This window comes from Vanessa tameamea, chromosome 5 (genome assembly GCF_037043105.1).
Source record: "Vanessa tameamea isolate UH-Manoa-2023 chromosome 5, ilVanTame1 primary haplotype, whole genome shotgun sequence".
NCBI lineage: Eukaryota > Metazoa > Arthropoda > Insecta > Lepidoptera > Nymphalidae > Vanessa > Vanessa tameamea.
The window spans coordinates 13,575,203-14,425,058 of NC_087313.1; the positions used below are offsets into that span (position 1 = coordinate 13,575,203).

General features: G+C 35.1%; 39 protein-coding genes and 9 non-coding genes across 61 annotated transcripts; 27 read left to right on the forward strand and 21 right to left on the reverse strand.

Moving 5' to 3' along the window:
- Positions 1-53,037: 53,037 nt before the first annotated feature.
- LOC113404447 (homeobox protein Nkx-3.1-like) lies at positions 53,038-73,274 on the reverse strand. Its single transcript, XM_026645336.2, has 4 exons — positions 73,147-73,274; positions 54,994-55,530; positions 54,144-54,336; positions 53,038-53,567 (listed from the first exon to the last, which is right to left on the reverse strand). Exons 1-4 carry the CDS (start codon positions 73,232-73,234, stop codon positions 53,420-53,422), a joined length of 966 nt encoding a protein of 321 aa, XP_026501121.1. The 5' UTR covers positions 73,235-73,274; the 3' UTR covers positions 53,038-53,419.
- A 6,498-nt stretch (positions 73,275-79,772) lies between these two features.
- On the reverse strand, positions 79,773-92,378 carry LOC113404440 (nuclear pore complex protein Nup205). The gene is made up of 31 exons (XM_026645323.2): positions 92,202-92,378; positions 91,877-92,037; positions 90,930-91,050; positions 89,991-90,168; positions 89,327-89,527; positions 89,153-89,234; positions 88,808-88,911; positions 88,335-88,617; positions 87,811-87,947; positions 87,276-87,644; positions 86,961-87,078; positions 86,416-86,530; positions 86,098-86,267; positions 85,801-86,004; positions 85,346-85,564; positions 85,038-85,173; positions 84,606-84,792; positions 84,309-84,465; positions 84,064-84,176; positions 83,808-83,952; positions 83,578-83,733; positions 83,338-83,473; positions 82,989-83,104; positions 82,092-82,901; positions 81,740-81,960; positions 81,512-81,649; positions 81,064-81,295; positions 80,780-80,981; positions 80,282-80,494; positions 80,091-80,209; positions 79,773-79,939 (listed from the first exon to the last, which is right to left on the reverse strand). Exons 1-31 carry the CDS (start codon positions 92,215-92,217, stop codon positions 79,859-79,861), a joined length of 5,640 nt encoding a protein of 1,879 aa, XP_026501108.2. The 5' UTR covers positions 92,218-92,378; the 3' UTR covers positions 79,773-79,858.
- Positions 92,379-93,225: 847 nt separating this feature from the next.
- LOC113404443 (cap-specific mRNA (nucleoside-2'-O-)-methyltransferase 2) lies at positions 93,226-95,995 on the reverse strand. The gene is made up of 3 exons (XM_026645328.2): positions 95,242-95,995; positions 94,971-95,156; positions 93,226-94,785 (listed from the first exon to the last, which is right to left on the reverse strand). Exons 1-3 carry the CDS (start codon positions 95,725-95,727, stop codon positions 93,373-93,375), a joined length of 2,085 nt encoding a protein of 694 aa, XP_026501113.1. The 5' UTR covers positions 95,728-95,995; the 3' UTR covers positions 93,226-93,372.
- Positions 95,996-96,743: 748 nt separating this feature from the next.
- LOC113404488 (RNA-binding protein 45-like) lies at positions 96,744-98,787 on the forward strand. Its single transcript, XM_026645400.2, has one exon. The coding sequence runs from the start codon at positions 97,037-97,039 to the stop codon at positions 98,543-98,545; it is 1,509 nt and encodes a 502-aa protein (XP_026501185.2). The 5' UTR covers positions 96,744-97,036; the 3' UTR covers positions 98,546-98,787.
- A 798-nt stretch (positions 98,788-99,585) lies between these two features.
- On the reverse strand, positions 99,586-100,918 carry LOC113404491 (uncharacterized). The gene is made up of 2 exons (XM_026645403.2): positions 100,293-100,918; positions 99,586-99,888 (listed from the first exon to the last, which is right to left on the reverse strand). Exons 1-2 carry the CDS (start codon positions 100,830-100,832, stop codon positions 99,739-99,741), a joined length of 690 nt encoding a protein of 229 aa, XP_026501188.2. The 5' UTR covers positions 100,833-100,918; the 3' UTR covers positions 99,586-99,738.
- A 479-nt stretch (positions 100,919-101,397) lies between these two features.
- On the forward strand, positions 101,398-103,469 carry LOC113404493 (U3 small nucleolar ribonucleoprotein protein IMP3). The gene is made up of 4 exons (XM_026645405.2): positions 101,398-101,756; positions 102,106-102,317; positions 102,617-102,792; positions 103,399-103,469. The coding sequence occupies exons 1-4, from the start codon at positions 101,620-101,622 to the stop codon at positions 103,420-103,422; spliced, it is 549 nt and encodes a 182-aa protein (XP_026501190.1). The 5' UTR covers positions 101,398-101,619; the 3' UTR covers positions 103,423-103,469.
- Positions 103,470-103,557: 88 nt separating this feature from the next.
- Positions 103,558-105,723, reverse strand: LOC113404490 (uncharacterized). Its single transcript, XM_026645402.2, has 5 exons — positions 105,382-105,723; positions 104,991-105,149; positions 104,699-104,789; positions 104,211-104,297; positions 103,558-104,071 (listed from the first exon to the last, which is right to left on the reverse strand). Exons 1-5 carry the CDS (start codon positions 105,589-105,591, stop codon positions 103,833-103,835), a joined length of 786 nt encoding a protein of 261 aa, XP_026501187.1. The 5' UTR covers positions 105,592-105,723; the 3' UTR covers positions 103,558-103,832.
- A 961-nt stretch (positions 105,724-106,684) lies between these two features.
- On the forward strand, positions 106,685-115,817 carry LOC113404487 (raf homolog serine/threonine-protein kinase Raf). 2 transcript variants are annotated; one of them, XM_026645398.2, is made up of 13 exons: positions 106,685-107,348; positions 107,839-108,030; positions 108,417-108,520; positions 109,626-109,667; positions 110,166-110,283; positions 110,616-110,714; positions 110,978-111,119; positions 111,622-111,734; positions 111,939-112,159; positions 112,393-112,484; positions 113,182-113,372; positions 113,659-113,975; positions 114,474-115,817. In XM_026645398.2, exons 1-13 carry the CDS (start codon positions 106,770-106,772, stop codon positions 114,502-114,504), a joined length of 2,241 nt encoding a protein of 746 aa, XP_026501183.1. In that variant the 5' UTR covers positions 106,685-106,769; the 3' UTR covers positions 114,505-115,817. The 2 variants fall into 2 exon arrangements, with proteins under 2 accessions (XP_026501183.1, XP_026501184.1); XM_026645399.2 differs by lacking the exon at positions 109,626-109,667.
- Positions 115,818-116,523: 706 nt separating this feature from the next.
- Trnav-aac (transfer RNA valine (anticodon AAC)) lies at positions 116,524-116,596 on the forward strand. The gene has a single exon. It is a non-coding gene; the product is annotated as a tRNA-Val (tRNA).
- A 108-nt stretch (positions 116,597-116,704) lies between these two features.
- On the reverse strand, positions 116,705-118,934 carry LOC113404489 (uncharacterized). Its single transcript, XM_026645401.2, has 4 exons — positions 117,902-118,934; positions 117,736-117,817; positions 117,238-117,427; positions 116,705-117,047 (listed from the first exon to the last, which is right to left on the reverse strand). The coding sequence occupies exons 1-4, from the start codon at positions 118,684-118,686 to the stop codon at positions 116,872-116,874; spliced, it is 1,233 nt and encodes a 410-aa protein (XP_026501186.2). The 5' UTR covers positions 118,687-118,934; the 3' UTR covers positions 116,705-116,871.
- A 2,966-nt stretch (positions 118,935-121,900) lies between these two features.
- Trnav-aac (transfer RNA valine (anticodon AAC)) lies at positions 121,901-121,973 on the forward strand. The gene has a single exon. It is a non-coding gene; the product is annotated as a tRNA-Val (tRNA).
- A 2,465-nt stretch (positions 121,974-124,438) lies between these two features.
- On the reverse strand, positions 124,439-126,664 carry LOC135194822 (uncharacterized). Its single transcript, XM_064220838.1, has 4 exons — positions 125,647-126,664; positions 125,481-125,562; positions 124,983-125,172; positions 124,439-124,638 (listed from the first exon to the last, which is right to left on the reverse strand). Exons 1-4 carry the CDS (start codon positions 126,414-126,416, stop codon positions 124,463-124,465), a joined length of 1,218 nt encoding a protein of 405 aa, XP_064076908.1. The 5' UTR covers positions 126,417-126,664; the 3' UTR covers positions 124,439-124,462.
- A 1,468-nt stretch (positions 126,665-128,132) lies between these two features.
- On the forward strand, positions 128,133-136,837 carry LOC113404442 (uncharacterized). 3 transcript variants are annotated; one of them, XM_064220871.1, is made up of 9 exons: positions 128,133-128,298; positions 128,670-129,041; positions 129,258-129,345; positions 132,883-133,069; positions 133,196-133,338; positions 133,477-133,609; positions 133,881-133,990; positions 134,404-134,464; positions 136,579-136,837. In XM_064220871.1, the coding sequence occupies exons 2-8, from the start codon at positions 128,683-128,685 to the stop codon at positions 134,413-134,415; spliced, it is 1,032 nt and encodes a 343-aa protein (XP_064076941.1). In that variant the 5' UTR covers positions 128,133-128,298; positions 128,670-128,682; the 3' UTR covers positions 134,416-134,464; positions 136,579-136,837. The 3 variants fall into 3 exon arrangements, with proteins under 3 accessions (XP_064076941.1, XP_026501112.1, XP_026501110.1); XM_026645327.2 differs by having other exon boundaries at positions 134,404-134,437; XM_026645325.2 differs by lacking the exon at positions 134,404-134,464.
- Positions 136,838-137,348: 511 nt separating this feature from the next.
- LOC113404503 (uncharacterized) lies at positions 137,349-147,143 on the forward strand. The gene is made up of 13 exons (XM_026645423.2): positions 137,349-137,743; positions 138,982-139,067; positions 140,623-140,725; positions 141,674-141,813; positions 142,146-142,938; positions 143,440-143,527; positions 143,803-143,928; positions 144,220-144,385; positions 144,666-144,841; positions 144,978-145,107; positions 145,500-145,656; positions 146,160-146,302; positions 146,913-147,143. The coding sequence occupies exons 1-13, from the start codon at positions 137,446-137,448 to the stop codon at positions 147,030-147,032; spliced, it is 2,526 nt and encodes an 841-aa protein (XP_026501208.2). The 5' UTR covers positions 137,349-137,445; the 3' UTR covers positions 147,033-147,143.
- Positions 147,144-148,482: 1,339 nt separating this feature from the next.
- Positions 148,483-197,660, reverse strand: LOC113404472 (uncharacterized). Its single transcript, XM_026645373.2, has 15 exons — positions 196,837-197,660; positions 160,842-160,961; positions 155,557-155,690; positions 155,231-155,403; positions 154,457-154,632; positions 153,660-153,767; positions 153,140-153,300; positions 152,703-152,803; positions 152,436-152,567; positions 151,932-152,097; positions 151,467-151,546; positions 150,893-151,118; positions 150,107-150,281; positions 149,742-149,884; positions 148,483-148,963 (listed from the first exon to the last, which is right to left on the reverse strand). Exons 1-15 carry the CDS (start codon positions 197,477-197,479, stop codon positions 148,835-148,837), a joined length of 2,667 nt encoding a protein of 888 aa, XP_026501158.2. The 5' UTR covers positions 197,480-197,660; the 3' UTR covers positions 148,483-148,834.
- Positions 197,661-211,558: 13,898 nt separating this feature from the next.
- LOC113404465 (dual specificity protein phosphatase MPK-4-like) lies at positions 211,559-228,586 on the forward strand. Its single transcript, XM_026645362.2, has 8 exons — positions 211,559-211,786; positions 211,919-212,032; positions 212,197-212,328; positions 212,845-212,944; positions 213,392-213,627; positions 214,083-214,447; positions 215,062-215,254; positions 228,367-228,586. Exons 2-8 carry the CDS (start codon positions 211,924-211,926, stop codon positions 228,468-228,470), a joined length of 1,239 nt encoding a protein of 412 aa, XP_026501147.1. The 5' UTR covers positions 211,559-211,786; positions 211,919-211,923; the 3' UTR covers positions 228,471-228,586.
- On the forward strand, positions 215,917-216,120 carry LOC113404524 (small nucleolar RNA U3). Its single transcript, XR_003369411.1, has one exon. It is a non-coding gene; the product is annotated as a small nucleolar RNA U3 (small nucleolar RNA).
- Positions 217,902-218,105, forward strand: LOC135193304 (small nucleolar RNA U3). The gene has a single exon (XR_010309150.1). It is a non-coding gene; the product is annotated as a small nucleolar RNA U3 (small nucleolar RNA).
- On the forward strand, positions 219,131-219,334 carry LOC135193305 (small nucleolar RNA U3). The gene has a single exon (XR_010309151.1). It is a non-coding gene; the product is annotated as a small nucleolar RNA U3 (small nucleolar RNA).
- LOC135193302 (small nucleolar RNA U3) lies at positions 221,693-221,896 on the forward strand. Its single transcript, XR_010309148.1, has one exon. It is a non-coding gene; the product is annotated as a small nucleolar RNA U3 (small nucleolar RNA).
- Positions 223,678-223,881, forward strand: LOC113404527 (small nucleolar RNA U3). Its single transcript, XR_003369414.1, has one exon. It is a non-coding gene; the product is annotated as a small nucleolar RNA U3 (small nucleolar RNA).
- LOC135193303 (small nucleolar RNA U3) lies at positions 224,907-225,110 on the forward strand. Its single transcript, XR_010309149.1, has one exon. It is a non-coding gene; the product is annotated as a small nucleolar RNA U3 (small nucleolar RNA).
- LOC113404528 (small nucleolar RNA U3) lies at positions 227,469-227,672 on the forward strand. The gene has a single exon (XR_003369415.1). It is a non-coding gene; the product is annotated as a small nucleolar RNA U3 (small nucleolar RNA).
- A 1,510-nt stretch (positions 228,587-230,096) lies between the features above and the next one.
- LOC113404463 (zinc finger protein 664-like) lies at positions 230,097-233,326 on the reverse strand. Its single transcript, XM_064220867.1, has 6 exons — positions 233,100-233,326; positions 232,390-232,906; positions 231,917-232,085; positions 231,042-231,136; positions 230,689-230,867; positions 230,097-230,525 (listed from the first exon to the last, which is right to left on the reverse strand). Exons 1-6 carry the CDS (start codon positions 233,208-233,210, stop codon positions 230,358-230,360), a joined length of 1,239 nt encoding a protein of 412 aa, XP_064076937.1. The 5' UTR covers positions 233,211-233,326; the 3' UTR covers positions 230,097-230,357.
- A 523-nt stretch (positions 233,327-233,849) lies between these two features.
- On the reverse strand, positions 233,850-234,707 carry LOC135194837 (ADP-ribosylation factor-like protein 16). Its single transcript, XM_064220939.1, has 3 exons — positions 234,454-234,707; positions 234,191-234,289; positions 233,850-234,078 (listed from the first exon to the last, which is right to left on the reverse strand). The coding sequence occupies exons 1-3, from the start codon at positions 234,703-234,705 to the stop codon at positions 233,875-233,877; spliced, it is 555 nt and encodes a 184-aa protein (XP_064077009.1). The 5' UTR covers positions 234,706-234,707; the 3' UTR covers positions 233,850-233,874.
- A 33,458-nt stretch (positions 234,708-268,165) lies between these two features.
- On the forward strand, positions 268,166-419,723 carry LOC113404464 (ecdysone-induced protein 74EF). Of its 3 annotated transcripts, XM_026645360.2 has the most exons (11): positions 268,166-268,324; positions 297,011-297,093; positions 309,622-309,679; positions 327,344-327,432; positions 327,676-327,801; positions 327,893-328,043; positions 328,234-328,485; positions 328,692-329,049; positions 390,907-391,029; positions 399,541-399,744; positions 418,047-419,723. In XM_026645360.2, exons 6-11 carry the CDS (start codon positions 327,969-327,971, stop codon positions 418,574-418,576), a joined length of 1,542 nt encoding a protein of 513 aa, XP_026501145.1. In that variant the 5' UTR covers positions 268,166-268,324; positions 297,011-297,093; positions 309,622-309,679; positions 327,344-327,432; positions 327,676-327,801; positions 327,893-327,968; the 3' UTR covers positions 418,577-419,723. The 3 variants fall into 3 exon arrangements, with proteins under 3 accessions (XP_026501145.1, XP_026501144.1, XP_026501146.2); XM_026645359.2 differs by having other exon boundaries at positions 327,676-328,043; XM_026645361.2 differs by lacking the exons at positions 268,166-268,324; positions 297,011-297,093; positions 309,622-309,679; ... (3 more) ...; positions 328,234-328,485; positions 328,692-329,049 and adding an exon at positions 372,237-372,766.
- On the reverse strand, positions 295,536-324,925 carry LOC113404466 (U7 snRNA-associated Sm-like protein LSm11). The gene is made up of 4 exons (XM_026645363.2): positions 324,577-324,925; positions 314,377-314,495; positions 296,060-296,207; positions 295,536-295,869 (listed from the first exon to the last, which is right to left on the reverse strand). Exons 1-4 carry the CDS (start codon positions 324,869-324,871, stop codon positions 295,712-295,714), a joined length of 720 nt encoding a protein of 239 aa, XP_026501148.1. The 5' UTR covers positions 324,872-324,925; the 3' UTR covers positions 295,536-295,711.
- A 3,511-nt stretch (positions 419,724-423,234) lies between the features above and the next one.
- Sec22 (Secretory 22) lies at positions 423,235-426,039 on the forward strand. The gene is made up of 5 exons (XM_026645364.2): positions 423,235-423,499; positions 423,655-423,764; positions 423,912-424,032; positions 425,035-425,233; positions 425,771-426,039. Exons 1-5 carry the CDS (start codon positions 423,425-423,427, stop codon positions 425,917-425,919), a joined length of 654 nt encoding a protein of 217 aa, XP_026501149.1. The 5' UTR covers positions 423,235-423,424; the 3' UTR covers positions 425,920-426,039.
- Positions 426,040-428,555: 2,516 nt separating this feature from the next.
- LOC113404437 (nudC domain-containing protein 1) lies at positions 428,556-430,545 on the forward strand. Its single transcript, XM_026645319.2, has 2 exons — positions 428,556-429,872; positions 430,030-430,545. The coding sequence occupies exons 1-2, from the start codon at positions 428,636-428,638 to the stop codon at positions 430,518-430,520; spliced, it is 1,728 nt and encodes a 575-aa protein (XP_026501104.2). The 5' UTR covers positions 428,556-428,635; the 3' UTR covers positions 430,521-430,545.
- On the reverse strand, positions 430,531-432,756 carry LOC113404438 (box C/D snoRNA protein 1). Its single transcript, XM_064215017.1, has 4 exons — positions 432,276-432,756; positions 431,857-432,175; positions 431,368-431,520; positions 430,531-430,852 (listed from the first exon to the last, which is right to left on the reverse strand). Exons 2-4 carry the CDS (start codon positions 432,155-432,157, stop codon positions 430,548-430,550), a joined length of 759 nt encoding a protein of 252 aa, XP_064071087.1. The 5' UTR covers positions 432,158-432,175; positions 432,276-432,756; the 3' UTR covers positions 430,531-430,547.
- A 575-nt stretch (positions 432,757-433,331) lies between these two features.
- Pa1 (PTIP associated 1) lies at positions 433,332-433,787 on the forward strand. Its single transcript, XM_026645322.2, has one exon. It carries the CDS (start codon positions 433,332-433,334, stop codon positions 433,785-433,787), a length of 456 nt encoding a protein of 151 aa, XP_026501107.1.
- Positions 433,788-434,832: 1,045 nt separating this feature from the next.
- On the reverse strand, positions 434,833-437,397 carry LOC113404425 (pseudouridylate synthase TRUB2, mitochondrial). The gene is made up of 5 exons (XM_026645309.2): positions 437,198-437,397; positions 436,922-437,113; positions 436,448-436,664; positions 435,484-435,620; positions 434,833-435,148 (listed from the first exon to the last, which is right to left on the reverse strand). Exons 1-5 carry the CDS (start codon positions 437,319-437,321, stop codon positions 434,898-434,900), a joined length of 921 nt encoding a protein of 306 aa, XP_026501094.1. The 5' UTR covers positions 437,322-437,397; the 3' UTR covers positions 434,833-434,897.
- Positions 437,398-438,645: 1,248 nt separating this feature from the next.
- LOC113404449 (uncharacterized) lies at positions 438,646-508,011 on the forward strand. 5 transcript variants are annotated; one of them, XM_026645342.2, is made up of 15 exons: positions 438,649-438,912; positions 460,578-460,657; positions 461,181-461,621; positions 500,925-501,055; positions 501,621-501,801; positions 502,218-502,354; positions 502,591-502,689; positions 502,802-502,905; positions 502,992-503,089; positions 504,452-504,475; positions 504,812-505,501; positions 506,437-506,539; positions 506,632-506,740; positions 506,814-506,931; positions 506,996-508,011. In XM_026645342.2, the coding sequence occupies exons 3-15, from the start codon at positions 461,476-461,478 to the stop codon at positions 506,997-506,999; spliced, it is 1,944 nt and encodes a 647-aa protein (XP_026501127.1). In that variant the 5' UTR covers positions 438,649-438,912; positions 460,578-460,657; positions 461,181-461,475; the 3' UTR covers positions 507,000-508,011. The 5 variants fall into 5 exon arrangements, with proteins under 5 accessions (XP_064071084.1, XP_064071083.1, XP_064071085.1 ...); XM_026645338.2 differs by having other exon boundaries at positions 506,814-507,128; XM_064215013.1 differs by lacking the exons at positions 506,437-506,539; positions 506,632-506,740; positions 506,814-506,931; positions 506,996-508,011 and having other exon boundaries at positions 438,647-438,912; positions 504,812-506,367.
- Positions 508,012-508,847: 836 nt separating this feature from the next.
- Positions 508,848-550,023, reverse strand: Crb (crumbs). Of its 2 annotated transcripts, none has more exons than XM_064215012.1 (41): positions 549,755-550,023; positions 533,557-533,721; positions 528,307-528,518; positions 527,861-528,050; positions 527,433-527,529; positions 527,162-527,313; positions 526,969-527,088; positions 526,759-526,884; positions 526,082-526,224; positions 525,803-526,007; positions 525,360-525,431; positions 525,161-525,289; positions 523,922-524,013; positions 523,555-523,797; positions 523,333-523,474; positions 519,620-519,727; positions 519,282-519,404; positions 518,809-518,957; positions 518,431-518,626; positions 518,168-518,345; positions 517,905-518,084; positions 517,616-517,838; positions 517,263-517,505; positions 516,905-517,117; positions 516,512-516,818; positions 516,260-516,428; positions 516,048-516,189; positions 515,854-515,946; positions 515,614-515,769; positions 515,338-515,531; positions 515,170-515,274; positions 514,905-515,039; positions 514,635-514,831; positions 514,377-514,540; positions 514,056-514,142; positions 513,853-513,968; positions 513,319-513,567; positions 513,039-513,232; positions 512,828-512,949; positions 512,468-512,612; positions 508,848-510,768 (listed from the first exon to the last, which is right to left on the reverse strand). In XM_064215012.1, exons 1-41 carry the CDS (start codon positions 549,804-549,806, stop codon positions 510,209-510,211), a joined length of 6,888 nt encoding a protein of 2,295 aa, XP_064071082.1. In that variant the 5' UTR covers positions 549,807-550,023; the 3' UTR covers positions 508,848-510,208. The 2 variants fall into 2 exon arrangements, with proteins under 2 accessions (XP_064071082.1, XP_064071081.1); XM_064215011.1 differs by having other exon boundaries at positions 514,374-514,540.
- LOC113404448 (nitric oxide-associated protein 1) lies at positions 520,206-522,921 on the forward strand. Its single transcript, XM_026645337.2, has 3 exons — positions 520,206-521,190; positions 521,480-521,597; positions 521,671-522,921. The coding sequence occupies exons 1-3, from the start codon at positions 520,379-520,381 to the stop codon at positions 522,862-522,864; spliced, it is 2,124 nt and encodes a 707-aa protein (XP_026501122.2). The 5' UTR covers positions 520,206-520,378; the 3' UTR covers positions 522,865-522,921.
- A 442-nt stretch (positions 550,024-550,465) lies between the features above and the next one.
- On the forward strand, positions 550,466-553,315 carry LOC113404435 (ubiquitin carboxyl-terminal hydrolase MINDY-3 homolog). Of its 2 annotated transcripts, none has more exons than XM_026645318.2 (2): positions 550,466-550,663; positions 550,790-553,315. In XM_026645318.2, the coding sequence occupies exon 2, from the start codon at positions 550,824-550,826 to the stop codon at positions 552,186-552,188; it is 1,365 nt and encodes a 454-aa protein (XP_026501103.1). In that variant the 5' UTR covers positions 550,466-550,663; positions 550,790-550,823; the 3' UTR covers positions 552,189-553,315. The 2 variants fall into 2 exon arrangements, with proteins under 2 accessions (XP_026501103.1, XP_026501102.1); XM_026645317.2 differs by having other exon boundaries at positions 550,804-553,315.
- A 1,495-nt stretch (positions 553,316-554,810) lies between these two features.
- On the forward strand, positions 554,811-555,755 carry LOC113404517 (U11/U12 small nuclear ribonucleoprotein 35 kDa protein-like). The gene is made up of 3 exons (XM_026645446.2): positions 554,811-555,015; positions 555,232-555,362; positions 555,432-555,755. The coding sequence occupies exons 1-3, from the start codon at positions 554,940-554,942 to the stop codon at positions 555,753-555,755; spliced, it is 531 nt and encodes a 176-aa protein (XP_026501231.1). The 5' UTR covers positions 554,811-554,939.
- Positions 555,756-555,922: 167 nt separating this feature from the next.
- LOC113404516 (granzyme A-like) lies at positions 555,923-557,430 on the forward strand. Its single transcript, XM_026645445.2, has 2 exons — positions 555,923-556,794; positions 556,959-557,430. The coding sequence occupies exons 1-2, from the start codon at positions 555,923-555,925 to the stop codon at positions 557,299-557,301; spliced, it is 1,215 nt and encodes a 404-aa protein (XP_026501230.2). The 3' UTR covers positions 557,302-557,430.
- A 773-nt stretch (positions 557,431-558,203) lies between these two features.
- Positions 558,204-574,919, reverse strand: LOC113404515 (uncharacterized). Its single transcript, XM_064220834.1, has 26 exons — positions 574,544-574,919; positions 571,402-574,307; positions 571,100-571,317; positions 570,852-570,899; positions 569,634-569,774; positions 569,297-569,470; positions 569,100-569,193; positions 568,070-568,132; positions 567,654-567,753; positions 567,424-567,577; positions 567,201-567,334; positions 566,680-566,764; positions 566,425-566,505; positions 566,175-566,273; positions 565,909-566,078; positions 565,734-565,839; positions 565,373-565,650; positions 565,019-565,306; positions 564,850-564,942; positions 564,272-564,568; positions 562,585-562,668; positions 562,094-562,294; positions 561,413-561,504; positions 561,075-561,166; positions 560,842-560,993; positions 558,204-560,128 (listed from the first exon to the last, which is right to left on the reverse strand). The coding sequence occupies exons 1-26, from the start codon at positions 574,613-574,615 to the stop codon at positions 560,066-560,068; spliced, it is 6,285 nt and encodes a 2,094-aa protein (XP_064076904.1). The 5' UTR covers positions 574,616-574,919; the 3' UTR covers positions 558,204-560,065.
- A 396-nt stretch (positions 574,920-575,315) lies between these two features.
- LOC113404456 (apoptosis regulatory protein Siva-like) lies at positions 575,316-576,697 on the forward strand. Its single transcript, XM_026645350.2, has 4 exons — positions 575,316-575,550; positions 575,636-575,784; positions 576,178-576,329; positions 576,504-576,697. Exons 1-4 carry the CDS (start codon positions 575,442-575,444, stop codon positions 576,541-576,543), a joined length of 450 nt encoding a protein of 149 aa, XP_026501135.2. The 5' UTR covers positions 575,316-575,441; the 3' UTR covers positions 576,544-576,697.
- Positions 576,698-577,188: 491 nt separating this feature from the next.
- Positions 577,189-587,017, reverse strand: LOC113404458 (cytochrome b5-like). Its single transcript, XM_026645352.2, has 4 exons — positions 586,802-587,017; positions 581,985-582,073; positions 581,444-581,554; positions 577,189-578,161 (listed from the first exon to the last, which is right to left on the reverse strand). Exons 1-4 carry the CDS (start codon positions 586,916-586,918, stop codon positions 578,086-578,088), a joined length of 393 nt encoding a protein of 130 aa, XP_026501137.1. The 5' UTR covers positions 586,919-587,017; the 3' UTR covers positions 577,189-578,085.
- A 542-nt stretch (positions 587,018-587,559) lies between these two features.
- LOC113404457 (CDGSH iron-sulfur domain-containing protein 3, mitochondrial) lies at positions 587,560-588,765 on the reverse strand. Its single transcript, XM_026645351.2, has 3 exons — positions 588,536-588,765; positions 588,188-588,420; positions 587,560-587,738 (listed from the first exon to the last, which is right to left on the reverse strand). Exons 1-3 carry the CDS (start codon positions 588,584-588,586, stop codon positions 587,606-587,608), a joined length of 417 nt encoding a protein of 138 aa, XP_026501136.1. The 5' UTR covers positions 588,587-588,765; the 3' UTR covers positions 587,560-587,605.
- A 67-nt stretch (positions 588,766-588,832) lies between these two features.
- On the forward strand, positions 588,833-592,322 carry LOC113404454 (cell division cycle 7-related protein kinase-like). Its single transcript, XM_026645346.2, has 9 exons — positions 588,833-589,185; positions 589,280-589,505; positions 589,588-589,681; positions 589,760-589,902; positions 590,738-590,855; positions 590,985-591,119; positions 591,219-591,534; positions 591,747-591,910; positions 592,152-592,322. Exons 1-9 carry the CDS (start codon positions 589,032-589,034, stop codon positions 592,296-592,298), a joined length of 1,497 nt encoding a protein of 498 aa, XP_026501131.2. The 5' UTR covers positions 588,833-589,031; the 3' UTR covers positions 592,299-592,322.
- Positions 592,323-594,007: 1,685 nt separating this feature from the next.
- Positions 594,008-595,470, reverse strand: LOC113404455 (protein OPI10 homolog). Its single transcript, XM_026645348.2, has 4 exons — positions 595,269-595,470; positions 594,933-595,185; positions 594,572-594,681; positions 594,008-594,484 (listed from the first exon to the last, which is right to left on the reverse strand). The coding sequence occupies exons 1-4, from the start codon at positions 595,305-595,307 to the stop codon at positions 594,281-594,283; spliced, it is 606 nt and encodes a 201-aa protein (XP_026501133.1). The 5' UTR covers positions 595,308-595,470; the 3' UTR covers positions 594,008-594,280.
- A 2,518-nt stretch (positions 595,471-597,988) lies between these two features.
- LOC113404453 (delta-1-pyrroline-5-carboxylate dehydrogenase, mitochondrial) lies at positions 597,989-601,032 on the reverse strand. Its single transcript, XM_026645345.2, has one exon. The coding sequence runs from the start codon at positions 600,520-600,522 to the stop codon at positions 598,819-598,821; it is 1,704 nt and encodes a 567-aa protein (XP_026501130.2). The 5' UTR covers positions 600,523-601,032; the 3' UTR covers positions 597,989-598,818.
- A 2,350-nt stretch (positions 601,033-603,382) lies between these two features.
- Positions 603,383-636,393, reverse strand: LOC113404452 (serine/arginine repetitive matrix protein 1). 3 transcript variants are annotated; one of them, XM_064220831.1, is made up of 8 exons: positions 636,008-636,393; positions 635,345-635,410; positions 632,773-634,211; positions 632,593-632,715; positions 609,310-609,486; positions 608,025-608,268; positions 605,443-605,529; positions 603,383-605,207 (listed from the first exon to the last, which is right to left on the reverse strand). In XM_064220831.1, exons 2-8 carry the CDS (start codon positions 635,382-635,384, stop codon positions 605,029-605,031), a joined length of 2,289 nt encoding a protein of 762 aa, XP_064076901.1. In that variant the 5' UTR covers positions 635,385-635,410; positions 636,008-636,393; the 3' UTR covers positions 603,383-605,028. The 3 variants fall into 3 exon arrangements, with proteins under 3 accessions (XP_064076901.1, XP_064076899.1, XP_064076900.1); XM_064220829.1 differs by having other exon boundaries at positions 632,593-634,211; XM_064220830.1 differs by lacking the exon at positions 635,345-635,410 and having other exon boundaries at positions 632,593-634,211.
- Positions 636,394-643,977: 7,584 nt separating this feature from the next.
- Positions 643,978-723,704, reverse strand: LOC113404462 (FMRFamide receptor-like). Its single transcript, XM_026645356.2, has 3 exons — positions 723,481-723,704; positions 688,204-688,252; positions 643,978-645,834 (listed from the first exon to the last, which is right to left on the reverse strand). Exon 3 carries the CDS (start codon positions 645,761-645,763, stop codon positions 644,510-644,512), a length of 1,254 nt encoding a protein of 417 aa, XP_026501141.2. The 5' UTR covers positions 645,764-645,834; positions 688,204-688,252; positions 723,481-723,704; the 3' UTR covers positions 643,978-644,509.
- On the forward strand, positions 646,088-832,895 carry LOC113404424 (uncharacterized). Its single transcript, XM_026645308.2, has 9 exons — positions 646,088-646,521; positions 646,696-646,864; positions 647,036-647,221; positions 647,534-647,741; positions 797,117-797,143; positions 797,442-797,592; positions 799,324-799,482; positions 812,700-812,840; positions 832,790-832,895. The coding sequence occupies exons 1-9, from the start codon at positions 646,088-646,090 to the stop codon at positions 832,893-832,895; spliced, it is 1,581 nt and encodes a 526-aa protein (XP_026501093.2).
- The last annotated feature ends 16,961 nt before the right edge of the window (positions 832,896-849,856 follow it).

Consider the following 849,856-nt stretch of genomic DNA (forward strand, 5'->3'; position numbering starts at 1 on the left):
ACTTAGTCGCATTATATTATTTTGTTAATTTCGCGATGAGTCCGAACGAGCAACTATTTATCCTTATCGGTGCACTCACCAGCTAACCAATAAATTCTTATTGCTAGTTCTTACATATCCTTGTATTGCAAAAATAGTCGCAGTTAAACGGAATGGCGTTATTATAGAGAAATACATACCCCATTAAGTATTTGAAGGCATTGTCTCTTGGCAGAGAGTCACGCCAGGATTGCCGACGGCCTCTCCGAATGGCCGGAACCACTGTTATGCCCCGCAGTTTTTTATTGCCTGTCTTATAAGTTTCTTACGACTCGAAGATTTTTGTTTTACGTCCAACATTCATTTTAATGCTTGGATTCTTTAAATTGTTTAAATTGTTGATAAAAAATGTGTTAATTTGTAATGGCAACTATTTAGAGTTTGCAGCATCTAACAAATGTTCTATAATTACGTGATAATAAAAAGTATAAAAAATAATACAATGAATATAATACACATACGGCCTTCCCAATAATCGTCGTTTACTGGGTGTTTATTTAAACAGGCACAAGAGACATCATTTAACATCTTAGTTCCCAAGGAAAGTAGCTTTTTTATATGAGTAATGACTAATATTTGTTACAGTACCAATGGCCACCTGATGGTAAGTGGTCACCATTTGCCTATTTCTGACATAAAAAAAATATCTTTATTTTTGTCATCATTGACGTGACATTTATAAGAAGAATATTTTTAACCTACGGGTCCAGCATGGTTTTACTAATCACACCATGCAACAATTTTATTATCGACTAGCAGTCCGTCCCGACTTCGTACGATTACAATGAATACAAATTTACCACTCAATAACTCCAATTTTCCCTTAAAATTGAAATTTCTAAAAATCTTTTCTTAGTGAGCGTCTTCCTTCAGGAGTAACTATGCTCAAGCCAATCGAACTCGTATCATAATCTTATGCTGAGTATTTCACTACAACAAATATTATTATATATATATATATATATTTAATATGTAATAATTAATAAACATAGATATGTAAATAATGAGATTTTTTTTATCCATTCGTATTCGTATACACCGATACTAACTTTGAACAGCCAGATTGGATCCATGACGTCATAGATAAGGGTGACGTCACGCGTTAAAGGGCATTTCCTACCAGGATAAAAGAACTTGTGAAGAGTTAACATATACAGGTGTTGATATACTAGTATCGACCTTGAACAGGTCGTTTAAGGCTTTAAATCCTTTGCACAACATTCATTCAGACACTGCAGCGATCATGTTACAAACAAAATAGTGCTTTCGCACTCAGAAATCACAACACACTTTGGACTGCTTATAATGTCACAATTTTAAACCCATTTTCGGTAATATTCACCCCTAACTCCCATAAATTAAACATTATTTAACAACCGTAACACGTTCGATATAAAGATGACTTTTGATTTTGAATATTCGTTGGTTCTTAGGACATTCTATAAAAACGACTTTTACTGCATTCCCGGTATTAAGCCTATACGAAAGAGAGGAACCATATCTGTAGCCGTGCTGTTGAGTGAGACGGCATGCACTGCACCGTCCTGCTTTTGATTTATAGCAACCACCGGTCTGGAAATGGCGTTAAGTATTTTAAGGGGTCAGATTTTTTTTTTATTTCTGCATTTTAAATTTGGCGAAGTCCTTTTTTTCTAAAATAATTCCGAAACGATTTTTTAGCTATCAAATATGTGAAGGCAATAATACTCAGTAGTTAAAACAAATCAGTCTTAACCGAAGACTGCGCGTTCAACACCGGAGCAGGCACCGTTGATTTTTATATCCTTAATAGTTGAATATATCAGCTCGTACTCAGCGGTGAAGGAAAATATCGTGAGAAAATTTTCAAATATCGGATGAAATTCTACCATAAATGCAACCACAATCCGCAATAAGCAGTGTGGAATAAGCTCCTAGCCTTCTCTTCAATAGGAGAAGAGACTTCTTCGTTTGTCAAATGTTGTCTGCTTATTTTATATAAAACCTTCTTCATCATTCGAAACGCGCTGCATCCTCAAGTATCATTAAAAAAAAAAAGAAAGCGATAGAAATGTAATATTCACAAAAAGTATTTATTTATAATGTTATCTTACGAAGAACTTATAGGCGGCAGGTGTTAGGTCAGGACAAGTATGTCTAGTCCGAATACCAAACCGTTCTAGCTGTTTTTGATTGATTGTTTTTTTATAATATATTCTAAAAATATTAAAAGGAGCCGAGTCGGCCCAGTGTACAGAACACGTCGACGAGGTTTGAAGTCAGGGCGAGCACCACTGAATTATTAATTTGAAAATTTGAATAGTTTTGAAAAACAACCTTGAGCAGCGTGGGACTGTACGACTTCATTTTATACATACACGATAAACGATGATATGTGCTCATAAAAATCAATACTTTAAAATAATGATAAATCCAAGTTTAATTAATTTTATCGACAAAGAATCAAATATTTTCAAACTGCCAATGATTCTGAGATTCTGGTTAGTGAATAGATAAAAATCGGGGACTTGTGATCCAGCTGGCGTTAGTAAAAGCGGTTTTAAATAAAAAATAAAAAAAATTATAAGTCATACTGACATAAAAGTTCATCTGACATTCTTTACCTGATATAGAAATCTTTCACTCATATATATTTGAGAGTACAATAAATAAACTATTCATTCATTCATCCCTCTCTCTCTCTCTCTCATTTTATCTCCTGTCTCGTCTTCGCGTGAGAACCGTTCTCGAAAACACGTGGATCTTGTGGTACAAGTACCAGGCTATAATAAAATGTAAGGGGCACTTTGAAATGGTGTAAACCAAATTTTGAATATGTGCAGCAAATCGAACATACTGTTCGTTTGTGGCACCTATTAATTACTGCCGTAATGAAATTGATTATGATGCTTATGAAATAGACAAGTACATAGAACTCATTTTTCTCATCATCTTTATTATTTATCAAAATAATAATTAAATATATTAATTTATAATAGCAATTTTTTACAATACAGCTTTAGTAAGAAGAACATGTTACGAAAAAGTTTTTAACGTAATATTTTGATTGTTAATTTAATATACGGTTGGAAGAAACTAAACAGTTTAAATAAAACTAAATTTTAAGCGACAAAATCGAGATTAGAACAAGTACTAACTTGCAATCGTCATCACCCCTAAATCAATATTAATAATTATTCGCTTAAAATTATTTTTAAATATTTGTTAAGTTTTTTTATATATATAAATGAAAGTTACTTTTATGTCGCTTAAATAATAAATTTTGTGTAGTTGCTCTTTTCAAATACATTCTTTGAATTGTTAAAACTTTTTTAGCCAAATAGAAAAAAAACCAGCGCCTGTGGGAAGACGTGAAACACGTGCGACTTTATCCAATGTACCAGGAGATCAAAAAGCTTTAGCGGCTTGTTCAACAACTTGTTGCTAGGCTTATGCGCCATCAAATTTGGGAACTAAGATATATGTGCCTATAGTTAACCTGGCTCAATCACCCTTCAAAACCGGAACACAATAACAATAAGCATTATTGTTTGGGAATATTCCAATGAGTAGATGGTATCATATTATGAATTACAACTATCTCTATTTAAAAAATGTAAATGTTGTTGAATAATGATAACTTGCGTTTCATTGCGACCAATGCGAGTATTCACAACACTCAAGTGCAAAGTCTTTTCGAATTAAAGAAGGAGCAGTTAAATGCCAGACCTCATTTCTTGATACACACTTTACTTTTATTATTAAAGTTCCGATAACAACTTCGCCGACATTTAAAATGCCATTATCGCAAAACTAAACTGAATGTCATAGAGATTAATTGGTATTCTGGATATTCTTCAAAATCTAAAAATAATATCGCGTCAATTCTCCTCCGGCAGTTGGAATATACTTACTGCTATGAAAATCCAAGTAGAATATATAAAGGCTTAAAATGTTTGTTTTTTCTATTACCTCAAGCTGTGTGGCTACTCACACCTGTGTCGACTGTGTTCATCATATTCATAAAACTATAATAGTAGGGGAGGCGAAGAGGGGATTGTTGCAGTGGCTCGAGCGTGTAGAAAAGTGTATATTTCAATAATCTGACGATTTGGGCGTGGCGTTAAGAAATTAGCGAGCTCGGATGTTGCAAAAAAAAATGTCATCTCGAAATACTCGAGCGCGCTTCTATTTTTTTTAAATCGAAGGAAATACCGTTGTAAACATAGACATATAGTAATCTGACGGTTTCCATGGGGCGTTTTTGTGTTTGGTAGACGCTTGACGCTTGCGCGTGTTTGTGGTGTTTTGTCTATTTAAAGTGATTAGTCTTATATCCATTATAATCCTGATTGACGTAAGTATAACATGTGTTTTTTGTCAAAAAGAAACTGGTGAAAAAATAAAAAAAAAAACTCCAGAAACGTTAAAAAAGTGTATTCATGTTTAGGAGTATCGAAAAGTGAAGCCTACTGTAAGAAAATCGAGCAACACTTATGTTGCAGTTGAACTTTCGGAAGAAACGTCATTAAACGATGGCTACCATACACAATGCTATAAACTTTTTATTGCTATTAAAATTCCATCAGATATTCGGCCCAAACAAAATACATAGTGATAGTGAACAGGCACGTGTTGATGCACCAGACCGTGCTGGGGAAAGTCTTGATGAATACTCTCACTTCTACAATACCGGCTGTTGATACAATAGACCGGTAAGTTTCAATGCAATGTGTTTTTTTTTCTAAAAAACTTTTTTCTTTTTAAAACATTAACTTTCGAATTCAATAAGTTTCCATGACGCTCGAACAACTGCAAATTTAACATCCTCGCCTCCCCCTACTATAAGGGGTGGTAAGCACGGGGATTCAAAACACGTGACGGTGTGGGAATTGTACCAGGAATATATGAACGGCCTGGAGGTCTCCCAATCAAAACCACCTGTTGATACACCGGATGTTCAATAAAATTGTAATATTGCAATATGCACCTTTTTGTTATAAACTTAGAATATATTTTGCACTTAATTTAGTACCATATATATTAAAAACGGTGGTACATTATTCCGACTTCATGAACAGGTGTAAAGGTGTAAAACTGTATGGTTAAATTTCTTCTTCCGGAAAGATTGTGACACCAACGCCTTCTCTTATCCATAGACAAATAAATTATGAATACATAACAAGCTAATCATAGCAACAGTAAAGCTATATATAACGATAACAGATCCAGAAAAATGAGAATAGTGAGTAACTCAACAATAAAATATAAAAATACTATATAAAATCTCATAGAAGAGGTACTTATATTTTTGTCTTTCAACGTTAATGAGATATTTTCATAAATGCCCTCTTCAAGATGGCGGCTAATGCTTGTCTCCTTCCAAGTTTATAAAATTCATACTTAGAGACCATCTTCAAAATATTTCAATTTCGAAACCGAATTTTAATTGGGCAAAATTCTCTTTCTTGAATTAAAAGCTGATAAAAAAAACAAGAAAGGCCTTCCTGAAAGGCCGGCAACGCACCTGCAAGCCCCCCGGTGTTGCAGATGTCCATGGGCGGTGGTAGTCACTTTCCATCAGGTGAGCCTCCTGCTCGTTTGCCACCTCTAACATAAAAAAAGAAGTTATATCATTATATTCAATTCTAAGATATACATAGTGGAATGTATGTATATATCCTATAATGATTGGTTAACATAATATAATTAATCTTTTTTAAACTATAAATTATTGTTGTCGCTAGGGTTTTTGAAGCGGGCAACATTACAAAAAAAAAAAGACATTGGCGGGAAAGTTAAAGGTCTCAATCAAATCAAATCAAATCAAAAATCTTTATTCAATATAGAAGTGTTTACACTTGCTTATTGATTGTCAAAAATCTACCACCGGTTCGGAATTTAGCACCTCGGACCTGAGAAGAACCGGCGAAAGAAACTCAGCGGGATATATATATATATATATATATATATATATATATATAGATATTTTTAACCATCTCTGGTCTCTTCTGGATACATTGATATAACATTATCTTACATTACTGTATTGTTTTACATGCATTGCTTAACTTAACCAATAAAGAAATACGTTATTAATTAATTTCGAGAGTGATACATACAACTTATATAAATACACCGTACAAATAACTAGCAGAAATCAATTAACAAATACGTAACTTTCTTTTACATTATATAAAATCATAATATTATCTTATTTTAAAAATAAATTGAACACAATAAATATTTAATTACATAAACTAAACCTTTAAATTCATATTTTTTCATATTTACCGAAATTCTTAGTAAATCCGTGTTCTTCTACCGGTAAGTATACTACAGCATTTTCTTGAGCATTTCCGGGTAATGTAACGTACTTCCGAATATTTGATACTGCGTTCGATTTTGTGTTTGTGTGTCTATGTATGTGTGCTCTCGGGAAGTGGACTTTTACGTGTGACATTTCTTGCCGTCTTGCGTTATACACATAGCTACTCTGTATGTAGTAAATTCACACTTGTACTATTGGGAAAAAGAGTGGGGGGCGTCATCGTGGAATGAAATAAACCTAACTCTCCAACGCTGCTTTTATATGGTCTTCCTAATTATCATTTATGTAGATATACAGATCTTAGGTCAGTCGAATTAAATACTTTAATAACTTTAGTTAACTGTAATATATTTATATACTTTAAAGTTTTGTCCCCGTTCAATGCTCAAGCCAGAGTTCCTGCCGTTATCAACTACTAAAAAGTAGTCGCTGTGATTGGCCAACGTTTTTGATTGGTTATCGCAGATTTGGACAAATTAACATCTAATAATCGAAACATTAATTAATCTAGTTAAAATCTACCTTAGTTACTAAAAATAGAGTTTTATAATAGAACAACTTAATTAATTTCCGAAATTCATAGGAATTTTTACGAACATATCTATCAAAACATTACAGTTGTATAAAAGTATTACAATATTTAAAATTTAATAATCGTATATTATACCTCCGTGATCGAATACTGTGTACACCGGTTTTCATTAGTACGCCACTCCCGAGGTGCCGGGCTCGATTCCCGATCGAGTCGATGTAGAAAAAGTTCATTAAGTTTTCTATTTATGTTGTCTTGGGTCTGAGTGTTTATGGTACCGTCATTACTTCTAATTTTCCATAACACAAGTGCTTTAGCTACTTACATTGGGATCAGAGTAATGTATGTGATGTTGTCCAATATTTATTTATTTATTTTATTCATGCCGATTCAATAAAGTAATGAGTATTGAATATAATATATTCATACTAGAATAGAAAATTGTCTTCATATATAAGAATCGGGATGTAAAAAGGCATATTGGAAAGTTGATGAGAAAGTAATCTTCAGTTGAAGTTGGAAATCGACGACGAAACGATAAGTATGCTAAGTCTTGCTATTGATAATAATATCAGTTACGAAGTAGAGCTTCTTTTTAATTTGGATAAATAGCGCTTTATAGCTAATGATATCTTCTCTGTTTAATTTTTGCGTGTGTCTGTCTATGTTACCTTATCGAGATTAATTTACGGAATCGGATACTGAAATTTAACATTGAACTAGCTTTAGACGATTAAAAACTGGAATTATAGAGAAATATGTATATATAACGAAATCAAGTATGTTTTTTCTTTTTTTGAAATAAAAATAATATCTAATCGATAAATATTCTAATCAACTTAACTTGCAATATATATAATATAATATGTTTGAATACAAAATGTTCGATTTCGCAACAACAACAGGAAACCAAAATACCATGAATATCATACTTTTGTAAAACATTTTTTGTAAGCATGGTTAAAATAAATACACGTGAACGATTGGAGTTAAGACCAGGAAACTAGATAATACCTAAAATAATTTAATACCACATGCTAGTAGAACTTTATGGCAAGGGGAACACGTGACTGACTACGTGTAAGTTACACCAGAAAAACAGATCGGAACACAAGTTCATTTTCTATGCGCTATATTCGGAACCAGCATGGTAACACACATGTGTGAGCAATGGGAGGTGAGAACAGGAGACCAGAGATTGTACAAATAGTAAGTTTAATTGCTCCAAAGAACTTTATGGCAAAGGGGAATATAACAAGTGACTGAGTGAGGCGTATACCAGGAAAACAGAACGGTGCAGAAGTTATACAGACTTGGATTAATTAACACGGGAAATGCACGTGACCGATGAGGGTTGAAAACAGGAGATCAGGGATTAATAGGAGTTTTCAATAGTGCAAATGTTGGACTTTTTGTCACGGGATAAATAACACATGAAATTGTGGGGATCACACCAGGAAAACAGTAACAAGAGAGTTTTGCTTACCAATGTAGTTTGAACTAGGAAATAACACGTGATTTGCACAAGAATAATACCAGGCGTCTAGATAATATAGAGAGTTACTTAAATATTACGATGATGAGTGACACGAAAGGATTTTTTTATATATTTATATACATTCTATTTGACAACTCAATTTCGATAGGCCAATTTAACGTTATACATAGATCTCTGCACATACAAAGCCGCGCTACTCTACGTGAAATTATCGGCGATAGTACTGAGCGCCGCTCGTGCTTAAAAGGTGTGCATGAATTCGCGTGAGTGGCACCGCTCTTCCGTGTCATAATTTTAATAGCAGTACAAATAACTTAAGCCATATTGACCTTAGGATTGAATACATAATAAAAGTACATATATAAAACAGACATAAAATTGATATCGAAAAGTATTATAAAAACACATTACATACATATATACACAACACCTTCCTTTGGAAGTTGATAATAAATATAATTAAGTTTTCGGTGTGATTTACTAATTATCTTAATTGCTATTTATTTTGACGATATTTGTATTTGAAAAGGTTACTTACTTATCCTAACCAATATATGTACGTATGCACGTTTAAAGAGGCGTTCAGTCACGTTGCACATATCAATGCTTGTACTAGGAGAACATATTCAATAAGGAGGGATGGGTTTCCTGATAAGGGGGAAATGAAACCAGGAATATTTAGCTGAAATAAAACCTAATAAAAATTTAGATGATCTTACTTAGTTTCAAAATATTTGATGTGTAATAGATATAAAAGACATAAAAAATAATTTTATATTTAATTTTTTTTATTCAAATGTCATAAAATACCTCACAATAACTATAAGACCAAAAACTTATGAAATTAATTATTTTTAATAATTTAATGACATTTCTTATCGGTAACTTCAAAAAACATTTGTAAGATACAAAAAATATTCAATTTTAAAATAGGTACTGAGCTATTCAATGATTCCGTTCAATGGTTTGAGGTTGGTGTGATGCAGCGTCAGTCATCTGCAACAATGAGGATAAAAATACATAAAATAATGTACCAACTTCATGATTTACGGTGTCGTTGAATATTTTCATTACTGCTTACGAATATTATTACCTCAGATTATTTATATATCCAAATAGAATATCGCACTTCTGAAGATTAGTTCTGTACAAACGAGTCAAATTTATTATCTTGGTTGCGTGACAGCTACGCTTGACACTCGCCAAACGTAGTTACTCCGAAAGAAGACACTCGAACTTACTGCAGAGAACGAGCGTGCGTTGTCACGAATGTGATATATATATTGACTATGATAATAAAAAAATAATATGATATGATATCACGTATCAAAATGGCGTATCGCCGTAAGTCGGTTGTCAACATTTCACAAGTGAGATACGAAGTGACTTCTTACAGGACTGCAGCTCCAAAATTAAATAAAAATAATATCACGATGACGATTCCATTAATCTATTCGCTGTTTCGATAATAATTTTACTAGTCTGATTAAATATTGAAAACTCATTGGTCGTCTATATCGTCATCAACAGAAATTGACCAATAAGCATCCGTAAAAAATGACTTTAATCAGTGTTTTGTGTAAACATTTCCGCGATATTATTAAAGGTACGGGTATCGTCTAACTTTAAAAAGGTGTTGATTTTACCAACAAGAAATTTATAGTCAAATATTATTTGATTTAAGGCTTATTTTTTGCTATAGCGAGGAAGGAGAGGGCGAGCTCAGACTCGTCCACTAAAAAAGGTCTGTGGAGCTACAAGCAGAGCATATCGTGGAAGGGTCAGAAGATTTTAAAATGATCCTGAAGCCTCTATCGACTGAGGACGGCCATCACAAGGGGTTTTAGTAGGAAACGAATCCATAACTCGTTAACCCCAGGGCGGGCCCTGGTTAACTTTCGAAGAACTCCTGCGACTAAAAAGTCTAATTTTACATTAATATTGTTCAGAGAAACCATTTGAATATCTTCTAATAACTTTCTCATGGAATTCATATAAAAGGAAATCAGTTCGAATGAAATTTAAAGAATAATATTAGAATTGAAATGCTGCAAAGCGAGCGGAAATTCCAGAATATTCTTCAAATGTTTCTATATTGAATGGGACGTATTCTTTCGATTTGCACAATGGATATTAAACTGTGATGATAACTTTACAATAATATGGAAAAATCTTGGCCTTGTTCAAATTTGTCACTGAAGCTTTATCATATTTCAAGAGCATGAAATTCACCATAGACATATACATACTCTACGATAGACAAGAACGCCATTTAAACAATCTGTTCGAAGAGTAAGAGTTGAAAAATCTTACTCTTCGAACTAAAGTTCGCTGCAGCGAATAATCTTGATTATGTTATCTAATCAAACTATTAAATCATACTGTGCTTATAGATCGCTTATAGAGAATAGTTTTCTCGAGACAAATATATCGTAAGGGCCAGGCCCTTCACGGCGCTTACGTTTTTCGTAAAACGTAGTGTAACGATACACATTTGAAATATAGTAGTCACTTGAAAAACAAGTAGTTTTACATACTTGACTAGTGACTGCATTATTTTATTTATTTAAATCCAGGTTCATAGTTCGAGTCGGATTTTTACGTACGCTCTTACTCCGTACGCGGTCACACACTAATGTCAGGTGTCAGTTCCGTCGACAATAGTAATTATTAGGAACGCCATATCGCGTGCGTAGTACGTATATATTGATGAAGTTCACAAAAATGTAAGCACGTGAAACTGCGAAGCGCACAATCAGTAAAACTTCAATAGCGTTCGCGGCGCGGTGTAATTGTATGTTACGCTCAGTCTTGACTCCTATCGACTATAGTTTCATTTCAAAATATCTGTGATCTGAGAATTCTGATTATTGAATATTATATAGGGACCTAGAAAAACTTCAAAATATCTGTGATCTGAGAATTCTGATTATTGAATATTATATAGGGACCTAGAAAAACTTCACTTGAAATTTTTCTATCGAGTTGTCCTGTGCATTTATTTTGTCTGCCAAATAAAATACGGTTGATTTTTAGTTTTTTTGTTGATATTGTTTTTATTATTTAGATTTTAGCTGCTATTTCTACGCTCTATATTTAACATCATATTCTTTTAACTACCGCAGATAAAGTATAAAATTAAGAATAACATTAGCTTTTTTATTTTCCTGACACATATCGAAAAAACGTATGTTATCAATAAACTAACTTTTCATTTAATTCGATCACTTTTTGATTTTCTTTTAAGATATTATTTATGTCTTTGAGAGATTGTTAGTAAAAATTAGGGTTAGAAATTAAAAAATATAATGAGCGCTATCCGTTTACAAATATTGTTAATAAATAGTTTTGATAGAAAGATTAATAATACCTACTTAAAAAATGAGGAAGAGAAACGGTATAAGCGGAGAATTTCAGTCACGTGTGTTCATCAACGCAATACCAGGGACACATACATTACAGGATATTAGGGATGAATATTTTCAGTTATATGATACATTCATTGCGAAATAAACCTTATTTAAACCGAATAGGTGTCCATGTTATATAACATACGTACAGGCTATTGAAGAGATACTGATTGAACTACACATGTTTCATTCCCGTGATGCATAATATTAAAACGATGAACGTATTATGGTAAGATTTACGCAAAATCGAAATAAACAAAGAATAAGCAGAAAGACTTTATATATTTATATATTACTTAAAATTGAACTTCACTCTTTATTTTAATTTCAACATTACTTGGTGGGAGGGCTTTTTCCCAAGGTTGTAAGGAATGGTTAATATTCCTTACAGCGCCATTGTCTATGGGCGGTGGTCACCACTTATCATCATGTGACACATATGCCCGTATGCCAACCTACACCATAAAAAATACACAGTTTCTCATCAAGATGTCTCCAAATCAGACGATGTATGACTAGCCGAATATCCTTTTACAGTTTCGTCTTACTCTCACGAATACGAAAAACGTTGTGTTACTACCTGGAATCAACAAGCCAGTTGTCAATGGAGTAAAGCATTTTTAATGTAACATTATTATTAATATGTCGCGTTTGGGTCAGTCGGCGGCGATATCAGATTGCTGGTATTTCTCTCTATGTCCAATCTTTTCATATTTGCGGACGCGTATATATCTAAAGCAGGAAATAATAGAAAACACACTTTAACTTTAAATACAATTTAATTTAATCTTTACTAATATACTAGTATACTAACATTACAAAAGCAAAAAGTAATTCTGTCTGTCTGTCTTTATCGAAATATGGAATGAAGCAAGCTTGAACTCCAAAGAGGGACAAATGTAACTTCTATATGCCTAACACCTTACGACCAACCCCTAAAACAACAAGTTTCTTTATAAATTCAGTATTGCTTCGAAACAAATCAATTGAAATATTGGAAAAGGCCAAGGCCTTTGGAACACATGGGTATACCAAGTAAAAAAAATACTAACTAACTTACTAAACTTTTTCAAAGTTCTGGACTATTGAAGAGAAATGATTTAAAAAAAACTTTAATAAAAAAATATGTTTAAAAACTGTAACCCGACTATGGAAATATCGCGCAGTACGGAAGGTCATGTACCTTTGGTGAATGTATATGGCATTTTGAGTTTGGTGGTTTTAATTTTTTTTTCGTTGTTGTGATTCGTAACAATATGACACATCAGAAAATATCTACGTCACTAGATGGCGTTATAATCGCTCCAAATATTTTAGTACCTACTAGGAATTCAAGAAACAATATTCCAAAACCGAGTACTTTTTATATATGCTTGTATTATTGACAAACGAGTAACAAATGATTATGTTTACTTCAAATGAAATAACAACATTACATAATTAAGAAACAGCTGAAAAATAAGCGTCGGTGAATTTAGGTATCTTATTTCGCGATTTTATAGTCGCGCCATCTTGTAACAATGTTAAGTAACGAAATTATCGGTGTCACCGTCGGCGTTTCTTCGATATTCGCAATAGATTTTATATCCCATGACGCTTGGTTACTCGTTTATCAAAAACGGACCAGTATATCGGTCATTTCCTCGCTGCCCGCTACCAGTACATACAGTGAAACCCCGATTATGTTGCTGTTGCCGTCAAAGTGACGCGCTTACGTGTGCTTACAAGTGAATCTGCTTGCCTGCCAGCAAGGAATACAAGTTACGCGTAAAGGTTTGTACACAAATGTCTTGCCTTGTTATTTAAACATTTGTCAATCGCTGGTGAAACAAATATTTACTATTATTTTGTATAAGAAAGTAAGTTTTTTTACGCTTTTATGTCTTAACGACTCAACTGATCATCATGAAATTGCATACACATCTGGGTTACATAAAGGAACAAAGAGTAACACTTGCATCAATGCACCACCTCCCTAACAATAGCACAGTCCAAAGAAGGTGGGCACCGGTTTGACTTGTATTTTTTTTTTTTACATACCCGCATTTATCTAAGAATCTAATATAATTATTAACTGTATTCCTTATTTACCTATAATGATTTCACTTTGCGAGTCTACTATTAGTCTAACTATTTTGTTATCAGGGCTGTTAATTTACTTTTTTTTTAAGCAATATGGCGTTATTTTGTCTAAATTCAATTCAACTGAATGTTGTATTAATGACAAAAAAACATAATTTGTTTTAAATAAACATATACGAGAAAAAGCGTATGATGTTTGTACTAAGTTATCCCGTCAAAATGCTAGCACGTCGAAACACGTGACGTTTCAGGGATGATACCAGGGAACTAGAATAGTGCAGGATATCTGAAACCAAACCATTGCCGCTGTATCAAAGTTGTATTTCCTATGAAGATCAAAGATAAATAAATATGCATTGAAATATCACAAAATAACACACAAACTTACTTTATATTCAAGTAAACTCAAACAAGTATTATTAAAATAAAATATAAAATTGTTAAATTTATAGTTATCGCTGATTTAGGTTGTAGATTTTACATAACCTAAAAGCCTTTTCTACCATTTCAATAATGTAGAAGCGCCCTGCAAGAAACTCAGTACTTGGTCTTATTACTCCAAATAAACTACGTGGAGTAATAGACTACTGATATACTACTGGACAGCACTCAGATAGATATTATTATATCACCAATAACAATTTTGACGCATTTATATATGTTTGAGATATCGTTTCTTATTTTTATGAAGATCAACTAGCGTTGGCGTGCGCTGTGCACACCAATAACGCTATAAGTATTATAATATTTATAATATAAATGTTTTATATTCCTTTTCCTACCCGAGCGATAAATATATAAATTGAAAGTAAACACAACGTTTAGTATCGATTTCTGTTATAATTGTAAATTAATTAGTATTTTCAAATAACAATGTAAAATCGCAATAAAGTTAAATGTATTTTTTGTTATTAACACTCAAAATAAAACATTTTAAAAATTATCTTAATATTTTAGGTACTTATTTAAATATTTTAAGAGTAGTAGAAAAACTTAGACAACAACGATCGCAATCACCTTTATATAAACTTAAGTCATGAATTGGTGAATACAGCATTCACACAGACAGACGCGGCGTTAGGTCTATGTTTTATATAAATAAATCAAAATTTTATTTGTTTAAATAGACTCAAAAAGTTTTTGAATCATTGTATTGAATTAAATGTTAGAAGCTCACGCCGAAATAATGTAATGACTTTGCGATGTCAGAAACTAAAGTTTAACTTTCCTTCTCTTGAATCACTATCAAATGATTCTTTCAAAAACGTAAATTCTCGATGGCTTTCACTATTGCTTTTAAAAAGTTCTGTCTGTTTTTTTTGTGAATATTATATCCATTTATCAAACAAAAGTAAGTTATATTCACTTAATTAAACATATAAAACACTGTCATTAAAAATTGCGTAAAAGTAAGTATAAAAGACACTTTATTCTCTTCCCCTTACTGATGGAATAAAAACACGTGCACTTATGCTAAAAGTACCAGGACATCAAAGAGCGGTAAGAGCTAGTTTTGAAAACCATCTAACGCCCACAAATTCACACGTCACACAATGATAGTTACTATGTTGTATTGGGTGCAGTAGTAATATTATTCTGAACAATTCGTTAACGGCCACCAGAGCCAATTTCGGTGACAAGCTGGAAAAAACTAACAGCTTGTAAACGTCTTACTGGACAAAGACTTCCTATTGAAGTAAAGGTTTTGTTATGCTTACTCGATACACCAGTGGTGGAATTTTTGATGGTGTAGGAAAGAATATGTTTCATCACGATATAAAGCAAATTAAGAGAATGAAAACTCAACTCGGCTGATATTGAACTCATAATAACCGGCTAATTCATGCATTCTATCCACTGAAGCGGTATTTTATAGTGCACAAATGTCTTTGTAAACCAGATTCTCGAAGGTGTAAAGTCCCTTGTGTAGTTACACAATCTCTCTAACCCGCCACACCGGAACACTATCGATCAATTTGACGATAGATTATGTGATGAGTGTGTGGTGCCGACTTTAGCAAACTTGACCAAAGCTCAACCAGCAACTTAAAGCCACCTATGATAGAAATGTCCAATAAGCAATCACCTTAAATCTACAAAATAAAAAAATCAATCATAATATACTTTATTCAAGTAGGCAAGAAGCTACCACTGGTTCGGAATCTAGATTCTACCGAGAAGAACCGACAAGAAACTCAGTAGTTACACTTTTTACAAAATACATCCTGCCTGGAAGTCAACAAGCATTAACTCCACGCTTCTTTATCATCTATATAATCTTGTTTCGAATAATATGCCTTTTTTACCAACGTATTTTTTACAAATGTTTTGAATTTATGAAACGGCAAAGTTAAAAATGTCTAATAATTTGTTAATACTTAATATAAAATTTTATAACCATAGTTATTAGGAGCTATGTCCTTAATGTCGGAGTGTGATCGAATAACCTATATTTTTGTCAGAGTGTTATCGTAATGAATGATGTTTTATTAAAAAATCAACCCTCTTTATGAAATATAGGAGGGCGAATCTACAGTCAAGAGCTCCACAATTGAGATATCTAAAAATATAAAATAATTTTGACGAGTAAATAATTTTAGTAGAGTGTAGGTATAGTAAAATTGAGGAACAATTCAAGGCTTTTTAAAAGAAATATTTGCCTTGAATTATTGAAATTCCTGAGTGAAAGATATGTGGAAAATAATTAAGGGATTCAACTGTTTTGCGAGCCAGCAGATCTCTAAATCCGGTTCTGATAAAATGGAGTTTCAGCATAAAAAGATCCTTAAAGTCAAACATAATATTGACTTGTAAGCTAGTAGACCAGAATAGGGTGATGACGTCAGTCGCTACTTATCTATGCTCTATAATTTTACGAAATACGAACTGCATATAACTCGCCCAGTGGTAACGAATGAAATCGCTCCCTAGCAACAGGTTGTTAACACTATCTCCTATCGCTTTTTGAACTCCTGGTACATTCGAGAAGAAAGCACGTGTTTTCATTTATCCAACTAGCGCTGTGTTTCAAAAGCGGCTAGATGTCCAAATCCATACAGGATTGCTAATGAATGAATTAATTGGATAATAAATACTCGAATTCAAACACCAAAATTTCCTTTAAAAAAAAAAATTAGAATATTTCTCGGGTAAAAAATAATTCAATTTTAATTATTTATTTATTTGCGGTAAGAAGTACAGAAAGCTTTAAAAGGCAGCTAAATTTTGACGCACTATTTTAAAAATATTGTTTATAATAAATGTAAATTGAATCTGTTATCAACACTTTATAACGCGATCTATCTACGGTTCCCCTAACTGTTACGTACATGTAGAACCCAGACTATAGCAAGAATAACACTTGCTACCCTACAGATGGCGCTATTTAAATTTCAAGGGTTATTTTTTCCTATTTTGTAACTACATTTTATAATGTACATTACATTTACAAATATCATGTCGATGATACAGAATATAAGACCTTTACGGTATTACTTATATATAAATCTTATCATTATAAAACGTGATAAATTATTCCATACATGAAAATTAAAATCGAACCAAAAAGTTATTTATCATAATTAAGCTTTTGTCGATAAAATTTAAAAGAATTTAAGATAATAGTAAAAGTCAATTTGTACTATTTGTAAATAAAATATTTCATTTTGCAGATTAAATTGCAATTTTTACTATAGGATACAGGTGTACTATTAAAACAGATGTTTTTAATTTAATTGTAACAGTATTATTCCTCTAAATCAACATAAAGAAAGAGGATTCGTCTATTTATTGATTAAAACAAATACTTAAAATACATATTTAAAAAACAATTGATCATTAAAAGTTAAATAATGATTATAATCTTTTTAGATTTAGCCATAATTTGCTGACTCGAATTACTTGTAAAAATTGTACTGCTCTTAAAATGTCGCTTTTTAATTTGTAGGTCTGAAACATCGTCTGTTGCAATCATCTCTTGTCCAATTCTATTTCCCTGATACCGTTTTCACTGCGTCACTTGTTTTACCGTGTTACCACCACATGTGCGGCGGAGGCAACTTGTTGATTTCAAACATTGAGTGTGGGTGGCTCTTGTTTTTATCTAGTCTCCTGGTAACATATCCGTAGGGTCACGTGGTTTTCCTCCTTTGTTATGTCATTGTCTAGTATTGTTCTGTTCCGGTTTGAAAGTTGAATGAGCAAGTGTCGTAAATACGGCTACAGGAAACGATAAATATTTCTCGCATTGCCAGTATCCAATCAATAAATCCTTCTTGGGGAAAGGTATCCGTTTCTATTACAAAATTCCGCAGATATTTTTAACTTTGCCGATTCATAAATTAAAATTTAATATATATATTTTTTATTTAAAATAGAGAGGTAATGTTTGTATTATTCAACTATTCATGTACAACTACTAAGTTTGTTTATAAAACTTATTTAACGTAATTCTTAGCGTTCCAAAAATACGTAAGTAGCATTTGATCAACTGACTGAAAAAATAATATCAAGCAGAGTTTATTATCGTAATCCAGCTAAAAATAAATGGTACTTCATACATCCACACGACTCTAGTATTTTTTTTTTTTCAAATATATTTTAAGTTTGATAAAAGTATTTAGAATATTTTTTATATTTATAATAAATATTGTTATTTACCAAATGGACAAAATATTTTATAAATTGACTTAATTAAAATCCAACAATAAGCTCAGATAAGAGACGGTAAAATGGCGCAAAGGTGTCACGAAATAATTGAAGGTATAATATAGAGCAAAATACGTCCAAATTATCCAATTATAGGGTACATTTTGGCATAACGTGCTTTACATTATACAGGGGTTGAAACTTTAACAGGTGGTCTATTGTAATGCTACCCATCCTATTCTAGAATGGGTCAGAAGGACTTACTATCGTATCATAGTTTCCTGGTACGAATCCCGCAGGGTCACGTGTTTCAAATTCTCTCCGCATAGCCAAAGAATTTTCTTAAAATGCAAAAAAAATTTAGCTTTGTTGGTACAAACTTACTGTTTTTATCCCGTGGACATAAGTCGAATACATATTATAATATATAATTAGATACATAATGAAAATCCATTTAAATTCATTTGAGAAAAGAGTATCTACTGATTTTCTTGCGGTTCTCTTCGGTAAAATTTACTTACCAAGCTGTTGGTAGCTTACTATTCAAATTTAATATGACATAATTGGTGACATGTTCCTTCAAAAGTGCAAAAGAATATTTTGATTTTGTAACTTTCAATCAGTTTCTTTTCAAACCATCTGATTTATACTTATTTTATAATCAAACGGACGTAAAATGTTACATTAAGTAACATGTGAAAAATAGTTAAAATGTTTAAATAAATGTAGATGATTTAAATATCTAATTAAATTTTTACTTCAATATTTTTAATTTCAGATATTAAATATATTTATGAAAAATTCATGCCTTAAAAGGGTATTTCTCTTCCGCTATCTCTTATGTTATGGCAAAATCTATCATAAGATAATGATACAGAGTATATATTGCAATATTGCATTTTTAGTTGGAGGTCTGACACATCAACAGGTGGTTCGTATTCCCATGACATCTCTTCATGTATGATACTCTCCTAGTACCGTTTCCACAGAGTCACGTGTTTGTCTTACCCATTTCTTTCTCACTTCTCTTCTATGATAAATTGTCAAGTTGGAATCAATTTAAATTTATGCATTTTATTCGGTTAATATCCGTTTTATACAGCTCAATACAATTACTTTGTTTAAGTTTAATTAAGGCACACAATGTTATTTTTAGCTCTTTTAAATAATTACTAAAAAAATTTAATTGTTATATTATTTTACCATATTTATAAGCGCAATACAAATAGACTTTATGTACTAACACACGATTCCACGCCTTAGAAATATTAATCATTCCTGACATCGCCAATATACCATCAACCTAAGGAACTAAGATAAGACATTATTATTATTATTAGTCGGACTTGGACAAAACCCTACCACCAATTTATAAATAAGTACACCGCAAATTCGTAATTAAAAATATGCTTTTGTTTGTATGCGAAAACTGTATCAAAATATAATTTACTGTACCTCTGCTTTGAAATACGACTAACGCCATCCGACATAACGCCAAAGTCAATAGAATGTTATCCTGTTCTTTCAAATCAATTGTTAGTTCTGTTGCGAATATCCCACGTGCTTTAATAGCTTTCTGCAATTTCATTTCCGGAGAAGAGCAGTGAGCTTCGTTTTTAAAAAGTTTTCATTTCACTTATACCAATGGTGAAATTTCGATGACAGAGTTACAGAGTGTTTTATGTCGTCTCTTTAACTTTAACATTCAATATGAATAATTTATGGAGTGCGTATTTGTTTCACATGATAGCTAAAGTGAGATGCAGCAACAGGTAGTTCTATTAGGAAGAATCTTCTGGCTTGTCTAGATCCCCAGTACCAATATCACGAGGTCACGTGTTTTCTCATAGCCTCACTGCATTCAGCTTCAGTTGTAAATGTTACATTTTTTATAATTTAGCTCTGAAAATGTTAATGTTCAGATTTTAGTTCAGTTCAGATAATAAATAAAACAAATGAATAAAAAATAAATCTTGATAATATTTATTATACGTTCTTTTAGATGAATTTAATACAATTTTATTAGTTTTAATAATGCAAAGAGAAATTTAAAAATATATAATTTTAACAAAAAATAAATAGGACGTAAATGAAAAAAGTTATCTTCCAAGTGTTAGGTAACAAATACATAAGTTATATAGTTTCTATTCCTTCGAGTACGAATTTGCGAAGTCGCTTACTTAGCTAAAATACCAAGCCTTTGGGGGTTTCGTGTTTTTATTATAATTTGTGTATTATTATTTTTTTAATTATATAATTAATAAATATTAATTTGTATAAATCGATAGAATAGGCAAACGTTCTATAAAATAAATAGCAGAACTCTCAATATCTATCTGTTCTTAGGTGTATTGTAACGTATTTCGACTAATAAAATTTAAATATTTTCAATTTTTATTTAGTTTGTATCACCATAAAAAAAATTAATTACCCCAATACGATACACGTCAATGACAGAATCATATTCACTTTCGGTGAATCTTGAACTTTTAGCGTGAAAAAAATATACAGGACAAAGGAACAACAAAAATAATTCAAAGAACAAATACCTTAATAATATACAACTTATTGTCCATTACAGGCTCAGTTTGTACAGGTCGGTTGCATATCTTCTTGTATTTGATACTTTGTAGATCTGTATTTTGTAGCAACTTACACGTCACGTCGAGTTTCTCATACGAGCTATAATTTCACTTAAACATTTGTTCAAATTTTATGGCCGAGGCTAAAGAGTGTATAATCCTGTCTTCCTTGATCTCGCGAACCTTAGTGTTCGAAGTGTATCAGTTTTGGAATTCGAATATATTCGCCTAATTGCTAATGTGTACAACATACTCGTAAACACGAAGGTTATGTGAGAAAATCTTCTGCCCAGGCCTGGATGCCTGGTACCGATCTCATAGGTACACTTATTCTCTCGTGACCTCAGTGCCTACAGCCTACTTGAATACATTATACATTTGTATTATCCATTGAGTTTCTTGTTAAGTTTTGATGTCCTATTTCATTCAAAGAAAGCACTCACTCATGTTTTCGTTAAATTCGGGTCCATATATATATATATGTCACTGTAAAAGCTCAAACTAAGGTAAATCCTAAGATTTTCCAGTAAAACCTAAGATTTACTAAGTGTATGGTTGCAAAAGAAATACTTACATTTACCAACTCATGTCGGCAAGCCCTAAGACTTACTCTTAAATCTAAATATTTACCGTAGGTCGTATATATAAATATATATATGGACCTGAATTTAAAATACGAGTCAGTGTCCGTTTATGCAGTCCCAGTACTTGATTCGAAGTAAACAACGTGACAAAATAGTGCCACCAGCACTAGTTATTTAAAGAATGTGTGCAGTATAGAATTATATAAATTATAAAACATCGATCAAGTAAACAAGGCGTTATTTTGTGAAATGAAAATTTTATAAAGATTTATTATTTTATATAAAAGTTTTATTTAACAACCAATAGAACACCCTGATATTAGCAATTTAAAAAACCATAAAAGGCATAATTTAAATTATTTAAAATAACGCTATTTACACACTTATAAAATATGTGTTTTATGTCCTTTTTTATTTTAAATAAACTTAATAATTGTTAAAGAGTAACGTGCAAGTGGCGCCCAACGTGGGCTTGCAAAATACATATATTGGGAATTTAAATTGTATGTAGCTTAATTTGTTAAACGAATGTTAAATATTATAATTATTCAATAAAGTAACGACATCTAACGGTTACTTAATTTATGTCAAACTTTAAAGATAATGCACAATATGGGATGTTAAATAGTAATACATTTATAATAAAAAAATATGGATCTTGTCTGATTTACTTAATTCCGAGGTGAAACATTAAAACATATATTTCTGATATTGTTAATTTTGTCAAGTGCGCTGAACCTTCTTTTTTTAATAATTATTTTACCCAATAATCATAAGACGTATATCCAAACAAGTTTTTACTGCTAATACTATTTTTTGAAAAGGAAGGTAAGAGGTGAAGGTAAATAAAGATATCTCTTTTACTCCACTTACAGCATTGGTCAAATATCGCAAACAGAAACATCAAAATCCATAATGTTGTCTCGCTTTTCTCGTGAAACATATGAATAAGTCGTATTTGGAGCACGAATGTGTTTCACATGATTACTACATGTGTGCAACAGCAACAGGTAGTTTATTATCTTCTGCCTTACTCTAGATCCCTGGTATCAACCTCACGAAGTCACGTGTTTTCTCGTGCACTCACTGAAATTTTTTTTTTGAAACCCAAGCAACAAGTTTGATAAAGTTTCAAATTGCTATTTTTAAGTTAAATACAAGTTTTTCGTATCTCTTAAAGATAGAAGAAGTAACGAATAGTTAATTATTAAATATTATCATAATTAATTATTATAATAAATAAATTAATTCTTAAATACTTTTGTTATCTTTTAGATGAATGTTAAATAGTTTTTTTATAATACTTTATTTATATATACTCGTACTGTTCACATTGTTAGTAAGTGAGTGTTGTCAAATCTTTCGTTGTGGTCAGAGAATATCAAAAATCAACAGGCGAATTGTGTGAATGACATGATTTCTTGCCCTGATCTACTTTCCTTGTATCGTATCTAAAATTTAACGTGTTTTACCGAGATATCTGATTAAAACATTTTTCAAATATATATGTGTGTAAAAATATTAAATGCTCGCTCTTTTCCGTGGACTTTAAATAAACCCGAAAATAAGGTGCAAGCATGTACGATAAAATATAAATAAATCCTAATTAAACTTTTTGATGCTTCGACATATGTATTAGATAAGTAAAAAGTGTTTTTTTTTTGTAATTTTGCAAATTTAATCCAATCAACTTAGGACTCATATAAAGAAAAATAAACAAAATCTCTCCGTGTTATCAAAGGCAAAGGTGCAAGGGTGTGCTAAAATGAAAGTGTTTCTTTTTTTTTAAATTAATGTACTCAAAACAAAATCTATTTCATTCATTTCACTAATACTATTGCTCGAATTTGGATGGAAGGTGCTACAGAATCCATAATAGTCTCGCTTGATCTCAGATACTGTAGGTATGTCCGAAATATGTCATATTTGGAGTTCAAATATGTACTAATATGTGTAAAATCAACAGGTAGATTGTATCAGTATATCTCCCAATTTGGTCTGGATCCCTGGTGCCAATCTCACGAACTCACGTGTTTTCTCGTGCAGAGCTCTCGCAACGTGTAAACAACATATTATGATGAATGGTTTTAGTAATTAAATCGTGAAAGTGTAACACAATCTACCTCACTCTCGAATATATATATTTTGATTCCTAAACTACTGCTATGCAAAACAATCACGTTGATCCCTCCTTACACTGTAAAAAAAAAGACCTACTGGACCATACAGTTTTCCGTTGTAAAATATATGTAATCAAAACATTCAAATCTGTTTAGTCGTGATTAGGTTACTAACGACCACGTATCAAATTGGTTACTCAAAGTAATAGTAGCTAATAAATCATAGCAGCATTATATACAATTTGATTATTTTGCCTTTATATCTCGTCAAAACATCTTACTTTAGTCATCATTTTACAGAACTCAATTGTAAAGTAAAGCCACTAAATATTTTACATTTTATCCATAAACAGTAAAGTAGTAGGAAAAATCTAACCTAAATAATAATTATTGATTGACTAGCGGATCTAGCAACAGGTTATTTTAGTATTGGTCTCTTCTTGGACTTGATGTCCTGGTGCATTCAATAGGAGAGCACGTGCTGTAGCTTGACTATATTGAACCTTAATATAAAATTTAAGTTCGTTTCAACTCATGCAATCCCAGTACTTGGTTTAAAGAATGCAACGTGACAGAAAGGAGTTGCCGGAATTGGTTTAATTTTAAAGAAAATTATTTTAAAATGTTTACTAATTAATTACCCATATAGACGTTGGAACAGTTCAACCAATTCCTGGCAGTGAAACGTATACAAATATTTGTAATCTAAGCACTTTTGAAACTGTATTTATATTGTGTACCGCGTAAAAATATTTTACAACAATTAATAAAAAGTTATAAGAATTACATAAATAACAAGAGGAATTAGTGGTATTTGTTCAAGAGGTATTTCTGAATTGAAACTTTTAGGACTCGACATAAAGTAACTTTCAAAATTAATTACAACGTTTAAGCAAACACTTGATTCAAAAAAGTTTCAGTTCTGTCACATGTGCTAAAATGGACATGTTTCTTATAATTACTGTACACAAAATACATCGTTAAGACAGATTTTTAATATAGATACAATTTCGATGCCCGATGCTACAGAGTGCATTGTTTTGTCTCACTTGCTCTCGTGAACCTTAACGTCCGAAATCGTATTTGGAGTGGGAATGTGTTTTCACATGATTATTGATGTGTGAAACAGCAACAGGTAGTTCTATACTGATAAAGCTCCTATCATATTCTGGGTCCCTGGTGAGAATCTTACTGGGTCACGTGTTTTCTCATGCTCTCACTGTGTTCAGTTCTTCTGCTATATTCAATGCAAGTAATTATTTACTTTTTTAAATCGTAACAATAATTTTAGTATACTTTAATGATGATTGGATAATTAAATTTATAAAATCGAATCTTCAAGCAAGTTGAAATAAAATTAATAAATAACGTTCATAATTAAATGTTATATTCAATTAATAAATTGTAATTGTAACACTTTTATTTTAAGTTAAGGGTAGTCTTTTATTGTATTTTACATATTATGTATTTGATAATAATTATAAAGCGCAATATAAATATGGCGCCCAACGTGCTGTTATTTTACTTTTCTTAAATGTCTTTTGATATAATAACATGAGCGAAGATGTATGGGAGCTTTGCTTTATTTGATAGTGGCAACTAAAATTTTAATCAGTTGAATTTAAAAAGGTAATGCTTAATATTTGAATCATATGATAAAGTAACGGATTGTAGTGTGTTCTTAATAAACGCCAAACTTCAAAAGAATAATACGGCAAGTAAATGTAAAGCAAACTATATTTACATAAAAAGTATGTGCGAATACTTTTGTCTTTTATAATATTTACTCGTACTTATATATGAAGTTCATCGTAAAACCCAAAAATATAAACTATAAAATCTGCGGAATGACTTGTTCTTATTATTTCACTGAGTATCTCATCCTTTTATACAGGGTTATTGGTAACTCGACGTATTCCCGTTAGGGGGTAATTGAGGTGATTATTTGCGATAATTTTTATCCCTATATACATGATGCACTTTAGTCCGAATTCGTTCATGTTCGAATACGAATTTCCACCAGCGTCCTTTGTGGTCATTTTGTTTCGGTTGTTTTGAAATAAGTTCCTAGTTGTTATACATTTTTGGAGAGCTGATAAAACGGTTATGTTTTTAAAATAATCTGCAGGACAAGTTATTATATATTATATATAGTCATAACGATTTTTTTGTTTTTAAGGCATTTTTGTGAAAAAAAAATGTAAAAAAAATTGAAATAATATATTTTTCCGTCTCGCATTTTTAAATTCGGACCGATAATTATTGTTTTAATATTGACAGATAACCAGTGTTCATTCGTTTTTATAAATCAGAAGAAAAAAATAGATTTTAATAGATACTTTTTTTAAATACATTTTTGAAGTTGCATCTTTGACTTATTTTGAAAAAATCTAAAAAACGTGATAACTATAAAATGGTTCACTTTTGCATAATGCATATGGGGGTTAAAATTATCGCAAATAATCACCCCTATTACTTTCTAATGGGAATACGTCGAATTACCAATAACCCTGTATTCATAATTCACACCATAAAAGCATTACAATATTACTTTACAGTGGATAGATAGAAAAATATTCCTCGAAAAAGACGTCTTATTGCTTTATGATCTCCTACACATTCGTAAAAAGCTCACGTGTTAACTCGTATATGTGAACTAAACGCAATTTTTTAACTCACTGCTCCTCTATGTTATCCTAGTATTTGAGTCTGAAATGCAACGTTACAAAAAAATTCCATCGGCATTTCTGAATAAATATAATTTATTTACATTTGCGCATATTCACCGTAGAATTGTAAATGCCGTTAGATTGTAAATCTCGCAAAATTTTAAACTGCCGAAATATTGTGAACGGTGATTGAACTCAAAATAAAATGTCCAAAATTTCGATAGTTTTATGAGATTCCGGTTAGTAGGTTACAGTTTTTATAATTTAACTTTAAATAGCTTCGGTAGATTATAATCTACCGAAAAGTAATGCGTTAAATTAAAAGCAGTATGTTACGGTTCACAATGTTTCAAAAATTCACAATCTTGCGACATAGATATCTAACGGTATTTACGATTTTACGGTGACATATATAAGTTGAGGGATTACTTTATAACTTAAAAAAAAATCTACACATATTCAAGCAATGCAAAATCCTAAATAACTTTGAATAGTAATCGTATGTCATTAATAAGGTCTGATTTTATTTTGTAGTGTGTTCTCATAATTTTATTAAAAAAGAAATATGTAAAATGGTATTATTTTTGAGCATAGAATTACTGATGAAATCTATATCATGTTGAAATCCAACAGAATAAAATTGTTAACAAAATATATAAAATTTTGGCGCCCAGCGTGGGTCATTAGACCCACGATGTAATCGTCTTACTTTACTGAGATTATTGTGGCGCATTTGGGCAATAAATGTTAGTATAGACTTACTTAATATGGTTATCTTTTCAATAGATACAATTGAACTCTATCCTGCAAATAATATTTTATACTACTACTACTTAATATGAAGTTTGAAATTTTTTTATGTTTACACATATTCTCTGTGCTTTTGATGTAACTTATTTATAAATTGTCTTTGTCATTTTCGTGTATATGCATGTTTTTAATACCAGCCAGCATTACAAGATATTTTTTTTAATTAACTAATTTGTAGGCAACTTCAGTCACGTTGCATCTCCCCATGCAATGACTAGGAGTGCATAAATCACTGGATACAATGTAAACATGCGAAGATTGAAGGTTAGAAAAAGTCATTGTAATTTTTATGCATCAACAAATGCTTACATAGTTCTCGAAATTATTAGTTAAATATAGTAGTTCAATTTAAACGTGGATACTTAAATTATTTTTATGAGTCCCACTTTGGGCGCCATCTAAAGGATACTATAAAGTACTAATGAAAAAATATGAAATATGATATCTCATAATATTCAATATATTTCTTTTCATTATTTAATCATGTATAATGCCTGATGTCAATGTTATGTCAAATCTACATGTGTCTAATAAAAGATTATCATGACGATTCAAAATTGCTTGTATGAACTTTCTTGAATAAAGTGTTCAGTATAACTATTTCGATTAAAAATTGTTACAAATAATGTATATCGTTTATTTTGAAATATCTAGGATAGTTTTTAAAAAAATATTCACATGCAATTCATGTCTATTGAGTTTAATTCATAGCGCGCTTTAATATTCTTAGATTACAAATCTTGAAGAAAAATTTAAATTATTACGAATTCCACTACCAGTTTCATGAGTGTGTAGGATATTACGTTTGTTGATCTCTATCGTCGACGAAAACACGTGCGCTTCTGTCGAGTGTACTAGGACATCAAAAAGCAAGAGGATATAAATACTAATATTATCTGGGGCAAAGGCAAAAGATTCTACATTGCATAACTTGTTCAAATATAGTCAAAGTCAAAGTCAAAGTCAAAAATCTTTATTCAATATAGAAGTGTTTACACTTGCTTATTGATTGTCAAAAATCTACCACTGGTTCGGGATTTAGAATTTTTTTTTTTAACCATTATTATGTATAGCTAATTTAAAACTAGGCAAATTACTAAGGAAATATATTATTATAATTCTATCATTATAACTACTATCTACAAAAAGATGATATCAACTTCACATACTGTGTTTATAATTTACAATATTTCTAAATAATTATCATCTTAGAAAAAAATAATAAATACGGTGGGTACAAATATATCATATGATTTCTAACTTCTTTTATTTTACTGGCACAAAATTATCTCCCTTATATATTATCTATGCATATAATAAAATTTCTGAGAGTGTCTGTTTGTAATATTAAAAATAACCGCGTTTTACTAAATGCATATGTATGTATACACGGTACATATACCTAAATATTTTGTTTTACAATTTTTGTCTGTCTGTTTGTCTGTCTGTTTGTTCCGGTTAATCTCTAGAACGGCGGGACCGATTTTGGCGGGACTTTCACTGGCTGACAGCTGATATAATAAGGAGTAACTTAGGCTACTTTTATTTTAGAATTATATGTAAAATAAAAATAAAGTCACGCTTTTTTATTAAATTCAAACGCGCACGAAGTCGCGGGCACAGCTAGTATTATTATATATTAAAACTTATTTACCTGTATAATATTTTGGTAGACGCCTTTAAATCACTGTGAAACATTGCCGGTTTTTTTGCTTTTCAATGTATTTTAATGTATTATACTATATTATAATTTATTCACGACGTGCTGTCCGTGCTACAGGGACAATGCAGCACGGACTGTGCTGTTTGTTTCTGGTACATTAAATGTAATAAATATATGTTAGCCACAATAAAATACGGAGCGAACGCTTCGGTGTTGTAAATTGAAGAAGTATCTCTGTTTACGTTTGTCTAACTTTTGCAATGAATTTCCAAGATAATGGTGGATACAGAATCAGGAGAATATGAAAAAGATATATCGAGAAAGTTAACTTGCATTGTCTTTTTTTTTACTTATATTATTTTCAAAACGTGGAACATCATCGAGATATTCACGTGTCACGTGGTAGCACGTCGGTACTTACTAGGACTGCATAGCTTTGGTACGTTATTCCGTATGCACGAAGAAGACAAGTACAAACTAAATGGAACCTTATCGCCAGTGCTTACAGTTCCAAATCTTGTCATATATGATGTTACATGATATACCTCATAAAGGTTCTTCCTGACTAATAATTGATAAACAATTTCATAGTTGGCGCTGCCTAGACACTTGCGCTCTCTGTATTTTTATCATTATGTTTACAGAAACCTGTCTGTCACGCACCTGAGCACCAACTATATTTTTTATTGTAAGCTAAAAACATTTATACTCCAAGCTACTACAGGCGCTGTCTCTTTAAGGTTTAACGTAATTAAGTGTTCTCATGAAAAGTTTGAAAGGCCGTTCGAGTACCAGGTATTAAATCATGCACGTGCTGAAATCACACCTTAAAACGACACAATGATGATTTTCTAATATACTTTAGTGCAATAACGAAATAGCGCGCGCTTATGTTAAATGTGTCTAAAAGATCATAAACGACAGAAGATGTTTCCCAAAATTGCTTTGGATGGTGTAACACGTGTTTTGAAGCATTTGGATACTAAAACATTAATAATTCTGGTGACATATTTCTGATGAGCCTCTTTCTTCTTATGAAATGAGCGTTTTTTTATCATTTATTATGTTTTCGAATATTCTTTAAGTTTTTTTTTTAAGTTGTGTCACCACCGCCCATAGATCGCACTGTAAGAAATATTAACCATTCCTTACATCGCCAATGCGCCACCAACGTTGGAACTGAGATGTTATGTCCCTTGTGCCTGTAGTTACACTGGCTCACTCACCCTTCAAACCGGAACACAACAGTACTAAGTATTATTGTTTGGCGATAGAATATCTGATGAGTGGGTGGTACCTACCCAGACGGGCTTGCACAAAGCCTACCGCCAAGTTTTTTATTAAACACATTATTTCTATGAATTATTCCTTATCCGTATCATTTTACTTATCACAATATATTCTGATAAAATGTGTATAAAATGTATTTATTACAAGTTATAACGGAGAACGATTTTTTTTTTTAGATAAATAATATCATCAAATTAGTGTGTGTGTTAATAATAATAAAGCCACAGTTCCTTGATATTAAAGTACCTACAAATAATCATTTTAATTTTTTATACTCTAATTTTCCATCCTTCCTCTTCGCTCTTCAGGTTTTCAGGGCAACACCTAATCCTGCAATGAGAGTACCCAGAGATCATACGTGAACCAGTTGAATATATCAATCATAATTGGAATTCTATCCACAAGCTTTCAATTTTCATTGACCACCATTACAAAAATTTATTGTGATAAACATATACAGATAAAATGATACTTGGAACAATATCTTCAATAAAATATACAACTTGAATTGAGATACAAAATAAATACAAATAATATATATATATATAAGCAAGCATTTTTTTTAAATCCGTAAACTCCGCTCTGTCACGTTGCATTCTTGAATACAAATACTAGGACTCCATAAGCCACAGTGAGTTAAAATTTAAAATATACTTTCCATGTGGAGAAGCTAAAAACACGTGCAATTCTGTCAAATGTACCTCAAAAGGTAGTAAGTTATACGTAGTATCATGGCTTTTATTACATGTTATACAATTTTTAATTAATGGTTTCATCCAAAGGCAAAAACTAATACATCGGTAAAGTCTACGTAGGTTACGTTTCCACGTTAGTTATTGATTGTATTGTGAGTTTATTTTTTTTCTTCAACGCTGTTGAACGTGGTAACGCTATTTTCATAGAACTTGTCTCTATATAATTAAAACTTAACTAGGAATGTACTTTGATGATTTAATGTGTGTATAACTTTTCGCGTAATGAAAAAGTAACAAATAAAATCTAAAAATCATTAGATAAACATAATTAATTGGTGTAAATTATCTAATTTAGAAAAACTAACTACAGTGTTTGAAAATTTCAGTTAAGCTGCATCACAAAATAACAGTTTTTTAATAATGCAGGAAAGTCATCTAAAATTTACAATATCGCAAGTTTTTTATCGACTAATATTTAATTTAATAATTATAAATAAAAGTGCCACGCGACATGTCAACGTATATAAGGTACTCTTTAAAAATCATAGCTTATATGGGTCCAAGAAGCTCAGGTAGGTTGTAGGTACAAAAAAGAAATTGTACTAAATAAAAAGTTTCGCGTTCAACAAGACTAATTAAAATAATTTCTTAATTTATATGGATTCGGGCAAATATTTTTAATTCATTAAAACGAATTAAGTTATATTAAAATAGTGTCAAAGCGTAAATTTTAGTTTAATCATTTGTTTTTTTTTTTTTAAACAAGGGACCGTTTCAATCCTGGCGCTATCCGCTCAGTCACGTTGCATTCTTTAATCCAACTACCAGGACTACATAAACTGCAGTCAGTTATGTTTTAAGTCATGCTTTATCTATGTTGATGATAAAAACACCTCTACTTCTGTTGAGTGCACATCTATTAATTTACTGAAACGTCGATTGATGTTAAAGTCATAGGTGCATTCCTGACCCCTTCTTCTATTGTTGTTATAACTACAAACTCAAACTTTACTCTTAAATCGAAAAGGAAATAGAAATACTTTATATAAGGTTAATTAATACCTTATCGAATGAAGGATGAAGAAAGCATCTTCGATGTAATCGTGTATTGTAATCAATATTTATAAATTTGTATACTATTACATTATATTATACCATTTCATGACGTTTTGAAGGAATACTTCAAACATAATTGGATACAATTTACATGCGTTGATACATTTTTTTTAATTTTGCGCCCGATGTGGGACTGACGAATTTTTGATTGTGTTAAATAACCAATAGCAATAATCACTTGAACATAACTGCATAATCATCGACATTTGGTAAAGTTTTCATTAGGATCATTTATGAGTACTGGCTGTCCAAAATTTCAGAAGAATTATTTGGATGGTACTGACTTAAAATATTAAACTCAAATCATAACCATATCTCGGTCACACTCAAACGTACGAATAATTATATCGTACTCGTACGCCTTTTGAATGTGTCTTGGAAATATTTGGTCCTAGGATTTGTTAACTACTTACGAATAATATTGAAATAGTTCCCTTATTATATATGAAAAGTAAGATTTCAACTACGAGTATACTAGCATTATGTATTTGTAAACATTGAATATGAATATCGATTAATTCTAATTTTTAATTATATTCTATGAAACATACATATAGACCAGTAATCAGATTTTAAGAAGAGTGAGCACCGTTTTGTGTACTTTTAGCTACTGCTAAAATGGCTTGCGGCCCGAGCTATCTATCTGTGTCTCTTTAAAGTAATACTCTACCATTCTCTCCCTGACCAATCCTCAGTCTACTGTCATATTTTTTACTCAAATAAAATAGTGATTATCAAATAGTATATTTTTCAGCTTTTAAAACGCGTTGCGTATCATAAACCGACAAAATTTATACTGCAGTTAATTTTATATTCATTTGAGGTAAAACAAGTGATCTTTTATCTTATGTTATAGCTTATCAAAAATAAACGGGACATCATTACCAATTTAACATACTATCAGGTACATATATTTATTTTGGCCTTGTATACAAGATGAAAAGGCGGACACTACCTTCGACTCATTTATAATGGGGTCTTCAAATTTACGCACCTCAGTAGCTTCATATCAACACCTGAAGGAACTGATCATGATATCCCATCCCTGATCTATGCCTTTCAACAATATGGCAATTAAAACATATCTCTTGAAGATCGAAATTTATATTTAAATATGTATGCTGCAGGAAATAGTACACAAAAAATTATAACGCGCTATGCATTTCAAATAACGTTTGAACCACCAGTACCACCACTGGTGGCGCCACCACGAATAGCCACTACTAGTATGTCACAAATGTATTAACGAACATTCTTGAGTGGGTACATTTTTAATACTAATTACTAATTGAAATCGTTACAAGAAAAACTGTAGGGCAATATAAGGCGTAGTTATTTCCTAGTGAATTTCAAGGTCAATTGTTGCACGACACGTGTATGTCCCAATGCACTTACCAGGACTGCATACATTCGATGGATAAAAGGTTACATCTACCTTTTAACGCAAACTAGCCCAACTCTATTACTGGGACTAAAATTTCAATATTTTTAAAAATAGCATCGCAATATTTCCTACAAAGAAAAAATAATAAAACAATTAATTTCTAAAAATAGGTAGGCAGTTTAATCTAACCCAGTCCGATCTCACAGGGTAAAATAATTCTCAAGAATATATGTATAACTATCGGTCGGTATCATAATATTAATATGTAGTACATTTTACATTACATTTAAAATAAATATCAGTGAACTTCTTATTTCAAATTCGAGTTGTCTTTTGTTTCGCCCTTCAATAAGCAATTAAGTATAAAATATATATTTTAAATTGAAATTAGTTTGTTCCAAAAATGCAATATGTCGATGACCGTTGTTAATAATCAATTAAAATAATGTAAAGTTGAATAGAGTAACTAACTTAAATTCTTATCATTGATTGCCATATATCAACAGGTTGTTGATATTGTGTGTGAAAATGTCCTGTTCTGGTATGATCTCCTGGTACTATCATTACAGAGTCACGTGTTGCCTTGAAATCCCGTAGTGGAATGGCGGGAAAAGAGAACAAATTAAAATCATATAAAGAAAGTTTGTAAATATCTACTGGGCAGGGGCCTTCTCTTCTCATTCGAAGAATCACCAAGCTGCTGCTCCAATGCAAATGGACAAGTGACAGAATTTTATCCCATTCCACTATCATTTACTCCGCTACTAAGCGTGATATGAATTATTAACACAAATTAAAATACATGAAAACATGATTCTACCAGTAAAATAAAATTAATATATCAAATTAAGAAAATAAATTGACCAATTCAATTATTGAGAACGAATATTTACCATGTTACCGGTATTGCAATTCGATCCCGCTGCCGGGAAGATTATCTTTCTGTCCGAGCTGTAGAAGACCTTCTTCCGACTACCAAAGCAGAAGGCACCAAACCCCAATAGTGTTGATACAGCTACCTATCAAATATATCTATACGCTCACAAGGACATTCAATGAGATACTTGGGAGGTTGTCCTTGCAAAAACCACTGGCAAATATATTTATATTTAAAAAACAATAAAAATATTTTTAGCCAGTGTTTATTTATACCCAAATAGTTACAAATATTTTTACATGTATATTTTGCCTACATTAAATAAATTGTTAATTTAAATAATAAATATATTATTAATTCATTATAGCTGATAAAATTTGTAACATAAATGAATCCTTCAAATTGAACGAATGTAATTAATTGGAACTATCGGCACCGCTCTGTCACGTTGCAATTCGTTATACAACTACTAGGAATGCATAAACGGCACTGAGTTCACTAATACCGTTTTTCTACAGTCGAGCTAAAACACGTGCGCCTCTGTTAAATGTGCTAGGATATCATAAATAAATAGGAAATAAGATAATAGTTTTCGACGTTGAGCGCCACTTTTGCTCTATATGATTATAAAAAGTCTAAAATATCAATTTAATAATTATTCAGTATAACAGAATTTTGTTCTAATAAAAAAAAACATTACGATAGTATTCAAATTTTGATATATCAACATAATTAATATAAAATAATAATAATAATACCAACCAATACGTCAACATGGTAAAAATTGGGCTGTCATAAAATTATTTAAAGAAATTTATGTAAAATAGTTTAAATCTGAGTTTTAAATCAGAAAAAGTGTAAAACAGATATTTTAAGACCAATCATAATAAAATATACGTATATACAAACATGAATAAATATCAACAATAATGTGGACTCTACTGAAAATTAAAGTGACAATGTCAAAACAAAATAAATAGTGTATAAAATCCAAGAACATGTTGACAAGAGCCAGACAACGAGCGCATAACAATCCATCACCGGACCCGCCGCTCAGCTCCGCCTCGCAGGCACAGGACCCCGTACAAGGAAGTAGTCTGGTGTCTGCAATTGCGTCGAGCTCGAACGACGAGTACGCCGGCCATCACACAGACAGGGTAATAGCGGTGTCACTTCCGCCCCGTCACAGCCCGTGGTTGAGGGACCACTTCCTGCAACACCACAGGGCCCAGATCATGATGATGAGGGCGAGGGTGACATGGCTCAAGTAAGTACAGTGATCAACTGAGGAGCGCACTGGGGGATGCGATTCGGGAGTATCGTAACACTCCCGCTGAGCTTAGGCCACGGTTGCCACGTTTGCCCATGACTAAACGGAATAGGGACCTAATGTGCACTCTGGATTCACTGCTCGCAGATTATTTTGAGAGCAGTGAAAATCTCAAAGATACGCACTCAATTCTGTTTTGTGCGACTGTTCCAGCATGTCGTGTAACCGGTGTTACATTTGAAGACACCGAACGAGCTACACGACCAAAGGCTGCTGCACCGGCCTGGCAGAGCAGGATTGAGAAGCGTATTAATGAGACCAGAGTGCTCATTGGAAAACTATATTGTTTTAAGGAAGGGAATACGCGTCCACGTGAAATGCGTTTCGTGGGGCGGGCGTTCTTAGGGACTGGTATCAGCCGGCAAGAATATCCGTCCCATGTCGTGGAGCGTATTGACTTCCTTAAACAAAATGTTTATCCATGGGCGACTCGCATCTGTCGGTACAGGCGGCGAGTGGACCGTTATTACTTGAATCACATGCTCCAAAGCGATCAAAGGTGGGTGTACAGAACGTGGGAGCGAATCGACCAGGGTGTGAACGATAGGTGTCGCCCAGATGATGATGCCATGAATACATTTTGGCGCAACATCTGGTCGGTGCCCGTCGACCACATTGAAGGTGACTGGATGCTGGAGGTCAGACAAGCGTGCGAGCCTTTGGAAGCGATGGGAGAAATTTCCATCGCTTCTGAAGATGTAGCCGCTGCAGTTCGGTCCGTTCCCAACTGGTCAAGTCTCCGGGACCGGACGGGCTACGTAGCTTTTGGCTAAAATGGCTGCGCAGCTCGCATGAATGCTTGGCATCTCAGTTCCACTCAGCTCTAGAGTCTGGGTCGCTACCACAGTTCCTTACCACCGGAGTCACCCACCTGCTCCATAAGTCAGGTAGTGCAACGGATCCTAAAAACTATAGACCGATTACTTGTTTACCGACGGTCTATAAGCTCCTTACCTCCATTCTGAGAGATAAGATTAATAGTCACATACAGAATAATAGTATTTTGTCTGTCTCTCAGAATGGATGTAGGGGTGGATCACGAGGCACTAAAGAGCTACTCCTCATTGATATGACCATTAGCCAACAGGTTCGTCGTTTTCGAAAGAGTCTGTCGACATGCTGGATAGATTACAAGAAGGCCTATGATTCCGTGCCGCATACATGGCTCTTGAGGGTGCTGGAGTTGTATAAATTAGATACAACTCTACGCAGTTTCCATTGCTCAATGGCGGACAGTCCTTCGCTATCCAGGATGCCGAACGATTCATGGTAATGACGAACCGATAAGGATTGAGCGGGAAATATTCCAGGGCGATAGTTTGAGTCCATTGTGGTTTTGTTTAGCCTTGAACCCTCTAAGTACTCTGTTAGGGAGTTCAAGGTTTTCTAAGTACTTAATTTTTGTATTTAGTGTTTTCACTTCCATTTTTAAATTTTTATTCTCTTCTATTATTTGGCTGTATTTTTTCTTCCAAAGAGCGCATTAAAGTGTCAGTCACGTTCCGAGTTATTGTTGTCGTTTGTTTTTCTAATTCCATTTTCATCATTTTAAATATCCAAACGTTTTAGGATGCGTCAAACGGAACGCGTAGTAGTTACGTCCGTTAAGTTAGTAGCAAATGTGTCAAGTATCAGATGACAACTGTAGTCTATGGTTTGACGTATGAGACGAACTTCACACTTGTTTACGTTCTAAATGAATAGCAGATTTTTGCTAACCTTCAGCTGTTGTGTTTTCGATTATTATGCTTCTTTTCGAACGATCCAATTCGCTTTAACTGCTTATAGCTTCCAGGAATTGGTTTTCAACAGTTATGGATAAAATAAGGTAAAAATTACTTTACTTTCGATTAAATTACGGGAGCTCGTTTAAAATAGTTTCTCGTTTATCAACCGGAACCGGAAACTTAAAGAAATATATTAATATATAATAAATACATAATACTTACCATCAGCATAATGGTATAAATGCGGACGTTTCTATAAGCTTTTACAAAATATAAGTATTTCCTTAACATCTAAATATTAAAAACTAGGCAAAAAAACAAATTAAAAAATAAGGGATAAGGGCAGGAGGATGATGATGTAATGGCAGTTGTTCTCTATCATATCTTTTTTTTTTAATTAACCCACTTCTCATCAACATATGATTAAAACAGGTGCACTTTTCTCGAATGTACTGGGAAATCATAATGCAATACAGTAACATTTTCTAAACAACTTGTTGCTCCGAACGATCTCCATATCGGGTGAATCGTTGAGCGCTCTACCTTTCTACAACAATTAAAAACATAATCAATCACGGTCGCATTCTTATTAATCATTGATTATAATAAAAAATATATTAATATTCTATAACCAGTTAAAAAAAATATACTTATAATAAGCGACATCTGTATTTGTTTACAAAAAATTCTTCTACAATTAACACGATCGTATTATATTTGAGTGAGTTTGTGATTGAAGCGCCATCTCTTGATATTTTCATAGTAATGAGAAAAACACCAGATGTCGTTTTTTTGCCAAATTCAAATGAAAGTAATATATGAACTTTGTTGTTCGGTATAAAGTATAGGTTTAAAAATCACCAGAGTTTTAATAGAAAATATGTAAGTAGTTTAAAACTAAGTCCCACGTTGGGTGCCATTTTCACTTGTTTTGTTTGTATTTAAAAACTTAGTACAAACAATACAACGCGATACGACTCTGGATTTAGTTATTTTTTACACCCTTGCTTACTTTGGGGACTTCACTGATTGAATTCGCTTTTCGCAACTCCACCAAATACATACATAAAAACCTTATCATATTATTACACAAATAATACATTTTTAAGTGAATATTATTTTTTCAGGATAAAGTTATAGTTAATTGCAAAAGCATGTGTCGGCGGCATATATACACATTGCAAACATTAACCAAAATGACACAAAGATTTATAATATTTCCAAATATTTTAAGTTAAGAATGCTAAGATAAAAGTGATTGCTAAGGTAAAGAACCGAGATAATCCTTAGTTATAAAACGTTAATATTAAGCGAAACAAAACAGCCCGGTCAAGAACCACTGAGTTAATGTGCTTAAATTGTTTCTACAATTCATTTCGTACACACATAACGTATGGAAATCTGCATGTGTCGAATGAAATCTCCCACATTTTGTGCAACCACAAATAATTAAAGCCGCGTGGTGAAATTAACTCCAAATCTTCTGCTCGAGAATATATATCTATCTACAAAATTATTATCTGTATGTATTTAATTAATCGCAACCATTGGTCACGTTGCATCCTTCCATGCAGTTACTAGGACAGCATAGATTACAAGATGCACAATTTTACAAACATGTCTAGAGTGAAAAGGACAACAAGCTTGAAAGCACGAAAGAGCAAAGGATATCATTAATGTAAGGTCAGAATCTATATCTATCTTGCTCGTCGTTTTCATTGGTCTGAAAAATGTATTTTTTGTTGTTTTATCTTTATTCTCATATAAACAGTACTGAAATGTCGTTACGTATGGCGTGGATAATTTATTCAACATAATATAGTCCATTTTCTGACATTTCATTCATTATTAAGACGATTACGGGTAAACAGTTTATAACATTAAATATATATAAATCTATACAAAATATTATCATAAAAATAATCTTTCGTAGAGTTAGCTAGACTACTATGCTTCTAAATATTATTGTTAGTAATTAAAAATGAAATACGATTTTATATATTAAGTTTAGTTGAGAAAATATAATATCTACTATACTACACAGTACACTGGGTCTGTCGACATAAACTGTCGCTATCTCCGTCACATGTACTTTACTCCCGTAGTGGCGTAAGACGAGTGAGAGAGATAAACAAACATCGACTTCAAAATAAAGCATTTGCCTTTATTAATAATTATTTAGTTGTTGATAGGGGCGCGGATTCGAGTAACCAAGTTCACAAATCTTTGAACTATACCTATTTTGAAGTTGATGTTAATGTATATTATATGAATATATATAGTATGTATATATATATTAATTAAATAACAATCAGTCGAATTTATAATATGGTCACATATACATTTGTAAGTTTTTTTTAAAAAATACTCAGCAAAATTTATTTAAAATGAAAAAAAAAACAATGAAAGTAATTATCTTAGATAAGTAAAATAAATATCAGTGTAGCTTGTCGAAAAAATAAATTTACAAATAAACAGTGACAATTATTTTTGAATATAAGATAAACTACCAAAATGAAAAATACAATAAGAACTTACTTTTAAAGGTTTATTTTTTGTGTTAGATGTCCTTTTTATTGAGGAAACAGAAAGGGTTTATAATTTTGCTCCACATACTCATAATTAGTGCGTCGTGTGAAGCAGTTAACAGACGACCAGTAAGTTGTCGTATAGTTTTTTCGTTACTGAATATTGATAATGTCCATAACACATTAAAATGAATTTATCTTTTGCAAAGTTGGCATCCTTCTGTGTAAGTTAGTTCTTCAATTATAAAATTTTAAAATTATAAAATATAGAATCAATATAAAAAAGGTAAATTTAATAAAATGATAATTTTAAAGGAAAACATAAGTTGTGGTGGCATTCAGTGGAAACACGTGACACTACGGCGAAAGTACCAGGATACTATAGAAGTAAAGGAAACCCTCAAAAAAAATTTATATTTCAGATCGTAAAGCGCATCACTGCAATGTGCACTCTTTAATGTTATTTATTGGTTACATTTTATCAATAAAATAACCATAGCGTATTTATTTTAGTAACAACTAAATTATGTTTATTTTATAGTTTCAAGACAGCATATCTTGTGAAAAATACCAAGATCCATAAAGGATTATCTTACCTAACTTTATTTTTGTCTTATAACAATTTTTTCAAGCATACAAAACTTTTTTCAAGCCTATATTTTATTAAAACTAATATCGCAGTAACTTTATTATTATCTAATTCCCTTGAGAGTATGACCAAGGAAGACAAGAAGCTAAAACTGAAACTAAGCTAAAGCTATTTATGACTATAACTGTTTTACTTATATACATATATATTTGATCTGTTATTTATACTCTCTGATTTAAAAGTTACACACTTATTTCGAACTAAATCAAAATCAAAATAAAAATGGAGTTAAAATATTTATTATAAGTGAAATATATATATATTTTTTTATTATTAATTCTAAATTGTCGTTATTAAATTAATTCACTATATGTATTTAAACGATCACTTTTTAGTCCCACGTTGGGCGTCAGTATGATATACATTTACCTGATTATGATGACGATGATTATATTTGTTTAATCCAAGACCCTAAACATCTTTGTTTAATTTATTTTAACCAAATGCATTAAATACTACACCTTTCCCTTTTATTCTATATTACTGTTACAGGACTGCGTTCGCTTGGTTTCACGTACGTGAGTTAAACATTAATTATAGTCAAGCTTGAAATACGGGCTTTACTACTTTATGTACATAGAGATCATAAAACAATGAGAAATATTTCCTAGGAAAGGAGAGGTAAACGTATCATACGTTACATTAAAGCTTAAGATATTTGTATATATAAGCGTATATTGTATCTTATTACCACTATATATTACAAAATTAATTATAACAAACGCATGTTTGGTATGAAAGTGAAAATTATTAACTAGGTATATTGATAAAGAGAGGTTAATGATACATCATTTTGGTAAATAATACCAATGATTTTGGTATAAATTTCCACTATTATTATTATTTCCGCAAATAGATTATAAATATGTTTTATAGATTTTAAATAGTCAAACTTCCTGTCTAAGTTAAGAAGACGTTGCCTGATAAAAATATTATCCGTAAATGAGCCACTTTAGGAGCATTTAATTATGTAGTCTCTCAGTCTCTATGCCGTTGCTGTGACAAGCTAGGCAAATAATTTAAAACATTGATTATTTTTTACCATAAATCAGGTAGTTTTTAAGATAATTCATAAGCTGTAATTTTATTTCAAGGCTAATAATTTTAGAATTAATAAAATTTTATGTAAATTTAATTTAGTTAATAAATGAACGCCTTCATATTGTACCTATTTTGTTGGCAATACACACACAATTCCTACCTACATATTGATATTTCACTGAAACACGTGACTCTACAGAGATAGTACCAGGAGACAATATCAGCGCAGAAATATCTCGATACAACCAACCACCTCGTTATATTTATAATTTACATACATGAAACCGAGATGGTCTAATGATTAAAACTTCTAAATATCACCCGGGCAAGCACTTCATTATTAATTTCCTGCTCGTTGATAAAGGTTAAAAGTAGGAAAACGCGTATCTGTTATGGATGTAAGTTTCTTACATATATCTATGAATCTGCCTTAGAGTGATGGAATTAGCTGCAAGCCTTTTCAAGATTCAAAATTATTTTATATTTTACTTTACTTTTACTTCATACAATTCAAAATAGTATTTATGTAGTTACAATGTGTCTATTTATTTATTTATTTAGTGTACAGGAAACAAACAGTGAAATAATTACAATAAAATAAAAAAATATAAAACAATTCTTAAACCAAAACAGTTTCCATTTATAAATTAATCATAAGTAATTACAAAACAAGACATTTTTTATATTTAATAGGTGCATGAAATTATACAATTAATTTATATAATTTAATTTAATATAAATTTAATTTTTAAATCAAGAAAACAATTTAATAATAAATAATCAAATTATAATTAATTAATTAAAAATGCATGAGTAAATTAAGGCTCTTCAGAGTATAATATTTCTTTTACTTTTACTAGTATAATAGTATTCATAACGCTATAAATTCTAAATTGAGTGATTAACATAAAATATAATTGTTTTAATGATTATTATTAAAAAGTAAACGTAGCCGCGGGCGGAAACAGAATCTGTAATTAAAAATACAAATATAAAATATAAATAACAATATAGGAAACTACATTCCACACTATCACGTGTACTGAAAACACGTGAATTGAAGCAAATTGTACCAGGAAACTACAGCTGTAAAGGAGATTCTCGATAACATTGATACTGATGTTTCTGACCCGAACGTTGTTTTTACATATTGGCGCTGTGCATCGCCAATGTTCAACCAACCCTAGTAGCCAAAAAATGTTGTCCCTTGCTTCTATAGTTACAGGCACGGGCTCAGTCACCGTTCAACTAAAACACAACATACTAAGTATAACTCTTTAGCGGTAAAATATCTGGTTCCTGTATTGGAGGTATCCAATACTTACCCTACTACCAAATACATCACTATTTCTAAGTCAAATCCATACAGAATTAGTACGTTAAGTACGATTCAATTTTAAGTAAGATTAAAGTACAATATTCTGAGAGTGAGTGTGATAAGCTAACTAGTAGTGTAATAAGCTAACTAGTCCCACTCACTCTCCTCATGCACTTTCGTTATCATTTTATATTTTTAATGTTCGAAGGTAACTAAAAAATGTATATTTTAAAAGTATAAAAATAACTACAACTTCCTGTTTGTTGTTACTCGTTTCAAATACATCTAAATCCTATATTCAATATAAAATCATTTCATTTACTTATTGACAGCCAAATTAAAAACTACTATATTGATATAAATATACGTATGTAAAGATATTAGGCAGGCAAACGAACCTTAAAATTAATAGGAAAGAAGAAGAAAATAAATTAGTTTTATAAACTTTTTTTATATACATCGAACTAAAAATATAACATAATTAAAACTGGCTTCTATGTTTATGTCGCCAATTGTTAATTTTATTACAATAATTATTCATGTTTGCCGTTATTAGGCCTATAAATCTTTAGTTTGTATTTAAACGTTTATAAATTTGCAAGTCCCACACTGGGCGCCACTATTTGTATACGCGATTCGCTTAAATCTTTTTTATAAAGATTAATAAAGATGATTCACAATTTTATTTTAAACTATGTGACCAGTACAACAGAAAATAAATAACATGATGGTCCTTAAATTTAACCAGTGTGATTTATTTTTGACCCAATTAAATTTGTGCAATCATAAGGGAATCACAAACTAAATACATCAAAACCATAGATCTAAGATATTTTTTTTATTTGTATAAATCTTAAAATTTTATTACGACTGAAGTTTGTGCTTTTAGTAAGATTGTCATTGAATATACAAAATGGTAAATAAATGCATCTCTTATAATACTGAAAGCATTAGAATACCCTTCATGTTACAAATTATTCCATGTGCTGCCATCTATTGTCAGGTGCGTTTGTTACTATGTCACGGAAAGTTGTTTAATTATGAAATATTGTGCATAGATGGCGCTATTATTAATTAATATATAAAAACATACCGCTTTTAGGTTAATCCAATTAATTGAACTTTACTGTGTACTGTATGTAGACAGTAAAGTGATCCGGTTAAAAATCAATCTACATGAATAAGGGACATACCAAGTAACACATTAAAAATATATTCATAATTTGAATCTTTGAATAATTATATAAAACTACATCAAAGTGACAATTCGCTGGAATCGATTCCGTTAACTCAATCCTTCTTACAATTATCTCATAATTTAAATAATAAATGTAATTTATTTTAACGGTCATTGAAATTAAAATTGGAATAAGATTTTTTAACTTATTGATTTATACTATATTAGCTTGGCTGTCATTTTACATCATTACAGAACAATTTATAATCGTCCTTCACCACAAAGATTAGTATTAGTACTGAAAATGTTGGAGTATAATTTAAACGGATTTTTTTACCTTAAAATTAGCTTACATTTAATTAATTATTTATTTCTTTAATTTAAAGATGGATATAATTCCTATTTAATTTAGGGTATTTTTGATACTGGCCACACTTTCTAAGCCTTTCAAAGTTTCAAGATCTTTGGTATTCATTATTTTTGCATTATTCTACCATAGGAGCCAAATGTACACTTATGTATGCTCAATATATGGGTAAGTTATTCTAATAGTTGAGTTTCCTTATTGATTGAATATTATTTCAGTGCTTGAATAGCATATATCCTTTCAGAAAATAACAATAACGGAGTTTTGAAGTTTGATAAACACATGTTCCTACCGACCTTTAAATACTGTAAATCTGTAAGTTTACTGTAAGTGTTTTTAAGTGGCTTAGTTTGCAATTCAGAAAGACGATTGCAATCCTAGATATACTGTAGTGTCGGCTACGTTTAGATCACGATGATTTAAATTTAACTTTAATTTTTGGTTTCTTACATTAGGTAAGGCAAATAGTACGCATTTTGTCTTTTGAACTAAATTATTTTTTGTAAACCATCTTTGTACCAGTTACAAAACATGTAAAACGCACGAGTCTATTCCCGTATGTATAGTTTGCTAAAACACGTGACGTTTCAGATATAGTACCAGAAGACAATATCTGCCCGGGAAATGTGTTGATACTACCACGAATTGATATTAAACAGATACGTGGAGTTAAAAAGGCCAAGAAAACATGAATCTTAATTGAAAATTACATGTAAGCCCGAGTAAGTTAATAGTACTGATCTTTTGTATGGGCATCTTATTTCTTCATCGACAGATATTTTACTTTTTCCTTTACTTTTATTTACATCAAATGCATTTAAAGATATATAATACATAAGATTTTAAATTAACATGGTTATATTCATTCACGAGTCATATTTTGTTCACGAGAACAAGACATTCGTAGATAATGTCGAAATATCGAGCTCCACCAAATAAAAATAAAAAACATGGTAAATATCCCGTTTCAAATACTTATAAAATAAATAAAAATACATAACACATTTGGAGAGACAACTAGCTTCACAGGTGTGTTTAAATGAAAACACGTGACTCTACGGAGATAGTACCAGGGAACTATAGCAGCGAAGGCGATTTTTGATAAACCTGTTGCTTTTTAGACCAGTAAGCGCATCGCTACAATTTACACTCTCATATTATTTGGTTGCTTGTTTTTGTAATAAATAAAAAGAATATGTAGAAATTAGTTTTCTACTTTTTAGAACATTTAAATAAAAGATTGTTTAAAAAAAAATACTTTAGTTTTTCCTCTAATTAGTATTTGTGTAATCAGTATAACAGTTAATATCCTTAGTCCAGGATATTGTTAACTCAAAAACTAGATCATAACGTGACCTGAAAATCAAGTGACGTAAAAAATAAACATAACATTATATATGACTGACTGAACCTTATAATGATATTTATAAAACTTTCCCTATACCACACAAACCGTCACCCCTACCTTATCCCCTGGAGGGATGAATTTAAAAAGTATTATAATAAGCCTTCTTCCCCGGGACTCGGTCTATCTCCCCACCAAATTTCATCTAAATTGGTTCAGCGGTTAAAAGGTAACAGACAGAGTTACTTCCGCATTAACAATATTAGCATAGATATACTTTAAAAGTTTCTGATTTAAAAGTATTAAAATTTACTCTGTTTTTGCATTAATTTACTATTAAAGAATGAGAAATTACCGAACTGAATTATTATTTGTATAAATGACCGTTGATATGTATATCCTCTGTGCGTTTCTAAGCCATTAATCCGATTGTAATAAAATGTTAGTGAGTTCTACGTACGCCCAGGAAGGTTTCTGGCCCAAAAAATAACTAGATATTTTTTTTGTATCTTTGCGCTTCGATATAAACGTTTTATATCTAGACCCTTATACTTAACCTTTACCCTGAATGCGAATCCAGGACGGTAAACTATTATTTAAAAATAGAATCAGTGTTTTTTCAGCTTACACACGATTAATGCTAGTAACTTATGCCACTACCTGGTTACATTGCATCTTTTAAATCTTAGTATTAAACACTGCATAGACGCGGGGCTAACAATCAGTAAGGATCGACACTTGCTTGACTATAGTTTTTACAAGGAGATTATAAAGGCATAAGAGTTACAAAACAATCTTATCGAAATCGACTTATATTTGAGCATAATAATATATACTACTATGTTTTATGAAATATACACACTAAATGAACATATGTAACAGATTTTAATGTGAAACATTTATCTCGCTTTTGGGATAAAACTGATTAAGAATAAGTTTCTTGTCGAATCTCCTCAGTATAATCTACTTTCCGAACCGGCTACCGCTACCGCTCTACATTTAATTCAACACTGTAAAATGATGATTAAAAAATGCTTTTATTTATTTGAATAAAAAATATTTTCGTTTTGTGGTTAACGGTGACAACAATAATTTTAGTAGCATAAAAACGTCCTGACGGCAAAAGTGTTAACGTGTTCAATAAAAACCTATCTGTCGTTCTAAGAAATGCACATGAAATATGTTATTGAAGAAAAGTTATTATTTTGGTCTGCACCATTTGCAAAAATATTCCAAATTAATTATAATTTATGTGATTGTCTATTAGAAAAACATGCCTGAATGAAATAAATACACCACATAAAGAAATCCATCGTATGAACAGTTTTCTAAAACAAGTAATCGTGCAGAAATAATACCAGGAGACCATAACAGCATGAGAAATTTCTTGATACAACCACCTGTTGATATTAAAAATACACATATATACATGGACTGGTTTCAAAATTAAACCGATCGACGTTACTTTACTTAAAATAGTTTGTTAAATGACGATTCAAAAGTGCTTGTAAAAGTTTACTTAGTCCAGAGCAACAAAAATAAGCAAATCTGTAGATTTTTTTAAATTTATTATATCGTATCAACCAAATTTTAATTTAATATGTTTAACACTTTAATTTTATATGTTTTACACTTCTAATATGTGCATTGAATATAAGTACATACTAGCTGTGTGAGAAGCGACATCTTCAATTTTATGTAATGATGTCAACGTGCCATGAAAAATTCATATATTCTCACGTACGCCATCTATGCAAAGTTCCACCGGTAAAATAACAAACCGCTAGATGGCTCTCATATACGTAAGCAATTAAACTGTAATAATTCATGTAATAATTACTTCATAAGAATTCATATTTTTGATTATATAAATATTACATATTTAATTGAATGCCCCATGTTGGGCGCCACTTTTTATGGCATTACATTAAACTTAACCATTTATTGTATGTATAATACAATATATCGATTTTTATTGTACTGTAAAATATTATATGTTCAAAAGTTTAGTGCGATGCACAAACTAATTATGTTATCGTATATTATATATTAATATTATTCCTTATTTTTAAGTGTAAAACATAAAATTCGATCATTTAATTTATAGTTGAAATTTTAATAGTACGAATATTTATATATAGAATATATATATTCACATATATTTTGGCTCTATTGTACTATTCTGTAAAAACTCACTTCGTATCTCACTCGTGAAATGTAGATAACCAATGTTAACCAACGGTGAAATGATATTTTCCTTTATTATATTTTATGTCACAATATATATTACACTTACTGACATTTCATAATCATATTCCGCGATGAATTTTGAAGTTGCTCCAAGATAACTAATTAATAACTTACATTATCTTTATACTTTGAGAAAGTAATGAAACTTTTAGTCTTGACTTCATAATATTAAATATAATATAATAATTATTCTAAGCTTCTCCATTCTAATATTGCCTCACATTCCACATCATAATTTCTAAGCTGATCCAATTCCAATATTATAATTTCAACCGCATCCGGACAAATAGATTTATCAAAGTCTTGAACTTCACCATCGTAATATTCAACAGAACTAAACTGATATTCGCTTCTTCTTTTATTCGTGTTATTTGGAATGCTTTTGTCTTCAAATTCAAATTCTTTTGTACTCACTGTGGCTGTTTTCACTTCACCTTCTGAAGTCGTATGATTGCTGTTTTTTACATGTTGAATTTTTGTTGAATTTAGCTTTGATATTGGCGTAGTAGTTACCATTGTTTTGAAAATATTGGTTATGTTCCTTTTACATTTACCTTTGGTCAAATCTTCTTTCTTAACCTTTAGGGCGTCTCCTGAAATAAATTCAACTAACGCAGCGTCACTTTTTAAAGTTTCCCTGTACTTTTTTGCTTTATTTTCAAATGTTTCTTCATTGCAATTGCCATCAGTATCGAAATCAATATCTTTTAAGTGTGATATGTGCCAGTCTTTATCGTCTAAGTCATCTAAGAATCTTCTATCAATGGTCGGCTTGTATTCTTCTTCATGTTGTTCTTTTACGTTATCTTTTTCTACGTTATCAGCTGTTATAACTGTAAAAAATAAGCAAAAGATATATTGTCCATAGAAAAACATTTTAAATAACTAGCAACCTGAACAACATAAAAAGTTCAAACTTAATTGAAAATTGTTTATTTACGGTCGAAAAAATCCGTGAACCACAATTTAACTCGATAAGAAAATTCAGTTCAAATACAAGTTTGCTTACGATGTACGATAAGCTATAAAAAACTAATAACCTTTATTTATTTAAAAATGAAATTGAAATAACATCATAAATAAATAGTATTGATGACTGAGTCCACCTCGAGGGGTATTCTCAATGGAGACAAGCCCATAGCGCAGGACGTAACTTCTTACTGACCCGACTCGGGAATTTGATATTTGTGCAAGTTATCTAATTCCATAAATATGCATAAAACATATTAATTCCTCTTGAATTCTTTCTTTCATAAAAAAATGAAAATTCCCATAATAATTTCTGAGTTTAACGCGATCATCTAGACAGACGCGGCAGGGCACTTAGAATTAATTATCGACCAATATAGATGTATACAGTTCACTGTGTGTATGTTAAGTCTATATACATAAATATATATAGCAACATTGTAGTGGGCCTTCGAGATGTTGTTAATGGTCTTTTCGACGTCTTCATATACGGCTTCTGTTAGATCATCATAATTCGTCGAGTTCGTCGAAAAATGCAAATAAATCAAATAAGTTTATTATAATTATGACTTATTAGGTACATACACCAACCCCGTTCGCCTAAAACACTTTGTCTTAGCCGACAACGAGTAAACGATTCGAATAAAATATTGACTGTCTTAAAAACACAACTTTCCTAATTCCGGTTTAGGAAAAATGTTTTAACTTACCAGTTACACTTTTGAGAAGTCTGATACGACTGATGATTATTGAATCGATTTAAGAATGAGAGTTAAACCACCTAATCAAAAGAAAATAAATTAAAGGTAAAAATGTATTGAGTGCTTGTTCGCATTAATATTAGATAATTGATAATTTACGTAATTGATGACAAGAAAAATAGCTTAAATCAAAATCACAAAACATGAAGTTCATCTTTTCTAAAATTTTATAATATTATATTTGTGTCGCACCAATCTTATCAGACTCAAACTACACCTAAATTTACTGATGTTTCAAGCGACAAAATACTGCTAATATCGCCACGAAACCGAACTCGGGTGACGCCAAAAAAGAATCTGCCGATTCCGAATATGGATATAACTCAATATCGGCCAGGATGTCGCTTAATACAAATAGCCAGGGAAATTATCATATATGTGGTAATCAATACGAATATTATAAATGAGTAAGTAACTCTGTCTGCCTGTTGCTCTTTCATTTCCAAACCACTGAACCAAATTTGATGAAATTGGTATGAAGCTTGAACTTCCAGGAAGGACGTAGTATACTTTTTATGACTAAGACCTGGTGACCAACCACTTAAACGCCAGCGAAGCCGCGGGCGACACCCAGTAATAAATAAAGGTCTCTGATATATATTAGTTATTTTTCTTAGTGATAGTTGCCTTGGCTCTGAAATATCACCTTTTCTATATATAAAGCTTTTTTAATTTCAACATTTTTAATCACATAATTTCATAAAGAATAAATTTTATATTAATCATGAAATCCCGAGATAGTATAATAACTTAGTACTACGGATAATTAAATAATTGACTCAATAAAAGCCAGATCGGTCATTGTTCGAATAATAATTGATGAGAATTATACACATAATGGCGCTTCAAAAAATAATTTCTCCTCGATAGTAAAATTAACTATAATTATCCATTTTATAAGGATCTTAAATACTTTATTATCAACTATTCAACAACAAGAGAAACAAATTAAATCAGTGCCTCAGTTACTTAATAACACGATTTAACAGAAGAAAGCCGCCTATCACCGCATCACAGATCGTTATCAGCGAACTAACTAATCCATTCATCTCGAACCACCCCTCAAACACTAGAAAATACTTCAATTAGGTGCCCCCACACGATCAAAACAGCCCAATTACCTCTCAGCGACCCCTTTAATAAACCCTCGTTTGCTCAAAACTGAAATAAAGACGGATAAATAATCACAATTTTCGAACGCCCTGAAATTAGCATCTCGTTTGAATAAATTGACAGATAATTTGACATCGAGACCCCGCGCAACTTTGACATACCGCGAACTCAGCAAAATCATCGCTTAAAAAGCACGTCGTCTAATAAAGAAAGATAAATTGCTGTGAAATAAAGCGCTGCGAGCGCTGCCACCTCGTCACAGATGTTAACAACTCACTAAGAGATGCAAATTGACAGCGGTTGGCAGCGGTGATTCGAAATGGCGCCAAAATATTTGCATAATTTGTTACGAATGGAAATGTTCAGTTTCAATTCAAAGGATTGAGGGATGATTGAAACGCTTCGTAATTTTGTGTAGTCGTTTTGCTACACTAATAGCTACTGACGTTCCATTTTCGCGTTTCAATGTTATTACATACTTAATAGTTGATTCTTATGTTCTAACAACCGATAAATTACGAATATTTTTAAAATATATTTAACAAATATTTACTGCCTACAGATTTTAAGAAAATTTAAGAGACCGACGGAAATAAGTGTGTATTATACTAATTAATTTATCTCGTTATATATTATAATAATTAATTGCTCAATCGATTTTATTTATTAGAGTACAAAACTAATGGAATAGATAAATTAAATATTACTTTACTATAAAAATAAAACTATCATAAGAGTTACTATTAAAATTTAAAGTTACCATTAAAACTCGTAAATTAAAAACATATTAAAGTATATAATAAATAAAACTGTTTTTTTTTTTTCTTTGACAACTTTACTAATATCAATAAAACAATATTACATATAAATTGCTTATTATAGATACAATTTGACTACAGGAATGTACACAGCAAATTAACATTCATGTATTGCTAACTTAATTATTGCACTTTATACTATCATGAAGGAAAGTTCTATCGGGATATGACAATTGCATTCATTTAATTTAAGTCGATTTATTTATTTATTATTATGACACACACAATTATTTTTTTTTAATTCATTTAAATAATTAGCTTAGGATCAAAAAATACATTTGACGTTTAATTAAAATTAACATCACTAAAAAGTAATTATTGAGGTAAAAGTTAACTGACGATTTAAAATTAGCACTATGATATTTGCAGGCTATGCATGGAAAAACAGAGGCACTGTAAAGTCAAAAGCATATTTCGATTTTAAAAATTAAAAAAAAATGAGACAGAAAATAACGGATTTGTTACTAAATCATCAAATCAAAGTAAAATCTATTAATTGTGAGATAATAGTTATTAAGTTACGAATTTTTAATTTTATATTATTATTAAGTAATATTTTAATTGTTGTTCAGGCGACGCTTGCATCGGTCAAATCCCAATAGATATAGTAACTAATTTAAATGTCTAAATCTACATATGTTTGCGTCGTTATTTTTTTTCATTTAATAAATTCTATACTACAGTAGATCCCCGTAGATTGTTCATCTATAATTTGAAAATATCATACCGGTATGGAAGATTAACTAAATTAGTTCCTCTAGTAGTGGCATGCACATAATATTTTTGAACAAAAAAATATATTTATTATTTAAATCAAAAGATTCGCCATTGATGTTTTATGTGTGTGTATTTGATGAATTATGTGTTTCTTTTTTAGTTGAAATATGCCGGCGCGGCGCAAATAGCAAACATCAATTATATATTAATTTTTTTAGTATTTCTTGCCCGATTTGTTATACGCACAAAGATAAGCTGTGATAAAAACAAAATACCTATACATTTCTCTATGTTATTGTAATAAACTTATGACATAAGACCTATATCCATTTTCAACCACATAAAATTACATTATTATACTCGTAAGAGAATACATAACTACATACAATTTGGAGCGGTTTTATTTTTTACGGTATATCTGACTCTGGCATTATCCTTTATCCTTGGACAGAGGTTACCATTAACCATCAGAATGTTTACTTAATTTTATATTAAAAAAATGAAACAAGAAAGTATAATAAATTAAGATGCGAACATATAAATATATTATTATATATAACATATTTAAAACAGTAATAACGAAAGCATAAAAGTATTTAAACAAAATTCAAAAACCTTTCTTTTTTTAATATTTACAATTCGATGTGATACGATTCCACTAAAATATTTGTCAATTTACGTACTTACAACTGTATTAAACATTAATCACGTATTGCTTTGATGTTCACCGCCTACTTGACATATGTTTACAATTATACAACGCAAAAGTTGCCACTTTGTCTTTAGTGTGAACTCTGCTTAACAAGCGGTTAATAACAATTTCATAGTGGCATGGTGTACATTTTAAAGAAGTAAAACTATTAACTTAAGTCACGTCAAGTTACTTTGCCTGTACATGTGCTACGTCATAGTTAACTTCATCTACACTTATGTGACCCTAATTATATTATTTACATAATTGCGTGCATATATAATTTGAAAGCAAGCTGTTTTATCTCGCTTTACAAATGGCAGTGCATGTATGCGGGATAAGGAGGGAGGAGTGCGCAAGCGAGAGGCAACGCGTGTGCTGACAGCTCCCGTTCTCCCGTCGCCGCTTGCGCTCGGAGCTGTTCGAGTCGTAGTTGATTTTGACGTTTCCATTTGGTTCTATAAAAAAGTTATTATATAGATAATTCAGATAGACAGAGCGCTATATGCAATGATCCCATCGTAATCTCTTTGTCAAGCAAGCTCTCAATTGCTCAATAAGCAGTCAATTGCAATTTTCATTGCAAATGACAAGAAATTCAACATGCTTAACATAACTCTAACGTTAAAGAGATTTAAAGAAAGAGCCGCCAAACGGTGAAAAATTTGAATTTGGAAGGTTAATCCTGACATTTTAGGTTACTGTCAAACCAAATCATAGCTCTAAATTATCGGTTTTTAAATTTTAGTGATGTTAGACTATGTAAAAAAAATATTCTATTATATATATAATGTAGTCATAACAATTTATTAGTAAAATTAAACAATATATTTTAAGAGATGTCCTATTAAATTTGTGTAAAAAAGTAACTTTGCATTGTTCCTCATTTAATCCTATTTGCTATGATTATATTTCTTTTAGTATGTGGTAAATAATTTCATATATATTTTATTTTAATTTGATTCTACAGAATTAAAGGCCCACTCTTAAACCCGTGGCTTTATTGTACGTACTTTACATCTCTTAACACTTACCTCCTATTCTGATACCAAGTCTTGACTTGCGTCTCGCTCAAGTTGAGAGCATCAGCCACATCTCCGCGGTCAGCGACGCTCAGGTACTTCTGACATCGAAACTTGCGTTCCAAGTACGCGAGTTGCGCGTGTGTGAATGCGGTGCGTCGACGACGAGGTTTCCGTCCTGAGTTGGGAGTACTGCCGCTACGCCCTGAGGATTGAGGACGATCTAGAGAAAAGTGATCTTACTTATTGGTGGTGTTTTACCTACTCTACGAAATTGACTCAATTTGCTTGCATATTTTAAACAGTAATTGCCTGTGCGTATTACGTATACGTAATTTATAATCAACAACATCGATTGTTTTCTCAATAGTTAATATTTTTTTATGGTCTGGCTTATTGCTGTTATACTTTGCAATTTAATGAGTTTATTTCATTCGTGAATAGAAAACGTTCTTTAGGAAAATTACGCAGACGGAGTTGTAAGAAAAGTATAAGATAAATAAAATGTAAAGATTACATGGAGAAATAATGCAGAAAGTTAATATTTCTAAATAATGTGCATCAGAAATACATTAATGTAAAAAAACATTACACACACTACCACGCCTTTGACACATTTTTATGTATACGCCTAGTATACGCATATTTAATTTATAAGTTCAAACTGTCAATGACAACACATAATTACAAAATTAAAAAACAATGACGCTTTATTTGAAATTTGGGTTATTAATAACTTTTCCTATCTTTCGAATTAATGTAGACTATACATTATAGCTACGTATTATATTATTAAAAATGCAATGTTAATAATAATAAAAAAGTAAAATATTTAAAAAATACAATAATTTACGTAAATTACCAGCTGAATCTTGCGCGTCACGCTGAGAACTGCCCGCCATTACGGATGCCGCGAACCCAGCCAGAAGTTGTGACTGGAATGAGTTCTTAGTAAGATCCATAGATCTCCCATAAATACTGTCCGAGATAGAGCCCGCCATTTCGAAACCATTTTCTCCCTCTTTAGCACTTTCTCTATCTGGTCTATAAAGTTGGAAAAGAGACCCCTCGTAGAGCTTCACAGAATCTTCTGGTCTTTCGTATTCATGCTCATCATCTTTAAACGGAGATGAATACTCCGAATTTGGTATTCGGTTAGTATTATATTCTATTGGAGTTGAACGATCATTTTCGGATTCGGTCCTTTTCTGGCAGTCTGCCTTTCTTTCATAAGCTTCACAGTCATTTCCATATGATACGTGAATCTTTTTTGGTGTAGATGTTTCAGAACGATTGTCACCGACGGATATGTCGTCATCGATATCCGATTCGTCGGGATTGTGCGTTATCGCTGAATCATACCTATTGTTAGTAATGTCTTCAACCTCTTGAGCGGTACCTGAACAAAACACAAAATAAATCTTAATTATTTTATATATTTCCAGAAAGTCAATGAAAGCAACTCAAAACTCAAATATACAGAAATAGAATATTTCTATACTTATAAAAAAGATAACCGCACCGATACTGCAAACCAAAGACAACAAACGGTAAGCATCGCTCGAAACTAAGACTTGACACTTTCTCGCGCACAAACGGATGGTGCACAAAAGCGGGGCCACATAAAGACGTCAGTTTTAAAAAAGGAACGGCCATAGACACGAGTTTCTGCTCTAATTAATGCCTCGGGGCGTTCCGTTTCGCTCTCGAGCAATTGAATACGTTTTTGAATGGTGTGTTTTAGCGCGCGCGGGAATCTTGTCTATGCCTGCGTTTGTGTCTTTTAATTTGCATGAAAATGGTGGAGAGTGGGCATTCACCATTCACAGCGGGTCGCTTTTCATGGTTCCACGGCTAAACATTCGTACGGCTCGCGTAATGGCGTAGCGGTTGCCGATTACTCGTTATTTTGCAGGAGGTGAAGAGGTCGGAATTTGAGTGTTTCTCTCGTTATAATTTCTGCATAAATATGTTTTAGCGAACGATCCTCCGTCGGGGGACGTCGAGAACATCTTAACGTTTTCGCATGAATTCCTCCAACCAAAACATCGTTATGGACCTTTATCATTTTGCTTTTATAGCGGTTGTTGGAAAAACTACAGAAGCGGAAACAGACAAAACTTCTTTAATTAATATCTGTTCAGTGTTCGGTAACTTTATATCTGCTGGAATTCTACTTTTAGGGATTTAGGTTTATCTCATTTTATACCTGCAATAATTTTGTTTACATTTTTTTAATTTTATATAGAAAGGCGAAAGCCCTCTTATGACAAGTGGTCACCCCAAAACTCAAAATTCAAATTAATTATAATAATAAAGCTATGTCATTACTTTAAAAAATATATATTCCTGTGGTTTCCCGCCACTAAATTTTCCTTTGATATAGATATTTCTGTGACTATAGAAAAATCGAAAATCCGCGTTATTTTCAAATACGAGTTTGTCTGACGTAGCACCAACTTTCTCGTACCGGGGACGTGTTAGTGTCCCACAGGTAAAAAAAATATTCTGTCTTTTTAAAAAGAAAGCTTAAAACTTATCGCATAAATATTATAAAGAAGATTTGATGCATATGGCCACTTGTTGCTCCAGTACATTACAGTAAATACAGTTACAATTTCCATAGTCTAATATAAAATGATGAAAATAAGGCAAAATAAGAGGATTTCGTTCGATTGGACTTGAAGCAGCGACGTTGTTTTAGCATACACCTATTCTATACAATGGATAACCTACTCTAGTAATGTCCATCTCAGCTGTCCTCTGTCAAAGTATGATAAACATCTATCAATTACAAAACTCTTTATCTCAATATTCATTAATGCGCTGGAAGTTCTTAAAAAGAACGGTACCTACCCTCTCAAAGCTGTCTAAAAATAAATGTTTATTTAAAGCAAAGGTCAAATCTGTTGCTATTTTTCGTTTAAAATGAGAAAGGGCAGCGGAATGAGCGATGCATTTGCAATTCGAATCGCGGCGGGGGTTCCCGGGACATTATTCTCGGTCACATTTCGCAATTATAAGATTTTTGTTTTTTAAACAGTCATAGACTGTGATATTAATCTTTAAAAATATATATTCGAAAGAAACTAAAAAATAAGTGTAGACATATTATTTGTAAACTAACACTGATATAATATCATAAGCCAAACTATGCATTTGACGACCTCCGTGCTCGAGTACTGTGTACACCGGTTTTCATGGCTACGCCACTCCGAGGTCCCGGGTTCGATTCCCGGCCGAGTCGATGTAGAAAATGTTCATTAGTTTTCTATCTTGTCTCGGGTCTGGGTGTTTGTGGTACCGTCGTTACTTCTGATTTTCCATAACACAAGTGCTTTAGCTACTTACATTGGGATCAGAGTAAGGTATGTGATTACTAACAGTATTTAAAACGGGATATGTGATGTTGTCCGATATTTATTATTTATATTTATTTATGAAAATACCAAGGAAAAGGTGCTGCTGCAGAACCTGTACTCCTGAAATTGAACACCTAGTCGGCCATTACAATAATAATATTAAACAAGCAGTAGCTGTTTTAAGTTTGGCTTTATGATTACCACTTGAAAATGTAGGCTTAGCCTTTCTTGCGTCTCGAGTAGAAGTCTTGGAGCTTGCACGTTCTGAAGCCGTTTTGGTGGACCTTTGTGCCAAAATTTGATCGAATTTGTTTAGATGTTATCACAATGTTTTCCGATATTCATTATAAACAATGTGAACACTGTGGTGCTTGCCTGGGTTTGAATCCGTAATCTTTGCTCAATATTTAAATGTTCTAGGTACTTGGCTATCCTAGATCTTGTTAATTTCAGAATAATACATTTTCTTGAACGAGTGTTGTCTAAAAGAAATGGGTAGCTTCTGAGAATTTAAATTGCAAAGTAACTTTTAATATGAAAAATTCGTTATTATTAATACAAATCACACGGTACATCCGTTTTTAGATTAATATTGTTATTATTATAAAAAAAGTAAGAAGAAACGCAAGTTTATATGTCGTAACCATTAACTAAAACTATATTATTTGAATATTTCCTATGTACATGCACCTTTACTCGTATAATGTCACAGTTCATAATGACCTGATCAGATTGGTCGAATTTAAATAGCAAATTATTGTTGAATTAAGTTTTGATTGAATGCCTATTCAGATGATATAAATCGCTTTAGATTTAGTAGTTTATCGTGTTAGATCGACTCGTTTGAAGGGATTATTACCTACGTATGATTGATGACATAATAAGAGAATTAGCACTACTGTCTGCACTAATAAAAGTCTTGTAATAAGATGCCGGCAATTTATATATGATGGTGTTATTCTTTCTTCTCAATTTTTTTTTTGTTTTGTTATATGTAATCGGACGAGCGAATGGGGCACCTTATTAAATACGATCACCTCTGCCCACAGATATTGGCGCCGTAAGAAATTTAAACTATTAATTACATCGCCAATGCACCACCAACCTTGGGAATTAAGACGTTATGTTACTTGTGGTTGTAGTTGCACTGGCTTACACAGCCTTCAAACCGGAACACCACAATACCAAGTATTGCTGTCCTACGGTAGAATAAATGACAAAAACGCTTTATGTTTAATTTAATTTTGAATGGGTAGTATCTACCTAGACGGCCTCGCACGAAGCGTTTCCACCAAGTATGGTCTTAAGCTGCGATTTTAAACACATGTCAAAACCAGAGCAAATTAATTAATTAAGTGCTTTCTAACCAGTGCAGAAGTATTTTAATATATGGGAAAGCAATAAATTGGTATTTTAATGCTGTTCAAGTCTTACTAAGTAAAATAATCCTAAGTATTTTTACCTTAATAATATATTTGTAAAAGCCTATTCATTGACAAAGGATGACAATCAAACGGTGGGTTGAGTTAAACAATGATCTTGCTTGTTACGACAACCGATCGTACTCAAGACCCCAGCTCGTAAGGGATGCTTCTAAACAGTGCGACAAATTAGCGAGGCCCCCGCGGCGATATATCGACACCCATTGTATTGCAATCTTGATACTCTTGCTAAAGCCAGCTACTATAACTTACCTATATAGTCTTGGTACTTTAATATATTATTTTTATTAAATTAAATAAATTACATTTGTGATATTGTACAAGCGTGCCATAGTTAAGGAACTAAATGTGTAGTATCACTATTTATAATTAGTAATATCTAGACAAGACAAAATATAAGAGACTTTGTAATAGAATATGGTAGGTAGTTTTAGTTTATTTCTAATAGATAGGCGCACTGGTAAATGAGATACTCGATGGTAAGTGGTTACCATCGTCCGTAGGCATTGGCAATGTTACAGATTTTAACTATCCCTTACATTGCCAATGCGCCACCAAGGAACCTTGGAAATAAGATATTATGTCCCTCGTGTAGTTACGCATGTAGTTACGCAATTTCACTCACCCTTCAAACCGAAACACAATAATACTAAGTACTGCTGTTTGGCGGTAGAGTATATGAGTGTTACCTTCCCAGATTTGCTTGCACGAAGCCCTACCACCAAGTACAGTGGTAGAGAAATAGACTTATTTTAATAATAATAATGTTATATAAACGAATACTTATACATAATACATATACAATTAAAAAATACTCCGCCAGACATCAATACTTTATAATACTGTTTTCTGATTTGGAACATTTAAAAGACAGTGTATTTACACTAGAGATAATTCAGATCTCATAATTAGCCATAAGAGTCCTTGAATGTAAATGGTGGTCAAATGCCTCCTCCTAATTAACTATCTTATTAACCACGTCATTGTTCATCCAGGGTTTTTCGATACAGACGACTTATAGAGAAAAAAATAAGCAATTGAAAAGTCATAGGTATCCGACTCGCTTTTGTCAACTAAGATCCACGTGCATCTACAATGTCACCTCGAAATTACAGTCTCTTGAAAATAAAGAAAAAAGAATTCAACGTGCTCCGAACGCCGTCCGTATAAACTAATAAACTCAAGATTATGAGTTCAAGATCAAGATTATTAGTTTATCTGGTTTTAAAATAAGGATATACTTTACAAAAGTTAATAAAACATGTTATTATAAACTATTAAATTGCCAAGCCTTAACTTGTAGCATACGTTAAAAAAATTCATTTAAATTCCAACACATTGAGATTATTTTCGCCTTAGCTATTTCTCAAAGCGAAAAGGCGAACAAAGTATGTACGCCTCTGCACATTTACAATAACAACTCAATGATTAACTTAACCGACCAAAGAATAATAAAAGACCAATTAATGCCATATTAGTTAAACAAGAAGACTTCAAAAAAACCTCTTTATATGTACCCATAATTCTAAGTTAATATTGATCGCTAGCTGTATATAAAAATCTACTCTTAACTACGAATATGTTCATTGAGAATACGTTACTAACAAAAGTATAAAAATCACTAAGTGCATCTAATCAGACGAAAGAAAATAACAAAAGTCTATGGTCAAAGTCAATAGAGTAAGTTTTATAATAGACAATCCATCGACAGAAACGTCAATTGATAGACGCGTGTGCGCGTAATCGGCGCGTGTGTGGCGCGTGCGTTACTGAGTGGCGACACGCTGATCTCGAGAGCATATGCATCGTATAGTAATTACAAACTGGAGAATAATATGTAGACTATTTAAATCAACGAAGGAATATTCTTATTCCATTACTGATTGTTGATTTACTAATAACTTACCTATATTCGGCACAAAAAACGGATCTTTATTAATATAATATAAAACGGAACTATACTCCATTCCATTTAACGACATATACTCACTGTAATTTGACTTTCAAAGTTTCGATACGTCGATATTTAATTGCAATATTTATTCAAATCGATTACGATTTCAATCCGATACTAAATGTCATAGATTTTATTATTCGAGCTCTCGACCAATGATATCGCGTCAATTCGTTGTCAAAAGTTGATTTGTCTTTTCTGATCTTTTGCGATATAGACATGATTAATTCATTATTATTTTTAAAATAAAACAAATGACTGTTACTTGATTCCGTTTATTTTTATTAAATTTTATTAGTTATCATTTAGTATAAGTTTCCGTGATGGTTCGAAAAATTACCAGCAGCTCGTACTGTTTTCAATATAACGAGCAAGTTTACATTACAAATAACTAAATTAACCCAACCGGGAGATATGGACATTTTATACATTTACAAATTGAATTGTCACATTTTCGCAACCGAGTCCTTTGAAATCCTTATTTATTATTTTAATCTAATTCTATCATGATTCCATCATATTCTTAGTAATTCATTACTTAACAGCGCATAGTACTCTCTGAAACAAATATAGGTACGAGACGAGGTATGAAATCAACATCTTGAAAGTTCTAATACAAAACAGACTTTTTATAACAAATATTGAGAATTAAAATAAGTATACTTTAAAAAATAGTAAAAGCATCTTTTCGTTGTATCATAATGTCGGATCTCGAACGACCAGCCCTCCTGTCACTCGCGGCGGTAAGTAGACGGGTAAGATTCAAGTGTTTCAATTTGGAATTAGAGAAAATTATTACGCTTATTTACTCCAACATTCTCCGCTGTGACACTAGCCCTCATCCTTGTATACCTGATATGAGACGAGGTCAACGTGTTAGCGGTCAATGCATGTAACTTCCGACTATGGTCCGTCTTAGTTCTCTCAAAGCCAGTGTCAGTACATCAGGTATTCTGCCATCACCAACAACATTATCAATAAAATAAATAAGTATAGTAATAATAATATAGTCAAATCTACCTTTTAATTTTTCTCGTATATTTTTATAAACATATACCCACCCTGAACCGAGTTACGATCTCATAGGACGAACGTCTTTTGGACCCCGGTTAGGTTTAAAATTTGAAGTGGAGTCTAGTACTTGTCCCTACGCCTGGCAACGCTATAAAGTCTAATTAAATTAATACAAGATCGACCAATATCACCGGAGACCACAAAACTATATTTTGTAAATACTACGAGTAAATTCGTTTGTTAACTAACGGCGACAACGCCGTATCAGTTCAGTCATTATATACAAAAAATAGGCCGAGTTCGACAATTTCAAGTTAAGCCTTCTAAGGCCGTCCTACAACATCATAAAATCTGCCTTCTCGATTCCTTTGCATTTCCAAATGTCGTAATTGCTGTACTAGTATAACAGAATTCGAAATTTAAATTTATCAATAATTAGCTTGAGTTACAATATATATAGCACTAATATATTCGTTTCCCTCACACTCGATATATACGATGAGATGGAAAAAATAACACACTGTACACAATAGCTTTACGGAAAAACGTGTTCGATCAGCCTAAGGCCTGATTTAATGCGAGGACATCGAGTTCTCTCGCGTTATAACCTAGATTTCGAGGCAGACTTCATTTATTCAGTAATGAGAAAAAAAAACAAAAAAATATTATAAAACAAATAATAATAATAAAGCTAACATCATCATTGGAAGATTTGGTATTTGATTCGCTAATACATAGACGTTAAACTACCGCACTCAGAGACGCGCAACGGTCACTGAAGGCGTGCCGTAGTACAGATTTCACATTTAAATAATATATAATAAAAATGTAAGATTCAAGAATATTCTTCATAATTACAAGCATGACACAACATAGCACTGTGTTTATAATTCGAAGGAAAATATCGTAAGTCAAAATGCAGGTTATTTTCCTAATGAAATTCTGTAACCCTCTAAAGAGAAGAAGAGGGCTTAGCCCGGAATTGGGATATATAGATGTTACTTGACTTTAAACTCTTACAGATTTCTAGTATATCATATACACTAAATGGTAATTTATATTAATTCAGAATAAAAAAATTGTGCATTGGTTTACATCGTATTTAAAATCCTATTAAGTAGCTTAAATACATTTTGCAATATGTTCTTTTACAGCATTTAATATAAATCAATACTTTCGAAGATATTACAGATTTAAAATGCAGGGACATAGCGGTTTGTATTGTGAAATGACCAAAAGGCTGCGAACATTTTATATAAAAACATTCTGTAATATATTTAGTGTCAGCATTGCGCCCGTGCGAAGCCGGGGCGGGTCGCTAGTAATTCTTATGGAATTACCAAAATCCTAGTCGTAAATGACTTAATTTGCTGCCCCGCTCGCACTGTTTATAGTGAATACCATTGAGATTATTGGTTTGTGATGAAGTTAAAAATGCAAATGTTTTTAGAACTAAATTACTTTTGTAATACAATAGATTTGCGACGTTTGCGGTTGCACATTATTTATTCTGATGAATAAATATTAATGCAATAATTATATGATGATGAATGTCCTATGTCCCCTAAATGGGGCAGAGGGCGTCCACAGATGTCGTCCATCGCGATCGGTCTTGAGCTTCACGCTTCACCTCGCTCCACATTATTCCGATGCTCGCCGCCTCTGCCAACACGGAGCGTCGCCAGGTTTGACGAGGACGGCCACGCTTTCTTTTCCCTTGGGCATTCCAGTCCAAAGCTTGTTTGGGAATATGGTCGGGGTCCCTTCGGAGCGTGTGGCCAATCCATCTCCTTGCGACGCTTGATCTGACTGTCAATCGGGCTCTCATGGCATTTCTCCAACAGCTCTACATTTGAGATGGTCTCGAGCCAGTAAATACCGAGAATGCGAATAATTATATACATATTTAATTTAATTACATAATGTATATTGAGATAAGACTCATGAAGATATTAAGTATGCCCAACTTATAGTTACAGGATTAGAAAATAACCTAACCTGTTAATTTTTTATCTTTTTAAAAAAATATTTCAGAAACGTTTTAAGTAACCGTTAAATGTGCATGTGTGCAAGTGTACATTCAATACATTAAATAATATATATATATATACCTACCTACCTACGCGCATGCACATTCGCTACGCCGTAGATGTCTACATATATTGTAGTCATCCTCAATGTTAAGTAGATATATGCTTAGAAAAGAAAGTAAGTTTAGGATAAAAGAAAACCTATTTAATAACAAGGTTTAATTTATTCCACGAACTTAAAGATAATATCGGTATTCCAAAAAATATTGTTTTTGTTTATAGAATAGTTTGCAAATAGGCCGCCACCTGGCGGTATGTTGTCTGTACCGACCATAGATACCGGCGCTGTAAGAAATATTATTCGTTCCATATATCGCCCCTGTGTTAACTTCAGCTGGCATTTCTTTAGGTTAATAATTTTTAAATAAATGATTCGGAACGGCAACGTTTGACCTCTTTTGCCCGTAAGTTATGAAGCCGTATTTTAATTATGTAAACACATCTCCGATACTGTTATAGGATGTCGTAAATTAATGAAATGAAAAAAATGTCCTGTAGCTAAAAGTTAATAAATGTATATCATTGTTTTTTTTTCGTGTATCATTTAACGCGTTCACGTCATCGCCACATTTTAAAAGTACCTATGCCATAAATGTACTGATTTTCAGTATAATATTATAAAGTGTATTATTTTGTTTATATTGGTAAAGACAAATCTTTTAAAGACAAGAGGAATATCATAAATTGATATGTTGTACATAGCTTATTACGTCATCGTAATCAGATAACAAATCGATCTCGATACTTTCCAAGCAAAAGCTGCCACTGCCACTGCGGGACTATGTTTTATAATATTTAATGATATTCATATTATTTCGGCGGATATTATGTCCATAAAATATTTTAAAAAATCATTATTTATATGTATATTTTTAAAGGGAAAATCTTTATATTTGAAATACTTAGGTTGTAAACCGTGAACTGCGAGTGGTCACGAACTTGTTATTGGAGAAGTTACTGCTCTTAAAAGAAATAAGGGTCCGAACACTTGTCTAAGAGCCTTCGTGTGCATACACCTGTAACATTACTCACACAGCTAGTATAGCTGTCACTTGTGACTTTGCTCGCTCGAGTTTATTCTATAATACTCTATACTAAATGAATAACATTTATTTTTTGTTACTTCTGATTTATTATTAAAAAAAGAATAAATTATTATTTGTACAATTTTGCGCAAGACGGCTGGCAGGAGCTGGATGCGAGTTGCCGAAGAAAGACCACAGTGGCGTGCATTTGGAGAGGCCTATGTCCAGCAGTGGACGAATATGGGCTGATGATGTGATGACAATTTTGATAATTTTATATTATTTATTTAATTGTAACAACACAATAGGTATTAAAATATTAGTTAAAAAAATTCAAGGAGACTCATTTGTCAGATCTTTACCGGATATATACCTACGTAGACCCCAAGTGACGTGTGTATCAAAAGCCTTCTTCATGTTAATGTTGCTTCATAACTCTTTCTTTATTTTTATGATGTAGATTGGCGGACGGAGAAATGGGCCACCTAATATAAAGCGGTCCCACTGCCTATAGACATTAGATTTGCAAGGAATATTCATACCTTACATCACCTATGCGCCACCAACTTTGGGAATTAAAATTTAATGTCCCTTGCCTGTGCTTACACTTCAAACCGAAATATAACTATACTATGTAGTACTTTGGCGGTAAAATATGTGATTAACGGTTTGGTAGTCGATACCCACACAGACGGGCTTGCACAAAGCCTTACGTACTCGGTGCAGTCAATGCTTACCAATCTACATAGGAGCGGCGTATTGCAATGAGCCTAAAATCGTCTCCTGTATATGGAAGTGTTGGAATTAATGAGGTAATTACTATTTTACTTAATATTTATCGTATACATATACATTTGTGGATATTACCGAGATTTATCCTCTCAACCGATTCCTCCGTTGGCCACTTTCAATAGACACTTACCGACGCAGGACGTACACACTGTCGGAGGCGCGGAAATTCCAAAATCATCACACTCATATCTCACCTATTGCACAGTGATAGAATTAATAATAATATAATTAAATAAAACTATTATAAATGTGAAAAATGAATTCCACGACCACTTTGTATAGGCAAGTCGAAGTTAGTGAAAAATCAACGTCCTCGATTATCGACGAACTAATACCGAAGCACCCATAGGTTTATTTTTATCTGAAAACACGGAACCCTAACAAGAGAACACAGCAAAGTGTGCACCAGCTCAGCCTCGTCAAACACTAACGACAATCGCCTTAAAAGCTCAGCAAACATTAATTAGGAATGAAAGGTCTCAGGCGCTGATAATGCTCGTTGTTATAGAATTAAAAAGGGTCCTGCGTCGTAACGTTACCCATACGTGCTCAAGTGAGCGCCGCCCGCGCCGCTAATAAGCAGGTAATTTGCAAGTATGAAAACCCTTAGTCCTTGCCATGTGGGTGAATACATTAAAACCTAATTTCGACTCGTAGTTTTAATTAGCTCAATGAATTTTTCATATAATTTACAATAGTAAGAACGCCAACTAGCTGTTTCTGTATGATAATCTTGTAACGAGCATCACTTCGGTTTAGGGCTCTCGTTATGAGAAATTTAAATTCGTCGGATTAATTTATTCTTTAGTTTTCATTTTAGTTTCATTCAGAGAAATTAAATCTTATTTTTAGTAAAGTAGAGCCCGGTAATATCCAACTGCTGCTTTAAAGTTTCGAGCTACTTATTTTGGAGTACTTTGGAGTCACCACCACACACAATAAATTATAAACAATTAGGCACATTGATACTCAGTAATGTATGCACATATTTCTCCGTTTCAGCTCCGTCTTTAGCACAACAAGCACCTCGGTACAAGCACTGATATAGCGACACAGCCCTTCAAAATATGGACACCTAACCGATGGTCATCAGCGAGACTCCCTTCAATCCAAGTCGCCCGGGTAATTTTGCTCTCTCTGCCTTATATGATCTACAGTTAAAATTACATATATATATTAATGTCCGACAAAAAGTTCTGTTACGGTTTCAGCTTCGGTTGAGTTTCGGCAAAAAAATGAGATTCGATTTAGTTTCGGTTTCGGCAGTAAACTTGCCGAAACTGCGACCGAAACCGAAACTGCGTTCGGGATTATTGACGCGCTGTGCTCGGTCATAATCGGAGCGGTAATTGTCTAATCATGTCGTGACTTGCTTGTGTTCGCAATGCGTTTTGTTTGTTGTGAGTTGGGACTGGGTTATTATAAAGAATCTTACTGAGGTACTAAAGTTTTTTTATGAAGCTACACTTGATCTGTCATATGATAACGCATGCATTTCCCTTGCAATTCCTTAGATATCACTATTAAATAGGAAGCTGCAAACTAGAGACGAAAATGAAAGCGAAATAATGAGTAACATGAAAACACGGTTGCATGAATCAATGAATCGATCGTATTTGCATACGTCAAAGGACATCCTGCACTAACAACTGCAACATTACTGGATCCAAAATTAAAAGGCAACTATCTGAATTCTGATGAAGTTGACATTGCCACCTTAGAAATAGAAAACTATTTGAGGATTTACACGGATAATGTTAGTTATACAATAAGTGAAAACTGTCATTCTGAATAATCACAGCCATCTTGTTGATCTAGAATATCGTCTCCCAAAAAAGCGTGAGGGCTTTGGGACGCCCATGATAAATCTACTTGTAATTTAATAGGAACCTCTGGTGTGGGGAACAGTGATTGTTTATCCCAAATTAAGATAGCCATTCAAGCATACTTGTCAGAACCTAGGTTACAGAGAAGTGCAGTTTATGCTTATTGGAATTCTAGTCCATTTCTGTCTTTGAGAAAGGTAGCACTGAAAATCTTATCAGCTCCACCGACGAGTGGACGACGAATTTATTCAGATAGAAGGAGTAATCTGCGAGGCGAAGATGTTGATAAACTATTGTTTCTTACCTATAATATAAGATTGTTTAACTATGAATATTAATAAGACATAAAAAATACAGATTTCTGCTTGAAATTATAAGAATCAAGTGTACGCGTTTTGAAATATTACGATTAGTTTATAATTTAGTAGTTTAGCTATAGTTTTTTGTTGAAGTGTCATACAAAATGACGAATTAAGTTTAGGAGTTAATTTGTTTTAAAGATAAATGTGATTTATATTGTTTTATTTATTACTTAAATATTAAGTACCTACCTATAACTATTGTGATATTAGGTAACAACTTAAATAAGTATTTAAGTTATTATTTAACGCATTTTTAAAACTATGTGATTTTAAGAAAAAAATTAAAAAAGGCTGATTATTATCATTATGTTTTCTCTATTTTCCCTCTAAACATGATTACTGTAAAAAAGTTTCGGTCGGCCGAAACTGAGACCGTTGCCGAAATTCGGTTTCGATTTCGGTCGTAAAAATCAGTTTCGGTCGGACACTAATATATATATATCAACAAACCCAGCTCGACTTTTAATTATAAACAGAACAAGCCTTCAAGTAAAAATTAGAGTATCCTTACTGAAGTTTACATATAAAATTTTGGTCGAGTAATGCCATTAAATATTTCAAGTGCTTAATTTATGTTTTCATTTCGTGGTCCCCAGTCAAAGAAAGCACTGTATTGGTACTGCTTTAGGCCTAGAAACACTGGGCGTATTTACATCCAGTGTTTGAAAGACTCTCTGTAAGACCGTCATGGTCTACCAGGAGACGAAAACGTCTTGTCGTGCGAAAAGGTAGGGCAACTCTGGATGACTATGGGGTTCTTTTTCAGACGTCCTAAAGGAGAATGACAGTTCAGACGGCCTCGCGAGACCGTACGCACTAGCGATGAGTGTGGAAGGGCGAAATCACCTTCGCCCCCAGAAGATATTTCCACCGAGCTACGAGCGGAGCACAGGATAGGAGGGGCCACAGATACGTTATATCGACTCAATCCCGCAGCCTCTGCGGTACATGCCGAACACGACTATCACAGTGGTTTTTGTCTTTGTCCCCCAAGGATCCTTATATTTTGAAAGTATATTTTTATTCTGCCTGAAAAAGTGCCAACAGTACAACTTCTAAAAATTAGGGAAAACTATGCATCTGATTCAGGATTTCCTTTACCTGACCACAGAATTGAGTATGACAATATTGATAACAAATAAATATCAATATATCTATTCCACAGATATTTTAACTGGGCATTTCAATATATAAAAATAATATCTTAAAAACTCTTCTTAAATAATCTTTATAACTTATATATTATAAATGACCAAAAAATATGGAGTTTAAATTCGCTGATTTTTATCCAGAATAAATAATAATTTAACTATATATGATATTACAGACATGTACCTATTTTATACACTGTTATATATATCATAACTACATAACTTAATGGAAAAACAGAAACCCATGAGTTTCTTGCCAGTTCATCTCAGTAAACTTTCTGAAATGACGGTACCTTTACATTTAATTTAAAAATGTAATATAACGATTTAAAAATGGGTATTAATGACCGGAAAGCCACAGGTGAATGAAGCTTTCAAGATTTCTCCATACTAAAAAACCTTTGAAAGAGGCCGTAAATGTTGCACTGTTAAGCAAAAGTCACCTGTCCACTGAAGGAGAAGTTTAAAAACTTATTCCAACACGCTGCTCCAATCCTGGTTAGCATATATACATATGGCAGAATATGATCCCACTCATTAAGCTTCCCCACGATTAATTGCAATCTCGATTGCAAATCGCAATCTCCGGTTAAAATTGACGAACAACCACAGCGTCATCTGAACTCTTCCTTCGGATTTTGTCCCAGTTTAAAAAAAAATACCCATACAAGATTGAATTATGTCACCGCTTTCCTATTGTTAGGAAAATAGCAGAGAATAATTCGCTCACGATGCAGCGATGCATTTGAGTACAATGTATGTATGATGCTATACTGATGCCACAATGTTGCGTATTTTAATGTGTGTCCTATTTTATCAATTGGTTTTTGAAATTGCCATTTTGTAATACAAATTATTAAATATAGATGTATGAGTCATCGTCCGTTTCAGCATTCGTTTTGAGCACCCGAAGCTTGATTTAAAATAACCCATGCAAGCATCCAGATCATTCGAGTCGAGTTCGAGCTATCCTGCTAATTTTCGTGCATGGTATAACTTTGAATTTGATCAATTTTTTATACAAAAGCATATGTAATAAAAATAAATGCAATGTTCTGATAGACTCACAATCAACGCACAGCCTAAATTGTTATATACATACATTGGAAATCGGGACAGGATTTACAGGTCAAGAGCCCGTGGCGCATAAATTTGGGCATATTGTTTTTTTACAACAAATTGAACATTTTATTTGCAATCGGTTGTTTTAACAATTGATTGCGTTATAAAATTAAGAATGACACGAAATTATATAAATAACGAAAGAAAGCTTGAAAACCTTTTTTTCGACGAGATTTCGCTGAAATCAAGCCTCAGCAGTAAATAATGTTTTAACGCTTATAGTGTTGATAGGCAGTTTTATTTGTTTATTTTTTATAAATCTGTTTTATGTGGGCCTTATTTTGTGCTGATACTGCGGCTATACCCCCCGAAGACTTCCACTAAATCCTACTAGAAATGCTATCGTTTGGTAATTGTAATTAATAAAATTTTAAAAGGGATTATCTACTTTATCCGATCGACCTGATGTGTATATAGTTTCATAGTATTTGACAAACGGTAATAAATGTATTTTTATATGATAATAATAAGTATATATATGTATAAAAAAAAACAATTAATAAGTTTAATGTATAATAAGTGTTTTTATTACACACACTCAACTTATACAATACTGTGTAAAATACAAACAATATTTCCTGTATTATGCCAACCGAATGATAATATTTTTTGACGCGAAACATCTATTGACACCATAACCGGAATTAGGGGCGTCCCACAATAGAGGCATCTTTTTAAATTCATTAGAATGTCGATGAGACGATCAACTTAAATACAATGTAAACAAGTTAAATTTTATATTTAAAAAAAATACATGATTTGATTATTCTATCAATTTTCACATTCAGGGGTAAATAATTCGGACTCCAGTCTTTTGTTACCCTATGGCGTAGAGACCTCTAATTCCGAACCTGGCTTCGAGTAAGACCGACTCGTGTGCCGCGACGACGAATGGCATGTGGCTCTCCCTCTTCCATCGTCATTATCACCTTGCTCTCTACTCCCTAGTGTTCTTGCCGTGTACTTCATTAATATATATTATTATAATAATAAAAAAAAAAAACAAAATATTTTATTAAAAAAAGTCTATGATTTTAATTACATTACTGCTTATTTATTTATTACTTTTCTTTAATTACAAATTATTTTAATAATAACCATCAATTTAGATGTTTTACGTCTGCAATATCGTGGCGGCCATTTTTTTTTTTAAATACTTATTAACTAATGCATTATCGAAATCTATAAATCCCTTCTTCGTACTTTGCCTGGGTTTCCCTGAACACCCTGGATTAAGAATAATTCTACTGCCTTGTAATCCCGGCGATACTTATTATATACAAGTTCTACTTTAGCCTCTGGATATCCTTGTCCATTCGATATCAAACTCATATTATAAAGAGGTGACATATAAATAAACAAACATATTGTTTGTTTTTCGGGTTCGAAATTTCATACTTTTTGAAGTTGTCGTCTAAGAGTACTTTGAAATATGTATTACGTTTTTGATCCAGACGCTTTCCGAACGAAAATATACGAGTATGTGATAGATCAGTTTATATTTAATGTAAAATGTGATAATATTAGCGACATACTTCATTTTCAAATTAATATCAATAACATCTCATTTTAATGGTTTTTTGTCAGTAAAAATATTCCTACAATTTTTACGAGATGTTCCGTAGGAACAAGCTGCAAATGACGGCAGAAAACGATTCTGAAATATAAAGGATTTATGTATCAAAATAGCGCATCACCGAAGACATTCTTAGATAGGTTACATTTCACGAGCGAGATTTTCTCTCCGTGTTTCTTAAGTTCTACAAAACATCACGGATCGCGTTAAGGTATTTGAATAAACGTGTAAAAAAATACATGGGACGTCGGTAAGATAATATTTGTTTATATTTCAATATTTTATAAAGTATCATAAAGACCTCTCTGTCTTCATAAGTTCGTATAATTTGTGCCTTCATTTTTAACTCACTTCGCTCTATAAACTCATTCGAAAGGAATTTCGTAGACTTCATCATCATCATCGTAGCGTTCATACTGATCATTATCAATTCAATTATATTATATGTAGACTCATACTAGACCTAGACCGTGTTAAAGGAGTAGCCAACTCCGCAGAACATGGTATTGTAGTGCACAAGTATATTTGTAAGCAAATGCAATGTCATAATCCGGTGGGACGGCAATCAGACACGACCGAAAAGAGTTAAGGCACAGGCCCACAGGTCTACTTTCCGAGGAACGAGAGTGTACGCACTTCTGACTTCTAGACTCTAGACTGCTACTGAACATTTTTGACAGACTTTCTATCGGCCCGACTTATATCTATCCACTGGACCAACTTGACAGCAGAATTTATTTATTGTATAAATAATGATATAATATTTTTTGTATCGGGATTTAAAGTAAACATGGACGCCCCATGTATATTTTAAATTTGTTCTACGAGTTATTATTCATTAAGGTGACTGACATGGCACAATGGCGAAAACATATGAATCTGAACCGGAAATTACGGGTTCAAACCGTGCAAGCACCACTGAGTATGCATAATTTGTATTTATATATCATCAAGATGAGGCCTTAGCCCAGCTGTGGGAGCTAAGTATCATGTTGATGCATAATTTGGCTAAAAATAATTTCCATCAATTTAAATAAAAAACGCATTCAGCTAAGTGAAAATCGCTTGAGATAAGTTAAACATTGTTACATACATAACCTAAGATATAGAAAATCCTCTCAACTACAACTTTGAAATATGCCATTACCGCGCACAAAGAAGTTAAACTTCGAAAATCCTTAAAAAAAAATCACAACATAAAAACAAACATATCTAACACGTGTTTTCGTTATCTATATTTTTTACCGTCAAATAAAAATAATTATAACTAAAACGAAAACTGAGAATATAAATAAGTACCTGTGACGCCGACGCCGGGCCTCAACACGTCGCCCAGGAGATCCTTAATTAGGAAAGACTTGTGGCTGTCCTGCATCCTCGATTCCATTTACTCCTTCTTTGTGTCACATAGCGCTTACGAAACCAGAAGGGCTAATAAGTTAAAAAAAAATCTTATCATAAAAAAACGCACTTAAAAAAAACTAAACATAAAAAAACGCACTTAAAATGTTAATATCCTATTTATTAATAATAACACTGAAATATTTGCCCTTAATATAACAAATAATTGATTTCTTAATTCGACTTAATAAACGAAATTAAAAAATGCAAAATCTCAATCGAGTAATCGATCGATTCACAGTATGTCATTCGAAAAACGCGCAAATAATGACAGCTGCACTTTCCCGCGCATCCGAGATGACTGTCAGCCATGTTCAAATCGCTCAAGCGGGAAAATCTTTTCATTTAACAACGCCCTGCCCCTAACCGACGTTACATACATTTTCTTGTGGTTTTCACCCAAAACACCGCTTAAACGGGGTTTAAAACGCGTTTAGCATGCGCAGCTCCCACCGGGCGGGGTTACAGTCTCCGCCTCCGCCGGCGCCACCAATGACAGCCGAGCTACAAAGTTTTCCAGGCAAATGATTTGTAAAGTACGCATTGAATCGAGGGTTTATCCCGTAGTTATTGAGTTGGTTTTTAAAAGACCGTTTTGAATGTAAATCGAAAAGTTAAGCGAGGTAAAGAGGCTGCCTGCGGATCCCCAATTAAATTGATAGTTGCGTGTCGAGTGGCGGACTCGTTCGCAATGGGATCGCTCCGGACTTACTCGTAACGAAACTACGGAATCTTTGTACGATTGAGGGATGATATCGATTTGACGCGTCTATTCTTTTATTTAATTTTTTACTGACGATAATTATGATGGATTCAAGTGGGCTCTTAAGATTTTAGATTATTAACCGGCGAGGATACGTACTTGTATACCTACCTGCCTACCTGCATTCTAGCCGTAAATAAAATTTATCTCCACGTAAATAAAGTCCAAGTGACTCAGTAAATAGAGCACGTGAATCATAAGAGCAGAAAACCTGAGCAAATCCTTCTGAATTTTCGTGTGCTTAATTTATGTTTATAACTCAACTTGTACTCATTGTAAGGAAACCTGCATGTTTCGGATGAAAATTTGCCACATGGTTACCAACAAACCCTCATTGAAGCAGCCAGGTGGAACAAACTCCAACCCATTTTAAAAAGGCCTTCTTTTTCAGGCCTGAGGTCAGTCTTGGAATTATAATGTTTATAATTTATTGGTTTACCATACATCGCTGTAGTTATTTAGTCAAATAAAAGTCTTGTCGGAAAAGATTGTAGGTACTTGCAGGTATGTTTGATAACTTTGTAGGTAGGGTTTTACCCACCTACTGAAGTGCAAACCACTCATCACATATTCGACCTCAAAAAAACGATACTCAGTATTTTTATGTTCCGGTTTGAATAGTGAGAAACATTGCAACTACAGGGACATCAACATCTTAGTCCATAGTGGCACATCGACGTTCTAATTTTATTTTTTTTATTTATTTTGTCTCAGACATTGTCCATATTTTAGTTTTAGTATTACATGGCAACCTTATAATTAGTGTTAGTAAAAAAAAAATTATAATAATAAAAGCAAGCAAAACAAAACAGAAACAAACACAAAAACAATAATCGCCATTCTTAGACAGCATGTAGCCTGTAGCAGTATTTCCGAGTCCCAGTGGTCAGCCAGTGCACACGGAATGTCGTTCGAGCTAGCTCGTAACCTCTGAAGCGCAGATGCACTCCTCTTGCGAATAATAGCATAAAAGCTATCAACACGCCTCTCAGCAAACTTTTCGGAGGCGCTACAGTAGCGCGGCAATCCGAACAGCACTCTGAATGCATTGTTGTGCTGAACTCTCAGAGCGCTGTACGCGCGCTGCATATACTTAATCCAAAGACTGCAGGTGTAAAAGGATTGGCAATATGCCTTGAACAAGGTTACATTTACACGTTCAGTACACCGTGCAAACCTTCGGGCCAGCATGTTACAGCGCACGGTCAGCGCCCTGCGCTCTCGCTCCAAGTCCTCGTCATCGCGTTGGTTGTGGTACCAATATTGCAAAACAAATGTAACTTCGAAGGGTATATCCGTCTCCTCCCTTAGTTTATTCCATAGTACATCATAGGTTATAGTATCAAAAGCCCTAGACAGATCCAAAAAACAGGCATATACAGGAGTTTTTCTAGCTGTATAGTACTGTACAATCTGCTTGAGGTAAAGGATGGCGCTCTCTGTAGAAAGACCAGGTCTAAAACCAAATTGAGAATCGTGAAGTTTAATATGCCTCTCCAAATGTCCATCAAGCAGCCTGTCCAATACCTTAGCTATGATCGTGGCTAGTGAGATCGGTCTATAATTCGCAACATCGGATACATCCCCTGTTTTATTTTTCAATATTGGTACCACTACAGTTTGCATAAGATCCTCCGGCAGGTAACTATGGCTCAGACATAAATTAAAAAACATAGCAAGAACTCTCGTCAAGTCAGCTCCTGCATACTTCAGATGCTCAATGCTAATGAATAGTTCACATTTCTTACAGCAAAAGTTTAGCTAACATCACATACAATTAAATTTACATATCCTGTATTTTCGACATGGAAATATACAGGACCATTGTATGGTAGCCGTACGACACACCCTAAAAGTTGTGTTCTTTTAGAAAAACAAGATATAATGCAATTTTATGAAGTTTTAACTACTATTTAAGTTTGAGCGAGTTGTTACATTTTGAATACCACTACATGTGAGACTTATAGAATAGAATTAAAAAAAAATATTGCACAAATGTTTTATCTAGATACTAATATTATCAATGTTTTCCCGGTTCACCCAAAACCTAATAATCGAGTTGACATGAAACTACAATATTATTTCAGTTTTCAGTTTCAGGTAGTAAATGGGCTTATCATATGTTAATATGTTGCATACTTTTTTAGTTATATAATTTTTTGTTTTAGAAGCATTAGTTGCTAAAATTATACCATATCCAGATCTTTTTTGAGCAATTTGTGGGCGTCCAAAATATCTACAAAACAGTCAGCGAAAGATTATCTTTTATATGTAATTTACATTAATCATTGATTTATTTAAAAAGAAAGCGTGAAAAAGATAATTTACTTTAATTGCCACTAATTATTATTATTATTGTTCCTTAAAATAAATAACATATACATTTTAAACCTTTTATGTAAATATTGCGGGGCATGTAAAGCTACCGACTCGGAATGTAGATTCTACCGACAAGAACCGGCAAAAATACTCAGTAGTTACTCTTCTACAACATTTCAAATACAAAGTGATGTGTATTAAATTTACATAACTTTGCATTTTCAATTTAATTTATATAACATACCTGAAATTCGGCCCAGACGAAGACGACCGTTTTATTTTTACAGAACAGGACAATAATTCAAAGTTCAAACCATTAGACTATGTCACGACGGTAAATTACAACCTCGCTGGCGTAGAAGCTTGATTATAGATGTGGTTTACTAGGCTAGTACTAGAATCACACCGGATCGGATCGGATTATGAGAATGAGGAAATACACTTAAATACATACTTTACTATATTATAGCTATATAATAGATCCAGGAGAGAAGCATCATGTAAGATTTATACTGTAAGATAAATAATTTAAAAATAAATCGACGGTACTCCATGTATCGACTGTTACACCATTACTGGCTGTTAACCGCCAGTCTCGCTAAGCTTAGTATTGTTTTTTTAGTATTTATACTTATCCTTTTTGCTTTTCCAATGCAAAATCCACTTCTATAATATGCCAGCCCATCCACATAGGCAATTTAGGAGACAATCTCGGGCGCATTAGTGGTGTAACATATTTTTGACATTTTTACCTACATACCTAGTCACTACCTACATACCTGTTTCTAATATTATATTTTTTAGTCTTGCTTGTGTTTTTCTTTTTGTATTTTAGGTCAATTTTACGTCTGTATAATAAATACAGAGTAATGTAGCCATCTACATCCTTTGAGGATCTTATTACCTACTCGTTTCTGCCTGCGGTGTCGTCATCGGGTTAGTCGACAGATGTTGTTGAGTTACTTTCATTTTATATCTACTATTAGCATAGATTAAGGTAATCTATTAACCTAATACACGTTTTCGTCTCTGTAATAAAGCCTGACTGTGGACTCCGCGCAAACGATGCTTACGCTAAGGAAGATTATATTAAAAGTCGCAACCCCCCGGCTTTAGACAGCTCCTCGAACACCGCAGTACAGGGAAGTACTTAGGGGAGGGAAACTGGGGCTCAATATGAGTTTATATGTATTTCTATATAAAAAAAATGATTACTAACACATTCAACCATTTCCTCTTCGACAAATATGATCCAAATAGTTATTTAAACAACACATAAATTTACAAATTCCCACTTTAATTTGAAAAAGTTATAATTTTCAAACTGTTATAATATCCTGTTTATATTACCTATGCAATATCTGATTAAAAAAAAAATTATACTTAGGTATACTTATTTGTTTTTCCCCGAGATTTTTTAACGGATAAAATCCTGCCCTGGCAACTTGTCTCCTATTTTTACGCCCATTTATAGTCGTACTGCGTTTTGTCTAAAAAAACAAAACAAGAGGTGTCGTGAGAGACCTGGTGAGAACGAAGTTGTTTTCGTTATATATGATGTATTTAATAACAGACACAATGAAACAAAATTGTTATTTAATGTGTTTGAATTAAACCCATAACAAAATATAAGTTTTAATAAAATCATAGATAAAAGAGAACAGAGACAGAGAGGAGGAAAAAGAGAAGGAATGGTCGCCTGGTCACGTTTTTCCTTCCATGATGATAACTGCCAGTTAACTCTAATGTAAGCCGCGTAAAAGCACTTCGTTCTAAAAATGTCTACATGTTTGTACAGCAAAGAATAAAAGTGAAATAATATATATACAATTTACAAATAAAATGATGTAAAAAATAAAAATCTAAGCGAGCGGACAACGTATCAGACGCCGAGGCACCGAAGGATAAAAGGCATTTATTATGTCGCGTGTATATTTGCTTTGCAATTAGATCACCACAGACAGCGTTACTCATTTAGAATATAATATAAGCTCTGGTTATTATCATAATTTACTTGATTTATTATTTTAGTCTAATTATGCTTGTTATAATAATTGGACGCGTTGTAAAATATATATTTCGGTGACTAAATAGGAAAAATCTACCTATTCTACGTACCTCTGCGTCCCTGGCAAAAGGGCGAATGAACGATAGTCCGGAGTAGATAGTAGAACGCCAACGTGTAAACAGCAGTCTTATTATATCATTAGTGTTATCGCTTACAGCACCTTACAGCTTGAGCTCTCACAGACTACCTTAGGAGAAAGATCTCTAACAAATCAAATAAATGCACGCAAATTAAGAGCAAAAAATACAATGAATAACTTTCTTATAATTTATTCTAATAACTAATGGCTTAATCTGTACATCCCAATAATGGTGATGATGTAGGATTTGCATAATAATTACATGAAACCGTCGATGTCCAAAGACGCGCTCCGAGTAAGTCAAACACGATACTGTATTTCCTATATAGGTACATATAGTGTACACGCTCACCCGTCCGCTCTTACAAAATAATACGATAATACTAATTCTTTGTCATTGGTAAAAAAAACTAATATTTAATTTGCAATTTAATCATTCAATTGGCTGAATGTTTATTTTTATCATACTGTACAAGTTATTATTAGTAGAAATGCAAGTGTTTTCTTTGGACAAACAAATTGCAAATATCTAATTTAATTATTATATTGGATATTTTAAATATTTTTGTATATACATATACTTCCGACAAACAAGCAAATGTTATTTTATTACCAAGAATAACTACACGTAAGCTAAGGACCAGTACTAATATGACGTCCTGACCGATTTTCTCCACGGTAGCCAATCCCATGGAAGACCAGCCATTCTTTATTTCGCATTCATAATCCGATGGAACGGCAAATTCGACACTATCGAAGTCAGGCGCAGGATAAACGGCTTGACGCAGGGCCGGATTATCCATTAGGCAGTGTAGGCAAATACCCCGGGGTAGCTAATCTGTATCAGCTAGGGACCCCTAGGCTTCCCACAAATTGAGAAAAGAGGTTTTAAAATTAATTGAAATTATTGAAGCCAAATATTCCATTTTTTCGAATAGGATAATGACCTCGGGATCTACGGTCTTACAACTGGCCATTAAACTAACGAGGCAGTCAAATTCTAATTATATACAAATACACATAATAACATGCATATACTACATAATAGGACAACTAAACTGTATACAAGTAATGACAAACTACGGTTTTTATTATTTCATTTTAATTATATACATATCTACATTATCTAATGGCTTATCAAACGATATTAAGTGAGTCTAGTATCTATGTGTGAGTGCATTCCAGAGCTTGAGAGAAACGTATTCAAGTCGGGAAAAATAAAATCATAGACTATAGAGTCACACAAACTCAATGTCAAATTTTTCATATATAATATTAAAAAAAAAACCACATCGTACAAAAATTAATTAATTCCTTTAATAAACTTATTACAAAATGACTTATTTAACAATTACAATATAACAAAGTCGTCGGCAGTGCGTTAGTAAGGCGAAAACTGTATCATGGTCTTTATATCCTTGAGGAGTATTTCGAGGAAGCCGCGCTGAATTGGCGGCTGGTTCTGGAAGAGGACGTACTATGTTTAAAATAATATTTCTGTTTTATTTAATTCGAAAATAAACACTAATCGCATTCATTACATCAGCGGAGCCACGATGATCATAATCATAAATGGAAAATAACAAATACACGAATTCATGCTCGTCGTGTACCTTAGCGGTCTCGAGCAACTCCTCGACAAAGCGCTCGTTGAACACCGCCAGCAGCTCCTTGCGCAGCGACACCGCCTCCTCGCCGACCGCTCCGCGGAGCGCCGCCGCCTTGGTCATCGCTGAGGAGGAGGCGCAATCGTCAATAGGAAGCGGATGAGGCGACGCCGGCGTTCGACGAGCGGCGGACTCACAGTCGCGGGGCGAGTCGGCGCGCGCGAGCGAGGCGCGCAGCAGCAGGCGCGCGTGCGCCCACAGCAGCTGCAGCGCGGCGTGCGCGGCGTGCTCGCACAGCTGCAGCTCGCGGCGCCGCGCGGCCGCGCGCTCGCGCAGGCGCGCCACCACCGCCGCGCGCGCCTCCACCGGCGACGCGGGCGTGGCCTCCGCGCCCAGCAGCTTCTTCATGTCTGCTCACATCACAAAACAAAGATATCGTCGTAGTAGGCGGACGACTTCATTAGGTTATCTACATTTTACGGTCAATCGTTGTGCACTTGTTCGTTATTATTTACGTCAAAATTATGGAAATATGGCAGCGCTTCGCACGTTATTTGTGACATTCTAATCGTTAACCAACTCATGTACTAGGTTCGAGCTCAAGTTGCCGATTGTTTTCCTTTACTGCGACTAGAATGAGGAAATAGAAAGTAGGTATATCAGCACACTCGTGCAGTAGAAGAGAGGCTAGTGACCTAGGAGCGTCATGGCGGGCACGTTGTGCAGCTGGTGCTGCACGGTGGCCAGCAGCTTGTCGTGCGCGCGGCGCCGCAGCAGCAGCGCGTGCAGCAGCGCGAGCGCAGCGGCGCCGGCGCGACGCCCCCCCTCGGCCGTGGCGCCCCCCACGCTCACCTCCTCCAGCGTGTTCCGCGCGAACATCAGCAGGTTCCACACGATCTGGTAGTGATTCGGACATGTTACGGCAAGCCGACTCCGTGATTGATAATTGGATTGAATAACGACGATCGGAGTAGATCACCTTGTAGTAGAGTATCGAGTCTTGTTCGGGCGACTCCGGTGGTGGCTGTTGGAAGCGTGGCAGGAGCGCCAACATCAGGTACTGAACTCTCTGGACGCCCGCAGCACTACTCTGCAGCGCTGTATCCCCGGACACGACTCCGAACACTTCCCGGTTAGAGGTGCGCGCTATTACGGACGTTAGTGCTTCTAATTCTATTAGCAACCCTTGTGGCGAGTTGGGGTGTGCAGCCCTGTAATTGTATACTTTTTATTTATATATTTCTAATAAAAGTTGTTTAGTCTGTACTTATTTATTCAATTACACGTCGTTCTCGCTTTCGGACATCAGTCGTTCGACATTTGACAAACGAGTGACTTTTTAGTAAAAATAATTACTCCTATTTAAATAAGCCACTCATTGTAACAAAAGGTTCGCCGTATAGCCGGTTGCTGCGTCACAAACTCACCGGAGCACCATGTCGACACACTCGAGGTGGCTGAGCAGCAGGTGCGTGGCGTGCAGCACGCAGCTGTGGTTCTGCGCGCCCAGCGTGCTCAGCAGCGCGTCGCACAGCGTCAGACTCGGGACCAGGATCTGACGGAACCTGCGATAAGCGTTTATACGAATATTACCGATCGTGTTCAATAGGTGCTCCGAGCGAGAGCTCCGAGGTCAGGCGCGGCGGAGGGCTGACCGGTTGGCGACGGAGGGCACGAAGTCGGCGTCGCGCGCGCCGTAGCCCGCGTGTATGTCGGGGTGCGCGTCCAGCGCGCGCAGGTTGGCGAGGCTCGCCAGCGCGCCCTGCGCCAGCAGCGTCTCGGCGCCCACGCGCGTGCCCGCGATCTTGATCAGCAGCGCCATCTTCGACTCGAACACGTACAGCACGCGCAGCGACTTGGGGCTCGGCTCCAGGGCCTGGCCGGGTGGGCGGATGTTATCATGCCGGCGTAAAGTATCCGTTTCCGATTGAGATTTACATTTCAGTCTCGTCTTTCATTGAATGAAACAATTTTGACCGTTGACATAAAAATTAAAAAACCACTCACTTCCTTCAACCCCTCGTCGTCTTGAAGCAGACTGTCGATGAGACTCCTCAGGTACCCCTGATTGGTCAGCGTGTTCATCCAATCGGTCCCCGGATTGATTTCTATCATAGTGTCTAGGCAGGACAAGGCGACCATGCGACAGACGTCGTGGCCACCGCCGATGCAATCGCTGCATACGATAGAGCACAGGTTTTCTCCGAAACTGTTTATCACCTCTATCGCCATGGACTTTAAAGTCGATTCTTCTCTGCTCGGCCTCGCTTTCGAACTATCAAGACGGGTGACATACGTCGCGTTGACATCCTCCTCTGGATCAGCCGAACTGGGCTTCAAATTTACTATGTTCAAGAAATTGAGCAGTGCCCCGTACAAGTTTACTCTCATTTTTTGCGTGGAAACTCCAGACACTAAGATCCAGCTAAGAATTTTGTGCAAAATGAACTTTAAAGTTAGGGACTTCGTTTGCATGATTTGATTCGAAGGTCCGAAGAAACTTGTTTCAAAATCTGCTGTTTTGAGCGTGGACTCCCTCTTCTGCAATATGTAGCAGTGTCGTAAGTTCACCAGCAGCAGCAATACTGTCCCCGAAGCCAAGTTTCCGATCTGCGGGAGGACTTCCGCCGGTGGTATTTTATTGAGGAGGTCCTGGAGTATATTTAAGAGAAGATTTTTTTTCGATTCAAGACCGAGCAGGTCCTGTGGTGCAACACAGAATAAGATTTCCGTGAGTTGTCGCCACGAGTCGTAGTAATGCGTGAGCGTGGCGGCCAGGTTGCGCTGCTTGTTCACTTCCGTGACGTAATCGAGCACCTGTTGGAGAACGCGCTGTATGTGTCAAATATTCATACTTAATTCTATCAGATACTCATTGAGGCTGCGCTGACGACAGGCCGCTACCTTCTGTATCTCGGCGGCGACGAGGCTCCGCTGCGGCGCGGAGGCGCGCAGCGCGGCCAGCTCGCGCGACAGCAGCGCGTGCACGCGCGACACGCTGATGCGCTTCCCGCCCAGCCCTGCCGGAGGGTGCTCTTATCAATTCGTTTACACACCCTCGCTGACTGTGTCGGTGTAAGTGTAACTTCCTGTATGTCTCTGTGGCATATCGTGGGGTAGCCACGACTTCAACCGATCAATAATAATATAAAAAAAATACGGGTATTTCGAGTAACATCTCAGCTAACTAACGATAGTCAACAATTAACCGGCTCTTCTGTGAAATATGAGTCGAGTGTCGGAGTAACGTTACCCGTGGGCAGGTCGCATTCGGCGATGGCTCGGCGCAGTTGGTGCGCGTGGAACAGCTCCCAGTTCGGCTCGGGCGCCGCACTCACGCGCACCGGCAGCGACTCCAGCGAGCGACGAATCACGCACCACTCCCACTCCTGACGCGCACGGACGACGGTAAACGAATCTCATTATTTATAATTTGCCTGAATCTGCTCATCCGCTACTACTCCGTAGCCTGCATCCAGCCGGCCGGCCGTACCTGGTCGTGCGCGTCGTGCGCGTGCGGCGCGTGCGCCAGCGCGGCCAGCAGCGCGGCCAGCGCGGCGTGCTGGCGGCCCGCGCCCGCCGCGCCCGCCTCGCACGCGCACGCGCGCAGCAGCCACGAGCGCGCCGACACCGTCGCCGGGCTGGCGCTCTGCGGAGGAGCGCGACGGTGACGTGAGCGCCTTGCGTTCTTATTATCGATCGATTCGTGTTCGAGTAGCGTACTTCGAGATTGACGACAGCCTTGGCGTGGCGGGCGAGGAAGTAGTCCCTCGCCCGGAGCAGCCGCAGGGCCGGCGGGGAGGTCGCGGGCCGGGCGCAGATCCAGTACAGCAGGCGGTAGCAACTCTCGACCAGGGTCGTCGCCTCCCTGCCCGAGACGAGGAGAGTAAAATACTGCTCGTACAGAATACTGGACCGCCGAAGATTGATTTACGGTGTACGTGAAAGTATGAATGTGATGATTAATGTTATTTCTCACTTTTGAGTGTCCCCACTGGGGGCGATGTACTCTTCTAGAATGTCTAGGATCGAGTGGAAGCAAGTCCGCGGCGCGCCCGCACTTCCCGCTTCTTGCAGAACGCTGCGAGATATCTACAAAAGGGTCAGGCTTGTGTTATACAATAGCTACAGGATGCAGTGAAAAACTCTCATCTGTACCATCGAAAAAAAAATCTGCAATTGCCAAGTGATAAGAATTTGCTGTCTCTGAACGGGGTAACTCACGTCGTCGTTCAGAGTGTACCCCAGCAGGAAGTGCGCCAGCGAGGGCGGCGCGGCGGGCAGCAGCTGCAGCAGCAGCAGCAGCACGCCCTCCTTGGTGCCGTGCGCCGCCGCGCCCACCCCCCAGTCCTCCGTCTCCAGGCACTCCACGAACCCGTGCCTGCGAACCGGTGCGGTCGTTAATGTACGGAGCTCGTTTAGTTTGCAGCTAAATTTAGCAATCTATGTGGGTACTGCACTCCACCACTTTTCTTATGTAAATGAATAATGTAACCGCAGCATTAAAAACCAGCGAGCAACCTGACGTCGGCGGCCAGGTCGTGGCGGTGCAGCACGGAGGCCAGCAGGTGGCGCGCGCAGACGGGCGACTGCAGCGCGCGGGCCAGCAGCGCCACGGCGCGGGCCGCCGCCTCGGGCAGCGCGGACACGTGCTCCAGCACGCGGCAGCACGTCACCAGCCGGTCGCAGCCGTCGGGGCCCTCGGGAGCTGCGCCACGAGCGTGTTTAGAGTTTTGAGTCGATCGGCGAGATATATTTGACTTTATTCTTTTCAAACTGAGCAAGTTTTTATAACACAGACAATAAGATTGAGGATCTTAACGATTCAGGAAAAAATATATAAAACTACACGGGTACAACGATAGCCCAGGAGGTCAGATCGAACCTGCGGCCCGCTACATCGCTCGGCGACCCGTGAACCATTGCATATATTTGCTTACGTAATATTCGTACCCAAAATGAGTTTAGACAGCCCGACGACGAGTACCGCCCGCCCCGCCTCGGCCGCCGCGACGTTGAGGGGCCGCTCCAGCGCCAGCGCCCGCTCCAGGATCTGCAGTGAGCTCACCAGGGTTTTGTGCACGTATTCCTAAAAAAAAAAATGTTTATGTTCAGACACGTGAGGATACTATAATAATCGCTACTCGTATATATTAGCGTAGTTTGCACTCCGAACAAGGCTTAATGAGTTTTAGTAGCCTTCGAAGAAAACTCTTGACGATAAAAAATCTGACTTTAGTCTATAGCGACGTAAAGATTACCTGTTCGGGCGCAGATTGTTTATCCATCAGCTCATGAGCTTCATCCAGTGTCGTGAGAACCAAACGCAGGAACTCCGACTTAGTGTGCAACTGTAGCAGCAACGGGAAGCCCGGGGGGGGGTTCATGTCCGATTCTGTATTCGGGGGAGGGAAGTCGGACGCCGCCGGTTCGTACTGATCGAGCCAGCGCGCGAAGAGTTGGAAGCAGAGAGATAGCATCTGAAAATATTACAAATATTGAGTCGGTTTAACTCGACATTTTTACTACAGTAAATGATAATCCACAAAAAAATATTATCCAAAGAGGGTGAGTACGGGGGACCGACTAAAATGGCGTTCGAACAAACCATTAAGTGAGCCGGTAAATTACGAGTAAATAAAATCGTAGATCTACTGGATGGAAGTAGTATGCCAGCACCGCATTGTCGCAAAGTAATAGGTGAGCGGAGCCGCACCTGCCACCGCTCGGGCGGACGCGCGTAGGGGCGGTGCGGCGCGGGCAGCGCCAGGCGCTCCAGCGCGTGGCGCACGTAGGGCGCCAGGCCGGGCGCGCGCGAGCCGGCGCCCAGCGCGCGCGGGGGCGGCGCCGCGCCGCACAGCGCCTCCAGCAGCACCAGGAACGCGCGCGACAGCGGGTACTCCTCCATGCGGCACTCCACCTGCGAGGCGGGCGGCGTATTATGATGGTGTAGGGGAGTTCATATTTAAAGTCAAATCTTGGCCTTAAAACAGGTTCGAACTCGATCACTCACCTCTTGCAATTCGACGTTTAAAGCCCGTTTGTCTTTCGAGATGGAAACCAGCTGCGCCGCCTCCAGGGCGGCCCACACGCGACCCGCGGTGGCCGCCGTGCCCCCCAGGGCGGCCAGCGTGAGGCATAGTTCCGCTTTTAGCGGGAGCGGTACGTGACAGCAAATGAGACCTGCAGTGGGAAGAGAAAAATTAAGAGCCCGTAAATCCTACCGTTGAGAAACAAGCGGGCAAATTAAAAGGACATAAATCAAATACAACGACATGGACCGCACGTTTCTCTGTTTACATAAGAGAACATAAAACATATTTTTAATTACCAAACATGCAATTAATGGCGTCCCACTGCAAGTTTTCACATATACTGATACAAGCCGCTTCGTCTTGTTTCGCCACAGCCGCGATCAGCTTCAAGGCGGCTATCATCGCTTCCACCTTCGAAGACATTCACAATAAAGGTAACGTCTAATAGGAAAAACTTACAGGCCACACTGGATATTAGCTTTGTGGGAACAGACTTTGTGAAAGTGATGAAAAGGGAGTGGAGGGAAATGGAGACGGCATGGAGGTTTTATCGGAATACACGGTTCAATATTTCATACGACACATTGCGAAGACAACAAACATAAAGCTCGCGAAAACTTAGCTGTGCTTGGCCAGGTTTGAACGCCAATCATTCGGTTAAGATTAAAGTGCTCTATCCTAGTAAGAGTAATAAGATGCTCTATTAAACCGAAAAATTAACCAAAATATAAATATGGTATAGCCGTATTCAAGTTTGGTTTAATAATTTCCAACGGATACAATAGCCAGATGGCAAGGTAAGAGAGGATTGCGAGCCAGTAGCCTCTCGGTATGGGCTCACCTCCTCCTGCCTCACGAGCAGGCGGCCCGGGCGCGCCGTGGGGGGGACCACGGCCGACGCGCCCAGCGACGACGAGTGCAGGTGCTCGGCGAACGGGGACGGGTCGGCGCGGAGGTTCCTGGAGGGACGGAATATTAAAACTTAAACGCGATATGATTTCTACGGCCGATTAAGTTACATACATAATACGATAGTTGGGTAAGACAGGAGCACCTCCTTTGATTAAAAAAAAATAAAAAACGAATTTACTTACAGAAGACATGGATGTAATTTTTAACACGAGGTCGCAACAACAGTCGCAAAAGGGAGCGTCACCTGTAGTACAAGGAGAGCGCGGTGAGCAGGTGGTGCGCCGACAGCGCGTCGCGGCGCGCCAGCAGCGCCCACGTGTGGCGCGGCACGGCCAGCGCCGCCAGCGCGCGCAGGTAGCCCGGCAGCAGCGCCGCCACCACCACCTCGCCCGACAGGCGCACGAACTTGTACAGCGTGGCCGCGCGGCCGCCCGCCCGGCACGAGGGCGCCGAGCCGTCGCAGGCGGCCCAGTAGTCGCGGCGCAGGCGCAGCGGGTCGCGGCGGTACAGGCGCTCCACGCAGCGCAGCAGCGCGTCGAGGCGGGCGCGCTGCGCGGGCGCGCGGAGCCCCTCGGCCGCGTACAGCTGCGCCGCGCGCGCCGCCTCCTCCGCCCTGAGGCGTGACAACGAACGTGGAACGACGTTTGACAACGTGGGACGAAAAGTTTATCACCCGGCAGTATACACCTGAAAGCTGGGTTGGCCGACAGCGTCTTGATGTAACCGATCGTACTACGGTGGTTTTGCGTGTGAATGGCTTCATGCTCATATCAACTTACTTGACTCTCATCTCCATAAGTTTGGAATGCATGAGCACGATAAAGTCCGTGATGAGCGAGTGGATGCGTCGTTGATAATACTCCTCCGAGGAGACCAGGTCCGAGGACAGTATGGCCTCGTCTAAGTACTCGAACACCTGCATAACACTGTTATTATTATAACTCAATTCGACCATAGGTAAGTCTCTCTACCGGACAAAAGTTTATTGTCTACGAATGTTCACGAGACAACCGTTTACCGTTTTAAATACTGTTAGTAATAAAAATAACCATGTTAATTTAAAATCTAATATAATATTAGTGAAAACGCTTAATAGAATTTGTTTATTTGTCTATTGGCATATTATGCTTTAACGTCTTAACTACACGACTTATCATCATGAAATGTTTCACACACTGAAAATGACAAAGTGTATCTAACATATCCTGGTCAAACATCAGTGAAGCCACGGGCAGAAAAAAGTTATTAATATTATGAATTTGTTTTAATAAAATAGATGAAAGACAAAGAAAGGTCACATCACCCCGCCGTCTATCGCCGCATCCACCAGCATCTCGTCCTGGTCCAGCAGCTCAGTCTTGGGCTCGGCTCGCCTCAGTAAAGACACCGGGGCTCTCTTCAGCGCAGCAAGAGCCAAGCCCAAGGATAACTGACATAATGCTTTTAAGCCGTTGCTGTGTTTGTCCTCCCCCTCTTGAGTCTGATTAGGTTCTGAAGGAGGTGACAGTTGATCTAGTAATACTGATATGAGGTCTGGATCCTGAATTAGAGGAAGTTTTTTTGCCAATTCTTCACCATCTTCTCTTCTGCAAACGAATTTTATAATTAATTAATTAAATTAAAAAATGTCTCCTCAAATAAAATTAGAGTTATATTCAAAGTGCCAATTTCAATAGGCATTGGTGACGTAAAACTTACTGTAAATTGTCCCATTTGCTAGTCCACCTACCTATAAATATAAAATAATCTAGTCTCTAGTTATGGTAAAATACTAACCGATGTAAAACTGAGAGATCCAACGCATAAAGCAATGCCATTTGTAAAGCCAGTGAGATCTCATCCAACGCGCCGGTTGGTCCTTTCGACGGTGACGACATTTGCTGGAAACATTGCAAAATTAATAAATAACATTTCTTGATTAAGAAAACACTATACCACAAAAGTATATTTTAGTTTTCATATCCAATAACAACATATATATATTTGACCATCAAATAAAAACTTTGAAACTTCAAGATATAAGTATGTATTTTTAATTAATTATTATATTTATATTTAGTATAATATGATATAGTACATATATATATTTAGTTAATTTTATATATATTAAACAATACAAACTTCTGAAAGTAGCCTTAGAAGTATATCTCTCTCCAATCCGAGCTGAGCAGAAGCTGCAAATATGACTCCAGCCAATAATTTTCTGGTAAAAAAATAAATAATTATTTATTATTTTTTTTGCTTTCGTAACAAATGATATGCTACAAAATTCAAACTGGCTCAGGAGTTGTGTACCTGGTATTCTGTACAGCTGCCAGCAGCCGCGCGAGGTGTCGCCCGGGCGGCAGCGCGCGGTTCCGCCGCAGCAGCTCCAGCTCCGTGTCCAGGTCGCAGCGCCGCAGCGCGTCCAGCGCCCCGCCCAGCAGCCCGTCCGCCACCAGCTGCCCCACGTACCGCGACACGTACGACACCACCTCCTCGCGGGCGCTTATCGACCTATAGCGAACATCAAATCATATATATTGGAACTAAAAATAACATGAATACTTATGTTAGTTAAATAAAAAATATTAATAATCTGTCTGTTGTATTATTATAAATTCGGAAGTAACTCTGTCTGTCTGACATCAGACAGACTGTTAATCTTTCATGGCCAAAAACAGAAGCAAATTTAATGAAATTTGGTATACAGCAGCTTCAACCCGAGGAAGGACGAAAGGTACTTTTTTATAGCGAGCGAAATTGCGGACGATATATAGTAATCTATATTTGTTAATTCTTAATTCTAAATAACAAATAATTTCATATGTATGCAGAAAGTATACATTAATTTCTAGGATAATTTCACTAAGGAAATGAACTTGAAAGAAAAAAAATTACACTTCTTTAGACAAAGAAAAGTACTTGTATATATAATAAAAGTATTTCTATAAAGCTACAGACAGTAATATAAACTTACCATGATACTCCATCCCTTGCCATGACCAGCTCTCGCAAGGCCTGCACGAGAGCCCGCTTGCCGTCATAGTATAGGAGAACGGCAAGGAGCCCGCGCGCCAATCCTGGCCGACGAGAACTTTGACGTTGTGCCGTGTGCAATAGTTCCAAGCAGGCATATTCATTGGCATTATACATATCTGTAAAAAGAAAACATTGACACAATTATAATCAAAATAGACTCAACTGGAGTACTGAATGTTTTTAGTCAATGATTCTAATTTCAAACTAGGTGCAAGCACTGAATTAATATGCTGAATTTGTATTAATAATGCATCTCAAGGACCGCAGGGAAAGGAAAAAATCGTGTGTATCCACCGACTCACATTGGATCTATGTGGTGGAGTAAGCTACCAACCATCTCCTCAAAATGGAAGAAACCGATGCTCAGTAACAGGGCACATTAACAGACCGTTATTTTTGTTGTAATGAACAAACATGCACAGAGAATATCCATTATACATATATCATCTAAAATATATTTTCTTCAAGTTTGCAATCACAAGCACTGTTGAATGAAGCTACAATCAATTCGGAAGGTGAAAACTACTAGATATTAAAGTACAGAGAATACCTTAGTAGTTTTTTAGGCCAATTTAATTACATAATCAGCTATATATCAACATGAAAGTCTATAATTAACATGCTTCTTGATCATGTACATATTCATATGCATTATAATAATATGACATTTTTTAATGTATGTAAGAGGTTTCTTATGTGGAGGCGGTTTTCGGAAGTTATTCTACCAATATAGCTCACCTATATAGGATACATGAGAGGCCAATTTCATCTGAAATATGCAGGTTTCCTCACAATAATTACTAAATCACACACATTGATTTAAGTTTATTGCAAGTTTATTTTTGACCATATGAATATTCTATAGTATTCAAATTACCTGATATTATTATAGCTTCATCCACTAATTCTTTGGAGAGAAGTGTTCTCCCAACACTGGGCAGGTTAACTCCTTCAGTGATACCTCTTTTGATCTCCTCTCGGCTGGCAGGATTCTTTGCCTATGACATCAAATATAGCATAAATATTTGACTTATTTATCAAATAATATTTCTACTATAAGACTTTTTTTTTATGGAATTGGTTGGTGGACGAGCATATGGGCCACCTGATGGTAAGTGGTCACCACCACCCATAGACAAAGGTACTGTAAGAAATATTAACCATTCCTTACATCACCTATGCGCCACCAACCTTGGGAACCAAGATGTTATGTCCCTTGTGCCTGTGATTACACTGGCTCACTCACCCTTCCAACCGGAACACAACAATAAAACCCTACCACCAAGAGTTCAAAGGTTTTTTTTAAGTATACTTATGACAGTTTATGTGAGTTCATATATACTATGTTATATTTAGTCATTTGGTGATTTTAAATACTATCAAATTGGTTGCATTTAATTTATTTTAAGCATTTGCCACAGAGATGTGTTAAGGGTTTTTGTTTTTTATCACAGTGTACATCAGAGATTGATGCCTATCTTTTATAAGTGTGAAGTGTTTTCAATTGTGGATACCTGTGCCTGCAGCACCAGCACTAGCAGCCTACACATTGTGGATCTATTAAGTATGGCCTGGAAGCTGCACACTTGGCCAGGTTCTAGCAAGGATACTGTTAGTTATAGTTACTACAAAGCCAAATAACTGAGGATTTATTTTATTAATGTAACCTTAACCTTATAATAACTGAAAGATTTGTGATTTTCAAGTTAATAACTGGTTAGAATTTTTCATCTTTCAAATTTACAACTAGATAAACCTATAGAATGATTCAAAAATTTGCAAATTTAACTGATATTAAAACATTTACATAGGTAAGATACTTACTGGATTTTTTAAAAGTGATAAAAACGTTTGTTTATGTCTTCTTAAAACTGATTCAAAGGTGTGAACAGCGTATGGAGCTCCACTACCCTCATTTGTAAGGTAGCTTTCGACGACAGCCGCCAACTCCTTGTACGGAGTCCATAGATCTTCTGTTGTTGTTCCTGAATAATTACAAAACATACTTTCTTGATGTAATCAACTACAATACATTCTTCAATATAGTATTTGCAAAATTCATTTAATAATTGTATTCCGTTTCAAATAGAAACCGATTTGGAAATAAACTAACCGCCAAATGTAGAGGTTATGTTTGTAAATAATTTACCTTCGTTAATATCCATGATGTATAACTTTATAAACTCGATGTATACAAACTAATTATAATCATTTACTAGTCATCACAATGTTGATACAAATCATAAATACACTTTATAACATCTAAAACAACTATTTATGAACTTCTATTTTGAATTTGCCGTTCGCAATTCGCATCACGCGTGACAGTACTGACAGTGACTTTTGTTTTTCTTTTTATTTATTGAACGTAGCTCTGGACACAGAAATTATTAAAGTTTATTTTATTGTTACAAATAATACATAAAAAAACCATAACGGTGAAAACTTGACAGATAATATAATAAATAAAACTGATGTAGGTAAAATTACTGTTTATTTTATATAATAATAAACTAAGTTTGTGTTGTAGTAATCTTTTGAAAAATGAGAACTTAAGGCTTACATAATAACATAATCAGCCTGTAAATTTCCCACTGCTGGGCTAAGGCCTCCTCTCCCGTTGAGGAGAAGGTATGGAGCATATTCCACCACGCTGCTCCAATGCGGGTTGGTGGAATACACATGTGACAGAATTTCGTTGAAATTAGACACATGCAGGTTTCCTCACGATGTTTTCCTTCACCGCCGAGCACGAGATGAATTATAAACAAATTAAGCACATGTAAATTCAGTGGTCCCTGCCTGGGTTTGAACCCGAAATCATCGGTTAAGATGCACGCGTTCTAACCACTGGGCCATCTCGGCTCAACAACAACTTAATCAACAAGTGCACCTAAAACACTCGGTCATAGAATAAGTTATCCAAGTTTTAATATCTTTATACATAGTTCTTTTTTTTTATTAATTTAACATGAACGAATTAATATATTGTCTACAAACTTGGGAGTTGAGTGAGCGGTATTCAATAAAAATCGCAAGCGTAGTTGAAGTCATAAGGAAATCTTAACTTAAGCTTCGTGCATAAATGACCAAATACTAATTTTATATGAATAACATATTAAATAATACAATAAACATATTACAATATTTTATGAATATAGGTTAAAATAAAATTTGTTAACATTCAGAAAATCTTTATTATACTGTGATAGAGAACAACGAGAATACATTCTTTAGCTCACAAGAATAAATTATTTAAAAAAATATTCTCTACAGACACGATAAATATATTTAAAATTGAAATATTAAAGTATTTTAATTTAGAGTGATTGTTCAATTGTGTACAAGTATTCTATACATTTATTTCTGTAGAAAGTATTATTATAAAAGACAATATTATTGAAAAATTCTCCAACATTTGTTACTTGTACTGGAAGAGAATTCAGAACATCTTTAGTATTATCACTTCGAACTTTATCACATTCAATATTAATAACATCTAGGTGATTTAAAAAAGATTTATCCTGCAAGTTGTTTAAAACTATGCTCCCGCAAGATGCAAAACCAGTCTTCTCGAAACACCCCTTAGAAAGAATGAAGAGTGTACTGACATTAAAATGAGTTAATATATTAAAATTTTTCAATAAAAGTGACTCCCCAATCTTCATTTCCTTTAAAATACTGAGCAATGTCTTGAAACAATTTTTCTCATACACATTAAAACTGTCCTTATACTGGTACTCTGGCAACAATAGGATTTTTGATATTTGACTCTTTGAGTCATCAGTGCTGCCCATATGCCCTTTAGACTGTTTATAAATTATGATCTCTTTAAATTCTTCTTCTGCCAAAATTTGCTGATACAACTTAAAAATTGGCACAAATATGAATTTGGAACTATTAATTTTCTGTAATGGTAGACCATATGTATATTTAATTTCAAGTTTTACATTTTCTTCTTTAAACATCCATCGGATTGACTCGTTTATTAAAATAAGTGGATTTGATAGCAGTTCTGCTTGTAAAAAACCATTCAAGTTCTTTAACTTTTCTTTAAGTGACATCTTTGAATAAAGCTGTCTTTCTGTGTATGAGCCTCGATAGTACCTTGGATTTGTGTTTATTTTATTTTCTTCATGGAGTATTCCTTTAAGGATCTCATGCTCATACAGAATTGGCTTTAGATTGTATTTCCATATAAATTCTGATGCAACAATTGCTCTTATCTTTTTTATATCCCTGTGTAGAGCAATATTTTTCTGCATTAAGTATGCTTGAAGGTTGCTGTTTATTACTTGGCATTGTATTGAACAGAAGTAATACGAACATTCCTCTATTTGCTTTAAAAAGGTCTCAGGAATCATTTCCAGGGGAAACATAGCTAATTTGGAGTAAAGGTCTGTTCCAAAGGTTGATTTGAGAATGGGTATATAGTCATTGAGGTTTAAGTTATCCTTGTATTGAAGACATACGGCATAAACTTCTGAGTTTCCTTGCCGAGATGTAACTGGTTTATATATATTGACCTCTTTAAATAGGTGATTAATTAGATAAAGCAGACAAACAGTTGAATGTTCAAATATTGTGAAAAGTTTAAATATTAGTGTTCCTCCTGAACTTAAGGACTGCAAAGCAGTAACAATTTCACAGTAATGCAACGGTGAAGTAACTTCCTCTTGAGCATCGGGTTTCTGCATACAGTCAATTGAACCATCTGCCGTAACCAGCAACACCTGAAAAAGAAGTACTATAGATTAAAATAATAAATTGAATATTAATATATTATAATTAAGTTTTATAATTAAGTAACTGAATCATTGGGCTGTTGTCAATCTTGTTTATCCTCGAAGAAAAAATGGGCCTTTCAAAATATTTTTGTATATATCTGGTAATTTAAGCACAAAAATAATTAATTTACCTTTCCCAAGCTTTTAGCCTTTTCAATGACAGCTTGAGAGTTTTCCCAATCCATCAAATTTCCGGTGCTATCTTTGCCAAAATGCCAGTTATCCAGGGTGTGGAACATAAAGCGATCATCACTGATCATGTTTGAAGGAGAATTACCTTCATAATATGGATTCAAAGTATTAGCAACCCACTTCCACTGAAAACAAAAAAGATTATAAGCTTTATTTGGTTTATTATACATTATATTACTTTAATTATATAGTTAGTATTTTTTAGTATACCTGTATGTCTTGATGATTTAGTTTTAAATAATGATTCAAAGATGTTATAAATGCCCCGGGGGCTTCACACAGATGAAGAGATATCATTCTTTTAGACACACTTGCTTCCTTAGGTACAACATTGTATGTGCAAGCGCATTCGTAGAATTTCGTCCAAGCCTGTGTTAAGAACTCAGGATTAACAAGACATCTAATCTTCCACCCAACCTCACCCGCCGGATTCCGACGCCGTGTGTGGCTACTCCATTCTTCAATACTAAAGTCATTCAATTGACTTTTATGAAAGTTCAATCGAGATTTCTGCGACTCTAGTGCTTTAACCTTCCAAGGTGGTGCCGAAAACCAAAATTCCCGATCGGGTAATTTCCATTCGCTGTTAAAACGGAACTGATATTTTTTATTAAACAAATCATTCAATTCATCATCGAAGTCATCAGGACGAAAAAATTTGTGGCGAGAAAATACATTTTCCGGTTTTTGAAACATCTTATCAAACAACTACGACGAACGCGTTTTCCAAATTAAAATAACTGGATCGGTCAATTAATAAGATATTTTTAAATTTAAATTAAGATACGCAATAATGCACAAAACATTTCCAAAGGCAGTCTAGGCATTCTTTAATTTATGGCCTATTAACACAATAATTGTATAAAGCGCATAACACAATGTTTACAAAAAAACTAAGAATGACAATGAACATAAATTGATTATTATATATTGATGTATGTTGTCTTAGTGTGGATCTGGCGTTTGACAACTGTAAATATTTGTGTTACCATTATCGCATAACATTTATAACTCATCATTACATAGTATAAAACAAATTCGCTTACTGTCCCTGTGTATGCTTTGATATTTAAAATTACACAACGGATTTTGATGAGGTTTTCATGCACAATATAATAAAGAAACACTGATAATTTTAGAGGTTTCTAAAGTTATGTTGTAAATAAACACATTTTTTTGCTTACATTGTTGACTGAACCCTACGAGATAGATCAAAATAATGTACTACAGTATTAAAACACCTTAAAAAGGTCTTAAAAAAAGCGGTCCGCGATGCTATATGTCTGGCTCTTAACCCACAAGAACAATTTTTTATCGTTTACTTTTTACGAGAAATAATGACTTATTTTCGAAGCTATTTTAAGCAATACAGTATTAATCCTTATCCAATGAAGTACCTTATATACATTGTGCTACTTAATATAGATCAATATGAAATTAAATTTAAATGAATATTTTTAAAAATGTTACAGCTTGAAAACGCGGGGACATAACGGTTTGTATTGTCTAATGACAAAAAAGCTGTGAACGTTGTAAGACTGTAGTATATTTAGTATAAGCATTGCACCGGTGCGAAGCCGGGACGAGTCGCTAGTTGCTTCTTCATATCTGTCTCTTTCGATACGGTGCAATAAACGTATTCCCTATAATCTGTGGCAAAGAGAATGTAATCAGTAATCACATCTGTGATCTGTGGTATAGTTACACTGGTAATAGCCAATTGGTACATGCACAACTGTTGGTACTTGGTAGGTAAATATAAATACTTTTCCTGAATTGTGAAGGGTAGTGGAAGGTAACTGTAAATTAATTGCTTTGTCTATTCATATTCTAGTGGGAAGATATGATATCAAATTATTTAGAGAAATACGAAAGACAGATATATTTATTATTTATGTTGACTTTAAAACATGAGGAAATACCATTGATTAGAGCGTGACGATTGACCGTATTGTTTGACTGGAAAAGTGACGAGACCAAACTTATTTCTACCCTTAAAACAGTCATGAATTTAAATAGTCAAATGCGTGGCCCCGACCGAAGAGAAGAAAAACCCCCTTACTCTAGAATTTTTGTTGTATGCAATAAACAATTACGTGAGGAAGACTTGCGAGCAAGATTCGATAGATTTGGTGTTATTGAAGATTTATACATGCCTAAAGATCGTAACACTGGTGAGTCTAAGGGTGTTGCATATATAAAGTATACTAAGACCTCATCAGCAGCTGCTGCTATACAAGAATTGCACATGAAAATTTTAAATAATGACAGTAAACCAACTAAAGTCATGGTTGCAGTTAACAAAAACGAAAATACAACACAGAGCGAAAATGAGGAAAGGTACAAAAGACTATTTATTAAAGTACATAGAGATGTTAACGAAACTGAAATAAGACATCATTTTTCAAATTTTGGTCATGTGGAGTCTGTATTCTTGCAACGAGACAAAGTTACAGAAGTATGCAAAGGTTTTGCTTATGTTCAATATAAACGATTCTATGATGCTGCGAAAGCTTTTGAGGAGTGTGACAGCAAATACAAACCAGTTTTTGCTACCCCACGAGATGACTTGAAACGCAGTAGGAATAGTCTAGATTTTGATAATGCCAATATGAATTCACATACATCTAAAAAAACATTTAATAATTACAATGACCGGCATAATTCACAAAACTGTCCTGAAATTGAATTAAAATATGAAAATTCCAATTCTGAATCAGAAGATTTTAACATTGTAATTGCAACTTGTAACCCAAAATTACCACAGAAATATATTGAACAATTATTTAACATTATCCCAGGTATGGTTCAATTTCAGTATTCATGGGAAGAATTTAATCGAATTTCAAAAGCTACAATAACATATAAAGAACCTAGAAATGCTGCTTATGCTGTTCAAAGATTAGACAATTTTGAATTTCCATCTGGGGAGATATTGTCTGTAAAACCAGACAAAAATCCTTTGCTCAGAGCTACTAGTGATTTGAGAAATATTGTTAATAATTTCAAACATGCAGTAGATTCTGGATCCCCTGACCTAAAGCAATTAGCCGAGGCTATAGCCAAAGCATCCTCATTAATTAGTGCTGCAACCACAGTTCAATCCAATGCAAGGGAATCACAAGATCTTAATTATTGCAGTGTCAATTTACCACCTCCTAAGCCTATAGCAGATAGTAATAGCAGAGTCGCTCAAAGGTTGTTCATTATTTGTAAACCTCAACCTCCTCCAACGTCAGTGTTACAAGATGTGTTCTGCCGCTTTGGAGATCTCATTAATGTGTCTACTATACCTAATAAAACATTTGGTTTTGCTAAATATGCATCTATGAGTAGCGCACAAGAAGCTATGTGTACTTTACATGGGGCAATAGTAGCTGGTATCAAATTAAAAGTTTTGGAGGCAGATGAAAAGCCTTTTAGTGATGGACATGAGGTAAATAAGAATGATCAAAGTGAAAATACAGACTATGATATGGACAAAAAGAGAATGAGACTTGATGACAAAGACTAGTGTTATATGTGTGTCACTTGTTACTTGACAACAATTTAAATGGCTGGACTTTATTGACAGGAGATTTTTAAAAGAAGTACATATTATGAATTTAAATAAATATTTTTCTAATAATATTAATACTAGATTTTCCCTTTTTTCCTTGATATTTCTTTCTTTTCTCTTATTCAATTTCTTCCATATTTCTTCAAAATCTTGATGTAAATTGGAATGAAGATATTAAATTTATAAATAAAATCCTTGCAAGTATTTTTTTATACCCATTTAATAAATCTATATAATCTATAAATATGCAACTTAATCTTATTTAACATTCAGGTCTAAGCTTATAATCCATAAATAAACATCAATATAGTTATTACAAATAACACCGGGACAAAATGTGTCGCTTATCAACTTGAGAAGTTTTAAAAAATGTAACATTTTAATTATATTAATACAATGAGATCAGTATAGTATTAAATATTATTTTTAATAGCCATTAAAATAAGCAAATATATCTTTGGAAAGGTAAAAGGTATTCAATTTATACATACTTATATTAATTACACAGAGATAACCTAAGATTAAACATTTAACCTACTCACTAGCTACAATTACATGTACCAATACAATTATAAATAAAGGTTAAATTAAATAACATTAATGATATCCCGATTTTGGTAATGCATGTCTTTTTATAGTACTATAATCCCTCACTTTGATGATCCTAACTGTCTGAAAGGATCTGAGGAAAGGAGGGTAAACAATGTCAATTTACAAATGGGGCTGCTACTACAAAATTACTTAACGAGAATAACTTTCTAAAACTGATTATTTTCCTGGTCTGGGATTTGAACCCAGTACCTCAAGATCGCATTATTAGCAAATACACTAATAAGACAGTAAATTACATAGGCTAAATCTATGTATTCAATAATTTTAACAAATAATTTTACATTTAATGTAATTATTTAAAATAATTACATTTAAAACTAATTATGCAAGAATTTTAGCAGTTTTCCAGTACATTCTATATCATTTGTTATGCAAAACATAAACATTAATAGTACAGAGTTAGTAATTTTAAAAGTCTATGAGTATAAAACTATGAAATGTAAATTATAACTTGTAGATATTATATTAAATTGTTTTCATTTTGTATAAACAACATTGAGATTTATAAATATTTCATGATTACAATGAGATTTCAGTTAATTTTTATTCTTCATTAAATATGTTACTTCATTGATGCAGAGCAGCAGTTTATTTATCATGTTGTCATATTGCAGTGCCATGTTGCTGTGGTGTGTTGTAGTCCAGCTTTTATTGCTCTCACTTAGCTTTGCCTTTGATTGAACCATCTGTGAATAAAGAAAATCCCGAATGAACTACCCTACAGGACTATATAGAAAGAGTATTTAAATGTAATGTGTTACTCTTTTTTTATATATTTAAATTGACTGTCAATAGCACAATCACTTATGCCCTGCCTAACAAAGTAATTAGTTGCAGGTTCGATCCAGACCCCACACTCAAATACAGGCTTAAAATTGAAATGGAATATTAGTAATTCCTTTATATTAATTTACTATTCAAAAAGCAGCTAAAATCTTTCCAGTCCAATTACCGTGACTTTGATGTTTTTATTCCCACATAATATTGCAATGTTATAATTAAAACCTTCAAAGAAAACTAAGAAGAAAATAAACAAATATTTACAACAAAATGGTTAATAGCCCAATTTATAATTAATGAAAAAAATTACCTTTGTGAACATATTGACATCCTCACATAATTGATCTAGCTTAGCTTCTAATTCCTTGTTCCTCTTAATACCTTCTCCATTTTTATTTAATTTCATGTTCATTAACTGTTTTGATAGTTCATCCAGACTAGAAGCATATTGATCTAAGTCCAGATTTTCAAATACTTTATTTGGGTGTTCTTGTTGTGGATTAGGGAGGACAAAGTTTTTCCTTAAATCTTCGGCGTAACCTTTCATGGATGCAATAACATTGTCGAGATCTATATCTACAGTACTGTCGGGCATATCGGGCATTATTAATTTCGGAACACTTGCGACGATGAATTGCGACAAATCTTCGTGTCTTAAGCTGTTATTCTGCTGAGGTATATTATTTTGAACGTTGGGAATAGTGTTGAAAATCGTTTTTATTTCCGACATCACTCTTTGTGAATCTTCTAATTCTTTGTCTAAATCCTCAGTCATTTTTTGTAGTTCCTCCAGTTTAACCATAGACTGAAGGTATTGAGAAAACGCTTCCGTGTTATTTGTGCAGCTCATGTTTGATGTCAAGAATTTATTTTAGTTTTGTACAAAAACGATATCACAGATCACCCCACCAACAATATATACTTTATACTGTAATTTTCTTTCAACTACCATTTGGACATTTGACAGCAAATTGATTTTTAAGTATGCATATAATTAGTCTATGATTGTCGCTCTCTATTGATTTATTCCATAGGAAGTTTAAAGCTACTATGGATTAAAAATAACTCTATAATAATATTTAAAAAAAAAATAAACCAAATATTTAAACAAACAATACTTTGTTTTTAATTTTAAAAGCCGTTACTGACGCCTAGTCTCATCACATACAAGACTTTTAATCTAATTTTATATGTTTTAGACACACATTAGATTTTATTGTGTAACTACTAAAATGGATTATAAGAGAAGCACATTAAGTAATAAAACAGCGAGCCACTAAATACATTACATTACAATTAAAAAAACATCAACGATCTTATATAAAATCTGTGATTATCGCCGTGTGTCATTGTCATTTGTCACTGTCAGAAACAAAAAAAAATAGTGAACAGGTTAATTAATAATTATAGCTTTGCTTCGAGATTTTCTATTTCTACGTAGTTTATTTTTTCCATTTTATATTGATACTGTGAGACACAGATAACAATTTAAAGAAAAACAAAAAATATACAATAGAAGTATAGATTTTGGATATTCAAAATATTATTTGAACCAATTAATTGTATAAAACTAAACAAACTCACGTGTTCATCGATAAATTTGTTTATTTTTATGTTGTGAAAGTACTTTCATCAACATGGTACGAAAACTTAAATTTCATGAACAGAAGTTGCTTAAAAAAGTAGATTTTATTTCATGGAAAGTTGACAATAATTTAAATGAAGTTAAGGTTATGAAAAAATACTTTATACAGAAACGCGAGGATTACACAAAGTGAGTATTTTGGTTGTTACTTGTTATTGTGTAGAATGGCTTTGAACAGTTTAGTGTCAGTAGTCATAAATATATGTTTTAAATTTATAATAAGCAATAACAACTATTGGCTTAATTTATTTCCAGGAATAATATTTTTTGCAATAAATTTATTTACACAATATTTTAACTTAAAGGCCAATCATTCCTTAAATGAATACTGGCAACCGCCGGTTGCTATAACTATATGTTGTACATTGAATTACACTGTATGATAATGCATACCTAAAACCATCCCTAAAACATGCTGAATTTTTAATCTTCAAATGTCAATATTACTATATACAAATATACTATTTTTTTTTTACAGATACAACAAATTATCAAGGGATATAAGAGAACTAGCAAATAAGATAAAAGATTTAGATGCTAATACAGAATTCAGAACAGAATCAAGTGCCCAACTGTTAGAGAAGCTATACCAGATGGGAATTATACCTACACGATGGGATCTAGCCCTTGCCAGCACAGTGTCAGCAAGTGCCTTTTGTAGAAGACGACTACCAGTTGTTATGGTTAGAAGTAAGTACTTTGAAAATATGATTTATGAATTGTAGTAAAAATTATTAGGTTTAAAAAAATACGATTAAAAAGAAAACTAATTTTGATCTTAAATTTTTTTGTTTTTTATGTGGAAGGTTGGTGTATTTGCAGACGGGCCCCACTGATGGTAAAAGATCACCACTGCCCATAGACATTGGTACTGTAAGTTATATAGAAATGATTAATTCCTCATATCACCAATGCACCACCAACATGACACTCACCCTTCAAACCAAATAATATAATTGTGATTAGGTACAAATATATAATATTTTTAGATAAAATGTCAGAGTCCATAAAAGAAGCTACAAAGTTTATAGAACAAGGACATGTGAGAGTTGGTCCAGAAGTTGTTAAAGATCCAGCATTTTTAGTCACAAGGTCTTTAGAAGATTTTGTTACATGGGTAGATGGTTCGGCCATCAGGAAACATGTGCTAGAATACAATGAAATGGTAAGTTTATACATAATTTTTAATAGTATACTTTAATCTATTAGCAGCAATATTTAATTTACATATTAATGCAATTTGCTAATAGTTTTTCTGCACTACGGACAAATCTTGATAAATATATCGTTATTTACAATACAACATTATTTCACTTAAGTTCTTATATCTACATTTATTTCACATCCACACTTATGATAAAAAATTCACAGACATTCATAATTCCATTATTTCAAATATATATATATATTGATTGTCACCTGTCGTTAGCTATATATATCAAGTAAATGGACAAAGATCTTTATTCTAAGGAGATGGCGATTATTTCATAATGTGAGGGTGATTGTTTTGTATTTCTTTTCTGCCAAGAAATAGATCATGCACATGGAAACTGAGTGATAAGTTTATTTAATCTTATGTTATTTGATTGAGATCATATTAATAGGCCATCTAGGTTCAGATAGCCATACACCAAAATACCTTAATTTTTATCTTAACAATAAATACCACATATTATGTTCACCATAATTTCTACAGCAATACAATATATATAATTTTTTAATCCATAAATTATAATACTATACTCTAATGTTTAATTATTTTTTGTTACAGAGAGACGACTTTGAAATGCTATAAGATTTAAGAATTGAGTTCGTAAATAATAAATACTTTGAAACATAAAATATGTTTTTATAATATACAAACTTAACCTACAAGCTAACTGCCAGTCATGAGTTCATACTGGTAAATGTTTTACAATGTTACCAATCCCATTTCTTCCCCTTAAAGTTGAAATATTCCATCCATTCTGTGGATGTTTATATTATTGAACAAACCTTTTAAGGCCAACATTTCATTTCAGTTTTCTAGGCTCGATAGTTTGGGCTGTGTATTGATATTCCAAATAAACAATTTTATAAGCACAGTTATTAGTGTTTAGAATGTCTTTGTTTTATATTTACATGTTTAAAACTATTTAGAAGTCCACTATAATGTTACCATTATAACTATTCAAAGCTATAAGTCCAATCCAAGACATCATCACATCATATGGGCAGTATGTCTTCCCTTCCACCTCGATTTTCTAGCTGAGTAGCTATTCTCACAAGTGCATTGGCTTGTACAGTTGCAGCTTCTGCTAAATTCTTTAAAGCTTCAGCTTGAACAAGAGCTGCATCAGCATTTTTCTCTGATATGATTGCTCGTTTTTCTTCTGCCTTTGATCGACTGAGATCAGCTTCTGCACGTTTTTTCTCAACTTCAATAAGCCATTTTGGGTATATACCTACAAAAGGAGATATCAGATTAAATAAAAAAATTATAATTCATTTTTATATTTGTTTGAGAAATTTGTTCTAAATGTTCAATTTTTCTAAAGAAAATGTACACATTTTTATAAAATTAAAATAAAGTTTTTTTTGTACTTTGTATAGTTGGTTCATTTGGCTCCTCTTCAGATTCATCATCAAATTCCTCATTTGAATTTTCACTCATACTGCTGTCTCTTTCAACTGTAAAAAGTTAAATAATAGTGTAATTGAAAATATGTATATGCAGTCAAAGCAGCAGCACCAATTTAATCAAAAATGTATTAATAATGATGATTGTTACATGTATTCACTTATACAATGCATATCCACTGTATTTCAACAAGAAAGCCTACAATGTGACCCGTTAATTAAGTTATTGCATAACCACAAGAGTCCTCTTTATGATTTGCTTTTCAAGAAATTAAACCAATTTTAGTGACAAAAAGTACTTATATATTATCTAGTATGTTATTTAGTTTATCTATATATTTTATTTCAATATTTCTGGCTGATGTTAATCTTAATTTGTTAGATATATTATAAAGAATAATTTCAATGCAATAGTTAAAATGCAAAAGATTTTTTAAGTTTTCATGCCTTACCTGAGCATCGATCACTAGAATCACTGTGCATGAAAGATAAATCATCATGTCCATCCTCTTGGTAAGCCTCTAATTTAACCTCTGGTGGACACTGAAAATTGTCAGTAAAAGAAAATTTAAGAATGCAAAAAAGTATAAAACACTAGCAAAATAGTAAAGAATGTGATTCTTTCTGCCACAACGTACTTGATAAAAAACATAGATTAAAGATACTATGATGAAGTTGCAATTTCTATAAGTTACACAGAGCTTGACTCACAGAAATTAAATTTTAAAAGGGATCAACAGAAACCTTAGATATCTTTCTGGTAAAATGAGGACCTAGGATGATAAGAGCTCTCTTCTCTAGTCTTGTCAAAGGATTTATGATATTTTTTGATGCACCAGACCTCTTTCTCTTCTTGATCAGCCTTACTTTATTTTTGAGTTTATTTTTGAAGTCACTCCAATACTGCAATAAGCAAACTTCAATTTAAAAAATATATTGTAAATTATTATACACTGTAATATGAAATTATAGATACCTAAACAAATAAAAAACTTTATAATATAAGTGCTTACTTGTTACATTGATCCTTAAATAGAATATTTTTCCTAAAATGAATTATCTATAAGAATCGGTGATTATAGGTAGTGAACTTTCTAGAAAATATGTCTTTTAATATTTAACTTTTCAGACAAACCTTACTCCAACCATCTGATGTCTTCCTGGTACCCGATCTAGTGTTGTTTAACATTTTTGTTAGTTCATTCCACAAACTTTTAGACTTATGTCTTGCTTCCAATGTGCGAGCGCTGCCTGTTGCAAGCCCTACGTGTTGTCCCATAAAATCAATTAATATTTTGAATTGCTCATAGGAGATATGACGAGAACAATTGATGTTGTCAGTCATTTTGCCCACTATTTTTACATATTTGATGTAATTTCAGCTTAAAGTTCCAACAATTTATGTCCAATTTTGTAATAATAACAAGTTTGAGTTTTAGGACCAAGCAGTGTTGTCACAACAAATAAATAGTTATATATAATGAATATATATATAGACATTTTAGTGTCATATACATTTATGTTTCACTAAGTTGACATATCTGTCACTATATTATTGACAATGAGTTTCGATTAACTATTTAATATCAATAGTTAGCGAATTAAAAGACAGAATGAGTATCGATTATCTTTTATGTAAAGATATCGATGTTTTCGCTTTACTTAATGTTAATGAATTAAGCATTATTCTATTCATCATTAATTTACGATTAAATCGATATAAATATATTGATATTAGTTTAACGATATGCAAATGCAAAATAAAGTTGCTTACTTTACATTCAGATTTGCTAAAGTGGAATTAGTACACCAACTTTCTTTAGTCAACTATTGTCAAGAGTATTAAAAAAATAATGTTAATTTTATTTGACTATAATTCTTTTGTTTGCACGAAAAATAATTGATACGTTTGGTTAACTTATTATTACGTTTTTGTAGATCATTTTTTTAATAACTGTTATCACAATAGTTAAACAAAACCACAAGTTTTATTTGAATGGAACTACCAACAGAATTACGTATAAACGTTAAATAAAGAAACAACAGTTAAGTTTTAGCGTGCAAATTTAGATAATTTTGAATATTAACCTCTTATATGTAATATTCAACTATAACAACGCGTGGTTGCCATCGAAATATTAAGTATTCTAATAAAGTTAAATATAATACTAAATTTATATGTATAATTAGCATATTCAATTTAATTCACAATGTATAGAAAGAACAAACTTAATATTAAAATTCACCTTTTTTATCTGATTTAATACACCTTATTATTAGAATGATTTGATTTGTCCCATTATATTTAACCCGATTTTTAACCTTACTTTTTATTTACAACAGGTTTGCAAAATATGCAAAAATAAAAAAAAAAATACTATTTTATTTTTTGGCATTTTTATCATTAGCACAGGTCAATCTTTTAATACGATTTTTTTTTATCAAAGAATGGCAACAAACAACATCTATCTATCCTGCGCGAGTGTGCGCGGAGAAAATTAAGAAAAAATAAAAAGAAAAGAAATGGCAGTTACTAGAGAGAAAGAAAATTGTTCAAGAAAAATTAATGGAAATATACCTGCATTATCTCTCAACAGTGATAATATGTCGACATCTACAGATAGTGACGACTTAGCGGATCCGACATATGAAATAAGAAACATTCAAAGTATTATAAATGTGACCCGTGAAAACATTGACGCTTTAAATGCAAGGTTCGCTGGTTTACAGCATCCGCCTTCACTGTATCTTTCGGAATACCAGGAGTTGACTGCGAAGTTGCATAATTTAGAACTTAGGGAACAGACATTGCGTGAACTGTTACAAAGTGATTCGCCGGACCGAAGCGAAGAATATTCTTGGCAAGATGACTCGAAGAAGTACGACACACTCACGCGGCAGCCTAAGGTGTTCCTTAGGGCTCATCTGCCGAACCAGCAACGTACAAGCGTGCAGGTGAAAGAAGGAGTGACGCTGCGAGAGGCGCTGATGAAGGCGCTTAAACTCCGTAATTTAACTTGTGAAATTTGCGAAGTGGTTAGGACAGGCAATAATGAAGGTATACCATGGGATATCGACATTACGATGATCGATGCTGAAGAGGTCAGTGATTTTATTTTCAGTATAGTAATAATGAACTAATAAAGGTAATAAAGTGCTCACATAACTCTAGATTGCTTAAAATATACTTTTTAAGTCATAAGTTTTGTCAAATTTCATATAATATATTTCTGGTGTATTGGGAGATTGAGTGTAGATATTGTCCTTTTTATATGTTTGTTGATATCAAAGACAAATCATTATTCCCTGCAGGAATGTCTAGTTTAATTCAGTTATGTTCTAAATAAAAATAAAAAGTATACTCTCATACTTGATTTATTTCGTATATCTGTACTAATATTATAAAGATGTACAATCTGTTTCTTTGTATGTAGGGGAATTAATTAAACAATAAAAAAAATAATGGTAGAAAGCTAAATTAATCCTGAGCACTATAGGGAATAATTTTCTATATTAATAAATATATCAACAATGCAATGCAAAAAAAATTGTAAAAAATGTAATATAAGTACAGTTTTATTTAAAATTCCAGGTGACAGTTAGAATTCTAGACAAACTCCCGATAATGTCTCACATGTCACATCAGTTCACCCGTAAAACATTTTTCACATTGGCATTCTGTGAATGCTGTCGGAGGCTGCTCTTCAATGGTTTCTATTGCTCTCAGTGCAATTTCAAATTTCATCAGAGATGTGCAGACAAAGTGCCAAGTATTTGCCATCAGGTTAGTACCTGTTTTAACTAATTTATAAAAACACCGGCTATTACAACAACACAATGATAATTTTAATGTGTTTTATTAGTAAGAAAATGATCAAAATTGGTCAATTGATTTAGTAGGAGAAGAATTCTAAACAAACATGTATAAAGTCTAATGAAGGAATTTTCTAGTAGGTCTTATGTTTCACCAGAGTATAATTCATCACTATTGTAATGCAAATTTGAATAAATAAAGTTTTAATTTGCAATTAATTTTTATGTTACACTGAAGTTCACTTATGAAATACTATACAATAATTAAATCGTCTAAATTTTTGTTTGTATGGGGAATAAAACACAATATAGTTTTAATATAAAATTATTCTTTACTAATGTTCTAAAATTCTCCAGGTCCGGATGACTGATACATATTATGCAGCATTGCTTGCCAAAAATCCTGAGACTCAAGCGGGCATCCTCTACCTACCTTCACATTTTAGCTATCACCAAAATAAGTTAGTATCACAATAATCTAAGATATCGCTGCTCAAAGTCAAATATGAGACAAATACAAATATTGTAAGAATTTAAACATCACTGTATTAAATTATATACATATGTTTAGATTCTACAATCAGATGTGCATTAAAAATCGAATTTAAATTCAACAAATGTATTTAAAGAAAGAAAATAAGTTTTCATTCATGTAAAACTTTTATAAATACTAAAAAGCTTTATAAATACTAACTAATGGTTTCTAGGCATTAGTGGGCATAAGTATTAAACAAATACTTTGACAACATTAAAAATGTCCGTTTTTTGCTATGATAATGATAAATTAATATAATAGATTATTCAAGATTTCTACATTTTCCAATCACATTACATCAATTCAATGTCAAAAATGTTTATTATGTGTGGTTATGTTGACCCTGTGCAAGGAATCTTCCAGCTGCCAACTATAACTGTACAATGTACGACTTGATCTGATGAACACTTGAAAGCATATGAACAATGACAGGCATTGCTTTTTACTTAAAAGTTAATTTAATTAAACCTACAACTATTTGATATGTTTGTATTTTATGTATTCGGATGCATAGCTGAAGTTCAGCAAGTAGCCTTTTACAGGAAATTTTGAATCATTATTTACTAGACTTATATTAAGTTTAAAGTTAGTTTATGATGTAAATTCAAACAATAACAACTGAGAGGAACCTCGCTAGTTAATCTTTTCCATCGAGAAAAGTACAATTAATTATGTCAATTCAAAAAAAATTATAATGTTAATATTAGGGCAGTTTTTTAATGGCAGCGGTTGCTGTCAATTGTAACAAATTAAAAATTCGATTTAGAGCATCCACCTGGGATCTAGATCTCAATTCTTCTCACTCATTTCTGTAATGTCTTACTGTGAACTGTTACAATACAGTATAATAAGCATATTTACATTTATTGACATTGAATATTACAATGAAAATTTTTGTCTAAACTTAAAGTAAATTTCTATCTTGTATTTCCAAAATAGTTTTTTAAAACAAATTTAAGAATAAATAAACGAGATTAGTTTTATATATATTTTTAAAATATAATTAAATACAATATATTGTACATGTTCAGGTCTGCCTCCCCGGCTAAGAAGATGGAGTTTGATGTTAACTGGTGAATATTGACTCCATCAACATTTAAACGTTTTTTTTTTTGAAGTGTAACTTATTTGTGAGCGATAACAATAAAATTTGACAGCAATGATTTTATAAGCAACATTTGAGACGCAAAAAGGTTTCACTTCTGTCACATGTGCTACAGTTTATTTTGTTTTTCAATGTTTCGAACACAAACATGTGTTTATTTTTTTTTGGTTAAAACAATCTAATTTTACAACAACAAAACTGCTACTGTTTTTTGATCAATTTGTTGAGTGAATAATTTAAATGTTACACATTTTATATCATTTTATATAAACTATATTGTATACTATATATCCATGTGCTATTATTTCTATGTATTTAAACATAATTTCATTCTAACATACATTTGTGTGTTGTTAAGTGCTGTGTGTACATTTGCTATGTGGTTCGATAATATTTTAGATCATTAACAACACAATATGTAAAGATTTTTTTTTATAAAATGTTCTAATGTGTTACTTTATTTTAGGCAACAACATCCTCGGTCACTCAATCAGCAGGACCGATCGAATTCAGCTCCTAATGTTTGCATCAATATGGTACAGCGGCCCATGACACTCGCCGAGCACCAGAGAAAACAGAATCAGGTAATATTTAAAAGGTTACTTTGAATATTAAAATTAAATCATTAAATAAACATTTTTAGAACATGTAAATATCAATATTATATAATGATTTTAATATTGATAAACTCTGCTAAACACAATCACGTAAGAGATTGAAGAGTGAGTAATTCAATGTAATTATACACAAGAGACATAATGTCTTAGAGCCCATGGTTAAAGCCGTATTGATGGTGTTAAAAAGTGATTTAAACTTTTTTAGGGTCAAGGTGATGTCTTATAAAGAGCATCATTTTCAACTGAATTATCAATAGGCCGTTTCTAGTTTAATAGATATTCAATAATATTGTTTTCAGTGTAATAACTCGCCGCAGTCGACCAACTACCTAACGTCGAGTCGAAACAACAAAGACGACAAAGACAAGGGCGATCAACCACAAAGTCAGAGCACTCAGGTTAGGATTATCTACACTTATATCACTGAGAGGTAAAATTTGTTTGTTTATTTGTATGCAGTGATCTCCGAAACTAATGACCCAATTCTAAAAAAAAATACTAATTGAAAGCTACCTCATCTGTGACGGCTAAAGGGTACAGCGTACACCCGTGCCATATAAAATGTACACGAAAAATATAAATGAACTAAAAGAGAACGTAAGGCGAGGGTACAATTAAGCGAATCCAAATAAACCGAGTGAGAGTGAGTGTGTGTGCGCAGGCGTCGCCGACGGGCACGCTGCGGCCGCGGCGGGCGCGCGCGCGCTCGGCCGACGAGTCGTGGAAGCACGCGCTGTCGCCGCGCGAGAGCTACGACGACTGGGTCATACACGCCGACGAGATCCTCATCGGCGCGCGCATCGGTACGTGCCGCCCCCGCCGCCCCCGCCGCCCCCGCCGCCCGCCACTCGCCAAATATTCATTGTATTGTGCTGGTTGCACACTGGTAATGATTAAACGTGGACGGCGCGAGGAGATCTATGAGCGCTGACGCTTTTGAATTTTCACTCTCCAAGATTAATTGAAGTTTAAATTTAAAGTTAGCTCTGAGAAACTGGCAAGAAACTCAGTTTTTTGAAGCATTATGAAAATCGAGCAACTACAATAAGATCTCACCTTTTGCTTATCAATATTGGAATACATTTCCAATTATTTTAACCAATGCAGGAGCTGGACCGGGACCAGGGCTCGATCGAGACGTTTGTCTTTTCATAGAAAATATCTGCATTGACTTTCGACACTTAAATTAACATAAAAAATTTATCGATGTTCAAAATATGGTACAGTATACTAAAATAGCATACATAAATAATTGAATGAAATGTGTCTAGAGAGCGATGGTGTTACCGCAATGTCCCCCCGCAGGGTCGGGCAGCTTCGGGACGGTGTACAAGGCGCACTGGCACGGGCCCGTCGCGGTCAAGACGCTCAACGTGAAGACGCCCACGCCGGCACAGCTGCAAGCTTTCAAGAACGAGGTTACCGGACTTCTCTCCATCACATTAACATATATTCACTTCGCCGACTAATTGACAGCATTTTATATGATATAAAGTCCGCGACGTGGTTTAGACGCTTGCGTAGCTCAATGGTGAAGCATACTGAAGTGTTTCTGAAACATGTCGGGCTCGCCCCAGCAAATAACGCGAAATGCGTCAGTAACAGTATCGATACCCGCGCAGGTGGCGGTGCTCCGCAAGACGCGGCACTGCAACATCCTGCTGTTCATGGGCTGCGTGTCGAAGCCGTCGCTGGCCATCGTGACGCAGTGGTGCGAGGGCTCGTCGCTGTACCAGCACCTGCACGTGCTGGAGACGCCGCTGCCCATGCTGCACCTCATCGACGTGGCGCGCCAGACCGCGCAGGGCATGGACTACCTGCACGCCAAGAACATCATACACAGGTCCGGCCCGGTCGCGCGACCCTAGTTTATTGTTTTGCTCAGAATTACATCTGTCGTCGAGAGACGAGACTTAATAACATTAGCAGCTTAAATATTAACATAATGTATCCATCACCAGCATTTAAATACCGGCATATCGGTAGACTTCAAATGTCGCTTCAAAAGTCGAACTTGACTCTGTGATCCACAAAGTACTGAATATTATTTTAAATATGGTTTCAATATTTTTCCAGGGACCTGAAATCAAACAATATATTTTTAAGAGATGACTGGTCAGTTAAAATCGGAGACTTCGGTCTAGCCACAGCCAAAGTACGGTGGTCAGGTAAGGAACACATATTTTTTTAATATTTTATTATAAGTAAAATTTAAGAAGTAGACACTTGGTTGCTGATTGCCAAATTCGTCTGTCAAAGAGAAGATTCCGAACTTCTTTCACCAGACTACAGTGTAAGAGTCCGGAATTTATGGAGACACGAGGGGCGAAGTTTAATCCGACACGTGCAGTTTCCTTCCTGATATTTTCCTTCACCACCGTACACCAGTTTAATGTAAAAAACAAATTAATCACAAGAAAGCTCAAGATAACTTTCACCGGAGGTAATGCGCGATCGTCTTTTAAAAATGTTACGACTGTCTGTTGATGTGTCTCACCAAAACGTATAACGCGATGACGTCTTATGCGCGACGTGTAGGACTGTTATACGTGTTTTTTTCACTTCGGTGCGCAATCGGTCGCTCTTCACCGTAGATTTGACTTCGTAATCGGTGGTGACTCAGTAGAACAGATAAATAGTTTCGTAAAGTGTTAATTGCAAAATGATAAGTGTCCCCGTGTAGCGCCTCCTCCGAGGTGCGTTTTCGCAGGACACGCGTAGACCGTTCGTCTCCCTGAACTCTCCCGAAAGAGGTGAGTTCTCCTTTCCCGGTACGAGGCCCCCGAAACGGCGATGCCGTCGAACTCGAAGGACCGCCGGCGATGTGCGATTAAAAGAGAAGTGAAAGTCCCGCCCCGCCCGCAGACTCGTCGACGCTGGGCGGCGTGCAGTGGCAGCAGCCCACCGGCTCCATCCTGTGGATGGCGCCCGAGGTCATCCGCATGGACGAGCCCGTGCCCTACACGTTCCGCTCCGACGTGTACGCCTACGGCATCGTGCTGTTCGAGCTCATGGCCGGCGAGCTGCCCTACTCGCACCTCAACAACAAGGACCAGGTCACCGCTTCACCTACTTAGCTCGCACCTAAACATTTGAATAGAGTAACAGCCCCTGAGTTACGACTTAACATATTTGTACGCCATACATATAGCCATTTACTAGGTGGCGGGGCTTCGGACACTTATCATAGTATTGTTATGTTCCCCCTTTGAAGGATGAGTGAGCCAGTGTAACTAGAGGCACAAAGCCCGTGACATCTAGTTCCGAAGGTGGGTGGCGCACTGGCGATGTAGGGATCGGTTAAAACGGCAAGGCGCCAACGTGTATATGCCCGGTGCGCAGATCCTGTGGACGGTGGGCCGCGGGCTGCTGCGGCCGGATGCGCGGCGCCTGCGGCAGGACGCCCCGCAGGCCCTGAAGCGCCTGTTCGAGGATTGCATCAAGTTCGACCGCGAGCAGCGGCCGCTGTTCCGGCAGATCCTGGCGTCCCTGGAGTCGATGCTGCGCGCCATGCCCAAGATCACCCGCAGCGCGTCCGAGCCCAGCCTCAACCGGCAGCTGCACGCGTCGGACGACTACCTGAGCTACAGCTGCGCCTCGCCGAAGACGCCCGTCAACTTCCAGTTCAACACGGATACGAGCTTCCCTGCCTTTTACGGGTAATTTTCCCGTTTTTTATTGAATTCGATCTATTTGGGATCTCAGTAAACTTCTTTATTGATCATTGATTTATGATTTTTTTAAATTCAGTACCTATTATTATGGAGCACGAGAATATTTAGTTACCTTATTTCTTAGTTACCACCTCGTCACCGATCGCTAAATATTATATACTTTCCGTATCATCCTGTAACGCATAAAAATGCATGTAGAGGTATATTATAAATGTAACGCATAAAAATGCATGTAGAGGTATATTAATATATTTGCTCTTTGGACGCATCGATTGATATCATTCTATTAACAGATTCGGGGCCATAATCTCATTTAGGTTTTTAAAAAAAATGTACCTGTTAGATATCACAGTACACGTTTGGTTATAGAGCTACTAATAATTATTATTTAATTATTTTTCATTTCCATTTAAGATGAAATAAATCGAATATATGAATATAATGTAATTAGTTTTTTGTAATGTCAAGTTTTTTTGCCCGCAGCATCCCAGTGCCTAACCAGCGCCACGCCTAGAGCCGCGCCGCCCGCGCCGCCCGCGCCGCCCGCGCCGCCCGCGCCCCGCGCCCCGCGCCGCCCGCGCCCCGCGCCCCGCGCCGCCCGCGCACACGATCTCAACGCATTCATTTATATTATTTATTTATACAATATTTATACACACCGAGATCTCATCCGTTGCTTGTTTATATGTATCATATAAAACGAAATTGAATATAATATAAAGATATTTTTGAAACGTCACTAATCACTTGAAACTTCGACTTCGGCTATGGATGTGGCTCAGTCTATCGGATGAGATGGGATCGGTGGCTCTAGCGAGGAGCGAACGTATTCGAGTGGCTAGTCGCAAGTTCCGTATCTTTAGATCGAAGCCTTATAACGTAGGTACTACGAACTTTACGTGATCACGACTGTACTGACCCATACGTGTAGATTGTAAAATTGTAAATATTAAACGAGCAATTATTAACGTATGACTAAAATGGACGCTTATATGACTGCTTACTGTAAGAAGTGGGTTCGAGGCCGCTGAACAAATCGTTTTTGTCTATAGACTAAGAGTTATTAATTAATATATCAAGGTAATTTCGATTTAAACTACGAGACGATTAGTGCCTTCCCAAGTTACAATAGTCGAAATGTCATTCATTTATCGATAAGTATGTTCAGCTAATTATAATTGTGAACTAAATATCTTAAATTTTATATATTTTTTCATAACATCTCATGTAATTGATATTTTTAATATTGTTGGTAGTACGCCGTTGTTTTGTTTTTACGGTACAACCCCGATTTAGTCGGTCACGTGAAGTTGAGAATGTTACATACATGTGGATGTTGCGTTGATAGTCTTGTCTTGTTTTTATAAATAATAAGTTTTTTTTTTTTTGTTTTTCACTTCTCTTCTAAGACATGAATCTTTTTTTTTTTTTCGATATAAGTAGTCGAAGATATCGAAGAGACGCACTGTTAATCCGCTTAGTCGGGTTAGTCGGGGTTATACAGTAAATGCAAATGGCACTGGGACTGATAATATGGTCACACAAGACGACGCTGGTTGTGGTTGTATGAGGTATATCGGTATGTTGAGATTAATTTTATTGTATAGCAATAGGAAATGTACGCATAATATCTGAATCAAAGTATTATTTGTAAAATATTAGCGAAATGCGACTATCAACACTGAATGTAATTTATTCGTAATCGTATCAAATGTAAATAAATTATTGTAATTATCTTAGGTTTATGTCGGTTTAAGAACCTTGTGTATACATAAATTTAAAGCATAATTATTGTAAGAACACAATAAATTATTGTTTCAATTTAAATATGTTTTATTCACTTAACACACCAATCACCACCTTAATCGTAATGTTAATTGATTTACTTTACTAGTCAAAGGTCGCCTGTTCTGTTCCATAGTTTTTTAAGCTTAGCACCATGTTGCTTCAATAACCGGCATTGATTAGTAAATAAACAGTTCAGTCAGCTGAATATCATACAAAGCATGCAGCTTTTCTTACGACCTTATATCATCATTAATGGTTTATATTATTAAATTTTGTTTGCTTGCTTCCAGAAATTATTTTATATAGGAGCCCCCAAAAACAGCTCCCTATTGAGCCTAGCAAATTGCCACGTGTACTAATCGGTTAGGGCTCGCGTTAACAACACCCAACAGCTACTCTAGTTCTCTCCTCTCTCTCTTTATACCAGCAATCCCTTGAGACCCAAGATTAAGTTGTCCTTCTTAAAATATAACTTTAAACTAATATAATTAAAGGAAAACTATGGAAAAATTATAATTATTTATAATAAAAAAAATTGAGATCAGCCAAATTTTTTTTTAACCTTTTCTATATACTACTAAAAACACATTTCCAAAGTTTTTATAGATTCATTGACTGGCCCTGGATTCCGAGGTATAAAGCTTAAAGCGCTCCACTTCCTCCACTTCCAAAGAATTTTATTATGTTATAATTTTTATTTAATGAAAGCACTTTATAAATAGGTATATTGGAATTATTTATCATCGTTTCCGTGGTGTAGCGGTTATCACATCTGCCTAACACGCAGAAGGCCCCCGGTTCGATCCCGGGCGGAAACATATATATTTTTTCAAACAATCTTTATTTTTCCTTAGTAAAATGTTAACTTGAACAATCAGAAGGTGCTTTGTAAAAAAAATATATAAATATTGAATGAAACAACCGTAACTGTTAAGAAAAATATTGTATTCGCTTTAAGTAATTTTAACATGTTATACTAAAAGTAGTTACTTAGCTGTATAAAATTACATTATAAAGTAGTTTTAAAATAGGTATATAAGTAAATGATCAAGTTTTTAAAATACAATCAGGAAGTAAATCTCGGCATGATACATTAATCACTTGAATCATCACTGCCTCCATCATTTTCATTTTTCTTCAACTTTTTGTTTTGATTGCGTAATTCGAATTTCGCAGCAAATATTTTTTTGCCGCCTATTTTGACATCTTCCGCCATCTTGATAGCTCGTTCCACTGCTTCTGGACAATCGAATTCGATAAATGCTGTAGCTGTAAATTAGAGTAATGTGTTAAGTATAATATGTTGACTATACTATTTTAAATTATAACTCTCACTATATTATCATCAGCGGTTTTACTCTCGTAAAATATTTCATTTACTTTCCGATAAATATTAGTTTCTATGCATAAAACGACATTGATATTTTGCCTGTTAGAAGAATAAAGCAATAGAACTTACATATAGACTTTTTCCCTTTGACCAATCTACGAACGTTTCTTATCCGACCCGCGTTGGTGAAGACTGAGCTGAGCACTGGTTCTGATAAATTTGCATACAACTTAACAACTAACGTCGTCTGTGAGGGCGGAAGGAGTCGCTTTACACGAATGCGGTTGCCTTCAAACAGTGTATTGTCTTCATCTAAGGCCTGATATAAAAAATAAAAAGGTTCTGGTATAAAACAGTCAATTATTTACCAAGTATATAATGAAGGCATTAATGTTAATAATTCTTTTGTAAATTCAACTCAATTTGTAAAGTATTTGATGGCTTTGACTACTGCAAGGGTACATATTTGTAACAATTTTATCTATTGATGATATCATTCAAATACTTGACATATATAGTAGGTGTTCATTATTATGATTAAATTATATTTATTATATTCGCTAATATTTATAAAAATAACTAAATCTCCAGAGCATGTATTTATAATTACAATAATGGTAAACTCACCTTATTGGCTGCATCTTCACTTTCAAAGTTTATAGTAGTTGTGAATGCTTCAGGATGTTCAATAGAGTATAATTCAGCAATACTGAAATTTTGAGATGTCAATAATATTTTAAGAAATATATGTAAGGTAATTTATTATATTAACATATATTACTATGTTACATACCCAACTACTTTTATTGGACCAAATGTAGTAAAGTGTTCAGTAAGCAGCTTTTTATAGTTGCACATTATTTTTAAGGGCAGGTTCTCAACAACAATTGATGTTACAAGTTTGTCATCATTGACTCCAACTTTCCTGTCTTTATTCCATTTGCGTTTCATCCATTTTAATTTCTTATTCTCTTCCACGGCTATCGTTTCACCTATTTCAGTGGTTACATCGTCAGAAGAGTTTTGTTGCTTATTCTTTTTTGGCTTTCTGTGCTTTTTCTTTTTCTTATCTATGACTGTCATTTCATCAAGAAGATTTGTCAATGTATGTGCATTATGACCAATACTTAAACTTTCCAAGTCTTGTGCTATTACATCTGGCTTTATATCTTTCTTACAAGATTTTGTTGCTGGCTCACCTTCTGAGTCTATTTTATCTTTTATTTGTTTAGTTTGATGTTTCTTCTTTTTCTTTTTTTTTTCTGTAGCTTCATCTGCTTGGGTTCCATTTACTGTTACTGGATTTGCAGAATTATCAATTTGTTTTCGTTTTCTCTGTCTTTTGTTTTTCTTTATCTTTAGATTATCTTCACTTTGTTTTTCATTACTTGAGATATCCTTCATGTCACATGTCTCTACCGCGTCTGACTTAGTGCTTTCTTGTGATGCATCAATTTCTATTTTGAAATTATTTGCATTACCTTTGTTTTTTTTTCCATCCTTAGATTTTTTCTTGGGTTTTTTAGTTTTGGCTGATCCAAAGTTCGTTTTGATGTTCTGTGTTAGTTTGCTGTCCATTACTGATAGCTCTGATTTCGATCTCTTAATAGCAACAGTTTCAGTATCATCCAATATAAAGCTTACTGACTTATTTCTCTTTCTGGGTTTAATTTTATAGGCATTAACTTTTGTATATCAAAAGATTTATCCATGGGTTGAGTTCTTCATAATAGACTCAACATTTTCGCTATTATCTTTTTTACCTCTGACATTAGGGGTGGATGTAACCTTGAGGTCGTCTTCTCTTCTAGAACTATGCGGTAAGTTCTGTCGTTTGTATCGGTAATTCAAATGACTTTGATTTCATGTTATTGTTAACAAACACCTTATCAAGTTACATTAGTATTTATATAAATAATTATGTATAATATTCAGAAGAATATTTTTTAATAACCAATTATTAAAAACGTGTGAACTATGAAACTAGTGTATGTCCACACGACTTGGTTTTGACTTAAACTTTTGAGGTTAAGTTTTAAGCGTAAAATCAAATTGTCAAACATGACGTTATCAGATTGTCAATTGAAAAAGAAAAAGCCTACCACCTGTTTTGCATTATAAATTCTCGTTAAATATTTTAGGTTGAAAATAACTAAATATTTAAAATAAAAGGCTTTCAGTATCGTGGATTAGGGTGAAATCAAGATTAAACTATATGAGTACACTGTAACATAAAAAGTTCTTGATTTTGAATGATATAATTAGAGGTCCTGCAGGTTCGCCCTGCGCCCAAAGCACAAGTTTAGGATGGATTCTCTTTGGAACTATGGACAATGAGAAGGAATCTTTAGATAATGTAATTGTAATGCACCATAGTATTAATATCAATGAAATGCTGCAAACTTTGTGAAACGTAGAAGGCAGATACATCGTAAAACTACCATTCAAGACAGAGAACCCTAACTCATTGAAGGGAAATACAAGAAACATCGCAGCAAGGAGGCTAAAACAGTTAGAAAAACGATTTAAAACAGATATTGATTTAAAACAAGAATATTCAAAGGTTATTGAAGAGTATTTAAAACTTAATCATATGGAAGAAGTGCCGGAAACTGAAATATACAACTCCCAGTTTATTTACCGCATCCTGGAAATAATAATATATCTTTAAATAATGAATGATTAGTTGGACCACAACTCTAGGATGATATTGAGATCGCTGGTATTGAAATGGAGACTAAATAAAATTGCATTTGTGGCTGACATTGAAAAAATGTATCGCCAAATATTGATCAGTAAGGAAGATTTAGATTATCAAAGACTTCTTTGGCGAAAAAATGATAGAGACATAATCAAGGATTATCGTTTATTAAAAGTTACGTTCGGTACAGCATCTGCTACGTACTTAGCAGTAAAAACACTACAACAATTAGCAGAAGACGAAGGTTCAAACCACCCGATTGCAGCTGAAACAATTAAGCAAATTTTTTCATGGATCATTTAATGTCAGGTCAAGATAATGTTGAAGAAGCAATACGAGTGGCTGAGAGTATTTGTCATATTTTGGAGAAGGGAGGATTCAAACTACAGAAATGGTCATCAAATAATAAAGATTTTATGAAGAAATTCTCTAATGAAGATAAAAATACCTTAATAAAAATAGATATAGATAATAAAACAATAAGAACATTAGGTTTGTGTTGGGATACAAGTGAAGATACATTTCAATATAAACTAAATCTACCTACTGTACCTAAAGTCATCTTCAAAAGAACAATACTATCTGAAATACAAAAGCTGTTTGATCCGCTAGGATGGTTAGCCCCTTTGATGATATCTGCAAAAATAATTATCCAAAAATTGTGGCTGAAAGGTGTGAAATGGGATGACGATGTTGGTCTTGAAATAAGAAAAGAATGGTTTTTAGATTTTAGATTTAAGAGAAAGTTTTAAACATTTATAAGATATAAAGATAAAAAAATGGTTAAGTACTACTAAGGTTAATATAAGGGATGTATCTATACATGGTTACTGTGATTCATCTATAAATGCATATGCGGCTGTTGTCTACCTGAGAGTTCCCTCTGAAGATGGACAACATAAAGTTACACTACTTGCGGCGAAAACTCGTGTTGCACCAGTCAAACAAGTCTCACTACCACGACTGGAACTTTGTGGCGCTGTTCTACTCTCAAAAATGCTGAAACAAATAAGTATCGCAACAGGTATACCTGTCAGTCAAATATTTTCCTGGGCCGATTCAACCATAGTTTTGTCGTGGCTACAAGGTGATCCTGCAAGATGGCAAACTTTCGTACGAAACCGAGTGATTACTATACTGGATAATATTGGAAACAAATGGTTTCACGTGAATTCTGATGAAAATCCTGCTGATGTTGCCTCAATGGGAATAACTTTACCTGAATTAAAAGAGCATAAACTGTGGTGGAACGGTCCGACGTGGCTACAAGAAAGGGAAATTAATTTCAAAAAACCCTGTGGTACCTTAACAAACCTAGAAGTAAAAAAACATATATTAGTAAATACAAAATTAATAGAACAGAGTAAAAAGCACCTACTTTACCACTCAAAATAAATCAATTGCATTAGCCGTTCGAAGTTTTATTTAAGGTGGACATCATGCCGATATGGTGTTCTTTTATTCAATAAGAATTAGTATATAGTTTATTGATATATTTTTGTCTGAATACTGAATGCTCGCTCCACATCCGCTCTTTCTGCAGAAGCAGCTTTGAGCGTTGATATTTCTGTAGTGACTTTGACAATGTCTCCTAGTCCAGAGTTCATTCAGAACTACATCCCATTTTGTCATAAAATAAGATGCAATCATTACTTATATTATCATGATACGATGGTTCACCAATTTTGATACGAGGCTATAACAAAAAATTTTACTAACTTATATCATCATTAATGGTTTATATTATTAAATTTTGCTTGCTTGCTTCCAGAAATTATTTTATATAGGAGCCCCCAAAAACAGCTCCGTATTGAGCCTAGCGTGTACTAATCGTGTAGGGCTCGCGTTAACAACACCCAACAGCTGCTCTAGTTCTCTCCTCTCTCTCTCATCTTTATACCAGCAATCCCTTGAGACCCAAGATTAAGTTGTCCTTCTTAAAATATAACTTTAAACTAATATAATTAAAGGAAAACTATGGAAAAATTATACATAAATAAACATAAAAATTATAATTATTTATAATAAAAAAAAATTGCCAAATTTGGCCGATCTCAATTTTTTTTAGGTATATTGGAGTTATTTAATATCGTTTCCGTGGTGTAGCGGTTATCACATCTGCCTAACACGCAGAAGGCCCCCGGTTCGATCCCGGGCAGAAACATATATTTTCAAATAATCATTCTTTTTCCTTAGTAAAATGTTAACTTGAACAATCAGAAGGTGCTTTGTAAAAAAAATAATATAAATATTGAATGAAACAACTGTAACTGTTAAGAAAAATATTGTATTCGCATCTACTTTAAGGGGACTACATGAGCTAAATGCAAGTTTTATAATGCAAAAAAGTATATGATCCAATGCAGTAAACCAAATGAAAAAAATATATGATAATCTTCAGGATACATGCTAGTTATTTGTTATTTTGAAAACATGATGTAATTAATTTGGTACGACAGAAAAAAATCGCAAAGTTACCTCTAAAAAAATATTTTAACAAATAATAACTATACTTATATACATTCAATAATACTGGTTTTTTTGTCAGATTATTCTACAAGCAATATACTACTTTACCTCTGCGTCACTTTTTTAGTAAAATCAATAGATTTTTTTAAAATCAGATATTCTTATTTTCGAACAAAATGCGTACGCATGTTTGCGTGAACGCCGTGTACAGGCGTCAGGCAATTCAGGGCTCAGGGATTGCCGGCCGAGGCCTGATGCTATATAGACGTGTCGATCTTTTCGCCGCATCATTACGTTACGAGTAATTTTTTGTAATTTTAATTGTAAATTCATTGTTTCATGTTTTCTTATAATAAATATTATTCTTTCTTGTAAATAAATATATTAAGTTAAAATAGTGTAGTAGTAATAAGGCATTTGGTTTTTATTATAATATTTGTTATAAATCTTAATTGTGTAAATATGGGAAATAAAGTGAAACGCGTGAGGAAAACTAAAAAACGTTTATATAAATTAATCGTCGAACGTACATATGAGCGATATTAAAAGGTAAGAGTATTTTATTAGTAAACATATTTATTTTTTATAAATTATGAATATTGAAAACATCTATTAGAAAAAATGTGCAATCACTTCGCATAGAATCTGATTTTTCGAGCAATTTTTTAAATATTACGGTAGAGTATTTGGTGAAAGTAAGAAAAAAATCAATTGAGAGTGACTGCATTCGATCCCCACGAACTCGAAGCATTATGATATTTTTCATGAAAAGTAGTATGGGGCATATTTAGATACATATTTTTTAAATACATACTTTTATAATTAATAAAAATATAATTACTAACATATATTTATTTTTTACAGAATAAAGAAAGTCGAAAACAATAACACGGACGTTATATATATTGCGTAAGAGTTTAATTTTATCGATTTTGTTTATAATAGGAATTAAAGTTATGTATGAACTAATTTTAATAATAAAAAAAAAGTAAAGTCGTAACAAAAAAAAAATGTAATTGTTGTGAACCAGAGAATTAGAATATTTAGAAGTGTCATTTGTACGTAATTCAAAAATTGACATTTTATTGTAACGTCCGCCATATTGGATTGAATATGGCAGCAATTCATGAACCGTGCATTGTCATCGAGACTAAATATGTGTGCCAACTTTCAGGTCCATAGCTTCAGTGGAAGTGGGTGTAATATTTATTGCAAGATTCCAGGACATATGTACATACATTCATACATACAAGTGAAATTAAATAAAAGATTTTAATAAAAAAATTAACACATTCTTTTTTTTTGTAGTACCAAATATAAATAAAAATATTTTAAGTTTAATTAAATCAGTTTTATTTTTTAATCATTTTCGAATAACAGTCAAAAGCAATACAAATAATTCTAATATCCTATCTATTTTTATGAGATTTATGATTAAACCTAGTATGATTAACCTAGTTAACCAATAATTCAACCAAATCGTCTTGACATTTTTTTCTAGTAAATATTTAGATGTTTTTTTTTTTAAATTGAATATATATTTTTTCTTTGTGAACCGATATTAATAAAACGAAAAAACATTACATGTATATGTTACCCCACGGTTACTACACTACAGATTTAACACTTACGATTTTATTATATAAATAGATTATCAAACTTTTGTAAAATGTTAAAAATTGGTATGTTTTAATATTTAGTATAAGAACTAATTGTGGTATAATAATATAAATAAAAGAAAACAAGGTTAAAATTAACAGACTATTTTATTGTATACAAAATACTGTAAGTTTAATTGAATCAGTTTTATTTTATAATCATTTGTTAACTAACATCGAAAGAAATAAAAACAATTCTGTTGTCCTATCTATTTTTTATAAGATTTATGATTGATCTTACTTCGCTCGGTTTGGCGCCATCTATTAGAATATTTGGGCGTAACCTCGTTGCCTCGCTTAACCATTACTTCACGGGCTTGCCGTTTTTGTCGATTTTGTAAGTGTGTGCGTGCGATTCTCAAGGGCACTTAGCTCTTGTAGTCCTCTTAAGTAATTTTAACATGTTATACTAAAAATAGTTACTTAGCTGTATAAAATTACATTATAAAGTAGTTTTAAAATAGGTATATAAGTAAATGATCAAGTTTTTAAAATACAATCAGGAAGTAAATCACGGCATGATACATTAATCACTTGAATCATCACTGCCTCCATCATTTTCACTTTTCTTCAACTTTTTGTTTTGATTGCGTAATTCGAATTTCGCAGCAAATATTCTTTTGCCTCCAATTTTGACATCTCCCGCCATCTTGATAGCTCGTTCCACTGCTTCTGGACAGTCGAAATCGATAAATGCTGTAGCTGTAAATTAGAGTAATGTTTTAAGTATAATATGTTGACTATAATATTTTAAATTATAACTCTCACTTTATTATCATCAGCGGTTTTACTCTCGTAAAATATTTCATTTACTTTCCGAAACATATTTGTTTCTGTTATGTACAATGTTATGATTAAAAATGTAGGGTACTTTTAAATTAAGTGGATGTGTAAAAAATAGTGTGTGACAGAATGAAGCTATATACGGAATTACATGGTTAATGATAAAATCATGTGTTTTCTTCGTTCATACGAACATAATAGGTTCTATGCATAAAACGACATTGATATTTTGCATGTTAGAAGAATAAAGCAATAGAACTTACTTATAGACTTTTTCCCTTTGACCGATTTATGAACGCTTTTTATCCGACCCGCGCTGCTGAAGACTAAGCTGAGCGCTGGTTCTGATAAATTTGCATACATCTTAACAACTAACGTCGTCTGTGAGGGCGGAAGGAGTCGCTTTACACGAATGCGGTTGCCTTCAAACAGTGTATTGTCTTCATCTAAGGCCTGATATAAAAAATAAAAAGGTTCTGGTATAAAACAGTCAAGTATTTATCAAGTATATAGTGAAGGCATTAATGTTAATAATTCTTTTGTAAATTCAACTCAATTTGTAAAGTATTTGATGGCTTTGACTACTGCAAGGGTACATATTTGTAACAATTTTATCTATTGATGATGTCATTCAAACACTTGACATATATAGTAGGTGTTCATTATTATGATTAAATTATATTTATTATATTCGCTAATATTTATAAAAATAACTAAATCTCCAGAGCATGTATTTATAATTACAATAATGGTAAAATCACCTTATTGGCTGCATCTTCACTTTCAAAGTTTATAGTAGTTCTGAATGCTTCAGGTTCTTCAATAGAGTATATTTCAGCAATACTGAAATTTCGAGATGTCAATACTATTTTAAGAAATATATGTAAGGTAATTTACTATATTGACATATATTACTATGTTACATACCCAACTACTATTATTGGGCCGAATGTACTAAAGTGTTCAGTAAGCAGCTTTTTATAGTTGCACATTATTTTGAAGGGCAGGTTCTCAACAACAATTGATGTTACAAGTTTGTCATCATTGACTTCAACTTTACTGTCTTTATTCCATTTGCGTTTCTTATTCTCTTCCACGGCTTTCATTTCACCTATTTCAGTGGTTACATCGTCAGAAGAGTTTTGTTGCTTATTCTTTTTTGGCTTTCTGTGCTTTTTCTTTTTCTTATCTATGACTGTCATCTCATCAAGAAGATTTGTCAATGTATGTGCATTATCACCAATACTTAAACTTTCCAAGTCTTGTGCTATTACATCTGGCTTTATATCTTTCTTACAAGATTTTGTTGCTGGCTCACCTTCAGAGTCTATTTTATCTTTTATTTGTTTAGTTTCATGTTTCTTCTTTTTCTTTTTTTTTTCTGTAGCTTCATCTGCTTGGGTTCCATTTACTGTTACTGGATTTGCAGAATTATCAATTTGTTTTCGTTTTCTCTGTCTTTTGTTTTTCTTTATCTTTAGATTATCTTCACTTTGTTTTTCATTACTTGAGATATCCTTCATGACACATGTCTCCACCGCGTCTGACTTAGTGCTTTCTTGTGATGCATCAATTTCTATTTTGAAATTATTTGCATCACCTTTGCTTTTTTCTCCATTCTTAGATTTTTTCTTTGGTTTTTTAGTTTTGGCTGATCCAAAGTTCGTTTTGATGTGCTGTGTTAGTTTGCTGTCCATTACTGATAGCTCTGATTTCGATCTCTTAATAGCAACAGTTTCAGTATCATCCAATATAAAGCTTACTGACTTATTTCTCTTTCTGGGTTTAATTTTATAGGCATTAACTTTTGTATATCAAAAGATTTATACATGGGTTGAGTTCTTCATAATAGACTTAACATTTTCGCTATTATCTTTTTTACCTCTGACATTAGGGGTGGATGTAACCTTGAGGTCGTCTTCTCTTCTAGAACTATGCGGTAAGTTCTGTCGCTTGTTTCGGTAATTCAAATGACTTTGATTTCATGTTATTGTTAACAAACACCTTATCAAGTTACATTAGTATTTATATAAATAATTATGTATAATATTCAGAAGAATATTTTTTAATAACCAATTAATGTGTATGTCCACTCGACTTGGTTTTGACTTAAACTTTTGGGGTTAAGTTTTAAGCGTAAAATCAAATTGTCAAACATGACGTTATTAGATTGTCAATTGAAAAAGAAAGCCTACCACCTGTTTTGCATTATAAATTCTCGTTAAATATTTTAGGTTGAAAATAACTAAATATTTAAAATAAAAGGCTTTCAGTATCGTGGATTAGGGTGAAATCAAGATTTAACTATATGAGTACACTGTAACATAAAAAGTTCTTGATTTTCTGTTAACTAATATAGATATTCAAAAATATATATATTCATCTTATAATTCAAAAAATAAAATTTGTTAATAAACATAACATAAACATGTTATTAAGCACATGAAGGTAGCTTTTTTTTTGCACGCAATTTACACTATAATTATATAAAATAAAAAAATATAATTAAAATTAATAAGTACATAATCAGTGTAGAAGCTTTTCTTTTAAGATTCTACTGTACAGTGTAGACGCATTATTGCCTACCGACATGCGACTATTGGGAAGTCATAGCGTTAAGTAAATTTTGCAGGATACATTAAAATTTTAATAATTATTATATCAAAGAAATTCATTTTATTAGTATCTTAATTTCTATTTCATTTTTTCTGGAGTGCATGGAAACTTCTGTTGTAAAATTGGCACAAATCATACCAGAGTTAGAACGCGTGCATCTTAACCGATGATTTCGGGTTCAAACCCAGGCAGGCACCACTGAGTTTTCATGTGCTTAATTTGTGTTTATAATTCATCTCGTGCTCGGCGGTGAAGGAAAACATCGTGAGGAAACCTACATGTGTCTAATTTGAACGAAATTCTGCCACGTGTGTATTCCACCAACCCGCATTGGAGCAGCGTGGTGGAATATGCTCCATACCTTCTCCTCAACGGGAGAGGAGGCCTTAGCCCAGCAGTGGGAAATTTACAGGCTGATTATGTTATTATGTTATACCAGAGTTATTATAATCAACAAAAAGAAAAACAAACAAACAGGGTAACTTTATCTATAGACAGATAATAAATCACAAACCTATAATGTTCAACAGTGAGTAGTTAAAATTTTATAGTAGTTAAAGTTGTCGTGTTAATTTCATGTTCATTTTTTTTAATGTTCAAAGCTTTGTTTTTTACTTTGAATTAGTCAAATTTTCAAAGACTAATCGAGTCAAAATTATATCAACTTTTTTTAATTTTCTAATTAAAATAAACAAATTGGGAATTTATAATATGTCTTCCGTAATTTGAGTTTAAAATAATATTTAATATTTACCATTGTCATACGGTATTTATTTAGTATAAGCTGGCTACATTTAAGCGTAATACACAAGCGGCAAGCGCTTTACTCTCAACTGGCAACATCATTAATTAATGGCTGCGCTTGCGTGATGCCGGGTGCGTGTTATTTTAAGTTGTAAAGTGGCGTCGTTTTACTGTGTAATTGATATTTATTTGATAATAAGATTAATATAATATAAAAAGGTAAGTTATATGTTATAAGTATTACCCAAAGTTTTAGGATTAACTTCTTTCATCCCATAACAGTGACTTAATATGGGTGTAAGGTTTCGTGAATTTTCCATTGAACGCCATGCTTCATGGCGCGCTTGATTGATATCGATAATTTCACCGTTATAAGTTTATCTCTTACAATTACCTGTTAACAACTATAATGTTAAGCAAATTTAGTCTAAATGGCATATTTGCTCTTTTTTCGCGGGTTACGACTTTGTCCTTGATGCTAGATGGGCGGCAAACGTTTTTTGTTGTATATGTCACAAGTTATGTTTCTACATGGCGGGAAATGGCTGTCCATTGATAAAAAAATTAAGATTGGTTTTCGTAATTTTTAGCTATAAAGCAAAAATGGTGGCTCAAAAGAAAGGTCGTGGTGCTAAAAACCAGGGCGCCAAAGCCAAAGCGAATCAGCCGACTCAGGAAGTACCTGAGGCCGAAGTCGCAGAGCCCGTAGAGACCGATGAGAACAACGGAGATGCTCAGCCAGAGTCTGAACAAGTGGAAACTACGGGGGCCGAGGAAGCCACCGAAGAACAAACAGAAGGAGAACAGAATCAAGGCGATGAGGCAAAACCAGAAGAACAAAAAGAAGACAAAGTCGAGTCGGGTAAATTGCTAGTGGAGAATCTCCCGTCGAGCTACCTCTTTGATTATCAAGAAAAACTCAAGGAGCTGTTCTCCAAGCACGGTGACGTCGTCAGCGTCAAGTGAGAATCTTAAAGTTTATGATCCTAATAAAATTAACATGTCGTTCTGATAACATTCAAATATCAGTTCCTCAATTTTTGGTCAATTTTGCTTTACTCTTGCATTACAATTTTTATTAAAAACAATTTATACTGTTCTCTGGCTGAAAACATGCTATGAACATATTGGAATATTATTATGGAGTATTAATGAGGGAAATTTTTCTTTCTTTTTAGACGTGGTCCAATCATTGTTACTGAACTGACCACGACTCCGACATTATCGGCTATAGTCGAATTCAAAAACAAAGATTCTCTGGAAAAGGTAAACAAATGATTATTAACATTATTATTTTAAAATTTTTATTATTTAGATGACCTTAATATTATTGCCTTCGAACGTTAAAACCTAGAAGGCAATGCTTTAATTTAAGGCTAGAATTATTTTTTCCAAATTCCTAGAAATCCTAATGTAAAGTATGAATGACTATTTGAATGTTTCTCTAATGGCTGATCTTCTTCTATCAAGCATTTTTTTTTTAGAAAAACTTGCTTTTAAAATACCATAATATAAAAAACAAAAGATTGTTATTAAAATGTCTTACAAGTGGGAAATCAGTCAATATGTGTATTTTGTTTTGTATTCATTTTGCACAGTTTGTTTATACTTTCAATATTTTTAACTAGCAACATTAACAATATTTAATTATTTAAACAAAAATATATATGTATATATATCTTTTTCTTTAATGTTGTTAGTTACAATTTTTGTTGTGTGTTCATTTCACAAGTTTCATGGTTCATTAAAATCAATTACTACACAACCAGCAGAACATTGCCTCCTTATAGGTCTTTCAAGTTCACTTCCATGGTTAACATATACTATACACAATTTTATTAGTATTTTACACATGAACTTAACACTAATTCAATGTTTTATAGATCTATTAACTTAAGAAGCCACATTATTAAATAGGCCTATATTATTTTATAAATCTGAGTGTATTCCAAATTAAATCGCACAAAACTTTTTTTTAATCTTACTTAATTATAGAGGGTTTGATCAAATATGATCATTCCACCCGCATTGGACATACACAGTCTTATTACGTCATACATAATTATCTATGCTTAAAGTGCAATACAAATATTTATTATTTTTGTTCTAAATTATAGTAAAGTTAAATTATTAATGTATATATATATTAGGGTGTCCCTTATATGACCAGAAAACATTTTTATTGTTTTTCACAATGCATAACCTCAATTTTTTTTATAAATGCTAAAACATACTCAAATATGAAATTTCATCTTTTAACATGATCACAACCTATGCCGACCAAGCTATAAAGTTTATTAAGTCATTTATTTAGCTGATAGTTTTGTCCGCTATAAAACTAACATAAATATATATCAAACTATATATAAATACAACAAATTAAGTGAATAAGAATTAAAATAAAAGAAGATAAACATTATTCTTTAGTTAAAAACATAAAATAATAATAATCAGTCAGGGATAACTGATCTTTAATGTAGTTTTTTACAGTCTGCATACAAACTTTTATGTTCCTGGACATAGTACAACAAGAATTGTTTTTACTCTATTTCAACTGTAATAATTCAGTTAAAATCTTGCATTAATTTGACCGGCCTTTCAGCAGTGTCATTTACAACGATCAAACGTCTTATTCTTCTTTTAGTTTCCAAAAAAGTAGCATTATCATTCCAAGAAGAAAACTGTCGTCGATAAGTAGTCGAGAAAGAAATTGTTTGCTCTTTTCCGATACAAAATCATCTAGTGTTAATAACAAAAATAAATACATCAAGTAATGTAAAAAAACGCACAAAAAATTAGCTTATCGAACAATTTATAGGTCAGTTCTTCCTTGGATGAAATGTTTGCCAAAATCTGAGTTTTTATCCCTGTTTAAGTTGGCAATTACTTTCATCTGTAATTATCTTCATCATTAAAAAGTGATACAGTGACTGTCTCTCCACATAAATACCATGAGTGATAGCTAAATTTGCTTATATAAACTTTATAATTTTTTACATATATTTCATACTCTTTAAGCGCCTTTAAGAAGCACACATTATGGCTAGGTGCTTTAGTCGCCTTAGTGCATTCGAGCCAAGGTTTAACAAAACAAATCAAAATTATTCTTCTATTTTATTCTTTATTCAAGTAGACCATAATAGCACTTTTGAATCGGCGTGCTGCCACTGGTTCGGAAAGTAGAGTTTACCAAGAAGAACCGATAGGAAACGGAATAGTTAGTCTTTTCCACTTCAATAAAGTACAATTAAATGAATATATATATTCTTCTTGTCAATCATCAAATACTAAGTCACCTCTTCTTTATCATTCATATCTTGTAGGAGTTATGTGTTTTTTAACGTGAAATTTAAATTACTATTAATAAAATTATAAATAATGAAATGACTACATCCATCTCTAAGAATGATGTTGAATCATTTGCGAATTCGGAAACTAGGTGTTAGAAGTTTACCTTTCTTCCTCTTGCCCATTTAATGATGGTCTGGTCACTGCTTTTTCAAGAGGATGTATAATATTCTAAATATATGTAATATTGTTGTCAACATATTGTGTCGCAGCTTTAGCAGTTTTAACTTTCATATTTCATCCCAAAAGTCTGACTTCGTCAGGTCCATTTTTCTGAACGTCAGTTTTTATTGCTTCTGTCCTGGATTTTTTTATCTTCATAATAATTCTCCGAACCGAGGATTTATTAATTTCTGCTCAGAATAAGCGCTTCTAAAACCGAATGAAGAATATAAACGGAGTCTCTTATGCTTAATGGGCAAAGATCTACAGCTGCGACAAGTTTAGGTGTTATGACATTATTTCCACCTCTTTTAGGGTCAGAAATGCCTTCGTCAGAATTCTTGCTTTGAACTTTTCGATTACATGGTAATTTTGCACCTTTTATTTGATGGCTAGGCAGTCCGATAAGGAAAATATTGTGTTTATCACTTCGCAATCCTATCGACATATTTATAATATATATTGCAATAAACAATAATACACTAATAATGTAAAAAATAACGTAAAAAATGACAAATAAAATACGTAGTTAGAGGTCGCAGCGGAACTAGTATGGAGAAGTTTAAATCGCAAGTCGGCACGGGTTATCGTTAATAAATCGGGCTTATATTTTTTTTCCAGACAACATTGGGTTGTTACTTAAGTTTTAAGAAGGTATGCGTAAAAATATATCGAAGTTGAAATTTAAGGGACACCCTAATGTATATATATATTTAAATAAATAAGAGATTGTGATATTTAATGTATAAACCGCGCGCGATCAGAATAGGATGCGACCTGGGACTGAAACGCGCGGAAGCGTCGGCAAACTCTCGTCGGTGACTCGCGAGACGTTGTTAGTAATCTGGTGATAAGATTATTCTTAGATCAGAATAATAAGTAGAAATAGGCTAATTTTTGAAAAGTTAATAACGAGGTAACTCACGGTCAACGTACATTACATACAAACACTTAGGCATAATCGGTTGAAATCTTGTTTCCTCTCATTGGGCTTTGATTCAATTCACAATTTACAATTTTTTTGTGAATAATAAATACATTTTCTCCTTCGCTCGAAATATCATTTTCGATGTACTTTGACAGAGTATACAGAAATTGACAAAATAAAAAAAAATAATAAATTAGATATATTTATTTCCTATATTGCATCGAGGTACAAAATAACATTTTAATTAAAATACAAACATACATAACATGAAAGATACAACAAGTATGGAAGCTCGTCAACTTAAAAACATCACACCCATATCACCCCTCCCCCTCCACCGAGCGCACTAACCGGCCGCCCCCTAGGCGCTGTCGGAGAACGGGACGATGCTGGACGGCAGCGCGATCTCCGTGGCGGCGGAGTCTCGCGCCGAGACCGCGGTGCTGGTGGGCGTGCCCTACGAGGCCAGCACGGACTACGTGCGCCTGCTGTTCTCGCAGTGCGGGGACATCGCCCACGTACACGAGTTCAGCAAGACTAAGTATAAGATTTGTAAGTACATGTTTAAATTATTATTATTTAAAGTATTTATTTATCTTTGTTTAAAACAGGTTATTGTTATGTACTGTTACTCTACAGACAATCAAGTAAAGCTATTCTTATTACTTTTGTGTACAGTGAGAGTAACTTTCCATGAGAAAGAGGCAGTCGAGAAGGCTCTGAAGCTAGACCGAGAGTTACGCATCAACGGCTTCCTCGTCACCGTCTCCAAGTATCGGGATGAGGACGAACAGAAAGCGCATTCTGCCAACACCAATAAGGTACTACGCCGATTATATATATCAATGTCTTATATAGTATGCATTTATGCCCCATTACCGTGTTTCCTTGATAAGTAAATAGAGTAAGTGTTACTGGAATAAAATAATGTCATACTGATGGGGTGCACGGTTTACCAGAACAAGCGGCAACACGCGCAGCAGAACCGCAACACCAACGCCGGCAACAACGCGGGCGGGGGAGCGGGCGCCGCCACGCGCGCCAACTTTCGCCCACGCGGGGCCGCGTTCAACGCCAGGGGGAACTTCCGAGGTTCGTGTTACACCATGATATGCTATATGTCCATTCTTCGCCAGTAATAACGATGTTTTGTATAGGATTACTGAACTTTATTAGTTTAACTCGTTTATAATATTGTGTTATTCCTTTTCTATTAAAGATTTTATATTTTACATTTATTATGAAGTAACGTATACAGGAAGTACCTAAGATCATTCGAATAGCTTGTACCAACTAGGTTTTGTCCATTTGTTTATTAAAATGAGTACAATTAAAAATATAACGTGTGCGTGTCGTCGAACAGGAGGACGCGGGCGCGGCTTCGCGGCTCGCGGCGGAGCGTTCCCGCGCGGCGGCTTCGCGCCCGTCAACACGTACCTGCCGCCCGCGCACCAGCCCTTCATGGGCCGACCGGTACCTGCCCACGCCCTACCCGCTGCCGCCACTCCGCTGGCATCCTGACCGATGCGAGCGGTGTCGCGTCTGATATTATTTTCGTATTTTAGCAACAAAACATGTTTCATTATTATTATATTATCATTGGGTAAACTTTTCTAGTAACAAGATCGTGAAAGTGAGTGACCTTGATAGCTTGGGGTATTTTGCAGTTCTAACTATTTATACATATATTTACAAGTTTAAAAATATTCTCGAACGACATTTCGATCTAGTTCTTTGATTTTTTTTTCATTTCATTCACCTCTAGTATCATATTTGCATTTCTATATAAAAATGAATTTACGTATATTTAAAAAGAAACGAATGCATAGAAAATAAAAAATAATTTAAAAGAGATATGCATATAACATTCTGTGCATTCTTTTCAGAACTACCTGTAGAACATAAATCCAGAACAAACAGGTAACTTGAGAAAAACATTCATACAAGGTACCTAAGCTATGCAATGTATGCAATTTTACATGATAACACACCTTGAGAATTAAACAATCCCCTTCAGGCCGTACCAAGTAAAAATATAATTCCAGAGTTCACTATGCTGGTCTTAACATATCTGAGGCCTTTTATTTCTGAACTGATTGATCTTAACTGTACATTATAGAAAAAAACAATGCAACAAAAATTAAGTTACTATTTGAATTCCACAAAACTGATTTCAGATCCGAATGCACTTGTTTTGACTATGGTAAAGTTAAGTTAATGTGTTGGATAATTTTCGATACTATCTTATCGATCAATAATACAGTCGAAATTTTCTGAATTCATAGATGTCCAACCTATACTATCACTCAAAGTCTGTTCTATACACAGAAAAGAAAATAATATAATATAGACAGCGATATTATGCGACCGAGATTATAATAAATCCGTCGCCATGTTAAATTGTACTTTATTCAAATAAAAATAGTCAAATGTTCATAGAAAGTAATAATAATATATACAGACATATTAATAATACATTGGCAACTTTATTAACTGTAGCCCAGTACTTTATTGCCTATTCATTAGCCATCAAAACAGGTATAGATCTTATAAATAAATAACAAATCTTTAAACAACTTGAAGCATTTTACGTATTATAATCAGGGTTTAACAGCTATCGTAGTTTCATCAGCTATACTGACAAATTATAAAAGCTAAACTTTAGTAAAATAAATATATATAAAACCAACAATGTTAAACACTCATTTATTTAATCTCCAATACTAACAATAAGTTTCACTTTAAATTACGACATGTATTATTTTCAAACATATTACACATTACAACTACAAATCAATATACAAAACATTGCACTTATTATACTTTGTTATATTATGTTTTATTATAGTTTAATCGCAAATTCATAAATTATCCACACAAGCACAATCTAAAAATAACTATGTTTATATAAGGAATAATGATACCAAGTACTAGTTTTACTTAAATCCAAAGCGCCTCTCCTGTAGGATTTCCTTCGCTAGGGCACCGAATAAAGTGAACTCAGCATCTGTCGATCACGCGAAGTAAGCTCGGTGCAGATGTCGTCGCCACTTGTCAAAACAGGCTAGCCAACTTCGTACCGAATACATTTTTATTATAATATTAATGGCGACAACATATACATGTAATGTATTATGTCAATTGTTAATTTTAAAGTGTAATACAAGTGTGCATAGGCACACTAAATAATGCTGTTAATGACAACCGATTTCTCTGTCCGTTTGGCAATTAAGAAAAAATAATTGGCAGCTACGGTATATCTTTTGTTTAACCTCAAAACATGTTTGGAAAGTTGTACTCAAACACTTACTATAATTGCTCCTAAGCCTATTCATGTAGGCAGTGTTAATCGACCGATAAATTTAACAAATTAAAGCAATTTAAAGATTTCATGGCGAATAGTTCAATAGGTTTTAACTTGTAGTGATTCATAATTAGTGGCACTGAGATTATTTTTTTCTACTTTTACCTATTTATCTATTACATAGGCAATAGGATTTTTATTGTTTTTATAAAATGTGTTTAGTATTGTCTATACAAAAATACATATAATTTAATTTTTCAATGACTTTATGACTCACAAGTAAGGTCAGTTTGATCATAAATATTTTTTACATTATTTTTATAAACAAAATATCGGCAAGTTTGTGTTAAGCCAATTGAATTATAGATAGCCGTGAATATTTAAAACAGCTTAACAATAATTTGAAAGGTTATAATGTTATTTGTACAGGTTATCGTAATGATAACTAGTAGAATAAGACCGAAATTATTGTGATAATTTTTATCTAATTATGTATATTTATGGATATTTCCGGTATAAATGGTCTTCTATTTTTTATTGAGAAAAAATTTTTTTTTTCATATTTTGTGGTATATGTTGGGGAGTAGACGTCTAATTTGTTTATAATTAAGGTCTTTAGACGGAGACTTAATGAATACAATAGGATCGTGATATTATAAGCCACAATCGTACTTACGTGTTCTTATTATTCTATAGGAATATTACGAAAAACTTCAGGATCGCATATTTAATTATATATATTTTTTTCCTTTTACAGCAAGGCGGGTTCATGAACGATGGCCAGCGGCCGAACAAGCGACTCCGACAAATGTAACCTCTTTGTAAAGTATAATAATAACAAGTATTGTGCGTCGTTTTATGTCGTGTGTGTGTGAGTGTGCGCGTCCTACAGACAGTCAGGCAGTGACAGATCGCAGTATCAGATAAATCTAGCTAATTGTATTTACTAAGTACATGAAATAAAAATAATTGTAAACTATTGTCTTTTGACAGATAATAAATAATTACTAACATTTCGCCAATGTTTTATTTTTCTCCTTTACAGTAAGTATTATTTTATAAACGATAATGCACCAACTTGAACTGGAGCAGCTTGGTGGAATGTGATGCAAACCTTTACAACTACTTTGTAACTACTATAAAAAACAATTAGTTGCTTACATAGCTTAATTACAGTTTAATTTTCTATGATTAAAATAAATGTTTTTATTTATTTTGTCTTAAGAGATAAATAAGTAGTCTAGTACTTTGCCTTAACTACTCTTCATTTTTAAAAACGATAAAAGGTATTTCGTTATCAGAATTATTAAAAATGAATTATTCATAAGCAAATAAATGCAGATCTTTATTTAAAAAAACTGGTACGGAACACACCGTCCATCATCTTGCGAGTCCGATCTTCCGACAAGCCTAATGTTGGTTTCGTAATGATGATGTTTACAAATGCATTATAAAACGGTTGTTAGCATTAGAAATTACGCTCTCCTTACATTGACTTTGAAGCTATAGACTGCGTGCCGCATGAGGATAGAAGTTACTATTGTTTCTGAACGCAACGTGCGCGCACGCTTGGCACATTTATAAACAAATCAAAGTAAAAAAATAATTATAAGATTATGACATAATGAAGTTGAAAGTGATCGTAGTGCTTTTGACTTTTTTTTATTTTGTTAGTAGTGCTAAAGTACACTCACGACAATATGTCGGTGGTTTTAAAAAGGAACCGTTGAAGATATCCAAAAGTTTTCGTTCTCGCGGAGAAGTAATGGAGAATTTATTTATCATTTTTGATCCATCATTCTTGGCGTATGTATGGCCAAAAATAAAAAACGGTGTGCATTTGAATATCGAACCTTCTTGTTGGGACGATGTTAGTGTGTTTTTAAAAGACTTGGCTGAGGGTCGATCCTGGGCTTACAGAGGTAAGTTCAAACAATAATTTAATATCGAATTTTGTTTACTGTAACTGAGAATACAATATAAAACATTTATTATATTATCAAACAATTCGTAATGAAAAAGAAAGGTAAAAATCTTTCGGCTAAAAATTTATTCCTTATAAAAATATTAGGAAATGTTACAGCATATATACATTGTATATCGTGATGTTAATCACACGCATCAGTGATTGAAAGCAAGAGTTTTCATTCGTAATTAATGCAGTAATTGTCATATAATGTCAACGACTCGACATTTATTCTTATGTGCTTAATTACAACACTATAAATACGAAATTTGCTTGGCAAATTTGTACCTCATACAACGCGTTGCTTATGTTAGAAAAAAATCCTACCTGATATTAATGTTAATTGCGCTCGAATTATTACCGATTGAATATCTCGTGACATCGATTGTATTTTTTTAATCTAATGAATAAGAGATTAATCAATTAATACATATGCGTTTTTGCGCACATTTTGAAATAATTTTACGTTATTTTTTATACTCGATAAATACATCACCTGTCGGTTTATAATATATATTTGATTGTCTAGATCGGTGATCATAGACGAGTAATAAGATTTTGTTTAGTGCCGTGCGTCCGTATATATCTCACTATTCGATAAAAGCATTTTCTATTAAGTTAAAGCTTACCCCATAAGGCTCTACTGTGAGCAGCATCGGCTTTAGGGACAGAAAGTCCGGGCGACTAGTGCCAAAGGATTTGACTCATCGTTCGACAGAAGAATCAGTTAAATATATATATTATAAACACAAATTAAGCACATTAAAAATTCTGGTATTTGTTCGTTTCAGCCGCAAGTTTTCTTTACACTGCCCCTATATAAGCTAAATATAAACTTAAGTTAACCAAATATAAGTTACATATAATTATTTAATCTTTCATATAAGACAACTGGTAGGATCCAGACTTATTAATAAAATATTTGTCCCCTCTGAATTTTCCACCCTTGAAATAGTTTCCCTGTTTTTCTGCGGTCGTCAGGCCTCTCGTTCCAGGTCTGTGTTACTATTCCGAGTCGTGGTTTCATTTTGGGGACTTGTTTTCCTTCGGTAAAGAGTACCTACGACGTAAACTGCCCACTTCCACAGCTTGATTTAACTATTTATATGTTTATTTATTTGGAATCGAGAACTAATGTATCTTTTTCTTGCATTTTCTTTAGACAAGATAAACTTTTAATATGTTTTTTCAAAGCTGCGGATGCGTCTGGACGATACCAATCTGGGCTCTTCGAAGGAAGGCGATTTTGGCTCGGCTCAAAAGAACAATGTCTCTTATTGGTAAGTTGATTTAAATTTGAAAGAAATAATAGAAACTGATACAGTTTTGAATATTTTCATTTGTATGTATTAAAACTGTTATGTCATGACGCTGTTTTTTGAAATATCATTTGCATAACTTGTTCAACACTATTGAGAGTATTTAATTTAGAACAACATCTTTTCTATCTGATTTACTCATATTTATTTTATCTATTCTAATATTATAAATGCGAAAGTAACTGTGTCTGTCTGTTACGTCACGATTTATGACGGCTAAGCCACTGTTCTGAATGAAATTTATAATAGAGTTAGTCTGGAACGTGAATAATGATTAATGAAAATAAATTATGAGTTTTATCCAAACTGAATCCGTAAATGTGAAATTGAGTTTGTTTATTTGTTATACTTTCATTTATTATAAACTCGATCATCATGACATTATATATGGGTACATGTTGTCAGAACAGAAAAGGGCATAGGTTGATACCCTGTGCACACAAATGCCCCACATAAAAAAAAAATAAAAATAAAATAAATATTGGACAACATCACATACATTACTCTGATCCCAATGTAAGTAGCTAAAGCACTTGTGTTATGGAAAATCAGAAGTAACGACGGTACCACATACACCCAGACCCAAGACAACATAGAAAACTAATGAACTTTTTCTACATCGACTCGGCCGGGAATCGAACCCAGGACCTCGGAGTGGCGTACCCATGAAAACCGGTGTACACACTACTCGACCACGGAGGTCGTCAAGATGTCGTCACATGTAGACGGAGCTGTGGAAATTAGTGGAGAAATAAGATATGACGTGGGTGTAGTTGGGGGGAAGAGCCGGTGTTATTTAAACTTAACTATTTTAAAATTGAAAGTACGATTTCGAGCATGTAAAATGTTAATTTGGTTTTTATAATAAAATTAAAAAAAATTTAGAGATACCACAAATGTTAAATGCTACTATTTTGTATTTTATTCTTATTCGGTATAATAGTTTATACTACGTACTATTCGGCCGAATGTCGAAAACCGTTTAATTTCTTAATAAAATAAACTTATAACAGAAAGCTAATAATATTTTTGTAAGGCAAGAATAGTCTGTAGTTCATATTTTTTTTCCAAAAAGCGTTGTTTTTTTAACTTTGGTACTGTTTTGCGTGTGTTATTGTCCAAGTATCACTTCGAATGAAAACAATTTCATTCGTTTTTCTAGGAATTGCATTTATATTTAAAGCCGCATTTACTTTTCTCAGCGCTAAATTTCGCTGATTTTGTCGTTCGTGGCATCTCTACAAAAATACTGACTACGGATCATTGTTATATTATAAATTCGAAAGTTTGGAGGCATATCACTCAATGGTGCTTAGCATAGGCCAATCGTTTCTATGATTCGATTTTAAGGTAAAATAAGACTTTATTTGGATAGATTTTATTTCTTCAACACATCAAAGAAAACATTATTTAATATTTAATTTAGACAGAGCGATGCGGGATACTAAAAAGTAGTGTGAAATGAGATATTAGTTATATATTTTATTTAGTTTAATTAGACGATTTCCCATCGCAGGATGAAAAACATAAATCTTTGGAAACAAATCGGACGTGGGGCGAGTTTTACAGCGGCGATTATCTCAACGCCCTGTTGAGGAGGGAAAAGGAGTTTGGAGGGAGTAAGTATTTATTCTGTTTAATCATTCGTTGCAACTGTACTCAATAGTTGAAATCTACATATATATGAATGTTGATACCAAAATTGGTAAGGTAAGGTATAATTCAAACGAGGAGTTTTTTTTGTTAGAGTTTAATTTAAAAAAAATCCTAAACAAAAATACATACTATTTAAACTAGAAACATACAATATTATTGTAATATAAGGAACTGTGATACGCAGTTTCACGTTCAATAAATTTATACTATTAACATGACAAGCATAAACGTTCTTGTACTTCAAAAATGTAATCTTCATTTAGCGGTTGTATAATATAATGTTAGTTAAAATTTTATGTCATCATTTTATATTCGCGTAATCAGCTGTTATTGATCTACTGATATACGATTATATAACAAACTCCTTTAGAAGAAAAGTATCAATAATTCTATAGCTTTATGAATTATTTTATGAATAAATTAGAAGGCTCGGACGTGGCTGCAGTGATTCTGCAATTATAATATTAAAAATTATTTAATCCGATTCGTGCGCCATTTTATACGTTGACTTTGACGCCAAAGTTCTTCAAGTATATGACAAAAATAATTTTACAGACTTCGGCTCATCCGGACGAATGGCATAGGAAAGTCATAAAGGGACAAAGAAGGAAATATTCACCCTAACTGTTAATATTAATATTAAGTGTAAGCTGTCACGTCTTAACCGCTCTGTGCCGTTCTTAACCGATCACAAAATTGACCAAACACCGTAAACGACTTACGGTGCAGAAAAAGGTTTTTAAACATGTGGTTTCGCTTTTCGTTTGAATAGTGAGTGAGCACGGAGCATTACATGGACATACATCTTAGATCCTGTTTGCTGCACATTGTTGCCTGTTGCTTATAAATGGGCGACTTTTTGTCTACTATCCTAAAATAATTAAAAAAATTACTTGTTGAACTTTTCGTAGATATCGAAGAGTGGCACTCGCTATTGCAGCGTGACGAGCTGATGCGCCGTGTTGTTGAGGCGGACAACGAACCGCCCATATCGGTGTCCTACACCGCACTCCAGATCATGCTGAACGTCACCAAGTTCACTATGCCTAGCGTAAGTTACTCTTTAACTACCTTTAGTAAATATGCTGAAAATAGTACAACTTATGTTTCAATTTATGTATTTCGTTAAAGAGTAGAGACGTGAAAAGGTGGGTAGAGCACGGGGTTTTTCACCGAATAGTTAAATCAGAGCATACACAAACGAGCTTTTAAGTTCTTTATTTGTATCTAAATAACAACGCGTTTGGCGATAGTTTAATTTAAAAAGAAAGCTTCCTTTTTTCACTTTCGACTGTCACGCCAAATTCATAACGAGTATTTAGAATATTCATAGTTATAGTAAATTGAATTAATTCAAAATAATTTTATCCTCGCATTTTACAGTCCTATGAAATTACGCTCGGGCTGTGCCTTCCACGGACGTGTGTAGCAGAAGATGTCGTTTCTATAATTAACTTCTCCATCATGCTTAATGACAACTTGAAGAGCAATAAAACAGTTTCAAGGGCCATTAAAATAACTTCCCTGAGACACGTTGAGAGTTCATATGATATCAAAACGGACATCGGAGCTGTTACATTGATACTAGTTACGTTAAGTCTTGTTATGCTGTCAATCATAGCCACAGTCGTAGACTTAGATCTTGTGAAGTTGAAACCCTATACAGCGACAAGCTTCGATTTGCAACAATACAACAACGATGATAGAAAATTAAATGGAAAGAAGACTAATGTTCTTAAACCTATAAGCGTAAAAGATACTAAAATGGAAACGGAAACTCTATCGATGAAGAATTTGAATGAGTTGAAGAGGGCGATGAGGGAAAAGGCGATACCTCCTTCGATTACGCTCGACGTAATGGCAGCGGAAGGAAAAGCGAGTTGCAAGAGATGTGGGAAGTACAAGAAGCAATGCGTGAATCCTATGCAAATGGAGAATGTTCCTCCCTGTCCGAGGGTTAAATACAATTCCTGTGCGAGTCTCACTACTGAGTTCAAGAGAAAGAACGGTGTTTGGAAGAACTTGCTGCTGAGTTTCTCTTTGAAACATAGTTGGATGAGGATCTTCAACACGACGATGGCGAATAAAGATTTAGCGATGGTGCACGCGCTGAAGATAATTGCCGTCCTGTGGATCATCTTCGTGCATGTTTCGGTCACTGTTGACAGTCTTGCAGGTAAGCTAGATTTTGTAACATTATTTTAAATATTTGAATATAATTTTCATTATTTATTTTTTTATTTCATTCGAATTTAAGAAAATTAGTACGATCCGATATTGAATCTATTGAAGCACACTATTTCATTGATAACTCCAAGTAAAACCCTTTAAAAAAACAAATAAATCTGAAAAAACGGCGAGAGAAACTTAGCGATTTTTGTGCACTTGAGCACTTGAGCACAAAAATCGCTAAGTACGCAGATGCATTCCCTATTCCACTCCCGCAATCCGATGGTCCGGCGGTCCCGGTCAGCAACATTACTCTCAGAGGCACGGCAGCTCTTTAAAATTTTTCAGATTTCAGTTACGAAATATAAACTCAAGTTAAGCTGGCTGTTAGACGACGGAGGCTGTTATTACAATTTAATATGAATTTTGCTTATGTTATTTATAAATATTACATTACATTACATATTTACATTCAAATATGAATTATTCGTAATAATTTCGTTTTTAGAAAATGGCGGCGATGTCAATGACTATAATAATGTTTATTACATATTATCGACCGGGACTCTTGCGTTTGATACGTTGTTTTTTGTCAGGTAATATTAAATGAAAATAAAAGTTTAGCTTCATCTTCTTAAATGTATTTTTGTCTCAATCGTTTTCTTTTGTCAACGATTAATTTCTATTTTCTATTCTTTTTCTTATTAACTTCTAAAAAAAAAAAAAACAGAATGACGTTTCGTTATTAATTATTTAATATTAATTTGTTATAATCTGTCTTTCGTTTAATTTCACTTTCTTTTAAATATTTTGATTACAATTCGTTTTATCGCCTTCAGCTGTCGAATTAATTAAACTATTTATGTTACAGTGGTCTATTCAGCGCGCAGCACTTCTTCTACTTAAAGAGTCGTTACTCCGAAGAGTTAGTCAAATTAGGGGGCATCTGTGGGCAGAGTCTGCAGCTGCTATGTTTTATTACCAATAGAGCTATAAGGTTAGTAATTATTATATTTTTTCGATTTTTCTTGAACAAATAAATTACCTTTTGTGATTTAATTGTTTTAGTCCATAAATATACACTGGTCAATGAATTCGCGATATTTTCTGAGACACGTATGATATTGACTATATTTTACGATACTTGCGCGGTTATATTTAAATAGGGGAACGTTTCTTAATTTAAAAATAACATATAATTTTACAGATATATTCTTATATATCGCATATATTCATCATAATGATATCATAGTATAGTATAGTAGACGACATCGTGCGATTGGTCCAGGTTGCTGCCAACGTACATGTACGCCACGTTCCTGACGTCGATCCTCTCGCGAGTGTCCCGCGACACCGCGGTGTTGTCGTTGCCCGAACGCGACTACGACACTTGCGACAGCTACTGGTGGAGGAACCTCCTCTACATCACAACTCTCTACCCCAAAGAGGAACAGGTTTGAACATCTTTTCTTTTTTCATATATTGATAAATTATAGTGTTTTAATGTTGTTTCTAACTCTTTGATGCGAAAGTCAATTACCTGCGCTATAAATAAAGCAATTATTTATAAAAATACCTATTGTACGTCAGTGACCGATCGACTTCGAGTTACGGGTAATGAGCCGTTAGTTGTATAAGTTCTATCGTCACAATATAAACTTGCAACTTCTAAAACGAAACCGTTTTAAATGACGACTCATTAGCCATATTCCAAACATTTCTGCAACGTTTCAGTGCATGCAAGTATCCTGGTACCTGTCAGCAGAGACTCAGATGCATATGTTCGGAGCCTTGCTCTGCCTGTTATTGGCTAATAAAAAGCGTAGAACCAGCGCTGTACTGGCGGTCACGGTGCTGCTGGGCGCTACAGCGTATGATGTCGTCACTGCTTACTCGGATTACGGACAACGGTAGGTATTAAATACCTATTGAGCTCCTTAAAAATATCTTCTCATATAGATAGAAAGTCAGAGAGAGCTTCCGAAGTAAATGATCGTGTAATGAAGTAGATCAATCGTTAACACAGTTTTCGGTTGAATTTTTCAGCGTCCCCAACGCATTCGTGCTGTACTCCGTGATTATCAACCGTCCGTGGTCGCGCGTGGTGCCGTACTGCGCGGGCGTGCTGGCGGGCTGGCTGCTGCACGTCGCCGACGGCCAGTGCTGCGTGTCCACCGTAAGTGCCGCAGGGCGCCGGCCCCAATGCTGTCGTTCTACGGCTGGTGTGTTTATGGGAATATGTCGCATTTTCAGGTTAAGATCATCAATGTGTGTGTATTGTAAGGATTTGTATGGAGGATTTTTTTTAGAAAATCCACCGAAATTATAAAATATGACGTTATAGGATCCACAAATAACGAATTGACTGACTGACAGGCTGAAAGACGACGAACGACCTAAACCCACTGAATACAGATTCAGCTTAGAAAATACACACAGTTGTTCATTTGTTAAGTAGCTTATGTAAATACGAATTCACTTGAGCGGCGCGGGGGCCTGTCGAGACTGGTCGCTAGTTTTTAATATTACATCGATATAACAAATAAAAATAAAAGTTCTTTTTTTCAGATAACATCGTACTGTTTCTGGATAGCGACAGTGGTCACAATGACGGCCTCGCTGACCTTGCCCCTCGTAGATACGAGCTGGATCACGGCCTGGGTACACCTGACGTGGCCCGTCGCGTTGTTATGGCCTGCGCTAGTTTGCGCTACGAAATATTCTGGTAAGCGTTTTGTATGAACATATCTTGTTCTCATTTTATACAATAAATATTTACATCGGTACGGGTTTCGAAGAATTTAAGGTATTTATATTGTAGAATAAATATTTATGAAGGGAAACAATGATGTATTTTTTTTTTCATAAATTAATTATTTTTATTTGTTTATTAAAAATAAATAAAAAAGCGCTTAACAATGTTTTCCTTTTTTATAAAGATCAGGCGGCAGTTAGCCTTAAAAAAATGAGGATATTTTTGACAGCTTAATTTGTTAAATAGCCCACCGCTCGGTAAGCATCGTCTCCTATCTCGCTGCGCAGAATACAAGCCATGATTTTATCTGACTACGTTTCCTCCTAATTGCTATTTTTGCCGAGCACGAGACAAACCATAGACAAAAACTGGAGCACGGTAAATATTAGGGCGTAGGACCGAAACTCACGACCGAATTAAGTCCGAGCCAGCTGAGGCCCACGAGCTCTGACGCGAGTGGCGCGGGGTTGCAGAGTGGTCGCGGCGCGTGCTGTGCAGCGCGGCCGCGTCGGGCGCGAGTCGCCTGTGCTGGCCCGCGCTGCTGCTGCACGGCGCCGCCGCGCGCGCCGCGCTGCTCGCCGCCGACGCCGCGCTCTGCTCGCGGCTCGCCTGCCTCGTGAGTGTCGACACACGCGCGCACACGCAAACTCACTAATACACACAACACACACACACACACACACACAACACACACACACACACACACAACACACACACACACACACAACACACACACACACACACACACTGTATTCATATACATTCACGCACGCGGAGTTTAAGACCGAAAATTTAACTTGAAAATTCAGTAGTACTTACAGTGGGGTAGCTAGGTGGATGGAGTATCGGTGTGGAGGTATCCAGGGCTGAATAGATCGGGCCTCACCCCAAATTATGTCCCCTTAAATTGATTTATTGCTGTTAAAGTAAAAATACATTGACATAAAAAAAAATAAAAATGAATAAACAAAACGCAGTTTTGCGATTTACCAGGGCCCACTTCAGATTTGGGGTCCTGGTGCATTGGCCCACTTTACCGATATGCAGATTAGGTATATACACCACTTTAGGGTTTACCGATAGGTAGATACACCACTGGGTTTGAATCCGCAAATAACGGGTAAGCTTCATGCGATATTACCGCTGGGCCATGTCGGTTCCTTCTTATCCTTATTCTGATTCTAAGTTTGAAATAATAAACTAACAATGGTTTTTTTATTTCTCAGATTTGTTACTTCGCGGGCTCCACTTTAGTGACGCTCGTTGGCGCCCTCTGTCTCTCCCTGCTGATAGAAATGCCGGGCTGTTGTCTCCTTAGAAGAATATCAGACTACACATACCGATAATTTAAATAGGATTTGTTAATTTGTTGTGTTATGTTTTGTTGTTAGCTTATGTTATTTATTATTTAAAATGTATTTTAAAATTAATGTAAATAAAACTTGCTTGTAATTATACCACCTGTACCATAGAATGTGTTTTTTTTAAATATTTAATGATAATTTACGGCAATATTTTATGACAGTGATGGAATACAGTTTATAAAACCTACAAATATGGCTCTTTTTTTGTAAGAAGAAGCAATGCATGTTGACAATAAGGGTATTTATGCAAGTTTCATGTCGAAGAACAAATTTAAAATGACTTTTATTTTTTTATTAATATGCATATCTTATACAGATAAACGTTCCTCTTGACTCATTCTATTTATTGTCCGTATTAAAATCCGTTTTGTTGTAAAGAGTACAGACGGCGGAAAGTGATTTTCTTTTTGATATTTTTTTAGTATCTGCAAAGGAGTGAAATTGTGGTATTATGATGGTAATTTTTAGTAAATCTATCTTTATCATGGCAACACTTAATGGATAGTATATTAAATAAAAGACAGTTTTTTAATTTACATTTTTATAAAAATTCGTTTGATAAAAACTTACGACTAAATATTTACAGCTTATTTACATAATACGAAGCTTACATTTGCGTATGTACATTTTTGGAGAACCTTTTTAAAATTTTTATATTAATTTTAATCTACAATAACATAAGTTTGTCTAAATATACCACATAATATAAAAAAATAAAATAATTTTGGTCCAAATTATTTCATAACTTAAAAGATATATATAATTTTACAAATCAATCAATTTAATAATAATGTTATAATGCTAAAATGCTGGCCATAATTTTTGAACTAAACATTTAGATAACAACATGAATCCAATAGTATGAAAGCCAGAATATTAGCACTGATATTACACACTTGATTCCCAGACTTCTTATTTGAATAAAAAATCTACTCAACGAATTGCTTAAATTCATAGTTGCACTTGTTCCAATAAATTTTAAAATATTTTGTACACTGTAAAAAAAAAAAAACAAATGTCAAAACGTCAAAATAACCTTAAATTTTAAAGTTAAGTTAAAAAGTTAATTATTCTCATTCGTGTCTTCTCCACCCTACGTGACATTGGCGAGATAATCTGTGCCCTGTCGGCACAATTAAAAGCCATTACACTAAGAATTGAATTGAAAAGTTAATTATAAAATGTATATAGCATTACCAATTCTATGAAAATGGCCATACACAGATGTTTTATTAAATGAAAATAAATAGTGTTGAGATTCCACATAACCGTAATAGTTAAATAAAAAACTATAATATATGGTAACAAAAATAGGCTGTAAGTTTGGAGTTGGAGCTACCAACTATAAGAAAAAAAAAAACGGATTAAATTACGTTTCAACCGATATTTACGCAGTCTAACTGGAATTACAAAATAATGTATTATTTTACTATAAAGTAATTAGCTTATCAATCAGCTACATATTAAACTATAAGACAAGAATATTTCATTTCATATTTGGATTAGAATCAGGATAACACAATTGAATAAGGATTTCAATTTATAAAAACATTTTTAGTAAAAATAAGAGATTAATTCCATTTGACATATTATGTAGTCATATTAATTATCATGATTTAAGTGAGGTTTATTTTTTTATAATAAAAAGTAGCTCTAAAAGATTTAAAGCTTTTAAATTCCATATTTAAATAACAATTCCTTACATTACACGCAACCTTGTAACTGTAATACTTTTACGTTGTAAAAGTAATTTATTAATTTAAAACGTTATATTTAATTTGTGATCACACTCGGTGGGGTTTCTTCTGCGGCGATAATATCTTGAGCATAGTGACGATTGGAGCCTCGAACGCCACAGAGATGACAAACGCCAGGAAGTATGATATCACAGTCAGACCCAGGAAGAGTACAAACTGAAAAAAGGTAATTTTATTATTATCTTTATTACTATTTTATTCGGAACAGTTTTTTGAAATGTTTATCTAAATTTAAATATAAAGGGAAGATGTAACTCAAGGTAATAATTGTATTAAGGTCGCATTTACATTTTTTTTACATTAGCAGCCTGTAAATTTCTCACTGCTGGGCTAAGGCTTCGAGGAGAAGGTTTGGAGCATATTCCACCACGCTGATCCAATGCGTGGAATTTCGTTGAAATTAGACACATGCAGGTTTCCTCACGATGTTTTCATTCACCGCCGAGCACGAAATGAATTATAAACACAAATTAAGCACATGAAAATTCAGTGGTGTTTGCCTGGGTTTGAACCCAAAATCATCGGTTAAGATGCACGCGTTCTAACCACTGGGCCATCTCGGCTCTAAGGTCGCCTATATTTATAAATTATTTCTAAGTAAAAGAGAATGGTAATATGTCTTTTATTAATAGTAAAAAATAATATGGGCCATATGCTACTCAAAAGTTTAACATATTCAGTTCTAGAAAGCTCAATATAAATAACACGAAAAACGAAAGCAACTGTCGATATCTAGGGTCGTTATGATCATCACAAAAAAAAGACACGCTGAGTTTCTTTCGCCGGTTCTTCTCAGGTCAGGGTGTTTCCTTTTCCGAACCGGTGCTAGTGTTTAATTTGACTATCAATAAGTAAGTGTAATGCTTCTATGTTGAATAAAAGAGTTTGAGTTTGAGTTTGAGTTTGACTAAAGAATGATCAGTGATCGACTCACCACAAGCAGCTCCCCCAAGTGTATGGGGTGCGTGAGATGCATGGCGACGTAGCGCAGCACGACGGGGTGCACGAGGTAGGCGCAGTACGTCACGCGCGAGAACGGGTACAGCACCGGCGCCGACAGCAGCGGCCGCACCCAGCCTGCGCACGCGCACTCGTATATCATGGGGTAAGGGTTACATTCGGGAGAAACGTAGGTTTTTTAGTAACTTAACCGAAACAACATATAGAGACTCAATTCACCTTATATAATATTTATATAATAATAAATTAAGTTCCGATTTTATTAAGACAAGTTAACCGGTGAGGAGTGAGATAAATCACCAAACTTTATATGAAGGTTGCCTTTAACTAGTATCTCACCTCCGTGTCCGGTGGAGCAAGCGATGATGACCCAGCCGACGCAGGCAGCCCACAGCGAATGTGAGAGTGCGCTGTAGATGGCCGCCGACGTCACATCCAGCTCCGTGCGATACAGGCCGAAGATCAAGAACAGCAGCGTCAAAGTGCACACCGTCCAGCCGACTGACGCCCATATCTGAGAAAAGGGGCATTCATGAATAACGGCTGATAAAATATAATCCATGTAAATTATTTTTTGTATGGGTAGGTGACCAGGCAGATAGGCCCCTAGATAGTAAGTGATCACAATCCCCAATAGACATTACCGCTTTAAGAAATATGTACCTGTATGTATCGTCACATCACCAATGCGGCGCCAGCCTTGGGAACTAAGATGTTATGTCCCTTAAGCCCTGAACTGAGGGTTATTCGCTCTTTAAAACCTAAAATGTCAATACTAAATACTGCTAGTAGACGGTAGAAATATGTCGAGAGGGTCTATAGTTAGGGCGGATAGTTTGGCATTAAAATTGGCAAGGCATAAATAAGTTGCCAGGCACATAGTGACATTGGCATTAATAGTAAATGGCTGTGTATGTCATACAGCTAGCTAACGCTCCTCTCCTCTCGAGATGGTTTGGAGTTTATGAATCATGCTGCTCCAATGTTGATAGATATACAAATGACATATATTCGACACATGAAAGTCCTTACGACGTTTTTCATCGCCCCAGAGCACGAGATTAATTAACCGGGAATAGCTTTAAAATTTCCTTGCAAATATAAATACTCTAAATAGAACCTCACCCTGCCCATGTTGATCTTCAAATTAGTTTTAAACAATATCCATCCTGTGGCCATCCCCACCAGGTAGGGTCCGAGTCTAGTCCATGGCTTGTCGTATATCTTGTCGAACTGCGTGAAGGGGTCTTCGCTGTTCGGTATGTGCTGGCTGCTGTACGAGACGAAGCCCGTGGTGATGAGGGACGACAGGAAGAACAGGCCCGTCAATATCACTGACAGCTTGAACTGACTGGAATTTATAGAAATACATATAGCGTTATAATATGGTTTAGATTAATACGAAAATATGTTATAAAACACTTCAAATTTCGGTTTTGCAGGTGTGGATTCAGGGTCTACATAAAACTACATTGAAGGAGAAACATACAAAGACAAGTTCTTGTTTCTCTGGATGAGGAACATTATAATTTCGTAATTTTGGTATTGGCTTTAGGGACAGCGTATGGTTAACATGTGCAAACACATAATAGTTACTAAATATAGGGAAGAGAATACGCCGAATGGAGCAAAAATAAAGAGGATAAGATCAAGGGAATGTGAAGTATTTATAGCTGATCAATGGTTTTAGATTGCGTACCTTGTAGCGAGGATTAGCAGTATAGCGCTCACAGCGTAGAACTGCGTGTCGTCTGACAAGTACCAACTCCACAGCATGCACTGAAAATACGCAAATCTCTTAGATTTCGGTTGTTTCTTCTACTTCTCTGAAGATAACTATCTACTGTATCTAGTGTCAACAGCACTCGTTTTTATTTTACAATTAACTTAAATAAATTTATTATATATAAAAATATTTCATTTAAAATTATTTGTTTACGATGTTATTCTCTATAAATTAAAAACATAATTTAAATGCGGATCTGTGGCTGTATACATCCAGCAGTAAACCACCTGACACGTGCAGGTATTTGCTGACAAAGCTAAACACGAAATAGTGTAAAAAAAAATGTGATGTTTTATTATTTCAAATTAATATCATCGACCGTCGTCCAGGTTTTCACCTCGGGTCTTAAAGTGTGATGTTCTTAAATGTTTATCTCACCATTTGCTCGACTGGGAAAAGAGTATTGATGTAAAGCAAGTTCCTCCACCAGTACTGTGGGCAGGTTTCGTGATCGTTCGCCGGCTGCTCGAACACGGCGTTGTTCGCGAACCACTTCATCGTCACCTCCACCACGCCCAGCATGAAGAGATACGGCGCGGTTAATCTAAGACAAGTAACAATTCATATAGCCTTAATCACAGTTTGCGAATTTGGTACCAAGTACAAGTGTGACATACATACATACATATAAACATATAGTATGTCATTTCCGGGAAAAGGAATACCTTGACTTCTGTAAGATCTTTTTTTAACTTTTGTAATTGTTTAACATTTTTATTATAATAAATAAATAATTAATTATCGGTCATGATTCCGATTGTTAGTGTCATTTTGGATTCCATATTTTTATGCCAAATCTGAATGAACATACATGAATAATTCCAATATTCTACAGCATATTAATATAATACATGAATACTAGAACACTAGATGTGATCAGACCTGGCGAATCTATATCCGATGAGTCCGAAGAACTGCAGCACGCCGGCGGTCAGCTTATGGCGGCCCTTCGTGAGGCGGTCCAGCTTGCCCTTCGCGTTCGTTCGGAAGTACAGGAACGATACCAGTATACCACTGTTGAGACAGGGATAAATCAGATAAGGTGAAATCGATCAATTTATATTATACAATTTATTTAATTTATAACCTCCGCTAAAGTTAAGTGAAGTACTAGTTCAGATATTAATAAATATAATAAATGTCTTTTACCCAAGGCAGAAGAATGTATCCACGCTGTAAACAGCGCTAATGATCAGTTGAAACCAGAAGCTCTTTTCCAAAATCGCTCTCAGAGCTGTGTTATCAGCGTACTGAAAATAATTTTTAAAAATATACCTAACGCTAAAGTTGATATATATATATAAAGTTTTGGGCATTTGATCTAGAGGATCGCTTGTGTAGCTGGAGATTAGTCTCAGGTATAGAGCCCGGACTTTAACATATTGTTTTCTTTTTTTTTTAAAGATATTCGCGCGAGCATTAAGTTGACAGCGTTATATTATTGTCCCTCAGGTATCGATCCCTTTCCTATATGATCAGAAGAGTGCAGAAGCGCTCTTCTGGCGGTAGATCGATGAATAGTCTGAGCGCTCGGTGATAAAAACGCCCAATAAGCTTCCAAAGTAATGAAATGTTTAAATTCTTACCTTAAAAACAACAATACACGTGTGTCCAAAGATAATCCAGACCATAGACAAGGAGCGCAAACCGTGAACTACAGGCACTGTATCTGATCCGACTGACTGGTCGAGGATTTGTAAGATATTAGCCTTCATCGAGAACGACAGCAGAAGTTCCGACCAGACGCCTGTTGTAACAGAAGCATAGTGTTATAAAATATATTTTTATTATTTGAAAATGAATTTCCTGGAATATGTTAATGAAACAATTAATTTGTATTCTCCTTAAAAAGCTTTTGTAACCAAGTTCACTAGTAGAATATTTGTAGCGTGAGAAAAACTTCGAATTGCATCAATTGTTTTAATTCGTGTTCAACTTCACATCATCACAGATACGAATGGATTGTAAATATTTAAATCTGATGCGAACCACAAATCAGTTCATTGCTATATATAATATGTAGGCAAAATTGTCGAAAAGAAAAACCTGCTAAATTTATTAGTCAATCAAATAGTAAAGTATCGTCAAATAGTGACCGTCACTCACTTAGCTTCAGTTCTTCTTCAGTTGTGGACGATGTCTCGGCGGTCAGTCTCTCCTCGGAATTATTGCTATTTATTGCAATGTTGTTATTGACGCTGTACATTGATTTTCCTGGAGAATCAGAGTAAGTTTATTTTCCTAGAGAATCAGAGTAAGTTTATTTTCCTAGAGAATCAGAGTAAGTTTATTTTTATGTATAATGTCAGTAACGAAGAGCAATTACTGATTTTCTTGGCGATTTTTCTAAGTATGGGTAACATTGTTAGTTTTGATATAACGTCAGTGCTATATAGGAACTCAGACGTTATGTCTTTCCTCAGGGACTCGGGTTCAGTGGTTTTTCAAACGTGAATACAAACATTAATTGTTGCTAACAGGCAAGAGAACAACAAGCAGGAGCCGAGATGGCCCAGTGGTTAGAACGCGTGCATCTTAACCGATGATTTCGGGCTCAAACCCAGGCAGGCACCACTGCATTTTCATGTGCTTAATTTGTGTTTATAATTCATCTCGTGCTCGGCGGTGAAGGAAAACATCGTGAGGAAACCTGCATGTGTCTAATTTCAACGATATTCCACGCATTGGATCAGCGTGGTGGAATATGCTCCAAACCTTCTCCTCAAAGGGAGAGGAGGCCTTAGCCCAGCAGTAGGAAATTTACAGTCTGCTAATGTAACAAGCATTTGGCGATTGAATAACTATTCAGTATCACCCCAGATAAGCTTGCAAAAAGCCCTTTCAAGTATTTTTGCAATCGATTTTTTTAAATTGATTAATTAATTAAATTAACGGATGTATACCTTTTGCAACAGTGATAGAGTCGAGTCCGTTTAAGCCCAGCCTTAAGTCAGAGGCACCATTTTCAGCGGATACCATGTTCACAGCACGACATCGGCGCGCACGCACTTCCCGAGCGATTTTCATGTCGTAAGCCGTCCCTGCTATGAGAAGTAGACCCACTAAGCATGATACACCCCTGCGGAATATCAAAATTATAGTTATTAGATGTTTCAAATTAAAAGATTGATTAAAAAATTTACTTCCGTATTAAATTTGTTATATTTATAGCGCCGTGTTTATTGTCGAACACAAAAAAAACAAAAACGTGTTTATTCAATTAATCAACTAAGTAAGTAACAAGAAATGTTTATATTTTCTGTATAGGAAAAACAGTAGTGCATTTAAGTATTTTTTTTTATTGATCGATTCTGGAAAATAATTTGCGTCGGAGCGTATTATTAAACCTTCATAGGTAAACGTCTAAATAAGGTACAATTAAACACAAAAAGCGGCCGCAACTACGTCCTACGCTAGTAGCCATACCGTTCACTGCAAGCCGTTTTATTGTTTGACCCAGATAATTTCTAATGACGTAACGTGATGTGGAGTGTTCAAGGAGCCTTGGCCCCAGCTGCATTATCCGCTGGTCATTATAAATCAGACCTTTCGCTTTTTTGTTTTGAAACTGCTATTATGTCTGATGTAGCGATCTTTTATCTTTAAGAGTTAATTCACATTAGACATTGTGTTTATTTAATTGTTTGTAACTTAAATGTAACGATTATTATACTTACAAAAGTATTTGGAAGGTAGGGTCCTCAATGTAGGAGTAGCCGCCGTGCTGTGGTGAGCGTACCGTGACCACCTTGTGATTTAGAAGCGGAGCATGCACAGCATTCACTAAATCTCCTACTTGTTCGCGAGAGCATGCTCGTGGTAGACATAGACCAAGATGAAGGGTACGTCGCTGTTAAAAAAAATAACAAAACGATATAATATGATCTGATAATGCGGTCTTTTTTAAAGGAGATGCTCCAATTATCCAGTATCATTTTTGCCACAAAGTTTTTTAATTATGACTAGTATATATATCATAAATTATTTAAAAAGGTTAACTTACAGTTTTGACAATATCAGTCAAGTTGGTAGAAACAGACATGCGGACGTTGTAGAAAGCGGTTTCGAAGGGCGGTCCAAATCCTGTCACGGACACATCCTGACGCCACTCGCTGAAGATTTGTGAATCTACGCTGCCTGAAATGGTATACCAATATTAACGGCTGGACCATAGTGAAACTGTAAGACGGTATTCATTGGAAATAATTGAATGGTTTTAGTACGAGCTTTAGCTAACTATATTAAATAATTGATATCATATATATATGTATATATATATAGCTTTGTAACTAAGTATATAATGTAACTTAAAGTATATTAAGTAAGTAATCTACCAACACTTCATTTGTACGAAGTACGTAGCCAGTAGTGGTTCTATTAATATAAATTATTTAGCTGTTTATCTTTGTAAACGTCTCCTGGTTTGGATGTGAAGGAAAACATCGTGAGGAAACCTATGTGTTTTTTACGATTTCGCATATCTGGCGTGAAGCGGCGTGGTGGTAAAATTACTTATTCCCCCCCTTTATGAATTATGCAGAACTTACATATTAATACGGGCTGAAATTATTTTATTTTAAAGTTAACAACAGTATTCACGCTCGCGATTACGTAAGGACATATAATATTTAAAAATAATCTTAAGAAACACGCGAAAGAATTTTATTGACACTTGGAGGACACACTAAGTACGTAGACGACCAATTAAATTATTGTCATCGGTCATTGGATCAATTTTCAAGTTCATCAGACGTCTTGTATGCGGTGAAAATTAAGTTAAAAGATTCCGTTAGATCGATACATACAGGTCAAACAAATAAAAGCGTGTTCAAATGATTGGTATCGTTGAGATGATTTTTTTTATTCTTGCAAGCACTTTTGAATCATCTTATAGTATTAAATTATATGTAAAGATTTACATCGTATTTTTCGAATGAATAAACGATTGTAGGATCTCCCGATAATAACTGGCATGAAAACCACTAAAGATTTATAAAATAATTATATATTTTCTGTTTGCGGATGGCACACCGAGCATATGAGCCACCTGATGGTAAGGGGCCTTAATCGCCTTTTAGAAATACGCGTTGTAAGTAATATTTACCATTGCTTACAAAGCCATTGCGCCGTCAATCTTGGGACCTAAGATGTCATGTCCCCTGTGTCTAGTTACATTGGCTCACTCACCCTTCAAACTGGAACACAAGTATACTAAATATTGCTGATTGGCGGTAGAATATCCGATCAGGGGATATTACAAAGCCCTAGTAAAAATACAAGTATTATTTGTCTCGTATGAAAATCAACGAATACCAATTCCCATGCTTTTTTATCATCTACGAGTACCAAAATAGTCTTTTATAAGGTAATATTAATCATTGTTTTTTAAAGTGGCATTTTTATTGATGGGCAACGTTGAATTATTTGTTTATGTATAAGTCGTACCAATGAAGGCTAATTTAATTTATTGCTTGTGAAATATTTTATTAGTCATGTTGTATAGGAGTGTTCTTTTTAAAAACAATGGGCGTAACGGTGGTGACTAAATCACTTCAGCATTTATACACGGAATGTCCAAAATGAAGTACATTTTTTAATTTATCTAAACATATAGTTTATTTAGTGTTTAATGAATTCGTTTTTTTTTAAGTGCGTCGATCACGTGATATCTACTGATGAGTTTGAGACATGATCAATCGACGCGCAAATCGCAAATAGCAGATGGTTTTATGATAATCGATTTTTGATTTTTCCCTCTTTTTTATGTTTAACTACCGGCGAAGTGGTCTTGTAAAAGTTGGTATAGTTTTGAATTCCAGTTATGTTGCGTGTTGTATAACTATTGTAAAATGTGATGTCACTTCGAATTAAATTTACATAAACCGATATAAGTCGTCTGTAAGAATAAAATTATACGAAAAATAGGCCGAATTAATAAAAAAATAAAATAAAAAAGTGAACATACGAGTTATAAACCAACATTCCTCCATAAAACTAAAAATACTTCTTATATAATAATGCCGTTTGTTGCTTTGGGTTTTTTTTGCGGAGCAGTACGTATGAATGATGATGATTTGATGTTTGAATTTGAAACAGTCTCAAGAAAGGAGGCTTTACTTTTCAAAAGAGCATTTATAATTAGTCTATGTCAGAACATTTTGCAGGTCGTTGACACCACTCAAGTAAGGCATTGACAGTCGGGCGACCCCAGCATTTATATTTAAAAGGTAGGTACTTATCAAGTAACTCTTTCCGTACACAAAAACCTTAAGAAAACTTGTAATATATGCCTTATAATGTTCTTATATACAATTAATTTACCATACCATTTCATTTAATTAGATTATTCCGTCTCATATCAGGGAAATATGTTAATGGCCGAAGCCGTCGCGAAAAAGCTGAGCGAACAACGATACGAGGATTCGTCTCTTATTCCAAATAATGTCTTTGGCCCATTTGCAATTGAAGTAATATTAAAAAAAAACAATTATTAAAAATATAGGACCTTCATATTTTGCTCAAAGGATCGGAATTGCGATTCAATGGGGAAATGATGCTAGAATTCTTGCCACATTCCACGCGGCCATTATTTGTACAGTAGCTTTTTTAATTTTTATTTGTATATGATTAAGACCTAAATGTAAATCTTATCCAAATAAAATTCCGATCGAATAATCGATTGATTTTGCCTACTTGAATAAACTATATCGAGATTTCTATTATGTCAATTGAGTATTTTCGCATGAAGGTTTAATTTATTTTCTTAATAAGTCAAAATTTTTTGATGAATTTTGACAAGATAAATGTCGAAATCAGATCAAAAATCAATAATTCACTAAACTTACTTAAGAATGTGCTTAGTTTACAATTCATCTCGTGTAAGGCGGTGAAGGATTATACACGTGTCGATTTAAATTCTGCCATATATGTAACTTGCATGTAACCAGCATTGGAGTAGCGTAGTGTAAACCGAGCCTTATCATCAATTTAAACTCTTCTTTTGATGATAAGGCTTGGTTTACACTATGAATGTCAAAATCATAATTGTTATGTATAACTGTTACCTATTAAAATAACATTGAAAATATACGTGACATTAGAATTTGTAACTAGCACCGAATTATACTTTGAGATTATTAAAATAGACTGTCCTTAACCTTCTGATTAAATATATATTATAACTGCAACATATGTTCAACAAGAGTTTTATCGAAATTATCATTCTTCAAGGTCAAATAATCAAGTTTATTAAAGATATTATTTATTACATCTAGTAGAGGACCTTAGACTCCAGTGCAGTGCCATGTCGGCAAACGGCACTACACTCTCCAAAGTCGACATGTTCCCTCTTCGCCGCAACTCTACCCCCTTTTGGCGCGAAAGCTATTTCAGTAATTGTTATCTATTTTATTAATAAGAAAAATATAAGTAGTTTATTGTTTTTGTAACGAAGTTCTTTTACGCAGGTCACATACAGTCCAGTGAACTGGAAGGAATCGTCACGTAAGGAAAAAGCGTCATGCCTTATGCTTTTGCTTTTTTTCTTCAATTATTAAATATATCAATAATCATCAATTGCGATGTAACACATCTACTGGCCTGCTACTGGTATTCGTGATTGTAACGTTTTTTTTTAATAGCAGACACTGGCCATTAAAAATGCATCTATAACCTAATTCTATTTCATTTAGTTTTATTCGTAGTGCAATATCCATTACACGATTGGTTAAGAAAATAAACGTGCTATTGATGGCGTGCATCAATCCTTGAGAAGTGACGGGCGAACAATAATGTTTAAATAATGGCATTAAGGCATAGATACATACAAAAAATAATTGTTTAATACTAATTGACATCAATTAGTATAATTAAGTTGTATAAAATGTACGTGACATTCATTGTTTAAAAATTAACAATAAACGCCAATGTTTTATTTTTAACTACGCGTTATCCAAGTTTATCGGTGTAAGGGATTAATAAGATGGCTAGTAACGTAATTGTAATTGTAATTGTTCAATATTGACTATTTAAGACTAAGATATTCTTTTTTTAAAGTTATACTTCAATAAAAAATAGGTTCTATATTCGATGAATATTTTTTAATTTCTATGAAAGTATTTTTTTGTGGTTAAAGTAAATGTACTTTACATTTACCTTAATACCGTCATTTATATTGTTTATCAAAATCGGTACTCAATAAAGTATATTGAAAAAAAGAGTTGAAATTATACGTGTATAGTATAGAGTTCAATGACCTAATCACGGATTTGTCGTGAATATAGACAATAAACGAATTCAACAGTTCTTTCTAATCAAACGCGCTATAATTTAGTATTCAAAGGTGCTCGTAGCAGTACCATAAAAAAATGATCATAATAATAAGTTTCAGAGTTGGATTAAGCTTTTATTTTTCTATTTAGGTGCCGTAATTTTTTTTTATATTTTTGTTTTCTATGCGCAGGGTACTTTAAAATGTAAGTTTTATATATTTTAATATAATATTAGACAAATTTTCATATATTGATAACATTTTGCAAATGAAAAATGTACTTTCAGACAATAATTCATTGACCTTACTTAAGAATGAGCAAAACATATTAATTGAATAAATTAACCCTTGAAACAATATTAACATTAATTTCCTGAAATTCCACATATTTAATGAATCAAAATTTATTGTAGCGGTTTACGTAATATATACGCGACGTAAACAATTATTTTACGAATTTTCAATTGAATTCGGTTGTACAAAAACGTATTTAATTTTTTAAAACTTTTAATTTCTTATCTTTAAGAAATATCAAAAACAAACTGCGATTAAATTATTCAACTCATATGTTTATATTTTAAGTTGCTGAGCTGAAAATGCTATTTTGTATACGAAATTCTAATTCAATCACAGTGGACTTTCGGTAATCCGTCCCCTGGCTCATCCGGCACCCCCTGTAATCCGACATGTCTGTGTTCTTTTGACAATCTTCGCTTATGTAGATAATGCACGACTGACTAGGTTACAACCTTTGCGTTTGACTACACGTGCCAGCTGTCACTTCTTTATACTTTAGAGTATAACATATATAATCTTATCATTGGGTTTGTAATTTGTCGGATTACAGTGTACTCTTTTGTAAAAAAATCCGTACTATTGGGGGTCTTACTCTTAGGCAGTAGGGTACTCTATAATCCGACAATGTCGATAGTCCGACACTGCCCTGCAAAAAGTTTTCCGGATTACCGGGGGTCCACTGTATTCACTTTATTTTCAAGTAATTGCTAATATATACTCACGGTTGTGATTTTTGGAAGGGGTGTGCTGATCGTTGAGGATGCTGCACAGTTCCGCGGAGCCGGTCCAGTAGTTATTACCCCAGTAGAACATAGACGTGTAGCGTCCGCTCGCGTCTTCCACTGAAACAGAAGAAATAATTTACATATAAAACGAGAAAATAAAAACCTTATTTAATTTTACGTTTTAAACTCAGATTTTAGGTTAAAATATCTTTACGTATATTATACTAATTCGGATTAAGAAAGTTAGGAGGGTTACATTCTCGCTGATCAAAAAGCGCGTGAAGCCATAATTGCTGTGTCTTATCTCTCCTGCGAGATTGACGGAATCCAGCCTTAACAGCATATGCACTAAGTTCTACACAGTTAGCTTATTATATTAGCGGTTTCAAACGATCGTACAAAATAATATTACTAAATAGTCAAATTATGCTTCATGTTGTTACATATATTATATGAGAAATATAAGTTTGAATTTTGTGTCTTAGGTATAAAAAACGATACAATTATCACTCTAACAATAATGTGTAATCTCTACATTGCATAAAATAAAGTTGCTCGCGCCGTCTGTAGATCTTTTAAACTACTAAGGAAGGTTTATATGTATAAGACATGCATATTACAGTAGTTTTTGACTTGTTTAAATAAAAACTACAGTAAATACTTTTGGAAGTGTCCTTAAAAACTTGTACAAAGGTCATTGAACGATCAATTTGATCGATTACTGTATTTTATTCATTCATATAATTTGGGATACGACATTCTACACCCTTGAACTCAAAGGTCAATAACCTACAGGAAGACCTTCCTTCCGTCATACATAAGGAAGTATCTCAGCTTTCTGATGGCTTGAAAATTACTTCCACGCGTAATGGCTGTCATCAATTGTAAGCTATTTTATTATAAATCACCTTCGTCGTTTGGAAAACAGACTTTAGTTGTGTTTATTTAAGACTCAAATTCGTCTTGTCAAGCAGCTGTCAATGTTGTAGAGAAAAGATTATCACGGTGATTTGTAAATTTTAATAACGCTCTCGTCTTTAAAATGATTATTTATAAATTGCAACCTTTTGAAAATAATTCGTCTTGTCGATTACACTTTGGGTTGTCAGTTATCGATAATGAATCGTTTTTTTATGCATTTTATGTTTAATCTGTGGTTCCACGAATTAAAAATCGGAAGCTTTTGTCTACATATGTTGGTGATATTAATATACCTTGCAATAAATTATTGATACGCTGTTGAATATTGTATATAACAAAGGGTTGCTAACTTTGCAAGCTCGGATATTAACTCCTATTAAATTACTCACCACAGCGTTTAAATTAAAATACGTCGTTCCCAAATGAACCCAATTTCATTCATCGCCATCTTGACTAACATATGGTTTTTATGCTTGATTTGGAAAAACTTTGGAATCGGTCACATCCATATTTCACGTGATTTACCGATATCATTAGTAACAGGGGCGTCGAAATAATCGCGAGTATTAGGATTTAAATTTTTAAAATTAATTGGATATATTTTTCTAGTAAAATTTAAAATACAGTAACTAATTAGTTTAATTGTTAAATTAAAAATAACGATTGAATAAGGTTATATTTGGAAAGCAGTTCGATCCAAGTTGCTGATTCAAGGGAAGGTCGCAAGGTTTCTGAATTGAGAGCCGTAAGAGGGTCATGTTCAAGAGATTTCTGACTCCACAAAATCTTGACTGCGTCACGGAATGAAAAGATTTAATGTCGTCAGTGCATAAACGTAATATTACTTGGCAGTTTCATTATAAGTAAATTAGACGGTGGTGCTTTTTTATTGAAAGTATTTTCTATTACTCACATTGTTGTTACTTGAAAAAAGACGATGAAGTACATCAATGTCTATCGCGTTCAACATACATGTGAGGCAGAAGCAGTGTTCTGGCGATCGCCCTTCCCTCCAAATCAATAATCCGTTGGTCCAAGACTTGACCATCATTGGCGAGGTGGCGAATGAAGTCATTGTTTTTTTTAGGCATGACAAGACAGGCAAACATATATGTTTAATTTAAAAATCGGAAAAAAATTGGCTGTGCAATAATCATTGGCGAAAAGTTTTTTTGCATTGTTTGACTGGAAAATGTACTAAATCAAAAAAAATCGCAGTTTTACCCGCTTTAAATCTAGACTTTTGAGGCGACAGGTGTGTACTTCTTGTAAGTATGTTTGTGTTATTTATTTTCAGCTTTGTGTTCGTAGTCATAAGCATAATTATTTTTTATTTATTACTATTAGATGTGTCAGAAAATATTATTTACATATGTAAGGTTGAATTAACACGTAGGTATATCAATTTCATTGAAATTTTAATATTCAAACCTACATCCTTATTATACTAACATATTTATATTATGAATGCCTCTTTAGTATAGTGGCTAGGTTATAAAGGCGCCGATCTTGGGTTCAAACCCCAGGACGGGTCAATTAAAGTTATTGGGGTTTTTCAGCCGAAATGTTCTCAATAGTATCCCGGAGTCTTGGGAAGCACATTAGCCGTTGTTATCTTTCTGGTCCCATCGGATTATGAGAGTGACGGAATAGAGAAGTGCATCTGGGTTTGCGCACAAACTTCTGCACTATAATACGTCCTGTGGCTCGTCTCCCTTAGCCACTGCGACCGAAGTCGGTCAGGACGACATCATGATTATCTTCGCGTATGAATGTACTTATTATATTAAGTATAAATTATATACGTATGTTCGAAAATGTAATGAATAGTTTAAATCGTTTTTGTTTCTTCTAATATTTTCTTCACTTCTTTTTATGAAATAAAAATATAATTTCGTGTGTAAATGTAACTAAAATATATATATATATATTTTAAATCGTTGTTGTGTCTAGTTTATTCATTTATTTATGGGTATTAAATACACGTGTGGCAAAATTTTATGCGACAGACACCGGTTTTCTCAGTATTTTCCTTCATCGCCGAGCACGACGTTGATTATCATAACCATAAATTCGGAAGCTCAGTTGAGACTGGGTGCTTGGGTTTGATCTCGCAATCGTTTGTTAAGATTCACGTGTTTAAATCCCGGCACCTATTGTTATTAATCAGTTTACAATTCTTAACATTTACGAGCCCTTGCCGAGATACACATTCATTCATAGCGTTTTAATATCCAATCGGAACACATTAATGATGTCTCGTCGCTAATTATTTATGGAAGTTGTGTTATCTTCCTGTTATTGAATAAGGAGTGCCGACCTTCGACTGAATATTAAGGTTTTTGTATTTATTACTAGCAATTTGAAGGTTTCCAAAACCAGTCTTACGACTTGGTCATACGGTTGATAATGTAATAAAGTTTAATCAGAGAATGAGAGAATAAAAATGACTTCGGTAGAATCGAGAAAATTCATATACTTAAACATTATTTTCCTTCTACGTTTATAATTTACATCACATCTATTTTTGTATGCTTTTTACCTATATAGCTTAATATTGTCATAGTGTTATGAATTTTATGATATATCATTTTAGGTACTGCGTATAGATGTAGCATTTATAATATGTCGATATGTTATTCATACCTATAAAGAAAAGATTAAATATAAAAGATGTTTTGAAGCTCTAATGTCGCCTTTGTAGCACATTGTTAAACAGTTTATTTTGTTAAAATTACATTTATCGCAAATATACAAACTCCTTTTGCGCAAGACCTTTAGGAAGAAAAATAAAATCATTCAAATATTTATTATTTATTTGGAGACCTCGATGTTCAATACAAGATCATACATTTCTCAATAATTACTGACATAACCTTAAAATGTATTGACTGATGAAATTAAAAAATAATATAGTTTAAATATTAGGTGTGTCGTGTTTTAAAACCATAGACAAATATACGCCTTGTACCACAGTCAAGGTGACTCGTTAAATTTTTTTACCGGTCAAATATTAGGCATATGTTGTAAAATCGATATATTGGCAGAACACGTTGAATTTTTTAAACATTTGAATTTAAGTAAGTGGTTACGACCGCCCAAAAATTAGCTATTTAAGAAATATTATACAAAATTCTTACATCATTAAGGCGCCACCAACCGTAGGTACTAAAATAAGTCCCATGCTCCATGATCAGGATTAGCAAAAGATATAAACTCTCATAAAATAATATTTATTTAAAAAAGTTTATTATAACAGAACATGCCGTGGTTGTGGACGTTGACATTACTTATTTGAATGTGTTAAAAAGGCAAGATTATAGGCACCTTCATATCATACCTGCTTATAATTCAACATTACTTTTTTTTATTTTGAAATATGTGTATAAATTCGTGAACTACATCTCAGTGACTCAAATCTATGAAAGACATTAAGAAAATAATAGTAATTTGTCTAAAACCTAGCATTCTAATTCTATTTTTACCCGGTTATTATCAGTTTTGTGTAAAAAAACTTTTTATTATCTGTTTAAATATTTAAATTTTAAAAACCAGGATTTGATTATGCTTACAGATCTGCTTTATTATAATAGGTTTTTTTTATTTAAGTAGTTGTATGGAAATATTAATTAAAACTGCAATGTCATAATGTCGAGAATGTTCGACGTAAAATGTTTTAAATTATGATTAAACCAAATCAAATCTAAATATACTGTCGCGTAGACTCTTACGAACACTATTTAGGCTTTTATTGCATAATATTGTTAAATAATTTATTTTGATAACCTGATATTTATAAACAATCTGAGTTTAATAAATTATCTGAGGAAGTAAGAATGACTGGAAATATTTTACAAGGCTTTTAAATAGTGATTTTGTAAATTTCACTACAGTTTGCCACGCAGATGAAGCTCTTTATTAATACTTATATAATAATATAATTATTTAAAGATGTAATAATATTGTAAATTAAAATTAAAAAAATTACCCCATTTTTTTTGTATGTAGTATAGGGAGCAGTCTCTCGTACTAAATAAACATATTTTTTTTCAAGTAAGCTAGATTAAAGTAAACTTGCACGCACTGACCGGTTACTAATCTGAAAATAAGTGGGTTTGTGAGTGTATTGCATCCTAATGATGTGATGTATTGCTATTCAACGTGTGCCAGTTGGGCAACTTGACGTCCTAGCTTCTTTCTCAACTGTTTCGACTAACACGGTTATGTCAATGCCTTCATTCTATATTAACATAAAAACTTATTGTTGTAATTAGAAAACTATTACTGATTCGTGCTTTTTCGTTTTGTAATACAATGAAGTAACGTTGTTATAGTCAGTTATTGTCTTTGGTAATAATTTAGTTACATATTTAATCATTTGTATTGTTTATGTAAATACTGTTTGATTGTAGCGATGTTAAATTGCGCGTTTCGTGTCGGTGTTTCTTGTAAATGTCGATTTAATGATATTATACCCATATCACATCACTAATAGCTTTTTAAATTATGAAACGTACAATGTACTACAAATTTGTAATTGCGTAAATGTTATACGTTGAAATTGAAAAGGTATCTTTGTATAATGATCTTTATAAATGTAAAGTAAAAATGCATTTTTATTTTGGCGGATGTTTTTATTGGGACTGTATACGTGCGTTCTGTGAATGTGTTGCGCACGCACATTCATTACTATTGTGACATTCACAAATCAGTTGTATGTTTGATATTCTATTACGTGAATGTTTTTGAAATCATAATTTTTTAAGCAATTCAAAGTGAATGAAGGCATGGGCGAGTTATTAAATTATGTAAATTAAAATTAAAACAGAACACCTTGTACCTATTTTATGTAATACGTTAAAAATACTCGGCAATTAAGTTCTGTGTCAAGTTTAAGGTAAATAAACATGTTTTTGAAAAAATAATCTTCAATTTCAGAATAAGTATCAAATGGTGATAATTATTTACATAAATCTTAAAGGTATTTATTAAAACTGGTAGATATTTCTTGAATATTTTATAATAAGATTTTCACTTCATTTCAAATTCTTAAGTATATTGAAATTATTCTTATCGTTTGTCAAAGTTCAAATTCGCAACAATAATCGCAGTACGCATCAATTTCTCTACACGTTATATGGAGTCTACGTGATACATACTAGCGATGGATTATCGCACTTATTACAATAGATATAAGAGCTACTGAGCGTCAAGTGTCCGTGTTCGGTATGGACAGTAATTGTTGACATATAAAGATGTAATATTTTAGTGTATGGTACGAGACACGAGAAACTTGTCTCTCAAAAGAATTCTAATATATTGTAATATTACTTCTATTTGCAAAATGAAACTGACGTAACGAGATTGAATAAAGTATAGAATATAATGTTGTAATGAACTTTATAGACCCAAAACAAATCACTTCTGTCTAGGGCTGAGTTCAAGACCTCTTAAAATCGAAAAAAAACTACGCTTGGTGTAGAGCTCAGTGCGGGGTCTGGGCTTATACCATTTATTCATCAATTATTCTACCGACTAACAATACATTCACTGTGTAATTTCAGGCACAAGAGATAACATCTTAGATTTCATGTTTCGCAGTGACAGTGTCTATTGGTGAAGGTGACCACTTATCATTACAAGAGTTGGCCACATGGGCACAGCTCCCGTAAAAATAAATAAATACATAATAGGCTTTACAATCAATGGTGAACGGTTGGTAGCAAGCCAGACTGGTTCTGGTACAATGAGCAGCGGCAGGCTGCCTCCAGTAAAAGTACGTTATGTAACTGAACTTGACCTACCGCTGGTTACTTGGGCCGCCAGTTGCGCAAACATGAACTTTCACTGACGCGTTATGTGGAGATCCGATTATGATGCGGACGGAAGAATTGTTGTATTATGGAAACAGGATGAATGATTAGAGTTGCGTTCTCTGAATACTCTTAATACGTTTTGTATCTTAAGCTGTATTTAATTTTTGTTGCCAATGCGAAAAACAATTGTTAAAATCTTTATTTAATACAAAAGCATTCAAGTTACGAGTACATCTTTAATAGCAAAAATATATTACCAGCTTGGATACAAATACCTCAGGCCTGAGAAGCACCGGCGAAAGACATTCTGTGGAATTTTTGTTTTTCATCAATTATTGATTGTTTAAATAACAAAAATGTAATTGAATACGTGCAAATTTTAGATAATGTTTAAACGACTTTAAAAAAAAGAAAGAGGTTATTAATCCACTTCTTTTTTTTTGTTTGTTACTCATTTATAAACCAATATGAAGAATTAACCCTGTGTGGTTAGCAGATTTAACTAGCTTATATTTGCTCCTGGTATTAACGGTATGTGCGTCTCTACATATTTAAGTAGAGAAAAATGAAAATCTCAAGAAGAGAAAAAAATTATAAATTTAAAACTGTACTGGCGTTACGATCATTGTTCCTTAGTTCCGTGGAATGAGATCAGAACAAACAATAGAAGGGACAGCTATGTAGGTCAATGCCAGGAGCAGTGACCGGTTTGAGACCAGTAAAAATTTAAAGCTACGCATTCCTCATCGCTCTTCGAATTTTATTGACAGGGAAATAAATTCAAGATTTTAACTTAACAATTTTTTTAAAGATTTTTTAAAAAAATAATTAAGTTAAAATCTTTAATTTATAAGAATACATGACTTTTGATAGTGTTAAGTTACACATAGATTTCTCTCTTTTTGTCATGACTGACTTGACATTATTACGAAGAAGACGCATAATTGTTTAACGAATTTCCAACGAACAATATTTATAGGTAATTTTATATTTTAAAATGATTCTTTGGTAGTTTTTTTTTATTAAATGAGCCAACAATACAACACAACTGCTATATAACATAAACATAAAAATTCTTGACAGGCCGTTAACGCATAAATTATAAGAAATATCGAATCCTTAATTTTTTTGTAGACCTATTCTATAAGATTATGATAATTATTTAATTTTAGTGTCAAAATATCACAGTTTTCGCCTGAAATACGAAGCAAGATTTTACATGAACTGCTTATGAAAGTGAAAGCTTAAGAAAACGATTCTATCAAGTATGGCAATAATCGCAACGCGCATTTTTGATAATTATCTCCTCGAATCAAAATGTTTTCCAAAAACCTTGGATTCCTCACATACGTAGAGCTACATGGATGACAGTGAAGAGGCTGCAGCTCTGTTCATAAAAAAGCGAAGTCAGCGAGATAAGGCGAGAAAACACCATCAAACTTTTTCCGTATTTTTCTTGTTTGTCAATCGGTTTTCTCGTTGGGTTTATTTGATGGTTACAACGAGCATTGGTGTTATCAACAAGAAAATAAAAGTAGAAAAAACAATAGATCAAATTTGCAAATTCATGTATATCTTCCTAAAATTTTCAATAACGATTGTAGTGAATATTGAAAAAAAATCCATTTATTACTAGAAAGCAAGAAGTCTTCAGCCATTACTTCCTGCAGTGGTGCTGTTATTTAATAGAGGTGATATTCCATCGGTGACTGCGGGTATCTATTAGCACTATTTCGCTTCTATTATGGCCTGATCGCTTTCTACAGGTTTCAGATTTTTATACTTTACAGTTCAATGACCATGTATGGAATACAATCACATTCGTTTATCATCAAAATATGAACTTTTAACTTTTTTTTTAATTATATAAAACGTCACAGAAGTGTCAATTCGCTAAAATCCGTGCCGTTAACCCATTTCCCACTTCCCATGTATCGGTATTGCTAGCCCAATACATCATTTTGGCATTTTCTTTGAATTTAAATAATAAAATAAATTACATTTATTTTATCAGTGCAGTGAAATAATTAGTACAATTGGATTTTATTATCTAATTCGTTTGCTATATTTGTCTAGAAGTCATTTCGCATCGTTTCAGATTAATTATTAGCTGTCATCCAATAAAGGGTTAGTATTTGTATGGAAATGTCGGAAATTTATTATGACAAATTTATTTTGCCTTATAATTGGCTCTTATTAAATAAAATAATTATTCCATAATTATTTCTTTGATTTAAATATGGATATAATTCCTATTTAATTTTGGTGGTGATGATGGCCACACTCCCGCACCTTTCAGAGTTTCAGGAACTTTCGATTTCGTTCTTTTTGCATTTTTACATCTTCGGTTTAACACCGAATTCAAACTTCAAATTGGATATACTGAATATATCGGTAAGTTACCTTAATAGTTGAGTTTCTTAATTTGTGATTGATTATTACTTCAGTGCTTTAACATCATATATCTTTTCAGAATATATTTATAATGGAGTTTTGAAGTTTGATAAAAACTTTATACAACATATTTCTACCGACCTTAAAAAATTGTAAGTCTTTAATTCATGTTTTTGCTTAAATGTGTTGGTTTGCAATTTAGAAAGTCGTAGTCATGTTTAATTTGTGATTTATAGTGATTTCTGACCCATTGGAATGATTCTCCGGAGTTGAAATCGTCATTTAAAGTAAGCAGGACTTTGAACCTCCAAAAGGTAAATTACTGCTTACATCCCTCGTTAAAGGTATTTATTTCTTGGTTATTTACTTGATTATTGAACCTGTATATTTCGTATTGCAGGAGGTTTTTTTTTACCCATCACATGGATTTGAAATATTAAGTGTGGACGGCTGCAGTTTCCTGGTTGAGTGTGTCCAGACAGCTGCTGGTGCAACTCCAAGGATGGCATGCCTGTTCCCTTAGATATAATCAATATCCACGTGTAGCTGGAAATTTGGTGATGTACCCACTTTAATTTTTTATACAAACTTAGTTACACCGGCCTGGCGAACGGTGTACTAAATAATTAAATATACAATCTTTAAATCGTCAGAGGCGCCTAAATTTTAATATTTAATTAGATAAATTATAATGCATAGAATTTTCAAACATTCCTTTTATCCCAAGTGACCCACGCTGAGTCTAGCTGGCATATTTTTTAATTATCTGTAACTAAATGAAGTAACTAAACTTATTGTAAGATTTATAAATTTTGGTTTCTACAATTAAATAGTTATATAACAAAACTGTTTTCTTCAAATCCATAGCCACAGTAAAAAGGTAACAAACTAAAAACATTAGTTGAGACTTTTAATTGTTTCGTAATTACGACATAAGAATTCGTATCGACTATACTATCGACAAATTTGTAGTGTTTTCTTTTAAATAAATTTACATAATCTGTGCAACTATTTAAATCGTATATATTTTAAGAATAATCTGTGTAAAACTCGCTAAAAAAAAAGTATTATATGTATTTATATTAGGTATAAGAGATAGAAATGTGGAAACTGGCGTTTAAAAATTACAAATGATATTTCTCTAGACATGACTTGAATTCATATATAAGAATCTTAACGTAACTAATTCTGAAATAGGCATTGTCTATGGCCAGCGGAGCATAATGACGCAGAAGGCGTCACGCTCCAACTCGTTTTTAACGAGTAAACGTTACAATAAAATAACCTCTCATTTCTTCTGATTATTACAATTATATCGGAAAATTGTTTTTATTTACGACTTCAATCGCGCGGTATTCCGTTACGTTACGCTGTTTTGGATATGCAGTCTTCTATTTCAAACTCATTAAATTGTATAATAGAATTAAAAAAAACTTTCCGTGGTTTCATTCATCCAATTCGGGCAGGCAAGGGTTTATGACCAAACAGCCGATTTAGGTTTTTAATATAATAAATTGCTAAATAGTTTGTTAAATGACGATTCAGAAGTGCTTGTAAAAGCCTACTCGAATAAAGTATATTTTGATTTGATCTGATTTGATTTGAGTTGCCTCTGTTCCCCTAAGGCCTATACGATATGATATGTAAATTATTAGTATTTATCTATGATAAGAAAAAAACATTCGTTCTATCAAATAGAAAAAATCGTACACATTCACAAAGTACCTTTTTTAAATATTTACAATGTTATTTAAAATAATTTGGTTTTGAACACTATTAAAACAAAATGCTTAGTATTTATCAATCAAATGTAAAACAAAAGCGCATTCAGTAATTTTAGGCAGTTAAAACCGTAACCGTTAATACAGATTTTTAGGCATTCCTATAGATTCAAAGCGCCCTTGGAATTCGGGAAGTCGGTTTATTTACGGCGTAGTGTAGTGTAGTGTAGCATATATGCAACAATATCCGAAATATTAATATTTTGAAAAATTCACATATAATTTTGGAAGTAACAGGTTATTCTTTATGCACGTTATTATTTAATATTATTGATATAAACTATGCAATTAATAATGAAAACGACATTTATTGGATTTTTTCTATTAGTTATGACTATTGATAGATATTAAAAAAAAAATTGTAAGACCTGTTTGTTTGTAGATAAAAGCGAAACTATAGTTACTTTACAATTCATTGAAATGTGTTTGTAGTCTAATTAATAAAAAAAAGCATCGTCATGAATTACGGATATTACGTATTAAGTTAAACATTTTATTCGATACAATTGTACATGTAAATTAATTAAAGCCTTAATTTCAACCGCAATGTTTATTATTTGTAATATAAAAATTTCCAGATTTAATTCAAGGTAAACTAGCGGAACTAAAAGAAGAAATATTTTTTATATTCACTTGAAAGACCTTGTGCAAACCGTCTACCAGTTCTGTTGCAATTTTTGTTCCGGTAGAAAGGGTTAGTGACCCAGTGTAAATTACCGGTGTAAATGATACCAAGACAGGCTCTAAAGCACATTGGAATGTTATTATGTCCTTCACAATTGCAACTTATTCAAGTCACGAGGTAACAAAAAGGTTTTATTGATTAATTTTTTTTACGATATCAGTTCGATGAAACCGTGACGTGTGACGTAAATATGTGTTAACGTATCCCTTACATTATGTAATTAGCGATGCTGTACTAATTGAGCGCGCTGGGTATTACCTGCGTTTATGATATCGGTGCTATTAATAAATAAAAGAACTTTGGTATTTTTTTGTTATATATAGGAGAAGGTGGTAATATGGCCCCTGCGGGTATATTGGCTCCCTTGTGTTTTTATGATTTAGAAACGCGCAATATAGTATAATTTACGTGCAACTCGGGGCTCTTGTGACAGCTAACAAATAGTAACCAACAAATCTGTGAGATGGCGTAATGCTCATTTGTTATTTGGAGTCATTCGAAACATGCAACGGCAAACATTTATGATTGCGCTGCATTTTATTAATTTTTTTTCGGAAAAACTAAGTTTTACGTTAGGTGATTTGGACATTGTGTTTGTGAAACGTTTCTCTACTGGATTTTGGCGGTAATTATGCAAAACCATTTTACAATTATATGTATTTTAGTTTGTTTATATAGTCATTAATACTTGTAATTTGGCCCTCACATTGTTCCTATTATGGTCCCGGGGGCCATATAACATGTATGACCTATATACAATTTCTGCATCAATTATTTTTAATCCAATTTCAGATGCCACGACGCAGTCTACTACTTCCATCTTCGAAGAAGAGGAAAACATGGGATCCTGATCAAATTAAAATAGCAGTTCACACTGTAAGAACAAAGGTGCATGGGCTACAAAAAAGCTGTAAAAATGTTTTCTGTGCTAAAGTCAACGTTGAAACGTTTAGTGAAAGACTGAAGAGTCTTTAGAGTCACTTGTGCATAAACCCATTGTTAGAAAGCCCGTACTTCCACCTGTCCTGAAAAAAAAGTTAGTAAAGTATATTTTGTTTATGGAAGCTAGATACTTCGGACTTACTAGGATGGATGTTAGAAAAATGGCTTATCAGTTGACTATTAATCATATCCAAAATCAATTTAAAAATGAAGTAGCAGGACGTGGTTGGTTGGATCATTTTTTTAGACGACACAAAAAAAATTATCCCTACGCAGTCCCTGGGGTCAGAACTAGGACTTCTAATCGAGGAGGAAAAGCTACAACAGCAAAAGTGATCACATCATCACCTTATAAAAATATTAACTGAATCGTTGCGCTTAGCTGAGACTCGTGGACGAGGACGAGGCGGTGGACGCGGCCTTAAACGTGGTGGAGTGGGCAGCGGGAGCGGTGCTAATCGACGACGCCAGAGAGTCATTATATCCAGCCGTAGCTCTGAAAGTGACGCAGGTGTAGAAACTCACTCTAAATATGATATGAACCGTTTCAATCCAAATGAAAATATAGATACGAGCTGCATATTTTGTGGGGCCAGATATTCTAGCGATAAACATTGTGAAGAATGGATTCAGTGCCAATCTTGCAATTTATGGGCTCATACAGCCTGTGCAGATCCTGAAGGCGAATGTTATATTTGTGATTTTTGTTGTTAAATTTAATTAAAGTACAATGCATTTAATTTGGCCCCCAGGTGCCATATAACCCTCGCATAATGTTAAGTTGTCAATTTTTTATTTTTGAAAATAAATTAAGTTATTGATAATTCTGTTATTATTTTATTAATCTACAGTTAGGCATCCATAAGCGAAAGAGTAAGGAACATTATTTTATTTATAAGTGTGGATTTTTTTTACGTGAGGCCTCATAAACAAAGTAGGGGGCCACATTACCACCTTCTCCTATATTTCTTGTGATTTTTTATCGCTACTTCACTTAACAATATTTATTTAATGTTTTTAATTTAATTGTATTTATTTTTCTTGCCCTAATTCTTTTTTTTATATGTTTTTACTTCTTTTTTGTTTAATTTGCATTTCTTTGTCAATTATAATTATAATAATGTTTCCTTTTTACTTCTTCTTTAACGTCTAATTTCTTTTCTTATCTGTCGGCGATGGATTCCGTAAGCAACCGCTTAGAATGGATTATTGGAAATTTTAACTTTGGTAATCTTGCACGAATTTTGAACTCCATCATGACGTAGAGTACCCCAGCTTAAAAAATTGCATTACAGGTATACAGGTGATAAATAATTAAATAAATAGTTTTTAAAATTTTATATATTTAAATTGCATTTACTATTTAATAATAACTTTTAAAAAAATATTTAAAAAACTTATTTAAAAAATACTTAAATAAATATAAATAATAAAAAATTAGCGTAATGAAAAAACCGGAAGCAAAGATGATTTAAAAAACATGGCGTAATTTTAATACGAAAGTTACAAGTCGGTCAGAGGCAGAGCGAGACGGACATATACATACCAGCCAAGTTCGACAGAGACAAGCAGTGTTGCGTAAGGCGTTCGATTCTTGCGAATATTAATCGTCTCTTACGATTTTACGAGGAATATTGACGTTGCAAAATATTTGAAAGTTAATTTCGTTTATTGTAAAAACCCCTTTGATATACAATGTCGTAATCAAAATATTGTGGCGCCAATTTGATGCAAATTTAAAAATAAATATTTTTTTTTATATACTTTAAGAAGTTTGACTGACATACTAAAGAATGATAAACAAATTAAAAAAAAAATGTCGGATAAAAATAAAATGAAAATTTTAAAGTAATTTATTTTTTATCATTATGTGCAAATTTGTATTAGGACCTTTTTCGTCGATAATATTATTTATTATTAAATACAGCAAAATGTACCATATGACTTCCATTCCGATATTTTTTCAGATTTTAAAAAGTTAATTAAAACATTCACAGCGAAATGCTTTATTTCTAATACGGATGAGTAAATCGATCACCACTGGCCAATGACATTGGCGCCGTGAGATATGTTAAAAATTCCTTACATCGCTAATGTGCCACCAACCTTGGAAACTAAGGTATTATGTCCTTATGCCTGTGCTCACTCAGCCTTTAAGCTGGAATTCAACAATATGTATTGTCGTTTTTGGATTATAAAAATTAATATAATAAATATACAAAGTTCATTCAAGTACGCTCTTACAACCACTTAAACATTGTCTTTTTACAAGATATGCTAAATTAAAAGTTAGTACGGTTGTAAAATTATAAACTACCGGAATTAGTTTAGCTTCTAGTGCAGAAACTTCGCAGTAGTTATATTTATCATCAATCATCATCCACGTGAAATAATCATAACTATACAATTAAATTATATTTATAAATCCTGACGAATATTTGATTAATTATGTAATTTTAACGAATATTATAAAAATATCTACATGCATAGTGTATAAAGTCATATATAGTGAGGAACAGTAAGTTTTATAAACTTTTATAGCTCGCACAGTTGCACGACGAGGCAGCTCTGGAGGCCCGACTCGGTCCTGGGACTACGACGCGGCGGCGCTCAACAGATTTGAATAAACAAATTATATAAATAACATTAGTTTTAAATTTAGCGGATGCCTAAGACTCACCGGCTACTGTCAATAGCCTAGGCTAGCCAATCTTCAAGGGCCTATATCTTATTTTACTAAGCTGGTTCAGTTCGGTTAGATCTTCAATCAAATCCAACTTGCGTTTCCTCTAACGTCGAGCACGAGATATATTATAAATAAAAGTGGAAAACGCAGTTGGTTTCAGGGACGCTCGGATTTGTCAATCTATCAACTATAATGTGTTAAGATCCCCGTGATATGTTCATTGAGCCACCTCTGTGAGCGTAACTTATCCTTAACCTTAAAATAACGTTACGTGATATCTTTTACATTACATAAAAGTACGTTTGATACGCGGCATTACACTAAACTAGGTAGTTTTGTCTCTTACAGCCGCGTCGATCAGAATTATTACATTGTATTCTTAGTCGACGCATCAAAATAAAGTATTTTATCAAAATGGCGGATTATGATTTTTTTTTTATAATAAAGATAAAAAAGTATATGCATAATATGAGCTCATCAAAAAAATCATACCGAATTGTGTCACGCTTAAGGGTGATATTTTTTCTTAAAATTTAAATGTATGCAAGTGGGAATTTTTTTTTAAATCGGTTCATATATAACGGAATTTTGAGGTAACAAACTTTAAAAAAAATACAACCGAATTGAAAGACTCCTTCCTTTTTTGAATTCGTTTAAAATGGACTATAATCTAAACCAAGAAGTAATTCAAGAAGAGGAAGTCTTGGCCCGCAGTGGGTCATTTATATGGAATGTGACTTTACTTTTTTTTTGAGTAATGTTCAAAACCGCTGCTTTTTGACAATGGTAACTTTGTGACCAAGTCATTGCAAAAATCAGTCAAGTAATAAATCAGTACGATCCTTTATACAGTAACTGCTCCTCAAAACGGGTATTTTCAAAAGGTGAATGGTCAAACAGAAGATCCAACGTACGGTACAGTGACCCAGATCGTAAGCGACGGATCATTGAATGGTAACAAAAAAATCAACCACCCGAGTAACATTTCGAACACTCATAAAAACATACCTGTTATTTATTACGTTTCTTTTACCATTATGAATAAATCATATTTCAAAATTGAATGCGTATATCGTTTATTATCTAGGTTGCAACACACCTTCGATTTAAAAGACATTATAAATTAATCTTGTTACGAATTTTTTGCTTATTTAAAATTCAATGGTGTTAATATATTGCTCGGAGTGATCATATGTGCGGGTCAGTTATGACGTGTGCCATACAACATACAAACCTACATGATCTGACCCATTCATCTTAGATGGAATATTAAAACATAACCGGATTTAATCCAACTTAGAGCTTGAATTAACTGTAGAAGTTATTTCATCGTAGTCGATTTATTTTATGTAAAGCTGTTGCTGCGGTCGCTTGGTGGCGGGGCAAGACCAAATATTAATGTGGGCAAGTTAAATTCTGCTAGGCCCTCTGGGGGCGCAAAGGGCACAACTACAACATTTTTCATTTAATTGTCTTTCTAAAGCAAGGAAATATTTTTTAAAATTAAAAAAAAATTAAGAACGCTAACATTCCACTACTTTTGCAGGAGCTTCATGTAACTAAACACATAACATAACTGTAAATTTCCCACTGCTGGGCTAAGGCCTCCTCTCCCTTTGAAGTGAAAGTTTGGAGGATATTCCACCACGCTGCTCCAATACAACCTGCATATGCTGGAATACAAACGTAGAGGAATTTCGTTGAAATTAGACACCGTCATGCAGGTTTCCTCAAAATGTTTTCCTTCACCGCAGAGCACGAGATGATTTAATAACACAAATTAAGCACATGAAAATTCAATGGTGCTTGCCTGGGTTTTAACACGAAATCATCGATTAAGATGCACGCGTTCTAACCACTGGGCCATCTCGGGCCTAACTAAAGATAAATTAAAATAGAAACTAGAAAAAATCTGTGACATTTTTCGTACTTTACAAGTACGTTCTTTATATTAATTTTTTTTTCAAGTATTCAAAACTGAGGTTAACGCATCCAAAGTTCTAAATTATTTTTTTGACCGTGAGTCCGTGACCCACATCGCCTACGTGTTAGCTGCCTATGTGGTTAGACTTCGACAATGACCGATCTAATGACGACTGAAGGTGATATAATAAAATACCTCTTTCTAACAAATATACAATATTCTAGTTATATTTACTATCCGAAATTACTAAAATCAAATGTTAATTTCTTGCGTGAAACTAGATTTAATCTTTATTTAATTATACACATTAATATATACGATAGTTTATGTTACTTTTAAAATTGTATAATGTTGTCGGAAGAGACAAGCGTCTGAGACACAGGCTCGGCCTAGTTTACGCGTTTGTAACAATTGAATAAATACGTTATTGTTATGTATATTATTTATTAAATAAAGATAAAAAATTGTTTATAATATTCGTACGATACATATAACATAATAGTAATGTACAATTATAATTTAATTATGCGTTTAGAATGCGTGACAATCATCTAATACATTTTCACGCTTTTACTTTGTAAACAACATCATCTGTGGCAAACTCTGTCTTTTTTTCATTTGTTATCTTTATGGCAGCACTAAAAACTTAAGCATCGGTTGTCTTGAATTTAAATATTTAAAATATGTACTAAAAATTAAGTTTTGTGAAATCTCTTTGTTTATGTATAATATTTATCATTTTAAATAATTATTATCTATGTATTGATTAGCACGATGCCATGTGTATTAAGACGTTTTTTCATTATTATCTTTAAATTTATTCCAAGAAAATTTTACTTTTTTGCGGGCCTATAAAGACGATAATTGTCTCAGGAAATTGTATGTTTATAAAGATTTTAGGATAAAATGTTAAACAAACTTTTTAGTAAGCGCTAAATTGGAGCAAATTACGATATTAATTTTACTAGGTCGTTTTGGAACCATCATCATCACAATATGGCGTCCGGAACATTTGCTATTTGATCTAAACATGCTAAAATAAATATGGTTAACAAAATATCTTGTAAAGTATAACAATTCTCCCAAAATGGACGCCATTAGCTGTTTAATTGAGTGATCAGCTGATTATTCATGAGATTACTTAATATTATTTTGGGTTATTCTTTACGTAAAGCGGTGCTTACGAATAGTTGTGTAAATTATTGCTGTATACGGTTTTCTATATATGTTAGTATCTAGATTTCAAAATATCCACGTCTGTTACAATTAAACTACTGTAGCTTTTTTATGGAGAAGATTAAAAATGAAATAATTTAAATTATTTTTCTCTGATATTATTGATTATGTAAATATATACCTTCGCCAAATTGAATAAAGATATCACAACTTATTAAAAAAAAATCAATGAGGCATAATATTCAATAGTAAAGCGATAGGGTATAAATTACACTTATATCAAATTATTTTCTTTATTAATAAATTGTACCCGTACGTACGGTTTTCATTTTTAATAAACATTTATAGCAAGCACGCATCAATATAAGGTAACAAAGTTATAAATATTTTTATATACATTATGAGACGCTTGTGTTATGGAAAATCAGAACTAACGACGGTACCACAAACACCCAGACCCAAGACAACATAGAAAAATCTTTTTCTACAGCGACTCGGCCGGGAATCGAACCCGGGACCTCGGAGTGGCGTACCCATGAAAACCGGTGAAAACACACTACTCGAACACGGAGTTTGTCAACAAAGTTGGTTTTCAACATTTCACGTGTAAGATACGAAGTGAGTTCTCACAGAATAGCACTGTCGTAAATAATGACAGTTCCTTAATTGTTGTATGACGTACTATATACATAAGTTATATAAAATAGCTTTTGTCGTGATATGTTAAGTGAATATTATGCAATTTATGGTGATGTATTGTTTATAGAGTTGCGTGGCCCAACCATAGATGATAGAGTAAAAATATTTTTACTCTAAGGGCGTAGCGGACAAAAAATAAGAAACTGGAGATTAAATATGCCTAGCAGTGAGAAAATTTACAATTACTGTGATGTTATTGATTTATAGGTAACGGAAATTAAGATACATATTATTAAAGAAATATTTTAAAAATAAAATATATATATATATTTTTTAATTATATCCGGTTAACAACTGGTACAAGGGTTCGTATCGGTGGTAGTTTAACATTTAATTCAGTGTAATATGGCGATTCAAAAGTAGAGTATCAGTCTAATTTTATAAAGAATATTTTGAATTTATGCCTGCATCAGATTATAATACTGATTTAATCGTTATGGTATATTGTATACATGAGGAATATTATCGAGCGCAATCTCTTGAGAATATAGTTTTGGGTCAACTCTTTGCGCAAAGCGGAACAGCGGACCGGTCGCTGTTGAGCAAATGTTTATTGTGCGAAAATATTCCGACGCGTATAAGCTCTGCTTATGTTTAAATTCGTTTTACTTAGAAATAAAAAAAAACACACTTATGCTTGAATATATAATTTAAAAAGAGATGGTCGATATTAAATATTAAACTTAAAACTTTAGTTGGAAAGGTACTCCGATAGACGCGATTTATTTGGCCGGTTTAAAGACAATGATTGATTTGATGCGCAGAGCGCAATGCGCAGAAACTGTTTTGAGGAACAAAAGCGGGGATTGCGAGCAACTCAGGCTAGTGATGCTTATTGAGCATATGTCGCGTTTAACGTTAACGTCATTCATATCGATAGATATTTTGATTGATATTTCGAATGTTAATTGTAATATTTTATCGATGTGATTGCAATAAATATTTTATCGATACATGTTAATTGTTACGGTTACTGAGATATTGTTGCCCTGAACAATATTGAATATTTACTATATTTTCAAAATACGTTTACATTAATATATTGTATTATTGAAGTTTATTTAGTTATTTTCATAACACACACATGAAATAGAATTATATTTTTGATTAATGTGGATAAATTGGTTTGTTTCCCTAACGAGCGAGGGGCGGCACGGCTCTAGCGGCGCCCCACCACGACTGGATGCGCGCTTTCTCAGTTACTCGTCAGTACTCGTTCGTGTTCGTGTCGTTCTCTTCATCATCCGTACAGTCAGTTACTAAAGTTGTTGTGGATGATTTTTATTATTATTTTTTACTTTTAAGTTATTTTTAAGTCTTAATTGCTTTATTGAGCGGGCCTTTAGACATGCTTAAACACAATACTGGTCTTCGACGTCAGGCGAGAAAGATAATTTTTAATGTTGCTCAATTCATGGAAAAGGAAAAAGAGGAAGGAGTTAAGGACGTCAAAGCAGCTCATTCGAGAGTTTCAAGAGCAACTGGGACATCAGAGAGAACTGTGCGCCGGATTTTAGCAGAAGGCAAAACCGCTGAGATCACTGTATTCCGTACGCCTGGAAAAAACAGAGTAAGAGCTAAATGGATTACCGGCCTTGACAATTTCGATCAAGGTGTCATCAAGCGCTGTATACACAACTTTCATGTAACTGAGAAGCAAATAGTCGGCATCAAAAGGCTTTTAGAAAAACTTCAAACTACTTTATATTTTGAAGGTAGCGCTACCAGCTTAAGAAAGATTGTGAAAGATTTAGGTTTTAAATGGCGACAAAGCGAGTCAAATAAAAAAACCCTTATAGAAAAAAATAACACTCGCTTGAAGAGGATCGATTACTTAGAAAAAATTAAAAAATACAGAGAAGAGAATCGCCCTATAGTTTATATGGACGAATTGTATATGCATTTGATGCATACTAAATCAAGATCAGGGTCAGATGGTTCTATTCAGGACTTAAAACGGCCATTAGATAAAGGGCAACGAGTAGTAATACTGCACGCTGGATATGAAGCGGGATTTGTCCCAAATGCCCTGCATATGTTCCAAGCAGGAGCAAAAACTGGCGATCATTATGATGAAATGACTTTTATAAATTATGAAAATTGGATACGTACACAGTTGATACCAAACTTATGCCCTAACTCCGTAGTTGTTATGGACAAGGCGCCGTACCATAATAAATTGTTAAAGCCTGTGCCCACGTCAAATTCACGGAAAACTGAAATGGAAACGTGGTTAAATGAAAAGGGAGTTCCTTACGATGCAACAATGCTTAAGCCTCAATTATATGATTTAATACAACAAAACCAAGATACACCTAAAGATTATATTCTTGACAATATATTCGCGCAATTCAACCACAATGTTTTGAGATTACCTCCTTACCATCCCGATTTAAATCCCATCGAAATTGCATGGGCTGCTGTAAGGAGTTATGTTGCATCAAAAAATGTGGAAAGGAATGCAGAATGTATCATGGAACTGGTAAGGGAAAAGGTGGATATGATATGGCAACAGGAATGGGCAATTTTGTGTGAAAAGGTTAAAGCGGTAGAGAAAGAGTATCGAAAAAGTGATTACGTAATTGATGAAATGACTGAACGCCTTAATATTAGGGAAGTTATAGATAATAACTCAGAATCTGAGAGCGAGTCTGAAAGTGAGAGCGACTATTATGAAGAAGACGAAAATATACCAAGCACATCAGCAGGAGAATCTTAACGTAGAATTGAAGATTTTATATAAGAGATTTCAATCCTACCTTGTCAAGTGACAATTAATAGTATTTAGCGTTTAAGTTATTTAAGTAAATGCTTTTTTAACTAAATTTCCGTAGATGTTTCATAGATTAAGAAATAAATGAAAAATCGTATTTTTGTATAACAATAAAATTTATTGCAAACTGTTTATTGTATTTTTTTAGACGACTGTACATACATGATCGCATCGGTGAGCCCAACTTCAGGCCGCACAACTTCGATCGCTCGTAGTAGTATACATTACATAATTTTTTTTTTATTCTGGCCTTTATTTGTGCCAAGAGGGCACAGATTATTTCGCCAATGTCACGTGCGACATAACATACATAGTTATATTACAATCACTAGCCCTGTAATACCTGTCACTTTTTTTTGATATATTTTGTATGCTTCCGTTTTTAATGCATTAGTTGACCTTTAGTTTTATTGATTTGGTATAGAGATATAATAATTTAAGATCATACCTCTACATATTTCATATATTTTGTTACACAATTTAATAGACTTACAAAAAGTTAATCAAAAAAAAATAAATAACTGAGGTGACATTACAATGAATAAGTATGAAACGAACAACAAGAATGGTTAAATTCTTAGATCTTAGACCACAGACCATAACCATAAATATGTCTCAAGCGTTTTAAAAATTATAATAATGTTTATTATAAAAGTTATTTGCTTTCCTTTGTCACGGTGCGAAACACCGACAGACTAGTAGGTATTGTAAATGGTGAAATCATAACTTTTCTATATCCCTTAGTTCCTGGGGGGGGGATGAGCGAAATCCCCACCTTTCGTTACTCTGTCTACTGTCCAAGTTGACTTACTAGTATTAATCTAATATTCAAATTATAGCGTTTAGGTAACGTTCCGATAACAATTTCGTCGTAATTCAAAACACCAATTTCAGAATCCATATTAAATACCACAGATAATTTTAGATGTCATATCAATTCAGGGTCATGTTTATCTTACTCCTCCCGCAATTGCGACAGGCATATATACAAACAGCTAATCCTAGTAAGATTTAACATTGTAATTGTAAGGTAATAACGTTCCTACTTCTAGCTAAGACCTAGCGTTGCTAATTGCGTAGCTAATGAAGTTTAGGTTTAAAGACATTGTTCCCACGTGTTTATTGAATTTGCGGTCATTAGTTAAGGTTTATGCACTGTCGGACAGTGTAATTATGTTTTATTTCGCATAATTGTTTTGTGAATAAGAGAAGGTGATGACCAATAGTGATAGTATATTGGATACATTTACAGGAGTTTACTTTTAAAAAATTGATGATTAAATACATAGTTGAAAGCTAGTGAGAAAACAATTTCATTATATATAAAACAATGTCTTTGACAGTACAAACTATGACCGCGTGGAACAGTGTACAGATTCCCGGATCAAAGTACACGATCATTGGACTGAATTTAAAGGTAAAACGTAAACGGTCTTTTAACGTTATACGAGTATATCGAGTCACACGATGATATTTCTCTTTCGGTAATCAGTATGTTGAGATACGAAGGACCAAGATAAAGCATTGGCACAAAAAACATTTACTAAGTGGGTAAATATAATCCCCCCCCCCCCTCCTACAGTTACAACTAGTAATAATTCGAATGCTTTAAAATAGTTCATCACAATTATGATAAATAATTATTGATATATTAGTATTTAAGCTTATTTATAGTATTTGTAATCTTCGATAAACTTCTTTAAATTTTTAAAAGTACACGATACGAGCATTACTAGAATGAAAAGTGAATTTCCCCAAGTTCTTCGTAACTTCCTGACATAGTTCGCATGCCGCAGAGCAGCCGGCACAGTGTCAACACCATATAACCTAGGCCTACTCCACGCCCTTAACTAGGCAACACATTAGTGATGTAACGTTAATCGAATTCTTGATTATCGATACTTACTTAAACATGGAGATTCATCTCCGTGTTTAAGTACGACTTAACAATATAGAGAACGTGAACGTAAAATTATTAGCTGTAGTTATATATGTGTGTAAGTTTGGACATTATATTAAAAAAAAACTGTTATATCTAGTACAACACGAACTGAAGCCGAGTGTGTGGGTACCACCTTAATAAAATACAGTTAGAATTAACCTAATCGGTTTAACCGTTTGGGAGATATCGAAGACTATATGTGAATCGTTTGATAAAAAAAACATATCTCGATTCTTTTTTTTGAAATCGATGTCAATCGGTTATGATGTTTGATAATGGAGGCTGAAAATTAACAATAAGAGTCTGCTGACGCGTTTTAAGAAAGGCTTTTAAATCATTTCTTTAATAACTCGCCAAGCACCATAATATTAGTTAAAAATGTAATATTGTTATAAGATACGCTTACATTTGTAACTTCTATTTTATATTCGTTTTAAATCTTGTATGATTAATTGCGATAAAAATGAGGATTACTCCTCATTAATTTACAAAGTTTTTTAAATGATTATCATCATAAATTATGTTTTTACAATATTTATAATATATAAGATATTTTTTACCAGGGTCTCATAAATTACACATTTTTTTAAGATATACGACAATATGTAATTTATTACATATTAAATGACATATACATTTTATGTAATATCAAATAAGTGCGCTAGTTTGTACGACTTCCTTAAAATGCTGTGTTGATATTTAGATGTTGGATTCTCGTACAAATTTTAGACGGCTGTTAGTTGTTGGGACGGATTCCTCTTTTGATATTTAACGAGTTATGTACTGGTTACTAATATCCAGTTGCGTTGAAATGCATCTTTATGATTGTAAGACTTGCGCTAAAATATTCTACGTACTCAGAACAGATAGATATCATGGTGTTCGGTTGAACTGTATAGCAGTCGTTTGCTGCAGCGCCAACTGACGGCCGAATTACAACAAAGTATATGTATAAATAATTTCACGGGCATCGGTCATATCTCAAAAGAGACCACAATACATTTTTACATAATATATATGTAGTTATGATAATAAATTGATTCGTATAGCAACGCTATATTATCGATTCTCATCTAAAAAATAAATTAATCATTAATAATTTTCACAATAATTGTGTCATTTTCATTTCCGTGATTCGATTAGTAAGAGTTTGCATTCGCGGGACGTTTAGTTGGGCAATCACTCGCTCGCACCGGCTCTGGTGTGTTAACACCGCGCCCAAGAATGCAAGTTCAGTGATGGTGCAATGATTAAACTACCAATTATTCTGGTCTTTGGTGAAAAAGATAATTGTTAATTTTGACGTGCTCTTCACCTTATTTCTTTGCTACTTTGTAGAATCACAATGTAATTATTATTTATTATTATTAATTATTATTTATTATATAATAGTTTAAAAAATGTATTATATTTCTTATTTTTAATTCTTATGCATATGTTTAATTTATATTTTCAATAATTACATTGTGTAATATGATAATGCATGGTGAGACCACCTGTAAGTAGGAGAACTTTTGCCTTGATAATTTTGAAATGTAATTTTTTATTTTTTATTTTGGATGTGATATTGTATCTACTGTTGGTTGTTCTAATGAAAATTAAATAAAATAATAGATTTAATTTTCATAAAAAAAAATCTATTAATAAATACCATGTCGGTAAAAAGTCTTTAAAAAAATGTAATTATACATTTTCATTACTCAACTTTTATTACGATTACCTAATATCTTTGCGTTTTGATTAGTCTCTTTTAAATGCTATAATGTAGGTAAATTTATTTTTATTTTTTGAATATATGTTGACTTAGGTAGCTCTCTCAAAATGGAGCTAAAACAGAGGCTTTTAATCTATAAAATTTATACAAGAATATATTAAGAAATTTTCGTTATATTGTTTTTTAAAAACAATATTGAATAAAAAAAAAATTATACTCGTTGAAATATTTCAAAATAGTGTTGAAAATATTAATTGAATTAAAACAGATAACATATCCGCGATACACCCAAATGTTGAGTATTTTAACAGAGATACGCAGTTAACGCGCGAAAACAATTGCATAAGAGATAATTACCGGAATGACGTAACATGTTTCGGTTTGTACGTAACACTGTTGACAAATATTTCGGCACTGAGTTCCTATATGGTAAGGTTGACTGCACACTATGACTTAAATATTATCAACCGAAGATGGTTAAAACACGCGAAGACAACATCAAGATGTTCTTAATCATACGTATACCTACAATAATATTTATTTTATAACGAGTAATGAATGAGTTTTTTTGTGAAACTTTGTTTTTATACACTCTAAAGTCATAGACAAAAAAGGTGGCGACGCCATTACGAAGGCAAAAAATTCATGGATAAGGGCGAGAGATGTTACAACTTTTTGCGGTAGGGCCATGCGTAGGTCTGTTATCGTTTATCAATTACGTTATATGCATTTTTGTTTGGTTTTGCGGGGGGAAAGGTGGCGTCGACAATGAGTATTTCGTCATAGTTTTCGCAGCGGGTAGCGCTTCGGTAACGCATGCCAAACTATTTTCTACAGATACTCATCTTTGGATTGCTATCTGTAAAAAAGGTAGTAAGTGCCCAACGGGTATACACGATGATAAGACCATCTGCCCCCATTTTACACATTTGTAGTTTTTACTTTGGTTTGTGTGTACCACGCGAATTATATTAGCATTTCTAAATGTAATATTACACATTAGATGAATAATATTAAAAATGCTTTTTTTAATAAGTTATTTACTTGAGTTCCTCAAATACCTTTTAAAGGTTGAGCTGTTTATCTCTTATGTTTTAATATTTACTTTGAATTAAGTGTCAGTGTTTATGGGTAAATGTCACTACTTATTGTGACCATTTGCTCGTCTGCCTCCTCCAAAGAAATTTAAAAAAAGCTTGATATCGCTTCGAGCATCTGTCGTAGTATTTATTTACATACGCGTTATCAATACATATATGCATAAACATATTATGCATATATGTTTCTGACTCTCGCGAAACGTTGCGAAATAATTGATTTCCGAACGTTTTTATGAATATTTACCTAAGACCACTTTATTTTATTTATTGTCACTAAATATTTCGAAACCAACGTCTTAATAATATATATTACACATATTTTGAATGAAATCTTAATATACCTACTCTATATTGAATAATATAATCATTCATTAAATTTGCAAAATGCATATTTACAAATAATTAATGAGCAGCGAGCCGAGATGGCCCAGTGGTTGGAACGCGTGCATCTTAACCGATGATTGCGGGTTCAAACCCAGGCAAGCACCACTGAATTTTCATGTGCTTAATTTGTGTTTATAATTCATCTCGTGCTCGGCGGTGAAGGAAAACATCGTGAGGAAGCCTGCATGTGTCTAATTTCAACGAAATTCTGCCACACGTGTATTCCACCAACCCGCATTGGAGCAGCGTGGTGGAATATGCTCCAAAACTTCTCCTCAAAGGGAGAATTTACAGGCTGTTAATGTAATGAGCAGCGATTGTGTTCGAAGTGTGAATTTTATCGTTTCTATTTTTTTAACTCGTAACGATTTGAGGGCTAATTTAGACATATACTGTTATTTTACTTTATTATTGAATTATAACTTATATAAGGAGCTAGCCAAAGACCTGTGATCCAACGTACGTACGTATTTCATTTCACTGCATTGATATCTGTCACCATTGGAGGCAATGAGACAGGGTTTTAATATTTCAAATTTATAGATTCTTATGCGTTAGCAAATATTTTTAATTCAGTAGATATTTTACGTAATCATTCATAAATTTTATTTAAACATTCGTTTCTTAATGTGTGGGTCGTATATTGTAATTGAATCAAATCTACTACAATCCAATCGATTCAAATGCAAATTTACAAACAATTTTATGTCATTAGTTTGAAATGAATACGAGTAGTCTAAATTATAACTAACTGTTTCTCATTTTATGTATATTCAATGAAAGCATTTTTTTCTGACCAGTGTTTGTTTTTAGGAGGTCAAGGGTCTTGGTATTATTTTCTGTCAAGCAAATTAATTGTTCATAAATACTCTCCTTGATACAAAGGTAAATAAATGCATTGTCCGTGAGCAAAATGTGTCGATAATCATTTTAAATTTACAAACGCAAGGTTCGATTTAGGATGACATCGCTGTTTTAATAAATATATGTAAATATGTATGTAGTATTTTTAAAATAAAGAGACTCGTAAACGAGCCAAATGATTGTCAGTGATCACCTCTGTCCGTAGACATTGGTATTGCAAATATGCAATATTAATATTCAAATATTAATCTTGCATATTTGCAATACCAATCTTGTGCACTAAGATGTTAAGCCCCCTTGTGCCTGTATACTCTATTCCAACCATATAAAAAACCCAAATAAACAACATTTGACAGCGAATTGACGCGATACCATTGGTCGAGAGCTTGAATAATCTATGATATTCACTTTGAATTTGCGAAAAAATGGCGTTTTGAACGTCGACGAAACTGTTATCAGAATTTCGGAAGTAAAATTAAAGTAGTGTTGTTGTGTGTTGTTGTTGTGTGTAGTAGTGTTGTTTTATAACTAAAGACATATTAATCATAAACTCTTATTAGTCCACAATATAGCTGAGTTATTAGCAAATCGTATGAAATAGTTAAATCTAAGGTTTGTTTATCTTTTTTCCTACTTCCATTGGAATAGGCAGTAGTCACACTATCTCTCGCAACCTTCAAACCGGAATACAACAAAACTTAATATTTCTGTTTGCCGGTAATATGAATAGGTGGTACTTACATAGAGACTACTCAACGAAACATATAAATATTTTTTATTGCTTTTTGGTGGTATATGATGAGTGCTATATTACAAGAAAGACAATGTAAGAGTTTTGCTAGTATAGGTAAATGACACTTAAGCAACTCTAACGCAAGTTTTACGGGAATTCTATGACACCACATTAAACGGAATTAGATAATGCACCTTCGTATTACTCACTCGTTATGTAAAGCGTTAGAAAACGAAGATTACTCAAAGATAATACTCGTTAGAAATGTTGACCTAGGTCACTGTTGTGTGTCACGCAGACGGCTAGTTTCTGGGTTAATCAGCATGAGGTAACATTGAAATAAAAGTTGGACGTAGTGTAAACTGTCCCAAAAAGAATAATTTTATCTCGAACTAGCTAATACTAAAACGTTGCATACACTTTAAATCATTTGTAAAGCTATCAGAGTCGCGTGCCATCTGTTGTACGTTGATAATACAATATATGAGACTTTTAATAACAACAAATCAGTACTAAGTACTAACTCCATTGTGTGGCTTGGGAAATGGTTAATGCACAAACTATAAAAAATTCAACAAATGTAATGTAGATTGTGTCTCAGACATGGATGGAGTTTTTTTTTCTCTCTGGAAAAACGCATTACGCTTTTCCCCCAGTAAAGTGGGGGGGGATATGTGGGACTCCTCGATGCCCAGGACCGCGTAAAGTACACCGGAATACCCACTATAAAATCAGCGTACCCTCTCCGTGTTTTCAGCGGGCGCCACAGGATCGCTTTCGCATGCTACTGTGACGCTGTTATGGTTGGACTGGTTTATTTAATAGAACACAAAATTATTACCTATTGTGAACTAGCTATAGCCCGCTGATTTACCAAGGTTATTTAATTTGGCATAATCTACAAGATAGAGTGAAAACCCATATTCCTTTCTCTTAAAACTCTGTTTGAAATCACACTTATTCTCATTCACTTGAAAAATCTGTAAAAACTTTGTTTGTGGAGCTTTGTCTTTGTGTAAATATTGTTTCTGCTTTTATTCTTTCGATTCTATATTATTAATAGCTGTTGTGGGAACTAAAATCGTTTAACTAATATTTAAGAAACAGTCGTACGCATTAGTTAATCTGAGATTGTCAAAAAATCACTCGGTACATTTTAAATATTTTACCACGACGGAGACGCGTTCACTGATCGCTCGCATTTTACTTAACATTCCTTCAAATATGATTGCGTCTCGTTTATAATACAATTTTATTAAGAAATAAAATTGAATTACTTAATAGCACTTGCACGCTCGCTCTAGTTTTGTTGATTATCTCGGATTACGTATTACCGTAGGTACTTGTAACTGATTCATTGAATATTATCAACAGAAAGCCTATACAACTTAATGTTTTAATGACAAACAAAGCTGACCGATTGTGACAAATTTGAATTAAAGTCAAATAGGTTCTTGCAGTAATTTTGGTAAACATAAATATATCAACTGTAATGCTATTACAATGGAAGAAAGTAGATTCTACAAAGAAAAAAATTGTGGCACTTAAATTCTAAGCTGCAAGTTATTGTGCCTACACATTGATATTTTAAAACAATTCAGCTTAAGCGTTGTGTTCAATATTGTATACTCAATATAAATACTGATAGTATAAATACACGATTAGCTCTGTCCATCTGTTTTTTAGCTAATAACGTCTAACCCAGCCCAGTGATCTGTGTGTGGATCTAGATAGGCTGTAGGCATATGATGATGTCTTCCTGACCGATTTCGGTTACGGCGCTAAATCTCAAGGGAAACCAGCCAATAACACAGGACATATTAAATTGCACAAATGTAAGCGCAAACACAGATGCATCGTCTATTCCTTCATTAATTATATCCTTGACTCCCCCCTAATTATATGGGAAGGCAAATCTGACACGACCGAAAAAAGTATCAAGGGAGTACACTTTGACAGATAAACTTTTCATCAGCCCGACTTGGGAGTTGAACCCAGAACTTCGGGATGTACCGCCTTGTATGTAGCCAATAGACTAACATCCAACCATGGCAGAAATATAAATGATCTGATGATGCATATTGTTTGCGTATACTTTTTGTAATACCCAGGCGATGGTTCTCTAATGTATTTTAATTATCTCAACTTTCGGGGAGAGCACTGATTATCCTTAATACAGGCTATTTAACTTAGCCTAGCTAGGATAGCCGGTACTTGACCTGTTTTTCTTTTGATGACCATATTATATTACACATTAAGTCTTTACTCATAGTGCAATCATGTAATAGTTTTATAGATGTTTTCTGTGTGAAATAAAGTCGCTTACCTCTATTTATTTATGTATACATTTGTGCAATGTCCTGCGCAGTTAGTTAATACTCTCGAGTGACCATCGAGTCAAAGATACAAAAATGATCCTTTATCCTCTTACAGATCCTCACTCTACCTACTTCTCTTTTAGTATAACATAGTCTTACATATAACGTACATACATTATTGAACGTCAAATTATTCAACTATAAGGTAACAAATCCTTATAGCACATTTATCAATTATTATAACGGCGTACCGATATTTGCTTCCGCAAATATTTGACGTATACTATGAGCAATACAAATATCTTCGACAATCACGACTTATTAGTTGTTAGCTAAGTAAACGCTCCTGATGGAATGTACTATATATATATACATACATATTATTCAGAATTGAACAAGTTTACGTCTTTATGTATAGGAAATTATATAAAGGTTATATTGTTTGGTTCGTTTCATTTATTTAAGACTTCATTTAATATTATAAAATATATTGTCTAATATTCTATATCAATAATATAAATGCGATCGAACTCTGTCTGTCTGAACCGAATCCGATGAAGGATGCTTGAACTCCATGGAAAGATATAGGCTACATTTTATACTCATAACCTACGAAGCAACACGTGGGTGGAACTGCGCGCCATAACGATACAGTACAATCATATTTGAAGTGTACGTCGAAATATATTCAGTTGAAATTTTTAATTTTTATAAAGGTAACGCACGTAGAGCTTTTCTGTAAGAACAACCTCGAAACTCGCCGCGAAACTTGATCGTGAATTGATGATTGATTATCAGTAAATGATACGTGATACTCACTTCAATAATTTATATTCATATATAAGCAGTTTTTTTGCATAGCTTAACTAAAAAATAAATAAATAAATATACATAAAACTTGCACCACAATTTTTAAATATATAATATTATATAAGTAGGTACGCTTAGCAGTTTCACCCGCTTTAAATTTAGATTTGACGTGACAAGCGTGACTTTCATGTTTTTGTATAATATAATTAACACTTTTAGCATTTCTCGGGTTATATACAAAGTCAAGTCTTGCTATATTTGGTCAAAGTTAGGTAGTTAGTATATATATATGAATAGTATAGTTGGTTATATTCATAGTGTAGTTGTTTTTTTAAAGAATAGCACATCATAATACATGCTAATATTTGTAGGTTATGTTTAAATTAACAATAAATTTTAAATATGCTCCATCGAAGCGATTGAACAGGAATTTTACAGTTTTGGTGCCGGTGACAATCCAGTCAAGTATACTATTTGTGTATTTTATTTGATTTAATATACGAGTACATACTTGATTATATTTTTTTTTTTTGAAAATAAAGCAAAAGCTTTACGAAATTGTAATGTATTTTTATTCTTTAGAGTACATAATATATGTATGCAAGTTGTTTCCTTATGTGAATCATGTTTTAAGTGTATTGATAAGTGTGTTTTTAAGTTATACACGCAAGCGTCTGAGCGACCTACATTACGAATTTGTATTTGTAGTTATGCAATGGATCTCACCTCATCTATCGATTATCTGTATAAGAAAATGTACATTTTTTAATATTTTTTGCATATGTCCTGGCAACATTTATACCTAATTATTGTTATTTTATTATTATTGGGTTAAGTACATATTAAGTAAAAAGGTAAAGGTATATTGCTATATTCTTTGATTTGTTGGTTTGTTCCAATGTATTTGTTCCAAAAACGTACGAATCGCGGATGATTTCTTTTAAAGCTTATGTTAAGAATTGATAAATAAGGGCAATTACTAAACCCAACATTATAATAATTATAAGTGATAAAAAAATGTAGCGTTCGTTATAAATATGTATTTGATTAATTAAAAAAATATAACAATTAACATCCTATTCGTTTTTTTTCAAAATTGACACCCGTAACCGATGATATTTTCACATTTAATTTGGCAGCATAGGATATATCGTTACACACATTTAAAAAAAAAATCCAACTTAGAGTAGCCAATACAGACTAAAAAACGAACACCAATTTTTAGTTATTTAATTTGCATAGGTTATTATTAATAGTAAAATACAATCAGGCTTGTAAATATCACTACTTTTAGTTGACTGCACACCTTGGGAATGAAATGATCGCCTCCAGGCTGTTTCAAATAACTAAAATATAATTATCATTGTAAATGGAAAATGGTTAAAAAAAAATTATATATATATCCCGCTGAGTTTCTTTCGCCGGTTCTTCTCAGGTCCGAGGTGCTAAATTCCGAACCGGTGGTAGATTTTTGACAATCAATAAGCAAGTGTAAACACTTCTATATTGAATAAAAATTTTTGACTTTGAGTTTGACTTCACTCAGCTGGAACTGCCTTCTACTTTTTTGACGATAACGTTTTAAAGCTAAATCCGCCACGACGCTCCAATTCAGATAAGAGGATACACATTAAGAAAATTTGCATCCGGCATGTTTCTTTAACACATTTTCAAAGCGAATGGACCGTCTCAGATTTACATAAAACAGATCCAAGCCATTCCCTACAATACTGTTTAGTGGTTTTCTCTGATTCGGATTATATTTCTCAAGATCATCTTTCTAGGTTGGAAAATAATAACAATAACATACAATCTTTGGCCAATCTATATTAATATTGTAACGAGGTGATATTTGTTTATTTGTATGTCTCTACATACAATAGTAATTTTCGGAAGTAATGATCAAATTCTAAAATTTAGATATTTCTAAACACACACAGTACACTTGTACCGTAAATTACTAAACCCGACCTGAAATATTTTGAATATGTGTGCGAAAGTTAACTTATATTATTAATAGATTTATATTAGGAATTTAAATTTATTTTCCAATGCGATTTTTTTTTCAATATTAAGTATCAATTTAAAATAGTATCTTTTACGGATTTAAAAAAAGCGGGTTGCCTAACTTGTTTAAGTCGTTAAAACTCTCGAATAGAGAACTCGTTACATAAAACTTTTGTTATGAGCTCTTTTTTGCAATGCGAAACGCATACGGACAACTAAAAAATTTAATAATTGTAATATACAGATACCAAATAATGACCGACTTTAATGAAATAAAAATATTCAGGACATTTTTCATTATTATTTCAATCTAATTATATTTTTATATTAATATATAAATTAATTATAGTTAAAAAGTACTTATAAAACAAGCATTTTCAAAGGATTTATCTAATATGACAAAATTCAAAGGTCTTTCTATTACCTATTAAAGAGTCTTCTTCGTCATCAGACCGGATCGATGGTACCAGATTATTCCCGAGGCTTAGAATCTGTTTAAATTAATAGTATCGAATTGTATCGTCATTGCAATTATAAATATTTGCGAAATTTCTTATTTATATGCGAATTAGATGTCTTAAAATCGACCGTATAATTACTTTGAAAGTTCGTACCTATGTAACTTTCAAAGTAATTAAGCACCTCTACTTAAATTAAAAAAAAAGTGTGTAGGAATCTAAATCACTACCAACGTGTCACAACTTTAGCAAATGTATTCTATGTAAATTATCTTTAAAAGAAATATTTGATATTGAATATATTAAAAAAAAATAATTAGAAAATATAAAATAAAGGCTTTGATAATTACTATAAAAATATCTGCAAGTAGAGACATTTAATTGATAAATGTCTGCCTGACGAAAGTTTATCTCGGCGCCGTGAAAGGGAGAGCGGTTACCCAATTCTCTTATGAAATTGCACATGTGGACCACAGATAATGATTCTATACCTGACATATGATTAAATCACAGATTAATTATTCAGTTACGCACATCATATTTGATTTTTTAATTGAATTTCTTGTTGATAAAAAAGTTAAATGCTTAAGATAATATATTTCTTCACACATTTTCCCTGGATTTTATTGTTAGTAAACATTTAGCATAAATTTGATCCTTAGCGAAATATTTGAGGTTCACGATCGATTTTTATTATCTAAATAATGTTACAAACACGAAAGTAGATCTACTATGTTTGTTACTTTATCGAGACTAAATCAATAAACTGAACTGAAGATGACGAAGATGTAGGGTGTTCGATTTAAGAGATTTAAGGAATCACGAATTTCATCACTTTTACTTTTTAATTATTGACGGAGACGCACTCGCGAGAAACAGCTAGTTTAGTAAATTAATAACGTTATATAACTTTAAAAATGTAATTGTTTACTATTTTGTTGAGTAATATATTAGATAATTAAATGGGATACATCAAATGCTTCCAAAACTCAAAACGTTTGCTATGTCAATACCATCGTTTAAAGAAAAAATACAACTAAAACCGACAACACTTCAAATTCAAAATCCTAAAATGAAACCAAAATACTGTAAGATTAAAATTAAGATATACTCGGAATGGGTCGGATGGTCGGGGATGGTTGAGTGTACTTAACTATCAAAATTCCACCACCTGCTTATAAAAAAACCTCCGATCAAAGAACCGGTTCAATAAACTTCGAATGGTCAATGGTATATTCAAAGCCTATCGATAGCATTTTTATTATGTTTAAAAAATCCTTGAAGATACTGCTTCCCTAGTACTTTATGGCAAGGGACACGATACTAAGTATCTAGGGCACTATCTAGACATAATTATAACACTTATTATTTATTGGTAATACATTTTATTTTCTAATATTAATTCAAACGTGATATAATTATTTCTCATTGAGCATTGAGAAATTAATTAGTTATTCAAATCAAATCAGATTGCTGTTTTACATTTAAAATTACCTCGACTTTCGTTTCCTATGTTTGTTTTTTTTAATATTAAAAGTAAACGTCTCCTTAGTTCATCCTGCTTATATAAATATTTTGTGTTGTAACAGGCGAACGACATTTTAAATCGAGATATCATTCATTTTTTCGTTATTATTACGTAAAAATCTGGTGTTTGTTTATATAATCCAAAAGAATTGTATCGTTCGCGCGCTTTTTTTATATTTGTTCACTTCCTTAAGTAAGGGGTTATTATTCTACTTGAAATATAATTTAAATATTTACTTCAGCCGTTAATAGTTATGTATAGAAAATAGAAAAGTTGAGAAAGTTCATTAATATTTAAGCTCTTGCATAAAGCGAAATATTTATTGAATATAACTTACTTTTTAATGCCCAGAGCATATTTTCCTGCAACCCCTCGATATATTCCTGCAAATCTTCTTTGCAATGTCCTTTAATAACCTTCTGCAGGCTCCCCCACTGTTCCACTAGGATCTGTGCGTCCATCACCCGCAGCATACTTTCCAGACCCATCAGATGCGTCTCGTTAGAAATCACCCCAATTTGTATTCTCGGTTCGTTTACTGTATTTCGTATGGAGTCGGTCAGTTTGCCTAATACATCGTTGGTCGGTTTCGATGTCGTTTTATCGACTGGCTTCGTAGTTTTCACTATGTGTTGAACATTGTGAGACTTCTCAGTGGTCGACATCCGTCTCTCGGTCTCGACGTTACCGAAAGCCTCAGCGAATGTTAGACCATCGTCGTCCGCAAACAGATCGAAGGAATCCTCCGTTGTGAATTTTTCATTCTTACTGGTATTAGGCAACGGTATCATGGATCCGAGCAGGTCTGAAGACAGGTCATCGTCGAGCCCACCTTTGGATGAAGCTTTTTTAATATTTTGAAAAGCATCGATCAAGGCACTTCGCAATTTTTCCTCGCGGGCGCTTTCTTTCTCGCCGGGATCAGCACCTATAGTGTAAGTCGCACTTATAACTAAAATAATTAACACGAAGCGAGACATTATTAATTTATATTTTTAATTCACTGCACATGCTTGTCTTGAATTTCGAATGCACGATTTATTTTGTCGTTTTCGTGTCAAAGGTGCGCGCGCGACCGCACAGTCGGAGAGCGACTGAGCGTTGTTGGGCTGCTTATGACATAACGTTGTTACGGCGCGCGGCGTGTGGTGGCACTTTCACTGTCGATGCGAAGTCGGCGCGGGCGCAGGTGATCTGCATCCTTGTAGGGCGGCCGATGCGTGCGCTCCACTTTAGGCAACTAGCAATTTGACGTACGTTGAAAAAATCGTAATTAATCTCTCATATTATTATTACCAAACGGCGGCACGGGTTATTAAAATTATTCGATCAATATTTTCCAAATTCAATATATATTTTATTCAGTTTTGAAAAAAAAGTCTAATATGTAGATAATTCTGGGAAGAACCTGACATAAGAATGATAAAATAATAATTTCGAATAATATTGTTACCTTCCCTTTAAATCTCAATTAGTTTACAAAACAATAATTTACTATTTCAAAGCATATTTAGGAGTTGTAGAGTATTTTAATGACGTTACAAAGTTTTAAAAGCACAGATAACAGACAATAATATAATATATAATACTTTGTCATCGGTGTTTTGTTACTTTTTTAATACCGACATTACTGTGTTGTTCCGGCTGAGTAGAATAGAACCTTTAGCCCGTCGTCGGTGTCGTAAGGTTTTTCATGCAGCTTAACCACTTTTTTTTTTTTTTTTTTTTTTTTCGCTGGAAAAACGCGTTACGCGCTTCCCCCACGTGATGGAAGGTGGGGGGGTGTGTGGGACTCCCCGGAGCCCTGGACGCCGAGTGCGCCCAGGTACGCCGGGTTTACCCACTAAAAAACCAGCGGTACCCTCTCCGTCTTTCGGTGGGCGCCACGGGATCGCTTGCGCATGCTACCGTGACGCCCTGACGGTCGGCCCGCCTATGCGGGCCTCCAACACCTAGAGGGGGTTCTCGGGGTACTGAGACCCCCCCTAGTCCCTGCGACGCCTATTGAGGCGGGGGGAGAAGGTGCGCGTAGCGCTTCTTCCTCCTCCCCGGTCGTCTTCGGCGGAGCGGGTCTGCAGCGGCATCCTCTTCCCGCTCCCGCTCCGCGGCTTCCTTCTGCGACATCACGTTTTCGCAGAAGGAGCGCATCTCCGACCAACACGTCTCGCTACCGAGCATTTCGTTGACGATGCTCGGCAGCGAGAGGTCTCCGCCCATAGTCGCCGCAAGGGTGTGCCTCTGGGGCCCCCACGCGGCACACTCACTCAGGGTGTGGAGCGCCGTGTCGACTGGCGCACCACACTCGTGGCAGGAGGGTGACACCTCCCGCCGCGCTATCCCGTGCAGGTACTTACCGAAGCATCCGTGCCCGGTAAGTACCTGCGTCATCCTGAAGGTGAGTGTGCCCTTCTTCCTCTCGACCCAGCGACTCAAGTGGGGGCGGATCGCCTCCACTGTCGCCAGGCCCGCCGTGGGTGACCCCAGGTCCTCCTGCCATCGGGCGATCAGGGCTCGCTGGGCTAGAGCCCTGATCCGCCCGACCTCCGCCGACCCTGGACGGTCGCCGCGGTTCCTCGCCTCGGCCCGGAACCGGTACACTTCCGCGAGCACCTCCGCCTGGAGCTCCCAGGGCGGATCGCCCGCGAGAAGTGTCGCCGCAGCCCACGACACCGTACGGTACCCTCTGACGCCTCTCACCGCTATGACCCTCTGCGGCTTTCGCAGCAGGGCCCGGTTGTCAGCGGTGAGAGCGTCGACCCAGATCGGGGCACCGTACAGCGCCATCGACCTCACTACGCCGGAGTAGAGACGCCGGCATAGCGATCCCGGCCCCCCCACATTCGGAAGGAGGCGGCCGAGAGCGGCGGCGGCGTTGATGAGCCTCGGGCCGAGATGGACAAAATGCTGCCCGAAGCTCCATCGACCGTCCAGGATGAGGCCCAGGTACTTCATCTGGGCCTGCACCTTGATCACCGTCCCCTGGACGGTGATACTCGCCCCTCGTGGGGGTCCTTTCCGTGGACCGTGGAAGAGGAGGGCCTCCGTTTTGGATATGGAGACCCTCAAGCCCAGCATTCCCATACGGTCCACGGTGAGAGCCGTTCCGACCTCGGCGAGGCGAGCCGCCTCCCGAAAGTCCCGCCCAGTCGCCGTGACGAGGGTGTCGTCAGCGTAGCACAACACCCCCATCCCGGGAAGGACGGGAGCTCGCAGGAGCCAGTCGAAACCGACGTTCCACAGAATTGGGCCGAGAACCGACCCCTGTGGAACGCCGCAGCCTACCCGATGGAACGCCGCAGCCTACCCGAGCAGCTTAACCACTAAGCCGACCGGCATTAATTGGTATAAGGCAGAAGAATGATAATCCGTTACATTATTAATGATTCTATCGGGTGGTACAATACTGGCCGCCAATTTTACTAAATCGAAACGAATTGTTGCCGTTCAACGACCCTTACTTGGTGGCAAGGCAAGCCCGTCTGCAAATCTTAATATTGTTATGTTCCGGATTGAAAGGTGAGTGAGCCAGTGTAACTACAGACACAAGAGACATAACATCTTAGCTGACAAAGTTGGTGGCGCATACGTGTAACGTAATGTATAACGTAAGGAATGGTTATTATTTTTATGAGCGGTGACCACTTACCATGAGGTGGTCCATTTGACCGTTCGTCTATTACATAAATTCTGTTGCGCTTCGGTCAAAGTTGGTTCGAAATATAATCGAGATCATATCGTAACTGCTGCAAATATGAAGATTACGCTGAGGTTTATTCTTGTGAGGATTTCGAAGTTGGGTCGGAACAGAATCGGGAACGTATCATTACCGTTATAAATTAGGAGAACTAGCCCCTGATCGATTTTTTAATATAAATAGCATCCGTGCCGGTTGGGAGAAACAGACTTTTCTAACAATCGTAATTATACCGCCTACTTTACTACTGCTGCCATTACAACTAAACAACTTTGTACATTTAATTTATTCATTGTATATATGCAAATATATCTTGAGTGAAATTGAGTATAAATAAATAAGTATGAATTGTTAGTTAGTTTAGTGTTCGTCGTCGTTCATTTTCACGCAACCACTTAGTAGAACCGGCATTGCAGACGGTGGTAGTCACGTGTGATTGGGTTAAAAAACTCGTTTGTCCCCTTTTCCAAAAAAAAATAAAACCAAAACTCACCATTGAACGTTTTTCTAAATCTGTTTTTTTTTAATATGCCGATACATTCAGCCACGCCCTCTTCATAAATTCAACTGTGTCTAACCTTTCCAAATATTAACATAATGTCTTCTTGATGTAATCGCGTATGAACTGCTATATCGTTGCTTATTCCCACGCTTGAAATATATTCAATGGTACAATCTCACACGCAGGTTTCTCTAAAAAACAGTGAGCAGTTCTCACAAACAGACGTTATTGTAGGCGTAACGTGGTAAACTATCACATATTTACACATTATCTGTATGGAACTGTATCCCATGTTTGTTTAAACGGTATTTTTTTAGAACTGGTCTCGTTGTTCTAGTAGTTGGAACGATAGAATGTTATTGGATTTTTCCTTCAAAGAGTTCTCAGGAGCGACTCTTGAAGTTGGTAAGTGTGCCTCGGTAAAAGACGCTGGTCCTACGCTTGAACTCTTTAGAGCAACTATGCGAGTTTCTTGCCATTTTTTCTCGCTGGAGGCTTTCCGAAATGGTGGTAGTATTTAAATATTGATAATTCAAAAACACTTCATTGTGAAGTTTACTTGAATAAAATTGATTGGATTTGATTTAGGTCATGTCGGATTGGTTGTTCCATCGGATTATGAAAGTGAACTAATTAGTAGTTGGCTAGCCTCCTTTGAGATTTGTCTTGACTGAAATAGGTCACGTCAAAACTTCGTCATAATTTTTCTATAGATAAATAGTAATTTGTCTTAAAAAATCCCGTCTGGGGTACGTGTCCCGTCTAGCGATGTGAAAGTTGCAGATAAGCTTCACAAGACACTTCTTACACAGTTGGAAAGACAATATAACTATTATTCCAAGAAGATTAAGGATAAAAAAAAAAGGTTATATTCAGTGAGTCAAAGACTAAGCGCCAATAGCGCAATGGTTTACGGGCCGTTTAGCGATGTATACAGTCTTATTTTTTATTTTATAGGTGGCAAACGAGCAGGAGGCCCATCTGATGGGAATTGAAAATTGCCGGCCTTTAAAGATGGAGTACGCTCTTGAATATTGTAAGTTTTTTCAAGTAGCGTTTTCAATCATTTATATGAATGTTATATATTATATGATTAAAATATGTAACTGAGGATATTATTGATTTTCCTATTACAATGCTGAAACTTTTCATTGTTCTATAACTTTTTCCTTCTTAAATGTATTGGAATTAATATCTCAATTATAAAGTGCTAAAATAATTATATTAAATAATATTAGGTTTAAGTTGTCCACGTATATAACACATCTTCTTGTAACTATTTTAATGAAAAGGCATATGTAGGTAGGTGTACATGTACCCACATCCATTCACAGTCATAGTTTTTTCTTTTTTTTATTCAAAATATGCAGTCGCGTCGATCGACGGTAGATCGCCCATAGACATTAGGCCTCTAAGAAATAATTATCAGCCCTTACATCACCAATGCGCCACAAACCACTGGAACTAAGATGTTATGACCCTTGTGCCTGTAGTTACACTGGCTCACACACCCTTCAAACTATAACACAACTGTACAATACCTACTAAGAAGCTGATTAGCCGTAGATTAAGTGATGAGTGGTACCTACTTAGACAGGTATTGCACAAAGCCTTACCACCAAGCAGACCACAAGTTAGCACTCCACGTAATTGCGGTATTATTCCTGCGCTTTACATCACGTTAGACGTCAGTAAATTGCATTTCCCTTAATATCGAATTCCCAATACCGTGTAAAAGGAAAAGTACGTTACACAAAGCGTTATATAAGCACAAGCAGGGCTGTTCATTTAATTATATCTCCCGTCGTTATGTAACCGCGTTGTCTCGATTTCACACACTTTCTTTAAATCTAACATTTTTAACTAGATTTATACCACGAGTTGCTTCAGATTTATCTACTATTAAAAACTGTCTGAATTCAACTAGACTATAATAAATCGATAGGCAAATAAGCTATATTTTAATGGATGCAATTCTATGCAGAGCTACCATCAGTTCGAAATCAAGATTCTATCGATAAGAACGGGCAAGAAGCTCAGCGGTTAGGTACTCTTTTTTATATGAAATACATAGTCAATATTATACAATTAAATTGATATGTCCTGTAAGAAATTTTTTTTTTATTTTACTATAACAGATTTAACAAATGAAGACAATTCGTTTTCCTAATCATAAGTAAGAAAATTATTCTTACACTAATGTAAAAATAAATTACTCTAAAAATATTTTAATACGTTCAAAGCAAAAGTTGATATTATTTAGTTACCACTGCGTAGTCTGGATATATGTACATAGATTATATACAATCACTTGGAGAGACAGACGGTTTTCAAGCAATTGATTATTAGTAGCGACGAGACTTCTGCTATTATGCTCGTTTCCATTGTAATTGAAATATGTAGAGTAGTTTGTTTTGTATCGTGTAAGGTTCATAGGTTTTATGTGTTATTGTTTGTGACCGATGATCTATGTTATAATGACATATGAGCATATTCATATGTTTTTATTGTATAGATTTAATTAAAAAAAAAGGTTTTAGTTAATTTTTTTTTCGTAAAGACCTATAGAATATATTTTTAGTAACCTCTGACTACAAGCATTGACTTGTAAATATTTAAATAAGATTTTATCTGTATTTGACGTTATGCTGGACAAGGTGGTCAGGATCAACATCTATTCTATGCAAATTTTATAGATTAGTGCTACCAGGCAATCTTGCTCAAAGCCTTACTAGTAGATATGAGACTTGACATCTTAGCTCCTTTGGTGGCGCATTGACAATGTATAAAATTGTTGATATGTCTTTTTTTTTATGCTGGCTTTTATTTGGGCCAAGAAGGCACAGATTATTTCGCCAATGTCACGTGCGATTAATATATCTTACAGCGCCGATGTCCAAGGGCGGCGGTGACCACTTACCTTCGGATATCACATTTGCCCGTACGCTATATTTTAAAAATCTCTCTAGACTTTCTCTACTTTTAATAATGCATGAATGCTCCGTGACCGGGATTATGTCGTGAACTTTTGCTCATAAGATTAAGCAAACAAAACATATCAAGTTTGATATGACGTAGATAACCAAAATATTCCCAGATTCTTTTCAAGCATCCAAAATGATTTATCATTGAATTATATGCATCCTCAAAGAGAATACGAAGGAAGTCTTGAATAAATTAAATTAATATTGTTATATTTTTGTTATTATTTTTAATAGCAACAAACATCGTGACATTAATATGGTGTAAAATTGTATTTACATTATTGGTATAAAGTCTTCTGGATCTGATCAAACAATTGGTGTTCCACAGAGATACTCCTTAATTCGGTCAATAATATATAATATGATTATTTTGAAATACAAAGTTCTACATCGATAACAGTGTCAATTTATCTATGTATTAGTATTCTATATTTAGTTATTCAGGTGGTAGTGAAGTTCAATTGCTTCATTCTCAATGGTAACGCGCTAACGACAAGGTATGTTATAAGGTACAAGGTGTTATTTCGTACGCAGCAATCATTTCAATGCATCAATCTTAACTATTGTTACGAAGCCCCTACCGTGTGTTATGATTTGTGATGTGTTATATAAAAAGTTTGATAATATAATTAATATACATATCTCATATGAGGTCAATCTCAGTTGATGTGATTACGACACATTCGTTACCTCATTGACAACCTTAGGGATGAAGATTGTCAGGAAGTTATTTCTATGAAAAAAAAAATGACTTCCATTATGAGATTAGTGGAGTCAATATTTTATACACTCTATTCCAACCATAACAGAAAGAAAGCCAAATAAACATTTGACAGCGAATTGACGAGACATCATTGGTCGAGAGCTTGATTAATCTATGATATTCACTATGAATTTGCGAAAAAATGGCGTTTTAAACGTCGACGAAACTTTTATGGGAATTTTGGAAGTCAAATTAAAGTGGAAATAAGTGGTTAAGTGCAATAGTGTTGTATTATAAATAAATATATATTAATCATAAACTCTTTGTAGTGCACAATATAGCTGAGCTAAGGCTAAGTTAAATCTAAGGTTTGTTTATCTTTTTTCCTACTTCTATTGGAATAGGCTATATATATTTAATTTATAGAAATAAGTTATTAGTATTAGGTAAGAACAATTGTAAGTTGTACAAAAAGTCCCTTATTTAGATAAAGGAAAAAAAACATTATATTTATTTAAATAAACATATTTGAAAGTGTCTATATTTGTGTGGCATTCAATCAAAAATTACACCCACATACAACGACGATGCTTTATGAATTAAACGTAAAAAAAACAATGATGATTGCGATAGTTTTTCTATTTATAAATTAAGTACTATAGGTCCAAGTAACTATCAAACCGCTAAGAGTAGACTGAATGTATACTGCCTCTTATTTTTAGAGTCATATGATATATTATATAATTATGTACATATATATTACCCAGGAAATAGAAGAGGGAAATAAATGTTAATATGATTGTACTATTGTCGCTATTGAGTTCATAAGACTTGCTTTACTATGTATTCACTCTATATGTAAATAATTATACTAAGAGAGTTATACCTCATAGACCCTACTGTTACATACGATCGTGTACCGTGTCTAACCAAAGACAATGAGATTTGAACATAGACAATTTTAATTCCTAACAATTATACTATAATAAACCATAAATAATAATCAGTTATCATGTTCTCCTCAGATATGCAAACAAATAAAAAAAAAACAAAACACATGAACTGAACCTGCGGCATTACCCGCGCGATATTTATAAAAAACAAACTTCTAATCGCCGTTTTCGAGTAGAGTTTCGTAATACCCTAAAATAGGGAACTAAAAATAAGGAACCTACCTGCCAAATTTCAAGTTTGTAGGTTTTATAGTTTCTGAGATATCGTGATCGATCAGTGACTGGTATTTCGCTTTTATATACATAGATAAACGATAAAATATTTTTTAATACCATATTTGGTCAACTTGGTCAGAGCTCACAGACAGAACAACGTTTATGCCTCATAAAACGAGAGACTACAATAGATCGTAAACTCGTAGTAGTAACCGATATTCATACATCAAGGAAGTGCAGTCTATCATTGGAGAAAGATGCCATCATGCGTGCCCATTGCACAATCGACACATTTGTGACGCCTCGTGTGCATTCGAGTGCAACCGCACAGATATCTGTCTATCTGGATATCAAACTAAATTTATATCCGCGTGTATTATCAAATGACATTTTAAAAGGACTTTCTATATTTGAGTTTTCGCTACCATTCAAATAAATGTATAATTCTAATTCGAATATAACACAGAATGAAATTATTAGGTGCTTAATAAAGAATATGACAATTACATTAATTCATATTTTTAATGTGTAGATTGAATACGTAGATATGCTACAGCATAGACTTTATTAATTTCCTTAATTTAATATTCGTAAATGGCAACGGAACATCGGGCTAGTGTTAAATACATCGGAAACTGGGTATTTAACATCTTATTTAGCTTGTTGTAAAATTCTAGAAATGTAGATATACACAATATCCAACACAAGGAACAAATAAACCCGAAACGCTCAAATTATATTTAAAATTTAAAAGTCACTAAAAGAAGATTTAATTATAATTCAGTCAATTGTCAATATTCATTATTAATGGACTAGCAAGGTAATAAACCATTTTTGACGTAAGTTAGAATTACTATACAAAAATATTATTACTTAGTGATAGGTCCTTTGCAAGCCCATCGGGTACCACGCACCATACAATCGTCAATTATTCAACCGTTTGACAGCATCATTTAGTATTGTTGTGTTTCGGTTGGTAGAACACAACAATAAGTGAGGAACAGGTAAGGTTATGGCGATTATTACTAACAATGTTGGCACTGTCTATGGGTGGTGGTTACTATCACGTGATACATTTGCTAATCCAGTGCGTATTTTAAATATAAAATATTAAGAGCATCTGTGCCAGTTTCTAGAGGAACTATGCGAGTTTTTTGCCGTTTCTTCTCGCTGGAGACTGCTTTCCGAAGACTCAAATTTTATAATGGTGACATGAGACGTTTCTTATAGCTTTAGTAATGTTATTGCATTGTATAGATTACATACAATTTGCACGAAAAACCAATTTAGCAATTTGTTCTCAATCCTTGCTCGAGATCGTGAAAGATAAAACCGGCATTTGTTCAGAGTAATTTAATTTGATTTATACACGCACGCTGTACCTACTCATGACTGTTACGTGTGGACCTTATAGACTCTCTGACGTTGTATATATTTATCTTTATTCCGAAATATATATATAATTGGGCGAGTTGTGCACATTTATAAAAAAATTCAGTGCCTGTCTGTTCTATTAAAATAAAGTCTGCCAATAAATGTCTTATTGCTGGGGTGAGGCCTCCTCTCCCTCCGAAGTTTGAAGCTTATAAGCATTGGGTGGCCACCACAACTGGAGCAGCATGGTGGAACAGCTAAAAAACTTATCCTCAAGAAGATGAAAGGTTTCTTTAGCTTGGGAGTATGTAGTAGGACGATTACAAACTGTTACCGCATTAATCGTAAATAAATTGCGAAGTATTTTGTCTTACATTACTGGTCTACATACGACTAATGGATTAAAAAAAAATGCTTTAAAAAATCTCCCGACGCTCTTGTAATATTCAGTGAAATTTTCCTCATTACATTACGATACAATAACACTGGAAAGTCCATTATATTGCGTATGTAATCATTAATTACGGGCATAAAATTTAGCATTAATTATAACAATGTTTTGAAGATTCGCTTGCGTTGTAGGCAACTTTCTTAATTTTATTTGTTATTCTTTTGTTTATTTTTGTCAGAGAACGGCAAGTAAACAAGTGGTGAGTTCGGTTATAACATCAAGATGCCTTGGTTTCGCCTAAAATGAAGTACGATTTTTTTATACTTTGATACTATTTTAATAAACATGAATATCTTTATATATTTAAATTTTCTATGCCTGTATATACCTTACTCCCTTTTTTATTTATTGATCTTCGATTCACCATCGGCGTATTCACAAATTATCAAGTAAAAGAACGCAAGTTTTGTGAATATTTGAGTGGGTTCCTGCTGGGCTTAGATAAGATCCGGAAGGTAGTGCTGCAAAGTAAATAATTTTCTTATTTCCCCCGACGAAGTCGAGACGGGCAGCTAGTATTTACATATATATTATTCTTCTATACGTACGTCACTGTTGAACACATCCTAAAAGACTGGACCGATTTTGTTGAATTTTTGATGCATGATTGCGTACTGAAATTTTAACTATGTCTTACATAGACTCCTCCTGCCTCCTTGGAAACTATGGCGATATGTTCCTTTTGGCTGTAGTTACACTGGTTCACCCTTCAAACAGCAACACAACAATACTAACGACTGGCAAGTATGGCGGGAGATATGTAAATTTGTTACCCAGATGGGTTTTCACAAAGTCATACCACAAATTAAAACTATCTTTTCCACGTTAATTAGGTATAAAGAACTTTATTTCTCATAAGAATTTACCATTCACTTAAAGTGAGATACAATGAATATTTCTATACATTTGCAAGAAAACAGTTTTAACATCTGGGCTGTTGGATATAAAAGGCTTTATTTACTATAGCGAGGATATTAAATGATTTTTTAGTTTGACTTTAAACATCCCTATACTATCACATAGTTTTATTTCATCTGGTAGTTTGTTGTTAGCGAAAGCATCCCAATAATTTTATCATCTTGTATTAACCAGCAGTGGTCTACTTTTTCCACCGATCAAATAACATACATAATATAACAAATACTCTTTTCCTGCGTACAAATCAACGATTACAAATTCATTCATTTTTGACTTTATTATTGCAGCTGATATCGACCGGGTCCTCTGTTTGACCCTTCCTCCAGACCCGAGGCTGAATGTCACATTGGGTAAGTTAAAATTCCAAGTATTTAAATGATTATTAAATGGTATCTCAGATGAGATTACAATGTAAACCCCAATAGGTCTCCAGGCGCTTAGGTAAAACTTACGAAAGTAGCTTACAAACTGCTGTGTCACCGTGATTATACAATTCGTATATAGTAGAAAGTGAATTCGCGAAATCATACATTCTTATGAAACGCTGACTTTGAACCACAAACGTAATACATTAACGACAACTTTTAACCTTAAAAATAAGAAATAAACGTATTACTGCCCTACATTAATTAATTAATTTATTTTTAGCCGGTGCCACTCGGGATGATGTAATAATTGTAACGATATCCCGTGCGTCCAAATATGTTCAGGCATTCAAAAGTTATGGTTGAATAAATAAACTCACTTAGATACTTAAATTAACCCTGAAAACATTATACTCTTTACCTTACTTGGGCGGTTGTGTAAAACGAACAAAATATTACACAGTATTTTCAAACACATTTAATTAGAAAAATTTAAAAGTAAAACAGTACCTCTATATTAAGATTTTTACTTATGAAATTTTATGTCATGTCTTCCACATGCATCAGTTAGCTCATGATAATTGGCCACCTTCAATACAATCGCACTGTAAGAAATATATGCCGCTTATTATACGAATATGCTGCCATTACTGGATTTGAGATGTTATATCAGGCATAACCTGTTATTAAACTGACGTACTCCAATTGAATGCGAATCACAGCAATACAAATAACGGCTACTCGTTTATATCCAAATGGGTCAGCATAAAACAAATAAATCAAAATATCAATGATTAAAAATCATAATTTCCATTGATATAAAAATACAGTAATATATCTGTTTGCCGTTTAGCGTTTTCATTAGTTTTTCTTAAGTTGCAGAAATTAGGTAACAATTTACAACTGTTATTTTAATAACGATAAACTATTACCGTATACATTGTAGAAATTAAAAAAAAATCATCGAATATAGTCTAGAAGTCTAAAGCATTATCTACTTAACATGAAATAGTCTTTGAAAAGAATAGCTGATTTTTGTTTTTGTGATGCGTAATCAGAGAAAAACTGGACTCATGAGTAGTCAACACGAAATACGCATTGATGTTTTCTGTTTTAACGCAAAAAATTATTCAAATTATATGTATATTATGTAGCCTTCGAATAAGTATCTAGAACATGTCCAAAACTTTTTAAAGTATTATAATTATTGTGAAACTATTAGAACCTTGATATTCCAAAATTCCGAATAATATATTTAGTCATTGTTATATAATAAGAATAATAATGTTATGCATCTGTGTCGCGAAACACGCAACGTTGCGTAAATATATAAATTAAGTCTTGTAATCAAATATTTTGTACAAGAATCCTATAATTTTGAGGTGTCCATCCTTTTTAGACCTTCTTATTCACGCTAGTAAATATTTTTATATATTTATTTATACTTTTTTGTACATCACTAAAAAAAGTACAGAATACTAAAACGAAAAAGTTAATAGGTAGGTATATCTAAGGTTGTTATTTTATATGTTTCTAATAAATTATTTTTCTATATCAATTTTATAAGTTTTTATATATTATATAGAGACCCAAAGGGTAAAATGGAACGTATTACTAAAGCTCCGGTGTCCGTCCGTCCGTCCGTGTGTCACCAGGCTGTATTTTATGACCGTAATAATAGTTATACACTTAATTTTTTTACAGATGATGTATGTATTTCTTTTGCTACTATAACAACAAATACTAAAAGCAGAATACAAATAAAAATTTAAGTCCCCATGTCCCATAAAACAGACATGATTTTTGCTGTATTTATAGATAATGGTACGGACTCCTTCGTGCGCGAGTCCGACTCAAACTTGGCCGGTTTTTTTACTGTTTACATTTGTGAACTGTTTATTATGACATAAAAATTATGGCAAACTATGAAATAAGATGATCTGCAAATTTAATTTGACCTTAAACTACTCCTAAGCCTCTAAATCGGTTTTAATGATTTTTGTGTGTATTTAAGGAACCCTGGAGCTTTATTTTTTTGTAACAAACGAAAATCTTAATTCACTCGTACGTAGTCGGAAGGAGCAACGAGTATGTGTTTATAATACATGTACAAAAGCTTATTGAATTGCAAAGTACTCAGCTCTCGAAAAGAAAAAAAAACTCTTAAAACGTTTTAATTTGACACAACCCGGTAACCTCAATGTCTTCTATAAACAGTTCTGAGATGAATATTTATTAATATTTAACAAGTGAAAGTAAGGATAAAGTACAATAGGATCTTTTAAGATGTGATGTATGTTATCCATTCCATACGTGGTTCCCCATGATCATAGCTTTTTTCCAAACGGTTTGATATAGTTTTGGTCATGAGTTATATAAAACGAGTCATATGAGTCACATAAACTGCACCAGTTTTTTATTTAATGATTGTATTATAAGTTGTTTATTCATAGAAATTTTGATGCTTTTTATAGAAATCATTATTGTGGGTTTGTGGGTCGAAATCTGTATCTCTCGTGTGACTGTGGATTCTTCTTCTGGGACTGTAAACTATCTCTACACCTCGGAACTTTCTACTACTCGGAATCTCACGATTTGAAATGGCATAGGCTAGACGACAGTAATTGTTTACGAAAATAATTTTGTATAGGACTCTTTAATTTTTAAGCTGAATATATAGTTTTACAGTATATGAAATCTTGCATGAACAAAATAAACTGTTCGTGTAAAATATAAAACAAAACTATAATCTATACTAAATTTTTAGTTGCCTATAATTTATTATTTACCTTTGAAAGTTTTTCAGATAAATAGGTAACAAAAAAAAACATAAAAATCTTTATATTTTAACTGGCAATGTTATAAATAGTAGTATATGTCATCGTTCTGTCAAAAGACATCTAACTAATGTCAAATTTTTAATTTTCAATTTGCGCGGGTATTGGTTTTCTCATTCTGTTTGATTTAATAAAATAAATAATAATTTATTTAGTCATATTTCTTTTATCTTTACATTTGTTTTATAATAGGATATATATAAGTGATTTATTAGAATCTTATTGGAAACCCGGCTGAAAATAAAACTTATTCAAGTCCATTTTAACGATTATTGATTTTTCTTCAAAAGGTATAAATTGTTTACACTCGGCTTTTGTATAAAATGTGTCTAATCTAACTGATCTAAAGACTTTTTTGTATATCATGCTATCGTTTGAATATCATTTTCGTCAATTAAAAAAAAATGTTTTGATGTTTCCAGACTAAATGGCAAAACAAATAGCGGACGTACAAATCCATGCTTCGGAAAACGATAATTTAGAGGACGATAACTTGGATATTAGTGTGGATCTGATTGATGATGGACTCTATTTAGGTAATTAATAAAATTACAAATGCAATAATATAGAAATCAAATAAGAGAAATAAAATGTGGAACAAGATAATCTAGATATCTGACAATCAGCTATATGATCATTTAATCTTTAATGGAATAATGTTTACACCTTGAGAGATATTTGTAATTATATTATTTTGCAGGTAATCTTGCATGTGCAAGAGATCATAAAACATTAGAAAATCTAAAAGTCACACACATCCTTACAATAGACCTGGTGCCTCTACCGAGGTCTATACTGGACAGGAGCCAACTCACCTTTAAATTTATGAAATGTATGTACTCTTTAAATAATATCAGCAGAAATTAGTATTGAACTAAAAAAACTAATATTATTTGAGACTAAATATGCACCCTCATAGATGGTTCAACAATGGTTGGTTTTACCGTTAACACCTATTTTTATTAACATTTAATAAAAATAAGAATGATTTAAAAAACCATCTTTTATAATTAACAAAGTGATCTAAAATTTCTTCTGAAAGACTATCGGCCAGTTAGAAATATTAGGATGAACAAATAAATAATGATATAGAAAGAGTAAAGTAAAGTCACATCGTGTAAATGTTTAACGGATACACTAAGGCCTCCACCATCAAGATCCACCATGGTGCTCCAATGCTGTTTGGTAGACACACATCTGGCAGAATGTCATTGAAATTAGACACATGCAGTTTTCCTCAATATGTTTTTCTTCACCGCTGAGCACAAGATAAATGCATTCATTCTAACCACTGAGCCATCTCAAGTATCAAACGATCTAATAAATATATTGTGATGTACCTCTGCAGTGGCCGATGTACCCAAGGAAGATCTAATCAGTCACCTACCAGAGAGCAATGATTTCATCAAGGAAGCAATTTCAAATGGGGGAACAGTACTCGTTCATTGGTAATATCTCTTAACTATTGCTATATTCATTTTAACTTTATTGACCACAAACTAATATAAGGTTTAGGTAAGATATATAAGGTGTGGTTGTCAATTAAATTTTGAACTTAGCATTTGCTCAAGTCTTATTAATTTTCCTAAAGGAAAAATTAGTACTCTTGTGACTTAGGTATACTCTGCTCACTCCTTTTGCCATACAATATTATGTCTGAAATTTGAATTGTCACGATTTGTTTAGTGTGTGGACATAAGAAAGTAACTTTCTTTCTTTTAATAATAATTCTAAAGAAAATTGCACCATTCTGTAGGTCTAGTATGTTTTCAATGTGATGACTATTAAAAAGGTGTTTATTTATTATCTTTAAAGTTAAACAAAATAACCATCATAGTATAAATTAAATTATAATTTAAAAACTTTCATTAATTTAAGTTATTTAATAATTTCAGCTACTTTGGTGTTTCACGCTCCGCAGCTGTAGTCATAGCATATGTGATGGAGAAATATGGTCTTTGCTATGAAGATGCATTTGTCCTTGTAAAATCCAAAAGACGTTTCATTGGTCCAAATGTTGGCTTTGTAGCCCAACTCAAACTGTTTGGGCACATGGGCTATCGAATAAATAGGGATGATCCAAGATTCAAGCAATTTAGATTGAAAATGGCAGGACAGAAGTTAAAACAAGGTAATCAGTAATTGATATATTGTTAAAACCCATATCTTATTTTTAATATGTTCAATTGTATACTTATATGATAAATTTTATAAATAAATTATTAGAAGAATAATTGTACGAATACTTGCATTTAATAGTACAGTATTGTTAACAATTTTTGTTGAACATTTTTATAAAATGATGAAATTTAGTGTTTATTTTAAATACAAAACGAAACTTATGGGGTGAAATTATATGTTTTATTTATTATTGGATTTCAATAATTGTGGACACCTTTCAGTCAATTGAATACAGCAGGCGATATAAGAGCAAATTTTTCACATTTTTTTTACACATTTTTTTTTTTATAAAAAATAATAGCCATGACCTAAATTAATTAAACAATTACTAATATTTTTATTTACCCCTTATTTTCTTAAACTAAAAATATTTTTATTTCATAATTACGATATTATATTTTCCAGTAAAAATATTACCCCAACTGTTTGCCGATCTTGTCAAACCTGACCCTGGGTTGATCCGCGAACGACCAGACCCTGTAGTGTACCGCTGCAAGAAGTGCCGCAGGATAGTCGCAAACCAGAGCAATATCATACCTCACTTACCAAAGCATATTAAAGTGGAACTGGCCAAGAAAAATATTCGACCACAGCCGAGCAAGCAGACTGCTCTAAATTGTGTTGAAAATGGTCAGCTCTTGATAGAGAAGTTGAAAAGCCTCGCTTGTCAGATAATGGACAGTGAGATTGAAGTTGATGATTCCAGTGATGAAACCAGCCCGGGTAAGAGTGATAATAGTTTCTTGGACAGCGATGAAGGACCCAGTCAGGTAATTCTCTATCTTAACACTTTTTAAGGTTTGTATGGATTTTACAGAAACAAACATAGGTCTACTAGTTCTTAAGTTATGGAAGTAACTTTAGGGAAGTTTGGGTGTAGTGGCTTTGCTTGTATGTTAATATTTTTTCTCATTATCATCTAAATGCTGTGCTATTTTAAACTGCACTAACATATGATGTGCCACATATGGGATTTGATGGTTTTTATTAGTAGTAATGGACTTGTATATGTGAACTTAATTTATTTACAAATTAACCAGAATAAAAAGAAAATTAAAAATTAAAAATTGTGTTAAAACACAATTTTTTTATCTTTAAATTATAAATCACTCAGTTTCTCGTACTTTATTTAACAAAAATGAGTCAGAAATCTAATTAAAGAAATTTAATTAAAACAATGACATGAGTATATGAGTTCAAATCGGTTCCAGCTTTCACGTGCTTAATATTTATACTTATAATTAATTTCGTGCTTGGCTGTGACATATGTCCGCTAACCCTCGGTGGTGCATTGTGGTAGATACTTTGTCCAGAAGCGGGACAATAATGAACTGTCGGAATTACTACAATAAAATAGTCTAATCAATGTGATGTCTTATCATAGGTCCTAGATGGTTACAATGAAAATAACATGGTCGACGCTAACATAGCGGCTCGGGCGGACAGCCCCGAGATCTGCCGCCTCATGTGGTTCGTGGAGCCGATGACTTGGATGAAGGATGTGCAGAACTCTCCCCAAGGAAAGCTGCATTGTCCCAAATGTGCCAACAAAATCGGCAGCTTCAGTTGGGTCATGGGTACGTTTTAGTACTTACTTTTTGTCTACTATCTATTCTATAAAATCATCAACTACTAGAATACGTAAAAAAATCGTATACTTTTGAAATTATTGAATTGAATTACCTGAAAAGGCAACTATTACTATCATAGGCAGTGCGTTGAATTATTAATTGATAAACTACGCGGCGCCTGAAGTTAAAAATGAGCAATTACATCACACCAATTAAAATTATATATTGTATTAAGATTTTCGAATCACATCACTTGCAATATTATTTTTTCACAAATACGTAAATATATACTTTAATTTTAATTTGTTTATTCATACTACCTGCAATGATTGTTTTAATATGACCAACCCACAATATGTTTCGCTTTATGGATTACTTACAAAGTTTTTATTATTCCTCACAAGATGGCGTTGCATCTTTAATTCCCTGAATTACATCAGCTTTTCAAACTACAAGAGGTTTAAATATATATATTTTTTATATCAAAGCAATAATTATATAATAATTTTAATACAATAGTTTTTCCTACTCGTAGTTTTAACAACCAAGATACTGAAATTTTTCTTACATGCCACTAGATGGCACTGTATCGTTCAACCGTAAAGCTGAATCGCGCTGGCCAGACGTTCGCGCGTCGAGTGACACCGGCCCGCCGCGCCGGTCGAGCTAAGACCTTACTTCATAGGATCATTTCTATAGTAAGCTCTTCACGAGATCAACACACTACGTGTGATCGTACCAGTCGCGAAGATGAGACGTGGCGCGGCGTCCTGAGCGTGAGGCGGGCGGCGGCTTCGGCCGGCAGCCCTCGATGATCGTTCACTCCTCTCTCTCGGGAGAGGAGCGTGGGGCGCTGTCGCTGTCTGAGCGGCTGATTTATAACCCTATTATAATGAATAATGATAAAAGGCCTTAACTCCTTAAAATTATACATGAAGTTATTCGTTGATTTTATTCATTAGTCACTATTAATAACTGCTTTTTTGCTTAACTACATTTACGGTAATTAAGTGGCTGTACTTCTTAATGCCTTTGCATTTTCAAAAGAAAACTAGTCGATAATTAAAAAAAATATGGTTTTCATACTGTCTATAACAATTTCAATAGTTATTAATTGTAACACATAATTATCTATTTATTTATTTTTCGTCTGGGTCTACTTGTCGTGGTAGATAAGTAGAAATTTGCTTTTGAAAATGAATATTTTTGAGAGCTTGTATTAGTGGATCAACACCAGAGGAGAGATTAGAGTGGGATTGAGCGGGGTTATTTTAATCACAAATAGCCGGTGCAGCAATATTTTTACTATGATGTCAATGTAAATTTTAGACATTAATTCCCCGTGAATGAATGTTGCAACGAAATCTTGAAAGACGCCGATATGTTTTAATCTTAAATGTTGCTTGAGGCTTGTCACAACAAACAATACATTTTATTGAATAAAAATAAAAACAATTTAAATTTTAAAAGCAAATAAATATTTTAAAGGTAAATTATAAAAGTCGACAATTTCAAGCATCTTATATAACATCGAGTCATATTCAACACAGTAGGTTTACTATAAACGATTACTCGAAATAAGCCCTTAACCTATAAAAATGCGCATTTAATTTTAGACCCTATTCAGCTTGATTTAAGGCATGTTTTAGGTCTCAACTCGTAGTTTTTTAATCGATTCATCATGTGGCTTTGACGTTTTCAGTATTTAATCAGCAACAAGCTTATTTAAAAAAAACAGTTATATTAAATGCTTATTGTTTAAACGCCCTTCTGTAATATAGAATATTAAAATATTAAACGTAATTTAAAATCATAACCCAAGTTTTTTCTAAGCGCCTATTAATTGTATTTAGGACAACATATACTACAACAGCTGGTGCAGCGAATGAAAAAAAAAGTACATTTATAAGTTTCTAAATTAAATATCTAAATGCCACAGAGACAAAATGTGTACTGTTTGACTTCCCTTATATGAGAAAGCAAAAGGTAAAGGTAACTTTAAACAATAGTTATTTAAATGTAACTGATACTACAGTATTTCTAGGAATCATTTTAGAATCAAAACTTCATTGAAATCCTCATTTATCGTCGCCAATATGGAGACTCAGCTCCGCCAAATACATCCTTCATGGGGCACAGTATTCATTTCTATAATAAGATTCCATAGTTATTTTGAATTTAAGAAATGGGGTAATATTACTCAATACATTATTATTATAATGATAAAAAGCGTAAACTCAGTCAGTTTGAGTATACTATTACTCGAACTGACTGAGCTTACCAATGCAGGTAGAGGACATATACCAGACAAACGGACCTTTGCATGTGTCGAATGAAAAAAGAGGTAGGATTACAATGACTCATGCTCTCTGAGCAGGGACGAGACTGATTAAGACATTTTAAAATACCCAGTTTTCGCTGGTTTGGGATGTTTAGTTAAGAGCTTCTTCCATACATGAATGAAAATCAACATAAAATGTATTTATTTATTAGCTATTTGCGCAGCATTTTATCGAAGAACCGAGTGCCTTCCTCTTTAATTATTTTAAAAGTGTGCCACTAGATGGCACTGTATCGTTTAACCGCGCGGCTGAATCGCGCTGGCCAGACGTTCGCGCGCCGAGTGACACCGGCCCGCCGCGCCGGTCTAGCTAAGACCTTACTTCATAGGATCATTTCTATAGTAAGCTCTTCACGAGATCAACACACTACGTGTGATCGTACCAGTCGCGAAGATGAGACGTGGCGCGGCGTCCTGAGCGTGAGGCGGGCGGCGGCTTCGGCCGGCAGCCCTCGATGATCGTTCACTCCTCTCTCTCGGGAGAGGAGCGTGGGGCGCTGTCGCTGTCTGAGCGGCTGATTTATAACCCTATTATAATGAATAATGTTAAGAGGCCTTAACTCCTTAAAATTATAAACGAAGTTATTCGTTGATTTTATTCATTAGTTACTATTAATAACTGCTTCCTTGCTTAACTACATTTACGGTAATTAAGTGGCTGTATTTCTTAATGCCTTTGCATTTTCAAAAGAAAACACTAGTCGATAATTTAAAAAACTATGGTTTTTCATACTGTCTATAACAATTTCAATAAACTTTCCTTACTTTGCAGTATTAGGACTGTGCGTATATTAATATTATTTATCTGACTTACTTTAGTGATGTAAATTTGAAAAAAAAAAAGCAACAAAATTTTATAAATAACATCATATTCAGACGTACTTAAAGGTTCATTTACATATTTTATATACATTTCACTTATTTAAATACTTATATTTACATTTAAAAACATGTCTTTTTTTTCACTTTCGATGTAGTCAGACAAGTTCCTTCCGATATTGTGTAAACCGCTCTCGAAAAGACTCGTTCACATGGGACTGATGTTACAACAAACAATGAAAATTTGACTGAGAATTGGAAACAATGACTTACGCTATCTCCCCCATCTCAATAGACAATGTGACGTGACGTGAATAGGCTATTTGACTGGTTTTTAAAATGCATTTTATATTATTTAGTAGTGGTTAAGGAACCCAGTAAGTCTTTTTTAATTCTAGTACATATTTGCTGAAAAATATCAAAATAAAAATTCCATATTTAAATAGCCCGCAAAAAGGCAACTTTGACAATATGGCGCTGAAATGGGGTCGGTGACGTCACTTGCCTGTATTGTAATCTTTGGTACATATAGTAGGCGAACGAGGTTAATAAGCAAGTGACGTCATCATAAGCCCGACCAATCGGGAGCGTTTTGTGTCACGTGACAAATTATTTTAAAAATGTGCCACTAGATGGCACTGTATCGTTTAACCGCGCGGCTGAATCGCGCTGGCCAGACGTTCGCGCGCCGAGTGACACCGGCCCGCCGCGCCGGTCGAGCTAAGACCTTACTTCATAGGATCATTTCTATAGTAAGCTCTTCACGAGATCAACACACTACGTGTGATCGTACCAGTCGCGAAGATGAGACGTGGCGCGGCGTCCTGAGCGTGAGGCGGGCGGCGGCTTCGGCCGGCAGCCCTCGATGATCGTTCACTCCTCTCTCTCGGGAGAGGAGCGTGGGGCGCTGTCGCTGTCTGAGCGGCTATTTTATAACCCCATTATATTAAAAATTTAAATTAAAAGTGACCTTCTCTTGCATTGTTGGGCGTAGTTCCCAACTGTTCTTAATTCACTACTGAGATCGTTCAGCTAACGAACCAGTTCGATTTTATAGTTCTTCAGCTCCCAGCTGCTTACCGAGCAAACTGCGATCTGCCTTTTATTGATTAAAATAAAAAGGCACACCGTTCGCTCGTTTCGATACTGCGACAAGTATAATTATAATTTTTGGACTTTAAATAAACGATGAATATTCGTAAAATATATTTTATATATTGCAAATAAGTAGTATTATTGTTTAGTTAGTGATTGAAATACGCTTTTCTATTTTTCGATTAATGAAAATTATTAAGTTTTAAAAATAATATTCAACGATAACATACACATATTTTGTTCCTTAAAAATCAAGAAAAAGTCTAACAGAAATAATCAATATATATAATTTTGGTACCTAACAATCATATGTTATGAGTATTTTTGTGCTTTAGGTTTTACGTTACTGTAAACAGTCTTCTAATTGAAAAGATACTTATGTTACAAAATATATTACATATTAGTATGTAGAAATACCATTGTGGAAACTTGGTTCAATGACAATAGTGTTCTACGTTCGATAGTTACCTGACCTGTCGCTGAAAACATACGCTCACAGAGCTGAGATATCGCTACGGCGCAAAACCTCTTTAACACATACGCGTAAACATACGACGTTCATGCTACCATAAAAGTGGACCTTCCTTTAGATGTAAATACTCTTTGTTGGGGTATTTATCCAGTTCACGTATATCAGCAACAAGTTTGTTATTGGGCTTAGTAATTTGTCTCGGTTTTTCGTTGAATTCGTCCCTTATGCTGATATTTTTATTCATGGATGTAGATACTGATGAATCACTAGAGGTAGGAATAACCTCCAGGATATCTAGAACCTTTGAGGTAATTGTACTCGGACGATTTTATTTCTGAACCCTAGTGTCATAATTTCGCAAGCTCTTTGTTTTTTTAATCCTCTCGTCTTAAATCGGGGTTCCAAAAACATACACTTAGTGTACAACATATCATACACGTACATATATCTTTAAAACTATCGTTCATGCCTTTCCTTAACACTGTTTACCGGAAAATATTTAAGCATTGACAGAATCATGCATTTCCAAGAAACTTTTAAGTAAATTACAAAAAACAATTACTTTTGACAGCGACGTTTTTTTCAGCATTTATTTTTACGGTTATTTCATAGAATGGAATAAGTAGAGATAAAACTCCTATGATCTACCTTTCCTGTTCATTCATTCATTCATTCATTCATTCATTCATTCATTCATTCATTCATGATTAAGTCAGAGCGTAGAAGTGCAACGGTAACAATTACTGCAATCTTTACCTTACTATTCGCTGCCGCATATCGAAAGTAGAATTCCAGCGGGTCTGTACGTCTTGCTTGGGTTTGGGAACAGACATATTCAATTGACTTTGCGTAGCCACTAATTTTTGTTTCCCTTCGTTTTTCTTTCCCTTATTTCCGTGCGAAACGATGGAATTACTCTGCGATGTTTTTAATATTGCCAAAAACGTCACATATTTCTTAAGAATCTTTTTCTTGTACAACAAGATTTAGAGGATGGACGAAACAAGAAATGGATTGCCATTCACCCAGTAATATACAATAGTAATATATTTGCTGCATTATCGCTAATGACAGCAGTAACTTTGTCTATCTGCCATAACATCTTTAACACTTATGCACTGTGAGCCAAATATTTATCAGTTACTTAAACAAAAACCTGTACAAAAGTTTATTCTCTTTTTGATAAAATCTTTAGAAAATATCCTAAATAAACACTACTGATACTTGGTAAATTATTTGTTAAACAATGCATGTTTTCAAATATGTCTACATTTCAGTGTAAATTGAACGCTGTTTCCTATAAAAATGAGCTGTAAGTAATTTCCGTAAACACTATATAAACAAGAACTGGACTACAAGGTTTGACTGCAAAATTGGTTTTTACGGTGCTTACTCAAGAAATCGTAAACACCGTAAAAATGATGAATAAATTACATTTTGCGGTTCACTTGTAGGTAATATCTGAGTTTGTCTTTGAACAGCTCATAAATAGGATCAATTTCTACAGCATTTTATTTTAAAAACGAAAGCTTTGTTCTTTAATTAATTCAAAAGCGAGTATCTTGCTCTTTTATTAGTTTAAAAGCGAGTGCCTTGCAATTTAATTAGTTCAAAAATGTGCCACTAGATGGCACTGTATCGTGTAACCGCGCGGCTGAATCGCGCTGGCCAGACGTTCGCGCGCCGAGTGACACCGGCCCGCCGCGCCGGTCTAGCTAAGACCTTACTTCATAGGATCATTTCTATAGTAAGCTCTTCACGAGATCAACACACTACGTGTGATCGTACCAGTCGCGAAGATGAGACGTGGCGCGGCGTCCTGAGCGTGAGGCGGGCGGCGGCTTCGGCCGGCAGCCCTCGATGATCGTTCACTCCTCTCTCTCGGGAGAGGAGCGTGGGGCGCTGTCGCTGTCTGAGCGGCTGATTTATAACCCTATTATAATGAATAATGATAAAAGGCCTTAACTCCTTAAAATTATACATGAAGTTATTCGTTGATTTTATTCATTAGTCACTATTAATAACTGCTTTTTTGCTTAACTACATTTACGGTAATTAAGTGGCTGTACTTCTTAATGCCTTTGCATTTTCAAAAGAAAACTAGTCGATAATTAAAAAAAATATGGTTTTCATACTGTCTATAACAATTTCAATAGTTATTAATTGTAACACATAATTATCTATTTATTTATTTTTCGTCTGGGTCTACTTGTCGTGGTAGATAAGTAGAAATTTGCTTTTGAAAATGAATATTTTTGAGAGCTTGTATTAGTGGATCAACACCAGAGGAGAGATTAGAGTGGGATTGAGCGGGGTTATTTTAATCACAAATAGCCGGTGCAGCAATATTTTTACTATGATGTCAATGTAAATTTTAGACATTAATTCCCCGTGAATGAATGTTGCAACGAAATCTTGAAAGACGCCGATATGTTTTAATCTTAAATGTTGCTTGAGGCTTGTCACAACAAACAATACATTTTATTGAATAAAAATAAAAACAATTTAAATTTTAAAAGCAAATAAATATTTTAAAGGTAAATTATAAAAGTCGACAATTTCAAGCATCTTATATAACATCGAGTCATATTCAACACAGTAGGTTTACTATAAACGATTACTCGAAATAAGCCCTTAACCTATAAAAATGCGCATTTAATTTTAGACCCTATTCAGCTTGATTTAAGGCATGTTTTAGGTCTCAACTCGTAGTTTTTTAATCGATTCATCATGTGGCTTTGACGTTTTCAGTATTTAATCAGCAACAAGCTTATTTAAAAAAAACAGTTATATTAAATGCTTATTGTTTAAACGCCCTTCTGTAATATAGAATATTAAAATATTAAACGTAATTTAAAATCATAACCCAAGTTTTTTCTAAGCGCCTATTAATTGTATTTAGGACAACATATACTACAACAGCTGGTGCAGCGAATGAAAAAAAAAGTACATTTATAAGTTTCTAAATTAAATATCTAAATGCCACAGAGACAAAATGTGTACTGTTTGACTTCCCTTATATGAGAAAGCAAAAGGTAAAGGTAACTTTAAACAATAGTTATTTAAATGTAACTGATACTACAGTATTTCTAGGAATCATTTTAGAATCAAAACTTCATTGAAATCCTCATTTATCGTCGCCAATATGGAGACTCAGCTCCGCCAAATACATCCTTCATGGGGCACAGTATTCATTTCTATAATAAGATTCCATAGTTATTTTGAATTTAAGAAATGGGGTAATATTACTCAATACATTATTATTATAATGATAAAAAGCGTAAACTCAGTCAGTTTGAGTATACTATTACTCGAACTGACTGAGCTTACCAATGCAGGTAGAGGACATATACCAGACAAACGGACCTTTGCATGTGTCGAATGAAAAAAGAGGTAGGATTACAATGACTCATGCTCTCTGAGCAGGGACGAGACTGATTAAGACATTTTAAAATACCCAGTTTTCGCTGGTTTGGGATGTTTAGTTAAGAGCTTCTTCCATACATGAATGAAAATCAACATAAAATGTATTTATTTATTAGCTATTTGCGCAGCATTTTATCGAAGAACCGAGTGCCTTCCTCTTTAATTATTTTAAAAGTGTGCCACTAGATGGCACTGTATCGTTTAACCGCGCGGCTGAATCGCGCTGGCCAGACGTTCGCGCGCCGAGTGACACCGGCCCGCCGCGCCGGTCGAGCTAAGACCTTACTTCATAGGATCATTTCTATAGTAAGCTCTTCACGAGATCAACACACTACGTGTGATCGTACCAGTCGCGAAGATGAGACGTGGCGCGGCGTCCTGAGCGTGAGGCGGGCGGCGGCTTCGGCCGGCAGCCCTCGATGATCGTTCACTCCTCTCTCTCGGGAGAGGAGCGTGGGGCGCTGTCGCTGTCTGAGCGGCTGATTTATAACCCTATTATAATGAATAATGTTAAGAGGCCTTAACTCCTTAAAATTATAAACGAAGTTATTCGTTGATTTTATTCATTAGTTACTATTAATAACTGCTTCCTTGCTTAACTACATTTACGGTAATTAAGTGGCTGTATTTCTTAATGCCTTTGCATTTTCAAAAGAAAACACTAGTCGATAATTTAAAAAACTATGGTTTTTCATACTGTCTATAACAATTTCAATAAACTTTCCTTACTTTGCAGTATTAGGACTGTGCGTATATTAATATTATTTATCTGACTTACTTTAGTGATGTAAATTTGAAAAAAAAAAAGCAACAAAATTTTATAAATAACATCATATTCAGACGTACTTAAAGGTTCATTTACATATTTTATATACATTTCACTTATTTAAATACTTATATTTACATTTAAAAACATGTCTTTTTTTTCACTTTCGATGTAGTCAGACAAGTTCCTTCCGATATTGTGTAAACCGCTCTCGAAAAGACTCGTTCACATGGGACTGATGTTACAACAAACAATGAAAATTTGACTGAGAATTGGAAACAATGACTTACGCTATCTCCCCCATCTCAATAGACAATGTGACGTGACGTGAATAGGCTATTTGACTGGTTTTTAAAATGCATTTTATATTATTTAGTAGTGGTTAAGGAACCCAGTAAGTCTTTTTTAATTCTAGTACATATTTGCTGAAAAATATCAAAATAAAAATTCCATATTTAAATAGCCCGCAAAAAGGCAACTTTGACAATATGGCGCTGAAATGGGGTCGGTGACGTCACTTGCCTGTATTGTAATCTTTGGTACATATAGTAGGCGAACGAGGTTAATAAGCAAGTGACGTCATCATAAGCCCGACCAATCGGGAGCGTTTTGTGTCACGTGACAAATTATTTTAAAAATGTGCCACTAGATGGCACTGTATCGTTTAACCGCGCGGCTGAATCGCGCTGGCCAGACGTTCGCGCGCCGAGTGACACCGGCCCGCCGCGCCGGTCGAGCTAAGACCTTACTTCATAGGATCATTTCTATAGTAAGCTCTTCACGAGATCAACACACTACGTGTGATCGTACCAGTCGCGAAGATGAGACGTGGCGCGGCGTCCTGAGCGTGAGGCGGGCGGCGGCTTCGGCCGGCAGCCCTCGATGATCGTTCACTCCTCTCTCTCGGGAGAGGAGCGTGGGGCGCTGTCGCTGTCTGAGCGGCTATTTTATAACCCCATTATATTAAAAATTTAAATTAAAAGTGACCTTCTCTTGCATTGTTGGGCGTAGTTCCCAACTGTTCTTAATTCACTACTGAGATCGTTCAGCTAACGAACCAGTTCGATTTTATAGTTCTTCAGCTCCCAGCTGCTTACCGAGCAAACTGCGATCTGCCTTTTATTGATTAAAATAAAAAGGCACACCGTTCGCTCGTTTCGATACTGCGACAAGTATAATTATAATTTTTGGACTTTAAATAAACGATGAATATTCGTAAAATATATTTTATATATTGCAAATAAGTAGTATTATTGTTTAGTTAGTGATTGAAATACGCTTTTCTATTTTTCGATTAATGAAAATTATTAAGTTTTAAAAATAATATTCAACGATAACATACACATATTTTGTTCCTTAAAAATCAAGAAAAAGTCTAACAGAAATAATCAATATATATAATTTTGGTACCTAACAATCATATGTTATGAGTATTTTTGTGCTTTAGGTTTTACGTTACTGTAAACAGTCTTCTAATTGAAAAGATACTTATGTTACAAAATATATTACATATTAGTATGTAGAAATACCATTGTGGAAACTTGGTTCAATGACAATAGTGTTCTACGTTCGATAGTTACCTGACCTGTCGCTGAAAACATACGCTCACAGAGCTGAGATATCGCTACGGCGCAAAACCTCTTTAACACATACGCGTAAACATACGACGTTCATGCTACCATAAAAGTGGACCTTCCTTTAGATGTAAATACTCTTTGTTGGGGTATTTATCCAGTTCACGTATATCAGCAACAAGTTTGTTATTGGGCTTAGTAATTTGTCTCGGTTTTTCGTTGAATTCGTCCCTTATGCTGATATTTTTATTCATGGATGTAGATACTGATGAATCACTAGAGGTAGGAATAACCTCCAGGATATCTAGAACCTTTGAGGTAATTGTACTCGGACGATTTTATTTCTGAACCCTAGTGTCATAATTTCGCAAGCTCTTTGTTTTTTTAATCCTCTCGTCTTAAATCGGGGTTCCAAAAACATACACTTAGTGTACAACATATCATACACGTACATATATCTTTAAAACTATCGTTCATGCCTTTCCTTAACACTGTTTACCGGAAAATATTTAAGCATTGACAGAATCATGCATTTCCAAGAAACTTTTAAGTAAATTACAAAAAACAATTACTTTTGACAGCGACGTTTTTTTCAGCATTTATTTTTACGGTTATTTCATAGAATGGAATAAGTAGAGATAAAACTCCTATGATCTACCTTTCCTGTTCATTCATTCATTCATTCATTCATTCATTCATTCATTCATTCATTCATGATTAAGTCAGAGCGTAGAAGTGCAACGGTAACAATTACTGCAATCTTTACCTTACTATTCGCTGCCGCATATCGAAAGTAGAATTCCAGCGGGTCTGTACGTCTTGCTTGGGTTTGGGAACAGACATATTCAATTGACTTTGCGTAGCCACTAATTTTTGTTTCCCTTCGTTTTTCTTTCCCTTATTTCCGTGCGAAACGATGGAATTACTCTGCGATGTTTTTAATATTGCCAAAAACGTCACATATTTCTTAAGAATCTTTTTCTTGTACAACAAGATTTAGAGGATGGACGAAACAAGAAATGGATTGCCATTCACCCAGTAATATACAATAGTAATATATTTGCTGCATTATCGCTAATGACAGCAGTAACTTTGTCTATCTGCCATAACATCTTTAACACTTATGCACTGTGAGCCAAATATTTATCAGTTACTTAAACAAAAACCTGTACAAAAGTTTATTCTCTTTTTGATAAAATCTTTAGAAAATATCCTAAATAAACACTACTGATACTTGGTAAATTATTTGTTAAACAATGCATGTTTTCAAATATGTCTACATTTCAGTGTAAATTGAACGCTGTTTCCTATAAAAATGAGCTGTAAGTAATTTCCGTAAACACTATATAAACAAGAACTGGACTACAAGGTTTGACTGCAAAATTGGTTTTTACGGTGCTTACTCAAGAAATCGTAAACACCGTAAAAATGATGAATAAATTACATTTTGCGGTTCACTTGTAGGTAATATCTGAGTTTGTCTTTGAACAGCTCATAAATAGGATCAATTTCTACAGCATTTTATTTTAAAAACGAAAGCTTTGTTCTTTAATTAATTCAAAAGCGAGTATCTTGCTCTTTTATTAGTTTAAAAGCGAGTGCCTTGCAATTTAATTAGTTCAAAAATGTGCCACTAGATGGCACTGTATCGTGTAACCGCGCGGCTGAATCGCGCTGGCCAGACGTTCGCGCGCCGAGTGACACCGGCCCGCCGCGCCGGTCTAGCTAAGACCTTACTTCATAGGATCATTTCTATAGTAAGCTCTTCACGAGATCAACACACTACGTGTGATCGTACCAGTCGCGAAGATGAGACGTGGCGCGGCGTCCTGAGCGTGAGGCGGGCGGCGGCTTCGGCCGGCAGCCCTCGATGATCGTTCACTCCTCTCTCTCGGGAGAGGAGCGTGGGGCGCTGTCGCTGTCTGAGCGGCTGATTTATAAACCCATTGTTTCAAATAAATAAGTGACCCAATTCAGTTATTAGATAACATTAGCTAAGGACAAAATGCCCACTTCGAAAAGTTTTATAAAACAAAACTAAACTGTAACGTTTTAACTATTATGAGTATATCACAGTATCTATAGTTTACTACAAAAACTCATAGTCCAAATAATTATTCAGAATTGCTAAACTCGAAACGAAACTGACAAAATTAAAATTATGCAATCACAAATTGAACACCATCTTTTTGATTTTGTGTATTCAACTCAAGAGTAATACAAGCGGCCGGCTCGCCTGATATTCTCGAAACAGAAGAGGAAAACTTAGCGTACGTTATTTTTGCAAAATAATGAAATTTAAGTATTTCATATGATTTTCTTGTAGTTCTTCTAAATTGTGCACAAACAGTTATTGTTTCTCTCATTTCTATTTAGGTAAAACACTATTCCACTTAACAGAACAACACGAAATTCCGATAACAGCTTCGTCGACATTGAATAGCCCTCATCTATTTCAAGTTCTGCTAGTCTTATTCAGTACCAATGATATCACGTCCTTTCAATATCAAGTGTTGTTTATTGACTTTATTTCCTCTTATGGTTAGAATAGGCTATATACAACGTCGTGTCGTATAATATGCCTTAATTTAAAATGCCCCTTATATGTATCTTTTCATATTTCAGGTTGCAAATGTCCCTGCGGTCAGAAAGTGGCTCCGGCTTTTTACTTAGTGCCTTCGAAGGTGGAGTGGTCGAATATCGTACAAAATGTTCAAATAACTGTATAACTGTACAAAGTATGTGGCACTGCTTTATAAAGGTTTGTCACAATCATATGTCCCAATGCCCCGCTCCTTGCTTTTATTCTAATATATTACCAACTTATAAACAATATATATAGTAACAAAATATATAGTTATATTGGGGTTTTATGTAACATATAAGTATGTATTACTTGCATAATTCATTATAGTTATGTACTTTAAATATTTAATATATATATAATATTGTCAAAACCAGGGTCTAGCTCTTAATTCACTACGATTGGTTACCTTAGTGAGCGGTGCCGTTTTCGTAAACGTTAGTATCCTATTCCATTTGGTTTCAAGCAACGCTACTGCTCCATGTTCTATCGTCTTTTATAGAATTATAAATATTACAAGATGATTAGATTTCTATTATTTAACTAAGCAGTGAGTTGGTTGACGTTATTTTGTTAAAAAAAATTGAGGTCAAGCCTTTTTGGCCAATGAACTTCTACAAAAAGGACTGTTGACTTTGCGGAGTCAAAAACTTGGCGTTATAAGCTTATCCTTGCGTCTCGTGTACATACAATGACTCATTGATTCTATCAAAGTGATCAATATTACTGTGAATATTACATAATAATATTGTTGTAAATATATTGTGACGCACCAGTGAGTATTCCTACATTGTTAACAACGCCCCGAAGAGATTCTCTAGCTCCAAGATAATAAAAAGATTGGACTGCTCTCTTTTGTACAGACTAAATATGTGCACGTTACTCACGCCATAAATAACCAAAATATACTAGATGAGTGGTATCAATAACAGTTAGTAGTCTAGCCTTCCTGTCAGGGACGATAAATGAGGACTCCATTGAAGTTGAGAATCCAATGCTATTCCCAAAATCATCTCGGAGAGCTTACTTCAAGACGACTAACTTAATCATAACCCATTTCTAAATTCGGATCTCACTCATCCTTATTTTTAAATATTTTTGTGTTTTATGACAACGTATGTGAAGCAAATATACGATTGAGGTTCATACTGCGATCGAAACGTAAATGAAAAATTTATGCTGTCGCAGGTTAAAGACGTAAATTCGGATGCGATAAATTATGTCGCAGTTAGACCTTTGCTTTAACGTTACCGAATATGGAGTAGTAGCATAACTTTTATTAAAGAGAATCCTAGCGTACGGTGTTTGAAGTTTTCATATTTCGTAGGAATCTGTACTTTAATCTTCCAAAATATACATTTAGTACAATGAGACTGTCTTCGTTATTTAGTTTTTGAGAATATATATATGTATATATATATATATGTTTTAGATTGTTGGTGCTTCGCTGTGTAATGTTGACTATTATGTTTTCCATCGATATATCCTGTTACCGTGTGTACAATTTTAAAATAATAATTATTATTTATTTAGTATGTCGTTTTATTTACACAATTCGTATTTTTACATTCATTCCAGAAAATGTCGACCATACCTGTTGTACGACTAATTATTACATTTTATAAAACTATGCATATTTTTTTCAATTTAAATAAGTTAGGGACAGTCAATGATAAATTCTGTTATTCGTAATATTTCCTAAAATGTATTTTTTTTTAAACAAGTCTCACGCACTTCGAGGTAAACTGGCAGAATGAAGAATTTATTTATTTAAATAACAATTGAATTAGACTATGTGTTGAAGTTAATTATAGCGAAAAAGTTTTTAATTATTAATTATAGGAAATACAATTGCTACACCAAATATGTTACGACGCCACTGATAATAAAATATTTGCAAAAACACGTTTGAAGGAACGAAAATTTGGATTTACTCTTGCTGTGCTGAGATATTAAAATTGCAAAATGATTCCTTATGATTCTTTGTTTGGTTCATGGTGTTTGGAGACTTGGTACACAATCGGGAGGCGGCCTAGCTGCCCGCGCAAGTGCCGTCGGTGCGCATGCGCGGGATGTCGTGCAGCGCCACGCGGTGCGCGCGCATGAGGTGCGTCTTGCGCTTCCAGCTGTCGGCGAACGTGCGCGCGCAGCCCGGGCACTTGTACGGCAGCTCGCCCGTGTGCGTGCGCGTGTGGCGCGTCTGCGGACGACCACGTGGTGGGCCATTATGACACATAAAATAATCGGACTTCGGCTTTATAGCTGACAATTCAGAAAAGCGACACTGAGTATGTTTCATTAAAGTAATATGTGACGATCCACCCCTGCCTCCGGGCCAGGGACGGACGCCGCGCCGCACGTACCAGCCCGCTGGCGTCGTGGAAGGCCTTCCGGCAGTGCGCGCACACGTGCGGGCGCGCCCCGCTGTGCCGGCGCAGGTGGCGCCGCAGCGACGACGCGGCGGCCGAGCGGAAGCTGCACTGCGAGCACGCGTGCGGCTTGGCGCCCGTGTGCGTGCGGAGGTGCACCTCCAAGTTGTGAGCTGGAAATCACGACGTTATTATTATTCATTTATAATCGGAAGGCAAATATACTGTATTATGTGTGAACTCCGTCGAACTCATCCTTAATTTCTAATCTCTAAATATTTTTTATATACTATTAGATAGTATATAAAAAAATTAAGATGTTTAACATATAACTGTATCTAGCTTACCTTGCGAAAATCCCCAACCACAATACGAACATAGGTATTGCTTGACTTCCTCGTGAACTTTCATGTGACATTTCAGTACACTTTTATTTTTGAACCTGAGGATTGATATATATAACATGTCAATCTAACAAACCACAAGCAAAAGTAATTGTTTGTACTTCATAATCGCAATAAAAAATAAAAGTATAATTTTCTATTCAAATTAATAAAAAAATTATCTCCATTCTGTACTATGTAAGTCAATTATTATTAGCCATACATGCATATAATATATTTTATAACTTCGGTAAATATAGACTTCATCTATTATATATATATTTAAAATTATTGCATTAAAATTTAAAATGATTTGTTTCTGACATTAACTAAACTTTTCAATACAACATATACTAAAAGTATTATTGTTATACTATTTAATTTCTATCAATAATTTTCAATTAATATTTTTTTTAAACTGTGCAATTGTGGCCATACATATAATGTGAGTTCTATTACCCAAAAATTTAAAAATCGTCATTTAGTATAGGCAACATTACTTAGTTATTAATAGTCAAAGTAAAAAACCGAGAAGCCCAAGAAAAGAGAGCCAATATGACCTATTAGCAACAGCATATTAAAGATTTTGCACTAAATTTTGATATGCTTAATTTGAGTTTATAGTTTATTCTTTGTTTGATAATGAGGGAAAACATTATAAGGAAACCAGCATGTCCTTCATAACATATGTCTTGTGTGTATTTACAATGTAGGAGTAGTGTGTTGGAATGAGCATTAAAACTTCGTCTCATATTAAAGGAAACCTTAGACTAACAGTGGGACAGCGGCAACTACTAATTCAAAAAGAGAAGACCTTGATTGACTTAATTTTCACATACCTCATGGAACATTTATCACAAGCAAAGGGTCTAACGTCTGAATGTCCTCTGTTGTGTATTTTCAATTGTTTGTGATGTTTAAACCTCTTTCCACATGTGTTACAAACAAACTTTCTCTCTTCTGAGTGTGATGTTGCATGATACACTAGTTGATATGGCTTCGAAAATGCTGAAATAGTTAAAAAAAACCATAAGTACACATTGATAAAACAATTTGATATTATTGTAGATCCATTTTAATATCTGAAAAAATTATGATGCATAATTAGTACCATAGACATGGGTGCTATAAGACATCTTAAACATTGCTCACATTGCTCATGCACCGTATATACTGACTTACCTTTTTAAAAGGAGCACAATTATAATAAGAGGTATTGTTTAGCTATATAATAAATAACAGGCTAGACTGGCCTCAATTAGAAATGATAAGGTTTGAATAGTAGAATTGTAATACTATTTTACATACTTACATTTGGGACAATGATCACATATATATTTGTGCCCCGAGTGTTCCTTCTCCATATGCTTGGTAAACCATTTTTGTGACACAAAAGACTTTCTGCAAGTTGGACAAATAATCTTTTTCGTCTCGTCCACTTCTATAGAGTTTTCATCTCCAATCTCTTTACTTATTTTCTGATTGCTGTCATCTTTATTAACATTTTCATTTAGTGGTTTACAATTTTCTGTGACTGTGTGAACATTATCACTTGATATATCTTTTATACTGCTCAAGTTAAAAGCAGTGTTGTTAAAATTGTTAGTGTTATTAAAACTTGTTATACCGATGGATAATTTGTATTCGGGTAATGTTAATCTCAGTTTATTTGTCTCCGGTTCAATAATAATGCTTGTCTCACTTCTAGAGGCAATGTTTTTGAGGGTAATGTTGACATTCTGAGCTTCCTTTATAAATGTATAGCATGACTCTATTTTTATAACACAGTCATAACAAAACTGCCTCGGGAGCTTTTCATTGTCTGTAATCTATTAAATTGCAATAAGGTTTAATAAATATATGATATATATTTTTAATATTTATCATTAATAAAACACATTTATTACTATCAAACGGAAATATTCAACATCATAAAAAAAATATTAAAATCTGATTAATGAATATATATATATGCTCTTAAATAATTTGGAATTTGTCATATTGGTAAATAGTAAGGAATACCTTAATATTTGTGCTAAAACAAAACATTTCTACTGTACTATTATTAAAATTATCTTTCTCCCACGACGCCACTTCTCGCATACAACTACGGCATAGTCTCGAAATATCCATAATCGATTATTTATTATTTCAAATGTCTAATAAATAACTTATACTTTAGTATTTGTTTAAAATATAAAATTAAATAATCGATACAAATTCAAATGTATACTTTGACATATTTACGACTTACTTAACTTCCAATCCAATGACATTTAACAAAATCTTTGACGTTTTGTTATTGCTTGAATTGAGATACTCAAAACATTGGAAATACTATAATTGGTGATTATATAATTTTGGATATCTAATAACGTTTACAGTAGTCTCGAAGTCAATTGATTGATTTGAATCAATGAAAAATAAAACAAAAAAATATAGTCAATGAGGGCAAATAATATAATTCACTCATATCTAAGTCGCATATGCATATATGATATCTACACCGTAAATATACGATACTACATTTACAATATATTTAAACACTATCTATATTATACGGTGGAATGAAAACCTTTACCCCGTTTTATTAAAAAAATAATTAAAAACTTTAAAAATTAAATTAAAGAATAATTAATGTAGGTTAATTAAGTATATTATTTTAAAACTGAAAAAAAAATTGATCTTTATCAAACAATTCGCAATAATTCATGTATCTATTCATCTCTCGTTAATTGGCATGTAGATAATATTATTTTAGGTCAAGGATAATAAAACGTAATTTAACAAAAATATTTTAATTAGCTACTTTTGTTGCGCGTTTTGTTTCTGCGAGGTATGACCGTAGGGTGTCTAATCCTTCGCTCGTTAAAGGCGATGCCTCAAGCAAAATTGGTGCATTTTGTAGTTCAGTGCTGAGTCGAGCGAATTGAAGCATGAGTAATGCCTCGTTTCGCATTTGTCTGTACGCTGCGTCCATTTTACTCAACACCAGGATGAACTTGAAAAGAAATAAAAGTTAGATATATACAATTAACAAATTTAGAATTTGTATTATTTATCATACTGTTTGTTTGAAATTTTATTTTAAATAAAATAGCGTGACTTCATACCGTAGCATTCTTTAACTTCGGTTCCGCCAATAATGTATATAGCATAACAGCCGCTGCGGATATTTGACATAAGTTGGACGTATCCACAACAAATATTACCTGAAATAAAATGAACACACGGAAAATATCTTATACCCATCTTCTGAAATAATAAAAACAAACTAGAACTTTTTATCTAATAATCTCTATTTTACATTAGAACTGAAAATATTCAATATCTCTAATGTTTATGGTATATTTAGTATTTCAACTTTTCCACTCACCTTTTCGATCCCATCAAAATAATTGCTCCACAACGATGCCATTTCGCCACCAACTTCACGAATTGAAAGCACTTGTTTTTTTCCATTTTTATTGGTATAACTGACGTCATAAATATTTGTACCAATTGTTGGGACAGGGCTATATGTGTAGTCTATACCGTCGGCATCTTGAAGTTTCTTTAATAATGTAGTTTTTCCCGACCCTTTTGGTCCTAAGCATAAAACTGATATTTTATTTTCTGGATCTTCCATGTCGCGAATATGTTTTAACGTTTATGTTTTGTCAATAAATCAGCGGAGCAGACTTGTGGTACATTTTTATCTACTTGCCGCTAGATGGGGTTATATAAATTATGAACTTTTAAACTTTTAAAGTTTTACTAATAATAATTTTTTTATGTTCAAATCAAGGCTTTTAATAATCATATAATTTAACAAACAAAAGCTATAATTATAACCCCCAAGCTTTCTTATTTCCTGTTATTTTTTTAGTTAACTCAAGTTTACTCTTTAGTCTTATGAAGTGTGAATATATTTTGTTAAGCACTTAGTCATTTTTAGTGTTGTATGACCTGGGAGTCGTTATCGAACCTATTTTAAGTTAACGAAGTAAAGAATTGTAAATAGAATATTACTTATGTCAAGAAATGATAGGAGCAGATTTCTGAGTAAATGCGTAAGAATGATTAGCGAAATTTCTCAACGTTAAATTATTTTGAACTTTTGTTTTCTTAGACAACGTTTCCTAACCGAATTTTCATATAAATCGTTTAAAATCATTTAAAAATATCGGCAGGAGTAGACATAAAAACGTAATTTATTTTCAGGAATAAAGACAGCGATTAGCCAGTTTGGAGCCGTTTTAGTATAACCCTTTGGAGTTGGTTTGGTATAATATCAAGGTCATCGTCTATGGTCTAAATTAACACGTGTGGTGGAGCGGTTCACTTGATAGTGATCAATTTATTTAATTATTGGTACCAACATCAGTATAAGCAGGTCAAGTAGATGAATGCGCCTGCGCAGTTGGCTTATCTCCATTTAAAATAGAGATACGATCATTACAGAATTAACAGACTTTTAAATTTCTTTTCGAAATAATAAAAGTTGTAAAGAAAATTCTACAATTTCCAAAGACAACATGTACTAAGTCGCGACACTGCTCCCATTACATACATATGATGCATATGAAATTTTCATTTGCTCTTACAATATTTAGCCATGGCTTATAATATCATGATAGCCGTCACGCTGACCTCGCGTTGCAAGCATCGCCGCGGCATGTGGGTGTACCGGTGTAACATTCACTCACAACACAACTGACAAGTGTCCGAAATCCAAACAGCCTTAAACTTGGTTTACGTCACAAGGCATACCTAACGCCATCTTAGGTGAATAGTGATGTGCTATCTATCGCTACTGATATTAGACGATTGTCGTTATAATAAATGTACTTAAATTATAAAATAATTAAATTAAATGGTATTAATCCATTTGTAATTTATTTATTTTAACCAATAAACAAGTTAGCTTTCTAATGTAAACAAGAAATACATTCAAGAATAATTATGTAAGTAATACAGTAGAAAAAATATAAATGTCAGTTATTAAAAATAATATATAAGAATGTTAAGCAGCCTAAGTTCGACGTATATTACCCTCCGTACTAGGTGAACTATATGACGGTAGGAGCACATTTCTTAAGGTAATACTTTTACCTTAATTCAAAGAATTATAAAAATTGACAATACTTTCAATTCATTTCTTTACGATTGCAACCCTATTTTGAGTATCTGGTATAAAAGATTTGTAACACAGTAACAATACTTATACTATACACTTTAGTAATATTAATCACCAATACTAAGGACTCACTGAAAACAATATAAAAGGCTCATATTAACCCATAAAGGTTTAATTTAATAAGTAGGAAGTATTTCTTTATGACCAAAACAATTCTGTCCTGTCAGGAAACAATATTGTTCATACCAATTTCGCCAAGGTTTTTTTTAAGAAAAATAACAAATTTTTTAAAGGTTGTTCGCTCAGATTTCAATGTGAACACATTTAAGTATCATTAAAATGGAATATTTTTGTTTAAAATTGATTATTAAATTCGAATAAAAAAGGTCGATTAATAATATATTTATTAAATTTTTCTTGAAGATATTTTATTTTCTTACTTACTAATATACTTATAAGATGAATGAGATAAATGTAAAAAGTAAAAAATACGATGTTAACTAAGATGATAACAATCATAATAAAAAAAAAAAAATTACGTGAATCGACACACGCCCCTCTCTACACATTGAGGTTAGCAACTGACAGCTGTAGCCCGCGAATTTCGACTGCGTAACTAGGACACACCCTTGACCCACTGACTCACTGCCAGCTCCATTGTTTTTCAACAATCAATAAATAATACGCCGAGCAAAACTCTTTACGATGGCGTGTTTGCGCAATCGACTCATCGCCATTGCTGGTGGACTAATTTTTAATTTGTGTAGTTTGGCGTTTTTTGTGTATAAAGTAACACGTGCATATATTATTTAAAATATTCCGTTACTTGAGTGAAATCTAAATCATTGAGACATTTTTATAAATTTATATTGAAAATATCATTTATGATATCGAAAATGTGTCAGTTACATTTATAAATTGAATGAAAAAAAACACATATTTTTTATTATATTTAAATTCTAATATAGTCATTGGTCGAATGTTGTTCAGCCTACTTAAAATTTATTTGATGTATTTTGACCTTCGTTGTTTATTGTTAAGTGTACGTGTAGATTGGTTAGCTGTATGGTAATTCGAAATGTTAGAAGAATACAGATTAAATTTATATTTATATTTGTATGTTCAAACAATAAAAATGACAAAATAACAGAAACACTTACATACGTATTTTGAACAATTAGTTGAAATTTATATTATAATATTAATTAATTAATATAAAAACGCGTATGCATTGATATATTTGGGACAATGATGTTTATTTTTAAATTTAAATTTAGGTAAGAATAATTTAAGAACATGAGATGGTTTTGCTTGATGAATATCGCGAGGGTTATCGCTTGGCCTCCCACTAAAACGACCGGAATCCAAACGTTAATGTTCGGATACTTTTAAATATTTAAAAAAAACAATGCAACAATGACCTTACCATTGTTTGGTTATCAACAATTAAGATTCATACGTTGAGATAAATAATTAAAGCTAGTTACATATTCGAGTCTTTTGGGAAAATATAAAACTTTTTGTAACTTTTTCTATATGTGTTCTGCTTATTAATTTATTTGTTTTAAATGACTGAACTGAATGAGGATTTAAGTTTTTTTTACAAAGTTTAATTTGGTAGTTTCTCTCTGGTCTTAGAGAAGTTTTCGATTATACATTTTGTGTATGAAGTCAACAAATACAATAAAATAAAAAAATCTTAAATTGAATTGTATATATTTAAACTAAAAACTTTTCATATGTTATACATTACGTTAAAGAAAAATTAACAAAGACTTTTAATATAATACCTATTATGGTTATTCATATACTGACAATTCCCAATGAGTTGCTTTCGAGGCGGTGTTCATTTCGATTGTTTGCCTGCCTTTGGCTGACGACGACTTCATTAGACCACATTATATAAAGATCTTACTAAAACAATGCTCAAATGATACAGAAATTACTTGAGAAACAAATGCCGTTACGTCTAGTTTTCCGATGTCATTGTATGCAGGTTTATGAGACCAGCGTTGAGATATATGAACGATTTAAAAGAATAATTAAAAGTGATTCACCATTGACACGGGTTTTAAGTAAAATACACAAAAAAACGCTCAGTTGAGAACCTCACTTAGAAGCAATTAAAATTATATATTTCTGAAATAAACAATATATAATTCATAATATTATTCCAGTATCATATTCAATCTTACGGCCGTCACATTTGAGGTCGACTCGCAAGCAACGCTCGTTCGAACTTGATCGTAGTTTTATTTTATACACGAAATTATGATGTAATGATGTGATATTACAATTATAATGATGTACTTGTAGAACATGCAGTAACTGTTACGTAATAAAAGTAATTAATCCTAAAACTTTCCATTAATGAGGGCTACTCCATGTATCTTATTATTCCCTTCAGTTTTGACCTCCACAAGATTTATGTCGAAATTATTTTCTGAAAAACGTCAGTAGCAACATACGCAGATGTATTCTTATTTGACAATGGATCGTGGGTTTGATACCCGTTCTTGTCAAATATGTTCGCGTCCTAGTTTATTAATATTTGCTATGATATTTATACTAACTTTGCACTTGAGGTCCTGAATTCAAATTCTGTGTCGGTGCGTTAGCTATCATTATGTTTTTCGTTCTATAAATTAACTGTTGTGAGTCCCGTACTTCTAAATGTACTTCAAAATGCATTTTAAGTCGTTTATGCTACAGGTCTGATCTCTCATCGATCGGGCCGTATGGCCGCCTCATCGGATTATGAGATCGAGGAATGGAGAGTCAGAGAGTGCTTGGGTTTGCACACAAGCTTGTACACCATAATATATAGTATCTTTCTAATTATTATCATCACGTGTAGTAGGCTTTTCCATCAGATCGGCTGCCTTAACTGAATCGTTCGAGGGTAAAATGATTGCTATTATCTACTTGTTTTATTCTGCTAATCTGTTTAAGTTTTCAACGTTAATTTAATTACTTACGTACTTCTAACTAACGACATGTTAGTAGTATGTAAATCTGTCAAACAACATTCTTGTGTTGTCGCCATTAAAATTATAATAAAAATGTATTCGGTACGAAGTTGGCTAGCCTGTTTTGACAAGTGGCGACGACATCTGCACCGAGCTTACTTCGCGTGATCGACAGGTGCTGAGTTCACTTTATTCGGTGCCCTAGCGAAGGAAACACTACAGGAGAGACGCTTTGGATTTAAGTAAAACTGGTCCTTGGTATCATTTCTCTTTATATGTTTATATAAAGAGAAATGATACCAATAGTTATTTTTAAGATTGTGATTGTGTGGATAATTTGTGAATTTGCTAATTAAAGTATAATAAATCCAAAGTTGGAGTTGAAATGTGTAATATGTTTGAAAATAATATATGTCGTAATTTAAAGTGAAACTTATTAGTATTGGAGAATAAATAAATGAGTGTTTGACATTGTTGTTTTTATTAGAAGTGGGATCCTGTGTTTATGTCTTCAACATGCCTCGAAGCCGGAAGCAGAGGTATAATAAGAGATCACGAAGATCCTTTGTGTTCCAGTGACAGTAGTGAGCGGGATAGTCACAGAAGGGATACAAAACGACGAAAAAGGTCTCAAACCGTGAGTCAAAATGTTGTTTTAATCATCAGTGGTTCTTGAATTCGATCCTTTAATAGATAACGTAGACATGTGGATTAACGTAGTCGAAGCAAATGCTCGGGCATTTGGTTGGTCAGTTAGTGACAAAATATCAGGCCTTGCAAAATTGGAGAAACAACAAGCCAAAGCTTGGTTAGACTCATTCCAAAAAAAAAAAAAACAGTTAATTGGACTACGTGGCGGTGGAAACAATGGCGAAATACTTTATCAGATAAATTTCAAATCAAACTAAATATGTTCGTCTTACTAAATCAATTAATAAATACAAAGCCAGTACTCAATCAATCTTTGTATGAATTCTATTTCGAGCAAAAGGGTAAAATTGATCGTTTACAGCTAGGATTTAGGGAACAAGATATTATTTCAATAATAGTAGGTTCCATCGGGGACACGAATATTAGCACAGCTGCTGAGGCTGGTAATTTCAAATATTGCGATGATCTAGCTTCATTTTTACACGGCAAAATCTATACTGGTTCAGAGAAACTATCCTATAAAAGTTATTCTATTTCTAAACAGCAAAAATTACGACAAACACAACAATTACCAAAATTACAATTACGATAGTAATAATAGAACGGAAATTAATTCTCAAAGGGAGGGTAGTAATAAATAATAATTTTGTTTATTATCGTTGTGGCGTAGCAGGTCATAGACGGTTCGAATGCACACTCAATGATAAAGTTAAATGTTCCTATTGTAATAGGTTAGGACATATAGAATTAGCTTGCCAATTTAAACAAAAACCTAAGCCTGAAAAGGACGCAGAAGTTAAGATGGTCCGTCATGAAGTAAAACAAAAATTTTATAAAAAAATTATATTAAATAGGGTAAAAACTGAAGCTTTCTTTGATATGGGCAGTGACTGTTCATTGGTAACTTATTATTGGATTAAAAAGATTGATTTAGACTATTTTCAATTAAATTCCCCAATTAATTTAGTTGGTTTTACAAATGATACTACTAGCAGAGTCACTGATGCTTTAAACAGCATTTTTAACGTAGATCAGGTTGAACTTCCTGTAACATAAGCTATTGATTCGTTATCGAGTTGTGATATTTTAATTGTTAGAAACTTTACGGAAAACACACGCATAGGTAACGTTTTAACATTCCAACCGGCCCAGTCATTTGTTGTCTCAAATATTGATATTAGTAGTGTTAGTTTAGATTGTCAAGAATATAAAGATATTTTGAAGAACATATTTAATAAGTATCCACGCAGTATCTCAAAGGACTTGTCTACCCTAGGCCAAACTTCGGTTGTTAAATTAAATATTGAGTTAACCTCGAATTGTCCGAATCTGAAAAAACTATTACTCGTGAAATAATTGATGAATTACTGAAAAGCAATATAATACGTAACAGTAACTCGCCTTACGCGAACCCTGCATTACTAGTAGATAAAGCTAACGGAGAAAAGCGTTTGTGTATAGATTATAGGCAACTAAATAAAATAACAGTTAAGGACAAGTACCCAATGCCAATAATTGAAGACCTTATTGATAGATTACGAGGGTGTAAATATTTTAGTTCACTGGATTTGAAAAGTGGTTATTATCAAATTGGTATTGAAACAGATTCCATACATAAGACTGCATTTGTAACACCAGACGGCCATTATGAGTTTATAAGAATGCCATTTGGGCTATGTAACGGACCTTCGGTCTTTCAAAAGTTAATGGATACGGTGTTAGGTAATCTTCGATTTGGTAGGGTTGTTTGTTATATGGATGACATTTTAGTGAATTCAGAAACACTTGAAGAAAATATAATTACGTTAGAAACTATATAAGATTTATTCCAAAAAATAATTTAACTATAAATTCAAGCGGATGTACTTTTTTTCGAAAGAATATTACCTTTTTAGGATATGAGATATCAGAAACGGGACTACAACCTAATTCAAAGAAATTAAAGGCGATTCAAAATATACAAAGAGTAAAATTGTAGTTAATGTATTAGACAACATTTTCAAAGTATTCTATAATCCAAAATGCCTTATATGTGACGCAGGCAGTGCTTTTACATCTAAATTATTTACAAAATATTGTAATGACAAAAATATAAGAGCTAATATAATTGCAAAATATTAGTAATATATTTTACATATTAATAAAAGATAATTTGTGAATTTGCGAATTAAAGTATAATAAATCCAAAGTATAATAAGTCAAACGCTTTGTATATTGATTTGGAGTTGCAATGTGTAATATGTTTGAAAATAATATATGTCGTAATTTAAAGTGAAACTTATTAGTATTGGAGATTAAATAAATGAGTGTTGAAATTGTTGTTTTTACTTGGTTTAACAATAATATTACTATGTATTATGTAGGTGTAATCATATTATAATAATATTTATAATTAATAAATAATAATAATTATAATTTACGATCTTGAAAGCTAATTATCTATTTCAAAAGATATGTCTTTATATTGCGGTATTTTATATATGTAGGTACGAGTATATTTATCTAGGCGTCATAAATCTTATACTGATAAGTTCTCTAAAATGTTACCATAAATTAGCATATAAGTTTAATATAAGCGCTAGAATCATTTCAGTTTTGAATAACGCGAAAGTATTCAAATACCAAACTAACCTAACCCAAGCTAACGTTGTTATCTGTGACCAATATGGCCGCTCCTTTCACTGCGCCCGCGCTGCGTCGCGTGACAGAAAGCGACAGTGACACTGTAACGATGTTACTGCTTACTTGTTTCACGAGATTAAGTTGAAGTTTCCAATTTACTCACGACGCAATAATGGCAATAAAATATATTGCACAATTTTTATTACTAGCTCTTACTTACGGTTACTGTCGCGTCTTTAAAATCACAACTCTTTACCATTAAGAGTTTAGAGATTAAAGTATTGCTTTCTCCAGAATATCATCTTAATTTATTTAAAAAGCCGATATGACGTAAATAAATATTAGGCAATGTCTTCTGTTTGTTATAACAGATATTCATTATTTTTTCTCGTTCTTAAGAAATTATTAAAATTCAAATAACTAGACGAAATCAAATTCGAAGAGCAATAGGATTCACTGTAAGAATCTATTTATTTTTAAATTTCGTTTATTCCATTTTTAATTATATATTGACGGCATAAATATGTCTACGGTGAAATATCGATGGTTAGAAGAAAGGTTTCTATGGTTAGGACAGCTGTTCCGTTGGTAGGCGAGGCCCCGTCTCAAAGCATTTTTGTGGTTATATGACAATGTTGGAGTTTATAAATGTGGAAAAATTCCATCCTTCAAATGCGATATTTAAAATAATTTCTTAACCACTGCAGAGATAAATCGTAAGCAGAAATAAAGTATAAGAATACGCAGTGGCGAGCGCCCGGATTTGAATGTGCAGTATTCATTTATGATCAACGTTTTCTTTCCACTGAGCAATGTCAGATTACCTACATGTATTAAATTGTATCGAGATCTGAATCAAGATAATTATAAAATTATAGAATCCTTATAAAAATAATTTCAATGCAACTTTAACGTATACTACCCGTTTCAAGTTTTATTCATTGTTACTGACAGAATAAATATTCCTTAAATATTATACGTTTGTAATATTATATAAAATTTATAAGGTTAGGTTAGTGTGCAAATTAATATACAGGGTTATTGGTAATTCGACGTATTCCCGTTAGAAGGTGATAGAGGTGATTGTTTGCAATAATGTTGACCCCCATATGCATAGTGCAAAAGTGAACCATTTTTGAGTTATCACGTTTTTTAGATTTTATTCAAAATAAGTCATAAATGCAACTTCAAAAATTTATTTTAAAAAAGGTATCAATTAAAATCTATTTTTTTCTTCTGATTTATAAAAACGAATATTCACTGGTTATTTGTCAATATTAAAAAAAATATTATCGGTCCAAATTACAAAAGGCGAGATGGAAAAGATATTATTTCAATATTTTTTTGATTTTTTACCAAGAAGGTTACGAGACAAAATATCATATACCAGCAAGGACAGATGTACTGTACATTTTCCCAATTGGAGTAGAGTAGAACCCATTCCGTGGCCTGGTAGGAGTTCGGACTTTGAAGTTGCATTTTTGACTTATTTTGAAAAAATCTAAACGGGATAACTCAAAAATGGTTCACTTTTGCACTATGCACGTGGGGGTTAAAATTATTGCAAATAGTTACCCCTATCACCTCCTAACGGCAATACGTCGAATTACCAATAACCCTGTATAAATAGGTAAATATATCGGTTCTTGTTTAAGTCGTTTATGCAAATTTCATACTAATATTAAATTAGGAAGTTATAGAAGTTTAAGTCACACTAAGAATATCAGTTAAAAGAGAAATCTTTTATTGAGAGAAAAATTATAATAAATGTTAATCTTAAATAATTGCTATCACATATTTATGAAGATAAAAATTAATAAAATAATAATACCATACATTAAAAATAATAAGATGTCGCTCTAAATCAGAGGTCTTCAAGTTTTTGGTTTCGTAGACCGTTTGCTGTGTTTTTCGGCTTTCGGTAGACCCTCTGCGTAGAGTGGCGGGGCAAAATCAAAATTTTACGTGCGAAGACAATTTCATCCCCGTTTATATCTCGCCCTCAAATCTTTTTTCGACTTATAGGTCGTCGCCGACACTGGGAGACGAAAATCGGAGTAATTCATTGACTGCAAGTCTTGGCTTTTGGAAACAGGTGGAAATTCGCAGGAAGTCTAGTCTTATGGGGGGAATGATGAATTGCGTCAGCGTTACTTGTTAGTAGTAGTGTAGCGAATTTTCTTTTCGATAATTTTATGGAGATTCAAAGTAAGTATGTATTTAATTTAGCATTTTAACCAAAAAAATATTCATTTGACCATCTCCTACGGTATCTCCTAATAGCTGTTTAAGTTTACGACATACATATGTATATTCAATAAATTATACAGACCTTGTATGCTCTATGTGATTAAAATGTTTGAAGACATTCTGATTAGAAAATAGAAAAAAATAAAGTGAAATCAATTTTTTGTTGGTTGCGTAATATGAAAAGTTATTCTTGAACGTTCCAACGAAAGAGAGATTCGTTCGTCTCATATGATTCGGCAGAACGGTCAACGTGTTAACGATAAAAAGCCATTGCTATCAGTGCACGCAATTGTTACATTAATTAGACATTTTTATGTCGTCATCCCTTTTTAACATGAACAACTGTGTATGTCTGTTTCGTTCTAAATGAACAAAGTCTGTGTTATCGCGCGAAAGCGGTCGCGTGCGCGCGCGCCGGTGAAAGAGTCGATGACCTGCGCGGGAGCAACGAACGTCTTTGCGCGCAACCCCCCATCCCCGCGGACCGCACGCACCGACACCACATGGAGCTGACGACACATTCATTTCTGCTTTTTTTATGTACTAATGTAATAAAAATCATACTTGAACCATTAATTTCATTAAAAAAAAGCAACAAAAAAAAAACGCCTATTTTTATCATTTATTAAAAATGTTCTTCGATAATATTATTTAAAGTATTCAAGTATATGTGGTTAATGTTATGATAGTAATTGTTATTTCAGTTAATAACAAATTCAAATTAGGAACGGTAAACAAATTATTTCATCAACTCCATTTTTATCAAATAAATGTGCCGCGCTCTCGAGCTACTTGTTATTTACTTTAAGTGTTATAATATTATTAGCATTAAAATCACTCTCGACTCGTTAAAAACATATGTTTTCATGAAATACCATTCTGTAAATTCATGTAAATTTATAATATACTGACCGAAGCTACGGCTTTACCCGCACGAAATTTATAAAACAGACCACACCCTTTTCACACCTTTAAGGTATGATTTCCGTGATAAAAGCTCTATGTCCTTCCCGCGGACTCAAACTATATCCACACCAAATTTCATCTAAATCGGTTCAGCGCTATAGGGATTAACAGTTAAGAGAAAGTTATTTTCGAATTTATAATATTAGTCGGGATGTATATGCGTTCATATATAAGGTATGCCACTGTATAAATTGTATTTAATATAAAAACTATTTAGCCAGCCAATTTATATGTTGGCAGTGTTACAGGTATTAACTTTATGTAGTTTTCATCGTTACAAATTCATCTGAGCATTACTATACTAATTAAAAACATAGATTGAACACATGAAGGCTCAAGTGGATTCAATCGTGATCTTAGGTTGCGGTCCCCGCTTTATATCTACTGCAAGGGCGAGACACCTCTGCTTTCTTGTTTGTGCCGTATTAGTGTCATTAATTATTTTGATAATTAAAACCCTAAAGTACAGCAGGTGTTTTAAGAACTTTGAGAAAACGTTTAAAATACAAATATCTAATAAAATATAGGCACTATTGGCGGATCCAGGACTGACGTTTGGGTGAGTCTTGACACCGCCAAGAGTACGTTTTAGCAAAATCAATACAAAAAGAACCCAACATTTTATTTTATTTGAGGTAATTATATCCTTTTTAAAAAGATAAATTAGAACAATATATATCAAGTTGAATGTAATATTTGACATGGAGGAACTTAAATGCTCTTTGGTACTATAAGTACGTATGACGTAAGTAAGTAATATATATAAGTATGACTGGTACTATAAGTCAATAATAGACACCCCAATCAATTTAGCAAAGTATGTGAATTGTTCTTCTTGTGAAGTGTCATCATATAATATTTTTATTTCTACCTGTTACTTTCAATAAATCTGTTACAATAAGATGCAAGTGTTTAAATAAATCTCTGTTAAAGATTATTTATTTTACGTTTCTTAACCATTAAAAAAGGGATATAAATATATTACCTATTATTACTCTTAAAATCCCGTCACGTAAAAATAATGTCGTACAAAATCCTGAGCTGTAGAATCTTTGCCTAAAACTTATTAAAAATATAGATGTTTAATTTAATCTGAAGTCAGCTCTATGTTATATAATTTAGCGATGCATTAGACGCACACACTCTCGCGGTGCAATCCCGCAGCACACAAACTTGTGCTTCTAATAGATGGCATAGGTCGCGTTCATAATAGCCACTTGTCTAGGAACATTCATTTTCTATGGAATAACTTAATTCAATGTTGATTGCGTGTAGCGTTTTCGTGTGATGTATCAGTGTAGTGTGATGGTGATTGGTCACATTTGCCAATGGACACTGGCTCTGTCAGAAATTAAACTTCTTACACCTAAGATTACAAAATCTCGCCTACGATGAAAACCCCTAACACACATTTAAAAAATGCCTATTGTTTCATTATTTAAATTCTCTATGTTAAGGGTTTAGTTCCTAAGATCTGTTCTGTTCTTATATTAAATATTATAAATATTACTAAACGTAAGATAATATTTTGAAAACCATTAAATTGATTTTATTTTTAAGTATGTGATTTCATTTCTAATAAAGAAAAGATCTAATACGTTATTTACGTACGCAATGTGAATGAATCCTAGGAATAGTTCGCCAAGTGAAAGTGAGCGTGTGTTGGTGTGTATCAGCGCTCGTTGCTATACCCGCACACATAAGCGCACTGCACTTTCTGAACGCATACGTAGTTTCAAAGCTAGCCAGCTATTTCTTAAACTTTTGAAAAATAAGATCATTCCGTCGATGTTCTAATAGACGTTTATAGACGTCTAGAAGTAAATAGCAATTTTTTCATGATATTCAGACTAAAAAATTAACAATAATAAGTACTACCTACACATAAATAATTTAAGATCTTCAATTTATTTAATGTAATTAGTTTTTAAATCAACATTTTCTTTTGAGAAATTTTCAATATAAATCCTCTTACGAATGAATTCTGTTAAATGTGAAATACAGACAATAAAGTAAACGTGATCGTAATATTTATTGGACTACATTTATTTCTTGTATCCCGCAGACGCAGTCGCGGGCAGCCATGAGACGTGTATTAATAATGTATGAGGGAGAAGCCGGTGTCTTTATTATGGAAAACCTTGCCACCCGGTAAGCTGGTGCTTTCATAATTATTTGCAATGGCTTTTAAAAATAGATTGTCACTTGTCTTCTGTATATTAATTCTTATGTAATTTAATTTGTTAACTTAGTATTAAACTTTAATGTTGATCTGTGGAAAGGATGGAAAGGATGTTGGATCGGAGGAAAGCTCCTACCCCTTTCATTAAGAAAGTTTGGAGGGCATTCCACAAATCAACCCTAGGGGTATGTTTCCATGTGTCAGTAATTTCCTACGGCATATGGAGATTTTCTCAAGACATCCTTCACGTGAAGACATAATTGTGTTTACTCAGATCTGAACATCAATTCTTCGCTTGCCTCCACGTGTTCTATCCGATAAATAAACTACTTTTTTTTGTACACAAGTAAGTAATTAATAAAATAATTATATGTATTAGGTTATTTATGTTACGGTAACCGTAAAACAGCGTAATTTAAAAAAAAAATTATAAACATATTTGTCTATGATTTTGCGAGCTCATATATTCTAATAAAGTTTATATTATACGTGGAAACCCGTGTAAAGCAACTTGTCGAATCTTATATAGGAAGTTGAATCTTGAATCCTCAATGTTATTCATACTTTACTAAGAATTTAAAATTCTATAGAGGCTAAATAAATTTATCTAAGTACTATAAATTACGCAAAACATCTTACTTTTGTAAAATCGTCAATGTTATGTTCTGCTACAATATATATATTTAACTTTCTTTAGATTCGTAGACTTCACGCGTTAAATTGGTTGAATTTCAATGAAATACGCCGATTACTCAAATCAATCTGCATCAAATCAGACTGCCCTGCGGTAGGTTGAACAGAATATTTTTCCTAGAAAATAAAAGGGCTATCAACGGATATGCCAAGAATTTAAACATATCATCTAACGACGTGGGCTTCGTAACGTGAACAAGGTTTGTCTACGAAGTATTGTGTAATAAACGAACTCTTTAATGCAATGTTAGACATTACGTAATATTTTCACTATGTATATATAAAAAGTATTGAAACGGCATCTAAACGATTAAGCTTAATCCATTATTTCATTGTGTGTGTTGTGCAGTGATGCATTTCTCCTCCCACCAGAGTGAATGCACTCTCGCCGCTGTTATGTAAGCTGCGCTTGCGCATGTCGGCGCGCGTGTGTGCGTGCAAAAAATACATTAGTGTTAGATTGGCTTAGATGTATGCGTTTATTTACAATGAGATTTAAGTCGTTAATGTTTGAGAGATCGAGATTTGATTAGTTGTATCTATTTTTGTTGTAACATTCGCTTTATTGGCTATTCATAACAATGACGTATGTGCTCGGGATGAGGTTATCGAGAGACGAATTTAAATAAACAACACAAACATTTCATAATAAAGTAATTATCATCACTATGTGAGTTGCGAAAACGTTTCTGTTTTTCCATATACTCTCCAATTAGATCTTGATCTATAGTATTGTCTATTTGTTTGAGTTTAACGTGAGCTACGTTAGAGCTGTAAGCACCTAAAAGGAGATGGTTACCAGTTTAATCCAAGCTCTAAAAATTTATTTAGCCTTCATTTTTGTTTTCTTCTTCTTGTAAACTCTTTCATAAGGAGAGGAAAGTGTATGTGTGTGTGTGTAAGTGTAATATAATAATAACACAAAACGAAAATATCCATTAAGATTAAAAACTATTATAGAAGTACGTACGTAATTTTAATTTAATTAACTTGAAAAGATATAACGAATATCAATTAAAAATACCTTCACAAATACAATTTTATTTCGTTAAATAACATAAAAAAAATAGATAACATTACGTGCTTGAATATATATACAAATATGAATTAAAAATAGTTACTGTATAAATCTTGACCGCGTGGAATGGTGGCAAGAATGCTAGCAGCATTTCCCCGTTGAATCGCAATTCCGATCCTCTGGGCTAAAAACGAACCAGCCCTCCTGTCACCAGTGGAGGCAATAAGGCGAGATGTTATACTTTTGACAAAGCTTTTAAATTTGAAAGCTTAAAACAATTAAAACGTTAAATAAATATTTTGAAATTATATTTTTGGATGTTGCTAATATAATTTAATAAAATTTATTTTGACGAATAAGTGAAGTGACCAATATTCTATCGTCACACAGCAATACTTAACATTGTTATGTTCTGGTTTGAAGGGTGAGTGAGCAAGTGTAACAGGCACAAGGGACATAACATCAAAGCTCCCATGGTGGGTGGCGTATTAGAGACTTGAGGAATGATTCCCATTTCTTTCAGCGCCAATATCATAAGGCAGTGGTGAACATTTACCATCAGGTGTATAAAAAGGGTTGCCATTAGCTGTTACTCGCTTCACTCATCGTAACTTATATATTTTTACATATTGTAAGTAGGCAGATTGTCAAACGGGTCACCTGCTCAAATTCAACAATCGGTAATAATACTTTAAAAAAATATTAAACATCTCCCCGTTAATGACTTAAACTTAATCCGGAACACAAAACTGAGTATTGCTGTTTGGCGGTACAAAAAGTGATTAGTCGTTGAGTCCCACCCAGAGTGGCTTGCACAAAGTTTGTGAATACACGGTGGCCCGCCACGGGTGCAATATGGTAATAAAAAAGGTCAAAATTTTATTATTACAGTCAGTTATCCGACGTTTATCATCAAACGATCATTTGGATGCATATAATTTGTAATCTTGTGATATATTCTGTTTTAAGAGTAGAAGAGAGTTTTTTTCTGACTTGTTAAATAAAAAATAGGATAACTAAATTAACATGTATGATTTTAATATCACTCTTGAATAAAGTAGCTTCCTGTCAGTGAAAAAAAAAATAGAATTGGATCCTTCGTTCCGGAGATTATGACTTACGAACAAATTTTACCTCTTTGTAGTATGAGTATAGCTTAACAAATGCCCTCTGCCCAATTCCATGGCTTAATCAAATTATATAACTTTTATTAGTAGCTTGTTTCGAGTGCAATTGCTTATGTAATATCAAAACACATAAACATTCGTATAAATTTACAGTATAATTTTAATAAAATATTTCTTAATATCACACCTGCCTAACTTAAAACGGTACCTAATAACTTATTTCAACAGAGGTTTTAATACGGACTATACGTAACATATTAGAAATAAAATGTATGTTAGATTAGTTTTATAGTAGTATTATTTAACTATTGTATTTGGAATAGAAAATTTTGATCTTCTAGCTAACTTTCGTCGATCGTTTTAGAGCTAGAGTATCGAACTCACTTGCACGACTTAGTGAAGCGAAAGGGACCACGAGGCGTTTATAAAGTTACGACCACATCTGCGAGACCAGTTAAATCTATGTGTTTTTTTTTTCTATGAAGATTGCTATTGGAACTAATATACTGGGAATGATGAATTTTTAAATCATGCCTGTTATTCTTCATTTCATTTTTATTTGCAAGTTTTATTTATGAAGAATTTGTATAGAGTTTGAATAGAGTTTTAAGAAAACAGAACGACGATCGGTGGTTTTACCCGCAGCCAAGTGGTCAGGCATAGCTAAGACGACTGGAAAATATGGACACAGAAAGCTAAGGAACGTAAAAGTCAGCATAGGCCTGAGTGGATACGTAACGCTGACGCCAGTGGATACTCGCTGAACTTATGGTGAATTTATTCTAGTACTCATTAATGTGATTTTCTGAAGCATATTTAAATTAACTTTATCTACATATGTATTAAAAGAAACGCAGACAAGCAACAATAAGTTTTCACGTGCTCATTATAGGTTTCATAATTGCTCAGCGGTAACATTGTAAGGTATGTGGTGGGCTGTCACAACTTACAAGTACGCCCCGGTAGCCCATTTCTTAAAAATGAAAAAAAGTACATCGATTATGACATTTCTTTTACGATTACTCAACTTGTATCTTGTGATCCAATCTGGAAGAGATATCTCATAAATTGGTAACTACATGTAGTTATTCTTTTCGTTGGTGATTCCGGACAATGCAAGGAAACAGTACAATAGAATCGTTGGTAAATACTTCCATATTGTCTAACAAAGTTGGGTTCCGTGCTAAGTCTAACGATAGTGATGTACCGGTAACGTCTTGTAATCATGTTCTTTTAAAAATGTATACTTAACATTCAATAGAATGTTAAGTAATGTTAAATAATGGTAGGAATGAATGACTAGTTAGGGCTTTAAGACAAAAGGGCGAAGAAGGAGAGATGTATTGTGTAAAGCAGAACTTATAAAATAACCGTGCAACTGAAGATATAAGTAGATTTAGAGAGGTACAATTATAAATTTATGTTTCAAGCTTCTTAATAACGCGGTTGATTAAATAATTGAAGTGAAATACGCATTCATAAAAGGGATAATGAATATCAAGTCCTCTTATCCTAAATTCGACCACGACAGCCAATCTTATAGAAACTGCGAAAGATATATTGTAATGTATTAATGTAGATGCACTTTCTATTTCCTCAGTCCCATAGCTACACCACTGAATAGGGATCGGGAGTCGAGCCAGGGCTTTACAATTCACATGTTTTTCGAGGCACAGGATTGTTAACTTCCTAATTTCAGATTCCGGGCTTATACTGAGGACTTATTAAACTCAACTTTTTATAAGATCGATCTTATAACATTCAAACAATTCCATCATAATCCATAGTACAGATTCTGTATTATTACTATGAGAAGTAAATAACTGCGCCAATAAACTTCGAGAAAAGAACAAAACGAGATCTCTTCACAAGACATGCCTTCTACTGTTATTTTTGGAGATTATCACAGCAAAATTAAAAATTGAAAAGTGTACTTGGTGGTAGAGCTTTATGCTAGCGCGTCTGGGTACCACCCACTCATCAAATATTTTACCGCCAAACAGCAGTACCCAGTATTGTTGTGTTCGGATTTGAAGGGTGAGTGAGACAGTGTAACCACAGTGGAATAGTTAATATTTCTTACAGCACCATTTTCTATTGGCAGATTTGACCACTTATTATCAGGTGGCCAATTTGCTTATCCGCCTTCCTATATCATAAAAAAAGTCAAAAGCAATTCTTATTAGAACTTTCTTGTGTAATTAACGAAGCAAATAAAAAGTTAGTTTAAGCAAATTGATGTTAATTTCAAAGAAAAAGCCTCTATGTTCAAGTCTAATAATTCGTTAAAGGAGCAAAAACGACCAATATTCTCGTATAATTTGCATACAACGTGCAGCGCACTTTCACGGCGCCCTTCGCGAGACGTGACGTAACCGCTGTAACTACAGCGAGCGGCTCGCAAATTTCTAATAGCAATTATAAGATTGAAGCAAGTCGGAGAGAATTTTCTACTTTGAAGTTTGCAAATTACAATATTTCAATATTCAATTACCAGAGATTAGTATCAGCGTGTTTACATTCTGTTATTTACATAAACTCGTACATTTTCTAGCCCGTCGAGGTGAGTACCAGCCATCAATTATTGTACCACCTGACATCAGTACTACATTAATAGGTTCCGGATTGAAGGCGAGTAGCTCTTGTGTCCTTGAAAAGGTTTCGTAGCTCCTTCCACCACGCAGCCAAAAAGCGGGTTGCTTAAATGCCTAAGATGCGTTTCTGAAGCTAAAACGATTACTTTGATTTTAGTGACATAAAGAAGACAAATATGTTACTTGGTGGTAATCTCGATGAATAAACACAATAAATGCGAAAACTTTTTTAATGTAATTTGTGCTTGACACATTCATTTTTTTATACCGGCGATGTCGTCCGGTCGATTTCGGTCACGTTGTAATAGTGCAATAGGTATGTGCGCGAACACAGATGCATTGTCTATCCCAGAACCTCAGAATCCTATAATCCAGGACAGAGTTCAGGCGTAAGATTAAGCGTTACGTGAATTCCAAGGTATGGGAGTGTACACACTTCCAACATAAACAAAGACATAGATCGACGTTAAAAATCGATAAACAAGCATTAAACTTACTAATTCACTGTCAAAATAAAAATCTTCCACTTGTTTGAGTTGTACAATATCTAAACGTCATTTATCAGTACATTACTGTATTCTTAATATTTACAGGGGTCCAATTCAAGGTCATACAAGCTGATTTTATTTTGCCTAGTAATATCGACGTTAGTTTTTAAATAACTAATACTGGTATAATCACGAGGGAGGATAACGCTTGTTTATCGAATAAAGATCTATGACTTTGTTTATGCTGTAACATATCAGAACTTTTGACCTCCGTGGTCGAGTAGTGTGTACGCCGGTTTTCAGGGGTACGCCACTCCGAGGTCCCGGGTTCGATTCCCAGCCGAGTCGATGTAGAAAAAGTTCATTAAGTTTTCTATGTTGTCTTGGGTCTGGTTGTTTATGGTACCGTCGTTACTTCTAATTTTCCATTACGCAAGTGCTTTAGCTACTTACATTGGGATCAGAGTAATGTATGTGATGGTGTCCAATATTTATTATATATTTATTTAATTTATTTGTACGTAATGAAATGACAGGTATACTTAATAATATATGCTTTATGTTCTAAATTAATCGGCTATTTTATATAGCTACAATCGCATGTTAAAATGTTATATTCAAATACATTTTGCAGTACCATCTAAACTGTAACTTACCAAAAAGAAACGAAGCTAATTTATTAGTTATGGAAACTTTTGCTTTGTTTTGCTTTTGTATGAAGGAAATAGGAAAATTAATAAATATTAAAATCGAAGTAATCGTATCGGTGTAATTGCAATAAAATTAAAAATGGCGTCATTAGCGGAAGTTTCATTGACATTAAATGAACTTTAATATTTTTCGTACCTCGCTCACCTCGAAATAATTTGTTTTTTGAAATTGCACGTGTAAGTGTTTAATGTTTAAGGAACTCATTTAAGATATTACGAGAATGTGTTGCTAAAATTCTAGATAGGCATTTTGTTTTATACCTTGAACTTATTACTATTATAAAAAGTTTTGTACAATTTTCATTGACATACTTTATTATTGAGTTTATATAAACTCGTATGTAAAGGTATAATAATTAAACTATTTTAATTATTATAATATGATTAATATATTATTGTGCTACAGATTATTACCGTTTAAACCAAAATGGAAATATTCAAAGTGCATTCGAAAAAATAATACGCAAAATATCACACGCATGAACAAAAATTTCATTTGAAATAAAAAATAATTACAATGTTAATCTTTACAAAGGTTTTTTTTATTTTTATTTTAATTGTTTTCATTTGTGTCTGGTCCGTCAGTAGACTAAGTGCTGTCAATGTAATTATGTCAAAAGTCTTTTGTCTTCTTGTGGCTGAAATAGGCTATTGATGCCCATGAGTCGTTTCCAGCTCGAGTGCATCGTGTACTTACATTTATTATTAGATAAAATCCCATTTATTCGTTAATAAAAATTATCTATTTAGTCTTCCTTATTTCTCGTCATCTCCTCAGTGACTCTCTACTTGCATATGACATCCTACCCACAGCCCATTTATATTTAATTCGGTTTCTTCTTGCCGTATTGTTCTTTCAATATATTTCTTGTAATTCAATAAGAGCCGAGATGGCCCAGTGGTTAGAACGCGTGCATCTTAACCGATGATTTCGGGTTCAAACCCAGGCAGGCACCACTGAATTTACATGTGCTTAATTTGTTTATAATTCATCTCGTGCTCGGCGGTGAAGGAAAACATCGTGAGGAAACCTGCATGTGTCTAAATTCAACGAAATTCTGCCACATGTGTATTCCACCAACCCGCATTGGAGCAGCTTGGTGGAATATGCTCCATACCTTCTCCTCAACGGGAGAGGAGGCCTTAGCCCAGCAGTGGGAAATTTACAGGCTGATTATGTTTTATTATTATGTAATTCAATATTCATTCCTCTGTGTTCCATGTCAAACCATGATAATCCTAACAAGTATTTTAGTTTCCTTAGCACTGCTTACGGGAGCGCTAATAAAAAAATTAGAGTCTTTTAGCCTCCCCGATTAAAGGGTATTTTGATTTTGAGATAATATTTTATGAGATTTTTTTTTTTAAATAACCGTTCAAAAGTAATTATTAGAAGCTAGCGACGTTGTCGAAAAAATATGTTTGAAAAATTCAGTAAATATACATTGGTAGTTAATTAAAATTAGAATTGTGAACTGACTAAATTGTTGCTCGTATCCCTTAATGACTGTAATCTTTGTAGTCAATGTTGCATGTCGATACGATTCGTATTACGTTTCACGATCGAATTTATCGTCAAGTTTAAAATTTGTTAAATAATCTTGTTTAATGAAATTATTAATATCAATGTGTAGTCTAAAGTTTTTAAGTAACGATCCTTGTGAGTTTCGATGTCGAGTTTATTCCGCGTCCTTTTGGTTCTATCGGAGGCCTTTTCAATTTCATTTCTAATGATATAATTGTTTTGAATTTTTAAGAGTGGGTCGTGATATAAAATAATTAATACTGTTTCATGCTTTTTTCATGCATGGTTAGGTTGTTAGACGAGTAAATGGACCACATGGGTGCTCCTGCTGCTCGTAGACTTTGATGCCGTGAAAATTTTAACCATTCATTATATGACCAATATGCCAACAACCTCGGCAACTAAGATATTACGTCCCTTGTGCCTGTTATTCCACTGGATCACCTTTAAAACAGGAACACAACAGTACTAAATATTGTTTTTTTTTTAAAATGATTTATATGAAAATTATCTTATGAGAAATTTAAACCAATGATCTTCTTAATATAAGAAGGTTTGTAACACCTCTGGTACTTCATCTAAGCCTGCACCTGTGTGTGATACACGCCCTTCGAGCTAAGCCCCTAAGCGGACCGTGGAAATGGAAGCCCTGCGTTTTTCGATTCGTTCGTAAATCATGAATAATCGTGATTAAACTTTGGTGAGTTGTTCAGCGGACGGCGAAAGGTTCCAGACCAAAAAAAAACATTAAACAAAACATGAATTATCTTTGTGTGTATATTCGTCCTTCATTATTATGTAATTCCTACTTTATACATACATACATATTTTTGTATACACTATTGTCATGAAATAACCTTTGTGATGAAGACCACATACAATCTGAGCTAGCACACGTTAAAGAGGTCCTACAGCGGAATGGATATAAAGTGGGAAACACAGCTACACGGGATCATAAGTTACTGCGACAGTACAGGGTTGAAAGACAACCAGCATTTATGCCATATGTTAAAGGAGTGACAGATAAAATAGCTAGAGTCCTGGGAAAATATGCGGTGAAGACTATCTTCACTCCTTTCAGAAGATAGGGCAAATGTTGCGTTCACCTAAAGATAGCTTTCCCCTGGAAAATCCTGGAGTTTACAAAATCGATTGTAGTTGTGGTAAATCCTATGTTGGACAGACGAAGCGTACGGTATCTTGTCGTATCAACGAACATATCAAGGCGGTAAAAAACAATGATACCAAGAAATCAGCCATCGCGGAACATCTTCTGGAAGCCGGGCCGAACCATTGGATCGAGTTTCATAATGCTCAGATACTCGCGACAGAACGCCATTACATACCCCCATTGGTACGAGAAGCCGTTGAAATTACTAAATATAGTAATTTCAATAGGGAGGATGGGTTTCAACTGTCGAAAGTATGGAATCCAGTGATAAAGTTATGCAAACCCTCGAACAATAATATAAAAAATTCGCGAATCGATACGGTGAGTTTCGTTTGTAAAACACGGGATCGAGTTTCGAGTGTAAATAAAACAAATAGTAGGGGTGAAAGTGACAGTGGTAGTGGTGACCAGTGTTTACGCAGCAAACGTACGAGAGAGGAGGTAGTCCGATATGGACACTTCTAATGCCGTCAACATCTACCCGCAAACGTCAGTCTCGTGAACAAGACATTCGCAGATAATGTCGAAATATCGAGCTCCACCAAATAAAATTAAATAACATGGTGAATATCCCGTTTCAAATACTTATAGTAATAAAATAACCTATTTCCTAGTTAATATTCTAAAACTTTCCTCTAGGGGCGGCAGTAATAGGGCGGAACATACATTTTAAATTCCTCAATGAAACGGCAAATTATTATTATTAATAATAAATAAATAAATCCTGTGCAAAATTAAAGCATTATGCCTACTAAACAGTGTGGTTTCGGGAATTGTGCGTATGACGATCAATAAAAGCCGGTTGGTGTAAAAGTACCTTTTATAAGTCCTAAGGATTCTAATGTCCCAACCAGAAGACTAAGACCCCAATCCATTACACCTCACTGTCACTGTAAGAAACGTAAGTAATTGTTAATTTTATGAGGATATATTTGTCATAATCAAAATCAAAATATACTTTATTGAAATTTTTACAAGATTTTTACAAGCACTTTCGAATGGTCATGTCATAGAACTATATTAAAAGTAAATCTACCACCTGTGCGGATTTTTTTTTATGATACAGGAAATACTAACCATTCATTCCTTTTTTTTTTTCGCTGGAAAATCGCGTTACGCGCTTCCCCCACGTGATGGAAGGTGGGGGGGGGGGGATTCCCCGGAGCCCTGGACGCCGAGTGCGCCCAGGTAAGCCGGGTTTACCCACTAAAAAACCAGCGGTACCCTCTCCGTCTTTCGGCGGGCACCACGGAATCGCTTACGCATGCTACCGTGACGCCCTGACGGTTGGCCCGCCTATGGCCTCCAACACCTAGAGGCGGTTTCCGGGGTACCGAGATCCCCCCCCCTAGTCCCTGCGACGCCTATTGAGGCGGGGGGAGAAGGTGCGCGTAGCGCTTCTTCCTCCTCCCCGGTCGTCTTCGGCGGAGCGGGTCTGCAGCGGCATCCTCTTCCCGCTCCCGCTCCGCGGCTTCCTTCTGCGACATCACGTTTTCGCAGAAGGAGCGCATCTCCGACCAGCACGTCTCGCTGCCGAGCATCGTTGACGATGCTCGGCAGCGAGACGTTGATGAGCCTCGGGCCGAGATGTTCAAAATGCTGCCCGAAGCTCCATCGTCCGTCCAGGATCAGGCCCAGATACTTCATCTGGGCCTGCACCTTGATCACCGTCCCCCGGACGGTGATACTCGCCCCTCGTGGGGGGTCCTTTCCGTGAACCGTGGAAGAGGAGGGCCTCCGTTTTGGATATGGAGACTCTCAAGCCCAGCAACCTAACCTAACCTACCCAGACGGGCTTGCACAAAGACCTACCACCAAGTAAGAATTGTACATATTACCGAGAAGCACCGGCAAGAAACTCAGTAGTAACTAGCAAATTTATTCACATTGTCAAAATTTACTAATTGTTTTCTACTTCATTCCCTGACTGTAGTATAAAGGTAGTATGAAGGTTGATAAAATAACCTAGAGACCTGAACAGGTTACTAGTTGTGACCTCTACGACCTATTAAGGGCTAACCGGTATGAATTAGATAAGATTAAAATTATTGATTAATAAGTTATTCGTTACGGTGTAGTGATAACCATATCAAAAGCCTTAATTATAACAACTACTGGCCGCGACTGCGTACATGTGCCCTTTCGTGATGGAGATTAAGAGATAAAGTTAAATACAAGATCTTTATTTAATTTAGAAGTACGCTACATTTGCTTATTAATGATGTAAAAAATCCACTGTAATTTTAGGAATGAAATACGACATACCCGTGCCTGGAATAACCCTAAGCGTACTTGGGTACTGTAAAAATTGCGTCAAATTATTATTGGAATCTGTAGGTACTAATATTAATTATAAATGCGTAAGTAACTGTGCCTATATATCTGTGCCTATTTGTCAGTCTGTCTATATATCAGCCTGTTGCCGTTTCACGGCCAAACTAATGAACTGAATTAAATTAAATTTCTCAAAGGAAGGACGTAGGCTACTTTTTTTGTCTAATAACAGATGATCGACCCTTACGCGAGCGAAGCCACGTCCGACTATTAGTATTACATAAAGTCTGAATATACTATTTTTAAATAAATAACAGCTATCATTCAACCAATTTTTTTATAAATATTTTTTAGTTATTTTAATTTTGGAAGATAAGAAAAGCTTTTCAATTACGCGAAGATATTTTTTCTCCTCTAAGTAATTTCGCCAGCCCTGGGCAAAGCCCCCAATACCCCTAGTGTCCATCCAGCGATGCTCATACCTGAAAACAAACTACAAAAGAAAACCAAGTAGATTTTTTAAATAGATTGATTGGTTACACAGTCAGAAGATTTTTGAATATATGAGAGGCAAAAAAAAATTCGTTGTATAGGCGTAAATAGAAAAAGAAGGAAAGTTTCTATAGTTCTCTTTTGTCGATGGTAGAGTTTTGTGCAAGCTCACCTGATATATTACAGAAACGATTCGTTTTACTGACGGGTAATAGAATTGTCTACGAGGCGTAATTTAGCAACTTGGCTTGCTACTTCAAAAGCTACGAATAACCGATAGTTGGATAAGAAGAACCTAGTGCACACCCCCTTAATAGAACTAAGAAGTTCTAGTGTACTTCTACACTAAATCTTCTTACTTCTAAACTAGTGTAAGAAGTTTGATAAAAAGTATTAATGACAATTATTAAGATGATAGAATATTCAAATATTTGTATTTTTTTTAACATTAACAGCCTGTAAATTTCCCACTTCTAGGCTAAGGCCTCCTCTCCCTTCGAGGAGAAGGTACGGAGTATATTACAACACGCTGCTATAATGCGGGTTGGTGGAATACACATGTGGCAGAATTTCATTGAAATTAGACACATGCAGGTTTCCTCACGATGTTTTCATTCACCGCCGAGCCCGAGATGAATTATAAACACAAATTAAACACATGAAAATTCAGTGGTGCTTGCCTGGGTTTGAACCCGAAATCATCGGTTAAGCGCGCGTTCTAACCACTGGGCCATGTCGGCTCGATCAAATTAAATGAAATCAAAATATACTTTATTCAAGTAGGCTTTTACAAGCACTTTTGAATCGCTATTAACAAACTATTTAAAGTAAAGCTACCACTGGTTCGGAATCTAGATAATATAATTGTATAGAAATAATTATTCTAAAGTAACTGATTATATAATTACGTGAAGAGAAATGAGCTAACCAAGATGCGGTCTCGGTGTGAGTTTGCGGACGCGCGGACGAAACCGTTACGTTACTTAATGTTTAAATATTTACATATATATGCGTGTCTGTGTGATATAATACAATACAGTCGAAACATACATTAAAGAAATTTACTTACTGGGACTGATATTTTAAAATGTAATTTTCAGAATTATTTAATACATGGTTATGTTTTATTTTCTTCGTTTTTGATTATTTTATTTATTTTGAGATTTTTTTTATTACATGTCCGCTATTGTACGTTATGGTATTATATGTAACTGTTATGTGACCAGTAATCATATACCGTGAAGATCTAATTGGTTTCTGTTTTATTTATTTACATTAAATGTATTTGAAAAGTAACAGAATAATATTAGTGATTTTAAACGGTGGACTAGCCCCGGGTCTATGATTGTTTCGAACCGGGGCAGAAACTTTATATTGGCTCCAACTTGATGGTGATGAAATGACTTAAAAATTACACAAAGATATAATTGTTGGATTTTTTCGTGAACACAGAGATGCCCAGTGGCGCTCTTTCTTATCTGTTGTCTAACAAGTTTTACATAATTGTGTGAGATAACATTAAATATAGACAATTTAACCACTTGTCGCTGGACCTTAATATTTTAGTCGGGTTTAAGATACTCACACTCGAGTAGCACCTAGTTTTTTAATGAGACGGGCATCTTACACGTCATTAAAACTCAACTTAGTATACGTTCGTATATTCTTAAGGAGCATTTCGAAAGCGCTGCGATCAGCTGCCGATCTGCATTTATAGACATTTTTATTATTATTATAAATAATAGAGGATTGTAAGCCTTTAGGATAACAATCAAGATATAATAATCATCAAGGACTTTTATTTTTCTTCAGAGAATTTTATTTTCCACCCAAAATAATATTAATTTTTTTTTTTCATTTAGCCTTCTAAAGATGACTAAAAAGTGAGTTTGGATACATATTTTGAAAATAATAAGTTTAAATTACAATTCCCTAAAGTAATCTTATCTCTAACGTTCTGCAAATATATCGTTAATATATCTAATATTTATCGCTGAATGCTAGTCGTTTTCTTGAGCTTGTTTTTATTTTCAACTATACGTATTGTATTATGATTTTGACGACCACTGAAAATGCGGCGGCGCCTCGGTTTGCACCCCTATAGATCCGGGGCTGACGGTGAATATTATGGCAAAATGATAGGTATTCGGTTGGAAACAGAGCTCTGTTTTATGCTGAGATAACTTTGGGGTGAAATTTTATGGCTAACGAGGTTTTTCTATAAAGTTTTGGTAGTTTCATAATCATGAAAATATTTTAAACAGAGTTGTTACCACCATCGATGTTCCTGTTCTTGTTGTATATTTTTTCTTCCTTTGAAATTAGTCGTAATGCGGGCAAAAGGCTTGAAGGACTAACACTGGAGCGCGAAGTCACATCATTTCAAATGTTATTAAAAAAATAAGGTAAATTGACGAACAAATAACACAAATGTATGTCTCTAACTCTAAACACATTTCTAACAGATATAAAATACCCTAACTTTTACTCTTACTGGATAAAGGATTTTTCGTCCTGCATCTGAAATGCGTTTCAACGGTGGTCTTTCATCTAATTAATTCTTAAATGATAAATAATTGTTTTCTTCAAATATATTTTACGTTGGAATGTTATTCGGGGATATCATCGAGCCTGTTTATAGACCTACTGGAAGCACGGTACTAGAAATATGAGTGTATTTCCCCTCCTCTAGTTTATCATATGAATAATATATGTGCCTCGTGATGCAACGCGTGGATTATGGCCTCCTGACTCAGCACAGCTCGCCGACCTTACACGAGGCTGCGAGGCTCGACAAAAAATATTCTTTGCTATCAATAAGTATTTGTTATTAAAATTAAATATGCATAACTTATTTTGTTTCGTATAATATTAAAATTGATATAATACCGCTACCTAGAATTATAGATTACAATTGTTTTGTTTATTTGCAGAGTATACAAAGTAAATTAAATAAAATATTGTGAAAAAGTTAGCTAGTCGATTATGTTACGTTTTGAATTAAATTTTAATAATTATTAATTGTAGAAGGTTTCTTGAACTTTCTTGGAAACGCTTTTCCTTCTCGATATGTTGCAGTAAATTAATTTGCATCGCTCTTTCAATAAGGCCCAAGTGTACGGAAGTAATTCAACACCCTTTACGAAACGTTTCTGCGGCAATGCTATTCAGTGACCTCATGGTGACCTTACTGTGACCTTAGTGAAGGCTTGGCAGAACTTTCGTAACTTCACACTGTCGCACCGCCAAACCTCTGAAATTGCGACGTGCTAAGGAAATCATAGGTCAAATTTTGTTATGCCTCACGGCCGAATTGATGGTCTTTGTGTAAATTTTACGATCTATCGACGCAGAGGTCATTATAATGGATTTTGATGCGAAGCATAATGGAATAAGTTTTATTATTGTAGGCTTCCAATATTATCGATTTAAAAGTTATCACGATCTTGGTGATCTTGGACCCCCCGCGGGCTGTCGAAGTGTTTTTGGCAAATCATCTGTCATGGTGATTATTAATAAATTATATACCGTTTTGTCTTGCGTTCTGGAATTTTAATGTTTTCCTTAGTTTTATTATTATGACGAAATTGCTATACAATATTAAAATATAGAGCCTCTGTTATGGACGACACTGAGAAGGTAATCAAATTTAAGTAAAGCCACGTATTTGTTTGTATAAAATGAATGCTAAAAATATATGTAATATGTACATATATATATATATATAAAAATAAACAAGTAATGCAGAAAAAGAGCATAAAAATTTGGTCATACCCTTAATTTTAGCTCGACTGTGAAATAGTAGGAAAATGCTTTCAGCTTTAGTTAATTTATGCAAGATATATAACCTCAGAGCCTTGCGATTCAAAACTTTCACCGCAGAATCGCTCATTGTCTCAGTACTAAGACGCTACGTAACGAAATGCTATGTATCTAGATTTGTACATGTATCTGTATTTTATAAGACCCTTAGCACTCAATAGAGAGAGAAAGTTGTGTCCTATATATGTTAATATATTTATTAAATAGTAAGTTTTTCGTTGTATGTTTTGTTAAAATATTGGTATATATTAAATCTTAAATAATTAATAAATCGTTAGTCCTAATTAACTTTGAATACGCAGCCCACACTTCTGAAGGATAGAAAGCGAAACTTTGGAACATAGGTTTATACTATAAAGTGAATATACGGTAATTTTGTTTTTTTAATTTCATCTTGAAGGAGAGAAAATAGGTATTTTAACTTCGAGTAAATTATAAAATTATAATTTTTGAGACATACTCCAAAATGCCCTCTTCTGTGTCGAGTACTGTACGTGTTGCTTCATAGATTTTTCAGCTGTTCGTACAACAGCTGAAACCCCTTAGCTGAATTTAAAACCAGGTCCGTTTAAAGTAGAGCTTAAATTTTGCACACCCTTTTTATGCTAGTGACTATACAAACTAAATTTTGCCAAAGAAGTAGTCGAGGAATTAGACTGTGTATTGGTAATAAACTCTCATGTAATGTAAAAATACAAGCACTGTAGTAGTCTAGTACTGATCTATATAACACCGCATCCATTCATATAGGTTTGCGCCAGCCCATTACGCTGCATTCATCTGCCAATAGTAAAAGAAAATGCTCTCTCTTCCACTTGGCATTGGCAGATGGATCAGAACAAAACTCAATTGTACATGATGGTGGATTTGAACTATTTGAATTTGGTTGAGAATTATCTCAGGTCATAATTTTTACTTTCACGTTAATAATAATGAATTCTCACGCATATTCAGGGCTTTAATGAGTTTCGTGGAGTGAGGCAGTTTTATTCACCGGGAGTGCTATAGTTACGGTTATAGTACCGGTATACTATACTATATAATAACACTCCGTAAGGATATAACACTAAGCATATTACATCCGGCTCTGTAAGTTAACAAGATAAATTTTCAGCTCCTTAGCGTCAACAATTTTATAATTACTAACTGTTGATTCACTTATTTTTATTATTATATCAATTATCACCCGCACCACCTAGATGTCCGAAAATCCACAACAGCGCGATTTTTAAGACATTTTCTGCCTCGCACAACCACTCTGTGGAACCAGCTTTCGCCGACGGTTTTTCCGAACCGATACGACTTGGGAACCTTCAAGAAAAGAGCGTACTCTTTCCTGAAAGGCCGGCAACGCACCTGCAAGCCCCCCGGTGTTGCAGATGTCCATGGGCGGTGGTAGTCACTTTCCATCAGGTGAGCCTCCTGCTCGTTTGCCACCAATGACATCAAAAAAAAAAAAATTAAATATTATTTTTTTATGAGTGAATATGAAATATTCCATGGATTATCAATGCTCATTATCATTTAAATTATAGGGAAACTTCAATATATTTATTAACATAAGAATAGATAACATTAAGTGCTTAAATATATATACAAATATGAATTAAAAATAGTTACTGTATAAATCTTGACCGCGTGGAATGGTGGCAAGAATGCTAGCAGCATTTCCCCGTTGAATTGCAATTCCGATCCTCTGGGCTAAAAACGAACCAGCCCTCCTGTAACCAGTGGAGGCAATAAGGCGAGGTGATTATCAAACATCAATTATCTCCGAGAAAAAGTGACGCGGCGCGTCGATTTTATGATCGTGGTGTTATAGCTATTATGAAGAAGTCGAAAATCAGATCATAAAATCGAAGAATTTTTCAATCATTGTCGATATTCTATATCTGATTGCCTATTCGTAATTAGGTCACAATCTCAATTGCCTTATTTAAAGATCCTGGATTAATCAGTATCGGTGAGATCATCCCTGTTCTTGTCCAACATATAATTATGAATACGATTACATAAATCATGTATATTATAATTTTATGACTCTTAACTCAGATCAATATCTTAAAGATTTTTAAAGGTCAAAGATTTAAGTAGGTCATGTATATGGAAATGACCAGATAAAATAGCCAAGGGTTGCTCTCCCAGCGCCGATCATTATTAGGCATTTCGTGAAATCTAACCGCTTCTCTATAGGTACATGTTTATTATACTCGGTCGTACTTGGTCACATACCACTCATCATCCCACTCATCATTCTACCGTCAAACATCGCCACTTGTTGGCAGGTCCTTCTGCAAACTCGTTTGGGGTTCTTTAGCATTTATTCATAACTTATTCCATCGCCCCATAAAAATATCTTGTATTGATATGTTCAGGTTTGAAAGGTGAGTTAGCCAGATTAAATATAGGCATAATACTGTATGAACACTTGTTACATTACAAATGTTAAGAAATGTATTCAAACATCCAAATTATGCCCACATTACATCGAAGGTGATATATTATCTTTGGCATTTAATTAAAAATGGCAACACAATACAAAGTCACTGACGTAGTTTGGCGGGAAAAGAACTCACCTTGAGTGACGCGCTTCCCGCACCACGACCTCGCTGGCGGCCGCCACTTATCGGTAAGCTTCGGCAATAGTCGGCAAACGTCGTCGAGCATCGTGGCCACTTGTGGACGTAGGTCGCCTCCCTACCAAGCTTTTGAGAGAGTAGGAGAGCATCGGTTTGTGTCGGCTTCCATCGGAAAATGTCGGGAAACATCGTCGAACGTGGGAAATTGTTGGTAAACTTCGGCGCTCTTCGTAATCTTTATTTAATTGATGCTAGATTAGCTTTTATTCGTCTAATTGAATGCTCTTCAAGATTAAACAGATACCAACACAGACGAACAATTCTTTCATGTAACAATGGGAAAGTTGAAATGGTTTAAATCGAACTACTTTATACTTTTTAAATTTATTAATCATAACTTATAATAAACAATATAATATTTATTATTAATTATTTATTTCTATTTTTATAATTCTTCTATTCATTTTTAAACTTTCTCGAATGGGCCGAACTCATATAATTAAAAATTAATCAGTGACATTGAAATTATTAAAAAATCACCAAATGGAATAAAAATTTAGTTGAGCATGTAGAGTAGAATAGTGTTTGTTTTTAATCAAATAAGTATATTTATAACAGCAATATTTTAGATATGTTCTGCTTTTACAAGAAACATTTAAAAAAACATGAAATTATTAATATTTGCCTGGTGATGAGGGGTATTTCACATAGGCTACCACTATGGCCTTATACAAACCTGTATAGAGCTATTTACCACAAAATTACCAATTATTCTGCCGCGATATCGAAATACCTTGTATTTTTTGGTTCTGCATAAAAATACTAATGAGCCAATGTAATTAATAATGCAAAGGACCTCATATCTTAATTTCCAAGGTTAGTGTATTGACGGTAAGGAATGGTTAATATTTATCACAGTGGAAATACATTGCATGCAGTGGTGGGCAGTGGTGACCACTTTCAAACAGTTTGTTTATTTGTCTGTCTGGAACCTTATTTAAAATAAAAATAAAAATGAGAATTACGTTATTAGAAATAATTTGATATCGCTATGTAAATCTTGATTCGAGAATAGCCAGTTAAATAAATGTACCAAATATAAACTGTAGTTACAGAAAAATATTACGCAATAATTTCAACAAAACATTTACAAATCAAAACAATTATTATGAGCAACGATGTAGACCTAAAACTAGAATATTAAATCCTAGGACTTAAATTTCAATGCCTCCGAGATTTTTTATGAATTAATTTATTGTTTACGAAGTCGTACACAAGTGAAAATATTATAATTTATATTTTAGGTGTGCAGGGCTTCGATTTTTATTTATTTAAAGATTTTTTTCTTTGAAAGTTATTTTTAAAAGACAAGATAAGCTCATTTATTATTATGTATTGTAGATAAAAATAAATAATTATTTTGAGCTCTGTAAATAACGTCATAATTTGTTATTCCGACGATTGGTGAATTTTGCGACTCCCACGCTAATAATCATTTAATAAATTCAAAGATTCAATGTAAAAGTATAATATTGTTGATTAAATTATCGAATCAGATAAACATTAATAAATTCAAATATTAATTCAGAGATAATAATTAATTACACAATCGTATTTAAAATAATGCATAACAATAAACAATAGACACACCGACTGCTAATTACAAAATCTCTCCATAGAAATCTACTGACACGTTCGAAATTTTATAATCAGTATTGGGTATAAAAAAAAAAAAAAATCTAATAGGTTTTCTTAGACGATAGGACACTGCCTCAATACCCAGTTGACCTGATTCCTAAAATTCAGGGTTCCATGATAAGTTACTCGCATCTCGGTACGGAGGCGGGCGGCAGTTCAGTGACTTGACAGCCGCCGAGCGGGGAAGACGTGTGTGTGATCAGTGACACAGTGTTACGTGCTGGATGATTATTTTACGGAGATTTTTGTGTTTGTGGACACGGATCTTTTAACGTTTGGATTGCATTTTGGATGGTGGTAAGTTTTTTGGATATAATCTTACAATTGTTTATCGATTTTTATCAATAATTTTGGCATATTTTGTGACATGTTTTGATTATTTCGTCTCGTATTTGTTGAACAACAAAGAACTGTGATTAACTGGTTTTGTTTTTAATTGACTCTTTAGTTTTGTGTATCACTACTTTATTTGTAATTGATATAAAATATATTTATATTTTGGAATTTTACAGAGACAATTTCTCGCGAGTAGAGCGGTAGAGTACGTATTTCCAAGCGTTTTATTTCGAAATTCTTGAAGTTCAATTATATTATTTTGCATCTTATATTTCCCAATGACATGTATTTGAATTTATTTTTATATATCGTATTATTTATATGTATTTTAATCTCAAGGTTACAAAGAGATTACTGAAATCGGTTCACGTCGTTTTGGATAAATTATATTCGCGGAATTTTCTAAAAATAAGTATTGTTTTTTATTTCGCAGTGAAGTAGTAATAACACATAATTAAACAGTTTTTTTAAATAATATACATAAACGAGATAACATTTTAAATACACCAAAGATTGAACAATAATTGTGTGTTAAAGTTCGATAAAGCATTATAGAGGATATTTTTATAAAATGAACGCATTTGGCCTTGTCGTCGAGTAAAGCGTAGTGCAATCGTGTTTTGCGTTTATTTTATGTTTAAAAATACATTAAATTAAATTATGTATTTTATAAAACGTATATTTTCGAATAGTTTAAAGATTATTTAGAGAAACTTTAAACTATCAACCAACTAGAAAGTTTTAGAACGAAATTATCAAAGATAAAATATATTAATGGACTGTTTTTTATATGGATTGTGCTTTATATAGATATAATATTTAAAAAAAACAATCAAACAGCGATGATTATGTTATTGATTAGTTGGTAACACAGTTTTTTTTTTACGTTTGCAAACAAATCTTTGGCGACATATACCAAGAATAATATTTTGACGCTGTTATATATGTATGTACATAATTATATGTACAAAATTGTAAGAGATTTTTAAATTAGGATAATTCAGCGAAAACCCCTTTTTAATGTAACTATAAACTTCAAAGTATTTTGCCAACATTGACCGAACACCGACATTGTTTTTTTTTCACGTTTACATTGTTCTATTAATTAATATATTTATTTAAAGCTTACGTGTTATTAGAAATTATTTTGCTGAATTTGTTTATGTATTCATATTTAAAAACGTACCTTCTAGAGTTTAAGTTTTAATAAAACTATATGCTACCATAGCCATTAGGTACTAACTAAACTAAATTAATTTCATATGTTTGATTGTTTTAGAGCTCTTGTTTCTAAAATTAACTTATCTTAGATAAATAACCCAAAAAACCGGTAGTGTTTTTATTGAATGCGAAATATTTATAAATTAAAAATGTATGCCCAGTATATATAGTCAAAATATACTCTGAGAAGCATAAAAGAAACAGCCCGTAAACAATCCCACTGGTGCTCAACAGTGGGATGGCCGCTCTGCCAAGTTACTCCGATGTGAATTGTCGGATCCACACGTGACAAATTTTCATCAGATATGCAGGTGTCCTCGTGATTTTTGCATAAACAAATTATTTGAGCCCACCATCTTCGTTTATTACTTATTATAACAATTGAGCATCTTGGTTTTCAGAGAAGATAGAGAAGAAAAGACTATATAATAAATGAATCTCTAATCGGTGTAGTTTATTTAAGGCTTTTAAATAAAAATGTTTAAAACTGGTATTTACTTTAAGTTTAGTTAAAAACGGTTGTTGTGGCGTCAAAACTGTAATAAAAATGCATCTGCATGAAATCAAGTACTCGTAACTGCATAGTAATAAAGGTGCCGCCTCTCTACATAAGCAATATCTAACGCATGTTGTGTTAGGGTTGTCAATGCCATCTAACGATATTTTAACGTTTGTCGTTTTAGGATTCAATTTGAAACAATTAATAAGCAAGTGTCAGTTATGACTTAAGATCGACGTTAATCCTTCGAATTTTGAGGGTTTTCTTCTATGTAGGTACCAAACACTGATAAGTTATTCAGGTAGCGAGCAATACATTTTGATTTGAATGGTAGTGAGCCAGTGTAATTACAGGTATCGGGGATATAACATCATCGTTCTCATGACTGTCAGCGGATTGACGGCTTAAATTATTTTTTTTATATATATAACTGATGCCTATTGACAGTTGTAACATGGCCAATACACTCGTCTCCCGTCCTGTTATAATTTAAAAAAAGAACTATTGTATTGATGTAATTATTTTGAAATTGGAAACATCATATCTGTCTATAGCGGAAATACATTAATAATCTGAAGTTATGAATGGAAAAGTTCACTTAAATGTTAAGTACGATATATCGACTGTTTATCGAATAATCCCTATAAAGACTTTTTGAAGAATATTTATTTTTTAAACATCGTAAATTTATTTATTAATGATTATACAGCGTGTTGTGTCTTTATGGAATTAACTATTCACTGTACTTGAGAAATGTAAAGAAAAACTTGTGTGATAAAACATCGTAAAAACAAAAGTTATTTAATATTATTATGTACAATGTATTATTCTTCTAGAATTAAATGTTTAATTAGAGAATATATATATAGAAAAAATTGAAAGATTGTGTTGGGAAGACTACAGTTTCTCTCAATCGGTAGTAGATTTTGACAATCAACAAGAATTGAATGCCCCAATATTGGATAAGGTTTTTGGATTTGTCTCGACGACAATAAAGCGTGGATAAGGGCATGAGATCCATTTCATTTATTTAGCGTTCGGGTAGTAATAGCTACGAGCATTCTATCAGTTACAGAACTGCGGTTTGAATCTGTGGTCGCTTTAGTAGCTAAAAAATCTGCTTCGATCGTCTCAGTGAGGCTGACGTAACATGTTTATTCCAACCTTATTTCCTAATGCAGAAATCACGGAAAAGCCAAGTCCTAAGGGAAGATAACGAATGCACTTATCAGACAATGAATGGCCTTGCCCTTATCACGAGTCGAACAAACAACCTCTGTTATACCGTTCTTATCTGACTATCTTGATATTATGCGCGATAGAACGAGACGTCGATATGTTAATGTGTTGCGTTTTAAAATAATCGTAGGTAATACTTCAGTATACTAAAATAATTCACTGTGATATATTTATATTTAATTATACAACCGTGTCTTGGTGATATTTAGTTCGTAAAATTTGTTATAATTCGGTAAGGATACGTTAATTCGACAAAGTTTCGAAACGTATGAATTATGCAGAAATCATAGATTTAAAATGGAAGGAGAAAGCTTTTCAAACCGAATTATTTGTTCTTTTAAAGTTGCTGTTGACTTCAGTTACAAGAATTCATATTTTGCGACCATATCGAATTAAATATCATCATCATTACACTGGGCCCACTTACTGGAAGATTTTCTCATACAAAGTTCAAAAGTAGTGTGGTATTGAATATTACGTACACATAAAACAAAATAACAACCCACCCTATACAAACGTCATATACAAGTCACAAAACATGTCCATCTTTGAAAGTATTGATTACATTATAATATCATGATTCCTTCACTCTCTTAATACGAGTGGAAAGTCACAGATGCAGGACTAAGAATTTCAAGCCAAAATCGGTATTTAATTATTTAAACTAGCATCTTCGTATCTGCTTTAAAAGTTAGCCAGAAAACCAACAGGGCTGTTAGTACAAATTATGTTAATCGCAACTTGTTCGTCTGTTTGTTCGCCATAATTTACAATAGATAAACACTCCGTTATATAATACAGTTAAGATAACATTTACTTTCAATGTAAAACTTATATGTAAACCTAATTCTATATACAATAGACAAAAAGACTATATCAATATTCTTTATTATAGTTCCATAGTTTAGCAAAGATCTCCGGTATTCACTGAATACTGTACTGTGTTATAATAAAATAAATATGGACACTAATTAATATTAAAATTAGTATTTATTTTTGAACAATTTCATATGAAATATATTTTATACATCAGTTTATTGTAAAGTAATTGATCGTATTATAATATTAATTAATCCTTGCAAGCTAGATCTTATTGTTCTGTCAATAAAAGTCAGAATTGCTTGCGTTTCGTTTTGTAGAGTCATCAATTAGTGATCGATTTCTTTGTTATAAACGATGTATTCATACTCGTATAGCGATGATTTATCAAATTATACTTTCACTTGTTGCAATAATATATTTAACTGCGCGTATGAGTGCGGTCATACATCAGCCTAACCGACTTTAAAATGGAAAAGTCTCGACCTCCCCCGTATATTATATATATGTGGTTGCTAAGCAACTGGTTGTTACTATTCTCTCAATATCTATACTGATATTATAAATGTGAAAGTCTGTCTGTCTGTCTGTTGCTCTTTCACAGCCAAACCACTGAACCGATAATGATGAAAACATATAGTTATTGTTTTGATTATACGTTGCGTCATTTATAAATTAACAAAATTAGTATCTGTTTAGTTTAAGGTTTAATATAATTAACATTCTAATAAAATTAATAGTTACCTGTTTAAATATTTACTTACTCTTGTAGTCAAGAAGCTATTTCGTAGAAATAGAAATATGATTTGGTATAAATAGAAATAGAACGTAGAAATAGAATTAGAATACTGGATCTGTGTGTGAGTCTTTACTGAATAGCTTTTTATTACTTCTGGTAACACAAAATAGGTAAACATAAGCCATACTCGTAAGTATTCGAGGTGCCAAGCAATGTGAAAGTCGCAGGTTCTATTCTGACCCATTGAACCTATCTGGTGTATTGTTTGAGGAACGTCAGACTGTGGTCTCCAGCTCAGATCTTAGTTAAAGGAGAAAATATACACTTTGTTACGAGAAATTATCTGCCAATAGTCTTATATTAATTGACCATGTGACTAAAGTGTTGCCTTAGAAAAAAAACAATATTTTAGGAAATTGTGATGTTATATGGCAACTTTTCTTTTGTTAAAATATGTTAATTTAACTATTTCACACATTGATCATTATCTTTAAAAAACATGTGTAGTGAGTACAATTGATGAAATTAAACACGATAAATCCGAGGCGCTTCCGTGCGCATGCGCAGTGAAAGTGAAACGTCACAGTTATTACGTGGCAGACTGTCTAGTTGCTTTAACATCGATTTAAATATGTGATAGCGACCCTATTAAAAAAACAAATGGTCTTTTGGATGTTATTTTACTTTCAATTGTAAATTATTGTCAATTTATGTTTTTACGGAAAAAAATCGTACTCTACATGTTGTTATGTTTATTTTTATTTTAAATATTAATAAGATAGATATTTAAATTTTTAATATAATTTAATTATGTAATAACTTATTCGATGCAGTGATCTATGGTCGCTCTCTGAAAGTGGAGAGAATTTTTGCGAAATTTCGAGATAGAGATCAAAGTTCTTATGTGCTAACAAAGACATAAGCGACACGTAACACGTTTAAAACTATTTAAATACGTTCTATATATGGATCTAATGTAATTAATTATTTGTAAAAAAAAAAAAACACAACTGCAATACGAGTAAACCATTAGTATCTGTTTATATATATATATATATATATATATACACTTGAAATTTATATATTTTATACACATTTTATTAATTATACAAAATGACGTAGCTTGTATTAGAAAGATTTAAGTTTGCTAGTGAAGATGATAAAGAAAGTTATGTCATGTTGTCGCAAGCCGTGATCACGTTTATGTAAATGACTGAGTCGATACTAACACATGCTTAAACGCTTAAGTGAAAAATATTAGTTATACGATTTTAATTTTTTGAAAGTTTTCGTTCGACAGGTTTAATAAATATTTGAATTATTCATTATTAATTTATTGTTATATATTCCAGTTTCTAAATTAATAAAAACTTTTTAAAACTTGTTTTCGAATTATAATTAAAATTATAATTAAGTAATTGAATATATGTCATAAGACGTATATATTTAAAAGTTATTTTAAAAAAAAGGCGCTTTTACTGTAAAGGTTTTATGGGTATATTTTAAACTTGTTTATTATTTCTTATCTGCGAAATTCTGTGAAAAATGGTTTCAAATTAAAAATACTTTCTGAATAAACGTAAATTAATTATAAATCCATTTTCGTAACAATCTTTTTTCGAAGTATAACATAAACACCAATTAATTTTTATTATATCAATTAACCGTATTCACAAAGAAATAGATCGATACTAAACTATTATTTTAAATTAAAAATATGTCGGCACGCAAAGTAATAAGTATATAGTCCATCAAGGTCCCGATAAATGAACTCGCGTGCAAAAACGTGAAATAGTTCTTTTTGTAAATCTAAATATATAAAACCCACGTAGTAAAATAAATAATTCGGACAGTCCTAATTCTAATCTAACGGCGTCAAGGTTCGCAAATTTTTCTCCAATATAGAATCCTTGACACAAATTATGCTATGATGCGCTGTAACGCTGTTACGCACTCGCGCGAAAAACTCACAGTCCACAGATAATACACGATTGCGAGCGAGACAATTCTGCTAAAACATTATCGTGTATAAAATATTTTTAAATAAACAATAAATATTAACGATAATAATGTTATTAAATTTTAAAACATAAGTTAAAAAAAATGGAAATTTTCAGTTGAATCAAAAAATATATATACATATAAATATTACCAGTGTTATTTTAGTTCCGTGTTTCACAGATTTTTGTTCTGCTTTTAAAATATTTCTTAAAATTATAATAAGCAGTAATTTTACACTTAATTGACCAGAAATGAAATGACAACTCAATTACAAAGATTATGTATACTCCTTATGTAGATAAATATTATGTACTCGAAATACTTATTACTATTTAATGTATATCACTTTTGTTAAAATACAATTCAATCAGTAATAACAATTTATTATATTACAAGATTAAGGTCATTCGTGAGATACATTTTCGAGACACAGTCACAGACAGATACGTGAGATTTAGATAATGTTATGTACTTACATAATTCAATTTTTTTACATAGCGCGTCTTTTTAACTTTCTTAAAATAAATACTCGTTAAATACAAAGATAGATACATAGATTTCAAACAAAACAATTAATAACAAACCAAAAAGTTTATTCAAGATTGTAAAGAAAACAACAAATAACGGGCTCACCCAAAGGGTTGCCTGACAAAATTAGTTAACATAAAGATGTTGACTTTTTTATGGTACCTACTCATAAAACTCACAATAAGCATTTGTTTGTTAACGAATCTCGGGAACAATGCTTAAAACAAACTTTCTTTTTTTTATTATGGTTTGTATTTGTTAAAATAAATTATTACAATTTTAAAAAGCAGTCACAAAATTTCTCATCTTAAAAATTATAAAGCTACTTACTCCCTTCTTTCTTAAACATTATTTTTAATTTTATAAAGTTGATGTAGCAATAATAGAGAATAAATCACACGATCTCGTATCTCTGTATGAAAATACTAATGATATCAAAGTCGTCATCCATCGGCAGAATTCGGATGTGCTCGAGTCGAAAATATTCAACAATCCAATTTAGCTCGACCCCCTTCCTCCCTCGCACTTCTTTGCATCGTACCCAAAGGTGGGACCGATAGTACTATCTCTGAGGTCGCGATATGCTGGTCATACAGTTAACCTTGGCCTACTTTGATAGCACCCGCGCCGCCCCTCTGATGTTGTATTGACTTCCTACTAGAGGCTCGCCAATACCATTAGTCTTATTTAGATTTGGCGCCAAAGTTGTTTCATAGAGCCACATGTTATAAAATTTCTTAATGTAACTTTGCATATAACTCATTCGATACAGACGTTATCTATTTAATAAAGAGATTTAGTACGCATTTGAATTGTTTTATAATATTTATATAATATGTATATTTAAATCTTAACGAGGCGCTCAAATACCAGTTCCATTTTTCTTAAATATATATAAGCTTAAAATATTTACAAATATTCAATAATATTTATCCTTTATTAGAACTTAGAAAAGATATATGTTTTATATCATTTATTACGCTGTTAAATTGAATACATTGATCATTTTTACTTAAATGAATGCTATATATATATATGTATATATATATATTTGTCCCTCTCGTGTGTATTGTTCTTATAATGAGATCTGTCGGGCATGGTGAAAAAATAGTTTGGGACATCCATAGACCGTGACCGACTTTTGAATAATCCGCGTAATAGTATTTGCTCCGTTATTTTTATATAAGTACTTATTATAAATTTTGCGTGTAATTATTTAAAGTAACGTCTCATATAACCGTATTAATGTGAATTTAGGACAACAACAAATTATGTCAATTATATATTCCGATCTCTATTTAATGGGGAAGTTTACAACGCTAAAGTATATTTTTATTTATTCCTTAAGCAGTATGCGTAGTGGTTATATTTATTCATGACTATTCAAAATTATTTTATATACACTTTTATTAACGAAATATATATTTTTTTTTATTTCAAATATAATGAAATCCTTGGAATATTTTATTTGTATCTTTTCTAGAATTTTTAGCAATTTGGTTAATGTTATTTTAATAACGCAATTTAGGCACTGCGCTGTGTCCGCCATATTGAATTTTAAACGTCAATTATTAGTTACGAATCTGTTATTATAATGAAGAGTATACAGACCAATCAATTAAATAATAACATTAGATCGTTAGGTTAGAGCGGGAAAACTTCGTGTAATGCCCTCTTATTGCGTTCCGTACACCTGTGAGTTGTGACCTTATCCTACTAGAACACGTAAAGCAACCTTGATCTCTAGCTATTACTGAAAAATGCTGCATTTAAAACACCCAACTTATTGTCTTGCAGTACTACGTTCAAATATAATCGATTAACAACATTATAACGTGTGAATAGAGTTTGAATTCGTTTAATTATAATTTCCGTAGACCTTGACGACTGGCCTTGCATCTATCTGGCGTCCGCTCTTTCCGCCTTCGCCGAATCAATTTGAACGTTATTATTTTTATTAACTCGTTTAAATATATCTACCATTATTATGTTTCTGCGCTAATACGAATTTAGATTCATAAGTGTTATTGAATAACGTTAAATAAATAGAGAGCCGGCTATTCATTGAATTACACGCCCAAGAAATGAAATAGAAAAAGAACGTAGCCGGTCTGTACTAGAATTTGAAATTGAACAGATTTCGCTTTGTGTATATCTAAAAATTTGCCTGAATCTATGACCCACATCCAAAAACACATATGAACGTCGAGGGGCGTCGAAATTCGTGGACGAAACGATCGTGCGCGCACACATGCGGTCGTAATCGCCGAATGTGTGTCATGATCAGTAGGTTAAGTTCACAAATTGATCCGAGGACCGCGTGCAGGTATCGGCCTGAAGGTCTCGCTGCGTAAGGCTACAGACACACAGGTTACTATTACCGTCTTGTTAATTATCTGTTTAATAATAGTGTTAACCTACACTTAGGGTTCTGCCTCGGGTATTGCGCCAAAACGACTCTGTGACCGAACGTTTTTTTTCATCTTAAATTAATACGTGGTTATCGAAATTTATAATTTTTTAAATCAGTGTTTGTTATCGTTGCAATGTACTTTGCTATAGACATACATAAATAAATTAAGTAAATTTTAGTTTGATACTTATAAAACTAGAACCCACACCGTTAAAAATATTACATATTTCATATTTTAATTACTAATAAAATAATATATTTATTTTAGTTTCGTTTAAAGAAAGATTCTCTCATCTCTTTTTGTAAATGATTTTAAAAATACAACACCATTTGTTTTTTTTTATTTTAAATTATATCAATATTCTGTCATTCATAATGAATATTCTATAATTAAATTTTTCGAAGAATGCATAGAGGTTTTATATAATGGTTGACTTGTATGTGTGTGTCATTAATTTTCTCATAATATGTTGCCTGTTGCCTATTCCACTGACCTTTTTGCCTTTAACGTTAGCAGCACAATGTTATTTATTTTATATTATATCAGCAAAGTAACATAATTATTATATAATATATTCCCCGAACGTATGAAGAAAATTTCATTATTTTTTTATTAAAAAATATAACGATTTAAACGAAATATTCGATTTTTAAAACTCTTTATATAGTGAAGTTCGTGTAGATTAGTTGTATCAATAAATTAATAGTATTGTTAGGTATATTCGCACTGAAAAGTCATAAAGGCAAATACGAAAAAATATTGTAAATGTGTAAATTAAACACACGCAAAAGTCATAAGGGGCATAACTTTTGAAATCCCATAGTGATGGCGCGTTGATGATATTATTATTATTATATACAAGAAGTTAATGCAGCAGTTACAGTATTTAAGGCGAAGGTGCCACTTACTATTAAAATGCATGTAACAGAACACATAGGATCTAATTAAACTTACTGTTATATGATATATATTCAGAATGAATAAGTGTTATTTCATAAAACAGACATTAAATGAATAAATATGGCTATTAATAATAATATCTGCAACCTCGTTTAACAAGTAATTGCTTTCAGCGCCTTGTAGCTTCATTCTTGTTTTTGGTAGTGAAGTATGATTAATAAAAACGATTTATTCAACTAGTAGTTTTTTTGGATCATGGCGACGGTCTTGTATATCTTATAATATGTAAGACTCTAAGAATAAAACTTATACATTTTAAGATAAAATTTGATTTTCGAATTACAAATAATTTCGAAATCCATGTAAAGGGATAACATTTGTAAGTTAGTTAAGGAGGTAATTTTCGAAGCAACTCATCCTGTTTTAAAAATAATTTCCATGTAATGTAATGTTCTTTTGAAATATGACCATTTTTGCAACGTCGACGAATATACGGTCGAGCGAATGCGAAGGCAAACGCTGCCTTAAAGAAGTAAATGACTAAAATACATATTTTAAATTAATTATAATATATATACTAAAGAAACCGGATCACGTCTGCTGGGTATTGTAAGTTATTAACAAATAGTTTTTGCTATATGGCAATTATGTTACGAAGAAAATTTAATTTAAATTTAGGTAGCTTCGTACGTTGTTAATGTTCGTACTTGGTCCAAATACTTTTATTATTTAATAATAATTTGAAACAAGGTTTGTTTATTTACAGTTTACATTATATTTTATAAACATGTCGAGCTGACGTTTGTAAAGTAAATATTAGGCAACGATGTTTGTGACTGAAACAGTCTTAGACATTTTATAGTCACAATCAACAGTATAACTAGATAAACTATTTATATAATTAGAGCTAAAATGCTATTTATATTGTAATTTAAATTTAAAGTAAAAATGTTGCTGAAGTCAAAAAACGACTACTACCACGACATAAGTCAGAAAATTCAACAGTTTAAATTTGGAATGGCAAAGGAAAATTACGAAGAATACAAAAAAATCTATTTATCGAATCAAATTCTTACTTTTATTTTTTTTAATCGTAGGGTAAAAAATATTTTAGATACCATCCATTTTTTATTCGACGTATAGTTTAAAATTGATTTTCTTTTAAGTAATTACAAATCATCGCTAATGTCAAGAAAGCGATTTAGTTGCGTGACTCATATGACAAATACGAAACTGGGTCGTTGTGAAAAAGTACGTGTGCATTGTATTGAAATTGTCTATATGTGCATAAATTCAGCTAAAATCACATTTCGCAATGCCCTGGTTTTGTTATTTTACATTCGTCAGCCGTATGAAGGAATTTTTAGTAATTGAAATAATATTGATGAAAATTATAATAAAATATTCTTCGTTTTCGTAATAAAAAGGTTGTATAGTTATTTATCGATAGAATAATCTGTTTATTTTGACGCACATAATTATTCGCAACAATTTATTATAACAATTGAATATAATTTATAAAATAATATCCTCGTTTATACGGTATTCTTTATTCATCAAATATAAGCAAAAGTTAAAGTTATAATTTTTTTTAGTTTATATAAAATACTTCAAAGATCAAACTGAAATTTCGATAGCGAGCAAATATCTATTTGAACAGGATTTTACTCGCAGCTCATGTCCACCCACACAACCCTTTTTATTCGAGGAAATGATCCTTCAGTAAAAGTTATATTCGTTTTATATTCTAGGAGACAGTAATACAGAATGAATTCCAATTCGTTAAAATATATATTTAAAATTACGTAATTTTATTATTATTGTAGTTTATTCAACTAATATAATAACAAATGTTGTACAAATCGTTACAACTTCGTTTCAAATATTTTGGTATAATGTATTTTCATTGTGTATTATTAATTGTGTGCCGTAGTTAAATTGAAGGTCAAGCAGTGATGTGTGAGTAGGTATTTATATATGTATACATTATGTATTCGAGTAGACGGTAGAGCCGATAAGATCACAAAGTAATTATTTTTTTACAAAATTCAATATAGGTTGTAGTTTTTTTTAATATATTGTATTTTTTTAATAAGGCTTATTTTTTTAATGAAAAATCAAACTCAGTTCCGGCGTTCATCTTAGACTATGTGCTGTATAAATCATTTGAAGGTTTATTTCTGAAATTTATAAAATATTGTGTATTAATTTTGTGTGTTTTTTTAAACGCAATCTTTTTAATTCGTTTTCTTTTTAATCCATTTCACCACTGACAGGCAATCGGCCATATGGTAAGTGGTCACTGTTGCTCATAGACGACATGAAAAAATTATTTTCATCGTGGTTTACTCATCAAATATTCACTCAATTTTAGTAATGTCGAATCTCTGCATTTAGCACATACTTATATAATGTTATATAGTATTGCGTAACGTGTCAATGTATGTATATTCAAATATAGATTCAGTTCGTATATGTTTTGTATATCGACTTCAGTTTAGAGCGTTTTCTTAATCGTCTTTAGGTGTACAGCTCAACGCGTTCGGAATCCGGTAGTGACACAGACCTATTCAATCAGAACGAGACGAAGATAGACGCTCGTCCGAGCGAGAGCAGGAAAGAGCTAACAAGGTTACGTTCTCAATGCCGGGCGCCATTACGCTACTACTCAACGCCAAACTAGAACCAATTACAATTTTATCTATATCGATTTAAACTCCAACATTTCGTTAATGAACCTGTTTCGATAATGATATGGATATTTTTTTTCATTATCTCTACATGTACTTGCTTATTTAAGGTCATTTTTTGCATTTTTTTTACCAATAATAGGTTTAATACCGAATGTGACCTAAAAAATATTTAATGTGTTTGTGTGAAATTGTGTCAAAATTGTTTAGTATTTCTAGTCTTGCCAGAAACGAAGGTCATTATTTAAATAAATGCCGTAAACGTATATATTTTTTATCTCCGATAAACAAATTATGCATATCATCGATATAATTCGTAGGCTGAGATTTGTGACAGCCATTATAAATATTATCAAAGGCTATTTGCAATGTTATCTAGCTCACGATCTATTATATGTATTTTTTTCCTAACATAATAACTAATATATAGGAGTTAATTGTATTTTTGTAAAATAAACAATACTTATAGCAACAGTTTATTTTTTTATTATGGAAAATATATTCTGCACTTTAAGTCTTTACTATTTGAGGAGGTTTTATTACCGAAAATCCCATAGGCGGCCGAAAGAGCCATATAAGGCCACAATGAGCCAACCTCACTAGCCGTTAAGGCCACGCGGCCTGACATAGACCCAGATATTGTGACATTGGCACTACATTCAAGCACTGAGGTCATTCGTTCATTTAAAAATAAACGAGCCTCTCCGCGTCATTTCTGCATTTTGACATTTATAACATGGAATTGGTATTTGAATTTAGAATTAAACATACTGTTTTCATGAGTTTTTACGTTAGAAGGCAATTAAAATAGTTTTGTTATAAATAAAATTTCAAACGTTTTATAAGTTAATACGTAGTTACACAAAAATACGTAATAATATATTTATCGTTTCTACGTAAGTAATTAAAAAATTATATCAATTGCGACATAACAGGATCCGAACCCGTACCTCTTCGGCTATCTCGGTCAAGGTTATTTGTCATAACGCTGTGATCACTTGGCTTACGCATTCTTGGTGATGTCTCTTTATTTCGAAGAGAAAATACAGACTAAAATTCGTTTACCTTGAACGCTTTTCACAAGAAGGCGTGGGTTCATATTTTGCTTAGTCGATATTATCAATGTAATGTATTTTTTTAATTATACAAATAAAAGGAGCGGATTAACTTGCAATGACAAAGTTTAACACATTAACCTATATCGTAATTAATTAGATCAATAATAAATTACACAGGCGTGCGGCGTGCGGCTTCCAAGGCACAACGGAAGGTCTCCAGAAAGGATAAGAACAAGTGATGACGTCAGCCCCAGGTCACAATTTATTGACATTTTGATTATAACAAACAAATAGACGACCTCTATTGATTACATCATTAATAAAACTGCTAAGTACAATAAAAATAAAACGTTTTATCTGTATTTTGCCTCACTCGTTATAAATGAGATCTATATCATTATATTTTTTTATTAAGGCGACCTTTGAAACTATAAATAGATATTCTATATTCATTAGAAATTTACGAATAATTATCTAATATTTGTCTTCGTTATAATAATTTATGAAAACGTTAGTAGTATATATTTTTAACGATGAGTTTTTTTTAATACGGTCGAGGTTTTACTTATTTACATGCAAGGAGGATAAATAATACATTGTCCTTTTAAAACTTAATAGTCCTTATGAAATGAAAATATTTTTTGCGTAAAATCTTGTCGTACGGTAACAAGGATTTGTGTCAATATTTCAGTGTGCAGTAATGTTATTATTATATAGGATTCATATTCGTCTTATTATTTTTCTATACTTTCGGAGTTTACTAACGATAATAAAATTAGCTCATCATGTTAAAGAAAAACTAGACGTTAAAAATATAATTATACTAATTGTTCATTTAAGTATTTAGTAATCACTAAAACTAAATCGAATAAATAGAAATAAACTGTCAATATTTCATGAATTAATACTGACTGCCGTTTTTTAAATACAGGTACTACGCGCTACGAAATTCTACGCCGTAGTACGTCGACGGACAGCCGTAGATTCGGGGTACCTTTGCCAAGTTTTAATTAGGAAAAAGTAATGCAGTGCCTTCATACATATCGATATTTAAATTAAAAAAAAAAAAACGAATAAGATTCTTCGCCTTGAGTGTATTTATTTAGACTTGCGTTGTACAAATTTGCATTTCTTCAGCTGATTATTTTGTCCAAGGCATAAATGTAACTATGACATGATACACATATTACTAGTTCATTATATCAACCATTTTTATATTGTTTCGTGAATAATATTATATTTAATTTGTTAAATGATGTGTTATAAAATATTTGACGACGAAAGTACTAGTGCTCATGATTGATTGATTGATATTATTCGAAATACTTTCGTTAAATATCTATTCTTGTATTCAAACTTACTTATAGTATCGTAAAATAAAACCTCTCGAAATATCGTTGAATTTCAGGCATCGCTTAACTAAATTAAGATTCTAAGAATTGCTAGTGAATATTTTGATGAATAATAAAATTCATATTATAGTAGGTGGCGGGTGGTCGGGTGAGGCGGGGGCTAAGTTCAAGTTGAGGGAGTTCGCTAGGCAACGCTACACGTGGCGAACTTGCCCTCTGACCTACTATGAATAAATATTAAACGTGAAAACATTATGAAACAAATGACACAAGAATTCTATATCTTTTTGACTTTAATTAATATTCAAGTAATCATATAAACATTTTGGATATTTTATTAGTTACTTTGCTTCCTATACACAGGCAGATAAACATATTGTTCTGTATACATACGAAAAGTACCTACTTATATCTAACAAATTAATATTAATTATTATTTATTAAAAAAAATATATATTCGTATTGACATCCGAATATTACCAGATAGAAGTTACGATTACATCCGGGTAGTGTGTGCAGTAATTAACAATTTCTTAATACGTCAATAATTTATTGTGAAAATGACAGCACCTTTGACGTTTTAACAAGTTGTCAATTGCAGTCGCTTTTGATTTTGTAGTCGGACTTGTTGCTTCACTGTAGTGTTCCGCGCACTTCATCTTTCGTTATAAACTGAGACTGAAATATACTGATGATAGTGTTTGAGACGTACCAAAAACAATAATTAAAACAATATATTACTACACAGTAAAAACACTACATTACATACATTAGCAGCCTGTAAATTTCCCACTGCTGGGCTAAGGCCTCCTCTCCTTTTGAGGAGAAGGTTTGGAGCATATTCCACCAAGCTGCTCCAATGCGGGTTGGTGGAATACACATGTGCCAGAATTTCGTTGAAATTAGACACATGTAGGTTTCCTCACGATGTTTTCCTTCGCCGCCGAGCACGAGATGAATTATAAACACAAATTAAGCACATGAACATTCAGTGGTGCTTGCCTGGGTTTGAGCCCGCAATCATCGGTTAAGATGCACGCGTTGTAACCACTGGCCCATCTCGGTTCTTCATAATACCTCTAAAAAACACAAGAAATATTACTTGTGTAAAAATTTTTTTTAATGGAAAATATTAATGAATATGTATCATTGGTACGTGACAAAATTTATTTTAACCTTATTCCGTCAATTTCGTGTCACGTACTCTCATAACGAAATCCATTGTTTCTTTATCAATATGTACGATATCAATACAAAAATACTAAAATTATGATACATTTAGTCTATAGAACCTCTTTACTCGTGCTGGGCCATTCATAGCAACTCGAGGAGTGTGGGGGCGCCCCCGGGAGCCACATGTATCAATGGGGAGTAAAGCGTGGTACACAATGTAGATATTTGATATTAAATTTAGTCTTCATGTGTATTAACATACATTATCTAGATACTTGTGTACGTATATTAAATCGTGAAAACAAGATTAGTATTAACAGGATTAGTGACGTAAATAAAAGTAAAAATATTATACAGTAGATCTGCGCTTTTACTCACATTTGTCTTGAGCGTATAAGAGACAAAAAGACCCTTTTCAAATGCCCCTTTTCTTTGCACATCGATCATTCATGAACGCTGTAGAGTCGTCGATTCGATAAAAATCTTTAAATTCAAACTTAATACGTTAACACGCTAGGGTATACATTGTACTATTAAATTTCGAAATACGAAGCTCATCCTGGTAACTGTTTATTTTTAATCATAAATTAATTGTATGTTTTATATTACAATAAAACTATAAACATTACTGTCGACTACGACGATTTATGTACGTCGAATACACTTAATTACATTAAAGGATACTAATTTTTGAATAATCAATAATTTAGATGATAAAGATGCACATAGCTACAAAACATTGAATAAATTTTACAAATGACTTGCTGCCGAAATCGTTCGTAGTACGACCGACGTGCGTGGCTACTACGCGATCGATAGCAGGCGGTCCTGTACGCGTGCCTACGCGTGTCAGCCCCCGGATGGTGCATGTTAGAATCGCTTTTACACAACTAAGGCTATAATAATATAAGGCCTTTGATTTAAATGTTTCCTCCGTTAATACATGTTTGTGTATTATTTATAATTTAAATCTAGTTAAAGGGTTTCTAACAGCCGTGTAGCTATGGACAATTGAAATTTGGAAAATTTAAGCGTTGAAAAAGTAGGTGGATATTAAGGGTTATGACTACTTGTACACGTACACGGGTGGTGCAGTAGTTATACTTTAAAGAGGGAACAGCCTATATGTAATCTCTTTTACTATTCGCAGCCATTTTTTGTTGAATACTGAATCAATTCGAGGTTTTACATACGTAATTTAAATGATCAATTCCGAAGCTATAGTTGTGGCTTTTATTCCTTTATCTAACTTTAATTTCAATGTTTTTGCTTATTATAAAAACTGCAAAATACTTATACTGACCACGAACGATCGCGAAAAATTCTTATAAGAATGCAATCGGCATTTTTTTTTAATAACATTTTTTGATCGAGAATGTGATACTTCTGTGACTTCAATAATGATGTAAACATACTTCGGATACTAAACTCCATGATATAGACAGCCAGCACAAAAACAAATTGGGATGAAACAATTGCCGATGTATTGTTTATGTGATAAATACATTCCCGTTTTCGTGTTCCGTTTTTGGTTTAGTACACGTTACAGAAATCATTTTTTCATTTACGTTTCTTTTTAAGGCTTAGTCAAAGGGTTTAATGGATATACATGTTTTTCTATGTAGAGCATAAATAATTAAAATAATTTGTAATAAACGATTTTAAGATAATTTTATTCCTAAGATTCTTTCTGACTACACTATCATTTGATGACGTATTATGACGTCATTAATCATTAAACATGGCGACGAAAATCCTTATATTATAAAACATAATCTATTCGTTCGTCGACAAATCTACATTTACATAATCATCATCAACTATTATCTAATAAATAATAAAATATATAATAGTATCAACTTTTGATAACGACGTAAGTATTCCATAATTAAAAAAAATAATTAGTTAATTTAAATACGCGATTATTCACTCATTTCAAAGGGCGCTATAAATTATATTCGTTATTTAAATATTTTCTCAACTAACAATTTATGTAACGGAACTAATAGATTTTTCTTACCATTCAAAGACTTTTTTTTTTGAGTTAAATAAATCAAAGGGAACATGCGTATACATCTGATACATAAATAATATACATATAAAGCGAATATAATATGCGTAAAGTGTTATAGTACAAGTATATAATAATATTATGTAATTTTATTAATAATATATTTCAAAAATAAAGTAGACTTAAACAAGAACAATTTTTGGAGCGATTTTCGAATTTAATTGAGACTAACAAGAATCAGTCAATCTTCCACGACCATAACCAATAAAACGGAAATCGAAATACATAATATACCACGCTACCAAATATATATAATATAAACTGTGTTATAAAAAAATAACTGTATATTGTATAAATTATGTGACTTATATTTGTCAAATAAGTACTACTTATTCCTTTAACACAGATAAGCCTTAACAGTTTGTGTTTATGAAAACATCGCCAGCAAAATTGCATTGGAGCAGCGTGGACGAATAAGCTCCGGCCCTTCTACATATACCTTAACAGTACTTTAAAAAAAAAAAAAATCAGCAATGTCATAATATAAATTTAAGTGTCTCAATAACGATTTCAAAGACAATAAAAGAGATATATACAAAAAGACACAGAACTAGTTCCAATGTGCTTTTAATTGTTCGACTTTCCCTCTCGACGAGTTGACGCGTGAGACGTAAGAGTTACGCTATACTTGGCTCGTTTAAGATATTCCGATTAAGTATTAAATAATTAATGTATATATAAATAATTTATATGTTTTCGTGTATGTAATTCAAGTTGAATTATATTTAGTTTTAATGAAAGTATTACTTTCGTCATCTTATTTAAACGTAAACATTAATTATATATTTTTAGGTAAATGCGAATGATTTTTTTTTTATTTGTTGTAATTTAAAAAAATATTAATTAATAATTTATTTTATGTATAACGCATTATTTATTAATGCATGATGCTACTTTGTTTTCTAATGCAAAAATATTTACATTTCCTTTAGATAGAAATGATCATCTTACAAATAATAAATTTAACAGTATTTTATTTAACAATAGTTATAAGATTTGATATCCAATTTATATCGACATTTATACGAGATCTAAATCAGGATGGATGGATGGGATGGATTTAATTAGAGAACATCACAATACCTAACATCGTAAGAAAGTAGTTTCAGATTTAATGGCTAGTATACAACCAGCAGCAGTCGTTCCGGGAATATAAAACAGGATGCAGTTTTCGGGAAAACGTCGAGAAAATCATGAAACGGGTCACAGAATGGCTAACAATAACTTTTACGAGCAGTAAAGGCGAACGCGTAAAAAAATATTTAGCTTCTTTTACTGCGGCGATTTCCTGATGGGCTTACTTTCGCGCCCTGCACCCGCCGGGCTTTTCACGTCTTCCCTGAGAAATCTGTAGCCATCCCGCTCGTTTGTACGAAACCATCTCGCTTCAAGGTCGACGACCGGGGCAGCGAGCGCGCGAAAGTACTTTCACTGCGCTGGCGCATGCAAGTCTCTAACGCTCGTTCGTTGCTTCGTACGCGTTTGCGTTCGTGTTGTATGGACTTTTGTATGGCAGACGCAGAATAACGCACCTCGTATATAAATCGACTGTTCTAAAGACGATGTATTGACGCTGTTAGGAAGTTAAGTACTTAAACTGAATCTAGAAAAGCCGTCTCGCTATTCAAATCGATCTTGTGATTTAGGAGCACGTGCAAATAACTTCAACGAAGAATCAATATTATTTCTCTTTCACTATTTTTACACGATAAAAATATTTTTTTATATTAAATATATATACAATTGTACGTATTATACATTTATACAGACGTACATAAGAATAGAAATCAATCCTAAAAGGACTCCAACAAAATAATAATATAATATTTATGGGTCGAATTATAAAATATGTTGAAAGCTGATGAATACGTAAAATAATTATATAAGTAACTTAAACATAAATTTAATATAAATTAAAGATACAGCTATTAAGAAAATTTCGAATAAATCATAACGCGAGTAGAACATTAAATAACATTTGTGAAATCGGTGGAAAAATTACATAAGACAGTCATTTGAAATGAGAAAATAATTGGAAAACGTGTTAACTGTACTCTTGGTATTATCTAACAAGGATTGCATCACTCGTGTTATAATATTAATTATTGTTAGTGTCACAGAAAATATACACGATTATGTATTTCAACTGATTTTGAAAGCGACTAAATCAAATATTTGATTTCATATCCTATGAGCTATCTCCGACAGCGTTGGTACCCTGAAAGAGATCGCTATGTGACCATAAGGTCGCCTAAATTGTTTGCTTATTTTATTTAGGCTGTATCCACGTTTGATTAATTTTTTCTTTAATTGTACAATAAAGTATAAAGTAATTATAACTGCTAAATTTCATTCTTGGAATGAATATTGGTGTGACTGGTTTTTGTGAGTAAACCACAGGCTGAAACGACATAATTTATTTGGTCTTATGGTTTGCGGTGCAGTGCAAACTATAAGGAGCGGTATTTAATTATTGTAGTGTCAGTAATTATGGTTAAAGCTGACTTTCCCTTAGATGGCAGTTTTGTTTGTCGAACTAAATTAATAAAATGTATATCAAAATATAATATACTGACATAATGTTATTGGTGGTATGTACTCACCACATATCCTACTGGCAAACATCAACACTTAGAATTGTTGTTTTCTGTTAAAGGGTGAGTGAGCCAATGTACAGTGCCAGGTACTCTATTTGCCCGATCGCCTAGCTATTTGATATAAAATAAAAACTGATAAAATAATATTTAATTTATATCCGTATATCTGTAAATAAATAAGGTAGAGGTGGCATACATATATATATAAATGTTACTAGATATACATTAAAAAGGTTTGTCAGTGTGTACGTAATTATCAAATAGGTATGATAGTTTACAATTCTTCAAGTCATTGAGTAAATTCATGGCTCTACGTTAACTTAAACACTATTCTTGACACTCGCTGACATTCTAATTTCAAGCTCTGTAAATTTCTATAAACATTTTTTTGGGAAATGTATTCTGTCATCTAATATATCTTTTCGTGATGGTTGTAAGATCAAACGATAATATTATACTTTCAGTGTAAAATAATTTATGAAACGCTCTACATTTTGTACATTATTTTATCTATAATAGGTATCAGATCATTTTGTGAACTTGTCTTCCTGTACATTATTGCCATTGATCTCAGCGCAGCTAAACTGATAAATTAACTAAGTATGTTAATGTTACTTTTTACAATAAATAACCAGTTGGAAACATAGTTATATACATTATTAATTATATACTACGATTAGGTTAAATCAATACAAATATGTAATTCGTTGTTCTGGAACACTCTCTATTGTAAAGTAATTAAGTTCAAAATAGCGTGATTACAAGTTTAAAAAGTGAACACAAATGTTTTTTTGTTAAAAAAATAAAAACAAATAATCACGATGTCGTGTGGTATATCAATCAGAGGTAGGAAGCGGGAGTGAAAGCCGGGTTCGTCGTCACGATGCGCACGCGCACCGAAACTTGAGCGCAATGCACATAGATTGCACTCCTAGATTAGACTAACAGACTATTTAATATAATTAATTTAAATTTTTCTTTATTTTGCCTTTTACTTAGTGTATTTAATTAAATTTAAATATTATACTTTACAAGCCTTTTGACAGTATATAGTTATATATTCAAAAATTGTGATTCTAATTGGTATTTTATTGAACGATCGATAATTTCAAATTTATTATAAAATCAAGTTCAAAGTTACACTTTCCATCTTAAATCATATTCATCTTGAAATGTCAAATATCACATCACATCACAATCTGTTCTATTTGTACTCATTAAAGGCCAAGTGGGCGGGAATAATCTGTCACTGTCAGAAGTCACTTTGACATTTTCGTATTGTTTTTTTGTTCGATGTTGATAATGAATGTGCAAAGGATAGTTCTCAACAACTTTTTGTTTTAAAAGTTGTCGGTTTTTTTCGCACTCAATAAAAAGGCAGTGAATAAATTAAACTACATATTTAATATAATATCTCAAACGCAAATCCTCAATTTATTATCATTATAATGGCTGTCATAGTTAAGATAAATTTAAACAAATATATACGTATCTAAAATTGTCACTTGCTACCTAAAGTTATTTAAATTATAAAATGTTATGTGTTAGCCAAAAAGATCCATATCCATAAATTTACATATTTAGATATTAAAATTACAAAATACAATATTAGGCTCATATTTGTTCATAAAGGCAGCACAGTGTAGATACGGCTTAAAAGCGAAAAGCGTACAAGAAAATGGCGGTAGGTAATTGTCAACGGTAGCGCAATTACAACTGATATAATTCTGGCGGGCAATGCTCGTAATTGCAGCTTGCATAACTATCACTTCTCGTAATGCCTCTCTTACTTTTGTTTTGTGCAGTAAATGGACTTATGTTTAATTCATTACAATTATAATTCAATCTTTATACAGAATATCCACTCAACAACACAATTAAGTAAAAACGATTTGTGTCTAATTATACTTACTAAGAATATTTGATTTGATAATGTTATTAAGATAAATTAAGAGAGGCCGTGAAAATTAAGTTATTCAGACTATAAGGATTCCATATCAGGCACCGCTTCAAACGGATTCTTCGCCTACGCGGAGCACAGAGTTTCATAATTAATGACTCAGCCGCGACCTTCGCGAAAACGGTCGCAGGTGGGCCCTAGGTTCTAGTCCGGGTGATATATATTATTCGTGTCATTAGGACGGTATTGCTTGAGTAAAATATTCGTAAAAGCTATATAGTCACATTACAATACGTATAAGATTCATAGAAGAACTATTTCTATAAAATCGTAATCAAACAAAAATTAACGCTTAATTGAATTAGAATACACGGTATAAAAACGTCTTGCAAACGTAGTTTTATTTCAGCATAGTTAATAGTAATATCAAAGGAATGAGCCAGCTTATACGGGCACGTGTCCGCCAGTAGCGCGTTCGAGTCCCGGCCGCGGCTATTTGCAGTAAATAGGTCAAGCGATCCCAACTTAGATGCAAGAACGAATACAAAAAGAGTAAAGCGTGGAAGCTGGTGTTACCGTGCGGGTGAACTATGGTTTAACTAGACGGACACGCACATTGATGCGAGATTATACCTAAATAAGCGACAATATTCTTGCATAGTAAGATGTTTATGTCGTTTTGTGGTCTGAGGTACATATATACTGTATTGCATAAGAGACTTTTTATTAGTCCACAGAAGTCGAATGCAACTTAAGCAACACTTAGATTAAAATTGTTCTTAATTATACTTGTCGGTGAATATCAATCGCATATGCGCAGAGAATGTGCCTGCTTGCATATGTATGCCAATTGCTGATTTACTGTAAGGTATACCTACTTATTTGTTGGAAAAGTTTCTCCTTCACCGAAGGCTGTATGTAACTTATATGTGGAGTTCAACCAATCAAGGTTTCATTGCCGTAAAAGAATAGTAGGTGACATTGGTCGGCGAGTATATACATAATTTAAATAACATTATTGTACATTTATTATGTACATTACGGAAGTGTCTCCTTGTCGACTCGTTAGCCTTATACGAGCAACGCGTTTATTTTATTATTATATGTGTTTTTAACACAGCACTATGATAATAAAGCATTTTTAATGCGGGCATTGTTTTTATGTTATAAATTTTATGTCAAACTACTACTAATTATTACTATATTATTAACGTTTATTGTAGCATATAGTGGGGACATAAGACATATACATTTGTTCGATCAAATTCAAAATGTACTGATCAAAATTCACTTTCGATCGAAGTGTTTGATTAAGCGTATTTTAATCTTAAGATTGTTATAGTAATTCATTTTTGAAGCTAGGTTTAAGTACCCGAAACATAGATCAATGCAAGAATAACCGCTAGAGATCGCACACATTTCGCTCACGGTAATGTTAAACTAATCCGGGGTTAGCGGTCCGGTGGCGCCGGGCCCGCAGTGCATCGGCCGCGTTGCGTAACTCCGCTATTTATACCCACCCTCTGACTAACATCTCTACGGAACTGCGGGTGAAAGTTTGCATATTTTCGTTTCCTCGTTCCAGACAGATGATTGAAACCTTTGTTCAGTGATGAATTCCGTTTGATGCTACAATTCGTTACGTATATTTGAAGCGGACAAGCAGCTGCTTAATTTTTTACTCGTTAATTATAACAGTTTTTTATTTAAGCGATTAAAAGTTCTAATTCTGCTGGAATTGCGTACTTTTAAGTATTGAAAGTGTTTATGACATTCGGGATCGACATCTGAAAATTTATAATACTCGAGCTATACAATAATATAATAGATGAGTTCAGACATAATAGGCACGACGTCGAGTATTTATTTAATAATATTGAACTCGTATCGCGATAAGAACCACAATTCTTTTCCGAGACGTCGTAAAGGGGTATATTGAGTCCCTCCGCTTCATCCAACAAGGAAGTGTGCCTACGCATTGTTCAAAACAATTGTTTTCCCATTTTCATGCGCGTTCCCGCTCGCGGCCGTCGCTCCCAGCTCCCGCTGATGACCGCCGGCGACCGTGCGTCGACCTTAGCCGCTGCCATCCAACTGCGCGTTATCGCATGTTTTCACGACATCGCGATACCGAATTCAATTTTTTTGAACATCTATGTGTACATTTCGACGAATATAAAGTACAGCAATGTAAGCAGGAGCGTAAACTATGCTTTAAATAAAGCAGATGCACGCCAACCTTTAAATATTTATACGAGGAACTTGTCGATATATACTTCATTTTGAACGCTTGATACTTTATCGTTTCACAATATTTACATCGTTTGAATAGATTTTTGATGCATTAGATGATGCTATTTATATATCTAAGATTTGCAGACGACGGCCGTCGAGTGCGACGCCCCCTGGCGGCGGTCCAATCACCTACGTTTTGGGGGTAAAAACCAATAAGTCTCTGAGCATCGCTATTTATGAAATATTTCGTACGTTTTTAAGAATGTTGTAAATCTAAATATATATTACAGGTGGCTGAAAATATAATATGATTATTAAAAATTATTAAAAACCTTCATATTACATTTTGATATATTTTGTACACAGTCCATAAACTCAATGAGGTCCAGTGCTGCCATACTGTCAATGAAAATTCGTATTTCTAACAATTCGAAAAACAAATCAATAAAAATTAAATGAAACAAAAAATACGATTACATTATTTATAATAAAAAACAATAACACTTAAAAAGATATTTGTTTATTAAATTTACACTATATTTATGATGAGTTACATCTGTCAAATAGCAGATCTAAATAAAGACTGATATTCGTTTACAATTTTTATCTTCATTTTTCAGTATGCGTGGCTCGATGGCACAAATTTTGCACAACTTAGGTGCTCTTGATTAACAAATACATAAACAAATAAATATAAAATCTTACTTCATATATACGTTATGGATAAATAAACTCTTAAATGTAAATGTTTAAATGTAACAATAAGTGGACGATTACATTATATAGACGAATAATCCGATTACTGTGAAAATTATAAAATTTATTCCAAATATTAAGATGTTTGTTAACTTGTTTTATCACAATTTTCAAGTTTGTATTTTTTTTTTTTAAATAATTCATGTATTTTTTAATAATATGTATATAATTAAAAAAAAAAAAAAGCTGTCTGTTAAATTATTTTTAACGTAAAAGAATATATTTCTTTAACAGCAATGTGGACTAATAAAGAATATTTACAAAGATTTCAAACACAAAACATTTTTTATATACAGTTATGTTCATATCAATTTACACTATTAAGGATTCTCATAAATATTCAACTTCAAAATATGGTATAGGAGCGAATTCCATCCACAATAAAACTTGTACGCACTCGTAATACGGAAATAATTAATATTTTTAATATTAGACATTCACATTAAATTAAAAATAAATAAATTATTTCTCATGTTTATTTAAATCATAACATGTTTACAGGCCTTAATTTATTACATGCAAAATATACAGATAAAATAAAGTATAACTGTTTGCATACTTGTGCCTTGAGGATTTAAAAAAAAAAAATGTTAGTAGGGACTTTGTTTACGTTTGTTTTTGAATGTACATACATTTTTTGTACGCAACTAGTTTCCAATACACATATATAAAAATAATGATTTAATTCGTAATTCATTGTTATTTTTTTAATCTTGGTAAAAACCTATTAAAAACGAGTAGGTATAGTAATATAACCTTTAAAATATTACTTTCATAGATAGTTAAGTACTATCAATAAAAACAATAATCAAGCAAAGGCGCCATACAAGTACGTATATTTTACACAGCAGACCTAAAATAGCACAGATAAAAAAGGACTCGCAGCATAAGCTGCCGACAATAGACGCAAAGATTGCTTAAATCTTTGCGTCTATTGTCGACTTTCACGACTAGTAGTAATAATGATTAGAACATTTAATGTACTACATAATAAACTCTCATAAATACAATTAGTGAAATTTCCATATTCATTTTCAGTCACGACTTTAGTCACCGTTTTCAATAAATTTCTGCAACCAAGAACCCGTCCTGGATCAGCGTCTCGGCCCAGCAGTGAACCATTTCTAGGCTTTCAATGAAGTCAATTTATTTCAAGTTATCGTTCAATGATATTAACAAGCACAACGTGTTCACCCCTGACCATTATCTGGGGTAGATGTCTCGTACACTCCCACACGCCACCACCGAGGGGGGTTTCAGTGATCACTGGAACTGGCGATATCGCAGCAGCTGTGCCTTTCGGTACCGGTGTGCCTGATGAATTATGATGAAACAGGGAAATTATAATTAATGTGTGATTAGCTAATAGTTATTTTACTGTCCTGATTATAATTAAAATAAAATTAAACATTAATTTCAGTTACAATATAAGTTTTAAAATGTTTCTCATAAAAACTTGTCTCAACATTAAGTTTTTATAAATTCAATACGTATCACTTCTTACCCAAAGACGCTGGTATTTTCCTCTTGGAGGGAGCCTTCCTCTTCCACACCTCCAGCACATCCGTCATCGCCAGGTTCCACTGCTTATCAAATGCTACGAGGGTCGCGTGTAGAACTCCGCGTATACCATTCGCATTACGAGTGATTACCTGCAATATTAGTGATACAATACAGGGATCATCACCCACCCTTTTTGTGACGTCAGATACTGGTATAAATAACAAACTAGATCAAAAACGCATGCTGTCGAATTTTGAACAACTTTTGTCTTATAATCTCAAAGGTACGTGAACCGCCTAGCGATGTTAAAGTACCGGGTTCGATCCCACCAAACAAAAAACAAACACCAGTTAGTCATCAGTTAATCCAAATACTTAAATGTAATTTAGATATTACCTTTCAACTTAACTTAAAAACATTGTATCGCGGGTGCTCAGCTAAACACTTAAACTCTTTACCGTTGATTTGACATTCGAAAAAAAAACTCTAGCCAGTCGGGGCGACTATGAATTAACAATATTTATAGCCGAAGTCACTAACGGTTACATGTAAAATATAAACATAATCTTGATTAATTAATTAATTATTGTTCCGTATCGTTGTTGCACCTTCAAGTGCTCTCCATGACGTGACAAATCTCGATGACACTGGTTAAAACTCGACATAAACCCGGACAAGCGCCACTTTCATGTGCTTAATTCGTGTTTATAACTGTGGATTTTTGGCCCAGCAATGGGATACTATCATGAGGTTTTATAGATTTTCACAAAGAATAAATTAGCCATTATAATTGTAGACACAGGAATAACGCGGTTGCTCGGTTGGCTGCAAATTACTGTACGGTATATTTAATACCCCGACATTACCCTCTGCACCGAGGTGGCACTTTACCTCGTACCCCTTACCATAATACGTCTTCAGAACGTAGAATAAATTATATTTTTTGTTACAGGATTCGCGCGGACAGTGGAACCTGCCAAATGTGTTCAAATGAAAAACTGCCTTCCATCTTTTACAAGTATATTAGATTTATAAGTAAGTACAGACTTAATCTCATTTTAAATAATTTAATTAAATATTGACGCATGATATGAAATTAATATTATTATTATTAGTTAAACAAACACTCGTATATTTTGACGAGTTTTCCAAAGCATTTTTCATTCACATAAGATTATCCCATATAACATAAAATAAAATTATCTGTTTTATTGTAAACATGAAAATATATAAACATAAAGCAAAAACGCCAAACAGCAAAACTTTGTATTTTTGTATTCCAGAATTAATGAGCCAGTATAATTCCAAGCATACGGCATATCTTAGACCACGTGGTTTACTTACCATCAAATGACTAATTTTTCGACTTAAAATAAAAAAACTGTACGACTGTAATTTTTAATGAAATTTAATATACGTGTTGCCAATTAAGTCGTAAGTAATATATACATTAAAAAATTAACAAATTATCATGAAACGTCCGACAAATCGTTCATTCAAATGCCTCAAGGCTATGGGATATAATATTGTTTATTACATCATTTGTGTTTGATTTTGAATAATGTAGTTATTGTTGATTAACGAATATTTATTGCCCCGCCGATAAATAACCGAGCCGTTACATCGGACTATGCGAGTGAGGAAATAGAGATTGTACACGTCTTTACTGTAATATATTTTGCGCAGGACTGGACTTTATCTATTGCGTAGATAGGCCCAGGAGCCCCGCATCGACTGGAGTTAGAATTAGGAAGATCAAATTAATTGTCAATGAAATTGTTATTCGTTATTATTTATATGAATGCGCCGTGATATATTTTAGGACGTTAGAGAAACTCATATGTTGGTTAGCCTCTAGATGAGCATTGCCCTAGAGCCCCGACATGGTTAATCCGGCCCTGCTCCTACGCAGTTAGTCTCTTGCAAAGGGGCGCTATGTACGAAATCGAGTAGGAAGACTCGTATAATAGAATACGGTACGAGAGTTTGTGAAAATATATGTATATTGAAATTAAAGCACATAGTCGTAGTAGTAATTAAACTTGTATATTGTAGAAATACAAGAATGTTAAAATATTATTGTAACGAACCGAACCGAACAGACTAATTCGAAACTAGTTTTTAACCATAATACGGAACGAAATTAAACTGTTTGTTTTATCTTTATTTTGTTTTAAGTAACGTTTTACATATAGCCTTCGAAGCGGATTTCATTAAGCGCCATTAAGTGCCCAAAGCCGCTTGATTAAAAACAAACACCTGGGTAACTTCCGCCGTTAAAGAAACATTCCTAATTTAAATGATGATACGAAGAATACATTCTATAAACAAATAATTTCGAGTTACACCGTTTTAGATTAGATCGTAACGGTTGTTTTAGATTAGATTTTCTCGCAAAAATGAAAACATTTTCGAAAAATTAACAGTTTTAAAATCGAATTATTCTCAATTGTATATCATTAATTAATTATATATTTAATCCGCAAGATAAACGGCACAATTTATTCAGCCGAGACAAACAAAAGTACAAACAATCCCGTACCGCTAAAATTTTTGAGACAGAGCTAAATTTAAAGAGAAAAAAAAACCAGCGCTAGTCGACCAAGGACATTACCCGCTTATACAAACTGACCTATAATTCAATCAATCCAACACATACATAAACACACACACACACACCCGCATATTTATCACGATGTGACCTCGAGCGCGGCCGACTCAATTCGTAAGTACTCACCCAAGGTTCGACCAAAAACAACTCATATATATAGCTCTGATATTTTTCCACTGGGCGAGATAATTTAAGCAAATACAAACACCGTTATAGTTGAGGAAGATCAGTAAACTAGCGACGAAGGTCTTTTAGGGCTATTTAATATGTATAACCACTATAAGGTAACGGGAAGACCAAAGAAGAAATGGATAGATCTGTGAGCGCCTACCGTCCGTTATCATTAATGGGAGGGAGGGAGGGGTGGGGGGTGATGGACAGTTTGAAAGCACGTAGATGGATTCTTGGCAACGTTTAGTACTAGTATTTTTAATAATAGAGAATAACGCTTTAACATTTAATATCAATTCCTTCGCTCATTGGAAGACAATTATAAAAGAATTTCTAAGTCACAAGAAAACTTAAAAGTATACTTAAAAGTAATATTCGTAATTCCTCACACTCGGCTGACTATAACGATGTTGTCACAATACAAACTACTGTTTTAATTACAGTACAGACTGTGTTACAATAAACATCGATACTTAGATAACTAGTGTAGCATTCAAGGTGATACTATACTAAGTGACCTTCCCAAATCGCTAATTAAATTTAAAAAAAAAACATCAAAACAAGGACCAAAAAAGGGCACCCGTATAAAATCGCACCGTGTGGTGTCGTGATAAAAATGGATCAACGTTTTCCGGGTTGAAAGTTGTTCTGAACAAGGTCGGAGGCGAGGGCAGTCCACTCGTCATAACACGTCACGTCGCATCGAACGGTAGAACTATCGTACTGAGCTGATTGACGAACAATATCATTTTTGGGCTTAGTTTGCAAAATTGTGGGTAAAATTTTTAAATTAAATTAATATCTGGTAAATGGTTTTTGATACTTTATAATAAAATAATTTAATACACAAAGCAAGTATATATTTAAAAAAAATAAAAATTGTATAGTTTTGGAACACTTACGTTGTTTTTACGTTACGTTTACGTTACGTTACGTTACGTATGTTTTCTACTTTAATTCAATTAAACCGCTTATAGGTAGTTAAGACTTTTAATGGAAACATTTAATTTATTAATCTTAGCAAATAGTCAAAATCTGCTGAGGTTTCAATAAACTGTAATATTTATAAATATAATAAATCGTAATTTTTTAAATAAAACGTTATATTTTTAACAGTTCTTGACGAAGAACAAAAAGCTATCGATACGGAATGAATTGCAACAAATGTTAATTTGTTGCAAGTCACACACACACACACACACAAATGCAACTTTTTACTCAAGATTTAAACAATTTCCCCTCCAACTGCCCACACATCACACAAATGTCGCGTTCGACCTTAAGAAGACCGCGGTGGGCGGGACGTCCCTTCACCTGCACGCCGCAATTGCGCTTGTCCCGGCGTTGATTGTAAAATTGCATCTCAATGCTCTTCCTACAACTGTTCCCACACCAATGTCCCGGCCTCGGGATAGAGGTGACGCAATAAATTAGTTGCAATAATATAAGCAAACATACACTTGCTGTACCAAGGGAATTTTATTAATATTACCGAACCGGATTTCGAATTGACAGACAATTGAAATTTCTTGAGACTTCTACGGAGAGTTATAAAACAGTTATGCTTAGGCCCGCTCTTCTTATTTGGCAGATCTCCTCCTCGATTTATATATATTTATACTAGCTGTTACCCGCGGCCTTGCCCGCGTAGAATATAAATATATTTACAAATTAACTTAAAATGTTACGATAATGTAATACCTCTTTGTATACCACATTGCTGTGTATTTCAGCCCTTAGGGTAGAATATCCAGAAACGCTTAAATGCGAATCAAATCATTTTTAATCAGTATCCCAAAAAGCATTTTTTTGTTTTTAATTTACGGACTTCCATAAAAACTTTCATCCCTTATTTCACCCCCTCAGAGGTAGAATATCAAGAAACTCTTAAATACGTATCTACTCCTTTTTAATCAGTATCCCAAAAATAAAATTTCATGTTTCTAACTTAAAAAATTCCATACGAACGTTCAACCCCTATTTTACCCATTTAGGGGTAGAATATCCAAAATTCCCTCCCGAGTGGGTGTCATGATATGTTATTTTATAAGTGTACAGCCTAAAATATAAGTTTTAGGCTTCTAGTTCTAAAAATTCTAAACATGACAATACTTTCAACAACATACAACCTTTCATCCCCTTTTCAACCCTTTACAGCACTTTTTTCCAAATAGAGCCTAGAGCCTGAGAAAGGACATAGGCTACTTTAGCCTATGTCCTTTCTCAGGCTCTAGACTATTTGTGTACCAAATTTCATTTAAATCGGTCCAGTAGTTTTGGCGTGAAAGCGAGACAGACAGACAGAGTTACTTTCGCATTTATAATATTTTTGGTAAAAAATAAATGACAAAAAAATGTTATTGTGGGTTATAACTAACAGATAGACACATACCATCGCGGACTTTTTGTAGATATTTTTGAGGTGTACAATTCTGTAGTACATTATTTTGATCTATCTAGTAGGGTTCAGCCAGCGTTTACAATGTAAGCACAAAAAATGTATAAATTTACGACATCACATTAGAAACTTTTAAAATTATCAGTGTTCTTCCTCTCGAATCACTCTATCCATTTAAAAAAACCGCATCAGAATCCGTTGCGTTGTTTTAAAGATTTAAGCGTACAGAGGGACATAGGGACAGAGAAAGCGACTTTGTTTTATACTATGTAAAGATAAACACAATTTGAGCATATAACAATCAGTGGGTATGAACCCGCAACCGTCGGTTAAGGCGTGCGTACTGGACCACCTCGGCTCTATGATCGCGTTACGGATATTTCATTTAGATTAATATTACTGGTAATGTAAGACCCGAGCCGGTAAGCTATTACGCGCTTGTTATTATACATTCTTACAGAGAAAGCAGCGACACCTAATGATACTAATGAGGCTCGGCTCCTCTAGCGAACTAATTTCGCGTGATTATAATAATAATATGAAATCTCACTGTTCTAATGCTTGCAAACAAACTCTTATACAAATATATTTAAAATCTATTACTTGTATTAGTGGGAAATTAATAAACACCTGGTAGCAGGGCTTGGTATAAGTGCTCTGGGTTGGTACCACCCACTAATCACAAATCCTATTGCTAAACAGCGACACTGAATACTGTTGCGTTCCGGTTTGAACGGTGAGTGAGCCAGTGTAACAGGCACGAGGGACATAACATCATACTTCTCAAGGTTGGTGGCGCATTTACGATGTAAGGGATGATTATTTTTATTATAGTGCTAATGTCTATATGGCCGATGGTGATATCGGTATTTTTTATTTTTATTTCATTTTATTTTAGGGAAACAAACAGTGAGATGACACTTATGGCATAATGGTATACAATATTATACACATCAGCTAAGTTTCCACTGATATAAATTACACAAATATTAAAATTAAACAAAGACTTACATACATTGAAATCAAATAGGTAACATTATACAATTAATCAGATACATAAACGTATACTAACGGAAAGCTTACACAATTATGAATAAAATTAAATAAATAATTAAAAGAAACAAAATTCAATATTTAACCAGAATATAATGCATCAATGGATACATTACATTGGTAAATTAATTGAAGTATATATATATATAAATGCTTTTCTCTAAAATCGTAGCCGTAACTTTAAAAACAATAATGACCAGAAAAAGTCTCATTGGTTGTAGCTAAATGAATATTTACCGTGAACAAGTAATAACCGACGTCGCCACTAGGAAGTATTATTTGTTATTGTTGCCGACAAACAGAGGACAGTCGCTATCGTCAGGTCAGTGCTGATTGAGTTTGATATCGACACTCGAGATAAATTAAAGTTAAAAATATATAACTAACATTTACAACATTGCACTATTAATGTGCGGGAAATGTTTATGGCTTTGAATTAACCTCGTTTCTGAACTATTGGCTATGCTCGCGTTGGTTTAGTGGCTAGGCTGCGGACCTCGAGGTCCTGGATTTAAATCCCAGCTCAGGCCAATGAAACGTATTGAGTGGTAGGAAAATTAGTAGTGTTACACTCCAGCACGTAAATTGTAAATCTGTAGGTTCTGTGCGTGATGTTTTTCCAGTCGTGTTTTAGGTACTACATAATATACTCGTATATGTATATACATTCAATAGAACGTGATACTTTTACCGATTTCGTTAATTTAAACGACTTTTATGAATTGCGTAACGTTATAATAATAGTTGAGTAATATTTTTAATGGCCGCAACTGGATCGCGCCCAGCGCCCTTCGCCTTGGCTCTTATAACCAAATATTTAGCTAGGGCTACCATTTCATTTTGCGTTTAAATTTATTTAAGTAGATTAGGCACTTCAGGTCGGTTACGAATTGTGTGCCATCTGGGTGCCAATTCTAAATATGAATATTTTGTATTACTGGATGTTTGTTTGAAAGGTAAGTAAGCCAGTATAATGACAGGCAAAAGGGATATAGCAACTCAGATCCTATCTGTCAGTGCATTGACGATGTAAGAAATGTTCACTCTTCAGTGGGAAAGGTAACCATTTAACATAAGGTTACGTAACAAACCTACTGGTAACTTATTTAAATCAAATAAAAAATAAAAAAACATTCCACACGATAGAATTATCATCTGCTAAATTTAATTTTGTAGATTTATCAGCCATTTCTCGAAGTAAGAACTAATTGTGTATCACGGTCACAAAACAATATACACAATGTATTCGACAACCTTATATATAGTCGGCGACTATTCCGCCGTAGTCTATTTTTACACAGGACTAGAGACACGAGTGATCTCGGAGAAGATGAAATTAATCAGACCTTCCTCGAGGGGAGGGGGTCACGTGACAAATGTACAATGAACAGTTAACAATAGAGCTCGTGTTATTTCGACATCTGAAGAAGGATCGTCCACTGGAGATTAATTTAGATAATCAAATCTATATATTGAAACTAAAGAATTTCATTTATCAATTTATTTTTTCCCGCATTCTGATTGGGTCACTTTTTATTTCCTATAAATATTCATGCATCCCTGCTGCCTTTACACTTAGCCGGAACCCAGACTAACAAACAGACTTATTTTCGCTTTAACTGACCAATAAACGCTTTCGAAGACATGCCCAAGTCGTTTAAATGATAGAAACGAAATAAGTATCACTATAATCTTAAATTTAAAACATATTTTAACATCCTTAAAGTTTTACAGATCAGAAATTTACTTCTGAAATATTTATACGTATATTTAAAAATAACAAAACATTAACAATAGATTACATATTAAATCAACATATGACCTCCAATTAAAACTTTGTTTATTTCCTTAATTTTAAATTTTATCAAATGAAAAGGAACTCTAAGTAAATTAAAAATTGGGTATTTATTACTTTGGACAATAGCTTTAAATTGTTACTTATCATTTGTAATCGTTAGGTTAGATCTCACCAACATTAATGCGAGGAAAAAGAGTTAGTTTCATAATATTGAAGTAAGGTTATCCGACTATCCATGAACGGTTGACAAGGTAAAGGAATCACTATAAATACAATATGGAAAATTTCGTGAAGGTTCCAAATAACAACGCGAATAAAATAATGATTTGATTGCTAAATTATATTATAACCAGTTTCATAATTTACCGGAAATTAAAAGAAAAACAGTATTCTTATTTATATAATTCTTCTGTAGAAGATGATATTAATCAGACCTTCCTCGAGTGGAGGGAGTCACGTGACAAATGTAAAGTTAACGATAGTCCCCGACATCCGTAGATGTCAGTGAATTTCTAAACGTTACGTAATAACTAGCACTGTTTTGACTCTCTGGATGATTTAGGTTGGACCCGAAAGGTAATCTGCGACTGCGTTTATTAACAAACAAAAATTTACTCATTTCGTCAGTACGAAGTCGGGACGTTCAGCAATTAAAATTATATAATAATATTTGTATCTTTTAGATTAATCAAAATTTGATGAGAGTTACATTAAAGATCCAATTACAAATACTGAAACGAAATGACGTTGGTTCGGTAAACTCATAACTGTCTTCAACTAAGACGCAAACGAGTTGTCAGAAAGTACTCATAATGGTAGTTTTACCGTAATCAGTTGATCCACACGTCACGTGGTCACGTTCCCACGAGCACAAGTGCCAAGAGAAAGTGTACAAAATATGCAAGTCGCGCTGCGCAGGCGCACGAGCCATTGAGACTACAATTACCATTTTTTTTTTAAATAAAACAACATAAGGAAGGTTCAATTACGATTAATCTTTAACGATAGTATCTTCGTGACGCGTTTAAGGTCAAAAGTTGATGATATTTATCCCGCAAACAATTTGCATCTGTCCATTAAAATGTCAATTCCTATAGGGAGTGGTTTACTTGTGTTGTTTCGCCGTATAAGTTAAAGATTGAAAGAGTTAGAACACCTCATTGACCAGCAAAAACTCGACCTTGAGTGGGCTCAAATCTATAAATATTCACGTACCAAAAGCTTTGACCATTGACCGCCTTAGAAAGTAAACAACTATGAATACAGTGCGTACGACCTTCAAGGCCTTCTTTTTTAGAGTAACAAGCGAAAACACACCTTACTTATCGCACATGAAGTTTTAAATTATACAAACAGAAGGACGGTGACTCAAAAAAATTAAGAGTTGAGACCTTGAAAAATAGATCTTACCTCGACGCTTATAAGGTACATAATGACTAACTTAGTCCGGTCTCGCCAGGCATCGTATCTAAGTCAGGCAGTCCCCCCACGTCGTGTCGCAGTGAAAGTGAACGGTGACGTGAAGTACGCGGAAGCGTAATGTAGTAGCTAAGGTGAAGGCTCGATATTCGCTTTTAGTTACTTGTCGATAATTATGCGTAATTGCCTATTTACCTTATTCGTTCGCTAATTGACTGTAATTTTAAATAGTTGCAAGAACATTATTAGTACGTTAAAATGTAAATACGTGCTGAGATTGAAGTGTTGAAGCTTTTTTTTAATTGTTTCTTAAAGCGAGAAATTTGGATATGAAAAATTACGTATACATGATTCAGAACCCTAAAGGTCAATGTTAAAAATGAAACAAAGGAACCCGCGAGGTCACACCGCTGGGTGACGCCGGCTATTTCGGCTTAAGTCACAAGTGCGTCGGGTGCTCTTGCGCAAGTCGTGTTCCAGATCCGATACTCTCGGTTTCGGCAAGCCAATGTCATGGACACTTGCATCTGTTTTGTTTTTGTCGCGTTTTAGCATTGGTTTAAAATATTCAACAATTAACTTATTTATAAATTATAAAATAAAGTTTACACATAGCGATATTTGATATCTCAATAGAATAATTTAGAATAAATTTCCATTATTTAACAATCGTCATTGACTTTTATAACTTGCATTTAGCAAACAACTAATAGGCCGTGACTTCCGTACTTTTTGCTCGACCAGTTGACCCTCGAAATCCAATCAATTTGGTGCATTCAAGTAATTATATTTATGAATATGTTTTCAGACGACATTGAAGGCTACGTGATTCCTGTTAGCAATTGTGCGCTTATTCGATCATTATTACAAGCTCTATATGATATAATAAATGACGACTAAATCGGGCAACTTGGGGTAAACTTGGTCGTGATTTAGAATTTTCGGTGAGTAAGTTTTAGAACGTAGAAACAGTTTGACGGTTGTTTAATTTATTGAAAGAGTTTCTTTTACACATTTAACAATAGTGTTCTCTATTATAAAAAAAGTCTTGCATTGTGCACCAAAAACCAATGAGGAAGGAAGGCGCAAGCGGAAATTTCAGCGATGCGTAAAGATCAAAAGACGAAAAAACAAGCCGGAATCGATCATCGGCCTTCAACTGATACCATACAAGGCCAAGCCCTTTATTGATCAATAAAAAAACTTTGATAAGAACGTCCAAAACTCAAATCAAGGTCTCGGTCCTAAGTCAGTAGGTAAAGGTCAATGCTGTGTTTTTACTTTTATGAAGTTAGCAGCGCCTTTGGAATTTTTTCCGTAAGCGTACGGTGACATTGGGCACAATTTTGACGGTCACAATAAAAACTACAAAGTTAACAATGAGCTTTAGATTTGTTACAAGATACAAAAATAGTAATTATATTTGATGTGAAAGGACATGACCATATTGGAGGTCATCTTGAGTTATTGTGTCATAAACGGAGAGAAAAACTAAAATATTTTATCGTTCCTGTGACCGAAAATGAAAACAGATCGTGGTTTTAATTCAGCATTATTTAGAAATTATAAATCATAATATTCGAATTCAAATAAAATTTTTGATATAGGTTGGCGGACGAGCATATGGGCCACCTGATGGAAAGTGGTCACCACCGTCCATAGACATTGACGCTGGAAGAAATATTAACCATTTCTTACATCGCCAATGCGCCACCAACCTCAGGAACTAAGATGTTATGCCCCTTTTCCTATAGTTACCCTGGCTCACTCACCCTTCAAACCGGCATACAACAATACTGAGTACTGTTGTTTGGTGGTAGAATATCTGATGAGTGGATGATATCTACCCAGACGGGCTTGTACAAAGCCTTACCAACAAGTAAACGCATATGGCATTACTCGAATCAAATGCATATGGTGACATACTGAAAAACATATATTTATTTGTCATCATTTTGTTAAATATATGCTATCCAATAATTTATTAAAATACAGCGAATTCGGGAAAACTTTGTTATATATTTCCTTTAATTAGAGTATCTATTTTTGCCAAATATTGCTTTTGATAAAAAGATTTCGTCGTAGCAACAGTCGTTCTCCTTATATACAGCAATAGACGTTGTATGTAAAAATATATTTACCCATTTTATTTATATAAGAAGTTATAAAATAACGAGCTTCGACAAACAAAAGGCGGAATCGATCAATATCATGAAAAGCGTTTATGCTCAAACAATTTCCTTCAATAAATATCTTCGTTTATATACGTCTGATTTGTTTTAATAATTTCACTTGCATTTTATGATCCATCGAGAGACGAGAGATTTCGGCAATATTTTGACTTGACAATGCTCATAATTAGCAAAAGATTATCAATTGTTGCTCGGATCAAGGTATTCCTATATTCAAGTTATGTATAACATTATGTAAAACTTATTACTGGTCCGAGTAAAATCTTTACCGGTTCGGAAAATAATTTGATACTTTGATCTGATTGAAAAAAACATACATGTAATACTTACTTTGTCCCCTTTCTATACCCACAAGTGACAAAGAGTATATTAATATTACGGAATAATATACAAGACACTTTTTTTCGCAACAATTGAAAATTCTACTATTACTCATCCACAACGCAATAACATTGAAAATTTAATCGATCAAATTTATTTAATTAAATATTAAGGATTAGGTATGATACCTTAACCTTTGTCAAACATTTTATTTTTGTATTTCAATAGTAGACAAATCATTATTTCTAAAAATATTGAATTTCTCCTGAATTTTCTTCGACCTGACACCATATTTTTACATTTGCTAGTATAATAAAATCTAACATAATTATTTGTAAGATTTTATTAAACATAAACATGACGTTCACCTACAATTTAAAATTAATCAACATATTGTAGCACAACAAAGGCTATCTATATAGGTATTGTTTTCAGTACATTGGTAAGGAATATTTATTAAAATCCTAGTGTCGTTTCCCGTAGACAAAAGGAAATAAACGTTTCATTGGTCACGAATATCTCCATCAATACACGTGAGATTTGTAATCGAAGACGAATCTCTCAAATTTGTCTTTCGGCTCTTCGTGTTATTATATACCTTGAATAATTTTCCACATACGAATAGATTTATCATTCCATATTTCAAACAGATTGCAATCCTTATCTCTCATCCTCTGCCATCATCATAAACTGCAATTGAAATTGCTTCAAAGTAGTTTCAGCGCATGCGTAGGACGATGCGCATGCGCGCTTAATAGATGTCCGAGCAATGTGCAAGCTCGTTTATCTGTCGCCCTTTAGAATGTACTCTTATTTGATTCTAGTTATTTTCGTAACAATAGATACATAAATGAGCTTACGCATATATTGCAACCTCATTACCTAATTTTTAATTGAAAATAATCATTTTTAATAATAAGGGACAAACTAATCGAACTCTTTGTGAGACATTTAATAATTATAATACAGTATAATTGTGTCATATGCGTCCATCGTCAGTGGCATGCGGGCGAAGACTGAATCGCGTGCGGCGCTCGACCGTCGACAGGCGGAAGCGTGCGCGCGCGCACCCGCACAAGGCTACGCTCATGACCTCGCGTCGTCTTTGTCTAGCGCTATCTAGCGTTTGTTTACCCGCGAGGCCGAATGCATCATACCTTCGACCGAGTACTTGAGTGCTAAATGATTATTGAGACCATAAAATTATCGAGTTTCTTTTTCAAGAAGCCTTGTAAATAATTGACGCGATAACTACAGATGCTGAGGTGCGATATCGCTTCGTGTTTAACTTCAAGTAGTCGCGACAATGAAAAAACTTTTTAAAATTTTCACTGTAAGCTTTGTTCTCAAGTTTTAGTTTAATTTAAACGGAATTACCTTTACAAGGCGACGATGGAGCGATAAAGCGAGGTTAGATAATTCGTTTGATAGCTCATTGTGTGAAGTGGAATATCGAATTCATGATAGACATTCTGGTGGTCCGTTCAATGGCGTAGTTTTCCTTGAATCAAATATCCAGAAGCCAGAAGAATAATTACTACCTCATTAGTATTATATATTTACACTCCGTATGTGCCAATAATATAATTTCTGTTAACAGGTAATGGTGTGGAAATACTGACCTTGGCGAATGTATGATTACTCAGCTTCAGTATACGGTAAGTGAATACTGTTTTCTATAAAAATATTACTGATATTTATAATAAACTAGTTATATTAAATACCATTGAAACGAACAAACGATCGACATATGTACATCTGAATATTTATAATACGATGTGAAAAAATGTTGCGATAGACTTAAACGCTGAAACTGGAGCAAGTGCAAAACACCTGCGGAAAAAGAAGCAAAACGCCAAAAACTGGTCCAAATACAGTCTCGTTAGTGTCGGAAACGTCTGTATGTACTGATGGAATAAGGGTGACGAAGTTTTCGTGACGAAAACACAGTGGCGAGTCGGCTGTAGCCTCACTTCGAATGTTGCCGACCTTGCGTGGCTATACATTTCGGGGTGAGCCGCCTCACACCTTCGACATTCTCGTAAAATCGTGGGTAAAAAAAAAACAGACAAAGTAACTACGTTTTACATTTGCCTGCGTCGCTTTCGACTTAAGCAACAAACAATTATTTGGTAACTTATTTAAATATACTAAAATTCAGGTATTTAATAATAATATAACACAAAGAAAAACAAGAAAAACTTTAGCAAAGAAATGACCACGACGCAAAAAGCTTAAGGTCATATTATTTAATCGCCAACCGTAAAAATTTTGCGCAGCATTTTAAAAAAAAAAGTATCCTTTCTATAATGTGTTTACTCATATATACGACCTTGTACGCGTATTAAGACTAAGATTATCCGGAAATAAAGAAATAAACACACGAACAAAACACAGATACCTAAACACAACAATTCAGCAGATAGTATATCTTGTAACAACAATATCTTATCTCGTGGACGTGAAACAGATTCCTATTAAACTAGACAAGTTCCATTGCTATCGGCCGTATTTAATTATGTATTGAAATATTCGATACGTCAAGGCGAACACCAAAAACAACTAATGACTGATAAATGGATTAAATATATGAGGAAGTATACTGCGCACGATTCGTCCTAGCCGGCCCTTGTATGCTCCACACAGCGAAACTTACACTAGTAGCGACATACACGCACACAGAGATATATGGCAATGAGATAACTGACATCACAGCAAGGTCTCACCACTCGATACCATCAGCATGTAAATGTATTTAAAAGGTAAATTCTCTAAAAATCGATTTTATGCAACGCAATAATTTATTCGTGGAAATTTATTACGAGTACGTAGATACACAATTTTTTAGAAAAAAAGTTACAACAACCGCCTCGTATGTCGAATATTTAATTAGAAAAGAAAAATTTATCTAAGAATATGTTTTTTTTTTTTTCAAAAAATGATTAATGAATCGTTTTCTACATCCTCTGAAATACGGGCTTAAATTCCTGAAAAAGGTCCTTATAGTTAATAAAATTGTACAGGTATCAAGAGATAATTTGAGCGAATGTTTTTGTCGACCGTACACACGTGAAACACGCATGCGCATAACACGCAGTATGACAGCGTCTCGCCCGCGGGCCGCGACTGGCGGCGGCGGCCTTCGCAGCCGGAGCGCCGCTGAATATTTTTAATATACTAACAGACACGACTGCGCGTACGCATTATTTTCGATTATTGTCAATACTTAAGTAGCAGTATAAAGCAGAATTTAAACATTTGTGTTATTTTATTGACCTTTAAAATTGATAAGAATAACTGCAAAGCGTACAATGAATTCACATTAAATTTAATTAATTTCATGTTCCAATTGTATTTTTTCCCTTTGTGGTAGTGCTTTGTACAGGCACGTGTGGGTAGGTACCACCACTTAACAGACATATTTTCTGCCATTGAACAACAACATACTTAGTATTGTTGTGTTCCGGCTCGTAGAGTGAGTGAGCAAATATAGGCACTTGACATGTTCCCAAAGTTGGTGGTGCTTTGGCGTTGTAAGGAATGATTAATATTTCTTTCAGCGCCAATGTCTTTGAATAGTGGTGACTATTTAGATTCTGCGGGCCATTTGCACGTACGCCATAAAAAAAAGAGAAACAAAGTCAATTTTTTGCATATAACTTGCAATTCCCGTTTTCTGATTAACCTAAATGAAAATGACACGGAGAACAGCAGCAGAGGATCAAAAATGAGCGACCGACATACCTGATTTTAGCCTTTTTTACCGAGACATTAAAAGATTTTATCAAAATCAGATTAGAAATCGAAATAATTTTCTAAAGAATTAATTCACCACGGCCCTTAAACCGGAATAAATCGCCCTAATCCGAAAATATTGGACAAATGATTCATGATAACATAAATCGTAATACCGTAGACGTTTTAAGCTGGACTTACGACCCGCAGACTGTAGTGGAAATCATCAACCGCTTTTGTCTGCGAGTGAAAATTTATAAACGCCATTATAAGTTATTTGCAAGTGTCGGAAAGTTCTAGAAGTTAAGGAATCATCTAGTATTTTTTTCTGTTTTTTTATTCGTGTTCCGGCGCGACATTATTACCCCCATATCATTTACCCCGTGAGAAAACTTTTGTCCAAACTGGGTTATGTTCGGACTAACAGATGAATCGGTCGGCATTATTAAAACTTTTGTTTCTTCTTTACTTTTTAAATTTGACTTGGCAGTTAGGTGAGAACTGTACGGTGGTTTCGTCTGGGTACAACCGAGGGCTAAGAACACGCATGTCCTGGTGCAATATTTTCAGTTTATGACCGTAATGTCGGATTTACGATTTCTCCCGGGGAGAGAAATGAAGCATCTGTGGAAACAGGCTGTCTGAATTAGATACATTCATCGTGTTCCCTTTCTCTTTGTTTATCGGTAACAGCGGACTTTCATCGACTTTCGTACATTGCATTGTGGTTGTCGACGCTAAAACTGATACAAATAAACCAAAGTAACAACGTAATATCGTGAAAAACAGAAGTTATACACGAGTTTGACAATCGAAATACCGAACATAGAAAGCGGTACATCGTATATCTGAAGTTTTTGTTTTAAGACATTCTGATTACTATCTTGAATGGTTCTTGTCAAAATAGTTCGCGATTAAGTGTTTTTTTAAATAAATTGTAATCATTGTGGTAATCTTCAAAATTAAAATTCAAGGTAAAGATAGGTCGGCGTACATACTTAATGTAAAGTGGAAAAATATTCATTTAAGGAAAAAAACAATGTCGAACATACAATTCATTTTTAACAAACAGTAAATAATTATAAATATTAAGAACAAAAAGATCGTATTAGCGATACGAACGATCAAAACGAAAACAACATACAAATAAAAAGGATCTTAAGAATATTTAACACATCATTGAAACATTCTTTGTGTAGCACACATTACAGACAAATTGCATGTTTGTACAGCGCCATTAATAGACGCTGCGCAAGCGAACTGGGTGACGTAGACGGCGCTGGCATCGGACAAGGCTCTTCCTAGACCTTTTTCAGTGAGTCACTAGGCATTTCTGTTTTACACACTTGGCAAACAGTGCCATAAAGTTGACCGCTCTCAAATGACATATACGACGAGATAACACCGTATTTACTACTCTCTGGCGCCTTTTCCGTACAAATATCTGTTAACATGACTAAACACACATTGGGAACTACTTAATCAGTTATTTGTATTATCTCGTTGATCTTATGGAATGTATTTACAAGGTTTCCTTCTATACCTTCTGTGTATTCTCTCTTTTTTTATCCATATTTACTCTTCCATATTATTTGTTTATATTTAAAGTATAGCCTGGTACTTAGAATCTTAGTTAAATATATTTTCTGGAGCTAATCGAAGTATCGAAACGATTAAAGGGTGAGTGAGCCAGTGCAAGAACTATTGTCTAACTTCAGACAACTGCTTTATCAGAAGATATATATTTTGAATTAGCTCGTATGTCTTTCTAAAGTAAATTAAAAGACTGTTTTATAAAATTGGCTCCACAATGTATACCATGTTCCAAATGTCGATTTCTTCTGATAGTTATGACGAATCATCTACGGCTTTATAGACTATACATAGTTAATAGAACATCTATTTCGGCGCAGCATCCTCTGCCAGTGGGCGAGTTCCGGGTTGGACGCGAGCCAGATGCACTAATGATGCACAAACGCCCTTTGTAGTTACGATGATGAGAACATGTAAGATTGGAAATTATGGTTTCGGAACTAGGAAAATACGACAAGTCCTCTCGTTTATGAACATTTTCCTAACGAGTTTTTAACTTAAACTTAAAAGTATTGTAGCAGTCTGTTAATGTCTCCCTGCTGGGCGATGGCAGGCCTTTCTTTGACCAGATTTGTTTATCCCCAATGCTTGGTTACTTACGTGATAAATTTTCATCCGAAACCTACATGTTTCCTCACAATGTCTTAATCGCCGAGAAGATGAATTTAAAACTTATTATAAGACTACAATGGAAGGGATCATGTTCAAAAGCTTTTGGAAATATTTCAACCTTAAAATTATCAACGGCACAACGATACAATGTTGATCGCTTTACATTTTCATTTTATAACAACTAACTAAAGCTAGTTGATCTGGTTGCAGATACAAGAGTCGGACTAGTTGCCATTATTAAGTTCTCTCTGTAAAAATTCCTGAAGTTTACGTTACATCGTCGTACGTCACTGCCTCAAAAAGTTCGTATAGCATTTGGTCCTGACCTGACACTAAGACAATACATAACCATTTTCCCCAAAAAATCTCCAAAACAATTATTGTCTAGAGGCATAGAACAGATGCTATGTATTACCTTGATCCTCAATCGCTGGTCCACGCATTCTTTCAAGGCTCCGAGAGGTCCCATCATCGTTTCTATACGCGTCATGACATTCTTGATATTCCTTCTGTTCCTCGTGGTTGGTACGAGACCTGAAAATAAAATTTAAATATTGAATAAAAGTAATCGATGTTAACCGCACGACGAGTAGAAAATGAAATGCACCCTTATATAAAAGCTATTGAATGTATTGGCTTTTGATTTAAGATATTGTTATCCGTGACATACATGGCACGAAGCGTAAAAGCTACTTATGTGTTAAATTAAATTTACATTATTATATATATTGTAGTTCCTTCAGAGCAGAATAAGGGGTGAGTGAGTGAGAATTGTCGTTAAGCATACATATTTATTTTAATAATATCGAACAAAAGCCTTCTAATAAAATAATAAAAGTTTAAATTAAATATGATACAGAGGATGTTTTCATAACAGATTAAGTAGTTCCTTGTAAGGAAATGGCGCTGACCTTTGCCACACAACACGATCGAAAGTTGTGAAGTCATCTATCGAGTAACTTTCAAAAGAAAAGTTCATTGCGAATAGTGAACCAATGAAAGAAAATCACTGCCTGAATTTTCATATAGTAATAAAAACAAAGCAACATACACTGACAATTCTACTCAAAACTAAGAATAAACTTGATAAAACCTTTCATAAAATTTTAGAATACATTCCCGAAGATAATTTCTTTAAATTCTACACAGACGATCTTCGTAAAACTGGACGATCTTCCTATATTATAGACATTTGATAAGAATTATGTAATCGTGGAATGAGACGTGACGTCTCAATTAAGTTTATCTACAATAATTTATAATAACAAAAAAATCTGAATTACATGAAATCAAATCATAATAAAAATATTAGTCAAAGTAAATTAAGATATTTCTTCCGCATTTATAACAATTCCATGAAGCGACGCAACAACGCGTGTTGCTACTATTAATTAAAAGAAAGTAAAAATAATTAATCGCTAACGATTTTATAGCTGGCAACAACGCGAAATACTCTTTGTGTGTTTCTACAGGTGTGTTTTTCAATACAACGAAAAACACGGAGCAACGACTTTTGAAAATACGTCAACCTCTTGTAAGTACCATTACCCAAATACATATACAATATGTTATATAAAGCATACGGTGTACTGTGGCTCACTAAACTAATGTTATTAACACGTGTGAAGATTTTTTGGAAGACACTTAATTTACATTAATTTAAAAGAAAGGACTTCAGCAATATTAGGGATATTTTTTAAAACAAAACTACAATTTATAGGAAATAAAACGTATATATTACAAAATATTAAAAATATAATAATGACGACTGAGAGAGTTCGTTGATTCGGTCAAAGATCTCACGTCAACATCTCCAAATTTTACTAAATACTACTATTACAAAAATGTCGGTGTTTGTCAATGCAAAATAATAACGTAACATAGTAATAAATCTATGCAACTCTCGAGTCGAGGTACCAGGGAGGCATAGCTCGCATGCGGTCGCCGATCGCGAATTACTTTCACTCGACTATCCCCGGGCGGTGACCGCGCGCGGGGTCGTCGTCCGCGAGCCGAGCGCGGGAAACGCCGCCATCATGCCATTCAGAAAAGCGCGCCATGTTTACACAGATGCGCACCGAAACGCGTTGCATCACTTCCGTTTGCGTTCCGTTTCGTACACATTACGCGTACGTAACACGTGCCGATTTACTCGTCTAATTGATAAATTTGTTATACCAATTTATCATTGATTTATATTTTTCTTATTCATTCGATAAAGTGGAACTGAATTGATGGATTGATTCAATCAATCATAAAAACTATTTAGCCTTAACTTTTATATTTTTATCGATCCAACGTATTTTAGTATTGCCATTATTATATTGTTTGAACTATTTTGTTATATTGAATAAATCATTTAATCAAACGCAAAATTATCTCCAGTATATTCTTAACCTACTGTATCTAATTTATAGCCCGTCATTTAAAGTAACGTAATGAAGTAATACACGCAGATATATATAACTACGATAAGATGGAGCACGGCTCGGCGCACGCGCAGACGCTCACTCAGCACTGTGATAACACGCGACTATTGTAACTCAACTGAGTCACTCTAAATCAATACTCATATTATCATCCAATTTAATTTAAGATTATGTATTCGATCGGAATAATAATAATACTTTTAAAAAATGTATTTGTTTGAATACAATAGGAATCGAGATACGTCGAAATTAAATGGAATTCCAATTTTAATAGCTAAGTATCTTTTAAAACCATAGATAAAATAACATTTGACATGCTACATTTAAATATTTTTTATCTGTATCAACACATCAAATATTTTTCCAAGATATTGATACAGTTTAACTATGCAACTTTCTTTCCATGTTTATTTATTTTTTTCTTTCCCGTGAATATCCGGGGGTGTCAATGACCGATGCACCGGGGTGCAACGCAGATAGCATGCGTCCCACTCATGTGAAAAGCGGTTATGCAACATGCTCACGCGAAAGTCTTCGTACGTAGCCAACGGAGATCTTCGATGACATGATAGACACTTGGATATGATATTACATTATCGTGATCTCTCTTACGTTTATGGAAGGCACCTCACGCGTCCCTCCCTTAACGATCGTTTCGATATTATTATGAATATTAGAAGGAAATATTTTCACAGTGTATCCCAACTTTAATTATAATTTTATGCTGACTGACTCACTGACTATCTGCTTGTAACCCGCCCGCATTGTTCGATGGAAATTAAATTTTAATTTGTTTTTTACGACTAATTAAAAAAGTACTCTGTCCTGTTCCACACCAATTCCGTGCCAAACTAATTAACACCCATTCGTACAAGCATGATTGACAAACATCCAAACAGACGTTTGCATTTAAAACTTTACTAATGTTCATTTACTAAAAACATTCATTTGCATTAAAATATCACATAAATCTAACTCTTGCAAGAGAATTTGCAGATAACGACATACACACACGACCACAGAACGTTACAATAAAACAGACTAGCATCAATAAACTATAAAAAAAGGACGTGAACTGATTTTCATAATTATTTTTATCGAATAGGATATATCTCAAGGTTCGAACGATATATATTTAAAAAAATGCCACACCTTCGTTCCGCGCATATATTTCTACTGTTGAATAAACCAATTATATGTCGATAACATTGACAAGCCGTCGTTTAAAGTTAGCTGACGTACATACGTGTAAAAAAAACATTCACTCAATTAAAGAAATATATAATTAAAAGAAAATGTTCGGCGTGTCTATATGTAATTAGGAGCCACTGTATATACAGACCGTAAAAGCTTTCGTATAATGACTCAATGTAGAGTATATATTATTTGTACCGTAATCGCTATTGTGGTTTCGATTTCAATATCCGATGTAATCTTCTCGAAATCGATACAGAATATCGAATAACGCTATCTCGCGCATACGCAACAGTAAGTCGTTTCAACTAACTTCCTTATTTTAAAACGGTATGGATACGCTAATTAAACAATGATAATATCTACAAACTCGTTCGAATTAGGTTCGTATTGCAAATAAGCATCTTACAAAGGAACTGGCCAGCTGTGCGTTTCGTTATTGCTCAAATAACTTTCGCGCACCATTTTCGTCAAACGAGCGGGAAAATGGTGTACGCCATCATGCGATTGCATGCTAGCCCTAAATAAAATCCGAAATAAACGCATCGCATTACGATTACACGTAAATTTCTAATAAAAACGCACACGAAAGCGGAAAAAAAATGTACCTCATTTTTAATACATTGTACATATTTTAGTTTACTATGAATTATTTATACATACATAAATAGGCAAAAACAAAACAGTTTTATACTCTATGTGAAAACCGATTCACAATTTTTTTAATCTGTAACTATTGATCTTTAATGTTATCAATAAAAATTAGAAAACAGAACGTTATTTATTTTGCAATAACGACGCGTGTAACGTTAAATGTCAACTTATATACATTTATTCTAAATAAAAAAAAGTAATAAAAACGGACTGAACAAAAACAAGTGGATGAAAAAGAGGGAATGTTTTCTGCAATAGGCCCCGTGCGTATCGCGAAACGCCTACTGTTGCGCCATCTCGCCTAACAGTGGTGACAATACGTAGATGCCCAGCTGACTGGGGCCTTCCCAAATAGTATATGATTCATACGCACTTCGAGGTCATTATTAATGGAAAATAATTAACGTTATGACCTCGACGATAATCCAATGTGGTTTTCAATCAATCTCTTTACATTTTTTTCATGCAAAATCGATATCAAAAGGTAAGTAATGTACCAAAAAAAATTAGAAATCTAACATTTCCGAGTGAATGTGTTGCCGCTTATTATTGAATTGAATTTTAGGTAAAAAATTCGAAAGCAGGCATGTCTCCAACGTGAGAGAAATTATCGATGTAGTAACGTAAACGTATCATCGAGGGAAAAGTTTTACCAGAAACTAGGGTAACAAACCCTCCGTACGATGTTACGTTGAAGGTAAATGAAAAAAATTTTTTATATTGTAAATTGTATTATTAAGATCTGATGCAAACGACACTAAATCATTAATTTTTACTTGTTTTTTATTTGTTCTTCTTGACAATTATGTGCATCTGTTTGGCAGTCTACACTTATAGAAGTAGACGTCTCCCCAACTTCTTGCAACAGTAATAGTTTGCCTTTTTTCCATTGTATTCATATTTTTGAAGAAAGATATTTCTGAATTTCCACAAACCTGTTTCGACATTTTCTTGTACTACAGCCTCCACGTGTACCTCCGATGGATTTGAAATCTTTCGTTTCCGGAGTCGATCATGTCGAGCAGCGGCTGCTTGTGATGAAGCCCTTTTTTTTTAGATTGGTGGAAAAATCGTTGGGATATACGATCGGCTATTTTCAATCGTTGATTTCGCACCGCCAACAAAATGAGCACTGCAGATGCGACTGTTTACGTTCGGCTCCCACGGTTTGTTGTCTGCACTGCTAAAAGATAAATATGAAATAACGCATAATGAAAAAAAAATCCTATTATATTTCGTCCTCACGTCTTATACAGGCATATACGACGATAATTTTGAGAAATGAATAAATAAATGTAATATTGAGTAAAATTTACTCATACTCGTCTCACAGCCTGTATCCACTTTTTCCTTCTGTCAATTTCATGGCTTTTTCTCGCAAACGAGTAAAATTTTAATTGCCGACTATTTTGTTCGGAGTTGTTGCACCCAATAACACAACAATATCTTTTGGCAGGCATTATTTTCCGATATTTTTATGTATTTACACAAGTTCAATCCGTATGCACGAGCTCACTCCGAACAACTGTTGTCACCACATGGCCACACGGGCATCTACTAACTTTCCGATTGAGCCTATATAATTATAATAAGACAAGGACGAGCTATGGGTCACGGGCCGTATGCAAATCGCTGCTGCCATTGTTGATATGCAACGACATCAATGGGTTCTGTTATCCTTTTCTGTCTTTTGAATGCTTATAACGGTCAGAGAGAGACAATAAGTTAAAATACCTTCTTAAACCTAAACAGATCTATGTCCTACAAAATGAAGTATACAAAACTTGATTATATATTAAAAAACGTTATAATTGCTGGTTTTACCAAACTCTATTTCGTTATTATTATTTTTATATTGAGTGACACTGACTTTTCGTTGTGACTCAAACTGTACCCAAAAAATCTTGAAACGTCCAAGGTTGTCTGTCCGACAGCCCTGAAGTGACGTCACGTACACGAGTATCGCTTAATCATATAAAATTAAAGCACTTTTAAATAACCGAGATGGCCTAGTGGATAGAACAAAACCAAAGATCGCGAATTTCAATCTAACCAAGCACGGTTTTCGTAATATTCACCTCGTGCTCGTCTACGAAGTATAACACCTTGAATACATATATCAGAACAGCGTGAAGGTAGACCATTGCCCAAAAGTGTAAAGCTACGTACTTTGCTTATCAACAATAGCAGAAAGGTGTTATATCTGTACGATGTTGATAAGCCGTAACATATACATAAACATACGATACGTCCACACATCGCCAACGCTGTGCCAACGAGCCACGTTCCCTGTGTTTCTAATTACCCTGAGTCACTATTTAAACCGAAACAGTGATCTGAGGCAACGATGTTTTGCGGTGGAATACGAAACTGTTGAGTGTGATATACAAATGAGCCGGCCTGGTCTCGCTTCGCCTTACTTGGGCTTATAGTATATAAAATTGTTTCACTATACTTTGGGATTAATAACAGTTTTCACTGTAAAAACTGCTTATTTAAATGTGGATAAGCTCATTATGTATGTAAATAGTGTTGTGACGTAGTCTTCTTTATTACAAGAAACACAAATTACAATAAAAGACTCCTTTCGAAAGTTAAGCTTATTCATCTACTATATAAATAAAAAAGAATAATTTTAGCATCGGTCCAGCATTGGTTCAGTATTGGTCCGAATGCGATGAAGCTTTGGCGCGAAAAACAAATTTTCTGTTTGTCCTTCGATATAAACGTTTTATATAGACCCTTCTACGCGTACGAACCCGGGACAGCCAGCTAATTCAATTATAAATTATGCAAATGCACGTAGGACATTTTCTTAAGTAAATTGTAGTACGACATATTTCAATTATATTCTCTTCTATTACATACAGTAATGATGTAATGTATATTTTTTAAAGAAAATCGTTTTTCAAGCAATGACTTTGTGAAATTCAGTGATTCTATAAGGTCATTAACCTTGCAATAATTGTTTGCGCGTACAGTTTGTTTACAAGCGATCATAGGTACGTCTCAATTACTAGATAAATTGAAATAAATTAAGATCAACATATCATCGCTCATCAGAATAGCTAGTTTATGTGCACTACACGTTTACCATAGACAATAATAGACCGGCTTTATTTAATTTTATTCTCAACGATAGCTTTGCCTGATTGAGACGCGATGTTTTTTCAAAGATTTTGAATTTCGAACACCTCTCAACGATGAATATTCGAGATTATAAAAAAAAATAAGAAATTGGATTAAAACTTTGTATTATCAATATTATTAATATATTAATATTAAAACATATTGTTACATATTATACTCATTTTATTTTAAATTCAAGTATGTATTTCTGCATTATATATATATATATATATATATATGACAAAGACTAATATGTATCTATAATATTTTTTGCACCTATTGCAATATAGACTATGTAGAAATATATATGTATATATATATATGTATATATATATAGAAAACATATACATAGTACTATATTATACACAACTGTTCATGAATTCGGCGACAAAATGGATATCCAAATAATTATAAAGATCAATGAACTTTTTTAGGACACGAGAAAAATAATCATTCTTTTACATGAATCATTCATTGAATTTACGAATCACATCGTCTCATTTTATATTCATTTAACTGGATGATTATCACCATAAAAGTATGTACAGGCTGTCCCAAAAACCTAGCTCATGATAATCCACAATAATATGACCTAACAGAAAAGTCATCGTTTTAGATATATTTGAATTTCATTATCGCTTTTGTGACACCTGTATAAGGTCAGAGTCGAATGAACTTTATAAAGAAAACATACTTACAAAATCAAGATTGTGTTTGAATCAATAATTGTTTTAATGGATGTTACTTTACGTGCAACCCTCGGCGTGGATATTAAGATTAATTATGATAAATAGTGGCTATTCATCCCTAACTATTTCATTCACACGGTCCGCCGACCGATCGCACGCGTCGAAGTCGTACAAGCGACTGGGTGGCCTGAACTTACCAGACGATCGAATTAGCTTGGACATATTGATATTTTTAACCAAATTAAAAAACCGAGAGGGTCCTAAATGATGAATACATTTGTATGTTACGCGAATTTTATCGATGTTGATTTAACATGATTTTAAATGATATTTCGTTGTTTTATTTTGAATGAATTTTTCGTAAAACTATTTTCATTTATTCCAGTCGCACTAATTTCATTTTTTCTTAGACAAGTTAATGAGCTACCTAAAAAAAGGTCTATTTTACAAACATTGTATAACTTTGCAAGGTTACCATCGTTATAAATAAAGATCAGTCTTGGATTCCATTAAAAAAACATGATTGCATTGCATTGCATTTCTTCTCAGGATTGACATTTGCGGTTGTATCAGTAATATTAAACGTATTAAATAAACAATTAAATATTTCTTCTTATTTTAAAAACCAATAGAGCGGGAGAACATTTTTATCCCACCGGGACATTTCACGCATGGTGACCCTACGGGGCCGTTTATCCCGGCCGGGGGGAACGACCGTCGGTGACACAGAGCCGAGCGTTGAACGGCCTAGAATGACCTCGTGCGTGACCTGGGGTAGTGGCTGTTGAGTGGTGACGTGCGCACGTGGGAAAGGGTTGATGTCTGTTAACTGTTAACTGACACCACTCGCGGTTTTACTGAGGTAGAAATGAACATTTCACGAGTATATTACTAATGACGTATGTGAGACGTGGGCTGTTCAAAGTTTAATTATATCAACGACGATACAGACATCGCAATATGTATTTCGAAATTATTCGTACTTTATACCTTTTTAAAAAATATATTTAATCAGCCATTTAATTTTAACAAATCGTTAGGATCTTAGTTCCGTAATAACTTAATAATAATTGAATTACTGTCAAACAGTAATACAAACATTGCTGTTTCCTTTTGAAGTCTTATCTAGCCATATAGCCGATTATACATATATATAATACATAAGGGACAAAACAACATAGTATATATTTTTCTTAGTATATGAAATAAAAATAAAAAAAAATGATTTAACAAAATAGTTCTACATATTTGTATATATAAATACTAATACCGAATGTCATGCACTGCACAACCTCTAAACTGTTAACTTACATAAAAAAAAAGTATGCAAATGTTTATACCTTCACATGACCGCACATGTAACCATAGCTGTGTAACATACTAGGAACTTGAGGGTCTAACAAAACTACAGTTATAACGGTTACTGAATAAAAAAATATTTGCATGACTTAACATAATAGACAAATGTTCGCACTCGGTTGGACATCACTATGTGATCAAGTATATGACTGTGTTACATACTTGTTACTGATATACATATATATATATAAACAGCTTTAAATGTATATTATTAGTGTAATAACTTAAATAAAAAATAAAAAATGATAATATTCAGTTTTATCTGTCTCAGTTGCTGTTTCACAGCCAACTACTGACCCAAATTCAATGTAACTTAGTATGAAGCAAGCTTGATCTTAAAGGAAGAACATAGGCAACTTTTATATGTCTAATTCTGCTTAATAACATGCCAAATAACTTAATATAAGGTGTGGTTTATAGTTAAGTTGTAATTAAATCGACTGAATTGCCTTTAAAATGTCTAGTATTCTGTATCACATAAATATTGTTAAACATACGGCAACAATAAAAGGCAAACATTTCCATTCTCATAAGTATAAAAGTCAGTGTCAGTGATCATTTATGGCAAGAATTAAAAATGACAACATCAGTTAGGCGAAAGTGATCTCTCTTAGTATAGAGAAAGGTGAATTTCCACCATACTGCTTCTGGTATTGGTCTTGTAATAGATTAGTAATACTTTATGAAGAATTAAGTTAACTTTTAGTACTAAGCCTAAGAGGAATAAGAAGAATTAGCCATAAGGAGTGGCATTGGTATTTGTCTACATTTTAGCCCGCAATCTTCAGATATATGCATCTGTCTTAGTAAGAAGTAGCTTTCAGCCATATATAAAATTAATTATTATGCCTAAAAAGGGGATTGTGACGTAACAATACTTATGAAACAAAAAATCATAAGATATTTTGTACAATTATCTAAATTAGAAACTTAAAGTTTATGCTTATAAACTTTAATTAAGCTTAGTTTTTATCTTGTAATAAAATATTTCTTTAATTTTTTTATTATTTAAATGAAGGTTTAAAGTCAATTTTCCATACGTATTCATTAAAATATTATATTTAATAAATTTTGACACGAAATATACCCTCAATGTGACATACATTAGCATAGCACTATAAATATACACATTTATGCGCACAATATAACCTCAAAACGTACCTTCATATTGAGCGAACCGCTGTTTGTTCTTTTCTTCTAATAATCTTTCTTGCTCTTTCTTCTTTCTTTCCTTCTCTTCTTCACGCTTCTGAAATAATTCATGACGTCCTACGGAAATGATAGATGATGTATTTAAACTTTCATACTTTAGAGCGGCTTCGAATTGTTGTAAATTTTCATACATTGGTGCATTTTCAACGGGTAGCTTAGGCTTAGGAGCATATAAAGCCTTAGATGGGTCGAATTTTGAACTACAAGCGCTTAATTCAGATTCAGATGACGATTCCGAAGACATTTTTAGTTATTCAAAGCTTTCATAAATAAAAACAAACATTTAAACTGACAGTTAGTCCATACTGTCAAAGTGACTATTGACATCATTACAGTTGCGTTTCGTATTCGCTCTAAATATTAAATTTTATCGAAATGTAAATGCGAAAAAAATATTTCATAATTATTCTTATTTTAATAAAAGTAAACGTAAATATATTCGTAAATATATGCCTTTGTATTTAAAATTGATGCGGTATAAAATTTATAATTATTAAATAATTAGTAACAATAAAATGTGAATATAAACATATTTCCAATGTTATTTTAATTAAATATTATTCAGTTCTGAATAATTCATAAGATCAAACTAACAAGCAAATAAGAATGAATCAAAATGTTCACAAGTTGTTAGACTTGAAACATGTTTTTATACTGGCATTGCAGTCATAGCGATCTCGTGATAGAATGTTGAAGGCTCTTCCTAACTCCAATAATGTATTTAATTGCAGCTATTATGAAAGCATTATAGCTATAAACCTGAATAACATTCTTTGTTTTAATTTATTTTTACTATATAATTTTAAATTAATAATTTAAAATTTAAAATACTTTAAATCACGATAACTATTTGATAATAGATGGCGCTAATTGGAAATTATTAATCAAATTTAAATACAAAATGTCAGTAAATGTAAATATGATATAAAATCATGTTGTTCGCTGATATTCTGAATAAATTAGATATTATCTTGATATGTCGAACTCATTGCCAATGTTGCGATAGTATACAACAAGGTCTTCATAGTAGCATGCAGTAGGAAGTAATCGAACCAAGGTCGACTGGAGTCTATCTAATATTATAGAACCAAGGGAAAAATATGAAATAATACTAAAGATTAATTATGATTTATCTATTTATTTATTATTTTTTAACAATGCATTAACTATAAAACTACATTTTTGAAAATAAATAGTAGGACTAGTAATAGTAACTTTTCAAAGGTAGAAAAAAAATATCCCAAGTAGTTTCCAATTACTAACTTACTTTTTAGAGAAACTAGTTCTATAAAGTAATTTATTTTTATTTATAATCTTCATCTTAATACATCGTTTTACAATAATAATTTTGTGTATTGATATTTCTACCTAATTACACTGATAATATACAAAACATGTTTGTTTGTAAGTCAGTCGTATAATTATAATCGAAAACAAGATGAATAATTGATTTCATATTCACAAAATATTGCGTAATGCCTAGATTGCATGTGCGCAGTTTCCATGACAACTGCAATATGGCCGCCGAGTCAACGTTCTAGTCACGCCACATCGTTTCATTTCACTTTTCACCGTGATGATATATTGACACTTTACAAATTAAAAATGCATATAAAACATTAAATTATTCTCTTAACGTGAAATCGATCTATTGCATAATCCGTTTTCGTGCTGAATTTATTTGTAGTTTCATCTTTACGATGTAGGCGAAATGCCGATCACAAATAATTAACGGATAATTAAAATGTAATTAAACATTTTTTTTTAAATTGATACATAGTTAATGTAACTTTAATGTGCTGAGCAAAACCAATCATCCAGCTTTCAAAAAAAAAAAGACACATTTAACTTTGCTTCAAGTTTAAAGAAATCAAGCATATATTTTACTTTATAATGTTTAGTTACTGAATATATTATTAGTATTTCAACTATTTTAAAACTAACATTAAAAAAAACAGATTTCACAAGACAGCGAAATGGAAAAAACCTAAACAATAAAATATTACTAAACGAAATGTAATACTAATTATACCTACAACAATTAATTAAAACAATGGTTAAGAAAGCACCTAGGAAGTTCATAGAAAACAAAAGTCAATCTTTGTACGCTACTCAGCAATTATAGAGAGAGGCTGAATATGAACACTTTTTGTTTTATTGTTCGTTTGTACGTCTTGTTTAAATTACTTTCCGCACATTTTCAAAGCTACATTATTTATTTTTTCTAATAATGACATTCATTGTGTTGAGAAACAATCATTGTTATAATTTAAAAAGTTCAGCTTTACATTTTTTATAACGGATGACCATAGCCTACAGTTAGCGTATAGTTTTGTCATACTATGAAGACAATATATTGAGATACATACCTTATGATAAAATATTTAAGGAAAATAATCTATTAATTATTTTTATACTATAAAAATTTACGACATATTTTGAGTTTTAAGATACGTCTCATCACGTGTGACGTGTTTATATTAATATGGTCATACCCATGCTTCAACCCATCTATGTATTAAAATATTAAATTTATAAATATTTGCCTAGATTTGACTTATCATTCGTTCACATAGAAAAAAAAACACCACTTTCTAACTAAAATATGTTCTTCTAATTATTCAATCAAATAAAGACATTCCTTTAATATGTATAACGATGAAATTATGAATATAAACGTTTAAAGATAATTATGAGCGTCATTTACTGTTTGCAGGGAGAAGCGCGTGCGCAGTGGGTGTAGGCGGGGCACGCAGCCTCTATGCCGCATCGACGCAGGTTCGACATACATCGGGACGTCGCCAGGTGAACTCGTTACACTACCATTTTTCTTCTAAAATATATGTTTCGTAATATTTTGCAAGCTTATTAATATGTATGATTTTTAAACCCTATTGTTTTTGTTTAATTAACTTAGTTTATTTTGATAGTAATGCCTTCAACGATCAAATATGACTGTTGTTAAATAAAGTAAAAGAGTGGTTAGTGAAGGCCTGGGTAGGATTTATCTTTGAAATGCGTGAGAGCCTACTCTTATCGTTTTCGCAGGTCGCTGTTGAAGAGAAGTGATTTATTGGGGGTGAGGTAACCTGGCTGAACTGACGAGCCAACGCGAATACCGTCATGTGTTCCTCTGAGTACCTAAGCGTCACATAATAATATACATCGAATAATGTACGTTCCGTCCAAACACTGCCAAACTTTAAAAACGAATTTATTAGAGTGTAGTTTAAGTTGTTGATCGCGAGCGCGTGTGTTGTGTTAGTGTAAGAGCGCCATCTGGCGTGATCGAGACGCGCAAGGTGGCGGGGACGCATGCGCCGTCGGTGCCGGCGTTGGCGATGCCATTTATTGAAGACGAATGGTGGTCAGCGGAGAATGAGGGCAGGATGGTCGATCTCTCCAATTGCCTGCAGGTAATATTTATATATGTGGTAATTACTATATTAATATTTTAAACTGACCAGATCTAACTTGAAATATATATATATTAAAAAACAATAAATTTAACAAAACATTTTTTGTAAATCATGCCCTATTAAATTGACCAATTAAATTCTTAAACGACTAAAGTATACTAATTGATTTTTCTTATACTATTTTCAGGACGCGGTAGCCGCGAGTGGACACAGTGCGACTCAGCTGCAACTGCAAATGGCGACATCTCTCGGCGAGTTATCGCAAGCAGAGCTGTCTAACTTCGTGGGCGGTCTTACCCTGGAGGCGGACGGCTCCGAAGCTGCAGACCCAGATGACATTCTTAAGCAACTGGGAGAAACCGCTTTTGATAATTTCGACACTTTTTTTACTGATTTGACCAATTCCACTGCATCTTCTGCGCCTCCTATTGAAATAAAGGTGTGATTTTTAACTAAAATAATTTATTACCTTTTGTTTAAACACATTACATTTTATAGTTAAATAATTTGCATGCTAAAGTGTCCTTGCCAAATATTAAATCAAATAATTTATATAATTATTAGTATAATAAAAAAATACTTAAAATAAATTCTGATCGAATTTGAAAAGACTTAGCTGCAGAGGAATGCTCCTTTCCTTTTCAGCAAGAAGAAAATAACAACATATCGCCACCCTCGGGGAGCCAGCTGCAAGGTTCATACTATCAACAAAATAATCAACTATCTCTGCCAAATAATGGACAACAACGCTTGCAACAATTATTGAGATCGGGCACTAGTGCTATTAACCATGCAGTGGCGAATAATATTAATAATGGACGGTACAATATTGCTTCTGCAAATCCATTGCTCGCTGAGAAATTAGCAGCGACATCTAGTGGTATAAAGCAAGAACCTATGAGTTCTGATTATAATGGAACGAGTATGAACTATGGAAACGCGTCTCCAATGCAACGAGTGCCGAGTGGGAAACCTCAAGTACATGATGCTGGTGGAGGAAAAGGTAAGATTGTTTTTATGTCTAATATTCACTACCTCATTAAATACAACTTACACTACTACAATTAGGAACTTACGTTTAAGTGTAATAGTGACACCTAGTGCGGACTAGCTGAACTTATACAAGTTTATAGTTTACCAAACTATTGTAGATAGCGCTGCTTTGAGCGTATTGTTCATTTTTGTGTCGATAGATGTCGCTCGATGTAGTATGAGTGTACATTAAATAGTTTTATGTTTAACGATGCAGTTTTCTCTCAATCCACTTTCAATTTCCGCTCGAGGAAGAGTGATTTTCCTTTTGCGATTACCCGCTTTACCAAGTCAGCATTTAGCCATTGACCATTAGAAAGTTTCATAATTATTAAAATTACAAGCAAGTTCCTTATTGACTTTGCTATAAAACATTATAAAAGTGAGTAGGTATTTATGATAACTATAACAATAAATGTGAATAATATATTATTTTAAATTATTTAATTTAATCATTCTTTGATTAGTATAATAATTTGTATAATATAAAATATTAGTAGATCAAGAATCACTTTATTCAAGAGGGTTCAAAAAAAGTCAAGTTAAAGAAAAGAATTGAATATTAAATCTAGGTAAAAAGTATAAACTATATTATACATACATGCATGTATCAGTTATAATATGGATAAACCGTCGTTTATCCATATTATAACGCTTATTTTTGACTCGTCAAATATTATATTAAAAAGACTAAATATTATTTTTTCGAGTAAGCTCTTCTATAAGCACTTTTGTAAACTTGGCACCTATTCGCGGTGTAGATTATAGTTCTACCGGGGAGAACCAAGAAATAGGACTTATAGTAATCACCATTTTTCTGAGTGAAAATTAATTTTATAAATTTTTATGTATCTCTCTCATATGTAAATAACCAATAAACATTTTATATACATAACCTTTTCAACGGCTTACAACATAAAATATATCAACAAGATTTTAATAACTATAAACAGAACACGGCAATGGGAAAAGTTGTCGTTACAAGTTTTTCTCAATAAGCACTAGTGGCGCCCCCCGCGGCCGGAAGAGAAAGCCTTACAAGGCTAATATAGCTTTCTCTGTGTTGCCAATCTCTAATGGTGTATTTTAACTGCCTGTCCTCTTAGCTATCGGTTTATTTCGATAATAAACCTCTTTACATGAATGTAACTAGAGAATACTTGCTAATAATGATCGTTTATACTCTTTAAAATATTTTATGAATATTATTATAATAATGACATATTTAATGATTTTATTTTATTTAATAAAATACATAATTAATCAATTGTCTTATAACATCACCAGCAAAATATCTAAACACAAAAATATGACAATACAGAGTTGACAAAATAATTATAAAAATAGGTCGCATATTAAATGTCTTCTATTAATTACGTATTTTCTCAGAATGAATACAAAGACTATGTAGATTTGATGAGCTATCAACTAAGCAATCTTAAAAAATAACGTAATGCTTTGAATAAAAAGGGTATATTTACATAAGAGCAACATTATATATAAACCGAGTCAAAAAGTTTTGTTAATTTTTTCGCTAAAAAAAAATAATGGATGTTTTTACAAAGACATTTAATACTCTACGGGAGACTTAATTAAGTAGAATTCACGTTTCGATAAATAAGTCCAAATGATTATTTTAGTTATTTCAAATTTGTATATCGTGAAATCGAAATTAAAAAACATGTTTAGTCAGGTGAATTAATGAAATGTTGACTTTAAAAGAAAATATTAATGTATTATCTGTGGCACTTATATTAAGTAATCTTCTCGTTTGTAGTCACCGCCGCTTAAGTATGGTACCACTTACTGAATCCCCGAGGGTGAGAGGCATCAAGATCTCGGATACTAACGTTGATTTTTTAAGCTTAACAAAAACTAAACTTGAACAAAATTTATCAACGAAATCTGAATACTTACAAAAAGTATATTGTATATTTTTATAAAACTAACGATTCATATTATTTTAATATTTAAAATTATGAAGCAATAAAATATTAGATACATTACATACATTACATTAGCAGCCTGTAAATTTCCCACTGCTGGGCTAAGGCCTCCTCTCCCTTTGAGGAGAAGATTTGGAGCATATTCCACCACGCTGCTCTAATGCGTGTTGGTGGAATACACATGTGCCAGAATTTCGTTGAAATTAGACACATGCAGGTTTCCTCACGATATTTTCCTTCATCGCCGAGCACGAAATGAACAAAAATAAAAAAAACACAAATTAAACACATGAAAATTCAGTGGTGCTTGGCTGGGTTTGAACCCGAAATCATTGATTAAGATGCACGCGCTCTAACCACTGGGTCATCTCGGCTCTTATTCTTAAATATTAGATACACTTATGAGTAATTAAAAATCTTTTCCGTCCGCTTTGTAACATGTAAATACTGAGATTTATGTGAGATTTACATTTTGTATGTAACATTATTGTACGTTTGTAACCGATCGTGTTTGAGTAACAAGTAACAAACGTAAGTTTAGTTTATTCCTACACGTCACATACAAGCAACTCCAAAGCATACGAAACTTTTCTTAAGGAATGCTTTTGCTGCACAAACGAATTGAAATGGAAAAATAAAGATAATTTTAAATATATTATAATGATTTCGACCATCTTCAATCTGAAGAGAGACGTACGTTGACAAGCAAGTAAACTCTCTTCCTTAACTCTTACAATCTGATGGGACGGCAAGTCCGAAATGACCCTAGACTGAGTAACACTATAGGTTTTGGTACCACATAATACAAATTAAAGATAATCTTTAAATTTACGGAAAGGTTTTTAAAGTTTTATCAATAAACTTAGAAATACTAATAAATACATAACGTGAAATAAAAATGGATATTTAAGTTACTAAAGATTCTATAAAATCTACAAATAGATTTTAAAACATTGATAAATCTTTGAATGATATTTTCTCTGTGTTAGCATTCAGGATAAGAGCACCGAGGAAAAATCTGTGCAGTTGAATGTTTTCCCAATAATTTCAATTTCCTAGTATTGAACAATTCGCGCTAATATCTGAGATACAACATATGGGCCATCGTGTCAAGGTGACGCCGTCATATCGACCTCATTCTGTTACTGACGCAAATATGTTTTGGCCCTAAGTTAATTTCAATCTATTTCATGTCCATACGTGTCGTTGTGCCGATTGTGCCAAAATTGGTACACGCTTATCGCTGTATGAAAATAAACTTGAAATAATGTTCTCCTGACCGATTTACCAGAGTGGCGAAAATCATGGGCATTTATGAATTGTCATTTTACAGGATTCAATTAAAAAATGTACTTCTAACTTCCTACTAAGTTATATCCTGAATCCGCAATTTTTGCTCGTCTACATAATCGTGTACCGAGCAATACAAGGGGTATTCATCCAAGGTTTCTTAAATTGCGATTAAATTGGCAATGCTAAAAATATTTGTAACTGTGCTGGTCATGTAATATTATCAAACTCCTCGCTCTCATAATCCGATGAGACGGCAAATACTACACGAATAACTTTTATTGGTCCGTAGCAGTGTGTAAACTCAGGACCTCGGGATCAGAAGCCTTCTAAGCTAGCCACTAGACCAACGAAGCAATGTTAAATATAAAAGTATTAAATCATCATCATTATTTATTTAGAAAAAGTATCAACTTGTACCACGCACGCTCCAGTGCAGTTCGGTGGGCATATATCCAAGTGGCAGAACTTAATCCCACACAATGGTAATCCCATGGATTCAATGTTAATATAACTTTTATCATATGAATGTAATTCTTACGAACCTATACTTTTAATAATATTTACACAACATCCAAAGAAAACAAGTAAACAAACGTAATTAATTAAATGAATTAAAAATATATTTCATATAATTGACGCATTCGGTAACGCATACATAACAACGTCAACTTGTAAGCAAATCGCTCATTTTCCTCGTTCCACTCAGGATGTGCGTTCAACTTTTATTTATAGACGTAACAGTTTTATTATCAAATCATATTATAAATACATACCTAACAAAACGAGCACGGATTTGCTGTTCCTGGTAACGAAATTAATCACAGACATTATATTTATACAAATAACAACTATTTGATACTGATGTACAAACATAGAAACAATCAAAAACCAACTTCTAAGTACATTAATTTATTTCATGTCAAAATGACACAAATAATAATAATTTCTAAATAATATCGACACCAAAGAACTCAGTTGACAGCTTTAAAACATAATTGTACGATTCCTAACAATGTATTCAATATAATTAGCCAGTTAGCACCTACTCGCAGGATATTACCGGCTGTGTTATTAGCAAGAACTCACTTTGTAACTCATTCGTGAAATGTTACCACCTTACGGAGATATGCTATTGATGAGTGTATCCTCTATATGTTATAGTAAATGCCGTATTTTTTAATGTCTTTGGTAAGTAGACTGGCAAACGGGCCACCTGATGACAAGTGATCACACTGCACATAGACATCACAAGGTAATGTATACATATATATATATGAATTACACTTTACCTGTAGCTGCACTGTCTCACTCAACCTTAAAATAAAATACAACAAAATTAAGTGTTTGCCGGTAAAATATACAAATGTTGAATGAATGGTACCTACTCCGGTGGGCTCGCACAAAGGATAATTTCTGACGCTTAATATCGTGTTTTGGACTAAGTTTTTACTACTAAGAATTTGTTGTTACAGTACAATCTACTGGTATATATTGCGGAGTCCTTTGAGCCTTGCGCTTCAGATTTTAACATCAATCTATTTTTTATTTGTTTTACCATCCGCATAACAGACACGTCCCTGCCTTACCTTCACATCAACGCGTAACGTGTTTTAATGATTCTTCGTTGATTTGTAATAATTTGTTGACAAAAATAAAAATAATTAAAGTTTCACCTAGTTATTAAATTGAATGTAGCTACGAAATGTTCGGAATGTAGAACCGGCACGAAACTCAAACGAAATAAGTACTAAGAAACTTGGACGAAAAACACTTAGAAAATCTAACCTTAAAATATGTGCCGGGGATTTCTATTTTACTTATTTGTATGAGTCATAGTAAAAACAATGTTAAGTAAATAATAAACAAATTGTTTGATTTCGTTCTTTCACTACCTCGGCAATCTAACCACAGACCCCGCAATGTAGGCACAATTTACTAGTAGCCTACGATGAAGTGTAAATATTTGTCTCATTAACTATTACTCATTAAGCATGAAAAATAATGAAACAAATGCCTTGTTATGCTTATGTGAGAGAATACGAGCCGAGATGATTCAGTGATTAATGTGAACCAAGACTACGGGTTCAAGCCGGGCAAGCACAGATTTTTCATGTGCTTAATTTGGGTTTAAAACTCATCTAGTGCTTTGCGGCGAAGAAAAATATTGTGAGAAAAATCGGTATATGTTGGATGAAATTCTGCCACAAGCGTATAAACTAACCCTTGGGGACTTTTGCCCAACCGTGGGACATTTACAAGTTATTTCTTTTTAATGATGATATAAGTACGAGCTTGATATGACAATATAAATAAATCGTTATTGGATTGAAGAATATTTAGTAAATAATAACCCAAGAACGACATCCTATAAACAAAATGTTCTAAATTATGACGACTCATAATAATTACGATTTTTTTATCATTTAATCTCTTATCTCTCATAGAAAACAAAGGATTTTAGATTAGTATCACCTGCGGTCGAAATTAGTTCTTTTTTTAATTAAAAAAATTGGACAACTGTGCACACCTGTCCCCTGCCCTTCATACCGTTCGAGTGAAGTCAGTGTCATTCCAAAGACTAAATAGTGAACGTTTTAAATATTCATATTATAATACTTGGATAACTTGAAGTGTGTAAGAATTAAAATATATTTTAATACATAATGACTTGTAACTTACATTGGCCCGTGGAGGTGATTCATAACGTAAAGCCCACTTGCTAATTAAATACTGAATGTGTTTTTAAAATAATATAAATTATGTTTTTTTTTAATTAATTTTATCTATTATTATTATAACCCCCAAATATAAGACTCTTTCTCACTGTAATTCTGCATGCGATGTTTAGCGCAAGCGCTATTCAGTTACTAATAACAAATTCAAAAGCCGGCGGTCTTTCCGAACCGATACGACTTAGGAACCTTCAAGAAAAGAGCGTACTCTTTCCTGAAAGGCCGGCAACGCACCTGCAAGCCCCCCGGTGTTGCAGATATCCATGGGCGGTGGTAGTCACTTTCCATCAGGCGAGCCTCCTGCTCGTTTGCCACCTCTAACATAAAATAAATAAATAAAATTTCGACTTAACAGAGACAAGGTTTTTTTATTGTTTTTTTAACTTGTTTATTATATATGTGTCAATAAAAAATCTATCCCAGTAATAATTCGTAATAACTCGCAACGCACCGATAAGATTTTTAATGCACGTCTGGTCCTCATCCTGAGATACGTACAGGCAGATAACCTATATGTGTAATTTGTCAAAATTAAAGAGTTCTGAATGTAACAAATATAATGCCAATAACAAAAAATAATAATACAATAAGAGTCCACTTTTGTACACAGGCTTTTAAACCACCTAAAAACCTTTTCTCAAAACATTTGAAAATAAACCTTAAAAACAAACCCCCAAATTGCGTAATAACATACATAAATAATTCTTCAATTCATATATTTTCACATAATTCATCATATTTAAAATTTTTACATCTAAAAATACCTTAAAATTACGAAAGAGTGTGCGTCCTCTCTTTTCCTCCTTCAAATAGTATCGTACTCAGAATTTCGATGCATCCGCAATCCGTCACATGCGTGCACTTGTGTGCGTGAGCCGTGACCCGGTTCCTGCGCGGGCGCACTGTGGCCACCGTGTCGTTATGTCACACGAGATGGGGTATGCGTGTTTGTGCGTGTGACGTGTAATGTTTGCTCTACATTTTATAATATATTTCCCTGTATTTTTAGTATTGATATATATTTTTTAATACAATATTTTACAATTATATTTGAAAGATTATTATTTTTATTGTTATTTCTGTATTATATCACAGATAAAGAAAACATTTCGGTGTATATATTTAAATCTGTAAACTTACATAATATAATAAACATCATTTCAACATCGTAACAGCCATATAGGTATGTTTGATAAGCCTTTCATAGACTTTTATAAGGTCTAGTGACTCAGATATAAAGGCAAGATGAATAGATAAACAAAGAAAAAGTTTACATGGATTTTTAAATATTTTTTATTTTATTTTAAATAGAGCATATTCCATTGCAAACGGTACAAGTGGCATGTATTGTCGCCTTGAGTGTTGTTAGGATATAAGAACAACGCCACAAACGCAACCGTAACACACTAAAGCACTGGTTTCAAACGCGTTTCATGCAAACATCTACATTATATATTATTTCATAATAATAAGTGCACAACCCATGCAGGTTTCTTGGGATGTTTTCCTTCACACGGTGAGCACGAATCTCATTTAAATTAAGTCGTGCTTTTAGGGCTGAAGCCCGAAATCGTCGTTTGAGATTTATTGTAGCAACTGGACTATCTCTGTTCTCAAAATGAGCCCCAAATCGTATAAATGAAAGATGATTTAGACGGGAAAAAATATCAGATAGATCAGTAACGTTTAACGCGACGGAATCACACGGCCGGTATATGTTCATATATGTATATTAAAATGGATTGTATATCCTGCAGGTTTGTGATTGCTTTCTTTCCTAGCCCCTCAAACCATGCCCAATTTTGTTTTAAAATAAGCAAAATTCCTAGAAAAATAAAGTCGCAGACAGACGAGAGTTTAAATATCAACAATTCGGAAGGTTCATAAGAGGATCAGAACTGAAAATAGATCGTAATCTCCTCTGTGGGCGTATCGCCTTGAGCGTCGTTAAGAGTTGAGCCAAACCACTGTACAATAACGTTCCTTTGAACAAATTATTACAAAACAAAAGGAGGCGAACAGAGGACGAAACTTAGGCTTATAGCTGACTGGCTTCTTCGATTTCTTCGTCGCCGGTTTTATTTGATATCGTTTTTAAATTTAATAATTTTCACTGTACGAAACGAACAGTGGTTTAATCAGTGAATTTTCCTCATATATTGAATATGTGTAAAAAGTTTATTTCACTTATACGTATAATAGTTCTTGTAATAACTTACCGTGTGATGCGTTCTGATTACAAATCATATGACACGCGTGTATTAAAATCATATGCCGGGTTGTTCGTACGTTGCAAATTAAAAAAAAACAGCAATCGTCCCCTCGATTCAAGTAACACATTACGAGCACTTCTGAATCGACATTAAAGGATAACATTAAATCTTAATCTAGCACCGGTTCGAAATGAAGATTCTAGCGAGGAGAACTGGAAAAAGTAACTATCCTTTTCCATCAATTAAATTATATTAATTACGTTCATTAAATATAATTAAAGTTACATATAATTTCTGAACATCTACGTATGCTATCTCGCTTACTAAAAATGAATCCATTCTTCAAATATAATTGTACATTTCCCTCGTGTAACTCATGATACCCTCTTCTGAAGTCGGTACGTATATTAATACTCACTAGCCACTAGATGCCTGACCTTACTCAATTTAGTAAGTAAATACGCACTTCACTAGGATTGTCCTTCGTTACTTAATAAATTGCACGACATGTGCCGACTGAGATCGCTCACGTGCAAATGTATAAACAGACCACCATGTATCGATGTACAAGTAATTCTCATCGCTATATCTATCGTAATAAGACATATAATTCGTTCCATATATTTAAAGTTGAACGAATTAGTGAACTGTACATATTTGTATTCTAAACGCGTCCAAAGGTTATATTAATTCTTATTTCGATAGAGATAAGGTTTATATTTGAATGTATGGTATATGTGTATGATTTCGCACTTCTGTACGGGTTTGTGTAATTGTTATCTGATGTTTGTCTGTACGTTATCAGTATAGTATTTGTTGTTTGTTCATGAAGTGCAATGGCCTACTTATATACATACATTCCAATCGATAAGTATGTATATTTAATTGTTATATACACTTTAAATTCTCATTAAATATATATTACAATATAGTTGTTCTTAAATCAACTTAATGTACATAAATATTTTAAATATATATAATTACATTTAATAAATGATAACAGACAAAAGCACAAAGGTTATAAACAATAAAAGCTTATATCAAAGTAAATTATCTGACAACATAAAAATAATTTACCAAAGAACATTTTAAGTCGCCACTCTAAAAATCCCCAAAAACAATTTTCCGCTATGACAAACAATTTTAGTCTGTATTCAAACTGAAATCTCGAAGACGTCATTGCCAAGCCTACATCGATAGAAAGAGATAGCAATATGTAATAGGACAGTGCTACGTGAGAGCGAAATTTTCTGGAAAATATTTCGTTGACGTAGATAAACGAAGATGTACACGAGTCTTAGAAATTAATCAAATATTAGTCGACCAACAAATTTATCAACCTAAGTGACATTGGCAGAATAACCCGTGTTCCTTTGGCAGATATGAAAACCATAATTAAAAAAAAAATCACACCACTTATTGCAGGTTGTTGCAGTAACTTCCAATATTTGGTGTCGAGGATGATTCACGTTCAATTATCATTAATAACTACGTCCCTAATTCAAATTAGCCTCATCAACAATAACGTAAAATGTATCTGTGTACCACATTGCATAGCAATATCTTTGTACCTTTGATATGTGCTTTATTTCATATAATATATATTAGAGAACAATATGAAATTCGCGCTTCAATAGTCACGTCAATAGTCTAATTTAAAGCTGACGGGACAGCGAAGCGCACTTTCATAATATTGTATACTAAAAATCACGCACTGCATCGTCTGATACCAATTTTATAAGTAGGTTTTCCAGTTAGACATTATTATAAACACAGATTATGAATTAAATTAGTTTGGAACCTAGTTTTAAGGTTTTGAATCATCAATCGCTTCCAGGTAAAATATGGCAGCCCCGGTGAGAACGTCACTTTTGGAAAAATTTTAATACTGAGTTAAATGCGTAATAAGAGTCCAAAGCAACCCTTTACTTGGTGAAATAACTTTACTTTCGTAGTACAATTAGTTTCCGTAAGATAGCAAGAGTGTCATTATGGTTTTGGCGCGAATCACGGCGACGCTCGGAGAATATCAACGTTTTAGATGCTTCTCCTGAAAAATTGCATTTTCGCAAAAGTGGCGGTCTCGCACCGGGGCTGCGATATATAAAAAATATACATATATAACATTATATATTATGAACATCGAATTCTCAGTCCGAGTATGAGATTTTTATTTCCAAATGGATTATGACAAAAAATAAATAAAAAAAACTGTCATTGTTTCTGTGTCCGTAAAATCATATCGATTGTGATTGAGATTGCTTTCAAAAAATATATTGAGGAGGATTTTTCAGGAGCTACGAAACTTCATTATTGATAAGGTCAATTACAAACGTATTAAATAAAACCACTAGCCTCTTTTATAAGGTGTAGTTGGGGTTATAGTAGAGTACTTTATAATAGTGCTACTTTGTAGAAAATCTCAATCCATTCTAGTGTTTAGAAAGGCTCCGTTAGTCCCAATTATATAATTGTCGACATACGCTTAGATTATTACTATGTTATATGCTACCATTATATAGATCGGTACTTGTTTGTTTGTTGGTTCCTACGTTACTAAAATCAGACAAAACAATGCATTATTTTATTTGACAAAATATTTTAACAGGTTCATAATTTAAATATGGCAAATATTTTTATTTTTTCTTCTAAATATTATTAATAATGCAAATTCTCAAATATTTACATATTTTTTGATATATATGTATTGCCTTATGTTCTATTGATACTACGTATAAGTTGGTTTCAATATATGAGAGGGCAGCAAAAGCCAGGAACATGAATTAGTTTTATATATATACATATATAAAATCACTGTCCTGACCTGCCGTGTGGTAAAGGCGCAGCCGACGGAAACACGTACATATTAGCCTAATTACGCGAACGAGTAGCGTTAGCAACAAAATTAATTATAATAAAAAATCACGTGTAGTACAAAGTAGGCACTACATACTTAAAATACTGACAAACGACAAAGATTTTTGCTATCTTGTTTATGTTCAAGCGCTTACATATAATCTTAACGAAAATATTATATATTTAGGCTTTTTTACGTACTACGTGATATACGTGAGCCGAGATGGCCCAGTGGTTAGAGCGCGTGCATCGAACCGATTGCGGGTTCAAACCCAGGTAAGCACCACTGAGTTTTCATGTGCTTAATTTGTGTTTATAATTCATCTCGTGTTCGGCGGTGAAGGAAAGCATCGTGAGGAAACCTGCATGTGTCTAATTTCAACGAACCACCAACCCGCATTGGAGCAGCGTGGTGGAATATGATCCATACCTTCTTACTTCTGTACTTCTTAGCTACCAGCAATCCATACCATCTATCATCTATCTGATGTTTGAGCATAAGAGTTACATACACAAGTACAGACACAATTATAACTCAGTTTAATTACAGACACAATTAATATAACACGTACGAACCTATACTTAAGATCCCTTTGATAAAGTCTAATAATACTGAGTCTACATCAATTAGCAGGATCAATTAGTCTACATCTATGATTTAATAATCATGATTACTTTGCGATTACTATGGCGACTTGTTATGTGAATAATTGAAAATAACTTTTTAATTTTATTTCATTATAAAAGTTATTTCTGTTACGAGCTATTGTGATACTAAATAACTATAGCATAAGCTATACTATTGGTTGCAAATAAATTACTTTTGACAAATTTTAATCAAGTGATATTAATAGAATATTTATAGTAATATTAGTTAAATAATTTATGTTAACCGTACAAAATCTATCCAAGCTCCTTGAGTCAGTGCGACAACCTGATTCGTGTCAATGACAACAGAGCGCACTAAACACACACGAGCAGCTTACCATATATGTATGCGAGTAAATCCTGCGTACATACGAACACATACATCCGTGAAATACAGGTTAAATTTTATTATATTGATAGTATCTTAGTCGCCTTATGAAACTACTTATTATAGTCATATATTCAGTACTTGCTTAGATACTTGAATTGATAACTTTTATAAAAGACAAATCATTTATAATTATTTTTACACTTGGGAAATCAATTACGTAGTTAGTAAAAGGAGAAAGAAAATAAAAGTTATATTTTTAAAAGACTTAATATTCGTTGTTAACTTATTTCAATACGCGTTCAATTATTTAGTCTTTGTTATAACGAAATCACTAAATATTTTATAATATTATATATTACTAGCTGTGCCCACGACTTCGTGAGCGTTGTTTGAATTCAAGTTATTCGGATATTGTAGCGTAATTTTATTTTGATTGTATCTATAATTCAAAAAAAAAAGTAGCCTAAGTTACTCCTTATTACATCCGCTATCTGCCAGTGAAAGTCCCGTCGAAATCGGTTCAGCCGTTCCAGAGATTAGCCGGAACAAACAGACAAACAGACAAAAATTGTAAAAAATGTTACTTTGGTACATGTACCGTGTATACATACATATGCATTTAGTCAAAATGGGATATTTTAATATTACAAACAGACACTCCAATTTTATTATATGTATATAGATATAGTGGCCACCTGACGTTGTATACACTATCAGCGTGGATGTGACTCGCGTATAATATATATATATATTCGTTTCGATTATTATTAATTATATATTTTATAAATAGTGTTAATAAAGCTAAGAATAATGGTAGCAGAAATGACTTGTAAGAGCCATGACATATCATGTCATGAGCCGTGATACGAGCCTCGTGTCTCATGACCACTCACCGTCGTACGTTTCTACGGTACCCTGCATTAGCAAGTACATGTCCAAACGAATTAAATGCATTCACGATGCTTCAATAATAGCGTATAATCAATCTGCTATACATTTTGCAATCCACAAATGGGTCGACTCATCAATTTTAATATCCATCAATTTTCACCTATCTCTCCAACCGGTGGGGTCGTGTAAGGCTTAGTGGTCACTCGATTGAAGGCTCATGATGATAAGTTAGATAATTACCAATAACATGATGATGTAATTACTATCACCTGACACACGCTTTAAAATTAACTAACTAAAAAAAGAAATGTTGTTTATTCAAACATATACGTATGTATTGCGTTGTATGGGTACGTACCATTATTTCCTATATTAACACATTCGTATATGGTACCTATTATTGAGATCATAGCTGTGTTATTTGCTCAGCTAAGGTTGTCTTTTTCATCTTATACGGTTACGCTCTTCTAGCAGGATAATATAACTGAAAGCGACCCTGATTGTGATAGAACCCAAACAATAGTATTGTTTACGATTAGTTTTACTTTAAAGCCGACCTGTGTTAAAATTTTAATTGCTTGATTATTACATAATAAGTCTTTTGCTTGATTAATGATCACTTGATTACCTGAACCTAAATATAATAAATTCTGTGACCTCTTTTTCCTAATCCACAACTTCTAATAGACACTTTTCCTGTAAAATACAGACCCAAATTTAAGAACGTTTACCGATGTTTATATTTCTTTGTCAAGAATTGTAGAAGTACGATGTTGTTTCGGTAAATTTTCACAAAGATACGAATAAATATATAGGAATGAACATAATATTATGTACATAAAGAGTTTTAGGTCTATACTCAAATTGAGGAATAGAGACAGAGATTATTAGTAGAGAAACATATTGCGCTGGCTTCAAAATAGTAATGAGGTCAATCAAATGATGGTGAAATAATTCTTTATCCATCCAGTCCATGCCTTACCGAATGTATATTCAGATGGACGGCGTCATAACGGATATATGAATGCTAAGTTCCTAATGCAGTCATTGAACTAAATTCATTTATTGTCGTGCAAATGTTGCGTTTCGCTACGCTAAGTAGCCCTGAGATTACATTTGAATGTAGTTTATAGTTTTTAACATCTGCGTCGAAATTATTACTGTTTAAATTACAAACATAATTAAATAGATTATAAATACTACATATATACATTAATTTGGTGGTTAGGCCTTTGTGAAAGCCCGTCTCGGTAGGTTACCGTAGCTTACCACCCTCTCATCGTATACTCCGTCAACCAGCAATAATCAGTACTGTTGTTTTCAGTTTGAAGGATTAATGAAACATTGTATCTACAGGCACAAGGGACATAACATCTTAGTTCCCAAAATTAGCGGCGCGTAGGTGATATGAGGAATGTTTATATTTGTTAGACTAATGGGCAGTGGACACTTCACGGTCTGGCAAAAAGGCACCATCAGGTAGCCCGTTTGGAAGTCCATCAGACATAAACCCATATGATCAAAAAAAAATCACAAAGTTGTTAATTAAATTATGTTTAAAACGACAGATTTTTTTTTGAAATTTAAGTAACCTTACCACAAAGAGCAAAAAAAAAATCTATATGAATCCTCAGCATTCGTTTTCGAAAATAGATGTAGAAAAATAAGAGGAGATTTTTTTTTCCCATACATTTTGATATATCGACGTGTTTTGGCAACATTCGTACCTAATTACACAGTTCCGCAGCTTCCGACGATAAATCACAAGCGAGATCGCCTTACAATGTCAAGGATCAGTGCCTCGTCCATAGAGAATGATCTTTTTTACTGTCGTTTGTCATTGTTGACAAAATAAAACCTCCGTCGTATTATTTAACGAATTAAATTAGCTACCAACAAGGTGGAATTATAGTGTTTTGTAACGATTAAACATGCAACAGACGATCATGAACGCAATTAATACAGTCGATGGTTCGTTAACATTCAATAATGATATTAAACTTTTGTTTTTATTCATTTACTCATCCTGTCCGGGCTAAGCAAAGGCCTGTTATTGTACAGCCTTGTGTATTCGTTCCTCTATTTGGATTTCAAGTTTTTTTTAATATACTCCTATATATTTCTTCTACATTTTGACATGGGCGCCAGCCCATTAATGGCAATCATTAATAATACTAAAACAAGATACATCGTTACAGTAACGTGAGCCGGTGTTGAATCGATAGATAGTAGAGATCCGCTGGAACACAGAAAAATCCAAGTTTTATTATTTTGCCAAATGTAAATTCATATGGAATTAAATTTTCTGTTATTACGTAAAATTTAATAAGTAAGTTAATTCCCATCACAGCGCCAAAATAATGTACCAATAATTTGTTACGGTTTTGTAAGAAAACTTTACTTCATATCTCACGTATTTCTTTACAAATAATTATAATAATAAATTACTAATGAATAAGTCATATTTGAATATTAAATTCAAGAAGAGTTCTAACTTATATGTATTAGATCTAACATATATTTAATATATGTTTTATCATACTACGACGATTAAAAAATAGTACTGAAGAATATATTAAGATATATGACATTATCTACAACAAGTTTATTCACAAACCTACGTCATTTATATAATAGATTATTTACAATGTAATACAAAAATTATGTATTATTATTTATACGGAATTTCCGCGATATTGTGTCACAGACGCGTCTCATATGGCAGCTTTTTCGGGTGATATTTTTTGTAGGTTTAGTCCCTGCCTCGCTCTATTTGACCTGCCGTATAACCTAACGCCCATTCTATCATTGTGGGCGTATAAAATATCGAACAGGTTTACAAAACAAAAAGAAACAAAAAGAGCCTTTATTAATATTTAATTGTTTTAAAGGTGTGTTTATTCTTTAATATTTTGAAAACATAATAATGTACACTAAACACGCTCTATAGTTATTTTAATTATTAATTATAGTCGATGAATGAATCTGGATGCATAACTGTGAAATGGACCCTTTTTTGCCCTATATTTTTTGTTTCCCCGCTACGCTCTGTTGCGCCTGACGTCGTCTTAGGACCGTGCACGGGTCGAGTTGTCAATTTGACACATAAATTTCGAATCGCTAACTAATTATTGAAATTTCTGGACTGTGTTCATTTATTTTCTAAATATTTCATTTGTGACCAAAGAATGTTTTTTTTTTTGTTTTGGTATTGTATCCTTGTATAATTATTAAGGATTATTAATTCATGTTTTTCATTTTATTTACAGGTAAGCTGTCATTGTACTATATCGAGTGAGTTATAAAAAATAGATATAAGTTTTGTTCTTACATAATATTGATGAGGTTGTTTTGAGGAAAAGTTGAAAATACTCTTTCGGACACTGGAAAATTTAAATCAAAATAAAAAAAAGAGTCAAAACGATATTCGTATTCTAAACTAATCTACGTAAAAGAATTTATAAAAAAAGGTACATTGATACAAAAAAAAATCGTGTAACATCTTATATAACAATAATATGCAATGGGCGTCCAACAGTCTCATTCTTGTATTTTAAAGACATACGTCACGACGACGTCGAGTATAATTACCATTGTGTAATTATAGTTTAGGCCGTGTCTTTCAAATTCAACCCTCCAACTCCCTTGGAAATCGTTTCAGTACTTTTCCTCTCAAACGGAAAAACACACTCACGACCTCCTTTGTTTCATGATATATATTTAAACAGATATAATAAACAAATCAACTATATAATAAACTATTTATTTGTAATAAACACTTTATCCGGCCCACAGTGCAGTGCACTTGCGACTTGGCGTTAGTTTGTGTGTCAGGGTCGCGCGGAAAATCTGCGCGTGCGCACCGCGACACTAGTTAGTAGTCTAGCCTTACATAACAAATTGTGATGTCGGTCTGTTCACGCGAAAGTAGGCTTCATGTGGGTGATTATGTTGGTGACGTTTTGAAGAGAAAGATAGTAATTCGCGATGGCCTTAAGCGAATAGTGGATACATTTTGCAATAGATCCTCTTCGTGCTGTATATATTTACTGTTTTACCCTTGGATATATGTACATACGTATATATTAATTCACTTTTTATTAAAATGGATAAATGTCCACAACATAAAATCATAACATCTAAAATGCAGTCAATAAATATTACTCGTAATTAGCTATCGTAAACTCCAATAATAATCGGCGAAAGGGCACATAAATAAATAAACATCCAATACAGACATTACAACTCTATATATTATCCAATAGCAAAAGACAAACGAATATAAACGTCTTGTCTTGTAGAAGAAAAATTAGTTTGTTCTTAATTTTCACATTTTACACAACGCAATTGACAAGTCTTTGATTTATCCATATATAGTCGGACAAGGTTATACCTTTCCTGCACCGTGTCTAATATTTTCCAAGTAGTAGTGTGTCACACACCACAGCCGACCTAAATACCGTTTAACCATATGTGTAATATTTTAATACTTAAATTTAAAACTAATTCGGATTGTTGGAATTTTTTAAATGACTGATACTCTTGCCCGTGTTCTAATATATGCGAATCATTGTTGTTTTGAAATTAGAACAGGTAAACAACCGTATTTAATAAATTTTGAGTTCTCTTCACTTTTTTTTAATGATGCTAGCTTATGCATACATTTAAACTGACTTACTATAATTTTGTTCTGATATTTCCAGTGCAGGCAGGGGTATAACAGTGTTATGTGTTTGAAATAATTATAGAAATTCAGTTGAATTTGATAAATATCAAGACTTAATTGTATCTGTAAATACACTCATGTAGATATGTCCAAGGTCTGATTTCGCAAAACTTACGGTCCACATGTCCGGTCGCTTGTCTTGAACACTTCTTGATATATTTACCTCAGCACTGAATATAGATAAATCAAAATGTATGTTGTACTTTTAGTATATCTTTGTATGAATCTAGAATATATCGCTTTATGTCACGTATTTGAACGTATCTATGTATTAAATATGAGCACTTAGATCAATGCGGATCTTCCAAAAATGACATTTTATTACCACTTTCTAAAATTCGTAAATTGACAGTTCCCTTATTAATTATTCCATATTATTATAAAGGTTAGGCAGCCTTAGTCGATGTTCGTTTACAAGATTGAGACATGAGATTGCAGAAATACGACAAGTTTATGTTATTTGAAGTTATTATTTCTATTGAACAAGAAAGATCATAATCATAGTTACCAAGAGTTTTGACGTCCGACTGGGACTATAGGTTTGGCACTCATTCGTTGGTCTATCGGATAATATCAATACTTTGTATTACCGTGTTCCATATTTAACTTAGTTCCCATGGTAGTCGACGTATTTACGTACCTAAAATAAATAGATATAATAACCATGTACTAACTGTAAAATACCGTCGCGATATAATTTACTTTTTTAACCGACTTCAAAACGGAGGAGAAGATCAATACGTCTGTATATTTTTTAAAATAATGTTTTCGTAGCTGGCTCTGGTATTACTAACATACTATTGATTTATAAAAAAAGTTTGTATATCTCCGTCTAATCATTTGACACAAATATAGCTAAAAATATATTATGTACCATTTATCAGATTTATATACTTCAAATAATATTAATTACAGAGATTATTAATAATAATATTAATAGTTACTGATAATAAATGTTATGTTTTACGTCGATCCTTTGGTACATAAAGACAGTCTCATGGAGACGCTAACGAACAATTAAGCTAAACTTTGATTGAAAATCATGTAATTATACATATTTTTTAATTAATTTGAACTGTAAGGATCTGTTAAGCGTATTTGAACCGGTTCACCTCAGTATGTGGGACAGGATGCAAGCTGTACGCATACGCATGTGTTATGTAACAAACATGGTACGAATTTGAAAGGTGCTCTGTCCCATAGAGCGACCTCTAACGATATTTAGTTGATTAGGATATTTTTTAATTATTCATAAGATTATACGAGAAAACAGCAATAATATTTGATTATAATAAAGCCATTAATAGAGTTTAAACAAAGTTACTTAACATACAATACATGCACTCGATGTGGGTACAAAATAATAATAATAAGAATACTTAAATACATTATACGTACATACCTACATACATTGAACGTCAATTTTAATTATACACTTTAATAAAACTCCTCTCGTTTTTAGATCGTCCCTGAAGATTCACAAACTGAATATAAAATCAATTTCAACGGTGCTTCAACCAAATTTACTTTTAGAGGTATTTAATTATAGGAAAATATAAAAAGAAAAGTCCTAAGTCAAAATTCCTTATAAAACGTCTGTTCATTAAGCCAAGTACACACTTGTAACTGGACCTCGCTCCGCTATAATACAACATAGATAATAAAGTTACAAAAACAAACGTAATAAAACAACATCTTTAACTGTACCAATATGGCAAATCATTTTTTACAACGATTACACTAAAAAGGAGCTCTTTCGTGTCGCCGTCTCTAGGCGAGCGCACTTAAACGATTCCGCGCAAAAATCGACTCTATGCCACTGAAAATAGAATATAACAAAACTGCAGCTATGCAATTGATAAGCCAAATGTTATCTGCGGTCGTTTTAAGGGATATTCAACCTTATTGTGATAGAGATAGAGTTGTTATTATGTGTTTTTGCATTGGTTCGGAATGTAGGCCAGGCGCCTTGAGAGTTGCATTTACATGAAGCGACCTCGCAGGGTCACTGATCTCTGTCCTTAGACGGATTGCGTTGTGGTTTCCTTCCTTGCCATCTACAGCTGGATTATAATAGTAACTGTAATATTACATGAAATATCACCTGTAATTCAGCTCGTGCTTTAATAGATTAACACAAATATACAGGATGTGGGAGAGTTGCGACACGGTTGTGCCAATGCGATTTTTTTCCGTGAATTTATCGCGTTGAAGCAATAGACCTTGGCCTACGTTTTGTAATAAATATGGCTATAAACAGACGGATAAAATGTATTTTTTTTCTTTTTTTTTTAATTCCGAGTAAAGTGTTAGTCAGTTTCCAGTAACTTAAAGTTACTGCTCTGGTAATATGCAAGTATACTAAAAGTGCTTGAATAAAATAACAATACGAAGAATATGCCAAAATGACTTGTAACTGCATTGTGTTTGAAACTTCAATATAATTTTGGCGATCAATTTGAAAAATAATGCTAATTTAGATGCGTTGGAAAATTTCGACTGTTGTACTTTTAATATGAAATAATATTTATTTTTTAATAAAATAAGATAAAATCTTCTTAAATATGTATACGAGACAAGTGAGTGTTTCGTAAGTGGAACGGAAGTTCTTTACATTTCGAGTCGTTGCTCAAATACGGTAGCTGTTACACAAACAAATACAAAGAATTCAACTTTTATAAAAAAAAAAAACTATATTTTCAATATCTATTAGTTATATTAAAATAAATATAAGTTATATTAAAACCAATAAATTCTAAACTATTCAATAAACCATTATAAATATAGTTCTAATAACGAATATATATATTTGTAATTAAATAAAATGGCCGCTACGTAAACGTCAAAAAAGTAAAATGGCGGTAAATACAGTTCATACAAAAATATCGTTTTCTTTTCGTTATTATTACGTAAACAATTTTCTTATTAGCATTGAAAGCTAAAACGAGTTTCTCAAAATATAACCCGAGATGCTACTTGTAGCGACTGGTACATGGAGCCAGGGTTGTCAAAATAACGTAAATTATTAAGAAAAATATTTTTCAAAATAAATAATATAGTGTACACATGTTTGTTTTCTAGTCTTATTTATGAATAATTATAAAATTTTGTATACAAGTACCAGGCAATAATATATTTAACATATATACTTAGCCTATAAATATAATATTTATTATTTTTAAATTAGATAAATAGATAAAAAATAGACAAAGAATATTTAGAAAAACTTCGAAAGAAGTTTTCTCATAGCATAAGCTCACAATATATACATTTCATTATATTTGATCAATGGGCCGCTAGCCAACCCTACACGGGAAACTCGTTTCACGAGTACGAGTATAGCTAACGCATTGCCGACATGCACTCCGGGTCCTTTCACCCCTGAAATGTCGTGTTGGATAAACTTTTTGTATATTTAAAATACGGTTTCGTTTTAAACTTAAGTTGCTTTTCACGATATTGTAGTACATTATTACTTTAAATAGTCATCGTTAACATTGTAGTTGAAAAACAAAATTTTATTTACATATGACGGTTCTTTTATAAAACTCGCGTGATGCGGTTACACTCGCGTTACATCTATATTACATGAACGTGTTATACACTTATTGAAGCATGTTTATGAGTACTGCTCTTCTCTTTAAGGCCGTAGCGTTAAGTTAAACAGCCTTATTTAAGAAACGACCTATCTAAACGCAAAAATAATTACTGTAAACGAATTCATGGTTCCTAAGATTAGCGCAATAAAATCATACAAACTCTCGCTATAACATAAATATAGATGACTAACCAACCCGTTTCGAGAGATGTATTTAACATAAAATTGAATAAATTAAATTATATTCTACATTTACAGTATTCGTTGGTATGTTTGATTTCAATGCCAAATTTCCTTCAATCATTAGAGTGCTATTAAGAAATATCCAAACACACATTTTCTATAATATTAAATATTATGACGTATTAAGTTCATTTGTGTGCGTGTAATAACCCACAATCCAATATGGTTTTCGTGTAAAATTTATCAGCAGAGCTTGTCTCGTAGCGAGGAAAGGCGCATCGCATGCTAGTGCATTAGAAGATATTATTAAAGCAATGTTTTCCTCGACGCGGGCGACCACGAACGAAAACAAGGATAAGCCGATATAAATACTTCGATAAACAACATTCAGATTATCACAAAATAAAATACGTTACTAAGAATAAAAATAGTGTTGAAATTTTTAACTACTACGATTACACGGGATTAATAAATAAAATCACAGATTACACAACACTGATATGAAATTGATAGTATCTTAATTACGTTATATTTCATATTTTGACAGATTATAAAAATGTTACCATCACTGAAAAATGTCTCAAATTATATATTTTTAATCTGCTGCAATAATAACGTCATCAGTTAAAAATATTTTTCATTATTAAATAACATAAGGGATCTGTAATATGTAACAAAAACGTATTAAAAAGAACAAAATAGATAACCAGTGTTGACACATAAATGTTATAAATAAACAGAGATATCCGTATGTTTGTACTAGTTCTCGATCCTCACATTTATATCAAGCTTACGTCAGTATAGGACGCTGCATTGACCCAGTTGCGCGGGTTCGACAGCCGAGTGAGGCCATCCAATCTGGTTATCTTATTGACGATAGTTTTAACGGTTGGCAAGGTCGTCACTGGTGTTATTTAATATTAATAAATGATTTTATTGTCATTATTATTTTTATTGACACGACAAAAGGATATTTTTAGCTAGTTATCTAGTATTTCTCACGTTAATGGAGTGTGGTTCCATTCCTACTACAGGTACATAGTAGTACTAACAGTAGAAATTCTATCGAAATAGGTTTTAGTTATTAAACTTAAGAAAAATAATGTATTATTTTCTTTTGTTTAACAAATATTTTTTTCTTCAATGTGACATGGTTACTAAGGAAAAAATCTTTTCAATATTAAAAATAAAACAAATAAAATAATACTTACGTTCTGATGTTCCGTTGCCGCTGTTTCGTTTTTAAAATTTTCAACATATCAACATGTTTTAGGCGATATTGTTGTTTTCTCTGCGATATTTAATGTAAATAATAAATAAATAAAGTGTCAAGTTGTGTTTTGTTTGACAAGACGTAATAGCTCACTCTTCGGCTATGTTAAGCAAAAACAAATATGGAGCGTGCTATAACACTAATTAATTACATATATATATAAGTCTTTCATAATTATAAAGGGGAAAATATACATTTTAGAGAAAGAAACGTGCACAGTTCAACTGATAGATGAGATAGATGATGATCATAGTCATTTTCAGTATAAGAATAGTATCAAAGATGCTATATCCCTGTTGAAACTAAACTGTGAGTTATAAATTATTGGTATTTAGCGGTAGACAGAGAGTGGTACCAGTCATGTTTGCACTGAGCTCTACCACCAAGTTAAGTATCATTGGTGTAATATAACAAAAATGTCCTTATGTCAAATCTGTAATCCTTATGTCATTATATAAGAAATGAAAGAAACTTATAAAATCAATATTAATTATTATTTTTACTATTTAGTATAGTTTGAAACAAATTAACGCAAAATAACACTCAAGTATTGAGTACTTAGGTCGACATTACACATTGGCTTCCACATATTTTTTCAAATTATTATTTATATTTCTGCTATTATAAATAAATATAGATTATAGTTTTTATTTAATACACATTACTACGAAGGATATAATAATTTAAGTTTCGCAGGTATTTGCGTAAGCTTAGTGAACAGATCGTTCGCGTCGTACGCGAAATGGATTGCGAAATGTTGTAACGTCATTATCCCAAGGTTTTTTAAACGTGGAATATCATTTATAGATTATATATATATATATATGTGTGTGTGTGTGTGTGTGCATGGTATTGTGTTTAATGATTTTTTTTTAGTTCAGTGTATTCCTAATGCATATTTTATTATAATATAGACTTTAATTGTGCCAATTTCATACTTCTCCGTCTGCGTATTTCCACACATAGGGGTACAATTTTTTTGCTTCACATATTAATATATATAGAACGACATATATATATATATATACATTGTCGTACTATATACATGGAGATAGAGCCAGAAATAGTTCGTTTACTCTATAAAAATAGTGATTGTATTTAACCGTTAAACTGAAAGCCTATTCTTACAATGTACAGCTTATCACTGGCATCTAACCAATAAATTGTGTGTATAGAATTATATATGTGGCTACTTAAATACTTCGAACACACCCAATGCACTAGTCAAGTTCGAAGGGCGTCCTGAGGCCGACGCTCGCGCCGTCTGGAGGGCGACCTGACAATAATTACGCCTATAGGCTTTTTACCCATGAAAAACACGCGTCAATTACAATACACCATAAATACAAGTATATTCCCAGAAATAATTGAGAAAACATTTTTCGTGCTGTTCTTTTCTGATTAGGTTATATAACATTTCGAGCATTTGTTTTATTCCTAAATAATAAATAAGAACTTTATTTTAAAAACACATTTCATTTTATACAATTATAAATTGAAGCACAACGGAATAAAACCATCTGACCATCGAGGTGCTATGGATTCTGACCTCTTTTGTTTATCGTCGTCCTCACTCCCAACACGAGCATTTAACTTGTAGTGCAAATAAGTAGAGGAATTCCTAGAAAAGAAGCATTGCTATTTAAAAAATATAAAGGTTTTCTCTTTAGCGAATTCATATAAAAATACTGTATTTAACTGGTATAATCTGGTAACGAAAAACTTTTGCTCCTAATGTGTAAATAAATCAATTCTGTAAAGACAATAAATCTTCTCCGGCCTTTGCTTTTTATATTAAATATATCCGTCTGTGTTTATTGCAGAATGATTATGAGGTATTTCAGTTACACAAGTGTTGGTCAACGACATGGCGTCTAGAGGTCGCTTTCACGCCCTTGCTGCTTCACAGTGCATTCAAAGGAACTTATACAAGTTGACTGTCACGTTGTCAGGGGCCTGGTTGAATTGGATTTCTATTTTAGTACAAAATCTAGTTTTTTATTAATAATTTGTTTATGAATATATCGTCACTTGGACTTATATCAAATAGCAATGCGTTGTGTAACTCTGTGAGTGAGTTGTTATTATGTCGGGACTAAAAATTAATAAAATTGTTTAGGTAGGGGGTTACCCAATTTAAGAAATATTTATAACAATTTAGAGTCTGAATATGTGCTTACAAAAATAAACTTATCAAGATGTGCTTCTTTTTTTATTATATTTAAAATTTTAAACCATACTTTAATTTTTTTTATCTCCACTACGGAGTAACCTTAGAGTCTATCACTTCACTACATTCCTTGCAACTCAAACATACTGCTTCGATGGGATACTTATGACATATTTTCATCCTTGCTTGCCGGGGTGTGATTAAGATTCGCGTCTTTTATCATCCATCAAATGAAAAATTATATTGAAAGCAATAAAGTATTCTTACGCTACCAATTTTAAATCTCGTAACAAAAAAGGACGAAAAACAAGACGATTCCTCGAACGTAAGAACTCAATAGACCGCTGAGAGATCGTAGAACTGCGGCGAGACGCGGGCATCGCCCGTCCAGGACGCCCTTGCCTTCCTCGAACCCCGACACCTGAACACCCGCATTTCGCAATAACTACATTTTATATTACATCGAGAGGGAGTTATTAAACGAAATTAATAATTAAAAGTTTGAATTGTTATTCGTTTTATATTTTTGGTAGGTATTTTGTTTGTATAGATATTTGTAAAGCTATATAACTTCCACTTCAAATTCCTGATGTAAGAAGTTTAATTTTGACCATCAAGAGTCTTTAAAGACCCTAAGAGGGATAGAAGAGGTTTTTTTAATAATATTTTAAGTAGAGCAAAATTAATATTGTTTCTCTTGTCTCAAATATATTTACATCAACATAACTTTTTATCAACTTAATAAAAATATCAATAAATATTATTTCAAAAAAAATAATGTATAGGCGTTTTTATAATAGGCTGTGCAGAGTCGACGCTCTTATGACTTTCCTACAGGTCGTAGCTCTGTAGCGTCCTCTACGCTGTAGCGGGACACGGCTACATTTAATAGGTGCACTGTAATTCACTGTAATATTCGTAGAGCTTTGTAGACGCGTAGACTGAATTATATTATAACTGAACCCACATCCGTAAGTTATGCAGAATGACTAAATAATATATTATTGTATTTAAATATATACAAAAAAATATTTTTTTTTAGAGAAGATTGACAATTTTATTTATTTAAATGTTTTGAATTAGGTTTATTATATTCATATTTAATTTGCGCTTGTATTTTAGAAACTTCATGTTGTTCATATATACATATAAAGCTCATATATGAATGCTAGCTGGCTAGAATTTTCGATGTCGTCGACCGCGCTAGGAAGGACGGCTCGCCCTCCGCGTACCACTCGCACCCATTCCGCCATCTTTATTTATTCTAAAAACACCCCACACTTTTAATACGCTTAATAAAATACTTCATACATATTCTCAGATAAATTTAAATTTATTTAACAATTGTATTTGTCTGTGAAAAAAGCTCAAGGTTCATTTTCATTGCTGCTTTGATATAAACTTGCATTTGAGATAATGAGGTACTAACGTGATGCGTTGAAACGATGTCAAGTGAATGTTCACTAGTTTATAACAAACATACACAAATAATAACCTCGGAAAATTAAATAAAAAAAAGTATAAAATAATTCGAAGTTCAAAACATACTTTATTAAAGTTGTCTATTAGTACACAATTAAATGTGTACGGACATCAACCAATACTCACGGGTTCATCCATAAAAATCAAAAATCAAAATATACTTTATTCGAGTAGACTTTTACAAGCACTTTTGAATAGTCATTTAACAAACTATTTAAAGTAAAGCTACCACCGGTTCGGAATGTAGATTCTACCAAGTAGAACCGGCAAGACACTCGGTAGTTACATAATGTAGGTATATAATGTAGTGTTGAACAATATCCCTTAATTTTTATTATTAATGTTTTTCACAAAAGATTTATTTGAAAGTAAAAACAAAATTGCTTACAGACAGACAATTTTGCTATTATCTAACTACTAACAAAAATGATTATAAAACATGTCACCCTACCAAGGTTGCATACTACCCAAGTCAACATCCCACCCCATGAACGCTCGTGGAAGTCACATTAAGGCCTCGTTCACCTCGTCTGCTGTCCGGACGAGAGGACGGTAACCCTAGTGCATAACCCCGGGGCTGAAATGACGAAACTATTTATATAACAGCTAGGGGATGAATTATATTCAATTCTAGATCATATTATTATTATTTTAAAGGTTACTCGTTTTTATTCAATAAACAAAATAATTGAATAGAAATTAATAATAGGAATTTAAAACCCAATATCTTCCGTCTCTTTCCAGCCACGTAGAGTTCTACGTATCAATCATATCACGATATTATATTACTAAATGTATATATGACTGAATATTTCATGGTACCTAATTTGTTTGAGCTTCAAGTACTGTGCGTGATTAAGAAATAAATCGAGTTTTAAATATAAAAATATATTCTACGTGTATAAAATTAATGTACCAAGTAGGCTTTTATTTAGAATATTTTGTAAGACCAATCGTTATGAATATAACTCTATAGGCTAAAATAAAGTATATTATATCAAGCGTATTATGTACTGAAACGATGAATGGATTTTAATAAACATATTATTGATTTTAATAGCAGGCATTGTGGCAACGGGCTAATTAATAATCACAGGTTCGATCCCCGCCTGGACAGAAGGGAATATCTCTTATGATGGTTTATCGCGATATTTGTTTATATCGTGCGTGTTTCTTGATTCTCAACTAAGGGTTTCCTTTTGAGGCCGTTGAGAGTTAGACCTGATATTTTATTTATTTACTATTATGCCTATTTTTATATGGGCCCATCATTCGCGATAGTTTTCTCTAAACATATCAAAGTTGTTGTCTTCATAGTGATGTAATCAATTTTCGAATAATATTTTATCTCGATTCGTACAGTAGTCTCAGGCCTGTTAATGAATCCCTCGTCACTTTGATTTACGATCGATACTAGACCAGACCAGAACTCGACGAAGCTTTACAAGTCAAATCAACTCCTAAACATGTTCTCCTTGTATAAGCTTTAACGTTAAGCATTTATTCTGTAAGTTGATCAATTAATTTTGGAAACCAATCCAAATTTGAAATATGAAATACACAAAATATTACAATTTTTTCCGTGTATTTGGTTTAAGAAATTTAAAAATAAATTGATGATGATTTCAAAACATACTTTAATCAATAAGGCTTTTAAAAGCACACGTGTGCCGTAATTTCACAGGATCAATGTCGAGCTATCACCTGTAGGTAGCTATCACAGATATAAATAAAATTTGTCGCTACACAATGGCTAATTTTAAGTATATTTTTAATTAAAGCGATGAACTTTCGCTACACGTAACGAAGTATTACTATGTCATTATAGTTTTTGTAATGATGACAAGTATTTCGGAGCTAATTTCATATTAAAATATGCTCATGTTAAGATTAAAGACATAACGCCTCGATTTGTCGGGTTAAGCGCGAAAATTCCCAACGCCATGAGTATAATTAATAATTCAGACACGGACACATCGCTACGCTGTTGAAATAACATTATATTCACGGACACGCACACTCCCACCGTCTAAACACCTACACACGCTCAGAACGCACACACCCGCAGACGTCTAGACAACTTGTTAAAATGCGGTGTTCCGGGACTCGACATTCGTGAGTAGGATAGGTCACGGACCACGTTATCTCCGCCTCCCTCTAACCTATAATGGCATCCCTCTCTTCCCTCAAATGGTTCTCCTTCAATCTATTTTCGAACCTATTTCAGCGCAATAACGTACTGTTTGGCTCCGCTTTAAAGCCAGGTATAAATTTCGCTTTCAAAGCTTAAAAGATAACGTACCGAAAGGGACTATGTTAGAATATGATTTTTGGGAATTGGAGTTTAATTGAAGGGAATAAGGTTCATAATTGTTGTTTGAGATGGTTAGGTCTTTGCAGGTCTCCCAGTATCGCTAGGTTTGTCCTTGGTGGGTCAGGACGAATTAGTCGGGAATAATAATTTATGTAAATGTGCGTACGTGTGCACACGTCTGTACATAGGTGGGCGTGTGTGCTACGGGCCTAGGATCAGACATGATGTACAAGTGTATGTATAACGGCCATCATTTATTCAGGACCTGTGGGCTTTCTACAAAAGTATATTTAGGTTCGATGTCAGGTATTTTGTATGTTATAACACATCGGGGAGCGCAGAGCACGCTACAGTGGCCCCGTGTGGGCTGCGTTACTTGTTTTCTTTATAAACTTGAAACATTTCTCAGTCCAGTACAAGCTTTGAAAAAACATTGAGGCTTAATTTAGTTCATTCTATTAATTACTTTAAATAACCATATCAAGAACATGCAAAATCTACGTAATATTTAAATATTAATCTATACTAATATTATAAAGAGGTAACATTTGTTTGTTAGTATGTAGGGGGTAGCCACAGGAACTAATAAGCTAGTTCTAAAAAAAAATTGTCACTGGTAGAGAGGTACATTATTCCTGAGTGCTATATGGTACAAATTATATTCATATGATATCATTTTGTATTTTATTAATAAATTGCCCTCGTGCGAAGCCTGTTCGGGTCGCTGGTATAGTATATAATAAAATATTTTACAATAAATTTGACAACTACACAGCCTGATCCTAGTGCTCGACACATAAACTACAAAAGGCCCGCCGTATATATGTGCCCTAAATAATATAATTGGTTTTCGCTTTGTAAAGAAATCTGTTACGGACGAGCGATTCTCGTATTTATGTTTCGGACAATTTCAGGAGGAAAATCACAGAAAGAATAACACAAATGGCCACTGTTTTATTGAATTAATAAATGGCAAAAAGAGCTGTGGGTGTTCCGATGGATTTTACTTTAGTGTTATTTTATCTTTGATAGTTGAAATTGTGGAGTTAGATGTTAACATTTGGCCCATTTAGACATTATGATACCATTTAGCAACTTTTTATTTATATAAAATATTTAAAAGGACATGATTTAATTTAATTTCTAATTATAATAATGCAGAAAACGAGACTCGAGAAATTTGTAGTTATAATTATGAATGTAACATCTTAGATTCCACGGCTAGTGGCGACTACAAGATGTCAGAAGTATATTGTGTGCAAATTTCTATGGAGTCGGTGACAACTTAGCAATAGCTAGTCGATATCCTCCTCTGCGACCTTGCCACATAGTAATTATATATATAGGTAAAGTCAAAATTAATATTAAGAGTAAGGTGGTAAACTTAGTTTGTTGGACTGCAAGGGAGAGACAGCTTATAATGTCCCATTTGTTATTCCACGGATTCTTAGTGAGAGAGAGTGAGGAGGCTTAATCCACGCCGCGGGTTTACTTCGTATTAGTGGATATTTGACTTCCGACATACATAATTCTCTGTATAAAGAGATTTTTGATGATGAAAAAAACGCATCAAATATGATGCGGAATAATTTGACTAGTTCGGTAGTTGAGTCACAACTTAAGAAAATAATGCGTGCGCGTAGTCGAAGTCACTTCGTGCAAGAACTTTAATTAGGCTAAATTACAAAATGTCTTACTTATAACTTAGCTATTGAACTGTTTCTAAGTCTAATTTTTTTTTTTTTAATTTATATTTTGGTTTTATTTACATTGAGTATTGTTTTTAATTAATTTTGTAGGAATTTTACAGGGCGACCTTTATTCCGAATCCGTTCATGTTTGAATACGAATTTCCACCAGCGTCCTTAGTGGTCATTTAATTTCGATTGGTTTGAAATAAGTTCCTAGTTGTTATACATTTTTGGAAAGCTAAGATTTTTTTAGTTTTTGAGGCATTTTTGTGGAAAAAAATCAAAAAAACATTGAAGTAATATCTTTTTCCGTCTCGCATTTTTATTTGGACGGATAATTACTATTTTAATATTGACAAATAACCAGTGTTTAATCGTTTTTACAAATCAAAAGAAAAAAATAGATTTCAATTGATACTTTTTTTTTAAATAAATTTTTTAAGTTGCATTTTTGACTTATTTTGAAAAAATCTAAAAAACTTGATAACTTAAAAATGGTTAACTTTTGCATTATGCATATGTGGGTTAAAATTATTGCAAACAGTCACCCCTATAACCTCCTAACGGGAATACGTCGAATTACCAATAACCCTGTATAAAGGTTTAGATTTGTAGTTAAATATAACAAAGCCTGTGTAACCATCAGGCGCAGGCTTTATTATTTGGCCGATTACTACTTTCTTCCTTATAATTTCAATCCTTCAATGAAATTGTTAACCAAAATGTAATAAAAAATGAGGCAATTATTGTCTTTAAAATCATTATAGTTAACACGTATTTAGGAAACTAGTCCAAGTTTTTGAAAGACGGCCTTATATAAATATAAGATATGCCAAACACTGGCAATTCGCTGGCAACCGTGAGATGTAAGTTGCGATGTCCCTTGGGACTGTTATTATACAAACTCACTCACCAACTCAACATTACAGTCGAGTGTTATTGCGATTTCTGAATTATAAGTAGGTGAAGTTATGAAAGCAATTATTACTTTACAACAGCCGTAACAGATTCTCTTGTGACTATCACACGGGCAGCCGAACCCTTCGAACCTTCAATATACTTTCATCCGAAAGTATTAGGAAATACCTTTTATTGCAATACCCGTAAACCGTTCGATTAAGTCGCGCGGCAATACATCATAAATAGTCGCAAATTCGTATTCAAGCCTCCCAGACATCCTAATAACAAATGTTCCTAACCGAACACGAAAGGCTTCCGAGACGCCCGCCCACCGCCCTCCGTCTGAAGGTCGTTTGGGAGGCCGTTCACCCTCCGTCTACACCCACAAAATCAACCTCCAAAAATCCTCTCTGTGTTTAACTTTCCCTCTGTTCGTCTTTGTGTAGCTCCCTCTACACCCTGTACAGCCCGTAGACGCTATCGATGTGTGTGTGTCTTGTGTCTATAGTAGCGTTAGTAGACGTCTGTGTCTGTGTGGCACTGTTTCTATGTATAGATCTAAGTCTGCCTGAAATTCATAAATTAGATTGCTTAATATTGTCGATTATGTAAAATTATATATAATAAATACTATATAAAATGAAACATTGTATATGTATATGATATGTATAGGATAATAATCATATAGCGGCGACACATAATAGCAGCATAATTTATGTATATATAAGTAGTCATTACATCCAACCTTCCTCATGGCGGCTTTCAGAAACTTTTTGTTACCTAGGCTTAGTGTGGGTTGGGCTTTCATAAAGCACCGATGTAGGTCATATCTATATGTACAAAAAACGGAGATTACGTCCGTACGGCGTTTACGTCACATACGCTTTTATTAAATATTAAAATGAAAAGTCAGGAAGTCAAGAAATCATAAACTCGTTTATATACAATACCGTCATGAGATATTTTATTTTGGGTATGTGTGGTTATATATCAATAGGACGCAATGAAATTAATAAGCCTTTAATTCTTCTTCTTAAACTAGGCTTTGACGGATATAGATAGGGGAATACTAAGGATTGTCATTTTAAATTTATTCAATTTAACTATAAAAAAATATCTAAATCTTAATTTTAAGCATTTCAGTCAAAAAAAACATTATATCTAAAAAATATTTTAAACCTTTAATGAGTATCACGTGACATACAAGAGACGCTACAACGCTTAAGTATCGAACAAACGTGCGCGATCCAGCGAAGCGAAAACTAATTATCTCTAAATTCACTTCTTCGACTCTGCTAACTCGTGGCTGTAGTAATTTAACTTAATCTCATCGATGGCAACGTTGCTTTGCAGATAAATCGGCGTCACGGGCCTTTGTACTTCGCTCACTCGCCGACATATTCAGCCATATAATTTATAAATAAAAGCGCTTTTTCAAAAGAACGTATTTATACAGCACATTTTCGTAAACTTTCTGCGAAAGCAATAAATTATTTATTTGACGAATTTGTTTCTTAGACAGGAATATAAGTAGAATTTGGGCCATGAATGTAAATAAATTCTATTTATCGTCAAAGTGGAACAGAGCGAACAATTTTTTAATATTCAACGAGTAACAATAAGAAATCCAATTTGTTCAACTAATTAAATTTGTTTTATATTAATTATATTCTTTATCAATAAATAGTAATATAACAAGCTACTTCAATAGTTTTTATATCCGACAAGCGAACGTTCAGCGGGCGTTCCTCGCCGCTATGATATTTTTTCGACTCTATTATCGAATGCAATATGCGCGGCACCTATTGTGCGACAGAGACACATTTTCAAACTTGTCAACAATTATTAATAGCTGATTACAGATATGCATATATAATAACGACAAAAAATACATAACTGTTCTTTCGACTTGAATGTATATTTAGTTATGTAATAAAACAGGAACGAGTACATGTATGTATGTAATATATACATATAAATGTATTTACATAAGTTTCCTTTATACATTGGGGTATTGACAGGTGCTATAACAAATGTAAAGGACTGTTACCGACTTCGAATCAGAGAACTAGGTTCTCCTCGGTAGAGGCGACATCCAGAACCGGTGGTAACTTTTAAATTTTATTTAATCCTTTAGATTGAGCCTACGTGAATAAAGCATATTTTGATTCGACCGAAATGGAATTTGATCTGATTAGATTTATTTATACTGGAAAATCATTATTAATTTTTTTTAGATGATAAGCAAAACATAATCTGTCATGAGAGATTATACTGACCTAAAATATAAACAGCCACTTCGTATAAACAGTAAAAAGTTTTTAGCGTCTTAGAAAAAGAAGTATTGTTTATGTGTTTGAATTTTTGAAGAGTGATTACGAATAAATCGTTTGAATGAAGCGATATTTATATCAAATTCACATTTATTTTGCGTACATCTTAATTTTTGAAGACTTTAAATCATTATCAATTCCAGTATCCGCAATAAACGTGATTAGATAAAAGTAAAACCTCACAAACACATAATAGAATTATATCTAAGCTAACCTTAGCAAGGTCGTGGGAATATATCATATTCATATTTAAAAAATATTTTGGAACCTTCAAAAAAAGAGCGTACTCCTTCCTAAAAGGCCGGCAACGAACCTGCAACTCCGCTGGTGTTGCAGATGTCCATGGGCGGTGGTAATCACTTTCCATCAGGTGAGCCTCCTGCTCGTTTGCCCACTATAACATTAAAAAAATAATAATAAAAAATATTAAAAAACGTCAAGAGGCTCGGTTGATGAACAAAAAATACTCGCCTCGTCTTGCTGTCTCCGGTGTTTGACATCGGTTTGACAGAAACTGTTTGAGCAGAACATCTGACATCTCAACAGTCCCCTGACAGCAAAGACAGGAATCCCACTCCTTGCTGCTAACATGCAAACTTTTTTCGCAAAACTACAACACCTCCTGAGCGCATCTTCATCACAATTTCATTGTTAATTTAAAACATATATTTCCATTATTTCTGGACAACTATTGTAAAATAATTTTATTTTAACCATATCTTGTATTTATTTTTCAGGTAAGATACAATACTTTTGGTTATCAGACACCGCACGCGCTTGGCGTAAGTACTATAACAATGAAACAAACATTTGTAGGGCTTAGTACGGTAAATTTTGATGCCGTTTTATGTGAAATCTAATTCTATTTTATGACATTCTAAACAGATAAAAAATAAATCATAATTAATCACAAAACGGGTAATAAACGATAAATAATATTACAACTTTCGTGTCTATTCACAAACTTTCGTTTGCTCCCCACGTGTGCATGTTGCAGCCGCGACTAAGTGTGCCGTATACAGTGTTGCCATGTCTGTGTGCAGGAAGAAAGTGCATTCTAGCCGGCGAGGGAAACTTGACATTGAGAGTACACGCAGCCCGCGCTATGTCTTGAGATAATGTTGTTTGACCCACTTTGGCGTTACGTCAAGTCGATGATATTTTTTCTATGTAGATCTAGAATTAATTTCAAATAGATTAACATAAAGCGAGTTGTGTTCTTAGCTATATTTTAAAAATGCAAATGTAATATCTATTGCGTATTTATATATAAATTGAAAGTATCAAATAAAAATAAAATAACAAATAATAAACCATAATATGACTGTTTTAAAACTTAATTAGATTATTATGGAATATAGATATCAATGTCAATGTCAATGTCAAATTCAAAAATAGTCCTAAACTTTAACAGATAAGAAAATATATTTTTTGTTATCTGTGCTAATAAGATTGCAGTGCTAGTGTATATTCTGTAACAATATCTCCAGATAGCTCTTCCCACTTCCATCTCTCGTGTAGCGAGTAAGTCGGAATCGTCGCTGCGCACGAGTACCCCCCGTTTCCCTTTCGTCTTTATTTTAATTAAGACATATCACAAGATATTTCTTCGCGTGTATAATTATAAAGCAGAAGTAATTGTCAAACATTCTTGCTGGCTTCGATATCTTTTTATTTTTAAATACGTATATTCCTGCACTATACAATTATTCATCGCGTTTTCTATTCTTCCGAGCACTTCTATTATATTTATGTAACGGCTCATACCTACATTAGTTGTATAAAGTACATAGCAAACTATATGGTTACGTTAATGAGTACATGGCTCGAGAATTTCTAGATATATTCAGGTCTGGTATGGGTCTTATCCAACACTGTTTGATGAATAAATAATATCACAAGTCCCGAACCAACCCTGCGGGCTACAAGACTTCAAGGCCGACGTCTAGACTACAATTTCAGTGCCCAATTACTATTAAAATATCTGTTGCTTTGTCTTGTAAGATAACGTCCCTTTTAGATATTATTTTGTAATTATATATTTATTAAAATATTATGTAAATAAATTGAATTCGAATGTCATATTTCGCTTTGAGGTATGAAAATGTTTTGATAAAGATTTTTTTTACACAAAGTAAAAAGTGTACATATGCATCGAAAGATTTTAGATTAATAAACAATACTTATAGTTCTTAAAACGATCACGTTGGAATGAAAATTGTTAAATTAGATATAATAAATACTGACCACGTGGAGGGTATACCTGTTTGCGTGTACCTGTTTGATTTATTTTGTGTATATATGAGCCGTCACTCGTGGCCGTCAAACGCGATCAGTTATGTTTCTCGGTTTGTTTGTACAAAATCTATATATGTAGTCTACCACCTGCGGCATTTTCATTGTCACCATTTTCGTATGAGCCATTGTGTAAATTACGTAATGAAGCCGACACATACGACTAATATATACACCGTAACAGTTATATTGATTCATCGATGACTCGCCAAGTCGCTTCGACGTGATATAGAAAAACGCGTATCAGAACGCGGCCTAAGCGTGTCGTCTGTTTAAGTTAAGACAAGTTATCACACACTCGTAAATAGCTGTTCACTGACTGACAGCAGACGATCTAATTTATAATACATAGAGACTTGAAGTTCGGTAACAACCTTTTTGTTACATAGAAACGAAATCATATTTCTCTTAATTTAAATTTTAAGGTAGGGCTGCTTCATTTAAGTTTGTTCTAACTGTATTTCTTTTATATATACCGAGACGAATGAATATGTTCAAATACATACATATACCTCAACGGGGTAGTGCTAATATATTATAAAACTTCAGAACTAGGTCACGCAATGTTAAAGTGGCTGTAATGTCTTCACACCGCTTGGAAATTATTCAAATGAAATAGAACCATACTTTTAACGTTTACGTATTTATATAATGTTATGTATAGCATAACTTATTTTTCTCAATTTAATACAGCGGTACAATTCTGTCAGAATTCATTTCGGATCGTAGTCGTGAAATGTTGACAACCGACTTCCGGTGGTACGTCATTTTGATACGTGTATGACTGTATGTTATACATTTTATGATAATTATTTATCTATGTCGCACGTCACGTTCTGTCATTTCACGCTCGTCTTCTGCAGTGAGAATCGAGTTTTTTCTTACAACCTATAATAACCTCAAATAGCATATAGCATATATATATCATTGTACATTTTTTATGTTACGTAATGTTTCGGTACTTTATTGAAGAAAGTGTTTAAAATTATTTATTTACCGTTATCGCAAAAGGTCGTATAGATACTATAGAAACAGCGGGACGAAAAAATTTATTAATAAAACATAACAAAATAAATATTCATTATTTTCTGTTTATAAGTACACCTAATTGTACTTACGACCTTTAGAGTTATGATTAACGATTTGACAATATTGTACGGTTTAACAATATCAATAAGTCAATTCAAACATGTATTATTACTCCGCAGAATCGTCGACAGACTAGTAAGTTTCAATGCAACGACGGACGGATTTCGCCGGTCGCACGGCAGTTTTTCTCGCTGAACAATGTAATAATTACGACGGTTTCCACTTTCAATTTCGCTAGTACCGCAAAAACTGTACGTTCTACCCGCTCGGGAAGCGACAGCAAAATTAGATAACTATATTATGTTAAAATATATTGAAGACTACTTATGATATATAGATTTGAAATTTAATAAATAATTTGAAATAAAAAAATTCAAAAGAACATTATACACTATAAATGATTTATAACAATGCGTTCCAATACTAAGCTTAAGACATACGATTAGTACAAATTATTAATATTAATATTTCAGCGATTTCTTGTCACGTATAAATAATTATAAGAATTTTTGAAACGTAAGGGACGGATACTTTCTCTCGTCGCTGCCGACGCTACCTCGCATAACATGTTTGTTTACAGTTTTCACTATCTATATATTTCTCGCGAGTGAAAATTCCGTCGATTACCGCTGTTTTTTCTCGACGTGCGCATGCGCCGAGATCGACATGAACATGCCAACATGGCGGCGTAATGAGATCAGTAGATCGTGGTACTAGAACAGTATTTTTCATTCTAAATATGGAAATGAAATATAAATGATCAGTTTTATGATTTCAATTATTTAATGTTGTTTAATTCATTCCGTTTTTGAGTTAATTCTTGTAGTGTGCATATTAATCTATTATGGCGCTATTGTAAATATTATTATCAATGAAATAAATACATAGTATGTATGATTTTATATTATTAAAAAATAAAAATCAATACACGTCTGCTTTATAATACATCCGTAAATTATTTATGAATATATCTTCCACTGTCTTATTAAATTGATCGAAATGAAGCATTTTATTATTTCGATATAACACTTTTGTAGTTCAAGTCATGCTTGTAATATATTTACTAATGAGGAATTAAGTATTATCTGCTGTCCGGTGTTTGCACACGCCAAGGCAAGTTATTGGCGCGTAAACACTCGATCGTATTTGCTTTAAGAATTGTCTTATACTCTGTGTTTGAAGAACACTTGCATTATTTTTTAATGTTATCAATTACGTTCTAGAAGTTATGACAGCTTGGCAACTTCGTTCATTAGTTTTCACCGGTCGCGTAGCAACAACTTCAGATATATTTCGTATTTATAAAATCGTCCTTAATTATTTAAAAAAAAAAAACAACTTTGAGTTCACTTAATCTCAAATCATGAAACATGTTTAGTTAAATATAGTAGTATCAGTCACATTTAGAACAAAAACTGGATTCCAGATAAACTTGAGCGGGACTTCTACAGACATATCAAATCATCACGACGATATAATCTGTGACGTATAATCAACAAAATTTAAAAAAGAATTACGAGTTCACTATTTATTAATAAAATTAGTACACAAAGATATCGAATAAAAACAGACGGACGCTGTCAGTGCACTTTGTACTGTAATTGATGTTTACAGTACAACAAAAGTACTACGAGTACATCAGGTTATTTATGTAACTACTATAATTACAAAATATTTTAATTCTTGTAATTATACTAAACTCTATCAGGTATTATATAAGTTTAGCAAATACTATAATGTTCACAAATCTTACTGATGTGCTGACTTATTCTTCATGTATCATTTTAATATTGAAATAAATTAAAATATTAGAAATAGTCAGCAACTAATATCTCGATAAACGCCTATTTTACTTCGAAGAAAATTTGTGCTTCCGCTGCGCACAGCTGAATATTCGTCCATGAATTTCTACCGAAACATTTGCTTTATCTAAAATTTGTGATGTTAAGACAACTATAATATTTTAGGATTCATTAGAAATATTTGGATTGGAAGTTGCAATTTTAAAATGTTTGAATTAATTTCTTCCGTTATCGACATGAAAAATTAACCTAATTGATATTTTTATAGTTTGTTTACGAGAAGTCATACAATCGTCTTAAGTATAAACAGTACTAAGATAAATATGGCAACAAATCGCAGAAAAAGTAGCAAAAATGAATTAACAAACGGAGTCAAGTTATCCTAATCTAGCTGGCGCCAACTTGCCCGGATAGGTGTATGTTATTTATATGACAAAAAAATACAAAACCAGCCTTCCTGTGCTAATCGTTGCCAATTACATTTAAGCGCGTGTGTGTGAGTGTCGGTGTGTGCGCGTGCGCAGGCGCCGTAGCCTTGAATCCGTACATCGACTGCACTTGCCCGTGCTATCAGTTCGGAAACGCTGCGCGAGTTTAAAATTACGTTTTGAAATTTCTCTTTTAGATGCGTGCAACTTTTTCTGTAGTATTTAACAGCAAAATATGATACACAATTAAAGCAGTTTATGGTATGCCTGTTACTAGACGAAGTTATTTCATAAGATAATTCTGAAGAACTTTTAATTATTCATAAATGGAATTTAAGTTTTTATTTTTTATCTCCATCAGCTTGCGTTTATTGCCCAACGTGTTTTAAATACACGTTCTTTTTTATTCATTTACATTTTATAGTAATATATCAAGATGTTAGTATTTTGCCAATGTTGTACAAATAGTTATTTTTACTGTACGTTGGTTAATCTTTCATTTAATAATTCTAAATGTTTGATTGTTAAACTAACTGAATCTTTGTGAAATTATTAGTAAAAAAAAATATGAACAACATTTACAGTTCTACTCTCAATGTTTTATTCGATAAGGACATTGGTCTGGTAAATAAATAAAAAAAAAAAAAACGAAATATATTTTGATAATTATTTCGTCTCCGAAATCGTCTCGAATTCACAATCAAAACAAACAATAAAGATTATTTTCTTTAAAGAAAATTTATTGTTATATTGTAATACGTTCGTGTCTAGGAATTTACTAACAATGTTTTTCTAATAAGAATTCTTCAATACATTCTTACTCCAAAATCTTACCAATAATTTTTTAATTCTTAGTATTTGTCTAATTGAAAGTGCCTTTACCAGAATCTTGATATTATCTATAACTGTTTAACAATAGGTCGAGCGTAACAACACAGACAAACTGTAAAATGTTAACATAGACAATTCATTTCTTTTACAATGTAGACTTTAACCTTACAAGTATTAATAAATATCAATAAATAGTTAATATACATCTTTTAAAAATATGTATAATATTTCTTGCATCTTCCTCCTACAATTCACAGCGATTATCCGAACGAACGAATCCCCAACATTGCTTTATGTCTATTTTGTCTCATTCCCACCTATTGGCATTCCTATATCTTTCTCTCTCGCTCGCGGATAAATTGGCGCGAAGGAAGCGAAAGATTGATGATCTAAGCGTCGGATCGATTCCGATCCTTAATGTTTATTTTTTTTTTATTTTGTTTTAACTTATTCTACCAAAGCTAAGTTCCGTTCTGTGGTGAGTTTTATTTAAAGTAATTATAGAATTACATTTATAATTAACACGCTAATGTTTGATATCAATTGAACTTGTTGAAGTAAATGGAAGACAGATTCATTTCTAAATTAGAAACACACAATACTATTTACGTAAATAAACTGAGAAGCCCTCGTCCCATATATTGGACATGCAAACAGTTGAACCACTTAAATTATGTTTCCAATATTTTATTGATTTCGTACTTTTTGCGTCGCATCGATTTCAAGGTGAGGAGATATACAGAGGATAGCAAAACTACCTACACAACCCTCTCCATGTTACCTAGTAGCACATTCTAATGGGAGCCATAGCTTACCGCGTAGGAATTTCAACGGAAGCCAAATTAAAAAAAGTCTTTGCTATCGGGTTTTATATTATATTATATTATACCTAACCAATCATTGAAAATATAATCTTGTAAGCTTATTCCGATAATCTGAATGAATATATTTTAATAAAATTACACACCACAATATGTTTTATTGCAAATGTTTCAAATAACTATATCCTATTAATAAAAATATGTTTATTTTATCAAGAGATAATTAGCACGGATATAATTGTTTCGAGTAATTCAGAATATCTCCTAAGATCATTCTGGGCTCTGTTACGTAAGCGGTAGCGGGTTCAATGCCCGATCCGTTTTGATAGCATTTGACCCGTGATGTATCCGATACAGATAATTATGGAGTCCATCTTAGATTCTTAAAAGAACGAACTATACATTTGACATTGATGTTTAACTAGATCTTGTTAGAGTTGTCATTTTCATAAATAAAGTATAATAGCCTTAATAAGGTTGAATACTAGCAGAATATCATTCTATATATGCAGGTTTCCTTACGAGGTTTTCCTTTATTTAAATCGGGTAAGATCACGTGTACTACCTACTAAGCCATATTGAGTCTCATAGGCAGATTGACTATGTCCACACAAAGTCCCTTAATGCAATATCTCAATTGAAAGTTATTAAACTGACTCAAGTTATAACACCAGTAATAAAAATGCCTTAGTCTTATTATGAATATGGGTTATGTTGATCACTGACCATCGTGTGGCCCATTGACCCGAATTTAATTTTATTCGACAGTCACTATCATACTCACTTCTTTTCTCACACGAAAAATGTTGATAATCGACTTACGATGTTATAATTCATAGTGTTCACTATAACTTGTGTTATTTTACGATTGTGGTCTGCGGTGAGCTTTGAGTTTGTTCCTACAGATAAGCAGTACTGATCTAACATGTAAATTGTCATGTTTTTGTAATTAAATTGTCTCACTGTCTGTCTCTCCATAGCGCAACTAAATTCAATTGTATGGATTTTAATTTGGTATAAACTCACCATGAACAAGTCAGTACCCAGGTAGGTATTGTACCAATAAATAAATAGCTTACTGTAAAGACTGCTGATATTTATTAGGAATTGATATTATTTTTAAATCTAATAAACTGCTTTCAAGTATTGGATCCTCGTTTCTAATGCTATGCATCCCATAGTTTACAAATACAATTTCTATCGTTACCGTAACACGTTATCGTTTAACTTATTTATATTTCGATTTATAATTACTGTACAATGTTGTGTCTATTAATGAGTAGTCTCAAGAAATTATATAAATATTTTATTGCAACAATATTTCATAGAACATAAACCGCTAAACATGGATCGTACAGAAGGTCAAGTGTATCGGGTCGATTCCTTGTTTACATTAAAACATCCACCGCTCACCTCCTCTCGTATTAACAATAAACGCCATATTCTGTCTTCATATGCCACATAAAACTTTGACATTGTCTCTATTTATTGCGTACATACTGTTACTGAACACACCATATAACGATGACCTTTGAAAACTAGTACATCACATCGCATCGTTCCAACGACGTAAAAGAACTCGAGGGTAGAGTAGATCGTTTTACGCTGGTTTAGTCAGTGTGTCACGTGGTCGGCGCACGCGCAATTTTATTTGTAAAGTCGGTCAATGCCCCGGGCGTTAGATAAAAAAAAAAACACAATTTGTTTACGTGGTTCGTTACGCAAATCGTGCTGTAGATACTCGCGTTCCGGTTTCTTATAATTATTTTATTATTTTATATTTCTGCCCGCCGTAACGGGCGTCCCTACGATCATTGTTTTATCATTTATCGTAATACCATATTGCATAATACGAATAATGTATCCGGTAAAATCCGTGCCACTCGCAGATTCGTTGAGATGACTCACACTGGATGTAGGTCACCCAAGAAACATTTCTCTCGATGATACTACGGTGTATCATGAAACATGAGATTGTATATCTAGCACTAAATATACTAATATTTTCCTAACATACATTTTCTAAGTCTCAAACATGCGTAGTTAGATCAAAGCAACGGGTTTTGTATTATATATATTTAACAGACGGGGCTCAGTGAAAACCTGTCTGGCAACTCGGGAAATTAAGGAAAGCTCGCCGACGAAAGTGGAAAAAGCTCGACGCACACCAACTCAGCACACACTTACATCTACAACGATCGGGACGCAGCTGTGTGCGCACAGACGCACACATAAACCACGATACGAAAACGAAAGTGTCCGAGCGGCGCCGAACGTTGCCGAAGCGAGCTCACCGAGTCAGTGGAACTCGTCGACAAAACTGGGACATCAGTCCGCAATTCGACGCGAACGCCGGCGGACGCGGCGCGCGGTTTCAACACAACACATTACGCTATATGACATAACTGGAAACGCTTGTGATTATGGTGTCTGTGTGAATAATTAATCATGATGGCTGTGGAGGGCCGTCCGGCGAGTGCTGGACCTGACACGCGCCGATCACCGGTAACGGATCGTAGAGCAATGAGCGCGGATTCTGAACCACGCACCCTTGCCGCCCGCAAGGCTTACCCTGAACCCTCACCCGAGGAAGATGCTGATGCACCTCTAGATTTGACCGTACATACGCGCAAAGAAATTACTGTACGGGACTTCGCCCGTCACTCATTCGCGGATCCCTCTGACTATGTCAGAGCACAGACTATCCTGAGACAATCCCGAGACTACCTGGCCGCCGGCCGGGACTCGGGCACAGAATCGGATGACTCCGCAGGCAGGCTCAGCCCTGGCGAGGATCCCATATCCGGCAAAGCCTACAAGAAGTCTCTCATGAAAAGATACAGTAAGTTCTAACTTTTTGTCCGAAGCGTCACGCAGCTAACGCCGGCGTATCTGTCGACGAGTGTTTCAGCCGGCGTTTGTAATTATTTAACTCTCGGCTTATTTACGAGTGAAAAAAGGTGTGTCTGGATTGACGTGAGCCGCTCTTAACGGTGAACAGATCCGCAATGGAATGTTACAATAACTTATTTATTTCTCGAAAGCAAGACATTCTAAATAGCACGCGACCCAATTGCGTCGGTTGATTTTCCGCATTCTTTGAAAAAATCGTGTCATCTCGCCTAAACTACCAGCGTACGTGGGTACTAACGTCCTCACTGCATGTAATGACGATTACAATATATCATACAAAATACGTACTTGATACTGCGGGGATATTATTTCCATTGCACACTCTGTAATAATATTTTTTAGAACGAGTTTTTTATCTTTATTTACGCACACGCTTATGCGATCTCTCTGTTACAAATACGAGTAATGCAACTAAGTATTACTTGCATTAAACAAATAATAAAAACCTGTAAAAGCGTCTACGCGCGTAGCGACGCTACGCCTGCTACGTACAGCTACATCTCTGAAAGTATCGCCTAGATTATCCTAAAACCATACTTTATATTGTATAAGTAATATGTTGTGTGAATATATTTTTTTTTATTTATTTATTTGGAAATCAAACAATGATATAAATAGCCATCGATTTCCAGCAATATTGCTTCAAATGACAAATACATTAGTAATAGTCACACAATATTAAATATTATTCAATGCAAATAAAGTCCAAGAATTACAAAAACATAATTAAAAATTCAACATAAATTAAATGAAAATTTATGTAGAATTTTTATTTTTATTCTTTCCTATAAATATTTCGCTAGACAGATTTCGCAACGACTTACAACTATAACATTATAAGAATAGATATTAACGTGGGTCTTCTTAATCAATTAAATATCAGAAACTAATTTCGAGACGACGGACTGCTTTTTTGTACATCTATTGCATACGTGGTATTAAGACCAATCAATCATTACTCGGTACACTCAACGCCAGTAGTCATCATCGTTACTATGTCAAAACCATTTTACAACTTACAACTTAGTCTTGACATTGGAATGACGGAATAGTTATTTCATATCTATGAAATATTAAGAAAAGTTTTTACTATATATACATACATATAGTACATTTTTTATTTATTGGGAAAATACCGCATAAAAAAGTTTATGAATTGAAGGAAAATTACACGGAATTGAATACAATATTCAGTTGATTCTGAGGATACAAGGATACGAGCGGGGTACACTTGTAATCACAAGTGTATTCAACTGTTACTTATAATTTATAAAGAATACTTTAAGTTTTATTTATGTTAGATGTTTCCTCAATAGATTTATATGACACAAAATAATTTTTACGTTACGTATAAGGAAAGTAAAAAAATATTGCAATATAAATTCATTATTATCTGTTCTTGTTTTAAATAGTAAATATAATATTAGTCCTTTGCGTCAATTTCTCCGCTCGGGAACCTAGTTTATTACATTTTATTTTCGTTAAATAATTCGTATTACTTCGAATATATAATAATTAATTATTAATAAGTTATAAAATCCATCGAAATCAAAATAGCATTTTACTTTGATTCAAATTACTACCGATTAAAACGGACGACGTATTTCTCGTTTCTTTTATTACAAAAGTTATTAGTTTTGTTTATATTTATGAAATCCTTACTGAAATAATTTAATCCCTATATACCTCAAAATATAACCATATTATCCCAATAGAAACTGAAGATATTTTCGAGTAGTACTAATCAAAAATATCAGATATCCGAGATAAATATAATGTCTATTTCCGAAACAATAAAAGTTCCATGCGTATCATCCAAAGCCAAGATTAAAATATCGTCTCCCAACGAGCAACATGAAAACTGAATAACACATTATACAATTCAATTTCGAGCACAATATCTACACATATATCGGAGTATGTGCGCACACAATGCAGTATTGTCCGAGAGAATACCGCGGATGCTGCGAGCTCAATCAAGACATGTTGACAATGGTCGAAAAATTCTATTACATTACACCAGCCTCATGCACACACGGGTTTGACAATTGTAAATTATTGCCATTTAACAAAATATATGTTGAATCAAGGGTAGGCGTTTCTATATCTATTAATATATCAGATACATAGATTGACGTTACTGCAAGAAATATTTACCATTCCATTCATCGCTAATGCACTTACCTTGAAAGCTAAGATGTTGTCCTTTGTGCCTGTAGTTACACTGGCTCACTCCCCCTTCAAACTGGAATATAATACTAAGTATTGCTGTTTGGCGGTCGAATATCAAAGCCCTACCACCAAGTCAACTAACTTTAAAATCATGTCGTCGTTCACATCCAGGATGTCTATTGTATCTGCACTCTATTGATGATTCATTAAATGAGAAATAAATGTATAAAATAAATTTTATATACAACTAACTAATGTTCGGGTATTATAATTTCAACGAATCGTACGTTATATTCGTTTATCTAAAATCGATACAATTTGTCTTTCAAAAATGCAATACGTTCAATTATCAGATTCTGTTTAAATAACAAAATATTTGAATAATCTAATTCGGCATATTGTTGAATGCATTGAATGTATATTTTGCGTTTCGAAAGTTTCCGCCTAAGAAGTAGGTATATGCGCCGCCCTAACATACATACAGGTCACTGACATAATACGGAAAATATACAAATGTAAACTGTCAAACTATCTGTGTCAACACGCGAGTTTACCTGATAATAAATTTATTTGCATTTTATTTGCAAATACAAAAACGAAATTAAATTTGAAATTATATAATAGTAAAAATTAAAAACAAAATTTAAAATTCAAAATTTAATCATATAAAGATAAAGCTATGTATGAATGAATTTGAACATTAAAGATAAATATTATTTAACACAATTTTTAATGACAGATAATATTCAAAGCCTTTTAAAGGTTGCTAGTAATTTCTAAAAAGTAAACTCTTTCTTAAAGTAAACTCTTTTTTTTCTTATAATTTGGCTGTTGTTGGTACTGGTGCTTCAGCCAGTACAATAATTCCGCGAATTGAAATTAATTATTATGTAAAAACTTATTTGTATTATTGTATACAATTTTGATAATTACTCAGTTCTAATTATCACTATCTAAATATTTACTAAAAAGATAATTATAAAATGCTGAATCGGAAAGTAATGGTATATAATAGTACCAATTCAAATTTATTTATCGATAAATTAAAAATGCAATGTATTATACTGCCAATCATTTTACAAAAAAAAAAACATTAATTATAACCAGTACTTATATATTATATTTATTTATCAATTGATAAGATTAATTCGCAATTGGTCGTTTTATAATAAACACTAATACTATAAGGAAGGAAAACTATTGACTGCGCATTTGGTATCGACTTGGGAAATGTAATTATATACGACATGCATTTTAATCTATGTTTAATGCAGACGTATGCTATACTTTTATATACGTCATATACATATATATATATATCGTCATTAAATATGAATTATGTATGAACAAAATATATATGAGTCATATTTATAAATTGTAATTATATAACTTGTACCAAATTTGTTACAAATATTTTTGAATTCGTTTTTTCTTATAATCAATAAAATTTCAAATGGCGGACACTGTATTTCATAACGCGATGGGCGCTATAGAATTTATGCAAAACTTAATATTTCAAAATTCATAATTGTATGTCCGTATGTTGCCGTCGACGGTTACGTAGAAGGGTAATAAATGCAAATATATGTTTATATATAGTTCTGGTTTGAATATAGTTATTGAAAACAAAACAAAATTGTTTAATCATTATTATAGAGGCGATGTCAGCGAAACTACGTATAATGCTGCATCATCGCGGATTCGCGGTATTGCAAGTTCGATGCCCCGGTCACTTCCGAGTATGGACAGTTGACGAGCGACGTTGATTGAACACGATTTGTTTCATATATCGAATTACATTTACACTCTCAATTAATATTCAATTTATTTTTTTAGAGATTTCGTTCAATTTCTATTGTTTATGGTCGAGGTTAATTTTTAACCGAATATAAAATCGTTTGTGTTGTATTTAAAACAGTAATATTGCAATGTTACTACTTTAATGAAGCAAGATAACTATATTTTACATCTTTAAATGAAGTGGGTCATATCTACCTGTGTACGAACAAAAAAAAAATGATCAATTTTCCCATGCGTATCAAAGAATACAGGAAATCTGCGCCCGCGCAGCTGCCAATACCTAATGGCTATCAAATCCCTTCGATACCTGTGGTCGGAAGTGAAAGGCTTAAAAAAAATATTGTGTCAGGAGGCTAACGACATGACATCGGTTCCGCATAAAATAAAATGGTCACTTTTCATGTACTTTTCTCTTTGAATCTCTCCTGAAACATCACTCTGCTTCTCCATCGTTTTCTTCTTTACATTAAAAAAATGTTGATATAATTATTGAAAAGGATATTTTTTCATTTTGAATTCGATTCGTTTCCTTACGGATCCCTGACGCATCTTAATATTTAACACGTGAAGGACAGACGGATGGGAGCGCGTAAACAATGCAATTTAACGACGTATTTTGATTAAACTATCTATTAACCATATACAGCACGTTTCGAGCTCATGTCCCGGTGGAAACACTTAAAAACCAGTTTTGGAAGCGACTCATGAACTATAAATTACCTTACGGACAGTGTCGTATATTTAAATTGGAATTCACGTTTTATTGAAATATTAAATATCGACTTTATTTACAACGTCATCTTGTAATAGGTTCCCAAATTATAAACAGAGCCAAGGAGGCGTAGTGGTTAGGATACGTCAGTCTTAACTACAGACAGCGGGTTCGAATCAAGGCAAGCACCAATGAGTATAAAAAAAAATCGTACTCAGGGGTGATGGATAAAATCTGCAATATGCGTATCCACCATCCGCGTTCATGCATTCTGAAGATGTTAGGTGGCATTAGTCCAGCATTGGGACCTTTACAGGCTTATATTAACTTACAACTTCATTTTAAACATTTAGGTTCAATCAAAGGTGTCTGTGATCATGAGTTTAGATTGAACTCAATGAGATGACGGCATATTAGGAATTCGTATAAAGAATCTCGTGAAGTTAAAGGGCTTCCTAAGGACAGTCAAAATCTCAATGTCCAATGTCGCGCGCGTAGTTCGGGCGTTGGTCGTGACAATAAATAAGTTACCCGGAGTCTACCGACAAAGGTCGATGTTCTCAGAAATATTTGCATAAATTATTTTTGAGCGTCAATTACTAGCTGATAGTCCGCCGATACCTACTGAGGATCAGATGCTCGGAATATTGTCATTCGTAGAAGTGCCACGTGCATAGTTTTAACAAAAATTGTTCACAAACTATATTTTGCTATTTGTTTAATGTGTGGAAATTATAAGTAACATTCAATATAAGTTTAATCGACATTATAAACAAAAATAATTATATAACTTGGTTTGCGATAATCACTTTAGTTTTAAATCCACTTACAATCATTGGATTTCAATAATTATAGCTTATAACTACTAATGTACGCGATTCATATTCATTCCCTCTGTGATATATTTCTAGATACGTTTCCTGATACGATCAAATAATTCTATATCTATAATATAATTTAATTAAAAAAGTATTGATAACACTTCCAGTATATAAACTTCTATGAACAAAACAACAGAACCTGTTCGAAGAAATTTAAACAGATGAAAAAACTGAATTATATTAATTCCTTCCACATTTGAAAACAATAAAATCATGATTTGTATTAATCGAAAATAAACTCTATGAAATTTCGTTTAGGTTTAGAATCTATTACACCCAACGTTATATACAACATTTTGACAAAACTAAATAATAGAATGCTTAGCAGGGTTGTGGAAGGGTTGTCCTTTTTTAAGAAGCTTCCTGGAATATTTTCGTCTCTTTCTGGCGTGAATAAATAACAACAATAGAAACGAGAGACACAACAACATACTCAGACGGTTTTTTAGTATGCATTTTCAGTATTCAAATGACGTCGGCGCATCCGTTTTTAGTTTTTTTTTTTTTTTTAAATAAATAAACTAACCTACGACAATGCCAATTGATAATCTATGTATAAACTGTTTTACAACTTCCTCGCCGAACAATGCTTGAGAAAAACGAGTCAAAATTAAATATATTATTCTTAGTAAATAGACAACTGTCTGTTAGTATGATACATCTGTCCTTACAAACACATACGCTTAAATTCAATCTAAAATATTTAATCGGTTTCTCAAACTTAGTAATAAAATTGCAAAAGCAGCTCAAATCAAATTCCATTCCAGTGATTATGTAAGGCTATTAAGAATCATACAAGCATATGCAAAAATTATCTTAATTAATTTGCATGCAACGCCTACATAATCTTTATAACACAGTAACATATAATTAAGAACGTGCAACGCTTTAGAGTGCGAATCTTGCGCGCGCGCAGTTTGGCCGACCTTCAACCGTGGAACAAGGCTCTACGGTTTCACAACACTAGTAGCCGACCTGTTGAATTGAGGCCCCGCACTATTTGGTAACACACTTCTTAATAAAAGGCACGAAAACAATGTTGCCAGTATTATTGTATTCTCGATAAATATCTTGCGAAATAAATTCCTATTTAGATATAAATAATCGATAAATTATCAAAATTAAAATAAACTGAATTATCGTCTAATTATAAAAAAGTAAATACATTAGAGTAACTTTATGAAACGATATATTTATAGCATATCGCAACGCAATTCGATAAACATATCATGAATTAGCCAATATTAAACGGTACATGTCGTAAAAATCATAGACATGATAATATCTAAGAGATAAAATATGGTTGCACTTCTCAAATATTATTTTAAACCACTTCAAATTTTTTACGTAGCTATAAACATGTGAAACGCTGATATTCTCTAAAATGGTAATAAGGTCATACCGTTTTTGTAAGCAAAAACTGTTTCCGTAACCATATACCGCTCACCTTGCTCAGTTCATCTGTCATAGAAAAAAATACTTAACCCAATTTCAAAAACGTGCGTTATAAAAAACCTACCTGCATAGTAGCGGGTGTACACCCTCGACACAAAAAAGACCTAACTGTTAAAAAGAAAAAAAAAAGATTCGGAGGCATATTTTCGCGGTTTTTTATTACGTATTTACAATTTAATAGTCGTTCCTTATTTCGCAACGGTACCTCAGCTTTTGTCTATGCTTTGCAGATGTTTTTTGCAATACCAGAAATATTTTTTATGCTATTGCAAATTGTATGTTCTCGCTGTTTGGGTATTCTTGCCTAATTTTTAAACAAACAAACATTGTAACATTTGCAGTTTTAAAAGAATTTCACGCATACTTTCTGTCAAAACAAAAGACACAATATTGTGTACTAAAAATAAATATAAGTTTATAAACATGTATTAAGTAGATTATTAAAAGGTGAGGATTTAATAATATAACGTCTAGTCTACCAATGCGTCATTAAGACGGTAATAATGCTATCTGTGATGTCATCAGAGTTTCCTGCCACTCACACTAGCACACACATTTTCCTCTTCACCAACTCATTGTATACAATACATACCGATAAAAAGTCTAATAAATGTTAGTTATCATACAAAATTCTTCGATCGAATCGTTATTTAAACTATACTTCTTTCTTGTCAGATAATATCAAAATTAGATACAATATATAATATTAAATATACATTATATAATCCAAATGAAGAGTCTCCTAATGATAATTAAATCGTTTAGTAAAGTGGTTTGCTTAGTAGCTCAGGCTTTTTTTATTTTGACAAATTAACTTTATATTTTGAAAACATAACTAAATAGCCACTTAACATAACTAATTAACCTCATAACTGGCGACGTCGGCGATTAACATTCATATAATTCAATTGTTAAATCACTTTTATTGTCAGGTTAACATCTTATTATTTGTAAATACATTACAAGAACTTCGTTCTTCACCTTCTATGAACTTAGCGTTACCTAAAACTATACTAACTGAAAGAACGTGTCTACCTCTAGGCGCTGTGTTTTAACTTTTTTCCGTACCCTAAGTAACTCGAAGACTTATTGCTTATTCTACACAAAACACTGGCGTAAAGGTCAATTCGGGCTTTCTCAGTCGTTTCTAAAAGACATCGACTCATTCGATTTTCGCCTTTATTTATTCAATTAGGTTATTTCTAGATTACTTTGTACGCGTAACCTCTTTTGTCGAAGGGAATCATTTAGTACCTACATGCTTCAGAACATTATAAAAGGTATAAACCAATTCTATTTCAAATTTTTATTCCATATTTAAAATTTAGAGACTGTACAAATTAGATCGTATCTGTGTTGATTAGATATAAAAACTCTTTATATTATACAGCGGTGTGTAAAAACTTAAATTGCGCGATTCAGTTTAATGAATGTAGGTGTTGACGAACCGCGGAACAAAAGTTCGAAAGGATTTAGTAACGTATGATAGGCGTTCTCAAGGTTCCGTTTAACCATAATGAACCTTATTTCGTTATGCATACGGATGATATTAAACATAGAACAGTATTACGACATACGGATATTAAGTAAGCGATGTTGAAAAACGCCGGCTCAAAGTAAGTACTGTGAATTCTGAAAACCTTTACGAGTACACATGCAACATTTTAACTCATTCTTATTACAGATCTTTTGTAATAATTTAATATTAATTAAAATATGCCTATTTATATTATAACAGGTCAGCCCGCAGCAACGCCCGAGTGTGCGGGGGGAGGGGGGTGGTCTTTGTTCTAGGTAGCCTATATGTTAGGTCAGGGTGTAAACTAACACTGTTCAAAATTTAATCCCGATTCGGCCAGTCGTTTTTGCGCTATTAAGTAAAAAATATGTATACTTTCACATTTCTAATATTAGTAGCTGTCCTAAATACTTAAGTATGTAGCTTTAAGGTAACATATAATTACATATACATATAATATAAAGCAATAATTGAATTCAACCCTGAACAGCACACGTGTTTATATCTTATACCAAAGATTTATTACTTTGATTAATATAAAACTAAACACGACATAGGTACTGTTCTATAAATTAAATATTTTACCTCATGGCTGACGATTAAAAAAATACGGTTAACGAGTCCATTTCCGGCATCAATATCATTAGATATTGGAGTAATATCCGGTCTAAGCGCTATTACGCTAAGTTGAAAAAAAAATGAACTTGATGATTTAAATCAACTATTTTTAGAAAATCTTAATTGTTAAAAACATTACAATATTTCAACTCGATAGTCACAGGTCTTACCCTGGCCTGTGTGAGGAATACTTTCTTACATAACACAAACGTTTATCTTTCAAACGAAACGAAATTATTTCGTTTAACTAAAAAGGAGTAAAATTGCTAAAACTTGTTATAAAGCACGTTCGCCGAATGTACTGTACTTTTACCGGATACTACGAAATACCGCAGCAGAGTTGCGCACGGGCAGAACAAACAAACAAACAGAGATACTGCAAACAATATTGTTACCAGCGCTTCCTTTGCCTGTTTTGACACAACAATACTCATATTATTGTTATATCGGCTTCCTTCATCTCTTAACCAACATCCGGTATCTTGATGCAGCTTCATTTAACTACTCACTTAATCCAAAGGAAACAAACCATTCTAAATTTAAAATAAAGCATATAGAATATATTTGATAACATAATATTATTTTTAAATTAAAATCTATCAACGTCGTAAAGGACAGCACACATGGTTACGCGTAGTGTTGGTTAATAAAAACCGGTATTTATCGTAACACAGAATTAAAGACATTGTCTAGATATTACGCAATGACGTTTCGCATGTACACATAAACAGGAAAACATACGAGCTTTAAGTAACGCCTCGGACCCCATTCATATATCCCAACCACAGATAAAATATTTTGCACGTCATCACCACATGTCAATGAGGTCATACAATATATAAGTCAAGGAAAGCGTCTCGACTATTCATCACGGATTATACCAAATTTGTAAAATTATTAAACAATATTATTATTTGAATAGTTCTTATAATTTAAATACAGACAATAAACTATTTACTTGCAAATTATAACAATAAAAAAGGATATTTGTGATGCCAATTTCAATTATGACTTTTTGAATATATTTTTTGTATCGTTACGTTCATCCGATATCGTGACCGAATCCAGCGCCCACTTGTTGTGAGATTGGCTAACGTTTCCGCCTTACATTCCTTACCGGTTTATTGCGGTTTACACTGGAACAATTTTACAGAAATACGCCTTATAAACGATAAAGTCGTTATGAAATATCAAAAAATCGAACGGACATTTAAATCCAGAAAAAAAAAACTGTTTGAAAAGTTAAAAACTAAATGCCACAACGTCTGATGTTACAACACGTTCTAATTTCATCAATAACGATAACTATTTCGTAAATAAATCCCTGAAAAATATTTCCATTGGCCATTCAATCGAAAGCAGGACAATCTGCAGATAACAAAAGTAGTTTATATGTAAACAACTTTTGTTATAAGCTGCAACTACAAACGGCTTTAAAATGCTACAGTATAATCATATTAAGTCATATTTTATTCTACAAATGATGTCAAGTAGATATGTTACTTTAAAATTACAGATTTTTGAGGATCATTTAAACTAAAAAACTTAATTTAGGTTTATACGTTTTGCATTGAAAACTTGAATTAAATATATTAAATCAAATCATTCATCAAGTATGAAACGTAAATACAGAATCATATTGTGTTACTGACACGCATGGATCTATTTAACTATAGTTACGCGTAGCTAGTTTAGAGCTAACATCTATCTGTTTACGGTCGCGGGAGGGGAACCAGGTCAAGGGAGCCGCGATGCACCGTTCGCGCGAAATCTCACTTTCGCGCGCTGCACCAAACATGGCCGACCATAGTGACGCGCAACTTCGTTCTCGTTGACAATTTTTGCGTTTTTTTTTCGGTTTTCTCCTTTATTACAATTAAATATAAATAGTGGTCTTCGTTATTTGCTTAGGGAAAATAATGACAAAAAAGGTTTTTTTATTGTGTGTTGCAACTATTACACGTGTACGGAATTCGACAATAACAAACAAATATATCTGAAGCAGCTATATCCTTGTCCCTATTTCTTGTTTCCTACGAGTATCGTATCGCGATAACATATCTGCTAGTAGCTTATCAACTGTAATGCAATATGCGATAAACACGTAAGATTTGGTTATGAATAAAATTACGCGAGTAGTCTCCGTATTTTACGTCATAATTCGACAAGTTGACCGGTTACATTTATTAATGCGTAAAATGTATACCGAAATAAAATGTGCTAAACTAACAACTTTAATAAAATATGTAATCAAAGTAATTGATTATTTACAGAGGAGTACAAGCAAACGATTATTAAAAATAAAGTATTCAAATATTTACTTTGATATGAAAAAATACTATATACAAATTACATAATTATTAGTTAAATAAAAGTTGGCGCTCAAAATAACTGTCATGACCTATATTATTTAGTAAATATTTTTGTTTTTTTCTGCTCGTGACAAATACAAACTGCCTAGTCTAATCAGCCAGCGACAAAAAATTTAATGTTTATGATACGACAAACCATTTTTAAAAGCCGTAAGATTGAATCACTCTTTCTGAGACCGTAATAAAGATTACAATGGCTTGAAAATAGTTGGTTTAGCTCGAAATGTTCGGTCGACCATGAGTAGCATTAGCGTCTGACCGAGGCTGCACGTAGGCTGCCGACCCGCTGTTCTATTCCAAGGTGAAAAAAAATAATGCAACCGAACGAAACCGAGCTTTTAGGACATGACTAATAGACAATAGGTTGCAAAACTTCGAATCGCTGGCATGCTAAATATCGCAGGCTCCTCGAGACGTCGCCATGTTGATTTTTCTTGTTTTTGTAATATCTGTCTGAGTTATACTACTTATTTCTGGTAGAATATTTGAAAACAAATTCGAAATCCTGAGTAATAAAATAACTGATATCCTTTAATGCTTAATAATTGATATCTAAATATAGTAAATATGTACAATTTCCTTTGTTTACATAACAACTAATCTCATAAATAATAAATGATTGTTTTAATATCCACCCGGACGTAGCAACACTAGCGGGAGTGGGAGACGCATCGCCCTTCGCCGCTGACCCAGTTAGGCTGCGCACGCGCATGATAGCCCGGTAGCAGATCTATTTCAATGCGGTTGTACTACGGTTACTTTATCTATAGGACTTTCCATCTTTTTAACCGGAAAAATAATTTAAAAATATATTAAAGAAATGTAATTTCTAATTTAAAAAAAATTGGGCCACAAATCATAGATTCCACGCAATACTCATTTGATTGGCAAATAATTTTGTAACCTATCCGATACTTATTTGGTGTGTACACGCGAAGTGACCGGATAAACAATGTTTTGACAGCGGCCTTTCCACCAGTGAGTCACGGGTTGCGTAACCAGCTCCTCTTATTTGCATACACAAACGAATTTTCGATAAGCTAACGACTCATTAAGTGACCTTTTTTAATTAACACTTAAATAAAATAAAGACACGACGTTATATTTCTATACAATTATAATTATTAAACGTTGAATGAGTTGCATACTTGCATACATTATATACAATTCGAACGGAAACGCAACAAGTATCTGGCCTGGCATTCGCGCGGCGTGCAGTTATTAATGTAAGATAAACATGGTATCAACGTAATCGCAACGGTTTCCATTTCGCAGCACGACTTTCTTGCGTTTCCCGCGCGGGGAAAGTGCCCGCGCTTTTCCGACGCCATCTTTGATCGTTCTCCCTGCCCGATCTTGTCAAGTTATTTTTAATACATTCTGTGATTTTTTTATTGCTTTTACAGTGAGTGTCTCGAGGATAAATAAAAAGATAATCTTTTAATCATTATTTAGTAATGTAATCATTTTGATTGAGTTAATCATATTTTCGCATTATATTCTTTGATACATCGAGCCACGCAGGTGCTCGTTTATTTTGAGCGCGGAAACATTCGGAATGCTTCACGATGTATTATTTTTAAAGCGTCTAAATGACCAGCTTTATTTACATGTAAACAACACCAGACAGCCGTGAAGGTGACCAGAGGATTTACAAATTGACGCAAACATTGTACTGCCAAAAAAAAAAAGTACTTCTTCAAATTGTATGAGAGACATTTTAATCATCTTTAATCTTAATATAGCTACGTATATTCTATATCCTTAAGAAAAAAGACGATAATGAACGATATTATATTCAATCATTGTTCGTTCTACTTGATATGGATACCTATATAATTGTGACGGTCTATAACCAGAGTTTTAAGACCTTTCAATTCATACAAATCATAAGAAACGGAGGTCCAGCAAGCGGCCGTCGCTGTTTGAAATAGCAGAAGCTTCCCGGATGTAAGACTTTGACGTCAGCCATCTCGTAAGATTTCCCGAATCAGATTAATGTTCTCAAATGAATCTTATAAGTAACAATATAAAGTTCTAATTCCATTGTTACATTTATACGTATCGACTTCCTTTAACTGTTTGTTATTACAAGTGCGAATTGCTCTATTGACAATCTCGAGGTTTTTAATATTATTTATATTGTATCAATACAGCCAGAACAAGAATCTCTTTTAACAGAAACCATCCACGCATGAGATCTATTCCTATACTCTCTGTCACCCGATGACCGTATAACAAATACAAGATTGATTTCATAAATAATGGTAACTGTAGTTCCAGTGTGTTGTTTGTTTGTATAAAATGAAACAAACCAAATATATAAACGAGAATAGAAACATTATCTTCTATAAAATGGTAAAAGTTTAATTGAAATCAGTTGTTAATATCATAACAAAAATGCTACTGTGAGCTGACGTCATACGCCATAAAGCCACCAGCCGAATACTTCCTCGACCACCGTGGCCGCGGTCACATTGAAAACAGGTCCAAACTGCGTTCTCAAACTATATATTTTGTTCGCGATGTTTTAAATTGCTTTATCGAAACAAAGAGACAAAATAAATTAAATCATTTTAATAAATTAGATTGCGATTGAAAATAAAAAATCCTGTTTACGAAATCGTAGGTACATATACTGGAAACATACAAACAGGTAAACGGCTGAGCCGTATGCGATATGCATATGTAGCTTCTACTACACAATATAGCTGTAGTATCAGCTACATAGCATTATATTTGTATTGAGCACACTATATTATTAGTAAGTAGACTGTTTTTCGGGTTGATGCGCTTGCGCACCGACGTCGTAAAAATTGCTAATCCACGTTGAAGAAGTTATTTACAAAACATTAATCCCGTCGTCTTGATTATTTCCTTCTGTCGGTGAAAATAAGTCGCTGGCATGTCTTTGTGTCCATTTCAAAATAACTGGCTAAGATTTAAAGAGATACTTTACACAATAACTTAGATATATAAGGTACTTCATTGTTTAAGAAAATATCATGTAAAGGAAAAATGGAAATATAATTGAGATGGCAACTGTATCTGTTTTATCGTCTCAGTGAGTAAATAGTTATCTATCTAAATATATTTAGAAAAAAAGAACAGTTTTCTTAAGGTCAAAGCATATGTATTTCTTTTTTGTCCGTTATAATCTGTGAAAACCATAACTTTAACAAAAATATCCGATTTATCTGTGAAAAAAGCAAAACGTTAAATAAATTATACATATGTACCTACATTCTTATTTCATATTCGTAGTAGCATCGCTTAAAATAATATTTTATACAGAGTAGTTTGAATTAACTTGATAAAACATATCTGTTACAGTTAATTTCACTGCTAATTCAACCTAACAGAATCCACCCTCATCTAAAAGAACCCTTCAAAGTAATAAAACCGTTCCTCGTAAATGGTAGCAACGCGACCATTGAACTGCATAAACCACTATTATTTTACTAGCTGAAATATTATACCTGCACCGCTATTGGTCCCCTCGAGTGCATTCACCTCCTCCCCGGGGGCCAGAGAGGATTCGCCCGCATAACTTATGCAAGTTAGTTAATATTTTAGCAGAACAGGAAAGTAAAAGTAGGGGGGGTTCAGGATTACAGAATGTCTAGGTAACCTCCATGCGCCCGCCTTTGACGGAGCCTGCGGTGAGATTAATTTACGTGCCAACGTTATCTCCTACGTTGTTAGGGGTGGCGAAGTCGAACAGGTTTTGTACTCGGTTTCACTTGTTTGTTGTAAAAATACTTGCTATTAGGATTCTCATAAGAAACTTCAATGAATGTGTATGAAGTAAAGTCTCTGTCTCTAAACACATTAACTATACTGGTGATATCTGTACAAACTTGCATGACAAAATGATTCAGGCGAGTTAGTTGATATTCATCGATTGCATAGTCGAACAAGCTCTAACATGACTTATATAATTAATTTATCTAAAACGCAGAGTATAAAAGGAAAAAACATGAGAAATTATTCATTTAAAACACCGTCCCTTTGCTGACAGAATCTATTATATTTGTGATAACAGTATTATTCTCGTATAAAGGCTTGTTTCGAGCGCTTTAAGCGCAACAATATTTTCGTTTTTCATATCTATATAGAATGAGTAAAAACGTAAAGAATTTGAATAAAAACACAATTCGTATTCAAAATGATTGAATAACTTTCACATAAAACGCTGACATTGCTGGTTGGCCGTAAGCGGAAGTCTAGCCTGGGCCGGATGCCCTGAATTCAGCGCGTATCGATTAACACGAAGCCTACGCTCTATAATATGATGCCTTATAACATAGTAGCTAAAGCTATAATGTTACAATTCAATGTTACGCTACTAAAAATGTTTGATAGATACGTCGGAATAGCGATTTATAACAATTTAAATTTCTTTGACTAATAATAATTGTACACAGTTATGTTTTGTGTAATATCATTACAAATCAGTTTTATACTCAAACAGTTTTAATTTATAAACACATTTTACAATATTTCTTTAAAAACTTTTTAGTAACAAACTTTAGTTCTGAGAGAAAATTGAAAGTACACTAAAGTATGCTCTTTAAGCAGTCGATTTCTAGTGCACTCAGGAAAATGGAATTATTCTGTTCAGAGGTCATCGACTCGTAGCCATCTTCCTATGTCTTGAATAATGCAGAATCCGAGCTTGCAGCTGCTCTTAGCTATAATCGTGTTCTTGCACTTTGTACAACACTGAATTTTATTCTCTCAAACTGCTGTAGAATTTTAACTAAAAAGACGAGATGAGTACCAGAACGAATTTCATTTTGGTATTATTAATTTCTTACATGATCAAAATAAAATACCGTAAATAATGATCTTACATTTTTATTGTATTATTAATGATTCAATATATGTAATATTATAACTAAACATACTACAGTGATACAGTAGGCGTATTTCTTTATCAGATTAGAGTCTTAATATATGTAGTTGTATTATGCAAATATGATTTTATATCAAATTCCAAATGAAAGTTATGTAATAGTATCGCGCTTAAGGCCGCTATAGTCTCAGCGCGATGCCGTCGATTGAACTTAAAGTACCTGTCAACGAAACGTAACAGAAATAAACGAAAAATGTTCGGAACATTTCCCGAGCCACGTCGGCAAACATTTAGAAACTTTGATGAGCGAAACTTGTCTAAAATATAAAACCCGCTTAACCTGACGTCTAGCCGTTTCCCAGATAAAAGCTGACTGCTGGAAATTACTGAAATAATACGTACTATATAATAATGTACTTGCTGGCACGGCTTAATATAAACATTTCAGAAATAAAAAAGTTTACAGATAAGAAAAGTTAAATGACCTTAAAATAAGTATGATTAAAAGGGTTATAATTAAAATTTACGAGTGACTTTATGTGTGTCGTTTGGCGAATGCATCGCGTGCGCCACGTTTGCGACGTTCGCCGAATTTGCATTTCGTCTCGTGTTCGTATCCCACATCAGACGGCCATGTTCCGTGCCGTGAAGAGTTCACACTCCGTCTAGACATTTCGACCTAGACGAAAGGGAGAGTGTTCCTCTCTCTCTGCGGCAAACATGCGCACTGTTGCGGAGGTTAGGGAGGGAACAACAGGTGGTCCAGGGAGGTCTCAAGGTCGGCGCACGGAAGCGTCTGGCTCCTATCATTATACACTATACAATATCGATCCCGTAATTTCTTTATCGCAATCCGTTGGTTTTATTGTTATTTACTATGGCTTTATGGAAAACGATCGTTAGTTATGAAAGTATTTATTTCGTTATTAAGGAACCAAAAATAAACTTTATTGTTTTTAAGTAAAAATTTGTAAACTTACTTTAATACTGTATCAGCAGTAATCGTCACAGCGGTTATTTATTTACGTTAATGTCGTTTACGTTTTTAGTTATTTTTGACAAATAATGTAACAAAAAAAGTCATTAAGTTAGTTCGAATTTCGGAATAACCAAAAACATGAATTCTGATAAATAAAACAACTACATCGTCTAATTCCAGACTGAGTTATCCCACCCTCATGCCCCAGGGACATATTCCTAAATTCTAGTACGTGAATAAATTTTATCACAAATAGACGTGAAGAGGATAATTATTAAATTTTTTGTATGTAATATTTTCTATGTGAACTAATTGTAATCAGCCTTTTTTAAATGTTTATACCATAACAATACTAGCAATAAACACTTTTTTGTATCGAACTCGTCTAAACGTAGTGGTTTAGGTTAGGTTTTTATCTACACATACATAATCTGTATTCGTCTAAAGAATAATAAATATATAGTGTTAATTTTATTCAATTTTTCCATCATCATCATCATCATATTTTTAATGATTACGTGATAACAATTTACGATCGAAACAAACGAGTCATTACTGTATCATTTATTTAAGTTAAAAACATAACTATTTCATCATGATATCTAGTTAAGAATATGAATATCAAACCCTATTTCGAACTCGGCAGATGCTTTAATAAATACATACATAATCTTAGTTTTATCATTTTGTTTCTTTGTTACAGTGGACGGAGAGCCGACAGCTCTCTCTCTGGGTGCGCGTGGCTCTCTAGGCCGGGCTCTCTTGCACGGCCTGCTTGCGCCCGCTCCGGCGCCCCGACACCATTTATATACTGCGCCTAATACAGGTATATGTCACTCTTATAAGTAATTTTTGTATACCTTTTTCAATAACATACACTGATAGATAAATTCAGCTACCTAAAAAATAATTCTTTGTGTTGGAAAACTTGAAAGTAGAATCTCGGACAAGTAACGTCGAAACCACTCACCTCAGAACTTTAAATCTTAACTGCCGCCGTTGCGCTCCGCCGTGACGTAGTAAATACAGCGGTTCCACAAAAAACAAGTAAAGCTTTAAGTATTCCTCGGGGTGGAACAAAGCGTAATAAATAATATATAACCAGTTACAAACGTTCTTCGAAACTGCTTTGTGCTGTAAGGATTTGCGAAAGTTTTTAATTTGTTGACATTTCAACTTTTAAATTTTATTGAAATATGCCTCATGTATATTGAAGTACAAAGTTTTTTTATAAACTAACAAAATCGAAAATACCGTTATTTTATATCTACACGTACATTAGTTACAATAAATTACTTGGTATATAAAATAGCAGATGAAACATTGTCCAAAAATATTCTCATAAAATATCGCCTGACATTAGAATAAATATGTTACAAGATTAGCCGGCCCAGGGCCAGGTAGGTTTTATTTAGGTCAGCCTTGTACCTAAGGGTCTGTACTGAGCTGTGGAACAAGCCTATACAGTGTTTGCTGCCGGCCATTTTCGTGACATAAAGGTTTCTTTTACAAGAGAATAGGCAACAACTGAATGTATATAAATGAGGGCAATTTGTATTACTCAAAGCGTATCGCTAACGCCGCCTTTGATTAACGCTTCTCTGACGTCGACGTGATGTAGCACCAACTATACCTAACATTTATGTAAATATTAAATATAATTATGACAACATTTTTATCCTTTTTATATTTAAATTTTCATATACGTGTGATTTTTGACAGATTAATGTTACTGCAACCTGTAATGGCGTATGCACAGACTGAGCGTGTCTTTATCGCATATTAAGCGCAACCAGTATTTCAACCCTAACAACAAGAATAATCCCCATGATGTTCAGCATCAGGGAGGCGAGCTTTTTTAAAAGTCCTAATCCATTTTGTTACGCAGTTTTAACACCGTGCGCCGAACCCGAATATGTCAAGTTAATGTCGTTAATTAATCAAAAAATAATCAGAAGAGATTCATTACGTTTTCTAAAAATACAATTTTAATTTCTGCTAAGAATATATACGCCATAAAGGTCATACTTTTCATAAGAAAAATCGAATAAAGTCCTCATTTCCGTATTTTGATCCCTTCTCGATTCAAGAGTAATCATCTCGAAGATCCCTGTTATACAAGAGAGAACAACGGAAATGGTTTTAGGTCCTCGACACACGTACGTAGCGACGGTCGGTATAGCTTACCATTGTCAACGCAATTGCCTCAACCTAGATCGACCTCGACGAAGAATATTATTATTTATTTAATGTCGCCTGAAAACGGACAATTTAGTCGAGAGAGACTGGAAATGATCTATTTTAAAGGTTAGCCGGCAATATACGTGATTATTTTTACGAATAGACTTTACGATGTTTTCATTCAGTGCCGAGCACGAAATATATTATAAATAAAAATTAAGCTTGGCCGCTCTTAGAATCCGCAATCTTCGGCTCAAATTCAGGTGTTCCACCACTATTTCTGTAATAACTACAGGTCATAAAATAGTTCTCTTAAAATGCTTATCTATTCTGTTTCGAATTCTAGAAATATATAATTTTACTATAACCTTATATTCATTCAATGAATTTCGGGTAACCATTATCAGTAAAATTAAATAAATCTCTTAAAATTTAGACGATTAGTATGAATTAAGGATATTTCATCCGGTTGCGTTCACGGAATTCGAAGTGGACCGACAGTCATGCTATATTTAATACTAAACGACATTTTTTGACGAGTTATTATCACCGATACATTTTTTATGACAAAACGATGTTTCCGTTGTTTACACACTGAACTTTTTTACAACCTTTAAAATTTCTATCACCTTGTACCAACAAATCAACTAACTCAGACGTGCTCACCTTTTTAAATATTCCTTAATATTTTGCAACGAATGTATATATAATCAATATATTTTCGCTATCTGCAATATTAAATAAAGAGTCAAACCCAACAATTAACATTTTAAAACAAATGACATTTGTGTAGCTTCACAAGATGGCTATAATTACAGTGAGAAGGGACATTACGATGTAGATATTACGGGTAGGAACGCATATGACGTACTTTATACCTCGCATATTGCCCACGGGTACAGGTGACCACATACCATCAAATAAGCCTTCGGCTGATTTAAACGAGTCAGCCTAGCTGACCTACCAACATACAATCATTCGTTATGAAACAATTATTTGTATTTCAACATTTAAATTAAAAAAAATACAATATGAATTAATTTAATACTGATGTCTATCAAAACACTTTTGTGTAATTTTCATTAATTTACGCATATATGCCTGTTTAGAGTCTGTCTTCTGTATGTATTTGCCCTAACCCAGGTTTGACGTAGTATCGGAGCTGTGAAGAGGGATTATATAGCTACCTACATAATATATAGCAGGCATGAAGTGTCTTATATTTTTTGGCGTGCCTATATCTCACGTTCAGACGACCGAAACCCGTTATGACGTGATATTTTATTTGGTCTGTTTCTAACCGTCTGCTTATAATGAAATACCCGTTCGAAATAATAAAATAAATTCTATATAAATATATATATATCTATTCTCAGTAAAATAAGCATGATTTATTTACGTACTTAATTATAACTTCTTATTCGAATAAGCTGTTGTATTTTCAGTGAAAACCACACAATTATATTTATTTTTATAAAGTGAATATTATATATACTGGACTGTAATTGTTTGACGCGAAAGTTCGCGTCAAAACAAGCGGTGAGGGTCGAGGTATGAAAAATTCATAAAGAACAAAGAGGAAGTGCGGGGCAATCGATACCCTCAGCTGATGGCTCCCAATGTCACGACCGTGCCCCCCGATCTCCCCGCACGCACACAGCTATACCATTCAATGCGACACGCCACACACACATAGCGTAACCGTTATTTATTAGTTCTTTTATTAACGAAAATATTTATGTAAAATTATAACATCAGATAACGTTTGCAATTAAGATTTAAATATGACTTTACAGATTAAAGCTTTTCCGTTTTAAAGTCTGATTTAGAAAAATATATTGAATTTCTAGAAATAATTTTTTTATGTTTTAAATATTTATGTTAATTAATGCTGCAATAAAAATTTAAAAATTAGCGCGTTTAATATCTTACTTCAACGTGATTATGATTCCTCCCTTGTCACTAGTCACCTTGACTTAGGGGAAGAATCACATCAATGAGCTTTTCTTTTAGTTTGAACCCAGTACATCTGAATCTGCAGCTATATAACACAGCCACTATTCCAACGACGTAGTCAAATATTCTTTTGTTTAGGTTGCTTATAAGATTTGAGTATAAAATTCGTCAAAATGCATCGTCCTAGCCGTCGCTATTGTTAAATGAACATACACAGTAAATAAGAGGAGAAATGTTAACAATAAAAGTGTTACTTTCACTGAAATTAACCCTTCAAACTCAGCTGGTGCAGATGGTCAGAAAGGCCATGCAAAATGTGCAATTTCACCCGAATTCAATTGTTAAATATACATGTGGGTGTATTGATAATTTGCACAAGTGAACTAATAATATAGTTTTATTATTAATCTGAGTATTCAAAAGGGTTCATATTCGATATTGTCCGGTTCTGACAGCTCTGATATATTGCTTCGTGCGTCATTACGTCATACCGTTCATGTGTTTATTTCGGTGGAACAATTACAGCGAATAATAATACTCTTCAAATTTATTTGAGATACATACTGAGAATTTAAACAATTATATTTGTCTTTATTTAGAATAAATAAATAAAGTAATTTTTTCGATGGCGAAAACACTTTATATATAATGTCGAATAAATCATATAACAAAAATATTATTAGTATTTTTTACGATTATTTATGAATTAGTAAAAAAATAAATCTAAAACTAAATATCACAAATATGTCGAAACAAAATATTTTTATTCAAATACAATATCATTCACCGTTACCAAACGCATATTTACTTTAGCATCCAACTAAGTTGGTTTGGTTACCATATGGTAATCCGATATACATATATTTGAAGAGATAAAATTACGTTTTGTGCAAAAACGTCTACATTAACACTAAAATCGTCGACACCACAAAGCTTAACCCGTACAATACCGCACCGGGTCCCGAGTGCCGACCGCGGGACGAACCTAACCAAACAATCGGGACGCAGATGGTTGCACACATTGCGTACATTTCAAATATCTTCATGCAAAAATGGGTTATACACCTTGCACGACATCTCTGTGTACAATAGCCACTAATCTGTCGCTCGTCTCGTTCTAATCATGCATCATCTGTCCCTTTTGAATCAGCGCAGCCAGCGCTGACACTTCGTTATTAGAATGTCACGCGTGGGTGCGCAAACGCAACTCATTGTTAGTTTATGAATGAAATCGATGACGATTTGCAAATTTAAAATTGATTGGGAGAATATAGTAAAATAATGTTCCGTCTAAAGCTTTTTCTCATTATTATTATTATTATTATTAGTCAATGAAATAGAATCTCGTAGTCCGTCCTCTCTTAAACAAATTTGTTCACTAGTCCATACACACGGGTTTATCCCTCTCAGATTATATAACACGTATATAATTGTGGAACTGACCAACGGCACGTCATATTCAGGGTCCTAAGCACATTAACATCTTAAAGGAAATGAATAACAAAAGACGACGCGGAAAGGGTTGTTGTTTGAGATCTAGTGAAATTCTCACTTATGGTTTAGAAGTATTTTTGTATCTTACAATATGGACGTCCCTTCTAATAATATTTTTCAACTTAATAAAACTGATCGAAAAATATTTTTAAAAGCATTTGGGGAAGCGTGATTCAAAATATCGCTTTCAGCTTGTAAGCTGCAAAATATAACCGAGCTGAAATCGGTTTTGTGGTATTTTATATAAAATACCTTTTATGAGCAATTACGTATTATTTCCATTCATATAACATTACATAACAAATAAAGTCACGTAGGCTAATGCAATTAATCAATACTTAATACCCTTAATGACTTAACATAAATATTAGTCAATAGACAATTCGGGCTTTCCCCGCCATTCTGACGTCTGTCTCGTTTATTATCTGAGGAAAAACGTTAAACTCTCTTCTATAATATTCTTTACATAAATTTCAATTGTTTACATCAATAATTCTTATTCTAAGTGTCGAGTTTTCATTTCTACCATTTTTTAAATCTAATTCATAGATAATAAAATAGTAATATCAATAGAACTATATATAATATTTTTCATTGTTCATTAGTGACAACAATGAAATCATTAATTTCAGTGCTATATTTTTATTAAAACTAATGGGAATCACAAATCAAAGCACAATATCGAATAATGTATAGAAGACATTATGACGGGAGACGAGCCGACGATCGAGAGTGTAGTAACGTCGCGATCTCCACGTGTACCCGCCGAGTATATAACACCTTATGTACTCAATTCACCGCACGATTATTCATATGCAAAAAAATCTAAGTCATCATTCGCATGGATTATGGTCTAACGCCGCTTTTGGCACAAAGGCGATGGACAGCGGTCACTCCATAAAGATGGTCCGATTAAAAGAAGGATGGGGTACTTTTGTTCCGTATTGTGATATTTTACTAATGGGACCGCATTCCGAACCGACCGGTAGACTCGGACCGAAGGGGTCGAAGCGATCATTATTTATAGTTAATTTATTATTTTGATACGTGAGATGAAAGGGTTGTGACAATAGCCCAATTCCGTGTTCCTGGCCGTTGGGTCGGGCTCGAGTGACCGACCGCCGCGTTCGGTGAATACCTTCGACGTCTTAGAAATTTAATAACATTGTAAGAGTCGGTTCATATTAATTCTCATGTCCTAATTTGAAGCTGCCTCATGTCCAGTCCTAAAGCATTTAATGATTTAAAAAAAAAAACAGTTCAAAATTCCAAAAATCTTGAGTTTATAAAACTTTGATGTTTTACCAAATTGAGAGCTACAACTTCAAAGAGATATATGTGGTTTTCACAGACCCATATAACTTGAATACCAAAGACAATCCTAAATAGTGCCTATATGAAGTACAAAATTGTTACAAAGGCTATATTATATTCCGCGCCCTTCAAACGCCTTGACACCTAGAGGTGAACAGACAGACGTGCAGCTGCACCGCTTATAACTCATCAAATATGTAATGACCTCATAAATTCAATGTTACCGATTTTTACTTACACGCTTACAATAAATAAGTACATTATTTTCGGTATTTAATAATTAAAGCAAATATTTTAAATATAAAGTAGAGTAGAATTTTAATTTGATAATTTCAGATTGATTGCGGTCTCAACTGCTCATAAAGTTTGTAAACAGAGAGGAATATTAACCATTCCATTCGCTACCAATAGCGACCATGGGAACGAAGACGTCCCTTGTTACTGTGTTTACTCTGGCTCACTGCATCGCCTGCTATCAATGCTTTTCTATAGTAAAATAACGGATGAGTCTATAGTACTGTTTATAGTATGGCCGACGGATAGGCCTTCACAGAGTCCTATCACTTTTAAGACTGAATTCCAATATAAAAATATTGGAATTAAAAACCTACGATCACAGTTTACAATATTGTCAGCTATATTCGTTTCAAGCGATGTTATACCGTTCATTCGGAACGTTGATACTACAAATATACTTTTTTAGCATCTTTATTCTGAAAAGGAATAGCGACAACCTCTTTGGTGTCAATTTCATTTCATAAATTTACAAATACAAACATTGCAACATTACACACACTGAACCGTTCGGCTTCTCCAAAACTTGTTCTAAAAATAATCAGTAGTATTAAAATAGCTCTATTTACTAGTGATTATACAGTAACACTATTCCATTCAACATTTAAATGGTCAACAGTGGCCGGCGAGGCCCATAGCTTCCAGGTTCCCATAGCCATTGTCCGGCGTTGAAGGGTTGACAATGGCCACAAAGGGGTGTGGACAGCGCTTTAAACATCGCACCGGTCAAATGGTCACTGGAGTTACCAGTCATAGTTTCAATGGACGAGGAAACGTATGAATAAAAAACTTTCTTTCTTACCGTATAGTCGTATGATTACATTATTTAAATACCGTTATTCGTCAAACTTTTTATTACGAGGGCTCGGACATGAGAATGTTTCGTGAAGGTAGAGCTGAAAATTATGATCAAAGTGAAACGGACCGAGTAACTGTCACCTCGGATCGAGCAAAACGGTCAAATGTATACGAAATCAAAATAACAGCACATCCCGATTCAGAATCTTAATAACGTGTAACCCGTGAAATATCACACATGAATATTAACACAACCGACGTGCGATAACTAATTCACAATTATACTTAATAATTATGCAAACGAAACACACCGAAATGACGAGCACTAGTATTTGTGATGCAAAAAAATGCAACCCTAATCGCCCCTCGGCCTTTGCGACCCTAAGACAGAGAAATCAGCATAATCATAAATTAAAAACATACCAAAGCATTTTTGCATAATAATAGATCGCTGACCATACGCATGCGTTCCCACGCGGCAGAAACAGGTTAAGTGCAAGTGCATTTCTGCGATAGCCTCTAACGGTAGTTAAGCGTATTGTCCAAACTGACCGTTGGGTCTTAGAGACCCGGGATTAATAGCAGGGTTGCATGCGAATTATGCAAGATGACCGTTAGATGCAACAACAGATGCTGTCTTTGTGATTTATTTGTGTTTTATTCAAATTACATTTTTAAACAGTTCACTGACATGGTTCGCCGACCATACCTACATAGTAAAATTCTCATATTACATTACTTTAAATTAAAAAAACGAAACGTTATTTGACACGATTTTAAATCTAGAATCTAAATATTGAAAACTATGTTCCTCGTATATATAAAAACCGCAACCGAACTGAATAAACACAAACAGATAACAAAAATGATGCAATTAAGAGTTGTAAAATTTCCCAGAAACAAATAAAAATACAATACATTATTTAAATATAATTTCTAGAACCGCAAGATGGCCGACTCTGTCATGCCTATTTTAATTTCACTTCGAACGGCTTCGGTGTATTTTATTATTAGTTACCGATTGACACAATTGTCTCGGAAACATTGAGTTCATCGTTTCTATGAGATTTAGACAATTTATTAACAAATACAACACGTTACCCAGCAATTCAAAGTGAAACAATCCTTTCCGAATGAATTTAGTTTTAACTTCATCATTTCGTATTCAAATGAAATTTCGTTTATTAGAGATTTTACTTATAAAAAAATTGTTCCAAAATAAAGCTTCCTCGTCGATTAATAATCTTAAGCTATAATAAAACTATTAAATTGTTTACTAATTTTTCAAATTTTTCTCCAGGTTCCCTGCCCCCCTCACCAGCCGACAGTGGCGTGTCGGATGTGGAATCTTCATCATCAGGCGCCGGCTCTGCGGAGGAGCTTAAAGCGCGGCTGCAACCGCCGCCCCCAGCGCCCTTCCACACGCCTTTCCTGCCCTTCTACCAGCAGCATCAGATCGCCACCTCCTTGCAGCACCACGTCGCTGCCCATCCAAGGCCAACCGGTAAGTTTTTTAAACGTTGTGCGTTTCGATGTATTTCATGATAGTTAAGACGCGGTAACTTGTAACTGATGTAGCTAACTGTTTACCTGCTTCGTATAATTATAACGAAGTTTTGTCTAAAGTTAGTTTGCATTTGAACATTCTAATAAAACTTTACTTAGCCGATGTACATGGTTAAAGTTTATTTTAGATAAGTTAATTACGTTATCTTAGGTTATATACTTCATGATTCTATCGCAAGATATTTGTATAATTATTATGACAAGTCTAAAATACAGTCTCCGATTTTTAGTTTATTAAAATACGACTTAATTTTCTTAAGTGTTACGTAATATATATATTTGGAGACGTTCGGACTCTAGCGGGCATAACCGGCAACAGACTCGGTATTTGATTGATACTTATTCCTTGATACAAATCAGTGGACAGTAACTGCTTGTTCTTGACGGTTTCGCCCATGTATACGACTATTTATATGTAGTCTGCAGTTTTTGCTCGACTCTGGGACACTCGATGAGAATACCAATTCATTGTAGTGGACAACCAAACACAAGATCCGCATTACTCGTCTTACTAATGAAGTTATAAATCTTTATTAGCACTTTGAATGATAAACTTTAGTCTAGAATGAACTTTTTTAACGAGTTGTAATTCTTCTATGTATAATTAATTATATACATAATATTGTTGTTTTACGTTTTTTGACGTGCAATTTTAGTCACTAAGTACGCAAATGTATTCGATGTAATTTACGCTTCAAAAATATTAACTTCGCTCTTATTTCCTAAATAACGTGCAAGTACGCATGCCCTGCGCCCATACTTGAACCTTAATTATCATCTATGACAAAGATTTTACTTCTTTTTAAATATGGCTACTCGTCCAAATTATGATATTAAAAGACAATTTTTTATCTTCAGAAAGCGATCATTATAATTCGATAAATTTAAACAAGTTTTATTTAAACAAGTCAAGCTAAAGTTACTTTTGGACAATAATTGAAACGAATAAATTAATTATTTTATATTAATTACTTCTATACATTATATCTTTATCAATTATACGTTTAAAAATGAATGAAAAATAGCGTTGCGAAAATTAAAGATGGAGAAACAAAAGCATTGTTTGGGTGGGAAGGTGACCTACGGTGAACGCTCCACCCGGAAGGTCACCTTACTGCGCGCGCGCAGGGTATTTGGGAAACATCAAACAGCGCGGACCGGCTTAACCTTAGATATATCAACTTAGCAACATGTTATCTTTAAAACATTTTTATTAAAGCTAACCTTTTATTACTTGATTTGTTTTACTATTCTAATTGACAAATTAAATTATATTTTTTAAATTTAATAAAAAAAGATCTGCTCTGAATATTAATAGTTTCGTCATTTTTTAATTCATCGTTCATGACTATGGTACAATAATTCCACATATATTAATTATATGATGTGTCATTCTACGAATTACTTCCAAGGAATGCGAATTGCCCTTAAACGCAAATTAATAATCTTTAAAAAGCAAATTAATAGTAACAACAAAGTTGTAGATCCTCTACGGACTTCCGGGGGCGTGTTTAGCGCACTGGCTGCCAGCCAGTTGGCCCTCATTCCGTCTCCCGAGAACATTAAACAACCGAATTATTCACCCACCCGACAATAACTCACGATGCATTTGTTACAATTTGTAACAGAAAAACACGTGTGATAAGTAAAGTTTTTATAAACAAAGCTATCAATTCAGATACGGAATTAGCTCGTGGGATGCGTTCGAGAATATGGACGATTATTGTGAGCAATTTACACGTCGACACAGGCACCGAGCGGCTTACTGAAATTGACTACCAAGTTGGTTTTGTATCGAGAGAATTAAAAGCAGCATTGTAACCATTTTAAGTAAATAAGTTTAAAACAGTTCTACAACTGTTAGCAGTCTTCGATATAATTTTGCAATTCAGATGGATTATATTTTACTACATTAATAGTTCTGAGTAACATCTAACGCTCGACTAAACAAAAGCAATAAAAAACGGGAAGTACAATTCCGTCATGAATCGAACATTTGTTTGTGATGAACACGTTTCGCTGTTTACTAACACACACACATTTATGTAGCACAGATTTCCTAGAAAATATAACAATAGCCGTGACAAGATCATAAGACACGCTAAGAAATTGATGATTAGTTAATAAAAAAAAAGATAATTTATATGTTTTAATATTAAAATTATCATTAATTAATGTAATTGTAATTGATGTTCTTTTAGTTTAATAATAAAACTACGTCGAAAGTAATGATAGAATATATCATATTAAACGGCGACAAAATTAAAACAAAAATTAAAAAATCAAAGATCACATCTCACTCGATACGGTGCACGGTGAAGGCGCATCCCTAGCGCGGAACCCGTTGGCATAGCGATGCATCGGACGCCTGTCCTCAGCTATTTGACATTGTACAAGGTCAGTGCTCCTAATATAAACATGCAAAAACTACCGCGCTGTCCGCGTATGCGTACCGCGTAGCGTACGTATTGCGCCGGCGCATGCGAAACGAGCACTTTCGATTATGGTTGCATTTAAAAATTAACTATTAATTACGTGTCTATGAGTTGCTTTGTTTTGCACTTTGATATTATCAATGAACTATCTAAATAATTCGAACTATTATATCAAGTAATGACCATTTCTCAGTAAAACTTATGATTAGTGTCGAGCATCATTAAAGGAAATAAAAAATACCATTAAAAATATTGTAAATACAGTGAAAAATATTTGCCACGATATGTACTCTTCTTGAATAATTTCGATACTTAAACACAATGTCACAACACTAAATCGGTTGCTACATTACACCGACACCGATAAATTTTGCCGATAATTCAGGATAACCGCTTTTATTTTCACTTACACACAATAAAGTCAACAGCCAAACGCTTTAGCGGGAACGGAAAAGATAAGATTCACCATGCCACAAAAACAATAACAGCGGACCGGACTAATGTGTCACGATGGTTATTTTGCCTGCACACCATATCAGTATGTAAATACAGAAACAAATTAACAAATATATGTATATAGATTTTAAGCTTTATTCTCGTCAAGAATACCCTTAATTTTACAACAACTATAAATTTACACGTAAATGGTACCTGGATTATAACATTCTCCAAGCCTGCAGAGGAGAATAAATTGCTTCAAAAATACTTCGTTATTTATACCAAATAAAATCTGAAATGGATTTTGAAGAAAACCTTACTTTCAACCATAATGACACGTCTTACAAGTAAAAAAATCAAATAGGATTAAGATTTAAAATAGAATTAGTTGAAAGTTTTAACGAACTATACTCATCTAGTCATCATACGTTCCAATTGTGCTCAGAGGCTGTTCGGATCATGTCATGTTGGAAGTGGCTGCGAGGCGTGCGGTATTGCGCTAACCACACACGAAATTTCGATGTTGCAAACACATTGCAAAAGAGCGCGGTACCGGCGCCGCCATTGTCAGCCACTGGCGAAACACACGACCTTCCTACTCGGATTGGGCAGTCGAAACCTGATTTGAGTATGTGCCACGCTAAAGCTAAAGCTACGTTTTCATACGTTTTCGAAACTATTAAAACAGGTGCTGCGACACGGAAATCAACGATGAAATTAAAATGTGTATACAAGTGGCCAGGACGATTTCACATTTTGGAGGCCACATAAGTAAGGAAACCTCGAAAGTTTTCACTAAATCGACACATTGAATTCGAACATGAATGATGTTGAAACTGCACACACATAGGTGAAAACATTCAGATATCGTTCGTATCGGCTAATCATCGCAGCCTTGACTCGGCGCTAGATTGGCCAATTACATGACGTACGGCGATGTGAAACACCACTCTTTAGCGTCGAGAGGTTCCAAAGAATTGTGATGCCGGTTGCGACAGAGCGAATGTTTGGATGGAATACGCGCACGGTAGCTGCGACACAAACAAAAACAACTTCACCAGCTCAGGTAACACTATCCACAGGTGATATATAAATGTTACTAAAGTAATCATAATAGAATTTAAAACGTACCTATACGAATAAGAAATGGTTGTTGTTAATCGGCATCTGATTGGGCCCTGATTGCGTGATATCCTCTCGCCGCTGTGCATGCCTGATACCGCTACGGTTGTTTTTCTATTTATCATAATGACCTGAATCTGTCGTACGTTTACACGACATACGATAGCTGATTGCACATTAACTGAAACAACGAACATGCGAGTAATATATAAAATAACTTATCGTTATAAGCGTGTTTTCGTGACATATGTATATGCACAAACGAAATGGAAATTAAAATGATCGTTGCGTCTATTTTGCAGAGCTGCATCGCGATAAGGCTTACATGTGTGCGTTTCTAACGTGTGCGAGTGTGCGTGTGTGCGCCGTGCGCGGGAGTGTGCGCGAGGTGATCGTCCCGTTTCAAGGGCAGTGCAGCTAGCGCTCATATTAATAGTTGGCGACTATTTTTGCCGCGTCGCCGCCGGGGGACCGGAACGTTATTATTGACATTCGCGAACTTCCAAATTGGACTTACATCACTCTACGTGAAAAACAAACTAACTTTTCCTGTTTATTTGTGACATTCGAAGAACGATTCCATCCTATGAGCAAACTGTTGTCAGTTTTTATTACTTTTTCATCAGCCATTAAAACTGCACTGAAGAAAGTTGACAGTATAAATTGTTTTTTAGACAATATATATATTTTAAATTGATTTAATCAAAATATGTCTAGTAGATTATAGACTTATTCAATGTTATTTATCAAACGGCCATAATAGATAACAGGTTGATGTTTCGAGAACGGAAACATAACTAATTAATGTGACCTCAATTCGGATTTCTCATTCGATATATGTATAGTCTTCCGCTAATTAGAATCTCGTTAGAAATAAACCTTAGGATCTTAATCTGATGTATTCAGTTAACGTACAACGTATATTACAACATTTAATTTTAATTTCGAAAGAAATCTTGGAAAAATCTTAGACAAAACAATATGTATTTTAAAGACATTTCACAAGACATATATATAAACTAAAAGTCTTTGTCCAATCGTCGGCCGTACAAGGAAGACGCTCGCGCCATCTGTCGTTCGGCCGGCGCTTGCGCAATGCGACCCACTTGCGCCGCGGCCGCTGCCAAACGCCTCGGCTCCTCTACAATTACATATTTCGGTGTCGCAACACTCGCGTCGCATCCGAGTTGAACGGCCCGCGACCTTGAGCGTTGCGCAGCGCACGCGCCGCTGAAAGCGAAAGGACCGAGTGAATCCCGGAATTTAGTACAGTAACATGAGCTGTAATTGGTAGCTCTACCTCCTGCTACCATCGCAAGGCAACTGTGGCCAAGCCAAGACCAACTCAGCAATCTCGATAACAACGGAGCAGCGCAATAGAGATTGAATTGGAGCTATTAATGATCATGTGTGTACGTGATCAGCCACTTGTGAACGTCACTTATCACGAAACCGCATAGAGGTTCCTCCTACCCGTGAATCATACGAACAACAAGAGCTGGTAGTGGTGCGTCACTAAGTGTTCTGTTTCACACGCCTCCTTGCGCCTACGCACTTGCACAATATTCTCTCCGCCGCCATCTTCCTTCCGAAACACACCACATTTACATTTATTAAATAACTTAGCTGAAAAACAAAAAATAACCTTTTTTATTTTGGAACGGAACGTAAAATTTACGTAACGTTACGAATGGCTATGAGACTTGTCCTCGACTTACATTGTGTACACAAATGTCAATTTAAACAAAATATTTCCTTGTCATATATTTTAGTTTCCAAGGAAATGAGAACTTATTTGATCAAACTTCATATATCTTATTAACGTACTACACAAAATTCAATCAGACGAAAAATAATCACGACCCAATTTCACGTCGGATCTCAGCCCACTTCCCCGGAAACCCCATACGTGTGCTTATTTTACGATAGGTATAAAAACAGAGGGGCAGCAGAGTCCAGGCGGCCTACATACGCGCTTCACTGATTTCCTGCCCGTTTTAAAATTATCCGCTCGTTCCCGGCGGAGCGGCAAGGGCGCCCTTTGCAGACCATAGCCCCTTACACTCCAAATAGAATTATAAAGTCTATAGCCGATACACAGGAAATCCAAATGTCAAATGTCGATTATATCACTCTAACAATAACAACTCTATAATATTATAACCGCTTTGTTTAAAGTTCATGATGAGCACCTGACCCTAAAATTGTTCAAGTAGTCATTTCAACTTTAAAATTGGTCGCGTCTTCTAGTCATTTGGTAATATTAAATGATACGCAAATATCGGCAAGACGTTTCCGTATCTGCCAAAGTACTTTCGTATGAAAATCTGAACCTGTTATTTTCCAAAGGACGTCTTGAAATGAAAATGAGATGGCAAAGCGGCTATCCTTGTGCCGTGCGTGGCACTAACGGGGTCAGTGTTAGACCGCATAGCGCTGCATAAATAGACGCACTCGCCCCACCACACCTCCCTCCTTTCGCTTCGATGCACTAAGATCATCTTTGTGGAAGTTTAGTTAGGGATGTTCTATATAATATTCTCAGTATATCATCTTTCTTAATCAGAAAATAGACATAAGGTTTTGAACTAGTCATAAAACTTTGGATCGATTTTTTTTATACACAGTAACTCTCGTTACATAGCAGAGACGAAATTTACTCCAGTTCAATTTGTTCCATCGTAGCAACCTGAATATCTAACAGCTAAATTGATATGTTTACTTATAGCTAATAACATGAGCATGAACAAATTAGGACATCTTTGTCAGTATAAAATTAATTAATATAAAGTACTTAAATTTAAATACTTTCAATAAAAAGTATCAATTGCAAATAAATTATTGCAATTAATTTATGAACATAATAGCTATGTAACAGAAAGATAAAAATTGTATAGTTTTATAGAGAGACATTTTATTATATTATTAACATGATGATCATTTGAAAACTTAATGAGTCGAGTCTTCGCCTTATTGATTCTATGAAATAATTATTACAAACTAATACCACAAATGTCAGATAAGTTTTTTTTAATACAAGATTCCCAGACGTAAAATGAAACTTTACAAGCTACACAACCAGACGCTCGTTTCATAAACTACCCGCGTAAGATGATAATTACACCATTAGCTACGTATGCAAAATTAGCGTTCATTACCGAAAGACTATTCCAATAAAGCTTGTTGTTTCTGATTAGAAAATATAGCTTTCATTTTTTCACACCTCGTAAGATCTAGATGCTGTAAAAGTTATTTTAGTTCACAGTGTTACTAAGCAAGATATGGCAACATATATTATAATTGTCATTATGCCAATAATTTACTTTTAACGTAACAGCGTAATAACGGTGAATAACCACAATTATTCACAAATACCCAACAACGTCTAAACCACCCGCCCGAAGCTCTCGAATACCAATTCACATCTCAAACGTTGCCGACGTAAAATCGAATTTTCCATTGAAGTCACACGCACGGGATAATTATGCGACTTTATGCGAAACTTATCGTTTCAAATAAATAATAATTAGCGACAAGTCGTTCCGGCCTGTTTGCCGCCAGGGTCGAGTGGGGCAACGATGAAACTGCAGGCCTTGACCGACCGCGGCCGGCCCTCAACCTGCCTACGAGCTAGGCAGCGTCGGGGCTGTGGAAGCACCTTTTGATTGTTATTTGCAACTTTTTCATATTGTTAAATAATATAGAGGATACAAAAGCTTTATATACAAGCTTTAGCTATTGGAACGTTCGATTGTAGGAACTTGCTTAGCAGGCCAAAAGAAATACATAATCTCCTTCCATCAAACTTACTAGGTACTTGCAAATTTACTTGAAACTTTAAATAACGACAATTATAATATAATGAATGTTTTGCGTCATTTAATCGTTACCGTTTTAACTTTACGGAATTATACACTGAGATATTTTGTCGTAAAGCGATTCTCATTACACAAATTCTCACTTATACAATTGCGAATCCTCTTGGTTTGCATTATTATTTTTAACAGAACCATGTTAATTACCGTCGGTACGTGTATGTAAACAATAAATTCTTGTTTTGTGCTATTCATGTATGTAGGCCGCAGCGGATAACAGTCGGCAGCCGGAAACCAATATTAGAGATGAGCGGAAGGCGAAACTTCTCGAGCAACACGCAACCTGCGTAGACGCTGTAGGTTTCAAATTAATATATCCCAACCTTTATTGACTGAGTCTCGTCTTTAATTACCATCGCCCATCGGTATTGAAACAAGTGTAACGTACGAGCGAGTCTCCGGTCACATAGCGCCTTTATACTTTATTCCGTACACATAAATTATGTCTCGTTTGTTAGGTTATATAAACTTGAGATTGCTTAACATAACATAACATAATCAGCCTGTAAATTTCCCACTGCTGGGCTAAGGCCTCCTCTCTCCTCTCAGATTGCTTATATTGAGATAAATATTAATTGACTATATTTTATAGCATTTTCTAGTAAAAATAAAAAGTTTTGCCGACTACGTTTAGTTTAAATACTTATCAAAAGCACTTAACGGCTACGGCTTCCAAATGAATAGCATTTTAGTGAGTACCTAATGCTTCTAAAGAAAATAGAGTTCTGAAGCCAATAACCAATACATAGCCACCAAGTGATTGATCCAAGATGGCGTCCCGCAAGGAAGTGCAGGAATTCGCGAGGCGTGTTAGAGGACGCGAGGGGTGGCGGGAGGGGCGCTGTGACCTTCGCGCGTTGATGCAATGTCGCCGTGTCATTGACCACGCGCCGCAAACAGTTGCAGCTTACCCCCCTCGCCGAATGCCCCGCCGCCCACACTCCCGCCATCCCCCTGCACCCGCGCCATCTATCAGCCACCCGCCCCCCCCTCTCGTTCTGCACTCACTTTTACCGTCGCGTAAGGATGCTAGCTCCATTGTCGATATCCCTGCATTTTGTATACATGCTAAAAATAATAAATTATCGAGTATCAATTGTTTAAATAATAGTACATTTACTCCAAATCATAGTTGTATATCGTTATTATTATAAAAAATCGTCTATTGCTTCAAATAGAAGTACAATGAAAAGCAAATAGATCGATTAATTTAACGGGTGCTAACGTGGCCTTGCTTAGTTAACTGTGTAAAAACAGCGAAGCAATATTATAAGTTATAACAAGGCGACTTTTTCTTTGGTTACACGTATTTACGTAAGCGGGGTACATGAACTCTACAACGAATCACCTTCAGCGCGTCCCAATATACAGGTTGAGGTCGAATTGACAATAAAAGTAGTTTTCGATAAAGCAACGACAAACAAGACGACTTTCGAGGCGAAGTCATTAGTTCGCGCGGGAAAGTGATAATGTCGGAGTGAGTCAAACTCACTAATCGCAGTGAACATCGTACGATACTTTGAACTGACCAATCCTAAACCCCTTCATGTGCTCTGCACGTTTTACTTGCAATACACTTCCTCAGACGACTAACACGACTCAGCACAGATAAAAAAATTATACACTAATAAAAACTATTTCTCAATTCTAATACAGGTCATCAATTTATTATAATAATTAAAAATATAATTACGTAAATTATTTTAAAAGTAAGTTAGTTTCTTTCTAATAAAATAATAACAATATAAATATGTTTGATTATACAAATACATAAATGATCGCCAATACAAAATAAAGAGAAATATCATGCTCTATCTTTTTGAACGTGGCCCCACTGATCCTGACCTTCCTTAACACACACACGCCATTGTATTACCCGGCCTAAATAAATAGCCGGCACACACAAACGAGACGCGTACATCCGACTGATAACTGCATCCGGCACGATATTTGCATTATGATGTATAAAAAAACTTTTAGGCAGATAGCCCGTCATTGATAACCTATTCTGTGGTCGAAATCTCGATGAAAGTCATCGTAATTATTGGTTCGTTCGCTTTCATGTTTTGAATATGAGTAGATTATGTAATCTACAAAATATTTGTTTACTCAGGAAATGTTTATTAAAATTCGCTAAAGTCAGTCAGTCAGTTATAAATACTATAATCTTATGCACAGTCAGGTTAATTTGTCATTAAACACTACTTATGAGAAACGGAAATTTTATCTGTACTTATTATTAATGTTATGCATTAATTCTGAAACGGTTTCCAGAATATCTACTGAAAATAATTCTTAAATAATTAAGAAATTGATTACATTCGTATTTTTTTACATATTCATTACATAATAACTATCTACTTTATATTTCCTTTTGTAAAAACTGAACATCGTTTGTCACATATAGATGTTTTTTTCTTTGTCGTCCCATTCATTATTAGAAAGCAAAGGCCGCAGATAAAAAGTCTAATATACAATAAAATAAAAAATAAAAAACATGTAGCGAAGTTATGTTAGCGTAATACACAAATGACTAAAATGTGAATTAGATAAGTGTTCACTTCCTACACAGATAATGAGCGACCATCGAACTGTGGAGTCTACGCCAACATTCAAAGAGCGGTCCAACACGATAAAAATTAAAGGTTCAATTAACAATAAAATAATTAAAAGCATGCCTTTAATTTTATTCTAAGTTTACGATTAAAATACTTCATATTCATTTTTTTTTTAATTAATTATACTGAAACGATAAGTACATGACATAAAATACACGAAAATCATTCACAATTTATTGAATAAATATAAATGACAAATACAGAAAATACATATATATTTTTATTAAACACATTGTCTAGTTATAGTAAGATAGCGCTAAAGCTATAAACAAATTGTCAATAGTGTGCCTGTGATTTATAAAATATAAACTGGCAACACAATAATTCCGTTATTGATAAAAATCTATATTTTCGTCATACGATTTGAACTCTAATTCGAACCGATGTAATCCTGTTTATTTCAAAAAATCGCTTGAAATTTAAATAAATTACCGCCCATGCGATATCACCGAGGCAAGAATGATGCTCTGTATAACTAAGTAACTAAGTAAGTGATAAGAGCCAGCTGTGATGAATAAGATATAGTATACTTTATTTAAATACGCACACAAAACAAATACTAATTGGTAAATATACGAAAAGCTATATTTCAAAAGTATTCATTAGTATTGAAAGCATGGCCCTCCTTCCAAAGGTTACGGATTACGAGTGACACCATAACAGTGACGTCACAGTATTACAAACAATTACAAATTACGCAAGTAAAGCGACCCGGCTCGGTTTGTGCCAATGACAACTACCGACCGGCGCGCCGACAGTCGAATGGAAATATTTCACGGGACACGCAATATTGTATTTGCATAAAACTTCAATAAGTTCCTCTCGCCTTTAAGCTTCCGACTCGAATAAACCCTTTGCAAGTCCAAACATTATTTCTTTGAACTGGCAATGAAACGAACGGGTTTATGAACATTTTTTACTTACAATATCGAGTTACAAGAGTGTTTTCGTTTTAGAATATTCATGGGATTCTTAATCTAAATTCCATCCAGAAATACCGTGTCACAATACGCCCACGTGACCCCAATACAAGTGTCGCCCTCTGCTATCGGTTACGTAAGGTGCTTGTGCCCGCGCAGCGCTGACCTTACTTAACGCAACACAAGTTCGCCGCGAACGGGGACATAGACATTATGATATAAATAAACGCAATTGTCAAATAATTAAAATACAGTTTCACTTATTATACTTGCATACTACTTAACACATACACCCACTTCAATGTTTATACTATCTCATATTAAAAGAAACACACAGATAAAATAAATTATTTAATTAGTAAGTAAAACCGAAAAAAATACGATCTAAAGTAAACTAAAAATCTAAATATATTTGTAATATTTAATTCCATGACTTCCGATTCAGCTTATTAGAACAAACATTTGCAAAAGTTATAATCTCCATACAACAAGACATTCAATTGTTTCTGGATATCAGTCGCGCATAAGAGAACACGCAAAAATATTACCAGTTTTATTTGGTAAGCGAAAATATTGATAAGTTCATTCAATATTATTACATCAATACAAATACCAAAGCTAACAGTGATTAAGAATTATATCATCATTGTTATTCGAGATGAAGTACTGATACGAGCCTAATAATCTTGGTAACATATCTATCGGGCTATAGATCAATATATGAAAATTCTAGGAACAAGATAAGTACGTTTATTAAAGTGCAAATATAGGAGGTCTTATTAACACAATATGTTAATTGAATATAAGTAAAAACACTTTAAAACGCACAATGGTACGTGTTAGGTTAGCAGAGTGATGTTAAAGTTACAGGTTCAATTCAAATACAAACAATACACAAATTTAAAAGATATATATTCATAATTATAATATAAACTTCGTAATAAATGAGTTTAACATTGTTTAATGAACAGTCGTATACTAAGCCAGTGGTGACATTCGAGTTACCGTCATTTGAACTATATTTAAAACAAAAATATTCAACTATTAAATATCCGTCTGTATCGAAGGAACGTGCTTTCTTTAATAAAGTAAGCGTAGTGATAGATTATCTGTGTCAACGGATAAGATTATTTTAAACCGTAATAGTAAAAGTGTTCTCATGCCATAGTTTAGCATCACGGACTGGCGGACTCTGCTTATATGTATAGAAGCTTATCTGATTAATATCGATTATTGCAAGGAGATTATAATGAAATCAAAAACCAACTACCGAGTTCGTTATATTTCGGTTGCGTGCAAATATTTATTAATTGAAACTAAATAGCATTATATCTTCACTTATAAAGAAATATATGTGCTTACTTCAAAATATAGTTTCCGTACTCAATAAGAAAGGAAACTTATCATATACAAGTCCTTTAAGTATGAATAGATGTTTATGTTTAATAATTTTTTTATCGCGCAGAATTTGTATAAATTATCCGGACAAAGTCACCTTGATAACGAAATCAAAACAATTTATCACCTCAACTTGCTCGCTCGGATAAGGCGACGAGTGCAGAGTATAAATATACAGTAAAAAGTTTTATACTATGAACTCTGTAGTTCTCTACTCGCATTTTCGCTTTTATACATGTAGCTACTTTTAATTCTCAACACAATATAACTACGATAGATTCCAGGCATTTATCTTTCGAACATTTTATCTCCAATCAAAAGACTGCAATTTATAATTTCTATGACGCATCGTTTACAAATATGTTAATCGATAAATATGACGAAAGAAAAACGTATCTCGGGACTAAAATAAAAATAATTCATTCGTTTATAATCAATAACAAAATATTTTCAAACGTTTATATGAGCGGAACGAAATATAATTCGCATTCAGATGCAAAAATAAGACTTATAAGGAAAATCACAAAGCGCGACGCGTAATCTTGTAAGCGCTAAGCAGCGGGAGCGACAGGAGCAGAGGGATGCGCGGGCGCAGGCTTTGTGTGTGTGTGTGCGTGTGTGTGAAGGTCAACCGGCGGCGTCATTTCCTGGTCATTGCCTGCCTCATCCGACGCCCGTCTGCACGCGCACGCACACACTCGAGATATGCACTCTTAGAAACACGCACACCGCTTTCCGGTGGCACAGGAAAACGTACGTAGATGTAGCCATTGTAAACGACTCTATGGGAGGATGTGACTGAATAAAAATTGCATTGTTTATGCATGACAATCAAACTAGGATAGTTATGTACGACTTCCCACGTGACGGCAAATTTTTAAGTCGCGACCATCTTTCATTGAACCGACAAAAGGAATCGGTGAATTTAACAAACATACTACTAAAGCTATAAAATCAGGGGTTTAATGCGATTTCGGTTTACATTTGGAAATTTTAAAAATCTTGCGAAAGGATGAGTCATGGACCATGATCTCATGGTTATCCGAAAAGAAAACAACGCTCTTCGGATGAAATTGCAATCAAATGTCCGCGACAAAAATACTAGAACTATTAATAACGTAACAGTGTATGTTTAATACAATAAAACAAAGAAAATCGTACAACACACACAAATGTTACGTGTCTCATAATCCGTGCAATTCGCGTTATCTCTTCCGGCAAAAAACATTAACAAGATAATGTTTGTTGTTCGCAAAAACACGCTCGAACAGTTGCTTGTAGGAAATGTACCCAATCTTATCTCATTATATTTATCATTTTATCAGCATTCGTCGTCATAGATATATCATCTGCGAGGCAGTGACGACGCTGGGAGACTGCCAAACATCCTAAACACTCGCTTTTTCGATTTCATCACACCAATAGAAAAGTAAATTCCGATTGGAAATAAATATATCTTTATCGAATCTTCGTTAGGCTGCTAACGATTCATAAGTTAGGGCTTTAAACGAAGACCCTGTGAGAAACGAGCTAAATGTTCGCGTTCAGAGCTAATATATGAGTCTATAGATGATAAAACAATAGTGTTTGTATCACAAGAGGTTTGTGGGGTAACCTATTTCTTGCGTGCGGGATGCGAGACCGGTTGTATCCCTCCTCCACCAACGTTCGCATTCTTGTATCCGGGAATAAAATACCGTCATAGTGACCGATGGTCTTAATTATAGCCTGTAATGCTCGATGATAGAGTCTAGTTTCGGTTGGACGTCACGGTGAGTAGTTTTCTTTTCGCATCAAGGGAGTGAAGATGACACTAGATGTACGGGCGGGCGCGCACGACGCCGTAACCTTGGTATTGCAGCAGTTAAACCAGTAGGATGCGTTCAGCGCATCCGCTAAAAATAGAACCGCCAGCGCATAATATATGTGTTTTTTGTTGTTTTGTACTAGTGTTCCCAGGGTAGGGATACAGCGTACGTGGAACGGTTCATTAAATCGTAAATATATGAGTAACAATACGCTAACCCATCCGTTATCATTCCATTTATCTTTTAGATTGCGGCATGTACTTGCTTTTTAGGTTGGAATAACATTTTGTTTTTAAACGAGGCCGGAAGCCCTAAAACCTAGACCCGTCCGTGCCGTTGGATGTGTGCGGGGAGACATTAAATTTAATTACATATACATATCAATGTAAGTAGCTATGTACAATGTACCTTCTCGTTTGTGTGCGTAACTGTTGTGTGAATCACATGTTTCATACGTACAGTTCATCTTTATATGAATATTTTTGTTAACTAAATAAATTAACGTTTATAAACGGAATATTTTAAATTGTTTCTATTACTTACTAATTTTGAGGTTTACTTTCTAATTAATATTAATAGTCGTAATAATATAGGCATTTCATTAATATACATTCTTACAGAGCCGAACATAATTTAATTTACAATATCAATTTCGAATTTGTATCATTCTATTATTCAATCTAATTTACGACAGCGTAGTTGAAACGCTTATCAAATTATTATTATTTCTGGTTTATCAAAACATGTTTATAGTGAGTTTAATACCTAAAATAATCATTTCCTTATTTAATAATAAAACATTATTAGACTTTTTAATATATCTTAATTTAAATACTTACATTTAAAAATTTAATATGTGATAATAAATATCTACGCAAGCATAACAAATGCTTATTCTCACGCCAAATCGTCAGCCATTTTGTGTAACCTTTCAATACATTTTTAATTATCTGTATAAAGATGATACACAATAACTAGGGTACTTTTTAATGCGCCTTATCCTTACGCAAAACGAACATGACAAATAGACACACGTGTCAGCGGGGTAAACGACCTGCCGATAAGCCGCGCGAAAATACGCGAGTTAGATAATATTAGAAAGAAAATGGCGGACGACGGACGCGGCCACAGCCGTGTTTACCGCGCGCAGACTAAATAAACTTGACATTTGCATTGCATGCAATTTAAAAGTTTCAAAGTAATTTGTACTTTGAAATTTTAACTTCTGCAGTAACAGGTTGCAGGAATTGTGAACAGGCAAATATATTAAATTGAAATATTATATAATTAATGTTATAAACTAATAATTTGGCTAAATTCATGAATTTTATGAAATTTTTAAACATTTACTAAAGAAATATCGATAAAAGTCCTACGATTGAGTAATGATAAATATGAGAGTTTTAAGAAGTTTAATTATCTTTAAGTTGTTGAAACGCTTCTAACACAGCACAATGGTGATCAGGCCCTAATGAAACCGTATCTTAAAAAACAACTGGAATCTATAAATATTTATATAACAGTATTAACGTCGTGATTTTTAAAACTTTGTTATCTTATATCTTATCATTTAGAAATGTCTGAATATAATTAACATTTTTTCAATTGGCAATTTCCTTGTTTCAAACGTTACCACAGCGCTGTCACACACGTCAAACACGTTACACGTATTTATAGCCATTCGTCATATTCCCGTTTATTTATAGTCTATTCTGTGTTACTGAACTGCGGTAATTAGCAAAATTCAAAGATCCAGTAATAAGAGTAAACTCAAACAAAACCTAGTTTTACGGTTTTCCGCACCATCCGTTCTGTTACAGATGTTTTTATATTGAGATACTGAATGCGGTCGAGTTTTATAGTTCCACGAAAGTAAGCACAACATGCGAAGATTGAATATTTTTAATAATATGACGTAGATCACACGAACAAACAATAAGTGAAGCTTTTGGTGTTGTGCATATATAAATGTAGGCTTTAAATCTATATCAGTACTATATTTTTTAATGATTTAAAATATATCGCGACTGTCGCTTACAAGTAAAACTCACTTCACATGTACCTAAAGGAAAACACAAGCGAGTGGCCGCATCGGGGTCAAGGCGACTTGACGCAACCCAACACTTATCTATTCAACACTCTTATCAAACGGTTTGCTGGATTTTTTAACAGATTGTTTTATCGGTTGAGAAATATGCTGTAGTCTACATGCGGAAAATTCATAAAAAAATACTTTTGTTTAGTTTTAGGAATATTTTAAATAACTACTATACCGACGCTATTAATACAAGTCCCATTAGAAAAAAGTTAGATGGCAATGTTTAATACAGATAATTAACAATAAACTAATTAAATCAGTCAAGTCAATTCAATCAGAAAATAAAACATGGAAATTCCTAGCTCACGAGTCATTTAAATATTGCCAGAAACTTATAAATGACAACACAAAACTCGACTGGGCATTCCCCGAACTCAGTCTAAAATGGAACATATACTATTTATAAATTATCAATTAGAAATGGCTTCATTCTTCAAAGTATTTACAAATTACAGTATTATCCAAAAACCCAGCGAAATTAAAAAGTTGTGACTTTTAAATTTCGAATGATTTTATTACGATTCAAAGGAATTATTCCGTCTGCCGGCTCTGTTATGATCATAAATCATTTCATGTTTATGCTTAACATTTCGTGAAAATGTCTGATATATTTTCTAAGGTTTTTAATTAATTAAATGACATAGGCTATTAAATATTTAGAATCAACAAAAACAAAATTATACCTACATGTAACCCTACAGCACTGTCATGTGTGTATAACTAGCTGAGACCGCTTCTTCTTTATATATTAGTCTGTAAAATTAATTATGCGAAAACCTATGTCGGTGGAATCGAGCAAATAAACAATTTCTCATTAATTATAATAACAAATAATTACTCACACAAACATCTAAAGATGTATTAGGCTATTATAAAACATAGAACATTTGTAAATAAAGACAATTGTTGAATGAAAATACTATCTTTTTTTTTCAAAATTAAATAAATCAAACTTTAAACGTTGCCGTTATAAACAAACGGCAGTTTATTAAAATCGATAGTTCGGAGCCTGCCACGGATTAGGAAACTGTTTCAGCTGAATTTCGTGTAAAAAACATTATAAATACAGGAAGTTACAAATGACTACGTTACGATCGACTAACCCACTTAAAAATTGCGGCATTCGCTCTAACCGACCGGTTTGTAGATTGTTAACTATAGTAGACTATCATTGCAATACCAATTTTTAAGTAATTTCCTATAAGATTTACAAGTATGATCGTGTTTTATACTTTCATTTACATACTAAGTAATATGTCGAATTAATAACATGTTTGGCTGTTGAAATCACTTTGTTAAAAGATAAAATGACTGTTGAAAGACTGATTTGTACTATATTTAAACATTTACAAAACATGCGACATTTGTCTTTGCATACGACGTCATAACTACGGATAGCGATAGCAGTTACAAGTTACCGTTAATCATTATACTCACCCTCTTGTCTCTGTTTACTCTACTTTTCTCTTCGGCTCTATTCCGAAGACTGCGAAACCTGTAACTAATAGCGTTCCTCCTTTATTTACAGTGGGCACGGTGGGTGACCGTGACGCGTACGGCTACGGGTACAGCGGCGGAGGCGGGCACCACTTTGCCGCGCCTGCGCCGCCGCCCCTCCCGCACGACGACCTGCCCTACCCGGTATTCGATTTCGGCGACTACCAGCGGCACCATCACCATAACAAACTCAAACCCAAGAAGAGGCCGCGCACGGACGCGCCGCCAACACCCGGCGTCAAGCGCAAGAGCCGCGAGGGCTCCACCACCTACCTGTGGGAATTCCTTCTCAAGCTGCTGCAGGATCGGGAGTACTGTCCGCGCTACATCAAGTGGACGAACCGCGAGAAGGGAGTGTTCAAGCTAGTGGACTCGAAGGCGGTGTCGCGGCTGTGGGGCCTGCACAAGAACAAGCCGGACATGAACTACGAAACGATGGGGCGGGCGCTGCGCTACTACTACCAGCGCGGCATCCTGGCCAAGGTGGACGGCCAGCGCCTCGTGTACCAGTTCGTGGACGTGCCCAAGGACATCGTGGAGATCGACTGCTCGCTGGCGTAGAGCGGCGCGTGTCGGACTTTCTCTCATACGTAACTGTTCGTAGAGTCGTTATTCGTTTGGCCCTTTCGTACGTTTTTCACTAACTACTTAAATAGTAAATATCGTCTATTTTTCAAGTCATCATGCATTACGTTCTTTCCGATCGCTTCTAATAATGTTCTTAAGATAAATATTATTATTCTCAAATTGAACTAATATAATGTTTATTATTGAATTAAATATTTATACAGAATGGGAGAGACGAAATTGATTGCTCAAATGTTTATATATACCTATTTTTAGGGAATTTCAGAAAGGAACACTAAACTTTGCTAGATGTTATATGGTATGGAGTGACTTTTGTATAATGTTAAAACGAATTTTTAAAGTTTGTAACGTTTCTACTGATATTGTAACGCGGGTGCGCCGGCGCCGCCCGAACAGAACTTCCTACCTCAAAACTACGCAAAAATAATATTACATATTATGAATATACAATTTATTCGAAAAACAGTTTTTACAATATGCAATAAGTAATATTATAGTCTAAATAAGAGTTTATATTAAAGAAATATTTACGTAATGAAAATGTTTATATTATAATTATGAAAATATCGTGTATCGCCCTCAGATGAAATACAACCTCTTTGGTGCTTTTTACGGCCATTCGCATATTTACACCTTGTTGAAACTGACGACCTCAATGATATTTATATATATTATACTTATTTAATCATATTTGTCTACCAATTGTCTAGCTACATTGTTCCTTTGTTGTGACCGAGCCAGTGCGCCCGCAGGGGATGAAAATAAAAAAACTAAAGAAATCTCCAGAGACCGCGATCTTTCTCTTTAGATACAATTATATTTACTATTTGATTATAAATGTCCCTTTTAAAGTACAATTTAGCTGAATTTTATATAAAATGCGTCCCCTAAAGGTGTACATTGGTCGTCGATCTCTGAATTCTATCTTGTTCTTAATGTATCCTTTCGTTTACGATTGAAACCGAATTTTCAATTGATATTATTAGGGTTCTTGTTCGTGGAATAACAATTCTACCTAGAGTACTGAAACCAACTGCCAACTTTCTGTTAGAGAACTTTATATTTAAGATGTAATTCTTGTGAGTTAATTGTGTTAATTAAAAATAGATGTTTACTATAAGTGAGCTGTTTTAAGTGAACACGTTCTAGTTTATTTCGTTTATTTAAATTTACTATAAGCCTGTTGCAGGGGTCCCGGGCTGCCATTCATTTGACATATCAAAATGTATAGTATTCGTATATATGTTTATAACAAAAATATATTTTATCAGCATATCAGATGAGTTCGATATAAAATCGTTAAAAATCTATTGTGATATAATATTTCGCAGCAGCGCGGGACTCCTATTTTTTGTTACCTGAATAAATATTATTAATAATTAATTACGATTTGTGGTCCAATGTTAATGAATCATGATACTTTTAACTAGATAGTCGATTAAAGGATCAGGTTTAAACGTAGCCTAGTTCACGTTGAGTTTGTAATTCATAAATACAAAGACAAATCAAGATTTGTATATGTTCACTGTTATTATGAACTTGGTGTATACTTAATATGATTTATTTACGACTAGGGAGGAATTGTGAGATGGAGGTGCGCGTCCAATAGTGGAGGCGGCGCGGCGCGCAGTCCTCGCTATATGAGACTCTGATTCCCGAATGTTACGCAATATTTTTATATTCAAATTAAATTATATCAATTTATTAGCGAGTAAGGCTCTATTATATATCGTACCGTTGACGCGAAGGACTGCGCGCCGTTTCGTCTTTTAATCGAAAAGGGTTAGTGAAGCCTTAAGAGAATCGAAATGTCAAGTAAATGGGTGCTAAGTGTGGGACCGGCGGAATAGCGCAACGCGAAAATAACCGACGGACCGACCGGACCGACCGGACCGACCGGAGCACGGCTTATAGACTAGAGATTTATGTATCAAATGCAATGTCGAGTACACGCCCAGTGTTGTGTTTCGAACTCGGAGTAAGTGAACGATCTCAGTGTCCCAACTTCAACGATCAAATCCAGTGGCCGTTCCATGTGATTTAAAGTTTAACATATGATAGAGGAGTTTTAATCGTATTTTTATATAGGTAGGAGAAATTCTCAAAGTTCTTTCTTTCGAAATCTATTTCTCGCTTTTGTAAATATTACTTTAAGTTTTAACTTATTTATTTCGTCTTGTGAAAGTATAACGTTTGCCAGATCCGCGCGTCCGACCCCTTATTAGAACTTCATTGAAGATTTATTCAAATATTTAAAATTAGTTAAATTATTGCCTCTTACAAATGTCTCACGAGTTTGATGAATTGATTCTTATACAACTGAGTCGATGGCGCGGATTTCGTGACCGTAAAATACTTTTTCCTTTTTTAGGAAATTTCGTTCTATAGGTTACAAATTTTATTGTAATATACATAACTATAAATGAATAATAGTAGTAATGAGTGGACCACGGGATGGCAGGGGAGAGCTCTCAGAATTTATAATTCGGCTAGTGTGAAATGTATAAGAGTTACCGGTTAGTAGGCAAAATGTTTGAGCGAACATTTAAAAAGACGCTCGACAGATTTAAAATAATTTTAGTCGAATTGATGTTGTTAAAAAATCAAAGTTTCTAATTAATGTACTTAAAATTTCAATGTAAATTTTAACAGCACCTTGTGGAAATTATTGTTAAAAATATTTTAATTGAGCCTAGTCTTAGTCTTATTATAAAATTCGTTTTAAATAATTTCGGACGCCATATTGGTACGAGGCGTCCTTTAGGCCTCGATGGCCGACTGTGTATTGCACGTAAAAATTGTAAATAAATTAAAAATAATCCAAACGCACACCCTCGCGACCCATGTACGAATTGTCAATGGCGTCGGTAGATAGGTAAAATATGAAAATATTTTGCGCGAAAGCAATGAGAAGGTTAGTGAATTTGGTAATAGGGAGAGGGGTGTACGCTGACGAAACACGTTTTGTCTACTATTTCAATGTATTCTTATTCACTAGTTAATGTCCAATAATTTAATACGTAATTGGTGAATGCGTGTGGATTCTTTCATTATTTTTCGCGTAAGCAGTTATCATCGCATCAAAATTGAGCTTCAGCTATTCGACGCTAGAAGTCGCAGTTTATAATTTTTTTAAACGTTTTAGTTCTGAGAGTCATGAGCGGTAGTGATTTATGTTACACTTGCTTTTAGATTTATACAGATAAAGTCCGATTAATTTTAATTATAATTTAAGTTCGTTAATTTAACAAAATACTGTATTTTCTGCCCCCTAGTTAAGTTATTTTTCTATGTATAGCTAGTTATAAGTGTAAATGATTTAGCATATACATTTGATGCATGATGATAATGTTAATAAAATATCCACAATAAAATACAAATGTCTCGTTTCTTCTTACCCCACTCCAAAATAAAGACGATGCAACAAAACTTGTATGATATAACACAAGATTCAAAACAACTCTTAAGATACCAGCTTTAGCAAGCTCTAAACCTACTACTCAAATAAAATTATGAAATAATTAATCACCTCGTCAGTAATATCAATTTGATTCAGGCTCACACTTTTTTAGTTCAGGCTCTTTTAGTAAGAACTTCAACTTTTAGTAACAACAACGGCCCAGCCGGCTTAGAAAAAGAACAAGAATTAAATGACTTGGAACAACTACTAAAAAACAAATATAAGTTATAACTCATACCTACTTTAATTCAAAGTTTACTTAAATTACTCAAAACAAGATATAAATGGCAAATTTATTTTAGATAGATCAGATATATGTATACATGCTTCTAAGCCAATGACACCCAAAGTTGTCTATATCGTCCCTATGAGTCGACGACGACCTAAAAGTACCATAATCATTGTAGCGAAAAAAATAATTGGTCCGTGACATGTTAACGGTGGTCCATGATCTTATTTAAGCAGGTACACATAATATAGGTGATATATGTGGCAGTTTACATGAAATCTTTAAGGCAAACCCTAATTTTAATAATCCCAAACAAATTATCTAATGTTCAATGCCTTTGTACTTTTCCTGTGAAGAAATAAAAGTTTGAAACGAAAATGCTCTCGCTTTTTTCACACTTTTTAATAATCAATCTTAAATTGCCCGATTATTTTCTAATTCGAAATAAAAGATTATTATTATTATTATTTGATAAACCCAATTTTTAGTAGCATGGCTTAAATATGAAGACATGGCTACGTCAATAATTTAAAAAAGTCTGGTGAATTAAAAGCCTCCTATTTTCTATAAATTAAATTTCTGCTATTTATTCAGATAACTTTACATCTGAAACATAGACCAATAGAAAAGTAGTAACACTATAAATATAGTTCGCTGTCCTGATTTCTTACGGGTAAAATTGATACAAAATTACTCCTCCCTACTAATCATAAAAAGGATTCTTGGAAATTTCATTTTCAAATTTCATTTCATAGGGCCCCTGGAGTTGTAATTACCAAAAATGCTTTCTAAGTGAAAGTCAACGTCACCAAAGGCACAAATATGTTAAATTTCAAGTAAATTCCCTATAATTTCGAAGATTTCGTAATGAGTCAGTCAGTGGTATTTGGCTAATATATATTCTGAATAAAACTCCATAACTAGAACGAATCTTTTTCTACAGCATAGACAAGCTGACGTGTTTTTATCGCGTCAAGCTGTCAATCGTTTTGACGTGTATGAACTATTGTCAAAGAATTTATTTTCACTTTGTTTTCCCATTTTTAAATGATGAGAAGAAAAAAATAAGTGAACTATAATAATAAAATAAGTATTAATATTTGTGAATTGAGAGACATTTTTTACTACCAAAATGGTTTTAATGACCATGATCGCCCGTGTTGTTGACGGTTTGCCCTTAGCCGCTACTATGCAAGAGGATGAACAGGTACACTCGGCCTTAGAAGACATATGTTGCTTTAAATTTCAAACATAATACTTATTCATTATAATCTAGACCCTGCACTACCATTGAACATCATCATCTGGTTCAATACCTATTCATTTGTTTCAATTTTAATTTATTTTGCCGATGGTTTGCAGACAGGCTGCAATATATTGGAGTATCAAAACCAAGCAAAAATGCTGTTTAGAAAACTAAGCCCGCAGTCTCCAATACGCTGCTCCATTGAAACTGGGCCCTATCTCTTCCAGTGAGTTATAAATGCTTTTTATTTTTATTTCAATTCTTTACATCGTAATTGCACTAGATTATTTTTTTAATTCATTTGTAACTATTCTATTATGCTTTATGATATGCATTAAACATTATTTAAATAATTATTTGTTTATTATTGCAGTTATTTGATTGAGAATGATATCTGCTATTTAGTGCTGTGTGAACGCAACTATAGTAAAAGACTCTCCTTCAGTTACTTAGAAGAAATTGCACAAGAATTTTATCAACAATACGGAAAAAGAGTAAGTTGAATATATGTATAAAATTAAGTATAAGCCAAAGGAGACAAAAGTTAAAAAACAATTTTTAATAAATTACATAGTAATCAATTGTAAAATACATTAAGTGATTTCATTGTTGCATTAGTTATTAACTTATTGGTTCTATTTTAAGTATAAGTCTATAAATAACTTATTCATATTTCAGGCACAAGTATAAAAAATTGAATTACAAAATAAGTAGTACAGAAACAAGGCATAATATTTTTAATGATTGGCAAGACCGACTTATGGATGGTCTAAATAATCTTACATTTGCTTATTAACATATTGATCTTAATGTCTTCATATTTTTCAATTCAATATTTATATATCAATAAACTGGCAATATAATATGTACATGATATTAATGTGTCACATTATACTTACTATGCATATACATACATAATGTACATAGATGGTTAAGGAGGAAACTGAATAATCATTTCAATTTATAGCTTCACCTGTGCTGTGCTATATACCAAAGTAATAAAACTTGTAGTTATAAATTGAAAGATATTGTTATAAGATAAAAAGCCAAACAGAGATTGAGTTAAAATGGTGTACATAAAATAGGAAAGAATCTTTTTAGTTTGTCAGCGATGGTCAGCCATTCTGTGATCAGTTATTGTGCATGTTATGGGCTACATAAAATGTAGCCTGTAGTAAATGTGACTGTCAATGAAATTAGCTAAATATGTGCCCTGATAGATTCAGTTCTGAGTTCAAGAATTATAGTTTACTAGCTAGAGGTCCTGGCTTCACCTGTATACAATAAGTATTAACTTTTAGATTGAAGAATAATATGCATATAATAGACATACAAACCTGTCTTTTAAATCACTCTGTTCATTAATGAAACCTGCATTAAAATGTATTGCTTAGTTTAAAAGATCTAACCATGGTGGGAAGCAACTTTGATTTATACTTTGTAGTGATGGTGATCCAGCATTGTCATTTTTGCATAATATAAAAGTAAAATTTCAGGTGAACACTGTAACAAGACCTTACACATTCATCGAGTTCGACACGTGGATGCAGCGCGCACGGAAGCAGTACGCGGAGGGGGGGGCGCGGGCGCGGCGAGCGGGCGCCGCGGCGCAGCTCGGCGGCCAGCTGGGCGACGTGCAGCGGATCATGATGCAGAATATTGATGATGTACTGCAACGAGGAGCTATACTTTCAGGTAATGTTTTGTTAATACAACCTGTGATTTTTCACATTATAATAATTATAGTTTAAATAATATTATAAAGTTTATCAATAATTTCATTACATACCGTCCATTGTTTTAAAAATACGAATCTAGATAGTGAATTTGGTAATAAACAAAACACTTACAAAATAATGTTAGAGTAAAAAATAGGTAGCTATGTAATCAGATGTTTTTTAATTTTTCCACATTGTTAACTCAAAAATTGAATGAATCTTAACATCAACAATACAAATATTTCTTTACAAATTCCATCTTAGCGAAAATCTTTCAAAGTCGAAAATTCTATTATTATTGGCCTCTCTCTTAAAATTCGACTTAGAGGTTCTACTGTACATATATTCCCTCTAATTTTTATCCATTAATTTAGTATTAATATAAAAATTGTTGATGATTATTTAAATGAACAATATATCATTTATTAAAATGTAAATTTCACATTAAGTGATTTCTTTACTTATGTGATAAATGAAAAGTAGCATTAATATATAAACATGTATTTTATTACAGAATTGGACACAAAGACACAAAAACTCTCAATGATGTCACAGAAATATAAAAAGGATGCAACTTACCTCAACACAAAATCCATGCTAGTGAAGGCTACTGCTGGAGCAGTCATACTTCTTGTGTTTGTCCTTTACTTCTGGGTGCTTTAGGTTCTTCCTAGTTGTTTTATTATACCAAATTTGTTATGGACATTGTTTTATTTATAACATAACTTTTTATACATTTTTTATGCTAACTTGGTTATGTCATTGCTTTTAGTTATAAAACTTTAAATATACATTGTTGTTCCTTAAGGAAATATATTGGCTTCAATAGATATCAATAGTGTCTTATATTATATTTAACAAATTAAAGTTACATATTCTAAATAACAAGCAATATACAGAAAGCTGTTTTAAAAAAATACACCTCACTTTTTGCTACAGCTACAATTGGAATGTAAACTCCTCCATTACAATTTTGGTACAATATAACATGATATAATACATTAGACAGTAATCTAGTTGACTGACTTTTATCCTTTTGATAAATAATACCTACATGCATTCCTTCACAAATGAAATTGTATCGATTGAACCATACAAAAATAATTCTAAATTTAGAATTTGATTATTTATTTGTATGAATTAGGCAACTTTTGATGTAAAATAAAAACCTTTAGGTGTAGCTAATGTGCAGTAAAAGCATTTTTCTAAGAAAGGTTTCATTTGACATTTATGCATTTTAAAAATATGTATATTGGGTTGCCACCTTCAAAAATTATAAATAAGAAAAATTACTATACTATTATTTTTTACTTGTAGAATTAACAGATTTAATTTAACAGGATTTCCAATATCAAAACTTAGACAAGAATGGAATCTAGACTCAAAGAAAATAAAATATAATTATGGTACACTATTAAAATTCAATATTTATATCAAACCAAAGTGTTGAGAAAAATCTGGATGATTGGCATCCTTTTAAAAATTTTATAATTTCAATACATACATGGCTTAAAAGTCAATTTAACTTTTGGCAATAAGATTGGCTTATAAAAAATTACTAATTTAGATACAAATATTAATTTAGGTACAAAAATTTCAAAAAATGTTCAATATTATAAAGCAATATGATACCCATATACAGCTTGATCTGTTAAATTAATTTGTATATGTAATCGCCAATTCTATTTTTTATAACACTTAGTGGTGTGGACGGTTATGGAATGTTGTAAATGTCTTGTTAATAAATATTGTATTTATTTAAGATGTAATAAATATGTATTCTTTCCAATAACTTTTTTTATTATCTCCATAGATACTATATATAGAACTCCTATATTACTGAAAATAAAGGACCATTCCTTTATATTCAGTAATATAGATGTTCTTAGTTTGATATTGGTAAAATAAATCTTAGTAAAACAGTTTCTGATATATTAGTAACACAAATATAAATAGCTAAACGGTCAAACAATTCCTGAATCTTAATAAGCAAATTTTGCTAAATGCTTATGACATATTTTCTGCATTACATCATTAAGGAGCAATGCTGCAGTCGTGTTCAGTGCCTAAAGAGAGAAAAAGAATTGGAATTTAGTATTGCACATTTAAATGTTTTAACTTTTTTTTATGAAGATTATTACTAGTGTTTATTAAATTCACACATTTTTTTGTGTTATCTACTATATAGTTTCAACAACATTCACCTACAAAATACAATATAGGTTTTAGAGGTGGGGAATCCTTTTAAGTGAAATATTTTTTGATAAATGTTATTGCTATTAAATATGTACCTGTACTATTTGGGCGTGTATAACTGGTTGGCTTATCCATTGCAATGTACCAAAAAGTTGAACAGTATATGGAATGAGAGATGAATGCAATGACGTCTTTATATAAGTCATGGAGACAAAAAGTTTAGGTACGTCATTATTAGCAGAATCCACCTATAAAATATAAAGTAAAAAGTTCCATTTAAATCAGTTATTACTGTATGTTCGTCTTATATCTCATTTATTGCTTTATAACTGACATCTTTTATGAAGTATCGGCCATTAATACTTTCTAAGATACCGATGGTACGAATCTTTATAACTTTCTCTTTATCCTTTTCACATTTAGATAATAAATCAGCGATGTTTGAATAGGTATAAAAATCATCCTGCAAGTAAAATTCAATAATTTATTTTGTTCTCGTTGTTTACTCAATTATAAATAAATATATTGCATAATTACTTACTTCAAAAACTTCTGCAGTAAAAGGCATACTACAATAATCGTTAATTTTTAATATAGACATACTAAATTATTCATAACTTTCAATTAGCACTGAACAACAGTTAAAATTTCTGCCTAGTTTAATTCTTAACATAATACAAATAACATAGCTGAAGAACAAATACACTAAGCTGAAAGCTCCAGATACGACAATAAAAAATAAATATAAGTTATGTACTAAAAATAAAATTTATAATGAGAAATGAGAATACAACTTCAAACTTGAGTCTTGACACTTCCCGCCTAATTTTCATTACCATTCAAAAGTTGGAGTTATCTATATCTACTAACTTGTTAACATTCAAGAAATACTATTTACATCCAAAAAATTAATACCATGTTTTTCAATAAAACTAAAATTATGAATGTATAAAAAAGTATAGATGAAATATCTACTATTAAGTAGTAGTGTTACTAATTAATATTATTTCTGTAATGATATTTGCTAATATGTAGTAGTCATAATATACTATCGGAACTCGAATGTCAATTGTCAAATGTCAACGTTAAAGTACTGACGTTTATCGCTTAAAAACATTTCGACGTGTAATTTATAATTTTAGGTAATTTTTCATTAAGGATAGCATTGTACAATTAATAAGTTATGCCTCTTTCACTAGTAGATTTGCGACCAGACAGGCGCCTCTTAGATCACGAGTTTGAAGGTTACAAACTAAACTTGCAAACTCTTCCGCATTTCTGTCTCGATCTTTCTTCTCCGGTCGATAAAGTTTATCCAGACGAAGCACAATATTCATTCGTACACGCAAAGCTCTTTGCTCTTCATAACCATCTAATCTTAGATTTTTGGGATCATCAATACAACTATTATTATATCGACAATCGACAGCAAGTATGTAATGTGACTTTTGACAATATAAACAATACATTCCAAAGTGCCGTTGTTTATGATGTGCCAGCTCACGTTGAAAGGAAGTCTGGTCATTTTAATCTTTGCCTCACATTTCCATCTAGCAATTTAGCTGTGGTCAGTGATGGTACTGGGTACATACACATTATTGAAACAGGAACGCGGAATAGACCTGCAAGTGATAAACAAACCTGGCAAACTTTATTCTCGATTTTAGCTCTAGGAAAAGATAAGTATTTCACAATTGTAGACACACGAATGGAAGAAAATGACAATGTTGAATTGTTGCACTGTCTCTTACAATCTGTTGAGCAGAGTGAAAAACACTTTGAATCTGTCTTAAGTTGGGTAACTTTTGAAAATTATGACGAAACGTGGAAACAGTCGACTCTAAGGCAAGTCAGAGGAAAAGGTATTATCCACTATGCAGCTCTCGAAACTAGCTGTAGAGCCCTTTATGTGGCTTCAGATAACTTATTTAAGTTTACTTTAGATTCAGAGAAAGACATTATTCAACACAAAGAGGAACCACGACAAATCATATACACGTGGCTTCAGACCTCAGATGATATTACCATAACATTGAAATTACAAAATAACTTTGATAAAAAGTTGCTGTTTGTAAATGTGACCCCTTTATCAGTGAAGATAAGTTATGCTGGTAAAGTTTTTGTGGAAGGGAAGCTGTGTCATAATGTGGATAATGAACTTACAACATGGAATGTTGAAGACAATGGTCAAGTAGATATTCTAATAACAAAATCTGAAAGTCAACTTTGGAATGAGTTACTGGAAGGAGGAGATAAAAATGGTGAACAAATTCTTGATGCAGGTTTGGTAGAAGAGGTGCATAAGAGACTGGCTCATTTGTGTTCTGATACTGAAGTTAAAGCAGATCAGAGTGTGCCCGGTCTCAATACTCAGGAGTTAGAAGAATGTGATGCAGCATCTGAAGAGGACACTGTTTTGGGTAAGTTTTGGATACTTACTGCAACAAAATGATTACATTTTCTAATTTAAATACAGAATTTAATTTTAACTGTTTGTTTAAATTGTCGTTCAATCATAATATGTATGATGTATTCATATTAAAAATTGGAGTAAAAACATATATATTTTCTTTTCAGTCCGCATGGATATAACAAGTCATGAGATAACGCACAAGATCCCACTGAGTGTGCATCAATATTTATTTAACACTAAGCTGGAAACACACGAGGCCCCAGCATTAGCTCTTAGACATGATGTTGATGCCTGCATATGGCAACCTTATGCAGAAATAGTCAACTCCCATACATGGCCAGTAAAGCATCATGGAACTCTCATGGCATTTGGTTATGTACAGTCATCAAAACCGAACAGAAAGTTTGTTACATGTTCTCCGAGCTTTTCCTACAGTGTGGTTTGTGAAGCCACTCGTCATATACTTATCTATAAGAGTTCTAGTGACCACGATTGTCAGTTGAGGAAAAGAACTGAAGGAGTTATGAAAAATATTAAAGTTGGACAACAACATGTTGTTAATATTGATAAATATGGTGAAGTTTTGGGTATCCATGCAACTAATGATTACTTATTCATTTTGACCGACACTAGATTTGTGGCAATTGGTATTTAAAATAAAGTAATTTATGTTAATATTATTTTATTTCTCATTTTCATCTTCACTGCTACAACTTATGCTCTCCTCTGAGGAGTAACCAGTTGTAAAAAGAAGATTTTTAGGTCTCTTTTTCTTTTCTTCTCTGATTTCTCTTTCAATCTCTTTATCCTTTTCAATGGCAATCTGTTCTGTCAATAATGTTCGCGGCCTCTTTCTGTAATTACCATCCTCCACGTCGTCTTTACCTTTCTTATCATTTGCATTACCCTTAACTATTTTATCAGTTACTTCTTTATTTTTTGCTCTAACATTTGTATTTTTTTTCTGTATGAAATCAAATTCTTCACCTGAAATAAGATAATATTTAACAAATAACTTACATTTAATTATAGTCAGTATATCTATCTATAAAAGTATTTAGATTATTTCAAACTAGCTGTGCCCGTGGCTTTTTCGACGATATTGTAGTGTGATTTAATTTTTTATTATATATATAATTTTAAAGTAAAAGTAGCCAAAGTTACTCCTTATTACATCTGCTATCTGCCAGTGAAAGTCCCGTCGAAATCGGTACAGCCATTCCAGGGATTAGCCGAAACAAACAGACAGACAGACAAAAATTGTAAAAAATGTATATTTGGTATATGTACCGTGTATACATACATATGCATTTAGTAAAAATGGGCTATTTTAATATTACAAAAAGACACTCCAATTTTATTATATGTATAGATATAGATAGATAAATTTCTACATGATGTACATAAAAATGTATTATGTATTAAAACACTAAGACTACCATGTTAAAATTATATTTGAACTTAGTGGTAAGTTCTGAATTCATTATATAAAAATGACTAACCTGGTGTTATTATCTCAAAATTATAAGCATGATCCCTCAGTACAACAAATATTATAGGAAATTCAATAATGCATTTTCCTGATAAGTTTTCAGCCAAAGTTTCTGTTGTGTCCAACTCAAAGAACTTCTTGTTTGAACCTTTTACTTTTTCAGCTGTAACAGTCACATGATAGATATAAATTATAAACATGCATGCTTCCTTTGCACCTTACTGCAAGAATAGTATAATCTCATTGTCCTCAGAGGAAGCTCCAAGGGTTGCATGTGGGTTATATCAATTATGAAAATAATTGGTTAAATTGTATTTCTATAACCCACAAAGACAAATTAGGTAACTGTAATATATCCCCTTTCACTATCCTTGTCAAATGAATGAATTTGGTTAATCATTATGTATATACAAATAATAAGATGTAATTTATAAATACTTGTTTATCAAATAGGCAGATATTTTTACTTATCACGCTATGAATTTAATTTTACATTTACCTTTTAATAGAACTTTGACTCCACTAAACCCAGCAGATTTATAATAAACAAGATCCTTAGATCCATCAAATGGCATTGCATCTGGATTCAAATATTTTTCTAAAAGCTGAGACAACTTCTTCTGTTCAGGACATTGATCATCAGTAAACTTTAATGGTTTTGTGTCAACATTTGGAAAAATCCATTCAACCCTCCAATTTATTATATTTTTCTTGAAATGGTATTTAGTTGTGTTTATAGCATGTCTAGTAAAGTTTGCAGCCAGAAACTGTAGAACTGTACCCCGCTTTCTTGCTGCCATTTTGAGCTTGTACAAATGCTGTAATATTTATATTTATTATAAAATATACAAATTATTACATCAATAATATTACAATACTTATTTAAATAGTACAAAATGCTAGAAATATTTAACTTACAAGTGGTAACTCTTTATCTATCCTTGTGTACTTTTTTTTTTCATCCCTTTTGACTGAGTAAACAAAGCGCGCACATTCTTCTAACAACCTATAGTCGCTTAACAAGTCGGTATCATTAAAATCTTTGATTCGTATGAATTTTGTACGATCTCTAATGCCGTTACATTTCAGTTCTTTTTTATGTATTCTAACACAATCAAGGGAGCAAGTCTTAACTTCGCATTTAGGGCAAGTGTAAAGGGCTTGATTTGAACCACAAACTTCGCAATCACCAAGTCTGAAAACAAAATATTAAATTTATAAATTTTATGTATATATGCAGTACGTATTGTTAGTAATGTACTAGCCTAGAAATAGTGGTTCTCTCATTATCCGATTCACTATCAGGACCAGAAGACATTTCTTTAATATTTTAAATATATTAACTACTGTTACAAAGTTTAAAACACATGTTCAAACAATAATTTTGAAGTGTGGGTCTATCTGTATCTGACTTATCTGTCAATGCCAAATGGTTTGATAATGTTGCCATTGTATTGTTTCCAGTTCTTACGTTACTGTGATCGGTGAATCGGTACTACGAGCTTATTAGGGTTTTGCGTAATCATGGGACGCAAACTATAGTTATATAAATCGAGGAAAAAAGCAATTTGTTTTTGTAAATTATTCGTAGTATTATTTATGGGTTTTTAATTCATTATAATTCCTTAAATAATAATAATAATACGATACAGAAATGTTGACATCATTTGTTCTTAAGCTAGTTTATATTTTAATTACCGTAGTAACAGAAATGGAAATCATAAAAATTAATATAAATAAAAGACATTATTCAAATATCAATTCGTATTTGTTTATAGCACAGCGTGCTTTTAATTAAATAAATGAACTTCATTTAACTTTTTGCGTTACATCGAGGCCGCCTGGAGCAGCACCTTTGGCTCATCTAAGAAAAACAAACAAAATTTGCTGATTGCAGTCATAATCAAAATATTGTCTTGTTTATGTTCATGTATTATATGTAATACTTTTAATTACTAATTGTTTATATTAAAAATGGGAACAGAGATTCAAGGTGATGATTATGATCTTCCGTGTTCAGATGATGAACTTTCAAAAAGTGGGGTCTTCATTGGTAAGAATTGGATGCCGGATCCATCGGAATTAGAAGAGCTATACAAAACAATCGAGAAATCCGGTCCATTGAATCTTGAGTGGAAATGTCCGGGAAGACGAGCACCTTCGCCGATACCAGTGAGTAAAGAAAACCAACCAGTAGAGCCTTCATCTCCAATACGGGAGGAAAAATCAGACTTCGACTTCATGGACGAAGTGAGCTCTCTTCGCCTCAGAGTACGAAGAGAAGGGGAAGATACACTTCGAGGATCTGCTAAAAAGAAAACTACATCTTTTGACGGAATTCTATCAAATATGATAAGGCACAAAAGAATAGAACAACAAGAGAAACAGGCAAACACACCTACTAGCACACCATCTAGTAGTGCGAGTTGAGAAATATGTTGTGTTTAGGTAACTAATAGGATTGGACTGTAAATTTGTAACTATTATTGATAGTGTTTTATAAGTAAAATTATATCTAGTAATTATATCAAAATAAATATGTTCAAACCACAGATTTTGAGTAGGCTAGGATAAAACATGTTAATTAGATAATTTTAAAATGGAACATGTCATCTTATCTGTCATCTTTGATAAAGTCTCACGAGCCATACTTGAACATCATAATAAATTATTTTAAAATTAATTCAGCTATTTGAGCAACAGAATTACTTATTAATGGTAGTTAATAAGTGACTTAATTAAGTTCCCTAGAAGAATTTTTACAGTTTATAAAGGCATTATTACACAAACTAAAATAGAAGGGAATCAAGTATGTGCATACCACAAAGTTTGGGTATGCTTGGTCAGATGGCTTGTTGTATGTAGCCTACTCTAAATCATTGGTTCTAACATTGTTCATTGTATAGATTAAATATATATTATTTTGAGGTATTGTATAATTAGTTTGTGTTCATTGTATAGATTAAATATATATTATAATTGAGGTATTGTATAATTAGTTTGTGCTATCTTCATTGTCCATCGGTATGCCTGCATTTATAGCTTAAATCTGAAATGAGGGTAATGACGAAATTGGCTGATAATTTTTCTATATAGAGCCTATTCCAACCAAAGTAGGAATAAAGATAACCAAATCTTAAACATATTTCATGCGATTTGCTGTTAACTCATCTATATTCTGCACTACTAAGAGTTTATGATTAATATATCTTTATTTATAATACAACACTATAACACTAAACTACTTGTATCTAATTTAATTTTACTTCCAAAATTACAATTTCATTGACATTCAAAGTGCCATTTAGTTGCAAATCTATAGTGAATATCATAGATTAATAAAGCTCTCAACTGATGATGCTGTCCAATGTTATTTGTTTGGCTTTTCTCTTCTTTTGGTTGGAATAGAATGTATATGGATGTTCTTCCTAGATTAATACAATAATAATAAAAGAGTAAAAAACTGAATACAGTATAAATTTGAATATTATTTACTTCTACCTACTTAAATTAATATTTATTTTTATAATGTCTTCAACTTTAAACACTTAATGTTGCTGATTTTGGTTTTAATAAATTTTCATTTTCTTCAAGTAGTTGGCGACATTCATCCATGTTGTTCAAAATATGTTCTAAAGTCCAATGCTTCCGTAAAAGTGCTAATGGAATATCAAATTTGCCATGCCTGATACACTGTACTCCAGTACAATGAGCCGTTGACTTTAATTGCACTCCTAAATCATGAATTAGTGTCCAAAGATATTTGTCATATTCGTTCACAGATTGCACTTCTGAAAACGAGAGAGCTTGATTGAAAAAAATTGGCAATTTATTTCACATTACTAAAACTCGACTATGAATAAGATAAAACTAGTACACTGTTATTAAATATAATATTTACTACTTAACAACAGATAGTTATTAATAACAGGAAAATCTTACGAGTAATTTAACTTTATAAATAAAATAAAAATAGAGTGCATCAGAATAATAGATAGTTATAGTCTAATAAGCATTTTAGTTTGATTTTGATAACATAGCGCATATGGTTGCGCATATGGCGCAGTTAGGTACAATAAAAATAATCTATATATTAATATGATGTGAAGCAAAAAAAAATACTAACCCAAAGTAAAATTAGGTGGAGCAAAATGGATACATTTAATCCCATATACAACAGGTAATTTGTTGTTTGCTGGTCTGATCAGTCCTTGTGACGCCATCTCATATGTAGTCTGAGAGTCTATGTGAAGTCCAGATAACCTGATTAAAATTATTATTTCACAATGATAAACAGAATAAGGATATTGCAAATTTGCCGAAAGTCTACTGACCATAGACCTACAATTATTACTTTGATTGTAATTCTTTGAATAGAGTGACTGAGTTGAGGGATCTGGGAATTTATTTAGACAATAAGCTTACTTATAGGTTACATTTAACCCAAATAACAGCTAAAGCCTATCGTATGCTAGGTTTTGTTCTGAGAGTCAGCAAAGATTTTAAGTGCAACTCAACGTTTGTTCTTTTATATAATACGTTGGTTCAATCTGTTTTGGAATATGGATCTATTATTTGGAATCAACACTACAATTTATATATTGAGATGTTAGAAAATATTCAAAGAAAATTTATAAAATACCTTAATGTTAAATGTCGTACAACAAATGAAACTTTTACAATTACTCCACTTGCTGATCGTCGAACACTTAGAGATCAATTATTTTTGTTTAAATTAATAAGGAATTACATAGATTCACCCTACCTTCTAAATTGCTTAAGATTCAGGTGTAAAAATAAAAATAAATAAAAATAGGATTTAATGGGTTCTTTTTTTATTCCTACACTTGTTAACTTAATTTTCATACTGAATACAATAACAATACAAGGAGTTTGTCTTAAATTACTGTGAAGTGTACCTAATCTGTTAAAATAGGTACAATATATGTCAATACTTGTGAACATTTTTTTTTGGCTTTTGTCTTATCTATATTAAATTTAATAAGATGTAATATTCCAACATGAAAACAATACTTTAACATTAATTATTATTTACCAATTCTAAAATAAACAGAATGTTTTATACTTACTCATACATAGTCTTCTGGTGAGCTGCTTGCATGTTTGCAACAATCCTATCGATCTTTTCCCGAGAGACATGACCATATGTGGATCTCTCCATTGTTCGTCCATTCCAAAAGTAAGTATCTGTTGCTTTTCCAAGCTGACCATGAACTTTAAAAGCTCTTGTTAGTCTTGCTGTATTTAGAAGGTAAGTAAGCTTGGTTCCATCATTGATACCTAATACTGGAAACAGAATTATGTATAAATAGACATTCAAATACTATTAATCAGAACTTTATTTGCTATTGATGATGCAATGTAATTTAATAATTAATATTTATTAAAAGTTTTGTCAAAATAAAAATTATAGCTTGTATAGAATACATATTTTATGTATTCTTAAACTTGTAATTTTAAATAATAAAGTATGAAATTATCACATGTACAAAGCCTATTGAATAATTATATGAACTAGTATGTTGAAATGTCAAAATACCCACATAAAATTCCACTACTGAAGAGACCTAAGTGTGTCGCCCAGCTGCACCGAAAATCCTTCTGTATGTATCGGGGTCCACAGACTAAGGGATCGTCAGCGAAGTTTGGAAGTAACTTAACTTTCATAGGAGCATTGGTGGCTCCCACTATCTCGACTCTTTTTTCCTGAGGCCTGTCTGGCAAATCATTGAGATCTACAAATGTTAAGCATAAAACTTAAATTTTCTGGCAAGAATTCATTCAAACTTAAAACTTAAGTATTTTCATGAATAGTTCACCTCTACATAGGTTAGTTAAAATTTTATGTTGCACTTGACGTACAGATACGCAGGCAGGCTTATAAACGCAAATTAATCCATTCAAGATTTTGTAAGCAAGAGCAGCATCTTTAATTTGAACCATTTTTATATTATTTTTTACACATGATACTGTGTTACAATACAAATAAAAACAAACTCTTTGATAATTGCTTGATGTTTATTGTCAGTTGTCAAATGTCAAGACATGCTTTCTTTCAATTTTTTCCCTTGAAAATGACAAAGGTACCAAAAGTCAGCTTTTTCTTAAGGCAGTCCAGATCATCTCAGTAAACAGATTATTTATTAGTAATATGATTGACTATAATGAACTACATGCTTTTTTTAACTAAAACATTATCTTGTAATAACTGTAAAAAATCCACGTTTCGCACCCGTAAAGCAACACGGATTTCACGTTGGACCCGAATATCTTAAGTTTAATCCTTCGGGTCAGTTTCCGCGATTGCCAAACAGGTCTCAGCTGCGCGAAGGTAGCTCGGGCTTTGGCTATTCGTGAAGCGATGTCCTCTTCACTTCTACCAGTCTCTGACACGACGCTCCCGAGGTATGTAAATTTGTGGACGCGTTCCACTGCCTCTGTGCCAATCAGCAACGGTGAGCGATTCTTCATACCAGTTCTTATCTCCTGGATCTTTACGTGGAAGGTTACAAAGGACATCTAACGCCAAATCCAAGTTTTCGCCAACCGCTGTCTTCGTCGCATTCTCGGTATTTACTGGCCCGAGACCATCTCAAAGGTAGAGCTGTTGGAGAAATGCCATGAGAGCCCGATCGACAGTCAGATCAAGCGTCGCAAGTGGAGATGGATTGGCCACACGTTCCGAAGTGACCCCGACCATATTCCCAAACAAGCTTTGGACTGGAATCCCCAAGGGAAAAGAAAGCGTGGCCGACCCCGTCAAACCTGGTGACGCTCCGTGTTGGTAGAGGCGGCGAGCATCGGAATGACGTGGAGCGAGGTGAAGGCTGAAGCTCAAGACCGATCGCGATGGAGGCCATCTGTGGACGCCCTCTGCCCCATCTAGGGAACATAGCACATTCATCATTATCATCAACTGTAAAAATTGTAATAGATATAAAAATTACTTGACTGAACAAAAATGTTACATAAATTTGAACCAGGATTCAAGCCGGTTGACTGTGAGTCAAAAATCACCGGCTGTACATTGAACTATATCAAACTAATGAAACAGTAATTGTAGTCGTAAGTATAGTAGAGTCTAGTTATTTGGTGTTAGTTTTTTGTTATATATAGTATAGTATAGCAAAATTCATCGAGATTTCCATTATTGTATATTTTTATATTTTGTTGTGTTTTAAAATGTCTAATTATATATAAATATAATATTATTTAATTTAGTAGAAATATTGTTAAAATATAGCAACATTAATCTAGGAAAAAAAATCATTGTCTCAACTTCTCGAGGTTTGACTTGAATTGACATTAGTCTGTGGTGTCGTGCAATGGCCGATTGGAAAGACCGTTCCGTGGCGTATCGCGGTCGTTTCTTTTAAGTTGTTTAAAAAGAACGTTTTCGATAAAGCTGACTTGGAATAATAGTGTTAGTTACAGTGTTTTATTATTGGTGGTATTGACTGTGGTATAGAAATTGGTGTAGACGTTTTCAAGATCATCGTTTACTATTGTAATTCGGTGTGAAATTTTGTTATTGGTAAGTTGGCATATTAGTATACATATATCTTGCTTCAATTGTCCAATTTGTGTTACAATCCATATTGTGACTGGTACATTTTGTTCAGTTTGGCGAACAAATCGAATTTTCGACGATACATAAGACGGCCAACCCGTTCTCAACTTGCATTGCTTTATATCTCATCACGCAACTTGTGCCAATTTGCATGATCCTATCACATTTTATGAGGACATTTTAGTTTTGGCCAAGAAACGAGAAATCCTAGCATATAAGGCAACAATATTTGGCACAAAATCAGTACATAAACAAAAGATAAAAATGTTGTTAGTCATGTATGTTTATAAATAATAATACATACTCATTCCTTGTCAATTAACATTGTAAAAAACAATTTTTGCAACTTTTTTGTATTGTAATATTTTCTGTTTTGATACACACTATTATACTCTTGAGCAGTATTCTTATTTTCTGGTAATATAAATTAACAAATTGGAATCTATTTATGTTATAATTCACATCCAAATTTACATATTGTAATTTTATTTAAAAAATATGTATTATGATAACTTAATAGACATTATTATTAACATTAAATTGGTTTATATTTTATTCTTTCTTCCTATTGAATTATTTAGTGTATTTGTTATTTTTTTACCATCAACCCTATTACTGTACTTGGTATGAAATGATTATTACCATAACATTTTGTATATTATATTCTATCGAAAAACTGCTGTGAATCTTAATTCTTATAATAATATTAATATTTATTTTGACCTTTTATTTGTTGACTATAAGCATAATAAAGTTACCAGGAGTGATTTTTTTTTTTTAATTTTTCTCCCACTTAATTTTATCATAGAAATACAATGTATAACAAAATGATTTATAATCATAAATATTGAGGGAATTAATATGATAAAAGTGATGTTATATTAATGTATCTTGATTTTACATTCATAGCTAGAAGTAAAACATATTTGCAAACTTGTAAATTAAACTCGAAATAATAAATTTAATGTTTGAAACAATATATAGAATTAAATCTAACACTTCGTTCAATATGAGGCATGAAGATTGCATTGAACTTATTGATTCTTATTCTTATGTACTTTATAATTGTTTCATGACCCAGGACTACAGTGCTCATTAATTGAATATTTTTTATTTACGTGATGGCCCTAAGTTGTTGCTATGTGATCTAAATGTGTCTTTAGTCTCTGAATACATATGTCAATAATGTTTACTAAATAACAATACTACACATAAAATCATGCCTACTGCAAACATTTTTCTTCTTGTTGTATGCATGTTACTTTATTGTTAAAAGAATATTATAATATATATAAGAAAAAACATTTGAGACTATTATAATTGGGATAGTAGTTCCGTTTTTAAGTATGTTAACATATCACTCCTGAAGGCAGACACATAGATATGGACATAAGAATATAAATTATGGGAATAAGGTGGGAAAATAATATCCAGTAAAGTAAAAAAATATATATATTCGTCTTCTGATATTAAAATTAAATATATAATTTTCATGATGGGTTGGCTCATATATGAAGCAACAAGTTAACCAAAGTACATATGTGATTTGGTTTTGCATCCAACAATAGAACATTTTTAGGTATTAGCTCTCTTTAGATTGTATCTTGTAATCATGGAACTTAAAATTTGTTTGCAAGTATACTCACACCCATCAAATGTAAATACACAATCAGATAGTTGTGAGTAATCATTCAAATATCTCAAAAACAACAACGCAGGAGAAGTGAGAAAACTATTTCACATTTTCATGGAAGTTAATGTGAGCTAAGAGTGGGTTCACTCTTCGTAAAATGCGCATTATCGTAATACCGATGAGATGCATGCATAACGTTGGAGGCTTTATGTTCGGTTTTTGGCAGTAAAATGTTATCGAAGCGTAGTTTTGGCAAATGATCTAGCCGCGCTGAGTCAAGCTTGACGTCACGCTATCCGCCCCTTATCACACAAGTGAGCAAATGTTAATTAAATGTTTACACATCGCGATAATTTCATTGTACTTTTGTTAAATATAGCATAATAGATACTATTGCGAAATTAGGTAAACAATTGAGGTTAAAATTTTATTATCAGCGGCTCGTAGTTGGTGCGTTTTCATCGTCGCTTCGTGCTTAACCCTTTGTCTGCTGTTTATTTTCTTATAACTTTTAAATATATAAATTGTACAGTTGTGTGAATGTAACTTCTGTAGTTGAATCAAAAACTTTGTTATTTACAAAACTATAATAGTTCGTATGACGTTTTAATCTATAATATCAAAAATTAATTTATCGTAATTTTTACAGTAAAGCTAGTATATTTATACGACTTTGTTCAAATATATTTTGCACGACGGCAGAGAAATTATTTTTATGTTTTAACAACTAGTATGTTATTTCATGTCTCTGGCAATACGGCGAGTCCGTACAAAAATAATGTTTCTTCATTTCCTCTTGTTAAATAAATAATTAAAATTATTAATTCGCTGAAATTATTTATTCGAGCGCGTATTTTAATTGAAATCATTGTTGGCATTTAGTTGTGCCAAGATGAGGATATTTTAAACAACGATTACAAATCTGATGCAAAAATCTGTGTTTGCAAATAAAAATATCCAAACTATATTTTGAATAGAAAATTAAAAATTCTACAAGCGTAAAATCAAAATCAGCTTGATCCCTTTTATTTTGCAGTCTTTCTGTGTTTTTTAAGAGGATTGATGCTTTACAACTACTTGTTTAAGAACCACTCGCAATATTTAGTGAATATTCATCCTCGCGACAAATATATTTGTACCAGCTGTACAAATATTTGCAGGCTTTTATTGTTCCCCGTTTATTTCTGATATTTTTCGAAATATTTTCTTGCCATATAAGTATAAATATTTGGTTTACTTGCAGTTCTTATAATAATATATCTTTTATTATTGTTTTGCTACGGATGATTCTGATAAATAGTTGGAAGTTATTTTGTGTTAAAACTTTTATGTTTCAATTAAACGAAATCGTAAAGTCGGACATAGAACAAAAAACTATGACGAGGTCTAATTATTGAAGGGTTTGTCAATAGTATTCAGCGAAGGTTGGAAATAATTATTCTACTATCCGTTTCTAAAATAAAAACTCATAAATATATGTCAACGCCGAAGTCAGGCGAATGAGCCATGTATATCAATTTCGGTATCAATGCTCGTATCGTGTCATCGAGAGTGATGAGCATCTATATGTCATTATTTTTTTCGTTCTTGAACAATCCATCGTATCCGTAGTTTGATATGTATAAAGTTATTTTATGTGGAGGTGTGGAGTATCCTCTGAAAATTCCGGTACTGGAACTAAATTCTAACCTATTGTATACGATATCCGCTGACAAGATTAAAGTTTTATTAAAAGCACGATAAAAATTTGTAGTATAAAAGTCTAACACACATTTTCATCGTGCTAGTTTTTAAAAATATGGCGACGATGTTTTTTTAGCTAACAAACTCATGGTTTCATTATGTATATAGATTATGTTTATAATCCATATACATAACGATACGAATTAACATTTCGTTCCCACAAACTGTCAAGCTATGCAGGACGGGTCTGTTTAACATAAATAACAACAGATGTACCGTCTATCCACTGCAGAGTCTTCAATACAATCTGAATTGGAAATATCGTTTTGTTGCGTCAATCCAATGTTATAATTCCTTTTTATATTCTGTAATTGTACACTTGCGAAGAGTAACCTTGAAAATGACCGTTGCTTTGAGGCGCCATGTTTGGAAATTAAACGCACTGGGGCCAAGCCATGTGCAAGGAACAACGGCTCATAAGTAGCTCAACATAAGTTTCATTATTAAGTAACGGTGTCCTATAGCTCGTGATGCTCCATACCGATAGCCAGCGGAGATTATGATCAAATTTAAAATCTTCTGTCATAATTTATTGTTTATGTAACCTCAAGTATGAAGTATATTAAAAATTGTATTTTTTGTATCATAGATTTTCTTAAATAAGGATAAAAATATCATTGCTGTGTGTCTCAATCACAATAAAGACCAAATTTCAACGATTAAGTTTATGTTTAGAGGAGATAAGGTGTGTAAAGGCGTCAAGTGTGCTCTAAATTAAACGAATGAATAAAAGAAACAATTTAAGCAACCGGTATAGGCTTGTTTAATCTAGGGCACAAAAATCGCGAGCAGTTCAAACCGCGACCAATCGCTATTGAGTAATGACCGTGTACTTCGTTATATACAAAAATAAATACTATTTTATATCTCACGGCTCTATGTCGTCGTTCCTACGAATATTTTGGCCATCGTCGAAAAATTACGCACTTTGAATCGGATTAATAATCGTTTCTTCAAGGTCCTTCGTCCGTTGAGGATACATTCAAAGGTTGTGGTTTCATCATCGAGGCCCCTGTCCTACGAACTTGTCATATTAATCAATATCAAACAATTGGGTTTTTTTTACTGACCCAAATTTTGCTGAATATTTTAGAACAACTTCAACGATTCGCTAAATAATTAATTTTCTAAACGGTCAATGTAAATATAAATGGGAAAAAAAATGAACTCATTTCATAATTAAAATTGTCCTTAAAAATTGAGTATCTTGTTGCCATGACATACGGCATATTACAATAAATTTTCTAAAGTGTTTACTTGATACTAAATTTATAATAAATTTGGCTTAAATCTTTTTATATGAAATAAAATCTTATAGTTCTTAGAAGAAAATTTTAATAATAGCTTGAACGAATAAAATCAGAAGCAAGTTCGAGAAATATATGTATATAATGTTAACTTTTGATTATTATAATTAGTAAGAATCAAGTTAAAGATAGATTTCCCAGAAACTCACAAACACCCTATGAAACTCTGGAGAAAATGGACTTCCGCAATAAAGTACAATGGCTCTCGGTAACTATTCATCTTGGCCGAGGTTTGCAAAATTAGCAAATTTGATATTTGATAGGGTAACGGTTCTCGAATTTATGAAATCAGATCTCACTTCCTAATATTCGAGAATATTAGGAAATTTAATGAAGGATGAATACATATATTAACTACACTATTAACGATACCAACTTTAAAGATCAAAAATTTGTTTGACAATAATATTGACCAGAACTCTCGGACTATTCAACATTTCTCCATTGCAAATTTTGTGTCGGACAAAAAGAAACATTAAACTTCAACACTCATGCACATATGGCGTAGACTTTAAATAGTAAATATTTCTCAAGAGCGAAAAAGAACTGGAGTTTGACCATTAGGTTCACTTCTCAAAGGAAATTTTGGGACATATGGCTGAAGAGAGATCAGGTTCACGTGTTTTCAATGATACGACAATGTAACAATGTTAATTTACAAACTCCAGGCTCTTACGAGTTTTCTGACAGATTATCCCATTTATTTCGAAGGCCTCATAACAGCCTTACATGCTTGTCAATAGACTACATAGGTACATATTATTATTTACCACTGTGCTAACCAGTTATAATGCGTCGTATGTACATACATACATAAAATCGACATAATGATAGCTCGGAGAATGTAACGTTTATACAGAAATTATAGTCACCTTATGTTCAAATTTCGCTAGAAATATATACATATAATAAAAATAGATCGTTGGTGATATTAAAATAATCTCTTTTTACTATACACGACACGTATACCAAATTAACATTTTTTTATTTTGTTCAAACTCGCACGAATTCGCGGGTACAGCTAGTTGTAATATATAATACTAGATTGGTTGTACGTATGTGAATCACTTCTCCTGTATAATATTGACGTTTAGAAAAGGTTGACCGAATTTTTATTTCGTAAGTCAATTTGCTTTCCCAAAAATTATATAAATATATTTGCCATTGATAACGAAGTGCTTGGGAACGTGACGTCGGTGTGTAACCTTTAACTCTTGTCACGACGGAAGCTTACATCAATTATTAATATTATCCAGACTTATATTTTCGACTGTAAAAATTTAATTTATTTAATTTTAAATAAACAATTATAACTGACGTCAATTAGATTACTGCGGGCCAAAGGCTTTTCTTAATGAGAAAGTTTACATTTTTTGAAATTTACTTAGTAGTATATCTATATAGTAGGTTTCGCAGAATTTGCAAAAAACTAGACACATGCTGCTCACGATTGACAATTAAACTTGATAATTACTGGACATTATAAAAAAATAAACAGAAACTATTTATTTACGTAACTCGTGGTCTTTTCTCCTCGACAATACTTTAAAGTGTCTTACTCGTACGCTATTATTGCTGCTCTTAAAGATATAAGTAATATACTTAAGCATGTACCGGCGCCAGATTACACTTAGTTCTAGACAATGGGACAATGCTCCGTAATGGAGCACATAATTTGGTCTCCGTGTGTTGCGTCATGCGTATTCACCTTCACGTAATGAGTTTTTTTTCCTCTAATTACTAAAATAATGAGACGCCATTTAATTCTGTATTTGCTTAATTTAATTCAGACACGACGATGCCACGGTAAAGTAAATATTATGTATCTCTTGTAATTAAATCTGCTTTGATTATGTTATGCAAATTTCTAAAGTTACATCAATACAGATGAAGTAAGATACGTTCATATTATTTTCTGTAAATTGAATGTAAAGAAACGCAAGAGATTATTGGTGTGTATATTATTATATGTGAGAAGCAGTGTCTATTTCGGTCAAAGTTTGAAATAAACCGTAACATATTGAAGAAATAATCCGTTTGAGTGCTTGATCATCCCGCATGTCTATTAATAAATATTTGCAATGAATTTAAGCAGCAATTTAATACTACTTGTGAAATTACTTTCTCAGTCCTCCGCAAGATCTTGACATAGTTATATGTTTTATCATGATTGCTTAATGCGTGTCGATGCGCTATTTCTCGTGCGAGCGAGACATTATCTTCCATCCTTCTTTACTACTTATCGATACGAATATTGATAAAGGAAAAAAAACTGCACAAGTTGAAAAAGTATAAAACAAAATACTAATTAATCAATCTTTTGTACGTATGTATTTTATAAGATAATTATTTATTAAAAATGTTTGTTTTTTTTATCGACAATTTATGTATGTATGTATGTTGTTTTAGGGATATCTCCCATTTCCAAGCCGAAAGTTCTCGTAAACAATATTGTATCGGACACTTGAGCAAGTTGTTCGTAAACACTCATTGTGACGTTGAATAAACATCGCCTACGTGCTTGTTTTTCATTCTTTTTACGCGAGGTTCGCACCACGAACAATCGAGTTTGCTCGCTGTTTTCCAAAACTTGTTCAATATTTATCAACTGAATCTTGCACTTTTCAAACTTTGAATTCTGTGTAAAATATCAATGTATGTTTTATATATCGGGAAATGTTTGATGTTGATGATATATGGGGAAATGTCTTTACCGTTTAAGCAATTACCCTGACATGACATTGGATCTCGTCAAACTTCGCAAATACAAATTAGCAATTCTACGAAAATTTTGTTTCTACAAAAATTCACTTTATCTAATTACGCGAATAATTTAATGCGAATTAAAGCGAATGTTTAAAAAAATATGCAACTGAATATCTTTCTACCTTTTCTATAGTTGACTTGGATGATATTCTTCTACTATTCTAACTTTTATATTAAATCATGTATATAATGAACATTGCAATAAGGTAAAACTTTTATTTTACTTAAGTGGAATGACTTCTTATAAGTGTTATTTCTGTAAACGGCGGTAAATGAAAAGACGGAAGTCGCCTCATAAACGTGTAGGAGAATTACATGGCCTTGCCATTGTGTACGTTCGGTGGCAAGCAGACACCGCGACGCGTCGGTCAAAGTCATTGCTATCGAAACAAATGCTTCAGCAAAGACACTGCACAATTTACACTACACAACTGTATGTTACTAGGTACCAGCAACTTTGTTAAGTGAAACTTACCTATTTTCTGATAATAAACAAATATTAACGAATTGAGCTAGGTTGTTATTTATTTGTTAATACCGGTTAATACCATTTAATGACATCATCGACTTCGTTGCAAGGTGACTGCAAATTTGGTAGACATCAAAGTGTTACTTTGACGCCAAACCGCTTTGAACCAGTTCGGTCAATTTATCCGTCTAGTTGCTCCAGTGTCAGGCAATGCCAATGTCCTTGCTCTGATTACGTCTGCCGGATCAATGCTGATGTCCGAGACACATTCCTCAGTGAACAATTTTAAAAAACGGTTATGCCTTTGTGTTTATCGTTTATATTGAGTATCGTTTGGTGAAACGATGTTGCCACGAGTGCCTACGACTTCAAACAATTACACAGGTTAGACTGCTAAATACTCATTTTAATTAGTAGTTAGCAGTGCAGACAAAACCTACAGATTCTTATTATTTTTTTTTAAATCGAATATTTTCATTATTTGATTTGTTGATATTTTTGAAAAAGTTCGACTGATGACCGTCCATAGTATTTTTTAATCGTCTCTACCACCGCCTTAATGTAGTTACTAACCTGTCACGGCGCTGGAAACGTGAGGTAAAGATGTTCGTGTTGCAAATAGAGATAGAATGCACGCAACCGTTATACAACGCCGGCCGACGGGCGAAACTAGTTCGGACGCGGTTTCGGCTGACCTTAAATGGTTGACCCCGATTACTGTAACTGCTATTGCAATACCGCGCTTCAGTTACTTCTCTTACCTTTATTGTTTATATGGTTTTGATTAGTTCAGTCGATTGTTATGTCATAATAAAAAAGATACCATGCGAGATGTGTGGAACGAATGCAACTAAATGAGATGTTTCAAACACGGCAGAGGTCAGCGCAATGTTACCCGTACAGTATCTCGTGACGTATGCAGCCTCCGAAACAATTGTCTATCATTATTACCAATTTAACGTTCTACTCAAATATGCTATTTGGTTAATTTAAAATTAACTATGTAATCTTAAATTAAATAATGGCGATAATTGTTTCTTTTTTACGACGATAAGAACGCCATGAGTCTAGCTGTTGATTATTCAATGATTTATAATATAAATTAAACAAATGCGTAACGCCATCTCGTCGAGTTAAATAATCCATAATGAGCGAACGAAGACGCCACACTGTAAGCCGTCGGCGTCGTTCATTAAGGAATTAAGAGAAAGGGAACATCAGTTCCTCATGCCAGCACGATTTTATGTTTGCAGTCAAATCGCGTGTGTCAATGAACTTGTGCTCTCCGAGTGCGAGTCGCTCGTCTTGATCATTATTTATATCTTTGTAACTTCTTTAACATTGAATTTAACTCTTTAGTGTGTTCAAATGTATACAAAAAATATATCTAATACCTACCCGGAATATAGTCTTCTTCGAAACTTCTAAAATTCTCGAAAGTAGCTCTTCTTGATATGAATAATAAAAAAATCGCATTCATCGCTTTAAAAACATTCCCGCGTGCCATACGACGTCACCGGCCACCGCCAAACCTCACGGCAAACGGTAACTGGCATATTAGGTTTCTAGTAAGATTTATGATTTATTGTGTAACTTTATATTATGAGATCTTAGTTTTACTCGCATTTATGAAATTTACTTACTTAGTTTCGCCTCTGTCTATGATTAGATTACTTACATAAGTAATGCATTTACGCGTTCGATAAATGTTTTTTGCAAACCCAGAGCTCGTCATCCTCGACCCAAAATAACACACGACCCACAGTCTTAAAGCTCGTCAGAATGTATTATTTCGATAAAATTGTAACACGCTCGTAATCGTTAGATTGAGAATTGATTCTACATAATTTCTGTGTATAATAATTAATAAGTGATAAAATATTCGATTCGATTTTTATCTGTAACAAATGTATAACAAATGTATAACAAATATAATTTTGATTATGTGTCCATCTTTGAATTCGATCGGTCTCGTTCACTCCTTGTTCTTTACCCTCTCTTAATTTAAATATTAATCATAAGAGGTGAACATTTTAAGTGGCGTGCTATTGCGGTCCTACAGTCATAGCTGTGTGAGAGATCGACATCGACATATAGACAGCCGAGTAATAGGGTTCCACTTCCACCGTACAGGTACAAAACAAAAACACAATATGTTAAACATAAAGCTTTATATGTTCCCACGGAACCATAAAAATAACAAATTTTGATTAATAATATAAGTGTCCAAAGACAATTTATGTCCCAGGAAATGCAAGGTTTCTTTAGTGTTCAGAGTCCAGACTAGATATCATAATATAATATCATACCCAATGTTCACACGAACGATGTGGGACTCGTGGGCACGGCTCGACTCGTTTTGAAGCCGTCGCTGGTTTAGTTCCGACCCTATTATCATCTCAAGTAAACGTTCGATTTTGATCAACATTACGTTTAGATTATCGGGTAATATTATTTGACATTTGTTTTGAGTTGTCATGTTTCAAATAACTTGCTTAAACATCAATAAAATTTTAGATTAGTTAATGATTAATTATTATTCGTTTTTTTGAAATTTTAATAAAACGTCATCAACAGAATATCAATGAAAGTGAAAGATAATTTTATAAATCGTCTTGGCTTTGATACTCTTTTGAAATTACGTCTAAAAATTCGACTATTTAATTTTCTGTTGTCAAAATATATTTAAAAAGAGGATGGAAGTTTGAGATGGGGTCTATGCATACAGGAAATATTTCTGAAGAGACTGCCACTGAAATTTAATTAGCGGTTAGTATAATTATTATAGCATATATCACAAAAACCTTTCAGTAGTTTTCATAGGTTCGGTAGCCATTGTGTATGTTATATGGTTTTTGAATAACTACTACGAATTTGCAGTTTTCATACTGTTTCAAAACAGTAACCGCAAATTCAATGTTATGAGAAATTAAGGTTGATGTCCTTTTTTAACATTTTAAAATGAATGCAGCACGATGTATTTGTTTGATCTAACGATTCAATCGAATATAACTTATTTTTTGTAAACGTATTAAGATAATTAGGTTTGAAATAGCTATTATTTTCTGCAATTATTTGTTATTGTACGTGCACCTACATATATACTCGACTGCGATACCTTTGTTTAAAGTTATTTATATACGCAATTATTTATATGATCAGTGCAATATGGATGCAGAAAGTAAATAAGTATGAAGTGTTTTAGAACGACGTTTTGATATCGTTTGATATTAACTTGATAAGTTACGAGTGCCTTTGTATCGAATAATATCGATAACCTTGACTTGAGTAAATAATACAATCTATTATCAATTTTATAAATATGATAAGACGTACGTATTGTTCCATTTGAACAGCTGGCTCTGTGACTTTAATTTAATTCGCATTTAATGCTATTGTGTACGAAACTGTCGCAAACCTACACTATCAAGAAACGTTACCAATATTTATGCTTTGCTGTTCATGAGAACGCTATGAATTACAATTTTATTTTAAATGCGATCGCTAGTATGCGAAGGAATAAAATGAAAGCCACCACAATAAAACTTTGAAATGCTCCGAAAAGTCGACCGAATTCTTAGGTTGTGACAAATTTTAAATCCGATAGATTTATCCGATAGTGACTTGCAGACTAGTTGACGTTTTGATTCTAAACACGTTATAGTGTCATTGTCCTTCATTAATTTAATGCAGCAAAAATAGTTGAGCATTTTTTTTAAAATACTTTTGTAAAGTTTGTGAATAACAATAACATTATAAATAACAGTTGACAAAGAAGTAAGAAACAAACTGTACACGTTTTTCTTATTTGAAGTTGGATATAGTATGTTCTGACGACTTCATATTCGACTCGATATGACTCGTAGTGATGCATAGTTGACAATACTATTACATAAATACTTTTTCTAGAAATCTAAAGATATTGTTCGATTAAATCTTCACATGATACATAATCTTCCCATCTTTATTTATTGTCATGGCGACGTTTCACCATTTCTCTATATTTCCTGATAGCATTGTAATTCATAATGAGTGCTCGAAACGTAACACGTGTTTCCTCTTAGCGTTGATGGTCGTGTGATACATGTTGCATACTTTTTAACTCCTGTTCGCAGGCGTACATTCAGCGTTGATTACCACGTTCAAAATATATATTTTACACGCATAGTCTCAACTATCATTAGTTGTAAGTTTTTGTATCTTTTCATTCTCATTTCAAAGCAAATAATTCGCATTTTAACCTGCCGCTCGATTAACACTCTCCTGACATATCCTCGCGATGTTTTCACAATGCCTACATAAGCTAAAGGATCAAATCCACGTGCTCTTCTCCGACAGCTGCTATGTATATATATGTTATTTGTACCTATTGTATTATGTTCCGTACTATCTATTTCTAAACACTTCCTCAGCTTTGAGTCTAGATTCATCTTCTACGAAAGAATACTTTAGTTTAAATGACTTGTTAAACGGTAATCTTTTTATTTCTGTAAACATATAGGCGAATCAGTTTCAGCGTCACATTCAACTGGTGATATTAAAACCAATACTTAAATAATCCATGTTTTCGATCACAACTTGGATTTAATTTTATCCGCGCTCTTCGAAGTATCATGATAACAGATCAAAATAAATATCTATTTATAAACTTTACAAATATACATTCCAAACGATTTTGTTTTATGAATAGTGGGTGCCTACATATTTCGGTAATGTATATAATAATAGTATAAAATATGATGTAAATAATTTTAAAATAAGTACAATTACAACATGATATTTTCCTCTTGAGCTCGTGAGTTCCTGTTTGTAATACAAAGGCCTACAGCGGCTTGATTGATTACTATTTGGTAATCAATAAGTAATTGCTAACGTAATACACGTATGCATGCAATGTGCGGTTTTGTTCGTTCCATTAAAGTTAATTAATTGCAAATCGTTAACGACTTCTTCAATTATTTGATAATCTTCGATTAATACGTCAACTGAAAAGCCGCATAGTCTTGTTTATTACGTGAACTAACCCATTTCTTAAAACTTATTTATACGTGCATATACGAATCTTAATCTGGAAAGTAGTTAAATGTCAACCAAGAGTGCTCTGGAATGGAACTAACTGGTAATTTTTGTGTAACAGTTTCAATGTCAGTTGGCTCAACGAAGGCCCGCTAATGCGCATAGGTGGGCAGTAAGCGATGCTCGGTGTACGTTTGTTCACGACGAGACCACGTAATTTCCTTACTTCTTCTCGAGACTTTCCCTTCTGACCCCAGTGGGAACTGATAATAGCTGAACATAATTCACATAATTGCTTTCTTTTCCTATTTACTAACGAATTGAAAAAAATATTGGTATTAAGTTTACTTTATTTTAATATGTAAGTCATAACTTGTTTTTAATATTACCAAAAAGGATCAAACCCAAATTCTGTCACAAATACATATCTCCCAAGTCTCGGCTCGTCGTAAAGGACCGTGGTAGATAAAGTCGAAAGCGTTTCATTTCACCTTCACATGAGACCACGTATTTTCCCAATATAGGGACATTTGTCATGGTTTTACTGTAACTTTTTATAGTAAAATAGTATAACAAGATCAGGTTACGATAGTAAAATAATGATTCTGTTATCCCCAAGATTATTTTAAATACACGATGATATAATATCATTGGGGGGTTATTTTGATAAAAGGACAACTATTTGTACTCTTTTCGAATAGAAGTAGTTTGAAAAGAGAATCCTCAAAAATTAGAAAATACAATCTCTCTCTTGGCAATAAATACTAGAAGCGGACCTGACGTAAAGAGCATTCGTCGCTTTTATTCGCAATTCCCTTACTGCCTTACTGCTGTGAAAAACTAATTATGATACCATAGTTTGAATTGCAAGCTGTGTTCAGCACGCGCCGTGTTTGCGTCGAGTCGGCGTAAATTAACGCCGCGGCGCATTGGTTTCATTTTACTGTTGTGTCAGTTTAAACTGTTTCAACATTAAACTTAAAAAACACGTTATATAATGAAAACCCGTTTAAATGGTTTTTAAGTTTTATTTTACGTCTGATTCTTGATAATATTTATTTTAAATTTTTTATGAATCCCATACATACTTATGTAGTTCATTTTGACTTTGGCTTAAGGTCGACTTTAAATAGCGTGTTATATTATTTGTGTTATTGGTCGATATGTCGTAAAAGTAATCAAGGATATACTTTTTTAAGACAGTATGTTATCTATTTATTACATATATTCTTAGTATCGGGTCACACACTTTCTGTGAGCACAGTGTCAAGGAACATAAGAGTTCTTTTGTGGTTTAATAATATAAGAAAATGTTCACGAATCTTTTTGTTAAAGTAGAAGTTTCTCAATTTACGTTATAATCGATCACAATCTAGTATTATTCGTTTTAATTATTCAGTTAAAGGCAGTATTGTAATGGAGATGTCCAGTTGACGTCATGTGACGTCATCACACGTGTTTTGATCATTACGGGACTGCAGCATGTGTCTTGCTTGATAATGTCGCTTGTGAGCACTTGAAGTACCATTCAAAGTTATATCTTTTCTCACCATAGTGATGGTCCTACACTTACCACATGTTTCTTTTCGATTAACATGCGATCTTTTGAGCAGGACGTGTCGATTTAAATTCACGGAGTAGTTAGTATCCTATAATATGTTGTCTTAAGCTAAGCCTATCAAAGGATCATCAAAATCAATATATTATTAATATATATATAATATTAAAAGTATGTTCATACTTTTAATATTTTTTACGGCGGTCAGTATCGATAGCTGATCGTTCAGTTGTTGGTAGGATAGGAATAAAATTTGTACATTTTTTTACGTATACGATTAATTATCTCATTCTACAGCTTTAAATTATATTTGTTTGCGTATTTTACTTGTGAAAAACATTAACTACCGATTCGTCTTTGTCAGAGCAATATTCCTGTCATCGATGATGGCTTTACAATTATCCTAAAACATGACGAATTAAAAGTTTTTATAAGAGCTTATTACAACCTGAATGAAGAATATTTTGATACATTTTTTTAGTTAACTTATAACTTTGTCGTTAACTTAATCAATCTGACATAAAATGGACACAATTTTTTTTTACTTAAGAGTTAAGATTTTGCGTCAATAAACTACAGAAAAATATTTAGAATCCAAAACGTAGGAATAAACGAGCAAAGGAAGAGATTTCTTTATTAAAATGTTTCTCGCACGAGTGCAAGTCGATTTTTTTGTCGCCTAAGCAATAATAATTTTCGGTCATCAACCGGCGGTGGCTTGATGGTCACTCTCAGGGCTGCCAGTTGCAAATAAATGTTTGATTAATTTACACGAGCACAAGAATAAAATTAAATGGTTTTATTTAAAACTAGCTGAACCGTACATCTTCGTTTGTGACGGACACGTAGCCTGTGCCCGTCCTTGGTCCTGGTTTAAGCTTGTTTCATACAAAATGTCACTAAAATCTATTTAGTTGTTCAGCCGTGAAAGCGTAACAGATAGAGTTACTTTCGCATGTAACCGTTAGTACAGATATTCATATCTACGGTTACAAATAGAATGTCTAAATCATAAGTTCTAATCCTATTTCTTCTTGTACTTGAGATAGACGACAACCCTACTCTGTACGTAATACGCTTCGGGGATTTTTTAAGTGTCTTACCGAACCTCAGTCGAGATGATTTACGCTTCAAAGCCTTATCAGAAGCGATTAATTCCTCGTGTTTTTCTGCAAAGCAAATATCGTCGGAGCGACCGAAGTCAATTGAACACTATTTTGTGTTCCACGAACAGTGTTTTAAAATAGTAATGACATCAGCCGTAATTTACTATAAACTATTTTGGAATTGAAGTATCTTATTCAAGGAGCATTTGTATGTGGAAGATTGTTTCGAGAATACAATTCAATTGAATGTCACATCATATCTTACACAATTTGATACATTTCACGTCGCTCAATAAAGTCGGTATGGAACGAGGGACGGGACAGTATTCAAACGGTTCACACCGGAGCTTATATAATAACGCGGGAAGGCAGGCGTCCTCCCTTCGTGCTGCTCCCTTCGTGTCACTGCCCCTTTTATCACTACCTACTCATGTTTCGAAAAACCTCATTTATATATTCATAATTATATATTTTTAATTTTTAACGTTAAGATTAAGCATAATTCGTATTTTTATTGATATTGTATATCTAATATTACATTAAATGTATTTATATTTGTACGAAGATTTCTTACTGTATCAAAAATCAAAATAAAAATACTCTTTATTGTACACCAGTAAACATAAAGTTGAATCACATTTAAGAAGACGCACAAGAGGCGGCCTTGTATTTAAAATAAAATAATGTACAGTACCTGGTAGCTACATCGTACATACACAAGCATACATATATGTATGTATCTCGTTAGATATAAATTATATATAAAATTAAACTAAAATTATCTCGAAACAAATACAACGTTAAAGTGCAAGATAGTATTGTTTCACGATAGTTTTAAATGAAGCAAGTATATGTGCTATACAATCAAAACAGGAATACGGTTGGGGTGTAATGTATGAGCGGTTCATGCGTGCGCGCAGCCGGTGTCGCTAGAGCGAGATCGATCGGCCTCGTATGCTCCGCTGGCGATGACTGTTGCGTCACGGCAGCTAGCGCTGAAATATCGCTTAGCCCATTTTAAGCGATTACTTGTTACGCTTATAAAGTGATTTATTAGCTTTTTTTGCTTTACATATGTAAATATGGTATGGGTAATATTTTTTGTGTAGAAATATTCATATCGGACCTACCTAACTATACTGTAATGTTTCTGTTTAGTAACAGTGGTTTTCAAGTAACACTTGTTTATACTTTTCGTGTTAATGAAGTAAATACTATAAAAAGTCGAGGAAAAGTAGGTCTAGGTGCAGACTTATATAAGCGCCGTGGAAATACTGCTGGAATAATAATTATAAAAACTCAATCAGCTGCTTAAGCAATTAAGTTCGCATCAGAATAAACTGTTTGGAGCCAATAGAAAAGTAAAGATCGTAAAGATTATCAACAAGACTGATTCAATTGTGAATTATTAATTTTGGTAATATTATTTTTGCACCTGTTGCGGTGAACTTAATGATATTGACGATTACAAGTCATGATTATAAGAGACGATCCCCGTTCTCCCACGATACTATTCGTTTGCACGTTTGGATTTAACTAACGCTTTATTTTGACAAAAATACACTTTCAAAACACCTTACCATTATCAGTAGCTGGGCAAATGATTCGACAGCTGATACATTAACTGCGATTTGCTAATAATAGCTCTGCTATATTGTGCACTGCAAACCGTTCTTGATATTTTGATTTATGATACAACACTATTTTACTTAACTACTTATATCGTCGACGGTCAAAATGCCAATTGCAAATTTGCAATTTTTTTTCACGAATCCATAATAAATATTTATTATTATAAAGTTCTTGACCAATAATATCACGTCAATTCTATGTCCAATGCTGTTTTCATTTATCCTGTGGTTGAAATAGGCTGTAGCGAGAACCGTATATGGACCCCGTCTAGGTCTTGTACACTTGACCACCCAAGATGGCAATGGAGAGGAAGCCGCAAAAGATAATATTCAATAGGGGTGTAGTTAGAACGTGAATGTAAATAAGATTCACACAGACAAGAGCCACACAACGTTACGACAATTTACCCAACAGAATCGCAATATTCGTAACGAAGCGTCACTGGTATTTCCGCGTTCACGCACAATTTTGTATGAATAAACACTGGATACATAAAGGGAATATCAAAAAGATACGAAATAAAAGCAATCAAAAATTCTACTTTCAATAATTGCGAATAAATAGCGTGAATTGGTGTATTAAATATATCAAGCAATCCCAGCAATGCTCAAAAACGTTCATTCTTCGCTTACAATAGTTTTATTTCTTGACAGTCGACGCGGTGGCTCGTAACACTGAACTTGACCATTTCATCATATAAAATAAAGGCTCTATTTTAAAGAAATTTAAATTGGCTGGTTATTTTTTCGATTTATATATTTCTGACTCTATATATTACATTTTGTATGTGTAATAAATGGTTCAATACACCGTTTTATTCAGTTTTTTAACCTAAAATTTACAAACCAACGTTTTTCAAAAATTTCATTTTGTCATTCATGTCATTTAATATAATCGCAATGTTTTTATCTACTCGCATTGTTAGGCGCGTGTCAAGTATGTGTTTGCGTTGCATATGTTCGTCTGTTTATCCGTTTATCGTTACTATGGCGCCTAGCGGCACCACCAGCCACGATAACAAGCTGTGACTCACGGTAATAATTACATTTACCTAGTATTGTTTTAAATGCTTCATTTATCTGTTAAAAAATATATACATAATTTGCACGTACAAGACTGACTGGCAAATTGACCATGGATATACGGTGGTAAGAGGAGTCCATATCCCCCTGATGCACTGCTAATGTCCCTTGAGCTTATCATACACCAGGACACTCATGTACCAAACCGGAATAGCGAAATAAACTAATGCTGGTTGAGTTTAAGCTATACATTGCTATTATAGATATAAACCACTTACTCGGTACTCTTGCGCTAAAAGATCAGTTTTAAAAGAATACATTATATAAAACTTGATTCGTGGAACAATCCCTTAGTTACAGATGTGCGGCTCGACTAGGTCCCATGATTGGTGGAGTGTTAGTAATGTGACCGTTGGCCTTTGCCTGGACCCTTACAATATCGCCGTGCAGACGGCGGCGATGACTACGCACCATAAGGTCGTCTATTATCCGTCGACCTTCCTGCTATAAATGAAAATAACGCTAGTTAATATTCCACTTCATTTTATTTATAACTAACCAATCATGGTGCTAGATGTAGCTACTAGCCAACTTTTGTCTAACGTAGTGTCTAAACGTTAAGGTTGTCAAATTACTTTTTAATATAAAATCCTTTATTCAATATAGAAACATTATACTTACATATTTATAGGCGAGTCTAAAAAGTAGAAATGATATTTCTCGATCTGAACAAAAACGACGAAAGTAACTCAGCGGAGTACGTTTTCGTCTTTTAATTTTGTGATTGTTTACAAATTTCGTTGTACTAAAGAGTTATTAGCAATATTGTTCACAAACATTCTGACCGTTATACCTTACGCGACGACGAATTGTAGGAAATAGTGAGATTGTAAATAAGAAGTTGAAATTTAAACGTTCCTGAAACTTAGTTAAATGGAAAAGTTAAACATTATTTTGTAAGGACGATCTCATAGCAGTTCTGTTCGATAATATCCTTAACTTCCAAGTTGACGCCGAAACAGCCTCGCAGTTGGCGCTGCGCCAATATTCACGAGGAATCGGATAAAATATTTGGAATATTTACTTGTTTATATCAGGCGATCTGTGACTGCGATTTTGTTAGCAGTGTACTTCGGACACGGAGTTAAATGTTTTTGTGATGTATGTACGGAAAGTAACCCCGTGAATTTCCCAAGCTGAGCAAATGCTGCTTCTGTTAAAGAGCTTATATCGTACGCTGCTTAATTCTGGGTAGGCTTCAGCGAATTTAGCTGATTTTCCCGTGATGTCCTCTACTATCGAGCACGAGTAGTATGTTATTGTAAAAAATATTTTTTAATATTTTTTTTGTGTCTATGCTGTTCACCGTTAAGTAGTTCCTTCATCTAAAGCCAATCTTTTCTCTATTTTCTTGATTAAATAAAAAAAAAAATCACTTACAAAATTTTTGCGTAACATTTGGAACCTTAATTGTGTAAAATATTTTGCCTGTATTAGAGGTCTAATCTGCGTCTAAGAATGAAATCTCGCTGACAGTAAAAATCTAAACTGAACCAAGGTGCAAATTTACATCTCCGTATTAAGTATTCCAATTCAGTTTGCAAGGATCGACCTAAACAAACTAACGCTCAAACATTGCAAGTCAAATAAGAGCTTGTAAAAACATATTAGGCACATGAAACTTATTAGTATATGTCTTCACTTGAACCCCTGGTCATATATAAGACTTACGGATTATATCACCATTTTGTCTCTGTACTGGCAGAAATGCTAAAGACATGTATTTAGGTTACTGGAATATAATTGATGGTCACCGATTTTACAATGATTAGTTGACTTACAATTTTATTATGTATGTATGTGATATATATTATATATGATATGATATGGGTGATAATTTATGAAACAGTGGACGCACGGCATCAAACATTATTTGTCTTTAATGTTAACGAAGCGAAAGTCGCACAAAGGTAGTTGTATTTTGGTATTGGTTCACATATAGTATAACGTACAGAGAATGTATTATTTTTCACCACATAATATTAATGACCGCGTTATCCTACAATTGCATTTGACGAACGAACCACTAAAGACAGTGATACTTATTTAGCTTCTATTCTATAACCGTAAGTAATCATGATCGATTCGAAATATTTATCTTAAGCTTTTTATTTACAGTCGTTAAAAACAAATATGATATTATTTCATACAGTGCCAATGTCTGAGAGCGGTTGTAACCGATTAGAGTTTCGTGTCGCATCCGTCTACCTATTTTATTAAAAACACCTGTAATTACGGTCACCTTGACTCATTATAATTTCATTTAAACAATTTTAACTCAAAATAAAACCACGAAGTCGGAGAATACCAACGCGATATACGCAAAAAAATTGTTATAATTTTTTCTTTACCAGTTCATTGGTAAAATAGGCAATGTTGGAACACATAACTTCTAATTTAACACGAGCCGTATGGTGCAAACTCTTGTCTATTCGTTTTATACTAGGTACTTGAAATTTTGTTGTGGCGAGCGTCCAAAAAAACAAATGTTCTGCTTTGATGGAGAGGAAAATTAAAGACAATGATTACTTAAAAAGCATTTTTGACATTTAACAACAAAAAAATTATTGTGTCCTTCAACAGCATCGTAACTGAATTCGATTCTAAGTAATTTATTTAACATTTAAAGTTCTTGAAAAATAAAACTAGTCGTTGACGTACCTACGCACCTTTATGATGCAATTCTCGCTTTCCTCTATAAAGTTTCGTAAATATATTGCACTCGTAATATAAAATACTTGTATTAATTTTTTCTAAAGTATTAAACTAGCTTAAAGGTTGTTGCTAAATTATAGTCTTTTCTTGCTTTTTTGTCTTTAATCTTAAAAATAATTATAAAATGTATCTTATATATTGCGTAATTTAAAATTAAGACATTCGATCGCTCGAGGTAATCAGAAGCGACTAAGAGACTCTCCTGGGGGATGGTCTTGCGTCCGTGTCGTTGTTTATTCGACGGCACCTCGCCATACTGAATGATATATAGTATGAATGTATCGCAAGCCAGACCTCGCGTTAGGCCACCTGTAACGAGCCGCTGCTGCGCTTGTGCAAGCGGGAGCACGCGAAGGTCGCTCTCAATGATATAATGGGTACGTTACAGCAGATTGTACTCTCGAAATGCAACGCCTCAAACATTAATTGCATCCTCTAGCTAGCCTTGTTTCTCTATATTATGCAAATCAAGACGAAGTTACCTATAAGGCTACGATTATTAACTCATGTTATTTAAATAAGCGTTGTTGTAATATCAGCTTTAATGCTAGATAATAATAGTTGTAATTTACATACGATAGCTTGATGTATGTTTGTTTCAGATTATGAAAGATTCGGTTTGATGCTGTGCATTACACCTGGCGAAATAATTCCTCGCAGTCTTCCATTTGCGGTTTTGAAAGTACGTAGTCGTTTAATTGTTTTCACTCTAAACGTGTGCCAGTGGGCTGTGGGCGAAGTTATAGTTGTGAAATAACAATGAATATAAGTTTTTCTCAAATAAACAGAGTATAGCGTCATAAGATCAATGATAACAGGCTGCGATAATACGTGATTAAATTAGTCCGCGTCCTTGATAATGATAAGCTATCTTAACGCATTCGATTACTGGCCGTTTTAATCTTTATCTTTATAAAACTACTTCCTTGGGAAACGCAACAGCTAATATTATGTACATAAGTAAGTTTGCTAAGCTGCACTCACGATACTTTGATCTATTGAACCGTTGTACGAGCACAAGCGCTTCTACTTTCTGAATTATCATGGTATGAAATACAACTTTATTAATATTTATTTGTTCTTGTAATTGTATCCATCAATATGTTTAATATTCTAAAGTTTTAATAACACGAAAGTGTTGAAACGTTAACAACAGGAACAATTAAAATTATCTTAATGTATACGAGCATCAATTTTGTTTTCAGGCTAACGACATCAGCCGATATGCGACTGATCCACGGCTCTAATCGGCACCGCAGACAAGTCAACGTTGATGCCAAATTAATTGCTCCACCACTTTATTTATCTACGTAGACAGTAGTTTAGTTTTTTTAAAGTTCATTTACACGTGCGTTGTGATTATAACACACATGTGAAGTGAAGTGCAAGTGCTCGTGTTAACCGCCGCGTACCGGTTCTATCTAGTTAGTGTACTACGAGTCCGGTTGAATCCGGTTACGCCCGGTGAGGCCGGCGTCCGGGCCCGATGTTGGCGGAGTCATGGCGTTCATGACGAAGAAGAAGCGATACAAGTTCGAGGTGCAGTGCTGCCTCGAGGAGCTCACCGAGGTGCCCTTCGTGTCCGCTGTCCTCTTCGCGAAGGTGCGGCTGCTCGACGGCGGCAACTTTCAGGATCATTCTAGCAGGTAAATAAAAAAATATTTACGTGTTAAAAAATTAAACCTGATTTAAGATTATTCATAATAATATTGATTATTTTATGTATCATGTATAAACATGAGAAGTAAAGAAGATCTTATAATATCTGGTTCCCGTCTCCGCTAATTCAATTCATCCTTCATTCGACAATTCTTTCTTTATAAAAATTCTTAAATACTTTATCTTTGACAATTAATAAATTTCGATCGCATGCTAACATAAGAAAAGTGTTCGTCAATAAGGCGAATTAGGTACTCGATAGAGGCTGTAGACGATAAGAAAGTGTGGAGTTAGGATCTCTATGCGGTATTAGTAATAATGAAATTATTTGCATAATAATCTATGCAACTGTTGGAAAAGTGTAATTACTAAATTTCTTGACGGTTTTTCTCGGTAGAATTTACATTAATCCGTGGTACCTTTAAATTATATTCAATTGAAAGCTACCACAGTTAAAGACCCGCAAGAGTCTCCTAGAATAAAGTAGGTATATTTTGATTCGATTTATAAAATACCAAATCTAATTATTATTCATTTTAACTGTTTTTCTTCCATGTTTCTTGGTTATTTTTTTAAATAATCCGTTATCGTAATGAGAATCGTGCACCGGGACGTTATCGGAGCTTAGTGTCGCCTACGCTGTAGCAATCCACTCTACATAAATCACATAAGCTCACAGGGAGAAAATACAATGAGCTTCGGGCGATGCGCACTCGAATAAATACTTAACATAAAACCTTTTCTTATGTTCCTCGAGAAATTTACACATATATCTAGCCCATATTACCAACGTAATGAATTATCTAAAGAGACTTATATCAACTTTTCGGAAAATTGTTTTGGATTAAACTTATTTCATAATATAAAACTAAGTAATGTAACTCATAGATATTGTATCGCGCATGAAGTCCGCCTATGACGCAACTAATATCGACATAAATGAACCATAAACCATGTCGTGGTACAGTACGACCGAGGGACAGGTCCCGCCACGCCCTCTTGCGCAACTCTTCCTCGACCACCTCCCCTCCGGGGAATGTTGCTATCGCTCGCCCCTAATTGACGTGATCATTTTATAATTGTTTCCTACATTGAGGAAATTGAAAGTTGATGGAAACTCTCCAACCAGCCGATGACAAATAATTCCGTCAATTATAATGGCACTTAAAGGAAAATTACGCTTACATTTATCTTGTGGCTTTCGAAATTTTCGCATCTTAACAAAATAAATTACTCTTTTTTTGTCCATGCTTTTGAACGTGTTTTATTTTTGGTACAAGAAAATGAACGATTGGATACCAAATGGTTTTCAATTAATTTGAAATAGCTCGAATTAAATAAAACTCTGTTGCAAGTAAAACGCCAGCTGCAGAGATTTTATTGCTGAGTCAAGAGGGTCGTCAATCAAAGCGGCCGCCTTGTTGCCTGTCGTACACACATGCAGTATTGTAAAGTGATTATACCGAATCCACTCAGTGACGATGAATTAACCATCAATTAGCTTCAGTAGCATTATACCAAACCTGCGTCATTCGATATAAATGTGCCATCTCACATAACATGTACTTTTGGTAAACATTTATTTTAGTAGCCGCCTTTAAATGTCCGTTATATATATAATTTATATATATATTGATGTTGGCAAAATTTCATCTGCAATATGTAATTTTCCTAGTGAAGTTTTTCTTTTCTTCATCGACGGAGGTGAAAAATACAGATTTCAATTTGCGTTCTTTGGTTAAAATCTATATAATTTACCCAGCGACCTATCACGGCTTTTTAAAGGATGTTTGAACATGTTAAAGCATTAAGCTTTGCACTCATTTATGTAAACATAGACAGGTACAATAAAACACGACTCACTCGAGTTAGCACCGCAAACGTACCCGTTTTAAAGAGCTATAGAGATAATTTCTCTTAAAAGTGTTAATTATCACTACTAGTATTTCTACAAAGATCTTAAACAAAGGCGGATCGATTGGTTCGTCAGAAAACATAACAGTTTCATTTGAGCCAATTAAAAATAATTCAATGAATGTCGTTCGTTTGATCAGTTGCCAAGAGGAACTCGCTGATATAATATATCAGCGGATAGAATTTCAGAACTGTCGATACGACACCGAGTTCCGATCACCGGAAATATTCTCGTTATCCAATCGTCGGCTAGTCTAGATGAAATATACTTCTAGTCTAGTATCCTGTCCATTGTTGAGTATCGATTACATCGACAGATTATTTTAAACATTTAGATAAGAATACTTTCAACTTTTCTATTCCTTGCAAAAATACACGTTCCTGGATAGTAATTTGTATTTACAAAAGATGATTAAAATCTTGGTCGAATGTATTTTTATATATATATATATATCTAAATACATATATGTCATGCTAAGTAATGTATCGTATGATTCATTACGCTTTCGGTTTGTTGTCTAAACAAAAGCGAGATTGCTCTCGTATCGTTCCTAAATCACGAAACGAAAATAGAATATCAATTTTCGACATTGCTTTGTCTGATCTTTGTTCCTTACATTCTTCGGTGTTTTTGAAAAGGCGGATCTCGGAAAATGTATTCAAATAACCTTAGCATGTAGAAAGGTTAGGGTTAGAAATATGACCTCCCTCCGCGCATGGAATTGGGATGTGGGTAGTTAGCGAGACCCCTCGGGATGCATAGGAATGCGGAGGCGTCCGGCGCGCGGCTCCGAACCGTCTCGTAATTGAGGATTAGATCCGATGCAGTCGACGGCCGGCTTCTATTGCAATTGACTTGCAAACACTGACAGAGAAATCTGCATCGCCTTAATTATTATTTGAATATATTTAACAATATTGCGTGGGTAACTATTGTCTGCTTAAATATTGGTATGTAGGGGTATGTATTGTGATTTATAATAAAAGGGTTTTTTATAGCACGTTTAATGTTTTGCCAGTCTATTAAAGTTAAAATATAAAACCGTTTAATTATAACAATATCGACAGAGTTTAAATATTACTTTAACAGCGAGTTGCAATTTCACACACCGCTAAGTAGATACAAAGGCGCGAGCGGTTGCGGCGCGTCATGAATTGTAGCATTTAAATTTTTGCTTCTTTTGCTCCAGTTCACCGATATCTGACACATTTCATTTAACGAGAGGGAATCAGTTTATAACTTACTACGCTCTCGAGATTTCCATTCAATTTACATTTTTATAGGTATTATATTTTATTAAATGTATATGCACCTCCACTTTCTGGTGGAACTATACTTTTTACTTACATCTAAAAGTTTTAGCATATTTCATTCGGCATATTGTTTGAATGATGTCCAAGAAACTATTCGTTTGTCTTTCCCCGAGACGCAATTCAAAATCGTCTCTATAATTAACGAAAATGAACGAGTTTAAGGGCTCGTACTCGTAACTCTAAATCGGCCTCAAATCGGCATCACTTATGACCGTTTTAAATTATCGTAATCAAATTTGTTAGTTTCTCGTCAACGCGTTAACAAATCTGATGACATTAAATTGATTTGTCAAATAATTTATTGTTTACATTGTTAGAAACGAGTAAATACTTGTTTGTTGGCGAAATAGTTTCATTCAATTATTAAACGATATTGAGTTCAGATAAGATGAGTTTCAGAGTGAAACATTTGTGTACAAACATTCCTGCAATAAAGTTTTAATAATAGCAATAAAGTATTAAATTAATTATATGATATTCTTGTTGTATGTCAATACGTCGTAATTTTGATTCAAATATTATATCGATCAATAGTTATCAGTTGTGCGGGTTACATTTAATTATATTTGTCGTCAAAATCGTGCACCGCAAAGTAAAGCTAAGTTCATTATCAAATAGTTATTATAATATTGTTAAATTGAATAATGAAGTTGGTCTAAGCGAGATATGAATTCGCTATCAGAGGTACCAAGGCCCGAGCCATGGCTGGTAGCCAGACCTCGTCTATTTTAACGTGCCCATATCGCTTCCGTGTAACTATCTCGTGCCTCAAGCCTTGTTATTTTTTAATGACGGCTCGATGATAACCTAATGGCCTGATTAGATAAGTCGATGCATTTTTAACATGTTTTAGGGAGACGATTCAGTTTTATGTACCAAAGTTAATGGTCTTATATTATCGACAAACATTTATCATGTTTCGTGTGTACATATATTTTAGTATGTAAAGAATCGATGATGAATTCGTTTTTTTATGTAAATTGTATTCATATAAATAAAGATAATATATCAATATGATATCTTCGTTTATTATCCGCAGTGTTATCAGCGAGCGCCTGATTAGTCGCAGGGTCAATGGCTCGCAGTCTGTGTTGGCGACTAATAACTAATTAACTGGGTTAACGTTCTAGCTGGTTACAATGTGTCTGAGAGATTACCTTCACCTCTACTTTACGAAGGAAACCGAGATCTTTTAATCCTTTATTAAACATAACATTAATAATATATTTCGTCCGTTGTAATATTATTCAAGTGAAATATACGTAGCCTTATAAAAGTTAATTATTAAATTTCAGTTTTTCTCCAAACTTACTAGCAATGTATACACCCAAAGGCTCGCGTTGTCTTCGCCCCGTCGCGATCAATCTTTAGTCTTTATCCGTTCTCTTCTTCATTTATGTCATTTAATAATTTGATTATATTGTCATTTACGATGACTCCAATTACTAACCGAAGACCAGTTTTTTTTTTTTAAATAATTCAAATGTGACTCGAACCGTTTTCCAACGAATTGCATGTCAATAATTCATCCGCGATTCAATTACTTTCATATTTCTTCCTGGAGTTATTGAAGTGTCTGTCGTTCGTAAATCTATTCGCCACTTGCAGTTTTAATAGTTTAGCTGCATTAAAAATGCGTGGACTGGTAGCGATGGTACCACGACTGGTAGCACCTGATTCCTCATGCGTTCGTAACGTCACGAAAGCTTGCGGAGCAGATTCAATTATGAATTGGAAATGTTTGGTTCTAGTTTATGGTTGTACATCCGTTTTATTTGCTCCTCAATTATTAAAACTTCTTCAGTATAATCTTCTATATTATGAGTTTTCGTAATAATGCTTCTTTTTCACACTACTAAGTTTCATCCATACGTTGTCGATTAAACGGTTTGACAGCTAGTTTTTGGTGAGAGTCGCCAAAATTTGGAACGACCTGCCTGGGTCTATTTTTCCTGATGAGTTGAACTCTGGAGCCTTTAAGAGTAGAGTGAACAGGTTTCTTTTGGATGGGCGTGTACCACCTTCGTCTTCATCTACACTTTCCATCAGGTGAGATGGAAGACAATGGCCTATTCCATTACAACTATAAAAAATAAAAAATAAACTTTCACGACTGTTTTCTACTCGGTAGAAGTAAAAACTCAGAACCTGTAATCGGACTCTGTTTACTGGGGCGTAATAATGCCGCTCCATGTCACAATCTTTGATTTCTACTCCGTAAACTCACTATGTTTTCTCTTTCGATCTGTTATTTTTGTATGATACAATATCCTTTCTTATTTTTTTAGGGCACAAATTAAAACTGCTACTATAAGAATGAATAATGTTTCATGAAATTTCAAGACTTGCCTCAAGCGAGTTATGGAGATGATCTCCAAACAGGAGTTCAGTATTTTCGTTCGAGATAAGACAAATTGCATATTCTCAAAGCTCATTAATTCAAGCATCATCACGCAAGCCGAGCCATTAATGCATTAATTATGATCTATTAAGAGATTAGGTAAGAAGCGGATGTTTTCTCGTGAAAGTGAATGCAGCCATCGCTTTTGTCGCGTTTGCTTATGTGTTTCTTATCACGAAAACGTATGGCTGAGTGTGAGCAACTTTCTTTTTTATATTAATTAACTTTACTATTCTTATCAGTCTACAGAATGCGTCGCGTGATGGGGCCGTTGAAATTCGTACAAATTTAAGTTATATATTTATATTTTCGTTTCACAATATCAATCTTAGTTTTTCGATTAGACAAACGTTAAATTGAATATACGGACCTCAACCGGTCATACGACATTCCGCTTTAGACATTTGGAACTGGATACTTTCTGGAGTGTTCGAGGTAGAGGATTGTCACACGACAGTGGGTGGCTGGCTCGACCTATCGGTGATGCGTGAAGCCAGCTGGTTCCGCGCGATGCTCCACATGTGCGCATGCGCAATTGTCCGTAATCCGATAGCTGGGAACTGGCGCGACGGGACGGGTGCGCGTGACTGTCGTCTGGTTGTGCGTTTTTGGGTTACGTGTGATCGATCGCGACCGTTATTTAATGTTCATGACATATGTGGAGTTATAGATAATGGATCACATTTTAAATGTAATGACCGATCTAGGATTCGCACATTATAATTAGTTATATATTGTATTATTAATGGAAGTATTTATTAACATTGTTATCGCTATTAACTTATTGCACGTGGCACGTAGGCACGTGCGGAATTTTTGCATTCTTCAAATATTGCGATATTTACATAAAAAAAATTCTATGATTATTTTTGTAGCTGTCAAATTGCAAAAAAATCAGATTGCGCGCAATATAAACAAGCTGTCGTTATCGACGCCGGCTGCCCGACGCGGGCGCCTGCGCAGCACCTGTCCACACTTAGCTTTGCACAGTGCGGAATTCGGGTTTATGTTTATCGCTGTTTGTTTAGAAGTTCTATATTTAAAACGTTCAGTTATTTTAGCAAAAACAACTACGCTTCCTCGTAAAGCTGCAAAGTGTATACCTGTAGATGTTGTTTGGGGTGATTGGTTAGTAAATGCTATATATTTTTCTTTCGAATGACAAATCTATCATGAGAGAAATAGACAATCAAAATATAACTAAACTCTCACTGAACACGTTTGTAAGTGAGGTTTTTAAGATGTATACTGTAGCAACTAATATAAAAAGAACGTGGCTTGATTTTTACGTAGTTATAATAATTTTCTGGGAAGGATATATGCATAACAAGTTATTTACATTATACATATGTATATCTTGGGTAGTACGGGTAAGTTGCATATAGCTGAAGCCACTGTTATATAATTACATAATGCATTTTTGCTTTTTTTAATACTTAACGTAAAACCCTTAAAAATTGTAGGTAAAACTAAAATAAATAAAATTTTCAGCAACAAGTTTCGTTCTTAAACGTGGAACGCTCGAGGGAAAATCAACAATTACAAGTTTGTACAGCTACGAGCTAAGTTTACATAGGGCTCGTCAGATTCATACGGAGCAGTAGGGAGGGAAGTTGTCGTAGCGCTCTGCAAATTTGTATTATTTTTATTGTATATCACAACACGTTGCATTTAAAAAGACTTACGAACATACTTACAAGTAATGTAAGATGTGACAATTAAGTTTCCCGAGTTAAATAAATTTATATACATTTTAATATATGTGTATCTAATTAACTTTGTGTTGCCAACCCTAAATTACCAACGCCTGCTCATAAAGGCTATCTGATATCTATGCACAATGCACATAGGTATTATATACAATTTAAAAATGTTCGTGTGACTTAACACTGGCATAAAATTAATTATCTGTAATTATTCCGTTAATCTGTATAACATTTTTCCATCAGTTTCGAAACTATCTTGTTAGAGTTAGATGGGATTAATTATTCGTTGCATTCAACTTCTTTGTGGTGACTATATATTTTTTTATGATATATTTGGCCACCACCGCCCATAGACATTTGCGCTGTAAGATTTTTTTACTACATATTCCTTACATCGCCAATGAGCCTCCAACCTTGGCCGTTGTGCCTGTAGTTACACTGGCTCACTTAAACTCTAAGGTGGAACACAATAATACTAATAATTGCTGTTTAGCGATATAATCAATTTTGAATGGGTACCTACCCAGATGGGCTTGCACAAAGTCCTACCCCCCACTGATATCTTAGTACAATACATAGGTCTTTTGTTAATGAATCTTACAAAGTTTTAATTAACGCATCATTTTATTTCATAGATGTTTGATAATTTAAGATGCTCGATATATTTCAGTTAAACGACAACGTGCTTTAAGCAAATATAAGAATGAAACGAAATCTAAGTCGTTGTTAAAACGTGACCCGCATGCAGGTGGGCGGTTTAAACCTGTATTTGTAATGTAGCTACGTGTATAAGCCGACCGAATAAACCCTCAAAAACATACTTTAAGGGATTATTATTATTCGAGCGTTATGTTACGACACACCTGAGAATCGTTGAAGTTAATTTATCGAGTATTATATTTGCGAACATAAATAATATAGGTTTGTTTGCCTTGTCCTTGTTATTTCACCCACCCTTCCAAGCGAAATGGGTGTATAAAGAGTTGTTGGATGTTTCTGACAGTAGCAGGTCAGGATTGGAAGTTGGCAGTGGATAGTGCTTACATTGTCGTGCTTCGGAAAGCACGCAAAGTTATTTTGGCCTGCGTCTGTACATTGTCTGGTCGTGTCGGGTCCTGCGCAGATGACCGATCTGAATAATAACGTTATTTCCGCTTATTATATTCAAATTCATAGTTAATTCTATTTCGCCTCCCTTAACATTTCTGAGAGCCGCATTGTCGTATAAAGTCTAAAGCTGGAGAAGAAAGTAAAGATGATCGTATATAAGTACGTAAACGATTTAGCTGGTTAATTTACATAAACAGAAACAAAACGAAGCGCAGCCTGCGAAGGTTATAAAACCGGTCGGCCGGTCCCGTGGTACAACGATCACGTAGAGCAAACGCAACGTGCTGCGGTAATGCCGCCGGTTAAACACGGGACGTTGACCGGTGCAGATGTTTTATTGTATTCTTAACGTAAACCTATTATGCACACTTTTCCGCTAGTTGACCATCGAGAGCGTTCATAGTAATATTCGAACTCGATTAGCTTCGCAATTACTTATAGGAAGGTTTTGGTTTTGGGGAAATTAAATTATGGCTTTTTCTTAATATGTGCCGAATCGGGATGGATGATAGGAAATTGCCAGTGTAGTGTAGTTATACTCCCCTACCGTTGGTCCTGCACCTGATTGTACTCCGTTCGCTTTAGATCTGCCGTCCCTTACGATCACCAGGGTAAGAAATTAGAGTGCGCCCGTGTGTGGACACACAGATTCACTATAATCTCTCCTGCGTATTTGAGGTGTCACCGCAGTTTAAATACGCAAGACGTACCCTGAACTTATTAAACGATTAAAGAGATGCAGTCCCATAAGATAGATACACGATATTAACACATGATGAACATATACGTTTGAAACATTGCATATTCGGAATGATTGTATATTACGACCAATTTATTTGGAATTGTGTCGGTTGTTTGCGACGTGTGTATCCACTTCGCAGGTGACTGCACAATGATCATCATCTCTGCCTTTACTTTTACATACCACGAGATTAGCTGTCGGCTAATTGTGCGGTGACCCCACTGTGCCGTAACCGCTGAATTTCATAATATTTAATGTAACGTATAACCACAGTCATTAAGCGCTCGTAAAAACTCGTTTAATTCCCGATTCATCATTATGGTTTATGGGCTACAGTTTAATTTATTTTATTTCTCTGAATGTTCAAATCAAATCAAAGTATACTTTACCCGCGTATGCTTTTAAGAGCACTTTTCAATTGTCCAGTAAAAATATTAACATTTAAATGTAGAGTAGATCTACCATCATCGGTGCGAAATGAAAATTCTACTGAGAAGAACTCGCAAGAAACATTTAATAATTATGACATGTTAGTTCTAATTGAAAATATCCTCTGCATCTATGATCCAAGATTCTACGGTATAGATTAGGCAAAGAGATCAAAATAGTTTAATAGAAATATTTGATAGAGTTCTCGTAATTTGTTGACAAAATTACTGAAAATAATTGTTCTTAAATAAATAGGTAATTTTGAAATGCAATTATAAATGTAGTCACAGATATGATATGAACTTTCTCATATTATACCATAAAGTGAATCAGCTTCGAAACAATGAACTAGGAAAAGATCTGATTATATATGTGTATGAACGAATATGTTCATATTAGCTCGTTCGAGAGATCCACGGAAACTTTTCTCATTACGATAAGTTTGGCCGACTTGTTTATCTGTTATGTGAAGTTTGACGGCTCATTTCTCAAACAGTAATTAGGGTTTACGAAGACTTTAATATCCAGAGCGATGTGTATATACATATGACGTATATTATATATATATTATTGTGAAATCTAAAACGTTAAAGCTTAACGTTTTCAAAATATAATCGAATACATTTGAAGAATCAAAGGAACGATACATTAATTACGCCAAGTCAAACAACTTCGCATTAGAGAGCAGCTAGATCAAAAGAAGTGTGATTTATCCGAACCCTGCGTCGTTTTATAAACATCCGTTGGACTTGTTCCCTTTTAAAATTAACGTTTCGCGTTTGTTTATATTTATGTTGATGTCATCGCTCCGATTGGTTCAATAAAAATATTTGTGACGGAAATATCGTTGTATTTATAAATAACTACCAATCGCTTGACATCGGTCATGTGGATTGACTTGGTGTCATTAACTTGGCAGGTATACGAAGCTTGGTTTTAAAATAATATACTTTTTTCGTTCTCCGTCGCTAACGTAAGAGTGTAATAAAAATTTAAATTGGAAATTGCGTTCGAGGTTATCTACCAATTAAACTAGGTGTTAAATAATGAGACTCGTGAAACAATACTTTTATTTGGCTGTAGCGATCGTTATATTTTTTATATGGTTAGATACTTATCTAAAAGAAAATGGATCCCTTGAGCCTCCAGAGTCTTGACCAAAAGTGGATGCACTTCAAGTAGTCATACAAAATACTATTTAGGAGTATTTAATATTTTACAGTACTATTAAAATAGCATATAATAATATATTATTAAAATAGCATTTAATACTAATAAAATAGCATATAATATAAGAAAATATAACATTATAAAATATTGACTGTCAACTCGCCTGCTTAGATTGAACGCTTTAATTAGGCATAATTTATGTGATGATTTTAATTGCTTTAATTATATCACTATTACGACGAATATGCAAATGAACTTTTACTCACAATAATAAACAACAGCGATAACAATTAACGCTAAAGGAAATCATTAAGTGCCGGTGGTACACGTGAAGACCGAATCAGAAAGGCAATCGCTTATTTATGTACTAAGTATATAGTTATGTACTAAGTCTTGCTCGCTTTTTCCTGTATATTTTTAATACGTATTTCCTGTTTGACGATCACCATTTGTTTCAAATTTGGTTAGAGTCATTTCCACCGTTCGAGTCTTATTGTGTAACAAACATCCAAACGCACCGATATTTTGCATTCCAGTTTATGGATTGTTCGGCATTTATGATACCGCGCCTGTATTCCGCGAATAAACAATGGTTTCCTTTGTTCTGTTCCGGTGTGATTCCGAGTCAGTGTACACATTATGGTGCCGCCACACCGCAGTTATTGTTTTGTTATATCATTGAATATTATATATCGTTATAACATACTATCATACGTTTGATTTTGTTACGATTCGTGGGTTGTTTTTTAACGCATCCATACTAATGAAAACGTAATATTTTACTACTATCGGTTTGAACTTTGCATCTAATTTTATGGCCGAGATGGGCCAGTGGTTAGAACCCATGCATCTTAACCGATGATTTCGGGTTCAAACCCAGGCAGGCACCATTGAATTTTCATGTGTTTAATTTGTGTTTATAATTCATCTCGTGCTCGGCGATAAAGGAAAACATCGTGAGGAAACCTGCATGTGTCTAATTTCAACGAAATTCTGCCACATGTGTATTCCACCAACCCGCATTGGAGCAGCGTGGTGGAATATATTCCAAACCTTCTCCTCGAAGGGAGGATTTATTTACTAATTAATGTTGAGTATTTTCAAGTGTTATGTGCCTCAAATCTCAACCTCGACTCGATATTATTTATGACCCAATAATAATTATAATAGAGCTCAAAGCTGGCGCGTGCGTTGTGCTTTGGAATAATAAGACACGGCTGCTTACCTTTGTACATTTCATAATTACGACAATTTTATTAAATTATATTAATTATTGAATAACATTTATGTAGACAATTAACAGATTTGTACGTTATAAATAATTGTATGAACAGTCGGTCAATTTTCCTGTCGATAGCTTGGAGGTCTGTTATGTGAACGAACCCTCGAGGCCCGGTTACCGCGGCACGTGCGGTTACGTGCGCTGACTTAAAATTTCGGTTTACAGTGTTGACATTGTCATAATAAAACCGATTGTAGGTTGAGGTTAAAATTTTAGCTTATATGAGATTATATCACGTAGGAACAGATGTTCGTAGTAAGTACGATAGAACATAGACAGACACTAGCCTAGTAAATGTGCATAGAATCGAATTGGATATCGTTGACTGTTTCATATTGAAACCCGTTAATTGAACTAATATTGGAAGTCGTCTGAATATAAAATTCTCCGAAAATCCTTTGTTTGAAGTTAAATTTTTTTGCGGTGAGATGCGAAGCGCGGTAGACGACGATCTTTCATCTTGCGAAGTTTTCTGTTTTTCAGCGTTTTGTTTTGTTCGCGGTCTGTTCTTGTATTGACCTACATTGTCAATAGGTACAGCCATCTTACTTGTCTCACTTTGAGAATAGTTTGCTTACAAATAAAACAAGTAAGCATTTATCCGGCCGATGAAACCATCGCAATGGCGATCGACAATACAATATCACTAATTGTATGATTAGTGGGAACTACTGTGTTTTCGAGTATAAAAATGTAACGGTGAATGTAGTTATTTTTAAATACTTACTATTAATAACCGCTGGATAATAGATTAACTGACTGTTAACAATCATTGACACAGTATGTATGAATTAAGAACGTGGAAACGCGCTGTTCCCTGCGGGCGGAACTCGGCGCATTCCCCGCTTGAATGGAGTGCGGAAATGGACGCGGGGGGGGGGCGGAGGGGAGGCGCTTTACGATGTTCAATGAATAGCGGCCCGCTATATAGGAACCTTATTCAATAAACATCCATACTGTTGGTCAGTTTTGTGACTTGAACTACATGTAGAATCTGATGTCGGAATAGGTCATGTGGAATGCGGAATGGTTGAAATTTTATCGTGCATAAATAAACATGAACGATATGTTAGACGTATGAATGTAAAGTGAAGATCCTCGCTGTGTTTATTGTATGTAAATCTATCGATAGAAATGATAACCTCGCATGGTGTTCCGTGCAAAGTTATATCTAAATATAATTTATTGGGGGAACATAAATCGACAAATGGTTAAATGTTAAATCATTAAAAAAAAACTTAATTGCCATGAATCCCAAAACGATTTCGATCACGGTTACCATTATCAAGGGGTACTAGCGACTAATTTGCAACTGTGCAGGACGTTAATATTTTAGCGCGCAGACACAAGTGCATTTTTATAATCCAAAGGGTCGAAAAATCCAAGCACAAAGAGTGCGAGCTCAAGACCAATTCCTTCACGGGCTTCGCGAGCAGGAAACTCTGGGCTCATTTGAACTCGAGACAAAGCAGTTAAAGAAATACGCTTAAGAAAGTATTGATGAAAAACTAGACTTAGAATGTTATATTCACATAAAGTACAAGAAATTGACTATAGGAAGCAGGAATTGTGAAGGTCACATAATTCGTCATCTTTGGTATTCACGATGAATAGAACTTTAATACGTTGTTTTGTTTCGTACTCCGTGTCTTGAATCATAAACGTTGCATACATTATCCAAATCTATTTTCAGTACCTACACCATAAAAAAAATCAGGGAAATCATCGGAAATGAATTATTTTCTTAGTGAAAAATATTAAATTAAAATAGACCAGGAGCAGTGGTCAATAAAAGTTGCGCTCTACAATGAGGATTTTCAGCCAAATCTACCAAGCTGTTCCCACTAAGCGTAGGAATACACAATTAACATTGTTAGTGTTTTTTCCGACTCATGCAGTTTCCATGTTTTCCATTAAAATTTAAACCAGAATAGAACTAAAAATAGTTCTAGAAATATAAATGGGTGGGTCTCTAGAGCTATCCATGCAAAAACCTTCTAATATGAAACATGAACCAGTATTTCAGTCTGCATCTAGAAAATTCGAGCCACGTGCTAAACACAACAGTTAATATAAAAATTCCTAGAACGAATAGGGTGTAGTGAGGAGCGACAGTTTCCTGACGTTAACCACGCATCTGCTGTTTATCTGGCCCACTTTAGCTCTACCGACGTCCGTCGCTTTTGCAATACTCCGATGGAATCTTGGAATTCGTTGGAATTGAGCTACTTCAACATCTACTGATCTTTTCTGGGTATTTATTTTGAAACGGTTAAAAGTTTTAAATAGTTTTGCATCTATTAAATGGTTCTTAATTTGTTAGACCTGCGATTGAATTTCGCAGAAGTAATCGTTTCATGTAAAACAAAAAAGAGTAAACATTAGGAATTATTTTAAAATGCATATATCTTTGATATGTATTTACAGTTTTTGTTTAAGATACAAATTTTAATCAGTTCTTTTATACCAAGTTCAATCGGAGGCATAACATAATTTGACAAAGTCACTTGTCATACACAAACAATTCACCTGTCGCGGAGTGCGAATAAGGTTTGGGCAAAATATTTTAAATATTTTAAATTCAGTCAGTGGATTTCGCCTTTTTTCTGATCACTAAAACTACTTACTCCGAACTAGATCCACCTGATTCTTGCTTCTGTTGTATCGATTCTGTTTTGTTTATGTGTTCGACGTACCGAAGATTGCCAGTTCAAACACGGGTTCGATTAATATTTCGATTCTTGTAATCATTTTAAGTTTATTTATCTTAACAGATAAATCTGAAGTCACCTACAGTTGATTCAACTTTATTCAAATATTACTACAATATTTAATTATAATATTACTTAAAATTGACTGTATCTCCTATTCAATAAAAAAAACAACGCTTGTAAATTGTATTTAGCTCGTGGCTTCATCTGATTAAACTTTGGTCATGGAATTTAATAGTATTTGATCAAACCCAAAACACCCGTAAATACGTGTGAGCTTAAACTTGTGTCGCCAAGTGTCGATAAAATAATGAACCTAGTGTCTTAAACATGTTGCGCGCCCAGTTAGTTAATTGCTTTCATAGCATCGATATTAATTATAACCGACCGGAAATAAAGAAGGATATCAAGTCAGTTGTTTCTTCAACTAGAACACCGTTATTTTATTTGATCATATTTTATGTTATAACTTTACTTGGCAAGAACATTTATTCTCCTATACATTCATTTAAAGCTGTATATTTTTAATATTACGTTTTAACTTATTACGGTTGAACGATAATCTTAGGAAATACCAGTCCGATTTGATTAATTCTTTCCGTTTGATAATCCATTGATCGAGGGCTTCTATATATAATCTTAAGGTTCATAGCTATGTAATTCGTGCAACCCTCGAGAACGGTGCAGTAACCGTAAATGTCCGGCAACTTGGCAAGTATTGACCGGTTAACTTAACTTACAACTTTGATTAAGGCTACCAATTACTGATTAGCTTATCAGTTCCTTTAGTACCGAATCCTTTTTTTTAATTTCTTCAGAATATATAATCCATACTGAAAGCGGTGTTACTGTGTGTGTGTGTTTTTTTTTAATTAGGCAAAAGTAATTAGCTCCTCCCAATGGCTTTACTTATCTGTGACTTAGGTATGTCTTCGTGTTTATATAAATACTGTGTGTAGGGCGGCAATTTATAGAGTGATTACTATCTAACCTATTCAATTAAGCGCCCCCCCCCCAAGTCCTGAAGGGAAAACGTCGTTTAATTAAATAAAACCTATTTACTAACATTTAATCTCTGATATCTCGATGTAGTTAGTATAAAAACCTACAGACTTTAGTCTTAGTTCTTAATGTTTGTTTAATCCGCCTTTTCTTTCTTTTTTGTGTGTAAAATAACCTTAACCTTACGACCTTACGACCTCCGTGGTAGAGTAGTGTGTACACCGGTTTTCATGGGTACGCCATTCCGAGGCACCGGGTTCGATTCCCGGCCGATTCGATGTAGAAAAGTTAATTAGAACAACATTCAACTTCTATGTTGTCTTGGGTCTGAGTGTTTGTGGTACCGTCGTACTTCTGATTTTCCATAACACAAGTGCTTTAGCTGCTTACATTGGGATCAGAGTAATGTATGTGATGTCCAATATTTATTTATTTATAAACATATGAACGTATACTTAAGTTTACTTCCTAAAGATGCAACATCGGCAACAAAAAGGGATTCCAATAACTTACTAGGTTATATTAGAGATACATGTGTATTTAATTAATCATTTAAGTCGAAGTCGTTCTTTTACCAGACTGTCTACGAGAGTTTGTAAAATAGTTCACAATAGACGCCGTGATAAAGTTATGAGAATTTACAAGCGTTTAATCTAGACGAGCCGCCTAACGCGGCCGCGAACTTAATTTAATATAATTAGTTATTAGGTTCTTATACAGTGAGGTCGACGCACGAGTCAACTAAGTCGTGACATTTGATGCATCTCGATGTGAATGACCACGGGCTGTTTTTACTTGCGACAATTGCTTACATGGCAATTATTTGCACTGCGAATATTTATAGACTGTTTCACGTGTAACGCTGCCAAGAATTTTGTCTGTGATTTTACTAACATCTGCTCAAATTTAAGTATTCTTCAATTATTATGTGTTTTAATACATAATGTATTGATCTTCACAATTATTAGGTTCATTATCGTTACTCTGCTTGTGTTAGCTCACAATTTACTTTTAAATTTAAAATACGTATTTCCTCTACAATATTTTTTAAATATAGAACACGGTATTAATGAAAAATCGAATTAAGACCATATTTATCATTATAGTGTTTGATGAACGAAGAATTAATCTTTAAATATCGTATTATATGTAATATTATTACTGGTTCTCGTAAATATACATATATTAGAGGGGTAAAGCAAGGCCGTTGGGCGCAGGGGTGGGTTAATTTCATCAAGATGTCGTCTGGCCGTCGACCGGCAGGGGTGCCGTTAAGCCGGTACGGTCGAGGCTAAATCGGAAGGCGGGTCATCAGAATTTAATTGACTATAAGTTTCTGCTCTCGTCCTCATATATTCGTTTAATAGAATAATAATTAGCTTTTTAAATAATTTGTTTATAAGTTTGAAAATGCCACACATGAATCATTTTACGCATGTTTAATATCATCAATATATCTGCCGAGGAGTTCGAATAACATTTAGCATAATAATTCGTTACAAGAGTTTAGTTAGTAGTTTAGTTTATTTTAATTTTATCAATATTTTTTTTATGTAATGCGTAGAATCTTTAATTCCCCTTTCCAATCTATATTTTATTAATTAAATGACTTTAACTTCACAAGTATGTAAGTATGTATGTGTGTGTGTAAATCGTGCAACTCAATTATATCAATATGTACAGCCTATTCCGGGAGAGAAGGAATGTTTACTTTTTGACTGAAATTTGCTAGAAGCTCAGCCATATTGTGCACTACTAATAGTCTTTATTTATAATACAACTCAATCACACCTCACTACTTATATCCGCTTTAATTTTACTTCCAAAGTTCGGATAACATGGTCGTCGACATTCAAAACGATATTACACGATATCACTAGCCGTGTCCGCGACTGCGCGCGCGTTTTAATTTACAAATAAAGTTATAGTCAGTTCGCAGGTTTTACTACAACTTATTGATTCTGTATTAGTCAGATTTTGTGATATTAAGTTGTTGGTCGCACCCGACGTGACGGCGCAGTGGTGGCAACACAGTGTTTGGACATTGCAGCGTGACTTTATTATTATATTATACATAAACCATAAATATAAGTAGCCAAAGTTACACCTTGTTACATAAGCTATCTGAAAGTGAAATTCCCGTCAAAATCGGTCCAGCCGTTCCAGAGATTAGCCAGAACAAACAGACAGACCGACCAAAATTGAAAAAAAATGATTTTTTGGTATATGAACCGTGTATACATACATATGCATTCAGTATATTAATCTTACAAACAGACACTTCAATTTAGTTACATGTTTGTATGTATTGATTATATTATATGTACATAGATAGATAATGTTAAGCTCTCACACAAAATTAGAGCGGCAATGCGATGTCAGATGTTGTTTTTTTTGGTTTTCTCCTCTTGCGGTTGGAATTGACTATTTATAGGCATATTTCGTAACAATAGGTACAATTTTGGTGCTGGTGACATACCAACCTAAGCATACTAAACTATATTTATAGTAATTTTGGTCAAAGGTTATATAAAGATTATACATACGGCTTAACTTAACAGATTCAATGGATTTATAACAAAACGTGGCCAAAACGTGAGTTAAACTCGTAGGAAGCCGTATGTATACAATCACTTACGTGTGAATTTTACTATAGATTTGTATTTTGACCGTGTCGTAGGTCATTTAAAATTATATCACTTAGTAACTTATATCAAGAAGCAATTAATAGTCGACATAAGCATTGAGTTACTAACGTTCTAGCAATAACACTGATTCTAGACTAGATCTAGATCAAACGTTTCAAAATAAAAGTAAACTAACAGCTTGTAAGAGCCTGCCCAGCCTTTTTTTTTTTTTTTTTGTTTAACGAGGAGGAAATGCATTTACGCATGCCGCCCGGTCGGGGGACCGGGACGGGTATGTGGGACTCAACCGGGGCCTAATGCCCCGTGCCAGGGCAGATGCCCTGTCCTACCCACTAAAACCATCCTCGGGTTTCCACCATGCCGCCGAGTGGTGAGGCAACGGGATCGCCAAGGGCATGCAACCGCGACCCCACCAGCGGCAGCCGCCGTAAGGCGGCTGAATATACATGGAAAGCGCGCCTAGTGCGCGCCTTCCCCCTCATCCTCCACGTGTGAATGTGACGAACTCCCCCGAGTCCGCCACTGGAGGCTGGGCGTCAACGAAGCTGACGCCCTGCGGCGGATAAGATGGTAGGCTCCGCCGCCGACCGCCGGTGTAAAACACCTGGGAGGCTCGAGTAGCGAGCCCTCCCACTCCCTCCTAGCCAACGAGGCCACTCACATGGTCCGCCCTGACGCCGATCAGGGACGTACCAGGAGCGGCCCCGCGGCTTCCCTCCCGCCAGTCTTAGCCGTGGCCGACGAGCAAGCTCAAGCCGGCCCCGTTGCCCAGGGTACGCCACGAGGAGGCGACTGACATGTACCCCAAGCCTGCCCAGCCTTGCTAGTCTAAGGCAACATCTTTTTTTTTTATTGAAAGATTTTGGACCGTATTCCACCTCGCCGTTCCAATTTGCCTTGGTAGATGCACATGTGGCCAATGCATGATCATTTCCTTCGTCGTCAACACGCAAAGGCCCAAATTCAGTGGTGCTTGCTGCTTTAAACTCGCAATCTTTGGTCAAGATTCACATGTTTTAAGCTAAAACTTATAGGGGTTTTAAATGATTATTTTTAACACAAAATGCTTTATATATTTATATGGTGGTCATACATGTTAGTGCGGTATATCTTGCTCCGCGGGGATTTCCCGATGATAGGTAATAAAGTTTAATCGAACACAGACCTAAAAAATAATTCGCTGGAAAATAACCGGATGTTTAAATACTGATATTTAATAACATGAAATGGGGTTAAGCAATTTCCCTTTAGTATTAAATACTTGTTTCTAAACAAAGAAAATGTGAACGTTAATTGGAAGTATTCAGAGAATTAATTAAAAACGTTTCGCGCTCCGGAGACCGACTTGAAGTATTTTCTGAAGATTTTTAATTTATTTAACAGCTTTATGATTACTTCCAACGAGTTCAGATAATGTCGACGACTACTATATTTGAACTTTTTTAAATTTTAACTGAAATGCGGGATCGTTTTAACCTTTAATAATATTATAAATCGTACTTAGTTTGGATTCTTGATTGTTGAATGGAATTTGTTCTATTGCATTTTAAACACAAAGTTAGTAACGCATACTTTATCTACTTATAATATCCGACTGATTAACTTGTAATTTGAAAAAAAAATAAGACTAGAATTTTTAATAATTGTGCTATTTGTTATTCTACCAATGTCGATTCATTATTAATTATTTTTTTTTTTTTTTTTTAACATACTCAGTTCAGTTAGACTTTAAACTTCGTCACGACCTTTATAATAAAAGAAAGATAAGTTGAACTAAAATCTGCGAGCAATTTATAATCAATAAGCGACGTAATTACGTTACACGGTGCCTTCAGCTCGATGAGTCTGTCGTAATATTTTATAGCATTCCAGCGTTTAAACAGCCTTTGATACAACAAAGCGATCCAATGCTGAGAGCTTTGACGTCTTTATTTGAGCTTCGTGCGACGCAACACTTTTATACCCGAGCTAATCTCAAGGCTCAAACGAATTCATACTCAAATTTATACCAGATTCGGCACGCACGAGGTGAAAGGAACGTCGTGAGGACGTCTGTCTCATGTATGGATTGCCCGATACCCAGGACATTAAGATATTTCCTTCAAATAATCTACAGAACGGTCTGTGGTACAGTCTTTGGGTAAGTACAAATATAACACATGCTGTAATAAACTGACCGGGTAGAAATTAGTCGCGAGTGGCTCTGTGCTGTTTTTAGAAATAAAATTGGTTTAAATCGTGAATTGCCTAAGCTACGTTAGGTTAGTAAATCGCACACAAATCCGCAGTTATAATTAGGTGAATACTGAAAATAGTATTTAATTTAATAAATAATAAATACTTTAATAATATCGTAAATTCTCAAGGGAATACAACTTTTCTTAAATCACATAAGGTTTATTTTCGAAAACTTCGTAATTACTCTAGTATTTATATCAATCAATTACTCCAAGTACGATTAGAACCGTTTCAAAAAACAAAGTACGTACACGTCACTTTGTCTATTTTATAAACGCACAAGATTATTTATTGCGAATAGTCTGACCACTTGTAAATGAATATATTTTATCGGCTGTATTAGCATAGAGTGTTTTTATTTTATCGTCACGGCTTCAGCGATATGAAACAGAATATTCATCGGCGTATTTCTAAATCTGGCTAAATATTGGTGCATTCGAAAATGACATATTTCAACAAATCGCGACGCTGACAGCTGTCCGAGCTTAATCACCGCGAATTTACGAGCGCGGTGTCGTAAATCATCCAACAATTGTAGATTTAACAACAAGAGATAAATATCAGTTGTTAACCAAAGTCACGAGCTCGACAAGGAGTTATATCAAAACGAATTGTTCGCGTTTGCCATAAAATCAGTTATCGGTCAATCCTGCGTTCAGAGAAATCGCATTGTTGCTCATTTGCTATTTATAGACGACGCGTGTTCAAGATTCGTCCTTCGCAATCCGAGCCGGTTGCAAGTGTGTATTTATGAACTTAATTGAATGTTCTGTTCTCATCGAGGAAATTAAACACAATACGATGGTTTTATGTAGCGGTCAGAATGAAGCGACACGTTAGACTGATATTTTGTTAGGATTACATAATTATTTATCGTTTAGCATTGTAACAGTAGCACCGTGTCACGTGCTCCGTCCAATGTCGCCCCGGCGAGTAGTTTTATCTTCCGTCTTCCGCGCCACGCTCCGCTACGCCTCAATAGCTCGCCTCGTGCTTGTGAACATGATACGATTTGTCGATCGATCGTTGTATGGAAAAATGCCTAATGGTAAAAAGTAATACGCTTTAACGCTCCGTAAAATATGAAGCGACGTCATTGTGCACTGTAGTTAAAAAAATACCATTTCCTTTGAATTTTTTGATTTAATAATATTTATTTTATAAGGAATACATACGAGAAAAAGCCACTGTGATGGGCGGATTCAAGTAAGTGATATCAGTATATACACAGGATCCGCACTCATATAATGTCAAGTCAATAAGTCCGTAGGTTTAAAAAAGCTTTTAATATGCCCAATTAACGAAGGACGTATCACTTGCAGTGGTGCGGCGTCTGCGTGGGCGCACTGAATTCGCCAGCTCGTCCATGTCAACTCATATGACCCCGCGGTGATTGTCGAGATTTTAAAGAAAACGCCTGAACAATATACAATCATCATTAATAAATTATTTATTACCTATATGTATTAAGGTTTTCAAATATAAATTCGACTTTGTATTTATCGCCTTGCAGGTTGTCCCATTCTGTGTGTCTATTTTCGCATAATATTAATAGTACAAATAACGATTAGGATCGTTTAAAGTTTAAATTTCAAATGTAAATTTACTCGAACGTTTAGCTTAAATTACAAATATTTACCAGTTTGTTTATAGCAGACCCGTCGCTCGTGGTCGAAACTCATTTGCGCGCCTTCCCTTTTTTTGTTATTCGACTGATTGTTCCTTTTATACGTAATAAAACCTTAAGAAAATGCGATTACGACAATGCTTACGTATATAATCCATAATCATAATATATAGACGACACGACGACCTCCGTGGTCGAGTAGTGTATACACCGGTTTTCATGGGTACGCCACTCCGAGGTCCCGGGTTCGATTCCCGGCCGAGTCGATGTAGAAAAAGTTCATTAGTTTTCTATGTTATCTTGGGTCTGGGTGTTTGTGGTACCGTCGTTACTTTTGACTTTCCATAACACAAGTGCTTTAGCTACTTACATTGGGATCAGAGTAATGTATGTGATGTTGTCCAATATTTATTTATTTATTTATAGAATAATATCTCGAAACCTTTTGTGCAATTGTTTTATTTTTATCTCAAGTACATTTGAAACGATTCTTCATCGGGTTCTCAGTAGTGGAAACTAGCGTATTTACCTCGAGAGCGTTACTCGGAAACGCCGTCGGCGTCGACCTTGCAATCAGCCTTTCTGTATCCGTTGATACATTGATTAAATAATCGTATAATTCAGCTCCTTGCGTATTAAACGTCATTAGTAATCGCGTGCGACCGATATTCTGTACACTCGCGAGGCGGGGGCCCCCCTTAGGAAATAGAAAATATTTTTGCAAATTTATATGAAATAATGTTGATATGTACTGTTAACATTTTTATTATTTAATCGGCTTATTTAACTTTCCGTCTTTTGTTTCAGGTATCGATATCGGTCACAAGGAAGTCTTAAATAATAATAGAATTCTATCTAGCGTTAAAGGTAAATGGTTTTTGATATCGGAATGTAAATATTGAATGACTTAAACGAACACCGATACACATCCGATACCGGTTAATGGGTACGTTACGGTTTCGACGAGTTTTTCATTTAATCTTTATATTTAAACTAGTATTACGTTACTCGCTCCATCGTTTATTAAAATAGAAATAATATTTTAATCTTATCGAGATACTTGGTGGTAGGGATTCTTGCTACTCCGTCTGAGTATGTACCACCCACTCAACAGCGTCAGTATCTATGTAATGGACGATGGTGACGAGTTACCACCTGGTGGCCCATTGGACCGTCCGCCTACCTTTTATATAAAACAGATTACATTACGCGTACGTAACATTTTCATATAGAGTTTTGTTAGGAAGGAAGTAAATGAAACCATATTCGCTGCTCAAGTTGTATGGATTTGTTATGAATCTATATTTGCAACAGGTCATTGACTACCACTTGCTTCGCGCCGGCGTCGTTCTATTGGACACGACATAATTATACGCTTTGATGTTAAATATTAATTCTAAAAATGTAATTATTCGAAGCTGTTGTTGTCTTGGACGTAAATTTTATACAATCTTTTAGGGTCGTTAGCGTTTATCTTCCCTACACGCCATTTGTAAATTTTCTGTGCCGTTTAGGTACAAGGAATCAATTGTCCCGAAACATATGTAAATAAAGATCAAGACTTCTGTAAAGAGTAAATGGCAAAGTGAAATTAAAATACGATCGCACCGAATGAATATCCCAGTGCAACATATGTATAGGGAAAACCGTGAAAAATCTTGGCAGTGACTTGTGTCGGTCAGCTGATGTCATGATGATACGAAATACGGTCGGCAGACGTCACACCGGCTCTTCTCGATAATACATATCTAATTGCACTATTCGATGCCTGTGAGGAATTTCTCGCTTACATATGTTTGTTAGTATTCCGCTTCTAGAGTTGTGTTGATATCATTATCTATACTCAGAGATTCAATTAAACATAAATGTGTTATAAAACAAAGTCGCTTACCTAAACCTTAGAAGCAACATCGAAAAAATGTATCTACTAGAAAATAGCTGGCCTTAAAAAAGGCCTACAATAAAGTCCGCGATAGCTTGTGGCCATATTTGAAGTTACACTCGTAATAAATATTTTTGTCCAATCCATATTTTCTCCAATCCTTATTCAGCTAAATATGTGTCAGGCATTTCAGGCAATCTAGATTAAAATTGACTTTTGCGTTGTTTTCAAATTATGTGCAGAAACAAAACGTTCGCTGCGATATTTATGGTAAGTGCTCACAACAAAATGAAAGTACAACTCGTCCCATCAAGTCTTTTTGTAAATAACCGTGATAGCAGAGGGGGTGCGGTAAGCTGACGACATGCTCGTTTAATCTTACCAATCACTTGTATTCATGGTTTCAATTCGAAACATAAATTAACCAGTGCAAATAGAGAACCAAGAAACATGGACAATTTAGGTAATGGCTGGCTATGCCCTTATGTTGAAGGGAATCATTACATTAGCGGCAGTCTAAATCTCTGGCAGTGGGTACCTGGGGTATGCGTTGCTATTGTTGGAAATTAAATAATATATGTACACAAAAGCCTTGTGATAGCCCCGATAGCGTGCACAGCTAGGACGGTAATCCGGTTCTGCACAGCGTCACACACGATCGGAAGTTGTACCAATAACGTCGCGCAAATCGAGGTTTACCGCTATACAGTTTGTTAAAGTTTTTCAGTAAAATAAACAATTAATAGGCACAACTTAAAAGGAAAAAAAGAAAAATAATGTTTGTGATCTTTTAATTCGATTTAAAAATTATGTCGAACTTTTTTATTTTTAAGCTCTCCAAGAAGTTATTGACGTTCACGTTATATTCTTACGTTTCCGTATTGTTCTTGTAGAACGTGATGGATGGCCGACGTCATGTATTTCTCAAGAACTCAATCTCGTACCTTATGATAGCCATAAAATGTTTTATTTTTATTATTGTCCGTCTCACTGACACAAGAATTCCAATCATTCCGTCGTCTTGTGACATTTTATTATTAGAGATATCGAATAGTAGTGAACCGCACGCCGGCGACACGAGCCGCTGTTGCGCAAACGAACCAATACTGCACGCTGAGTTAATATAACATTCTCTTAAACTCATTATTTACATCATCTGGACTTAAAGTAGGCAGGTAATAAGGACATTTTTGTTCGTCTCATTTTTATTCCTAACACTTTGAAGGTGTATTAGGCAAACGATCGAATATCTGCAATAGGGGGCGTATATGTTGGTATGTTAGGAATATATTACCAAATCAAAAAGTTAAACTAAACTTTCTTAGTCGGCGCTACACACAATGGCAGTCATTCGGGCAAACGTTTCCATGACATCATATCTCTTTTATAAAAGACGACTGAACAATAAATGTAATCTACATAATATACAAAGTATTTGCGTTTTTTAGGCATTTAATAAAAAAACTCAGGTGTTCCAGCGTAACATGTTAGTTTCGAACTGGTCACACGTTTGGCGAGACAGTCGACACTACACTCGACCGCTACGATTACACGCCGCCTGACGCAATGGCTCTTGCGTGTTTTAAAATTTCTAATCACTCTAATGATAAATATTAGTATATTGCATTTGTCGTTTTGCGTCATGTTTAATGCTCCTAGACGCGTACCCCGAGTGAATGTTTGTTACCGTGATAAGGTAACACAGATTATATTATTAAAGCAACACAATTGACACTCGTATGAAACACAACAGAAACTTCTTGAACAACATGACATGAGCTAATTTCAATACGTTCAAGGCTTCGTGTATATAAATGTATGTAATTAACCACTTCAGATAAGAAAGTGGTACGTGTTCACTTTACCGAATGTTAGCACCGACCATCAAAACATCCTATAAAAAGACCTCGAATATTATCTTTTTTCCTTGTTCTATTTATTGAGTTATTAATTTAACATTAAAAATATTATTAATAAATAATATATCAAGAAATAACAATACAGAGTTTTACTATCAATTGGTTTCCTTCGATAAAATAGCCGAGGGCGGGTAAATTCGAAAGGCGTATATTTAGTTTTTTCTTTCTTTTTAATAACTGACATTTACTTTGCAAATCAGAATCAACGTATTCGAGGAAAAAACGACATCTGCGACTTGGAAATCACGTACACGCTTAGAAAATAGACGCCAACCTTCTCGACTATAGAAAACTTCACATTGAGACCTACATCTCCTTATAGAAATATTATAAAATCTGTATATTTATTTATATTTCGTAATAATACAAATACTGATAACATTTGTGTATTATTTTGTTTGGGGGCCCGATCTTGTTCCCAGCCGGTTCCGATTTTTAGCCGACTTTGAAAAGGAGGAGGTTCAATTCGTCTGTATTTTTTTTTCTGATTGAGTTTGAGTAAATGTAGCGAAGCAAGATTTGCATTAAAATAGAATATATCGTAATAATATGTTGGGCTGCGGTAATTGAATTATTACCGACGGAAACGGTTACTTTATGTTAACAATATATTTAATTAAATAAAGTGTTTTCCCAGGCGGCGACGTCATCGATGACACCACTCTTGTAATAGTCATTAACGTGAGATCCGATTGTTTTAAATAATACGAAAAATTTATATTGGCGACAAAAATAAGATACCAAAATATACGTTATTCGAGTAGGCTTTTATAAATACTGTAGTCATTTTACAGAACTTCAATAAAAGTAAAGGTACCACCGGTTCGGAAAGTAGTTTCTATCGAGAAGAACCATCAAGAAACTCAGTAGTTATGTCGAGATCACTACTGACAATTTTATAGATGTCTGCACATTAGTAGGAGTAGATGGTTCAGAGATTGCAGAAACGTGGAGGAAGATTTATTAAATTTACGAATCATAGGCATTTAATTAGTTTTGAATGTGTCGTAATACCAAGTACCCGTGTAGGTCGAATTGAGGCATCATCACTGACTCACTGTAGAAACTTCCCGCCCCCGCGACGCTCCAACGCTCTAGCGCCAAGGTCGGCTCAGCTGAATTTTTAAGGAAGCATCTGTAAACAGTAACGAGACAAAATTTGCAACTGCATCGTATCACATTTCAACGGACCTTCGCATCAGTTAACGGTTTAAGTTCAGTCTGTGTATGTATGTATGTACGTATCTGGATCGTTTTATCGTCTACATCTCTTTCCACGTTTGATTTTATTTTTATTGAGCTACCGTCGAGTTCTTTATTTATATTTTAATTATACTTCTTAATACGATTCCACATGCTTAAGACACATTACATTACATCACATTACATATTACTGTTTATTGGAGATCATATTAATTATAACAAAGCGTGGAGCGCGAGCTTAGTGTTTGTTGTTTTACGGGTGGGATATCTGTGTTATCTAATCGAAATGGAGGAAAAGATGAACTACTTATTTAATTGACGGTTCTTCTCGGTAGAATCTTCTTTCCGAATCTGTGACAGCTTTAGACTTAATTTAACATTGTAACGTGACAATTCAAGAGCCGACGGCTTTTATGAGCCCACTTGAATAAAGAACATTTTGATTTTGATTTAAGTCAAACGGTCTTAGCAACGAAATAGCAGTGGGTATATTTCGCTGCTAAAGGCTGTTTATTACCTCTCTTAGCTGTTTTAGCCAAGAAGTATTAAGTCATAAAATACTTTAAGTTAACTTTTTGTTTGACAAAATAGTCTATAAAGTACGCTAGGTATAGTTTGTACGATGTATACGAGTTATAGTTATAGATATACGTATGTAAACACAAACAGCGTCTCGTTTCATACGTGTCTTGCGGTAAAGTAAACGTGTGCAAGCCGTGTGTGAGCCGATCGAGGATAGAAATTCAGCGACGTATCAATCACTAACCACTGTCGAGTCAAGTATACGGTTACACCGAGCCCTTCTAAAATACTGTGAAATTCACACAAATCGATCGCCGTGTCCGCGTCTGCACCCCCTCTGTGAGGTTTCAAATTAATCTAACTAGCATGACCGACAAATGTATGACACGCGACTGACTTTTGCAGCATCAGCAGACGTCGAGGAAATATTCTCAGACTTTCCATATTTGAAATCTCAGTTTGAAACGCAGTGCTATCATGTATTTATTTTTCTTTTGTCCAGATAGCCGATGTACTTGGCTAACATCTAGATCTGGCGAATCAGTTCGTGATGATAAGATCGATGAGCGACAAGTGAAGGTTTATTTGCTAAATATTGAATTGTGATTATGTAATTAATGTTTTTATAAAAAATCACGAAAATAACAATCACATGCCTGAAAGGTAAGAAAGAAATTAACTTTAATTACATAAGAATTATTAACGTGAAGGATTTAAATAAGTATATGCTAATCAAAATTTAAAATACCTGTTGTACATAGTATACTAAAAAACATAAGCTTAGGATAGATGTTAACCGTATTATAGGATCGTGACCTTTTTATTTTTTCACTTCTTGGTAGTACTTTGCGCAAACTCGTCAGGGATTTAAGATCTGTGATCCCATTATGAAATATACTTTTGAAATGAAATATACTTTATTGTACACCACAAACAAAACGAAACGCACAGAAATAAAAGTAAAACAAAATTAGTAAAATAAAAATTAAAAAAAACGTAAAAACTAAAAAGTGTTGTACAATGGGCGGACTTATGGCTAATTAGCCATCTCTTCCAGACAATATCTGTTGCGCGTTGACGATGTAACGAATGATTATTTTTTTTTAAACACCAATAGGTGATTTTTTAAATATTAAGAGCCGAGATGGCCCAATGGTTAGAACGCGTGCATCTTAACCGATGATTTCGGGTTCAAACCCAGGCAGGCACTACTAAATTTTAATCTCGTGCTCGGCGGTGAAGGAATTGTGAGGAAACCTGCATGTGTTAATTTCAACGAAATTCTGCCACATGTGTATTCCACCAACCTGCATTGGAGCAGCGTGGTGGAATATGCTCCAAACTTTCTCCTAAAAGGGAGAGCAGGTTTTAGACCAGCAGTGGGAAATTTACAGGCTGCTAATGTAAAATGTAATAGGCGATGGTTACCACAGACCACCAGTTAGTCTACATACACGTCTCTATGTAAGCTATCTGGTGGTACCACCATCTATATATTTAATAAAGTCATCGGTTCTATTTTATGAAGAAGATTAATGATATATTTAAGTTTACTAAAACGAAAAATTATCAAAAATGCTCATAACGACATAGCCCGCATCACTTCATTCGACCTTGAATTTGCCTTATTAACTAAAATGTATGGTTTCAATGCAACCTTTGTACGTGTAGTTCTTCAATTACAGGTTGAGGTATCTAACGTTTGCTTATTTTTGTATTTTTTTATCTCAGACTTATTTATCGACTTAAACTTAAACTACAACATAAGGATTAATAACTACAAGTTTGATTTCAATGTCAGTAAACCCTTTTCTCTGAGAGGCAATTTTAAAGTGGCTCGGGCATTGTCTTTTACGAGACGGAGCAGCTCAGGGCGACGGATAAAGTCGTTTCCCCATCTCAGAAGACTTACATTTTCCATCAGTTTCATCAAACAGAACAAGTATGAAATATAACATGCGTTTATACTACACACAAGAGATACCATCGACGTAATGACTAAATCGTTTAATTAGAGTTTGTGAATATGAAAATGGATAACATGCGATAAGGTTGCGCAACGCCCGAGAAAGTGCAAGCCACCCCGAGCGTGCTAATCATTAAGATGGAGACTGCATTCACGTCTTCCGTGTCGGTGCCCACCTCACTCGGAGCATTAGCTGGGACGAGCGCTTGGACGAACGAACGAACGACTTCATGTATCTATACAAAGTGTTTTAAAGTAAACAAGGTGATAGATAGAAGGGGATAGTCTTCTATACAATAGCATCGGGAAGATTTGTCACATCGGCGGAGCGATAGTGGCTCGAGCCTAGCTCGAGGATTCAATGTAAATGACAGAAACATTTGTCTGTATATATAGCGATTGTCAACTATAAGAAAAAACTATAAAAATTTATTAATACATTTTTCACCGATGTTCATTTTTCATTTCAGTTCAGATTTGGACTTTTAAGAAAAATAAATCTTTTTCCAATTGTAAACCTGACAAACTATTTTATTTTGTTTATTTCTTTCAACGGGTTAATCTCAGCATCTAGTAAGCAGTTTAAAAAATATATGAGTTACGAGTTTACGTTACGGAGTAGTAATATCGGTCGCTCGTAAAAACGCGCCGAGCAGCTAGACCAAATAAATTCAATTACGCTAGCCTGCTAGGTTAAAATGAATTTGGAAACTAATAAAGATATTTAATGACAATGTTATTTCCTAGCAATTAAAATAGACACTACGGTACACATTTAAACAAGATGATCTATTTAGTAATAAACATATTATAGCATATGTACTACAGAAAAAATATGATTTAAAAATGACAAATTGTTGAAAATACCATTATTAAAACAAATATTATAGCGATACCGTGCCTTGTAATGGATAGGACAATGCGACTATTTAATTATATGAATATTAACTAACTAACTATATAAAAAAAACCAGCTGGTTAGTAATCATTTTTGATTACTTCGTTATCGATGCATATTAGAAGGAGGGGACTCTCAGATCAAACCATACGTTTTGTGGAACAAATATTTTTTCAAATAATTTAGATTATTATTTTGAGATTTAACGAAAAAAGCAGTTAGTAATACAGTTTTGAGAATCATCAAATCGACATATTTTATCCTCGCTACCTCTGTTAGCTACCAAAATCGAGAGTTTTCGCACACGAAATTGTTGGGCGTCTCATCGTAATGAAGCTACTCACGAAAAATTAGCTTGATAGTAATCAAGTGCGAAAATGGGCCACGGAACCTGGACTAATATAGTCGTTTGGCATTTAATTTTTTGTAGTACATAACGGTCTAATATAAAATTAACACATACATTTTTTTTAAGAAGTTAACACTGACGTCATTAATAAAATAATTTTGCGTATTTCCTGTTCCTACGATATGTGACTTATTTTGGGTGTGGATGTTATGCATAGTGTGCGATGACGCTGAAGGATCCTAGATCGCGCTATAATAATTTTACGAATCATTACGTACAATATAGCAAATTAATTTTAGAAATTAATATTAAAGATTTTTATGTGTATATTCTAATGTATTTCGATATTGCGAATTTTAATATTTTATTGCAATAATATTCAAATAATAAACGGTTACTCATCAATAGTTAAAGATAGAGCTATTACTATTAATGACGAATACAGCTTGTATAAGTCTAGAGATGCATGTTGGCGGTTGTGTTTTCTTCTTAAATTTATATTAAAATATGCATCGCTTAATGTTCATTTCATTGCTATTTAGGATTATAAATGTGTGGTGAGGAAATAGCTTCTATACGTTAGAAATTCACAATGAATTTAAATGAAAAATGAATAATAATGACCTCATTTATTATAGCAGTCATATTTGAAAATTGAGCCGAAATGGCCCAGTGGTTAGAACGTGTGCATCTTAACCGATGATTGCGGGTTCAAACCCAAGCAAACCACTGAATTTTCATGTGCTTAATTTGTGTTTCTAATTCATCTCGTGCTCGGCGGCCGGCGGTGAAGGAAAACATCGTGAGGAAACCTGCATGTGTCTAATTTCAACGAAATTCAAACGAAACACCAAACCGCATTGGAGAAGCGTGGTGGAATATGCTCCATACCTTCTCCTCAAAGTGAGAGGAGGCCTTAGCCCAGCAGTGGGAAATTTACAGGCTGTTAATGTATTATAAAAAAACTTGATGAAATTTAAACAATATTATTAAATCGACAATAACTATACTTATTACAATGTTTTATAACAATTGTGTGAAATCAGAAGTTTTCGTCCCCATAGAGTAGATTTTTCATAAAGTTATAAAAGTATAATATTAACCTGTGTTTTCGCTGACGGCTGTACGACAAGGTGTCGTTTTGTTGCACATTTAAATCTATTATTAAATTATTTTGACACTATCAAGAACATTGCTCATCTTTTTCTCACGTGTGTGGCTACAACGTTTACTAAAGCAACTGAATACAACGGAATACTTAAAACAACCACGCATACTTTCACTAGCGCTAACGACGACGACGACGACGACGTTCAATCGACTACCGAAACAATAGAATCGGGTCTGATTTGTTTAATTTTAACCGACGACAGGCGTCAACGGCTGGAGTGAATACTATTGTGATCTCACGTGTTATTGACATTTATAATGTGTGAAATTATTTCATAGTAATAGTATATTGTATCATATTTCAGTACGAACAAACAGGGGTACAAAAATTGTCATCGTATCCTAAATCGCATACACACGATCAAATCATAATACGAAACGAAGTATAGTTTAAGGTGGATTTGTTTTATTCGCACACTTATGTCTGTGGCGCGATTGTAGCTTTTCCATTATCCACGGTTCTGTAATGATTATAGTAATTGTTAACGCTCAGTGGAACTAATTTATTTAGTAACAGTCCATTTGTACCGTTTCAAGTGTCAAAATCAAGTAAGCTTGTAGCCTGCCAACAATATTATCGCCAACGTCATGTGATCGAGTGTAAGTACTAACAACCATCTATAATTATAGTGATTTTTTATTTGTCATACTTAAAATCTGTCAAAAAGTTGCGGTATATCTTATTAGTGAATCATTTCGCCGAGTTTTTGCTAAAATTACGTAAAAGAAAAACCAATTATTATGTACGTGGTGCGTTTTGTGAATATAAATATATTGAGCGTCAATAATGAAGTCGCATTTGAGGTGACGTCGTCCGCCATATCCCGACACTCGACACTCGACACTCGCCGCCGGTCCATCCGCCCCGCGACCTTGCTCCGATTATACACGAGCTGCCAGGCTTATATTACTACCGCGTTACGATGACTCTGCGAACGTTTGCGACACTTTATAGTTGCTAACGTGCCGTTGAAACAAAAACTAATATTTAATTATTTATCAAAAAGTATCTGTAGCCATATTTAGCTACAGATATATAAGTAGTAAAACTATTACTTAATAAGTTATTCCTAAAAGAAGCGGTAATTGGATATTTCTAATGTATTCTTTTCATCTGATTAATGAAACAACACGTGAATGTCCCACAACTGGACAATGACCTCCAGTCCTGTTTAGACGAATGATTCGGAGCTTTAGATTGAGTACATCGTACCATAGCGGTTATACATACGCTTTATATACAAGGCACATGCTGTGTGCGTATATACCACCGAAATCTTGAAACTCTGGTCCGGGGTCCTCGGCTCGGATTATAAAAGAAAAGGTAGACGGAGCGCGCGGAACATTCTAGTGAAGCAACAGAAGCGAATACAGAACCTCTTAAGATTCAATGGAAATAAGTAGTTTTATATGTGAAAAATAGCTTAGACTTTATTTCGTTTTGAGATACAATACATCGGCTAGTAATGTTCACAGAGTAGAGTCATTGAAAAAAAAGAGACAAACTTGACATAAAAGACGACGTAAGTCAATGGAGCGCGATAAAAGGCGCGAAATTTAAATATGCCAACAGAACCAAAAGAGAAGGGAGTTGTTTTAACTTGGCCTGTTAAAACATTTACATCTCACGTCAAAAAAACATTGATAAATAAGGCATACTACTTAGTAAAAAATTATATTAAAGTTTAAAAGCGCGGACTTGACTGACATCATCTGTAATTAAATTGGTGGTAAAGATTAACTAATGAATTTCTTGCCGGTTCTACTCGGTAGAATCTACTCTCCGAACCGATAGTAACTTTACGTTCAACTCAACACTGTATCGTGACTGTTCGAAAGGGTTTTTATGAGGCTACTAGAATAAACAATTATTAGATCTGCACACTCTATCATAATTGCTCTATAAGAGTAGCATTTTTTAAGTTACGATTTAAATACTTATTTTAATTTTACTAGTGATAGGTTATTTCCTATATTTGAAACATATATTTCAATAACCGTTTAACTTTTACTTGGCAAATAAATAGTTTTTAGATATATATTCGCGAAAACACAGCTAAAACGTTTAATTGAGTTGAGCTTTCAATATCAACACGATTCTTGGAAATATCTAAAGTTAATGTAAAGAAATATCCAAAATTGTTATAAAATTAAAGCTAAAACACAATCCTCGTTCAGTGTAATGTTTCGGATTGGTTGCTCTCCAGTTCCGATGAAGTACGACGATGCTATACGTGTGTGTCGGGGCTCGTGACGTACACGGTCGCTCGTAAAACCACGGAATGGGGGCGACTCTGCAACTGTAATGACTAACGTTAACGTTAACGCTCGCGTCTCCAGCTCCCCGGCGCGCGGCGTGACCATCTTGCATAATGCAGCGATTGTTATGTTTCAAGCGCTGTTTGTAGGTTAGGTGCAACTGTAACATCATTAGCCGTGTGTTTCAGATGTTGTTGCCTTTTAACGTTTTTGTAACCGTTACACTTTCAGTTTTATACTTGGTCATTGATCGATCTTGTTATTTGTTATTATTTGTACTAATTCACTTTAAAAAGCCGTTGTTTTTAAATTATAATTAGCAGAAGTTTTAAGATAGCTCACTACTCTGTACACGCGAATGTAATATAACGATGACTTTGATGCAATACACATATTTTATAAATAAATTGGAATCAATCTTAAAGTTTTCTAGAATTATATTTTAGCATTTAAGAGTGACCATAATATACGTTATCTATTAATTGCTAATATTGAACACTCACTCACACATTTGTATAGCGCTATTTAGTCCACGCCGTTTTAAATACGTTTATTTGGAGAATATTACAAATTTACATAAATCTGTCATCGTGCCATCTCGCGCAAGTGTCTAATAGCAAATGACTTGCATAGAATTACAATTAACTCATCTCGTCCGCCACCAATACTCGTTGGATATACACAGAACGTATACAAAACATTCTTGATTAAAGACTTCAAATGGAACCTGTTTCGGTAATTATGTTCTTGTTAATAATTATTAGTTAATCTGGTTAGTCCAGTGGCAAGTTGATGACGTTGCAGATTCGGTTTACATTTCGAATAAAGGAGAAAAAGATTTTCTTTGTGTTTTGTGCAAGCTCGTCTGGGTTAGGTATCACCCACTTATCAGATATTCTACCGCCGAATAGCAATACTTAGTATTGCTGTGTTCTGGTTGGAAGGGTGAGCAAACCAGTGTCCCTACAGGCACAAGGGACATAACATCTTCGAGCCCAAAGCTGGTCGCGCTTAGGTAATGTAAGGTATGAATATTTCTTACAGCACTAATGTCTATAGGTAGCGGTGTCCACTTAGCATCAGGTGGCCCATTTGTCCGTCCGCCAACCTACATGAAGAACGCTTTTGATTAAATACGTCGCCTAGGGTCTACGTAGGGCAGAGTCAGAGAATGGTGTTTTTCGCATGTAGTCAAAATAATAACATTTACAAAGGTCATCTACGAAACATACAAACAGAATATATATCTGTATATAGAGTTGGCAACTAAGTTAATGCGGTTTTAAAATAAGAAGAAATGGAAACAATCAATACGAAATCTGCAGTCGTTCAGCTGCCAACCGAATACTTACGATGTCTATATAAATGAATATCACTGTTTGTAAGTTTGTCAACTTTTGCTCCTAAACTGTTCATCCGATCGCGATAGAACTTTGTTGTTTGGTTGTTTGGTTGTTGGTGAGTTGTTCGGCGTACGCCCCAGAAGGCTTAAAAAAAGTATTTCTTTAAATGTATCTATGTATGTATATAAATAGACAAATGAAGACTGAAACAATTAGATGATAATGAGAAAGTTGGCGAATACATCGTCAGGGGTACGAAAACGTCTTAGGGCATGGGCATGTGTATGATTTTGGAGAAGAGTGTGGATTTGTATAGAGGATGAGCAAGGAAGCGGGTTACCTGGCACGCTGGTTCTTTCCGTCTGATAAAGGGCTGCTGGACTCTGCTGGAATGCTTGGTTGGGCCACCAAAAAAAATCGGTTGAAATTTGTGATACAGGTCAGACATCGACTGGACGTAGAGGCGGCGAAACGACACCCTCTTGAGTAAATTATGTCACTTTTTTTGACATATCGACTCTTCATTCTCAACGGAGAGTAGCTAACTGCGAAGGACACATTACAGCTCACGAGTGAGTTCCCAAACACAGTTGAACTCTCAACAATAATCCGAAGGGACGGCGACCAAACCAAATGACAACTCTCTTAGCCGGAAAAAAACTTTTTTTTCATGTTTGCTCTTCAATCTAAAAGTAGCCCGTGTGAAGCCGGGGCGGGTAGCTAGTTAAATCATAAATCAAGTAAATGTTATACCTACCTATACCTTAGTACATGTTATAATCCGGGTATAAAACGAACTTTAGACATGGTTAAAGTCTACTCATGATGTTGTTTTCTGATAATAAATACGTGTAGTAAATAAGTAAATATAACTTTAGATGAACACGTCACAAGATACCTAAATATTCAATCCGAGCTCGTGAACGTAGTAAACATATCTTATTTATTTTCTTACTGATATTGTAAATGCGAAAGTCTACGATTCGAGCACTTCTACTCAAGGTAAATAGAAAGATGTCTTGGAAAAGAATCGAACAGATACTTTTTAATGAATAAGAATATTTTAATTGATTATTATTAGCGAAACGAACGCCATTAATAGTTAATGAAACATAAATATATTTATGTAGAAAATATTCCCTATGTCATTAATTACAAACGTAATTATTTTCTAATAATTAAATTAGTAATGATGCGGTAGCTCGATCAAATGTAACTACCATTAACAGTTCAAATACATGGCATTCACACTTTTCCATGCGTCATGTACGCGTTGCTTATACCGAGGTTTCTCGATGACAAGTTCATTAATAATGTGTTTATGATAAATAAAAAGCGGACACGGTGATAAAATCTATAAAAATGTGTGTCGTGGGCGGAGGAGTGCATGTCCGATGCCTTTGACAAGCTGCCCGATGACTAACTTCTGGGAACAGGTCATGATTACAGCTAAATATAGGTACTGACAATGTACGGAATCATTCGTCGTGACGTGACGTGGAGTATCTTCGAAATATCTGCGTCGACTTCATTCAACTGATCACTTCCAACGGTAAACATTACGTACACCGTATACACATGTTTGTGTGGCTTGGTTTTGAGATGTTTTTGCTTGTATACCGTTAACTATATATATCGGCTAAAATACGCCGACGTGAGAAACAATAACAAAATACAAATTGATGAAATCAACGCCAAAATGTTACATAATAATGTCGTTAATTCCTGCGAAACTTTGATACGGTTTAACACTGATCGGCAAATTAGTTTTGTATAAACTCTTGGAAACCTATATAATTTAACTGAAACTTCGTCGCCGGGCCAAGAACGAGCAACACTTGACCCTGTGTCCAGTCCTCGGTCAGCTCTCGGTTGGCCCTATTGTGCTTCAAATGCTCGTGAACTTCAGGCTTAACGCCAAAATGGCAACAATTACTTTCTACTAATACAAAGGTTACGTGAAAGTTTGTAGAAAAAAATAATGATATGAAACAAATTTTATTACCGCCAAGAAAGATTCTATAGAGAGTAATAGATCACTTTAACGATACAATAAAACTGTTTCTTGCGTATTAGAACTAATTAAGTAACTCTGTACCGCGTCGAGCAATAATAACGTAAGGCTTTAATCTCAGCGATCAATAAAACAATAAGGCGCGTGCGGGAGGTAAACTTGTTTTGCAACAGAACTGTTTCAAATCTCAAGTGTTGCATATAGAAAATTTTCACTCAATTTAGACCATGGAATGTTGCTCTAATGACGACGTAGCTTCGAGAATGTAAGTTTCATAAAATCAATACATCAAAAGGTGATAGTTAAGCATGTAGACGACTGTATAACTTATGTGACGGAATGAACACATATCATTGAAGTGATACCGTCGTCGAGATGCTTGAGAAGATCGTCTTGTTCATCGACACCTCTAAATCACCTGGTCGTCTCGAGATTAAATCGGAGGCACTCAGACGTGGTGATAACGCTTTTATGGCACTGCTTTACAGGGATAGAGTCGTTACATCCGCTAAGAGAATGGAGAGAAATCTATAAAAAAATATTAATCACTTTTCGTTAAATATTTAATTTCCATTGATTTTAAGACCGAATAGTAAGTATAATCTTGTACCATGTACTTCTCACGACGGTGAATCCAATCGCACAATTCTCGGGTAAATTCATGTCGTGCGGTCAGGATACAAATCAAATCAAAATATACTTTATTCAAGTAGGCTTTTACAAGAACTTTTGAATCGTCATTTAACAAATTATATTAAGTGAAACTACCGTCCGTTCGCAATATAGATTCTACCGAGAAGAACCAGCAAGAAACTCAGTAGTTACTCTTTTTCAACATCTAAAAATACAGTCATGTTGGTTAAATACAATTATATATGTATGTATATAAGATTTTTTCTGGTATTCTTTTTATTCGGACGACACAGTTAATGAGACACAATTGAGTTTCTCTGTAAAAAGAGATTTATTTGTTTAATTTTACAATAAGAAAGAATAAAATAAAAGTTTGTTTTTACCTGCGCATTGTTTTACAAAAATAATATTTACGCACCTGTAAAAAGAGAAACGACATTTAATGTTTATTTATTGACAATGACTGTTCCTAAATCACAAGATACTTTATACTTTACTTTTCACAATCACGAGGTTGATTCTAGGTTAATATTTTTCATGGCTATCAAAATTTAGGTGTCATGTCACTGCGCGTTCGATGACGGTTGATGCGCGGAATTCAAATTAAAGAAAAATACATTGTTTTCTTTACATGTATGTAATATATCCTGCCTGGAAGTCAACAAGCATTAACTCCACGTTTTTTTATCATCTATATAATATTGTATCGAATAACACATAACCGAATATGAAACAAACAAATAATAATATAATTTATTATAATAAACGTGTACACATAAACAGCGATAATCAAGATTATGTATTATAAATGTTGTAAATATATTTTTTTTGTTTCCAGGGAGGAGGTTCGCAAACACGCGGTGCAGTGGAACGCGAACTTCTCGTTCGTGTGCAAGATGTGCGCGAACGCAAACACAGGTGTGCTCGAACCGGCGCTTCTACGCGTCTCCGTTCGGAAGGAGTGCAAAGGTACCACTAACTATATTTTAAATAAAATTGCCTACTACTTGCTTTACAAAAGTTTTTTCTGGTGGAAAATTAAACACTAAAGTCAGCTTTATTCACGTCCTTCATCACCACGAAAGTTGGCGACGACTTAGCAGAACGACTGGAGAGACGATAATATACTTTAAAATCGTCGATAGTATTCAGCGGGAAGAGTCCAAGTTGCGAATCGTCGAACTAGCCAAGTTTTCCAAGGGGAGTATCGACTTCGTGAACCTCTCGGGTATTTTTGCATCGTCAGCTATGTTCTCGGAGTATGTTTAAATCGTGTTTACCCAAATGCTCTCCACCTACACAGGGATGGGTGATAATAACATTTTATGAGTTGAAAAATATATTCACCCACTCAATAAAAAAAGCGATGTGTTTTCGTTCCTCAGTTGTCGCTCCGTATTGTTCTATACAACAATAACTCATTTTACAATAGAGGTGTAGAACGAACAGGTTTCTGTTGTATGATTAAATTTGTCTCAAGATTTTCCAAATAAAATTCTCACATATAAGATTAGACTACGTTCGGTATCTTCAGGTGGCAGGTCGTACCAGAAGCTGGGGTTCTGCGATGTGAACCTGGCGGAGCTGGCGGGCGCCGGCGAGACCACGCGGCGCTGCCTGCTCGAGGGCTACGACCCGCGCCGCCGGCAGGACAACTCGGTGCTGCGGATACGTATCAAGATGAACATGATCTCCGGGGACCCGCTCTTCAAAGTGTATGTACTTCCAATGTGACCTCGTTGTCGCCGTTAACATTATTAAAGAAATAGGTGACGCCTGACGGGATATATAATTTTGAGTTTTATTTTTACATTACTCCGTCATAAAAATTATCAGCCCAAAATAATAATTCTCTTCTATTCTCTCGTCGCAGCTGCCGCCATGTTGTTTTTACAATTTTTGATAGGACAGTAGAGTGAACCACATTGGATTTTTAATAACAATTTTATTTTTTGCCATAGAATCACTCTCAAACTGTCAAATTATTCGTTTTGCTCGGAGCGTTCGTTTAATACATGATACATTGCGAAAGCAACTTCGTTCCGACCGCGTGTCCCGCGACACCTTCCCTTTTTATTTTCAGCAATTTTCAAAATGTATACGATATTTATATTTCGTCGTTTCGTTACAGCCCCGAGAGAAAGCAAGAGGCCACGGAGAAGACGGGCGGCGACAGCGGCTCGGAGAGCGCGGCGGCGGCCGACGACGACTGCGCCTCCTCCACCGCCAGCTCGGGCTTCGGCTCGCTCACCAAGAAGAAGAACTTCGGTCAGTCCCCACCGTCGTCTATAGAGTCGTCGAGCGCTAGAGGATTCCGACGCGACGACCGGAACGCCCGCCCGGCCTAACTATTTAATTCTTTCGAATAATCTTTCCTCGGCACTCATCTACGTCTCACGCCCTAAACTGGAACCGATCTAAACATTTGTCAGATCAGAAATCTTCCAAAAGAGACCGAATGAGTATTAACGTGTGGCTGACGGTGCGTGCGTGTGCGTGTGCAGAGGGCGCGCCGCTGCCGCCGTGCGAGCCGCCGTCGCCCGACGACGAGCCCCCCGCGCCGCCCGCGCCCCCCGCGCCCCCCGCGCCGCCCGACTACTCCGGTGAGCGCCGCACCCGCTAAATTGTTTGCTTTTAAAGTATCCAACTTCCGCTCGAAGGTGCATTCTCTTATAATTTTCAAAACATGTCTGTTCCGCCGCCCGCCGCCCGCAGGCCTGGCCGTGTCGACGCAGAGCGCGGGCTGCGCGCAGTGCCTGCAGCAGCAGCACACGCACTCCAGGAACTCCTCCAACACGTCCGGCGACATGAGCAGCAAGGTGAGTCGCGCTCGTGCCGAGAGGGCCGAGTGGGCCGAGTGGGCCGCGGCGGTGTGAGCGCGGAGGCTGACGGGCGGCTGTTGCAGGCCTCCGGCTACGGCAGCTCCGTGTCAGCGGCGTCGGCGCACTCGCGGCAGAGCTCCGAGGGCGACTCCGTCGGGGACTCCCGGCCGCACCATAACAGGTAATATTGGCGTCGCCTCGTACTGACCGCTTTTATTACGTATTATTTTTTGGGTACCGAATGGGAGACGGTTTTTCTTCCGGGTTATCGGCAAAGGTTTGTGGTTGTTAAACATTTAGAACGACAGCCAACCTATTAACACGTTACTGTGTATAATTATAAATACCAGTCTGCGCAACCATTTTGGGGCCCAAACTTCGAACTTCTTAGACAATACAAGGTACTGGCTCAGATACGAAAGAGTATCGTCATTTAAAAATGCGGTTTTGCTCCTAAATGAGCCGTAAATGTTTGTAATATAATTATTGTAGGTACAACGCGAACTCTCTAAATATAAATTATCATTATAACTTTGCTCGTACCCGATTTAATCAATGTCGACGGGTTTTATTGTAATAGAGACCACTAAGCCTAGACTATAAAAATTCTAAAATTCAGCCTATACGATCGCGCGCCGTGTGTAATATTTCCTTTTAATAAAGGCATATCGAGCTTACGAAGAGGAATCCTAACTCATCGCATAATCGAAGTAAATATAGCAACGTCTTAAGGTTTCTGATAAATATTTTTCTAGATTAATCGACCCAGTGTCGACCGGTCGAATTACAGTAATTAATGGAAGTGGAATTACTCAAGTTGAAATTTTACGAAACGCTGAGTTTAAATAAGTCGTACAACTCTACGTGGTAGCGATCAACGTATGATACAGTTGATTGCGTTTACATAAAGTTTTCCCCGGGAGGGGAGCTCGTCCCACCACGCAGCTCCGATGCTAAGTGGGATGAGCTCACCTCGCGATGTTTTCCTTTATCGACGTGTACGAGTTGATGATGATTCAGTGACGGTTGCGCTGGTTGGAACCTGCAGTCTTTGGTTAACATGGAGGTGCTCGAACCATAGGGCTATATACTATGGCTGACATGAACCATATTACTTCGGTTCGTAAATGGTCAGGTGATTTGACCTCACATCACTTCGGGAACTTGTCGAAACTTGTACGAACTATCGGTAACACATTACTCGGCTAAAGAACAGGAAGCTCTTCTGCATAGTATTGAGGTCAAATTATTGATCATGTTGAAATAGTTTGAGGAATGTCCTACAAGGAGGGGTTACATTGATGAAATATTTATAAAACCACTTTTGGGATCGTCGATATTGAAAAAAAATCACTAGTCGTACCTTACGTTGGACAAATTTTGAGTATAAATGAAGTCAGTATCTGACTAGGGATAAAAAGTAATCGAAAATCGGTTCAGCCGTTTAGGGGGAGTTACTGAACTCCCGTGAACGGTGTCCGCGTCGTCGGGGCGGCGCGATCGACTTGTTTAATATTCATTGTATTTTTTCTTTCACTAATAGAATAACTTCGAAGGCAGGAGAAAAGTAAGATAATTTATATTAAGTTTGTTTTTATCTTCCATTCTGTTAATTCGTGATGACATCTGTAAAAAAGAAAGAACATTAACTCTAGGTCTCACTATCACTTCGATTTAAACTCGATATGGAAACCCGAGTGTAAAGCGCGTCAGGTTGTAAATAGAATCGTCCGACCGGTGTTGGCGACCCGCGCGGCGCCCCGCCCGCCGCTTCTCATTAACACGAGTGTCGAGCACGTCACTAACATCCGCAGCCTCCATTTTGCTATATTGATTTATATATTTTTTTTATTTTTTCCCCGTCACCCCTTACCCTCACCCCCTTTCCCCGCATGTCTCGCAGCGTGCGCTTAGAGCGAATCACCACCACCACCACCACGCTGTACGTGCCCGCTGCGGGCTGCAAGCACGCGAACCGCACGCTCTCCAAGCTGCTCCTCGAGAGGACCGTCCTGAACGAGACCTCCGACCTCTACCTGTCGCCCGACACCACGCTCACGACCCCCGACGCGTACCTCACGCCCAACGCCACCCTCACGGGTCCCCCCGACGTGATCCCTCGCCACGCCCTCCGCTCCCCCTCCAGCGAGGAGTACAAGACCCCCGACAGCACCATCGGCGACGAACACTCGTTCGCGATGCCGACCTACTTCGACCGCAAGAAGAAAGCGGCCTCGATAATCGCGTCGGCGGTGCAGCCGCTCGCGAACTTCCAGATATTCAAACAGAAGTCGCTGAACACGATACCCTCTCTGATCGAGAGGAGCAGGAAGAACGAGGAGCTGTTTACGAACTTTCCCTTCCTGACGCCGCTCGCGCACAGGAAGAACTCGCTCGTGTCCCACTCGAACCGGCTGTCGGGGTGCATCGAGGACGAGTTCTACTGCATCCCGTCCGAGGCGGAGGCGGACAGCGGCTCGCTGGAGCACATCGACGTGCGGCACCGCTTGCGCAGCCTGTCCTCCCGCGCGCTGGGCGACGCCACGTCCACGCCCCGGGGCGGAGCCCGACGCAGCTTCCCCGAGCGCGCCAGGTCAGTGCGTGTCGCCCGCCGCCACCTCACCACGCTTCCCGCTTCGCTACCACTAACGGCACTCGGGTGTGGGGCTAACGATCCTCTGTCGCCTCTTTCGCTTCCGTCTCTGCGCTCGGATCGGAAACTCTCGCTCGGTGTCTTCGAGGGCTCGCGCATTTCGTGTTTCGCGGGCCGCACTCTCGGGTCGCGCGCGGAGGCGGCGCTCGCGGCGGCCGCCGGGAGGGGACGTACATGTTTTAATGTTTGTGAGCGTCAGGGACTAAGAGTGCGTGTGGCGCAGGCGCGAGGCGGGAGCGGGCGCGGGCGCGGGAGCGGCGGCGGGCGCGGACGGCCCGTGCGGCGCGTGCGGGGCGTGCGGGGCGCCGCGGGAGGGCTCGCTGCCGCGCCGCGCCAGCACCGCGCTGTGCGCGCACTCACGTACCCGCGGGCTCGGACGGCGCCGCCCGAGCCCCGTGTGAATGTTCCGTAGTGTTGTCTCGTCTCTGTCGTAGTGTGCTTCTTTTTCAGATCATTTGCTGGTGTTATATCACTTGATTATATTTTCCGTAGCGTTCGATAGAGTCCGTAGTTTTTGAAGTTATTTCGTTCAACTTTGTATATTATTTTGAATATAAAAGAGTTTGGTTGGCATGAATTATATTTACTATGACTTTTCTCTGCTTTAAAATGCATGCGGCTTACGGAAGGTTCTACTCCGATGCTTCCTTGCATGAATTGAGTAAATTCTAATTTCGATATCGACCTTCAGTTAAAGGAAAATATTGACACTCCCATTGAGACGGCCCAACGACGGCTACCGATACTGCATTTACCGAGACATGTTATATTATTGGGTGAAGTCACATCGACGGAATCTCAACCGGAAACTATTCCACCCGCTGAACGATCCCATCCTCCCGAACGCTAGACGTGACCGCGCGGTGTGTCCGCAGGAACCCGTCGTCGGGCTCGCTGACGGCGTCCGCGTCCGAGAGCGGCTCGCTGGAGCGCGCCCGCCTCGCGCTGGCCGCGCGCGCGCCGCCCGCCGACGACCAGGTACCGTCCGCCGCCGTCGCCGCCGCCACCACCACCACCACCACCGCCGCCGCCGCCGCCCGGAGACTAACTGTCGTGTCCTTCGTCCGCAGCACGTGGTGTCGTGTCGCGTGGAGAACACGCGCGTGAACCCGGACTCGCTCATCGACGAGCTGCTGGCGGCCACCGACCTCAAGCACGCCGTAGACGACGCCGCCGAGAGTGAGTCCTATCGCCACGTACGCAGTGAGTATTCGTGCCCTCGACCGCGCCGCTAACGCCGGGCTGCCCACAGCGTCGGGGCTGCAGCTGTACATCACGCGCGACGGCACGGCGGAGCTGGGCTCGCGCCGCCGGCAGCAGCTGGCGCGGCGGGACTACCAGCGCGTGGTGCTGCACCCGCACGACAACAGGTGCGCGCCGCACGAGCGCCCGGCCGGGCCCGTAGCGCAGCGCTGACGTGCCGTGTGTCCGCAGGTAGCCGCCGGCCATCGCGGAGGGCGGCGAGCCCGCGCGGGAGCCCTGACGCCGGCAGCGGAGCGCCGCGGGCTCGCGGGCGACAGTATTAAACGAGATTCGACGGACTCGGTGCACGACGCGATGCATATTTATTGTTGTCGATATTGTGTAATAGATTATGCCATAATGTATTTGTTCCACGAGTGACTCGCTGAGAGTTGTCTTCGGTCTTCCCGGACGTTCCACTGGGTTGTGTTCGTGCGATCGGAGCGGTTTCGTATGATTTATATTGTTTTGTATTGTATATTGTAAGTAGGACTGTTTCTAATAAATGACGACCGACGCGACCGAATGTTCCTAGTGCGACACCCCCCCCCACCCCACCCCCCCAGGTGCCGACGGGGCTCAGTAGCTGCAGCGCTCGCTCCAGGCTCTCGTCTTTCATTTTGCCGAACGCTAGTCTGACGTGTGCGTTTCGTTTCTTTTGTGCCCTATTTAATATTTAAATTAAACCGCACATGTTTTGTCTATTTATTTATTTAATCGCGATGAAGTGCTCACGTACCTGGTGCTAGGCGACGTATGTCTGACGGCGAGATCGTAATTTTTGCGTTTTTTGTAATTTTGAATGTTTACTAATAATTTTATTGATATATTATTGTTATTACCGAGATCGGCCCCTCCATGTTGAAACTGTATACTTCCGAATCCCTCCAATTTTCCGTTTTATAAAATAATCGTTGTAAATATCCAATCAAGTGCCAAACGGCTCGTCCACACGGGCGGAGGAGACGTTACTGTGTCGGCATTCGACCGTGCGGAGAGGCTTATCTAAGTCATGCCTTTATGTGACGCCTGAGCGCGGCTTGCCGTTAATCGTAGCGGGGCCGGCGTTCCCTCCGACCGCCAGCTGACGCGGCGCGTCGGACGTGACGCCGCCCTCTTGTAACTAAATGCGCATAAAGTGTTATTGTATCATATTGTCTTGTAATACAGCCTGTACAGTATTTGAATAAAGGAAGTGTTTAGAACTATTTTTGTGTATTATTTTATAAATTAAATTAAATCATTTTATAAAACGATTGATTACGTCAGCGGTAGTTGAACCATGCTTCTTTCTTTTAAATAAATTCCTTACGAATATTATATACTAATATTGTATTCAAAAATAATCTTGCAAATTATTTTCTCATCATATAATCCAATATTAAAAAAAGCCCTTATGTCGGATTAGCCGTTTTCACGAGACTTTAAAGGGATTGTCAGCCGAATATGTAACATATGTACTCACACAAAGAATACTATACAAAAGTTTTTAATAGAATGTTTAGAAAAAATCCTAAATACACAACTAATTTTTGACAAATATATTTTTCAAAATGCACCTACCCTATTTAAAAAAAACCTTAGTGATTTTATGAACTCATAATTTAGTTGTAATTTTCATAATTAGACTGAAGATTAGGGTTACAATTTATTTTGTAGAATCTGCGTATCATACTGGTGTCTTCCTACAGTCACTTATTATATATATTTTCTGTACTATACGAGCACATTAAGACTAAAACCCCATTATTTTAACATATTACAGGCGCCGTGGTAGATGCGGTCGTTATACATTGCCCATAAGGTTATTTGGTTTATTATTACTTTTTATTCGCATATAATATATCCACCTTTTGTTTGTTGATAAGAGTAACTTCAGCACACGTTGCATTAAGCGTGACAAGAATTGGAAGTTATTTTATAGAAAATTAATCTGCCATAAGTCGAATACTATTTTATGTGATACGTGGCAAGCGGACAGGACGCTCACCAGATGGAAAGTACTATCACCGCCCAAGGAAGAAGAAGGAATAAAAATCAGGTATATTGTAAAGAATATTTTTATTGCAGTCACGTGACGAAGTGAAGTAATAATGAGTACACGCCAATAGAACGGTGCGATCAACAAAACATCTCATACTATGCTAAACTGTGGACGGTAACATTGCAGTGAGCACTCTAATAGCTGCTAATTCAAAACCGCATTCAGTTTATAAATATATAAAACAAAGTTCATTTCTAATTAACATTACAAAAAAAGCTAATCAAAAGATGTAAAAATATTATCTACACAGTAAATTAAAAATAGTATTATTTGGATAGTTATGAAAAATAAATACTACTTAGCCTAGCGCCACCAAAGGGTGTCCTTACTATATACATGTTAAAATACAATCTTCGTCACTAGAAAATCTTATAAAATAGATCCTCAGTCCCGACCCGAAGAGCAGACCGCAGTTACAAAATATCACAATATAAATAAGTACCTCAGACCGCAGGGCACGCTCGCGCGGGGAACGTCGGGAGTCGAGCGACACGTTGAATAGTCCAGATAATACTGGTATCGGTAGATTTAAATATTTAAGTACATTTTCTCACGCCGCTGTCGCTTCGGCCTGGACTACTACTCTGTACACTTACACTACGCGTACTTAGGTCTACTCGAGCTCGTTCGAGCGCTAGTGTTCAAGTTATACAATAATAAAATCCTCGATATACAGACTTGTGTTTAAGGCACGGACGCCTCGCCGCCCGGCGCGCCCGACGGGGGGGGGGGGTATCGTAGGAGGACGAGGTTGGAGAGGGGGGTCGCAGCACGGGCGCGGGGATTCGTTGGCGGCCGAGGACGCCTTCACTATAAGTAATTTAGAATCTTGCACGCTTTTCGTTTCACTTAGTCTAAGTACTTATATATAATAATATACATACAGAAGCACGAGTTCGCCTCGGTCGCGTGCACGGCTCGCCACCTGGTGCCGCGATAAGACTATTTACAATATTAACCAGGTAAGAAGGCGACGACATTCGATTAAAGCATAAGGAGGCCTCACAGCTAACCTTCGACGGAGGCCTCGCGCCGCCACCGCACGCGACGCACACGACCGCGGCGAGTCGTGGGCGAATAATATATTTCATGATTTATTTTCTGATCACAATTCGGATAAAAGTACCGCGATCGTAACTAAACATTTGTCGTACCCAAGGCTTATTACAATACGTTTCGATTATGGTTTCAGTGAGAGCTTACATTTTAATTACAAATTTTCAATATATTTTGAGGATTACACTCGTATATAAAATTCTTTGTGACTACAAGTCATCGTGGGGATCGGATCGATCACGGAGCCGACGATACGACTCCGTCTAATGTCATTGGTCACAGACGTCTCCCGGTGGAGATGCGCGCTAGATGAGCCGCTCCTCCGGCGGCGGCTTGAGCGCGTGCGTGATCATCTCGGCGCGCGGGTTGCAGTACTCCTGTCCGGAGGGCGAGTACGTGCCGCGCGTGGCGCGCTTGCGCCGGGCCTGCGCCGCCAGCGCCGCCAGCGCCGCGCCGCCCAGCAGCAGCGCCGCCAGCGCGCCGCCCACGCCCAGCGCCACGCGCGTGGCCTGCCCGCCGCTCGCGCTGGCCTCGCCCGCCACGGCCGCCTGCGAGCAGTTTTTGCCCGCCCAGCCGTCCTCGCAGTGGCACACGTAGTCCACCTGCGCGGCGCAGGCCTGCTCGCAGCGGCCGTGCAGGCAGGGCCCGCGGCCGGCGCCCTCCCCGCGCGCCCCGCCCGCCTCGCCCGCCTCGGCCGCGCCGGCCGCGTAGCAGAGGTCGAGCAGCGCGCACTCGTCGCCGCAGTAGCCCTCCGCGCACTCGCACGTGTACCCGCCGGGCAGGTTGCGGCAGCGGCCGGGCCCGCAGCTCACTCGGCGCTCGGCGCACTCGTCCACGTCCTCCTCGCAGCGCGCGCCGCGCCACTCTGTGGGCCGACATTACTCGTCATCATCTATCGAATACTTTTATATTTTCGTTTAATTTAACTCGTTTTCGTTTTGAGTAGCCGCAACGAAAATTGTTTTTACTTTTTATCTCTTGACCGTGAAAATGTTACGACGATATGATGACGTGACACTGACGCAAATTGTATTACAAATGGTAAATGTTAATAATTTACATTTTCATTATAAGATCTAATATATTTGAAGGTTAAAATCGATGTAATCTAGTTCCGGAGTTCTCTAGAGATATAACTGTAACGGAGCTGAAATCGGATATAGCGCGTGACACTGAATTGACTTCGACCGCCCTTTCGGGGAGTCGGTGAGCAAGATTCCAATACAAACGGCCAGTACCGAGCACACACGCCGCCAGCACGAGGAGCACGACCCACGTACAGGTCCCCACACGGGACATCTTGAGCTCATCACCCGAGGAGCGAGTTCGACCACATATTCACACAAACTCTCCTCGACGCGATCGTCGCACTTCACATTTTCTTTTCATTTAAGCCGGACTCGTTCATTTAGTACATTTTTTGTGCGCCGACAGTAACCTCAGTCCGAGGCCAGTGATTCACAAAGTGTAATTGTTTGCTAAGTTTCCTCACCGCGGCGTTATCGATGTCGCCTAAGGTAATGCGCGTCACATTAATTCAATTGATGAGCTACTCTCGATAGAATTAGTCACGCGTTACATCACGACGGTAGTGCATTTTAATTCAGTAGTACATTTTATCACTTCTAATAATTAAATTCATAAAATGTATATTATTTTATAAAGAATGATAAAGTTATAAAGAATATAATTTTATGTTTTCGTTTGCACATATACACATTTTGCACATTTTATCGATTTATTTTATTCATCAGTCAAACAAAATATAAAAGTTTGAGAATCGGTGTAACGTTATCAGTGATTATCTTCAGAATTAGATTGTTGTCGATGGCGCGTTTGTGCGCTGATAAGATTCGAATAGTAGAGCAGAAATATTATTACGTTTTACACAAAGTCACTACCGACCAAAAATAATGTCAGTCATATTTTGTATTTTAGTTCTGGAATATTTATTTTTTTAGTTATAAATTTTATATATATATTTATAAAACAAAATTTCAAGTCAAACTATTATTGCATGCGAGGCGCGGCATACGATATTATAACTTTTGCTTATAAAGTAATAGTTGGAATACTCTGTGGCTGAATTCGTTTGGAATGTTTGTGTTTTGTTGCGTTTTTTTTTATTTTGATTAACTTTATTATTTTATTAAAACGAATAATTTTTACAAACGAAATCAATTATGACTATAAATATTATGGTGGAATATGTATACTTGTACACAATGCCTTATCAGGCATTATGTGAAGGCAGCCGCGCAGAATTCAGCTATTTTAACGTTTAAGTGTCTGTATTGATTCGATACTAATATTATAAATGCGAAAGTAACTCGGACCGCCTCCCCGCTCGTCCCGCTCGTCCCGCTCGTCCCGCTCGTCTGCTACACTTTCGCTACCACCAAACCGATTTTAATGAAATGAACGACGGAGATAGGGCGTCGGAGCAGACGGACAGAGTACCTTTCGCATTTATATATCGTCATGGAAAATGTCAGGACGCAGTACGGGTTTCACTCATCACTCATCGATCACCATCGAGGCGCGCCTCCGCCCCACGCACGTACCGGGCGGGCAGTCGCACACGGGCGGGCGGCGGCGCGGCACGCAGCGCCCGCCGTGCAGGCACGCGGCCGCCGCGCCCGCGCACTCGTCGCGCTCGGCGCCGCACGCGCGCCCGCTCCAGCCCGCCTCGCACGCGCACTGCGGCGGCTGGAAGAGAAACGTAGCACTTCGATGCTTCGGAAATACCTTCATTGTAATCGCATCGTGCTTAAATAATTACAAATCCAAGTGCTTTTCGAAATATTCATAACTCTCACTCATCACAGCTACTTTAATCAGACTGAAGACTTTGCTGCACCGGACTTTGCCATTTACTTCGAGTGGAACGCTAAGGAGTGAGGCCCTCCCGGACGAGTACTCACGACGGCGTCGACGTCACAGCGCCCGTGCAGGCAGGGCTCCACCTCGCAGAAGGCGAGCTCGCAGTGGACGCCCTGGAACCCCTCCGCACACTCGCACGTGTAGTTGTTGCCGTTCACCGTGTCTGCGAGAAAGGATACAGAATGCAAAAGTTAGGACGACTGACGGCAGGCGTCAGGCAGGCGTCGGGCAGGCGACCCGGGGGGCACGCACCGGGCACGTCGCGGCACAGCGCGCGCGGCGGCGGCGCGCAGGGCCGGTGCGCGCAGGTGCGCGTGCGCGGCTGCTGGCAGCGCGGCCCGCGCCACTCGGCGCCGCACTCGCAGCGGTAGCCGCCCGCCAGGTCCACGCACGTGCCGCCGTTGGCGCACGGGCCCGACTCGCACTCGTCGATGTCGTGCTCGCAGCTGCAATTCGTCACGGAGGTCGTTGCCGGTTCGATACTCGCGAACGTGATGCACCGAGGGTGTGTTCGATTACGATCGTCACTCACAATTCTCCGTCGAAACCCTCGGCGCATTCGCAGGTGTACTTGGCGACGTCGTCTCTGCAGGTGGCGCCGTTCTGGCACTGATTGTTTTCGCACTCGTCGATGTCGATCTGGCAGTAGTCGCCGGTGTACCCGGGCGGGCACGCGCACGCGTACGAGTTGCGCACGTCCGCGCACGCGCCGCGCACGCACTGCGCCTCGACGCACAAAACGCAGCCCACGCCGCTCGACGCTCCCCACGGTGAGCCCGAACTTAATGAAGCAGAGCAAAGTAAATACATTTTCTTTACATATATACATGTCGCAGGCAACTAGCTTAATTATGTAACCACAACCATATTTAAGTAAACATAGAGTATGAAACAAGTTAACCATTCTAAACGGAATATGTATTGGCGAGTGCCTCAGGCACTTTAGTAAACTGTTTAGTAAGCTAATTTAACAAGTTGGTTACGACACAGTCGTATACAACTTGTTTGGCGTTCATCGGCGGTGCGGTTCAGTGGCGTGTGACGGTTGCAGCCACAGGGCACTCACAGCAGCGCGTAGTGCGGCTGCGCGGCCAGCAGGGCGGCCGCCGAGCCCACGAACAGCTGCTCCTCCGTGAAGAAGGGCAGCAACAGCGCGCCCACGTGCACGGCGCCCAAGCAGCCCTGCGGACGAGCGCGACATGCGTATATACGTACATACCACAGTGGCAGCCCATGATGTTTGTTAACAGACATAATATAATATACTACCTTGAAATATTCTCCGGCCAAGTTGTCGTCTATGAACTCGTCTCCTTCGGAATATTCAAACACGGTGGGATCCGTGGAGTTCTCCATCTGATTATGTAACATTACATAAAATTACGTCGTATATTTTCTTATTTATTCCATTAAACTTAAAATAACATGACTTTATTGAGATTTTTTAGGTACCAAAACACCAATGAAGATTTAGAACATGAAGTAAAATATATATAAAAAAACAATTATGAGGCCTTCATCCTTCGAAATATTCTTACAGTATAGTATTCAGGTATTGAGGTAAAAAGCATTGTATGAGATACGAACGACGGTGGTGGTGGAAGGGCCGGTGGGTCGCACGGTAGCCGGGGGGGAACCGACGCGCACGCCTCCCAGCGTAATGAGGCCCTCGGTGACCAACCGCTGCCACGCGGCGACGTCGATGGTGTCCGACAGACCCACTTCCTCGTGACCGTCGGCGTCCACGAACGATCCTATCGAGGGAAAGACGAGGCTCGTGGTCAGGGCGTGCACATCGACCGAGTATCATCGACCGAGCGTGCATCGCAAGCGAGAGGGGGGCGGTACCCGTGAGGCGGCCGTCGGCCAGCACGAGGCGCAGCGTGACCCAGGCGTGGTGCGGGCGGCGCGAGCGCATGCGGCGCTGCGCCGGCAGCCCGCCCAGCCGCCACTGCACGCCCACCTGCCCCTTGTACAGCCCCACGCTGAACACGCCGCCGGAGTCGGCGCCCTCCGCGCGGAACAGCGTGCCGCCCACCTTACTCCTGAGCGGACAGATACGGTGTGAGCGATGCGAGCGGTGCGACGCCGCCGCAGGCGGGTCGGCCGGGTACCGACCTGTAGGTGATGGTGAGCGAGCTCGGCGGCTCCAGGCGCAGCGGCTCGGCGGCCAGCGCGGCGCGCGGCTCGCGCAGGCGGTAGCTCAGCGTCGTGTTGACTCCGTCGAAGGTCGCGTTCGACACGCACTCGTATCTGTTCGCGCGCATCATTACGGCATTCGATATATTGGGCGACGTGTAAGAACGAATGGCATTTGGTATTGGCGACTGAGGGTCGGTCGAGTCGGTCGAGTCGGTCGAGTCGGTCGAGTCGGTCGAATTACCCGCGATCGAGGTTGCGGCAGTGCGAGTTGAGCGGGCACCCCTGCAGCTGGCAGAACTCGACCTCGGCGCACTGCTTGCCCTTGTAGCCGCGAGGACACGTGCACCTGGCGACGAGGACACGTCAGTATGGGAGCTCTCGCGCGGCGCGGCGCACGCGGGGCACGTACGTGTAGTCGTTCCAGGTGAGCGCGCAGGAGGCGTTGTGCAGGCAGGGCCGGGAGGCGCAGGCGTCGTCCGACACCACGCCGCGCAGCACGCCGGCCGGGTCCAGCGACACCTCGCCGAAGGGCTCCGGCACGCGCAGCCCGGCCGCCTGCAGCGGGAAGAACTCCACCACCGTCACGTTCACGCCGTTCGAGACCTGCGACGAACCGAAGTATGCTCAGGGCCGATCGATTCGCTGGCGATCGATACTGAACGGTTAGTGTTCTGTGTTAGTTCACCTGCACGTCTTGTATGACTCCCTTGAAGTAGTCGGCGTCGTCTGGCTCCGGCAAAGCGGGAGCCGGTGCGGCGGTCGGCGAGGGCGAAGCACCCTCCGCGACCGGCGGGGGTGACGGCGGTTGTGGCGGGGGAGGCGGGCCGCCCAGGTATAAAACCTAAATTTGAGTAATTCAAGTTTGACAACGAAATCCACAATGTTATATTATCATTGTTTTAGCGTTACATCATTGTAGTCTCACCTGCGCGTCGAGCTGCTTAGCCGCGGAAATGGACTTGCGAAAGTATTCCGTACCGTTCAATTTCACTTGTACCAGAGTCGAATTTCGGACAACCTGAAAAATATACATAATTTCTATGGTCCCACTCTACATGGAAAAACTTGACCAAGTTTTGAGTTCAAAGTGACACAATATCACTTCATGATCATAGTCACCTCGATGAGATGCAGATGTCCATTATCGAGTCTGGTTCCCCCGACGGTGTAGTCCTCGGGCGTCTGATTGAATCGCAGGTGGACGAGTAGCTCGCCCCCCTTCAGCGACGCGCCCACCAGCGTCTCCTCCGTCTGGCCGTACCTGCGGGACGAGGCTGCGGTGAAACGCACGATTCGGTCGCCCCGGAAGCGCCCGCGAAGGGTCCGCGTACCTGGGCAGCGAGCCGAGGTAGAAGATCTGGCCGGAGGGCTTGCGCGTGCGGATGAACATGGAGATGTCGAGCGCGGCGTGCACGGCGCGGCGGGCGGCGTCCGACACCTGCACCGTCACCACCGAGCGCGCCCGCGCCGCCTCCTGCCCGAACGTGGCCGCCGTGTAGTCTGCAAGCGGAGGGCGAGGGTGAGGCGAGAGTGAGGCGAGGGTGAGCCGAGTGCGGCGGCGAGGGGCCCGTCGCAATACGCACTGTACTGGCAGGTGTCGCCCAGGTGCGGGCGCGGGCAGGTGCAGCGGAAGGCCGTCCAGTGGTCCTCGCAGGCGCCGCCCGACAGGCAGGGGTTGGGCGCGCACTGCGGCGTGCGCGGGCACGAGGCCAGCACGCGGTGCAGCACGGCGCGCGCCGCCGCCCTGTCCGCCTCGTCCGCCGCCTCGCCCGCCGCCTCGCCCGCCGCCTCGCCCGAGCCGTCCGCCTCGTCCGCGCCCTCCGCCTCGTCGCCCGGGGCCCGCTCCGTCGGGCTCTCGGCCAGGCTCGAGTTCGAGTCCTCGGGCAGCACCTGCGAGATGTCGTGCATGTCGTACGAAATGTTGCAAAGTGCGATGGAAGTATCGATGATGATTCTTTCGTTGTCATGACACTGACCCACTGTCCGTTGACGACGACGTCCTGGAAGCAGCCCACGAAGAAGTTGGGGCCGTGCGTGAGCGTGGCGTAGGAGGAGCCCGCCGTGCCGAGACGTGTGGAGGGGAACGACGTGACGGACGCGTTGAACGCCTCGTTCTGGCTGATCGGGTAGATAGTTTGCTCCTCGTTAGCCGCCAGCACGAGGTGTGACGAATTGATCGTTACGAAAACCTACAAACAGGAGTTTTATTAACATTAGACATTAGGCTAAGGATTATGAGCCTTGACTTAAGCCCAATACTAATGCTCTATCTCGTAATCGTACATTTCCTGTTTTCAACGTAAACGAAACTAAACAACCGACTTCTACTTATACCTTCTGCCAGTTACTATCATTGAGATTGGAACCGATGAAGACGCCCTCCCACTTGTTGAGCAGCGACGAGTGCAGGTTGAGATGACCGTTGGACAGCTCCAAGAAGAAGTACGTGAGACCCCGGCCCATAGCGAGCAGGCCGTTGCCCAGCGTAGTCTTGAAGCGGAACGAGATGTCGTAGCCCTCCTCGCGAGACGTGTTCACCTCCGCGTAGCTGCTCTTCTCCAGAGACATCGTGGTTATCTAGAAAGACGAAGACTACGCTGACCAACATTCTTCGTAGAGTTAAGAGTTCGTTTGCCTCTTTTTGATAGGTTTTATGCGGTTCGTAAGGTAAGAAACGAGTGGCAGACCTTCTCGCAGGTAGTGCCGTAGTGTCCGGGAGTGCAGGAGCAGTTGAACCGATGCTCGGTCTCGCGCACGAGCCAGGGCAGGCACGTGCCGTGGTGGCGGCACGGGGCGTCGCGGCAGCCCGTCAGCACCACGGAGCAGTTCTGGCCGCCCCAGCCCGCCTCGCACGAGCAGTAGTACGAGGCGCGCCCGTCGTAGCAGCGCCCGTGCTGGCACGGCGTGTACCTGCACGCACGCATCGTCAGTACTCGCCCTCACGCCGGCCGGGGGGAGGCGCGAGGCGGGGCGTACCGGAGACACTCGTTGATCTCCAGCTCGCAGTGCTGGCCCTCGTAGCCGGCGGCGCAGTCGCAGCTGTACCCGCCCACGGCGTCCACGCACTTGCCGTGCTTGCAGGGCGAGGACGCGCACTCGTCGATGTTGATCTCGCAGCGCGGGCCCGTCGTGCCCGCCACGCACACGCACTCGTAGCTGGGGACGGACAAGGAGCTCGCGTGACGGTCACCACACACGACGGACACACCGGGATACGCAGCCCCGGCCGGCTGGCTCACCCGCTGGCGGTGTCGAGCGAGAAGGGCTGGTAGAAGACGTCGGGCAGCGGCGCGGGCAGCGCGGGCGGCGGCGCGTCGCGCGTGCGGTACAGGCTGCGGTCGCTGCGCTGCAGGCACACGCCGGAGTGCTTGCACGGCGCGCTCTCGCACTCGTCCACGTCGGTCTCGCAGTTCTTGCCTGCACACAGAGCGGGCACGGCGTTAGGGGAGCGCACGGCAGCGCACGGGAGGGGTGGGGTCTTGGACGCGGCCGAGCGACTGACCGGTGAAGCCGGGGTAGCACGAGCAGTGGTAGTCGTTGACGTCGTCGAGGCAGGTGCCGCCGTTGCGACAGGGCCGCGGCGCGCACTCGTCGATGTTGATCTCGCAGTCGTCGCCCGAGTAGCCCGTGCCGCTGCACTCGCACGTGTAGCCGTTCAGTCCGTCCACGCAGCGCCCGCCGTGCTCGCACGGACTCGACTGCACACATTCGAAAATACGTCAGATGAATTCTGGGTTAGAGCTAAAATAGACCGAGCGTAGTTTTTTCGGTGGTAAATATTAGACCTACAAAATTTTATACACACTGTTTCATTATTAATTATAACGTAGCCTATTACTACGTAGAAATGGCAATATTTAAATAAACTTCGTCGCGGTACCTCGCAATCGTCGATATCGATCTCGCAGTGCGGGCCGGTGAGTCCGTCCTGGCACACGCACTTGTAGCTGGCGATGCCGTCCACGCACGTGGAGCCGGACGCGCACGGGTTGGTCGCGCACTCGTTGATGTTAATGGAGCAATCCTTGCCTGGTGGAAATACGATATCAACAATCGATGACTGACATTCAAATGTAAGGACAGCTCGTTTCTTCTTACGTGAAAAAAAATTACGATCATAATTTTCTAGTATACTAGTTTCTGCCAAATTCCTAATGTGGTACGGTCGGGAAATGATCGGTTGATGAATTAAGACGTGAATGATTACAAACAAAAAAATAGACTTAAAAAATGACAAATGCCAAAGTCATTTGATGTCGCATTCATAATATCAGTTATTGTCAGAGTAATTGTCTCGGTCATGTGTTCTTTGCGTGCCTTTATATTACGAATACAGATCTGATAAATACGTACCTTCGTATCCCTCCACGCAGGTGCACTCGTAATTATTTTCTAAATTTTGACATGTACCGCCGTTCTTACACGGTGAAGACAAACATTCATCGATGTCCTGCTCGCAACTGTCGCCCGTATATCCTAAGGTCAAATTATAGATTATTATTAAATTTACATATATTTTATGATATCGTTTAATTTTGATAAATAAAAAATAAAGTGTGTTTATTGAATTGATGTAACTTCATAAAACTAAACCTGTATGTCATATACTGAACTTGTTACAAGAAAACAAAGAAAACATATTGCAACAATATCACAGAATTTTAATAATAAATAAATTATATCAAACTCACCCGGCTTGCAATAGCACTGATAGGAGCCAGGGAGATTGACACAAACTCCATTGTTGCATATTTTCGGCATCAGCGTACATTCATCAACATCCAGCTCGCAGAATCGTCCTAAAAAAAATTTTTTTTTTCCTTAATTTCATTCCATGTAAAACATTCAAGCAAAACGAATACAAAATAAAACCACCTTCGAAAATAATCAATAACAAGATGATATTACTAAAAATTTCCATTTCATTATTTGAATTGCATATATAAGAAAAAACTAATTAGAAAAACATTTAATTCAACCACATAACGTAACATTCGCTGTTTACACAAGTGGTTAAACTTAGTCTCTGAACGTAAAACAATAGTTTCATTACACGAGATTCATTGGCTGAGGCGTCATATAATACAAAATGTATTATTACCTATTCATACATTTTCCATAATCGAGGTTAAATAATAAAATGTCTGCAAATTATTTTTTATTATACTGAGATTATATACGACTTTATTGTTTCTTTAAAGTGCTAATAAGTAAATACCTCCTCTGTACATCACTATGACTAATTGACAGCTGACAGTTGCCGTCACACTGACATCGTAATCAAAGGGAAATTCGAAAGACGACGCACACTTGTCACAACAATATTCCTTGTAAAAAGCAGTAAATGTGTAAATATGTGTTATTGAAACTATATACAGTTATTATTTAGTATTAACAAAGTAATATTATGAGAAACACTGCTAAGAAATGTTGAATTCAAATTATTCATAATGATATATTCATTGCGAAACATTTTGAGGTTACATCGGAAACGCAACGCATTTTCGCGTTTAAACCATTTCCGGGCTTCAAATGGCGATGAAAACAGCCACGATAACTCGAATCGAAATAAAAAGAAGCAATTCGAGACACTTTTTCAACAATATAAAGACAAAATAGTGTTTAATTCGTATCTGGAACATGACAAAATAGATCTCGGCCACTATAAATATCACATAAAATCAATAAGACACGCTCGAAAATCGGAAGCAAAACGATATGAAGAAAAGAAATTACCGCCCTTGCCCGTCGCATTGCAGTATTATGTTGATAAAGACAGGCTGTTAGATGAGGAAACTGTTGAAGAAAATGAGGAATCTCCAAAAAATTTTCAATTGCCTTTCTCTCGTACGACAGATGTCAAAATATGTGAAGATGAAATTACTATTTCCAAACTATCCAAAGAAGAGTTTGACAGATCGAATATAAATAAGTGGATGACAAACTATGAACATTTTGACGATGCTATGTTATCGGAGGATGAAAATTATGATGATTTAGATACCCAGTGGAGTAAACATTATGGTACTGCAGATCCGATGGAACCAATCAGCCATGTCAACTGTGGAGGATGTGGAGCTCTCCTGCACTGCAATGACCCTGCTATACCTGGTTATTTACCAAGCGAGCTTTTTAAAGGAAGAAAAAATGAAGAATTGAAGAAAATAGAATGTCAGAGGTGTCATTTTCTTGCAGAGTACAACATTGCATTAGATGTTACTGTGCATCCCGAAGAGTATGAAAAACTTCTTCAATCTATAAGGTTAAATTTTTACCTTAACTATGTCCTTATCTATAGTAAAGGTCTTTAAAAGACATTACTACACTTTATAAAATAAATTATACTTTTGGTCATTAAAAGTAATAAAAAAACAGATTGAGATAATGTTAGTGAACCATTTTACATAATTGTACTTTAGAAACTTTGTCTTATTCATTATTACTAAAAAAATCTAATCTGACATGTTTTCTTTTGGACTACAGAATACTATAATATATTGCTGTAAATGTTTCTCCAATTGTATACTAATTAATAAAATATTCTTTTACAGACACATAAAATCGTTAGTGCTACTGATGGTGGATTTGTTAGACTTCCCATGCTCCTTTTGGTCAGGCATAGTAGACATCATTGGCCCCGATAGACCCATTATTATAGTAGCTAATAAGGTACAATATTGAAGTATTATGTAAAACATGTATTTAAATTATATTATACTATTAACATAATTAACCATTCTAGGTTGATCTCCTCCCTGGTGACAGCATTGGTTATCTGAAGCGAATAAAAGAATCACTCATGTCGGAAATTAAAAAGACTAGACTGAGAGAAGCTAATATTAAATATGTTGCACTGATATCGGCTAAGACTGGTTATGGTGTAGAAGACTTGATATCTGCCATGTTCAAGTTATGGTTATACAAGGGTGATGTATTTCTAGTAGGCTGTACTAATGTCGGCAAAAGCTCTCTCTTCAATGTCCTTTTGCAATCAGACTACTGCAAAGTGCATGCTGTTGACATAGTAAAGAGGGCGACAGTAAGTAGATGGCCCGGAACGACATTGAATCTCTTAAAATTCCCAATCAACAGGCCTTCAGGGTGGAAAATTCGCGAAAGAAGCGTCAGACTACAGTCTGATGCGAGGCTTTTAAAGACTGAAAAAGAAATTAGGAGAGAACAATTATCAGGAAAAAATATATCTGAGGCTCCAGCTCTAATCGGTCATATTGGACGAACATTCAATGAATACCAGGTTTTTAGTGATAACATTGCAGAGAAACGGCAACCCATAGAAGTACTGGACGAAAGGCATGAATTATTTAAGAAAAGTAAATGGTTTTATGATACACCGGGAGTCATACATCCAGACCAAGTACTTTCACTCCTTAGCACTGAAGAACTGCTATTAACTATACCAAAAAAACTTATAAGACCACAGACTTATTATTTGCATAAAGGTTCAACATTTTTTATCGGTGGCTTGGCAAGAGTGGATCTCTTTGACTGCACAGATCCGTGCCGTTTTACAATTTTCTGCTCTGAGAATCTTCCTATAACTGTGGTAAAGACTGATGAGGCGGATGAAATTTACAAAAATTTCGTTGGTACTGAACTATTCGCTGTACCAACCGGTGGTTCAGAGAGACTAATGAATTGGCCAGGATTACAGAAGAAACAAGATAACATACAATATACTGGCGAAGGCCCTAAATTATGTTGCGGAGACATAGTTCTTTCTTCAATAGGTTGGGTATCAGTGACGGCCAAAATAGACACACGTTGTGTAGTTACAGCGTGGACTCCCGAGGGCAGAGGAATCCACAAACGCTATCCTTCACTATTGCCATATTCCATTAATTTAAAAGGCAAGAGGGTCCGAGATACACCAGCATACATGTTGGGAAACATTTTTACTGATGAAGAATTAAATTAGGATTAAATTGTTCATAATAAAAGTAGAAACTCAAGTTACAATAAATTACCATAAATCCAATTTTTTCTTTTGTTTTGTCTTGTAACTCACCAATATTTAATCAATAGCTCTAATGGAAGCTCTTTGATTCCAAAAATCATCTATATAAATTGAACTATCCTTAAATTAGTTTTATAACTGATACTTCCTGATATATTTTTGGATTAGCTTAGTCCCAATGGACTGTCACATTTAGTACGAGTTTCGTAATTATTTATCAAGGCACTGTGTCGTTATACTAATACTTCTTCGTCGTCATCAATAGTTTGTTCATATCGTCGTTATAGAAGTCGACGTAATGAGATATACCAAGACAATGGTTAAACTGTACTCTTTCGGGTGTTTTAGTCTTATTACATTACTATTTAAAATAGCTCGGTATGTCGACAAGTGACCGACAAGCGAGCGGAAGCGAGAGGGACCACCGACCGTTGTGTCCGGGCGGGCACTGGCAGCGGAACAGGCCGTTGTCGAGCGCGAGGCACGTGCCGTTGTGGCACGGCGACGACGCGCACGCAGAGTCCGGCGCGCCCGCCGCGCAGCGCCACGCGCCGCCCTGCTCCACGCACTCCTGCAGCACACGAGGCGTCAGTCGCATCGACTCCGGGGTACGGTGGGGTACGGGATCGTGAAGCCGGTGGTCCGACTCACCTGCCTGGGCGGGCAGGGCGAGGCGCGGCAGTCGAGCGCCAGCTCGCAGTTGGCGCCGCCGTGGCCGGGCCGGCACTCGCAGCCGTCGGCGCGGCACGTGCCGCCGTTGACGCAGCCGCGCCCGCACGCCGCGCCGTCGGCCGCCGCGCCCTCCGCGCCCGCGCCCCCGCCCCCGCCCGCGCCCGCCACGTCGCAGCGCGCGCCGCTCCAGCCCGCCTCGCACTCGCAGCGGAAGCCGGTGGCCTGAGGGTGGCGCGACTGGTGAACGTGCTGGGAGCGTATGGGTGTACGTTCGGAAGTTCTCGATTTGAGGGAGGGGGTGCTTAAACATTATATTCGAGGAGGAGATCAAAGCTGGGGTACTCACGAGGTCGCGGCAGGCGAATGCGTGCGCGCAGGGCGCGGCGGCGCAGCGCTCCGACAGCGCCTTGCCGGCGGGGCCCAGCTCGCAGTACACGCCTGCACACACCACGCGTACACTCGCTCGGCCCTCTCGGTGTCGGTCGGGCCCGAGCGACTCGCGACACCGAAACGACTGCTTATACGATCGAAGGCATCAGAGTAGACGACGTCTATGATCTGATCGTTCTCTCAGCTATTGCTCTGACGTCACTACGAATACGCCCGAGCGACCACAGCGTTACGTGACAGAACATTTTAACTTCGAAGCGCATGCACGATGGATTAAATGTAAAGAACATAAAAATTAAAAGAACATTCAAACGGTTAGGTACCGCAATGAAATAGAAAACTGAATGAGTACAAAACGGCATTGCAAGGGCGATACACGAATGGAGACTACCGACTGACGGCGGCAGGGCGCAGGCAATATTTTTACCGTCTAGTTTGCGTTAAATCGACACTCGTGTATAGCTCTATGTGAAGCCACACATATCACAACATTACGGTGAGAGGTAACGAACCGACCCAATGCTATTGCAATGCAAATCAAGCGACGTAAATTGTAATTTTGTAATTTTAATGAATAATAATGTTCATAACATAACATATGTATCGGCACAGCCGGCCCCGACAGCCCGACGCGACCGTGCATACGTAGTAGATCTACTCGCTCACGTTACACTACACGTAATACTTAAAAAAAAAGGTAAACATGTAAATTAATTTGTATTACTTTTTCGTGTCTTTACTCGTACTAACGCACGCCCAATAAGCTGAACGTGGGCGGGCGCGCCGACGTGAGGGAATACATCTCAAACATCAAATGATTTGCACGATGACGTCATGACGTCCATGCGCGGGTCAAAGTAATCGGGTAATCTCGTACCATATGACAAAGGCCACTGCGAGCTGCTATCGCAGACGCGAGTATTTATTAAAGCGCTTCCCGTCTAGATGAGTATGTACCGGTGCAAAAGGCCGCGATCATATCCGGGGCGGGTCAACGTTAGCTCTCACAAACTAAGACGACACATCACCCAGCACGGCGGAACACCTAGGACAGCGGCAGTCGGCAGGCGGCAGGCGGCAGGCGGCAGGCACATTCAGCGGACACGGCGCTACTCGGTACCTTAACGCTATGGGCTATCTTGTAAGTCCTAACTATCGCGCAACGAGCGCCAGGCCGGCCGGAGCGACGCGGTACCCTTGTATCCGGGCGCGCAGCTGCAGTTGAAGTGGTCGGCGGCGCGCGTGCACGTGGCGCCGTTGAGGCACACGCCCGCCTCGCACGCCGCCTCCAGCGCGCTGCAGTTGGGGGCGGGGCCCGGCGCGCCTGCGGGGGACGGCGGTCACTCGCGAGTCGCCACGGGCGTCCCGCGGGGCGCTCGTCGCGACTCACTCACCGTAGTAGCCCAGGTCGCACACGCACAGGACCTGCTTGGACACCATCACGCCGGCCACCATGGCGGGCATTCCTGCGGGAGAGGTCGATTCAGTTTTCTCGTAAACCGATACCACAGCAGATTCTCGGAAATATGAGCCCGTAAAAAGCTACAAAGGTGTCTATTTTTAACCGTCATGTAGTCAATACTAGTACAATTTTTGATAACAATGAAATGTTGTTTACGCCTTTAAAGACGTATCACTTTGTACGTTACCCAAGTCAGATATTAATTTTAAGTGCTTAGTGATAAGTTGATGGTGTAACTTTCTCCAATAAATAAATAAATAAATAAATAAATAACAATATATAGGCAGCTGAAACTCTTCAGTCGGAGATCTGTTCCGTTTCGCACAAGAGGGAAGTCAACGATTTGGCTCTCGGCTGTCAATAAACGTCCAGTACCGGCGCGGCAGTGCGAGCGCGGCGGGCACTGCAGCTCGGCGCAGGCGGCGGGCGCGGCGGGCGCGGCGGGCGCGGCGGGCGCGGGCGCGGGCTCGCACAGCGGCGGCGCCAGGCCGCGCGCGCACACGCAGCGGAAGCCGGCGCCGCCGTTCTCCTCCACGCAGGCGCCGCCCACGCCGCACGGGCCCGACGCGCACGCCGACATCTGCGGAAAGCGGGCCGTCAGCGCGTGCGGGGCGCCGGTCGCGCCGGTCGCGCTGGCGCTCGGGCCGGGCGGACCTGGTGGCAGCGCTCGCCGGTGTAGCCGGGCAGGCAGGCGCACACGAAGCCGCCGTACGTGTCGTAGCAGGCGCCGTGGCCGCACACGCCGCGCTCCTCCTCGCACTCGTTCACGTTGAGCTCGCAGCGCGCGCCGCCGTAGCCTGCGACCGCCCACCGATGTAATCATTATAATAAACTTTGCGTATATTCAAAAGATTTTTTAGGAATTTCGAAACTTATGATTGAACCTTATTCAGATTTCATCTCATTGTAAACTGCGAGTTTGACGCAAAAGTCGCAAAGTATACATTGGTTCGGTTGGAATTGGAGTCTATGTTAAATCGTAACAATTTAGTAAAGCGCAATCAAGAATTTTCTGCCCGTCCACGGCTGGAGCTCTTCAAAATGAGACCATAACCGATTGCCGACTTGTGTGCAGCTGTCGTGCCATAATCGCTGGGACAAAAATCGCCTTACGCTATTAATACATAAGATGATTAACAGCAGTCGTTCGCCTCTCACTGCCGGCCAAGTCTAGCCAATCGCGCGGGTGATGTCGTACGGAGTGCAGGCGAGTGTGCAAGCAAAGGTGCACTCTATACCCCGGGATTACCACTACTACTACTACTAGAGCGGTGAGGCGGCAAATAGGCTGGTAAGCTGGTGACTGGTTTTCCAGCACAGCAGTACGCTACCGGTGCCGGCGCAGTCGCAGGTGTAGTTGTCGACGTCGTCGACGCAGCGGCCGCCGTTGAGGCACGCGGCCGCGCCCGCGGACGAGCACTCGTCGATATCGATCTCGCAGTTACGACCCGTGTAACCTGCGAACATTCCGCCAGTCAGTTTATCGTCGCCAGTTAGTTTACAGTCGGCCGAGACCGAGTCTGCCATAGCACAGGACCCACCAGAGGGACAGTCACACACGTATTCGTCCGCTCCGGGCGGCACGCTGCAGCTGCCGTTGTTGCGACACGGGCCCGCCACGCACTGCGGGTCCAGCGACTCCTCCAGCTCGCAGTAGGTGCCTGTGGGACAGCGGGGGTATGAGCGCGGGCGGGCGGGCGGGCGGGCGGCGCGGGGCGGGCGGAGGGTGCGCACCGTGGTAGTGCGGCGGGCACAGGCAGGCGTAGTCCCCGCGCGCGTCCTCCACGCAGTGCGCGCTGTTGCGGCACGGCGCCGACGCGCACGGGTCGCCCGCGTCCACCTCGCAGTTGTTGCCCGTGTAGCGCGCCGTGCAGTGGCACTCGTATCTGGCGACCGCGATAGCGTGGCATTAATCCTGGTGTTATGATGATGTTACGCGTGCGGTACGCGGCAATATTGGAAGTTGTGATCGTCCCAGGTCCCATGAATGTATGAACAGACTAACTTATCGTGTCTGGATATGCAGGTGCCGTGCCTCAAACATGGTTCGTTGTAGCAGTGATCTTTCGGTGGTATTCTCAAAACGTCTTTTCTATCTATACCTGAAATAAAAAGAATAACATCTTATCATATGCAATCGTAAATAAAAACAGTATATTTTTACATCGTTTCTTTAGTGGGTGAAAATTTGTTATGTCTGATCAAGGATTTATAATCGTTGGGGGAACAGTCGTACACACGTCATGTATCTCCTCTGCTTTATTATGATACTCAAGGTGAGTGCCAAGACTGAACACCACGACACTTTCTATGATATGATACCGGGCGACTTCGCGTTGAAGTACTTGAGAAACGCTACTAGATTGTGGTTAAAAGCCATCGCCTACTTCCTCGGTGTCGATAAACGAGTCATATAAGGAAAATATAACGTACAGTCGTCTGTGGTGAGCGGGCAGTTTCCGAAGCGCACGGTGCTCTGTAGTACGTGCGCCGCGTGGAACTCCAGCTGCGGGCCCTCGTGCACGCAGCCGCTGAACAGGTTGCCCACCAGCACCACCGCCTCGCGCGACTCCAGCGCGCCCGGTGTCAACAGCTCGGGATTCCACGTCACGTTCGATATCACCTGGCACGTATTTCATTATCATACACGAAGAGTGCTGTTACAATGTTAAATGGTATCCAAGCTATAATCATGTTATTTGTAACACTCGACGAGACGATAGAGAGCAGATGGGTATGTAAGATTCGAAATTGGAAGCCCGACCTCAAGAGGCGTTAGCAAATTAAATACTCGTTAGTCGTCAGTTTCTGTGGTTCATATCAATTACAACATATACATTATACATACATCAAATATAAATATTATGCTCCTGTGCTACCTGTGTGTCCTTATCGACTTCGAGGAGTAGCGAGGGCGGGTTGGGCCTGTATCGGAGTGCGACCCAGTGCCAGCGGTTGTCGAGAGTCTCCTTGACGAGGCCCACCTCTCGGTGCGACTGCCCCGGCCGAGCCCACGACACAACCACCTGCTCGTACAGAGCTGTCACGTGCAGCGTGTAGCCCTCGTACCTCTGAGAGAACAACTCGCCTCCTGCCACGAATACGAACATCACATCAAATCTACTTGTTTAACATTCGTAGAGCTTCAAAAGTTTAATAACTTTCAAATTTTGTCTTTGAAACTAATTAGAAGGACAGTTTTAATCGAGAACGTCTTAATTTATACTCTAATGTACACAAAATTTGTACTTATATTATAAATGCGAAAGTAGCTCCATCTGTCCGTCTGTCTGTTACACAATCAATATTAATCCACTGAATCGATTTTGTTGAAATTTGTAAAAAAACAAGCTTAAACCCTAAGGACGGACATAGGTTACTTTTTCTCCCTTTTCAAAGGTAATGTTGGGGATAAAGTGTTGTAAAAAAGTTCTTAAAGCGTGTTCGTCACAATCCGAATTCCAAGCGGGCGAAGCCGCTGGTGCATCTAATAATAAATAAATAAAATCGAATATAACGGCTCAACGCGAGCCTCATCGCACACGTATGACGTAAGGTTGTAAGTAGGTGCGCAAAATGAAAGTAAATTTTACAAATACTATAAATTGAAGTGTAACGTTATAAATTAATTTTTGTGTGACTAAACTATACAACGTTACACTTAAATTACCACATACTACACGACTACTACACACATATACCAATTGATGAATTAAGGAAAAATGCCCACAAATTATCCCAATATATTAGATGAATCACGTCTCGTATCAACGAATGTTTCAGCCATAACTTAAATAAGCTATAGAAAAAAAGATCGTTCGTCGAACGGGTCTCATGTGGACCAGAAGGGTCAACTAGCAGCCCGTCTTACATAATCCCCCGAGCGGAACTCGTGGGAGTAGAAGCTCCTCTGAGTGAATACAATAATATGCAACAACTCGGTCTCCTAATAAACACTTTGAAATTGTTCATTCAAAAAGTTGCGAGCTCATTAGAGTAATCGTTCAAACAAACAGGTTGTGACGCAGTCTATTAGTTATCTTATTTTTAATAAATGTACCTGTCCGTCACGTTATGGTCATGAGCGCCCAGCGGTGACACGTGAATTGATTATTATTCATGTCAAAACAAAACGCTATCGTCTCACGTTCCCGCCTTTAATACTCCCGTCTTAACTGTGTTAGCCGACGCCAAAGGAGGAGGGAGAGCTTCCCGATTCGGTTGTTGTTGTCTACGTCATTTTTTTGTCTTCGATTACAATTTTGTTGTTGCACCATTTATCAGAACTAACACGTGTATTTATTGTATTAAATCTAAGAGTAAAAAATATTCGAACTAATTTAACAGTGACGTCCCATACATTAATTTATTATTTTACCGTACACTTATATTACTCCACAGGATGAATCTCTTATATGGATAAGCCTTGGTGTGTAACACAATTATTTCCTGTCAATTGTGTCTAAAAAAATGATTCTTACAAAAAATATAAAACAAAACATGAAGATGATAATGAATTACTACATTACAGTCAATTAAATAATGGTTTTTAATGTAATACATAAGTACATGACAGTCAAAAAATTCATACGTTATTCGGAATATAAGTTTTATCATTAATAAGAGAAAAAAATTGCGTTCAATCTTGAAAGAAGAATAATGAACGCAGCCAGACTTGCTCGACTACTTTTTTACGGAAATTCGATTTTTAACGACACACGTAGGCGACTAGTTTCGATATGTTTGGTTTAATCATCGCCGAGGTAAACAAAAACATAGTGAACTGAAGATATATTTTTTCAGAACGAATGCAATAAACGAAAATAATGTTTATCAATTGGTGAGTGTGCAATATGTGTGTACTGTTTATACAAGTCTTAGTATTCCGGTAATCTCTGACATACAGCTATTATTGAACTCCGTGTTGTGAAGAGGGGTTCGGGTGCACTGACCGTTTTCAAACTTTTGCATGGACTTCATACTCAAGACTTTTTTAACCACTATTCGACGCGATGAGCTATAAAAGTAAAGTTTGCAATTGACCCCACGGCCAGGCAAGTTTACTTCCGGTCTTTGCATGAATTTTAATTAATAATAACTATTAACATTTCCATGAAACATTTTACGCACACGTGGCTTCGATCATCAATTCGGATGATCGTTACATAAAATCAATGCATCAATGATGTAACCGTCATCGGATACAGCGGGCGGCGGCGCGGCGGAGGCGGCGGCTCTCGTGTGAGGACAGAGCGCGGCGGCCGTGCGCGTGCGACGATCCGCAACTCGCGGGCCAGCAGTCAGCACGCGCGCGACACGAATTTTAACAATGTATAAACGGTTAGCTTCATATTTGAACACGTGTTGATGACCAGATTATTGCTATTTTATGCAAACCATTGCAAATATTTTGACGTCGAAATTTATTTAATAATATTCGTAAACAAATTGTTATCATAAATTACCACGTCCGTTCAGTTTTTAGAAGATATAATTTCATTTGACATAGAACTTTCATTGAATGTATTATTTTATAATTGTTATTTTTTTATAGTAGTGTAGTCGCTTACAGTTGCGTGATGCGTCCACAAGGAGAGACGCCGCGGGCATTCGAGTAAAAAAATATTATTACGATGATTGATTACGTCAGAAAAATTCGTAATTACCGAACAAAAAGGTGCACAATGTTACTTACTAAGTATAAAACGAAATTAAAATAAAATAACTTTTAAAATAATAAATTAGTTGATACGATCCGAGATCGTAGTAATTACCAGACAAAATATAATACATGAACTAGTTGTTGCATGTCTTTTGCTTAACGAATAGGAGGCCTTCGTCCAGCAGTGGGATAGCTTGAGATAAGAGAACGAGGATTTTAAGGTAAGTTTACGGAGTGACCGCAGTTCTCATACCGCTGTCAACATGGCGGAAGGAAGCAGTAGCATTTCCTTTAACGTTATATGTACCTATAATATACGATTACATCTATTACATACGTGAATACCAAGCAAGATGTGTTTGTGCGATTGTTTGAGTGCCAGTCAAGAAATTTTGTTGAGAACCCTTTTTGTATTATTTTACATATGGGTTTAAGTATTGGGCTAGATATTTAAAGGTTTTACTCTCCTAAAGACAAAAACGATTCGAAAACACGTCAATCCCGTCCCTCGATGCACGTATTTCATATTAAGTGCTTTTAATGTTCGACACTTAGAGCTGTTTTTTTAACAAACAGGCCGAATCGTGTCAAACTTACAAAAACCAGGTAACGATGGATTTCCCAAACTAATTTTTAATCGCTTGACGCACCAACAGAGGGTAAATTCGAAGATCTTTAAAAGCTGGATTGGCTTAATGGAATGTTTAAAAACTCGTAAACAAATTTTCACGTAAAATTGATCTTCGCGTTAAAATATCGTGGGTTTTTTATACTCCGACTAACTATCGAAGGACAAATATAAGATACTCTTTGAATCAATCTCGAAGACATTACGTCATATCAAATGTCTAATGCGTAACAAATAAATAAGTTATTTATTCAAATCAAAATTATAGTAATACAGCATCAACCCTTATACAATTAAGTACCTTAAATACGTTTGCATTCGACATACATAGATCAATATGGCCCTTTTGAACATGAAATTAAAAAAAATTCGAAGATACGATTTAAAATGCACTGACATAGCGGTTTATAAAGATATTCTGTAGTATGATAAAAGGATCTAAGTTTATCTCTCCAATTAAAGTCGATTATTTTCTTATTTAAATATTTTATTGTTAACAATTATATTCAACAACAATGTCAAGTGCCTTCTAGTTTATTCCCGCGTTGCCATAGTTACATAATTAAAATAATTATGTGACTATGGCCAGTTATAACTTATGAATTTGAAACTTATTAGTGTATATATTACATAGTATTAAATAAATACATCATAATATAACATCTTGGCTAATTAACCTTACAATATTTAGTATCCGAAGCCGGGGCGGGTCGCTAGTAATACACATTTTAGTAAAATTTATGGTTTAACTACGGGCTAAAGGCAACTTAAGATTAATTTAGTTTTAATATATTACACATCTTATTTATTTAACCCGATGTTTCTAGAAATGTAAACGCATTGCGGTCAACGGACCATCTTTATAAGGAGACGTGCTCTAAATGGCATGTCAAGGCGAACGATGCAAGCTAGAATGTCATCTATGTACACGCATATTAATTTAACAACATACTCTTAACGAGCTGCGACATACAATAGAGACACGCCACAGTTATACCATATGAGTAATACCACACACATGTTACATGGCACTCAAACGGTCTAAGATCTTACCTGATTTGCTGGCGGGCAGTCGCTAAACTAACTTTCGATTCAGATAAAAATACGAATATATACACAACTCATAGTTTTGCTTTTACGTAAAACTTTAGTAAACAGTGCGTTAAAATACGAATAGAGGAAAATAACTATTATTTATGGTTAGGTAGTTCCTTTTGGACTGTTGTTAGTGCAGGCCCGTCAGCGTGGGTATCGCCCACTTTGTACTCGTTCTGTCGCCAAATAACAATATTTTGCTGGTTATATTCTAGTTTTAACGATGAATTGAGTGAGTGTTTATATATGATAAAAATGACTAAACATACTTGACGATGTAGAACTGCTACATTTAACGTAGAGTGCCATTGTCTATGGGTAAAGTTGAGAGGTTGAGATTATCCTCGCGAATATCTTTAAAGCCGGTACTTAGTTTGGCACGCATTCAAATTAATAGTCAGACGGGATTGATAGACAGAAATGAATCGATGGATCATTGGTTACTAGATAAAACTATATAAAAAAGGCCGCTAAATATTGTTAAAATACGTCAAACATTGTTAATATAATTTCGTCTCATTTTCCTCGTGATATTTACTTCATCGCTAAGCTGAAGGTAAATTTTTAATACCAGTAAGTTATTTTAAAGCGCCTTGAGCGTCATCGCTACGTCAAGTATACCACACGTTTAAATCTAAGATCGGAGACAATAATTTTATTACCTTTACGTTTCGTTTCATCTTACCATGATATTAAAGTTTATGTTTAACTTAAAGTCAGCAGGTACCATACAGGCCAACTTACCGACACAAGTCCGAAAGCTGAGTCCGACGAGCTGCTTCAGTGAGAAGGGGGTGGCGAGGCGTATGTAGGAGGAGCCGTTGAAGTAGGCCTCTGGTCTCTCGGACGGGCCGAGTGGACCCGTCGCGAGTATACCTGACGCTGTAATCAACAGGAGCGCGAGGCAACCTGGAACAAAAACATTATTTTAAACATTTGTTTGTTTTAAAATAATACAATGTAATGCTGTAAAATAAAGGTTTAAAAATCACCCTGTCCCCAATCAAACGCGGGTTAATGGATTGCATGTAAGGGATGAAATTCGGGCGTAGTGGTTCCCTTCAGCGCCAAACACGAAGCGAATTATAAACATAAATTAAGCACATGAAAAGTATGCGGTGCTCTTCCGGGTCTGAGCCCGCGATCTTCGCTTAAGACCCCGCGTCCTGCCGTCTCTGTCTCGGCTCTCGCCGTCTCGGATGGTGAATTTCTTTAACTCTTTTGCGATAGATTACTAGTAGTATTGCTTTAAAAACATTAAGTTAGTTGATATAGCCATACAAAAATAGTTGAAATGTTACTTATTATTTGCTAAATAGGAGAGATTATTTCAAATGTACAAATAAAAGCTCCTGTGTTTGCATTTAGCCTCCGATAATCGTTCAGTTTATTATTTATATAAAACGTAACATAATCTAATACAGTACGAAACAGTCGACTTATGTCTTATAAAATTAAAAGTTAGTTGAAACTGGTGCAACTACGTAACAAATTTATCCTATCATCGAAAGTCATTCTAACTTCAGAAAGTTTAAGCTTAATTGATTTTTTTTTAATAAATTTCTTAGAGTGTGCTCATAGTCACAATTAGTTTAAAGTTTTAAACAATGCTTAATAAAGCGAAATAAGAGTTTATGTAGAGGTACAAATGAACAGTAACCCGCGACAGTTCCCTAGCCTACATTACGAAAGTTCTTTGACCGTGAGCACTATTAGAGTCTCGCGCTATAGTAATAGAGCTCGGTACAGGTTTTACAGCCAATATTATTAATTTATACGCAGTGATATAACAACATAAACTTAAATTAACCCAATTTATTTCCGATCACGAATTGTTTTTTATCAGAAGAATTATATTAACGTAACATATACAGGGTTATTGGTAATTCGACGTATTCCCGTTAGGAGGTGACAGTACGAATTTCCACCACCGTCCTTTGCGGTCATTTTATTTCGGTTGTTTTGAAATAAGATCCTAGTTGTTATACATTTTTGGAGAGCTATGGAAACGTTTATGTTTTTAAAATAATCTGCAGGACAAGTTTCATAACGATTTTTTTTGTATTTTTAACAAAGATCAAAAAAATATTGACATATCTTTTTCCGTCTCGCATTTTTAAATTTGGACCGATAATTATTGTGTTAATATTAACAAATAACCAGTGTTTATTCGTTTTTATAAATCAGAAGAAAAAAATAGATTTTAATTGATACTTTTTTTTAAATAAATATTTGAAGTTGCATTTTTGACTTATTTTGAAAAAATCTAAAAAACGTGATAACTCAAAAATGGTTCACTTTTGCATTATGCATATGGGGGTTAAAATTATCGCAAATAATCGCCCCTATCACCCCCTAATGAGAATACGTCGAATTACCAATAGCCCTGTATAAAACAGAGACAAGAACAAGCGGTGCTTTGTATCACTCAGATGATCACTCATCAACAAACGGTCAATTGGAACATTAAATTTAATGTTCTAGCTGTTTCTAAAGCTTTGACTTTGTTTACATGTTTATAAATACTGGCGAAACAGAATATAGAGTCGTATTTACGTGTGACGGAGCGAGCGCTAGCCAGTACCGGCTAATCGAGTTAGAATCGATTAGCCACGGAATCGATTCCGACCCAGTAGTGTTGGTTAATGAGATTTTTTCTGCACGTGGAAAGTGCGAAATGGGAAAGTCGGCGAAACTCGACAGACAACACGATATGGGAACCATACAGTCTCGTGATGCGGAGATAGCATTGTTGCGATATGAAACTACTGTTTTCCATTCAGTCGATCGCACGTCATTATCATAGTTCATAAATACATTATTGTGTAAAATTTGCCTGCACGATAGAACAGATATTTTGTCAATAAATTAGTTATTATTTACATAACACATTTGTAAGGAAATTCTGAACCACAACCGTAAAATGGCAATCCATAAGAGATGACCTGATTTTGGCCAGACTGGTCGAATACCACCTAGACCGGCTAAAGAATCCAAAGTCATGCCCTACACGAATAATCGTCAAATAAACTTGCAATCTGTTCTGCTAATATACGATACGATCAATAGCGTCTGTTTACTCGTCCAATAATCCAGTAAATTAGTAACGACGATGTCAATAGTTGTATCATTACAATGGAATCCACAAAACGGCAATGTGATTACGTAAATACGCAGTCTGCACTGACCAAGCAAACAATCAGCAAATTATATACAAATAAAATTAAACCTTAATATAATTGATATAAATCACATATTACTATAACGAAATATTAATTTAGCATTCGTGCGGGTACGTTTGGGTGCAATCAAAACGACGATCGAAAATATTAGACATATCTAAACGAGTTTACAATTACAAGCCAATGGAAAGTCTCAAATCGCATAAGATTTAAAATTGTGCATACAATGTTATGTTACGAAACACTCTCGTAACTTTAATATTGATCTTACGTGTAGGGTTAACAACATAATACCGTGTCATGTTATTCTAATCGAACGTTACCCAAGAAAACATATACATATATTTTATAAATATATCAAAAAGCGAACGAACGCGGGATTTTTTTATGGAACATAAACACATATTTACAACAGGATATATTAATTGTATAACAACAACAATTTAACAACAAAAACACTGACTTCAATTTCTTTCTTCAAATTTAAATGGGACCAAACGTGAAGCATACCCGAAACGAAATAAGAAGAATAAGAAATCTGTTCAAAATCTATCGACGCTCAAAATAAAAGATCATAAAAAATACAACCAAGTTAATATTTACTTACTTACTTTAATACTTTTTAAATTGATCACTTGAATATGTTAACTTAAACAACACAACACTAAATAACATAGACAAAGTTCGAAAAGTTGACAGCCCTAGTCAACATTACCAATCTCGGCGTTCCACATACGAGTAGGTACATAGGACACACGTTACTATTAAACTGGTTGCTGATTTTATAATATACTAAAATGTATATATATGTACGTACTTCTGCCCCTGGAGATTTGTGAATAACTTTATACCGCAACATATATCCAGTGTTTGTGTTCATTATCTGTGCAGACCTGAAAAGGCAGACTTTTGCGAGAAAAAAAATCTATGGGGTTCTAAGCGTTCCTAGTTTTCGCATCGGGTTGAGCATCGGTTGCCATGTCAAAAAACCCGATTTTGCAAACTCAAGTGCGTCGTACAAAAATGAAATGGTACCATTTTATTTTGGTATTTTTTTTGTAAATATATATTTTTTTATTACCTGCATCTCGTGGTACTATAATTAAGATAAAGAAATAAACTGACAAACGTCTGCTGTTATTAAAACAATTACTTTTAACGGCATACGACTGGTTTTTTAACATATATTTTTCCTTATTTTCAGAAATGGAAAGAAATAGATATTATCAGCGGGCGCTAATGTGTGCGCAGATCTATTGTGCCTTGTATCGGTTTTAAAATCTCATATTAGACCAGTCCTCTCTCCAGTCATATCTCTCAAATACACTGTACCGATTCACTGTTGGTAGAAAACATAACTATTATTGTTTAAAATTAGTCAACTGTAAAGCTACCAAGTTCCGGAATGTAAATAAAACCTGCGTGAAATCCAGTTGTAACGTTCATTTACGGATTTATAAAATATATTAGATCATCAAATACAATTTTTCATCTTCTCCGGCATATGATAATGAATACTAATTCCATACCTTTTTATAATAAATATATGTTATAAATAAATAAAAGTGACATAATAATATTGAATATCATACAAAATATTGTATATCGTTGACTGGTCACAATTCCAGCAAGCCAGGCCGCGGACAATCACGTAGAGTCATGCAGGTCACGTTCCGCCATCTTTCCCACTTCCTTTTCCTCAACTCAACACATCGATACACTTATAATTGCATTTTTTAAATTTTGTATTTCAATTCAGTGTAACTCCCCAGCTATGTGCAGTTAAAGAAACATAATACCTATTTAGTTAAGAGAAGACCATTAAAACCATTTAAAGGTTTTTTTAAAGAAACTTCTTTATATTTGCGTTTAGATGTGTGTAATTCTATACTGGGGCTAATTCAATACTAGTTTCTAACGGTAAAGATACGTTTCCGATTCTGTTCCTCATTACTGCTGTGTTACTATAATTTAATATTTCTAGCCTTAAATGAAATATTAAATTATTATATAACGAATACCCCACGAAACGCAAAGAAATTATGAATAGACGCATGTTCGCCATTAGCTGGACACTCAAAGCTTCAAACGTACTTGGAGCGTACACTATTGCATATTGTGAACATGAGAAAGCTGCATACGTTAGACACATGTTCAGGTCCAAGAGATATGAACACCTGCAACTCACCATGATGGGAAAAGTATCCGGAAGTAGGCGCGTAGGTCGTAGAAGAAAACTTGGTTACTCAAGATAAGGCACTGCCGCCGAAGTGTTCGGTCTCGCAAGGAATAGGGCAAACATATAAACAGCCTTCGCTTGTCTAGCAGAAGAAGGAGCCTTAAATATTTAAAATATTTAAAGATATTCAAATTCTTGCTAAATTACGAATGGAGAAGTCTATTTCTGTTTATTTAAATGTAAATACGATTGTAATGACCGAGACGGCAAAAAAAAATTCGCATTTTTGTTTCCATTAAAAATTTTTCACGAGGTCTCAACAAACGTGTGCGTTGACCTTGACGTCATCCCACTTAAAAAAACCGCGTACCAACACAATAATATTACAGTTACTTCCTAAACTCCAAGTGGTAAACACGAAGATAATATTTACATGAAATCATCCTCATACGAGATACAATTTTCTCTCGACGAGATGAGACGAGGCGTCGTTGCGAAATGACCTTCAACGTGTGGAGATAAGAACGAGCGGGATTCGCCATTGTTGTTCTTACAACAATGGATGATTACCGGCCTCGGAGTACCGCAAGTGGGACTTATTGGACTATTGCGGTGTTCGCTTCGCCGCTGTCTGATGAACGGTTCAGATTATTAACTCCAGCCGACGGCGGTTTCTAAGCTGTTTTATTGTTATTCGTATACAAAGCTTTATTTACGGCTGTAAATATATTTCTGTGTTCGTTATGCACCTTAGTTGACCGTACAATAAAATATTCACACAGTTTGTATTGCAGCTTTGAATCATCGTTATGCTGTGAGTAAAGAATGACTGCACTTGACGTTCAAATTCTAAATACTTTACATAGTGACGTTGTCAAATTAAACAAAGTCCAAATATATTGGACATGAGTTAATCGTAACAAAGGGACAAAGAAACTCGCAGCCGCTTCATTGCAAAGGTGTTGAAGTTATTGTACATATCTAATATGTACATAGTTGTGGTCGAGTTCGCTTTGCTTGCTACCAGCGCAGATCCTTTACTTATTTATCTTTGTTCAATATACATATTTAAATTCAAAATGTATCGACAACTGAATCAGATTGACGGAATTTTCAAGGCGTTCTTGTGAGATACTTGACTTGACTACTTGATTTGTCGGTATAAGCTAGTCCTTAATAAATATTACTTTTCAAGAACGGATTTAAATGATTTAAGATAGCCAACAATCCTCATTTTTTTGCCTATTTCCTAATATAGCTTAAAAACCTTATTACGTGCTAATTTAGGAGATATGTAAGTGTTAAGGTTGTACTCGTCTCTCGTTCGAGTGACGAATACCTGTCGAACACCGGTTCACGAAAGTGTTTCATTGTTATATTACACGAATTCCTAAAAGCAATAAAAGCAGGAAATAGTTAATTAACAAAGGCCTTATTTCCTAAAGTATTTAAAGCGAACAATTACGATAAATTTCTTTAGCACTCTCTTTAAATGAAATGACATAATATATAAAAAACGGATTGGTCGAGATTAAGCTGTGAAGAAAAGATTTATCATATGCCATTCTTTGTTTATATGATATGTAGTTAAAAAATATTTAAAATTATTTAGTTTACATTATTACAAAACACGGTAATATCACTTTTTAGTTTATACTTAAAGTAAATGATACAGCATGATTTTTCACCGTTATTTACGTAGTCCATAAAATAAGCCTCCATTAAAATGTTTATAAAGTATCTAGTGTTTATGCACACAGTTCACACGAAGCGGTTTCGCATAGCGGGCGTGGTGACGTCACGCAGGCGCCCTCGTCGGAGTTGACTCATACGCGGTTGCCTTGCCTCCCAAAACCTGCACTACCAGAATATCCGAGCCGCGGTTGACTCAGGGGTTCACCGCTCATTCATACTATTTTTACGGTATTCTTCCAAGAAATCAGTAACACAAAAATGGTTGACGTCATTCGTGTTAAGAAGTTATAATCGTTGGAATGTTTTAACGAAAAGTTCTTTAGAAAGTAGTCAATACCCAACCTAACTTAACCTTTAAATTACTTCAATGCCACGAGATACGATTTACTATGAAATGGTAAAATTCATTCTGGTCATTTTCGGTGCAGTTAGCGGTAATTTTCTGGTCAGAATAGAATGGCAACAATAAATCGACAGAACGGCCTTTACGGTTTTAGAAAATAAATTATCCAACTGCAAGCGGACAAGCGCGACGGATCAGACAATTTGACGGAAAGCTCGCCGAGAGCTGTCTTGGGGACCGCGCTTGCACCAGGAAAACGATTTACGTACTTGTATGTTATTTAATACTGGAATACTTACATTTAAAAAAATTGTAAAAAATGAACAGTTATATTAAGTACATTGATATGTCACACATAAATTGCCTGCCCTTATGCCTGCAGAAAAGACATGGGGTGTTAGGTTTGACGTTTCAGTAATGAACAGCTATCGTTTGATGAGACTGCGTCTATTATATGATTAGGTTAACATAGGATGGGGAGCATGTCAGTTACCTCCACGTGGTGCTCCCTGGAAACGTGTGGGTGGCAGCTCCGTGGCGGACACAATTCCGCTGCGAGGCTGCCGTCGACACGGCTAACTACCGACAAGGGTGGGGGGGGAGTATATTGGGGACGCGCGTTGTCCCGCTCTGCTTTAGCAGACTGGAATTTCGCCCCAATATACGCAACCTTAATCCTAAGGTCTAGCGTGCCGAGAGGATGAATGGCCGGAGGGCATCCGGTCGCAAGCGCTAAACAAAAAAAAAAAAAGGCGATGTGGAAAATACTCTGAACGGTATAACTCCCCAGGTGGGCAGCGGCAATAGACGTCTATCCCACCCGGAGCAGGTCTCCGGCAAGCGCCCCGACTCGAAATCTGGGGGGGGGCGCACATACCGCTTATCCGCACGCTGAGACCGTCAGGGCCGTTCGACCGTTGACGCGATCATGTGCGTCCGGTCCCTGACGGAGCAGGCGGTGGCACAGGGTGGCGTGGCGTTGGCGATAAGCCTGGATATTGTCAATGCCTTTAACGCCTTGCCCTAGGACGCCATCAGGGAGGCCCTCGTGTATCACCGTGTGCCTCCCTACCTGCAGGCGCTCGTCGGGAGCTACTTGCGCGACAGGTACATTGTGTACGTGGGCCAGGACGGTGCGAGGACCCGGAGGGAAGTGTACTGCGGAGTTCCACAGAGGTCGGTCCTAGGACCGCTCCTGTGGAATCTCGCGTACGACGCGGTTTTGCGGTTGGCATGCGGGTTGAGCTTCGAGATGACCAAACGGCTTGCCGAGCTCGGAGTTGAAATCCTGGACGGTCGCTGGAGCTTTGAAGAGCACTTAACGCTCCTGGCCCCCTGGATCGAGAAGGCAGTGGGTGCGATGCACAGACTGCTGCCTAATCTCGGGGGACCGAGCGAGGAGGTTCGCCGTCTCTATGCTGTTATGGCTATGCCGGTTATGGCCCCGGACTGCCGGTGTACGCACCAGCGAGGGGTGCGGGGAGGGCGAGACCATTCTTCGCCCTCCTGAGTCGTGCTCCGCCAGCCACGAGCAGAGCAACGCACGAGAGGGGCAGCGGACGTGCTGCGAAAGTGATCCCGCAGCCTCTTCGTTTCCGTGCTGATGGCGGCCATCGCAGGGATTTTTAGTGAGTACAAATTTCACATAACCCAACATCCCCCCCAGGAGTGGGGTACCTATGACGATTTACCCTGCGTCCACGAAAAAAAAAAAAGGTTAACATAGGATTTAGCGAAATTATATATTTTTAAATAATAAGATTAAGGCTGCTCATGATCAGAAAGATGTACATCTGGCACGCTGTCGAAAGATTAATCCTCGCAGTATAAGATCCAGATACGAATCAAGTCTTTTATTTCACAATAAAACAATTTAAACACAATAATTTTATTACATGAAATTAAATACTTTCCGATAGTTTTCACAGATTCTGTTATAATATATTTTTTAATATCCTCCTGATCCCCGAGAGCGTAACCTCTAACAAATCATCTGTCAAATCACTCATTGAAAAACTGGTTTGCCAGCGATAACTATCGAGACAAGCGCCTCAGTTGTTTTTAATGCGTTTATTCATATTTCTCTTAAACTATTCGTACAATTAAGATTTTAAACGACTAATTAAAATATATTATAAATAAATATGTTGATCCGATAAAATTGTGAGTCCGCGTGAGTGTGAGACAATAAAAACAGTTGCGACCGCCGGCAGGTACTTAGTCCAATTATAATTTGCAGGTTAATATAATTTTAAACTCAATAAAAAAAGTGATACAGCATCTAATGCGATTTATTAATGAAGCTAATTATAAAATGAGGCTCTTTACATCGGCGGATGCGTTACTGGTAACATAATACACGAAGTTATTTAGTTAACGAGCAATAATACCTATAGATATATTGAAACGTGTTTAACATTAACTTACTTATGAAATCAGATTGAATAATTTGAGGTTTTAATTTTTCTGAGAGGTTTTAGTGAATACGCGAAGATGAGCGTTACAGTCATCATAAATACTTGAGTAACGGTGCCGCTGTCGTCGTTGTATACCTACTGCGATTACCTGTTACTGAGTTTCAATTTACAATCTAGACTCGGCTAACCGAGTGAACGACGCTACTCTCCGCTGGGCGATGGCATAACTTACACGTTAAATGATCGTCTCGTATTGTAAGACATAATTATTATAATTGGTATAAAAAAATTCCGCTGAATTACTTTCGGCGACTTTTCTCAGATCGGCGTATTTATTTTGCAACCGGTTGTAGAATTTTGTCAACCACTAAGCAAAACATCGTGTCTTTTATATTATTAATTAATGATGTTAAATTTGACTTCTAGTTTTTTGAAACAATACGCTTTATACAGTAGGTAACGTTATATTAACACGGTAACTTTTATAACATCGGATACAGAACGAATTTCTTTGATCAATTTACGAGCATTGCAAGTCGCTGAGCACTTGAATTTATACTAACTGTATAAAATGTGTACAGTCATCGTGTGCGGGAATTATTTTAAATTTAATACCGTGTGAATATACCGCAACGCGGTAGAAACTTGATAATTAACCCACAGATCCGTTGCGATACCATCTCGGTGATGATGCACTGCGAAGGAGAAAATATTAATAAACATATATTTATCTAATAATACGCTGATAATCGTATAAAACAATACAAACGCGTGTGTAAGTATATTATTTAAATTGCTGATTTATTTAAATTAAAACTATTGTGCTCAAATAACGGTCTAATAAAGTTGGAGTTGCAATTTGTGTTTCCTATTATTGTTGTAGAAATTTTTAAATGATTTAGTTGATTATATCAATCTAATCCTAACTTTTTAGTGACTTCTACAATACTTTTGATAAAGGGGACCAAATATCAATTATAATATTAAACTAAAAAACTCCTGTGAGATAAACTTCTGTGGTAATCGGATACATTAGTCATGAGTATACAAATGACAAAAACAACACACTTTTTTTTACCAAAGTTCTACATTACGGTTATTCAAGTGAAATAATTAACTAATGACAACTATAATATAAACTTTTAAGACATCTTTATTCACTGGCTCACCAACCCTACAAACCGGAACCCAAAAATACTAAATATTGTTTTGAATGGATGGCATAACCAGGTGTAATTAGAAATACATGCACAACCTAACCTTCACAGTCAGAAAGGAAAGTACGAGACATTGATTTGTCAAAAATATTAATTCCAACTACCCTAATTATTGTATGAAAAGTATGTAGAGAATAATCAGACGTGAGAGATCAAAGCTCGTCGAACTTTCAACTATCTGAAACTACAACAAAGTATCGACCTCGATCTTCGACCATACCATAGCTTATACAGATATAACCCCGCTTGCTTCGTTTTTTGTTCGACCCAAGTCTTTCTTATAATGATATCATTCAATCCCATCGTTTTTTTAAAATATTCGCCCGTGACTGACTTATAGCTACGCTTTCTCACGGCTCAATGAAATCATATTACACGAGACAATTGCCAATGTTACGTAAGATATATTGTAGTTCTGTTACTGTTTTCAATAATAAAACAACCACTACATGCTCAGACGTATTTATAAGACAAATTATAATCGAACAACGAAATCAATTCGTAATAGATGATGACACGAATTATTTGACTTCAGTTATAAATACTAATTTCTCAATCTTTCACCGTAGTACAAGTTTCACTTTAAATTCATTGATTATTGATAACAAATATTCAGGCCTAATTCTTAAAGCCTAACCAGAAAGTTATACCTTTTTAATATTTACATAAAACCTATTTCGATGTACATAAACCTTCAAAATCCAACTGTAGGAAGAGATTTATACAATAGTATTATTTTCTAAACTTTTTACTGTAGTATGATTCCATAATAAAAAGTTTCTAAAATACTATAAACTTATAATATAGAATATTATTACATAGGCAAAAAAAATAGAGCAGCTAATGGTAAAAGCAAAGAGAAAATTTCAGAAAATATAAACAACTTTTACTCACATATTCGTTCGTCTATATTCTTTACTTTGGATAGACAATTTCTACAAACTTAAAGAATACTAAGAAATTCGGATCACTTTATCAATAACGTTTTGAGAGTATTTATATTTTTAGGTAAAAAGTTTAATGTTGCCTAATACCAGGGATAAAAAATGCCAGCGTATTAATTGATAACAAAAACTTCTTTAATTAATTTATAAAAGATTATGGCGATTGTTTATTTTTATTAGATCTAATATTAATTTAAAAGGATAACTTTTATACTTCAAACACTTCTGCTCAAGCCCAAATTTTATTTACGAATGAATTCCCAATGATAAAATGAACCGCTTTCCGATACATAAAACACAACAAATCCTACCAAAAAAAGTAAACTCTTGAAGTGTTTTAAGTGGCGACCTACGCATTGCGCAAGCGAGCTCTTATTAGTATTAGTGCAAAAAATGCTGCAAAAAAAAAACTAAAAATTCACATTAAATATACCGATGACGAATGTGCAGCACTCTTGTGAAACGAGCTAGTTTTCTATACATTATGGCATAAAAGGACAGATTTATGATATTTTGAAGAGAAGTTTGAGTGCATTTTAAGGAATATTATTGTCATTTCGGTACTTCAAGTAAAAAGTTAAAATTTAGAAATAAATTAACTTATTGTATTTTGATAGACTTTAAAAATAATAGTAGCAATGCCCAAAATTAATTAAAGAATTACTAATATTCCTATTTACCACTCCTGTTAAGCTTATCACTTGTGTTAGAAATGGGGGTCGTCCCGATTAGGCCAAGGGTTCAGGATCGATCCTGCGACTTTCTAAATCGATTGGTGACCCGTAAACCATTGCGCTATTGACGCTTCTAACACTAGACTATATATGTACTTCGGGAACAGGTTTAGTTTAGTACAAAAATCAATCCTTCTATAGTAAATACTTAGTTAATATGGTTTTCATGTTACTGTTTACAAAATTTCATTTATTGGTCTTTACGACTTTATACGTCGTTACGCATTACGATAACGAGACGTTCTAACATCCAATTTTTCACACTTAATGATGGTTGTGGGGATAAATAGTATAGTATGTATGAATGACATAGTCACGTATTACGGTAACAGCCTATCTTATATACAGACATGGATGTTGGTATAAGTCTGAAATCGAGTCGTGCTTTACTAGTACTATATACAATCTTATATATAATGCCAAGTAGAGCTGTGTAGTATGTTCTGTGTACGTTAGTCACTCGGCACTCATTGCCACGTACTTATTTCTTCTAACTTTTTCGTGTCAGATTTGCCGTCCCATAGGATTAGGAGCGAGGGAATAGAGAGTACACAGGCGCACACACTTGTGCATAATAACATGTCCTGCGTAATTGGCTAATCTTCCTTGGGACTTGCCACGGATATCGGTCCTGACGAAATCAACAAATTTTAAAATTAACACTGTACGAGCAAGCGCGTACAGTTAAGTACTTAGGCTGCATTTTCGTTGTGACCTAATTTCTTCACTTTTATAATTTACGCTTATATTTTATAAATCAGTTCGCTATCGGTCATCAGGAGTACTGCGCGCAACTGACACTTCGCATTCCGCCATTAAATTCATTACAGACTAAGTTCTTTTATAAATATATATCTTAGTTTCATATAATCATTTTATTTCTACACATACGTACGGACAACCCGTACAAACATATATCAGTGTACATATTACATACTTGTATTTCTTTGTCCACTACAAAATAATTGTCCAATGTAATTACAAAACTAGGGTCAATGGGAACTTTACCAACGAATGCAGTGCACGAGGAACAATGATTAATTACTCTCGGATTTGAAAATTTTGTCAACTAAAGCACTCATTTATATTTAATACAATATTATAATAGTCGTAACCTAATTTTGTCTAAAATATATTCTAGTATAAGCATATTTTGATATTTTATACGCAGGTACACTATTTACTCGTGTTCGGCCGAATAACTTAAGTAATGCAAAATATGCGGTCAGTTACTTCATCTTGGAGTTTTCTTGGTTATGTTTGGACAGATTTATGTTTTTTTTTTTAGTCAACATTGTAAATAAAACTAGTAATGGTGACATCTGAAATTGAGATTGTAGTGATCACATTGACATACTGCTTCTCAAACTTGTGTAGCTTTATAACTCGACGGCGCCTTGGGATTTCCGACAACAAAACCGAGTGAAACTCAGTACTCAATTACGACCATATATATATTATGTTCTAGATACAAGACGACTAGAAATAAACGAATTTAACCGTAAAACCAATCAAAAGTTACAATGTTACGTAACTTTTTAAATATACCTCATACTCCCTTTTTTAAGTTTACCTCTTTAGATATATTTTCTCGGAGTTTCTAAAATTTGTGCCTAGGTGATAAACGATAATAATTAAGAATTTCTGCGAAATTGGGTAGAAATACAGTTTAGTCCCTATTCGTAGAATACCAATAGCACATCGGCCGCTGTGAGCAACCGGCCATTGTCCTGTAACGAGGTGTGTCATTACCGAGCCGATAACGATTTCGGATATCGGCTTCGGACGACACCGAGAACGTTCGTCGTAGCTGGAAATATTCAAAATAAATGTAACGCCTAGTGCTACGTATACAATCACAACGAGATTAAGGTGGTGACGGTCAAAGGTCATCTAAATAAAACTAGGAAAACTTATAAATGTTAGGTAGAGGTAAAAGATAAACGTACGACGAAGGCCGGAGCGTCACACGTCACCGAGCGCGCACCGGCCCCTACACGCCACCTGTCCACCTGCCCCTGCATGTCCGCTTTCAGACTATTGTCAGCCTTAAATTCGATTACATAAAAACAAATATGACCATTTTTGTTTGTTTCCGACTGTCTGTTGGTCGAGTGCAACGCATGTATACATCCACCCTCTCGTATTACTCATGACGCATTTCTAGGGTGATTCAATTTACTCTAATTTTCATAAATTGCTTTTGTAATTATGCTTATGAACAATTCAATACACAGATTTTAAAAGAAAAAGACGGCATTACGATTCACGATTTAGTACTAATAACGATAAAGTCTACATTTTAGCGTATTTGATTCATCATAATCAATTAGACTATTATATATTATAAGAAAAACTATTATAATATGTTTATTTAGGTATTATAGTATGGTTAGAACGATGGTGTCAAGTGTTTATATGAAGTTTTTGTATTTAAGAAATAACTGGACGGAGTTATGTGTATTTGAACAATAATTAATAAATACCTATTAAATTATTTCAGTTGACGAACACAAATGCTTTCCAAAGTCGAGCAACAAGCGGTGTTAATGCCGAGTAACTGTTCAACAGGTAGACAATGCGGCGACATCGCGCTTTCGTCTCAGACCTCCGAACCCAATCGTGTCACTTCGCGAAACGCGGATATACTTTTCGTTTCGTCCGCAGACTGCTCAATATGATTATTTTAAATACAATTTATAGGAAACCCCTTTCTAGATTTTATTTAATATCAAAAGTAGAATACTCATAATTTAATAACTTTTCGTTACGTACTATATAAATAGATGTAGCATATTATACTGGGTATAGCTTACAGAGGAGGTAAATTAAACAAATGCAGTATTTTTTACCTCAAATTCTTTACTTAATCTAAGTATGAACTTATGAGTTTGTAGCTGAAGTGCTTACACAATTGGTTTTTAAAATATCTGTTTCTTTATTAAATACTGTTCTCGGTAATACATTAATAATTTAATTAAAAATGCCCTGACCTGTATGTGTCTAATAAAAATTGTAATTTAAAGAGGATTTATATGAAATAAAATCATTACACAAATTGTCTTTGACATTTGTTTTATTTTATAATTTTTATGCTCCAGAAAAAAATATTATCACCGTCTTTAGAGCTTGTGTGGTCTTATCACATACAAACACTGAAAAAGACTAAAAACTGGTACACTTAGACTTAAGTCACAATATTATAGACATAAAGAATTTACTTAGCAATATGAATCTTATTTTCCGTCTACATTAAGATTAGTTATCAGTATTTAGGTAAAACAAATGTCCTTCATGTAAAACTATTGACGGGACATTGATTGCAGAATTATTAGCAAACTAATTAATGTCATGATAATGCTAAATATTTTTGATCAAGTGTGTCAATTATAAAATAAACTATCACCTATCTATTCTGTTTGCACAATTTCTAGTATCAAGGACTACCATTATATACTACAGGAAAGCTTTCAATTATAAAATATTACTGCATAGCATAAAGTTGACTAAGCACTTAACTTGAATTAATTTCATAGTAATGATTTAATTATATTTACAGGCTATAATTTAATGAAGTTTATTATAGACATTTAAAATTATCATTGCTTTCGGTATCACCTACTTCTATAAGGTTTTATACGATTACATGTTTTGTATACATGAGTCATCATGGCCAGTTCATAAACATAATTTAAAACAAAAATTGGGTGTAAAAATTACAAAATATATTAGTTATTTAACATATAATGTGTAAACCATCTAGTAAATCAAATTAAATTTAGAAAAAGATTATAAGTTAAGGTATATTATATTTAATACTTTTTACTTATGATATTGGTATTTGTAATAAAATTTATTTACATTTTTAATGTCGTATTGTTACCAATAAAGATATTTAAAAGCACTTAGTTATTAAATTTTATAGTTTCAAATTGATTGTTGTATATTTTTCTATAGTACAATGTTCGATATTCTATTTAATGCATATTTACTTTCCACTAGACCAGTAGACCATAAATTAGTTATTTTAATCCCATAACATTTAAAATGTTGTTTAAAACAAATTTCTCTCGACTCATTTGAATGTATTCCTTTCACGATTGGTCTAATTGTTGCGTCCATATCGCTCCGGTCACGAACAAAGTTTTTGTTTTTTTTTCATATTAAAATAAATTAACGTCTATTAATTTTGACTTTCAAAAATAAGTGGTATAACAATAAAAACACCAACCTGTAAAATTTAGCGCAGCGCGACGCCTCCAAGCGCTCCTATCCACCTTCATTATGTTGAAATAATCAACAGAACTCAAACAAAACTAAATCATCAACAATAAATCAATAAGAAAACAGCTAATAACTCATGTTTCACTATATTTAAAAGTAAAAATAGTAATCAAATTAACTAAAAGCATGTAAAAAATAAAGATATGTCACGAAAATAAAATCAAAAATGGACATCACCGTCCAACGTCCATGGTTGCTTGATTTAAACTGGCAATTTTGTTAAACATTTTTATAATCTGTGTTATTTGTGCTCTGCTATTATTGCCATATTTGATTTAAAGAAACTCCCTTATAATTATTAATATAATAATACGGCTTTCAGTAGCTATATTTGAATAGACTTTATTTTCTATTAATATTGATTGAATAAAATCATGTGATAATAGTAATTTGTTATTTTTTCGATAAATATAGATTAAAATTATATTTTAGGTATTATTAGTTTTTTATGTACATACATATATTTGGTCAGTCTATAAAACGACATAATAATTTATTATAACTAAACTAAAATAATAATCGTGATTATTTCCCATATTTTAAAAGTACGTTATTAAATAATAGTCTTTCATACAATTGTCAGTAAAACTTTAAATATAAAATGAGTTTTCAATAAAATATAAAGTTATGTGAAAAGGAACGCGATGACATGAAAATAAATGTTGCTATTTTTCTTAAAAAATGGCAGCCTTTATGTCGTAAGCTTTTCTTTTCTTTTTCTATATGAAAAGTTTTTAAATAAAGATTTGTGGATGATTTATAATGCCATTAACGGTGATTCAGATGGAGAAAATACTTTTCAAAATAAATAAATAATTATCAAATGTTGAGAGTTACTATGACCTTCGCATTTCTAGTGAGTATTAACTAATAACTACGTGGTTATATTCTTTTTGTATTAGCAGAATGGCTTGAATTAATTTCCTTTAATGTTTGCCGTCAGCCGATATGGCGGCTTTTATCTATATTTAGTAATCAATAGTGTGTAATTTTTAGGTGGCGTAGACTATGAACAAATGCTGAACGGTTCGAACGAGAACGAAACTAGTAGCTCCAGTATAGCGTTAGAAAATAAAGATAACATGAGCGCTGGTACGGCGACATTGGAGCGTGAGCTGTCCAGTACTAGACGACTATTGTGGGGAGACCACGTAAAGGAGGACGTGTTCCGGCGCTGGGCGCAAGGTTTCCAGTTTAGCTCCGATGAGCCAAGTGCGCTTATTCAGCAAGAAGGTGGGCCGTGCGCTGCCATCGCACCTGTTCAAGGATTCCTTCTCAAGATCCTTCTGTCTGAGACACCTGGGCATAGCCTTCAAGATTTGACGTCGGAGAAGTGTAATTCCTTGCTTGTTAGGGCTGTGTGTACGATATTAAGTCAGTGTCTAGCTTCTAAGTACAATGTTGCCGTTTATCGCAAGAACGACACAGAGGCTGAGACGAGCACAGGTCTCAATGTTAGTGCTGAGGAACAGTCTTGTGATGCCATCGATTACTTTCATAGAAGAATGGAGGTGCACTCCTTTCAGACATTATCAGAAGTGGAAGCATTTTACACAAGGAATATTCGTATTTTGAAGGACAAATATGGTGTACTTCTGTTGTTATATAGTGTCATACTAAGCAAAGGAGTCAGTACTGTTGAAGCAGAACTTTCAGAGCTGTCTGATCCTCTCATACATTCGACATATGGATATGGTTCTCAAGGACTAATCAATCTAATGCTTACGGGTAGGGCAGTGGCACATGTCTGGGACCATGACCAAGTGGTGGGCGGATTGAGATTACGTGGAATTGAGCGACAGAATGACATTGGTTTCCTCACTATTATGGAACATATGCAGTATTGCACTGTAGGTTCCTTTTACAAGAATCCTAAGCATCCTGTCTGGGTTTTGGCTTCAGAGACACATTTGACTGTATTATTCTCTTTTGAAAGAAGACTAGCAGCCCCCGAAACAGTTGGGGAATCTGCTGAACGCATTTTTAGATCATTTGATCCAGAAGGAAACAATTTTATTCCATCTGCAGCTTTGCAAGATGTCCTATGTGCTGCTGATTTGGTTAGTGAACCAGAATATGTGGAATTGATGAGACGGAAATTAGATTCTGAGAATTTAGGAATCATTTTATTGAGTGCATTCATGGACGAATTCTTTCCCGGTTGTGAGCGTGGTGCACCTGATACTTTCACACTACACCACTACAACGGACTCTCTCGCAGTAATCCAGGGGGTAGAGTGGTGTACCGCACTGGTCGTGCAGCACTGCTTGAGTGTCCAATGCGAGCTGCAACTACTGATCCCATGTTGACATGCTTGCAAACCAAATGGCCCAGTATTGACGTGGTTTGGGATGAAGGTCAATCGCCCTCTCTTAATTAGCACACACTACATATTGTGCTCAGAACTTATACTGTGACAGAGTGAGGAGAGTTAACATAAAATGTATCTTAAAATATGTTGCAGAAAATTCCATTACTTTATGTATTAATTTATGTATAGAAATTGTATTGAATAATTTCAAGGCCTTTGCAGATAACATACATTATCATGGTCAGCTATTTTTCATAAATTTGATAATTTTTAACATGGAAATAATCGCTATCATTGTGATGTTCCATTAGGTTTAGTTGCACATGCACAACTATAATAATAGGACAATCCATAAGCAATGAAAAACATCCCAAAATAAAAGTTGCAAGCCTTTTAAGTTGAAAAGTTTCAAAATGTATTTTATTTAAGAGCTGTGATCAGGATCACATTTTCTATATTCTTCCTTGAAAATTTAAAACTGTAGTACACAATTTTAAGTAATAAAAAGCATTTTAAACAAAAAATTACAAACTTCCTCTTTGCTTAAAAATTACAATACACATTAAAGGTCTATGTTGCAATGACTTGTTTCGCTACAAATATTTATTTCTATGATTTGTATTACATATCTTAACTTTAATGATGAAGTAATTACATAGAGTAATGTTCTAAAATTTCATTTCATATAATATTTTCATTGGTACTTTTAATTGTTTAATCTTGCATATGCAAGCACACATTATGCACGTAGTTGGTTTTTGCACAAAACATTGTCTCTAATAACTCCTCCACTAATATATTATATGCCAGCATTACATTATTTGATAAAGCATTGAAATGTACCCAAATATGTATGGTACTTTTTATATTGTTATTAATTTTGTTTTTTATATTATATTAAACACTGCAAACTTGAGTAATGCAAATGTTTTTTAAGACTTATGTATTAATATAAAATTAAAACATTTGACCAAAGTTTTCATAATTTTACCATAATAATGGTATTCAGAATTTCATTTATGAATATTATAATTTGGAATTCTTAGTAAATATGTCTGTATATAACTATTTAGTACAAATATTCTTTATCAGATTCATGTCAAATAGCTGTGCACATGTATAACAACAAAGATTATATTGGAAAGATAATTTTCAGTTAGTCGTAAATAATAGTGGAACATGCTTTTTTAATTACAGCCTGCGTTTTATTTTATTGATGATGATGATGATGATTGAATTTCATCTTTATTAGTAATATTTTATATTTACTATATATCTGCAGCTTATATTTAGATGAGGCACAGTTGCTTGTGGTGACAAATTTCAATCAAAATTAATTTATATACTATTTCTTTAATGAAAAATTATATTTTTTTATAAATAAATTGGTATTATCTCTACTGTTTCATATTTAAAAAAAAAAGTATATTCGCATTTAAAACAAAGTTATAATTATGAGCTCAACTTAAATCCTCATGTTACGAATTGAGTTGCAAGTGCCTAATATTATTATTATTTACAGTTTAATATATCTCAACATACTGATAAAGTTAAGACATAAATATCTTGTTTGATACAATATTTGATGTTTATAGTTTATCTGAAGGAAAAAGGCATCAGGGCCGGATCTACCATATGGCTTTTTGGGCTTCTGCCCAGGGCCCCGTGGATTCAAGGCTGCCCCAACTAAATCAAGTCAAAGTTAAAAATAAACAATAATGAGAAAGAATCCATAACTTTATTAAATTAAACATATCGTATGGTTTGCGTGGTAGTGTTTAATTTGACCATCAATAAGTAAGTGTAATGCTTCTATGTTGAATAAAGGAATTTGGAGTTTGAGTTTGCAGCTCTGCGAGTCCTGCAATTAATCAAACCCATTCAATTAATTTAATTCAAGTCTACGTTCAGATATGTCTTAGGTGGGACCCTAAGTAGTGTTAACCCAAGGCCCCCTAAACTTACGGTCCGGCCCTGAAAGGCATGTAGTCTTTCAAAGAAATTAGTGTACAGCTAATTTATAACCGGAAAGCATTCAGCTTGAAACTATCATAACTCTGAGGTTCTACTAATAAATTCCTGGCCAAAAACCTGAAATGACTTCAATGACTCGAATTTAGGATGTAAATATTTTTATTTGGAAGCTTTAGGAAAAATGAAACTTTCTCTACAATTTTATGGTAATTTTTTATAAGGATACAAATCCGAAAAAATATTATTAAAATAAAGAAAATATTCTAAGTTTTGTCTTGAAATTAAAATTGCTGTTTAAATATTTTTATTCCGTCAGGAATTTTTAGAAATATTTTCAGCAAGCTATAAGTTCAGACTGTGTTCAGTTCAAAAAACCTATTATTATAAATACACAGTGTTTTTGAAAAAAAATATGACAAGAGTTAGCATTAACAATTGCCTTGACGATTTCTCACATTAATCGATATAGAATAAATAAAGAAAATCGGTACGTGGATTTCAATGTTTTCATATCTGCCCGTTATTCATATAATACCAACGTTATTTGCTAAATATTAAATAATAACAAGATAGCTTTTATATGAGGTAATTTTGAAATTTAGTTAATTCTTTGGATATTATCAAAGAAGTTACGTATTATGAGTACAGCACTCGGCAGTCGGCACTGCACCGTTTGACAGCTCTGCACTGCGTTACAGACTTACAGTCTACAGAAATTATTGAGTTATTGACAAACAGAAAATAGACAGAAACACCGGCGTTAGATTGAGCCTGAAACATCGTCAGTATAAACTTAAACGAGTTTATTAATTTTTTTTAAAATTAATACTATTAAGAGAAATTAAAATGACTCGTGAAGAATGTGACTTTCATAAATATGTGACAACTACTTACGATCCAATAAAAATTGGGTCTATAGATGGTTTGTATACAATTTGTTTTTTTTTTTTCTATTTATAGTCTTTATATAACTTTTATTATAAATGTAGAAGCAACTTAAAACAATAAATGTGTCTGACTCGAGTAAGATGCGTTCGTTTCTTAAATTAATTCAAAACTACTATTGCCAATCCTTAGTGTAATGTAAAATATTAAAATGTTTTTTTTTTTCGCATAAAATCTTGCTTCGCAATTTTAGGTACAGATACTGAACCACACGATCGTGCTATTTTAAGAGCTTTACAATCAGAGTATGTCCCTAATAAACAAGTCAAGGGAGACCCTGATCATACTATTTTTATTGCACGTCTTAACCCAAGAACAACACAAGTAAGTTACGAGACTCAATTTTTTAATAAGTTCTATTATTGGACAATACAGTAAAGGCTTAATTTTCAGGACACAATTTTAACAGAGTTCTCAAAATTCGGAAAAGTAATTAATTGTCGCTTGGTTAGAGACATAGTTACTGGTAAATCTAAACAATATGCTTTTGTAGAGTATGAAAGTATATCAACCTTGGATCGCGTGTTACGCGAGATGCATAAAGAATATATAGATGGCAGTGAGATTATAGTTGAGAGAGAGGCCGAGAGGAGACTGCAAGGTTGGCGGCCGAGAAGGCTTGGTGGGGGCTTTGGAGGACGAAAAGAATCTGGCCAGTTAAGGTTTGGCTGCAGAGACAGACCATTTAGAAAACCCATATTAATCAATCAAAAATAATTTAAATGTGAAGTGGTGAAATTTAGAATAATATATAATTAAAATATACATGTTTAAAAAAATAAAATATGTGTACACCCTTAACAAACTGTAAAATGAAATCTATGTGGTCATGTCTTGTTGCTACAATATAATGAAGAAAATTAATAATGTAATATTTTTAAATAATGACTAATGATTGTTATAAGGAGTTTAAAGGATGGTGCAAATCATTTACAAGAACTGAGACTTATTTGTCAGCGCTACAACTTGTACTTCTTGTAGTGTTTATCCTGAGTTTCACATTTACCATTCTTCACTTTATTGCTTGTTTTAAAAATAAAGAGATGAGTAAAGTAAAGGAAGAGAGTGAAATAGGTACAAGTGTTACCATAGCTGAAGAACCAACACATTCAGATATATTCACGTCCACGAAACATCTCACAAGTCAAACTCAAACATTGCCAAAGGATATAGAATGTACTTGGACGCCATCCATAAAAACAACTGCTGTTACACATTACTATGATAGTGATTTGATATTCAATAAGCCTGATAAAACTCCAAAATCTGGTAGCAGTGATCTGAAATCATCGCAACAGTCATGGCCCCCCTCAGACTTTTCCACTGAAGACAACACAGAGAAGTCATATGATGGAGAATATGTAGATGAAGTGAAGAAAGGTTACCTTTTAGCACTTGTAAAGATTAAGCCTCCACGAGATATTACATTCGGATGCATATTAACAGTTGTTGCTCAAAGTTGGACTTTAACTGCTGCAAGTTGCATAGAAGCCATAGAGGAGGTGGATTCCTTAGACTCTTTTGTTATAGTAAGAGGTTTCGATGAAAAGGATGAAGAAAATATTTATATAGTGTCTGACATACTGATACATCCACAATATCAAGGTGTGAATGCAACATATGATCTCGCTGCTTTAAAATCTGAAGAAAATATTGCAAAGGAGATTGATCAAATCGTAACATTACCAACTATGGTGGACTATTTTTCAGTTACAATCGGTGAGACCCTATCCATTCTGGGTTATGGAAAATATAGGTAATTATAGTAGTGATATTGTTCGATATATTTAAATGAAGCATTAATTAATTACGTTAAAAAAATTAATATTTATTTGAACCTGCGATTTTCACCCTAGATTCCGATCGTCTACAAGTTCATAGTTGACACGTGACTAATTAGCATGAATATACTCTTTTCAGAAATTTAGACATAGATCCTCGGTCTCGACGCGTGCGCTCGGTGCGGGTGCACCGGCTGCCGGCGCAGCAGTGCGCGCGCGGCGAGTCGTGGGCGCTGCGGCACCTATGGGGCGCGCGGGGAGAGCGGCGCGCGGCGTGCGGGGCGGGCGCGCTGTGCGCCGGCGCGCTGCGGGCGCGCGCGCGGCCCTGCCACTACTGCGCGGGCGCGCCGCTGCTACGTCGCCGCGTGCTGCTGGGCGTCATGAGCGACAACCCGCAGTGCGGCGCCGCCTGCGAGCCGGCGCTCTACGTCAACTTGGCGCTCCTCCGGGGCTGGCTCGACTCCGTTATACATTCTGATTGATTATATGCACCGGTACCGACTCGATACCGACTCTGTGCGCTGCTATGATCTCGTCGACGGAACGTCTCGTTCGGCGCCTATTGTTTGTATTCGTTAAAAGAATAAAATTGACGCATGTCATTTTTGAAAGTCACTTCGTTTTCTTTATTTACCTTTATTTTTAATAATGGCTATGACCAAAGGTCTGCTCGTGTGCTCGTTGCTGATGGGGCTGTTCGTGGTTGGCACTATTGCTGTGTCGGTTTTGCAATTTCTGACCGCCACGGATAATGAAGACGACCAAGATAGTTTCAATATTTGACATGTGACCGTTCCTTAAGGATAGACTTCAATATATATTTTTAAACAAAAATACGCATTTCTAAAAAAATAAATTACAATTTGTTTGTATATTAGTCATGTTGCAACTAAAAAAAAATGCAAATTTTATGTTAATATATCCAAATAATAATCTTTTCCCTTAATTTGCTCTACGCAAGACGTGAACGTACGAGAAAGTGGAAAGTAGTAAAATAAAACAACTCACATCACATTAACTTCCACTATATTAATAAAACTCTCGACACATATATTACTTATCACTTTAACAGCAAATATCCGCACTTCGTCTTTAGTTCAACTCCCCGGTTCGAAATCCACCGGATCTCCCCGTGCCAGGCAGTACCAGCTCGCCTCACCTCGCCACGAGACGGGAGTGACGGGACACAACACGGCGTCGATAACCGAATCAATAATCATACTAATAAATGTTATTTCAATTTAAAAAAAAAGTATTTAAAAATCAAAGCAGGACTAAATATTATTATTTCAATTAAAATTATAAAAGTATATTTAAAATATCATGACAGTAGGTACGTGCGATGATTTATATAATACGAAGATGGAAAGAATAAAAGTCAATATAAGCATTAACGTAAACAATTTATTTAAATAATTTCAATAAGATGAATTATTATAATACATTACGGAATACACGTTGCTTGCCGCGAGCGTCAAATATACAGACATTCGTCATCATTACACCTTTATACAAATAGACGAACATAGTAGCTCCAGTCCGTCGCTACGACCTACCCCCTACCCCCTACCTCTATACAACCTGCCTCGCCCTCTATCATTCTCGATATATAAAACAACATTATCTGTACATAACCTTTACATCTTATTTTTACATAGAACATTAAAATGAAAATGTCTAAAGAAAGAATATTCTAGAAGATTTCTAACGTTTATTGTCTATAATTGAGATGAAAAAATGAAGACCGATTCTATTGCACCATAATTTAAGAGAAAATAATTGAAATAAACTAAGATCCTAAGAGATAAAATGTAAAGAATTAACATAAATATAATACCAATTTCATTTTCAATTTATATAATAATAATAAAAAATCATTTAATCTATTCTAAAATAGTGTTACCATTAAGCGACTCCCGGTATAACCAGTTTTTGTTGCCAAAAGTAAATATGAAATAACTTTTTTTTTGTAAAACAGATAAAGCGTGGGACTTTATAATTAACTATCTTCGACTGTCTTCGATACTTTTGTTTAAATCTTACCTCTTGTTTTTAAATAGTAAAACTCAACGTCCAGAACTGGAGAAAACATTTAAATCAAATAAAACATTGACAAAGATAGCATTAATTTACACAATGTAAAATATATCTAACTCGGAGTCGAAATGAGAACTAATGTACATAGTTGTCCTACTTCGAACAAACCAGCGATACTAAGCGGAGGGTCCGTAGAGTTACGACTACAATGAAGCAAATATAGACAACATAGGTTACTGTCCCTTCCGCTTCGCTTAATAGCGCAGGTGTGTAAGGTCGCTAATACATCTACGAACGAAAACAATCCGGATAATCGTAAGAACGCCAAGCGTCAACGCTATTTGTTAACCTTTTCGGTAAAAACTTTTATTACGCAGATAAATTTTTTTTAAATGTATTCTCACTCGATTATAATTTATCTTATTTTGATGTACAAAACACACACATTGATAATCATTACATTGATTTTTACAATAGTATACTTTTCCTAATAATTTATCGCCTTGTAGAATTAATCGTCTGTGTGGGAGCAGATTAACAAATATTTCATATACCTCATCTAGTCATGACACAAGTTAATCATGGTTTCTAAGACTAGTATGACCGTAACTTTAACAAAAATAACAAGTTGTAAAACTTTACTTGAAAATGGGACAAACAAAACAAGCAAATTTGAATAAAATTATTAAGTGGCACACTAAGTATTATCAGAGGAGCGCGCGTTACTGCGGTTAAATTACGAGACATTCTAATGACATCATTCTAATAACTCGCCGGTCGCGGTCGATTCCAAAACTTGTGTTTGCCCAATGATGTAAATAACCATTTTTTTCTGCGAGTGCAATTCAGGGTTGTTACATACAGAATATTTTTAATAAAGATTATGCTGTAAAAATAAAGATTTTGTAAATCTATAGAGGAATGTAATATGTTATAGTAACATAAAAATAACACGTTCTAAAGTTTTGAACACATGTACGCGACCGAACTGACGAAGGAAAATGCAACGGCTTACACGATCGCATGATTACGGGTGCGGCCGTCGCTTTATGATTTAGTTTCCGATGTCGCTTCCGTATCGTCCGATCGCGTTGGTGTGTCGGTGTACCCTTAAACTAATTACTATAACAACCCTGTCTTTTCATATTATTTAAAAGGAATATTTTATCGAGTTATAAATTTGAATCCATTGATATTTCTATAGCAAATTTAAATCCCACTTCGGAAATCGTCGTTGTTGGCCGCGATCAGAGCCGGGTCGTAGATGCCGCCCTATTTAAAAAAAACTCGGTGATTAATAAATTATTATATTTATTATATATGTATAGAATTAAAAAAAATAGACTACGAGCAATGAAGTAATACGCCATACAGTGGCGTAGCGTTTTCGCTTACTTGCAAAGGCATTGTACGAATATGACAATTTTTAGTGTCAATGACCTTTTTGATCAGGTGTTGTTCGTTTGCATTCGCTTTCGCGCGAATTCGCTTCGTCGGATGAGCCACAGAACCGTTTAATATATGTTATAAGTGAGACATTCATGTACTTGTACCTGCTGCTAGTGACCATTCGGTACTTTATCGGATTCCTGGGTGCATGAAATTACATGTGTTTTCATTAAGTTTTTTCCAAATTAAATATTTTTAATTAATATTTATGAGGTTCTATATAGTAATATGTGACGGTCGACACAATGTCGAATATTTTAATAAACTCGAATGGAAGATCCCTCGTACCTCCGTCGGCGGCGGCGTCGGAGTGGGAAGGGGGGAGTCTTCGGGAGAGGACGGAATATATACTTGCACCGGCTCGAGCATTCGCTGAACATTACATAGGAACGGTCATGGAAGATTACCGGATAGGAAATAGTAATCTATGGCTGCAGAGGGACGGGACAACTCGTTTCAGTAAAATATATCAACGGGATAAAAGTTTGGGGCTAAATCTACATTAATTGTGAAACTGAATATGGGCTAGCAGCGACCTGCGGCGCGGGCGGCGCGGGCGGCGCGGGCACGAAGTACTCGGCGGGCGCCGGGCCGGCGGGCGCGGCGGGCGCGGGGGGCGCGGGCGGCGCGGCGGCGGCCACGCGCGCGCCGCCCGGGTTCAGCACGTCCACGTACGACTTCTTTATGTCTGCGGGCCGAGCGCGGTTGCGGTGTGTTATTGCGAGATTATTAGATGTTGGAGTACTATTTGTGATGTGAGTGCACTCACGTCGTCCTCTCTGCATTTTAAAGATGTTGGACACGGCCACGGCCGGGGGCGCCCCGAGCGCCGCCGGGGACTGCAGCGGAGTCGACGTGCTTCTGGAAGTACGATGTGTTTATGTAGTTAGACTGTTTTATTTTATTTAACACGTCGTTATTTTTAACATTCCCTATGCTAAAAATAGAAACGAGCTATATTATGAACATTTTCAGACTTCTATTATTTTTTCTAACACGACATACCAATCGCTGCCGAATGAAATAGTCGATGAGGTCCCATCGTAAGCCATTGAGTCCGATAATAACTTTATTCATGAATAATTAATAATAGAATATGTTCCTCACAGTCCCGTGGGGGGCGGTGGCGGGGGGCCGGGCGCATCCGCGTCGGTGGCGTCCATGTCCCGCCAGCGCTTGTGCTGCTCGTCCCACACGATCTGCGGCACAAGCACACACACACTCAGCCACGCGTCCGAACACGACTCGCCGACGACTCATATCCAATGGTTAAATATTTGATATTTGTAATTGATCGCACACCACGTCGAGGACTTACCTCTCGTTTTCGTTAAAGTTTAGTGAGAAGAGCTAGAAACAATAAAAGACAGAAATCGGGGACAATCTTTATTACGTTTACAATCTATCACAATACAACGAGCGTGCACCGCATAAACGATTACATAAGTTTGTACATATATAAAGTACATAGGTGTTAGTTTATAAGGTCGTATCGAGCTATACAAACATATTAAATTCAATTACATATTTACATACTATTATGGTTATAAGTACACGTTAGATATTACGTTCGATATTAATACATTCTATAAAAAATATTTTTTAATAATAATGACCGTCTAATTTACCGAATATATAATTCACTATATATTATAAATATATTTCAATAAAATACGAGTGCTATAACGATGAACAGTCGAGTCATTGAGGGTTACTATAGGACGAGTCTCGAGGGGTACATCACATTAGAGTTGGCATGTTTAGCGAGGAGAGTGTGGGCTGACTCACGGTGGGGTTGGTGTCGTCGGGCAGGATCATCTGGTTGGGGGCCCGCAGCGACAGCTTGGTGAGGATGCCACCAAGCCAGCCGCCGCCCCCTCCGCCGCCGCCGGCGCCCCCTCCCGCCCCACGCCGCTCGCCCTTAGCGCCGCCCTCGCTCCTGCCCTCCTTGCCGTTGGACTGCGGACTGTCGGAGTCCCGATCGACTTGCTGCGATTTTAATGACAATATGTAGAACAACGTAAAGCTCAATACATACGACACGAGTACTTGCGACGAACGAATGATGACGGTTCATAAAAATCTTTTTACAAGATAATTTTATCTTATATATTATTAACGTTCAGGTGCGACCGACGGCACATGCGAAAAGTATAATGTTTAGTAAGATTGTTTATAACGGCGACGGGGGATGATAATCGGAGCTGAACTGACAGTATTATATCTGAAATGAGCGCGGCTCGCCTGCGGCCGCGCGGTGCTCACGCGAGGGTACTCACGTCTGCGGACTCGGCGCGCTCGTCCTCCCGCGGCGCGCGCGTGGCCCCCGGCATGGTGATGGTGGGCCGCGAGCTCTCCGCGCTCTGCGCAGCCGACATACGACACGGTGTTAATGGACCGAGCTTAAAGTATCGTTTGACTTCTTTTTAATATATGAGAGGAAGACGATCATACAACAGAACATTTCAGTACATCTACATAAACAGGGGGAATCTTAAGCAAATATCGAAGGCAGCTCGTCTCGGCAAAGTTAAAAACGTATGAACGAATGATACGATTTGTTGTTTTTTTCTTTGCTTGGAACGGGCGAGGCGAGGTTAGGGTTGAAATTTTTTCGACCTCGCGTTACATGGCAGGACCATCGAATTTTGAAAGATTTTTCATCGAGATGATAACCTCGAACCGTCCGACCGTCCGACGACGAGCCGGGTGGGGTTCCAACGCCCCACGGAGTGCCGGCCCGTTATCGACTCTATGAAAAATCTTTAAGCCGTGGGTCAATAAAACGACTATAATTTTTAGTAACCATTTATTGCCAACACTACAGGAAAGTACAAGTCAGCGGGTGCCTCTACGACAGTAACACAATATCAAAGAACATGTCAGCTCGTGCGTTAGTTAAATTAAGTATCAGAACAACGAACGGATAATTCGAATGCAAGGCAATCGTTTCGAGCTCTCGTCGAGGAGACGCCCAGTGTCATATTTTTTATTTCAAATAAAATAAAAATAAATAGATCAGATCCGTCATATCACAGGGCTGCAAGGTGAAGCGACAGTTTAACAAATAGAACATCGCGTAACGAATAAATATTTATAATAAATAACGAATAAAACGAGTGTCAATCTGAGTGCACTAGAGCGGCGCGTCGACGTCGTACGTGCGCGGCGCCGACACGCAGTAGCGCGCGTGCGCGTCGCGCGGCGGGCGCGGCGGGCGCGGCTCGCGCAGGCCCAGCGGCTCGTCGATGGCGAACGTGGCGCCCGGCGCGCGCCGCGCCAGCAGCGACTCGAAGCGCCGCACGCTGCGCTCCACCGTCTCGCGCAGGCGCAGGCGCCGCCCGCCCTCCTCCTCCACCTCCTCCTCCGGCTCGTCGATGGGGAACGTGCCGCCGAACACGAGCGGCCGCAGCGCGCGCCGCGACGCCTCGCTGCGGGCCCACGACTCCACCGTGTTGCCGATCACTGCGCCGTAGCGCGAGCGGGGCGGGGGGCCCGGCGGCGCGCGGCGCGGCACGGCGGGGGGCCCGGCGGGGAGTCCAGCGGGGTGCCCGGCGGGCGCGCGGCGCCGACGCAGGCCGGCCGGGGGCGGCGCGGGCTGCCCCCACAACACGCGTTAGCACACTTGCACACACATGTTATGAGCGCGACGCTGGCACCGGTTCGACGTTTGTGCGGAATCGCGGATCTATTTTTGACGTATAATTCTTCGACGCGAGAGAACGGAAAAAGCCGTTTTCGTTAAAGCTTGGATCGAACGGTAAATATCGTGTCACCGGGATGTGAAAACAAAAACATTGGAACAAAACGGTCGTCCTGTCATTTCAAAGGTCGAGTCGACGAAATTTAACCATAAATATTTCACCGTAACGAAACGCAACGAAACTGACTTCAAATCCAAATGTTCTCAGGGCGAGTCCCTGAGAGAGCACAGTTAAACGTATATGAAGAGTGTCGGCGACTCACCTCATTGTACCCGTAGTGCGCGTCGGGCTGCCAGTACGGGTCCGCGTACGAGTGCGCGTGCGCGTGCGCGTGTTCCTCGTAGCCGTACTGCGGCTCGTAGTGCTGCTGCTGTTGCTGCGGTTGTTGGTGATGCTGCTCCTGCGCGGACTCCGTGACTAGCTGCTGTGGGGGCGGCTGCGGCTGAAACTGCTGATGCTGCTGCAGCTGGCCTTGCTGCTGGTAGTACTGGGCGGCGTAGTCAGGGGTATCTTCCACGGGTTCAGGATACTTTTGAATCGGCTGCGTCTGGTGCAGGGTCTGAAAATTAATAAATTATACTTTGTAGTATCGAATTATTTTATTAACATAAAAGGGTCAAAAATAATAATTACAATTATAATTTACTGTTTATCTACACCGATAACGACAAATTATGTTACTTTTTACACATTCATTTCGTACATCACCACAATATACCCTCCGACGTCGTCCACTCCACTCTCTATGTATAGTATACTATGTAATTAATCGTAGCTGGCAACTAATTTCGCTGAATGTATAATAAACATACTCTGGTAACGAACACACGAGGCACCGACCTGGTCCCACTGAGCGTACTGCGTTCCGTCGGCGTAGGGCTCCGCGTAGGGCTCGGCGCGGTGCTGCGGGGTGTGCTGCTGCGACGCCTCCGCCTGCGACACGAGACAGAGCGTGAGCGGGGGCTCGCCAGGAGCGCGGGGGGCGGGGAGGGTGGGGCGGAGCGCGCACCGACAGCTGCGCCGCCACGGCGTGCAGCTCGTGCAGCCAGCGCTGGTGGCGCGGCGAGGCGTCCGCGCTGGCGTCCTCGGGCGCCGAGCCCGCGTCGTCGGCCGCGTCGTCCTGCAGCGCGGGGTCGTAGTACTTGAGGCGGTCGGCCAGCTGCGCCACGGCCAGCGTGAGCGCGGGCGCGCGGCGCGGCGGGCGCGTCAGCGCGCGCGCGGCGCGCTCGGCGTAGCGCAGCGCGCGCTCGCACTGCCCCGCGTCCGCCAGCCGCGTCGCCAGCACCAGCTTGTACACCTGCGGGGCAGCGGGGTTAGCGCGGGTCGGTGGCGTGGGGGGCCGGCGGCGGGAGGCGGCGCTCACCGTCAGCTCGTCCAGCACGTGGTCCTGCTGCGCCGAGCCGAGCGACAGCGCGTACTCGTATATCTCGGTGGCGAATATCGCCTCGTTGGTGGCGAAGCGCGCCAGCGTGGTCGCGCGCGGGTCGGCCAGCAGCAACGAGAGGCGCGGGGCGGAGACGGGCGCGGCGGGGTCGGCGGGGGGCCGCAGGGGCGCCAGCGGGTGCGGGGAGAGCGGCTCGCCCGCGGACAGGTAGCAGAATTGCGCGGAGTACGGCAGCCCGCGCGCATTGAGCGTGTCACCTGGACGGGCATCATTCGACGCGTAAAAGCTCCGATCGGGAGTGATCTTGGAAATAGATACCGGACAGTGACGCGGGTCTCACCGAGCTGCGTCATGGTGCGGCGGTCGTGGTCGGGGCGCGCGCTGGCGTTGGCGAGCAGGATGGCGGCGTGCGGGCGCCAGTCGCCCCAGCGCGGGTCGGCCGCGCCCTGCGGGGACACGGCGGGTTGAACGTCCGTATGGAACGAGGCGAGCGGCGGGGCGGGGTGGGCACTCACGGCCAGCAGCGGCGGCGCGCGCAGCGCCAGCGCGGCGTACAGCGAGTGCAGCGGGTCGCGGCGCGCCAGCGAGGCCACGAAGCGCGCGCTGACGGCGGCCCGCGCGCGCCGCTCGCCGTGCGCCGCCAGCTGCAGCGCGTGGCCCCACAGCCCGCAGTCCATGGCGTACTCTGGCGGACACGCGGTCGTTACGTTACGCTGGTGGCGTGCTCGGTGACTTTAAACGACAGACGAATGAATATATACTCTCGAGATCTCCGACTCACCGAGGGCCTCCTGCCGGTTGCCATAAATGAGATACTCTCGGTAGCGCTCGAGCGCCTCTTTTTCATCGACGACGGGTTTGACCTTCGCATCCTCTTCCGCTGTAATCGAACGAACGTTATTTATCAGAATTGTTTTTAAAACTGCGCGCTGAAATAATATCACAGCAAAATGAAAGAACAACAATTATTTGAATATATAATATTTTATTAGTTTGAAATAGCAACGCCGGCGGGAGCGATTCGGACTCACCCAGCATCGATGGCAAGTCGCACTCCCCGTCCTCGTCCCCCTCTGCCTCGACACAACCCGAAGACAGCGAACCACCTTTCTCTGCAAAAGGAACAAATTGGTGTGGATTTACGTCAGTCCAATAGTATATTACACAGTGGGAATATATTTCAATGGTGTTGACCATTGTCAACTTATTCTGTGATGACTTGGCACTTAGAAGTTTCATATGATATCCATACAACATAAAGACGTAAGAGTCAATAGAATTCGTACCTGTACTCCTGTCGGACGGTATCTTGTACTCGAACTCTTTCGTGTTCTTCATCAGCAACTCGGCAACATCCGAACCAACGACCACCTGAAATATTATCAAATTTTACACCTTAGTGAAGTATATCCATCGTTTAGTAAAGAACAAGTCGGTTTTCGTCATTAAAATGTAAAATGACAGATTGACATGCAACGCACAGCCTTTCGATGGAATGGAATTCTGTAGAGGAGTGTCTTATGGAACGTAGGTGACCACTAACAACGGATTTTTCAAAATTTAGGGTAAGCTTTATAGGGGATGAAAATTTGTTTGGAAATTCGTCATTTTGTTCGTTAGAAATAGGGTAGTCGTAAAACGTGCTGCTACAGCGTTTTTAAGGTTTATCCCTCAATTATCAATTTTGAAATTTCAAATATGGAAATTCGTATATTTTATTTCGTCAACGTACTTTACCGAAAAACTAATGTTTAAGAAAGTTTCTGTATAATATTTCCGATGGGACACGGCTAGGGTCAACGCTCACTCCGTTCTGACGCAGCATCAGCGCCAGCAGATCCCACAGCAGCGCGTAGCCGATGACGTCGCCGCCGTCGCGTTGACGCGCGCTGCGCACGCGCGACTCGCAGTACTCCACCACGCTCTTCTTGTGGGTGACGCCTGGACAGGTGAGACGGTTAGTGGCGGCCGCGGGGCGGGGAGCGGGGCGGCGAGCGGGGCGGGGAGCGGGGCGGGGAGCGGGGCGTCACCTCTGAGCAGCGGGCCCGGGTAGGCGGCGAGCGCGGCGGCGGCGGGGTCGCGCTGCAGCAGGCGCGCCAGCGGCAGCAGCTGCAGCGGCGGCGCGCGCCCGTCCACGGGCCAGCCCGCGCTCAGCAGCACCAGCACGCGCGCGCCCAGCACGCCCTGCGACACGAGCGCCGGTCAGTGTCCGGTGCCTCCTGCGCGCCGGTCGCGCCGGTCGCGCCGCCCTCCGACCTACCTTGACGTGCGCCGTGGAGTACTTGAAGGGCGTCATCCGCTCGGAGCGCACGGTGGACTCGTCGAGGTGCAGGTTCAGCGACATGTCCGTCGTCAGCTCCCTGCGTCGCGGAACAGACGTCAGAATCGTTCGGCGGAGCGATGGCCGCCGCCACTCTGGCGCTTACTACGGTCTACGTTTGTACGCGACGCGATGAAGCTCCACCGAGACGTGTGCCCCGTGTGGGCGGCTAGTGTACGATCATTCTCATACAATACGTGTAAGATGGGTACACTGTGAGCGAAATAGATACGTGCAAATGAGAGTTCCCGGGATGACCGACTGATGATAGTTAGTAAAACAAATAATATGTCAAATGATAATTGTGAGCGGGTGACGTGCACGCATGCGATGCTGTGTGGGGGGAGGGGTGTTACCTGTCGGAGAGGTCAGTGCGCAGCGAGAGGGCGTCGCGCGCGGCTCGCGAGCTGCCGTAGTACCTAAAGCAATGAGCACGGCGTTGCACCTCGCGTACTGACGCAATGAGTGCCAAGCGGTCATCATATCACCCGCCTTACCGTAACGTCTTGTGTTTTTATTCATTATTTTCTCTTATTTTAAACGTACGAAATATTTTGTTACGGTAATGTGGTATATAATGAGAGTGTTAATAAGTATGCGAATATATTTTGAATCCGGTCAGTACTCGTAAACAAATTAATGACAATTTAAAACTAATCAAAACATTTACTATCCATAAATCACACGTGACGGACTCAAAGTATTTTCGGGATACGAAATATGAACCTGCAATCCACAGTATTATTATTTCCCATGACGTGGCCAATGATTGGTTATTCTTTTTATAATATGTGTTGTGAAAATGAAAGCATATTATTATTAATACCTAATATATACAATACACGAGGGCGGATCGAAGAATTGGACACGTTATATGGACAGGAACAGAACATTATCATTTCATAATGTACATAACTATTCAAATGTAATTGTGCTAAGCAAATCGTTCCTACAATTTGATAATTGAACGTCGTGTCGCTTTATCAAAAAAATCCATTAAGACTTGGTGGCGACTTTAGGGAATCATATTGAATACAGCCGTCAAAAAGTAGGGGATTATTTTAAAAGCAACCTGCCGAGTGTTGACGGTGACCCGGTGACGGTACTGGATGATTTAAAATAAACATCTTAGGCAGAAAAAGGAGTCGAGCCACCGTCAATGCTAAAATTACAGACTAATCTTTTTCAGTCCGCGAACTATTCGTTCGACCTCGTGTTATACAGGCTAAAGTACTGCCGTGTGAATCGAAGATTGACGAAAAACTTGTCATGATATCACGATGTTTTATAAATATATTTTTTGTATTCGAGCACACTCGCACTCGGATGCAATACGACCAGCCAATGCAACGCAGCGGCCCGTCGGCGCGGGGAGTGGTCACATACGTGTCTGCGGGCTTGAGTCCGTTGGCACTGGACCGGCCCGAGTGCACGCTGCCGCGCTCCTCCGTGCGCGCCTCGTAGCCGAGCTGGCCGTAGCCTGTGACAAAAACATGTTCATGTTTTCGGGGATACATTTCTCTACTGTAAAGCCGAGGCAGCAGCAGATATATTCGGATAAGATCCCGCAACCCGCGACTCACCGTCTGCGTAGAGGTTGCCGTAGAGGCCGGGCGTCAGCAGCTGCTTGTAGAGGCGCATGTAGGCGGCGGGGTCGGTGCGGCTCAGGCGCTCGTAGTACTCGTAGTGGCGGCGCTGCGCCTCCAGCGCCGAGCCCCACGCGCCCGCGCCGCCCGCGCCCGGCGCGCCGCCCGACACTGCCGGACAGACCACTTTCGACTACTTTTCCGATACATATTTTAGGATTACCGCTCCGTTCGCGTAGGGACCGAGAGAGATGATGATTTCGCGGCAGGCAGGCGGCCTGCCGTTAAACTCCTACCGTAAATGATACACGCCGCAAGTGGGCGCGGTCAGTACCTCGTTCACCATCGTAGTAGTGATGGTGCCGATGTCGACGCCGCTCGTCGCGGTGCGCGCGGCGGCGCGGCTCGTCGGCCTCCTCGTCCGTGGCCGTGGCCTCGCGCGAGCCGGCGCGGGAGCCCGACGAGTACGTCTCGTCTGTTTCAGTCGATACTACGTAAGTGTGCCGCTTCGAAATATCACTGACATCGAATTCTAGAATGTATTGGGGCATCTATTCGCATCTTCCGATTGTTCTAGCGCGTTACTTTGCATGGTTGCGGTATAAAGATTAAACGATGATATCGGAGTTCTCTTCGGATACAGAATGCCGTTTCGATTAAAAGCGTAAATTATTATTACAGACCAAATAAAAAATTAAGTATAGCGAGAAAAAGAGTATTCATATATTAAATAAAATCAGCAAACATGCGAAGAAGCTTGAATAAAACAACATGGAGATATCTTAGTCTTTATGGAGATAAATGTTTATCTCCCTCGACCGAGATCGTTTCAACACGAGCCAGATACGAGTTTGAAGTGTGTTTTTATGTTCAATGAAATGTTTACGCATGCTCTATCGCTTCGATTGTGACAAAGCAGTTATTTTTTTCTATGTCCGGTTTGGTAAAGTGATTTCGTTTCGCAAGATGTAGAGTGTACATTATGTTGACAAAAATCCCTTGTAATGCTATTCCCAAAAAAACCGCATGGCATGCATAATGATGGCTCTTCATATTGTGAATATTGCAACTTTGATAAGTGTTTCACTTTTAACAGTACGTCGTTGAACTAGTTTATATATCGACGTTTTAGTAATATCTGTGTGTGTGTGCTGAATTTTTAATATCATACTACCAATTATTAAACTATAATTTAATTTCATTATACTTATTTACTTTTAATTTTAAATTAAAAAAATTTTTTTTTATCTAATTCTATCAACAATTTTATTTGATATCTCGTACGATAACTAGAGAAATAAAGTGTTCGTGAATAGATAAATCAATGTAATTTTTCTTAACTACGTTACTGCAATTTATGTTACAAGTTCACATTATAATGGCCATTCGTTAAGTCTTATTACGCGCAGGGGCCGGTAGCGTCGTCGTACATGAAATATAGACAACAAAAAAACAAGCTCAGCGCGTAGCGACTCCGACGGTACGGGCCGCCCGCGGGGTGAGATTGCCGGCGCGTGCGCTCACACACAGCATCACATACAACCACAGGTACCTTGGCTTCTACTACTACCAGTTTTAGCATCGCCACTGAACGTTACGACTGCAAAATAAAATAACATGACGTGATGCGATAGAAACAAGAATTTCGGAATATTTAAACAGATCATTGCTCATTTAACTATTGAGAAAAATTTTATGAAACACTACTGGATCACCAGTAGCTTTAAAACGGTGCAATAATTAGAGGAAGGAGTTCCCAAAGTCTGTCCCGTTCGAAGCGGTTACAACTACGACACTCGCCTTTTCTTCGGTCGCCGTCGTCCCGCTCGCGGCGCAGCGAGGCGTACTTGCGCGGGTCGATGTCGCGGTAGCGGCGCTCGAAGTGGTCGCGGGGCCGCTCGCGGCGCGCGCGCTCGTCGGCGTGGCGCTCGCGCTCCAGCGTGTGGTGGCGCCGCCGCTCCTTGTTGTCGTCCCCGCGCGGCGGCCGGGACGACGTGTACGACCCCTCTCTGTATTGCCTGTTTGGAAAAAAGTTTTAATTACTGCAGTCGTCGAATTACGTTTTACGTTGAGTTATTTGTGTAAATCGATCGAAAACTCACCTCCGATTTTTCTCTCGGTCGCTGTAGTAGTCGGTGTCTTCGGTCTCGTATCGGTGGCTTCGAGTGTTGCGTCGGTGTCGTCTACCTTCGGGACTGCCGTCTTTGTCGCGCCTTTCGCGATCCCAGTCCCTGTCCCTGTCCCTGTCCCTGTCCCGCCTGTCTTTGTCGGGACGCCGCTCGTCCCTGCCCGAGCGCCTCTCAGATTCGCGCTCGTATTGCCTATCGCCTCGAGAGTATCGACCTCTTTCTTTATCCCTGTCCCTGTCTCGCTCTCTTGAAGACTTTTGTTTGTCCCTGTCTTTTCTCGGGGATCCTTTGAAAGCTCGGTCTCTTTCCGAATCATCACCTGAGGTGACACGATTCAGAGATTGTCTTCTCGAATCGTTAGTTGGGTAATCAGTTGCGTCTGTAACATCATGGTTACGATCTTTTGTCGCTTCCACCGTATTGGCGTTGGAGCCATCGTACGTCGGTTCCCTCGAGAAAGACATATCTACCGATGAAACGACGCTCAAATCTTGCAAATTTTCGCCTTCCATTGTAATCTCTCTTTGTTGATCATCAACAGATAGGCTGAAATCAGGAGATGTGGCATTACTAGCTTCTCTTGCTCCGATTATACTCCTCGATGGATTCCTCGCAGGAGGTTCAGTATAGTCGGAACCGTCCACGTTTTGCTCGCGAATGTCGGTTGGACCCGCGTCGGGTGATATTGGATAGTCACGATCAACTCCAGTGACAACTCTTTGTTCATTTGCAGAAGCAAAATTCTGAGTTTGATATTGAGGATATTCATCATTACTTGGTTCCCCGGGCACCATCCTATCCAAGCCCACAGGTCTTCTATCGCCTCCTCTTGTAGTTACTGTTTGCGAGTAGGTATCGGGCATTTGTTGGCCATCAGCTTGCCTGTAAGGTCGACCACTATCAGTCGGTTGCCCGTCAATTTGTCGGTCCATGTAGTCATCGGCTGTTTGATTGTAGGAATTATGAGTTTCTGTCTGCTGACCAGGCACCATTCGCGCTAAGCCCGGAGGAGGCTCATCACCAGAAATATTTAAATTCTGATTGTATTCCACCTCTTGTTGTCCCACGCCCATTCTTCTTAGCCCTGGTGGGGGGATATTACGACTAAAATCTGTATTTTCACCATAGTCCACACTAGATAAATGGGCAGTTTGTAAATACTCATTTCTATCATTCTGTGGGGCTATTTCCAAGTTATCAGGTACCTGAGAAGGTAAAGGCATCGATCTGTAGCTTGATACCTGTGGTTGATCAGGTCTCTCTGAATTATCAGGCGTGGTTTCCAAATTAGCTCCAAAGTTAGCAGAGAGCCTGTCTTGCTGAACAACTTTACTAACTGCAGCTGGTGAAGTTAAGATTTGGGTAGAGTTTGGAGGTGCATATGCCTGAGGCTGAGGATTCACAGGTGGCACTTTAGAAATATTTTTATGTGAAAATGGTGCAGCATTTTTGAATGGATTCTGACTCGAAGAAGTTGGAAAGTTTGTTGTAGGGGGTAAAGGCATCGTTGATATAGTTGGTGGCTGGCTAGGAGGTTGCGCAATTGATGATGATAATGATGATGGTGTAATATTGGCTGCCGGTAGAGACGGAGCGATTTGTTCAGAATTAATAGTAGATATAGATGGTGATGTATTGTGTGATAAGTACTGAGTAGAGACAGGAGGTGGAGGCGGCATAGATGGTTGTGAAATATATTGATTGGATGCCATGGGATTTGGAGACATAGATGGAACGGGTGCTTTCATCTGTTTAGTATCTGATATATTTTCAACATTATGGCTAGAATGTTGAACATCTAGAGATACATTTTCATGATTAGCTATATTCATATCCTGTATAGAATTAATTAAGTCATCACAGCTTTCTCTTCTACTACTACTTTGAATATTACCGATTAGCTTAGACTCCTCAGTGTAATGGTTCGACCATTCACTGTTTATTACATTTTCATTAAAACTAGACTGAGAATAGTTAAAATTTGCAGTATCAGTGTTTGGTCCTGGGCTACTTTTACTAGAATTCCTGGACTGGTTCTCGCTCCTGTATGTGCCCTCCGATTGTGTATGTGGTCCATCACTAGAATCCTGGGACATTTGTGACTCAATAGACCACTGAGGTGTTAAATTTTCTAAATTAAAGCGCTTTCCTAAAGCTAAATTCGGTAATGCCTCTTTTACAAGTTCTTTGTCGTTTAATGTTTTTATTTCATCGTGTGTGCTGTGTGCAGAAATATTACTGGCCCTTCTTTGATTGTTTGGTTCGTTTGCCACATTGTTCTCGTGGTTAGAATTATCAATGTGTACAGTTTTCTCTTGATTGTCTTGATTGGGTTGAGATATCGTTTGTTGCAGATCAGTATCTTTTTTCTCTCCCGTAGACCAATTCCAGCTATTCGTAGATGCAAAGCTCTCTTCTATTACATTAGCATTATTATAAACTGGAGGCTGTAAAGCTGGCTGAGTAGACGCAGCCTGGGTCATAGGCTTTTGATGTTGTTTAGAAGAATCTTCCCACCCCCAATTCCAGTTATCTTCCCATCCATCAGCATTACCTTCATTTAGTGCAAAATTTTGTTGTTGATGTTGTTGTTGTTGCTGTTGTTGTTGATGTGGCTGTGGCATTTGATTTTGGTAATAATTTTGCTGGTACGAAGGCTGTGCATTATCAAAGTTTTGATTAGGATAGTGTTGATTATATTGCTGTGGCTGTTGAAAGTACTGGTTAGTGTTGTTAACAAATGGTTGCTGCTGATAAACTTGGCCATATTGTTGATTATACTGTGGTTGTTGTTGTGGCATTTGCCACATCTGCTGTTGCTGAGCTGTTGGTGGTGCACCTGGATAATTTGGATACATATCCTGTTGGTTCCCATATGGCTAGAAATAAAAACATTATGTATAACTAAGAGTATTTTTCAAGCCAATCTGCAATCATTATAAAATTAATAAATAGAATATTTTAAAATCTAATTACGTAGTAAGCAAGCATATGAAAAGTAAATTACATTAAAATTTTATTATTTGTAAATCACATGACATTTTCCTATAATCAACCAGTTATTGAACCACGTCATTGTTTACGTCTGAGTCGATATAACCTGCGCGCTACTCACCTGAGATGCAGCGTAGGCCTGGTGCTCGGAGCTTGGCGGTGGCGCGCTGCCTTGCCGCTTCATCCACGACATGCTGCACTACCGCCGCTTACGTAACATTCGTGGAAGAACCCCTCACATATGTTAGATTGCGCCAAACAGCTTTGTCACTATCACAAAATGAAATTAAATTGAAAACACTTTCACTCTGAAGCATGTATTTTTAACTTCATTATATATATTACTTATACACTACCTGGCCTCTTGAGGATATATTATGATTTTAACACTGGAAACTAAATGTTATATTAAATATTTCATGTATAGTTTCGTAAAAAATTGTTGACAGCAACACATCGATCGAAGGTGCCCTGTTGGCAGTGTCGCCATGCTAATTTTGTAACAAGTGTTCGGATACCGATTGTTAATCTGTAAAATGACTATTTAAATTATTATCAACTTAAACTGACGTGTATAAGTTCAAAATAAAGAAATTATATTATAATAAATCAAATTCAATAATTGGCGTTTCTTTCTCTTTACATAATTTAGGTATTCTTAATTTTTGAGTTATACCAATAAAAGTTATTATTTACATTAGATGTCTTGAATGTATTATTTGCACGTAAACGTAATATTAATAATAATGTTTGTTTACATTTGCATATTAACTACTTGCTTTTATTTTATTTTTTTATTCAGATGCGATTTCAATGTCAATATGAATTAACTGTCAAGGTGTGACATGACACATTAATAAAGTTATTGTTTAATGTTTATAATATATTTATAATAATCTTAAATGAAAGACTTTGGTTTCTAAAAATTTACAGCGTGGTAAAAAAATATTTTAGTTTTACCCACACATTTAAATATTCTAACAATAATTTTCATTGAAATTCAGTTTTGTGAGTAAACTATGGCCAAAAGATCCAATCCGTACACTGAAGATTTTATTCAACAACGTAAAATGCACGTAGGTCTTAAGCAATTTAATAACAACGAGGACAGATTACAAAAAGTATACGGTAAATTATTATTTGTAAATACCTTATTATGCTGTAAAACAAACTCATATACCATGTCATAAATGAGAATTTGTTTTAATTACAGAAAAAACATTACAACTACTGTTCCGTGGAGCGAAGAATATACAAAATGATATTATACAGAGTTGTGACACAGCACTTGTTGAGAGAAAGGATGGAATGAAACAACTTATTATTGGCAAAGATGGCAGCTTATTACATTCTGGGAACTTGGTAACTTGTGCACTACTCATTATGCGAAACATCAGAGTGCTTTATGGTTGAAAATTTAGTAAATTATTTTTGCCTCATTTTGGCAACTATTTATATTAATATACTTTTGTTAGTTCATAGAATTGAGTTGAGAGTGCTTGCCATTATATAGATAATTTTAATAAAAGCAATTCTGTACTTTCTATAAACTATTTAATGTGAAACCTAAACAATACTAAAACTACTAATGAAGTCCAATGTTTTTTGGAATTTTTAATTTTTTTTTATAATATTTATTTGTGCATGTTTCTTCCATATAAGATTCCTTACATTTTTGATATATAAATCAAAAAAGTTTAGCTTTAATTTAAATAATGAACTTTTAAATAACTCATGCTATTATTTATTTTCTAGATTCCAGAGAAAAATATTGGAGTGCAGTATTGTGCATGTAACAGGCTTGAGGCAGACAACTGTGCTTACTGTGAAATGTCCTTATGTGCTGTGTGCCAGCACCAGTGTAGCATCTGCCAACAAACCTACTGTTCTAAGTGTTCACTAATTGGGTATGATTGAAAATTTCATCCACAAACTTGTCAGCTTACTTCAAGAACTCATTGAGACACTGATAACATTAACAATGTAAATAATTATTACACAACAACTGAATGCTGACAAATAATTATCATGACATATATATATTGAATTTAATATTTTAATAAAATATTATTCATTTTCAGGTCTGAGGGTGCAGAAATTTGTGTTTCATGTTACAGTTAAAGTTATAAAGTACTATATTTGTGTTTTAGTTGTAATTTATGTTAATGTGATACAACCTATGGGCTAAGAGCCATTTAAGAAAGAAGCTTTATTACTGTTTAAGGAAAGAAATAAAACAATTGCATGTTATATAATTATACATGATCTTTTATTTACGTATAAAAATCATTCAAAACATCAATGTCATCAAACTAAATGTTTGAAAAATTTACATTGAGAGACCTCTTACGTCATTAAAATTGTAAGCTAAATTATGTCAAAATAGCCTCACTTGCAAAGTAAAGCAGACTGAACCATAGACAAGTAACTTATTTGGTTTCATTAAAATTGATTATCTACTTTACTATAAATTATAGTTTATCTGCTGTAACCTTTTATATTTTTTTAATTACGCACGTAAATTTCATGGAACAAAGTTTTAATATCTACAAAATAATGTATTAACTATTATGTTTTGAGTACTAATTGTCTGATAAACGAAAAATAATAATGTTTTAAGAATCTATCCCTTAAATTGTTTGTAAACCTTTGTACATTCATATAGTTGAAGTGACTTCAGGATTTTAATCTTTAAAACTCACACATTTAGGTTTAATTGTATTTTAATATTGATAATACATTTTAAAATAAAAAATAACAACACTATGCAAGTAAAAAATCTTTATCTAAACACCATTCATAATAATTGACATTAACACGCCATATAATACTCAGCACCTCATGTGAAAATATAAACACACAAAAAAAAACTTACTATTAAACTATTTTATAAACCAAGTCCCAGCAACAGATAAGACAAGTAATAATTAAAAATTACATAATTTTATCCACAATTAATTATGGAGTTTTTAAGTCAAGAGATAAAATATTTTTTCCGACGATGTCAAATAGGTACGTAAATATATTCTGTATAATGTAAATTTCTAAATCTTGTTGAGTAACAACAACAGGACTAAATAGTATTAGGACTTCATATAGATGTAATAAATGCAGTTTTGTACAATGTAGGTATACATTTAATACTCATTGAGAATCTTTTTTTAGAAACTATTCGGCTGAATAAACTTCCGGTATTGCAATCAAGCAAAATAGATTAGGTGCTCATTTCAGATCATGCTATAAAGATATTTACAATAAATTGTCAATATAAGTAATTTTTAATATTAGAATACTTGTTTTAAATATAAATAATTAGAAATATGAACTCGAATCCATATTCTTAATTCAAAATAATTGGCATGGAGACTCCACTTTTGTCTTATACAAAAAACGTTTTTAAAGAAACAATAGCTGTCTGCAATCATTAGATAAAAACACGGATTCAATAAAGTCCAACATAAATTGATTACAAAAAAAATAAATTAAGGCACAAATGTTTCAAGCTGTACGACTGTAATGGGCATAATCAAACGTGGCCGTCGGCAATATATCTATATCCGTTGTAGAAAACTCTTCTGATTCGAATGCCCTTATGCATTCGAATATATGAATTTCCTGTATAGTATGTTTGTACACATATTATTATAGCCTTTATTACCGAGACTACAAGAACATGTATCGGTACAGCAACGTCGCCGCCACGCCGAGCAGCAGCGGCACCATCCACGAGCTCCAGGAACTGTCACCAATGCAAACAAAAATAATAATAAAATAATACCGTCAAGTATAAATGCACATTATAATACAATTCAATTTGTTGCTGCTCTTCTCGTGAGTAGAGCCTAAGCAAAAGCTTTTGTTTGGATACAAGCAAAAAAACAAAATTTAAAAAAATGTGCGTGTAGGGTACTTTAGGTACTAGGTTTTAAGTTTTAAATAAATATGACATGGATGCAGGCAATTTCACCTGAGCATCTTTTTTTAAAAAAAAATTGTTCACACATACACATAATAAATAATAATGTGATAAATAATTATTGCGTCGCTTAGCCAACTTGCAGAGATAATAATATATATTACGGCATTAATATTACCTTTATTTTATAAATTTTGAAAGCGAAATATATTTTAAATAAATGAACAAAATTATTTAAATGAAAATGGCATACACGAAGGCGTTAAAATGCTAACTGGTTATAGATTAGATTACTGATGAATATGAATATATAGATATTTACGTATGGGAAATCGGCATTTAAGTATAATTAAGGCAATATGAATCTATTTTTGCCGGTTCTGCGTTAGTTAGTATCTTAATTGAAAAAAAAGAGGAAGACAAGAAATAATATACATTAAACTTACGTGGGTGAATCCACTTAGGGAGTGTAACAAGGTTAGAATCGCAGAAGTGTTACATGATATTCAGGGGAAGCTCACTACAATTTAATACGTATTGGAACTTAATAGAAATATATCGTATTGATTTCAACGTTGAAGGTATTTTCACTTTTTTGCGTATCTATAATTTTTTTTCTGCTACATTATATACCTAACGCATAAATTTATTTTATCTCAAATTATGAGTATTTAAATGTAGCGTAACACTAAATAAAAATTAAAGTTATGCATGACGTGACAACTCAACCCAACAAAAAAAAGCAATTTATATTTTAATAAAAGTCTTGATCGTTTTGAACATGTGTGACCACTGAATTTCTTGTCTCGTCTCATATAACTTGTATAACGACGAATTAAAAGTTCTTGCAAGAGTTTAGTTGAATACATCAAATACTTAAGACACTTTTGGAACAAGGAAAACGTGTACATTAATTCGACGGTGGAGTGCCTTGAACGTCTTTTGAATGAACACATTGCTCGATTTAGATGTCTGATATTACATCCGGCAATCATAGATCTTTAGAGGCGTTTAGACTATATTATATATATCAGATGCTTTGTGTAGTATCTATGTACGAACTCACTAAAAATACTTTATTTTTTTATTACAATCGTGTTATAAAATAATAAATAATAATCAAATACACGTGGACGTTTTCAAAGGCAATAGGAATGCAAAAGGCAATAACAAGCACATGGGTCCGCGTAGAGAGAGATAAAGGGTGCGGTTGTGTCGATTGTGATTTAAATAAATAAAATATTTTTTTATAACTTGCTTTATTTCAAAAAGATTACAATTAGTATTCCAATTAGCGCCGTCTCCTCTACATGCATGTATACAAATCAACAACAGAACGTTGAGTAGATACGACTATACCGCTCCGGCTAAATATAATAACGTACAAATATTATATAGCTTTGTTATTGTTTATTATTTTCAACTACAGCGTCGATATCGACTACTCCCAGTCTACGAACACTACGAAGCAATTATTGTTGTAAAAGCAACATTTCTACAATTTATTAAAATAGAGATCATTTCCATTAGCACGCCCGTTAAACTTGCATTTGACTAAACATACAATACAAAATACAATATTTGGTGTAAATAAAAAATAAAAAATATAGAAAGACAGTACAAGGTAACTAAGTATCCCTCCGCTACATCACACGCTACGCAAGCGAAAGGAACAGATCTCGATATCACATTTCGTTTAATATATTTGGTATCAGCTGAGTACACAGGGAGCATGTCTCTAGCATTACGCAGATCCATGTGCCGGTACCCGGTGGTGGAAACTCATCGGAATGATAATAACATCGGTGTCGATAACAATGATTCACTAAGGGCTATAACATAAAAAATATCCCGAGATATGAATGACATCCCACATCCCACAAATGAGCAGGGCCCTAATGTATCCACGCGGTCACTGACAGAAAGGAGACGCGGACGCAAGAAGGTTTATTAACCATTTCTGTTGAAATTACGATAAGTAATATTCATTTATATCCCAGGATCCTACGACACTAATAAATATATTTTGTCTCTACACATCTTAAAACAATTTGTACAAATGTGAACGAAAGGGTGTCACATCGCTGAAGTTTATTCTCTTTGGTATTCATTTTGAATAAGTTTCGAAATTTTATACAAAATAAGTTAAAATCATTGCCATATAAAATACACTCGACTAACCATTAACAATAACTTGAATGATGATTATATGTAAAATCATTTTTGCATAAAAAACCGTGACGTGCTCGTTTCCAGACAATATTATAATAAAATATTAAAAATTAAGTTCTACTTAAAAGTAATTATGATTGTTTGACTACGTATATTTAAATTTTTCTCGATTTTGTGGATAAAATGATGAATGCCGTGGCGAGTTTAAAACATGTAGGTACAAGGTATCTTGACGGCTATTTTGTACAGAATCTTCATCTCGCGCCGTTCAAAGTTAGCACATACGTAAGTCGTGATACACACATTTTGATGAATACTATTGATAATGTATTTAAAGATATTCAACGGGAACATGGTCATTGTATCAATGTTATCTTACACTTGACCTCAGACGAAACGAGTAAATATATCAATTTGTTCGAACGACTTACTCGTTTGCTACGAATTATTACTGTTTGAATTCTATTATTTTATGAATTACATCTTAATTATAAAATATATATAATCGAATATGTAACTTTTTGCAGCCAGTAAATGGTGAAATGAACGCAAAACATGAACTCTAACGAATAACGATACGACGAAAGAAATGCTCATCGATGGTGTCCACTTGTCGATGAAATAAATATTTCTAACCGACTCGCATTTTACAAATGATAATTAGCATTCGCCTTACATGGCTGCTCATCAACTAAATAATCTACATTTAAGAAATGGTAACAGCTCTCATGTAACGAGTGCAGCGTACACGAATTAGCTCTCTACTACAGTCTAGTCTACATTTGGTCCTATAATTATGAGGCAGTTGGCGTCGAACTATCAAAACGGTCTAAATGTACGGTGAACTGTGAAATGAACGGTCTCTTGGTACAGAGCGAGTGGGAGTGGTATGTGATGGGCGAGTGTCTGGTGGAGTTCTAGGCGACTACGCACTTGCCCTGCTCCTGCTGCTGGTCGTTGTTCCACTGCGGGGAGAAGGCCGCCTTCGTCTGCGTGCGGTCCGCTTCCACCAACTCACCGATTTTGTATTTCTTCATCAAAGATCTGGGTGACAATAAAATCACACATATATCGATTTGTAATTGTATAAAGTCGTAGTGGTGAAGGTTGATACTCGTGTGGGGTACCCTCGTGTAGCCACACACATTGTCGAGTAGGTAATATAGACATTTATTTATTATAATCGAATTTTCAAATCTATTAAAATATTTACAAAACGCTGACGTTTCGAGAACGTTGCATGTTGCGTTGGCGTGGTCACGCTGAACTAAGACCTGAATATAATATTCTTCGTAAAAATTGAAAGTGTGCAAATATATATGAATGCTTGGTAAGGTCAAATATTTATTTAAAGCGAAACATGGCGAGCGAGCGCGTTTTGTTCGTACGCGCAAATACGTACGAACAAATATATAAGAGTATAAGTATACGCCACGAATAAACGACATTTATTTAACTTTATTGGAACTTTTACCTGGCGTCCGAACTATGGCTGACGTCTTCGAAGGGCTCCGTCGCGTCTTGGCCCGCCAGCTCCAGGAGCACCTCTTCTCCCCCGGGATGCTGGTAAAAAAACCTTAATTTAATAAATCTGTAAACAAGTCTGTGATCGTTGCATTTTTATTTATTCTATATACAACAGACAGTTGTGCTCAAGCGAATGTTTTTATTTAAGACTAGGATAGCAAGTTTGATTCTCATTGAGCGTTCAACTTGAGGATCAAACTTGCTTGCTGTCGCAGTCTTGAATATGTCTATCCCATATTAAGACAACCGATACCACAAAATTTCTATCGTGATTTTTTTATTTATCGGGGGCAAGTGCGGCACCTGTCGGTGACGGACATTAGCAATGTTAAAATCGTTGCGGCGCCACCGAGGCAACGAAGTTAGTCGGGGTAATAAAAAGCACGAAAGCCGTCAGTCCCACGCGTGAACTCTTTTCGTGTCGGATTTTTCATCGAATTGTAAGAGTAAATGCTTAGAGAGTGTTTGCGACACACTTGTCGACTTAATATTATTTACTGCGCAGTTGGCTAGTCATTCTTGAGAATGATTATTAAAATACATATAAATTCGGGTACAAAAATAATATCCATTGGGCGAGGTTTCAATTATATTATACGACTTCGCCTGATAGACTTCCAAATGCAAATTTTTGTTTTATTGTAATATAGTAAAATAACATACAATCATTATTGTTTTGAAAAACTTCAAGAGTTCTAGTTATATATAAATGTCAGCGGCGAATACGTCTTATTTCCGTTCCATTGATTTTGATTTCCAACTTGCGATAAGCATGTGAAGCACGAAAGCAAAAGAAATGACAATAAACGGACACCACTTCACTCGGCACTTCATAAAATGCATCGTATAGACGTATAAAGCTTGATATGAATTGCGTATTCAACACTCACACACTCGGTATTCCGAGCAGGGGGAACAGATAATAAAATATGACAATAATGAGGTCGTTTGAGAGGATCGAGCGCGCTGGAATTTTCCAATAACATTCCTGCCCGAGATATAAATGCAAAGCCTCATTCCACATTTAAATAATACTCCTGGCACGCTTCATTGCCGCAGCCTTATTCGGAAAATCACTAAAAGTATTAAACTAGAAACCATGAGCACAGTTATTAAACATTCGGTTCCTATGATGTGTTTACAAAATTTCATTTCTACGTTATATTTATCTTTACACTTTATAGAATTACCATTGTCTGCAGTTAATTTTATGGTAAAATATTGGTTTCTAGTTGGCACCACATATTCATTCATTATTCTACCGTCGACCACATTGTAATATAAATTTCGTTACTTAAGGTCTTGAACTAACAAGATACACTACATTCAGAAGTCCCCATGGTTGACGTCACATTACATTTAGTATTGTAAGTACTTATCAAGTTCTACGGCAATGTTTAAATATATAAAAAAATAAGCAAAACATTGCCAAATTAAACTTGCAGACCGAGGTGTTGTTTTTTATGGAAATAGTAAAGATTGTTTAAAGTTTAAGTAAGTTACAAGGGTCGGTGCCCTAATTAAACTTATTTAATTATTCATTATGGCATAAGAACACATGACAGACATGAATAAGTCTTAATCAATAAAGAGTTACAACAAATTCGGTTAAATCTTTTTTTTTATTCATATTTATCAATTAAACTGCAGTTTTTTAATATTATATAATATTTAACTATTTTAATATATGCCTTTCGAATAAAAAAACGTAATAAGCTCGGCGACTGATTAATCTTTAAGACTAGCGCTTATGGAGAGTAGAGGTGGAGATAATTATTAGCTTTGAGTATAAAGGACCTACAAAATGTAGGAAATTTAGATAGTTCTGCTATTTGACTGTAGGTATAGCTAATAACTCGGTTTAGTTAAAATGGATTAGAAACATAACTATTTTCAAATGATCTGTTAATTTAATGTATAAATCCCGTTTATTAAACGCATAAATGTTAGTTTCAGGTTATCTAGCTTACCTATAAGAGATATTTTTTTCTTACCGACAAACCAAATCAAATCAAATCAAAACAAATTTTATATACGTATGTTATTTTTCCTGCCTGGAAGTCAATCAGCATTAACTTCACGCTTTTTTATCATCAATATAATCTTGTATCAAATAATATGCCTTTTTTACCAATGTATTTTTTACAATTGACTTGAATCTATGAAACGGCGAAGTTAAAAATGTCCTCGGAATTTTATTATAGGAGCGGATACCTTGCCCCAAGAATTATTTATTGACTTTGCGGAGTCGGGAACTTGGTGTTTTAAGCTTATCATTACTTCTTGTGCACATACAATGATTATCACTGATTTTATCAAAATGATCAATGCTACTATGTATATACATAATATTGTTGTAAATATATTGTGATGCAACAGTAAGTATTCTTACTTTGTTAAAAGCATCTCGAAGAGAGTCTACCTCAAAGATTATAAATAGACCGGATTGCTCTCTTTTGTAAAAGAAAAACAGGTTCAATATCTGCAGCGTTACCCCAAAGTAATATGCCATATGACATAATACTGTGAAAATAACCAAAATATACTAGACGAGCGGTATCAATATCAGTTAGTTGTCTAACTTAAAACTAACCACATCACCATATAGACCAATGTCATCTTGGAGGAGTTTTTTTATTGGGTAAGCGAAATATACATTTTCTATGATGTCATGATTATAAACATAATATTAAGGAATTTGTAATCAAAATTGTGTTTTGTTCGGTTAATAGCTACTTGAATAAAATGTACATGGAGGTCTTTTTCCCACACGAATTGTAAACAGTTACCAAAAGTTGCCTAATTGCCTGTCTCAATCTAATAATTGATGTTTGAAATAAGTTACATCAACTTTCAAGATTTTTCGAAATACCCCCAGAAATGTATAGTTGGTTTTTTTTTTTTTTTTAATCTTTTATTATACCTGGGAGTTTAGTCATCAGATTGACTATGTCACCCCCGTACAAGCAAAACACAGTATCAAAACACAATTATAAAAATCAAACCAACTTAGAATCTAATAAACTTAATATGACTTCCTTAATATAATAATATTATACATCAATAATCTATTCTTTTCTTTTTATATAAGGAATTATTAAAAACTTCTATTCACATATTTTAAATAATAGGTTAGCTTCTTTTGATGATGGTACTGCGAGCAAGCTATTACATATACCCACATCATATGATTTTAATAAACGGGGCCGGAACGACGCATTCCGCGCGCATTCCGTATAGTTGGTTGTAAAAAATAATGTGGTTAGAATTTGAAGCCAGTAACGTAACTAGTATTAAAGAAAAAAAAAGTGAATTCAGTTATTATGCTGTTTTCACGGTTATCAATTTGGTTTTCTTGAGTATATTTTTTGATGGTTTTTAGTTGTACATCAGGGCAGATTATTTCGCCTCTGTTACATGCTATAGAGAAGACAAAGAAGATTGCATTGAATTGTTATGGTATAGATTTAATTTAACTTGGAGAAGAATAATAGACGCAAGAATTAAAAGTTACATTCCCAGTTTGAGAATTGTATTGTATTGAAATATTGTTGTAATTGTTTAAGCAATTCCTACCTTAACAGAGACATCAGTACAAAATTAAACTTCAATGTATTTTTATTTATGATCAAATTAGTCTAAGCCAGTATGCATATTATCTGTGTAATAAAACCCCAATAGCTCAACATACTACAGGCCATTGATGTGAAAGCCACAGGTTCAGGTAATTTAACCTTCAATTTTTAAATTATCCCTATGGTACAAAATTAGTTGATCTATGTTTATTTTATGGTAGCAAACCTGCATATAAATTTTGGATAAAAAGGACAGTATAGGTATTTTAACTATGAAACTATTTTATATCAAACTAGACGTAAATTGATCATGTAGTTTGTTTAAAATGTTTTTTTTATTTTTTTTATTTGCATCAGTATTTTATACAGTTCCAGAAAAACAAACCAGTTTATGTCTAGGAAATTATTTTTGCATTTGTATTTTGCACATTTTAGGTGCCATATGAAATGTATAATTATTACAGTTTTCTGACATAAGTTCCAACATCTATATGTTGATCTTATGATGAAACATATAGATGTGCATCAATCATGTGCAAACTACTGAGCAATTCAGTATGAGAGTATGACCAACGGAAGACAGAATTGTCTGTAGAGATTCTGTTTATCTTTTTGCCCAGAAAGTTAGGGTAGCATGTTTACTACAAGAGTTGAAACACACAATACATTTCATATAGTCATGTACCATTATCAAATATTTTATTGTTTTAACTTTTTATTATACATATCAGAAACAAAGTAAATTCAAAATAAGATAACTAAGGGTAGCCTTATCCCTTTTTCATGACTAACATTCTTACTTATGAACATATTGAATGAAGTATTTTATTTTTTTATAAAAGATCACAAAAAAATTCACATAGTTCAAATATTCACATCTCCTTAAACCTGTGTATGCACAGCAATATATGTTTCATTTAAAAAAAAAATTACAAATTTTTGTTTAAGAATCCTCCCATCAAAGGTCTAGTAGGTAGATAGATGCTAGGTATTTTAATTTTAAGTCACATATCAACTTGTGTACAATAGTTATTTCATATAAGAAAATTATCAGTATTTGATCGTTTAGGAAACTTTTAAAATTTGTGATAATAAAATATATATTTATATTTCGCGACTATGTTAGATTTTGATATGTGTAGAGCAGTCATTTTTTATTTGAACGACACGTGTAGTAATAGGTACATACCTCATCTAGAAACTTTGTAACATCATATACACCATTATGGATGATAAGTATCGCGTCTTCACGAGAGTTGCGGCTTTTGAGTTCCTCCCTAGTAAATAATTTGACTTCTTCGCACATGGTATTAAAATAAGTTTCAAGTACGACAAGACCACAGTCTATACCCACTGACCACTTGCAAAAGAAGTGTTAAATGTACAACTCTGTAAACACGAGTGACCAGCTAGATAGTATAAGTGTATTATCTATGCGAGTGACGTGATCCTAATCCTATTTTCGAAACCGAAGTGTCTTGCCATGTCATGATCAAGTCTCAAGATGGTGTCAAACTGTCAAAAAACACTTACGTCATTGCAAAGTCACAGATAACTTAATTTGTCATTCGTGTCTTCTCCATCCTACGTGACATTGGCGAAATAATCTGTGCCCTGTGGCACAACTAAAAGCCTTTAAACTAAGAATTGAATTTGACTTAATTTGTCAGTTTTTTTTTAATTTTATTTGTATATACTTAAGACCTTAATGTTAATATTCTTATGTAAATAAATATGTTGGATTATATTTCAGTTAACATAAAAAAGTATGCATTTAATTTTTTTTTTATATTAAAAAAAAACAAACAATTAATGTTTTAAATTAAATAACAGTAACTATCATTTTGTAATCTAGTTAACAATGAAATGTTATTGATTTAGGGTTAAGGTGCAAATAAAAAAAAATATTAGTTTAAATAAACCTATACGGTTTATTGAAAATCTACATGACTATTAGAACTAAATATAATTATATTTTATTTTAATGGACTATCTACAATCTGATAGATGTTGCCTCTTGAATTTCCTTCTGTTTATGTGTCCCATCACAAAATGGTCTATTTTTAGTCTGTTTGCAATTGCACAGCCAATATTCTTTCGTTTTTGCAACTTGAAATTTAATTGGTCTAAAAGAAATAAACGAGAATTACAAAAAGTCATTTCAAATGAATACTATTTACTAGAGTAATTTAATAAACAAATCTACTAAAATTATAAGTATGTATGTTTATATAAAAATGTAATACTATAACAAAACTTAATACTAAAACAAAATACCCATGTAGTGAACATAATTAAGTTATAAGTTAAATCAACAATTACTAAAGTCAATTCTGCAGTCCATTCTATTATTATCAGCTGTATTAGGTAAGGTACATATTACATAAAAGTATTAAACACAAACTTTTACTTTCAATGAAAACTAGTTTTTATAATTTTTTTGAAATATCTTACAATTTTAATTTTATAGCCGAAAACTGATTACATAATTATTTTTGAGTCAATTATTAATTATTATATTGAATATACCCCATTATTAATAATTACAAACAAATTATGAAAAAAATATATTTACCTTTGGGTTATCTTGAGATAAACATCTTTATGTGTGCCATCACATAACGGCTGTGACTTGGAGCGCCCACAAAGGCACCAGTGGTAAGTCTTACCTTCTTCCAATACTAATTTGAATGGTTTTCTATCATAAACAATGCCATTAGTTTGTTGATCATTAGCTGAATAGATTTGTTTTATAACATTCGTTGGTATCTCTGGCTTAGGTGGTTTGGTGACATATCCTGACTGAAACTTAATGGATAGTAAAGTTAATAATATATAATATAGTTATAAAACTTAAAATCGATTTTATTCATCAATCAATTAATAAACATAACCTTTTTTATAAATTAAAGATACTACTAACCGTTTTTAAGCAGTAGTTCACTATATTAAGTTGTAGTTTTCTCGTAAGCATTTTTAACTTGGTTATGAAAGAAGTGTTTTGAAATAATTTACCAAACTCAAAATTAGTTTTTGATATCCGTTACAAAAGTTTTTCCTGTTCACTTAGTCTTAAAAAATATTTTTTTATAAATAAATGGAAATGACGAATTTACAATTTGACAATCATTAGAATTCACAGCTGATTACCACAGAAGATAACTACAAAAATTATATTTGTTTATAGTTTATGGATAGACACTTTTCTTCTGACAAAACTTTTATCTACTTTGTCTATTAAACGTCACTGAAATAATGAAATAATACGACTGACGTCAACATTGTTTTCTTTTAAATTTTCGTTCTTAATTTTATTTTGTTAAATTAGTTATAGATGACTGTGTGGTAAAGGATAAAGCTATTTGCTTTGTATCATTTATTTTTTTGATATGTTATATTGACATTTTAGTTAATGAGTTATGTCGAGAATACGAGGTATAGAGGCTAAAGTGCTAAAAATACACAAGGACTACAAGGATTCTTTACTCAACTTAGAAACTCGGAAAAATAAGAGCAATAAATCGAGTAAAAAGAAAAACGAATCTTCGTTAAGTTACAAAAATGACGTAGAAAGTAAGTATTCACTGCTTTTAAATATTTTGATTGTTTTGCATGACATTAAAATTTGAAGGTTAATTTCGTAAACGTTTGTCTGTATTATTTTTAGAGCTCCAAATAAATGAGTTGTTGTATAAACTGCCAAAGCTAGACGCAATATTCGACGTACATCGTAAAATTGGCGAGGGAACTTTCAGCTCTGTCTATCTGGGTTCTTTAAAACAACACTCAGGACTATCCGATGCACAAAAGCCATGGTTCGCAATAAAGCATTTGGTGCCCACCGCGCATCCGGCACGGATCGAGCACGAGCTGAGATGTCTTCAAGATATGGGGTAAGAAAAATTTTCTAGATATATCTTTTAATATTTTGACTTATGAAATTGTGTGTATGTAAATTTATTTATTTGGTTACAGTGGGAAACATAATGTAATAGGAGTCGAACTGTGTCTACGGCATCTTGACACTATTGTATTTGTGATGCCTTACATACCTCATAAAAAGTTTTCTGTAAGTATCTTTTTGTTAAAACAATTGTGACCACTCATAGACAGTGTCTTTAATGGATATTTAATTCCAAATGATTAGGAATATGTTGGTGATATGGATGCTGAGGAGGTGCGGCAATACATGCGGGCACTAATGGTGGCTTTGCGTCATGTGCACTCATTTGGTGTGATTCACAGAGATGTTAAGCCCAGTAACTTTCTGTATGATAGAGAAAATAAAAGGTAAGTAACAATTTTTCACTCATTTTATCAAATTGTTTTGAAACCTTTTTTATCTGATGACTTGAGCATGTCTGCAGCTATTTGAAAGCTCATCTGCAAATGACTTGTTTAACAGATTGATGATAAAAAGCATGGAGTTAATGCTTGTTGACTTCCAGGCAGGAGACATAACATACATATAATTGTATTTAACTAACATGACTGTATTTTTAGATGTTGAAAAAGAGTAACTACTGAGTTTCTTGCCGGTTCTTCTCGGTAGAATCTACATTCCGAACCGGTGGTAGCTTTACTTTAAATAGTTTGTTAATTGAAGATTCAAAATTGTTTGTAAAAGCCTACTTGAATAAAGTATATTTTGGTTTGATTTGATTTGAGGAACAATAACATGTTCCAACAATTTCCAATATTAAAATTATATTTTTATAAACTAAATAAAATTATGTAGCTACTTGTAGATTGAACAATAAAATTAAAAGTAGTTACATGTTAGGAAAATTGACACAGAACTGAGGTCAACCGTGACTCCATGTTATCTTGTCGGTCCTACACCTTGAGTGTATGACAAGTCCTTTTCTTAAGAGTGAGCAATGACTTGAATAGTATCCGGTATTAGTAGGGAAGGGGTACTTCCCCTTCTTCCTGCCTTCCTGCTCTGGGATATTAAAACCTGCATGACAAAAATTTCTTTGTGGCTTAAGAACCCTTAATGCTTTATGTGGTTTCACTAAGCAATCTTTGTGTCTTTTATAATGTCTAATATTTTTTATTATTACAATCTTAATTTTACTACATATTTATAGTAATTATCCCAATTTGGCCATATGATGGGCAGGTACTTATTGGTAGACTTTGGTCTAGCGCAGCGCGTCTGGACGCGCGAGGAACCCCCCGCCGCGTTGCCGCCGCCCGCGCACTCCGCCACAGTGCCTTGCAAGCGACCCCGGGACGAGGTAATTTGTAACATTCAAATGTCTGAACCTACTGTAATGTCAGAACTAACTCGACTCGATTAAAACAAGGCTAACTTAAATAATACTTAAATTTTCGGTCAACGATGAAGTGGAATTATTTCGTTTCAGGATGACTCGATCCCAAACGCTAAGAGGATGGCCTTAGATTTGTCCGTTCGTGCGAAGTGCAACAATGTCTCCGCCTCTGCGCCAAAACGACCAGTCTTACCAAAGGTGCAAATTCCGAGACAGATCATAACAAAGGTATGTCACTTAAATTTTGGTATTTTACATACACACAGAACATGTGTAGTAAGCTGTACAATCATTACTCGTTGCTGATCGATGGTGTTACATCCTCAGAACCCCCCGCCGGCGCACGCGGGCGAGCGCTGCCCGTGCGCGTGCGCCAACGTGGGCGGCGTGTGCGGCGCGTGCGCGACGCGCGTGGCTGCGCGGGCTCCGCGCGCCGGCACGCAGGGCTTCCGGCCGCCCGAGGTGCTGCTGAAGAGCCCGCGCCAGGGCACGGCCGTGGACACGTGGGCGGCAGGCGTGGTGCTGGCCAGCCTCCTCACGGCGCGCTATCCGTTCTTCCGCGCCGGGGACGACGTGTCCGCGCTGGCAGAACTCGCGGATCTTCTGGGTACTGAGCCGCTGCAGCGAACGGCCGAGGCACTAGGTGAGGCTCGACTGCCTCTCCCTCTCCTAGAATCTCGCCGAGACTAAGGAGAGCGATCGAACGGACCGAAGTCCTTCGACACGGTAGCTTTAAGGACCGGACGAGAGCGTCAAATCTTTTAGCTAGTGGAATTTGATTTGAAATTTTTAATGCGTTCCGCTCGTCGGACAATACATGTGAGGCCGACTGAGCTCGACTCGTTTCTGATGCAGGTCGTCGCGTAGTGACTTCGGCGCAGTGGCGTGGCCTGTGCCTGCGTAAGCTGGCGGAGCGTCTGCGAGGCCCGGCGCGTGTGGCGGTACCGACTCCGGGGCCCACGTGCCGACACTGCCGACTGCCTTCGCCGCAATGTCTCTGTAGGGACGAGTCTAAACCAGTGAGTTTTATATTTTTTCTGCCAATAAGCCAACACCAATGTAAGGAAATCAGTAGTGGTAGTCGTCGAAAAACCTTCGAAATTCGAATTCGGGGCGTGAATTATTTTCGATCGTCGGGAATCGTCGCCGCGGCGGGTCAACAGAGTGCACCGGCGCATAGTTTCGTTTGGACCGCCGCCGCGATGCGACTGCCTTCGCTATCAAGCGTCGGTCTCGAGTGTAATGTCGGCCCTGCGGCAGGCGGACGCCTTCGACGCGGCGGCGACGGTGGCGGGCTTCCCGGACGCGGCCTTCGCGCTGCTGGCGCGGCTGCTGGACGCCGACCCGCGCTCGCGCCTGTCGGCGGCGGCGGCGCTGGCGCACCCCTTCCTGGCGCCGTCGAGCTAGTTTAGTACGAATTTTAGCCAAATCTTATTGAGAGTGTTCGCTGAGGACTGGATGTGTGTGAGACTAGCGTTAGAATTGAATAAAAACGTGCCGGAACAATATTTTTGATAGCTATGTATTAAAATAGACCGGTAGATAGATTTTATAAATTTTCCACCGTTTTCGACGGAGGTGTGTGTATCTCCTGAGGCCGACGTGTATGCGAACATTTTATCTCATTTGAGAGCATGACGTAGGTCTGAATGTGTTAAATATTGTATTTTTGTGACTACGATCCTTCGATATTAGCGGTGCGAGCGGGTTTTGTGCTCGATTTTTACAAACTTAATGAGAAGACTGCCTAAATGAACTTACTATAAGAAATTAACTATTTACTCCCATTCCATAACTAAAATTTTATTTTTGCTACTCTAATTCTTTTAACAATACAAACTATTTATAATCAAGATATGATTTTATGGAATGAGGTATTAATAACATGTGTATATTTGACTACTTCTTAGATAACAATTAACAGGCCGTGTCCCACTACTGGGCAAAAGTATGTAGGGGGTGGTTACAAATATGGTCTTGTACTGTGGACTCCTACTTTTTAATATGAAATTTCTTTTAATCTTGAGAACACTTTTGAAATATAGATATAGTTAAAAATAAAGTATTTAGTTTTTCTCACTCTTAACAATTATTCGATCTTAATATTGTCATATTCAAAAAACAATATTGCAGTAAGAACAGAGCACAATTTTATGATTTAAATATCGGTTAATTTCTTACTGTTTTAATTTTAAATAACATGCTCTTAACTGTTATCTTTGATTGTTTTTTTTGAGACAAATCTCTTCATTAAATATAATTTATTTTTCTGGTTTTGCAAACTGCGACTTTTTCGTTAGAAGTCATTGTTAATTAGTTATAAAGAGGATCTCAGAGCTTATTTTAATTTTAGTACAAAGTCAGCTTGCTTTGTTGCTGCGAATAAACTGTGTACTGATCACATTGGGTAAAAGTTATTCTGAGTCTTTTTAGTTTTTCATCCGAGAGTGTCATGATATCTAGACTTTACACTATGTGATCAGGTTAGTATTTAGTGTATGCTGAGAGTAAAGTCTAACCCCATTGTGAAGGTAGAGTGATGAGCACAAATTTAATTTTATTGTGAATCTATCGTATTTTACTTTAGTTTCATGTTAATACAATGCAAACACTTTTTTAATAACTATAAGCCAATTGAAACGGCGTTTTGGCGATTGTGTTTCGGTCTCCTATTCTCTGTAGTGGCTCCAGCAAGTGCTCCTCTCTGTCTCTACACTGGGGCTGGGAGCTCAATGAATTCAATATAGTGACTATTGTTTATGTTTAATTGTACAAGGAATGTTTTTATGTACTTTGTGGAATATTTATAAGCAATAGTCATTAAAATGAAACTTTCAAGAGTAAAGTGCCTTGGAACTGTGTTCACTAGAAATATATTACCTCATTTGTTACTATTCACTCGTGTAATACATGTTAATATCAACAACTCATAGCTGTTTTTACTTAATTAATCCTCAAATTTTAAACAACATTTGCACTGAATTAAGAATTTATTATACAAAAATATGAATTAAAAGCAGTCTTGTATGATTTATTATTAATATTACACTGAATAAATATTGTTTTTTGCATGACATTGATCATACATATAATTTGTATAGTAAAACCAAACAATACATTAACACATTTTATTAGTGAAGTTTTCACTGAACACAGGATAATAATTTTAACTCGATAGCTTCTCTACGTGTTGTTTCATATAATATTAAATTCAAGCACACATTAAAGCTTATTAAATGAAAATATTGAAGCAGCTAAATACAATGGAGGTTAAAAACAATCATTGCTTACAATGTAATTACACTTATTGCGAACCTCACCAAATCCCTAATATAATTGTATTGCAGGGTGATGATTTTGACAATAGAGAAGTCCATGTCAGAACAACACTAATTACTTTTCCAGAAGTTAGGGTTCTGCTGCAACCGCCTTTCAAAGTTTTGGTACCAGGTGTGCAAGGTATTGAGAGGTATGTAAGAGACACCAGGAGTTGGTGTCATTTGATCTTGAGTTACAGAGAATGATGCTACAAAATTAACTAAATGTTCCAACATTTTTTGTGCAAATGTGACATACGAATGTGCCTGTTGTGCCTGAAACAAAAAATGTTTTGGTTGTTTATATTTACGTACATCATATTCAAAATATAAAAAATTAAAATGTTTTCATTTCAACAGTACCTCTGAGTTTGGAAGGAGTTGAGCATTTGTTTCTGGTTCTATAGAAATTCCAATCTGGGCATTATTGCAGATTTGTTGTTGGCCAAAAGCACTCATAAATTTGTTTTCACCTAAAAATTATAAAGTAATATATTGAATCAACCAATCCATTCAGTCCCATGTGTTTATATATAAAAAAAACTTGGGTTTAAGTTGAACTAAACAAAACTCAATTCTTATAAGACGGTAAATGTTAAATCAGTTTTATTATTGAAATAATTTGTAATAGAAAAAAAAATTTACTAATGAGAAATGTCAATTTGAGAAATCTTTACTTTTATGTTGTATCGTTATTTGTATATATATGTTATATTATTCTTACTAGAGAGTTCATGTAGTTTTTTCAAATTAGATATCTTAAATATAGCTGAGGGTTTAGCGTTGGAAATGTGCCCTAAAGGTTGCCAGTTAGGAGGCGCGTTAGGGTCCGGCCAGCTCCAGTAGACCACAGCGACCGTGCCGACCGGCAGCGGCGTCGTCCCTGTCAGAAATACCACCGCGTGGTTTATCGAGTCTACGTCCAGGATAGTTGTAATAAGACTCGTTTCAGACACAGGCGTGAAATCCGTCTGTACCTAACGAAAAATTGAGGGAGAGATTTAGGCATCAAATTCAAAATAAAATAATTTGAGTTGTAAACATTGTGATTTTTACTTACTAGTCGTCCCGACACAATCAAACCGAATATGTTAGCCATTTAGATGTAAAAATTAATACGTCTTATTACTTATGTGAAAGATATAAGGTGTGAATTCTGTTAAAAAGAAAAATAACATTTCATTCTAGAAAGAACTTCACATTTCGATACTACTTGCAGGAAAAATGCATCAATAAAAGCGTTATGTCAAATTAAATGTCATTTTCACAGGCTATAAATTTTTATTGTATTTTTTTTTAGTATATTTATATTAACATAAAAATTGATAACATTAAGTGCTTAAATATTTAAACATTTATTTATGTAATCATTCGTATTTATTTGATTATGTGTTACAGCTTTGTTGATTATATATAGAGTTATAAATCAACTATACGGATAAAATATAATTTTATTTGTATTTCAAATAATAGTAAAATTAAACTTTTATAACATTAATCATGACGTACGATTGTGATGGCTTCAATTAATTATTCAAGTAAATAAAGTTCGCATTACTTAGTGCTCTCTCTATATTTTTGCACGGCCCCTATATCGATTGTTATTGATGCAAAATTAATCAATTGGAGTATAACAGCGAAACATTACGTATAAATTAATGAACCCTTAAGAAAATAAAGAAACAATAAAATATCTATAACCTACTGAAAATATAAATAATAAATACTGGCTACATTCCCTCTTTGTCTGGTCGTTCCTATTCCCTCTTTGTCTCTAAAATAATAAAATATTACGACGATTGTTTATTATAATATTTGAATTTTATTTCAATGTTTTTATATCTCACACGAACTCTTTTTTATTATTTTGTTGAGTAATAGTGCAGTATCTCCTCGATATTTTTTTACACGGCCGAGCACAAGATGAATTATAAACACAAATTAAGCATTCTCATGAAAATCCAGATTTGCTTGTGTACCTTATACCGTCATGTATGCAATTTTAAACACTAATGTTCAACATAATTATTGTGTTAAACGACGCGTCTTTTGCATAATACGTCAAAAGTGCTGTCACATTATTGAAGCGTTGCAGAACTATCGATAGTTTGTCTATCGATAGTTGACCTCGAAAACTATTCAGGATATCGATAGTACTATCGATAGTATCGTATTGATCAATACTATCGATACTATCGATAGTATCCCTAGCTCTCTGTAAGAAATACTATTGGTAGTAGCGATACTATTGCTACTATCGATAGTATCGATAGTTTTAGACTATCGATGGTTTTAGATTATCGATAGCCAGTGATTTTTTTATAGTATTAGTTTTTTAATGTAAGTAATGTATTCGTAATGTATTCTAATCGCTACACTCGAGATTACTACAAAAAAGTTTCATTGTAATGCCACCGTCCTCCTAAAAGTTTTTTTAATGTTATGAGTATTTATAATGTTTATTCATAAATCAAACACAAAAAATATTGACAACATTTTTCACATTTAAATTTTTCATTATTCCGCACAAAATGTCTTAATTTTAAAAACAAATATTGTAGTAAATTTAATTTAATTTATTTAAATATACACTATAGTTGGCCTAATAAATTACTTATCTTGAGAAAGTAATACTATCGGAAATTACTGGCTATCGATAGCACAAAACTATCGATCCTATCGATAGTATCAATAGTATTGCTCATGGGAAGCTATCGATAGTATCGCTTACACCTTAACTATCAATAGTCTATCAATAGTCTATCGATAGTGGACTATCGATATGCAACACTACGATTATTGACTATTAGCGATTTGCCCCGTTTTGGCACGGATACAATTTATTGATTAAGAAAATTACACGACATAAAGATATTTTATACTCAATAACACTCCGGCATAATGTAGCTTTCTACCAAAGGAAAAATAATTGATTTAGATTATTATTTCCAGAGATTACATTCCCTTTACATTAAAAAAAACAAATTCCATCTCTACAATAATAGTATCGACTAGTATTGATTCTACACACATTAATGGGAATAACGGAGCTCGGATTAATCATTGAATCGTATTTTTTTTTAATACTTTGCTGATTTGCTCTGATGCTCTCATCATATCATTCCTAGCGCGCAAATAATTTAGAGCCTTTATTATTCATGCCATCTATAATTTAGACTGTGACAGAGGAGTTAAATTTTATTGACATATTCTTGTATATAGATAAGGTGATATGAGCGTAAACATTCAATCTTAAAGCCAATCATTTGAAACTAAGATACCGGGAATTAAAAGAATTAATAATAAGATACCGGGAAATGTAACCAATATACCATTTATGAAATTTAAAAAGTTTATTAAGACTAAATTAATAAATAAGTCTTCTGAATGTGTATGTATTCATTAAATGAGTACTTTTTAGAAAAAAACGCCTGGATTTAGGCTCGGATTCCATCACAGTACACTAATTATTGTTAAAAAAAACAGCATTGTAAATCTGTTTATTTGAAAAGAGCAACTATGCGAGTTTCTTGCCGTTTCTTCTCGCTGGAGGCTGCTTTCCGAAACGGTGGTAGTTTTTTAATATTGACGATTCAAAAACGCTTCGTTGTGAAGTTTACTTGAATAAAATTGATTTGATTTGATTTGAAACAAGTTAATGTTATTTTCAATTGAAATTATTTTAGAAATAAAAATGATTTACCATTTAAAAACAAAGTATTGACCTTTTTTAATTAGAATTAAACCAAAAAAGTTTTTTTAAATTATAAATAAAAAGTGTTTTAATGAGCACTAATAAATTTATTGACTTATAATTAACACAATAAATAACAACATCGACATTTTAGTTTTAAATTAAATACGTTAAATCAAACATCTCTAGGTCCTTTAATGATAATTTTTATGCAATATAATAAATAGTTTCGAAGAGTAACAAAATTTAAACACATTTACAATGTAAACATTAATTTGTAAAAATTATTTAAAAGTTATACACTTTATTGATTACTAAAAAAGCATAAATGCAGCAGATCATATAAGAAAGCAGACACGTGCGTCAGATATCAGATAAATAGTTTATATAATGGGAGACACATTGTAGTGATAAGCAAGAGCAAATAGTATAGAGTATAGATAAGAGCCAGTAGTGGGCCGAATGTACGCGAGGTTCCAGCTTTACTAATTTTAATAACATAAATAAAATTATATTTCAAGCAAATATACAACAAAAACTGCAACTATCTGGGAAACAAACAATAAAGACAAGGTACATTACTATAATTATTATCTAAATTTCAAACATTTGATTCTTATAATTATACAATCTCAACCTTGTTTCAATAACAGGAATTTCATACATTTTCGTAATGATATGAATGACATACAACATTCAATTTGTTTGAAATACTGTTTCTAGAATATCATAACATATTAATATTAAACAGATAATATTATTTAGTTGATGATATTTTTCTAGTAATTAAACATAAATCCTACGTCAGAAGGTTAACTTCCACTCTACAATAGCATAATACTAACTAATAATTATTGTACTGATAATTTGATTTAGGATTTTTATTTATGAGGTCAAATTGCTAACTCTTCTCTTTTTAATCTCTCATGTAAGGATAGTCAATGTCACGAAGGGGAACAAAAGTCTCCTTAATAGACTGTGGTGTGGTCCAGCGCATGACATAGTTGGGCCCGCCAGCTTTGTCATTAGTGCCAGACATGCGACCTCCACCAAATGGTTGCTGTCCGACCACAGAACCTGTTGACTTGTCATTTATGTAGAAGTTTCCAGCGGTCATCTTAAGCTCTTCCAGAGCAGTTTGTAAGAACTTTTTGTCTGAAGCAAACACTGCACCAGTTAAAGCAAATTTAGTGGAAGAGCCAACAAGTGCCAGAGCCTTGGAGAGATCTTTATCTTCATAAACATAGATAGTTAAGACAGGACCGAAGATTTCCTCTACCATAAGTTTGTCAAGCGGATCCACGGTTTCAATGATAGTTGGTTGAACAAAGTAGCCCTTGCGATCATCAAATTCACCACCTCCTAGAATTGTATTCTTAGGATTGTTTTTAGCATTTTTAATGTACCCCGTAATTCTTGCAAAAGCTTTGTCATCAATAACTGCACCAGCAAAGATTTTGAAATCTGTTGGGTTGCCAATTTTTAATTTTGCACGCTCTTCCAGAAGTCCTTGCTTAATGGGGTCAGCTAGAGACCTGGGCAGATACATTCTTGAACAAGCCGAGCACTTCTGACCACAATATTCAAATGCTGATCGTATTGTTGAAGTTACAACTGACTGTACATCTGCAGTTGGATGAATAAAGTGGTAGTTTTTGCCTCCGCACTCTCCAATGAGTCTGGGATAGTTTTTATAGTTTTGCAAATTTTTACCAACCTCATTCCATAACCAATTAAAAGTGGGTACAGATCCTGTAAAGTTAACACCGGCAAGCTGAGGTGATGAGGTAATGTTACGGCCAAATGTAGGGCCATCGGCTGGAACAAAGTTAACAACTCCAGCTGGTAGACCAGCCTCTCGCATGATGTTAAAGATGCGCCAGTTAGATAGGAGTGCAGTGTCTGACGGTTTCCAAATTACTGCATTACCCATGAGAGCAGGGGTGTAAGCTAGGTTACCTCCTATAGCGGTGAAATTAAAAGGACTGATTGCAGCTACAAATCCATCGAGACCCCTGAACCTGAGTGAATTTCTTGTGACGGAGGGGCTCTCAGAGATAGGTTGATATTTAGCGTTTTCTTTTAAAAAGAAAATGTTGAAGCGAAAGAAATCAATAAGTTCAGCAGCTGAATCTATTTCAGCTTGAACAACAGATTTTGACTGGCCCAGCATGGTGGCGGCATTCAGACGCTGACGATGCTCTCCAGCCATCATCTCTGCAGCAACTTGCCAGATTCGCAGGCGTTTCTCTAACGGAGTACGATCCCACCGCTTTTGCGCATCGCTGGATACCTGAATTGCCTTTTGAATCATTTTGTCACTGGCGTAATAATATTTGGCCAGCTTGCGTCCATGGTCGTGTGGCATGACTTGATACCGCGGTTCGCCATCTTTTATATACTCGTCACCAATTACGATAGGCACTTCCTCAGTTACATCGGCAGTACGTTGCAATTCGGTAACTAATTCGGCTCGTTCGCGACTTCCGGCTCGGTATCCCAGTACAGGTTCGTTTTGTACCTCGAAATCTTGTAACTTCGGAAGTTCAACAACGCTGGAAACGCAGCGTTCCATGGATCGCGCTCTAAGAGCGGTCCTCGAACATATCGCTGAAATCATTATGCTGGATTTCTAAACGGCGATTAGATGAAAATTGATTTAACCTTATAAAATAATCTGACTAAGTTATTTGTTACGTAAATCTAGAAACGCAGCGTTCGCGACGTTCTCGGTAATACTGAAGCACTAGACACTCCGTGTCCACGACGTGGAAAAAAACGCAATTCGCTTTGGCAGGGACGTCTGAACGATGACCTTCACCAATTTACATTTTAGAAAACCACACAATTTTCACAGCGACAGTTTGAATTGTTCACATCGCACGTCACACTTCACTATGAAGTATTTCGAAACGACAATTTTCGTTCAGAATTTCTATATACAATGAGAAACCACTTCCGAAACGTCTCAAACGTTTTACGAAAACAATTCAAATCAAATGTATAAATATACAGAATATAAACTCTTTGGATTTTCTCACTCAGCTGATAGAGTCTCCATAGACACTTAAGATACGTTTTCCCTAAAACGACACACAGCTTAGAAATATTATTGGGTTTTTATAAATTTCTGATACGCAAAAGGTGTTATTTTAACTTAAGTAGATTATGAACCTTTTAAATAAAATTAACTATTTTTTATTTATTATAAACCTATTACTAAAATAATATTTGTCTTTTAATTAAAACTTTTACTTGAAACTGTACCTTTAGAAGCGATTTACTAATGATCCTACCGCGCATGTTCAAAAGGTGACCTACATTTATCGCGCAAGCGCCAAAAAATGAGGATAAATTGGAAGGGGTAGTTATGTAACAAACCTTATTTATTAATAATTTATACTGTTTATATACATATATTTATTTATTAAAAAATAAAAATATATACATACAGTTACAACAACAAACTAGAAGTACGAGCTTTTATTTCAGTATTCAGTATTGTCGAACCAGATCTACTGAAATACTTGAGTTTAATTCGTCACACGCTTTTTGTGCTGTCAATACATTATCCTAGATATTATTATATCTCGCAATTAGTGTAAATAAAAATGAACAAAACAACATTTAAAAACATTTTTAAACAATTTTAAAACAACATTTTAAACTTTTATTTTAATACGTATTTGATAAGAGGCAAAAAATTTATGATGTATTAATTATTGTTTAGTGTTTAGTTTAGTGTATAAGACATATTATTACATTTAGGGCCATGCAATTTGTTGGCTAGGATCGTTTTATTGAGAAGACACCCACCAACGAAGGAATTTTGGAAATTCTATCCCTAAGGGGTTGAAAGTTTGTATGGAAGTACGTTATTTTTTATGTTAGAAACATGAAACTTTATTTTTGGGATACTGATTAAAAATGAGCAGATATGTATTTAATCGTTTCTGGATATTCAACCCTAAGGGGTGAAATACACAGCAATGTGGTATTCAAAGAAGTCTTAAATTAATGTAATATTAAAATATTATGTTAATTTAAGACCCCTGGAAGCACACAAGATAAAATTTGCTTAAAGTGTATCCTAAATAAATATTGTATAGTTCTCGAACAATAATCTATTGAAGTCTTAATCAACATTCAATAGATAAGAAAAATGAATACCTACATACTTGTTTAAGGTGGATAAAATTAACTACTGATTTGATAAAATGTATAGAAGTATTTAATTATGTATGTTTAGAGTACTCCTTTCGAAAAAAAACCTTCGGGTTGCAGCTGTAGATATGATTTCTGGAGCGATATTAATGTATATAATGTTTGATTTTATATATGACTAGAATAGGCAGCACATTAAATGTATTGGTATAAATAATGAGACGTTTTCCCGCCTCGTCTATCTGTCTGTCTGTGCGCAAAACTACCAAATTATTTTTATACGGTTTTCACCAATGGAAGGAGTAGTGCGCGACGAAGGTTTAAGAATTAGTAGAGTATAAGTGGAATTGACTTTGACGTATTGCGATGTAAATATTTTATGCATTCTACCCGTGCGGAACCGAAGCGCCAAGCTGGCAACTTGTGTTGTACTTGCACCGATGATCTTAATCATTTGATGACCTTGGGTATACAATAAATTTGGCTATCAACGCGTTGCTATGGCTACGTCATACGTTGAATTATCATTACAAAGTATAAAACAAAGTCGCTTACCGCTGTCTGTACCTATGTATGCTAAGATTTTTAATTATATCTTTAATTACACAACGGATTTTGATGCGGTTTTTTTTAATAGATTATTTATTGATAGGTTGATTCAAGAGGAAGGTTTATATATATGTATGTATGTAATACATGCACAATATAGTAGAGAAACACTGATTATTTTAGAGGTTTCATAAGTGATGTAAATAAACACATTTTTTTGTGCTTACATTGCAAACGCTGGCTGAACCCTACGAGATAGATCAAAATAAATGTACTACAGTATCGTACACCTTAAAAAGGTCTTCAAAAAAGTCCACGATGGTATATGTCTACCTCTTAGGGATAACCCAAAAAAAAAAATCTTTACTTTTTACGAGAAATAAGGGCATATTTTCGTAACGATTTTAAGCAATACAGCAGTACTCCTTACTCCGACTGAAAAACTGTGAACGTTGTAAGACACTCCGTAGTATATTTAGTACCAGTACTAATTTTGTAATATAATAATTATTTTCTATGTAATTCAACACTGTAACATGACGATTCAAAAGTGTTTTTATGAGCCAAGTCGAACATTACTATTAGATAATGTTTAGCTACAAAAATCTGAATCTCGCTGAATATAATGGTACAGATTTTAAATAAAAAAAAAAAATAAATGTATGCAGTGGTTTTTGCGCGAGGTGCGTTCACAAAACAAGGGGTTACCTTATTATTGAAATGGAATGGATAGGAATGGTTTTTGGAAGAGGAGAAAGAAAACGAAATTTTTATTTGTGTACATTTTTATTGCCGTTTCAGCATCAGTACATAAAGATAATAATCAATAATTAATGAGCACGCAGCGCAATGACTAAGCTCCGCGCGAACTCTTCGCCGTCGCTTCACTAGAATACATTTCCACGACGCCGAGAGTCCATACTCCGTAGCCTTTGCACCCGAACGACGCGGACATCGCAATTTACGCATCGCTAGAGTACAAAATAATGCTTAAAACTTTGTCAGGTGTCATCGGTGTCGTCGGTGCCGTCGGTTTCGTCGGGCAGTCGGGGACGAGTAGGCGAGAGTCGCTTGAGTATTTTAGTGTGTCGCCTCCCCGGCTCCGCACTACTGCCCGATGCGACTCTAGACAGGTTGCGCTACCTCATGATCACCTCTATATAGATCTAACGTAAATGTCATAATACGCATAAAATACAACTAGGCATTGGCAAGTGTCGGCCGGGCGGCCTGCGATGCATCCGTACACACAGCGCTAAACACCGAGTAAACTAAATATGAATCGTTAGAAAACTTCGTAACAATAATTGCACCATGGTTTCGATCAGCCAAACGTTAACATTCAACACGATAACGCTGCGTGCACGGCGCAGCGGAACATACGAACGAATAATATGACACTCTTAAAGCGTGTCTGAACGAATCAGCTACTCTAATAACTAGGCTACGCTAAATAAACTAAGATAAATGCTCGAGAGCCTCGCCGTCCTCGGGCCGCCGTCGGACTCCGTGCGGTACGAATGTAGAAACCCAGCGATGAATGCGAATAATAGACACGGACGAAAGTACGACACTACCTTTGTACCTCGGCACAAAGATTACATATGAGGCTAAACGCATCCGCCGAATGCGTCGCGTCCGGTCACACACACGCTACGGAATCTTACGTATCACTGCATATTTGCATTACATTATATTATTATTGTAAACATGTAAAAACTGGCAAAAATCTCATGTAAAAAATTTAGGAATGAATTCAAAGGAATGACCTCTTATACGATACGATTACATCCAATAAGTATAAAATATAGTTACAAGTATTCACCTTAGATTAGTGTATAAAATGCTCGAAAAGATGTCGAAATGTAATTTGTAATTACAAGCTAGTCAGTCGAGCTTCGTTATCAATTAACTCGTGTATTTTAAGTACATTAATTAGATATGACTCGGTGTTCCTACATTATACTGATTTCTTGAGCAGAGCTTAACTTACGTCCACCGTAATAATTGGCTAACATCATTTTGGCATTATAAATGTAATTGTCAATTTCATCGCCGCTACACCGCAAGGACACGAGTCGATTCTACGATTAAAAGAATTGTTTATTCAATACGATTACAAAAATATTGTCCTCTCGGGGCGGGGCTTCGATCGCGTGGAAGACTGCAGCGGACCTCACGCCTTTGATTCGATATGATATCCGTCCTCCAAAATATGTCTCTTTTCTATAAATATAAATAAGGAATGTTCATAAAAACACGCGGACTTTTCGGACGCGTGTCGTCCGATCGATTACAATTTTTATAATGTCGTATAAAGCTTTCACCGCAACAAGATATCGATATTGCCGCACGCCGCACATGGACCTCAAACAAGTGTCTGCCCCGCGGGTGGCGCGCGTCCGCCGCCGCCTCAGAACAGCAGGTCGGTGGCGTGCGTGCGCGCCTCGCTCCACGAGCGCGCGCTCTCGGCGGCGCACGGCCGCGCGTCGCCCGCCTCCGCCTCCGCCTCCGCCTCCGCCGCCGCCGCCGCCGCCGCCGCCGCCTCCGCGCCCGCGCCGCCCTCCCCCTCGGCCGCGGCTCGCTCTGCGTCTACACGTTTGTTTGTTTTTTTATTATATTCTGCCGGCGTTTTATTATATTGTCGCGACGTCTCGGTTCCCGAGGTCGGTGGCGACGTGGGGGATGGTTGAGACCTCTCGCAGAGCCGACGTCTATGTGACGACGCCGGTGACCACTCGCCATCGGGCGCCATCGGAGAGCTCTCCGTGTCGACTGCGCCCCTTGGTCGTCAGCTGTGAAACGAGAGTGGGCGATGGCGGGTTACCGTGCGCGTCGGGGCGGCGCGCGAGGCCGAGCTGGAAGGCGTCGGCGCTCGTCTTGCTGGGCGTGTAGCGCGACAGCGACGCCGACACTGGGGAGAACGAGCGCACTTTGAAATATTTGTACAAGACAATATTTTTGTGGAAAAAATTACGTCTGAAACTATAATATTTAAATTATTCCCATCGCACGTAACGTATCTACATGAAACGTTTCAAAATGAAACGCTTCCCATGTTTCACTCCCAGACGTGCACCGATAAATATACTTGACATTGAAGTCAATTTTAATGTACAGTCAGAGTAAGAAAACCTTCGTCAGTTTTCAAATTCATTCCTCTATCAAGTCGTAATCTCTTAGTACCTTATGAATCTAAAGCACTGAACAGACAACTGCATATAAAATTAAACTAACATAGTATGATAACTGGGTTCAAAATAGTGTAACATCTTTGGACTTCGTCTAGTGTCATATCAACATAAAAACTTTTTTATGGCCTAATTAGTCATTACAAGATTTAAATTAGATGTGATATCTTCTACTGAATTGTCAAAGTCTGTCAAGGTCATATATTTTCTTGCAATCTTAGAATAAAAACGCTTGTAATATTATTTGGCCGTTATTTTAAGTGACGGTTAATGTAATGACGTGACTTGTGATGAGTGGTTCCATAAGCACCGGGAAATGGTGGTGATTCCTTGGCCTGCAATAGCGGCGGATATATCCTATCGAAAATCTATGGGGTTTGATGGTGCAGCGGTGGATAAATAATAACGATAGAACCAAAGCGGCTGCCGTAGAACATTGCCGAAGTGTTTGGGAGGGCTTCAGAGGAACCGACATATGCTCTCGCCTTGTTGGATCACTGCGACAGCGACTACAAGCTGTGATTGATACGAATGGCGGATATACTAGTTTTTAATAAAATAAATAAGATTTGTTTAAATGAATAAATTTTACCATAATTACTATTTATTTTATTTACTACTTCCGTCCTGCGGTTTCACCCGCGTTCCCGAATATTTTATATTTTCCCGGCATAAAAAGTATCCAATATGTAATTTTAGTACATATTCTATCTGTGTGCAAAATTTTATCCAAATCCGTTTAGTATTTTTTACGTGAAAGAGATCGGTCTCTGTTATCAGAGCGTTCTCTTTTCTCACAACCAAGCTGAATAAGGTACAGTGGTGACATCAACCACTCTAGCGATGATTTAGCAAATTTTCCCAATTTTGCTAATCATGACCGCTCAGTTTTATCTTACTCAATTACCGCGTATCAAATATGAAATCAAGTGCGTGTATAAATTGTACACCATGACGATCTACTGCATTACATTTTTGGTAAAATTGAATAAATCAATATTTAACTTTACAATAAATAAACATATTACATGTTGTACACAACTAAAAGCTTGCACATTGATTACCTTTCTAGATGCTAAATTAAACTGATTATTAATACAATATCAGTAATTTCATTGGCTTTTTTAGTATTATTTATTATTAAAAATCATTTTATAATCTTGACACACTTCAATTTTCGCTCCTTCTAGGTACATATATATATATATATATAAGGCATCAATGCTGTTACATACTAATAATAGTCTACCGTAGTGAGCGAGGTCAATCAATTTTATATCTTTATTTATAATTATGACTTCACGTCAGTCGGTGTGACGTATAACATTATATAGCTGGATATATTATATTTTTACTGTAGATTGTTAATTTTAACTTATTGATATTTAACTTCTTTACTAATTCTCTTTTAAAATGTTTTTTCGTTTTATTTTTTCTGGTAGATTATACATAATAAATAAAATGTTCAAATCAAAACAAGTGTTACTAATATTGCCTTTTGCAGGTCTGCAAGTCGGTCGTTGTGCGAGGTTATCCCTGTCTGTAGTATAATGTGAAATACATCGTATACGTAATAACGAGACTCGCGTAAGAGATAACCGCCGGCCGCCGCGTCTGCGCGGCGTCACGTTTGTTTATTCATTATTACGTCGAAACAATTAGCCGAACCCCGAGTTATCAGACACGTTTAGTGTTCGTGTTATAGTGTATATAGTATCGGGTCCGTTGTATCGCTTCGAATTATTCCTGTTCAGTAATGGGTGACGCTGGGTATGTTTTTAATTAAACATAATTATAAAATAGTTTCCGACGTACGCTAGCAAAACTCGAAATGGATTACTGTAAAACACCGGACGAGTTTGGACCTGAGGAAATTTTAGACGAAGTAGTTTCGGTTAAAGGGCCGAATATTTCGAACTCGCAACAGCTTCAGCATCAAGTTTGCCGCAAAGTTTGAGATAAGAAAAAAACCAATCAAAACAACAACAGAGAATCGTCTCCGCATTGCAGTCGCGCTCGCGTTATTTAGAGACTTTGTATGACAGAATTGACTCCAGTACCATATCACTATGTGACCTGTTGACGTGAGCTTGTCTGTATTTATCAGACTTCGGATTAAAGCCTCCTTTCTAATGTTCTGCTCGTTATTGATTACTAAGAATGTCTGTTTTGACCTGGCATGAGACGTCGTCGCGAGCTCGAGACGCTCTGTACTCACCGATATGTGTGTTGGCGCTGAGCGGCGCGAGGTGCGCGGGCTGCGCGATCTGCTGCACGGCGTCGCCGTTGTGGTTGGCGGTGGCGTTGGCGTTGGCGTTGGCGTTGGCGTTGATGTCGGTGGGGGTTGGCGTGTTGTTGTTGGCGTTGGTGAGAGCGGTGGGCGAAGGACTGTCCTCGCACAGCGACGTCTCCGACGGGTACTCGAAGGTGCGCGTCAAAGAATCGTCAAATTGTAGCTTCAACTGAAACGATAATGCCATTCTTTTAAAATAGTCAACGTATAATTTAAAGGTACGTTGACGACCTCCGGCTTTCTTTACATTACTCAATAAAAAAATCAGCATAGAACATCAGCAGACTGTTTCATTGTGTTGTAGCCCTGTTTTTGACTATGTTATCAACGGGAATGGTACTGCAGTAACACTATTCTATCACGAGCCCTGTTCTCACGCGTCCATTGTGTCGGGTCGGTCTGGTCGGCGAGTGTGTCGGTCGCGGGTCGGTGCCGACACGTGGACGCTTACACTCCGTACACTGTACACTCGATATCATCATCTACCTGATGAAGCGTTACTGGCTATAAAACTATTACAGCAATAAAGGGTCATAAGAGAAGGGTTCAGAAACTTATATACTTGTAAACAAATCTTCACCTTCGTCCTCTGTCCGTCTGTCCCCTGAGTTCTATGTTATTTTTAAGAATTGTATATTTGTATGAGTTTTCATATTCATGACTTTTTTGATTTCCTTTCGTTGAATGGACTTTAATTTTTATTACTCTTTTTTTACTTTCTTTGGAATCGAATGCGATGCAGATGACATACATCGCATATGCATTGGACGGCAATCTTTATAGCAGCGGTTTCATCACTGCCGACCTCTGTTCCCACGTTGTTCGGTGAACCGCCTGCTCCGAAGGGTCAAGAGCAAAGTATCGCTATCTTAGTACTTAATCTTTATGTAATAGTTATAATTAAAACATTTGAAGTAACAGTTACGAGGTCTATTATTTTAATTGTAAGTTTTTCAGCGCATTACGAAGACTTCGCGTAGTTATGTTTTTTTCATTCAAAGGATTACAGATTTTTCTATAGTAACACATACTTTGATTTGTTATCAACCGCGACTGGACCCTACATGATATTTGTACGTGTCTAGTAGTAAGTCGAGTACTACTAGTCGTTAGGCATAATACGTAACACATTTGCTATATGCGATTACAAATATATAACAGCAGGTTTGAAAGTCGCCAAATCGCTGATGAGCTAAGAGCGAGGGATCACCTTAGCAGCTCTGTCCCTGCAGATCTTCGCGGCCATGGAGGACCGTCCGTTGATGAGCACGTTGTCGTTGACGAACCGCACGCTGCAGGGCGACGGCGGCCGCGCGTCCTCCTCTTCGGACTCCGAGTCGGCGGCCAGCGCCTCGGGCCGCAGCACCACGATGCCCGCTTCACCCGCCTGGAATGGTCAAGGGTACTACATTCAATTCATAATTCCTCATTTGAGAAAATGTGAAAGTCCGACCTTTAGTCCTTTAGTCCGTTAGTCTAATTATACTGGGAGCTATAAAATGTAGTTAGGTTGGTAAAGTTTAAACGAAAATTAATCTTATTAATAAACCGTCCGACTTGAATAATGAATTATTACTGTTGGTTTATATTGTTCGTTTGAGGAGGCTTCACGTTCACGCTTTGATCTTAAGGAAATAAATATGGCATCTCATGATATACTAGGTGTAAAGTTAGCGTGTATATTTGTACATGTATGTCGTATTAGTTGAAAACAGCGTTAAAGACCATAAGAGGTATCTAAGTACACACCGCAGGTATCTAAGTACCTTAAACGCAGCTAGCGGTATCAATTCTAGGTAGGGGCTGTACTCGATCAACATCATTCTTCTGTCCGTCGGCGTCTCGGTTAGCGCATACCGACATACCGACACGCCGACATACGGAACCCAACCGAACATGTTTACATTTTATACCGTAATGCTACTACATATGCCACTGTCACTTCATTACGTAAATCCACTTTTACTTTAAAATGTATAAACGATTACTCAAACCGGCCCACATCCGGACCAGGGGGGCGACGAGTCAGCGTCACCCGCGTCGCCAGCCAGCGGCGCCGCGGCGCATCACTCCTACAATAGAATGCAATGGAGTGGAAAATATTTTGTTTTTCATAAGGCGCGTTGCGTCGTGTTTCCTGAAGCGGGTTCGTAACCGGCGCGGAATCCGGTCCTGAGGTTCAAGGGAAAAACGTCACACGCACACACGCGCGGGCACGAGAACCTACATACACACACCGACCGCACAGCGCGGCCGAGAACGAGAACAATATATTATTGCAAAAAAAAATCCACAAAACCCGTCGTATTCTAAAACCAAGTAACTTTATAACGTCGAGTATTAAATGGACATTTAAACAAGACTTACTAATGTAAAAAAAGGTATTAGTATCACAAAGACAGGCAGAGTAGAGCTACGCTGCGAGTCCAGTGGACGAGCGACGTAATTCCCTACTACGTCATAGTAATGTCTGTCTATTGAAACTGATAAACATTCGTTACGGGAATCGACAACCGCGCTTTGATGGAGTCCTGTTTATTTTGTATTTAATGTTGTTAATTATCACTTATGACCGCATGGAACTACTAACGCAGCTCCTGTCTGGCTCTGCATTCATTATACGTGAGAAGTGATCACTAATTGTTGATTAGTTGTTTAATATAAAATTGTACACTGTGGTCATAAATACGCTGATCGGGAAAACTCGCACGTTTACCTACGTGAATGTTATCGAGTCAAATAGTAAAAAGAATTTGCGTCAACAAAGTCAATTTTTCTGAAAATGCTTAATTGCACCTTTAGCGCAGAACGATACAACAATAGAGATTTCGACGCGATTAATTGCCAGCGGGTTTAGACAATACATTCGATTCTAGTCTAAATAATTCCTAAGATAATCTTGGACCGAGTAACATAACACATACTTATGTGATTTCTATACGCATTACTTTCAAAAGATGATCTTATATTATTGCAATCGTTTCAATATATACATATATGTCGCAGCGTCAGATAATTCAATACTTTGATTGTAACCACTTTGTTTTGAGATTTGATTCTGGATGGCCAGACGTTAGGACAACATGGAATGTCAGTTGTCAAGAAGCATATGGCAGATGGTGTATATAATAATGTCTAGTGAATTAACGGTCTGTAAATCTCCGTCTGGCAGGATTTCATGACAGACGCAGGTATGACAGTTTGCCACTGAGCAGTAGATGAACTACAAACACATGCATATAAGCATGTAAACTTAGTGGTTCTTTCCCGAGTGTGAACGCCCAATATTGGGTTACGTAGCACAGTGCAGCTACTGGGCCACCTCGGCTCATCTATAACCGATGTGTAAATCTGTGTGTATAATATATCGTTTCCCGGAAAATAAAAGCGTTTCCAGGACATCAAATTGTCAAGGAATAAATTCTTGTTTCCGTATTGTGGGTACAACCGATCCGCTGACCGCTTGAGGTGCTAATGTTTATGAATCCGCTATGACTCAAGTTAATTTCTCGAAACCCGTTTCATTAATAGGTCGTTTCCGGTACACGTCTTGATAAAATCGTTCACTAATTCTTATAACATATGAAATATTTCTAATCTATATAACAAAACGGTTTGAAAGCAAGCGATAGTAATTTTGTAAAACAAGTATTTTTGATAAGTTTAATTACATATATGAACGTATCACGTTGAGATCCGTCAAAAGTATTACTTTTTACATACTTTAAAGTATCGATTGTCTGTCAGTCTCTACGCATCGAGTATTAACGGACTTGTAACTTGTTTTATCAAGACATGTCGCAACCGAAAGTCGATGGTTACCATCCGACCCATTTCTATTGTGCTTTACTTGGTGTTTGGTGGTTATGTAGGATGGAAATTATTCAGCGTGGTGGTAAGCACTCTGACCTTTTGTCTTAGAGGAGGGAAAGCGTAGGCGTTGCAGGACATCGACTATTATTTTATTCGTAGTTTTACTTTCGTTGCACATATAATCTACTAGTTGAATATAAAGATGTTCTACGTTCAAGTCAATGCTGTCGCTGGCCTATTAGCTCTAATAAGTACTGAAAAACTTTACGTTAACGAGCACGGTTGTATTTTTTTATTGACAAATTACAGCACAATGTTCACTAGTGCAGGCGTTCCCACCTTCTTTTCAGTAACCCTAAACTTTCTTATGTTGTTGAGCGATTCGTCGAACACTCACGATTCGTCGTAAGCTTTAAAACAGGTTATGACAACCTTTTCGAATTCAAGGACGCAATGAAAATAAAAAATAACGCTATAATGAGCTAAAAAGTTAATTTATTTGTTTAATACATATTTTAATTACCGTAAAAAATACTTCATATAAGACGGATTTTTTTTATCGCTACTTAGATGTTAGTTAGAAAATATAGCGTTATTGCGATAATTACATTCAAAACTTTTTTTAATATCGGTAAGTGGACACTTGTGGACCTTACGGCGTTGGCGGAAATCTTAAACATTCCATACATCGGCAATGCGCCACCAACCTGAGGGGGCTAAGATGTTATGTCCTTTGTACCTGTCGTTACTCTGGACCGTATCCGTTTCGACCTATATAAAAACCTTCTGTGAACATTTGCATGGTAACCACGATGCCATAGTTTAGACGAGTATTGTCGCGATGTAAAACTTGATTTTGAATATATTCGAAACAGGTGTTTTGTACTATAAAGCTGATGCCTATTAAAGAATGGGCGGAAAGATTTGTATACTATCTTTGTTTTTCATCCGTATCAATATTTATTATGTATTCAATATTTTGATGACAAAAATAAATAATCAACTAAATGAATACACAGTCGTAAAGACACCGGGGTTGAATGGACTAGATCTTCACATACACGACTGACAATGAAAGTGACTTTGGAAAGGATATGTGTTGATGATGAAAATAGTTAAAAACATTATTCCGTTAGTTAAAACTGTTCAATCTAGAACATATTTAGCGAGATCAAGTTACGGTAAACTCGTTGTTTTGGAGATTTTAAGCCACTTCAATACGATAGTCGGGGTATCTCAAGTAGTTTGCCGAATGGATTAGTGGATTAGAATTGACTATAAATTTAGAAAGACCGCAAGTTTTAAGTCTTTTTAAGTATAAATCAGTTAGTCGATACCTTAAGTTGTTTTTATAATTCATCTCGTGCCAACAGTTGTTGGAATACATTGATATAACTTGCACTTGTTAAATTAAATTATGATAAATCTTTAAACAATTTCCTAAGACTGAAGGTCGCCTACGTCCAGCGGTGGAATAGTAACAGGCAGTTAGATTCCTTTTACAAAAAACAATCTGCCTTTTCTCCGACACCAGTCGCGTCATGTTTTTTCCCGCAGAACCCCTCATTTATATATCTGTCAATATAGACCATCGGTTCGATTCGGGTAACAAATGAATGGACCGAGTTATATTCGCGTTTAAAAGTATTAGCCTGACAATAAAACTTTAATGAGTTCATCCGCATGCCTCTGGAGATGTGGCAGCCGCCACCAGCCATGTAACAAATTGCAACAATAACATGCTGATCGGCGAGCATCCAACCGTGACTATCGGTCACCCGGCACTCGCTCACTCGTCGCAATGCGCATGCGCCGACACACCGCGTCTCTGCTTCACAGATCACTGGCGATCTAAACAGCTTTTTGCCATAAGGTAATTCTACACTCCGAAACATCTCGGTCAATGTAGCCTTTTTGTAATATTATAAACTCGTATCTCCTGTGGTCGAATTCAACTTTTTTTACAACAATCTCCTCATCTTCGTTATAACATAATAATAATAATATGTATATAATAAGAGAGTGTTTGACGTGGAACTAATCTATTGAAACATATGTATTTATAAAATATACAACAACGGGAAACGCGTGCGTTGTGTATTGATAAGAATTAGATAATGTATCTACGAAGTAGATTTGCTATGATACAATACGACGTGTCCGCGCGAAGTGTTGCTGATACGCTCGGGGTAGCCAGCGAGGACTCAAGCCGCTTGTTATAACAAGTCTCCAATCAACACAATCGCGTGTTCATAATAGCTGATCAGCTCGATGTTTAGACGACTTTTTACCCGACTACGGCTTGCCTAAGATGGCAATAAACATTTAAGTAAGTAGAAAAAAATACCAGCCAATCGATCTTTGGAGTAGGACATAGAATCGGTACGAAATCGTATGACGAATGGAAATGTTCGGCGGTGGAGTAATTGATGAGTGGATGTAACCCCTACCCATACTATAAAAAATAGTACTAACTGACACTACAAGCACTTTTAATAAGCTGCGTTGTTTATTATTATGATTATTTATGCAAATAAAAACGATGTCTCGTTTCCAAATCTCTGTGCCGATTCGCATATCGGTCCGAGGTTTAGGTATTACGGTCGCCGTATCTTACTCAGTGCGGTCGCCCTAAGTGCCGTGTTTCACGGTTTACTAACCGACAAGTGACAATAGGCTATTTGACTGGTTTTTAAAATCCATTTTATATTATTAAGTAGAGGTTAATGAACCCAGTAAGAGATTTTTTATTTTTTTATTGTAGTAGATACATATTTGCTGAAAAATATCAAATTAAAAATTCCATATTTAAATAGGGTCGGTGACGTCACTTGCCTGTATTGTAATCTGTGGCATATATAATCCACATACAGTAGGCAAACGAGGTTAAAGTTAAGCAAGTGACGTCATCATAAACTCGACCAATCGGGAGCGTTTATTGTCACGTGACGAAAGTTTAAAAAAATGCATTTTTATCTATGGATTTTTGAATAAATTCATTATTATTTTCAAATTTCGTTAATCAATAACCATTTTTAAACCCATAATATATACTGATTACAATAATGGACACTTTATTTTTCGCTTTGTCAAATAGCCTATTGATACCAGTCAAAAATAAAAGCTTAGCGAAATTTCTATGAAAATTGAATCGGAATAAATATAATTTAATTTTAACATGGGCTCATTATCGCTGACGAGGGTAGATTTTATTTAACAAATTTATCATTTCAAATACCAGAGTCGTTTTACATTATCTTGTGTGATAAGAGCTTTCCAGTACACGAAGATATAAAATGAATATTAATTATATTGATCTCATGTTACGACCGTACGATAACATTTCTATTAGCGTTGTGAGGTTGATTTATTTAACTAATAAATAATGAAATCTGTCTGACTGTAATTCATAGAGACATCCGTTTCAGCAAGCCAATGGTCACAGGACATCAACTTAATGCGGACTAAGCTGCGATGGATGCTGTTGAAGATGAATTATATGCGTAAAGTTTGTTCGGACAAACTATACGCATATAATTAGCTAGATTATTATATAAATTATATCGGAGGACACTACAACTATTGCTTCTCGATACAATATCAGTAGCATATCAAAAATAAATAAGGTTTGGACTAAGTGAGTTTAAGCCACTCTGTGGAACAAAACACTCACCGTAACAAGGAAGATGGGTCCTTCGTCAGTCATCATAGCGTGTGTAGCTGATTTAAATTCGTATTGAATTTATCCATATAAATAAATGGGTATCACACGTCAATACGCTTCGCTGTTTAATTTACTTGAGCGATGGACTTTATCTCGGATTAGAGGAGTTTATCGATAATCCTTATTATTTAGACGAACTCATCGCTATTTTGCTGATTACGATTATAAAGTATATTAAAACTAATGGAATGGTGATAATCGGTACATCAGAAGACCTTGAACATTGGTTGTCTTGGTCATTGGTCATATTCAAAATAAATAAAAAAGTATTTAATTGCTTCTGATCATCGGGTGGCCCCATTTGCAAGTGTGTGGTACTGCTGCCTATAAAAAATACAGATTCATATACATTCAGAAAATGCGGGGCGATTTAATTTATTCTGCTACTTTTAGAAAATGTCAACATAATGACGATTTGTCTATAAATATTCGTATCAATACCTTAGTGTCCTCTCGACTCAGACTGAACGTGCTCATTCGATACACGAGCAGATTATGATCGTCTGGAAATTGTTCGTACAGTGACCTGTTTCATTACAATTTCTGAGATTTAAAATATTATTATTCCGTCTATAAAATTAAAGAGACATATTCTTTAAAATAATTAAAGTGATGTTGGTGGAAATCGATTTGAAAAGTTAAGCTTATTAAACGATTTAAATGTAATAGATCTCGTCAACCATTAAATGATCAACGGGATAAGTACTCGCTAAGAATAGGACATATTCACGTTGAGTTGCCTTTACACAATAGGTGACACCGACCAAGTTTTGTATTGTGATATTGAGACTGGATTAGGATCGAATACAACAAATCTAGTTTTTTGGGGCTTTATTTACACTTTTTATAACAGTGAGTACTCAGACTTTGATGAGTAATTTTTTTTATAATACTCACTACCGGTCCGATTTCGCAGTGTTGTAGTTATGATTTTACAACGCGTATTTTACAATAAATAATTATATATAAACAATTATTACAACATTACTTGATAGTATCGGTTGCTTCTATCAAATCTACGATTTAATAGTACATTCATAATAATTGAACTATGTAACTCTCGTTTTTAAATGAGCACAAGCTACGTGAGAGCCCGAATAGCGGTTTCTTTACGACTCAAAACAAACATGTATTTACAATAATGACATTGAAAACGAATTGATTATATATAAAGCATAAAGATGTAGTTTAGAACAAGTAAGCCGACATATGGACCGAGGCGAAACTCGCCTTTGTTATATACAATTGAAAGAGGCAATGTATTCTTTTGTTACATACTATTTAATTAAAAACAAGTAGAGATATTAGCAACCTTCAGTGCCTGAAACGCTGTTTAAAGTCAGATTAACCAATTGAGCTTTAATCTCAATGATCATTGGTCGGTCACAATCGATGACGTAATACGCGTACCGTTTTAATGTAAATCAATGAATCTGACTTTGATCAACGTATTAGATACTGGAAGCAAGTTTATATTATTCCTTATTTATTCTATTTTTTTATCAATTATATGAAAAGTACGAACTGAGGTCACAATAGGTATGCTTTAGTATAATGTATGAGTTCACGCGAACAATTTAAAGAAATAGGTGTATTAACGGCTGCTTCATAATATATTTATGATAATATAATGTTTATACAGAAGAATATACAAAAGTATTCCATAAAACCTGATATACATACTATTAATACAAGAAATAAGAATAAACTTGTAACCCCTACTTTCCGTTTGCATACGGTACAAAGAACGTTTTTGGGCAATGGTATACACATATATAATAAGATACCGGGAAATGTAACCAATTTACCATTTACGAAATTTAAAAAGTTTATTAAGACTAAATTAATAAATAAGTCTTATTATTCATTAAAAGAGTACTTTTTTAAAAAAAAACGCCTGGATTTAGGCTCGGGTTCCATCACAGGACACTAATTATTGTAAAAAAAACAGCATTGTAAATCTGTTTATTTGAAAAGAGCAACTATGCGAGTTTCTTGCGGTTTCTTCTCGCTGGAGGCTGCTTTCCGAAACGGTGGTAGTATTTTAATATTGACGATTCAAAAACGCTTCGTTGTGAAGTTTACTTGAATAAACTTGATTTGATTTCATGAGTACATAGGATCACTGAATTATATATAGAGGTCAGTCATAATTATGGTCATTACGATATAATCACACGGTGTTGATTTTTATGTCGAGGGTACCGCATGTGTAACATTATCTTAACGATATCTCCCAGCTCTCAATGATAGTAATAAACATCGTTTTATAATTAACGATCGTCATTAGGGTCATCTAAGGTAACAATCTCTGTTCCCGTGGGATCCGAAAACGGACACAACACGAAATTACCACAAATGCTAAACACTCCTCCGACGTGGCAGATATCAGTGAACTCTATACGTAAATTCTAGAACAAACTGATATTTTGACAGCTGCAGAAGAGGGCTATTCGTGCAATTTATAACCTGGGCCCAAAAGATTCGTTAAGAGATAAATTTAAAGAAATTAAAATAATGACTGTCGCTTCTCAATTTGTTTTTGATAACGTTATGTATGTACGCAAAAACATAAACGATTTTCCCAGAAATTGTGACGTACATTCTATTAACACTAGGAACAAGAATAAACTTGTTACTCCAAGTACCCGATTACACAGGGTTAGTAACTCTTTTTTGGGGCAATGTATACGTTTTTACAACAGGATCCCAGAAAACGTTCAAAATTATTCAATTATAAAATTCAAAAGAATCGTTAAAGAGCGTTTGTGTGCTAAAGGATATTACAACACTAATGACTTTTTAGTTGACTGCACACCTTGGGAATGAAATGATCGCCTCCAGGCTGTTTCAAATAACTAAAATATAATAATTATTGTACATGCAAAATGAAAAAAAAAAAATATATCCCGCTGAGTTTCTTTCGCCGGTTCTTCTCAGGTCCGAGGTGCTAAATTCCGAACCGGTGGTAGATTTTTGACAATCAATAAGCAAGTGTAAACACTTCTATATTGAATAAAGATTTTTGATTTGATTTGAATCATTTTACGTATTTCATTGCGAATATTTTTCGATAAACAGTCCACTTAATATTTGCCTTGAAACTGGTCTATCAATAGGATATCCTGACTGTGATTATTTAAAACGTTCCCCGTTCATAATACCGGACAGATCCGCCTCGAACTATTAAACCTATTGAATACAACTCGGTACATTTCGTGCGCACGCTCTAAATGATTAATTGAAATCTGTGACAGTAATATTTCCCAGGAGCTTCCTATTTAAACTAAGCGAGCGTCCATGATGCTACTGGATCGATTTCAGTCTCTTCAAAAGCCATTCTCACCATTGCTTTGTTCTTGACCACAGACACACTCAGATGAAAAGTATTTTTCATTAAGTTCCCTGGGATTCCGTTACATTTTTGTTCTCATTACGAGTTTTTGTACAGTTTCCTTTTATTTTTTACGGTGTGAATAATTTTAACTATATAAGTCAAACATGCAAATTCTATTTTAAATAAAATAAAAAAATATCAATTGCTTTTTAATTGTTTTTCGACTAAAAATTACGTATTTGGACTCCGAACCACGTTTGCCCTTATTAAGCTCAGGATAGCTTAATAAGGGTTAAACTAAGGTCCTTCTTTTGGAAGGAAATAATTATGTATCTTATTAAGATTAAACTATAAATGTATGTATTGTGTTAACAATTATCGAATATGGAATGAACCGAGATTTCAAACGGCATTTATAAAATAAACGTATTCAATGTTAACATAGAAAACAAAAAAGACGTTACCTTGGCCATAAGTGAATACAATAATATCCTATTTTCTGATGTGCGTGGGAACCGTCGGATCTCGATTTCGTTTTATTGTCAGGTCAGGTTTACAGTGTGGAGTGTAGACGTTTTTATATTTAAGTATAGGGCGAAAGACTAGAACTTTTTAAATGCGAATTCGTTTGCCAGACCTATAATTTCAGCTTGTAAAATAACCAGTATTGCGGTCAAGTCGAAGTCATTACATATAAAAGTACTCCACGACTACTTTAAACAATACATTCTCAGTTGTTTCGTGGCGAAACACAATCGATGCTTGATTTTCGCTGGCAGTTTTATCAGCGAGCATCGGCACAAAAACATTTCGCTAATTTTTTGTATTTCATTGCGATGCTTTGAAAATGTTGGACGATATGAAATGTATAAATTGTCTCTGACATTTTGTTTTTTGATGACAATCTTCTAGATTAGATAGAAAGAGAATGTAACAAAAATATAAGATTTTCGTTAATGATTTTCCAATATTTATCAAAATGATGATGGTGCTGATGAATATCTTCCTGACCGCCATCTAAAGGCTAAAAATTTTTTTGCTCAAACACCGGCGCACTCTCTATTCAATATCTCTTACAATCAGATGCAACGGATAAACCCAACATGAGTTCAGGAGCAGGACTAGTGACAGTTTACAAGTTTTTCAAAGCACGGGAAAGTACACCATAATCCAAGCTCCGGGCTGCTAATGTCAATTTTACGAAAGTAAAACGGAATAGCTTCTTAACTGTCTGACCCGGGTTCTGAACCCAGTACTTTTTAACTTAAGTCACTAGACCACAGATGCATTCGAGAATCTATCAGAATTTTCCTCTTGAACAAGATGAGGTACATTGCCATCTGGTTAGTTCTTAAGTAGTTTTAGCAGATACCATATATGGCAGGATTCTCAACGCGGATATAAAATAAAGACATTTCAATAAAATTTGCCCTTAGACATATCTCTTGAGCTCTTTACGAATAAATTAAGTTTTAACGGATTAACACATTCCGATTGCGTTACGATTATTGGATTACGTAGCATTCAGAAACGGTAATTGCAAAAATGTCACGGCCGAAAGCAGAATCAGTGTCCACTGCTATTTACGTTCATATGGTTTTTATTATATTTTGAGTCATACATACTCAGTAATAAGTAAATAATCAATAAACACTTTATCGCTGTTTAAAGATTTTTTTAATTATTTATCAAGAAAAATGTGAAAACAAGATAATGAACAAGAATTCTGTTCGTTTTAAAACATTTTAATTTTTACATATTGATGAACGTGTTCTCGCTAGTCATATTATTGACGAAGCCGTGTCCCAATTTCAAACAATACTATTTCACCAGTTTTAGTTCATGTTTTATTTGACGGAACGCATTACGATATAAATATACCTAATTAAGTTATCAACTTTAGGCTGCGGCAGGAGGCTTCGTGTGTTTTGATTGGTCAACACTTTGACATTAGCAAATCGAAGTAGACCAATTAGTTACCGTTTCACAATCTAACGGCGATGCTCATTTCGTCAAAAAACACATTATAATCACACGGCTATGACAATAACCTCGTTACATATAAGTAATCGTAGGAGAGTTTTACGCCTGTATAGTAGGGAAAGGGTTAGTCCTAAGCTACTCGAATGTAATAATCTCTGCGAGTTAGTTACGCAATTCCCAATGTTATACAATCCAGTACGTAAGGTTGTCGAAGGTTGTGATAGATTGTCCCTTCTCGGGCGTCGTCAGGTAAGCCACTAACCACTGAAATGTAATATGTAATTGACGCATACAATTACTGCCAACTAATATACCCAGCTAGCACACGTATAGTACGTGTACGTAAAGACACGTTTCCACTGAAATCCTTGGCGATTTTCGTAAGTGCAACAGTTTGCAATTATTCAGAAAGTCACCAAAACTTACACAACATTTCATAAATTCATTGAGAACAGTGTTTCGAATTACCCTATTGTAGAGACGTAGTTTTGTGATACCTGTTTAAAACCTATTTCATGAGATTCTTCGAATTGTCTATTTACCAATCTGTACATTTGCATTCAGTACTGATATAAAAAGGTGAAGACATAATTTTTTTCTACGATAATCTACCACCACACGCACTACTGTCCATCTATCAGTTTGTCCATTTATATTCAACCAGAAACGTTACGGATTATATAAAGCCGCCGCGTTTAACACGAGTGAAATCGGGCGGAGTAGTTAGTCATTAATGTCTTAAACGACACTTGGATAAATTGTCTGAAGGAACTTAACTCGTGTAAACGAATTAGATCTATAAACACCACCTAGTTCGAAAGTAGTATTATCAAACTTATCTTGGACGAAATCGCTTCTTCCGAGATAAGTTCAAGAGATGCTGGGTAACATTGACCGCACGGCGGACGCGCGTACATTCATAATACAATTACGTAATCTTGTAAGGAATTCCTTCATACGGTTTCACATACCGTGTTACAATATTTCGCGGTTATGAGTTTTATGATAAGATCTGAGGAAATTGACTTTCAGCTTTAAAATCTTTATAACGATATTATTATTATTAATGGTTATATAATCGGTTTTTCGTGACTGGCCATCAACGTACAGAAACGAGTGACTACTTTAGGACGGCCAGCTGGTATTTAAATTCATGTTTTTCGAATTCCTTTCCTATCATAGGTACGGTATATCTTTGTTATGAGCTTTTATTTTTTTAAATTCACCTTAATTTTTCTTATTAGATTAGCATGTGTGTGTCAAAACTCCGTCTTTGTCCGGGTGAAATATTTTTTTTTATAAATTTACCGATCGCAGCGGTGCCTACAGGGTCCGATCTAAACCATCCTGAAATACATACAATTTTTTTTATTAACGTCTAAGCTTCTTGATGACTTGCGTACCTATTCTCTAAGTATATTTTACGGTCGAGACGCCGAATTATATCATGGCTAGGATCTGATAGGTTTATCACACTATATTTCCGGGGAAGAAGCCTCGTCATATTTGCGTGTTAACATTAGCGGACAAGATGCAGTCCATATAAAGAGCTCTAAAATCAATCGTCTTCAAAAATTTAATTGTTATCCAAAAATCGAAATATTGTTTTCATAAAAGTATAAAAATTTATGTTACGAATAAATTATAAAGAACATTAAACAGGGCACTGTAATGGACATGTCTTTGTTCTTTACTAAATCTAATTAAGATAAGTAATAAAAAAAGTCATCATACGAAGCGCGTGTTGACGTCCAACTATTACAACAAGTGGTAATATTTCATCCGCCTGGGGGGGTACTGCGCAGTCGTGAGATAACGTCTATCAACAAACAACAATATTTTGTATCGGGTGCTTACTGAGGAAATACCTCCTGTTGACAATGTAAACTATGAACATCGTAATGCACGTTAGTTATCAGCTCGTTTCTTGTACAACGAATAGTTAAAAAATATATAAATATACATTTAGTGGCGAGTACGATGGTGAGATCATCTAAGCTATCTTTAATGCTATGTAACTGAGGAATATCTTACGATAATATTGCAGATAATAAAATAATATTTCAGCAGTTTTCCTCATTAACTACAAGAACGAAATTTTGTTTGAAAATTGAAAGAAAGTTGTTTTTAAAGGAACTCGTAGGTATTTTTTAACCGCATAACCTATAGGGGGACTTTACTGCAATCAATTCTTTGTTATGTCCCATTGTAAATATATTTAAATAAATAAAAATGTATTTTGTATGAAAATCACTGCAAGTTGAGGAAATAAATACTTTATTATGATTGAAACCATGTAACGCTATCGCTGGGTGAGTAACGTCCGGCCGTCCGGGACGCAGGCACGTCTCACACACATAGCGACACATGACCGTATGCGAGCGGTTTGAGCTAAAATTCAGCTGTCAAATTTCGCACAACTCTTCATGTAAATATTACATTACATTTTCCATATTTCCATACGCGTCAGAATCGTGTTCTCGTCCAATGTCTAAGTTTTGCGAAACTAGAAAGTTGACGAAATTTTCTGATTTCTTTCTCTCGTTAAACTACAGATACCTCTATATAGTTCAGGTGTATAAGGTCGTAGTTGTAGTAGCGATGTTTGAGTGGAAGGTTCGATCCTGGGCCTTAAAAAGGAGGGGAATTATAACTATAATAGGTACTAATATTAGTAGTTCTTTGAAAATAGGCATTACTAATATTATTTTGTAACTTTTTTAGTGGTCTTTGCTTGGTATAGGATGTTGAAGAACTGTAAGTATTTGAAACGGGATGTTTACCATGTTTTTTTTTATTTGATGGAGCTCGATATTTCGACATTATCTACTTAATCTAATGTCTTGTTCACGAGAATATATCCCGTTTCAAATACTTCTAGTAATAAAAATAACCATGTCAATTTAAAATGTTCGAGAACTATGCTCAATTTAACCGAACCGTTTGAAAGGGGATAGTTCATATTCAACAACAGCAACAGCAAGTTCCAATTAAGGGGTAATTCATTCGAAATCATTTAGTTTGCATTGTTTTAGGACATGCGGATATAATTATGACTTTCATTTATGAAGGTATATTTCGATTTAAAAATAAAACAAAAATGTTCAGGAAGTCGAAATATCAAAATAAGTAAATGTACAGCCTATATTATTACTAAATATTATTTTTTTGATATTCTTAGTAATAAACAAATTTAAAATTCAGACTTTAACGTTAACGTTCCTTGGCAAATATTGAATTTGCGATTGTAACATAAAATATTGTCTTTCTAAATGACTTTTAGCTATGCCGACAAATCTTAAGGACTCGCCAGCTACGTAGGGGGTATAACAGTATTATTTTATTATTGTACAAGTTTGTTCGCAAACAAAGTTGCACTTAATATTCCCATAGTCTTAATGGGACCGCAACTCTGAGAAACTAGAGAAAGAACAAGACTTAATGTGCTCAACTTCCTGGTTTCGCGGCCATGGGATATGCAGTCCTATAACCTATCGACAAGACTAACTAGATCAATGATCAGCAACATAATATACTGATGGTTACTGGCATTGAAACTAGCTTGACATTTACTTTTTATGTTTTTAGTGAATATGGTTTTTTATTATTCAAGTAATTGAGCAATCGCTAATTAGTTAATAGTGCATGTAATCGGATACGTGCGTGCGAGTTTTTACAGCGACGACGATTGCTGACGGTGTGAACAGCTGCCGCGACAATCAATCGCATTTAACATTCCGAATATTAATATAAACATATAAATATCAAACAAAATTATTTCTTGTATTTCTGATATGACACTAAAAATATACCGCCGCGAAATTTCAACCGAGTTTATTCCAACAAAACGTTGGTTGGAGCTGGTCGCAAAACTTCATCAAATAGATGCAGTTTTCCTCAATAGATTTTCCTTCATCGCCCTACACCAAATTGTCATTGAACTATTGACATGCTTCAAATTTATTTTCCTCGTAATATATCAACATTATTACAATAAATGAAGTATTGTTTACATGTTACAAAATATAGGACAATAACCACTATTAAATCGGTACAGAATGTACAGAACAGTTCATTAGAAAAAGTCAAACAAATGAGTTCGTAAACAGATGTTCACTTGCGTGGATGTAAACAGTGAACATTTATGTGTTCGTTAGTTTACTAAGTAATGGACCGTACACGGAGACGTCTATTTACAATATTTCAATTGCAATTTGGCAATTTTTAGTGAAGTGTTTCGTGGAGACTTCAATTATCATATATATCATTTCACAGAGCGGACACCGCGACGTGATGCATTCCTCGATATACAACGACTGAGTAAATGTTATAACTTAAAATATATAACAGTCGATCTGTCGTTTTATTAATAAGCTTAAGATGGAGATTTCAAAATACGCAATGTAGCTAATGTAAATTGAAAGTAGAAAAGAAACTCCACGTCGAAACAGACATATAACATTAACTTTCAACGGCCACCGTTTGTAAAGCTGTGTTTTTAACGATCCATTCTGCGATAGGATTATGAAGCTTCAGCCCCAAGTAGGCGACTGGAGCGATGAGTAATTTAGTGTTTTTCTTTGTTAATGTAGCTGATGCACGGCTCCGTGGAAATGACTTCAATAACATGCATTTTAAAAGGCTTCATAATATTAAACAGGAAATTAAATGATAGCCCCTCAACATCGCCAACATGAGTCAGGATCAGTTCTGTACTTTAACACGAGTTGCGATCGCGTGTATACGAGCGTTTATACGACTTGTTATGCATACATGTTTAGATCGCGTATTTGACTAAGATAAGATTTCGACAAACGTTTCTTTGTGATAAGCAAGTGACAGCAATCTATTCAAGCTGTTAGATTATTTATTTAGTAATTATTATTGATATGACTTTATTAACGGATGCTTGATACAATATATTTAGTTGTAGGTATTTTGCGTCCAAGTCTCATAATGAATAACTTAAGGATATTCATTCGCAAAACATGACGAGTCAAAATGTATTGAGATAAACAATGAGTTCAGGAGCAAACGAGCGCTCGCCACATTCGAGCTGCGCGGGCGCAGAAATCAGAGCGGAACGCGACGACCGCGTCACTGACACGACCGTGTACTGCCATTGTATCATATCCTACACCACTTGCTCGTAAACATTTATAAAACGATCAATAACTGGGTTTTGTTAATCGTGTATCCATTTTTGTTATGAAAATATAATACGTTAAAATTTGTACAAGAGCAAATGTTTTGTTTGAAACGCGGCGCGATAAAACCGCTCGTCGCCGGGAGAGTAATATTTACAATATTTCTTCGCGAAGCGTCCATTTACGGTTATCTGTAGATACATATATGAATGTCATAAGGCTTATCAGTAAATCGATAAAATCGGTATGTGGGTCTGGCGTCTAGGTCAATAGTAATGTCAGCTCTCGGATCGATCACGCGTGGATCGCAAGTTGGGAGACTAATGGAAATGTTTTTAATATATTAATAGAGCGAGTTTTTGTTACTGTCTTTATACTGATATTTGATATCGCTTAACATTCTATCTGCGATTATTTTATAAAGTGGGACAGTGTTTGTGTGTGTTGTATTAACGAATTGCAGTGTCTTTATCACTCTCTGATACCAATCAGCTTCTGAATTATAAAACTCTCGTACCTGAACATTTCTTTGGAGTCGATAGAACACATTTTATATCGGGCAATCAGTTTGATAAATATTTGGGTGATTATCCGTTATCGTTATGAAAAGCTATCGTAGAGATAAACTATCGCTTAACATATTGTTGACAAAGTACTCCGTTATTCATGTACTATACACATAGCTTCAATCTATGCCTAGAGTTTATTAAAAAACACTTTCATGACAAATTCACGGCTAATTATAAAAATTAGGTCGAAGAAATTTATTTTATCAACGTCGTAACAAAGACAGATGAAATCGAGTCTAAATTTCAAATTTATATCGATTCGATCCGGGTCCCAGTGTAACAAATGACATTTAAAAATCACCGAATAAAACCGAGATGTTTTATAATAACAAAAAACATTAACGTACAATATGTTAATATTATAAATAACTTTCATATTAATTTACGTAATACGTATTCGATAAAGCGATTGTCCGGCGCGAGGCGGCCGAGCAATCCCGCCGCTCCGCAATGCAACAAACAAACAAACACGAGTTAGATCGTAGTGTGCGGGACATTCCACGAAAGGTGACTTGTCGCATGCCTCGCCTCTGACTGTCCCACTCTTGGGAAACAGTCGCTAATGAAATGTTAACTTTCTGCACCTTCCCCGGGGTGGACATTGTTCTGTTCGACAATCTATTTATAAAACCAGTCCCCGTTGATCGATAACCATCTCGGAGTGAACCAGTTGCATTTTAGATGTATTATTTTCCAACTGTTAAGCCGTTTTTTGTGCACTATTTACTATAACAATGATGAAATATACCTCATGCTTAGGACATAGTTAACAAGTTTAGTATTTGCGGACAGCAACAAAGAATTGTCTCTGTCGACGTAACTGCTCATAACGAGCCACGATAGGGCTTCCTCGGTAAAATACTCTATAGTAGCAGAGATTTAGTATAAATACTCGTGACGTGGCCCAACGAACACAATCGTTGAACACAATTCATTTGTGATATTCCACGTAGACCACAGATTGCGAAATATACGTCATGGAATTAAAAAGTTATATAATTATTAATGATACAAAGAAAGTGACGAGACCGCGACGCACGCAAACGGGTCCTTTTATTTATGGAGGCGAAGTCTTCGCATATATTTTTCTCAATCGATTTCACTAATCGAAGCTGGCTCGAGACAAGAGTTTGTACAAAAAACGACATGCAAAACCGGTCGAGGACGTCCGCATGGCGTTAGATTCGTCGCGGTAATAATGATGTAAACTACGCTCACCGCTCTCACCCGCTGGGAGCGCGTTTTTTGGCGCACATTGTTCAATCTGAGATTCGCTTTTGCATCGTTTAGAAAGTGATCATCGGTTACTATTGAGCATCTGAACTTCCGCGCGTGCGAGGACTGCGTCGCAGGAGACGCCACGACCGAATCCGTATGTATATTCATTCACGAAACGTTCGATCGCACGTGACGTTTGTTTGCATCGGTCGCAGAAACTGGAGCGTTACTGTTTGCATTCGAATTTGAAGCTAACAAAACTACGTGAGGCATAAGGTAATTTTAATAGAAATTAAAATGTGTTGTGACGACCATAACGATTACAGATAATAAAATAATAACGTACATTCTATTAACGAAACGAAATGATTTGAACGAAATGTTAAAGTGAGATACAGTTTAAATATCATAAATAATATTATAACAATGAACACGTCACTGCGGCGAATGTTAAAATATTTTTTTACTCCGTCAGCTCTAACTGTTCAGCTGATCTTAATTTAACAGTTGACCCAGTAACATGAGAAATGTTTCTATTAGCTCCACGTGTGAAATGTGATCGGCGTAATTAGCTATTTCATTTTTTATGTTAACATTCGTCACAAAGGTGCCACGTGTCTCCATGCGCGTTCAGTTTATTGCTTTATTTGAATACGAGAATCGAGGAAGTGTCCGGACTTGTTCACTCAAGTGACATTTTGTTTGAGACTCGAGAACAGAATTTATTTAAGCGAATCATACAGACTTGTTGTAGTTCTCTTGAACGCAATAATTCCACCCTACGATGGCGTAGGCGGTATTTTTAGGGGAAGGGTTATTTACCCTGCTTGCGTGAGTCTAGGTACGAAACTATCGATTTGTACTTACGCAAGCAGGGTAAATAACCTATCGATTTTAACAAATTAATTTTCCCCGGTATCTTAAATTGTTCCTTGCTTTTACGATGAAAATGAGTCATCATATAATAATATACTATTTGATATTTGGATGTTTAAAAATACTATAGAAATCTTTAATGACATTGAGTGCAATTAAGAATCTCCTTAATTGAAAGCGTAAGACGTAAAGATATAACTACGATTAGACCAGCCTAGCACAGAATCCGTTACTTCAGGCCAGCAGGCGATCCATGTTAACTCACTTAGTACTGCGCTAACGGTTTACTGGCGTGAAACGTCATTTCAAGCATTCTCTGCCTAATGGCATAGTTATTACAATTTTAGTGAATTTATTCAATGTACCTATTTTTATTTAATTACTTTTATTCTTTTGAATTATTTATACAAATAAAGTGAATTCTAATTAGTCTCGTGTGCTTATGATCTGGCAACTAACGGAGCGCGAATAGGAGGAACCCTTGTAACAATTCTTCACAAAATATTAGTGAGTCGATCGGTATCAGGTGGGACTAAGGCCAATCAGTAAATATGAACGTTGTTTACAAAAGTGTCGAATTGGTCCAGCGAATAGAAAAAGAAGGGTCTTAACAGATGATCGCGGTTTCATATCCGGGCAAGCTCCACTGACTTTTCGTGTGCTTCCTTCGTTCGTTCTCATAGTGTTCGTCGGCGAAGGAACAAACAAAATAGAGGAATAACAGAAACATATTCAAAGAGAGAGGTTACTTTACTTTTTCAGTAATAAATAACCAAACTTACTCTATACTTAACCTTAAAGGGGTGTCATCTCATTCGTGCGAACCGCCACTGTCGAAATACTTTAACGACGGATAATTTCTTAAGTTGAGCTGAATTTTGGCATTCGTTAATTTTCATTGTAATTAAATCGTTTATTATTTACAATACGACAGGAATATATTTTTAACGTAATCGTAGCTGACGAGGAAACCAGTTCGAGGTAAATACCGCAATCGTATTAGTTATGGTTAGCCGATCGAGTGCCAACCCTCGCTGAGTCACTTGTAATTATGAGTTGCTAATACGACGGCGGCTTATCACCACTTATAGCCAACGAGCTGCTGCGCTGCGCTGCTCTTCACTGCGTCGACTCGAAGTTATTTTATGACTATACGATGTGAATATTTTATATCTTCAGCGATCAATTTCGTCGTTTTCAAAAGAAAAACAAGTATAAGATATTGTATAAAAATGTTGTAAATGATATAGAGAACAGTGACTTCACCGAATATGAGAAGTTGTGTAAAGATGCTTCAATTTACATTTTATGGTAAGAAAAAATAAAAGGTAATTTAGTTCAGTTTGTTTGTCACAAACAATTGATTCGTATTAAAAATAAAATCGAGTATTTTTTTTTCTATTAATTAAAATTAGTTCTTGTACTGTATTTGGTAAGATGTGTGGGCGATCGCTTGCTGATACAATATTTATATACACAAAAATCTTGTGATTAAATTAAAACTTTATACGTGCGAAGTCGGGACGAGCAGCTAGTATCATGAGATATACATATACCTAATATATCGTACAGATTCCGGAACTGTTTCATAAAGTGTATAGTTATAGAGATAAAATAGTCGTTTGATGGATTCATTATTGCAGTAGGTATTGTTCGTAAAGTGGCAATTACTGGATCAGGTGATCAAAAATATCTGAGCTGTTAATAATAAATATCAATTCATTGCGTAATATTCACTTTAAATAAGTATGTAACATGGGAAATGTTTCAACGTGAAACGTATTTATTCCGTGGTGTATATACAGAGAAACGTGGAGCCGCTGGATATGACGAGTTCATGCTGGATAAATAGAAACAGCGTCAAAAACTGATCTCGCATGGAGTTTTTGATAACGTTTAATGTACAAAACACAAATATGTTATTGAAATCAAACAGTTTTTTCTTACTTGGTGTTACAAAAAAAACGATAATACTGATAACTCGCTTCCCGATGAACCCGTAGAGCGAGTCCGAGTTAGGAAATAAACGTCAAAAAAACGTCGCTGACGAGTTCATCTCGGCCGCCGTACGCACCTGCGTTCTCTCTTTGGAATAGCCTCGTATCAGTCATCTTTTGTTTCATTATTTACTATTGGATCGCTTGATCACTTGGATGGTTCGAACTAGAAAATTCCGGTTACGGTGTTTTCGATTATGTAACAGTAAATATTATAAATTAAATCTATACATATAATCAATTTCGAATATTAGAAGTGAGGCATCATTGTCAAGCCACAATTTTGATTATTTTCTGAGCTCTCGTCACGGATAATGCAGGTGATTTCTTTAAATAGTTCGCTTTTAATTTTGCTAAGAGGTTAGATATATGTTTGTCTTTATATATTTTTAGTTTAGGACATTTAGTGTTGTGCGTTATAGTAAGGAATTAGTTATTATTTATTTATTTGGGAAGCCAACGTGATATACAAAGTGTCTACATCTACATATACATCCAGTCTTAAAAAATATTACCATGTACATCACTTTTACAGGCCAACTCATCATGTAAGACAAAAAAACAGACAACTAACAACAAAAAAAGGTACAGATCATTTAAAAACCATTTAAAATAAAACTACAATAATTGATTGAACAGAACCATCAATTGCTCTTGTCTTTCTTGTTTTCAGTTTCAAACGTTGATTTAATTTTGAATCATCGTCCGTGAAAGTTATTAACGGTTTACGATTAGGGCCGGCAACAATCCGTTCATCAGGATCGTCAAGTTCAAAGACAGATTTTATAACGCTTCGTAATTATAAACCGATCGACCGTATCTACACGGTTCATTGGTGTAATTCGACGGCCTGTGAGAAAGGCTCTACGGCTATCGAGCATTCATTTTTTTTTTATTTTATCGTAATTACAATGTTTTAAAACCAACGAAGGCTCGATCAAAAGTTCATTCATGTTACAAATTAAATGCAAAGTTATTGCTGGAAAGTTTTTTCTATTCCGCAAACAATACACGTAAGAATAATGCCGCATGAAAATAATATATTTTGTGTAGAATGATTTGCCTTATTTATCAAAGTGTATCAACATGAACTGCAAGTGTGTTTATTATTGGATGCATAGTTGCGCAATCGACTCCTACATATCTAGGCGACGCTTTTTGGAATATCGATGTGGTTTGCTCGTTAGCATTCAGCGCGGTGGTCACTTTCCACGCTGCCTCATCGAAACCGAGAGTGGCATCGATTCGACCGTCGCTGCCATAACGCGACCGTACGCATCGAAACGGTTTCACCCGACCCGCACGTGGCCTCGCTACTTTCTCCGTAGAAAATATTATTATATTTGCATATTTCGCATTACGCAATTGATTGATTTTACGAGTCGTCGCCTCCAAATTCGGTGTTGGAAAGCCTAACAAACGGTCGTTCGAGCGGCGAGTGGCCCGTGAAATGGATGCTCGTGCAACTCGACCGTAGCATATTGTCTCTATATTTTGATCTTTGAGCTCATAAACACGCCGGCACAGCATCAGCTTGCGAGATTTTACTATTTAAACAGCTAAATATCTATATTGGTATTTTATGCAAACTTTCATTAAAAATATAATATGTATATATTTAAGTAATAATTATATATATTTGTTACGTTAAAAACAGTGCAATCCTATATCATACCGACATAGCGAGAGCTAGAAGAGTTCGGATATTTTGATTCAATTTCATGGCATTTAACAATCCGTTGCGGTAAATGAACCAAACTACGTATTATGTTTTGTAAATATTGATAAAGCCAAATGAACTAAAACGCGTTAAGGAAACGAGCACTCACCTTGAATCTGTTCCGTCGGTTTGCGCGCAAGATGATGCCGTCGTTCTCGATGTAGTCCGGGACTTCCTTGCGGTTGGAGAAGTTGAACACCACGGAGGTGGAGGCCGGCGCCGGGGGCCGCGGCTTGCGGCCGCTCGCCGGGCTGCCCGCGCCCCCGCCCCCGCGCGCCCACGGCACCACCCCACTCTTAACTTCTCCGTTGTCCTTCTTCTCCTTGGCCACGACGGAGTTCTTCTTCTCGTCGGCGCCGGTCCACGCGCGCTCGATGCCGGCGGCGCCGATCCGAGACAGCGCTCCTTTGGTTTTAACCTCCACCGGTTTGGGTGGCGTGGCGTGACCGTTTACCAATGTTTTCGCCGGTGGAATCTTCGGCGTATCTATCTGCAGCGGCGGCTTCTGTTGTGGTTGTGGTTTAGGTTCGGGTTCTGGAGTCAGTTCACGGATAACGGGAGCCACCGAGTTCGAATTTGTTTGGGAAGATATCGGAGCGCTCTCGTCGGGCGTCGAACGAATTGTGGGCTCGACCAGAGCGGAGGGCGGCGAATCTTTTTTTGTAATATTTTCATCATCGTATGGCAGTGGTGATGCGATTCGTTGGACGTCGTCTTTTTCGTCAGTGTCGTCTAAAGCGGGAGTCGGCGAGGAGATCGACCGGTCGAGCGTCGGCGCGGGCATCGGGCGGATGACGCCGACTCGACGCGGCGAGGCGGACAGCCGCGCCCTGCCCAGCATGACGGGGTTCGTCGTGGCCACCGGCGGCAGGTGCGAGCCACGTTTGGGCGCCTCGAAGGAATAAAGCACCGATGATCCGGCGCGAGCGATTCCTTCGAGGGCAGCTTGAGATACCGGCTTGGTTTCACATGGCACCGAAACGGCGACCCCCTCCGGTTCATCGATGGCAGACAGGTCGGCCGCTGCGGGACTCGGGGACCGCCCTCGAGGTTCCGGAGTGGAACTGCGCGGTAACGCTTCTAGGCCACGAAGAACGGCAGACACGCGTGCGGCCGGCGCCGTCCGCCGCGGCGGAGCGGACTCAAATTTCCGCAGCGTCGACCGGACTACGTCGGCAGGAGGCCGCTCCGTTTCGCGCAGTAGCGGAGTAGGACGCCGAGGCGGACGTGCCGAGCGCGGAAGGGGCGGAGGAGGCGAAGGAGGCGGCGGTGGCGGTTGAGGCGGAGGCTGGAGCGGAATATGAGGTATAGTGTCATCGCGGGAGTCGAGCCGGCTGAGAGCGTCGACAGAGCGAGCTCGCTTGACGGAGTCGCGGCGCGGCGGCGGAGCAGAGAGCGCGGCGTACGAGGGCGTCGCAAGGGACACGGGGCGGGCGGGCCGCGGCCGGGGCGCAGGCGGCGGCCGCTCGTCCAGGAGGTGTTCGAGCGAGGCGGCGCGACGGAGCACCGAGGGACGGCGACGTGGAGCTTCGCGAAGAGCGAGGCTCAGGTAGCGGGATTTAAGTCTTTTGACGATGCCGGGCCCGTAGCGCAACTCCTCGTCCTCGTCGGTGGGAGGCGCCGGTGGCGGAGGGACGGGGGCCGAGGGAGCCATGGGTGGCCGCGCCCGAGCCGCCCGTCTCTGAAGAAGCTCGCGCTTCCATTGTGGTAGAGCCCCGTTCGACATGCCTGTTGTAATCAACGATACTTTACTAGCCGGGTTATCGGTGGACAACCGACATTTTATTTTTACTATTTATCTATTAAGAATAAATAAAAAATACAAACAAATAATACTTTTGGCTCTTTGTGTGCCATAGTATTTATTATTTTTATCAAATTGACAATAAAACACGAATGGTCATTATCAAAGGTTCTAGAAACACAAAATAAGTTATTCATAAGTTCAATGACCACCACACTATCTGTACTGTTATTATAGAACTGTTTATTATAAAACCAATGTTTAAATATTTTTCTAAACTAGTGCTGGTTCCAATTTATTTCAGTAGGAAGTCATTTCAATATAATTATTATAGTAATTGTGCTACCTTAAAAAGTATTGCAAAAACCAGGGTCAAGGTTGATTGATTAGTACAGATATCTGTAGATACCTAACTAACCTTCCTTCAAACCTTAAAAAACTGTACTTTAACCATATTATAAATGAAACTGACTAAAATATGTTTGATGTAAGTAAAATTTCTAAAGTTAATAAGTTATAAAATAAGAGATAATAATTATATGAAATAAGAGATTCAAATAACTTTAACGACAATGACAATTTTTTTATACTCAATATTTCACTGTGCTTATGATGTATATTTTCAAGCAGCTCTGGACATTGGCATTCAAGTCCATGTATTAAGATGATTTAAAAAAAAACACCTAGATAAATTATTGTTTAAAAGGAATCCAATATATTTGCTGGGCATGCAAGTACTAAGAAAGCAGAAATAGGATTTATTATGCAAAATAAATAAAGCTTTGCCATATTTCTTATTAGAAATAAATAGAAGGATAAGGATGACGATTTTCACTGATTGTTTTATACTCTTATACACCATAAAGTCTCCCCATAAGATCACCACACAAGATAACTCTTACAGATTTTTAAACACTTCTAACATTACAAACAGTAATGAATTTGTCATGCTGTATAATACATTACTTTTGCTAGCTTTTATAAATGCACATACAGGAAGGAATAGAATTACTTTTAATTAGTTGTAGAGATTACATATACAAGGAAATTAATATAAATATATTTAGATATATAGTAAATTTACAAATGTTTAATAACAAGAACAATAAGGACTTACCAAAGTCCTGAGAGGACTCGAGGATGGTTTCCACCATCATCTTGAGGCGGTGGCCCGGCAAAGCAACTGATGTGAGAATCGCAAATAAAAAAAACATTAAGCTTAATCAACAAAAATAATGCTAAAACTGTAAGCAATCAAGACTCCATCAGATTATAACATTTTATATACTCTTCCGATACTTGTTAATTAACAACATAATATTGAAATACATTACACAGTTCAAATTAGTTGAACTAACCAGTGGTACACATACTTGCACTGTCACATGTTTAGAAACAAAACTAAACTTCAAATTATATCAATACAAGACATGAAAATATATATAATATAAACAGTCCTCATTGTAAAATAATACTGAGTATGTACTAATTGTTTATCACTTGGGGCTTATGTACATATGCATATAACTGATAAAAACAACTTCAACAATAGAAGTTGGGTCGTATATTTTGATACAACAAAGTAACGGAGTAACGTCGTTGACCCCGCGGACACGGCATACCAGCTCATCTAACTGTTACGCAGCCTCCGTAGACAACAATTACAAACAAACAGATCGTGCCTATAAGCCCACAGCAATACGCGCACTACAGCCACAATAGCCGCCATCATTCACCGGCGCATTCCAATCCGCCATGCTTCGCATAACTTCATCCTTACCTATTCAATATCCATCGGTGTCCTCAACGAACTACGAGATTGATTCGTATTCAGTTCCAATTAAAGTATAGCCATTTGAGCGCTGTATTAACTTTAATCTTTGAGTATTTTTAAATAACTTCAATACTGAAAGGAACAAATGCACTCACTGCCTTTTTTCAGAAATAAACCCGGGTTTAGATTTCCTACATGGGAAGGTCGATCACACGCATAAACTTTTAAATCACAATAAAAAAATACGGTCAATATGTTGGATTAATATAAAATATTAGTGATTGACTTAATACATAATTATTAAATTATCAAAATATATTAATATAGAATCACAAACGAACAACGCACAAATACACGACCACCAGTCGAAGCATAAAATATGACACTATTGTATTGACTATAGATATTTTTGTATCATTAATTCTATGTTGTCTTTGACGTGGTACAGATTATAAAAGCAATTCTGAAGTGACAAATGTCAGTCTGTTAGGCTACGGCTACACGATATGTATATAGATCAAAATGGATAGGAAATGTTTTTGAAATTTACATAATTATTAAACAATAAGCGTGTAGTTATTGATAATTCAAAGTTACTTTTTTGTTGAACCAATAAACCGTTAAGTCCCGGAACGCCTTGTATAATTGTATTTTTTTTTCTTTGAGTTATAAATTATATTTTTATTATTTTTTTATTTATATATATAATTATTAAATATTTTGCCTATTCTAATGGAAGTAGAAAAAAAGATAAACAAACCTTCGATTTACGTATTTCATGTTATTTGCTAATAACTCTGCTATGTTTGAGCACTAGTAAGAATTTATGATTATCATATCTTTATTTATAATACAACACTATTGCACTTACCACTTATTTCCACTTTAATTTTACTTCCAAAATTCCGATAACAGTTTTGTCAAAGTTCAAAACGCCATTTTTTCGCAAATCCATAGTGAAGATTAACCAAGCTCTCGACCAATGATATTACGTCAAGTGGATCAAAATAGATAACATTGTACTCTATAATTCCAATCATAAGCGAACAAAAGCTAAATAAACAACATTTCACAGCAAAGCTTTTATTGGTAGTATAAAGGATATCGATTTTATTTAAGATTTAATCGATTACCGACGATACTGTCGATTTAATTCAGAGGATAAATATCCATATATTTGAGTGAAAACTATTTTTAGCTTGCCTATTTGTTTTAAAAATAATAACCATTTCGATATTCTTTACTATACAGAAAGTAGATTGACAGTTGTCAAATACTATAATAAATTAATGATACCTACAAGTAATCATGTGATGATTTCTAGCAGCGTTGCAGAACTATCGATAGTTTGACTATCGATAGCTGACCTCGAAAACTATTCAGGATATCGATAGTACTATCGATAATATCGTATTGATCAATACTAGCTCTCCGTGAGCAATACTATCGATAGCGGCAATACTATCGATACTATCGATAGCTCTCTGTAAGCAATACTATTGGTAGTAGCGATACTATTGCTACTATCGATAGTATCGATAGTTTTGGACTATCGATAGCCAGCGATTTTTTGATAGTATTGCTTTTTTAATATAAGTAATGTAGTTATTGTATTTTTAATACCAGTTTTCATGTTGTGCTTGTTTTTTTGTCAAGTTTGTGGTTATTAATGGGTAAGTTTATTTGTTGAATATTTTAATTAATTATAACTGTGTGAAATTCCAAGGCCACGTAAATTTTTTTTTGTGTTTAATAAATCTGTGATGATTTTTATTTAAGTTATTCTGATTTGGAGATGGTAGCACTGTTACATGGCGGTTGGCTGGTTGAAAAAGCAGCCAATCACGATCGAGCTCAGCTGACCTATTGGATGATCGCGCACATTTTGATGTGACAGAAAGAAGTTAAAAAAAAAGAAGAAGGGAGACTGGTGTCAGACTGGGAGCTCAACGGGGTTATCTTAAAATGAAGGGTGATGGATTGTACAACTTGGATAATTGTGCCGATTAAACCTATTGTGTTAAAATAAAAGTATTTACATCTAATTGAATCTGTCTGTCTGTTGTCTTTGTAATTGTTGATTTTGTTAATAAAGGAAATTGTCAGAATAAACTAAAAATGAAAAATTATAAACTTTGTAATTATTATACTATTAGTTTTGACAGTTTCGGTTATGTTTGTTGATTTGTTGTTGAATATTGTTATTTTTTTTTAGCAAAACGAAGCAACTATCCTGCCCTTTTTAACTCTGAGAAGTGGGAAAACCAACTACAAGCTACCATAAAACATGAAATACGTAAAAGACATAAAAAAGTAGAAAATAGAGTAACTGAAACAGAAACAATTCGAAAAATCGAAAATACGTGTTCAGACTGCGCTAACATATTTACAAATTGTTTAGAAAATGTTCTCAGAAATGAGAATTTTTTGCGCCTATTACATGAAGATTCTATTAATATAATATACCACAATTCTACTCGCTACAATTTATATATACTGCCACTCTCCTTCTAAATACTTGTTAATTTTCGCAATTAATGTATTCTAATCGCTACACTTGAGATTACTACAAAGAAGTTTCATTGTAATGCTACCGTCCTCCTAAAAGTTCTTTTAATGTTATGAGTATTTATAATGTTTATTCATAAACCAAACACAAAAAATATTGACAACATTTTTCGCATTTAAATTTTTCATTATTCCTTATTCCGCACAAAATGTCTTAATTCTAAAAACAAATATTGTGGTAAATTTAATTTCATTTATTTAAATATACACTATAGTTGGCCTACTAAATTACTTATCTTGAGAAAGTAATACTATCGGAAATTACTGGCTATCGATAGCACAAAACTATCGATACTATCGATAGTTTAGGTTAAAAGTAATGGTATTTGTAAAACTATCGATAGTATCAATAGTATTGCTCATGGGGAGCTATCGATAGTATCGATACTATCGATAGTATCGCTTACACCTTAACTATCGATAGTCTATCGATAGTCTATCGATAGTGGACTATCGAAATGCAACACTAATTTCTAGTACAATGTTCAATTCGTATTATGTTTAAGGAATCCTTGTAAAATGTTTTGTAGTTAATTATTTTAAAAATAATCATGTTTTGTGATTGAATATTTAAAGTCTTTTTATTGCTATAATGTAAATCGGTTTAGTGCCATTGCTGTGTAAGTTTATCTGGATCGTTGGTCATTATTATGGATAATTTATATATAATAATGTATTTATTATAAACTATATAATTAATAGTTTCAGAAAATAAAACATATGTAAAAAAAAGTAACAGTTTTAAATGTCTCACTGCTGGGCTACAACCTCCTCTCCCTTTGAGTAAAAGCTATTTAGGAGGTGTGTGGCAGTATAATAAAACTTTTTTGTAGCGAGTAGAATTGTGGAATATTGGAATAAAAAAAAGTTACAAGTATATATACAAAAAGTGAAATAAAAATCGATCAATAAATATTTGCACATAATTTTTTTACCTAGAACATTTATATGGGACATTTGTATGGAACAAATTTCGAGCTTTGTTAACTTTAAAATTTAACTTCGCAGGTTTCTATAGCAAACAAGTTTTTAAGATAGTTAGTGCCGTTAACGCATAACGAGAACGTCTTTTATTTTAATTTTATGTGTGAAATGAAACATAATCTAATCCTAGATTGATTATTTACAAGTTTTTACTTTAAAATGGGATGTCTAGCGACTTATTTCGCAATTAAAATCAGCCTACCTTACTCTGCCTATTCGAGATGCGTTCTATATATAGTCTATTCCAATGGAATAAGGAATGAATAAACACAAACCTTAGATTAACGTATTCCATGCGATTTACTTCTAGCACAGCGAGGTATATTGTGCTCTACTAGTTCTTGATTAATATGTCTTTCCTATGACCCCGGTATATAGGAAAGGAATCGGGCCCTCACCCCCTGTTTCCATCCCTTCTTTAACTTACATTGCCCTTCAAAATTATACAAAGGAAAAAAATTTTGTGAGCAGGGTTTTGTTTTGTTGGCTGACCCGCTCTTTTCAAAGCTTAAGTTAGAGGCCCCCCTGAGCTTCGAGGCCCCTGCACTACGCCTGGCCCTACGATAGCTACGCCACTGACAACACTATTCCACTTAACTACTTATTTCCATTTTAATACTTACAGAGTTCCTATAAGCTTTGTCCATGTTTAAAATGGCATTCTATCGAAAATTCTTAAATTATATCATAGATTATTTAATCTCTTAACTCAAGGCTATCGCGTCAATTTGATGTAAAAGTTTGTTTATTCGGCTTGTATTCTCTAGTAGTTGGAAGAGACTATACGTTTTTATGATTATTTCATCGTGCAGTAAAAATAAACTGTTTGGCTAAAAAATAGAACAAGTAATTCAAGTAATAACAAAGTAACACATTTATTTAACTGTTTTGTAATTTACTAATATTCAAAAAGGTTTTCTCGAGACAAATAGGTACTATTATATTTAACTGGAAGTATTAAGGAATGACAAGGAGAGTAATTTGTGTTAAGTACAGTTTACATCGACTTTACAAAATATTTTTATTCAAATTGTAAAGAAACAAAATTAGCCCTCAGTATGAATATACTTTTGGGAAACAAGCGTATAAGATTACGTATCCGATGATTACGTGATCTCAATTTACGTCGTTAGTTATCATGACGAGCGTCAAGTCAAATAAAACTCAAGCTGATCGTTCGAAATGTGATTAATTACATCTGAACCCGACCAATAATTGAGCCGAATACAAAAAATCTCGAAAAAATAATATACAAAATACTTTAAAGAAACTCTACTTTTTAAAAACCTACCTATAAGGTAGGTAACCTTCTAAACGTTATACTATTCTACGTTTATACTAAATATTACTATACAATAACATCAGGCGCTTACTTAAAATTATCCCAAAACAAACAAGCTATTTTCGCATCGTGGCTTAAATGTCTTCGTGGTTAGAAATCTCAATGAAGAGAAATGGTTGCCTTCAAAAGGGTATTTCTTCATTTAGTTGCTGGCTTAATAAAACCCCCGGGCCCGTAAAATGGCGCCAATTACTTTCAAGATAACCCTTCCCTCCAGAATTAATGCGAATGTAATAGTACCCGCACTGATTGCTTTTAGAACCATTTTACGAGTTTTATTATTGTTTAGATACTGCAGCAATGTGCGTGAGAGTCAACGCCAATAGAGTACTACGTATTTATTAGAGTTCAGAAAAATATACTGCATTATAAATGCAATAAATAATGTGTAGGTACAGTACTCGAAAGCATCGAATAATCTGTGTCCATAAAATTTATTTCGCTACAAAATACGAAGTTTCTTAACTGAAGGCATGAATTTTTTTTGTAGAATATGAAGGAATTTCATGTTAGATTTTTGATGAACACGCGAAATCGCGTCGTAGTGGCACCGCATCTGAACTGACTCCTCTCCGGCGGCGTTGCCAGTAAACAACTTAGCCTCGCATTGAATAGTATTTCAGTCATCTCAGTGTATTGAGGCGATACAATTATGACTGTGTCGACGCCTGTTACAAACAATGAGTATAAAGTCACGGTTTTTAGTATGGGTACCTTATCTTACTCTTCAGCGCCTGTTTGCGCCAAAGATTTGAACGTCTTTAATTTTGTTATATTTCGTTCCTTTTTGTTAAAAATTGAAAGTTAAGCATAAATATCCAAGTCATAAAAGTATGAGGAGGACGGTGGTGACGACAGGTGAGCTCGAGTTCCGGACAAACATTGGGTATCAAGTACTTTCCAACCTCAAGAGCCGCTTAATGAGTTTTTCGTAATGAATGCCTCGACATACATACGCCTAAGCTGGATGATTCCGTTCTTTCCTTTATTATTTCACTCCTTTGATGAAATAATACAACTCTTGTGTTACGCACATGGTTTTTATGTTTATGAGATATCTACTCGGTTATTGTTTCCAACATGCCGTAGGTCTGATGGATTTCGTTTCGATTTATTTGTCATTTACGGTGGTGTAATTTATAAAATGAAATTACATTGTTTTTGCTTGTTGTACTGTATAAGGTATGTCAGAGGTGTATCTACTTCGTTAACCACGTTTGATTGGGCGGTACCGATAAATGTGCCACACCTCCTGTGCCCTGTGATTGCCGAGAAAAGTTTCACAGGTCCCTCAGGCGAAAAAAGCTTTGTCGCTTGATATTACACGGACATCCACATCTTAACTGTGTGACTAAATTGTACCATCAGTGTCAATAAAACATATGCTATAAATGAATGATTTGGGTTTTATTTCTGTGTATATTATTACTAAGGATTAACTGAATATTTATTTTGGTTGCAAGGCTTATTGGGCGAATTATGAAAATCTACCATAAGTTCGAAAACAATTGTATTCGACGTAGTACCAATCGGCAGAAAACCCAAGAGGATAACTGTTGTTCTTTTAATGATTTAAGCAGAATTAACCACATTAGTGCCACAAGGCGTCTCGCGTCCCTTTACTGTTTTCTTAATTTCTAAAAGATGTATTTTCTACCACAACGCAATATTTTTTATAATTAGGATATTTCTTTACTATATTACGCTATTGGTAACAATTTAATTGAAAATGAATTTAAATAGGTTATTTAAAAATTTTTGCCTGCCCAGGGGCCATACATCGGCTACCAGCATCTTGGCAGGAGTTGCCTACACTGATAGATAAATCGGTAATGTGCATAATTATAATTCTATATAATGAAAAAATATTAACTTTGCTAAATTTTCTTTGAAAATTGAACTGTTGCAGTGTTCCCTAAATATCAGTCAATGTCAGACCTGACAAGTTATTAATTAAATTATATTATGTTAAGGACACGTTCAATGTTCGCATCATCGATTAATCACCCGTCATGTTGGCATAATTCCTTTAGAACTTGTGTTAAAGATAACACGGTGGAGTCGACGTTGGTCGATGAATAGAGATAATAAGGCGAACGAAACAGCATCATCAATAATTGGGCATTAGACTGTTCTTGACTCTAAGTTTATTCAACGCCGATCTGATCCGAGATAATTCGACAGCCTAGCCAAATAATAGCAGCGGCATCCCTTGGCTCAAGAAAAGTCAGTTGCGAAATAAAACGTGAATGTCATTTAATTTAAATAATTATAATTTATTCCGCCAAACAAGAAAAGAAAGACATAAGATGCTATTTTTGTTGACGACGTGATTCCGATCCGTTCGTCAAGGTGAGTGGAGAGCATTTTTTAGTGTTTACGCGTAATCACTCAATCCTCTTATTTTTGATCGTTGAGAAATAACCGCTCCGTATTAAATCACTCCGTCGAGTAATTGTTTTTAAATACAGACAAGAACAATGAATGCCTTTGAAAATGGTTCCCGTTAAGAGACCAGAATCCTTTTTTTGCAACGATATGGATCGTTCGACTGCAAATATTCTACTCATAGCTGCATAATTGCCACAATAATTGTATAATATCTTTTCAACATTAAGGATTCCTTAAATGCAATGTTTTCACATTTTACTTCAGTAAACTTTATTTACTGTTTAAAATTATTTAGAAAGGAACATCAAGAAGCTATTATAATATTGTGAGTTAATGTAATGTATCACAGAGAGAGGGTATCGCCCTCACCCTCCCTGACTGTACTTTAATTCGTCTGTCTTGTTGTCGTTTTGTGGCTAACTTGTAAAGCCGCAGATCCCTAAGTCCTGGGTTCAAACATAGGTTCGAGTAAATAAAATGGTATTCAGGTGAGACATTATCTGTAGCAGTTTGGAAGAGTAATAATCTCGCGTCTCCGTGTAGCTCGTGTGTTATGCAGAGTTAGTTAGTCCCCTTTGAGAATTGCTGCCGAGACGGAATTTAATTACTAGACTAATTTCATCGACAATAAACAAATAATTTACTTAAAGTGGTAATACATTAAGGTTTGGGGAAATAAAACAAATACCTGTAAACGATATGATACATTAAATGATCTTTAATTAACTGAGAACCATGTTGAACATGACACAAATACTTTACACTATACAATATTGCGACGGGCGCCCTCTCAGAGCACGGCCGCTGCTGAATATCTCAGCATATCTTATCAATATAATTGAATGCCTTATTTACATTTTATTATATACATACATACACATTTTTCGGTAAAATATTACAATTTCTTAAGTGTCTATGTTCTTTTTGTCGTTTCTAATATTCGAGACATTAAGTTTGTAAATAAATGTTTTCAAATGGATATTTTTAAAGTTTATTTGCTTGTCAATTAATTTAAAAACCTGATAACAGTTAGTTCATAGCGCCTCAACACAATAGCAATAATTATACATAATATAATTGTCTTTTAAGTTTCTTATGAACTACGATTCACTTTAATTTTGAAACATTCGTTGTCACTTCACTTTTTTAACACTATTGGAGGTAGTTTATCGTTTCAAGCGCATACATTTAATGTGAGCAAAGAATCTCTATGATTCACGGCGTCAGAAGTGCAGCCTCGAATTTCCGTTCCATCGTACTGCGGAAGGCGGTGCATCGGTGGAAGCCAGCGAGATATCGGTGGAGGGCGTAGGTGCTGGGTAGTAGACGGTGGGAGCGGGCGAGGCGGCACGTCGAGGCCGGCTCATACGCGTCGAGCGCATCTCCGACCGCCGAAGAGTGCCGTTGCGCGCCAGCCGTAGCGACATGCGTTCCCCGCATGACGCAAACGAATCGTCCCGCGTGTGCTCTGGCGAGTCCCGCAGCCCTCGCGGCCGGACTCGCCCCGCACAAAAAATCTTGAGAAATACACGCTTGAACTTTTCTCCGAAAATTACATAGATCACAAAGTTGACGCTGCTGTTTATCGTCACGAGGAGATTGCTCGTTTTTACGAGAGGATCGAGATTGTCAAACGCATCTCCGAGAAATACTTCAAAAGCGTTGGTTACGAGCGGCAACAGATTGCAGAGAAAGAAAACTAGAACGACGACAAGCAACATAGTGGCCAGGCCCAGTTCACGGCGTTGCACGCGGGATAGTCGCGCTCGCTCCGCCTGCGCGCGACGCACTTGTCGGACGATACAAGCGTTGAGGGCCGCTAGAGCGGAGAAGGGTACAATGTACATGACCACTAGGTACATCCAGTGTATGTACACCGCCACGTATCTATCGGTGCGGAAGTCCACATTTGCTCGCACGCAGTATATTATTTCTTCGGCTTCGGGGTCGCCCTCGGCTACTACTTCTGCCTCGAAGAACTTGGGTGCATTGTACGCGAAAGCGAATGTTGCAGTACCGAGTACGTACCAACGCGCTCGGGACGAAGTGCAGAGAGCCTTCGCTCGAAAAGGATGACAAACGGCCACCCATCTTTCGACTGTTACTATCAGTGTGAGGTAGACCGACATCGTTTGGGCCACATTTGCTAGTGGATAAGCGTAGGGCGTTAGATGAGGACATATGTGGTAATAATAGTATCTCAGAGCTCCCGTGTAGGGGTACACAGCTGTGAGTCCGAAGAGAAGAATTGATGTAAATATGAGCACGGTGTCGCAGGCTGCGAGGCCAACCAGTAGGCAGTTGATGGAGGATCGCATCTGCGGGCGTGACAGTACTAGCACTGAGAGCGCATTGCCTAGGAGGCCGCCGGCACCAATCGCGTTGAGGAGCACCCCATGCACCACGAACCGGAACAGCTTGTCGGAGTCGGGCACGCCCACATCCGTGTCGCACTCGAGAGGCGCCGACCGGTTCATGTCGCCAGCGCACGGCTCTGATCGGCAACATTCTAGCGCACCGCGCCGCCCTGACAAACTTTCACGTCCATCTGTAAGCAAAAGTAGAGAATCTTTAGATTATGTTCTAAGTATTTTTCTTATAAGCACTAAAATACTGAGAGTTAAAATATTGACTTTTAAAGTTTTTATAAAGTTATAACTAAAGAAAATTTTCGAGTCGTTTATACAACCAAAATGAAAAAACATAAAATCTTCTTTCTGTCAATAATCCATGACGTATTAAGTAACTTTTTGACGCAATCATTTTGATAGATGAATACAAACAATTGTATAAAAATGAAAATGTTTTTAGGTCTAGTAGTATTTATTGCTTTGAAATTTTTAGGAATTTCAATGATGACGCTGCCAGAAGATGAGTCACCTCCTTTTGATACAGACAAAGTAAAAAACGGTAAAGAATTCCAGGTGAAGGTACACAATGGAACGAGACATAAATTTTTTCGGGATATGGACCCAGAGCCGACCCTTGGCGGTGCTTCCGCGCGACGTGTGTTTGGGGGTTCCGCAGCTGATTTGAAGAATTTCAATGCAGTGTGCGCTCTTTTGGATAGTTACTGGTCAGTTCGCTGCACTGCAACTATCGTCTCTCCACACTGGGTCCTCACAGCAGCCCACTGTGTGACACCGCGTCTCGCTTACGTCAAGTACAATACTCGCAGGCCGGCTTCTAACGACGGGAATGTTACAGCTGTTCATTTTCTTTACAAGCACCCTAAGTGAGTTATAATCGATTTGATTTTTCATTACACTCGTTTGTGATGAATATATGTAATATGGAAGTTTCACTAGTACTGCAATTAACCTTTGCTACACCAACCATTATTATTAACAAATTCGTTAATTATTATTCAGAGAAAGGAATCAATATCAGCATTGTCTTAATTTGTTAGATATGTAGTCGTGCAGAAGGATGAAGGTCGAGGCCAGGATGTGACCGTCTTACAAAACGATGTCGGTTTGGTGCGTACGCGAGATGAAATGAGACTCACTTCTAATCCCAGCATACTCTCTAGCCTGCGATCAAACAATGCGCTCGACTTGCATGACAAGGAAGTGAAGGTAATAGAGAACAGTAGGAAATTGTTATTATTTTTGGAATTTAGATACTATATCCGTATTATCTTCGGCACGAATGGTGTTTCACAAATCTCAGCACAATCGACTGAACTGACTGACTGACTGACTGAAAACAAGTCAACAGAAGTTAAATAAAAGTTTGTAAAAATATAGGTGCTCGGCTTCGGTCGCACGGAGAGGGCGGTGTTGGGCGAAGAGTTGTACTCGGTGGAGTTGCGCCTGGTGGGATGTGAGCGGAACGAGTGGATTTACTGCGTGTGCGGCGTCGCTAAAATTGGAATGCCGCGTGGCGTCTGTTCCGGGGACTCTGGCGGGCCCGTGTTGTATAAAGGCGTGCCGGTATACTTTGTTTTCTTTAAAAAAAACTATGTGTGTATTAATTTTTTTATTCATGTTTTATTTTCTTTTTATTAATCTTCCGCTGTTAGGATATTTTTCTTTAGTTCTGTTATAATTATTAAACGAACATAGAAAGACGTCCAACTATTCCGTTTTGTTTTTATGATTGTTCTATTAAATTAAAAATGGTAACCACACGCACTTACTACATGTGTCCGTTCGTATTTTGTGAATGATAATCGCTTGATGTTCATTTGCAGTAGTTTTCTCTCTTATGTAATATATTTTTTATAAATTGATGTTTTTATTCAGGTGGGGGTCACATCGATGGGTCCAGTGCAATGTGCACAGAACAGCGAGACACCACCAGCTGGTGCGACTAGCGTTTTCACGTCTCTGTACCAGTATATTGATGTCATCAACGATACGATCTCGGACACGGAGGCTAGCCTGCGCTTTCGGAAAATATCTCACGGAATCACCAAAAGCTTTCCATGTCTAACGATATTGCTTATTTTGAGTACTTTACTTATGTTTCCTTCATTATAAATGCATATTTAAATATTTTATTTGTTCCGAGTATAAATATTATACATTATAATAATAATTATTTTATTATACTTGTAAATAAACATCGTCCGTAGTTGAGACGCACGGAGTAACTTAGTCTGAGAGCATAGATTGAATGTTATCACCTCTCGAAATAATTGACGTAATGTATGATTCGAGTTTCATACTACTTTATAGATTGTTAGTTCCTGAGGTTCGGCGCTCGTTATCTAAGTCCGGTCGCGACGAAACGCGCGCTGATAACGCGACTGAAATGTGTATTCTCCGGATTCTCGTAATATCCCCACTTTATTGTTTTTCTCGTGACGTTTATTTTGTTCGTAGCCGTAGTCGTATTATAGGTTGGAAATAAATGGCAATGCCTGATACTGCCACACCGCATTCATGTGTGATACAAAGATAAATGAAAAAAAACGAGGAATTAAAATAAGAACTTATAATAATAAATAGTGAATCTGTTACAAAAGTTACAGAACATTGGAATTTATCAGACTCGAGTTTTTTCCGCACAGCACAGATGCTTTGTGGAAAAAACTCCGAGTTTTTTCCGTGGTCACTATCGATCTAGACGTAGTATTAACTTTTTCATACAACACCAAAGCGCCACCAACCAACCAACATATTATGTGTGACTAAGTGACTGATAAAAGGCGGTACCCAGACGTGTCTGCGTTTGATATAATACAAGTGTACGTGGCCGACGTTAGGACCAATGCGGAACTTTTAACTGGTAACTAAAAGCTTAGTTAAAAAATTAACTGATTTACTGGTAAGGTAAGCTCCATTTTTATTTAATGTACTCATTTTGACTCGAGTATGTAATAATAGAGAGATTTTATATACATAAAAAGCCTTTCAGAGAACGGAAAAAATCTTAAGAATTATTAGTGATCGAGACGCTGACGTCATTATCGTCATTTCCTCGTTGAATAAACGAAATTGCTCGAGCTCGAATTACCATTCGTTCTCTTCTTGTGAAATCGAAGATGTGTTTTTATGCTATAAGCTGACATCATTACCATTTGCCTTCAAGCGACAATAATAATAGACGGCTTCTCATAGACAGAATTTGTTTTCGCACGCTAATACCGTATGTACTTGCGAACATTCTTAATATACTATATTATGGAGTTCAATTAAAGTATAATTTAATAAAGATACTAATAAGTATGCCGAGGCCGCAATATATACTAAGCATGATTTGTTTTTAAATAACGTGCTCGCCTGCCACTTCCTTATTGTTATTTACAATCAAAACGACTCGTTGAAGCCGCGCTGTAAGTCAAGTCACGAGGGATTTTAATTAAAAAAAACAACGCATAATGACAATGTACCTTTAATTTTATGACTTTCACGCGCTCATCTCAATGAATACTGAACACTCATTGGTCGCTTGTCGAGTAATCGTCTGCCATGGACGTTACGATATGATTTTCAACGATTTGCCGGTTGATAATCCTCTTCGTGAGCTTAGTCTTATATATATATATAAAAAAAAAAAAATTACAGCATTATGTTTAACTTGTTTCCGTCCGCGGCTTCGCCTCCGGTTTAGAGGCGTGGTCGTAAGTTTTCGATACTAAAAATTACCAAATTTCATCAGATTCGGTTCAGTGGCTCAGCCGTGAAAGCGTTACAGAAAGGCAGTTACTGTCTCATTATTATATATTTCGTTAAATATAACTTCATACTATTTAGAAAACACAAGCTTTTGTTATTACAGAGACATTGTATTTTGTCTCAATCCTCGAGATAAGAGAAAAAAAGATCATTGTATATATACACTATGTTATATTAACATAGTGTTTGAGGAGGATTATCGTAATCCGACTCTTGATTGTATTGGGCTTATAAATATAAGAAAATCATTACAATTATTAATGATTCATCTCATGCCGTGTAAAATATTTTTTTCACAGAATGGCATTGCTGGATTGTAGTATTAGCTTTAGGCGTTGTAGTTCTAGTTTCAGACATATAACAGACGTTACACGGCACAGTTGCGGCGCGCTCGTATCTCAGCTTGCAGGTCCTGTGAGGTTTTCAGTCGTTATTTCGCTAGCTCGGCTTTAAATCCAAATACATTTTGTATTTGGATTTAAAGTATATACGGTTACGGTTACGGGTATATAAGCAAGCGGGACTTGAACACTCGAATTGTTTAATTTTTTACAACATTAGTTGTGTTCGTCTTTTCTTTTTTATAAACTTGTTACTGTTTTGGTCTAAAATAAATTTACTCAATTAAATAACGTTGTAAAAGTTTTACAAGGTGATGGATGTCAATTGTAACATAACTCTTTATTATTAGTTAGATATCTTATTAGGCGAGGTTCGATTTAGGTGACGGAAACAGTGATTTTTGTAAAGATTCCTCAAATAATAACCCGAAAACCCCTGATATAATAAGCAAGGTGATTGATTTATGTATATTTCTTATACTTTACACAGCGCGATATTTGCGTGTAATTTTAAAGTTATATGTTCTATATTATTTTTTACATTAACAAGTAAAATAGCGATAAACTGCTAGTTACTGGATCTCAGATATCACATCTCTTTTGTATATAATTACACCGCAGTGCAGGGCATTGCTGAGTAGCGGCAGGATAACAAGTGAGCGTGTCGGCGGGCCCGCAGAAAGCTAAAGCTGATTTAGTATTTATTCAAATTACATATATCAAAGTCATTTGTACTTGATATTCTTAATTTCTTAGATTAGACTTTTGTCTTTAACTATGACTTTGGCTTTTTGTTAAATTATCAATCGACATAAATTGATTCTTGTCTAAAATTCCTATAATAGTCCGATCAGCCAGCAAAGTCATAACCTCGAGATCTGCAGGCCTGCTTATAGCCCTGTTGGGTTATGAGGCTACTACAACATTTGATTGAACGTGTTAAATTAAACTCAGCGCTGCGACCAACGCGTATATAAATTAGAATAACCTTATATTTATTTAAGTTAAGTTGATTATAAATTTTATTTCAGTGTTATTTCTTGATATGATATCTACACCTACCGTCTACCAACATTAAATATGATTGGAATTTTGTAAAAATAACCATGTATTTACAATGAACGATTATAGTTATTGTTGAATTTGAGCAGGGTGGTTAATCTATATAAATATTGTTTATAACAACACAACAATTATTTCGCTATCCTGGCCTACCTTCCGTTTCAAACGTAAGACTAACCTCTACACACTTTTATGAAAATATAAAACATAGGTCTAAATAACAGATAAGGTACAATAAAATGAGACAATGGACGATTCATCAGGACGAAGGAAACGAACTCGTCCGACGTCTCTCGCTGCTTGGAATAATTTACAAGCAACACTTGAGAGCTACGTCCACTTCCGCGACTGTTATTTTTTCAAAACGTAATTGCTTTTTAACGTCATTAACTTTTACAGAAATATTCTTTTCATTTGTAACATTTACATTGTTATGAAAAAACAGAACGTTGTCGTCAACTGTCGCACATTTAAAGAATTTTAATTAATGTTTATTGTATTAATGTAAAACAGCGTGTTATCTTTTGAACAAAAAATTACGACTGGAGTTGTTTGTAACTGACAATTTTAAACTCTTGTCAAATAAATCTCGTCGCATTTATTTGAGTCCCTCATTTTCCAGAGAAAAATATGCAAAATATATCCTTATAAAAACTACTCTAAAATCCTTACCAGAAAAATAAAATGAAAAAGCTCTGTATCAAACGAGTCCTGTCTACTATTAATGAGTAAACAGAAAAGGACCAGAGTAACTTTATGTTAAAACTAATTTAAAAATTTATTTAAGTCGGGATGGCTCAGTGTTTACGATATGTGAATTTTAACTGAATAGTGCTGGTTCAATTTCTGCTTAAATTAATATCGTACTCGACGAAGAATACATCTTAGAGGAAATATATGTGTATCCAACCCGCATTGGAACAACGCGATGGAACAAGAGCTCTCTACTTATGATTTTTGTGCTATATTATATGCCGTATTTTATTGTACTGTATTCGTTTCTACCTGGCTGATGGTCTATCGGCTAGATATAAGTTCAATCCGCTCCTGTACAATTCATTCAATTGAGTTGAAACTCACAGTAACGTATACTCTATTTCAATAGGAATAGGAAATAATGTAAATAAACAACTTTGACCTTGAATTGATACGACATTTGAGTTACACTAGTGAGGAGAAAATTATTGAGTGAATGGCTAATGAATGCTAAGGAACGATATATTTTATTGGTTTTACGTAATTTTATGTTATTTTTTAAATACATTTTATATAAACTGCAGGTAAGGTACATATTCAAAAAAACTAAATGTCATTAAAAATAACATCTTATCTTAATCTTCAAACTGAAAAAGTAATATTCAATCAGCGTAGTCACCGTGCACATGACATGAAAGATCAATATCTAATATTTTACTCTTGTATTATTTTCAAAACTATAAATTAAGTGTTGCTTTGCATAAAACTAAAAATGAATTAATTCTTTTAAATTTTTTAACCTTACCATATAAAATAATAACATTTTTATCGAACATTATTTATTTATTTATTTTGTCTCAGACATAGTCCAAATTTTATAAAAAAAAAAACTATAATAATAAATGACGTGCTTATTCCACCCCGGCACAGGTCTATGTTTTCGAAAAGTAGGCCCTACATAGGAGTTCACAGCCGCCTCTCGAAGTATTTGAACAATATTAGTATACATTTGTTTTAAGACATATTTATGGTTCATTACACTACAAAAACTATCACCGATTATGTAACTTTCTACATTTTTTACAAATATTTCATATTCCATAATATAACCAATTAACATCCTTAGTGAGGCCTCTATTTTAATTGTTTGTTCATCGAAAAAGGGCGTTTTGAATGTTGGCAAAAATGTTTTCGTTATTTTCGAAGTCAAATTAAAGTGGATTTACGTAATTAAGTGAAATATTGTTGTATTCAAAATGAAGATATATTAATCAAGAATTGTTTGTAGTAAATCACAAAGCGGACTTATCAACAAAACACTTGTGATATTGAAAAGTACGGTTTGTTTCGGTTCTTTCCTATTCTCATTGGAATAGAGTATATAGTTGTTGACAATGGATCGAATTGTTTTTCCGGCGCACAGCAGGTCGCAGTGACATCAATGGATAACATACGTGGCGCGTAAATTATGTTGTTTATTTTTCCAGTATTGTCCTCCTCAATCGATAGATCTCCTAGACATAAGTAAATAGCTATTTACAATTTTGAGTCGTAGCAAATAATTATGTCGATGTTTTGGTTGGCTCAGAACTTTAACAAAAAATATTTTTCAATCCTTTGATGAAAAAATATATTATTTTTAACTTAGTAAATATGTTTAGTAAACGAGCAATGTTTGTATTTGTCAATATGCTTTGGTACGGTTGGAAGAGCGGCTCATATCGCCATTCGTCACATCGAGGTAAATACAATCGTACATCCGTAATGCGTACGCAGGGATTTTTATTCTTTTTCTTAATAAAACATGTGTCGAAAGTAAATTTGTTTAATTCTATTTAAAGTTTTTTACAAGCTTTTACGTAAATTCGAGATGGTTCAGAACACGTGAATATCACGTGATTGCGGGTTCGAACCCGGGCAAGGACCACTGTGTGTTAAATGTGACAAGACTAACCTACTATTTTTATTTAATTCAACCTATTAGTACGATACGGATTGGTTGGTTCTGCAGATGACTCGACCGATTCCTAGATATACATACTAGGCTAACATAACGCTAACAGAGCCGCGTAAGCTACGATCTAACAAGATTATTGCATACACTCTATATCACGTAAGCTGAGTTGGTGAGAGGCTTAGGTATTTAATTGATTACTTTTATTTTAACGATTATTGACAAATCTTGATTTGAAGCTAAATATGTGTAACTTGGCGTATTGATTAAAGTAAATCCAATGAAAGGAAAGATGCATCGCTTTTTACTCGATAAACGACAGAAGATGACATCAAACTGTGGAGTTAGTATTTGTTTAGATGTCGGTAATCGTCGAATTATGTTAGTACTTTTCCAAATAAAACATTATTATTATTATTATTTGATTACCATACCTAAGTAAAGAGTAACTATTGAGATTCTTGTCGATTTTTGTCAGTGGGATCTGTATTCCGAACGGGTTGAAGCTTTATTATTTATTCGATATTATAAAATGACTAATGTTCAAAAGTACTTCTATTTTGTAAAGTATACCTATTTTAATTTAATTTTTTCAACGCCAAGTATCTTCATTACAATGTGCTTATATTGAGCACACCATTGAAGATTGATCTTTAAAGTTTAAAGTTTGGGGCAGTGTCAGATTATAACTTCGTAAATTTGGGCATAGTTCCAGCTGTCGTATAATAGAATTAGTATGTTATAGTATTTGTATCCCGGATTGTAGATAAATTGGTTATTTATTTGATTTGGTGGAATCAAGTCGAATATACATTAACAGTACTTATAATAATAACTCGTAAATAAGAAGAACTCGTTAAAATAAAGCTTAAAATAATTCGAGGACAGCGTACTAAATTGGTGGTGTTGCTTAGAGCGTAATTAAGCAGTTGCCTACTCAGAGATCTCCTTCGACGTTCGACGACCTCCGTGGTCGAGTGGTGTGTACACTGGTTTTCATGGGTACGCCACTCCGAGGTCCCGGGTTCGACTCCCGGCCGAGTCGATGTAAAAAAAGTTCATTAGTTTTCTATGTTGTATTGGGTCTGGGTGTGTGTGGTACCGTCGTTACTTCTGATTTTCCATAACACAAGTGCTTTAGCTACTTACTCCTACTCTGGGGTAATGCAGCTGACATTAATACTATTTTTGTACTGCAGAAGAGGGCTATTCGTGCAATTTATATCCTGGGCCCAAAAGATTCGTTAAGAGATAAATTTAAAGAAATTAAAATAATGACTGTCGCTTCTCAATTTGTTTTTGATAATGTTATGTATGTACGCAAAAACATAAACGATTTTCCCAGAAATTGTGACGTACATTCTATTAACACTAGGAACAAGAATAAACTTGTTACTCCAAGTACCCGATTACACAGGGTTAGTAACTCTTTTTTGGGGCAATGTATACGTTTTTACAACAGGATCCCAGAAAACGTTCAAAATTATTCAATTATAAAATTCAAAAGAATCGTTAAAGAGCGTTTGTGTGCTAAAGGATATTACAACACTAATGACTTTTTAGTTGACTGCACACCTTGGGAATGAAATGATCGCCTCCAGGCTGTTTCAAATAACTAAAATATAATTATTATTGTACATGCAAAATGGAAAAAAAAAAAAATATCCCGCTGAGTTTCTTTCGCCGGTTCTTCTCAGGTCCGAGGTGCTAAATTCCGAACCGGTGGTAGATTTTTGACAATCAATAAGCAAGTGTAAACACTTCTATATTGAATAAAGATTTTTGATTTGATTTGATTTGACTTACATTGGGAACAGAATAATGTATGTGATGTTGTCCAATATTTATTTATTTATTTAGAGAGGCTTCTTCCCATGAACAGAAGTGGAGTAAGGATGGGTTTGACGTCAATAACACACATCGCAAAAAATATTTCTATAATATATACTTTTAAATTCGTAAATTAATAAATCTAAGTTTATATGGAAAAAAACTAAAAAGTTTAGGATTTTTATACAATAAAATATAAATGAACCATAAGCGTGGAATTCGTATTTTGCCATTTCCATACAGTATGTTTTTATAAATTTAATGAGTGTGAAGGATAATCAGCCAAATCGGATCAATGCAAAATTACTAGAACGATTGCAAAAGACCTGGTAATTAGAATCTAATGAAAGTTGTCTAAAAGCTACTTTTATGACTATTGCAAATAACTGACGTCTCTTAGGTAAGTCGCAAATGACAACTTTATGAGCGTTGAATGGCTCACAATAACGTTTTACATTTGACGGATGCACCGATTAGCTAGCGGCTGTACTTCGTCTTTTGTTGTTGTCAAATATTAGAGCCAATCAGCGCTCAAGGTGCCAATGATTGTCTTAAGCAAACTGGGACCTTTCGTTACGTTTTATATAAATAAGTAATTAAGGAGTTATTTGCTGGTTCTAGTACGTAAATTTTAGCTTAATTTTTAGCTGGAAACCATGTTAAAAGAATATTTTGATTGAGAAAATATGTAAGTACATGTGACTAAAAGAAACAATAAATGGTTACACAAATCAAATATGGCCGAAATTGCGTAACTTAATTAATGGCAAAATATATTAACCGGAGGAATTAATTGCTCGCTTTAATTGAAGAATTGTGCTATTTTGAACATTCAAATTAATTTACCTTTGTAGACAGTATGAATTAGTCAGCTAATCTAATAAATAGTCGTGTCGAGTCGAGTTTGAGGATCGGGAGGTACAAATAGTCTCGCATCTGTGTAACTCGTCTAATGATAATACCTCTGGGTGTCCGCAGGTCTGAACGACGAAGTTTTGTGAGTCAGATAGTAAAGGAATATCTTGTTAATTCCCCGCATGGCTCACTACTGAGAAGGACTTGCAGAACAGGAACAAAGTTGTGTTAATTTCTCGCATGGTAAAAGCCTTCGCAGCTAATGCGGGTTTTAGAATAGCATTGAGTTATTATTATGAAACCAAACATGCGAAACGATTTGACTGAATTTGTTAAATATAAAAATATTTGTATAGCGAAAAATCTGAAGGGATTATTTTGCGGACAGTACATAACCACCTGACGGTAAGTGGTCACCATCGCCCATAGACATATAGCGCTGTATATATATAATACGTATTCAGTTAATAATCTATTTCTGTATCTTGATAGACAGATATTTCAAAATATACTTTATTCGGGAAGCTCTTTTGAATTGTCATTTTATAAAATTATATTAATTATATAGCTACAACCGGTTTGGAATTAAGATTCATAAAGGAGTTCCTAAAACTCAATATTAATCTCTTAAACTCTTTTTCATGAATCAAAGAACATCGATATTAAAGTGTATAAGTAATCATTCAACGTCGTCATCTATACTATTTACTGTTTTTTTATCTGTGCCATTTTATCATAGAAATAAATAAATTAATTTCCCTAAAAAGAATTTATCTTTAATACACGAGCGGATGAAGCAGTAAGAAAGAGTTGCCATCAACACACGACTCTACTTCAATTAATTCACTCAAACGCAAGTCCTACGTGTAGTGAAGCTACGCACGCTACGACGTAGACTCTGGTCAATTCTAGTTCATATATGACAACAACTAAAATGTTTTTGTTCTTGCTCCTGTATTCTTGTATTTGTAGTAGACTATATTTTAATAATTACTTCGTTTCAAAACGAAAGTCGATCAGTTCAAGTTATATCGACTTAATGGAAAAACGCACACATCTACTACATTCTCGACAACAAAGAATCCAAAGAAAGTAGTTTTAATCTGCAACAAACTCCATTTGTTACGGTTTATTTTACAGAGAGAATAAAAATGCCTTTACTTGTTTCAGTATTTGACTTGCTCAATTTTTTGCACAAAGTAAAACATTCTCTTACTGCAAACGGCAATATGGCTGGCTGCCTTACCTACATTCCAAGCAGTCGTGATTACTAGGTAGTTATTTGAAAAATACAGGATTATTATTCTTAAGAGTACATTGTCGATTACTAGACTAGACTAATGTTAATAAATATTGCGCCGCTTAAACGCAGCAAGTAAGAGTCATTTAATTTTCGTGCACGCTATACAAAGATTAACTGTAAACAGTTTTCAATGTGTTATCTCTACCGCTACCGGTAGAGATAGGACCCACTTGCTTGTCTACCTTACTGAAGTCAATTAAATCGTCTACTCGTCATTTTTTCATTTAATGGAATCTTGTAAAATAACGATTCAAAAGCGCTCGTAAAGCTTGCTGTAATAAAATATATTTAAATTTGATTTGACTCGATATTAACTCTGAGTGAAAATGTAATTATTTCTTTTGTAAGTTTGGTGGCAAATATTTGAATTCGTTTGCAAATAACTTAATCAAAATATTGGTCGGTTGGTGCTACGAACTCAAATAAATATTGGTCTGACGGCAAGAGGGGTAATAGCCTGGCGTGGCTTTGAATAGTTATTTATATAAATATTTATTGACATAAAAATAATTGCTCCGTGGACAAAACTATTTTAGTTTCAAAAATAATAATATTAATATATATGTGAACTTGGAAAAACGACATTAAATTATCTTTTAAACAAAAAATATGGTTTTTGTTATTGCAGTGAGTTGTCTCTGGAACAGAACAATAGGCGGCGCAGCACTTGTGTGGGGTGTTTTTATTTTATTTTAAAACGGTATCGCCTCGCATGCCAAACATTAGATACTGAGCTTTAAAAGAATAAAATAATGATGGCGGGTTCTGTATGCGATTGAGTTCTATATGCGATTGGATGAGAAATAGTGAGATTGAAAAGTAATTATGATTATAATGTAAATAACATTTTATACTCAAGTGTTCTTGTAATTTGTTTATGTGGCGTGTGGGTAGTGCGATTATTTATATGAACAATGGTAAGCAGCTATAAAGGTTTAGTCGTGTCTGCTTGATCGAGAATTTTCTAATATCTATACTAAGTGCAGCTTGTACTTCGATCACTGTCGAATATTTATAATTTGGCCCCAATCTGAGTGGTCATTGCGATACAAATAGTATCGGAGGCAGCAGAAGAATTTAAAAATGTGAAATATTTTTGATTTATAGACTTTGTGCTTGAAGTTAGAATGGAACGCTTATAAACTAGCAGATATTGAAATGTCTGCATTGAATATGCTTTGTCAATAAGCTTTAACAATGTATTTAATAACGCCATTGACTGCGTATTATCTGAAAACGGCAGTTCAGTTGAGCGGCTCTGTTGTAGAATGTAGATACCGAAATTAATCGTTTTATTCTATTCTATTCAGTATTTATCGGTCGCGATGCACACGGCCAATGAACGTGGTTTAGTAACAGGATGTCGGCGCTCAGCCTCGTATTATTTTGCTATTATGTTCATATTTGTTATCTGTGGATATATTTTCATTTGCTGTGAGATTAGATAACTGTGTAGCAATTACCTCCATGTTATTCCGAAAACATATTCTAACAGTATATTAAAGATTGACGGATAATTTAATGCTTCCGAAATTAAATGGTCAGCTTATAGATAAATGAGTTTTTATTATGACGAATTAAGATGGCCTTGTTGCTGGACAATTGAATTGTATTTGACTATTGCTGGTTCAAACCTAAACAAGCACTACTGAGTTTTCATGTGTCCTATTTTTTGTGCTAATAAATAATTCATTCATTTTTCGCCCTTGTTTGGCGAAGGATAACATCTCCAAGAATTTATCGGGGTAGAATCGGATTAAGAAATCCGATTCTACCCCATATAGCTAATCCCTATCTTAGCAGCGAGGTGGATTAGGCTCCAAACTTTCTACACTAGAATAGAGAAGGTATTTGAGAGGAGAGCGTTGGGAGATTACAGGTTTTATTCAAGAAGGCTCTCATAAGCTCTTTTTAATAGTTTTATTATAAGTCAATATTATAATAAATAAAATTATAATACATAAAAGTTTTCTTTGTATTTTAATAAGCATACATCACATAATCATCACATACTCGTAATATATGAAAAGCGACAGTCAATCAATATTTTAATCTCTTTAAATTTGTTCCTTAAAGAAACTTTTATTGTGCGACGCTACCACCGACTGAGAATGTGGATTCCACAGAGAAGAACCAGCCAGAAACGCAGTAGCACCTCTTTTTCTCAAATGAAGTAGGTACACAGTCACACGCTATAAATATTATAGTATAACTAATTTGTCCTAAATGGAAGTCAACGAAGATTAACTCCTTACTTTTCGCTGCTGCTTAATGATGTTTTCCAAATTATTTCTATTTCACGACGAGAATACAATTAACATTGTTTGATAGTCACTGTACCAATATTTGCTCAGAGTTCAGGACCGAACTTTGCAACCCTAATGATTGGACAAGGAAGGTTTGTTCGGCGATTAATGTTGTTTGACTCGAGCTTTGTTCAGCTCGGAGAGCTCCTCGTACGCTCCGATTATTCTTATATCATCAGATATTTAAAATTCTTTCGTATAAAATTATTGTGAATTGTACATTTACCGACTGTACATAGAGACTATAATTAAATTAATACTGTCCCGCTGACCAAATTTCGGGCCCTGTGGACAATCTCAACATTTACAACAGTAAATAATAAACCCTTCTCGGGGCAAGGTATCCGTTTTTATAATAAAATTCCGCATATATTTTTAACTTTGCCGATTCATAAATTCAAATCATTTGAAAAAAAATAGATGAATAAATAAAACATATTAATCAACACAAGATTATATCACTACATAGTATAAAACAAAGGCGCTTCCCACTGCCTGTCTGTCCCTCAATGCATCAAGTGCATCTTTAAAACTACGCAACCGATTTGATGCATATATTGCTTTGACTATTATACGTTGATTTAATTTTGCTCTCCGCTCTGCATGGTTGCAACAGCGTTAAACGGTACGGCTTCGCTCCTGAGGGTCGTCGTGTGATGTTGTGTGATGTGTCTATAAACATCTTTTCATAGTATAATGATTCAAGGGGTTTGTATATATTATAAATGCATAATGTGGTAGAGAAACACTGATAATTTTAGAGGTTTCTAATATGATTTCGAAAATAAACACATTTTTTGCGCTTACGTTGCAATCGCTGGCTGAACCCTACGAGATAGATCAAAATAATGTACTACAGTATTGTACACTTTAAAATGGTCTGCAAATACGATACGATAGTATATATCTATCTCTTAGAAATAGCCCACAGTAAACATTTTTTATCCTTTACTTTTTATGATAATGATATAATGGCTTATTAACGAAGCGATTTAAAGCAATACAGCATTTATGTAGATCCTAGCAAGTACGTTAAATAAAATGTGGATTGAATATACATAGATTATATATGTGGCTCTTTGCAGCATTTAATTGAAATGAATATTTTCGAAGATATTACAGCTGATAAGATGCAGGCACATAGCGGTGTGTATTGTCTAATGTCAAAAAAGCCAAGGACGTTAATGTAGTATATTTCGAATAAGCATTCCACCCGTGCGAAGCCGGGTCGTGTCGCTAGTAGATGATAAAAAGCTTGATAATATGATAATAATAAGCTTGGAGCTAATACTAGCTGAGTTATACATATATAATTGTTAACTAACATAGTTTTATATTTTAAATGTTGAAATAGAGTAACTACTGTGTTTTTTTGCCGGTCCTTCTTTGTACAATCTACATTCCGAACTGGTAGAACGGACGATTCAAAAGTGTTTGTAATCTTCTAATAAAGTATATTTTGTTTTTGATTTTTTCCATATATTTTTTGTGCAAACACACCTACACACACGCACACACAAAGTGCACAAAAGTATATAAATTTGCTGTCCCATTACTCTTATAAGCCGATGTTTAAACGCATATCAGGCGCAAACCTGCTATCCGAGTGAAACAATATTTACTGCTAGAGAAGTGTAATAATATTTACTTCCTAATCCCGAGCTGGTACTGAAAATGATTTGACAGCAATAATAATTCTATCGATATTTTTTTTCTGGCCGACCCAGGACTTGAATCTGGGACTTTTATGTATTCGTATGCGTGTATGTTATACATTGTTTCTTGGAATATTTGTATAAATTTAAGTTTAAAAATATGCTTTACGCTATTACGCTTTCTTTGTAAGAATATTTTCACAAATGTTCTGTGTATGTCCTGCGATGCACGTGTACGTTAAAGATGGACATAATACACTTGGGAATTTTCGAAGCGTAGTGTTTGAGAGGAAATATTTACAGATATTTTGAGGAATGTCCGAGTCCCTCCTCTGTAGATTCGATCAGGCCTGTCACTTTAAGTAACAGTCCCGGGGAGCGTTCCGTTAATTAATTAGTATTCGAGAGCTTCCAAAAAAAAACTGTTAAACTCCTTACCGAGTGAAGTTAATTTGTAGGCTTAATAAATATAATGTATTGACAAAATTTACAATTATTTCCGGAGGCCACGGCTGTGGAGCAGTCACACTTGTTGCCTAAATAAATTTATTAATATTATAATTAATATTTCGTACGATCGTCTTCACATCAAAGTTCTTTAAAATGAATTTGTTCTAGCAAAAGATTTTTTGTGAACGTATCGAAGTTTTCATTTAAGTTCTTTATTTTTTGTATGTTTATGTTTACAAGTTTGTTGACAATTCTAGCATCGAGCGTTAATAACTTTGAAAACATGAAACACTTTATATCCACAACTACTTGCAAGAAAAGTGGAGCTGTTTTATAGAGCGTGGTAAGCCCTTAATTGAAGACATCTCGTTTTAGGAGAGATCGAATGAAAAAAAAAACACAATCTCTGTGAATTATAAGCCGTGTTCAAATTGTTTCACAAACATTCATTAATTGGCATTTTACATGTTTAATTTGAATTTGAAGTTACCACAGGGATTGGGGATTCTATCGAATGGAGCAACAAGATGCTCAGTAGTTACTCTTTTTCGACTGTTTTTGTTAAATTTCATAACTTTTAACTATTTATCCAGTGAACAAAAACCACCAAATGCTAACTTCAAACATTTTCTTTACCTACGTATATAATCATTTGTTTTCATTCATAAAAACAGAACTCTTATTTGTTTACTTATCCTTATTTTTGAAAAACAAAACGATACAAATTTGTTTACATTAAACAAATTTGGTTATTTTTACACTAAATATTATGAGAATGAACCTGAAGTACATATATATGTATAAAGGCAAGAGTACATTATTTACATAAATATTTGCTGTCTTGTGGAATACGGTTATGTACAAACCCAATCGAGTACACAACTTATGAAGCAAGATTATTATTTGTACAGCTAACAACGTTTGCACAAATATCGGTACTGTATAATATAAAGTATTCTATTTCCCGGGATATATTTTCCAAATGAGATCTATTTACACTTCCAGTTATAAAGCGGGTCTCGCGTTTTCATAGTTGTGGGAAAAGAAAGGCAGCACTAAAAATGGCGCCTGTATAATATTCTAATAAAACAGTAAACATCACTTTGGCCGTTCGAAAGCGGGAATAGAATTAAGTTATTTAAATTTTGGAACGAAACTATTCCGAGAAGTATTCATGTCAGGGCCGTCCTCCGTCTGGGGCCAGGTGGCTGACGTTGTATGATGTGTTGGTCGTATAACAATTTCTCGTATAAGGCAATTTAAAGAGATCTATTTCCATTTATCGCATCGTATTCGTAGAGTCACAGCTACAGAGGCCGCATAAGCCACGAGGCACGTACGCCGGCGCCCTTGGCGATGCATCGTGTTTATTGCAAAGCTCAGACGGAACGACTGTGTAATATATGGAGATAGTGGGAAATGTCACGTGTGGAGACAGTTCTATGTCACCTTCAATATAAGCTTTTGTTGAGTCATCCCTACTAACCTTCAACGTTTTATGAATAAGTTCGAGTAATAGTCATTTCATTGTACTTACTTCGTAAAATATTCTTCAGAAATATCTCTGCCGGGTAATAATTCAATAATTTGCGAGTCGCAAATGAGGTTCATGGATCTCTCCACTCAGGATTGAACTTGTGATGTTCCGTTTAGATCTACAATTCTGTTACATGTGTTCTACCAATCCGCATTGGAGCAGCGTCGTAAAATAGGCTCCAAGCCTTCTCCTTGAAGGGAGTGGAGGCCTTATCCCAGCAGTGAAATATTTACTGTGTTTTGGAAGTATTGATTTTTTTTTTTATAAAAGCATGGACCACCAAAGAAGACAGCAAATTTATGACAATCCCCCTCCCTCCTGTACATATAGTTCAAAATATAAGAGGAGAATTCACAAAAGATCCCGGTGATACATACATTCAGTACTAGTGGGACAAGGGGATCTACTCGTACGTACCGTCTGTAAGAGTATTGAGAATATATATATTTTTAAATGTATGCAACTTCGTTTATTTGCATTTGGTATTCCCGTTTGACTTCTAAGCTATTTATTAAATATTGTTAGATGAGGTGTCGTTAGCTTCGTCTTTACAACATATTATGCTATGTTATGTTAGTGATCCAACATTTCGGACGCGAAGACACATTACGCCAAGCAACAACAAAAAATACAATTGTTTTTTTTTTATGATATCGGTAAGCGGACGAGCGAATGGTCCACTTGATGGTAAGTGGTCACCACAGCCCATAGACAATGGCATTGTAAGAAATAACAACCATTCCTTCATCACCAATGCGCCAACAAACTTGGGAACTAAGATGTTACGTCCCTTGTGCCTGTAGTTACACGGGCTCACTCACCCTTCAAACTGGAACACAACAATACTGAGTACTGCTGTTTGGCGGTAGAATATCTGATGAGTGGGTGGGACCTACCCAGACGGGCTTGCACAAAGCCCTAGCATCAAGTAAAGTTTAGTATCAAATGTCATTTGAAAGTGTTATCAAAAACGGATTTTGTAAATTTATTTATTTTTATCTTAACCTTCTCTGTACACTACATAATAAAAGTTCTAAATAAATGGAATACGAAAATATATGCAGAACAAGTCTGTCTCAGTCGGCCAGTCGGTTGGAAACAGTTTTTAAATTTATATGTAAAAATGTTTTGAGCTTTTTCGTAGTTGGTTTTAGTTTTTAAACATAATTATATAAGAATATCTATGTAATTTTGTTCACAATATTTTGTTAGATCACCATTTACAATACATACTCCATACGAGTAGACAGGCATGTAGACACATAGGTATCATTACATAGTATAAAACAAAGTCGCTCACCGCTCTCTGTCCCTTTGTTTAGATCTTTAAAATTACACAACGGATTTTGATGTGGTTTTTTTCAATAGATAGATTGATTTTTTTCAATAGATTCAGGAAGGTTTAAATATATAATACATGCGCAATATAGTAGAGAAACACTGATTATTTTAGTGATTTGTGAAGTGATGTCGTAAATAAACACATTTTTGCACTTACATTGCAAACGCTGGCTCAACCCTACGAGATAGATCAAAATACTGTACTGTATATTATTGTATACTTTAAAATGGTCTTCAAAAATCCGCGATGGTATATGTCTATCTCTTAGGGATAGCCCACAACAACCATTTTTTGTCCTTTACTTTTTATAAGAAATAATGGCTTATTTTCGAAGCTATTTTAACCAATACAGCATTAATCCTTATCCAATTAATATGGGATTTGTATTGTGTAATGACTGAAAAACTGTGAACGTTGTAAGACCTTCTGTAGTATATTTAATATCAGCATCGCACCCGTGCGAGGCCGGGGCGGGTCGCTAGTATGTATATACCTACCACGCAAATGGCAGCAGTGTTCTCAATCAATCAAATTTGGTATCGTCATACAAATACGAGTGTTAGTGATTCGATATTTCTTTTATATAATATTAAAGAAAGTCGACAAGTCGAAAACGAGAAGATTTAATGACTTTTTCATGACAAGGCTGACTTTTTGCCATAAAAAATATCATCGCTTGTAGCAGAAAATTCGTTTCACTGATTTCATTGGTAATATTTTATCAATTTTCGTACTGCAAGCAAACTCATGTCGCTGTGAAGATAAAATAAATGTTTTAGATTTGAAATATATTTAAAGAATAATTGACATATTTTGTTTACTTTGTAGATAGTATTTATTGAAACGAACATTGATTATGATGTAATGGCTTGTTTTTGAATGAATATTTCAGAGTATCGGAATTGCGGTTCAATGCTGCTAGGATTCGTGCTAGTATTCCACGTAGGGTTTTCATAATTATTCACGTCATTAAAGTTTTAATGAATATTTTAATCTTTCTTAGAGTTTCATTTGAAAGGCAACCGTAAACCACTACGCCGACAGAAGCACGTCGGTCTACGCGTGTTATCTCGACGTCAGTCGTGCCTTTGATCTTGCGAATTATAATTTACTTTGGGAGATACTCGACGCCCCTAAAATTCTTACAACAACGGTGAATCTGTTCAAATATTGTTATGAAAACCAAACTACTATTCGACATCGAGTGAATACCTTATAGTTCAAAGATGCAAAGTATAATGGAATTCGTCACTGTGGGTAAACCTCTTCTGACCTCTTTAGGTAGTGAATCTGATCGCGGAGCTGAGAAGCGTTCAAATTGATTATCACATACTTGCGTGAACAATTTTCTTTATGAGGGTGACACGATACTTCTCAGTCTCTCAATAGAGGATTTTGTAAACTAGTAGTAATCACACGGAACAGAGTATAAGTCGTTAAAGTTAAAGTATAAGGTTAAGCCGTGTTCCAATTCAAATAACTGCAAAAATTTTTAAATCATCCTCTATTTTTCAATTGATTTCCTCGACATTATCACCAAGTATACTTTAGGCATTTTAATTACAGGGATGGATAGGAAGGGTATTTCTCTAAATTGCCGGACCCACCGTTTTAATTGAAACGGTTTAAAGCTTCGTTTTCCAAAATACCGATCTAATTCGTCGAAAGATAGCATTTTGCTGAGTTTTTGTCGTAGATTGACTTAAATCTCATAGTAATCGTAATGAATTAGCTGAATACGTAGTAAGTAAATAAAATCCGCACTCATTCGATTGCAGCGTGTGAGCCTAAGAGATGTGACATGATGTCTTTTACAATTTCTTTATTTCCCACGCAATAATTTAGGTGGCGATGGAGTCTGACTTGAAAAACTAAGTAAACTGTGGTACAATATTCAGTTGTTTCCTGATTATATATGATACACATTTGCATGATAGTATCTTTACATCGTCATAGATTTATATATTAATATTTTTTGTTTTCCATCTTTATAAACTTTTGTGTAAAATAATCCACGTGACCAAACATGTCGGTGCATGTTGCATCAGAATGTAATCAATGTCGTTGTTTGTCATCAGCGTCGACTACGAAGAATATAATTTATTATTTACACAAACGAATAACGTTGAAACTCAGCTTGTTATATCCTGTAATGAGGCTTTTACGTTCGCGATCACGTGTAACCTCTAGAGAAGGATTTTGCTCAGTAGTGGGACATTTAGATACACATAATTTCTTGGAGAAATACATTATTTCTTTCTGAAGGTTGAGATGGATGGTATATTACCTCTCGGTATGAGTGAGACTCGTTTGATCTTTACGAGCGATATGTATGCCTGATGATGAAATTAGCATTTAAATGTGGATTTTACACTAATTGCAGAATTACTTGGCACTTGCACGTCCTGCAGATGAGAAAGGCTGTTAAGATGCAAATAGGCTAACGGCTGCTGCGCTGGATAATCTCTTTGTTGGTGTTTTTCAAGAGAGAAAAATGTTAATATATTTTATGTAAATTTAATCGATAAAGGTTAAAGCTATGAGTTGTAAGAAATAAATATTCCTAACTTGTTTCAGTCACAGTGACTATTCATAAAAAACAGTATAGAGCACCAGTGCGAGTGTGAACGCAGGTGCGCTTCCTAAAAATCAATCAGACCTCAATCGGATAAGACCAGAGAGAGTTCAGGCACGAGGCGAGATGAACCGATGCGAGGCCGATACGAATCACGAAACTAGTATAATTCAATTATAAAACGAAGAGTTTGAGGATGTCCCTCTGACGTAGCTTCTTTCGTTTACCCGATGCTTGTCAAACCTTGACAAATACTTGGAGGGTAGTTAATACTGGCTGTCTTATTATCTTGCAAATTCTCTAAGTATATATATATTGTTGTTGAACGAAGTTTGAGTGACGTCGCCGGGGAAGTGACGTCACCGGACAGACGACGTGGAAGAAGAAAAGATATGACAGACGGGCGGCGAGGCAGCCATATTGAGTTGACTTAAGATAGAATTGAATAGTCGGTTGCTTATGATTTGAGTTCTTTAATGTTTTTGTTATTTTGCTGTATATGATTATTACTTGTGTATATTTTTTTCAATATTTGATGATTGATAGATTATAATATATATATATATATATCAGTATACTCTATCAGAGATCAAGCGCCGGCGATAGGCGTACGAATTTATTATATAATAGTAACTGTTGCTTCAATTTATTGTCAGTGTGACAGCTTATAACGTACGGATTACTGTACGCTATGTTCGTGTAATGGCTTCTACCTATTCCAACGTAATAGTCCCTCCGAATGACGCTTAGTACGAAAAATATGATTTTAAGATAACGGGAAAAGAATCACCACGATTTTGTGTGGTTGATTTGTGTTTTTCATGTCCTCCGCGTAAATGCATTATCCGCGGAATCAATCCGCGTAACGCATAGATGCATGAATCGGAATAAGCCCCGAGTCTAAAGAGGTTTGACCCTGTCTGGATAAGTATCACACTCTGATCATATTTTCTACCGTCAAGCAACAATACTTGTAAAGTTGTATTCCGATTTGAAAGGTGAGTGAGTCAGTGTAATTACAGGCACAAGGAACTTAACTTGGTAGTTTTAAATTTATCAATTTAGGTAGTCTTTACCACTTACCATCATGTGGCCCACTTGCCCTTCCGTCTACATATGCTATAAAAAAATTATTAAACTTTGCAATAATGTATCAAAATCTAAATAACAGTATTTAAATATAGGTACGAATCGTCACTGTACAAAATAAATTAAACATAAAATAGACACCGGTTCCAATTTGGATTCCACCACAACAACAGGAAGATACAACTGTAAACTTCGCATGACTCAATATTAAAAATAAAATGAATGCATCCTGCATGAAAGTCAACGAATACTAATCCTACGCTTTTTTGTCGTTTAATATCAAATATGGCTTTTAATGCTTTTATCTGTTATAAAATCAACTCAATAAAAAGCAAACATTGTTTACCAATCAAATGTTCTTTAATGTGTAGTTCCGGTTTATATTCCTGTTGATCGATTAACTTAGAAGTAAATTCAGGCCATAGTTCTCCCAGGAACACTAATTGTGTAACATGATCGGGTCCGATCACTAACTCGTATTCAGATTACCCGATCGATGCTTCATCTCGGTCAATCTCAAGTACCTAACGCAGTGTTATTACTGTCGCTAACAATAAAGTCTGAGTACTGCATTCGAGATGATGGATTGCTTCCTCTTCTAAGAAATATCTCTGCGTTAAACAAAAGGGAACCTTATTTCTTAGACATTAGATTTGAAATTTTTATTCTTACACATAGGTTGAGTCATTTTTACTTAACTAATGAGACGTCTCTCGTCAAGGGACGCCAACTGAAATTCTTTCGGCTTTAATTTTAGTTAATTAATGATCTTTTCGGATGGTGCCTTCGCTTACATAAAAGCCGTTTTTTCTCCTCTCTCCTTTAGTCTATAACATCCCTTTCTTTAATAGAGATCACAAAAGGAGGAGGAGGTTCCGAATTTGATTTTTGATTGCGTTAGGTTCAATGCAGCTCCAAGGTCGTCACCTTTGAATTGCTTTGGTATTGGATATTGTTAAGCTTTCTTTTGTTGTACATCAGACCGTATTTTATAGAAGCGTATATAATTTATTAACGAAACGTATTTTCAATTGACTTCTGTCAGTACAGAGAGAAAAGTACAAGTAAAATAACCGCCGTTCTATTATTGTTCTTAGATAGACCGACATTAAATATTGAGTATGTGACCAGAACCTTAAAACATTTTAAGGCGTAAGACATTTTTGTAATTTTCTCCTTAACACCCACGATATTCTGTATATACGAAGTGAGACGCCACGAATATGTTTTGATTAGTCATTAAGCGATATTTAAGTGACTGAGTTTCAGTGGGAGGATGAGACTGATCTGCACCGCTACACACCACCACTGGAGTCAGCTCGTGGAATTTGACTTCGGAAAAGTATTTAAGGGTCTCATTGTCAGCTGCTACGCTTTACAGTAGCAATCTGCGTAGGCCCTGGCATTGCAAGTTGGACACAGTTGGACAGTTCCGATGCAGGAACAACTTTACGTGGTTTTCGAGTCATAAATAATACCAAATTGCGAAGGTCGCGGCCACCAGTGAAAATTATGAAAAAAATGTAATCACTATTCACTACTTCGACCCGGGGCTTGAACTGAAGCACTTCAGTATAAGTGCAACTGCATATGAGTTTGTCCTAAAACTACGGTTCCAGGCAGTTCCTTGATTACCCACATAGTCATATAGTTTTCGAGTAAATCTAAAAAAGCTTAATGCATAAGATTAGTATGTTGACGTATGGTTGGGTATGCGGGTTGTTGCCTGTTGTATTCGTTTCATCCAATTGATATATTCAAGATAAACTCATATTTACGGCTATTAATATTATCCACTGAGTTATAATACGTCTAAGTGCAAAATTGATTTGAAACGCGCCGACGTCACTGTTGAGCTCATCGAAGTAAAATTGATTGCCTACAATTTGTCTTCACCCATTACGCGTCATTTATCAAAATCGTTCAATTTCCTTTCGACCGGCCTTTTATATTTCATGGCGCGAGGCACTGACTACGCGATAAACTTTATATATTATGAAAAAATGGTTTATAATATCCAGTAATAAGTGACTGCATGACTTGTAAGACCTTGTACGACAGCTTAACATACAGTATGTATAACAAAGTTCTGTAATCAGTATGACATGCTCTCTGGAATATGTTGTGACATTAATGATAGATTAGTTAAGGTATTTATGGTGATAAACTTGGTGCGCCTATCTGGGTGGGTCTGCAGATACGGCATCACCCAACTAAATAATAAACACACACAAAGATTCAATTTGCTGTGATTTAGTTCGAAGCGAGCGTGTGAATAAAACAAAACTATAAATTATTATTTTTTATCTAAAGACGATTGAAACGTAATTAAAATAATTTGCAAGTATTCATCCGGCTCGACGGTCACCCACGATCAGGTAACCCATTTGTGATTGGCCCGTCTACCTTTATTTATTTATATTATTAAAAAATATTTTAATAACGTGTTCCGACTTAAGTTGTGACATGCTTTGCTGAAACCTTACCATCTCGATCGTTATACTTCCGTCGTCGTCCCCTTTATTCGTGTTCGGCGTTGTATATAAATTGCATGAAAAAAGACGGAATATTTTTACAACCTGATGTAAATTCTCCGTGGAATGTTTTTACTGGTAGTTGGTGTTCCACCACCGTGGAGGTTTTTGAAGCGCTAACTGCTGAATTATTTATTAGTGATGCTATGCAAGAATACAAACAAGAAAAATATTTATTCAAAAAGCTTAACATTTTCATAAAGTATTACTATTCTATTCATCTAAGAAAAACTCGCATCTCACCATAGAACATGATCATGATCATAGGTAGGCGGGCGGGCAAATGGGCTACCTGATAGGAAATGGCCATGGACACTGGCGCTGTAAGAAATATTTACCATTCTTTACATCGGCAAATACGCCACCAATCTTGGGAGCTAATACATTATGTTCCTTTTGCCTGTAGTTACACTGGCCCACACACCTTTAAACCCGGAACACAGCAATACTAATCATTGCTGTTTGGCAGTAGAATATCTTATGAATACCGACCCAGACTTGCATAAAACCCTTCCGTTCTTCCATTAAAACGATACTTACGACACTGACTATAATAAATATTTTTAGCATTTAAAAATAGCATAACAAATAGTTTTTAAAAATTGACAAATGACATACGAAGTATGTTGTCACAGAATAGAGCTGCTGTTTATTTACAAGACAGCGCGTCAGTATTTTTCGCACTGTATGCGTCAATAGTTTGATTCAATTAGTGTTGCGTTATTTAGCATTGATGAGTGAAATTAACTTCTTGAAGTTGCAACTTTGATCTAAAGACGAGTATTAAACGTGTATTTGTTTGTCGTAATAGAAGAATGGCTTGAGTATGCCTTTGATCACGGGTTCAATTCAGATCAAAATTAATTTAGAATTCGATATTACTTTGCGTTTACGGAAATCACATTCTATAATAGAATTTCGAAGCTGTTTATAGCTTTGCCTAATTTAGAATTAAAAATATATGTAGACTATAAAAGGGTCGGAGTTAGCGTTCGTTGGTTTCGGTATGAATTTAATAACATAATCGTAGTAGATTAACTAATAAGTATTCGGCTCTTCTCGGAATAATCTGATCTCAAAACATACAATGAAGACTCCAGTCAGATTTATACTCAAAACATGTCCGATTATTTCGTCGATCTTGAATTGAATCGAATTTTGATATTTAATTTTAAAACCATTCTATGTAAAAACAAAAAAAAAGAAAAAGATTTTAAATGTTATAATTATTAAATTAATTAAAATGTAAAAAAAAAAAATGTTATAATTATGTGAGCGTAGATAGAATAGCTAGCTAGTAGATAGAATACGTTAATTTACCTTTAAACCAAACCTAAGAGTTTTTCTGTGTATGATTTGTGTTTGCGTGCTTGGTAAAGAATAACATCGCGAGGAAATTTGCTTGTGTGAAGCTGTTTCACTGAATTCTACGTGACGATTCAAAAGTGCTTTTATGAACCTACTTGAATAAAGACTATTTGTTTTTTGATTCTGCCACATGTCTGTTTATCAATTTGCAGTAGTATAGGATGGCGGAATCCGTTCTAAGCCTTCTCCTAAGCGGTGTAACTGGTCTTGGGCATCGTTACGGGCTACTTTAATTCTTTCAGACGTTTACACTTGACTTACAATATATGTATATCTTTGATATGTATGAAATAAATTAACATAGTTGGTGAAAGATTGAAAATTATATATTATAACGTAATATTCTTTAGTATCAGATGGCAATCGGTCATCGGTCGGTGTAGGATCTAGTGACCCGTCCAATCAAAACATGAGTAATAAGTTAAGCTGACATAAAGCCACAAAAATGTGCGGAAAAAGATACCCAAGAACGTCAGAGACAGCTTCGATAGTCATTTTAAGTGAACCGAACAGGGGCCATTACCGCTCGCTTCTATGGACGTTAGTCGACGGTTCAATTCCTGCTTATGACAAATATTTATTAACAGTATGGCCTTTTTGGGTCTTTGTTAGTATTGTGAGAGTTTCCGTACCTAACTGACACTCGGTACAGACCCTAGTTAGAAAAACGTAATGTATATCAAGTAAATATTTCACTTTCTTACGGTAATCATACATACATATATTGCTGTCGTGAATACAGTTTTTTTCGACACATCCTATACAACGATACGAGTGTCAAGTCTTTAACCTGGGATATCAGGGTTCTACGTCTTCATAACGAAACATACTAATAACTTACCCGGAACATATTATCAATCTGTGAAAAACTAGCAGATTTTGTATGATCATTGTGATTGTATTTATTAAAAGGATTTGTTTCAAGGCGTTTGGTTCTTGCAAAGTAACATTCTAATAAGTTGAAAACTCGCTGGAGCAAAATAATTATTGCGAACACAAGAGACGAGTTATGTAGAGTTCAAAGTTATAAAGTTACCGCACGGAATGTAAATTTACTTCCTCCGTGTACTTAATGAAGTCGAAAAAAGTGAAAAATAAGTTCATCCCACGCATATCTGATTTGTCGCGAGTATTTTAAGAACATCCTATTGAAAAGTTTGCCGAGGCGATCAGGAAAGGCATAGCCGAATTATTTATGTATATTTTCAACAAAACTTCAAAAAGAAAGACGTATTTATATCGCCTTATTTTTTTTGGAGCCGAGCCGTAGTCCTCGGTCATGCGGATATTATTACACGCACGTAAACAATATTTTTGTAACGATCAAAAATATTTTACATCAGAAGTGTGTATAACACATTCAATAAAGCCTGTGAACGCGTGCTCAGACAGTACATAAACGATAGTTAAAAAAGGATTGTTTGACTCGAACTTTTTAATAATTAATCCGAAGTTGAAAATAAAGATAACCACCGTTTACTATTTAAAGTAATATTTAATTCTTATATTAAAGGTGGTCTGAAAACAGGTCTATACATGAAATGTATCTCGTAATTGGCAAGTACAAGCGCGACAACAAACCTTAAACTGCCGCACAACACGAAAGCGTCATAGAATCATAGCGTTTAAATTGTGTTGTGTATTTTGAACTAATTAAATAAATTATTAAAGTAAATTTAACATTTCCCGAGAGATACGAAGTTACTTAGTTCTAGCAGAGTATTATTAGGACTGCAGTTATGTTTAATTTTACTTAATGTAGTAATTTTTAATGCATTTTGTGTCTAATCTTAAGATGTTTCTTATAATTCGGTTAATCTTGGTGGTGTATACGGTATTCTTTAATCCAAGAATTCAAAGTTCAATCCAACCAGTTTTTAAAATGATGCGTAAACTTAGACTTAACAGTTCTGGCTTAATAGTAAAAAAACACATTACGTCATCAGCTCCCACCGACCGCCACCCGACTAGATTAGAAAGGCAAATTACTAATCAGACTTTGATCATCGTTTTTGAAATGTTAGTCTTAAAACAAACTTTCTTTTATGTAAAATTATGAAATTTCAGAGAAAATGTAAAATAACTTCTATATTTTCTCTGAAATTTCATAATGAATACGATTAAAAATAAAATCCATTAGTCTCACACAAATTAAACCCAGTTAGCAACATTTTCATTAATATAATAGCAATTTAGGGCGCGTTATTGTTAATTCCAAACAAACTCTGAAGGGTCGCAATTCCATCCCATTACAATCAAACGCGTTTATGAACGGTGTGGGTTTTTATCCCTGTTTATGGTCTATAAAATATCGTCTCGCGGCTATGAGCCTTCTCAATCTGAAGATACCGTTACGAAATTTAGCCAATGTCTATTTAGAACTGTCCCACTCGGCCTAGATGGACTGTTCCAATCTTGTCCGAAAAAAGACCATCTTCGATCTTTTTTCGGGCTATTCTCCTAATTTCACCCTAATTCTAAGACAGGTGGTCTTTATAAATAATAGTCCATTATTTAAAGATCGTATTGTTTGAATAGTACTTTAATTGCAATGCTATTTTATTTGGAAGATAAATATGTTTTGTTGATTGCCTTTGTAATTATATTGGTTCTCTAACGGTTTGGTGATGACCCTGGGTGATACGAATAGTGACCGCCAAACTGTCGATACTTTATAGTTTGCATCGATGTGTTCGTCATAAAAAAGTGAGTGTCTTATACAAGCATTTATATATTAGGTACAGGAGAAGTTTTAGATCCCGTGGATGGCATCGGCGATGATTGCCATTTACCCCGAGGTCAGATATTTTTCTCGTCTGCTTTTACTTTAAATACAAATAAAGTGAATAAGAGGGTGAGAGTTACGTGCGAATTAGTTGTGCTATAAAACTCGATAATACATCAATACCATTAATACGACTCCAGTTATTTTCCGGGTTATAAGGCCTTGGCACTTTAGACGAATTGTTTTTTTTTGTTTCCTTATATGAACATGAAAAAGACAGACGTACACACTACTTACCTTAATTCTATTTACAAAATCTTTGTAGGTCCAGTTCGCTTATTCGCTTATTTAGTTAGTATTTGAGAAATATTATAAAGTTGGAGAAAATGTTTGGTTAAACGCGCTGGTCTCAGTAACTACGTGGTCGATGTTATAAATGGTTTGCGTTCGATAGTCCCTTTATTGAGTAAGTTATATGTAATAGGAATGTATCTATTAATCCAATTACAAGGAGCAGGTCTTGGGGCACAGGTCATACAAAAAGTACTCGTTAGTTACAATTAAAATAATATATTATATTACCGTCTAATTTGCATCCACGTCCTGTCTATGCAATAGTTGTATCACATTCTGTTCTTTACAAATTTCTTAACGAAACTTCCCTTATGTTGCAGAGATAACTGCACCACCATCCATGATATCCGGGCGATGGTAGCCACTAATCATTTGATGGACTTTCTGTCAGTTTTCTATTTCTATCAATAGAAAAATAAAGAAACTCAGTAGTGCAGAAGCTGACATGACAGAAGCAGATTTCCTAGCGATTTTTTCAATCACTGCTAAGTACGAGACAAAATATTGATTTAAATTAGGCACGTGGATCACAGCAAAATGTTTATTTAACCTGCTCAGATATTTAAATATAACTCAGATTCGAATTCTAAAACAAATCACGCTTTTCAGCGAATGAGTAGCTTTTCTTTTAATTTTATATTCTTGATGGAATAATTAAACTGATCCTTGTTAAAAGTTTTAAAATTGTTTTGTTACATTGCGTCTGTTTTTTTTGTTGAAATATTGTTAAAGTTAAGCTAGACTAAATGTAAACATTTATACAAGATCCATGTTGAAGATATTCCAAATATGTAAAAACAATATAAAAGTGAAGAGTAACGTTTACACAAGATTAAGAATCAACGAGTCTTTCGAATGCTCGCATAAACACAAAAGTATGGCAAACTCGCTTATTTATTCTAAGTATCAATAAGTAAGTTACAACTTCGATGTTTAATAATAATTTGCTCATTGAGTTGAGTTGAGTATTTATTAAAATTAAAATTGGTGCGGTCGTTATTATTAAATTGCTTTTTATTTAACTCATTTAATGTTAACAACGTGGGCGTGGTGGAGTCGACCGAAACTTTTAATAGTCAATTAGAGGGAATTTGACGGCTGTGACTATTCTGTAATCCCGGATTTTTGTAAGTAATGCGCGATGTATTTAGGAGAGCTCCTATTATCGTGGAAACGAATAGAAATCCTACATCGAAACGCGTGATCCTATAATAATACGTGTTTGTCTCAGTTAAATATATTGTTTTACAACAGCAAATAAAAATATGGAAACAAATGAATTTCTATCTTTTAATCAGTGGTCCAAAAATAAAGTTTCACCCTTCTGACTTCAAAAATGACTTATACCTGACTCCATATAAATTTTCAAGGTAGAATAATTACCAAAATTCCTTCCATAGTGAGTGTCTACTTAATTAAACGATCCTACTCAAAAAAATTCATGGCCTTAACTTTAATAGTTTATGCTCGGCGATGATGTCAGTCAGGACATATTATTTTATAAGTATAGATTTAAATCCAATAAAAGCCTTTCGCTGGACACTACCGTACTGTAATTAGTTAAAAAATTATTAATGTTGTTAGCTAAATGAAAATGTTTGTGTGTGTGTGTGTGTGTATCAAAAAAAACATGTTGCGATGTTTGAACAACGCCGAGTACAAGACGAACATTGAACACACAATAAGTACACAAGAGCTCGGTGGTCCTGTATGTGTATAAATATGAACCCGAAGTCTTCGTTTCAAACGCACTTGTTTCAGCCACTGGGCATCGCGACTATACACAAAAGTAATTTAGTTAGGTTTTCACAATCAAGTTATATTTCGGTATTTATTGTTGTTTCATAAAATCAATCGTTTTCTGTCTCGGGAGAGCAAAGTCGTGCGCTCTGAAGTAATGCCATAAACGAAGAATCCCTTTATCTCTTTCATCGGAAATCTTTTTCTAGAAAAAAGTGAATAAAACCTCGCACGGTTAGTTTAACCGAGCGAGCTCCCTCGATGCGTGTTACGTGAATCAAATAAAAATACTTTAGTTCGAGTTTGAGTTCTTCTCGAGTTCTGGATAAACTTGTTTGAGAACACAGACCTTCAACAAATACACCGCTTGGTGAGTCGAGCGATTTGAGGGTCAGTTACTTGAGGCGACTTTGTGTATAGTTTCGTGAGGCTTAGCCTTGGGAATAAACTGATTGCTTCCTGGCTCTTTCATTTTTAGCTGCGTTTGTATTGTCTATAGATGTACTTGTATGTTGTTATAATTGATGTTCTCCACGTCAGCTGGCATCATTTATAAATTGCGTGTTTGAAAGTAAAATGAAATGTATTTAGTTGTGCAAGAATCAATGTACACTTCATTCCACATTTCATATAATAAGTTTAGTGTCACAACAACAGCCAAGTTGAGCAACTTATTTATAACCCAAAGTGTTGAAGTAATACGTATGTTCACTTTACCCAACTCTGCCTATGGTGCCGACCATCTTTTCAAAACTATCTCGAATGCGATCAATAATAAATATTCATAAATATAAAAACATTAATAAATGTATTTTTGTTAACAAATATAGTCTAAAAGAACTACGGAGTGTAGTTTCACTGAATACTTTTAGATATTTTACGTTAACATGGAATCCCATCAAAAACATAAATGTAAAAATGAGAGCCAAGTCCAATATTATGATATATACCTTGGTTTATGAAATTTGGAAGGCATATGTATTTCGCGAGTCTCAATATATGAGCCAATTTTGACACGTTTATGTCAAATAGTTTTTGAGTTATAAGGAGGTCAAAAGTGGCTCCAAATGGTTCGTGTAATATTACACACGGTGCTGCTAGCCAGTTCTATTACTTGAACTTGGCTGACACGCTACCGCGTGTCTAGATATAACACGTTTAACTTTGAACAAAACATGTTGTTATCTTCAAAGTATTTTCTATAAAATAGCCAGTGAGCCCTTCAGTAATACAGCGCCTGAGATCCTGTGCAAACACAATAGCGAGCGATTCTAAACAACAGATTACATCGAACACGAGCTACGCGCGTCGACTTAATGGCTTTCTAAATAAAAGTAGTTCGCATCACTATTATTTTGTGATATTTATTCAGGACGCAGGACGGCACACGAGCGAGCTGGGCTTCCGTAGTTAATGGTTATCTGTACGCACAGGTTCCCGTTCGGAAAGAAATATATGCGACAATAAGTTTGACAACAATGACAATTCGAATAAAGATATATTTCGTTTGAGTATACACATTTAACGAACAAATTTAATCGAATAGAACAGGTTGCATACTGATTTGAATAAAAAACCAGCGAGTGAGACAAATTATCAAACATTTATAGATGATCGATTTATTTTAGGTCACGTCGGTAAGTCCACCGCTCCCGAGTAGGGCAGCAAATGGTTTACAATCGAATGACATTGTTGTATTGCGTTGCGGTGCGAGGGCTTATTGAGTCCGTGTAATTACTGGTTATCCTTGAAGGGACAACGGCTAAGGTTCCACGCGCAGTCTACCTTTACTCAATATATCCAAATACCTTTGATCAATATACGAGTAATTTGCGGCTATTGATAGCTTCGACAATACACACGGCAAAGAGAACAAGAGACGTCGACCGCGATGTTCAGTTTCCGATGACTTCACGCATCTTTATTCTCGTGTACAGAATAACCAAGTATACGAAACAAACCACGCAAACCTACAAACAAGTGTGGCCCATGCACTGATTCGGAGTCTCACCAAAACATAAACTGATTGTTATGGACTCATCATCCGAGCTACAATCAGTGAATGAAATTGAGTGAATGACAGGATCGTTAGAAATGTTGACGCCGAGTCAATTCCAGTGAATTGAATCATAATCTCGCTACTTCGTTAATGTAATCCTGAAAATTAATTTAACGACGAAAGAGAAAACGTAAAATGAAAATTATTCGTCGAGCGACCGACGGAACTCAAATACGAAGTAAAACTTGCATTTGTTCCCGCAGTGTTGGAATAGAGCTGCGGAACTCCCGCAACTGCGAGATAGTGAAATTGTAAGGGCTGAGTGCTTCCTGTAAACTCAGTTTGCAGCGGCCTTGGACTGAGGACGGCGAGGGAAATGGTATATCCTAGAATAGGTAATCGTCACTAGCGACTGGAGAATAAGACCGCATTTCATTTTATTTCAATAATCGTTTTTGATTGTTTAATTAGTTTACAGGTTTTTTGATCAACAATTAATGCATTGCACTGTACAAATGTGATAATTTCTATATAAGTTGTACGCTCGCTCGTTCATTGTATTTATCAGATATATTAATGATGCATAATATTCTGATATAGTAGTATTTAAAATTTCAACAACGGACCCATTATCAGTGCACTAGTAATTATGTTACCGCCCGTGATCACCGCCTCGTGCAATTAATTATGTTTGAATAAAATGTATTTGTCATCATCATAAATAAATTGACAAACTCGTATCACGCGTTTCTCTAGAATATAATCAATAAATACATTTATTATTATTATTACCTTTATTTAAAATATAATAAATTTTTCATTCGTTTACTGATATTAACATAAAGGTGATATTTTCGAGAGACCAAAGTTATTTAAGCTTAAAGTATCAACTTAAAAAAAACTTGTGTTTCATATTCTCAAACGCATACAATTTAGTACAGTAGACTGTATTATTGCTAATACTTAACGTGTACGCGAATATCAGCGCATTTGGATAATCGACTAAACCGGACACGTGGAACAGAAATAAAAATCAGTTGCAAGATTTCAGGTGAAGTTAAACTGAAGCTTATAAGATGAAGAAGATGCTGATATAAGATTTAAGCAGACAGATTTGTAAACGTTACTTTACTCAGTGTAAGTATCATTGTTAGAACTCACGGTATACAGTTATCAGGGACATTTATAAATAATACTGTAGTGTTATCATTATACGAAATGTTTATTATAATTTTTTTTAAATAATAAGACCGTAACACAGCCATATAATATCAATTTAATATGTAATCCCAAAAGTAAACTCAAAAAGGCATGAACAATGGAGAGGTCGATAAATGAAATAATTAAAAAAGAAAAAGTAATGCCACATACACATGTTCAGGCGGCCGACTGAAACTTCTAGCGTGCTTTTTGCTCACAGTTGCTCGGGCACATCTTAAAGTTCAATCGCTGTGTTTGGATTAAGAAGACACTCGGCTATATTTTGAATCTTCTTTTTTAGAATTGAAAAATTGTTAAGTTATTAGTAAGCTTATATTATCTCAAACAAAACGGATTATATTTAGAAAGATACAGAGTTTTGTACAACTTTTATATTTTTATTCATTACGTATAAGCAAACTCTTTCTCGTCGTTTAAAAGTCGATTGGAGTGGCTTTCTAAGCTGTTCATAAAGTCGTTATAACCTAGTAATTTAATATTAATTTAGGCTATTCGTTTGATTAAACATATAAAGCGTTAAATATTAATTGATATTTAATAATTCATTTGTTGAAAAGTTAATTTAAAATCCATTAATGAGATCCAAGTCCCGAGACAAGGGAACTGTCAATTGATTGATTGATCTTAATCCTGTTTCAATCGAAGGAGGAGTAAGGATTAATAGACGAAAGTCATTGAATTGTATCATTTGTCGAGATCTTGAATAATGTGTGGAATTCAATAAAGATTTGTAAAGAAAAGTGTTTTGAAAGGCGAAGCTGTTATAGAAAATTTAAAAGTAAAATAAAAGTGGATACTGAGGTGAAGTAGGCAGTTTAGTGGAATAATGTCGAATTATAAACAGCAATCTTAATAGAAAAGCTATTCGCAAATCGCATGAAATATGGAAATCTAAGGTTTAAATAATAAAGTCTGAAATGTGAACGACAGATATTAAAACGTTTAAAAAATACGACTACTTCTGATTATATTATGATTACAGAAACTAATATACAGCATTGGAAGGTTTTAAAACAAGCATGTTTTGTGTTTGAAGGGTGACTGAGCCACCGTAACTATAGGCACCAGGGATAGTATCTTAGTTCCCAAATTACTGGCCTATTAGCCACGTAAGGAATGTTTAATATTTGTGACAGTGCCAATGTCTAATGGCGATGGGGACACTTACCGTTGGGCGGAAAATTTGCCAGCCCATGTGGATGGTATATGGTTGAGCTAGGTATGCTTTGTATTTTATATATTTATAGCACATCAAAGAAATTGTTTACGTCATTCGGTATTGTAATTACTTTTTATAGTGAAGCTGTTTCAATAGTCAATAGGAGAGTAATAAATAGTGAGTGTTGTAGTAGTTTTACTGGCCGAGGCTCGCCGCCACTGGCGCGGCTGAGCTTCGTGGAATTCTTTATAGTGTTTGTTCAACGACGTCGTTACCGACGAGCCCCGGCGCTCAAAGGTGGCACTATATTATTTTTCATACACTGGAACGCTTTCAAAACTGTTACTAACATTTCATTGAACGACAATTCTATGTTGTTAGGTTATTATGTTTTAAGGAGGAAAAGACAATTTTCGACCAAAATCATCGACTTAGTTAAATATATTTTGACGCTATCATAAGTATTCCTTCTTTGCTAAAAAAATCCCGAACCCGAATAGACTCTCAAGCTAAGATTACAAATAGCCCGAATAATTCAGCTCATTCATAGCAACATGAACAATAATCACACTAAATACTGCTTAACAAAGTATTGCTATTTGACAGTCGAATAACTGGACTAGCCTCGTGAGCCGGTACATGTTACCTGTAACCAGTACAAGCAGTGGGTGTCTCCGGGGGGTGGCATGGTCTTAACATGTCTAAAAATTGCGCTCCTAAGTAGGTTGGTGGAGACACTAATTGCAGAATTTGATCCGATTCACCGCTGAGTACGAGATGAGTTCAATACAAGATGCACATAAAATTTCTGGTTCCTTGGTTCACGTGTTCGAGAACTATAAAATCACGTCACAACTTGTGAAGAAGGGAAATGGTCATCTTAACGTTAACCTAACGTAGGCAAGTGTCATCGTGTATTTATAACAGACATGAAACATTTATTGCTTACACATATGTGGCAGCTTAATCATATATAGTTTAACGAACTTTTGATCTCATCTACTGGTGCGCCTCGGGGACGAGAATTATAAGTTTTTTTGCACATAAATAATGTTTGTACGATAAGAGACATTCGAATCTCTTGAGTTTATTGTTAAGAATACTTGCCAATAATATTTTACTAGTTTATGTAACGGTTCTATATATTATAGTAGTTGTCATAAATCAGTGTTCTGTTTAAGAACGATATTTCTTTGGTCGCTGCGCGTGCCGCTATGCCTAGCTACCTAATGTTGTTTTTCTCACTTCATAAAATGGAATTCGTTTCGCGTCGAGATCATTGTCAAGGCACTGATTGAAACTGAATATTTTGAAATCTTTTTTCACTTGAGACGTCTCCTTTAGATGACTTAAGAAAAAGCCTTTGTTGTTATTATTAAAAATTTTCATTAGTCGAACTAATGAAAATTTAGCGCGGTGTGACTGACGATTGAGTAACGAAAATGCTTTCATCTGTAGGTACACTCGGTATGCTAAAACCTACCAACTAAATTTAATTTGTACATTAACCTCACTTAATATGATTAAATATTATTGTATAATGACTATACAGTAGCTTTCATTAAATATAACTGCTTAAGTTATTTGGCGATTACTTTAGCCATACTTCGTGATATAGTACTGACTTAGGCTTTTGGTCATAATTCTATTATCATCCCGGGAAATTAAAGGATACCCAAGTTGTCTGGAAGCGCAACGAGCTCGTTAAAGGAGGTACTTGGTAATACGTTATTGCGTAATGTATCACGAGTATATTACGTAATGAGGATTAAAGCAATTTGAATATTCGAGAGTAAATACTTTAGCGACGGGGTTCGACTCCCAGAGCGTGTAATGACAATATGTGCGGTTGTTTTCGAAGCGTAATGGAATATGTGGCGCCATTTTATTACACGTCCAAATAAGTCAAACGTCGACCCATGGCGCCGGCTACAAACGGCGCTTATTACGAATTTATTAAATTAACATATATTTAATGAAAATGGAAGATTATATTTGAGGGACTTTAAGTGATTTTGATTGATGTTTTTTTAAATATCAATCATTCAAATGTGTATTGTTTAGTGCAGAATTGTGTAAATACTTCGGAGTACTGATGTTGTACTGTGCAAACCAAGTGCAATTACATTAACTGGCGCTGTTTGCATTTCGTTTGGTTTGAATGTCCCATCGTCGAATCTAATGTTTTGACCATAATAAAACAACTCACAGACTTATAAATGAAGACACTCGCCATCATATATTTAACGATTGTGAATTATTTTATAAGTCACCATAGCGCACAGCATTAAATTCAAGAAAACCACAGGGCGACCGTTGTGATGTCCTACTGATAAGGCTTACGGCGGTTCTTCTCCACGGGATTTGGCAATTGAATAATCTACAATCTCTCTACAGAGCAAAGTCACATGCGTCTCTAATTACTTATTCTAATTCACTCTTCCAAGCTAAATATATTGTTTATTAAAAATATTTACATATTCGTTTCGTTCGTACGTTTATCATTTCGACATTTAAGTTGATTAATGGTAATATTAAATATAAAACTACGATTTCATTCATGAGGCACATTTATAAAAAAAGAACTTTGAAAATGTTAAAAGTTTCCTATTTAGATTTTGCAACAAACATTGGAGAAGGAATCAATTAGGCGCTTCTAAAAGTCAATTTATAGAAGCAATGGAGTGAAAACTGAAAAGTTTGGGAACACAAATTGATGCCGCATTTAGCAATTAGGTCAAAGAAGCCGGGCTCTAAAAAGGTTATTGCAGTTTTAAATTAACTTGTCAACTTCTAAACATTAATTACTTATATGCCCAATACTGGTAATTTGTTTGGTTGCTGAAAACCTTGTAGGTTCTCTCTCTTGCCTGTGTCCGTCCACCATTGAATTTTTCTCCGAATCTACCGGTGAGAAACATCTGAGATTTCTTACTAATATAAAACAGGTCTAATCACGAGTTTAAAGCAAAATAAACTAATTCTAATTCTACTTATGAAGGTTGATGTCGCTGCGTTCCGTTACATTGCGATATTAAAACGAAACATATTTTTCAAGAGCATGTTGCTATCCAGTGAAAGAAAACTTGCAACTGAATATTTACCGAAACAATTCAGCTCAGATTTTGCACACGCTTTCTGTTGCCTGTGACAATATAATAGTTTAGTAGTACATACGTCATTATTTTGAAAGATCTTTACATGTGACGTACATGCAGTTTTAGTACGGAATAAATTTTCTAAAATGTGTTTATAACTTAGGTGAGATTTATTTCAGAGCGCAGGTGGCGGGTTTTTTTAATTCCTTTATAATTATTTTATTACTTACAACATTGTTATTTAATTGCTAATGTTTTTTCAAACGTAAAAGTACTATTATTATTATTATGGCTATTTACGATTTATTTTGTTCTGATTGTTTGTATTACATACCTATTATTTATGACAGGCGCTGCTCGAGATGGAATGTTTGGATTCAACTTTGTCGTAAAGTTTGGTACATTTAAGATAAGTTTGGCATTTAACCAACAATTGTTATATAAGTATAAATAAATAGGATGTTTATTAAGTTAACATCGGCTACTGAAATTATTTTCTCTTGAACATTAAAATTAAGTTTTCACAATGAATCCTTAAAATGTATTTCATAACGAGATAATATAAACACAAATCTTGACTTTAGATGTCACATGTTCCAATATGCCATCGAGAATCTGATATTTAATTAGGACTACCGACCTGGTCCTGTGGCGTCGCTCCGGCGCCGAGGTGTTAATTACGAGACGACAAATCAAAGGCTGGCAAAATGGCACGAATAATCCTTACTAATAAACTAAACTTATCATGAATGAGTATATTATTATAGCAATAATAACGGATCCATATGAATTTTTATGAAGCTTTTGAGACCGGAGATTGACCTACATTTATTCTGAAAAAAATGCCGCTTCCTGTGGGACAGACCTGTAGCGCTTTATGTAATCACCTCTTCAGAATGAAATGGCGAAATGGTATTTGATAAAATTCAGTATGAGGCTATCTTTTATTTGGGATAAAAATGTATCGTTTCTTTGGTTTAGGTTTTGACTAAGTGGTATGAATCTTACTGAAAGCACCATTCAAACGCACTGCTTACAAAACTCTTTTAATGTTATACCTAATTCTAAGGTTTCATGTCATCATATAACTGAATGATGGCTCCAACAAAAGCTGCATGTCAGTGGTATGGCGTGGGTGTCACTATCGAGACATCAATTACTGCGACATACCGACCACGTACTCCCACTCCAAATTTTGAGACTAATTTTTATAGAATAGCTTTTTTTATTCGGTCTTCTTGTCAATAGATTATATTGATAGTGTAAGTTACGGCCAGTGACAATAAACTGTCAGACTCATCAGCCTATATCTTGGAAACTTGAACATCGTTCGGCATATAAATACATCGATAAAGTAGTACACTTTAAGGTCCGCGATATTTATGGAAATGTATATTTTAAGTATTGCGTTTAGGCTTATATCGCAATAATTTCTTTAGTTCAGCTGAGCAATGAGCTGATGGCTCGTGACCACGACCGCCGCGACTCTGTTGAAACGACGCAATTAAAATACAGCAGACAAGAAAATGAAATTCGCGCTTGTCACGTCAATGGGTTCAATTTACAGCGAGTGTAGCTGAAAAGCATCGCTACTTATAAAACAATATAACGCGTACCTTCGACGTAACGCGCTACATGTACTATTTTAATTTGCTCTAAAAATGCTCTGATGAAGAGGTGATCGCCGAAACTGAAGCCAATTTTGAGGCTAAAGACAAATCATTTTATAAAAATGCTATCGAAAATTGTATGACCGCTACAATCGCTGTATCGCCCTCGAAGGGAACTATACTGAATAACAAAAAGTAAATTTATCAAAAAAAAATTTTTTTTCTATGCAAGCCTTCGAAATTTTCAGTCCACCCTAATAAATACTTTATTTACTAATTTTCAGTAATTAATTCTATGACATTGTATAACCTCCGTCAATAAAGGCTAAGATCGCTCTATGATTGTAAAATTGTAGATTTAATTTTCCTTTGGCGTGAAATAAGAAGTAGTTTAAACGCTTAAAGTACTATTCCGTAGAATGTATTTTGAATACTTTATAAAGCGTCCCTCCTAAGTTAGTTAACAATGTTATCTGTTCATTTAACTCTATTTTCTCGTAACGCAGCTGATCGTCCTTTTTGTTTAAGTTACTCGCCTGTGTTTCTATGGTATTTACAAACAGAGGCACAGAGCAGCTACCCAGCCAGTGACGTCATGTTCCTATCTTACGAGAGTTCAATTTAATGATTATTTCTTTATCGGAATCTTTACTTATAGGTAGGGCTTCGTGCAGTCTGGGTAGGTTTATACCACTCATCATATATTCTATCGCCAAACAGCAGTACTTCGATTGCTTGCTTCCGGTTTGACATCTAGGCCATATCATCTTTGTTTCCAAGGTTTGTAACGCATTGGTGATATAAGGAATGATCGATATTTCTTAGAGGTCTAATGTCTGTGGTCCGCCTACCTATAATAATATAATATAAAAATAATAATCTATGGTCTTATAAGTTAAACAACTAGGCTAACGAATAACTCAATGTTTTTTTGTTTCTATTATACACTTTACAATCGTATAAATCTACAGTATTATAATATATGAGAAATTATAGTATGATATATATTATTCGTTAGTTAAACTACTACTGGTACTGACCAAGCGCGAATGGGTTAATGACATTTCCGTGCATAGAGGAAGTGCGTCAATTGTAATGGTTTATTCACGTACAGTTTATTCATTTTAATGAAATCGTATTTCGATATCTGAAAATAATCCGCGTCACTCGGGAACGTGATTGCTGGATCACGACCGTCACCGGCCAGCCTGCGTTTCATTAACTTTAATCTTTAATATACGCTTCTCTCATTCGCTTTTAATTGAAAGTTAGACATTTCAAAACGAGTTTTATAGCATGGGAATAAAAGTTAGTGAAATACGTACAGTATAGATTCTGTGCCTCAGAGCGTTACTTCAGACTGACCAGATAGCGCAAATTGAATTTGTCTTTCAAGCGCTATTTTAAAGTTCTACAAACAATCTTGCTTTAAGCATGAATGCGTATTAGAGCTAATTGTGAAAGTTCACAAACAATGTTTAACAATTATAAAGTATGTTTGAAGCTAACTTTTGAAATATTCTTCAACGAACCGGCACGAAGAACACGCATATTTTTTGCCTCTACTATTTTCAACTTATTGCGGTATTTATTGCATCGAAATGTTCTTGGGCTTAATTTATTTATTTTGAAATCAAAATAAAGAATTCCCGTGGAATATAGTAAATATTTTCGGGCATATCATTACATTATTTATTTACAATCATTAGAAACAATGATAACGGTTTGATGGCGACTCGACACCACCGGAGAAATTTCAAGACCAAACAACCGCTACGTGTTCTCCGAGGCATGGTAGGAAAAACACTGTTAAATCTCCGGCCCATACCTAGGATTTATTCTGCAGAACTACTCAACAAACTTATTTGTTATGTGCTCCCAGGCTACATGTACCTATAGCATTTTTACAGTTTATAAACAAGCCGTTAGACTAATGGTTAAGGTGGAGTTATGTTACAGGAATTACTATAAATAATATTTCATACTCACTTTACGTTGTATCGTAGCAATCCAGCTGAGCCATCAGCGAAGACTGTTCCTGAAAACATTTCATTACATTAACACGCTTAGAACTATTACAGTAACAGCCTGCTAATATCCCACTCCTGGGCAAAGGCCTGCTCAGCCTTTAGAGGAAAAGGCTTGGAGCTAACTCAATGGATCCACGCGGTCCTATATCAATCACAATAAAGTACATGAATTCATCCGGGGTTTGAACTCAGAGTCATCGATTAAGATACCCGTCTTGTAACCATTGGGCCAGTTATTATAACATAACATTTAACACGACGCTATTAAATTATCTTTATATCCGTTTCCGATATCAGTTCTCAGACAAATCTAGTAACCGGAAAATGGAGAGCCGTCGTCGACATCGCGTACGAAATAATTCTATTAACGTGAACGTGACGTAACGTGGGACGTGAGCGGTGAAACTTTTTCTATTCAATACTCAATAAGTGGGTAGAGACATACTCGTAAGGGTTATATTGAACGTGTGTGTCATCATTCAATAACCCTATACTGCAAGGGAATGGTAATTCAAAAATCAGTCTGTTATGTAGTATTTAAGAAGTAGCGATGGTTATTTATTTAATTATGTTGGACAAGGCGGACCGGCGCTCTGGGGAGGGTCGTGGGTAACAGCTGGATGCGAGTAGCGTAAGACCGGTCGTCGTGGAGATCCTTGAGGGAGGCCTTTATCTACCAATGGACTTCTTCCGGTTAAAATGAAGGAATGATTGAAAATAATAATTCTTTTTTTTTATATTTCGAGCGAATAATTTTATTTCAACGAATTTTCTTATTGTTAATCGACTTCTGACCGAACTAAGGATTTCCTTTCTGTGTGATGTGAATGAAGGTTTTTTCACAGGACTTAATAAAAACGTATACGAATTACATAGCAGCGGCACCCTTCTATTTATTGTGATAAATAAATTGCTTATGATAATTCATATGTTAAAAAAATATGATTACACGTCACGAATAGCTGAAATAATGAGTGACTCGATAATGAATATTACAACTGAAGTGTCTTAAACTGAGTAAGTTTTCTTAAAATACAAAGGAATACAAGATTAATCTGTTGTTATTATTTAAGTTAAGCCAGCGACGTTATAGACAAGTAGATACTCGATACTCGCAACGATACAAGCATGTCGTACAAGAGTTTTCTGAGAGAACTAATCGTGCGTGGGCGATAGTATTTGACAAAATTAAGAAACCTCAGAGTACTGTTACAAAGTATCAAGTGCGAATCCTGCAAATACCGTCTCCTTTCCAAGTACTGCCCATTCCTTTGTTTATTGTACTTATCGGTATCGGTATATTTTTGGACTAAATAAAGTTTCTGTTGCTTTTAATAGATCAAAATCAGAATACACATTTTTCTAGTAGGCTCTTAAATACACCTTTTAATTTATAAATATCATTTTACTAGAAATGTAGATCAATACTGGAAAAAACCGGCAAGAAATTCAGTAGCCACTCAAAAAAGTATTATATGTCACTACATTTTAATGAAATACAATTGAATTTATTTCTAAAAATATACGTTAACGTGGACTCCTTAATAAGTTTATTTTTTACTACAATAACATTTGATAGTGATTGTAATTCCCGAATTATAGGACTTATATTTACACGAAATTCGATATTGGATATTTGTGGTCACGCGTCACGTGGCGGTCATGGTGGTGTGTTATTGGAGAGTCTGCGACGAGTCACGCGTCAGTCAGTGCTTCGTTCAGATTAAATACTGGCGATCTGATGACTGTGACTTATTTGTTTGGAGATAATTTGATTATTTTATTTAATAAAATTAAATAAATCTGAACACTTTCTGAACAATATTTGAATAAAAATATTTTTATTTAATATTTATATAACTAGTTTAATCGTAATTACTCTCACCTTCAAGTCAGTTTGTTTATTCCCACTAATGGCCACGGTCTAATAATGACTTCTATTTTCAGTGTCAATAAATAAAGAAGAACCACTTACAAAGCCATTAGATATGAATTCCATTCGGTAGATAGTTGTACTAGCTGAGCGGATGCGCGTCACGTCTGGGCTGGCTAATGCAACAACCAACCTCCTCGTCTTTAACAGTGTAGATTGTAACTGGGACCATGTATTCAGCATCAATTGGACGCGTTAAAGGGAAACCAGACTAGAGATGGGATGTCAACTTCACTGCGGCCAGTATGCTGAACGAAGTTGTAACACTTGACATCGGATAACGGTCGGGCAAACCTGATGGTAAGTGGTTACCACTGCTCATAAATACAATACTGAATATTGCTGCTTGGCGGTAGAATATGCGATGAGTGGGTGTTACCCCCCAGGCGGACTTGCACAAAGGCCTAACGCTAAGTGAATAAAGCAGTTTATCCAAAAAGTGTGTGTTTGTATATTTATCTTCTAGTATATATCTGATACAAAATCGCGTTAAAATGTTTCTATATTTAGTCTTCAGTGCAGCTGCGTACAATCTGCTCGCAAGTTGATATTACCTCTGGGGCAAAGCTGCTAGAACTTTGTATAAAAAGATAATTAACTTTATAAAGCAGCTTATTAAGTCTGCTGTAGCTTAAGATTATAGATTTAAGGCTGTAGCAAAAGATAAGAGTATTTGGTTCTATAAAATAACGAATTAATATCTGTAAGGTTTTAATAGATATACTTGTTAAAATTGTAAAACATTGTGTTTTTATACGATCAATTAATATTTCGATTATTGTATGTTAATTTGACTAATTTGCGATAGCCAATCAGAAGCGTTCGCCAATCACAGCGAGGACTTGATCATAGTTGAGAACGGCTGGATAACGGGAGGTATTCTGGTCTGAGCGCTCAACGAGGACAAAACCATAAATTGTTATAATAAATAATTGTTAGAGAAAGTAATTACTTCGTTTAAATTGACTGACCTAAGACTCCCTTTATATCTGTATAACGAACACGAGTGAAATTAAACGTGCACGCTACGATGCAGTTCTCCTCGGCGAGTGCTCCCTACTGTAGCGCAGCACTTACAAAATGTATAGTGCAATCTTAAGGCTGCCACGCTTGCCACGTTAACCCACGGAAAGTATAAAAATGGAGAGCTTGTTAAGCGCGAAAATATATAGAATGATACTTATTTTCCTTGTTGTACTAAAAAGAAGGAAATTTAAAGTCGAGGAAGAAAGGAGTCGATTTAATAAAGTTGAAGATTGAGGATTCAAGTTGGCTCTTACAAACACTTTTACATCGTCAAGCTGCACGATGATGCAAAAGTATCTGTTATTTAAATATTATAATTATATCCTGCATTAACTTTTTAATCATTTTTCTGATGATAGGATTTTAAAATATACTGCGAATTTTATTATAGAAACGAAAACATTGCCTACGGCAGCGTATCTGATTAATTTTGCGGCGATGCAAACTTTGTTTAATAAGTTTGTCTTAAATTTGCTAATGCAATGGTTGTCTATATAAATACTGAATCTATAAAAATAATAAATATTGTTGCGAGTATACATAATGCTGTTCTGTATATGTTACAGTGAGGTACGTCTACTTTATTAAAACCATTTCCAAAGGAGTTTTGAGGAATGTGCACACAGACAAAAAAGAGTAAAATTGATAATTTCCTTGCTTTAGAATTAGCTATAAAAATCGCACGGCCATACGAGTGCATATGTAACATAACTAACTACATATTACATCGTTGCGCTAAGCGCTGGTGATACGCCTTAATTTGTTTTATTTGTGCGGACATTATTTAAAAACAATTTGCACGTTGTGGTCTGGTATGATCAGGAAAACCCTGTAATATCATAAAATGTATGCGTTAGTTTACGAGCGGTTTTAATATGTTTTGCTCTTGTTGTTAGAGTTGTTACAGAACGCGTCACATCGCGATATTCCCGTGAGACGTCAGCTGAGATGTGAACCTAATCTATGTCTGTTTTGTCACCTTGTTCATTACTAATCCAAGACAAGCAGAGCCATGACACGATACTATAGTATTACAGGCTTCGCTGTTCTATAGTACTAGCTGCTCCGCGTGAGTTACTCGCTATGCGGCACTGCTACGCCTCGTAGGCTGTTGTTGTAATGTTATATATTATACGACCTTTCCGAATAAACGAGATATAATAAGCAATAAAATTGTTTTATATAAGAATAGTAGAACCATACATACTTGTGAGAAGTATTTTTATTGACAAATGTACTCATTGCTTTATAACATAGGTAGGTATCATAATTATATAGATACCTCTAGTAAAGGTGCATTTGTATAATAATAGGGCTCAGAATGGCGCCTGCACAGTTTCACATCGTTAGGGGACTGGTATATTCACAAGCTCTACACTCCATGTTTTTTATTAATAAGAGTCGAGTTGGCTAGATCACGTCAATCTTAACAGTGGTCACTGTGTCCTAATGTGTTTAACTTTTTTAAATATTTATGTCGTACTTGACGGTTAAGGGAAATTTGTCAGGAAATTGTAATATATATATATATATATTTGTAATTGATAACATTTATTTTACTTTATATGATCAGTATTGTGTTTGAGTAGACGCATGTATTGTGATATACAATTTGACATCAACTGAATTAATAACCCTTGAAGGATTACTTGTCAGCTGACAATTATATTGGTTTCGTGAACATAACCACATGCAAGTACTGACAAGATATACATGACAATTGACGTTGAGCAGCTTAAATAAGAATTTTAAAAGTTTCATCGACATCCGGGATCCGATCCAACAATGCCAGGGAATGATTGGTCGCTCGTGAATGCAATATTTCACAGTGCGATAACATCTGGCGGGATTCGGATTTATATCTCCTCTGTTCTGTCCTTCCCACACACGACATTCATTATTAAAATCTTTATTCAATTCTAATTTCATACTTGTACGATTGAGATAAAAAAATGTCCCTTCAACGTTTCAAATTTAAAATATTTAAGAGAAGCTTAAAGAACATTTCTACGGAATATAAAGCCAAGAACTATTAAAATTTTTATTAAATAAGATTTTACTGAAAAGAGGAAATGAAAATTTTATCATAATCGATTGAGAGAACATTGAAAAATTTTGACGCAACGACGAAATTTCTTCATTATGACTTTAGTTTCCTTATTGCAAAGTAGCGAGCGACTGGAGTTGCAACAAATATAATTATTCTCACATTAATGAGATTACTAGCTTTCATGTTTCTTTCAAGACAGCAACGCGATTTGTTTCATCTTCATCTGTTTCAAGGCACCCTACACTTTTCGACATTCGTGCTCGTTTTCAAGCAAGCATTGTTTCAGAATGAATCTCGACTCGTCATCACATATCACTGACGGCCTCGAGTCCCCGAGTGATCTGTCACTGCGAGATGAAGACACGATGTAGCCGAGATTACTCCGTCTCTCGGTCTTGACTGATGGATACCGATCGCTTTCGAAGAGAATCGGTAGAAATCTGAGGTGAGGTGTATTATTTAAACTGTTCTACTGATAGCAAGGAGGCCCGACTGAGGCGCCGTCTTAAAGTAATTTATTACTTCAAGATATCACATTATTGACTTTAGCTATTATATTTCTCACTCAAACCGATCTCATAATATCACATGAATACAGAATTCGACAAAAAAATCATAATTTCAAATGAAATGATGTGCGGCAATAGAAGCGAGCTCAACAAATAGTTTTAAGATTACCAACGCAAAATTAAGAAACCATTTATTATACAAACAATAACAGATAAAAATGGTCATTTTAAATGAAATGGAGACACGACAAGACTAATAAAAAATATGCAAATGCTGAACTAACGGTTCGGTATCTTCATCAAAATAAATCTGAGATGGTGGAAATAAAGTCGGCTGCTACTGAGAGCCAGCGTTAAGACGTCACTCCCAACATTGCGCTGAGTGCAAGCAAATTTGTTGCGACACAGGGATGTTTTCACAAGAGGGAAAACAAGCACTCGAAAAATGTCACGGACACAAACTCTGAGGAGAAATAATTTAAAAAAATGTTTCGAAGGAGGGAAATTCGCTAGTGACGGATGGCAAACGTTCTCAGTCCGACATCAGTGGGAGTGATGGATTCAGTGCTTAAGAGCAGCGGAAACAGATGCCGGTTCGAGTGATAGTCAAATCAACACAATATCTAATTTATAACTAATTCTAATGTTTTATGTCGCTCTTTTAGAGCTCTGAATCCGAAATAGTGTCGAATTCAAATTATTCATGCTAATGAACTCACGAATAATCTTGGAAAATATTACATGTACTTTAAAATACGTAGATAATTTTTAGTTTATAGTTTTTCGTCTGACAGAAATAAATATTTCCGCCCGACTAACTGATGTCGATATTGCTCGACTAGTATATTTTGGCCATTGCATAGTATTATGTAATAACTTTCGACCGCTTCAGATATTGCCTCTGATTTCATTTTACAACAGACAGCTATCCGATCTATTCATAGTCTTGGGGCTCGACGGACCCTTTCGTGATGTTTTTAATAAAATAGGAATGCTTGCGGTTGTATCACAATATATTTGCAAAAGTAAGTTTATGTGTACTAACAATAACACGACATTTTCATAGAGTAAGGAAGCTGTAGAACATGACAAGTTAGGATAACCTTAAAACGTCGAGCTTCCGCTGTCATTAAATATTTTTTGGCAAGATTATCGTTTCTATAAGATATATTTTAAATACGTATATTTTTAATTTAAAAGCCAATAAATAAATTTATTTATTTTGTTTAAAATCCATTAATCCATCCATCGGTTTTATTTAACACAAGACTTCATTGTATACATGATTAAAAAGTGTTGAATTAGTATTAGATGGTTTTCAGGGAGGTGGGGCTGTATGTATATATATATATTTATATATATACTGATGGTAACTGGTGACCACCACCGCCTATAGTAAGAAATAATAACCTTTCTCTATTATCATTATCACAATAAAGCGCTACCAACCTTGGTAACTAAGATGTTATACCCCTGTGCCGGGAGGTACCCAACAATACTAAGACTGAACTGACATCTGACGAGAGAGCGTTACCTGCAGACGAGCATGCACGAAGCCCTTCCACCAAATTAAACTACATTCTAAAATGCTGCGGTGGGTTAGCTTAACATTTAATATATGCTCGTTAAGGTCCACTCGAGTATATTTTAATAGTTAAGCTATAAAATAATTGGTAATATTATAAGAAAACAATCCATATAAATCTCTGTTAGGTAAAATTTGCAAGCAATTTTGATTCGCTTATTGCGTAAATCATTTTATTTTTGCTATAAGCGAAGTTTAATTTGTAAAACGCTGTTTTATATTCTCAACTAGCGATAACGTTCTGTCATTCAATAAATTAAAATAATGGTTATTATCTTTTCAATTTAATGTATTATGATTTATTTGGATCTGTTATCAAATGAGTCTCATAAATCTGCTCCACTAGCCGACGGTCCGAAACAGAAGCGGCGCTCGCCAACGCCCCACGGTCGCGGTCTTCGGGCTGCGGTCTTACGAGTTGTGTTATGGCGCACGTGTATACATATTTACATACAACATACAATATAAGTATACACTTAGCATATTATTGCAGTTTTTTAAATAATTTTCATTCTAATGAAAAGATAAAGATGTTAGTTAACTAATGCTTCGTCCCTTGTGCCTGTAGTTATATTGGATTACCGACTTTTTAAAACAGAACACAACAATGTATAGTATTGCTGCGACAACACCAAACAAAAAACAATATTTCAAAATCTCGTCCGAAAATTGTACAGAATCAAATATTTCCTATTTAAGTAATAAAAACATTATTATTATCAGAGAATGTTGTCCGCTCGAGCAGCAACGTTAATATACCGTTCTTTTCTCCTACCCGATCTTAATAACATATAATATTGCAATAATGAAATAAGTAAAGGTTCTGCGCTGTCTTAGAAATAAATAAATTTACAGCCGCTTAAAGTTGTCTGACTTTCTTTCGACTTTATTTTTTTTGTATGAAATTTCTAAGCGGACGTTGCCCTCTATTAGAATCCTTTTATTAGTGTCTTGAACATCAAGTGTTACTGCAAATAATAACGCTTTTATGTTCTCGAACTCGATGCCAAAATGCTTATAATAATTATCTCGTACCGCTGATTTTATTGTGATACAATGGTACGTCCATTAATAATGATAATGTCTTATGCAGTTTGCATTGATGATGATGACGTTGACCGTCTGACTGACCAGGGAGACCAAACTCTGGGACGACTATCCGAACGCGTTACAACAGAACATATAACAATGCACAAGTTTGTGCGTGAACACTAAAGTGAGGGGCTCTCATGATCCGGGGGGTCGGCAAATCGGACTTTTTTGGCTCGACTCGGGGCTAGAACCCAAGACCTCGAGACGTGCGGCTTATTAATAAGGGAATAATAATCAATAACTGAAATACCATTTAGCTTATATTAAAGAGCAACTACTTCGTTACTGTTTATTTATACTAATACTAATATTATAAAGAGGAAAAATTTGTTTGTTTGTTTGTAATGATTACGCTCAAAAACTACTGGACCGATTTAAAAAATCTTTCACCATTCGAAAGCTACATTATCCACGAGTAACATAGGTTAAATTTTATTTCGGAAAAAATAGGGTTCCGTAAGATATTTGTGTTTTTCGGACACAAGGTGTAAAAAATCATCCAGAAAAGTTGTTTATTTTGCGTACGCTGCCTAAACTATAAAAGATAGAACCATAAAATGTTCAAATTAATTGTAGATCTTATAAATATGAGCCGCGGGCGACCGCTATTAAACATATAAAAATATAATAAGCTTTGAATTTTCAAAAAGTATTCAATGTACACCTACGGATTCGGTCGATTTATTCCTTAATTATATGTATAGAAAAAAATTGTCGGTAAATAAGTTTACAAAATCAAAAATCAAGTCATAATATAACTATTTACATCGCATCCATGATCTCTATAGTGTTATAAAGTTTTCATAATTTTCGCAAAGTTTAAAAAATTCATCTTCTTACTTCTATTTATTTAAAAAAAAAATGTATCTTTATGGTTTATTTTGATTTCCTTTTGAGATACGCAATCCTGTCACAAATCCGAAATCTACGCGGATGAAGTCGCGGGCAGAAGCTAGTTCAATATAAAGTTAAACTACTTTAGTTGATAAAACTAAAAATACTTATATTAAACCGATATCTATTTTAGAATGAAAAGTTTTTTTTTAAAGCGTTAAAATGTTAAAAATGTTACATGTTTATTAGGAGTTTCCGCTGTTTCGACTACCGATAGAAAATATTCCTATTGTGTATTTTGTGAAAACAAAATTGTGTCCGTATTTGTATCAAATCAGTATCAATAACGATGATACGAATTCAATGTAAAAACAAAACAAACGGAAAAGATATACTGATTTTGTTGTTTGCGTTGTCGAGACGCTGGGCCGTTAATACTGATCGGACTGAATTGGCCTTTTTGATCAACATTCCTTTGTACATAACCTCTAAACTCAACTAATATATACTTGCGTACCGCCCGGCTTCATTCAGGTGAAATTTATTAATAAAGAAAATGAGCATGCGCTCGGCAAGAAAATGTTTAATACGTGTATTTATTTGATAAAATCTCGCGAAAGAGATAAAAAAGTGTACTCGTTTATTGTTCTTTCTATTAGTCAAAATCGGATCAAAATCCGTTAAGTTGCTGAGAAGAAGAAAGCGGACATACAGACGGAAACGGAAAGCGACTTTTTTATAATATTTATCGACAGATCATTAATTTATACGACTTTAAGTTTTGCAATATTTATTAACTTTTAGCTTTAAATTAGCTTAAAACAGAATTCGTAACAACGTTTTGTTGGTGATCAGATGTTAAAAAACCTTCTAGTAATTGTCACCTCTGATCTCGAGCGCTGCTAAAATAATAGTTGGCAGCGAAACACTATTACCGTCACGATACAAGCCGTGAGATCTAACCTAAGTCTCATTTGCTCGTATGCAATCGCGCTAATTCACTCAACTGCGCACATTGTATGCGGTATAGAATACCGTATGTAGATTTGGTACTTGTCATTGTTAGTCAGTGCGGCCGCAACGATGCGCTCAAGCATTCGGTCAGCTATAAATCCTCGTCTCGGTGACTGGTTATTATATTAAATTTACATTAAACGATTGTGTAGATGGCTATTCGCGGCTGATGTTTCAGCGGTCACAGTGATGAACGCGCGATCGCAAGTGTTCCAATGGCCAGTTCATCTATTCGTGGACGTCAGCGGTTGCCAAGTACACGGCCCGCGCGGCCAAGACATGGCGTGGACATTTATTTTCGCCGTCACATGTGTTCCTGTGATTCGGGGGAATTATTGCACTTGTGTCGTCGTGTTCATGGCAGCCGTTGTTCGTAATTTGTCAATGAAATCATTTGGGAATGATGAACATTCCGCGTTACACACGCGACCAGTTCCACTGACCGCACGGTATTGTCTCTGTGAAGTGTGTACGTGGAAAATCGATTTTGTGAGTAGGTTCACTACGTATTAGTGGCCTGAGCGCGTTATACGATTGATTTCATCGAAATGCAGGAAAATAGCTAAAAAAGCTGTAGCTCGCAACCACAGCTTTCGAGAATAATCATTCAAAATAGTCACAAACGAAGTAGTTTAATTTAATAAATATTCTTGTATCTATTCGAATAACTCATCGATATAAATCGAGAATTAAAATCTAAAAAAACTGAAATCAACAAAGCCTTATCAATATTTTTTTAATTGAATTAAATTTAAATCTATCACCGTTTCAGTACGTAAAATGTTTTTCATAAATATCCAAGAAACTCGTAATTACTATGTAACACGAATCATATATTTTTAAATATATTCAGTGCTTTATTTTTTTATAACATAATTTAAGAATATACGTAAAGGAATATTAAATTTTAAAAAATAGCCTATAAATAATAAGTAACTAGAATCTGTTGTCTGTTTATTCGAAAAAAAGTAATGAGTATAACTTAGTATCAGTTATGAAACCTACACTTATAATTGCATGACTCATAACCGAAGGTTTTGCGTTTAACCCTCGGCGCAGCGGTTTGGGATACGCGTATTTTTCAATAAATCTTCTCTTCGAGGAGTGCCACTGTTTACTTATGCTGTACTTGATTTAGATGTTGACATTATTCGATGTACTTGTACTTGTCCAGCAAATTAATATAATTTTGATTAAAACACGACATCACTTGCTTACTACCTTTTTAATTTGATCTGGATATTTTACGAGCAGCTCGAATCCAATCATCGCTTCGGATGAGATTTCACTATTCATCGAATAGCTACGATCATACAATTTTATCGCTACACAATACTATACGCAGCATATAGTGTGCGTGTGTAAGTGTGTATGTGTGTGTTTATACATGGTGTTGCCTGTTCTAGCTTTGAGGTTTCTGTTTCGGGATCGGAGATGCATAATGTTTATTATATTGAATACAGATTTTGATATCAATACTGTCTTCTGCATAAAACGGTTTCTCTCTTATTTTTATGTTATAAGAATCTCATAAGCTGAAAATAAAATTACATTATTTTTTAACTTCTAACCCGAGTGTGATCGTTATATTCCCAAGTTCCAAATGCTTCGCAATGTAAAAAGTTACTAATTCTCTTTAATTACAATTTTTGGAACAAAGTTATTTTACGCGGCTCACAGTATAGTACCTTGAGAGCATTAAAATTTGTAAAAAATCTTAAACACATCTATTAAATTTGTGTTTAGTGTTCAGTCTGCCTTAAATAAGTCCTTGTTCAATTAGTATGTGAAATTTTAAACATAGTTCATCGGACGTGACAGAATGATACGGGACAATTTTCAGAAATTCCAAAATACATGCGTGTCAGCGTGACGGCTAGTGCGTCAACGTGACGGACGTTGAGTCATCTACAAGAAATGACAAAAAAGTATCAGAAATAGATTTGTTATTTCAATGACGATGTCGGACGTCAGTTTTATTTATTCAACGATATTTCTGTTATAAAAAGAACACACGCTGCTGCTACTTACGACATGATATGCAGCAAATACGAGTTCGTCGCCTGATGATATTGAACACATGTTTACGTGTCATTGCCCATAGAAGGTTAAGTTAAAGATTGTGACCATTTTCACTGTTGCTTTACATAAAAACACAGCAAGTAAGATTACTGTTCAATAGTTGGTATCTACGTATGTGACTCAGACTGAACTCGTAAATGTGCCACAGCAGGATTAGACCCCACGCTTTAAGCAGAAATCTTGAAGAGTTTCGAGCTTTCCAATGCGGGGTTTTGGTCACATAAATGGTAGAATTTTACAAACTAAGCAAATTAATCTAGTCATACTTCAATTAATTTAAACTCGCTACCAAGGGTTAAGATCCACGTATCTACTGAAAATCTCGGTAGAGAATCGGAAAATTTTAAATTTTAGTTGCAAATTTTGCTCATAAAATCAGATTAACCTTTACTGTGACATTTTCTTTGTTATATCTGAATGATTTAGTCCTTACTATAATTTTACAGCGAGTAATAAATGCACGGAATGTATTGAATGTCTTACTCTAAACAAAGATTTGTAAAGAGTTTAATTATAACCGTTTTATAAGAATACACATCTGCGAGAGCCGCTGGAATGCTTAATGTTACGAGCGCGCCGGTTTATGAAACGCGAACAGCTAAAAGTGCGGTTAAACTTTTATTAAAGTGAACATCAGTTTTGAAGATTAGAACTTGTTTAATATATTGCACGTCAAGTCGAACGACCGCGTTCTCCTCAGAGCCAACCACTAAGACGTCTGTAAGGTTATTTTAGTATTGGGAAAATAACAATACACTACTGTTGTTTGCTGACTCAACTTCATGGTATAATGTATCTTTACGTATACTATGTATAATTATTTACTTTAGGAAGCTGGCCAGATTGCTTGTTTATACGCGTTAATCTCGCGAAATAGCAGTATAACAAATCAGTGGGATAGTCCGTTTATTGAGGAAGGTTATGGGCTCTATAACTTGACGCTACTCTCCAAGGAGCGGAACTGTCACCATAAACGTCAAACAATCAGCCGTAGTATGGGCAAGTTCTCATCATGTGTCACACAGCATTTTATATGATTACAGAAAATTTGCGTACCGCTTCTTTTAAAATGAGTTAGATATGTATACATTTTACTGTAAATATCAGTCTTCTACCGGATCTATCTATTTAAATATATCGCTAGCACTACTGCGTAAATTATCATTTCCTTTCAACTTTGTGCTGCCACCGACCACTTTTTGATGAAAATACTAAATAAAAATGTGAATATGAGATTGATAAAACATTCGGTAATAATTAGTCATTAAGCTATAAAGTGCACTTAATTGTACATACGACCGTGTGGTCGAGCCGTTACGTATTGCGACCGACGTGCTTTGATAATTAAGTTAGGCACCGAGGAACTGTCTTGATATTCTTGGTACGGTCTAATTGGTCTGAAGTTAGCGGTGCCATCTGTAATGTCTTCAATACAAAGTTCGTAACGACTAATATTACGATTAATTAGACGAAGAGAGGATTGCAATGTAAATTATATATTTAGAAGTAAGTTTTAGTATATAAGAAGTATGTAAAGATAAACGACAAGTTTTATCCGTTTTCGAGGTGCTGCGGACGCCACCGCTGAATGGATGCTCTTTTAAGAACAATATTTTATATATCATTCTGATTACATGTTCAAACAAACCAAATCGTCAGCTTAAAAATAAATTTAAGAAAATCTTTTGTTTTTGTCCTAATTATTTATTAAATTAAATAAAAGTTTTTAAACGGATCTGTGACGATACAGTGGCCAGGCCAGATTTCCCACGCAGCACAGCACAGCTTCCACCGATCCGCATCGGAGTGGTTTTTCTTTCAAATTTGTCGAAAGGGGACGAGTGGTTAATCCTGCAGTGCAATTCACAGGCAGTTATTTTATATTACATTTTAAAGTTTATATTATTTAAGTCTAAAAAATTCAATTGAAATCTCTATAAGCTGTGAATATTTATTACAGTACCGAATTTAATTCAAAGTAACGACAGACATAGAAGTTTAAACTAGGACAAATCGCAGCTGCTCTTAACAAGATTACGATAAAAGTTATAAAAACTTTCAGAAGATGTAATGTTGTGTCGTCACACCCCATTACCGCACGAAGCTGTAAATTGTTTTAATTTATTTAATTGAAATTTACTGGACTGTGAATGGCTTCGGCGACGACGTCTCACGTGGAGAACTTGCTTGTTACTGATAGATGCTCTATTTCTCTTTTTTTTATTTTATCAGACAGAGAGATGAGCAGTTGTGCCAGCGTATGGTGAGGCTTTGTGCGTGATCGCAGATACCACTCCCTCAACACATATTCTACCGCCAAAAGCAATACTTAGTATTGTTTTATTCCGGTTTGAAGGATGTGTGAGGCAGTGTGTAATTACAGTCAAAAGGTCCACATGATTTCTGACTGGCTGGTGTTTTTGAGTGAACTAGGCCTCGTAATGGTGAGTTGCCACTGCCCATATGTTTTGGTACTCAAAGTCAAAATCAAAAACTTTTACATTAAGATTCAATAACGCTTCATTGTGAAGTTTACTTGAATAAATAGATTTTTATTTAATTTGATTTGACTTACTAGTCAAAAATCTACCACCGGTTCGGAAATTAACACCTCAGATCTGAGAGGGACCTGCGAAAGAAACTCAGCGGGTTTTTTCATATGTGATTTTTTTAAATTATTGGGTTTGTACGATAACAAAAAAGATATTTGTACAATTAGAAATATAAATCATTTATCATATTATCTATGCGCCACCAACGTTTGAACGTGTTATGGGCCGCGTGCCTGTAGTCACACTGGCTGGCTGTCATGAGGTCTAATAGTCTAACACTAGTAGCCTCTCTAATGTTATGTTCTCTTGCACAATTAGCAATGAGAATATAAATGTAAAATTTAAAAAATATATGAATTTGTAAGGATTCTAGAAATTTACTAAATAAGCTAGACAATATTTGCAGGGCGCATGGTATTGAGTACAAGTCGGATGAAATATTCTGTTATAAACTTTTAATTCTGTAACGTTACATTTCAAACACCTTTTGTGCGAGGAACGTGCTACTTAAACGTTACGTATAGAAAAGGTTGCACGCAATTATGACCTTGAAATATTACGTCCATCGCATCAAAAGTAGATTCACGTCACGATTCATGGCACGTCACACGTCACGTGACGCTTTATTTAACAGTGACCATTTTACGCAGAGCAGAACTTTAAATGCAAGATTAAAATATAATTTATATTTTCGTAAGTAGCGATCAGATCTTTGCTTCGGAAATTTATAGCTCGTATTAAAGTCATAAACACGCGCCGCTCCGGAAACATGCGATTTCATATTATTTTTTAAAGTAAATAGTTCAAAATTATTAATATTTATTAAAATTATTTACGATTCGAGTGCCGTTAGTTTATTAATATTCTGCTTTCTACGTGTCTAACCGACAAACAATACAATTCAATAATCGGTCGGCCGACAACAACTCCTTAATTACCGAATATCGTCATCGAGAATGTTAAATTGAGATTAATTGTGTCGCTTCACGACGAGAAAAATATATCATTTAATGACGCCACTGGTGATCTTCAAATTAAAGCTTGAACTATGTGAGGAATAGTATGTGCTGAACACATTATATTTTTAATTATACATTATAACTTATGTGACTTTTTTTCTAGCATTGTATTTGTTCTGGTGGTGATGGCCAGTGGGCCTCCTAAAATACCTACTTCATAATAAATGGTCACTTCACTCCATTCTAACAATTATTTAATATGAAATCACAATATTATTTATTGGCTACACTCGGGAATCAAAGCTGATCCCTCATAATCTTTAACTTTAAGCTACCTACTGAGCCAACGAAGTATTTACGTAATAGTAACAGGTAGCTAATAGTTTTGGAGTTCTCTCTAGTCAAATAGTCAAAACGATCTTAACTAAACTTCGTTTGTTGTTCGTTGTCGATGTGATAAGTGACACCCGATGTATTGAATAGCATCTAATTTAATGAATACGACGCCGCGACATTTGGTACAGCGGTGTTAATAGATTTATTGTCAAGGCTTTCGAGACACTAATATGGAACATTGATTCAGAGTCAACGCACAAGTAGTTAGGGTTTGGCATTTTACAGAATCTATAATCGCATTTCTGTAAAATGTTCCGATTATGTGCTGTTATTATTAACTTTAAATTAAAATTGTTTTGTATTGTGCTTAATTAAGACGAATACGTTGGCACGCCGCCAAGTAACGCCAGCCAACTGTTATTTTTTCAATGTCCGTTTGTAAATATTTGTATGTATGTTTATGACTACATCACCTACCTATATATTTAAATTTATCGCTTTTAGTTATCGGCAAGAGACGGAAAATTTGTCGCCCGTTGTACAACACAAGTGCAGTTTGTCCAGTTTTTAGGTCAGAATTTACCTTAAAAAAAGATGCAGAATTACCTTCTAGTGTTCCTTTGTTCAGTCAAATTGATTAATTAGTTGACCGCTTCCAATATTTCAAATATTGTCATAAAATGGCTTTTGCTTTAACGCTTTTTGAGTTCAGGAATTGTTTAAATGATGATTATGCTTCTCTTAACGCCTTTTGCCTCGGCCGCCATTTTTGACGGAGATTAGCCAGGTAGAGGTCGGGGTTGAGAAGGTATGTACCCGGACTTGAGCACCTTAAGGTGTGTGCGTGACGCGGCTGTATTGCTGAGTGTTATATATGTATGAGCTGAGCTGAGTCCAGTCAGCTGGCCACTTATAGACTACGTATTTTATTTATTGAGAATAACAGAATAAGAAATATCTGCAACGAAATAATTAAAAAAAAAAACGACAGCGTGAGGGAAATGGATACCTTCCCTAAATTTATATTTTATCAATGCGTTTTGATAATGTCGAACCGCACTGACTATATGTGGAGACCTATTGTAGGTGTGCACCATTGTTTGGGTCCATGCTAAACTCTCGGCACTGCACTGTATAATCAATGCATAGAATTTACATGTCCGATTCCAAACTTTTTGCACGATTTCCTACAATCGTATGAATGTGTTTTTGTATTTAATTTGCAATATATTTTTTATTTAAAAAGAGAACCAATCAAATATTTTATATTCAGAGCTAAATTTCGGAATCCGCGCGATAAGGTCGGAAGCGGTATTACACATCGGCTAAACCGCGATCGGGTGATACCGTATCAGTAAAGGTCACCGCCCACCGCCTCGCACTAAATTATACAATTCGTTATACAATACTAATTATAAATTTTGTAAATTGACAAACTAAATATTAAATAACACCTTATGGTTGTTATTGTCTTTTGAACTCTCATAGACGATCAATTGAGTGCACGTAAGATGGACTACAAAAGCGCGTAGATGCTTTTATTGATTTATTTTTCTTAACCGACTTCAACAAAGAACTTACTACGAACTACGCTTCATTTGCAGGTTTTTAGTACAAATGAAATATTAATAGTGCCCAAGGGTCGAGACCTCGGAAAATGGTTACAGTGATTGTTCTTTTTTTTGGTTCAGGTGGCATTTTCTTTTTTATAATATAACTTTCAAAGTTTACCAAAAAAATGTTTGTGCTTTTTAATTTCTTTTTTATTTTAAAGATAAAAAATATATTTAAAAGAAAAATGTACTTCTCCTCAAGATTTTTTATTTCTTCGTGTGGTAATAAGGTAATTTGATCAAAAACTGCAATTAATATTAAAGAATTGAATAATTTGTAGATGATTGAAGGTCAATTCAAGTAAAATAAAAATATATAAAAGTTAATAAAACGCAACTAAATATTGTTACTTTTTACTTATTATAAGTTGAATAAAATGGATAAACCATGTACCAGTATCATGGCTAGTAAACATAGTTGCATACTATGTCCAAAATTAGGTTCATCATCCGAAACGAACTCACAATTGGGTGAAATTATAAAAATTAGCAGAGGAGTAACCACTTCGACAGTTGCTTCGAGCAAACGACAGGATGGATTATTACCTCACCTGCAAACTGAATTCGTTTATGGCCATGCAAGTTGTCGACAAAAATATATTGAAATTTATAAGAAGATGCAAAATGAAACTTGATGTTCACCTCCGTAAATAAAACTTCGAAGTAGCACTGATGTATTTTAACTTCGAATGGGAAAAAAATCTGATAAAGCAAAAGAAGCTAAATTAAATAAAATCAGGGTGAAGACAAATTTCATACATCAATACTGCAACTTTGAGTGACTCCATTATTAAATTTATAGCCGTACAGAAAAATGACTATTATCGCGAAATTCATAAAAAAATTGCTGGCATAACAGATTAACACATGATATGACATTCGAGGCGAAATATCATGTCGATTTTTATAATTTAATAAAAAGAAATGTCTTAATTGTAACTTAGCTACTGAAATGTTCATGTATCTAAATTTAATTTTAAATTTGTATTAAGTAAGTAAGTTAAGTAAATAAGTAAGTTTTTTTACATTGGTTATTATTTTAAATCAATTTTGTGGGAAATTTAAAGAGCGACCTTTAGTACGAATTCGGTTATGTTCCAATACGAATTTCCACCAGCGTCCTTTCTGATCATTTTGTTTCGGTTGCTTTGAAATAAATTCCTAGTTTTTATACATTTTCGGAAAGTTAATTAAACGATTATGTTTTTAAAATAATCTGCAGAACAAGTTTCATAATGATTTTTTTTGTTTTTCAGGCATATTTGAGGGAAAAAAAAAAAAATATATATAAATATCGTTTTCCGTCTCGCATTTTTAAATTTGGACGGATAATTATTGTTTAAATATTGAAAAATATCCAGTGTTTAATCGTTTTTATAAATCAGAAGAAAAAAGTAGATTTTAATCGAAACTTTTTTTATAATAAATTTTTGAAGTTGCAATTTTGACTTATTTTGAAAAAAATTAAAAAACGTGATAACTCAAAAATGGTTCACTTTTGCAACATGCATATGGGGTTAAAATTATCGCAAATAGTCACCCCTATCGCCTCCTAACGGGAATAAGAATACGTCGAATTACCAATAACCCTGTATATGGTTTATGTTGTTGTTACCTTAACACTTTACCTACCATTAAAATAACTGAAGTGGAAGAGAATATTTGATGCAGATCAATGACTTAAAATGCCTAAATAAATCAAAATTTATTTTAAATGTTACTTTTTTCGATTATCATTGAATTACTCCATTTGCCCACTTATTATTCTTATAAAAAATATAAATTAATTTAATTTTGATATAGAAAATCATTATACACCCTAAAATGCCTCAAACTATTTATATCATCTATATAAAAAAAAATCAAAAGCACAAATTTTCAATAGGTAAACTTTTTTATTTATTTTATTAGCTAAACATTCCATTTTTTTTTTCACCCTCTGTATCAAAAGTCCGAGGTTTGTATGATTTTTACGCTCCACTATAAGTCAAGATTCTGACATTTGTAGGAGTTAATTTGTCCGCCTACTTAGCTTTTACATGTCCTTCTGACGCCCCATTGTTATGGACACACTTGACATAGCAGGTCACCTTACATTGGATAATTTTACTTGTGAAACAAGGTAATTTTAATGTTGTCTAACTGTCTATAGTTGCATTCGAAATTTGAATAGTTCCCGTCACATTCGTGAAGTAGTCTCCGTATATTGACACGGAATACCAGTAACTACTTACACAACAATGCTGTTCCAATACGGGCACAATATTCTTCGAATTTTGAGAAAAGCAGGTGAGGGTAAGGTTTACTCTTGATATTTACTTCTTGACAGAAGACGAGATCGATTTGTAAATATAAACGAATGACTTGAACTAGACTAGTCTGTGTGTACTCTGTGAATATCCAGAGCATCTGTCTCGTTGGTTGGCCATACGACAAGCTCATAAGACCAAAGATCCCGAGGACTTGGGTTCAAGCCTCGGGTCGGGCTAGTTAAAAGTTTTTGTGTAAGTCTGTCGAGAAAATGTCTGCAGTTGCCTGAAGATTAGTATCAACAGAGTTTTGAGATCAGTGTTTACACTCACGGGTCTCAGAAAGCACGCACTGTCGCTCTATTCGGTTGTGTCGGATTTGCCTCGCGTCCTATTATGGGAGTCAGAGAACGGCTTCTACGTTCACGTGTGTTTGCGCGTTAACTTGTGCACTTAATTTTACGTTCCCTTTAGGATCGCCACTCTAACCGTAATCGGTCCAAACGACATAATCATCAGTCTTTAAAGTTATTGTAAGACGCTCTATAAATGTTTCATCCACTCGTCACATATTGCATCGCCAAACACCCTGGGTCGCAGGAAGTCTTTGCATAGCAATCTTGCGATCTTAAGGGCAAGCCAATATAATTATAGATCTAAAGGACACATCATATTTTAGTTCCCATGGATGGGGGTAGTGGTGTCAAAGTATATTGGTGGTGGTGACCACTTAGTATCTGGTGACATGTCTGTAGTAAGACCTATTTTAAATAATTAAAATCATCTGAAAAATATTTTTCAGCATTAAGAATCATAATTAAAAATTTATTACATGGCATTTTTTTTAAATGTAATTTTAACAAACGTGTCCCACTTTCAGAGTGTAATTTTAGAATTATTTAGATATTTGTTGCGCATCGGGGTAACGCCACATACATTAGCTAATAGCTTCTCCGAACCATCACCATAAATCTGTCAACATTACAAGCATGAACAGACAAAAACTATTATGAATATAAATTATTTTTTCCTAAAAGCAGCTAGTTAGTATCTACTCGAATGTTACAAGGTTTTCTTTCACGTTGCTGGAATTGGACAATATTCGAAGAGTAAACACGAACGTGCATCTAACACGGCGAGTCGATTGTGATGCGGAAAATGTTGGTTTTGATAAAGTTCACCGTATATTCAATTTATTTATTCTGTTTCGCAGTTCGCATTCTGCTCCGATGAGGTCTTCTTTATTGGCAGTATTTTAGATGTGTATTTTGACCATTATTTACAAGAATAATCTGTTAATTCATTGTAAAGTAAAAAAAGAGGAGGTAAGTCAGCATATGTCTCAATACGGGTTTTATTCTAAGTCGCTGTTATACTATACTAAATAAAAATTAAATACTCGTGAGTAGCACGTAACAAAATGACTTGCAATATCGCAAATGCATTTAGGAGTTAACTCTTGCCTTCAAATGCAATCAGTCAGCCACCACGTCGCAATCGCTGACTCGTCAAAATTAATCGTTATTTGGTTCTCGCATCTATATAAAGAGGTCTTTGACTAATTATTCAAACGTTTATCTCCTTTAAGCTTTGTAGGGTTAACGAGTAAAGTATGGAGTTATTTTAAATGCATAAATAAACTTTTGATTTAACCTTTAACTAAAATATTTATAAAATCCCCCGCCTCCCGTCCGATAGCATGTGTTTTGGTTAACAAATTAGCTCGGAGAGGAAAAGCTTCGAACATTTGTATTATGTCTGCGGCTCCACTGTATCCTGTCATTCGTTTAATATAATGTTCTTTCACGTTGTATATTTTCTTTACGTTCGTTTAAAATATCAAGCATCGAATGTTTGATGAAATAAATGTATTTATCAAACAGCTTCGACCTAGCCAACGATCTACCAACGGTCCATTGTTTATTTTTAAACTGATTTATATTTTTATACGCGAACACGCGAACAAGGCTATTTAAAAAGTATGATGAAGTTATTCTATAAAAGTACACTATTTATGGAAAAAAATCGATTCATGATTAAATTAATATTATTTGGCTTGATACAATAAAGTGCGAAAAATAACAATCAAAGACAAATCAAAGCAAATACAACCTTTTGTTCGTACGAAATCACGCGTCGAATGGTCAAAACGTCACGATTGCTCTCTGTTTATTTATTAATCATGCCGTGTTATCTGAACAAATATCCCAACAGTTGTTTCTAAGTATTTAAAAGCGATGAAAGATTATCTTTTTTTGGGAAACAGTGTTATTTTTTAAACTAATTTTGATATTCATTTTACATGATATTGGTTAGATTTTCCTTGGAATAAGTTAAACTAATGAGAATAAATACTAAAACGAAATAACTAATTACAGACACAAATTGGTCATTATAAAATATGAAGGTACTTACGAATTAACGCTACCAGCAAAAAAGGGTTGGGTTTAGAATTCCGCCGCGCGGTTGGGGAAACAAATTGATGAAATACGGTAGAGGTTTCCATGATTACAACAATATGTTTGTTGTGGTTTCTTTTGATCATTTCGCTAAAAGGCTTAAATTCATACATTTGACTCAATATGGTCTTATCAGTCTTACTCCTGAAATGTTTTTTAAGAAACCAACTAGTTTCGAAAATTATGATAAACAGCCTAATTTTAAGTTTAGAATTGCAATATTTAATTTTGCCAATATTTCAGGATCGGAGCATTTTAGGTTAGGTTAGGTTACTAACCGCGACGCGTGAGGTGGAGGCCTCACGATTCCTATTTTCAGACGGCTCTAAGGAGGAAGGCATTCGGGATGGCCTCGTGTTGCCGTACGTGCGAGTGAGGGAGGCGAGATCACTGTCGCTTCCTGAGGAGAGCTGACTGCTCGGGAGGGGCCGCGGATGCGTTTTATAGACACGATCCTGCAGCCTCTCCAATCCTTGCCGAGGACGGCCATCGCAGTGGTTTTAGTGAGTAGGAATCCCACATAACCCGGTTTACATTCCTGAAGGTTTCCACTAATTGAAAAAATAAATAAAAAAAAGGTTACTAACTAAACCTAACCTTATTGGCGCATCTGTAAACTAGGAGAGAAAGCATTTAGTATCGGCATTGTCATAATTTGTGCCAATAAACACTATACAATAGTTTGTGTGTCGCAAATTATAAAAATAAGAATGTCAAATAATTACGAAACTGTCAAATTATTTTATTTTAATTGCATGCAATTTATTTATATCAATGCAGATATAGGTATATGAATCCGAAATTGTACAATCGAGTAGTTTGGGGGTTTGTACAATTCATATCCGTCCAATAAGCCTGTGACACGTGGCATGACGCGGCGGACGACACCTCATTTGTCAATGTATGATAAGTATCTAAGGAGGTATAAGGGAACAGAACATACTAGTGATTGTTATAATATTGTAGCCTGTTTTACTTCATCGGCTGATGAAAATGAACTTAATTTAAAAAAAATCGTTCTGCATTCTTCCTATTGATTTTCGTCAAAACGCCCGTTAGCTGTTATCGTATTCCGATTTAATCACAGCAGTTGTTCTGTAATGAAAAACGAATTAATTAAAAGGACACAAATGACATCACTGTAAAAGTACCTTTGACTTATGACTTTTGTGGGTTGGGATAGGTTAGATTTACTGCTATAAGTACGCCAACTTACTGCATGTAGTATCTGAGGACATAGACCGCGCCGTCACGTAATACACATTTTCTAGACTCACTTACGGGAATAAAACGAACCGAACCTTTTTTGTAGTAGCGGGAAAATACATTTACGCATCTCCTCCCTGGCAGAGTGCCAAACACCCACCCATTAAAAACTAGCGGTATCCTATATACGACTTTAAGGGACGCGACACGTTTGCGAAGTTGGTATCTCAACTGTTAGTCTCTTACAAATAAAATTCGAGGCGGAACTATGGTTAAAACTTATCAAGAACTGTAAAACTATGCTGGATGCCACTAGAACTAAAGTTTATTTGTGAGTCCACACATGTGGAATCGATGGGGTCTCTTATGCGTGCTACTCTGACGCCCCGAAACTAACCTAACTACATACGTCGGGTACGTAATCAAATATACTTTTAAGTCATTATGCGGGCGGAAGTAGTTTTAACCGCTAAAGAGTTTCGCATTTTGTAGCGTTATCGCTTCATACTTAATTAAAAACATCTAAATCGCACGGCCCGTCTTTAATATTCGTATTGAACTGTGACGTAGACATTAATGTCTAGTGTTAATTATCGTAGCTGTGGTTCGTTCCCGATGCCCTTAGGATTATGTAGGGTCAGCAATGTAATAGGGTACATTATATCAGTTGTTTTTATTTATATTAAAATATTTCTAAGAATATGATGCTACAAAGTTCCAGGAATCGAGCGTTCGAAAACGCAGCAGCGCCGAAACTTTTCGCATCAGAAACACTTGTCGGACTCATCACACATCAACACGAATCGCAAAAAAGCCACTCACAAAGTTTCATACTTGTATGTGTCAAAACAATGTTAGTTCCCCGCGCTGGGGACTATAATGAGAGTTAGTAAATTAACAAGTTAAATGTTTGAAACGACTACTCAACTGAAAGAAATATATTATAAAGTATATACATTATAATGCTTTTACTTTAACTAAAGCGCACAGTGAGATTAATTAAAACAATAATATTTTTCTCTCTAATTATTAACTTATTTTATTTAAAAAAAACTGTTAATAACTGCAACGCCGACGGTACCTTCAGACAGGTTTGAGTTGACGTCATACGGAATTTAAGATCCTGCCCTACCAGCATTTGGAACAACTAATACATGATATTATGTGATATTTTAATTATTCGCATTTTTGATGTGATTAAAGGACATTTAAAATTTGCTACTCAACGCGCAGCCGATCGAAACCGACCACGGTTGCGGTTTGAATGTGTGGCATATTTTGATTTACGAAATAGGTTATTATTATTCAAATGTATTTAAATAACTTTTTTTACATTATTCAAGAACTAGATTTTGCGATTTTTATCATTGACGAGCGAGATTAAGGTCACTCGCGATATAAATTATTAATGTCTCAGGGCTGTGGTAAATACTTTTTTTGACCACATATTAACGTATTATTATTATTGTATCGGTTTTAATTAAAACTGCTTGGTCGGTCTAGTAGCTTATTGTGCGAGTTCCTAAACATAAACGTAAGGGTTTAACAAAAATGATTTAATGACTTAACAAAATAGCTTATGACGAATTCTGACTATTCATGGGTCCTGACAAAAACTACGATCTACGAATCTAGGGTTGTATTCATATGATCTGAGAATGTAAGGTATTCGTGTAGCTTTTATTACATTACAAGCATCTCTCCCAAAGAGATTTTGTCCCAAATCCTCGAGTGAAGTAAGACGGCCTTCTCAGGGAATCAAAGGTGAACCGTTTGGCGTTTGTTCGAAAACTCGGGCGAACGAGTTTGGTTGATAAGACATTTCAGTTGTTGTACGATGCCTGCTTTCGTTGTTTTCCTTAGTCTCGTGATGGTAGTCGTGTTGGTAGCTAGTTGTTATTCCAAGTTGGACTTCTGTAATCTATGTAATTTTTATTTCAACTTTGATATTGGTCATGTTACTGACCCGTGTGTGATCTCACTTTTTTTCCAGATTAATTAAAATATTCTAAGGTTATTTATTCGACGTTATTGTTCAATTAATAGAACTATTTTGAATAAATTACGAGCGAACGAAAAAAAAAATAGTTTGCATTAAAATGATATGTAAAATTATTCTATAATTGTTTAGTTTTGAGTTATAATTTGTGAATATTTTCGACCTCAAAAAATACTTGATTAGTTTCTTAATTTACATAAAGTTTATAACATGGATATAAATTACATATTTGAAGTAGCAAAAACTTGCCTCCATGATGAGGAACTTGTCAATTATTAATTTTAATTATTGTTTCAATACCTCCTATAGGATATAAATCAAACTATCTGGGGACATGATTAATACCTCGTATCGATTCTTAATACCATTATTAATATAGTTTTGTGATCTACGACGGTCTGTAGCTTCATTAACATAATAATGATTTTTTTTTTGATTTATTGTCTCTATAAGGTCTTTAAACGTTTTATCGAAAACAGATCGAAGTTCATAAATACATTTTATTACGCTCGATCTCATTACTTGACGAGTACGAAGTATCGAGAATATAATCGAAGTAAGTAAGGTCATGTGTATGTAAAAAAATTACTTTCTGTAGACCAATAAATACAGCGACTTAAAAGTTTGCACAAAAGTGTTTAACTAAAGAGTTTGTTCAAAATTCACAAGCACTTTGTGTAAATGAAAAGTACGCGGTGTAACTGAACGATTTGTAAAGATAAAGAGACTTGGGAATCGCCGCACGTCGTTTTTTTTATTTTATGGGTCACTATTGATATGTAAATTCCATAATTAACTCAGCGGAATCGAGTATGTATGTTGTTTAATCAGAAATGTGCTTAAATTTTAATTAAAAAAATTTAAGCTAGCTTGATTAATATAAATCTTACGGGAGTTTCCTCATCGCAAAGGTCACCGAAGCCGCAGACGCGCCGCGCGCCGGCCGGGCACATCATTTAGCATTCATCAACCAGTTTGGGCGAAGAACGTTATGTTTTGGGAGAGTCATTAATAAGACTTAACGTCACGCGAGTCATGCGCGAGTTATCTAAAGCCGCGTATTTAATTAACGAATAATAGATTATTTATGTTTTATACATATTTTATTGCCTTTATAACTTTGAACATCTTAAAAATATGACTCCCTCCCTGCCGTCTGTACGCTTAGATCTTTTAAGCAACTAATTTTAATTTACTTAATTCAAAAGGAAGGTTTATAGGTATAACACGTGCATATGATAAACAAAGTGTAGAATTTACACTTGTCTAGCCCGAAAAAAGGAGAATTTTTTCTTTTCATGTTTGTTCTTCAATCTAAAATGCACTCGTTGACGAATAATTTGATTGTGAGCACCTGTGTGGGTCGAATGAAATTTTGACTCATGAGCATCAAATATGCCGAAAGGCGCCACTACGGTAAGTAAAGAAACCCTCCGACCTTTCTCCTTGAAAATATTTTTAGTCGAACTTTGAGGGACTGTTAAGTGGCAGCTAAATCAATGTATTTAATGAAGATAATCGTCTACATTTTAAGTAAAAAAACGCTGACAATATTTGTAGCGTCAGGGAGGTTAAAATATTTATACATGCAAATGAAATCCATTAAAATGTGCGAAGTCTATGCTTCGCCTTTCCCACGTTATTTTTACTGGAGAGAGCTGCATTTATCCGTTTGTATGTTAAGCCCGGTTACATATAACAAAGCTTCTATCAAAACAAGTCACGGCTACACAAATACTGATTAGAGAACCGAACTGATACAGTAAACACAACACTTTAACTAAAAATAATTTGATCAAATCTGAGTTTAAATTTTGTGTCCCATTCCACTCTGCAAAGGGAAACTTCGTTAAAGACTATAGTCGAACAGCAATTATAAACTCTAAACGAATATTTAGAAAAGCGGCTGCTTGGTCGTTGAGTTCTTGAATTCATGTACGTGTACATATATTTATGTCAGAACTTCGCAATTTCCAAGGACTAGGACATGTACATGTGCAATTATACCGCGCTTGTGAAATACATTTCAAATACCGCGGAGGCATACTAGAAGCTTAACGTTCGTGAACATGTTCCTTGTTCCTGATAACACTTACTTAAAAAACGATTGCGCCTTTAAACAGGATTACATCAATAAGGTTTTGCATAAAGGTTTAAAATTCAAAGTAAAGTAACGGCGTGCAAAGGTCTCGATGGTCTCTCGATCTCGATAGTCGAAGGCTTATATTGTACCGCACTGATACAATGCGGGTTGTCTCACGTCATTCAAATGATAAATTTACATTTACAACACGCAGGTTACGTTATGATGTTTTCACCGCAGAGGACGATAAATAAACACATATATAAAGCGCATCAAAATTCAGAGGTTCTAACCACTAAGCCATCTCGGTTCACTTATTACTGACTCGTGGAAAAATGTATTCATATACCTACATATTAAACACAAAATTAAATCAAAGAATCAAAATATGTAGATTTTTTTAGTAATTATATTAAATTGCAGCGATTATCCGTCGGTGCTGCCATTGGATTTATCAATTTTGTTTTATATTATTTTTAATTATTTAATAGCAGTCTGCAGCGCGCGGTTTTTTTCACGCTAAAATTTGATTATACATTAATTTAATTAATATTCTGATATTCAAACACATGGTGACCTTTGGTATTGCTATATCGATTGACTTTTATGGTTACTGTGTGTGTACACTCATGATAGAAAACATCGCTTCCGGTTGAGGCTTGCTACCACTACTCAGTATATACACATAGTTCTGAACACAATATTTTGCCGAAAATTCCAATTCTATAATTGAAATTTCAAAACGCTGCATTCAAATTGCAGCAAACCAAACGTTGAAGTGATTCAGAAAATGTGTTTCCATACAGATTTAAGTACAAATATTTGGTAAATTTTATTACGGTTTTACAGTTACAGATTGGGTTCAAACTTGCAACTTGTCCAGCTTTGTATTTAGTGTATATTTGAGATAAATTCTAACAAAACATAGATTGTCCTTCGGGGTGTGGCTGAACATTAGGCTAAAAGTACGTGGCATTCGTGTAAATATTCCGACGCTCACCGGCGTTACAGAGACGATAATTAGTAACTTTTAAAGCCACCTGAATGGTAACTGCCAATTAAAACGCATTGTTTGAGAATGAGCGTTCATTATATTGCTTAAGCGTGACCACGCTGCTAATATTAGATAATTATTTAAATCTGTCTGCATGTCTCGCCATTGTATCGCTGCCAACGCATATTAGACTATTATGTCGCTTGTATGACGTTGTGTTCGCCTCCGTCCGCCTCAGCACGGCTATTGAGAAGCGAGGCTGTTTGAAAGCCAAATCTTGAGAAAAACTACAATTGTGATTCATTTTATCATTTGACTTGTCGATAACTTATCAATTCGTGGTGAGCATACATTATCCAAACGTCTGCGATGGATGTACAAAGATGATAGATGAAGTATGGTGTCAGTATGTCATATACTATGTATGTGTGTTCTTCTGTTCTCTCATGTCTTCTAAGGCACTTGTCGTAATTTGACAAATGGGGTCTCGTTAAAAGGGTTTTGGTCAGCTGCTGGCTGCGATCTACTTGAAATTGCTACTCGAAATTTCATAAAATAGTGCTTCTAGAAAACATAAGGCACTGTATTTAAAAATAAATCGTTGGAATTAACATGATAATCTCAATAGCCTTAAATACGCTAAAATATAATGCTGAGTAAGCGAGCGCTTCGAGCTTTCCGAAGTCGGGAATTTCTTTTTAAATTTTGGGGTTTTTATAATCTTTCGCGAAACTTTTATAATTTTGTACTGTTCCAGTATGAGTTTAGGGCGATCGAACATACTCTTCAGTTCTGTATAATAGAAAAGGTTCCTTTTTCGATTCCAGTATATAGTACATATTCTAGATTCTTGGGAGTCGTATGAGTTACGATTGTAGACGCTTCGTGTGGATAATTTATGTTCTGAATACAAGTAGAGGGTACACGTTGACGTAAGACAACAGAAAAAATACTTTTATTCTAAGTAATACTAATTTATTCTTATCTTTACTAATAAATGGAGAAACTTTTATTTGTAATGACTGAGAAAATTACTAAAGTAATATTAATGAAGTTTATACTAAAATATGCGTCGCGTTTCGGAAAACATTTTATTACGAGTGTATAATATTGTTACATAAAAATGTAAAATAAATAGATCCATCCAAGATTGAGATAAAATCTTGCCGCATGTAGTAGTGTATATCAACACGAACAGCGCGCTGAAAAAGGTCACAAATCAGGGAGCAACACGCTCAGCCGTGGAACCTTCACGATCTGCCACTGTTACATGCGAACAATGGTTTAGTCCAGACCCAAAAAAATCGCCCAATGATTCGGTACCCTTCGGCTTGGACTTTACTATTATAATTTTTTGATGTAACCGTTTGACATTATAGCGGTAGTACTTATATTAATTATTATGATTCTATGATTCTATGATACGTGACAGACATACAAACCGTGAAGTCGTTGTATGATATATATGATATTACTATATCACCTTAATATCACAACATTTTAATGTGAAGATTTCGTCTCATATGAATCGGGTTGAACAAGAGTCGCGGTCTCGGATCATTATTTAAACTTTATCTTAATTATAGTCAGGTAAATTAAAACGTACACAATAATCTTGTCACTCAAGGTAACATGCGAATTTTTTGTCACTTTCAAACCAAACTCAGCGTCCTTGACATCGGCTGTATCGTTTGAATGAACTTGTTGAATACAAATCAAGTTTAAAATTAATTATTATTTTTTATAACTGAAAGGTGTTTTAATTATCTCGAATACACATAGTATGATGATAAAAATGTTGTTTGTCATACATTCAGTAAAAAGGTAGATTTTGTCAATAGTAGGTAAATTGTTACGTTCACCTCGGGCTTTGTTGAAGACCCTCTGGGTAGATACCCCACACACATCATATATTCAGCAATCAAGCAGCAATACTCAGTGGCCGGTTTAAAGGGCAAGTGAGCCAGTGTAGCTAAAGGCATAAGGGACATAACAACAAATTTAACAAGAATGATAGCAAATTGGCGATCTGAGGAATAGTTATGTTTTCATGCGGTGCCATCAAGGTGGCCCCTTTGTAAGATCGCCAAACAATGTTTTAGAAGAAAGTAATTATTGGCTTCTTGGTAACAAAAACTTATTTAGAGAATGTATTTATGACAGTAGATTTGAGAGTACTATACGATGAATGTCTTCTTTTTCTACTACATAAGGTACAGTTAGAATTCAACGTCGAGCCTAAATTGCTAGTCAGTTTTATGGCAGCGATTACCAGCAGATAACACATTTTCACGTCTGTCTTCCTATTGTAAAATGAAAAAGGGTTTTTATCGCTACATAAAATGTGAATCACTTCTGGTACATGTATAATTTTCCAGTATATAACCAGTTATCGCTTAGTTGACGGCTACGATTTGATTAAAATAAATCTTATATAAATAGATGTTGAACGATATCTTTCGTGTAGAATATTTGAATGGAAATCAAAGGCACTCGTAGCGTTTTGCTTTATACTCATACGTTCTGATAGCAAAAGATACACCCGAGGGATAATAATTAATATTCAAATACGGTCCGTGTTAAACTAATCTCATAATTAGTTTATATACACACAAACCTACTGTACTGTTTGATATGGAACTTTCGGATAGTCTATCGGCCCGACATAACCTGTGTAGTATATTGACATTATATACATAGGTATATATATATTTAAATATAGCTTAATGTACGCAATATATTCGAAAAGAAAATTATCGGCTTGGGCATTTTCCGACAAACGCCATGGAAAGTACAAAAGATGCACAAAAAGTCTGTATAAATGTACCACTTAAAATTTATACAAAAATAACGGCATATTTTATAGGAAATTCACAGAAACAAATTTTATGTTTAAAAGTGATAGAAAAAGTGAATAATATTTTTTTTATGACGTGACTTTAATCGTTACTGTGAATAGGACACTAAGCGTTTTCTGATATAATCAATAAAATCATTTGCGTTTTGCAATTTATGCCAGTTTTTTTAGACACATTGCAAGATATAGGAATTGAAACGCATAACGAAACAGAGGCGAGAGAGGCAGAGAGGTAGAGACGTCCCTTAACTGGATAATGATAATATTAATTTATAATATATTCATCCTGAAAAGTCAAAAACGGGAAGATAGTTGGTATTAAATAATGGATTATAAAAAAAATATACCAAGTTTCGGTCATCCGGGGGGCAATTGAGTCCTACATTTCACTGTTGTTTCTGTTTATCTGTAGTCAGTTCTATTACCTAGAATTAGTCCCAGCGCCGCCGCCTATTTCAGCCCGCATCGGCCAGCCTTTCCATCGCTGCCATCACGCCACCCTCCGATTAGGTACTCACACGTCACGTATAGATTATAACAAATGGTAATATTTGTGAACTTAGTGTTAATTTAATTTACATGAGGCACACATTTACAAGATAAGATAAGGTCGTGTGGAGTTCAGCGGTGTTATGAGGACCTTTGGCCGCAAGTGGGACATTTACTTTTTACTTCCAAGGCTATATTATATATATACACGACACGAGTGACGTTTGTGGCACGTTGAAGATGGTTATGGTTAATTGTTTTACGGCGGCAATGTCTATGGCTGTCGACCACTTACCATTCGGTGTCCCGTATGCCCGTCCGCTTAATGATACAGTCATTCAAACTGCGAGTCCATTTCAGTTTAGACTGTTTGTCGCTTCTGTATTTTTATCACAATGATTGTGTATTATGAGACATCTAATGTAAATAGCCCTTTATATGCAGCACTATATTCAATGAAACTTGCAAACATCAAATAATAATTATGTAAAAATCTTCCGTGAATTGGATATTCGGTTATGCGTGATTGTTGGTAACGCGATTAAACGATATCCTTCTCATTGTATTAATCGTTACGAATAATTCTTTGACGAATCATTATTGTTGTTGTTGTTATAGTTGGTGTGATTATTAATTCAAAAATCCAACACCTGACACGAGTTTCTGAAGCGCGGAACATTCTGTAGAGCTTTACATTTTAAGCTTTATTAAAATTCTCTCCCGCTCAAGATTCTCAGACAATTGTATTTCGCGTTCAAATCGCTTAAGTGGGACAGTTTTTATACTTTTTAAATTCTCTTTTCGTCTATTCATTTTTCATTAAGCTCGGTTGCAACAGATTGTAAGTTTAATCACTTTATATTATTTATTTGTACGAGTCCCTTACCGTGAACTTGGAACGAAGACATCCTAGTGTACGTTACGTATTTCAGGCAGGCTACCTGGTTATGCTTCTATAATACGTATGTACGTGACGTTTTCAGACGAGTTTTAGCTAACGGCTTTTGATATATTTTATTAAGTATGTGCGAAGGTTTAATATACATATATCCAGTTTTTGGTCAGAGCGATGACCACCTGACCTCAGGCAGCTGTCAAGGGCGAGTCGCGAACACGTTAGATGAAAACGCTCGCTGATTGGCTGATCGAAGTAATAAGATTGCTAAAATATGCGAGAGGATAAAATTAATTTTACCTCCATGCGATCATAGGACCGATCGAATAGGACCGGTTCATCTCGAATATTTCGGATACTGTTGCCAGCGAACTTTTATCTCTATTATAGATAAAACAATGTATTTAAATTCACAGAATTGATTAATTATACTTCGCCATTTTTTTTTAAAGAAAAAGAAAAGTATATATTAAAAAATATCTTATAGTGTGTCATCATTGTTATTGTAAAGGATTATGGAAAATCTTAGTTGAATATTAATTTACGGTATTTAGAAATTAGTTGGGAACTTCTAGAATTATGAGTCAATTTTTCACAAATTGTTCTATTATAGCGGATTTCACTTCAGCTGACCAGATTAGTCTACATTGGATCAACAAAAGTTGAGAGATCGTTTGTCGAATCCATTTTGGTATATTTTATTTGTTTGAAATATTGTTCAAATGGTTCAAATCGTTTTTGACCTAGCATATCGATTTAAATATATTCTGTTAGTTTCAGTAGATTCCTTGTTAGTTTAAAAAACAGAAATGATATACGCTGGTTTTTATAAACTCACAATCATTACTGTGCTTGTCAGAAATTATTCAGAATATTTTGACCTTTACGAAGATTAATTAGTTGACTGCACACCTTGGGAATGAAATGATCGCCTCCAGGCTGCTTCAAATAACTAAAATATAATTATCATTGTACATAATAAAGGTTAAAATATATATATATATCCCGCTGAGTTTCTTTCGCCGGTTCTTCTCAGGTCCGAGGTGCTAAATTCCGAACCGGTGGTAGATTTTTGACTATCAATAAGCAAGTGTAAACACTTCTATATTGAATAAAGATTTTTGACTTTGACTTTGATATATTGCAAAGGTAATATCAACAAAGGGGTTTTAAACTAGAAAAGTTGGCAAAACGCGATAAAGAATTATCAAAGTTGGAGCCTCGAGTGTCTGGTCTCGTTCTTGAGTGGGCTCGGTTAGTATTCGGTGATGTGAGGGAAAGTGTATTTACACCAACTTTGCGATAACACTCCACTGAAGTTATGCGAGAAGTGTTTGCGTTAAATGTTTTATTTCGCTTTCTTCTGGTTTTTTTCGCTCTTACAAGTGTGTATGCATGTGTGTGTAAATTATGTAAAGACAAGAGACGGAATGATAGGATCCTACAATGGCCTTTGTGCTCTTTTTATATAACAATTATTAAAAAATTCAGCAGTTTATTTAATTTAAATAAAACATACGTCTTAAAATTAGTGACATGTTTATATATAAAGCTTTAATATAATATTTACGATTTCTTATCAGTTAGCCATGATCAAAAAATCATCAAAATCAAAATATAATTTATTCAAGTAGGCTTTTACAAGCACTTTTGAATCGTCATTTAACAAACTATTTAAAGTAAAGCTACCAAGACAACGACAATTTGAAAATCAGAAAAAAGCTAGAATATATTTAAATTAATTCGGCACACTCAAAACAAAGCGCTGTTTGGAAAGTATGGCTTCGTTAAAAACCATAGATACAGGTGATAATGTCGTAGATAAAATTAGATCTTTTGATGGTCAAAAAATATATGAAGACCTGGATCTTCTGTTTTTATGGTCAAAAAATATATGAAGACCTGGATATCTTCTGCAAACAGCGTTACCGCAATTAAACACAGCGCGACGGTGCTTTGTTTTGAGTCCGCCAAATTAATTCAAATAATACGGTATCAAATTTTCAGATTATCACGGTTAACTGATTAGAAACCGTAAATATTACATTAAAACTTTTGATATAAGCATGCAACTAATTTTTGTTAAGATTAAATAAAATTGAGCAATTTTTGATGATATGATATGTTGTAAATGATTTCTAAAGTCCTTTAAAAGTAGTAAAAAGCAAAGGGCACGGCAGACATATTATAAAGAAAACTGGAAATATTGAAAACCTCATCAATACGACAAATCCTGCCGATCTTATGAAGCCTTAGGTTGATTGTTTTAACATTTGGACAACTCTATCGATAAAATATTCACGATGACTGTTGACTATTGCAGATTTGCTAATACATTGGTAGCATATAAACGCTTACGTTTAAGATATATTTAATAACTTAATTTACTAATTTATGTAAATAATATTATTATTACTTACGTGTTTATACAATAGATGAGTCAATAACAATACGAGATCAATTAACTGCTCACTAAAAGTCACAACACGTAACGGTAGATTAATAATTATATCATTACACTCAAATTATTATCATTGAACTTATTTTATACGTTAAAATTTCCTGTCATCCTCTGGCACTTTCACAACTTGAAATTCAAGAACGTAAGTATTTTTTTTTGTTGTCACATTCAACAATTAGTTGTGGATAAGTAATTGTTGAACGTGTTAGTTAGTTCGCTGGAGTTTTCCCGCGTAGTCGCGTGCAAGTGTAGTGCAAGCTACGTTGCGCGCAGATGCGAACGGTCGCTCGCTCAGCGCGCTACTGGCTACTGCTGCGTGCGACGCCGCGCGTAACTTGTGACGCTACGGTGACAGCTACGCCTTGTCACGGTGTCCCGGTGTCCCGGTGTCCCGCCGTTTGAATTGTTATTATTTTTGAGATGGGAATTAATTTAATCTAATGCATAAGCATGAAAATACAACAAGTAGCTCAGAACAACAAGTCACACATCGGAGATTTACACAAGTTAAGATCAGTCGGCGTTTAATAACCGCACGCTCGGTGGCGTCGTCGATTACTCTGAATATTGAAGTATTTTTTCTTAATATTTATTTAGGGTAATTCCCTGAATTAGTGCATTATTTAGCATGATAAAAAGAACGACGGTAGGATGTAGAGTTTTATTATTCCCCGATAAGAGGTTTTTTGCGTATTTGTCATAAGTTTGTCAGTGCTCACAAAAGTTCCGAATACTGATTTCTCGCTTCGACGCCTTATTCATATTAGTAACGTATAGCAATAGCTATAAATAAATTTAGAAAATAAATAAACTCAAGGCAAAATAAAAATATATAAATCGGATCTCGTGAAAATATATCAGCCCGGTACCAGGTCACAGTTGGTACCGTAGGAAAACTATAAAAATTATCATTTAGTTTTAATAATGTATTCTTACCAAATACAGTATAAAACGCATCGCCGAGGCGCTCTCGGGTGTGTGGGCACTGTGCGCGGTGTTTGCTTGTGACGGAACTTAACCCCCTTGGTACACCACCGACATTTGTTACACCGGTGAGTTATGTTTATATTTCGTTTATTATAATTGATTAAGGGATGTTTATATGTGACAAAATTACAAGAAATAAAAAAAATAGTTTTCATAAAAAGGTCATTTATATTTTAGCCCTCAATATGAATAATTATACAACAGGGATGTACTATTTCTTTAAATTTAAATTGGACCGAATGGGAAGTATTCTCTGAACAAAGTCGGGCAGCTAGAGCTATTTTGGATAATAATAAATTATACGATTCTAGTTTAAATATAATTCAAAATATTTCATTTGTAGTGACGTCGCTTACGATGTTGTCTGCTAAAGAAAGTTTAAATTATCGCCGCTAATTAAACACAGAAATTCTGTAAAGTTCCAATTTTAAGTTCGCAGCAACAACGAGCTGCTAATGTCAACTAGTTGACGGTTTAATTTATGTTTTTATCGTTATCACGCGGCGATACCTCTGACGCGTCGGTTCCGTTGAATCGCACTCTTGTTGAAATAGGACGTATTACGAGTGTTTATAGATAAATAACGAACGTGAAACCGGAACATTCAGTAATTTAGCAACGACCTGTAAATTTTCCACAACTGGGAAAGACATCTTCTCTGAAGACGATGGTTTGGGAGCACATATCCCCACGCTAATCCAGTTTTATACAGGTTTCCTCACCAGTACACGAAAACTCAGATGTGAATTCACAAACTTCAAGTAAAATCCGCGAGTTCGAACGACTGGGGCATCTCAGCGCTCAGTTATGTGATATGTTTTGCAAATAATGATGTGTTTCAGATAGACATATCAATCTCAGAACTTGGGACATTATGTGACAGCGCTCCGCGCCGGTGAGCGACGTGTCACAAGTGATTCCATTGGCTTTTAAATTCATCGTCAACGCCGTTTGTTCTATGCTCATATTGAATAATACGATTCTTAGAAATGACAGTGTTATCCAATTACAGTCAATAGACACATCCACAGTAATATCAACTATTTCTACCGCCTCGTGGTCTAGCGACTAACTCTATAAGATTATATAGTTCAACGGGACTGAAGAACAAGGAATTTAGGATGAGAAAATGTATATAAACATTGTTTACTTCTAAATGCCTCGGAAAGCACCTAAACCGTTGGCCCCGCGACTGAACCGGTCCGGTTTCCTTGACTGACACTGACTCCAAAACTTACAATAATTGTAACTACATTATATTATTGTAAATCGACTTTAAAGTATTCTAATATTTTTCATATCATTTTACTTAGGAGAACTCTAAAAAATATTTTGATCATTGTTTGTTATTCATAGGTATGTGTTGAGTTAGATTTAAAGTGTAACTAGTGTAGTGTAGTAAACTCATAGGTCGTACCTACATATTGATGAGTAGAAAAAGTAAGTTGATTATTAAGTTGTAGAAGGATACGCAATTGGTTTTTTACTCTTTAGTGCATATTAATTTGTTTTGAAATAGTGTTTTATTTGAATTCAATTTTTTTTTGTTTAACTTTTTGTTTAAGTCATATTATTTGAATTTGTTTTCAGTTTTCAAAACACGAAAGAGCTAGCCAGAAGGCAATCGGCTTGTTCCCAAGAGTGCTGTCACTACGAGCTTGCTAATTGTGTAATAACGTCTTGCAAACAAACGTTCCATCACAATTTCATCACCGGTCATCAATCATCGCGGTCGAGACGGTAACTGATGAGGAGTGAATATTTGTCTGAAGCATATAATTTCCCGCGGAGCTGGCCGCGAGTCCGTCAGCAGCTGGCATAAACAATGCATGTGTGTGTTAATAGCGTTCGTACTCGAAGCTTGATAGCACCTGAGTCACTGCTCTAGTTGGAACATAAACTAACTCCGCTTTTACAATAAAGAGTAATTGTTGGATTGCGTTTCCATTTGTTGCATTACGTTCAAGTTGAAATTTGTTTTTAAATGACGTTTTCGATTGTTGATAAAAGTACACTGAACTTATGAATTACCACCGGTTTTCTTATAGAACTCCACATCAGATTCGACTCAATGCCTGCTCGAATGATGAGTAGGTTACGTGGAGGCTCTTGGTTCAATTCCAAGCCGGTAATGATTTCATTTAATATTGAAAAGAGACGATTGCATAGTGCTTGTAAGCAAAGCTTGCAATAGTTAAATAATGTATATTTAGTATATACAATTACTATACCTTATTTTCAAGTAATAACGTTTTGTTTATGTTTTTACTGAAACTATATTATCTGAGGAGATCTCGAATCGAGCGATATTATTATAACAGTATTTAAAACGGGATATTTACCATGTTTTTTATTTTTATTTGGTGGAGCTCGATATTTCGACATTATCTACGAATGTCTTGTTCACGAGACAAGATATTATCATAATTAAAACAGACGGCCGGTGAGTGTTTTCAAAGGTTAATCGAGTGTCCTTTTCGCGTCGCTGTCGTTGAATGGTTTCAGAATACCGGAGCCGAGAACTAGGTAAGTTTAGCTTTATGGGAAATTTTCGTTCGGTCGAAAATCGGTGTATTTGCTTAGTTTATTTTTTGTTTAGTCTATGGTTTGCGTCTTAATGTTACTTCTGGCGTTTTTCGCTGTCATAATAAAGGTTAAAACTAAAACGCGTTGTAATTAAAAACCCCGAGATCTTTAAAATAAATGAAATGTTGTCTACATTTCAGAACGATGTGCCGTATTAAATTATGTTTGCACACACATTTTGATTATAATTTTGAACTCAATAGTAATAGTTAAACAAAAGTAGTTGTAAAAGTTAGTTCAAATGTTTATTTTGATATAAAATCCCAACATTTAACTCAATTGTATGTTGAGCACGAATTATAATTGAAGGCGTGGGTCAAGGTTTAGATCTGGTCTTACCGATTTATAGTTTTAAATTTAACATCGGCTTAAATCCGTTAGATTTAATGAAATTTAAATACGCACGGCTTGTGGTTAGAGATAATAGAATGTAATCTAAGGCTCCACCAAAGTCGACGAGAAATCAAAGGGACGATGACCAGCAGCCGGGTGGTCAGTCTATATTGATATGACAGCTGAAAAATTGTGGATACAGTGTACACAAGTTATGTAAATAAGTTTATTTGATAGAGGAGAGGTCATATATTTAACAGTATTACATGAGGCGAATACTGTAATGATGATTAATTATTAAAATATACAGTAGGACACAGTAGTGTGGTGTAGCAAAAGGGGTCGCATCTTAACCGGGGCTTATGTGTTTATATGTTATCTCGTGCTTTGCAGTAAAAAGAAAGCATTGTAACGAAAAATGCTCGTATCGGATGAAATTTCGTCCCACGTTTGGATACACGTGTATCTGCCCACTCACACTGAAGAAACATGGCAGAATAACCTCCCGAGCTACTGGCTAAAGCCTGTTCCCGTTTGCCAAACTTTGTTATGCATAGTTTTGCCACTTTGTGCAGTCACTACTTTTACAAAAAACATGCGCTCGGAAATATGAATAGATGTATTTAGATTTATATTCTAGTGAAACCATCGAATGTTATTGGTATGATGAAGTACCCATTCGTATAATTTTGGCAGGTTTTCATATTTCAATCGAACTGTCAAGAAAAACTATTGAAGAATCGTTTCTATTGATTTGTTTGTCACAGTTGACTTCGCAGAATTCGTCTTATATGCGTCACGTCGTTTAGTTCGATTATATGTAGCGTCATGTTTTGGCAACAGTTCAGAAAATAAAGCGCCGCGACCGCGCTGTGGAGAGAGCACGTGGTTTTGAACTGAAGGTCATGGGTTCAGAACCACTGAGCAGCTAATAAATAAATGCAGCGACAGAGTTTTGTAAGCGACAAACGATAGTATTTATTTTCTTTGATGATTTGAAACGAGAGTGTTCTGGGATATATGTCAATGTGTATCGTGTCACAGTATTATTAATAACTCAGGTGCACTTTTCATATATTTTATGTGCGTCAATATGAATTTCTAATCTCAAGGAATAGTCAGGAGATGGTATGTATTGCAGGCGAGGAGTTGCAGTTATTTGGCAAATACCTTGTAGTCTATTCACTATTCGAGATAATGTCATCGTATATATAAAATCATTAGTTTTGATGCGCGAGGGCACCGATTCTGGCAGACTCTCAGATCATAAAACGAAAGGCAGATTTGGGAACTTTTTACGTCTTGAAAATTTATCTTTAAAGTAAAACTTTATTGACATTTTATAAACAAAAAGATTCGTCCTTTCGTTTGTCTTTAATAAGACAATACTTACGATAAACTTGTAAATAGCTTTTTATGTAGAATTGTGTTGAATCCGAACGCTGCTGAATTTCCAAGAAGTGAAAAATACGTGGGCTTATTCGTCGGCTATCGTAAACGATTTTTTTACATATGAATCGTTAAATTTGTTTCCGAGTAAATAATGTATGTGTTGACGTCACGGCCCGACTACGACTGACCCCGCGATGCCCTTATTGTTCTGTGACCGACGAAATCGCTCATTAATAAAGAAACTCTTAACTAAACCGAGGAGTGAACTCGTGACGACCAATAACTTAAATACCTCATAAGTTTTTCTTTCAAAAACTTAGTTCTGTTGATACTTCGCTTATTAAGAATACACGTGCACGCGTTCCGTCCTGTTATTATATCTAAAACTAACTTCGAAGTTTCCGAGTTTCGTGGCGCATCCCTTCCTTATTTGCACTGGCACAGGCTCCGGAATCAACTGCAACTGCAATCATGTATTGAAAATATTTAAACACATGTTAGATGCAACATATTTTTTTTTCTTATATCATCCTCCTCCTGCCCTTATCCCAATTTTACTTGAGGTCGGCGCAGCATGTCTTCTTCTTCCATACTTCTCTGTCGGACGTCATCTCACTAGTAACATTCTTTCTAACCATATCGTCTTTCAACCGATCTATCCATCGTTTCTTGGGTCGTCCCCTAGCTCTATATCCATCTACATCCATTCTCAAAACCTTATATATTTTATTCTTTTCTAATATATTTTATCAAATATATAATTTCTCGTAGCGCAAATGAATCATTGAAAAACCGGCAACAAACTCAATAGGTGCTCTTTTTTACCAACTGTCGAGATGTCGACGTGCGTGACTAGCAACATCGTGTACTCTACGAAATAAATGATTAGCATCGAAATGGAAATAAATATATTGGATACGAATATTTATTTGATAAACAATGTGATATGGATTATTAGTATATTTCATGTTATGATGTTGATACAATTATATTATTGTTTGTATCAAATATGCCCTGTATGTCTGAGTTAAGTGGCCCAGTGCTCAGGATACGATCTTAAGTTTAACCAAAGATCTATGAATTCATACTTTTATTCGTTTGTACGTTTTCTGGGATACTGTTGTAAAGACATACATATGTATTTTACCTGTCTATTAATAAAACGAGGGCGCGAGCACGAATATTTCCTGTCACTAGACTGGCCGCTTCCTACAGTGTGCCCTTTAGTTTTATCAATGAAACTTGCAACGTCCAAGTTTGTGTCGGGCTTATCTCGGCGTGCACTTCGATATAACGCAATTACCGGATCAGCTTAATGCGCCACTTATAAAGTTGTTCAAGGATGCGGGTTTGTCTTTCGTATCGTGCATATATGTGTGTGTTGACTGCAAGGTTTAATAGTGTTTTTATTTAAATTTTCATTATCTGTTTACTCGGTCATATTGCATAAATATTAAATTAATATGTCTTTGAATAATCTCTGTTTAGTATTAAGAAAAGTAATTTAAAATATATTAATTTAGGACGGGTAGCTGTCCCGACTTCGTTCGGGCGAAATAAGAATTTTAATTACCTCTCGAACGCAGCGCCCTCTAGCAGGTCCAATCCGGACCGTTCAGGGATCCACTCAAATCCGTACATTTTAATCCTACTACTTTGTCTTCTACTTAGTTAACACAGCAATTATTAAACACACAAAAATAAATAAACTAGTTAGCCTTTATCTCTAACACAAGACAGAATCACGACTAAGAAACAAAGGTGTCGATTTAAAATATTATTTATTTGAAGATTTGTAAGGAATTTATAATAATATAGCTAATTAAAGAAGTGAACTGCGCCACAACTTCCGTACACAATATTTCACGACATTTTCGACATAACATTAAAAAAATAGTGTTTTAAAAAATAAAGATTTTGTTACAAATCAAAAATTGCGTGAAAGACAAATATGAGAAAAAGCTATGATTTGAAAAAAAAATTATATTATAATTAAGTTAATTTGAGTTAAACGACAAGTTAGTCACTAGGTTGTTATCGTCCTGCAATAAAGGAAGTGTTGAACACCGAGATATCGGAATGTCTGTAATATAATAATAAAATATAATGCATGTATGTATTACGGTGATATTAATTTAAATCTAAAGATATAGTAGATATAGTGCACATAGTGCTCACGAGATACTTTATTCAAGTGTCTCGTGAGCACTTTGATTTGTCATTTTACATAATTAATTTTCATTCAAAGCTAACACCGGTTCGGAATCTAGTTTCCATCAAGAAGAACGGACAAGAAAGTTAGTAGTAACTCTTTTCCAACAGTCAGTTCCATAAATTATTAAATACAATAATTGAATTACTACTTACCTCGACGATGTATCCATGTGGTGCGGACCGAGATATATAACCCACCATACGCTGGAGACTTGCCTCGCATGGAACGCGGAGAGGCAGATCCTAGTCGTCGGACTAGATCTATCCCTGCGAACAATCGTGTCGGTGAAGCTCCATAGGTCGTGGATTTGGCGTGAAGGGCCGTTGCTTCCTTCTGTATATGGGATTATTCTCCTTAGAAATAGCGTGATGATTACCAACTTTCAGCACCTCTCGTTTGTGCATGTGTGTGTGTCTAATCTTGTAGTTCAATTTGAAAACAGTTTCAATAAGCCGATTGAGATGAAATACATATGTTTCTGACAATACAATTTAATGTGAATACGAAAAAATTTTACTGTCGAGTGACTCATTTGCCAGTCTGCCTACTAATTTAAAAAAAGATCCACAAAAGTTTAGTCATCCTGCATCTTTAAAGATATATTAAAAATATATATTCGTTATTAAATTGTTTTACTGTGTGTAAGACATTATCTAATTAAAAGTTTTTTTATTTTTATTTTAGGATAACTAAATCTACAAAGGAAATTCTCTTATTTAAAAAATGACATTTAACATGTATTACATATACGTTTTTATTCGAAAACGGTCATATTATGTTTTCATAATTTCATTTAATCAATTTTGTATACGCATGAAATCGGGGTATATTACAAGAAACGGGTGGACGTGTCACGTCACACGCGTCGTTAAACGTGTTGTTATGTTATGTTAAAGTTATAACATAGATGCAATCAAATTTACGACACCATTAAATTCGAAGAGGAGAATATTTTTACATCGTCCAAGCCGGTTCTCGTACATAATTAATGTCTAGGAAAATGTTTCATAAAATTAATATATAATAAATAACTCTAATATTATTATTGGCAAAAACACACGTTAGGTCTTGGAGGATGAGGTCAAGTGACCGAGTTGTTTTTATACAGGTATACTTTGACGACATTAACCTTTACATGCTTTGTTCTTCTTTATTCGGTTGGTATACAATTCTACTTGAAAAGCGTGACACGTCGCACACACATAAAGATTCACAGTTCAGACTATCGTCTTTAAATAATGATAGAAAATACCAGTTCATCTTGACCGCGGCCTTTTAAATAAATTGCTAAGATATTTTTTTGTTTCTTTAAATCGTATTATACAGATCCTGAAGTTTTATACAACCTATAGTTTGCAAAGTATTATAAAAAATGCAGATTATTTAGTCTTGAGAAGACAGTTGAGTATATAATTGTGGAACATATGTGGAGTATTAGATAAACCGAGGCAGTTTCCATAACAGTGTTAGTTTTTCCGATGTTGGGGACTTTCCGAATGACAACGGCACGTTTAAAACTCACTTAGTGCAAAATTATAAAGTAACAAGTTCTACAATTAACCCTTAAATGTTATAGTGCTGAATATATATTTATTATACATATAAAAGGAGACGCGCCGCAGATTTAAAAAAATATTTAAATTTTTAAAATGTGTATAAGTATCACCCGATAAGATATTCTGCCACGAAACAGCAGTACTTAGTATCGTCGTGTGCTGAGCTGAAGGACAAGTCAGACTAACTGCAGGCACGAGGGACATAACATCACGAGATTGGTGGCGGATTGGCGATCTAAGGCATGTTTAATGTTTTTTACAGCGCCAGTATCTATGAGCGGTGGCGACCACTTACCATCAGGTCATTAAAAACTGACAACCGTAATTTTAACATTTAAAATAAACATAAATCCAACTGAGTAATTAGAATGAGCGCTGCAAATTATTATTTCTTTAAAATGTAAAACATCATATCAGGGAATGATAAGGAGCATAAAGTTATTCACTTTGTCAAACATTGCTATAATAAAACGTTTTAAGAGGGAAACTTCGTTGGGAACGATGGGAGTAAAATTTCAGGGCTGATTTTTAGTGCAAATGTTCCTGCAACAAACTCTTTTAGATAACAGCGCTGATTGCCACAATGATTGAATAGTGCGAAAACAACTAAGTAGTCGTTACGGAGTGTCGGAGGTGTCCGACGGATAACGACATTTTCTATATAGATCTGATGTACAGGGATGTGATCAATCAAAAAAAAACTTGATGTCGAGCGATCTCTCTGCTCCCTTCCACGGCGCGCTCTACGAAAATATAATTATGTGTTCTTTTTGAAAACGACGTTCAAATTACAGTTCAAAGAGATCTCAATATTTCTATCTATTTCATATAAAAAAGCATTAACATTTTGTTTTACTTGATAAGGTTTCTATCGTATTAAAATATCAAATCTCTGTGTATGAGGCTCCGTTATTTGAAGCGTCAATAGAATGTTACAACGTATACAAATAATTTCCTTGTGATGTCGTGTGTGTAACACCACATCACAAGGAAATTATTGAGGGTATTTCATTTTCACGGTTCGACCTTTTAAAAGTCCTTATTGTTCAACGTTGAAAATATATTATTTTAAATAAAAATTGCAACACTCCATTACGATGCGTAAAACTAGCAGGTAGCCGTCGGTTTAATTGCCTCAATTTGATTAACTCAGATAGCCGGTTCGGACGTCAATAACTGTATTATTTCTATACACTCGAACAGGATAAACGCATAACTATTCTTGGATCGACTTTTATTATGTAATACAGGAATGCATCACAATTAATATATTTTTTAAATGTTATATGCTGTTACAGTAAAAATATTTTTTATAATTTTAACTTTTTATTTAAATTATATAAAACGTCACAAAAGTGTCAATTTGCTAAAATCTGTGCCGTTAACCCATTTCCCACTTGAAATATAATTCTTGTTCTCTTGTGTACAAGAGAACAAGAATTATATTTTTAGAATCATCCTTAAATGTATATGCCAAAGTACAGATCCAAATTGCAAATCTTAATTTTAATTTTAAAATGCAGAAAACGTTAAAATTAGCATTTTATTAATTTTGATAAGGAATAATGAAGCGGGTGGACGTGAGTGAGCAAGCGGTGATTTAGAAAACTCAGAAACGATAGAACCGATTTGTTGAAGAATAATACGCGAAGTGGACTAAGCCTCTATCGATATGGTGAAGACTGTTGATGAAATCGGCTGCTTCGTATCACAAAATTTAATACAGTTTAATACATAGGTGTCCAATTTAATCAAGTGATTCCATATGGTCACTAAGTAATCCGAATATACAAAAAGATACGAGTCGAATAGAACCTCCTTCTTTTTAGGTTACTTTTTATTTTGATTAAACGACATAAGCATCAAAATAATTTTAGATAATATTTAGAAAACGGTCGATTTGTCGTGGGTCTCTTACGGCTGTGTCGCATCTTGTAAGCATTTTTGTTATATGTTTTCTCATAGTCATACAATGTATAATAATATTTTTATTTAATTAAAACTTTTATTCGTCTATTTCTTAGAAATAGCGTTTTAACTTATTTATTATTATTCATTCGCGATATCGCGGGAAAATTGATTTGTAATAAAATGGAACGGCATTCTTTTTGGCATTTTAAAATAAAATCGCTCTAGAGCTCGATAATCAAGTATTGGGTTGAGAGGGCGCTTAAAAGTAATTTGAATTGGGTGAAATGGGTTTACGATATCGGGGCTTAATAAAATATTCATAGGATCTTCCGAAGAGATTTTCTAATTCAGACACACGTTTCACAGTTAAATTGATTTATTTAAATGTATGTCTCCTCCTGCAGTACCTCTTAAATTCAAATACAGTTATATGTTATTGCTGTTCTGTTCTGTGCTGCTAGGATAATTGATGACAGCGCGGTACAACTCCTAGGATTGATGATAAATGAATTATTTAATTTAATTATAAACTTAAATATCGGTGTCCATGTTAATATTATAGAAATTTCCATTTTAACCTAAAAATGTAGATTCGTTTCGCTGTATTGTATTTACGTAAAAAAATAACTCGTGTAAAGTAGTAACGAAATAGAATTTCGGAGGAAAAAATGATTTCTGAACATTAATTATTTTTTATGAAAGTAATAAAATTGGTTCTGTACTACACAATAGATCACTAAGAATTAAATTAAATCGTTAATATTTAACGTCTTGCAAAAAAAATCGTCAGTTCTTTCATTCGACGAGACGTGATATTTTAATTAGTATCACGGAAATTTTGGCAAAAGCCGGATATTGTATGAGGAAAATATTTTTGAATTTATCGTTTGAATCACAATATAGTATATGTACTATACAGGTGTCGCTTCACCGCATTAATGCGTACAGTTAGCGGCATCAACGTCGCGCATCGTCTCGGTTATTTATGTCGACTGGTGCTCCGCGTAGAACATGAATATATTTACAAATTAACTTAAATGTTACGTTTATGTAATACCTCTTTGTATACCACATTGGTGTGTATTTCAGCCCTTAGGGTAGAATATCCAGAAACGCTTAAATGCGAATCAACTCATATTTAATCGGTAGCCTAAAAATAAAATTTCGAGCTTCTAGCTTCAAAAGGACAGACTTCCAGACTAACCTGAATACGAAATGTTAACACCTATTTTTCCCTTTAGGCCTAAAATATCAAGAAACGCTTAAATACGTATCTAATAATTTTTAATCAGTAGCTCAAAAATAAAGATTCATGCTTCTAACTTCAAAAATGACGGTATTTCAAACTATCCTATATACGAAATGTCAAACTCTATTTCTCCCCTTTGGCGTAAAATATCCAGAAACGCTTAAATAAATATCAAATCATTTTTAATCGGTAGCCCAAAAATAAAATTTCATGCTTCTAACTTCAAAATGACGGACTTCCAGGCGTGTACGAAATGTAAAATATCCAGAAACGCTTAAATCCGTATCTACTCATTTTTAATTAGTAGCCCATAAAAAAAGTTTCATGCTTCTAACTTCAAAAATGACGGATTTACAGACTAACCTATATAAAAAATGTCCTACCCCCTATTAAACCCCTTAGAGGTAGATTATCTAGAAACGCTTAAATACGTATCTACTCATTTTTGATCAGTATCCCAAAAATAAAGTTTCATGTTTCATTTAAGATAGAATCTTACAAATGACGGATTTCTATACAAACTTTCAACCCTTATATCACCCCCGTAGGGGTAGAATATGCAGAAACACTTAAATAAGTATCTACTCCTTTTTAATCAGTATCCCAAAAATAAAGTTTCATGTTTGTAACTTAAAAAATTCTATACGAATGTTCAATCCGTATTTCACCCATTTAGGGTAGAATATACAAAATTCCCTCCTGAGTGTGTGTCATGATATGTTAGTTTATAAGTGTACAGCCTAAAATATAATTTTTATGCTTCTAGTTCTAAAAATTCTAAGCATGATAATACTTTCAACAACTTACAATCTTTCATCCCCCTTTTCAACCCTTTGCAGCACTTTTTTCCAAATAAAAAGTAGCCTATGTCCTTTCTCAGGCTCTAGACTATTTGTGTACCAAATTTCATTTAAATCGGTTAAGTAGTTTTGGCGTGAAAGCGAAACAGACAGACAGAGTTACTTTCTCATTTATAATATTAGTATGGATTGTTATTTCTCTCGCTAGAGAGCTCCGATAATAACCGCGTCCGATCGCTGCTAAATTCAAAGTGCTACAGGGAGAACCGCGGCCTCCGACGCGCCTATAGCACGCTCCCGCCGCCCCTGCCGGCCGGTACCACCGCAAACGCTACGTTCCGCAATTTTTTAATCTGTAATATCTTCGAAAATATTCATATAGCATATGGTTTAAATATATGCTGTAAAGGGCCATATAGATCAATATTAAATCAACAATGTATTTAAGGTATTTCATTGGATAAGGATTAATGCTGTATAGGTTAAAATCGCTTCGAAAATTAGCCAATATTTTTCGCAAAAAGTAAACGATAATATGTTTATTGTGGGTTATCTTTAAGAGATAGACATATACTATCGCGGACTTTTTTGTAGACATTTTTGAGGTGTACAATTCTGTAGTACATTATTGTGATCTATCTAGTAGGGTTCAGCCAGCGTTTACAATGTAAGCGCAAAAATTGTATAAATATACGACATCACATTAGAAACTTTTAAAATTATCAGTGTTACTTAACTATATTGTCTATGTATTATATACAAAAACCTTCCTCTCGAATCACTCTATCTATTAAAAAATCGCATCAAAATCCGTTGCGTAGTTTTAAAGATTTAAGCGTACAAAGGGACATAGGGACAGAGAAAGCGACTTTGTTTTATACTATGTAAAGATACTAACTCGCAATAGACTGCTAGATACTGAGACTAGTCCGTTAAAACAAACTCTTCGTTGGCCCCAGTACAGGGAGCTAAAATTGTTTGACACATACAAATGTAAAACTTTGTGAGTGAATTTTTTTCGATGAGTGCGACAAACTTTTCTAATGCGAAACGTTTCGGCGCTGCTGCGTTTTCGAATGCTCGATTCCTGGAATTGTCGATATGACGTCACTGTGACTCTTTTTATATACAAATTGATTTTTTTTTAAATAAAATTATTTTAAAAATTGTGGTCCACTTGACCGACAAAAATCATGTTGCGTATGCGGTGTCGTAAAATGTCGTAATGACGTCATTATGTCTCCCCGTACATACGCGTTGGACAAAAGACGACAATGATAGATAATAGTATTCCAAATGTAAATATCGACTTGTCCGACAAATATATTGAGTTAAATAGTCAGTCCGACAAAAAAAGAAATAAAAATTCATTACTAATGGTAAACTTCTTTTTGTCAAGTTCTACTGAATAAACTTAAATAGTAACGTTTATCATTTAAATATATTAAATTTGTCGTATAAAACTACAATTACCTATAAAATAATTTCAATCGGAAATTTTGAAAAATTAAAAATCTGTTTTTTATTTTATTGATATTTTATTGTATTAAAAGGTAAAAAAATAGGTTTTTTTATTACAAAAAAAAGACAACAAACACTCACAAAGTTTTTTTATTTTTATGTGTCAAAACAATTTTATTTCCTTGTACTGGGGACTATCGGCATTATAATATTGGTATAGCTTTTTAAACATTTTTGACAGTTGAACTTCCATTAACCTCCTCTGTATACTGAAGTGAATAAAATAGAAAAAAACAAATTGATTTGTTATCACCAAACAGTGCGAGCACCGTGTTAGCTCCGTACAATTAAAGATACATTAAATAATCGATTGTAAAAAGTGTCACACAACATCAGCTTTCATGGTAATTTTCTTTCACAAAGTCCTTACGGGGTACTACATAAACATACTTGTTTATTTTTATTTTTACACTAGATATAAATAGTGAGTGACTTTGTTGAATTTGAATTGTTAAAAGGTATTTAATATGAAATTATACGGCGAATGAAGCCAGCGGCATAAGCAATGCTCCGGGTAATGGTCTGAGCGGTAGTAATGGAGCACGTCTACACTCAGACATTTCTCAGATTTTCTATCGAATAATATTTTCTGAAGTCGAAGTCTTATATAATAGAACTTTAGCTGAATAGATTAAGACCTATTTTATTAGTAAATTGTTTCCTTTCCTTTAGCAATTTCTAAGAAACGTGTTTTTGTAGGTCATCTGAGAGTTATATTTTCACTGGATTAGTAAATCACTTTTTAAACCAGCAGAATGCCACCAACCCTGAGAACTCTGATATTATGTTTAAATCGAAAACTCAAGACTAATTATGGTGGGTTGGTGGTGAAATATGTGATAAGCGGGTGGTACCTACCTAGATGGGCTTGCACCAATATCGATCCACCAAGTGAAATTCATATTTCGTTTCGCTCTCGGAGGTGAAGGTAAATATAGTGTCTAAACTTTTTTTTAAATACATGGTCACTGCAGTGTAGAATAAAGATACTTAATCCAATGGTGTCGGTAGAGTGTGGATGTCAGTTTGGGTGTCACTGGTCGGTAGCGTCACAAAATATCGCAGACGTCAGCGCTGACGCAGCGAAAAAATAATACGGGTGTACTGAGTGGCGTAATCACTGAGGGGAGACAGGAATAATATCGGAATGCAAAAGTCGGAATGACTTAAGTCGGAATGTCTTTCACCCTTTTAAATAATACATGTTTTTTATCCTAATCGCGCTTGGTAGCGATTCCAAGAACTCTGCTCTTGTTCTTGAGGTACATGATACCTCAATCCTCCTCATCCTTCTCCAAATCCTCGTCCTCTGTCACGAGAGACGAGTAGCTAACTTTTTCGAGAAAATATTCCTTTTGGTTTACGCGACGGGTGTCTCAGTGCCGCCTTTTGCCAAGCGAGAGCCCGTTCTGGAATGTCTGGGACAATGTAGAACAAAAGAAGAGCGCGGCTCGGGTCGCAGGATGTACATAGTTTCTGAGAAATATAGTTCACTTGTATTTAATTGCTGTTTCGTGAGAGACGAATAGGGTGAAAGGTAAGAGAAGAGAAATGATAGTGAGTTGTGGGTTCTGCGGCGTGGGTGTGTTGCCGGTGGCTTCGAATTTGTGCGATACTTGCGTCTGTGACTGCGCAACAGTCAGCCCTTGTACCGTCTGAAACGTATAATAATTATTACTGACACAATCAATATGCTGTTAACCCCAGAAACTTAGATATTATAGCCTCTCTCATACTAGTGATAACGCTGTCTCATTCTCTGAAATGATGGGCTGTTGGTAACACAAATAAGCACAACATTACAAAGCCCCATCTACACTACACTTTGTTCTATATTACATTCAAGTATATATTGTTCTTTTAACGATTTTATGATTCTGTCGCTCGAAGGCTGTTAAAATTCCACTCTGCCACACATAATTACACATTTAAATGTTTTAAACGATGCGAGTTAATTGGCGTTACAATATTGGCAAAATGAAGTTGGTCTGTAAGCGTCTTTGTAATTAAATGAATATTCTACAGTTCGACATACTATATGGTAAAGAATGAACGCACTCAACTCCGCATACTCGCTAAACAATGCTAATATAGTTGATCAAATACTACCCGCTGCTATTCTAATAGAACTTTGCATCAGTTACTAATTAAATTGTTGCTTTAACTTACATCTTAAAAAATACATGATTAAAAGTCCTACTATTCAACACAAGATTATATATATGATAAAAAAGCGTGGAGCTAATAAAACTTGTTGACTTCCAGGCAGGATATATTATATACATATGTAATTGTTTTTAACTAACATAACTTTGTATTTTAAACGTTGGAAAAGAGTAATTACTGAGTTACTTGCCGGTTCTTCTCGGTAAAATCTACGTTCCGAACCGATTATATACTTCTAATTCAGTACTCTAAAATGATGATTCAAAAGTGTTTGTAAAAGCCTACTTGAATAAAGTATATTTCAATTTGTCATATATATATATTTTAAGCTGTATGAAAACACATAGAGAAAACAATTAAACCTAATATTATAATTCGTATTAAGGTCATAGGTCAGATTGTGATCGTAGAGAGTGTCATAGTATGTCATAGTATGTACCTATATAGACGGGCTGAATTAATTATCTGCGAGTATTTACATATTTGTGGATTCATGTCGGGCGCTCGGTTAATATGTTATTAACATAGTCGTGTAGGATGTTATGAAAACGGTGTTATTCTCAAAGACGTTTTGTGGTGCCCGCTTGTGTCGAAATGCGTGGAAAATGATATGATATAGAGTTAGACGTTAAAATCCTCTTTAACATTCGGAACAGACTCCATGACGTACCACAGTCAAACGTTTCATTAGAGCAACATTGGTGAACAGTTTTAAGAGTTATTTAAGTTGAAGCGACGATATTTTTGTAAATTATTTTTTGAGTTTATTTTTCTGTTGTGTATTCCTACGTATATTATACCTATTTACTTTAATATCTATTTGAAAAAAGGTTATGTAAGTTCTATAACTTCCCGCTACTAACTCAAACAGCGGAACAGGAAACAATCAATACAAATCAAACAAACAATGTAAAACGTATGAAACCGGCATGTTCAGAAAGCAAATAAAACCGCGGGAAACATTTTTACAAAGTTTTTTCATATTTAATTTTTCGCTCAGAGGATCGGAATTGCGATTAAAGGGGAAGTGCTGCTAGCATTTTTGCCACCATTCGACGTGGTCATTTTTTGTATATAATTGAGGTCTTCATGTAAATGATTCTTATGTAAATGCGCTTCTTATTTCATGATGTAATCTGTTCTCTGCATTAAATTAAATTTGGTGGTAAGATGCGATCGTACGGTAATCGTACAAGCTTTATCCTTTAGATATGCATATTTTATATGGGGATGTGCTTATAATTTATAGTTTTGACCCGTACAACCAAACATTCAAACTTTAGTTTATCTAGAATTAATTGAATATTTTATTTACAAACGGAATAATATTTAGCATCGATTTAATTTAATTCCAATACAAAGCTTATGAACTAGTAATCCCAGTCATTCAATATAAAATAAGTAAATTTATTGCTTGGATCAAATGTGGACAATGAAAAAAAAAGAGGAATGTCCACATTTGATCCAAGCAATAAAATTTACTTTTTTACAATAAGTATAATTTTCAGGGGCTCACGTCCCGAGTCAATAGCACATTGTCTTACACGCACGTGACCTGACTGATTGGTTCTCTTGCTTTATCTTCACAAAAATGTGCAAGCTTTACGATGAAACTCGTGACAGCCGCGTTTGGTTCCAAATCAGTCGGAATTTGGTTCTTATCTATGTTGTTCGTAAGGTAGCCATACGGTTTATGATTAGCTGTTTTGTCGTTAGCCGTTACTTTTTATTTTATATTGCAATAAGTAAACATCTCAATTTTACTTGGTGATAGGGCTCTGAGTGGACCCGGCTGGGTAGGTTACTAATCATATATTCTGCCTAGTATATACAGCATAGTAGCCAAGGTTGGTGACCTCTGGATTGTATCCTGTGGCCTATTTGCCCGTCGCTGCTGCCGTAAAAAAACTTACGAAATAGGAACAAATATTTTGCATCTATAACATATCAGAAACATTAATAAGGAATATAACAACACTATCAAATGCATTTAATTTAATATGATGTCATAAGTTGAAAACAATATTAATTACCCTCCCTATATATAGTCACAAAGAAAATGATTGTATGGCCGTGGTTTTCACTATATTGTTTTTAAAATAAATTTAACGCAGTAATAGCAATCATGTTGAAATAAAGTAAAGATTTAAAGTAACAAATTAAAAACATTAATCGTATGTAACAAACCATCAATCAAGTAACAGACAAAGAACGCAGAGTCCCGGGATTGCTTTCCCAATGTTTGAAAAACATTTATTTAACTGTCAAGCGCTTCGTATGGCATTTAGAAAAATAAATAAAGAATTCTGATAACAAAATACAGGCGTTGTAATATGTCATACTGGGGTAATACCACCGAGTAAATAATATCTAGAATAGAAAACGTTCTAACGACCCACGTTGGAAGTTGGCTGAAGACTTAAAATAAAAAGTAAACAACATCATCCCTGAAAACTACCTTCAAAAAGACGATCAGTCAAAGAATGGAAAAGAGTGAAACGGGCCGTACATGAGTATTCATCATCACTCATAGGTTGCAACAGCAGAACTGGCAACCAACGTCCGGAAATCAGCTCGATTTAATAATAGTGACAAAGACAAGGTGAGAAAACACAAATACACGATGCATCTCAAACAAATAAAGAAACGACCCGACATTGTAAACAAGGCAAGTTAATATGCGTGTTCTTCGTGTATTAGCTCCTCGTTATTTATAACGACGCGGGATACGAGACGCAACCTTAAGGAACGAGGACAATTTATTCGAATAAAGGAAGCAAAAAGTGAAATATGTCTATATTCATTTAATTCATTTATTAGGTTTACTTACAACCGCAAAACATAAAGGTATAAACAATTTCATTAGCACATCTTAACACCAGTTACATGTGACGTTAAAGGATCTAAATTTAAATATGATGTTACGATAGAAATGACAAATATTTAAATAATATTCATCGTTTCATCTCTCAGCCGAAGGATGTCCACGGCTGGACATAGGCCTCCCCCAAAGATCGCCACATCGACCGGTCTTGTGCAGCCCGCAACCAACGGCTTCCCGCGACCTTCACCAGGTTGTCGGACCACTTTGTATAATATTAACTATTTATTCTATAATATATATATAATTATTCCTTCAAAAACATATAATAGTAAAAAAATGCAAGTCTCGCCACGCAGTCCCCACCGAAAAAGGTTGTGAGATAAGAACTGTAAAACTCGGTCAGTTATTTTAATATCTTTATTAAAAAATATTAAAATATATCATCCTCCTCCTGCCCTTATCCCAATTTTACTTGAGGTCGGCGCAGCATGTCTTCTTCTTCCATACTTCTCTGTCGGACGTCATCTCACAAGTAACATTCTTTCTAACCATATCGTCTTTCACACAATCCATCCATCGTTTCTTGGGTCGTCCCCTACCTCTATATCCATCCACATCCGTTCTCAAAACCTTTCTCACAACATGGTCCTCATTCCTCCGCATAACATGCCCATACCAAGACAATATATAACAACATATTAAAATATATAATATTTTTTATATAAACATCTTTATATAAAAAATATTAAAATAACTTTATTTTTCTACTGTTTTGGTCATAAATTGTTTCCTGATTAGTTACCCTCCAACATTTATAGTGACCGTATTATTGCTTATTTATTTCTGTTATAAATATTACGACTCGACGGTCGCATTATATGTATTTTTAGGATTCCGTACCGTAAGGTTAAAAACGAGACCCTTTTACTAAGACTTCGCTGTCTGTCCGTCCGTCTGTGTATTACCAGTCTGTATCTCAAGAACCGCGATAGCTAGACAGTCGATATTTTTACAAATTATGTATTTCTGTTGCCGCTGTAACAACAAATACTGAAAACATATTAAATAAATATTTAAGGGGGCTTCCATTATAAAAACGCCATTTTTTGCCGGTTTCTGCTCGATATCAATAAATAGCAACAGTTAGGCGCTTGAAAATATTCAGTTTTATTTAACAATTAAATATTTTACAGAAAATTTATTAATATTTAGTGTGTCAGGTTATACACTTGTTTTAGGGTTCCGTATCCGATATGAAATTTACTGTACCTACTGTTGTTTACCTAGTTAATGGCACGGAACACTTCGTGCGCGAGTCCGACTCGCACTAGGCCGGTTATTTTTATTTAATAGGTAATTAATAGGACTTGCAAATGGCCCACCTATTGGTACTCGGTAACCACCACCCGTAGACGTTTGTAAGATATATTAGAAAACTATTTTTATTATAAAAACAATATTATATGAATATATATATATATATATATATATATATATATAATTATGTCATCATTTTAGATAGATGATATTAGACATCTTTATCATTTGCCAAGTCATAATATTGAATATAAAAATAAATATGTCGAATATTAATACGGTCGTTAGGCTGGTGCCTACATTACCCGCGTCCTAAATAAACTAGTTCAGATTCCTTCCAGATTCTTTCAACTTATTAGCCATACAGATTTGTTACGAGACGGGAGCTTAGCAACCGTGAATAACTGATTTTTTTCACTTGGACTGTTTTTTTTTTAACGTACGTCTCGACGTACATATTTACGTACGTGAAATTTTATACAAAATCGTAGATCAGATACACAGAATAAATAAACTTTTCCCTAATCCAAAGTAACTCTATAAAGCTTTATTTCAACAATGTCAATTTGTTTATTTTTTACTGTTTTATTTACAGTAAAAGATATCTTGTTACTGCTGGTCGCTTAAGCCTATAAATCCACACCATTCGTTTATTTTAGGCCAAACATATATTTAAAAATCTATGCTTAGTATACATATTTATAGAGGAAACAATTGAATACGTGTTGTTAATGTACATAGTATTTTTCCCGCAGGTCAAAACAAGTGCAACTTAGTTAATTTATAATACGGAAAAAGCGTGGAGGCAGACATACCTCAATATAGTGCGCTACGAGAGTTTTAATATTAAATATAATAAGATTTCAGCTAATATAAACTAATGTATGAAACATTCCTGCATTTCAAGTCGATTGGCGCGAGAGATGGGCGAGGTGAAAGTATGGAATAGTAATAGAGAGTTGAATCCCGAGCTCTAAGAGCATTCCAAAGAAAGACAGTCTGATATGAGGTCTGATTTCAGATGCGAATATTCGTAATAAAATTTACATTTATCTGATATAAAACCTGAAGACGGAGGATAGTTTGTCTTATATGGAATTATTCCTAAAAAATAAAGTACCAAGATGTTATGAGAATATTGGTTTCGTCTTCTATCATTTGTATGTCGAGTATCTGAAGCTCAAAAATATCATTTAAGTTTATATTAACATTACTAATGTAATATAGCTTTGTCTTTCGCTGCTCGCTCTTCTTGCTAATGAGATTTAAGATGAAGATTAGTAAATCGCTGCAAGAGAATAGGTAATCCAAGTACATCACATAGTAGATTCGAAGGATTAAGATTTTATTAATTTTTAGATTTAATCGTGCTACGGATTTGTGCTCCCGAGTTGGTGCTGGTCTTAACGCGTCTTTTTAGCCGATTCTACGCATTAGGCGTCGTCCCAAATTCCTGGAAGACTGCTTTGGTGCACCCTATCCCTACAAAAGGCAACCGCTTAGACCCGTCCAATTATAGGCCCATAGCCATCACCTCATTGTTCTCCAAGTTAATGGAGTTCATTATAAACTGTCAGCTCCTGCGGTACAGGAACACCAGCTGATTAGCGCTAGTATTGCTAGTACAGTTTCTGTGGGGGTCGCTCAGTCGGTGATCTTCTAGTTTACCTGACACATAGATGGGTTGAAGCAGTTGTGCAGCACAGAGAGCAAGGGGGGGGCTTCGATCGCGTGTGACACAAGGAGCTTCTTTCGAAGCTTCCTTCCTATGAGCTTCCCGGGAATTTATGCAATGGGATCAACAATTTTTTGGCAGATAGGAGCACCAAAGTCGTTGTCGATGGTGCATGATCTGTCTTAAAATTCGTCAATTCCGGTGTTTCACAAGACTGTGTACTAATCACTCTGTTTCTTCTGCATATCAATGACATGTTGCAAATCAGGAACATTCACTGCTATGCAGACTACAATACCGTAGACACCTTATACACCGGCCATGCTAATATTTTTCGGGAAAACGTCGGCAAAAACCAGAACAAACTTGTGTCTAAAATTGAATTCCAAAAAAATACAAGTTTGCGCGTTAAGCTGCTGAATTTCACCTTCGGACATCTCATCTCGCAAAATTCCAAGTTTCATCCACACCACCTAGATCTCCGAAAATCCACAGCAGCGCGATTTTTAAGATATTTTATGCCTCGTACGACCACTCTGTGGAACCAGCTTTCGCCCCGTAGTCACTTTCGTAGTCACTTTCCATCGGGCGAGCCACCTGCTCGTTTGCCACCAATGACAAAAAAATATATCTGTATATGTGACCCCGACGTTACAAAAACCTCTTTAAAAAAAATACGTGCACTGTAATTGGATGCAGATCTCTCATTATGAGTGTTTTTTATTAAAATATAGCTCATTAAATATTTTGGAAGTTAAATCGATAAGCTTACCAGAACGGTCTTATAAAATAATAATTGAAAGCCTCCGCATATCCCACAGTCGCTTTGCAGTGGAATACGACCGCAGCAATTTGCAGCTTCAGGGCAAAGTTAATTGATCCCGTGGTTGAACTTGCAACTTGTTTGACCGATGCCTGCAGTATCGCTACTCCGGCCTGCGTTGGTCGGCCTGCCTGGCATATGCACGTGGAGGATTCATTTGCGTGTGCTTGATATGTTTGAATGTATCAATTATGTAATAATTGTTAGCGGTCGTGTTAACGTCGTATGCATGATTGAGTAACCACATTGAATAGTTTATGGAATTTCAGAGATACTCGTCGTCACAAAGGCAATCATGTGTAGCATTTTGGTACGAGTGTCGTAGAATATTCTCACCTGTCTATGATTGCTGAAAAATATTAACGGCGGAGTTCGTTAGCAGAAATAGTCTACATGTGACCCGGACTGGGATTTCCTTCTAATTTAATTATTCCTATTAAATAACTATTCAAAAATGCTTCTACGAGTATATTTGACTAAAGGATGTTCTCTTAATTTAATTTGGATTCTTAAACATTTCCAGCAAGTGTAAACTTAAAATATACAAAATATGTCCAAAATAAAACTCCGTAATGATCACAATCACTTTCATTATTTTCTCTTCAGCGCTCAAAACCGAATGAATCAAATCACCGTATCCTCCTTCGCCGCTCACATTTTGTTGCCATCCACAAAATATAATTACCGGCAGTCAATAATCTTTTATTGTTAATAAAAATATAAAAATAAATTGAAAAATAATTATTTAAAACATCAAACAAAAGTCGGCTTACACAAGAAATAAGCCACATACATTTTTATTGTTATCACATTTGATCAAGTGTTCATTTCGTTATTGTTGGTGAGATAACGTTACACTATTTTTAAGGTGTCTCCTTTTGCCATAAACTGATTTAGAAAATTATCGAAACGCTTTATCTCATATTCCATAAAAGCGCGGCCGCGCGCTCGCGTGAGACGAATGCCTCATAAAGAGTTGTGGATATAAAGTTAGACGCTCGGGAATTATAAAAGCACATTATATCTCAATAAGGCATTGTCGAAATACTCAGAAGTTTTATCTCTCGAGATCACGAAACAAAGGTGTTTTCGTCGAAGTTTTCGTATCAAAAAGACCACAGGGCCATGCTGCGACCTAAGCCAAGATGATTTGTTCAATGTGAAGTAAAAGAAGTTTATTATATTTTCGTTATAAAGTTCTCTAGATCGATTAATCTTTTAGCGCTTACATCAAAGCGTCTATATCCATAAACTTTAAATATTTCGAGCCAGCTTCTATAAAATTCTCTTAAATAGAACTGTTCCAGGAACTTTTACACGTGTCAGTGTGAAATGTGACATCGTACAGGAGAAACTGCATTAGCGGGACTGAACGATTTAATAAATGAAGGAAACAATTTAATATTATTAATTTAGTTATGTATTCAAAGATTACTATTTTCATTTTGAATGATTATCATATTTTAAACATCCTTATTTAAGAGTAGTAGGTCTCTTCTTATCAGATTATAGCATGCATCAAATTTTTCGTGTAAATTCCGAAAAGTTTTATATAGGTCAAATGTGTCATTGTCAAAAGGAAATAATTCACGAATTTCTAATATCAGGTATCAGTTTCCAAGCTACCTCTGCGTGAAATTGTCTTTCTATCGAATCATGTTTAATTATGATACGTAACAGATTTACTTTTGCATTTATAATAATAAGATATTACTCTGATTTATCAAAAATGTACTTAGATTTAATAATAGAAGCAACGATCCTTAACTTAGGCGGCTTACTTAAGTTATTACTTAGTTTGAATTTAAACAGGAAACAGGAAAAATGTTATCATTATCGGCTAGCTTAAGCACTTCGGGTCAAGCTGAAAATCCGAGTAAAGATTTATGTTTTATTTCTTATTTATGACATAATTTATCAAAGGTTTAGGGAAAATCACTTCCTTAAAGGAAGTTTTATATAGCAATTATTTTAAATGTAACTTTAGAGGACTAATTTAGTAACCGTTTGAATCTAATAATGTTGTATTCAGAATTAATCGTTTGCTTCATATCATTCTTTTTATAGAAATTATTTACAATAGGACGACTTTAAACACACGTTTTGGACAAACGATTAGAGTAAATCCCTTTGCCCTATTAAAAGTTTGTCAATGAAAGAAAATACCGAACGTTTCAATTTAAAGATCTAACATACCTCACGTAATAATTATTAATTTATACTAACAATATTACATGAAAACACCTTGTATCTGTGGTATGTATCCTGAACAAAGTTGACCCCGTGGAGGGAGCTGCAAACGGTGCTAGTGTCTAATGCTATAAGCCTCTGTTCAACGATAATCGTTTATTTGAAAGCCAGATTATATTTGATGACGAAAGTTACTTGGAAATAAGCTCAGCTAACATCGAGGAATGTTGGAGTAAGTTAAATCAGCTGGAAATAATTTAACTTCAATGGAATATTCACTTTCACGGCGAGTTTGTATTCTACGAAATAGAGCTGTAGAGTCGATTTATAATCTTGGATGTAGATATTTCGGGGCAAGGTATTCGTTTCCATATTAAATATCGATCAAAAATTTAAACAAATTGTTAAAAAAAAACATGAATAAATAAGACATATTATTCAACACATGATTATAAGTATAGATGATAAAATCGTCACGAGAACTTAAATTCAGTGTAGCTGGTATTTGATTGACAGGAAGATTATGAAAACATATAAATGTTAGTAGTAAGAATCCCCGTTTTACCATACCCGTAAGATTAGTGTTTGACTGCCACGGTGGTCTCGTGGGTCGCTGGAGTACACAGCTAAGGCTGCAGATTCCGAGATCACGTCTTCAAACATAGTTTTTCACGTACTTCAAAGTTTATAAGTGGCCATGGTTGAATGCACGTAAAATCATTTTACGACGGTCGCTTCTCAATATACATTTGGACAATGTTATGTATATACGCAAAAACATAACATTTTTGTGTTATAGGATATTACAAAACTAATGACTTTTCAGTTGATTGTACACCTTACGAATGAGACGACCGCCTCCAGCTTATATCAAATAAAAGAAATATTTTTTTTTTACTAATAAAATATAAAAGCTATTAATTGTATATAATTGTAAATTATAATGAGACTTATGCCAAGCGATAGGTGTCGCTTCTATATTTCTATATTCATTATTTCTTTCGGTCAAAAATCTGTCTGCACGGCGAGGAATACTTTAGACTGGAGAAGGAGTCACGAAAGGAACCTGTTAAGATTTATTGTTTGTTTATTTTTTCAATCTCATTAGTACACAACCGTGCCTTTATATTATTTTAATAATATATATATATGATTAAAATTTAATTAATATATACTATGTTCTATTTATTCACAACAAAAGAAGTTAAACCTAGGAGATCTAAAGTGTTTATAATTCAAGGTTTTAGAGTAAGGAGGATTACGTATTAATTCAAGATTAATTACAGGCACTGTAGGCTAATGGAGGAAGCTTAAAATACTTGAAGGGTACTAAATTTTAAATTACTATTTAAATTAAATGGATTATAAATATAAAATATATAAAATGTTTAAATATATAAAATGTTTTTATCTCGTATGTAAATGAAATTGAAGTCTGAAAATATTTGCCCCTCAATATAAACGGAGCATTATTGGTCCAAAGTTCAGTAAGTATTTCATTACTAGTAATTACAATTACAACAATAGGTATTATTGCTAAATTTCACGACGTAATTGACTTCTTTGTTGTATTTTAGTGAAATTCATCCAACTGTTCGAGCGCTATGGCGTAACGATCAGAATAACACAAAAACATTCGCATTAATAATATCCGATTTTGACTGGGGCCTCGTTTAGCGTGAATTTCGCAATAATTTCCAAATGGACTCTTCCTCATAATTCTACCCTTGTGTCAATTTCAAATAAAGAGATCTAAAGAGTAGTAGTAGAGGACAAACCGACGAAATTAACGAGATTATTAGGGGAGAAAATAATATGACAGCTTTTATATTTCTCATCGAGTTCTGTTTAATTGAGGAAATTCTTTAGTCGTTAGAAAGACAACGATCATAATTAAATTTCCGAAAAATGAGAAAGATTTGGACAATCTCTTGGATTGGGCCACTTTATACGTTTCTGACTTACCTGTCTTTATAATTGTCGGATAAAAGAATGGTTTTTATTTATTGCGAAGAAAAAATAACTACATTTTATAAAACATCATTAATTTTTATTTTAGTAATTAATTTAAATTTTTAATAGAACTAATAAGCGTCCAGTGTGGATATTCTGCGATGGATTTGAGGTGAGATGAATTTTCGGATTCTTCAAAAGTAATTTAATCTTTGCGTGACACGGTACCCGTAAAGTTTTTGTCTAGTCACCGTCTGTCCATCAACTTGTCACCGTCCCATATATAAATGAGCCTCATTGCTTAACATGAAACGTACTCAGTGTTATCGTAAGCACTTAATAAGCAACGCGCGAAAAACGTGGAGACTGATGTGGGGTTGTACCCAATCGTAGGCGCCCGAGGGTATCGCTTGTAGATATAACCTTAAATAAGAGTAGTAATACGTCTATTGCTGAACAAAACTGTATTTTGTAAAACGAAACTGTTGAGATGTTTTTTCGGGCCATCGCATTACGAGCTTACATTTATGGCATTAGCAATAGCGTGGGGATGTATTTTATAGGCCATATCCCTAAGCCCTTGCACATTAAATCCAAGCATAAGAACCAATATGTAAGCACAAGTTACGAGAATGGCCCTCCATAACGGCATAACTTATGAAGGCCATATATTTATAAGCAGCATTCGTTTGCTTAATCATCAAATCATAATATCACGAGCTCTCGTTTCATCAGCTATTAAAGTGATCAATTTCGAGAGCTCGTTTGCAGTGAACGTGATTTGACGTTCTGCTCCTTTACAACCTAACCGCATTAATTAGTCCGTGTTATTTAATATTCTCCGTCATTTTAAATTCGCCCGCACGAAACGAGTCGACATCAACTTTTGAACCTTCTACTCTGTGATGTTTAAATTCATTGCGACGTTTTAAATCTATTACAGCTTAGTGTTTCGAGTTGAACTCGGATTCCATCGTGTCCATTTAAATGTATGCTTATGATAATTTTCACAATGCTAACATACTATCTAGCATGTGACTCTGTTAGTCCTTGTTGATAATGTATTTATTTATGAACAGTATGTGCTATTTAACCACTTACCAGAATATTCCAGTTTTTTGGCATCTAGTGTTATAATATACATTGAAGATTTTTCACAACATGTTGTGAAAAAATTAAATCAATATCAGCCTATAATTTGTAGTAATACTAGTTTCGGTCTCATTAAAAAACTGAAAAAATAAGTGGAACCAAAATCATATCTGAATGTACCAATATTAATTACTCATGTTCTATTGAAACTGGAACCATTGAAATGTCTACCATAATGGAATCGTTAATTTGATACGTAGTTAATATTTTAAAGCAACTGCCAAAAAATGAGTGTGTATTTTCAGGGTTAACCTTATATCCACCATAACTTTTTAATAGCTGAACAAATTTTGATGCTTGGTGTATCGTCAGAATCCTTACATCACCCCGACTGATACCGGATGATATATATATTTTTGCTTCTGGCTTCGAATATTCGGATCTTACTCGAGTCTTGTTTTCAATTAAGCAATTATACGTATTTCGTCCAAAATATAGAATAACATAATATAAAAATTATTTTAATTCATTGGTTGGACACTCTTAGTTAGTGTATTAATTTTTTATAGCTTAATCAAATGGGCAGAGCTTTAATAATATAAATGATCGAGGCATGGCGTCATGTGCGTTACATTTTTTATCAGCAATTAAATACGAGTTCGATTTACGAGTATAACTGGTTTCGTTCTTTGCATATTTCAATTTTATCCTTCTTAAACTCACTAATTAACGTATGTATCAATATTTATATTCGTGACTAATAAATTGATATTTTTCTAAGTAACGTATTAATCCGCGAAAATTACTAAGTTTGCAGACTACAATCCATAAATATCAGCGCTACAATAAGTATATTATTCTCGAGTAATAACGTTATTAACTTAAAGCTGCTCGTTGAAGGGGGGATCAATTCTATTTCATTCAATTACGGGGGTATTAGGAGGTAGAAGACAAAGTCAAGCAAGTTATTAGTTTGGGAGACAGACAAATTATTTTCTTAGATTGTCCTCAGCGGCGGACGACGATTATAATAAACGAGTCCCTCTCATTTGAACGCAATGTCATTATGCGATATGTGTTCACGTATATCGACAGAGTGAGTAAAGCTGGTGATATCGGTAAATATCTGTATGCGTATACTTGTTCGAATTTGTCTTTTCGTCGCAGATTGATACATATTTTAAAAACATAAGAGTTATATAACAATAATGTTTATTAACATGTTATTTTAATAGAACTTTAGGTTGAGTAGAATAAAATAGTCGATTAGGAGTATTTTTTTTACAATACCATTAAGCAGTTAAGCTTTTAAAAACGGTGGTGGTGGCGTGAAAGCGAGCAAGCTAAAGCTTGCAGGCATAAGGCTGGCCGAAGAGACAGTACTGTCACATACCGCTTCATAAATAGGGTAGACGACTGCAAATTATGACTATTAATTGATATTCATTATATTTTTTAGATGTTTTGACGTTCAGTTTATATTATATAGGTATACAGTTCATTTGACTTTCAAATGTAAGCCAAATATTAAAAAAAATCGAATATTATTTTGACGTTGTATATAGGCTAATGATTCCGAGATATCAGCTATGTATATAAATAAAAATTGAGTTTTTCTTTGGCATGAAGTAGTAAGTCTTTTTGTATATATTGAAAAAGTAAAAAAAAAATCGGTTGCCTAGAAATAAATAATATTAATATTCAAATAAATTAAAACCAAAAAAGCCTTTTTAAGAAAAGGTTTTATTCATATGCTCTAAAAAGAAGAAAATTTTCCTTTAACATTTTAACTATAAACTTATAAGCTCACTATTCACAATTTATATGATCATAGCAGCCTGTCGCGCGGTTTACTTGTGTTACTGAACCAGTACCTATTTAATTGAGTAATTTAATCTACTAAGTTTTTTTTAATTTCCAGTTTAATTAAATATTTGTTGGTACTTACGCAAACCTTTTAATTCATTTCGTCTAAAAATATGAATCTAGTAAAGATTCTTAATAACAAAATGAATTGTTTCAAAATCTACTTCTTACTACCGCTAACGAATGGTTGTGTGCGGATTTCGTGATTGCAGCTCTAATCGTGTTCTTAGAGGTAATCGCCATAACAAACGACGTAAAATGGATTTACTGGCGTGTGGAGTTGCCCTCCTAGAGATCGTATCTTTTCGAGATACTCGTAATAGCGGCCCCTTTATTTAAGAAATATTTTTATGTTTTTGGGATCTATTAATATATATAATAATACCTTACGAGATTTGATTTCCAGAAATGAGGCGATAATGTATGAAATGCTACGTTTATGATGTTTTTTTATTACATATGTACAGATATTTGCTAAGGATGTGTTTGTTTATTGGAAATATGAAAGACACCGAGCAGGCTCTCGCTGTTTAGAAAAAATGTAAAATTGTGCAGTTCAAGGCCGTTCGAAACAGCCGTTAAAAATCTTTTATTTTCTGTGAAATTTACTCGATAATCATTTATTTATTTGTATTTTACGTCCAACGAAGTGAGAGTAAATGAGATATACAGCAGCTTATTAAATCCGTACGATAACTAAAGAAATTTACGCCCCTTTTACAACGGTCGCGTTGTTAATGCAATATATCTTTAATTATATAAAAATATATTTAGAATAGAGTTTTTAAGGAGCCGCGTGTCGTCGCTGCGAGGCTTGTAAACATTTGTCTGGCATAAGTTCAAACATATCTGTATCGGTGTTGATATAAGTAGTCTCGTTTATTTATCGTTCGTATAATATCATAACTTATCAAAAGATAATCTAAGCGAATAAATTTACGACCGAGTTGAAACCAGTGACGCGAGTCAAGGACAGTCGGATCCCACTTATATACTCGTGTAGGTATAGGTAGAATTTCACTCGACTCAAACAGATTTCCTCACAATTTGCGTCCCAAAATTAATCTGTTTATTATTATTATTATTTTCTCATATTAATTTCTGAGCAATGTTTGATAACAGGGAATTCTGTAACATTCCTGTGTCAATTGTTGTTCAAGAAATATTTCTTATTCATGAAGATACGTCGTGTATTCTTACGTATATGTATATTTAACTCGCAACGAGCTCGTTGCTGTAGACCCGGAGTCGATGGTAGTCGGCATCCATTGTCAACGCGTCAAGTAGTTTGCTTGACGGGCAGTTGATGCGTTGATAAGTCAATAGTATTAATCATTTTCAAAATAACTTTGATATAAATAAAATTTTCTTAGAACTTACAATATGAGAAATAATTTTGACGGGATTTATTTCCGTGTTAACAACGAGATAAAGATAAGGTTTGTTTAGGACGTAAACGGTATTGCCGATACACACAATTGTAACACTTTCTAACAATTCTAACTTTCTCGTACAATACGTATACATCCGGGTGAAACAAAACTAACGAACTACAATAACATAAGAACACTGACTCAAAATATATATTGCAAAGTCTGCAACCTTCCCAGTAACATTTGGACCACCAGCACTGACTTTTAAAGGTATCATAATATAATATTTGATTCGTCTCTGCGACGGGTCGAGGTGAAGTGATGATTTTATTTCTTAGCTAAAATAAAATAATGTAAATAAAAAAAATAAAAAGTTACAGTAAGTACAAAATAATCACACTTTTTCATATGTACAGACGATGGTGGAACAGACGTGTAGACGATGGTGGAATATACGTTGGCGTCGCGTTGTGTGTGTGCGGGCAGGACAGAGTGACATATTAAAACACGAATGGATTTAGCGCGCGTTTATTATTGTGATGTTTCGAATGATGTCTCAGTGTTCGTGCAAGCGAACGGGCCGAGATGTAACCGTCATGTTAATATGATTGATGTTCATGTAAGTCGTTTCATGTGAAAATATGTTTTATATTAAATATTATCAATACATATTATGGAACAAAGTCATGAAATGGAAAAGGAGTGGAACATTTACAGGGTCAACCATAAAATCAGTCACGTGACCACGGGCCGTGTAAGCGTGTCGAAGTATAAACGTCGGCGCCTGTGTACCGCCGCGCTCTGCGACAATAATCGTAAAAGAACACACACGTCGTCAACGTAATATTATATCGGCATTTTTCACATAAAATCGCTCAATAAAATGTTGTTACTTTTTATTTGAAACAATGTTCTCGTTTGGCAGTTTGCCAAAGAGCTTACATCCCCGAGTGGGCAATTACTGTTTTTAATTGTGTGCGCTCCATCGGTGTTTCATTAATTCACACTGTTACTATTAACCTCTTCACACAGGCCGGCCACGCCGCTGCCGGGGCGTTTCGTTGATTTAGTTCCGAAACAATGAAATTGGGGAATAAAGGAAATAAGGTAGATTCTATGGATAGACGAGGAATGCAAATTAAATCACATTTGTATAGTTTTGATGTCAGCTTCAAAAATAGGAGGAAGCTTTTTATGTATGTTACCAATTCAAATGAAGTAAGTTCCCAAATATTTTTGTGCGTATAATAGCTTACCGCAGGAACCTACAGAATCGCGGTTATACCGACTTTGGTGATCCTTCATCAGCGTGTGTACTTGTGTGTACTGTGTAATAATATGATAACTCATTTTAATTAAATATTGTGCAGAATACAGTTACGCTAATTTATTAGTCGTTATCAAAACAAACGAAACATTTATTTTAAAATATTTTTTAATAGTTATTACCATTATTTTGCTCAGTACATTACGTTTCGTAAGATCGCTGGTATGGTAGAAGCTAAAATCGATTTCCGTTTTATATCCTATAATAACAATGTACTTTGATTATATTCCATTTAAATAAAATCATAAATTATGGAGTTCTGAGGTAAGAGACAAAAAACACAACTGAATTGATAACCTTCTTTATTTGAATATATGATTGATATTATTTGTGTATCTGTGTTTTTGTGTTTTTAATAGTACTTTTTATTCTAAGCTAATTTAAGCTACTGCGCTTTCCAAACTCGAGAGTCTGTCAATAAAGGCTTCAGACTTACGTGATCAAATATGAGCTTCGCAATCGGCATTCAGATTCGCAATACGTTCTTCAGACGTCTCCTGAGAATGCGCTGTTTGACCTCTCTGAGAACTCAACTGAGATTCTGTACCAGTTAAAGTCTCGAACTCGGGTAAATGGGGTTACGATCCTACGGATACGGAAGAGTGCCTCATGTCGTTGATGTTCGCTTTAGCCTGAGAGGGCTTGAGCCTAATTATTTTAGGTAAATAGTAAGCCTCATTATTTTAGGTGTTCTGCTATATCGGGAGAGGTTTATATGTTTTGGAGGCTTGTTTATAATGAATAAGACCTGACACGACTATTTAGTAAAATGGTTGTGCACTAAGAACAAAATAACGTATGTACTCAACTTGTCGAAGGCAATAACTGCCAAACCTAAATTCGTTTTGACCTAATACAAAATATAAAACAAAATAAATTGTAGTAAAAAAAATATGTATAATGATTTAAGTAAGTAATATATTTCGGAGGAACATCAGATCTACTGTCACTAAGATTGTTCATCGTGTGGGCGTTCAGTGGGTTATCGTGAAAATACAACAAAAAATACTTAGACAATATTTAATTACACTTTCGTAATCAAAATCAAAATAAGAATTATAACACTCAAAGCACTTCAGGAACGGTAGGACAGTTCCGTGACCTCACTCGGGTAGTGCGTTGCAGGAAGTGTTCTGCCCCGACCCGAGCGATGCCTTCACGACTCTGCCTGAAGCACGCTGAAGTTAGCAGCCAACTAGGTACACCGAAGTTAAATTTACAACCATAGGCGCGCTTTCGTTCCGTTGAGTGTCTGACGCTTGACCGGCTTGACGGATGCAACATATATATGATGATATTTTTACACACACATAATAATAAATAACTCCTACCAACTGTAACCGATTTTAATAAAATAAACGCTATATTACATCACTCCAATGTTACACATCAGTGAAAATCATATCAAAATCGGTTAAACCGTTTCCGAAATCAGCGGTAACAAAAGCAAAGAAAAAAATTCTAAAAATCATAATTATGGGATCCATTGCGTTAATACCCCCAATAAAAAAATTATAAAAATATATTCCATGTACAGATTTTGATCAGTTACAATTCCATTATAAATGTATAGAATAGATGTGCATTGTGTATACATGACTCAACATTTTTACTGATATACATCACTCTAATGTAGAGATCTAAGCAAGTAAGTAATAAAGTATTAAGTAATGTCCTATCTATTCGGCAATTTATCCAACCATAACACCATCAGTACTATGTTAGGTTAGTCAAATAATCCTTTTAGAAATTAATGCAATTGAACTATGAGAACATCACGCAGTTACAATCAAACTGTAGGATGTGACTGCAGGCTTTATTTTTTTTCACGCAGTGGTAACCTTCAGGTACCCGGACTCCTGGGAGGGCGGAAACCGGGTTATGTTGGACTCCTACTCACTTAAAACCACCACGATGGCCGTCCTTGGCGCGGATTGGAGAGACTACGGGATCGTGTCGATATAACGCATCCGCGGCCCTTCCCGTGCAGTGCTCCGCCCATGGCTCGGCGGAGCACGGGGCGTTATACGGTAAATTATAATGTATCGCTGAAATTCTACACAGGGTAATTCAACAGTACGTTCTATAGAGAGTGCTACTATATAGAATTAACATAACATACAGTAAGTTCTATAGAGAGTGTTACTAAATAACGAGGCGTTATATGCATTCCTTTTTAGTAATTGCATACATATGATATGAATTCATATTATATAACTAGTAAAAACCAAATCACGGTCACGGCAATCGGCGCACGTGATAATACAGTACCCACACCAGCCTGTACGCGAACACATGCACCCTCGTAGTATAAAGAGACTGCCATAAAGAGTTAAATTTAATAGAACTTAATGTTTTACGGATAAATTTGACATCGCGTAAATTGCAGCACTTTTAACATTTAACAGAAACATTATAACGTCGGTGTTTTCATTGGTTAATCGGGCTGACCCCGATTACTGCCGGCGCGGCCGGAAAACGCATTGTGTTACGTTCGGTTCGGTCGGGGCCCGTTATCGGTAATGTTCGTTATAAATCGTAACTTTGGTTAGACGCTAGGGTTGTTTACGAGACATCGTGGACACACATGTCTCGTAATTACAGTTAAACAGCAGCGCCCGGTCGGCGTGTGGAAGGTTTGGGTACGTTACGTCGTACGGTTAGGTAGAGGTTATACGAATATTACACGTTAGCGTCAAAAACGTTTCAGAGAATCACTGTGGGAAGAAGGATTTAGACCGGATACTTAAGTACGTCTTCTTACGGCATCCGATTGGAACTAGATATTATATTTTATATATTTCAGTAAAAAAAAATCCAAAATAAATTATAGAACAGTATTTTAAGCTCTATCGAGCCGAGTAAGCTCAGTGGATAGCATCCGTGAAATGTGCATGTAAAAGAAATATCGCCGGTTCAAATGGAATAGAAGTTTTCTCACGACGTATTCCTTTACAGCAGAAATGAATAATACACGAATTAAATTCAGTTGTGCTTGTCTAAGATTGAGCGAGTAGTCGCCGGTTAAGGTCTACCTGTTGTGACCACTGCGCTATCGGCGACTCGATAAGTTTAAATGTGTACGTAAGTCTACGTACTTACGTACATAACGTTACGTAGCTATGTAATGCAATGTAAACAACTAATGGTCGCGGTTAATCTATCACTCGAGCGGCTGTCGCGAGGCGGCGCGCCGAATAATGTGTGCTGAAGCGAGCTGATACTATCAATCTGCGTCGCGCATGACGTCACCTCTATTCGAACTTTCAAAAATAACCCAAAATTCGGCTTATACATGCTTACACTAAAAGTATAATCTAAAAGATATTAAGTAATTATATAAGCATTGACTTAAAAAGTATACATGCTACGTAGCTAAATTAAAGCTTTGAACCCTCATGTGTGGGTACATCATTGCGCTCGTAGATATCAATTTCAATAAACATAATAGATGGCCTGTGTTAACATGAATGAGAGGTTGATGTTCGCGGTTGTGTCTGTCGACATGAAATGACAAATCAATCAATAACCGCAATATCAGAAATTACAGCTCGATCGGCTCGAGCAGAAAACATCCATTATTATTTCCATGATAACCAGCGCAAATGATTCCGTGAACAGGCATTAAAGGTATTTTATGATTTCTGCTTCAGTAATCATCAAAAATGTTTTCCATCCATTAATTAATTAACAATACGATCGGCACGAATCATTCCTGTAGCGTCTCGTGTCGTAAAATGTAACAAATTCATATCTTGTTTGTTTATAGCACCTATTTGTTTTTTTTTTTAATATTTGTCGTTTTGTAAGCGGTGAGTGTCCAAATAATGTTATATTCTTCTTTCCTTCCCTCGCGCGTAGTCAGGTGGAGATGCTTCGCAGGGAATGTTCGTCCTGGTCCGGAAGGAGACTCGACGGAAGTGTTTGGGGATGTGTTCGAACTATTAATTTACTTATTTATTTTTTTTTAATTTTCGCATGCACGAATGCGATTTCTTAGCAAAAATCTAATCGAATAAGTAGTTTACTATTTTTTTTCATTTACAGCGATACAATTCTATGCCGGCTTTAATTGTAAATCACCTCTCGCAAGTGGCCACGTTTATCACATCGGGCAGTGCGAGTGTTTGCGCTGACGGAGAATGGCTGAACACAACGAGCCCGTAAAGTGTGAAATGTATTCACCGACTAATTGGCGCTGAATATTTGCGTTGCGTGAATCCAAGTCACGCTGTCGCTGCCCGGGGAGAATATGTGTTATCTATTGGTATTTCAAACGAATGTTATGCTGGGTCATGACCGGATACCGAAATACACACACTGTAAAATGTGTCACAATTGTCACTTGGATCTCATTTCAAAAATACAATTATATAAACAGAAGCCTTTTACTTGGTGGTAGGGCTTGTCGGTCCCGTCTGGGTAGGTACCACCCACTCGTCAGATATTCTACCGCCAAACAGCAGTACTCAGTATTGTTGTGTTCCGGCTTGAAGGGTGAGTGGTTAATATTTCTTACAGCGTCATTGTCTATGGGCAGTAGTGACCACTTACCATCGGGTGACCTATTTGCTCATCCGCCTACCGATATCGTAAAAAAAACCTGTTTCGGTGGTCTATTGTACGGCGTTTCAAATCTTCAAACGTACATATTACGTTAATGATTGTTAATTACAGTTTACAGCTTATCGCCCGGCTGTATGTGAGTGTGTGCGTGTATGTGTGCGTGGACGTGTTGGTAAATATTCAGGTTAGAACAAATCAACCAATTACCGAGACTGAGATATGATTACGGAAACAATCGGTCGAACTGTTTCGCGGGGACGGTGCCATCAATTCAATTGAATCTAGTGATTTCGCGTAAATTCTTTATTAATTTAGAAATAAGAAAACTTTATAAAGCACAGTCATGAATCGAACACATGAATGCCTCAACCAGATCGCGTCAGGAATGCACAAGTATTTCCTAAACGTTCAGATCGACTTTTTTGCAGCTGAACGAGGCGAGTGCAAATCGATAAAATGACAGCACACAACGCTATTAGCGGATTTAGTTGAGTAGTTGAGAAGTAAGACTTCTACTGGAAATTTTGAGATTTTCATACAGTACTTGGATATAGCGCCAATTAGGAAACGTGAAAATTTCTTATTTTTTAATATTAAGCACCTTTGAACAATAATGTTGTTAAAGAATTGTTAACTCTATTTGTGTACTGATTTCACATTTCATTCGTCTCGATTGTGACCGAAATTCACGTCGGGCGCTTGTCATTCGTCGAAGAGATGAAGTGAGATTACTTTTCGGTGATATTAGATTTTGTGTTACGAATGGAACCTCAAAATGCGACTTATTGTGTTTACCATCTGGCGCGGAGATAAATTAATTATAGCTCTCAAACAGGTACACGTTTGTATGGACCAAATATGTATGTCAAGTGGATCTCAGCCTACTCGTGGGACGTAAACGGCGTGTAACTTGAGTACTATGCTAATAACTTATATATAATGATATTAACTGCGATATTATAATATATATAACTATATTTCGTCGCAGACAGTTAGAAGAATTTTAAAATACCGTCCCTATATATGTGTGTTTGTTGATTGCGCCTGTGGCAATTTGATTTGTTGGAACTCAAAAACATTTCGCGTCTGCTGCCGGACTGTGAGCAGAACAGTAGAAGAAATAAACCGAGATAAGATGGTTAGTCCTGGAAAGCATTCTGAATGGATGATGACGATTAACGAACCAGAAGTTGACATGGATCAGTGCAGGTTAGAGGTTTTGAAGAACGTAAGGAATCCGTCTGCGTACGATGAGGTATCGTTTGATATTACTAAAGACACGATAAAGCCGTGGACGATTCTGTTTGATTGCAGAATGAAGAGCGGCAGTAAACTAAATTCGACCCAAAGTTTAGCTTAGTTTCGTTGTAGTCTCGTCTAGACGGGATATAGCGCGCCTTCACTATATACAGTTCCTAACATAGTTTGTAGAGAAATACAAAAAACAATTGTAAATAAAATTGCAGTCCTATAGTATAATTTTAATACATAATGTGTTTTATGACCGGCATAAATACGACGCAAGGCGTGCAGTAACGTGAATTAGCATTATGTGGGCTGGAGTCCCTACGTGAGGCGCGATCGTTTAGCGTAATATTGTCAGTAATATTATTTTTAAATATCATATTACAAAAATATTTTAATATAATTGAAACGAAAATCGGAATAACACAATTAAGTACAGCCATTAAGTACTCGTTAGAAGTAAGACGTTCAAATAGTATTGTTAGTGAATGCTGGAGTCTAGCAATTACTAGCGAGTTTAACTTTGAAGCAACCGACTTGTTATTTATCAGTAAAAGTATTTCGGTGGAGTCGATATAACCACAAAGAGCCATTTTCCCGAGAGTTGCCTCATTGGGGGCGCGCGCCGCACTTGCTTGTTTACAGTTCGCTTGCGATCTCTGCGTTTACTCTGTGTTGCTGTACTTTGGCTGTTCCACATTCCACTGATACTTAAATCTGATTAGTTCATTAAGTTTAAATCTGTTTAAAATAAGTCTTGGACGGCGACTGTAAGATAAACAACGGAGGCAGGAAGGATAATGCACCAACCTGCAGTGAAATGAGTGGAAAACATTCTCTATAAGATGTCATTTACGAGTTGAACCTTTTTTACTTTAATTTTAAAAGCAAAATTTACAATAAAAATGTATCTACATTTATTAAACTATTTACTATCAACGTAGATTTCAGGCACTCGTCTTCGCTTTCAATAGTCGTAGGTTCGAGATTAAAGGTCTAAAACGCATGAAGCGAGTAGATCTATTTTCACTTTACTTGAAAATTGCCTCCTTCGGTTTTTTCCTTTATTATTGGTTAGGGGGCGGCGGGGCGGCGGGGCGGCGGGTCGGCGGGGCGGGTCGGACGCGCATTCATCTCCATTGAGAGCAATCGGGTCTAATTGTCAACACTTGCGCTCGCCTCGATAACTCGGAGCAGTAAATGTGAAATGATATTTCGACTTGCGTTAAATTCAGTTTCAATTCGCTGTACGAAATAAAGCGATTTAGTTAAGTCAGTGTGATTTTTTACCGATGTACTAATTACCCGATGGTAGAGTTTGCAGACTAATCTCGATGCGTTCATTTAACGCCCTATTATCGAATACTATTATTCCACAGCCAAAAATTCCTGCCCTTCTTAGATGGATTATTTATAACAAAATTAGCAGAACAGAACTCGGTGCTTGTTCGGATTTAAACGATTCAGCGAACTTCGGTGAAGATAATCGTCGACCATTGGCCGTCTCGGCTGGTCTTCGATGGAAATGCGATAAAACGATTCATTTAAGTTAATTAAGGTTCCACTGTAAAAATAAACTAGCTAATCATACAAATCATCTGTGTTTTTATTTTATTTTGTCACAACAATTGGACGAACAGGAAAGATATTGCCGTCAAATCAGTCCAGAGTGTTCGTTATAATGAGGCAACGCGGTTAAAATATATAAGTGTTAAGTTCACGGTCCAGTGGATTTGTAAGCTGCAGCAGAAACAAAGCGACACCCGAGTTTCCGTCCGATGGAATTGCTATAGAACGGGCGGCGCATACGACGTGCGGAGTGAAATGAAGCAATTATTACGTTATTAGGTATTGTCGAGTTGTTGAACTACTCCTCAGCTCCATACCCTATAGTGACGGACGCCCTGTTTCGACAACTCTCAGTTCACTTTCTGATATCAACAATTGCCGGATATATTATAATATAGAACGCTCGCAGTTGGAGAACATTGCGTCAACAAGAACCATTGCGTCCGCAGTATGTGTCCGCGGGACGATCATTTCATTTTTTAGAGCCACTATTATAACCTCGTGAAATAATAAACCACGAATGCTGTGGACGGCTAATCTAACTCGTTGTCCAGATCGGTGTCAACGCGTGTCACGGCCTTAACAATCAAAGTGGCTCGCCGCCAACTTCGTCTGATATAGTTCTCTCATTTGCGTCGTGTCCGTCTGTGACTAGAAGTAACCTGTGACTTTCCTCGCTCTCAATCATATTTAGTATAGTTTTTTTAATAACATTCATCAGATTTTTAAAGCGTCATTTTATAGAACTATATTAAATAAAGCGACCACTCGCTCGGTATTTAGATTCTACCGACAAGAACTGGCAAAAAACTCAGTTATTACTCTTTTCTAGCATTTAAGTTATGTTATGAGAATAAAATACAGTTACATACATACATAAGGTATCCTACCTTAAAGTTAACGAGTATTAGCTCCACGCTTATTTATTATCTAAATAGTCTTGTGTTGAATAATATGATCTATTTATTAATATTTTTTAAATTTGAATTGATTTAGCGGTAAAGTTAAAAATATCTGCAGATTTTTAATAGAAACGAGCACATATGTGTGTCTTTGATAGATTTAGTGGGACACAAGAGAAACCTTTCGATAAAAATGCGATACTATAAATCTTCGAGGAATGTCTCCAGTTCAACTCTTGAACTAATCTGTATCTAGTGCGACCATGGCACCGTACCGTACCACAGCACTTAATGTAAGTAGTAAGATCTGGAAATTCCTCTTTAGAAATATGTTGTATGAACAAACTCAAATTGTCAGAAACGCTAGCAATGTCAAATGGACGTGCCGTGCGATGACATTTAAACGATAAACACATCAAATTAAACTAACGACTTAATTAATTTAATTTGGTTAATTCCTTATTCTTAAATATTAATCATAAAACAAAATTGAAATACGATTATTTATTACTTAATTATTCAAGTTCAAGTTCATGCATTAATCATTTATTGATTCGGAATAAAATGACGTTAGTTGTTGCGGTGAATTTGCAAGTAGAAATAAAGTGAATAATTGTATAAGTAGAGTGAAATGTATGTATATCGAAGGTTTGTTTGTCGTTATTCCTCCGGCCCTCGGAATGGGATACTCTTGTGTTGAATGAAACATGAAGAACGTAAGCGAGGACTATCAGTATTACGAACAATAGTGACGACTATCAGTGTTGAAAAATTGTTGGTTTTCCCGATGTTCGTAAATCCAGGAGTCTGTTAACAATTTAGTGGCCTCTCGTTTTATGCCTATTTAATGGCAATTTAACGTCTTTGTGGCAAAAAATAACAAGTTTCAAATTGTTAACGTTGTAACGTTTAAAAATAGTTTTTATGTGTGCCTAAGGTAAATGTATCGGTGATCAAGTTTTGTAAATAACAAGGTCATTAATTCAAATAAATATGTATTAATATCATAGCCGAGTTGCGTGTCGAGTCTCGTCAGTATTTATGATTTGATTGAATATATAGGATAAATTATCAACTTAATTTTTGTATATAATTATGTTGTTATATAAAACATCGAAATTCGGTAACGAACTTGTTGAGATCGGACAGGCTTATGGTTCTGTACACTAATTCAAACTATTGACGTTTGCTCGATCATTTGAAAATAAACTACAATTTGTCAAGGTTGGTTCAATCTTTGGTTACTTATTTTTTAATTTGCTTAAACTAGTGGTTAATGATAAATGATTCGTATGTTTATGATATTTAAATAAACATATTTGTAACAAAAATAACTTAATATTAAATTTGGAAACTATTTTTCATTGTTTTATCTCATGTGTAATGTCTAAGAACTGCTCCAGATTATTAATGATTTAAGAATATTAAAACATGACTTAAGAAAAAGTCTTTAGGTTGTAAAATGTTTAGGTTTTAGCTCAGGGGTATCTTATTATAACAACAATAATAACGTAAAGAAGTCCAAAAGGTTCCTCGATTAGTTGATTTATCTCTAAAACCGGTTCTGACATACATACCAACACGTCATAGATTTTAAATAAAAGACATATTAATTAAGTTAGAAATGCAGTCAGTTACGAGGAAACCAGATTCAGATTATTGTGATGAACATTGCGAACGGTGGAACGAATTATAATCGCGTTCCGATGTCAAAACGAGGTCTGCCGACAAAAAATAACTAGAAAAAATGAGTTACAATTACATTCCGGTAAAAAAATAATGGCTGTTTAAATGATTATTATATTTGACATGTAGTACTGTCGGTGCACTTTACAATATTCTAAGACGTATTTTCACTCCGTTCCAAGAGAATGGTCACATGAATATATTCGTCAAAAGGTCAAACAAAGTTTTGAGACTCGTTTTGTTGTCGCCGTTCGTTGGTGGACGTTACTTTGAATTTCGTTCCGAAGACGAGGAAATGAAGGAAAGGAATCTTAAATGAAATTCTGTGAAAACATTTAATTAAAGTTACCGTAAACGTTATTTCGACAGTGAGTCGCCGAGAGTGTGATGAAATCGAATAAGTTGTACGACCGACTAAGAAGTCCGCTAAAAGAAGGCGCTCTCGTACAGAAGTTGAGAACTTTGCCAACGTCTTTTGATGAGGATGGCGAGTTTGTTTCCCTTATATTAGAATAATGCAGACTTTCTGAACTGCTTACTGAATAGAACAACTTTGTGCTGGAAAAGTTGTCGTGAATATTTACCACTTCTAAAGTAAGCGTTGTTATTACATTGTTATGTTACGCCGCGATACACGCAACGGATATGCCGGCATTGTTAAATGAATAATCATACGTTCGTAATATTACAGGCCTGACTTCCGACCGAGTATGACCCCTGCGTCAGGAGTCAGTTCCTCATACTCATAAAATGACTATTTAATTATTTTTTGTTTTCTAATAAAGTTAAAACAGAAAAAAATATAACAGCAATTATTACAGAAAATATCTTAATTATAACTCATTTAAATTCATCAAAACATTGTGTGTGTTTCTGTGTTATATTATGTCACAATATAACACAGAAATACACATGTTATGTTATATATACATGTGAGTGTCAGTGTCTGTGGATGTGTGCGATATCTTGGTTTATCGACGGTTAACAGTTTCTCTACTTTTTCATAACTAAGCGGATTTAACAAGTTTTACTTTTTGTAATATATTTATGTTGGTCTTTCTTTACCAGTTTTCTCGATTAGGATTCGACATTTTCATAGATAAATCAATGATCTTCGAACAGACGAAGCTCGGAGTGGAGGCGCCAAACAAATAAACATAAAATATTTACCAGTTTGATTGCTTCCCATCAATCACTCTATTTACAATTTGGAGAATGAATCTATCAGCGCTGTGCGAATATAAATTATCTTTCTAAAATACAGAATATAGACTTGTAACGGTCTGCGTCTTGGTATTTATTCGATAGTAAAACCACTTGCCCATTCGACCTTTACGTTATGAGAATTGATGAACTTGGAGTTATTTCGCGCAAGCTTACACGTTTTGGGATACACGCGTTATACAGCCGACTCGCACTCGAATGTCGTAGCTGTTTAACGGGGCTTGTTTACGATTTATTATAGTTAAAAAGACAAATAACTTGTGTATGATAATTAAAAGAGGTTCGTCAAAATATTTCATAAAGGCTTTTAAGAGGTCTTTGAATGGATGACATGACCTCCAGATCCGGTTGTATCGACATCTGAATCGCATTTAAGTCGATGCGTATAGCCTAACTAACGTTATTACATTTGCATGTTGAAATTTTTACTAGCAAACGAGTTCATAATATAAATCGGATAAAAAAAAAGATACGAATTTTATTCGAAACGACCCCTTAAAGATCGACTTCGAAATATTTTTTTATATGGAAAATTTGAGTTACGTCTCCTAGAAAATTCTAATATACACAAGTGAAACGTATTTTAACGTATGTTATATATTTTAAATAATTATTTATAATTAGTAATTATTTGTATATATATTAATAAAAAAACATGTGTTAATTTGGTCTTCGAGGCATAACGATAAAGATGTTCAAGAAATCGCAATAATATGGCGAGCCAAATACTCATTTTCCTATCACGTGGGTAATCCCCGCAGGTGGGAAGACGATTACTGTAACAGCTATTCAAAAACTCGTCGGTATGAAGTTTGAGGGGATCCCCTTGCAATAGCTACCGGTAGACCGTAAAATGTAACGCCTTTATTAAAACTACTCTTAATGCGACCTTTAGACAAAGGGAACTGGTTCCACGCGATGAGCCAGTCGTATGGCCTTTTATAAGATTTCGCAGCCAGAATTCGTTTCGAACAATAAACAATTCAATAAAACCACGTTTTAGTTTTCATATTTCGTACTGTAAGCCTGAGCTAATTAAAAATTCCATTTTCACGCACACCGTTAAAAACCTTCGTGAAGTATATCGATTATGCTAAGTTTTAATCAAGCGATTTAAATTCATCGAATCGAATCACTATTCATGTAACTAGATTAAAGTAAAATATAATTAAAACTAATAGTTCATACTTGAGAATTTATATTCATTTAAATTTCGATTTGAAATTGAATAGTATTCATTCTATTCTAGTAAAATTAAATGAATGTTTCCATAGGAAGGTGTTTTACGTCACAATTATGCGTTATGAATTATAATTAGAAATAAGAGAAATACAAAATTATGCAAAACGAGAACTATATACGAAATGCAAGCTTTATAGCCCCTATAGATACTAGCGCACCGAGTAAAATAAATACAGATAAATAAAAGATACACACTTTTATAATCATAGAAAGTCTAAATTACAAATAAAAATAAGTGACAAACATTATTCTCAGTACATACGAGGAGCACAATACACACCACCGGCTCGCAAGTTATTCAGAATATTCATATCTTACCGAACAGCAATACTTCGGTACAGAGGGCGAGTGAGCTGGTGCTATTACCGTTACGAGGGAAACAGTCTGCTAGCTCTCAAGATCGACAAAGCATTTTACACCGCGGCGAATATTATATCGAGTAATATTCGCGAATAGTGTGAGTACACTGCCGTTGGATATTTGCTGGCCTCTTATCCGAAACTATAAAAACCGCTACCTGTGGTTGTGTTTGTGTTTGGATAGATATAATGGCGCACGGCGCAAGACGTAAACTTTGTTTTATGAGCGCGGATTCAACTCGTTAATAATAACTTCCAAATTTATAACATTGGACTTTTATAATTTTTCATTCCCCGCGGCAGACCGGGCTCGCCCAACGCTTATTTTTATCCATTTGTTTCATTTTACTCCTCACTTGACTTCTTTTATCGTCTATAAATTAGATCGAGCTATGATTACATTAACCTGCTTATTATGTATGCCCAAAATTATTTTGTTACGACTTTGGTGAAAAATTCCTGTCGTTTTTATTTTTTCTTAGTTAACAAAGCATAATTAAAATAAAGATCCTTGCAGTTGCAGACACTGAAATATATCTCGATATATATATTTTGATTGCCTATAAATAAGAACGCAGGTCTAGAAGACCTGGGCTTCTCCAAGTGGGGATAACATTTTAATTGGGATATAATTAATTTTATCGGTAGCAGCTTGAAGAAAGCGTTACACTCCTCGTAAAGTAAAAATCCTTTTCGCGCACGTGTCGGTTGCCGTTCGAACAATGGAACAAATACAAAACTTTAGGTTAAGAGTAATTTGGATTCAAAATTATATTGCCTGACGTCTACCTCAAACTTAAATACTATTATTTAATTCAAGAAGTTGCAAAACTTAAATGTATATACATATAATACAATATCAATAGAAAATTCAATCAAAAGCAAAATTTAAAATTGGTCGAAGTGACTTTGTGTAAAGTGCTGAAAAGCTTGTCCTCCGACAACATTTCATAATTAATGTATCACTTTAAATCTCGCTTAAAAGTCAGACGGGGCGACGGAATTGCTTGAAGAACGTGCGAAGGCCTTAAGTTGAACGGAGGCGAAGCATCGTTATCCACTTTCTACGGTTTTGAAATATTCAATACTGCTCAGTGGCCTGGATAGCTGAGACTTCGGCTGGAGAGTACAAACTTTGTTGTTAAGTTATGACATTTTTGTAGTCGGTTCCTCAACCTCCGGCGCCCATGTCTCAGATGAAAGTGCGTAATGCCTCAATAAGTTGATGAATTTCGTAATAGACATTATCTATGTAGGAAGTAATTCTTTTCTAGTTATAGTTTGTTATTTATGGTTATTATTTGGAAATGTCATAACTTTGTAACAGTTGTAGGAGCTCATAAATATTCCACTACTGACTAAAGTTCTCCTCTTTTTTCACCACACTTTGAGACAGTATTTCTGGAAGGTACCTGCCCAGGTGGGAGTTTACAACGTCCTACTATCGAGCAAAAGAATTAAAGACACAAATTAAGCGCATGTAAACTTGCGTGCTCGTCTGGGCCTAATCCATCCGGATTTATTTGTTTACGGAGCTTAATCCCTTACGAATTCCCGATTTTTGCAACAAAATTATGAAGGCTTTGTTTAGAGGAACTAAAACTTTAAATGTTTCTTTTGATGAAATCAATAGTTATGCAAAATGGTTAATTTATTAAGCGGAACTACGAGCAGCTTAAACGGCTCGAGTTACTAGAATACAGTTATACAGTACTAATACATGTAAAATTTAATCAAAATAGAAATTGTTACGAATCTATTTCGAATTTAAAATCTGGCTTTCTGTCAACAAAAAAGAAACTAAAAGGGCCTTACAGTAGTAACATCTGAAATCTCACGTTGGTAATAAGCAACATTAACATTACAGCCTCCCAGAAAATGAGTTGGTACCATCTAACGGCCAACCGTAGCACAGCAGGCTCTTTGGTCGAATAGAGTGCGCCGCCCCGGTTTCTGTTTCACACTTCCGTCCCTTTTCACGACCGCTTGGCCTACTTCACTTGCAATTCGTACTTAAAAATATTTTATTTATAAAATGTTCAATCAATCAAACAAATATTTGTTTGACATTATTAAAGCGTTACCAAGATGGAATTGAGTATCACAATTAATATGACGAACATAAAAAGATTAATCCACGGCAAGCACGAGACAAGTTCGAGAGCGTAATTGAGTAGTTCTAGAACCGCGTCCCCGATAGAGACAGTTTGTGATGATTTCATTAGCACACTGCTAACGAGCGCCGCGCGGACTCTCGAGCCCCTTTGATGCTGATATAATTATAACTATGAATGTAATAGAGCTTTATGGGCGCTAGTTTAAAAAACGTTTTGCAGATCACAATTAAAGAGGCCCAGTGGATGTAAGGCGTGGGCTTTGATGGAAGATTCTAGTCTGATATCCAGGCAAGAGTAAATAAGTTATCATTTGATTCATTTTAGTGTAAAATTAATCTCGTTCCTAGCGGAGTAGCTAAACTTCGTTATTAAACTGGCACGAGTCGTCACTAACATTATAATAAGATAATGACAATTTTAAGAAAAAATAAAAGGTTTTGGCATCTTTTGAGGATTGCACTGGACTGCAATGCTTAGAATTAGGATTGATTATGATAGTATACAGAGAACCATGTTTACTTGATAGGCCAATTTTATAATAATAGCGTTAATATCAGACTCGGGGGGCTTTGAATAACAATCACGGTCTACCCCAATAAAGATCTAGGGCCACCAAAGCCGAAGTCAGGCTTGTATGTATATACTAAGGAATAAGGCCCGACCCGTTCCTTCCCACCACTGATGCAGTTAACGCACAATTTGGGGCTGTTTATAATATAATATAATCTATTATTATATATAATATTTTTATTCGTTTAAAAAGTCTGTCAAATAAAACAATTTAACTGTGATTTATATTGCAGATACGTCAAAACAATATCCTACATAAGCCAATGTCAACGCAAATTATGTCTAAAAGCGGCGCAGTCAGTCGGCACTGCGCGGGTGAGCTCTGTGTGCATGCAATGTGCAACTCTGTGTAATAATAATCAATAGGAAAACTACTCACACAATAGTATCTTTTGATACACTAAGCTTAATAATCTGTGTACCCGCAACCGAGCGCTTTATCTTTGCGGATCTGTGAGGTTACATCTGGACGCCTGCCTACATATTAATATAACAATATATCGTAATGTGTGTTTATATAATAGCGAAACATACGTGATGCGTATTTTCTTATAAAAGCATTTAAATGTATGTTCACCGGTTAATATTATTAGTATGTTTTTACTCATTGGTTATTTTCGGAAATAAAGTACGACAGATGAATTGCCGATTAAAATATATATTTGATTGTTTCGCAAAGGCAGTTTTGAGTTTTACTTGTATGGATATATATATAAATATTTCAAGAGGTATTGGTGTTTATATAAAAGTATTGGCAACATTTGACAAGCATTATAGACCAATCACACACGGTATAAATCGCCATGGCGGGATATGAATTAATTTTAAATATAATCCTTCGCGTCTGCTCATCAATAACGAATTAATTCGGTCTCGTGTTCTGCATAATTAAAATAATTTCCACTTCGCGGTAAATTGGTAATGTTTTCATATTGATACACACTCGTGTTTGTTTGCGATGACGGGAATACATTATTACCATTGACTAGGTAAACATTTCTTGATATCGAACAAAAATGGCATATTTTGTATTTGAGCCCCCTTAAACATTTATTTTATTTTGTTTTTGGTATTTGTTGTTATATCGGCAACAGAAATACATATACACATACACACATTTGTGAAAATTTCAACTGTATAGCTATCGCAGTTCTTGAGATACAGCCTGATGACAGACAGACGGACGGACAGACAGCGACCTACTACCTACCTAATAGGGTCCCGTTTAAACCTTTTGGGTTGCGTTGATTTTCAGGCAGGATGTGGACGTTTTATCCAGTACAATTAACATATCCATGTAATTTTGATACGTACTAAAGTGACATGTCTTTTGGTTTTAGCTAGAATTTCGAACCGGTCATTATCTTTAAACGAAAATTGTAATATCTCGATTTAAAAGCGTGTGTCAGAGCTATATGAATTAATGTATTCGAACTATAAAATATAAATCCAAGCACTCGGTGCTTAAATTTTCATACTATATAGTTCGAATAGTTATTATTGTCTTTTTAACATTTATTTCGAACTTTTTATAAATGTAAGATTGTTAAAGACATCTTCACCAAAGAAGACAAAATGAGTCAACACAAATTAAGCTCTTAAAATCACCGGTGTTCGCCCGGATGTTAACCCACAAACTTTGGCTGCGATCCTTGCTTCTTCAAGCCACTATGCCACCTCGAGTCGGCTCGACACATTGCTTATATTGTTTACATAAAACAAAATAACTTCAAAGAGACGTTAGATCATTATTATATGAGTCGCTTCATTCGAATATATTATTTACCACGTAGTTTCCTTAATATAATAGACAATGACACGCACGTTTAGAGTTTTTAAAAAGTCTATCTTACAGCCACAACTGGCATTGTTAATATCGATATCAAACACTTGTGCGGCAATCTATCCGTTTTCTCCCCACCGCACAGTCCATACTGCAACAAAGTCTACCAGAGTTTATAACATCTTCGCATGAAGTGACTCATTTAATGATGATCGAACTTCTTCTTCTTATTATATCTTGTGATATTTACATGCCTTTAATTCCATATCTAACGGTATCTACTAACGGCCGTACTATTGTGTCATGTACTCATGATTCTGGAATGGGTGCTAATATTTGGGAGAGTTTTCAGGAGTGAGGTTCTTCTCTTTGAGAATCTTATCTCGACTATCTTTTGGTATCTCTTACTCTAGTAAAGGTGTAAAAATATTTACTCTAAATCAGGACAATCATTTGTGATTTCCCTGAGAGCCACCAAAATATTGGGCTCTAAAACGGTATCAATTTCATCTACGACCGTGATCTCAACCGATTCTACGATTGGTTGAGTTTAACTCTCGGTTTTTTCTTCAACTTAAGGTGAATTATACTGTTGATCGGTGGACTTGGATCGGTAACACTTCGGTTCTTCACAATCCAGTGGAATTTTCATTACGTCATCTGTACCTGCGAGAGAAGACAGACTATAAAAATCGACGAAATCATGTATCGCGGGCAACTTCCAGCCAAAACATCACGGGACTGTGTTATTATAATTATTATTTTTCAACTTTGCTTACAGTTATTGGTTTCTGCTTCGAATGAAAACCACTACTTATAATTCTTTGTTGTTTATTTTGAAGCCACAGTATTTTCATCTTAGATCCTATCCTTTTCTCTTGACCTTTTCGGCATGGTTGACAAAACAATAAATTTAATATATCTAAGAGGAGACTAGAAAGGAATGACAAAATCGGAGCAAGCAGCTATGGACTGTGGAGTGGGGCGGATACGGAAAGATTGTCGCAGAAGTGTTCGACATTAACATTGACAGTCGTGGCTGTTACTAACATTGATAGAGATTTTAAAGACTTTAAATGTGCGTGTCGTTGCATGTTATATTAAGGAAACTACGTGGTAAATAATATCTTTGAATGAAGCGACGAATATAAATAAAGAAATAGTTAAGCTAGTAGACTTTACGTTTATATTTGAATGTAATATATTGACACGAAGATGGACATTTTAATCTCATAAAGTCGGGATCAACGCACGTTATATATTGCGACCAGCGCGGCCCGCAAGATCGAAAACAAATTGGACCGCCGCTGAATATTCATAAAGCGGCCTGTGTACTTTGAGCTGTGGTCAAATATTTATTCAAACAGCACAGGCAGGCAGTCTTACCGAATATTCGGACCGAAGATTCCATCGCCAATATAAACATGCTGTCATGATGCATGAACTTTATGTTACTCTTTATGATCCAATGAAAGAAAATGTTATCTCTACTAAATCTCTACTCAAGTGTGAGGCTGGTGACAAATATATTTTAATATTATTTTACATTAAGATTTAAAAATATATATACAATTGGTAATTTACAAATATGTTTTACTATAATTTTATTTTTATTTAAGAACTTATCCAGTTACACTTTCTGGGCGTGCAAGGGCGGTTGCTCACCGAGAACATTCGTTTGTATAACAATGTAAGATTCGATTATGAGCATTACGTCCCAGTACCTTACTGACTGACGAGCTTTCGGTTATAATGTAACAGATTGACTTGTAAGATTCGATTGTGAGCATTCGCTTGCGTTCAAATCAGTTCTTTTCCAATGTCGGGCAAAGTGTATCATCACTGTAATGATTTTTCTCCCTTACCTATGTATCGCGTGAAACAGATCAGCTGTTACTATACAAGCGAATACTCCTTCGAGGGACCGCTCTAAGCCAAATAAAAGTGTAACATATTATGTTCATGTGAATTAGTACAGAACTGCTCTCATTATAGCCCTAAAGCTGTGAAAGTCAGAATTACAACGGAGCTTATTAACTCATTCGGCTCGCACTGCCGAGCTGATTAAAGTCATTATACTCATCAACTAGCGGCTCGTCTGTGTATTTTCGTGTATCTACAAAGGGTCGTTACATGCTTAATGCATCTCTATTAAAGCACAAATGACATTATGTTGTTGTAGGTCATCGAAAAATGAAGACAACAAATAAAAATATTTGAAATTTGTGGGGCAAGGTGCAGCATGCGACAAGTTTTCTTAGACGTTCTTCAAGTCTCCAAACCAAACTATACATTTTTAAACATAAGGCCTCTTCTAAAATCTCCGCCACGGAAATAAACTAACTAGCATCAGCATAAAAGAAAATGCGTTTAGCGATATACTGGAAGGAAATCTTCGGAAAAAGAACTTGATTAGAAATGTAGTTAGTCGCAAAACAAAGGATGAGTGAGTGAGTTTCATTTCGTTTGCGACGTTTGATTTCATTGAGGTGCTTTAATTGTAATTCAGATAAAGTCTGTTTATAACATGCTTTGATTGTCAGAAATCTTATTTTTGAAATCAAATATATTTTGTGCGGGTGGCTGATGGTTGCTTAGACGAATAGATGAAGTGACAAAAATATTACTGGACGAATGATTTAATAATCTGGAATTATTATTATTAGACTATACTACAAAGGCTATAATATTGTTTATGAGTAAATTAAAGTTCACTTGTTTCTTTTATGTTAAACAAAGATTGCTACGTCTTTAACACTTTTGAAGAACATTTAATAGACATAAATAACTTGAGTCACCACGAAAGCGTTGTATTGCCCCAGGCAGTTACAACAAGCCCAGAGCCCGGGGTAAAGTGCAACACATGATTTTTTTTAAATGCTAGCCAGTCGTATAATTAATCTTGCAAGTCAATCTTGTATTTTATAATTAAGAATTGTTTTATTTTGAAAAAATGATGTTTTCCCAAAGATGGTACAACAAGCTCCCACTCCCACTCCCTAATACTGATCGTGGCGAGCGCAGACGTTTTAGTGTTTGTACGAGTAAAAGTAGTATAATATTAATATTATGTCAATATGTAGAAAAACAGCCAAAGCGCGAAGTCCAATTTGATGAAGAAAGAATGAAATGAACACAATTTTCTTAAAAGTATCGAAGGAACTTTAAAAAAAATTGAAAATCAAAACTGAATTCGCGATGGAATCTCAACGACGACGACTGCAGGAAATAACTTCGAGTTCAGATATTGTTCGTCGTTGGGTTTAAAAATTCAGTATTTATACGGAATCTTCCAGTTTCATCTCAAGTCTTCGAGTACCAAAGCATGGAATGAAACATACTTTTATGCAAAATTATTTGCTCGTATTGGGAATTAATTGTACGTTCTTTCTCCTCTTAATTTTATACTAACGCCTTGGTAGTATTAGCCCAGATATAATACGTTGTTACTTCAAAGCGATATGTTTTGTAAGAAAATAATTGAACGTAATGGAATAAAATGTATGAGTTTTATTTACTTTTAAAGCAATTTGTAGATACAAACGTTTGTGGGTCGCTAGAAATTGATGACATTGTGCGGTCGCGAGCACAAAGAGGGGACAGAATTAATGTAAAGATAATACAATCAGGCTCGAGCAATCTGAACGCGGGACTTAATGGAAATACCTTTTTACAAAAGAAACAGGGCCGATATGAGATGTGAACGAAGATGAAGAAAATAATATCAATTGAAATGTACATTAACTTACGCGACTAAGCGCTCACGTGCCGCGCGTCTCGGCGATGAGGTCGGCTCGTGGTCGATATTCACGCTTTGGCAGTTGTCTTGCTGTCTGCACTTTCTTTGCCACAGAATAACTAATTAATTATTTTATTAATAATGCCTGGGTTAGACATCGCTAGTCTTCCTCCTTGTAAATAATAATTATTAACATTATTATTATTTTTATTTATTTAATATTTTAATAATTATTTACCTCGAGATAAATAATTATTCGCTCATATTAGAGTATGAATGTCGTGCAAGTCTATTTACAAATTAGATTTGTATCAAATTTCACCTTTGTGAAGTGCAAGGTACGCAAACATGCAAATATTAATTATATGTATTTATTATACATTATTTGATTCGTCGTAATAAATCACAGGCGTTACAAAAGAAAGAGAGCGTTACGTTTCGGTAACTGCGTGCTGAGGTATACATGCTTCAGATTTATTTCCGACCCAACGGATGTCACGAAGCTATTAATCAGCGCTAAGTGCGATTAAAATTGCTTACACAAAAGAAGGAAGATTATCTTTGTTTATTTCTTACTGTAATATCAGCTCGAAGTTTTGAACATCATTTAACTTGGATGGTCAAAATTAATTACGAGTGGAGTTATGGTTGAGACACCAACAAGGAAAGATTTTTAAAAATGTATGCTGTATCCATTAAAAACGCCTTTTGAATATAGTAAAATAAAACAATGAATAACTTAGAACTGAGAAAGTCCAACTGGGTAATAATATTATGCGATAGTCCATTGTTCTGTACCTGCTGTGGAATGTCTGTGGAATGTGCCGGTTACATGCGGTGCAACATCCTTAAGAAGCAGTAAGTGACGATATTTTAGGCAAGATATTTAAGGCAGATAATGTGCGGTTCAAATAACGCAAATAGTCGATTATCATTTATTTGTACGTATGTATGTTCGTACGTACATCAAGGTTGCGCTTAGCCAACCCCTGGCCGCTCACCATAGATTGCGAATATTATAGAACACTTCTTGGCGTCTTTCTTTGTACATTATTAACCTTCTTAACCTGCAGTTCCTTTATTCCTAAACGCGTCCTCTTAATTTAAAATCATATTTAACAAGACGAAATTAAATATGAATTATTTTGTTATATATATATAACACATAAAAAGCTACATCGTTATAAAATCAATGCGAGAAGTGTCAACTTTTCACAACTTTTCAAAAGTTATTTCCGCAGTAAACAAAACTATTTGTGAACAATCTGAATACATCACCGTGATGAGATCTCGAGTTATTCTCGAAGACGGTCCAAGAGAGCTCGGGCTTAATAAATTCAGGACGCGGCCATTTTGTGGACAAATCGTCGGCAATCTTTGTAAACTAGAGTCATTGTCTTGATTTAGAAGATTCTGCCTTCGACATAATCTTGTCTGATTTATAATTTCAAGTTTTTGGACTATACCAGTTACACAAGGTCGTTATTTGAGTCTCGGTGAATTTGCATATCACAAGAATCTAAAAGTAAGTTTGTTTGCTTAATATTAAAACGTTCCACTTTCGCCGACTCCTACTGAATTTGATTATTCAAATCGAGCTCGGTAATATGATGATTTCCTTGTTAAAAATCGCGTGCTGAAATCCTCGCCACGTGAGTTTTCATGCGATCCATTTGTATTAAATAATCATCAGGAAGTTTGTATATGTTGAAAGAAATTAAGTCACGTGTCCACCAAACGGTAGTGGAACGTGTTGCACTGCATGATATGTTTGCATGCAGATCCCACTCTTTTTTAAAAGACAACTAGAAGGAAAGAAGGGCTGAGGGTAATTTACAACCTATTGGTTTGAATAGATAAATTGGCGGAAAATTGAATGTTAGGTTAGGTAATTATACAAAATAATCAACTTTTTACTTTTAGAAGTAATAAAAACTGAATTTAAAAATTTACGATCTGCGTAGAAATCCAATAACATACATGCTACAAGTATCAATTTCCATAAATACCTCCTCGTACGCTTCCGAGTGGATACGAGCTATCCTAAATCTTTCAATAAAATAAGACTTATTACCATCAGTTCAGAATACGTATGTGGAAGTGAGTACACAATATACTCTGAATTTTCTCATTTGTAAAGTCGTTGAATAGAAATTTTAATTTAGATGATAAAGATTGGAAGAGAAATTTTACGGGGGGAAAGAAATGGTCGCAAGAGATAGAGAAAGAAATACTTTCAGCGATTAGAAAATATTTATAACAGATAAAAAATAAATGGATGAATTGTATCTGAAATCCGCCATTACAAGGTACACTTATACCAAGTACCAGAGATCATGTGACTCCTCCTTGCTTACTAAAGCATTTCATTTTTACATACATTTTATATTAGCAGTCTGTAAATTTCCCACTGCTGGGCTAAGGCCTCCTCTCCCTTTGAGGAGAAGGCTTGGAGCATATTCCAACACGCTGCTCCAATGCGGGTTGGTGGAAATGCTTTAATGATACTCACGAAATACCAACAATTCCGGAGGTTAATGTCCCTAGATCTGGATTGACACCTAGACCTTTGAGAGGCTTTAAAAGATATAGTATATTGCTACTATAGTAAACATGGTAATTGTTAATTTCCAAATATGAATAACTTGAATATTTCAGTTGTTGTTTGTATTATTATATAAAAGTTTAATTTCTTAGAACAAGGGGGAAGATGTGACGTCATACGTGTTGCTATGAGTAACGCTCGTATTGTCATCCGGGTTGCTATGGGAAACATTCTTTCATATGGTGGCCGTGTGTATGTGTGTGTATGTGTATGTGTTATGAAGAGTAAATTCGCCGCGAGCACGAGTGCTCCGAAGAACACCTGGTGCAACTCGGTGCAGTTTCTCCTTCTGATACTAAATATTTTTTCATATCAATAAGACTAACATTGTTTTCATTGTTAAGAGACAGTAACAGCGGTCTTGTATTTCGTTTCAGCCGCGGTCGGACGCGCGCTATTAAGCGAAATAGCTGCAATAAAGACATTAAATAGTTTGGTCACCGTTTTTATACGATAATATCGAGGACGTTTTCGCTTTACTTTGTCACGCGGGTGTGGGCCTCAATTACAGCGTTTAAGAGTTTATGTACAATAGCACTTTATTTTTGGAAAAAAAAATTATATAACAAAAGAACAATTAGTTTTTATGTTTTACCTTACAGGAACAACTGATCACTACTGTCCTTCCAAATTTATCTGGGGATAAGAAATATTTCTAAGATGTTAGTAGAAGTATAGTCGCCAGGTGAAAACGCGACCATATTTAACTTGAAATAAGTAAATATTATTATTTAAAAAAAAAAAAACTATTTAGAAATGTAACGCAACGAAAAATATTCGGATGGACAGAGTTTATTTTACCCATGGTCGCACTTTGTACAGGCACATCAGGGAGTGTAGACTGTAGGTAACTCGCACAATAGAGTTTTAGACATATAAGACTTATCATTAAATGTATTTCTTACTAAGTAATTATATTCGTTTCGGCAATAAACAAGTATTTTAATATTTGATATGTTTCATTCAATTGCTAATAAGAATTTTGAGGTATTTGGCGTAAAATAAATTTGTTTACGGTTTTTTCTCACCGCAGTGGGAATGCGACGGTAACGAGCCAACAAAAACGGATCTAATCCGGCTTAACTTTAGAGCAGCCTTCCGACGTTCACCCTTAGCGCTAATGGAGTATGTTGCGGGATTGCCAATGCTTCGACTCAAATAAATGTAATGTTCCAAATAGGCTTAATGTTTTAGTATATTTTAGGTTCTTTCTTTAAGTAGCTCTAATATTGTCAGCTTAGACCGCAGTATTAAGTTCTGAGCTGAATCTTCGAGTCAGAAATCAGCATTAAAGCAGACGTTTGCGTTCAGTTAACTCAGACGTCGGCGAAATCGAATCAATGTCCCGTCGGTTACGAATTACCAAATCTAATTGAGTAGTCGTCCATCGTCCGTCTTAGCCTTCTGTCTGTGAATTGTTTGAGTATTGTGGGACCTGTGTCGGTTATTTGAGCATACGATTTCATTTGACGATGCGTTGCATCGAACAGACATTGTGCTGTATTTGATTATTTTGTGTTCATTATTATTTATATAAATGTAAAAAGATTGCCAAGTCTTTTTAAACCAGTCCGTCCTTCCATCCATTCGCAATATTCTGCCACCTCAGTTCCACGAAGCTCTTAATTTTATATAATCTTGTAAATTGACGATCAAAATTCTTGTAAGACCTTACTTAAATAAAAAATTAATTGGATTTGATAAATAAACTAACCAATCTTTTAAAGTTAACAAGATTGCAAGATTTTTTTTAAAACATTTAACTTAAATACGAACGAATATTGAAAGATATATTCAAATCTTTGATTTTTATTCGAGCAGCCGTCGGGTACACGAGTATCGATACGATACTTTGCGTATTCCTTTTCACGATATAGAGCTGCCATAGATATATTCAAAGAAACGACCATGATACTAAATCGGGCATGACAGACATTAATTCATGATTTCCGCTCTATGGCCGCACAGACACTAACCAGGGATGTTATAGAGATCCGAAACCGCAACCGAAACTATCGGATATCCGAAATAAAAATCTATTCATAACTATTAACCAAATCCGATAAAAAAATATTATAATATTATTTTTGCATTGTGTTATACTTAAAAAAGTAGTTAATTATTTTTTAAAGCTAATAGTTATTTCTGTGATTATACTGAATACTAAATAATATATCCTGTAATTTTTAACTGAACCTACCCGAAACAGAAAATCCGAAATTTCATATCCTTAATCGTATCTGCAAAAGAAAGAATCAAAAGAATCGTTAAAAAGCGTTTGTGTGCTAAAGGACTTTTTAGTTGACTGCACACCTTGGGAATGAAATGATCGCCTCCAGGCTGTTTCAAATAACTAAAATATAATTATTATTGTACATGCAAAATAGAAAAAATATCCCGCTGAGTTTCTTTCGCCGGTTCTTCTCAGGTCCGAGGTGTTAAATTCCGAACCGGTGGTACATTTTTGACTATCAATAAGCAAGTGTAAACACTTCTATATTGAATAAAGATTTTTGACTTTGACTTTGAAAGTCTCTTAATCTGATGGAAAGACTGTCCAGCGCGACCGTTACAGTAAAAACTTTCTTATTCCGACATGCGGCCGGGAGGCCAAAAACTTTTTAATGACCCAATGTGGGAACTTGGCGAGGAACCACCAGACCAACGAGGCCGTTGAACTCTGTAAATGTAAATATTAAACTTCATGCCCCATCGATATCTAATCCCGCACTTAAAGGTATATCTGTTCCATAAAGCTCCTAAATCCAATGAGGCTGAAATATTCCAGGTCGTTGTCGGGCATATTTTCACATAATTTCTCGCTTCAATGGATCGCTCTGTGGCAGGGATCGCTTGGCGATTTATAAAATAAAATCTGCGATAAGCAGGTGGCCGATTGGTTGCTCAGCAGCGGTGGTTATAGCCTCATTCTGAATACTCAATTATTGAAAAGCTAACACTTAAAATACTTTGTTTAAATATTTTATATAAGAAACGATAACTTAATTTTTATTTAAGTATTTTCACCTCTCTTCTTATATCTAACACCGTTTTATTAATGTGTAAATTTGCAGGTTGCATCTGTTTCTAAGCGTAGCTGCAGAATCTCAAAACCGTGTCAGTACCAAGACAAGTTATGGCAACAATTAAAATGATACATGGAAACGTGTAATCAAAGTCAAAGTCCCGATTAGAATCCCGCGTAGTTCCGCAAATTGTCCTAAACTGAGAAAACATTAGCACCAAAACATTCTGCAAAGCAATTTATGAAGTTCAAAAAAAACAAAAACGATTGTTTTAAAACTTTGTATTTTGTTTATACCCGAAACTTCTCAGACACAGTATTCTATGAAAACATTATAGCTCACTCTTACTGAATAATGAAAAACCTATAGTGCTCGTCGAAAAATGCTCCCGATCTACTTAAGCGGTCTCGCCTCGTCATGTATAAGTCGGTACACTCTTTATCGACACCGGATTGCCTGACGATGTGACGCTATTTCGAGCTGCAAATAGGTAACCGACATCCGGGGATTCAAAGCTACGACTGCATCGCGAGCAAAGATGCTCTGATTGAAAATTTGTTATCAAGGCGATAGCAAAGTTTCAATCAGAGCATTCGTAATATTTAGTGGGTAGCTGTGCTTCGCGGTTTCAATATCATTTTGCGTACAGTTTCCGTATTTGTAGTTCTTTAGTATTTATGATTATCGTTCCCATCTAGAGCCGTAGCGTGATATTATAGGCTACAATATATAACCTTCCCCGATAAATGGACGATCTAACGCAAAAGCAATTATTTGAAAAGATCTAGGAGTCTCTTGCATTAGTGCGTTCAAGCAAACAAACTCATTACTTTCTCAACTGACATGACAAGGTTATGTTTTCGATATATTATCCCTCAAGACCAACCTCGAGCGTGGTTAAAGTATAGTACTTCTTAATATTTCGTATATCTTGTAAATATACAAGTTTTTTTTATGTAAACGAATAAAACGTCTTTTAGTTACAAATTAATTTGAAACACTTTCAGATTATTTTGCATTTGCGGAGACAAATGTGGCGGAACTTTAACTCAAGAAAATTAATGATTTATGGATGGTAAAAAAACTTTAACTATTTTAGGAAAAAGAATATCTCATGCCTTAGTCGAAGTAGAACCTCAGCGATACTTTTATTCGTTTTCGACAATATTTGTAGGCTATATGTTATAAAACAAAAGATACGGGTCCATTATAAAAATATTTTTCTGAGCCAGATTATGAAATACAACCCAACTACGTTTTGTGAACCAGTAAATAATTGTAGTTACCGAACTAGTACCAAGCTTAAATTTTGTTAAGCCTTTAGCTTTAAGACCTGACTTCGGTCTGTTGAACGGCACTTAAAATGTTAGTTCCAGTTCACCAGTGCCTACATTTACAACGGCGGTTATCGGTTATGGCTGGCGTTTGATATATCGACAATATTGGTTTTGGAAATTATCGTTAATGCAAATTCGAGCAGGCTGAGTATACACTTACGAGATTTAGTTATAGTATTTACTCGGTGGAATCCTGATATACGTTGGGAAAGGGTACAATAGCTCTGCTCATTGGGGTGGATGAACAAATTGTGGATTTTATGATGAACTTTGTCAAAGTCTTTAAACTTAAAAATGTTGACTGCAATACGATGATAGAAAACCTGTCTTATCGCTCAGTGAAGAGATCAAAATAGATTTGTTTTAATATATATTTTTAATGGCTAGTCATTACAATATCAATTATTGTTAGTAAAGTATTTACTTTGCACTAAGAAACATTCTTAATTTTAATTAAAATATTAATTTCCCTTAACCGGATGCTGATTTATCGAAGTCAGACGCGTTGACGATAACTAGCTTGGTGAATGCTATGTTCATTCCGAAATAATCCGGTGCGATTTATTGATTCGAGTACGTTTGACAATCGAGTGACCAAGTGTGTGACCGAGTGACCGAGTGACCGAGTGTCAAGAGCGATCGGTGTCGTGTCTGCCGTTAGCAAGTTCTGCTATTACTCCGAAGAGAAGTCAAAATTTGAAATTTAAGAACACTTTTTCTAATATTATTTATGTAGGCGGACTGGCAAATGGGCTACTTACTGGTAAGTAGTGTTGCCCAAAATCGGTCTTGGTCTTGCAGTCTTATTCTTGTTCTTGCAATTTGTAAGACCACGACCGCCTAATTTAGGCAAGACTGAGGCCAAGACTGACCGTGCAAGATTTGTGCAAGAACAAGACTAAGTCTGCGAGACTCTTGCGTCTTGCAGTTATGATTGAGTGTCGTTTCAGGGAGCGGACGTGCTTAATTTATAATCCAAGAAGTTTAAAGAACAGGAAACAAACGAAACAAAAGAAAAAGAAAGTACTAGTACATAGTCTTTTGAAGAAGAAAATAGGAAGACGAAAAGTACAGATATACATTACCATCAGTACATTTTCGTTGAAGATTGAATTTACGCAGCCCGAATAAGTAAATTAGAAATATATGGATAATACATAGTATGAAAAGAAATAAAAATATGAATATAATAAAAACGAAAAATAAACAGTATAGAATAACTCACTCCCGTGGACGCGGTAGATAGTTTAGTTGGTTAGAGCATCGGCACAGATGGCTTAGTTCGTCAGGCCAGTCAATTCAAACAGATCAGTCAATTCTTCTAATAGGCCAGTTAATAAAGCCCGTGAAGGTCAAATAATTAGTATCATTATGATTTTTTGACATGTGGTTTCGGACGTTAAAATAATAACAAATTAAAATTTTCAACCCTCTGGGGTGAACGCTAGGGGGTTGAGAGGGTGAAAAGCGTTTTTGCTTATAACTTTGTGAAAAAAAATGTTAGATGGTTGAAAATTGGACGGAAGGTGGAAATAATTATAATTTACCTTGTATTAAAATTTCAACCTTTTTTGTTTAGTGCAAAATTAGTTATTATCAAAAAAGAATGTTTTTTTGTAGTGCGTCTCCCTTCAGAAACACGTGCGTTCTGGTCTTTCGCTAAGGCTGTCTTAGGGAATTTCTGTCAGCCGTCTTTTCCATCTGTGCACATGGACGATAAGTCATTGGCCCACATCGCGAAGGAGAAAGCCGATCTTTTAGGCTCTCTCTTTGCGTCAAACTCGACTCTGAATGACCGAGGAAAGTCACCGCCAACAATCCTGCGGTGTGATACCACGATGCCAGAGGTTAAATTCCGGCAAAGTGCAGTTCGCAAAGCACTTCTTTCCTTGGATATTCATAACTCGAGTTGACCCGATGGCATCCCTCCAATCGTGCTATGGGCATGTGCTCCCGAGTTAGCCAGTTTGGATACAACGAAGGTTTTCGATCGCGTGTGGCACAAAGCGCTTCTTTCAAAGCTTCCTTTCTATGGGCTTCCCGGGAAATTATGCAATTAGATCAGCAACTTTTTGGCAGATTGGAGCATCAAGGTCGTTGTCGACGGTGAATGCTCTGACTTAAAATTCGTCAATTCTGGTGTTCCACAAGGCTGCGTTCTATCGCCCACTTTGTTTCTTCTGCATATCAATGACAGGAACATTCACTGCTATGCAGACGACAGTACCGTAGACACCTTATACACCGGCCGTGCTAATATTTCTCTGGAAAAGTCGATGAAAACCGGAACAAACTTGTGTCTGAAATCGAGTCTTCGTTAAACAAAGTCTCGGACTTGAGCCGGTTAAGCCTAGTCCACTTCAATCCCAAAAAGACGCAAGTTTACGCGTTTACCACTAAAAATCACCATTTGTCGTACCTCCTCGTATTGAGAACATTCCGATAACCATTACAACTAGTATCGGAATACTTGACGTTGATGTTTCGAGCATCGTTCACTCCGCGGTCAATTGGAAGGTAATGCCAAGCTGGCATCAAAAAAGCTCGGTGTGCTCAGCAAGGCAAGACAGTATTTCATGTCGGCTCATCGTCTAAGACTATACAAGGCGCAAATTCGGCCTCACATGGAATACTGCTCTCACCTCTAGGCGGGTGCTCCCCTGTATCAACTCCTTCCATTTGACCGTATCCAACACAGAGTGGCTCAAATTGTCGAAGATCAAGCCCTTTCCGATCTGCTTGATCCTTTGGCTTTGCGTAGACATGTTGGATCACTCTGCATCTTTTACCGAATTGGAATGTTCCGAGGAATTGTTTGGATTAATCCCGGCTGCAGAATTTCACCTTCGGACATCTCTTCAAAATTTGATATATCACCCGCACCACCTAGATGTCCGAAAATCCACAACAGCACGATTAATAAGACATTTTCTGCCTCGCATAAGCACTCTGTAGAACCAGCTTTCGCAGGCGGTTTATCCGAACCGATACGACTTGGGAACCTTCAAGAAAAGAGCGAACTCATTCCTTAAAGGCCGGCAACGCACATGCAAGCCCCCCCAGGTGTTGCAGATGTCCATTGGTGGTGGTAATTACTTTCCATCAGGTGAGTCTCCTGCTCGTTTGCCCCTATAACATAAAAAAATCCTACAATTTATGCATACAAATAAACACATCACACGACGCCGCGACCGCTAATTAATATATTTACTTAACTTTGTTTATTGGAAATACATAAAAATAACAACAATCCACGTTATCATTATTTGAGCAACCTTTAAAAAAAGTGGTTGTTACTGTTTGCTTAAATTTAATATTATGTTTTCTTCGTATTCTGGGAAACCGCTGAACATGCATATCTCTGCAACATATTACGTGGACGTAAAACGAAATCCTAGTCCGCAGCGAGCCGGGCAGACGCCGACAGATTACTGTCAGATACTATTTGACAAATACTGTCATGGAACTCTTCCCGTCTGCATCTAGTGTGATGTTATTATGCTAATGGAGTCATGTCAGGCGGCGCGCCATGTACATACTGGTAACGAATTATGATAATATCCGAACTAAAAGTTCAACCATTATATGCTTTGTTATGACACACTCAGGTAAGTCAGTGTTATTCAGGATATTTTAGATTTTCATTCATTTTTATTTATTTATTTCTTTGTATATTTATATTTATGTCTTTGTATCTACAATCAGCGAATAATACATGCAACGACAACAATAGGCAAGTACAATGTAACATATTACTACAGACATTAGTGACTGACTCTTGTTTACTTAAAGGAAAGGATATTTTATTAAGTAATACAGCAGTGTGTTGGGCAAAAATGTGTTTTATGTATGAAATTACTTAAAAATTCTACACCTGCAACAGCGTAAGGAAATCTACCTGCTGTGTCGGGTGAGCTCCTTGCGGGCGCGGGATGACTTCGGCCACGGCAGGAAATCTCAAGGAATGTCAGCAGGAGATCGCAGGACACATTGTAGTGCACAAATGTGTGCACAAACACAGGTGCTCACTCTCCTAATCCGATAGGGCGGCAAACCCCACACGACCGGAAAGAGTTCAGCACAGGACTAAAAAGCTGTACGTACTTTTCGAGGCAAGGGAATGTACACACTTCCATTTCCACTTCTAGACTCCGGGCTGTTACTGAGATTTTTCTATCGGCCCGACCTAGGTATTGAACCCAGGATCTAGGGGTCCGCGGCCTTGTATCTAGCCATTAGACCAACGGGGTCAAGATATGCAACACCCTAATAGACCAATGTGGTGGAATAAGTTCCAATCCTTCTGGGTGCGAGAACCTGTGCCCAGAATTAACTTAGGGGAACAATTAACGTTTTATTTCAAGATATGGAACAGAGGAGTCGGGGCAACTAGTTGGGTTAATGTAGTAAACAATTAATCTCAAGACTCCTGTCGACTACCAACAATTATTTTATTCCATTATTTCCTTTTAGTTAAATATTCAAAAATATTTTATTCATTTGCTAAGTTCGGAATTTTAATTAGCCTACTTAATTTGATTTCTTGGGAAGTTACGAATGTAAGATCCGAAGTCAGTAGTAATTAATTGAAAGAAAACAAAACGCAATTAATTTAAACGTTTGTCGAACACTCTCCCTCTCAGTCGTCAGTATAAATGAGTCATCGCTTAGATTATGAATTAATCATTGTTGAGTTTCAGTCTTATTAATACTTATAGTATTAGTAAGACTTTAATGACAAACAATAATATTTATTTTTAAGGCGTTGACATTGAATTTAAATTAGATAATATTTCTGTTACATGCTTAACACACACGCTTTACACGTAAAACAAGGAAATGAAGTCCGTTATTAACCGCATGTTATACGTACTCCCGATGAGATTGCGTCTCATTTAGGATGTAGTCGGCGACGCAATTTAACTAACAACGAATGCTGTCTATAGTGCTACAGCAAGACCGAACAATCTTTAGTATCACTAAATTATTGTAATCGACAGTCTTGAGCACTCCAGACTTTACTCGTCACTTGTTAGCTCTCCGCTCGTTCGCTTTGCTGTTATTAGAAAAAGCCTTATGAAGTAAATTCGAAAAACAGCCGTGTGGTGTTGGATCTAACCCTTACTCGTATTATTATCCTGAAAATGGGCGTAAAATCTTGGAATAGGGTAAATCCCTTGAAGTCATCTCAACGGGATTCTAATTATATCTTTCATCTTCAAGTTTCACAAAGAACGTATTTAGCGTATTATTTTTAAGGACTATTTAATATTCCACGGAGTGCGGCCTCGTGCGGCACGAGATACACAGACGCCTACACTCGTGTCTGAACATACTACACGGTCACGTACTCAGCTAAATTAGTGATGAATGTTTTTGAGAACTCCTATAGACTCTATGCAAATTATTTAAAAGAGAGAACTCTGCTCTTCGTCTGAGTATTGTAAGAAGCATTAAGGCTGCCTGCCTGTGACGGCTCACGCATATCTCGGTTATTATATTTTAAATTACGATTATCAAGTAATTTTAACTTGAACGGTTTTTATAATTTATAGCAGTTTACTGCGTACTAGTGGTAGTGGTAGTGCCACACTGCATACCTTCGGGTTGCAGCCGAATGGGCCGGTACGCCCGGGGAAGTACCACTCTCTCACTTAAAATCGGCGTAAAGTGGTAGCTATGCTACCGCGTTTCGTCCGGTATGTGAGAGTCCCGGAGGCCCGATCCCCCTCCCCCCCAAAACATAATGGTTGTGCAGAATTTGGTTTCATTACCCCAGGAGGGTATCATCTGCGACTGAGGTGGAGTATCCCTCTCTGGGCATCCATGTTCAGGATGTACACCACCTGAGCAGGGATGCCCACGCTGCCCTCCGAATTCTGGGGGGGGGGAATTTTGCGCTCGCCACTGTTCGGGGCAAGCGGAGCAGGCATCATAAGGCAACCCCTACCATCCACACTGTGGACTTCTGCAACATAAGGGGACTCAACTCCAACTTGAACACCGTTCACTGTCTCGTCCGGAGTACAGCGCCGGTTGCGCGGTACTCACAACCTCGTTTCGTGGGCTGCCGCCGAGTGTGGCACTACAAGTCAGCAGATTTATAGCCATCACCTCCTTGTTCTCCAAGGTAATGGAGTCCATCATAAACTGCCAACTCCTGCGGTACCTAGAGGAGTACCAGCTGATTAGCGACCGCCAGTATGGTTTCCGTCGGGGTCGCTCAGCCGGTGATCTTCTAGTTTACCTGACTGATTAATGGGCGGAAGCAGTTGAGAGCAAGGGGGAAGCATTAGCAGCCAGTCTGGACATAGCGAAGGCCTTCGATCACGTGTGGCACAAAGCGCTTCTTTCGAAGTTTCCTTCCTATGGGCTTCCGGGGAAGTTATGCAATTGGATTACCAGTTTTTTGGCAGAGCGGAGCTTCAAAGTCGTTGTTGACGGTGCATGCTCCGACTTAAAATTCGTCAATGCTGGTGTTCCACAAGGCTGCGTTCTATCACCCACTCTGTTTCTTCTGCATATCAATGACTTGTTGCAAATCAGTAACATTCACTGCTCTGCAGACAATAGCACCGTAGACACCTCATACACCGGCCGTGCTAATATTTCTAGGGAAAACGTCGAAGAAAACCGGAACAAACTTGTGTCTAAAATCGAGTCTTCGTTAAACAAAGTCTCGAATTGGGGCCGGCTAAACCTAGTCCATTTCAACCCCAAAAAGACGCAAGTTTGCGCGTTAACTGCTAAAAAACAACATTTGTCGTATCTCCACGATTTGAAAACATTCCATTAGCCGCCACAGCTAGTATCGGAATACTTGGCGTCGATATTTCAAGCCTCGTTCAATTTCGCGGTCTATTGGAAGGCAAAGCCAAATTGGCATCAAAAAAGCTCGGTGTGCTCAGCAAGGCAAGACAGTAGTTCACGTCGGCCCATCGTCTAAGACTCTACAAGGCACAAATTCGGCCACACATGGAGTACTGCTCTCACCTCTGGGCGGGTGCTCCCCAGTACCAGCTCCTTCCATTCGACCGTATCCAACGTAGAGCGGCTCGAATTATCGACGATCAAGCCCTTTCCGATCTGCTTGATCCTTTTAGGCTTTGCGTAGAGATGTTGGATCGCTCTGCATCTTCTACAGAATTTATCACGGGGAATATTCCGAGGAATTGTTCGGAATAATCCCGGCTGCTGAATTTCACCTTCGGACATCTCGTCAAAATTCAAAATATCACCCACACCACCTAGATGTCCGAAAATCCACAACAGCGCGATTTTTAAGACATTTTCTGCCACGCACAACCACTTTGTGGAACCAGCTTTAGCCAGCGGTTTTTCCGAACCGATACGACTTGGGAACCTTCAAGAAAAGAACGTATTCCTTCCTGAAAGGCCGGGAACGCACCCGCAAGCCTCCCGGTGTTGCAGATGTCCATGGGCGGTGGTAGTCACTTTCCACCAGGTGAGCCTCCTGCTCGTTTGCCACCTCTAACATAAAAAAAAGTACTAATATCGGAGACCTGAAACTAATCACAGTACTTACTTGAGAGATGTGTTTCTAATACAATGTCGCTGCTATCAAACAACTTCAATGAATATTATACTATTGTCGCTAAAACGAGGACCATAATTCAAAATAATTCAAGTTCTTGAAATTATCAAAGTGAGTATCACCAGCCTGGGACATTTTTATATTGATAAAATTATATTCAAGTTCCGTTTCGAATGAAAACTAATCGACCACCGGGAATGTTTTACGAAAACATAGTACATATGTGTATGTTAATATTTATAGAATTAATTATGTAAAATGATGATTCAAAAGTGTTCTTGGGATCCGATTTAAATGAACATTATTTTCGTTTTGACCCAAGATAAAAAGGATGAAATTGTCGGATAAAATTACACTCCAAACCGTTTACTTCTGTAAAGCTATCGCTTTTAATTGGCGATGAATCGTTTGGCGTTTTAATAACAAATAATAAATGGCTTGGTTCAATAGTACTTGAGTATTTTGTTTTGTTGTTACTGGATTTAATATCTTTGATATTTAAGTAAAAAGGGGGTTTGAAGGTCATAATATTTTGTAAAGTCCTAGACGAAACTATTATTAATTGAATGTTCTTGTTTTTCGCTAACAATAATAACGAGCCCAGTATACGTGTGTTTGGATATGTTTTTACAATTTATTCCGTTTTACTATTTATATAAAAGTTATAACGAAAAGAAATCTTAAGCCAGTATCATAGCAGACTCACAACCCCACCGAGACGACACACAAACTGTAGTTACCAAAGAGAGATCGTTATTTTGATGACACCTTTTTGCTATCAAAGTGAAACGTTCTTTGTATGCTTGAGGGAGGTTTTTACAGCGATAGGCGAGCAAAAGGTCAAATGAGAAAAGTCAGATGAGTGGATGTGGTTTTATGACTATAGTATGTATATTTTGGGTACTCCATTATTAAAAAATGGAAGGATTCGAATGAGCTTATCAGAAGATGAAAAGATTCAACCAGACTGATGAATATTTTTGTTTTAGTCGCATCCTACTAAGGGGTTGTCAGCGATGGTATTAGCATGCAATTTAATCCATCTTGATAAAAAGTTCTGACAAAACTTGGTAAAATCGCAATACGGTGTTGATAGTATATTATCATGATTTGGTTCTTTGAAAAAAAGTCTTGGTTTTCTTACGGACAGCTCATTAGAACAAAGATTCTTCTCTTGTCTTAGATATATTTATTGGTCTTGTTGTGAAAGGCTGTAATGGTGTATCACACTGTACTAGCCTACTAGTGTTGTAATTTTCTTCTTGTTTATTTTGTGGATGTGCTTCTTATGCATAAATCAGTTTTTGTTCCTAAATTGAAACGTGTGTGTGATAAAATTTGCAACTGAATAATTAGTAAAAATAATATTAAAAATAAAACAAATAGAGATAGGAGATATACTAGAAGATTATTTGAATAGTGTCCCTTTTGAAGTTGATATAATTGAGCAGATACTTTTATAATTCCACTCCTTTAAGTCAAAAGTATTAATAGTATAAGTTAACCGGTTGCAAATAAAGAGTTAAAACAGAGACAAGCTCAACTTCGTCTTCATGTACTCAATATCTGTTGATCTTATTCATCTCGTGCCTCCCGGTGCCAAAAAAAGATCGTTAGGGTACCTGCATATATCGAAATTCAGCCACATGTGGGCACACAATCCGCGCTGTAGCTGCTTTATGAAATAAGTTCTATTTATTCCAGCAAACTCAGCTGACTTGAAACTTGAACCTCCGCCTCAAGGGGAGAAAAGACGTTTGAGGAGACGTTAGACATTTTACAGGCTGCTGACGAGTCTTTTATTTGTCTGCAAATTTGTGTATATTCAAGTAGGTATTGAAGGTTGCCTCGTCGAGCTGCGGATCCAATCGTAAAGTCAAGTAATTCAAAAAGTTATCAGTTAGCTTAAGGTGAGCACACAGATATACCATCTTGTGGTTTCTCTTTGTTTGTATCTTAGTTATAATACAGAACATGTTTTGAAATAGATCTGCACAATACTTGAAAGCCGAACTTGGTCACCCGAGTTCCTTTTAAACATTTGACACATGTATTTCGCATTTCGCTCACCTAGCATTTTTTTTTTTTTATGTTAGAGGTGGCAAACCTGCAGGAGGCTCACCTGATGGAAAGTGACTACCACCGCCCATGGACATCTGCAACACCGGGGGACTTGCAGGTGCGTTGCCGGCCTTTCAGGAAGGAGTACGCTCTAAGATTCACAACGAACTGCTAAATTCGTATAATGCGAGCTAAAACTACTCTTTGGTATCGACTTGAGAGATCTTTAATCAATTGCCACTTCTCAGTTTCTGTCATTTTTAAGCCAGTGTTCGTATAGCTGCGTATGCGTGTACGAGCGCAACTGCCGTAGTCAAGCAAATCGATAGTCCAACTTTTGAATGTACGAAAATTCTACAAACAACTGATAAATATTAGGATCACAATCTCTTTAAAACGGCTAATCGCTAATAACGCTAATTCACTCGGAATAACTAATATTGTAAAGTTTAATTTTTTAACATTTAGCTAGTACATATTAAAAAAATAAACGATATCTTTTGCGACTCGTAACTAATAAATACGAACTCCAGTCGAGGATAATATTAGCACTTTTATAATTTAATATTGACTCAATAAAAATACCAATAACCATCAGCTGTGTCGTCTTGTTCTTCGAAGTGGTTCTCTTTTATGTTTCAGTTAAATTATTCAATCTGATGGTGTTTATTTTGCTTTGAATATCGCAACAGTATACACTATACAAGCTTCGTAGCGTAGCGACACAGGCTCGATCTTCCCCCCGCGAACTGATATCGTAACCGTCCTAAGAAAAGCTTTGGTAAGATAGCAATGTCAGTAACTATTCTCCAACCGCGGCTTCACCTGCGTGTGGCGGGACTCCCTCGGGGAGGTGGTAGGGAAAGTATTTAGCTTATTTTGTATGATCCCATATCGTTAAAAAAAATAAATAAATATATTAACACATTCTCTGCGGCTGCCTGTAATATTACAATTGGCTTCATTTCCCTCACTTAAGCTTTGGCCAGGTCGAGAGATACTCCAGTAGCTCGTTGAGCCAGTCTCACTTAGCTACGATCTCCTTGACCTGTCGCATACATCGATTTTCTATCCAAAGTTCACATAGATTGCTTTGATTATCATTACGTTGATTTATTTTGCTCTCCGCTCGGCATGGTTGCAACAGCGTTAAACGTTACGGCTTCGCTCCTGAGGGTCGTCGTGTGATGTTGTGTGATGTGTCTATACACATACTCTATAATTAATGTAACCTAAAGTCAAAAAATAGATAGTAACTATGAACTGGAAAAATATGGCGCAATTAAATTGTTAGCAGTATAGTATTCCAACTTGTATTCAAGTATCGGATTTTAAATCAAGTTTGGAGCTCTACACTTCTTTAGACTGTTTCATACAATATGCCATCATTTATAAAACACGTATTATTGCAAGATGATCGTTCATATGCTAAAATTACACGCGACCTCTCAGTTTGGATGACCCTTTCAGCGTTCCCTCACCTGCTCCTAAGGAAATTTTAATTTGAAATTTGTCAAAGCTATCCAAGCGTATCCAAAAATATCTGAAAAACTCGGCACTCTAAACATCGTAGTTATTCATTAGATATGGATCTCGTGGGCGTCACCTTCTTCTGATATTAAAGCGTCGCTTCACTGTTCACGGAAACATAATACGAGCAGATTATATTAAAATACGGTTATTGCTTCCGTCACTCGAATGCCCTGATCGTACTATGTCTTATTGTTCATATAATTTGTTGGAGGAAGGAATGATGGAATTTTCGTCCAATTTTATTTATATGTGCTTAAGTTTACATATCATTTAATATAATTTATTATATTGCTGCTCGTAATTTCCTCGAAAATGTTGTTAGGTAATAGAAAAGTTTGAGGATTATTTAAATATATACAATACATTATTGTGTCTTTCTGATGACGGTTTCTGCTCACACCAGGCAAATATAAAATATTCAGTTATTCATATAGAATGATATCACATTAAACGCTCAAACGCTGTCTCACAGCGCCGCTTAATGAAATTGTACCATAACCACTAATCTTCTAAACCTTAACCCTTCTAGCCCTCCTAAATGAGGCCATTTATAATTCAAAAACATATTTTAATCATCATCATCATCATTCACGACTTATTTTGTGGATTTACCCATCTACCTGTGCTAGTGACCTCATCGTTAACATATTCGTATACATAAATCGTATTTATATTTTATAGACAAATGTAAGACTAAACAAATGTGTTATTTGACATATTTAATAAGATCAGAATGAATAACCGAGTACAAGTGTGTTCTGTAACCGATGCGATATACAATATATACGAATTTGTGATGTAACGGAGAGTCGCACACGTCAGCGAATACACACGTCGCCGACACCTGGCTCTCGCGGCTCCGGTCCCACCGGGTGACACTGATTTATTGCCGATATATTCGCAAAGTAATTTTATAATTTACACGCTATCGATACTCGAGTACGAGTGGAAATATGGACACGGGCTGTCCCCACGAACTATCATCGTGCTGGTGACGTGCTACCATATTATTATTGATATATTTACAAATAGCCAAGGTCCAAGACGCCCTAGTGAAATCGTGAGTCCTAGCCTTGAACTTGTCTGAAATTGATGCCCCGTTTTGTAAGTCTGGACGAGCACCACTAAACCCAAGGTACGTAATACTCGTTCATTATTCATCTCGTATATGACCATGTGGTCATGAATGGATTACATTTAGTAGGAAACTGTATATATTATATTATAGTTAAATATGCTCCCAATGTTTTTTTATAGATAAAAGTGTTTTCCTACACAATTAAATCAAACACAATTTTTTACCTTTTTCTACCTTTTCAGGGTTGCTAGCCTCAGTCTCACATTCAGGTAAGTGACCCTAGCAGTCATCGGAAGTTTCTGCTAGTTTCGGTCTTTTAATATTGTTATGGTCTAGTAAACATCCAGTCAAGTAATGTGTTTTAGCACCTATTAATCTTAAATAAAGTTCAATAGGTGCTACAACACATTTCCACAAATAAGCCGATAATGAGAAAAAAACCCTTGAAAATTGTAATAGGTACATTTTGATTCAATTATTTAACATCGATAAGTGTCCGTTTATTAAAAAAATATTTGCTATGCTATTAAACTCTTTCGATCTAAAAATTGCATTTGTTTCTTTCAGCGTGTTTCCTATCAATACAAGAAACACTATCTAGTGGTATCCCAATAGTGTTTCAATTACGATCAGGCAATTTGTCTCGCAAGAGTCGCTACGTGTTGCAAAGTTTTCTCCTCGGGGAAGTCGGACCTAAGGAAGCCATTTACGAGCATGAGTAAGCGACCTTCTGTGTATCGTCGAGGGTTTCCAAATAAACGCTGAGTTTACCGCTTCAAATGTATCAAAGATTTGCTGCCCGACGACGAACACGCTGTGAATTCGTAAACTTCAAGCCTTTTTCAAGGAGTTTATTTAAGTCCCAAACAAATCGTAACATTCAAAGCGTTTTAGCGAATTCGTTAAAGGATGGTGAGGCATGGATATCAATGGGATATGGAATATCACCACACAAAACGTTGAATATATCCTAATAAACATAATTTTATTATTTACAATTACAATTCTACTTCGGTTTGTACGTGCTACGACCTTACGTCGTATGTCGATAATATGACTTTTGCACTGCAGCGTAACTCGCTGCGTTACACATAAATAAAACATTTATATTCGTTATTTCTTGAAACAGCAGGTGCACGTTCAGAAATAAACGCTTCACCGAGACGCGGAGGCGTCTGACGACTATTTCTGCTTGTAACTCTTCATATTTCTCTATTTTGTTGGCTTTGTTGGCAGCGAGACGCGCGACGCCAGCTGGCGGCTAAAGGCGCGTCTCGGCACTCTGGTCTAGAGGCTGCGGTAGAAAACTATTGGTTACAGTATTGAAGGAATCTATAGTGCTCCTGTTTTATTATTAAACATCCAGATTACTCGTCCTTGTTAAAGACCACTTTATCCGTTGTGTAGGACATTATTCGCAGCCAATTTTAGGACCTAAGACGTTTAGTTACACTGGCTCAATCACCCTTCAAATTGGAACACATTACACAACACAGTGGGTGGCATCTATCCAGAGGGGCTTGCACGAACCCTTACCAACAAGTACCTACTATACTAACTATTTCAACTAAATTTAAGTAGGATGTTGTAATTAGTTTCAGTAAACAATGTTTTGTATTTTCAGGTGAATAAATAATTGTAAAAAGGATTATTTTAATTATTTAAGAATTTTTAACAATAACAAATAACGCTAAAACTAAAAATAAAATATTTTTTCTCGCTTGGTTCGCTGAGTGTAGTTCAGGTAATCACAATCGCAAGTCGGTACCCAACTTTATGAGTTCGCAAGTAGACGATCGTAATTATTACGAGATATGATGGTAACTATCAAATTATTTTTAATTATTAAAGCGTTTTCGAATTGTGTTTGTCTTATCATGTTTAATTCTACAGAAAGACAATCAAACTTGTTTAAATGATTTCAATGCGGGCCGAGAGACACGAACATGCGGGCGGTAACATAAATGTCGATTGCAAATCACTATTTCGTTGAATGGCGTTCAGTACTATCGCTTTTGAAGTACATTTCCTAATTACTTATACAATAGCATGAAACATTCAAATATTCTTCATATATTATATATCATATCATAATGTGCCCTCAGCGACGCTGGCCCGGGTTTGAACACGTTTTTCGTTTACATTACATACATGAATTTAACTTTGTTATATATAGTTGTAATCAATCCCAAATGTACTAATATGTTATATTTGGAATTGGCTACTAACTGTTAAATTTAAATAATGTATTATTAAACTCTTACCGCCTATAAATTCAACGAGACACTTGAATTCATTCAAAGATCGATTCCGTCCGATACCGTGTCTAAGAGTAGACGTGCGTCATTTTAACTTATAATACTAATCAATGCATACGCAATGCAACTATAACACATAAATAGATATCACGGGTGCCTAAAATTATATCATCTTCTCGCGGCCGTTAAAGCTGCTTCTTCGGTAAAGGAGCGGTGCAAGCGCAAAGATCCTGCCCCGCACCCACCGCCTTCACCTCCGTGGAAGTAGCGCAGTGGACCACGACCAGCCGGACGACGACGCGGTGTCTCAAGCGCGGCCACTACGCTACGATCATCCTAAACTTACTACTGTGAGTACTACGGTTCACTTTACTTTGTACGGCCGTTCACGAGACCCTGCATACCCACACAGTATGCCTCGCGTACAGCGCTCACCGCCATCAAACTCTTCTACTACCAACATTACTCAAACATCGTCCGACTCGGATATCCCTAAACTTATAACGAGTAGTCCATATGAAGATGAAAATATTACAATGCGCCACAAGCATCCCCGCACATGCAGCTCTCCAGGCTCCGAATTCCAGGATCTCAAAAAGGAAATACAACAAATGTTGCAAATCTGGAAAACAGACCAGGAAGCCTACTTCACGAATTTTTGTAATGATCAAACTTCTACCCTAAATAAATTGGTTGCCGAATTGACTGAGGTTAAATCACAAATTCATTGTATTCAAAAGTCAAATGTCGAGATAGAAAAAACCGTCGTATTCATAAACAAGCAGTATGATGATATATTTAAGCAAATAGAGTAGAGCTCGTATCGTGTCCGAGCGCAATCTTTGCCACGTGCGCCATTACGAGTAATGGTGTACGTTTCGGTATCTGTATTCAAATGTAACCAACGCCGACGCAATCCAGTTTTATTACTTTTTAATCCTATGCCGTTATATTGAACGGGTTTTTCGTATTTTTGTTTAAAGACACATCGCAGATAATAACATTTCCGACAAACAATATATACTCGCATAGTTTACTAAGGTTTTTTACATGTTTTTTTTTTTTTCAATATAGTTACTTAATGTATCTTTTAAAAAGAATGTTGGTTATTTTTAAAGTAATAATTTCTTGTTAGTATTTAATAGCCTGGGATTAAATATATATACGAATATGGGCGTTTCGTTTCGTAACGCGTAACGGCGCCAGTCTATCTGGCTTCCCTTTCTCTTGCGCCCACGGCAGCGGTAGGCAGGCTACTAATCATGCACAAAATTCTAATGTTTATTATATTCAAGAATTGTAATTAACAATAAAATATATTTTTCTTCAATTTAAGTTCAACTCAGATTAGTTTAAGTTATCACTTCTGTAGGGCGTCCGGAGACGGACATTTGGTTTTTTATTAGTAGCTAGATAATATTATATATATATAACTCTCTGTGGTTAAATTGAAACTAAGAAAAGTAATTCTAAAAAAATATTCTAGCGTGTGAAATCGCGTTACGCAACTAGTACAATATAGTTTTATCAATAAAACTATATTGACAATAAGCAATATAAGAATCGAGAGTGAGTCGAGTGGAAAGTAGGACGTAATATTGCTAAGATTAAATACTTTTCAGATATACACAAGTATAGAGCTACCTGCCCGGAGCCTGGCAACAATAAAAAACTCGTCATTTATATTAAAACATACAATCCTCATTTTGTGAAAAAAATCTCTAGTCTTGAGTACACAGTGGAGCCCGGGCCCTTAATATCTGTCGGTAGGCAACACGTCTTTGACAAATTTACTCTAATTTGTATTTCGTCTTTCTGAATAATATAAATAAAACTTTTGGAATTCTGTTGTCAATATACTTCTATTCTTTGTGTAATCGACTAAAGCACGAGGTCTACGTATTTATACGAGTGTGTTAGATTTATTATACATATTTCTTTATTACTTTATTATATTCTAAGGTTATAAGATAATAAAATATTATACATGAAACACAAATATTTATTTAACCATTATAATAGTTGTAGTAATCGTAATATTGTATTAATTAATATTTACCTTAATACTAACTTTGTGTCTTGATATTTGCAAAAAACACAATTCATATATTCATCAATAATATAAAAAGCAATAACAATTACACTATATCACAAAATGATATCGTACCTTAAACGTTAGCACCTCGCTGCTCCAGGAGGAGTAAAGGGTAAAGTCGTTCTGTGCCGAGCTTCTATGACTTATATAAGCATAAGCCTCACTACAAATAACATGATTCACAATATTGAAAAAAAAATACCATACAAAGTACCCTCTTATTTAGTATCAATGATATCAATACTATTCAAAATTAATTAAAATCTAATTATTATTATTACATAATTTATTAACACATTCAATAAATAATGTAAGCGTTTTTGTAATCATCTAATTATTTAATAATTTCTTACTTAATCTGTCAAGTCACGCCACAAGATGTATCTTCATCTGTCAAGTCACCAGACGGCGATACGTCTCAGTTCGCGTGGTCGGTACGCACGCCTGCTTCTTGTTTTTTAAGTCCAGTAACACTAACATTATTTTTTGGGAATAAGTTTCGATAATAATGTAATACATGCACTAGATCACGACTACTGTTATAACTAACTCAAATAAGCAACTAAGTCACTATATATAAATAAGTTTTTATCGAGTGAAATCCCTGACTCTCTGCCGAGTGTACCTAATTGGCTTAAAACGATGTTGCAATATTTGAGCCACACGCACACACTCACACTAACGGCTGAATTTAAATAAAAGCTTGTAATAAATTCATTTAAATTAAGTATTCAGGAGAGAGAGCAAATATTTAATGTCTACGTTTATTTTTCAATTTCAAGAGAACTCCTGATTTATAGATTACATTGTTTCCGATTTTAAATTGAACCTAATGGATCCTCCATATACGTAAACATATATATATAACGGTGAGCCGGCAAGATTGTTTGGTTCGGGGTCACCATCTTCGTCATACATATTCACAAACAATACAACAAATCGACAGCTGGATTATCGTATATTGATTTTTACAATATTTCATTGGCCGCGACCACATCTGTGTTATCCTGCTTGACAACTGACATTTTATGTTTTTCTAACGTGACAAAGAGTGATTGACTTCACTGGCCATCCGGAATTAAATCTCAAAACTAAGAGATTACAATCAAAGTATTTAATTATCTGACGCTGCGACATACATATATATATATATAGCACACAGCCGTATATGTCATCATTTATATTTTAAAAGGGAGATGGTATATATTTATATTACAGTTTAATATTACGAATGCTTTAATGCAATCGGTGAAAGCTATCGTCGCCATTCGTTTGTCCAGTACATTAATCCGTGAAAACTGAGTGAAAGAATTTGACGGATTTGTAAGAACGGTCTGAACGGGACATAAAAGGTCCCGAGATTCCACTATAACAGGTCCCGAGGTTACACCATCAACGAAGAGACTAAATTCCGAGGACGAATTTGAGATTTTACGTAACGATTTAAACAAAAATCTTCTTTCATGTTTCAAATATCATTATCATTACATAGTATAAAACAAAGTCGCTTATCGCTGTCTGTCCCTGTGTATGCTTAGGTCATTAAAATTACACGACGGGTTTTGTTGCGGATTTTTTTAAATAGATAAATAGAAGAGGAAGGATTATATGTATGTATAATACGTGCACAATATAGTAGAGAAACATTGATAATAATTTTAGAGGTTTCCGAATAATGTAAATAAACACATTTTGTGCTTACATTGCGAACGCTGGCCGAACCCTACGAGGTAGATCAAAATAATGTACTACAGTATCGCACACCTTAAAAAGGTCTTCAAAAAAGTCCGCAATGGTATATATCTTTCTCTTAGGGATAACCCACAATAACCATTTTTTATCTTTTACTTTTACGAGAAATATTGGCTTATTTTCGAAACGATTTTAAGCAATATAGCATTAATCTTTATTCAATCAAGTATCTTAAATAAGTACATTGTGAATTTAACATGGCCCTTTACAGCATGTTATTTAAATGAATATTTGCGAAGATATTACAGATTTAAAACGCACGGACACAGCGGTTTGTATTGTCTAATGACTGCAAAACTGAACGTTGAAAGACATTCTGTAGTATATGTGGTATCAGCATTACGCCCGTGCGAAGCCGGGGCGGGTCGCTAGTTGTTGATAAGTAAAGGACCAAAATACAATCAATTTAAATTATTTTTAAAAGTCTAAATTAGTATAAGGGACCGCGAGCTGTAATTCGTTTCTCAGTACTCGTTTAATCAAAACCATTTATCTTTGTTTGTGACAGCAGCAAAGGCTCCAAAGATTAAAAACGGTTTATTTTTTCCTTTTTTAGAATTATGTTGTTACGAAAAAGGGTTCGTTGATATCTTGGTCTCCGTCGGGACATATTTCATGGAGCAATTTAGGTTTGAGACTGAGTTCTATTGTTTAGTTTTGACCAACATTGGACTCAAAAATATTCCTATACGAATATTGTAACTATTCAATTTTCGGTTGCGAAACGCACTAATTAAATAGTTTAATTTAATTAGCGCGTCTCGCAAAGCTATACATCGGTACATTGGTAATCGTGTCGTTTTATTTAAATTTACGTCCTCTCCTTATGAAACTATATTTATTGGAACTCTCGATTATGGTCATCTATTATCAGGTACGCGAGCATGCACATGGGCCACCTGACGGTAAGTGGTCACCACCGCCCGTGCCGCACCGTGATACATACATTAGCGACTAGTCAGTCCTTACAACAGGAGACCCATTTGCCTGTCCCCCTATCTATACCATAACGAAAAAAAGGGATTACATTCAAAGAGATTAATTTAAAAACGAAATCAAAACATGAGTAAGATAATTAGCTTTTGATGAATGTTTGTAGCGGTTGTGGGAGGTGTCGTGTGTTTAGTGGAACCATACAGGTAACACATAACGAATAGATCGCTTTGATTTGCAAACAATGATGTGTTAACGTCATTCAACGCTTAATAAAGACAAGGGAAACTGTGTTTTTAAGATAACAAATAATTAATGTTAAACATATTACCAAAGACAATTACGATGTTTGGTTTCAAAATGAAATTGAAAGAGTTGTAACAGAAGTGCGCACCTTGCGCTCAATAACACCTCAAACCGATACGTTGAGCTTTCTGAGCGTGTTGACTGTTGAGCGCTCTGGGACGTCATGTTATGTTTTTTATGTGACGCTGCTCATGATATAAGACATGAACAGTGCAGTAGAGCCCTACCAAGTACACATGCCCTACTTATCCTGTATTTTACTATTGAAATAATGATGCAACGACACTACCGGCACTCACATTCGAGGGTAACGAGCTCTCCAGTATGGCTGTACATAGTATCTCACCAGTCGATATTCTGAACTAGCACTGAAATTGTTAAAATTAAATTAATATTTTATTATAAGGCTACTGTTTCATTTTTTGAACTGAACGCAATAACAGCGGCATTCGTTCTGAATCTTCTAGCTGACTACCACTATACTCATTTACCCTCCACAATCCAAATGCCTTCCACGGTCTCCTCCAGTCTCAGAGAGTAATTATACTACTATTATATATATTTTGGTTTCATTTCTAAACACTGGATTCGTTAAAATTAATAAAAGGTATTGAAAGTATCACAATTAAAAACAACATGTCCGGAGATGAAATCAAAAGTTCGCAACGTTCCCGCCGCACTTGGGCTTCACCTCGCGTGTCGGCGGAGTGGTCGGCACGCGCCGGCATTATGCATTACTGCGAGGTTGGACCACAACAATACTGAATACTGCTGTTTGGCGGTAGAATATCTGATGAGTGGGTGGTACCTGCCCAGACGGGCTTCCACAAAGCCCTACCACCAAATAAACTTTCACTTAAATAAATATAACTTCAGTTTTTAAAAAGACAGAGACTTGTACTTATTGAGATTGCTGTCTAGACTTGAGGATTGTTTAAATTAATTTTCCCGTTTCTTGACAGAGCGGGATCCGCGGCGACTGTGTAATACATCACGAATATACATCATACTCAACATTGACTTTAAAAAGTAAAACATTTGAAGGTACACGATACGAGTGTAAAATAAGGGCATCGTCGTAAGCGATGTAATACCAAGTTAGTTTTTACAGGATAGCGCTGCCGGTGCTTAAATTTTGTGGTTTGATGTGCGCCCAAGGTTAAATTAAAGTTTGTGTTTTAAAAAGAAACGATATGCATAGTAAACTTTGAGAAACATCGAAATATAAACATTATTTAATTTCTCTGCGACGCGGGCGTTTTCTTCAAAGCTTTATCAATGATGAAGCCTTAAGCGCAGGTTTACAGTTCGCTCGGCTTATCGAGATTTCACTTCGCGATATAAACCAGAGCTGATTTCGCTTAATACCATTTACTTTGTAGAAATTTAGGGAGTTTTACCACATAGTTGACTCTTATATTCATCAATTCATAGTTGACTGTATAATAGAATATCTCGAAATACACAAATTTACGAGATTTATACAAAACATTCGAGCTGTTAAAATTATAGTATTTCTTTTTTTTATTTTAGGTGGCAAACGAGCAGGCGACTCACCTGATGGAATGTGACAATTGGAAAGTGCAACACGGGGTGCCTCGCAGGTGCTTGGCGTTTAACAAATGTAGATAGATTAACAGAAAATGCGTTAAAAATCACGCTGTTCTGGATTTTCGGTTCCTTAGGTGCGGATGAATCTTCAAATTTTGACACGATGTCTGAAGATGAAATTTTCCAGCCGAGATTAATTCAAATAATTCCTCGGAACATTCCCCGTGAAAAATGTGGTACAATAGGCAGAGTGATTCAACATATCTACGCAAAGGCAGAGGGTCAGCTGGTACCCGCCCAGAGGTGAGAGCCACGTGATGCCGAATTTGCGCCTTGTTTAGTTTTCAATGATGGGCCGATGTGAAGTGCTGTATTGCCTTGCACACCTGATGTAACCTAGAAAAGGAACGCTCTCGGCACGCCCAAGAGCTAGTGCGGATCGAAACGGGCCACAATAAGGAGATGCAGACTATCCGGAACTTCGTAATCCAAAGCTACATCTGGGTCGAGCCAACATATCTGGGACTATGGAGGAGACCCAGGCGGTCGGCCACGAGACTGCTGAATCCTTTGAGACAATTATGAGGTCAGAGAAGTGCAGATGAGGTTGATGGGAAGGCTCTTTACAGAGGCCACCCCGATCGAAAACATGAATGGCCAGAAATGGGAAAAGTTGGAATCTGGAATTTCAGGGCTAGAAAAAGCCATTACCTGGGAAATCAGTTAGACGTGCTTAGGCAAAAGCTCGAAGGACCAGATCCCTCGTTGTTAAGGCACCACAGCCTCCCCAACACATCCCCTCACGCGATGGGAGCCCGCTGGATTGCTGTAAATCTTTTAAATTCTAATAGTAGCATAACTGTGTATTTAAAATGTATGTCTGGTAAAATTTTGTTCAGTAAAATTATGTTTGTTAAAATTGTTTGTAAGTAGAATGTAAATGTATATATATAAAACAAAGAAAAAAATAAAACCATGTCTTTCAAGAAAGACGACGAGGTCCAAGCCCAGCGAAGATCTGCTGATGTTTAGTTAATAAGAAAATGTTACAGCCGTCACACCGAACTAAAACTACAACTGTGCGCCCGTCGATGTAGTTGAATTTAAAAAAAAACTTTAAATACTGTAATAAAGTACAGTGTGTCAGACACATGGCGCTTCGATGGCGCGCCGTTATAAAATATTAGTTTCGTCTGTAACACAACACTGTCCGTATCAAAGCGCTCCGAACTCGTTCTGTTGCTTTGAACGCTGGATACATTGAGGTTGCTGCCCCATCCGCTAAAAAAATATATAATTAAGTATATTTTTTGGCGAATAAATGAGATGTCAAGAAAGAGTACATTATCCGAAGAATGATCAGTTGAATACCGACCTGGTTACAAACTTCCTAAGGTGATGACTAAAATTGAAAAATGACCTTATGGTTGTTTATAAACAATGACATCAGTGAAAGCGTAACGCACGTGAAAGGCTCATGGCATTCGCCTCTGACTTGACATGAGGTTATTAAAAGAATGTTAAAAGTCTTCGTAGAAATGTTAATAGCTAAGCGTACTCAGTGGACAGTGAGCGTAAATGGGAATATCAATAATGGACTAACAATTTCAAACTTTTATTGCAGTATTGGACTTTGTTCGCTGTGATAACGTTGTCGAGGTGAAGAGCTTTCAGCTTTTATTACCATCGTACAAGTGCCTTCTGATCGCATATATGATTTATGTTGTACACACAGACACGACGATACTTTATTTATTCATGCATCATAGAAAATATACGAAAAACATAATATAATTATTACAGAACTGTATAAAAATAAAAAAGCAAGCCCATCTGGGTACCTACCCACACACGCTTCAGATATCCTCCCCACCTTGCGTGATTTGCCAATGTATCTGGAACAGGCACAGGCTAGAGACAGGCGATGTCGGGACTAGAACGGCAACCGATTATCGCTAGGCATCGTCCTTTTGTATGTTTACTTGGCACAGAGTGCTAACAAAACAGGGATACATCTAATAATTATAATACTGCTGTCGTAGTGAGACATATAGCAGTACTTATGCGAATACAAAGTCGCTTAACGCTGTCCTGTGTATGCTTTGTTCTTTAAAATTACACAACGGATTTTGATGCGGTTTTTTTAGTAGATAGACTGATTCAAGTAGAAGGTTTATATGTATAATACATGCACAATATAGTTGAAAAACACTGATCGCTTTAGAGGTTTCTGCAGTGATGTCGTAAATAAACACGTTATTTTGCGCTTCCATTGCAAACGCTGGCCGAACCCGACGAGTTAAATCAAAATAATGTACTACAGTATTGTATAAAAAAAATTAAATTAATTAATTAGTTCAATTTTTTGTCTTCAAAAAAGTCCGCGATGGTATATGTCTATCTCTTAGGGATGACCCACGATAAACATTTTTAGAGTTCCGTAGCCAAATGGCAAAAAAACGGAACCCTTATAGATTCGTCATGGCTGTATGTCTGTCCGGAACCCTACAAATTGAATTTCATAAACATATACCTTGTTACTCGCTGCTATGTAACCTGAAGGGTTACGTAGCAGCGAAGTAAGGAGAGTCCGACTCGCACTTGGACGCTTTTTTATTCTTTACTTTTTACGAGAAATAATGGCTTATTTTCGAAGCGATTTTAAGCAATACGGCATTAATCCTTATCCATTTAAGTACCTTAAATACACTGTGCATATATGATCTAAATTAATTATTTAGATAATATGGCCCTTTACAGCATGTGATATAAATGAAAATTTTCGAAGATATTACAGATTTAAAACGCAGGGACACAGCGGCTCGTATTGTCTAATTATAAAAAAGCTGTGAACGTTGTAGGACATTCTGTATTATATTTAGTAGCAGCATTGCGACCGTGCGAAGCCGGGGCGGGTCGCTAGTGATGAATATAGGAGCATATGAAAATATATATAGACCCATAAAAATAACTCCATGTGATATCTACATATAGGTATTCAAACCAACTTATTTTTCTTTAAGTGAACTAGCAATTGTGTTCACAAACAACGTATCGGATACGGATTGCATAGTTTTAATAAATATTTGTTTCTTATTATATATATTACTTATTATCAGGGCGGCCGTATCGTAACTAAAAGTATTTCAAATGTGATTAAAAATATATTACGAAATATGTCGTAACTATAAATATTTGGTAGTCAGTTGTTAAGCTAATTAGTGGCAGCGTACCACGAGTCAGTGTGAATTTTAAATACGAATGGTTTAATATTACATTAATAATAACGCCTGAATAATTTGTAAATATTATAAAACGGATAGCCACCCTTACGTCATGCCCCTTAAATTTATGGGTATTTAGGAACACCTATTCCGTCTATTTGAATGGGAACACCGCTGTACTTCGAGCGCAGATGCCCATGTGGAAAGGAGGGGTAGTCATTCTTGCTACCATTTCACGCGGTCAAGATTGATACAGAAACAATTTTAAATTAATATTTGTATTTAATATTTAAGTACTTAATGTTAATAATTCTTATGTAAATAAATTCCGTCATATATTATATAAAAAATATCTATTTATGTCACATAAGGCCTTAAGGACGTCTAATCAACGTTGGGTCTTCTGTCTCCTCCGTCGATTAAAAATTAATAAAAAACACGATCGAATAGAAGTGCATTTTATTTGATAGTTACCTTACTGTTGTATAACCCGCAGACGTCCGCCTGCCTGTTACATTAGCATGGTATGCGTGCCTGTCGCCTATTGTCGTGGCGATTACGAGTACGAGCGCGATAGACAAGTTGTTACCCGCAGCGATGTCTTGTAGCGATTTACGACAAAGAAGCTTTCGTAAAAACCTCTGCCAAATAAATATAATTGATAGTGGAATTACCTTAGGCAACTGTGACAAGATTATTTTTTATAACGGCCTCGGATTATAGTTTTCGTGACATTCTCTGATGTCTAAAATAAAGCCACCCGGCCGAGTGATTACACAGCTTTCTATATGGCCGAAATCCTGACAATATTATTTATATTAGGTCGGACTAAGACTTCAGACTCTGCAAGGTTTAAGTTATTTATAGCAAAAGGTGTTTGTTAAAGTTTAATTAAAACAGATAAGCGGCTTTGTCTCTTCCGTGGACACGATAAGAGCATAAGAACCCGTACACACCTTCTAGATCTCTTGATTTATATGATGTTTTAGAAATGCGGATTCTGAAGTATATTCCTGTAGAGTAAAATATAAAATAACCCTGCCTAAATTTTCCATTAGATTTGGAGTTTACTGCATCGCGTTGTGGTGGATACAGATGGATACTTTCAGATGTGCAAATTTTTATAGGACACGTGCATGATTCATTGTTACAATTCATTCCTTCAAAGCCAATCAAGATGAATGTCTCTCTGGTATGATTCGTATGATTGAATCACCGAGCAATCTCTGCTCGGCGAGGATCTTGACTGTGACGATGTTGAATCTACTAAATTTCAAATTAAGTCGGAAGGTGGCTTTGGTATGGATTTAGCTCTTAGATTTCGATTATTTTGATAATAATCGTATTATCTTAGATGCTACAAGGTGACTATTTGGCAGATATAAACTTAATTGATCTAGTAGAGTGCTGATCTTTTATAGAGCCTCATTTTTTTTTTTTTTTTTATGTCATAGGTGGCAAACGTGCGGGAGGCTCCTCTGATGGAAAGTGACTACCACCGCCCATGGACAGCTGCAACACCGGGGGGCTTGCAGGTGCGTTGCCGGCCTTTCAGGAAAGAGTCCGCTCTTTTCTTGAAGGTTCCCAAGTCGTATCGGTTCGGAAAAACCGTCGGCGAAAGCTGGTTCCACAGAGTGGTTGTGCGAGGCAGAAAATGTCATTCAAATGATGTAAGCCTGAGATTTATTGTTTACGGGCTGCCTCCTATACATATCTCGTCGTAAGGGCTAAACTAATTGCATTAAGTATGTGCGCGACAAATGGACGAATAACTCAATATCACGTCAACCAATCACGTCAAGATTCTTTTTTTATTGGAAAGCATATAGTTCAAAGACAGTTTAGTGTCAGTTTGGTTAGGTTCGGGTCACGGGATCCATGACAAAGTAACCGAACTCTTCAATTCTGAGGAGCAAATTAATGATACTCGGTCGAATCTTTTGTTGCGTCAAATCTGAAGTTGTTTTTAAAATTGTATAATAAAAATTATTAAACATTTATTTTATGTATATCCGCATCAAGTAGCTTAGAAACATAACATAATTTGAAAAAATTATATTCCGCTTGCCTGGCAAGTGCTGTTTTGTCTGAGTATTTTAACTCTATAATATATATATAATAACTAGTTATATAAAAATGTCAAAACTCACGCAATTAGTAATTTAGTAAAAGAAATAAGGTATTTTAATATGATTTCTTTATTTCAATAAATAGTCGTTTTTCTTAAATTCTTAAATTGCATTTGTTTATTGTAATTTGACATAACTTGTACATCATATATTTAATACATAAAAAGGTAAAAAAAAGTATTTAAAAGATAAATTAAAGATTTCGAATTTGTATATTTGACAAAACAGATTCATTAAAAAAATAATTTAAAAAAACTGTGTTCACATATTACATTCTTAAAACAATTAAAATAATGAATATACTTTATTAACAGAACCAATCCCTTTAAAATATTTTTTTTCTTGCTAGTCTTCACGTACAGGATAATAATTTCTCCTAATAATATAAAACTTCCACAAGGAACAAAAAACTCTTCTATGTCTAAATGCGGGCAAAACCCTCGACTCCAAAATAACAATAAATGTAACTATATTATATTATCGTAATAACTTTGTCGACTTTGAAGTAGTCTAAATATTTTTAATTACATTTTACATAGGATAAATCTAAAAAATGTTTAGATCATTGTTTGTTGTTCATAGGTATGCGTTAAGTTAGATTTAAAGTGGGTAGGTACATACTTATCTTCTTGCGTAGAAACACAAAGATTGTATCTACATATTGGTAAATAAGTAGAATAAGTAACTTGATTATTAAGTTGTAGAATAATACGCAATTATTTTTTACATTTTAGAGCATATTAATTTGTTTCTTTTGAAGTCGGTTTTTTTTTGTCAAAATTTTTGTTTATTGTTTTAATGGCATTAATATCAATATTTAGAATATTTTTATCGATAATGGCTTGTTTGCTACTAAAAATACGTGTGCGTCTTGGGACGTCCGACAGAACTGATAGCTTAAAAATAACCTCTTTCCGAAATACGGCTAGCGTGCGGTAAGAATGAGAGAGCTGGAGCCTGCCTACCACTGCGGTATGCGTAAGAGAAACGGAAGCCGGACAGACTGGCGTCGTAACGCGTTTATCCTACCATAAGAAGTAATCACTTCAAAAAATATAAATAATATGGCCTATAGACACTATCAGCACTGCAACAAATATTCATATATTCGACATAAAAACGTAATACGGAATACATTTTTAATCTTATTACCTAAATATAAAACACATTGTATCGTAAGTTATACTGAGAGCTGTTATGATCGTAATTTAACCTGAACCGGCTGTCTGACGGAGGCAGCGGCGTTCACAATGAACTGCGAAATTGCTCGATTAGGAGTCTGTAAAGCCATTCATTGCCTCATTATACAAGTTCTGTCTGATTCTCGCGCCGTTCCGTAGATTGCTTTGATTAACATCGACATACATCACGAATGTGCGTTCGAAATATACGAGAACCTGATTTACGAATACATTATTCAGTAATATCCTGTTGCACCTCATGCAACTTTTTGTTTCAATATTGTAATTTTTAGTTTTAAGTTTGGGTGCAATAAAGTATAAATAAATAAATAAATAATATTTATAAATTTTTACACCTCAATACAATGAGACTTAATTACAAAATTGCTCGAGCAGAATTATGCGAGCGGACTTCAATAATACAGAAATTAATTGGATAAATAAATTGGACCGCAAATTACAGTTGCGGTCAACCACCGGAGCGGAGGCCACGTGCCGCGCCGAGCCCGACAGCCGGTCGGGAGCCGACCCGCTCCAGTACTTTCAAAAATAAAATATATACTTGCAAATAAATACATCAATAGGGCTCCTATCGTGCTCGAGGGAACAAATCGATGCTCGTAATATAATTTATGAATAAATTCCCTTCTACGATGCTACGAATGTGCAGTGAATTCATACAAAACTCATTATGAATATAAAATTATTATTTACCGAACGGTGACACATTTTGGAGCACGATTAAAATTTATAAATGGATTACAATGAAAGGAAATGCTCGCATTTATTTTAAACAAAAAAGCACGAGCTAATGCGTCTCTCTACGTGTCACATTATAATTCTTACATTTTCTTTGTTTTTAAATGAGAATTCGGTGGAGGAGCTCAGTGTGTTTTACTAAAAGAGTTATAATTGGCAGGAGGCTTAGTTGATGATGGAGGCGAGTAAAAATACTACTCATTAATTAAACTCGTATTTATTTAAGCGGGCGCTATCAACTTCTGTAAATTACGAAGGGAAAATGTTTACCATGCTGATTTTTTCCGACTAAAGTTTCTATTAAATAAATAATCAGAGAGGTCGGCTGATACAACATTTGTAATTATTTGAATGTTTTGACGAGGAAAAGGTGGTTGAATATTAAATAATAAATTGTGCATAAATTAAAGTAAAATTGTCAGTCCTGTTTCTCTTCAAACTTCTCAGCCAACAAAATAATAGTCTATCAATGAACATATTATATGTTAATGGTGGCAAAATAATTGCCAAAACTCTTATCTCATTGAAGAAAATCGGCTTCCTTGCAACTGCTTATGTTTTATTGAGGTACATCATGTTGGAATGATCTTCTCCGCCAATTTCAAAGTCTGCCCAACTGTGCAGGTGTCACCGCGCTCTGCAGTGTGAGCGTATATAGATGCTATTCCCATACTCCCAGCCGATGCAGGATGAACCGACCGAAGAGGGTGCGCATGCAGGGTCCACAGCCATGTGTGCCACGCGAGTCGCGGGATTGGTATTCTAAAACGTTATCGTATAAAACTATTGCCACTGCTACTGATCACTGATTAAAAGAAAAACAAACAGCAAAGTATCCCCCGACAGGATTACATTGCGGTCGCGGATAGATAATATGATGTAAATAGGTCCTGAAACAATTCATCCAAAATATTGCACAAGTGTTAATATTTCTGTTTAAAAATGTCGAATCGCCGATGTCAATATGTGAATTCTGTCGAGTGAGCAGTCGACCGACGACCGACCGCGAAGCTTTTAAGTAATTACGGATTCTGAAATCGTCTTCCAGCGCGATTGAATGAGACAGTTCCATAGAGAACTAACGAATAACTTGTATCGCTAATATTATATATACCGAAGTATGCTTTTAAATTTACCGTATGGCTTTATTTGCCAAATAAATTATATTTCAAATAAAAGTAAATTGGGAACTATTATTACAGTCGCTGTTAGTTTCTTTGACATTTCATGCAGAGCGTAACGATGCGCGACGAGAACGTAATTGGACTCCATTTGTCTACAGATGTTTTCATATTTTTCGGAAGTCTGATCTTTTTCATGTCATCATTGCTTGCCCTACTGAGCCAGATCTACACTGTTGAAATAAAATCGTAATGAACACAATTTCAACGTCTGTAGCGTTACTGCGAACTTGCTCAATAAATTCATATTGAATCAAAACGATTTGTATGCCTACGAGATAAAACTGCTCACTTAAAAGAGCAAAAATACAGCATTTGACATATTGTTTAAAATTATATGGGACAGGGAAACAACAGATATTTTGTCGAGCGTTTATTGAGTTACTGGAGTGCATTACGTTTCGAAGTGAGTTGCTGCGAGAGTTACATGTTTGATCCAGTTAACTGCACGCGCTCGCGTCGACGGGGCCACGTCGGGAAACTGCTATTTCGCTTTAATTATTTTTTATTGCACAACAACACTGAACCTGATATTTTGATCAATTCGACTTCCTGCATCGTTAGTCGCTATTTGTAACAACTACTCCGCTCTGAGCGGGCCTGTGCAGACACACGCACACGGCTACAGGAAGTATAATATGGCGACTCTGGCAATTTAATTACCGTATGCGGCTCGTATTGGACGGTGACGGTAAGTGCGGCAGAGGGCCTCGCGCGTGCCAACAACAACTGCATACAGTTTTAACTCAATCGATATGTTGCGTTATTATTTATATATCCTTACATAGTATAAAACAAAGCCGCTAACCGCCGTCTGTCCCTATGTATTCTTAGATCTTTAAAATTATACTACGGATTTTGATGCGATTTTTTAATAGATAGATTGATTGAAGAGGAAGGTTACGTACCCTCAACGTCATAGCCGACCGGGTACAGCCTCTTGGACTATATCATATATAGGTACTGTATATATCATATAGTATATCATGTACAATGTAGAGACTTATTTTAAATATTGTTATTAAAGTTCTGTAATATCGAATTAGGACAACCATGTCCTGTAATGATATGTATACAGTTTTGTATTACAAATATATAAAAAATAAAAAAATGTATAATGCATGCACAATATAGAAGAGAAACACTGATCATTTTAGAGGTTTATTGTGATGTCGTAAATAAACACACTTTTTTGCGCTTACATTGCAAAAGCTGGCTGAACCCGACGAGTTAAATCAAAATACTGTACTACAGTATTGTACACCTTGAAAATGTCTTCAAAAAAGTCCGCGATGGTATATGTCTACCTCTTATAGAAAACCCACAATAAATATTATTTATAGTTTACTTTTTACGAGAAATATTGACTTATTTTCGAAGCGATTTTAAGCAATACGGCATTAATCCTTATCCAATTAAGTACCTCAAATACATTGTGATTTGAATATAGATCAATATGGCACTTTACAACATGTAATTTCAATGGATATTTGCGAAGATATTACAGATTTAAAACGCAGGAACATAGCGGTTTGAATTGTTTAACGTCTGAAAAACTGAACGTTTAGTATCACCATTACACCCGTGCGAAGCCGGGGCGGCTCGCTAGTTATAATATATATATCTAAATAGAGATCAATGAAGTTTTCAAAAAGCCCTTTTCGTTTATACGATTCCTAAAGAGGCAATATAGTGGAAGAAAAGAAGACATTAACAAACGAAAACCCACCCAAGCCTTTATGGAGATTATCTGGATGTTCGTCTCCTCGTCTCTGATTAATCAATACAATAGAATCTGCGTATTTTATGTAAACCGTTGCACTGTTGACGCTTCAATTCAATTTACACCGCTCTCAATAGATAATATTTCATTATATAATATGATATGTTCGAGCATAATGATAATGACATACTAAATACGATAGTTTCGCTGAGAGGGATATCATCTAGGGAGGCGTCGCGTATCCGGCGGCGCTGCGCGTCCGTTTTTACATATTATCTGAATTACAAAAACGTGTCGCCATTTGCTTACGTTTAAAATTTGTAATCTTGTATATTACGTAGGACACAATGTTCGGTAGCGGCGCAATGCTCACTTAGTATCATTTATAGTTTGCATGTTTGTTGGTTTTATTCCCACCGCCCCTTGTGACGAATCCGCACATTCGGCAGGCTCGAGATGTGTTCCGTAAATCCCACCGCTCTCGTACGACCGGATCCCCGACGAAGCACCGATAAGCTTACAATCGTTCATCTGCGTTTCTTTTGATTTGATCTAACTTTATTGTATTTACGCTTTGTCGGATAAAAGGAGACAGGTGTATCGGAATAAAGAAATCATGTAGTAACTTTATTCAACATTTTTGGTGAAGGCGTTTATTTTATAAATATTTGATTCAGTTAAAATAATGAAGAAGACACGTCTGGCTATCTACATACACACGGCACTCAAGGAAAGTACCGCCGAGAGTAATTCGTGTGATTGAATAGAACCGTACGAGACCGCAGTTGTTTGTTAGTTCTTAAATGCGGTTCAATACCAATGAGTTCATGTAGTTCATAATATATATCACGTGGATTAAATGATTTGAAATATTATTTAGCGACAGGAAAAGACTCGCTAGTGGACTGGAAGTGATGTCAGTTGGCATTTGTATGAAGCGCCTCAACACGCCACACCATGGTACTGCTCACATTGTACGTACTACATGTTTTTTCATACCGTATGGGTAGCAGCGATGCTGTTTCCGACACAAATACTATACTGATGTGTGTCAAAACAATAACTGATCGCTCGAGCTGAGCAAGAATCTTTGAAGGCGCGGTCGCGTTGGTCGCTGTTGTCTACGGTCATTCCAAGACCAAACCTACGCGTTAGGTATTTTGCCAAAAATACAGATAATATGTAGTTTCGTGTTTCACCATGATTGTGATGGATTGGTTCTTCAAATCTGAAAAGGGAAGCCACACCATCGCAGCATCTCAAGTAACACTCATATTATACTCAATTACTATCAGATTGGTTTTACGTTGCCGTTCTTGTATAAATAATTGTAGCATAGATAAATGAAATTATTCGGTAATACATTTTTGTATTCGTAAATGATAACCAACCAAGACTCGTAAAGAGTTGTTTCTGCGCTCACTCGCAGCGAGAGCAAGGATGTTGCACTCGTTTATTTCCGCTTCCGTTTATTTCCTTCGTTTGCCGTTCACGGCTGTAAAAATAAATATCACATATTATTCTCATGGATAACAAGCGGTTTCTCGCGCTTTGTAACGCTTTATATCGCTTCTGTCATCCAATTCCGTAAATTCAGAACAAATGTTGTAGTTTAATTTCTATAACGAGCAGTAATCCTGTTACGTAAATTTGACGCAATACGGAATCAAATCTAAAACACATAGACAAGTTTCCCCGAGGAGGTTGATTAAGTTGGAACAGTACTCGCTGCTCACCCTCGCTGTATAACAAGTCTAAAGTCAAGTGTGATTAGATTTGTTGTTAGGTTTCTTATACAGCGTGGGCGTGGGCATAAAAGTATCTTTCATTAAATAAGGAAAATAAATCGACAGCTATTTAGATACAAAATTGAGTTAGAGATTTAGAGCTAAGATGTAGATAAGATGCGTCAGTAAATCCACGGCGAAATAACAATTTATTTGAATCGCCGCTTCCCACGCCTTCTATGTACTGAGACGCGCTACGCACGCAGTGTTGTGTGATCACGTGTTAACGCAAAATGATTGTAGCCATTGTAATCTTATATAAAACAAATGAGTGAACATTTATAAAATATTTTCCTCCCTTTGATTGCCTTCCCTGGCGACAGGAGGGCTGATGTGACAAGAAATGGTTCGTCGAGAGAAATTGCTATTCGACGGAGAAATGCTGCCAGCGTGTTGTGATTGGTACGGTAGTTATTTCAATGAGAAACATCGACTGACGCGCCATCATCGACCCGCGACGGCCGGTAACCATCGACGAGGATGAGACAACTCAACGTTCAAAGATACTTATTACCATATATTTACTTCAAAAATAGTTTTGAAAATGGCCAAACTTTGTACAAGCCCGCAATAGTTACCGCTGATAGTGAACGTGTTCAGAGCGTCGAGATAAAGACATTAAAACGAGAAACCGTTTCAAACATCTGATGTATTTCAGTTTATTTACGTTATTATTATTACGTATTTTACCCAAATTAAGAGCATATTGGTAAAATATTATAAATTTGTTGAAATTACCAATCAGCGAATCATAAAAAATATGGAGGAACAAACATCTCTCGTTTCGATAACTTAAGAATATAATATTGCTTTACGGCGAAGAAGCCGAAGTGGCGCTCTGTGGACCGTTAAACGAGAGCCGCGGGAGCTGACGTGATTATTGCTTCTACTTAATATTGTCATCGTACCGAAAAAAACCTGAAGCGGTCACCGCTTCTTTGGCGTCGCAGTCTTTATGTCATGCCAATAATATAATATTGAATAATATTCAAAAGATGGCCGAATTGAAATCAAATAATTCGTTGTTTAATTAATCGGATCGGGAGGTCGGCACGTTTCACTGAAATATGTCACCAATCATTATCGAACCAGTTTTCGTATCAGATGCGGATAGATAAAGAGCTAAGTTATTTTTGTTTTTAACTACTAATGCGATTCACATATAACTGTTACATTCACACCACGTGTAACTTATGGCCACAAGATTGATGGGCTTATAGTTCATTAATACTTAGCGTTTTAGTGCTAACGCTAATCTGGCTAAAGTAAAATTTCTTTGGAAATAAATATTATTAGAATTTTTAGAAGTAATGTTCAGCGAATCGCCAGAAGAGAACGACATAAAGTAAACTTGCTGCACCGTTAGCTTGACTATACAATAAAATAAATAAAGATTTATACAAAATACATCTATGCAGACTGACAAACAATATTAATTTAACATAAAATGTTTTCACGTTCAATGATAACATTTCATTTATTTCAGTTAAAGAAAGTAACCAACATTGCAAGTTGATTTAAAGATCGTAAAAATATTCAATGGTGTTTACACCTGTAAAGACGTATCACTTTGAATGTTTCCCACAGCAGTTATTAATTTTAAGTGCTTAGTGATAAGTTAAATAAAATAAATAAAAAATAAACATTTAATGTTAAGATTATTATTTTATGTTAAGTTCGTAAGATGTTACTGTTACATTTTTGAGGAGAGTTTGCAAGATATATGATATCGCGCGATCTGCAAACTGTCATCGTTTACCAAAACAGATAATGGCAAGAGCGTGAACCAGCCGGATCGCGCGAGTCGCGGGTTTGTTTCCTCACTTGACTAATTCTTACTATTCAGTATTTTATAATCAATCATTGTATGAATTATGAAAGTAAACATTTTTCTAGTCTATTTGCTTAATTAAACATCGGGACCGACGACTTGGCTCTTCACATTTTATGTAATAATCATGACGGGCAATCCCGGCTCTCACTTAAAACATTTTCAGTAGTAAAAATATTCTCATCCGAAACGATACTCAAACGAATCATTGAATATAAAAATAAATTTAAGCAACAAATCTATGTGATTCCAGATCTCGGATGAAGTAGACACCACATAACTTTAAAACTTAAAATATGTTCGTGATTCAGTTAGCTGCCCTTCAGATTCGAACTCGCATGAGGAAAATCCTCTGAAATATTGCTGCAATAATCATATCGTAGACCCTGTTCCAGCTCGGACGTGCGGTCACGAGAGGAAGAAGGCGAACTTTATTACATTTTCAATATATCCATTTATTTTCGTCTAACTAAAATTGTTTGATTCAAGGCGTAATTTCAACTGTTTTTGTATTATTTTGTGAGATCTCATTTTAAAGTATGGTACTCAGTAAATAAGTTAGACGTTATGTATAATTCGTATCGAAGCAGGTGATTGTGTGTATAACGTGTCTCGATGTCGTCGACAGCTCTATTGTTACCTTATCTTGATTATTGGGATTAATTTGATACCAAACAACGGAGTGTCGAGCGAAATTACTCGGATTAATTCGCGCTTTAGCCAGTAAACAGACTCGTCGCACCCACAATTGGGCAATATGCTCGTTATTTGGACTTAATATTAGGATGGGATCCCATCCCATCCTGATGTTAAGTTGAGTTGTCTCTCTTGAAATTTAATTAATCTTGTAACTTTCGTGTGCCGAGCCTGTTGGGGGTGTGTCGAAGAACAATCGGCGAAAGAAACTCAGCGGCATTTTTTTTTTCCAATTTCATGTACAATAATAATTATATTTTAGTTATTTGAAACAGCCTGGAGGCGATCATTTCATACCCAAGGTGTGCAGTCAACTAAAAAGTCATTAGTGTTGTAATATCCTTTAGCACACAAACGTTCTTTAACGATTCTTTTTTATAATTGAATAATTTTGAACGTTTTCTGGGATCCTGTTGTAAAAACGTATACATTGCCCCAGGTTACAAATTGCACGAATAGTCCTCTTCTGCAGTACAAAAATGATATTAATGCCAGCTGCATTACCCCAGAGTAGGATGACATACGACATTATACTGTGGAAATAACTGAAATACACAAGGCGAGCCGTATCCACATCAGTCAAAAGTCTAATTTTTTTTACCGCATAGGCTGGATAGGCCTCTAATAATAACTCTACACTAAACGTAAATTATAAAGGGACCGTGGACATTGGCACTTCAGAAAATACAAATTTCTCCTCGATAATCATCAATGCGGCGTGTATCCCTCGTGCCTGTGATTACAAAGCCTCGCTCTCTCTCAGCCTTTCGAACTCACAAAAGACATATATTTTCTGTTTATGCTCTCCAATAGGATCCGCGTATTTTTGGCGGGATATAAAATATATAACAATGATGGCCTCTGTGATTCCCCTCGACTACCACTATGCAAAGAAGTAACTGCTATTCCAGACTATAATCGATCTCTGGCCAGATTTCCTCCAAGTCAGTGAAGTAACGAGCATCATCCACACAAACTATAGCATTTGTAATATTAGTGAGCTGATGTATATTTATTTTATAACATTTATTTATTTATTAGTTACTATAAGTATATCGTCAAATTCAGTAATTTTAAGCGCCAAGGTTAATTTAATGGCCTTACGAGGTCAGCCTTGCCTAATTTGGAATCGGTGATATCTTATATATGTTCTAAAGTATTCGTTCGACTGACATAGTGCCAAAAACATAATATATATATTAGATACCCGAGATATATATATCATATTTATTTAAATAAAAATAGAATAAAAATGAAAACATTACAATTCTTATATATATTACAGTCACTGTGATTAAATAACTATTGTACATAGTGAGTGGTTGTTATTTATAATTACTAAATTGTTTAGACCGTGTACTAAATTAATCCGTGTAATAACGTGCAATAGTTAAAAGTCTTAGACGAGGTCCAACTTGCTTGAGTAAAAAAGTCAAAGTTTTCGGCAACAGTGGTCAGATGTTGATGAATAACTTATAAGAGAGGCTTCATAAATATCGCAATGACCAAACATATTATTTGATTTGATTATCAATACACGTAGAAGTCTGGTTCATTCATAATATTTGTGTATTAAATATACTATTTTAAACAAAGAGCCCAACCCGAGGCTTAACATCGTATCATGTTGAATCTCTAGACTACTAACTAATAATAAATATACTATATACCTGCTTATAAAAATGAACTAAAACTTCCTCACCGATATGTCTATATAACAATATTGAAATTCGAAAGTGTAATTGATAAATTCTTATCTTTGCACATACTACTTATCTAATGAGGTTGGTTTCTATGTTTCGGTTCCATTAAACAGCTACAAATTATATTTATATTCAAGCTTCATATTAATTTTTAATTTCTAGTTTCCGGACGGACAGAGGCTATATCGTAGGTCAATATGTTGCATATCTTTAGATATACACAGTTATATTGTAGATCGTTTGCCGAATGTTTATAAAATAAGGATATTTTACCCGAACGTCGTCGTAGTCGAGGCGGGCGCCTCTGAAATATAATGTAAATGAATCAAGGGACCTATTTTCTTGTAGGTACCACTTTCCTATTTTCTTTATTTTAAAATTACTTTTAAATTTTCTTTTCATATTTAAAATAGATTCAAATATTGATTGTCTGTAGATCTATGTATGTTTGGGGTTAATTTATCACAATGATATATAATTATTTTAATAACTTTTCACGTTTGCTTAAAATATGGCCAATTTGCGAATAAGGGCAAGGTAGTCGTATTTTATTTTAAGGACCTGTGTGATATAGACTATATATCTTTAAGATTGAAGGCTGAAGATGAAATAGCTGAGGTATTGAGGAGGGAGAATTGTAGCGCTGATACCTACTAATTGTACTCGTCCGAATATATGTTTATATTTTTCTATAAAACCTTTTTCTTTCAATGGGCTCAAGCACCTTCACAACTTATCGAAAATGTTTAGCTCGTAAAGGTGCAGTCATAACTCTGAATCTGAAAACCTTGGACGTTTTCCAAGCAGTTGAACCGTACTTTACATATTGCTGTCTTATCCAGGCAACCATTATTTATAAGCCTCTCACTCTTACCTAAGGTACCTAAGGTGTCTTAAGGTTCATGTAGCGTTCGTCGGAGAGAGTTTAACAGATATGTCAAATATTTTTAAGGGCGAAATATGGTAGTATAATATAGTTTTCTTCGGAAAGTTCACAAAAATAGAGCGAGTCTTTAGAAATGTAATAAACTTGGGACTCTGTTTTGCCACCTTTTCATTAAATATTATTTCTGCCATAATAGTATTTTTATTTTGGGATAATACTCGATTGACCGAAGGCGTTTCAACTGTACAAAACGAAACTGTATTATACTGAGAAAGTTACGTGAATTATTCTAGACAAATGTACGTACCAATAAAACGGACTATTTGATGTGGAGCGCCACTTGCGCTACTAGTTGGTTCAAACGTGTACATACATATGAGCTGTACATGATGCACGATCTGTTCCCTCACTCACATACCGACAATAATTAAGGCGTTGGACCAAGTTTATGTGCTTTCCGAGGCACTGGAGTATACCTCCAACTTCCGGCGGGTTGCTCCTGAGAATATTTCGATCAATAACCTAATAAATTTATCGGCCCGACTTGTGTCCTGTGACCTGCGACCTGTGTCCCGTGGCGAGGACCCCAGAATATATTGATTTATTTAACCTCATATTATTATTGATTTCAATTCTTAATTAAATGACCATGAATTGGAAAACTATGGTTTTTATAATGTTCCGACATAAATATTAAAGTATGCCGAAGAGGGAATAACTCTCCCCGAGCAGACGCAAGTTTTCGCTACAAACGAAGCTCACCGTGAGGTTTCAGAGAGCGTCAAAAAGGTATTTACTGTTTTCTCGAGAGCTATTCAAGACGTCGGTGTTATCGTCGTCGGTTCAAACAGGCTGTCATCCTGTAGCATGTAGTATCTCGGGCATTCAATACGACCAGTCACTAGAAGTAAATCGGCTCCAGACTGGACCGAGCTGGCGAAAAGAGCAGACACGTGACGCGATATATCCGCTCCGAGGCACATTCTGTTACACCTTTTATAAAATTCACATTTAAAATATTTTTAACTGGAATAAAGTTCTAAAGAAAAATTTGTATCAGATCTGGATCCATTCAGTGCACCATTTCAGCGACTCTATGCAAAGTTGCTAAATTAACATAAAATCACCTTCATTTAAAATTTCGAAATACTAAATAAATGTGTTTAACCTTTTGATTTGTAGTACTTTTACAGGCTACATTTCAATTTAGGCATAATATGGAAATGAACATTTTTGGTTTCCCTAATGATGCCAAATTCGCTTACTCTGGGCCCCATACAGGAATTTAGGTTATAAAATTGCTAAGAAGTAGTTCTTTTTTAAATTAAATAAAAAATATATTGGTTAAATAGAACATGGTGACTATATCACTGAACTTAACCCTTAGCACATTGTGAGGTTCCTATACAGATTTGTCTGTACATTTGCACCCCTCACTCAAAAATATACAAAACAAACTAAAACCCTTGTGTCGTTTGTATTGCTGCTTCTATACTTGTGTAGTGATGAAATCGCATGAAATTCTAAGCATGTAATGCATAAAGCCTGCGACGGCGTCAGCGTCCTTACTTAGTCGATAAAACTTAAAGTCGGCTTTAATTTCGGCACTCGGCGAAGTGTTCTTGGCGTGACGTGAACTGTGAAGTGCTTATATTTGTTTCGGTATTAAGTTTATGCCGTGTTGATCTAGATTGAATATTTTATTTTACGGATCGTTTTAATCAAGCGATATATGTTACGACAAATTTCGTTAAAAACAAACGTACAACAAAATATTTAAAACTTTGTAAAAAACTTACCTTCCGAAAAAGTTTTTATAAATGGAATAGGTTATTTATTCACTGCAATAATAATACAAAACGAATAAATAATTTATACTGTATCTGGCTCAGCTACTTTAATAAATAACGTATAAAGCTACTGTTGAGTAGAGATAAGTAGTTGCTCTAAATCGTCTGACCGTTTGTCCACCACAACGTGACCCTTCATTAAAACTTACGAGGAGTTACTTAACTCTGTGTCTCTTCGTGGCGCGACCGTCCTTGTCGCGCACTTGTCCTGTCTCCCATTCCCACAACTTAGGAGGTGGTTACGCCACGTCGCTACAGGTAATTTAAATGTTCCGTCTAGTTTTTAAGGAAATATTTATTTTAGTTAAAAGTGCCGCAGGTGTCTGTAGTGCTACGGGCGTCACAAGGTTCATTAGTAGTACAGCATGTTTAACTCTAAATACTATTAGACTGGAATGTATGTGTACCGCTAGTTGATATTCACTAATTATTTATGACGTCATTATTTAATTAAAAGGGTAGTGATTGGTACAAAAGAATTCACATTAAAGTTAATGACAAAATTATCCTTATAAAATTACTTGGTTGTTAAAAATGAAAAAATTAATTGGGTTTACAAATTGGACCACAATTAACGTGGTAATCGATCAAACATACCAGCCCGCCACGGAGAAAATCGAACACCGAAAGACCGGAACCAGTACGTCAAACTGAAAGAGCATATTTCTTACAAAATCTAATGAGACGTATTTTAGTTTTTACGAAAAATAATGGCATATTTTCGAAGCGATTTTAAGCAATACAGCGTTAAACCTTATCCAATTAGGTACTTATGGCCCTTTACAGTATTTAATTTAAATGAATACTTTCGAAGATATTACAGATTTAAAATGCAGGGACAGCGGTTGCGGGGTACCGGTAGGGGGCCGATGGCGCGGCGCGTGCCTATAAATATCGCGTAGAAGGCCGCGCTTTCCCCCGCCCGGTGACGCTGTAGAGGCCAATATTATAGGGCCAACAGCAATACACAGGTCGAAAAAAAAAGCGCTTCGCACGCGTTTATCGGAGCTCTCAAGCGGGGAAAATAACAATTATTACTTAAGAAAAAGGTGCGTATTACAAAAATAAAAAAATAAAAAGTTCGAACCCGAAATTGTATGACAATATTTAAATACTAAAGTGGATTTTTAAAACAAAACGTGCTTTTCAGCGCGACAATTTTTTTTTTTTTAATTTTATTTTCGTACCTCAGTCGGTATTAAGTTTAATTTTTAAAACGCACTTATAGTAAGTACAGTGGGTCAGATAGGACTAGATTAAAACCATAATTTATGAATTGTATTTTTTCTATGAAGATCTTGATTTGAATTTAAAGTTAAGGTGATATAGTATTAGGGCAAGTAATTTTAAGTATCTAAAATCGTAATTTAAGACAAGGTATTTAAGTTCAAACAAGAACTGAATAGAATACGTATATTTTGTTTGCTGATAACTGTCGATTATATTTTGAAATAACAAGTCCGGCCAAGTACGTACACATAATAAAGGGGGCACATATTGAATTAGTTTTGAAGAGAATATAATAACTGACACTACACATGTGGGTCTGGCCTGCGATTAACGATTCATTTAATGCTTAAATTACGCTAAATTAAAACTGATTTCATTTAATAATTAGGTTTTTTTGAAGAATTCAATAGAGGCATTGGAGTTACAAAACCGCATTTGACCATAATCTATACTAATATATAAAGCGGAAGAGTTTGTTTGTTTGTTTAAACGCGCTAATCTCAGGAACTACTGGTCCGATTTGAAAAATTCTTTTTTTGTTGAATAGTTCATTTATAGAGGAAGGCTTTAGGCTATATAACATTACGCTGCGACCAATAGGAGCGCAGCGACAGTGAGAAATGTTGCAAAAACGGGGAAAAATATTCACATTTATGGACTTTCGATGCGTGCGCAGCATAAACGTTTTAAGTTACTCAAAAAATGTGTATGAAAGATATATTCCTCTTTTAATAATAAAAAAAAAGTCCGTGACACTATATGTCTCTTTGTTAAGAGTGTGCTAGCAGGCGGGGCGCGGCGGCGGCTGAGGGGGAGGCGGGTCAGCCCCGCCGCCGCGCTCGCCACTCTCACCCGCGGGTGTAGTTCTGCGAAGTAGCAATGCACATAACGACTTAAAAAAATTAACATTCTTAATAGTTAAATTATTTATCAAAATTAGGTTTTGTTATCAGCTTATTTGCTCATTATTTTTTATCGTTTAAAATCGATTACATTTAAATCATAATCTGCTGTAGTTTTAACTTACGATATAAGATAAAATTTCAATGAACATTCCTTCGTACTTTGCAAGTAAACAATTCAAACGTTTCACGGTATAAATAAGGTATAAAAATTACATTACACACGTAAAAAAGTTCAAATTGGCGAGCGATACTTTCACCGATGCAGATTAATCATCACTGAGAAAATAAATTATGCAAATAAGCAAATAGGTGAATATCGTTTAAAATGACTACACAAATAAATTAGTAGTTCAATATTTCAAGTAATTTCTATTACGTTCAAGCATATTCAACACGGTTGTACTATAATCACCTTATGAAATAATAACACCAAAGGAGAAACAATCTAAACTTCTTATTGTTCGGTTTGTTTATCTTATTACGTTTAAGTTAATATTGTTTGTTTTCAACCGACTTCAAAAAGGAGGAGGTTATCAATTCGTCTGTATTTTTTTTTTTATATGTCTGTTACCTCATAACTTTTCACTGGATTTTGATAATTTTTTTTTGTTTGAAAGGTAGTGCTTCCCGTGGGGCCCCATTTTAATTTTATCCTGTTACGATGATGGTATCCCTATGAAAACGATATAAGTCTTAAATGTGCATTATGTATGTGCGCGATAAATAGGTGAATAACTCAAAATTGTGCCAACCAATTTTAATGATTCTTTTTTTATTATAAAGGATATACTTCAAGGGTACTATGGTGAAAGTTTGGTAAGGTTCTGAGCATAGGATCCATGACAAAGTAACGGTACGGAAGGGAACGGAACAATTCTAAGGAGCACGTTAGCGATAATCGGCCGAATCTTTTAGAAACAAAAATTTTGACAAAAAAAAACCGACTTCAAAAGAGAAAAAAAATAATATGCTCTAAAAAGTAAAAAATAATTGCTTTTTATTCTACAACTTAATAATCAAGTAACTTATTCTACTTACCAATATGTAGGTACGTTCTGTGTTTCCACGCAAGGAGATAAGTATGTACCTACCCACTTTAAATCTAACTTAACACAAACCTATGAATAACAAACAATGATCACAATATTTTTTAGATTTATACTATGTAAAATGAAATTAAAAATATTTAGACTATTTAAAAGTCAGCAAAGTTATTACGATAATATATTATAGTTAAAATTATTGTTATTTTTGGAGGCGGTGTCAGTCAAGGTAGGTTTGTAAATATATGATATACTCCAAATTTGTAAATCTGGTCTATCGATAAATACACTTCTTCTTGATGTTTTTTTAAACCCTATACGTACATAGTGGTCCTATATAATGACAGAAAATTGGAATCAAAATTGAGTGTTTAAGCAAACATGTCTACCGTCAGGTATTACAATTCATGAACTTTTCTCCTAATCCAAGACAAAGAAAAGTCATTCAGATTTACTATTACATTTCCTGTTGAACGTTTTGTTTGTTTTGGCAGAGTATGAATTTTGTTTGTGATTTATTTATTTACAATTGACTTTTTCTTTTGTCTTACATCCAGATGTCGATACACCTGCATCGAATTGTTAACAAAAAAAATATTCGCAATCGTACACTATTGTACAATATTTCTTTTATGTTTAAGAAAAGGGTTGTCATAATTGACCGTATAACAATAAGCAATAAAAACACAGATGTTGGTAATTATTAAATTTTATGGCGACCTTTAAGATTTACACTGATGACAAAGAACAATTACTTTTTATGATAGTGAATATATATTATCTATTTGTTTGGGAGGGGGGAGCTCTTAAAAGGACGTGTCGGGCACGGTGTTGTAGTGGTGGCAAAGTGAATATACCTAAAATTCCAGAACCAACGTCAGTTTTTAAAGAACTGATATCAGGCTCAAATCCATCCTCAAAGCATTTCTTAAATCACTCAAGGCAGTATAATACACTTTTTCAAATGACTTCATTTGGTGCGAAAGAAATTCGTGAGGGAAACTTTATGCCTACTTTCAAAATCCAGGGACAAGTTTATCATTTGATCGGTAATTTACTTCCAGCTGAAGGTGCACAAGCCGAATTTTTGCAAATATATTTTGTGTCTCATGCAGATCAGATATCCTTGCGCTCAAACATAAACCCAACCTTGCAAATTGATCTTATCGACGCTCTCCAAACATATCTTCACGATCATAATACGTATATTCAGAGTTTTAAATACAATCTCGAAAATAGATCAACGCATGATTTGAAACTTATTATTCATGCTGATGTGAAACCTCCTAACGAGCATCGAGGTCGGTATAATGCGCCAATAGTAGATGAAGTAGCTGTTCTTTTAATAGATGAAGATAAAGGTTCCCGAGATATTGTGTTGAATAATAGAGAAGGCCGACTTCAACGAGTTTCTGAAACTCATAGATCGTACGACCCACTTCAATATCCTTTACTGTTCCCCTTTGGAAGTGACGGATACTGTATAAATATTCCACAGCAGAATACTGCTGCTAGATCTAAAACAATATCGTGTATGCAGTTTTATGCATTTAGACTCATGGTAAGAATAAATGACTTTAACAGCTTTCATTACTTCAAAAGAATTATTCAACCAATGCGTAATGAAAATCAGGATATAACATTAGCCTATACTGATAACGTATATAATGATGGACTTATCTTAATTGAAGATAAAATTCATGAAATTTCAGATAAATCATTGACTGATTTTGGGCTTCCTGCATCTAAAAGGAATAATTCACATAATAATTTAGATCCTTTAGAAGTAGCACTACGGAAGCCGTATGATGTAAATGAATTAAATCAGTATATTACTGAAAATGAACCAAAATTAGTTAATGACCAGGTGACGGCGTACAATCGTGTTATGTGCAGTATTCGATTTAACGAAGGAAAAATATTTTTTTTGGATACTCCAGGTGGAACTGGAAAGACTTTTATTACTAATCTCATATTAGCAAAAGTAAGGTCTCAGGGAAAAATAGCCTTGGTAGTTGCGTCGTCGGGAATTGCGGCAACTTTATTAGCAGGTGGACGCACAGCTCATTCCACTTTTAAACTGCCTCTAACTGTTTCTTTACAAAAAGATAGCGTGTGCTCTATTCGCAAAAATGGCCCTCTGGGTAAAGTTTTACAAGACGTTTCTTTAATTATCTGGGACGAATGTACCATGATCCATAGAGCTCATGTAGAGGCTCTAGATAGAACTCTCAGAGATATTAGAAGTTGTGATAAAATTATGGGTGGGATTACCGTTATGTTTTCTGGGGATTTTCGACAAACTTTACCGGTAATTTTAAGAGGAACTAGAGCAGACATTGTAAGGTCTTGCCTTAAAAGTTCACCGTTATGGTAATTTGTCCATACCTTAAAACTATCTACGAATATGAGAGCACATTTGGGGGAAGGAAGTACAAATTTTCCTTCAAAGTTACTTTTAATAGGAGATGGAAAAGTACCTCATTCTGAAAATAAAATTGAAATTGATCGCGATTTAGGAGAAAAAGTGACTAGCATAGAGGATTTAATATCAAAAGTTTACCCTAATATCGTCGAAATAGAAAATAAAGATTACCAATGGATGTGTCAAAGGGCAATATTGGCGGCGAGAAATAGTAGCGTTGACGAAATTAACGACCTAATTTTAACCAAACTTCCAGGCGATATAACTACCTACACATCTATTGATAATGTAATGGATCAAGAAGATGCTGTCCATTACCCACAAGAGTTTCTCAATTCTTTAAACCCGAGCGGCCTTCCACCACATTCCCTGAAGTTAAAAATAGGTGCTGCGATAATTTATAGGCCAACTATATGTCGCGTTGTCAAGATCGGGTTGCGGGCAAAATCAGTATGTTCTTCTACCACAAGAAAATAAAACTAAAAATATAATCTACGCTGAAGTACTGTAAAACATATTATTAAATCTTATTGACGATTATAATAACAAAAACCAACGTGAGCAATCAAACGATAATCATGATAGTGTTTCCGACAACTACGCGAACGAAGTCGCGGGCACAGCTAGTATATGATATGGCAGTTGTACGGTACGAGTACAATGGCCTGAAAATGAAACCGAGACCAGGGGAAGCGAGTTTCGGTCATTTGTCAATGGGGTTACGTTATTGACGCAATTCATTCCTCTGGTAATGAAAGCCGCTACGAATATAATTGTTTCATTAAGTGCGAATCTGTTCAAGTGGCTGAGATGAGAAAGGCCAAACGATGGTCCAAGATGAAATAACCAAATTTATTTTAAATGACTTGCGAGTGGGAGGATACGACATAGTCTGAAAAAGTATCATGCTAAGTATTACTTGCTTAATCGACAGCCAATGAGCGTGGACCGCGTCTCGACTGGCGGGAGAGTAGTAGCAGAGTAACGACGTAGCCAGGGGCTGTGGACTCGATGGCGCGCTGCAAACGAGGCCTCCGTCAGCCGGTGGAGGACGACGAGCTTATATCGATCAAAATTTACAATTATTTGAAACAATTAATTACTTGTAGATTTTATTATCTTTACATAGTATAAAACAAAGTCGCTTTCTCTGTCCCTATGTCCCTTTGGACGCTTAAATCTTTAAAACTACGCAATGGATTTTGATGCGGTTGTTTTTAATAGATAGAGTGATTTAAAGAGAATGATTTTGTATGTATAATACGTGGACAATATAGCAGATAAACACTGATAATTTTAGAGGTTTCTAATGTGATGTCGTAAAAAGACACATTTTTTGCGCATATATTGCAAACGCTGGCTGAACACTATGAGATAGATCAAAATAATGTACTGCAGAATTGTACACCTCAAAAATGTCTACAAAAAAGTCCGCGATGGTATGTGTCTATCTGTTAATGATAATCCACAATAACATTTTTTTGTCATTTATTTTTTACCACAAATATTGGCTAATTTTCGAAGCGATTTTAACCTATACAGCATTAATCCTTATCCAATGAAATACCTTAAATACATTGTTGATTTAATATTGATCTATATGGCCCTTTACAGCATATGATTTAAATGAATATTTTCGAAGATATTACAGATTTAAAAATTGCGGAACGTAGCGTTTGCGGTGTTTTTGGGATACTGATTAAAAATGAGTAGATACGTATTTAAGCGTTTCTGGATATTTTACGCCTAAGGGGAGAAATAGGGTTAACATTCCGTATACAGGTTAGTCTGGAAGTCTGTAATTTTTGAAGTTAGAAGCATGAAACTTTATTTTTGAGCTACTGATTAAAAATGAGTAGATACGTATTTAATTTCATTTCTTGATATTTTAGGCCTAAAGGGCATAATAGGTGTTACCATTTCGTATTCAGTTTAGTCTGGAAATCGGTCATTTTGAAGTTAGAAGCTCGAAATTTTATTTTTGGGCTACCGATTAAATATGAGTTGATTCGCATTTAAGCGTTTCTGGATATTCTACCCTAAGGGCTGAAATACGCACCAATGTGGTATACAAAGAGGTATTACATTAACGTAACATTAAGTTAATTTGTAAATATATTCATGTTCTACGCGGGCAAAGCCGCGGGTAACAGTTGGTTTTATATATAATTTAACCTACACATATTATATAACTGTAAGTAAGCTGCGTCCGCAGATTGAATATTTTTTGGAATATATTATCCTAAAAATCTGATGACATCTTCCCCCTTTATTGGGTCATTTCATTAATTTATTTAATTATTTAAAAAAAAAACTTAATAAATGAGAACATAAATAACATGTCTAATGTCATTATTTAAACATATTTGTAAATACAGAACATCTTAAGACACGTAGACTATCTAAATACAGATAGTTACATACAGAGAGTTTGGTATCCCGTAGTATCCACCGTGTACTGTCTAAGTTGGGTTACAAGTTTCATTGTCACGCTCGACGTCACGCTCGACGTCACGCCCGACGACTCGTTCGGCGTCATGCAGGAGGGCGGCGAGGAGGCATTTTCCGGATGAGCTGCTTATTTAGACGTCGATTTAATCCTATTTCGTTAATGAAAAGCAATGAACTGGCAGAGGCTCTACTCCATTTCGTTCTGTATACTGTACGGCGTTGTGCAAAGAGCAATTACCTCTAACTCAATACAAGATATTCTCTGTTACCCTCAGAGAACAAATAATGTACTATTGGAACGGCAAACAAACGGAGTACGAGGAGCCCGCCCGCGACAGGTCATTGTCTTTGTATAACTCACGTACGCGTTCGAACACAGCGCGCATCATTTATAAAAGCCTATAACACCAATCAATCAAAATATTCTTTATTCAAGTAGACTCATAAAAACACTTCAATCTTCATGTTCCTGTATTGAATGAAATGTAAAGCTACCACGAAATACAGTAGTTACTGTTTTTCAACATCTAAAAGTACAGTCATGTTAGTTAAATGCAATTATATGTGTATGTAATATATCCAGCCTGGAAGTCAGCAAGCATTGGCTCCACGCTTCTTTGTCATCTACATAATCTTGTATCGAATAATATGCCTTCTTTACCAATGTATTTTTTACAAATGATTTGAATTTATGAAACGGCAAAGTTAAAAATATCTGCGGAATTTTATTATAGAAACGGATACCTTGCCCCAAGAAGGATTTATAGACTTTGCGGAGTCGGAAACTTAGCGTTATAAGCTTATCTTTACAGGCAATACATTAATTTTATAGTACTCCGACAATAATTATATTTCATCCTCTTCGACACCTAGCCCTTTTATATTTTGGTGTATAATGTTTAAGTAAGAAGGCATAGGTTTTATCTTTTTACCTAGTTTAAATTTGCTTTTTCTATGTCAATAGTATAGTAGTACTAGTTTTGATGTCAATTAAATTATTGTAAATGTCAAAATTATGTCAAATATCTATCCTGGGTAACTTTACAAATAAAGGTTTTCGATCAAAAAAAAATCAACAGGCAACAGTGAGTATTCCTACTTTGTTAAAAACATCTCGAAGAGAGTCTCTTGCTCCAAGATTATAAATAGACCGGATTGCTCTCTTTTGTAAAATAAAAACAGATTCAATATCTGCAGCATTACCCCAAAGTAATATGCCATATGACATAATACTGTGAAAATAACCAAAATATACTAGACGAGCGGTATGAATATCAGTTAGTTGTCTAACTTTTCTAACCGCGTATGCTGCGGAGCTGAGTCTTCCTGTCAGGGATGATAAATGAGGACTCCACTGAAGTTTGGAATACATCAAGACGGCCACCATTTAAAGATATATTATAATTTTGCTTTCTGACATTGGGTAGGGTAAAAACTACACATTTTGTTTTTTGAGTATTCAAAACTAAATTATTTACCGTAGACCAATCGTGTACCTGTGATAATGCACCGTTCACATCGTCATAGTCAGATTTTTCCTGACTACCTTAAAAATGAGTGAAGTATCGTCAGCAAACAACACTATATCACAAATACCTCTATATCCTGTTCCTTTATCATATATATATATTTATGATAAAGGAACATTTGAAAATTTTAACAAGCGAGACTCAAAGTACATTCATATATTCGTGATTTACGAATTACATGAAACAACAAAATAGTAAAAATGGACACACAGTGATTTGTTACAAAAATGTGCTGAATATGAATCGTTAACGATGTTTTACTGAAATCGATGTATCTCGCGACTCGCGATACAGCGTAACAGCGTGTTAACGTTTGCTCAATAAAATATCAAGTGGATAATTTTGATTGATAAAAATCGCAGCACGATAACAGCTTGGTTGGAAACATTCAAAGGACACGTGACGAGTCCCGAGACGAGGCTGGTATTTCTACGTAAAATGGAATAAGAATAAAATAATTGAGTAAAAAAAAACGGATACGATTTGGTTCACAAAGGGCTGATATGTCGCATGTTAGTTAGTGTTAACAAAAACTGCAGAGCTTCATTATTATCATCATTACATAGTATAAAACAAAGCCGCTTACCGCCGTCTGTCCCTGTGTATGCTTAGATCTTTAAAATTACACAACATATTTTGATGCGATTTTTTTTTAATAGATAATTTGATTCAAGAGGAACGTTTACATGTATAATACATGCTCAATATAGTAGATATGGTCGCTAGTAATAGATAAATTGATAAGGTTAGTAAATATGTTCCTTCAACAATGTCTGTCTCACTAGAAGAGACAAACGCCGGTAATCATTTGCCATTTGACATGCGTGCTGTCCCACACAACCGAGCGCACATTAGAACGCAAAATTTTCAGTAACAATATGTCTGTCTGTTAGTTGAATGTAGTTTTAGAGTAAAAGACGCATTATTGAAAGGAAATAAGGAATGATTGAAACGGAAAATTTAAGTAACTTTTACGATAAACGAATATCGGTGACACTTTTGTGAAACAAAATGGCTTCGTTGCCGTGTGTGCGTATTGTCTTCCTCGTCGGAGCCCTCGGGACTCGGGAGTCATGTTTCTCGCCACGCTCCCTCGCAAAGAGGTTCGCAAAGAGGGAATTTAATTAAAGTCTACGTGATACTCTTGTCGATTTACTAATATTGTACTCTGATTTGTGTCGTTTGTTCATTTGAATATATTTATTACACATTACAATATGATTAAATTTTCTAACATTAAGTTTTTTTACAAATAACGCCTGTATAGTTGAGGTCAAACATGGACGTACCTTTCTAACGTAGGTAACTCTCTTGTAGGGGTGAACGAGAGGTCGGGACAGTTACATGTGTGCTGTACAATGTAATGTTTTAAAGTGATGTGAGATTGTCCAAAATACAAGGAAATCGAAGTTTATAATATGCAATTAACAGTCATCACACTTTCACTACAACGTATAAAAGAAAGTTGAAATACGTTTTGTACGTTCATTAAAAGAAATGTTTATTTGTATTTTTCTTATAACAAGGCTTAGCGTAGGTATAATTTTATTGTTCATTATTATTGTACTTAATTGTTGATTTTTACCCAAATCCTTTTTGCATGCGATGTTAACCTATAATTAATTTATCATTTTCTTTTTAGTAGTTTATAAGCTTAAAACTGTAAAAGATATACAAATGTTATGTTGTTGGTGAACCAATTAAAATAAAAAAAAAACCTAATTTTTTTCGTACTATTCCTTACTGTATCTAAACATTCCGCTTCGAAGCCAAATATTCAGAGTAGGAGCTACATATAATATATAAATAAAGTTTAAGGATTTTCCGATATAATACACGAGGACGTGAGCGATCGTCTCGGAGGAGCAACAATATCTGAGGCTTTCAGTCGAGGAGGTAACGTTTCAGAAAAAGTATTTTATTGCCGCCACGTCGCAAGCCATTATCCATTCTTTGCAACTTTTTGCCTCTATGAACCTACGCGCTTCGCAAATGTAGGCTATCACGATAAAATGCCTCCACTTAGTGTATCAAATGGCAACTGTTACCGCGTTTTTGTTTCAACTCGGAGAAACGGTCGGAGCTACATTATTTATAGAAATTTTTATTACAATGGGTTCAACATATTTAGGTATTTTTTATCGACTGAGATGTGAATTAATTGTATTTATACATACCAATTGGGAAAGCGTAAACGGCGAGCGCTGGTTACTCGGCACGAGTGAGACGACTCGACCCGAGTCACTCGTTGTCGTATAATGCCATTCCAACTCCTCGCTCATTGCTGCCAGCTCGGTTGAAGGCTATCATCACTTGTATGTCCTCGCGCTCTTCTGGCGCACAGATGGGTAAGGCCTTCCCGCATTCGGGGCATAACTATCGGATGATGTCCTTATGTTACCACACTAACGTGATTGAATTTTGTAATCGGATTTCCGTAGCAGCTTGCAGTACGTAAAAAAAATAGCCGTACCATAGAATACTTGAGCATCGGTTGTAGCCAATTATAATGACAAAACAATCTTTTATGTGTTTAATGGGTAGGAGGTAGGCACCGGGTGATTAAAACGTGATCAAAACCATTTTTACTTAAAAATGTGATCCTAAAAGAAAAGAAAGAAATTTAGAAACTAAAATAATAACTTTTGCTTCTCAATTTGTTTTTTATAATGTTATGTATGTACGCAAAATCATAAATGATTTTTCCAGAAATTGGGACGTACATACTATTAATACAATAGCAACTAACATATTTTTTTTACTTCAAGTACCCGATTACACAGGGTTAGTAACTCTTTTGTGGGGCAATGTATAGGATTTTACAACTGGAACCCAGAAAACGTTCACAAATATTCAATTGTAAAATTTAAAAGAATCGTTAAAGAGCTTTCGAGTGCTAAAGGATATTACAGGTTACAACACTAATGACTTCTTAGTTAATTGCACACCTTCGGGATGAGATGATCGCCTCCAGGCTGTTCCCAATAACGAAAACATATTTATTGCAAATGTACATTAAATCAAGATGAAATGAAATGAAGATTTTGACTTCGACTACATTACGCTACGGACCTGATCGTTACTAATACTGTTACTATTTGTTTGCGTCGGCAATAAATATTAAGATTTTAAATTAACATGGTTATTTTTATTACTGACAGTATTTAAAACGGAATATTTACAATGTTTTTTATTTTTATTTGGTGGATTTTACTGTCGAAAGTATGGAATCCAGTGATAAAGTTATGCAAGCCCTTGAATAATAATATAAAAAATTCGCGAATCGATACGGTGAGTTTCGTTTGTAAAACACGGGATCGAGTTTCGAGTGTAAATAAAACAAATAGTAGGGGTGAAAGTGACAGTGGTAGTGGTGACCAGTGTTTACGCAGCAAACGTACGAGAGAGGAGGTAGTCCGATATGGACACTCCTAATGCCGTCAACATCTACCCGCAAACGTCAGTCTCGTGAACAAGACATTCGTAGATAATGTCGAAATATCGAGCTCCACCAAATAAAAATAAAAAACATGGTAAATATCCCGTTTTAAATACTGTTAGTAATAAATATTAAGCCCGTTGTAAGGCCCACTGTGTCGCGAGAAAATGTATTTTACCTTTAAAAAAATGGAGTGTTTCAAAACTTTTATGTGAAAACTCTCAGTTACGAGTACATTAGCTTTTCTGATTCAAAAGAGTGAAGTCGTCACGGAACGGACGTCGCCTGCTTTGAACCGAGGTACTGTTTCGATTAAACTGTTTGATTTAGAGTTTAGTTAAAGGCTTCAGGCAATAGAGTAAAAAAGTATTTGCGCTGGCTACACTTTCGTTAGTACGAGTTGCAACCTGACCTGAACTACGTCACTAATTCCAGTCCATTAAATCTTCATCGGCGGAGCAAGCAGCAATCAGCGGTGCAACTTAGTATATAAGGACGTTCTATTAAATCAATAATTATGACCTTACAGTGTATGCATATTCTAAGCTTTAGTTTGAGTTTATTCAAGGTATCAGGTCTCCTTCGCTTTTAAGGATATACTTTTCAACCTGTAATTGGTAATTTAATGATTACCTGGAACAAATTTAACATGTTAACATTTGTATTTCAATGATATCGTAATAATTAGATATATTTATTAAATTATGTAAACTTTGAAATAGCACGAATACAATGGATATTCGTTCCAGCTGAACTCCACGCGGGCGAAGCCGCGGGTTCAGTAGTACTGTATTCAGTAACATATTTCATTTAAATGAAAGCTATTATCAAACGTAATGCCCAACAATAAATTCTCGGGACTCACGAACGAACGATGTTATCGCGACAATTCCGTTGATACAATAGTTGATCCGCTGACCAGATAGCGTTCATATTTCATACTCAATTTTTCATTAAATCGGATAATGTAACTTTTTGATTCACTTCGGCTTTTAAAAAAATTTAAACGATCAAGAACTTTATTAAATATAAAATAAATATAAATGTTATTTCTAGCGCGCAGTAACGTTGTTACACGGCTTGCCCAAAAAGCTATTATAATTGTTACAGTAGAGAAACTTGAAGCAAGCTCGTCTTAATCCGAACAGCAAAGCTCAGTTTAACATAATTTCTGCATCGGCCAGGTCAGACTGCGATGGAACTCAATGTCCGAAAATAAACATTCGACTCGTGTTAAAATATTGACTTTGGTTAGAGCTTAGCAGACCGTCGCGATCCAAGTCAAATTATTTTACTCGCCGGTGATGTCCAAACTTATTAAACGTTTTCACTTCATCTGCGTCTACTACGGTACGAGGTATTCTATACTGCTAATTACGCAGCGCTAATTATACAGAATACAGTCTCCTTTCTTAAGATTAAAATGTTAAAAGATCAGAACACGGTGGTAGGGCTTGTGAGTGCCCGCTTGAATATTAATTTAAACGACTGTTTTGTATGCCCCGTCGTATTTTGTGTCACTGGTACTATATTTGTTATCTAAAGTATATCGCAGCTAACAAATATAGCTAGTAACATAACAAATGTTCACAGAAAATGAGGAGCCATCGGCCAGCTTCGACCACGAAGAGACTGACGCGAGCTGCGTGTCCCGATGTTACTTTTATATCTTTATTTCGAAAATGTTAAATATCTTTATGAAATCACGTTAGTGCTACTTGCACTTGTTACTTGATATATTCGATATTTTATACATTTGTCATAATATTTCGGAATTTTCGATCTCGCAGTCGCATCTCGTTATTTGATGCAGTACACTCGTGTCAATATTTTATTTATTTTAGTTTAAAACATAAAATATAAAGAAATGGCATTAATTACGTAGGTACATACGCTCCCCTATATCGCCGAGGCGCTGCCGTCAAAATAGTTATAAAATACTCCCATTGTGATCCACAGCTCATGCTACTGAAGCTGTTTAACTAACTAACTACTAACTGTTATCTAAAAACAAACTTTGAATAACGATTGAATACAGTTTTGTATTTACTGAAGCGGATGCCATCTGTTTTCAAAATGATCGTAACAACTTAGAACTATGTTGTCAAAAAAATTGCATGAGTCTCAATACCGCAAAGTGCTATGTTATAAAGTTCAGTAGGAAGATAACATCTTTTGAAAGAACTTACTCAATCAAGGGAAATACACTTTCGGAAGTATAACATATTCTACGTATCATATTGGATACTAAATTGAGATTTAATTTACATATTGACGACATAGAAAGCGGGTCTTTCAGGACCTTGGGATTTGTATTGCGTACCTGCAAACATTTCAAAAACGCTGAGATAAAAATATCGCTCTTTACAGAATTAGTTCATAGCGTTTTGGAGTATAGCAGTATAGTTTGGAACCCTCACTTTGACATTTATAAAAATAGGTTAGAAAGTGTTCAAAAATTATAACTCTAGCATTTAACTAACGGCATCTATTTAGCTCAAAAACTACAAGGCTATGAAGAGAGGCTATCGACTTTCAAACTTCCTTCGTTTCAAAACTGTAGACGCGAGCTAAACAACTCTTTTATATTCAAATTAGTCAATGGCCCAATAGACTCATCTTATCTGTTGTCTAAAATAAAGTTTCGTGCTCCTACAACATCCTTCAGAGTATCTACTTACACACCTTTTGTTTACGCCGTTACAAGATTTTCTCATTCACGTTTTATACATAAACTACAATAGATTTTCATTTAACTTCGTTTAGTAATTATATTCTGATACAAGTCTTCAACCTACGCCGCCACGCTGTCGCTTACATAAACATGCGGACCACAGTCGCCGAGAACCAATACCATTCGTATGAGCTCGGAAAGCTTCCAGTGGGGAGAGCTTTTGGTCAGTATTTGTGTGGTCGCATGTTTAAGACCGAAGTACTTACAAATTTATAATTTTTAAATTGTGAACAGTACCCCTAGTACGAGTTTGACAGTTAACTATAAAGTATTTTACTTTCGGTTTTCTTCCATGCAAATCCTATCAGCGGCAACGAAGCGAAAACGGAGAGGAACTAAAATCGGTAGTACGAGCTTTTATAACTAACTTTATCGACTTTGAAGTCGAAATAACGCGCGGTTTTCGACATTTTGATAGTACAAGTTACACTTTTGGCAGATTTACGCACGTCGCATGTAAACTGACGTTTTCGTTAATTTCTTATTATAGTCATTAGTTTAAGGCGGTCGAGAGTACTTTGAAGATATGATGGGGATCATGTATAGTATTATTAATTAACGATTATTTTTAGTGTCATAATTTTAAATAAAATAAATATATTTTAGGCTACCAGTGTATGTAGTGTGTATCCTTTATTTGGAGCAGATACGCTATTAATGATGATTTGGTGCAGACAACATCCAAGAAACAATTATACAAAATATACAACACAAAACAATAATTTCCTATTTATTTAATTCAAACAATAATAAATATACTAAATTGTGGATTTGTCTCTTTATTCAATATCTATTATTTCCTGGGATTTTATAAAATGAAATTGAATTTAGAATGATTTAAAAATTTTGGATCATTATATAAGAAACAACATAACTATTCATATTATTCTTCACTATTGTGATTTGTTATGAATAATCAACTTCAAAAACACTCTTATTGCTTAAGAAAATACTATGTTGTTGTTATTTATACTTTTTAAATAATTGGGTATATCAAAACAGACAATTAAAACTATTAACTCTTTATTGTTTAATTTATATCTACTTATTTCACCCCGTTAATGGTAGATTATCTAGAAACGCTTAAATACGTATCTACTCATTTTTGATCAGTATCCCAAAAATAAAGTTTCATGTTTCTATCTTAAAAATGACGAATTTCTATACAAACGTTCAACCCTTATATCACCCCCGTAGAGGTAGAATATGCAGAAACACTTAAATAAGTATCTATTCCTTTTTAATCAGTATCCCAAAAATAAAGTTTCATGTTTCTAACTTAAAAAAAATCCATACGAACCTTCGATCCCATTTAGGGGTAGAATATCCAAAATTCCCTCCTGAGTGGGTGTCATGATATGTTATTTTATAAGTTTACAGCCTAAAATATAATTTTTATGCTTCTAGTTCTAAAAATTCTAAACATGACAATACTTTCAACAACTTACAACCTTTCATCCCCCTTTTCAACCCTTTATAAGCCTATGTCCTTTCTCAGGCTCTAGACTATTTGTGTACCAAATTTCATTTAAATCGGTCCAGTAGTTTTGGCGTGAAAGCAAAACAGACAGACAGAATTACTTTCGCATTTATAATATTAGTATGGAAGTATGTGTCGGCGATTCGCCAGAATTCTCCTCGGGATTCATGTAGAAATACAGAAAACCACTTTTTGCATTAATAAATTTAATGGTCTGAATAGTGAATAGTTCTACAATTGTCCGAGGAATGCCCGCCTGAACTTACTTTTCTACTAACTAAACTATGACATCCTTTTTTTATATCAACAACAAGACCATATCTATTTTGTTACAAACATAATAACTATTAATGGCTTATAATAATAAAAAAATAATATAAAATTATTTTTGATCTTAATTAAAAATCGAAATATATTGTAATTAGCTTAATTATTTATCACTATCTATATTAAAAATATACCGGACAAATCAAATTTACACATTTCTTGACAAAAAGAAATCATATTTTTATTTCAAAATTAATAAAACAAATTTTATGACAAAAATAGATCATATTTATATTTCTAAATTATTTAAACAGTATTAGTTAATAATTGCCATAACCGAAACTTCTACTAAATCTTAATTTATTTAATTCCTTACTTATTATAATAAATCTGTCCGGAAATCATAGGCTTAAAACGCCATAGGTACAAAACAAATGTTAATGACTTGCGTGATACATTCTACATTCCAAAATAAGAAATATAACTTAGTATTATCTAAGATTGATTCTAAAATGTGAATTACAATTTATTATTCTACATTTTGCTTACTTTATTGCTAAGACTAGATAATATTTCCTGTATTATTAAGTCCCAAATTATTTGATAGATGTCGCTTTACAGATTATAAGTTTTATTCGATTTGTTACATATATTGACAACAGATGGCAGCACGGCGAACAACCATTGATAAAGTTTTGTTTTGATTTTTTACATACATTGAAAGTAGATGGCAGCACTGCCGAGCGCCCATAATAAAATACCGGGAAATATAATCAATTTACCATTTACTTAATTAAAAACTCTACTACTACTACTCTTGTATCATTTTCAAAACTATAAATTAAGTTTGCTTTGCATAAAACTGATCTATATTTTAAAAATTTTTATTTCTTTAAAATGAATTATTCTTTTAAATTTTTTATCTGTACCTTACTACATAAAATAATAACATTTTTATCAAACATTATCTAACTTCCTATATTATAATATAATCCATATTGTTACCAATTAAATAAATATATATTTAAAAAAAAATCGAAAGTGTATGTTAAAACTAAAATAATATATTTTTTATCTGTATAAATTTGTTCATTCTCCATTCGTTTAGCGAACATCCTTAGTGAGGCCTCCATTTTAAATGTTCGTTCATCGAAAAATGGCGTTTTGAATGTCGGCAAAGCTGTTTTCGTTACTTTCGAAGTCAAATTTAAGTGGATTTACGTAGTTAAGTGAAATATTGTTATATTAAAAGTGAAGATCTATTAATCAAGAACTGTTTGTAGTAAATCATAAAGTGGACTTATCAACGAAACACTCGTGATATTGAAATGTACTGTTTATTTATTTTTATTTATTTATTTATTTTTTTTTTTTTTTTGGTTCTTTCCAATAAGAGAACTAAATTAACGACAGTAAATATTTATGGTATGTATGTATGTAAATATCAATAATATATGTAGGTAGGTAGGTAGGTAGGTAGGTAGGTAGGTAGGTAGGTAGGTAGGTAGGTAGGTAGGTAGGTAGGTAGGTAGGTAGGTAGGTAGGTAGGTAGGTAGGTAGGTAGGTAGGTAGGTAGGTAGGTAGGTAGGTAGGTAGGTAGGTAGGTAGGTAGGTAGGTAGGTAGGTAGGTAGGTAGGTAGGTAGGTAGGTAGGTAGGTAGGTAGGTAGGTAGGTAGGTAGGTAGGTAGGTAGGTAGGTAGGTAGGTAGGTAGGTAGGTAGGTAGGTAGGTAGGTAGGTAGGTAGGTAGGTAGGTAGGTAGGTAGGTAGGTAGGTAGGTAGGTAGGTAGGTAGGTAGGTAGGTAGGTAGGTAGGTAGGTAGGTAGGTAGGTAGGTAGGTAGGTAGGTAGGTAGGTAGGTAGGTAGGTAGGTAGGTAGGTAGGTAGGTAGGTAGGTAGGTAGGTAGGTAGGTAGGTAGGTAGGTAGGTAGGTAGGTAGGTAGGTAGGTAGGTAGGTAGGTAGGTAGGTAGGTAGGTAGGTAGGTAGGTAGGTAGGTAGGTAGGTAGGTAGGTAGGTAGGTAGGTAGGTAGGTAGGTAGGTAGGTAGGTAGGTAGGTAGGTAGGTAGGTAGGTAGGTTAGGTTAGGTTAGGTTAGGTTAGGTTAGGTTAGGTTAGGTTAGGTTAGGTTAGGTTAGGTTAGGTTAGGTTAGGTTAGGTTAGGTTAGGTTAGGTTAGGTTAGGTTAGGTTAGGTTAGGTTAGGTTAGGTTAGGTTAGGTTAGGTTAGGTTAGGTTAGGTTAGGTTAGGTTAGGTTAGGTTAGGTTAGGTTAGGTTAGGTTAGGTTAGGTTAGGTTAGGTTAGGTTAGGTTAGGTTAGGTTAGGTTAGGTTAGGTTAGGTTAGGTTAGGTTAGGTTAGGTTAGGTTAGGTTAGGTTAGGTTAGGTTAGGTTAGGTTAGGTTAGGTTAGGTTAGGTTAGGTTAGGTTAGGTTAGGTTAGGTTAGGTTAGGTTAGGTTAGGTTAGGTTAGGTTAGGTTAGGTTAGGTTAGGTTAGGTTAGGTTAGGTTAGGTTAGGTTAGGTTAGGTTAGGTTAGGTTAGGTTAGGTTAGGTTAGGTTAGGTTAGGTTAGGTTAGGTTAGGTTAGGTTAGGTTAGGTTAGGTTAGGTTAGGTTAGGTTAGGTTAGGTTAGGTTAGGTTAGGTTAGGTTAGGTTAGGTTAGGTTAGGTTAGGTTAGGTTAGGTTAGGTTAGGTTAGGTTAGGTTAGGTTAGGTTAGGTTAGGTTAGGTTAGGTTAGGTTAGGTTAGGTTAGGTTAGGTTAGGTTAGGTTAGGTTAGGTTAGGTTAGGTTAGGTTAGGTTAGGTTAGGTTAGGTTAGGTTAGGTTAGGTTAGGTTAGGTTAGGTTAGGTTAGGTTAGGTTAGGTTAGGTTAGGTTAGGTTAGGTTAGGTTAGGTTAGGTTAGGTTAGGTTAGGTTAGGTTAGGTTAGGTTAGGTTAGGTTAGGTTAGGTTAGGTTAGGTTAGGTTAGGTTAGGTTAGGTTAGGTTAGGTTAGGTTAGGTTAGGTTAGGTTAGGTTAGGTTAGGTTAGGTTAGGTTAGGTTAGGTTAGGTTAGGTTAGGTTAGGTTAGGTTAGGTTAGGTTAGGTTAGGTTAGGTTAGGTTAGGTTAGGTTAGGTTAGGTTAGGTTAGGTTAGGTTAGGTTAGGTTAGGTTAGGTTAGGTTAGGTTAGGTTAGGTTAGGTTAGGTTAGGTTAGGTTAGGTTAGGTTAGGTTAGGTTAGGTTAGGTTAGGTTAGGTTAGGTTAGGTTAGGTTAGGTTAGGTTAGGTTAGGTTAGGTTAGGTTAGGTTAGGTTAGGTTAGGTTAGGTTAGGTTAGGTTAGGTTAGGTTAGGTTAGGTTAGGTTAGGTTAGGTTAGGTTAGGTTAGGTTAGGTTAGGTTAGGTTAGGTTAGGTTAGGTTAGGTTAGGTTAGGTTAGGTTAGGTTAGGTTAGGTTAGGTTAGGTTAGGTTAGGTTAGGTTAGGTTAGGTTAGGTTAGGTTAGGTTAGGTTAGGTTAGGTTAGGTTAGGTTAGGTTAGGTTAGGTTAGGTTAGGTTAGGTTAGGTTAGGTTAGGTTAGGTTAGGTTAGGTTAGGTTAGGTTAGGTTAGGTTAGGTTAGGTTAGGTTAGGTTAGGTTAGGTTAGGTTAGGTTAGGTTAGGTTAGGTTAGGTTAGGTTAGGTTAGGTTAGGTTAGGTTAGGTTAGGTTAGGTTAGGTTAGGTTAGGTTAGGTTAGGTTAGGTTAGGTTAGGTTAGGTTAGGTTAGGTTAGGTTAGGTTAGGTTAGGTTAGGTTAGGTTAGGTTAGGTTAGGTTAGGTTAGGTTAGGTTAGGTTAGGTTAGGTTAGGTTAGGTTAGGTTAGGTTAGGTTAGGTTAGGTTAGGTTAGGTTAGGTTAGGTTAGGTTAGGTTAGGTTAGGTTAGGTTAGGTTAGGTTAGGTTAGGTTAGGTTAGGTTAGGTTAGGTTAGGTTAGGTTAGGTTAGGTTAGGTTAGGTTAGGTTAGGTTAGGTTAGGTTAGGTTAGGTTAGGTTAGGTTAGGTTAGGTTAGGTTAGGTTAGGTTAGGTTAGGTTAGGTTAGGTTAGGTTAGGTTAGGTTAGGTTAGGTTAGGTTAGGTTAGGTTAGGTTAGGTTAGGTTAGGTTAGGTTAGGTTAGGTTAGGTTAGGTTAGGTTAGGTTAGGTTAGGTTAGGTTAGGTTAGGTTAGGTTAGGTTAGGTTAGGTTAGGTTAGGTTAGGTTAGGTTAGGTTAGGTTAGGTTAGGTTAGGTTAGGTTAGGTTAGGTTAGGTTAGGTTAGGTTAGGTTAGGTTAGGTTAGGTTAGGTTAGGTTAGGTTAGGTTAGGTTAGGTTAGGTTAGGTTAGGTTAGGTTAGGTTAGGTTAGGTTAGGTTAGGTTAGGTTAGGTTAGGTTAGGTTAGGTTAGGTTAGGTTAGGTTAGGTTAGGTTAGGTTAGGTTAGGTTAGGTTAGGTTAGGTTAGGTTAGGTTAGGTTAGGTTAGGTTAGGTTAGGTTAGGTTAGGTTAGGTTAGGTTAGGTTAGGTTAGGTTAGGTTAGGTTAGGTTAGGTTAGGTTAGGTTAGGTTAGGTTAGGTTAGGTTAGGTTAGGTTAGGTTAGGTTAGGTTAGGTTAGGTTAGGTTAGGTTAGGTTAGGTTAGGTTAGGTTAGGTTAGGTTAGGTTAGGTTAGGTTAGGTTAGGTTAGGTTAGGTTAGGTTAGGTTAGGTTAGGTTAGGTTAGGTTAGGTTAGGTTAGGTTAGGTTAGGTTAGGTTAGGTTAGGTTAGGTTAGGTTAGGTTAGGTTAGGTTAGGTTAGGTTAGGTTAGGTTAGGTTAGGTTAGGTTAGGTTAGGTTAGGTTAGGTTAGGTTAGGTTAGGTTAGGTTAGGTTAGGTTAGGTTAGGTTAGGTTAGGTTAGGTTAGGTTAGGTTAGGTTAGGTTAGGTTAGGTTAGGTTAGGTTAGGTTAGGTTAGGTTAGGTTAGGTTAGGTTAGGTTAGGTTAGGTTAGGTTAGGTTAGGTTAGGTTAGGTTAGGTTAGGTTAGGTTAGGTTAGGTTAGGTTAGGTTAGGTTAGGTTAGGTTAGGTTAGGTTAGGTTAGGTTAGGTTAGGTTAGGTTAGGTTAGGTTAGGTTAGGTTAGGTTAGGTTAGGTTAGGTTAGGTTAGGTTAGGTTAGGTTAGGTTAGGTTAGGTTAGGTTAGGTTAGGTTAGGTTAGGTTAGGTTAGGTTAGGTTAGGTTAGGTTAGGTTAGGTTAGGTTAGGTTAGGTTAGGTTAGGTTAGGTTAGGTTAGGTTAGGTTAGGTTAGGTTAGGTTAGGTTAGGTTAGGTTAGGTTAGGTTAGGTTAGGTTAGGTTAGGTTAGGTTAGGTTAGGTTAGGTTAGGTTAGGTTAGGTTAGGTTAGGTTAGGTTAGGTTAGGTTAGGTTAGGTTAGGTTAGGTTAGGTTAGGTTAGGTTAGGTTAGGTTAGGTTAGGTTAGGTTAGGTTAGGTTAGGTTAGGTTAGGTTAGGTTAGGTTAGGTTAGGTTAGGTTAGGTTAGGTTAGGTTAGGTTAGGTTAGGTTAGGTTAGGTTAGGTTAGGTTAGGTTAGGTTAGGTTAGGTTAGGTTAGGTTAGGTTAGGTTAGGTTAGGTTAGGTTAGGTTAGGTTAGGTTAGGTTAGGTTAGGTTAGGTTAGGTTAGGTTAGGTTAGGTTAGGTTAGGTTAGGTTAGGTTAGGTTAGGTTAGGTTAGGTTAGGTTAGGTTAGGTTAGGTTAGGTTAGGTTAGGTTAGGTTAGGTTAGGTTAGGTTAGGTTAGGTTAGGTTAGGTTAGGTTAGGTTAGGTTAGGTTAGGTTAGGTTAGGTTAGGTTAGGTTAGGTTAGGTTAGGTTAGGTTAGGTTAGGTTAGGTTAGGTTAGGTTAGGTTAGGTTAGGTTAGGTTAGGTTAGGTTAGGTTAGGTTAGGTTAGGTTAGGTTAGGTTAGGTTAGGTTAGGTTAGGTTAGGTTAGGTTAGGTTAGGTTAGGTTAGGTTAGGTTAGGTTAGGTTAGGTTAGGTTAGGTTAGGTTAGGTTAGGTTAGGTTAGGTTAGGTTAGGTTAGGTTAGGTTAGGTTAGGTTAGGTTAGGTTAGGTTAGGTTAGGTTAGGTTAGGTTAGGTTAGGTTAGGTTAGGTTAGGTTAGGTTAGGTTAGGTTAGGTTAGGTTAGGTTAGGTTAGGTTAGGTTAGGTTAGGTTAGGTTAGGTTAGGTTAGGTTAGGTTAGGTTAGGTTAGGTTAGGTTAGGTTAGGTTAGGTTAGGTTAGGTTAGGTTAGGTTAGGTTAGGTTAGGTTATGGTTAGGTTAGGTTAGGTTAGGTTAGGTTAGGTTAGGTTAGGTTAGGTTAGGTTAGGTTAGGTTAGGTTAGGTTAGGTTAGGTTAGGTTAGGTTAGGTTAGGTTAGGTTAGGTTAGGTTAGGTTAGGTTAGGTTAGGTTAGGTTAGGTTAGGTTAGGTTAGGTTAGGTTAGGTTAGGTTAGGTTAGGTTAGGTTAGGTTAGGTTAGGTTAGGTTAGGTTAGGTTAGGTTAGGTTAGGTTAGGTTAGGTTAGGTTAGGTTAGGTTAGGTTAGGTTAGGTTAGGTTAGGTTAGGTTAGGTTAGGTTAGGTTAGGTTAGGTTAGGTTAGGTTAGGTTAGGTTAGGTTAGGTTAGGTTAGGTTAGGTTAGGTTAGGTTAGGTTAGGTTAGGTTAGGTTAGGTTAGGTTAGGTTAGGTTAGGTTAGGTTAGGTTAGGTTAGGTTAGGTTAGGTTAGGTTAGGTTAGGTTAGGTTAGGTTAGGTTAGGTTAGGTTAGGTTAGGTTAGGTTAGGTTAGGTTAGGTTAGGTTAGGTTAGGTTAGGTTAGGTTAGGTTAGGTTAGGTTAGGTTAGGTTAGGTTAGGTTAGGTTAGGTTAGGTTAGGTTAGGTTAGGTTAGGTTAGGTTAGGTTAGGTTAGGTTAGGTTAGGTTAGGTTAGGTTAGGTTAGGTTAGGTTAGGTTAGGTTAGGTTAGGTTAGGTTAGGTTAGGTTAGGTTAGGTTAGGTTAGGTTAGGTTAGGTTAGGTTAGGTTAGGTTAGGTTAGGTTAGGTTAGGTTAGGTTAGGTTAGGTTAGGTTAGGTTAGGTTAGGTTAGGTTAGGTTAGGTTAGGTTAGGTTAGGTTAGGTTAGGTTAGGTTAGGTTAGGTTAGGTTAGGTTAGGTTAGGTTAGGTTAGGTTAGGTTAGGTTAGGTTAGGTTAGGTTAGGTTAGGTTAGGTTAGGTTAGGTTAGGTTAGGTTAGGTTAGGTTAGGTTAGGTTAGGTTAGGTTAGGTTAGGTTAGGTTAGGTTAGGTTAGGTTAGGTTAGGTTAGGTTAGGTTAGGTTAGGTTAGGTTAGGTTAGGTTAGGTTAGGTTAGGTTAGGTTAGGTTAGGTTAGGTTAGGTTAGGTTAGGTTAGGTTAGGTTAGGTTAGGTTAGGTTAGGTTAGGTTAGGTTAGGTTAGGTTAGGTTAGGTTAGGTTAGGTTAGGTTAGGTTAGGTTAGGTTAGGTTAGGTTAGGTTAGGTTAGGTTAGGTTAGGTTAGGTTAGGTTAGGTTAGGTTAGGTTAGGTTAGGTTAGGTTAGGTTAGGTTAGGTTAGGTTAGGTTAGGTTAGGTTAGGTTAGGTTAGGTTAGGTTAGGTTAGGTTAGGTTAGGTTAGGTTAGGTTAGGTTAGGTTAGGTTAGGTTAGGTTAGGTTAGGTTAGG

Bases quoted from the DNA above. Each gene is read 5' to 3' on its own strand.
- LOC113404438 (XM_064215017.1), bottom strand. From the start codon at position 432,157: ATGGCAGCAAGAAAGCGGGGTACAGTTCTACAGTTTCTGGCTGCAAAC. The intron at 431,521-431,856 runs GTAAATGTAAAA...TGACTGTTACAG, and splicing joins AGTCAAAGTTCTATTAAAAG to CTGAAAAAGTAAAAGGTTCA. The intron at 430,853-431,367 runs GTTAGTCATTTT...ATCTTATTTCAG, and splicing joins TTTTGAGATAATAACACCAG to GTGAAGAATTTGATTTCATA.
- LOC113404455 (XM_026645348.2), bottom strand. From the start codon at position 595,307: ATGGCTAACATATTCGGTTTGATTGTGTCGGGACGACTA. The intron at 594,682-594,932 runs GTAAGAATAATA...TATAATTTTTAG, and splicing joins AAAACTACATGAACTCTCTA to GTGAAAACAAATTTATGAGT. The intron at 594,485-594,571 runs GTACTGTTGAAA...TTTTTGTTTCAG, and splicing joins AACTCCTTCCAAACTCAGAG to GCACAACAGGCACATTCGTA.
- Sec22 (XM_026645364.2), top strand. From the start codon at position 423,425: ATGGTTTTAATGACCATGATCGCCCGTGTTGTTGACGGTTTGCCCTTA. The intron at 423,500-423,654 runs GTACACTCGGCC...GATGGTTTGCAG, and splicing joins CTATGCAAGAGGATGAACAG to ACAGGCTGCAATATATTGGA. The intron at 424,033-425,034 runs GTAAGTTGAATA...GTAAAATTTCAG, and splicing joins ATCAACAATACGGAAAAAGA to GTGAACACTGTAACAAGACC.
- LOC113404493 (XM_026645405.2), top strand. From the start codon at position 101,620: ATGGTACGAAAACTTAAATTTCATGAACAGAAGTTGCTTAAAAAAGTA. The intron at 102,318-102,616 runs GTAAGTACTTTG...TAATATTTTTAG, and splicing joins ACCAGTTGTTATGGTTAGAA to ATAAAATGTCAGAGTCCATA. The intron at 102,793-103,398 runs GTAAGTTTATAC...TTTTTGTTACAG, and splicing joins TGCTAGAATACAATGAAATG to AGAGACGACTTTGAAATGCT.
- LOC113404462 (XM_026645356.2), bottom strand. From the start codon at position 645,763: ATGAACCGGTCGGCGCCTCTCGAGTGCGACACGGATGTGGGCGTGCCC.
- LOC113404463 (XM_064220867.1), bottom strand. From the start codon at position 233,210: ATGGATATTTCGAGACTATGCCGTAGTTGTATGCGAGAAGTGGCGTCG. The intron at 232,086-232,389 runs GTAAGTATGTAA...TAACTATTTCAG, and splicing joins ATGTGATCATTGTCCCAAAT to CATTTTCGAAGCCATATCAA. The intron at 230,868-231,041 runs GTAAGCTAGATA...CGTGATTTCCAG, and splicing joins TGGTTGGGGATTTTCGCAAG to CTCACAACTTGGAGGTGCAC.
- LOC113404424 (XM_026645308.2), top strand. From the start codon at position 646,088: ATGTTTTTAGGTCTAGTAGTATTTATTGCTTTGAAATTTTTAGGAATT. The intron at 799,483-812,699 runs GTGAGTACTACG...TTGCTCGAGCAG, and splicing joins ATCATCCTAAACTTACTACT to AATTATGCGAGCGGACTTCA. The intron at 812,841-832,789 runs GTACTTTCAAAA...GTACTGTCTAAG, and splicing joins TCGGGAGCCGACCCGCTCCA to TTGGGTTACAAGTTTCATTG.
- LOC113404472 (XM_026645373.2), bottom strand. From the start codon at position 197,479: ATGTCTCGCTTCGTGTTAATTATTTTAGTTATAAGTGCGACTTACACT. The intron at 160,962-196,836 runs GTAAGTTATATT...CTTCTGTTTCAG, and splicing joins TATGCTCTGGGCATTAAAAA to TGGAAGACGCGAGCGGACGC. The intron at 152,098-152,435 runs GTCTGATCACAT...TACTTGTCTTAG, and splicing joins ATCGGATATAGATTCGCCAG to ATTAACCGCGCCGTATCTCT.
- LOC113404517 (XM_026645446.2), top strand. From the start codon at position 554,940: ATGACTCGTGAAGAATGTGACTTTCATAAATATGTGACAACTACTTAC. The intron at 555,016-555,231 runs GTTTGTATACAA...TCGCAATTTTAG, and splicing joins AAAAATTGGGTCTATAGATG to GTACAGATACTGAACCACAC. The intron at 555,363-555,431 runs GTAAGTTACGAG...CTTAATTTTCAG, and splicing joins TTAACCCAAGAACAACACAA to GACACAATTTTAACAGAGTT.
- LOC113404442 (XM_026645325.2), top strand. From the start codon at position 128,683: ATGGTGGCTCAAAAGAAAGGTCGTGGTGCTAAAAACCAGGGCGCCAAA. The intron at 129,346-132,882 runs GTAAACAAATGA...GCCGCCCCCTAG, and splicing joins ACAAAGATTCTCTGGAAAAG to GCGCTGTCGGAGAACGGGAC. The intron at 133,070-133,195 runs GTAAGTACATGT...TTTTGTGTACAG, and splicing joins CAAGACTAAGTATAAGATTT to TGAGAGTAACTTTCCATGAG.
- LOC113404452 (XM_064220829.1), bottom strand. From the start codon at position 635,384: ATGATGGTGGAAACCATCCTCGAGTCCTCTCAGGACTTTG. The intron at 605,530-608,024 runs GTGAGTACAGAG...CGTTCTCCCCAG, and splicing joins CAGCGCCAACACACATATCG to TGTCGGCGTCGCTGTCGCGC. The intron at 605,208-605,442 runs GTAACCCGCCAT...ACAAACGTGTAG, and splicing joins GCGCCGCCCCGACGCGCACG to ACGCAGAGCGAGCCGCGGCC.
- LOC113404464 (XM_026645359.2), top strand. From the start codon at position 327,969: ATGCCATTTATTGAAGACGAATGGTGGTCAGCGGAGAATGAGGGCAGG. The intron at 328,486-328,691 runs GTGTGATTTTTA...TTTCCTTTTCAG, and splicing joins CGCCTCCTATTGAAATAAAG to CAAGAAGAAAATAACAACAT. The intron at 329,050-390,906 runs GTAAGATTGTTT...TCTTTGTTACAG, and splicing joins TGATGCTGGTGGAGGAAAAG to TGGACGGAGAGCCGACAGCT.
- LOC113404488 (XM_026645400.2), top strand. From the start codon at position 97,037: ATGAATTTAAATAGTCAAATGCGTGGCCCCGACCGAAGAGAAGAAAAA.
- LOC113404443 (XM_026645328.2), bottom strand. From the start codon at position 95,727: ATGTTTCAAAAACCGGAAAATGTATTTTCTCGCCACAAATTTTTTCGT. The intron at 95,157-95,241 runs GTATACTAAAAA...TTTTGTTTTCAG, and splicing joins TAAATCATCAAGACATACAG to TGGAAGTGGGTTGCTAATAC. The intron at 94,786-94,970 runs GTAAATTAATTA...CTTCTTTTTCAG, and splicing joins AGGCTAAAAGCTTGGGAAAG to GTGTTGCTGGTTACGGCAGA.
- LOC113404435 (XM_026645318.2), top strand. From the start codon at position 550,824: ATGCTGAACGGTTCGAACGAGAACGAAACTAGTAGCTCCAGTATAGCG.
- LOC113404437 (XM_026645319.2), top strand. From the start codon at position 428,636: ATGCCTCTTTCACTAGTAGATTTGCGACCAGACAGGCGCCTCTTAGAT. The intron at 429,873-430,029 runs GTAAGTTTTGGA...TTTTCTTTTCAG, and splicing joins TGAAGAGGACACTGTTTTGG to TCCGCATGGATATAACAAGT.
- LOC113404491 (XM_026645403.2), bottom strand. From the start codon at position 100,832: ATGAGCTGCACAAATAACACGGAAGCGTTTTCTCAATACCTTCAGTCT. The intron at 99,889-100,292 runs GTAATTTTTTTC...CTTTATTCACAG, and splicing joins ATGTCAATATGTTCACAAAG to ATGGTTCAATCAAAGGCAAA.
- LOC113404503 (XM_026645423.2), top strand. From the start codon at position 137,446: ATGAAGTTGAAAGTGATCGTAGTGCTTTTGACTTTTTTTTATTTTGTT. The intron at 142,939-143,439 runs GTAAGCTAGATT...TTTCGTTTTTAG, and splicing joins CACTGTTGACAGTCTTGCAG to AAAATGGCGGCGATGTCAAT. The intron at 143,528-143,802 runs GTAATATTAAAT...TTTATGTTACAG, and splicing joins GATACGTTGTTTTTTGTCAG to TGGTCTATTCAGCGCGCAGC.
- LOC113404448 (XM_026645337.2), top strand. From the start codon at position 520,379: ATGATATATTCATTGCGAAACATTTTGAGGTTACATCGGAAACGCAAC. The intron at 521,191-521,479 runs GTTAAATTTTTA...ATTCTTTTACAG, and splicing joins AAACTTCTTCAATCTATAAG to ACACATAAAATCGTTAGTGC. The intron at 521,598-521,670 runs GTACAATATTGA...TAACCATTCTAG, and splicing joins TTATTATAGTAGCTAATAAG to GTTGATCTCCTCCCTGGTGA.
- LOC113404487 (XM_026645398.2), top strand. From the start codon at position 106,770: ATGGCAGTTACTAGAGAGAAAGAAAATTGTTCAAGAAAAATTAATGGA. The intron at 107,349-107,838 runs GTCAGTGATTTT...TTAAAATTCCAG, and splicing joins CGATGATCGATGCTGAAGAG to GTGACAGTTAGAATTCTAGA. The intron at 109,668-110,165 runs GTGAATATTGAC...ACTTTATTTTAG, and splicing joins ATGGAGTTTGATGTTAACTG to GCAACAACATCCTCGGTCAC.
- LOC113404449 (XM_064215014.1), top strand. From the start codon at position 461,476: ATGGCGTTCATGACGAAGAAGAAGCGATACAAGTTCGAGGTGCAGTGC. The intron at 501,056-501,620 runs GTACCACTAACT...CGGTATCTTCAG, and splicing joins CGTTCGGAAGGAGTGCAAAG to GTGGCAGGTCGTACCAGAAG. The intron at 502,690-502,801 runs GTGAGCGCCGCA...CGCCGCCCGCAG, and splicing joins CGCGCCGCCCGACTACTCCG to GCCTGGCCGTGTCGACGCAG.
- LOC113404515 (XM_064220834.1), bottom strand. From the start codon at position 574,615: ATGTCGTGGATGAAGCGGCAAGGCAGCGCGCCACCGCCAAGCTCCGAG. The intron at 565,651-565,733 runs GTGAGACCCGCG...ATGCCCGTCCAG, and splicing joins CCGCACCATGACGCAGCTCG to GTGACACGCTCAATGCGCGC. The intron at 560,994-561,074 runs GTGAGTGCACTC...CTCGGCCCGCAG, and splicing joins TAAAATGCAGAGAGGACGAC to ACATAAAGAAGTCGTACGTG.
- LOC135194822 (XM_064220838.1), bottom strand. From the start codon at position 126,416: ATGGACAGCAAACTAACACAGCACATCAAAACGAACTTTGGATCAGCC. The intron at 125,173-125,480 runs GTGATTTTACCA...TTTTTATATCAG, and splicing joins GTGAAGATGCAGCCAATAAG to GCCTTAGATGAAGACAATAC. The intron at 124,639-124,982 runs GTAAGTTCTATT...TCTAATTTACAG, and splicing joins CAAAGGGAAAAAGTCTATAA to CTACAGCATTTATCGATTTC.
- LOC113404456 (XM_026645350.2), top strand. From the start codon at position 575,442: ATGGCCAAAAGATCCAATCCGTACACTGAAGATTTTATTCAACAACGT. The intron at 575,551-575,635 runs GTAAATTATTAT...TTTTAATTACAG, and splicing joins CAGATTACAAAAAGTATACG to AAAAAACATTACAACTACTG. The intron at 576,330-576,503 runs GTATGATTGAAA...ATTCATTTTCAG, and splicing joins TCTAAGTGTTCACTAATTGG to GTCTGAGGGTGCAGAAATTT.
- LOC113404457 (XM_026645351.2), bottom strand. From the start codon at position 588,586: ATGCTTACGAGAAAACTACAACTTAATATAGTGAACTACTGCTTAAAA. The intron at 588,421-588,535 runs GTTAGTAGTATC...CTATCCATTAAG, and splicing joins TGAACTACTGCTTAAAAACG to TTTCAGTCAGGATATGTCAC. The intron at 587,739-588,187 runs GTAAATATATTT...TATTTCTTTTAG, and splicing joins TATCTCAAGATAACCCAAAG to ACCAATTAAATTTCAAGTTG.
- Crb (XM_064215011.1), bottom strand. From the start codon at position 549,806: ATGAAGGTGGATAGGAGCGCTTGGAGGCGTCGCGCTGCGCTAAATTTT. The intron at 518,085-518,167 runs GTGAGCCAGCCG...GTCCGTCCCCAG, and splicing joins TCGCTCGACACCGCCAGCGG to CTACGAGTGCGTGTGCGTGG. The intron at 514,832-514,904 runs GTCGGTACCCGG...CTGTCCGCTCAG, and splicing joins TCGCTCACCATCACCTACAG to GAGTAAGGTGGGCGGCACGC.
- LOC113404466 (XM_026645363.2), bottom strand. From the start codon at position 324,871: ATGTCTTCGGAATCGTCATCTGAATCTGAATTAAGCGCTTGTAGTTCA. The intron at 314,496-324,576 runs GTACGTTTTGAG...TTTTATTTTCAG, and splicing joins GCGGTTCGCTCAATATGAAG to GTCTCGTACCAACCACGAGG. The intron at 295,870-296,059 runs GTAAGAAGTGAT...ATAATTCATCAG, and splicing joins GAAAATACCAGCGTCTTTGG to GCACACCGGTACCGAAAGGC.
- LOC113404447 (XM_026645336.2), bottom strand. From the start codon at position 73,234: ATGGAATCGAGGATGCAGGACAGCCACAAGTCTTTCCTAATTAAGGAT. The intron at 55,531-73,146 runs GTACTTATTTAT...TGTTTTGTTCAG, and splicing joins GCCCGGCGTCGGCGTCACAG to GTACCGCTCAAGAGGTTGAA. The intron at 53,568-54,143 runs GTAAGTGTTAAG...ACTTTTTTATAG, and splicing joins ACTTGGTATCAGAATAGGAG to AACCAAATGGAAACGTCAAA.
- LOC113404454 (XM_026645346.2), top strand. From the start codon at position 589,032: ATGTCGAGAATACGAGGTATAGAGGCTAAAGTGCTAAAAATACACAAG. The intron at 589,682-589,759 runs GTAAGTATCTTT...CCAAATGATTAG, and splicing joins TACCTCATAAAAAGTTTTCT to GAATATGTTGGTGATATGGA. The intron at 590,856-590,984 runs GTAATTTGTAAC...ATTTCGTTTCAG, and splicing joins GCAAGCGACCCCGGGACGAG to GATGACTCGATCCCAAACGC.
- LOC113404425 (XM_026645309.2), bottom strand. From the start codon at position 437,321: ATGGTTCAAATTAAAGATGCTGCTCTTGCTTACAAAATCTTGAATGGA. The intron at 437,114-437,197 runs GTGAACTATTCA...TAACATTTGTAG, and splicing joins TTTAACTAACCTATGTAGAG to ATCTCAATGATTTGCCAGAC. The intron at 436,665-436,921 runs GTGGGTATTTTG...TTCTGTTTCCAG, and splicing joins CTTCAGTAGTGGAATTTTAT to TATTAGGTATCAATGATGGA.
- LOC113404453 (XM_026645345.2), bottom strand. From the start codon at position 600,522: ATGATTTCAGCGATATGTTCGAGGACCGCTCTTAGAGCGCGATCCATG.
- LOC113404458 (XM_026645352.2), bottom strand. From the start codon at position 586,918: ATGTGCGAAGAAGTCAAATTATTTACTAGGGAGGAACTCAAAAGCCGC. The intron at 581,555-581,984 runs GTAAAAGTTCCA...ATTGTCACCCAG, and splicing joins AGCCATAGTTCGGACGCCAG to ATCTTTGATGAAGAAATACA. The intron at 578,162-581,443 runs GTGCGTAGTCGC...CATTGGTGACAG, and splicing joins CAGCAGCAGGAGCAGGGCAA to TTCCTGGAGCTCGTGGATGG.
- LOC113404516 (XM_026645445.2), top strand. From the start codon at position 555,923: ATGACTAATGATTGTTATAAGGAGTTTAAAGGATGGTGCAAATCATTT. The intron at 556,795-556,958 runs GTAATTATAGTA...TACTCTTTTCAG, and splicing joins CTGGGTTATGGAAAATATAG to AAATTTAGACATAGATCCTC.
- LOC113404490 (XM_026645402.2), bottom strand. From the start codon at position 105,591: ATGACTGACAACATCAATTGTTCTCGTCATATCTCCTATGAGCAATTC. The intron at 105,150-105,381 runs GTTTGTCTGAAA...TGCTTATTGCAG, and splicing joins CATCAGATGGTTGGAGTAAG to TATTGGAGTGACTTCAAAAA. The intron at 104,790-104,990 runs GTTTCTGTTGAT...GACAATTTTCAG, and splicing joins TTACCAGAAAGATATCTAAG to TGTCCACCAGAGGTTAAATT.
- LOC113404440 (XM_026645323.2), bottom strand. The intron at 81,296-81,511 runs GTGAGTTTGTGA...ATACAATTACAG, and splicing joins TGTGTCGACATGGTGCTCCG to GGCTGCACACCCCAACTCGC. The intron at 80,210-80,281 runs GTGAGTCCGCCG...CCTCCTCCTCAG, and splicing joins CGCCGACTCGCCCCGCGACT to CGATGACCAAGGCGGCGGCG.
- LOC113404489 (XM_026645401.2), bottom strand. From the start codon at position 118,686: ATGGACAGCAAACTAACACAGAACATCAAAACGAACTTTGGATCAGCC. The intron at 117,428-117,735 runs GTGAGTTTACCA...TTTTTATATCAG, and splicing joins GTGAAGATGCAGCCAATAAG to GCCTTAGATGAAGACAATAC. The intron at 117,048-117,237 runs GTAAGTTCTATT...TCTAATTTACAG, and splicing joins CAAAGGGAAAAAGTCTATAT to CTACAGCATTTATCGAATTC.
- Pa1 (XM_026645322.2), top strand. From the start codon at position 433,332: ATGGGAACAGAGATTCAAGGTGATGATTATGATCTTCCGTGTTCAGAT.
- LOC135194837 (XM_064220939.1), bottom strand. From the start codon at position 234,705: ATGGAAGATCCAGAAAATAAAATATCAGTTTTATGCTTAGGACCAAAA. The intron at 234,290-234,453 runs GTGAGTGGAAAA...ATTTTATTTCAG, and splicing joins ATTTTGATGGGATCGAAAAG to GTAATATTTGTTGTGGATAC. The intron at 234,079-234,190 runs GTATGAAGTCAC...TTTCTTTTCAAG, and splicing joins CGAAGTTAAAGAATGCTACG to TTCATCCTGGTGTTGAGTAA.
- LOC113404465 (XM_026645362.2), top strand. From the start codon at position 211,924: ATGGCAAAACAAATAGCGGACGTACAAATCCATGCTTCGGAAAACGAT. The intron at 212,945-213,391 runs GTAATATCTCTT...TAATAATTTCAG, and splicing joins GGAACAGTACTCGTTCATTG to CTACTTTGGTGTTTCACGCT. The intron at 215,255-228,366 runs GTACGTTTTAGT...TTCATATTTCAG, and splicing joins CAGCTTCAGTTGGGTCATGG to GTTGCAAATGTCCCTGCGGT.